Here is a 1,088,354-nt window from a genome sequence, read left to right as displayed (position 1 = left end):
TTCTCCCAAAGTGGTGCGAACTGGCTGAATCCCATCACTGAGCCTCTTCCTTTGCCAGCCAGAAGAAAAATGCCTTTATGAGTTTCCTAAACTTTAGGGGGAGGGAGATGAGAGAGATGGAAGAGCCACTGGGAGAGAGGCCCACAAAATATGGCTGGTAATGGAAACAGACCACTTCTGACACATTATGGTCTTGCGGGTATGGGATCTGGAGATCGTTGACCCTATGAGATCTACCTGGGCCACCACATTCCGTATCAGCTTCCAGATGTTCTTCAAGGGCACCTACATCTTGAAAGTGTTAGCAGGAATCCAAGCAGGAGGTGACCAGAGGTGTGACTGACCATGACCCAATAGTCTCCCAGTCTGAAGGCCCTCCTAGCTACATCTGTTGCCTGAATTTAAAGCAGGGCCTGTGAGTCTTGAAGAATTCCAAATTGCAGACCATTTCTGAACAGGGTAGAATATCTCCATTCTAAAATAAATACGGTATTATTATTTTTTGGAATCGTTCATACCTCAAAGCTGGAGCCACTCCATCTTGGAGGAATTCAGAAGGAGTCTGTTCTTCCTCATCTAAACCCTGACAGTTGCCAGACACTGAGACAAACACCTACCATGTTGCTTGCTCAGTCTTGGGGTATGTATCATCAGCATATTGCCAGAATATACCGAGAACAGTGCTGATAAATACCTTCTCCCAGGGGTTTCACATATGTGTTGAAAACTAGGGAGAGGAAGGACCTCTGAGGCTTAATCATAAAATAGAATAGCTCTACCATTACCACTGGCTGGAACTGCCCCTACAAGAACTGCTGATAGTATGTGGAAATTACCTTTGGAGACAGGAGAGCTACAGATGGGAAATGTTGTGGTCCACCAGCAGCCTACGGAGCTGGCAATGGAGTCGGACAACTATGAGGCTGAGGTGGGGCCAGGGCCATCGGGGCGTGAGGTGCGGACTCCAGAGATTGATAGTAGTGAGGCAGAGGAAGAGGAGGAGCCTGTTCCTAATGCATGCATGAGAAGAGCTGCCAGAAGGCAAGACTAGCTCAAGCAAAAAGGACAACTCGGGAGGGCCAAGAGATGATTGGCCCCTCCCATAAGACTTAAAACAGACCAGCAATGGCGTTTGAGCTTTGCCAGAAAACAACATTGGTAGCTTCGTCTTGCATTTATTTTTTGTACCTGTGACTTCTGAACGTTTGCCAAGAAAGTCCTTTGGCAGTTTGCCTAATTGGACCAAGGTTTGCGATAGGACTGAGGAATTTGTGTTGGGATGCATTTGTTTTAATTTGAGTTGAATGACACTGGGAATGAAGTAATTCTCAGCTGTTCAAATAAAGTTTGTTTGTTTTTTCATGGACTGAGTTTCCTACTACCTACTTGGGCCTGGGTCACAACAGGACCGCTGACATATAAAATATGGCGCAGTCCACAGAAGGGAGGCTGGTGGAATGGGAAATATTTCAGAAGGTACCCTCCAGAGGTGGGGTTCATATAATTTACCTACCAGTTCGCCCAGCACTGAAAATGTGCACCTGGCCTTCTGCGCACACACTTTGCTTGCACCTGCGCCTTCTGCACTTGCCCCGACCTCAAAAACATGCCTGAATAGGACAGCATAGAACCTGCCATCCACCCGTGATTTCTGCTACTGGTTTGCCCGAACCAGTCCGAACTGACTGAATATCACCTCTAGTACCCTCCCTAGTAAAAGAACGGAGGTGAGAAAACCTTCTTGCAAAATCCTGTTAACGTAACCCTACGGTATACTCCGATTGTGCTTCTTTTCTAGACTACCTTGCAGGGCTAACAAGAACCCCACTGTATGACTGCAGCTCTTCCCCAATCCCTTGGAAGCATTCCAGATGGATACAATGGTTGGTGGTATTGCAAACCACCAGGAGACCAAAGTGGACCAGAAGAGAAGCATGCAGGATCCTGGCTTCTCCAATGAAGAAGAATGACCGATGCAGCTTCTGTGCTATCTCCAAAGTCAACCTTTATTTCTAACTGTACAAACAATGACATCTCAGATTACTCATTCATAGCCACATTCTTCAGGCCACTTTTGCTTTCAGAAGGGATCGGTTCTAGCCTTCAGGTGGTTTCTTTTAAGCTAGCAAGCTTCCTGGATGTCACTGCCATCCCAACTCCTTTGAGTTTTCAGCTATTGTTTCCTTTCTAGCCAAAAGAGCAGTAACTTTAAGTAACTGTTCTTTCCAAAGCGAACCAAGCTAATCTGCATCATTAAAAAAAAGAGAGAGAGATTTGCACTACTGTGAACATGTAAGAAGTTGCTAGGAATTGTTACAAACATCACCTGTGAAGTAGGAAGACAGTTTCTGGCCCCGGCAAGGCCACACTTCTTTCTATCTGCTGGAGAAGCCTACAGAATAAAGCCTTCATTATTGAACTGAACAATACTAAGATTTTCAGCTGGGGCTGGTGTTAGAGATCAGTATATTTTTTTAGCTTTTTCCCACCTAAACCAGGAAGAAAGTGAGATTTTGAGGCATTGGGTTTTTAAAGAGTACCCATCAGAGATGGGTTTCAGCCCATTCTGGAGAATCGTTAGCGGAAATTTTGAGTAGTTCGGAGAACCTGTAGTAAAAATTCTGACTGGCCCCGCCCCCATCTATTCTCTGCCTCCCAAGTCCCAGCTGATCGGGAGGAAATGGGGACTTTGCAGTGGGGTGGGAATGGAGATTTTACAATATCCTTCCCCTGCCACGCCCCACCAAGCCATGCCATGCCCACTAAGCCACACCCACAGAACTGGTAGTAAAAAAACTTGAAACTCACCACTGGTACCCATGATATTCTTTGAAAGCTCCCCAGAGACGTGAACAAGTCCAAAATATTTTCTCCCATCCACTCTGGGATGCAATGCAGCATGGGCTGCTCTTCCCTGCATTGTAATGTTCATTGCAGATTCAGCTACAGGATAGCGGCCAAGAAACTGCTAAGGTTTAAGGGAAGCAATGGATTAGTTAGAAATATACTGAAAAAAAATAAATGGAGAATCGGTGTACTTTATATAGAAAACAAGAGACTGAAGATGTAGACATGATGAAGAGCAGGGATAGGGAAATTTACCTCTACTGCCCATAAAACATTTAAAGCCCTCTGAATAAAACAATGTTTATATAATAAAAGAAATAAATCTGTTCCCTTTGCAAAGTGAATAGAACAAATCAGCACCCAACATTAGCAGGAACATGCTGGTGAGGTAATAAGCTGATGAACTACAGTAGCAATAGCGATAGCACTTAGACTTATATACCGCTTCATAGTCCTTTTACAGCCCTCTCTAAGCCGTTTATAGACTCAGCATATTACCCCCAACAATTTTACCCACCTCGGAAGGATGGAAGGCTGAGCCAACCTTGAGCCGGTGAGATTCAATCTGCTGAACTGCAGCTAGCAGTCAGCTGAAGTAGCCTGCACTACTGCACTCTAACCACTGTGCAACCTCAGTACCAAGCCATTTCTAGAAATGGGTGGTGGCAGGGGTGAAATTTAAAATTTTTTCCCTACTGGTTCTGTGGAGCTTGGTGGGAATGGCAAGGGAAAGATACTGCAAAATGTCCATTCCCTCCCCATTCCTGGGGCCAGCCAGAGGTGGTATTTGCCGGTTCTCCGAACTACTCAAAATTTCTGCTACTGGTTCTCCAGAACCTGTTAGAACCTGTTGAATTTCACCCCTTGGCAGTGGGTAACATTTTTAACAATAGCAATTGTACAACAAAAAAGATTCCAAAGACGATGCAACCAGTTTGTATAAACACACGGGTATAAAGGAAGCATAGGAAGAGCCATAGTGGCAAAGTGGTTAAAATGCAGTATTGCAGACTAACTCTGCCAATGATCCTCACTGGCTCAAGCTTGACTTAGCCTTCCATCCTTCTGAGGTCGGTAAAATGAGAAGCCAGATTGTTGGGGGGCAATATGCTGACTCTGTAAAATGCTTAGAGAGGATTGTAAAGCACTGTGAAGCTGTCAAGCGCTGGGGAAATCAGGAGATTCAGGCATTTCAAATGAGTATAAAGATTTAGTGCAAGCTTAAGCTTTCTACAAATATCTGACCAACTGGCAGTCAAGGGAAATGCAGAGGAGATAAAACAGGCATTAAAGGTGGGCTGCACTTAGATCTCTTCCGGTCACACAGGGACTTATGATGCGTTTGACTCCTCCCTTGGGCTCAGCCTGGTCGTCTCCCACAGAAGCGGTATATAAGTCTAAGTGCTATTGCTATTGCTAGTGCGATTGTGGGTCACAAAATTTCTTCTTACATTGCTATCTCAATTGTTGTAGAGGACTCCAACGAGCAAACAACCTTCCCCACCCCCACCCCCAGCGACCTAATGGCCCAGCTTGAATTCTGCTTGGAAATGTAAATAGACCAGCAACAACAATTCTAATTATAGCAAAGGCAGCAAAACCACATCTCAACAGCAAATCATTGTTCGACTTGGCAATTGTGCCTTTAAAAATCGCAAGAAATGATGTACATACAGTATATTGCCATTATTCTTGACAAATTTGATCCCATTAATGAGGATCAAATTTGGATTCAGGATTCCGGTGCTAATTGTCATCAAACCTTTGCCAAGTTTCTGAGAAAAGCATTTTTTGCTCGAGACAAAAGTGCACTAAAAGGGGTGGGGGGGGTAACCAACAGTGCTTTGATTGATGCCTGACACAAGCAGGGCAGAATGCTGATTGGCCAATATGTTGAGCCTCCTCCTCTAGCAAAAACTGAATTAAAGTCCAAATGCAGTTTGGAAAAAGGACCTTTTCTAGGTAGGAAGCTCTGATTCCAGCAGAGGCAGGGATTGCTCCTCAAATTTTCCAGATGGTTTCCTTTGGTGTTGCTGATTTGCCAACTGCACGCAGTACTGATTCAGCAAGTGACAAATTTTATTTAACCAGGCCCCAGTTGTAACCCAGGGGAAATCAAGGAGAGAAAGAGAATTCCTTGAAGCCTGATTTTCCACCAGTCATCAATAAACAGACACATTGATATTGACCCAGTCTACCAATCGCTGAAAACGAAAGAACTGCATCAACCACGATCCCAAAAGTAGCATTTAAAATGGACAAACAGGCACCCCACTACGCAGCAACAAAATTATAACCCATTGGCTCACAAGAAATAATAATCTGCATCACACAGATGGTATTTAATTACAGCCCAGCAACAACAGCCAGCCAAACAGTCCGAAATCAGACCATGACTCAGAAATAACAATAGCACTTAGATTTATATACCACTTCACAGTGCTTTACATCCCTTTCTAAGCAGTTTACAGAATCAGAATAATGCCCCCAACAATCTGGGTCCTCCTTTTACCAACCTCAAAAGGACAAAAGGCTGAATCAACCTTGAGCCTGGTGAGATTCGATCTGCCAAATTGCAGGCAGCTGGCAGTCAGCAGAAGCAGCCTACAGTACTACATTCTAAAATATCCGAACAAACATTCAGACTAATTTGCAGGTATTTAAAGGTATTTAAAGACCTGTGTTCTGACAGATGAGCACAATTCAAAGCGTACTGACGATGTCTCCTCGAATGGTGACGAAACATTTGCAACTAAATTGCCAAGCTCAGAGCTCAAACCACTTGGAGGTTTATCTGTGTCCTCAGGGTCACCTGAGTAGTGGACTCAGACTACAGGAACCAGGAATGCTACTCAGGTGACCCTGAGGACACAGATAAACCTCCAAGTGCTTCAATGACTCTCTAAAAGGACACAGATTACCAGCTGTCTGCAAGGAATATAGATCCTTCCATTCCCCTATCCTGTCAAAGCTGAAGGAGCTTCTTGGATGAGAAGTGAAACGTCTTCAAAAGAAAAAACAAGAAAGTCCAGTTGCCTCCTGAAAAAGCAGCTTTGGGACAACCATGACCTGGATCAGGGGTCTCCAACCTTGGCAACTTTAAGCCTGGAGGACTTCAACTCCCAGAATTGAAGTCAGCTTGCTGGAAGTTGAAGTCTAGGAGTTGAAGTCCTCCAGGCTTAAAGTTGCCAAGGTTGGAGACCCCTGACCTAAATGAATGAGAATCTCTACAGACTATTCAAAGGCAGCTTTAATATAATATGTGTGGAAGCATGTCAAGGAAACAATTGGCCCATTGCTGGGAGAAAGTGGCAAGAAGATGACAAGCAACAGGGAGAAAGCAGATCTACTTAACTCATATTTTGCATCTGTCTTTACACAAAAGGAAAAAACAATCCAACCTATCAAAAACAGCACTACAAAAAACAGATTAGAAACACAAGTTAAAATAGGGAAGAAAATGGTAAGTGAACACCTGTCTACCCTAGACGTGTTCAAATCACCAGGACCGGATGGATTACACCCCAAGGTTCTGAAGGAACTGGCAGACGTGATCTCAGAACCACTGAACTATATCTTTCAAAAATCCTGGAGCACAGGGGAGCTGCCAGAGGACTGGAAAAGAGCTGATGTAGTTCCCATCTTCAAAAAAGGAAAAAAAACAGATCCAGGAAACTACAGACCTATCAGTCTGACCTCAATACCGGGGAAGATTCTGGAAAAGATAATCAAGCAACGAATCACGAACACCTAGAAGCAAACAAAGTAATAACCAAAAGCCAACATGGGTTTGTCAAAACAGATCCAGGAAACTACAGACCTATCAGTCTGACCTCAATACCGGGAAGATTCTGGAAAAGATAATCAAACGAATCACGAACACCTAGAAGCAAACAAAGTAATAACCAAAAGCCAACATGGGTTTGTCAAAACAGATTAGAAACACAAGTTAAAATAGGGAAGAAAATGGTAAGTGAACACCTGTCTACCCTAGGCGTGTTCAAATCACCAGGACGGATGGATTACACCCCAAGGTTCTGAAGGAACTGGCAGACGTGATCTCAGAACCACTGAACTATATCCACATGGAGGAAGTATGCAGTGGAGTACCCCAAGGCTCTGTTTTAGGCCCAGTACTCTTCAACATCTTCATCAATGACTTGGACGAGGGATAGATGGGAACTCATCAAATTTGCAGATGACACCAAGCTGGCAGGAATAGCCAACACTCCAGAAGATAGGCTCAAGTTACAGAAAGATCTTGACAGACTTGAACATTGGGCGCTATCTAACAAAATGAAATTCAACAGTGAAAAAGTAAGGTTCTACATTTAGGCCAAAAACAAAATGCACCAGTACCGTATATGTGGTACCTTGCTCAATAGTAGTACCTGTGAGAGGGATCTTGGAGTCCTAGTGGATAACCATCTAGATATGAGCCAGCAGTGTGCAGCAGCTGTTAAAAAGCCAACACAATTCTGGGCTGCATAAACAGAGGATAGAATCAAGATCACGTGAAGTGCTAGTACCACTTTATAATGCCTTGGTAAGGCCACACTTGGAATATTGCATCCAGTTTTGGTCGCCACGATGTAAAAGATGTTGAGACTCTAGAAAGAGTGCAGAGAAGAGCAACAAAGATGATTAGGGACTGGAGGATAAAACATATGAAGAACGGGCAGTTCCCTCAAGGCACTCTGCCCAATAGCATGTGCCAAGGGCATTCTAAGATGGCCACCTCCAGTTCATATTGCAAGCAATCTGGCCATGTTCACCAAAGCCATCCAGCCAAGAAACTCTTCAGTCAGCACAGTAGGAGAAGGCTAAGAGGGGTTCTGCAGCCAAGCAAGGCACAGCAATATGGTTGCTTTGCTTCGTTCTTAGAAGCAAAGGGATAATGTTGCTTCACAAAGCACTCTTGAGGGGGTGCTTAGTTTAGAACCTTCACTGAAGCAAGACACCCATTCAAAGCTTGGCAGGGTTCCCTCCAGTATATTACTTTCTGCTTCTTTGTGTCAGCAGTTTACTGCCCAACTGGGTACTGCAATGTGCAGTCAGACATGCACACAGGGAGAAAAGCAAAATATCTTTTTGGTCATGTCATGAAGGAGTGGCTTGCTGATCAGATCAGTTTGCCCTCTTGCAGGTTTGATAACAGCCAAGTATACCAGCGAAGATATGGAAGGCTGCTGTATCATTCTGCCTTGTTTTTCCTTAAATTCTATCAATCCACTGCTGTGCCTTGATTCCTCAACAATGTTCAGAGGGATCAATTTAGGTGTTCTATTCCTCCCAAATCTTGGAATAACAGGATAGTAGAATTGAAAGGGGCCTTGGAGGTCCAGCTCACTGCTCAAGCAGGAGACCTTATACTATTTCAGACAAATGGTTGTCCAATCTCTTCTTAAAAACGTCCAGTGATGGAGGACTCACAACTTCTGAAGGCAAGTCGTCTCTACATTACTTGGCTATGTTGTGCTAAAAAAAGATTTCTGTCGAGAATTGCTGGGAGTCTGGTGGCCTATAAATTCAATAATAAATAAATAAGGAAAATGTATTACAATGTTTGCATATTTAATAGACTAAGACCTCATTTGCACAATCAAATTATTCCATCGTGAATTATGGACCACTGACTGTAATTACAATGTACCTATCTCCAGAGGGTACCAGTGGAAAGACAACCTGTGCCTAATTTTTCGATACAGATCATCTCCTACTCCCAACACATCCTATTCAAATGAACATCTTTTCTTTATGGAGTATAGCATTGATCTATATCTCTTTCCTAAAGATAGACAAGATATGGATGGAACTTGCTCTGATTGTGTAGGAAAAGGTTTCAGAACTTTTAGATAGTGGGAAAATTGAATTTTGTTAATAAAACACACTATGCACTTACTTTCACTCTTAGTTATACAGCCCTAGAGAAGCAATGTCTCAGTATAATCTCAGTTAGTTACCAAAATGAGTTTGGTAATCCATACAGGAATGGTTTAAAGAAATTTCTCTGCCAGTCAGATTTTGAGAAGTTTTCAGCTACATGTCTTATACAAGTTCTGGTTACTTCTAAAATTGACGTGTTCAGAAATGTAAACAGTAAACAGTAACAGAGTTGGAAGGGACCTTGGAGGTCATCTAGTCCTACCCCCTGCTCACGCAGGAGACCTGTACTAAGGATTCGAGCTGCCGACCTTTCTGATCGACAAGTTCAGTGTCTTAGCCACGGAGCCACCTAGGGCCTTCAAAGGGAAAGGCTCTATTGCTGAATGTGGCATAACTCATTCAGGAAATTCTTAGATGACGATACTATTTGACAAAGCAATAATTTTACTTTATTTATAATTATTGTAAGAGAGAAAAGCCACACAGGCTCTTCTGGTTCCTGAGGCTCAGCTGTGTCTTGTGGCAAAACAAGGAGCAAACGCGATTAATTGACTTTTAAAATGGCGTCTAAAAGTGAAAGTAAAAATTTTTTAGTACGATGAAGCAGCGTTACTTGTGGATTGTTACAAACGGAGTTTTTTTATACTGAAAGGAGGGAAGGAGAGTTATTAACTTTGAATTCCTGATTCTTTGAAGACAGAATGGCAGCTAAACCTTTAAAGCCTTCTGGAAGAAGGGATCTGAACCAAGTCTTGAGGAAATATTGAAAGAACAATTAATAAGTGGAACAACTTGCCTTCAGAAGTTGTGAATGCTCCAACACTGGAAATTTTTAAGAAAATGTTGGATAACCATCTGACTGAGATGGTGTAGGGTTTCCTGCCTGGGCAGGGGGTTGGACTAGAAGGCCTCCAAGGTCCCTTCCAACTCTGATGTTATGTTATGTTATGTTATGTTTTAAGCCCAGGAAAAATAGGAAAAGATTAGGAAGAGATTCAGCTTGATTCTGAAAGAAAAGGAAGACAGAAGGAAAATGTATTACAATGTTTGCATATTTAATAGACTAAGACCTCATTTGCACAATCAAATTATTCCATCGTGAATTATGGACCACTGACTGTAATTACAATGTACCTATCTCCAGAGGGTACCAGTGGAAAGACAACCTGTGCCTAATTTTTCGATACAGATCATCTCCTACTCCCAACACATACTATTCAAATGAACATCTTTTCTTTATGGAGTATAGCATTGATCTATATCTCTTTCCTGAAGATAGACAAGATATGGATGGAACTTGCTCTGATTGTGTAGGAAAAGGTTTCAGAACTTTTAGATAGTGGGAAAATTGAATTTTGTTAATAAAACACACTATGCACTTACTTTCACTCTTAGTTATACAGCCCTAGAGAAGCAATGTCTCAGTATAATCTCAGTTAGTTACCAAAATGAGTTTGGTAATCCATACAGGAATGGTTTAAAGAAATTTCTCTGCCAGTCAGATTTTGAGAAGTTTTCAGCTACATGTCTTATACAAGTTCTGGTTACTTCTAAAATTGACGTGTTCAGAAATGTAAACAGTAAACAGTAAACAGTAAACAGTAAACAGTAAACAGTAAACAGTAAACAGTAAACAGTAAACAGTAAACAGTAAACAGTAAACAGTAAACAGTAAACAGTAACAGAGTTGAAGGGGCCTTGGAGGTCTTCTAGTCCAGCTCACTGCTCAAGCAGGAGACCTTATACTATTTCAGACAAATGGTTGTCCAATCTCTTCTTAAAAACGTCCAGTGATGGAGGACTCACAACTTCTGAAGGCAAGTCGTCTCTACATTACTTGGCTATGTTGTGCTAAAAAAAAATTCTTTCGAGAATTGCTGGGAGTCTGGTGGCCTATAAATTCAATAATAAATAAATAAGGAAAATGTATTACAATGTTTGCATATTTAATAGACTTAAGACCTCATTTGCACAATCAAATTATTCCATTGTGAATTATGGACCACTGACTGTAATTACAATCTCCAGAGGGTACCAGTGGAAAGACAACCTGTGCCTAATTTTTCGATACAGATCATCTCCTACTCCCAACACATACTATTCAAATGAACATCTTTTCTTTATGGAGTATAGCATTGATCTATATCTCTTTCCTGAAGATAGTCAAGATATGGATGGAACTTGCTCTGATTGTGTAGGAAAAGGTTTCAGAACTTTTAGATAGTGGGAAAATTGAATTTTGTTAATAAAAACACACTATGCACTTACTTTCACTCTTAGTTATACAGCCCTAGAGAAGCAATGTCTCAGTATAATCTCAGTTAGTTACCAAAATGAGTTTGGTAATCCATACAGGAATGGTTTAAAGAAATTTCCCCCTCTGCCAGTCAGATTTTGAGAAGTTTTCAGCTTCATGTCTTATACAAGTTCTGGTTACTTCTAAAATTGACGTGTACAGAAAAGTAAACAGTAACAGAGTTGGAAGGGACCTTGGAGGTCTTCTAGTCCAGCTCACTGCTCAAGCAGGAGACCTTATACTATTTCAGACAAATGGTTGTCCAATCTCTTCTTAAAAACGTCCAGTGATGGAGGACTCACAACTTCTGAAGGCAAGTCGTCTCTACATTACTTGGCTATGTTGTGCTAAAAAAAAATTCTTTCGAGAATTGCTGGGAGTCTGGTGGCCTATAAATTCAATAATAAATAAATAAGGAAAATGTATTACAATGTTTGCATATTTAATAGACTTAAGACCTCATTTGCACAATCAAATTATTCCATTGTGAATTATGGACCACTGACTGTAATTACAATCTCCAGAGGGTACCAGTGGAAAGACAACCTGTGCCTAATTTTTCGATACAGATCATCTCCTACTCCCAACACATACTATTCAAATGAACATCTTTTCTTTATGGAGTATAGCATTGATCTATATCTCTTTCCTGAAGATAGACAAGATATGGATGGAACTGGCTCTGATTGTGTAGGAAAAGGTTTCAGAACTTTTAGATAGTGGGAAAATTGAATTTTGTTAATAAAAACACACTATGCACTTACTTTCACTCTTAGTTATACAGCCCTAGAGAAGCAATGTCTCAGTATAATCTCAGTTAGTTACCAAAATGAGTTTGGTAATCCATACAGGAATGGTTTAAAGAAATTTCCCCCTCTGCCAGTCAGATTTTGAGAAGTTTTCAGCTACATGTCTTATACAAGTTCTGGTTACTTCTAAAATTGACGTGTTCAGAAAAGTAAACAGTAAACAGTAACAGAGTTGGAAGGACCTTGGAGGTCTTCTAGTCCAGCTCACTGCTCAAGCAGGAGACCTTATACTATTTCAGACAAATGGTTGTCCAATCTCTTCTTAAAAACGTCCAGTGATGGAGGACTCACAACTTCTGAAGGCAAGTCGTCTCTACATTACTTGGCTATGTTGTGCTAAAAAAAAATTCTTTCGAGAATTGCTGGGAGTCTGGTGGCCTATAAATTCAATAATAAATAAATAAGGAAAATGTATTACAATGTTTGCATATTTAATAGACTTAAGACCTCATTTGCACAATCAAATTATTCCATTGTGAATTATGGACCACTGACTGTAATTACAATCTCCAGAGGGTACCAGTGGAAAGACAACCTGTGCCTAATTTTTCGATACAGATCATCTCCTACTCCCAACACATACTATTCAAATGAACATCTTTTCTTTATGGAGTATAGCATTGATCTATATCTCTTTCCTGAAGATAGACAAGATATGGATGGAACTGGCTCTGATTGTGTAGGAAAAGGTTTCAGAACTTTTAGATAGTGGGAAAATTGAATTTTGTTAATAAAAACACACTATGCACTTACTTTCACTCTTAGTTATACAGCCCTAGAGAAGCAATGTCTCAGTATAATCTCAGTTAGTTACCAAAATGAGTTTGGTAATCCATACAGGAATGGTTTAAAGAAATTTCCCCCTCTGCCAGTCAGATTTTGAGAAGTTTTCAGCTACATGTCTTATACAAGTTCTGGTTACTTCTAAAATTGACGTGTTCAGAAAAGTAAACAGTAACAGAGTTGGAAGGGACCTTGGAGGTCATCTAGTCCTACCCCCTGCTCACGCAGGAGACCTGTACTAAGGATTCGAGCTGCTGACCTTTCTGATCGACAAGTTCAGCGTCTTAGCCACGGAGCCACCTAGGGCCTTCAAAGGGATAGCTCAGGCAATAGAGAAGCCTGTTATTAGAACACAAAGCCTGCAATTACTGCAGGTTCGAGCCCGGCCCAAGGTTGACTCAGCCTTCCACCCTTTATAAGGTAGGTAAAATGAGGACCCAGATTGTTGGGGGGCAATAAGTTGACTTTGTAAAAAATATACAAATAGAATGAGACTATTGCCTTATACATTGTAAGCCGCCCTGAGTCTTCGGAGAAGGGCGGGGTATAAATGTAAACAAACAAAAAAAAAGGGAAAGGCTCTATTGCTGAATGTGGCATAACTCGTTCAGAGAATTCTTAGATGACAATACTATTTGACAAAGCAATAATTTTATTTGATTTATAATTATTGTAAGAGAGAAAAGCCACACAGGCTCTTCTGGTTCCTGAGGCTCAGCTGTGTCTTGTGGCAAAACAAGGAGCAAACGCGATTAATTGACTTTTAAAATGGCGTCTAAAAGTGAAAGTAAAAATTTTTTAGTACGATGAAGCAGCGTTACTTGTGGATTGTTACAAACGGAGTTTTTTTATACTGAAAGGAGGGAAGGAGAGTTATTAACTTTGAATTCCTGATTCTTTTGAAGACAGAATGGCAGCTAAACCTTTAAAGCCTTCTGGAAGAAGGGGATCTGAACCAAGTCTTGAGGAAATATTGAAAGAACAATTAAAACTTTCTGAAGATAGGCAAAAAGAGATGATGGAGAATTTTAATGCAAAAATAAGAGAAGATATTCTTATGGCAGTTCAAGGACTGAGTAAAAAAATTGAAGGATTGGAAGTGGAAATGCAACAGATCTCTCAGTCAAATAAGTATTTAGAAGACGAAATGAAAGGTGTTCAGAAAAAGTGGATCAAAATGAAGATCAGGTTGTGATATTACAATATAAACTTATGGAAGGAGCTCTTAGAATTCGTGGTATGCGAGAAGAGCGTGGAGAAGACTTAAGAAAAATTATATCAGAAGCATTGGCTGAATTTATTGAAGCGGACCCCAAGAGGTAGCTTACCAAATTGATAAAATATATAGAGTTAATTCTTGGATTGCAAGACAGAGAAAGCTTCCTCGGGACATTGTGGTTTATTTTGTGAAAAGGACTATGAGAAATCAAATTCTGCAAGTTTCATATCAGACAACTTTAAAATTGGAGAACAGGAGTTGAAGGTGTTGAAAGAGATTCCTTCAAAGATGTTAAGAGACAGGAAGAATTTGCTTTTTACACAAGAACTTAAAAACATCAGATTCAATTCAGATGGGAGGTGCCAGTTGGACTGACACTATTCTATCAAGGAAGGAGATATAGAATTGACACTGTTTTAAAGGCAAAGGATTTTCTTTCTACAGTTTTGAAAGTCGAAATAGAAGTGATAGAAAACTTCAAGAGACTCAAGAAGGCGTGGTGACCCAAGAGCCTTTATTGCTGCCAGTATTAGAGGAACTACAAGAGCAAAGGGTGACAAGAGGAGCCCTTAAGCGTAAAGAAGAGCAACAGTCTCAAAGTAAAAGTCAGGATCCCATTATGGAAGCTGTGGGAGGAGCTAGACGGAAGATACCGGAGGAGGAGCTGAACGGCCGATAGCTACTGGAGAAATAGTGGAGGCAATTAAACAATTAAAACTTTCTGAAGATAGGCAAAAGAGATGATGGAGAATTTTAATGCAAAAATAAGAAGATATTCTTATGGCAGTTCAAGGACTGAGTAAAAAATTGAAGGATTGGAAGTGGAAATGCAACAGATCTCTCAGTCAAATAAGTATTTAGAAGACGAAATGAAAGGTGTTCAGAAAAAAGTGGATCAAAATGAAGATCAGGTTGTGATATTACAATATAAACTTATGGAAGGAGCTCTTAGAATTGTGGTATGCAAGAAGAGCGTGGAGAAGACTTAAGAAAAATTATATCAGAAGCATTGGCTGAATTTATTGAAGCGGACCCCAAGAGGTAGCTTACCAAATTGATAAAATATATAGAGTTAATTCTTGGATTGCAAGACAGAGAAAGCTTCCTCGGGACATTGTGGTTTATTTTGTGAAAAGGACTATGAGAAATCAAATTCTGCAAGTTTCATATCAGACAACTTTAAAATTGGAGAACAGGAGTTGAAGGTGTTGAAAGAGATTCCTTCAAAGATGTTAAGAGACAGGAAGAATTTGCTTTTTACACAAGAACTTAAAAACATCAGATTCAATTCAGATGGGAGGTGCCAGTTGGACTGACACTATTCTATCAAGGAAGGAGATATAGAATTGACACTGTTTTAAAGGCAAAGGATTTTCTTTCTACAGTTTTGAAAGTCGAAATAGAAGTGATAGAAAACTTCAAGAGACTCAAGAAGGCGTGGTGACCCAAGAGCCTTTTTGAAATGATGGAAGACTTTGAGAAATTCAGTACAGATAGTCCTTAACTTACAATAGTTCATTTAGTGACCATTTGAAGTTACAACGGCACTAAAAAAAGTGACCGTGTTCCATACTTGCTACCATTGCAGCATCCCCCACGGTCCTGTGGCACTTCGCAACTGACTCATATTAATGACGGTTGCAATGTCCTGGTGTCACGTGAACACTTTTATGACTTTCTGACAAAGTCAATAGGAAGCTAAATTCAATTAACAATCATGTTACTAACATAACCACCTCAATGATTCATTTAACAACTGTCTCGTTTAGCAACAGAAATGTTGGGCTCAATTGTGGTCATAATTCAAGGACCCCCCCTGTATAGCATGTCCTCTGCAGAGGTGAGATTCACTTACTTTCCCTACTGGTTCGCAAATGTGAGTGCAGATGGGCATGCCTTCTCTCGCGCACGGCCTTTCACATGGGGCTCTTTGCTCACGCATTACATCCGGCGGGTGGGTGGAGCCTCCCGCTGTTGCCACTACCGGTTCGCCCGAACCAGACAGAACCGGCTGAATCCCACTTCTGGTCCTCTGGCTTAATGGCTGTGCAAAAAGAGTTTCTGGCAAAATGGGGGTGTTTGAATTGAAGGTGCCCATTGCTTACTCATGCACAGGACTTGTCTAAAGATGTTCAAACATCCTTGCAATTGTCTTGTTCTTTTAACTATTGTGTATGTTTGTATTTTATCTGCCTGTTCACCGCCCTGAATCCTTCGGGAGAAGGCGGTATACAAATAAAACATTATTATTATTACTATTTCTTCAGTTTTGCTTTTTGTTGGTTTTCATCCTGTGTTTCCTGCCAAGAGTCACAATTGTAACATTGTACTAAATAAATAATTAGTTAGGAAGGTAGCCAGTTCAATTCTTAAGTTTATATCCCCTATTTCAGGGTCTCAATTTGGAACTCAGAGTTCCTCAGCCAGCAAAGCTGGCTGAGGATCTCTGGGAGTTGAAGTCCACAAGCCTTAAAGTTGCCAAGGTTGAGAAACACTGCATTCTTAAACAGATGTTTGGTTTTCAAGGTTTTTCTTTTTAGAGGGCATAAATGGTCACATACGCTTACAGGTTGGCTAAGAAAAACATGTGGGGTAGGTACAACAGCAAGGCACAGAGCTCACAATCAACAAACCTGTTGCTAAAATTCACCTCTTGGAACAGCTGATTGGGGGTATTCTGGGAGGCCGATCCACCTGCCAATCAGCTTTTTTCTTATTTTCCTCCCCAAAAACTAAGGTGCGTATTATACTTCGGTGTGTCTTATACTCTGAAAAATACGGTACTTGTAGGCCTAGGCACACACCCAAGCACTGTACCTTTTTTCTCTTTAGTGCTGCTTTTGAGATTGGGCGTACATTTTCCACTGATTACAAAGAAATAAAAATAAAGTATATGCTAATAAACTATCAAAAAACATTAATTTTATTGTGCTAGTATTGTATTATTAACTTGGTTACACAGTCAGATTAGATTTCTTGGCTAGTATGGTAGGATTAAAACCAACGAAGATATTTCGAGGTGTTTAACTGACCATAGCCCAGTATGGATGGAATTATTACAAGGGAAAAAAGGTGGTAGAACATGGAGGTTGAATGAAAATCTGTTTAGATATGAGGATAATGTAACTTATTGTAAGAAACAGTTAAAAGAATTTTTTGATTTTAATATGTACAAAGGGACACCTATAGGAACTGTGTGGGAAGCGAGCAAAGCGTTTATTAGAGGATATTGATTTACTTGGACAACAGGCAAAGGAATAATAAACAAAGGCAGCGTAGATATTTGGAAGAAGAAATTCAAGGAAGCAACAGTTATTAATTCAAAATTGGGTAACCATTTTGTTGCATCAGCTTTGGAAAAGAAGCATGGAATTGTTGTATATATCAGGAAGGATATACCAGCTAAGCTAATTGAGGCAGATATTCAAGGAAGATTTATTGCTATTGAACTGGTGATAGATGCAAAAAGACTTTGTTGATAGGTATTTATGCACCTAATCAGCAACAAGAAAAGTTTTACAAAATGTTACATGAGAGGTTGACCCTCTGGGATTATAGTTCGTTTATTTTATTAGGAGACTGGAATGGAGTAATTGATACAAGAAGGATAAGAGAACCTCCTCCAAGAAGATACCTATACATGCAAAATTACCAAAATCCTTTTTGAAATGATGGAAGACTTTGAGAAATTCAGTACAGATAGTCCTTAACTTACAATAGTTCATTTAGTGACCATTTGAAGTTACAACGGCACTAAAAAAAGTGACCGTGTTCCATACTTGCTACCATTGCAGCATCCCCCACGGTCCTGTGACACTTGGCAACTGACTCATATTTATGACGGTTGCAATGTCCTGGTGTCACGTGAACACTTTTTGCGACTTTCTGACAAAGTCAATAGGGAAGCTAAATTCAATTAACAATCATGTTACTAACATAACCACCTCAATGATTCATTTAACAACTGTCTCGTTTAGCAACAGAAATGTTGGGCTCAATTGTGGTCATAATTCAAGGACACACACACACACACCCCGTATAGCATGTCCTCTGCAGAGGTGAGATTCACTTACTTTCCCTACTGGTTCGCAAATGTGAGTGCAGATGGGCATGCCTTCTCTACGCATGCGCACGGCCTTTCACATGGGGCCCTTTGCTCACGCATTACATCCGGGCGGGTGGGTGGAGCCTCCCGCTGTTGCCACTACCGGTTCGCCCGAACCAGACAGAACCGGCAGAATCCCACTTCTGGTCCTCTGGCTTAATGGCTGTGCAAAAAGAGTTTCTGGCAAAATGGGGGTGTTTGAATTGAAGATGCCCATTGCTTACTCATGCACAGGACTTGTCTAAAGATGTTCAAACATCCTTGCAATTGTCTTGTTCTTTTAACTATTGTTCAATGTAGAAAACCTCTGTCTTGTTAGCTGAAATCCATAATGGTAATTGCAGCAAGATCTGAAAGTATGTTTTGGACTTACTTCCTTAATTATGATATGACTCAATGTAAATTCTAAAATGAAGATGGGATTTCATTCAATTTACTTTCAGGAATTATCATGATGCGTATTTATATCAAAGCCCCCGCTATATCAAAATGAATTTCTGGATTTCTTTTTTTTAAAAAAGCCACTAGATAAGAAGTCCTACTTTTTTCTTGGACATCCAAGAAACATCTAAAACTGGACATCCAGACTGAAGACTTTGAGAAATTCAGTACAGATAGTCCTTAACTTACAATAGTTCATTTAGTGACCATTTGAAGTTACAACGGCACTAAAAAAAGTGACCGTGTTCCATACTTGCTACCATTGCAGCATCCCCCACGGTCCTGTGACACTTGGCAACTGACTCATATTTATGACGGTTGCAATGTCCTGGTGTCACGTGAACACTTTTTGCGACTTTCTGACAAAGTCAATAGGGAAGCTAAATTCAATTAACAATCATGTTACTAACATAACCACCTCAATGATTCATTTAACAACTGTCTCGTTTAGCAACAGAAATGTTGGGCTCAATTGTGGTCATAATTCAAGGACCCCCCCTGTATAGCATGTCCTCTGCAGAGGTGAGATTCACTTACTTTCCTACTGGTTCTGTGGGCGTGGCTTGGTAGACGTGGTGTGGTTTAGTGGTGTGGCTTGGTGGGCGTGGCAGGGAAGGATATACCAGCTAAGCTAATTGAGGCAGATATTCAAGGAAGATTTATTGCTATTGAACTGGTGATAGATGCAAAAAGACTTTGTTGATAGGTATTTATGCACCTAATCAGCAACAAGAAAAGTTTTACAAAATGTTACATGAGAGGTTGACCCTCTGGGATTATAGTTCGTTTATTTTATTAGGAGACTGGAATGGAGTAATTGATACAAGAAGGATAAGAGAACCTCCTCCAAGAAGATACCTATACATGCAAAATTACCAAAATCCTTTTTGAAATGATGGAAGACTTTGAGTTTAGAGATATATGGAGGTTACGGAATCCAGATGAGAGAGATTTTACTTTTTTCTGATAGGCATCAATCTTTTCACGCATTGATTTTATTTTAATTTCTAATGACTTGCTTTCTAGGGTGAAAAAACGAAGATATTTCGAGGTGTTTAACTGACCATAGCCCAGTATGGATGGAATTATTACAAGGGAAAAAGGTGGTAGAACATGGAGGTTGAATGAAAATCTGTTTAGATATGAGGATAATGTAACTTATTGTAAGAAACAGTTAAAAGAATTTTTGATTTTAATATGTACAAAGGGACACCTATAGGAACTGTGTGGGAAGCGAGCAAAGCGTTTATTAGAGGATATTGATTTTATTTGGACAACAGGCAAAGGAATAATAAACAAAGGCAGCGTAGATATTTGGAAGAAGAAATTCAAAGGAAGCAACAGTTATTAATTCAAAATTGGGTAACCATTTTGTTGCATCAGCTTTGGAAAAGAAGCATGGAATTGTTGTATATATCAGGAAGGATATACCAGCTAAGCTAATTGAGGCAGATATTCAAGGAAGATTTATTGCTATTGAACTGGTGATAGATGCAAAAAGACTTTGTTGATAGGTATTTATGCACCTAATCAGCAACAAGAAAAGTTTTACAAAATGTTACATGAGAGGTTGACCCTCTGGGATTATAGTTCGTTTATTTTATTAGGAGACTGGAATGGAGTAATTGATACAAGAAGGATAAGAGAACCTCCTCCAAGAAGATACCTTATACTATTTCAGACAAATGGTTGTCCAATCTCTTCTTAAAAACGTCCAGTGATGGAGGACTCACAACTTCTGAAGGCAAGTCGTCTCTACATTACTTGGCTATGTTGTGCTAAAAAAAGATTTCTGTCGAGAATTGCTGGGAGTCTGGTGGCCTATAAATTCAATAATAAATAAATAAGGAAAATGTATTACAATGTTTGCATATTTAATAGACTAAGACCTCATTTGCACAATCAAATTATTCCATCGTGAATTATGGACCACTGACTGTAATTACAATGTACCTATCTCCAGAGGGTACCAGTGGAAAGACAACCTGTGCCTAATTTTTCGATACAGATCATCTCCTACTCCCAACACATCCTATTCAAATGAACATCTTTTCTTTATGGAGTATAGCATTGATCTATATCTCTTTCCTAAAGATAGACAAGATATGGATGGAACTTGCTCTGATTGTGTAGGAAAAGGTTTCAGAACTTTTAGATAGTGGGAAAATTGAATTTTGTTAATAAAAACACACTATGCACTTACTTTCACTCTTAGTTATACAGCCCTAGAGAAGCAATGTCTCAGTATAATCTCAGTTAGTTACCAAAATGAGTTTGGTAATCCATACAGGAATGGTTTAAAGAAATTTCCCCCTCTGCCAGTCAGATTTTGAGAAGTTTTCAGCTACATGTCTTATACAAGTTCTGGTTACTTCTAAAATTGACGTGTTCAGAAATGTAAACAGTAAACAGTAACAGAGTTGGAAGGGACCTTGGAGGTCATCTAGTCCTACCCCCTGCTCACGCAGGAGACCTGTACTAAGGATTCGAGCTGCCGACCTTTCTGATCGACAAGTTCAGTGTCTTAGCCACGGAGCCACCTAGGGCCTTCAAAGGGAAAGGCTCTATTGCTGAATGTGGCATAACTCATTCAGGAAATTCTTAGATGACGATACTATTTGACAAAGCAATAATTTTACTTTATTTATAATTATTGTAAGAGAGAAAAGCCACACAGGCTCTTCTGGTTCCTGAGGCTCAGCTGTGTCTTGTGGCAAAACAAGGAGCAAACGCGTTGGTTCTCGCATCCTCTGCAATGAAGTCATTGCCAGCCTCCTTCCAGAGAAGAAGATGACGTCATTACGGATGGGCTCGGCCATGTAAACAGAAGTTACAGTCAATGCCAAGGAAGTTGATGGAGAACTTGCTTGTGCATACACGCAAACCTCTTCTAGGCTAACAATCCAAATGGCATGTTCTACCTCCCTGCCCTTCTTCTCGTGTCTTGTAATTTCTGATTGCAAATCATATGCCAGTGCACGGCTTCTTTGACTTGGTGTAGTTGTTGTAACCGTTTCCTGGTCAGCATGCTGTCAAGGAGTACTGGAAGTTGAAGTCCACACATCTTAAAGTTGCCAAGGTTGAGAAACACTGCACTCTTAAACAGATGTTCGGTTTTCAAGGTTTTTCTTTTTAGAGGGCATAAACGGTCACATACGCTTACAGGTTGGCTAAGAAAAACATGTGGGGTAGGTACGTGAGTTTAATCCTGCTGATTCCAAAAGCTACAGTTGTTAGTCTGTTGATGATGCAAGTAACGTATTTGCTATTCCAACCAGCACTGGAAAAAGAACTGTGGAGATGAAAAAGGGTTTGGGGTATGATTTTACGCACTGTCTGTCCTTTACCTAGGTGCTTCCATAGCTCATGTGAAAACTTAAATGGGTTCACACATCAAACTAAGCCATCATGTGTTTTGTTTACAGTGGCACATTAACCACCATAGTTTACATGCTGTCATATAAGGGGTGAAATCCAGCAGGTTCTGGAGAGCTGGTAGTGGAAATTTTGAGTAGTTCGGAGAACCGGTAAATGCCACCTTTGGCTGGCCCCAGAGTGGGGTGGGAATGGAGATTTTGCAATATCCGTCCCCTGCCATGCCCACCAAGCCACAGCCACCAAGCCATGCCCACAGAACCGGTAGTAAAAAAAAAATGGATTTCACCACTGTGTCATATACAATTTAGCAAGTTGTGTGAGGGAAAACAGCCAACTGTGGTTTATCCAATAAAGCATGGGTTATGAAACCATGGCTTCAAACAATTTCTGATGCCCGTTATTCTGCGTGTGTGGTATCATGACAATATTTTGAACTGGGGCCAGCAAAAGCTAGCAAAACCAGAAGGCTGCAACAGGTTTCAGCAAAACCAACAGAAGGAACTATGTCTCTCCAGGAACCTGAAACAGCGATCCGGTGCCAAGCTTTATCTGTACAGAGTGGAATCAGTGACTCAGATATGCATTACCTCATTGGGTCATGCCACTTTGGAAGACTGCTTCTTAAAGAAAATGCACACAAGCATACTTCTCTGGGACTGTTCATTCAAGGGAGTGCCTTCCACAAAGCAACTGCTTGCCAGCTAAGAGCATGCCCTTTCATCAGTTCTCCTTCAGGGCATCCATCACTGAAGGTCATTTTCCTAGTCTACAAGTTGATTTTGTTGCCGCTTTCTCAAGCATCTCTCATGGATGAGAGATCTCATCTCATCATCATCTCATCCATACAAATAACCATAGGTCAACAATATACAGGGTGGAAATGCCCCTGTAAAATCCATCCCCAAGATTCTCAGCTGATAAGTGGCTCTTATCTTGGGGAGGGAGAAGAATTTGCCCTGATTGAGAAGCTGCTTGAACTTTGGCCTTGTTTTAAACACTGTCCCTGCGCTATGATTATTTATTTGTTTCTCCAAGATATTCCCAACATGGCTGGCCATGCTTTAGTTTTGAAGAGGAAAAGGTGACCTGGAACTCGCTTGGACAGCTGCTGGCAACTCCTTAAAGTAGCGCTATCTATTGCCAAGATCAGCTGGGAGGAGAGGTACTACTGTATTTTTTGGAGTATAAGATGCACCTTTCCCCCCCAAAAATAGAATAGAATAGAATAGAATAGAATTTTTATTGGCCAAGTGTGATTGGACACACAAGGAATTTGTCTTGGTGCATACACTCTCAGTGTACATAAAAGAAAAGATACGTTCATCAAGGTACAAGAAGATGAAAACCTGGGTGCGTCTTATTTCTCCGAATGTAGCCCCACTCAGCTTCTCAAACGGAGGTTTCAGAGGCTGAAAAAAAGCATCAGAAACAAAGCTTCAGAAAAGAAGCCCCCAAACTGAGCTTCAGTGGCTTTTTTTACTGAAGCTCTGTTTTGGAAGCTTTCAGAGGCAAAAAAATTTTTTTTCTGAAACAGAGTTTCAGATGTTTCAGAGGCAGAAAAAAAAGCAAAAAAACCAGCAAGGCACAGAGCTCACAATCAACAAACCTGTTGCTAAAATTCACCTCTTGGAACAGCTGATTGGGGGTATTCCGGGAGGCCGATCCCCCTGCCAATCAGTTTTTTTCTTATTTTCCTCCCCAAAAACTAAGGTGTGTATTATACTTCGGTGTGTCTTATACTCTGAAAAATACGGTACTTGTAGGCCTAGGCACACACCCAAGCACTGTACCTTTTTTCTCTTTAGTGCTGCTTTTGAGATTGGGCGTACATTTTCCACTGATTACAAAGAAATAAAAATAAAGTATATGCTAATAAACTATCAAAACACATTAATTTTATTGTGCTAGTATTGTATTATTAACTTGGTTACACAGTCAGATTAGATTTCTTGGCTAGTATGGTAGGATTAAAACCAACGAAGGCAAACCCAAGAAATAGTAATAATAATGCAATACTGGGATAATATTAATATGCTAGTATTGCATCATCATCGTCATTACTATTATTATTACTATTTCTTCAGTTTTGCTTTTTGTTGGTTTTCATCCTGTGTTTCCTGCCAAGAGTCACAATTGTAACATGGGTGGTTGTACTAAATAAATAATTTGTTAGGAAGGTAGCCAGTTCAATTCTTAAGTTTATATCCCCTATTTCAGGGGTCTCCAACCTTGGCAACTTTAAGGCTTGTGGACTTCAACTCCCAGAGTTCCTCAGCCAGCAAAGCTGGCTGAGGATCTCTGGGAGTTGAAGTCCACAAGCCTTAAAGTTGCCAAGTTTGGAGACCCCTGCTCTACTTCCTTCCATGAGGAAGGCGACATACATGGGGCTCTCTTCTCATTTTACCCTCACAAAGATGACTGAAGAAAGAGTGACAGATGAACTTGAAGTTGAGTCTCCACAGTTCCCGCCTGACATCTTAAACACTACACTGCATTAGAAACCGCCACCATTAAAAGTCTAAGGCTAAAATATCTTGCTACAGTACTGAAGTCAGAATTTAGTTATAATGGCACATTCAAGGCATAGCATTAAAATCCCATTCTCTTTGAGGTCTCTTTTCTTTAAAAAAAAATAATCATGACATTTACTTCCACTCTGTCTTGTTAGCTGAAATCCATAATGGTAATTGCAGCAACATCTGAAAGTATGTTTTGGACCTACTTCCTTAATTATGATATGACTCAATGTAAATTCTAAAATGAAGATGGGATTTCATTCAATTTACTTTCAGGAATTATCATGATGCGTATTTATATCAAAGCCCCCGCTATATCAAAATGAATTTCTGGATTTCTTTTTTTAAAAAAAGCCACTAGATAAGAAGTCCTACCTTTTTTTTTGGACATCCAAGAAACATCTAAAACTGGACATCCAAACTGAAGACTTTGAGAAATTCAGTACAGATAGTCCTTAACTTACAATAGTTCATTTAGTGACCATTTGAAGTTACAACGGCACTAAAAAAAGTGACCGTGTTCCATACTTGCTACCATTGCAGCATCCCCCACGGTCCTGTGACACTTGGCAACTGACTCATATTTATGACGGTTGCAATGTCCTGGTGTCACGTGAACACTTTTTGCGACTTTCTGACAAAGTCAATAGGGAAGCTAAATTCAATTAACAATCATGTTACTAACATAACCACCTCAATGATTCATTTAACAACTGTCTCGTTTAGCAACAGAAATGTTGGGCTCAATTGTGGTCATAATTCAAGGACCCCCCCTGTATAGCATGTCCTCTGCAGAGGTGAGATTCACTTACTTTCCCTACTGGTTCGCAAATGTGAGTGCAGATGGGCATGCCTTCTCTACGCATGCGCACGGCCTTTCGCGCGGGCTCTTTGCTCACGCATTACATCCGGGCGGGTGGGTGGAGCCTCCCGCTGTTGCCACTACCGGTTCGCCCGAACCAGACAGAACCGGCTGAATCCCACTTCTGGTCCTCTGGCTTAATGGCTGTGCAAAAAGAGTTTCTGGCAAAATGGGGGTGTTTGAATTGAAGATGCCCATTGCTTACTCATGCACAGGACTTGTCTAAAGATGTTCAAACATCCTTGCAATTGTCTGGTTCTTTTAACTATTGTTCAATGTAGAAAATCTGTCTTGTTTCATGCCTCCAAAGACCAGAATAAAGGTGGTTTTTTTTAGGTATCTCACAAAGATTTATCTATTCTTCAGACATTAGAAAAGCCTCTTCTCCCTTGGGAAAAGAGGACGGGGAAAATTGAAGCCATCAGTGGCATCTAGTGGTCATTCAGCTAAGTGCAGCTTTAATTAAAACATCCTTTGTTAACGCCAAATTGGCTCCAATGTGAAAACTAGTGTAATAATAACGGTAGTTATACAATCTAGTGTTTTTCATTATTTGTTAATGAGCTTTGCCTCTAATTTTTCTTTCAAGGTGGCATTTTGGTCCATCCATCCCTACCAGTGGTGAAATCCAATTTTTTTTACTACTGGTTCTGTGGGCGTGGCTTGGTAGACGTGGTGTGGTTTAGTGGGTGTGGCTTGGTGGGCGTGACAGGAGAAGGATATAGCAAAATCTCCATTCCCATCCCACTCCAGGAAAGGATATTGCAAAATCTCCATTCCCACCCCACTCTGGGGCCAGCCAGAGATGGTGCTTGCTGGTTCTCTGAACTGCTCAAAATTTCCGCTACCGGTTCTCCAGAACCTGTCAGAACCTGCTGGATTTCACCTCTGATGACTACAATTTCCATCTTCACAAAATGACTACGGTAAATTAGGATGAGACTCAGACCAGCTCATCTGGTGACCAAGCAGTTAAAGGACCATGTCAACCAGAGCTTGCCTGGTTCCTTTTGACTTTCGGTACACTATTCTGCACTATATATATCACTTTTCAGCTTCAGTTTCTCATATCAGTGTTGCTGTCTTTTTTTTTTTTTTTTAAAAAACAAGCTTAGCCATCTTTAAGATCCAGGGGGGAAAAAACGTGTCAGAATCATACAGTGGTATACTGTAATCAAATTTATTGCAATTAAATATACGCTATGGTTTTAGATCCCTGACATGAGGTTTGCTGTTTTGAACTCAGAATGTTTCTTTACTACTTTGGGTCTTCTCAAGACTGATTACATTTGCTTTGCTGGATTCCACATTTGGGTGTCATCCTGTCTATTCGTTCCCAAGGGAAATATGACAAAGTAATTAGGATATCTATCCACATGATGGCCAACAAATTTATCATATTCCGATACCTATTAAGTAATAGTTCATCCTGTTGAACATTGACTTCACTGCTGTTCGTTGCAGAATGGGAAGTGGGACCATTGGCTGGACATCTTAGCCCAAAGCTATTTGGAAAAATAACAAATATTGTTTCCTGCAAAGGTGAGGTTATTCATACTATCTATCTTCTGAGGGCAGCATTAAGGCTGACATTTCATGAAAATCTATCTCTCCTTAGTTGGCATATGCTTGGCAGTAGACTCCCCATGAGGACAACTATATCATACCTTAAAATTTGTCAGTTGCACAGAATATATGGTTTTGCTTAACAGTGTATGTGCCTTATAATTTGTGGGTTATGACCCAAAAAGAATGAGTCATTTCACTGGAGACCAGAAGGCTAACTTTGGTTTCAAGAATGGTATGAGAAATATCACTCCTAGGGCTTTTTGGCAGGTTGTGTGTCTGAATCTCCTACACAGTATTCCCAGTACGTGAGCCACCTACTTTGTAAAATACCACTATGAGATCCTTCCATGTTACCTTGCTTTTGGTCATGCAGGATAGGAACTAAGGAAGATGACATCAACAGGCCTGGAAGTCACCTGGTCAAGGAAAGCTGTGTAAATTGAATTAAATATCCCTTCTCTACCTTGCATTAAAAGAGGGCACATTGGCTCATCAGTTAAGAAGTCAGCTGGAAAGCTGACAGCCCAGATTTGATACCCGAGCACTGTGCGATGGGGTGAGTGCCCGTTACTCACACCAACCCCTGCCAACCTAGCAATTCGAAAGCATGCAAATGTGAGTAGATAAATAGGTACCACTTTGGCAGGAGGGTTACTGCATTCTGTATTTTCATTCTGGCCACATGATGATGGAAATATTTCTCAGACAATACAGGTTCCCTTGGCTAAGAATCAGGAGATGAATATTGACCCTTGAAACAGTTGTGATTGGACAGGGGAAATCTTTAACGCTACCTTGGATTATCCTACATGGTTTTAAGTGTTTACATGCCCTGAATCACTGGCCAAGGTAAAATGTGGTTTCATCTCACAGCAGTGACTGTACAGGTAGTCCTTGAGTTACGACCACAACTGAGCCCAAAATTTATGATGCTAAGTGAAACTTTTGTTTAAGTGAGTTTATCCCATTTTATGACTTTTCTTGCCACAGTTGTTAAGTGCATCTGGATTTCCCGTTCATTTTGCTTCTCAGAAGGTAGCAAAAGCTGATCACATGACTCTGGGACACTGCAACCATCATAAATATGAGCCAATTGCCAAGCACCTGGATTTTGTTCATGTGACCGTGGGGATGCTACAACAATCATAAGTGTGACCTAAAGAGGAGGAACAAAGAGCAGGAGACCGTTTGGTAGCTATACTGGACCCGGACCTCTGGGAAGTTCAAATTTTGCTGAATAAGCAAGAATGGAACAAGCAAAGTAATAGAGTGGCCTGAAATCTGAGGAAGATTACAGCTAAAGAGGGTTGTGGTGGTGTTAGTATGTTCTACGGTTGATAATCAAAATACAATATGTTGCTATTTTGTCTGGAGAAAGTCTGGAAGATATCACTTGAATCATTCATAAAATGTATTAAATTAAAAACGATATGTTCAATAAAAAGGCCAGGAGGAGCTCAGATTTCTTGATGAAAGGAACAAGACCCGGATGAGATATTCAAGGAGACTTTGTTCATGGGAAAATGTGATGCGGGGGTGGGGGTGAGAAATGATTTTTATGCCCATGAGGTCGGATATGACATTCTGCCACAAAGAGTTTTCTTCAATTAAATGACTGCACTTGACAGCCCTACAGGAAAGAACACGAGAAAGAAGAATTCCAGCTTTTGAATTAGTACTCCAAAAGCCCTACTGCAGGCCTGGCAGACTGAATAAAAATCAGACATGTCAATAATCTTGACAGCTGGTGCAAGGTGACTGTCAGCGTGTCCTTGCCTTCATTCAAGACAGATTGCATTGCCTCCAAGCACAGCATTTTGGCTGTCTCTGGACGTGAGTCGCCATAGTTGCTGACTAACAGGATGCGGAGAAATGCTATCCCCCTTCTTCCTCAGTTTGAGCCCTTAGGTGCCCTTGGGCCTGGCTTCTACCAGGGCTATTAGCAGTGAGCTCATTCTTCCATTTTAGCTGATGTGGGCTATCTCTGAGGCTCTGAGAAGCTTGACTATCGATCAGTCTCCATTTAAACTTCCCCCGGAGAGCTTTTGTTTCAGGAAATCTCTGCCTTCGTCTAAACAACACTATACAACACTTTATTCTGCAAAGGAAGCCATGCAACCGGACCTTTAAAAAAAATAGCAGAAAGAGCTGCTGCATCCATTAACGTTCTTGAAGGTAAATATTTGGGAGTCAATTTTAATAGAATATAAAGTCCAGGAGGCACACCGGCAGCCCTTCTCTCTCAGTCTTGACCTTGCCAGGCTGGGTGGGTGGGGTAAGGGTGAAAGTTTATACTGTATATCCTGAATTGATTGTCCTCAAAATGGTTCTCCTGCTGCAGCAGCTTTGACTGGGAGGCTAGGAGCATGATGTGTCTCTGGAGATAAATTGGGTACTGTGGCCTTAAACGTACCTCTGTAAATTAAAGCCTGGACCCCCCCCCCCAAAAAAGCAAACTCAGTCCTCCGAGGGTTGTTCCTTGTGCATCCAAAAAGAAACTCACCCCGTGCAAAGGAGGCTAACAGGAATTTGGCAGGCTCAGGTATCATTTATTGATTTGGTGATAGTAGGGATTCGGTTGGTGGGGATAGGAATGGATTAATACGACAGAAACAGAAGTGGGTTTCAGCAGGTTCTGACCAGTTCTGGAGAACTGGGTAGCGGAAATTTTGAGTAGTTCAGAGAACCGGTAGTAAAAATTCTGACTGGCCCCGCCCTCATCTATTCTCTGCCTCCAAAATCCCAGCTGATTGGGAAGAAATGGGGATTTTGCAGTAGCCTTCCCCTGGAGGGGGTGGGAATGGAGATTTTACAGTATCCTTCCCCTGCCACGCCCACCAAGCCATACCCACAGAACCGGTAGTAAAAAAAATTTGAAACACACCACTGGACAGAAGGTGTGATAAGTTGAAAAAAAACCTGGTTAGAGTAACCTTCTCTGTCAGATTCATCTCCTTCCATCATAGCAAAAGGCAACGTGTTTGCCAGCACCAGTCTCTTATTTATTATTTATTTATTAATCAAATTTCTAGACCGCCCTTCTCCCGAAGGACTCAGGGCGGTGTACAGCCATATTAAAATACATAGATAGACAATGAATTTAAAATAAATTTTAAAATGAAATATTTAGCCGGCCAATTGAACTAAAAATAATAAAACCAATTAAAATCAGTATAAAATTTAAAATTTAAAATTTAAAAGCTAAAAAATCTAATCCAGTCCTGCGCACCTGAATAAGTGTGTTTTAAGTTCACGGCGGAAGGTTCTAAGGTCCGAGAGTTGGCGAAGTCCTGGGGGGAGCTCGTTCCAGAGGGCGGGAGCCCCCGCAGAGAAGGCCCTTCCCCTGGGTGTCGCCAGACGACACTGCCTAGCTGACGGCACCCTGAGGAGTCCCTCTCTGTGAGAGCGCACGGGTCGGTGAGAGGTATTCGGTAGCAGAAGGCGGTCTGAAGGTAAATATACACACAAAAGCTTGTAAATATTATGATTCATTACGGAAATCTAATAAGGTAGCTGGAGGGATGTGGTGGCCCTCAGCCAACTATTCCCACACTGTAAAACATTTAACCAAACGTTAAAGTATTTTTTTTTTTGAATAGAATCCCTTGTTCGAACTTACATTCGCATTTGCAAAATCTCCTCTCAGCAAGGAACCTTGGACATTGGCCAAGTCCTATCTTCCACGAAGGAGGTCCACTTCAGTACAGAGCTACAGTACTCACAGAATCCAGAGATGATGGCCAGGATTTTCTAAAAACTTATAATACTTGCAAAATGTGCTCATATTATCTAGCCAGTTTTTTCTGGCAACAAAAATAGAAGTGGCTTGCCTTTGCTGTCTTTTTTTTTTTTTTGGGGGGGGGGGGGGGAGATTTTATAGCATTACTTCCCAGTCTTGTTTAAGATGGTCTTTCCCATCAAAGTATTAACCACGTCTAACCTTGCATAGCTTTTTCAATATCAATCAGAGATAGAATTTCTTATCTCATACCTGCATTTTCTTTTCTTCAAATTCCCTGGGTATCATCTGAAGTCATAAGGTACATAAACATTGTTTATTTTTCACATGACCATTAGATGGTGCAATTGTATTTTAATCTTCTGATCGTACTAAATGGAATAGCTATTTACTTGGGCAATGGAATAAGAAGAAAACCAACCAGCTATAAAACGATATATCCATTTCCACAGTCTCCCAGCCCAATTATGACATTTTAGAGAATGGATTTCAGCCATTGCATGTTCTCATCTTCCATCTAGGCTTACTACTTTCCATCCAAAGACATACAACTTTCAGTAGTAAAGACATACTACTTTCCATCCAAAGTAGTATATATCCTTCTGTCATTAAGAGCATTACAGCAAATGATGTAACATAACGGAATGGACTGAATTCTGATATCAGAATTCAGTGAAGTTTTTAAATAAAAAGATCTCCCAACCCTAATAGATGGCGCCAAAATCTGCCAGGATTGGTATACCAAATGGTATTGAGGGAGCTAATAATAGAATAGAATAGAATAGAATAGAATAGAATAGAATAGAATAGAATAGAATAGAATAGAATAGAATAGAATAGAATTTTATTGGCCAAGTGTGATTGGACACACAAGGAATTTGTCTTGGTGCATATGCTCTCAGTGTACATAAAAGAAAAGATACGTTCATCAAGGTACAACATTTACAACACAATTGATGATCAATATATCAATATAAATCATAAGGATTGCCAGCAACAAGTTGTAGTCATACAGTCATAAGTGGAAAGAGATTGGTGATGGGAACTATGAAACGATTAATAGTAGTGCAGATTCAGTAAATAGTCTGACAGTGTTGAGGGAATTATTTGTTTAGCAGAGTGATGGCCTTCGGGAAAAAACTGTTCTTGTGTCTAGTTGTTCTGGTGTGCAGTGCTCTATAGCGTCGTTTTGAGGGTAGGAGTTGAAACAGTTTATGTCCAGGATGCGAGGGATCTGCAAATATTTTCACGGCCCTCTTCTTGATTCGTGCAGTATACAGGTCCTCAATGGAAGGCAAGTTGGTAGCAATTATTTTTCTGCAGTTCTAATTATCCTCTGAAGTCTGTGTTTTTCTTGTTGGGTTGCAGAACCGAACCAGACAGTTATAGAGGTGCAAATGACAGACTCAATAATTCCTCTGTAGAATTGGATCAGCAGCTCCTTGGGCAGTTTGAGCTTACTGAGTTGGCGCAGAAAGAACATTCTTTGTTGTCCTTTTTTAATGATGTTTTTGATGTTAGCTGTCCATTTGAGATCTTGCGATATGATAGAACCCAGAAATTTGAAGGTTTCTACTGTTGATACTGTGTTGTCAAGTATTGTGAGAGGTGGAAGTATGGAAGGGTTTTCCTAAAGTCTACCACTATTTCTACGGTTTTGAGTGTGTTCAGTTCCAGATTGTTTTGGTTGCACCACAAGGCTAATCGTTCAACCTCTCGTCTATATGCGGATTCGTCATTGTCTCGAATGAGACCAATCACTGTTGTGTCATCTGCGAACTTCAGTAGCTTAACAAATGGATCATTGGAGATGCAGTCATTGGTATACAGAGAGAAGAGAAGTGGGAGAGCACACAGCCTTGGGGGCCCTGTGCTAATTGTACAGGTATTTGATGTGATCTTGCTTAGCTTCACCTGCTGCTTCCTGTTTGTTAGGAAGCTTGTGATCCACTTACAAGTCTGTTCCGGTACCTGTAGCTGGTTTAGCTTAGTTAGAAGAATGTCTGGAATGATGGTATTGAATGCTGAACTAAAGTCTACAAAAGGACCCTTGCATAGGTCTTTGGAGACTCAAGATGTTGTAGGATGTAGTGCAGAGCCATATTAACAGCATCATCTGTTGATCTATTTGCTCGGTATGCAAATTGCAAGGGTCTAAGAGCGGATTCGTGATGGTTTTCAGGTAGGAAAGCACTAGCCTTTCAAAGGTTTTCATGACTACAGATGTTAGAGCAACTGGTCTGTAGTCATTCAGTTCCTTGATGGTGGGCTTCTTGGCACTGGGATGATGGTAGGCGTTTGAAGCAAGAAGGAACATAGCACATCTCTAGTGATTTATTGAAAATATGGGTGAAGATGGGGCCAATTGGTCAGCACAGACTTTTAAGCAAGAAGGAGTTATCTTGTCTGGGCCTGGAGCTTTTCCTGGCTTTTGTCTGTGAAATAGGTCCTGCACTTCCTTTTCTGTGATCACTAGGGGTTGTGAACCCAATGAAATGGGGTCAGTTGTAGGAGGGTTGGCTGTTGTTGGTGTGTCTGAGATGGGGGTTGTGGAGATAGGTGGCTGTAGTTTCCTTTCAAACCTGCAGTAAAACTCATTCAGGTCATCTGCCAGTTGTTGATTACCTTCAGCCTGGGAAGGAGGTTTGCCATAGCCGGTGATATTTTTAAGAGTTTTCCACATGTTTGCTGGTTCATTTGCTGAAAATTGATTCTTTAGCTTTTCAGAGTAGCTTCTTTTTGCTGCTCTTATCTCCCTTGTTAGTGCATTTCTGGCCTGATTGTACAGCATTTTATCACCTTTTCTGTAGGCTTCCTCTTTGGAATGTCGTAGCTGCTTAAGTTTAGGTGTAAACCAAGGTTTGTTATTACTGTGTATTCGCAAGTTCCTTGTAGGTACACATAGGTCTTCACAGAAGCTGACATATGATGTTACAGTATCTGTGAGTTCATCCAGGTCTGCAGAGGTATCTTTAAAAATATTCCAATCAGTGCAGTCAAAACATGCCTGTAGCTTTAATTCTGATTCCTCCGTCCAGGTTTTCACTGATTTAATTATTGGTTTTATGGCTTTAAGTCTTTGCCTGTAAGCAGGTACAAGGTGAATCATGCAAGAAGGGATTGCTTCTATCATCCAAGCCATGTAATAGTCATCCAATGCAATTTCTATTCCAAGGCCATATATGATACCTAATTGAAAAAAAGATCAGATAGTCTACTTCCTACTCTCTCTATAATCCTTTCCAAACACAGGACGCTGGAGAATGGACAATAGTTGTCTCACACGGATGAAGCCAGGTAGAATGAGTGCCAGCTCACATACGACAGAATTTATACTACTCAACATCTTATCCAGTTCCTTGAAATCCAGAGGCTGGAATGAACTCTAGATCAGGGATCTCCAACCTTGGTCCCTTTAAGACTTGTGGACTTCAACTCCCAGAGTTCCTCAGCCAGCTTTGCCTCTTGGGTGAGCTTTGCTGGTTGAGGGATTCTGGGAGCTGAAGTCCACAAGTCTTAAAGGGACCAAGGTTGGAGACCCCTGATCTAGATCTTCTTACAAGATTCTTCTTGTCTTTCGCATAGATTTGGTCTGGCTATATGTTCGCCCATCAATCTATTCACAATATTTTCACCCTGGTGGCTTATAAACTATAGATGCTGGCCATGTTAATATTGGAATAGATTTCTAATGTTAAAAACTAACAATTTCAGGAAAGGATTTAGCTCAAAGTGAAGCACACACTGTACTTTTTAAAAAAGAAATGCAAATATTGAATATGAAGCAAAGGGGCTGGCAAGAGGATAAAAGGCTGAAATGCTAAAAGCAAGTCATACTTGGGAAACGATGAGAAAAGTTGTTCTAAAAAAGTCATAATAGAGCACGACCTTCCTAAGCATTTCTATGAGCTTATTGTTAAATAGAAAGGCTATCCAGCAGAGCTTATCTACAGATTAAAGAATTAGTGCTTAAGGCTTTAGGCAGTTTCCTCTAACCTGTGACCTTCCAGATGCACCGGGCCTGCAATTCCCCAGCCAGCATGGCTTTTCTGGCTGGCTCGGGAGCTTGGGAACTCAGTACAGGCCCAGTACATCTGGAGATGGAGGATTGGATAATTATGGCTTAAGGTTCTTGCACAACTACACCAAACGAGGTAATTTTTTTCCCTTGAAAACAATCGCCAGCACTTTGCAGTTGACGTGAAATTAGTAGCTAGGGAATGGAACTATGTCAGGATGATGCTTCATCAATAGTATTTGCCAGATGATGGACATATATTCCAAATCAATATCAAGATGAATTATGTATACATGATATATTAACCCATGATTAATTTAACCACTCTTCCTCAGCTTCACCCCATTGAAAAAAACTCAGCTGTCTAGTTTCATATGATACACCAAACTATCAATTAAACACATGAGCTATTTTTTTAAAAAAAAAGATTAAATTGTGGAGGACTAATTTCTAGTCCATCTGTATTACAGGAGTCCATTCTGGAAAGTTTCTTATGCCACTTTCACCAAGCTGGTGCCTTCCAGAATCCAGAGTATTGGAATCCAGATTCTATAATTCCCCAGCCAGCATGGTGCAAACTTGGCTGCACTGTATCCTCTCAAAGGAATCTGGATTTAATTAAAAACAACAGAGAGAACTCCAGACTTTAAAATCCTCCAAAGCAAGGGTCTCCAACCATGGCAGCAGAATTCTGGGAGTTGAAGTCCACAAGTCTTAAAGTTGCCAGATTTGGGAGACCCCTGCCCTAAAACACCTATACTTCAGTAAAACTTAATGGGTTCTTTTTTTACAAGACGAGAGGCCATGCCCCAGTGGTGAAATGTAAAATTTGTTACGACTGGTTCTGTGGGCGTGGCTTGGTGGTGGGGGTAATGTGACTGTGTGGGCGCGGCCAACTTTTTTTTTAACTTTTAAAAGCATTTTTTCTACAACCTCTTCGGCCGAAGAGGTTGTAAAAAATGCTTTTAAAAGGTTCTGACGATCCCAGCTGAGTTGCCTGATCATCAGAGGCTTTTCTTTTCTTTTAAAAGCTTTTTTTTTTTTGCCTTTAAAAGAAAAAAAAGCCTCCAACGATCAGGCAACTCAGTTGGGATCATCAGAGGAGCCTTTTAAGATCATTTTTTTACAACCTCTTCGGCCGAAAAGGTTGTAGAAAAATGCTTTTAAAGGGTTCTGATGGTCCCAGCTGAGCCGCACGAACATCAGAGGCTTTTTCTTCTTTACTTTTAAAAGCATGTTTTCAGCAGAAGAAAAAAATGCTTTTAAAAGTAAAAAAAAAAAACCTATGATGATCGTGTGGCTCAACTGGGCATGCGGGGGGCAGGGATTTTTGCTACCGATTCTCTGAACCACCAGCCGCCATCGCTACTGGATTGGTCCAAACCAGGAGTATTTCACCCCTGCCATGCCCACACCTTAAAAACAATTAGCATATGGATGAGTTAAGGCCAAATACCCATTTTTTAAGATGCAGTCAGTTTACCAGAGGAAGCTATTATACAGGTGGTCCTTGACTTACAGAGCCCAGAATTTCCATCATATGTCATGATGGTCAGAAGTCTTAATTGACCTTATTTTACGACATTTTTTCCAGTAGTCATTAAGCAAATACGGCAGTTGTAAGGTGAATACTGCAATTGTTAAGGAAACCCATTGTCCACAATGAGAGTTTTTTGTGCCAGGAACCAAAAATAAATGTTGGTTTCTGCCAAAAAAAGTTGTAAATCATGGTCATGTGGGACACTGAAAACAGCCGTTAATGTGGGCTAGTTGCTGAACAGCCCATAATGCGACCATTTGACTGCTGGAGGGTACCATCAGAATTCAGATCGTTTATGGGGGGGGGTGTCTATTATAACTTCCTGTTTCATGGATTACTGCCTTGTTGTGGCGAAGAGGCTGGCATAGCTCAATGAAGCTATGAGCTGTGCAGGGCCACCCAAAATGGACAGGTCATAGTAGAGAGTTCTGACAAAACATGATCCACTGGAGAAGGAAATGGCAACTCACTCCAGTATCTTTGCCATGAAAACCCCGTGGACTAAAGGGGAAAAAGATATGACACCGGAAGATGAGAGGCAGAAGAGATCAAGAAGAGGTGGCAAAATTACACAGAAGAACTATACAAGAATGAGCTTAACGTCCATGATAACCACAATGGGGTGGTCACTGACCTTGAGCCAGACATTCTAAAATATGAAGTCAAATGGCCTTTGGAAATCTGAGCAACAACAAAGCTAGTGGAGGAGACAGTATTCCAGCTGAGCTATGCAAAATCCTAAAAGAAAATGCAGTAAAAGTGCTACACTCAATTTGCCAACAAATTTGGAAAATTCAACAGTGGCCATAGGATTGGATTAGTCAGTTTACATTCCAATTCCAAAGAAATGCAATGCCAAAGAATGTTCAAAATATTGCACCATTGCACTCATTTCACATGCTAGTAAGGTTATACTTAAAATCCTACAAGCTAGGCTCCAGCAGTATGTGGATCGAGAATTACCAGAAGTACCGGCAGGATTTCGAAGAGACAGAGGAACTAGAGATCAAATTGCCAACATCCGCTGGATCATGGAGAAAGCTAGGGAGTTCCAGAAAAACATCTACTTCTGCTTCATTGAGTATGCTAAAGCCTTTGATTGTGTGGATCACAACAAATTGTGGCAAGTTCTTAAAGAGATGGGTGTACCAGACCATCTCATTTGTCTCTTGAGAAACCTGTATGCGGGTCAAGAAGCAACAGTGAGAACTGGACACGGAACCACTGATTGGTTCAAAATTGGGAAAGGAGTCCAGCAAGGCTGTATACTGTCACCGATTTAACTTATATGCAGAGCACATAATGTGAAAAGCGGGGCTAGATGAATCAAAAGTTGGAATTAAGATTTCCGGGAGAAATATCAACAATCTCAGATATGCAGATGATATCACTCTAATGGCAAAAAGCGAAGAGGAACTAAAGAGCCTCTTGATATGGGTGAAGAAGGAGGGTGAAAAAGTTGGCTTAAAGCTCAACATTAAGAAAACTAAGACCATGGCATCCGGCCCTCTCAATTCCTAGCAAATAGATGGGGAAGAAATGGAAGTAGTGACAGATTTTATTCTCCTGGGCTCCAAGATCACCGCAGATGGGGACTGCAGCCAAGAAATTAAAAGATGCTTTCCTCTTGAGGAGGAAAGCTATGGCAAATCTAGACAGCGTACTAAAAAGCAGAGACATCACCTGCCAACAAAAGTGCGAATAGTTCAGGCTATGGTTTTCCCAGTTGCAATGTATGGCTGTGAAAGTTGGACCATAAGAAAGGCTGAGCTCCAAAGAATTGAGGCCTTTGAACTATGGTGCAGGAGAAGACTCCTGCGAGTCCCTTTGACTGCAAGGCGATCAAACCGGTCAGTCCTAGAGGAGATCAATCCTGATTGCTCTTTAGAAGGTCAGATCCTGAAGATGAAACTCAAATATTTTGGCCACCTAATGAGAAGGAAGGACTCCCTGGAGAAGAGCCTAATGCTGGGAAAGATTGAGGGCAAAAAAAGAAGGGGACGACAGAGAATGAGGTGGGTGGATGGAGTCATTGAAGCAGTAGGCGTAGCTTAAATGGACTCCAGAGGATGGTAGAGGACAGGAAGTCATGGAAGAACGTTGTCCATGGGGTTGCAATGGGTCGGACACGACTTCGAAACTAACAACAATTATAACTTCAAACAATGACTAAGTGAATGATTATAAGTCAAGAACTATCTGTAAAGCATTATCTGGATCTCATGAGATAACGGGATCATTGAAAATGGAACTTTCAAAGAGAAATGAGTACATTCTAGAACCTCAAAACTTCCAACAGAAGACACTATCTGCAACTCAGGGTTGAACCATGGCATCCTTTGTGTTCTCTGATTGTGGACATCTCATTACCCAACTAAGTAACTTCATCAGTGGTCACGTTGTAGCCTAATTGGGAAGTGAAATTTCTGCAAGCAAACAACCAGGTTCAGAGAGCATCAAGGACTCCATTCTTCAAATTGCCCTCTTTCAATTATCTAGACCAGGGGTGTCCAAACTACGGCCCGTGGGCCAACTGCGGCCCGCGGGTCAGTTTTTATTGGCCCGCAGCAAATTCTGAAAATATAATTGAATATGGCCCGCACATGGCGCTTGAGCTCAACTCTGTTGCACTTCTCAACCAGCCCCACTACTAGAAACTCAGCGGCCGCCTGGGGCTGCCGCCTTCACCATTCTGCCCGGCTTCCCAGGTGGGGTGGCCTGGTGCAATAGAAGGTTGCGCAACGTCTCGGGTAAAATATGTAATAAAAATCGTAGATGGCTCCTGTTTCTGTACGTGACTCTTCCGTCCCGGCGCGGGGCTGTTGCAAAGAGGGTTGGGGCAGTTCAGCTGCCGAGCAGCAGGGGGAGCTCGCGCAGCGACGGAAAGGTGGCGCCTGCGTAGCTGCGCCGCCAAAATGGGTGACTCTGAGGATGAATTTCGGTGGCGGGATCCGCTGGGGCGGCGGCGGGGGGAAGCAGCACGCGGGATAGGCACAGGTGCTGCTCCCGCCGCCGCCCCATCCCCCGTCCCCCCGGAGCGCGGACTGAAGCGAGGCGGTGCCCCTCGGCTGCCCGGGAGGAAGAGGCGGCGGGAGGCGGACAGAGAGCCACTGGTGGTTCCAGCCAAGTCCCGCTCGGAGGCCGGGCCAGGCGGGAGGCGGCCCAGGGCTGGTGAGTCAGGCGGGAGGTGGGGAGTGGGGGGAAGAGGCTGAGGGGATCGCCGCCTGGGAGCCACTGACTGCCACCTGCTCTCCGCCTAGAGACGAAGGGCCATGGGAGGCCGCCGCCCCCGCTGCTGCTTCAAGGGCCGGAGGATGCCAGCCGCAGACTCGAGGCCCGGGCGGCCCTACTGCTTTTGGAGGCCCCGGCCGCGCCCCGCACGCCCCCGCTGCCCACCAGCTGCTGGAAAGGGGCCCCGGCTAATGCGAGGCCGGGCTGGCTGTGGGAGCTGAGCTCGTTGACGGGCACCCCGGCCATAGCTCCTTGGGAGGCCGATCAGGTGCGTGGCTGCGGCGAAGCGTCGGGCTCTTCTCCGGGGTCCTCCCTTCCCCTTGGGGGCAACTGAGCCGTCGCTCTTTTGCGGCATTTCTGTCCCCGGAGCATCCCGAGGCCGAGTTCGCCTTCAATCCAAAGGACAGCATCACTGCTCCCACTGAGAGCAATATTCTTCACATTATAGGTGAGTTAGAAATACACACAGTAATCATGTGTCAATATGTCACCTCTTGTGTGTGGCCCGGGCCACACATGAATTTACTAGGCTTATATACTGTTTGTTGTCCAGCCGCATGCCTTTCTGAATAATTATATTTAAAAATATTACATTAAAAATCAACATAACACAAACACACACGTACACAAACATAGAGATACACACGCACATATATATAACTCACACACATATAGTATACTTAAGCCTAAACTGTGCATAGGGACTACCCAGACGGCTGAAAAAAGTGATTTCTGACAGGTTCTCACACTTTTGACCAGTCCTCACACTTATGACCGGTCATCATTTATGCCTGTTGCAGCATTTTGTGCATAAGGACTACTCAGAGGGCTGAAAAAGTTATTTTTGACCTGTCCTCACACTTTTGACTGGTCCTCACACCTACAACTATCTTTACATTTTGCACCCTATCTTGTAACCGTGGTGAAGAGAAGCAGTTGTGAAATGAGTGATATGGTTGTTAAAAATGCTGCAATGGGCATAAATGTGAGGATGGTCATAAGTGTGAGGACTGGTCAAAAATTACTTTTTTTAGCCCTCTGAGTAGTTTCTATGCCCATAGCCACATCCACTCAGTCACATGAGCAGTTAGCCACGCCCACCAGTCACATGACCACCAAGCCACACCCCAAAATAAGCCACGCCCACAGAACTGGTACGAAAAAAATTACCACCCCACCCCACCCGTTCAATGGTGTGGCCCGGGCCTTTGCTTATTTTTCTGTATTTGGCCCTCACCAAAAAAAACTTTGGACACCCCTGATCTAGACAATCGCAACTGGACTGCAAAAATGCAGAAGGCCATTAGATGGCAGCAAAGGAGTGGTTGCCTGGAGTTCTGAGTCCAGATAGGATGACTCAATAGTGCAAATGCATCTTCATTCAACTTGTATAGGGATCGTTGATGACTGTATGCTTCCAGCAGTACAAAAGGTTTTACACTATTGAAATACTCTATTTCTTTCATTCTTTCTTTCATTTAGTTGATTGTAGGTGGAAGGGAGCTGAACTGAAGTGGTATAAAGAACTAATGACAATGCACAAAGCAATTTATGGCCATGATGGATGCAAAGGTTGTTTGCAAGGCCAGAGCAATATAGAGAAATGTGGTTAAATTGTTTGGCATAAATTAGATTAAGCTGCACTTCCTTCTCTTTTTCTTATCTCATAATCTGCATGATTCCTTGTGTTTATTATTTCTTTTCATAAAACTGCTTACCCTGAAAGGAAATTATCTGATGGGTAAGTAGATATGAAGGAGTTTTTTTTTCTTTTCTGTTCAATTGTTCAGCAATTTTGAGGGTTAACTGTTCTCTTCACTTGCTGTTTCAGGTTTCTCAAGGCAGGTAAAGTAAGATATCAATGATAAAATAAAATTGTAATTGCTCAGGCAGTAGCTCTGGGCATTTATCATTGCTGCTAGAATTGATTAAAAAGCAAGTACAAATAGCATATTTAAAGCAGAATGTTCCAACACTGCCAATTCTTTCTGTTAGTGGGAAGTAGATTTATATTGCAAAGGGCTTGTGATGGAATTTGTATTTGTATCTGACTCTGAATCAAGCTTCAAAAAGCCTTAGCTACCTTCTCCAATCTGATGTCACAGATGTGTGCTGCGTTTCATAATTCCCAGCTCACATGAACAAAATCTGGGAATTATGGGAATTTAAATCTTGAAACAATTGGACAATTATTTATTTATTTATTTAATCAAATTTTTATACCGCCCTATCTCCCGAAGGACTCAGGGCAGTTTACAGCCAGATAAAAATACAGAAATCATACACAATAAAAACTAATTAAAAAACTTATTTAAATAGGCCAAAATTTAAAATTACAATTAAAATGATAAAACCCCATTACCTAAAAATTAACAACTAACCCCAGTTAAAATTAAATAAAACTTTTAATCCAGTCCCGCTTGGATAAATAAATGCGTTTTCAGCTCACGGCGAAAAGTCCGAAGATCAGGCACTTGGCGTAAACCAGGGCAATAGCAGAAAAGGCCAGTTCAAGATATTGTGTGAAATGCAAATCACATCTAAACAGTACTGTAGAATAGAATGGAATAGAATAGAATAGAATTTTTTATTGGCCAAGTGTGACTGGACACACAAGGAATTTGTCTTGGTGCATATGCTCTCAGTGTACATAAAAGAAAAGATACATTCATCAAGAATCATAAGGTACAGCACTTAATGTTAGTCATAGGGTACAAATAAGCAATCAGGAAACAATATCAATATAAATCGTAAGGATACAAGCAACAAAGTTTCAGTCATACAGTCATAAGTGGAAGGAAATGGATAATGGGAACGATGAGAAGATTAATAGTAGTGCAGATTTAGTATATAGTTTAACAGTGTTGAGGGAATTATTTGTTTAGCAGAGTGATGGCATTCGGGGAAAAAACTGTTCTTGTGTCTAGTTGTTCTGGTGTGTAGTGAGCGTCATTTTGAGGGTAGAAGTTGAAACAGTTTATGTCCAGGATGGGAGAGATCTGTAAATATTTTCACAGTCTTCTTTTTGACTCATGCAGTATACATGTCCTCAATGGAAGGCAGGTTGGTAGTAATTGTTTTTCTGCAGTTCTAATTATCCTCTGAAGTCTGTGTCTGTCTTGTTGGGTTGCAAAACCCAACCAAACAGTAATAGAGATGCGGATGACAGACTTAATAATTCCTCTGTAGAACTGGATCAGCAGCTCCTTGGGCAGTTTGAGCTTTCTGAGTTGGCGCAGAAAGAACATTTTTTGTTGTGCTTTTTTGATGATGTTTTGATGTTAGCTGTCCATTTTAGATCTTGCGATATGGTAGAACCTAGAAATTTGTAGGTTTCTACTGCTGATACTGTGTTGTCTAGTATTGTGAGAGGTGGAAGTATGGAAGGGTTTCTCCTAAAATCTACCACCTCAAGCATGGATTAAAACATCACAGTTTTGTTTCTGTTTTGGCTAGGACTGTTGTGCATTCCCAAATTTTGTATTTTTTAAGTCATTGTTTATAGTATAACATATTACACAAACAATATTGTATGTGTGTGTGTGTTTTAAATAATTCAAGGTTAAACGATCATGGCATAGGAACCCAGCCATAAAATCTATTCTGTAGTTGGAAACCTGGGGTGGGGTTTTTTTTTGGTTTTTTTTTTTTTGTTGATAATTTTTCCTGTATGAATCTAAAGATAATCCTATTTATTTTGCATCCAGGGTTGTCTTGAATGAAATGGGAGTTTCATAGCTGATGAAACTACATAAAGGCATCAATGCAGTTGCACTGTCTGTCATTTTGCAAGTAAGTAATGAACACTTCTCACCTTATGGTCAACATGCAGGTTAATAAGTTCCAGAGTTAGACCGGGATTAAATATGCATTAAATAATTATATAACAATGTGGGTAGGACAGGAAGGGTATAACAACAACAACAACAGCAAGTACAAAATAGATTGAGTTTGGGATAACAATAGCTTTGAACTAGATTGGGTGAATTTCAGGAATTGTTGAAAGTAGATGTTATATGTTTTCCCTGTCAGACTGTTATATTAAAAGAACTATCCTAATTGTACCCACTCCTTTCCCCCCCAAAAGGCAAGCAGAGGAATATGATGGTAGAAAAGGGAGAGTTCAGGCAATGAAAACCTCTAGATCCAAATCCCATTTTTGCAGCTGCAGAGCATTTTCTCTGACCAAAACTCAGCAATTTGGTATTCTGCCATCTGAGGTAAGGAAACTCATAACAATGGCAGCATATGCCTTCAGATAAGACAAAAACGTGTTTTTTTTAAATGCCAGAAAAGAACAGAACAAAATCCTGGAATAAATCAACCATGCCTAACCCTTCCACATGCTAGATACATTTTCAAAAACCAGAAGTAGTCTGGTAGCCCCTTTGCTGAGTACCAGATTTTATGAAAAGGCATAAATTTTTGATTTGTTCTCCCCTCAAAACTGGTACATGAGGCTTCTGGCTGCCACAAAAATGACTCACTCTTATTGTAGTAAAGCCAGTCAAGGCTTCCTTCCTCCTTACTGCTGAAATATCTCCCTAAGATAACGTTGAGGGATGGGATTGGCTTCACTATAGGAGCAAATTGCTGACAGGAAATATACCGTATTTTCAGAATATAAGATGCATTCCCCCCCCCAAAAAAAAGTGGGTGGAAATGTCTGTGCGTTTTATAGAGCGAATATTGCCAAAGCCCTGCCTACCCGCTGGCCCCCACCCTTCGGCCTCTGCCTCCCAGCAATTTGCCTCCTTGCAGCAAACAGACTGGTCAGCTTCAGCACAAGCAGCTGATTGGCGGTTGGATCGGCCTCCCGGAATATCAGCTGTTCTAGGCTGTGGGATTGCACAGCTGTTCTAGGCTGTGGGATTGCACAATAATGTATAGTTCTAGGCTGTGGGATTGCACAATAATGTATAGTTGCCAACTTTTCTCAAGACTGATCTACAGAAATGCTGTTTAGCAGCTGATTTAATCCATTGGTTATTTAGCTCAGCATTGCCTACACAGTGGCTAGTATGGTACTGAGCTTCTAGATTTTCCAACTGGAATCTTTTTCAACACAACTTGGAAATGTGAAAGATGAAATATTTAGCTTTGAAAATATTTGTTCCATTGTTAAACTGTAGCCTTCCATGAAAGCGTTAAACTAAAAGCTCTTTGCTCTGCCTCTTTCAACAGAGATAAAAGAATAAGACTACCATATCTGTCAACATTTTGCAGATTAAAAAATAGCTTTGTCTCATTGTACTACTATCTTGGTGTGCAAGGCATCTAATTACAACTTGCTTCTGCTTGCTTGATTCACTTGGATGCTATAATCTCTTCACTGGCATTTAACTGTTGTTTCTTATAACAATGGTTGCTGAACAAACCAGAGGATGCATCCACACATGTCAAACTAAGCTTGGCATTAAATTTGGATGACATTTATTATTTACACATTTTCTTAAGCAATAGTAACATACCGTATTTTTCGGAGTATACAACACACCTTAGTTTTTGGGGAGGAAAATAAGAAAAAAGCTGATTGGCAGGTGAATTGGCCTCCCTGAATACCTCCAGTCAGCTGTTCCCAGAGGTGAATTTTAGCAACAGGTTCCTTGGTTGTGAACTCGGTGCCTTGCTTTTTTTTTTTGCTTTTTTTCCCTGCCTCTCAAAGCCTCCAAAACAGAGCTTCAGAAAAAAAGCCTCTGAAGTTCTGTTTGGGGGCTTCTTTTCTGAAGCTACATTTGGGGCTTTTTTTCTGAAGCTCCGTTTGGGGCTTTTTTCAGCCTCTGAAACCTCCGTTTGAGAAGCTGGGCGGGGCTACATTCAGAGTATAAGACGCACCCAGATTAAGGTGCATCTTATACTCTGAAAAATACATTAGTCAGATATAAATATATCTCATGTTACAATAAATCACATTTGGTGCTGACAATTTCACATTAATCAAGTCCTAAAGGACTTCCAGACTGCTATGACAGTGGGCACAACCCTCCCTCTGGGGGCAACCAGTCCCATAAAAAATAAATGCCGATTCTTGAGTCCTTTTCCATCAAATCTTGTGTAAGGGGGCAACTTTACCTGGCATTAAAATTGGGCAGGCAGAATGTATTTGAGATAGCTAGTCTCATAAACGCCTTGAGTTTTATAGAGCTTTATAGATAATTATGGATAGGGACACTGCACAAATAATGACAGAAACTACTGGTTTACCACATCAGATAGCAAACTGTAACCACCTCGTGTATGTCCATTGTATGCAAATATTCTTGCTGCCTCTGTGGTCAGTGAATGGAGGAAAAAAACAGCAAACTCTAAGATTTCTAAAGCCAAACTAATAGCAACAAAAATGAAATTATTTGTATTTGTCCCTTGGATTGATTTTGACTAGAATCATCATGCAGGGGATATAGAAAATAAAATGGCTTTCATACATTATAGTTTATTTAGTTTCTTTTTAAGTACCAATACAAATGGCAAACATCTTATATCTCCACCTTAAACAAAAAGGATTTTAAATTATTAAACATGTACATACAGCTGATTAGAAAGAAGGGGAGACACAGTAAACACTGAGTTTAGAAAATATATCAAGCATAAACAGTATAACAAAGACAAGCTATTTAATAACAGTGAAAAATGTGTGAAATAATTGTTTGGCTAAACATCCTTGCACTAGTATGCTAAATAGCTTTTGAAGTGATAAATCTTTGTCCTCCTCTTATTACAGATGCTGACATCACTATTCTAAAACAGCTAGATTCAAAACACAATCTCTAGCAGCCCTGATAAAAAACGGCTGTTCTTTTTTTGGTGCCAGTTTCAAATCTGATAAAAAATCATGTACTCCTTCCTTCCTTCCTTCCTTCCTTCCTTCCTTCCTTCCTTCCTTCCTTCCTTCCTTCCTTCCTTCTCTTAAATTCAGAAATTACCCATCTCACTCACACAGTAACTCTTTCTTGCTAGTATTATACAAAGGCATATTTGTCAGTCAAATAATTTTTTATGTTCCATGTAGCATATAAAAGATTATAGTTATTTATAGAGATGTGAAATACAGATAGACCTCGACTTATAATCACAACTAAGCCCAAAATTTCTGTTAAGGGAGACAGTTGCTAAGTAAATTTTGCCCCATTTTACAACTTTTCTTGCCACAGTTGTTAAGTGAATCTTGACTTTGCTTATCAGAAGATGGCAAAAGGTGATTGTGTGACCCTGGGACACTATAACCGTATAAATATGAGTCAGTTGCCAAGCATCTCAATTTTGATGATGTGACCTTGGTCATAAGTATGAAAAATGGTCCGTCATTGTTTTTAGTACCACTGTAACTTTGAAATGAACTGTTGTTAAGTCGAAGACTACCTGTATATAATAATGAATGGAAGGATGCCACATGTGAGAGGATCGCAATGAAATTGCAAAACTGCCAGTTACCTAAGGTCCATTTTGTCTTAAGCAATCAAAGGGGAAGAAAACAACAGAATGTTGTTTTCTTGCTAATTTACTCAAATTTTAAGATTTCTATAATAATATTCTACAATAAAAGAATAATCTACTGTGCTGACAAAGTGCTGGCTGCCCAATGCCAAACAATTCCAATCTCTCTCTTTGGGCTTGGAAAACAATGCAAGGAAAGGGAGGAGAATAAAAGCGTATCCTGAATGTTGGCAGCATTTCACTATCAAAGGCTTAATGAAACTCTTGATAGGTGGGCTTTCTTCTATGTCAAACTTCTCTAAAACCAACAGCTGACATCAAAAAGTAAGCAGAGGCACACTCACTCAGAATATATGCAGGCTGGGTGCGAATTACATCAGTCAACACCACTTTAAATCATAAAGTTATGGCCTAGCATCATATAAAAATACAGCTAACTATAATTAGCAAAAGATTGCTAGTAATCAATGGTTTAGTATGGTGTGACTCAGACTAAGTCTAATTAGCCAAAAATCTTCTAGTGAGTTTATGATTGAGGTAAGATGTAACTGACTATTTTAAGAAGATCCCCCATGCTTCACAACCGGCAGGGTGACCTATAAAGTGCTGCATTTGCATGACCTATTGAGCCACCAAAAAGGCACCACACTTTAGCATAGCATGTTTTGTGAAGCCAGATACTACAGGTAGTTCTCAACCAACTGGGACCAGCATCTCTGTTAAAGTGATCACTAAAGTGGCAAATCGTGTAACTGTGCTTTCCACAGGGACAAGGTCAAGATTAGTCAATTTCACACCTTCATATACTTTTGTTTTCCTCCTAACCATTCCCCACCCTTTGGAATGATTGACTGCCCACTTACTGTTTTGTACACATAGAAAGTAATGTGATCGTGCTGGTAACCCAGGTTTGGGAGCCGTTTATGCAAACAACTTACAGTACTCTCTTGAAATCTCTTCCTCTTCAATCTCTCTGGGCAGAAGGGTCAGGCAAAGGAGAATTTGCCTACAAAAATTGCTTGCTTTCATTTTGCAGAGCAGAGAGATTGGAGAAAAGGAGATTTCAAGAGAGACTATACAGGTAGTCCTCAACTTACAACCATTCCTTTAGCAAATGTTTGAAGTTATGATAATACTGTAAAGCATAACTTACAACTGGCACTGACACTTACAACTATTGCAGCATCCATGCAGTCATGTGAATGCGATTCGGGCACTTGGCAACCAGCTTGCATTTATGAGCACTGTAATTTGTGACCTTTCCAGACAACTTCCAACAAGCAAAATCTGTAGGGAAGCTGGCAGGGAAGGTCACAATTCACAGTCATGTGGATGATTTGCTTAACAACCATAGGGATTTGCTATGCAACTGTGGCAAAAAAAAGTTCATAAAATTGGTATGGTTATATGATGTCTCACTTAATAACTACACTGCTTAACAATGATTTTTCTCATCCCAATTGTGGGGTAAATTAAGGTCTACCTGTAAGATGATTGCCTAGTATGCCCACAGCTTCCAATCTTAGGCTGTCAATGTAATCACATTGCTTTTAATATGCAGAAAAACAAGCAGTTTACCCTCTTGCAATCCCTTTCTCCCCAATCTCTCTGCTCTTGAAAGGGAGTCAGGCACAGAATGATGTGCATGACTATGATCATATGAAGTCAGTCATGTGAAGAATACTGTGACGGTTATAAATTGGTATAAAGTTACTTTTCAGCACTGCCATAACTTTGAACAGTGGTTGAACAAATGGTCAGTAAATGAAGACTGTCTATTTTGTTGATGACTCTTCTTTTTAAAATGGCTAATTCTCAGGCTGATGAAGGTTGTGGGAGGTGGCTTTATGAATAATCATCTGAAAGATCCTGTGCTATCAATAAAAAGAATTTGGCTCACAGGGAGAAAAAACATGGAGAACATGGACTGAACATGGGGGGGAAAAGAAGAGTTTGGCAGGGTGGAGTATGTAAATTGCAGGATGGCTATTTTGTAGGAGGGAAGGGTGACAATACAGAGGGGACCCAAGAAAAGCAGAAAAGTCAAAGGGGAAGAAATGCTGCTCGCTGACTATAAACTGCCGCTGCTACGCAAACAGCTTAGTGTATCTCCAATTGTGTGGCTGCTTACTCTCTTTTAATCCTTTCCTGTCCAATCTCTCTGGTCTACAAGGGGGTGGGGGATGGGAAAAAAACAATTCAGGCACAGGAGAGAATGCTTGTGAGATATAAGGTGGGGGAGGGGAGAGGAAAGCACAATCAGACAATCAGGGGCCAGAAAAGCTAAGGCTGTTACGAAGCCTGTTATTAGAACACAGCTGCCTGCAATTACTGCAGGTTCAAGCCCGGCCCAAGGTTGACTCAGCCTTCCATCCTTTATAAAGTAGGTAAAATGAGGACCCAGATTGTTGGGGGGGCAATAAGTTGACTTTGTAAAAAATATACAAATAGAATGAGACTATTGCCTTATACACTGTAAGCCGCCCTGAGTCTTCGGAGAAGGGCGGGATATAAATGTAAACAAAAAAAAAAAAAAGACTTGCAAGATTCTGCTTTTGTAGCTTATCTCAATAAAGTACAGTTCTAGCCTTCCTGTGAAATTAGTTTCCTGATTTGGCTATCTCATAAGTCTGACATATAGACATCCAGGCTGTCCCTCTAGACTTCTACAGCAGCCATCTAGAATTCTAAAGCAGATCATTTAAGCAAGCCATGCCGCAGAACATTATAGAATATACTTGGGCTCCTATGGATTGAAGAAACCTAACATCTACCTTGAGAACAAAGAAGTGTGTTGTGGAGATGGTGATTTGCTGTTGAGAGGCCCAAGATACAGTATTTATCTATAAAACAGATGTGATGTTGCGGAAGGGATGTGGTCTTCCATAGGTCTATATCCAGAACACGATGAAGAGACTATCAATACTATTCAAACCCGCTAACAAATATCCTTTCTTCAATGGCATCAACGGAAAAAACCTTGAAAGAATCTCTGGAGATTATGAGTCCTTTGGCAGGCAGGGGAAAGTACTGGCAGCACAAGTAGTTTTCTAATCCATCAATCCAGTTGAGTGTTATAGCCTAAAAAGAAAAAAGAAAAACAGGATTTCGGAAGTCAAGCAACTGGCTATGCAGATGGTGTCATGAAGAAGAGCTCTACAACGTTCTACAACAACGGCCCCTGTTACCTTTGCTGATTCCTGGGGCGCATCTTACAAAAACTAGGAAGGAAATATTTGGCAGGCGCTTCACCAGTCTCATCAGGAGGGCATTAAACAAGAACAAAAAGGGAGGGTGGCGAAAGCCCAAAGCCAATTATGTGGCCAAGGACTGGGGCCAAGAAAGCAGAAAACAAAGAGAGAAGCAGGAGGCCAGGGCAGGGCCGCAAAGTTTTGCAAAACGCTACAACAAAGATGCTAGTAATCAATGCCACTTAAAAACTCAGATGTTTCTACACCAATGCACTGAATATGCAAAATAAACAGAGAGGACTAGAGATCCTAACTCAGGAAAACAAATAGGATGTGACAGGCATCCTGAAACCTGGTGAGCTAATACTCATGATTAGAACGCTGGAAGATTACAATGCATTCAAAAGGGACAAAGCCAACAGAAAGGGAGGGAGAGTGTAATCAGTAATCAGTGCCTGGAAATCCTGTTGAAAGATGAAAGAATTAAAGGAGAAATAAAAACAGAAGTTGATGTTTGTTATAGCCCATCTGGGCACGCAGAAAATATAGATGAGGACTTTATGCATCAGAAGACTACAGTCTCCAAAGAGGCAGGCAATAGTGATAAGGGGGTGTGTGTGTGTTCAATTATCCTAACATCTGCTGAGAATCTTACTGTGCCAAGAGTCAGAGGTCCAACACATTCTTGTCCTACTTTGCTAACAAGACATGCTGGAGTACAAATCCCCTAATTCTCAGCCAGTACTCGCATTATAGAAGATGTCTTCTCCAAACATTGAGAGAAGGGTTTTCAAATTCCCGGCTTGTGGCCGGATGCGTCACGCACTGGCCACGCCCACGCCCGGTTTAGCGAAGGGAGAAAAAGTCACGTGACGACACTGTGACGACGCGAGTTTTGACACCCCTGATCTAGAGGATGTAAGGATATTTATCTGACAGAAAGAAGAGTGCATGTGTTACACAACTTGTACCCTTTTCTGTGTGACATGCTTCAAAAACAAATATCTGCATGTGCCATGCAATAGGAATTGCTCACTGGAAAATGTAGCTTCAAATAAACAGATGTTCATATTTCTCAACTTTAAAAAAAACACAGCCATGTAGCTGCTGCCTACATATTTTACTTAGGAATATGCACCACCAAATTAGTTATGTGCAAAACCCTGCATTCCAGGCACAAAACATTCCAAGAATACTGTTTTTTCCCCCCCCCAGAGAATACATGGATCGGGCCATTCTCTGAATGGCCAGATTGATGTCTCCCTCCACGGAGTACAGGGAACATGAGTAAGATTCTTTCTGTAGTTACATATTTTCTTTCCAAGAAGATATTTCAAGGCAGCTAATAAATTTATAAATACTCCAAAGCTACACTAAAAATAAATAAATATATATATTTTCATTGTTATGCCACCGTTAAAATCAGAAAATATTTGACATAAATACACTGAAAGTCAGTTATGGATTAAAATGTGTGCCCTGTAACATATAAATACACATAGAACTGGATGGCAGACAATTTCAGGCCCCTGCCAAAAATATTTTTTATAAAGAGTAAGAAAAAAAATATCCATAATTCAAATAAGGGACATCTGTTCTCCAGTATTTATAGATAATGATGGATCAAGTATCTGCATACAGGATAATTATTTTCAGCAGATGGCTTATCAGTATTTTTTTTAAAAAAAATATCTGAAAATGAGAGGAAATTGTCCTTGCATGATTTCTGCAGAATGTAATTTTTTTCCTCTAAAGCAGAAAGTAATTTGCAAATGAAAGATTTTTTTTAGTCTTTACAAGGAAGCGAAAGATCCTTATTTATGATCTCATGGCTGATCGGTTTCAGTAAAACTGGCTCCATATTTTGCTCATTAAGTTTTTATGCTGATGGTGCATTTAGTTTTGCAATGGGAAGCCTACTTCTCTTTGCAGACCGCCACCTTTTCTTTGATCTTCTGCTTCTAAGCTGTGCTGTCTACTGTCGAAACAACTCTTAAAAGCTGAAGTGAATGCGGAAAGAAAGAAAGAAAGATTACCCAAGAGTGAAAAAAATGAAAGGCTCCCTTTCCACAGATACCTGCTCAGTGCTGCTTTAGCATAATGTTAAATGGATATTACTAACCATGAGACAGCAACTCCAGAGTTCACCCTTAAAAAGAGGAGACCATGTGACATCATTCTAGGAGCTGTGTTTTTAAGGGATCCATAATTTTTCCCATATAACTAAGATGAGAAGTAGAATTTCAAAACAACAGAAATTATTATCAACTTTTCACTGGAAGTTGAGTCACCCTACCATTTCCACAATTTCAGTTCACACTGAAGACACACAGCCCAACTGCAGATGATCATTAAGGATAAAGCTATCTGATCGGAACAAATGAACAAAATGGAGTAAGATATTTTCCAAAAATGCCATCAAATAAAAGGAGGGAATAATCATTCTTCCCTAACCGGGTAATTTACAAATGAATGAGATTACAACATTTCTACTTCCCAGAATATGGGAATAATACAAGTCACACCTCAAGGGAGGTGTTAGATTGGAAAAGGCTGATATATGTTACTCTGTCTTTTGCTCTAGTAGCATTTATGAGCACTGCCTTGTTCTATTTATTTTTGGTAGATCTAGAACAGGGGTGTCAAACCTATTTGATCCCATTGCGGGCCGTATCAGGATTTTGTTTGTCCTTGGGGGGTGGGGACAGAGGTGGGTTTCAGCAGGTTCTGACCAGTTCTGGAGAACCGGTAGCGGAAATTTTGAGTAGTTCGGAGAACTGGTAGTAAAAATTCTGACTGGCCCTGCCCCCATCTATTCTCTGCCTCCCAAGTCCCACCTGATCAGGAGGAAATGGGGATTTTGCAGTAACCTTCCCCTGGAGTGGGGAGGGAATGGGGATTTTACAATATCCTTCCCCTGCCATGCCCACCAAGCCATGCCACACCCACCACGCCACACCCACAGAACAGGTAGTAAAATTTTTTGAAACCCACCACTGGGCAGGGAGGCATAACCTGGTTATCGCAGCCGACTGGGTGGGTGTGGCCGGGTTGGGCCAGGGCCGGGACAGCACAGGCTGGTTCCTCATCATCTCTGGGATGGCTCCATGGGACAACTCTGGGCCTATCGTGGGCCAGATCCGGCTTGCAGGCTGTGTGTTTGACATGTCTGATTTAGAACATTGTATTACTGTATTTTTTTATTCCTCTCTTCTCTTAAGGTGTTTGGAATAACATACACAGGTGAGGATATCAGGAAGGAATGGATGGCAGAAGCCATAATAAAAGCATCTAAAAAAAATTATTTAATAATTCTGGTTATTTTCTCAGAAGAGAGAGAGAAAGATCATTTCCTAGATCACTATGGCGAGTGCAAGATGCAGTAGGAAAAGTCAGCCATGAGATAACTGCCCACAAAAAAGGAACTGTCTTTTTTGGACAAGTTTTATAGTCCTTCAACCTTTCCTCCCAACCCCCATTGGAGTTGCTTAGATTGCTTTGCGGGAAATATGTCAGGAAATAGTTGCATAGCTTGGCATCAGCAGGAGAAAGTTACACATTAGCAAGGATTAGCTAAATTGTTAAGCATTTAGCAAGTATTAGGTGCCTAGTTAAGGCAAAAATGGAAAATAATTATCTAATTGAAGTGGAGAGCTTGTTATCTTGCGGGCTCAGACAAAGCAAAGTGGCACACAGGTTTGGGAAGCAAATGGGAAGAGGCTAACTTGTTAAAGCAAGTCTCTGGATGCTAATTAAAAGTGCAGTTCAGTCAGAGGACAGATGGGAAAAGTTTTCAATGACAGCTTAAAAGCGATGAAAGGAAAAAAAAATTAAGAATCCCTTTCTGTATGAGAATAGCATCCTCATGAAACATGCTAAGAAAGCTGGGAACTGATGCAAGAGAAATTTCTGTCCTGCCAACAATTGTTATGTAGTCATTAGTATTCTTTCACTCCTATTTGAACTATACTACTAGAGCAATATCTTCCTAAGTTAGTGTTATTTCAAGGTTTTGCATTCTGTTGTAATTATCCTGCTTCACTGAACATTCTATCAGTCTGTAAATAGTTCATTCTACACAGGGCATAGCGATTAGATCGTAGGCTGATTCTTAATCATCAAACTAGTTAGTAATTTCCCACATTATCAAAATACAATCTCTTACGAGCATGGAACCTTCAGTTCAATTTGGAAAGACACCATTCCCAAAGTGAACAATTCCTATGTATGTGTAGCCACTTGTCTTAGCCTGCAGATATGACTAGAACCTGGCTTTCAAGACATTCAACGATTCATTTTAACAAAAGAGGAGAGAAGAATAGACAATACCTGGGTCAAAACCGCAGTTTATCCCAGTGATTTATAACAATTGATCCGTTCTATCTATTTATGGGCTGCTGATGATAACTGAATAATTCAGGCTTCTAAATCTTCATCCTGAACCTCATACTGAAGAAATATGATTTTTTTTAACCAACTGAAGATAGGATTTCAATTTTGTGGTGTTATGCAGAAGATTAATGGGAGAAGAAAGATTAAACAATCTATGCTGTTCCCCGTTCTGGTCATTCCCTAATAAAGAAATGGTCCAGTTGCCATTATCTGTTTTATTATTTTTTTATCTATTGATGCTGAAATAAATCTCTGTAATAAATATCTATAAATCTCTAATTTAGAGATTTATTTAGAAACAAATCTTTAATCTACTAAAATTTACAGAAGAGAAATATGATGAATTAGTACTTTCTTGAACTGTCCTCTTGAGTATTGTTTCAGGGTTCACCAATCTTTCGGACCTCAGGGACCTCTAAATTCATAATTTTAAATCCTGCGGACCACTAATATAATCTTCCTAATGACTGGCTAGGTCGTCATGTGACTGGGTGGACATGGCCAATTCCTCGCCTCCCCGCCCGGGTTCCTTAGGGCCCCAAGAGGAAGCAGTTGTTGGAGCTAAGCAGCCGCTATGAGAAAGAGTTGGGAAAACAGCTCAATTCAAATTGGATCTGACCGAGAAGGAGGCTTAGCAGAAGCAACTCACTGAGAACTATGAACATAGCTTTCCAAATAGAAGGAAGACCTGCAGTAGTGCAAGGCCAGGTACCGGCGCCTGTAGGTTTAGAGGGCTGTGATTGTCAGCCAGTTCCAAGCCATGATGCAGTCCAGGGGTGGGTTCTGCTTACCTTTACTACCGGTTTGCAACGGGATCGCGCGCACGTCGAGCTTCTGCGCATGCGCAGATCATCTATGATGACATCCGGGTGGGTAGGCAGAGCCTCCCCCCAGTTTTACTACCAATTCGCAAACCCGGGGCAACCCACCACTGATGCAGTCCCACTGGAACAAGATCCTCTGGCTCTTCGCCACCAGCGGCACTTTCCTCCAGCCTTCACCCAAAGCCCTGCACCAGGAGACCGAAGCAGACCCCAAGTCGGAATTTCTGCCCCCCCTCTGACCCACACAAAAAAACTTCAAAGTGGGAGACTCTCTGCAGCAACACAAACATTCATTGCACGTATCCGTCCCAGGGGCCATAGTTTGAGGATCCCTGATTTAGTGAAATATTAAAAATGCAAATATTTTTTCTGCGGACCACCAAAATTTTCTTGTGGACCACTAGTGGTCCACAGACCACCTGTTGGTGACCGCTGTTTTAGATTAATATTCAGTCAGTTTGTCCAATAGGAAAGTCTTGGGGACTTTCAGATATCTGAATGTATCTGAGAACACTACAGTGCCGAGTTCAAGTGTTTTGCAACATTCCCAAGTCCAGAGCCACATCAAATTATGAGTATTTTACCACTATAATTGTTCCCAGCCAGTCTTTCTCAACATTAGATTCTTCAACAGTAAAAATAATGAGAGCATTTTTGGAGAAAAGATTAACCTATTATTTGTATTGGTACATATATGATCATGAACATAGAGGTCTTTTCTAAAAGCATATAGGACTATGACTTAACAAAATGAGTAGCTTTCTGAAAAAGAATAGTTGTATTTTAAGATACAGTCATTGCAAAAGAGAGAATTGACTGGATTAATAATTCTACCGCAGAGGTCAGCATTTTAGTTTTGGCATAGCAAAATATAAATGCAGCACTGCAAAACACAGAGGTAAAATAAAAAAATTCAAAATGAAATTCTCATTCACCCTGAAATAATTCCTGGATTATAAGCTAAAAATGTCTCTAAACTAAAAATTGTGCTAACATTTTTTGTCATTGACTCAAGCCTTTCACAGCAGATTCCTCAATGCACTAAATTCTTGGCTTCACCACAACAATGGGCCCTCAAAGCCAGCAAGGCTTTGTCTGGATTATATATGGATCTCCCTGTAGGATATCATAAGGGAAATACTGAACAAATATCAGAACAAATATTTAGTGGGTGCTTTTCTGAAGAGTAAAATATTCTGTTTGGTCGCATGTGAGGCAGCATGGATTGCTACAGCTAGATAAACAAGGTAATACAAGAAGAATACTTACAGCCTCCTTAACAAAGAACTAAATTATCTATGAGGTCAAAATAATAGGTCAGAACAAAAGGATCAATAGCATTAACTCTGGAAAATGAATATAATTCTCAGGGGGATTTCAGACTATATCATAGAATCAGAGAATGGAAGGATAAGAAGATATATTGGTGATCATCTATTCCAAAAATTTTCTAGGCAGAAATCCACCACTATAACATTCCCAATAAATGGTCAGCAAGTCTATTTAATAATTTCCGGTAGAAAAAGTCCTTTACCTCTTGAAACAATTTGTTCCATTGCTGAACAGCTTTTGTTGGGAATTAGTTTCCTGATTCTCACCCCAAATTTTCTTCATTATATTTTAAACCTTTGTTTCTCACCCTATCTTATGGAAACTACACTCAATAATTCTGCCCTGCGAATGGTTCATATACTGTAGAACTCTTCCAGCACCTGAAGACAGCAATAATGTATCCCTGCAGTCTTCTCTTCTTCAGCCTGAACATACTCAATTCCTCCAGCTCTTCCTCTTAAGCTTTTTGATCCTGAGACAATACTTCTGTTGATGCAGTTTATGATTGCATTACATTTTTTGCAGCTGCATCACTCTGTTGGCTCATGTTTAATTTGTAATCCGTCAAGACACCCAGTTCTTTATTATATGTATTGCTGCCCAATATGGCTCCCCAAAACCTATATTTGTACCTTTGATTTTTCCTATTGAAATGGAAAATTTTGTATTTGTCCCTCCATTTTGCTGATTTCTGCCAATAAGTCTATCAAAGGCCTCCTGATTCATGTTATGCCCTGTCTTTCTATTATCTGTGATATCTGTTAAGATGGCTATGTGCTGAGCAGATTTCTTTCTCTCCCTACATGAGCTGTTGAAAATAGTATTTTGAACTGTCTGTCCAAACCAGTTGGAAAGTAGAAATATTAATTGAACTATCTTTTATTGCATTTGGAATTTTTGGGAGATAAATTGCCTCACAAGCAAAAGAAACAAGTTTATTCTCTCCACAGTGGGCAAACAGACTCCACAGTGGGCAGTAATCCAGAGCCAAAAAGTGTGTCTTTAATTTAGAAATTATGTATTCCTTAAGATCTAGGACTCTGGTTGATAGCCAATTAAAATGTTAATTGTACAGAGTGTTGGTTCTCATTCTAAATATACCTTCTGACATTGAAATATGAGTGATCTCCAATATTGAACTTTTAATTCTAACAGTTTATCAATCGATTGCACAGTATCGTATGCTCCAAAGTAGGTGGTTTAGAAAATACATGTGAAGCTTTACAAAAGTTTGTTTAGGAGCCAGTGATGGGATTGGCTCTTCAGAATTCCTCTCTGGATTAAGAAGGCAAGGATCACCCATATTCAGTTCCAAAACAGATTCTCCCTGTAAAGGGGTTGCAAATCAACATTCTCCAGCAGGTTTGAGAGGTCTGGGAGTTGGCGGCTTATCCATTTTGCCAAAGCCATACTTGGCACCTTTCAAAAAGACAACTGTTTGTCTATTTCCTCTCTTAATTACCTTAGGAAGTTGTTTATTAGATATTTCTTAGAAGTTTCTTAGAACTTTCTGAAGACAAGCTGTATTGATGGGACTAAAGATCAAGCTTTTTCAATATGAAGGAAGATTTTTAAAGTGAATCTTTGCTTAAGCGTTAAAATATATGTATGGTTTCTGATAGCTCTTAGTGGGATTTCTTTTTGACCAGGATTGTATGACGAGCCTTTAATGATTTGTTTATAAGTGGGGAGAGATTTCTTCTGCTTTATTTCTTAAGATAAGCTTGGATTATAAAATTGATTTTTTGATTAAGATTAAAATATGTATGGTAATATTTCTGGTAGCTCTTAATAGTTTTTTGCTGATTAGAGTTGAATGTTTTTTGCAATCTGACTATTGATAAAGGTTGATTTATGGAAAGAAAATACTTCTTTAAAAACTTTAATTATTAAAGCAGGTGTTAAGTTAGCCAAATTGTTCATAATTGTCTAAAGAGAGGGAGGGAGTCATCATCTGTCTGTCTTCCTGCCTATTGTCTGTCTGTCTATCTTTTTTTTCTATTTTCTGTCTCTTTCCACTTTTTCTTTTTTTGTATTTTCCTTAGTTTGCATTAATTTTTTTTCTTGATATTTGTAAAGATTAAGAATAATTAAAGTTCTTGCTTGTGGGCAAATCAATGGTATTTCTTGCAGATATTCCAATGCATCACGAAGACAAGCATCTGTGACATAACTCTTCAGACAATTCTTGGTAAGAAAAGCAAAACTGTTTGGATAGTGGATGTTGCAGCATATGGAGACAGCACAATAGAAGATAAAGGCCTGGAGAAAATCCCAAAATACAAAAACCTAGAAACAGAACAACTTTGGGAATAGAAAGCAAAGTTAGGTGCCTTGGGGACAATCCCAAAACAACTGGAGCCCTGATTGAGCTCAGTTGACAATTAGCATTGTCAAAATCACCATCAGTCAATTGCAAAAGGCAGGTTTTTTTGGAAGAGCTTGAATCTTATGATGATAACTTTTAATTCCATCAAACAACTTCTGCCTGTAGGAATTTGGCGCCCACCCCCCTCCTAGAAGAATGAAATATTTTAGAAAATGTTTAAAAAGGCAGAATATATTTCCCTGGATGAGAAATGGAGAAACATGTTTTAAAGACAAAGCAACTCCCCCCCCACCTTTGTCAATGGGTCAGAGACAGAAACTCACTCCCCCCCACCTTTGTCAATGGGCCATTAAGGCCTGAGCCAGTCCATTGTCTACATGACAAAGATAGGGTTAGCCCCTACTCATCTAGCAACAGAATCTTACCACATGGCAAGGCTCAAGCAAGCTTGAGAGACAACCTACAACATTAGCTAAGACCCCCACCCCCTGGGAGTCTGACAACCAATCAGGATACTCTTCCTGTGCCCCAGAAAGTTCAAAGCTCAGAAAAAGCATAAAACCAGGGAGCACACAGGATTTCAGCCCTTTTCTGTTCAGGATCTCAAGCCATGTGATCCTGGTCACCATTAAACCATCTTTCCAAGCAGTCTCCATGTTTCCAGTGTCTTTGTCCCCACTTGGAACTGAACCCAGATGGATATTTCTTCTAACATGCCTATCTCAGGTCCTTGGGACTCCATGGCTGGATAATAATGCCAAATCCATTTAAAACATCTGACTGACCCTGTAACTAATCATAATAATATAGAGCACTGCATATCAGAACAACTAGACACAAGAACAGTTTCTTCCCGAACGCCATCACTCTGCTAAACAAATAATTCCCTCAACAGTCAAACTATTTACTAAATCTGCACTACTATTAATCTTCTCATCGTTCCCAACACCCATCTCCTTCCACTTATGACTGAATGACTGTAACTTTGTTGCTTCTATCCTTACGATTTATATCGATATTGTTTCCTGACTGCTTATTTGTATCCTATGACTATCATTAAGTGTTGTACTTTACGATTCTTGATGAACGTATCTTTCCTTTTATGTACACCGAGAGCATATGCACCAAGGCAAATTCCTTGTGTGTCCAATCCCACTTGGCCAATAAAAAATTCTATTTGATTCTAATTCTAGTCATAGTTTCTCAGAAGCAAGCCCGAGTTGAGTAAACTTGACAATTTTTGTCAAGTTAGAACTTAAAAAGATAAAACCCCTTATTACATATACTTTCTCTGTCGTTTCCCCCTTCTGCAACTTGCTCTAAATCGTGCCTGCCGAGGGGGGAAAAAAAACCCCGCACGCCCGCGCACAACTCAGCGGCCGCCCACCCCGCTTTCTCTTCTTCCAGCCGTCGGTCTCGCTCTTCGCTCCTTTAAAAAAGCGCCTTGGACCCGGACTCCATTTCCCATCTTTCCTCAGGCGCGCTGTCCCTTCCGAGTTGCCGTAGCCGGGCGTGGGAGAAGAAGGGAGGGGAGGGGAAAATGTTGGAGGAAAGGCTGTGTGTTTACTTCCGGCCACCCTGAGAGCCGAGGGTGTGTGTCGCTCGCTTACTTCGGCTGGTTGGCTGAGGGGAACCCGGCGGGCGCTGCCTTGGGGGCGGGAACCCAGCGGAGCCGCCCGGAGGCAGAGGGGGGGGGGGAGGAATTAAAAAAAAAAAATAACGGCGGTTTCGGACGGCAGAAGCAGCGGCGGCGGTGACGCGAAGGAGGAGAGCGGAGGAGTCAGGCGGGACAAGGTCCGCGTTGGGACCGGCACCCATGAGTCACCTCCGAGGCCATTGCGGACGGTGAAGCGAGCTTCTTCAGGCAAGCAGGCAGGCAGGCAAGGACGTAGCCGGACCCGCCGCCTGCTCGCTCGTTCGCTCGGCCCAGAGCACCGCAGCGGCGCCTTGCAGGAGGCGGCGTCATGGACTGGCTCATGGGGTGAGTAGCGCTGAGTGGGGTGGTTGTTTTTGGGGGCAGAGGCTGCTGCCGCTGCTGCTGCTGCTTCCAGTTCGGTGGTTCTGCCCCCACCCCCATTTCTCCTCCTCGAGGGATGCCCCTGCTCGCCCAAGGCTTCTCCCCTTTTTCCACTCCGGGATTTGGGGGTGTTTTGTGGGAAGACGCCGGGTCAGTTAGGCGCGCCGAAAAGTTGGAAGTTTGTTCTTGAGTCGTGTGTGGCCGATGACTGCTTTCTCCCCCCCCAGCTTCGGCTTCTTTTACTCTCCCCGTGGTGGCTTTTGAAAAGAAAAAAGAAAAATATGGAAGAAGATGAAAGGTGGTTGCATCCTGTAGGGTAGATGCAAATATTTGCACGGAATCGAAAGTCCATTAAAAACGAAGAGTGAAAGTTGAATGTGGTTAATTAATAACATGGCACGATGGTTCGATGGTTGTGCGAGAACTTCTCTTGAGTTTGGGGACTCTTTTTCTTTGGTGTGGGCGTCCTTTTGGAGAGCAGTTATAAAGCTTTTTGAGTTTGTAAAAGAAAGGCAAGCAGGGGACGGTGCTCCAATCTTGGGGAACTTTGTGTGTGTGTGTGGGGGGGGGGAGGTTGTTTGTATTTTTTTAAAGCAAATTTTACTTAAGGTGTGTTTATCATAGACACCTTAACCATGACCTGGGAGCAGATTTCTAGGGAGTAATTGCCAAGCGGTGAGAAGTAGGCAAAAGACATGAAAGGGTGTGGTGTGAGTGAAATGCACAGTGCTTACTTTAACCTGAGTAATAAATGGCTTCCTGTGGTGGCTAGTGTATTTAAAGTTTTCTGAGTAGTGAAAATGATATTTGATCAGATATCATTAACCTACCGTTTTCTAAATTGAAAATACAAAGCATTACAACACTTGCTTCGGGATCCTGTGTTGCTGGAGAACAAGGGGTCCAGAAGAAGTAGAATAGAATAGAATAGCATAGAATTTTTTATTGGCCAAGTGTGATTAGACACACAAGGAATTTGAGTACTGTTGAAAACCAGTTGAGACTGAAATGTGCTGTAGTAACTGACTCCTGACTGCTGATACTTTAAAAAATAGTTTTTAAGAAATAGATGCGATACATGAAAAGGGTAGAAAGGGAATATTTTAAAAAATTAATGGAGTGATGTATTTCAACCTGCCAGTTGTCCAGAATATTATTCTTCAATTGGGTTTATTAGAAGGAATTTAATACACAAATGTCCCAAAGGTGCTTTTTCCAAGAAGCAACTGGACCTTCTGGTTTTCTTCTTTGAAGATGTTTTGCTTCTCATCCAAGAAGCTTTTTGGATGAGAAGTGAAATGACTTTAAAGAAAAAACCAGAAATTCCAGTTGCCTCTTGGAAAAAGCACCTTTGGGACAACCATGACCTGGATGACTGAGAATCTCCATAGACATTTAGTTAATACACAAATATTGCCTCAATCTATTGATATTGTAATAATTTGGATTTAGAGAATATCAATCTCAGGCCATTTCTGTCAGTTTAGGTTTCTGTCTTTGCTGTTGTACTCTAACCCACAGTTTAAATGTGTGTTTGTATGTTGAAAGGTTGAAGAAAAGACCTTGACAGAGGTTAAAACCAAACATTGCTCACTGAAAAGGCGAGCTCAGTGTATTGGGATTGTAATAGTCTATTACACAGAAGACAAAAAGTAGACTAACTTCTTATTACTTTAGAGTTGATTTTCTCTGGTGCTGATATGCTGGCTTGATTGAAACCCTTTATTTACAGTAATTATGTGTACATTCTTGGTTTCTATGATTTATAAATATTAGTGTTTCCAAATTCATTTACTAGGTAAGATGTTCTTCAAAAACTCTTTAGGTTTATTCAGTAATTTGATCCTGTGCTACTCATCATGTCTTAATGACATATTTTAGAGAGATGAACATTTCATGATCTTGAAGCCTGTTTAAATGTATTTCTTTCATAAATACATACTCAAGTTTATCTGATTTTTGCTATAGTACATGATACATTTTAATATTTACCTGTATTGTCTGCTTTTTAAAATCTTATTTCTACTTACGATGATTTCTGCTTGGGTTGTTTTGGTTTTGAAGGAGAAGAATAGAAGTTACATTTACTTTTTAAACAACATGTGATTTCTTAAAAGAAACAAGTTACCAGAGCAAATCTTGTCTGCAATGTTAAATTTAGTTATCTTTTTCAAGAGAAAGGAAACTCGTGAAATTTCTAATTTTTCTTTATTGTATGTTAATATCTTTAAGATGTATTTTCACTGGAACATATTTGGTGTTAACTTTCAAAAGCATTTATTTTTATATATGACTTAGTACTTCTTTCTGTCAATCCTAAATATAATATTGGAATGTTTTTTAATTTTATTTCATAAATGCCTATGGTAGTAGTAGGCCTTCAATAACAAGAATAGATTAATTTTATAACCAGGAGTACTTGTTTTTTATTTTTGGTTTTCAGTATGCCAAGTTGATCTTAGAAACTTTATGCCTTTTGAACATGTTGAAACTCTGGATCCCAGATACCTAATTTTTAGATTTAATGCTTCTAGACTTTATAAACATAAATAAAAGTATCTACTTCCTTCTCTTGTCCTGAACTTTTTGTGCCTTTCCTCTTTAGCAATAAGCATAACATGTAAAATAGTATCAGGAATGGAATGTGTATAGGAGAGAATGAAATGAAGTTTTCAAATACTTGTGATAGTGCTTCTAATCTCTCAATAATTAGGGTGTACTCTACATAAAATTTAAGAATGAGAAGATCAAAGCTTAATGACGTTGTATACTAAGTGTTTTTTGCATTGTACAGAAATACTTTGCTTCAATTATATATACTTAATAATAAGAAATAATTTATTAATAAATATTATGACTGATAAGCCACAGCTCCCGTAAGGTTCTTTGAGGATATCAGCTATTGAAAGTATCATAATGTAACAATCAAAATTTCTTCTGATTATACAAGATAAATATTCTATAATTTGCTGCTGAACAAGTGCCATGTTAAGATTATGTGGGCAAACCCAGTTGCACCACACATAGTATATTGTGCAATAAATTTCGACTTTTAAACCACAGGAACTTTTAATGGGACTACTGTGCATAGAAAATATAATGTGCAGCTTTAATTAATATCCAGAAGTGCATCTGTTTTGCATTTCATTTTGATATAATTTGTTTGAAAGTTTTTTTGCATTTTTTGCACACACACAAAAAGATTTCTCTGAAAGATGGCTAGTTCGTTGCTTTTTTAATTGTATAGTCATAAATATGCCTATCAGGAAACAATTATAAAATAACACAACTGCTAAATAAATATGTGCTTCTGAATATGACAAAAGTATGATTATACCATCATAGGATCTGCTGCAATGTAACAGAAGCAAGTATCATTTTTTGAGATATTTTAAATACAATTAGCCTAAGAGTATAGGTTGTCAGTCCTCTGGGACAGATTTGGGGGTTCCTGAGGTAGTGACCTAATGGAAAGGAAGAATTGATCTGCTAGTAGTATCCATTCCACTCACAAACAGTACAACCGTAACATTTGGATTACAGTATTAGTTCCTTTAGACAGTCCCAAATGCAGTATAATTAAATAATTATATTTCGGAAATAGGCCCATTTCTAGATTAACATTGCCATTCTGTGAGTGTTTATCTAGCATACTTTTTTAAAAACAATTATTAGCAATATAGTTTAAGAAACGTTCAAAGCACAAAAATGGCAGCTAGGTTTAAGAGGCATATCATTAAGCACTGTTTAGTTACCAAGGCTACTAGTCATTGATAAACTGTTCATTAATGTCTTTGACTTGGAACCTTTAACATACCTTAATCACAGCAAATTCCCATATTGCATATTATGCAGAGTACTTTTTTCTGATCTTAGTATATAATTAATCTGTAGCATGAAGAAAAATAAGTATATCACAAATAATAGAAATTGTTTTAACAAAGTTGATATATCTTTGACAGTAGCAAATTAAGCAACAGTTAATATTAAAGGATTTTCTGGATTCTTTTTTTGCTTTTGCTTTTATCAGTCATTCATTTCAAAAAAGGAAAGTAAACCTTGGGACCATTACGCAAATTGAAGAAATAGTATGTAACAATTTGTAATACAAATATTAAAATCCATAGCTGTATTGTCTAACAATATTGCTATTATCTTTGCTGTACTTCAGTTATGCTATGTTATGCTCTGCTATAGTTGGGGTGAAATTGCTTGCAGGAGGTGCAGACTTGCTCTTTCATTCTGCAGCTTATGAATTCTCAAGTACATTTTGGAAGTGTTTTAGGATCTAAAGAGAGAATAATCAATCCTTCCCCAGCTTTGTCAGTGAAAACTGCTTTAATGGAATTGAACACTTAGCTTGTATTTTTTGTATGATTGCCATCATTTAAATAGTGCATAGCTGACTGATAAAATTTGATTAGTTTCATTCATATTTAATTAAGTTCTTCATTTTTTCCTTTTTTTTAAAAAAAACTTTTTTAACTTAAATAAAGTCATGACTTAGAGTCCTAAAACAGGTTTTCCATTCACACCTATATTTAATTTTATAGCACTGTTCTGTCTGTTCTTGAACAATCTGATATTTCTTGCATTGTTCATCAGACTGGGAATAATTTACAACTGCTGCTTCTTTACACCACTTTGTTCTAAGATAGTCATTTATCTTTAGCATTTTTTCTAGTTCTAAATATGCCTCAGGGCATCAATTTCCAGCAGGAGCAGGGAAGCAACATGTAATCCTATGTCTTGAACTGAATGTCTTTGGTTACATTTCAATAATTTTCAAATAATAAAAACAAGTTCAGGCAATAAAAGTAGAACTCATGTCATAAATTTCCATTTTGTAAATTGCAATGTGCAATAAGCAAAGAGCCAGTCATTACCTCTACTGAGGAAGCTTTTAGCATGTGGAATATAGCAATCCCTTTCTTGTTTTACCCCTCAGGAATTGTGGATATTTTTTTTCTGTGTCATTAGTTCATCCCCAAATTAATATGCTTAATGACATTGATCAGATCAAATCAATCTACTGCAGGATGAAGACCACCTCATTGAAGATTGTGGATCATAATCTACTACTTTGGTCCAGCATGCTTTAGGTATTTTTGACTTCTTACTTTAGGGCTGAGAGAGGTTGACTGACCCAGAGTCCCCAATCTGACTTCCACCCCTGCAGTACCATCACCACTATACCTTATTGTCTCTCATTCTGCTATATATGGGACCTGAAAACCCGGAGGTAGAAATAAACTATAAACACACAAAGAAGAAGATCTTTACCATCTTCCACTGAACCCATAAATTGTTTATTGGTTATAGGGAGAAATTGTGGAATTGTAAATTATACTGTAATTGCTAAATGCACCTTCAAATATTCTTACTGTGAGAACCTTCACAGTATTAGTTTTCCTCCTTGATGACACCAGATCTTGTACACTTACTTATTTCTGCTGAAAATCTTAAAACCAGCTAGTTTAATATAAGCATCTTGTTGAACTATCTAGAGTACTTACAGATTTTCTTTGAGAGGGATAGAAATAAGTCAAGTCTTAGTCCTTCAGCTCTAAGCAGAGGGAAAAGCATTACAATGCTGTTCCTAATTCTTGATTTTTCTCCTGGAGAGAGAGAGCTACATAGTTCCTTTCTTTGCTCTTCATACACAGCTTTTGATTGATACCATTTCCTGCTCCCTAGCCTTGTTCATGAATAAGCCCTTATAAAGAAGCAGGCTATAGCTCATATGGAAGATTCATTGGCTCAGAAGAACTGGTTGTCTGTAAGAGATATTGCCTGCTTCTCTCATGGTAAGGCAGCTGTTTCCAGTATGGTTTGCCTCTTCAGTCCATGATCAATCTTCCTTCACATTCTCTCTTTTTTTCATATCTTGGATTTTTCACAATTTGAATGACTGTAAAACTCTTCTTTAAAAAAACATTTATAGTTGGGAATTGGTTGAAAACTTCCTTGTCAATGTATCAATATTTTTTATTTGATTGGTACAAATTTGGGTCCATTATTTCAGATAGATACATTCCGAAACTGCATGGGGTTATTGATTGATTGCTGGATTATACTTCTACCTTGCTTTAATCAGATGACTCTCAATGGCTTACAGGGTGTATAAACAAAAGTTAAAAAAACATCCTTGGTAAAGTTACTCAGGAACAATCATAACAAGGGTAACATTAACCTCAGTCTCCTCTCCCCCCCACACACCTAAGGGCACAAAAAGATAAAGAATAACACAGGAAACAAAAAGTGAGTTGGCATTGGATATAAACTCAAGAAAAGGCCCTCTAAAAGAATTTTTTTTTAACAGTTTCCAGAGACTGACAAAGGAATATTGTGAATTTATTTTAGAAGAGGTAACCTTTCTATAGCTGTGGGCTATGTTTTGTGATATTCTTTGGGTAACTATGATTGCAGTAGATGGGGCAATGACATGAAAACGTATAGATTGGTGTGGCAGGAAAGTGAGAGAATTTGTTTGTTTTTTACCTATACTGTTTTGTTCTTTTAGAGGTGCTCCATCTGGTTTTATGACTGCATTGGATGTGAGAGTATTGAGATGTTCCAGTTAACTAAAGAATTTTACTGTGGTCCAGAATACGTGCTAGTCCACATACGTGCTAGTCATTGCCAACTCTAGGGGGCGGTGCTCATCTCCGTTTCAAAGCTGAAGAGCCAATGCTGTCCAAAGACGTCTCCGTGGTCATGTGGCCGGCATGACTCAACGCCAAAGGTGCACGGAACACTGTTACCTTCCCACCAAAGGTGGTCCCTATTTTTTCTACTTGCATTTTTACGTGCTTTCAAAACTGCTAAGTTGGCAGAAGCTGGGACAAGTAACGGGAGCTCACCCTGTTACATGGCAGCACTAGGGATTCGAACCGCTGAGCTGCCGACCTTTCGATCGACAAGCTCAACGTCCTAGCCCCTGAGCCACCGCATCCCTCTTTGGATGTCATAGTCAATATATATTTCATATTAATGCCCTTTAGATTTGATTGTAAACAAGGAGGTTTTCAGATTCAGTGCACTTAAAATACTCAACAATACTATAGATATAATTAATATTCTGTGTATAATAATTACATTGCAAAACATTGCTTCCTGAACACTTTTGGGTGTATATTACAGATTTTTGGCTGCTAATCATGAAAATAACCTATAATTTAATACACAGTATACCATTTTATGGAAATCTTCTGTTTTTACATAATGCTAGTATATAAAATCTTTAGTATCTGTTGGCTGTGCTGCACACATGAAGGAAACATATGAAAATGTGGAACTGTTATTGAAGTACATCCAGTAACCAAGTACAACTGGAATAACTGGAGATCTAAAAGTAGTGGCTCTGCTGCTTGGAATGCAGCTTAGATATGCCAAGTACTGTTGTTACATATGGGAATAGGGCAGCTGTGCAAGAGTGTCACATTACATTAAAAAGAAATGGCCACTCTGAAAGAATTTGGTTCCAGGACAGAAAAGCATGGCACATGAACCTCTCGTTGACCCAGCAAAGATATTTTTGCCTCTGCCTCACATAAAACTCAGACTGATGAAAAATTCTGTGGAAGCGATGAACAAGGAAGGTGAAGAAATATCTTTCCAAAAATAACTGATTCCAAGTTTAAGGAAGGCATTTTTGTTGGTCTACAGATCAGATACATCATCAATGATGAACAATTCAAAGATCTGTCAGTGGGGCCATAGAAAATCACCTGGAAAGCATTCAAAGATGTCATTGAGAATTTTCTTAGCAATTACAGAGCATCGAACTACATTGAGCTGGTTGACAAATATCTTACATTATACAAAACCATGTAGTGCAACATGCCACTGAAGATTTTATTTTATTTATTTATTATTTATTTTATTAATTTGATTTCTATACCGCCCTTCTCCCAAAGGACTCAGGGCGGTTTCCAGCCAGATAAAGATAAACACAAAGATTCATTTTCTGCATTCATAGTTGGGCTTAATTCCTGCCAATCTAGGTGCATTCAGTGATAAATATGGTGAAAGGTTTCACCAGGACATTGCCACAATGGAAAAAGGCATCAGGCAACTGGACTCCATCAATGCTGCCTGGCTGTTGAACACTGCAGCGAGATGCATTGGACTCTGAGTATAAATGAAAATCAGCAACAAAACATTTTTAGCCCTGTTAAACTCATGCAGCATGTCAGAAACATTATGCAATTAAATACATTATAGTCATTAAAATTAATTTCATATTTCTTAAGATTCCTATGTGATATAGTCATTCTGAAATTATATTTGTGTTCAATTTGAAGAGGTCCATCATAATCCCAAAAATTGTTCAGGGAGTCAAACGATGTGAGTTTGACATCTCTGATCTGCATGAAATATGCTTCCAGAATATGGTCTTGGTTCTGAGGGAGAACTTCATCTCCTTTTGTAAATACTTCATTGTGTATTCCTCAGAGGCAGAAAAATGCAGTGTTTGAAACAGGACGCAAACAGGAAGTGCTCTTCACAACTAGAAATTACTAAGAAAACTGATGTAACAATGTCACAGCTACAAGTTTTAAATTATGAGAACTCTGAAGAAAAAGATATTTTCTAAATGAGACACCATGATAATATTGGAAATTAGAGATAAGGATTTCCCTTTTAAAAGTGCAATCATAACAAAAGGCTTACGATGGACACCCCCACTCCCCTTGCATGTTCTAAGGCAAAAGAAAAGCAAGGCAGTCTTCTTTTATGTAGATGGCAACAGCTCTTCTTTCAAGATACCAGCCAAATTCAGACATAGTAACTATGTTAATCATTCATGAATAAACTTCCATAAACAAAGAGAACACTTAAACTTTACCATGTTACCAAGTAGAAATGGACATCAGAAATCTTTTATGGCTTGTACGACATTGCATAAATAACAGATTGGCTGTTTTGTTTTATCTAAACTCTTCTTCGTTCTGAGAAATATAGCTATTTGAATGAAAAAGTCTACTGAATGCTAGAATAAAAAATGATAGCAGTATTAAGGGCTTACTCCGTGACATACAGGACAAATTAACAATGTTAGATGAGATGATATTTACTGCAAACTAAAGGTCAGCTCATGCATATCAACATTATTAAGTACTTTGTCACAGTGTAAAAATAAATCGACACAAAGAATGTCTAAATTGCTTCCACTATCCATCTTATACAAATAGTCAACTTTGAACTATTTTGTTGCATTTTAGTTCTAAAAGATTTGAATTAAGACAATAGATATTGTGGCAAAATGGCTCTTCTTTTAATGCAGAAGAATCAGTAACTTTTTGATTGATACAGTTTTATTTTTGTTTCTCAACAGTTTCATTGTAGAAAACCACAGAACTGGGTGGTGCTTTTAACAGTTCAGTGGATTCTGTTCTTTACCTTAATCTATTCCAATTCTGATGTGATGTGCAAAAGATGTGGGCTAGAAAGATCCAGTATGATGATACAGTGATTCAGGACTTGGAATACAAATCTGGAGATCAAATTCAAGTCTACCCTTGGCTGAAAAAGCTCTATGGATAACTTTGGGCTAGTCTTTTTCTCTCTTAACCCTTGTACATCGCAGGATACAGTTATGGCAAGAAAATGAAGAAGTCCACTTGAGCTGTTGAAGGAAATAAATGTTACTAATATTTATATCTAAATAAATACAATTTTTCAAGAGTCTTCTCCTATCTTTACAATATAAATTACATTCATGCAGACTTTCCTGATTTGAAGTACTTTCATGCCATTGCAATTCCTTGAATAATATGATCTAAATGAAATTCAATGGTGAAAAAAAGTAAGATTCTAAATTTAGGCAAGAAAAATAAAATGCACAGGTACAGTATATGTGGTACCTTGCTCAATAGTAGTGACTGTGAGAAGGATCTTGGAGTCCTACTGGACAACTATTTAAATATGATCCAATAGTGTGCTGCAGCTGCCAAAAAAGCCAACACAGTTCTAGGCTACATAAACAGAGGGATAGAATCAAGATCATGTGAAGTGTTAATACCGCTTTATAATGCCTTGGTAAGGCCACACTTAGAATACTGCATCCAATTTTGGTCATGATGATGTAAAAAAGATTTAGAAATAGTGCAGAAAACAGCAATAAAGATGATTAGGGGACTGGAGGCTAAAGCATATGAAGAACGGCTGCAGGAACTGGGTATGTCTAGTTTAATGAAAAGAAGGACTAGGGGAGACATGATAGCAGTGTTCCAGTATCTCAGGGGTTGCCACAAAGAAGAGGGAGTCAAACTATTCTCCAAAGCACTTGAGAATAGAACAAGAAGCAGTGGGTGGAAACTAATCAAGGAGAGAAGCAACTTAGAACTTAGAAATTTCCTGACAGAAAAGTTAATCAGCGGAACAAGTTATAAATGCTCCAACACAAAATTTTTAGGAAGAGATTAGATAATGCAAAATTAACATTGTTGATTGCATCTGTGTAACCCTAACGTTGTAAAATACTTTTTTACTAGCTACCTGTGTGGAAATATTTTATTTAAAGATATAACTACATTTAAAGTGATACTTGACAGTAGGCAGGCAAAATCTTTTAAGTATGCTTGGAAGTTAAGGAAAAAAAAGTTCTGCCTAGAAGACGAATATTTCAAAACCCAGAAAACTATGGAGCAATTCATGCTGGAAAACATTTGCATTTTTTCTTTTCATTGCTAGCACATAAAACTTGAAATTATAATTAAGTTTGTAACTGCAGTAATTATAGCAAAGAGTGGGTGTAAAAATCATTTTCAAATTACAGTACTATACCTTTGGCCCATGTCAGTTCTGCCTGTACTTTCATAAACAGTTATTTCATGGCACAGGTTGATAACGTATTTAGTATATTGTTATCCAGAAGAGCCAAAGCTGACTATTAATATATTTTAGAGGTTTTAAATAAAAAATATAATACGTCTAAAACAAAGTCATCAACAGATGGCAGCATCTAGCCATCCTTGGCTGACTTCAAGGAAGGTCAGCAGGACAAAAAGGACAAAACTGGTGAGAAGCTTGGATGGGAGACCACCTTGAAAATAAATCTGGAGAGCTGGAAAGAACATATCCAGACAACGGGAAGGCCAACCATTTCCATGTTATTGCCAAGAAAAGAGCATGGAACTGTCTCTGCAATTATCTGGATTTGGATCCATCTTGAGACTTTTCTGCTCCCACTGGATGTCTGATCTGAGAATGCTAAAGAGTATCAAGTATGAGCAGTATTACCAGGAAATACCAGTATTGTACACTAAATTGCAAATTGAAAAAAGTGTATCTGAACAAAGCAGTGGCTAACCTCTTACAAATTTGATGAGAAAGTTATCATGACATATCTATGATTTCATGATTTGTAGAACAGGTGACCAGAGTCATGAACCTGAAGTTGATTTCAACTTGAAAACAACTTTTCTACTCATATAGTAAGTGGGGAAAATGTAGTAGCTCTATGTAGCTTAACTCAGAATTTATCATGTATTGAAACAGGCTTTGGCTTTGTTTTTTTTTTAATGGAGACTAGTTGAAGTCTTAAAATGGTTATTTTCCTATAATAGGCACTGTGTATGACCCAGTTACATCTCACTGCAAAAAGAGAAAAAATGGCTTTTATGATGTTATTTTAAAATGATATTAATATCATAATGGCTACCACAGATACATAATTTGTATCCCATCAGCTGTGTATGATAATTCACATTGGCTTAATCAACCTACCATGCCATCAGCTTGGGATAAAATCCTTCCTTGTACGCAGGATTTAACAAACAGCTGTCATGCAGGTTATAATGGCTGGTAGGTCATTAAGCTTAATGGATTCAGAAAGCCATGTATCCAAGCTAGACAGCCACTGTTTTATTTCAATGATGGGTCTGTATGTTGCATTGCAAACTATCTTTGAAAGTCCGGGATTTGCAAAATTATGGCAGCCATCTTAGAATATAACTGACTTTCAAAAAATCATACTTACATACAGCTGTCATTGCTGCATAATATTATTTTAGATATTCAAGAAGCTAGCTCTAGCTAGCTCCGAAGAGGGAAAATGCTATTTCACTTTTTAAAAATATACCAATATTACATGATGTAAAAATACAAAATACATTTCTGTTTTAATGAATAGAATTCTAGCTGATGATACAACATCATTAGAGATGATTATTAGATCATTAGAGAGATATTATAGAATAACAGAGTTGAAAGGAACCTTGAAGGTTTTCTAATCCAACCCCTGCTCAACATAATAAAAAAAGTCATAAAATCAAGTCAGGTCACATGGTGACCACCTGTTTCGGGTGACCCGCTCTCTCCTACATCAGGAGGTGCGGGATGACCCTTTGCAGGGACGAGCCGAGGAGTTTAGTGGTTATCTATACGATAAAATCGCTCAGCTGAGGGACGGTCTGGACCGAATTTGGGATGATCCAAGCGAGGGAGAGGAGGCACGTCTTGTTGAGCACATTTGGGATGAGTTTGACCCTGTGGCTCCCGAGGACGTGGACAGGTTGTTGGGGAGGCTTCACGGCACGACATGTTTACTGGACCCGTGCCCTTCCTGGCTGGTACTGGCCACTCAGGCGGTGACACGAGGCTGGCTCCAGAGGATTATCAACGCTTCTTTGTTGGATGGGGTTTTCCCTGCCGCCTTGAAAGAGGCGGTGGTGAGACCCTCCTTGGCTGACTTCAAGGAAGGTCAGCAGGACAAAAGGACAAAACTGGTGAGAAGCTTGGATGGGGAGACCACCTTGAAAATAAATCTGGAGAGCTGGAAAGAACATATCCAGACAACGGGAAGGCCAACCATTTCCATGTTATTGCCAAGAAAAGAGCATGGAACTGTCTCTGCAATTATCTGGATTTGGATCCATCTTGAGACTTTTCTGCTCCCACTGGATGTCTGATCTGAGAATGCTAAAGAGTATCAAGTATGAGCAGTATTACCAGGAAATACCAGTATTGTACACTAAATTGCAAATTGAAAAAAGTGTATCTGAACAAAGCAGTGGCTAACCTCTTACAAATTTGATGAGAAAGTTATCATGGCATATCTATGATTTCATGATTTGTAGAACAGGTGACCAGAGTCATCAACCTGAAGTTGATTTCAACTTGAAAACAACTTTTCTACTCATATAGTAAGTGGGGAAAATGTAGTAGCTCTATGTAGCTTAACTCAGAATTTATCATGTATTGAAACAGGCTTTGGCTTTGTTTTTTTTTAATGGAGACTAGTTGAAGTCTTAAAATGGTTATTTTCCTATAATAGGCACTGTGTATGACCCAGTTACATCTCACTGCAAAAAAAGAGAAAAAATGGCTTTTATGATGTTATTTTAAAATGATATTAATATCATAATGGCTACCACAGATACATAATTTGTATCCCATCAGCTGTGTATGATAATTCACATTGGCTTAATCAACCTACCATGCCATCAGCTTGGGATAAAATCCTTCCTTGTAGCAGGATTTAACAAACAGCTGTCATGCAGGTTATAATGGCTGGTAGGTCATTAAGCTTAATGGATTCAGAAAGCCAAGTATCCAAGCTAGACAGCCACTGTTTTATTTCAATGATGGGTCTGTATGTTGCATTGCAAACTATCTTTGAAAGTCCGGGATTTGCAAAATTATGGCAGCCATCTTAGAATATAACTGACTTTCAAAAAATCATACTTACATACAGCTGTCATTGCTGTATAATATTATTTTAGATATTCAAGAAGCTAGCTCTAGCTAGCTCCGAAGAGGGAAAATGCTATTTCACTTTTTAAAAATATACCAATATTACATGATGTAAAAATACAAAATACATTTCTGTTTTAATGAATAGAATTCTAGCTGATGATACAACATCATTAGAGATGATTATTAGATCATTAGAGAGATATTATAGAATAACAGAGTTGAAAGGAACCTTGAAGGTTTTCTAATCCAACCCCTGCTCAACATAATAAAAAAAGTCATAAAATCAAGTCAGGTCACATGGTGACCACCTGTTTCGGGTGACCCGCTCTCTCCTACATCAGGAGGTGCGGGATGACCCTTTGCAGGGACGAGCCGAGGAGTTTAGTGGTTATCTATACGATAAAATCGCTCAGCTGAGGGACGGTCTGGACCGAATTTGGGATGATCAAGCGAGGAGAGGAGGCACGTCTTGTTGAGCACATTTGGGATGAGTTTGACCCTGTGGCTCCGAGGGCGTGGACAGGTTGTTGGGGAGGCTTCACGGCACGACATGTTTACTGGACCCGTGCCCTTCCTGGCTGGTACTGGCCACTCAGGCGGTGACACGAGGCTGGCTCAGAGGATTATCAACGCTTCTTTGTTGGATGGGGTTTTCCTGCCGCCTTGAAAGAGGCGGTGGTGAGACCCTCCTTAAAGCCCTCTTTGGACCCAGCTATTTTGGGTAATTATCGTCCAGTCTCAACCTTCGCTTTGTTGCGAAGGTTGTAGAGAGTGCCGTGGCGACAGCTGCCCCAACACCTGGATGAAGATGTCTATCTAGACCCGTTCCAGTCCGGCTTCCGACCCGGATACAGCACGGAGACAGCTTTGGTCGCGTTGGTGGATGATCTCTGGAGGGCCAGGGACAGGGATATTCCTCTGCCCTGGTCCTATTAGACCTCTCAGCGGCGTTCGATACCATCGATCATGGTATCCTGCTGCGCGGTTGGGGATTGGGAGTGGGAGGCACCGTATATCGGTGGTTCTCCTCCTATCTCTCCGACGATGCATGAGCGGTGTTGACAGGGGGCAGAGGTCGACCGCGAGGGGCCTCACTTGTGGGGTCCCCCGGGGGTCGATTCTCCCGCCCTGCTGTTCAACATCTGCATGAAGCCGTTGGGTGAGATCATCAGTGGTTTCGGGTGAGATACCAGCAATGCGCTGATGACACTCAGCTGTACTTTTCCACCCGGACCACCCCAATGAAGTTGTTGAAGTGCTGTCCCGGTGTTTGGAGGCTGTACGGGTCTGGATGGGGAGAAACAGGCTCAAGCTTAATCCCTCCAAGGCGGAGTGGCTGTGGATGCGGCACCCGATTCAGTCAGCTGCAGCGCGGCTGGCTGTTGGAGGCAGTTACTGGCCCCAAAGGATAGGGTGCGCAACTTGGGTGTCCTTCTGGATGATCGGCTGTCGTTTGAAGACCATTTGACGGCCGTCTCCAGGAGGGCCTTCCACCAGGTTCGCCTGGTTCGGCAGTTCGCCCCTTCCTTGATCGGGATGCCTTATGCACAGTCACTCATGCGCTCGTTACCTCTCGCTTGGATTACTGTAATGCTCTCTACATGGGGCTCCCCTGAAGTGCGCTCGGACATTTCCGCGAACTCAAGACTCACCTTTTTATCCGCGCGGGGCTGGCTTAAATTGGGATTTTAATTCTTAAATTTATTAATTTTAAACGGGGTTTTAGTATGGTAAATTTTAATCATTGGGCTAATTTAAATAAGTTTTTTAAATCGTATTTTAAATCTGTATATTGTATTGTCGGTTTTTTATTATGCCTGTACACCGCCCTGAGTCCTTCGGGAGAAGGGCGGTATAAAAATTAAATAAAATAAATAAATAACTGCAATGACTTATGACAATGACAGAAATTATATGCTCAATTGTGGTTGTTAAGTGGGGACTACCTTCACTTTGTGTAAATCAAGCTGTCTTCTGCTTGGTTTTTATGCATGTAAGAAATTGTCTGCATGTGTGTTGATATTTTCAACTTTCAAGTTTTCTCTCTTTTTAGATGAAAAATCTTCCTTTTGTATAATGCTTGATTATTAATTATACTCTCATTGTTTAACAATTCATTTTCTCTTGGAAGTATTACAAATTGTGTTTAAACATAGCACTACAGATAATTTTACCAGTTTGTTCTAGTTTAAAACTTTTTGGGAGAATAATTTTAGTTGCTGTATGTCATTGGGTATATTAGCATAGTTTCTGGTTAGCCATTGTTTATCTATTTATGGTTTATTTCTGAACCAAGGAAACTAGTTTGTTTTTCCATATACCCCATTTGATGACATTTTGAATCCAGGGCGCTTTTACAGTACTGATGTTTTAATGTACTGTTTCTGAATAGATTGTTCTCCCTTTGAATATACTGAATGGTTTTTAAATTGTTTTAATATTTTAATGATTGTAAGGACATTTTACCTTTTGGGGTTTTATTTTAATTATCTAAGTCTCTCGGAGTCACCTATATGAGATTGGCAATTATATAAATCAAATAAATAAAGTCACTTCAATATCTCGCCTGAGTGTCTTCTGATGGCTTGATGCAGAGTAAGCGCACAGACGTTTGTCAGTTTTTCTTAGGTTTATCAGAACAGGTTGAGCCTAAGCAAGAACATATTTTTGCCCCCACATTGAATTCCTCTTGCTGTTTTACCTGCAACACAAAATAACTTTACACCACAAGTTAATAATTGATCAAAGGAGTCTTTCTCCTTAAACTTTTGCTTTCTCTGGAGCATGAATCTCAAAACTCAAATCATGATGAGGGTCACACATGAGGGGTAGTTCACTCAGGGCTGCAACACCCTAAATATTTCATACACTGAAGAAAATTGAGTCAAAAATAAAGATGATCATTAAACAAAAATCTATTTAGTACAATTAAAAAAAAAAAACCTTTAGCCTCCTCGACTATTTTTCCTAGCCATTCCTAGGTGCAGTATTCCCTGCATAATATAAAAGTAATAGGGGTCTGGAAATCTTGTAATGCTCAGAAAGATGGTCTTGAGGCACAACCTTCATAGTTTGGCTAACAAAGCACTTCTATTGCCAGGAGACCTTCAGTGCTGGGTCAAAAGTGAGCTGTTATTTTTTCACTTTCTGCCCATGTGCCAGCCTTACATCCGTGTAATGGCATGTCTGAAGATACTGTATTTCCAATAGAAGAGAAGTTCTTCATGGATATCCTCATCACCAAAAACCAAAAACCATACCAACCAGGGCTCCATTATCAAAGGAGCAATCCAACTTTCCACAAGAGTAATAGCGTAAGAACTACAGTAGTACAAGTGCACTGCAGCAATCCACAACACCAGGAAAAGGAAACAAACTACCTATAAATCAACTTCCAGCAAAGTGGATACCCTGTAACTTTATTAAAAAGTGCTGACCATTTAACCCACTATAGCACAAAACAAGTATGAATGGGTTAATACTACAGTCTTTTCCCGAAAATAAGACACTGTCTTATATTCTTTTGAACCCTGAAATAAGTGTTTGGCCTTATTGCCATGTGCTCAAAAGCCCGATTAGGCTTATTATCAGAGGATGTCTTATTTTGGGGGAAACGGTAGGTATCAGAAACATCTCAGAAACAACTAACACACATTACAGCCACACGACATCACCATAGCATAACAACTAAAGTCCTCTAAAACATCTTACGCAAATCAAAAGACCTAGTAGCCCAAGAAGAAAAAGCAAAGAGTCATCACAACATAAAATGTAAGGACTATAGCAGCCACTACGTAGGACAAACAGACAGAAGACTAGTAGAGCACATCCATGAACACTAACTAGCAGTCAGAAAACAAAATGAAAATCCTTTAATCTCACATGGTCAGGCTCAACCATAGTTTCAGATGGGAAACTCTGAGCATCTTAGACCAAAATGCTAAATCCAAAATGCCAGGGAATTCCTGGTAACTTATCTTTCAGACAAATCAGCCATCAATAAGCACATAGAGATTAACCACATTTACCGTCCATTTTAAAGAGATAATAAGAAAGCTAAGAAGGACAAGAACATATTCATCATCAACCGACAACCAGATTTATTTATTATTTATTTATTTAATCAAATTTTTATACCGCCCTATCTCCCGAAGGACTCAGGGCGGTTTACAGCATGATAAAAACACAAGAATAAATACAAGATAAAAACAGTATTTAAAAACCTTATTGAATTAGGCCAAATTTAAAATTATAATTAAAATAATAAAAAACCCCATTTAAAAGCTAAATTAAAATTAAAATTAAAATTCTAGGCCAGTCCTGCACAGATAAATAGATGTGTCTTAAGCTTGCGGCGAAAGGTTCGAAGGTCAGGAAGTTGGCGGAGTCCTGGGGGAAGTTCGTTCCAGAGGGTGGGAGCCCCCACAGAGAAGGCCCTTCCCCTGGGTGTCGCCAGCCGGCACTGCCTGGCGGACGGCACCCTAAGGAGTCCCTCTCTGTGAGAGCGTACGGGTCGGTGGGAGGCAATCGGTGGCAGTAGACGGTCCCGTAAGTAACCCGGCCCTATGCCATGGAGCGCTTTAAAGATAGTAACCAAGACCTTGAAGCGCACCCGAAAGGCCACAGGTAGCCAGTGCAGCCTGCGCAGGAGTGGTGTCACATGGGAGCCACGAGGGGCTCCCTCTATCACCCGCGCAGCTGCATTCTGAACTAACTGGAGCCTCCGGATGCTCTTCAAGGGGAGCCCCATGTAGAGAGCATTGCAGTAATCCAAGCGAGATGTCACGAGCACATGAGTGACCGTGCATAGGGCATCCCGGTCTAAGAAGGGGTGCAACTGGCGGACCAGGCGAACCTGGTAAAAAGCTCTCCTGGAGACGGCCGTCAAATGGTCTTCAAAAGACAGCCGTCCATCCAGGAGAACGCCCAAGTTGCGCACCCTTTCCATTGGGGCCAATGACTCGTCCCCAACAGTCAGCCGCAGCTGCAACTGACTGTACTGGGGTGCCGGCATCCACAGCCACTCCGTCTTGGAGGGATTGAGCTTGAGCCTGTTTCTCCCCATTGAGACCCGTACGGCTTCCAAATACCGGGACGCACTTAGATAGCTTCGTTGGGGTGGCCTGGGGTGGAAAAGTACAGCTGAGTATCATCAGCATACAGTTGGTACCTCACCCCAAAACCACTGATGATCTCACCCAGTGGCTTCATATAGATGTTGAACAGGAGAGGCGAGAGAATCGACCCCTGCGGCACCCCACAATCTCTGCCCCCCTGTCAACACCGTCTGCAATCAATCAGAGAGATAGGAGGAGAACCACCAATAAACGGTGCCTCCCACTCCCAATCCCTCCAACCGGTACAGCAGGATACCATGGTCGATGGTATCAAAAGCCGCTGAGAGGTCTAATAGGACCAAGGCAGAGGAATAACCCCTATCCCTGGCCCTCCAGAGATCATCAACCAACGCGACCGTCTCCGTGCTGTATCTGGGGCGAAAGCCGGACTGGAACGGGTCTAGATAGACAGTTTCATCCAGGTACCGGGGTAATTGACATGCCATCACACTCTCTACAACCTTCACCACAAAGCGAAGGTTGGAGACCGGACGATAATTTCGTAAAACAGCCGGGTCCAGGGAAGGCTTCTTGAGGAGGGGTCTCACTACCGCCTCTTTCAAGGCGGCTGGGACGACCCCTTCCAACAAAGAAGCATTTATAATCCCCCGGAGCCAGCCTCGTGTCACCTCCTGTGTGGCCAGCACCAACCAGGAGGGGCATGGGTCCAGTAAACATGTGGTGGCATTCAACCTCCCCATCAACCTGTCCATGTCCTTGGGAGCCACAGGATCAAAGCCATCCCAAACAGTCTCAACAAGACGAGTCTCCAACATCTCACCTGGATCCACCCAATTTTGATCCAAACCATCCCGAAGCTGAGCGATTTTATCGTATAGATAACCACTAAACTCCTCGCCACGCCCTTGTAGCGGGTCATCCCGCACCCCCTGTTGAAGAAGAGAGCGGGTCACCCGAAACAGGGCGGCCGGGCGGTTATCTGCCGACACAATGAGGGAGGAGACGTAAAAACTCCTTGCTTCCCTCAGTGCCACTAGGTAGGTCCTACTATAAGACCTAACTAGTGTCCGATCAGCCTCCGAACTGCTGGATCTCCAGGCACTCTCTAGGCATCTTCTCCGGCGTTTCATCTCCCTCAGCTCCTCAGAGAACCAAGGAGCTGGTTGAGACCTACGCTGGGTCAGAGGCCGCAAAGGCATGACACGGTCTAGAGCCCCAGCCGTGGCCAGTTCCCAAGCCGCGACTAGTTCTTCAGCCGTGCCGTGGGCAAGATCCTCAGGGAACGGCCCAAGCTCCATCAGGAACCTCTCTGGGTCCATCAGGCGCCTAGGACAGAACCAACGTATTGGTCCCATCTCCCTGCGGTGTTGAGTGGCGGTCCGAAAGTCCAGACGAAGGAGAGAGTGATCTGACCATGACAACGGCTCAGTAACTACATCTTCCAAAACCAGATCACTCATCCACTGTCCAGAGATAAAAATCAAATCCAGTGTGCCTCCCCCAATGTGGGTAGGGCCATCAACTACTTGCGTCAGGTCCAAGGCTGTCATGGAGGCCATGAACTCCCAAGCCGACGTCAATAACATGCCGGTGGATGGCAGGTTAAAGTCCCCCATGGCCATAAGTCTAGGGGTCTCAACCGCCACCCCAGCAATCACCTCCAACAACTCGGGCAGGGCTGCTGTCACGCAGCAAGGAGCCAGGTACGTGACCAACAAACCCAACTGACCTCTATGGCCCCACTTCACAAAGAGGGATTCACAACCGGCAATCTGAGGAGCAGTGGTCTCCCTCGGTTCTAGACTCTCTTTTATAACAACCGCCACACCCCCACCCCTACCTTGGGCCCTCGGTTGATGGAATGCTCGGAAACCCGGTGGGCACATTTCCACAAGGGGTACCCCCCCTTCCGTGCCCAACCAGGTTTCCGAAATGCCCATAAGGTCCGCGGAGCCCCCCTGTATAAGATCACAAATGAGGGGGGTTTGTTAACCACGGACCGTGCATTGCACAGCATCATCCGAAGGCCCAAGCTCTGAGGATCCTGACCATCCGGGGAACAGGAGAAGTCTGAGTGGTCGGAGCGCATGATCACTTTCAGACATCAAGCACGCGCCCCCGAAAATCGATATGACCCCTCACTTCCGCCGTATCTGCCCCTCCCATTTACCGCATCAATAAGACCACCCTCACAAATAGGAACATAATCCTCCCCCGTTACCTTCGAACCTAATAGTAAACCGTCGCGAGCACACGTAGGAACTGGCGCCCCACCCGACGGGTTACCCCCACTACCCGACCTTACCCTACCCTATCTAAAAAAAACCACAGATAAGCAGGGATTAACACCAGACAAACACTCTAGCAGAAAATAATACCCTAATCAAGGAATTACGAAGGAGAAAACCACACCCTCATCAATACTGGCAGGTCAAGCTACTGTAATAAATAGGGAGTGAACCCCACACTCACTAGCACTGATGCTGTTACCTAGTTAGGTAGTGTAACATATTTACAAGCAAGCAAGGACAGGGAATACGACTGATTTCCCAAATTGTATTCTCTTTGATGGAGTGAAAGCACAAGTCTCTCTTATCCCTCTTAAAATGTAAACTATATTGAAGTCAGAAAATAAGTTTGAAAACAAGTGGACTTCCAAATATGGCAACATGTTTTTTGTGCTGATGTATGATGCACAGAATTGTAAATATGATGTTACTGCATCTCACAAGACCCTAGGCAGCTTCTATAATTGTGCATTGCTGAGGAAAGGACTTTTTTTAGCTTACAATGTTGATTAGCATTTTTGAACAGAAGAAACAATTGCACTATCTTCTGAGCTAAAAATAAGTTATTCTGTTTTTAAGAAATGAGTAGCAGGTTCTGCTGTGACACTGCTACTTATGTAAGATGATCTGTAGAAGATGACCTTATTTGGTTCTCTTTAACTTGCTTATTTTGAATATGCTATGTTTTATCCTGCAGTCACCCTTTTAATAGGCAAGTGTTTACCATTTATTTTTTGTTGGTGACTTTAATTCTTGTGAGGTGCATTCTCTGTTTTGCCAGACAAAATACACTTGATTTTTAAAAAATGTTTTTTGTAGTACCAGCCACTAAAATTTGCCGTAATTGTGCTAAGGTGTTTTCTCTTTTTTATAGTAATTTTATTAAAGTTTATAGATAGAAAGATAAAAAACCAATAGAAAAATATGAAAAGTTTTTTTAAAATAAAAACTGCATAGAAAAACCATTTAAAAAAGAATACGTACGTATGTGCATAAAAAAAAGAGATATACAAAGAAATGGCAAATCATTAAGTTACTAAAAATAACATATGTGCTTTAACCTTAATCAAGTAAACCCCCTCTAAATTGCTTTATTTTTTAACAAAATTACTTCTAGCATTCTTCAAAACTATAGCAAAATATCTCTTCTTCCAAGGTTTAAACTATTCAAGGTTTTAACCTTGATCAAATAAATCAATTTTCTATTCCTTCCCTTTGCTTTTAATAATCTTGATCTTTAATCTCTTTAAAAAGTTTCCTAGAACCTGATTTCTTTTTGTTTACTCTTGTCTCTTCTCAGAAGCTCTTTAAAAAAATTTTCTTTTGTAAATTCAAAATAAGAAAATTATTCAAGTCAGTTGAAAAAAGTTACTTTTTTCTTTTCACATGGGATGGTTTCTTATACTTAATGACAAAATCTTAATATTTTTATAGAATTCTAAACAATCTACTGGATTCTTATAATTAATTTCATAGACTTTTTTCAAATCCATCTGATTTCTTGATTCATTTATAATCTTCCAAAATGAATATTCTAATCACCATTTTGCTATTCATTCCAAAAGAAGACTTTTTAAAAAGTGCTTAAACTTGCAGAAGACTTATTTCATTAAAGATTGACGGAATCTTACTCAGTGTGATGAAATTGGTCTTTCTGAAAATACTTAACGTCCATAATTTCCAAAAGAGATTAAGAAAGGAAGTATGTGAACCCAATGTCCTTTTGAAAGGCATTGAATCACATCTTGGGTGAAGATGGCAATCCCTCAATTCCCAGAGCTCTGAACTCATCCAAGACTGCATTATTATAGTCTCCTTGTGAGGAGCTGCTGTATGTGGTCTATCCCAAATCTTGTCTTTGTCAAGAATTGCAAAAAGCTGGTCCCTTCACTGGCTCCTCATTTCACCACAGTTATTGGCTTTACTCCCAGCAGAGTTGTCTTCAGTTTTCCATTGCTTCCCAAAATCTCACGTGATAAGGTGTTTTCATTCAGTGTATTAAACCTCTGGAAGTGCTCAAACATCCCAGACCCTTTGAGAAGTCATTCAACCATTTATTGTACAATACTCTATAATGATACAAATTGTGTGTGTGTGTGTGTGAGAGAGAGAGAGGGTGGGGGAGGGAGGGAGGGAGGGAGAAGTTTTCTGGCAAAAGTATGAGTTCATATATTTATTTCAACTGCAAAATAATATTTTTTGTATCTTCTATATAACTTTGTGTTGTCCTAAGCAGTGCCACAAAACCTGCATGTTGTTTGACTGAAGTGCTTGTTAAATCCAAAAGTTTATTATGACCTCTTTATTTGCTATGTCATTCTGGCCAATTAGTTTTAAGGATATATCACATTTGATGATCTAATATTTCAACATTATCTCTGGAACTATTTCAAGGAGGGAGAATTGAGTGACATGGTAAAATGTACACTTCAAAACTCGATACTTGTTGGTTCCTATCACCAAATACAGATAATCAAGAATAGCATACTGAGTTTTTAACCCAGGTGGATAGACCCTAACAGATGATGGCTGTTTCACTATCTTTTCCATAATGGATATGACTGGGCATTAGTATTCTTCTGCCAAATCAGGTCTCAGTTATAGGGCGATGTTGATATGTTCTTTTATCTTGTGGTGTCTTTGGTGGGAGCAAACTCCACAGTCACTAGCGCTGATGATGTTACCTACTTAGGAAATGAAATCTCTGCAAGCAAACAAGCTGGGAGAACACCAAGGACTATATAGTTCAACTTTGAGCTGCAGATATTTTCTTCTATTGGATTAGCACCTTTTCATTTGACCTAGTTTTCATTAGCAGCTTTCTTTATGGCTTGGGCATGTAGGTATCTGTATTATTGCCTGCTCCAGGAAGAACTGATCTGTTTGGCCCATAGACACTCCTCCCTTCCCCAAATGAAATGGGGGAACCATGTTGTTATTTGTTGGGGGCCTCCTACTATGGCATGGGTGTCAAACTTGGTTCACGTCATGTGAGGTCATGAGAAGTATAGCAACATTTTTTGCATTTGCTGAGCTGGGGTGGGTGTGGCCTGTACGTGACGCATCCAACCTGCAGGCCACCAGTTTGACACCCCTGTTTATGGAATAGCTCCAGAGGTTCAGATAGCACCTCTTTCTGTGTTTCAGAGGGAAATTAAGAAAGAGCTGCATGACAATTGATTCATGAGCTACGGAGTAACTTCTCTGATGCTAGCATTTGTGTGCATTTTGCGGGTAGGGAAAAGTGTTAAGTGTTTGTTTTACAGATTCTATTTGTTGTTACTGTGACTCTGTTAGATTTGACTAGATTAGATACTGTATATAAGTATTTTTTTATCAGTTGATTAGCTTAAATATGATTCCATACACTTTCCATCGTACCAGCCCTCAATTTCCTAAATGCCTAGTTAGATTATATACTAATATATTGTGAATGCTTATTATACATAAATAAAACAAAGAATTTAGTTAAAATCCACAGGAAGAATTATATTCTGTCCCTTTTCTAGAAACTGAAAGATAGTGATTGTAAGACAGATCTGTACTGCCTACACCAGAAGTGGTTCCTATGATTACCTAATTTGTTCAACTACTATTTATTCCAGTTATTTGACTTGCCACTTTGAAATATTTTCTGCTTCTGTTTTCCTGTGTGTACTCGGACTGACATGTATCAGTGTAGTTATAACAGTGCTTAAGTGTACAGTGACATTTTCACAGCTCTCTAGTGTAATATGAAAGACAACTTTATAGCTTTATCTGGAGCAGCTGTTTCTGTTCTGTAGATTGTGGTAGGGTGGAGTGACAGGGAAGAAAGTCCGTAGGTTTTACAGCAGATTAGGCTGTAATTGACCTGTGTCCTTAAGCAGGCCTGCAATCTTAAAATCTATCTATGTGGCCTTGGCAGAATAAGTGAGCTTTGGTTTTCTGTAGTCCAGGGAATGGTCAGCATGTTACCCCCATCCTGATTTGCAGATAATTTAAATAATTAGCAATGGGAAGAATGTAACTGTTTTATAAGCAGAAATAGAAGCAATTGAAGCATTTTGAAAGAAGAATTGGGATCTTGTTTATTTAATAGTTTTTTTTATATTTCATAGCATACATATTTAGCAATCATAGTTACTAAACTTTTGGCATGTGTCAGTTATTTCTATAAAATAAGAGGATGGGATTGAGACTGATACTAATGTTTCTTAGGTAGCTCAGTGAGTTTCTGAGTGAGATTTGAAGTAAGGGCTTCCAATTAAATGTTTTTATTACTATGGGATAATCACAACTATGTTAACATTAAAATAATAATAATAATAATAATAATAATAATAATAATAATAATAATAATAATAATAATAATAATAATAATAATAATAATAATAATAATAATAATTTTTAATAATACATTGCTATACCTGGTGACAGCAGAATCAATGAAAAACAACTTGAAAAAGTCACCAGATATCAAGATTTGAGAATCGAATTGCAGAGACTCTGGCATAAACCAGTGCAGGTGGTTCCAGTGGTACTTGGGAGCTGTGCCAAAAGACCTAGGCAAGCACTTAAAAGCAATTGGCACTGACAAGATCACCATTGGTCAGCTGCAGAAGGCCACCTTACTGGGATCTGCTCACATAATTCAACGATACATCATGCAGTCCTAAACACTTGGGAAGTGTTTGACTAGTGATCTGTGATACGAAATTCAGCATAGTTATCTCGTTTGCTGTGTATACTGTCATTTTGTGTAAATAATAATAATAGTGAAAAAGTCATAGAAAATGAAGAAGTTAAATTGCTCTGGGACTTCAGAATCCAGACAGGCAGGCACCTGCCACATAACACTCTCTTGATAAGAAAGACAAAAATGTCTGGATAGTGGATGGTGGCTTTACTTGGAACTGCTTTCATCCTGCGACAATATTTGTAACACCGTCAAACATCCAGATTTGCCTATCCCAGATCCTTGGTAAGGATTTGATAGGTAGACAAAAATGCCAAACCCAGTCTGAACATCTGGCTGACTGTATAATAATAATAATAATAACAACAACAACAACAACAACAATAATAATGGGTTAGAGTTTGATGGGCCCAAGAAATCATGGCATCCTCTTTATGGAACATTCTCCACCTAAAGTGAAATCAGCTCTATCTCTATTTAGTTTCCAGAAGTCCCTGAAGACATGACTTTGTCATAGGCCTCTGGGTCTTAGGGGACCAGTGACATCTTGAAGTGACTCTCTTGTTAATCTAATCTCTTATGTGCCATATGTTTTTTAAACTTCATAATAATGATTTCTTGAATGCATTTTATTGTTTTATATCTTTATTATACACTGCCCGGTCACTTCTAGTGATAAGGGCAGCTATATAAATAGCATATGTAAATATATGAATAAATTATAAACCTCCATAGTTTAAAACCAATCCTTTGAAGTTTTGCTTCAGAATTATAGGAAGCTGATGCATGTAACTTGATATTTTTTGCAGTAAACTTCTCTCAGACAGTCATGCATTGTTTCAGCACCAATTTTGAGACTAACCCACATACAATCTCCATTTTAAGTGGACATACTTTCATCTAAGAAAATCAAGTTGAAAATAAAATGCTACCTTGCATTCAATTTATTTATTACATCTAATATTACATATTAGATGTAATATTTTAAAGAAGCTTTGCATATCAATACACTAGGTGAATACCCATGCTCCGCTATGAAACTATGTGATCGGGCTTGATAAATCGACACAGAGTTTGAAAATTAATGAGTAGTTACGATCAGCCTCTCCTCTCCCCTTCTCTCCCTCAGACTGGCCCCATAGATCCTCTCCTTTCCCATTCTCTGCCTCAGGCTGGCCCAATAAATCCTCTCCTCTCCTATCCCCTTCTCTCCCTCAGGCTTTCTAGCCCCTTCTCTCCATGAGGCTTGCCCCACAGAAGCCTGCCCTATGCTATCCCATTCTCTCCAGAATTATTTTCAAGTTGGGAGTGGGAGTAGAACATCTAACTAATTAGCATCACAGCGTGTTCTAATAATATAGAAAATACTAATGCTCTGATGGTCAACTTGAAAAATCCTTTATTAGTGAGCACCTAGAAGCCAAGAGGAACATACGTGAAAAATTTCAAGTTTGTAGGCTTTACTGTTCTGGAAATTTTGTGATTAATGCGTGAGTGGTTTTCGCTTTTATGTGTGTGTTTGTGTATATATATGTATGTATGTTTTCTGAGGTTTTCGCGGGTGTTTGTATGTAGGTCTTTGGTTATTCGGGTTTTCTCCCACGTAAAATTGGAAGTGTTTTGGCGACGTTTTGACGAAGTCTCATCCGTCATCTTCAGGCTTCAGCTTCGTGCTTCTGGGAGCAATGTGTGATTGCAGCTGTTAAAAAGGAAGAAACAGCTGCAATCACACATTGCTCCCAAGCTGCAACTGAAGCCTGAAGATGACGAATGAGACTTCGTCGGCCGCCAAGACACTTCCAATTTCAGCCCTGCCTGAGCTGTTGGAGTTGCTGGCGGGTTGGCAGTTGAAACCCCAGACTGTTGGTCATGGGGATTTCAATTTGCCATCAGCCGCGTAGCATCCTCGGCAGCTCAGGAGTTCATAACTGACCATGGACCTGATTCAGTTAATTGTGGCCCTACCACGTTGGGAGGTACCCTAGACCTGATTTTTATCTCTGGCCAGTGGTCTAATGATCTGGTTTTAAATGATTTAGCTGTTGAACCTTTGTCATGGTCAGATCATTTCTCCTTCGTCTAGACTTTCTGACCGCTACCCACCACGCGGGAGGCGGAACCAATGCGTTGGTTCCGTCCCAGGCGCCTGATGGACCGGAGAGGTTCCTGGCGGAGCTTGGGCGTTTCCGAACACCTGGCCCGACTTGACTGAAGAGCTAGTTGCGGCCTGGGAGCGGGCGCGGCTGGAGCTTTGGACCGTGTCGTGCCTTTGCGACCTCTGACCCGGCGTCGGTCTCAACCAGCTCCTTGGTTCTCCGAGGAGCTGAGGGAGATGAAGCGCGGAGAAGGCGCCTAGAGTGCCTGGAGATCCAGCCGCTCTGAGGCTGACGGACACTAGTTAGGTCCTATAGTAGGACCTACCTAGTGGCAATGAGGGTTCTTGGCGTTCCTAAGTTTCCTCCCTCATTGCGTCGGCAGATAACCGCCCGGCCGCCTTGTTTCTGGTGACCCGCTCGCTCCTTCTACAGGAGGCGGGAGGACCCCTACAAGGCCGTGCCGAGGAGTTTAACGATTATCTATACGACAAAATCGTTCAGCTTCGGGACGGATTGGATCAAAATTGGGTAGATCCAGGCGAGGGTTCTGAGGCCCGTCTTGTTGAGGTGAATGGGATGACTTTGATCCTGTGACTCCCGAGGACATGGACAGGTTGCTGGGTAGGCTGAACGCCACCACATGTTTACTGGATCCGTGCCCCTCCTGGTTAGTACTGGCTACTCAGGAGGTGACACGAGGCTGGCTCCAGGGGATTACAAATGCTTCTTTGCGGGAGGGGGTCTTTCCCGCGGCCTTGAAAGAGGCGGTGGTGAGACCCCTCCTCAAAAAGCCTTCCCTGGACCCAGCTGTTTTAGGGAACTACCGGCCAGTCTCCAATCTTCGCTTTACGGCGAAGGTTGTAGAGAGTGTGGTGGCATGTCAGCTACCCCAGTACCTGGATGAAGCTGTCTATCTAGACCCGTTCCAGTCCGGCTTCCGGCCCGGATACAGTACGGAGACAGCTTTGGTCGCACTGGTGGATGATCTCTGGAGGGACAGGGGTTACTCCTCTGCTCTGGTCCTATTAGACCTCTCAGCGGCTTTTGATACCATCGACCATGGTATCCTGCTGCGCCGGTTGGAGGGGTTGGGAGTGGGAGGCACTGTTTATCGGTGGTTCTCCTCCTACCTCTCTGATCGGACGCAGGCGGTGTTGACAGGGGCAGAGATCGACTCAAGGTGCCTCATGTGGGGTGCCGCGGGGTCAATTCTCTCACCCTCCTGTTCAACATCTATGAAACCGCTGGGTGAGATCATCAGTGGCTTTGGGGTGAGATACCAACTGTCGCTGATGACACCCAGCTGTACTTTTCCACCCGGGCCACCCCAGTGAAGCTGTCAAATGCTGTCCCGGTGTCTGGAAGCCGACGGGTCTGGATGGGGAGGAACAGGCTCAAACTTAATCCCTCCAAGGCGGAGTGGCTGTGGATGCGGCACCTCGGTACAGTCAGCTGCAGATGCGGCTGTCTGTCGGGGTGAATCATTGGCCCGATGGAGAAGGTACACAACTTGGGCGTGCTCCTGGATGGTCGGTTGTCCTTTGAAGACCATTTGGCAACCGTCTTCAGGACAGCATTTTATCAGGTTCGCCTGATCCGCCCTTCCTGGACCGGGATGCCTTATGCACAGTCACTCATGCTCTCGTTACCTCTCGCCTGGACTACTGCAATGCTCTCTACATGGGGCTCCCCTTGAAGAGCACCCGGAGACTTCAGCTAGTTCAGAACGCGGCTGCGTGGGTTATCGAGGGAGCGTCTCGGGGCTCCCACATAACACCTATCCTGCGCAGACTGCACTGGCTACCTGTTGTTTTCCGGGTGCGCTTCAAGGTATTGGTTACCACCTTTAAAGCGCTCCATGGCTTAGGACCGGGCTATCTACGGGACCGCCTACTGCCGACTTCTATCTCCCATCGTCCGGTACGCTCCCACAGAGAGGGACTCCTCAGGGTGCCGTCAGCCAAACAGTGTCGACTGGCGGCCCCCAGGGGGAGGGCCTTTTCTGTGGGAGCTCCGACCCTGTGGAATGAACTTCCCCTCGGACTTCGACAATTACCTGACCTTAGGACCTTTCGCCGCGAACTTAAAACTTATTTATTTCGTATGGCTGGACTAGCCTGATTTTTATTTTTATTGGATGGGTTTTAAAATTTTGTTATTTTACGGGAGTACGTTTTTAACATTTTGGGCATTTAAATTAGTTTTTAAGGGATGTTTTAATTACTGTGTGTATTTATATTTTATCTGCCTGTTCACCGCCCTGAGTCCTTTGGGAGAAGGCGGTATACAAATAAATTATTATTATTATTGTTATTATTATTATTATTATTATTATTATTATTATTATTATTATTATTATTATTATTATTATTATTATATATGTATGTATGTATATATATATGTAGGTCTTTGGTTATTCGGGTTTTCTCCCGCGTGAAATTGGAAGTGTCTTGGCGACATTTCGACCAAGTCTCATTCGTCATCTTCAGGCTGGTGTTTTCTGCTCGTGCTTCTAGGAGCAATGTGACCTGAAGCACGAGCAGAAAACACCAGCCTGAAGATGACGAATGAGACTTCGTCGAAACATCGCCAAGACACTTCCAATTTTACGTGGGAGAAAACCCGAATAACCAAAGACCTACATACAAACACCCGTGAAAATCTCAGAATATATATATTTATATATATTTAAGTAGAGATCAAGATAATGTACATAAAGTGAATGGTTAGGGTGGATTTGATTTAAATCATGATTTAAATCACTAGTAAAAAGGCTTGATTTAAATCAGCTCGATTTAAATCATAATTTTTAAAGAGCAACTGTCATCTCTGTCCCGCAGCAGCTCCTCCTCTGACCTGCTGTTAATTAATTAATTAGTTAGTTAGTTAATTAAGCTCCATTTCATGCTGAATAAAGTAAATTATTAATGTATCTTAAATAGAAAACTATCTTTAGATAGATTTTTACTCCAAAAGCATTTTATTAAAATAAATTTAATAAAAATAAAAAAATCCAATTTAAATTAAAAAACCCATTTTTTAAAAAAAATCATTGATTTTTATCTACCCTGTGAATATTTTGTTTTAAGTAAATCGGAGGAGTGGGTTTTTGTGCAACAGTCCTTGTGAGTTTGGTTTGCCTTTCGCCTGTGACAAAGACATTTGAACCTAGTTCTAAGTACTGTTCAGAAATATTCAGAATACGAAAGTTGTCAAAGATACTCTTGCTTCATAACAATATGAAGCAACATACAATTCTTGCTGTGATTCCTGTAAGAACATATCTTTGTCACTTATGGGAAGAAAAAGTTAGCTTGCATCTGTGTTTTAAAGTGCTTATTAATCAGTGAAGTCAGATTATGAGCCAGTGTGCTGTATTGTGTGTAATGCTGCACAAGTTTTAATTTGAAACGAGAGTAGTACAAAATTACTCTTAAGCAGAATAGTTTGTACTTTATGCAGAAGTCCTCAGACTGAGGAATGATAGTCTATCTTTCAGTAAAGAAATGACTGTTACTGGAAAAGTACCTACAGCTGTCCAGAAGGTATGGTTATTTAGGTTTCTCATCTCACGTTGCCTTTAAAGTGCAGTTGATCTGTGCAGTACTGTTTGAATACTTGCCCTTTCTTGTCCTGTTTCTCCCCCCCTAGCCCATTTTCCATCTCATAATTGGAATGTTTTACAATGATAATGAGGTTGGCAAGCTTAGGGCTTTTTACTTGCTGCCAAAGTAAAATACGCAAACAAGAAAAGCAACAGCTTCTTCCTTTCTTCTTTCCCCACCACTTGCGATGAGGTGGCTGGTACCACTTTGTTCATGCTGCAAGAAAGATAGAATGTCCTGCCTACAATTTCTGACAGATGGCCTGGAATCAATCCACATTGAGCAAGATAGGGCACTGTCACACATTGGCCATTCTACTGTTTATGATTAAACAGGGAAAAGACAGTTTGTCTGCTTTTATTCAAAAGCAAAGCACTATGTACACTCTGTGCAAATACTATGGAGAAATACAAATTACAGATTCGGAAGATTCTGTGTTATAGATAGAAATATAGATTTAAAAACGTAGAAGATCAAAGCTAAAAGGAAAAGAATAGGGTCATTTTGCCACCATAAATCTTCAAAATATAGTTGAGAAGTCTAACTCCTGATTTGTAGCTGAGTACATTTGTGAACCTCAGCTATCTTTCTTTCAGAACTGTGTGAACATATGTACAGTAGCTTCTCTTCCCCTGGAAGAAGAGTGGAATAGAAGTGTGTATGTGAATGATGGGGAAGTTGTCAATTTTAGGATTTAACAGATTTTTGTACTATTGCAAACCAAAGGACTGCTTTTTCCAGTATGGTGCCATTTTGGCTGCAAATTTACCAAGTTGTTTAACACTGAAAGATTAAATCATAAACCAACAAGCCTCTTCTAGGCTCCATTGAATAAATTAACAGTTAAAATAGTTCTCCCCAGTGACTACCTACTTCACCTCAGATGGATCCATCCAGAAAAAAAAAAGATCCCCCTCATCCTCCCAAGAAGTAAATTGATTTTTCAGATAAACCTGGACAAGTAATTTGATTGTGAAAAGGCAACCATTAAGAAATGAAAAGAGAAATTAAGTGGCATATATTCTCAGTGAAGAAACCAAGTCTATTCAGAGAGCATGGAATGCTACAGCCTTGGGACTAGAGTGTGTAGTGTGTATTGCTGAATGTAGTGCAGTGGAATTCACCCACACTCCCCATTGTGAAATTTTTTATAATTTCCCTTATATTAATATAGGAGCGGGTATCTTTTCCAGATGCTGACTGCCATGCATGATGGAAACCCCAAATACAGTAATGAAACATTAACATGATCAACATTTCAAAATAAGCTTTGTTAGTATTTTGATGTGGGTATGGATACAGTGTTAAACTCTTAATGCTTTTAGCCCTTTTGAAAACAGTGATCTGAAATGGGCAGATTAAAAGAACTTTTGATAATTTGAAATACAGTACATACAGTACATTAAAGGGTACAGTGACTCGGTAAATACATTTATATAAGAAAGAAATCTGCCGTTCTCCAGTGTACTGGAAGGCTAATCCAATCGTATGAGTGTAGACCTCTTCTGCTTTGGAGACTGAGTCAACCAGATCCTTGATCATGTCTCCTTCAGCTGAGCATGCCCAGAATTTGACTTAGTCATCAAGCGAAGGAGACATGTACGTTCAAGGGGACGAATAGCTACCCTTCCATCGCTCCAAATGACAGCCAGACAAATCCTCCCATTGGAGGTCGACTAAACCTATTTACCGAGCAATGGGAAACAACAACAGATACCTGGGTCCTGAATATGGTGAGATTAGGGTCTCCCTCAAATTTCTCTCATAACCCCGAACCGTTTTATAAGCAAAGGACAGGGCAAAGAAGAGCTTCTTGGAGGCAGCAATACAACACTTACTCAACATCCAAGCCATTCAACCGGTCCCTCAGAACAAGCAAGGACAGGGGTTCTACTCTATCCTGTTCATAGTTCCAAAGCCTTTGGTGGGTTACAGAGTGATTTTGGACCTAAAAAACCTGAACAGATACTTAATATACAAAAGATTCAAAATGCAGTCCTTTCAGTCCATAATGGGAAGCATTCGACTTCCTTATCTTCGTAGACCTTATGGAGGCCTGTCTACACATTCCCATCCTGCCAGCTCATCAGAAATTTCTGCGATTTCAGTATGCAGGCCATCATTTCCAATACAAGGTCCTTCCTTTCGGCCTATCGTCAGCACCCAGAACCTTCACCAAGATACTGGCAGCGCTGGCAGCACATCTCAGGGTGATTCCTATGCACGTCCAGTGCTATCTGGACGACCTATTGATACAGTCCTCTTCCCTGGATGGGGCAGCAGAGAATCTACGGATCACCATCAGGACTCTGCAAGAACATGGGTTCTCGATGGAGTTTGACAAGAGCCATCTATTTCCAACAAATCAACTACTACACTTGGGAGCAGTCATAGACACCAGGTCATGCAAGGTTTACATATCACAAGAACGGCAATCCAGTATCAAGGTACTGGTGGCCCAAATTCAGGCAGCCCGGACAGTATTGCTGGATGTACTGTCATAACTTCTGGGGAAAATGGTGTCTTGCATAGCAATCGTACCTGGGCACGGCTTCACACAAGGACACTGCAGTGGTTCCTCCTGCCATACCAGAGATCAGGCAGGAGAAACTCAAAACTCAAGGTCCAGATTCCACCAAAGGTACTACACTCCCTCAGGTGGTGGAGGTCGCAGGCCATAAGCAGGGATTGTGTTTTCAAGGAACCCTAATGCCTATCCATCACCACAGATGGCACATTTTTTAATATTGGGCTTTGTTTTCTTACTGTGTTCTTTTTTAGATCATCCATGTATTAATTTTTTCTTCTAGTGAAAATAATTTCATTGAAAATAAAAATTGAAAAGAGGAAATATTTTGAAACACTGAGGTTAATACTATCTAATACGATGGACAGTTACCATGCACAAAAGGTTGCTGGCTATGTGCCCTGTGATTATTCCTGGATAGTTTAGTTCTAATTTTACAAAATGTTACCTAACAGTTTAAGCCATCAGCCTTTGTATTTTATTGATTTCATACAATGAGATACTGCTCATCCTTGTTCACCTAGACCAGTAATGGCTAACCATTTTGCCATCGCGTGTGAGGAAGGGAGGGGTCGCACGCATGTGTGCCCACACCCATAATCCTATGTGCCCCCCTCTTGCGCACGTGACCCCCCCTCTGCCCCCCCCGCTCCTAGCACGTAATGGCCCGGTAGGCCCGTTTTTCTCTCTCACCTGGCTCCAGAGCCTCTCTATGAGTCTGGGGAGGCAAAAACAGCCTTTCCCACCCACCCCCCGAAGGCCCTCCAGAGGCCAAAAATGGCCCGTTGCCCAACTTCTGATTGGACTGGAAGTGACATTTTTGCTGTCCCCAGCCTCCAGAGACTCCTAGAGGGGTTCTGGAGCCAGGTGAGAGAGAAAAAGGGCCTTCCCCACCACCACCCAGGCCCTCTGGAGGCAGGAAACAGCCCCTACTTCTGGTGGGCCCAGAAGACCCGGAAATCAGCTAGCGGAGCTGAGCTTGCATGCCCACTGATATGGCTACGCATGCCACCTGTGGCACACATGCCATAGGTTCACTATCACGGACTTAGACAATAGTTTAGTTTGAAATTTATCTTTGTTTTGTTTTTCACAATCATCTTAATATTCATAATATTTATTTTCTTGCATGGAAAAGTGCTAAATTGAAAGGACTAAAAGATAATATTTCTTATATTAACAGGAGAAGAGAAGCTATTCTTGTTCACAATTTCATCCAGGAAGCAGAATTGCTGGTCACTGTTAGTCTCTTTATTTTTAAACTTAAATGACAGCGATTACTTGTTGACAAAAGAGTGACATGTGTTAGTATTTTGGTCCTCTTGGTAGTGGGTGGTGTCATAATGTATTTCTAGAGTACAGTTCAGAGGTTTATATTCAATGTGCCTGTTGCTCAGAAATGAATCTACGTAGGTGATTATGGTAGGTCCTATTCCGTTTCCTTTTAGAAGATGTCAAACCTAATTCCAAAAGTGTTACTTTATATTCAAAGGGGTTTTAATGTGTGTGTATGTTTTTGTGTGTATAATATAGTTGACAATAAGCAATAAGCAAGTTCTCAAAATAATGCTGCTTTGTTATATTGTAACTGAGCACTACATCAGATGGAAAACCACTCATGAAAAGTCTCCACAATAGTTTATCGCTAGTCAGCTATATTATAAGAATTTCATCAGACTAACTGTACTCCCTTGGGAATGGCAAGATAAGGCCAGTCTGGGGGATTGCACTGCACTGCAGTCACTCTAAAGCTGGAGCCCTCTTGACCCCTCCCTCCAGTCTAGCTGGAGATTTGCCCACACAAAAATCCTCAACCGGTTATTTTTAATATTGAACATGTAGAATGAAAAATATAAATAAATATATTTGTAGCCCTCAGAACCCCTCCTCTTGCCTAACTTTGTCCTTGATACTTACCCTTTTCCACTGGTCTAACCATAAAAGAACCCATAAAAAGTAAAATTCTTTCTGTCCTGAAATGCTTAGCTTTTATTTGATGTTAAAAGGAAAGTGGACCCTGAAATATTGTCCGATAGATATTTTTATACTCATTACGATCTCTTATCACTGCAAAAGTGGGTGGCTTTGGATCCATTGTTCTCAGTTTGACTTATTTTTCATAAAAGAGGGATAATAATTTGACAAATACATTATCAAAGTGAACAAGAGAAGCCTTTTAAAGCTCAAAGTGGTATGCATGTTTGAGTGCTTCTACACTTAAGAACTGCTAGGTATTAGGAACATATGTAACTGGTACATATCATTTCAAAGATCTTTTGTTACTCTGGAGTTTTGCTGCAAAGCTCTGCTACAAAAAAGCTTTATAGAATCCAGATGTGGTTATAATTGGTCAGTGTTCATTGTTTTAATAAGCTGATGCAATTAAGTCAGTTGCTGGGATGATTTTAGCCTTTTGTTTTCCTGATCTCCATTTCAGAATGCAGCCTGTTACCTTGAATCAAATTTCTGAATGCTTTTCCTCTCTTAAAAATGCCCCTATAAGGATATCCTTATGTGATTTTGATTTGTAATATTTGCTATAACTGAAGTGGCAAAATATACTTAGTACTTTACCTCCAGATGATACTTTGCAAAACCAGTGTAAATTATGTTGGGGGAAGGAAAATGCTAATGATTATACTTCTTTCTAATAGTAATCTGTGCCACCCATAGAAAGGCTTTTTTTTTCTTGGAGGAACATGCTGTAATTACAGAAAGAAATTATTTTGTGGAGAAAAAAAATAAAACATGTACTAGTTTAATTCCAAGAAACCAATTTGCAGTGCTCAACCACTTTTCACAGGTCTTTTCATTTTACTGCCTGTGCTTATTCAAAAAAGGGTGCCTTGAGAAGTTTCTTGTAAGCTTATACTTCTTCATAATGCTTGAATCTGCATACAATACAGGGAGGAATCAGACTTTCCCTTCCGTCTATTTAAAAAACAACAACCAGACAACAACAACAACAAAACAACAACAAATATTGCTCCACCTTCTTTCTGAAAATGTAGTATGATCATTATGGCTGTCAAGTTTTTATTTTCTTTTGTGTTCAGTTGTCATGTTCAGTAAACAATAAGTGGGAAAGTACTTCTGAGAAAGTTACAGTATTGCCCTTGAATTAGTTATGAACAGACATTGTGCAGATTTATATTGAACCTTACTGTCTTTTTAAATTCTGCCTTGACAAATTGAGAATGTAAATATTCAATAACCTTTTAAATATGTCTTACCAGAAGATTCATGAGATAGGAATATTTCAATATGTTCAAAGCATTAACCAATTCTTCTAGACCATGTACTGTACATCATAACGGTAACAGGTCAATTCCAGTCCCTTCCCTTGTGTATTTCTAGCCTCCTAGAGTATTTCTCTGTATCTGTTGCAGCTCATTCTAACCCGCTTTGGGGGTCATCTGTAGGCTACAGAAACCCATCAGTACAATGTAAGATGATGGTGACAAAGAGGGCTGATAGTAAGCTTCCCAGGTACATCTAGTTGGTCACTTCTTAAAATAGAACACTGGATTAAATTGTCTTGTTTAGAAGTACAGAGAAGTGAAGTAATAAATGAGGGTTAACAGAAAAGTTGCAAATGGATGAAAGTATATTTGTGTTCTTTATTTCAATCGTTATTCTACAAATAACTTCATATAAATAATGTTAGGTTCATGATTATTAAGGAGGAGTAATCCTGAAAAAGTAAAAGAAAGAAAAAAGGCTGAAAGAGGCCCATAGGATGCCAAAATGCTCCTTTGCAAAGAGCTCCTGGGCAGATCTGGGACTGATTTCCCACTATGAAAAATGAGGGGGGGGGAGCCAAAATGGCTCTTTTCAGAGAGCTCCTGGGCAAGGCTGGCTTTGCACTGCAAAAAAAGAAAAAAGCTGAAGGCACCTTTTCACAGCATGAAACAAGCTTCAGCCTAAGGGATCCTAGAATGCAGGGTGATTGGGACATGTGGTGGTGGTGCTTGCTGCCCCATAAGGTAGGGCACAGGGCAGCCAAAAGGGAAGCAATACCGCGGAGAGAGATGAGGCGGGGGAAATTTGAGACCATCTCTTATTTTTACTGAGGCTTGGAGCTGGGAGGGACCAAGCCCACAATGGCTTCAATTGAAGTTGGTCCTTCCCTTAACAATGGCAACAGGGATTGCTGAGATTGTAGTCGCTAACTTATGCTGCCATGTGACATCTCTCTATGATTGTATTGCTTTGTGACCAAAATTCTGGTCCTAATTGTGGTTGTAAGTCAAGGGCTATCTGTATTTGATAGTCTTTCTTTTATAGTACTTTTTCCACACAGTGATCTGCAGGGAGTGGGAAGATTAGAACAAGTTGTTTCTGCACAACTAGCAGAAAAATTCAGCTGGAGCCCTTCTGTCTGTAGAATGTTTTTGTTGAATTGATGTTTCCATGAAGTTAAGCTCAACTTGAAGAAGGCCTTACAAGTATCCATTATTTTAAATTCTTATATGTCAATACCATTAGAAGAATATGTGGCATGTAATACTGCATTTTAAATAGCTCCTAGCTATTTAAAGGAGCCTTTACCATTATCCACTGTTTTAAATTCTTTAAATAGCAACACCTTATTAGAAGAATATGTAATATGTAATACTGCATTCTTAGCTGCTACTGCTTTCATTCAGAGCAAAGTACATCGCCACTCCTCTTTTTCCCTAAAGCAAGCTCTGTGAGGTAGGTTCGGCTAAGAGAGAATGAGCAAAAGTAACCAAATCAGCTTCTGCTACTGACAGTGGACTAGAACCTGATCTCTCTTCTCCTTGTCCAACATGTTAGCTACTACACCACTTTACTTTTTTTGCTTAGAGACCTTTTTGGCACCAAATGCCCAAACCGGAATGCACGTGCACGCAGGTGTACACGCCAGAACACTGAAAACCTGAAGACCAGCTGGCTGGTGCAAATGTTTTTGGCCATTTTCCGGCCCATTTTCCGGCTGTTTTTCAGGCCGTTTTCAAGACAAAAATGGCCCCCAAAACGGCCTGAAAAATGGCCTGTTTTTGGGCAGTTTTTAGGCCATTTTCAGGCACTCCAGTGCCGGTGAAGACCAGTCAGCTGGCATGCATATGCAGTTAAAAATTAATAAATAAACTATTATAAATTAACTACTTTACTTTTAATCATCATGTTATAAAAATATTGTTAAGTCTACTTTAAATTGCAGATTTCAGATCTCCTTGCAATTCAATTCTTCACGTTCCAGACTTCCTTGCATTTGTAACCAGAGTTCTTCATTTATGCGTGTCTGGAACATATAGTTCCAAACTTGCATCTTAAAAGCCACTTTTTTACTTCAGTGACTTACCTCTGTATTAGAATGAGTTCCTATAAATATCAACTAATATGCAGCGGAATAATTGAGCCAGAATGGTGGTGTAATTAAGGTGTTAGACACTACTGGTGAGACACAAATTAAAGGGTTGTGTGTGGGTATAGGTATGTGTTTGATGCTATGGAAAAAAAGGATTATGTATGCTATTTTAAATTTGTGATCAAAAGGTAGGATATAAATCTAATAAATAGTTGCTTTATCTATTATCTTAAAAAGCATGCTGATTAATTTATTGAGAAATACTAGAATTATTTTTCATAATTTTATATTTATATTTAGGCAGGTTTCAAAGTAAGGAAAGTACCGTATATACTCGAGTATAAGCCGAGTTTTTCAGCACGTTTTTTGTGCTGAAAAGCGCCCCCTCGGCTTATACTCGAGTCTCTCTTGATGTGCCGGGAACCCCGCACAGGAGACGCCAAAGAGGCGGCGAGATCGTCCGCGGATTTGCCCAAGGCTGAGCAGTTCGCGCGCGGACCTGAGCCAAGCGGTCCCAGTCCAGCCGAGCGGTGAAAGCGACATGCGGCGCGCTCCGCTTTCACCGTTCGGCTGGACTGGGACCGGCTTTCTCGCAATAACTCCGCCAGGCTGTGCGCGAAGAAACCATTTAAAAGCCCGCCAGGGCTTTCTTCTCCTCCGTGCTTCAGAAGTTGGGCTTTTAAATGGTTTCTTGGCGGCACAGCCTGGCGGAGTTACTGCGGACCCGAGCCAAGCGGTCGCAGTCCAGCGAGCGGTGAAAGCGACATGCGGCGCCGCTCCGCTTTCACCGTTCGGCTGGACTGCGACCGGCTTGGCTCGGTCGCAGTAACTCCGCCAGGCTGTGCCGCGAAGAAACCATTTAAAAGCCCAACTTCTGAAGCACGCCCTGGCGGGCTTTTAAATGGTTTCTTCGCGGCACAGCCTGGCGGGAGTTACTGCGGACCCGAGCCAAGCGGTCGCAGTCCAGCCGAACGGTGAAAGCGGAGTGGCGCTCGGCATGTCGCTTTCACCGTTCGGCTGGACTGCGACCGGCTTGGCTCGGGTCCCCGCGGCGGGGCGGGGGAGCCGACTTTGGCCCTTTAGCAAGGAGGAAGGTGGGAGGGAAGCGGAGCTGCCGGCTGTGGCGCTCCGCTCGGGGCCGCCGCCGCCTGGAAGAGGGAGGTGACCTTCACGCGGAGAGGGTGGGGATGGGGGTTGAGGCGTGCAAGAGGAGCGAGCGTGGAGGAAGAGGAGGAGGCGACGGCCCCGCCGGGACAGCGCGGCTTCTAAGATCAGCCCACGCTCCGAAGAGGGAAAGGGAGCGAGTGGGTGGGTGGCTGGGACGAGACCCCCACCACAAACACACACACAGCCGGTCGGACGGCGCGGTTCCTTTCTCTGCTCTCTCTCGCTCTGCGTCAAGGCGCTGGAAGGGGGCGGAGAGCGCGAAACAGCAGCAGGAGCAGCCGGCGCTCGCCTTCGCTTCCTCCTCCTCCTCCTCCTTTCGTGGCGGGCTGCTTCCAAGTCTGGAAATCTGTTTTGGGAAGTGGTGGTGCAGCGCGGCAGTTCAGCCCTGTCGGCCGGGGGAAGGAGGCGGTGGATCGGATTCTCGCGCCACACCGAAGGCGGGTGGAAAGCTTGCTGCTTCTTCTTTTTTGCTTCTCTCCCCCCCCCCACCCCTCTTTTCGGCTCTCTTGCAACGTTGCTGCAGCTCCTCGGCTCCTTTTCCCGGCGCCCCAGAAGGCTCGAGCCTCTGCTGCCGATTGAATACTAAAATAAAATAAAAGCGGAGAAGAGCAGGCGCCGCTTTTGGTGTCCAGCGTCCTGTCGCCGCCCGGCAGGGCGTTTAAAAAGGCGGGGAGTTGAAAAGAGGCTGCCTCTTGGGTTACCTCAACATCCATTCCAGAGCCGCTAAAGAGCGGCTGCTTGGCCCGCCCTGGTTGGGGAACGGGCACAAAAAGGTCCCTGGTGACCCAGAATTCATCCTAGCCCCATTGACTGGCCTTTGACTCGATAGGATTTAGCTGGCGGGATTGTTAAACAGCGCTCGCACCTTTCTTCTGGGAGAGAAGTCACTCTAATAAATATTGGGAGGTGTTTTCAAGGAAACATAGGGGTCCACCTTCTGCCCACAAGAAATGTAGGAAATGCCACCATTCCCAGCCTTCTGAGCACATCAGCTTATCCTGGCAGAGGATGAGGAAAGTCGCATTTCAAAGCCTTTGGAAATCACCAGCTTGGAAAAAGCTAAATTATGTAGGGCTATTCAGCTACAACTTCGTGTTTAGGTTTTGTCTTTTGAAGCGAGATAATGATAGCTAGCTAGCTAGCTAATTAGATAGATAGATAGATAGATAGATAGATAGATAGATAGATAGATAGATAGATAGATAGATAGATAGATAGATAGATTAGAAAGAAAACAGAACAAAAAAACAGAATAATAGAGTTGGAAGGGACCTTGGAGGTCTTCTAGTCTAACCTGCTTACATGAAACCTTATACCACTTCAAATGCTTATCCAATATCTTCTTAAAAACTTCCAGTGTTAGAGCATTCACAACTTCTGGAGGCAAGTTGTTCCACTGGTTAATTGTTCTAACTGTCAGGAAATTTCTCCTTAGTTCTAGGTTGCTTCTCTCCTTGATTAGTTTCCACCCATGCTTCTTGTCCTGCCCTCAGGTGCTTTGGAGAATAGTTTGATTCCCCCTTCTTTGTGGCAGCCCCTGAGATATTGGAATGTTCCTATCATGTCACCCTAAACTAGACATACCCAGTTCACATGCCCGTGAGGCGTCTTGCTTGCATGTCACACACACGCACCGCTCGCTGGGAAAAAAAAAGGATGGAAGGAAGGAAGGAAGGATGGATTGATGGATGGGCGACCGCTTTGAGCGCACCCCTTCTCCCGCAACTAAGGGGGGGGTCAATGTTTTCCCCAATCCTAGGGTGTGGGGAAACAGTCATTCTTTCTTCCCCCCTAGTCTCTCCCGAGATCGCACTGCAGCGCCCATCATCCCCAGCCGGCAATCTGAGCTCATGCCATCGATGTGGTCCTTGAACTTCCCCCTCCTTGTTTCTAACCCAGCCTAGGATGGCGGCGTGGAGGGTATGGTGGTGGTAAAGCGACCAGGAGAAAGCTTTCGCTCTTTTCGAGAGGTCCTCTTGGAAGGCTGCCTTGGAAAGGGAAAGTGGGAGGGGCAGAGATTTCTCCTCAAGGTCCCCTTGGAAGGCTGGGTTGGAAAGGGAAAGTGGGAGGGGCAGAGATTTCTTCCTCTCGGGTCCCCTTGGAAGGCTGGGTTGGAAAGGGAAAGTGGGAGGGGCAGAGATTTCTTCCTCGGGTCCTTCTAGAAAAGCACTACCTACCATAAAGTTAATTGCGTTAAGAAGGCAACTTCTCACATTTCTGACATTGCAGTCTGTGATTGGCTTCAACAGTTGGAATCAGAAATCACCACTATTGTTCAAAATAGTGTGCATCTAAGTATTGTGTAATTTTTGTATTTATAGTCCATCTTATCTCTGTAAGTTCAAGGTAACTCATATGAGGGTCTTGCCAGTTTTTCTTCACAACAAAAATATGCCAGATGAATTGAATCAAGAAAGTAGAACTCCAAAAAATCTACCAGTGAGCTTGATTCATTCATAGTTGTCAATGTAAGGAACTAAATAGCTTATTGGCTGTTTGTATACTAGATAAGGGCTTGCCCTGCCAGTCTTGGTGGGACGTGGTGGGATGTTTTCTTGATGACTCATTGATTAGGGAATTATTTTCCCCATGATTGTTTCCTGATGCTGTTTCCTGCTTTTCTAGGTGTTGGAGTTGTGCAGGCAGCTGGAGAGGATGTGTTTTCTTTACCCTGTTTGTTTTCTTCCTAGGCTTTTGATTGTATCCTTTAAATAATATGCAAATGAATTCATCTCTATCTATTGATGGGTAATTTTTTAAAATGCCAAGCTTCCAGGAATTCCCTAGCATTTTAAAATTTGGCTTGATCTAAATGTTAACAGTTTTGCAGTTAAAACTGGAGTTGAGTCTGTCCATGGTTTGCAAGCACTTGAGTAGTGAAAGTTGTTTTCCAATAAACTTTGGTCCCTAATTTGCCGTTGTTTCCTCCGGTTGATGAAAATATCCAGGAAAGGTAATATGGCATTGTTTTCTTCTTTCTCAAATTTTATTCCTTTAAAGTTATTATCACATGTTTTCTTGTCTGTTCTGGTTTGGGGAGAAACCTTAGTAACAATGATCATTAACAATTATATTGTATTGTGAGGTTTAAGTACAAGTGAAGTTTTTGGAAAGCCAGATCTATACTTTCATTTGATCAAAATAGTTCCTAAATGCTAGTGGCTGTTGGAGACGGTAGAGTCTATCATGATTGAAACACTAGGCTTTAGGAAACCTTTTCTTTCCATAGCCTTGGGGCATATTTTTTTCTATAATGTTTTTCCCATAAAGTGGTGGACTACCACCACTTTTTCTACCATCTTGGCAAACTAGGCACACTATAATGACTCCAGGGTTTATTGAGTATTATGCTGTAATACTAAGTATATAAAACTACCTGATCTCTTTTTTAAATGCAAAACAGCTGAGGTTTGTAATTTCATTAAAAATCTGCTTTTATTGAAAATATAAAAATAGTGCTTAGCAGTGATGATTTATCTTTAAGGCAGCATAACAGATCAATAAAGGAACTATAGCTTAAACCAAGGAGGAAACTAATTATAATTTCATCTACTTTCTTTAATGATTTAAAATACTAATATAAAGCAACATAAATTATGTTTCAGATAATTTATGTTGTTGTGCATAATTCATAGGGTGATGGGCAGTTAAGAAATAGGATAAATAATTAAATAAATTAATACATATATACATGTATACATATGTACATACTTCACCAGTATTTTTCTTTCTTTGAAATAAGTTTTCAGTAATTTGTTACGACTTGGTTTTTAATTCTTGAACTATAGTATTCATACTGTTGTGTAGAAGTTCTAAACTTTGTAGTACTATGCCCACTTAAGCAATAGATAATGTTCTTTGATCACCCCTGAACAGAACAAATAATTTCATTAGTTAAACAAGAAATAAATATACCACTTAGATGTAATAATTATTTTTTAATCTCGGTTGGGAGCTTTGAAAAGTTCCAGGCTAATCAGGCTTTCTAAAATTGTTCAGTTTTCCCAGTAAGTTGTATGTGGAAGGGTCCTGATCCCCAGCTTGAGAAATTTTATTGTAGAGTTTTATATCTCATTAAAAGTTAACTTGTTTGCTTTTCTCTCTTTTCTTTCTATCTGCATATAGTGCAATCAGACGCATCTTAAATTTTTAAAGTATTTTTCTTTAACAGAACAAAAGTGCCAAGGTAATAGTTACAATGCATTAAAGAAATTAACTCTGTGAAATGTTGGAGTTAAAGTATGTTAATGTATTTCATTTGTTGTTTGAGTTAGTCTTAGGTATGTGTGGAAGTTGTAATTGCCTTTATCTTTACTGCTTCTTCACTGAAAATTATGCTGACATGATATGTAAAATTATCTATACTGCTACTTAAGAATTGTCTCTTTTGTGGATATAAATAGGCGCTGACCAGAAACTGCTTAGTATTCATTTATTTTCTTGGCAATCATACAAATATGTTTTTGATTTTCCCGTCTAGCCAACGGGTCTGGAATTCCCAAGTAGATCCTCATCCTACTCAACTACTCAACACAGAGTTTAGGGAGGGTGGGGTAGGGCTGCTACCTACAGAGGCAGAATCTCATAAAAATTGATTAAAAGAAAAGAAAATTGATTAAAAGAAAAGATTGCATTGTTTACAGTTTGCATTGGATGGTACTGATAGTTTAACTGAACATTTTTGAATGACAACTAAATTACAAACTTTACAACATTCGATTACATTGTGTATTCTTGCAAGTTACTCAGAAGTAGTATTTCTTCATAGCTGGGATAATGTAACAGTTGATGAAATGTCAGTGGCTCTCTCTAACAGTTAAAACTAGGGAATACAGTTATTTCCCAGGCAAGTTGCGAAATAAATTTAAGTGAACATTTTTTCTTGGGTCTTCGGTTCTTCCAGTCAATGCAGCATGAATAAAACTGCCTTTTACAATATTACCAACTGTATCTGCTCCACATAATACAATGAGAGGCAGCATGAAAACTTTTGCGTTTTGCTCAGTGTTGATATAAAAGCTCATACATTTTTCTTGAGATGGATTTGTACATAGTGCTAGTGAGAGCTGAAGATTTGGATTTTACCCCTAAATTTGTAGATGCTTATTTCAGTAGCCTAATTGGCAGCACATCATTTTTATCTTCCATAGTTGGAGGGAGTAGATCCTGCTTAGAATTCAAGGCAAGGTAGTATTTTAATCTTCTGTAGTTCTATATACCAGTCGTAGATTCAATCCAAAATCATTAATAAAAGTATTTGTTGGCAATTTTTCAGCGTAGTTTGTTCACACCTGAAAACTTTGAATAGCAGCTGTGCTTTACATATTCCTGGCAGCCTACTGATTATATTATCATTTTCAGTAAGTCTTGTGTAATCTTTAAGTAATAGTGTACAAATTTTGTAAACTTGAAACACTTTGAAATTGCAAAAAAAGAAAGAAAGACAGACAGACAGACAGACAGGCAGACACCAGATGTCCAAAGTTAGCAGCAGTCTCAGGCAAAGTAAAAGGCAATGGCATTTTTCAAATCCTGGAATTAGGAGAAAAATAGCCTCTTTCTCTCACTAAACCCTCACATTTTGATACAGGTTTAAACATAATTCTTGCAGACAGGTAAACCTTAAAGTCAATAGGACAATACAACCAAAGGAGGGGAAATCATTAAAACAGTCACAGAGGGAACATCTAATAAGCTTTAGTTGTCAGGAGGTTGACCTATTAATAGCAATTAAGAACAGTACTAGATACAGTGGTTCACACTGTTGAGTTATAGCCATTTAACAAAGGCCTTAAGTGTGAACAGGAAGAATTTCAGATTGTATGCTTTAGCTTCATCTGAAAGACATAATCTATTCAGTGGTAGTGGGAAAATCTAATAAGACTGAGGATGCATTAAGAAATTGGAAAACTGATACTATTTTAGACGTCAAAGATATGTGTGATCTATCTGTTTTGAGAAAGGCATCAAAGGATGCAGCAATGTGTGTTATTACTGTATAGCAGAAATATATGAGATATCTTCTACTGTTCATATTTCAGTAGTGAATTTATTGGTAAACCAGTGACTACAGGTAGTCTTTGACCTTCAACCATAATGGAGCCTACCTGTTATGGCCTTACAGTGTGACCATTGTTAAGCAAGATTGCCTCTTTTAATGAGTCTCATCCCCTGTTGTCCCTGCTGCGGTCAATAAATGGAGCACAGGATGCCTCAGGGATGGAAGAAACTCTGAGAGGCCTAGCACAGGCCCAGCCTGCCTGCTTTAGGTCTCCCAAAGCCTCCCCCACCTCTTGAGACAACCTATGCTCCGCTGCCCACCCCAAGGATCCTCAGAGTTCTTGGCCCTGTTTCCTTCCCACTTAAGTTCCCAGAGGCCTCCCCCTTCCCAAGGTTTTTGTAGGCCTTCCCCTCCTTTCGTTGCCTGTAGGTATTGGGCCTACTCCCCATCACCCATCACAAAGTTTTTGAAAATCTCCACAGCTCTGGACCTTATATTGAGAGAAAAAAGGCAGGCCACTCCATTCCTCATCCAGTGCTATTTCATCATAAAAGTGCTCATCTTTTCAATGTATTCAATCCAAGCCTTGCAGGGACCTGGCAGGGTAGGGTGGTTGGGATAGGTAGGGAGACACTGCAATGTCCCTGTGGTCAGTCATAAAGGCAAATGACTGGGGTACTACAGCTGCTATAACTTAAACAGGCCTAGAAGTAGTTTTTGGAGGGGTCTGTCGTAACTTCAAATGGTCCTTAAGTGATCAGTCATCATTCCAAGGACTAACTGTACTGAATATTTTTTTTAATTTTTTTTCTTAGTTTGCATTCTTTGTACTTTAATTTTTAAAAGTTATTTTAAAAAATTAAGTGTTTTTTTCCCAATTTTTTTTAAAAGGTCGAGGATGGATTAAAACAGCAAAAGCAGGCAGGGCAATTCAAGGCTAGTATTAGCCTGTTGAGCTCCATATGTCAGAAAACAGACACCACAAGGATTACAGGAATACTGCTACATGTTTCAAGACATAATAATGGAATATTAAAAGCTTGCCAGAGTGTTTTTCTCTTCTTCTAATACAAATAGAATCAGGGTGGAGTTATCTGGAGTCTCTTTGTCCTATTCTCTCCTTTCCCGGGACTAAGTCGTCTGGTTTGCTTTCTTTAACAACTCTGGCATTCCTTTTTCAAACCTATATCTGCATATCTGTGTAGGTAAACAAACAAGAAAAATATGGGAGGCAGGCATGTCCTTTTCTAAAACCCAAGATAACTCTGTGTCAAAAAACGGATAAGGAAAAGAGACTTTCATTCTTAAAGTTACAGTACAAAAATTAAGTCTAACAAAATGTAATACAATAAAAGATTCAGATGTATAAACTTTCTTTAAAGTCACTCAGTTACATAAAACAAGTGTATGTATATGTGCAAGGATTCTACACACTGTATCCCTGAGTTCCAGAAAGCTTTTATTTAAAGGAATTAAAATCACTGGTTCATTCTGGAATTTCTATCTTGATTTTGTATAGCTTGCATGCATTTTTTCTACTTGTATACATATCTATAATGTCAGAATTAGAATATTGCTTATTGTTGGTCATTACAAAATTAATACAGACCACAGTTGTTTTAGTAATCGTTTGAAGTTACAGCAGCTCTGAAAAAAAGTGACATATTTTTACACAACTGTTGCAGCATCCCCAAGGTCAATGGGATCAACATTCAGATGCTTGGCAACTGACTCATCTTTATGACTATTGTCACCAGATCAGCCATCATTTGTGGGTTTGTTCAAGCCTCAGCTCTTTCACTCCCTCCTTCACAAGGCTAAGACCACCATGCAGTCCATAGCAGGCATCGGATCCTGCGGGAGAGGTGGCAGAACCCTCTATCCCCTTGTTTGAGGAACCCACCTTGAGGCCGAGGAGGTTCCAGCCCCTAGATTGTTCAGGGATGTGGTATAGAGACAGTGCTCCCGTTTTGGGGCCTAACCCTAATACTTTAGACAGGTGCCTCTATAATTTGGCATTGGACCTGTCTTCCACCCTACAGGTCCCCACAGTGGACATCCCAGTGGTCGCGCTTATCATCCCTTAGGTCCTGACAGGGCTTCCTTTGGCTCTGTCAGTGGCAGTCAGACACTTAAGAATAAATGAAGGCTGGCTTCATCCCTGTACATGGGCAACAAGCTGTTCTGGGGGCCCTTGGAACCCCTCCTAATCAAATCTAAGGATAAACGCAGGTTTCTCCTGAGTGTGTCCCATAGAATCAAACCTCACCCGGTTGCTTCCTTTCAGCCCTTTCGGGGTTCGGAGGGCAACTATTCCGGGCTGAAGTCTCAAAGATATTTCCCTTAACAACAGGGTAGACCCCAAGATAGACAGGGAGGTCCCATTCAGAGAGGCAAACCCAGGCGTTTCTTCTGAGGCAGGAAGGGCCGTCCCTTCTGTCGTAACAGTTGACTGCTCTTCCGCTCTTTGCCAGCCAATGGGAGGGCCCCCAGAAAAGAGCCTCTGCCCAGAGGCTAAATGATTAGGACACTCTCTGAACAAGGCTCACCAAACGGCTATGTGGGTCATTAAGGCCTCTTTAGCTATGTCTTTCTGTAAATAGGGTGTCTCTTCTTTGGCTAAAGCAACTGCAAGAGCATCTACCTATTTCTGATATCAGGTCTCAACAGGACGTAAACAAGATTGTGGCCGCCCTAGAATATTCGGCCACTCTAAATGCCTCCAGATTCGCTGCAAAGTCTATTGGCTTCACTATTGCGTCCCGTTGCAAAGGCTCCAGTGGACCATGGGGAGTGGCACCTGTCCTTCGATTAGACCCTACCTTCATATCTAAGATTATGCCCTTCCATAGGGCCCAAGAACTGGTGTTGCCTAATTTTTTCCCTAATCCTCACCGATTGGAATAGGCATAGCATACCTTAGATGTCCGGAGGGCTCTCCGTATCTATCTTAAATGGACCTCCACCCTTAGGAGGTCGGAGAGTCTCCTCATATCCTTCCAGCCGGCTACAAGGTGACTTCTTCCACAATAGGGCGCTGGCTTCAGGCAACTATTGCTAAGGCCTATGAGTCTCAGGCCTTGCCCACCCCCGGCCAGCTTACGACCCACTCGACCAGGAGCACCGCTACTTTGGCTGCCTGGTCCACTCAGGCTTCCTTAGAGGAGGTCTGCATAGCTGCCACCTGGTCTTCTCCTTCCCCGTTTATCCGCCATTATAAATTAGACATCTATGCCTCCATGGATGTGGCATTTGGCTGCTGGGTCTTGCAAAGGGTCCTACGTGCTTGGGGGCTTCGAACTAGCCGGATCCCTCCCATTAGAACCGCTGCTTTGGCATATCCCATTCCTGACTGCTGGCCCCACACTCAAGGAGAAAGGGCGTTGCCTTACCTGAACACCCATTCTATTGAGTGGGGGGGCAGCAGTCAGCCCCACCTTGTTTCTCCTGGCCCTGGGGGGGGCACTAATCATGTCATTTCAACTCAGCATGTCAGTCTGCCATATCTCCCTCGTCAGAAAGTTGGGAAGCAAGAGGAAGAGGAGAAGCTTAACAGCTTCAGACTCAATCCTAGGACATCAGACAGAATTAAACCATTCCTGACTGCTGCCCCCCCCACTCAACAGAACAGGCATTCAGGTAAGGCAATGCTCTTTCTAAATAATAGGAACTAGAGTATATTTACTTTATTTTACTTAATGGTAAATAGAAAGGTTATGATAGAGCTCTATCAAATTGTTTATGGTGTAGATAAATAATATTAGAACCTGGTGACAGAACAGAACAGAAAATAGCAAGTACTTCACTTTGCATAAACTTTAGGGATTTTCTAACACAAATTGCACTAATATGGATTGATTTAAAAGAGGGAGTATAGGAATGTCATTGTTAGCTATACTTTGCCTTCAATATTAGAAGTTGAATAACATAAATGGAATTGCTGAATAACATAAATGGAAGGTCTTTTCCACTTATATCCTACTCAGGTCTCCTTAGACATTTGGCTGCTAGCATATATGTTGCTAAAAATATTCAAAATCAACAGAAGGACGCTTATATTCCAAAATGCACCCTAAGTTTTTTTTACAGAATATGCAATTTATGCAATAGAAACATGAGCATTTTCCATTACTTGATATGATATTTTGGTTCTAAACTATATTTGTATAACTGTCTTTTTTTCTTGTGAATTAGAAATGAAACAAGATAGTATATTAGTAAATACCATTAATACTTCAATATATTGGTAGATACAATCAAAATGCAAGAATACAAAGTAAGAAAATAACCTATGTTAAGCATTGACTTCAATGAAGGGTGGGAACAATTGTTACAAGTAGGACTTTTATTTTGGCTATTATCCCCACTTTTTTAGTTGTTCATTACTTCCAGTTAAGAAAATCTTAATGAATTAAATTCCTTTGTTGGACCTCCAAATGTCAATTAGCAAAGTTAACTACAATGTTTTTCTTAAGTCAGTGAGCCATGAATTTCATTTAGTTAAGTACGTTCATTTAATAATCTTATGTCTTGATAACTTATGACTAACATATATGTTATTTTTCTTAGTTCCCATGTGACTTTAAGTATTTCAAAATATTTCAAGTTTTTACTGTTCTTAATTAATACCACCAATTGTCAACTGTACTGCTCAAAATTTAGAGGTTCTATTAAAAACAGATACAATGGCTGGAATTCAAAACATATTTTAAACTAGATTCACTAAAATTAGAAATGATGTAAAGCTGATTTTGAGGTAAAAATAGAGGTCTGAAACATTATAGCTTATGATAAGTTCTTTCTGTGAAATTTGCTTCCATAGATAAACTTTTCAATGTGGGTTTCTCCCCCCTTTTTGGTGATTTAACTTCTGTAATTTAATTTCTAGTGTACATATCACAATGGGATAGTAAAATATTTTCCCACTTGGGTATATAGGATGCGCAAATGAACATTAAGTATTTGCTCAAATGAATATTAAGTATTTACTCATAAATAAGGTATTTAGAATAAATTCAGTTATAGTCCAAACCTGAACAATATTTTATGTAAAGAATCTTTTAGAGTATTTAAATTCCTTGCTTTTCTAGCATTTTGTGTGCACTAGAGGGCAGCATTCACTAAATTCATTATTCAGATATAGTATAGAAAAATCTTAGAAGTTGGTCTAATATTAAAATCACTTGACACCTTTGCATAACCTTTTAAAATATCTTAAAAGCATAACATAGTTCTTTTCATAAGTAATTCTGTTATTTTTAACAACAAGTTTCTTCAGCATGCAACAATATTGTATAAAAGATATTGAAGACAGGAATCAGGATTTTTAAAGCAAAATATATTTGCAGGGTTTTTTTCTTGCAATTTTATATATCCTCCACAAGATGGAGTATATTTTCTATTTTGAAACAAAGTTGTTTAGGTGTTTGATTGTAGAAAAAGTCTACAAAAATTTAAAAAATCCTTTCCCTGATACTTTTAGAACTTCAGCAACAAAAAATGCAGAGGTGTAATAGAGAAATGAGCTCTTTATAGATCCCAAATGGTCTCCCATCACCTTTACACGTTACCAGGAATCAGACTTGGTTATGTGAAACTTTATCAAAGACATCTATGCATACAAAGCTGAAACTAACAAAAATAATACAGTACTGTGCAGGTATAATATAGGAGAATATTTCAATATTTGGATCAATATCTTGAATTACGCCACAATCAGGTGAAATTGGTAACGATGCTGAAATTCAGTAGTATGACCTTAACTCATTTTGCTGGGGCTGTGTGTCTTTTGTGGATCTCCTGTTGATGTGAGAGCTTCATCAGATATTTTCTTGTGGTCCTACAGAAAGTCATAGTTGCAACTATCAGACACTCATGTGTTTCAATCTCTGATGTAATACTTTATCACCAGAATGACTGGTTTCCCATAGTTTTTAACTTTGGGTTGTTCTAATCATGATTTGATTAATATTGCCTGGCCATAAAATAGAGCTTATTCAACATGACTGAATTTACACAGTAACTGAACCAAAATGAAAGACACCTTATTATGGCATAATTCAAGATAATGATCCAACTATGGAAATATTAACCTATCCTATCCTATACAATACTATATTATTTTTGTTAGTATCAGCTTTGTATGCATAGATGTCTTTGATAAAGTCTCACACAATCAAGTCTGATTCCTGGTAACTATATCATTTACTGTTACTGTTATGACATGTATTATTTTCATAATCACAGTATGGAAAGGCTGTCTATTGTCTTTGTCAGGATGTCTGTTTCTATTCTACTCCAGTCCTGGAATTTCCTGGTGAATTCCTCTCCAAGTATTAACCAGATCTGATCCAGCTCAGTTCTTTCGAGTTTAGCCAAAGTCAGGTGTTTTCACTCGGTATGACATGTGTCTAGTAAATTAGAATATTCCTATTTGTAAAAGTGGTAAGTTATATGAGTTTGAGAAAATCTGATAAACTTGCCATCCTAAATTACAAAAGTGGTTTGTAGGAAGGAAAGAAAAGAAGGTTCTTTTCTGTCACTGAGAATTTAGGTGCAAATGATACCATATTACTCCCCCCCATTATATTAGTTTAGAAGTATCAAAAATAATGTAAGCTTTTATAAAGTTGAAATTTTCGTATTAATAGTTTTAGTGGAAGAGGTTCTTAAAAATATGCTTACGCCTATTGAACAAGCAAATAAATAAATTGTTTTTGTTCAGTGGAAAGGAAACCTGAACAGCATGGGAACTTGAGTTTATTCAAAACTGAGAAGAGGTGGAGTTGCCAAAGCCATTTTTCAAAATTAAAGGACATTCTGCAGAATGCAGAAAATGGCATTGTAAGTTCTGCAGTACTAGTAACTCATCTGTGTTGAAGATGGAACTTCAATTATCAAAGAATTATATAAAACTGCAGTTGTCCGGAACTTTACTAGAACTAGTGAATTAAAATTTATGGAATTTTTAGTCAGGTAAAAATATATTTCTTGCTTTTTTTTCTTTTATGGAAGAGCTTGCTTTTTCCCATAATATGTGGTCCTAATTAATATATAATATTTTATTTGCATGATATTTACATTATTGTAAATAATGTACTGTTAATATATTATTTATAATAGACATTAGACATTTAAGAAAACTGCATCATACACACACACTTATATACACATACATACATACATACATATACATACACACACACACATATATATACACACACATATATATACACACTACCTCCATTTCTTCCCCATCTATTTGCCAGGAATTGAGGGGGCTGGATGCCATGATCTTAGTTTTCTTAATGTTAAGCTTTAAGCCAGCTTTTGCCCTCTCCTTCTTCACCCACATCAAGAGGCTCTTTAATTCATCTTTGCTTTCTGCCATTAAAGTGGTATCATCTGCATATTTGAGATTGTTGATATTTCTCCCAGCAATCTTTATTCTAACTTTGATTCATCTAGCCCTGCCTTTCTCATGATGTGCTCTGCATTTAAGTTAAATAGGCAGGGTGACAGTATACAGCCTTGTCGAACTCCTTTCCCAATTTTGAACCAATCATTGGTTCAGTGTACAGTTCTCACTGTTGCTTCTTAACCCGCATATAGGTTTCTCAAGAGACAAATAAGATGGTCTGGTACTACCATCTCATTGAGAACTTGCCACAATTTGTTGTGATCCACACAATCAAAGGCTTTAGCATAGTCAATGAAGCAGAAGTAGATGTTTTTCTGGAACTCCTAGCTTTCTCCATGATCCAGCATATGTTGGCAATTTGATCTCTAGTTCCTCTGCCTCTTCGAAATCTTGCCTGTACTACTGGTAGTTCTCGATCCACACACTACTGGAGCCTAGCTTCACTCTTTCTGGCGCTACTAGTACTAGCCATCTGCTTTTCCCCAGTAGCATATTGGGCACCTTTTGACCTGAGAGGCTCATCTTCTGGCGTCATATCTTTTTTCCTTTTGGTATTGTCCATGGGGTTTTCATGGCAAAGATACTGGAGTGGGTTGCCATTTCCTTCTCCAGTGGATCACTTTTGTTAGAATTCTCTGCTATGACCTGTCCATCTTGGGTGGCCCTGCACGGCATAGCTCATAGTTTCATTGAGCTACGCAAGCCCCTTCGCCACGACAAGGCAGTAATCCATGAAGGCGACAGATAAATATAAGAAGATACTAACAGGTTCTTAGAAACTTCTGACTAAATTCTGTCATAATACATTTCTGTTATCTGTGCCATTTTGGAATTTAGAGCATCCAGACAAGGGTTACAGAATTAACTCCCCTTTTTTTGTATTTCATGCTAGGCTTTAAGAAATTCCTCAAGGCTTTGTTTTTTTGTTTTTTTTTAAAGGCTTTTCCACTTTTACATTTGCTTTGTTATAAACATTTTCTAGATAACTTTTTATAAAATCTGTTTTATCCTATTAAGAGAAACTTTGTATGTTTGACTTAGAGAGTGAAGGAATTTCAGTGGAGGAGGCACTGAGTGGGAGGCATATTTTAGAAAAGTTTCTGGAGAGCTCTGTTAGTTATGTTGTTGCTGAGACCCATATATCAGTGTCTGGCAGATACAATAAGAATGTCAGGGCAGTCTAAATGATAGAGGGTATTTTGGAGAGTTAAAGAGCATAGTTGTCTGGCAAGAGACTGTTTTCTTTGTTGGCAGAAAGTAGTTGCTTTATTTTAACAAGTTTTGGTATGAACATAACATAACATCAGAGTTGGAAGGGACCTTGGAGGCCTTCTAGTCCAACCCCCTGCCCAGGAAGGAAACCCTATACCCTCTCAGTCAGATGGTTATCCAACATTTTCTTAAAAATTTCCAGTGTTGGAGCATTCACAACTTCTGAAGGCAAGTCGTTCCACTTATTAATTGTTCTAACTGTCAGGAAATTTCTCCTTAATTCTATGAAGAATTAAAATGGCAATCCTGAAACTGAAGTCTTCTGACTTCCTGGGGATAATCATTTGTAAATAACTAAATACAGCCTAACTTTCGAATGAGAGAAACAGGGCAACATAATAAGCAGTTAGCTTCAGGTGCCTTTTTGGTCTTAAGTCCCATTTCTGTCAGAAGTCAACAACAGTGGGAAAGATAACATGTTCGGTATACAACTGTCACACTATTGAGCTTTATATGTCTCTTATTAATCTCTTCTTCCAGATCATAATTTTAAAAATACTTTTAGTCTGTTAATTGTTGAAATCTGTGAGAATGAATTAGGTGTGTGCACACTGTATGTATAAAATCTAGATTGTGAAGAGTCTTGCATTTGGCCACCAGGAATATTAATTGCTTTTTCTGTTACTGCAGCTACCTGATCTTCCTAGGACAGTAACTTGATGTTTTTAATTTTTTAAGAGTTGGTAATATAATATCTCAATAAGGAAAGATTTAGTTGAGTTAGTCCAAGTTGTAGACAAATGGGATTTAGATTGCACTTCATACATTACTCATATAATGGAGGAGTAATTACCTTACTCATATAATTTAGATTGCTTCTTTTTTAGAATTAAGTAACCATAATATAGTAAACTCAGCAACATTATGTTGGAATAAGTTTTATGTATGGGAGTTGGAATAAGTTTTATTTTTGTTTTGTGTAGTAGGCTTTGGTAAATAGCAGTGTCTTTCATTCTTTCAAGCAAAATTCTCAAGATTTGACCCTAATTTTGATTATTGGAAACACAGATGATGTCTTTTTATCTTATTTTATTTACCGTATATACTCGAGTATAAGCCGAGTTTTTCAGCACGTTTTTTGTGCTGAAAAGCGCCCCCTCGGCTTATACTCGAGTCTACGTCTCGATGTACTTCGGGAACCCCGCACAGGAGACGCCAGAGGCGGCGAGATCGTCCGGCGGGATTTGTCCAAGGCTGAGCAGTTCGCCGCGCGGACCTGAGCCAAGCCGGTCCCAGTCCAGCCGAACGGTGAAAGCGACATGCCGAGCGCGCTCCGCTTTCACCGCTCGCTGGACTGGGACCGCTTGGCTCGGGTCCGCAGTAACTCCGCCAGGCTGTGCCGCGAAGAAACCATTTAAAAGCCCGCCAGGGCTTTTCTTCTCCTCCGTGCTTCAGAAGTTGGGCTTTTAAATGGTTTCTTCGCGGCACAGCCTGGCGGGAGTTACTGGACGGGCGGTCCAGTCCAGCCGAACGGTGAAAGCGGAGCGGCGCTGGCATGTCGCTTTCACCGCTCGCTGACTGGGACCGCTTGGCTCGGGTCCGCAGTAACTCCGCCAGGCTGTGCCGCGAAGAAACCATTTAAAAGCCCGCCAGGGCTTTTCTTCTCCTCCGTGCTTCAGAAGTTGGGCTTTTAAATGGTTTCTTCGCGGCACAGCCTGGCGGGAGTTACTGCCGGTCGCAGTCCAGCCGAACGGTGAAAGCGGAGCGGGGCTCGGCATGTCGCTTTCACCGCTCGCTGACTGGGACCGCTTGGCTCGGGTCCGCAGTAACTCCGCCAGGCTGTGCCGCGAAGAAACCATTTAAAAGCCCAACTTCTGAAGCACGGAGGAGAAGAAAGCCCTGGCGGGGCTTTTAAATGGTTTCTTCGCGGCACAGCCTGGCGGGAGTTACTGCGGACAGCCAAGCGGTCCCAGTCCAGCCGAACGGTGAAAGCGGAGCGGCGCTGGCATGTCGCTTTCACCGCTCGCTGGACTGGGACCGCTTGGCTCGGGTCCCGCGCGGGCGGGGGAGCCGACTTTGGCCCTTTAGCAAGGAGGAAGGTGGGAGGGAAGCGGAGCTGCCGGCTGTGGCGCTCCGCTCGGAGCCGCCGCCGCCGCCGCCTGGAAGAGGGAGGAGGTGACCTTCACGCGTGGAGAGGGTGAGGGATGGGGGGGTTGAGGGGCGTGCAAGAGGAACGAGCGTGGAGGAAGAGGAGGAGGCGACGGCCCCGCTGAGACAGCGCGGCTTCTAAGACCAGCCCACGCTCCGAAGAGGGAAAGGGAGTGAGTTGGTGGGTGGCTGGGACGAGACCCCCACCACAAACACACACACAGCCGGTCGGACGGCGCGGTTCCATTCTCTACTCTCTCTCGCTCTGCGTCAAGGCGCTGGAAGGGGGCGGAGAGCGCGAAACAGCAGCAGGAGCAGCCGGCGCTCGCCTTCGCTTCCTCCTCCTCCTCCTCCTCCTTTCGTGGCGGGCTGCTTCCAAGTCTGGAAATCTGTTTTGGGAAGTGGTGGTGCAGCGCGGCAGTTCAGCCCTGTCGGCCGGGGGAAGGAGGCGGTGGATCGGATTCTCGCGCCACACCGAAGTCGGCTGGAAAGCTTGCTGCTGCTTCTTCTTTTTTGCTTCTCTCCCCCCACCCACTCTTTTCTGCTCTCTTGCAACGTTGCTGCAGCTCCTCGGCTCCTTTTCCCGGCGCCCCAGAAGGCTCGAGTTTCTGCTGCCGATTGAATACTAAAATAAAATAAAAGAGCGGAGAAGAACGGGGCGCCGCTTTTGGTGTCCGCGTCCCTGTCGCCGCCCGGCAGGACGCGTTTAAAAAAAAGGGGCGGGGGAGTTGAAAAGAGGCTGCCTCTTCGGGTTACCTCAACATCCATTCCAGAGCCGCTAAAAGAGCGGCTGCTTGGCCCGCCCTGGTTGGGGAACGGGCACAAAAAAAGGGTCCCTGGTGACCCAGATTTCATCCTAGCCCCATTGACTGGCCCCTTTGACTCGATAGGATTTAGCTGACGGGATTGTTAAACAGCGCACCTTTCTTCTGGGGAGAGAAGTCACTCTAATAAATATTGGGAGGTGTTTTCAAGGAAACATAGGGGTCCACCTTCTGCCCACAAGAAATGTAGGGAAATGCCACCATTCCCAGCCTTCTGAGCACATCAGCTTATCCTGGCAGAGGATGAGGAAAGTCGCATTTCAAAGCCTTTGGAAATCACCAGCTTGGAAAAAGCTAAATTATGTAGGGCTATTCAGCTACAACTTCGTGTTTAAGTTTTGTCTTTTGAAGCGAGATAATGATAGCTAGCTAGCTAGCTAATTAGATAGATAGATAGATAGATAGATAGATAGATAGATAGATAGATAGATAGATAGATAGATAGATAGATAGATAGATTAGAAAGAAAACAGAACAAAAAAACAGAATAATAGAGTTGGAAGGGACCTTGGAGGTCTTCTAGTCTAACCCCTGCTTACGCAGGAAACCTTATACCACTTCAAATGCTTATCCAATATCTTCTTAAAAACTTCCAGTGTTAGAGCATTCACAACTTCTGGAGGCAAGTTGTTCCACTGGTTAATTGTTCTAACTGTCAGGAAATTTCTCCTTAGTTCTAGGTTGCTTCTCTCCTTGATTAGTTTCCACCCATGCTTCTTGTCCTGCCCTCAGGTGCTTTGGAGAATAGTTTGATTCCCCCTTCTTTGTGGCAGCCCTGAGATATTGGAATGTTCCTATCATGTCACCCCTAAACTAGACATACCCAGTTCACATGCCCCGTGAGACGTCTTGCTTGCATGTCACACACACGCACCGCTCGCTGGGGAAAAAAAAAAGGATGGATGGATGGATGGAAGGAAGGAAGGAAGGATGGATTGATGGATGGGCGACCGCTTTGAGCGCAACCCTTCTCCCGCAACTAAGGGGTGTCAATGTTTTCCCCAATCCTAGGGTGTGGGGAAACAGTCATTCTTTCTTCCCCCCTAGTCTCTCCCGAGATCGCACTGCAGCGCCCATCATCCCCAGCCGGCAATCTGAGCTCGTGCCATCGATGTGGTCCTTGAACTTCCCCTCCTTGTTTCTAACCCAGCCTAGGATGGCCGGGCGTGGAGGGTATGGTGGTGGTAAACGGCCAGGAGAAAGCTTTCGCTCTTTTCGAGAGGTCCTCTTGGAAGGCTGCCTTGGAAAGGGAAAGTGGGAGGGGCAGAGATTTCTCCTCAAAGGTCCCCTTGGAAGGCTGGGTTGGAAAGGGAAAGTGGGAGGGGCAGAGATTTCTTCCTCTCGGGTCCCCTTGGAAGGCTGGGTTGGAAAGGGAAAGTGGGAGGGGCAGAGATTTCTTCCTCGGGTCCTTCTAGAGTCCTTGAGAAACTGATATCATACAAGGTTAATAAATTATACTCCTCCTCCTCATTGATGAGTTTTCATCCTGAAATTGATTGAAACATTGTACCATCATATGCTGCCATAGTATAGTGTTAACAACATCTGTAAAGATGATATATGAGCATGACACTAAGTTTTTCTATATTTCCCCCTTTATTGAAAAACTTCCATCATGCTTCTTTCTGAAAACAAAGGTCATTATAATATACCTCATTATATATTTGATTTGATGATATTTCAGTTAATAAATACCATTTAAGGTGTTAAGCTTCCTTTCTTTTTCAGCAGCAAAGTGAATTACAACTTTAAAGAACTTTATTACTTTATATTCATTTATTTTAAGTATAGATTTTAGATTTTTAAACAAATATGTTTAGAGCTTTTATATCTTTCAAGTTATTCAAATTATCCCCTCAGCAGGTATATAATGGCATCCAATTCCAATATCATGTTGGGGCTTTTGAGCAAGGGAGGAGGAACGCGAGCACCGCCTTTCGCGCTGGCATTCCGGGATTTCCCTTTGTTTAGAGCTGGGAATCTTCCTTCCCCCTTTTGCACTTTTATTGTTTTTCGTTCAAATAAATATTCATGTTATTTTACTTGGCTCTATCTTTATTTTTTACATTGACCAGTAGCTGCCTCATTTCCCACCCTCGGCTTATACTCGAGTCAATAGTTTTTCCCAGTTTTTTGTGGTAAAATTAGGTGCCTCGGCTTATATTCGGGTCGGCTTATACTCGAGTATATACGGTAATCCTTTAATGTAATATGGTTCATGGCATTCGCATAGTTAATGGTAGCCAGAAGACATTTTAGAATATTGTGTAAACTGGATGGCACCTCAGAAGACAGTGTATGCATATTCATTGTGTGTGCATTCCTGTCACAGCTTCAGTCCTATGCAGATGCCTTTTTATTTTTTATTTTTTTGAATCAGGTTGGTTAATACAATAATTAATCATAGTAGCCCTGATGCCAGATCTAAATTGAAACAATTGGTTGTTATCATTAGGACAATATTGTATGACAACTTTATTTGTTACCTTTTCAATAATTTTTGTTACCATCTAGAAGCCTTTTTAAGATTATACTTTGGATGAAGAAGTTTCCAGAATTCGATAAGGTAAACAGTTCCTACTATAATATGTCTGTGATTTATTGTAAGCTTGGATGGGATCAATTGTTAATATATAACATATTGTGAAGTTGTGTGTCTGTTGTGGACTTTCATCAACATTTGTTGCAAATTGTGTCATTAGTGATAGATAAAAGAATGGATATTTGGCAATAAATGTGTTATTTCTCAATAGCCCCTCTGAGGTTTTGCTGACAAGTTGAGATAAGCTATTTGGCAACTGTGTAAAGAGAGGAAGTGCTTTTCCAAACTGCTTCCTTCAATATTGGATCACCTTCCATCTGTGTGCCTGGCTTTGTGACTTAAAACGTGGGAAATCCTGAAAAACAAGTTTTTAAAAAAATCAGACACATAGATCACATAAAATGGAGGACTGAGATGTGACTTACAGATGAAAACTAACTGTACATGAAAAAAAGCTTGTGTTTTGTAATACACTGATGTTCAGATCTTGGTTTCTATTCATCCATTTAGAATATTTATTTAATTACATAAGTGTAGTTGTTGATATTTTAAACTGAAAAATTGAAAAAAAAATTTGCATTACTGTTTGATTGCCACACAGATCAAGAAACACAAAATATTGAGTAAATAAAAATAAAAGCATGCTCTTGTTAACTTCTCTTGATGCAAGAGGGTGATGTTATGAAAAAGCTGAACATCTCCATACTGTTTCTATTATTTCTCTCCTTAGTATGGGAGATTCTTTAGTTGATGATGTTTAATTATGTATGTTTGTCAATGGATTGGATGCATCCTACAGATTCCCTCTCTAAATATGCATCAAAGGATTGGGGAAATCTCTTGAGCTGGGATCCCCAGTGTTGCTCCTAGCATTCTGTCCAACATGCACATTGTCACCTAGGAGGCTTCCTGATCTTCATTTTATTTTTCAGATTCTTTAAAGAAAAGAAAAGGGTAAGCAAAATATCATTTTCAAGGATAACATGTATTTCTGGTTATGCCTATGGGTCCCAGATAAGGCTGGCCAGGCATAAGTCAAATGTACACTGAAATGGAGAACATCTTGGGAAACCGAAGTATATAATTACAGATAGAATTTTAGTAGTTTGGATTCTACTAAATGACTGTTTTGTGACTGCTCACTGACATTTTGAAAAAGTGCTCATGGCACACTGAATATTCTACGTTTGTTACCAATACTACTCACAATGGGAACCTATGCTGTAGAAGAAGTATGACAGATGCATGAAAGGGATGCCAGTGAAAGAGAGTGAGACCAATTATACATTTCATCAGTAGAAATTGACTCCCCCCCTCCAGTTCATATTTACTTTTTGAAATTTTCAATTTGTAATATTTCATGGTTTTATAAAAGAAATACTGACCATGTTAAGGAAGCTAATTCTTTTTCCAATAAAAGTACATAATTTACCTTAACAATTTTCATATTTTTTAAATATAAACAATATAACTGTTTAGCTGATTTATTCTGCACACAGTTACTTTGGTTAAACATAACAAAATCTGTACAGTAATAAGTAAAAACCTGAATTTTGCCTTATTCTTCTTTAACATTACGCAGGGCTTTAATTAAAACTTAGCACTTTATGTCATTGATATCCTGTAGCAAATAAAGGATGGAATAGTATGTCCATCCTTGATCTGTCAGCAGCTTTCAGTACCATCAGTATCCATAGGGGTTGACTTTGTAATGGTTCTCCTTTCTCTGTGGCTTCTTTCAATCAGCATTGATGGAGTGACAGCTCACACCCACAGTCTCTTACTTATGGGATGCCATGGGACTTAACTCTCCCGTGCTGCTTGACTGTGATGACACCAATTATACGTCACAACCTCAGACCATGCAAGTGATGCTGATAAAATCCTGATTCACTGCCTGAAGGATATGTATGGTTGTATGGGGCTGCATGAAGTTCAGTTCTGGCATGATGTGTTTATTTGGTGTCTGGTTCTGGGAAAGCTTCTTTTTTGTGGTAGGGGATGTTGTGCTTCCCTGTGCAAATCTAATGCACAGTTCGGGGGTTCTCTTGGCTTCAACACCTCCTGCTTGAAGAGGAGGTATCAGCTACTACCCAAGAGTGTCTTTACACAGTTTATCTGTGCCCGTTGCAACCATTCCTGGCCTGGAAGGCCCCCTAAAACAGCACTTATGTCTTGATCACTTCTAAATTAAATTACTGGTGCAGTGTACTCTACAAGGGGTTGCTCTTGAAAACTACCAGAGTTGCTTAGAAAGGGAGATGGCCAGCATGTAAATTTAATTAATAAATCCTTGGAAGCTACTTGTAGTCCAAAATGCAGCGCCACAGGTAGTGATGAATGTACCATGGTATGTGCATTGGTCCATATCTCTTTGTGAGCTGCACTGGCTGCCATTGGCTTCTGGGTGAAATTTAAGGTGTTGGTTATCACCTATAAAGTCCTTTATAAAATAAGATCTGGCTACTTTAGGGACTACATGTCTCCTTTATGTTCCTTCCTCCAGTTAGGATGGTTTCAGTGGGCACACTCCAGATTTTGTAAATTAAGCATTTTCATCTTTACCAGGAACTATTGATTCTCACTGATGACTTCTATCCTGTAGAATAATATTTCCTTGGGAATCCATTCTGCACCCACTCTACTGAATTTCTGCAAATTATTAAAAATCTGGTTGTTCTTCCAGGTATTGGGCTGGGTGGTGTCTAAGTCCTTTGTTTGTTAGTTCTGTCTTCTGGTCAGCTATATTCTTTTTCTTTTGATTTTTAATATCTACTTTTAAAAAATAAATAAATAAATTATTATATGCCCAGAATTTCTGTGGAGTCCAGAAACCTTGGGATTGAAATAAACTCTCTTTTGCTTCTTTCTGTACATAGTATTAATTTATTGTTTAGAGTTAATGAAAATAAGGTCATTATGTATTGGTGGGTGGCTAATGTTACAGTTATAGTTCAAATATTTTTTTTATATAAAAAAATTTTTATTTCCATTTTCCAACATCATATTTATGTACAGTCTGTTATCCATCATTAATCATTAATTTTTATTTATTGCTGATTCGGGCCTGCACGACTGCCACTTCCTTTCTTCACCACTTCCCTCTACCCTCTACTACTTTCCCCTCCTTCATCTCCTTCACTTTATTACTTCCTCTCCTCCTTCTCCACTCCTCCCTTCTTCCACCCTTTCTAACCTTCTTATTCCCCTCCTCCTTCTCAACTCTTTCCTACCTACTTTCTTCCCCCCTTCTTCCCTCCTTCTACTCCTTCTACTCTCCCTTTCTTTCTGAAATGGCAGTTGGGCAGCCCCAATATCATTTCAAATTTTAATTTCATATCTTCAATCATTACTGTACATTAATAACCAATCCATGTATCATTTTCCCCCCTTTCCCCCCTCCCCCCCCCCCCGGACTTCCCAGAGCAAATACCGGATAGTATGACCAACAATCACAAGCTAAAGTATACAAAATATACATAAACTCCCACCCCTCTCTAAAACTTTAAATCCCCTCACAATAAAAATAAAGAGATAAGAAAGAATAATAAAAAAGAAAAAGAACAATACCAATACAATCATCCCTTCACATATTACTTCTTCTTACAGTCCATTTTTAAAATTAGTCCATCTTCTCAAATTCAAATTTTCTTCACTTGTATATTCCTTCAAATTTCATAAGTCCATTTCTTAAATTACAGTCCATCTTCTCGAGCTCAAATTTTCATCACTTATATATTTCTTCCATTGTCATAACATTTATTGTCCGATCTTCCAATATTACTCCATCAGTCAAATATCATTACGAGTAAAGTCTCTTAGATACAATATTTCCAACTTAACTTCATAACTTTTACTGTCTATAAATGTATCAATTAAAACGAATAAATATTTAAGTTACATCCACAATATAACAGTAAACAATTAACATCATTACATCCACAACATTATCTAAATTCATAAATTTTACTTTCCATCCTTCACAATTAAATAATATCATCCCATAGGGTTATACCTTACAAATAACAAATAACAGAATATAATATATAGGATATAAATCCTATAATTTATATCCTAAACAAATCAATTCTAGAAATTAACCATAATCATCATATTCACATCTTAAACATTCCCCCCCTCTCCTATTCTATTTTCCATCATCTCCAAACCAGTTAACTTAGCATCTAACAACAAAGGATTCCCACTCTTTAAAACGTTAATATAGAAATGTCTTGCTTTCATAACTGTACTAAGAAAATACTTTCTACCTCTAAAATTCACTGACAAACCCATTGGAACTTCCCATCTAAAATATATCTGATGTTTCTTAAACTCATCCACTAAAAAAGCAAATTCTCTTCTCTTTTTTAACATTTTAGGAGGAATTTCCTTCATCATTTTTATATCTTGTCCCAATATTTGAAATTTATTTTTATAAAAGGCTTGCAAGATTTCATACCTAACCTTTTTAGTTGTAAAATAAATAACCACATCCCTCGGTAATCTATTTTGTCTTGCCCACCAAGAATTAACACGATAAATTCTTTCAATAGTAATCTCAAAGTCTTCTGGCTCCACACCCTTTATCTGAGCAAAAGCTTGCATAAAAATGTCTTTTAAATTTTCCTTCCTACTTTCCCTCAACCCCCTCACCCTTATAGCATATTCCATTAATCTATTTTGTAATATTACTCTTCCTTCATCTGCCCTATCTACCTTTGCCTGTATATCTTCCATCCTATTATCTAAGTTCCAATTGTTTTGATTCTTTTGAATTTCCTCTATTTTCCTTTGAAACTCTAAATTAGCTTTATTAATTTCTTCCAAACTATCCTCCATCTGAATACAAGAGCTTAATATTTGCGCAATTGCATCCTTTACCATTTTCATTTCCCTCTTCTGCTCTTCCACCATTTTCTTAAAATCCAACATCTCTTTCTCTATTTCATCAAATTTTTGATCTATTTCTGAAAAACGAGTCTCCAGAAACGCCTGTAAAAAATTTCTTAATTCTTCTTTAATTTCTTCTTTTAATTTTCATATCTGAACTGAAGAAATTTCAAAGTTTTTAGTGGCTTTTGGTACTATTTGCTTAAAAGCCATTTTTTAAAATATATAACCTACCCAGTAACAGAGGACAAAAAGGGGTTAAAAAGGAAAGATTCAAAAAACTTTTCTTCTAAATCACTATAATCCCAAAGAAGAAGAAGAAATATAAATCATAAAATTCTCATTTCTTCCATTTAGTCAGTATCTTCTTATATATCTCCTAGTTCCACACTAGCTGTTAATAAGCATTTCCTTAACTTTCGTTTCCAATGCACAAATCGCCATTTGCTTGCATTCCACCAAATGCCATTTGCATTCTTCTCTCCTATCTTCACAACAAATGTATCCTCTATTAGGGGCTTGCAGTCTTCTTACAAACAAATGCTAGAACTCCAGTTTCTGCTCTGTCCCCGTTACAATCCATCACAAATCAATTTCTGCTGCGGAGATTGGACGCTACATTTTTTCCTGCCAAAAGGCAGATGCCCTCCGAGTCTGGAGCTTTTTTCAGGCTTTGGAAGGAGCACTCCCCTCAAGCCTCCAGAAACTTTTCTGGGGCTTCTCTGGGTGGCTCAGCTTCTCTGGCCTGAATGCTCATCTCTCCCTCTTTGCCCGAGGGGGAGATTTACAAGCTGCCGGACAGCTGACTGACGCTGTCCTGGCAACTCTACAGACTACGGGGTTAGCAGTTTAAAAAAGACTGCCATCAACGAAGCGGAGCCAAACCAGAAGCCCAGTTCAAATATTTTTGACTGTTATAAAACCTAAAAGCAAAATGACATAATGTATGTTACTAGTTTTGATAATTAGATACAGTTAGTCATATTGCTATTTATAAGGTAGTGGGGTAAAATCTGGAAACCCACATGCTTGTTTACATGGCTATGTTGAATAGAAAGAATTCAAGTTAGAAAGCAAGCTGACCATTTCTTATGCAAATTTGCTACACTTTTTATCAGGGCTCTATGTTTAGAAAAGCAGAATTTAGATATTTACAAATAAATATTAGTAACAAGGGCAATCATTCTGATTCTTGTGACTACCTATCTCACACAATGATGCTACGTGGCTCACAGTTGCCAGAAAAAAAATATCAATATCATAAAACACTTCATACTGGAGGGGTTCAGATGGGAGGTGACTAAGGTGTGAGTATATAAAGTATCAAATTGGCATATAAGATGGGAGGTGACTAATAGCCACAGCTTTTACCTGCTCATTGAACAGAGCCAAGAAGGATCACCAAATTATACATGAGTTCTGCCTGCCAGCCTGTTAAGAAATAGAGCTGTTTAGTTCCTGGAAATGGAAGATTCTAGAATTGGAAGCCATTTGGTTTTGCTCAGGATCAGCTTAAGCCTGATCCTTCTCATCTAGATCCTCACAACCTCCAGGCACTGAGCCTGGATTTCCGTGGCAGACAGAGAATGAGATATAAAGGTGGGGTATCACATTTATGACACCTGACCCTGTACTACCCTCACCCAAGAGTCTGTGGAAAAGAAGTGGAGAGAATGTGAAGCCCTGTGGAATTCTACAATAGGTGGTTCTTAGGCCTTTCCACTTCTATCAACACCAGCTGAGATCAGCCCTGGAGGATGAACATAATGCCTCTCACTTTTGACCTAGACTTAGTTAGAAAGATATTATGAACCATCTATTTGGGACTTGATTTTAAAAACTTGATTCATTTTTCAGACAATCAGTAGAATAGGGAGCTATTTTTGTTAATCTATACCATGTACAGGAAGGGCTATAAGAATCTGCTCTAAAGAGCTATAGGATCTTCTGAAATATCACTAGAGGTAATGCTGGGAACTACAGGGGGAAATGGAAATAGTTTCCTCCTTAATACATAGGAGCATCTGGTTGGTGGAGCAGATGCTCACATCTGAAAGAAGGAGCTTGTTGAGGGGATCCAACACAGGAGGTGCATCTGTAATCTGGAAATCATTTTCATCATATAGATTTATTTAATCTCTTGAGTTTTTTCAAAAATAAGTTTTAAACAAGGTAGACACGTAAGAAAATCAAAATCCATAAAAGATAGAATCCGAACCTTTCAAAGTTCGTCCTTCCCACAGCAGTTTTTTGACTGCTTAAAGTCATTGGTAAATCTTAGGCATTTTGTTGCATTTGTTAGCAGTTAGCCTGTATTAGATAGAACAGGATTTGCCACCAGAGTTACCTGCTTTTCTTGTTGCTGTTGTTGTCATCTGGATTGCCTGGTTAGGGCTAAAGTACTAAGACACACCTGATGACTTCTATGAATAATTTAAATAATGGAAGTCCAGTTCTAATGCAGGCTGACTTCTAGTGAGTGGCTCATTAGTTGAAGATGTATACAGAATGTTAGTAACAGAATAGCAGAATGACATGTAAAAGAACTGCAATTAACGAAGCTATATGAATGTGCAGTTGACATCTGCTGTTATATTTTGCCTTGGCAAGTAGCTGGTCTTGTTAGATTTAGAAGCGAAGCAAAGTTAGGCCGATTTAGGAACTGAGACAACTAGGAAATTCCCATACCAGAAGTAAGCAATGATGAACCACTTCCATAGCATTGGCAAGAAAACTGCCCAGATATATCTATGTAGTCATCAGGAGCTGAACTTGACTGAAAAGAGATTCCACTTTTAGTTAACCTTATACTTGGAAATAAAATCAAACTGAGCCTTCAGGATTCTACATAGCAGCGAGTATTCATTTTAATATGTAATCAAAAACTCTTTTTTGACTGAGTTCTTGTGTTCTTCAATGCGTGCACTTATTCTTCTGTTGGTTTGTCCGATGTATGTGGTGGGGCAGGCGGTGCATGGGATTTCATATACTCCTTGATTTTCTAACTCAATTTTGTCTTTGGGGTTTCTTAGGATGGTGGATATTTTTTGGTTTGTGCAGAATGCTGTCTTGATGTTATGTTTGTAGAGGATCTTGCTGATTTTGTCTGTGGTGCCTTTTATATATGGAAGGAGGGCTGTGCCGTTTTCTTGTTCTCTGTCTTGGGTTTTATAACTCAGTTTAATAACTCAGTCAAAAAAGAGGAACCAACTTCTTCCCTGGTCCAACACCTTAAAGCCACAGGACATGATATTGATTTTAAAAAGACCAGAACTATCGCCAAAACTGAACACTTTAACAACAGAATAATCAGAGAAGCCATTGAGATAGAAAAACGCCCACACAGCATGAACAAACGAGATGATACCTCCCGCCTACCAGCCATTTGGAAACCCGCCCTTATTGACAAACGAGTCCTTAACACGAGGAATGACACCAGACCCACACTCACGAGGTTCACACAGGATGTCACCACCACACATCCACCCAGAAAGCAGACCCAAACCCACACTGATCAGGAAGCACGACCAAGGACCAGAAGCCAGACCGCAGCTGCAACATTAGCCATTTCAAACCCCTCCAATCCATACATGCAGCAGACTGACTACTACCACTACGAAGATGTAGCACGACCACGACCACGAAGCCAAACAGCAGCAGTGCAGCTCACCAGCTCAAAGCCCCCTGCAACTCAGACTAGTCTGAGCACAACCAAGCCCCCACCCAAACAGGACGCACCCCCAGCCAATCAGAACATAAAAAACCCCCATCAATCAGAGCACAATAGCTCCCACCCAATCAGTTCAAACCCCACTAGCAGTTAAAGGAAGAAACAGCTGCAATCACATTGCTCCCAGAAGCCTGAAGCTGAAGCCTGAAGATGACGAATGAGACTTGCCGAACGTCGCCAAGACACTTCAATTTCTGGGAGAAAACCGAATAACCAAAGACCTACATACAAACACCGCGAAAACCTCAGAAAACAAACATACATACATACATATATATATATGTATGTATATATATATATATATATATATATATATATATTTGTTTTCTGAGGTTTTCACGGTGTTTGTATATAGGTCTTTGGTTGTTCGGTTTTCTCCGTAAAATTGGAAATGTCTTGGCGACGCTTCATCTGTCATCTTCAGGCTTCAGCTTCGTGCTTCTGGGAGCAATGTGTGATCGCAGCTGTTTCTTCCTTTAACTGCTAGTGGGTTTTGAACTGATTGGGTGGGAGCTTGGCTGTGCTCTGATTGGATGGGGGTTTTCTGTGCTCTGATTGGCTGTGGGGTTGTCGTGTGTTGGTGGGGGCTTGGTTGTGCTCAGTCTAATGAGACTTCGTCGAAACGTCGCCAAGACATTTCCAATTTTACACGGGAGAAAACCCGAACAACCAAAGACCTATATATATATATATATATATATATATATATATATATATATATATATATATATATATATATATATATATATATATATATATACATACACACACACACACACACACCCTGCTTTTTTCTTGCCTATGTCACATCATGCATCTATTTTGTGAATGGCTATTGTTAATAAGTTAATTATTATTATGTCTGCTTACCTTTGGTTTTGCTCCGTATGTGAACACATACATATTTGTGCCTCAAAGCTATATGTCATGCAACAGATGCAACTGATGAAAGTATGGTGAAATTAAAAGATACAATCAATGTCTTTAAGATATTACAGAGTTGATTGTTATATGTTTGCCTAATGATGTTGGAATGACCTCAGATTTATTACAGCATTTCATTATATTTCTAAAAACCTTGAAAGGTAAAACATATTGTAAGTACTTTTCATTCCAATAAGCTGAAGTGATTTACTCTCCCTTTTAAAATGTGGCCTTACTGCTCTTTTCCCATAGTACCGCCAAACTTTCCTCCTTCTGGATTATGTCAGGGACTATATTTTGCAGCAGTGCTTTTTATACCAACTGGAGCACTTGGGTGGAGCAAATTGGCAAGCTGTGCAGTCGCTTCCTGTATTTGGGCAAATGTGCTTATGCACAATCACCTGATTATAACTTTGCTATAGAAGGAGGGGAAAATAAACAGCAGATTCTTCTGCTCCTCCTTTCTAAAATAAAAAATAAAAAAATGCACGTAATGTTATAAACATGGATTTTTGGGAGCAGCAGCCTTATATTTTGGGACATTTAAGAATGTTGCCCACAATCCAACATGTAGTTAAGCATGCTTAACTCTCTGCCTTTTGTTGATAGTTCAACTTACAAATAAATAGCGTAAATATTTATTATAAAACTATTTTTTTTAAAAAAAAAGTTAAATCAGGACTTTTGAAATATTTTTTTTACTCTTTGATTAACATTAAACTCACTTATTCTAAATCTACTTAAGCAGCTTTTATCCTGCAGCAGCCCTGCTCCCCCTCCCCTCATGCTGTGTATGCTCATAGTTATTACAAGTTCTTAATAGCTGAATATAGAAATAAATAATTTCTTTATGTGATTCCTACTTTTGGAGTGATATTGGGAATATAAGGAATTCAAGTACAAGATAATTTAAGAACCTGACTTTTGATATGCAGAATTAGATGTAGAAGCTTGATTTTAAAATGTGACATTATCATGAAAAGTGAACAAAAGCGAAGGACAGTATAGAAGTATATAAAGAAAAAATTCTCTCCCACCCCCCTCCTTGCTTATACTCAGTGTGAAATTGCATTGCCAGCTCCTAAGACATGTTAATTTTCAATTTGGATAGCTAAGCGTTATTAAACATTACTATTCTAAAGACAGCTATCTTTACCAGTGACTTTCTTTTTGCTTCTGCTTTGTTGATAACTGGATTGTAAAATATCCCAGCAGGATAAATCACATTCTTGCTTAGCAGATTGTGGCTAGCTATTGATTTTCTTTATTAATTTTCAGATCACAACTGAAAAGTAAATAATAATAATAATAATAATAATAATAATAATAATAATAATAATAATAATAATAATAATAATAATAATAATAATAATATTTTAATTTGTATACCGCCCTTCTCCCGAAGGACTCAGGGCGGTGCACAGCCAGAATAAAATATATATCCTTGTTTGCTATAGTTCTCAAAAGGAATATAGGAAATGTAATGGCGAAAGAACATTGATTTTGTTTTTCTACTAGGAGTTCCAAGGAAGTTCATATAGTTGACTCCTGAAAAGAAATGTTCATATTTATTAATATCTTGAACAATCTAATAAAAATAAAGGAGTGATAAAATTGGAATAAGTTGCAATTTGATAACACACACCTAGCTATTTCAGTTCAAAAGTAGACAAAAATAATCCCTAAAGGTGTTTGATTTCAGATGTTTTTGTAACAGAATAAAGCTTGAATATATCTCCAGCCTTTTTCTAACAAATAATCGACCTAGTAAGATTTAGGGAGGGGGAGCTATAAAAATAGTTTTCAATAAGTACTCTATACTTGTGGAATAACTTTTCCTTGAAAATGCACTCTTCTTAATGGCATTAAGGAAGGTAGTCAAAATAGAACTGTTTCAAAGGATGCTTCAATCTGTGATGATATTAAGGTGGTTTATATTTAACATTTAAATTTATTGAACTGTAAATTACAAGTAATATATATTTTTTATCAAATTTTGAAACTGCCCATTTTCCTCACAGAGGGTTTCTGGGTGATGTATAAATAATGTTAACTGCCTCATTAAATAATATTTTAGTTATGACTGTATAAGTGGCTTTGGGGTGGATAACACTATTACTCCCCAAAACTTAAAACAACAAAGGTGAAATGGGCTGTTAAACCCCTTAAATTGGGGCTTCCGGTTTGGCTCCGCTGTGTTAATGGCGGCGATTTCAGTCCGCCCGTTCTTTGTGATTCTGTGAGAGCTGTTTAGACAGTGCTAATCTTCTGTCAACAGCTCGTAAATCTCTGCCCTCGGGCAAAGAGGGGGAGATGAGCATTTGAACTGAAGTTTGAGCCCCCAAGAAAAGCCCCAGAATGATTTCTGGTGGTTTGATGGGAAACGCTCCTTCGATAGTTCAAAAAAAGCTCCAGAGTCCAGAACGCCTCTGCAAAAGCAGAGCAAAACGCAGCGTCCATCTCCGTGACTGAAGAGGATTACTGATAAATTGTCAACACGGAAAGAATCGAAAGCAGGAGGGCTGGCATTTGTTTGTAAGATGATTTTAACTCCCTGACAGAGAAGTTATTTGAAGAGTGGAGATGAAGAAAGATGGTGTTTTGTTTTTTGAAAGTGAAAGCTAAGGAAATGCTGATTACAATTGCTGGTGTGGAACCTCTAAGAAGAAAATAACAAGATTTTTTTTTTCTAAATGGAATTCTTTTTTTTTTTTTTTTAAATCTATTTCTTTTTTTATTATCTTTTTTTTACAGTGTTTAAGAAGAAAAATTTATTGGGTTTTTTTTTCTTTTTATTCCCTCCCCCCTTTTTTTCTTCTTCTTCTTCTTGATATTACTTAGTTTAAAAATGGCTTTTAAGCAAAGAGATTTAACCACTTCTAAATTATTGGAAATATCTTCACTTCAGGTACGGAAATTGAAAGAAGATATTAAAGACAGTCTAAGGAATTTTTTACAGGAGCTTATGGAGGCTCATCTTTCAGAAATAGATCAAAAATTTAATGAAATGGAGAAAGAAATACTGGATTTTAAAGATTTGGTGGAAGAGCAGAGTAAGGAGATGAAAAAATTAAAGGAATCAATTACTCCATTATTGTTATCTAGTACACAGACAGAAGAAAGACTGAATGAATTTAACCAAATTAATTTAGATTTGCAAAGGAAAATAGATGAAGTTCAAATTAATTTGAATTTAGAAAATAAAATAGATGATATTCAGGTTAAGGCTGATAAGGCAGAGGAAGAAAGGGTTATATTACAATATAAATTAATGGAATATGCTATAAGGGTAAGGGGTTTAAGAGAATTTAAAGAGGAAAATTTGAAAGAGATTTTTATTCAGGCCTTTGCCCAGATAGAGGAATGGAACCAGAAGATTTTGAAGTTAATATTGAAAATTTTATCGTGTTAATTCCTGGTGGGCAAGGCAGAAGTGTTTACCGAGAGATGTGGTTATTTATTTTACAAATAAGAGGATTAGGTATGGAATTTTGCAAGCATTTTATAAAAATAAATTTCAAATATTAGGACAAGATATAATAATGATGAAGGAAATTCCTCCTAAAATGTTAAGAAAGAGAAAAGAATTTGCCTTTCTGGTGGATGAGCTTAAGAAACATCAGATATATTTTAGATGGGAGGTTCCAGCAGGTTTAACACTGAATTATAAAGGAAGAAAGTATTTTCTCAATACAATTTGTAAAGCACGAGATTTTTATACTAATGTATTAAAGATTGGGAATTCTTTGTTAACAGATGTTAAGTTGAATGGTGAATAGATGGTTGAAAATGTGTAAGATAGAAGAAGGGGAGGGAGAATGTTTAATTTTATTAAATATGATTATGGTTAATTTTTGTAAATTAACAATAAGTGGATATAAATGTGTAATTTTAGGGATACTATATGATATATTAAAGGTATAAAGGAATAGGAAGATGGAATATTGTTTAATTTTGGAGGATAGATAGTAAAATTTAGGAACTTGGATTAAATATTATATTTAAGAGATGGATGTAATGTTAATTAGAATGTAATTGTTATAATAGATATATTGTGGATGATATAGGTGTAATTTTAACAATGTTATTTGACATAAGTAAGGTAAAGTGAAGATTTTAATTATTACAATTGACACTTTGGATATTTGTAATATTATTTGTTGTATATATAAATGTTAAAGATGTGAAAAGATGGACTATTGCTTACCCCTGAAGGTTGGACAGAAAAATTAAAGAAACTAAGTTGGAAATATGAACTATTTTTGAGAGATTGCTAAGGGAAGAAAGACATTTTAGAAGAAACCTTGGTGAATATTGGAAGATGGAACGTTGTTTTGATATTGATTGATGAAGGTTGGATACGTACTTTATTCAAGAATAAACACTAACTCAATTGGAAACTTTGAGAATTCTAGGAGTGGAATGGTCTGATATATAATGGAGTGGAAGAAAAGTATCTTCTTTGTCTTTGGAAGGAGTGGAGGTTTTAAGGAACGACTATGGATTATGATTTGTGCTAGATTTTAATTTTGTTGTTAGTTTTATACCCTGTACTCGGTTCTCGGAAGTCCTGGGGGTGGGGGAGGAAGGGAAGGGAGGGGAGGGGTAGAAAATGGATTGATAGTTAATGTACAAAGATGATTGAAGATGTATAATTAATGTAAGATCGGACCTGCCTGGTTACTACTTTAGAATGAAGGGAAAGAAGGAGTAGAAGAGAGAAGGAGGAAAGAGAAGAGGAGGAGGAGGAAAGGAAGGAAGGAAGAGGGAAGAGGAGAAGAAAGGAATAGGGAGGAAAGAGGAGAGGATGTAGATAAGAGAGGGGGAGGATGGTTATGGAAAGTAGAAGAAGGTAAAGAAGGAGAGTAAAAGGAAAAGGAAGGGGGTGGTGACCAGGCAGATCCGATTAATTGTATATGAGGGTACATTAAATATGTTATTGGATATGTTATTGGATAAGAATGTCAAAATAAAACTTTTTAAGACAAAAAAAAAAAAACCCCTTAAATTGGAAAGTTTGTCATATTCAAATGAGAGTTTTCAAACACCAAGAGATCAGTCTTCCATATATTGAAGATGTACGGTAAAATATATTTACTAGAGACTCGATGTGATTAATATACCATATTTTTCGGAGTATAAGATGCACCCGAGTATAAGACGCATCTTAATTTTTGGGGAGGAAAACAAGGAAAAAAGAATTCTGCTTCTGCCTACCAGCGTCAAGATCAGCCATGTGCAGACTTCCACTTGATTTTGATAATGAGCAGCACAGATCTTTTTATCTGTTTAAAACAAACCCTATAACTCTACATACGTTTAACTGGAATGAATGGGGTGGGGGATGATTTTCATTGGGGCAGAAGAGGAACTTGGCACCGAAGGCTCTGCTCCCGAGATGTCCCTATCTTCCTACCTATAGCTCTGGGGGGAGGGTCGGAGCATAGCCTGAGGAACAAACCTCTTCAGGATGGTGGTGGGGGGGAATCTGCCCAGCAGCTTCAGCAAATAAGGCGGGCCCCATGGTTTGCGGCTGGTCGCCCCTCTGGCCGCCCAGCGGGCAGCTCAGGCCAGACAATGATCGTGATGACTTCACTCCCCAGAAACGTGAGGAGCCACTGCTGCTGCCACCGCCTAAGCTTTCTCTACGCCCAGGAGCTGAGCTGAGCCGAGCGGGAGCCGTGAAATGTCACTCCTTTCCAGCCACCGCTGCCCATTGGCCCGATTCCCCAGTGCAATTTTCAGAGCTGCGTTTCAGGCAGCCAGTTGCAGCGGCAATGTGCAGCGGGGAATGGGGAACCATTTTGGATTCGGGGAGGGGATCGCACCGCTGCAGCCTGAAAATGCTCCTTCCCATTGCACATTGCAGAGCCGTGCACCCTTATCTTCCTCCTCAGCAGACTCACCTTTTTCCTCCTGGCCAGATCTGCCACCTAAAATGCGAAGCACTTCTTTTGCCTCTGCACACCTCACTTTTGAAATCAGGAAAGGGATCATGGGTCTGCTGCCTGAAAACACTTTCCTTTGGAATCGGGAAATCCTGAATATAATAATGAATAATAAAAGTTACAGATAAACATGTTTTTCAGGGTAAGCTTTAAAATAGGTTATAGTTTCTTCCAACTGAATTATCACCTATTACTAAGATACTGGTTATTTCCTTAATCTTTATCTACCCTTTACAGCAAACAAATTTAGAGTGAACAGTTTTCCTGTTCGGAAGTGAGAAGAATATCATATGTGTGGAACCCCATCCTGTCTGTAATTCTGTTTGTAAACTAAAACAGCCTTTCACTCATTTTCTATTTCATTTTCTCCTATTCAAAAGACCTTTCAAGTGTATGTAGTACAGTTCTGATTGTCCAGTCTTAGCAATTTGTGCCCCTTCTATTTGATTAGTTGTTTCTGAAAAATGTTAAATGTAATCCCTGAAAATGACACCAATCTATGAAAAAAATTGTCCCATTTTACATTTTTTATTTTCTGTGTAGCCTCAGGTATGTTCAGTTAAATAGTAATTTAATGCGCTGAACTCCAAATTTTGATCTGTCAAATCTAAATTGCTTCATTGTTTGAGCATAAAAGATTTTTCCATTTAAATTTTGTTTTCATTCATCTGCCTAAATTGTAGGTATATAATTTAATATTTTATTTTTAAAATGGTTGGGTTCCAGTCATATTAGAAGCTGAACCATTTCTGTTCTTGCTTGCCAATTCAGTTAGTAAATTATATTTGGAAGAGGTTTTTCTGATGCGATGTTTGTGACATCTAAATGTTGATTATATGTGCATGTCTGTTTTTAGACTGTGCCAGTCTCCAGTTTGGGTTGTATCTTGCTGCTTATGTTCAAGTTCCACATGAAGCATAATTACTGGCTACGTATTACAGAAACTTCATGGATCAACAATATAATGTTCCGCAATCAGGGAGCAGAAGAGTGTACAGGAAGGGAAGGGAAGCAACTTAATCAGAGACAATGTGATTTATTGAAGGCAGCTTGCTGAGGACTGAGCTGTGGAAACTTCTGCCCCTCCTTCCGCCACTATGCTTCTGTTCAAGAATAACATACTGTACATTTTGTGTTAAATTAGCTAAGCAGCAGTCAAATCTGCTGACATTATAATGAAACTGTCTGTTTCACCTACTTTCCTGTTCGATTGTCTGCTGCGTGATCTTTATGACATTAAAGAATATGGAAACCAGTTCTCTTGCTTTTGTTTGTCCTTTTTCTTGTTCTCCTGAGGCAGTCATGAATATTTGAGTAATAAGTCAAGCAGGAGCGAGAGGAACAGGGAATCACTGGAGCTGCTTGCAAATTTAATTAAAAGAGGAAGGCAAAGCCCATCCAATGTGACTCTTCACTTCTGCAGACTTATCTTTGAAAACTTGTCTGGGGATGCCACTTTCTTTTCTCCATTGTCCCCTTTGCTTCAACTGCCAAAAACAAATAGTTTTTGTTAAATTTTGAGTAGTGTTGCTCATAAAGGGTGGACTATTTTACATCCTCGGGCTCTTGTTTTGACTGTAATTATTTCCTTCCTAGTAATTGGCGGTTTCTGATTTTCCCACTGATGACTGTGAAACAGGAAAGAGATTTTCTGACCAACAAATGCTTTTCTAACAAGCAGGTGCTTTTGTTCTTATTAAACTCGGACAAACATTATTCTATTCTGATTTTTTTCCTAAAATTTCTATTTGCAAACATGAGACTTAAGAAGAATGGGTCTTATACACTGAACAGGTAAGAAAAAATAAGAATATCCGTCAATTATTTCTTATTTTCCATCTACTGAAATAATAGGAAAGAGTAAAATGGTTTTGAATGTATGGGAAAACTTTCCCCAACATGATGTCTGCTTATGTGTGCTTTATTTATAATCAATACTGCCTTAGATTTAAAAACAAGTTATGTTTTTGGATACTTTATGACCTCACTATTGTACATGAATAAGACCATTCTTGCTTCTGATTTACAGAAAGACACTGAGTTTGGTAGAAAATAATTTTGCATCATTCCATAATTTGTTATGAGTACAGAGTTGTGCAAGAGCACACTATAGCTGAAGCACATTAAATCTTGCATGTGGAAGAACACCAGGAAATCTGTATAGTTGAAGGAGGTTTGACTTTTATGCAAGGCTTACATTTTTTGGTTTAGTGTAATGTACTTAAATCACGATGCTGGAGATTTCAGAAACAAATCTTTTTCTTTGTCTCAGAGAAACAATTATCTCAAATACAGTAAAATAGTATAAATGGACCAGAAATGTTGAATTATGAGAGGTTAATATGTAAACTGTTATGTACTGCATTGTAACTTACATTATATAGGTAAATATTTTTATGCATGTGTTGGAAAATAAGTATCCAAAATAATATTTTAAGTTTAAAATGAAGTATTTCTATTCATTAACGGGTTGCCATATAATATTCCATTCATATTTTGCAAGTTGTTTAATGTTGACTACTGGGCTATATTTTGATATTAATTCATTTCTAATGTAACCCCCATCTAGCTCTTCTCAATAGCTTTCATGCAATGTTATTAATCATCAAAACTCTGTATACATTGACTGTAGTCAAGAACCACTGACTATATTGACTTTCAAGCATCATTTTGAGACTTTAAATATTGCATACAACTTCTAGTTGATGGGATGCAGGCAGCATTTAATTTGTAAGCTGGAAATCTTAATTTGGATAGGATACGATGCTTGGAATAAAACTGAGATTTGGCTGCATTTTTGGCATACTGGCCAAAAGATACCAAAACTGTTCTTACCATTAGCAGGAAGGTTGCATAATGTGTATGGCAAGAGCATGTTTAAGACTACAACTTCTCTTACTGAAAATCATTATGTGAAAGCTTTAAGTGAAGAGTACTAGATGAGTGGCAGATTTTTAAATATATGGTCCATACCATGTCCATGGTATGTAGAAGATTGCATCTTAGAATAAAAGAGGAGAAAATAGTAAAGAATGTGATTACCAAATGAAGCAAAGAAATGTGTGGACTGTTTTAAATATGGAAAACAACAAAAATGTAATAGATCTGAATGAAATGGTGTGATCTCATGGAATTGATGAATACTTTCAGGAATGTGAAGATGAAATATGATTGAAAGGGTTTAAATATATGTCAGGCAGAAGAGCTGGTGTCCTCTGTATTTTTCTGGGTGTGTACTGAAATAGGAATCCATACATCGGTGATAGTTGCATATTATGCTTCTGTGAATTATGATAATGGCTTATCTTATCACTTTATCTGTTGTGAGAAACTTGATAGGAATTTTAATACTTTGATCTAGTGTGTAGTACTTTTAAGAACACTGTTTAGATGAGTTCAAACACACTGGAGCAACCTAGAACATCAGAAAAAGGAAACAGATCATCCATATAACATCGTCCAACAAAGCGCACAACTTTATCAAAAGGTGCCTAACCACTCAACCCAATATAGCACAACTAATGCAAGCTGTGAAAAGGATAACACTGCTATACATCAAAAACATCTCAGAAACCACCAGTGGATTACTGAAATCATATGGCAACTCCATACCACATTAAAACCAATTTAAAGATCTCCAAAACATCTTAAGTAAACCAAAAGCCCCAGCAGCCCCAGCAACAGCAATCATCTACAACATACTGCGTAGGACAAACGGGCAGAAGACTAACAGAGCATATCCATGAACACCAAATAACAATAGAAGACACGATGAAAATTCCTTAATTTCACAACAGGTGAACAGACTACCATAATTTCTGCTGGGAATCTCTGAGCATCCTAGACCGGATCTGAGCGTTTTATGGCCTGTGGGCCACATCTGGCCTGCTGGAGGTCTCAGCCCAGCCTGTAGTGGCAGTGAGAGGGCAGGGCAGTAGGAGCATTGGGCATAAGGCATCAGTATTCGGGTGTCAGTGTAGCCATCCCAGGAGGGGAGTGGGGTAGTGGCAGCATCGGAGTGTGTGTGCGGTAATGACACAACAATCCCAATTTCTCATGCGGTCTCTTGGAAAAATTTGTAGGCCAAGCCAAGTCCAAAAATGCTAGAGAATTCTTGGAAGCCTGACAGTCAGACAAATCAGCCAGCAATGGGCTCATTGAGATAAGCAACATCTACATACCATTAAAAAAAACACCAAAAAAACAAAAAGAAAACAAAAAGACCTAAACACCTCCTCACTACCAATCAACACCCAGGTAAGCAGGGATGAACAAAAAGATTAATACTACAGTAGACCAACAATCAAGAAGTTAACAATACTCCAACCAAGGAACTATCAACTAAGACAAACAAGCTAACAATAAATAACAGCCTAATCAAACAATCACTAAGAACACACCCCACAATACTGACAGGGCAAGCCCAAGAGAACAAACGCCCACTCTCTTCTAGTACTGATGATGTTACCCAGTTAGGTAATGAAATGTCTGCAAGGAAACAACCAAGCTCAGGGAGCATCACAATCCCACAGTCATGAGATTCTTGGTCTTGGGCTAGATGCAACATGAAATCTAGGTATGAAACACTCATCTTCTCTCCGAGTGCGGGGGCCAGCAGTCAGGAATGGGTTAACTCTGTCATCTGATCCAAGACTGAGTCTGCAAGATGTTAAGCTCCTCCTCTTCCTCTTGCTTCCCAGCTTTCAGACTCAGTTGATCTGGATGGACATTTTTTACTGAGCTGCCCATTCCTGACTGTTCTATTCTGCCTTTTTGCTCCCACTTTGTAGGTAGAGCTGTTCCAGCGATCAGATTCTTGCCATCAGCATCACTGTTCCATATTCTCCACAAAACTTTATTGTGCTATAAGAACTGGAGTCTCAGGTGCAAAAGATCAGATCCACACATGAAGGTCCAGTTAAACTGATTTATTGCTATTCATGCCTATGCAGAGGAATCTTCTCAACTAATGGTTAGCACCTGCTTGGATTTAAATAAGAGTCAATGGAACTCACGGGAGGCTGGATTTAGTTCACTTATGGTTACATAGGGATTTTAGGCTAATTCCTCTTTTAACTCCTCCCCCTGGTTCTGCTACTCCTTCTCCTACATGAAACACTGTTTTGATTATTTTGAAATGCTGGGGTTTTTTAACCCATGTATGCTGTGAGGTCCTTAACTAAATTGTAACTTAAGGAATATTGGTAAGAAGGTTAATTTATTTTTATTTAAGACTAGCAGGTGGCCTCATAGCATTATTTAATGGAAACAGTACCAAGGAAATTATCTCTTTGTTCAGCTTAACTTTTTGTTAGGAAAGTTGTAGTTTGTCCATATAAAGCAGGTCCTCATAACAACCGTTATTTATAGTTAATTAATTTTGCACTTAATGTCTCATTTTAAGTGAGTTAAGGTGTGAAATAAAAATCTGTTCATGAAAGTCTGAGAATACAATGGAAACAGATAAGTGGTATACAAACATGGAAAAACATGATTGTGGAATGTGTGTCATTTTTCATTTTGTACCACTTTTCTTTTAAAATAAGCTACAAGTTACCTTATCTGGAAAAGAAAATTGTTCTGTCATCTTACCTTCCTTTTAAAATCATTTGAATTTTTTTTCTCCTTTCTGTCATGGAAGATGCACAATAATAATTGATTTATCTCTTTGGTCTAAGAAATTTTAAGAAAAAATAAGCAGCTTTTGCTGTATCATTTTATCTATACAGCTTGCCATGTAGCTGAAAAACATGAGCAATTACGCAAAGTGTAAGTAATGCTTCAGGGTGTGCATTATTTTCTTGTCTGATAGAACATAGGATTGTGATGTAGAAGTAGTTGTAGCATGAATTGTTTACTTGTGCCATTTCAATCCATAATCTTTAATTAGTGGCATTTGGGAACAGATATGCTCCGGGAGGAGAGAAAATATTAATGATGTGTATTTCCTGTTTTAATAGTAGGACGGAACCTTCTGTGTGATCTTGATCTTAACTGTATACTTTAGCTTTCAAAAGTAAGAAGAAATTGAAAGCAAAATTCAGCCGTTAAAAATATAAGCTAAAAAATAACCACTTTGCTTACAGGTTACAATAAAGCCTTGGGTTATGAAATCCTAGATGAACGATTGAGGAAATCCTAATGAAAATACCTGCATAAAAAACATTGCTTCCAGCAAGCTCTTGGCTAGCCATCAGCATTTAAAGTGATTGCCTCCCAGATTCAGCTGGCAGGTTTTTTTTTATTCTGAAGGAGCCAGATTCATGGTTTTGCATGTGTGTAGTGACACTCCATCAGGGTCAGCGAAGCTTGTCTAAAAGTGGAAGGGCACAATTTTGTTCAGCTTCCACGCCAGAGCCTTGGCCCCTGGAGAATTCTGTGGCCTTCTGTTGTTCATTTAATTTGAAAGAATGTTAAACACTAAACAGAGGAAGATGAAGAAACCAAAAGCTTTTTTTTAAAGAATTTAAATCAGCTTTAAAAGGTTTCTAAATCTATATCAGAATGTGTAACTTTGAGAATTTGGGCCTATACTTGTCTCCTTTCCCTCAAATTTCATTTTTGTACTGTAAACCTAAATATAATGCTTGTCTAATTGTTGATCTTAATAAGCCAGTTTTACGGCATTTTCTGCTGGGAAGCAGAGTAAAATTACCACAAATAGTTTAAGTAGTTTTAGTGCAGATGTCAGAAATAAAAGATTTATTGGCCAAGGAGAGAGAGACTTCTTATTGGTAATACCAAGACATCACTTGTATCCCAGGCAACTAAAAAAAAAGTTGAAAACATTAAATATAATTATTAAATTCCAGCCAAAAGATTTCTTAAATTAAAAAACTTTCAGGTGGTTATTCTCCTTTACTGGGGAGAGAATTAATGCTCCACCGTGCAGTTTTAAGAAAGTAAATTCTGCTAGGAGCAATAAATGGAAGTTTGTAACTGTAAATTCAGTCTTGCCAGCCTTTTACATTTTCAAAAGGTAAAATATGAGTTACAGGTCTCACTTTTCTCCTTGTCCTTGATGCTATGCAGAATGCAGCTCTACTGTTAATCCTCAGGTGTTGTGTGTTCTTTACACTGCAGATGTTTTTCAATAAGTAAAGATTGTGATAATTAATTTGGGCAGTGGTATACTTAAAACAATGACAAACGGTATCTCTGTATATTTTGAGGATTCATTTTTAGGTCCTTCTCCATCCAGAGTTGTTGGTCAGTATCATGCTCCTTAAACTAAAGCCCTATCATACAATGTTGCTGATATTCCTCATAAATCCATGGATACCCAACAATTTACCTCCCTATGGTTAATTTGCTGAGACTCTCCCATTTGCTTAATCACTCACTGCCAGTCCCACAACTGACATGTTACATGATATTTAAAAAATGCATTTTGAACTGATCAGTTGCAAACAGCGATGACACAAGACAAGAAAGGAGTAAGTCTATCATTATTCCAGTGCCCACATTGGCTTCATCTTCATAAACACAGCATCCTTTATTTGCTTACCTAGAAATTTTTATTTCTAGGATTTTATTTTTTAATGATAAAGTTTTATAGCAGTCTTAACTATGTGGTTCAGCTGTTGGTTTGCCACTGCTTTTGATCTTGGAGGGGACATTAGAAGATTCTAATAGACTGTGATGCCACAAACTAATGTTACAGGTTTTGAGATAAACATGTTGGTAAATTTATCTGTTTTGTTGTGTGTCTTATACTTAATTATTAGAAAGTGCAGTAATTTGTTTTAGCAGACTCAGCGCCATGGTTTGATCTACTCTATTGTGACAGTATGATTAAATTATTGTGCACTTACCTATGATTATATGCATGATACATAGTTCTTCCAAAGAGTCTCAATATAATATCATTCTCCAGTGTGCTGACTAGAGAATCCAGGATTGGGTTGACATTGTCTGCTAGCTGATTGGACTGAGTCTGTCAGAACTGTGAGGACACACCTCCTTTACCAACAGTCCCCAGCTTTTGACTCAGTCTCAGTTAGGATAGACATGTTTCCATTTGATCCTGCCTTACCAAAGGTCAGGCAGGAGCAATTCACCAGCCAAGGTCAGGGTTCTGCCGGGAGCAATCCTCTCCTTCCGATGGTGGACTTCCCAGGCAATCTAAGTAGGGAGTCTATTCAAGGAACCAAACCGCCTGACTGTTACTACAAATGCCAGCCTCTTTGGTTGGGGGACCCATCTCTAGTCCAGGATGACTCAAGGGTAGTGAATGCAGGCAGACCTGGGCCACAATATAAACTGACTGGAACTCAGGACAGTTCGCCTAGCCATCAGGAGATTCCAGGACATGGTGTCAGACAGACGTGTCTTAATCCTGACAGACAATGTGGCCACCAAGGCCCATATAAACCTCCAAGGGGGCACCTATTCCAGGTCCCTCATGCAAGAGGCCGAACAACTAGGCCTCTGGGCAGAGAGATATCTTCTGTCCCTCAGGGCAGAACATATTTCCAGTATGACAAATGTGCAGTCGGACTGGCTCAGCAGGGCCACAGTCGACAACTCGGAGTGGCGCCTGCATCTGACATTATTTGAGGAGCTGACAGGTTACTTGGGACTTCCAACTGTGGAAATTTGTTTTTCTCCTTCACATAACAGATGTTCTGCCCCTGGGTCATTATATTATCTATAACAGTGATGGCTAACCTTTTCCGGACCGAGTGCCCAAAGCGTGTGCACCCGAACCCTCAAAATGCAATCAGTGCGTCCCCCCCATGTGTGCCCCCTACATGTGTGCCACCCCCACATGCACCCCACCCCCATGCATGTGCCCAACCCCCATGCATGCACACGTGGCCCCCGCATATGTCCCATCCCCCATGCATGCACACGTGGCCCCCTGCATGCACCCCGCCCCCATGCATACATGCATTCCCTCCACATATGCCCTGCCCCCCACATGCGCATGGTCTCCCTGCATGCCTCCCGTGCATGTGTGGCAGAAACCCAAAGACTAGCTGGCCAGTGGGAGGCACATGCGCATGCGCGGAAGAGCTGAGCTGGGATGACGGCTGGGGTGCCCACAGAGAGGGCATTGTGTGCCAGTTCTGGCACATGTGCCATAGGTTCGCCATCATGGATCTATAACGATTTTCATAGTAGATAGCTTTTTTTGTCACATCAGTATTGAATTCACAAGTTTATCAGATTTTTTTTATTTGATACATTAGTTATGTTATTCATAATAAATCATAATTGAGTAGGTATTTGGATGTAATGCTAAAGTTTGACGTATTAAATACGTCCCTTGATCGGGACTCCTTACGCACGGTCACTCATGCCCTCGTTACTTCCTGCCTGGACTATTGCAATGCTCTCTACATGGGGCTCCCCTTGAAGAGTACCGGGAGGCTCCAGCTAGTCCAGAATGTGGCCGCACGGGTGATAGAGGGGCATTACGTTGCTCCCATATAACACCCATCCTGCGCGGCCTGCACTGGCTGCCGGTAGCTTTCCGGGTGCAATTCAAGGTGCTGGTTACCACTTTTAAAGCGCTCCATGGCTTAGGACCGGGGTATTTGCGAGACCGCCTTCTGCCACCGATTGCCTCCCAATGACCTGTGCGCTCCCACAGAGCGGGCCTCCTCAGGGTGCCGTCGACCAAACAATGTAGGTTGGCGGCCCCCAGGGGGAGGGCCTTCTCTGTGGCGGCACCAGCCCTATGGAACGAGTTACCTCCGGGGTTACGCCAACTCCCCGACCTCCGGGCCTTCAAGCGTGAACTAAAGACTTTATTATTTCACCGAGCGGGACTAGCCTAAGAATGTATTTTAGCGAAATTTTAATGGGTTTTTAATCGGTCTTCGACCGTTTTAGTGATTCGGCCACTAAATATTTGTTTTTAAATTGTTTTTAAATAGTGTTTATTTATTATATTTATATCATAGTGTTATGTGTATTTTAATATTGGCTGTACACCGCCCTGAGTCCTTCGGGAGATGGTGCGGTATAAAAATGTAATAAGAAAGAAAGAAAGAAAGAAAGAAAGAAAGAAAGAAAGAAAGCCTTGAGGCTCATAAGCTTCCATTTTTCCTCTCTGTCCTTCCAATTTGGTTAATTACAACTCTGGTAATTGAAATAAGACACATTTATAGAATATACTTTGAAAGTGAGTCATTTTTCCCATAGTTAAAACTAATCATACATAGTTAAGTTTCCATGACCTAGAATGCTACAATTAAAACACAGTGAAAATGAATATTTTCAGACACCTCCTAGCCATACTGTTGGTGGTCAGAACAGAGTTCAAGCTCTAATCCTGCTGCAGCTTATTCTTATAACATTAAACTGTAGTTAACAACACAGCCAAACTAGTCTTTCTTAAAATTAGAGTATCTTAGGGGTGTGTGTGTGTGTGTGTGTGTGTGTGTTCTAAATCACACTTTGCCCTTACCAGATCTCTGCACATCCCTAGAAAATATTATCAGTCTGTACCTTTTAAAATATATTTATAAAATAACTTCAATAACAAAAATACACATGCTAATCTTATTAACTGACTGTAGGTATGCAATGTATACTTTATCCATTCTCTAACAAATGGGAGTTTTTTAAAAATAAATTTCCATTGTGAAAGTCTCTCATAAGAAAAATGGTCAAAACAATGATTGCATTCTACTGTTCTTCACGTATACTTTGTGTAGTGGCAATAAAGTTGATTCTAAAATAAGAGTGTTCTGTTTATACAGGTTTCAGGTGTGGGTGTGTCAAGAGAGGGTCTTGTGATGGGTCAGGTGTGAGTCATCAGTGAGAGTCTTGTAATGGGGAAGTTGCATCAGGTGAGGGTCATTGGGGGGGCTTGCATGGGTTGGTTGAGGGTTGATGCTGTCTCTGATTGGCTGTGTGGTTGATTTGGATTCTGAGAGGTTCATAGGCTGGTTGTAGATCAATTTGTCTATGGATGGAATTGCTTGTGGAGTGCCAGGCTTTGATAAGCGTACAATTATGGCGAGTGGTAGCGTGGCCAGTGATTTTTGTGTTGCTCCAATCAAACTGGGGCTGTTTGGTGTCAGTGTGGGTAGAGATTAAAGAGTTGGGATCATGGCGTTTGACTGCCAGCCAGTGTTCATGGATCCTGTTTTTTAATTGACGTGATGTTTGTCAATTAAATGTGTCAGGTCTTGGAAGTACGTATAGTTTCCTTGCAAATTGCCTGTATCCATGTGATATGGTGGAGTTTTGTGAGGCTGGAGTGGTCGGCCATGCAGCAGGTCATTCATGTTTGTTGGGAGGGGGGCACTCATTCTGGTTGAACATGGTTCCAACAATGCCAAGCCTAAACTCAGGAAAACACAAGAGTATTGTAGTGTCTTCCATGCTATGATGGACTGACCAAAAAGCTGCTGATACAGTTCTACAGAGGAATTACTGAGTCTTTCATCTGCACCTCTATAACTGTCTGATTCGGTTCTGGAACCCAACAAGACAGACACAGACTTCAGAGGATAATTAGAACTGCAGAAAAAAACAATTGCTACCAACCTGTCTTCCATTGAGGACCTGTATACTGCACGAGTCAAAAAGAGAGCTGTGAAAATATTTACAGACCCTTCGTATCCTGGACATAAACTGTTTCAACTCCTATCCTCAAAATGACGCTATAGAGCAGTGCACACCAAGACAATTAGACACAAGAACAGTTTTTTTCCAAACGCCATCACTCTGCTAAACAAATAATTCCCTCAACTAAGGCTGCATTACTAGTACAATTAGTCTTCTCATCGTTCCTGTCACCTATCTCCTCCCACTTATGACTGCATGACTGTAACTTTGTTGCTTGTATCCTTACGATTTATATCGATATTGATTGTTTCCTGATTGCTTATTTGCACCCTATAACTACCATTAAGTGATGATATGATTTTGGACGAATGTATTTTGTCTTTTTATGTACACTGACAGCATATGCACCAAAGACAAATTCCTTTTGTGTCCAATCACACTTGGCCAATAAAGAATTATATCCTATCCTATCCTATCCTATCCTATCCTATCCTATCCTATCCTATCCTATCCTATCCTATCCTATCCTATCCTATCCTATCCTATCCTATCCTATCCTATCCTATCCTATTCTATTCTATGATCTGCTGCTGCCTTCACCTCCTGTGAGGCTAATTCTTCCACTTATATTTTTTTTTCTTTGATTTAATAGTGATGCAATAGATGAAATAGAAATCACAATTTATGATGGATATATCAGGTTTTCCAAACAATTTTATTAAATATTCAGGCTATTCAAACTACAAAAATCTAAAAAGTGTGGGGGAGAAGAGGGGAGGAGGAAAAAAATAAAAAAATAAATAATTTCCTCCTTTCATCCCAACAAGTGCATACAATTTACTTCCACCTATTAAGTTGCAACCTACACTCTCTTTACTGCATATCTCATCTCTTAACTAAACACAAAATCCTCAGTATTTATTCCTTGTCAGCAAAAGTCCAGTAAGGGTTCTCAGATACAAGTAAATATCTACTTTAATTTTGATCAAATAAGCCAATTATATATTCCTTCCTATCCTTTTAACTATTTTAATTCTTAACCCTTCAAATAAAATCCCATGTTAATTTCTTGCCACTGTTTTTTTATCCTTCCCCAGAAGATCTTTCAAACCTTAGCAAATCTGTTTTGTAAATCTGATGACGAAATTTGTCCTTTTTTGGGAGATTAATTTTCAGAAAGTCCTTCAAAACTTTCATAGATGTCTTTTGTACATTCAGTAAGGGGAAAAAATCATATCTCTCTCTCTCCCTCTCCCTTTTTTTGTGTGTGTAATATTTGTATATCTCTTTTATTTACAACTTCTATACATGGCACTGAAGCATCATCCATTTCATTTGAAACTCTTAATACATATTTTTTTGGCATACTTCCCTTCTACATTTATTGCCACATTCAAGTTAATTTGAAACTTATCCAGTGCATTCTATTCTTCCATTGCATCCTTAACTGTCCATTTATCAGTCATTTCCAAGAGTTTCAAAGACTATTTGTCAAAAATCTTCTTAATTTTTTCATGCTTTCCATCAAATAGCTCACTATTAGATTATTTCCTTCCATTCTTTTGTTATCCTATAGCTCCGCCTGGTGTCCAACTCCAGTCCAACTCCACCTAGTGTCCAACTCTAGTATTCAACATTTAAAGTCCCATTATCTTATTTTGGCTAGCAAAAAAGTAAACAATGCCACTTTCTCACAAGAAGCAATCTTCTGAAAAGTTAGTTGCAATTCCAAGTCCATTTGAGCTCTTAATCCATTGTTAAATTGTTTAAAATCCATATTCTAAGAACCCTTTTGATGATTAATCCAGAAAGCAATATTTTTCAAAAGTTTTTAAAATTACATTTAAACATTCTTTCTCTAAGGTGAAAGCAACTCTTGTACAAAAGTTTATTTTCTCTATTAAGCATAAAAAATAAAGCTTATGTAAATATAAATTAATTTTTCATTTTAGGCAAAATTGTGGGATTTTGTATGTGTGTCAGCATCACTTGCTCTAGATATTAATATATTAATTCAGCAGGAATTAATAAAAATCCCCAGAGTTATTTTTAAAAACAAACTTAGTATTCTCAGTATCCCTAGATATTTTAGGACAATTTTTTTGAGGGGGGAGTGGCTGATAAATACAATGGAAAAATAATTAGGAAGAGGTTCTAATGTATACCAGAATGGAGGATTGAGCCCTGCAATTCTAAACATTTCCCAATCTCCTTTTCCATAAAGCATTTTTAACTTCAGAATTTATTTGGAAAATCAAATCAATCAGAATAGAGCTGGAAGGGACCTTGGAGGTCTTCTAGTCCAGCCCCCTGCTCAAGCAGGAGACCCTCCAGTGATGAACCACCCACAACTTCTGAAGGCACACTGTTCCACTGGTTAATTGTTCTCAGTGTGATGAAGTTTCTCCTTAATTCCAGGTTGTGTCTCTCCTTGATTAGTTTCCATCCATTATTTCTTGTCTTGCCTTCTGGTGCTTTGGAAAATAAGTTGACTTTAATCATCCTAAATGCAATCTATAATTAAACTTGTGCTAAAAATTAGGTGTCATATACTCTAGGTAAGGGTGGCTCAAGGGCTAGGATGTTGAGCTTGTTGATCGAAAGGTCGGCAGCTCGGCAGTTCGAATCCCTAGTGCTGCCGTGTAATGGGGTGAGCTCCCGTTACTTGTCCTAGCTTCTGCCAACCTAGCAGTTTCGAAAGCATATAAAAATGCAAGTAGAAAAAATAGGGGCCACCTTTGGTGGGAAGGTAACAGCGTTCCGTGCGCTTTTGGCGTTGAGTCATGCCGGCCACATGACCTCGGAGACGTCTTCGGACAGCACTGGCTCTTCGGCTTTGAAACGGAGATGAGCACCGCCCCCTAGAGTTGGCAACAACTAGCATATATGTGCGAGGGGAACCTTTACCTTTACCTTTTATACTCTAGGTAGATCAAGATCCTAGCAAAACTTAAGATCCTGTGGGAAAAAAGTAAATATTCCATACCCCATAGTGCTAAACACTATAGAATTGCAATATAATGCTATTTTATGCATACATAGAACGAGGATTATAAACCAGCAATGAAAATTCAAAAGAATTTGTAGCTACGTTATACCTCAGAATGTTAGAGACAGAAAAATTAAGAAATGATAAGTGTCTAGAATTTTGTGAGAAAATCCACATAACATGAGTAAAGTATCAAGCAAGTTAGCACTAAAGAATTAAGCAAATTTAGAAATCAAGAAATTAAAAGCATCTACAAAACTTGTTAGGAAATAGAGTTTTAACACAGCAAATCATTAGGAGTTAATGCATATAAGAAAAAGTTGTAAAAAATGTTCTTGCTTCATCCTTCAAATAGCTTGGTATAGCACAGATACAACTCTCCCAGTAATTTTTTGTAAAAGCCTGCAATTAATCTTTCCTTCCTTGAAAGCCCCTGCTAGACATTTAAATGAAAATGTTTTTTCTGGTGGCTTTAAAATACATTCTAGTATATTTAGGTTATATTCTCAGATAGTATCAGAAGCACAATTAGTATTGAAATAGAGTCATTCAAGTAAGTTGAGCAAGGACATGGTATATAAGTAGGTTACAATTTGGTGTTTTAATATAGGTTGCAATTTAGGTTACATGGCCTTTCAGCTAGAGCTGAGCAAACTGCATTTCTTAATGTTATCTTTTACTTTTAACAGTAATATATTACACTTATTTCATTTGTTGCAGTTATGATAGAGAAAAGTCTTTCTTCTGAGGCCTCATGATATTAATATTCTTTGTTTGTATTTTTTAATGACTACTCCAGAAAGAGGGAAACAAACAGCTACTTAAGCAATAGTTGATCATAGTTATGTCTCAAAAGTATTATGCTTTTATTAATGCTTTCTAGTAAATAAAGCAATGCATGTTTTAAGAGTTTTACAGAGCTTTTTGTTGCTTAGAATAACAATCAGTTGTCTTTTGATAATAACTCATAAGCTTATTGTAAAGCTTTCCTTTTTACATGCATTACAAGATGTATCTACATAATTGTTAGGCAGAGGATTTCCTTATACTGAAGTAAAATGGCTGTGCTGTGTTTACAGTTTATCAGACTGAACATTAACAGTGTATTTGAATGTTCATGTACGCTTAGTAATTGTTTCGTTAGAGTGAATAAAGAAGTATGTAAGTCAAAAGGAATTCATAACAACAAATATGGGGTTTACTGCTGTGAGGCAAATTCAGGACGTATGGTTCAAACAGTATGGGGGGGAAAGTATATAATGTACATTTCAGATAAACTCTGTTAACAGATAGGGATTGAACTTGGTTACTTCATTCATTCATTCATTCATTCAATCAATTAAAACAAATCTTCAATGATGGAAAGTTTATCTACAGAATAGTTAAATTCTCAGTATTGTTTGTTTTAATGTCCATTTATATTATATGTGAAGAGAGTTTCGCTGTTACTGGCTTAAATATAGCCAGCTTTAGCTATCCTTGAAGAGCATTTGGAAATTACAACTGGTGCAGAGTGTGGAGGCATAGACAGTTATTGGAATCCGTAGGATGATCCATGTTACATCACTGCTTGGTGAGCTGCACTAGCTGCCAGTCTGTTTCTGGCTGCAATTCATTCTGGGTATTGGTTATTATCTTTAAACCCCTGCATGGAATGGGTTCAGATTACTTAAGGAACTGTCTCACCCACTGGGACTGGCCCATCTCACCTTCACTGGCAGAGGAGGCATGCTGTAGGCCCTGACAGTCAAGGAGTTCCGACTGGCAGGGTCCAGGAGAAGCACCTTCTTTGCCATGGTTCCTGCCCTTAGGACCATCTTACCTTGTGAGGTGAGATTGGCTCTCACCCTTCTTACTTTCTGCAGGAACCTGAAGACCTGACTTTGCCAGATAGCTATGGGGACCCAATGGGGAAGTTTCACACTGGAAGTCCTTGCTGAATTAAGAGGCAATACCATCACCCTATGCATTTTGTTCCCTCGGCCCCCCCCCCCATTTTTAAAACTATAATTTTATCTTGATTGGGATTTCTATTGTTTTAGAGATATTTATTTATTAGGATTTTAATGCTCCAGGCTGCAGTTGTTTTGTTATGAGATGGACAGCAAATACATTCAATAAAATAAAATAATAAATTTAAATACTGTAAAAGTATTTAAATAAAATGTTCTAGGATTAAAGCTACAGTAAATGAAATCTATATTGGTAGTATGTTCTTTGATTCTTGTGAGATCATTTGACCATAAGATAGAAAATGGAAAATGAGAGAGTAGACATTTGCTTTACTGCAAGGGTTCCCAGCCCCTGGTCTGCAGCCTGCTGCCGGGCCGCTGCCCCTTGGGAACTGGATTGCACAAGCAGCGGGTGAGCAAGCAAGTGTGCAAAGCTGTATTTGTGCAAGCGGTACATGTGCATATAAAACCATCTTCCCCACAACTGCCGCTGTCCGTGTGCAGAGCCAGAAAGATTGGGAACCACTGGTATACTGGTATGTAATTTTATTAGACAAATTGCAGTTTTATCTCCTACGGTTTATTTTAATGTACATTAAAGAAACATATCTGCATTCCATTGGAAGGTGAGGTATACCTGGAAAAAAATCTATTTAACCTCTTTCATAAACTGATTCTATAAACCAGGAGTGTCAAACTTAAGGCTCGCGGGCCAAATTTGGTCTGCGGAGTGTTTAGACCTGGCCCACCGGGCCACCCTGGAAACCGGGACCAGCTGCGATGGCCTCCTACAACCCTCTGCCAGGGAAAACAGCCGTTTTCCCTGGCAGAGGGTTGCAGGAGGCCGTCGCAGCCAGAAACGGAGCTTGGGAGCCCATTTTTGCTGGGAGAGCACTCAGGCCGCCACAGGCATCCCCGACATGAGTGACATCAAACAGGCCATGCCCACTCTGGCCACACCCCAGCCCCCTGAGGTCAAACTCAACCCTGATGCGGCCCTCAATGAAATCGAGTTTGACACCCCTGCTATAAACTATTTCAACCTCCCCTCCAAAGAATTGGACATAGTTTTATTTATTTTTATTTTATTAATCCATTTTATATAGCAGCCCATTTTGCAAATATGACTCTGGGCAGCTAAACACCTCTTAAAATAATCATAAAAAATAAGAAACATGCATATATCAAGATCAGATCATTACTATTGACTACCTTTATACTGTAACGAGCTAATTTTCCTATTCATAGTTTTATTGAAACGTCATTATTATTTACAACTTTTCTCCTCCTTTTGCCTGTTTCATAACTATAAGGATATGAATGAGGCTAGCTAGTGTTGGTTTGCTAATCTTATGTTCGAATTGAGAGATCTGTTGAATAGATAAATTCTCAGTAAGTGTGAGATTGTTGGTAATGAATTATAACCGTAATGGAGCATACTTATTTATAAAATACCTTCCAGTGTTAAATTATCAGTTCACTGCTATTGTAAAAGCAGCTCTTTGCATTTGAGACAGAGATGTGATGCTTGATCTGTATCTTCCTTGCTGCAGTACCTCAAGTATGTATAGTCTATCACTGTTGATAGCATTAGTGATTTAAGAAACAGTGAATAGCATGCTTGTTGACTATCAGTCAAATCTTAACTGAACTAGTCTAGTGCATGGCATGTAACTTTTAGACTAGTATAGTTTCATGCTAAGCACTGTGTGTGTAAGGCAACTCTGGGGGGAAAGGATTGGTGAATACATTAGATATTAAGTTAAAAATCAGATTGGGGTTCTTAGTTATGAAAGACAAATTGGTAAATGTTTTGGAGGAGTAAAGATTTAGACAGAAAACTGCTTATCATGAAATGTTTTCACTTGTTTGTTCAGCTCTGTTTTTACTATGCTACAAATTAAAGCAGTCCCTTCCTGTCCTCTATCCATGCACCGTCGCTAATAAAACTGCAGTACAAACTGGACGCTTGAAAGAAGCTTGCTTATTCCCCACACTACTTCTCTTGTCTTGTTTTACAGCCGGCGCCAGCCTGAAAAAAACGATTCAGATGCCTCCTTATTGGCATTAACTTCCCAGGCTTGGCTTTTACTGAAGAATTTGTAAAAAGGAGCAGCTGTTTGCCTTTTCTAGCTGAGGTTGTGTGTGTGTGTGTGTGTGTGTGTGTGTGTGTGTGTGTGTGTGTGTTTTCCTGTTTCCATTGCTGCTTTCTTATTGGCTGAAGCAAGGAAGGAGGAAGGGTTAGAGTGAAGTAAGCTATGAACTCTGTGAATGTAGTTGGACTAGTTTTCTGAGGAAGCTAGGAAAGAGAGGGTGAGCTATCGAGAGATCGGGTGCTAGCAGTTTCCAGCTCTCTTTCTCTCTCTTTCTTGCTGTCTCTCACCATCACATCACCCCACTCCCCACTTCTCTTTCTGCCTCTCTTGAACATGGTTGGGGATCATTGTAACCACAGCAGCGAAAGACCTGTACTTTCTCAAACTCCCAAAACTGGAATAAGTTGCAAAATGGTTCTACAAGCAGTAGGAAAAGTATTAAGGTAAACATTGTTTGTACTTCTTTGCTTGTCTTATTCTGCAGTATGTATGGTACTAATTAATTCGTGGGATAATCTGCCCCTTTTTGATACTTAATGATAAAACCACTATTGATTGAATCAGACTAAGGGGGGAAGCAGATTAAAAGGGCAAGATACCTCGAAGAAATAAGTTGCAAGAAAGTTTTTTTTTTAAAGATTAAGTTAATTAATGCCTCACATTTAGGAGAAATAGCTATACATTTTGTAAATATGACATTAGTTTAAACGGCTTGAATTTGTCCCAAATGTTTTCTGTTATTTAGCATTCAGAATCAAAAGTGGAGCTTACCTTTCAAGAATGCTGATGTTTAAATACTCCATTTACAGATGCCACTAACATGAAATGAGAGAAATAAATTTGACATGTTCGTATCACAGTTAATCCTTTCTAAATTGTAAATGTAAGTTCTGTTGCATGCAGTGTCTTATTTTTGAAAATTGACTTTAAGACTTTCCTAAAGACTTTTATTTATAATGTTTTTATTTATAAATGCATAGTAAAGCCAAAAACAGATTTTTGGAACAGAACTTTTATACCTAAAAAAGTAAAAGAGATGAAATGATAAAACATGCTGAAAGTATGTATTGATTCATAGAAAAGTGTAATGTAACATTGAGCTGTGAGATGAGGACAGTTTTCTGATGGGAGAAGTACTTGCCCATTGTGACTATACAGAAATTCTTTTGTAGACATTAAAATGGAAAGGACTTTTATGCAGGAATAAACCTTACCTAAATCAAATGCTAAAGTATTTTTAAACATTGAGTGGTAGTTTTTTATTTTATTTTATTGTAAGACATCTTGTTTTGGTCAGGTTTGAGTAGGCTGTTTTTATGTCAATCGGTGTGAATTATTAGTTAGGATATCATCTCTGTGTGTGTCTATTTATGCGTTTCTCTGTGTTAGGGAGAGAGTATGGCTATTGTAATTGCCACGTGATGCTATGAGGATGACTCTTATATTTAGGCTTTTTGGGGTAACTGGATAATTTCTTTAGACCTGAATTTCGGAAGCAGCAGGCAGCTTCTAATTTGCTTTATTGCTATTCTGAGATTCAGTGCACAACAGTAATGTCTGTAAAGATACAGCACCCCTCTTCCTCTTCCTCCACTTTCTATTTCAACCTATAGTCTTCTTTAATTGATACCTGAGGAGCTTACATGGCAAAACTATAACTCCAACTTTGTAAATTTGGCTAAAATGTATACAAGTTGCTCTGGAACAGTGCTAATAAATGTGGCTTAGAAAATCAAGTATACATTCATAATTATTTTCTGTGTTTTAGTAGTTAACGGTTTTTTTAAAATGCTGATTCTTTCCAGCCCTGTTTATGGTATTTATCCATGGAAAGGACATGAATTGATTTTTAATCCATGTCAGTAAGTTGAACATATTTTCCTATAAATCATAATTTTTAAATTGTCATCAGCTGCATTACTTTCAGTATGAAAGTGACAACTCTGACTTGTACGCATAGCAGCTATGACGTGGCAAATGGAAAAAATAGCAAAGTTTGCCAGTTATAAAAAGCACCATAAATTGTGAATATAACACTAATGACTTGGTACAGAATATGACCATCTTACAGGGAGTTAAACGCAATGATTCTGTTCTGAGGTGGAGTTGTGGTTTGCCTGATTGTGTGGGCTGCCAATTTTTTTTGTTGAATCAAACTAATTAAGAAAGTAGGAAAAGGTGATAGCATCATACAGTCATTGTATCCTTCTTAACTACCAGATACCTAAAGTTTGCATGTGTGTTACAGGTTCACTAAGAGAACCTTGGCCTAGAAAATACATATTCCAGTACATTATAAAAAGAGATATGTTTGATTCTTCCTTTTCTCTTTCCCCTTCAATATTTAGGAATTTGGTATTCTGAGAGGCGTAAAAAAATAATTCAAAATGAGGCAAAATCATAGCAAAACAAGGAGAACAAATGAATCAATAACAAAAAGCTTCCAGTTCTTGTGTTTGCTAAGATATATTTAAAAACATGAGGGCGTCTTATGAAATCTTGGAAGTGAGAGGGAAAACAACCCCTTGTGGACAGTCTTCTCTCCTCTGTGATCAAGAGCAACAGAATAAAATCCAGGAATGAAAGACTCTTGAAAATGTGTTTATGGGATTTAATCTATATAAGTAACTGAATTCAACTTTTTTAATCACTGAATTTGAGTGCTCTTGATATAGAATTTGTGTATTTGTGTGTGTTTTTGTAGCCTTAAGCAATGCGTATGATTAAATCAAAGAAAAAATGTGGAGAATTTCTTTCGTTCATTTGGCTTTTCAAACAGGCAATGGAACAAATTACAAACTGCAATTTCAAATGTGGTCAGATACTCAAGTAAGATACCAGGAAAGATCAGAAAGAGACAATTCTTTGCAGATTTCTTTGCAGTACCAAATTCTGCTTGGAATAACAAATTAGGATTGATGGTAAAAATGTTTAAAAGTTCTGTTAGAGCAAATAGAGAATAATCAAAGTATTAGAAAAGGGGCACAAGGAAACAATTAATATATACAGGCCCCAAAGAATAAATGCATAAATCGAATTGGTTAATATTTTATAATCTGATTCCATCCGGATGTGTCATATACGATTCACAAAATTCTCAGACAGCATGTCTATCACCTGGAGGGAAATAGTTTTGAATATGAGTGTCAATGATGGTGGATAGTCTCTGCCAGTAACATTCAAAATAATTTTTTCAGTAACATTTTTAAAATGTATGCAGGTCTGTTGATTTGATAATTTTTATATTGCTTCTTTTTGAGGCTCCATTAAATTATCATCACAGAATAGACCTCTTGAGTCTGAAAATAGGCCAGCTTAAAATCGGTCGAACAGCCACACATTAATTATATAAAAGTTGGAATGAGTTGTCTTTGTTAAAGTGTTTGCTAAGAGAATTAGGGAGGAGAGATCAAGGGTGTTCAGAGTTATCTTTTTTATACAGTTAAAAACATGTGTCCATTCCAGTATTGTTTATATTTATCCACTGTTACTAAGGCATTTTTTTCCACCTAGATTGATTCAGAATAAAAAGTAGGAAACAGAATTGAGATGGATGCCAACAGCTCAGGGGAGGAAGCCAACCCATTTATATCTGCAATAGTTAATTAAAATAAGTCATTTTTTGAACCTGTAGTTTTGTACCACCTTTTATTGAATGTTAAGTAGCTGTAAATAAAAGACAGTATAGTACTGAAACAGGTTATTTCTCTGTTATTGTGGCTGTCCATTACATTATTCAGTTGCAGAGTCTGATGGGATTTTATGAAATATTAAATTGCCTAAGTCTGCTGCATTGATTAAATAATTACTACATTAGGGTAGAGCAGATGAAATATCCTTGAAATAAATTACAAGCAAGTTGTTATTCCATATTTATTTAGTTACATGTCTAGCTTTGTTCTTGATATGATAACATTTTTAATGAATACAACTTTTGCCTTCTAGAACTTTTCCCTGCAATAAATGATTAGAAATAATATAATAGCCTTAGCAATCCTACTGGGTAGGTATGTACAGGCCACAATCAATTTTATAGTAATTTGACATAACAATTTAATTGAAAAGTAAAAGTAAAAATATTTGAAATGGAACATTCTACTTATTATGAAGTAATTTACTTCTTATATACTTATCCAGTTTAAAACAAGTTTATAACAAATCTTTGTTTAAGGAATACATTAAATATTATCTCTAATGGAACATCTAATTCCTCATTTAGATAGTAAGAAGCTTAAATAAAAAGTTCTCTTTCCCAGTTTGATCTCCTGATTAACCCTGCTGGAAAACAAATAATATAGAAACTTGTTTAAACAGTATTTTTAAAAAAGAGCTAGAGACTAGTGGACAAAATGTAATTTGGGAGTTGTCTGAACTATTTTTATCGTGTTCTGTTCTTTTCTCAAACTTTCCATTTGCCTAAAATAGTTCAGCAACCCCAAACATTTAACAGAGCAAATTATTGTCTGCAGCTGGAGTTCTGCATCTTTTAATCTTTCCAAGTTGAAATTTGATTGCCTCTTATTAGAAATACATCAAGTAGTACATACCTCATTGGTAGAAAATTGGCAGGAAGGAAAAATTTATTTAAACTGATGAAAAAAAGTTTAAGCAAAGTTTATGTAATAGTTGTGCATGATGGATGGATGTATATTTTATGATTAAATTAAAGATTTTGCTTCAGGAAGCTCAATTGTAAACTTATTAAATAATGCTGCAAAAGTGTATTTGTTTTTGTTTACATAATGGCTTGCTTGTGATTCCTCTTATTTCTTTTTAGAAAGAAACAACATTTGTAGACTACTGGATGGAAGGCTTGATAAACTACTGATTACCCAATCCCTTTTTAAACATCCTAGAACTGTTTGGGGAAAAAATATCCAAAATTTGATAGTTCACTAAAGATAAATTGATTTTTCATAGTGAATAAAAGGATATGATATAATAAGCTTCTTAAAAAACAAATGAAGGAATAAACAAATGAACAACATTCCTTGCATGCAAAAACACTTCTGGAAATTTGTATTCTGTCCACTTGAGTGATGCCATTGACTCCATCAAAGCTTAATTAATAAAATAATGCCAAAAAAAGATTGCGTGGTCATGATTGTTGAAAGATTGCCCACGCCTTCCCTAACCTTACAATTTCAGTGCCTTTGAAAGCCATGTAAAGCTTTTGCTAATATGTTCAGGTATTAGTGTTTTGTTTTATAAAAGATATATAAGTAATAAACACAGATATATATTCATGTATTCTTACACTGCATATATATAATACTAATGCAAATGAAATAATACACTTTTTAAACCAAAATGTTTGTAGTTCTGACCTTTGGCTGCCCTAAGGTGTGTCAAAAAAATACTGGCCCAGTGTGGTTATTTTACAGAGCAACCTAGAGATTTCATTCTAAAATGCTATATTTGTTGTAGCTAAATGATTTAGGTATAAATTTGTAGAGGTATTGTTTTATGCTGTGGAAATTCTTTGCAGAATATGCATATAAAAATATTGGAATCAATGTCCAATCATATTGATTTGAAGTAATACATGGACTTTGTTCTGATCCAGAAATTAGTCTCTATTTAATTTTTGAAAAGTGAGGCGCAAAATATAGAACTGCCATCGAAAATAGTAATTTTCATAGAAGTTTCTAATTTAACAAAAATATTTTGTGAAATTTTTTTACAAGAAATGACTCTTTTAAAACTAATTGCATTTTAAAAGATTATCAGGAGTTATTAATTGAGGAAGTACTTTGATACTGGCAGAACAATTTTTCTTATACCATTTTCCAGTGAGTCTCTCTACCTCAACTTTGTGGGGAAACCTAAGACTAACATTCTAGTAAAATAATAGGTTGTGGTTTAAAATGTACATTTTCTTTGTAATTATAGGAATGACTTGCCTCTAATGCAGTTCTGAAATGATGGGATGGTCTTTCAGTTTTGAGGCACCACTCTTCCCAATTGCATCTACCAGTCTCATTGGTCCAGTAGGAAGTGTGGGGTCCGAAGAGAGGGTTTTTCCCAATCACCTGCAGATCAGCATGGTCTTGATTCTGTCAACCTTTCACAAAGCTTGAAAGACATTGTTCTATCTCTGGGCATGACGATCTGGGAGGTATCTGAAGCCGGCTCTTACTGATTTCTGTTGTGGCTTATGTGCATACTGTTGTCTTTTTATTGTTCTATGTTTTATGCTGTTTTTAATTATTGTTAGGTACCCAGTTTCATGAATTTGAGATGGGTGGTCATACACACACACACACACACAAATTGATTGCTGTGAATGCAGTATGTATGCAACACTCTAGGCTCAGACTCACAACCCACATCCCTGGAGCGAGAGTGAGAGAGGGAGTGGAAAAAAGTCAGGGTCAGCATATTCCCGGTAGCCTTTGATGAATTTTGGAAACTTGAAGAAGTTGAAGAAGACCAGGAAACTGAAACAGAATAAGCCAGGGATTTGCTTTAGATTTTTTTTTAATTTCTGATTTTGATATAGTAACTTTACTTTAGCTTTAATTCTCTTTATATCATTAATTTCATCATCCATTGTTTCATTGTTTGAATAATGTTTTCTTTAAAATCTTTTTTAAAGTTCAGTAATTTGAACTTTTCCCGATCTCTTGTTTCTGGATTCTTAGAACTTAACTGAAACAAAAATGAGGGCTCTTTACATTGCCATGGCATAACAAAACTGAATTTTGTAAATTTTGAAAACAGATGCTGAAAGAGAATGAAAGTGAACACTAAATTTAAGGTTTTGCAATTTTATCAGCAGGTGGCATTTCCCTGGCTCCCCTTACTTGGGCAGAAAAAGATAAGCAGAGTCAGGCACTTGGATAGGAGCTCTTCAAGGAATATTTTAGCTACAGGATAGAACAGTATGTTGATAAAATGTCACAGAAGAAAATGATATCAATCTTCATCTGTATTGCTGCCAAAAAAATTACAACATGGAGCTTGACTTGAAGGAAATTTTATCTTTACTTGGAATGAAACTCCCTATATTTCTAAGAATTGTGTATGCTTGCAAGTCCTTAGGGCAAACCAGTTTTTTTAAATATTTTATGGTGTGTCCAGAAAGATAATGTATAATGATAAAGTGAAACATCATACTGTTTAATAGAATTGATTGAATCTTAAGGAAACAGTATTGCCTTGTCAGTCATCCTGTCAGAAAATTCAAGATTCCTTCTCCTTTGAATGGCAGTCCTATCAAGCCTATGGCCACTTTCATGTTCAGGAATTGTTTGATAATAAGCTGCTTGCCTTATCCAGTAATGGATTAAATATTGACAGATGGTTAACTAGAATATACATATGCTTCCAGCAGTTTTTTCATATATTGGCTTCAGTATACAAATGCCAAAAGGCAAACTTGGAAGAATCCTGTTGCTATAGTCACAAGGTGAATGAGACCAGATGTGGTGGGGAGATATGGAAAATGTCTGAATTTCCTCGACTCTCATAAAACAAACCAATTTGCTTCAGTTTGGAGCGCTTTCCATCTTTATTTGGCTTTTCTGGCAAGACCAGGCAAGTTTGAACTAAAGACAGGCCTTTTACCTGTTCTTTCCCTCCAGGGAATTTAAAATAACAATAAGATGGCTGATCTCAGCTGACATGTTGTACCGTGTTGAAAATATTTACCCTGCAGGAGACTGTGGAACAGAGAACATACATTCTGAGAAGCTGAGTTGTCTTGGATGGAACAGTGGATAGTAATAGGTTAAGATGGTCATTTTTGGCCATCAGTACTGTAGCATTCTCAGGGAATTGGGTCTGTAGATTTTTGTTGCAATTATGAACAAAAAGATAACCTTTCATACATCCTGTTTTAATATGATTATTCTCACTCTTTCCAGTAGCTAGGTTTTATTGTTTGCAGCTGACCGGTGTGTGTACTTTTGTTACACTACAGCTAAAGTAAATGGTATCACCATCTTAGACTGCAAATGGCATTTTAAAAATATATACCTATTCAGATATTTAAAATATTATTATTATTATTATTATTATTATTATTATTATTATTATTATTATTATTATTATTATTATTATTATTATTATTATTATTATTATATAATTTATGACAGCCAATATGTTTTTATTTGTTTAAGGCTGACAAATCTTTGGATTTAAAACATCTTGTGTCATTTCTCTCAACTCATTTTTAAAGACAATAAAATTTGCTGCCTGATTGAATCATGGTGCATTTAATAACTGTGCCTTTTTTCAGCTGAATTATGCATAAAAATAAATGCAAAATGGGCAGCAATTTATTGCCATTTGATAAAGTTGTAACTACTACTTTAAGTGAAAAGGAATATAGGCAAGTTAAAAGATGAGTAAGTTTATCAATGCCTAGAGGGTGCAGCCATCTTTTCCCACTTCCCAAGCAGAATAGTTTTCTTTTTAAATTGTCTATTTCTGAAATATGCTATCTAGTATGTCCCTTTAAACATTTGCTTGATACCATAAGTTCTTGTAAACAGTTTATTGCCTCTTGTCCACAGCTGATACAACCCTCTGACTGGTAACCTATGTGAGTTAAAAAAATAGAATGTGTTTCAGTGCAGAATAAAGGGGGATCCTAACAGTGCTATTATCTTTCAATGGGGACCAACTGTTAGCCCTTCATAATGGGAAATCTGTAACATAAATATTGGCATCTGCTTCTATCTTCATTAATATGTACCTGTTGATCAGTATATGGGCAACATGCTTAATGAGAAATGACAATGGGATGTCCTTCGGGAGTCCTTCGGGAGAAGGGCGGTATAGAAATTGAATAAAATAAATAAATAAAATAAATGTAAATCTCTTGAGGTGGTATAAATTAGTTATTTTGCATTGAAATAAAAGTGAATTGTTTCCCTGCTAATACTTCCACAGTTAGTATATTTTGTGTTCATGTCTTTCCCATTTTGTTTCCAAAATATCTGAAAGATAACATGCCCCGTGACTATTGGCAGTATTTCCCAAGGATGATAGAAATTGTAGTCCAAAAGATGATATGCTGGTAAAAACTAACCTGTTAGTTTGAATATTAAGCAGGCTTTGCCTTCATTTTGCATCTTCTAACATCAGAGCCCGTGTGTAACAAGAAATATTATTATGGTTGGCAGCACAATCAGCCAGATATTTAGACTGGATTAGGCATTTTTATTCACTTATCAGTCCTCGTCAAGCACCTGAAATAAACCAATATTATTATTTAATAATATTAAGCTATTGTCACAGGATGTAAACTGTTCCAAGTAAAGCTGCCTTTTGCAATTGATTGATGGTGTTTTTGTCAGTGGTGATATGATGTCCAAGAGGTGCTTCAGATGTTTCAGGATTGTACCCAAGGTGCCTATCACTGTTGATACGGTCTTTGCTTTCTTTTGCCACAGTTGTTCTGCTTGTATTTGCCATTTTTTGTATTTTGTGATTTTGTCCAGTTCTTTCTCTTCTCCAGGTTCTGACAGTCCAGATTGTTTTGGCTTTCAGGGGTATTAAGGGGTATTAAGTGGCAGATGCTTGTCTGTTTGAATTCTATACTCCAGGCTGCTTTAGCTTCTTCATATTCTGTTGCTTTCTCTATTGTGTAGTTCCACCAGTTCACATTTACAGGCAGATGCAGTGGTAAAATGCAAATTTTTTTGCTACCAGTTCTGTGGACATGGCTTGGGGGGGGGGGAGTCATGTGACTGGGCGGGTGTGGCCAAACTTTTTTTTTTACTTTATAAAGCATTTTTTACTACCTATTCACCTGAACCGGTAGTAAAAGTAAAAAAAAGATTCCAACGATCACACGGCACAGTTGTGATCGTCGGAACCTTATTTTTTATTTTTTAAAGCATTTTTATATTATCACTATTGGTTTGCCCAAATCAGAGCGAACCGGTAGCATTTCACCCCTGGGCAGATGGTACTGCTGCTAAGCAAGACGTTTGTTAAGTGACTTTTGCTCCATTTTATGACCTTTCTTTCCACAGTTGTTAAGTGAATCACTGCAAGTGAATCACTTGTTAAATTAGTGACATGGCAGTTAATCGAATCTGTCCATGTCCTCGGAGCCACAGGGTCAAATTCATCCCAGACAATATCACCAAGACCGCCCTCAGCCGTCCCGTCCGAATCGCCACAATTTTGGTCCAGACCGTCCTTAAGCTGAACGATTTTATCGTATAGATAACCGTTAAACTCCTCAGCACGTCCCTGCAACGGGTCATCCCGCTCCCCCTGGTGAAGGAGGGAGCGGGGCACCCCAAACAGGGCAGCTGGGCGGGTATCTGCCGGCGCAATGAGGGGGGGGGCGGAGCAACGCCTCGCTTCCCTCAGTGCCACTAGGTAGGTCCTAGTATAGGATCTAACTAGTGTCCGATCAGCCTCTGAACGGCTGGACCTCCAAGAACTCTCTAGGCGTCTTCTCCGGCGTTTCATCCCCCTCAGCTCCTCGGAGAACCAAGGAGCCGGTTGGGATCTGCGCCGGGTCAGAGGCCGCAGAGGCACGACACGGTCTAAAGCCCCAGCCGCAGCCCGTTCCCAGGCTGCGGCTAGTTCCTCTGCCGTGCCGTGAGCCAGATCCTCAGGGAATGGCCCAAGCTCCGTCCGAAACCTCTCTGGGTCCATCAGGCGCCTGGGACGGTACCAACGTAGTGGTTCCGCCTCCCGCGGTGTTGGGTAGCGGTCAGAAAGTCCAGGCGAAGGAGGGTGATCTGACCATGACAAAGGTTCTGTGACTATATCTCTCAAGTCCAGATCCTTCAACCACTGACCAGAGATGAAAATCAGGTCCAGTGTGCCTCCCCCGATGTGAGTAGGGCCATCAACTACTTGAGTCAGGTCCAGGGCTGTCATGGAGGCCATGAACTCCCGAGCTACTGTCGATGACGAGCCAGCAGATGGCAAGTTAAAGTCCCCCATGACTAAAAGTCTGGGGGTCTCCACTGCCACCCGGCAAGCACCTCCAGAAGCTCGGGCAGGCGGCTGTCACGCAGCAAGGAGCCAGGTACGCCACCAGCAAGCCCATCTGACATCTATGACCCCACCTCACAAAGAGGATTCACACCCGGCAATCTGAGGTACAGTGGCCTCCTTCGGCTCTAGACTCTCTTTAATAACAACCGCCACCCCCCCACCCCTACCCTGGGCCCTCGGCTGATGGAATGCACGGAAACCCGGTGGGCACATCTCAACCAGGGGGACACCCCCTTCAGTGCCCAACCAGGTCTCCGTAACGCCTATAATATCCGTGGCACCCCCCTGAATCAGGTCATGTATTAGGGGGGCCTTATTGGCCACGGACCGTGCGTTGCATAACATCAGACGAAGGCCCAGGCTCTGAGGATCTTGACCATCCGGGGAACGGGAGAAGTCAGGGGGATCGGGGCACGCGATCGCCTGTATACATCGAACGCGTGACCCCCTAAACCGATGCGATCCCCCCCTTCCGCCATATCTGCCCCTCCCACTTACCGTGCAAATGGACTCACCCTCATACAAAGGAACACACTCCCCCCCCTTAACCTCCGAACCCATTTGATAGTCGCCACGAGCATGCGCTGGAACTGGTTTCCCCCCCGACGGGCTGCCCCCATCACCCGCCCTATCCCTCCCCCCCTTAAAATTCCCCTTAAAATCCCTCCCCTTAAAATTCCCCGATAAAAAAAGACTAAAAAAGTTCATTAAAAATCCCCTAAGCCTCCCTGATTTCGCATGCCCTCTCTCGGGGTTCCAAAACCCGTCCTCAAGATGTGCCTCGATAATGTGGAGGCCAGACCTCGAGAGAGGGAGTCTCGCAGGGCAAGAAGGTCCGCGTTGAAAATCTTCGCATGAATAAATAAAGTACAAAACGGTCAGTAGTCCATCCAGGCCGGTCAAAATGTCAAGGTGTTATTGTAGCGCAGTTATTATAGCAAGGTTAGGCTCTCTGGCTGGCGAGATGAACCGTGGACTTCCAGGGCTCCATGGGGCCGTTATTCTGCCCTCTAACCTGAACGGTCCCACTTGCCCCAGGTACAGATGACTAGCCATTCTCCATCAAGTCAGTCAGTTGGTGTTAAAGTCAGTCAATATGGGCCTTGATGTCAGGGACTCCATACCCAGTTGCTCCGGGCCTGCTCCAGGCCTGATCTTGAACAGTCCTAGGCCGAGCTGCCGAGGATCTAAAAGAGGGTCAGCCACACCTCCGAGTCCTCCTCCGAGGGGCGAAACCCTCCAGATGGCAACATCTGACCCTCCGCCACTATCACTCAGCGGTCGGTCTTCTCGTCTCTCCTCCTCTCTGGTATTGATGGAAAAAGCCATTCTCAGGCATTGATCGAAAACCCTCGGTCCCTGGGAATGGGGGGGCCATCCGCCGCCGCCGCCATCGCCGCCGGTACCCGGAAGCCAAGCGCGGCCGCCTTGGCCATCACCCCCGCCAGAGGCCCAGCAAGGCCCCAACAGAAGTCCGAAGGATGAGCCGAGGAAAACGCCAGGCTCCAAGGGAGAGAAGTCCGGCCAAGTCCCATCCAGCGCCGTTGGAAAAAAGGCCCCTAACCCCTGGGGGAGGGGGCCGCCGCCACCGCCGCCACCGCCGCCAGACCCAAAGGCCCGCAGCGCCGGCCACGGCCACGGCCACCGCCCCAAGGAAGGTGGGGAGACGCTGAGGGAACTGCCGGGCCGCCGAGGAGGCCACCGAAGCTACCGAAAGGCCGCCACAGGACCGCAAAGCCGCCATTGGGCCGTCACTGGGCCGCCGATCTTCCCGCAGGCCCAGGCAGGCCGCAGCGAAAAACGCCGGGGCTGAACCGACACACAAGACGCCAGGGCAGGGTCGCCGGAGCAGAGCTGCTGAGTCCGGGCAGAGCCGCCACCGAATAGCGTCAAAGGAGCCACCAGGGGAGCCGCCAGGCCGCCGGGCCCACCGCCAAACAACCACCGCCCCAGGAGACGCTGAGGGAAAAACCGCCGAGCCTACCGCCGAGCCTGTCAGCTGTTCCGAGGCTCGCGGCTCGGCGGGCCTCAGTCCAAACGCCTCCTCTGATGTTCCGCCGGAAGGGTCTGGGACCGGAGGGCTAAAAAAGACCCCCCTCTCGGTCCCAGACCCCCTGGAAAGGCCGCGGACCGCACCGCGAAGATCGTCACCGCGCCATCTTGACGCATGCGCAGAAGGTGAACAATTCAGAAGTGAATTGTTTCCCTGCTAATACTTCCACAGTTAGTATATTTTGTGTTCATGTCTTTCCCATTTTGTTTCCAAAATATCTGAAAGATAACATGCCCCGTTAATCCAGACTATTGGCAGTATTTCCCAAGGATGATAGAAATTGTAGTCCAAAAGATGATATGCTGGTAAAAACTAACCTGTTAGTTTGAATATTAAGCAGGCTTTGCCTTCATTTTGCATCTTCTAACATCAGAGCCCGTGTGTAACAAGAAATATTATTATGGTTGGCAGCACAATCAGCCAGATATTTAGACTGGATTAGGCATTTTTATTCACTTATCAGTCCTCGCTACACCTGAAATAAACCAATATTATTATTTAATAATATTAAGCTATTGTCACAGGATGTAAACTGTTCCAAGTAAAGCTGCCTTTTGCAATTGATTGATGGTGTTTTTGTCAGTGGTGATATGATGTCCAAGAGGTGCTTCAGATGTTTCAGGATTGTACCCAAGGTGCCTATCACTGTTGATACTGTCTTTGCTTTCTTTTGCCACAGTTGTTCTGCTTGTATTTGCCATTTTTTGTATTTTGTGATTTTGTCCAGTTCTTTCTCTTCTCCAGGTTCTGACAGTCCAGATTGTTTTGGCTTTCAGGGGTATTAAGGGGTATTAAATGGCAGATGCTTGTCTGTTTGAATTCTATACTCCAGGCCGCTTTAGCTTCTTCATATTCTGTTGCTTTCTCTATTGTGTAGTTCCACCAGTTCACATTTACAGGCAGATGCAGTGGTAAAATGCAAATTTTTTTGCTACCAGTTCTGTGGACATGGCTGGGGGGGGGGAAAGTCATGTGACTGGGCGGGTGTGGCCAAACTTTTTTTTTTACTTTATAAAGCATTTTTTACTACCTATTCACCTGAACCGGTAGTAAAAGTAAAAAAAAGATTCCAACGATCACATGGCACAGTTGTGATCGTCGGAACCTTATTTTTTATTTTTTAAAGCATTTTTATACTATCACTATTGGTTTGTCCAAATCAGAGCGAACCGGTAGCATTTCACCCCTGGGCAGATGGTACTGCTGCTAAGCAAGACGTTTGTTAAGTGACTTTTGCTCCATTTTATGACCTTTCTTTCCACAGTTGTTAAGTGAATCACTGCAAGTGAATCACTTGTTAAATTAGTGACATGGCAGTTAATCGAATCTGGCTTCTCCATTGACTTTGCTTATCAGGTCACAAAAGATAATCACATGACCCTGGGACACTGCAACTGTCAAGAAAGAATATGAATTTTCATCACATGACCATAGGGATTCGTAAGTGTGGAAAACAGTCTTAAGGCACTTTTTTTAATGCCATTGTAACTTTGAATGGTCACTAAATGAGCTGTTTTACGTTGAGGATTATCTATATTTACACACTGTATGTGCTACTCTTGTCTTAGATAACTGTGTTAACTAAGTGAAATTCAGTATGAGAAAGGATGGAAGAAGGCAGGTTAAAATATGCAAGCCTTTTGCAATGCTAAATATATTTTCCTGAATTGCAATCACTGTTTGAAAGTTTGGCATTCGTGTAGTTTTATTTTTTATGTTAGTGGGAATGCTTAAAATATTACAAGAGGACTAATGTAATGCCACTGTTGTTGGTCAGTATAATTAGCAAGATGAGAAAGTAATAAGGACTAGCCATTTTAGCTAAAAATCACATTAGGATGCATGTAAAAAACAGCTTGCCTGAAAACAGAAAGAACTCATTAGATCCTTTACCAATGATATACTAGTTTTCTACTTACAGAGACTGCTTTTGCGGAAGAACATTCCAAAATTGTATCTGTTACTTGCATTTTGAAGTATGTGACACTAGAGCTACATAAGTTTAATTAAAATGATTAGATTTAAGCATAGTGGCTGCGGGAAAAAATCTTTATTTGACTAATTTAATTTAAAACATCTGTATCCTGTATTTTTACTGTGCTATTCCCCCTTTGTTTTCACAGGAAGGTTGTGTTGATCATTGTGTGTTCCCTTATACTCCCACTTATTGTTAGCATTTGCTTGCAATGTTCCCTGGCAGTGGCAGTGGCCTCTACATCCTGAAATTGTTCCCACCCCCACACCCCACCCCCACAAAAAAAATCTTGACTCTTTGTGACTTTTATTGAAAAGTGATCCAGGAGTCTTTAATTCAATATACTTTGTTCCAGAAATACATTTGGAATCATTCTTAGACTTACCATTAGTTCAATGTCATGCCTGGTGCAGAAAACCCTTTTTCATACTGAGAAGGCTAGATTATGAAGTAACATTGTGGCACTTGGCCTCTTTTCACAAGCTTGCCAGGCTTCCCATCCGATCAGGCACCAATGTAGCTATTGCCTTTTAAGGGAAAGCATTGCTGTGAGAATATGAAATAAAACCTTTTCCTTGGCATGGAAAGAACACTCTTCCTTCCTTCTTTTCCTAAATAAACTACCAGTGAGTTTAAAAAAAAAAAGTGTTTTGCTTTTCTTTGTATTACCTTCTTTTGTGAGGGCGATTTCACTGGGCCCACAATTAGCTCATGTCTAGAAAAGATAAGTTGAAAAATGATTTCTGACTTTATACAGCTCAACAAAGGAATTTGCCTCCTTCAGGAGCATTTACTGGCTGTACAATATTAAAAATATTTTAGATATTTTCCCTGAAGAGAAAATCCTAATGGCACACTCATCTCTATCACTGGGAAACTTTGGTATAAAACTGGCCTACCAAAAAAAACCATGCACTTTTGCTTCTGGTAGCAATAGCATTTTCTTCTGCCAAAATACCCAATAGGAAAACTTAGTGAATACATGCTTGTACATGCAGTGGAATGTTTCTGGAATTTTTAGAAAACCAGTTTTGTTTTTTAACAGCAAGACTTAGATAACCAGTTTCTGTCTGGGAGACTGAAGGAAATGAAAAGCAAGTGCAAGAATGACTAATATGTAAATATGGGTGGAAACCATTATTTTTTTCATTGTTGCTTGCCTAATTAGAATAATAAAGTGCCGGCAAAAATTAAAGAGCTGATGCATTTAAATGTATCTTTAAATTTATCTTTGACTTGAAAGGCAAACAGCATTTTCAAAGGAAACAGAGGTGCTGACAATTATACTGAAGGAACTTTTTTCCCAACCAATGTGTTTACCAAACATTTATTCTGCTGTAGCTTTTTATTCAATACAGGTAGTCCTCAATTTACAACAGTTCATTTAGTGACCATTCAAAGTTACAATGGCACTGAAAAAAGTGACTTATGACTATTTCTCACACTTAACTATAAAGCTAATTATAAAGAGGCTGATTTCTAATCAAACAAATATTACTATAAGGCAGCATCCCCGTGGTCACGTGATCAAAATTCAGAGACTTGGCAACTGGTTCAGTGCCCAGGATGAACCAATTACCTCTTGTGACCTTCTGATACAAAAAGTCAATTGGTGAAGCCAGATTCACTTAACAATCATGTTACTAATTTAACAACTGCAGTGATTCACTTAACAACTGTGGCAAGAAAAGTCGTAAAATGGGGCAAAATTTACTTAACAAATTTAGCAATATAAATTTTGGGCTCAATTGTGGTCGTAAGTCGAGGACTACCTGTACATTACCCAGTTCAAATTCTTTTGAGCAAGGTTTTTTTTTTAAAAAAAGGATCTGTATGCCTTCAAGTGTTTTGATATTGAAATATTTCAACAAAAAGATCTTTAAAATGCTTACCTACAATCTTCAGTAATTTTACTGCTTTCAGAAGCATACAACTTTCCAAGCCAAAGAGTTTTGGCTTTTAAGTGGTATGCTGAAGACTGCACTCCAAAAATGGGGGAGATCAGGTAAGTGAAGAGGTGGTGCCAAGATAATACTAAACCTGATTGAATATTTAAATTAAATGTAATAAATGCAGATAATATGACTATTTCCTCTTCTTTTGTTTTTTACTTTTTGTCACAATAAAAACTACAACTTGGCCAGAACTTGGAGAAGGATTTAAAGTGGTGGTAGATGACTATGGGTTATTATATGGAATGTTTACAACTATTAACTTAATATTTTGTCTCATACCATTATTGTAAGAAAAAATGGTTTCATTTTGTGTAAGAAAAAATGGTTTCATTTATTCAGTCATTTCTGACTCTTCATGACCTGATGAAGATCAGTTCACCAGGATTGTTTGCCAGTGACTGCTTCTTGTAAACTCATGGACGTGATATCATTGATAGTACCAGGAGATCATATCTTTTCTGCAGTCTTTTCTTAATTGCCTTTGACATTTTCAAATATCAGGGTCTTCTTCAATGACTCTTGTTTCCTTTATGTCCAAAACATTTTTATGTTTTACCAGATGTTTTACTTTCATTTCACTGAGTCCTTCTGTTTTGGGTAGAAAGGGAAGCTTTTACTTTTGCTTTTTTTTTTACTTTAAGGATGTGGGGAATAAAGGAAAATCTAGCCAGGTGGTGTGAAAAACAGAATGAACAGTTGATGAAGGCTTTAGGAAATTGTGTATGTACCTTAGGAATGGAATGTATTGTGTACATTATTAGAAGGGGGAAGAGATCAAGTTTGCTATGGAAGCAGAGAAGCTGCTGGCCTTGGAACTAGAGATACAGGTTGAGGGTGTATGCTCTACATTTTCAACATGTATATTAATAAACTACCCAAATATGTTGCTATAGCTCTCTAACTGCGAGCTTGCTTAAGAGCTTCAAAGAAAATATTGCTAGTAGTGGTATGGAGCTTGGTTGTTTGCTTGAAGAAGTTTCACTACCTCATTAGGCAATATCATGGGGCACTGGTATAGTAATGAAGCATCTGCCAACAAACAGTCAAGCTTAGAAAGCATCAAGGACTCCACAGTTCAGTCCTGAGCTATGTATATTCCCTTATATTGGAATATATTGATAGGTTGAAAAATTGCTACTGATGCTTCTCACAGAAATTAGTTTCAATATTTAATAATCTTTCATATTATCAAACATCTGCCTATCCCAGGTCCTTGAGAAGGACTCATTGGATGGACAAAAAAGAGCCAAATCCAGTCTAACAAATGTGTTAGATTCTCTCTTGCTTGCCCTCTAGCCAAGCAAATTCTCTCTTGCTTGCCCTCTAGCCAAGCCACTCTGTTGTATCTCTTTTAGTCTCTGTCCCATATTCCTTCTCCATTTGTCCCTCCTGGAGCGTTCCCACTTTGAGATAGTGCAAGCATTTTCTCCAATGACTTCCACACTACCATAGATCAAATATACTGATAGATGTGTTTTCCCCATTTTTTTCACAGAACAACAATTGCTCAATAGGAAAGACAAAGCTAGTATGAATTTGCACAATTATTTGGTTGAAAAGAGCTCTGTTTCTATATGCATTGTAACCCCTCATTTAATTTAATTAACTCCAAGATCATTCCATAATCATGGAAAGTGTTTTGGGTTTTTTTGGAGATTGTTTGAAGTGATAGTACTGATAAGTGGAGATAATTAACACTTTAGATCAGTTTATTGCCAGTCAAATATTTAAACCATTTCCATTATTGCAAAAGAAATTTAGATTGCTTAACATTGTGAAATGGCAGTGGAATTACATTAAAATATTTCTTGATTTCACAAGTTGGTCTAGAGGCAGTAGCAGCTAAACTCTAAATTATTGTCTATATTGGAATTTCTGTTTCTGTATAAACACTTAGAGAGTATTGCTATAGGTCAATCTTAGTTAAAATCTCATTTTAACAAATTGATTTCTAATCTTAAAAGATTATGAAGTATATTTCTTTTGATGTTACGTCTAGTTCAACAAGAATTTTTTTAATTTTTTTCATTATTTATTGTACTTTCAGAGTATATATGAGAAAGATTGGCACTATGCCAAAAATGTGAAATGGGTGAAGGGACACCTACTCATATGATATTACTTTGTCCCACTATTGCCACATTTTGCTTCAATATCCATAATCGGATACTGGAAAAATCAGTAATACTCTTGAATTATATAGTATATTAACAATTTGGATTGTATCAGGTGTTATGGCTTTAGCAAGCATTGAGAATATAATAATCTGCAGTGTTAACAAAGAGAGTGTAACAAATTTGGATTTTCAGTAAGTGTTTGATTTATGTATTAATTGGCTTTTAATTAATATAATGGACCAAGGGATAGTTTTATTCTATATGGTCAAGGTTTAATATTACGTCTAAACTAGGAACAAAAAGATTTTTCATATGTAATGTATCTTTCTTCCTTTGTTTCATCCATCCATCCATCCATCCATCCATCCATCCATCATAAAACAGTAAAAAGACTTGATGAAAACAAAGCAAAAGGAAGTGATAGAACTATTAAGTGTCAGTCAGGATACTTCAACAGCCATGTTTTTTAAAAAAACTATTAGAAGGTCAAATATATCACTGAAGAAGGCAGAATTGTCAGAGGTGCAGTTGGGACTGGGATTTCAAGGTATTATCTCATTTTCTGCCGAAATGGCAAGAAATAATCCTTTTGTTTCTTAGCGGTTTACCACTGAAAATCAACAGTAAGATTTTTGAAACCATATAAAAAGAGTTTAAATGTAGCCTGAGGACTGCAAGTTTCCTCTCCTCTTTGATGAATATACCTTAACAAACAAACAAACATGAAACCTAAGCTGTAATAGTGAAGTGATTAGGTATATATCTAGGTAATTATAAAGCATTATGAATATGATAAGATGTATGTTAATTATCTTACTGCTAACATTTCTCCAGATATATCTAAGCTGACATTTTCACAATACTTCATGTGTGTTTGTAATAAATTAAACAGGGTGATTTGTAAAGCTTTGGTATAAATCATTAAAGGTAAAACTGTTGAAGGTGGCATGTCACAATGTTCTCCATGTCGGGGGAAACGGCCATCAGGCGTGGGTTTCCCAGCATTCATCCACATCTGTTAATAGCTATTCTGAAAAGCATCCCCCCCCCACAATTCTCATGTGATTTTTGGAGACTGTAGTGGCCTTGTTCAAATAGGGTATGCTCTTGCACAGCCTCTGGAACCTCTCGAAATTGTTTTGAGAACATGGCATGCTTTTGCATGGTGTTTGGAAGCTACAGAAGCCATGGAAGAACATTCACTGGAGCTGCTTTAAGAATTATGGTCTTGTGAGATCGGGAGCTGGCTTGGGTTGGCAGCACAGCCTGTCAACAGACAGAGAACACTGCCTGAAGACAAGTGGCACATGGCAGATCCTGGGGAACATACGCATCAGCAAACTGTATTTAAAAAAATAAAATGTTTATAGAAATAATTGTTTCTCTTTTGTTGGGTGGAGTAGAGCCTATAACACACAAGCAGAGTCAAGTTAGGCATTTTCCAAATCTCCCTGAATGTAACAAAGCCATCATTGTCAGCTTGTCATCCAAGACTTCAGTAAGTCTAATCTTAATAATAAAAAAACCTACATTCTCAGCCAGTTTTTTTCCATAAATACTACCATGCCATTCCACATCACAAGGTTTTTACTTTTATTTTGTGTAACAGTTAATTAAACAAGAAAATCATCTGAAAATCCCCAGATCATGTTTTGAAATTTGCTAGAATCAATCAGAAAGACATGATATGTTCTTGTGACAGCAGTAATATTCATTATTAAACTTTCATTTCTGTCTATGGTTGACAAATTGACAAGCAACGTTTTGTATCAACCATTTTTTCTTCAGAAGTGAAAGTTTATGTAGGAAACAAAGCTCAGTTCTGTATATGATTCTCTCTTGAAGATAACCATTTGGAGTTCTGAGGAAAATTACCTTTGTCCATGTTTTCTTACTTTATTTTAATTTTGAATTTAATTCCTAAATATTTTGACCCCTCCAAAGCACAAAATCCACAAATGGAGTGTCATCAGAATGTTATGCCTCTATGCATCATATTTAATACTTTGTGATGTGGAGCTAGTTGTCTTATAGAAACCAGCCAAAAGTGACTACAGTAGTATTTGAACATTATGCTAAGTTATTGTTATAATAGTTTATTGAATACTTCACAGTAAGATAAACTATGTAAGAAAAAAATCATAGTGGTTGGGTTCTTATGACGTGTTAAGCAAAACCAGCCAAATCACATTATGATTTAATTATTATGTGTGTATAAATATATTGAATTATGTAACTGGGGAACATTGTTACATGCCATCTAGAATTTCTAGCATCTTATGTTCTGTGTTGTAGCTTATTAAATTTGTTAAATTTTCATCAATAGTTTGATGGTAGAACTTCCGGGTGGCTCCGCTTCGTTAATGGCGGGCGATCTCAGTCCGCCAGTTCTGTGTGATTCTGTAGAGCTGTTTAGACAGCGTTAATCTGCTGTCAACAGCTCGTAAATCTCTGCCCTCGGGCAAAGAGGGGGAGATGAGCATTTGGGCTGAAGTAGAGCCCCCAAGGAAAGCCCCAGAATGATTTCTGGTGGTTTGTTGGGAACGCTCCTTCTATAGCCCAAAAAAAAGCTCCAGAATCCAGAACGCTTCTGCAAATGCAGAACAAAACGCAGCGTCCATCTCCGTGACTGAAAAGTATTATTGATAGATTGCCAACACGGAAAGAGCCAAAAACAGGAGGGCTGGCATTTGATTGTAAGATGATTTTAACTCCCTGACAGAGAAGGTATTTGTATTCAAGAGTGGAGATGATGAAAGATGGCGTTTTGTGTCTTGAAAGTGAAAGCTAAGATAAGTGAAAGCTAAGGAAATGCTGATTACAATTGCTGGCGTGGAACCTTTAAGAAGAATATAACAAGATATTTTTTTTTAAATGGAATTCTTTTTTTTTTAAATCTCTTCTTTTTTTATTATCTTTTTCTTCTTGGTATTATTTAGTTTAAAAATGGCTTTTAAGCAAAGAGATTTAACCTCTTTATCTAAAATATTGGAAATTTCTTCACTTCAGGTACGGAAATTGAGAGAGGATATTAAAGAAAGTCTAAGGAATTTTTTACAGGAGCTTATGGAGGCTCATCTTTCAGAAATAGATCAAAAATTTAATGAAATGGAGAAAGAAATACTGGATTTTAAAGATTTGGTGGAAGAGCAGAGGAGGGAGATGAAAAAATTAAAGGAATCAATTACCCCATTATTGTTATCTAGCACACAGACAGAAGAAAGACTGGATGAATTTAATCAAATTAATTTAGATTTGCAAAGGAAAATAGATGAAGTTCAAATTAATCTGAATTTAGAAAATAAAATAGATGATATTCAGGTTAAGGTTGATAAGGCAGATGAAGAAAGGGTTATATTACAATATAAATTAATGGAATATGCTATAAGGGTGAGAGGATTAAAAGAGTGTAAGGAAGAAAATTTGAAAGAGATTTTTATTCAGGCCTTTGCTCAGATAGAGGGAGTGGAACCAGAAGATTTTGAAGTTAATATTGAAAAAATTTATCGTGTTAATTCTTGGTGGGCAAGGCAGAAGTGTTTACCGAGAGATGTGGTTATTTATTTTACAAATAAGAAGATTAGGTATGGAATTTTGCAAGCATTTTATAAAAATAAATTTCAAATATTAGGACAAGATATAATAATGATGAAGGAAATTCCTCCTAAAATGTTAAGAAAGAGAAAAGAATTTGCCTTTTTAGTGGATGAGTTTAAGAAACATCAGATATATTTTAGATGGGAGGTTCCAGCTGGTTTAACAGTGAATTATAAAGGAAGAAAGTATTTTCTCAATACAATTTGTAAAGCATGAGATTTTTACACTAATGTATTAAAGATTGGGAATTCTTTTGGAAAATGTGTAAGACAGAAGAAGGGGAGGGAGAATGTTTAACTCTATTATATATGATTATGGTTAATTTTTGTAAATGATTTATTTTGGATATAAATGTGTAATTTTAGGGGTACTATTTGATATATTTGAGGTATAAAGGAATAGGAAGATGGAATATTGTTTAACTTTGGAGGATAGATAGTAAAATTTAGGAATTTGGATTAAATATTATATTTAAGAGATGGATGTAATGTTGTTATATGGCTAATTAGAATGTAATTGTTATAATAGATATATTTTGGATAAGTTATAGGTGTAATTTTAATAATGTTATTTGATATAAGTAAGGTAAAGTGAAGATTTTAATTATTACAATTGATATATTGGATATTTGTAATATTATTTGTTGTATATAAATGTTAAAGATGTGAAAAGATGGACTATTGTTTACCCTTGAAGGTTGGACAGAAAAATTAAAGAAATTAAGTTGGAAATATGAACTATTCTTGAGAGACTGCTTAAGGAAGAAAGACATTTTAGAAGAACCCTTGGTGAATATTGGAAGATGGAACGTTGTTTTGATATTGGAAGGTTGGATATTAAAAACTATGTACTTTATTCAAGAACAAACACTAACTCAATCGGAAATTTCTGAGAACTCTAGGAGTGGAATGGTCTGATATATAATGGATTGGAAGAAAAGTATCTTCTTTGTCTCTGGAAGGGGAGTGGAGGTTTTAAGGAGTGATTATGGATTATGATTTGTGCTATATTTTAATTTTTGTTGTTAGTTTTATACACTGTATTCGGTTCTCGGAAGTCCCGGGGGGTGGGGGGAGGAAGGGGAAGGGAGGGGGAGGGGGGATGAGGGTAGAAAATGGATTGATAGTTAATGTACAAAGATGATTGAAGATGTATAATTAATGTAAGATCGGAGCTGCCTGGCTACCACTTCAGAATGATGGGAAAGAAGGAAGTAGAAGAGAGAAGGAGGTAGGAAAAAGAAGAGGAGGAAGAGGAAAGGAAGGAAGAGGGATAGAAGAGGGAGAAGAAAGGAGTAGGGAGGAAGGAGGAGAGGATGTAGATAAGAGAGGGGGAGGATGGTTGTGGAAAGTAGAAGAAGGTAGAGAAGGAGAGTAAAAGGAAAGGGGTGGTGACCGGGCAGATCCGATTAATTGTATATGATGGTACATTAAATATGTTATTGGATAAAAAAAAAAGTATGCAAATGGGTGCACCCCTATTCTATTCTATATTAATTAAAGAATTAAAGGAAAAAAAATAGTTTGATGGTAGAATATATTAGGAGAGCCATCTTCAACTTGGTACTCATAAGATGTTTTAAAACCTGCTATATTTTTTCCATTAGTCACACAGACTAGAATTTATGGTGGAAAACTTGGAGAACATCAGATTGGGGAACGTTTTATTACAATTTTACAGAATTACTAGTAACTTTCCTGATCATTATCTGAAGTGTGTGCTTATATTTGTATACACACACCCTTCAAAGCAGGCTTGATTTCCGGTAATTACATGGACAACTCTGCAGTTACCTTGGTAGTGATTTTTGGGGAATGGTTTTGCCATTACTTTCTTCTTAGGGCTGAGAGAGAATGACTGGCCCAAAGTCACCTAGCTGAATTTGTCTCAAATTTAGAGGGCACTGGGGAATAAAGGGGGGGAAAAGAATCTTTATATGTGTCGTGTCCCACTCCTCCGCTGACGGCCGGGTTAGGGAAATCCGAATCAGGCTTGCCTCTGCAGCTCTGCCCAAAGTCCTACCAAAGTCCTCAGAGCAGGCAGGAGACCAGAAAGTGACTTCAGCAAGATAAGTTCGACTTTGCCTGACTCAGAGACTGCCAGAAAGCAGATCCTTTATATAGGCCATGGGGTGTGGCTCCATGACTCAGCACTCATTAAGGCCTGCCCCTCCCTTCCTTCTGTTGCCTCCGCCTATCCAGTCTTCTGATGCGAGGGTCACTCCAATCAGCAGCTGTTGGAAATAAATTTTCCTCAGGCTCACATGCTGTGGAGGAGGGGGAGGGGTCTAGCTGCTCTGTTTGCCTGGGCATGGAGCCAGGGCTGGGGCCGGGGGGTGCTCCCTCCTCTTCAGCCTGTCTGGGCATGGAGCCAGGGCTGGGGCCGGGAGATGCCCCCTCCTCAGCCTGTCTGGGCATGGAGCCAGGGCTGGGGCCGGGAGGACATTCTTCAGCGTTCGGAAGCAGATAAGCAGACCCCGGCTGCGGTGAGAGCGGGCAAGACACAACAATATGTTTATTTGCTTTCATGTTCTCCCACATTGTAAAGCTCTGTCTATTTATCCTAGGATTGAACTCAGAATTTCTTTTGCTAATTGAGACATTTATTAAGTGAGTTTTGCCCCATTTATATGATCTTTCTTGCCCCAGTTGCTAAGTTAGTAACATGGTTGTTAAGTGAATCTGGCTTCCCCATTGATTTTGCTCGTCAGAAGATCACAAAAGTTGATCACATGACCCTGGGACAGTGTAACTGTCATAAATACGAATCATTTGCCAAGTGCCTGAATTTTGATTACATGACCATGGGGATGCTGCAATTTCATAAGAGTGAAAAACGGTCAAAAGTTACTTTTTTCAATGTTGTTATAACTTCAAATAGTCACTAAATGAACTGTTGTAAGTCAACGACTAACTGTAGTTTATTCTGGAACTGCCAGTATTTCTCATATAGCTAAATTTAAAAAAAACTGTAATTTGCAAAATGATTGGATGAGAAGACATGGAATTATAATTTGTTATTCTCAGTTGTATTTCCAGGAAAATACTTGGTACTTGGATTGCAGTTTGATATTTATACGCATTCCAAAGGGTGACTAGATTGCCAAATTCAAAGATAAGATAGTTTGAAACTATGACTTGTAAAATGGATTATTCATCTTGTTTTATATAAATTTGAAATAAAGAACATCACTCCTGAAAGTAAAGGCCATCTGGCAAAACTTAAATAATAAATAAGACTAGATAGTCAATTGGAACAAAGACTAAATTTAGAGTTAGGTTTCAGCAGGTTCTGACAGGTTCTGGAGAACCGGTAGCGGAAATTTTGAGTAGTTCGGAGATCCGGTAAATACCACCTCTAACTGACCCCGCCCCATCTATTCTCTGCCTCCTGAATCCCAGCGGATCAGGAGGAAATGGGGATTTTTCAGTATCTTTCCCCTGCCACGCCCACCAAGCCACACCCACCACTGACTATAATCATCTACCTTTAATAGAATTGTGATTTATATAACTAGGTATATGTTAACCTCCTCTGATTAGTCGTCATCTTTACAGTGCCTGCTCTGAGCTCTTAACGAATAATAGCTTAAAACTATATGTAGTTTTATTTAAACACAGTTTATAATTTTGACTACAGTGGTACAGTTGACCCTGAAAGCAGTTCATTTCTGATTTACTTGATTTGGCTGAAAGATTCACAGAAGATATGAGTTACATTTCTAATGTTTATAATTTTCTTCTGTAGAATCTTCTGGCTGTTTACCTATTTTTTTGTAGTTGTACATATAGTTAAATACATTTATATAGTTGTCCTTGTATCTAGATTATTCATTTAAAAAAGGACAATTTTCCTCTCACATAAAGGACTTAAGTACTCAATCCTGCATTTACAATTTCTGTATACCGTAAAAGAAAATGCATCCTTACTTGGAACTTTTACAATTGGTGTGAGCTTTATTCCTTGATATTAGTTTTCAGGTACAAAATAATGTGCTTCCATCTGTGCAACTCAATGAAGTGTGTTTAGAAGTTGGTTTGCAAGTTTTCAACATCACCAAATTTTAAAAACCATCAATGCTAATCTTGGAAGTGAAGTATTAATGATTCTTGGGGAAAAAAATTGTAACCTAATTATTAACTACTACACTTGAGATTTATTATAACTATTTAAATCTGCTGTTTTATAAGAAGTTGTTCTTGCTAATTACTGAGATTGTAGCTGTGTACAATTAACTTTATAAAGATGTGTGAACTGGAATTAAGTTATTCATTAGCATTTTGACTTTGCAAAGAGTTCAACCCATAGACACTTTAGACTCAACAATACTACTATAACGGATTGTATTTTGAGATACTTTTTTGAAAAATAAATTTTCATATAGATTTTAAAAAATAAGATTATAAAAATAATAGAATGAACCTCGTCGATAAAGCATAAAAACTAGGTGCAAGGTAGGAAGCAATTTTCTTTCCTTTAATACAGAAATGGGCAGTCTTTTTGTTTCAGAATCTACAAGTCATCCCATCCTCTGATTAGATATAAGAAATTATTCAGTAATGCAGTAAAATCAAAAGACAGTGGGAAGTAGTTGGGATTAATGCATGAATGTCTGAGTTCTATCTCCCAGAAGCTTTATATGTCCTCTTTCCACCTCAACTTTAAAGCTGAGATTTGCTTGGGAGTCATTTGTCAGGGGCCATCTTCTCTGAGACAAGCACAATAAAATTAAGAACGAAAGTTGGCCATGTGCTTGGAGAGTTTGGTCCAAGTGAGGATCTGGTAGGAGCTTTTGTGAACACCAAAAATAACAACCCTGAGGCTGACAGAGAGCCTCCATGAAGAGGATGCTTTATGTAATCTCTGCTACAATGACGTTTTTCCAACACTGCTTCTTCTCAACTATATTTGAAGTAGGTTGTTGTGTTTGCGTGTAGAAAAAGTTGAAAGCAACACATCCTTATCTATTGTACAATTTGCCACCCATTTTTCCTGGCATTCATTTCTGTTTTGCTCTCCCTTTTCTCTGATTTGTCTATCAAGTTTGGTTTGGGTAACTTTTGGATCAGCTGTTCCTTGAGAAAAAAATTGTAACCTAATTATTAACTACTACACTTGAGATTTATTATAACTATTTAAATCTGCTGTTTTATAAGAAGTTGTTCTTGCTAATTACTGAGATTGTAGCTGTGTACAATTAACTTTATAAAGATGTGTGAACTGGAATTAAGTTATTCATTAGCATTTTGACTTTGCAAAGAGTTCAACCCATAGACACTTTAGACTCAACAATACTACTATAACGGATTGTATTTTGAGATACTTTTTTGAAAAATAAATTTTCATATAGATTTTAAAAAATAAGATTATAAAAATAATAGAATGAACCTCGTCGATAAAGCATAAAAACTAGGTGCAAGGTAGGAAGCAATTTTCTTTCCTTTAATACAGAAATGGGCAGTCTTTTTGTTTCAGAATTTACAAGTCATCCCATCCTCTGATTAGATATAAGAAATTATTCAGTAATGCAGTAAAATCAAAAGACAGTGGGAAGTAGTTGGGATTAATGCATGAATGTCTGAGTTCTATCTCCCAGAAGCTTTATATGTCCTCTTTCCACCCTCAACTTTAAAGCTGAGATTTGCTTGGGAGTCATTTGTCAGGGGCCATCTTCTCTGAGACAAGCACAATAAAATTAAGAACGAAAGTTGGCCATGTGCTTGGAGAGTTTGGTCCAAGTGAGGATCTGGTAGGAGCTTTTGTGAACACCAAAAATAACAACCCTGAGGCTGACAGAGAGCCTCCATGAAGAGGATGCTTTATGTAATCTCTGCTACAATGACGTTTTTCCAACACTGCTTCTTCTCAACTATATTTGAAGTAGGTTGTTGTGTTTGCGTGTAGAAAAAGTTGAAAGCAACACATCCTTATCTATTGTACAATTTGCCACCCATTTTTCCTGGCATTCATTTCTGTTTTGCTCTCCCTTTTCTCTGATTTGTCTATCAAGTTTGGTTTGGGTAACTTTTGGATCAGCTGTTCCTTGAGAAAAAAAAATTGTTTTCACATTTGTTTCTCCTGGCTACAGTAGTTAGTTTTATTTCCCTAGAGATCTAAACTAACTTTTGAGCCACCAAGAAAGAAAAGCCTACCCGTAAACTGAATGCTGACATTTTACGCATCATGAAATAGACTTTGCATGAAATAGGTTTTTCATTGGCCTCTTTAACTATGTATTTTTAGTGGAAGGATTACAGATTAATCAGGTACTAGTGGAAAGAATATCTTGTGATGCAGAAGCAGGCATTGACGTTGTTAGATGAGTTGTGAAAAAAATCTTAGTGTGAATAGTTTGCTTGTTTTGCCCAGCACATTTATGTTTACAAATAGAAATGAGAATTCTGCAAGAACTGAAAGCTTCCAGTATTTCAAACAGCTGCCCATCCCTGAACTGAAAATCTTGAACTCTCTGCTCATTTGTAACACACACTTTCAGTTCTTTCACACATGTTATTCCCCCAAATATCTTCGACGTGATTTTCTAAGGAAAGTGGAGTGAACATATTTTATTAACTTCCAGGCTGCTCATATGATATCATGATATCACATGATGTCGTGTTAAAAAAAAAGAACCTAGATCTCCAAATACGTTGCTTATGTGCACCGTTGTGCCCATGGATACTTTCTTCGGAGTGCAAGTTGGCATGCTGCAGACTATTAACCTTCAGCATCATCGTAAACATTCTCTGGAAATAGAAATGATAGTTGTCTGAAGCTCAGTGCTTTGTTTAAAACGGTGCCCACTTTCTCTCTAAAAGATGAAAGAAAATTGGAATGGTAGGCAGTTTTTAGAGAGTTGAGAGGGAGCAGAGAACAATATCAGTGGTTTGCCTGCTGGTTGATGGTGTTTCATGAATGTTCCTAAAATTTCAAATGTGCCTTCCAGCCCTAAATAGTTAAGACCCTTGGATGCTTTACATTGCTCTGCAAAGCTGAAAACAGATAGCTCAGCAAATTACATGCATTCTGAGTAAGCAGGCTTTAATATGAATTATATAACTAGTCATGTTTTGGTTTTTTTAATTTCAAGCTCTTCGCTCCTTGAAATACCTCCCTGATTGATTGATTGATTGATTGATTGATTGATTGCTTGATTGTATGCTTATCTTATGATGGCTGTTTGGTTTCTAATGTCTTCTTTTGTCCTCTTCCCTTCCTCCTTGTGGATATTTGCTCTTGCCTAAAAGCATACAATGTATTTTTTTAATCTCACCTTTGAAGTAGCAGCAGTCTTCCATCTTAAATGAGGAAATGTAGCAATATCAATTGTTATCTTTAGTATGATGTTTTCCTCCACAGGAAAACAATGGTACCACTTTTTCTTGCTACTGTCAATAGTTTGGCTGTAATAATTTGAAGCAGACTCTATAATTTTTTCACCACGCAGGAGCATCAAATTCCAGCTTATCCTGCTTAGTAAATAGTACCAATCTACTTGAAATGAGGCATTTCACCTGAAGCTAGCAAAGAAAGTCAACCAACCCAAGTTTACCTGTAGTTTACTTCCATCCAAAGAGAAACCCTATTAAAACAATCTTTGAATGTGGCAAAATGGTCCATGTTTCTACAGTCTGCCTTTAAACTTTACTCAGAGTTAGATATATAGAATCATGAAATTGAAAGGATGCTCAAAGGTCACTGAGCTTAACCTGTTACTGGAGCAAGAAATCCATTACAATTACACCTCAGGCTGAGGACTCTGTAATATTAAACTCCATCTCACTCCATTTTTCAAGTAATTTTGGCAAATATTATTTTTAGGACTACTGCATTCTTTGTTCTTTGTCTATGCCGTAGCTTTTCAAATCCTTTTCTATGATGAGATTTTTCTTAAAAAACACACCACACAACTCCAGCCAGTTTGTCTGTAGTTATCAAGAGGTTGAACAGGACTTTCTTTGGAATGAGGCAAACACAGGGTGGTGTGCTTTCTTCACTAGCTTGAGGCAAAGGGTTGTGTTTCAACTGGATTTGTACTATTTACTAGTTGTACAAATGGATCCAATGATTGTAGCTTGGCACTGCAGAAGAAGAGGTCAATCCGATGGCCTCCAACGATTATCGTTAGTTAGATTAAGAAATAAAGATTCAGGTTTTTTCACAAGTGCATGAATCTCCACATTCCTTTTTGCTGAATAGTATTTGAATCATGACTCTGCTTGAATGGAGGTCAGAGGAAAAGCATAAGCCTGACTCGATGGAAGACAACCTAGGAACCTGAGCTTTACAGCCTTGAAGTATACGGAGAAAAATTGAGGGGTAAATGAAAAGAAAGAAATTTAAGAATCAGAATCTCACTTCATTAAATGTAAAATACCGCCCCCCCAAAAAAAGGCTGTATTATCATAACAGTGATTCTTACAAGAGAATTATTTTAATATAATTCAGAATCAAGAAACAAATACAACAAAATTGAAATAAAGCTTTTGAAGTTCCATATATCTTTTTTTAATTTTTCACAGCACTTCTTATCAATACTGACAAACTGTTAGTGACCAAGTTATTCTGTGTATTTAACAATCCACAATGCCATTTGTCAATAATGCAGGGGTGAAATGCTCCCGGTTTTCACCGGCTCCCCCGATTAGGTAGCGATGGCAGCTGCTGGTTCGGAGGACCGGTAGCAAAAATCCCTGGCCCCGCCCCCTCTGCCTCTGCTGAGCTGCACCATCAGCAGACAGAGGGTTGTTGTTTTTTTACTTTTAAAAGTTTTTCTTCAGCCGAAACATGCCTTTAAAATTTAAAAAAAAAATCCTCTGATGATCGCGGGGCTGAGCAGAGATCATCAAAACCCTTTAAAAGATTTTTTTTTAAAAAAGCCTCTTCACTGAAGGGGGAAAAAAAAACAAGAAAAAAAATGAGGTTTTAAAAGCCTCCTCTGGCGATCCCAGAGGAATTTCCTGATCCTCACAGACTTTTAAGCTCACTTTTTAACAGCCCCCACTTACAAGAGCCCCCACCCATGCCCAGCCAATTTCCCCTCCTCACTTATCCATCATTACTGCTCGTTTCGGCAACGGCATGCTTTTTCTTCAGCTACTGAAGGGGGAAAAAAAAGCTTGCTTTGACTTCCTGCTTTGCTGAATGGGGAACTCTGGGAGTTGAAGTCCACAAACTAAGTTACTAAGATTGGAGACCCCTGTTCAAAAAAAATAAATAAAAATAATAAAATAAAATATTTGTGCAGCTTTCTGAGATTTGGTGTGTTTCTGTAGTGTTTCACTCTAACTACACAAACACACAAAATCTCACAAAGCTGTATGTGTGTGTGTGTGTGTGTGTGTGTGTGTGTGTGTGAGAGAGAGAGAGAGAGAGAGAGAGAGAGAGTTGTGTGTGTGTAAAGTGTGAAAGTGTGAGGTTCCTGCTTGTTGCAGGGGCCATTTTGGGTAAAGTGCAGCTGCTTTTACATTGTGTGTGAGTCAGTTGTGTTGTATTGTGTGTGTGTAAAGTGTGAAAGTTGGTATTTGGTACCTCTTATTGTTTTGTATACCTTATTTATTATTTTTATTATTTATTGTTGGCCACGCCCACCCAGTCATCTGACCACCAAGCCATGCCCACCAATTAAGCCACGCCCACAGAACCGGTAGGGAAAATTTTTAGATTTCACCCCTGCAATAATGTACATATATGTACCCCTATATTATTAGGATATATATTAGGAACTATACAAGAACTATAAACAGAGAATAACAGAGTTGGAAGGGACCTTGGATGTCTTCTACTCCAATCCTCTGCTGAGGCAGGAAACCCTGTATCATTCTAGATAAGTGGCTGTCCAGTCCCTTCTTAAAAGCCTCTAGTGATGGAGCATCCACAATTTCTGAAGGCAAACTGTTCCACTGGTTAATTGTCTTCACTGTTAAGAAATTTCTCCTTCGTTCTAGGTCGCTTAACTCCTTGTTTAGTAAAACAGAACTTCATTCTCTTATTATTTGAAATGGCAAACTTCACCTTGGACTCCTTTCCTATTGTATAAAATTCAACTTCCAGAATTCTCAGAACACCAGCAAAAAAAACCCTGAAGTTGAAGATATCTTTTTACAATCTGGATTATGGAAGTACACACATATAAAGGGATTTTTTTTCTTTTAAGAAGATTAGAATGAAAATTGGGGATTGGAACTGTGGAAAAGAGGGAGTAGTTGCTTTCTTAATCTCACACAAAAAGAACCATATGCATTATGGCGTGATTGTAGTGTTAGCAAATGTTTCAGAGAAATGTTGGAGGTTAGGCTAAGTTGGGAGAAAACATAAATTTAGATAACCTACATTTTTGATTTTAATCCGTGATCTATTTTTTTCTCCTTTTCTTTTGCAGGAAATCCAAGGGAAAACCAAATGGTAAAAAGCCTGCAACAGAGGAAAAGAAACTATATCTTGAACCGGAATATACGAAGTCCAGGATTACTGACTTTGAATTCAAAGAATTAGTTATATTACCACGTGAAATAGATCTTAATGAGTGGCTAGCTAGCAACAGTAAGTATTATGAAATTTGCAACAACTGAACATCGTGTGGGTTGTTTTTTCATAATCAAAGACGTTCTTAAGTGAAAGAGTAGATAAAAGGAGAATCTTACTTCCTGACAACTAGCTGGAAAAGGACTTTCCTGAAATCCAAGCTTCGATTTCTGCTTAGATTCTGGGAATGATCCTTTTCAGCCTCTTTGAGAGTGAAAGAGCTGCTTTGCAGAGTGTCTGTGGAGATTCTCAAGCAACCAGGTCATGGTGGTCCTAAAGGTACTTTAAAAAGGCAACTGGACTTTCTTAGTTTTTTCCTTGAAAATGTTTAGCTTCTTTTTGAACTGAAGAATGTGAGGAGCCCTCCATTAGTTGGTGAGAACAGCACGGGAGGGAGCCTGTTTGCATGAATCTTGTGATATGTGGGGGTGTGAGGGGAGAGGGCAGCTGGGGGTTTTACTGGTGCTGAGAACTTTCCCTTCCAAGGATGCTAGATGAGGATAATGGGAAGTGCCTGGTCTCTGGTCTTTGGGCACTTGATTTTGGGGATGAGGCTGCCAAAGGGGTGCAGGAGCAGCATGGAGAAGTACAGTGAGAGACAGGGAGTGGGCCACTCATTGGGAACACAGAATCATTGTCTTATACTAGTTTCACATTCCAGTTCTTGGTCTCTATCAGTTATGTGTGCTTCCAGAACAGCACTTCTAGTATTAGCCCTCTGGCCTGCAAACTGCATTGGCTTTTGAGTTCAATTCAAGGGGCCGTTTTTAACCTTTAAAGCCCCTCATGACATGGGACCAGATTATCTGAATAATTACCTCTTTCCAATTACATTGGCCCATCCCCTTAGATTTACCAGAGTAAGAAGTTGCAATCCATCAGGGTCTTTATTTGGTGGATGCTAGGAAGCAGGCCTTCTCTGCTGTAACACCTGCCCTATGGACCACTCTCTTCCTCCCCCCCACCCCCAAAGTCAGATTAGCTCTATCCCTGTTACGATTCCAGAAGTCCCTCAAGTCTTGGTTATGTCATCAGATTTGGGGTGTCAGATCACTGGGAACACTCTTAAATGGTTCAATTACAGGTGATTCTTTATTTTCTTTGTGTGGCTTTATATATTTTATTTTTATAATGTCTTTTTATTTTTATATTGCTTTTGTTTTATAGCAACTATTTTATGTACTTGTTTTCATTGATTGTTGTATGCTGCCCATTTCTGTGAGATGGTTCATCATATAAATGAGATAGACTAGATGATGATATATAATAGATAGATAGATAGATAGATAGATAGATAGATAGATAGATAGATAGATAGATAATAAAAACATGTGTTTACCTCCTTCTTGAAAGCTGTATGGGCGGGGGCCATCCTTGTCTCATGGACAAACTCTTTTAAAGGAAGGAAATTTTCTTTATAGGGAATGTCCACCATCATGGCCGCTCTTTTGTACTTACTGGTAGCAAGAGAAACCTTAGAGAGTGCTTCTTACTGCCTAGTGATTTAGATAGGCTGAGGAAAAAACGTTGGTGAAAGGCATTCCCTAAGACACGCAGGGCCAGCTATGGCTAATACGATTGTTGGGTAGTTGGGATAATGCTGAATCAACTTTTTCACTTATGTCTAATTTCCCAGCTCTTAAGCCCTCTTTTTTAGCCTCAAACCATGCAGAGTAATAATGGAAACTTTCTTTTGTCTTTCAGCAACAACGTTCTTCCACCATATCAATTTACAGTATAGTACCATCTCTGAATTCTGTACAGGAGAGTCGTGTCAGACCATGGCAGTATGCAATACGTAAGTTGTAGCTTTTTTGTTGTATTTTGATGGCATGTATATTTCTTCTTTTCCAATTGAGGGATGCAAAACAATTGTCCCTTTGAGGCTGAATGTTTTTGAAAGTAATAACATTCTTCAGAGTGTAAAAATTGCATTACTTTATCATTACTCTTGAAAGAAGAAAATGCTGTTAACTCAGAATCCATAGGGAAAAGGTAATACAAATAGCATTGTCGCTGGACTTCAGGTAATGTTAATAGAAGGCAAAATCTACCTAGCAGGCATTTAAATTTGCAGGTGGATATTTCACTATTTCCATTCACCATTCTAGTTTGATATTCCTAAGGACAAATATACTGGTAATAACTGGGGTGGTGTTCCAAAAATGTTCCAAAATACGTTAACATTTTAAAAAGAGATCAGTCAATTCAGAAGGCTCAAATGAAACTTCCTGTTGTGTGACATTTCATTTGGATTCAAGAGATTAGAATATTCACTTAGGAATGGCATCCACATTTCCAGCATGGAGGGGCAGAGCACAACAGCATAGGAAAAATCTTACCTAAATCAGCCTACATTATTTTTTCCTCTTATTATGATCTTAGTAGTCACTTTCTCTTACAGAAAAATATTTCCAAATCCTACCCATTTATCCTATCCTTCACTCTGCAGAGGGTTGGGTTGTTGTTTGCATTTGGCTGCAGTTCTATGATATATGAAGAAAATATATCATTCATATCTTCATATATCAGACTTCAGTCAGCCCCTTAACTTAACCGTTTGTTGATTTCAACACTCATATTAATGATCTCTCTGACTCAGTTGTTTATTAGAATAGAATAGGATAGGATAGGACAGGACAGGACAGGACAGAACTGAACTGAACTGAACTGAACTGAATTGAATTGAATTTTATTGGCCAAGTGTGATTCGTCTATTCTATTCTTCTATTTCCTCTTCCTGCCTGCTTCAGTTTTCAGCTTCATTCTTCTGTATATTGGTTGAGACACTATTTTCATTAATAACTGCTTATATCCTAACTATGGAACTGCTTCTTTTTAAGTCACAATTTTTCATCTGCTGCTTGATTCTGCTATATATTGGTTTAGGAATATCCAGAGATAATCCCATACTCCAGCTCACATAACTGAAATTATTTTATTTACTGAAATTATTTATTTACTGAATATTTTATAATTTCAGTTATGTTTTTATGTGGCTAAAGTCTTTAGAGTAGAATAAAAGAACTAGTTGACTCAGTCACACCAGGAATACTATTATAGCTCACTAGTGATCACCAGGTTTAGGAATCCTTAATACTTCAGTCCATCATGCCTAATTTAAAATTGTACTTCTTTTCATCTATTTTAAACACAAGTCACAGATAAAGTGTATCTGGGATAAAGTATTTTCTACTTCAATTGAAGATTCATATGTTTCAGTTTTTATTCTATATGAAATAACTTTCTTTGCAAAGAAAGCAATAATCTCAATGATTCAGCTAGGCTAAAATTTTTCACAAATTTACTGTGAGCTGGGGCTTAGCAGTCTCTCCTTTGGAACATAACCCAATCCCACAAACTTACTTTTTTCTTACTGTGTTCATTAAGGGTCACTAAAAATCTGTAAACATTCATAATTGTACTTCTTCCTCTAAGTACTAATTCCCCAACATTTCTATTCTTGTACCATAGATAAAAATGAATCACTTTCTCATTGCAAAGCATAGAATTATTGAAGTCATATATGGCAATTTCACCAGAGTTCTATACTATGTATAGATTATTTTTAAAAAAATTTAGTCAGAGGACAACAATATTTACAAATCCTATTTTGAGACACACACCCCTGGGGTCCCCCTTGGACTATTCTTGTCCAAAAATTCATACCTAACTTAAAAATAGATTGTAAGTAGAAGTGATCATTTAGTACAATTAATACAAATGATAAAAAAATAGTTGTTCTTTTAAATTTGTCATAAAACTATAACTTAGGTTCAATATTGAATTTCAATCGCATCATATTTCTCAGTTGTGCAGCTTCATAATACTTCTTGAGATTGAAGAGATCTAATCAAAATAATCTGCTTTAAAACAAAATCTTGATTTTAAAAAATCTAAATGTTGAAGGACAAAGGCAATTTTTCTTGTATTACATTTTGGGTGGAGATAAAAAAACCTGAAATAATTACCACTTAGATAATAAAGATATTGAAAGCAACGCTACTCCAAAGCACAAAAGCTTAATTCTATTCCAACTTCTGATTTTCTTTTTGAGCTATTTGATGACTAACACATAATTCAGTTTATTTACCTTCATAAGTAATTAATTTTGATTTCCAAATGGGTACATTTCTTTTAAAGTTTTGGGTTCATACAGTTTATTATCACTCTAGCTTTTAAGCCCATATTAAAACATCAAAACATAAAAAATTTGAATAATTAAGCTTTCTTGAATTTATAGGAAAAGGTTATGGTTAAACTATAAATTTGCAAAAAGATTAATAAAACGCTCCTTTCCATTCATCTTCAAACATTTAATTTTATTACTTGCACTAAAGTTTCCATTGTTGATATAAACAATAATGGTGAAAATGGGCAACTGTCGTTGATACTTCTGTTTATGCTAAAATATTCTGAAATTCAGTACTTTATAATTATTATTTTATTTATTGGTTTTATAAATTGCTGAAATCACTCTAATTCTTGAGTGGCATACATCTGTAAACCAGATTAAAAGCAAACATTTATAATAAAAACAAAAACCCCTTCAAAACCCCTTCAAACCCTTCATATTTGAATCATGTACTGTATGTGAGGTAGACAGATATACAAATTAAACAAATACAAATAAACACGGGGTGCAACACCATACATCACTGTTGAAAATTATTAACAAGATTTTCTCCCATTCTGTTTTAATTAATTTAAACAAATAAGGCTATTGGAGTTAATCAAACAAGAAAAAGTGTGGTGCTATTTTCATAGAAATCTGCAGACATAAGCAAAATACATGTAAGACTTAGAGAACATGCTTCAATTTTGTCTGCATGAATTTCCTTTTTGTTTAGATTCAGCAGCCTTTCTATATGCTTTTGCTCATTGCTTAATAAATAACATTCTCTGCAACTAGAGATATCTTTGTAGCATAAATTAAGTACTGTTAGAACAATAGCTGTGCATCTATTGGGTCTACTTCTGGCTGACCTTTGCATATTTGTTCTATGGTAGAATAATTAAAAAAATCATTTGTGGCAGGAGTGTGTGTTTCTGTGTATCTGTTTCGTTGAGCTTGTCGATCAAATGGTCGGTAGCTCAGCAGTTTGAATCCCTAATGCTGCCGGGTAACGGGGTGAGCTCCCGTTACTTGTCCCAGCTTCTGCCAACCTAGCAGTTCAAAAACACATAAAAATGCAAGTAGAAAAAATAGGGACCACCTTGGTGGGAAGGTAACAGCGTTCCGTGCGCCTTTGACGTTGAGTCATGCCGGCCACATGACCAAGGAGATGTCTTTGCACTGGCTCTTCGGCTTTGAAACGGAGATGAGTACCGTCCCCTAGAGTCGGCAACGACTAGCACGTATGTGCGAGGGGAACCTTTACCTTTACACTATATTAGGAAGCTTCTCTATAGATTCCCCTCGGACTTCGACAATTACCTGACCTTAGGACCTTTCGCCGCGAACTTAAAACTTATTTATTTCATATGGCTGGACTAGCCTGATTTTTATTTTTATTGGATGGGTTTTTAAAATTGTGTTATTTTACAGGGGAGTATGTTTTTTAACGTTTTGGGCATTTAAATTAGTTTTTTAAGGGTTGTTTTTAAATTATTGTGTGTATTTATATTTTATTCTGCCTGTTCACCGCCCTGAGTCCTTCGGGAGAAGGGCGGTATACAAATTAAAATATTATTATTATTATTATCAGGGGTCTCCAATCTTGGCAACTTCAAGCCTGGAGGACTTCAACTCCCAGAATTCCCCAGCCAGCAAAGCTGGCTGGGGAATTCTAGGAGATGAAGTCCTCCAGGCTTGAAGTTGCCAAGCTGGAGACCCCTGCTAAGATGGTTGTTTCTTAAGGATTTGCCTTTTATTCCAGTTTCTGTGGCCAGATCGCACCATTTTTTTTATTGTGTTTAGAGACTAAGACTTGCCAATCTGAGTAGCAGCTTGGAGCTTGCCTAGAGACAGATGTCAAAGTTTAATGTTTAACCTCTTCTTTTGTTTCTTTGCTAAAATGGGCACTTCCCCTACTGATTGTGTGAAGCGAGATTTTCCTGTTGCTACTGTTTTCTCTTTGCCCTTTGATCTTTTTAAAAAATTTTATATGGAATTTATTTTCTTCAGCTCATGACTGTTTAAAAGTACATAAGACACAACTTAAATCCTCTTTTGAGTACTATGAAAACATCTCATAGTTTAACTCTGTTTCTGAAAATGGTTACGTGCAAAGTACCGTTTTTGTGCTCTGAGCCAATATTTGTTAACATATCCTCACACAAAACAGTTTTGTTTGTACACAAAAGAATCCTTAACAAATGAGGGTGGTAAGCTTAAGCCTAAATTTTTATAAAGATATAAAGTTTGTCAGTTTTATCTTTTTCTACACAGAAAATTTTTTGTTTCTCTATCAAAGATGGAGATATGTACAATAAATTGTACTGGTTCAGAGGCAGTACCAGAACACCTAGAAAAGTGGACCAACCAAGTACAGAGCCTCTCACACATACCCTAAAACATTCAGAAAAAGCCTTTCAGAAGGTTAGGAAGTGTCTGGATCGTGGACACTTCAGAGATTGCCCACTTTTGCACTAGAAATTTTTTTTGTCTACTGAAATTTTAGATTTAGATTTTATTCTTAACATGCAAGCTCAGGGAACATAGACTGTTGTTTCTTAATCTTTGTTTTGGAGTGACTCCTGGAATTCTTCATCCATGTCGATAAACAAAGGCATGTGATAATTTCCCCCCACATTCTGTCCTTATTAGTCTGCATAGAGGAATAAAGGTCATTTATGCTCATCCTATTTGGGATCATGACAATACTAGATATGTGTTTTTGGAATATTCCCCTTTAATCTTCAGGTAAAAATGAGACACAGGAAAGGCCCTGGGCAAGGATATTATCTAACTGCTGACCTCCAACCATTAGGCAAAAGGAACAAAGTCTTACATTTGGAAAACAAAATCTTGTCCTTTTGGAAATGCGGTCTTGTTTTAGAGTTTTTTCAGTGATTCCACTAATGATCAGAGCAGCTTGAATTTGGAGGAAATCCATCCCTATTCTCTTTGCTTGCAACTGGGTTTTTTCAAAAAAATAAATAAATCTCATCAAAAGTAAAATTCTTCTTCTCTATCAAGAATGAGAGTTGTCGTCGTTGTTTAGATAGCATTTTGAAGGTAGGTTGGGCTCCATGGACAGAATATTTGAAACTGACAAAATTCCATTAGTGATAGTACAGACTGATAATTGATGTTACTTCACACAATAAGGTTCTCACTAAACAATGGTAAAAATAGTAACAGTTCAAAATTTTCAGCTTGTTGCCCTCCAATTAGAATTATGACTTTATATTTTTCTAGCCAGCAGTGCCAATGGTCTTCCTGGCTGGGAGAGACAAGACGATGTAGCTAATGGGGTCAAGGTTAGGCTGGCTGAAGTTAATTGAACACCAAAATTGATGATAAACCTCACAATGAATGGAGTTGTGTGATTTATTTCTTGAAGGTGAGGAACATTAAATTTAAAATCCCATCTGTACAATTTATACAGTTTAATTTTTTTCCAGAAGCTCAGGTCATTGTTCACACTACTCCATCTTCTATGTTTTTTCTCCACAAGAACCACCTCTGGGACAGGTGGGACTGAGCGCAAAGACACTCAGTTGAGTTCCATGGCTGGCTTGAAACAGGGGCGTCAAGTTCAACCTCTTAGCCACCGCCCTGCTCTGGCTCTGCAAATAATAACACACCTATGACAATTAAGTATGTGTCATATATTTTCCCTCAACAATGTAAGACTTCATTGAATATTAAGTTAATTATAAATGCTGGTATCAGACTTAGACATGTGCTGGCTCCATTAAAAATTCACTAATACAGTCTGAAGCCCCATGAATGAAATGCATCTTTAGATGTAATATGCATTCCTTTTAAAAATGTCATGGAAAGAGCACAGAATCTTTATTCATATAGTTGTGATGAAAATACCTCCTTAGAAGGAGCTTTTTGAATTGATGTAATACTTCTCAGAAATGTTTGAATTCCCCTCTTCATAATAGATCAACGTTTATCACCACTACAAACTACAATTTATACTTAAAAATGCACATAAAATGTAGTTTTCTGTTTAAGACTAGTTGAAGAAGTGTGCTAGCTACTGTATGGGATTTATTATGTTAAAGTTATCTGTTATTATGCTGCCATCTCCTGACAGCTCATGTTACTATACAAAAACCGCTGTATTTGCATGTATCAGCCTATTGTTGAAAACTAGAATCCGAGATCTTACAATTCTGCATTGAGTCGTTTACTCTTAAATTTCATTTTTATGTTTATTCTATTAATAAGATGGAAAACTGCATTTGAATATGGAAGAATAAACTCAGAGAAGGATGAATTCAACAGAATATATGCTCAATTTAAATATATTTTTAAATAAAGTTCATTTTTTAAATTGGAACTTTGTAAATTGTTGCCTGTAACTACAATCATCCATTTCATGGGATGAAGCCCTTAGCATAATAGGTTTCATCAACTGGACAAAATTTCTATTTATTTTATGAAAAAATAACTGACTTTCCACTTGACTCAGTACAATGTACACATCTGTTTAAATCCCTAACGCATATGATGAAAGTTGTGTCAATTTTCTCAGTTGAAAATGAATCTGGGACTAAAGTTAGTAAATACTCTTATTTGCTAACTTTGAAAACAAAATAAGGCTGTTCCATTTTCAAGTACTGTTTCCTTAGGACCCGAGACTAAAGTATGTCCATATGTATATAGTAAATCTTTAAAATAATCATTCTGTGATGAATAGATTTATGAAAACTACATTGCTGAAGGTTTGTGCTACCTCACCTAAAACAGCATCCTAAAGTGTGACTAGGGCCTCTTAGTGTGTTTCTGTAGTTAAAACATAGGATAAAGCTTATAAGCAGTTCTCCCATCTGTAGGATCTGCTTTTTAAAGTAGAACAAGGGTTCATAGAATTGCTTTATAAACAAATGGCAGTTGCTGAAACTTATTCCTGACCCAAGCACTACAGCCCTATCACTCATAACAATTTCTAGTTTTACAAACTTTATTTTAAAATTACAATGAAGAGCTTAAGCGCTAATAACAGTATTCTAAAAATTTAATTGGAATTTTTAGCTGCTCAGCTAAGGCAGAATTGTTTGCTTTCTGGTGAGCTTGAGGTAAACTAGTTTTTCAGGTTGAGAGCTGAACTTGGGCTTTGTGTGGTATGGTTTGGTTGTGTAGAGAATTTAAACACACATTGTATTTCAGTTATTTTTTAAATCCCCCAATTCTTTGCTGACTTCTTTCCATGATAACTGAGGAGGTGAAGAGAACCACAAAAATAATCATGGGAGCCTCATGTGTGGGTTATAGCTTATCTGGTAACTTACATATCCAGAACAGATATTACCATACTAATTATTCTCTTCACAGACAATACTACTGGTATGATGAACGAGGAAAGAAGATCAAATGTACAGCCCCTCAATATGTTGACTTTGTCATGAGTTCAGTGCAGAAGTTAGTGACAGACGAGGATGTCTTTCCTACTAAATATGGTATGTTTATTCTCAGGAAAAAACCCTAACTCAGCCAGATTTTTATGGCTTTCATTCATTGCTGTTTGATCCAATTTAAATTAAATGAACTTAAATCATATCTCATTTCATTTGTACACATTACTGCTACTCATTTTACATTACTACTTCTAGTTCAGCAACAGACTTGGCCAAAAATGTTTTCCATCTAAAATCTTTAATGTATTATAGTTGTGGGTTGAAATAATCACCTTCTCCAAGATGAGCAAGTCACACTTTTTGAGCACAAAGAAAGACTTGTCAGCCTTCTCAACCTAATACATATCTAATAGAGTTGATTGAAGAAAAGTATAGTGCAATAGCCTGAACAGGTGTTGTTCATGATTGCGGTTGTAGACCATCACTACCAAAGCCACCGAAGCCGAAGGGGCTTCAGCTGGTCTCTTCTTCTCCCGGCTTTATAGCCATTGCCACCATCTGCACTGTAAAAGATACCCTGAAGGAATAGCAAGTAAGGTTGACGGGACAATCTTTGCAGAATCCCAATTAGCTGGACTTCTTTTCACCAGAGGAACACCAGTTGCCCTGTAGGAAGGCGTCTAAGAAATGTGCTTATTGTTTGTTTGAAACAATATTTCATGAATTATTATTTTACTGTTTTTAATTGCTTGCAAATTGCCTCAGGAGAATTTTTCAAGTAAACAAAATATTTTCAGAAGTTCAACTGAAGTTGATGGGCTTCTCTTCCTTTCACTCTCCTTCTTTTTCACTTTCACAACAGGCAAAGAATTCCCAAACTCATTTGAGTCCCTAGTGAAGAAGATCTGCAAGTATCTGTTCCATGTGCTAGCCCACATCTATTCATCACACTTCAAGGAAACACTGGCACTGGAATTGCATGGACATTTGAACACACTCTACGTACACTTCATCCTTTTCATCCGGGAGTTTAATCTGGTGGACCCTAAAGAAACAACCATCATGGATGACCTCACAGAGATCCTCTGCAGCAGCAGTGGGAGCAGTAGCAGTAACGGAAGTGGCAATGGCGGTGGTGGTAGCAGCAGCGGCAGCAGCAGTAGTAGTGCAGTAGCACAGAACCACGTGAAGGAGAGATGAGTCTTCCCAACCAGAGCAAAACCAACGCTAACACTTTTTAAAAAAAAGGAAATTACTCTCTATTCTCGGATGTATGCGTATGTATATGTGCTTATGTGTGTGTGTATATATATATATATATATATATAGTGTGTGTATATATATATATACAGACATACACAACCAAGACAGCTTAAGCAATTATGCTGCCACCACAGGACATGTAGACACAAGGGACTGTATGGAGTTTTGGTTAAATGCATCATCCTTGGCAAGACGTTGCACCAGTTCTGTGGGGATGTCTTTTTCCTTCCCTCCATTTCTCTCCTGTTTCTTCCTTAGCCAATGGATTATGAGTGCTATTTTTAAGAGATGAACCACATTTTTTGAGTTGGGCTACTGCTTTTGTGTCCCCCCCCCCCCATTCTGCCCACTTTCTTTTGGGAAGTGGTCCTTGTCTTTCAATGCAGCCTCCCTTTTATCTGTCTCATTTCCTCTCTTAAAATGGTGGTACTACCATTTTTTTTTAAAAAAAAGTTGTAAACCGTGACTTAACATGTAAAGTGGCTTACATGGGGGGCACATTGAGACTTGTCTTTGTTTTTACTTCAGTTGACCCTTTTCCTTCCCTTCCCTCAGACTTTTTGCATCAACCCTTCATTGGGTTTTAATGGGGAGGAAAATTGTTTTGGCCCAACTAAAGTAGCAATAAGGCTTCCAGTGCACTTAAGGAAGGTGGTTCCCAGATCTCCCTGGCCTCAGCGTGTGGATCTTGAAAGCACCCATAAAAGTTCTGGTATTTTTAGAGAGAAATGCCAGAAGATATACTAGCCAGGGAGGAATCCCACCCTGTGGTAAAAGCCATGACTGCTTCTTCTTCGCCAAAGGGGGCCTGAGACAGGATGAGAAGGGGGCACACAGTCTGCCACCACTATGCTAAGAGAGATGGCTGTTGGCATATAATTATGTTGTTGGCTTATTTTAGTTCATCTGTCCAATAATAATAATAATAATAAAAAATTCTATCAGACACAAGTTGCATTTTCTTTGCTGCATTAGCAGGCATTATTTGTATTTCTTTGCATGGTAGAAATGTAAGGTTAAAGGTTCATTGGACATACCATGGAAAGTTGTTTATGGGTTTATTTGGGGGTTCCCCCTCCATTTGCATTTTATTTTCTTAAGATATGATGCTAAGCATGAGGATATTAAGACTGATGATTTCCATTCAAGTTACACGTCCTTCTGATAAATATTTGGCATTTCTTCTTTTCCCATTTCATTCTAAACAAACTCAGCCCTTTTCTGATCACATCAAGGGAAAGATTTCCTGTGAAGTTCAAGTTCAGTTTTCAGGGATAATGTGTTCCAACTGCTGTGAGAATCAGTATTCTGTTCAGATTAGGTTGCACTCAAGAACTAATTTGCATTCTCTCATGTTACTATTTCTTTATTTCAAAAACATGGTGTTAATATGGGAAAGGGAGAAGACTCCTTAAAATATCTTGAGTGAAACTATTTTTCCTCTTAGATGTGTTCTCTTTATAAAAAGTCAAATGTAAAGATTTCCCCTAGCCCAGTGATGGCAAACAGTTTAGACACCGAGTGCCCAAACTGCATCAATGCACATGCCCAAACTGAAAGGTGTGTGCACACAGAAATGCATGCATACACAGACATGCCCATGGACAGGCATGCAGACATGCATGGACAGGCATGCATGTGCAGCAGAGACCTGAAAACCAATTGGCTGGCGGGAGGCAAGGCATCCCAACACTGGCAGTGAGGCAAGAGGTAAGATCTTTTTCTTTTGTGAGCTTCTGTTTCATCGTTTGCAGGGAAACAGAAGCTCACGAAAGAAACACCACGGAGATCTGATCTGGGGCAACAGTGCGCATGCCAGCAGAGAGGGCTCTGGGTGCCACCTCTGGCATGTGTGCCATAGGTTCGCCATCACAGCCCTATCCAGTCATGTCTGACTCTAGGGGGCGGTCCTCATCTCCATTTCCCAGCTGAAGGAACCAATATTATCTGAAGACACTTTGCGGTTATGTGACCAGCATGATTATATGCTGAGGTGCATCTGGACTCTAGACCCTTAAGAGATTTGTTTTGTTCTTGCCTTAAGATCTTTTATTACAAATGGTTTTCTTTTTATTAGAAGTTACTATTTTAACAGCTGCCTGGCATCGTTTGAAAGTTTTACCTTTGTTTGTCTTAACTGCTCATTAGTACCCTGAATTTTTTTTAAAAAAAAATAAAGGCACAATAATTATTATTGCCACCAGTACTTCTTACAGGTAAGACTTCTTCTAGGGTTTAGTCCAGTATAATATTTGAAGAGGCATGGTGGCCTAGCAATTAAGATGATGGGCTTGTTGACTGAAAGGATAGCAGCTCAAGACCCAAGTACTGCACAATGAAGTGAGCTCCCTTTCCTGCCCAAGCTCCTGCCCAGCTAGCAGTTCGAAAGCATGCAAATGTGAGTAGATAAACAGATACCACATCAGTGGGAAGGTAACAGTGGTCCCTGCACCTCAGTGTATAGTCATGCTGGCCATATAACTGCGAAGATGCAGCCAGGGAAAAGTAATGTTCACCTTTTTGATCCTTATCGCAGAACTCTGCTTCAGTTGTGGATGAAACCCCTTCTGTACAAACATAGTTTGCCCAAATTGCATTTCCATGCCTGATGAGCCAGAACACTACTACCAAAGGCATGCCTTAGGACTGCTCAACTTTGACACTGGGCGAGTGAAAAATTTGAAAGAAAGCTATCTTAGTGGTACAGACATTAAATATCTTATTGGGCAAACTGCATTTTAATTTATTTAATTGACTAAGAGAATAACAAGAGTTTGAAGGGATCTTGAAGGTCTTCTAGTCCAATCCTATATGGATTAAATTTAGGCACCATCTGACTCCAAACTTACTCTGGCTGATGTAAAATAAAACCAAACAAAATATAAGAATACAATATAATAATAAAGCATTAAAAATAAAGGAATGAAGAGCAGAGCAGACAAAGCTAACCCCTACCACCCTAATGCAAAGCCTTTGGAAATGCTGTCAGGGTAGCCACCGCACAGATGCAAGGCACCCGATCCTAGAGAGCAGGTGCTGCGACAGAGAACGACCATTATTTCTTCATATGGTCAATGTGGGACAATGGGTGCCTATTGAGGCAAATACATGTTCCGTACTGCCATTCCACCCAAAGCAAATACCTTCTCTATATCTCCAATAATTAATAGGAGCCTCCTCCCCACACCCTCAAAGAACCATCAGTACAGTTAGATATCTACTCCCTTCCAAGGAACTCTTCCTGAATTCCAACCAATTTTGTTGTATACATGATGTACAATAACAATAAAGGCTGAGAATGAGCCTTCATTTTCTGAGTTTTCGGACTATGACTGTGGAGCAGTTGTCCTCAGACTGGGAAGCATTACTTCGTCTGAATCACCATAAACTTTACTGATTCTGTGCTCACAAGTCAGCTTCTATAGCCTCAAGTGAGTAAAGATGTCCTCTGGGAGCCAGGAATTCCTTGCATCAATCACCCTTCCCAACTTCTGCCTGGGACTTAACAAAGTTGTACATCACGCTCAGCACAAAGCACTCACTGTATAAGTGCCTTCTATTAGTTGGATTACTTCATTGAAAGGATTAGTGTTTAATGTTATTGTGTTGGACAGTTGCATTGTTTAATATCTCAGATAGGGAATGGCCGACTGCTGAACTTGCACCGCTGTTTAAATAAAAAAATGATCACGTTTTGTCAGTAGGACTCCTTTATGCTCAGAGACTTTAAAGAAGAAGCAACTACACATCATACAGCTGGGAACATTTCTTATTTTAAACACGTGCATGTATCGTACATGGCATTTCTACCAGGATTGTCCTAAAATAAAGAGATTCCAAAGCCTCATGATTTATGATTCTGCATAAAACAGGAGGAGTACTTTAATGGAAAGGAAAGAAGGAAGTGGTCTTATGCCAGAATATTTTTTTTGCCACCTTATTGTCTATACAAGGCTGGCAGTAGCCCCAGAAATCTTTCTCAAGCCTATCTGGAAATTCCAAGAATTAAACCTGGAATTCTCCATAAGCAAAAAAAAAAATATATGCTTATCACAGATTACACCATTTTTATCACTGATTTCTTGATAGTTCAAATGTTGGTTTTTAACAGTGCCCCAACTTTCCTCATCTTCCACTTCCCAGTAAGATTGTTCTAAAATTAAGATAAGCTGTATGATCAGTTTATATGTGTAATTCAGGCTACATTTTAGCTATGTTTGGCTATAGTGCTTGCAGTACTTCAGGGTTTCTTTACCCTAGAAAGTAAAATTACTGGCAAACATTTTAATGCTTCCACTTCTCTTCATTTGAGAGGAATCAATTAGGCAAAAATGTGAACATTTGCACTTCCTGGATAGCTGCTTATAATCCTTTTCATTTGTTTTGTGCGAAACGTACAATTGCTAGGCCAAAAAAGATTTGCATGTATTGTGAGAATCCCATCTTAATTCAAGAAATGTATCTTTGGTTCCAAAATGACCCTTGTGAGATGAAGACAAAGTTAAGAACCAGGTAGTAGGGAAATGAGGAAGAACACAGAGTAATATAATTGGAAGGGACCTTGGAGGTCTTCTAGTCCAACCCCTGCTCAAGCAGGAGACCCTATACATTCCAGACAAATGGGTTGTCCAATCTCTTCTTAAAAATCTCCCGTGATGGAGCACCCACAATTTCTGGAGGCAAGCTGTTCCATTGATTAATTAGGAAACTAATGATTAGTTAGGGCCGCGGTGTGGCTCAGGCTGTAAGAAGCCTGTTATTAAACACAGCTGCCTGCAATTACTGCAGGTTCTAGTCCCACCAGATCCAAGGTTGACTCAGCCTTCCATCCTTTATAAGGTAGGTAAAATGAGGACCCAGATTGTTGGGGAGGCAATAAGTTGACTTTGTAAATATACAAATAGACTGAGACTATTGCCTTACACACTGTAAGCCGCCCTGAGTCTTCGGAGAAGGGCGGGATATAAATGTAAATTAAAAAAAAAATAGTTGGTCAAAGGAAGGTATGGCACTCATGAAAAGAGAATGAAATTGGCAAAGGGACAGACTCACACTAACTTAAACTCCATTGTAGCTAATGTGTCCTAAAATAGGTAGTCCTCAATTTACAGCTACAATTGAACCTAAAATTTATGTTCCTAAGTGAGAAATTTGTGAAGTGAGTTTTGCCCCATTTTACAACATCACATTTGTTAACTGAATCGCTACAGCCATGTTAAGTTAGTAACACAGTTGTGAGGTGAATCTGGCTTCCCCATTGATTTTGCTTGTCAGAAGGTAGCAAAAGGGGACCGTATGACTCCGGGACACTGCAAACGTCATAAATACGAGTCAGTTGTCAAGCATCCGAATCTAAATCATGTGACCATGGGGATGATGCAACGGTTGCATGAAAAATGGTCGCAAGTCACTTTTTTCAATGCCGTTGTAATTTTGAACGGTCACTAAATGAACTGTTATAAATCGAGGACTAGCTGTAGTTCATTTATAGTATTTTCAGTCGATGATCTTCAGAGTTTATACATACAAAAAACCCCAAACAAATTCTGCCCCTACAACTGCCGATGGAGTAGCCCCTCTTCTGTTAAAAGGCATAATTATGAACAATGGGTGATAAGGCAGTTTCTGATGTGACCAAAAAGACACAGAAATTGGAAAGTACAAGTGGCACTTTATCTTCTTTACTTTACCCAGATGATTGGCGGGAACTCTGGCATATCCTATCATAGGGAGAAATAGGCAGTAACTGTAATGGTCAGAAGGAATAGCCTCAAAGAACAGGAAGAAGAGCCACAACCAAGACAATGGTCAGCTAAAAGAAACCTGGGTCTGTGGCAGGAATGAAACCTGAGAAAACACCTCACACCTAAATGTCTATGGAGATTCTAGGTTGCGGTTGTCCCAAAGGTGTTTTTTCAAGAGGCAATTGGACTTTCTGGTTTGTCTTTGAAGACATTTTGTTTTTCATCCAAGAACCTTCTTCAGCTCTGGCTGGATTCCTTCCCTTCACCATCCAGTCAAAGCTGAAGACGTTTCTTGGATGAGAAGCAAAATGTCTTCAAAGACAAAACAGAAAGTCCTCTTGAAAAAGCACCTTTGGGACGCCTCATGCCTACTTCATAGGCAGGTAAAGGGAGGAAGGCAGAAGCACAATAAGACTGGTGGGAGTGTCACTATACTCTAATAATAATATTTGCATGCATAACTTGAGTTTCCTAGTCTTGTCTACTGTACATTAAACTGCTGAACTTCCCTCATCCAATAGCAGCATCTCCATTTCTCTGTGGTGTAAAATGTGTTTACTTGTGCACTTATTATTACTTATAATAAGAAATATGAAATATAAATGAATAGTGTATGATGATTTAATAATACATAAATAACATGGGCACGATAGAGACCAGGAAACAGGAAGTTTTAACTGCTGTTTCTTAATATGTAATGATGCTGACTGAATATTAGTCAAGGCCATTTAATTCCAACTGCAGCGATCACCTCACTGGAATTTCGGCTTCCACAGATACAGCTACTGATACTAGAAACTATTTTTATTTATAAATTGGATTGTCACACTGATCCAGTGTAAAATTATGGCTATTTCTATGTTTGAGGGAAGGAAACAATGTATTTTTTTAACAATATATAATTTTTACAGTGATCTCAAAGAGTAAATAGTTGATTAATTTTTCTTGCAAGAACTTCAATTTCTATTAAGCACATCATTCCTGCAGTTCTAAATTGACACAGTTTGCACACAACTAGCTTTTTTTATGTACAAAGTCTTCTACATTAAAATGCATATTCATGCCTGGAAAATTTATTAAGCAAAAATTAATGACTTCATTGATCCATGTACAGAAAACTGCACTGCTTAAAAGTGATCCAAAGCAACATTTGTTATTATATAATGTAAAAGGTAAAGACTAATTGTGCCCTTCAAACATAAATTCCTTACATATTAGGCAGTCAATTAATCACCAGATTCAAAATCCAGGTATAACACAACACAGCCAATGCATCAGCATAAACGAATGACTTTATCTTTGACATTGTAATTTCCTTTTTCTCCATCAGCAAAGATACAACTCTTGGGTTTGAGTCTGCTTGCTTCTAAATTGTACGCAGAATGGTTGCAGGAATTGGGTATGTATAGTCGAATGAAAAGAAGGACTAGGGGTAACATGATAACAGTCTTCCAATATCTCAGGGGTTGCCACAAAGAAGAGGGGTCCATCTATTCTCCAAAGCGCCTGAAGGCAGGTCAAGAAGCAATGGATGGAAACTAGTCAAGAAGAGAAACAACCTAAGGAGAAATTTACTGGTGGTGAGAACAATTGATCAGTGAAACAACTTGCCTCCAAAAGTTGTGGGTGCTCTATCACTAGAGGTTTTCAAGAATGGATTGGACAACCATTTGTCTGAATAGGGTTTCCTGCTTGAGCAGAGGTTCGGACTAGAAGATCTCCAAGGTCCCTTCCAACTCTTATTCTGTTCTGTTAAAAAACACCAAAAGCTTAACTCTTCTAACTAGAAGACAAAACATATCCCTATCCTGTGGAGGAAAACCACAATGTTATATTCTGTCTCTATAAAAAAAAGCCGCATCAGTGTGGAAAATTAAGGTGACTTCTGATAACTTCACCAATTGATCAGTGAGGGCTGAGAACAGGCTCAGATTCAATCAGCAGCTGCAAAACTTAAGCCTGACAAGGAAATGACAACCTCCAGAAGCAATCAGACTTAAGGTAGTAAATAGTTAAGACTGAAGTTGACTTAGATAAGCCTCTCCTACAACAAATAAAGTACAGGCTGTCCTTGTTTAGTGACTACCTCAAACAGTGACTGCAATTATGATAGTGATGAAAACATAATTTTGCGGCCAATGCCCACATTTATAATCTACGTAGCATCTCTCTCTCTCAGTACATATTGTCCTGTACCTCATTCAGGTTTTGCTCTACCCTTCCAGAGTGCAGAGATTTCCTAAAAGGCTATCTGTTCCTGAGTTGCTTTCCTCCACAATACATCTCTGAAAAGAGCTAACCATATGTTAATAAGCTCAGCTCTGTGACCTTAATTAGTTGATTAGGACCTTGGGGCTTGCAGTTGCTGCCGGAAATCACAAACGACAAGTCCCTGATCGATTTCACACTAAAGGTTTTTGTTTGCCTCCTAAGGATTCATGGCTTGCAGCTTCAAGTGTACTGGGCAAACTGCTTGTGCTAGTACATTCCTTTCAATGAGTATTCCCCATTGTGTGCTTGTGCACTATCTTGTTCACTCTCATTGTGTGCTTGTTCATTCTCTCTCTACGCTGATGACACTCAGCTGTACATTTCCACCCCTGACCACCCCAATGAAGCTGTCGAAGTGTTGTCTCGGTGTCTGGAGGCCGTGCAGGTCTGGATGGGGAGAAACAGGCTCAAGCTCAACCCCTCCAAGACTGAGTGGCTGTGGATGCCGGCATCCCGGTACAGTCAGCTGCAACCGCTGCTGACTGTTGGGGGCGAATCATTGGCCCTAATGGAGAGGGTGCGCAACCTAGGCGTTCTCCTGGATGGACGGTTGTCTTTTGAAGACCATTTGACAACCGTCTCCAGGAGAGCTTTTTACCAGGTACGCCTGGTTCACCAGTTGCGCCCCTTTCTAGACCGGGATTCCCTATGCACAGTCACTCATGACCTCGTCACTTCTCGCCTGGACTACTGCAATGCTCTCTACATGGGGCTTCCCTTGAAGAGCACCCGGAGGCTCCAGTTGGTCCAGATTGCAGCTGCGTGGGTGATAGAGGGAGCCACTCGTGGCTCTCATATAACACCTCTCCTGCGCAAGCTGCACTGGCTCCCTGTGGTCTTCCGGGTGCTCTTCAAGGTGCTGGTTACCACCTTTAAAGCGCTCCATGGCTTAGGACCGGGATATTTATGGGACCGCCTTCTGTTACCATTTGCCTCCCACCGATCAGTGCGCTCCCATAGAGAGGGTCTCCTCAGGGTGCCGTCAGCCAAACAATGTCGGCTGGCGACCCCCAGGGGGAGAGCCTTCTCTGTGGGGGCACCTACCTTCTGGAACGAGCTTCCTCTTGGACTCCGTCAACTTCCTGACCTCCGGACCTTTTGCTGCAAGCTGAAGATGTATTTATTCTTCCGAACAGGACTGGCATAAAACGGGTTTTAAATTGGATTTTAAATGGGGTTTTATATTATGTATTTTATAATTAAATTATTGGCCATATTGAATAAGTTTTTTAATTGGTTTTATTGTATTGTATTTTATCTGGCTGTTAACCGCCCCGAGTCCTTCGGGAGAAGGGTGGTATAAAAATTAAAATATTATTATTATTATTATTATTATTATTATTATTATTATTATTATTATTATTATTATTATTATTATTATTATTATTATTATTATTATTATTATTATTATTATTATTACTGTAGTCCCTTCCTCTCCAAGGAATGTAAATATAAACATCAATTCTCTTCTTGCTAATTATCCCAGCACTGAGGTGAGCATTCCAAAGGATGGGAGGATGGAGGAAAGAGGCTCTAAGGTTTGCCTTTTGTCTGGCATAAACACAATTGCAGTCACATGATTTTCACCTGGTGACCACTTTGTTTATTGACCGAGATGCTGGAACCAACTGTAGTCACTAAACGAGGACTATCTTTATTGTAACAATGTCTGGTGTCGGATGGAACCTAACACAAAAAGCATCCAACCTAAGTCAACAAGAACAAGGATGTCAGATCTCCTTCTGTGCATTGACAGAATAATGAGGGGAAACCAGAAGATATTGGATACATTCCATGATAGGGTTGAGCACCAACAGCAGAACAAAGGAAGTGCCAGCCTACCTAGTAAGAGGATAGGGCCCTGTTAGGGAGTCCCAACCTACATTCCGTGCCCTCCCCAGTGAATAAATCTACACAGCAGTGTTACAATATAGTTAATGCTTGATCAACTTAGGGAGAATACAGACTGCTCCAGATTGAATAGGAAGAAAACGGCAACTATCATCTTCACTTCCAGAAGACCATCTAGTCTATCCTATTCCCCTTCTTTTGTCTAGTTGCAATCCTTACAGAAGAAAATTGTTGGACAGAAATTTATTGGACAATGGCATGATAGAAAAGCAAATTTATATAGAAGAAGCCTTCTTGAGCATAAAAGGAAAAGTTGGAGAACCACCCGAACATCAGAAAGCAGAACAAATACATAAGGGTCTGAACCTACAGGTTAGAAACAGTCAGCATGACCAGATGGACCAGGCTAGGAGATCAACTCCACAGGAAGGCTAAAATTCCTTGTGTTGAAACTGGCTATAAGAAGAGAACCTTAAAAGTAGTCTCACATTGTCCCTCTTCTCCTTATAGTTCAGTGAATTACGGAGATGGTCTTCCTAAGAAGCTTTGAAATAATCTTATTCTGGACTTTAAAAAATGTTTCAGTCTCTTTTATATAGGCAACACTCTGCATATTTCCATCAAAATTGTCTTCCTTATTCTCTACAGAGCCATCATACCAGATAATTATTTTTACTTATTTATTTCTTACATTTATTTGCTGCCTATCTCGCGTGTGGCTTCTCTAGGCAGCTAGAGCTAACCTTTAATCATTCTCTTATCATAGTTTTGCACATCCCATTCAGACTTTTTGCTTGGAAGCTCTTCAGGTTCTTGTAGGAGAATAGTTTCAATTCAAACCAGTCCATTACAAATTAGCTACAGCAGTATCCATAATACAGCATTAACAAGATGCTGGTCAACGGAATCACTTGAGAACAAAGGATACCCACATTTTTGAAAATCTGAACAACCAGCATCGAGCAGCCTCAGATTAGCAATCTATTGCCTTTAAAATACAGGTTTGTGATAAATTTAAAAGTTTTGCTGCTGATGTAAATCCCTTATTTGGAATGGTCACCATCAGCGTGGGATAAACCAAACTATTCTGTTTCAGGAGCATCTCCTCAAAGAAGAGAGAAAGAAATCCTAGCATCCAGAAGACTATAAAACTGGCAAGATTATAGGATGTGATATACTGGTAAATCAGATGGATAAATAAATAAACCATATTAGTTTCAGCCCAATGGACCTGTTTCCACTTCAGCCCACTATAGTGGCCCTTTCCATTCCAGAATTAGATTGCAAGCAGAACTCTCTTGACCCTACTGGTGTCAAGCAAGGTAATCTAAGCAATCTGCCTTCTTTCAGGTCTATTTTTCCCCCCACTGCATAATTACCAAGAATATGTTTATTTTCCTCTCTTTTAGGAGGAGATGAGCAGCCGTTTTAACATTTGCTTCCTGCAGTGTATAAACACTATCTGCCTGTTTAAATAGATATCTGTTTTTATTGGAATCAAAGGGGCACATTTCAATTAAACCGATTAAAGTGTGGCAGAACCACAATTAGAGCCTGGTACAATAACTTGTTCTTGCAATAAAACTGGTATCCGAACTGTATCGGTTAAACTAACAGATTGCAAGAGTGGAAATAATCTGCCTGTAAATGCAATAGAGTTTATAACTGCCCGATTTTGATTTTGTAAAAGATGAGAGCAACAGAGGCGGCTTGAGGCAGAGGGCTCTAGCTAAGATGGAATTAGCGATAACACTGACAAACTGCATCTTCTGTAGATGGAAGGTAAATACCCCAACATATAGTTCCAGCTTTTGTTATGAATTGTCCATGAAACTGAGGTAATACAGAAAGAATTACACAGCCATCTAAGTTATTTTTATTGATTTTTTAAAAAATTTATTTGTTTATCCTGCCTTTATTATTTTTATAGATAACTCAAGGCAGAGAACAAACCTTATATGCCTTCCTCCTCCTATTTTCACCACAACGATCTTTTGAAGTGAGTTAGGCTGAGAGAGATTGGTCCAAAATCAGACATCCAGCTGTCATATCTAAGGTGGGATTAGAACTCACAGTCTGTTGGGTTCTAGCTTGGTGCCTTAACCACTAGCCTAAGGGGGAGGAGTTAAGTTAAATTGGGAAAGGTATTTGCATTATAATTACAGGCACGTTAAGAGTAGTTTTTCTCTATGTTGTGTCTTTAGACACTGACTGAAATACCCACTATCTCACTGTTAAATAGAACAGAGGTCACCAACTGGTGGTCCGTGGACCACTGGTGGTCCACCAGAAAATTTTGGTGGTCCGCAGAAAAATTATTTGCATTTTTTATATTGCACTAAATACTATTTATCTTTTTTTAAAAATCATATTAGTGGTCAGTGGGATTTAAAATTATGAATTTGGTGGTCCCTGAGGTCCGAAAAGTTGGTGAATCCTGAAATAGAAGATGTGTATAGGTTACATCAGGAGTGTCAAACTCAAGGCCTGGTGGCTGGATCCGGCTGTAATAATTGAACATGACTATTAGCCTTCCTGGTTAAAGGCAACAGGACTTTTCTTCAGCCAGTTCCTTAGATTTGCCTACTAGGTTGAGTGAATGAGTTGACATGAGTGGTCAATATGCCAGTCCATTTCCAAAGACACTGGGGGGCCATATTTTTACAGCTGGTTAAAGATGTTAGCGGAGAGGACATATATTTTAAGCTGTTACTGTTATGCCAATAATTCTGTTCTGTCCCCCTCACCTCAGTCCGAGCGATGGCTTAATTAGCCGGCACTATCAGCTCTGGCAGCAAACTAGCAAGCATCTGTTGTGTCCCACTCCTCCGCTGACGGCCAGGTCAGGGAAATCTGAATCAGGCGTGCCTCTGCAGCTCTGCCAAAGTCCTAGCAAAGTCCTCAGGGCAGGCAGGAGACCAGAAAGTGACTTCAGCAAGATATGTTTAGACTTTGCCTGACTCAGAGAATGCCAGAAAGCAGGTCCTTTATATAGGCCATGGGGTATGGCTCCATGACTCAGCACTTATCCAGGCCTGCCCCTCCCTTCCTTCTGTTGCCTCCGTCTATCAAGTCTTCTGACGCGAGGGTCACTCCAGTCTGCAGCTGTTGGCAATTGACCTCCCTCAGGCTCACATGCTGTGGAGGAGGGGGAGGGGTCTAGTTGCTCCGTTTGCCTGGGCATTGAGCCAGAGCTGGGGGCTGGAGATACTTCCTCCTCTTCAGCCTGTCTGGGCATGGAGCCAGGGCTGGGGCCGGGAGGCATACTAGGACATTCCTCCGTGTTCGGAAGCAGATAAGAAGGCCCCGGCTGTGGTGAGATCGGACGAGACACAACAGCATCTGCCAAGTATCTCTGTTATCTCCCTTGATGCCAATGAGTCAATAAACAGTACTTCGCTCTAGTCAAGCAGTTGATTTGCCTGCTACGAAGAGGCATAGCAGCCCTTGCTGGTTTTATATCCTGTGGGGTGTGGCTCCACTTCCTAGGCCTGCCCCACCCCTGCTTCTGTTGTTCCCGCCTCTCCTGCCTATGAAACCTAGGGTCCAGCCAGTCCTGATTGCCATCAGCTGGGTCTGGAGCCGTGGCCTGGGGGAGAAAGAGTCAGGGGACGGAGGCCTCGTTATCTCTTCCACCTGGCCTGCCTCTGGCTCCTGGAGCTGAGCCAGGGAAGCCGGTGCTCCCGAGGTAAGTCCTGATGGCCCTTCCCCCTCACTGTCCAAGTCACTTTCTGGCAGCAGGCCCGGCTCGTGGGGGGGACAGACACAACAAATTCCATATTTCTCACTGACATGAAATTCCTGCTTTTGTGACTGAACTACATTCAGATTAGAAAACTCCATCTGGCACTCAGTGTAATGGGAAATGGCATATTGTACATGGCAACTAAACTGAAACTAAAAGTGACATCTCCAAAAGTGACCAAGGAGTAGTATATTTCCCATTTCCTTGTTCAACTTCCTTGACACTTCTCTCAGAGATCAAAGTCATATGTAAAGTGCCAGGAATGGTGGAAGGCTTTTTTTTCCCAATTTCTGTAGCAGGAAAAACAAAAAACTGCTTTTTGAATCAAGTCGCAAATCAACTAATGTCATTGTTAACCCTTTGAAATGTGTCTTTATTTTGTCCAGATTGGTGGATGGATTCCAGTAGAGGTGAGAATCTGACTATCTTGAATATGAACATTATGTAGGAATGTCTATGGAGATTCTCAGTCATCCAGGTCATGGTTGTCCCAAAGATGCTTTTTTGGGTGCTTTCAACTGGACTTTCTGGTTTTTCTTTGAAGACGTTTCACTTCTTATCCAAGAAGCTTCATCAGCTTGAGCTCTTCTTGCAAAAGCACTTTTGAGACATTTTGTAGGAATGCTGTGGATCCCATCTCGATTATTCTGGCTGGTGGGCTCCAGGAGGAGGGCCTTTTCTGCTTTGCTCCCGCCCTCTGGAACATCTTGTCCCCCAATGTGAGGTTGGCCTCAACCCTCCTATCTTTTCATAAGGGCCTAAACATGTGGCTGTGATAGTTAGCTTGGGGTCCCAGCGGGGGGGAACCATTGCAACGGAGCTGGATGATTAATAACAGATCCCACCTTCCCACCCCCACTCTGCCCCTGCCCTCCCCATGTGTCCTGGATTTTAATGTTTGATGTTAATTTTTTATGTTTTTAACTGTATATGTAATTGCAATCAGCCCAGAGTTACCCTATGATAAGATGGGTGGCCAATACAGTTTATAAATAAATGATAAATAAATATCCTGCCATTTCCTTCATGAGCCATTTCCCTTGCTCTCTGAATGTACAACTAGCCATTTGCAGGAAAAGCAATACAGCTAACCCACTTGTATAGACGAGTTTAAGCGTATAAAAAGTGAAATGCAAAGTTATATAAAGTAAACTTTGCAACCTGACAGTGATAAAATGAAGAATATTTTGCAGGCTGTTCCCAATTTGTGGACTAGGTTTATCAAAGCGGCAAGATGATGCTTCATCCAAACTCCATCCTTTTTGTAATATGTGTTGGCAAGGATATAAAATGTGTACAAAACTTGTACAATCAAAGTAATTGCAATATCAACTGCCATCTTGCCTGTTTTGACATTGCCCTACAGATGCAACCTCTTTCAGAAATTACTTTCACTTTCTCACTTTATTTAATCATCTCCTGTATTCCATGTATAACTGCCTGGAACACTCATGTGTGTCTGGGAGGGGTTTCATCAGAAATTGCTCACATGATCAAAGGAAATAATACTCTTCCATCTTCTATGTCAAGATCAACTAATTTTTTTTTCCTGAGGGTTAAACCAACAGGTTTTTTTCCCCTCTTTTAGTAATGAACAGGCAACATTTATGTTTATGATAACTTGGTATCTTTTAATGACTACAGAATATATTGCTTTATTCTAAATAATGTAGGTCCACTGTGATAGATCTGCAATTAATATTTACAGCATTCTTTAGCTTACCTTACCACGGAATAGTCCTAATTAACAAGAAAGGACCACTCACAATTTTTTCAACAATGAGCTGCATGCCTTGTATGAGGCATCAGGAAATGTAACCAATTTAAGAAATCCCTTTCTGGATTTTAAGCCCTTCTTCTGCTTTGGCCGCTGTGGTAATCTGATGTTCTGCCCAGATATTTACCCCAATGCCCATGATTGCTGAATTCCCTTGCTTCTTTACCAGTGGTGGGTTTCAAATTTTTTTACTATGTGGGTGTGGCGTGGCTTGGTGGACATGGCTTGGTGGATGTGGGAGGGGAAGGTTACTGCAAAATCCCCATTTCCTCCCAATCAGCTGGGACTTGAGAGGCAGAGAATAGATGGGGAGGAGGCCAGTCAGAATTTTTACTATCGGTTCTCCGAAAATTTCCGCTACTGGTTCTCCAGAACTGGTCAGAAACTGCTGAAACCCTCCACTGTTCTTTACTCATCCAAGCACACACATATAATGTCTCCTATTACTTGGAAGAAATATGGCAGAACTCTCATCCATTTCCAAAATGGAATAAAAAGGGGAAACTATATTCCATGAATGACTTCATTAAAAAGATCCAACTTCTCTGAGAAATGTATTCATTTAAGGGCAGCGACCAACGACTGGGATGGGAGTGGGGAGGCATACTGTTCCACATTGCACAGTAGTGAAGTGGAATAAAGAGGTTGGTCTACTCTACAGTAAGATGAAGCACAACAAGTCAATCAGATAAGTCAGCAAGCACTATGGATGGTAGCATAAAAGACAAGCAGGGAGTGATTTCCCAGCTGGTAGGAGCTGAATACCAGAGCTTATTGTATGTTCCTCCAACAACAAATGATTCCTGATCCATGGTCATTTTGGCACAAAGTGGTCGTGCAGATCAGCTCTTGATTACGCCAAAAGGGTTTTCTGGACAGAGATTGTGACATCTTGATTGTTGCATTCAACAAATTAAGAATTATTTTTGAAAAAAAGGGTTATTTAAAATGGTTTGAGCCAAACCGGGCTACGTCATACTTCAAAATGCATGGCCATGTATTTACATGACAGGTTCAGAATTTCAAAAACTCTTCATTATCATTCAGCTAGAATTCACGTTTCCTGCACAGCTGAACAGTTGGATAAATCAACAGTTTCCTGCTAATGATTGTTTGAGCTAAATGTTAAGAGATTTAGCCAGCCCTAAAAGAAGTGGTTTCAAAGACTGTAGACCGCCCCCCCGCCATTCCAGCATATCCCTTGGGAAACCACATTCTAATGTGATTTCTTTGTTTTAAAGATTTATGTGATAATGTGAATCCAACCATTCTGATTTAGTCTTATGTGCAAGACACTTTTGTTTAACAAATCATGATTTCAAAATCTAGGCTTTATACACAGTAAATCCAAAGGGCTGGGAGTGGCATAAAGGTAAAGGTTCCCCTCGCACATATGTGCTAGTTATTCCCGACTCTAGGGGGCGGTGCTTATCTCCGTTTCAAAGCCGAAGACCCAGTGCTGTCCAAAGATGTCTCCGTGGTCATGTGGCTGGCATGATTAAATGCCAAAGGCGCACAGAACGCTGTTACCTTCCCACTAAAGGTGGTCCTTATTTTTCTACTTCCATTTTTTACGTGCTTTCAAACTGCCAGGTTGGCAGAAGCTGGGACAAGTAATGGGAGCTCACCCTGTTACGCTGCACTAGGGATTCGAACTGCTGAACTGCTGACCTTTCGATCGACAAGCTCAGCATCTCAGCCACTGAACCACCACGTCCCTGGGAGTGGCATAAAGGAAAATAAATGCATTAATGAAAAACAAGAGAAAATTATTTATTGCAGTTATTGGGTGACTAAAAGTGCCTTCAAAAAAGATTCAAAACAACATATTCTTACCCACCCACTTTTCTCTTTTTGTAAGAAAGAGGTTTAAGATCAGAAGCAAACCCAGGGAATAATAGAAAATAAACTGGAGATAAATTTGCTGTTAGCATATTAAAAAACAAAACTTGTAGAATAATATATATCCAGGAATCTATCAAATGGCAAATGAAAATTAAAATAAAAACAAATGGGAGTTTTAAATCTATATTTTAAAACTAGAATTAAACATCATGAAGAAAGGCCCTTTTATTGTATTAGCTCTTACCCGAAGTTTAGGACGTCCATGTCGTCTGCTGGAAACATGGCAATAACAAATCATTAGAAATATTCCCCTAGAGACTGACTTCTTATAGGAGGCAAAGTGAAAAGTTCTTAACAGAATAATAGAGTTGGAAGGAACCTTGGAGGTCTTCTAGTCTGACCCTCTGCTCATGAGGGAAACCCTGTACCATTTCAGACAAATGGTTGTTCCCTCTCTTCTTCAAAACTTCCAGTGTTGGAGAATTCCATCTTCTATGTCAAGATCAACTAATTTTTTTTTCCTGAGGGTTAAACCAACAGGTTTTTTTTCCTCTTTTAGTAATGAACAGGCATTACTGGAGGCAAGTTGTTTCACTGATTAATTGTCAGGAAATTTCTTCTAAGTTCTAGGTTGCTTCTCTCCTTGATTAGTTTCCATCCATTGCTTCTTGTTCTGCTTTCAGGTGCTTTAGAGAAGGGGTCACCAACCTTTCAGACCTCAGGGACCACTAAATTCATACTTTTAAATCCTGCGGACCACTAATATGATCTGCCTAAGGGGCATGGCTAGGTGCTCATGTGACTGGGTGAGCATGGCCAACTCGATGTCACTCATGTCAAGGGGTGCCTCACTGGCCTCTACTCATCCCTCCCAGCCTCTCCTTGCCTCCCTGCCAGGGCTCCTTCAGGCCCCAACAGGAAGCAGTTGTTGGAGCTAAGCAGCAACCATGAGAGAGTTGGCAAAACATCTGGCTCAGTTCAAATTGGATCTGACCAAGAAGGAGCCTCAGCAGAAGCACTTCACTGAGGACTAGGCGCATAGGCTTTCCAAGCAGAGGGAAGACCTGCTGGAGTGCCAGGCCAGGTACCGATAGCATGGAGGCTCAGCAGGCTGAGGGGGTCAGCCAGTTCCAGGCCATGATGCTGTCTCACTGGAACAAGGCCCTCCAGCTCTTCACCACCACCAGCACTTCCCTCCAGCCTTCACCCAAAGCCCCACACCAGAAGGTTGAAGCAGATCCCAAGCAGGAATTTCTGCCCCCCCTCTGCCCCACACAAAACGACACCAAAGTGGGAGGCTCTCTGCAGCAATCCTGGCATGGGCAACTGCAAGGAGCTGGCTTGGGCTCCTGTGTGCCCAGACCAGGTGCTTTCTCTCGCCTTCTACCTCTCTTCTTCAAAACTTCCAGTGTTGGAGAATTCCATCTTCTATGTCAAGATCAACTAATTTTTTTTTCCTGAGGGTTAAACCAACAGGTTTTTTTTCCTCTTTTAGTAATGAACAGGCATTACTGGAGGCAAGTTGTTTCACTGATTAATTGTCAGGAAATTTCTTCTAAGTTCTAGGTTGCTTCTCTCCTTGATTAGTTTCCATCCATTGCTTCTTGTTCTGCTTTCAGGTGCTTTAGAGAAGGGGTCACCAACCTTTCAGACCTCAGGGACCACTAAATTCATACTTTTAAATCCTGCGGACCACTAATATGATCTGCCTAAGGGGCATGGCTAGGTGCTCATGTGACTGGGTGAGCATGGCCAACTCGATGTCACTCATGTCAAGGGGTGCCTCACTGGCCTCTACTCATCCCTCCCAGCCTCTCCTTGCCTCCTGCCAGGGCTCCTTCAGGCCCCAACAGGAAGCAGTTGTTGGAGCTAAGCAGCAACCATGAGAGAGTTGGCAAAACATCTGGCTCAGTTCAAATTGGATCTGACCAAGAAGGAGCCTCAGCAGAAGCACTTCACTGAGGACTAGGCGCATAGGCTTTCCAAGCAGAGGGAAGACCTGCTGGAGTGCCAGGCCAGGTACCGATAGCATGGAGGCTCAGCAGGCTGAGGGGGTCAGCCAGTTCCAGGCCATGATGCTGTCTCACTGGAACAAGGCCCTCCAGCTCTTCACCACCACCAGCACTTCCCTCCAGCCTTCACCCAAAGCCCCACACCAGAAGGTTGAAGCAGATCCCAAGCAGGAATTTCTGCCCCCCCTCTGCCCCACACAAAACGACACCAAAGTGGGAGGCTCTCTGCAGCAATCCTGGCATGGGCAACTGCAAGGAGCTGGCTTGGGCTCCTGTGTGCCCAGACCAGGTGCTTTCTCTCGCCTTCTACCCGTCTCTTCTTCTGCGAGGCTACCAGGCAGGAGGCCTGAGAGAAACCGCCTGGTTCAGGCACACAGCCTCCCAGGAACCTCTTTCATGTCCTTCTCTCAAAGGGAAGCATTGTGATCAATCTGAGTGAAGGAAAAAGAAGACAGGCAGACTGACAGTAGCTTGCTGACTTCAGTGGGAAAGTTGATCCCATATTCCAGAGCTCTAGTCACAGGACTGGCCGATTGGTCGTCCTGGAGCAGCTCCTCCACATGGTGCACCAGCCTGCCTGGGAGTGGTTGGCAGCTCCCTGGCAGGCTGGTTCACCCGGGTGAAGGAGCTGCCCCGAGATGACCAATGGGCCAGTCCTGTGACTAGAGCTCTGGAATATGGGATTGGCTGGCAGCTCATGGTGGGGCTGGAAATCTCTGCCATAGAGGGTGGTACATGCAATGTGCAAGGAGTAGGCCAGCCTTCACCATCCAGAATGTGGTAATGGTGTTGTTGTGGAAAGGGGGGAGCAGCAGCACAGGTTGGCCAAAGTGGCGATGGTGATGGCCCAAGCCTTAGTGTGCGAGAGTGAAGAGCCACTTGCCTTTGCATGGCAACAGCATTCTGCCTTCATCATGGTACATTTGTGCCAGCTGGTAGCCTTCGCCTCCTGCCATGGTAAGCCGCATCCAGGAAGCACTACAGCGGAGAGAAGCAGCTGAACTGGGCTCTGTCTGTGTGGCCATGAAGCAGGATCGGCATGGCCAGTTCTTGCCCACAGTGTTGGCAGGCAGGATCGGGTCACTGCTGCCACCTGCTTCTGCTTTGCCTTTGCTAGAGTGGCAGGTGCTAGAAGGGTGCTGTCCTCGGCCGGCCAGTCCCTTCTCACTGCTTGGTTTGGGACGGGTGGTACCTGGCAGGCCCAGGTGCAGTGTGCAGGCAGGGTGGATGGAGCAAACAACCTGGGGATTTGGGTGGCCTTTAGATGGCCAGGATGCCTGCAGGATCCCTGGCTTCCAAGGCTTCCGAGACCAGCTCCGGTGCACTCTTCTCCTCCCAGGCAGTGGGAGTTTCACACACTGCTCGCTAGATGGCTGATCTCCTGTGATGGAGGGAGGGGCTGGAGTTACTAAACAGGAGGCCAAGCTAAGTGCCTGAAGGTTCCCATCCCGTCACTGGGAGTCCAGGTGCTTGTGAGCGGCATGCAAAACATCGGCCGGGCTCCTCGAGAGACGGAGTTTGCAGGGGCCGATCTAGCACCTGGGCTGGCTACAATATAAATATTCATTTCACGTATCTAGCCCAGGGGCTGTAGTTTGAGGACCCCTGATTTAGTGCAATATAAAAAATGCAAATAATTTTTCAGTGGACCACCAAAATTTTCTCACGGACCACTGGTTGGTGCACGCTACTTTAGAGAATAGCCTGACTCCTTATTTTGTTCATTAAATTAGACATACACAATTCCAGCAAACATTCTTTGTATAATTAGCCTTCAATCCCCATATTATCACTGTTGCTCTTCTGTGCACTCTTTCTAGAATCTCAACACCTTTTTTACAACGTGGCAACCAAAACTGGATGCAGCATTCCAAGTGTGGTCATACCATGGCATTATTCAATGCTTTGATTTGTTCTTTTTTCGCTGAGTTCCTATATACATTGGGGAAGGTCCTGCGGTCCCTTGAAACAGAGTCTTGACTACAGCTTTAGGGTCTCCTACATTAAAGATCAAGTGTGATTGTGTCACCAAATTTCAATTTAACTGATACAGGGAACATTCAAAAGCATGTATTTTTAACATTTTTGAAGGAGAAAGTACAGATAGTCCTTAACTTACAATCATTCATTTAGAAATCATTTGAAGTAACAAGAGTGCTGGAGAAAGTAACTTATGACCGTTGCAGCATCCCCATAATCATAATCATGTGTTCAAAATTTAGGCCCTCATGTCCTGAGGTCATGAGATTGCCAGTTGGCTTCCATCAAGCAGTCAATGGGGGAAACTGGATTTGCTTACCAACTGTGTGATTCGCTTACCAACTGCAGTAATTTGCTTATAACAAAAAGATTGTAAAATCATCTAGGACAAGTTTAGCAATGGAAATTCTGTAATCGTAAGTTGAGGACTATCTCTGTGAATATGATATGGACACAAACCATTTGCTTTTATTTCTGACCTTTTATTAAGTAAAGTACCCAGAATCAGAGTCAAGTATTTTTGCAAAATCAAGAAATAAACACATAATACTTAGTCCAAGTTCCTTTCCTATTTTAACACATTGCCAAACTGTCCCAAAGATGCTCATTTTGTGGACTCGGTCATGAAACTGTAGGTGCCAGGCTAATCAAAGCCTAACTAGAAGACTAGGAACAATTAACTTTCCATCCCCCTTACCGGTGATGAATCGGACCACCCCCCGGCCAAAAAAAGTCCTTATATTTAAAAAAAATCTCCACATTCCACTTTAGATGTCAATTTATCTTCACCACGGAAGATACGGAAAACCAGCTGCTGTATTTATCAATTTATCTTCACCACGGAAGAACGGAAAACCAGCTGCTGTATTCTCTGCCAGTTCTGAATAAATCTCAAGGTTAGACCAGAGGAAACTGATGTAGGCACTGGACCATATTCTGAAGCTACACGAAATACATGATGGAGATTAGGCACAATACTTACCTGACACCCCACCCCCTCTGGCCAGCTGTCATAAACAAGACACCCGAAGAGCCAGTATCTTTACTGAATGAATTTATTGTTTTTGAACTAAAGTTGTTCACAGTTATTTAACAAGGGATACATCAGAAGGTTCCTCTTTGTCCTTTGGAACTGTTAAATAATATCAGATTGTGTCCACGAGTGAGTGTTGTGTGCATGTGTATGCATGTGTCATCCAAGTACAAAATAGGAAGGATAACAAGAGGTATTGCTTTCATTTATTCTTATGTCTTGTGTAAATGATCTCCTTCCTGTGTGTACTATATGGGCTATTATTGTTATTATTATTATTATTATTATTATTTGAAATCCCAGCCTTTTGTAGAGGTACAAGTTAACAGAAGCCTTAAAAGCTATACATAAAGGAAGAAAAACCAGAGAAACGGATTGAGGGTGGTGGAAGAGAAGCTTTGGTGAGAATGAAGGAGAAAATGGAGGCAGAAAAGACAACAGAAGCAAGAGAGAATAATTTACAGCAATATCATGCAATTAAAACTGCCTCCAGACCTCTACATTCTCACCTCTCTCTGTCCCCAGCCACCACCCTACCAAGGTCTAACATGCACACAGCAATAGAAGAGAAAAGGTTAAGATTAGGAGAACCAAACCAAACCACAACGAAAAACACCCTCCACTTTTGTGGATCTTTTTCAAAATATTGGTTGTTTTTTTCTTCTTCTTCAAACCTATATACAGGAAAAAACAGGTTCAATAAGGGCAGAATGAACCAGGACAAACATAGAAATAAAAATAATCGGAAAGAAACACAAACAATGAAAGAGAAATCTAATATTAACATTAAAAAATATTGCAGTTTAACACACACTTATAGGAACCCAAACAATAACAATTGAAGATAATAAGGGGACTGAATACTAACTCTACATTTAAAACATACTGGATTTTAGAATTTTGTCATCTTCTTTTTTTGCTTGTCATTTATGGTATTTTAAAAATCTTCCTCTCCAGCTAGACTTGGAGAGAGAGTGAAAGAGAACGGGAGAGAGAAAGAGACATCAAATGAAAAAGAAGAAAAGGAGCATTGGTGAGAGGAACAAGTTGTGTTTCTTGTTGAAATTCCACCCCCCCAAATAAATACAAATCAATGTCACCTCTATTCAGTAATGAAAGCAGAAGATATATCTAACATCTTAAAATTTTAAATATATATATATTTATATTTATATATATGCATTATAAATAATAACCAAGACCTAATAATAACTTAACTACACAGAAAATCCAGCCCACTCATCCTTCTTCAAAAACAAAGGGGAAAAAAAGACACCCCAAAACAAATATAAAAATATCTTGCAATGCTTTTAAAAGTTTACAGTAGCTTTGTGTTGAACTCGTCCATAGTGCTATCGCCTCCATATTTTGTTCAAATGAACTATATACCAGTGGTTATACACACAGGCACGCACAAAGGAAAAAGGGGAAAATCTATTTCTCAACTTATAGTCTTCTTTCGCATTAAAAAAACACAAAAAGAAACCCAAACGTACATACACAACCCAAATAAATAAACAAAACCAGCAAATAAATAATACTGATATATCAATGCAGCACTAATGACACCATAATTGCATCCGGATGTGTGATGTAGCAGATAATTCAGCCGGCCGAAGGGAAATTCCAATGTGGAAGGAAAGGTCTGAGAGAGCAGGTTGAGAAGAGAAGAAGTCCTAACAGCAGTGGCGATGACGGTGAAGGTGGTAGCCAGAGCAGAGCTTGGCAGCAGGTGAGGCTATGCCCCAGAATTGGATTCTTGTCCTTTGTCCTTTCTGCTGATAGCGGCTTTTCCCTAAGCTTCTGTGTCCATGTTTGCTTGACTGTTTCCTTGTATTTTTGTTTCCCTCAAGTTTATGGCTGCCTCTCCAGCCATTTGGGGGGGAAAAAAACCCGATTTGAAATTACAAAAACACAAATACAATTTGAAAAACAATTCGGATGGGAAGAAAGAGATGGGGGGGGGACAGTTCTTATAAAAATCTTAATATGGAATGAGAATAATATGCCATCCTATTCCCTATCCTCCCCCCCCCACCCTCCTCACAGAGTCTAGTTTCACCAGGAGGAAAGGGTGCAGTCACAACCAACGTTGCTTTCCTGGAATTCCAACTGTGACAGGTTGCAATTTCTCAGCTGTTCTCCGCACAGAGCACCAAAAGAAAATTGTGTGTTGAGGGCAAATGGAATGGAGGAGACCCATTTCCTGCAGTGGGAGACAGGAGGCTGGAAGTTCCCCTCCCCCCACCAAACCAGTCCGTGGACAGTCTTACATCACTGGCCTTCCGTGAACAAGCATTCGCGGAGCACAGAAGGTGAAGATGTTGGCTGACATGTTAACTTTTCGGGATAATTCCTGGTAGTAGATTGGAAACAAGTGGTGGTATCAGAAACACAGAGAGAACACAGGAATATAATGGGGATGGTTGAGTCAGAAGCGGGGGAATGTGTTACGGTGAGGGGGAGGAGTTATTGCAAGGAAAGTACTGGGAGGAGGAAACAAAACCCAAACAAACAGGATTTGCCAAAATGGGTTTGTCAATTGTTACTTTTTTTCCCCTTTTATATGTCTGTGTGAGTGTCTATGTGTGTGTGTGTGCATTATTTGTATAGGTATCATATAAATCTATATATGTATATGTGTGGATTATATATATTTACATGTGCATGTATATATATAATTTTTAAATATATATATATATATATATATATATGTATGTATATATATACACACATTGTTTTTCCATACAAAAATTTACTATAGACAGTTTTGTCCTATGGTAGCACTATTATATACACCCATCTAGTTTAGAGGCTAGAGAATACTCATTCATTTGGGGAGTTTTTCTTCACTTTTCTAGGTGATTTTATTGGGTTGACTTAATTTTTTTTCCTCAGTGCATTTATTTAAGGTTGGTCTTGTAAGCCGAGTGATGAGGCCATCTTTGCCTTCTCTTTGCCAGCGGGGAACTTAGTGTCTCCTCTAGACCCATAGTCATTTTTATCGGAATCGCTCCGCTTGCTGTTTGTGCTATGCTTGGTTGGCGTGCCGGGGGGGTGGCTCACCTGCCCGTTCTTCTCGTCTGAAAAAAGTTGTTTAATTACGTCAAAGAAGTTACTCAATGGGCTGCCTGGGTATACAAAACAGAGGAGACAAAAACAAAAAGAAAACAAAGAAAGCAAAAGAGAGAGAGAGGGAGAGAGAAAGAGAGAAGAGAGATAAAGGGAAGAGGAAGAGAAGAGAACAAACAAACAAATGAACAATGGGGTTTTAAACAAGAAGAACATGATGAGCGGTCCAGAGCCACGTGCATGGGGGTGTGTGGAGGATGAAGACAATGAGTAAAAAAGGAAGAGCATCAGGAAGGGAGCACCGCCTAAGCGTATGGAAACCCTGGAGCAAGGAAGGCCCCATTGGGTAGCTGGAATTCTGGCCCTGTTCAGCACATATAGAATATTTATCCAGCAAAGCTATTGCAAGGCATTATGCAGCCCGCTATGCGACAGAATATCACGATATATCACAATGGGCTTATATACAATTCTTCTGAAATTAGCCTAACTGAAGTGAGTCATGAATAATGGAACCTACACATGCTGACTAGGAATTCCATTCGACTGAATTCAAGGAACCTTCCATGCAGGCAAGTGTGCTCAGAGTAACTTAATTATCTATATTAATTAGATTATTAATTTCAAAGAGAGGAGATCCGTGTGCATAAAGGAGGAGCAGGCAAATCTGGTTCTCCTTTGAAGTGAATTTTGCACCACTTGTAAAAGAAAAAAAAAAAGCATTCCTAACCATTTTTCTGTATGAGTACTTTATTTTGTACTTTAATAATGTTACCGAACCTGATTTGCCAGTCTCTGTCATCTGCTGCAAACCAGACTCGCTCTTTAGATTTCATAGAATCCATATGCATCTGGCAAAATGCACAGGAATGAGGAAATGGAAACGCGCACCTACAGCCACAGTGCGTTCTGTGAGCTACAGAAATGCTCTCTGTCTCTTCATTTCATGACTAAGTCCCCAAATCTTAATGGTGTGGTAGACCAGGGGTCTCTAACCTTGGCAACTTGAAGACTTGTGAACTCCAACTCCCAGAATTCCTCAGCCAACTTTGCTGGCTGAGGAATTCTGGGAGTTGGAAGTCCACAAGTCTTCAAGTTGCCAAGGTTGGAGACCCCTGTGGTAGACTGTCTTCAGCAACCCAGGCATGCCATTGTGGTGGTAAAAGGCATTTCTCTCCCCCACATAGGAAGCTATATTTGCTACTAACCCTACCTTGAAAACCAATATGAAAAAAGCAAAGCCAAACTGGTTGACATCAGGACAGGACACGATTTGGAATTACCAGGGCTGCCGGCTAGACAGGGAAGGGTTAAAAAAAATATCCCAGAAGACGGAGCAGTGCAGTGGTGGGTTTCAAATTTTTTTACTACCGGTTCTGTGAGTGTGGCTTGGTGGGCATGGCAGGGGAAGGATACTGTAAAATCTCCATTCCCTCCCCACTCCAGGGGAAAATTACTGCAAAATCCTCATTTCCTCCCAATCAGCTGGGACTCGGGAGGCAAAGAATATATGGGGTCAGTGAGAGGCAATATTTACCAGTTCTCTGAATTACTCAAAATTTTCGCTACCGGTTCTCCAGAACTGGTCAGAACCTGCTGAAACCCACCTCTGGGGCAGTGGTAATATTTGTCTATGGTTGTCAAGAAAAAAACATAGGCATGAAATCACTATGAGCTAAGCTTGACTTGAAGAGGAATTGTTTGTTTGACCTCAAAGGCAATTCCCCTGAATGGTTGAAATTTGAGCAAAATACAAGTTAGGAAAAATTGGATTTTGTTTGTAAGCTGTTAGGGCAATTCCAATTACTTGGGACAGAACAGTCAGATATAAGTAATTTTTTTAAATGAAGTTAGTAAAGTTTTGGATCCATGTGATCTCAAAAACCTGCACTTAAAGCTGCTATGGTGCTGCTATGGTGCTCAGCCACTTGCCTTGTCTTTGTTGAGACAAGAAAGTGAAAAATACATATCTGATCACTTCTTCAACTTGGAGATGACGTAGCAACAGGGCGTTGAATGAAATTTCTCACTGAGATTTGTTTGGGATCATTGATTTTTAGAAAAAATGCAACATTTGAATAAAGATCGGACAATATTATACTAGTGTAAAGCTGCTGCAAATACAAGAAGATTCTCATTGTAAGCTATAGAATTTCCGGAAAATTAATTCGACCAGAGAAACATCTATATTAATTTGTTATTACAAAAGTAACTCAAAAGAAATCAGGAAAATTTATTATTGACATTAATGCCACAGTTTCTTCTGAATACTTTTCCAAATGACTAAGTCTCTTGAGGCTTTATTTTTTGGAGATGCATTTTAATAGATGCATGTGCATGGTTTCGTGCTGATTTACAGCAGGAATGAGTTTAAAATCATGTCACTATCTCATCTGTGAAATGCAAGTAGGTAGTACGTAGGTAAGTAAGTAAATAAATAATAATCTAGTCTATAACAAAGCAGCAGTTAATGACACAATGGAGACAATCCAGTAAGATATTAACAGATTTCTCTGGAGCTAACTGCACATTTTATCTGGGTTACTTGCCCTTTTCAGATTTAGGTGGCTATTTCACAATACTGAAACTCAACAGCATATTTTTTTACTGAAGAAGTCAGACAGCTACTGAAATAAATAAGAGACCAAAGGCAACAACATTAAAATATATTTTGATTATACGTCGAATAGGCATATAGTAATTTTGCTATAGGATTGTACAGGATTTTAGGGGATATTTTCCTGGATGCATTTCATAAGCCAGAATACCTTCCTTTAGTTAATAAAACTGAATAAGCTGAAAAAAGAGTAACACAACTACAAAAAAAGGAAAGCAACACAACGAAATGATATAAGGGCTATAAGATAAGTCGGATCCCATAGACCAATAGACAATCTATAGGAGACTATCAGTTTAGAATTTCTGAATATCAAACAAAATGTCACTGAACTTAACAATTTTCAAACATCATGCATCAAACAAGTAAGGAAATGTCTTTAAAAAATGGCAATTGATTTGAATGCTGTTTTGGTACACCCCATATTTTTTTCTTTACATAATAAATTAAATAAAAGAAGGATTGATTTTATTGTAACCATCCATCCATAACCTACTTCTATAAGCAACTTCTTCATAAATCTGAAATAATACCAGGTTTTTTAATCTGCTGAATAGCTGGGGTCATAAATTTGTTTTTCCAGTGTTCAAAACTAGTCTCTTAGGAGACTAGGAGTTTATTTAGGAGAACACGGAGAATCCACAGTGGAAATGGAATATATTTATTTATTTAAAAGATTTATATGGCCGTCGATCTTGCACAACCTTGGGTAGCTTAGAACGACCATAAAATTCTTAGCTGTAGTTTTTACTGCAACTTGAATCATGTTAAACATTGATAAATGTTTGTATGTATTAAGATTAAACACTTGACCAACTGATTTCAGATGATGGGACCTTTCTCCAATACACTGCAAAAATAAGCCAGAAGGCTAATTCCTACGATAAATGCCTATCTTCCACATTCACCGTTTTCTCCAAAACAATAATCAGACATATAAAGAATTGAAGAGGATGAGTTTCATGAAAGCCTTATGTATAAAAATGATTATATAGCAGGAGGCATAGCAACTTCCTATATCTCAGAATAGCTTATTTGGGTACCTGCGTGGCTTTGGACCCTGTATCTTCATATGCAAAATGAAACCAATGAACAGAGAGTGTGAAATAAAACTGGTAAAAAACACTGTGAGTGCTTCTGGGAAAGGCAAGAGACTATTACACATTTCTAAATTTTCTAAGAAATGCATTCAGCAAGATCAAAGAGAAAAGGAAGTGCAGAAGAAGCATGGGAGAAAGCATGGACACTGAGCTCCACCCACCCAGATCGAAGCAAAAGAGAAGGGCAAACCAAAAAAATGCAGGATAGTTGTTTAGAGGCTTCAGTGTAATGTTAATATTTTAATCTGGACAGAGGATCTACGTTTTCCTCTTTTTTTGCTCGGTAATTTTTCAATCGTATGTGATGCTTGTTTGCTTTCAACAGGAAAGGTTCACCTTTATTATGCCTACTGTGGCGATTTTAATTAGATTAATTAACTGATTTTGATAGAGCTTCTGAAATTTTGATGAAACAATGATCCACGGGAGAAAGGAATGATTAGGGAGTCAGAGACGGCAGCCCTTCCATTTGACTTCGCAGTACCTGAATTGAGAATAAAATAAGTGTCTTTTTGGAAATGGCCAGTTCAGGTTGTTACAGTCACAATTACTGATATTAAATTAAATTAAAAAATTAATCAGGATCTGATTTGCTTAATACTTGGAAAAGAGACCACTGAGAAATCTCAGAATGCGACAGTAAAATTAGAATTAAAGAAATATCTCAGGAGAAGGCTGCAACATGTCACATTCATTGTTCTATTTTTAAATAAAGTTACGAGAATATGCATGTAAAGGACTGAATATTTTCATACCTTAGAATATTATGACTTTACTCTGAGTAGGATGCCTATGTAATTAAAATATTGGTTAATCCTATAAAAAGGCTGGGGATAGTAAGATTTTTTTTTTAAACTCAAAGAAATGAGGAAATGCCACACAATTACGGGTCAGGAAGAAAATACCTGAATATAAAAGAAGTAAATGAGAAAGTGGATGCACTCACAAATGTGGCATAAATAATGTTGCCTTCTGGCAAGATGGGCAAACAAATAAATTTAAATAAATTTAATTTTAAAAATTGGTTCAATGAAAAGAAAGACCCTGCCATCCCATTAAAGCGCTGTGTGAGGAAAAATATATATCAGAATTTCCAAAGAATTAATGTAAAAATAGCCTCCAAATGAATTATATAAACACCCTCAGCTTTGTGATCACAGGGAGCCAGTAGAGTAGCATCAAAGTTTTAAAAATTAGTCTTAAAAAACCAATATAACTATGATCTTGATCAAGACATAGAAGCCCTTTATATTTTTATATTTTGATGCTCTATGCATGGACATATTAGATATAAGGACAACGAGTTTTCAATTGCAAATTACTGACGGTAGATTTGAGATCCTTATTATTATTATTCCCACAAAAAGAAACTGCCAAACTAATCAAGCAAGCAAGCTCTGGGTTAAGCTAAACTCTTCATTCCAATCTTTTCCTTAGCAGTCAATTTTTCCCCCTACTTCTCCAAGACTTGGGAGTGAATAAACTCACGTTGGATAATTTAGAATCTAAACAACATTATACAAAGCAATTGCCCATTAATAAAGCTAGTTTCTGGGCATTTCTCACATGAAAAACTTTGTCTTTATTTGATGTCTTTGGAAAAGCCTGGTGTGGAAAGAGGCATAAAGTGGAATTATTTAATATACTTCCCTAGAACCATTATGAGCTTCTGCTGACAAATTTTCCGTCCCTCTTCAGTCCTTTCTTTCAATTTCCTTCTCCCAGAATTCAGGTATTCACTGAGATCATTGAGAAAAATTATTCCATGTTGATATACAATTGGAAAACTCCACTCTGATAAGAAGCACGGCAACTTTATTCATGTGAAGTTTGAGGCTGAACTAGGAAATCATCACAAAGAGCAGATAAAAATGTCTCAAGAAATTAAGTAAGAATATCTTCTCTGGAAAAAATAGCTTTGGGGGAACTTTATGACTGTATGACTGTAACTTTGTTGCTGGTAATCCTTATGATATATATTGATATATTGACCATCATTTGTGTTGTAAATGTTGTATCTTGATGAAGGTATCTTTTCTTCTATGTACACTGAGAGCATATGCACCAAGACAAATTCCTTGTGTGTCCAATCACACCTGGCCAATAAAAGGGCCTCTGGTGGCTCAGACTGCTAAGACAGTCTGTTATTAACACAGCTGCTTGCAATTACTGCAAGTTCAAGTCCCACCAGGCCCAAGGTTGACTCAGCCTTCCATCCTTTATAAGGTAGGTAAAATGAGGACCCAGATTGTTGGGGGCAATAAGCTGACTTTGTATATAATATACAAATGGATGAAGACTATTGCTTGACATAGTGTAAGCCGCCCTGAGTCTTCAGAGAAGGGCGGGATATAAATGCAAATAAAAATATTTCTATTCTATTCTATTAATAATTCAGGAGTAATAATTCAACAAAAAGTTGTCCTTTCTATAAAACAAAATTGGGCAAGACAAATTTTTGCCTTTGCAATGGTTTAGAATACTGTAGTTCATTAAGGAAATAGTTTTCATATGCCTATGCAAGAAGCTAAGTAGAATTTCTATTTCTATATATAAAGCCACTCTAGTATTATAAATATCTCAGGAACAAAAAGACAAGATCTACATTATGTGGTTTTTCGAAACAAATAAGTTTACTTCCTGCTGGGAACAGAATGCTGAACCAGGTTTCTAGTATCTGATACAGCAAAGAGGTTCTGTATTTGCATATCCAGAACCAGCTGCCAACTGGTAGAACCGGGTTCTTACCTAGAAATTATCATTCCTAGAATGGCTGTTTTCAAATCAAACTGCATCTGGGCAGTGCCCCATCTGGACCTTCCTAAAGCTTAGACTGGTAGAAGTCCCTCCCTACTTTTCACACAATTCCTTTGAATCCCCTTCAGTTCCTGAGACCACCACAGTTCATCCAAAGAAAAAATAAAGCAAAATGGGTGAGAGGATGGGCTGTGTGAATGTTCACACACATGGATGATAAGTAAGTTTCTGACTGGGAGAAAGGTCTACTTGTTACAAGGTGACCAAAGGATAGCTTTTCCAAAGATTCATAGTTCTTAAATGAATGAATGAATGAATGAATGAATGAATGAATGAATGAATGAATGAATATTACACACACACACACACACACACACACACACACGCATGTGCATGCACACGCACACACACTCTGCTGGATTAAGGTAAATGTAATTGCCTGGCATTGTTCCAGACAGGGAATGACCTGAAAAAAAGGCTTCTGAAGCAATTGTTATTCCTGTAGAATGAATTTGGCACAGATGAGGACATGGCCATTTAGTCAGCTCATAACAAAGCTTAATAGTTGGGATTAGCCATCTGAAGGAACATGATAGCAGTGTTCCAATATCTGAGGGGCTGCCACAAAGAAGAGGGGGTCAGCCTGTTTTCCAAAGCATCAAAATGCAAGAGAAGAATTAATGGATGGAAACTAATCAAGGAGAGAACCAACCTAGAACTAAGGAGAAATTTCCTGACAGTGAGAACAATTAACCAGTGGAATCATTCGCCTTCAGAAGTTGTAGGTGCTTCATCACTGGAGGCTTTTAAGAAAAGACTGGACAGCCATTTGTCTGAAATGGTATAGGGTCCCCTGCTTGAGAAGGGGGTTGGACTAGAAGACTTCCAACTCTATTTTTCTGGAGGAGAAAGTCCACAGGTTTAAAACAGACTCTGGAAAGCCAAGAATAAGCCGGTGTCCTGGCTGAATGAAGCCATATGATTTGGGTGAAAGAGAAGGGTGCCATAGACACTAAGGAATGGGGTAATGTTTCCAAAGGACCTTAAGGGTTGGCGGGTGGTGCAGATAATACTACATCTCAGTCTAAATAAAAAGCAAACACTAATGTGAAGAAAAAGATACACAGATAGCAAGGACTGTTTTATCCTTACAAAAAACAAGAGGGAGACTCTCTTTGGAAAGTTTTTGTCACATGTCACAACTACAAAAAGTCAGAAGTAGCTGCTTTTTTGTTTTTAAAAAAGGTTTAACATAAAGAGAATGAGGTAGAGGGTTCCATAGTAGAAGAAGATGGGAGGTTACTGACTAGAAATAAATTTATACTAAAGTGCTTAATGATTGGAAAAGAGAAAATTAGCTTTTGATGATGGAAACAAGAAATGGCAGGAAGATAAACTTTTATTGATGCCAGAATTCAGCCCCGATACTTCAAACTAAGCAAAAGATCAGCTACATGATGGATGAGATGTCGCAGAAGGTCAAATCAATGGTTCTGAAAAAGGTCAAGAAAAGATATTCATTTAGCTGTGCAGAAACTCTAGTGGATAGCTTATAAGAAGCCAGCATTCATTGTTCTGCTTCATCCTAGACAAGTTGTGGAACTGAATCCTGTAAGAAGTAAGATGGAGAGAATTGATCAAACTGTTTTGGTAGATGGAAAATAGATGGTGAGAGTGGAAAGTAAATCAATAGATGTTCAGTAATTTAGTTTGGCAACAGAAGTACTTTCATTGGGCTAAATGAAATAACAGGGTGAACCATGTTTTTCAGGCCACCAAAACATGACAAGTACTTTTATGAGGATTCTAGTCAACACAGGGCTCAGTGCAGGGTTGAAATTTACTTACCTTCCCTACTGGTTCGGAAGTGCGCGCTCACACATGTGTGTGTGTCACGTGCAATTTTGGACCCTCTGTGCATGCACAAAGCCTTCTGCGCATGTGCAGAGGGTAAAAAACAGGTTACTTCCTAGTTAAAACCAGGAAATACCGATGTCTGGGCAGGTGGGCGGAGCCTCATGCTGCTGCCGCTACCAGTTCTCCAAACTACCCACTGCTGCTGCTACTGGTTTGGCTGAACCGGTCCGAACTGGTAGCATTTCACCCCGGGCTCAATGGCTGTTGAAGTTCACCATCAAACAATATAATTTCTACTTTTGAATGGCTGTCTTAGTACGTTTGAGGTAGTTGGTCAGAATATTACTGGATATATTCACAGCAATGAATCTGTATCTTAAGTTCCAGAAGCTAGGGTGATTTTGTCCTCTTTGTTTATGTATGAAATAATCACAGAACTGTATGGCTGTGAGAATAGCAAAGGAAGGCTCAGAGTACCTTCTAGAACCTCAGCCTCCTTAATGTGACATAATGGCTAATATAACATAACCTGAGTTGCCTCAGATGCAGAAAGTCTGAAAGTGAGACATAAGCACACTGATAGTAAAGATGTAATTGGCAAAGAAATGAATATGGGACCCTTAGGAATATCCTGGACTCAGCCACCAGAAGACGGTTTCTTTGATACATGATGGAACAGAAACAACTCCTCCGAGTTTTACATCTGCATTTAAGATATGGAATTGAGATTTCCTGCTTGAGGTTGGTGATGAGTAAACCACTAAAGCAGATTAAAATCACCATGTGATCCAAGGGTTGTAAGATTATATGGACCTTCTAGTGAAAGAAACTTGGAATATACAGTAAGAATCTGAAATGTATGGAATGGTTACATCAACAGAAAGGCACAATGAAGGACATTCAACTGAAGCTGTTCAGAATGCATGGAAGAGATTTTGGCCAAAGATTCTTAAATGGTAGAAGGTTCTCTATTGACTCTATAGAGAGATATAATTATCAGGTGTACCAAGCGAACAATGTATTCATTGTTCTTTCCCAAATAATTTATTTTCAAGCACTTCTTAATGCTAAACAGTGAGCACACGCTGTATAAGAGCTTCTGGGAAATAATTGGGTTACTTGTTTTATTACCAAAAGGTTTATGGCCAACAAGTTCTAAAGGGATAGAATCCCAAGAAAGCTTTTTGGAAAGATATTTACAAGAAAGATGTTTGGGGGGGAAGGGGGGGGAGTCACAAATTACTCCAGTGGAAGCATATCTACCAAGATCTGATCTTTGCAAAAATTAGTTTTAAAAATATGGTATTTATTCAGTTTAATATAAAGGCCAATCTGTATCTCGACAGATATTGCAGGATTGCATTTCCCATCATTCATCACCATGAGCCGTGCTGATTTCAGATGTTAGGAATTGAAGCTAAATCCTGCTTACGCTTTTGTCCCTTCCTTTCCAATAATGTTAATGCAAATGTTAATTCTCTTCTTGGTAATTATTCCAGCACTGGGGTAAGCAGTCCAAAAAGCAGCAGAGGGGGGAAAAAAGGAAAGCAGCCATGTGATTTCCCACTTAGTGACTGCTTCACTTAACAAGAGAGCTGCCAGTCCCAACTGTGGTTGCTAAATGAGGACTATCTGTTTCTGTGCTGGTGTTTGCTATAAACAGCATAAATGGAATGACAGGCACTACCAAAGAAAGAACTCTGAGTTTATAGCAATAGCACTTAGACTTATATACTGCTTCATAGTTCTTTTACAGCCCTCTCTGAGGGCTGTAAAAGTTTACAATGTTAGTGTATTGCCCCCAACAATCAGAGTCCTCATTTTACCGACCTTGGAAGGAGGGAAGGCTGAGTCAATCTTGAGCCGATTAGGATCATACTCCTGGCAGTGGAATGCAGAGTCAGCCTGTAATACTGCATTCTAACCACTGCGCCACCACACTTGAAAAACTTTTATTAAATTTTCATTTAAGATTCAAATGCCATAGAGTATGTCTGATGAAAAACGTACAATTTGGGTGCACTTTTGGACTTTGAGGCCTAAGATTTGGCATGGGACTGACACAGAAGATCAGATCTGGATATTCTGAGCTACGCCTTTTTTTGCATTCCATTTGCATTACCACAATGTACTTGGGAATGATAGTTCAGGAAACTACAGCTTCTGTAGGGCACTGCATTCAGACTATTGGCTGGGGCCTATTATAGGAAGCCTGACTTCACTGGCTGCCATTCTGGGCATGATCTAATAGCTGTATTCATTTATCATGTTAAGCCACAAATTACTGCTCAAACTACATTTTGCCCCGTAAGGTTTATAACACACATAAACTATAGTTTGAAAAATGAAATGGCCGCCTTCACAAATGACCCCAAGCCAAAGTATATTGTGGCTTGGTAAAATGGAGGAGCATTCATATAAGCTGAGACAAGCCATGTGAAAAAAAGGGCTGCCTACCTAATTGGTTGCAGTGCTTTCCTTCTGGAAGATGACCCTTTTGGAAGTCTGAGCAGCTCTGACTTTGTGTAATGGGCTGTGAGAATGACATGGGGAGAGAGGAGGAAGGAGGAAGAGCCTCAGCCTAGACTAGAGGTCTTCAAACTTGGCAGCTTTAAGACTTGTGGACTTCAACTCCCAGAATTCTGGGAGTTGGAGTCCACAAGTCTTAAGGCTGCCAAGTTTGGGGATCCCTGGCCTAGACAATCATCATGCAAAAGATGTCTGAGGAAAAGGGCTGTGGCAAGCAACTCAGATGGGACTCTTGCTAGCTGTTCTGGAAATAAAATATAAAATATATAAAATATATTTCAGTCTTGCAAGGTTCTTTGACTGTAACCTTGCAATGAAAGTAGTGCTAGTACTCATGGTTGCTCCTTCTTGCCTGGATTGCCTCGGAGGGCTGACATTCTGTCATTCTTTAGCTTTCTCCCCAAGCTCAGCATTAAATTTGTGTACATCAACCTGAATGAGTTTTGGATGGTATATCTGTTCTTCCTGGCCCATCTTTTTTTTTTTTAACATTACTTTAATATATTAGGTTTTAATTTTAATCTGTACCAAAGTTGCTGGGTGATGGGCAGCCTTACAAAGTTATCTTAAAATTAAACAGATTTTAAATAAAGAAACACAGGGCTATTTCAGCCATGCTCTAGCACTTCTGGTCAAGAGAAGTTCAACTACTAAACAGATAATTCCCTCAACACTGTCAAACTATTTACTAAATCTGCACTACTATTAATCTTCTCATCGTTCCCATCACCCATCTCCTCCCACTTATGACTGTAACTTTGTTGTTTATATTCTTACGATTTATACTGATATTGTTTCCTGATTGTTTATTTGTAGCCTATGGCTATCATTAAGTGTTGTATCATTAAGTGTTAAATTTGTACCCTATGACTATCATTAAGTGTTGTAAGTGTTGTACCTTGATGAAGGTATCTTTTCTTTTATGTACACTGCGAGCATATGTACCAAGACAAATTCCTTGTGTGTCCAATCACACTTGGCCAATAAAAAATTCTATTCTATTCTATTCTATTCTATTCTATTCTATTCTATTCTATTCTATTCTATTCTATTCTAATCTTTCCACTGGTACTTAACAAATATTTATTCTATTCAAGCAAGTATTTTGCCTTCCAAATGCTGGATTATAATTGATGATAGTTCTACTTTTCATAATTATTTGGATTCTATTTATTTTTTTATGTTTAAAGTTTTATTTATTTTTTATTACTTTTATTAATTTTTTTTTGTTGGAGAACTTTATTGTCACACTAGATTGGAAGAAATAAGATTGAGATGTTCTTTAAACCCTCAATGTGTGTGGCTGTTTTAGTCTAAGTTGCAAAACAATGGGGACTATCCTTTCCTGATCAATGATAAAATGGTAAAGTTTCCCCTCGCACTTACATGCTAGTCATTCCTGACTCTAGGGGGCAGTGCTCATCTCCATTTCAAAGCTGAAGAACCAGCACTGTCTGAATACATCTCTGTGGTCATGTGGCCGGCATGACTAAACGGAACGCACAGAATGCTGTTACCTTCCCACCAAAGATGGTCCCTATTTTTCTACTTGCATTTTTTACATGCTCTCGAACTGCTAGGTTGGCAGAAGCTGGGACAAGTAACGGGAGGTCACCCCATTACGCAGCACTAGGGATTTGTACCGCTGAACTGCCGATCTTTCGATCGAGAAGCTCAGCATCTTAGCCACTGAGCCACCTTAATACTTAATATATTAATATTAATATATTTTAATACTTAAAATATAGTTAGCACCCTGTTGTTCACTGCCTTAGAGGCAGACAACTCAAAGAGATTTGTAGGTTTCTGGCTTTTGTCAATGCAAGCAGTCACAACCTCTGGGTCAAGATATACTAAGAATGGAAATTCTTTATCTTAGACCTCTTAATTTACACAGTCTTGAAAGCTGTTACTTTTTTTACATAGTTTGTTTATATGACTAACTGAAAGTAACACATCTGGGGCAGACTCTATCATCAAACCTCCTTGTCGAAAGCATAATTTAAATGCTGAGTACAATTCAAAAGAGAAGGACAAAACCCTCTATGCAACATTCAATGGTTACATTCCTGTTTCTAAATTTCCTTGGCAAAAATCAGAAGGGGCTGGTAGTACTTTTTCCACCTGACAAGTTGTATTAAAAGCTTATGCCATTAATTAAATTTGTTAGAAAAAGTGCTATTAGGTTCATTCTGATTTCGTGACCAGAGACGAACATGCCTCTCCCTCTTACAATGTCTGAAATTCCTTGGCAAGCTAAATTGATTTTTATCAAGTAGATTTGAGATAACAACTGTAACTTAACAGCTGATGCAAAAAATAGCATAATAATTCATGATCTTGTCTGCATTGATTATATTTCCAATACATTTAATGGAGCTACCTTTGCAGAAAATTGCCAATAAAAGATGAAGACAGAAATCACAGTACAATTTTTTGCTCGAAATAAAATCTGGCTGGCGTCATTCCCAGCTGACATGTCAGGTGCTTGTGGTAGCATAGTTTTGTTGAACTCCTCCAAGACTTTTCTTTTTTGCTTTTTAAAATCGTAAAAAATTCCCATCATTATTTTCAGGAGGGCTTTTTATTTTGCAGGGTTTTATATTCTTTATATATTTAACATTGTTTTGATTATCTAAAAATCTTACACTGAGCAAGGAACATCTAATGCATCAGCAAGCAGAGAAGACAGATATTTATGGCTTTATGGCATTATAAACATTTTGCTGCCTGTCTGATGGTGATCAAAGCATGGAAAATAAAGGCAGCCACGAAGTTTAACAAAAAGTCTAAAGAGACTCCAGAAATGCATATTTCCACAAATATTCCCAAATAGGTAAACAAAGAACAAGTGAGCTTTGAAGGTATGGAACACCAAACACATTTGTGGCATTTGTGGGAAAGTAAAAAGCTGAAGTCAGAGGAAAAAGTATTTGGAGGAAAATCTAGAAGATAGAGGCTGCAGGCAGTCCTAGATTTACGACCACAGTTGAGCCCAAAATTTTTGTTGCTAAGTGCGGCATTCCTTAAATGAATTTAGCCCCATTTTATGACCTTCCTATTGTGATCTAGGCTTCCTGAGTCATTGAAACACTCAAGTAGTCCCAAAAACCTCTTTTATTGCAACAGCTGTGAATTACGTAAGTCACAGCTGAGTCCCAATTAGTTGCAAAAAGTCCTTAGGAGAAGTCGTTCGGGATAATCACCAACCTTTATCTCCCTTGACACGCTGCCAAAGACCTACTTGCCAAAGCCACACGGAGTCCAGAATCAAACAGAGATGCCGACTGGGAAGAGAATTAACAATTTTGCTTTTCTGCAAAGGGCCCATGTACCTTTGCTCCTCTTTTAAGCCTTATGGGAGGGGCCAATCATCTCCAGGCCTTACTCCCGAGTCATCTCATTTGTTTTAAGTGTTCTTGCTTCTGGCAGCTCTGCACATGCATGGACTAGGAACAGGCTCCTCTTGATCTTCTGTCCAACTCTGGAGGCTCCGTAGTCCGTGCATAACTCCCAGATGGCCCTGACTCCATCTCTGCCTTCGACGCAGAGCCCTCGTCCGAGCCTTCCCCAGACTCCAGGACTGGCCCACGTTCCACCCCAGCCTCTTCACTGTCCAACTACACTGCCAGCTCCGCAAGCTGCTGGTGGACACAACACTTCCTTGCCATGGTTGTTAAGTGAATGACTACAGTTGTTAAGTGAATCTGGCTTCACCATTGACTTTGCTTGTCAGAAGGTTGCAAAAAGGGATCACATAATTTCAGGACACTACAACCATCATAAATACAAGTTGCCAATTGTCTGAATTTTGATCGTGTGACAATGAGGGCTGCTGCAATGGTTATCAGTGTGAAAAACAGTCATAAATCGTTTTTTTTTCCCAGTGCCGTTCTCACTTCAAACGGTCACTAAATGAACTGTTGTAAGTTGAGGACAATCTTTATGTTCCTTTTGAGTGTAATTCTAATAAGCTTGGTAAGTCTTTGGCAGTTAATATATCTCATAAATAAGATCTGCTTAAGCTCTAATGTGATCTCTATGCTTGAAACATTTATTGATAGCACAATCACCTTATAATTGGTTCTTAGCTGCTATCAATAAAACAGAAGAAAGAGAACTGGATTGAGCGGTATATAATGATGTCCTGAGAAAGCTGGAAAAAGGCAGAACTGAGAGAGGATATGAATTATGGTGAGAAAGACTTGAAGGGAATGTGGAGAAATCCTAGAAGGAATGGCAAAGAGCAAAGTGGAGGACTAGGGAAAGAAGCCAGAGAAATTCATATGCAAAACTCCTCCAGAAGACCTGGCAATTAAAAGTTAGAGAAGGAAATGATTCTTGGAGATTTTACTCCTTACCTGGAAATGTATGATTAATATAGGCAGGCCATGTAGTGTTACACACAGTATCAGATGAAATTAATGATAGGAGGTGCTGCAATAGATGAGTAATAAGTCATTCTTTGAGCCAACTGATACGCTGTCAAATTAGTCCAAGTGAGCTTTAAGAAATAAAATGGCTCCCTAAACAAAGTAATTGCAGGGGATTTCATTTACTTTTAAGAAGGCAGCCTTAACCTCATGATGATATGATATGGGTGATGTTGAGGAAATTTCTTTTCCACTTTAAGTATTTAAAGAGCACCCTCTTTAATTGGCTGTTGCAAATTTAAAATAGGGTTTGGGGAAAGACAGCAGAAGAACTATTAGTCATAGAAGTTGCAATCAGCAAAAGACAATATGCCTCAGGCAGGCAAATGGAATCTACTTAGATTTTAACCATATGTATTCTCTCCGGAAGAGAGTCTGTATCTCTTACTACATTTTCAGAAGATGAGAAATGCAATTATTCAAATTTAGTTTGGCCCAAATATTTTATAGTTTGGTTTTATTATTGTCATGCTTGTCTTTACTTTCTGTATTAATTCAGTGACTGAGCACTTCACCAAAACAGAATTTCATTTCACTAAAACTGTAAATAGATGGATTGTTTAGTGCTGTCGTTTGCAGATGATATGGCGATTTGATTGCAAACACCAATAAGGTTGAAACAGGCTCATTGGGTACATAGCATCTTTCTGCAGGGAGTAGCAACAACAACTGAAGGATGGTAAGCCTAATATTACATATTTTGTATAGTTTTGTATCATTAGGCCATCTGTGTTTAAATTGTTCCCAGCTCTGATAGAATCTTTACAGTACAAAAATTAGATTTGGAGAGTAAAACAGTGGCAAGAGAGATTTTACAATTCAAGCTTTTAGGAAAAGTCCTTGAGGTAGCAAACTATGCTTCAGATGCAATACCCTCAGTGGGAAGTAAGATTCAATAATGATAGACTTTAAGGGCAATTAAAAATAATTAATTGTTGCCACAAGTTGAATTTTTGTTCATGATGCTTAGATGAACATTTTCGGGCTTCATGAATGTAGGAGGTGGAGAAAAAAATGATTCATATCAGACTCACGCCATAGGTGATTCTGAGGATAGGATAAAACTCTGAAAAGAGAGAAGATAATTTATACTGATGTAGAATTTGGCCATAAAGGAGTTTCCTCAAATGTAATAAATGTAAATAGGATGTTCAAACAAAAATAGGTGACAAGTTATCTGCAGCATCTGTTTGTAGTGAAATATCATAGTGAATTTACTGTGGAATGTTTTGATATCCTTTCCTCATTGATTCTGTTATGAAAGAGAGTTCTCTTATAAACAGGATGTAAACAAAATGTTTGCTCATGTCCTTCAGAAAGGATTTCTGCAACATATTGTGTTTTAAGGAGGTTAGGAAAGATTTCAAAAGAATTTAGAACTCTTTATTGCATAACAGTTTAAGACAGACACTTTCTCAGTTCTCTGATCCTTTCCTGTATCCTTTCTCTTTTAGGTCTTCTGGTGCTACATTATATGCCTCCCTATAAGATATATTTCAACAGACAGAAACAGTGATAAACTATTTCTTCTGATATTAGAAAGTGTTATAGTTCCAAAGATGAAACAGACCTACAAACACACATAAAGAAGATCCCAATGAAAACCACATAAGCTTATTATGAGATATGGAGAATCATCTAGAAAGTCTCTTCTTCTAGTTGTTGTCTCTAAGGTGAATTTAATCACAAGGTTTCCAGTTTTTCCCCCACTGAGCTGCTGTTTCAACATTCTGCAACATAGGAGTCTCAGCAGGTCACCACATCAAAATTACCACTCTTCTGCATTTCAGCTGAGATGGATCTTTTTCTCAATGGTGCTTAAAATTTCTAATTAAAACATCACCATCTTTGCTGTTAATTAGTTCAAAGAAAAACACAGAAATGCTCTGAAGGAACATCCTTATGTGTTGACTGGAGTTTTTCACCAGCAAGATCGTCAGCAACTTTTAAGTCCCCTACTTTAAAACTGCATCATTTAACTGTATGTGTGAATTCAGCACAATGTTTGGTCCTTGTATATTTAATTATGTTCTCTTACAGATAAATAATCAACTTTTTATTGTCTGACAGAGATGTATGAATAAGTTTGGGATTTCTAGTAAGAAGAAGAACCCTAACTTTCAACTGATACATCTGATTATTGCAGGCATCCAACTACATCAGTGTCCAATTTGATTCATGGATGAGATGGTAGCAGAGGGAGGTGGCGGTGGCAGTAACGGTTGATCAAATTAGGGTTAAATTGGCATACAAGCAACAGAAGTTGCTTGATAAAGTTTTCTTAAGTTCAGTATTGGATCACTAAAACACAGTACATAGAATTAGTTTGGTTCACACAATATCTTGGTGCCTCTCATGAATGAACTTTTTAACAATATGCACTCTTTAAATTCAAGTGTAATGATCTTCTCACCCCATAATAAGAAATAATCATGGGTAGAAAGTTCGTAACTGACATTCTTAAATAATGTCACAGTGACATTCTTAAATAATGTCCACTGTGACATTATTTAAGAATGTCAGTTACGAACTTTCTACCCATGATTATTTCTTATTATGGGGTGAGAAGATCATTACACTTGAATTTAAAGAGTTTGTGATCCTTGATCAATAATGGACAATACAACAAGAAAATCAGCTACTTTCATTATTTCAGAAATGTGTTGAAGAAGAAAATAATCAGATAGTAATCTTCAACTGAGATGTTGGATGGCAAAATGATGATTTTATGTGGTTGAAGTATGTATATATATAAGTTGTCTATGTTAACAGCACAAACGGACATCCTCACTGATAAACCTTAAAATGTTTTATAACTTACATACATCCTAAAGTTTTATGCTTAGTCTATGAATGTTTCTGCTCCAAAGAAGGTGACTGGCTGTCATAGGCAACAGGCTTGTATAATCCATTTTGTTGAGTCTGTAGCAAGAGGGCACCAAATCCCACAGGAATGGCGTTAGTCAGCACAGAAGTTGGAGCATTCAGATTATAATAAGCTGAGCAAGTATCCTTAGCTGTTATATCTTTCAGCTACCGAAATGCAAAGTCTCAAATGCTGCAGGCTAGTGCCAAGCGACTCTTTCTAATCAGCAGCCACAGTGGTTCTGAAATATCTGCATAATTGGGAATACATTTCATCAGAACCACAGCTAGTTAGAAAATAACATTTAACTCCAGATACACAGGAATTGGGTCATGCAGAATAGTTTTTACTTTCCCTGGATCAGGTTTAATTCCTACAACTTTTTTTCTAATATAATAACAAACTCCTCAAGATAAAACTGGCATTTGTTTAATTGGTTTTTATGGAATCCTTCAAAAATTGCTCTCAGTCTGTCACGGAGCTCCTTAACAATTGCTGGATAGACAATAACATCATCCATATACCTGCCTTACCTGACCTAAAGACTGATTTCATTCTTACCTGAATTTGTACTTTTCATACAATATCATTCGCCAACATTTTATTTAATTCAGCTTCCAGCATAGCATATAGTATTCCCCTCCAGTCTCAGGCAGCAGGCACAACCGACTCATCCACTATAACTATGTGAGAACATTCATTAATTCAATAGCTAAGCCTTTCGGACAAGATATTGTTTCAGTCTCACCAACTGATCCAGTTGACTCTGAGAATGAGTCTCCCTCTGAAGACTATGAAAGGAAAAGGTAGATATCTGGACAAGCAGTGGTTTGAAACCTTTTTTGATAACATACATAACATCATCAACCGTATCCAAGCCAACATCATAATAAAGCAATTGAAACACATGAAAGTGTTGGGCTGCCCATGGGTTATCTATCTATCTATCTATCTATCTATCTATCTATCTATCTATCTATCTATCTATCTATCTATCTATCTATCTATCTATCTAAACACTACATGACAGCATTTACAACAAACAAATGCCCATGAACTCCTAGTATCAGTCACCCTCTCTAACTGCTCCCCATTAATATTCACAACTTATTTTTATTCAACGTTCCCAAAATAAAGTCTTCCTCATCCTCAACGTCTATTGTTCTAAAGGCCTTTAGAAACTTTATCCTGTACACACACATTTCACATTTTGTTAACAAGATTAACATGTTTTCTTGGAGCAAATGCAATCTGTATGTCCTCATCCTCTCCCGTAATATAGATTTATATTGTTCCCTTAAATAGTGCAAAAGTCCACAAAGATTACAAAGAATTTCTGCCTGATTTGACACTATATTCTCAGTCCCATTTTAGCTACATCTTGCTGGATTTTTATCACCTTAGGCGATTAATCAAAGTATTTATAGAGATGCTATTCATGTAAGGGACTTTTTTCTTAAGTGCTTTCATATAATTTGATCGTGGTAATGCTCTATCCAGGGACGTGGTGGCTCAGTGGCTAAGATGCTGAGCTTGTTGATCGAAAGGTCGGCAGTTCAGTGGTTCAAATCCCTAGTGCTGCATAATGGGGTGAGCTCCCATTACTTGTCCCAGCTTCTGCCAACCTAGCAGTTTGAAAGCACATAAAAAATGCAAGTAAAAAAATAGGGACCACCTTTGGTAGGAAAGTAACAGCATTCCATGCGCCTTTGGCGTTGAGTCATGCCGGCCACATGACCACAGAGACGTCTTCGGACAGCGCTGTCTCTTCGCTTTGAAACGGAGATGAATACCACCCCCTAGAGTCGGGAACGACTAGCACATATGTGCAAGGGGAACCTTTACCTTACTGCTTTATCCAGTCATACTTTTATTTTTTACTATTAAGACATTCACAATGATTGGTGAATGCATTTTTTCACAACTTGATCTGCAGTGTTATCTGTTTTTAAAAGTCCTCACTCATGCTAGCTAATCCTTAGCTAATTCCCTAAGTGCTTTAATCTAGGCATCAAAAGAGTCAATAGGTACTTTTATTCTACATCCAAATTTCAACTGTTCCATCAAAACATTCCTGTGCTGAGTTAAACATTTATCCTTAGCCTCTTCAGCTTGAAATAAGCTGCCTTTTTTTCTGATAAATTTGAAAAATGAAAGTTGAACTGGAGATTCCAACAGTTTAACCCTTCAAATAGCCATCTTCTTTGCCCAGTTTGATAGGAAATCTGTAACATGTAAATACTTCCATCCACAGCTTGTACTCTGTACAACTGTCATTTGCATTGGAATTCAGAAGTTGGAGAGCAACAAGACTAGAGTGAGCTATGCTTGCCCCCAGATTCCAATGTTCATCACTGATCACTGTATTATTTCTTGGGGGATTCCAAAGAAAGATTCCAGAGTAAGATATGGTTTAGGATTCCTTTCTATATATCAAACTTAGATATAATCCTCTCAATAGTGTCTCAATTTTGTCTCCTTCTACATTCCATTCCCCTTCCCCTTCTGTCTCTTGCAATTTCTCCTGGGACTTACAGTACTGCACTACATATTCTTTAATTGGCAAAAATCCCCATAACTCTGCTAATAACTTGCAAAGTTTTAGGATTTTTAGAGTTACATAGCAAATTTGAAAAGTCTGTCTGGCTTCATCCCAGATCCAGAGTCACTCTTAGGGAAGAATGAGATACAGTTAAATAGCTGATTCATATGCTTATTAAAGATTGTGTTAGCTATATGCATTTTCTATAATTGTAGAAAATTATATATAGTAGAAAATATACATGCTTGTTCCACTTTGCTTAGAACCGTGATGGTGAACCTATGGCATGCATGGCAGAGGTGGCACGTAGAGCCCTCTCTGCTGGCATGTGTGCCATTGCCCCAGGTCAGATCTCCATGGCGTTTCTTTCGTGAGCTTCTGTTTCCCTGCAAACGGCGAAACAGCAGCTCATGAAATAAAAAGATCTTATCTCTTGCTGCCCTGCTCGTGATGGGATGCCCTTCCTCCTGCCAGCAAGCTGACCTTTGGGTCTGTGCTGCGCGTGCTTGCATGCCCACGCATGCACGTGAATACCTTTCCGTTTAGGCATGCGCGTGCATGCAATTTGGGCCCTCGATGGCTAAAAGGTTAGCCATCACTGGCTTAGAACATACGACTGTTTTGTATATCAGTGTCCTGACAGCTAGAGTTGCCATTCCTGCTTCCTAACTGTAGCAACAGACTGATAATTATTAACTTTTCTTTAGAATTGCGGGCAAATCACTTTGCAGGTTTCTTATCAAATAACATAGCAGATAAAGAGGACATTCTATATTGATCAAAAAAGCAAGTAATTTCAAATGGTACAAAGGCAAACCTGTAATTATACTAGAATGCCTCAATAACATCTGGATATTTTTACCCATAGGTATTATACATATGCTCAAGAGTTTCTTCTTATCTACTGTCTTTCAAATTCTGTTTTTCATGTGCCATTATATTATCCCGTGCTACTGACAAAAATGGCATTAGACAAGCTTCAGATAACATAAGACTCCAGATGGAGCAGAATATGCTTATATTGATGTGCACTGTAATTAACCTGCATGAACATGGTAAGTTTGGGGATTGTTCCAGCATCTTGCTTCTGGTAACTGGAGCTTAGGGTGAGAGAAGATCTGATGTTTTTATGAAGAGGTTAAAGACCTTCTTAGCATTTAAATGACTCTCCAGAAAGACATTGGAGATGATGCATTCTGATGACTGTGATAATAAATCAAAGCAATTCCCCTTAGACAATTGAAAGACCCCCTTTGGTTGAGCTATTAGAATATAAGAGAAGGAGTGGTTTGCATAGGCCAGTTTTGATCTGTGACACTTATAGACATTTGGTATAAGTTCCAAAGCAGCTTCAGCCACTCTGATGTATAATTCCCTAAGTGCATTAATCGAGGCATCTAAAGAGTCAATAGGTGCTTTTATTCTATATCCAAATTTCAACTGTTCCATCAAAACATTCCTGAACTGAGTTAAATATTTATCCTAAGCATCTTCAATTTGAGGTAAGGTGCCTTTTTCTCCTGCTCACTTATCAGCATGGCAAGTTTTGCAACTTAAGCAACACAAACTGGCAAATGCTATTCAGGTACTGTGAAGTGGTAATTCTTAGCTGCTGAAAATGCAGCTGGGCACATCATTTTAACTTTGATCTATGGCATTAGTCTTCCTTCGGAGGTTTTTATTTTCTGTCCTTTTTTTTAAGAATAAGAGAAAGAGAGAAATGTTTGGCAGTGACAGAGTTGAGAGCAACGGAATAACAGTGTAATCTCAACCCAGACCAGATAAAATGTTCAATGGAAACTTGAGCATTTCCTGTTACTTGAAACGGTTACACTGAATTCCCATCAAAGCAAAACAGAGAGTTGGGTTGGAATTAAGTTTATTGCATTTGCCAAACTAATCATCTCACTGAATAAAACAAGGATTCGTTTCATTTATAATGGGAGAAAGACAGTGGTTGTCACACTGGTTGAAACTGGGAAATTAAGCAAGAACCTTATCGTCTCCTTCTCAGAAAGAATTGTGAGGAACCAGGTTTTGGAACAGCAGCAAGAAATGTGGCACAGAGTGCAAAGCAGAGAAAAGATTATTTGAATTTAAAGTCAGAGCAAAGGCTTGAAAGCAAATATATACACACCACTAGGCACCGAGGTGAGAGGAACTAGTGATGGTGCAAGAGTATGAATTTGCAAAACAGTGAAATCATAAATGCATAAATATTGTGCTGTTTGAAACACGGCAAGTCTGTGCACAAGTGCGCAACGTGGGAGAAAACTGAGAGTGCCACGTATTCCAAAGGCAAGCAAGCAGCAAGCTGGCTGGTTATAAAAGAGTGTTTAGAAGATGAAAGATTTCATAGGAAAAGAGGTGTTGAGTCAGCATATTGTTCAGTGAGGGCTAGGAAGAAAAAGTGGAAGGGAAGTTCTTACCACATTTAGAAAGTCTCCCAGTCATCAACTCCATACAGTTAGTGGTGTCTAGATCATAAGGGTGGAAAGAGGAGGAAGGGAAAAATATAAAAAAAAAATGATTTCCAGAGCTCCATGTATATGGTAGCAAGATAACAAAATTATTTCCTTGAGCAGAAAGCATATTATACGGGCACGGCATAGCTGCCTCAGATTCTGAGTTTTCTTCTCTGATTAGCGCTATAAAAGTATTTCAAAATCAGCACTCCAGCATGAAGTAAACCTTTTCTCTGTTACATTTCTCCTGTCTAATATTGATGTTATAATAAACATGCAAACATTGGCAATTAGAATGTTAATCTTGATTCATTTCAGACAAATGTTGTAAATATCCTTGCCATCAGAAATATAAACGAAGGATTTTAAATACATGTTTTGATGTTTACAACACAGAATTGTGTTTCCAATCCTACGTGAATTGTTGCATTTATTATAGAACATAAACACACAAAAAAGGAATAAAAGATTTTGCTAGGCTGTTAACACAGGGAAGTTCCTTCAGATCTGGAGAACTTAAACTTAGCCAGATCAAATCAATGCACCTAACATGATGATCAAAGCATTCTACAACAAAAAGGGGGGGAAAAATACTGCATGCCAAATTCTGTGGTCCCATTTCTCACCCAATGCCTGGACTATTAATAATAAGACATTTTGATGTTTTCCAAGTGTGTGTGTGTGTGTGTGTGTATAACTGTTCTTTGGATTAAGTTAGTGCTGCCAGCAACTTACTGCTAGAACTGCTGTAAACACATCTATAATTAAAAGAGATGGAACTAATCTCAGTCCAAAGGATGAAACAGCTGTTCTTCCAGGCATATGCTTTTCACACACATGGCAGAAAAATAAAGGACTGTTAGATTTGCAGTAGCGTGGAGGGAGAGAACTAGATATTTTGAATTGGGTCAGGGTTTCCTTAATAGTAGCCTAGCCATGGCAAAATGGTCTGAACGTTGTATAGCTATAACTATATTTTGACACAAATTGAACTTTGCAGTTTGCAGGTTATGAACGATAAGATGGCCACAGAAACAATGGGCCATCTTAAGGGTATCTTTATTTGGTAGCACAAATAAAGATATTGCTGTCTACGCCTGCTTACAACTTGGTGTTAGCTTAAGCTGGAAAGTACAATTAAATATATTGCATTTCCTTCCCATCTAGTGCTCTTTTGCCCCATTTTCCTCTTTTTCAAGCTTGATGCAAAATTAAAATAGTCTTTTTATTAGGTATTTTAGAAAACATGCTCCATCATAATCATGGCAAAAAACATTCTTTTGAACATGATTCTAAATTATTTAATTAACACAAAGTTCCATTTGGTAATTATTTTGCCCTTTTTGGCTTCTTAGCCTGTAGTACAAGTTTTGCACCATTTCTGCTGTAGCTACTACTGCCTCAGCAAGTCATTATCTGGTATTTCTTGGCCATAATAAGTAGTTTAGAATTATTTATATACTTAAATAATTTATATGGCTGCCCATTTCAGAGCTTAAAACTCTAGCTACAAACAGCAATCTGGGATGCTCGAAGTTAAACAATACCTCATAAAAGCTTCATCAGTCATTTGTTATTATAGAAATGGCCAGTACTTATTAAATATATAAAGCAAAAAGTTGAGGTTTTAACTCTATTTTGTATCCCACTGCACCAAAAAAAGTTAGAAGTCAACTGCTTTTTTTCTCTCCTCTTCTTCCCTTGCACCCATTTTCCCTTCTTTTCCTTCCCCTATTTTCTTATTATCTTTGTTTCCATTTTTATTTTATATTATAATAAACTTCATTTTTAAAAAAAAAAATAAAAGCTATATCAGCAGTAGAGTTCATCAGAATTTCAGGGAGGGCTGGTTTCACAGTGCAGGTGTTGCTGCTGAGAAAGCAGGATTCCTGGGTCCAACAAGGTGACTGTGCAAAGTTACATAGAAGTAAATTGATTTGGAAGTGATTGGGTACTTTTTGAGGGGAGGGTGGGAAGGAATGGAGAATTCTCCAAAACCTGAAAAGATTCCATTCAGGTAAGTGCCCCACCATCAAGTTCACTTATTTTTCCAAAGATTCAGATTTTACCTGAAGGGGAAATCTGTGTTAAAAATTATTTAAACTTATTCCTAACATTCTTGACTATATTTCAACTTTTCTCATAAAATAATCCCCAAGAGGGATTAGCACTGCCCAAGCTATGTGAGGGATATTTATTTATGTATTAAATTTATATGCCACCCATCTCACAGTTGGAGGGACTCTGGGAAAATATATTCTAGCATCCTCATTCTTGTGTAGGTTATAAGCATGCTGGCAGAAATGGTTGAGTTAGCATGGTCTACTGCTGTGATGGTGAACCTATGGCATGCGTGCCACAAGTGGCATGCATAACCATATCAGTAGGCACATGAGCTCAGCTCCAGCGTGCATGTTTGCGTCAGCCAGCTGATTTTTGGGTCTTCTGGGTCCACCAGAAGTAGGGAAACAGGCTGTTTCCTGCCTCCAAAGGGCCTGGGTGGAGGGGGGGAAGGCCCATTTTTCTCTCTCACCTGGCTCCAGAGCCTCTCTAGGAGTCTCTGGAGGCTGAGGACAGCAAAAAATGTCACTTCCTGTCCAACTGGAGGGCCTCCAAGGAGCCGTTTCTGGCCTCCGGAGGGCCTCCGGGGGTGGGGAGGCAGTTTTCGCCCTCCCAAGACTCATAGAGAGGCTCTGGAGCCAGGTGAGAGAGAAAAACAGGCCATCGCGTGCCAGGAGCGGGGGGGGGGGGAGTCACACGTACATGCACGGGGTGGGGCACATAGAATTATGGGTGTGGGCATGCACGCACGTGACCCCACCTCCTGGCACACGATGGCAAAAGGTTAGCCATCACTGGTCTAGGGTTAAGGTGGCTCTAGAATCTCTACTTATTTATTGCATGTTGGGGAGTGTAATTTTGGTCCAAGCAATTATGTGGCTTTTAGTATGTCTTTAATGTACTTTTAATATATGTATTGAACTATCACATGACACAAAAGTCTTCTTGGAGCTGAATAGCCTCAACTCAATCCAGTACCTCTGGGGGGAAAAAAGCTTATATTTTTTAAGGGAAGAACAGGAAAGCAGAAAGAAAAGTATGCATTAAATGAACTTGGAGCAAGAAGTGCAATTGGACTGACTATAAAGCAAATAGCATCTCAAAAAACTATACATGAAGAAAAACTGTGTGGTTTTTAAGAATCAGCTGAGAAAGAATACACTTTTTACAATATATACAGTATATATTTGTGCAAGCCAAGAATTTAACAAAAATAAAGAATTTTATTTAAAAAGTTATGGGAAAGTTTGCCAGCAATGTTGCTGTAACAATGTATTTTTATGGAATCCAGTCATTAGAGGAGAAACAAAGGCAACCCTCTGAAAGGCAGATGATGGAGACCAGCAGCAGAAGCCTATTGCCTTCACATCTGGCATACAGTCCTACAGAAAGCAAGCCTTTACTATGAAATTTTGGATCAAAATAATGTTCAACTATGGATGCTAAAACTGGAAACTCATTCAATATAGCAATAGCACTTAGACTTATATACCGCTTCACAGTGCTTTACAGCTCTATCTAAGCTGTTTACAGAGTCAGCCTATTGCCCCCAACAATTTGGGTCCTCATTTTACCCACCTTGGAAGGGTGGAAGGCTGAGTCAGCCTTGAGCCTGGTGGGATTTGAACTGCCAAATTGCAGGCAGCCGGCAGGCAGCAGAAGTAGCCTGCAATACTGCACTCTAACCATTGTGCCTCCACGGCTCAATATCCTGATAGATTTTCAGTTTTTCAGTAATCAAATGAAAGGTGAACTCTGTCTACACTCTGTGTACACATGCAGTGAGATAGTGTTAGGCTTAAAGTGGTAAAATATATTGTGGATGTAGCCTTTCCCTTCATGTCTAAACTCCATGAAAGCAGAAAACTCCCCTGAAAACTATTCAGAAGAATCCCAATCTGCTGCAGACACTTAATTTCTTTGAAATATCTATGAACGTGTTATGTCAAATATGCAGTTTCATACAATGTTTTTATACAAGCAATCAAGGGCATTTATAAGCCATTCCAGGGTCTTTCTAGGACTGTACCACCCATTGTTTGTTTTAATGTTAGAATCTATATCTGTTTCAATATGTTACTCTAATGTAAAATAACATTCCAATTTAAAACTAATCGTTCTGGTGTCCTCAGTGTGCCCATTGACTCTTGATCGGTGTGTTAGGAAAAAAATCCAGGTTTAGTTACACCCTGGATATACTACAGGAGTAGCACCTGGGGAGATTGAGGCTACTTCTCCACTGATGCAGTGATACATCAGGGAAAATCTTTCATTTCTAGAGACTGCTTAGAACCAAGTCCCATGAAATAATATTTCACTTTCTGATCTGGTTGCCTCCAAGTCTGAATTCTTACATTCCTGTTATGGGAACATTTATATTTACCTTCTATAAACAACATTATTTTTATTGGCTTTGATGGCACTTTTACTTCATAAATTCTGAATAATTGCATCTATTCTATTAATAAATAACCCTCGGATTAAATTCCCAATGTAAAAAAGTTAGAAACAATAGATTCCTGAATTTATATAGAGAATTGCCAATTAAACAAGATTATTTTTCAAATCACAGAACATTAAAAACCCACTAATCAGAATGTTCACCATTTAAATTGCAGAAATATTACATGAATGAATCATCATATAAACTTGTTTAAATATATCATTGTCTAATTAGGGCACTTCCCAACAAGCCATTTGTACCAGTTCAGGCTCTCTTCTGAACCGCATTCCTATAAGGTATAACAATATTTGTGTTATACTGATAACAGTATTTGTGAAGTGGTCTTTTTTTTCCTGGTTGCATGTTGGTTTATTTGAAACCAGAGAAAAAGTCACTCCCCCCCACACCTTGCTATACCTCTTCAGAGTTTGGGGGCAATTCCTTTCCCCCCCTGAAAGAAATCCTGGTCTCACCCTGCTTCCTGGTAATGAACTTTTAACATCGTATTTCTGACATCTGCCCATAGGTAGGAGTGACCATGTATTTCCTGTCCTTGGAAATCTACATCCCTTGGAAAGAAGGTTTATGATATTTTCTCCTCCCAGCATTTCAAGGTTACCAGAAGTCTCATATTTTGAAAAGAGTGGGGAATCAAAACAGTGGTGAGATAAAAGAGCTCTTCAGATTACCTAACTATTCCTAAAAACACCATTAGTTATGAGCAACCTGAAGAAACCAATTTTCCCTTATCATCAATCTGCTTCTCAATTCTTTTGCTTGCACTACTGTAGGAGCAAAAGAGGTTTTAATGCTACAATTTGAAGAGAAAATAATTCAATTAACAGGTCTAGAAGAAGGTATACCTTGTCTGTCACCACACACTCATTGTCAACTTTCCTATATTTCTGGTACTTGGGAATAATACTCAAAAAGTTTAGAAGCTACCATAGATTACCATGGTAGAGGAGAGGGAATTAGATTGAGTAATATTTACTTTATGAAAGAACCATATAGAAAGTTAATATATTCATAAAGCCTGCTGGTAGAGAGACAAGGTCACAATTCATATTAATTGAAACATTATTTGTTTTGCAAACATAACCTTTTACTAATTGGCATAAAGTTAGGCAGATACCTTTTCAGTCCAAAGCTTTAAGGATTTCTGAGAGCAAAAACTGCATTCCATGGGTCAAGATTCCGATGATGATAAAATCATTTCTGCAATTAATTTCTATAGGCTTATTTTATTGTTATCTCTATATTCTGCCTTTTGTTCAGTCGTCCAAGGCAACTTACATAGGGGTCTCTCTTCCCTTTTACCTTCACCATAGTAATCCTCTGAGGTAGTTTCACCAAAGACACCCAGTGAGTTTCCATGGCTGACACTGGACTTGACCTTAGGTTTCCCCAATTCCAGAGAAACTACTGAACCCTGATACCACACCGATTCTCCTAAAGCATTGATCCAGATGAATTTAGATAAAAAGTAATAAGCAAAGTAAGTTCCAAGAAGCAGGAATGAGAATGAAGACAGTACTTAAATGGAATACGAAGGTGTGACACACCAACACACCACTGAAATGAGATGCATGTAGAGAAAAACCTGATGACCACCAACACAGATGTGGACTTGCAAAGAATGAGAAACCACAGAGACCAGTCCTGTTCTGAAACCCAGGTGAGCCAGTTTAATAAGCTGGGTCAGGAGAATTAGCCAAGGATCACCTCCCTGAAGTCACAAGTCCCTGCTGGCAGTGTTACAACTAGAGACAACATTCACAGGTATATCACCTAGGCAGGAGGGTGCATTTATTGATATACATTATATTAGCTTATTCCCTTTCACAGTATAGTTTATTCATATAGAATATCCAATCATTCATCTAATTGGAAAAATGAGGAACACTATTTTGTTAAAAAATAAGTTCTCCAAGCCTCTTTAAGAGGGTAGAACCAGATGAAGTAATAACAACTAATGCGTCTTTTTAATGTAAATAATGGTTCCTCATAGACTATGAATTGGTTATCAATTACTTAGGCTGAAAAAACATCCTGCTAAACTGAATATGGTCATTATTTCCTGAATAAGAAGATGGTGTTGGAATAATCATTCTTTCATATGATTAGTCAACACTCATCTGGCACTGATTAAGGGATTAATTCTTTATCAGTCCTCTCCCATTTCAATATAACTATCCTGTTTCCCCCAAAATAAGACATCCCCTGATAATAAGCCCAATCGGGCTTTTGAGCACATGGCAATAAGGCCAAGCACTTATTTCAGGGCTCAAAAAAATATAAGACAGGGTCTTATTATCAGGGAAACATGGTAGCAAGCTATATTCCTTGGAAAGTGTCTTTTTGTGACACCTTTCTTGATTATCGCTCTTATTCAATTATACCTGCACTTTTGTTATAACTTAAAATTGTGGCTGCATGCAAAATGCTTGTTTCTTGTCAAGAATTCTAACCAGCCAGACGTTTGTTTTAATGTGAATTCACATGGTGTGGCAGCTGTTCATTAACTTTATTAGGTATCAACTGCACATGGGAAGTTCATTCTCTGCAGTCACTGGCCAAAACTTTTAAGATTATAATGCTGTCTAGCAGTAAGGCCAAAATTTGGTGCAAGGAAACAGTCTGGTCAGGCTAAAGTGTCATTGGACAGGAAATCAATAAGCAATCATTCTGCAATGTTAATTTAGTGGATTCTATCCTAAATCACTTTCCTGTGATTCATTAGACATTCCTTTCTCTTTTACTAACATGAACAATTATATATATAAAAAATCTATATATGTATGTACATATACATACACTATTTGCCCATAGTTAAACAGCACACATTTTGCACATAAAAGATACTAGATTGGCTTATATGTGAATGGCTGGAAAAAACTATGCTTAAAACCTAATATATCAATTGAGGAAGCTGAAGAAAAGGATACAATATAAACAACTTCCAATTATCTAAAAGTTGCAATATTTTGAATATCTTAACATAACATAACAACAGAGTTGGAAGTTGGAAGTCTTGTAAGTTTTTTTTCCTATTCCAGCTCTCAGTTTCAGATACTGTTTATCCCCTTTCATTTTCATATTACATTTGCCTCCAAATGCTTACATAAATTATCTGAAAAGGTTAGGCTTGTCACTAATGTATGGAGAAATCTCTTATTTCCCTAAGCATAGGAAAATGAAAAAAAAAAGAGAGAGAGAGAGAGAGAGGTTCCATTTAGATCGATGCCTTACTGTATTTTGGAACTATTTAATCACATTTCCCCCATATTCTCCCTGTTAACAAATATCACCTAGAGTCATTTTGTTTGGGAATAGCAAAATTTACTTTTTTGGGGGGAGGGAATTTGTGGGGGGGGGACTTTTAGAATGTGAAGAACAGGATTTGAAGAAGGCTAGAGAGGTTAGAAGAAATTGCAGGGACAAAATTTTGTTAGTAAGGCTTTCAGGGAATGTGTCATCCCATTAAGAGAAAAAAACAAAGAGAGCAAAGACAAACTCCTTCTGTCTTTCCTCAATGATTTTAAGTTTAGAGAGCAGAGAAAATGGCACATCTGATTCTTCAATACGAGTTCCTTCCAAAAATTAATCTTGCTTTAAGCTTCCAGGTATTCCCACCTGCTTTCAAAATTCTATTTCTTTAGGAACTAAATTAAATCATTGCTTAATTTTGTTTAAAAAATAATTGAATAAGGCCATTTTGTATGATGTTTCAAAGCATGTCTGTATATTGGACAGATCATTAGAAGGATACAAATAGCTGATGACACTTCCTGTGAAACAGGGACAGATGGCTCTTAGGGCAGGGCAGGGCAGGGCAGGGCCATGGGGAGGAATGAATTTAGGAAATGAGAATTGTTGCAAGGCAGGCAGGGGTAGTGCAAATGGGAGGGAGGTGCTGTGGTGTCTTATTGGTTGGTCTGAATGAAATTAGTTTTCAAGTGCAATGTGACGTTGAAAGGTGCTTCCGGTTCATGCCCTTGCGTGAAGCAAAGATAAGCTTTGGAAGCAACTTACCTGATAATTGTTGCACTGATGGCTGGTCATGTGTGCTTAACAATTGTGCCTGAATGGTTTCTACTACTCTCTTAAAGCGACGGCTTGGACCTATCAAAAGAGATGTTATACTGTAAGATAAGGCAGAATATCTCAGAATGTTGAGTGTCAGGGAAGAGGTAAGAAAAAGCCTATTTCTTTAATTTTTCCATTCAGATTCCTTCCTTCCTTCCTTCCTTCCTTCCTTCCTTCCTTCCTTCCTTCCTTCCTTCCTTCCTTCCCTTCCCTTCCCTTCCCTTCCCTTCCCTTCCTTCCTTGTTCTGATCACTGCATTATCCATCTCCCTGCCAAGATATTATTGGTAACAAACCAGTATATAGACATGATTTACTATTAGTATATTTGGTAGTACAGTATTTCTTCCACCTTTAGCTTTCTTACCACGCTAGCCCCTGCCTCTCTATTTAATAAATTTATCCTCTTTCCCTTTTTAATTCTCGCTTCCAGAATTCTTGTATCTCACTTCTCCCAAAGGTGCTTTTTCAAAAGGCAGCTGGACTTTGCTTGCTTTTCCTTGAAGATGTTTCCCTTTTCATCCAAGAAGCTTCTTCACTTCTGACAGTCAGAACTAAAGAAGCTTCTTGGAGGAGAAGCAAAACGTCTTCACAGAAAACAAAAGGGAAGTCCACAGGGGTGAGTTCTACTTACCTTTACTACCAGTTTGCAAAGGGAGCATGTGTGCGCATGCGCAGATTGCCAAATATGATGTCAGGATGGGGGGGGGCAGAGCCTCCTGCTGATTTTACTACCGGTTCTCAAGAACTGGACAGAACCGGGAGCAACCCACCACTGGAAGTCCAGTTCCCTTTTGAAAAAGCACCTTTGGGACAAACATGACGTGGATGACTGAGAATCTCCATAGAAATGTATCTCACTTCTTTTGTTCATATGACATCACATTGTTCTTTGAGATCTTTCTTTTTCTCTCTTTTTGATCTAGTTAGTAAAAATGACCAGTTCTCTAGATGTTATACCTTGCTTGGGTGGTATCAATATAAAAGTTAATAGCAATAGTTGATGAGAGATCTAATAAAATTATACATTGTTTAATCTTACTAAAGCTTCTACTTTCCTTTATTAATCTTGTTGGTTTGTCTGTAGGTTCCTACACATTTTTAGCTGTTTTCCATAAAGAGGATGTTGGTTCATTTTAGGGATTTTGAATAGATTTTGTCACCAACATAAGCCAATCTGTATATTAAAGAACAAACTATGTTTTAATTACAACTAGCATAATTTATTAGCCAAGAAACTAAACACACAATATGACTCATTATTGTGTGAACTGGGAGAGAAAAAAGCAATATGATATTTTTTAAGTGAATAGGTTCAAAATGTGAGTAACAAACAGAGATTATGTCTACCAAGAATATTCCATGCCACTTGAACTATATATTAAGCCTGTGAAGTGCTTGATAATCCACCCAATCCCTGAAACTTTAAGAAGGCCATAAAATTAGTTTTATTGAGTGTCAGTACTGGTCAAGCTCATCGCTGTGTATACTAGTACACAAAGTTTTATGGAGTTCTAAGACATTTCAATTAATCTCTCTTATTTCAAGTATTAAAAAACATCAGCTTTCCTCTTTTTAATTTATTTTTTACATAAGCCTAACAATTTGATTCTTTGGGGAAACACTAAATTCTACATGATTGATATATTAAACTACCCAACCTATACAAATTATTTATTTCCATGTGTCCATAAGATAATGATTATACACTAGAAAATGGAAGCAATTACATATTTTGAACACTCAGAGTACTCTATTTGAATATTTTCGCATTAACGTGTTGAAGCAACTAGCCATATTTGAAGTAGACCTTTCTTCCTATCTACATTCTCCACAGAAACCCAGATAGCAGGTTTGAGACAATTATTTATTTCTTCTAGCTTTATTTAAAATAAATAAATAAAAAATATTTATCAGTTACCTGATAAAAGTGTAAAAGTGACGGAGTAGATCCCATTCTCTTTCTGGGCCTCCCCACCTTCTGTGTATGTAATGTCTACCTGGAACTTCACTGGCTTCTGGAAGACAGCAGGGCCTCCTGTGGACTTGTACTCTGCCCGGAAGCTTGTTTGGGAGATGACACTATGACTGAGACTGGGAATCTAGACCGAATGAAATGACAGTTCAGAAACAAATCCTGCTAGCACAATAGGATCAACTTTGAAAAGCTTCCCCGCCCCCACACCTTACAGTTTGAAAGGGGATGGAAGAACATTTTTCTGTTAATTCTGAAATAATTGGTAATGAACTTCTCATTAACTCATTTTATGGTTGTTTAAGAATTGGATAGGCCTGCCACATATATTGATATGTTTAAAAAAACTATTCAAGCTATATATATCAGGGGTGAAATCCAGCAGGTTCTGGAGATTTTGAACAGTTTGGAGAACCGGCAGCGGAAATTTTGAGTAGTTCGGAGAACCGGCAAATATTACCTCTGGTTGGTCCCAGAGTGGGGTGGGAATGGAGATTTTGCAATTTCCTTCCCTCAGGAGTAGGGAAGGTATGGGGATTTTGCAGTATCTTTCCCCTGGAATAGGCTGGAAATGGAGATTTTGCAGTATCCTTCCCCTGCCATGCCCACCAAGCCACACCCACAGAACTGGTAGTAAAAAACATTGGATTTCACCACTGATATAGATCGTTTATATTTTTTTAAAAAATTGCTTTCCTTCACTGGGACCTCTCACCATCCAATTATAATGCAACATTTAAGATGCCTACAGTACCTATCTTTTCTAATTTATATACAATTTCAGCTCCACCGCCGAATATGATTGGCAAAAAAGTACTATTGACGCTTCACAGTTGCTTTTTTTTCCATTTCCATCTTTTGTTTTGAAATGGCTTGTTTCCTCCATTTCTGGCCCTTTAATACGTTGCTTTCTTTTCTCTAGTTATGAACAGAGCATTCTTGAGCCAAGTCTTAATTAGCCAATTTTTGTTCCTTATGGGATGGTAATAATTACTGGCTTCTTCTTTGCAGAGAAATTATCATCTGAATTATTATAATTGAATGAGTTTGATTGCAAAATTTCTTTTGAATATATGTGGGCCAAAAAAAAGAGAGAGAGAGAGAGAGAGAGAGAGAAGAAAAGAAAGAACTGTAGCTGTAAGAAAGAAATATGTTTCTCTTCAGGAAAAAAATAGAAACTACGCAATTATGAAATATGTGGATAAACAAGCAAATAAGGAGGAACTAATTAAAAGTAAAGAACACAAACAAGCAGCATTTTTTAAAAAAGGGGGCTGGAAAGCAACTACACAATCCATATAAAGATGGGATCTTGGTTCACTGAAATGAGATCTTGTTTGCAGAGTTCTCATACTAGACTCTCCAAGGAGTGTTTAATTATGTGCCACACTAAACCACTTTTTAAATTCCATGTGGCACCACCCAGTGTCCTTCTCTGGGTTTAGAAATGAAGCATTTGGGTTGCATACATCCAAGACTATACCCTAGATTGGAAATAATACAGAACCAATCCCGGAATAAGGCAATTACAAACCACTTCCAGATTGTTGCCAAGAAAGGTACACAGATGTTCCACAACAGACAAATTAGACTTTGATAAAGACTTAACCTTTATTGTGGAAAAGTAGGTCATTTATGGGTGAGAGACCATGTCTTGTTTTGGATGTTTATTCATCCAACTGAATGGGATGTTTGCCTTTAACTTTATATACTCACCGACAGAAATGCATGTACTATATCAGCCTTGATAGAACTCAGTGGTTTGTCCTTAATAACCACAAAGATCTGTTCTTCTTTCTCTAGGTTGATAAAATTACCAAACCAGGATTTTTTGGCAAGCCTGAATATACATGTGATGAGAAAGAGAAAGAAAAAAAAAACAGGAAAAGACCAATAAAAATTAGGAACACCACAGAATTGTACTATAGGTCTTTCTACATCACAAAACAGGTGTATTTTTTTCAGCCATGTCCCGTTGACATAGGTTTCATCTCATCTTCAGCCCACAAATGAATCTGACTTAATTTTTTTTTAAATGTAACACTTCTAAAGTAGCATTTGTTGTGACACAATCCAAGGGCAGCCTCACAATACCATACAAGCTATTTCACTTTGTCACCCTCTATCTTGGAGGGACATCAGGTGATTGCAGTAATGGAAATATAGGCATCATAGGGAAGACTGCGACTGAAAATGGAAATAGCAAATTGCATGTGAGTGTAGTTTTCATACAACTTAAATTGGCTAAGATTTCATTCCAGAGACCTTGGGACTATCCTTATCACCTAGTACAGGGGTCTGCAAACTTGGCTCTTTTAAGACTTGTGGACTTGAGGAACTCTGGGAGTTGAAGTCCACAAGTCTTAAAAGAGCCAAGTTTGCAGACCCCTGATCTAGTATGATGTCATTCACTATGTCAAAAAAACTTGTAGTTACACCTCAAATTTTCACGGGTCAAAAATCAGAAAAGGAAGGCTTAGTATTATTTGTGTAAATGTAGTAGTGCACATTAATAATGGATATTATGGCTGTGAGAAAGCTTTATGAGAAAGAAAAGGCAGCTGGTTAAAGAAAAACACTGGTAGTACCCTTTGGGGCTATTCCTTAAAAGCCTGTCCATAGTTCATGCATCTTTTGCTGGTCCAGGGTCCTCTAACAGCTATGGTTTTTCTACCCCCTGCTCTCCCAAAACTCTGGGAACACATAAAACTAGTAATGGCACCGTGGATTAGTAACTACCCTGTTTTCCCCAAAATAAGACATCCCCCGATAATAAGGCTTTTGAGCGCAATAAGGCCAAGTGCTTATTTCAGGGTTCAGAAAAATATAAGACAGGGTCTTATTTTTGAGGGTATTTAGTACTCATACATCCCTCTATAGACAAAATGAAAACTAGTTTATTTGGTATGTGTGTGTGTAAAAGGAAAGACACATTAAAAAAGAGCATGCACACATTCATCTCTCCCTCTCTCTCCCCTATCCTGCCTGACAAAATAAAACAATTATAGTTTGGTAAATCTCTCCCTCTTTTGCCATAATAGAGGGCTGAGAAAATTAAGCAGAATTGCTCAAAATATCCACAAGCCAAAGGGCCATTTATTTAAGCAGGTTTTTAAGAAATCTGGAGTAGAGCAAAGAGGGGACTCTACATATTTGATTTGATCATGGCTTTTTGAAATATACTACTCGATTCAGGAAGCCTCAGAGCACTCAAAGCATATTAAGAAACTTTGCTGAATCTGTTTTCAGATTCCTCACCCTCTACCCACACACATTAAATCAGTGGTGACTCTTAAAAACCACATAGATACTATTTTCTCCAGGCCAATCCATATATATGTGCATAAAAACCACTTATTCCTATGGGGCTTCTGCCAATCTTAAGACCACTTATATATTACTATCTCCCAACAGAAATGTACTCTCCAACCTATTGTGTGCTTTTAAACTGCAGGTCATTGGGGTATAGATCAGATGAATATTACTAATGGTTATCTGCACATAATAAACTGCTATATTGCATATAGTTATGCTACACATTTTAACAACTACATATTTCTTTCTCCTGTAGCATATATACACTTTCCCATCCACTGAGATATTTCCACCTCTTCATAATGCTTTAACATTTCCTTCTATTAGGGAGAATACCGTGCTCCAAAAAGATACCACTGAAAGCATACGATTTACTATCTACTCAGACATAAAATTGCAAGGGACACATTTATATTTATCTGTGACAAAATAAATCAGTTGCACTGGAGTATAAAATAAGGAATAAAAAGACTGTTGACAGGATTGTATGATCTAGAATAAAGATTATAAAGATTTTACATTTCCAGTAATGCTGCATAACCAGGAACTGTCTGCGATAGAGAGATGGTTTTTAAAAAAAAAAAAATAGAACAGCTCCTTGAAGAATATATTTTTAACTCGGAAGATAATTTAACACAGAATGTGATGGAATAATAGCTTTAAGAAATTGTTCACTTCAATAAAAGCTCTTTTTTATGGTTCACAGGACTTTTTTTTTTTTTTTTGAAAGGCCTAATTCATGCAGATAAAAACCACAGAGTGGCGGATGAATGGTTCATCTTCTTTTTTGGAGATGAAGCGATGTGATAATTTAGATCAGAAAAGGCTGAAGTTGAAAGCATTAATGTGAGGTCGCATAAAAAAAGCAACAACCAGCTTCAGAATTCTAATAAACAGGATGCCCCATATGCTGAAAAGGTGTTGAAATTAACTCTAGATCAGGGGTAGTCAATCTTTTTATACCTACTGCCCACTTTTGTATCTCTGTTAGTAGTAAAATTTTCTAACCACCCACCGGTTCCATAGTAATGCGCCGTGTATTGTCGTCTGCACATGCCTCTCGCACAACCTGGACTGGGTTGGGGGGGGGCGCCTGCTACCAGCTCTGCTTGTCTGTTACAGCTGGGTGGTGTGGGGGGAGATGTGTGAGCTATTCTGGGATGAGGCTCTTTTGTTTGCGGTCGCACTATAGCGCCATTTAGTTTCATTTACATAATGTGAACTAAACTTATGCGCGGGCGATACAAATAGTATATTTTCAGAAATTTAAATTGTCACGGGGAATTTTATGAAACCTAATGAAAATGTTTTTAAATAATGCTATGAAAATTTTTTAAAAAGTGAATTAAATTAAAAAAAAGGAAAGTGCTTCAGTAGTGGACAAAACCCCTTCTGCCCACCATGAAAGCTGGAACGCCCACTAGTGGGCCATAGGGACCAGGTTGACTACCACTGCTCTAGATAATCAAGGTGACATGACCCATTTATATACAGGGTCTGCTACAGAGAAATAATTCATGGTATTGAAACATTATTTATGCCAGTCAAGATCACTGAAGTCTGGTGTAAAATAGTTATTGACCCAAAGGCTGTAGTTTATCAATACTTTTTCAAGAGATGGGCAGTGGTATGTGTAGTAGGAGAGGTCGAATCAGGCAACAGATATTATGATCATAGTCCTGTCCATTTTATACATGCAACACAACAACTTTGTATCCATGTATAAAGGGGGAAAGGTTTGAACACCGTGATTTCACGATCATTTTTTGTTTTGATCCTGTATGCAAATGGCATACAGATAGGCTAATACTGCTGGATACTGAAGGGGAAAATTCTTGTCTTGCATTTTTAGTAGTTGTTGGTTTTTTTAAAGCTTATATTTCTCTTTTGTTTCTGAGCTCTTTTTTTATTTTAAATTTTCTTATTCAATATTTTATTTTCTACTACTTGCAGTTTTCATGTTTTTTTCTTCTTTTAGTACTTTAAACAATTTGTGATGATTTTTTTTTTCATTTTTTAAATACTTAATCATACAGAATATTGTTTGTTTAATTTTTTACATTAATTATCTTGTTTCCCTGAATGTGAAAGGCCTTAGATATGCAGCCAATAACTAGGCATTTAAAAATCTGATTATTACTTTTATATGAAATTCACATCCATTCAGATATGAAAGATCTTTTATCTAGAGAATGTATTAGACAAATAGGAAGTAATAAAAATTTAAAATCTGCTAAGATTATAGTTTAATTAACAAATCTTTGACATTTCTAATGGAACAACAAATATGTGATAAATAAAAAAGTAAGAATCTAACAAAAAAGCAAGATAAGTATGGGGGGTGGAAAGGAATATGTAAAGAAAAAGAATGGGGTTTGATACAAATATAGATAAAAGTACATCCAGCTCTTACTCTAAAATTAACAATAGTCTTCATGGTTTCTATAATGCTATATAATCCTAATCATCAAATCCGAAAATCAAAATTACATTTCTCCTAGTTTCTTGCAAAAAGTTCAAAACTATCTTCATTAGCAAGTCAACCATCTCTTAAAATATTTCTTCATTTCATACATCACCCTATTTTCTATAAACTGATTTCTAAATATTTAGCTCTGAATAGAATAGAATAGAATAGAATAGAATAGAATAGAATAGAATAGAATAGAATAGAATAGAACAGAACAGAACAGAACAGAACAGAATTCTTTATTGGCCAAGTGTGATTGGTCACACAAGGAATTTTTCTCATTATCAGCAAAAATCCAGTAAAAATAAGCAAAATACCTAATAATATAAACATATGCCCCTCTTTTCCATTTAATCTACACTTTCCTCATCCCTCTCTTATTAGTTAAACATAAAATAGAAATAAAAAACTATTAAATATTACCAAAAATAATCATCCCTTATTCAGATATAAAAAACAAACCCATTAACCATTAGATATTTCCAAAATAAACACTATCTAATCCAGATAACAATTCAACATTATCAGAAATAAGAACTCATTATTTAACTATAATCAGATAAAGTAACTTCGTATTTTTTTCCTTCTTCCTCCTAACCATCCTTATATACCATAAATGAAATTCTGAGTTCTGGTTTCTTCTAATATCTGTTTCTCTTCTCTTGAAATTCTTATCATCTTTCAAGTCCACTTATAGTTTCCATGAAGAACTCCAATAAATGTCTTTTTCAAGTTTTGAATGATTATCCAATTGCATTTGTGATCCAGTGAATCCACCTCAATTGTCTCCAGTTAGAACTGAAGAAGATTCTTGAATGAGAAGGGAAACATTTTCAAAGTTCATTACAGTGGTAACTTTTGTTTCCAGTAATGAGTTAAAAAGTCCAAACACTTCACAGGCCCATAATCAAATATTGCCTTTAAAGTAGCCATCTTGTGCTCTGCTAATCGACCTTCAAGGTTTTGTCTTATGGCTGATATGTAAACAAGACAGTTTCCCACACAAGAGGTTCTTTCTGTACATTCTTTCAAAGACAAACTTGTTTCCACTGAAATATTTGGTTTGGTTCTCAGATTTCTGGGAGGCGTGCAAAGTTTGATGATCTTCTGATATTTCTAAACATAGCAATCCCAGAAATAATGAAAATCACCAAAGAGAAACATTTATCTGTATGTGAAGAAAGTCTCTCTCTTTAACTGAAGAAGAAATTATAATCCCCAAAGTGCATTAGAAATGAGGAAAGTCAGTTGTGATGCCTTTAAATTTAGACTTCAGTACAGCTATGAACTTGATGGAAGACTCTGCCTCCCTGTCGTTCAAGTCACTTGCTGATCAGGGAATTGTCCATTTCCGGGACTTGTTCATGAGGAAAGACAGTCTGGAGGATAGATGGGTTGATTTCAAATTCCCTCAAGTTTGGTGGAAGAAAAATTGCCCCTTTGAGTAACTGGGGGCAAAACAAACTGCATCACCATCTTGCTTCAGAGATGGTTAAATCATCATTTTCCTAACTGGAAGCTGGACAGCTAAATTTAACTCCTGTCCAGTTAAAGTGCTATAACCTTATTTATTGGAGGGCAATTGGTGGCTACATGGTGGCTTTTAAATTTTTCACAGCAAGTATATGTGTGTGTGTGTGTGTGTGTGTGTGTGTACATGTTCCCAACTTCTCTTTTGTACCTTGTTCCTTAGTTGACTCAATAAATAAATGGATTGTTAGTTCTATTTTGATATTCAATCATGCATCGATTATTATAAAAAAAAGTCATTTCATTCAGGTATGAACGATCTTTTATCTAGAGAATGGGTTAGTCAAATAGGAAGTAATAGAAGAAAAAGAATGGGTTTGGTACAGATATACTGATAGTTAAAAGTACATCCAGCTCTTACTCTAAAATTAACAACAGTCTTCATTGTTTTTATAATCCTATATAACCCTAATCATCAAATGTTTCAAGAGGATACCTAAAGATATCATTAGTAAAGGATCTCATTTTTATAAAACAGAAAAAAATAAGATTTTGAAGATTTTTTTAAAAAAATAATACAGTCTGCAAATATAATGGTAATTGGATACAGTATTTGTGATTACATTATTGCATATTCTTTGCAGAGAAAAAATATTTGAAAAACAATGAATTTTTCAGTACATATGCAAGAGAATCTGGTAAACTGGAATTTTTCTTGGATTTATGTACTTAATATAAAATATTCATGCAAAAAGAAAGGTATTGGAAACAGGAGAAAGGTTTGATAAATTACTAGTCTATCATCTGAAACAACCACAAAGAAACAGCTATTAAAGTGCTCAGGTGGAACATATGATTCAATAAATTGTTATTTTTATATTTAGCTTTAAAAATACTGAATTAAGAATGAAAAAATAACATGTTTCTCCTGAGGATTCACCATGTTCAAATTATTTAGCTCTATCTTTATCTACTGAAAAAGCTATTCATACAATTAAATGTATGAAAACAGAAAAATCCCTAAGGTCCTGATAGTGGAATCAGATTGATACTATTTTTCACTTCTATAGTTGGATGCTTATTATGATGATTTTCTGAGCTGATAATTTTCAGTCATCTTTAGTATAATTACATAATTGTGATTTTGAAGGTTGGTAAAGATTTTGTGGTGATGTCCAGAACTGAAATGGCAGATAGCTTACTTTTAAGCATCTGACTGAATTTTATTTTGCATAAATATGTGTTTGTGCCACTAGTCTAGAGGTGAAGACTCTCACCTCCCACTCGGATGGTTGAGAGTTCAATTCTAGGCAGTGACAGATGTTTCTCTATCAGGGTTCAAAGTAAAAATATCTGCTGTGCATATAGGTGTCAAGAGTGGCATCCGGCTAGTAAATGCTTAGTTCCACTTAATCACCTGGACCCCACTCTGAAGCAAGGAATTCCCCATAAAAAGGGGGAAAATGTAAATGTAAATATAAATTCACACACAAAATACCATTTTAAGTCAAAATGCTCCTCTCTCCATGTAGCTCTGTTACTTTTCATTTTATAGAGGATAATTGAATCCAATGAGGAAAGAGAAAGAGAAAGGAAAAAAAGCAGAAGGCAATAGTAAGATTCAGAAGAAATTGAATTTCTAAACAAGAGATATCTGAAAATTAACACAAAGAATTAACTCGGTATACTCTGTCCTCAGGCAACAAAAATTTGGTTAAGGTAGAAGCAAGGAGACACATATGTGTGTATAGCATATTAAATTTGATGTTAAAGTTTTCTATGAAAAATTCCCTTTTTGTCAATTATTGATTAAACACATTTTGAAGGACTTAATCGACTAAATTTCTACTAGGTTTTAGGAGTATTTCTGTAAACTGTAATCCCAGTGGCTACCTGCACACCATATGTCAACAAGCCAATGATTAGACATTTGCTGAACTGAAACTTTGCTGTAAACCAGCATAGTTCCCATTTCTGGCACCATTGGTGAAAATTGCTCTCTTTTATTTTAGTTATTTATTAGGATATTGTAGTTAATAAAACACCTAGATAAAGTATATGTATCCCAACAATGTTCTCAATTAATTATTTCTTATGCTGGTTCAAACTGTACTTACGTTTATAGGAATTAAGTAAAGATAGTACTCAACTTACAACCATATTTGGGACCAGAGTTCCCATTGCTAAACAAGGTGGTTGTTAAGTTAGTTGTGCCTGCTTTTATGACTTTAATAACCACAGTTATTAAGCAAATCACTGCAGTTGTTAAATGAATCTCCCAGTTATTAAGTGAATCTGGCTTCCCCCATTGATTTTACTTGCCTGCAGAATTGAAGAAGCTTCTTGGATGAGAAGCAGAATGTTTTCAAGGAAAATACCAAGAAAGTCCAGTTGCCTTTTGAAAAGCACCTTTGGGACAACCATGACCTGGATGATTGAGAATCTACATAGACATGTAGATATGGCTATCTGCAGAAGCAACACCCAATCCAGAAACATGTTTGTCTGGAAGCCTATTTTATTTATGCAAATCAGATACATCAATTCTTTGAAGATCTTTCTACACAGATGGACAATCCTTTTGTAACCAGAGGCTGAAAACAATTTTGGGTGGATGAGACTACATTGGACACAATGATAATACAAAGTGAACACAACCAAAACATTCTGTTTTTTGGAGAATAGACTGAGGGAATCATTATTTAGGGCTTAACTTATGATAGCCATTTATTTTGGAGGTTCAAACTATTTAGAAAGATAACATCTGGGGTTTGAAAGTTAGATGTGAACCTATACCCTCAATTGCCTACCTCATCTTTGAACATATTAATAAGATTGTAAACAAACTACTAGTCCTATTTAGATGTGCAATCGTACAATTAAAATTATTCATAACAGAAATGGCTCTTTCAGCAGTTGTAATATGTGTCTTTAGAAATCAGCACATTAGATGAATATAAAGCTGTGATTTAATTGTACATTGCCCTGAGTTGCTTTGTGAAAGAGATGGGTGGTCTCTAAATTTGATACATAAAGTAGATAAATAAAAATTTAGGGAAGGGAAATCAAGAGTTGAGCCACCAGGGCCTCTGGTGGCTCAACAGACTAAGCAGTCTGTTATTAACAGCAGTCTGTTATTAACAGACTGTTATTAACACAGCTGCTTGCAATTACTGCAAGTTCAAGTCCCACCAGGCCCAAGGTTGACTCAGCCTTCCATCCTTTATAAGGTAGGTAAAATGAGGACCCAGATTGTTGGGGGCAATAAAAGTTGACTTTGTATATAAAATACAAATGGATGAAGACTATTGCTAACATAGTGTAAGCCGCCCTGAGTCTTCGGAGAAGGGCAGGATATAAATGCAAATAAAAAAAAAGAGAGTGAAATTTCCTCTACACAAACATAGGGAGGGCTTGAGTATTATGAAAAAGTGAAGTGAAGTGAACAGGGCTGCTGTGTCCCTCCATGCAAATTCTAATTGCATAGCTTGATTAAACCGAATATTGATATTGGAAAGAGATTCAAAAATATTTAGGATGGCGATATCGGTGTATTACTTATTATGGATCATATCATCTCAGGTTGGATGATTTTTGTAAGTTATTTGTAAGTTATTTTTAAAATGGATACATTAATGCAAAAAGGGATGGAGCCTTCACACTAAAACATATATAAAATACATTCACTTAATTTCTATTAATTTGTCTAGGCTTGTCCACAAATAATTGGCACATTATGTAGACATATTAAGATACAATATCCAATCATCTGAACCATTAAACAAAATAGATACATTAAAAGATGCGGCCATAGAGAAAGGGAGTACATTCATGTTAAAATTTCAATCATGGGTCCAATAACTCATTGAAATATCCTGTTGGTAAAGCAAAAATAATACTAAACTCCAAAGTGGCCATGGACATAAAGGCCTCAATGGCTGAAATAAAAATACAGTTCATTATTTTTTACAACTGCTATTATGTTTACTGCAGGGTGCTATCCAATTGAACTCATTAATTCAGCAATTATATTGGAGAGGGGAAAAGAGCCTTAGGGTTTGAGTTGCATTCAAACTGCCTACTAAGACTCCTTGACTTCTATCCAGCATCCTTAAAATGAGAAGTGCAAGAAAAGGAATTATAGACATACATGTCTCACATATTGATAAAAAAAATCCCTGAGACAAAGGAAGTGAAAGAAGAGAGAAGACCATGTTTTTTTAAAAAAAAACATCAAGAGACCACTTACACTGGGAAAATAATGGTTTCTTTTCTACCTTTTTTCATTATTTTACTACTTTTCTATTCTATTACTATTCATTGACAGGTTAAAGATGACATTTTATATGTCAATACAAGAATTGCCAACAATCCATCTGCTATGGATTCTGTAGGACTCTCCATCCCTCCCGGATAATTATTTGAAGGTAAAAATTTCAAAAGGGCATTTAGATACAAGCTACTTTTGAACAACGTCTTAATTAAATGTACATTGGGAATAACCTCATATTTTTGATGTGCTAGCATTAATATTTGTAATCAGCTACTTTTATTTAAATAGTAACTTACGTACTCCATCATATCAAGGTACATATTCTGCTTGATCCCAACTCAACTGGCATTTTCTTAGCAAAAATCAAGAAACTAAAAGAATATGAGGGATCTGCATCAGTTCCAAATCCAATCTGGATCTTTGTGTTCCTGTATTATCGCTAGCTAAACTAGTTGATTTGTGAACTGATCTGGTATATTTGAAATAACATTGAAGCGTTTATTTAAGGTGCTTTGGTTCTGAAGAGCTTGTTGATAACCATTTGAAATAATTCCTTTTTGCAGCATCTCCCAGTTTCTGATCGTCAGGTTTTTCGAGGGAAAGATAGTTCAAAGCCTTTTCATATCTACTGTATTTTTCGGAGTATAAGACGCACCGGAGTATAAAATGCACCTTAGTTTTTGGGGAGGAAAATAAGAAAAAAACTAATTGGCAGATGGATTGGCCTCCTGGAATACCTCCAATCAGCTGTTCCCAGAGGTGAATTTTAGCAACAGGTTCCTTGGTAGTGAGCTCTGTGCCTTGGTTTTTTTTTTCTGCCTCTGAAACTTCTGCAACTCTGTTTCAGAAAGAACTTTTTTCTGCCTCTGAAAGCCTCCGAAACAGCTTCAGAAAAAAAGCCTCTGAAGCTCTGTTTGGGGGCTTTTTTTCTGAAGCTCTGTTTGGGGGCTTCTTTTTTGAAGCTTTGTTTCTGATGCTTTTCTCAGCCTCTGAAACCTCCTTTTGAGAAGCTGGGCGGGGCTTCATTCGGAGTATAAGACACACCCAGATTCTCACCCTCTTTTGGGGGGAAAAGGTCCATCTTATGCTCCGAAAAATACAGTACCTCATACAAACCCCTGAAACTTGTTGGTTTGGAGGGTTTTTTTAAAGCATATGATTGTACAGATGCATGCAACATGAGGAAAAGGCATGGATGTAGAGAGGATTGAAAACAACTGATTTTATTTCCCTTTTACATGGAATGAGAATGAGGGGATTAGTGTTACTACAGGCCCTGCAACACCTAAGGGAAGATTTGTGATGCCAGCAGGAGTGAAATTGGTGGCGATATCAATTAATTATGCAAATGAATACTGGGTGCAGTTAAAGCTTTGCTTAAAATGTTTGAGGGTATGAGAAGCGCCAGATATAATGATCAACCACTGTCATTTTTATGAAATGGTTTTTAACCACAATATAATAGACTTAGATATGATTCAGAAGATTGCAAATTGAATAGCATAATGAATATGTTTTCATTGTTATAAAACAAACCTCACTAATAGTTCACTTTGGAGTCACAAATAATTTTCTAACTTAATCAGATAGACAAGCGATCTTACCTCTTTCTTTGAACTACTGCAGTTTATGAAAAATATTCTTTGAAACATCAGAATTCTAAAGTTTATGTTACCTATTTGCATATTTTATTGTAGCTTGCATTAAGCTAGATAATTTAATCTGTTCGAAATGTGGGATGTACAATATCCTATATTGCTGCAATTTTTCTGTCAAATGCATTGAAATCAAACTAGCAGCGATATCTATAATACTAAAATAAATTACTTACTCTGGGGAAGATTCTGGAGTTAAATTGGACATCTCTTCTGGCGTAGGTACTATATATATCCAGACACAGAGAAATAGAAAAATAGAAAAGAAAAGAAGGAAATAAAGTCTCCTTTACTCCATGAATATTACTCAAGCATTTGTGACTGTCTTAATTTCTAATAATCTATGCTTTAAATTCATCCCAATGAATTTAAATGAAATTAACCTGAATAATTAACTTAGTCCTTATAAATTATATATTGGTACTGATTCCCTCAAGTAACTCAACATACTTATGTTGATTGTGTTATGTACAATAGGCTCTAAAATGCAGACAACTAAATTTAGTGCATGGTACAGATGGCAAGAGCAGCCTGATTACAGTTAGTCCTCAATTTACGACCACAATCGATGCCAACATTTATGTTTGCTAAGTGAGAAATTTATTAAGTGAGTTTTGCCCCATTTTACAACTTTTCTTTTCACATTTGTTAACTGAATCACTGCAGTTGTTGAATTAGTAATACAATTGTTAAGTGAATCTGGTTTCCCCATTGACTTTGACTTGTCAGAAGGTTGCCAAAGGTCATCACATGACCCTGGGACACTGCAATTGTCATAATTTTGAACCAGTTGTCAAGCATCCCAATATAAATCACATGACCCTGGAGATGCTGCGATGGTCGTGTGAAAAATAGTCATAATTCACTTTTTTCAGTGCCGTTGTAACCTTGAATGGTCACTAAATGAACTGTTATAAGTCAAGGACTACCCGTACTTGTTAGAAATTGTATATCATTCCTGCTTTCCCTTGAAATCTCCAAACAGACAATATTTCAGTGCAGAACAAGCAAAGATAGAAGTGATTATTATTATTAGATTTGAAAATCTAGAAAAGCAACAGTTGTGTCCTTTCATAAATTAAAGCAACCCTGAGGCTCTGGCATATTTGTCTAGCACCTTACCTAAAGATTAGTGCATCCCAGCTCATGTGACGTGAAAGAAAACTGAAAAATGGACTTTCCATTACCTTGTATGGTCCACAGGAAATTATTCGCCTCATTAAATAACAATGATTTTACTGAGAATACTGTAGGTATGAGTCATTTAGCAAAATTATTTGAAATTGCCAGTGATTTTTCAGATCAAAATGGTATCATGATTAACATGCACCAAGTAAATCATGAATCACACAAACCATTATGGATCATTTACCTTTTTTTCCAAAAAGGACATGCCGTACTGTGTCAATGTGTAATGAATGCTATGTGAATTCCACTATGTGTAAAAAGATATTAGTCAGGTTGGAGGTTTATTCTGCTTCGTTTAGGATTTTTATGTAGGGTAATAATTCTTCACTTAATTATGTTCCTTCTGGGCCATATAAGGACTATACTTGTTCAATTATACGTCTCTCCTGAATTTCATTGCCTTAATAATAATTAAGGAAACCTCCAAGCATTAGTAAACTTATTTTAAAAAGCAGTGTTTCACCATATTCAAGAGTGTTCACTGTTCACAAACACAACCATTTAAATCTGTTTTTTTGGGGAGGATTTTACAGTGCAATTGGTTATTTTTTGCTGTTGTTACATAACACCAGTCTCTAGAAGATTCTTAAATGAAAGAAAACTAAATGTAAAAGAAATACAAGCTTCTGAGTTTGCTCAGAATGTCTTGTCCATAATTTCAATTCTCTTTCTCTAATGGGCATTTTGAATCCTTCATGAACTGCAGTATTATCATATAATGTAAATTAATTTTTTCATTGTTTTCAGTAACATTCATTAATTGCTTATGTCTGGAAATACAACCCGGCTGTTGATTTTTGAAGTCTTGAGTCTGTGATTGGGAAAAACCAGTCTACGACATAACTAAATAAATCCCATTTTGCTAAAGAGTTTTCCTATTTTGCAAAAAGCCATTTATCAAGTAAGCACTGTTTTTAAAAAAAAATAGAAATGTGTTCAAGACAAATATTCTTACGCTAATTCACATACTATTTCTCAATTAAAACCTGGGTCTGAAAACAATAACATGCTCTTGTGTTAGTTCAAGAGAAAAAAACTATGGTGAAATTTACAAATTAGTCCTGAAGCAAGTACCAATATCAAAGATGCAAGCAGAATCTACAGGATAGTGATACCATATAGTATTGCCATCCCTACCACATTTCTAATATTAAAATAATTTGGCACATAAGCTTTTATATAGATATATAGGAACAAAAAGCTTAAAGTACAATTTCTATATAATTCATTTAGATATCCTTGCTCTCTTAAGATGATAATGCAAGTGAATTGCAACTTGCATATTTTGGAAAAAGAAGCCCAACAGCCCAATTGTCATCATTCTATTGTTAGTTCCAGCTTCTCAATTGAATCTATTTTCTTTCAAGCATCACAACAGAACTATAATTTACAAGTATCAAACCCACTTTTGTCTCTCTCTCTCTCTTTTTTAAAAAAGGTTGATTTTTCATTCTCAGGGTCAGAAAAAAAATCAGAAATTGAGTACTTATGGTTATTAGGACATAGTTGTAAAACCACAGGAAGTTTATTATTTGAATAACAACAGATGTGGCATAGCCAAGTAGTAATAAGGGAACTTTCATTTTTCTTGTCAACGCTTCATATTATTGTCATCTATCAATCAACCCTTCTCTACATTCTTTTATACTTTTACTTGTCAGTCTGAAATTGCCATGGTTTTGGAAGATTTGTACCTTGCAATTTCCTGCGATGAAAGCGAGGTGATCCCAGAAAGCTGTTCTTGATTGAGTTGAGCCGTGTTCTCCAGGGCATTCCTCCAATGCTGGGGCTGGATGGCGGCGTAGGGTTGGGTGTGCCCGCTGGGCTCTCCTTTGGCGTATGGACAGGTGTCCCCTTGGGGGTAGGGAGGGGACTGCCCCTTGGAGAGGGGTGAGGGGTAACCTGTATGATGGGGATAGATTTGGTGCTTGGGTCAGTACTAGAAGGGAGCAACCTAACCGGAGACATAGGGTTGGTCGGCACCGTAGAAACAGCCAGTTGTGGGTTACACCCAGAAACAGGTGGATGACCCTGAGTATTTTGTGCAGGAAGGACAGTATTTTGGGATGCAGGAACAATAATATTATTAGAAGGGAGTGGGTTAGATTTGGTAGACTGAAGTGGTTTTTCAGCCAGTTTGCTCTTGGAAGGCAAAGTTTGTGTCCTTGGATTGGGTTGAAGTGCTGGCTTTGGTTGCAGAACATGTCCAGGTCTGGAAGTGTTCCTACAAGCATCAGAGTCCAGGGAGGGTTGGGGGCAGGGAGTGACAGGGAGATCAGGGATCTGAGGGGGGATGAAAAATTTTCTGAGAGGCTACAAGACACATACAGAGTGAGTATCCATGCACATCAAGAAAAGCAACACATACGTACGCACACACACATCCCATGGGTGAATGGAGAAAAAAAGCCCATTTCAGTTGCAATTGTGCGCATTACAAAGAGATATGAGTTATGGCGATGAGGGTAAAGGAGGTGGGGTTAAGGGTTTGCAAAGAAACAAAACACAAACACAAACAAAAAACATGCAGTTAGCTGGGAACACAGCATAATCAAAAACAGCAGTAGCGGTAGTGAAAACAATTTTGTCACAAGCTTTATCATATTAACCAACCATGTGTCAGCAAAGAAAAATCACACAGCAAAAACAAATATGGAGGAAAACAAACTAAAAATAACAGGGTAGGGAGAACCAGGGAAGCTGTGCAGAGAAAAACTACCATAGTGGTGAATATCTGTAGCTCAGGTGTAGGATGAGGGTGAAGGTTCACTCTCCGAGCTTGTAGTTTCCAAATGTTTCATTACCAGGCTAGGTAACATCTTCAGCAGAATTTAGGGGATGCCAATGTCAGTGTTTTTCTGTTTATAAGGGAACACTGACACTGACATCCCCTAAACTCCGCTGAAGATGTTACCTAGCTTGGTAACAAAACATTTGGAAACCAACCCACAAGCTCTGAGAATGAAACTTCACCCTCAAAAACACCCTCAAACCCCTGAGCTGGTCTGTATCTCACAGGGAGAGAAGGACAAGGTTGAACAGAGGTGAGGACGGGGAAGGAGGACCATTCAAGCCACAGCAACAACCAGCTTGTAGGTATATAGGCTGAGTTTGCCCCCTCCGAGATCAAAATGTCTACTACAACCAAACACAGCAGGGAAATGCAGATAAAAAAATTTGTGTGCAACAGGTAGTAATAAAGGCCCACAAATTACTACATTTATGATTTCTCCCCATTTCTTTCAAAGGGACACCACGTGTGTGTGTGTGTGTGTGTGTGTGTGTGTACACACAAAAGAAAGACAATTATTCTTGCAGATCCTTTCCCTTCCTCCTTGACGTTCTACCCAGAGAAAAGAATTTAGTTTTCTATGTCAGGCTTTTGAATAGGAATTCTTCAGAGAAACATGGTGTTTAATTATGAAACCCCGCAATGATCAACAAATCAGATTTGCTCAAATATTCCTACTTTCATTGGATAATCAAGCATTCTAATATTTGGATCTGGTTATAAGCAAAAATAAAGTGACAGTCGCTATAAATGAAACAAAAAAGGAAACTGCTATTAAAAAACAAAAGGAAACCGAGAGAGCATTAGAGGTTATGAATTAATTATAAAATATGCTAAGATACTTCAAAATACAAATTGACGTATTTGTAAAAAGATATTGTTATAATCAGTAGGATCATTAAACGGAGTTTGAAACATCAAAGCAAAAACCCTGTTTTTGATCTTCATTTTATAAGTGAAAATTTTAACTGAAAATTCTACAAAAATTAAAATGAAAATTGTAACAATACCTGACTATTACACACACATACAAACATATTTTCTGTAATTTTGGTGGTCAAATAGTTAAAACTATTTAAGAAGTTGCAACTGCATAAAATTATAATTAACTTTATTTTTGTGCATAATAGGGCAAATGGAGACAAATGGATTCAGTTGATTTGTCTGGAATTTGGCAGAAGGAATGTAATTCTATTGGTTTTTCTTCATCACTCAGCTGTTTTTTAATTATGATATACTGTTAGATAATCTAAAGGATCTGGGAATAGAAAGTGCCACTTTGCAATTATTCCATTCATATTCTTCATATTCCAGAACAGAATAACAGAGTTGGAAGGGACCTTGGAGGTCTTCTAGTCCAACCCCGTGCTTAGGTGGGAAACCCTACACCACTTCTGACAAATTGCTATCCAATATCTTCTTAAAAACTTCTGGTGTTGGAGCATTCACAGCTTCTGGAGGCAAGTTGTTCCACTGATTAATTGTTCTAACTGTCAGGAAATTTCTCCTTAGTTCTAGGTTGCTTCTCTCCTTGATTAGTTTCCTACCCTCTTCTTGCTTCTTGTCCTACCCTCAGGTGCTTTGGAGAATAGTTTGACTCCCTCAGATGGCACTCCCTTTCAGATGACACTACTTGGGCAGAATTGCTCCTACAAATAGAAGCCATTACACCAGTGGTGGGATTCAAATAATTTAATAACCGGTTGTCTGTCTTAATGATTTCTTCCAACAACCAGTTCACCAAACAGCTCAGAAAGTTAATAACCGGTTCTCCCGAAGTGGTGCGAACTGGCTGAATCCCACCACTGCATTACACTGAATTCCTCAGGATCCTATTCTATCTCCTCTACTGTACACTTAGATCTTTGGAACAATTACATTTAATTTATTATGCTTCAGTCATTATTATAAATTGGCATAAAGCAAAAGGGGCACTATAAGATCAGGTCTTACCCAGAATCTGAAAATCTGGTCCAAGACTAGACCGTGCATTCCTATATTAAATTAAATGGGTTTGTTCTTTCAAATTGAATGTGCCATGAGAGGTTTCAGAACCAAAATTTCGGGAATTAACTGTAAATCAGATAGACGGCAAAACCAATAAAGCAGCGTAATACAAGAGAAGCTCTCAAATATTGTTTAACATCAAGTACATTAGAGCTTCATGCTCTAGGAACTTCTCTCTTTTTCTATCCTACTCATTAAGTTTTTCAAATTGATGAATCTATTTCATTGATTTGGGACCGTACGTATCGTTTAAAAAAAAAACCTGTATCACTATAATCAAAAAAAAAGCCCAGAATGTGCAGAAACGGATCGGCTAACCCTAAAAATCAAGGGAAAAGAAGACTCGGAATATTTTATAACATGGGAAGTATTCTACAAATGGTTAATTGACAGATACTGAGGTTAGATGAGTGGGTTTATGTGAAATATGGACTACATGAGAAAGAAAAACTGATGAGTAAATATTTTGATGGTTATATAATCAATACTATAATGGAAGATAGCATACTTTTAAATAACGATTGATATTATTGCATATATGTTTATGTATATACGACTATAATGATTATGATGATGTTTATATGTTAACACTTTGGACATCTAGAAAACACACTGTTCAACAGAGAAATGGAATATGTGATATAAAACAATAAAAAATATTTAACAAAAAAAAACCTATATAAAAAAGTGGCTAGCTTATAACTTCTCATCAAACAAGAATGATCTACATATGACCCTCCAATCTGCCATTAACCTCGAGTCCATAATTGCTTTTCTCTAATGGTTTTGTAATACTTGAAAAGACAACTGCTGCTGATTAAGAAGGAAGTCCTTGGCTTGCTAAATGACGAAAAAGGGGTAAGGTAGCTTTGCAAGAGAGAATCCCCATTTCTCCCCAGAGACATTCTACACCCTCCAATTCTACAATCTCTTCTTCTTCCTATATCATTCTTCTTGAATGTTTCAGTTACTTTCATTGTCACACTAACAATTTTCTAATCCAACTTCGTATGATTCCTGTGCTGACTAGATTTCATTGTTTTTCAAAGGCTGTTCAGCTGTGCTTTTCAGTCCCAAAGTAGCTCTAATTTTTATGGTTCAGTGCCTCATGCTGAATTTGCAATGAGTAGCAGATGTTCTTCTCATCATGCCATAATCTCTCCAACAGTATTTTATAACTGCCACCATGCTAGGAAATAAAGCTACTTTAGGTAGCAACAATATAAGTAGTGAGTGAGGCAGGCACAAATTAAACAATGTAATGCTAAACAATGCATGAACAAAAGTGCTTTCACACACGAGTGTATCTGTAAAAAATAATTACATTTTGGCTCTCTTTAACTTTCTGTTCATAATATATACAACATACTATATATACAAATACTGTGACTTTTTTTCTCCCTTTAAGTTTCCTGGCTGACAAACCCACCCCTGAAATTATGGGCAAACGTTATTACACTTTCCCTAGCTCAAATGAAGATTATTAAAATTATGACCTCCAAACAATTTCACTTACCCTTGGACTACTGAGAGGGCTGGTAGATAGGCCAGATGAAGCTCCACTGATTGAACGAGACCTAAGTAGACACAAAGTCAAAATAAAATCCTGAGAAATCACCATCAAAAACACATTTCACAGGGCAGCTGTTGGTACATTTAATCTCTGTAAGTCCATGCCTCTATAAAGAAACCTCACATAGATCTGACATATGCTTTTCAAAGAGTACTTATCCCACAAAGGAAGACAACTTTATTTTGATTGAAGATCTGCATAAAATGATATAAAAGTTCAGAGAGATGAATAAAATTCTTGCGCTACTACTAAGCTATCTAAATGATAAAATATGCTCCATAAAATATAAGAATGTAAAATCATTAATAATAAAGTGGGTTTGACTATAGGTATAATATTAATCAGAAATTCAGTATCAATTTAAGTTTAATAAAAAAAGAATAAAGAAATTACAACAGAAGGGCAGACAAAATGTTTAACAGTGGTAAGTTTTTATAAGTAAAAATAGTGAATTATTTACTAAATGATACACCCACAAACTCCAGCTGAACAAAGCCCCAAATGTAGACATCTGTGATCTAAAGCCACTCAACATCAGATAAGAATTAAATGATAATTAGATAATATTCAAAAGGCCAATCCACAAAGATGGCCTAGCTCATATTTAATGTCCTACTTTACATGCTACTGCATAGTTTACAAGAAGCAAAACAGGAAGAATAATTCTTCTTCTGAATTTAGGTGTTGGAGAAAATACCATAAATAGCCAAGAAAATAAATCAATGGATCATCTAACAAATCAATCCAGGGCAAGGGTGAAATGCTACTGGTTCAGGCGAACTGTTAATAAAAACAAGGTACCAGTTCGGGTGAACCGGTAGTTAAAAAGCTACTGGTTCAGGCGAACCAGTAGTTAAAAAAAACTACCGGTTTGTCGAACTGGTATTTCCAACAATCAGCTGTGCCATGCAGTTTATATTCCCTAGAAAGCTGGAAATCCTGCTTTCTAGTGAATCTAAATCACGCAGCACAGCTGTTCCCCCCTTGCTGTTTTACTTACCTTGTCAAGTCTCCTTTTTCAGTGCGCAGCATGTGTTTGATGCACACTGCGCATGCGTGCACAATGTGCATTTGGTGCACACTGTGCATGTGTGCGCACAGCATGTGTTTGGTGTGCACTTCACATGCATGTGCGTAGTGTGCATTTAGCATGCACTGCGCATGCACATAGTGCGTTTGGCGTGCACCTCACATGTAGCAAACTGGTGGCAAACCACAGAGGATTTCACCACTGACCCAGAATCATCATTCGAGGCTCAAATGACCAGGCTCAAATTATCCTACTTCAGACACGTAACCCAAAGACCTTCTCTGGAGAAGGCTCTAGTGATGAAAAAGATAGAAAGGAAAAGAGGCAGAGGATGAATGGATTCTGAAAAGAGGCAAGATGAATGGATTCAGTTCAATGGCAATAAGGATGACCAGGTTATGGACAGAGCATCATGGAGAGAATATTTATCTATGGGGGTACCACTTCATGGCCCATGGTCATCATCTCATCATTAAGTCATTTTTGACTGAAAACAGTAGACAAATTTAGAATTTGTCTGGATGATACACCAGGAAAGGTGTGATGTTCTTGGTGCTATAGTCTCTACAGAAGATACAGTGCAATAAAATACAGGTATTATTTCTTTGAAGTTTCTCATTCCGAATGACAAATGTATACTTTATAGATCAGGGGTCTGCAAACTAGGCTCTTTTAAGACTTGTGGACTTTAACTCCCAGAGCTTTGCTGGCTGAGGAACTCTGGGAGTTGAAGTCCACAAGTCTTAAAAGAGCCAAGTTTGGGATAGATTAATGATCATTCCAATCTACCAGTAATATTGTAACTTCTTCCTTAATTGGGGAATAGGAGGTTGGAGATACTGCATACTTGGAAAGTTCTTTGACATGATTGTGTAAATGTCTGTAAACTGAGTTCCTATTGAAAAGCTGTATCTTCAATTTGTTGTGTTTGTGCCATTTTGGCTTGCTTTTGGATTCAGGAATGTAAAAATTATGGGGAGAATGTAGTTCTGAATAACCTATCCTTATCAGAATTTCAGTGTTAATTACAAATCATTTTATGAGATATACTTGATATGAGATTTATGATTTGCTTGATAACAAGCTCACTCATAACTTCCTTCTCTTTGTTAAAGATCATTCAAAAGTAAGAAACTGTAATATTGTGAAAAATATTGCAGTTGTTTGTGCAAATGTATGCGTGTGAAATTATCTCTATCCTATCAAGTTGTTGGCAACTCTAAGTGATCACGTAAATTTTTCTCCATGATGATCTCTTCCTAACCTGGTTTTTTAGGTTTTCCAATTGTGCATTTATTGCTATTCCAAGTTTTGCCTTTGTCTTTGTATGTGTGTGTTTGGGCCTCTCTCTGTGTGTAAAGTGATAGGAGAAGGGAAGATTAGCACTTATCAATGTAGTGCTTTTATTTGAAATCCTTCTCTTCCCCAAGGCATCATTTATTTTATAAACAGCCTGCAATGGTATGAAAGGAGAGTAGTTTTGACACCTCATGAAACTTAAGGAAAAGCTTATATTAGTTGCTCATTGAGGTGAATGCTTTCAGGGGAACTTTAGGTTTATCATGTGGACTGGATGAGGAAGAGCTTACAGAGGTATCAGGCCTAATTTCAAGATGAATTATGTAATCATGAGAAATCTCTTGTAAGGGAGAAATTTTGACCAGGATATCAGTGTATCCAAGTATACCACATTCTCTCCCATGTATATAAGCCTGGGAAATTGTGTGGGGAGGCAATATGAAATAGTGCTATGTACACACGTCAAAAAATAATGGTTAAAATGATAAAAGAGATAGGGATAGAGAAACTTTGGACAGGGGTGAAATGTAAAAATGTTTGCTACCAGTTCTGTGGGCGTGGCTTGATGGGTATGGCTTGGTGGTCATGTGACTGGGTGGGCATGGCCAACTTAACGTCATTCACTGTTAGAGCTAGGAGCTGCACATTTTGAAACAATTCTGCCCTTCTGAAGCCCCCAACGCTTTGAGTTTCCCTCCACCACCCAAGCGAACATCGGAGCCTGCTCTTGCAGAAGCAGAATCCAGGCACAGAAATGGAAAAATGGGAGTGGGAATGGGGAGGAGAAGGTGTAAGAAGCAGAATCCAGGCACAGAAGTGAAAAAATGAGGGGGGAATGGGGAGAAGGTGTAAGAAGCAGAATCCAGGCACAGAAATAGAAAAACTGGCTGTCACTTGGAAGAGGAGGACCGAGGAGGGACCACACCCCTGTTGCCCCCGCTGCCGCTACTTTTGCTGTCAGCTCAGAGCTCTTAAAGTCGATCTTGAAGAGTTGGAAGACATTTCCTTAGATGCTCCGAACAATGAGTTTGGCAGAGTGGAAGGCAGGGAAGCACGGCAGGTCTGCGGGCTGTTTGGGGGCATGGCCAGCCAGCAATTGCTACTGGTACGGCAAACCATCCCCAATCTCCACTACCGGTTCTCCCGATCCGGTCTGAACCGGTAGCATTTCACCCCTGGTTTGGAACAGACAGTCGATAAAATTATCAGGGGTGTGGAAGGAAAGATGAAAAAGGAGAAAGGCAAAATGTTTCTAAGTCTTCTAACATCTTCCAACCCTGAGAATCCAAATGCATCATGATAAGCCTCTCTCCCTCCCTCCCTGGTCTGTGTTTGTCTGTGTGTGTGTGTGTGTGTGTGTGTGTGTGTGTGTGTGTATGAGAGAGAGAGAGAGAGAGAGAGAGAGATATTTGCAAGATGGTCTTTTTTCTTTTTGGGTTGGGGGGGCTTGCAAAATGAAAGATCTTAAAGAACCCACAAAACTGTTCAGCCAAAATTTACAGTTTTGAAGGTATGGAGAGGAACGTAGTTGTTGGTTATCAGGCCCAATATTGGCTATACATCTTTGCTGAATAAACAAAGGGTTGTGTCAATTAATCTGTATTTGGCTACATATGAATGGTACATCAAATCTTAATTGACTCAAAGCTTATTTATAAAATAACCTCTGAACTGATCCAGGAATAAAATTTCAGTTCAGTACCTGAAAACAAATAGCTATAATGAAGAAAATATGGATTTTGCTCTTCACTCGATGAAGAGTAAAATCTATATTTTCTTCATGTATATTTTCTTCTATGTACCACATAGCTGTAATGGAGAAAATATAGATTTTACTTTTCATCTAGTGCTATTTAACAATGACATTTGTAATTTCAAATGGAATATGACTCTCTGCTTGTTCTTTTCCCATGAGACAGAATTAAGACCAGTTTAAATAAAACTGGAGTGAGACCTTTCTCATGAAAGGTGCCTAAAGCAACATTAGGATGAAAGAACACCAGATGCTGTGGATTGATAGAAATCCTGCTTTTTCAACAACTCCATATGGTAATCTATTACCATACGCAGTAATCACACTTGGTGAATAAAAGGAAGAATAAGGCAGCAATCTAGTCTGAGAAAAGGGCCTTTCATCTACGCCAGACTGATAAATTATGGAAAAAGAAATAGCCATTTCCATGTAACCTTTCTAGTCTCCATGGCCTTCAGGTTCATCACAAGATCAGTCTTTCTCAAATGATTCTGATCATGCACATTTCATATAATTAATAGACACATTTAATGTCTCTGGACGAAAACAAAAATATTTGTCATTTTACTCCTTTTACACTTTTTGCAAATCCTTTGGGGACGTTCTTTAAGAAATGAGTGAAACAGCCCTACAAACAGGATGCACCAAATGAACTTCATCTTTTCCAAGGCTCAAAGCAGGCCCTGTCTATTTTGTTTGCACAGGTGTGTTCATGCCTAAAAGATGTTTCTTCAGTTGGGGTTATACACTGCACCTTGATGCTTCGAGCATCATCTGACTGAGATGGTGTAGGGTTTCCTGCCTGGGCAGGGGGTTGGACTAGAAAGCCTCCAAGGTCCCTTCCAACTCTGATGTTATGTTATGTTATGTTATGTTATATTCCGAATGTTAATTATTACTGTCCAAAAGAGCCCTCCAAATGATTCACAGGTACAACTTGTATTATTTCTTCTAATGCACTCTGGCGAACCATGCCGTGTGATATAAATATTTTATTAGTACAAGTTTATGACAGAACTCCACTGTTGATGAATGTTATAATTAAAGCAACTCCTCTAAGGAGAGGTTTGTTAGAAATTAGAATAACGCATATACTGTATAAACTGTTGAATTCATTCGCCTGCCTCATCCATTTTGCAAAGCTCACCTGTTCACAATAAAATTATCTGAGAAATCTCCTGAAGCTGAAGCTTTCCTCACACCCTTCTGACTTGTAAAATCTAAAGCTTAGTATGAGGTAGGAAAGTACCAGAATCTTAGTCTTTCCAACAAGATTTGTCCAGATTAATTGCATGCAGTTTGCTTGTGATTGTTACTTTTTTCCTTTGAGAAATTTTAAACAAGAACTAATAATAAAAACAGATAAATATTTATACAATAAATAAGGCATTTCAGTGCTTTTTTAAAATTCAGAAACAATGTGGGAAGATATATCTTTCTGTCTTATTTATAAAAAAATGAGGCTAGCATATTTTTGTCTCTACAGTTAGTCCTTGACTTAGACCACAATTGACCCCAAAATGTCCATTGCTAAGCAAGACAGGTGTTAAATAAGTTGTGCCCCATTTTATGACCTTTTTTTTTTGCAACAGTTGTGAAGCGAATGACTGCAGTTGTTAAGTGAATCATGTGTTGTAAAGCAAACCTGGCTTTCCCCTTTAACTTTCTTTGTAGGAAGCCATTTGGGAAAGTTACAAATGGTGATCACATGACTCTGGAACAGTGCAACTGTCATAAATCCATGACAGTTGCCAAGCAACAGAATTCTGATCACGTGACCATGGGGATACGGCAACGGTCGTAATGTGAAAACTCTTCATGTCACTTTTTTCAGTGCCATTGTAACTTTGAATGGTCGCTAAATGTATGGTTGTAAGTCAAGGACTACCTGTATTGCCCTTTACCTCACCAATAGAAAATGTTATAATTTATGTAAAGAGAAATATATACTTTAAAAAAAAATTCCATTGCTTGTTTTGTGTTTCTATGCCAGAAAAAAAAATGAACACTTTTTTATTTTACTTCTATCATATAGTATTAAAAGCAAAGATGCCAGAGCAAATGATAGTCATTGCATTCTAACAGCTTAAAGAAACAGATAAAATCTGTGCTGACTTGTAAGCATTGCCATTGCAAATAATTTCCAATGCACATTAAAACCATCCCATTTCTTGCACTTTGCCCTCCCCGTCTCCAGAGCCAAAGCAACTTGCACACTTGCAGAAGGCGCTTTCAGCACAATTGTTGCTCAGCTTCAGCCAGTTAACAGTTGAACAAAGATGATATGCCAAGCAAGCTACCCTCACTCTCTGCCTATAGCTTGCCAAAAGCTGAGTTTACTGTTTCCCGGAAAAGTTCTAGAACCCCATCAATAAACAATGGTTCCCCTTCTTTCACAGAGAAGGAGAAAAATTTCTAGCTGAATCCCCTGCTGCCACCACCACTACCACAACCACAGTTCATGAATTTGTTCACATTTTGAGGTATTGTATGAATAGTGCCCATAGAGGAGGAACTGGTATGATGGACTACAATAAAGTGGCAATTTCCCAGGAAAGAGAAGGGGGAAGCGAGAGATGAGGCAGCCCAACCTAGAGATCGATAGGAGACAGAGGAGAAGAGTAAGAATAGCCATCTCCCAGGATATATCCATTAGGGGAAGAATAGTAAGGGTTTCCGAAAGATCTCCTGTATGGAGAATCAGTGCCTCAGAGGGAGACCACAGTTGCGATATAAGGATATCTGCAAGAGGGACCTAAAGGCCCTGGGAATGGACATTAACAACTGGGAAAACTTGACCTCCAATGGTTCAGCTCGGAGGCTAAAGACGCAGCATGGCCTTCTCCAATTCGAAGAGACATTTGTTCAGCAGGCTGAGGCAAAGAGGCAGTCCCGGAACCAGCGAAATCTGGGGGCTGGGCAGGGGACAGAATGTATCTGCCCTCAGTGTGGAAGGGATTGCCACTCTCGAATTGGCCTTTTTAGTCACACTAGATGCTGTTTTAGGATCTCTTTCCTAAAGAGATTCAGGAGCACGATACCATAGTCTTTTGAGACTGAAGGATGCCAATGAGGAAAGGTTTAGTCAGGCAAGATTCTCTCTTGTGTGTAAGCAAATAAAACTCTGCATGAATCATTCTGCATCATTCTTGGGCTTAGCCTGACAGGTGTGGACTTTGGGTGCTTTTCGTGCTCATTTCAGTAAAGGCTGAGAAGATGAAATCAGATGAGGATAGGATTCTCTCCATCTTATCACAGAATCTCTGTTTCTTCCATATTTGCCACAGGTATCAGAAGTTTCAGGATAAACAAATATAAAGCATTTGCCTGATAGGAGGCAGCTCAGTCCGCAAGTGGGAGGAAAATATAGGAAGTATTTCAGAAGGGACTGTTCCTAATTTTCCAGAAACTAAAGGGAGGCTAAGAGAAATGTTTTCATCTTGCAAGATTCTGTTTAATATAACCTTACAATAAAAATAGTGTTGATGCTCCTATCTGGACAACCTCAAAGGACTAACAATCACTCACTGGAAAATAAATTCACTTGGACATTAAACACAAAAAACAGTGTAAGACTACACAGGAGTGGAACTCAGTGGTGAGTTTCAAAATTTTTTATTACTGGTTATGTGGGTGTGGCTTGGTGGGCGTGGCATGGTGGGCATGGCAGGAGAAGGATACTGCAAAATCCCAATTTCCTCCCAATCAGCTGGGACTCAAGAGGCAGAGAATAGATGGGGGCGGGGCCAGTCAGAATTTTCTCCAAATTACTCATAATTTCTGCTACCGGTTCTCCAGAACTGGTCAGAACCTGCTGAAACCCACCTCTGGTGGAACTAATTTTGTAGAGGAACAAAGCTGTATCTGAAGGTATCCAGTAATAACCTCTGCTTAGGCAGGACTTAAACTTTAAAGACGGGAAGGAGTTGCATCTATGTTGGCACTAAATCTCCCGGTTGGTGTTGACTATTCTAATACTACTGCTTCTCACTCTCAAATTATACTTGCCTCATAACCTTAGTCCAGATAATGCAGATGAAAAAGTGATGGAGGGTCAGCAAAAATAAAGTTTAGGGAAAGAGAAAAAGCGTGAAGGAGGAAAAGATCAAAAGCAAAGGAGATACTGCTGACTAGTGATGGCAATTTATGTCTGACTGCTGCTGCTAAAATTCCCCCACTCCAATATTCAACTCGAGCATTGCCTTCTATTGAGTTTAACTGAGGCAGGTTCAGGACATATAAAAGAAAGCCACTTCCAAAGTTGAATTCACTGAATAAGTGAACAGAGAAAGGAAACTGGAGTTTGGTTGGGGAAATCATCACAGAGAAGCTTATAAACTCCTTTCCAGTGGTGGGTTGCTATCGGTTCTCCCTGATTTGGGAGAGCCTGTAGCAGAAATGTTGATGTGAGAGCAAACCGGTTCGCTCCGACTGTCAGCTGGGCCCTCCCGCCCGCCCCTGCGCTATACCTACCTTTATTCCTTTGTTTTTAGACCAGCTGAAAGGCGCAGCAGAGCGGATTGCCATGCCTCAGCTGTTCTGGAATTCAAAGCACTTGTGCGAAGCGATCGTGTGCAAAGCGTATGCGCGAAGCGAACCGGTGGTATCATCGGTTGGAACCCACCACTGCTCCCCTCCCACTATCACTTTCATAATTTTTGAGAAGCCAATAGCAGAGCAAAAAATTCAGGGGCTTTGTAAGGGTGCTTTGCATGGATGTGTATGAAATTCCATGGGAAATGAGGAGTTTTCATTTCTTTCTTCTTTGTTCATCTAAGAACCATGGGAATACCTGCTGTTAGGACCCATAGAAGACATGTCATAGTTGTTTCCTTTGACAAAATAAACTCTTATATATGCTGACTCTCCTGAAAGAGGATATGAGAGTGCTGGAGCTAGAAGTAAATCTGTTCATCTCCCACTCCCTATTTATCAGGGAAAATGGACTGAATACAAGAAACATTTGGAGAGGGACTATATGGTATATCAAGAAGTCTTCCAGAAGATGAGAAGAGGGGAACAGTGGAGGAGACAGAGAAATGAAGGAACATGATTAAAAAGGACCAAATCTGTCAAGGACAGCTTTTACTTTGGAGCTTCAAGAATAGATTCCAGAATTATTCTTTTGCAAAACAAAGCAAAAACAAAAAAAGCAAATGCAAACCTAAATTGCATCATCAGAAATGTAATCTCAAGGTCAAGAAAACTCATAGTTGCTCTCTATTCTGCATTAGTCATATTATAATTGGAACATTGCATCTAGTTCCGGACAGTACATTTTAGATGTACACTGACCAATGAGGCCGTGCTCTGATCAATTAAAGCAAAGCAAAGCAATCAAAAATAAGGGATAGGAAAGAAAAAAAACCCCTATGATTAACTGTTATATTTAACCTAGAGAAGATGTGATAATTCTCCAACCATCTAAAGGGCTATCATGTAGAAAGCAGTGCTGTTTCAGAAGATAAGAATCAGTGGATGTAATTACATGGAAACAGGTTTTAATTGGACCTCAGAAAGAATTTTTAAAGGTGGGATCTGTTCAACAATGAAACACACTGCACTATGAGGTGATGAGATTGCAATCACTGGCAATATATGAAGACAGGCTGATAATCATTTGTTGGGGATGATACCGTAGTATATTCCTTTAGTGGGCAAAGAGTTGGACAAGATGACTTTCAAGATTATTTCTAACTCTTACTTATATGATTCAATGAGAAGGAACTATATTGTTCTGCTAAATAAAATGACTTATAAATAATACTTTTCTGCTCTTTCCAGACTTCAGGTGCCTTTCTCCAATTGGTGCTAGCTTTCAAAAATTTGTACAAGCTCTGGTACTGCAGTAGTAGTAGTGCAGTAATGCAGACAAACTCTGCCCACAGCCTGGAGTTCAATCCTGACTGCTTCAAGATTGACTCAGCCTTCAATCCTTTCGAGGTCAGTGAAATGAGAACCCAGACTGTTGGGGGCAATATGCAAACAATGTGTACATTCTAAACTACCCAAAGAGTGCTATAAAGCACTATGGGGCAGTATATAAACCTAAATGCTTTTGCTATTACAAGATTTCACATTGAATTTTCTCTTATTCCACAATCAGTAAGATAAATACAACGTCAAGGTAAGGAAGTACATACTCCTGTGGACACGCCCTCCCCCTTCCATCAAAGCATTGTACTAAAATATTTCTTCCTGAAATATTTTTGATTGCACAACAATGAATGTTTACACTGGGATCACTGCAAGAAATCTTTCCCCCCAAATGAGAAAAGATTCTACAACAGGTATAATTGAAAACTGGAGCTTACCCCAAGGTGTCAGCACTCGTCATCCTTGGCAGAAGGAAATAAAAGGAGAAGAAGAAAAAAGAAAGGGAAATGGAAACAGGTGGAGAAAAGAGTATGAAAAGCAGAGTGAAATACTGTTTGGAGAACTGTTCATGGTCATAATTTCTTTGCCATAAGCATCTCTTGCTGATGAATGTGTGATTGGGGAATTCTTATGGGAAGGGAGAGTTTTATAATACACAAAATTCCCATGCTGCTTGTAATTTTGGAATCGGGGCAAGTAGAGTAAGTGTAAAATAAATAAATATAGCTTTCATGCGTTAAGCTGAAGAGCTGAAAGTTCATTTTGGATTGATTGCTTTTTTTGAAAGCACATCATTTGTTTACATATAGCAAGTTCTACTGTATTTATCAAACACAGCTGAGGATCTCCCCACAATTTGCTCAATATTTTTTTCGACCCTAGAAAGATCGGTTTTGGAAATCTCTTTTTCCAATCTGTATGCCTGTAACTGATGTAATATTAAATGTGTTGATCATTATGACAAACACACCTGAATGACAATTCGTGCCCAGTAAACAAAGTTATAACTGAGGATGCAGCATGGGAAGTTTCTTTATGAATACAAAATGTGCAGTGTAGCATGACTCTCCATATCTCATTTGATACTCATCTAATAATTCCAAACATATCTCAAATTCCTAATACAACTCTTACTTTTTCATGACTTGTGAGCTAGAATCCAATATTTTTATTAAAATAAAGTCATGGATTATAAAAATTATTTTCTCTGTTGGAATGCTACATGAAGATAATAAACTATGTGCTGAAATAAATGTGGTAAGAGGTGCATTGGCACTGATTATAATTTGGACAATTTATATTTCTGCCCATTTGTTTATTTTACTACTGTTCAAGTCAGAAATAATAGCAGAAGGAGAAATGGTTGCCTGTAGTATGAACTAATCCTGCTTGGATATTATGTGTTTATCCCTATATTCTAATTTCACTGCTCTTTTCTCATTTAAATGTTTTAATATTAGATTATCAGTTTACTTTCAGCTAGGATAACTAACCATTTTCTCCTTGTGTATCCCACCCACCATCTAACAAAATTTTTATAGAGGATGATCCAAATACCAGGCACAAAAGACACACAGTTTTTGCACATTTATTGGAACATATAATACATTGATTCTACCTGTGCAAAATGGGAAAGTGTAAAGAAATCCTGAAATTTAATTCAGAAATGCGAAACAGAACATGAAATGGGGTGATTGCTCTAGGACAGAGTGTTAAACTCAAGGCCTAGGGGCCGGATCTGGCCTGCAGGGTGCTTAGATCTGGCCCGTGGGGCTGCCCTGGAAACAGTGAAGGACCAACCTGTGGTGCCTCTGCCAGTGAAAATGGAGCTTGGGAAGGCTGCATGGGGCCCTCCCGAGCTCTGTTTTCACTGGCAGAGGGTTGCAGGAGGCCATTGCAGTTGAAAATGGAGCTCGGAAGTCTGTTTTCATTGGCAGAGCACTTGGGCCACCACAGGTGCCCCCAACACAAGTGATGCTGAGCTGGCCACGCCCACCCTGGCCATGCCTCCCACGGCCCCCTGAGGTCAAACACAACCCTGATATGGCCCTCAATTAAATTGAGTTTGACACCCTTGCTCTAGGGCATGTGTGTCAAACTCTCTGCATCTCGTTGCCGTCAAATGACGTATCACGATGTTTGTTCCCTTTGCGGAGCTGGGGTGGGCATGGCCTGTGCATGATGCATCTGGCCCACAGGCTGCCAGTTTGACACCCCTGCTCTGGGGCATCCAGCTCTTCCTTTCTGGTCCTTTAGGAAGCTGTGACCTGATACGGGCTTTCCTTCTTTTTTATCCTTACAAGAGCTTTTTTATCCTTATAAGAACACCAGCGTGCCTACCGTCCCTGTCCTAATGTTCCCTTTAATTGTATTCATTTTATTTATTTAATTCATGCTTAGACTTATATATATTATTTAATATGTATTTGACAAAATAAATAAATAAATAAATAAATAAATAAGAGCTATCTGTATACAAGAGATGGTAAGATAGGATATTGAGCACTTTGAGCTAAAAGTAACTTCTTGTAGGTTTAAGAAATTATATTAAGTATTTCTGAAAGAGATCTCTTCCCCCATTTATTTTCTTGTTTTGAAATAAATTTAGTTTTATTTATTTACTTATATAAATGAGTTAATTATTTATATTGAGGAAAATATCCGTGTGTAATACTGATATGATCCTAGGAGCATTAGATACTAAGTTAAAACTGACAATGCACAGGGAAGAATACAAAAATGAAGAGTACAAAGAAACACACACATTTTTGTATTTTCCCCTAGGCAGGGTATGAGAGCATCAGTTTGATATTGCAGGAAGCCAGATGGGTAACTTATGGGCCAGTCTTTTTCTTTCAAGGAAGCAGGTAACAGTGAACCATTTCTAAAAATCTCGCCAAGAAAACTTATTCAGGTAGATGAGTCAACCATGAGTCAACACTGACTTAAATACACACACACACACATACACACTAAACACACATACATACATATACATACATATATATATATATATCTCACACACACCCAAACATGATATCCTGTTGCATGCATACACAGCAAGACGTTTATCAGAAAATGATGTTAAATGTAGATACTACTAGTGAAAATCTGAGATGTTATTACATCATATATTAAAACATAAAATGGACAATGACTTTTTAGCTTAGATTATAGGTCTCTAGCTATTTCTCGAAGAATTATCAAGATTTTTGCAGGTACTATCGCTATCAAATGTTTGTAATATGAGAACCTCAATGGGTTTATATAAATTCTGTAAGTTGTGTATATTTTATATAACTGGCATGTTTGTTTTGTTATTTTGTTTGTTTAATTAAATAAGTAAACAAATTACATGAAACCTGTGAACTTCTTACGTGTGCGGTTGACATTATATAAGGACAAACAGGAGATTACGATATATAAGAGAGAAATATAATTATATCTCTATTTCATGGATAAACCTCAACTGGAAATGTAGATTTTTGGTTGATGTCAGGGGTGCAGAGACTGAAAATCCACACTGACATGAAGCTTCAAAAGCCTTGAATGCAGATCCTTAGAACAGCTCAGTTTGGCCATCTGATTTTTGTAATTTTATTGTGACAGAACCTATAGAACCTATATTAACTGAATCAGTGATCTGCAAAGGCAAACAACACACTTTTTTTTGGTCATGGGCTATTGAAATCTAGAGCTGCAATTTAATAGCAAGTGCAGCCCTTCAGCCAATGTAAGTCACCCATATTGGTCCGATATACCGGTAAGTGGAAACCAAGCCAGCCAATTATCAATTCAGGTTATCTATCTAACACACTTTGAACTCTCTCTTTTGCCTGCTTTAATATATTGCCTGCCATAATAATATCCCTTTGGCAGAACAAATGTGCTCTTGTGATTTGAGGGAACATGTTCTTTAAGGTCTTTTCTATAGAAACCTATGCTCTACTCTGATGACTCCATATAAGAGAAATTTCATCTGTTCTGGGGATGATTTTATTAACTTAAGTCCATCCATCCATCCGTCCATCCTTTAATACCACTCAACTCTAAATGACTCAGGAGCTTTAATCACTTCAGAGCAGTTCCGAAATTTCTTACAGACACCAGTATTTTATGTGGGAAAATATTGTCATAATATTAGGGTTTTAATTTTTTTATGCTGTTTTATATCTTTTTATCAAATGTCATAGACCACAATAAAGGTTACACCTTCATAACTGGATTTAATTTAAATTTCAAATAAATTATGTCCCCCCCCCCTTTTTTTTTTGCCTTGTATTATTGTTTCTCAGTCTTGCCTGCTATTAGTGACCATTTCCCTGGCATACAATCCCTGGCATATTCCTAGCATATGGTCAAGTGTGATCCATGAAGGGCACAAATTCTTTTTGTGAAAAATATTCAGAATACATTATTCATGAGTTTTTTCATGATAGTAAGTTTGATAAATAGCATCAAATTGCAGAACTATCAGTTCATTGCACTTTCCTAAGCTTAGTTAAGAACTGTCCATTTTTACTGGCATTGTGATCTCCTCATTCCCCTCTAAGCTTGAATATATAGGATTTAATAATTTTGAAGCAGCTTTCCCCTCAGGTTGCCTCTGGTTTAAGAGCCACATACGCTAATGGAATATTTTCCTAGAACTGGAGTTTCTGAAAATAGTTACCTTGACTTTATGCAATTTGATATTCTCATAAAGCATAATCCTTGAATTTAATACATACTGGAGCATCTATCAATGTTAGAAATACGATCCATAGGCCCCAGGTATGATTATTACTGTTGATGTTATGTTTTCCAGCACAAGATAAGATCATATTATACTCAAAAATCGTGGCCTGCATAACTGGTGGCTTTGCTAGCATGTGCAAATAAACAATAAGATTAGACATAGTGATACACCATTAAGAGAAAACACTGCCCTGGAAATATGGGGCATGATTTAGAGACGTAAAAACACATTCTGCAGTGTGCACTTCTAGTTCCATAATCATTTGAATATACAGTGAGTATTATTTTGCATGGGTACCATATTTAAAATAATGTCTTACTCACCAATCAAATAGATGAAAGGCTCCTATGTTATATATTCTACTATTCTGAAAACCTGCAGATATTTGTTTGAGGTGGGACTAATCTATTTTAAATGCCATTCTTCAGCTTCTTATTAACTCATACTTATTTTACTATTACTGCCAATGGTCATATAACATATCATTCCACATTTTTAACCCAAAGTGCATTTTTAACCCAAAGTTAAAAGTTTCAAGTTTTAAGTATTTTGCTACAAAACTACTTACTTTTGGAGTATAAAAAGAGCTACATTGGCTATCATAGCGCTGAAACATTAACAACTAATGTTCCAAGTAAATTATTATATTCTCTAGAAATTCATTTACACCGATGACCATATGTCTCCACATATGCAGACATAAGCAATGCAGGGAAAGTAAATAGAAATATACAGATAGTTAATATGGACATACAAATGCTTAAAAGAATCTTAATGAGTTTTCCAGAAAGAGAAAGTCAGGAAGTGCTTTAACAATGCGAATGGACATCAAACTGACAATGAGGGATAGAAAGAAGCAAAATGAGTTTTATTTAAATAAAAATAATTTCCCCAAACAATAAACCTAGCAGCACAGATAGGTGCATTTCCTAAAAATTAAAGCATGTGTGAACTACTGAGCCACAGCAACCCAGATATAGAAGAAGCACTAAAAGATCCAGAAGGAAGGAAGGAAACTTAAAATTGAGAGAGAGAAAAAAATGCAAAATGAAGAGAAAAATAACGCAAGGTTAAGAGAGAGAAATGAAAATAAAGAGAATGACACTGAAAAGAATGCAATGATGAGAGTAAAAGAAAAAAAAATACAAAAATGAGAGAAGAAATAGGAAAAAAGAGGGCAGAAAGAAAAGTGGCCTCAGCTACCAAAACAATCGTGTGCATCTAGGAAGTCAGGATTCTTAAAGATGCAGTATTCCTCTTAAAAAATGAACCAAAAGGGAGAGAAAAATTAAGACACTAAGCAGGTACCATTTCAAGGTTCTGATTCAGTAACCCAAGGAGATAATATTTCAGTTGGGGTTTCTTTCTTACATTAATTTTATTAGCCCTGTAATTCCTTAGCTAACTTTTTGTGGTTGTTCCCTTAACAACTCTTTCATCAAGGTACAAAAAACCAAACACATTTTTTTAAAAAAATGCTTGCTTTGTTCGTATGGTTTTCATCAGGTTCCAGCACCTTATTGATCTGATCAGAGCTCAGAAGCTAACTGGTTCATTAGTACTTGGGTAGACGACTAATGGAATTCCCAAAATTTCAATCCAGCCAGGGAAATTGAAAAATGAGATTATGGCAAACCACTTCTGTTTCTGTACTGAAGAAAACTGTGTCTATGTGTCTACAAAGTCTCCAGAATTCAACATAAACTTGAAGATTATCAATCCTTTTCCATATTTCTGTATTTAAAAAGGGTGCTTACTTTTTAGCCTTTTCTTTTCACGTGTTATTGAGAAAACTATATAGTTTATTTTAAATTACATTATCAATCTTTATAACGTAGGTCCTCTCTCCATTATTTGAGACCCAGTGCTTTCAAGAAATGGTCCTGGAAGCTTATCAGTGCTTTGAACAACAAAGAGACGTTGATAAGGACCCATTTTAGGGTAGTGGTGAATGTGCTAATGTTGGAGCCTTTCTGAGGAAAAGGTCTATTCGTGAAAAGGGTTTTTGATGGTTACTACAACAAAGGATTTTACAGCAAGAGGAAGTGGGGGAGGGGGAATAACCACAAGGGTGGTGGGTTAGCACTGTGATCTGTTTGGCAAGAACTCTGAGCATATAGTTAGGCTTTCAAAATCCTACAGTCACTCTGGGCTGAAATTTGCATCAAGTATCTGGCTCTTGCAACAATGCTTAGGAATTCTCTGATGAATATCACATCAAACAGCAGCTCATTATTTCTCCCCAGCTTATGAACGGTTTATGAGATCTTGGCAACAACCCTCCTTTCCTCATAAAACAGAATGCCTTGCTTGTTGCCAGACCATCCCATCTGCTGAGAGGCAAAATTCCTCTCTCCACTTCTTCAAAAATGGAAAGCTGTTATAACTTTCAGAAAGTTACTGGAATGGTCTTACAAAGCATTTCAGCGTGAACTTGGAAAGTGAACTAGGATTTGCACAAGTTTACTTCAGGGGACTATTTTCAATATTAGATTTAGTGCAGCGTTGCGACAAAAAGTCTCCAAATCTTGCCCCTACAATATACTCAAATCATCATTTCCAATCTCAATATAAAATAAAAATGCTAATTCTCAGGTCAGCTGTAAACATTACAAAAAAAACAACAACCCACCATGAGGTCATTAAAACTAAAATGTTTTAGCCTACAATACTTGTTGGTGATGGTATTCCTGCTGCTCTTTTTCCTCTACATTGCATATTGGCTGCATTAGTCTATGATTATGATAGAAATATTTTCTCTTTCTCCCTGTGCAGGTAAATTGATGCTGCACAGAGCAAACTTAAGAGCTTCTAGGTCAAAAGCTTTAATTGCAATACAGGACTGAACACAGTATCACTCCTGAAGCAGCTTATGACCATGTAGTTTTAAAACATTTCTTGGGTTAAAAAAAGTAGAAATGCAATATAAACACTTCACTTGTTTGATTTCGACTGTATGTTCTATATTCAAAGGGCAGACTTGAAAGAACATAGGCTGACTTAGAACTTCCTCAGACTATAGAAAAAAGCTGTTGAGATGATTGGTTAAACTCAGAACATGATTTTATGGGCATGTTAATTGGATCCCCTATCTGGCGAAATGTATGCATAGTTTTTAAAATATTAATGCTGGAAGAGTTCCTTAATATAATTGAAAGACCCTAAAAATATCAACAATTTTAAAAATTACAATGAAATCTTCATCAGTCGAGAGAGGAAAAAATGGGTTGCTACAAGATGTCATATATTTGCTGAAATCCTGCCTGTTAATATATTATTAAGTCTGTTTTCCAATTAAGAATCGCTGCCTCTTTGAATCAGCAAAATGTGGAGGGACCCCAGACTAAAGCTGTCTGTGAAAGAAAAGAACCAATTAACCATCATTATCTGACAGAAAGCTTGATCTTCAAAGTTCAAAGCTTATTCTTAAACATCAAGGAGATAAGCTAACATATTCTCTGTATCACAGACATAAGAGTCAAATGAAACTTATTTGAGGTTGGTTAAATGGTTCGCTAGGGTCAAATTTGACTTTAATTGCCAATATGCATGGAAGAAGGGCAGTAGCAGACCTATCAAGGGAGCTAAGTGGAATGGAGGAAGCTGGGCTCACAGGCTCATCTTGTTCCAACTGGGATCAGCAACTCGGTCATTAAGCGAAGTGGTTGCTAATGGAAACGATGACTGTACTTAGCTTTCCTTTGATTTACAGATCTGCAGAGGCCATAAATGTGAGGATTGGTCCCAAAGTTACTTTTTCATGTAACTGTAAATGGTCACTGTATAAGGCAGTTGCTAAACAAGGACTACCTCTTCTGATTCCCTATCCTCTTTTGCTTGTCATTTGTTGATGGAAGCGTTCCCCCCCCACTTTCAGTTCATAATGTACCTCAGCTCTAGCATGTTTTGCTTGATCCTGGAATCTTACAGCATAGACATAAACCATTCAAAAATATCTGGAGACCGTTAGGCCAAAATATATGCTATAGTGTGAAGGTGAATTAATCGCTGGTTTGAGTTATTTCTTTCCAAAGAATGAAATCAAATATATCCCTAGCAGAAAAGGGAAGTACTGCATCTTTAAGAATAGAAGTGAGATAAAGGAGAGGAACACATTGCTGGTGTTTTATACCTTTCTTCTTTGCTGAATGTGGGATTGGCTTCACAGATATCCAGGCTTTTACTGAACATTGTTTTACTATGGCAGGAACAAAGTGAGAAAAAAGAGTTACTGACGTGGACATTCATATGAGGTTCACCTGACGCAGTTCCACCCACCCAAAGTTACCCCCCTCCCTTCCAAAAATATCTGGAATGGAGAGCTACATTGCTTTTCCATTGCTGTGCTGATACCGGAAGGTTTTAAGAGCTCCTTGCATAGAAGGGTGCAGCATCTGGATTACTGGGGAGGCTGAATTTTTCCAGTGAAGGAGTAAACTAAAATTCTAGTAATCTTGTTGATATGAGATGTGAGATAAGGGTCACTGCATACAAACCATTTTTGCACATGGCGGTTCCAAACATCTTAAGTGCTGGCTCAAACCTGAACCATCTTTGTCAGAGACAGGGTGGTGAGATATGCCAATTTTCAAGGAAGCTACTATGTTGAACAAGATCTGAAGAAGGCAGATCCAGCTTGGCCTTTCAAAATAGCCTCCTCAGTACATAACTTGTTCCCACTAATCCTTTCACTTGCTGCCATTAATCTGCAAAGAAAAGCCATAAATATTTCAAAGGCCTGAAACCTACAGGTGGGTCAGATGGAGAAGAACAGATCCTAGTATCAGGTAGCTGTCTTTTCAGTAATCAGTGTAAAGAAGGCGGGAAGAAAAGGATGTCAGTTTGTTGATGGAAGCACTTTTTTCCCCTTTCAGTTCATAATGTACCTCAGCTCTAGCGTGTTTTGTTTGAACTAACATAAAGCCTTGAGCCTTTGACAGCAACCTTTGGGCTGAAAAAAAAAATCCGTGACAAGAAAATGTACCATAAAAATAGCAGCTGTGACGGCATTAATGTACCATGGGGAAAATGAAAAGCGGAGTTTAGATTATGGAACAAGAACAACCGAAAGTACCAAGGTCCTCACAAGAGAAGGAATAAAAGGAAATAAAATTTACAATAAGTAAAATAGCAAACGGAGGAAGCAAGATTATTGGTAGAAAAAAATTGAAAACCAAGTTGATTTCAAGGCATTCATCTTTTTCACAGGCAAATCTTCCTGGGTATCATGAACAGATAGGGAAGAGGCATGGAATGTATGAACTGTCAGATAATACAAGGTTTTAAAAGAAGATATATGTATATTTTCTCTTCACAGGACATTTGGAATGGCAACTGCTGAAACCAACATATACTCGATTTAATACATCTCAGGAAGACAATGCATGGTAACGTATTTTAAGCAGAGATGGACATGAGCAAATTGGAGACAAAATTATGCTGGTAAGCAGCTTTAGGTTTATTTTTTGGCATGCTTTTCACAAAAATAAATAGCTACTTATCTAAATAGCTTCTAAGTAAGGCTTAATCACTTTGCAGAGGCCATTAATAATTGTCTAGTTTCACTGTGACCTATGAATGCACACTCCGAAGAAACTACTGAAAAGATACGAAAATGGTGCTGAAACTGAATTTGTTAACAAAATGTCCTCATTGATTTTGTAAGAATATTCATTTGGTAGGAGAGGGTTATGTTCCCCTCATGTTCTTCAATTTACTTATGCAACAATTGACTGAGATATACCACGAAGAGATCACATTGCATTTCAGTCACTTTAATTGGTGTGGCTTCCAACAATAAATCCTACATTTAGTGGTTTTATAAGGACCATGGAAATTCTCAGTTTGAGATCACCCCCTCTCTGGTCCCTTGATCACAGTATTACAGCGTCCAAATTGTTTGGGGAAATGGTAGCATAGCTACTCATTGAAAGTAATGCTCTTCAAGGTAGCACTATCCTCTTCAAAATGATTTCCAGAGGTTACATGGAAATTCATAGTAGATACTACGTCCATATGCTTCTTTTCTGATTTGGTGGACTTCGTGTTAAGGAACAAGCTTATACTCAGTATGAATGAACACACCGTTGTGTTTGTTACTTGAGGATGAAGTGACATATGAAATACACAGGATACTGTGCAACAGCACCATGAAATTATGAATTCCTTTTTTATATTTTCTGCTTTGCCTACCTATTTTTGCCTACCTACAACACATACATTGTAGCTCTTGCCAGTTGTTATATCTTAAACCGGACTGTATTTTACTGTGATGTCATTTTGTGATGTGATGTGTTTTAGAAAACATTACTTTATAAAAGATCTCACTAACCCAGAGTAAATCCACAGATTTCCGCTACAATGCTTTTCACCATTAAAATAACTATATATAAAGAAAAATGATGTTGTTAAAAATGGTTGAGGTTAGTAAAATATGCAACTTTGTAATGTGACACTTAAATCAAAATGTTAAAGTCACTGGTACCATACAAACAACCCAATATATCATGATAAATGTAAAATAATCTTAGAATTTGGCAAAAATACTCTTCCCAGCTTACACTTCCTTTCTTGGTTGGTTACTCCTATCTTGATCTATCTTACATACCTCATTCACATACAGAGAATGGTAATGTAGAAATAACAGATTGGTGGTATTTAAATTCTGAAACCTTGCATACTTAACCTGGATTATTTGGGGATATGTCAAATCTTTCATGTCCAGGATGGTCTAGGACAGGGGTGTCCAAACTTTTTTGAGTGAGGGCCAAATACAGAAAAATAAGCAAAGGCCCGGGCCACGGGGGGGTGGGGGGGGTGGGCGTGGCTTATTTTGGGGTGTGGCTTGGTGGTCATGTGACTGGTGGGCGTGGCTAACTGCTCATGTGACTGAGTGGATGTGGCTATGGGCATAGAAACTACTCAGAGGGCTAAAAAAAGTAATTTTTGACCAGTCCTCACACTTATGACCATCCTCACATTTATGCCCATTGCAGCATTTTTAACAACCATATCACTCATTTCACAACTGCTTCTCTTCACCACGGTTACAAGATAGGGTGCAAAATATAAAGATAGTTGTACGTGTGAGGACCAGTCAAAAGTGTGAGAACCTGTCAGAAATCACTTTTTTCAGCCGTCTGGGTAGTCCCTATGCACAGTTTAGGCTTAAGTATACTATATGTGTGTGAGTTATATATATGTGCATGTGTATCTCTATGTTTGTGTACGTGTGTGTTTGTGTTATGTTGATTTTTAATGTAATATTTGGATTGAAGGCGAACTCGGCCTCAGGATGCTCCGGGGACAGAAACGCCGCAAAAGAGCGACGGCTCAGCTGCCCCCAAGGGGAAGGGAGGACCCCGGAGAAGAGCCTGACACTTCGCCACAGCCACGCACCTGATCGGCCTCCCAAGGAGCTACGGCCGGGGTGCCCGTCAACGAGCTCAGCTCCCACAGCCAGCCCGGCCTCGCATTAGCCGGGGCCCCTTTCCAGCAGCTGGTGGGCAGCGGGGGCGTGCGGGGCGCAGCCGGGGCCTCCAAAAGCAGTAGGGCCGCCCAGGCCTTGAGTCCGCGGCTGGCGTCCTCCAGCCCTTGAAGCAGCAGCGGGGGCGGCGGCCTCCCGTGGCCCTTCGTCTCTAGGCGGAGAGCAGGTGGCAGTCAGTGGCTCCCAGGCGGCGATCAACTCAGCCTCTTCCCCCCCACTCCCCGCCTCCCGCCTGACTCACCAGCCCTGGGCCGCCTCCCACCTGGCCCGGCCTCCGAGCGGGACTTGGCCGGAACCACCAGCAACTCTCCGTCCGCCTCCCGCCGCCTCTTCCTCCCGGGCAGCCGAGGGGCACCGCCTCGCTTCAGTCCGCACTCCGGGGGGACGGGGGATGGGGCGGTGGCGGGAGCAGCGCCTGTGCCTATCCCGCGCGCCGCTTCCCCCCGCCGCCACCCCAGCGGATCCCGCCACTGAAATTCATCCTCAGAGTCGCCCATTTTGGCGGCGCAGCTACGCAGGCGCCACCTTTCCGTTGCTGCGCGAGCTCCCCCTGCTGCTCGGCGGCTGAACTGCCCCAACCCTCTTTGCAACAGCGCAGAATGGTGAAGGCGGCGGGCCATATTCAATTATATGTTCAGAATTTGCTGCGGGCCAATAAAAACTGACCCGCGGGCCGCAGTTGGCCCGCGGGCCGTAGTTTGGACACCCCTGGTCTAGGACTAAGACAAGATGTCAATGGTTGCAATTGAATAATAGCTCAGTATTGCAACTTAACATATTGTGGCAAAAGTGGTCTACATGCATCATGACATTTTCTGCAAGAAAAGGGTATGTTTTCCTTTTTTGATATCAATTTGTTGTACATTAGAACTAAAATCACAATATTTAGCAAAGAACCCAACTAGATAAACCCTACGGTACTGCATAATACAGAGTTTCTGGGAATTGTTAAAGCAGTTGTGCTTTCTGTTTAGCGGCTGAAATAAGTTTCTAGATAATAACATTCTTCCTGCATAAAGCTAATATTTGAGACCATGAATTTATGCTGCAAAGAACCAAAAGATGGGTTCTTTTGGGTGGGTTCAAAAAAGAGATGGGTTCAAAAAAGATGGGTTCAAAAAAGAGTCTCTTAAAACATTTCTATGTAGCATATCCATATGAGATTTTGTTTAATTTCTGCAATGTGATCCTAGTCAAAACACAACAAAAATGATGATAAATATCTGAATGTATAACTTTTAGGAACTTTTTCTTTGCCATTTGATTTTCAGTTCAACAATGTGGCTAGTATATTTCATTAGAGGGTAAAAAGTCCTAATCTTAATTCTTTTATAGTCCATTGAACTATAAAAGGGATCAAAATTATGAATAAACAGCATTTACATTTTGTTTGTGTTTACATAGTCTATGAAATCTTTACATGGTTTCTGTTATAAATTTCTCCCTAGCATTGGTTTGAATGCTTGTTAGAAACAAAAGATTAAGAAAGAAGACAATGACATGCAAAGAGGCTTCTTGTGATTATTTTCTCTTTCTTGCAAAAAAAACAACAACCTAGCTTGATGCTGATAAAAATGACTGAGCCATTACACCAGCTCCTGTGGTTTCTCAATGGCACGTACAATCTTCTTCTTGTTTGCTATTGGGACCACCTACCTCTGTCCATGCTGTGCCATTTCAATTGCTCTGCGGGCAGGAACCGGGGACCCTCCATCTGTCACACTTAGAACCTCCATGGATTTCCTCTCCGGTCTCCGCTTGCCATGTCTGTTCAGCATTGGAGAGTCCACACGTTTTCTGGGAGGGTCTTTATGCAGAGATAATGCAGTAAACTTAGCAAGGTTATGAAATGGCTCAAACGTCTTGGAATGGTAAAGCTCAAGTGTCCCCTCCAGTTATTTTCTAAATTTAATAGAAGGGATGCGGTCCCTGATAGAAACCAAAACCATTTAAACTCTTTCCACATCTCTGAATCTCATACATGGCCCTTTTAACTCTTGACATTCCGTCATATATCTAAAGCACTTTTTAAAAGTAACTTACATCATAGCACACATATACACCTAAAAACAGAGCTTAGATAATGCAAAGAGGATAGGCATTTTACTCAGGGAAATCATACAAGAACTTTTGAGCTGTTTCTCTACAAATTTTATCTTTACATTCTAGTTTTCTTTTCCCCCCCTAATGCTACATTTTATATCTTACACTTATGTTTTCTTTACAAAGTATTATTGTTGCTGATCTTGCATTAAATTTTTTTTAAAAAGAATAAACATTTGATGCTTTATCCTAGAAAACTGCAAATAGTAATAATAAGTAGATATCTGCAGGCTTTGCGGATCTGTGACATTATGATCCCATTACAGGATCTTGGTCAATACTTCATCACAAGATGCAGATATACAAAAAATTGCAGACAATGGAAAACAAGAAGAGAGCCTAAAAAAATGAGAATAATGTGATATAGATTTCTAGTGTTCTGAATCTTGCACCTACTGCAGACAGCTTTTGTTGAATGACCATTTGTTCAGCGACTGTTCAAATCTATGATGGCACTGAATGAGACGGACTTATGATGGGTCCTTCTAATTTTACCTATTACAATGACCCATGGTCATGTGATCACCATTTGCAATCTTCACTGCTGACTTTCAATAAGCAAAGTCAGTGAGGAAGGTGGCAAGAGTTTGCAAATGATGACAATGTGGCTGTGGGATGCTACAAATGCATGAGATCTGCCTAAGGCCATCAACTGGGACTGCCACAACTGCCATCGTTTGAGTGGTCACACAACTTCATGTTTAAGACCGTATTACTTAGCAGCAATGTTGCCAGTCCCAATTACCCTTGTTAAGTAAGTACTACTTATATTCTGATATTTTTTTCTTTATATTTCTGATGGCAACCTGGAAAAGAGAGTACATATATGTGTCTTTGAAGAAAACAGTATCTCCAAACAATTGTTTGTCTGAAGTAATATTTAAATCCAAATAATCTCTCTCACACACCCACTCACTCACACCCACCCACACCCACAGACAGTCTTGCTCTGCATTTCTAAAGACAAATGAGCAAAGAGCTTCATTCATTCAGTTTGCTTCCCTTGAATAATAATGTATATGAATTCTAAAATCAGATGATACATCATCCAGATATATTCAGCTTGAATACAAAACCAATACATTTAAGGAGTATATTTTTGTTTCTTATATAAGGAAATGTAGAATATAGTTTGCATTATGCATGAATAAGGAGCATGATATATCATCGGGATTGAAGAAGCTGGAGAAACTGCTACCTTAAAAAACAGATGTATACCTGTATTGAAGAGAAAATTCAACCAATTGAAATATTAGTTACAAGCTGATCTGCTCCCTTACGGCAAAACACAAAGTTGCATAAAATTATAACTGTATAAAACAATTCAGTTTAAGAAGCCAGGTGGATCGAGACGACTTCCGGTATCCAGCGGCAACGGACGTCTGGAAGGCTTCTCCTGCCTCCAGCGCCCGAATCCGGCCGCCGCCGAGGCCCCCAGGGGCCAGGTGTTCCGAAAAGGACACCTGCCGCACGGACGGCTCGCCAGGGGTCTCCCAGCCGACATACAGGACTGTGGGGACCGATGCTGGCGCGTCCTAGGCTCGGCGGGGTTCGGAGGCCACAGGCCGCGGCCATTATTTTGGTCGTCGCCTGGGCCGCTGTGCCCGGTGACACCGGGGCATTGGATTTATAACTGCAGCAGCCTGGTGGTGAACAGGGAACGGAGAAGAATTGAGGAGGAGAAGGGAAGGGAATATCGGTAAACGTGAGTGGACTGCTCCGGAGTGCGGGGTTTTCTCCCTGCGGTTGGAAGGAGCACGAGTTATTCTGGAGAGAGGAGAACTTAAAATAAGAAGATTACCGGTTTTGTGGAGCTCTGGAGAGAAGAGGTGATGGAGAAATTTAGGAGGGAAGGTTTGAGGCCCCTCCTTCTGGGGAACATTGGTGGCGCCCAGCTTCCGCCTTCACTATGAGAATTTTGATGACATCACTTCCCTTCGGCTTCCTGGTTGACTAACTGTACTCTGGACTCGTTGCTCCTGTGAGTGCCCCCTGGTGGATCCGGAGGAAATTACAAGGATACTGTGCTTGCCTGAGGATTTTGAATTTTTTTTTTTTCCAAATGGTAAAAGGTCAGAGACCAACTGCTGGAGAGATGGAGAGAATTTTGGAAAAGTTATCCAATATGGACAAGAAACTGGATGATTTGCAAAGAGGCCAAACGGAAATAAGAGCAGAAATTGTGACTATCCAAAAGGATTTAAAGGATACTCAACAAGTCTCAGCAGAAAACAAGCAGAAAGTGGAAGGTCTGGAGGGTGAGATGCGGGCAGTGCAGAAAAGAGAGGAGACGACAGGCAATGCTGTGCTTGACCACAGATGGATAAAATGTCTTATTTCCTTAGGTTTCAAAATTTGGAAGAAGTGGACCAAGAAGACTTGAGAGATGTTGTGACTAAATTGTTGGGAGAATTTCTTGGGAGAGGTGTTGATTTCATGAATTGGGATGTGGATCGAGTTTATAGAGTTAATTCGCAATATGCACGCACGCATGCAGTTCCCAGAGAGGTTCATGTCAAATTTGTGAGAAGAGAGACGAGAGATGAAATTCTTAGAAAACATAGGAGTGGGGCACTGATTTACAGGGGCAGGGAGATAGCCATTCTGAGGCAGATTCCCAGACAGGTACGTGAAAAAAGAAAGAAATATTATTTTTTGTCAAGCAAATTGTACCAGAAGGAGTGGGCTTCAGATGGCTGATGCCAGAGGGATTGATGATTTTCCGGGAGGGCATTACGAAAAAATCAGTACAATTATGGAGGCTACGGCCTATGTGGAGGAACACAAAGCCTTCCTGGAATCAGATGACCCAGGAATTGAAGAAGGGGAGGTTATAGATCATGGGGCTGAAGCGGCTGCCGCTGTTGCGGCCCTGGAGTTGGGTCAGGCTGAACCCAGAGTTCTGAGATCCAAAACTAGGAAGTGATAAAGATATTTGGGATTGTGTTGGTTTTCCTTATTCTCTTTTGTACGATATTCTGTTTATTCTTGACTCTTCTTTATTACGTATTTAAAATTTGCAAACTTTGCTACTTCGTGTCACCTGCTTGCCTTATGGCTGTTGTATGTGTTAAAAAATTTGAGTAAAATTCTTATTTTAGATAAGAAAAATGAAAATTTACCATACCTGATATGTATTTGTATAAACCTTTTTTGACTAATAAAAACTTTTTGAACAGAAAAAAAAAAAAAAAAGAAGCCAGGTGGATCAATCAGAAAATATACTTGCATAATTTCCATCAAGTGTTTGTCTGTATGTGTGTACAATCCAAAGCTCTAAGTGCATTTCCATATGAACATGAATTCCCATCTAAATAGGTTTTTAGGGAAATAGGTGGTTAGGGAAATCCCAGGTAAGTAAAAAATGCTTAAGGAGAGTAAGTAATCTACTAAAGTACATTTAGAAGCTCTTCTAAATTATAGCAGCTATAGTTCATACATTGGACTTTCTGAATGAGCAACAAACATTTTCGTTAGCTAGAATTTTACAAATTTGTCATAACAATGAATGACGATATGACTTTGCCCTCAATAAGGGCAGCCAAAAGAGAGGAGCTTAAGAGAAGATACGGTTTTAATATATACCTATTTCATTTCTTGGAGGAAGATCCTCATCTTCGTGACTGGGATATCTCTCTTTCCGATCAAGGAGTAGAAAATAAATCATTTTCTCCTGATTTTCCCTAGAAAAATTATAACATTATATCAACATCATTCTTTAGTAAAACATGGGATTTTCTGCTTAAAATTTACTCCATTCTGGACATCTTAAATATTAAGATAGTATAAAGTACTGTTTTTAGCTCTGTTATATTCAGCCCAAGTTCACTGTTTGTGAGATGGGCGGCTATATAAATTGGTTTATTAAACAAACAAACAAACAAATGAAAGGAAGATCTAATGCAGATGTTATTTACATGCCTTGGCCTTCTTTAATAACATTATTTTTTTTAAAAAAGGGGCTGCTAAAGTAGAATGTTAAGAGCTAATTGAAATAAGTGAAAGGAGCATATTATGTAGTCCTCCCTGGATTCTGTTTCAAAATGTCTATTATGTCTATTATGCATCAAGTGATTTCAGACATCAGTCAATGCATAAAAGATATAAAATATGCTCTACTTCCACATGACTTTCTAAGGTCATCATGAAAAATGACGTTCAGTGTCTGGCAGCTTAGTGAAGTACAGAGGACAGAGAGTAGAAAGGGGCTTTCCATGCACCTTTATTCAAACTGTGGAATTCACTGAACTTGGGGTTCCAACAATATTTATTGCTCTCAGTATTTGATCTGTAATACTGTAATAGTATCTTGGTTTAATCAGGGACTGCTGTGGCTGAATTCCTATTATAGTATATAACTGTAAGATAATATACTGTATAACTCTACTATTACTCTACATATCTGTAATTCAAACATGCGTTCATGAGATGTTGTTTTTTTACACCGAAGACCATTTGTATACACAATTTCATCATCTACTTCTTTAGCTTGAAGCTTGGTGTAAAAATTGTTTCATGATACTGATGTTATATGGTGCCGAGTGTCTAAGCCAGGGTTTCCCAACCTTGGCAACTTTAAGATGTGTGGATTTCATTTCCAAAATTTCCCAGACAGATTGCTGGGGATTCTGGGAATTGAAGTCCACATATCTTAAAGTTGCCAAGGTTGAAAAACACCAGCCTAAACTACAAATGAATGACCTTCCAATCTGAGTTATCTGTCTGCTATTAATTCTTTCTTTTTTTTTCCATAAAAAAGTTTTATTTTTACAATCATATCAAACAGCTCATCCAATGTACAGTTATATACAATTAGTCGGGCTTGCCCAGTCACCACCCCCCTTTTTAACACTCTTCCCTCTTCTACCTTCTTTTACTTTCCAGACCTGCTATTAATTCTTTCTGAATTTCAATCCTCTGAGAAAAACAGGGAATAATAATCCTAACTAGATATCCTGGATTGTTAAATGTTTATAACTAGGTAATGCTAGGGAAATGTTTTATTCATCTGAAAGTGCTCACAAATATAGTTAGAAGGAAAGAATAGTAATCTTTTTCAAATAATTTATTTTTAAAATTGGAAGTCATATTACATTACATTAACTGAAGCAGAAAAGGTTTGAGAGTTGTGTCTATGCATCTGTTTATAATCATTTTGAGGAATTGACTTAAATTCAAAGTAATTTCAGCATTCTTCAAAAACACTCTCAATAAAGATAGAATAAAGTTCCCCAAGCTAGTGCCCAACAGCCATTTCAGATTACAGAACCCAAGGTCCTTAGCCAACATGGACACGTTAGGTAAGGATGATCAGTTATAGTTCAGTATATTAGAAAAAAGTAGAACGGGCAAAACTAGGGAAGTTTGACCTGTAATCTGACAAAAAATACCATTTTCTATCACAAATCAATTAATCCTTATAAAGAAAGGAGAGAGAGAGAGAGAGAAAGAGAGAGATCTACACACTTGAATTTCAAAACATTGTTACACTATGCTATACAGTGTACAGCATATACTATAAAAATCACTACCTTCAAATGTATTGGTTACCAATTCAGGAAGTTTTAAGAGCAGTTTGTTTATACTTTTGGAGGAATGGGTTATTAATAGCAAATGATGTAGGCCATAGGTGTCAAACTCGCCCCATCACATTGACATCTCGTGACACATCACAACATTTTTTCCCTTAGTGGAGCTGGGGTGGCCTGCGTGTGATGCATTCGGCACGTGGGCCACCAGTTTGACACCCCTGATGTAGGCTGTTTATTCCTTGGTCACAGATAACCCATACCACTTTACCACTTTCTGCAGAGTGATAGCTTCTGCTCATTTATCCAAGTTTGTCAGCTTTGAAAGTAGAGCAGCCAGTATAGGAAACAGAATATTTGGTAAATAGATTATTCACTTCATTTTCTTATGTTTTTATATATCCTTTCCCCCTTTAATGATTCTATATGTGAGAGGGTTCTGATGCCACCTGGCTAAAAAATATTGTTTCCTCTCTTTAATATGGAACTATAATTGTTGCCTAATACTCGTGTGACTCTTCTTATACATTCAACCAATGATACATAGACAGAGTACTTACTCTTCTGACAGCAGGTCCTGTAAAAGTTTGTTTCTGTCCCGGAAACAACCTAATGAGTGCATGCTATCTAGAACATCAGGATCGATGTCTTCCAAGGAAGGGAGGGAGCGAATCTGGACCTTTCGAGGAATTGGTTGTTCTGGTTCTGGCTCATTCTTACCCCCTCTTTAGATGAGAGGGGGGGGGAGAGGGGGGAGAGAGAGAAAGAGGGAGAAGGGTGAGAGAGAGAGATATGAGGAAAGAAAAAATAATTATACTATTGTACAAAAGGAAAATATTCTCCCAAAGAGGGAACTCAAGCAGTTTGCCTCTAACTTCAAGAGAGATTTAGATTCAGATTTTAGGATTTTAAATAGTGACTTCTATGTATAATATATCAGAGGAGTTCACAATTAGGAAATTAAATATCCTGGCTATTGCAATTATCAGAAGTGCAGGGTCAAGTGGAGGAGAAGAGGCTATTTGTTCCTTTGGAAGAGACAAGATATCTCCCCCCCCCGCCACCCTTTCAGAGAGATTTTACAAATCCCAGCTGATATTCAGAAGAGATTCTTTGCATTAATTTCCATTACCATCATCTTTTGGTAACGCTGCATGGTCATCTAGCCATTGCAGTGTCAGGGGATGACTATAAAAAGGACAAAAGAAAAAATAGTTTTCATGCTGCTAGCAAGTGAGCAAGAACTATTTCAAAGTTGGAAAGTTTAAATTTTCAAACAGCTCCTGTGATTATTAATTAGAAGCACAGCAACACCCACCATTTTTTTCTCCTCTTTGTGATGATTACCAGGTGATCATGAACAAGGGAGAAAATGTCAAAGGCAAGTACTGACTGCAAATACACATGGAGGCTGATCTGAAATTAAAATTCTCCAGAGAGCCTTCTCTGTGGGGGCACCTACCCTCTGGAATGAGCTTCCCCCAGGACTTCGACAACTTCCTGACTTCCGGACCTTTCGCCGCGAGCTGAAGACATATTTGTTCTTCAGAGCAGGACTGGCTTAATAGGGTTTTTAATTGGATTTTACTGGGGTTTATTTTATATTATGTATTTTATTTTAAATTTAGCACATATCAAATAAGTTTTTTAATAGTGTTTTTATTGTAATATATTGTATTATTTTATCTGGCTGTTCACCACCCTGAGTCCTTCAGGAGAAGGGCGGTATAAAAATTAAAATATTATTATTATTATTATTATTATTATTATTATTATTATTATTATTATTATTATTATTATTATTATTATTATTATTATTATTATTATTATTATTATTATTAAGATATGGTGACCTCCTTTGAATACCTAAGGAAATTTTGATCTATAGATCTCTAATGCATAGTTCTGGTTACTGATTAGATATTACTTTCAAGCCACCATTCAAAATACTGCACATTCTCTTAATAATAAATTTGCTATCATTGATTCTATTTCTTAGAAGCTTAACTCAGATATATTGAATCAGTATTTTAATGTGAACATTACATCAAATAGTTTATTTCATTCTTTAAAATTAAGAACCTTTCCAAGACAACGAACCTGTTTTAGTTAGTTTCTATTGGTTGCCATATCTAATGTCAATAGAACCCTACAAAAAGATTGATCTAAATTGTTTGCAGAAATATATTTCTATTATATGATGGAATAATGGTATATTATTCTTTGAGCAATACTAGTTATAACACAGGCTTTTCAGGAAAATTAAGAGAGAGTTAACATATCTAGAGATATGAACGTATCTAGAGATATCAGATAGGTGATGCTTTTGAACAGCTTTATTCCCTGAATGATGTCAGTACTATTAAAAATAATATAGATAATGAAGCAAAAATACAATTATTAAATGTTAAGGTATAATCATAATCTTCATTTTTACAAAAAAAGAGGAAACTCTAGCTCTTCTGTACTCAAGGCATAATTTCAAGAAATTACTGTATTTAACATCATATTTAAAATATTAATGAAAAGTTACTTACATATACCATATATGCTTCTGAATGTGTTCTAGCTAGAAGTCAACAGAAAAAATGGAATGACTATAACTAAATAACAACAAATGCTAATTAATACTCTATTTAATATTTCTCTTAAGATACAAAACTATCTTTGCACAAAATTACCGGTATATTTACATTCATGTAATAAGAATGTATCAGTGTCATTCAGAGCTGGCTATAATATTTTGCTATTTCCTGAGATTCACTACTGGCGTAGCCAAATTGGGGCAGGCTAAAAGTTAAGGAACCTGATATCTCTGAATATACGCTCAGCAAATAAATCCAAATCTTCCATAAAAACTTTTCTCTTCTTAGAAATCCATAGAAAGAACAGGGGAATTTGTGGGAGACATTGCTATTATGAGGCAGTTGGGAGTTGTAAATATAAAAATCTATTGCAAATTATTCAGGCTGCCAGGGGATATTATCTTCTCCCCACCCCCCCCCACCCCACCCCGATAAAAAAATCCTACAAGATCTGAGAAGTAAAAAAATTGTAGAAATGACCTTCCAAAATACATGGTTTTGTTAAACGACCTTTTCTTCAAATACTTTGGATATTTTTTCTGGCTTTTCAGCACTTGGGGAAGCAAGCTTAATAGGTTTACTTCTCATTTGATATGCATAGAATTATACAGGTAGTCCTTGACTTACAATAGTTCATTTAATGACTGTTCAAAGTTACAGTGACAAAGAAAATAATAACTTATGACCATTTTCCTCACTTAAACTGTTGCAGCATACCTGGGATCATGTGATCACCTTTTGTACCCTTTTGACAAGCAAAGTCAATGGGGAAGTCAGATTTACTTACCAACCTAACAACTGCAGTGATGCATTTAACAACTGTGGCAAGAAAGGTTGTAAAATGAGGCAAAATTCACTTCACAAATGTTTCAGTAAGCAACAGAAATTTTGGACTCAATGGTGGTCATAAATCAAGGACAACCCGCATTGATAATCTCTAATTCCAAGAAAGACTATAGCTACCACAGAACGTAGGCCATACAGTAGACCAGGGTTATAAAACACAAGGCCTGCGGGCTGGATCCAGCCCATGGAGCCATCCTGGAAAATGTAAGCAGCTGTCTGGTGTTACTTTGGCCCGGGCTACCCAATGCGAAAAGGAAACATAGGGCCAGCGTAGCTTTGGCCCAGTCTACCCAATGTGAAGAGGAAACATGGGGCCAGCATGGCTTCGGCCCGGTCTACCCAGTGTGAAGAGGAAGCAGGCCAGAATTTTGTGGAATGGTGTCAAGCTGGCCATGCCCACTCAGTCAGCCACACCCAGCCAGCCATGCCCGCCCAGCCCCCCAAGGTCAACCAGAGCCCTGATGTGGCCCTTAATAAAATTGAGTTTGACAGCCCTGCCATTGACCGCAGAACAAGCCTTAAAATCCAATCTCAGCCAAATAATCTGAGACACTCTGGTTAGTACTGAAAACCACAGACAGGCTTGAAAGAAATCAAAGCAATGAAATCCATCTGTTTATTCAGTGTTGATCACTCACCAAACTGACCAAAATAATATCCCTCCCATAACAGTACCTGAAATTAGGTTGGAATAGATCATCTAAATCAGGGGTGTCAAACTGGTGGTCTGCAGGCTGGATGCGTCAAGCACAAGCCATACCCACCCCAGTTCCATGAATGGGAAAAACGTCACAAAATGTCACGTGACGGCAACGTGATGCCACAACTTTTTTTAAAAATTTGCATTTATATCCCGCCCTTCTCCGAAGACTCAGGGTGGCTTACACTAGTTAGCAATAGTCTTCATTCTATTTGTATATTTATATACAAAGTCAACTTATTGCCCCCAACAATCTGAGTCCTCATTTTACCTACCTTATAAAGGATGGAAGGCTGAGTCAACCTTGGGCCTGGTGGGATAGAACCTGCAGAAATTGCAGGCAGCTGCTGTTAATAAAAGACTGTATTAGCAGTCTGAGCCACAGAGGCCCCTCTTTGACACCCATGATCTACATCATCTGGAGAACATGGGGCTGAGATGCTCCTAAACTTTCCAGGACCTCTCTCAAGAGTAAAGTATTGGAGTTCCCATAAGTACCACTACATTACAAGATGGAAAAAAAAATCTGGCTGCCTTTTGGAAGGCAGTTTAACCCCTATCTTTACTCAACCAATCTTATTTTTTACTGCTTTCACTAGTTAGATAGGGCAGCAAAGTCCAAGCATGCATGAGATGTCCTCCAAAGATGTCCATACCCTACAGTTACAATGGCAAACTTTCCACTATTCTTAAGTATGTTCGTACATAGCACTTGTTCTGATTTATCAAGACAAAATCAACATGGTTGTAATTTTAATAAAGGAAACAGACTCTCTACTGAATAGTCAATGGATCCCATATGACAGTGTGTGTTTATACAATAGTATGAGTCAGTATGAGTTGTGCAGATGGCTCAGTAGTACGTATGACTTAGGGGTAGACAGACAATTGGAACAATGTTTAAATCCTATTAGCGGAGTGTATGAGATCAGAGACCTACTAAATTGGCCTGCAAGAACTATGGCAGCTGTTTTGCTCTCATTATTTTCCACCTCATTTCCAGCTAATGAGAACTGGCAAGTCAAAATAATCTGCATGAAAATGTGAGGGAATAGAACAAAAAAACTGAAGACTGCTTTGAAACTGTGACCCGGAGGCTCAGAAAGGTACAACAAAATCAGTGGTTTAATCTGTACTCTATAATAATCGCTGTGAAAAATCTTGAACTATTCTTTTTTTTTTAATGTTCAATGTATGAAAGAAAAAAAAATCTAAAGGAAAAGCAATTGAGTTCAATGAAGGTGAGAAAGTCTAGAGGCCTCCTTTAAAAATACTTTTAGGATTTTTTGTGATTTTGTGATAAACCTGACTCTGCTTGGCTCAAATGTAAGACATACCTGGTTCACATCCTTAAACTGCACCTATGCCGTGCTGATGCCAGCTTAAATATTTAATGAAAAATTAAAGCTAAATATTTAAGCTGTTTTAAGAAAATTCTGGCCAGGTTAGGCTGCTATAGCACACCTTGCCAGATGTTCAGTCCAGGCTGCTGGTTATTGCAGGCCTCACTGTGCAATTCCCTGCTGTTATACCTTTCCAACTTTCCATGCCAAGAAAACAACTGCTAATTGCTTTTCTTTCTGTGTCCAAGTCTTACTGGACATAAATACTTTTGAAAGTACGTGCATATATATAGATACACCTTATACACGTAACATTAATTAAGTTTAGATATACGTTAAGTTAAAATATTAAAATACAGATATATTCAGACACAACAATCAGCTTCACTTTTTTTTTTTGTATTTTCCCAGTTTTAGATCAATATGGTTTTTTTGCCATTTATGTTACAGTTCTTTCCTACTGGCACAGTAGTTATAACATTTCCCTGCAGTGCAGAACTTTACTGGTTTTAAATCTGCCAAGTTGTACTTTTTAAATGACTATTTTTCTTTCTCTGAGCTACTCATTTTACGGGTTTTTTTCAAATGTCAACCAATGTACTGTTTCACCATTTTTCCAGGTATTTGAGATGGAAGGGTTTCTTACCTGCTCCCAAATAGCCCAAATGACCTTTTATGGTTGGAGAAATGATACAATGGTACACTTTTGAAATAATAATTATTATTATAACAGCAATCATGTTTTGAAAGCCAAATGACAAAGTAAGGTAATTCAGAGAAAGAAAAATTATATATTCAAAACATATGTATGCATACATACATACATACATACATACATACATACATACATACATAGATACATACATACACAAGCAAGCATATACATGTATCTATACTTCTGAAGTTCTGAATTGGGGATGTTTTGCACAGAAAGCTTCATGATCACTATGATAGTACAAAAGACTTGTAACAGAAGCTACAGTAGATCTTACTGAGGAAAGGACGGGAAATTCTGGTGAAGGAGATTGATAATAGTCAAAATCTATGGGTTTGCTTAGAAGACAAGAAGCACAACAAAGTAGGCAGCAAAGTTTGAACCAGCACAAACTGGAAACTGGAAAATAATTAATAAATGTTTTGTAGGCTCTGCAAAAAAATCCTCTGTTAATGTTCTAAGGATACATTATGTTTTTTTCCTTTTTTGAAAACTTGTAAGGACATCCATAAAAGGTACTTATTTCAATTCTTTTACTATTTAAATTAAATATTTATATCACAAGAATTTTTTTAAAAAAATATCCTTAAAATATATTCCTGGCATCTTTATTTCATTGTGAAACCATTTTCTGATTTTATGATCAGGAATTTGAAATATATTATGTAAAACCAGCCTTTATTTGGATTCCTGTTATGTCTGAAATACAACTTTATTATGACATCACACATTCCAGTTTGTTGCTGCCAAGATATTTACAGCTTCTTCCTCTTCTTGTTTTAAAAGATTCAGGGATCAACATTTTGTTGCTTTTTACTTACTTTAAAGTGACAAGTAAGGGTCAAAGTAGGGCAACTGATTTTGACAAGAAAGTCTTCGATTTTAAGGTTTTGCTGCGAAATTCAAGGGAGGATGGAATTACAATGAATGGTTGCCATTTTATTGGAAGTGCTAAAAGTTCCCTTTCTGTGTATCACGTAGTCCAATTTAGAGTGTTTGCCATATATGTGAAAAACATGGTCAGACATTTTCACACAATCACTGTGAAAATATCAGTATTAATTTGAAAAGGAGTAAGACTGCACTTTGAAGAAACACATTATTTGTATGGTATTGGGTGGCCTTGTAAATAAGTAAATAACATTGCAATGTTGAATATTCTTAGTCGTTATGTTCAGCTTTTAGAATTCTCTTTTTCACTGATGCTGAATAGATTTTATTCTGGAAGGACTTTTAGTATGTGATAATGTGTTTATGCTTTTATTTGAACAGCTGTCCTATCTTCTTGAGCAACTACTTCATATTGTGGATTTGTAAACTGTGTCTTTTAAATGTTTCCATCATGTACCAGAAAGAAAAGACCTAAATGAGTACAAATTACAAATTGCAAAACTGACATCAGCAAGCCACAGAACTAAAAATAATACATGTACTTTTCTAAATAAAAATGTTGGATGCCAACCTCGGCCATTGAAATGATCACTTCCTTATGATGGGGATTTAAGTATTAATGGCTTCTGACCAGCTGGATCCTATTTTAAGAAGAAATAACTACTTATGAGATACAATTGCTCAAAATCCATTATAATGTAATTGACATCACAAAAAGTAGGTTTTAACCCTGAGCATGAACACTGTTTCAGTTGTTATATATCGGATCAATCTACATCTGACATGAAAATAAAAATGAAAACAAAGTTTCATTTTGTACATAGAGATATTTTTTGGCTCCTAGAATTTAAACTAGGATTACATGCACATTCCAAGTTTTGTTTCCATGTCTATAAGAAGTAAAAACTTGTATTCTTTTAAAAATCTCATTTAAACAACCTAAAATGAAAACACATTTTTCTGAGGATGCTGAAATTCTGAGTCAGCTTTAACATTTATGTTACTGCAGAACAATGGCATTAAATAATATATATATATATGAGTTTGTGTCTTTCTAGATATTCTGATGTACAATTCCCATCTTCCCTGATCACTGGAGGCCTTCAGAATTATAATCCAAAATAACTGCAAGGACCCCGTTTCAGAAGGCTTGCTGAGTTGCTGGATGGCTTTGAAAGCAAAAAGCATGAGATAGCAATGACTTGTTTCCTTACTGTCAACCGTTTCGAGGCATCCACTTCAATCATCCCTCGTAAGAGATTCTGACAATCTGGGGGGATGAAATGTGGCATATGGAACACGCCACGTTTCACTTTCTCCAACAGCTGCCTCAAGTTATCATCATCGAATGGCAGAGCACCCTGGAGCAGTGTGAGAAAAGAAGGGAAATAATATGGCTGAGCAAAATCAATTACAGAATGAAGAAGGTAAAAGCAGAATGGTGGGAGACTGTCTCACAAACCAAGATTGGAATAGGGAACAATTTGACAGTGAGAAATAACATAGCAGAATGGTTTTCATGCAAATTATCCATTGTAGCTGTAGTCCCAATACCTTGATTCTCCTAGGTAAACTTTTTTAGCAATGGATATTTATTGTAGCAAGTTATTGTGCAAATTTACATTAAACAAAGGAGGAAAGCTACTCTGATTATAGAGCAAATGACATGGGCAAAGTAATTTAAAAAATTGTTTATATTACAAAAGACTGCCTATAAGTCATGAAGGATAGGGATGTCCACAGTTTATTTTTATTTATTTATTTTATTTTATTTTATTTTTCACATTTATATACCGCCCTATCTCCCTAGGGACTCAGGGCGGTTCACAGGCACATAAAAATACATATAAATATGAACTAAAATAACAAGTAAAAAACTTATTCCATAGCCGAATTGTTAAAAACAATATAAATAATAAAACCCATTTAAAACCAGTAAATTTAAAATCTAATCCAGTCCCGCGCAGATGAAAAAGTGTGTTTTAAGCTCGCGACGGAAGGTTCGGAGGTCCGGAAGTTGACAAAGTCCTGGAGGGAGTTCGTTCCAGAGGGTGGGAGCCCCCACAGAGAAGGCCCTTCCCCTGGGTGTCGCCAGACGGCACTGCCTAGCTGACGGCACCCTGAGGAGTTGATAATTAGAGTTGATAATTAGAGTTTCATAGAAGTGAAAATATTGATTTGAGTGGACTGTATTAAAATGAATGCAAGTTATGCATGAGTAAAATGAAGGAATTCATAAAATGAATGAATTCCAGAGATTAGCCAAAGAAATAAAAATAAACAAGACAGTTCACATTACCTTTCTTGCTATATTAGTTTAAATATTATTTATTCACATTATGTTACTTTCAATTGGGAGTGGGGGAATCATTGAGACACACTCATAAGGTTTGAATGCTAAATCATGAGACTTGGATCATAGGCTTTTAGAATCAGAGCTAGGTAAAACCATTCTAGTACCACAATATATGCATGCTCCTTATATGGCAAAAAATTCATTTCTAAATGTAAGTGGTTGCAAAACTTTCTATGGGTTTAGGGGAAAAAATACAGGAGAATTTGACTGGAACATTGCCCTATTAATTCATCTATGCATGACCATAATATCTAATTAAGCCAAAATTAAAAACAAAAGCCACTGATTAAAATATGAATTTCCTCAGAAATCTATTTTAATATCAAATATGATGCCTAATCATTTTTATTTCTATGTTAATATTCTGGGAGGAAAAACAAAACAATTCAAATACTAAAATGATAATTCCTTGGATTAGATTATGAGTGCTTGCAATTTTTTTTAATGTTTATTTGTTCTTGCTTTTGGAGAATTGTTAACAGGTCTTATTTTACTGATTTGTCTGACTGAAATTATATGATAGCTAGAAAAAAACATAAATCGATACAATTTTGCAGTCATATTCATTGCTTCAAAATCTAATTCAAAATTCAGTATTGATATAATGTACAAAAAATGACTAGGGCAACAGCAAGAGCTATCTCTGCATCTGTAGCCTGCAAATGAGACAGGCAGAATTTTATTAAAGTTTAACCAACCATCTCCTTAGTGCTTTTCATCTTTACCAAAAGATTTTTTTTTAATGTTACTGAGCTTAGGTCACTGATAGCTAAACTGAATTACAGGCCCAAAGCCAAACCCTTTTCCTGTAATGAGGTAACCAATTCTTCTTTCAGCGCTGTATATGATCTCAAAATATTGAGTAGTGATAATAAAGATTGTACTTGTGAGCCCTTAATAGAATCTCTGATTGACACTGCTTACAAAGAAAACTAGCTAAAAGGCTTATTTAAATGATTGCCAAATGATGAATAAATCAAAGTTTTCAGAGGATTGGAAGAGCTAAAACTACCCCTATTATCCCTTAATTCAAACACAGCTTCATTAAAACACTTGATTCAGTTCGGCTCTCAATCTGGCATGCAGAGACCCAGAAGCAAGATGTGTCTCATTTGGATGATTTGAGTAAGATAAAACTGGGTACTGTAGATTGCAACCTCAACTTCACCTTTCTTTACCTAAGTCAACAGAAGATTTTACAGCTGGGTTGGGGATCAGAGGTGTGCACATTTATTGATGCTGTTCATCTATCAAGATGTGTGTCAGCCGTATGAGGTAAACCCAAATTAGGAAACCAGCCCTACAGGAAAACTAGAATGATACTTTATTAAGACAAGCTGCAGTAACCAAATCTTGAAAGTCTGACTGTGCTTTTCCTCTGCGCATTCTTATATCCCAGTGAATCAGGGAGAGGCCAGATTGAGTCTTTTGTAATACTATTCCCTGCTGTTCATATTGCTCATTCAGATTCTGAATATTCGCTTCCTGGCTCTCTACAATGAGGCAGACAGAGATTTCACCCTTCCCATTTGCAGCCGAACAGCACACCTGAAGTAGCTTCAAAAGCCTTACCACCTCGTGCTTACTGATCATGTCTTGTGGCCTAGTCTCAAAGAGAACCTGCCAACATGAGAGTCTTCTGGCCAAGCTACAACTGATGTAGTGGATTCTTATTCTGTGACAGCCCATCTCACTGGAGAAACACAAGGCCTTCTGAAACAATTCACTTTTCATCAGTTTACTGAAAACTATCAAGAAAGGGGTGTTCTCTGGAGGATCTCTGTCTGGCGATTATTCTAAAATACCAGCACTGCTACAGAAAAGCAGTAGTTTTTAACTTCAGTGCCCTGAGCCTCTCAGAATATGTATGATTGCAAGTAGTTTCTCCCTAGCTGTTCTGGATTGGGCTCAGTGGTAGTACTCAGCTGGTTCGGGCCGGTTCAGGTGAACTGGTAGTGGTGACCTGCAGGTGTGCCCACTCACCCACCCCAGCACTATGCCGTTCTATTTAACCACATTTTCTAAGCCGCGCGCATGTGTGCAAGCCGCGCACGTGAGCAGAGTGCATGCGTGGAAGGCCGTGAGCATGCGCAGAAGGCACACGCTCATATTTTTGGTGCGCGGCGAACCAGTGGTAAAATTATGTGAAACCCGCTTCTGATTGGGCTGATAGTGGCTGGAATGGATAGCCTTAGAGATATCCAGGTGCCAAGGCATAAAGGACTTCATAGGTCAAAGCGGCACCTTCAAATCTACCCAGAACCTAATCAGTAACCAATGTTACTGTAGGACCAGTAACACTGGTCACTACACTAACCAGTAGGACTTATACAATTGGCATTATATTCTCCCAGTGACGAGAGCCAGCACACACATGAGCTCTTCTGTTCTAGATCAGTTGTTGTTTCTGAATAGCCTTTTAAGAGCAGCTGCATGTAAAACATATTGCTGTACTTAAGCCAGGTGATGAAATGAGAAATGAGCCAGATCCTCTTACCCCAGGTAGAGCCACAATTGGTTCAGCAGCTGGAGTTGGACATAGGTCCCTCTGACTATGGTTCCTACCTGCTGATCATGCAAGAGCTGTGAGTACAGAAGGACCCCAAATCATGAACTTGCTCCTTCACAGGTATTGCTGGCTGTCAAGAAGCAACCCTGGCAGTAACAGAGATAGCAGATGGACAAAGAGCAACACCTATTGGGGTTATTTCAGTCTGTCTCTCCCATCCAAACTCTGACAACTTCCAGGCACTGGGAAATGACAACAACACCCTCTTCCATACAGCCCAGGTTAGTAATGTACCGTTGATGTACTGTACCCCACACTGATGATCCCTCTCAGTGGTTTCTTATACCTGTTCAATAGGAGAGGGTGAGAACTGACCCCTATGGCAGTCCCTATATCAGGGGTCACCAAGTTAATATGCATTTCCTCATAACAGATGGAAGCTGCTCACCATGGTTGATGGTATCAAAAGACCTCACGACCAAAGCACTATGTTTTGATGTCAGCCCTCCCCCCAAAAAATTGCATCTTCTTTTTAATTGGTCAAAGGCCCTAATCTCATTGGATTATTGCCTTGATGTCATCACAAACTGTTCTTGCCATCCCAGTGTGTTTATTGCAGAATTCAGCAATGACTAAGCAGTTAGAAATTATATGGCCGTAAAAGAAATGCTAAATGCAAACCTAGGCTGGTGGGACCCAGTCCTGGTATCCTTGTACATGCATTAGAATGGCCCTAATGTAAAAAAAAAGGTTTAAAAATGTAAAAAAAAAAAATGAAAGAAAATAGGAAAGGTTTGGTTAACTTTTCCTCCATTGGCCTATTGAATGTTGTAAGCCAAACCATGCACTAGACACTTTTCTTCAAAAAGTCACAGATCTGATGGTACAAAATAACTCCTTGCTGAAGAAAAAAGCCAGTTTCAAGGAAGGCCAGTCAGCATTCCAGCAGTACCTTATTCTTCACCATCAAATTGCCATCAAAACTGCCTTGACCTCATCTTCTGCAACAATCCAAACTCAATTTACGGTATACAAATTAAAGAACCTTTTTCAAACAGTGACCACTGCATGATTGATTTTCGTCTCAATATACGTCCATACTTAATTCGTCATAACACCAGAACTCCCAACTACAACTTCAAGAAAGCCAATTACGACCTTATAAACAACGATCTTTCACTTCTGAACTGGCAAAATCTGTTTGCAACCTGCATAACCGCTGATGACCTCTATAGAATCTTCCTACTTGAAATCAATAGAGTCATTAAATTATATGTACCACGAATGACTACCATGTCCAAGAAAAACAAAATACCCATATCAATAAAAAAGCTTCAATCAAAAAAATCCTCTGGAAAAGAAACAAAAAAGGCTATGTTACAAACTTCAGAAACCGTTACAGAAACATATGCAACCAAATTAAAACTGAATGCACAAATTACCACACCAAGCAAGAAGAAAACCTTCTACGCACAAATTCCAATCGTGCCTTTTATAATTTTGTCAACAGTAAACTTAAAGATTCAAGATCCATCCCACCACTAAAAGATTCTAACAACAAAGAATGCAATGACGAAACAGTCAAAGCAAACCTCTTCAACATTTTCTTTGGCTCAGTTTTTGTTAACTCCGATAACACATATCCAACATTCCACAAACGAACCAGCAATGACTATGATGATCTAACTCATATAGATTTCACAGAAGACAACGTTGGTAAAGCTCTTCACAACTTAAAACCATCGCTTTCTATTGGACCTGATGGTCTATGTGCATATTTCTTAAAAAACTTTCCATTAATATAGCTGAACCCCTAAGTTTTATCTTTGATAAAGCTTTCACTACCAGTTCTCTTCCCAAACTTTGGTCACTAGCCACAGTCATCCCCATCTTCAAAAAAGGAGACCCCAGCTTAGTCGAAAACTACAGACCGATCTCCCTTTGCTCGTCACCTGCAAAGTCATGGAATCTATCATCAATCAATCCATTACCTCACACTTAGAAACTAACAACCTACTCTCCAACAAACAATTTGGTTTCAGGAAAAGTTATCATGTAACTTACAACTTCTCCACTGCAAAAACATATGGACTTCAAATCTAGATCAAGGCAAATCAATAGATGCAATCTACATAGACTTCTGCAAAGCTTTTGACTCAGTAGTACACGATAAACTTCTCCTTAAACTAACATCCTATGGCATCTCAGGACCCCTCCACAAATGGATATCTGCTTTTCTGTCTAACAGACAACAAGTGGTCAAAATTGGCAATGCTTTATCAAATCCTGTTCCTGTCAAGAGTGGCGTTCCTCAAGGCAGCGTCCTTGGACCAACACTCTTTATTCTATACATTAATGATCTTTGTGACCATATCTCAAGTAATTGTGTTCTCTTTGCTGACGATGTCAAACTATTTAACACCACAGACAACACTTCTATCATTCAAAACGACCTTGACCATCTAACCGCTTGGTCTAAAAATTGGCAGCTCCAAATTCCAACCAGCAAATGCTCAGTCTTACATATAGGAAAAAAGAACTCTAAAACTAAGTACATACTAGATGGACATTACCTTACAGACGACCCCCATCCCGTTAAAGACCTTGGAGTTTTCATGTCAAATGATCTAAGTGCCAAAGCCCACTGCAACTACATAGCAAAAAGCTCTAAGAGTTGTAAACCTAATTTTGCGTAGCTTCTTTTCCAAAACACCACACTACTAACCAGAGCATATAAAACATTTGCTAGACCAATTCTAGAATACAGCTCACCTGTTTGGAACCCTCACCACATCTCTGACATCAATACAATTGAACGTGTCCAGAAATATTTTACAAGAAGAGTTCTCCATTCCTCTGAAAACAACAAAATACCTTATCCCACCAGACTTGAAATCCTAGGCTTAGAAAACTTGGAACTCCGTCAGCTTGACAAGACCTAAGTTTAACTCACAGAATCATCTATTGTAATGTCCTTCCTGTCAAAGACTACTTCAGCTTTAATTGCAATAATACAAGGGCAACCAATAGATTTAAACTTAATGTAAACCGCTTTAATCTAGATTGCAGAAAATACGACTTCTGCAACAGAATCATCAGTGCTTGGAATACTTTACCTGACTCTGTGGTCTCTTCCCATAATCCTAACAGCTTTAACCAAAAACTTTCTACTATTGACCTCACCCCATTCCTAAGAGGACCATAAGGGGCGTGCATAAGCGCACAAACGTGCCTACCGTTCCTGTCCTATTGTTTTTCTTTTCTTCTTCCTATATATGTTTATATGTGTATATACTATATAATCTTTTTGTATGATGTTGTGACAAAATAAATAAATAAATAAAATAAATAGAAAAATGTATCAGCCACCTCTGAAGGATTCTTTACATTGCTTTTAAAAAATTTATAAATACCAATGTCTTTGATCCGATCCCTAGAGCCAGACTTTTGGGAGAAGAACTGAATCTTCTATTGATGGATACCTTTGGTGCTGATCATAACAAAATACAAACACAATGGGATGCATGCTCTCTGTAGTGTTCCACTTTCATCCATAATCCACATCCACACAAGAGTGGAGCAAGGTTGCGTTTTGGCATCCCTTTCACTTTCTGTTCTAACTCAATTTACTTTGCAAAAGATTGTCCTTTTATATTAAGAATGGGACAGGTATCCTCCTCTCCTAATACTAGCAGACCTGAGCTGGAGTCTCCTGCTCTTTGTCCTTTTACCATAGCTAGGAAAAAGCTGCTTCTTCTTCTTTTTTTAATACCTGCCATTTTTCAGAAGTGGTTTGCCATTGCCGGCTTCCTCAGTCTGAGAGAAAATAATTGACCCAAGATCATCCAGGTAGCTTTGTAGCTTTTAATAGGGACTAGAACTCATGGTCTCTGCTTTCTAGCCTGGTGCCTTAACCATTACATCAAACTAGCTACAGTGCTCAACTATTACAGAGCTAATCACTTTTTCTAAAAGGCCTGTTATTCATTGCCATTCTTGGAAAATTAATGGCTTTAGCATTGATCAAAACAATTTTTTTAAATATTTGGGCATATCTTTCCAACTTCAGCATCCTGGAATCAAAAGCAAAGGAAGGTCACCATTAGGACTCATAAATGCAATTTTGCATTTCATTAATTGCAATGGCAATAACCACATTCCAGCCACAGTAAAAAATAACTGAGAGCCAATGTCATTAGCCACCTGCTACACAAGGTACATATTTATTGTCATAACTTAAAAGTCCATAGAAGTAGCTTAACCTAATTTTTTTGAGAATTTGATGCAAGTATCCCAGTGCATATCAGAAACCCTGCTGGGACTACAATCTGGCCTTATTTCTGTAAAGATTGAAATGAAGCGTTGCCATTTCAAATATTGGATTAATTTATTTTTTGGTTTGGGCTGTACTTTGACTTTTCTGATTTATATGCTCATGGTAGAAGGTATCATCATCATCATCATCATCATCATCATAGATTTAAAAAGTAACATGCTGAAGACTTCCGGGTGGCTCCACCTCTTCGCTGAGCCCTAATTAAAGGGGCTCCGGACTGAACATCGTAAAAGCCAGGAAAAGCCGGCTTTAATCTTTTTCCCTGGATGAAAGGGGAAGATAAGAGCAACAGGAAATGTTGGTAGACCTCCCCAGAGGCTTTGTTTTAATTAAGCAGAGCTTCGAAGGGTCGACGGGTCCCATAAATAATCCTGCCATAAGCTCCGACTTCAGTGCGCTCCTGCAAAAGCAGGAAAAGAAGAAAGTGTCCATCTCTGCTAATTGTCTTATCTTTATGGATCTCTTTAAGCAGACGGAATGAATGCAAGCGGACAATTATTGGATTGCAAGTATTTTTGATTTCCTGACTTCTACCTTCTAAAAAAGAGAAATTTTTTTTTCCTTTGTTTTAATTGACTCTTAAAGATGGCGCCTGAACGGGAGTGAAACTGACGAATGGAATTTTAAACAGTCTGTGCAACTAAGAAGATAAGAATGTTATGTGTGGATTTTAATGAAGTGAACTGAGCTCTCCTATACTTAAAGGGGAAAAGAGAAGTTTCTAGACTTATATTTTGTGAATTTTAAAACTGAAATGGCTACTAAACCACCTAAGACTGGGGGCAGAAGGGTTCTGAACCAGCTTTAGAAGATCTGATTAAAGAGCAAGGAAAGTGTCTGAAGAAAGGTTTAAGGAGATTATGGATAATAATGAGAAAATAAGAGAAGAAATAAAGAGAATAATAAAAAATAAGAGAAGATATCTTGATGGCTTTTCAAGGTTTGGCAAAAGACTGGAGGTGGTGGAGGAGGAGGTGCAAGAAATTGTTCAGTCAAATCAACAAATAGAAAATAGAATGGGGAATGCAAATCAAATTGGATAAAAATGAAGATCAAGTGGTGGTGATGCAGTATAGAATGATGGAAGGAGCTCTGAGAATTAGGGGTTTGAATGAGGAGAAAGGGAAGATTTAAAAATTTTATCAGAAGCTCTGGCTGAATTTATTGAACTTGATCCACAAGAGGTTGCTTATCAAATTGACAAAATTTATAGAGTTAATTCTTGGATTGCTAGGCAAAAGAAACTTCCTAGAGACATTGTGGTTTATTTTTGAAAAGAACAGTGAGGAATCAAATTTTGCAAGTTGCTTTTCAGAAAAACTTGAAAATAGGGAACAGGAGTTGAAGGTTTTGAAAGAGATCCTCCCAAGATGTTAAGGGATAGAAAGGACTTTACATTTTTTACACAAGAACTTAAGAAATACCAGATTCAATTTAGATGGGAGGTTCCAGTTGGCTTGACAGTGTATTATCAAGGAAGGAGATATCGTATTGACACAGTGCTTAAGGCCAAAGATTTTCTTTCTACAGTGCTGAAATGTGAAATAGAAATAAAAGAAAAAAAAATTCAGGAGACTCAAATGGGTGTGGAAGCTGAGGTGATTCCAGTGATGTTACCATCAGAGGAACAACCACAAGAACAAAGACTGACGAGGGGAGCCCTTAAGCGTAAAGAAAAGGAGCAACAAACTCAAAGTAAAGTTCAGGACTCTGCTACAGAAGCGGTGGAGGAGCACGGCCGAAGATACGGGAGGACGATCTTCAGTTGATTGCCCAAAGGCTTCAGCAGCCCAGTAATGGCAAATAAAATCTTGACTTGGAATGTCAATGGTTTGAACTCAGCTCAGAAGAGAAGAAAATATTTCATTATTTGAAACAATTTAAAATGATGTTATTTGCTTACAAGAAAGCATATTAAATTATCAGATCAAAAGTACCTAATAAACTCAAAGTTAGGTAAACATTTTGTTGCTTCAGCTTTGGAGAAAAACATGGCATAGTGGTTTATTTGAGAAAAGATATACCAGCCAAGTTAATAGAGGCAGATATTCATGGAAGATATATTGCTATTGAACTTACAATAGAAACAAAAGGACTCTCTTGCTTGGTATATATGCACCCAACCAGCAACAAGAAAAATTTTATAGAATGTTATATGATAAGTTGATTCTATGGGATTATAAATCGTGTATTATATTGGGAGATTGGAATGGAGTAATAGATACGAAAGGACAAGAGAATTTCTTCCAAGAAGATACCTGCACATGCAAAGCTGCCTAAATCCTTTTTGATATGATAGAAGATTTTGAGTTAAGAGATGTATGGAGACTGCGAATTTGGAGGAAAGAGACTATACTTTTTCTCTGATAGGCATCAATCCTTCTCACGTATTGATTTTATTTTAATTTCTAATGATTTGCTTTTTAGGGTGAAGAAAACTAAGATATTTCCAAGATGTTTGTCTGATCATAGTCCTGTTTGGATGGAATTGCAATATGGAAAAGAGGGTAGAAGAACTTGGAGATTAAATGAAAATTTGTTTAGATATCAGGATAATGTAAATCAATGTAAAAAGCAGATGAAAGAATTTTTTGATTATAATTTGAATAATGAAACATCGATAGAAATGGTTTGGGACTGCAGTAAAGCTTTTATGAGAGGTGTATTAATATATCTTAATAATAGACAGAGAAATAAGCAACAAAGACAGCGTAGGTATTTAGAAGAGGAAATTTATAAGAAACAACAATTATTAATACATAATCCACATGATCAAAAACTTAAAGATGCAATAAAGTTACTACAGAATCAATTTAATATGATAATGGCTGATCAGGTGGCAACAAATATACAATATGCCAAACATAATACTTTTGTAATGCAAATAGACCTGGTAGGTGGTTAGCATACACTTTAAGGAAAAGACAAAACAACGTACTATAGAAAAATAGAATACAAAGGTAAAGAGAGATATCAACAGGATAAAATTAAAAAGCTTTTTAGAATATTATACAAATTTATATCTTAAAGATAATATATTGAATAGGGATATTGATAATTATTTGAAGGAATATAAGGTTAAAAATTTAACTTTAGAACAAACGGATGAATTGAATCGGCCTATAACCTCGGAAGAAATTATTTTGGTAATTAAAGAATTAAAAATCGGGAAAACTCCTGGTACGGATGGGCTTACAGTTAGTTATTATTGGAATTTACAGGACGAGATGTTAGGTCCACTTAAGGAATTATTTAATCAGATACAACTAGGAGAATTCCCCTCATGGAGAACCTCTTTTATTTCATTGATTCCAAAAGAGGAACAGGATTGCTCTAAACCTGGTAACTACAGGCCAATTTCACTTTTAAATAATGATTATAAGATTTTTGTTAAAATAATAGCTAATAGATTAATGTTGATTCTGCAGCGAAGAATTCATAATGATCAATCTGGATTTATAAAAGGGAGACAGATGAGGAATAATGTTAGGCAGATTGTTAATTTACTGGAGTATTTAGAAAAGAAAAATTTTATTCCAGCAGCATTTATTTTCTCGATGCAGAGAAAGCTTTTGATCGATTGCATTGGGATTTTTTATTTAAATTAATAGAAAAGATGCAATTTGGAGATGGTTTTTTAAGAATAATTAGGGCAATTTATGGAGAGCAAACAGCACAGATTATAATCAATGGTAGCTTAACAGAACCTTTTAAGATTGCGAAAGGAACAAGACAGGGATGTCCTTTATCACCATTATTGTTTATTTTAACTCTAGAACCATTATTGGATAAAATACGAGAAGTAAAGGAGATAGAGGAATTAGAGTTAGACAGTATGAATATAAGTTAAGAGCTTTTGCAGATGATTTGGTGATTACTTTAACAAACCCTATAAATTCTAGTAAATCTTTGTTGGAAATAATTGATCAATATGGGAATGTCTCAGGGTTTAAGGTAAATCAGAAAAGACAAAAGTGATAATAAAAATATGGCCAGACAACAGAAAGAAAAACTAGAGGAAGTAACAGGATTTGAAATTGTAAAGAAGGTTAAGTACTTAGGGGTTTATATTACGTCATCAAATGTGAAATTGTATAAGAATAACTATGAGGTTTTATGGCAAAAGTTCAGAAGGAGTTGATTGTTTGGAAAAATTGCAATTATCTTTGCTGGGAGAATTGCTGCTATTAAAATGAATGTTTTACCTAGATTTTTATTCCTCTTTCAGATGATACCAATAATTAAGAAAGATAAGAATCTTGAGGAATGGCAGAAGGAATTAACAAATTTATATGGGAAGGTAAAAAGCTAGGGTTAAAATGAAAATAATTCAAGATTCTCGGAAAGGGAGGTTTAAAATGCCTAATTTTAAATTATATTATGAAGCAGCTGCTCTCTCTGCAATAAGTGATTGGTTTAATTTAACAGAGGACAGAATTTTGAATATAGAAGGTTATGATTTGTTATATGGATGGCATGCATATTTAATTTATGACAAAAAGTGGATAAGGCCTTTAAAAATCATGTGCTAAGAAATGCCCTTCATGTGTTTGGAAAAATACTCTTATAAACTAAATTATAAGGTTCCTATATGGGCATGTCCTAGACATACAGTAGAAAATATAAACATAGAACAGAATCAGGAAATGATTACATATAAAGATCTTTTGTATACTGAAAGAGGTAATTTGCAGTTAAAATCTCTGCAAGTATTAAGAGAGGAAGGAAAAATTATACTTGGTTTCAATATGAGCAATTACGTGCTAGATGGAAGGAGATCAGAAAATTGGTATAGAGCAGAACGAGGAAATTTGGTAAAGCAAATTAGAAATCAGTCTCAGGAGCATATAAAGAGATTGTATAATGTGTTACTTGAAATAGATTCTGAAAGGGACTTGGTAAAGGACTGTATGATAAAGTGGGCACAAAATTTTCAGGAGCCAATATTATTGGAAACGTGGGAAAAATTTGGGTTAGAAATGTTAAATTCACGAGCACAGAATCTGAGGAAAATTTTTATAAAATGTTTTATAGATGGCATCTAGATCCTAAAAAATTATCGTGTATGTATCCAGAAATGCAAGCAAAATGTTGGAGATGTAATTGTGATGACGCTACATATTTTCACATTTGGTGGACTTGTAAGGACATAAAGGCCTTTTGGATAAAAATTTGGTGGATTTTACAAAATGTTCTGAAAAAGAAGATAAAGTTCCTGCCGCAATTTTTCTTGTTGGGAATTATTACGGATTGTACAGTAATTGAGACTAAATTGATTTTAAATCTAATAACTGCAGCAAGATTACTAATAGGACAATATTGGAAGAAAAAAGAAGTACCAACAATACAAGAATGGATATTGAAAGTTGCCAATTTGGCTGAGATGGCGAAGATATCAGCCTTTTTGAAAGACAATACGCAAGAAAGATACTTAAAGGAATGGAAAAAATGGATTGACTATATTCAACGAGATATCAGACTAAGAGTTATCAGACTGTTTTGAATGATTATGATGTATTATTTTGATTGCTTTGGGGAAGTTAGGAATTGATGATTGTAGGGTATAATTAAGTTGGGACGAAATTTTTTAGTATATGTTTGTTTTATTTTTACTATACCTTGTGTTCGTTCCGGGAAGTCGGGGGGGGGAGGGGGGTTGTGAAGGGAGGGGGAGGAGGGGGGGAAAGGGGGGGGGAAATTTTTTGTAAAACTTTTTGAATAAAAAAAAAAAAAAAAAAAAGTAACATGCTATCCCCCCCCACCATCTGATTTCATTTGCCCATCAGGGGCCATCTTTTGAGATGAAAAAAACAGTGTCCTTGACACTGGTATCTGTCAAAAGTTAAGCAAAACACTGTTTCTATATGGAGCAGGCTTCTTTGCGAGACTCTCCTCCCTTGCCCAGTATTTAGCCAACATTCATAGTCCAATCCACAGGAGAGGTTTCACTTTTGTCTGTCAATGTTTTGCCATCTTATTGTTAGAAAGGAGATTCAGTAACATCCCTATCCCTGAACACTGGGGGGAAAAAATATAGAAACCATCTGTCATGCACTTTTGAACCGCCCTTTCTTATGGTGTGGCAAGTGAACCTAATCATGCCTTTCTTAATTCCATTCTTGCATCAGTTCAGAGGATGAGAATATTCTTTTGCTGTTAGCTGGCAATTCACCAAACATCTCCAGAAGCGTGGCTCAGGGCTGTCTTAACGCATGGGCCTGATGGGCACTTACCCGTGGGCCCCATGAGCATAGGGGTCCCATACTAATCTGTGTATGTTAACCCTTCAATGCACCTTGTATCATATAAATTCAGGAATTGTATGGCTTACTGAGTATTATTGTGTTTTTCAACCTTGATTTTGTTGGATGTGCCAATAAAAGAAATATATGCTTAATTTTATCGACCATTTACATTTCTATTCCTGTGAGTAGTTGTCGTAGGGCCCCCAGTATACTACTTTGCCCGGGGCCCATAATATTGATAAGATGACCCTGGCATAGCTAAGGTCATTTGCAGCTGGCATTGCTATCAGATATTTATTTTTTAGCAATGTTAATAACTTCAATATCCTTCTGTATAAGCATTTGTCTAGAAAGGTTTTTTTCCCCCCTTCAATATGCCTGTTTTGGTTTTTGACATATAAATCAATTAATATTTTAAATGTTGAGTGGGACTTGTTATTTACTTTAGATGCCTGGAAGTAATTGTTACTTTAAATCAGATCTATCTCACTGATACTGATGTACAACTTAAAGAAGAAAATGAAACCATAAGATATAAATATTAATCACTGAATTATATTAATAAATGGTGGATGAGTTACAGAATTAATGACATCTATTGATCATCTTTTAATTATAATCTCTTTGGTATCCTCCCTATTTTAGCACAATAAAAAAGTCTGAATTCTAATAAAAACCTCCTCTGCTAATTATAGGAGTATCAGCAATTTAGGGAAACAGGAGAATAATTTGTCATGCATTTCGATGATGGGAATCTTGTAGGTAAATTTCATTCTTGATTAAACAGGAAAGAACATGGCAGTAATATAGGTACAGCCAAAGTTGAAATGTGAAAATAGAAAGAAAAGAAAAAAAAGATAATGAGGATCATAACTCACCACTAACAATGCAAACAAAATGACTCCACAGCTCCAAACATCTGCTTTTCTCCCATCATATTTTTCTCCCTGTGCAATATGGTAACCAAAGAATATTAGGGAAATATTACAATCAGATAAACCTACATTGTATGGAAAACTATTTTCTCCCCAAAGTATGGGCCTTATGCTTTACAGTTTTCACATACAAAATATTTAGCTTTATATAAAATAAATATAGGGTATATTACACCGAGATATAACACTAGCCAAAATTAATTCTACCAACAGTGCTTACCCACCAAACCTTTCTAACCCTCTCTTTTAATGAACAAGCATACGGAGCCCAGGTGAAAATGGACTGCTTACCTGTATTGGTGGTTCTTCAAACTCTTATTTGTACATTCACACATTTGGGTGATATGCCTACACAGAGTGGAGGACTTGTCAGCAGGAAGATCATTCTCTAGTATGTGTACTCTTGGGTAAAATTCCTACCTGTTCCCTCACTTTCCCTAGAGGAGATGCAGCAGTCCAGGGGACATTCAGGCTACCTAAAACTGAGGCACCTGTAGTGGAGAAGGTGGGATTGTAGTATGAATGCACAGATGACAATTAAAAGAACTACAATTCGAAGCATGCAGCTTAATCTTCTTTTTGTTGCCTCTGTGCATCCTATAAGTGAATAACTGATTATTTTCTCAGTGGTGAAAGGGCAGGAACCCAGTCCCTGCAGAATGGAAGACTCCTCTGCTTTGTCTAAGAAGACTTCTGCTCTTTTTTTGGATATCTAAGTTATAACATTTTTAAAATGCTGAGAATATGTGTTAGCCCTGAAAAGGCCAAGCAAAAAAGATATTCACTAGGAAGGCTGTAAACGAAGTTATGGGTTCAATCAAATCGGCACTTATCTGCTTGGAAAGCATTATTTTGGCTAGTTGGTAAGACAGTGGAGAAGTTGCCGATATCCATTGAGTGAACATCTGAAGTGATATTGGCAGGTTGTTTTTGATACCAGATTTTTAAAAAAACTGTAAAGAATAAAGAAAAAAAGAATCCCAGTTTTGCTGGAAGATACAAAATGGTTTCTCTCTACAAAAGGGTGGCATTGCTTATGCTTATTGACACTAAGAGATGAATTGAACAGGATCTTATGATTGCTGTTGCCATTCAATAATGGAGAGCTTATTCATACAATGTGACTATTGGTGAACTATTGCATTGTTATTATTTTTCATATGGATTGCCCTGGATGTCATATACCCACATTTTCCACTCCCAAAGATAGACAGCTTTTAAAAGAGATGGTTTTAATTGGGTAAGCTTTAAAAGACTACCAAAGAACAGGTCTACCAGGATCTGTTACTTACTAGCCCAAAGCACAATATTAGCTTTGATTTAGGGACAGTGGTCCTTTGAATTCCAATTGTTGGAGAATGATCTCCACCTTCTGCTTATGAGGATCTGCCAGACTATCAGTGGGAAATTGATATTGAACTTAATAAGGCTATTCTTAACTTGTATAGCAGACTCTAAGCCTGGCTTCACACTGTTTGATGATATGCTTGGCTGTATTGCCTGAATAATCTGGATGGCCTGATTCTGAAGCCGATTCAAATTCTTGTACCACCATGGTTTTTAGATCAGGGGTCCCCAACCTTGGCAACTTTAAGCATGGTGGACTTCAACTCCCAGAATTAGGACTTCAACTGGGAGTTGAAGTCCTCCAGGCTTAAAGTTGCCAAGGCTGGAGAGCCCTGTTCTAGATGTGGTACTTCATATAAAAGATCTTTGAATCAGCCCCCCCTTCCCCATTCTATCAGTGGTAACTGATATCATAAATAGTTGGGGTGCAGAGCTAGAAGCCTTGGATCGGGTTTAGGAAGTTCACCAACCAAAAAAAGATAATCCTGAGATACCCTTCAAATTTAGAAGTGCATTCTTGGATGAAGATTCTTGGATGAAGGCTTATTTGAGGAAAAAAACCCAGTTTTGACAGATTCGCATATGAAGCCAAGCAAATGTTATCATTCTGTCTAAGTGTTCAATACAAAGAGAGGTTCTGCAAGTGAAGAGCTGTAGGATTTCTTTCTACTTTGATTGATTAAATAAATAAAAATACTTAGAAGAAACATCCTTCAATTTTTCTGCCAATAGCTTTGAAGTAAAGAGAAAGGAATTCAAGTTGCAAGCTGTTTGGGTGGAAGACAATCATAGATGACATGTAAGTTGTGGAATGTGACTTCGAAGTTATTGTCCTAGGACCCAGAACAATATACTTCAATGCCAGCACAGTTGTGACAAATATCTTCTTTCATAAGACTTTCATAATTATTCTTTCATAGGAATAATTTCTTCTGGCTTGCTTGGACAATATCCATAATCTTTATCAACATATCCCTCTATTAAACAAAAAGAATAAGGGAAGGTCTGTTCATTTGTGGCAATTTATGGCCACACTAAGTATGCTTCCTGAAGGGGACATTTCTTGCCATGTGCCCTACAGCAAGGGTGTCAAACTCGCGGCCTGCGGGCCAGATGGGTCACGCGCTGGCCACCCCACCCCCGTTTTAGTGAAGGGAGAAAAGTCGCAATAAGTCATGTGACGACAATGTGATGCCGCGAGTTTGACACCCCTGCCCTACAGCATAATCAAATGGGAAGGGAGCAAGAACGTCTCACACCCAGTAAAATCTCCTTCTGAGAAAGCTCTGTGTAGCAGATTAAATCTTATACAGATGAAACAAACAAGTAAGAAGTGCTTTTCACTAAAGCATTTGATGAAGAGAAGAACCCAGGCCCTGCTGCAGCAGTCAAGAAAAAAATGGAGGAAACAGGTGGGAACACACCCAAGTGCATACATGCTGGAGAGTGAGTTTCCTGCAAAAAACAAAACAAAACAAAAAACCACACACACACTCAGGGCAGGCGCATCCCTCATATGTGTGATACACATAAATCATAGAGAAGAATGTAAATCTAGGTGAGAAGAGAAGTATGGCATATATCTCCCATGTGAAAGAATGAACTGGGCATTGTAGCATGCAGCCGGGGGATGAGGAAAGCAGAGGAGGATTAGAAGGGTTTTGATAGAGTGTCTTTTTTCAATCTTTTGGAAGCGAAATGTAACTGGTATGGCAAGCATCAAGAGAATGTTTTAAAAATGGAAATGGAAAGTAGCCAGTGGATAGAATACCTATCAAGCAGACAGGACCCCATATAAATCCTTCAAGAATGGAGTGAGCAAGACTCATATAGCAATCTTCTTGTAGCTCTAAATCACAACTCTGATGCATCAAGTTAAGATTTAGCCTTGTGAAATCTTGAGGACAGCAAGCACTGTGTAGGAAATCAACCTTGAAGCAAATCATTCTCAGTTATAAGTTTCTAGATTGAGTGGAATTTATCTGAAATGGTTAAAAGCACCAGAGATCCTTAGGAAAAGATTAACCCGAGTCCATAATTGATTTCATAACCCCACACTAACTTACCCGGATTACTTCTGGGCAGGCGTAATGCGGCGATCTGAAAAATAAAACATGATCCAGTAAATAATTTTTAAAAATAGTCCTATTGTTGTTTGTACTGGTATGTGCTTTATCTGTAAAAAACCACAACCGCTAAAATTTCAGAGATGGCATCAGTCATTAGTGGAGAATTAAACTCATGGGTTGGGCCCCTATTTTTGGTTCAGATATCCTGATGTTCTCTATTGGCCGCAAGGTCATGAGCTGCATGGCATATTCGCCACCTATTTCCATCACCTCCCAACACTCTTCTGCAAGACAGCTTCTTTGCAGGGGGGTCAAGAATGCTCTTTAATATAGGTATAATGGTAAATATGATAAAAGCATATTTACCAGTGGTGAAATCCAATTTTTTTTACTACGAGTTCTGTGGGCGTGGCTTGGTGGGCATGGCAGGGGAAGGATATTGCAAAATCTCCATTCCCACCCCACTCTGGGGCCAGCCAGAGGTGGTATTTGCCGGTTCTCTGAACTGCTCAAAATTTCCGCTATTGGTTCTCCAGCACCTGTCAGAACCTGCTGGATTTCACCTCTGATATTTACCTGACATGCCATCTTACATGTCATAAATTGACGAGCGCTCAATTTGTAAATTATACCTGGATATGAATATTAAGGAACAGTTGTCAGAATAGTGAAGTGTACTAACATGTCGTGTATTTATTTAGGAAACTGCCAAAATGTATTTTTTTCCCTAGTGGTTTTAATTTATATATCTATCTTGTTATATATTATTATTTGTTGTTTTAATTTGTAGTAATATAATTGCCAAGGGTTGACTGATAAACATGATTGCCAAAATCCATTAACATTTAACTAGCAGCAGTTGAACGGATTGCCATCAATCATTCAAATAACTACCTCCCTTCAAAATATAGCAAACTGGTTTAGGAATTAGGGATATCACCGTTCTATTCCATGACGAAGGTACTTCCCCACCATGTAATATTCCATTGAATAATTTTTGCAGTCTTGGTATTATTAATTCTTTAAATTCTTTATAAAACTCAACAGGTAATCCATCCTCACCTGGAGCTTTCCCTAATTTTAATTTTTGTATTATTCCATTAATCTCATCTTGTGTTATATCTTCTTCCATCAATTCCTTATATGTTTGATCAATTTTCACCACATACTTTTCTAAATAGCTTTGCAATTTTCCCCGATTAATTGGTTTCTTTGAATATAGATTCTGAAAAAAGTTTCTAACCACTTCACATTTCTCTAATTTTTTATAACATCTTATACCTCTATCATCTATCAAAACTCCAATTTCTCTCTTCTCTCTTTTATCTTTCGCCATCTTTGCCAATAATTTAGAATTTCTATTACTAAATTCAAAAATTCCTATTTAAAATCTCAAATTTCTTTTACTAACTCTGTATCTTCTTCTATCATTTTATTTCTTAACATATTAAGCTCCTGAAGAATTTTTTTCTTTAGTAAGCAAAATTGATTTTCCAATTCTTTAATCTGATTTTATCTCTTTCCATTTTAATTTTATAATTTTTATATTTCCTACTTGATAATTTGATACTCTCCCCTCTAAACACCGCTTTCATCGCATCCCAAACAATTTCAAATTTAACCTCCCCGTTATCATTTAATCTCCAACTTTCCTCCAATTTTTTAAGTATCCATTTTTTATCCTTTTCATTTTTATACAATTTCTCGTCATATCTCCAATAGCTTTTTTTTCTCAAAATTAAAATCTAAGTCCACCATAACTTCTGCATGATCAGAATCTTTAAAAATTCCCACATCTACCTTATCCACATTATTCAACAAATCTTTAGAAAGAAAAATATAATCAATTCTAGAATATGTATTATATATCTTAGAAAAAAAAGTGTATACTCTCTCAATTCCTTTAACCTCTCTCCACATCAACCACGCCTGCTTCAAGCATCCACATATTTAAAATCCCCATTTTATTTGCTCCTCCACAGCGGGTGGGATTAGTACTGTCTATTTTATCTCTGATTAAATTAAAATCCCCAGCCACAATTACTTTCCTACACTTTCATTCTCCAAAATTTTGTTATTTTTCAAGAAATTCTCTTTGTTTTTCATTCGGTAAATATAAATTAACAAGTGTCACTTTTTCCTCATTAAGATTTCCAACAATTATTACATATCTTCCATCTTCATCCAAAATTACCTTATGTTTTCAAAATACACCCTATCTGATATCAGTGTTGCAACTCCTCTAGCTTTTGAAGTTCCAAATGCTTTTCATATATTTGCATACCTTTTATATACATTCTATTTGAATCTTCAGATTTCTGATGGGTTTCTTGTAAAAATAAAATGTCTGGTAAATCCTTTTAATCTTAAGCTCCAATCTTCTTCTTTAATCTGATTCCTGTACCTTCACATTCCATGACATTATTTTATAACTCCCATTTAAAATATAAATTTTTAATCCTATCCCCGCATCTTCCTTTCTGTGCCCCCCACCACCCGACATTAAACTACCATATAAACAACAATAAGAAAAAAAAAACAAAACAAAACAAAACAAACAATAAAGTACAAACAATCTTCTTCCCCCACATCCTCATCGGTTTCGCCTCTATAAAGAGAATGGGGGAGAGGGGACGTGCCAATGCCCGGGCACTTCTTCGGGCTGTCTATTTAAATTCATCACTCAAAAAAAAGATAGCGATGACCGCATTCAGCTTCATATTTTCCAAGACTCTTATCTGCTTCTTCTCCTACTGTATCCTCACGACTCTTCTTCTGTTCAACCAACACAGGTGATATTTCTTTCCTCTTTAACCCTTTGGAGTCTTGCCCTCCAATAGCCCCTTTTTCTTCTTCTGAGATTGATGTTTCCACGTATGTTCCACCCATCTGGAGCATTTGATCTTTTATCTCCATTAGATCCTCCATCTCAATCAGTCCAAGCTCCGTAAATATAATAATGCATCTATATCTGGGGTGATTGTACGCATCCTTCCTTTATAAAAAATTTCAATTGTTGTGGTGGCCTCAATTGTATTTAATTCCATTATCTCTCAAAACTTTTGTAATTGGTTTTAAAAAAAATCTCCATGCCCTTTCTTCTCTTGATATATCCGGGAAGACTTGAATAGTCTTCCCTTCAAACTTCAAAGCATCTCCCAACTCTCTTAACTTGGCCATAACTTCCAACTTATCACCAAGATTTGCGAAACTGATAAGCACAATCCTGTTAGAACCATTTTGCCTTCTATATCCATTTCTAAAACTGCTTGCCAGGTCTGCTATTGTGAACGTAAGTTGCGTATCCAAATCATTAATCCATTTCAAAACCCGCTGTTTCAATTTATCTTCCCTTTCTTCCGAGATTCCTCTAATAACAAAATTATATTTCCTCATCTCTTCTTCCAAAAGACAAATTCTCTTATCTTGCTGCTCATTTTATAAAATATTTTGCCAATTTACCGATCTACTTTTGCCTCATGCACATGCAGCTGCTCCATTTCATCTTTAATCATTGTCATTTCCTCTTTTGTTTAGCAAAGTTATCATTCATATCTTGCTTTAAATTTTGCACTCGGATGTCAGTTTAAATGTCAAATTATCTATACGCTCTGATAGTGCTGCTATTTTTCCCAATTTTATTTAAAGCTGCAGCAATTTGCTGCGTTTCTGAAAGTTGTTGAGTCATTTTGAAAAAAAAAACCAAAAATTTCTCAAACTGGGATTCCAATTTTCAAAGAGTCTTAGTGAAGATCAAAGGACAGCAGTCAAACCAATTTTACAGAGGGTCTTGATGAAGATCAAGGGACGACAATCTTTTAATTGAAGCGAACGCTTATTTGCACTCGTTAGTAGCTTATCAGTAACTTATGAGTCATATTCACTCCACAAAGAAACACAATTACCTCACAGCTTAATCAGCGCCATTTTTCTCCACGTCGGCAGAGAAAAAAAAAACAAACCAGCTTGAACTTCAAAACAAAGTCCTTTTTGTTTTCTGTAATATAAACAAGCTATTAATTTCCTCTCAAAAGAAAAATAATTAAAAAAATTATCCACCTAATAAAAGCTTCTTCAGCCAGTCAGCCAGTCAGTCCAGCACAAAAGATCGATCTCTTCAATTAAAATTCTTCTCATTAGCAAATTCAGTCTTTGATATTCCTTAGCCTCAGCATTTAACACAGAACACGATAATTATAATAAGGAAAGCAAAAGACAGCAGTTTATTCCAAACTCATTGTATCTGCCAGTTCGGTCATCCCACGCAGTAAAAACTCCTTAATTCAAGCAGTTTCAGATGACCTACCAGTTTTAAATTCAGTCTGCTGGGCTATTAACACTTCCACTTCATGATTTATTAACTTTCATCCATAACGGTGCATTCCAAACAGCATTAATCCTCATAAATCTTCATTATTAAGCCCTGTGAAGTGAAGGAAAGGTCCTTACCCCACCACGGTCATGGAATAGAACGGTGATATCCCTAATTCCTAAACCAGATAAAGATTTAGAAAGGATTGAGTCCTATCGGCCCATTTCTTTAATTAATCAGGATGCAAAGATATTTACTGCTATTATAAGTAATAGATTAAATAGATTTATAGATAGATATATAAGTTATAATCAAGTAGGCTTTGTGAAGGGTAGATACATGAGTGATATTGTTAGAAGAGTATTAAATATTATAGATGTAGCTGAATATAATGGTGATAAAATTGGTATAGTATCATTGGATATTTTTAAAGCTTTTGATTCTGTACAATGGGAAACAATTAAAGTAATTGTGGAGGCTTTAGGCTTTGGTAATAAGTTTATACATGTTATTTCAAAATTGTACCAAAAGAGCAGTGCAAGAGTGAAGGTGAATGGAATATTAACTGAAGAGATAAAATTAGAAGCTGGTACGAGACAAGGATGTCCCTGTCCCCAACATTATTTTTATTGGCTATGGAAATATTGACAAAATGATAGAAAAGATGAAGAATTAGAAGGATATAAGGGTATAAGATAAATTTGTATGGATGATACTTTAATTATTTTGAAAATGTAGAGAAAGATTTGAAAAGATATATAAGCATTTGATAGAATTTGAAGAAATGACAGGATTGAAAGTAAATTGGTCAAAGTCAGAATTATTGATGGATAGTAATGGTAATGAGTCTGAGAATATGCAAGAGCAATTTGGGATAAGGATTAAAACACATTGAAATATTTGGGTATAGTGCTTTCACTTAAGGTTAAAGAATTGAAAAAACTTAATTATGATGTGGTGATTAACGAAATTGAGAAGAAGATAGATAAATATAAAATTTTAAAGTTGTCTTGGTTTGGTAGAATTGCAATGTGTAAGATGATGTTGCTGCCCAAGTTCAACTTTTTATTCGAGATGCTACCACTAAATCTGACAGAGAAAGATATTGAAGGATATCAGAAAAAACTGGATAAATTTTGCAATGGTGGCAAAAGACCCAGATTAGTGAAGAAAATGTGGTATCAAAATCAAAAGGAAGGCGGATTAGGAATCCCCAAATTATTTAATTATTACTGTGCGTATGGTATCCGGATAGTGGTAAAAATACTTAAAGGTGAAGATAATTATTGGAGAGATTTAGAGTTAAGGGATATAGAGAAATTTGGATCAAGGTGGTTTTTAGATAAAGCAAATTTAAAATGTGTAAGTAGAAGTTATTGGTTAAAGGATTAAGTAAAATGTGGAACAAATTTGTTAAAATTTTAATTCGGATATAATCTTTTGGGGAGACAACTGGAATTTGGCGATTAAAAATAATATAAAACGTAATGAAGTGATTAAAGAGGAAAATATAGAAATTATTAAAGATTGGATAAAAGTTATGGAAATGAAAGGAGGAATAAAGAAATTATTGAAAAATTAGGGTTAAGTTGGTTTGAAAAATACAGATAGAAAATGGACAAAAAACTAAAGGAAAATTATTCGATAAATAGATGTGAAACTGAATTTGAATATTTAGTATCTCGGATTATGAAAGATGAAATTGGGCTAAAGGGACTCGTTAGTAGGGTTTATAAGATTATAAATTCTGATGAAAAATTACAAAGAGTGATGAGGACAAATTGGGAAAAAGATCTTAATATTGAAATACCAGAATCAGATTGGAATGTGAATTGGAAGAGTAGAATTATGAGAACTTTATCTATAAGGATTAAAGAGCACAATTATAAAGTTGTTTGGAAATGGTATTTGACTCAGTAAGATTGTCACAAATGGATAAAAACTAGTAAAAATGTTGGAGATGTGAGATGGAATTGGGGACTTATGAACATATGTGGTATAATTGTGATAAGGTTAAAAGTTTTGGCAACAATTGGAGAAAATGATATTTGAAATGATGGGGAAAGTAATAACATTGAGAGTGGAAACTATATTATTGTTGGTAATTAAGGAAATAGAATTAACAAAATATGAAAAAGAATTGATTAGAATTATGATTATAATAGGTAGAATTATAATAGCTAGATATTGGAAACTAGATGTGATTTTTAGAATAGAAGAGTGGAATTCTGAAATGTGGAAATTAGCTTTAAATGATAAAATGACATGTGATATTAAAATTAGAAGTGGTGTGTATAAAGAAGATATTTTCTGGAAGACTTGGAAACCATTTGTGGACTTTGCGCTTGGAACATTGGACGCTTCAGTACCTGTACCTCGAGAACGTGGATTTTGGCAATCATGAGGATATATCCGAAGACCCAAATCTTCCTTTTATGTATAGCACAAGGGTGTAATAATGTATTTTCTTTTTGTTTGTTTGTTGCAAATAATAATAATAATAATAAAAAAAAAATATAGCAAACTGGGAGGGAATCTTTTCTGTAACCAGAGGTAAATTTTTAGGGAGGATTGTTTTGTTCACTCAGAGAACTGTTGGGAATTTTAAGAGCCATCGTACAGGTAGTCCTCAAATTATGACCAAAATTGGAAGCATAATTGTCATTGCTAAGCAAGGCAGTGGTTAAGTAATGGAATCATGCCCAATGGAATCATGCCCAATTTTATGACTTTATATGCTACGGTTGTTAAGCGAATCACTGCAGTTGTTAAGTGAATCATGCAACCATTAAGCAAATCTGGCTTCTTCCATTGACTTTGGTTGTTGGAAGCTAACTGGGAAAATCACAAATGGCAATCACATGACCCTGGGACGCTACAATGGTCATAAATGCAGGCCAGTTGCCAGTTGCCTAAATTTTGATCGCGTGACTGTGAGGATGCTGCAATGGTTGTAAATGCAACCTGTTATAAGTCATTTTTTTCAGGACTGTTGTACCTTTGAATGGTCACTAAATAGTTGTAAGCTGAAGACTGTGTATAACGTGACTCTGAATTGTGCTGCCAAACGTCAGTCCTTTTAAAAAGTTTTTGTGACCTTGGATTTCATTCAATATATATATAAAAATCACACCTACAAGAAATGTATTTAAAAAAAAAAAACAACTTATCTGAGCTTTTACTTTTGAAGGAAAAGCAACTGAAAATTCCTTAGGTCAAGACCCTGTAGAACAAACATTATCTTTTTTGTTTCACAAGATTTCCTGGAATTGAAAGGAATTACAAATAGTTCTGTGTGGAAAACTTGAAAATCTGTCAAAATGTTTCTGATAAAAGTCAAGTGGCTCCAGAGGATGAAGCCAGCCCTAAGCTATAGTTTATAGTTCCAAAATCTGCTCCCTTTCCTCAGTCTGCATATATTGATATTGAGAAAACGCCGAAGCATTCTATCGAACAATGACTAACAAACAGAGTTACTAAAGAACATGTTGTCCAAAAATGTAACAATAGTTTCATTAAAAGGTAAGTACAGGTGTAACATAGCAACTCTCTCAAGCTCTCTTTATAACGAGACCCAATCATCCTTTGACATCATCACATCCTACTGCAAAACAGGTCCTAACTTGCCCAGTTTTAGATTGAGGCATTGGACATGGAAAAACATGGGCCAATGATTTTCGGCCAATATTCTACTTCCCCTCCCTTCCCCACCCGTCCGCACCCTTCCCTTCCCTTCCCTTTTCACATAGTTTTATTTTGCATCCTTAAATATGTTATCATTGGTGACCAAGAAGGGAAAGTCTCAAAGTCTTTTCCAAAGAGTATGTAATGTGTTTCTGTAATTCCTTACTTACTATTATTTATATAATACTTTAAATATACATATTGTGATCAGAGAATAAATCCATCATTTTTTTCTGGATTCAATAAAGAGAAGATCAATTGAAAAAGTTACATTTTTCACTGTCTTGCTTATTCAATAGTTATATACTATATATTTCCTGTAGTTAACAGTTATATAAAATTAACAACTTGTACAGCTGTTCATCTATCAGAAGAAACCATGGGTAGTAATGTTAAGGGGCAAAATTACTGGAATACCTTCTTTCTCTTTTCTCTAATGAGTTATTAGAGTTTCTTAATCAGGTTATGAGGGACAGTGTTTAGCTGCTATAGTAAATTTGCTGACTTTGCAAAATTGATTCAGCTTATTCATATACTTAACTTTACCAATAGCGTTTCTTGTTTTGTTTCAAAGCATTTCCCTATTCTTATCAGCAACAGTTTTTCTCTCAGGTCCTTCCTAGATACCAGCTACCCCTTCACTTTTGTTGCTTTGGTAATCTGTTCCCATCCTTTTTATCACATTATATCTGCCTAGACATCCCAAATCCAGCTAGAGGTCTTGGGTTTATTTCATTTCACCTCATCAGTTATTATCTGTTCATTCAGAAACTCTACCATCCCTTATGCTAAACAATTTATTCACAGAGAAGCAAATGCACCCTGTATATACAGTATTATTAAAAGCACAAACATGAGGCTACAGCATATTTACCTATCTAGAACTAAAACCCACCAAACTTAGGGGATTTACATTTTATATTTGCCATGCTCTTTATTTTCAGGAAAGGTCCTCTACATGGCCCATCAAAATAATAATGAAAAATTATACAAAGCAGTTTGTCAACAAGATCCAATCTACTGCCTGCTGCTGAACTCTCTGCCTAGCAACTAACTGAAACAGTTCTACAAACTACAATATTATGCAACCAAGGAACAACAACAAGAGCATCCTAGAAACTATTGGAATTTTTCCAATGACAATGATACTTTATGCCAGGGGTGTCAAACTGGCGGCCTGTGGGGCAGATTCATAAAACAAATCAACCCATTAAAAAAAATCAAAGCGCACATTGCACACACGCCCACGCCCACACCCACACCCATCCACACCTATCTAAATATACACACATACAGCCATGCTCATCCCAGCTCCACAAAGACAAAAAATGTCATGAGACATCACGTGATGTCATGTGATGTGCTAGAGTTTGACACCAGTGCTCTAGGCCAGGGGTCTCCAACCTTGTTAACTTTAAGCCTGGCGGACTTCAACTCCCAGAATCCCCCAGCCAGCTTTGTTGGCTGGGGAATTCTGAGAGTTGAAGTCTGCCAGGCTTAAAGTTAACAAGGTTGGAGACCCCTGCTCTAGGCCAAAACTAGACGTGACACAGGAGATTCATAAAACAAATCAACCCATTAAAAAAAAATCAAAGCGCACATTGCACACACGGCCACACCCACACCCACACCCACCTATCAAAATATATTCTAACTCTGGAGAAAAATATGGATTTGCTTTTTGAGAAATTTAGCTATTGAGGAAAATGTTATTGGGGAGAATACTATTGGGGAAAAGATTTTAAATAAAGCTATACCAAAAGCTCAAGTTCAAATTATAATTCCTCAAAATGATTGGAGTGTATCTTGGGGTGCACAAAGTATTTCATGATTAAAATGTTTTGACTTATTCTAAAAGGGAGTATTGTAGAGTTCCAGTGGGTTATTCAGACTTATGAAAGTAGGGTAATCCTAGAACTGACTGTTCTAATCTGTCTTTTGCATTGGGGTTATAGATGTTGTGATGTTGAATATTTTTGATCATGCATGCATGCATCTATTTGTATGTATGAAGAACTAAAACTGGGTCTTACACATGGTTTCAATGTTTCTCATGTTCAAAAGAGACATAACCAGTCTCTTCAAAACATAACCAGTACCCTGCTAGAATCTCTAGCCCTGTGATGGTGAACCTATGGCATGTGTGCTGGAAATGGCACACAAAACCATCTCTCCAAGCACGCCAGCCGCTGCCCGTTGCCCTTCCAGGTTCTGCCGTGCACATGCGCGCCAGCCAGCCTCCCCGTGCTGGAACATCAGAAACCAAAAGAATAGCTCCCCAGTGTGCATGTGCGCACTGGGAAGCTGAGCTTCTGGTTTCTGGTGCGTGCATGCCAGTTGGTCTTCATGTGCGTATGTGTGCCAAAAACCAGAAGACCAAGTGTACATGCACATGCCAGAAGCTCAGCTTCCCAGAGTGTGAATGCGCATCGGGGAACTGCTCTTCCGGTTTCCAGCGCTCCGCACGTGTGCATCGGGGAGCTGCTCTTCTGGTTTCTGGTGCTCCCATGTGCGCGCATGCTCCCATTTTGGCACTCAGTGCCAAAAAGGTTCACCAACACTGCCCTAGCCCATCTACTCCAGCAGTCTGTTCTCATACTGGCCAACCAACTGCACAAGGAACTCTACTATTCTTCCAACAGATGACCTAGAGCAGGGGTCTGCAAACTTGGCTCTTTTAAGACTTGTGGACCTACAGAAATAGTCACATGCCATCAAAGCTAATAGCCATTGATCCCTGTAATTTCCATGAAGTCCAACTCTTTTTTAAAGCTAGTCATACTGGTAGCCAGCACTACATCTCATGGTAATGAATTCCAAGATTTAAGTTGTGTAAAAAAAAATTGTTTTGTGATCTTACATTGTTTGTAAAAGGTAAGATTTTTACAAGTTTGTACAAACAAAAAGGATATTGCTAGGTAACTATAGTATGCTACTACTCATCATATCCACCCAAAATCAATCATACTTGGCCTCAGCTCCACTAAACTAGAATTGTATTGTGAGTAGATTTTTGCTCTAGAAACTTTCCCTGCTGGGCTCTGAAACCAGTAATGTTGAACTAAGGATGTGAAATCAATCATTTGATTTTCTGACATTTAAAATATCAACCCAATAGGCAAAATAAAGAAAATAATTTCTATTTTAACATACTAGTTCAAAGCACTAAAACAATGCATGCTGTAGATAATATTTTACAAAAGACTGAGAAGAAAAAAAGTAAGCTAACTTAACTACTCAACAGCTACACCTCAACTGTTGTGACAGCAGCATAAGCTCTGGCAATTCAGAGCAGCTATCAAACTCCAGCTTTAATTTGGCTAATTAGTTTTAAATGACATTTTTAGTCCATTCAGAATAATAGAGTTGGAAGGGACCTTGGAGTTCTTCTAGTCCAATCCCCTGCTCAAGCAGGAAATGCTATTCCATTTCAGACAAATGATTGTCCAATCCCTTCTTAAAAACATCCAGTTTTGGAGCACTCACAACTTCTGGAGGCAAGTTGTTCCACCAATTAATTATTTTGTCAGGAAATTTCTCCTTAGTTCTAGGTTGATTCTCTCCTTGATTAGTTTCTATCTATTGTTTTTTAACTTGTCTTCAGGTACTGAAAACTCATTTCCATACTGACAGTCACTAAGCAGAGGAAAATCGAACAACAAACACTAATAATGGTTGTTATCACTAATTATTTAACAAGTATGCATCCAAGGAATGTTCCTTCCTCATTCCTCAAGCCATTTCATCTTTTCTGCTATATCTCTAGGCATATTATGTGCGATGTCTTCAAAAAAGGGATCAGTCAGCAAAACTAAGAAGCAATTTTTACAGTGGGCTCAGCTCAGGTATGGCAAGAGATTTAAGAATTAAGTAAACTTCTTTGAAGGGGAAGTGGCCTAATTTAATTCCCAAACTCTAGGGACTCCAAAATGCTATTATGAATAGAATAGATAGCATAGAATTTTTATTCTACTTAGCATTTTATTCTATGCTAAGTGTGATTGGACACACAAGGAATTTGTCTTGGTGCATATGTTCTCAGTGTACATAAAAGAAAAGATATGTTCATCAAGAATTCTAAGGTACAACACTTAATGATAGTCATAGAGTACAAATAAGCAATCAGGAAACAATCAATATCAATATAAACCATAAGGATGCAAGCAACAAAGTTACAGTCATATAGTCATAAGTGGAAGGAGATGGGTGATGGGAATGATGAGAAGATTAATAGTAGTGCAGATTTAGTAAATAGTTTGACAGTGTTGAGGGAATTATTTGTTTAGCAGAGTTATGGCCTTCGGGAAAAAACTGTTCTTGTGTCTAGTTGTTCTGGTGTGTAGTGCTGTATAGCGTCATTTTGAGGGTAGGAGTTGAAACAGTTTATGTCCAGGATGGGAGAGATCTGTAAATATTTTCACAGTCCTCTTTTTGACTCGTGCAGTATACAGGTCCTCAATGGAAGGCAGGTTGGTAGCAATTGTTTTTTCTGAAGATCTAATTATCTTCTGAAGTCTGTGTCTGTCTTGTTGGGTTGCAGAACCAAACCAGACAGTTATAGAGGTGCGGATGACAGACTCAATAATTCCTCTGTAGAACTGTATCAGCAGCTCTTTGGGCAGTTTGAGCTTTCTGAGTTGGCGCAGAAAGAACATTCTTCGTTGTCCTTTTTTGATGACATTTTTGATGTTAGCTGTTAGATCTTGTGATATGGTAGAACCTAGACATTTGAAGGTTTCTACTGTTGATATTGTGTTGTCTAGTATTGTGAGAGGTGGAGTATGGAAGGGTTTCTCCTAAAGTCTACCACTATTTCTATGGTTTTGAGTGTGTTCAGTTCCAGATTATTCCAATTGCACCACAAGGCTAGTTGTTCAACCTCCTGTCTGTATGTAGATTCATCATTGTCTCGAATGAGACCTATCACTGAAGTATAATGATTTGAAAACATTCTATCAGTCTAAGGATAGAATTACATGCCAGACACTGGCTAAGGAAGCAACTGGTACAGCACATTATTGCGGAAAATTGGTAGGCAGGGGACGGATTAAGCATCCTTCTGTTTAGACTATTTTCTATGCAAAGTCTGCCTTCCCAGTCCCCATGTACACAGAAAGAATTTAAGAAACCACAGTGATACTAGCTGGTCTTAGAGATAAAAGACTCAGTCACAACTAATAAACTATTATAAGGGAAAACATATTTTAGATTTGGTTCACACATTATAATATGCTCCCTGTGTGATTACATCAGGACGGCAAGGAGCTTAGGTGATGAACCAGCATTCCTAAGCATGAAGCTTAATTGACCTGGAAAAATTTGCTTTCCTACAAGAATTGAGGCATTTACAGGCCAACTGTGCAGAGGAATTAAATCAAGCAGAGTGAATCTGTTTAGCACTTCTGCAACATTAATTGCTGACTGCAAGCTATGCCTGTCAGATATGTGAGACTGAATTCACTACTTCTGGAACCAGATAAAGGTAAAAGTTGCCTCAAGTCAGATTCAATTTCTGGTGAACATATGGACATCTCCATATAGTTGTCTTCACAACAGCAGAGGAGTTGATTGCCCATTGTCCTTTTCCAGGATGTCTTTCTGACTTTCCAGTTTAGCCTCCAGCCTTAGGATTTCCTACTGATCTCATATCCAAGTCCTAATCAATCTGACCCTGCTTAGCTTTTACAAGATCAAGGTTGGCTAAGACCATCTGCTATTGGAGTTCTTTGTTAATTTTCCTACTCATGCAAACACTACTCTATAAATTCAAACCTTCATTACTCAGTTCTCTTTTCCAACACTTAATGGTGTAATTTATGTAAACTACTGCTATACTTCTGCAGTGTGACTTTTTAGGCAACCAAAATATTTCTTTTTCTTTTACATTTTAACAACTACTTTGTAAGAAAGCACTTTAATTTTATTTTTGCATTTATTTGCATCAATAATTAGCATTTTATTTTTGTTTTGTTTATAACAACCTCTGAAACCACAGTGTCCCATGTAGGTTTATGCAAAACAATTAGCACGTGAACTGTTTTGGGCATTCCATTTGAAAAACAAAATCCATTTTCAAGAGTTTATTTTGAGAATGAAACAAAAATTGCTCTGCGGACATCCACAACATAGTGCCTCTGTTTAGAGCTCTGCATATTTGGGGACTGCTTGTTGTGGTTTAATTAGAATATTATTTTGGATCTTGCCAGTGGCCTTTTTTTTTTTTTTTGGTAAATTGTCCTGTTGTTATTAGCTTCGGCTGAATGGGAGGATATATGGGGCAGAAGTTTGGAGCAATGAGTTGATGTTAGAATGCAGAATTGCAGGCTAATTCTGCTGACTGCCAGCAGTTCCATCCTGACCAGCTCAAGGTTGACTCAGCCTTCCACCCTTCTGAGGATCCAGATTGTTGGGAGCAATATGCTGAGTCTGTAAACTGCTTAGAGAGGGTTGTAAAGCACTGTGAAGCTGTATATAAGTCTAAGTGCTGTTGTTGGCATTTAAGAAGCATAGGGCTGAATGAATAAAATGACCATACTGAAAGACTACTGCATCAAGACAGCTTGTAAAGAATCAGAGAATGGATTGGCCTTTATACTGGTCTTGTAATTTGCTAGAGCTGATGACTATGTAGGCATCAGACTTCCAATGAGGCCACCCTTCCATTTAAGTTCAAGTATAGTTATTTTAGATGTTGCCTTTTAGTCTTAGATGTAATACAAGGTAATGGAATGTATGGTTGGAGGAAGAGAGGGAGAAAAAGGGATTCTCCTTTCTATCCTCTCTGGTATAGTTCAGATAACAACTTGATAATAGTTGCCAGCATTCAGCACATTTGGACATAGCTCTTAGGCATATCAGCTTGAAGGCTCTGAAACAGAATTGTCAGCATGGCTAGATAAGGTTGGAACCCTTTCAAACTGTTCGTTGCCTCCTGGCAACCCATTGCTGTTAATTCCTATGCTTTTCTCTCCTTGCTTCCCTCTAATTTTTTGCCTTGAACCTGACTGATAGTTGGTTTATTGACATAACTGACATCTCAACTCCTAGCCTAGTGGTTTTTTTTAAAGCAAAGAATAAATGATATGCAAAGGAACACCTCCAGTGACCGTTACTAAATCTGCCAAAATAAATATGATAGGCTTAACAAGTTTTTTTAAAAAAAAAAATTCTCACAAGAATAAGGACATAAGAAGCACATCAAGCAGAGTGCCTTGGGAGAGTTGCATCTGTAGAACATCAGATGAGAGAAATCTGATGGACTGAAATGACTGTGATCTAGAGAACTGAAACTGTAGTAATTAAGAAGTAATAGCTTTTTCTTCTTTCTTGTTAAGTAATTTAGGTAAGTTTTCATCACTTATTTTACTTTGTTTTTCCACAACACACTTCCTACTATTTAGTAACAGTTTCTGATCCACACAAATACACACACAGAGACAGAACAAAACCAGAAAGATGTAACTTATCTAACTATAAGTTACCAAATCCCCAAAACTTTAACCTTAGACTGTCTACTGTAGACCTCACCCCATTCCTAAGAGGTCTGTAAGGGGTGCTTGCACCATCGTGCCTACCGTCCCTGTCCTAATGTTTTCTTTTATTTGTATCCTTTACATGTATTTATAATTATGTTTACACCTGTATCTGTCATAAAATACATGCTTGATGAAATAAATAAATAAAATTAAATAAATAAATAAAAGTTGTTTGGAAGCTGGCTTCCTATTTTGAGTGATGATGTGGTGGCAGACTTACAAAAATACTCCCCCTCTCTCCTGTTTTTCCCCCACCCCGTCCCAAAAAAATAGGATAAAGGTACACACAAAAGTAGGAAACCCAGGGCAACAACAACAACAACAACAACATGTTTTGCTGGGTTTCAAACCAAAACTCTTCAGTTTATGAAGCAAGAGGATTAAGCAGGTAGGAAAGCTATTGTTGTTGTTATTAGATTATGGACTAGAGTAAGGCATTCTCTCAGTTGAAGGGATGTCCCTGCCTCTGTGAAGTAGCCAATGAATCCTGGGGCTAGCCTGCAACAAATTAAAGCATGTTATGTGGAATAGTTTCTCTCAAGACAATATAACCTGGAAAAGTGTACTTTCAAAGTGGAGTAAATCCATGAAATTGTTTTAATGGTGAGTGGGAGATTAACAGAGGATGGCATTGTCTGTTCCTGTTTGCCAGAAACAATTGCTGGTTTGTTTTGTCAATTGAGTAGGATACATCCAGAATTACTGCAGAGACTTATTAGGACTGTTCTAACTAATTATGTTTGCTCCTGATAAAGGACTGGAGCAGATATACTCTTATAAATCAGCTCCTATCCATAATCATCATCAAACAAAACTAAACAACAACAACAACAACAAACACCCAATCCCCCCCCCCCCCACCAATTCAGTCCTTCTCAATCTTGGCAGCTTTAAGGTATGTGGACTTCAACTCCAAGAATGCCACAAACAACATGCAGGATGGAGAATTCTGGGAGTTGAAGGCCATTAATCTTGAAGCTACCAAGATTGAAAAACACTGTTCTAATAACACTGGTCTACAAGGAGAAAGCCTTGGAAATGAAAGTAGCTAAATTTTACCAGAACTGGGTCACTAATAAAGGAAAATTAAGTCCTGAGTATTAATTGGCTCCAGTTTCCAAGATACAGCTTCAGGTCAAAATTGCATCAAAATAATTCAAAATTACAAGGGGCATGTGCGATTATGCTCTATAACTTTTCTGCAAATTAGAATGGTGCCACAACAATCATTATAAATGTATCTTTTTATTGAAACCAATAACATAACTTTCCATTCATTTATTGGTTTTTCATGTAACATTTTCATGCTTTTTGTGTGAAAAATTGACAAGCTCTAACATCAGATTAAACGACAAGGTTCCATCTTTATTTGGTATCTAAACTGCACTTTTTGGCTTTTCTCTTATGAACTGCAGTAAGATCATTCCTGGGGAGATTCCAGCAGTAATCGGCAAGCATGGATGGAGTCCATTTCCCTTGGTATTTTTTCTCCATGCCTGCCATATTCAGGTGGAATCACTCCCCATACTCATTTTTTTTTTTTTGTTTACATTTATACCCCGCCCTTCTCCGAAGACTCAGGGCGGCTTACAGTGTATAACTGTAAGTAACTGTAAGTAACTCATCACTCACTGCCCCACAGTTCAAAGGGAAATAGTCTAAATGCGAGTATAAGAAGTGAATTTTCAGTGACATGTTTGCACCAAGAGCTTTATAGGACCTAAAAAATTTTTACACGTGTTTTTCATAGTCATCTGGCTTGCTATTCTCAAAGTAAAGATACATTTATACACTTCCAGGTGGTACATTTTCATTGTTCTACTGTACTTTGTCAAGAAGTCATGAAGCATTATGAACATTAGACACCTCCATCCCTTGTAGACAAATATACCTGTGTATAAATCTTTATTGTGAAATATCTTGAAAACTTTATCCAACCTGCACCTTTATCACCTTTTTCATTATCACCTGTTTTTTAATCCATCTAATCAAAATATGTAAAATTAACACATTGTATCATGGAGGTTGATAATTTCCCAAAATTTGTAAACCAGTGTAATTGATATTCTTTCCACATAAAGTAAAGATCCCCATACAGGGAAAGTATTCCAAAAGGCTTATTTAAAGTCTTAACTTTATGTAAATTTAAAGCTCTCTTATCAACCCACATCAGGTTTAGTGTGTAAAGATTTAGTTCAGCAATTTCTATAAGTCTATTTTTCTATATTATGGTAAAAGAATGCAAGTAACTATAAGTATGTGAAATAAACAACTAAATATATAAAGATAAGGAAAGCTAATTTCCAAGAGAGTAACTGAAACGAGGGAGCAAAGAAAGCTCTCTCTTTTTATAATTTGTAGTGATTTCATTATTGAAAAGAAAAAGTATCCCTTCAATCAATTGACAGGGGGCACAACTTTTTAGGAAAGTCTGCTACATAAAAGAGTTTGTGCATCTAATGTATCTAATATTCATGAATTTGCTTTTTCTTCTCTAACTGAATTGATAGGAGCCCTCACAGTAAATCTGCATAAATGCTAATTGTTCTTGGTTTTTGACTCATAAATTGAAGCTTTGTAAAAAGCAGAGACATCACCCTGCCAACAAAAGTGCGTATAGTCAAAGCTATGGTTTTCCCAGTTGCAATGTATGGCTGTGAAGGTTGGACCATAAGAAAGGCTGAGCACCAAACAATTGAGGCCTTTGAACTCTGGTGCTGGAGAAGACTCCTGTGAGTCCCTTGGACTGCAAGGCGAACAAACAAGTCAGTTCTAGAGGAGATCAACCCTGACTGCTCTTTAGAAGGCCAGATCCTGAAGATGAAACTGAAATACTTTGGCCACCTAATGAGAAAGAAGGACTCACAGGAGAAGAGCCTAATGCTGGGAAAGATTGAGGGCAAAAGAAGAAGGGGACGACAGAGAACGAGGTGGCTCGATGGAGTCACTGAAGCAGTAGGCATGAGTTTAAATGGACTCCAGAGGATGGTAGAGGACAGGAAGGCCTGGAGGAACGTTGTCCATGGGGTCGCGATGGGTCGGACACGACTTCGCAATTAACAACAACAAATTGAGTCAAGGTTGACTCAGCCTTCCATCCTTTATAAGGCAGGTAAAATGAAGACCCAGATTGTTGGGGGCAATACGTTGACTTTGTATATAAATATACAAATAGGATGAAGACTATTGCTAACATAGTGTAAGCCGCCCTGAGTCTTCAGAGAAGGGCGGGATATAAATGCAAATAAAAAAAATAATTAAAAAAATTTCCAAGAAATCCAAATCAGCCACAAAGTAAACTAATTTTCTCTGAAAACACTTAAACATATCAGCTATAATTTATTTTCTCTTTTTTCTCTTCTTATCCTTTGTCTCCCCTTACATGCCATAGAATCTCTGACATAGAAATCAATATTTCCCTTTATGCTAAAAGGTGACAAATTTATACGAGCTAAAGAAAAATCAGTTTCTGCAGCAGATTCTTCTTTCAAATGTTATAGTGTACTGAATTTTGTATGAAAAGGTCAGTTAATTTTATGCTTGTAATATCAATATCCTAAATTGTAACTAATATTGATAGAATATATCTTTTCTCTGTTGCCAATACCCCAAATTATCAAAACAATAGCATGTTAATAGCTCTAATTAGCGCTGTACAAATATAATTGTCTTGAAACAATATAATGTATTGTATTACAATTTATAACAACACAATAAAAAGGGGCAAAAATACCCTCATATGCTTCAGAAGATCAATTCAACATAATTAAATAATAAAAGACAACTAGATTTTCTTCCTTTTCCTTTGAAAACATTTTGCTTCTTATCTAAGAAACTTCTTCAGTTCTAACTCCCCTATGTCTAGTTCAGCATACAATTAAATGAGCACACCATTTAAACGAACCTAGTATTTTATTATCATTCAAATTCATACATATGGATGTTGCGTGTGCATACATGTGAACTCCTGTTTTATAAATAAGTAGAGCTAAGGATAGATAACAGCCTTCATATGAGAAACGGAGAGAAAAATATATGCCACGTTCACAGATTCAGAATAAACTAAATAAGCAAAGTTTCTGGAGATGAACATCCAGAAGAGACAAGTCAAACTGATTGTAAAAGCATGTCCACACTATACTTTTTATGAGAAGTTAATAAAGGTAATAATGGTCTGTCGGCTATTAAAGGGGACCCCTTTAAGGGGACCCCTTTCCCCAGTTGGGGGAATTGAGGACGGTCCTGGACAATCCTGGCAGTGTCATTGTCACTCCATCTTTTCCCTCCCCCTTCTTCCACAGACCACCCCTGGATTGTATATGAAGGGTTGGTGAACTGACTGAACATAGCGGTTTTGTCCATCTACCGCCTAAGAACTATTCCTAGACTGTTTCTCACCCGGAATTGCTGGCGTTGTCATTTACCATCTTGACTGGTCCAGGATGGGTCTGCTTGCCGAACTTCTGTTATGCGGACATTTACAGCGGCTGACCTTCTTGCCCTGCGAGATTCCCCTCTCTCGCGGGTTTGGCCCCCCACATTATTGAGGGCCCACCTTGAGGACGGGTTTTGGAACCCCGAGAGGTGGCATGCCAAAAATAGGAGACTTAGGGGATTTTTAATTAACTGTTTTAATCGATTTTTTAAGGGGAGTTTTAATGGGAATTTTAAGGGGAGGGTGGGAATTGACGGGTTTGGGGTGGGGGGGAGGGGAAGAATGGGTGGGGGGGAAACCCGTTGGGGAGGGAGCCAAGTCCAATGTGCGTTCACGGCATTAAGTCAGGTCCGAAGATGGTGGGGGAAGGTTTCGTTCCAGTTTATCAGGGTTGTGCTATTGACATGGTAAGTGGGAGAGGCAGATATGGCGGAAGGGGGGGGGCACATCAGGTTTTGGGAGTGCACCCTCGCTATTTAAGAGCGATTGCATGCTCCGGCCCCCCTGATTTTTCCCGTTCCCCAGGTGGCCAGAGTACTCGGGACTTGGGCCTCCGGCTGATGTTATGCAATGCAAGGTCCATGGTTAACAAAGCCCCCCTGATCTCAGATCTAATTCAGGAGGGGACCACGGACGTTATGGGCATTACGGAGACCTGGTTGGGCAAGGAAGGGGGGGTCCCCCTAGTGGAGATGTGCCCACCAGGTTTCCGAGCATTCCATCAACCGAGGGCCCAAGGTAGGGGTGGCGGGGTGGCAGTTATTATTAAGGAAAGCCTGGAACCGAGGGAGACCACTGTGCCTCAGATAGCTGGTTGTGAATCCCTCTATGTGAAGTGGGGTCGTAGGACTCAGGTGGGCTTGTTGATCACGTACCTGGCTCCTTGCTGCGTGACAACAGCCCTGCCCGAGCTGTTGGAGTTGCTGGCCGGGTTGGCAGTTGAAACCCCTAGACTGTTGGTCATGGGGGATTTCAACTTGCCATCAACTGGCGTGGCATCCTCGACGGCTTGGGAGTTCATGGCTTCCATGATGGCCATGGACCTGACTCAATTAGTGGACGGCCCTACCCACATCGGGGGAGGCACCCTAGATCTGATTTTTATCTCTGGCCAGTGGTCGAATGATCTGATTTTAAATGATTTAGTTATCGAGCCTTTGTCATGGTCAGATCATTCTCTTCTTTGTCTGGACTTTCGGACCGCTACTCACCACCGCAGGGAGACGGAACCAATACATTGGTTCTGTCCCAGGTGCCTGATGGACCCAGAGAGGTTCCTGACGGAGTTTGGGCCGGTTCCCGAGAATCTGGCTCGCGGCACGGCTGAAGAACTAGTCGCGGCCTGGGAACAGGCCGCGGCTGGAGCTTTGGACCGTGTCGTGCCTTTGCGGCCTCTGACCCGGCGTAGGTCTCAACCAGCTCCTTGGTTCTCCGAGGAGCTGAGGGAGATGAAACGCTGGAGAAGACGCCTAGAGAGCGCTTGGAGATCCAGCTGTTCGGAGGCTGACCGGACATTAGTTAGGTCCTATAGTAGGACCTACCTAGTGCATTGAGGGATGCGAAGTGTTCTTACATTTCCTCCCTCATTGCGTCGTCAGATAACCGCCTGGCCGCCCTGTTTTGGGTGACCCGCTCTCTCCTTTAACAGGAGGGGTGGGAGGACCCATTACAAGGACGTGCTGAGGAGTTTAACGGTTATCTATACGATAAAATCATTCAGCTTCGGGATGGTTTGGATCAAAATTGGGTAGATCCAGACGAGAGGTTCGAGACTTGTCTTGTTGAGACTGTTTGGGATAGTTTTGACCCTGTGACTCCCAAGGACATGGACAGGTTGCTGGGGAGGTTGAATGCCACCACATGTGCCCCTCCTGGTTGGTGCTGGCCACGCAGGAGGTGACACGAGGCTGGCTCCAGGGGATTACAAATGCTTCCTTGCGGGAGGGTGTCTTTCCTGCTGCCTTGAAAGAGGCGGTGGTGAGACCCCTCCTCAAGAAGCCCTCCCTGGACCCAGCTGTTTTAGGAAATTATCGTCCGGTCTCCAACCTTCGCTTTACGGCGAAGGTTGTAGAGAGTGCGGTGGCATGTCAACTACCCCAGTACCTGGATGAAACTGTCTATCTAGACCCATTCCAGTCCGGCTTCCGACCCGGTTACAGTATGGAGTTACAGTATGGAGACGGCTTTGGTTGCGTTGGTAGATGATCTCTGGAGGGCCAGGGACAAGGGTTATTCATCTGCCCTGGTCCTATTAGACCTCTCAGCGGCTTTTGATATCATCGACCATGGTATCCTGCTGCGCCGGCTGGGGAGTTTGGGAGTGGGAGGCACCATTTATCGATGGTTCTCCTCCTATCTCTCTGACCGGACGCAGACGGTGTTGGCAGGGAGGCAGAGATCGACCCCGACGCACCTCATGTGTGGGATGCCGCAGGGGTCGATTCTCTCACCTTTCCTGTTCAACATCTATATGAAGCCACTCGGTGAGATCATCAGTGGCTTTGGGGTGAGGTACCAACTGTACGCTGATGATACGCAGCTGTATTTTTCCACCCCAGGCCACCCCAACGAAGCCATCGAAGTACTGTCCTGGTGTCTTGAAGCTGTACGGGTCTGGATGGGGAGGAACTGGCTCAAGCTTAATCCCTCCAAGACGGAGTGGCTGTGGATGCCGGCACCCCGGTACAGTCAGCTGCAGCCGCAGCTGACTGTTGGGGGCGAGTCATTGGCCCTGATGGAAAGGGTGCGCAACTTGGGCGTGCTCCTGGATGGGCAGTTGTCTTTCGAAGATCATTTGACGGCCGTCTCCAGGAGAGCTTTTTATCAGGTTCTCCTGATTCGCCAGTTGTGCCCCTTTCTGGACCGGGATGCCTTATGCACGGTCACTCATGCTCTTGTTACCTCTCGCTTGGACTACTGCAATGCTCTCTACATGGGGCTCCCCTTGAAGAGCACCCGGAGGCTCCAGTTGGTCCAGAATGCAGCTGCGCAGGTGATAGAGGGAGCGGTTCGGAGCTCCCATGTAACACCCATCCTGCGCAGACTGCACTGGCTGCCTGTTGTCTTCCGGGTGCGCTTCAAGGTATTGGTGACCACCTTTAAAGCGCTCCATGGCTTAGGACCGGATTACTTATGGGACCGTCTGCTGCCATCTTCTATCTCCCAGCGACCTGTGCGTTCTCACAGAGAGGGACTCCTTAGGGTACCGTCAGCCAAGCAATGTCCGCTGGCGGCTCCCAGGGGAAGGGCCTTCTCTGTGGGGGCTCCTACCCTGTGGAACGAACTTCCCCCTAGACTTCGACAACTACCTGACCTTCGGACCTTTTGCCGTGAACTTAAGACTTATTTATTCCGTCTTGCTGGACTGGCTTGATTTTTTAAAATCTTTAGATGATTTTATGGGTTTGTAATCTTTATTAATTTTAAAGGGTTGATCGTATTTTAATATTCGGCCAAATTGAATACGTTTTTTAATGTTTGTTTTTAATATTGTATGTGTTGTTGTTGTATTTTATTCTGGCTTTAAACCGCCCTGAGTCCTTCGGGAGAAGGGTGGTATACAAATTAAAATATTATTATTATTATTATTATTATTATTATTATTATTATTATTATTATTATTATTATTATTATTATTATTATTATTATTATTATTATTATTATACCCAGTGAGGCAGCTACCTCAAGAGCTATGATAGTTAAGCCAAGCAACATTATTAAAGGACACATTTGTCAATACAACGTTTGTCTGGCATTACTCCACAGATGTTATGAGACATGATGTCCAATCATCAGTGATAAACTATGATTCTAGTCCCTTTAATACATAAAATGGAGGAAGACATGTTATGCTTTAATCTTTGCTTCAAGCAGTAAAATGTCATGGACCGACCTCACTAGTAGTGGAATTCACTTACCTTTGCTACCAGTTCGCAAATGTGAGCGCGCGCATGTGAGCAACGTCCGTGATAACATCTGGGCAGGTGGGCAAAGCCACCTGTCAGCACCACTACCAGTTCACCTGAAGCAGGTAGAACTGGTAGAAACCCACCACTGAACCTCACATAGACGTCAACTTGTTAAATTTATGAGTTTTTTTTTAAAAAACTATTTACAACAATTCCTAGTATGGAAGGGAGGAAGAATTAATAATTGAAGACCCTTCAAAGTTATCTAAAGTAGTACTGAATATAATATTCTTGATGATATTCTGGAATGGGCAGCCTACAGCAGGTAGCCTCTTACTGAGATCTCCATTCCCCATAAATTGCATCAATAAATATTGGCAGTAATCTGGTGCTGGTAATCGCAAACTGGTAATTTCCTTTGGTTTGCCAGTGTAAACAAACAGGCAACAGGAATGCAAATCCTTTCTTAGGCTTTACCAAAAGCCGTTTTAAAATCCATAACCACTGCAGCCAGTGGTGGGATTCAGCCAGTTCGCACCACTTCAGGAGAACCGGTTGTTAACTTTCTGAGCAGTTTGGCGAACTGGTTGTTGGAAGAAATCATTAGGGCAGAGAACCGGTTGTTAAATTATTTGAATCCCACCACTGACTGCAGCCCAGACCAGTAGAACTTTGCTGATCCCTGTTTTAAAACCTGATAATCTGTACATATTAAGAGAAGGAACAGCCCATTATTAGAATAGGGGTTCTAGTAAACTGAACTTGCACTAAAACAGTGCAAGTTAACAGAAGAGGAAGTTCTTTTAGGACCCTGGATTTCCCATTGTAATAAACCAGGAGGCTTCAGCTACCAACAGAAAGCATCATAAACATGTCTTGCAGTGGAGAAGCAGCTCCTGGACAAATGGAAGTGCCTTCTCAGAATTAAATTGCCTTGATTTTTCTTTGCCTGGCAGGCAAGTGAGATAATGAAGAAATCTGAACCAATAAAAGCTGCATTATTTCAATTCCCCAGTTCCATTTACTCTCTGCTATTTGCTCATGGTTGTCCTTGGAGTTTGAAGAAAGGCCAAGACCTGCCAAATTATCCCTATACTTCAGAAGATAATTTTCCAGTTTGCTAATGCAGTCTCTATCTCCCAACCAACCTTAAATATAGAAGATTAAAGGTTTTGTCATATTTATTTGTAGACAGGATCTTTTATAACTTTTATAACTATTCCCCCTTCTCAGAAAAATGAGAGCAATCAAGAATTCTTCTAATGGAAAATTTATTGCAAAGCCCCATGTGCTGTCCGTTAGTGCAAATTAAATCAATGAAACAGCTCATAGACAGTCTATTGCTTACTTTAACTATTCCTTGTTTCCAGGATAGGTGGTCCATGACTTACAGCTATTCATTATTTTAGTGACTGTTCAAAGTTACAACAGCACTGAAAAGAGTGACTTGTGACCGGTCCTTGCACTTACTATCAATGCAGCCTCCCACATGGCCATGTCATAAAAATTCAGGTGCTTGGAAACTGGCATTTATTTACAATGGTTGCAGCATCCTGGAGTCACATCAGCACCATTTGTGGCCATATGTGGCCAGTCGTGTAAAGAAAATAAATAAATAAAGCCATTAAATGGAGAAATGGAATGATCTTTGTGTTTTTAAGTGAGAAACTGCATAAAGGGAATATTAAAGATCTTACAGAAGCTATCAAAGCTGGGTGATCTAAGAAACCAATATTAGTGAGTGATACGATGGACATCTTTAACTTCTATGGAGAAAGCTTCAAATTACCACTTTGATGCCGCATCAATGCAGGGTATCTATTTCACTGGAGCATCAAACCTTTTGATTTCTTGGCACAATTAACTAGACGCTCCGTTCGTGGTTATCAACGGTACACATCCAATTTTATTACCTTAGAGATTTCAGTTCAGAAATGCTAGAAATAAACTACTGAGCATATTCTGAGAAGAACACAGTTATAATGCGGAGAAGCACAACCCGTGATCCCAGCCTTGAGTAGCAATGTTTTGGTACAATCAGCAGATATAGACTGAGTCACCATTTTACAACTAAGGTTTGACCGATACAAAGAGATATACTGTATACTGTCAATATGTGAAAAGCTTAAACCATAACAGCTTACTATCAGGTATTATCAAATAATTTAACCACTGGTTCTCTGCCCTAATGACCGGCCTGGTAAGCGTGGCTGGGTGGTCATGTGACTGGGTGGGCGTGGCCAACTTGATGTCACTCATATTGAGGGGCACTTTGCCTTACACGGCCTCTCATGACCGTGGGGATGCTGCAATGGTCGTAGGTGTTAAAAACGGTTATAAGTCACTTTTTCCAGTGCCATTGTAACTTTGAATGGTCACTAAATGAACTGTTGTAAGTCAAGGATTACTGTACAAAAATACAAAAAGCTTCTTTGCTTGCAAAAAGCTGCCCTAAATACCAATCATTAGATTAGAAATGAGGAAAACACACTGAAGATCAATGACAGTCACAGCTATCATGGAAACCTAAACCATTCTGTCTAAATATCTTCCTTTTCATCAGCATTACCTGCAACCCAGAGTTACAAATCAGGCAGGGTGCCCCAGCACCCTGAGGAATTAAAATAGTTAAAATGTAATGATAACTATCAGCAGCCAACTCTTGCTCAAAAAGTGAAACCCTTTAGCTGAGAGTTCATTTAAGCTCTCCAGAAAGTGGGTGGGCACACTTGGGCTACAAAATGCCCAGAAAAGAGACAAATTAACAAAGTATATAGGGGACCCAGGTTCAAGTCTCTGACCACTAAAGCTTGTCAGGATCACAATAAAATTAATACATGCCAAAGATATCTAAATGGACTTCAAGCCTGGTGCCATGTTACTAAGCTTTATTATCATGACTAAACTAAAATGAATTGGAGGGAAGATCCACACCCCTACCTCCTTTTTTAAAAATCTTACTATCAGTGGGCAATCATGTGCCTTGGCCACTCCAAAGCAATGTAAGAGACTCCTTTCCCAAAGGTGCTTTTTCAAGAGGCAAGTGGACTTTCTGGAAACTAAGAAAGTTCAGTTGCCTCTTGAAAAAAGCACCTTTGGGACCACCATGATCTGGATGACTGAAGAATCCCCATAGACAAGAGACTCCCATGCTCAGTGAACTGACAAAGCACCCTTTCCCACCCAGGAGAAGCAATCCTTGGATCCATTTGTACCACTTAAAGATACCAGCTGGTCTCACTCACTTCACAAGATATCCTAAGGAAAAGATCACATGCCTCTAGAAAGATCATATGCCTCCAGAAAGGCAGTAAAAGAATCAGAGTGCCAAGCTTGCATCCTGCCTCTTGGAAGTACACCCCAAAAGGACAGTGCAAGAAATCAGTAAAGCAGTGTAAAAAGCTTAAAACAACCCTTCCCCTTTAAGAAAGTCAAGCCCCTGATTAATAAAAAAACCCTCTGGAGAAGTCAGGAAATGTAAAATTTGTTACTACTGGTTCTCTAGGCGTGGCTTGGTAGGACGGTAATGTGACTGGGTGGGCGTGGCCACCATTTTTTTACTTTTAAAAGCATTTTTCCTACAACCTCTTCGGCTGAAGAGGTAAAAAATGTAAAAAATGCTTTTAAAAGGTTCTGACGATCCCAGCTGAGTTGCCTGGTCATCAGAACCAGCTGAGTTGCCTGATTGTCAGAACCTTTTAAAAGCACTTTTTACAACCTCTTCGGCCAAAGAGGTTGTAGAAAAAATGCTTTTTAAAGCCTCTGATGATCCCAGTGAGCTGCGCAATCATCAGAGGCTTTTTTCTACTTTTAAAAGCATTTTTTCACCCAAAGAAATTTTTTTTCTTTGGGTGAAAAAAAATTGAAAAAAAAATTTTCACCCAAAGAATTTTTTTTTTTACTTTTAAAAGTAAAAAAAACCCACCTCTGATGATTGTGTGGCTCAGCTGGGCATGGGGGGGGCAAGGATTTTTGCTACCGGTTCTCCGAACCACCCGCCACCATCTCTACCAAATCGGGCGATCTGATCCGAACCAGGAGCATTTCACCCCTGAGCTCAGGCTATAGAAAGTCTGGGAGTACTGTCAAGAACCATTAGCTGTTACAATGTAACAAGGCTTAACTGCATAGGCAGTTTCTGAAAACACTTAAACAGGGCAATAAATATAAGGATTAGGCTAGAAACACAGGCACACCAGAATGTTTCCTTCCTGCCTTCCTGACAGGATTAATTCTGTAAGGTGAGAAAAACAAAAGTATGTTTCTTCCAACAGCCGGTTCGCTGAATTGCTCAGAAAGTTAGCTAACGGTTCGCCTGAACCACTGTGAACTGGCTGAATCCCACCACTGCTTACTATCAGACAAGCGGGAACAGAACAACAGACCAATAACTGCTCTATCTGAACTTTCAGATGGTAGGTGGGAAGAAGAGTAGAAGATAATTACTCAGTTACAAAGATTCCTAGAAGATTGTTGTTGTAGGGGTTTTTTTTTGCAGCAAAACAAACATACACAAAAGAAGCTCAGAGTGAAAGTTATTTTTGACACTTTTAGACTAGCCCCTTTAATTAAATCCAGAGTGAAGAATGATGACCTTTTTGTGACTTATAGACTTCACCTCCCAGAATTCCTGAGCCAGCATGGTGGCTCAGGAATTTTGGGAGTGGAAATTCACAAATCATAAAGGGGCCATTGTTCCCTACTTCTGAATTACATCATAAGCTTTTCTGAATAAAGCCTATTTCAAGTGAATTCATGCAAAAATGATTCTCTACACTTATGCATAATACATATCACAATACAGCAGATCACTTAAAGTACCATAAATCTTTAAGTGCTTTGTTTTGATAGCTACTAAGAGAACTTTTCCACACCTATTCTCTTGCATCCAATCCAGCTCCTTCACAATTAACTTATAAATATGTATAACATGAGAAAACCCCCCCCCAATATGTTAAAAGATTAACTACATATAACACCTGAAGACTTTCAAAGACATTCATAAACGCTAATTATTCATATGGCAGAAGGCAATAGTTGTTAACTGTATGACAGCTGAATAACCATATTAACTATATTTAATTAATGTAGATGAAGTAACAGAGTCATGCAGTGGGGTGAACCTATTAGGCCGCCAATTCCAATTCCTACCTCAGTTCAGGAATCCTAATGAAAGTGCTTTGACAGATATCTTACTAGCCTTTGCTTGATCATTTCCAAGGCAAGCTCTCCACATGATGAGATTCCATGGTCATACTACATTGACTGTTATGATTTATTACATTACAGATAGTCCTCGACTTACAACAGTTCATTTAGTGACTGTTCAAAGTTATAACGGCTCTGAAAAATGTGACTTACGACCATTTTTCAAAGTTACGACCATTGCAGCATCCCCTTGATCATGTGATCAAAATTCAAATGCTTGGCAACTGGTTCATATTTATGACTGTTGCTGTGTCCCAAAGTCATCTGATCACCTTTTATGACCTTCTGACAAGAACAGTCAATGGGAAAGACAGATTCACTTAACCACTGGGTTACTAACCTATCAACTGCAGTGATTCACTCAACAACTGTGGCAAGAAAGGTCATAAAATGAGGCAAAACTCACTTAACAAATATCTCACTTAATAATAGGAATTTTGGGTGCAATTGTGATCATCGGTCTAGGACTACCTGTACACGGGAATCCAACATTCAGTTTTTAATACAAAATACTTATCAAAAAAATTGGGCATACATGAAGAGAAAAATTCCTTTAGAATAGTGTTTATATTTGGAACCAGAAAGCAACTGTTTAGGGGACCTCACATGAGTAAATTTTGGAAGTAAATTCGGTGGCTCTAATACAGGGGTGTCAAAATGGCGGCCAGCCGTCTGGATACATCACACGTAGACCATCCCTAACCCTGGCTCCGCAAAGGCAAAAAACGTTGTGATATGTCACGAGACGCGATCGAGTTTGACACCCGTGCTCTAATACAATAGAGTATTAACAGACAGCATATTTGAAAGATTCCTGATTGCCATAAAAATATATTTTCGGTAATTTAGGTTCAGTTTGCAAATCTGTGTATGAATTTTACACAACTCTGCATATATTAGCTTTGTAGAGGGCTCTTAAGATCTGGCTCTTCATCCAGGCATTCAGCTAAGATAAAAGTGAGCCCAGCAGAGAGAAATCTATCAGATGTTGCAGTGATTTGCTCGGGATATGTGTCATTGTTGTAGGGTTGGTTTATTTTATTAATTCTGCTTTTATTTAATATTATTGTGAGCCATCTAGGAACACTGTATATAAGGCAGACAGCCATGTAAGTTCTAAATAATGTAGTTATTTTTTTAAAAAGGTGTGGAAAATTTCCATTCTGAGCTATTCTATTATTGAAGCTAGCAGCACTAATGCTATTTGAAAAGGTGAAATATTAATTATTATCACTGTCTCCAATGATTCTGGTACAGTTACACTACTGCGAAAAAGTGACAAAGAAATTATTGCAGTTTAGATCATTGACATTTTCTGAACTTGCCTGCTTTTAGCCTTCTGCAAATTCAAAAGGGGAGTGGGGGAATGGATTTACCTCGAAGAGTAAAATTAATATAGAGGTTAGACTGAATTTCAGTGAAAGTAGCATTAATACCTGTGGACATATCTTTAGCGCAGATCAAGAGCAGGGCATTACCTTGACAAAAAGTAAATTGAGTTTCTAATAACATTAAGTCATAAGAAGGTAGCAGAGAACATTGAGGAAAAAGATTATACATATAGGATGTTAAAAATCTCTCCATATAAACAATGGAAAATCTAGGTCAGTTAATGTTGATAACCAGGAAATGCATCCTTCAATAAGCTTGTTACTAATGTCGGGTAGCTGGTAAATAACTGTGATAAATCAATTTAATGGAAATTTCAGAGCTGTACCCAGGAATGGAAATGAATTAATAGTGTCTGTTAAAGAGGCAGACATAAAGAATAACAATTTGCAGATAGTCTCAAAATGATATGACAAACTCTAACAATAATTTACCAGAGACCTTAGATGAAAAGGATTCCACTCCAAATATATCTTTGCAGTTTTATAGCATGGCATTGCAAATTCCTCCTCTCTTACCAGGCCTAGCAGAAGGTCTCAATGTCAATCAAGCTGGGCCCCATGCCAAGAGAATTAATGAAGCAGTGTAATAGCTCACACAGAGGCCCAATGATTGCACTTAACGTGTATCTGCAAACGAGGGTTTGCAAAGTTGCTGTTTTGTTTATGACACACATTTCTCTTCTGTTCCACTGATTTCTTTATTAGTGCACTTGAAGAGAGCAACATGAGCCTTTGTTTCTGCTCCAGGCACTAACAGCTGAATTCCAGCACTGCCTATTCGCTGTCTGAGATTTAGGAGGGCTGACATGCCAGCTACTGTATTAATTGCTAAGTATTTTTCTGCAAATGTACAAGATGTTCTAAAATTGAAAAAAGGGATTCCCCCATAAATAAGACGGACAGAGAATATAATTTTTGAAGTGGGGATATTGAAAAAGGACATTAACTTACAGCTGATCTAGTATGAAATATGTCTTAGGAGAATTATTCTGTGCCAGAATAGGGACTACTCCAAATGATGTTCAAGAAAGTTTTCCCCTCACTTAATAACCCATGGATACACTTAGATTACAACTCTCAAAATAATAATTTATTAAATTTGTATGCCTTCTCCTGAATCTCAAATACTCTGGGGACAGGGGTGAAATCCAGCAAGTTCTGACAAGTTCTGGAGAACCGTAGCGGAAATTTTGAGCAGTTCAGAGAACCAGCAAACACCATCTCTGACTGGCCCCTAAGTGGGGTGGGAATGGAGATTTTGCAGTATCCTTCCCCTGCAATGCCACCAAACCATGCCCATCAAGCCACACCACGCCTACTAAGCTACGTCCACGGAATCGGTAGCAAAAAAAATTGGATTTCACCACTGACTGGGGGACTCTCACCAAAGTAATTGCAACATAAATCAATAAACATGAAAAAAAAAGAATAAAAGAGGGCATGATTCTCATCCTTTGGTCAGCAGGTTGGAGAGGAGACAGTGAAGGTTTTCTAGGTGATAGCAAAAGCCTGATTTCTAAACACCAATCAAACAAATTCAAAGCACCAAAAAACAGTGGGATGTTAGAAGCAGGATAAATAAAAATAAATTTTCCTTCCCCTCACCAGCAATTTGATTAATTGTACTGGACTGGTGACCCAAAGGGGCCTTTGAGCAGAAGAAAAAGAGTGGCAGAAAAGTAGTCCACTTGTAGTCTTGTAAATCAACCATTTCCTCCAAATAGCCTTCATTTCCATTCAGATTGACAAACCAATTGCTTCTACATTATATACACGGTAAAGGAAATTCTTAATGCAAGGAAGCTCTACAGCAGTGTTTCAGTGGTGGGATTCAAAATGTTACTACCGGTTCTGTGGGTGTGGCTTGGTGGGCGTGGCTTGGCGGGAGTGGCAAGGGAAAGATACTGTAAAATCTCCATTCCCACCCCACTCCAGGGGAAGGATACTGTAAAATCCCCATTTCCTTCCAATCAGCTGGGACTCAGGAGGCAGAGAATAGATGGGGGAGGGGCCAGTCAGAGGTGGTATTTACTGGTTCTCCGAACTACTCAAAATTTCTGCTACTGGTTCTCCAGAACTGTCAGAACCTGCTGAAACCCACTTCTGCAGTGTTTCTCAACCTTGGCAACTTTAACATATGTGGACTTCAATTCCCAGAATTCTATGTAGATGGCTGGGGACTTGAAATCCACGTATATTAAAGCTGCCAAGGTTGAGAAACACTGCTCTATAGTTTACGAATCCCATGTATTTACACACAGCCTGGCTAGCAACTCCATTGCAGCCACAAGTGTTTTTTTTTTAATCTTTCTTTTTCAGTAACTGAGGATTGCAGGAGATGTGATGATGCAATCATATCAGCAGATGAAGTGGAAGGGCAATTTTCAGCCCTGTTAAATCCTGCTGAAGAGAGGGTTTAAAGCTGATAGAGGCTTAACCCACTTATTTTACTTGGGGTTTTTTACTGTCATCCTACCTAAAGCAGAATATCATGCTGCTGCTTTTTATCAGTTTGTAACTAAATTTCAAGGATATGCTTTGAAAGGACTCTGAGGACTGCATGTTGCCCATGCTCTAATGTGAAGGACATACATGATCTGAAAGACCCTTTTTCTATATTAATTCTCTTCATGACCTCAAGGATACTTGAAGGCTTTGTAATACAACATAAATGAAAGTCAGTTTTCTTTGTGTTCTTTTAATTTTTTAAAGTTCCATATCAATATGCAGAGGTTGTTAACTGAAGCATATTTCTACTTGTTTCTGAATTGAGACCTTGTAATAGAACACATCCAAAGTCAGTGGCCACTCCTTCTCCCTTACTGGTCCCATCATAACTGTGCCCTATTCTCTAAGTCAGTGTATTTCAACCTCGGAACTTTAAGATGTGTGAACTTCAACTCCCAGAATTCCATGGGGATAGCTGGGGAATTCTGGGAGTTGAAGTCCAGACCTTTTAAAGTTGCCAAGGTTGAGAAACACTGCTCTAAACTACCATCAATTATTGATCAACTAAGATCCCTTCCACCTCATCTAACAAAAATAATAAAGCCAACTGCTAATATCTTCTCTTCTTAGCAATCACACATACCCATTGGTAATTTTGAATTATTTGCACAGTAAATACATTAAATCCTTTTAGAAGGCACATAACAGGGGGCAGGATCACAGAAGTTGCTTCCTGACAAAATTCAGAAATGTGATTCAGACAATGTCAGCTTTTCCCTGTCATGTTACATATAATAAAGGAAAAAGCTGAAGTTTAAAATGCTTCCCTAATGAAGGGGCAATTTAAATGTGCATTAGTTAGCAGTATCCTACAAATCCAAGTCCCAGATTCCACACTCCATTTCTGTTTCACAAACTTTCTTCCAATTTAAGAATGTGCAGCTAAGAAAAATAAACTGAACATCAGTAATGAAAATATGCTTTATTTATTGATACTTATAACCCATCTCAAGTCAAGATAATTTTTAATGAGCTGATATATCTTTCTGACGTCTCTCAGATTCCCCAAATTTGTGACACATAAAAACACTTTTCTTTGCCAAATGCTTCTTAAACCTAAAGGATTATAACAATCACTAATGTTGTTATTTATTTTCTCCAGTAGGTGGTGGCAGCATATAGAAGGTTCCATAAATAGAAAAACCATACACCATTGAACAGAAACCTGTCATTGAATCTCTAAAACAGTCTAAACACTTAGAGAAACATTACTTTTTTTAAAATCTGGGAACATTTTAATAGCATATTTAACAGTTCCACTTTCCAAGTGTAGGTATTTTTAGGGGGATGTTTTCAAGAGTTAAACTGCATGTTTTCAAAAGTTAGTGTTAGGGTGATCGCATCACAGCATATATTCTATCTTTAAATATAAAAAGGAAGGTTTATTTAAAAATAAAACTTTTATGGTATTTGTCCCATCCCATCCTGTCCCATCCCATCCTGTCCCATTCCATTCCATACTATACTATACTATCCTCGCTGGGAAAAACAAAAGATGAGCAGCTATATAAATGTGTTGTGTATTGTCCGCTCTCACCGCAGCCGGGGTCTGCTTATCTGCTCCCGAACACGGAGGAATGTATGCCTCCCGGCCCCAGTTCTGGCTCCATGCCCAGACAAGCTGCAGAGGAGGGGGCACCTCCCGGTCCCAGCCCTGGCTCCATGCCCAAGCAGGCTGCAGAGGAGGGAGCATCCCCCGGCCCCAGCCCTGGCTCCATGCCCAGACAAACGGAGTAGCTAGACCCCTCCCCCTCCTCCACAGCATGTGAGCCTGAGGAAAGTTTACTTCCAACAACAGCTGATTGGAGTGACCCTCGCATCAGAAGATTGGATAGGCGGAGGCAACAGAAGGAAGGGAGGGGCAGGCCTTAATGAGTGCTGAGTCATGGAGCCATACCCCATGGCCTATATAAAGGATCTGCTTTCTGGCAGTCTCTGAGTCAGGCAAAGTCGAACTTATCTTGCTGAAGTCACTTACTGGTCTCCTGCCTGCTCTGAGGACTTTGCTAGGACTTTGGGCAGAGCTGCAGAGGCAAGCCTGATTCGGATTTCCCTGACCCGGCCGTCAGCGGAGGAGTGGGACACGACAAAATGCTTTAAATAAATGAATCATCTGTTTAGTTTTATATGTTGTTTTAGCTTTCCTTTTGGAAACATCCAGATTTGGTTAAAAGATGGCGACTATATAAATATGTTAAATAAATAATTAAAATCACATGACGGCGGAAAAGCTACAATGGAAGAACGCCATGTACACATCGTAAGTCCCCCTCATTTAGCGCTGTTGTAACTTTGAATAGTTATTGAATGAAAGGTTGCGAGTCAAGGACTGACTCTATTTCTCTTAGGAGGAATAAAAAGTCCTGAAGAACTAATGCGCTCATTACAATTTCTTGTTGGATCACCCTACAGATCTATTGTCTGGTTCAGAATCTGGTTTCCTCTGTTGGTCAATCAGAGATTTCTTGGGGAAAGAAATGTAGATTGTGGCTCTTTTTTTGTTACTTCCCAGTGTATAGTTATTCTACAACTGATTGGCTAAATGCTTTATGGCCTCATGATTTTGGGATATCATTCTAGCTTATTGATTTAAGCTCTTAATACAACTTACCCACAGCTTGTTTCAAGTAAACTGTCCCCAACTTGCAATGATGCCATTCCAAAGTCTGCTATTCGGATATTGTTCTTTTCATCCAGTAGTAGATTTTCTGGTTTTAAATCCCTGTGGCTGTGAAGAGGGGAACAAAAAAGGTGTTAATTCAAAGCAGTTGCTTCTCTTTGCATACAGTAAAGTAGAAGAATAGAATAGAATAGAATAGAATAGAATAGAATAGAATAGAATAGAATAGAATAGAATAGAATAGAATAGAATAGAATAATAGCTTTATTGTCACTTTGAATGTACACTAATTGGCATACATTAAAATGAAATTTCATTGCATACAGCCGTCAAAGGGTTACCACCTCCAATATATACTACATAAACCTGACAAAATAAATACAAAATTATGCATATATATACATATATAAATAATATAATACATATAAAATGTATTATATATTACACATGTATTATATGACAAAGAGAAACAACACAGTCTAGTTTGGATGTATACATGTACCTGGTAAGAAAAACGAATCTTGTGAGTTCACCAGACAGATGGCATAGGGAACAAAGCTGTTACAGAATCTGGTAGTCCTGCTAAAAATATTTCAAAACCTCCTCCCAGAAGGGAGCAACAGAAACAGATCATGAAGTGTGTGTGGGGGGTCTCTAACAATGCTTTCAGCTCTAAGCACATAGCGCTTATAAGCAGTATCCTGAATACCAGGAATTAAGCTTCCTATAATCTTCTTGGCTGTCCTTACCACTCTCTGTATGGGCTTTCTATCTGAGGCACTGTTACCACCAAATCAAACAGTGATGCTGTTTGTTAAAACATGCTCAATCGTGCTTCTGAAAAAAGTGGCCAAGACAGAAGGAGAGTGATGTGCTTTCCTCATCCACCGCAGCAAAAGAAAATGCCGGTTTGCATGCTTAACTAAGGATGATGTGTGGCGAGACCAGTTCAGATTGTTAGTTATCCGCACCCCCATAGATCACACAGATCATTTTGTTTCAAAATAAGCCATTATCTATTGCATATACATTTGTCCATTTTAAAAAATTAGAGAAGTCAACCACTTTTAAATTTTAAAGAGTACGCAATATATTAATAGTGCTAACTTGTGATTTTGAAGAAGTAATTGCAGTTATTGATGGAAAAAGTGTCTAATGGAAGTAAGAGTGACCAACAACTTTTTTTAAAGAAGTATCTTTTTCCTTTTGCCCCTTTGTTTGTTTGGAATAATAATTAGTTTTTAATGGAATCAGTCTCAAATTGGTTATGGCTTAAATGTTGGAAAGAATATGTAATTTGGATATTTCATAAAAGTTGACTGAACATATTAAGCTTTTTGATTTGGCAGTCTGAATCTGAATGAAATAAATAAATAAATGAGAAGTTGAAAAACTCCAGACTAAATATTTTGTCTCTATTTATCTTATTCTACACAAACTATCTGTCCTGGATCAACAACCCAGGTCAGCTAGGTCCTCTTTCTATTAATTAAAAAGGAGAAGCTAAAAAAGATGGTGCCCCCCTTTGCAATAGCAATAGTGCTTAGACTTATATACCACTTCATCACCCTCTCCAAGCAGTTTACAGAGTCAGCACTGCCAGCAACAATCTGGGTCCTCATTTTATTGACCTCAGAGGGAGAGAAGGCTGAGTCAACCTTGAGCTGGTGAGAATCGAACTGCTGACACGCAGCAGAATTAGCCTGTAATACTGTGTTCTATGTTCTAACCACTAACCACAGCTCATTACTGCTCCCTACTAAGCAATGATTACTGCTCCCCCTCCCACAGCATTTGTGTATTCTGTAATCATTCAAACAAGATAATAAACACTAAATTGTGATTTAAAATTAATCATGAATGGTACTTTTGTTCCAAAGTTTATTTTGTAGAAGGACTCTTCAGTGTGCCATCCCTTCGCAACTTTGGAACAATCTAGATATTATTGGTTTGCTCTATTTCTCCTAGTTTGATTTCTCTATTTATTAAATGAATAATAAATAATAAATGACTTTAAAGAGTTTAAAGAGACTTTAAAAGACTCTGGATAATTGACAGTCTTCACAACGGACTACTCAAATAGCACAGTAAGCAAATGAAATATCAGATAAAATTTGAATACTTAAAATTAAATAGATTTAAGCATTAAATTAGAATTAAAAATTAAAATTACAGATGAAGTATATCTGAGAAAACATGGTCCAGAAGTCAGCAATGCAAGCCTCAAATACTTTCCACCACTTTCATGAATACTAATTTTTGGGGGAAGGTTTTTTCCATAAGGATGGGTTGATTACTGAGAAAACCTACCTCCCAGCTGCCAACTGTTTAACCTATGGGAGGGGATATCCACAACATACTCACCTTGATTAAACACAAAGACAGGTAGATTCTGCCTGGAGAAAATAGTTTCCAAGATAGTAGGGAGTTGAGCCATTTGGAGTCTGCTGTGCTCATAATGTAGCTATCAGTGTTTAAGAGACTCTTACAGTATCTGCCTGCATTCATGCAACCATTCTATACCAGTTGAAGTTTCCAGGTAGAGCCCTGAGAGACTCTTCATCCCCCATCATTATTGTTTAGAACTATGCTTAGGAAGGAGTAGAACCATTGCAAAACAGGGGCATCAACCAGTACCTCTTGCAGTTAGTTCAGGAGGTTGATGATATGGAACACTGTTGAGTGTTCTATAAGATCGAGGAGATGTACACTCCAGCCAGATCTTGACAAAACTCATGTGCAAAAGAAAATATATATATATGATCTCCATAGCCAGCCACTAAGCCTGGATGAAACAGATAATTTACTTGCAATTGATACCTGCTATTGATGCTCTATCATGATCTCCAAAATCTTCTTTTAAAAGTAAGGATGCAGATTATGTGGAAGTTACCCAACACAGTTGGAATGAGGGATGGTTTATTCAGAAGTGGCATATTTTATTCAGAATATAGCTCAATTCTATCCTAACAATGAAACACTATTAGTCGCTCTGTGAGACATCTCCTATGAGTCTTTGTTGGAGTCTTCCTGCTGATATGAGAGAATTATGTTGGCTTAGAAAGCGGTTCTGTCTCTTTATATATAAGCATCTTCTGTATTTATTCCTAATTAGTTCTTTGTGGACTACAAATTATATTTGGAAAAAGGAGGAGGAGGAAGATGAATTAACACTTTACTGGAGAAGCAGGAGAATAGGTAATGGAGACTATAAGAACAAATGGGTGACTGTCACTTTAGAGGCATGCCAATTTTGTGCATTTAAAGTTTTGCACAGATATAAAACTAAAACAGAGGACATGGGAACAATTTTCTGAAGGCTAAGCTTGCAATATACTAATTTCCAGATGTTGTCACAGCAGAAAGCACAATTTGGGTGTGTAATGCAGGTATCTGGAGTATTTGTTTATCTGTAATGCTATAAGATAAGTTCAGCTTGATAGAAGGTGTAATGCTCTCCATCCCCAGTTACTGAACACCTGAGCTGTCAGCAGAGACACATGCCGAACAGTGGCTATAAGGTACAATTTCTAAGAGTCCAGCAGCTTGGATAATCTAATTAAAATGCAGTCCTCCCAAACCTCACCTTGTACCAAAGAAAGCAGAAACATAATGGAGCAATACAGGGTAAATGAACTTTATTTGGTTCATTTCCAGCTGATCCCTCTGATTCCATGTTTTACATGATCAGTGTCACCTTACTCTGCAGGTGAATGGAGGACATAATGCCCTTTTAATGTTCTACAGGCTGAAATACTCCAGAGCCCTTCTCCATATTGGCTGGAAACATGATTAAATAAGGCAGCGACTTTAGTGAACGAGAAGCCAAAATGCTTCATGCAGTGTGTACATGCCAAGAAAGAAGACTGAAAAGGAAAAGTGAAGCATAACACTTATCAGAAAGCTTATTTCAGCTTTATCTAGAGTGCAGTTAATAATGTGCACTTCCATAAATATCAAATTAAAGAATATTTTATAAATTCAAAATGAATCATGGATTTCAAAGGCTATTTACATATATGTCTATATGTCTATATATAGATACATATTTAGTCTGTGTGGAAAGGAAAAGCATGAGAAAGAAGGTGGAGGGGAAAGAGAACAGCAATAAAAAGGTAGTGTTCTTGGACCAACACTCTTCATACTATATATAAATGATCTCTGTGACCTCATCTCAAGTTATTGTGTTCTCTTTGCTGATGATGTCAAACTATTTAATACCACTAATAATACCTCTACCCTTCAAGAAGATCTCGACTTAATTTCCGATTGGTCTAAAACTTGGCAACTCCAAATCTCAACCAGCAAATGCTCAGTCTTACATATTGGAAAAAAGAACCCTAACATCAAGTACAAACTTAATGGACATTACCTAACTGACCACCCCCACCCTGTCAAAGATCTTGGAGTTCTCATATCAAATGACCTTAATGCCAAAGCCCACTGCAACTACATAGCAAAAAAGGCCCTAAGAGTTGTAAACTTAATTTTACGCAGCTTCTTTTCTAAAAACTCCACACTACTAACTAGAGCATACAAAACATTTGCCAGACCTATTCTTGAATACAGCTCATCCGTCTGGAACCCATACTACATCTCTGACATAAATACAATAGAACGAGTCCAGAAATATTTCACTAGAAGAGTTCTTCACTCCTCCAAAAACAACAAAATACCTTATACCAACAGACTTGAAATCCTGGGATTAGAAAACTTACAACTCTGTTGACTTCGACATGACCTGTGTTTAACACACAAAATCATCTATTGCAATATCCTTCCTATAAAAGACTACTTCAGCTTCAATCGCAATATTACAAGAGCAAAAAATAGATTCAAGCTTCAAACTTGATTGCAGAAAATATGACTTCTGTAACAGAGTTGTTAATGCTTGGAACTCATTACCTGACTCCGTAGTCTCTACTCAAAATCCCAAAATCTTCAACCAAAAACTGTCTACTATTGACCTCACCCCATTCCTAAGAGGGCTATAAGGGGCGTGCATAAAAGCACAATAGTGCCTACCGTTCCTGTCCTATTGTTCCCTTCATTATATCAAATTAATATAGTTGATGCATATTTTTTACTCATATATATATATATTTTCTTCAAGACATGTTGTTTTATCTATGACAATTGTTTGTGTATACTGTTGTGACAAAAAATAAATAAATAATAATAATAAAAAATAGCAATAGCACTTAAACTTATATACCGCTTTACAGCCCTCTCTAAGTGGTTTATTGAGTCAGCATATTGCCCCCAACAATCTGGGTCCTCATTTTACCCACCTTGGAAGGATGGAAGACTGAGTTAACCTTGAGCCAGTGAGACTCGAACTGCTAAATTGCAGTCAACCAGCAGTCAGCAGTAGTAGCCTGCAATGCTGCATTCTAACTACTGCGCTCACAAATCTACCCTGGGTAGTCTTTAGCAGCTAGAAGTCAGGTCCAAATGGAACACAAATCGATTTTGACCTCACCCAATAGTTGCTTTATTGACAAATAAATGTTAAACAACTCCCAGGCAGCTCTTATTTCTAATACACCATGCCCTTCAGGTTATATATATAAAACACTCTTTCGGAAGGCCCTGAAGACATGGTTCTGGGGCCTGGAGAACCCAGAGTGGGATGGAGCCCATAAAATGGCTAGTATGAATGTGTGTTGTCGCAGGGATGGGGGGAGGTGCTATGTTATTATTTTATTCTTTTTCTTTTTATTCTTTTTATTTCTTTTATATGGTGTTTTATATCCTTGTAAGCTGTCTTGAGTCGCCATGGGCGGGTAGACAGCAGTATACATTTTCGAAATAAATATAGCAATAATTTAAGCTTTCTGTAGGCTTTGTTACAAAACTCCAGCATTCTTCTCTTCCTCATGTTTCCTTCCCATTCTGCTTTCAACGAAGTGTGGCCATCTCCCATCTCTTCCACTTAACTGCCATCTTACTTCCATCTACAGAAACATATTTCTATTATCTGGGGGCCCATCGCAATTCAAAATCTCTGCTTGCCCAACATAGAAAAAAATGGATTCTTGGCATAGTCCAAAAAGGATAAACCACCTTGAAGTCAATGTACACATTTCTGCAGAATATTGAGATTTGAGAAAAAGGAAAAAAAAATCATGTGGTTTGAATTGCATGTGCATTAACAGTTTGGTACAACAGTAATCATGGTGTTTCTAAGTATTGCTTGACTGTCTGAGATTTATTGCTCAAAATCAAAATGATCTTTTTCCAAAATTCATATGTGTGTAAACAGAGAGTACCCTAGAACTTGCAATTTACAGAATTGTAAATTGATTTGTGATTACTTATTTTTGTTCCACTGCTATAGCAGCCTGGCATACAGCTTTTCAGTGATGTCTTTCCTTTTAATGGGAAAGATGCAAATAAAGCTCTCATTCGTTGCCCCCACATAAAAACCCTTATAGAAAATTACTATGTATGCAACTTGCATAGCTCAGCAGACATAGCCTCAGGCAGTGGAAGAGGATGAGACTCTAGTAATTGTCATTTATCAATATTCATGCAAAATCCAGAATGGCCTACTCAAAATACTTCTCCAATAACCTCTCATAGCGAAAACAAAAATAAGATGAAAACATTACTAGAGGGAAATCCTTCTCAATCTTCTCCTTCCTTTGTAAAAGCATTAGCTCATTTATTATTACTGAAGCCTAATAAGATTTGGCATTCCCCCCCCCACTAATCTTACTTTCAGTTGTTAATGTTAGCAAGGTAAACCTAAAAAGGAAAAAAAAACCTAGACAGAATCAGATATTAGCCCAATCTCATTCTTGTCTGGTGATTTCACAAATGATTCTCTTAGTTCCTGCTCTTCTTACCAGGTTTCTCGTGCTGGATGGATTTTACTTTTTTCATTTGGAAACTGCTTTAAAAATAAAGTATAAAATTGGGGCTCTGCATTTATGATTCTCCACAGACTTTAATACTTTTTCAGTGTATTGCTAGTTCATCTTATCTACCCATGGCTGCAAAAATCCAGATGACCACTAGATGGCAAGAAGGCCTGCTTATCCAAATTATTAAGTCCAGACATGGAACTTTTTTCTATATTATTTTCAGAACAACCATAAAGGAACAAAGTTAGCTCTGTGATTCCTCAGGTATTCTATACAGTACTATAGCTAGAACTTGCTTAAGACTTTATCTCTAAAAAATGAGCACTGATTTCTTTTAATTAAGTCCAGATCAAATATACCATAATGATTTCCTAACAGGTAAGTAGCCTACATATGGTCCATACACTAACTATTTCACTGTTCTCATGCAATCCCATTTTAAGTAAATTCAAATATTTTCCAAAATGGGCCTTCGCTTTTACTAAGTCCCTATGTTGATAGATATTTCAAAGTAAGTCACAACACATGCATCATTCAGAATAGCTCTGTGCTGATAATGTATTCTGCTTTGATTCTCTGTGGCTATTTCAAAGACTTAAGATGCTGTCAAATGACTTACAATATTCAATAATCCTGCCTCACTCATGGACTTTTACAGGGATTCAGGCTATGTTATCTTTCATTTCTAATGCCCCCAGCTTTTTCTATTACTCTTCCATTTTTTCCCCATAAAAAATCCCTTAAGGAGAAAAGCACAGCACATATTTCGAGTGAAACTACTAGAAGCCCTCTATTGAGAAATATCCTTATTCTGTGAAGTGCTTACATAAATTTATTATTTAATGCTAAATTTGATGTAATTGTTACTTATCCTGCTTTATTTTTTGAATGAGATCCAGTGATGCCTAAGATATATTTGTTATTAAGATTTCCAATTTTTCCTGTTTGTTTCCCATGTTCAATGTACTGGTGTAGAATCATCCAAGATTACGACTGGTTATACCTACCCGCTTCATTGATATAGTTTCCCCTCCACTCTTGTGGTTTTGCCTTTGTCCCAATATGATTGTCTCCAGTCCTTGCCAGCATATTTAGTCCTGGGCACATCCCTTTTGCACCCGTGTTAAGACTTTCCTTATGAGAAAGATAAGGTGCCTCACTCTTTGTGAAATGCAGTGTGTGAATGGCTTTACGCGGAGCCGGGTTTACAGTTTGTTGAATTCACTTTCCTTTGCACCAGCACCCTTGCACACATCTCCTTCGCTTGATGGCTGAGTCAAATTCTGGGCATGCTCAATAGGAGAAGGCAGGATCAAGGATCTGATTGACTCAGTCTTAAAAGCGGAAGAGACATCTACAACCCACAAGATTGGATTAGCCTTCCAGTAGACTGGAGAAGAAATTCATTTCTAGTGAAGAAATTCATTTCTAGTGAAGTAGAACTGATTGGCTAGCATGCTTCTATTTTGACTGTTGGCCAAAAAAAGAGAGGAAATGTTGATTCTCTGATCTACAAAGCATCGAGATCTCTAAAATGATCTGTAGGCTTTCCAAAATAGTGGAAAATGATCATAACATTATGGAATGTGTGGAGTTTAAATTAGAATTGAGAGTGTTTCAAGATGGGAAGATAGATGATCTGGGATATGCTTTACTATACTTGTACCAGAATTCTGATTTATCTGACGACTTAATAATGAATTACAAATTTAACTTGAAGGCTAATTTGTTTTCTTTCAAATCTTTTACTACCAAGCTGTGCTTGAATATATGCTAAAATCAAAGGTACTTGACACAAAGAATTTCTAAAGCAATGCTTTTAGAAACTCTAGCAGGATTACATTCTAGGACACCAGTAAATAAAAAGGGAAAGAGAAATAAAAACGAACTGAAAGGAATTACTCATTTGTTTGTTTTTGGGCCTACTGTTGGAAATGATGGAAGAAGAGGAATCTGGCATGTGATTAAACAAGCACATAACTATCAATCTGTTTTATATGTGGGCAACAAGCATCCATGTTCCATCATTAGCCATTGAAGAAACCTTCATTTTCAGTACGGTCATGACTGGATAACCTGGCTGATTAGACAATTCGTCATTTTTGCTATCCCCTGACAGGATAAGGTCAGGCTTCATCATTTAAAAACATGCATTACATTCATTTTTTTTTCACCCTAGGAAACAGTGTTCCTTGACTCCACATTTCTTTAAAATATTTGATTAAAAAAAAACCTCGTAAGCATCACCCTCTCAAGAACCACAAATAGTAAAGGAGACAGAATAAGGCTAGTAGTTAAACAGTAGTTTCCCTCACCAATCCAACGATCGTAAAACAGAGCAGGCTTCCCAAGCCATTAATTCTGGGTTGATGAGAAACCACAGCAAATCATAGAGGTAGAATTCCAACTTAGCTCTGGATACCACTCTGGAATCATCCGAGTGCTTATTGTGTCAATGACTCCGGCAAAATAATGTCTCTCGGTCTCAGGTTCCCAATTCATTTCGCATGACTACACCGAAGGAGTATGAATTAAGGAATGGATGCTTCATTGTATATCACTCTAACAATTCAATTACTGTATTTTTTGGAGTATAAGATGCACCTTAGTTTTTGGGGAGGATAATAAGAAAAAGGCTAATTGGTGAGTGGATTGGCCTCCCAGAATACCCCCAATCAGCTGTTCCCAGAGGTGAATTTTAGCAACAGGTTCCTTGGTTGTGAGTTCTGTGCCTTGTTTTTTTTTGCTTTTTTTTCTGAAATGTCTGAAACTCCGTTTTAGAAAAAACCTTTTTTTTATGCCTCTGAAAGCCTCTGAAAACAGCTTCAGAAAAAAAGCCTCTGAAGCTCTGTTTGGGGGCTTCTTTTCTGAAGCTTCGTTTCTGATGCTTTTTTCAGCCTCTGAAACCTCCATTTGAGAAGCTGGGTGGGGCTACATTCAGAGTATAAGACAGACCTAGATTTGCACCCTCTTTTTTGGGGGGAAAGGGTGCGTCTTATACTCCAAAAAATACGGTATTTTTGAAAAGTACAACAGTACGATGATGTGATTAGAAGTTTAATATTTTCCAAAAGTGAGGATAGTGAGATTTCAACTAAATAGTACCATCGCAGAACGCCCCCCCCCACTTGAATCTCTTCCATTCTCATAACATCCATTGTATAGTATCCGCCTAGTCAGTGGTCCAGCCTAAATCACCCAAGCAATCAATCACCACCTATTAAGATAAAACAATATCAATCATATATGGAATAGCTTGCAATTTGGCCATATAGATTGGTAATAAAAAATATTTAATCTCGAACCAACAATGACCAAAAAATTCACTGTATTAAAAGTAATGATTCAGATTGGACCCTCCAGCTGTTATTGATTTCTATCAGTTGTCCCTTGTGCTCTGGTGAGTGTATCTATGCTACCTGCTTATTTTCTCTGAATATGATTTTTAGTCTACCCAATATCTAATCATCATTTTTCCCCCCTCTGGGCTTTGGTATACTTGCAATTTATTGCAACTCAAAACATGGCTGATGATGGTTCACAAATCATGCGCAGCCTTAGACTGTAATTTGCCTCTAATGACTCTCTTATTAAAACCAACTCTCAGTTTACATTTGAAAAGGATTCACAGAATATTAATAATAATAACAATTATGCGGGGAGCCATACCAAAAAACCTTGGATGGTACTTTAAACATCTGCACATTAACAAAATTTCCATCTGTCAGTTACAGAAGATCACACTGCTTGGATCTACATGCTTATTATATTGATACAATATGACATCCTAGATTTTTGGGAAGAACTTGATGCAAATGAAGGCCAACACCAGCTAAAGATCTGGCAGCTATGATTTCATGTTGTTGTGTATATAATAACTGGCACATATACTATGTCAGAACATTACAGCAGGGCTGTCAAACTCCCAGCCCATGGGCTGGATGCATCACGCACTGGCCATGCCCACTTTAGCGAAGGGAAAAAAGTCCCAATATGTCATGTGATGACACCATGAGTTTGACACCCCTGCATTACAGCATCCTATGTTCTAGGGAAGAACCTGATGCATATGAGGACCAACACAGTCTAAGAAACTGGCAGCTGCAACTTCACATTTTTGTGTATATATAATAATAATCAATAAATAAGTAGAGACAAGGAAGATCAAGGAAGCATAAAGGAGCAAATAACACGTATAGTCAAGAAAATCAGCAGATACCTTGGGTATCTTGGGCCTCTGGTGGCTCAGACTGGTAAGACAGTCTGTTATTAACAGCAGCTGCTTGCAATTACTGCAGGTTCAAGTCCCACCAGGCCCAAGGTTGACTCAGCCTTCCATCCTTTATAAGGTAGGTAAAATGAGGACCCAGATTGTTGGGGGCAATAAGTTGACTTTGTATATAATATACAAATGGATGAAGACTATTGCTTGACATAGTGTAAGCCGCCCTGTGTCTTCGGAGAAGGGCGGGCTATAAATGCAAATAAAAAAAAAAGATACGAAGTTTAAATTGCACACTACAAGAAGAATCTGTAATTTCAGTCAAATCAGAAACATGTCTACCAATCCACCAATGATGGCCTCATGAACCACCAATGAACTAGTCAACACCTGACAAAGAAGAAACAGTACCTTTTGGGTGCAAATACGGGACAACCCAAATAAATACAACAAGAATGCAGCTTGACTAAAAGAGGTAGATAAGAATTAAAAAAAGAAGTTGAAATGAGAGAACTTGTAATAACGGCAGAAATAGTGGAGAAATGGCAAGCAAGTTCAATAATTAGTCAGCATGGTTTTTGGCTGAAGCATCTGACTGGTCTACACTCACTCATTGCTAAGTAGTTTAACAACATATTGCAAGGAGGTGAAATTGAAGAGTGGCTAACATCTGGCAAAATTTAGCCGATAATGAAAGGTCCAACAAAAAGAGCAGCACCAGGCAACCACAGGCCAATTACTTGCTTGCCAACAACTTTCAATTGCTAACTAGTGTGGTAGATGAAACAGTCCAACAGTCCACTTAAAAACAAGCCCTTTCTACATGAACAGAAAGGAAACCACCCAAACAGCAGAGGAACAAAAGATCAGCTCCTAATTGATAAGATGATTATGGAAAACTGCAAGAGAAGGAAGATCAACCTGAATGGAGATAGGATTAATTACCAGAAGGCATTTCCCTCCCTGCTACATGACTGGATGATCGAGTGCCTAAAAATAACAGGAGTCCATAGAAATAGCAGAAGCCTTGTGCAGAGATAAATGGCACAATGGAAGATACTGTTACTAGTCAATGGTGATAGCCTAGAAGAGGTTAATACAAAAAAAAAAGGAATCTTTCAAGAAGACTCACTATCACCACTACTATTTGCCATTGCACTGATTCCTTTGTCAACAATACTGAACAAGTCAGGCCATGGCTATCAAACATCAAAAACATCTTCCAGGCTATCCTACCTTCTTTACACAATCTGAAACTGTATGGAAAACCACCCTCTGAAATAAAATAATTGTTCAACATTGTCTGTATTAATAGCCAGGGTATTGCAATGGAGTTTGGACAGGACAAATGTGCCACCTTGATCATCAAGAGGGGAAAACTAGTGAACACTGGAGGAATTAAGATGCCCTAGGGAAATAACAACAAGAGTCCAGATGAAGATGATCACTACAAATACCTGGGCATCCTTCAAGCTGACAACATCAAACACACTGAAGTCGAGAAGGTTAGAAGTGAATACATCATAAGAGGGAAGAAGACATTAAAATCCAAATATAGTTGAAGAAATATCATCAAGGCAATTAACACCTGGGCAATAACAGTCATTAAATACACAGCTGGAATAGTGGACTGGACTGAAACAGAACTAAAAGCCTTGGATAGAAGACCAGAAAAATAATGACAATGAATCATATCCTTCATCCATGCAGCGTGTTGACAGACTCTATTTATCAAGGAACAAAGGTGGGTGTGGAATATTGTAAGTGCATCAGGCAGTTGAAGAAGACAAAAGGGCATTGGAAGAATATCTGAAGGATGGTGAAAAAGATGCACTGAAACTAGTACACCAAAGAGTGTAGTGAATACCAAAGAGAACAAAAGGTTATTGTCCAGAGGTGTATTACCTAAGATAAAAGTTACTGTCCTGAGCCAATTCAACTGTGCAAGCAATGTCAAGAAAAGTGTAAAGAGATGTTCAATGTTTCATCCAATGTTAGAACTGAATCCAGTTGCAGATTAAGGGGTTTTTAAGATCCTTGATAGTAACCACCATTTCTAACAACAAGCAAGACAAAACTCATCCTAGTAGCTATCTGTTGGTAAGGGAAGGATAAGTTTTTCTTATGCATATAAAGGGTTGAAATCCACCAAATAGGTTTCCAATAATCATTGCCAATGTATTAAAAGACATAGTAGTTCTACAGAACACATTTTTGATCTCTCCATAGTTATTAGCCTAAGAGACCTAACTCCATTTGTATTCAAAAATTCTTTTATCCATTATGCAAATCAAAACTGTACAAATAACTACTGAGGAATAAATGAGTAGTCATGGGTCAGTAGTTACCTAGAAATCTTGCATTCCGTCTACTGGGACAATCCTCCCTCCATTTCAGCCTAATTGAAAACTTACTGAAACTTGTTTAAACATAGGGACAAACTTCAGTATTTCAGTTCAAAAAAATGGCATGCAAGTTAAAGATTGAATCACACTCAACAGCATCCAAGTGAGTATTAATAACATGCTGATAAATTAAGCAACACTATATTTGAAGAGAAATAAAGGCAAATATCCAGAAGGAATCTAGCCAAGAATGCTGAACACTAGAAGTCACTAATTCTTTCACATGCGTTTCTTTCCTTTCTTTTGAGAGAAAGTTTTGTATGACTCATGTTCTTTACATGCTTGATGTGGATGTCTACTTCAAAACAATGATTTTGGGCAGCTAATGCATAAAACATAGTAACAACATAATACAAAGGTAAAAACTGTAATGTAAATATAGCAGAACGGACCCCATGTATATAGCATAGGTAGTTCTAGATATACAATCTTTCATGTAAAAACCATCCAAAATTACATTGGGTGCCATCTCCCCCATTGTGAAGCACGCTAAATTTAAGTGTGCTGTGCAAGGCACTGTGAGAGCAGTGAGCAGGCCATGCAGGCGGCAAGAGCAGCGGCGTCAGCTGCAGCCAGGCCGGGCTAGTGCTCTTGACTTGCAACTTGCTCTCACCACCTCCATGGTTTGCTCACTGCTCTCGCAGTGCTTGTGCAGCACACTTAAATTCAGCGCACTTCACAATGGAGGAGACAGTATCCCCTCCTCCTGCTGGAGCCCATTATGATGTGGAGCATTGGCCACAGCCTGGCAGAGAGAAAGTTGCGCATTTCCCCAAGCGACCGAGATGCGTGCAGCACCAAGAAGTGCCGGAAGAAGCACCTACAAGATGAGAGGCAAGTACAGGGGTGCTTCCCTCCCGCTCTGGAATATGGAGCGAGTCTCCATCCCCGCCGTCACCCTTACCTTCTCAGACCACACAAGGAGTGACTGGGAGGGTAAGGTGAGGGGTAGGGCCAACCAGACTACAGGGAGCCATAGCAGGGAGACGAAAGAGCCACATGCGACTTGGGAGCCGCATGTTGCCGACACCCAGCCTGATGGAAAGACCAGGTCCTCAAGCTCACAGGATGAGCGTCATCCAAATTTCATGAATGATGTTCTATGGGATGGACACCCTGACAGAGGAGATATTTTAAAACTTTGAGGGAGATAGGCAATCTGTAAATATAAAATATAAATAATAAAATAAAATATAGGGGAACCTCATGTCATTTGAGCACCTCATGGCAGTGTGACAGAACACAATTAATGTTGCTAGTTTCTGGGAAAGATCTGTTTAATTTGTAGATGTTTTAATCTTATATATTTTAAATTTTATGTCATATAGTATGCCTTATTTTAATTGTGATTAAAATCTGACACAAATAAATATGAATAAACAAACAATAAAACGTTTAGTGATAAACTGAACGTAACAAAAGGGAAAGGGAGGAGCGAATTGAGTTATTTGAAGTTACAGCTTATGATATCCTAGTGAAAGACATACCTACAAGGTTGGTTCCCTACTCAGATGAACTCTGTTGAAACAACTCCCTTGCTGAAAGTCCTGTGCCCTAAATTATTGTACTCACCAGATTGAATGACTATGACAAAAGTCTAACGCGGAAATAATCTGTCGGAAGAACTTTCTGGCTTCTTTTGGTGTTAATCTTCCTTTCTTTACCAGATAATCGAAGAGCTCTCCACCTGATACATGTTCTAGCACCAAATATCTGAAACAAAGGGGGAAAATATTTTTTTAAAAAATATGAATCACACATATGTTTGAAAACACACAGAGAAAAAGTAATCTTAAAAATAATACTTTTGTTTAAACTGCAGCACAATAACTTTTGAAAAATGGTGCACTTGAACATTTTTATCTGGGTAGTTAGCGGCAAAGCTTTTGGAGATCTTACGGTTTCTCAAGTAGAGATTTATCAAACAAAATTAAATTACTCCTGTTTGCAACGTCTTTTACTGATTGATTTCCAATGCTATGAGACAAAGTCAGTGTAAAAATATAGTCGATAATCATCTAAATGCAGTGTGTTTTCTAAAAAAACAAACATAACTGGTATGAATAAATTACATTACTTCATGATATTTGCTGCTTGATGTAAAGGACAAGAAGGCACCTCCATGACTCCAAAGTATACAAAGCCAGCCTTGCAGTTGACTAACTAGCAGGCATTAAATTCTCCAGGCTCGCAGCAGGTAATATCCAAAGATACTCAGCCAGCTGTCCTCTGCCCAACATTTGCTACCTGAAGCAGTCCTGACATTCTACATAGCAAGAAACTCAACCCTTATGAAGCCAATTCCTAAGCAATCTTGAGTGGGAATTCCTGTCCAGAGGGGCATGTCATAAAACATGATTACAAGGTTTTAGATATAATCCCTTTTCTTTATATTCTCCGCCATATAAAGCAGAACAGGATATTTATTTTATTTATTAGATTTTTATCCTACCTTTACTTTTTTAAATCAATAAATCAATATATATATTTACATACACACACACACACACACACACACACACACACACATATATAATGCTCTTTCTTCCTCCTATTGTTAGTTGTTTCTTCCTGATAACAGCAAACCAGTGGGTTGGCCTCAGAAGTGGGTTCTACTTACCTTTACTACCGATTCACAACAGGAGCACGTGCTCCCTTTGCTCACACGCGCTTCTGCGCATGCGCAGAAGTCCCTTGATGATGTCGAGGTGGGTGGACGGAGCCTCCTGCCGGTTTTACTACTGGTTCTATAGAACCGGACAGAACTGGGAGTAACCCACCACTGGTTGGCCTGAACAAGCCAAAGATTATCTGGGAGATAGTGATAACTCAATAGACTGCGTATTATTGTTTATCACCTCTCAAAGTCAGAAACAGAAACAAATGAAATAAGAAAATTTGAAAACAGGTGCTTCTGCCTTCTCAAGTGATAGAAGAAGAAGAAATAAACCATGCATTCTAGTTTAGCAATATGAGAAGAGTGGCAGACCTGTTACAGTTAAACAATGCTCAAGATAGAGGAGAGGTTGCACACAAAGGAGGTTATGTAAATAAGGCAGCATCGCAAGTACTCTGATCCTAAATTACTAATGCACCAGAGACGCTAACAGAAACAGCGTCTTTGCATGGAGACAATTATGTTTAAAATTGCCACTACCAGATGGCTTTGATTAAACAGTGTTACTTTAATGCCCAACTCCTGCTCAGTGCTCTTGTTGTAGGAACACAAATGTCAAACTCATTGGAATGGGAATACAACATACTTACCAAACACTCCAAGCTAGAACTATTAATTACAGGTTTATTACTTTGAACCTTTGCAGTCTTTGCTGAAGACATATTTGTACACATATTTGATTAACCAAGTTGCGGAGCTGTTCCCAGTGTGGGAGGTTCCTCCTGGATTCCCGAAATAATTACTAGCATAGCTAATTTTGATTTACTATCCCTTTAAAGACTATTCAAAAGGCATGCAAATCTCATAGATATTTCTCTCTGACCTATTTCTTCTTCCTCTACAGAAATTATTATACCCCCTCAAAAAGACACAAATCAAAACAAAACACCGAGACTGCATTGTGTGAGGTGAATCTTAAATTACAGTCCCGAGAAAAGACGTAACATTCCTGTGCTGTGAACAATGCTCTACTGAATGAACAAAAACACAAGGTCAGTGTCGTCCCCCCACAAACAAATAACCCACTTTTTTTGATGGAAGATCAAAATGTCTGTCTGAACATTAATTGAAGCTCTCTTCTAGTATGAGACACAACTTTCAATCAATGTGTGACCAGGGGTTGTCTGCAGCTGTCTCCTGCAGAAGAGCTTCTAGCTGGGGGCTCTTTACGCATATAGATTTAACGTGATATAGTTCTTATTTTTGGATTGGTCTGCTTTATATGCACGGACAATAGGGAGAAAAGTGGGAAGTATGCTTTATCAGTCTCTTTGAAACATTGCTATAGGTAGGGACTATCTGAGTACATTAATAGTGGGACATGTTCCCCAAAAAGGAAAGAAAAGAAAAGAAACCAAAGAAAAAATAGTATTAAAGCAAAGCATCAATGTTCTCATTCCAGAATGTTCATTCTATGAACATTCTATCTGTCCTCATAGCATAACAATAAAAACAAGAGTTAGAGCTACACAACAGAAATGAATTGTCCGTAATCTGTTTTATGGTAAAGTGATCATCAGAAGCTAAAAAAGAAAAGAAAAAAATGTAATAACTTCCAAAATAAAGTCAAAGGGTAACCAAGTACAATCCAGACACCAGACTCCCAAAGACCTGATTACCTGACTCCCAAGATGAGGCCAGAGGGCTGGAAGTGGAGATTATCTGTAGATATTTGATCCCCCTTCCCTGAGTGCAGTCTACCTGCTGCTTCCACTCTGCCCATAGCTATCTTGATCTGCGTCCCTTCCTTTCTATCCCCTTCAGAGTTCTCTATTTTAAAATAGTTTTCATTAAAAAATTTAGATACATAATAAGAAATGCATTCAAAGAGGAAAAAGAAAATAGATGTGAAAAAGAAAAAAAAGAGACAAAGAGCTAGAAAAAAGAAAACACACACACACATTCATTCATAAATGTAAAGGTTCCCTTGCACATATGTGCTAGTTGTTCCCGACTCTAAGGGGCAGTGCTCATCTCCATTTCAAAGTCAAAGAGCCAGCACTATCCAAAGACATCTTCATGGTCATTTGGCCAGCATGACTCAACACCAAATGCGCACGGAATGCTGTTACCTTTCCAACAAAGGTGGTCTCTATTTTTCTACTTGCATTTTTTTATGTGCTTTCGAACTGCAGAAGCTTGGACAAGTAATGAGAGATCACCCTATTATGTAGCACTAGGGATTCGAACCGCTGAACTGCCTACCTTTCGATTGACGAGCTCAGCGTCTTAGCCACTGAGCTACCACATCCCTTTTTATACCTGAATATATATGGAAGGGGTATCCAATCTTCTCGGCATTTATACAAGTCTAACCAAAGTTCTCTCTCTAAGATTACATCATGATTCTTCTTTTAAAATAGTTTTTATTTTGTGCCCTTCAGAGCTCATGGTCTTGGACATCTGCCTACATTTAATGGTATTGTTACTAAACCTCCTTCTATATTCCATCTCCATTAAGACTCCTAATCTGTTTCTAGTTCAGAAGAAACCATGACAGAGGAAAGAGATGTATAAGAAAATATAGGATTTTTTATAAGTTTTATGAAAAAAAATACTACACTTAGTTATTTTCTACAGAATCCTTAATCAAAAAGAGTCCAGACCGTACTGACATATTACAGTTATTTGATTATGTTTTTCCAATGCCATTTTATATTTATTAAATCATCTCTATTAGATATTAAGCTCATTATTGGTACAGCATGTAAATAATTCAACACTTATATAAATTCTTATGGCAGGCATGAATTTTTAAATCCCAATTTGGTACTGAGCCAAGACCTCTTCATTTTTAAAAAAACTGGGGAGGGTAAGAGACTGCTGGCTTCCAACAGAAAAATAAATGCACGTTTGCCTGCATTTAACCAACTGCTGTTTATCTGAAGCAACTATTTAAGAGATATTCATACTTGGGAATTCTTCCTTTTTCTTGCTTGCTTGCATTTCTTTTGTTGAAATCTTTAAACCTTCAAGCTCCTGTGAATGAAAGATGTTTTGAATGCTACTTTGTCAATTATTTCTAATACATAGTCAATGTATGATTAAAAGCTGGCCAGAGTGATGTCTGGATGTTCCAAGCCATTGTTTTATCAGTCATTCCTTTCCGAGAAGCCCATTTGCTTTGTGCTACTTGCCAATTATCTGGAGCTTCTAGCAGTCCAAATGCATTTGTAAATGTTAGTTTACGGAACAGTTTTTGTTGCTGTTGTTTTATTATTGAGAGGGCTTGAGCCACATTTTACATTTAGCAGGAGTGTTGTTGTTTTTTTAGCTTTTGAGGCAGATTCTTGGTTTTATTTCCTAATACGGTGATTCCCAGATCAATCCCACAGCTGATAAATGAATTGCTGTTGTGTCTTCAGGTGATTTTCTGTGTGTTCACACTGAATACAGGCCCGGCAGCATACCTCTACTGAAATCTTTTAAAGCTGGCTGACTTTTGATGGAAATAACCCCCTTCCATTCAATTCCCTTCAGTTCTTTCATCCATTCTCCTCAATTCTGAGATCTGACATGGTAGTAAATAGAAACCAAACATCTCCGCTCTAAAGAAATGAGGAAGGGAGGGAGGCTCCTATAAGTATACCAATGAGCACTCAATCTTAATTACAGATGGACTTTTTTTTCCTTTGTGGTTTTGGTGCTTCACGCTGATTGGAGAGTAACAAACTGTATGAGAAGTGGAGAACTGGTTTTAAGAGATGATTGAAGATTGCTCTATCACATAAAGCATGTTTCTGCACTCTAACACCAAACAATAATAATTGCTAAAAGGTTGCAGCTTTGCAACCTTTGCATGGATTTGGGAGCAAATACTCTCTGATGAATGCAGCAGACACCACCAATGGCCTGGTAGAATAGCTCCGTAGACATAAAAAGTGCTTCACCAACTTGAAAACCAAGATATATTATCCCTTTAGCAAGATATTGGGAATACGCTTTTTCTGCCTAAACTAAGAGACTGCTTTTCTTAGACTTTGTACAAATAAGGTATGAAGAAAAGATTCTTATTCTCACAGTTAGTCATTAGCAAATTTTGTGTGCTGAGATGGTAATACTCAAAATTGTTATTTTTAGGTAAGTAAATGAAGAGCAGCAGAATCAAAAATATTACTTAATAACGGAGATAAGATCAAAGATAATTTTTTGGCAGCAACTGGGATCATTAATGCAAGTTAATTACACTAGAAATATTTTAATTGTCAGATTAGAGAAGGTGAAATACCCTGAATGGAATATAAATGTACAGCTGCTTTATGGCCTTACAGGAACTCAATGTAAGTTGACTGGAGAATTCTGGGAGTTGAAGTCCACACATCTTAAAGCTGCTAAGGCTGAAAAACACTGGTTTTGATTTTGCACTCCAGGTGGGGAAGAAAGCTGAACTAGAGACAGAATAATCATTTATATCAGGGTGTCAAACTCGCATCGTCACAGTGTCGTCACATGACATATCGGGACTTTTCCCCCCTCCGCTAAACTGGCCGGGGCTGGAGCCAGCACGGAACGCATTTGGCCCACGGTCGTGAGTTTGATACCCCTGATTTATATCAACAGTTCAGGACTGGGTTAGATACTGGGATGGACTGCTGCTGATGAAATATAGGCTAGGAGATATCCTGAATTGCTTCCATGAGAAGTGGAATTGCAAGTTTTAATGTTCCAAAATTGAATGAGAGTGACTCTGATCTGTGTTTTCTCTCCATCTCTCCCTCCTCCTCTCCCTTTGAGTCTACCAAAACCCAGAATAATGTTTCATTGTTTTTTCAGTTTACCCTGCCCATTTAGCAGTCAATCAAGGGCCGGTTTAGCTCACGCTGGTAAAGCCTGTTATTAAGAACACAGTAGCCTGCAATTACTGCAGGTTCGAGCCCGGCCCAAGGTTGACTCAGCCTTCCATCCTTTATAAGGTAGGTAAAATGAGGACCCAGATTGTTGGGGGGGGCAATAAGTTGACTTTGTAAAAAATATACAAATAGAATGAGACTATTGCCTTATACACTGTAAGCCGCCCTGAGTCTTCGGAGAAGGGCGGGGTATAAATGTAAACAAAAAAAAAAAAAAATCAGGAGTGATATGCAGAAATCAAGCCCAAATTAAAATCTTGACAAAATAGCTGCTGAAATCTTCTCTGAAAGAATCTGTCCATCTCTTTCAAAAGTGTACGGCCATTGCAGCAGAATGACAGGCTTGATGGTATCTGTAGTTTTGAGCATTTACTGTATTCCCAAACAGCATATTTAAAAGTATAACTAGCTTTGGTTGTTGTGAAAACTTTACCTTGAAATCAGAATTATACAACATGTTCACCTTCCAGCACAATGTGATGACCCGAGATGTGACACAAAGGCAACTCAGCCAGACAACCGATATGAGTCCCTTTATTATCACCAACTGTGCCCCCAATGTCCCTTTCACCTCTCCGGCCTGGAGAGAGCTCTTCCACCAACCTGTAATAGTCTTTGACTGACAATACTTCAGTCCCAAACATTGTGAAAGAAAACTTTCAACAAAAAACCTAACAAGGCAAGACCAGGTAATTAATTTGGCAGGGCAAGCAAAATAGGGAATTCCAGAATTGAAGTAGCACAGCAGTAAATCAAACCAGTTGGGAGGATGCCAGGAATTCAGATAAACACCAGATGAACTCAGCGTTTGATTCTGACAACTGCCCTTCCCATTTGCCTTTCCTTTTAAACTCCATCAGCAGCTGTGCCTTGTAAAGAGGATCGGGTCCCTTTCCTCCCTCATAAGTCATGCAACCCATGTTGCTCTCTTCTCCATTCCTCCCTGCGCTGCCTAGGATAAGGAGGGGTTAGGCCTTGGTCTTCATCTAAACACCCTCTCCCTTGTTCTACCTCTCCCCTGCTCTGCCCAGCCTGACTTTGCACTGCTCCAGTTTCTTCCACAGCCAATGGATCCACTCTCTCACTCTCTGTTAGCTGTTCCTCTTCCCCTTCGGATTCAGACTCCGACAGGGGCATGACACACACCATATAAGCTAGTGGTTCATTTTTAGGAGGAAACTTATTGCTACATTTCACACAAGGCTACGGTTGAGTCTGAAGTCAGAAAATACTTACCAGCAAAAGCAAAAGGAGAAATTAAAAAATAGACAAATAGTTGAGAGGGAGAAATAAAAGTTGAAGAAAAAGAAGATATAATAACAAGACAGCATAAAAATCCTGCTAAAGAGAAAAATGTTCCTGAGATACCACCACTATGGTGATTGAACAACTGAGGAAAATGGACTGATCCCTCATTAAGTGGCATACATGGGACAGTATCCTATTTTTCCATCAATGTAACACAAAGTGAGACCACAGTGATACAAAGTTTAAGTCTCATGTATCACCGCAAACCTTTCCACTGACTGAAATAATTAAAACATGTGGGAAGCATCTATGTATGAAATTAGCCTAGGTACCAAGAGAAAAGTTCCCTTCGCAGAAGAAGAGTACTCTGTGTCAAATCATAATTTTGTTCATGCAGAAATGTGTATGCTTGACTGATCACCTTTATAAGCTTACTTTAGAACAACCATGCACATTTCTTTACTGATTCAAAAGATGATATCACAGAATAAAAGAGTTGGAAAGGACCTTGGAAGTCTTCTAATCCAACCCCCAGATCAGGCAGGAAATAAAATTCCAGAGAAATGATTGTCTAATCTCTTCTTGAGTAAAAGCAGTACTACTAAAAGGGATATCCTTACCAAATAAAACTGTTTTTCAGAAGCAGTTACTATGTGCTTCTGTGTGAGAATCCTCTGTTTGTTTTCTTGTACTCAGGTTATTTGTGGGGTTCTCTGAGCTTGGTTGTTTTCTTGTACAACATTATACAACTAGGTAACATCATTGTGATGGATAATGAAACATATTTAAGAAAACAACTAAGCTCAGAGAGCACCAAGGAATTCTCATTTCAACCCTGAGCCACAGATATTCTCCTTTCTTGGCTGTTTTTTTTTTTTTTTTTGCAGGGCTTGGGGTTGAAATAAGAGGCCCTTGGTGCTCTCTGAGCTTGGTTGTTTTCTTGAAGATGTTTCATTATCCAAACTATGTAAACTCATCAGTGCTAGTGACAACCAAGCTTAGAGAGAACCAATGACTCTACAGTTCAACCATGAGCTGCAAATATTCTCGCCTATTAGTACTTAGTTATATATGTATGTATGTATGTATGTATGTATGTATATGTATATGTATGTATGTATGTATATATGTATATGAGCTTTTTGATGTGGTTCTGCCAATGAATTTAGTATACCTTCAGGCTTTATGTATTGCTCTAACCTTTAATATAGCTCAACCTAACTCATCATAGGGACAGAGGTTGTTCCTCTGTCTTGGTCCTATTAGATCTCTCAGCGGCTTTTGATACCATCGATCATGGTATCCTGCTGCGCCGACTCGAGGGATTTGGAGTGAGGGGCACTGTTCATCGGTGGTTCTCCTCCTACCTCTCCGACCGGTCGCAGACGGTGTTGACGGGGGGGGACAGAGATCGACCCCAAGGCGCCTCTTATGTGGGGTGCCGCAAGGGTCGGTTCTCTCGCCTCTTCTGTTCAACATTTATATGAAGCCGCTGGGTGAGATCATCCGTGGTCTTGGGGTGAGTTGTCATCTATACGCTGATGATACTCAGCTCTATATTTCCACCCCTAACCACCCCAACGAGGCTGTTGAAGTGATGTCCCAGTGCCTGAAGGCCGAGCGGGCCTGGATGGGGAGGAACAGACTCAGACTCAATCCCACCAAGACCGAGTGGCTGTGGATGCCGGCGGCCCGGTACAGTCAGCTAATTCCATCACTGACTATTGGGGGCAAACTATTGGCCCCCATGGAAAGGGCTCATAATCTGGGCGTCCTCCTGGATGCACGGCTATCTTTAGAAGATCATATGATGGCCGTCACCAGGGGAGCCTTTCATCAGGTTCGCCTGATACGCCAGTTACGCCCCTTTCTGGATCGGGCTTCCTTATGCACGGTCGCTCATGCCCTTGTTACATCCCACCTGGACTACTGTAATGCTCTCTACATGGGGCTCCCCTTGAAGTGTACCCGGAGACTCCAACTGGTCCAGAATGTGGCTGCGTGGGTGATAGAGGGAGCACCTTTTGGCTCCCATATAACACCCTTCCTGAGTAATCTGCACTGGCTCCCAGTGGTCTTCCGGGTTCACTTCAAGGTACTTGTCATCACCTTTAAAACGCTCCATGGCCTAGGGCCGGGATATTTACGGGACTGCCTACTGCCACCATTAGCCTCTCACCAACCAGTGCGCTCTCACAGAGAGGGCCTCCTCCGGATACCGTCAGCTAAACAATGTCGGCTGGCGACCTCTAGGGGGAGGGCCTTCTCTGTGGGGGCCCCTACCCTCTGGAACGAGCTCCCTCTGGGGCTTCGTCAACTCCCCGATCTCAAGTCCTTCCGCCGTGAGCTGAAGACGTTGCTGTTTCGAAGAGCAGGACTAGCTTGAATGTAGTTTTAAATTTGTATTTAAAAGTTAGAGCATCAATTGAATTTAACTATCTATTCTTTTAGCTGTTTTTTATGTATTATATGTTTTCTGTTGTTGTTTTTTTGACTGTGAACCGCCCTGAGTCCTTCGGGAGATGGGCGGTATACAAATATAATAAATAATAATAATAATAATAATAATAGGTTATACAAATGAAACCATTATGGTTTGTTAATAAGCCAGGGTTATTAGTGTTATGAATGCAGCCATTATTTGGCAGCTATTCAGTTTAATGCATTCAGCCTGCATGATGGAACACTGTTCTTAGAAATGATATATGCATGCATCAGAATTATATACTGTTGTTGTTTTTTCCTGAACATCATGGATTAAAAAAGTAAATAAAAAGCAGGTAGAACTGACATATTACAGAAGGAAGTGACAGAGTTCTTTTCCCCAGTCCATTTGTTTTCTATGCAAAGGGAGTTAATTGGAAAAAGCATTTAATTTGAGATTTCTGCCTTTGCAGTCTGAGTCAGCAAACCTAACTGGATTCCACTGAATGCTTACATCTCCTAATAATAAATTTCTCCTCCATAAATGCTGGAAAGAAATGGAAAGAAAAGTAGAATGATATTACTTTGGCTAAGCTAGGCAGCAACATTTTTAATTCCCCCCCCCCTCCAGATGCATTTTCGCTCTTAAATTAACTGTGGCAAAAAGTGATTTGATTCATGACTACATTAGGAATCTACTCAACCAAAGCTCCTTTGTCACAAATTAAATAATAATCCCAAAGTCAAACATGATTTGCGAAATTAACATTTATCGAAGAAACACTCCCTGTGCTGCAACGCCGTCTTTGGCATCCGAAATATCAATCTTAATTCATAATATGCCTAAGAAACCAGACGACCAGCACCGCAATTAAGACATGATGTTTGATGGAACGCTGATTGACTAACCTGAGACTAATTTGTGAAGGGGAGAAGACTGTGCTGTGTTGTATTTGCTGGCGACCTCAGCGTCCCCCTCTTAAACCTGAACTTTACAAGGTAGGAAATTACTGACACAGAGCTTTTCCACCCCTCCACAGTCATATTCCATTACCAAACCATGAGTTTATCCAAAACTCATTAATTGATTTACTATGTTTCTACATTACCAATCATATCAGCTTGTTTTAATAGCAAGCAATGGCCTTTAGTATAACATCGGTATAATTTTCTTTAAATTATCGCCATCAATCAAATTGCAATATTTTTATACTTTGACAATAAATATCCTTCATCTTAAGGTTCTGGGATATAGCTGTCTGAGAAGCATTTTATTACCCTATCTTACAAAGAGATAAACTGAAATTTCAGCACCCCCAAATCCTTAGATTTACAGAACTAGTATGCAGTGCTATCAGGTCTAATATTTTCAAAAGTGATTGATAGGTTGACCACAATGCATTTTTCAAACATAATTTGATTATTTATGGACTTTGAGTTTTTTTTCACTTCTTGCTATGATTTCTGTGGGGGGATGAAAAGATAGTCTGAGTAGCACGCCTATCCCTTAAATCTAATCAGTGGGGAACAAATGTCATATATGGTCATAAATCCCCAAATGGTACTGTACACAGTGTCAGTCTAGTCTGTTTTGTGATTCTGGGGGGGGGGAACACCAGAAAGTATAGAAGTACCTTGATAATAAGCACATTTATTGTGCCATCAATCTTTTGTAAAGTAAAGCCCAATTAGTTAGAAGCACTATCTAACATTGCCAGGATGGCTCTGTAGCTGTTGTGTTGTACATGGATATGAGAAGTCTTGATTCCAATCTGTGCTCAGTTGCTATGATACAGCATAATCTGCTTTATAGGGTCAATCTGATTGTATGGCTAATTATTACGCATTTGAAAAAGACATGTTGCAAAGCATATTGGTATGAGTGAAGCAGGTCTGCTCAAAGCAGTAAAGCAGTTTTGTCTAATGGAAGGTTTTAAGGCAGCTTCTGGGTGGTTATACCTCCACTTTGGCAGATCCCCATAGAACTGCATGCTATTTGTTCATACTGTATATAAGTTTGTGCAGACAGCCAGAGAAAGTCTTCAAAGCAGCAGTGCCAAATTTCCATAGAAGACAGATACTTTCTTTTAAGAAAGGTCCCTTCCAGTGGTGGGATTCAGCCAGTTCGCACCACTTCGGGAGAACCGGTTGTTAACGTTCTGAGCAGTTTGGTGAACTGGTTGTTGGAAGAAATCATTAGGACAGAGAACCAGTTTTTAAATTATTTGAATCCCACCACTGGTCCCTTCTATTACAAAAGGCCTCTTTCCAATGCTTTGCGCAATCCTACTCATTAGATTCCAGATCAGACTTTTATGATGCAATTAACTTGCTTTATTCACAGAACTTTACAAAGTCGGTAAAGTTGTCTTCTGTTTTAAAATTGCTTTTTCTTAGTGCTTCTTCTCTAATTTTTCTTTCCATTAAAAAAAAAAAACCATTGAGAAATGAAGATAGGAGAAAATCCCTTTCCCTAATATTTGATAACATTCAGTGAAAAAGTTTCCTGGAAACCATGCAAGTTCACAAGGTATCGAACATAGAACATTGAACATGTATTTTAGTGCTTTTTTTGTATGTGGGAGGGGCTACAAGCACATCTTAATCCTTAATTCTGACATTATTATAATGTAAATTATAATTATTGTAATTATACATTATTATAATGTAAATTATAATTTATATAAAATTTAAATAATTCTTAATTCTGACATTAAAATGTTTTTATTAGGTGACTATCTACTGTCTCTCTAGAGTCCAGTTACTCATCTCCAGATTATACAATATTTTTACTTTTTACAGTACAGCAGTACAGCAAATATGAAAGTATCGTAACTATACACACTATTGTATATTGCTAATAGCTACACTTAAAAACAATCCAGGAACAGCTAGATAAGTCACATGTGTCTATATAAACAAAAAGGCGGAGAATATTTTTTTTCTGTTATTTCTCTGGAGTTACCTTGAGGTAAGATGGGCAGCCTATAAATTTCATAATCAACAAATAATATTATTTTTTTCTAGTATTGCAGTTCATAGTTGAAAAGACTTTCAAGGGAGGGAGGGAGGGAGGGAGAGGGGGAGAGAGAGAGAGAGAGAGAGAGAGAGAGAGAGAGAGAGAGAGAGAGAGAGAGAGAGAGAGAATGAACTGCTTCATCTTCTACAATTAATTTTGGAATTTATGGATCAATTTTGTTTGATAACAATTTATTGTTCTAGTTGTATGGTTTATATATAATCATTGCTTCCATTTCACATTGTCGCCTTGGTTTAGCAATCTCATTTTCAAGGAGACGTGATATTTTAAAAGGCTATTTACAGCCCAGGTGGGTGAATTTGAATCTTGCTCCCTTCTTTGTTTATCATAATGTCGGAAATGTTTGCATTTTTTTTTTATTTTGCACACAAGAAAATTGAGCATGTTCCAAATCAGTAGGTGATGCCTGGTGATGAGATTTCTAAGAATCGGTGAACACCTTAAATTGAAAGGCAGATGAGAATGGGAACATTGCATCCCATTCCTCTTGAATAATCAAGCTCATAGTTTGGATATTCTACATTTATCTACTTCCAGGTTTTATTCTTCTTATAACAAAAAGCCTGCCAGTGCAGTTAAATAAATAAGCAATAACAATTAAAATATAATAATGCATAACAAAACCTCTCTAAAACCTATAAAGCAGCTGCAATATTAATAAATCTTAAAACATCAACAACTAACAATTAAGACATCATGGTTTAGTAAGAAGATCAGTCTTGAACTTTATTCCTAGTTTGGGAGTAGGTAGAAATCTCAACTAAAGCCAGTGCACTAGCTATATCTCTTTCTGGAAATAATACTGTACAGTAGTTCCAATAATGGCCTTCCCTTAACTACATCCCTCTGGATTACTATGACCTCCTTTGTAGGGAGGTACTGATTTTGAATAGGATTCAGAAATTTCAATGAGTTCAGAATACTGCTGTTAAACTACTGACTGGGAATGACTGCAGGGAATATGTAAAATCTATTGTTAAAATAACTCCACTGCCAATTATCTATGGCGGGGGACATAAGACATTATAACCTATGTCATGCACCTAGGCAATTTGAAAAGCTATATTCCTCTTTAGAAGTTTCTTGAGGCTTTTGATATTCTGCCTGGTGAGCTTCAAGACATATATATATTGATGGGAACGCAAGACAGATATTCTTCAAGCTACTTCATCTGCTGAGATGAATTGCACTATTCAATTGTTTTTATATTTAAAGTTTCAATTCTGTCTTATTTATCTTTAATTAGAATTTTATTTCCCATTTCACCTTTATCAGTTGTAAAACATGGCAACAAAACATAAAATATCTTAATATATTTTATATATCTGTCCATATTTACAGTTTTTTCGTTTGTTGCTAGTAAACCTGCGAAAACTCTGTAGTTCAAAGTCCCCTAAGAAAGTGACAATGGATATATTCATTAGTCTCATGAAGTCAGTAAAATAAATAAACAAAACATCAATATTGCGGGGGAAGGAATCCAAAAGGTTCTTAAATCTTAAATGACATTTGATTATAATACTTCTTTTAGCTTTGAGAAATATACTCCTTTTCAAATTCCAGAGATGATCTTCCCAGCTTGATGTCCTCATAGATATATTTTAACTTTCATCTGAAAGCTACCAAATTAGGGAATTTTGCTTTATAGAAATGTAAGGAACAATAAGAGTTATATTAATTTATCAATTGTGAAATTGACAGATTTGACAAGTTTCAACTGTCAATACATCCATGGGTTCACTGAGAGACATTGAAAGAGTCATTCACTAGTTTGTTTCTGTTGATTTACAATAGCAACAACAACAGAGTTGGAAGGAACCTTGGAGGTCTTCTAGTCCAACCCTTGCCCAGGCAGGAAACCCTGCACAACTTCAGACAAATGATTATCCAACATCTTCTTAAAAATTTCCAGTGTTGGAGCATTCACAACTTCTGGAGGCAAGTTGTTCCACTGATTAATTGTTCTAACTGTCAGGAAATTTCTCCTTAGTTCTAAGTTGCTTCTCTCCAGTTTTGACTGGTCTACTCCACACATTAAGATGTTCAATGGCCTCCCACTCCCAATGCACTATATTATTCTTTAATATGTTATAAGCCACCCTAAGTCACTGTGCGTGAGTTGGTCTACCATATAAATTTGTTTAATAATAAATAAATGTCAGTGAATAATACCTACAAATATTTTTTATTTTCATAAACGTCGTGCAGCTTTAAAACATGGGGATGTTCTATCAACTTCAAGATGGCTATTTCCCGTTCCACCTAGAAGAGAAAAGAAGGATACAAGAGATTAAAATCTGTGTCTTAGATTATATGGCAATGTTCTGTTTTACCATCTTTCACTAGTTCAGTAATAAAATAATGTAGAAAATAGATATTCAGAAAACGTGACCAGTTGACAAAAGAACCTAATGGTATTTGCTTATTTTCTATTAAAATTATGCTAAAATTCATTCAAGGTGGATAAAATGCATATAAGGTAGCAGCTTCCTAGGTGGCTCAGTGGCTAAGATGCTGAGATTGTCGATCAGAAAGGTCAGCAGTTTGGCGGTTTGAATCCCTAGTACAGGTTTCCTGCGTGAGCAGGGGGTTGGACTAAATGACCTCCAAGGTGTCTTTCAACTCTGTTACTGTTACTTTATAAATGAAGGTTTAGTCATATAATGAAAACAACAGAGTCCTATGGCATAAGCTTTCAGGGACTAAACCTCATAAATTGCAGGAAATGGTATTAATTAGCAATAAAGTGTATATATATAGAGATATAAAGAATAACAACAATATACAAGTACAATAATTGTATCATATTTACAGAAATAATTATGATTCCCATGGTAAATGTTCTTCCAGTAACCACAATGTTTCCAGAAATTCAAAGATTTAGAGCACCGAGTCTGTTTTACATAATGATCCAAAGTATAAGTGGTTCATGAACTGCTGGACTCACAGTTCCCCTGGTTATTCTATGATACCTTAACAGAATTTAAAGCACTATTCAGTGGAGAATAGTCTGAGGCCATAACTGAGTTTTTCTGCATTTTTAACTAATTCTGAATTCTATAACACTCATTTCTCATTGTCAGAGAATATTTTAAAAATGCAAATTATAAACCATAACTGGAAGCTTCTCTTGTCTTTTCTCCCATTCAAGGAAAGCACATGCATGTCTAAGGTTTTCTGAGCTTATATACAAATCAACAAAAAGACTACAGTTTCAGTACCAGAATCCTCAAAAAAACTTAGCAATCTTTAATGCTGGATGCACAAATCATTCATTGGAGTACGGTATTAAATCTCAAACACTACACAATGTGCGGAATTGTCATAAAATAGGATAGCTTGTTAAGCAATCTGTAATTTTATGAATGAATTCTTTCTGTGCTCATTTAATTTGAACAAACACTATTTTCTTCCTTATTGAGTCCATCTTGAAGCCAAGTCATGAATGGTAGATATTACAGAATAAATTAATAGACAACAATGAAGGGTTAATAAGTTGTCCTAGAGATGGAATTTGAAAGAAATTCATGTGCCAGGCCATGTCAAGAAATAAGAAATTCCAGTGAAAGATATGAAGAGATGGGGAATTTTTGAGAAGATTTATCTAATATTATTGTAATACTATATTCATGGAAGGGACCAAATAAATATCTGTCAGACCTTGATAAATGATTATGGCATTGGAATAACCATCAATACTAGCCCTTTGGGGTAAGACCCAGTCAGGAAGTAAACACTGCAAGAAATACTAAAACTAGAATTTTATTTATACAAATGACAGCTTCTTGAAAGCCTGAGAGTGTTTGCTTTACCTCCCTCTTATATCAAAAAGAATCAAAACAAGATAATCTTAACTTTCTTTGTCTCACCTTCCTGAGCTAAGTTCATGTTTACCTGGGCTAAATTTACTTGGGCTAAGTTCATGCTTTCTCAATAGCTGCCATATGTTTTCTTCAAGCCAATCTCCTTACTCCTCTACATCAATGAAGATGAGGTAGGTTAACACTGCAAATAAGAGAGATCTGGGGTGGAGGAGGAAGAGGTTCAAAGCCCCATCTTCCATTCCTTCAAGGTTCGTCTCAAAAACTGCTTCCCATGATTCTTCTGTCATTTGGCCAATAACAAGGAGGACAGCTTGGAATGTACATCCTGAATTATGGTGAAATGCTTACATTGCTGAAATAAAACTTTTAAAATATGTTGATAGTCCCCTGGGATTGTTGGATGGTGTTTGCTGATCTCGTTCCGTTTATATATAAAATATTTTAAATTGTACATCAGAGGGCATGCCTCTCATGACATAGATACCAGAATTCTAAACAAAATCAGTAATATAATACTATACCTTTGGCAATTTTTTTTTTGCTGAATAAGGTGCTCTAAATTAATTCTGCATTGGCACTTTTATTGTTACATAACTGGAGCAATTGAGGATGGTTGGTACACTTATATAAGAATGAACCACTAATGCTTTAATCACAGTCTGATGAACTGAGAAGTAAGGCTATACAAATGAACAACAGACTATTAAAGTCAACAGACTAATATAGAATTAGAAAATAAATATGAACTTTGAATCCAATAATGCTCTTGCTAATCTGGCATTTTTTTCATACAATTTTCTGTATCAGGGCAACCTGCATGAAACTAGAGATATTAAAACAGATTGAACAGCGTTTGGACAATATAGTTGTATTCTGTCTCAGCAGCCAAACAGAAGAATCTGGTTGAACTCTGTAAATTATATTTTAAAAATTAAAAGGCAAGTACAGCCTGTTATATCTTGCCAGAGACAGAAGTATTAATTTATTCTGGTGATACAAACCTATTTATTCATTTATTGTATGTATGAAATATTTTTAAATATATCACAATGTAGAACTTTAAAAACTTAGATGCTATAACCTTCTAATCTAACAATTACACCACGAGAGATTCTAAGGTGTGGCTACTTTTATTTTATTAAATTTATTTTATTAAATTTCTATACCGCCCTTCTCCCGAAGGACTCAGGGCGGTTTGAACTTCTTCCTTTGAACTTCTTCCTCCCTCCCACATCCAATTCAGGACTTCACAGTCTCTTAATTTGGGCTTCTTCCTGGGCAGCTGTGGTGCTCCTGAGAATTCCCTCCTTACTCCTTCTCCAAATGCACATTTCTTTGCACTGTGTTAATAAAAATATTCACAACAATAAGATTTGCTTATTTTATCTGTAATAATTCTGGGAATAAAGTTAGGATAAGGTATGATTTGTCCCAATAGCATATAGAGATGGAAAATCAGAAAAGAATTATTGAGCTTTGAATTTGGATTCATCATATTCTAAATCAAAATTCTTTTTTTTTTGCTTTTTGCCAATTGTATATTATATTGTATTGTATTCTTAATTCTCTATTTCAAATGTCTTAAATCCAAAGAAGAAGGTGAAACTCACCAAGTTTCAAATTAACCTCACTGTTTTGAAAATCTCTAATATTCAGAAAGTGGTTAAACTCAATATGATTAGAAAGTAAATATCAGTCCCTTTTAGAAGCCCTGCCACTTCTGAGAACAAAGATGTCCATCAGCTCTTGGCACTCAAACCCATGGGAAACCTGTTTTATGGTGCCATTCAGAGCCCTGTTGGGTGATCTCCTGTTTTCTCCTCCAGAGAGCTTTGAAGGAATAGTCTATTTGCTGATATTCTTTTTCAAAGCAGTCACTGTCTCCATGCCTTTAATCACCCATGACTCACACCAGAAGGCCAGATTGGGCTCAGCCAACGGGAAGACCAGAGATATTTGGAATATTGGTTATTTTTATTGTCAGGTTTTAAAAACAAGTATATAATAATATACTCACTGGAAATTACTGAAATGGAACCCTAGCCCACTCACAACAGAGGATTGATGAAAGCTGCAAATGGACCCTAGACGGAACTAAAGAACAAGGCAGAAAAGTGTTATAATGGCTAAGGCTTTAACTTTTTCTTATCTTATTTTTTTTTTAAAAAACCAGACTGAGGTATTAATATCTCAGAAAAGACAGAAAGTTCAGTGGGAAAATTGTTACATGATGAGAAAAACCTTAAAAAAACCTGTTACTTCACATAAAGAGTGTGAACAATGGAAGTTAACTAGATTGAGATTACCAGAATGGAAATACAAGATCTGGAGATGAAAAAGCTGCAACAGGAAATCCTGACTGATGCTTCTTTATGGGATGTTGAAGGCAAACTGGCAAAAACTTTGAAGACTCCTTTTGAATGCCAAAGATTGATGAAAGATCAAATCCTGCAACCATTGGAAGATCAAGATTGTGAAGAGCAAAAAGAAGAAATGCTAAATTTGATTAATTTGATCAGGAATAAGCTACAGTATTTGTTTAATATTTCTGGCAACTTCTAATGAACATTTTCTTGAAACAGGACTGAAATGATTTCTGAACTGCATAGAGACAAAAAAATTAGTATGGGGAGTATATTTTTTTTTAACTTGCAATTTTAAAAGAGGAATTTTGATGGAATAAAAAATTGTAAAAAGGTGACAACGGGGCACTCATTCAGCCATCGTCCAACATTCTTTGTTGAACTTGGACAAAATAAAGTGTTTCCTTAACTCTTCATCAGTCTTCTTTGGTATCTTCCTGGTTGGAAATGAACCACCTGGGGTTAGAAACGTATTTTCCTCCAAGAGAACATAATATTTAAAAAGAAAAAGAAAAAAAATCTTCATGTGCATATTGAGAAAAACAATAACTTAAAGCATCACTGACAAAGGAATTTGGCTAATATTATATCTGATCAAAACAACATTAGGAATTTTATTTTAACTTTGCCTCTCAGCATATTGAAAAGTCATTACTTTTAAAAAGCCTCTCCTGCTGATGGCTGTAGCATCATGTCAACCTTAAATGAGTGATGCGATGCTATAGTTCTTTCAGGGTACTTCTTAGTTACTGTCTAAAAGCTTGAGATGAATAGGCACACGAAAGTAAGATTTATGGCTTCAGTCACTTAAGAAGCCCCAGTTATAATATTTTAAAATTTATTTGCACAAGCAAAAAGAAGAGCAGAAGATAAAGTAAATCAATCAAATAATATATCATGTTTTTAATTAAAATACTCCACTTTTTTTCATTTTAGCTTGAGTATTTACAAATCAATAGCAATATTCCTTCTTTTACTTCTGGTTTAATTTTTCCCTAATCCAAATATTTTACTGTAAAATGTTTTCATTAAAAAAATACTTGTATTTCTCTTCAGAGATGCAATTTGAAATAGCCCGTTTCTGAATTTTTCAGTTCATCAGTAGTCTACAAATATACATATTAAAAATAAAGTGTCTCCAGACCAATAAAGTACCAAGTCTTGATCTGTACTTTAATCTGATAATTGAGTACAAAATAATAATAAAAAAGATGAAATACTACTACCCAAGCAAAGCCTCTGAATGAAGAAATTCCATATAGAGTTTGCAAATTACTAAATAAGTGGATCTACATAGTTTGAATTTTAGGGAATTTTAAATAGTTCACTAATGTACAGTCAGACAGTACAAAGTTTGAAAGCCACATTTTTCTTTTATCAGCTGAGGGCCACAGGGGAAAGGACAGTGTAATACTGATATCATCAGACAAAACCAGGTCGAAATGTTTATATTTTTCCACTTGGTGGAAATTGGCTGGATATGTTATGCCTATCGGTAAATGAAGATACTTTCTCCCTTGTATTTCCCACCTAAACCCAGCTGAACATTGCATCACTTTCTGATGCTTTGCAACCAATTTCCATTGACATAATCTTTGAGGGCTCCAGAGATCACAAAAAAGAGCTTTAAAGTGTTAATATCTAATGTTTTCTTTTTACAAACTGGGAAGGAGCTGAAAATTTCTATGTCTGGAAGAAAAAAAAACACCTGAATATGGGAAAGAGGTGGGGGGGAGGAAGGGGAAGGGAGCGATTATCTGGCTGATGCTGGTTTGCTTGCTAGTTCTGGAGAACAACTTCTCAAAGGGATAAGATTGGGATTGTATGTTTCTGGCAGAGGTCATTCGCCTGTGACTGTGGCTTGAAAAGAAAGCTGCCCTTGGTGGCAAGTTACTGATGAAGTTATTATTGAAAGGGAAACTCCAAAGGGGACTGCCTGTTTGGAAGTCCCTTAGAGATCCTTTTGGGCCAATAGCAAAATTATAAGCAAGTCATGAAGTCCTTCCTCAACTGGTTGAATTGATTGATGGCTTTCCACACATTGTTTATATCAGTCTTGACCAGGGCAAAGAATTCTATGTGGGACTTTGCTTGAAAGGGCTCTGGAAGCTATAGTTGGTGCAAGATACAGAGGTACTCACTAGTGAAAGCTACAGGGAGTGTTTTGAGTCTTGTACTGAAAGATCTGTTTTGCCAGTTGTTTACTGAGTACAGTTAAGATATGTTGGTTATCTTTTAAAATCCTAGTGGTTTAGAATCTGACTATGTAAAGCAGGGGTCTCCAACCTTGACAACTTTAAGACTTGTGGACTTCAACTCCCAGAGCTGAATTCTGGGAGTTGAAGTCCTCAAGTCTTAAAGTTGCCAAGGTTGGAGACCCCTGATGTAAAGGACCATCTAATTGGCTGCTTCAATGGCCCTGCTGAAAATACCCCTTCTGCCAAATGCGAAAAAGACAACTTCCTGAATTGCTCCTGGGCTGTGAAATAAATTCGCCCAGGAGCTGCATTCAGTCCAATTCTTTCAGTTCTAGAAAATGTCTATGCTATTATCTCTTTTGCCAAAGTGGTTACAGCAAATTATTTTTATCATTAATTTTGCATTCATTTTAGCTTGGGGGCTAACCTCATTAGATTTTATTTATTTACTTAATAAAATGTGTATGCATCTCCCATAAGGTGACTCTGGGCGGCGTACATGTATATTTGCCTTCATTTGTAAAATAAGTCTTTCTCACCAATTTTCTTCCCAACTGCTACCCAAGCTTGCTTCACGAAACAAAAAGTAATGAACTTTACGTTTCCAATGATGACATAACACTCAATTACTTCGACTGAGTACTTTAACCCCAGAGTTGAAGTGGGGCACAACTTTTCTGGCCTTCTGGAAGAATGTCAAGAATGGTTCTGCCAATTGGCATGGTGTTCTAAGACTAATATGCAATCCTGGGAGTGGTTGGTGGCCTGAGGGAGATCCCTCCATTTCTTTACCTTTTAATTTTTAACGTCCTTTTAATTCCGTTTTTAACAGTTTAATTCTATTTTTACACCACTGTATGCTTTTTACTATAACTGCCCAGGGTCACTTAGGTACGATGGGCAATTTAAAAATGTGATAAATAAAATATTAATTGAAAATATGCTTTTCAAACCTTTCTTTTTTTCCACAACCTCCAAACTATGGCTGAAGTGGAATTTGGGAAAATTAACACATCCCTCTTCATTTGGACTTCTGGTTTTAAAGGCAGCAGTAATCCTCACGTTGCCTTCAGGAAGGGATGCAGAATCATTGGTATGCTGTTAAACTGTGGCTGTCAGTGGTGAGTTTTTCAATTAGTGCAGTCATTTACTTAATGGAATAAAATAAATCAAACACCACCTGGGTGTTTAACAAACCCCAGGCAACTTAAGTGTCTGAAATGTGAAATATTTTCACTTGTCTCAGCCGCAACTCACAATGTCTATGGAAAAAGAGAGCTTTTAAGAATCAGATTAATCCTAGGGTCCTTCTGTATTGCTAGGTTGGAGGGTTCTGTCCAGCCATCTTTGAACTGCAGTAAACAATACCAGCATAACATTTGCTGTGGTCCCATATAACCTTTATTGTAGCTGTTTCCTGTCATCTAATCTCCCCACTTCCACCCACATTGAATAGGTAGCACTGCCTAATACCGTGAGGCTGTCCTTAGGCCAGGGGTGTCAAACTTGCATCATCACATTCTCGTCACATGACATATCGTGACTTTCCCCCCACCTTCACTAAACCAGAGGTAGATATGATCAGTGTGTGACACATCCGGCCCGTGGCCATGAGTTTGACACTCCTATTTTTGGCATTTGAACTGCAGTGGCACAGTGGTTAGAATGCAGTACTGCAGGCTATTTCTGCTGAGTTCCAGCTGCTTACAATTCGCCAGTTTGAATCTTACCAGGCTCAAGGTTGACTCAGCTTTCCATCCTTCCGAGGTTGGTAAAATGAGGACCCAGATTGTTAGGGGCAACATGCTGACTCTGTAAACCTCTTAGAGAGGGCTGTGAAGCACCATGAAGCCTCTGGTGGCTCAACGGACTAAGTCTGTCTGTTATTAACACAGCTGCTTGCAATTACTGCAAGTTCAAGTCCCACCAGGCCCAAGGTTGACTCAGCCTTCCATCCTTTATAAGGTAGGTAAAATGAGGACCCAGATTGTTGGGGGGGCAATAAGTTGACTTTGTATATAATATACAAATGGATGAAGACTACTGCTTAACACATTGTAAGCCGCCCTGAGTTTTCGGAGAAGGGCGGGATATAAATTCAAATTTTTAAAAAAGCAGTATATAAGTCTATTGCTATTGCTATTTTTTGAATAAGGAAAAATACCACCACCACCAACAACAACAATTTAGCAACAGTACAGTCCCAGAGTGAGTCAACAGGAAGAACATATCTTGGGAACATGGCAAAAGACGTTGCCAGAATATTTTGTGCCTTAGATGTTAAGTATTATAAAAAGCCAGAAACTACCCTTCTTGGTCATGCATAACTGAATGGAATAGTCAGTATTGACTGGAATAAAAAAGATGTTTAGAAACTATTAATATCTGGAAAGTTACTTCAAGACACAAAGCAAATCTGAGTTTTAGCTTGTCTTTATTTTTATAAATAATTCAAGATGCTTAACATACCCCAATACTCTTTCCTCCTCCTGTTTTTCTCACAACAACCTTGTAAGGTAAAATGGGCTGACAGAGAATATCTGGCCCAACGTTACCCAGCTGGCTTTCATGTTAAGGTGGAACTAGAACTCACAGTCTCCTGGTTTCTAGCCTGGCACCTTAACCTCTAGACCAAACTGGCTCTCAATATTTTCTACTAGTAGTAGTTTCCAAATACTCTCTATGGTCAGATTCAATCATTATAATTATATTGAATTAAATAAAATAGCACTTAAATCTCATGTGAGTACACAATTTTCATCTAGCATAATATAGAGCTTAAAAATCAATTTCTAAGTATGTCTAGCAATCAAAGAAGACTTTCAGAAACAATTTTTCTATTGCAGAATTGGCCCCTGCTTTCCTAGTGACTTGACAAGTGAATGTTTTCTCTCTGAATTACATTCCATATCTGCGTGATAAAGTAGTTGGAAAAATTATAATAGTTATCCCCCTGGATTCTATTACCCGGGGACAAGAAAAATGAGACTCAGCTCAAATTGCAAAAGCAACAGGAGTATAATAAATTTAAACAGTCTTTTGTCTTTGCTTCTTTCAAACGAAATGCCTACCTGGATTGCAGTTATCCTGTATCAGTAAGTGAATTTAATACAGAAAGCCAGGAATAATGACAAGATCTCTATCCAGATTGCTGTGAAAATTGGTATAAAGTTGTTGCAACTCTTTTCCCATTCTATGGAAATTTTTACAGAGAATTCATGTAATACAGTAGTTCTACTCAAAAGCTTAAAGAACAGCTGTGATTCTTCAATTATTTTTATTGCGGCAAATGTTTGCTTAAGAACACGATTTCACATTTCCAAGGAAATACCAGTGGCTGGTAAGTCAGGCTGTAGTAAACCACCGATGATTTGTCTAAAAGAACAGAATGGCAATGCATATTATCAGCAAACGAGGACTGCTACACCTCTAAATAAAGCTAAATAACTTAACTTTTAAAATATGGGATATCACAGTGAATCCTTCCTGTCCTTTGACAGCATTTGGAATCACTTTTATGTTTTCTTGCAGTGAGAAACTTACATATCGCTGTTTGTTCGAAGCTGTGAAGGGCGAAAGAAAGCAAGGCCCTGTGGAGCTGACTGCTTTCACCAGATAAAATTACAACAGAACAAACCAAATCTCAAACAGTTAAGCCAAAGGGAAGTTCTAGAAGCCTGCAGTTAACAGAAATCATGAAGTCACAGCTGCATAATGTATCTGCAACTGTACCTAAATACTAAACTCTACTTCCCCTGCCCCCCAAACAGGCTTTTATACATGACACAGGTTGAATCAAAATAGATTTAAAGGAGACACAAAGGCATAGCGCTTGGTTTGTGACCTTGCAGGTAACAATTAAAGGTTTTTAAGATCTAAGCAGGGAGCTGATTAGTTAAATAAGATGCTTCACTAGCTCCACTAATGACAGAGACTAACCCAAGGGCAATACTGCCCTTAGCAAGAGAAATGCAAGATCTTCACTTCTGTCTCCCTTCCCAGACCTTTTCCTTGGTAATGTTGGCTTCCTATTACTATAAATTCATTTCACACAGACACACCTCAACGGGAAGGATGGTACTTAAGCATTTCTCCATTCAATCTTGTGACCCCTTTGCACGACTGTAAAGGGCTAATGGGTCTCTCTTTTATTACGGGCAATTTTTATGCTAACTTTCTTTGCAATTTGTGACTATCTTAGCATAACAAAATGGAATTACTACACTGCTATGTAGTGAAAAAGGAACCCACCATTACTTTATTCCACCCTTTGCATGTTTGCAACTTCCTCTTCACTGAATGGTATTCAACTGAAATGCTATTTTTGCGATTCAGGGAAAAGACAGGGAAAAAACATCTTCCAATTCATAGGAATTGTTAATTTAAAATTATGAAACATTGTCCAAAGAGATAGAGGCAATCATAAGGTAATCCATTTCCACTCACTCTACTTCAAGGATAATCTGTTTCTTTTCTGGTGGTTAATACTATCATGCATTCTCAGTCCACCCAGCAGAAGTTTATTTATTTATTTTATTTATTTATTTCATCAAGCATATATTTTATGACAGATACAAGTGTAAACATAATTATAAATACATAAAAAGGCTACGAATAAAAGAAAACATTAGGACAAGGACGGCAGGCACGCTGGTGCGCTTATGCACGCCCCTTACAGACCTCTTAGGAATGGGGTGAGATCTACAGATCTACAGACAGTCTAAGGTTAAAGTTTTGGGGAAGGAACCACAGAGTCAGGCAGTGCATTCCAGGCATTGACAACTCTGTTACTGAAATCATATTTTCTGCAGTCTAGTTTGGATCGGTTTACCACGAGTTTGTATCTATTGTGTGCTCTTGTATTGTTTTGGCTGAAGCTGAAGTATTCATTGGCTGGTAGGACATTGTAGCAGATGATTTTATGTACTATGCTTAAGTCAGATCGAAGACGGCGAAGTTCTCAGTTGTCTAAGCCTTACACAATGTAAGCCGCCCTGAGTCTTCGGAGAAGGGCGGGATATAAATTCAAATAAAAAAACCCACGGTATTTTGTTGCGAGCAGTGGAGTAATTAAGCTTCCTTTTTAAGTTTTTTAAGTTCATCCCTAGATTGTAAAGTAAGTGTTATATTTCAAAGTCTCAAAGCTACTATAGGAAAAAGTACAGAGTGCTGCAAGACTATTCAAGTGTCTGTTAACCTTTTGCCTTACGTTGTACTTGTAGTGGATCTGCAAAACTTTTCTGTTCCTAGATACATAAAGTACTAAAAAACAGCTTACAATGGTAATTTATGAAAGACAAATTGATGCTTGGGCTGATTCAATGGTCCCTCCCATTCATGTTGTTTCTCAAGACTTGAAAGCATTGAAAAAGAACACTATGAAATTAGAGATGTAATGTCTTGGAATAAATAAAATCAAACAGCTTAATCAAGTTTCAGCGCTAATACAGGATGTAATTTTATCGTAACAAATGTGTTAAGAAAATGGTTTGGCATTTCTAACTCCACCTTATGTGGTTGTTATGACTGCTACATAATACAAAATTACATTTGACAGTTTACATTACAATCATAGAAACAGTATGCCTCTATAGAGCAGTCACCTGTAGTGCATGTCTCTTTAAATTGCAAGCAGGAAGCACTGATAAAAACTGACAACAAATGGGATTTTTCATTTGGCATGCAGAATAATCTGCTACCCAACGGTACATAGCAAATTAAACACCCAATATATAGTTCCCTGACTATTTAGGTGAATTGGGTTCTCTGGAGCTGGAAACCGTTCCTGCTTCGAATAAAATGCCTTCAGCATCAGTGGTGTTGCAAAAGGTAGTGATGCTCTATATCAGAGTCTCCAACCTTGGCAGCTTTGAGCCTGGAGGACTTCAACTCCCAGGAGTTCAAGTCCACCAGGCTTAAAGTTGCCAAGGTTGGGGACTCCTGCTATATATTAATTTATTTAGTTAGTATTTACCCACTTATCTTAACCAGGGTTTTTTTTTTTTTTAAATGGGGCTGGAACTAGCTATTTTATCTAACCTATGGGTGGAATTACTGAAGGAACAGGTACAGTGAACTTATATTTCATCATACCTTTAGCCTCTTACTCATAATAATTGACTTGCAAGTAGTCCTCAACTTATAACCGTAATTGAGCCCAGAATGATGGTCGTAAATTGTGATGGTTGAAAAGTGGCTCACCATATGAGCTGGCTTGACTTTAGGACCACATCTGGCTTTCCCAGGTGCTGTTATTAAGTGGACAGGGAGAAAGAATTGCCTGTTGAATGTGGAGGCAAGTAGCTCCCCTCTGTGCACAAAGGAACGTCAATGGTGGACTACGGGGGGAAGCTTCAATGTTTGTTTGTTTTTTTCCTCCAGCCCAGTACTGCAGTTTCCTTCATGCCTGCCAGAGAAACTCCACCCCAAGTGGGGAGGAATCTCTCTGGCAAGCAGCATTTTCACTGTCAAAAGAAATTAACTGAAAAAGGTCCATCCCAAAATCCAAGGAGAAATTCAAGCTTGGATTTCAGAACAGAGCTTTTTCAGTCAGTCCCCAGGAATCAGCCAGGTGGCAATGGCTTTGTGAAAGCAATTCAGAAGATTATTTCTGTCAAAATGTGAACAAGTCTCCTCTGTCCTTGTGATGCAGCTTAATTTGGAGGGCAGGTTAAATTGTTAGATAATACTAATGCAAAGGTACAAAAATAAAAAGGATACACAACACGTGGAGGGAAATAAATTAATCTACAAAGGTAAAGGTAAAGGTTCCCCTTGCACATACGTGCTAGTCGTTCCTGACTCTAGGGGGCGGTGCTCATCTCCGTTTCAAAGCCGAAGAGCCAGCGCTTTCCGAAGGTCATGTGGCTGGCATGATTAAACACCAAAGGCGCACAGAATGCTGTTACTTTCCCACCAAAGGTGATCCTTATTTTTCTACTTGCATTTTTTACATGCTTTCGAACTGCTAGGTTGGCAGAAGCTGGGACAAGTAACGGGAGCTTACCCTGTTACGCGGCACTAGGGATTCGAACTGCTGAACTGCCGACCTTCTGATCGACAAGCTCAGCGTCTTACTCACTAAGCCACCATCCCTTTAAGTTAATCTAGAATTTGCAATTTACTTTCCCCCCTAACTCTGAGTAATAAGATTTAGAGAAGGCACAGTTTTAAGAATGTGGTTTCATGGTTATTTCCATCAAAGAATGCGGGGAGAGGTGGGGAAGTCTCTTACCTTTTGAAATCCCATGAAAAGGTAAAATCTGGACAAGTACAAGAGTTGATGTTCTCAACTTTATGGTACTTTACAGTATGTAAAATATTTTGATATCCTAATAAGGGAACCAAGCAATACCAAGAGTTTTTATTCACCTTTCATGAAAGAAAAAAAGCACATGGAATAAAGCTGTAATACTCAAGTGGCTCACTGACATTGGCCAAGGAAAAGACCATCACCATATCCAGGGCCTCTGAGAAAAGCTAAAGGACAGCTTATACACAATCAAAAACTCAAGTCTGCACTTTTCTTTTGCTTTCTGCTATTAATGCAGGGGGTAATGAGGGGAAAAGGCAGAAATCTTCAGCTGAAACTGTGCCAAGTGGGCTCCTATGATTGATGAAGCCAGGTTGACCTAGCTTTATTCTTCTTTCCTAATGGGGCTTTAATAGACTTTGTAACCTGGCAGCTTCCCATACATAAAACATTTCCATTTTTTTTCCTGTTGGTATCCTAGACCAATATTTCATTTTTATTTTTTACATTCATTGCATCAAACTAGTGGATAGGAGGACAATGCTTATATAAAAAGTACTAACAAAATAAGATACAAAAAACACGAGAGAGAGAAGAAAGAAAAGAAAGAGATAAGCCAGGAAGGAAGGGAGGAAAGGAAGGAAAAGGGAGGAAAGAAGGGAGGGAGGGAAAGAAAAAGAAAGAAAGAAAGAAAGAAAGGAAGGAAGGAAGGAAGGAAGGAAGGAAGGAAGGAAGGAAGAGGAAGGAAAGAAGGAAGGAAGGAAAGGAAAGGAAGGAAAGGAAGGGAAAGAAAGAAAGAAAGAAAGAAAAAGAGAAAAAAAGACGAAGGAAAGAAGGAAGGAAGGAAGGAAGGAAGGGAGGAGGGAAGGATTCTAGAAAATAACCTCGTGTACAAAATAATTTCTGGAAATTTAATCAGATTGTTTGAAATCCTCTCCACCTCTTTGTTAAAAACAAAACTTAAATTCAATTGCTGATACACCATATGTATCAGCAATTCATTTTATGAATAAGGCATAGATGTATCTTTCCAATGTTGCACAATTATTGCCGACTGCCTGGGTATGAGAAATTCACAGTTTTTGATGTCTTGGTTTTGATTTACAATTCAGAGTTTATAATAAAACAAACAATGTAAATCCCCAGCCTGCGATGATTGGTTCTAAGGCTATGATACAGCAATTATTGGACAAACAGTGGGAGTTCTAGCTGAAAATTCAGAAGCATAATCTCCAACAGGAAGATTATTGCAATAAACCCTGTAATTAATTAAGTAAAGTGTTTTAAAATGCCCAATAACTGACACTGTCTGATTGATTTACAATAAAACACGCTAAAAGCAATTTGAATAAAAATATACACACACACCAATAATAAAATCAAGTAAAATGCAAAAGGAAAACAGCCCACAAACAAGGCAGCAGGAGGTGGTCATTCAAAAATCTAAATCAGGATAAATACAATTAAAAGCCAATTACAAGGAAAATAGAAAGGAATTCATATGACACTGAAATTATACTAATGTGGGCATTAATTGAGTTTTGCTGGGAAAGGAAATAGCTCTCTCCCTTGTAGAAACCAATCTCACCTCCTTGATTGGGAAAAAGCCTCATTGGAAAGTCTTAAACTCCCGATAGATACATTTTATTAAACTATCAGGAGCAAAGAATCCAGAACACTGGTTAGGTTCCAGTATTGAAGATTTATTCAAGCTTATGCACAAGAATCTGATTAACTAAAGTTCTGCACTAAATTGGCACCAGATTAAGGCAAACAGAACTCAGAAGAGATTGAACTTGGATAGGGGTGAAATCTACTTACCTTCCTTACTGGTTTGGAAGTGCACGTGCCATGCGTCAACGCTCTGCAAACCCTTCTGCGCATGCGCAGAGGGTAAAAAACAGGTTACTTCCTGGTTAAAATCAGAAAGTAATGATGATCGGGCGGGGGGCGGAGCCTTGAACCGCCATCGCTACCGGTTCTCTTTACCACTGGCCATCAACGCTACCGGCTCGGCCAAACTGGTCTGAACCGGGAACATTTCACTCGGCCAAACTAGTCCGAACCGGGAACATTTCACCCCTGAACTTGGATCTCTTGTAGCAACACAAGGACTCTAAACAGATGATGTATTTAACATCACCCCAAGCTCTTCCTCTCTATAAGATATTTAGCATATATGAAATAGACTTTTCTGTCTTTTTGGAAAAGGTAAATGTTTCCCCTTATTCAGTCTTGTCAAACTCTTTCTCTCTCTCTCTCTCTCTCTCTGTGTGTGTGTGTGTGTGTGTGTGTGCGCGCGCGTGTGCTCATCCCCGTTTCATAGCTGAGGGAGGCAGCATTGTCTGAAGACATTTCCATGACCATATGCCAAGATGCACAGGACTATATGCCAAGATGCACAGGATGCTGTTACCTTCCCACCGAAATGGTACCTATTAATCTACTCACATTTGCATGCTTTTGAACTACTAGAAGGGTAGAAGCTGGGGCAAGTAACAGGAGCTCACCCTGTCACACAGTTCTCACATCTTGAACCCAGGCTGCCAGCATCTTTAACCACTGAGCCATCACACTCATATCATATTAACTTTAAATTATATTAAATGTCATATAATTTAATTTCCTATTAAGTCATACTAAATTAAATATTAAATTTAAGTGTCATATTAATTTTACTTTAAGGTCCTTTGACATACATTTTATTTTCTTTGCTTTTTTCTTGGTTAGAGCTCAAGAAGTTATTTATATGGGTGAGGAAGCTAGCCAAGCAATATATTAAACATTCTAAGAAGAGATCATGGGGAGAATTCTCCCAGATCTAATGGGCATCTAGCTACAAAGATTGTAGCTGTTCCTTCACACAAATACTTTTGTTATTCCACACTGAAAAAGAATCACAGTATTAAGACAGATTGACAGCTGGAACTACACTGCTTTTATGGAGAGAAACTGCAGAGGGCAGCCCAAGGTAAGAGGAGCTAGGCACAGAATATAGTAAATATGGTATTATGTTGTCAGTAGAAAGTACAATGTACAAAATATTCCCAGGCAAGAAAAGAATGAGGGGGTGGAGCAGGCACTTCAGTTGCTTAAAATAAGTGTACTGATTTCTTTTTCTTATAATAATTTCAGAATGAATCAGAATGAAATTATATAAAGAAAGATACTCTCTGCTTTCAAACAAGTGCTTTTGCATAGGACTGAAAATATATATATATAGGCAAAACGTAGGTTTCTTCAGAAAACTCTGTTGGATATATATAACCATACTGAGTTCATGATTTACCATATTTATGTAAGTCAGAATTGGCTTGAATTATTATCTTCATAAGATTCATCTCTGACCCTTTTGCTACTTTTGATTATTATAATTGAGGAAAAAAATGGAAATCCAACGTTCTGCATGAATCCAGAGCATTCTTTCAAAATAAAAATATTAGTTAGCTATAACACAATGCTTTTTTTTGCAAGAGCAAGGGATAAAAATTAGTGGGGATCTTAAGGACATTTGTGGGACTAGAAGATACGACTAAGACAACTTTATCAGCTTGTCTAACTAGTAAATGACTTCTGACCATCCTTGGGACTGATAGTGCTTCCTTGGTAGCCTTTTTGTCAAAGTTTCTAATTCTACCAAATACTGAGTATAAAAGTTCTGTTTGTGAATACTGCCCTTTAAAATATCAAGTATTTTTTTTATTATGTGCCATCAAGTTGTCATCAGCCACATATTTAGATTTTTGTTCATGATGATCTGTCCTGAGCTGGTCCTTCAGCTTTTCTAATGCTATTGGAACTGAGTTCAGTCATTTTTTTTTATTTTTTTTTTGTTTACATTTATACCCCGCCCTTCTCCGAAGACTCAGGGCAGCTTACAGTGTATAAGGCAATAGTCTCATTCTATTTGTATATTTTTACAAAGTCAACTTATTGCCCCCCCAACAATCTGGGTCCTCATTTTACCTACCTTATAAAGGATGGAAGGCTGAGTCAACCTTGGGCCGGGCTTGAACCTGCAGTAATTGCAAGCTTTGTGTTCTTAATAACAGGCCTTACCAGCCTGAGCTATCCGGCCCTCCTCTTTCTGGCCATCCTCTTCTTCTTCTTTCCTTCCATCTTTTTCGGCTTTAGAGCCTCTTCTAGAGAGCTTGGTTTTCACATGATATGTGTGAGGTAGGATAATTTGAGCCTGGTCATTTGTGCCTTGAGTTAGAACTCTTGGTTGATCCCATATGAATTCAATATTATCTGACTGTCTATGGAGAGTCTCAGTCATCCAGGTCATGGTTGTCCGAAAGGTGCTTTTTCAAGAGGCAACTGGACTTTCTGGTTTTTCTTTGAAGACATTTCACTTCTCATCCAAGAAGTTTCATCAACTCATAAGGTGAAGAAGCTTCTTGGATGAGAAACCAAAAAACTAGAAAGTCCAGTTGCCTCTTGAAAAAACATCTTTGCAACAATATTATCTGAAGTTTATTTTTAATGTTTATTTAACATTAAATCATCAGGAAGAAAGAGAAGAACCAGTGCCTGAAGAGGGAACTGAAGAGGATATGGAATATAAAGACCAAAGTGGTCCCAGTGATGGTAGGTGGAGCACTTGTAACTGTGACTCCTAAACTGGAAAAATAGCTCCAGAAGATCCAGACATGACATCAGAATTCTTTGTCCAGAAGAATGCAATGCTAGGAACAGCTAAGATATTGCACAGAACCCTCAAACTCCCAGGTTTCTAGTAGAGGACTGAGGTTGGGAAGACATAGATCACCCATAAGAGTGAGAAGGTGTTTTTTTTTCTTTTTATGATATACATATGTATTATTTGCTTCCATCTGAAACAGTGGAAAAAACTTATTGTCTTGAGTGAATGAGCTTAAAAGTCTTGAAAGACCTTCCATCACATCCCAAATGTGCATTCCAGAAACACTCTCACTTCTCTCAAGAGATTGTCAGGCTGACCAGTTACTGCTTTGGCTTCCCATTATACCACCTGTCACTATCAACTCTTTAGGACAGAGAAAAGTCTTTTTCTTCGCAGGTCCTAGAGTCCTGTTCTTCAGCTCTTGAGGCTAATGGAAATTGCAGGTAGGTCAATCAATCAATCAATCAATCAAAATAAAGCTGGAAGGGATCTTGGAGGTCTTCTAGTCCAGCCCCCTGCTCAAGCATGAGATCCTACAGCATTTCAATGAAGTGGCTGTCCAGTCTATTTTTAAAAATCTCCAGTGATTTTTACGACTTACAACGTGTGAAGGCAAGCTGTTCCACTGGTTAATTGTCCTCACTGTTAGGAAGTTTCTCATAATTCCAGGTTGCTTCTCTCCTTGATTAGTTTCCATCCATTGTTTATTATCTTATTAATAACCATGACTATCCTGTTCCAAATGGTGTCCCATGATTTAGTCCTGCCCGTGAAACCCTCTATCCTTCGACTGAAAGCATACAGTCCCACTTCTCACGTCCATATATTGTAACTCCTCCCTTGATGTTCTTTCCAAGGCCGCTGGTTACACCTTCAAGATCATCTCAATGGTCTGGAACCACCCCTCCCTATTGCTCTTATTAAGGCCTTTGGTCGCACCCATTATATTGGTACATTCACCCTCATGTTCTTATCACGTATGCTCGATCCACCTTTGATAGTCTTTTTTCTCTCTACCTTTCACCTGATACCCATATATGCTTATTAGTGTTCCCCTCACCGGGGTAGACCATCTAGTCCAGGTGGAGCCCTATTCTTGCTTTACATATTCCCTATACAGATACATTCTTTCATGCCCACCAAGCCACGCCCACCAAGCCACACCCACAGAACCAGTAGTAAAAAAATTTGAAACCTACCACTGCCCTCGCACATATGTGCTACTCATTCCTGACTCTAGGGGGTGGTGCTCATCTCCGTTTCAAAGCTAAAGAGCCAGCACTGGCCGAAGATGTCTCCATGGTCATGTGGCTGGCGTGACTAAATGCCAAAGGTGCACGGAACTCTGTTACCTTCCCACCAAAGGTGGTCCCTATTTTTCTACTTGAATTTTTTATGTGCTTTCAAACTGCAGAAGCTGGGACAAGCAACGGGAGCTCACCCTGTTACGCGGCACTAGGGATTCAAACTGCTGAACTGCTTTATTTTTAACATTAGTCTGTCCATTTCCGCACAGACCAGTATCTTCCTTATTGTCTCGTCTTCTGAAGGGGTGTTTTCTCTCTTCCACTGCTGCGCATATACAATTCTTGCTGCGGTCAAGATGTGTAATATTAGGTATATTGTCCCTTCTGGTTCCCTTCTAATCCCTTCACCTTCTCTTCCAGAAGGGCAATCAGTTCGTGTCGTTCTTGTTGCTTTCAGGGAGGCAAACAAACATGATCCATCTCCATCAGGTTACAAGATCGGTCTCTATCTCTTTGTTCCTACGATGAACAGAAAGGAAGGAGGAGGGAATTCTTTCTTGATCTACCTCAGATGAACTCCAGTTTGCTTTCTCTCTTTGCTCAGTCTCTGGAAACTCTCTCCTGGGAATCTTTCAGATTGCTTCAAATTGCTCAGCAGGAAATAATGCTCCAGTCACACAATGGGCAGTCTGCAGTGTTCAAGAAACTGTCAGCACTTTTTCCCCCACCCACATCTTGGCTCTTATGCTCCATCTCTTCCTTTTCCTCAGTTGAACTCCTCCACTGAACACCTGTTTGCTCTCCCTGCTCACTCATTCAATGCTCCCTGCTCACTCATTCAATGATAGAGCATAAGCAATGCTTCTTAAAGCAATTCTTTGCCCTGCTTGTGTCCTACTAATTCTCCATCGCCCTCTTTTTCTTAGTGTATCAGGAATCACGGCCCTTTTGACCCTTTTAAAAAAACTCAATATGGATCGTAAACATTTGAGCAGGGATGCCAAATGTACATTTAAGTGTATGTGCAAGTGTATTTGATGTACACGCATGTGTGGACACCATTCTGCACTGGAATTACAGGCAGTCCTCGACTTGCAACAGTTCATTTAGTGACCGTTCAAAGTTCAAATGGCACTGGAAAAAAGTAACTTATGGCCATTTTTTCAAACCTGCAACCATTGCAGCCCCCCCCCCATGGTCACGTGATCACAATTCAGATGGTTCACAACTGACTCATATTTACGATGGTTGCAATGTCCTAGGGTCATGTGATCACCTTTTGCAAGCAAAGTCAATGGGGAAGCCTGATTCACTTAACAACTGTGGCAAGAAAGGTTGTAAACTGGGGAAAACCTCAGTTAGCAACAGATATTTTGAAAACTCGTGTTAGCAACAGAAATTTTGGGCTCAATTGTGATTGTAATTGAGGACTACCTGTACTTCTTTTCCTTTCAATTACCCACAAGGTCTTTATATTTAGATTTGTTTAAAAGTGATTTTTTTTCTTCTGTTCAAGCATGTCCGGTTCTTGGAGACTGCTTGGACATGTCCCTGTAGGTTTTTTTGGCAAGTTTTTCAGAAGTGATTTGCTTCCTTCTCAAGACTAAGAGAAAGCGGCTAGCCTGAGGTCATCTAGCTGGCTACTGCATATGGGGAGACTAAGAACTCATGGTTTCTCAGTTTTTAACTTGATGCTTTAACTACTAAACTAAACTGGCTTTCTTAAAAATGAGTTACCCTAAAGATGATAAAGATTTGCAAAAGGTTATGGAACAAAATCCATTGGTGTTGTGAAAAAACTGTATAAGCTGAACCTAGCATCACTTCAACCACCTATGTCTTAAGACAGGAGCCCATGGCTGTTGTGGCTCACCGGTGGCCAGCAGAGCTGGCAGCAGAGTCAGACAGTGTAGAGGTTGGGGAGGAACATGGGCCAGTCCTGGGGGCTGGGGAAAGCTCAGACGAGGACTCTGTGTCAGATGCAGAGAGGGAGCTAGACAGCAGCAAGACAGAGGAACAGCTGAAGCCTTTTCCCAGTGTGCGTATGCATAGAGCTGCCAGAAGACAAGAACAACTCAGAAAGCAGGGTCGACTTGGGAGTAAAGCCACACCTTGGAGATGATTGGCCCCTCCTATAGGAAACAAAAGAGCAGCAAACGGGGAGGGGGCTTTTGCAGGAAACAATTCATTTGTTCAATTGTTTCAAGAGTGGAAAGTTCTGTTCGTGATCCTAAGAAACTCTGTGCCAAGTTTTGCCTTACTCTGCATTTGGAAACAAGTTACGTGGCAGCTTGCCAAACGAGATAAGATATGTTGATAAATATTCCTTTGAAAAACTGTTTGGACAAACCTTGGTGACTGTGAATGAAAGTAATTCACAGTCGTGTAAATAAAATAGGTTTTGCCGGGACCAATTCCTGCTTCCCGCTTTTTAAGGGAGCCTAGGTCAGAACACCGGCCTCCGGTCCATGGACCAGCACTGGATCATACAAACAAGCAAAGCCCCATCCACAGGATGCAAGCAGCATATGAAACCATGCCCCCTCCGGTCCATGGAAAAACCTCTCTCCAAAAAATCAGTCCCTGATGCTCAAAGGGTTGGGGCCCCGTCTTAAGATATTGACAGTAAATTTCCAAGATGCCCTCAGTGAAAATATGCTCATCCTCTGCCTTCTAGAGTCAGTAAAACAGCAACATTATCAAAGCAGCCCATTCCAGCTTCCATTGGACAGGAAACTCAATGATCAAAGTAGCCAAAAGATCTCCCTTTGTTTTCAGGTTGTTTCGACACCTCACTTTCCCCCACATGCTGCTACTGACATGTCCTTCTCATTAGTGAAGACATTGGTGACATACTGCCAAGCAATCAATATGAAGCAGATCTAAGTTATAGGAGAAACACGCACACATAAAGAGGAAGGGAGAGAGAGAGAGAGAGAGAGGGAGAAAGAGAGAGAGAGAGGATACCACACAGAGCAGAATCCTTTAGTCATTAGCAAATTCTAGCTTTTAAAATTGTCCTCCAGGCACTCATAAATAGGACAACCTACCCAAATTCTTTTCTCTCTTGAAACAAATTGGTTATCTTATGGTATTAAATTTAGCTTAGGGCACCTGTTCTTTGTTATGTTATACATATTTCTTGGTAATCTGCTATTCTAATTTTCCAATCTCTCTGAAAAGATACACGTTACAAACCTTTCTTCTAAAAACAAGTGATACCTGCTTATAAACCGGTGAGATGGTTAAATAACTTACACCCACTTACTGCCTGTAGATAATTATATCTCATAGTTTATGTTCTCCATTCAATGTTAATTCACTGGAGCAACTATAACCATGTATGATATTACAATATTTCCACTGCTTGTGCTACACACCATCCTTCCCATCGCTCCACCTTTATAATAAGGAACACTGGCAATTTCATTATCCTCTAGTTGTCTTACCACACAATCCACAAGAACTAATTGCAATTTTTAGTAATCACGTTTAGGACTTGTGTGCAAAGTGTAACCATAAAACAACTTTGGAAGCTTTTCTCCTCGTGCATAATCAAATTTCAGTGGTGAAAGGCCTCAAAATATATTTTGATAGTACTTTGAGCGACTCACTTTTTCATTTCACAGTGCAACACTGCACTTCCAAAGAGGGAAATGAAACTGCTATATTGCTCTACTTTGTGTCACTTTCTCCTCCAGCCCACCCAGAAGTTTCTATGCATATCACTGAATGCACGAGAGAAGCGGGTTGAAACTATGCAAGGCACTTTGATGAGTCATAAAATATTTCCTCTAAATCTACCAGGTAAACAGTGTTGCCTCCACGCTTTGATCAGATAAAATACCTCTGTCACTGTGATATGAAGTGTCTTGTCAAGGAGAATTGAGCCAGCTCAGGGAGACTTAGTTGACAAACGTGGAGTCTCCTTTAGTGATTTTACTGAGGATAACTTGACTTCTTCCAACCGTTTCAGAGGTCATATTGGACACAAATTGGCCATTATTCACAAAAAAGTAAGTTGGACATGGGTATAAGTTGGGTGCTGCAAATCTTATAAGTGTCACTTTCCCAAATATGACAAGATCAAGAATTTTCAACTGGCTGAAAAATTTGAAAATTGTAGCTTCCTTTAGTGATAGTCAGATTGGGGAAGACTGCACTAAAATGTTCTCAGTTTCTTATCCAAAAAGTGTAAAATATCTTCTTATGACATAACAAAGTAGACATGTATTCAACAGTCTCAAAACTGGCTGCCTTACCTTGATTTTAAATTGTTGTATAAGTTGTCTTTCCAATGCTATGTTTTTCCCCTAACAACTCTTTTCTCTTAGCATAAGTTTTGGGCCCTTGAATTTTCTGTTCTTTTGATTTGCCTGGGCAAACAACTATTAAGAGGTCAAGCTGAGCGTATTAGATTCTTTGCTCAACAGAACAATATAGGGATGCAAAAAAATTCTACACAGGACTCACCACTGCACTGATTAAGAAACTAGCCCCATTCATAGCTGCTACCACCAGCTTTGTTAGCTTTCACTCCTCCTTGACTTTTTGGAATAGCCCACTTCTCCTTGGAGAGTCCTCTTATACTTAGCTGTGTATTAGGCTTATTAATCTTGAAATCAGACCATTCACTCATTAATCACTGGGAATCTCTCTGTTTCTGTAAGCAAACAGAAATGATGGATATTTTTCTTCTCAGCATACGAGAAGATTCTTTCTTTTCTTCCCTAACTCTGCTTCCCTAGCCACAGGACAGAGGAAGGTGTATAAATATAAATAAATAAATATTTTGATCGCTATACAAAGAGGTAGGAAAAAATTACAGGGATGTAGAAAATTAAAATGATTAACAACTCCTAAAGACTCTTCTGCTTTAAGGCATATTAGTTTGTTTCTTCCTATTTCCCCCCTCCCCCTTTTAAGCATAGTTTTCGCATATGAGAATTAATCATTACTGCCTGATTTCTGAAAAGTTTTAGAAATGGCTAAATATCTTGGTCTTTGAAATCCAGGCCATAGGATTTGGAGGTTGAAGGGCTATGAGGGAAAAGTTCAGATCTGCCATCTTCTAAGCTAATCAAAATAACAATTTCAAACATTTTTAATTAACTTTATTGCCAAAGTTAATTAAAAACATTGTATTTTTAATTAAATGTTAAAAGTGTTAAAATCCACATTATAAAAACTCGGTCATGTCTTAACATTGATATAAACATCCACCTTACTATTTTCTGATTATATTGATATTCATTTTGAAACCCATGGCAACGAACAATAAAAACTGGAAACTGACCCTAATGCCTATGGGCAAGTCAAAAACTGAAATGAGAAAGAAAGCAACATGTAATTGCATTCATAATTGATGATAAGGTCAGTATTATCCTATGTTTTCTTATATTTATGTTATAGATTCTGGAGGGGAATCACAAGAAACAGAGAAAGCAGGATTGTCATAGAAAGCATTATATACTTACATATTTTTTTTATATTTACTTACATATTTATATATTTTTTTTAGAATATATTTATATATTTCTTTAGATTTTATGGACAGAGAGCATTCTCAGTCTGTATTTTGATACCACAAACCTAGTCATAAACAATTCAAGCAGGGGAAAAACATATCAGCTTAGAGGCCACTAATATTTGCATATTTACATTAGAAGTTATAAAGTTCTGATCGTTTGAGACTGCAGATATGATTAAGTTAGAAGCCCAGCAAGACTAGAAACAAGTGTTTCTTAAACAGAATGAAGTTCCAAGAACAATTTGAAACAGGGAGTGATGGTTTGGTGTTCAAAGGGCAAATAAATCTATTCCATGGGAAACATAGTCCAGCCTATATGATCAAATCTGGGGAGGAGGGTCAGTTTATTATCTAGATTAGCTGATTCCACCATTGAAACTGTTTTCATTTCTCATATCTTCTTATATATTTCTTCTTATATATTTCTCATATCTTCTCTCCCCACTTCTCTTCTCTCTGTATACCAATGACTGCATCTCCAATGATCCATTTGTTAAGCTACTGAAGTTCGCAGATGACACAACAGTGATTGGTCTCATTCGAGACAATGACGAATCCGCATATAGACGAGAGGTCGAACGACTAGCCTTGTGGTGCAACCAAAACAATCTGGAACTGAACACACTCAAAACCGTAGAAATGGTGGTAGACTTTAGGAAAAACCCTTCCATACTTCCACCTCTCACAATACTTGACAACACAGTATCAACAGTAGAAACCTTCAAATTTCTGGGTTCTATCATATCGCAAGATCTCAAATGGACAGCTAACATCAAAAACATCATTAAAAAAGGACAACAAAGAATGTTCTTTCTGCGCCAACTCAGTAAGCTCAAACTGCCCAAGGAGCTGCTGATCCAATTCTACAGAGGAATTATTGAGTCTGTCATTTGCACCTCTATAACTGTCTGGTTCGGTTCTGCAACCCAACAAGAAAAACACAGACTTCAGAGGATAATTAGAACTGCAGAAAAAATAATTGCTACCAACTTGCCTTCCATTGAGGACCTGTATACTGCACGAATCAAGAAGAGGTGAAAATATTTGCAGATCCCTCGCATCCTGGACATAAACTGTTTCAACTCCTACCCTCAAAACGACGCTATAGAGCACTGCACACCAGAACAACTAGACACAAGAACAGTTTTTTCCCGAAGGCCATCACTCTGCTAAACAAATAATTCCCTCAACACTGTCAGACTATTTACTGAATCTGCACTACTATTAATCGTTTCATAGTTCCCATCACCAATCTCTTTCCACTTATGACTGTATGACTATAACTTGTTGCTGGCAATCCTTATGATTTATATTGATATATTGATCATCAATTGTGTTGTAAATGTTGTACCTTGATGAACGTATCTTTTCTTTTATGTACACTGAGAGCATATGCACCAAGACAAATTCCTTGTGTGTCCAATCACACTTGGCCAATAAAATTCTATTCTATTCTAACATGTATCTAAAACCAGCTTTTATGTATTATGTATTAGACTCATATGACTGCTAAACAGAAAAACCTCGATATACAAATCAAATAATGCTATGGGGAAATATATAAAAATAATTCCAGCCACTCATCACCAGGCATCATTCACTGGATCACCAAACACCTTTAGCCTGTTTGAAAAACTAGGTTTTTCTAAATGCCTTTTGAAAGCCAAGCAGGGTTGGGGTTGAATAGGCCCCCTGGGGAATGGTATTCCAGTAACTTAAAGCCATTGTTTTATATTCTATGGCCTGTGACATCCTTTCAAGTATTTCAACTGCTGGGTGATCATTCCCTGCTCGGTCAGCCTTCTTAAGGCTAAGCATATCCAGCTTTCTCAATCTTTCTTTTCTTAGATGACTCGGTTTGTAATTCCCTTATGATTCCCACTGCTATTCTATCAGTCTATTGTTAAACTATGGAGCTCAGAACTGGACATATAATTTAAAACAGGGATCAAATGCAGAATAAAGTAGAATAATTATATGGAAATTTATTTGGGTTTTTTTTTAAAAAAAATTGTCAGTGGCTGGAAATCCCTTATGGGCTTTTTGCTGAAAACAACAACAGTAACAACAACAAAACAGAATTTGTGATTTAGGGATTTGATGATTAGAAAGGGAAGAATATGGAAAGAAAGGAGCCACAATGAAATCTTAGAGAGGATAAAATATGAATGCATTTATAACAGCTATAGAGATCAGAAGCTGCTTCTTTATATCATTTTTCTTTTTATTTTCTTCGTCTATTTATTTCATTTCTTTTCTATTTACTTATCGCATTTACCTATTTAATTTCCATTTTTCTTTCGATTTGTATTTTGTACCTTGTAAAAAATTTGTTTAATGAAAGTTAATTTTTAAAAAAGAAATTTATGTTCATTTTCCAAAAAAGTATTTTCATTAATGGCTCATATTCAGGGAACAGACCACCAGAATTCCAATATTTTATGTACAAGTATAGCATTGTCAAGTCAGGCATACTGAGCATATCCTCCTTCCTCTATACTGTATGCTACATTCCTTTGTCTTCCTTCATGATTTTTTCTTTTTTCCCCAGGAAATTTCATTGGTAATTTTCAGGCATTTCTCTACCATCAAGATTGCTTTGAATTTTATTTCTGTGTTCTATGGCAGAGGTCTCCAACCTTGGTCCCTTTCAGACTTGTGGACTTCAACTCCCAGAGTTCCTCAGCCAGCTTAGCTGGCTGAGGGACTCTGGGAGTTGAAGTCCACAAGTCTGAAAGGGACCAAGGTTGGAGACCATTGTTCTATGGGACCAGCTGTCAAGATTTGCAGGCCTGAGACCCTAAAATTATAAATGAATTTGCATGACCCCAATGAATAAATCTAATAATTGCACTGTGATTAGGCCTGGGCAAGAAATACTTTTCTAATTCACTTTTAATCATTAGATTTCAAACTCTATTATAGCACTAGCACTTAGTACTTAGACTTATATACTGCTTCATAGTGCTTTACAGCCGTCTCTAAGCAGTTTGCAGTGTCAGTATATTATCCACAACAATCTGACTCCTCATTTTACTGACCTCAAAAGGATGGAAGTCAACCCTGAACCAGTGAGAATCGAACTGTTGGCAGTTGGCAGAATTAGCCTGTGATCCTGAATTCTAACCACTGAGCCACTACGGTTCTAACATACCAGGGATTCTTAACTTTTGCAATATCTACAGCTGTTTCAGCATGCAAAGCAAGGAATTTCTCAAACAAGTTTAAACAGTGTTCTTACTCTTTCTGTGCACGACAAATCATGTTTAAAATAAATGTGTTACCATTTCTAAATAGTTGGTGACATCCCAAAACCCCAACCTGGGATCTAGACTCACAGTTTGGTCCTGGGTATCAACAGTCCTATACAACGATAGCCATCAGAGGATCCAGTAAATATTCTTTCTTTCTCATAAACCAAGTCATTAATAGAATAGAATAGAATAGAATAGAATTTTTATTGGCCAAGTGTGATTGGACACACAAGGAATTTGTCTTGGTGCATATGCTCTCAGTGTACATAAAAGAAAAGATACGTTCATCAAGGTACAACATTTACAACACAATTGATGGTCAATATATCAATATAAATCATAAGGATTGCCAGCAACAAGTTATAGTCATACAGTCATAAGTGGAAGAGATTGGTGATGGGAACTATGAAACGATTAATAGTAGTGCAGATTCAGTAAATAGTCTGACAGTGTTGAGGGAATTATTTGTTTAGCTGAGTGATGGCCTTCGGGAAAAAACTGTTCTTGTGTCTAGTTGTTCTGGTGTGCAGTGCTCTATAGTGTCGCTTTGAGGGTAGGAGTTGAAACAGTTTATGTCCAGGATGTGAGGGATCTGCAAATATTTTCACGGCCCTCTTCTTGATTCGTGCAGTATACAGGTCCTCAATGGAAGGCAGGTTAACAAATGCAGTTAGTCCTCAATTTATGATCACAACTGAGCCAAGATTTCTATTGTTAAAGAAAACATTTGTGAAGTGAGTTTCATCTCATTTTGTGACCTATCTTGCCACAGTTGATAAATGAATCACTGCAGTTGTTAAGTTAGTAACATGGTTGTTAAGTGAATCTGGCTCCCCCACTGACTTTGCTTGTCAGAAGGTCGCAAGAGGTCATCACATGGGACACTGCAACGGTCATAAATATGGGTCAGTTACCAAACGTCTGACGTTTGATCACATGACCATGGGGAATGCCGCATCAGTCATAAGTGTGAAAAAATGGTCATAAGTCACTTTTTTCAGTGCTGTTGTAACTTTGAACAGTCACTAAATGAACTGTTGTAAGTCATGGACTACATGAACTGAAAATGATGGCACCATTTTCTCCTCATAATTGTGTTGTTAAAATCTCAGTGATTTCATCGGAAATAAGCTATAAAGAGGATGTCAGCTTCAGCTAAAATGAAAAAGAATGTATTTATATTGACTTGCTTTATAGTAGTTCTGAATTATGCTGGTTTTCTTTTGCTGATATCTGCATTACTTCTTTGTTAAATCAAGAACTCGGAGCATCTGGATAAGTGGATATAAATGGGTTGTCTTGCATCAGATCCAATTTCCTTAAATGCCACAGCTTCCTCCACTGAACTGTTTTGTACTATTTTGAAGAAGAAGCTTGCTTCTTGGAGAACCACAAAATGTTTTCTTTCCCCATTGCAGCAGAAGGAGAGAGGGTTCCTTCTCCCTTCCATAAGGAGCAATTCAAAATAATGTATACCAAAGCCACTATTAATCCTATTTCAAATCTTTCTATGATTATTCTCTGCCTCTCTGTCTCCCTCTCTCTCTCTCTCTCACCATCATCAGTGCTGTACATCTTCCCCAAAAGAGCAAAATGTATCTGTTACGGAAGTTTAAAACTATGAGTATAATTCATAATCTGTATGCGTTATAGCCTTACTTTCTATGCTGCTGTTTATACTTCTTGTAAGAACCCATTTTATACATAGGCAAAGGATGTATTCTCAAGAATACTTAGTGGGAAAATTAGAACTGCAGAAAAAACCCTTGCTACCAACCTGCCTTCCATTGAGGACCTGTATACTGCACGAGTCAAAAAGAGAGCTGTGAAAATATTTACAGACCCCTCACATCCTGGACATAAACTGTTTCAACTCCTATCCTCAAAATGACGCTATAGAACACTGCACACCAGAACAACTAGACACAAGAACAGTCTTTCTCCCAGCCTTTTATTCTTCATAATGAAAAAACAGTGATAATGTGCTAGAGTTAATGCAGAAATTAAACAGGAATAATCTGGAAAGAGGTAACTAAGCATGTAGACAGGAATTCATAAATGTAATTATCCATGTCATTTGCACTAAAACAACACATCATAAAGCATTTCCGCCAAAACATACTGGCAAATATCATGTGCTTAAAGTAAGCATCTCTATAAAATAATGTATCAAAGAAAAATATTAATATTGGCCTACATGTTTGCATGTAAGATGACCTAAATGTACTTTATCAGCAGGCAAAACACTGTCCCTCTTTTTATTATGTCTGTCCTCCTCTCAAACTGAAAGAGAAACAGTGACAATAGCCCTTTGCTGGTGACTGTCAGGCAGCAACCAATTTAATTATCTGCAATGGCATAGCTTATTTCTGGGCTCTGGGAACAACTGAGGTCGTGATTTCAAAGCACCAAAAAGTCAAGATGGGGGTGGCAATTACACTTTAGCAATTATCCTTAGAATCTACTTTGGCTCCTTGGCTTCAGTGCTGCCACTGAAGTCCAGCAGAAAAGTCCCACTGCTATTCTCTCCAACACATTTCCTTTTATGTACTCCCAGCCTACAAATAAACCCTGGTTAAAGGAGAACATCTGTGATGGAATGTAAGCTGGATTCCTAGCATGGAGGGAGTGCATTCCAGAGACAGTGAAGCAGGGGTGAAATCTAATTTTTTTTGCTACTGGTTCTGTGGGCATAGCTTGGTGGGGTGTGGCTTGGTGGGGGTTCATGTGACTGGGTGGGCGTAGCTATGTGATTGGGGGATTAAACAACAGAAACTCACTAGCAATGTCCTGCTGGAGCAGGGTTGGACTAGATGACCTCCAGGTCCCTTCCAGCCCTGGATTATCCTCTGAAGCTGCGTCTAGTGCCAGGTTTGTACTCCTTCCTTCCTCTCTCTCTTCCTTCCTTCCTTGCCTCCTTTCTTTCTCTCTCTCTCTCTCCAAAATGAACCCCCCCACACCCCGTTTTCCCTTCCAGCAGGCTTGCTAGGCAAGCCAAAAAACGGGGTGGGTGTGGGAAGTCTGTTTCCTGCTCCAGGAGGCTTGCTGGACAAGGCAAAAAACGGGGTGGGGGGTGGAAAGTCCGTTTCCTGTTCCAGCAGGCTTGCTGGACAAGGCAAAAAACGGGGTGGGGGGTGGGAAGTCCGTTTCCTCCTCCAGCAGGCTTGCTGGACAAGGCAAAAAATGGGGTGGGGGAGAATCCGTTTTTTCTCCCAGCAGGCTTTAGGGAAACTTCAGGGAAGCCTACTGGGAGGAAAAACGGACTCCCCACCCCCCGTTTTTTGGCTAGCACACAGCTGAGCTGCGTGATCATCAAAGGCTTTTTTTTTTACTTTTAAAGCATTTTTTCTTCAGCCGAAAAAATGCTTTTAAAAAAACAACAACCTCTGATGATCGCACGGCTGAGCTGGGCATGGGCGGGTGGGGGGGCAGGGATTATTGTTACGGTTCTCTGAACCACCCGCCGCCATCGCTACCGGATCATGCAATCCGGTCCGATCCGGGAGCATTTCACCCTTGCAGTGAAGGGACAGTAAAATTTAGATAGTTTGGTTGGGAGGAAGAGAGTTAAGACAGCTCCTCCTTAGGAGTTCTTAGACTATATCTTTAATGATGAAAATAGGTTGCTTTAGTTTGGCAAGATTTCTGTCTACAGATGAGGAGCCATGAAGGAAACTGCATCGGAGAATCTCAGTGTGTCTTTCTTGGTTTTTAGACAAGACATGACAACATGTTAAGAGAGGGTTTAGCTCCACTTCGTTTATTTCTAACAACTTTTCCGTCTGTGTCATTCATGGTTCTGGTTGTCAATTTTAGAGGCTTATATAGAACTGGTCATCTGTGGGACTATTTTCTCTCAGAGACTTCTGTTCACTCAGTAACACCAGGAAGAGTAGACTATTTCATCATGACTTCTCTTGGGGTTGTCATGTTCAGTCTCTCAGTTGTAGCCTCCCTACTTTGCAACAGCATTGCAACAGCTTGCAATAATAGTCCACCAATCTGGTGGAAACTAGTCAGATCCCATTTGGTATCTGACTAGTTTCCATCAGACTGAGTTTTAGAAAATCCATTTAAATTTAACTTTTTATGATAGCTTCGAGAGTGGAACTGATACAATCCATGAGATATGAGCCACTGCCTCTTCTTTATAGGTTGTGTTTTGATATTTGAGTATTCCTTGGAGACCAATGCTTTTTGTAATTTACTTAGAATTGTTAATAGTTATCTTCTGACATATATATTTTTTCTTAATATTTTACTATAAGAAAAAAGTGTAAGTCCTTCAGAGCTTTAAGATTTATTTATCAAATTTATTGGCAAAGATATTGATAGACCCCCCAATGGAGTGGTGCAGTGGCCTAGAGGTGGAGCTCTTGCCTCACCATCAGGAGGCTGTGAGTTCAGTCCTAGGTAGAGGCAGATATTTCTCTCTCTGGGCACACTGAGAATATATCTGTTGAACAAAACTCTGCATTGATGGCAGGAAGGGCATCCAGCCATTAAAACACTCTGCTAGCTCCATTCAGTTGCCCAGACACCACCCCGCAAGGGATTATGGGGTCATTAAAAGAAGATGATGATATTGATAGACCCCAATAATTTCTCTCTTTACTCTTCCCTTTTGCAAATTTATATTCCCTATTTCCTTTCACCCTAGGATTTGATTTCCATACTGTGTTTTTTTTAAAATACAGGTAGCTCTTCTTTGAACTCATTTCAGTTTTTCATGGCCTATTTACAGTGTAGGACATAGTCCTAGACACAATGCTCCAAATCCAATCTAACCAGTGCAGAATACAATGAAATACCATTCAGATAACATTATTTTGTTAATGCAAGATTATAAATCCATTTTAAGGCAGCTTTTTCCAGCCGGGTATCCTCCAAAAGTATTAGAATTCAAATCCCATAATCCTCATCAGCATTACATTCTTTTATATCACAGCTAAGAAACATAGACCATGGAGCCAACCTGGAGATTACATATGGACTCTTAAATGTATCCATGGCAATACCATGGATGTGACATACTGCCTATGGCCTTTTCACCATTCTTATGATCTTGCTATGCAATTTTAGGAAAATTGTCCGATGCGATAACAGATTTGAAATATTTCATTTAAGGACTGAAGATTAAGACAATCATCTATAATATTTTTATCACACCTCTAAATTTAAAATTATAGTATTAGTTTTTGATGCACAGCTTTGTAGTATAAAACAGAGTTAGAATAATTATTATAATGACTTAAGATCTTCCCATTCAAGCTGCTTGTAATTCATATTTTTCCAATCATAAGTTTTTCAAGAGCCAGACTGTAAAGGAGTATATGTACCATGTTGCGGGATGTGTTGGATATATGGGAACCATTCTTGCTTAAATTTAATTAAATTTCTATTGTCTGTACAAGCCCTCAACTTCATTTAATGACCATTCTATGTTACAATTGCACAGAAAAAAGTAACTTATGACCAGTTCTTACACTCAGGACCACTGTAGCATCCCCACAGTCACATGAACAAACTTCAGGTGCTTGGCAACCGGCCTGTATTTACAATGGTTGCAGCATCCCAGAATCTCAGAATTGTTATTTGCACCCTTCCTAGGGAGCTTCTGACAAGCAAAGTCAATGGGGGAGGGCAGATTTGATTATTGATCACATGATTTATTTTAACAATTGTAGTGATTTGTTTAACAACCATGGCAAAAGGGTTGTAAAAAGGGTCATAACTCAGTTAACAACTTCCTTGTTTAATAATAGAAATTTTGGGCTCAATTGTGGTTGTAAGTGGAAGGGCCACTTTGTACGTACTGATAGCTTGCCAATGTGGCATATGTCTACAAATATTGCAAATAAGCAGAAGAATAAAAAGGGGAGAATAAAAAACCCAGTAGCTCCTTTTTATTATCCTTAATATTTTTTGTATTTTAATTTTGTGTTTTACATACACATGCACAAGTTGTGTTTTAATTGTTTTGTCTTTGTATTATTTTGTTATAAATCTTATTATACCACTTATTATTCACTTTAATCATCACCGTATTGTTTCAATATGGTGATGTTTATATAATATGCTTAAAGTACATGTATGATATAGTAGGCAACTGTGTCACAATTTAATGTTTATATATGATTATATTATTGTAGCATAGAAAAGACTATTAAAAATCCTTGAATATTAAGAACTTTTTTTGACACAGATTTTTTTTTTTCATATCCTCGTTTTAAGATAAGGGACAAGAGCTGAAATGCTGAGCATTATGATGGGATAAATGCTCAATCCTTTTCTAAAAGGTGATGCAAAATAAACCATTTTCAAATGAATAATAATGAAGTTAATGTTTTTTGTATTTGCATGTGCATGGCAGTCCAACAAAGGGAACTCATTTTAAGACTTCAGCCTCATTGTGGTATCAGGTATTGTATCAAATATTTTGAAAACCAAGAGCAGAAGAAAGTAACATTTCCTCCTCTAAAGTCAGTGCAGGAAAAAAAGATTGGTAGACAGGAACATGAAGGGGGAAAAAAAGACAATACATGTCAAAGCTAAGTAATCCTTCCTTTCTTAATCTGGGTACCTGCAGATATGTTTCTAGGACTTTCAGGTCCTAGGATTTAAAGTCCATACAGATGGACAGAGTCTAGTTTGGAGAAAGCTGACATAACTGCTATCATGTTAGATACTGGAATCTGGGGAAATTGGAGATAGAGAGGGAACCCCTCCCCCCCACTCTAGTCCAAGTGAGATTCTTTGAAGAAATTATTCAGAGAATCTAAAGAACAGGAAGTGGTTTATGATGAAAATCCAGGAAAAAATGGAATCTGAATGATAGAAGAATGTGTTAGACATCAGACAGAATTCAGAAGAAGGCATCTGCATGGGGAATCTGATGTGATAGGGAAACTAAACAGGCAGTTATTTATCCATCCTTCCATCCCTCCATCCCTTCTCTCACTTGATCTTAGGCAAAAAGCTGAGAAGTGATACAATGTATATGTATGTGTGTATGTACAAGTGTGTATATACATACTGTACATACATACAGTATATATGTATGTATCTACAGTATGTATATACGCACTTGTACATGTATAAACACATATATATACACACATATATACACATATGAATACACAGATGGAAGTATCTATGTGCACTTGTATGCATACACCATGCACAGATTTTTACAATGAAATTATAGGCATAATTGTATGATGTAGAGTGAAATTAGTTCTGGCATAACTACCACACCATTGCACTCATTTCACATGCTAGCAAAGTTATGCTCAAAATCCTACAAGCTAGGTTCCAGCAGTATGTGGACCAAGAACTACCAGAATTACAGGCAGGATTTTGAAGAGGCAGAGCAACTAGAGATCAAATTGCCAACATACACTGGATCATGGAGAAAGTTAGGGAGTTTCAGAAAAACATCTACTTCTGCTTCATTGACTATGCTAAAGCCTTTGATTGTGTGGATCACAACAAATTGTGGCAAATTCTTAAAAAGATGGGAGTACCAGACCATCTTATTTGTCTCTTGAGAAACCTATATGTGGGTCAAGAAGCAACAGTGAGAACCGGTCAGTCCTAGAGGAGATCAACCCTGACTGCTCTTTAGAAGGCCAGATCCTGAAGATGTAACTCAAATACTTTGGCCACCTAATGAGAAGGACAGACTCACTGGAGAACAGCCTAATGCTGGGAGTAATTAAAGGCAAAAGAAGAAGGAGACGACAGAGAATGAGGTAGCTGGATGGAGTCAGCAGTCGGCTTGAGTTTAAATGGACTCCAGGGGATGGTAGAGGGCAGGAAGGCCTGGAGGAACATTGTCCATGGGGTCGCAATGGGTCGGACACCACTTTGCGACTAACAGCAATAACAACATTGTGTTCTTTTCTTTTTCCCTCATTTTTGATTCTTTTATACACTGACTTTTAGATAAAAGTTAAAGCTATTACGTGGCAAACTGTTTTTACAAAATTCTATGTTTGCTTTGTAAAGCTAATGATAGGGGGTTTTTTTGCAGATGCCTGCTAGATAATTGATTTTTCAAATTAAGCTTTAATAATATTTTACAATGTTTTTTCCATCTTTTCTGGAGGAACTGAGCATTTCAAGGAAAAGCTCTGTGGTTGCAAGAAGGATCCCTACTAACACATTTTTTTTTCCCAAACAAATACCCATCCATAATGGCAAACACATACACACACTTATGATACTTTTGTTTCCTATATACCTCTTCATTAAAAATTCAATGCTTGTTCAATGCTTGAACAAGCATTGAAGTCCTATCCATTTCAATAGACTACAGTGGCATTTTATAAATTTAAGCCCTCTTTGTTCCTATTCAATATACATAAAAAAAACCCAGCAACTTCCTATAATTTAAACTGCTACAATGCAAAAGAAAATCAAGGAGTTCAGCTGAAAAATGCATAAGTTTCTTTCTTTCAAACATGTTATGAAACTCTCAAGAATTCTGCAAAGTAAGTAGGAAAAGATTCCTAATTCCTTCTTTCTCTGCTCTCTTTTTACCATTAGCCTCTGAGAAAAATAATCCTTCTATGTTTAATTGGCAGCAGTTGTCTCATTGAATTAATAATGCCTGCTGCAGTCTTGCCTAGCTTCTCTGGGTCACCAGTACTCACAAATTTTTTCCTTTGCAGGAGTTGTTAACAACTCCATTTAACATTAACACTTCCAATGCTTATGTTCACCATCAGGGATTTTGGCAGTTGGCTTGAGATAATATTGGCCTGTGTCTTTTAACTGTGCTTTGCTACTTTATTCCTGGCAGCACATACCTTTCTCTATGCTCAGGTTTTTCCAGGAGGAAACTAAAAATGGTTATTAACAAGCAAAATGACTTGAATACCAGACTGAATCAAATAAGAAATTTATATTACGATTTCCAAGTGTTCTCTCCAAAGTAAAACAAAACACAAAAAAGCAAGAAGAAGAACAAAACCAAAAACAAACAAGTCAACACAACTTCACCAAACTTTCTTATGCTAAACACAGGAACTTGGGCTAGCATGTTCTACCGCCAAATCTTATTATGTTGCCTTATCATGGCATGGTAGGGAGGTGCTCCTGAAAGGGATAAGAGAAGAATGCTGAGAGTGTAAATCAAGAGTACTGTATATAATCCCAGCAGGGTTACCCAAGTTCATCCCAGATGCCCAGCCAAAGCATCTATATTGGGCAGCAGCAACGTAAGAAGATGCTGCAGATCAATGATTACTTTAGTGAGAATGGCAAATGCATTATTTCACATTGTGGGGGAGAAGGCATTAGCAAACCACACCTGTACTTTACCAAGAAAACCACATGGAAAGACAATCTACAGTGATTGATGATATAGTGCCGGATGATCAATACATCAGGTCAGAGGGCACTCAACACGCTACTGAGGAAGAACCACTGGTGCAGAAGAGGAGGTTGATGAGTTTTATGATCAATTTGAAATGGACAGACCATACAAACACAGTCTGCTGCTCGTTGGAATGCTGAAGTTGGAAACTTTAAGGAGAAAAATGTAATTGGACTATACGGGCTAAGAAACTGAAATGAAGAAGAAGAATGACATATCAATTTCTGACAGTCCACATTTTTTCCAACGCTAACAAGTTCTTTGAACAACTAAAACTATGTGTGTGTGTGTGTGTGTGTGTGTGTGTGTGTTTTCGTAGGTTTTCACGGGTATATGTATGCAGGTTTTGGTATGTTCGGATCTTTTCCCGTGTAAGATTGGAAGTATTTAGGCTTCCAATCTTACACAGGAAAAGACCTGAACATACCAAAACCTGCATATATATATGAGATGCAGCCATAACCAAATAGAATACATAAAAATCAAATTGTGTACATTGTTGGTATTAAAAGGTGCTGGAATAGCTCAGTTCTAATAGCAAAAATGTGGTCAGGGACTAACTGTGGAACAGATCAGAAATTATTTACGTGCATGTTTCAAGTTAAAGCAAAAAGAGAAACTGATAAATATTTTAATAGCAAGACCTATGCTGGTTCTCTTTAAATATCTTTAAAAATATTGGCAAGAAAGATAAAAAGAAATAGAAAGAATTCTGCATTAGTTTGTTTAGTTTTTATGTTCTCTTTAATATCTATCTATCTATCTATCTATCTATCTATCTATCTATCTATCTATCTATCTATCTATCTATCTATCCATCCATCCATCCATCCATCCATCCATCTATACACACACACACACACACACATACACACACACGTATACATATGGGGGGAGGGGCCAAGTTAGTATTTAATTTTAGTTTAATTTTAATGGGAAGAACAGCTACCTCAGATCTCCTTAATAAAGTCATATCTTTCTTACGATGATGATAAGTTTAATTTTCTTGATTTTAAATAATGTCGTGTTTATTAATTGTCCCCAATTATATGATATTATGATATTACTTACATATGATTGTGGGAACTTAAGAGTTATCATTTAGAGTCCTTGCAATCCTGGGAAGTTCTTGATATAAATCATAGTATAAAATTGATAGAGGTTTTCAATTGCTTTTTCAGCTTTTAAGGTGGAATATATTTAGGCTTATTTGGCAAAACATTTAAATTTATTTCTTTATCTCATGAAAAATTGACATTGAGGAGCAATTCTTATCTAAAAATTTCTGGTAATGCCTTTTGTAAAAAAAATAGATTTATAATGGACTCCTCAAAGAATATTTTTAAAAAATAGCTGTTATGTTTTCTATATTGGAGAAGTAAAAAGGAATTTGGGTACATATATTCTGGACATATTTACTTACAATCCCTTGGCTGGATGTTTCACTATGGTGAATAGGTATTTGGAAGGCAGTTAAGAATGAAAAATGTTAATAGTATTCTATTAAACTATATTCCCAAAAACCTGGAATCTTTTTAAGTTATGTAGAACTTTGGATGTATCATGACTGAACTTTTGAGAAAAAGATTGTTCTATACTAATAAAAGAATGATGGTCCCAGACACTAAAAGGTGAGTTAATGAAGTCTCATCAACTTTAGATTTGTACTGAAGAAGAGGCAAGACAGGATAAAAGGATTTCATATAATCTAAGTTTAATTGTTTAAAATTTTAATCATTGTTCTGAATTTAAAGAAAGCTATATAATTTTAAAATACTTAAAAAATACTTTTTTAAATGATTTTTTTTAAAAAATACATATTTAGAATTTATTTCTTTATCTCATGAAAATTGACATTGAGGAGCAATTCTTATCTAAAAATTTCTGGTAATGCCTTTTGTAAAAAAAATAGATTTATAATGGACTCCTCAAAGAATATTTTTAAAAAATAGCTGTTATGTTTTCTATATTGGAGAAGTAAAAAGGAATTTGGGTACATATATTCTGGACATATTTACTTACAATCCCTTGGTTGGATGTTTCACTATGGTGAATAGGTACTTGGAAGGCAGTTAAGAATGAAAAATGTTAATAGTATTCTATTAAACTATATTCCCAAAAACCTGGAATCTTTTTAAGTTATGTAGAACTTTGGATGTATCATGACTGAACTTTTGAGAAAAAGATTGTTCTATACTAATAAAAGAATGATGGTCCCAGACACTAAAAGGTGAGTTAATGAAGTCTCATCAACTTTAGATTTGTACTGAAGAAGAGGCAAGACAGGATAAAAGGATTTCATATAATCTAAGTTTAATTGTTTAAAATTTTAATCATTGTTCTGAATTTAAAGAAAGCTATATAATTTTAAAATACTTAAAAAATACTTTTTTAAATGATTTTTTAAAAAAAATACATATTTAGAATTTAATGTAGGTATGTGTTTAGCATTTTTCCTTTCTTAATTGTTGATACATAACCATGTCAAATAAATGTTGATTGTTCTGATTATTTTCAATGAAAGAATGAATTAATGAATACATGATAATGAAAATTCTAAATTTGGGACTTAGCATTTTTTGAGAGTGTGAATAGCAGGTCTCGATGTTACAGAAAAAATCTTATGTCTCAAATTCAGAACAACTTTCATGGAAATCAACAAAAGAGGTAACAGGGACAAGAATGAAAGTAGGATGTAAGATAATGATTACTGCAAAACAAAAAACAAAACAAAAAAAGAAACCCCAAAATATAATGGAGAATATATCTACAGAGAAAAACTTAATTGCAAAGAATGTAAACAGACAGCAGTTAAATTAAAAAAGAGGCAGAGAAAATAGAAAGGTATTTTTGAAGGTAATTATTTTGGGTATGGATGAAGAGAGCCGAAGAAGGAACTTCCAGCAGAGTCAATGAAAGTGACTTAAAAATAAAAGTGATGAAGTGATTTGAGATCAAACTAAAGTGAAAGATTGCTGGAAAGAGTATTTTGACAATGATCATTCTACAGTTTAGTTCTGGTAAACTGTAGAATTGAAACTAATGCTTATAATGCTAGCGTCCAAGAGAAAAAAATGATAGAAAGTGATTAAAAATTGACAATGTTGATAAAGAAATGGTAATGAGTGAAAATAGAGAGCTGGGAAAATACTAACATGTGGGTGTGGTTTGCTTATAGGCAATGGTGGGATTCAGCCAGTTCGCACCACTTCGGGAGAACCAGTTGTTAACTTTCTAAGCAGTTCGGAGAACCAGTTGTTGAAAGATATCTTATTTTGGTTTTTCCACTTTACAGGGTTATCCTGTAAGGAAGGCAGGAAGGAAACATTCTGGTGTTGTTTCTAGCCTAATCTTTATTGCCCTGCTTACAGAAACTGCCTCTCCGGTTAACTCTTCTTACATTGTAACAGCTAAGGCAAAGTGCCCTTCGACCTGAGTGACATTGAGTTGGCCACGCCCACATGGTCACATGACCACCGAGCCACGCCTACCCAGCTGGTCATTAAGGCAGAGAACTGGTTGTTAAATTATTTGAATCCCACCACTGTTTATAGGGTGTGTAACTTTCCGTGAAGACTGCATGTATGCCTGACAATCGGACTTGGGCCAACCATAAATGTGATCGTTATACTGCTACTCAAAAGGAAACAAAGCAACAGCAAAGGTGGTTAAATGTCCCTAAGAAGTCAACTGGCAGAATTCTGATTGAAAAGTTACAGGAGGGCTCTATTGGTAGGACAATACTGGAAGAAAAAAGAGTTACCTACAATACAAGAATGGATATTGAAAGTTGCTAATTTGGCTGAGATGGCTAAACACTACACTACACAAGACACTACACAAGAAAAATATTTAACTAAATAGAAAAAATGGATTGAATATACGCAAAATAGATATCAGATTAAGAGATATCAGATTGCCTTTGAATGATTAGGATGTATTTATTTCTGACTTGTATGGGGGAAGTTAGGATTTGAGAAGAAAGGGAGAATTATAATTTGTGTTAGGGAAAATTTAGCGTATGATTGTTTTTTCTTTTGAACTATACCTTGTGTTTGTTCTGGGAAGTCGGGGGGGGAGGAGGGAGGATGGTGGTTTTGAAGGGAGGGGAGGGATGGAGTGGGGGAGGGGAAAGGGGGGGTGAAAATTTTTGTAAAAACTTTTTCAATAAAAAGAAAAGTTACAGGAGGGCCGATGAGCAAATTTGCGAAGTGGTAAGCAGGATGTACGCAGAATAGATTCTTCCTTTTCCTCACTGAGAATTTTATGAGCATGAGAAAGTTTATTATTTATTTTTGATTTACAGAAAGTATGTATTAGGCTTGATTAACAAAACGCTCTGCATGAATACGCTGCTGAATGTGATAAAGGATGTCTGTTTGTGAATAGATGGAATACTTAACGAATAGTTCAGGATTGGGCAAACACTAAGAGAAGGATGCACAATGTCCCTGAGAAGTCCTGAGAAGTGACTGAGATGTCCCAGGAATATCTGGCTGGCCATTGCTGTGTAGGCCTAGCAAGCAATTTTCACATTCATAGCCAGCAGTGAAATCCAGCCGGATCTATCCAGCTCACGCGAACCAGGAGCGCCACTGGCAGGAGGCTCCACCCACCCGTCGGGATGTCAGTACGTCCTATTTTTGACACTCTGCACATGTGCAGAAGAGGTGTGCATGAGCGTATCAAGCACACATGTGCTCACACTCCTGAACCGATAGTGAAGGTAAATGCATTTCACCGCTGTTCATAGCTATAAAAATTCTTGTAACTGGTTGGGTGAACTGAAAATCCTTGCCCAGCCATCACTTCTGCTTTGGAGGAATTATTATATGTGTCACGAAGCCCAAGCCAAAAACCTCAACACATCATTATGAAGAGACAAATTATAATAATAGCAAAAACACAGTATTAAGGGACTTAGCCAATCAAGGAAAAGTTCCTAGTATGGAGAGTGCTCTAAAGGCAGATAACAAATGGCTGAGATGGGAAGCAACCAAATTAAAAAGGAAAATCTCATGGATAGGGAAAGAGAGGCGCATTTATTATTCTGTGTGATTGCAAGCTGGGTGATGACAGGGAAAGCCCGGGGTGGCACATTGAGAATTCACACAGTAACTTAGAACAAGTCACCGTCTACAATGATTTATGTTCTAATCCAGCCGTGGGTGCAAATTGCAGCTGCCGTAATACAGGGAAAAATAAGTCGTGGAAATGAGATACCAGCTAGTGCAAAGAAAAGAGCAGATAAAAGCTCTTAGTACACCTTAGAATGGGTTTTGTACTTTATACTGCCATGGAAACAATTGCCTCACCCCTCCCTCACTTGTACTAGTTGTTTGAAATATGAAAAGTATTTGATGAATATCAACATTCTCCCCCTAAAACATTTTAGCAAACATTTGTTTTAAGTATAAATATTTACCCCTTGTTTGCTAGAAAGATAAATTATGGCTGCAAAAGTAGAAGAATGGAAGGCACACAACTGTTTTAGAAACCTTCTGATTCAGTCAGTTAACAGCATTTGCATTCTGCCTCAATAAGAATTATAAATTTCCACATTCTTACTTTGAACTTATTTTGTGAAAGACAAATCCTATTCTATTACCATATTTTTTGGAGTATAAGATGCACCCTTTCCCCCCCAAAAAGAGGGTGAAAATCTGGGTGCATCTTATACTACGAATGTAGCCTGCCCAGCTTCTCAAACTGAGGTTTCAGAGGCTGAAAAAAGCATCAGAAACGAAGCTTCAGAAAAAAATCCTCCAGAGCTTTAGAAAAAAAAGCCTCCAAACAGAGGTTCAGAAAAATGCCTCCAAACAGAGGTTCAGAAAAAAAGCCTCAGAAACAGAGCTTCAGAGGCTCTTTTTCCGAAGCCCTGTTTCAGAGGCAGATTTTTTTTTTCTGAAACAGAGTTTCAGAAGTTTCAGAGGCAGAAAAAAAAGCAAAAAAAAAAAGCAAGGCACAGAGCTCACAATCAACGAACCTGTTGCTAAAATTCACCTCTGAGAACAGCTGATTGAGGGTATTCCGGGAGGCCAATCCACCCGCCAATCAGCTTTTTTCTTATTTTCTTCCCCAAAATCTAAGGTGCGTTTTATACTCCAGTGCGTCTTATACTCAAAAAATACAGTAATTGATAAATTTTCTTATAAATTTTTTGACTGCCTTTTATCTTTATAAAGGTACATTTACGTTAAGTACATATAGAACACTTTGGGGGTATTTACATAACTCCCCCCAAAACAAAAGAAAAGCACCTCCCTCAACCCCACCCCCTTCAAAACAGGAGAAAATAAACTATAAATATGTACTTGCTAATTTAAATATATAGGTGTGAATGTAGAAATAATTACTGCAATTTAATACAACTGTTAAGTACTTCATCAAAAGAGGATGACTGAAGGTTGCCTTACTTTCTTGATCTATAGGTAGCTCCCGACTTACAAATGGTCATTTACTGACTGTTCTAAGTTAGACACCCCACTCCCCCAAAGCTATATATGATGTGACACAATTTCAAAGCTGTGATGGCCACACACCCCTATTCACAAGATTACATTTTGGGCACTTGGCAACCAGTTCACCTTGACAGCTGTTTGAAGTGTTCTGTGCTCACGTGACCACAATTTTTGATGGTTTATTTGCCAATTTTTGGCACTTACTTCTACTTTCTGGCAAAAACTGGCATTGGATGAAATGGATTTGCTTAACGACCATGGTGTTTAAAAAAAAAGTCGTAAAATTGGGACCTACTCAATGACTTCAAAAACTTACAACTGTAATTCTGGGCTCAATTAATGTCATAGGTCAAGGATTACCTACTGGTATATCTACCATCTAGGTCTTGACTGGTGAGGGGGCATGCCTACTGCTGTTTCTTCTTAGAATTATTTAAAGTGAATTAAATTGAACAACACTTTTCAAAACAAGAATGCTTTTAGACAGAAGCCTGTTTTCGGAATCATAGAGCAGGTGACAACCATATTAGCTATTTGGAAGTGATTCATATTTGAAATACAGCCCTGCTCACAAAAAAAACAGCTTGATGAGAAACACTGTTCCAACATAGATATGTGTATGCATCTAGAAATTGGCTTTTAAGTCAAGGAACACAACAGAGGTGTATCTGTAAGTATTTATTTATTTGATTTATATGGCCACTGAGTTTGTTAAGTGGCTGTCAGCAACTTTCAATTTGTAGAAACATGAAAACAAGAAATTAAAAGTAGAATACTATTCAATAAACATTCACAGTTGAAAAAATAGAATAGAATAGAATAGAATAGAATAGAATAGAATAGAATTTTTTATTGGCCAAGTGTGATTGGACACACAAGGAATTTGTCTTGGTGCATATGCTCTCAGTGTACATAAAAGAAACGATACGTTCATCAAGGTACAACATTTACAACACAATTGATGGTCAACATATCAATATAAATCATAAGGATTGCCAGCAACAAATTATAGTCATACAGTCATAAGTGGAAAGAGATTGGTGATGGGAACTATGAGACGATTAATAGTAGTGCAGATTCAGTACATAGTTTGACAGTGTTGATGGAATTATTTGTTTAGCAGAGTGATGGCCTTCGGGAAAAAACTTTTCTTGTGTCTAGTTGTTCTGGTGTGCAGTGCTCTATAGTGTCGTTTTGAGGGTAGGAGTTGAAACAGTTTATGTCCAGGATGCGAGGGGTCTGTAAATATTTTCACAGTGTAATAAGAGATTTAGCAATAAGAACAGAAGCCACCAAACCACCTCAAAATCCATGCCCAGAGAAAGCAGATTAAATTCCCTTAGTTCAATTAATGCAGAGGTCTTAAAACTAACCAAGATTACACATACACTTGGGTAGGAAGGCTGTTATGCAGCATAAGTCACCCAACTGCTGAATATCTACACATTTCCGTAAATCTATTAACCTCCTTTTGGCTATAGGGATTCCTCTGAAAGGCAATGGAAAACTGATTAACTGAGAACTCTTATGAATTGCCAGGATGCTAGTTTAATTTCTAGTGGATTGCTATGTTGGCATAGATTGCGGTAATTGTGCCAACCTCATTTGATGTACAATTACCAAATAAATTACTCTAAGTCTCATAAAGTCTTAGACTTTTTCTTAAGGAAAATATATGACCTGACAACTATATTTCCATCTCAAATGCCATCTCTATTTCTGCAAGCCTTACTACTGTTTTACGTACTAGGGCTGAATAACCATATGCCTAGAGACACTGAGACACATACATAAGAAACTGAGTTTTCCTATATTTACCACAAGGAAAGCACATTGTGAATCTGGTAACTTCAGAGTTGCCAAGCAGATGATAAATAGCTGGGACTTTCAAAACTGAGTGGCCTAATGTGAGCAGGGAAACAAATGTTTCCAAGATTGAACTCTTACACAAACAAACTTTACTGAGCCAACTACAAAAAAGCAGCACCATACAAGAAAAAGTCTTATCATGCTTGAAAACACTTCTACAAAGCATGATGGATTCTGCATTTAAACAAAGTGCATTTCAACGTTTTTAGTAGTATTTTTTTCTTTATGATTCTTTCGCAGATTTGAGGGCGGAATTATGACACCAGAGTGAGTTTACAGCAGTTCCTAAATCCTGTTAAATTGTGCTTGAGAGCGCCATAAAAGCACTTTTCATACCATTTTGCTCATTGCACAGAAAGAGAACAAAGAAGAATGCAAGTCTTTTCCAGGATATTGTTTCTTCCTTAACAAGACTCTTCAATATTGTGAGCAGTTGCTTTTGCATTATTAGCAGAAATCAAAATATAAATTGTGACTCAACATATCTCGCAACACAATATTTTATGCCTACTGCAACTGGGCAGAGACTGATAGGATGATGCTAGGGACTGACAATAATGAAGTTTTCTTACATCAGATAGAGCTCTCCATCTGTTATACAACATCAAGCTCTATCCCTACAATGATTTTCTAGCAGACTGAATTCTGTGCATGTTTACATATGTATATGTATGTATTGTGCATGTAGCATGCATGTACCTTCAATCATTGTTGATGGTTGGTGGGTTTCAATTTTTTTTACTACCAGTTCTGTGGGTGTGGCTTAGTGGGCGTGGCATGGCTTGGTGGGTGTGGCAGGGGAAGGATACTGTAAAATCTCCATTTCCTCCGATCAGCTGGGACTTGGGAGGCAGAGAATAGATGGGGCCGGGCCAGTCAGAATTTTTACTACCAGTTCTCTGAACTACTCAAAATTTCCACTACCGGTTCTCCAGAACTGGTCAGAACCTGCTGAAACCCACCACTGGTTGACTCCTGTTAACTGCCTGAAAAAGCCCCTGCAGTTTTCTTAGCAAGATTTCAGAAGTGGTTTGCCCCTGCCTCTTTCCTAGGATATAGAAAATAATTGGCCAAGGTCACCTAGCTGGCTTCATGCCAAAGCCAGGAATAGAACTTATGGCCTCCTGTTTCTAGTTCAGCACCTTAAGTGCCATACCAAAGTGGCTTACTCACCAAAAATTCACCAACAGCATCTCCCAGATCAGGGGTCTCCAACCTTGGCAACTTTACGACTTGTGGACTTCAACTCCCAGAATTCATCAGCTGGCTGAGGAGTTCTGGGAGTTGAAGTCCACAAGTCACAAGTCATAAAGTTGCTAAGGTTGGAGACCCCTGTCCCAGATGACAATGGTTGCTCCCACTCCTATCCCTGAGACTGTGGCTGGTGCCAGACCCAAACCTGTTGTGTGCAGATCTCAGAAAGAACACATCCTCCTCCCTCACCCTGCCAGGTTTGGTAATACAATCCAGGTCTGCCCTATTATCCATAATTAAATCATGGATGAGCACAATTTTATTAAAGATCTATCTGGCTTTTACAGCAGCTGGATTTCCAGGGCTCGAAGGATTGGATCTGCCTCATCCTAACATCAGTCCAATTTTGTTTTTCCTCAAGCTTACTGATCACAGCACCATGATTCTTTTTTTTTTATATATCAGAAAACTGATTCGGTGTCATTAATTTTAAAGAATGAAATTAATATACATGTAAGTCTAATTCAAGGGACTGTTAGTGAGGAATATTACTGTAAATTCCTCATTTTTTCCTTAATATTTGTTTCACACAGACAAATATGCACATCCATCTCTCTCACAAAAAGGGGAAGGGGAGAGAAATAAAGCTATGTTCAGAAATCAGACTGATCATGCTACTTCCGGTACTATCTGAAAACCTTATTTAACAGTAACACATCAATGCATATCTTACAATCTAGATTAATGTACTATTCTACGAATCTGATTCCACAAAATTTCCCTTTTTTATTACACTATTTCTCTTGTGATGTTCTTACCTCTTTCTTGAAAATTAAAAATACTGAAGACAATGACTATGCTGCCACACTGCATTGCATTGAAAGAATTTCAGCAACTAATTTTTGTGCCCTTATCCAGACTACAATAAAGTCAGCGGAGAAACTCTTTTCCTAAATTGGCTTTTGAAATAGTGCTCACAAAATAATGAAATACAAGGATAATATCACATTTAAATAATTTTCTTATTACTATTTGCTCAAGTTTCTTTATGGCTTTGTCTTTTCTTTAAATAATGCTTGAAAGTGTATCGAAGAAACAGCATAAATATTCTGCTTTAGGATCTAGATGACCCAAATACATAGTTCTCTAAATGATGTAGGGGAAAAAAACTGTTGTCTCTTTGGATTTTTCCCCCCTTTCTTCTCTCCTGATTCCTACATTGCTGCATTGCAGGACTATTATTTCAGATCATTATGCTGCATTATCCTACATAATATAGTTTGCAAAAATCAAATTTAATACTCTCAGGACCCCCTTAACTCTTGCTGTTGGGGTTTATTTGTGTTTTCTTCAGATGCAAGGCTGCATTAAAAACAAGCCTTTGTTCAGAAAATAAATCAGGGAATAACTGGAACAAGATAAATCAACTCCATCCATCATCTGTCTGTCTGTCTGTCTGTCTGTCTGTCTGTCTGTCTGTCTGTCTGTCTGTCTGTCTGTCTATCTATCTATCTATCTATCTATCTATCTATCTATCTATCTATCTATCTATCTATCTATCTATCTATCTATCTATCTATCTATCACCACTAGATGGGGGATAGATGAATCCCCCAAATGAAAAAGTAATTTACAGCTATTATTGCAGTTAGCTTGATGCAGAATAAGCCACACATTAATGTAATAAGCAATGCACCACTAGTAGAAGTACAATTCCAAAGCTATATTGGCCCAGCATGATAGATCTTGGTCTGCAACCTTTCATGACTAGCAACTGCACAACATATCTCTCATAGCCTGGAGATCAGATAACCACTTCCTAGAGCCATGGAAAAATGTGTTTGAAGGCAGGGGTAGAAGAATCATCAGGGTTGGTCAGACTGCCTTTAAATATAGAAACATGAAAGTTAAATCTCTTTGAGATGTATCAAAATTGGAAGAACTAGAGCATGAGCTGGAACAAGTCAAAAGGGATGTAATTGGATTAGGTGAAATAAGATGTAAAGATGAGGGACCGTTTGACATCAAATATTGCCACCTGTTGTAGTAACAGAAAATAAGTGATGATAAAAGTAATGGAAAAATTGTAAAGGAAAGCATAATTGAATTCAACAAACTTTCAGATGAGTAGTATACTTGTAAAATTGATTCAACACTACCTCTTTCAACTGATATAGGTATATGCACCAACAAACAATCATAAAATGAAGAAATCAAAGAATTATATCAACTGAATATGCATCAATTCCGCCAGAAGAATCATTAGTTCCAAATCATTATTGGTGATATGAATACAAGGACAGGGAAAAAACCAATCATGATATTATCTTCAGAAATTTTATTTTTGGCAACAGAAAAATATGGATGATGACTAATAGGTAAAAGTTTAAAAAATATATTTCTATCCTGAATTCTCATTTCAAGAAAAATATAACTCAAAGTGAGTTTGGAAAAGGCCAGATGTCAATCTTATCTTTGTATTCAATCATTTACAATTTGTCCAATAATAGATTCATTGTTATGGACTGACCAAGTCAGTGTTGACAATGCTCAACACATTAAAAAATCAGCTTCAAAGAGGAGATGGGGGTGTGTGTGTGGAAATTGCTGCAAAATACAGCAGCTTGCTTTGTTTCTCAAATAAACTATCAGAAATATATGTTTTGGCTGAAATTATCAAATAGTTCTTCAATCTCAACAAATTCAACAATGAGAACTTAATTGAAGCTACCTGTTCCATAACTAAAACTTTGTAATCAACGGTCAATGAAACTGGTGGTATCATGAAACACAGTCAAAAAAGCAAAATACCAGAGGACATTAAACAAAGGATACAAAAATAATGACAATGGAAACATCCAATACTGGAAACATCCATAGGCAACCAACAATACTGTAAAGGATAACAAACTAAGAAAGACTATTTGAAAGTGAGAGAAAGTACAATTGTCAGGGCTTCTGCAACAACATGGTGGACAGAGCATGACTATTTTTTGTGGAGCTGATGAATATGGCTGGTATAGGAACCAGTGAAGGGATCAGCTCCTCAGAATTCATCTTGGCATTCAGGAGAAGACAAGGATCCCCCATGTTTGGCTCCTTACAAATTCTCCCTGTGAAGAGATCAGAAAATAGCATTCCCCAGCAGCTTTTAGAGGTCTGGGGCCAGGGAATATTCATCTTGTCTAAGCCACATTCAGCACCTTTCAAAAAGACACGGGGCCTGTCTATTTCCTCTCTTAATTACTTCAGAAAGATGCTAATTATCGATTGCTTTGGAGTTAAGAAACTCCTGAAAGACAAACTGTATCATACCAGGAGATTTTCCTTCTACTTTGGATGAAAGAAACTCTAAGTAAGTTTAAGGGTTAACAAGAGAAGCTTTAATTTGCGGAAAATAGTAAAAGGAGGTCTAGAATGTTGATTTTGGAAAGTTAAGGCACTAGATGGACTTGAAAGAATATTTCCTGTGGGGTGTTTAAAAATTTATAAAATAGTATATGAAGTCTTTGAAATTAATTGTAAGAAATCCTCCTGTGGGAAAATTTTGTTGATTGGAAAATAAACAGATGATAAGAGGAGACTGGAAGACTGACTACAGGGAACCAGAAAGAACAAAGGATTATTCCTAAAGAAGAACAGACCCTATTATTACAATCAAATAGTACTATTTGATTACTGAAGGAATTAAGGCTGTTTGGGACCAATTTACTCAGAAGCTACTTACAAGATTGTTTGATACTATAGCAGAGGATATAGAAGAAAATATTTTATTGGATAAAAAAAGGATATAGGAGGCTGATTTGAATGTGGATTGGGAGTTTTTAAAAAAACTGGAAACAACGAAGGACCAACCCATGGTGCCTCTGCCAGCAAAAATGGAGCTCAGGAGGGCCGCAATTGAGTAGAAATGACTATTCAAGATGAATAAATCAGACCGAGCAATCACAACAAATCAACAAAATGCTTAAAATGTTTAGAAAATCAGTTGGAACCGAAGAAACTTCTCGGATGAGAAGCTAAACATTTTCAAAGAAAAAACCAAGGAAATTCAATTACCTTTTGGAAAAAAGCACCTTTGGAACAAGCATGATCTGGATGATTGTGAATCTCAATTGATATGGGAGTTACTTATGTGGAATAATAATAATAATAATAATAATAATAATAACCACCACCACCCCTAGTATTCCTGCAGTCACTATCTTACTACAGGATTTCCTATTCTAGTCAGCATCAGCTACCAGGAGAAATTGCTACAAATCCCACATTATTTAGAAGTTCAAGAGACTGAAGCAACTAGGCACTGCTTTTCTGAGGTAGCGTCAATGCTATCGAACAATCTCCTCATACAGATCAAGTTATACTCCTCTTTGATTATTTTTTGTGATTCTGCCAAAAATGGAATTCCTCTGGAATGCTTTTCCTGACATTATGCAGGACAACATCCTTAATTCTTGATTGTTAGTAGGTGATGGGTGGGTGGGTTGTTCACTGTTATGTGTTGGGTTCCTATATAGCTTCAAATGGGACACTAGATGTTTTAAATGATTTTTATAGGTAATCCTCAGATTATATCCATTTGCTTAACAACTATTTAGCATTATTATGATGCTGAAAAAAATGACTTATGCCCAGTTCCTGCACTTATAATCATTGCAGTATTCCCACAGTCATATGATCAACATTTGGATGCAGGCATGTATTTACAATGGTTGCAGCGAATGTGATCGCTATTTGTGACCTTCATTTCTGGCAAGCAAAGCCAATGGGGGAGGGGGAGTTGCTTAATAACCACATGAGTCTCTTAACAACTGTGGTAAAAGATCATAAAATCAGGTGTGACCAACTTAATGTGCAGATTGCTTAGCAATGGAAGTTCCAGGCCCAGTTGTGATCATGTGTCAATATTCTATGTAAGCTTCTAAGAGTAATTTTGACTGCAGTAGGGGTAGACTTTATTATTGATTAAATGTATATATCATCTGATTCCCAGTGACTCTGGGAGGTTTATAAATGATTTAAAATGTGAAAAACACGACAACAACAGCAACAACAAGAAAGTAGACATAGTAAGATAACACACCGGATGGAAACAAAAGAAAGCTACCCAAGTTAAAACAAGCCTCCATTTTTCCCCACCAAAGGCCTGAATGAAGAGCCAGGTTTTCAGGCCACTTAAAAACACCAGAAATGTTGGGGTTGTTCAGATCTTGGGGAGAATCTCTTTCAAGAGGATTGGTGCTTTCCCAAGTCCTGATAGTTGGCACTGCTTATTTGAAGGAATCTGGGACATGCCAACCCTGCTAGACTGAATCAGCCAGGCAGATGCTGTGGGAGACAGAGAGACCCTCACGTAACCAGGCCCTGGATCTTATATGGTTTTATAGGTTAAAAAACCAGCACTCGGAATCCTACTAAAAAGCAAACTGGCAACCAATGCAGCTTAGGAAGCAGAGATTTTACATGGGCATACTGAAGTTTGCCCATCATTGCCTGCATGGTTACATTCTGAACCACTTGGCAGTTTCCAGGTGGTTCAAGGGCGACCCAGTTTTATGTTTAAAAACAATTAATTGAGATTTTAAAAACTATCAGAATTACATAAGGATTTTAATATAAACAAATTAAGTAGACAAAGCTGTTTTCTGCTCTGTTGTTTTTTTTAAAATGCACTCCACATTTTTATAGACTATGCTATCTTAGTTTAATAGTGGGAGACAGGATAATTTTCTTCCTACTCCTTTTTAAAATGCATGTTAGAATGTATATGTCCACATTTTTGCTAAATATGGGCATCAAGGTGGCCAACAATGCTAGCATTAAAAGATATTATAATTGCCCTAAAATTAAAACACTTAGCACGCACAAACTATTATTTCTAATTAATCCTTATTTTTCATTTTTTATTAAAATCATGGAAGTATAGTTAGCTATTTCTCTCAATGTCAATCTATACCATAAGATACACAGATTTTGAGAAGGAAAACAAAAAAAAAAATCTGCCTCTGCCTCCCAGCATCCATCCGGTATTCATCTGGCTAGCGTCCTTGCAGAAAACAGCAAACAGCCCAGTCAGCTTCAGCACGTTATCGCAGCCCCAGCACATGACTTGTTTGGACTCCGCTCCATTGTGCTCACCACTGGTCAACTGAGCTGAGCTGTTGCCACTGCAGGGGAACGCTGGAGCCTTTGCTGCTGAGCAGCTGATTGGCGGTTGGATCGGCCTCCCGGAATACCACCAATCAGCTACTCTAGGCAGTGGTGATTGTCCCCCCCACCTATCCCCTCCACTGCTGCTGTTCATCACCGAATCAGTGGCCAACAGTGGCGCCATCAATCAGCGGTGATTAGCGGTGATCCCCGCTGCCTAGAACATTCCGGGAGGCCGATCCAACCTCCAATCAGCTGCTCAACAGTGAAGCCTCCAGCGAACAGCAGGCAGTAGTGACAGGCGGTGGTGGTGAGGGTTTGCCGCACCAACCCCCCTCCCTGCCACAATATTTGCCCTATAAGACGCACAGACATTTCCATCCACTTTTTGGGGGGAGAAAAGTGTGTTTTATAGTGCAAAAAATACGGTATTTAAAAATCTTGTCTAGCATGACTGTGTAGAGGAGTGAAAATGTTTTGACTTCTATTTTTGACAGAAGGTCATGATATCCAACTCCTCCACAAAGTAATTTTTAACTATAATTTGATTGAAACAAGCTAAGGTAATTTCAAATAAGAGGTTCTGAAGTTGCTTTACTTAGTACAGGTACCAATTTAGGGGTTTAAGTATAATATTAAAACTATTCTTCATCCAAATGGCAGTGATAGATTTTATTTCATGTACAGAACTCCGGTGGCCCCCTAGTTCCCTGGTTTAGACAAAACAAGACACTATGATTAATCAGAGACTTCTGTTTGATTGATTGCTTAGTGTTATGGAAAAGTGTTCAAATGCTCTGTATATAGACAAAAGGTCTGGTTATATTTTAGCTTAGTAAGTCAAGATAAAATCATCTAAAGGTGTAATTGAAGTTTGAGAAATCTCCATTTCTCTGCTGTCCCTGCATTTTCTTATTAGATGACTCACTTCCCCCTATTAAACAAAAAAATCAATTTTTATGTAAGCAAGCTCTCTACAAAAGAACTTCAGCGCAACTCATTAGAGAAGGAATCTTGTTTAGGGTATATGTACAAAGTATTCTCCTTATGCATTTTCTCCAATAACACTATAAAAGTCAACCTATCTGTTTATAGATGCTATTATGTTTTTCACGCCCACTTACTGAAAAGATTCCACTTAGTCATGAGAAAAACACCGACATCTTTAAGAATTAAGATGCTCCTGTTTTCTGTACCCTCCAGTGCTTTGGCAGATACGCCAGGAAGAATTCTTCTTGTATCACAGGGGGTGGCGCGCAGAAGCAAAGTATCATTTAATCAAACTGACTTTGAGCAGTTGAAATCAGCCACTTGATGTTAGTGTAATGAAGTTTTATTTTCTAACGTTAACAGACTCCAGATGCAAAGATATTCCCGCTGGAAACTGCATTAAAATGAATGGAATAAATAAAAACCCACCCACCCCTGACTCCTTTTTTTTTTTCGTTTAGAGGCAGGATTTTGTGTTTTAGAAAGTGCATACAGTCTGCGATCAAAATCATCAATATGTATATAAATATGTTCTTCTGGCTTCCATAGCAATCCATCTGACGTATCTTATGGGTAAGAACAATGAGAGCTTAAAAGTATAGATCTGACATACTGTAGATACTCTATGTGTGTACTAATTTTAAAAAAATACTCTCAATTCAAATTACCGCGTTTTTCAGAATATAAGACACACCGGAGTATAAGATGCACCTTAGTTTTTGGGGAGGAAAATAAGAAAAAAGCTGATTGGCAGGTGAATTGGCCTCCCAGAATACCATCAATCAGCTGTTCCCAGAGGTGAATTTTAGCAACAGGTTCCTTGGTTGTGACCTCTGTGCCTTGTTTTTTTTTGCTTTTTTTTCTGCCTCTGAAACTTTGTTTCAGAAAAAACATTTTCTGTGTCTGAAAGCCTCCGAAACAGAACATCAGAAAAAAAACCTCTGAAGCTCCGTTTAAGGCTTTTTTTCTAAGCTCCATTTGGTTTTTTTTCCTCTAAACTCTGTTTGAGGCTTTTTTTCTGAAGCTCCGTTTGGGGCTTTTTTTCTGAAGCTCCGTTTGGGGCTTTTTTTCTGAAGCTCAGTTTCTGATGCTTTTTTCAGCCTCTGAAAATTCCATCTGATAAACTGGGTGGGGCTATGTTCGGAGTATAAGACGCACCCAGATTTTCACCTTCTTTTTTGGTGGAAAAAGGTGTGTCTTATACTCTGAAAAATACGGTAATATAGTGTGTGAATTTAAACTGTGACCTAGGTTTTTAAAAAAATAAAAACCACTCTTCATCCCTAGAATTAAAAAAAAACACAAGAAGGCAAAGTTGCTGTTAAATGGAGTTCAACTCCTGGTGAGTGCAACTATGCTTTAGAAAATAGCTTGACCCCTTCCTCTCTGTAGCAACCCCTCAAATATTGGAAGACGGTTATCATGTCTTCCCTGGTCCTTTTCTTCACTAAACTAGCCATGCCCAATTCCTGTAACCATTCTTCATATGTTTTAGTCTCCAATCCCGTAATCATCCTGGTACCTCTTTTCTGCACTTTTTCTAGAGTCTCAACATCTTTTTATAGTGTGGTGACCAAAATTGGATGCAGTATTCTAGGTGTGGTCTTATTAAGGCTTTAAAGAGTGGTATTAGTACCTCACTTGATCTTGATTGTATCCCTTTGTTAATGCAATTTAGGATTGCATTGGTTCTTTTGGCTGCTGTTGCATACTGCTGGCTTATATTTAGTTGGTTGTCTACTAAGACTCTAAGATCTCTTTCACAGTTACTGCTATTAAGCTTGGTTTCACTCAGTCTATATGTGTACTTTTGGTTTTTCTTGCCTAAGTGAAGGACTTTACTTTTCTCTACATCGAATTTCATTTTGTTAGATAGGGCATAGTGTTTAAGTCTGTCAAGATCCATCTGGATCTTGAGCCTATCTTCTAGGGTGTTAGCTATTACTGCCAGCTTAGTATCATTTGCAAATTTGGTAAGTTCCCCTTCTATTCCCTCATCTAAGTCATTTATGAAGATATTGAAGAGTATTGGGCCTAAGACGGAACCTTGTGGCACCCCACTGCTTAATTCTCTCCTTGTAGACTTAGACCCATTAAGGGCTACTTATTAAGTATGGTTTGTCAGCCAGTTGTGAATCCATCTGGTGGTGAAGCTATCTATCCCACTTTTTCTAGCTTACGAAGAAATAGGTTGTGGTCAACTTTGTTGAATGCCTTGCTGAAGTTTAAGTATATTATGTCCACAGTATTTCGCTAGTCTACGAATTTAGTTACTATGTTGAAGAATGAAATAAGATTGGTTTGGCATGATCTGTTTTTAACAAACCCATGCTGACTGCTAGTTGTTACTTTACTTGTTTCTAGATGTTGGCAGATCTGTGTTTTTTTATTATTATTATCTTTTCCTGTATCTTCCAGGGCGGGGATCTCCAACCTTGGTCCCTTTAAGATTTGTGGACTTCACTCCCAGAGTCCCTCAGCCAGCAAAGCTCAACTCTGGGAGTTGAAGTCCACAAGTCTAAAAGGGACCAAGGTTGGAGACCCCTGTTCCAGGGTATTGATGTTAGGCTGATTGGTCTGTACTTTCCTGGGTCAGTTCCCCCCTCCTTTTTTTTTTTGAAGATTGGAACCACATCAGCTCTTTTCCAGTCCTCTGGTAGTTCCCTGGTGCTCCAGGATTTTTGAAAGATGTGGTGCAGTGTTTCTAAGATGACCTCTGCCAGCTCCTTTAGAACTCTGGGATGTAATCCATCAGGTCCCGGTGATTTGTGTTCAGACAGGTGTTCTCTTACTTTTTAAACTTTTATTTCTAGTCTGTCTTTTACAGTTATGTTTTTGGTAGATTGGGCTATAGTTTTTTCGTTTTGTTTTGTTTTTTTGCATGAAGACAGATGCAAAGAATGAGTTAAGCAGCTCTGCTTTCTCTCTGTTGCCTGTTACCATTTTTCACAAGTTCACAAGTTTGAGAAACATTGCATGAAATTCTCTCACACACAATTTTAGTTTCTCAGTGGTAACTTATGACTTTCCAAACCCATAAACTTGCAATATGTGATATACTAATGTCACTGCCTGAATTTCACCGTGTGCATCTAAACAAATATTAGAAGTCTGGTGTTCAGATCACACTTAATCTTAAAGTTCACTCAACTGAATCAGTTCAGCCATCAGGTTGATTTAGAGTGAAATGTTCTAAGCTTGTTGATGGATTTATTCTTTTAAAAGGTACAGAATATTCATATTTTTTATTTAATTAACCCTCCACAAAATATTTTTCAATGCCAGAAGTGAAGAGTGGATGGAACTGCTATTTTCACAAGACACACAGTTATCCAAGTATTCCAACAAAAATAAGCTTGACTTCCAATAGATCTGCAGTACCCAGTTAAAACAATTAGGAAAATTAAAATCCAGATACATGCATGGAAAGAGTGTACAGCATGATTTTTAAAAATTTCTTTGGACTCAAGAATACAGGTTTTCCTAATGTCCTTCTGAACATAATATGTTGTTGGAAAATAAACTACATAATTGTTTATGCACTTCATTTGTTTGATAAATGCAGGGGTGGGCTTCAAAAATTTTAGCAAGGGGTTCTCTGCCCAGTTGCTGGGTGGGTGTGGCTATGATGGGTGTGGCCTAGTCGGCCTCCTACACCATGGCGGGGGGCATTTCCTCGAGCTTCTGGGAGGATGAAAACGGTCTCCCCAGGCTCTGGGTCCATTTCTAGCCTTTCCAAACTTCTGGTAGGCCCATTTTTCACCCTCATGTACACCCTGCACTTACCTGCATCCAAAACAGGCCACATGGGGACTCCTGGGAGGGGAGGGGTGGGCAAGGCGGGGCCAGACAGGATTCTCCGAACTGTACAGAATCTTAGCTAGAGGTTCTCTCGAACCCCTGTGAACCCCCAGCGGCCCACCCCTGGATAAATGCCAATACTTTCTATAGTTTTGTAAAATCATCTGCTCCCAAACACAATCTTCCTATTTCCAACAGGAAATAAAACGCAAGACCTAAAATTGGTATGAAGACAGAGATAACCAAAAATAGTTGTTTTTAAGTATAAATATGCTCATGTCTCAGAGGAAATTCAGAAATGAACAGTAAAATAATGGAGGTTAAATATATAGTTAGAACATCATTGGATTAGTTATTGGGATTTTTTTTTTACTTGCAATGCTATTTGAGTCTCCTTAGCAATTTGACATATTTAGAATCATGGTCACACAAATAACCCAAAATGCTGCATAAAGTGTAATCACTGCTCAGAGTAACTCTATTTCTTCCCCTGGACAGATCTCTTAAATTAAAAAAAAATGGATACCAATGGACTTAACATATATATTAATGTAGGTATGATTCATTACCACAAGAAGCAGCAATGAAACTAATCATAGGGTTGTTGTTGTTTTTAAAAAAATGATCAGATAGATGAGGATGATTCTATTAAAATACCCTTGACTACAAAATGGAATCTCTCCAATTCAGAGGCATTTTATCTCGGAAAATGAAATAATGCAGGCAAAAACTGAAGGCTGTTGCTTTTAAGTCCTGAAACTAGGCTTCCAAACATAATCTAGCTGATCATTACTGACAACAGAGCATTAATGTCAATCAAAACTCTTCTTCTGAGAATATGAAATAGGTAGTTGTCATGGAACAAATAACCGTAAAAATCTTCCGTTCAGAAACTAGTTAACCCTCCTCACAAGCAGAGAAAGAAGTACCAAGTTTCTTTAATTAAACAGGAAGTGTGGATTTAATATTTTTACATGTAAAAGTACAGAAGTAGAAAGAGCAGACACTTTTGCCGTCTAGTGCAGGGATCTGCAAACTTGGCTCTTTTAAGACTTGTGGACTTCAACTCCCAGAGTTCCTCAGCCAGCTACTCTGGGAGTTGAAGTCCACAAGTCTTAAAAGAGCCAAGTTTGCAGACCCCTGGTCTAGTACAATCACTTCCAATAACTCTCAGCTGTCTAATATAACATGGTATAATATATACACACATCAATTTCCTCAAGAAAGGCTCAAAAATGATTTTCTTATCAAAAATATTTAAGACCACATGATGAAACAGTTGAATCACCACATTTCAAGTCAAATAAGTACTAGTCCTTGACTTACCGCCACAATTGAGCCCAAAATTTCTGTTGCTAAGTGAAACATTTGAGTGAATTTCACCCCATTTTACGACCTTTCTTGTCACAGTTGTTAAGTGAATCACTGCAATTGTTAACTGGATCTGGTTTCCCACACTGACTTAGCTTGTCAGAAGGTCTCAAAAGGTGATCACATGACCCCGGACGCTGCAATCATCATAAATATGAGTCAGTTGCCAAGCGCCTGAATTTTGATCACATGACCACGGGGATGCTGCAATGGTTGTTAAGTGTGAAACAGTCAGAAGTCACTTTTTTCAGTGTCGTTGTAATTTTGAACAGTCACTAAATGAACTTTTGTAAGTCGAGGTCTACCTGTAGCAAGCAAATCCCGAATGGGCAAAAATAGGTATTTTGGACAACAAATCTCAGGGAATTAATATAAATTGAGAAAAATGCCATTCTCTTTTGCATGGTATTTCTGCACATAATTGAGTGGACCTTAAGTGGACTGTTTTCACAAACCTTAATATCAGAGAAACTATTCCAATAATCATGAGATCACTAAGTAACATTTATTTCTGGCTCCTGTTTGACCAGAAATTGGTCACCAGGTTCGTTCTGGTAATTCAGGTTGTGAGCTCTTTGGATACAAGTTTAAGAATCATCTCAAGAAAATCTAAAACGTGCCTGAATGTAGAAAGTTCAAGTGGACATTCAGAAATGATTCCATATATCTACCCTAGTAATCTGCCCATAATCCAGTTCCTTGGATAAGTTTCTATAGACTCAAATGACACATTTATTGCAGTTCCATTTTCCAACATGTCTTCCTGTATATTATTTATATAGCAGCAGCTTTGTTAATTTAGTCCAGCTGCTTCAATTCTGAATTATTCTCTCCAGAAACATTGATAGTACTGTGTTATGATTAAAAAACACTTTACCAAATGACTCCCTATTCTGCATAGCTCAAATGAAAAGCAATTCTAGAGAAAAAGGCCAGCTTTCAGAATATTTAAAAAACAATTGCAAAAAGAGAGAAAGAGAATGGTGGAACAGAAGACTAAAATAGAATGGATCACACTTCACTTGGAGGAGTTCCCTTACACCAACAACATGCAATCATTTGTGATAAAACTAGAAATAGCAGCCAAAATACCAAAGTAAGGTATTTTTAAGACTTAGAAAGAGAACTCACTATGTCTTTCCTGGCTATTTTTTTGTCATTGCTGTCAACTTTCTTTTGGGCATGTCCAATCTGATGAGATCTTACTGAGTTTTAAATGTATTTAAGTCTACCTGTTGTAGCCTTGAAATGACAATAATTTGAAGCTACTATTTGGTGGCCCCAGTGGACAGATTTCCTGTTCATGCAAATTACAGCTTCATAAGAAGAAACTATATACTTTTGGATCAATAAAGGGCAAAAAATTGCCCTTTAAATCACAAAAATTGAATAATTATTATGTTCCCCAATACTAGATGGGGTGGTATATTGAAGCCATCTTTTATTGAAAGTATGCTTAGACCTTGTCTGTTCCATTAAGTAAAGTAAGCTTGGAATGCCTTGGACCATATTAACCTGCATGTATGGAAAAGTCAATTTTGAATACTTCTCTTCATTAAAATCAAAACCAAAATATCTTTCTACCTCAAGTTGAACAATAGAGAGGAGCCCCAACGAGAAATAAAACTGCAATGTTTAATGTGTTGATCTAGTGAATGAACATCAACTTTTGTTCCAATCTGTGACAGATTTTTAAACAGAGAGTGTAGTATTTATAGAAACGACAAATGGCAAACACGCTTTAAAAAAGACACATTCCTTCACATAAAAAAGATACAAATGTTCTTCAGTTAGTTGTTTTCTCAGGCACATAGTTGCCTCTGCATGTAGAGCATGATTTTACTGATGAACAAATGCTCTTATATCTACCCTCCCTGCTTGTATGGGAGTTATAAAGCAGTCAACATGTCAACAACAAAATGCTTCTTTTAATCATCTCTCACACTTTTGCAATTGCATTTAGCACTGTGACGTTAGAATGCATACTGTAGCAAACTATTACTGAAGGAAGAAGTTATCTGTATTAATCACATATTTTTAAAGACATCTAGCTGCTTATGTATATTTATTACCTATAAATAGGATATAATATTTTATTGACATGAGCTAAAAACATCACTTTTTAAAATAAAGCTACGGAAAATAAAATGTACACTGGCAAATGAGACCATATTAATGGAATCAGAATTCTTAAAAGTTAAATCTACCATCCACATCCTTTTAACTTGGATTTACTACAAACGAACGTACGTAGTGAGATTTTAAGTTCTATCCGAAAGTACATGAGGATGAGAGAAATGTCTTGTGATGCTAATAGAATGAATCTATTCAGGCCTGTCAAACTGGTTGCTGGCCTGTGGGCCACATATGGCCTGCGCAGGCTACGCCCACCCTGGCTCTGCAAAGGCCAAAAAATCACAATACGTCACGTTATGGCCTGCAATGAAAGGGGTTTGACGCCCCTGCACTAGGGTGACACTGAAGCCCACTCAGATACCCTACATTTTAAGCTGGGTAATGCTTTGGATCCAGTTGTGAAAAACAAAACGATCAAACACGCATAAACAATACAGTGCAACTGAGGCTTCTAGTAGTCTGTTTCAAAAGAAATAACACCAACCTTACACACAGGACTCAATAGATATCTGACCTAATGCCTGACATTTTTGAAGGTCAAGCTAACAGATTAGGTTCATGCCAGGGGGTGCTGTTCCATAGTACAGGCATTGTGACAAAGAAGGCATGTCTCCTGGTTCCTGATAGAGGTCATTGTTTCAGAGAAAGGATTCAGAGCATGCCTAACTTGATCTGACGGGACAAGCAGAATTAAATAGAGAGAGACCTACAAATAACCTGTGCCTGTGCCATGTAGGCTTTACAGGTGATAGCTAGCATCTTGAATTGCACCTGGAAGTCTACTGAAGCTGCATTCTGAACTGGCTGAAACTTTCTAATCCTCTTCAAGGATCATCTTATGTAATCACACTGCAATAGTCCAACGGAGTTGTGTCTAAGGTGTGAACGATCATGACCAGAGTCTTTCGATCCAATAGCAGGCATATAACGAATGTTTACAAATGACACTCCGGCCATGACAAACATTTGCTCCTTAAACTCATACTGTGAGTCCACAAGGACATTAATGGCTTATCAGTTGTGGGTGTGTGCCACCCTATCCAGAGTCAACGATGGAAAATCTCCAGATCCAAGAGGCTCTCAAGCCACAGCTACTTGTTCTTGACAGGGTCAAAGCAAAGTCTGTTTTTCCCCATCCAGATTCCACAGACTCCAGACAGTGGGGGGAGGGGGGATCTTGAGCTGCGTGGAGCAGAGGTATTCAACTAGTATCATCAACAAAGTAATGATACTTAATCCCATATCAATGGAGAACCTTATGCAGAAGTTTTATGTAAATAGAAGACCCACCAAAAAACTGTGCCTCCTACTCCCAATCTCCCTAAACCAGTATACCATGTTCCAGAGGGGCCAGGATGGACATACCACCCACATACCAAGCCTGCTGAAGGTCATTAATAGGTGTGATTCACACCTTTGAGTAATCAAGTGTGAAATATGAAAATACGACTGAAATGACCCAAATAACCCACTCCCTCCAGGATCCTCTGACACTGTAAAGTGGCACCACCTTTTCAACAACCTTCTCTGGGTAGGGAAGGTTGAAAACTGGATGAAAGTTGTCCAGTTTCATTGGCTTCCTAAGAAGAGCAGATCACTGCTTTATTTGAAGTTGGAAGAACTGTCCTCTTTCTCCAGAAGCATTCACCATTGCAAGGATCCAATCACCTGCCATCTCCTGGGAAGCCTTGAGCAACCAGGAGGGACTTGGATCTAAAACACAAGATCAGACCCAAGGATCCTGTCCATTTCATTAGGACTATCAGGATTAATCTTTCCTTGTTAACCAAGCATAACTTAATTCTATGGGAACTGCACAGGAGAGATCCAGTTCAAAGCAAATGCAAGTGACTTAATCCAACAAATGTTTAGGATAATTCTCCCAAGGGACCTATAAAACCTGACCTGATTCCTCTTTACTTAGAAGAGACTGGGTCACCCTAAACAGTCCTGCCTTTTGAAGATTTATAATAAAACAAGAACTGCAAAATAATACTTTCGTGCTGCTCTTATCACCACAATGTAATCCTTAAGGATGTTTACCTGTATACTTGGTTGGATTCACTCTTTGTTTTCCTCTAATAGTGCTCTTGGATCTCATATACCATTTCATTTCCCAGAATTCCTCTGAAAACCAAGAGGCCTCTACACAGATGCAATTTGATCCAAAGCCATAGCCACCCTCTCATTCCAAGAAGAGTCTAAGGTCTTAGTTGAACATGGGACAACTATCTGATGGTAATTCAACAGGGTCAATGAGGCATCTATGGCAGGTTAAACAACAAAGTCTCCCCCGCATCCTTGTGAGGTGTGAGGGCTGAAATCTAAAGTTAACAGGAAGTGATCTAACCAGGTCTTCCCAAAGTGAAAGTCTCCAGCTAATCCAGGGGTCAGCAACCCGTGGCTCTGGAGCCGCATGTGGCTCTTTCATCCCACTGCTGTGGCTCCCTGTCATCGGTCGGCACCACAATTTTGAGATGAACTTCTGGTCGGCGGGGTGGGGGGTAATCATGGTACACCAGGAAGAGACTCTATGGTAAGGAGCAGTTTTCCGGTCAGCTCCACAATTGATAGGGCTTTCAATTAGGACAGGTGGAGGAAAAAAGATGCCACGCTAAAAGGCGTCTCTATGGTGGAGGAACCAACGGGGAGCTTCCGGTTAGGACCTTTGTGGCTCTTTGAGCATTTAAGGTTGCTGACCCCTGGGCTAATCAAACATCTAATTTCAGATCTCTAAAGCAAGGGAAAGGAATCTGCTCCTGCAATAAAAGATAACTTTATAACTAATATTTTCACAGTCTATTATTGTGGGATGATTGGATGTTATTTTTTGGTCTTAATCAAACCAGAGAAATACACTTATCTTTTTACATTTCAGTTTGCTATCTCCTCTCTGTAGAGGCATTATTATGCAATGCACAGTGTTAGCACTGACAAGAATGTTTGTTAAATTTAATTAAAGATATTAATTTTGCAAAGAACAAAAATCACTGAGCCGACTGCTTCTCTTTTTTTTCAGAGCTCCCTTTGGAAAATTACCTTCATTAGCACCGATTCACTGAGCTTCTCCCTGTTGACAATTTTTATAGCGACCTTTTGACATGTTACACAATGAACTCCCAACTTCACAAGTCCTGCGGAAGAGAAAGAGAAAGAACATTAGTTAGAGGCATATTCACTTCTATGGCTGTTGACAACTGCATCTTACTGGAATCTCTTGAGTACACACACACACACACACACACACACACACACACACACACTTTTATTGGCCTTCCTTCCTCACACAATAATGGATACATTTAAAAGTTGTCCTGTGGAAACGAAAGAACCACATTTAACTTTTCCTACAGTTTATGCAATTCAGTTTTCCCTAATCTACTAACTAAATCAATCAGAATATTGGAATGTCTAAATTACAGTATTTGTGTCTACATACATTTTCTTAATCTATGGTAAAAGCTTGCAATAGGTAATAATATTGAAATATCTAACAAAATGTCTAGTGCAGTGATGGAGAACCTTTTCGGCACTAAGTGCAGAAAAGATCGCGTGGAAAAGTGTGTGTGTGTGCGCTTGTCGGGGCCAGGCTCCGGAAAAGCTGAACTTCCGGGTTCTAGTGCGCATGCGTGGCCAAGGATCAGCCGGCTGGCGCACATGCGCAGGCTGGTTTTTGGCACTGCCACGCACACGAAGGGATCACATTCCGGAAAAGCCAAACTTCTGGGTTCTGCCATGCATATGCACCTGACAATCAGCTGGCCGACGTGCATGTGCACACCGGTTTTTGCCACTGCCACATGCATGAACGACAGCCGATTGTCGCACACACATGAGCACCAGAAACCCGGAAGACAAACAGGAAAGGCTGCACATGCCAGGCGACATTGCTTCACATGCCACACGTGCCATAGGTTCGCCATCACGAGTCTAGTGCATATTAAAGGTAAACTTGTGCATCATTATTTGAAAGCAAGTCATACTGAATTCAATCTGGCAGAACATTTTATTAAATAACAAAAGCTTAATTATGTAGGGAGGATCAACTCATTCTTTATCTTGGTTTTCAAGAGCTTCAATTATCAACAAAATTGCATAATTATTTCCGTCATCCATAATTTGCAAGAAAGCCACTGTCTTAGCATATTGTATTTATCTTTTTAAGCCTACAGATGTCTTTCAAAAGAACAACCTAGCTAATTCAGGGCACCTAGATGCAGAGGAGTTATTTAGAGATACAAAACACCAGTCTGCATTGCCATTTTTTTCCTGAAATATTCCTTTGAATTAGTGTTCTACTAAAACATAGGATAAACATTCAAATGGATTACTCATCTGGATTACTGTAATATACAAACTACATCATCTATGTTCCAATGTATGCTTCGTTCATAAGATTATTTATCAAAACGTTCTACCTGTAAAAGAGTACTTTTAATTTCAACCATAATAACACAAGGGCTATCAATAGATTCAAACTCAATGTAATTCACTCTAATCTTAATTGTAGGAAATATGACTTCTGCAATAGAGTAATAAATGTCTGGAACACTCTACCTGATCCTATTGTTAGTCTCTCTAAACCCCATACCTTTTACCTTAAACTGTCAACCGTGGACCTTTCATGTTTCTTAAGAGGTCCCTAAGCACACCAGCTTGCCTACTGTCCCTGTCCTACTGTTCCCAATTATATGTAATCATTGGCTACCCTTGAAATGCATTCAGAAGCTTCAACTAGTACAAAATACAGCAGCAAGAGAAATCTTTGGTACCCATTAAATGATCCATGTTCATGAGCTGCACTGACTAACAGTTTGCTTTTAGGTGCAGTTCAAGGTGTTGGTTATGATCTTTAAAGCCCTCCATGGCATAGGTCTAGATTACTTGATGAACTATCTCACCCTGTTGGGACAAGCCCACCCTATACATGATGGTAGAGAAAGCCTGCTGAAGATCCCATCGGTCAAGGAACTGTGACTGATGTGATCCAGGAGAAGTGCCTTCTTATTGTAACACCAGCCCTCTGGAACATCCTGCCCCATGGGGTGATGTTTGTCCCCACCCTCCTATTCTTCCACAAGGACCTGAAGACCTGGCTCTGCCGGTTGACCTGGGGATCCAATAGGGAAGTACCTCCCTGGAGGTGGCTACTGGACTAATTAGCTGAACAAATCTTTCTCCTGTGCTTCCTGCTCAACTTCCGCCCATCTTTTTAAATTTCATATTATTGTATTTCCATTGTTTATTGTTATTGTTTTATTCCTTTACTATTGTTGTTTTCATTTTTTTTATTTTATTGTTGTAAATCGCCCAGAGTAGCCCCAAAGTGAGATGGGTGGCAAATAAAATTATCAAATAAATAATTTCCCCCCTCACAAATAGAAATGGGTATTCTAGTCTAGGGAAACTTAAAAAAAACACAACTCCTTAAAATATATCTATTCTCTCTTTTTTAAAAACACATAATAAATCCTTGGATTATTAAGATTATTATTTTGGATAGGTAGGTGTCGAAGGCAATTTGAGAATTATAGCCATAATTTGAAGATAATGCCAATGAAGGAAGAGGAATAAATGCCAGGGATTTTCTCTCTCTCTCCATAGTCCAGTGTAGTTTCAGCTGTTCGAATAACAACTGCACTAATTCAGTGAGCAGAAAAAAACTAAGGCTCATCTGCAGGGGGCACTCATGAACGCTTTGAAATGCTGGAAGTGAGTTAGGTTATTATTATTTTTTTAATGGTATTGCTTGAAAGCCCATAAAGACAACACTCTGTAACTCTGTTCATAACTGCACCCTCCCTACAAAGCTGTCACTACAGGTAGGCAATTTTCGCTAGAGCTGAATTAGCAAAGACAGCAAATGTCAATTGTGGGAAATTCTGGAACTCAAATTCTGGTAGCTGTGCACATGATCCAGAACTTGACCCTTAGAACCATCCCAAAGCAGGAACAAATCAAGTGGGAGAATGGAAAAAAAACACCACCACCACCATCTCTCCTGAAGGATGTCTGCCTTTTCACTCATTCTGTCAAGGTGGACACTCCTTGTTTCAAAGAAGGTCCCTGCTTTGAGACAATGCCATCTGATGGGATCCAGGAGACACCCACTCTCCGGAAGGATCAGCCCTCTCCTCCAGCACACAGAAAGACATTAAAACCTGGCTATTTCTTTGGCTGTTGGGGCCAGGATGATGGGATTCCCTGTGTGAAAGAAGGTACTAGATCAGTGGTCACCAACCAGTGGTCCGTGAGAAAATTTTAGTAGTCCGCAGAAAAATTATTTGCATTTTTTATATTGCACTAAATACTATTTCTCTTTTTAAAAAAATTCATATTAGTGGTCCTTGGGATTTAAAATTATGAATTTAGTGGTCCCTGAGATACGAAAGGTTGGTGACCCCTCTACTAGATGATCTACTAAGGATTTGTCTTTAACTTTAGCTGAATTTATTTCTTATTGTTTATTTCTTCTTCCTCTTCTTCCTTTCCTCCATAGGTAAACCACCCAGAATTGCAGTTGTTCAAGCTGGAGGGGAGGGACAGAGAGAGGATATACATTTCTTACAAAAATAAACAATCCCATAGCCCAAACTGGATAATTTATTCTAGGGTTCATGTCAACTCAGCCCTTTTATCTTCTTCTCCCTGAAATGAATGACCTTTGTCTTCATTTCTATGTTGTGGAATGTATAACCTTAAGAGTGCAGCTTAATATTTCAGCTGTTTAGGGTCCTGTTAGGGTGCATCAGTTTGAAAAAAAGAACATGATAATCTCTTAACAGAATCGCTTAGGAGTGGAAGACTGTGACTATTTAGACTCAGAGGGGTTTTGGTTCAGTGATGCAACTCTAGTCTGTCAAAACCATTATTCATTATTGTTCAAATCAATAATCATTACTTAATTCTCAATGTATAACAATTGTGTTGCTACTTTTCACAAACTTTCATTATATTTATTTCTGTAAGAGCAGCTACTCTGCGAAGTCTTAAAATAGTCTGATATCATCACTTTGGAATACACAGTATATGAACTCTGAGATACCACACAGCTCCCCAATTCTATCAATAGGTATCCTGGTTTTAAAATTTATTTCTTAGCTCTTCAATACAGCAGCACATTAGAGTTTCTTTTTAGAAACAATTCAAAGATCAAATTTACTCGGTGCTGAAACTGTTATCATTTTGCAATTCAGGACTTCGTTTTTATTTCATTATAATGTTCACAAAATTATCAAGTCAATTCTCTTAAATGTTTATTTTGACAGAATCTTACTTACTTAATTTAATAAGAATAAAATTTCTAAATTGTTACTGCTTTCTCAGTTAGTATGTCTTGTATAGAATAAATTGATCACCTGTCAGTTGTTTGACTTCATTAACTCTATAAATTGAATTACAAATCACCAACACTAAGAGCAGCATCATTCTATTTTGAACACTCCTGATGTTCATAAATTTTTGTTTATAAAGTTACAATCTCAGTAACTTTAAGATGTGTGGACTTCAACTCCCAGAATTCCCCAGGCAGCATTGTCCACATATCTTAAAGCTGTCAAACCTGAAAAAGAGTGACTTAGATTGATTAACTCTTAATTTCTTTACATATCAACTACACCACTACATTTTTTCTGATTAAAACCTAAATAACTTTTCTTTGTTACACCCCCCAAAACCTCCCTGACTCAATGGTCTAGATGGCATTTCCTCCTGTCAGCTCCCACATATCCAAGAGCAAGGTTGCAGAAACATCTGTTGTCTGGGACAGAAAATATCTATGCCTCCCCTGTGCCAACATTAGCCTAGTCAACAAGTTCCCTTTGATCTCAAACACTGAGCTTCACTAGAAGCAGAGTTTATAATTTTAGGTCAGAGAAGAAAAGATGGTGTGGGGGAGGACAGAACGACAAAAGTGAAGCTAACATCACCTTTTCATTTTTAATTAAAACGTGATGAAAGTTCCTGGGTCTTTTCTATCAAAAGAAATAAACCCCAAGATAGCAGAAAAGGAAAGATTGGCTCAAGAACAAAATATCAGGAGGAAATATTCAGGAGATGCACCTGTTAATGGCACCCTGACAAATTCTATAGATGGTAAATACACCTACACATAGATACTTAAAAAGATATAGGGCATTATTGGGAGGGAGTACACGCTGGAAGTTAATAAACAGATCCTACATATTCATTTATGGAAATTATTCCTGCAAAATAAGCATGCTTAAAGTTGTAACTTTTATTCTGTTTGCTGTGTAAATGCATTGAAGAAGAGGCATAATCTTTCAACATGAAGGCTAGTGAGCTGGATCACATTTTGGTGGTAAATCTGAAAGAGAGACTAATACATCACAATTTCTTTCTTTTATTCCCAACAGTCATATAAATTAATTCCTATATTGTACATCACATACAAACTCATGTCCTCCTTCTTTCGTTTTTTGGATCACAAATATAAATTAGGAGATGGAGAGATAAGTCTTCTATAGCTCATAAGTGTTGGAACAATTCCCAAGATTTGTATGGAAGATAGAATTCATCTCTAAATCAGTGATTCTCAACCTTTTCTTCACCATGGACCCCCTTTAAATACCTTTTGTGGCCATGGACCACCAAGACTTAATATTTAAATCATTACATTTCTTCAAGATCTCCTTCATAGATCCCTTGTGATAACATTGCGCCCCCCACCCAGGGTTCTACAGACCACAGAACCACTGATCTAAGTTATCACACTGGGAAATGCTGCCTACAGGGTCTATTACACCATTCTCAATCCACAAATATAAAGCTACCAGATAATACCACACAGTCATAGATGGTGAAGTAAGCTTCCTGTCACTATAGGGATTGCTTTCAGAAAATACTCACCAAATTTATGCTAACAAGGAACTGAATTTCAGCATTTAATGACTTAAACTCTCTCATTGTATATGGATAATAATGTTTACTTACTTGCCTCCAAGGGACTCTACAAGGATTGATTAATTCTCATAAAGAATTTTGAGAAGGAATATTAAATCTGATGTTAAAGCAAGCATTATTACCAACATTACAATGAAATTTAATATAGGGAAGAAAATTAAGGAATGATAATACGCTTTAACACCACTGTTTTGCCTGAACATTCAGCAATATACCATATTTATCCTCTGAGTTAACTGTTATCCTTTTTTATAAATTTAAAGTCATTATAGCCATAGAAATCAAGAATTCCATTGTACATTAAAACCAATAGGATGAACTACTTTTGTCTTCTAATTAAGCCAATGTTTGTTTGCTTAAAGGAACTGATAGCTATAATTATTGTGCATGAGATTATAGCCTGTTATCAAGTGATATCCAAAATATATGTTGTTGTTTCTAACTGTACACAAGGATAGATCAAATTTCTTTAATGGACTAATGAAAGTGTTCCACATTTTAATGAGGCAATTTTAACCACTGGCTCATCAATGCTAACATAACAGGCTGTTCTTGGAAATGTTTGTAATAATTGTTCTTAAGCTGAATATCAACTTTAATTACAGACTTATCTAACCAAGCATTTTGGTACCTTACTGGAATTCTTACATACTCTGCCGAAGCTGAAAACAATAGCTAGATAAAGCAGAGGAATCGGTGCCTTTCAGTTCATTCCTTTTCCATTGCAGGTACACATGTGCAAGCTCTCTTCACTTACCACCCACCACTCTGGAAAACACAGGCACAAATCAAGCTGATTTTAGGCTTAACAGCTTGGTTGAAAGCAACCTGAAAGACTTCTTTCAGTGTCATGGAAGGACAAAAGAGGTAATTCTAAGATTACTTACAGCTAGTTCCTGAAACCAAACCAATCTTTCACACTTGCTTACCCAGAAGCAATCTGGACAGGACAAAACAAAACCCAACAACAACAGGACATTGGGAGGAAATGAACTATTGTGACAATAGCATATACTGTACAGTACATCTGGCTTTTAGCAAAACCAAGCTCCTGTTGGGGGAGAGAAAATTATGTCCCCTCTGTCAGACGGGAAAAATCAGGACCATATATTAAGGACCAGGACCAGTTAATCTGATTTATTGCTCATGTCTATACACAAGAATCGAATCAGTTAACAGTCAGCACTAAATTGGTGCTAGATAAAGAATTAATGGACTTGGATCACATGTGGAAACATAACAACTCCAGGCTAATTGACTCCACCCCCCCAGACTCTCCTTCTCTTATCCTGTCTCCCTCAGACCTCTTGTTCTGATCACGTCTTCTGATGATGGTATGTAGTCTATATTTCAAGTTTCAATATTTTTTGGAAAGGCTTTGGGCCAGCTATATAAAGAGGCAGTAGAAAAAATATGTGTGTTTCTGGGTGTATAATATTGGATTGATTCAGGGCTGAAATGTTCCCGGTTCGGACCAGATCGTGTGATCCGGTAGCGATGGGGGCAGGTAGTTCAGAGAACCGGTAGCAAAAATCCCTGCCCCCCCCACTGCCCATGCCTCACTGTTCCTCTTCTCTGTCCCTGAAGCTCTCGGTGGTGATATAGCTGCAAACGGCCTTAAATGATTGCCACGGCGCTTCAAAGGCTTGCACTACAGCTGATCAGCGCTGTAGGCAGCTAGTAAACCGGTGCCTCTATTTTTAAAGAAGGTAGACCAGTGCCTCCAAAAAAAAGGCAATTGGTAGACCGGTGCCTCTATTTTTAAAGAAGGTAGACCAGTGCGCTCCCAAGTTTTGTATACTTTATTATTTTTATTATTTATTATTATTGGCCATGCTCATTCAGTCACCTGACCACCAAACCATGCCCACCAATTAAGCCATGCCCACAGAACCGGTAGGGAAAATTTTTAGATTTCACCCCTGGATTGATTGTATATATTTTCAGTGCTTCTTTAAGGAAAATAAAGACTCTGACAATGTGATAAATAAACACGCAGAATTGGAAAAACAATAACATACCAACTGAAGATAATTTGATTAGAAAAGTCTTAGAATGTGCAGAAATGGATAAATTTACAAAGGAGATACAAGGAAAAGAGGAAGCAGAATATTATATAGTGTGGGAGAAATTGTATGAATGGCTAGAGGAGAAGATAAAAGGCAAGGAAAGATCAAATAAGGAAGATATAGGAGTAGAAAGGTAACAACAAACAAGAGGAAACAGAAAAAATGTAGTTTGTAGAAATGAAATTGGATACACTGTTATTTATATGTATATATGTAAATAAATTAATATTAGACTTGTATGTATAAAGGATACATTGCAATAAGGGAGAAAAAATGGACAAGTAAAAAATGTTTAACCGTTGCAAAACTGTTGGAAAGAAACTATTGTTTAAAGATTCTTTTTTGTTTTTTGAAAAATGTTTAGTAAAAATTATTGTTAAAAAAGAAAAAGGAAATGTGATAAATATCAGTGTAGCAGCTATATCAGTAGCCAGTCTTGGTATATGCTATGGGTAGGAATTATTTCTTTCCAAAGGGCCAAGTCTTCACTAACCTTTGGAAGGCTAGAAGAAGCAGGGCCACCTTTGCCTTGAAAAAGCAAGGCAAATCTTCCGAAATAGGGAATATTCCTACAGAGAATGGCTGATTTTGAGACCCATCCCTACATATTTTGTGATAGGGAGGACATTCAATAGATCCTTCTGAGTTCTCTAGGTGGATAGATAGAATTTACCTGGGAAGTGTAATATCTTTAGATACTCAGACCCCAAGTCATATAGGACTTTGTGGATAGTGAACAGCATCTTTTACTGAAAGTAAAAACTGTAGTAAACCATGCACCTGCTCTTACAGCAGTGTAACATGGCAATATTGAGACTGCACAATAAACATAAAAGCTGCTACATTTTCTGTGAACTGCAGGTTCTGGGTGAACTTCAAAGACAGCCTTTTGAGAGGAAAATAGGAGCTACACTTCTGCACATACATAAAGGAAGAGGATTCCAGAAAAGTCCCTGGCATTGAAGGCTCTGAAAAGCTATGAAAGGGTTGAAAAATTCTGAGTTAGCACAAAACAATACATTTGATTCGGCTGAACTCGGCAAGACTGTGAGGCTTCGGATGGATGGAGTGTCAAGAACAGGGACTTTAACATCTTTAGGTCTAGATGGGGTGGCACTACCCCAGACAGACCCAGTCCACAACTTGGGAATTGTAGACTTGTGACTCCTGCTTGAACAGCAGTCACAGCTAAGAGAGCTTTTGCACACAAAAACTAGTTGCAGCCTTTCCTAGATCAGGAATCCCTGAGCTCAATCACTCAAGCCCTAGTCATCTCATGTCTGGACTACTGCAAAGCGCTCTACGTGAGGCTACCCTTGAAGAGCATTCGGAAGCTACAGCTAAATACTTCTGATATACAAAAGAAAAAAAACAAGGGTAAGCTATAAGAAAAGCAGATCATGCATGTTAGCTAACACATCATACAGGTTAACTAAGCACTGCAGGATTTTGTTATTTTTACTGAAGTTATTGTTACTGTCATTGTGCAAATTGTTTTTTTTAAAATATATACTTCTGGAGAAACCTATAATTTTTATTCACACTGGACCAGCTTTAGCCTCTGAGACAAAAACTGCACAACTCTTATCAGAAGTGAGTTCCATGATGAAGTCCTGCCTACCCACCCTAATCACTAAAGAATGGAGGAATCAAAGTCTATCTGTAGGGTATTTTTGCCAAGCCTCATTAATCCATCCTCTCAGGTAGAAGAGAGGTGATAGGAGACAAGAGAGAACCCCCTGACTGTCTTTCTTTGGTAAGCTATCTTTGAGAAACATGCAAGTGTAATTAGGTCGCATCTGTATAACAAGCCCTGCTGTGCTTGCCTTGGTCTAGTGATCAACTGAAAAGGATTGATGCCGTGCAAAAGAAAAGAAAAGAAAAAAATCATGGGAGAAAGGACACACCAGGGAGATTACACCTCTCATTTCCTTTTAATTGATGTTTCAGTCCTGTTCACTTGCTCTGTATTAATTTACACCCTCCCCTCCTTTACCTACTCCCACGTCTGCCTTTGAGGTTTTTTTCAAACAGGCAGAGCCAAGGTAACTTTCTTCTTTGAGTAGGGATTTCCTGTAGCACATTTCTGTTTTGTACTTTACACTTGGTGATGTCGATGTGATCATTAGTATTCATTCTTCATTAGCCTTATTTTGATTAGAAGGACCTCAATGGCTGAAACGGTGCTTGACCTCAAACTGCACAATCAGCATATGACCCTCCTCTATATAAGTGTTCTAACAGAAAGGTGGAGAAAAGTATTATGACAGCCAAACCCAGAATCATTGTCAGTGGAGACGAATTATATATATATTATAGACACACACACATGAATCAGACCGTACTCTTACATTATCACATTCAGCTTACTGAAATGCAAGGTCCTTGAAAAGGACTTTGACAAACAACTGGACTTTTTTGTTTTTCTCTGAAGACATTTCGCTTCTCATCCAAGAAGCTTCTTCACCTCTGACTGGATGGTGGGGAACGGAATATTTTTGTGCAGCCAAGAAGCCTCCATAGGCATTTGAGAAGCAACAAAAGATTAAAACAGAGTACCTAGGTATTAACAGAATAACACAGTTGGAAGGAATCCTGGAGGTCTTCTAATCCAACCCGCTGCTCAAGCAGGAGACTCTAAAGCAGTGGTTCCCAATGTGGGGCCAATTTGATTTTTAACTGGGGCAATTTGAACCTTGTTTAAACCAAGTTAATAGCCTTTTAGGCTTCCTCTGCATGAGTAGAGTTCACTTTTTGAGTAAAGTAAGAATTAAATGTCACAGGGGGAGCATCAGGATTTTAGAGATGGTTAGGTGGGGTATGGCCACAAAAAGGTTAGGAACCACTGCTCTAACGCATTTCAGACCAATGGCTATCTAATCTTTTCTTAAAATGGCTGTCCAATCTCTTCTGTAGTGATGGAGTACCCACAGAACCTGTAGCCTGATGAACTGGTCTCCATGTCAGGAAATTTCTCCTTAGTTCTAAATTGGTTCTCTTCTTGATAAGTTAACTTCTGTTACTCATCGACTGAGACTACACATAAAGAATGTGGCCTCACTTTTTGTTTCATTGTATAGGTTCTTGCCTATATCCAGGCATATTGAAAAGCTAGTTTTAGCATTTATATTCAGAGCTAACTACATCTCCACCCTCTTCAACATAAAGCTTCTTCAGTGGTAAAGTCTTCTTGAAGGTCTTCCTTAAGATTTCTAGAGCTTTGAACATAAATAGCATCTCAAATAGGCCTTTGCAGTTGTTTGCAGTTGACTGATGGCACATGAGCTGTTGCCCCTGTTTAGCTACAGTGTGGATGCGCACGCGCCTTCTGCTAGCCTGCTGGTCTCCGCTGCACATGCATATGGGGCTTGGGACATGCAGGGGGCACTTGCATAATGGGTGGGCGCATGCACTGGGGCCTTGCGTGCATTACACTTTGGGGGTTTGCCTAGTTTCCAGACTGAATGATTTTCAGTACTGTGTAAAAAAAATTAAAAGCAAACCCCCCCCTACATATTATTTAGGCTTTCTATTTCAAGTAGCTTTTTGCCTCAGGGTATCAGTAGTTTGCCGTTTTATAGTTTCTTATTATTAGGTAATCTTTTCATGTATTGTCAAGTATTCAAATAGCTCAATTGTGAATTTGAAAAACAAATTATAAATACTCCAAAAATAATGAAGTAACTAAATGGTAGCCAGCAGTCTTTGGACATGTGTAAATAAATAACCACTACAATATTTGAGAACACAAGGGAAACAGAATAGGAAAAAAAATGAAACAAGTAAGTCTACTTAGAGGGAAGAATTTAATTATTTCCTACATATTGCTTTAATTTACATAACTAGTGTAATTCAATTATTTATTTATTATATGTTTCATCTGCTAAATACTTAAAATGTTCTGGGTAGATTGGAAAATGGTTTCAAACAGCCAAACAACAAAACCAACAAAGCAACAAAATACATCATAAACAGCACTGGAGAAAAGGCAAAAAGAGAAATAGAGAAACGGTAAAACCTACTATGGGTGGCATGATGGTTCAGTGGTTAAGGTCTTGGCTTGTCGGCTGGAAAGCCAGCAGCCCAGATTCGAGACCCAAGTGTCATACGATGGGGAGAGCTCATGGGCTCGCCCTATCTCAGTTCGGAAGTATGCAAATGTGAGTAGATAAATAGGTACCACTTCAATGGGAAGGTAACAACACCCCATGACGACATGCTGGCCACATGACCACGGAAATGTCTTTGAACAGCACTGGCTCAATGGACTTGAAATGGAGATGAGCACTGCCTCCTATAGTCAGCAATGACTAGCGGAGTAAATTCTGCGGGGACTCCTTTACCTTTTACTGTCTACTTTACTGTGGACATTAAAAATAAAAGATAAATACAGCAATGCTGAAGAAGTGATTACTACAACCAGAGAAAGGATATATAACAAATATATATCACTAAGGACATTCTATAAACAGATCCCACAACTGAAAAGATATGGTATAGAGCAGTAATGGCTAACCTTTTCTGGACAGAGTGCCCAAAGTGTGTGCAAATGCACGCGCATAAATGCATGTGCATGCACCCGAACCCCCAAAATGTAATGCACATACAGCCCCCGTGCATGCCCCCACCCACTGTGCATGTGCCCCCTGCACGCCCCACGCCCCCGACGCATGCACAGCAGAGACCAGCTGGCTAGTGAAAGGCACGCACGTGCATGCGCACTGTAGCTCAACTGGGGCAACAGCTCGCATGCCATCAGAAAGGGCGCTGCATGCAGCCTCTGGCATGCACGCCATAGGTTCGCCATCACGGACCTAAGGCAACCTTGGCTATTTTAAGATGATTGGACTTCAGCTCCCAGCATACCGCAGCCGGCAAGAAAATTGAAATGGGTGCAGAAGGCAAAGCTTTGTATATACAGTTCCTATTCTCCATTTTCTCCAACTTTATTATGATGAATAGAAGTTCTGAAGAAGTTCTGTTGGAATACTAGTGGAACTCTTAGGCAGAAGTTGCCCTGGTGAATGAAAACTGAAGAGTCTCTTCCTTCTGTTCAAGTAAATGCAAGCAGAACTACAGTCATGACATTCAATATGCAAGCCTAGAATTGCAAAGCCATAGGCAGGGGAAAGCTGAAATTTTAAGCTCAGTCGTAACACTTGAAGAGCACTTAAAATTCCCCAGTATTCTGAATATGTCAAATTTCATGCCTCTAATTCATTTTATTTAGTATATAATTGGATTCTCTGGCTGAAAGCCAGCATGCTGTGGTGATTAAGGTGATGGTTTAGGAGTGGAAAGGCTCAGATGCTAGTCTACCTTTAGGCATAGAGACTAGCTAGATGACCCTGGCTCACTCACCCCCTCTCAGCTGAAATCAGCATCAAGCTACAAGACAAGCCAGCTGAAAATCAAAACTCCTTGTAGCAACATATATGGCTCTAAGAATTGGGCAAGCAAGTTTCAAAACAACCCAATTCTGCAACGAAGAAGGACAAATGCTCAGAAACACAACACCGTAAATTCGCTTGCCACTCTATTAAATCTGATTGTTTAATCACCGTACAGAAACTGAGTACTATACAGTCTAGCCACAAAAGAGCATCTGACCAACTCTGGCTGATTTAAAAAAATGGTTGGTGGTTGGACAGGGATAAGCAAAAGACCACAGGGCTGAGGACTATACTTGGAAGGCAAAACAAAAAAGAGAAAGAAGAAAGCAGCAGTAAATCACTTCTCAACTATCACCACCAAAACTACCTGGGGTGTAGCTGGAAGCATCAGGAACTTTTGACTCCAAAGAATCTTTACCTACCTTTACAGAATAAATGAGAATGTAATAATAACAACATATGGGTATTTTTTTAAAAAAAGTTTTATAACTCTTCTGCGTCAGTTATTTCTAAAGTGTACCAAGATTAATGTCATTAGAGGAAAAGTTTCATCTAGATATAGGATATATATTCACACGCAAGTGAAATACACTTTGCGGTTTTAGTTGTGATAACTTTAATAAAGACGCCAATAGGATTCTTTTCGAGAACAAGCCTCCAGTTAATATCAGTTCACTTGGTGCCCTCCTGACCCTCTTAATCTGTTAGAGCACTAACAGAGTTTCCACCAGCTGCTGGGTTTTCAAAATTCACCCAAGAGAGACATCGGGGTCATCATGCCTACACCTGAATAAAATACAAAATGATATAGTAAGGATATCGCTTTGGATTCCAACATTTTGGATGCTCAAAGATACAGCATTCAACTGATACATCTCCAATGCAGCTCACAAAATTTAGCACAGCAATGGTCTGTGCTAAAGGGAGATAGATTAACCACTGACAGCATAAGAGACTTGTTTGAGCCTTTAAGCAGTGCGGGGAAGAAGGATTAAATTATAATAATAGCCTTAGGTTGGAAGGCTTTCTGAAATTTCATGGATATTTAGAGCAACCTCTGAAATTTAGACCTTCGGCCTAATAGAAATTGAGATTGCTGCAGGAAGGGAGGAAATGCTCATTACAATGGGTGAACGTTTTTTCTGGTTTTCTGGCATGAATCCCTTTCTTTTTAAGTATTTGTGCTACCTTTTATCTGCCTATGATTCTGTCATCTCTCTATGCGATGTCAGCACTGCGTTATTATGTTTTGTATGATATAGCACTGTTCTTTAATTTGCATATTTAATAGTGCATCTCTACCTCTTTCAGCGAAATAGAAGTTTGGGGGCAGGAATTGTGCCTGAGGTAAAAACAAAACAAAACAAATTCCCCATTCCAAGGAGTTTGCAGGTCAATCGACCCAAAATTACTGAAGAAGCAAATTGTCTTCCTAGGAAAAGAATAAAAGAAGGTGAAGAAGACACCCTGTTGCTGGATTTTTCTTCTGTTTGGCCTGCCCCATTGGACAGCTTACAGTGGATGGCCCTGATCATGCCATTTTTTTTTTGTACAGCACTTAAAAGATTTATACTGTATTGTCACTCTTCTTAAAACCACAATTCCAGGTAGCTTACAATAGTTTTCCCTTAGGCAACGGGTCAAGAGTTTAGGTAAACCCAATCTCAGATGGTTTACTTATGTAGACATCTGAGCTATCTTAGGCATGGTGTGCTTTTAATTTTTGTTCTGATGAATCTGTTCTTTTTAACATGATGTTAGCCCCTCAAGAGTTATATGATGAGTGAGTAGACATACACATTGAATGAATGAATGAATGAATGAATGAATGAATGAATGAATGAATGAATGAATATGGAAGCTAGGTTTGAAGCAATTCTTTTCCTTCAGACAAATTCCATGGGAAGCTGGAATTCAGATGTGGGTGTCAAACTCCACACTAGAGTCATGGGCTAACTGAAGGTCTTGGATGATCATAAACCATTTTAATTTTCTTTATTAATTCATTTCAAAGCAGGGTAAGGACGGGGTCAAAAAGAACAATGTTTAATGGAAAGGAACCTTGAATCTTATGAGCCATGGAGGCGCAGTGGTTAGAATGCAGTATTGAAGGCTAACCCAGGAATTCGAACTTCACCGGCTCAAGGTTGATTCAGCCTTCCATCCTTCCAAGATCGGTAAAATGAAGGCAATATGCTGACTCTGTAAACCACTTAGAGAGGACTGTAAAGCAGTAACAGCCACAGCCTAGTTCCAGCATATAATTCTGACTGACAGCCAAGAAATGCCAATCTTGGCTCTAGAGGAGGGGCAGTCTATTTGGTATATTGCCAAGGAAATAGAAGTGTATTCAATTAGCTTGGTCAGTACCTAAAATGCACCAGAGGAAGATAAAGATAGATAGATAGATAGATAGATAGATAGATAGATAGATAGATAGATAGATAGATATATAATTATAAATATAAATATAAATATAAATATAAATATATATGTTTTCTGAGGTTTTCGCGGGTCTTTGTATGTAGATCTTTGGTTATTGAGTCTCGTAAAATTGGAAGTGTCTTGGCGGCGTTTCGTAAGTCTCATTCATCAGCTGAAGCCTGAAGATGACAAATGAGACTTCGTCGAAACGTCGCCAAGACACTTCCAATTTTACGCGGGAGAAAACCCGAATAACCAAAGATCTACATAAATATATATATATATATATATATCAGGAAACATTATGCAAAGTCCAAGTTCTCTGGAAAAGGCTCTAAAGTTGGAAAAGATAGAAGGAAAGAGAAGAAGAGACTGACCAGCAGCAAAGTGGATGACTCAGTTACAGGGGTTGGAAGATCAGGTTAAGTATAGATAGTCATGGGGGGGGAAATCTGTCTATGTTGTTGTCAGGAGTGGAAAATGACTTGATGGGACATAATCCAATCACCAGCTTTAAGCAATCCAAGCCAAGATTTGGCATACCGTATATACTCGAGTATAAGCCGAGTTTTTCAGCACGTTTTTTGTGCTGAAAAACGTCCCCTCGGCTTATACTCGAGTCTACGTCTTCGGGAACCCCGCACAGGAGGGGTACCGAGCGGACTCCCATGGGAGGGACGGGAGCGGGCCCGCCGAGGTCTCGGGATTTGTCGCCCCCAGGCCGGCCCCATTCCCGTGTCTGGTGGGCGGACGGCGCAAACTTGGCGGGCTGTGCATTGGCGCGGGGAAGCCCTGGTGGTGCAGTGAGAGGGCTGGGCAGGGGAGCCGCCAGCCTTCTCGGCTGAGGGAGGGAGGGTTTCCCCGACCGCGCGAGCTCGCCGCCGCGGGGGCCACCCCAAAGGCCAGAAGAAAAGGTCATTCCATCGGAGTAATGGAGCGAAGGCTCCTTCCTCTCCCGCCTTACCCATGCTGTGCGAGCCCGGCTGGGCTGCAACACCGCCGCTCCTTCCTCAGCCTCCCGGGGCTCGCGCTCTAGCAGCCGCCAAGCTCAGGCCGGACTCGGCAGCTCCCCATCAGCACTCGCACGGCGCGATTCGGGCAGGAGGAGTCGGGCTCGCTCTGTGGCGGTGGCGCCTCCGCCGCCACCGCCACGGAGCGAGCCCAACTCCTCCTGCCCGAATCGCGCCGTGCGAGTGCTGGTGGGGGGCTGCCGAGTCCGGCCTGAGCTTGGCGGCTGCTAGGCGCGAGCCCGGAGGCTGAGGAAGGAGCGGCGGCGGCGGCGGCGGGGTTGCAGCCCAGCCGGCTCGCACAGCATGGGTAAGGCAGCTCCCCATCAGCACTCGCGCGGCGCGATTCGGCAGGAGGAGTCGGGCTCGCTCTGTGGCGGTGGCGCCTCCGCCGCCGCCACCGCCACGGAGCGAGCCCGACTCCTCCTGCCCGAATCGCGCCGTGCAGTGCTGATGGGGAGCTGCCGAGTCGGCCTGAGCTTGGCGGCTGCTAGAGCGCGAGCCCCGGGAGGCTGAGGAAGGAGCGGCGGCGGCGGGGTTGCAGCCAGCCGGGCTCGCACAGCATGGGTAAGGCAGCTCCCCATCAGCACTGCACGGCGCGATTCGGGCAGGAGGAGTCGGGCTCGCTCTGTGGCGGTGGCGCCTCCGCCTCCGCCGCCACCGCCACGGAGCGAGCCCGACTCCTCCTGCCCGAATCGCGCCGTGCGAGGGCTGGTGGGGAGCTGCCGAGTCCGGCCTGAGCTTGGCGGCTGCTAGAGCGCGAGCCCGGAGGCTGAGGAAGGAGCGCGGCGGCGGGGTTGCAGCCCAGCCGGCTCGCACAGCATGGGTAAGGCAGCTCCCCATCAGCACTCGCGCGGCGCGATTCGGGCAGGAGGAGTCGGGCTCGCTCTGTGGCGGTGGCGCCTCCGCCTCCGCCGCCACCGCCACGGAGCGAGCCCGACTCCTCCTGCCCGAATCGCGCCGTGCAGTGCTGATGGGGAGCTGCCGAGTCGGCCTCAGCTTGGCGGCTGCTAGAGCGCGGGCCCCGGGAGGCTGAGGAAGGAGCGGCGGCGGCGGGGTTGCAGGCCAGCCGGGCTCGCACAGCATGGGTAAGGCAGCTCCCCATCAGCACTGCACGGCGCGATTCGGGCAGGAGGAGTCGGGCTCGCTCTGTGGCGGTGGCGCCTCCGCCGCCGCCGCCGCCACCGCCACGGAGCGAGCCCGACCTCCTGCCCGAATCGCGCCGTGCGAGTGCTGATGGGGAGCTGCCGAGTCCGCCTGAGCTTGGCGGCTGCTAGAGCGCGAGCCCCGGGAGGCTGAGGAAGGAGCGGCGGCGGCGGGGTTGCAGCCCAGCCGGGCTCGCACAGCATGGGTAGGCAGCTCCCCATCAGCACTCGCACGGCGCGATTCGGGCAGGAGGAGTCGGGCTCGCTTGTGGCGGTGGCGCCCGCCTCCGCCGCCGCCGCCGCCACCGCCACGGAGCGAGCCCGACCTCCTGCCCGAATCGCGCCGTGCGAGTGCTGATGGGGAGCTGCCGAGTCCGCCTGAGCTTGGCGGCTGCTAGAGCGAGCCCCGGGAGGCTGAGGAAGGAGCGGCGGCGGGGTTGCAGCCCAGCCGGGCTCGCACAGCATGGGTAAGGCGGAGAGGAAGGAGCCTTCGCTCCATTACTCGATGGAATGACCTTTTCTTCTGGCCTTTGGGGTGGCTCTCGCGGGCGGCGAAGTTCGCGCGTCGGGAAACCTCCTCCTCAGCCGAGAAGGACTGCACCGCCAGGGCTTCCCCGCCAATGCATGGCCTGGCGGGAGTTACTGCGGCTCAGCCGGCTCCCGCCCAACTGGTGGTGTTGGGGCAGCCGCTGCCGCTTAGCAAAAAGGTCGCCGCCCAAAACTCCTCGCCTTCTCCTGGGAAGGGCTGGATGGCTAGCCGGGAAGGGTTGAATAAGCAAGCCAACCTCCTCCCTCCTCCCTCCTCCTCTCCCCAAGCGAAAGAGCGTTTTCCGTTGGAAGAGAGAGAGAGAGAGAAAGGAGGGGCCGTTCCTCCCCTTCTTTCATTCTTTCTTCTCCCTCCGTGCTTCAGAAGCTGGGCGTGTGTGCGCGCCCTAGTCCCCTTCTGTTCGGCAGCGCTGGAAGAGAGAGAGAGAGAGAAAGGAGGGGCCGTTCCTCCCCTTCTTTCATTCTTTCTTCTCCCTCCGTGCTTCACCGTGCTGGGCGACCTGGGGCAGCTGCTCTTCAGCCAGATGCTCGGTGAGTCAGCCCGCCCCTTCCTTCCGTGGGGTCTGCCTTGCTGGTGAAGGTTATTGGGGCTTTTGAGCAAGGGAGGAGGAACGCGAGCACCGCCTTTCGCGCTGGCATTCCGGGATTTCCCTTTGTTTAGAGCTGGGAATCCTCCTTCCCCCTTTTGCACTCCCTCCCTCCCTCCCTCTCTCTCTCTCTCTCTCTCACACACACACACACACACACACACAGACTTCTAAAGTCGATTGGCACAATGCTAAGCAAACACAGCAGTGGGTCAAGGGTGAAGGCTAGGAACCTGGCAGGTGAAAGGTTGAGCGACATGAAGGCAAAGACCACAATTGTTGTAAGAAAGAAGCTTTAGCAGGGAGGGGGGGATGGGAGGGTGTTTTAAGTTTTGGCAAACAGCCAGGCCAACTGTATTGGAGAAGGTCACACAACTGGCCTTAACATTTTAGCTGCTGTCTTTTTCCTCACACTTGGGTTTAATGATATTAGAGATCCTTATTGCCCTGCCAAAAAAAAAAAAAAAAGAGCCACCCCAACGTCTATGAAAATTAACCTTCTCTGCCAAGAGACACTGTGCAGGGTATTTTCACTATTGGTGTGCATACAGGCTTAGATTTGTGCTGGGTTCTTAGTGCTTAGAGCACTGACCTTCAGAGGCACCCTGGTCCCTTGGAAGCTAAAGGAGGACTCATTTTCATGCTTGCAGTTGTATTGTCAATTTCTGTGAGACAATGTTGTTGAAGTAACTCACTCACTCATTCATTCATTCATTCATTCCTTGTGTGTCCAATCACACTTAGCCAATAAAAATTCTATTCTATTCTATTCTATTCATTCATTCATTCATTTTATTTTGTCAAATACATATTAAATAATTATATAAATATAAGCATGAATTGAATACATAAAAGGAATACAACTAAAGGGAACATTAGGACAGGGACGGTAGGCACGCTGGTGCTCTTATGCACGCCTTACAGACCTCTTAGGAATGGGGTGAGGTCAATACTAGATAGTCTTTGGTTAAGGCTTTGGGGATTTTGGGAAGAGACCAGAGTCAGGTAGCACATTCAGGCATTAACAACTCTGTTACTGAAGTCACATTTTCTGCAATCTAGATTGGAGGTTCACTTTAAGTTTGAATCTATTGTGTTCTCGTGTATTGTTGTGGTTGAAGCTGAAGTAGTCATTGATAGGAAGTACATTGTAGCAGATAATTTTATGAGCTATGCTCAGGTCATACCAAAGGCGGCGTAGTTCTAAATTTTCTAAAGCTGGGAATCCTCCTTCCCCCTTTTGCACTTTTATTGTTTTTCGTTCAAATAAATATTCATGTTATTTTACTTGGCTCTATCTTTATTTTTTACATTGACCAGTAGCTGCCTCATTTCCCACCCTCGGCTTATACTCGAGTCAATAGTTTTTCCCAGTTTTTGTGGTAAAATTAGGTGCCTCGGCTTATATTCGGATCGGCTTATACTCGAGTATATACGGTAATTGCTTAACAGAAAGCTTTTTGTCCACCACTGACTAGAATGAGAGAGCAGAGCAACCAAACTTCCTTAAGACTTTGCATTGTTAGATTTCTTATCACACCCACCATACAGTAACTGAGTCCTGCTAGGTATCACCCAGAAATATGCAGAAAAAATTCAACCAGAAACCTGAGGAAAAAAATACTGTTCCTTAGAGACTGAATCACATTGATTATAGTCATAGCCAGCCATTGACTCACTAGAGCAGGGATGTCCAAACTTGGCCCCTTGAAGAGTGGTGGACTTCAACTCTCAGAATTCCCCAGCAAGCAACTTGCTCGTGTTTATAGCTCATGCTGGCTGGGGAATTCTGGGAGTTGAAGTCCACCATTCTTCAAAGGGCCAAGTTTGGACACCCCTGCATTAGAGTAAATCACAAAGGAAAGGGTCCCCAAATTACTCACCTGGATATTCACCAAATGGAAGAAGCCCCCATGTGGCTTATCCACTTATTTTTCTAATCTAATTCCAATCAATTAGCTACCAACTTGCCTTCCATTGAGGACCTGTATACTGCATGAATCAAGAAGAGGGCAATGAAAATATTTACAGACCCCTCATATCCTGGACATAAACTGTTTCAACTCCTACCCTCAAAACGACGCTATAGAGCACTGCACACCAGAACAACTAGACACAAGAACAGTTTTCCCCCGAACACCATCACTCTGCTAAACAAATAATTTCCTCAACACTGTCAAACTAGTTACTAAGTCTGCACTACTATTAATCTCATCATTCCCACCACCCATCTCCTTCCACTTATGACTGTATGACTATAACTTTGTTGCTTGTATCTTTACGATTTATATTGATATTGTTTCCTGATTGCTTATTTGTTCCCTATGACTATCATTAAGTGTTGTACCTTATGATTCTTGATGAAGGTATCTTTTCTTTTATATACACTGAGAGCCTATGCACCAAGACAACTTCCTTGTGTGTCCAATCACACTTGGCCAATAAAGAATTTTATTCTATTCTATCTCTCAAGCAGAACCTGAGGGATAGTCATAATAGATGAGACCTCCTGTCTTTATTTACAAGTCTCTCCACATCCTTATTTCACTTTCATTGTACAGAGACACTGTAATTTCCATCCTCAGCAATGTTCTTAGAATCTTCTAACTTTCATAAAAGCCAGTGATGGAAGGTCCCAGTCACTGATCTAGCTAAATCAGTCAGAGAAAGCAAGGATTTGATGCCTGAATTCCCATTATTTCCTATAGGCGGAATAGCCAAAACGTGAAAGATTTGTCCTGACAGAACACCAAATGTTTGTCCGATTTCAAGTTTTATTCTGTTGGAACACATTTAATCTTGTAGCATTCTGACAAAACATGGGCCAGACTATTCTCAGCTTATAATACATTTTGTGTTTTGTGCATATCTCTTGATATAACACAAGAGGCAGTTTAGTGTAGAGATGAAGGTGCTGTCCTAGAAAGCAGAAGACCATGGGTTCTAGTCCTATTTTAGGCATGAAAGCCAACTGGGTGACTTTGGACCGGTCACTTTCTCTCAGCACAACCCACCTCAAGGGGTTGTTATTGTGGAAAAAATAGGAGGAGGAAGGGGCATTATGTATGTTTGCCCCCTTGAGTTACTTATAAAGTAGGAAAGGAGGGATTAAAAATTTAATAAATAAATAAAAATAAACTCTCTAAGTAAGGGGTCTCCAACCTTGGCAACTTTAAGCCTGGTGGACTTCAACTCCCAGAATCCCCAAGCCAGGCTTAAAGTTTAAGTCCACCAGGCTTAAAGTTGCCAAGGTTGGAGACCCCTGCTCTAAGTCACAACTCCTCTGATAAAAAATAAGCAAGGAGTTTAATCAAATCCTTCCCTTTCCCCATCATTTTTCACTTACTTGTTCTTTTGTCTTCCTGTTCATTTTCTATTAGTGAAGTATGGGCCAAGTGAGAAAAACACACAAATAGCATCCTATTTGTGAGATGAGCCACAGTGACTCAGTGGTTAGAGTGCAGTACTGCAGGGTACTTCTGCTGACTGCTGGCTGGCTGCAATTTGGCAGTTCGAATCTCACCAGGCTCAAGGATGACTCAGCCTTCAATCCTTCTGAGGTGGGTAAAATGAGGACCCAGATTGTTGGGGGGGCAATATGGTGATTCTGTAAACTGCTTAGAGAGGGCTGTAAAGCACTGTGAATCGGTATATAAGTTTAAATGCTATTGCTATTTCTGCATTCTATCACGGGGGGTTGTGGGGATCCCCATCACAGCAAGAGCAATGATTATAGAAACTGAGCATTTGAATCTGGACCATGGTGTGAAAGCAAGAAGGCTCATATTTCCCTGTGCAATGGTCGCAGTGGACAGGCACACAATCAGGGGTGAAATGCTCCTGGTTCGGACTGGATCAGCCAATCCGGTAGCAATGGTGGCAGGTGGTTTGGAGAACCGGTAGCAAAAATCTCTGCCCACCCCCATGCCCAGCCAAGCCACACTATCATCAGAGCCTTTTTTTTTTTTACTTTTAAAAGCATTTTTTAGTAACCTCTTCGGCCAAAGAGGTTGTTAAAAAAATGCTTTTAAAGGTGACAATCCCTGTGATGATCCCAGCTGAGATGCCTGATCGTCAGAGGCTTTTTTTTTTTACTTTTAAAAGCATTTTTTAAAAGGTAAAAAAGCTGAAGCCTGCTAGGCAAAAAATGGTGAGGTGGGGGGTTCATTTGAGAGAGAGAGAGAGAGAGAGAGAGAAAGAGAGAGAGAGAGAGAGAGAGAGAAACAAGAAAGAAAGAAAGGAAGGAAGGAAGGAAGGAAGGAAGGAAGGAAGGAAGGAAGGAAGGAAGGAAGATTGATTGGGGGAGGGAGGGTGGGAGGAAAAAGGAGAAGAAGGAAGGACTACAACCCTGACACTAGACACAGCTTTAGACAATAATCCAGGGCTGAAAGGGACCCGGAGGTCATCTAGTCCAACCCTGCTCCAGCAGGACATTGTTAGTGAGTTTCTGTCTTTTGATCCCCCAGTCATATAGCCACGCCCACCCAGTCACATGACCCCACCACCAAGCCACGCCCACAGAACCAGTAGGAAAGAAATTTAGATTTCACCATTGCACACAATGATTACTCTAAGAACAGAGCCGCCTATGTCACTACTGTAACTGGATACTTCGCTCCATAACACAGTGAAACATATTTATTGTGATCACAACAATAAAAATTAAAGTCCCTAATCACACTGTATGTATGTTGTATGTCGTGCATTATTTATTCCCTTTCCTTAAAAAAAAAAACCCAAAATGGGAGAATAGCAGGATACATATAAGATGCCATAATATTTCTCATGTATTCCATTTCATTTGCCTCTAAGAAAATACAAACCTCTTGAGTGCATCTGACAATCTCACATTTTTACTTTGCCCCAATCTGTTTTTGCTTCATTTCCTGGTTTTCAGCCCTTCCAGTTACTTATCTCTCTGGGCACTTGTTTTATCTTTTATTTGCAATTGACCTCTGTTTACCCCTTCAATTACAACATTATCTCAGCTTGATTAACTTGCTAGAAAGGCTCCTACAAGACATTCAAGTCCTGCTTTCCTCCCTGAGGAATGTGTCTGTAGGGGAGGCACTCTGCAGAGACAGAGGTTGTAAGCTTGACTTGCTTTACAAACCCAGCAGCTGCGAAGTTTCAGCTTGTATTTTTCTGCAGAGATGATCCCATATCTTCCCCATCATAGGATTCCCTGCAGTACCAAAAAAGTTTCCCCCTCATATTGTATTATTACACTTAGGCTCAAATCCAAATAACTTCATAGCTGAACAGAAGTGGGAATCTTGAACCGAACTTTATTAAAGAAAGATGGAAAAGAAAAAAGGAGGAGAGGGAGAAACCTAAGAATCAGACTAATTAGACTATTATTATTTTAATGGACAGCATTGTATATAAAATGCTTCCAATACGTGCTTTTAAGGGGAAAATGTAGCATATATTAGATTTATTTAAATCACAAAATTTCTAATAGCATCAACTGTATATTTGCTAGTTAATAAAGAGCCCTTATTTGGACTCGTCCAAAAATTTTTGCACACATTTAAGATGAGCAAAGGCCCTCTTCTTTCCTAATTTTTAAAATGCTACATTTTATAAACAGGGAATGAATCACTTCCACAAAGGAAACACTGCAAATAAAATTTAAAGGAATGGCCAATGCAAGGATTGGCCGTTGAATTTAATCTCTTCTCTGTCTTCCCTTTTGAACAACAAAAATGCGAAGATGAACATTTGCACATACAGGTGCTTAAAACAATGCTTCTGATATTCAATTACACCAGGAGTGGGTTCTACTTATCTTTACTACCGGTTCGCATCGTGCCCACGCGAATCGTGCCCATATGCACAGATTACTTTTGATGATGTTCGGGTCAGTGGGCGGAGCCTCCCGCCGTTTTACTACTGGTTCTATAGAACCGGTCTGAACCGGGGGCAACCCACCACTGAATTACACAACCCTGAAGTCATCAAGGAACCTGCAACTGGAACTTTCGGCTACGCGACAACCAGAAAAAAAATCCTCCCTGAGCATTCCCAACCTGAAGGCTGTACTTTGAAGTGAAGGAACAATCTTCCTTGTGTGTTTCACTCCTACTGTATGTTCTACTATAAACAGGATGGTACAGGCTCCCCTAAATCGAAGGTGTATGAATATGGCCTAGTATTCCCATAATTACAAAGAGTTTTTCTTTTTTTGGAACAAACCATAATTGAGAGGGCCATATACCATGCTAAGTCAAAATATAGCTTGTTTGTATGATGTATGAACCCAGAGTATTTGCAAACCAAGATTTATGGCTTAGTACAATATATGAACCCAACTGAGACTTACTCAAGAAATCATGAATTTAAAAATGCAATTTAGAGTCAAATGTGTATATTTTTTAAGCCTGCCTTGCCGATTCAGTACTTATATTTGGTATTTATTTGGGATGTAAGGAAGAACAGAATATGCCAGGCTAAAATCTGCTTATTAGAACGGTACCATATTCTGTCTCTGATTAAATAGCAGAAAAGCTAACATTTGGAACAATCCGGAAAAAAAGGATGCATTACAATGTGATTTAAAACCTCTAGCAATGCAGCCATAAACAAATGAACCTAGAAATATTTATAATGTTCAATTATGAAACTAATAACTATATGACACCCCCCCCCTCCCAGGGGACTATTATTTTGATCACATGCTAGAACAAATTCTGCAATTAACATGTGCTGAAGTAAATTGACAATTACAGTTTAAGTTAATATTTCTTCTGGGTTTATACTACCAATTACTCAGATCCCATATATTAATTTTTCTCCCTGAATGAAAGAAAAACACAACAATTTTTGACAGTGTCAAATTGGGGAGCAAATATTTTTCTAAATTGGGTATTTAGAAAAGGTTGTTTAACCTTTAAACAAAGAGGAAAAATATCAATCTATGGAAGCAACATTTCTGAGTCAAGGAAGGGAATATTAAAGTTGAAAAGGAGGTGTCTCCACTTCCCCCACCATCACCACAAACCCAAAGTATCCACAAGATTTCTGAATCTGTGGGTGCTCCATCTCTGGAGTTTGCAAAGGAAAGACTGGACAACCATTTGTCTGAGGGGACTCCTGCAGGTAGGTTGGATTAAAGGACCTCCAATGTCTCCCTATGGGTGGCGATTTTGCCAGAATGACTAACAGTGAAAAAAACTGACCGTTGAGAATGTCAGTACTGATTGATCTAATCTGTATCTCTTGAACTTTTATATTGATTAGAAATTAGTTGTCAGTAGTTTTCATACCTTAGAAATGTTCTAATATCATTTTCAGCTGAGAAGGAATCTTAAGCTATTTCAAAATATTTTTTTAGAGAAGATATATTTAAAATCCTTTTGAAGTGTATTTTAATTTGTTTTATATACAGTTTTTTTAAAAAAAACATAATTGTATACATTCTTAAGATCTGTGTCTTATCTTTCATTCAGCAGACAAAAAAAAAAGTCACACTCCTAAAAGGACATGTATGTAATTGCCACAAACAATTCATAGGTTCTGAGAATCTTCCAGGAAAATATTCTCAACATATAATGATTTCTACATTGGTGGCAAATGTAAATCATTTCAACACAATTAAATCCCCACAGCTGATACCTATTTGTCAGTAAAAAAAAGCGGATGAAATCAACTTATTATCCTTCCTGTAAATGAGCAACGTATAAGGAACTACTAAGATCTGTTCGAGCAGGGGTGTCAAACTGGATTTCTTTGAGGGTCGGATTAGCATTGCAGTTCTCCTCCATGGGCCAGCTGCGGGGGGGGGAGATGGGACAGACGTCTCCTGCAGCAACCTGCTGGCCAAAACGGGGTATGGGGGGACATGTGCCCCCCTGAGTCCCATCTGTGGGGGGACATGTGCCCCCCTGAGTCCCATTTCTGAGCCTCTGTGGCTCAGACTGGTAAGACAGTCTGTTATTAACAGCAGCTGCTTGCAATTACTGCAGGTTCAAGCCCCACCAGGCCCAAGGTTGACTCAGCCTTCCATCCTTTATAAGGTAGGTAAAATGAGGACCCAGATTGTTGGGGGCAATAAAAGTTGACTTTGTATATAATATACAAATGGATGAAGACTATTGCTTGACATAGTGTAAGCCGCCCTGAGTCTTCGGAGAAGGGCGGGATATAAATGCAAAAAAAAATTTTTTTTGGGCCTGGGCAGCGTCCTATAGCCCTTTGCTGGCCAAAACGTAGCATGGGGGCCACACAGCCCCCCCCGTACCCTATTTTGGCTGCCAGAGACATAGCGGGCCGATCCTTTGCTATTTCTAGGCTGGCCCTGCGGGCCATATTTAAGCATCCCACAGGCTAGATCTTGTTGTGGGCCATATTTAAGCACCCCACGGGCTAGATCAAAATATATCTTGTTGCTGTTACAACATAAATTACAATATTCAAAGCCCTGTTTTTTATTCCTTAGAACAATCCTGTAAAATAGGTAAGGTCAATACCATTAACAACATGTTAAATGCACTTAGGTTTGCATAAAGGTCCTCGAGCTCACACCAATTCCAACATAGTCTCTTCCCCTTGGTCAAGCAATAGCTTCCTAAAATCTTAACCAAAGGTTTCTCTTTCATTGCCAACCAAGATACTGGTAGGGAGGTTCAACAGAGGAACTGTAAATCAATTCACTTAACCCGATAAGGTTCCAGTAAAAAGAAAGTAAGAGTTGTTAAACCCAGTCAAAACAATCAAGAGATCACAAGAAACAAACAAGTAATCTTTAGTAGCAAGGGAAACATATTAACAAAAATTATTCCTGCAGCCTTAAACAATATCAATAGCAGTAGCACTTGTATCCCGCTCCATACTGCTTTACACTGAGCAATATTAGCATATTGCCCCCATCAAAATGGGGCCTCATTTTGCTGACCTTGGAAGGTCGAAAGGCTGAATCAACCTTGAGCCCATCAGGACTGAACTCCTGGCTGTGGGCAGAGTTAGCCTGCAATACTCCACTTTAACCACTGCAACACCAGGTCTCTTGATAAACTAATCTGCTGTATTCCCAAGTGCAGCTAAAGCTTTGCTTATTTTTATTGGGCTCTGGTCCTGCACAACTTCAGCTCCCATCATTAGTCTAAACAAAATTCTTTCAGGGCAAACAGCCTATTCTACAAATCCTTCTTTTATCTGAACTGATAAAAGTATTGTGTATTATCAATGTATTGCCAACTCTACCCGCATGGATGTGCAAATCAAGAGGACCCCACTACATGGTCATTCCTTGGTTGGATGTGTATGTTTTTGGTTCTAATATTCAGTTAAAATTTGTTTTTAATAAGCTTTCTGTAATGGAACTTAACATAATTTATTCTGAATTTCATAGATATGCTATGAGTAATTTATTTCCATATAAAATAATTAGTCAAGTATATTCAAAACTGAATTCAGAACCTTTTCAGAGAACTGATCTTAGATATTAGCACTTATATATAAAACAGATTAGAACAGGTTTTGACCAGTTCTGGAGAACCGGTAGCAGAAAATTTGAGTGGTTCAGAGAACCGGTAGTAAAAATTCTGACTGGCCCCGCCCCCATCTATTCTCTGCCTCCCAAATCTCAGCTGATTGGGAGGAAATGGGGATTTTGCAGTAATCTTCCCCTGGATTGAGGAGGGAATGGAGATTTTACGGTATCCTTCCCCGGAGTAGGGTGGAAATGGAGATTTTATAGTATCTTTCCCCTGCCATGCCCACCAAGCTATACCCACCAAGTCATGCCATGCCCACCAAGCCACGCCCACAGAACCGGTAGTAAAAAAAATTGAAACCCACCAGTGATTTCCGCCCACTTTCTCTCTTACATAGATAGAATATTTAAAAACACATTCATGCTTAAGAATTTAAATTTCCTTTATGCCTTACCAAAAATGATACTACAAGTTACTGGATCTAAAGCTACTAACTGTAGCATGAACAGTGTGTTGAATGGATTAACAGAAATAAAAAGAAAAGGGAAAATTCTGAAATATAATATACAAATGGATAAAAGTTTCCAGTGTTCAAAACAAAGCCTTTTGGGATTTGTAATATTTAGAATCATATACAGTCATGTCACATTGAATTACAGCTTCAGGGAAGATGATGACAATTCCATTTTGAGCTTAGTTCTGAGTTCTTAGGCCATGATGGTGTGGTGGATAACTATTCTTTGTAATATCTGATTGTCCCCAAATGGATAAGAATGAAGGAAACAGTTTTATCACACTGATTATTCTTATTGCTGGTAGATAACACATTTCTTAAATTGCTGACTCTCGTCAACAAACATTAACTTCAGTTCCTCCTAGTACCAAAGGACAGGACAAGAAACAATCAATGGAAAATAATCAAGGAGAGAAGCAACCTGGAATTAAGAGAAACTTCCTAACAGAAAAAAATAACCAGTGGAATGGCTTGCCTTCAAAGGTTGTGGTTACTTCATTACTGGAGGTCTTTAAGAAGAGATTGGACAGCCGCTTGCCTGAAATGGTATAGGTTCTCCTGCTTGAACAGGGGGTTGGACTAGAAGACCTCCAAGGTCCCTACTAGCTCTATTTAGAATTGAATTGAGTCACAAACTCAATCAGTAATTTTGTGATAGAAAGACATGCATGCCAAAAAATATTACAAATCATACAACATCATGTATGTATGTATGTATGTATGTATGCATGCATGTATTTATGATATCACTAGTCATTTGGTTTCGAGTAGACTTACTACCAGTCAGTTTCAGGTATATCACAGTTTGGGTTTCTGATTTTTGCTTCCTTGTTTTAATATAATATTAAATACTTCTCCCTAGGGAACAGACCTTTTGTAGAAAACAAAAGGGGCAGAAAAAACCCACATCATAATTCCCTTATATCTCAATTTCTCAAAAGGATAGAGACTGGTTCTTCTTTTAACTTAGAAGCCTAGATACTGGAGAAAATTGCTTCTTTCTTATGGATGCCAATGTATCCAGTGCAGATGGCAGTATAAGCATCCTAGAAATTGTTAAATGTCCTAGGAAAAACTTGACAGAGCTAGAGGGAAACAGAATGTCGGCTAAATAAATCTTTAACCTCAGCTAGAGGCTAGAGTGGACATTGAGAATGGCCTTGAGAGACAGGAGGAAGAGCTCCTACCAAGACAAGAGTGAGATAAAAGAAATCTGAGTCTGGGGACAGAACTGTAATGTGAGAAAATGTCTCAGGTATTCTCCCCACCCACCCGCTCCAGTTCTCATAGAGTTAGAAGGAGGAATGGGGGAAGTGCATTCAGACTTGGAAAGTTCTGTTACTATGCTTTTATTCTTTATTTATTTTTTAAGGTAATATTGCCCTGTGTGGCTTTAGTTTCTTAGTTTGGTCTATCAATTGACAAAGCTTCTTACGAGAACCTGAGTCACGGACAAGAAGCAACAAGGAGCTTGGGCCGTTCCCTGAGGGTCTTGCCCACGGCACGACTGAAGAACTGGTTGCGGCTTGGGAACAGGCCGCGGCTGGGGCTTTGGACCGTGTCATGCCTTTGCGGCCTCTGACCCGGCATAGATCTCAATTGGTTCCCTGGTTTTCCGAGGAGCTAAGAGAGATGAAACGCCGGAGAAGACGCCTAGAGAGTACCTGGAGGTCCAGCCGTTCCGAGGCTGATCGGACACTAGTGAGGTCTTTTACTAAGACCTACCTAGTGGCAATGAGGGAGGCAAAATGTTCCTACGTTTCCACCCTCATTGCATCGGCAGATAACCGCCCGGCCGCCCTGTTTCGGGTGACCCGTTCCCTCCTTCATCAGGAGGGACGGGATGACCCCCTACAGGGACGGGCTGAGGAGTTTAACGGTTATCTATACGATAAAATCGTTCAGCTTCGGGATAGCTTGGACCAAGATTGCGATGATCCAACCAAGATGGCGGAGACACGTCTTGTTGAGGTTATTTGGGATGAGTTTGATTCTGTGGCTCTCGAGGACGTGGACAGGTTGCTGGGGAGGTTGCATGCAACTACATGTTTACTGGACCCATGTCCTTCCTGGCTAGTGCTGGCTGCTCAGGAAGTGACACGAGGCTGGCTCCAGGGGATTATAAACACTTCTTTGGTTGAAGGGGTTTTCCCCGCCGCCTTGAAAGAGGCGGTGGTGAGACCTCTCCTGAAGAAGCCTTCCCTGGACCCAGCTATTTTGGGAAACTACCGTCCAGTCTCCAACCTTCGCTTTGTGGCGAAGGTTGTAGAGAGTGTGGTTGCGTGGCAGCTCCCCCGGCACCTGGAGGAAGCTGTCTATCTAGACCCGTTCCAGTCCGGCTTCCGACCCGGTTACAGCACGGAGACGGCTTTGGTCGCATTGGTGGATGACCTCTGGAGGGCCAGGGACAGGGGTTGTTCCTCTGCCTTGGTCCTATTAGATCTCTCAGCGGCTTTTGATACCATCGACCATGGTATCTTGCTGCGCCGGTTGGAGGGATTGGGAGTGGGAGGCACCGTTTATCGGTGGTTCTCCTCCTATCTCTCCGACCGGTCGCAGACGGTGTTGACAGGGGGGCAGAGGTCGTCCGCGAGGCGCCTCACTTGTGGGGTGCCTCAGGGGTCGATTCTCTCGCCTACCCTGTTCAACATCTATATGAAGCCGCTGGGTGAGGTCATCAGTGGTTTCGGGGTGAGTTATCATCTGTACGCTGATGATACTCAGCTGTACTTTTCCACCCCGGACCACCCCAGCAGGCGGTCGAAGTGCTGTCCCGGTGCCTGGAAGCTGTACGGGTCTGGATGGGGAGAAACAGACTCAAGCTCAATCCCTCCAAGACGGAGTGGCTGTGGATGCCGGCACCCCGGTACAGTCAGCTGCATCCACAGCTGACTGTTGGGGGCGAGTTAGTGGCCCCAGAGGAGATGGTTCGCAACTTGGGCGTCCTCCTGGATGGACGGCTGTCCTTTGATGAACATCTGGCGACTGTCTCCAGGAGGGCCTTTTACCAAGTCCGCTTGGTCCGCCAGTTGCGTCCCTTCCTTGACCGGGATGCCTTATGCACAGTCACTCACGCTCTGGTTACGTCTCGGTTGGATTACTGCAATGCTCTCTACATGGGGCTGCCTTTGAGGTGCACCCGGAGGCTGCAGTTAGTCCAGAATGCGGCTGCGCGAGTAGTAATGGGAGCCGCTCGTGGCTCCCACGTAACACCACTGCTCCGTAGTCTGCACTGGCTTCCTGTGGTCTTTCGGGTGCGCTTCAAGATTTTGGTTACCACCTTTAAAGCGCTCCATGGCTTAGGACCCGGGTACTTACGAGACCGCCTGCTGTTACCCTATGCCTCCCACCGACCTGTACGCTCTCATAGAGAGGGTCTCCTCAGGGTGCCGTCCGCCAAACAGTGTCGGCTGGCGGCCCCCAGGGGTAGGGCTTTCTCTGTGGGAGCATCGACGCTCTGGAATGAACTCCCCCCTGGCCTACGTCAAATGCCTGATCTTCGGACCTTCCGTCGTGAGCTAAAAACATACTTATTTATTCAAGCGGGACTGGCATAATAGTTTGATTTTAAATTGGGGTTTTATTAATATTCTTAAATATTTTAAATTTAATTTTAATTATTAGCCGTTTTTGTAATTCTGATATGTTTTAATTTGTTTTAATTGTACATATTTTGTATTTTATCTCCGGCTGTACACCGCCCTGAGTCCTTCGGGAGAAGGGCGGTATAAAAATTCAATAAATAATAATAATAATAATAACAAGCTGACATGCAGATTCCAGATACCCACAGCTTACAAGTGCACAAATTCTTCTAATATTTCTCAGCTTTTTCTGTCTACAAAAATGCAGTTCATTATGAGAACAGTCATAACAGAAATTTTAATAGGCAGGAGTTATTTAACTTTTGTCAAATAGACACGATAGCTCCTAATGAGAGGGAGAAACCGAGCCATCAAAGGCTGAACGGGTTTGAATTCACAGCATATTATTACAGGAAGACCCTTGAGGCCTTGAGTGACAAGGGCTGAAAAGATACCATATATCGCATACTTGGTCACTACGTGAAGAAAGGTGATTCTGTACCATCAAACATCCCTCGGAATTGACAAGGCCCAAAGGCATCACGCTGAAACTTCTTTGTAAAACTCTCCTTGCCTTAAAGCACCAAATGTTATTTTTTAAAGTAGTGATAACTGATGGTGTTACAGAGATAATCACAGATAATCAGCTGTCCAGTTATTACTAACTGCCCTGCATCAATGAATTCAGTCTTCTCTGTCTTATCAGTTCTTCTATATCTCAACAGTGCCTGAAAGGATAGAGATTCAGGAGATGATGGAATTGGTGCCAAGTGGCATTAGGCACATTTACAGGGAGGTTGGAGAGAGGGAGTTGGCAAATATAAATGCTACTTCAGGATTAATTAATTTCACAACAGCCTCAGTGCTCTGTGATGCCTCTCTTAAGCAGCCATTAACTTCCATACTAACTACTCAGTAACTAATTATCTATGTCACCATCAAGGCAAGGTATTGACCTCTTGCTCTCTCTCCTTCTCTTTGCATCTTTTTCTTATCACATTTTCTTAGCAAGCTCCAAGGAATAAGTTGTCTTCAAGAAAACAGTATCTAATAGGAAGCATAATTCCATTTTGAAGAGTGTGTACTTTAGTTTTAGCACTAAAGAACTTCAGATGCTTTTTTAAAATAGCACCATTCCTCACCACACAGTAATCACTCTCTTAACTTTTAAGAAACTACTTTCTAATTCATTGATGCATCATTCCAAGAGTTAGTGTGGCACTGGAGAATGTATCAAGGGATAAAAGATATTTGACTAAAGACCGTTACAGTATGGCTATAAAGGTAAAGGTAAAGGTACCCCTCGCACATGCGTGCTAGTCATTCCCGACTCTAGGGGGAGGTGCTCATCTCCATTTCAAAGCTGAAGAGCCAGCGCTGTCCAAAGACGTCTCTGTGGTCATGTGGCCGGCATGACTAAACGCCAAAGGCGCACAGAATGCTGTTATTTTCCCACCAAAGGTGGTCCCTATTTTTCTACTTGCATTTTTTACGTGCTTTCAAACTGCTAGGTTGGCAGAAGAATATGCCTATATAACAATATTAATTAGTAAAACACATTTGTAAATTATCACAATCAATTAGACAAGAATATAAGAAAAAGAACAATGTAAAATAATAATAAAAAGAATGGAACAGATATTACTTTTAAGACTTAATGTAATTTAAAATATGAATTCTTTCCTTTTCCCTTTGCAAGACACTTGGTAAATTGTAAACATCAATCATATTATATTTTTCTTAATACAGTTCTTCAAAATACGATGCAAGAACTTACATAAACCATAAAGCTTCACTCTCTGAAGGGTGATTTATTTTATTAACTTGAGATTTTTAGAATTGTTCACACATTTCTGGAATCATAACTGAACCTATAAACTGCTAGAGATATTTGCATTTCTTAATTGTAATCTGGAATTGTAAGTACACTCTTGTCCCCAGAGCATATTTTGCTAATTCAAAGTTTTAATGCAAAATACAACAATCGGAGCCTTTGGGAATCCTGGATCCACTTTGTGCAGAATTCCTTGTGCCCTTTATTCATGTGAACTTCATCAAACATCCAGGCTTGCTGAGGAATTGGCACAAGATATATAAAGGTGTCCTAAACTACTTTTATTTCAAGCTGTGGTGGTTAGAGTGGTTAGAGTGCAGTACTGCAGGCTACTTCTGCTGACTGCCAGCTGCCTGCAATTGGCAGTTTAATTCTCACCAGGCTTCCATCCTTCTGAGATGGGTAAAATGAGGACCCAGATTGTTGTGGGCAATATGCTGATTCTGTAAACCACTTAGAGAGGGCTATAAAGCACTGTGAAGTAGTATATAAGTCTAAGTGCTATTGCTACTTGGATATGTTCACCAACAGAACAATATATATGTATCAGTATAAGGAAGTATGAACTGAATATAGGAGGATATAATTAGAAGGTGACTGAAAAAGAGATAAGGATAATGCAGCTATGACATGCAGATTTAGTGAACCAACAGGGCTTTCATTAGTTGTTCACGGTCTAACCTATTTTACAGGATTATTAAAGGGAATAACAATTGAACAAGGTCGGCCATCCAGAATCTCTTAAAGTGACAAGGCTGCAATGAAGTAATATATAAATCAATACAAAGAAACGGTGCGCCATAGTGAAACCATATAAACACATTACTGATGCTGCACAACAAGTTTGAACCAATTGGTGGAAATATTGGGAGATTAGATTATTTTATTTCCAGACAGAAGAGAGAACTGGATTGTCAAGCTGAAGAGTCAGGAGAGCAAGAAAGAAGGGAGCTGCTTTCACACTTGATAATTGAAGTTGGGAGGCTTATCCAGAATATTGGAAGGAAGGTAGAAGAAGATATCTTATGACCGCAATTGAGCCTGGATGTTTGATCATACGTCATAGCGGTTGTTAAGCAAGATGCCCACACGACTGCAATTTTGGGCGGGAGAAAAGAAGCTGTTCTTTGTCAGCTAAGCCTTTTTCCCTCAGCCCACAGCCATAATCCCCTGCCCCCACGCCATCCCCACCCCTATTTGTGTACTCTGTGAACTCTAGTGCTGGGCTGGAGAAAAGAAGAGAAAAGTTAATTCTTTTCCATCGGAACTTTAATACACTTTACAGCCCTGCAAAACCTCACTGAAACTTTCCTCTTAGAAAAATATGTTCCATACAGATTGTCTGACACCATAACAACTGAAATTATTGATAATTGGCTCTTAACTTTCTGACCCAGAATATAGCTGGCTTTTATTTTATTTATTTATTTATTTATTTATTTATTTATTTATTTATTTATTTATTTATTTATTTATTTATTTATTTATTTAGGACATTTAGATGGCTGCCCAACTCACTCACGGTGACACTGGGTGGCTTATAGAATAAAAGCTCAAACATTCCCCCCCCCTTATTTTCAAGACCCATAATAAAGCGTGTCTAAAGCTTATGATAAGCAATCATCAGGAATCCATGCAACCACAGGTATTCCTCGACTTACAACCACAAATGTGCCCAAAATTTCTGTTGCTAAGCAAGACATTTGTTAAGTTCATTTTGCTCCATTTTACAACCTTTCTTGCCACAGTTGCTAAGTGAATAACTGCAGTTGTTAAATTAATGAAGTTGTTAAGTGAATCTGGCTTCCCCATTAATTCTGCTTATCAGAAGGTTGCAAAAGGTGATCACGTGACCTCCGGACATTGCAATCATGATAAATATGAGTCAGTTGCTAAGAGTCTGAATTTTGATTACCGGGAGGTTGCAAAGGTCATAAGTGTGAAAAATGGTCATAAGCCACTATTTTCAGTGCCATTGTAACTTTGACTTGTCACTAAATGACCTGTTGTAAGTTGAGGACTTATATATTTACTCCATCTTCATTTTCATCTTGGTATAAAGTGGCTACGTATCCAATATTTATTGGGATCACAATAGCATCGCCTTTTATCTTCAGGCCTCAAGCTGCCCTTCAGAAGAAGCTCCTTTGTACTTTGTCTGCAAAATATATGAACTATACCCATGACGGCAAACCTATGGCACGTGTGCCAGAGGTGGCACGCACCACCCTCTCTGAGGGAACACGAGCCGTCGCCCCAGTTCAGCTCCACTGCACATGTTTGCGCACCTCCTGCCAGTCAGCTGGTCTTCGGGTCTCTGCCTGCATGCACTGGGGGGCGGGGTGTGTGTGTGGGGGCATGTATGCATGCATGGGGGTGGGGCACATGCACGCGCATACACAGGGGAGTAGGCTGCATAGGGAGGGCCGCGCAAATTGCATTTTGGGGGCTCGGGTGTGCACACGTGGATTTGCGCCCTCACGTGTGCACTTTGGGCACTCGGTCCAGAAAAGGTTAGCCATCAATGGACTATACTGATCTGTTTGGAAAGGGAGAATTGTAAACCTGGTTGGTAATACAGTCATAGAGCCAAATACATCCTAGAACTCAGATTTTTGCAAACTGCCACTCTTCCATACAAAATACAGAGTTTGCCTGCTTGAATGAATTTATTGCTATAAACTAGAGAAAGGCTTTAGCTACTCCTCCTCTTCCATCACCGTGTTCTTATATATTTTTTATTATGAAGGATGTGTTTCTGCATGTAATCCATGATTGGAGGCTCCTGATCTTTGCAAAAATTATTCCCTTCATTCCCGAACTCTGAATACAGAAGACATGGATTTTTTTAACAAATTGGATCTTGGGAAACTCATACACAAATTTATATGAAAGAGGCCTATGAATATTTTATTACCTTTGATTCTTTTACAAGACGTGTGTATACATAGCAATAGCTTACAGATAGATCAATGCTCTAAGAGATAGGTAATGGGTAATCTATAATTGATAAAACATATAGTTATGACGTTTTGGACAAATGTTTAGTTGTTAATATGTATGATTTGCTGATGTATTGAGAGGATCCTGCTCTCCACACTGATCAAATCTGACCGGTTCTTCAAAGCCTTTGAGCCCACATCCTCTACCCTAAGTTAGAGAAATTTGGATCTGCCTGATTATTCAGGATATGATGTTTCCTCAAAAGCAATTAAGATGGATCCCTGCTAAATTAGAATTCTACATTGGGAATGCCTCAACACTGTCAGGTATATACAGTATTTTGTGAGCTTTGACAACATAGACTGCTATTTTACTTCCTTGACAACAAGCAAACAACACTGCCCTACTCCAGAAGTGGGTTCTCTTTAAGTGGGATTCCAAAATGGAGCAATCCTTTCCTTGATTCAAGCGGGTGTCCACTTCTCAGCCCATTTTCAATTATTCAGATCCTGCCTACACCTCCTTTATAGGCAGATGTTTCTAATTTTTATCTTGGGAGTTATATTTTCTCAATCTCCTTCAGAGTTGCCTTCAGTGGCAGGTTTCAGATTATGTTACTACTGGTTTGCCCTGCCCACGCATGCTCGCTTCGTGCGCGTGAGCACCTGCCTTCCACACATGCATCCAGCCTTCTGTGCATGCGCCCAGCCTCAAAAATATGCCTAAATAGAATGGCATAGAGCCAGGAGAGGGAGGCAGGCCCACCCGCGATTTCTGCTACCGGTTCTGGCAAACCGGTCCCGATTTCCTCATTTTAATTGTCAACTCTCTTACCATTCTAATCTGTACAACTAGATGGCCAATGTATTGTGATTATGCCAGAATATTTTTTCAGATGACACTCCTCCAACCTCCATTCTGTCTCTAGAAAATTTTACCTCCCTGATACCTACCTGTCCTGTGGCATTCTTAGGCCCAGGACAGAAACACCTTTCCTATCCATTCAAAAACTGTACTAAACAAAAGCAGAACCCAAACATGATGGCTCACATAAATGCCCTTCAAGGCTGCCTTTGTCTTCTCTCCCTCCTTTTCTTGGGAAGGGGAAAAGCTGCACCATCAAAACCAGATATACATTTTTCTTTCCTTGAGAGATGAAGTGTTGTGGCTGTGCCACCACAACTGGCTAGCTGAACTTTCCTGGGTACTTATCACATCCTTCTCCTTGGCTTTGAGTGACCTTATTTTGCAATATGTGTCAAGGTTTGCTTCTTTTTATCACAAGTATTGCTCATCTCCAATGAACAAATTTCCTTGATCGTTGAACAGGCTTCAGATGTTTATTTTGTGTCATACCATCAAGAGGATTTCTGGAATCCCTGCCACGCCTGTTTCTTAACCTTGCCTACCTTGAAGGGCTGACATCAATCTTGAAATCCCATCCAAGTTTATCTCTATCCCATCAAATACCAGACAGAACGAAGGAAGGCAGAGTTGTTTTAAGTTTCTTCTCTTCCTGAGAACTAAATAATCCTTTTACAAAGTCCCCTCTTAGCAGCGCACTTTCTCCTTCCTTCCCAAGGTTAGTTCGAAATTCCTTCGCATAGCATTCAAGAATACAGCTCTTTAACATTTGTTTTATTACACATCCTAGAAAAGGCCATAATTAAAGCAAAAAAAAGCAACTGCCAACTACAAGACTCAAGCTATATTCATATATGTAGATCCCCAGGTTAAGATCATGCATCTCTTTTTCCTGCCTATGTATCCCATGTGGGAAAACTGATCTTTTCTTTCTGACTTTGGGAGAGGATGGTGGACATCACTGCTTTGTTGTTGTAATGAAACTCTCTGGTCTTAAGTTCTTTGCATCTGGTCTTGGCCAGTAGCATGTATCAGAGATATGTTCAATCCCTCCTTACTCAATAGCTAATAATCATATTTCATACTGATTCCATAAAAGGCTTTGGTTCACAAGAATGGTTTCTAAGAAGTTAAGGATGCTACAACAGGAACTAATTGTTCCTTCACCAAACTACCTTTTGATGTCTGAAATAGAAAAACAATGTATATCCTGTTTTGTAATCTAGGCTCCTGCTGCCGGCTAGTGGGAAGAGAAAACTAGTTTTGACAAGTTAGGCAATCAAACATGACATGGAAGTCACTGAGTAAGTATCCCTGTATAATTCATTGGTGTCACTTTCTACAGACACTGATTCTCCATGACACATTTCATGCCCACACTTCACGGAAACAAAAACAAGTACAGTGTTATGCCTGCTTAACTTCAAAAACTAAAACAAAATGACAAACAAAATCTTTATTACAGTATGGCTAAGCACTGGATTCACCAAAGTGATGGCTCAAAAACAGAAACACAGAGACAAGTGCAAAGTTCACTTAGGAAGCAATGATCAGGTTTAAATGTGTATGGAGATTCTCAGTCATCCAGGCCATGGTTGTCCCAAAGGTGCTTTTTCAAGAGGCAATTGGATTTTCTGGTTTTCTTTGAAGATGTTTCACTCAGTGGTGAAATCTGAACCAGTTTACTACCAGTTCGCTGGCTGTTCGCAAATGCGAGGTGCACACAGTGCATGGCAAAAGTAGAACAGCACACGGGGGGGGGGGGGGGTCAGCTGTGGTGCATGATCCTTTTTTTTACTTTTAAAAGCATTTTTTACAAACTATTTGGTTGAAGAGGTTGTAGAAAATTTGCTTTTAAAAGTAAAAAAAAAGCCTCTGACGATCGCGCAGCTCAACTGGGATCATCAGAGCTTTTTAAAAGTTGAAGAGGTTGTAGAAAAAATGCTTTTAAAAGTAAAAAAAAAAGAGGCTCCGATGATCACGCAGCTCAGCTGTGATCATCAGAGCCTCTCTTTTTTTTACATTTTAAAAGCATTTTTTACAACCTATTCGGCCAAATAGGTTGTAAAAACATGCTTTTAAAAGTAAAAAAAAAAGGCTTTGATGATCACATGCTCAGGTGGGCATGGGCCGGGGGGGGAGGAATTTTTGCTACCAATTCTCCAAACCACCCGCCGCCATCGCTACCGGATCAACTGATCAGGTCCGAACCGGGCATTTCAGCCCTGGTTTCACTTCTCATCCAATAAGCTTCTTCAGCTCAGACTGGATGGCGGGGAATGGAATTCTTAAAGGAGCAGCTGTTTGCAAGGAGTATGAATAGAATAGAATAGAATAGAATAGAATAGAATAGAATAGAATAGAATAGAATAGAATAGAATAGAATAGAATAGAATTTTTTATTGGCCAAGTGTGATTGGACACACAAGGAATTTGTCTTGGTGCATATGCTCTCAGTGTACATAAAAGAAAAGATACGTTCATCAAGATACAACATTTACAACACAAATGATGGTCAATATATCAATATAAATCATAAGGATTGCCAGCAACAAAGTTACAGTCATACAGTCATAAGTGGAAAGAGATTGGTGATGGGAACTACGAGAAGATTAATAGTAGTGCAGATTTAGTAAATAGTTTGACAGTGTTGAGGGAATTATTTGTTTAGCAGAATGATGGCCTTCGGGAAAAAACTGTTCTTGTGTCTAGTTGTTCTCGTGTGCAGTGTTCTATAGCGTAGTTTTGAGGGTAGGAGTTGAAACAGTTTATGTCCTGGATGTGAGGGATCTGTAAATATTTTCACGGCCCTCTTCTTGATTCGTGCAGTATACAGGTCCTCAATGGAAGGCAGGTTGGTAGCAATTATTTTTTCTTCAGTACTAATTATCCTCTGAAGTCTGTTTCTTTCTTGTTGGGTTGCAGAACCGAACCAGACAGTTATAGAGGTGCAAATGACAGACTCAATAATCCTCCACATCCAGTCGGAGCTGAAGATGCTTCTTGGATGAGAAGCAAAACATCTTCAAAGAAAAACCAGAAAGTCTAGCTGTCTCTTGAAAAAGCACCTTTAGGACAATCAAGTTAGATTCAGATGGGGAATACCTGGCTTTGCAACAGTATTTATTAAAATGATTTTGGACTAAAATTCAAAAGCTGACTATGAGTTAGCAGTGTGATGTGGCTACAAAACAAACAAAGGAACATGCAACATTAGGATATAAAAGAAAAATGATTTCTAAATCACAGGAAATAACCAGCCTATTTTATTCTGCATCGGTTATACTCCATAATATGGAGTGTATTGTGTCAAAGGCTTGCCCAAGGGCAATGGGGATGATCAACGACTAAAACATGAAAAAGACTGAAGGAACCAGTAATTTTTAGCCTTGGGAAAGATTGAGGGGATTATGATGGTGATGAAGTTATCCATTCAGTCGTGTTAGACTCTTGGCGATTCTATGGGCCAGGTCTTTCCACATCTTCCTATCGTGCAGTACTTCTTTGAGTTATTCTATGCTCTGGTTAGTATCAGCTTTGATGGTGTTCTTTGGCAGCCTGGTTTCCTTTTACTGCTAGTACTACTCAAATACTCACAGGAAAGTTACCAAGTTCTCTTCCATGCTATAATGAAATAATTTATAGGAGACCAAATGGACTGAGTTATGGAAAAACAGATTCCAACTAAACGTTACAAAAAACTTGTAATGATAAGAGCAGTTCAATAGCATATGTATATTGTTCAAAACAGCTACTCCGCTTCTTCTCCTCCTCTTTCCTCCAGTAATGTTTGGAAAATACAATGGATGTTTCCCTGCCTCTGAAAAAAATGGCAGCTAGTGAGGAAGTTGTGAGAAGATAAAAAAGAAATCCTTTCATGTGAAATTTAGATATAGTTTTACTTTATATGAGTCATGGATAAAGACTGATTTGTTTCTGTAGATCTTTAAAGATGAAAAGTGATACAGCTTCCTGTAAGTTTTTCACATAAGCCTAAACTGAGTTATAATATTAAGGCAAATAATTACTAGGCTTTTATATCAGAAATTGACAGCAGATCAGCTTGTCTGGATATCTTCTGCCATCATTTCCCTCTCCTCACATTGTGCTGAATGCTGCTGTGGTTAACTGATTATTCAACAGAGGCACATAATTGATTACAGCAAGTTGTGTTCCTAGTTGTCACTTGCAATTTCTATTTGAACTTCCGTGGAAACTAGGAAAGAACTTGAAATATTATAACTTGTTTTAGATGGCATCAGGCACTCTACAGCAATAAATTAATGTCTCCATATGAAAAGTACTCTCTAAAAGTCACCCAAGGGGAAAATGTAATTTCCAAGGGATATATTGTATGATGTCCTTATTATTAGGCTTAATTTCTTTGCATTCTCAGTAATTCACATTATTATTAGGCTTAATTTCTTTGCATTCACAGCTAGGGATTATGGTAGAAAGAGACAAGGTCTTCAGCAAAGTGAAAATCAGCACAAGATTGTAAAATAAATTTTAAAAAAAACCAAAGCAATTAACAAAGATAGGCTTTCAAAAGATTTTTTGTCTCTAATAAAATATCCAGATTCAGTTAAGCTAGGGTAGCAAGCATCCTCCAAGAAATGTCCTGACATTTTGATAAATTAATGATCATAATGATCTTGAAAAACTACTCTTTCATAAAGCATAGGAGCCAATTTGTTAAGGATGACTAGAAGTCCATTCCTATTCTGAGTACCTCAAGCCCTACCCTGAGTATGGATAGATGAAAGTAGTTCTTAAATGACCTCCTGAAGAGGACCCATTAGCCTGCAGTAAATTAATTACTGGCTGAAGCTCCCAATCAATATATTGTGTAATTATTAAGTTATTTCCAGTTGTAACTGAGTTATCCACCCTCAAAACATGTACAAAATTTGCTCAAAGTCAACAGCAGATTCTTTCTTGCTTCTTTCCATGGCTTTAGCAAACAGAGCCAGCCGATTTCTGTTTTTAGAATAGAATATAATTTTTTATTGGCCATGTGTGATTGGACACACAAGGAATTTGTCTTAGGTATATATGCTCTCAGTGTACATAAGGAGAATAAAAAACATTCATTAAGAATAAAAAGATACAACACTTAGTGATAGTCAAGGTTACTAATAAGCTATCAAATCTACTAGGAAACGAATAAAACAATATAAATTTAAAGATACGAGCAACATGGTTATAGTAATAAATGGGAAGAGATAGATACTAGTATATAGTCTTAGTAAATTATTTGACAGTGTTGTGGGAATTAGTTGTTGAACAGAGTGATGGCATTCAGGGAAAAAACTGTCCTTGTGGCAACTATAACTATTTACAACTATAAGCATAAAGGCAAGAAACTTGTTTAAATTCTGCAAAAGAGCCTAGGACATATTTAGGAAATATTTTTCATTTTTTCTGTCTATCTTCAAATCAAGACACAATGCAAACAAAATATGTTTATAACATCCAAGAAGTGAAGGGCCTATTATTTCTTTTCCAATTCTTCATTTGGAATGAAGATTGAGGGGAGGAGATGCCATTTGAGACTTTTAGAGTATTTTTAAATATCTGCAAGGTCTGGAACAAAGGAACTTGTTTTTTCTAAATCCTAATGAATACATGCACTCTTTCATGGAAAGTCACAAAAAGACAACCTTGGTGTATACTTTCTGTCCATCTTCCCAGAAGCTACATTCTATCCAGCCTGATGGTTTCTTCCTTAGAGATAGCCAGTGCAATTTACTGTTGTCCATATTGTTCTCCCAAGTTCTCAGCTTTCAAACCAAGACTCTCACAACTGAGGCAGGTCCAAGACTATTAGTTCCAGTAGCCCCTCTAAAAATATGCCTGGTTTGTGAGACACTGTGCAGGTTGCCTTGAGGATGAAGCATGTGAGTTAGAGATAACTTGGCTCCCATAGGAGTTGTGCACGATGAAAAGTCATTTCACAAAACAAATGTGTTCATCTTGCACTCATCCAGTGATACGATCATGGCAATCTTGATGCTATCAATTATTCTGTTTTATGCTTCATAGTTTTTATTTTGGCAGTAGAAGCCAGGAACCTCAATAGCCATTCTTGGAAAGAATTGTTTTATTTTTCCTGTAATGTTGTCAACTCAACACTGATGGTAGGGAATGGGGTGGGGGAGAGGACAAAGAGTTACCAAATGCCCATAGGAAAATCATAATGGCTTCTGTGAGCAGTTCCTACTTTTCAATCTGCCTACTCAGTTCTTGCTATTACATTCAGCTTTTCTCAGAAATTAATCCATGAATGGAACAAATAGAAATGAATGACTCTCAATGGGACTCCCACTTATGTGCCTAATTGCACTATTTTACATTCACTGAGTGATGTGTGTTGAACCAAATGGCCCCATTCAGTTCAATGTTTCATTTGCCCCCAGATGAATGCATACTTCTTGTATCCAGCTGTAGCATCCAACAGGGATGGAGAACATAGCAGAAGATGAAGTAATTTTTGATGAATACGGAAAATATCAGCTATGTAAAACAGGAATAAAACATGCAACCCTCATAGCATAAAATTATTCAGCAATATTAACACAACTCAATAGTGACATCTCAAATATTATTTCTGCCTTCAATATAAATCTTGGTTTGAGCTGCAGATTAGTGACATTATTTCCAAATTAAGAAGTATATATATTTTTTAAAGAAAACTCTCTTGAATATAAACATATGCAATCAAACATGTTTTCTCTTTTCAATCTTGCACATAAAATACTCTCACTTTCAAACACTATAGAAAGTAAAGGAGAATTTCAGGAAGGCAAGCAAGTTCCAGAGAAAATCAATTTGGAATTGGAAGTGCCAAAGCTGCTACTTAGAGAATGATAGAATGAGTAAGCAAAAGATAGATGGAGAAGCAAGCGGAGACAAAATGACATAAATGAGCAGTCACTTCTCTGTTATTCAAGGATAAAATATAATTTCTTTCATATGACAGAATTCTGTCTTCATGTCATACATTTCAGAAGGGAAATGTGTGACATGAGGCATAATAATGCAAGCACTGGATGACATTTTTCAAAGATGGAATTAGAAGCATTCACTAGAAACTTGAAGGATTTGGTTCTGATGAGATAAAAGGCTTGGGTTTAACCAGAAGAGAGTTAGGAACAGAAAAGGTCCTAGTATCATGCTGAGTGACTTAGGCAGTTTACATCCATGGACAATGTTCTTTCACCTACAGTCAATCAATTCAGTTTATTACAGACATGGACTAGAGACCAGAACAAATAAAAACAGTCAGTAAATATACAATTAAAAATTATAACATAAAATAATAAATAACAGCTAAAATCTATGATAAAATCCAGTCTGTCACTTATACATGATCTAACTATACTAAAATTACAATCCATAAACTGTGTGGCCCATAGTCAGTTTAATACTAAAAGAGAAAGGAATAAGCAGTGCAAAGTATTTGCCACATTTGTTGTATAAAATAGCTATGGTGGGTTTGACACGTGTTTCCGACGAATCTCCAGTGCTGCTGCGCAGAATCTAGCCACCTGCGCTGTAGTTATGGACTGTTCACCCTTAAGTAGCCACTGGAGATATTCACCTACAGAATGAATGAAGTGAGGTAATCATATGAACATGTTGGGACAATGTCTTTTTTGACATGTGCCAAAAACTATTTATTTTATTTTTTATTTTATTTTATTAAATTTATTAAATTAAATTTTTATACCGCCCTTCTCCCGAAGGACTCAGGGCGGTGTACAGCCAGAAATAAAATACAAGATATATACAATTAAAAGGAATTAAAATATAGCAATTACTAAACGGCTGAACTAAACTATAACCATATTAATGTTAATTCATTGTCGTGAAAGTTTCTCACACAATTAAAAATGTATATATTTTCTTCGCATCTTACATTCTATTTTAGCACAAGATAGCAAAGAGTGTGTTTGTTTTTAAAATGTTTTAAGTTAAGAACGTTTAATAATTAGGTTGATTAGGTCAGCTGTTTTTAAGAATAGACACTGGATTAACTAACCTGAATCCCACATGAATGGGTGTTATCTAATTTTGAAAAACACAATATATTAAGAATGTAGAAATCCTTCCTAAATATAGTAAGATTTTAAATAAATGTTTGTTGCGAAGAAGCATTTCACAAGTGTTTCATTACACTCTTGAAGTATATATATTATATATATATAATAGAAAATAGAAAAAACATGTAACTAGTGCTGCTACTAACCACAATAAAGGCTAGAATGTTCCAGAAGGCTTGAAAACAGAAATAAAGCTCTCACAGCCAACAGGTTTTTCAGTAAACTACATATGGGAGAAAAGTATCAGGATTATATCTGGAACTAAAAAGTAAATTTGCAACTGAGAAAAACCCGGGCAACAAGATGTCCTGTTAAACCATGATGTACTAAATACTTTGATGGTATTCAAATACTGTACTTTGTCAATATTCAACCCTACAATAATGTTGGAAGAAATATCCATCTGGGTTCAGTTCCAAGTGGGGACAAAGACACTGGAAACATGGAGACTGCTTGGAAAGATGGTTTAATGGTGGTCAGGATCACATGGCTTGAGATCCTGAACAGAAAAGGGCTGAGATCCTGTGTGCTCCCTGGTTTTATGCTTTTTCTGAGCTTTGAACTTTCTGGGGCACAAGAAGCGTACCCTGATTGGCTGTCAGGCTCCCAGGGGGTGGGGGTCTTAGCTAGCCTTGCTGGCTGATGTAATCTTCCCAGGTACCATGTGGTGAGTTTCAGTTGCTAAATGGGTTCTATTATGATGCAGATGATGGCCCATTAACAAAGGTGGGGGGTGGCAGGAAGTTGCAGGGAGCTGCTTTGTCTTTAAAACATGTTTCTCCATTTCTCATCCAGGGAAATATATTCTGCCTTTTTAAATATTTTCTAAAATATTTCATTTTTCTAGGAGGGGGGTGGGTGCTAAATTCCTACAATAAGAAATAGTCAAAGCTGGGGCTGGCACATATACTTTCCATGGTCTAGTACAGTGAGAATGAACCTTTTACACACCGAGTACAAGCCCAAACTGAAAGGTGCATGTGTGTGCACACATGCAAGGACATGCATGCATGTGTAGACATGTGTGCATGTGTGGACATGCATGCATGCGTGGACATGCGGGAGTGTGTGCATCCACAGACATGCATGAATGTGCACATGTGCGGACATGCACAAACATGTGCATGTGCAGACATGTGCGAATTTGCTCATGTGAAGACCCGAAGACCAGTTGGCCTTCGGGAGGTAGGGCATCCCAACACTGGCAGCGCAGCAAGAGGTAAAAAAATTTCTTTCATGAGCTTCTGTTTCATTGTTTTCAGGGAAACAGAAGCTCATGAAAGAAACGCCATAGACATCTGACCCGGTGCAACGGTGCGTGTGCCAGCAGAGAGGGCTCTGCATGCCACCTCTGGCACTCGTGCCATAGGTTCGCCATCATAGGTCTAGCATTTCCTGCTGCTATTTCAATGACAAATTCTAGATATTTTTTTTCCATTACATTACAGAACAGCTGTTGGCTAATTGCCTTTCATAAATTAACACAGGGAATTATTACCTGACACAGTTATTTGGTACTTAGCCAGACACAGTGGAATACTCATGGAACTAAGTAACAATAGACAAAAAGAAAAAGAAAAAACTGGAAAACCATACTAACATAACAAAGAACATCACGGTCTACTGTTTGCAAAAAGCCTGAATTACCAGTCAAATTGCCTGATGACAGCCATGCCTAGGAAACTTTTGTTTCAAAAGGAATCAGGAGGACTGAATGTTAAAGAATTAATCACTGCTTTTGCTTATATTGCTGGGCATACACTGTAAAGAAAAGCAAAATTAAAGCAACCTCTCCAAATTTAAAAAAAAAATTACCAGACTTGGGGGGAAAAAATTTAAACAACTACAAATAACTTTTTAAACATTTAAGTGGAGAAAAAGAGGCAGGAAAGTTAAGGTTAAATGCTTTGTTTTTTCTAAATCTGGATTTCATCTTCCTTTTTCCCAACTATTTTTCACCTGAACAACTATCACAATAGTTGTGGTACTGTGGAATCCAATCATGAATTTTCTTGTGTTTTGTCTAATGCAGTGGCATAATGAAATTTTTGATGGTCACTTGTGATATATGCTATAAGCAGAACTGTGTGGTTGTATTTATTGTGAGATGCAGCTGTTGAGATTTTACATCTAGAAATGACACTCTCTGTGTTTCAGCACCATGGACAAGGAACATGCATAAGAATTCCATAAAAATAAGTACTGTGTATATGAATGGAAAATAGTAAGCCAAAAACTCAGTACTACACTTGATAGATTTTTATTTTTTGTAGTCATTAGTATACAAGGCAGCTGATGGCTGACGAAAAGACAGAGATCCTTCAATTTTACCCTATTTTGCTAATTAGGAATAGTTTCCACATGGAGCAGAAACTGAGAAAAGTGCTAATTACTGATCTATAATCTGAACAATGTACTTAGTCAGAAATAACTAACACTGATCCTCCATCACAATAGCAAGCAACAACTGAAAAAACCTAGACATCACTTTTTGGGCAGTTGTATTCCCAGTTGAAATAGAGTGATATATTTTTAGCATGTTGTTTTTTTCATCAAATAGTACCTCTTAATTAGAGTTTGGGGTCAATATTATAGATAAAAAGGTTCAGGAATAACTTTAGCCTGATGGATTGTTTTTGTATTCTTCTAAGAGATAACTGATTTTTAATCTTTTAATATTTGTTCTCATTTATATTAGGTGTATTTCTCTTTCCTTCCTTCCATTTTTTTATTGTGAAGCCATTTGAGGGATTTTTATTGAACATAGCATATACTGTAATGTTAAGAAGAATAGGAGCCGTGATGGTGCAGTGGTTAGAATGCAGTATTGCAGGCTAACTCTGCCTACAGCCAAGAGTTCGATCTTGACCAGCTCAAGGTTCACTCAGCCTTCCATCCTTTGGAAGTCAGTAAAATAAGGACTCAGTTTTTTGGGGGAATATGTTGGTGTTGTATACCACCCAGAGAAAACTATAAAGCACTATGGGGTGGTATATGTCTAAGTCCTATTGCTATAAAATATTTAAAATAATTTAGTTATGAAATAATATAGAAAAAATGAAATGTGGATAAATAACCTAATAAGAAACTGAGCACTTACAGAATAAATATTAAGAGACTAGTACTTGATATTGGAGGAGGAGAAGTAATACAGTGGATAAAATAGGAGATTTGCTAATACTTTTGCCTTACCTAACACAAGGAGTAATATTAGTGGACTAGGCGATACCTTGGTTGATTAAAAGAAAGAAAGTAGGTGCTAGTTTTACTACACAGCCATTAGTGTCTTTACCTCTGCCATCCTATGGGAATGTCCAAAAGTAGTCTATTAATACAACCTGTATATATACCAACACATTCATGGTTATTGCAATGATGGGATTCTGGAAAGAGTACTTTTAGATTAGAGATCCTAGATTGAGTTATCCTTGTTGCTCTCTGAACGTGCTTGTTTTCTTGCAGATGTTTCATTATCCTAACTAGGTAACATCATCAGTGCTAGTAATATTACCTAGTTGGGGTAATGAAACATCTGCAAGAAAATAAGCAAGTTCAGAGAGCAACAAGGATCCCTCATTTCAACCTAAGCTACAAATATTTTCCTTTATTGAGATCTTAGATTGCACAGAATAACACTTGACACAAAACTGGTCTTCATTTGCCCTTGTGGTACAGTAACCAAAGTGTACCAGAACTGATTGATAATGTCCTTACCATTACCAAGTACTCTACATGCCATGAGTATGACTAAGGTTCATAACCGAATATATACTTTCTCGGTATTATGAAAACGTTTTATGGGAAAAACTTGATTGATGAAAACCATAATAGGCAATAGAGACCAATATCCATGCGTCCAATTTGTGATGACTTTGGTGCATGGAAAATTGCAACTTGTAATATAAGAGAAGTAAATAGTAAAAAGAATTGTGAGAGGATGCCTGAGACAGCGAAACTCCCTGTGTCTGTCTTTGATTTTATTTGTTTGGTCTGTTTGTACACTGCAATAAGTGTAGGCACAAAAGCAACCATTTACTCACCAAAGGTTCACTAGAACATCTCTTCCTATAACATTATGGAAGACCAATAAGGAGTATACCAATCTAATCTCAATGGAAGCATAGTTTCTACCGAAAGAACAGTCTACAAATACAGAGAATAGTGTTGAGATAAGTTATTTACTTTCCTTATTTCATGCCTTTGATTTGTTGGGTTTGGTATTTCTTACTTACTTTCTGCATTTTTCATAACATTGCTTACTTGGAAACTAATGGGATGTTGGATGATGGATATGTATGTATCCTATGAGCATAGAATACTGTGAACAAGCCAAAAATGATGTAGCTGATTCATCAGGAAAAAAGAAAAAAAACCAGAAAGTGAAGTTTTGTTTTACATATGGCATTTTAATCCAGCTGTGGTGATGCAATGGTTAGAATGCATTATTGCAGGCTAATTCACTGTTCACTGAGTTTGATCCTGACTGGCTCAAGGTTGACTCAGCTGTCTGTCCTTCCGAAGTCAGTAAAATGAGGACCCAGATTGTTGGGGGCAATATGCTGACCCTGTAAACCATTTAGAGAAAGCTGCAAAGAACTATGAAGTGGTATATAAGTCTAAATGCTATTACTAGTGCTAATCATGGCAGAAATGGGAAGGCATCCCGAGAGTGCAAGAAGAACGCAATCTCTATATGAGAGTCTGGATTTTAGAAACAGATCTTCATTCAAGTCCTATTTTTTTCAGTGGGATTGTAACTAAACTTCCATGCTATGCTTATCAATATGATCCCCTCAGATTCAAGAAGTTGATTTGGGAGAAATTGGATCCATAATCCACTTTTAATATTTTCAAGTATGAATAAATTACATATGTTTTATTTAGAATAAATGTTATAAAGTAAAAACAAACAAATAAACCATTCAGGTATTGACATTCTCTGAGTTCAATTCTCCTTTTGCCAATCAGCTATCATGCTGAAATATGCTAAAAAGTTTCAGGTGATAACATATTTCAAAACAAAATCAGATAAAGTAAAAACTTTTCCTGACAAATCTCTAAGGTTTGGCATATATATTTCTAGAGCTTTTTTTCTTTATTTGATTTTTATCTCATTTTTGTAGTTGGGAGTATTCAAGTCACTTAACAAAAACTAAAGAAAAAATCAATTAAAATGAACAATAGCAGATATTAGCATTATTTAACAATTAGAAGTCTGAATAATAGAGGAATGTGTGGAAAAGTGTTCCTTTTGAAGTTGTTTGTATATGTACATCAGATTGGTGTCTGACACATAAATGCAAGTTGCAAACATATAGTTTGTTTTTGTAACATTTATGATTTCTGTGAATAAATCAATAGAACATAAGACTGTGGAAACAATAAAAGTGTAAAATTTACATTTGTGATTGTACTGTTTTACAGTTCCCCCAATAACTATTTAGGATAAGGAATTATTAGATAACAAATACTATTTAATTAAAAACACTTGTCTGTGTATAAACAAAGTATAAATTCGTGAAAGAAACTACTCCATGAATTATAGGTTTCTTGGAAATTTATTCTATATTATCCCAGAGTACTACAAAAGAGAGAATATTTTACTATTATAAATGGAAACTTAGCATTATGTTGATTATGATGTTGTTATGGAAAGAGAATTCATGAGTGTCTGTATTCAATGAATATAAATGGTATATTATTACTTTTATTTATGAATCTATCTTACTCCCAATTATAATAAATTGCATTCTTCATTTAATTAAGGATACATATATGCTTCTGTCTGGTAAAAAAAAATAATTTACAACAATAAACAAACCATTATTTTTTATTTGCAAAGAAAAGAATCAAGCCAAAGCGTTGATCAATACCAAGTGCTATAATCTATTGTGAACTGATGCACAATGTTCAAGTCAATATAGATGGAGACAGCACTTTGTTAGTAGCTATCAGTTTAATAATTGCACACAGGAGATATTTCAGCTTAATGAGATTCTACTATAACTATTATTCATTTATTTGCTTTTGCTTGCCAAATTTATCACATTGCTATCCCCTGAAGGCTTTGGGTAGTTTAGAATAAATCCTTAAAATACTCAAAGCATTGTGTTCTGTGTAGAGCATTTGACAAAGGCATAAGAGTATTCCTCTATCTAGACAACAAAGGAGTTTTGCTCTGACAGACTTACAACCTAGTAAGAAACCATTTGAAGGCTGGAAGGACACCAGGAAGAACCTGATTTGTCATTCTGTGCGAGAGTTTTCACCTTCCCTCCTCCTCCTTCACTTCCTTCCTCTAATCCCCTAAGGAGGTGGGCTCTATGTTCAAAGCAGCCAGCCGAGAGTCTTCAGTCAGGGAAATACATATAGTTTATACTTGGTATTATATAGCCAAAGTAGAGCTACAACACCAGAACAGCTGGTCTCCCCCCACCCTCCCAGATAGGCTAGACATGATAAAGGAAGCAGAAAGCCTCATAATTCATTTCACCTACAGGAGCATCAACAAGGGAAGTTAAATGTGTCACTCCTTCACAGAAAGGCAGTAGGAAGGGGGGGGGGGTGTAGCTGTAATTCATCCTGTCAGCTTTCTTCCTCCTTCACATAGCCATCAGTGTGTGTGTGGGGGGGGGAGGTAGCAGGTTTTGCATAAGCATATGAACAACTCAGTGGGGTATTTGCAGGCCTTATGAATTTTGTAATTCAGCTATTAATCGTGGACACCTGCCCTTCCTCCTTTGTTTAGTTCCGTTCCTTTGGCTTAATTTTTTTTTTCCAAATAGAAAGAGCAGGGCAGTGGACCTTTCCTTACTCTTGCAAGATATTCTAACATAGGTTTGTGCAAGATCTTCTCATGTTCCAAAACATATTCTTTACAATCTGCTCTTTGTCTAAAGCTTTAGGCTATTTCCAAAAGAGTTTCAAGAGATGGAACGTAAAAGGAATTGCAAAAATATCACAAAGCAACAGTGAAGGTGAATTTTCTCCTCAAATGGGGAAGTATATAGCAATAGCATTGCAACTAATTTGTCAAAACATTATAGTTTATTTATTTATTATTTATTTATTTATTTATTTATTTACATTTATACCCCGCCCTTCTCTGAAGACTCAAGGCGGCTTACACTATGTTAAGCAATAGTCTTCATCCTATTTGTATATTATATACAAAGTCAACTTATTGCCCCCAACAATCTGGGTCCTCATTTTACCTACCTTATAAAGGATGGAAGGCTGAGTCAACCTTGGGCCTGGTGGGATTTGAACCTGCAATAATTGCAGGCAGCTGTTGTTAATAACAGACTGTTTAGCAGTCTGCACCACTCAAGGACCCTTTTGTTTGTTATGAAAAATGGAAAGTCCACATTTGCTTCGTTTTTATCAGGACAGCAGGAAAAAAAAAAAGAAGAGATCAAGTCCAGGCATGTTTTCTCTTCTCTCTGTAAAAAACACCATAAAGGCATGTCCTCATCTGTTCAATTTTTGGTAGAGATCATGGAACTTCAGGGATAACATAGAGTGAAATAAGACAATCTGCAGGTCATAACCATATAGATAGAGAATGAATTCGATCTATCCTTATAATGGATAAGTGCAGGGGTGCCAAATTCAAGGCCCGTAGGTTGTATCCGGACCACAGGATGCTTAAATCCACACGGGGCTGGCCTGGACCACACAGGGCTGGCTTGGAAATAGCAAAGGATCAGCCTGCTGTGCCTCTGGCAGCCAAAATGAGGTGCAAGGGGCTGCGTGCAGCTCCCCCCATGCCCCGTTTTTGGCCTGGATGGCCTCCTGCAGCACCACACCAGTCAAAATGGGGGGGCTCCCATGCCCCATTTTGACTGGCGGGGTGCTGCAGGAGGTGCCCATCCCATTTCTCCCCCTCCCCAGCTGGCCTGTGGAGGCGAACAACAATGCTGATCCGGCCCTCGAAGAAATCCAATTTGACACCCCTGGATTAGTGGAATAACTTGCACTACTTAAAACATAAATATGTGGATTTGAGACCATTAAGCTTTCTGAATTAGAGTGGCTCAAAGAGGTAGCAACTCAACAGAAGACTGGTTTGGACATGGTTTGCTTAATACTCCAACTTTTTACACACCTAGCAAACAAAAAAGACCAGTTTTGTTTTTATAGTTTGCAGGCTGACAATTTAATGGAAAAGGTGTTGAAAGTTATAAAACTTGGGGTCAGGCTTTTCTTCATCAGCATGGGCAATAAGTTAAATGCCAGGAACTATCAAGAATGTATCACATCAGACCATGACACTCTAGCAAGATGAAAAGCCTCAGAGGAACTAAAATAAAGATACTGAAAGTTCAGGAAGGGCTCTGAAAAAAAATCACTGACTAAGCTGCTCCAGTTTAGCTGCTCTAAGTTACACCGGTCATAAATGGCTTTCAGAGGCTCCTCTCTGGAATCGCATTAGACAGAATAAGATCCCACTTTCTTTGAAAGAGCTCTCTCAAAAGTCACTGTGAGACCCAAAAGGGGGGGGGGAGTATTTTTTATTATCATGCTATTATAGAAAGGGTATTTTGTATATAACCGGTCACACACATTTTGAGGGTTTTGCCTATTTTATTTTAGTTATCTTGATACTCATCAAGTTCTGTGCTAAACCATGGAAAATAATAACGCTGTTTGGATGGAAGGGCCATTTAGAGTCAATCATAAATAAGAATGTTTTGGGGAGTCTGATTTTTTTTTTAGTGCTTAAATTATGCTCTTGTAGAAAATTATACAAAACTAAGAAAATTGTTGGGGTTAAGGGTGCCCTTTTTTTTTAACTAATTCAGTTTAAAGAGAGTCTGAGCAATAAGGCAGAAGGCAGATAATGTGTAGACTTCCTGTCAGGTCTGGAAGCCATCTTTTTTGTTGGATCATCAGGCCTGCTACATTTACTACTGTGGGAAACTGGAAGGGGGGATTGTATGGAGCCAGGATGATATATAATCATAATAACATTCCTTTCTTAGAAAGTCAAGGACATCTTGCCCTGTACCTGGACGACTGAAACTGAGAGGCATCTCCAGTTGGGATGGTGCTTTGATTGGATCATGTGATGGACATGTGGGTGATGGGCAGGGACTTGAACTTTCCTTTGGGTGGGGAAAACCTGGAATTGTTCATATTCGGGTTTTCCCAGATGTGCCAATATGACATCTCTAATAAAATGGAACTTTGAGGAAACTCAAGCCTTGGAGATTTCTTTCGCTGGGAGTGTTACTTGGAACCCTGACACTTGTATTTTAAAGAAAAATGTGCAAAAGGCTCACCTTGTCATAAAATAGAAGGAATGAAGATCAAGCTGTGATCATCATCTTTTAGGACTGGATGAAATACTTTTTGTGCCAAGATCTGCAGTGAGTCTTTAGCATACCACTCAAAAAGGTAAGAGGTGAAGTTGGCTCAAGAATGGGACTTGTTTTCATTTTATTTTCATGTAAAAACAGGGAACGTAATGGATGCCCAAGAATATTATTATTATTTTTCCCGGGACACATTAAAAATTACAACTTGATATTAGACCTAGGGCTCCCTTAGTGCAAAAGATAGTTTGTTTTGTATCATTGATACAAAAGTTTTGGTAAAGAAATTTTGTGTTTAGCAATATCACAAAATATAAATCATCTTCATTAAAATTAGTTTCATTAAAATCTTGTTGATTGTTCAAGTACTTTCTTTAAGCCATCCAATATAGTATACTGTATTTTCATTTTGTTAATTTTTAAAAGCAATATTTTTTTTTTCAATATTTTTGCTATTATTTTTGCAGTAGATTGAGATTCTCTGGAATCTCAATCTACTGATTCTCAAGTCTCAAGATTGAGACTGAGTCTCAAGATTGAGACTCTCTGGAATGAGCTTCCCCCAGGACTTCGACAACTTCCCGACCTCCGGACCTTCCGCTGCGAGCTGAAGACTTATTTATTCTTCCGCACAGGACTGGCATAAAATTAGTTTTATTAGTAATTTTAATGGGGTTTTTAATGGGGTTTTATGATGTAATGTATTTTTAAATGATGAGCCAAATTGAATAAGCTTTTTAACATTGGTTTTATTTATATTGTATTTATTGATTGTTGTTTTTACCTGGCTGTAAACTGCCCTGAGTCCTTAGGGAGAAGGGCGGTATAGAAATTAAATAATAATACACACACACACACACACACACACACACACACATAATAATAATAATAATAATAATAATAATAATAATAATAATTGTTATTGTTGTTGTTATTATTATTATTATTATTATTATTATTATTATTATTATTATTATTATTATTATTATTATTATTATTATTCTGGGGGAAGCTGAATGGCAAATTGAAGATATCTCTGTAAAAGTAGAGTTGATGACCATAGAAAAGTCCAAGGAACCAGTGAGTAAATGGGTTCCTTGGAATTTGTCTGGATAAGGAGAGGATGGGAGATCCCCCACATGTGCTACTTCCCACAAGGAGATTGCATGACAGTGATTTTCAATGGGTTTGAGCACTTGGAGATGATGGGATTAGCCATTTTACTTGCAACCATGGCAGAAACTTTTAAAGGGAACTAAATTTGCAAGCCTTACTTCCTAATTACTTTCAGAAATTGTTCATGAACTAGTTCAAAGCTATTAAGATCTTCAAAATGACAAGTTTGAAAATGTGGGTGAGTCTGCCTTTAATCCTTAATGAAAGAAAACTAATTATAAGCTTAAGAATTTAAAAAATATGAAATAAAAAGCAAAAAACCTAAATAAGAGCTTTATCTTAAAAAACTATAAACAGAATGAGGGTCCAGATAAAAATGGAAGATTGAAACTTGTACAATAACATTGGAATTAATTATAAAGTTCAAACAGCTACTCATAGGAAATAGAGCCTGTTTTGGTTTTTACAAGATACAACATAAATAATTACATGATTTCAAAAATTGGTCACTAGAAAAGAGTAAATATTTTAGATACAGGAAAGCTATACATGCCTACTATATGGTTATGACAATAAAAAATACCAAAGGAGACTTTTGAAGAATGAATCAGAAAATAGCCACGATATCAACAATGTCAGTAATAACATCTGCTTCTATGGATAGACTTGGTCCAAAAGATGTTATTGAAAAAATGTCAGATGTAGAACAAATTTTATCTGACAAGATAGAGATGGTGTTCGAAAGCAAATTAATAACTGACACACCAAGGGAATGTTTTACAAAAGGATCTTTCACAAGGTTTGCAAAAGTAACTGACTGAGGGTTTAAAATTTAGAAAGAAAATACAAATGACAAACCAAGAGAGTGACCTGGATAATTTTTCCTACTGGATTTACAAAAGTGTTTTGTTAAAATTTTAAAGAACTTTGTGCAATGGGTCAAAGAAGAAATCAAGAAGAATCAAATCCTACAATATTATTTGAATGAACTATATTAGGACTATTAGAAGAAAGGAATATAAAGTTGGTTTATTTGATCAAGGTTTTTAAGGTAAGAAATATTACTTTTGGCTACCCTTTATGGACTTTCAGCTGACACCAGGACTGAAAAGATGGTGTTTTATGGATTCATTTATAGATAAAAGATGAGATAAGGGATAAAAAGATAAATGTTTGGAATTATAGAGAAGGTGAAGAGTTACTAAGTTTGTTTATATAGTGATGAAGGTTGGAAGTAAATTCTTTTTCTTTATTATATTTCCTTTTCTTTATAATATTCTTACTTTTCTCTATCTTCTCTTTTTTCTCTTTTTCTTTCTTTTAACTTGTACTTTTTACTTCTCTCCATTTTCTTTAAGTTCAGTTTGCATTAGATTTTACTGCTATAATCAAAAGTCTTAATATATTCTTAATACAAATTAAACACATACAGTTATGCTTAGCTATACTTGTAGTTAATTATAGTTATATTATTCTTTCACTTTTTGCATTTAAAACTCAACTTGCATTTTATCTCTGTTTTATAACAGGGGTACAGGCCAATATTAAAAAAAAAATTAGGAGAACAGATTGTAGTCTTCTTTGAGCATTCAAAAGCAAATAATTACTGAGCCAATTTTGAATCCTCAGTTTGCCCGTTCTTGTTTTAAAAAGCTGTTTTAACCAGCACACATTCTAGGTAAGAAAGTAAAGGGGTTTTTTCCCCTGCATATATGGAGAACTATGCAAAGCTCTGTATGTATTAAATATAAAGTGTAACAAACTCAATATATATCATAATATATCATACTTATTATAGCACTGCTTTGAATTCAGATATTGTATCATCAAAGCTGATTGAACTATGACCCAGTTCATGGCAGGGAAATACCCTATGTCTTACTGTTCACATTGGATTGTACAACCATGAAGCTTATATATGCAACTATAAGGTAAATTTCATCAAAAAAAATATGTATCTGCACATATGATTATTTTGATAGCTTGTGTTATTTTGAAAACTATAATTACTTTAAGGTACTTGTATTATTATAGTGATAATATATTGAGAGATTTAGCAAACTGGATTAGAAAGACAGGACTTCTCTTTGTAGCAAATATCAGTATGTACAAAGCCCAAATAAAATGCCTGTAAGTTAAATAAATTATTATTATCTGTTCACAACTATATGAATTCACAGCTTGAATACCAGTCCTTTAGCTGCTATTAGCTTCATATGCATTGAGTTCTTCCCAAGAGTCTAGGATGTCATAATGTATCAGCACAGTATATGTGTGAATCCAAACAGTAATTGACAGATGGAAATTTTGTGAATGTGCAAATTTTCTAAGTGCCATCCAAAATGTTTTGGTATGCATTCCATTCCATTCTATTCCATTCCATTCTTCTTTAATGTTTTCCTTTTGAATTCAATTTAAAAATAAATGAAAAATGAAAAATAAATTTTAAATAGTTCAAAACTGAGTACTTATCTGGAGTCAAATTTTTCTTTTTGCCATCCATTACAACTATTGAACCATGGTTTCTTTTAGAGTCAAATGCAACCCAAATGAAATAAAGTGGCACTACTGCTGGTATACTGAAGCTTTAAAGTTTGTTATTTATATAAATCTCGTGCTCTATACCCCCAGCTCTCTTTTTATTACTGATACAGCAAATTCACATGACAAATCAAACTTATATGGCTCTGAAAAGAAAAGCTTCATGGTTAAAATGATTCATTATAATATTATATTTATTAGTCACAATGCAATGGGAACCAGTCAAGCAATTAATTTTGGAGAAATTCTTTGTGCAAATTGATATACGTGAGTCATTATTGTACACACAAAGCAAGCATGGGATAATGGTGAAGAGAAAGACAAGGCAGAGAACGAGAAAAGTGAGATGAAGTTATTTCTACTGGAAGTTCCTAAACTCCAATTGTTCTGAGTCAACAAAAATAATCATAGAATATATTTTGGCCCCCATTTGTTGGCTCCACTGTTTGATGATAAAGAACATGGAGAGACTGCCAATAAACAGGAGTTGCCACTAACATTCCTATTTTGCATAGGATAACTGCAAAGTAAAGAATTTTGGATTAAGGACTCACAGCAGGAGAAAGGAGGCTTACTTAATACCACTGGAAATGTTAGGGAAGGAAGTTATTGACTTTCTTCCATCTATGGTTCAAAACTACCAATGTAGCTACTGGGAAGTGGTACATGTAGCTATTAAAATAAACATGCTAAAAAAAAGTTAAAGGGTATTTAAAGCCATATGGGAAATAAAAATGTCAAAGAAAGATAGAGAAGCTGATGTTTGCTATAATGAAAATATTAGAAGACTACACAAATTTGTATGAGATAAAATCAATTATTTGTCCCTTTAGACAAAGAAAAGTCATGAAGAGAATAATGTTGGAAGCCTAAGCAGCCCAAAATCAAAACTGAAATAAATCTGCACTAGAACAGTAAAAAGGAAAGATACTTAACAATTTTTTACAAAGTTTCAAAATGTGTAACACACATACAGACCCACATCTATGATTTAGGCTTTATAACTCCAACTGACCAAAAAGATAACAAAAAACTCAATTGGTGTGGATTTCTGCAACTGAGATATGATGAACCTTTTTAAATTGGGTCAATTATGTTCTTATTTGAAGACTTTTGCCCTAAAATAAAAAGATTGTTGACACCTATTACAAATAGTCACCATCATACCAATTAAAAATGGAAACCAGTGCAACAAGCAATATATTATTATTATTATTAATTGAAAGAACACATTTAACATACGATGTGAGCCATGAATCATTGTTAGAACTCACATGGTCATAATTTACTCTAGTCTAACATACAAATCAATTACAGACATTGATTTGACTTACAATTGCTTGGTTCATGCAGCAGAAAACACTAAATATGGCTTTGCAAGCTTACACAGAAACATACATTAAGAGAAGAGGATCAACCACTCAAAAGGAAGGGATACACAGACATATATACATACGTATACATACATCCACTGAGAGAAAGACACTCTAAAAACATGGGCAAATTTCCTCATGTAGTAATGTGGAAGATATTAGAAACGTTTGAAGTATTTTGAAATGGTTGAAGTATTTTGCTTGTCTCGGGAATATCTGGACTCAAATTCCCTGTCAGCTTTGAACCTCATTAATTGTGCAAACTGCTATCTTTCAGCCTCACTGGATTAATGTGGGCTATCCCACTTTATCTTCACATGTAAATTATCTTGAAGTTACTATAGGAAAATGATATGTGAATGTGATACTAATAGACTTTTTAACAATAGTTTCAGGGAGATGGAGTTACTTAGCACTACAAACTCATTACTCAGAGATTTAACAGAGATTGCCTTTCAGAAAAAGAGGCAAGATGTCAGTTAAGGATTTATTTTATTTTATTTTATTTTTACTGGAGCCCTGAGGTGGTACCCAGTCATCTTGATGTGTTTTTATTTCTGTACTTCTCTTCACTGAAATCTATCTATGAATGACATGCTTCACAATCTTTTTGGTTTCCAGCCATGAACGTTGTTCAGCCTTCCTTAGGATGGCTGGTGGACTGATTCATTTTAGTAAAAAAAACAAAACAAAAACAAACCAGCATGAAACAAAAGAAAATCCAGATATCAATTTCTGAAACCCACTGATGCAAATAGGTTTGCAATATGAAACAGCTCTTAGCTGTCTAAAATCTCATTCCTTTAAAACAAATGTTGATCACAAAACCTCTTTGATGCTAAATTCCCTTCGTTCATTAAAAAAGAGGGAAAACTAATAAGGCAGGCATGAATAATCACGGTTTCAAGCTACTGTCCTAGAAATCTCAATAAAAGGTTCTGCATGATGGTTGCATAACTATTTATCCACTAATATTAATGCACATTCTTTCAGAATCTTAGAGTTTGGATTTAAAAGACTATGAATTCTAGTTCCAAACTTCTATTTTGGCTTACCATGTTGTATAAAGCCAGCCATAGCAATTTGTACACCAAAACTGAGTGCTTAGAAGCTTAGTCAGTAAGCTTAAAGATCACAGCAGGTTTTGTGTAGAATATGGAAGGCCATGCTCCAAATGAACCAAAGCTCAGTTTGGAAAGACCTATTAAATTTAAACTTTAAAGCATTTGGATGGGACACTGAAATCTGTGAAACCCCTAAAATACAAATGGGATGACACACTACATACTCTGGGAATTACAAAGTGGATGGGTACGCCATATGCAGTCCCCTGAGGTCACACTGGCTTTATAAGTGGGTGAAGCCAGCTATTATAGCCCACTGATAGAAGAGAATATTTGTAGTTCAGTGTTGAACTGTAGGGTCCTTGGTGCTCTCTGAGTTTGGTTGTTTTCTTGCAGACATTTCATTAATTCCAGGTTGCTTCTTACTAACCAAAGAGAGAAGTAACCTGGAATTAAGGAAAACCAGTGAGGACAATTAACCAGTGAAATAGCTTGTCTTCAGAAATCGTGGGCGCTCCATCACTGCAGTTTTTTAAGAAGAGACTAGATAGCCACTTGTGTGAAATAGTATAGGTTATCCTGCTTGAGCAGGGGGCTGGACTAGAAGACCTCCAAGATCCCTTCCAGCTCTGTTCTATTCTATTCTATTCTATTCTATTCTATTCTATTCTATTCTATTCTATTCTATTCTATTCTATTCTATTCTATTCTATTCTATTCCTCTAAACTCTAATTACCTAACTACCAATAGCTAATATCACCAGCACCAAGGATCCCACATATTATAGGTTATTCAACAAACTTAACTCTCTGTGTTATGTGTACCTGGCCAAGATGATAATAGTCCCACTGAATGCTCAAAGGACACAGATGAAAGTACGCAACATCCCAATGACCCAATGATATAGAAGTAAAGGGGTGCACAAACTGCTTCGCATCTATACTCATAACTGTTATGTTCACATAGCTTCTGTATAACTTGTAAAACTAGTCCAAGAAGCATCCCAATTATGTCTTGAATCTCAAAGATCAAGTAAGGAGCAAATTCAACTACCTAAATATAAACTCTGGATCTTTGGATGGTTCTGAAAATGTTATTTTCTGTTTCTCAGAGCCAACCAAACCTTCTTTTCTTTCATGCTTTTTTTCCTCTCTCTTAAACATACTGCACTTAAATTTCAATCATCCTGAGAATTTGAGAGATGTCATCAAATACAATGCTAAAAAGTGCGATGTTAGGAGAGAGGCCACCTTTTTACCTAGACAAAGAAGACAGCTTCTGCAAGGCAGAAAGTATAGCTGTGACATATTTATATGGGTTAGAGATTGACTACTAAGTATGCTTTCTAGCACTAATTTCTGATAGTCTGTCAGAAAGAGACAGCTTTATCTTATAGGGTACAATGATGAGTATTTTATTACTCTTCTGTCCTGGCCGTTTAAAATCCCGAGTTAAAGTTAAAGCACACTAGCATGTTTGTTATCTTTTATTTGTAGAAAAATTCCATTTTCTCATTATGTAGAACAGTATAAAACATTCAGGATCTATGTAGGGAAAGCTCAGAGTCAGACGCCCTGGAAAGCTGTCTAAAAATTCTCCTGTAGTTGTATTGGTAGTTAGTACAAAATGTACCCTGGCTGCCTTCACTCCCATTATGCAGAATCCTGGGAAATTATGTTTATAAAACAGACTTCTGCCTACTGTTGGTGAGATGCATGTGCTAGACAACATAGTTTGGGCGACCGCAAATAAATCATACAGGTTTGGAACAGACTGCTTTGCAAAGAAAATGGGACAAAATAAACAGTATCCCCTAATTATGTAGCACTCTTTGAAATTCTCAGCAGATCTTCCTATTTGCTAATTAATTTGTAGATCAACTACTTTTAGCTACAGAGATGTGAACTCCCAAATTATAAATTTACAGGTAGTCCTTGATCACAACTGAGTCCAAAATTTCCACTGCTACGCAAAACAGTTGTTAAGTGAGTTTTGTCCCATTTTATCACCTTTCTTAACACAGTTGTTAAATGAAACACTGCAGTTGTTCAGTTAGTAACAAGGTTATTAAGCGAATCTGGCTTCCCCATTGACTCTACTCGTCGGAAGATCGCAAAAAGTGATCATATGACTTTGGGACACTGCTACTGTCATCAATATATGCAAGTTGCCAAGTATCCAAATTTTGATCATGGACGCTTCCACAGTCTTAAGGGTGAAAATGGTCATAAGCAGTGGTAAAATTCAATTTTTTCCCCCTACCAGTTCTGTGGGCGTGGCTTGGTGGGGGGGTGTTCTGTGATTGAATGGGCGTGGCCAACTCGACATCACTCAGTCACATGACCCTCCACCAAGCCACGCCCACAGAACCCAGTAGGAAATTTTTTTTAAATTTCTATTCTACCTATTTTCCCTTATCATGAGATGCCTGCAGGGGCAGCCTCTTTTGTTTTGGTGTGCATGGAGGCACTTCTTGGGCCGAAAGATGCAGCAGCTGAAGGATTCTTGCAGTGAAAGTTACTGGAGCCACTCCTCTTCTTGAATGCGCTGCCGCCATCACTGCCCTGTTCCATGCACCAGCTGCACATGCGCACACCGTTGCCTGCTGCCGCTGATGAATGATGAATGAAGAAATAAATGATGTGCACATGCGCAGCTGGCAAATGGAGCAGGGTGGGGAAGGCAGCAGTGGATCCAAGAAGGGGAGTGGCTACGGTAGCAAGAAGAGCCTCCAGGTGAACCGAAAATAAGAGGCTGCAGCTGCAGGCATCTCACAACAAGGAGGAGCGAGATGTGGGCTGGTGGGGAGTCCAGCAGCGATGGATCAGCTCTGGCTTGCCTTCCCTGGCAGCCAGCCGCAGGAGGACAGTAAGGACACATCATGTGGTAAAGGGAGAGCAGGCAGCGGGCAGCCAGGGGGTGGCAGCTCAGGCAAGGCTGGAGCTGGGGAATGGTGTATTCCCCAACCCAGTCAAGGCAGGCGGCAAGCGGGAGACAGCTCTGGGGCCTCAGAGAATGGTGCATCCCTGGGTCCTGGACCCCGACCCAAGGCAAAGGGCAAGCAGGCGCCATGCATTGCTTACCTTTGATGAGCTGAGTGGGCGAGGTGATGGCGAGGCGATTAGCTGGGCTGCATGGCAAAGGCAACATAAATAGGGTGGGGTGGGTGGGTGGGCGGGGTGAGCGGCCGGCAGGGGCGAGCGAGCGGCTGGAAAGGTGAGCAGTGACCTGGCTGGAAAGGTGAGCGGGTGACCGGGGGGGGGCATGGGCGGGGCCAACCGGGGTGATTTTTACCAGTTCGGCAAACCAATTCAAATCATCCCTACCAGTTCGCCCGATCTGGTCCTATCCAGTCGAATTTCACTCCTGGTCATAAGTCACTTTCTTCCGTGTGGTTGTGACTTTGAAAGGTGAATAAAACAAATGGCTTGTAAGTTGAGGACTCCCTGCAATATCAATAAAATGACTTTGCTCTGAAGTTTTGAAAAAAGCAGCAAGATAATATATTTCATAATTTGGATGAATTATTTAAAACGATAGTTATCCCATCCCAGCTTCTATCCTAAAGAGGCCTAAGGGCCTCTTGTGGCTCAACAGGCTAATGCAGTCTATTATTAACATAGCTGCCTGCAATTACAATTACTGCAGGTTCAAGTCCCACCAGGCCCAAGGTTGACTCAGCCTTCCATCCTTTATAAGGTAGGTAAAATGAGGACCCAGATTGTTGGGGGCAATAAGCTGACTTTGTATATAATATACAAATGGATGAGACTATTGCCTTACACAATGTAAGGGGCCCTGAGTCTTCGGAGAAGGGCGGGATATAAATTCAAATAAAAAAAAATTCAAATAAATGGGGAAGACATAAAGTGGTCTTCCTAACTGGGGAAAAAAAAACCTAACAAGAAGGTAGGTCTTCATTACTTTTCTAAAAAGACAGATATTCTCCAGTGACCTTTTTCACTGCAGAAGCACGAAAGAGAAGTTAAACATAATTGCGGTTTCTAATGAAATGGACAGAATGCAATTTGGAGCTTTTCAACATCTTTTCCCTCTTTACACTACAAAGACCCACTCATAAGGATATTGAAACTCCTAGTAGCCTTTGTTCCATTCTTTCAAACCCCAGTTGCCCTCCCGAAAACATATAGCTCAATTTAATGAAGTATTGATACCTAGTAAAATCAAGCCAAAGCTTTTTTTAAGTCCGACTCTTCCCAAACCAGCTTTACAACGCTTTCGAAAACTTCAAAAGAATATATTCATTATCAATATCATTATCGAGGCTAAATATGTTTTTAATATTCCAGCGTGCACCAAAAATGCATCACAGAACTTCCCAGTGGGTTTCGCCTTATTCTTATTCCTTTAAAAAAAAAAGAGATTGGTGACTCATAGAATTAAAGACTAACTTGAAAATAGCCCTATGAATAAGCACCAGTGGATGATTTGCCCATAAAGACCTCAATCTCCCAGAAGAGGCCTACAAGTTCTGAGCCATCAAAATGAAGAGAACTGACCAACAATGTCTGCTGCCTTTTGGAACATCCTGAGACTTTGGTTAGCAACATTAGTAGTTTATATGGCCATAAAACTGTGGTAAAGGTAAAGATTCCCCTCGCACATATGTGCTAGTCTTTCCCGACTCTAGGGGGCAGTGCTCATCTCCGTTTCAAAGCCTAAGAGCCAGCGCTGTCCGAAGACGTCTCTGTGGTCATGTGGCCAGCATGACTCAATGCCAAAGGTGCACGGAACGCTGTTACCTTCCCACCAAAGGTGGTCCCTATTTTTCTACTTGCATTTTTTACGTGCTTTCAAACTGCTAGGTTGGCTGAAGCTGGGACAAGTAACAGGAGCTCACCCCGTTACGCGACACTAAGGATTCGAATCACTGAACTGCCGACCTGTTGATTGACAAGCTCAGCATTTTACCCACTAAGCCACCGCATCCCTTTAAAACTTCACACAGTTTTTTAAAAAAATAACATCAAAACCAAAACAGCCCCGCCAAGACTTCTAAATCTCGATGATCTATTGATATGTGATATTGCCCTACCCTAACTTTGTATAATTGCTGGTTTAAAAGCTAAACTTCGCTAAATGGGAATCAGTGATCTTCAAGCTAGACAAAATCCTTGCACAAACATAGAACAGATGTCTTCTACTCCTAAGAGTGGAAGAAGAACAGCCAAATGTTCATTGACTTGAAACAGCAGGAAGAAAAAGACAGTGGATTTAAGCCCCGGGATTAACATACAAACAACTTGATTGCTGCGTTCTGCGATAGGCTTATTCTCTGCATATATATGAGCTATTTCTACTATAAAGCGACTTAATTAGCCATGTTGAATCTGGGTAGTTTCTGCTGTTTAGCTAATACAGAGTTGAGGGTTTTTTTTTCCCCAGAATAAAATTACCGCAATAGCTAGTGTGAAGTCTTTCATATGCACCGTTCGGCCTCTTGTTGAGGCCAAAAGTGAACTAGCCCTATATTTTTGGCCTCTAGATGATCACATTCTCTTTTTAATGGCTATGTCAAAGATAGGCAACATGGTCTCCACAGGCTTCAGTGTGCCTGTGGATATTTCTTTTGGCTCATCTTTATTTGCAGTAATATTTTTGAGCAACAAAACACCAGGTAGCTGTATTTGGATATACAGGTAGTCCTTGATTTACAACATTTCATCTAATGGCTGTTCAAAGTTGCAACAGTACTGAAAAATGTGACTTGTGACCGTTTTTCACTCTTACGATCTTTGCACATCCCCAAAAGTCACATGATCAAAATTTGGATGCTTGGCAACTGACTCATCTTTATGATGGTTGCAGGGTCCCAGGATCAAGTGATTAGCTTTTGCGAACTTCTGACAAGCAAAGTCAATAGGGAAGTCAGGATCACTTAACAACCGTGTTACTAACTTAACAACGGCAGTGATTCACCTAATAACTGTTGCAAGAAAGGTCCTCAAATGGAACAAAATTCACTTAACAACTGTTTGGCTTAGCAACAGAAAATGTTGGCTCAATCGTGAACATAAGTTGAGGACTAGCTGTATACTTATCTTTTCAGGGGGGAAAACTATCCAAGTATCCAAAGTGTGAAAGAGAACATATTGAGGAGAGGTTCTAGAGAGGTTATTTTTGACAGACCAAACCCATAGAAATAGTCAATTTCTGAACAGACAGAAACTGCTCCATGATTTTCATCTGATGAGAGACTTCATAATATGCTCTTAAACTTTCAAATGTATCCAAAGGCCATTTTCTGTCCTTGGGCTATGTTATTCTAGAGAGAATACAGAACGAATTTTTACTTGCAAATGTAAACACACATATATACACAAGCACAGCCTAAATAGGTCAATCTCTAAGTCATTCTGGGTTTTTGGAAAAATCAGAATTGAATGATGATAACTAATTAGTGCTCTTCAAAAATATACTTCTATCTTTTTCTCCCAATTTTCACTGAATTTGATAAAAGTGTCTGTGTGAGTATGTATGTGTATGTCTAATCAAATTCAGAAATGACACAAGGAGAGAAATTCCAGGAAGTTCTCTTAGGTGGAATGTGCTGTATGAGATGGTATGTCCTGGTTTTCACTATATAATTATTTTTCCAGTGGAACACAACCTGGCTTCTCAATATTCAGTTACATCTCAAGGGAAAAAAATTATGAGGAAACACAACTGGCCTTTTTCAAACAGGAGACTCTGAGCAATCAGGGATATTTCAGTCTCAAGATAAGATGGGTAACAATAAGCAACAACAGGCACAACAGAGCATTCTACCCTCTTCAAAAATAAACTCAAACACACTGCCAAGTGAAATTAAAAAAAACAAACTCTCGACCACCCTGAAAACAGGCTAAAAAGCAGAAGCTGGTTTCAACAACTAAGTTTAAATAAGATGAAAATGTTTGAAAAACTGTAAGATAGGGGTTGACCCGACATTGCTTGCCTTATAGTGACTGAAATGTAAGTCATTCAATTTATCTCTATGTTGTATACGGAGATGGATGCTGAGGAAAAATGGTTTTAGGCTTCTTTGTCATAACTATAAGAACAGAGCAATGATATATTCAAATAAACATTGAATTGTAAAAATCCCAAGGTTCAGCATATCCTCGGACGTAGCCATTAATGATACAAATAACAACAAATGGCAACTCATCTAATCAACCCACGGTTATATAATTGATTCCCAGATATTTGAGTAGCAGCACAAAGGAGAGTAGTTCTCAAGATATTCATATGACACAAATTATACACAGAGAGGACACTTTATGAAGGCATTAGCATATTATTTTGTTTATTTACCAAAGTTACAGACAACTTCCCAAGGTTTGCAATTTCCAAATATATAATTTGGGGATAAAAAACAAACAACTGCCAATTACAGTTAAAAAACAAACAAACCATGCATTCTTATAACAATTCATAAAGTAACAAAGATTATGTGTAATTTTTTACTAGTATTTCCATACAAATTTTTGTTCTGTACATTATTTTGCACTTCAAGCCTAAGGGGAAAAAAAAAGAATGACAGAATAACAGAGTTGGAAGGGACCTTGGAGGTTTTCTAGTCCAACCTCCTGCTCAAGCAGGAGACCCTACACCATTTCAGACAAATGGTTGTCTAATCTCTTCTTCAAAATCTCAAGTGTTGGAGCATCCACAATGTCTAGAGGCAAGTTGTGAGTCATAAGTCATAAGAGGAAGATAGTTACAAAGAGCTTACCAAGAGATCTGCATTCTTTGACCTCATGTTTGCAGAGACATGTAAATCATACTGTTCTTGAAGGTAACCCGAGATGGTTCTTGACCTTCCAGCATCCAGATGTAAGCATCTTTGTGTTCAAGGGAGTCTGAATCTAAAAAACCATGGTTGTGAACTAAACTAGTGTTTAGTCATAAGAAGCAACTAAACACTAGTTTAGTTCACAACCATGATTTTTTAGATTCAGACTCCCTTGAACACAAAGATGCTTACATCTGGATTCTGGAAGGCCAAGAACCATCTCAGGTTACCTTCAAGAACAGTATGATTTACACGTCTCTGCAAACATGAGGTCAAAGCATGCAGATCTCTTGGTAAGCTCTTTGTAACTATCTTCCTCTTCAAACCAGGCAAGAGGGGTTTTTTTGTACATTTGATATCATGCACTGCCCCATTTCCTAATACTGTATGAAGAAGTAGTATGAACTTTCAAGATGTACATTACTTCAAGATGCACACATAGTACCGCAATTTTTTCTTTTGGGAATAACAACGGACTGTACAGTGATTGAGACTAAGTTGATTTTGAACTTAATAACAGCAGCAAGACTGTTGATTGGACAATATTGGAAGAAAAAAGAATTACCCACAATAGAAGAATGGATATTGAAAGTTTCCAATTTGGCTGAGATGGCTAAAATTTCAGCCTTCTTGAAAGACAGTACTCAAGAAAAATATTTAAATGAATGGAAGAACTGGATTGATTATATTCAAAATAGATATCAGATTAAGAAATTTCGGATTGCCTTTGAATGAAGGATTTTGTTTTCGATTTTAATGGAAGAAGTCAGGTTATGTGGGAGAGAAGGATTATAATTGTGTTAGATTTTAAAAATTTAATGTATGACTGTTTGTTTAATGAACTATACCTTGTGTTTGCTCCGGGAAGTCAGGGGGGGAGGGGGTTTTGGAGGGAGGGGGGAAGGTGGGGGAGGGGAAAAATTTAATTGTTGTTTTAAAACTTTTTCAATAAAAAAAAAAAAGATGCACACATAGAAGTCCATGTACGGTGCAAGAAGGATGGTAATTAACCCCACTGAATGAGGCACTGATGAAACTGGCACAGAAATGTTAGGGAAGTCCTTTCTTCTTGGCCCTTCCATTTTCCCCCTCTACTGGTCCACTTAGACTTCCAGTCTACTCATAGATGGATGGAAAACTAGAAAGACAGATAAACAAATGTGGCACATGACAGAATGGTGATGCAGGAAAAGATCTCACTGCTACCTGACTTTCCTCCTTTTTAAAAGATAACGTAAGGTGAGAAGCAACATTTCATGTACTAGGCTTAGGTGATTCATCTTAGATTCATCTCTATGAAAAGTTCCTTGTTAGGAAGGCGGTGCAATTCTCATCAACCAGGCAGAGGCAGTGCAGTTTGCCTTGCTAAACAAACCTCCTTCACATCATCACACAAAATTTGCCTGTTGCCTGGTTCCTTTATCACATTGGTGTCAAACTCGCCTCATCATGTTGCCATCACATGACATATTGTGACTTTTTTTCCCTTCGCGGAGCTGGGGTGGGTGTGGTTTGCACATGATGCACCTGGCCTGTGGGCCTCCAGTTTGATACCCCGGCTCTCACTTGCACTTCCTCCTAGCATTTTTCAACGGTTCAACAGTTGCAAAAGCCTAAGCAGAAGTCTCTGCTCAAAAGTGCTGAGGAGTGGCAGCAAAGCCAAGCAAAGTGATGGTGTTTTTTGCTCTTCAAAATGGGGGTGGGGATTTGCTATGTGAAGCAGCTTCAAGCAGGTGCTTCACTCAGTCTTTCATTAAAGCAAAGAGTCCCTTTGGAAGATTTGCATAGCCCAGCTATGGAGTACAACCATCAAAATCTCAGGACAGATTTTTATTCCTCTCCTTAAAAGCAGCCAGCAGTTTTTCTGTCAGCAAATATTCTAGTCAGGCTGAGATGTTCTAGTCAAACTGGCGGACCATGGGCTGGATGCATCACGGTCCACGCCCACCCCAGCTCCACAAAGGGGAAAAAACATCATGATACGTCATGTGATGGCAACGTGACATGGCAAGTTTGACACCCGTGTTCTAATGTATATTACTCTGAGCAGTGGGTTAGACCAGGGGTCTCCAATCTTGGCAACTTTAAGCCTGGCGGACTTCAACTCCCAGAACCCCCCAGCCAGCAAAGCTGGCTGGGGAATTCTGGGAGTTGAAGTCCGCCAGGCTTAAAGTTGCCAAGGCTGGAGACCCCTGGGTTAGACTATATCATGTCTAAAGTCTCTTGCAACCCTTGAGTTCTATGGCCCTTTGTTGATGAGGTACAACTTCCAATAGAAGAAGATGGAAATAATTCCTTTTCACCAATGCCCTCCTTTGCATCAACCCTTCAGAACAATCTGGGAAGTAGCACAGATGGCAGAGCTGGAAGCTGCAACAGATGCCCATCATCCTCTTCCATAATTCAAAAGATACTGAATTCCCGAAGTAGGAAAACAGGAAGGCGAAACAATATTGGATCTATTTCACTGAGTACAAAAAAAACACACACACACACACAAAAAAAACAGGCAAGAGGCAAGACAGGATTGCACAATAAATCTATTCAAGAGGTTGATAATCATTTAAATACATCTACATTAATATTTAAATTAAACTAATTCAGAGATCTTAGTAATAAATGAACTCATCAATTCTAAGCACATAAGCTCTGAATGAAATATTTCTTGTTTGTGGTAATTAGTTTACCGTCACGACTATTGGCATAGAATATTTTAAGAAGAGATGTTTTAAAGTTATTTCAAAGTGTCCTTTAAAAAAACAACAACCAAGTTCTACAAGCGGTGTGTCAGTGCAGTTCCTGGAATATCTTTGGAGAGACATAGGATAAGGTTCAACTTCTGCCTCAGAGACCAGGTGACTTCGGGCAGGTCTTCCAAGGCTAAGGTTGAACCTGTATCTGTTTTTTTCCAGTCCTAGTGCAAGACTTTCACTGGCATGCCAGTCATAAGCCATGTGTTTGGTTTTTTAAAAAAGCACTTTAAAAGCACTTTGAAAATGCAGAAAGAAGTGTTATACACTCCCCTCAAGCTCCAGTAGGAAAGGCAAGATCAAACTCTAAGAAAGAAGTAACTTATCAATAAATAAATAGGGTAGCTTTGACTTAGAGCTAAGAGGTTTTCACTTTCTCACACAATCTGAAAATGTGCTTCTCTAATTGCTTTCCTTATTCCTTTCACAGGGTCTATTTCAGATTTCCTACCATGCTGAGTCAGAAAAAGCAGCTATCCATGAAAGAAGTTTGTCAGAGGTAGCCCACTTCTTTGAAATGCCCTCCCAGGAAGGAACGCTTGCTGTCTTTTGGGCATCAGGCAAAGGCTCTGTTATTCTCCCAGACATTTTTTTTAAAACAATGTCTCAAAACTATCACAACATTGTATATTCCAACTTCTGTTCTCTCTCTCTCTCTCTCTCTCTCTCTCTCTCTCTCTCTCTCTCTCTCTCTCTCCCTCCCTCTCTCCCTCTCTCTCTCTCTCCACTCTCCACTCATTGTTCATTTAGTCTTGCATATTTTATATCCATTTGTTTTATATCCTTTTTTTCCCCATCTACAATTTATGATTTTGAATTTTATTGTAATCTGTCTGGAGAGGTTTTTTTTTAAGGTAAACTTTTAAATCTTTAAAACAAATCTATTAAAACATTTTATTGGTTGTGATGGAAAAACAACAACATCCTATACGCATTTTGAGCTGCAGCAAATCAATAAAAGAAGCCAAGCTGCACTGATTCTACAGGATGACATGGTTACTTGAATTCTTGAAAGAGGGGTGAGCTTCTCAGAGCTCACCTTTCCTTGCACAGGTCTCAGTCAGAAGTGTTTGCAGCTTTTCTTAACCTGGATAAGGATTAAAACCAGTGGGGCAAATAAAAGTATGGAAGATTTACTAGATACCTTCTAGTCTCATAAAAAAATACCTCTCTTGTAGTGCCATAGGAAAGCCATTATATAGGATATCTTTATTGGACTGACAATAGCTGGATTCCGATGTGCCTGCACAAATTGCTCTTTGGATTTGTAGATATTTATACAGGACATGTGGAAAGAAGCCATTTAGTCCTGAGAGCGAGAAACTTTTGTAGAATTTCTTTCCTGTCAAAGCATTTGATGTTTGTTGCGTTTCCGAAACATTGAGCAGATCGCAAGTATAGGTTTATTATATAAATAGCTCATTCAGTCTATAGCATTTCTGCATTCTTCTCCTAAGGGGATATGTTCTTTCGATGACTGGATGCACTCAGTTTAATAGCACATTGTCCGGAAGCAGTGGAATAGCTGGGAGCCTGCCATCCTTCACACATTCTCTGGATATTCTCTTAGCTGGCAGAAGGTAATAGCACTGCTTATGGCCAGACACTTTCAGTGAACGTTAAGGCTTAATAATGATCACAGCTGAATTGCACCTACATTCAGCGCACACCATCTCAAAACATTGGCCTAATGCCCGCAGCATTTTAGAAAGGTTGTCTCAGTAAATTCAACTGCTGGTATGAAACTGGATGCATTTGGAAAGCCGTATTGCTCCCCAACAACAACAAAGGGTACTTGGAAACTGAAAGGAGAGCAATAATTATGGAAGATGCAAAATGAAGGTAGTCCCTAAGTCCAGAACCTTTAGAATTTTGGCCTCTGCTGTGGATAGCATGACCTCAGGAGTGTTTGAATAACACACCTTTCCTAGCTCCAATTTTCTAGTGCAACTTTCTTTGCAAATATATCTGAAGACGTCACACTGCACAGCTGACAAATAAAAGCTATGAAGATGCATAGATTCTTTTATCATTTGGATTGCGCCTTTACTTTATTTCCTCCATCCAGATAAACAACATGCATGGGGGGAGGGCATAGATGAGGGTTTCAGCAGATTCTGACCAGTTCTGGAGAACCAGTAGCAGAAATTTTGAGTAGTTTGGAGAACCGATAGTAAAAATTCTTACTAGCCCATTTATTCTCTGCCTCCCAAGTCCCAGATGACTGGGAGAAAATGGGGATTTTGCAGTATCCTTCCCCTGGAGTGGGGTGGGAATGGAGATTTTACAGTATCCTTCCCCTGCCACGCCCACCAAGCCATGCCATGCCACGCCCACCAAGCCATACCCACAGAACCGGTAGTAAAAATATTTGAAACCCACCACTGGGGGAGGGGCAGAGCTAACACTAGTGATGAAAAACATGTTTTAGATATGGTAAGTGAGGAAACTGCCATGCCTGCTTTCAAATTCACAATATCCCTGAAGTAGCTTTGTTCATTATACATCAGGGACCACTGCTTTTGCAGTCCTTTGCTTTGGTGGTTATCCTAATTTTAATAGTTCAGATATGATCAGCTTAAGGACTTAAATCGCAAGGGGTGGGTATGTGAGAGAGAGGGGGGAGAGAGAGGGGGGAGAGGGAGGGAGGGAGAGATTTGAATCCAGGAGCTCCTCTTTTAATGTAGAGATTAGCAGCTAAGCATCAGTACTCTCCAGATGACAACACTATCAATTGCTCTATTCTCTATTACCTTCCAATGATTTTTCTCCAAAAATGCAAACTTCCGGAATGCGGTTTTGTACAAAAACAATATGACTCCCAAATAGCTTTTAGTTAATTAGACTCCCAATTAACTTTTAATGAACCTTTCCATTCTGGATATGCATTTCTGTGTCTCTCAGCTTTTTGATCCCATTGTACCCAGATTTGATGGTATTTTGGCAAAATGGCCATCTTAAGACCAGGAATTCTTGGAATTCATTCTGAGTTCAATTTCTTCCCTAGAATTAATCCCTGGCAGATCTTATGCATATATTGTTCTTGCTGCCTTCCACATGTGTGATTTTGCTACATTTGAGCATGATGTGTATTCTTCTAATTCTACCTCCCCCCTGTTCCCTGAAGGATTATTCCCCTTCATCAGGAATGAGAAAAGCATTAAAAAGTTTGTTGTGAATTATATGCAAAATATGGTCCTTGAGTAATAAGTTAAAATGAGATTAAAAGGACCCTCTCATCTAGTTTAATTCTTCAGCAGACATTAACCAGACCAGGTTCTTGCATTCTTAATCTAGAAGTCGGCAGGGGAATTTGTTATTACATTACAATAAGTTTGCCTCATCATTTCTTTTGCATCCTCTGAGGTCAACCACATGTCATTTTCTTAGATGCATACCTAATATTTCTTAGATGCATCAAGATTCTTGAAGAAAAAGACTATATACTTGTATCAGATTTATATTGAAAGAGGTATTATACACTATGTCCATCAGAGTTAAGAGTAGTGATTTGCTGTCATGAAAAGCACATAAACACTCTAGAATACACACTAAATTGTAGTTACACTGAATTTTGTGGCATTTATTTACAAACAACATGGTTAAGATCACTGTTAGCATATATTAGTGGGATGTTAAAGTAGAAAAAAGCCAGAAGGGGGTTGGGAGAGACAAAAGGGAACATAGATTTATAGAGAGAACAGTTGTGGTACAGAAAATGTAGAAGGTACTCAAGAGGGAAAGGCAGGGAAGAAAAGGAGAATCCTTGAGAGTTAAAGGTTCCACAGATATTGTTGCAGTCAAAAGACAGTTGGTAACTAAAGGGGATAAAAAAAAAAACAGGACTGAGAATGAATTAAAAATGCTGTCTTAATGATGTGCTAATGCAGGTTTTTATTCACTGGTTGCACTTGTCTGAAAGAAAAAAACCAAGCCCTTGTGCTTTCAGCAAAATCTGATGGCAACATTAGAAAGAAACTGATAACAGCACAGGGCAGGGATGGGTGACTTGTAGCCCACAAGGTCTTCAGTGAAGTCCGATTGATGCCCCATATATTGTTCCTACCAGGGACCTTCCCCAGAGCGAAGCTGGACAAAGATGCTGAGGCAGACGTTCCACCGGTGACACAAATGTGACTCAGCTTGTCTGCACTGTCCCCAAAGGGGAAAATTGGGAAGAGGGAAAAATAAAGATTTTTTTGTGTGTGACTCATGTTCTCTATGTATGATTATCAGTAATAGCTGCATTTCAGCACAAAATTTTCGTAATATTAATACTTTTCACTGTTGGTGAATTTTCAAAATCCAGGGGACCGGTTTGGACAAAATTCAGCAGCACTTTTTCCTGCAGCTGCTGATAAAAATAGGATTGTCAACATGATCGCTGACGTCCGATGACGGATATGGCACAAGAAGAAGAAGAAGTTGGTGAATTTCATTGCAAAATCTTAAGATAACGGCAAAGTATAAAGGATGACTAATTTTGCATTCCTGTACTGTTTAAAAATTTGGAATTAATTATCTGCTTTTTCTGCATGGGTTATTTTGCTATTACTTCTTGTGGTTAGAATTTCTGTCAAAAAGTATTCCAAAAGATAATTTACAGCATACTATTGTAAGTCCTCGATTTACAACAGTTCGTTTAGTGACCGTTCAAAGTTACAATGGCACTGAAAAGAGGGACTTATGCCTGTTTTTCAGTTTCGACCTCTGCAGCATCCCCATAGTCATGTGATCAGAATTTGGATGCTTGGCAACTGACATGTTTTTATGACAGTTGCAGGGTCCCAGAGTCATATGATCACTTTTTGCAATCTTCTCACAAGCAAAGTCAACAGGGAAGCCAGATTCACTTTAACAACTGGGTTACTAACTTATGAACTGCAGAGATTCAGTTAACCGTGGCAAAAAAGCTTGTAAAATGAGGCAAAACTCACTTAAAAAATGTCTCACTTAACAACATAAATCTTGGGACCACTCCGTAATCGTAAATTGAGGACTACCTGTACTACTCTCAAGCCAGATTTTATTGTTTTCATTTTTCCTACACAGATGCAGAATTTTACATTATTATGTTGAGGCTTGAATTTCTTTTCTCTTCTCTACGTATTAGCCATCTGTAAACCTGACTAAATGTCCCCTCAGCTCTCTCATCCAACTGATAGTAAAAATGTTGAAAAGCACAGAGACCTGCACAAAGACCAATGGCCTTCCACTTCTAAGCTGAGATAGAATCCACTGAGAGATCACATCTGTTTTATGGTTAAAATCACTCAGTGAAATGCTAAATCTGTCTAACAGTAGCTTTATCCAGCCTATATTTTATCATTTTATTAAGCAGAATATCATGGGAGAGTCCGCTGAAAACTCTGGCACGCTATTTCTACAATATTTCCCTAATTGTTTAATCACTAAATCAATCAGATAGGGTTAATCTTGGCATAATTTGTTTGTGACAAACCCATGCTAGCTCCTATTAACTGTAACAGCTGTATCCAAGTGTTAACAAACATGCTGGTTAATATTCTTTTCAAGGTCCCTGCTCAGTAGAGGCATCAATCTGATACATATGTAATTTGCTGGGATTTCTTTCTTCCCACTATTGAAGATGGAAGCATTTCCTCTTCCTTAACTCTTCTGGGACCTTATCACCCTCCAGATGATCTAAAACAGGGGTCTCCAACCTTGGCAGCTTTAAGCCTGGAGGACTTCAGCTCCCAGAATTCTTCAGCCAGCTTTGCTGGCTGGGGAATTCTGAGAGTTGAAGTCCTCCAGGCTTAAAGTTGCCAAGGTTGGAGACCCCTGATCTAAAACATATCAAGAGTGTTTCTGCAATCACCCCAGCTGGTTCTTTCAGTACCACAGAATGCGATTCACCTGGTCTTGCAGACTTAAATTCACTTTTAGTGCTTTTATATTCTCTTTCCTATCTTCAGGTGAAGTATCCTCCATCCCAGGGGCATAATGAAAGCCAGCTAAGGGTCTCATTTCCTTTTTTATTATTATTTCTTAACAACCTCAGGAGTACTCTTTTTTGTTGTTTTATAGTCAGTGATAGTCTTTCCAATAGACTACTATCCTTTCTGAAGGAGTCTGCCTGTGCCCTTTGGTTATGTGTCTCTTCTTCCAGTCTCTCAACATGATTCATTTTCTTTTGAACATCTTAGAAAGCACTGTGTATACCCGGATTGGACTCTTTAGATTATTATTTTTTCCACTGTTCCTTTTTATAGGAATTGAGATTCTGCCTCCAATATCTTCACTTTGCAGGCTTTCCCATTCTTTCTAGGCCAGTGCTGGCGAACCTATGCCACGCGTGCCGGAAGCGGCACGCAAAATCGGCCCAAGGCAAATGTGCGCCCTCGCCAGCTCCAAGTCACGTTCCTGTGCTCAAATGCCCGCCGGTCAGCTGGCCGTTGTGAGACACGCAGTGCCGGTGGACCGTGCCTGTGCGAGGCAGCACACGTGCCATAGGTTTGCCAACACATATGCGCGATGGACCGCCACACTTCCGGGGTCACCAGCACCGCGTGCGCGACAGCCAGCTGGCTGGTGTGTATTTGAGCACAGGAATGCAATGGGAGCCGGAGAGGCTGCGCATTTGCCTTGGGACGGTTTTGCGTGCAACTTCCGGCACGCAGGCGGCACGCGAGAACGTGAAAGGTTCGCCAACACTGTTCTAGGCAACTTCTCCTTTAGGGTTTCAAGCCATTAGATCTACCTGATCTTCCTTGAGAGTTCATCAAATTCTCTTCTGAATTTTATAGGCATGTCTGCCTCTTAATTCTTTCCCCAGTGGATATTAAAGGATAGATTAGTGCTTCCTTAAAAATATCAATTTCCTATACTTCTTCAGACACTAATTTTTATGCAGAAGAGGATTAGATTCAAGAGAGTTGATCCCCATGTTCTTCCTTCCATGTTCTGAAAAATGAAAGTGCTGACAAAAGAGTACAGGAATTTGTTGACCTCCGTTTCTTGGCAGAGTCAGATTTCCATCCACCATCCCAAAATGGCTTCAAATCAGTGGAACAAGGAAAGGTCTAATTTCCAGTATGCTGTTTACTTCTTAAAACTCTGTTCAGGGTGGCTTGAAGCTATAAAATCTTTCCAAGGAGAGGAAGAAAAATATCTGTAAACTTAATAGAAAATGACTTTAGGCAATGTTGGATTTCATCGGTTATGTGTACTAGTGAGTTTCACTAAAATCAATAATTTCTTTACTGTTGGGTTACTAGATTTGGGCTGCAAACTTCTGGGCAACAGATTCCTGTTTTTTTATTTTTGTTTCTTAACTGTCATCCAGCAGAAACATGGATTTTTATAGTCCAGAACTGATAGCTCTCCTGTAAAGGTTTCCCATTAGAATTTTTGATCAGATGCAGATCAAATTATTACAAATCATACTAACATCAATTCATGATAAAAATGTTTTGCAGTGAAAATAGTATTCCATTAATTGGGAGAGTAAGCTTTTCATCCAAAGGGAGTGTATATAAAAAAAATCAGGAATCCTATCAATAGCATCTTTTACCTCTTATTGAATTCTTTCTCTGACTCCCCATCACTCAAATATGTTTGCATAGGGATACTTCCAGAAGCCAGGATAAGCTGTTGCTATGTCAACACTAGCTACCTAGGAGAAGAGAGGAGGTAACAAAGGCAGCCAAAATTAGCAACATCCCTTCCTAAGCTGCAACGGAGTCATTGCTTCTGAGATGGCTGAAATAAAACAACCATCCTTTAATTAGCTTGGTGGGAATCTGCAGGCCTCTATGCAGCAATTCACAGCATTTGGGCTCTGAACCAAAGAAAGACACACTCCTCTAAAAAGAGATAAAAGATTCAGAAGAAGCTTTGCCTTTGAGAGCATGAAGGAAGGATGAGAAACCAAGGGCACTAGCAAGGGAGTTTGCATGAACTGGATTGAGAGGCTAATTAAAAGGCATTCTATCTGAAACTAGACATCCCTGTCATAATTTGAAGTGACTCCAGGATGACTTTTCACAGCCGTTATGTTCACTGAAGGTGGAGCTGTCACACTCCACTATCTAAGGGCACATTTGTTGTTTACATTTCCCAAGTTTGCTATGGGAAACACCAGTGTACTTGCAGCAAACAGGATTCTTATGTAAAAACGTGAGGCCACCCTCAGAGGGGATTATGGCATCAAAAGCAAGATGGAGCCTCAAGCTGAGTAAACATTGCTAATGGGCAAGCAGCACTGACGGTAGTGCCAAAATAAACAACTGAAATTAATTTGAGGACATTTTTAAAGAGGGAATTGGCCCACACAACATATAGGGGCAACTATATTGTTCAGTACACAGGTAGCCAGAATCAGTTTTCAGCAAACCACAACGTGTAACCACAATAGTTAACCAAGAAGAAACACGTTGATTTTTATGTATGTCAAACAGCAGGGGAAACTAAGAACACTTGGTGTCAAAATCTTTCCATCTCATCCTACCAAATAAAGTATCTTCTTTCTAAAACTCAACTTTTTCCCTGTCTAAGTTTCTATTTTTATACTTTAAGTAGTATGTCTAATTAATATATTTACTAGACTTATATTGCACCCACTTAGAAACTCCTCAATATGGCACGCATCAGAACCGAACAAATGAGGAGATACAACAGAAGGGATAAGTATTGGAGACATGAGTCATTAATCCCAAAAAGCTTCAACCAAAAACTATCTACCATTGACCTCACCCCATTCCTAAGAGGTCTATAAGGGGCATGCATAAGAGCACAAACATGCCTACTGTTCCCGTCCTATTGTTTTCCTTCATTATATCCAATTAATATAGTTGTTACATACTTATGCTTATATATATGCTTAAATATTATATAGTTACTTTCATGCTTATGCTTATATATACTGTGCGACAAAGATAAATAAATAAATAAATAAATAAATAAGTCATTAAGGCTGAAGGATTCTTGGAACCACTAGACCCGTTCCAGTCCGGCTTCCGACGCGGATACAGCACGGAGACAGCTTTGGTCGCATTGGTGGATGATCTCTGGAGGGCCAGGGACAGGGGTTATTCCTCTGCCCTGGTCCTATTAGACCTCTCGGCGGCGTTCGATACCATCGACCATGGTATCTTGCTGCGCCGGCTGGGGGGATTGGGAGTGGGAGGCACCGTATATCGGTGGTTCTCCTCCTATCTCTCCGACCGGACGCAGACGGTGTTGACGGGGGGCAGAGGTCGACCGCGAGGGGCCTCACTTGTGGGGTCCCGCAGGGGTCGATTCTCTCGCCCCTGCTGTTCAACATCTACATGAAGCCGTTGGGTGAGATCATCAGTGGTTTCGGGGTGAGATACCAGCAGTATGCTGATGATACTCAGCTGTACTTCTCCACCCCGGGCCACCCCAATGAAGTTGTTGAAGTGCTGTCCCGGTGTTTGGAAGCCGTACGGGTCTGGATGGGGAGAAACAGGCTCAAGCTTAATCCCTCCAAGATGGAGTGGCTGTGGATGCCGGCATCCCGATTCAGTCAGCTGCAGCCGCAGCTGGCTGTCGGAGGCGAGTTATTGGCCCCAAAGGATAGGGTGCGCAACTTAGGCGTCCTCCTGGACGATCGGCTGTCGTTTGAAGATCATTTGACGGCCGTCTCCAGGAGGGCCTTCTACCAGGTTCGCCTGGTCCGGCAGTTGCGCCCCTTCCTTGATCGGGATGCCTTATGCACAGTCACTCATGCCCTCGTTACCTCTCGCTTGGATTACTGTAATGCTCTCTACATGGGGCTCCCTTGAAGTGCACTCGGAGGCTTCAGTTAGTCAGAATGCAGCTGCTGGTGATAGAGGGAGCTACGCGTAGCTCCCATGTAACACCGCTCCTGCGCAGACTGCACTGGCTGCCTGTGGCCTTCGAGTGCACTTTAATGTTGGTTACGACCTTTAAAGCGCTCCATGGCTTAGGACCTGGGTACTTACGGGACCGCCTGCTGTTACCACATGCCTCCCACCGACCCGTGCGCTCCCATAGAGGGACTTCTCAGGGTGCCGTCCGCCAAACAATGTCGGCTGGCGGCCCCAGGAAGGGCCTTCTCTGTGGGGGCTCCCACTCTCTGGAACGAGCTTCCCCCTGGTTTACGTCAAATACCTGACCTTCGGACATTCCGTCGCGAACTGAAGACCCATCTTTTTATTCGCGCGGGGCTGGCTTAATTGGATTTTAAAAGGGAATTTTACCAATTTTAAATGGGGTTTTAATTGACGATGATTTTTAACATCAGGCTAATTTTGAATAAGTTTTTTAAGGGTATTTAAATTGTGTATATTTGTATTGTTGGTTTTATTTTGCCTGTACACCGCCCTGAGTCCTTCGGGAGAAGGGCGGTATAAAAATCAAATTAAATAAATAAATAAATAAATAAATAAAATAAATAAACTAATGTTGTAGAAAGCACTTGAAAGAGGTGCTTCTTGAGGTATGGAACAATGTATGAAACACCACATTTCAGAAAGTTAAAGCAGGTGTCAACAACCCCCAGGCTGTAGCCCAGTACCTGGCATCTGCTTGTTTGGAACTGGACCACGAAAGTGGCCGGTGAGCAGATACATGCAGCTCCATTTGTGCGAGCGGCAGGTGCACATGCCCATCGTTCACGCAAATGGAACTGCATTCATGTGTGCACGCTCATTCATCACTCGCACAGAACCATCCCCTCCCCCAACAGGTCTGTAAAGCTGGAATGGTTGGGGACCACTGAGTTAAAGCATATGTATATATATATATATATATATGGGTCTCTTTGTTTTTTAGAAGTTTACACAGCTGCTTTGTAAACTGCTTTCAGATATTCTCCTCCCCCTCCATATACCCGGTTTCCCCAAAAATAAAACATCCCCTGATAATAAGCCCAATCGGACTTCTGAACGCATGCACTAAAATAAGCCCTCCCTGAACATATTTAAACACATGCGCAGCCAATCTCCACCATTTCCTCTGGTTAGGGTTAGGGAGGCAGAGCTGGAAATCAGGTAAGACAGCAAGAGGAGCCCCATCTTGCTCCATACGCCCCAAAATAATAAGACCTCCCTGAAAATAAGGCCAAGCCCTTATTTCGGGATTCAAAAAAATATAAGACAGGGTCTTATTTTCAGGGAAAAAAGGGGTGTGTGTGTGTGTGTGTGTGTGTGTGTGTGTGTGTATGAATTATGAAGCAAGAGCCTTAAAAATGACTGCTTTGATTATTTGAAAAGAGATGTTTCCCACATCTTGGAAATATACATTACAAAATAATGTTTTTAAATTATTAGTACAGTATTAGGACATAGTATCCCACACAGATATAGATCATGTTCATTTTTCCTAGGAAGCGGTCTGCAAACTTGGCTCTTTTAAGATTTGTGGACTTCAACTCCCAGAGTTCCTCAGCCAACTTTGCTGGCTGAGGAACTCTGGGATTTGAAGTCCATATCTTAAAAGAGCCAAGTTTGCAGACCCCTGTCCTAGGATACTGGAAAGTTTCTATGAGTCTGTCCCCAGTCCTGGAGTTAACAAGTTGTTTGGGTGTGTGTATGTGTGTGCTGTTTTTAGTACTGTGCTTGTTTTTAATCTGGCCTGACTAATTTTGTGTAGCTTTTTAATTATTTTGATGATTTATTAGATTTTGTAAGTCCTGCAGAGTCTACAGGAACGGGCACTTGTAATACATTTAATGAAACAATAAATAGACCTACCATATTTTTCGGAGTATAAGACGCACCTTCTTCTCCCCCAAAAAGAGGGTGAAAATCTGGTTGCATCTTATACTTCGAATTTAGCCCTGCCCAGCTTCTCAAATGGAGGTTTCAGAGACTGAAAACAGCATCAGAAACGGAGCTTCAGAAAAAAAGCCCCAAACGGAGCTTCAAAAAAGAAGCTCCCAAACAGAGCTTCAGAAGCTTTTTTTCTGAAGCTCTGTTCTGGAGGCTTTCATAGCCAGAAAAAAGTTTTTTCTGAAACAGAGTTTCAGAGGCAGAAAAAAAAGCAAAAAAAAAAAAAAAGCAAGGCACAGCGCTCACAACCAAGGAATCTGTTGGTAAAATCACCTCTGGAAACAGCTGATTGGGGTGTTCCAAGAGGCCGATCCACCTGCCAATCAGCTTTTTTCTTATTTTCCTCCCCAAAATCTAAGGTGTGTCTTATACTCTGAAAAATATGGTACTTGATTGTGTCTGAATGGATAGGGATAGAATTAGGGATATCTATAGCAATAGCACTTAGATTTATATACTGCTTTATAGTGCTTTACAGCCCTTTCTAAGCGGTTTATAGAGCCAGCATATTGCCCCCAATAATCTGAGTCCTCATTTACTGATCTCAGAAGGAAGGAAGGCTGAGTCAGTCTTCAGCTGGTAAGATCAAACTCCTGGCATGGGCAATGTTAAATTCATCTAGTAATGACAGAGATTATAAGACTCAGGAAAGGTTGAAGAAATGAAGAAGGAGCAATAAATCTTACTGGGAATGCTGGATTAGACCAAACATCTTTCTATATCCAAAGTAGTTAAGGAGAGTCAACTGGCAAACCAATCAATAGGACATGAGTACTGTGATAACCTCATTCAATCAGACAGTAATATTAAAAAGCAGGGATTTGATGACAATGTTATCAAGGAAAATCACCTCCTAATTGCTTAGATGATGAATTCTGCTTTTTAAGAAGGAAATAGGATGCTTGTATATCAAAAACATTCTTACCATATATTGAACGATGACAAACAAAAGAAAATGAGAACAGAAAACACTGAGACAACGATGTTATACTGAGAGTGTGAATGAATTTCAAGAACCTCAATAGGCTTCTCTTATTGTATTATCATTTCCCATATATAAGTACCAAAAAAAATCTGTTTCTTCCTCAGCTTTATATTTGAGTTAGACCTTTCCCTAAATCCTGGTCTTCTAATGCAGCATAAAGCTGCGCTCACAGTTGAAGTAGATTGAGAGTTTTCTTGTTGAATAAATGAAACCACTGAACTATGGCATTGCTCCTAAAAGCACTCACTGGCAATGTAAAATGCATACCATATTTTGATGGACTTTTTGGAGTGAGAGAAGAGATTTAAAAAAAAAACTTGCAAGAGCTTAACTCAATAAGAAAGACAGAAAAAGATTATGTATAATTTGCGCTTCACCATTAAGGTGCTAATTACCAGAAACTGAAAGACAACAGCAAAATCATACCTATTTTATTTTTTAAATATTAAAAAATATTAAATATTACTTTGCTATTTTATTAATATACATTGAAATACACAAAATAGGGAACAATTTTTATGAAAGAATCTGTGATGTTCTTTCAAATGAACTTTCTGAGGATGTTTCTATTATAAAATTCTTGCACCCAGTTTTATTTGTCTTCATTAAAAAATATATCTATAAATATACTGCATATATTTCAGTAGTGAGATTTTTTTTTGGAATACGGGCATTGTAGCTATTTCGAGATTCTCTAGTTCTGAGTACCAGAAAATAATTTTGCAATTGAACAAGTCAATAAAACTACTTCATAAGAACATAATTTCAGAATGATTAAGCTGTACTTATTTCCCAACCATCCTAGCACTGCATGCATTGCATGTATTAAAATGCTCACACACATTGCAAATAATACAACTTCAAAAAGCACAACCTATAACCCTCAGTAGAGGAACATTCTTCTTGATTGTGGAAGGAAAAAAAGTGTTTGTGGGTGATTATTTAACAGGGAGTTTGAAACACTATAGTTGTGATGATTTTCTGTGTTGAAGCTTAAATAAGGAGAAAAAAAATGAAGGAAAAAAGTGACAAACTGCAAGAGGCATATTTCCAAACACACAATAAAGGAACAGAGACAATAATGTTCTATATTCCCTAACATTTAATGCCTGGTCAGCTAGGGCTACGGTCACTTCTCAGGGGTATGTGTCCCTTCTGTCTTCCACAGTAGAATAAACATAGACATAGCAGTGAGAATTTTTTTAATTCCTTAAATTATTTCTTCTGCAGCAGGATAAAGAATGATATTTACTGAGTCTCTATGACCTCAGCTTATTGATCCAGAGAGCTGAACAAACATTCCAGCATGAAAGATCTACTAATCAATGGTTTGTTTTCACAACTGCTGCAACAAAGTATTCCCTAAATTGAGGTACAAAGGTGCAATGTAGAACCCTTATGTTGACTACATATAAAAATGGCAAATTTTATATCTGACATCATTTGGAGCAAATGAGTTCAAATACCAGGAACAAGTAATTACCTTCTCATCTAATGAAGTCCCACAATGTATAGAATTAGGTGACAGATGGTGCTAATTCTTTCATTTTAGAATATAGCGCTATAGTTTTTCCCATAAACTAGAATACTAAGAGCTCAAAAGTCTAAATTCTAGCAAGCATCTTATATCTATAGTAGCTGTTCTCCAGCCTGTTGTACTATTCCTGTGTCTATGGTAAGAAAAGAAAAATTGGGGCCTCCAAATGTTGTTGAATGCCAATTTCCAAACAGTAGCAGACACAAATGCTAAGAATTGTAGTCCAAGCATATCTGGAAAGCGAAGGTCATCAATCCTAGTACAATGCTAAAATTCTTCCTGATGTAGAACTATTATCTGAAGGTACTTTATAGTATTTGGGATCTTATGAATGTCATCATACACTGTACAGCTAAAGACATGCCATTTTCCATGGTATGGACAGTCATGTATAAATGTAAAAGTAAATAAATATGGGATCTAAAGTGTCAAAGATTATACTTTCAGTATAACCTTAGTTACATACAGAGTTATAAACTATGTTATATCATTTTTTACAATGTAGCAATCTACATAGCTATTGAGTTTTAAAATAAGAACTACTCATTTCAACCCCAAGTTACAAATATTTTCCTTTATTGGTATCAAATCAGATTCTAAAACCGATAAAAAATTACAAACAAACAAAAATATGACCGTTAAAAAGGAGGATTAGCATGTAATGTTTTTTTTTTAAACAGAGGTATTTTCACAAAACAAAATAATATTAGATTTGAGTTACTCGGTTTAATAGAGATAGCAATTCAATATAGAAGTTAAATATTCATATCATTCTACTGGAACGATAAAGATCATAGAATGACGTAGTCTCCCAACTTCATTTTCTGCAATTGGTTCTTTAGAATGGACAGAATCCCTAAGGCAATGATATTTTAACATAGTCTCATGTAGCATTCCTAAACAATCTGATTGATAGTATTAAGTGCTGCTGAGAGATCCAGGCCAAAAAAAACAGAGCTGCATGCAAACAGTCACAATGAGACTTTAAGATAGTTTCAAACTGGATTAAAATATATATCTTAGCTATCATTTTTTTTAGTGAAAGAGTATATGATAAGATGGGCTAAAAATGTTGGTTGTAACATACAGATAGAACAATGGGAAAATATGTGGCTGAAAGGGCTGACATTTACATTATGTTATAATCCTTAAAATATTTTTTATAAAATGAGATACCATGTTCATATGTCACCAGGCAATCTGTCTGGAATGTACAAAGACACTTCAAATTTTTTTTTGGAAATGTGAACGACAAGAAGGGATTTCTTATCAACTTTGTGGAACATTTTTTAAAAAGCTAGAAAATTCTGGATTCAAATACACACACTGATTCAGAGGATTTCAAAGACTAATATACAATTGAGACCAAAAGTTCTTCTTTTGGGACTAATGGACAAACAGATATGAAACTCTGTTTTTGTACATGATAGCTGCAGTGAGATTATTGTATGCACAAAGATTGATAGATTTGGCATGACCCCCAATGAAGGAGTGGTTGGTGAAAACAATGGAAAACTGCTGGCTAAATTGCCTTATTTGATCAAAGAAAAGATAATGTATCTACAATTATTGTTGACCTTGACACCCTTACAAATATTTTGTATGAAACAGAAAAAATAAATTTATGATTTCTGGTCAGATAGGCTAGATCAGTGATGGGGAACCTATGGCACACATGGTGGAAGTGGCATGCAGAGCCATCTCTCCAAGCACCCAAGCCATCACTCGTTGCTCTTCCAGGTTCCAGTGTGCTCGCCAGCTGGTCTTGATACACGCGGGCGCACCAAAAACCAAAAGAGCAGAGCCTGATGCATATGTGCATGCTGGGAAGATGATCTTTCAGTTTCTGGTGTGCACATGTGCACTGGTCAGTTGGTCTTTGTGTGTGCATGCACGCCAGAAACTAGAAGACAAGGTGTCCGGTGCTCTGGTGGGTGCCAGAAACCGGAAGATCATTTTCTGGCACGCGCATACACACCAGGCGGCTGCTCTTCTGGTTTTCGGCATGCATGTGCGTGCACGTGCTCCCACTTCGGCACCTGGTGCCAAAAAGGTTTGCCAACACTGGGCTAGATTATAGAGAGAAGAGAGTTATGTTGTAACTATAAAGTAAGAAATAAATTTATAATCATGCTTGTAACTGCTGTAAAGAAGATCAAAAATTACTTCTTTATTTTTTTTCTTTGTCTTTCTTTTTTTCTTTTTCTTACTTTATATTAGTTTGAATTAGTTTATATCTTTCTTTTAAAAAATATATTTAATAAAAATTATATTTAAAAAAGATATCTTAGTTGTCATTTTATAACAGTTTATAAAGATTAAGTTTGACACATGGTTATAATTAATTAAATAGAGTCCTCCTGAAAAAGTTTCCTATTTTCTCTTAGGTAAGCAGCCGTGACCACCTTCAGTTCTTCTGGTCTTAAAATATTCTTTCTCTTCTTTCTCTTACAAAAGAAATTGAGGTATTCTTTGACCAGCTGGGACACCTAAGAGCAGAAAGCTCCTACAGTAGTATGATCTGATTGAATTTCAAATCCCAAGTCTTCAAGACATTTACATTCCTATCCCTTATCCACCCTGATGCCTGTATTATGGTGGGATAATCTAGTGTCAAAAACTGAAAAACTTTTCACTGAAGTGAAAAGACTGAATAAAAATAGGAACTGTTCTATACTCACAGTTAATTAGCCAAAATCACCTTAGATTTTTTTAAAAAACAAACAATAACTATGTAATATACATAGTAGAGAACTGTTTTCTTTTCTCCAAAATTTTCTGGGGATTTTCCACTAGTGGTTGCTCTAAATCTTCACTCAAACAATATTTATTTTACAAATCTTCTAGAGGAGAAGATTCAAGTGAAGACTGAAAAATCTTCACATCAGGTGATAAAAAGGAAATGAGGGGCTTTCTCAAGGCACCTGCCTGGACATAATTATACAGTTCCAGCTGGATTTATTGACTGATCATTCAACGCAATATAACGTCTATGAAAGAAAAAGAGAAAAATGGACTACAGGACAGAGCCTCAAATTCATTAAGATGCATTCTCCAAATTCCGCCACGATCAATTCTGAGGACACATCCTGTTTGTCCTAATCACCTTTTAGTTTTTTGTCTGACTACAAGGGCTATGTTTGTTTATACAATTGTTCATTCTGAGAAGATGTTCAGAGAAGTTGGAACAGAAGAAACTGATGGCTTTGTAAATAATACACTTTATTTTCTAAAGCAGTATTTCTCAACCTTGGCAACTTGAAAATGTGTGGACTTAAAACTCACAGAATTCCCCTGCCAGCCAACTGAAAAACACTGTTTTTAAAGAAACACCCAACTGCAATAAGTTCAGTACAGAACTGGTATTTTCCAAAAAAAAATAAAAATGCTGCACTAACTATGGTAAGCAAAAAATAATAATACAGTGCTTTCCATCTGCCTTATTCTATCACATCCTAAATTCCTGTAGGAAAAGGGCTATTCTGAAATAGAGAAGAAAGTGACAGGAAATGCTGAACACTGAGACTATAGCACAAAATGTGTTGGTTTTTGTCATCATAGTTATGTCCGTCCATAACCTGTGATTGTTATCCAGTTTAGTGGAAGAGTGACTGCAATTTATTCCATAAACCAGAGTTACACAATTGCTTAGTGCAGCCATTGTATCAATTGTTGGGGGTGGGGAGATGCTTAATAAAGAGAAAGTTAATTTTGAACTGAGGATGAACAAGTTATTTGCACTGAATAAATAGGGGAGAGCTATAGGATGGAAGTATTTTCCAAAGAACTGATGAATGATGTTATAATGGCACATGAAAGCCATGGAAAGTGAGATAGGCAGAAATGACAGAAACTGCATAAGAAGGCAGGTTTCCCACCTCTGCTTGCTGAAGAGTAAAATTAATTGATAATGTAATTATGGAAGATAGGGACTCGGTGGCTCAGGGGCTAGGACGTTGAGCTTGTCAATCGAAAGGTCGGCAGCTCAGCGGTTCGAATCCCTAGTGCTGCAGTGTAACGGGGTGAGCGCCTGTGACTTGTCCCAGTTTCTGCCAACCTAGCAGTTTCGAAAGCACGTAAAAATGCAAGTAGAAAAAATAGGGACCACCTTTGGTGGGAAGGTAACAGCGTTCCGTGTGCCTTTGGCGTTGAGTCATGCCGGCCACATGACCACGGAGATGTCTTCGGACAGCACTGGCTCTTCGGCTTTGAAACGGAGATGAGCACCGCCCCCTAGAGTCGGCAACGACTAGCATGTAGTGCGAGGGGAACCTTTACCTTTACTAATTGTAGATGAAGTACACTTATGAGCAGCAAGAGGGTATGTACTGGTGTGGATTGAGGGGCCACTGGAGGTATTCTCCCTTTCCACCAGCCCATTCTGAATTATGCCCTTAAGGTCTCAAGATTTACTTCTTGAAAATCTTCAAATCCTCATTTCCTAGACCTCTTAAGAAGCTTAGATAGAAGCTCTGAGAAGAACTACTTTTCCCCCAGAGTCAACAATTACTTCAACAGTCTGGCTGATCAAACAACCAATGATTATTTTTTTACAAAGTTTTGGCTTTAAAGGTTGCATTAATTTTAAATGCAGTTATCTGAAATCATTATATAATCCTTCTTTAAAGAACTCTCTCTCTCTCTCCTTCTCTTCCTCTCCCTTTACATCTATCTTCATTTTAAAGTCCAAATCTAAATCTCAGAATCCCTAGTTCGGAGTCTTATTTACAAATGCAATATTTCTTTCTTTCTTTCTTTTTATTCCTTTGCCACAATCCCCTTATCCCTTTTATGGGATAATTCAATAAAGCATGAATATCCAGAATTATGACTAGGTTACAAAGAAACACAATTTGAATGACTGGATCCTCTTTACAATTGCTTCAAAATGTTGAAAGCTGTATTATTATTTTTCTAAGAAAAGTCTTAACATTAATGTGGTTGCTATTAAAATTTAAGGCAGGATTCCATGCAAAACATCAAAAATTATATATACAATTAATTGCAAATTGCTCACAGTAAAGTTGGCTTAATATAGTTGTAGATACTGATTAGAATCTGCTGGGTTGGAACTTCGAAAACTCATACCACCAAATTCCCATTCCTTATCTCAATTTAGTTTACTTCCCTCTTTGTTCAAGTAAGCATTAAACTGCATCAGAATTGTGATTTAAATCCTTTTCTTTTAAATGTTAAATCCTTTACTTTTTTCTTCCAGCAACCTAGGTTGCTGGACAAATGGGTACACTTCCTAATCATGGATTAATCCATGGTCTCTTCTGTCACTGATACTAATTAAAAACTTTCAGTACTGCTTTGGAGAGAATCCTCTTTAACCGTTCCCAGAGAAATCTGGCATTGTTGTAGTTTGCCAGCAGCCTGCGGAGCTGGCAGCAGAGTCGGACAGTGATGAGGCTGCGGAAGAACATGGGCCAGTCCTGGAGGCTGGAGAAGGCCTGGATGAGGGCTCTGAGTCAGAGGCAGAGATGGGACCAGGGCCATCTGGGAGTGATGTACGGACTCCGAAGCCTCCAGAGGTTGACAGTAGAGAGACAGAGGAACAGGAGGAGCCTGTTCCTAGTGCATGCATGAGAAGAGCTGCCAGAAGGTAAGTGCAGCTAAAGCAAAGAGGACGACTCAGGAGTAGGGCCAAGAGATGATTGGCCCCTCCCATAAGGCTTGAAAGACCAACAATGGCTCTTGGGCTCTTTGTCAGAAAATAACATTGATAGACTTGCTTCTTGTCTTGCTGCATTTATTTCTTGTCGGCATCTTCTGCTTTTGAACTTTTGCCAAGAAAAGCCTTTGGCAGTTTGCCTAATTAGACCAAGGTTGGTGATAAGACTGAGGAATTATGTTATGAAGAATTTGTTTTGATTTAGTTTGGACTACGCTGAGAATGAGTTAATTCTCAGCTGTTCTAATAAAACCTGTTTGTTTCTGAACTGATTGCATCTATTACTACCTACTTGGGCCTTGGTCACAACAGGCATTAGAATTGGTGTAACTTGAGAAACTAGCTTAATTTTGAATTTTTCTCCCTCCTTCTTCCTCTCAAAACAATTCTGAAGTACTCTCCTGCTGTTGTAATAGTACATGTCATAAAAACATCACAAATTGCATCAGCTTGATAGTTGTCCAGAATTAAACTAAAAGTTTTCATCCTCAGCACATGGGAAAGTAGTACTCTCATAATTGCCATATATCTCCTTCCATCACTGATTTCTAATCTAGCATTTGTTTTAAGTGACCTGGTAAAAATTTCCATTTTATTGCAAATTCTTCCTCTGTTGTTTTAAGAACATAACAGGCATCTCAATATTCTTAATATATACAGGTAGGCCTTGACTTACAACAGTTTCATTTAGTGACTGTTTGAAGTTACAACAAGAGTGAAAAAAGTGACTTATACTATTTTTCAGACTTACAACCAGTGCAGCAGTGTGATCAAAATTAGGACGCTTGGCAACTGACTCATTTATGACCATTGCAGTGTCCTAGGGTCACATAATCACCTTTTGTGACCTTCTGACAAGCAAAGTCAATGGGGAATCTGGATTCACTCAACAGCTGTATCACTAACTTAACAACTACAGTGACTGACTTAACAACTGTGGCAAGAAAGGTCATAAAGGTCATAAAATGAGGCAAAACTCACCTAACAATTAGCAATATAAATTTTGGGCTCAATTGTGGTCGTAAGTCAAGGACTACCTGTATAGAATAACACACCTATGGTGAGTCTCTAGGACTCCACCAACTTTTTCCTCACAGTAAATGAATTGCAAACCTTGAACCTTAAAAAACAAAGAAAACTTTTCCTGGTTTCAAACAATGCATGATTATCGGAGACTGATATAAATCCTAATGCTTTTTCTAGTAATAAAGATAGAAGGGGTAGGAAAACACAAAATGGTTATGAGTGGAGGATAATACCATGTCCATAAAATTCTGTTAATAAGTCAGAGCAATTGGACAATAAAATGTTCATCGAGAAACATCCAGAAAAATATCCGTAACTCAAGGGCATTTGTAAACAGTCTCTTCATATTTGCATTAATGAGGTGAGCGAAATAAACATTTTTATTAAATTGTCCAGCATATTTTTAATATTCTTTCTGTGTTGCCTTATCCCAGCACAGACATATTCTTAACTGCCACAGAAGGAATTGCTTTTTTTAAAAAAAAAAAAGTCATTGGGGCTCTAGAGAACTTTGCCACTTTCAAATATGCTTCAGCACGGTTCACCATACAGCTTCTTGAGAGAAATGATTTTTGACTAGAAAGTTCAGACGTGCACAAAAGTAGATGTAAGTCTCAGCATGCTATTGATCCAAATCTACAGCAGTCATGCTTTTTCACGCTCCAGTCAGATCCTGACAGGGTTGGCCTCTCCATTACAATGACAATCACAATCACGGCCAGCATCTGCCTTCCTTTCTCCCCTTGTAATCCAGCAACATCTAAGACAGCAAGGGAAGAAAATGGCGTTTTTTCCCCAAATTAAGTTCAAGCGGCTGAGGTGAAGAAGGAACCACGAAATCCTTATCTGAAAGAACTGAGCTCTGGCACTTTTTTATCTCATCAAATAATTGGTCAACTTTCAAGAGAAGTCTAGCTAATGCAGTTTAAATGAGAGGACCTAATTTGACAACATTGTTCAAATGCAGGCCTTGTATGAGAAATCTTCAGTTACTGTTCAAGCTTAGCTGTTAAAAAGTTTCTCAAACACACTCAAGTTTATCTCTCAACAAAGGGAGATTTCCACACTTGACATAACAGTCACCATAGCAATTCTTGCATTTCTTCAAAATCTTTCTATGATATTCAGGTAATCCTTGACTTACAACCACAATTGAGCCCAGAATTTATGTTGCTAAGTGAGAAATTTGTTAAATGACTTTTGCTCCATTTTTCAACCTTTTTTGCTACATTTGTTAAGTGAATCACTGAAGTTGTTAAATTAGTAACACAATTGTTAAGTAAATCTGGCTTCCCCGTTGACTTTGCTTGTCAGAAGGTCGCAAAAGATGATCATGTGACTCCAGGACACTGCAACCTATCATAAATATGAACCAGTTGTCAAGCAACCAAATGTAAATCACATAACCACGGGGATGTTGCAACTATCCTTAGTGTGAAGAATGGTCATGTCACCTTTTTCAGTTTTGTTGTAACTTTGAATGGTCACTAAATGAACTGTTGTAAATCAAGGTCTACTTGTATATGTTCTCTTTGGATTTGGGCAGAGTTTATACCAAACCTAGGGTGTGGGAAACAGTCATTCTTTCTTCCCCTAGTCTCTCCCGAGATCGCACTGCAGCGCCCATCATCCCCAGCCGGCAATCTGAGCTCGTGCCATCGATGTGGTCCTTGAACTTCCCCTCCTTGTTTCTAACCCAGCCTAGGATGGCGGCGTGGAGGTGTGGTGGTGGTAAAGCGGCCAGGAGAAAGCTTTCGCTCTTTTCGAGAGGTCCTCTTGGAAGGCTGCCTTGGAAAGGGAAAGTGGGGAGGGGCAGAGATTTCTCCTCAAGGTCCCCTTGGAAGGCTGGGTTGGAAAGGGAAAGTGGGGAGGGGGCAGAGATTTCTTCCTCGGGTCCTTCTAGAGTCCTTGAGAAACTGATATCATACAAGGTTAATAAATTATACTCCTCCTCCTCATTGATGAGTTTTCATCCTGAAATTGATTGAAACATTGTACCATCATATGCTGCCATAGTATAGTGTTAACAACATCTGTAAAGATGATATATGAGCATGACACTAAGTTTTTCTATATTTCCCCTTTATTGAAAAACTTCCATCATGCTTCTTTCTGAAAACAAAGGTCATTATAATATACCTCATTATATATTTGATTTGATGATATTTCAGTTAATAAATACCATTTAAGGTGTTAAGCTTCTTTTCTTTTCAGCAGCAAAGTGAATTACAACTTTAAAGAACTTTATTACTTTATATTCATTTTATTTTAAGTATAGATTTTAGATTTTTAAACAAATATGTTTAGAGCTTTTATATCTTTCAAGTTATTCAAATTATCCCCTCAGCAGGTATATAATGGCATCCAATTCCAATATCATGTTGGGGCTTTTGAGCAAGGGAGGAGGAACGTGAGCACCGCCTTTCGCTGGCATTCCGGGATTTCCCTTTGTTTAGAGCTGGGAATCCTCCTTCCCCTTTTGCACTCCCTCCTCCTCCTCCCTCTCTCTCTCTCTCTCTCTCTCACACACACACACACACACACACACAGACTTCTAAAGTCGATTGGCACAATGAAGGCAAAGACCACAATTGTTTTAAGAAAGAAGCTTTAGCAGGGAGGGGGGATGGGAGGGTGTTTTAAGTTTTGGCAAACAGCCAGGCCAACTGTATTGGAGAAGGTCACACAACTGGCCTTAACATTTTAGCTGCTGTCTTTTTCCTCACACTTGGGTTTAATGATATTAGAGACCCTTATTGCCCTGCCAAAAAAAAAAAAAAGAGCCACCCCAACGTCTATGAAAATTAACCTTCTCTGCCAAGAGACACTGTGCAGGGTATTTTCACTATTGGTGTGCATACAGGCTTAGATTTGTGCTGGGTTCTTAGTGCTTAGAGCACTGACCTTCAGAGGCACCCTGGTCCCTTGGAAGCTAAAGGAGGACTCATTTTCATGCTTGCAGTTGTATTGTCAATTTCTGTGAGACAATGTTGTTGAAGTAACTCACTCACTCATTCATTCATTCATTCATTCCTTGTGTGTCCAATCACACTTAGCCAATAAAAATTCTATTCTATTCTATTCTATTCATTCATTCATTCATTCATTTTATTTTGTCAAATACATATTAAATAATTATATAAATATAAGCATGAATTGAATACATAAAGGAATACAACTAAAGGGAACATTAGGACAGGGACGGTAGGCACGCTGGTGCTCTTATGCACGCCTTACAGACCTCTTAGGAATGGGGTGAGGTCAATACTAGATAGTCTTTGGTTAAGGCTTTGGGGATTTTGGGAAGAGACCACAGAGTCAGGTAGCACATTCAGGCATAAACAACTCTGTTACTGAAGTCACATTTTCTGCAATCTAGATTGGAGAGGTTCACTTTTAAGTTTGAATCTATTGTGTTCTCGTGTATTGTTGTGGTTGAAGCTGAAGTAGTCATTGATAGGAAGTACATTGTAGCAGATAATTTTATGAGCTATGCTCAGGTCATACCAAAGGCGGCGTAGTTCTAAATTTTCTAAAGCTGGGAATCCTCCTTCCCCCTTTTGCACTTTTATTGTTTTTCGTTCAAATAAATATTCATGTTATTTTACTTGGCTCTATCTTTATTTTTTACATTGACCAGTAGCTGCCTCATTTCCCACCCTCGGCTTATACTCGAGTCAATAGTTTTTCCCAGTTTTTGTGGTAAAATTAGGTGCCTCGGCTTATATTCGGATCGGCTTATACTCGAGTATATACAGTAATTCTCAGCTGTTCTAATAAAACCTGTTTGTTTCTGAACTGATTGCATCTATTACTACCTACTTGGGCCTTGGTCACAACAGGCATTAGAATTGGTGTAACTTGAGAAACTAGCTTAATTTTGAATTTTTCTCCCTCCTTCTTCCTCTCAAAACAATTCTGAAGTACTCTCCTGCTGTTGTAATAGTACATGTCATAAAAACATCACAAATTGCATCAGCTTGATAGTTGTCTAGAATTAAACTAAAAGTTTTCATCCTCAGCACATGGCAAAGTAGTACTCTCATAATTGCCATATATCTCCTTCCATCACTGATTTCTAATCTAGCATTTGTTTTAAGTGACCTGGTAAAAATTTCCATTTTATTGCAAATTCTTCCTCTGTTGTTTTAAGAACATAACAGGCATCTCAATATTCTTAATATATACAGGTAGGCCTTGACTTACAACAGTTTCATTTAGTGACTGTTTGAAGTTACAACAAGAGTGAAAAAAGTGACTTATGATTATTTTTCAGACTTACAACTAGTGCAGCAATGTGATCAAAATTAGGACGCTTGGCAACTGACTCATTTATGACCATTGCAGTATCCTAGGGTCACATAATCACCTTTTGTGACCTTCTGACAAGCAAAGTCAATGGGGAATCTGGATTCACTCAACAGCTGTATTACTAACTTAACAACTACAGTGACTGACTTAACAACTGTGGCAAGAAAGGTCATAAAGGTCATAAAATGAGGCAAAACTCACCTAACAATTAGCAATATAAATTTTGGGCTCAATTGTGGTCGTAAGTCAAGGACTACCTGTATAGAATAACACACCTATGGTGAGTCTCTAGGACTCCACCAACTTTTTCCTCACAGTAAATGAATTGCAAACCTTGAACTTTAAAAAACAAAGAAAACTTTTCCTGGTTTCAAACAATGCATGATTATCGGAGACTGATATAAATCCTAATGCTTTTTCTAGTAATAAAGATAGAAGGGGTAGGAAAACACAAAACGGTTATGAGTGGAGGATAATACCATGTCCATAAAATTCTGTTAATAAGTCAGAGCAATTGGACAATAAAATGTTCATCGAGAAACATCCAGAAAAATATCCGTAACTCAAGGGCATTTGTAAACAGTCTCTTCATATTTGCATTAATGAGGTGAGCGAAATAAACATTTTTATTAAATTGTCCAGCATATTTTTAATATTCTTTCTGTGTTGCCTTATCCCAGCGCAGACATATTCTTAACTGCCACAGAAGGAATTGCTTCTTTTAAAAAAAAAAAAAAAAAAGTCATTGGGGCTCTAGAGAACTTTGCCACTTTCAAATATGCTTCAGCACGGTTCACCATACAGCTTCTTGAGAGAAATGATTTTTGACTGGAAAGTTCAGACGTGCACAAAAGTAGATGTAAGTCTCAGCATGCTATTGATCCAAATCTACAGCAGTCATGCTTTTTCACGCTCCAGTCAGATCCTGACAGGGTTGGCCTCTCCATTACAATGACAATCACAATCACGGCCAGCATCTGCCTTCCTTTCTCCCCTTGTAATCCAGCAACATCTAAGACAGCAAGGGAAGAAAATGGCGTTTTTTTCCCAAATTAAGTTCAAGCGGCTGAGGTGAAGAAGGAACCACCAAATCCTTATCTGAAAGAACTGAGCTCTGGCACTTTTTTATCTCATCAAATAATTGGTCAACTTTCAAGAGAAGTCTAGCTAATGCAGTTTAAATGAGAGGACCTAATTTGACAACATTGTTCAAATGCAGGCCTTGTATGAGAAATCTTCAGTTACTGTTCAAGCTTAGTTGTTAAAAAGTTTCTCAAACACACTCAAGTTTATCTCTCAACAAAGGGAGATTTCCACACTTGACATAACAGTCACCATAGCAATTCTTGCATTTCTTCAAAATCTTTCTATGATATTCAGGTAATCCTTGACTTACAACCACAATCGAGCCCAGAATTTATGTTGCTAAGTGAGAAATTTGTTAAATGACTTTTGCTTCATTTTTTAACCTTTTTTGCTACATTTGTTAACTGAATCACTGAAGTTGTTAAATTAGTAACACAATTGTTAAGTAAATCTGGCTTCCCCGTTGACTTTGCTTGTCAGAAGGTCGCAAAAGATGATCATGTGACTCCAGGACACTGCAACCTATCATAAATATGAACCAGTTGTCAAGCAACCAAATGCAAATCACATAACCACGGGGATGTTGCAACTATCCTTAGTGTGAAAAATGGTCATGTCACCTTTTTCAGTTTTGTTGTAACTTTGAATGGTCACTAAATGAACTGTTGTAAATCAAGGTCTACTTGTATATGTTCTCTTTGGATTTGGGCAGAGTTTATACCAAACCTTCAGAAAAAAGATATATTTTTCTCCCACAGGATATTATGAACCACCTTCTAACCTTGAATTATATTCCATTGCACAGTCATGGATATCATGATAGTCAACCAAGGTAATAACATTTTGGAAAAGACAGTGTTGTCCATGAGAAAAAAGAGCTCTTTTTCCCAGAAAGTATCTTAAAAAACTTTCTCAGAAAGGAATTTTCCAGGGAATTTCCATTAGTGACACATACTTCCCCAAAGAGTGATTTTAAAAAAAAAATCAGCATGCAAGAAGAAACATGTTGGCCATCATTTCATACCATGAACAAGTTGAGAAAGTCATTATTCTGATGAACCTGCTGGAATTGAATCCTTAGGAGTGGAAATTCATACTAAACTGGCCCTGAAAAAAATTATGGTGTATTTATGGGGGGAAATCCTGCAATTTCCTTCCTATATCACAAAATTTAGTTACTGCAAATCAGTTACTGTCCACAAGACAAAAGAAAAAGGCCAGAACACAATGGGATGATCACAACATACTTTTGCTTTATGTTTTAAGCACAGAAATCAACCTATGGAGCAGGATAATTGTGTATTTTCCTAGGACTTTCCATGCCATGTCTGTCTTCTGTGACATATAATTGAATGGGCAATATAATTCAAGCATCCATGTATTCTTAGAGTAAGCTTCTTTGATATAAAGAAAAAAGTTCACCTTTTGTTTAAGCTGTAGAAAATGATAAATGGCTCTATTAATTTTTACTTAAGAGGAGCAGTGAAACTGATATGTAAGAAGATCAGCATGAGAATAAATTCAAAATACAATTTAGCATTCTGTCCTTGGGAAAGTTCAAAGAGATGTCTCTGGGTAGCTTGTATCTTGAAGACAAAGATCCACAAATATTTTAGGAGGTTGTAACCACTGTGGACTTTTGCAGAAGATCACAGGCAGTCAGAAACAAAAAATCAGAATTCAAAAAAAAAACCTTTAAAATAAATATATAATGAGCAGAATCTCTTAGGTAAGAATGCAGAAATCTTATAAACTTTGGCTATCTTGTGAGAAGTTTGAATATTTATTTTATAAATTGTGGGGTTCAACATTCAAATTCTATCTAATTTAAAGTCTCTAGATAAATTATGGCTTCAATCTTGCTTTATCTAAAGCAGTAGCAGGAGCCATATAAAATCGTGGGCAAAAACATTTTGAAATACAACTGGGTTTATACCTGTACAACAAGCTCACCGATAACGTGGTTTGGTTTGGGCTTAACAGGTTGAATGAATCTGATTATGGTAAAGTCATACGCAAACCACTAGAATTTCCTGTTAATTTCCAATCTAAATGTTAACCAGATTCATCCATGCCTATTGATCATGATTAGCCAAAGTTAGCTAGGCTCTGTCACCTCATGTCAGGCAGGTAAGTGCTAGGCAGTCTCAAACGGTACAATTTATAGACACCACTTTGGTTGATCAAATTGAATATATGTAATCCTCAATTTATAACAGGTCATTTGGTGACCATTCAAAGTTGCAACAGCACTGGAAAAAAGTGGCTTAGCACTGTTTTTCTCACAACCTTTGCAGCAGCCCCGTGGTCACATGATCAACATTCAGACGCTTGGCAACTAAGTCATATTTATGACAGCTGCAATGTCCCGGGGTCATGTGATTCCTTTTTGCGACCTTCTGACGAGCAAAGTCAATGGGGAAGCCAGGATCACCTAACTGTAGTGATTCACTTAACAACTTTGGCAAGAGAGGTTGTAAATGGGGCAAAATTCATTTAAACAAATGGCTCACTTAGAAATATTGGGCTCAGTTGTGGTTGTAAGTTGAGGACTACCTGTACAACAGAGTGCATGTCCTATTGCCATAGAAATAGAAGAGAACCAAGAAGGACCAAATGCTTGTGTAATCAGGGCACCAACATGACAGGAGCAAAGAACAGATGCCATCTGGCAAGGGACCTGCTAAGCAGCAGCTGAATTAATTTGCAAATCACACTTTGATGAGGAATTTGAATGCCCTAGAGGCAGAGCATCATTTTAACATTCCCAATTCAGAAATGCCATACTCTATTTAAAAATACCGAGTGTGCAACGGGTCTGTTGAATGGATATGTTGGCTATGTTGAATGGATGCATTAGGATGAAAGTTCAAGCAAAGCAGAATCTCCTCCTCCTGCTTTGTGTTTAGCCCTTATAGTCAGCCAGCCAAAGCCTTGTTTCCCTCTGTTCATCAACCATTACCATCCACCCACCCACACAATGGTTTTTGTGGAGCAATTTTCCTAAATAAGAAACTGCCCAATTAAATCCACCCATACAAAGAGGCACATTTTGCCAACCTAGTCATCAAATTCATTTTACTCTTCAACCCATTGTGTCAGAATCTCCCCATCACATTTAAAAAAATTCTCCAAGAGAGTTTGCTGATAAACAAACTGACATTTCCAACAGTAAGAAGGTAGAAAACACAAAATAATTACATTTAAAAAAAAATTGATGGAAAAGAACACACACAATGAGAGAGAGAGAGAGAGAGAGAGAGAGAGAGAGAGAGAGAGAACAGAAGTTGGAATATACAATGTTGTGATAGTTTTGAGACATGGGAGAGAGGGAGAGAGAGACTGATTGAGAACTCTTAGATTAATGAAAATCTTAAATTCTGAACATGTACTCTTAAAAGAAAAGATCAAGAGTATCAAATTGTTCCCTCCCTAAATATTTCTACCATTACTGCAACAGTTGAACAGAAGAGAAAGGTATTCGAGCAGAAAGTTCTTCCACAAGACCATCAATTACACAGGTAGTCTTTGACTTACAGTAGTTCATTTAGTGACCATTCGGAAGTTACAATAGCCTTATTACCATTTGTGTTAAAGTCACTTATTTTAGTCACTTTAGTCACACTTACGATTATTGCATCATCCCCATGGTCACATGATTTATATTTTATTTTTATTTATTTTTATTTGTCAAGAATGTATTAGGTAGTAATTATAAAAATGGATTGGATACATAAAATAGATACAAATAGAAGAAACATTAGGACAGGGACGGTAGCAGAAGTGGGTTTCAGCAGGTTCTGGCCAATTCTGGAGAACCGGTAGCGGAAATTTTGAGTAGTTTGGAGAACCGGTAGTAAAAATTCTGACTGCCCCCCCCCCATCTATTTTCTGTCTCCCGAGTCCCAGCTGATCCAGAGGAAATGGGGATTTTACAGTATCCTTCTCCTGGATTGGGGTGGGAATCGAGATTCTCCAGTATCCTTCCCATATCACACCCACCAGGCCATGCCCACCAGGCCACGCCCACAGAACCAGTAGTAAAAAAATTTGAAACCCACCACTGGACGGTAGGCATGCTGGTGCTCTTATGCATGCCCCTTACAGACCTCATAGAAGGTGAGGTCAACAGTAGAGAGTCTTAGGTTAAAATTTTGGGGGTTTGGGGATGAAACCACAGAGCCAGGTAGTGTATTCCAGGCATTGACCACTCTGTTGCTGAGGTCATATTTTCTGCAATCGAGTTTGGAGCAGTTCACTTTAAATTTGTATCTATTGTGTGCTCGTGTCTTGTTGTGGTTGAAGCTGAAGTAGTCATTGACAGGTAGGACATTGTAGCAGATAATTTTATGAGCTACGCTTAGGTCACACTGAAGGCGGCGTAGTTCTAAGTTTTCTAAGCCCAGAATTTTAAGTCTGGTGGCATAAGGTATTTGGATACTTGACAACTAGTTCATATTTATGATGACTGCAGTGTTCCGGAATCATGTGATCACCTTTTGTAAACTTCTGACAAGCAAAGTCAATGAGGAAGCCAGATTCACTTAACAAAAATGTTACCAATTTATCAACTACAGGGAGGGCTAGAACTCATGGTCTTCTAGATTAGTCCAGCACCTTCACTACTGTGCCAAGTTCTAGATCTACCTGCTTTGCTACCTTCACTTATATTATCTGTTGCAGCTTTTTCCTTCCTTTTCTCCCAACCAGCTAGCCACTGAAAAAGCAGACCGTCTGCTCTCCTTCAAGCAGCTATGGCAAGAAAATTAAGTTTCTTTCCCTCATTCTAATATGGGATGAAACATTATACAGGTAGTCCTCAACTTACAACAGTTCATTTAGTGCCTGATGAAAGTTACAACGGCACTGAAAAAAGTGACGTGACCATTTTTCACACTTACGACTGTATTGATCATGGTCACGTGATCAAAATTCAGGTGATTGGCAACCGATGATGATTGCTGTGTCCTGGGATCATGTGATCACCTTTTCCAACCTTCTGACAAGCAAAAGCAGCGGGGAAGCCAAATTCACTTAACAAATGTGGCAAAAAAAGTCCTTAAATTGGGGGCAAAACTCACTTAACTGTCTCATTTAGAAACAGAAATTTTGGGCTCAATTGGATTCATAAATTGATGACTACCTGTAGTCACTATTCAGTTTTTAACTCCTTGGCAAAATTAGCCATTATATTCTCAACAACTCAATCTTCAATACCCAATGAAGTATTACATTTTTAAGGAAAATCACAAATGGGGAATATTATAGACTATTTACAAGATAAATACTATTTAACTTTTGCCTGGATAATCAGTGTCCACATTTATTACATGGACAATATGCACAATTCTTTTCTTAGGCTGTTCATTCCCAAACTTTTTGCACAGAAATTGTTTCAGACATCCAGGTCATGGTTGTATCAAAGCTGCTTTTTCATCTCCAGTCTACAACAAAGTTCTTTCAGAAGTTCCAAGGAAGCTTCCACACCCATTTGCACTACTCAGGTGACCTTGAGGACACAGATAAACCTCCAGGTGGCCTCAACAACTCTCTAAAAGAATGCAAATGACCAGCTGCTCTTCAAGGAATAAAAATCCTTCCATTCCACCATCCAATCAGAGCTGAAGATGTTTCTTGGATAAGAAGCGAAACGTCTTCAAAGAAAAACAAGAAAGTCCAGTTGCCTGTTGGAAAAAGCACCTTTGTGGCACAGGAAACATTACAGTTTCCATTCATTTCATATTAGCATATATTTGTTGAAACCACTTGGCACCTCAAAACCTGTTCAAGTAAAACCTGAACACAGCCAATGGTGCTCATGTTTTCCTCCGTATCCTAATAGATATGTATCACAGGCATTTGTAATTGGAACAAGAAGTTTGGCAGTGCAACAGATTTTGTGCCAGCAGGCAGACACAGGGAGTAAATGATGGAAGCCATTCCTTTTAATGTCCTGTGCTGTTTTGTATTAGATAGCATATACCTGCCTGAGGTTATTTAAATATTTGTTCACTTTTTAAAATATAGAACTGGGCAAAAAAATGAAGATTCTGCCAAGCAATCACCATCTTTGCTCAAAAATTATTAATTTAACCCACTCATGGTTGAATTATTCCAATCATAAATGTTTTCACTTAGCAACTTTGCAGAACTTCTAGAGACCTCTAATACAGTATGACCCAGCTGTAAGGTTCTTGCCATTGCTTTCTTGTTGAAGTTCTGAGCTTCTCCAGTTTCTATTGCATTGTTTTTTCTTTTTCCAAGTGAAAAGTACTTATAGGATGAAATCTGGGGTCTTTATACAACTGACCAGCAGCATGCATAACTTTGATTCCAAGAAAAAATATATATGTATAAATGATGGGATTTCTATTTCCTGAGTTGGAAGAGAGATGTTAATCAGAAAGCTCTCATTTCTGAAGATTTCAATCATGGTTAGGGTTGTTGTTTCTGAAAACTCCTAAATTCTTCTCAGGCAGCTTTAGCAAAAGATTTAAAAATATTTTAAAGCCTTTATGTTTTTACACTTATTCTACGGTAGCAATGTGTTGCTCACAAACAGATTGACAGTCAACTACTTAAATCTGTTCTTATAGGAAATGCTAGCAGTAACTTATTTTTATCCATGGTAGCTCTAGCAAGTCTAAAAATGACTTTTGGAGAAAACAAATTTGTACAAAAATAAAGAGAGGAGAGGAGAGGAGAGGAGAGGAGAGGAGAGACATGAGGGGAAAGGACTGTTTGAACCCAGTCTGTTCCTATCAACATGTTTTGGGTACAGATTTAAATAGGCATTTGAGGCAGATTTTTAAGGGTTTATTGTAAATCTGATACTTGTCAACATTTCTTTATTCAAAACAAAAAACAAAACCTGGGCTTTCCCCCCTTCATTCTCTTAGAATTAGTGGCTGATAATTAGACCACTCTGAACACAGCAGGAGATATATAGAAAGTTACTCTTATAGCTTATAGGACGTGATGGCTCAAGGGCTAGGATGTTGACCTTGTCGATCAAAAAGTCGGCAGCTCAGCGGTTCGAACCCCTAGTGCTGCCATGTAACGGGGTGAGCTCCCGTTACTTGTCCCAGCTTCTGCCAACCTAGCAGTTTCGAAAGCACGTAAAAATGCAAGTAAAAAAAACAGGGACCACCTTTGGTGGGAAGGTAGCAGTGTTCCGTGCACCTTTGGCATTGAGTCATGCCGGCCACATGACCACGGAGATGTCTTCAGACAGCACTGGCTCTTCGGCTTTTAAATGGAGATGAGCCCTGCCCCCTAGAGTTGGCAACAACTAGCATGTATGTGCGAGGGGAACCTTTACCTTTATCTTTTCTCTTATAGACCAGAAATAAAAACGAGAGGACGGCTTCAGTTTCTGAATTACCAGTAGAAATAACAAGTTGACAATGGTGAAAGGAGAATATAAGTATTTCTTATTGTCAAAAGTGAATTATGTGGGCTGGAATCCATAGCTAGGAGCAAATTTGCAAATATTTCTACTTGAGTACACACTAGTGTCAATTTATTTTCCCGGTATGACCCATTTATTTTAATAACCTTATGTCTCATAAGAATTTATTTTTCAGCTCAGGTGTCACTTCAAACTTCAGCAAATTGTTTGACCACAGGAAACTGTGAAAGAACATTTGGACCCTCAGAATGTATAAACCTTTAGAGGGAGAAAGTATCTTTTGACAAATGCTCCACATAACATTCACACAGGACATCCACCAGCACTTTGTTCCTTTCATAGCAAGTTAGAGAAAATTAATCCCTCACAATTTAAGACTATGTAATTAATCCAAAATCATCGACCAGGACACCAAGGCTATCCGAAAAAAAACTAAATATGATTCACTATGAAGCTTTGTGGCCCATCAAATAGAGGGGAAAAATGTAACCGATTCAAGCTATTAACTTTTTATCTGAATGTATCTATACTTGATTGGTTTAAATAACGAATACATAACAAGAAAGCCAATTTTTAATTTGACTACCGAAACTGTATGTGCTAATACGATGAAAAAATCTGAAATGTTTTGCAAAAGCAAGCCAGATCGCCTCTTGGCATTCTCGTTCAATCTGTACAATTTGAAGGATGACATTTCAAATGAACTCTAAAACATAGTAGGAAAGGAAGAAGGAATATTTGGAGGTCTGGGAGACACCCATCCAACAGGTCAGTGACATAGCAGAAGGATGGGAGTTGCAATTTTTCTGCCTTTTCCTTTTGTGGCATTTTGGGGGTTTTAAGCGTAGAAATAGGAGTGGAAGACCAATAAAATCATCCCTCCTCCTAGTGCCTGGTTAGGTCAATTTGAGTGTTTCATTCAGATATGGAGAGATTAAGAAGGGCCTCTGGTGGCTCAGCAGACTAAGTCTGTCTGTTATTAACACAGCTGCTTGCAATTACTGCAAGTTCAAGTCCCACCAGGCCCAAGGTTGACTCAGCCTTCCATCCTTTATAAGGTAGGTAAAATGAGGACCCAGATTGTTGGGGGCAATAAAAGTTGACTTTGTATATAATACACAAATGGATGAAGACTATTGCTTAACACAATGTAAGGCGCCCTGAGTCTTCGGAGAAAGGCGGAATATAAATTAAAAAAAAAAAAGAGTAGGAATAGGAACAAGTTGTCTTGGAGAATGGATCCCTCTTTCTATTCCAAGCACGTCCAACATGATCCCACGACTAAAAACAAATGAAGAACGAGGCTATTTCTTGAGTATATTACAGGGAATGGGAATTCTAAACCATCATTCATTGTGTACCAAAATTTGGTTATTTTATTGCTGAATTCTAGTGGAACAATCTTTGACTATTAATAGCCAAAAATCACATGCTGGTGTTCTCCAGATTAACTTCTGGGATTATCAAGGGCTATGTACAAAAAAGAACAATAAGCCAATGTGATATTACCAATCACCAAGAAATTCTGCAATCACAAGATGATATGCAAAAAGAAACAGTACACAACATATGGAGAGGGTTTGTATGGCAAAGGCAGAACTTGTTTCTCAGAATTACAACAGCTGACTACTGGTGGAGGGTAAGAGCTGAAGCACTCTCCGCCCAGAAAATGCTAAGGGAAGAGGAAGGGACTTGTTCCTTTAGAAATAATTATACTTACAGTGAACCTAGTGCTAAAAACCCTCAGTTTTGCCACTAACAGAAGATAATAGTGAAGGAAGGTTATTGTCCTATTCTCGTATAAAAGTAGTGGGATTAACAGGGAAAAGCAACTATGCATCTCTTCACTGGATTTTGTTTCAGTTTTACTAAATAAGAAAATAGGTAAACAGTATCTTTTTTTCCCCCAACATGATGGAGAAGGAAGTTAAATATATAAAAAAATTCTGGATCATATCGAGATTCTTAGACTAAAGTATATGATGAAACAAAAAAAAAAAAGTAAAATAACCAGGTAAAGATTAAGCTACAACCTATTTCAATTACCCAAGGCTTATTTTTTTTAAAAAAGAATAGTTTAAAAACATCATAATTCCAACTTTGTGATGAAATTATTACTGTAAATATGTACTTTTCTCCCGAAATGTTTACTGTGTTCTTGCCAATAGGTAGAAGAGGCCTTATTATAACTTTCTGAGCACACGAATTGGAAAGGATGAAGTCCGATGGCCAATTATTTTCAGGAGCTGTGTATCTACAATGCTCAAGCACTTTATTTTAACAATTTGTATTTACTAATAATACTAATTCAGATGGTTGTTAATAAACAAGTGTGATGAAAGACACAGCAAGCAGTTTCAGTAACACTAACATGTTGAAGACTGATAAGTATTGCTTGTTGCTTAAAGCTCCAGAACACATGACTTAGCTTCATCAGGTTGATACCTGAAGTAGATCAATAAGGTGAATCGTTCCACTTCTTTCCTCAGAATATCTTTGTTGTGTCATTTTTTCAGGCATATGTATTCTATGTACACAAGTCTACAACACCTAAGTAAACTCCAGGCTAACTTGTAACTCTCATCCTAAAACTGATCTACTTGCGCAGCTCTTTAGTCTAAACTGTGGATTTGACTGTATCACTGATCCATCTCATTTCTCCCTCTGCTTTAGTCTGGCTTCCTGTCAGTCTGCCTCTTTCCAGATGATCTTGAGCAGGTAAGTCTCTATAACTAAATAAGCAAGCACTTCATCACTATTGGTCTGGCCAAACAGAAATTCACCTAAGGAATCTCATTTATTTCAAAAATACTATTCTGCTACCAGCTTTCTCCTCATATCAACGACCCCACCGAGAGTTAATTTCCTTTTTTTCCCCCGCTATTCAAAATTAGACAAATATTATTTAATTCCTGAAAATGTCTAAATGCAGAAGATGGTAGTACCAATGATGATATCTGAGAGTAGACGACAAACATTTTACAAGTAGAGTAATAAATGTTACACAGATTCTTATCTTACTGCCTTCTTTGCCAGGTGTTTGACGGTCAATGGAAATTAGATGATTAAATTGCCAGCAGGTTTTTTTCATATCACAGTTCAAAAACAACGAGTATAAAACCAAGACCTGGAGAGACAACAAAAGAACCAGCTGCCCACCATCCCCCAACCACCCAATCATCCAGACACACATTCAGAGTCATCTTTCACCTGATTAATCCTCTCCCAGGGCAGATTAATGCTTATCTGCTCAATATCCATCTGCTTTGCAATTTCTTTGGTCTGCAACCTGTCCCAGAGCCCTATCTCAACACTTTCCTCATATACAGATGGAAAAAGATAGGAAGCATCATGTTATATTAGTAAAGTCAATGACAACATGTCATCACAGCTATTTCCTTGTCACTCTCTTGGAACAGAAGTTGTTTAATCTCAGAAGCCCAGAAAGTAGAGAAACAGTGTATTTGTAACACTGCGGACAAAGCAATGAAAAATCTTATTCTCACTACTGTAAGTTTGGTTGGGTTGTGTCCAAGAAGAGTGTAAATGTTTATACATGCTATATACAATTTTCATTATATTCCCTGCATTTCAAGCACCATAAGTCTAAGAATTATTTGATTAATTATTTGATACATGTTTCAGTCATTCTGATCTCTGTTGGCTTCAAATTAAGCCACACAATATAAACAAATTCAAACTGACAGGATGCAAAATTAGTTGGGCATCCCTTATCTCTGAACACATCGTGATTTCAAAAGCCAAAAAAAATCCTGCTTGAGGGTTTGTGGAGAAATTTAACCCATTTATAATTCGAGGAAAGGTGTAGTACAACTAAAAGACTGATATGGCAGAAGAATTGTCTTCCACTGATGAGCTATTAGTCTGGTATTCTCATGTGGCAAACAGATTCCCCCTTTTGAAAAAGGAAGCAAGCAAGCAAAATAGCACATGTGATAAATGGCATTGCCAAGGAACAACAGTAATAGTACTGTGGACATTATTGACTGAGAATTTTTTTTTTTTACTCCGAAGACTATGAGCATGGAGATGCCTTTCCTATTTTTGGAACTGTATACTCCGATGTTCAAGATTGGGTCTGGGCTAGCAGTCATGACAAGACTTCCCATCAGTGGTGGGTTGCTACTGGTTTGCCCCAGACCGGGCAAAACGGTAGAGGCAGCAGAGGCTCCACCCACCCACCCGGACAACTGCACATGCGCAGAAGTTTCCTGCGTGCACAGAAGTGCGCCCGCGCCCACAAGCAAATCAGTAGCGGCGGGATTTGAATCCCATTACTGCTTCTCATCCCTGTCACTGGGCATTTCTCTGAAAGGTTGGTTGGACAGTGAGCAGAATTTGGTAGAAGCAACCTATTCTGTCTCATTGCTGATAGAAGTAATGGAAGGTCAATAGCAGTGGAGTCAAACAGTTCCACTAGGAATTAGGAGAGAAATAGCTCTGAATGCTGGAATGAATAGCATGCAAGAGAGTGCAATATCTAAAAAGGGAAACTTTCCTGTCTGCATCCTGAGCATACATATATGTTCAATATAGACTCGGGGGAGGAGGCTGTCAGTGGAGGGGGAGAAGAAAATCAGAAAATGAGGAAGAAAAATGCAGACATATATAATCTCAATCCTCAAATAGTATTCACCCTTTATCATGGATACCTATAGTGTGGTAAACGTCAAAACTTTAGCTCCAGTGTCTGTCTTTTCCGCCCCCCCCCCCAGCCATATCACACATCTGGCTTACATGCAGTTTAGAATGAAACTCCTATTCTGTTCCCCAAGTACAATTACCAAGCTAGGGATCTTCTGTCATATATTTGTGCGTGTAAATTTAGTTTCTCAAGCAAAGACTTTCATGTTTATTTGTTAAATTTCATTCAATTACTCCAAGCCCATGCCTCTATAGCAATAGCAACTTAGACTTGTATACCGCTTCACAGTGCTGTACAGCCCTCTCTAAGAGGTTTACAGAATTGCCCCCAAACAATCTGGGTCTGCATTTTACCGACCTCGGAAGGACGGAAGGCTGAATCAAGCTTGAGCCAATCAGGATTGAACTGCTGGCAGTGGGCAGAATTAGCCTGCAATACTGCATTCTAACCACTGTGCCAGGAGGAAGAACAATGAGGGAGGGAGGGCAATATATTTATAACATGCTGAAATTTGCAAAATCATATTTTGTGCAAATGTTAGAAATGCGTAGACCCACACATTTTTACTGATAATAAATTTCTCTGGGGCAAAGGAGCTCTGATCAAAACAAAAATAATTCCTTATTCAGAGATATGCTTCCTATGACGAAGGGAAAACATGGTATTGGTAAAAACTGGCATCAAATTCCTGCATGACAAAAAGAAGCTTCTTTCCTACTACAGGCTACAAATGTTTTTTAGTAAGAGCAGAAAGCATTCTAAATTGCAACCAAGTCCACAAAGGTCTCTGTTAAAGCACTGTGAAATCTGCCAGAAGAATTAGGAGTTTGGTACTTATTAGAGCAGTCAGATTTCATAGGTCACAAGGACCAACTTGTATCTTTAGTTTGCCCCAAATTCCATGCCCAATAGGTGGCATCTCTTGGTCAAAGATCTATAGTCATAAGATCATAAGGCCTTAAACCTGGACACTTTGCCAATTATTTCATATTAAAATCTTATAATCGTATCAAGCAAGGGTTCTTATTCTAATGGTTTCCTTTTTCAAAGTATATATAGTTATATATATAGTATATGCACTAGAGTTGGAGGTCCTCAAATACTGGAAATGTTCTTTGTGTTTCTGGAGGTCTTGAACAGCTCAATAAAAAAAGGTTTACACCGTGCATGTGAACTATCGCTGATCTATAATGTTATATATGTCTATTTTTGGTAGCCAGAGGAAATTGTTGCATTTTAGTGTCTAACAGTAAAGTATTAGTATTAGTATTTATTAAATTTCTATACCGCCCTTCTCCCGAAGGACTCAGGGCGGTTTACAGCCAACATAAAAACAATATTTATAACCAGAATTAAAAGACAATATAAAAATCTAATTCAATTTGGCTAGTACCTATTAAAAAAATATTCAAAGAACAACGATAAAACCCCACTTAAAACAATAGTATCTTAGGCCAATTCTGCTCGGTGGAATAAAAAAATCTTGAGCTCGCGTTGGAAGGTCCGGAGGTCGGGGAGTAATCGTAACCCCAGAAGATGCTCATTCCAGAGGGTGGGTGCCCCCACAGAGAAGGCTCTCCCCCTGGGGGTCGCCAGCCGGCATTGTTTGGTTGATGGCACCCTGAGGAGACCCTCGCTGTGGGAGCGCACAGGTCGATGGGAGGCTATCGGTGGCAGCAGGCGGTCCCGTAAATAGCCCGGTCCTGTGCCATAGAGCGCTTTAAAGGTGGTTACCAACACCTTGAATTGCACCTGGAAGACCACCGGCAACCAGTGCAGCCTGCGCAGGAGGGGTGTTATATGGGAACCACGAGTAGCTCCCTCTATCACCCACGTTTAGAGATAACACTACGGGATTTTATTTGTTTTGTATAAAAACACAATGAGCACATTCTTATAATACTTACGTTTATAGAATATAAGCAGAGCACACAAAATGGGCAGCAAAACACCAATCACAAATTATATTTCAATAGAGCTGTACTGATCAGTACAATGGGGATTAATCCTACTTTGCTTCTAGTTGAGAGGATAAAAGCACCACTTTTCTGCTTCTGCCATCAGGTAGTTTTAATCAAAGCAACAATTCTACTAACAGGTTTGTTTCTCTGTACCAAACCACATCCAGCAAATTGACACAGCAGAGATAATTTAACCCTAACCTTTAGTTAGTATCCACTGAGAGGGTATCCATGATAACTTACAAATATTAGCTAGCAACCATTCAGCTATTTTCTCTGATTATTGGCCCATTAGAATAGAATAGAATTTTTATTGGCCAAGTGTGATTGGACACACAAGGAATTTGTCTTGGTGCATATGCTCTCAGTGTACATAAAAGAAAAGATACCTTCATCAAGGTACAACATTTACAACACAACTGATGGTCAATATATCAATATAAATCATTATATAAGTCTAAGTGCTATTGCTATTATGCTCCATGACTAAATGCAGATGTTCTTGATTATACAGTATTTTCATGTATGGGAGGGGGGAAGTGTCTTCAACATGGCCACAACTGAGCCCAAAATTCCTATTGCTAAGCAGGACAGTTGTTAAGTGAGTTTTGCCCCATTTTACGACTTTTCTTACAGCAGCTGTTAAGTGAATCACTGCAGTTGTTAAGTTAGTAATATGGTTGTTAACTGAATCTGGCTTCCCCATTGATTTTGCTTGTCAATAAGGTTTCAAAAGGTGATCATATGATCCTGGAACACTGCAACAGTCATAAATATGAGTCAGTTTGCAAGCATCTAAATTTTGTTCATGAGACCATCAGAATGCTGTTGTAAGTGTGAACAATGGTCATAAGTCTTTTTTTTTCCAGTGTTGTTGCAACTTTGGACAATCGCTAAACAAACTGTTGAAAAGTTGAGAACTATCTGTATAAATCTGACTGAATATTATAGTGTCTGGTAAGTGGAAAGTTACTTACTTTTAAAATGGGAAGTGATATGTAATTTTCCCACAGTCCTCAAATTTTTTGAAGTGAATATGACATTTCGTATCTAAGGATATTATGATACAGTCTTTTCATATGAACCAGTCAATATTCTATTGGATCAACATGGATCAATGCTTTCATTTTGTCATTTTAAAAAGCTGAAAACTGCTTCTTTGTCACAATTGTCCCTTGAGGATCCTCACTTTCATTCTCTATTCTCTCGATGTCAGAAGACATAATATACATATTGAAGGAAGCGTGGATACATTTATGAGCGAGACAGAGAGAATGTGTTTCCGTAGAGCAGAACTTCAAAAATTAACTGTATGATGAATATTTGGTTTACCACTGTTAGTATTTCCTTGACTGCAAGGCAATTTTTCAAAGATTGCTCTGTATGTTTCTGATTACAACAGAATGGCATTCTTCATCTGCTTATCTGTTCAACTTCGGTTTGCTTTACTGATATATAAATTATATACTGAGACCTTCTCTACTGGAGATGAATTCCTTGTATGTCTAATCACACTTGATCAAATAAAGTATTCCATTCCAGCAATCTTAGTGAAATACTGTATTGTAAGCACAATTTTAATATTAACTTTGAGTGCACAATGGATTTTTAATTGACACAATGGTTTTTTTAAACTGTTTTTTTTTCTTTGAATAGTATGTTAACATGTGGCGCCCTTAGTGCTTTTTGAGCTTGGTTGTTTATTGCAGACATTTCATTACCAACTAAGAAACATCATCAGTATTAGTGAATGTGGCATTTGCTCCCTGTTTATACACAATAGCTGCCCTACGAGGGTAGAGGTGAGTGTGGTTTTCTTCTTGGCATGGTTTTCTTCTTGGCAGTTCCTTAATTAGGGTATTACTTAGTACTTTATTATTTGTTGTGTTAACCTCTGCTTATCCGGATGTTAGCTGACGAAGAGGATGCATTCTGGTCTTTTTTGTTTCTTTCTTAGCTTTTTCATTGTCTTGTTTGATGGTGTGTAAATATACTTTATGAGTCTTTTTAATGGCTGATTTGTCTGAATGCCAAGCTTCCTTACCATTTTTAGATTTAAATTCATGTAGGACACTCACAGTTTCCCATCTGAAACAATGACTGAGTCTATCCATGTGTGTAGTGCAGGGGTGTCCAATTTGATTTCATTGAGGGCAGCATCAGGGTTGTGTTTGACCTCGGGAGGCCGGGTGGACGTGGCCAGGGTGGGCAAGGCCAGGTCGACGTCACTCGTGTTGGGGGCGTCTGTGGTGGCCTGAGCACTCTACCAGAGAAAATGGATTCCCGAGCTCTGTTTTTGGCTGTGACAGCCTCCAGCAACCCTCTCCCAGCGAAAATGGAGCACAGAAGGGCTGCAGGCGGCCTCCTGAGCTCCATTTTTGCTGGCAGAGGCACCGCTTTAGCTGCTTCCAGGGCAGCCATACAGGCCAGCTCTAAGCACCCTGCAGGCCAGATCTGGCCCTTGGGCCTTGAGTTTGACACCCCTGGTGTAATGAGATTAAGGAGATTTCATCATGTCTTCTGATTGGTATGATGTTCATGAATGTGTTCTGCTAGTCTTCTGCCCCTCCATCCTATATAGTAGCTGTTACAGTCCTTACTTTGTGTGTTGTAGATAACTTCTGCTTTTTTTCTCCATAAGCCACTGGATCTTTTGGTATACTAAAGGTAAAGGTTCCCCTCGCACATACGTGCTAGTTGTTGCCGACTCTAGGGGGCGGTGCTCATCTCTGTTTCTAAGCCAAAGAGCCAGCGCTGTCCAAAGACGTCTCCGTGGTCATGTGGCCGGCATGACTCAATGCCAAAGGCACACGGAACGCTATTACCTTCCCACCAAAGGTGGTTCCTATTTTTTCTACTTGCATTTTTACATGCTTTCAAAAACTGCTAGGTTGGCAGAAGCTGGGACAAATAATGGGAGCTCACCCCATTACACGGCTGCACTAGGGATTCAAACTGCTGAACTGCTGACCTTTCAATCGACAAGCTCAACGTCCTAGCCCCTGAGCCACTGCGTCCCTTATCTTTTGGTATACTTAATATGTTTTTAAGGGCTTTAGTTGGTTGGGTAGGAAAAGCATAGCAGTACCATATATCAAATATATATCTAAATAACAGACTATTACAACCTTGTGGCATCACCTTGGCACACAAGGTGCAGCGCATCATTCTTTTGTACATTTTGCTTTTTTTTTTAAACTTGGAAGTCACCAGGGATTAAACTCTGAGTTACACATGCATTCATGTTGCTGAGCTATGCTTTTTCCTTTTCTTATTGTAAATCATAGTGCTTAAATGTCCTGATTGTAATCTGCTGAGTATCCAAATACAATTAAACTACAATTCAAATGGAATGTTTATTTCCTATTCATATTTTCCTATTCAGAGCTATTTGTGAATCCAAACATGATGCATTCTCTTCTCTCCCTGTAAATTTGACAGCCTTAAAAAGAAACTAATCAGTTGTCCTTGTAGTTTAAGTATAGCTCCTAATGATAGCACAGAACTTGAGCTTGCAATACCATAGAAAACATCTCATTCCTTCACTAAATCATTAACACTTGATGGTATCTTCACAAAAGCTTGGCATTAACCTCCCCCCACCCCACCCCCCCAAAAAAACCCTGTGATCCCAAAGTACAATCCTGATTTGCTCAGTGTCTGAGTTGTTCAGCAGGCAGTCCAGTGAATTTAACACCAGTTCTGAAATGCATTTAAGATGGATAGAGATTGTTAGTGCCTTACAGTTGGAAAAGAAGCACCCAGATACACAGTGAAGACAAATCGGTTGCAGCTAAAGTCATGTCAACCTTGACTGTCTCCTTATATACAAAGCACAGAAGATTCATTTCTCGTCAGATTCTTGAGATCATTCTGCGGTTAACACTTTGGGACTTCAGCTTAATGAAGATATTTCAGCATGAACCCACTAACTCTGATCCTTATGAGAGCATTATTGCAGGGGGGTGGGGGCAGGGAGAGAAGCATTGCTCTCCCTCCAGCACCAGGGTGACCTCAGAACATCTCGACAGTAATGAACATTGCAGATGAGTGATGAATGATACCAGCTAAAGCCTCGAGCAGGGAAATCCCAGGACACTCCTGTGATCATGGTTGCGCTGCTCCTGGCAATACCGAAGTGCAGCTGGGGCTGATTCTGAACACCACCGTCTCACCATGAGACGCTGAATGCCACTGTGCAAAATTGCTTTGTAATGCATATGTTCTGTTCAAAGTTGCCTCTGCTGCTTACATCTTTGGCATCAGAAAGGATTTAATTTCCCCCCACAAAGGCCCAGGAGAAATGAACAATACAATGTGCACAGTGGGCATAATCCTTGGCTCTTGTGGACGCCACAGAGAAATCCATTCTGTCTTCTTCTAATCCTAGAGCACAGCCGAGGCTTCCACGACAAAGCTGAAGGGACCAGCTCTATTTATAGCCTTTAATTTCATCCTGCATCAGTAGATTTTTCAGGCAGAGAAAAACAGAGCTTTTAGCTTGTTTCCGTTTTTAACCTATTCGGCGCTCACAGATTGTGGAATTCCAGATGAGCCTGCATGATTGGAAGCCCAGGAAATAAAATCTAAATAGAGGTTCTGATTTATCCATCAGAAATAGTGACGCTGGCTTATCGGAAACCACACTGGTGCTCCACAGATAAAAGGAACTCACCAAAATTGTTCAATGGCAATCGTTATTTGGGAAAATTGTGCAGGAGACAAATTTCCACTTCTTCATAATATGTTTACTGACTTTCCTCCTTCCTCCTTTCCCCCCCTTTCTTTCTCGCTGTGTCAAAAGGGTTCGTGCATTCTCTCTTCTCCTGTTTCAGAACTTTTTTTCTTTTAAAAAAAACGTGGGTTGCAATGCTGCAAAGGACAAATTTCATGCAGCCACACAAAGCAGGCAAGCTGCTTTTGCGAGATAACAAACCTCTAGAGAGAACCTGTTTGTTAAAGCCACTAATCCTAAACTCACAGAAGTTTAGCCTCATACATGCAGAGCACAACTGAGAGATACAGTAAATACATTATAGAAAGAACTGTTTTGTCATTTGGAAATTTCCTATTCAAGAAAATCCTTTGATGAATTAACATTTTTAGACGGATCTACTCCCTCCTAGCGACTTCAGTTTATTTCTCTACAATCTTGAATACTTTAGGAAGGATCAGAAACTTAGGATGCATTATCATGGGTTGTTTTTTTTGGGAGGGAGGGAGAAGGTTATGAATCTGATCCATAAGGAAGTTTGCTTTATAGCAGGGGTCTCCAACCTTGGTCCCTTTAAGACTTGTGGACTTCAACTCCCAGACTCTGGGAGTTGAAGTCCACAAGTCTTAAAGGGATCAAGGTTGCAGACCCCTGCTTTATAGAATGCATAAATTATCTACAGCAGTGGTTCTCAACCTTTATAGTGTTGTGACCCCTTTAATACAATTCCCCACGATGTGGTGACCCCTTTAATACAATTCCCCACGATGTGGCGACCCCAACCATAAAATTATTTTCATTTTGAATTTATCGCCTGAAGTCAGACATAGCAATCTGAACTGCTTGCGATTGCCTTGAGGACGGAGGCATTAAAGCGGAGACTCCTCCCCTATTAAGTTTATTGCGCCTGAAGCCAGATTAGGCTAGCGATTGGGAGTGATTGCAGCTGGCTTGAGAGGAAGACATCAGAGCAAAGATTTCTCTCTTTTTTAATTCATCGCGCCTGAAGCCGAATTCGGCTAGCGATTTGAAGAGCCTGCAGCTGGTTTGTGGAGTCAACCATTGGAGCGCGATTCTTCGACTCGCAAGTATACTTCCCATATTTCCGATGGTCTTACGCGACCCTTGGCAAATCGTCATTTGACCCCCAATGGGGTCCTGACCCACAGGTTGAGAACCGCTGATCTACAGGCTGCAATTCTTTGGACTTTGGTAATATAACCTTTTTTTTAAAAAAAAAAAAAGCACCACATAAAATCTTCCATTTGCATCTGCCCTTTGACTCAATGCACAGATGGCTTTCTCTTTCTATCCATTCCTGTAGCCTGTGTGTTTTGGACACATCTAGCATGTTACAACTTCACTAATTATTGATGTAAGCAAAGTGACCTTTCATGTCAACATGTTTGGAATTTAAAGCTATAAAAACATCTCATGACAGGTCTCTGTGACTGAATGGGAAGATAACATGCTGGTTTCATAAAGCATCTCTGGCTGGACCTGCCACCTTCTACAAAATCTGTACTCGTGACTCTGGAGAGAAGCAATCACACAGCTCAGTGAACTGTTTCAGTGCTACACAGAACAAGAAAAGTAGAAGGACTTGGCCTGATAATTAATCGGGTGTAATTAAACCCAGTTAGTTAAAACTACTCAAACTCTCCCGGTGGATGGCTTTATTTCTCTTTACTAGTGGCTTAATATAAGTTAGCCCAATATAAACGTTAGCTCAGGGATTTGGTTTGCATCACTTTTATATAGAGTCAACCTACATTTCAGTGAGAAATAAGAATATCTACGCTAGAATTTTGTTGGATCAGTTTTTTTAAAAAATAAATAAATATATTATCAAAAAATTTCCCAAGTGACCTGTGCATAGATCCTCTAGGTCTTTTTGTGCATGAATATACTGTTGCAATTGTAATCCAAACAAACACTAATGTTGAGAATTATAAAGGGAATTATACCCCAATAAAGTCAACACTCGTATTGTGTTCACTTAAAAAAAAAAAAACAGCTTGAATGGTGAATGCAAAATTGCAAATATTACATCATTACAAAGGTTTGTATGAACAAATAAAATCTCCTTTTAGAAGAATGTCTTGACAATATTTCTTGAAATCTTAAAATATGTGAACATATAAGTAGAAAATTATTTTCTGCCCAGGAATAGGACACTTTAGGATCTGCATGCATGTGGAGGAGAAACTCTAATGTTTCCTTCCCTTTCTGCAAGTCTGAAGAGAAGAGAGAATGGATATGAAATTTAACAGCAGATTGAAATTGTACCAGTCTCGATTTAGGAGGGAGTCCCTGCAGATTTTTACTCTGCTAAATTGTTGCTGACTCTAGGGGATGGTATTCATCTCCATTTCAAGGCATTTTGTTGCTGACTCTAGGGCAGGGGTCACCAAACTTTCGGACCTCAAGGACCACTAAATTTATCATTTTAAATTCTGCAGACCACTAATATCATCTGCCTAATGACCTGCTGGGTGGGGGTGGCTAGGTGGTCATGTGACTGGATGGGCGTGGCCAACTCGATGTCACTCATTTCGAGGGATGCCTTGCTAGCCTCTATCCACCCCTCCCCTGCCAGCCACTCTTCGCCTCCCCGCCTGGGCTGCTTAGGGCCCCAATAGGAAGCAGTTGTTGGAGCTAAGCAGCCACCACGAGAAAGAGTTGGCAAAACAGCTCAGTTCAAATTGGACCTGACTGAGAAGGAGGCTCAGCAGAAGCACCTCACTGAGGACTACGAGCATAGACTTTCCAAGCAGAATGAAGACCTGCAGGAGAGCAAGGCCGGGTACCAGCGCCTGGAGGCTCAGCGGGCTGAAATGGTCAGCCAGTTCCAGGCCATGATGCAGTCCCACTGGAACAAGGCCCTCCGGCAGCACTTCCCCCCAGCCTTCACCCAAAGCCCCACACCAGAAGGCTGAAGCAGATCCCAAGCAGGAATTTCTGCCCCCCTCTGACCCACACAAAAAGACCCCAAAGGGGGAGACTCTCTGCAGCAACACAAACATTCATTGCACGTATCCAGCCCAGGGGGCATAGCTTGAGGACCCCTGATTTAGTGCAATATAAAAAATGCAAATAATTTTTCTGCGGACCACCAAAATTTTCTCATGGACCACCAGTTGGTAACTGCAGCTCTAGGGGATGGTATTCGTCTCCATTTCTTTGCTATCCAAAGATGTTTCTGTGGTCATGTGGCCAGCATGACATCACAGAACGCTGTTAACTTCCCACCAAAGTGGTACCTATTATCTACTCGCATTTTCATGCTTTTGAACTGCAGGGTTGGCAGGAGCTGGGGCAAGGATGGGAGCTCACCCCATCGGGAATCTCGAACCTGGTCTTTTGGCTTTCCAGCCAACAAGCCAAGTGACTTAACCACCGAGCCATTGTGTCACCTTAGATCTTGATTTAGAGATAGATATATAGATATGAAAAGAACAATTCTCTAAACTTCAACAAAAGTTATGGTATGTGTTTCAAATAAGAGAAAATAGATAAAAATCACAGTAGAATGAAAATGAGAAAAAATAATACTAGGAGAACAGAGAAACCTGGAAGAAAACTTCCAAGATTATCTTGATGCAACACTATTACAGAAGCATAATAAAAGTTTAGATCCTTAGGTTCTAAAGATTTGTTTAACATCAACATATAATATGTATAAATAATATTTTGATTTATTCCAAGTAGCAGAGAAGCTTATCTGCAGAGTTTAGTGTTCAACTGATTTTTTACTAGGGCCTATTTAAATATTTATATCTGAGAATATTTCTCTGAATTTCACTATGACTCACAGCAATATTTTAAAAAATATTTTGACCTCTACCAAATTTATATTTGTCCATAAAAAAATTCAAGGGGATGGAAATTTGACAAACTATTTCATTTCCCCTTATTGGTCATGTTGACATGATGGAAGTTATTTTGGCTACAAGCCAGAGTCATACTATATAATGTGATTACTGTCACATCACCCAAAAGGAAGAGAGATAAGTGACAGATCCATTATCACCATTTTCTACAAAGCCTGACACAAACAAACAACACTTTAGAACGGCGCATCAGTCACCTACATGTTTTGGATAATCAAACCTAAAAATAACGTAATTGCTATAGGCAACAAGGAATTTGAGCCAAAGTTTTTGAATGCCTCCCTTCCTCCACATTTGGCCTCATCAAAACTAGCACAAAAGTGTAATCAGTTCTGGGAAGGAAAATCCACCCTTATGTTCCGCAGTGCCCTCAGATGAGTCATCTTAAATCAGGATGAATGCTCCACAGCTAATCAAGTCATAGTGATGAATATATGGAAAGGGGCAGTCTAACTATAAACATGTTTTTCATTCAAGACTCATATATCCAGCCTTAATGGTTCATTTGTTTTGCAAGTGTTGACAGTCTAGGATCTGTGACCTTTAGTAAAGGCTGTTAGTGTTCAGTGTCCTCTGCAAATAAAAAAAGCACCCTCACTTTTGATGAGAGTCTCAACTCTTCCAGAGACCCTCCCTTGATCTCTTTCGATCTTTGGGATCTGCTAATCCTCCCAAAGCAGAATATCCTCATGTACCAAGTTTCTGATCAAGCGATCATCTGGATGCCTCTTCTAATGTTTGCATTGCTTCGCATGTCATACTCATTTACAAAACCACCTTTGCGCATTCAATGAAGCTTCTATGCACTCACATGAATATTATCTGCTTTGTTCAATAAAGCTGCTGTAATTTTGCATAATTTGTAAAACGCAACAGTGGTGCTTAAAGCCTGCCCCTAAACCATGAAAGGATTTGTTCAATTAGGCTGGTTTAATCGGTTCCATAGATTTTGCAATCACAAAAATGCTACTCATGACATCTGCATGAAGATCATAGCCCCTCTCTTCGTTGTTTAATAAATTGTTGTTTATATGCTGCTGTTGTTATACTTTCCAAATGTGCTAATTTACATAATTGACAACCAGTGTTTCTAACACATCTGAAGGACACCATTTTGGGGATGGCTGCATTACATGATCAAAAAAAAAAAAGATGTTTCAGTTCAGTGGTCTGGATTTAAGAAGTTAATTAAGGGGAATTCTCCTGGACATTTCATTTCTCTGAAATCCCCTGTTCTTTTTCCAAACAGTAAAGACAGGAGGGGAGATCAGATAAAAAACACTTGAAGCTCCTTTAGTTATTTTAGGATTCAAGTCAGTGTAAACCTTTGCATTTACAAAGTTAGTTCAGAAGACTGCTGAAGTTTATTTATATTGTCAAAAATCATATAAATAACCGCACTGCGCTAAATAACAGGAAAATCCATACTATCTCCATTTTGGAAGACCTTTCTTGATTTGGTATCTGTTCTGTTCCATTCTTCCTTTGATTTTTAAGGTCACTGCCTTGCCAAGTGACTCTGGGCATATTCCAGAGGGTTGAAAGCATCAAGATAGAAATTAATAGATCAGTAAAAACATACATTGCCGGGGTCAAATAATTAAAAAAAACACATTTACTGTAGATCAGGGGTCTCCAATCTTGGTCCCTTTAAGACTTGTGGACTTCAACTCCCAGAGTTCCTCAGCCAGCTTTGCTGGCTGAGGGAATCTGGGAGTTAAAGTCCAAAGTCTTAAAGGGACCAAGATTGGAGAGCCCTGCTGTAGATGGACTCATGCAACATCATAAACATCATGGCCCAGTACCTGTGGGAAGAATTAGGTCTTCCAGGGTCCCCTAAAGGCCAGTGGGGGTCAAGGCATCTAGAGCTCAGGATAATGAAGTTCCATGAATCAGGTGAAACTAGTGGATCAGTATTTGAAAAATAGGCTGCATTAGAAGCAACTACACAGATAGACGTACATGGAGCTTTAGCTGCTAATTCAACAAAAGGTCAACTATATACAAATGGCTAAGATTGTTCATTTGACTGTGGACTGACTGAGATTGTATTGTGGATTTGTAAACTTGCAAACAGACAATTCCTCTGCTCATTTATTCATATGACACGTTTGGTTGCAACAGGAAGAATACTTAGGGCTGCTTAAAATTGATAAATAGAAATGGCAAAAAACATTTACAGAACAGATAAAAATATATTTGGGACTTGAAGTCCAAACGCAAAAGGCAGCAGACTTTTCCCACGCATTCAGTTGCTTAAGAAGAAAAAAATCAATACAACATTTGCAGGCAATAGTTGCATTCTGCACCTTCATTTTGGAAAATGAATAAATCTGTGCGCACCCTTCAGGGTTTTCAGTCAATAAATACAGTCCCAGTTTGACAACAGGGAGAGAAGGCTAAAAAAACAAACCAAAAACAGAGGTCTCCAAACTTGGTGACTTTAAGGCTTGTGGACTTCAATTCCCAGAATTCCCCAGCCAGCATGATCTAGATGAGACACTTCCTGATTCTTTTTCTTCCTTGCTCTGGTCTGCCAGAGACATTTTTTTAATTAAAAAAATAACACAGAATTTTATAACAGCTGGGAACATGCCTAGCCATGACTGAGCAGTGCTAACCACTTTAAAAACAAAACTCCCCAAAACAAGCAGCAAGTTAGGTATTCTTGATTCCCTTAATCCAGCTTCATTAACAATGAGAATAACAAACAGGAGTTTTGTTACTTTTAAACATTATAAACCCAGTTCTGGATTTTCCCAGCCTACAATACTACTTTTTAGTACATACATATACCTCGAGATGACCCCATGTTACGGTCCATTGTTGTGGTCCAGTAAACTAGCATTTGAAAGCTCAATTTATCCAGGGCTATGAAATTTATTATAGCTGCAATGTTAGGCAAGAAAGGGAAAAATTGTTTTCCTATCAATGGCAATAAATAAAGAGACTCTTGTGGATTGGAGAACTTTTTTTCCAAAGCATCTTGTGTGTAATTTATTAATCACTGATCTCGCAGTGCCTCTGCTGCTATTAACTTTAGAGTTACTGCTACCATAATCAGTATTCCCCATCCTCATGCATACCTCACCAAAATAGAGGAAGGCAGGAAGGAACTGAAATTTGAGATTCAGACTGAATTAAAAAGAAAATGAATCTCTGAATTGAGCTCCCTTCCTAGGGATTTCATGGACATGCCACTGAAATTTTCTTGGCATTTATACTTTGGATTATCCAAGTATTAACCATGGCTACCCATGATAAGCTTTTAATCTAAACAAGGTCAATCAGATGCTGCCACTTGCCAAGACTAGCAATAAAAGCATAGCAATAGCAGTTATATAGCACTTCACAGTGCTTTACAACCCTTTCTAAGTGGTTTACAGAGTCAGCAGATTCCCCCAACAGTCTGGGTCCTCATTTTATTGACCTCGGAAGGATGGAAGGCAGAGTCAACCTTGAGCCAATCAGGATCAAACTCCTGGCTATGGGCAGAATTAACTGGCAATACTGCATTCTAACCGCTGCGTCGCCACAGCTCTTTAAAGCGTACTTTAAAAAATGCTGCAAAAAATGTTAATAATTAGCACTTTGCATATTTTGTTAAGATTGATGGCAAGCTCTGGTTGGATAATTGATCCTGCTGATGAATGGTCAATCTAAATCATATGCTTCATCTTTCAGGGAGCAATTCCACAGCCTATTTCCTCAAAAGCAATTTGAAGATGATCCATGGTCATGTTCATTTTTGTGGACGTAGAAATGAAGAGAACAAGTGAAAAATCACTGCCTTGCCTCAAAGTTACTGCAAATCCCAAGCCAGCAATAAAAAAGCATTTCATGCCAAAAAATAATAAAAAGAATTAGCTACTTGCACTTTCCCCAAACGAGTGACATTGTACTAATTTGCTGAGGTGTCTGAAAAATATCCCAGCTGCTCCTAGGAGAAACTACTGAGATGCCATCAAACTACTTATCCTTTTGGGCCCTGGCTGTAGAACTGTAGTTACAGATCCTGGATGTTGGATGAAACAAGACTTTTTTGCAAATAGGAAAACAGCCTACCCATAAGCACCACAGAACTGCAACCTCCCAAATCAATTTATTTCTCAGATGCAGTGTGTGTGTTTGTGTGTGTGTTGCATCCAAGAGATAAATGTGTTTGTTTCCTGGGTTTTACAAGCTTCTCCAAACCAACCAACCAGACAGCATATGATCCCTCCTCTGTAAATCAGAATTAAACTGCAACAAAGATTATATATCACTACACAACATAATCAATAAAATCACCTATGTACAACCTATGAATAAAGCACAATTGGCAAAATACAATTAACAACTTCTAACCTCTTGAGGGGGGAAAAAGACCCCAGGGCCTATTTAAACAGCCAGGTCTTAATAGATTTCCTAAATGTCAAACAGAAGAGGTTGTTCAAATGTCCAGGGAACTGCTATACTACAGAGGATAGCAGGAACAGAAAAAAAACATGATTTTTGAAGCATGGAGAGAGTCTACCCTACTTGATTTTATTGGGTTGGAAGATATTTGTACCATAGGAGAACACAGTCCAGCATTATTCAGGCCCTCAACTCTGCCTCCTTTGAAGGTGACAACCAGAAACTTGAATTTTACCCAGAAATCAATGGATATGCAGTACAGCCCTGCAGCAGTTGTATTATATAGGCATATTATGAGGCACCCATTACAACTTGAAACAATACATTCTATAGATTCTGAATGGTCTTCAAGGGCAGCACCAGCTAGAATATACTGTAACAGTCCAATCAAAAGGTGAATAAGGTGTGAGTGGTAGTGGTAGTGAACAAGGCTCCCATTCCAGGAGTCACAATGATGCACCTGATGAAACTGTAAGAAAACCTTCCTCACAACTGCCACCTGCATTTTAAGCAGAACCCAAGAGTCAAAGAACCTATGAAATAGATCAGTATAGGGGAGCCCCGTCCAAAATTAAAGTTGGAAAATCTTACAAACCCAGACATATCTATTATGCTGGAATTACATTTCAACTCCTTTCTCTCCATCCAAAACTGAAAAGTCTCTGGGCATTTGGGCTGTTTAGGATCAAAATGCATAGTTAGAATATTTTCAGAATATTGATGATGCCTAACTTAATGTCAGCGTTCTCTCACCTAGTGGCATCATGTAACTATTAAATAAGAGTAGAAAGCACTGAAGCCTGTTGAGACTCCATTTCTGAGCAGGCTAGAACTTGATCTCTCCCCCAATCCCTGCTGATTGGAATAGCCCCACTGGGAAGAAGGGGAACCATTCCAGAATCACAGGTGGGCTTCAGCAGGTTCTGACCAGTTCTGGAGAACCAATAGCGGAAATTTGGAGTAGTTCGGAGAAGCAGTAGTAAAAATTCTATCTGGCCCTGCCCCCATCTATTCTCTACCTCCCAAGTCCCAGCTGATCAGGAGGAAATGGGGATTTTGCAGTAACCATCCCCTGGATTGGGGAGGGAATGGAGATTTTATAGTATCCTTCCCCTGGAGTGGGGTGGGAATGGAGATTTTACAGTATCCTTCCCTTGCCATACCCACCAAGCCATGCCCACAGAACCGGTAGTAAAAAAATCTGAAACCCACCACTGTCCAGAATGATATTCTTCACTATAAAGCCTCAGTGGCATGCTAGGAGGATACCATGATCAATGATTCATGATCAATGAAGGTTCATCCTGGAAGTAAAACACACTATATTCAAAGCAAGGTTTCTTTCCAAAGAATTGCAATCCAAGTATCCATTGTAATTTAAAAGTGCTTTATTCAAATGTAGCTTTAATTAAATGTCACACCTCAATCAGGTCCATCCTCTCTGGAATATCAAATTACAACTGTGTTAATTTAAACATCACTACATGATAGTAAGGAGAAGTAGCACAAAACACAACACATTGAACAGTTCAATACCATCTGGTTGGGTGAAGATGGAACATCTATGACAGCCTCGTGGGAGCAAATGCAGATGTCCAACTAATACTCCCTAGATTCAGAGTTGCTAAGTGTTAATAGGTTTGTAAATCACTGCCAAAAATCAGTGCAGAAACTGTGAATGTGAAGCTCTGTTTGAATGCTGAACTGAAAGTGATGTATGAAAGATACTTAACTGCCTGTTGAATAAATTGGTTCATGTTTTTCTAAAGGGTTTCATTCCACAAAAGAGGAGCACCCAGATTGGCTTATGGCATACAGTGCTCTTTCCTTTTCTTTGTTCCTGGGTTCACACATCATACCAAGCTGGAGTTTACTTAAACACAGTTCTTGGACAAATAACAATTGATTGGAGCTTTTCTATATTACTATTGTTTCAACTCCCCTATCCCTCAAAAGTAATTTGAAGATGATCTGTGATTGTGATCTGTCAACACTAAAAATAGAGTGGCACTTCTCTGCTTCTTCGATTGCCAAAAGTCCCCAAGAAACAAGATTTCCCCTAGGCCCATGGAAAAGGAAAAGGAAATAAATTAATTGCGTGCTCTTCCACCCACCTCTTTAACTAATGTTGTCTGACAGCATTCAGAAAAATCTGAACAATTTCCTAAAAGGCATTGTGGTATCTTTTCCAAAGCACCAGAAGGCAGGATTGAAACTAATCAAGGAGAGAAGTAACCTGGACTTGAGGAGAAACTTCCTAACAGGCAATTCACCAGTGGAACAGCTTGCAGTCAAGAGTTGTGGGTGCTTCATTACTGGAGGTTTTTAGGAACAGACTGGACAGTCATTTGTCTGAAATGGTGTAGGGTCTCCTGCTTGAACTAGAAGACCTCCAAAGTTCCTTCCAGCTCCATTCTGAATCTGAATCTGATTCAGTCTTTTTTTAAAAAATATCTTTTCACCAAGATACCTGAAGGTAGGAATGAGGCAATCGTTCTTGCAACAGCTCGACCACAAATGGGAAAGAACATACTAATATAATTATATATTTGCTGGCTTTACTGTGTTTACAGGACTCACAGGATTTAGTCATACGCAGGAAGCACAGCTCCTTGCTGACAAACCTACAGTACATTACAGAACAAACAGAAGACATGGGCTGCTGATCATTAGTCAATGTACTGGTTTGATGGTTTTATTATTGCTGTATTATAAACTGCCTTGAGTTGTTTGAAGTTAGGCACTAGATCAATGTATGTGTGTATGTATAAACAGGCTACCAAAAAACTCCATTTGGCAGTATTTCAGAAAAAAGGGTTAGATTTACTATTACTTCAAATACGCCAGAGCCGAGCCAGAAATAAATAAGTTCATCTTTTGAAAAAAGCTGACCCTGGGGGATCCAGAGGTCTGAACATGATTTTTAATTGACACAAAGGCCCTGCATGAAAGGGGATAAAACTAAGTCATTCACCTTATGCATTAGCCTTAGCATGGTTGTGAGCCCAGACAGTGCATACATTAAGTAGAAATAGAGTTGGGCAGAGGGCAGTGCTTCCAACTTGGAAGGATATGATGGCAGCACATATGATAATTTTAATGGTTCAATAGAAATATACAAAACTGCCTGAATCAGATTACTGATTCATCTCATTCAGTAAAATTAAGTCAGGTTTCCCTTGAAAGCTACACCCATGTAGATTCAATAGCAGCAATATTAAAGTGTTTTTCTAATGTATTTATTGTATAGCCTATAACACTTGGATTTCCTGGCAAACTTCCATTAAAAAAAAATCACAATATTTTTTGCAGGTCTACCGGAAGATATATGATATAGAATTTGCAGCCATCCTCAGGCATAACATTGACTTTATGTCAATGATCTGGCCATTGATCTGGTTTTTTCCCCCCAAGAATTTGAGATCAGGAAATTTGATTTAGTTTAAAGAAAAATCAAGCTATGGAAATATATAAAATTCAGAAACCAATTTCTGATATATAGGTAATATATAAAGGAATATATTCTATTCTATTCTATTTATATATAATATAAAGGAAGAAACCAATTTCACTTTGGAGCAAGATGGGCACCAAACCAATTTAATAAACAAACAAATAAACAAATAAATAACTGAAAAGCAAAGGAAGACAAAGCAGAGCATAGCTGGAGTCAAAAAAATTAATGCTAAACAACGTCTTCTTTAATTCATAGTTTCAAAACTCAGCTCTAAGTATGTCTCTTCTATTGTCTTGTCAGTTCAGTACAAAGTGAGGGAGATTCCCTCCTTAACAACAAATATTTCAGTTCAGAGCAAGTTTGGCACAGAGGCTGTTGATTACTATTATGACATTTGGAATCAATAAAGGGAGGAAACATGTGATTCTGTAAATGAAAAAGTTCAGTTCTGGCCTTCAGCTAAACTTTGATCCTTTTAGATCAAAATTGGACTACAGATTGAAAGCATCCTGCATAGGATGAATCGGGGATGTGATTGAAGTAAGCAAAACTGGGACAGTGAATGACTTAAAGAATTTGCACTCCTATTTCCACTTCTATCCCATGATGACACAGTGGTTAGAGTGCAGTACTGCAGGCTACTTCGGCTGACTGCCGGCTGACTGCAATTTGGCAGTTCAAATCTCACCAGGCTCAAGGTTGACTCAGCCTTCCATCCTTCTGAGGTGGGTAAAAGGAGGACCCAGATTGTTGGGGACAATATGCTGACTCTGTAAACCACTTAGAGAGGGCTGTGAAGCGGTATATAAGTCTAAGTGCTATTGCTATTTATACTTACTCCTATTTAAAAGACATGATGTTTAAATAAGTTTGTTTCAAAAACCTGTATTTTAACCTGGAAAGCAAAAAAAGGTTTTCTGTATTACTTTGCTACCACGTTTTATAGGTCAGATTTGGTAGCCATAGGGTTTATTCCTCAGGACAGTTTTTGTTCCTGGAAATCTTTTTAAAAACTTTTCTACCCATATAAAGCAAACCTTTTCTAAAATTATTCCTTTTTCAGCTGTAATGCCTGCCTTTTTTGCTTACAACCAGGCAAATGTTCTTTAAATTAGAAGAACTTGGCAGTAGACATCATGCTCAATTATTTATTCTAAGGCGGAGTGATGTCTATTGCAGCATTTCAAATCCTTCCTAAGATTAGAAGCATACAAAAATGCAACTCATCATTACAATTTCTGAATTCTAAGCTGTGCACTTTCCTTTCAAAAGAACAGGAAATCTATACAGCTCCAGCAATATTTCAGAGCCTAATTTGGATAGGAGATCCTGAATGCCATTTAACACAAGCTGCTTCTGTATGTTGTCAAATGACGTCCCTATATCAAGCAGCTCCAAAACTTTATAAATATGAAAAGAAAAGCAATTTTATATCCATGTCTCTTATTCTTCCTACATATCAAATTGTAGTTACTTATTCCTGTGCATGGCGGAAACTGAATTTTTATCTGGGACTTCAGATACTAAATCTCTCTTTGATATAAACTAGAGATGCGCCACATTAGAACAATTTGAGGAATCAATCAGTGAGATTTTGTAGTGTTATCTACTTCTGCAGAGTAGAAGTAGATGAAACTACTTCTCCCAACTTAAAAACCAAAGAGTAACTAACAGTGTATGGCAGTGGTGAGAGTGTATGGCAATAACGGTGGTAATGAAGTAGCATTATTTAACTTCCATTACCACAAAAAAAGTCTTAAAATGCTTACTACCAGTTTCAAACCGAACTTTTCACAATATGGTTTGTTGCTGTTACCCAGTTGGCAACTCATTCTTAAACATTTCTCACCTTTTCAACTACCAAAGTAGTTCTATAGTAGAATCAAAGCGTGTTTTTTATATTTCAGTCTCCAATCCAATTGGAAGCCAGCAGGAATGCAACTGCAATTGTCACTCTCTCGATGAATACAATAGGAATTTGACCACTGTTCTTATGTAAAAAACAGTTTTTATGGTTCCCTGAATAGAAAATCATGTTTTATACTCTCTCCCTCTCTCTCTGTGTGTGTGTGTGTGTGAGAGAGAGAGAGAGGGGAGAGAGAGGTGGGTTTCAGCAGGTTCTGACCAGTTCTGCAGAACCGGTAGCGGAAATTTTGAGTAGTTCGGAGAACCGGTAGTAAAAATTCTGACTGGCCCCACCCCCATCTATTCTCTGCCTCCCAAGTTCCAGCTGAGCAGGAGGAAATGGGGATTTTGCAGTAACCTTCCCCTGGATTGGGGACGGAATGGAGATTTTACAGTATCTTTCCCCTGCCACGCCCACCAAGGCACACCCACAGAACTGGTAGTAAAAAAATTTGAAACTCACCACTGGTGTGTGTGTGTGTGTGTGTGTGTGTGTGTGTGTGTGTGTGTGTGTACAAAGGGAATAAACCACATAGCATTTCTTTTGTGAGCCTCAAATCCACCAAGTGTACTTAGAACAAACTGTTGACTGCTTTTACCTTTTTTTGATGGAGACTTGCAGAGATTTAAGCTGTTATTTTCACCTCTTAAAACCCCTATTTCTCTTCCCAAAGACTCCCAGCTTCATTCGGGACAACAAGATTAGATAAGGTTACTTATGGGCTCAGGGAATGTTGATATTAATATAGATAAGGGAGAAGCATCAGGCTGAAAGTGTCAAAAAGAATAAAGTAGAGATTTGCCAAATCTTTTGTGAAATGTTTCACTAAGGAGTTTTAGAAAAGTGTGATGGGAAACAGGAATAATCATGAAGAACAGAAGGAAGAGCTGCAACCAAAGCAATGGTTAGATAAAAGAAATCTGAGTCCAGGGCCGAAATGTAATTTGAGTAAGCATCTTAGATATGGCCCTCCTTAGTTCTCATGCAGATAAAGGAAGGAAGGAAGGAAGTGCATTCAGATTTGCAAAATTCCATTACCATAACTTTACAATAAACTAGTATTAGTATTCATAACTCTGGTGTCCTACTCTAGTCTAACTCAAAGTCTAATCTTTTCTCAAATGAGAAAAATCACCTCAAGAAAGAAAATGAAGAAGATGGCTGCAAGTTTGTTTTTACTGAAGAGAGTGCCATATGCAAGAAAATAACGTCAGTCCTACTAGTGTCTATTCAGACTAGACAGGAAATAAACTAACTCTACTTGATTGTAAAGCTACATTAACAGAATCTCGCAAGTCTGAAATGCAATTCTCCTTCCATCTCCTTTACATTCGAAGAGATGACAAAGGGCCTGTTATAAGCTTCTTGCCCCACCCACCACCCAACTGCAGGGTGTGTCCTCTCTTATCTGACCATTCCTAGACTCGTGATGGTGAACCTATGGCATGCATGCCATCGCCAGCTGCTCTTCTGGATTCTGGTGTGTGCATGCACACCGGCCAGCTGATCTTTGCACATGCCAAAGACCAGAAAACCCGAAGACCAGCTGTTCTTTGGTTTTCTGTGGCTCCGGCGCATGTGCGCACATGGGCACATGCGCACGTACCAGTTTGGGCACTGGGTGCCGAAAAGGTTCGCCATCACACCCCTAGACATTCTCTTTATTTCCAGTCTCACAAGGTCTTTCCCACTTCCCACCATTACAGATTCAGATTCAGAATAGAGCTGGAAGGGACCTTGAAGATCTTCTAGTCTAACCCCCTGATCAAGCAGGAGACCTTATACCGGTGATGGCTAACCTTTTCAGCACTGAGTGCCCAAAGAGCACAAGTGTGCATGAATACGTGTGTGTGCATGCCCGCACCCATAATGCAATGCACACGCCCTACCTCCAGTGCGTACGTGTGTGACCCCCCAACATGTGGCCCCCCCATGCATGTGCCCTACCCCTGTGCATGTGTGCATGACCCCCACACACGCATGCATGACCCCTGTGCAATCATGCATGAACCTGCATGTATGCCCCTGCATGTGAGCACATCTCCTGCATGCGCTCTGCCCCCTGCTCATGCATGGCAGAGACCCAAAAACCAGCTGGATGGCAGGAGGCACGCATGCATACGTGGCAGAGTGGAGCTGGGGTGACAGCTCACGTGCCCACAGAAAGGGCTCTGCGTGCCACCATTGGTACGCGTGCTATAGGTTCGCCATCACGGCCCGACACCATTTCAGACAAGTGGCTGTCCACTTATTTATTCAAGTGGGACTGGCTTAAAAGTCTTAAAAGTTTTACTAAATTTTTAATTTGGGGTTATTTATGAATTTTATGATCTTAAATTGTTTTAAATTTCGGCCATTTGTAATATGCTTGTTTTAGTTCTGTTTTAATGTGTATATTGTGGGTTTTTAATATTTGGCTGTACACCGCCCTGAGTCCTTCGGGAGAAGGGTGGTATAAAAATCTAATAAAATAAAATAAATAAATAAATAGTCTCTTCTTAAAAATCTCTTCTTAAAAATCTCTTCTTAAAAACCTCCAGTGATGACAGATCCGGTGATGAACCTCCAGTGATGAAGTGTTTTTTCTAGTGAGACCGGTCTTCCAGGGCAATCTGGTCTAACCAATTACGGGACAGAGCATATGTCTGTTTCTGCTTTCGCCTTTCAGCCCCAGTCACAGGCAGTCGCTTTCACGGCAAACTATTTTTGTGTTGAATTTATATTGACAAAGAAATAAGGGAGACTAGTATAGGTCTATTTCAAGCTATTTAGCTCTCGTCAGCTAGCCAAACCTTTCTGGGATTCGAACCCGGGCGACTTGAAAATTAGTTAGATGTATATCTACTTATCCAGTGATAAAATACCCACAAACCACATGGCAAGTTGTTCCACTGATTCATTGTTCTGTCATGAAATTTTTCCTCAGTTCCAGATTGCTTCTCTCCTTGATTAGTTTCCATCCATTGTTTCACTGGAGGTTTTTAAGAAGAGATTGGATAGTCACTTGTCTGAAATGGTATAGCAGGGGTGTCCAAACTTGGTCCCTTTAAGACTTTTGGACTTCAACTCCCAGAGTTCCTCAGCCAGCTTTGCTGGCTGAGGGACTCTGGGAGTTGAAGTCCAAAAGTCTTAAAGGGACCAAGTTTGGACACCCCTGTGGTATAGGGAGGGTCTCCTGCTTGAGCAGGGGGTTGGACTAGAACAGGGGTCTCCAACCTTGATCCCTTTAAGACTTGTGGACTTCAACTCCCAGAGTCCTCAGCCAGCAAAGCTGGCTGAGGAACTCTGGGAGTTGAAGTCCACAAGTCTTAAAGGGACCAAGGTTGGAGACCCCTGGACTAGAAAACTTCCAAGATCCCTTCTAGCTCTATTCTGCTTCTGATAAAAAATAAATGCTATTCCTTCTAAAATCAAAGAGATTCATTTTTTTTCTCCATTAAAATGGTATTTGGGGGTTTTTCTTTCCCACAGTTTTGTTTAGGGTTTGAGGAGAGAGAAAAAAATAATTCTCCTTCAGCAAAATTTAAATGGCCTTCTGTTACTATGGTTACTCTGAAGACATTCAAATCCTGCCTACATGATGCAACCAGCCAAAATGACTAGGCACAAAAATTGTAGTCCCTCTGCAAAAAAAAAAAACACCTCCCTATCCGGCACTTCAAAGCAAATGACCAGACGGCAGTGTCACTGTAGCTGCAGTATATATACTGTGAAAGTTTGTTTTCACAGGGTCAAAAGTAAACGCGCAAAAACAAGGACCAGACAGAAACTAGCTCTCCCACTCCAAAGAGAATTCTGTCTAGCTCTCTCTTTCTCTCTCTTTTTTTTTACAGTGAGCAGAAGAAAAAGGCACAATAAATGTGACACAGAGTATACCATAAATAGAGCTCATATCTGATACACAGCAATCACTGGATTTCTTTCATAAGGGCTTCACAGTTTTGCTACAATCAATCTGCTTGATTTGAATTGTCGCGTCCGAGGAAATATATACCCTTTTAGTATTTCGGCTTGGGGTTTCAACGTCCAGCTCACCAATGCGTAATGCTATAAAAATTAACATTTCCTATGACTATCTAGCTGTTGGTGTTTCAGAGCAGCTTTGTTTCAAGAAAGCAAGACATCTAAGACAATGCTGAAATACCATTCAGAGAAGCTGCAAACAATGGGCTATTATGCACCCCCCTTTCATCTGGCATGTGGAGGGGAGCTTTATTGGTGTAGCAAATTACAACATAAATTGCATGAGTGGTTGGTGGTGGAAAGATTGTCTGCTCCCACACCATGCTCAGCAGGTCTTAAAGAGAAAGGGCACGGAGTTCCTTCTCTGCCTACTGCCTGTTCCTCTTCCATTTGCTTCCCCCTTTTAGACAAAAAGCACATTTAGGATACGAGAAACCCAGTACATTCATATAAAGAAAATGCAATTTTCCCCCTACAGCATAACTATTCATGCACACACTGGGATGAATACTGTTAGCTTGACAAAACCCTATTATTTCACTAATGATCTAAGGAAAGCACTGAAGCCCTCTTTTTCCTTCCTAATGCATTTTAATTCACCACATTCACCATACTGAATGACTTATTACTCTTCTCAGTATCATACACGCTGTTGGAACAAGGAAAAGCTTGGTAAATAAGATCCACTGGCAGGATTCGGATATCTGATTTTCATTACACCGAGTGAGTGACAAAAACGCTTAAGACTTAAAAGTACCAAGTAAATGTTATGGCACGGAAGACAGCGCAAAAGAAGCTTTCTTCTTTATCAGAAGCAGAGGGTTCAGAATATTGTGTTTTGCTTAGCAGGAAAAACATCTACAATATACTGAACATATCCAGAAGGTTTTGCACTTGCAGGTCACGAAATGTCATGAACACCTGTCAACCAGTCAGTGCATCCCAAAATAAAAGAATATTACAGGCAGAGAAGAGTTGTAGGAATGTGTTAGCAGGGCAAATAATTTGAGAATTCTGCTCTCGGGAGCTGGAGGTCAGAAGTAACCAAACTCGGGATCACTGGTCAATCTGACTTAAAGGAAAATTGCTTCCCAAATTCATAGTTGCAGCTGTTACTCCCTAAGCCCGAATGAATTTACTACTGAATCATCCAATTACAGGATTTTTTTGTAAGTGTTTGTGTTGACTCCTAGAGACTGTCTAAACACATCCCTGAAGTTTTCATGGCAAGATTTCAGACATGCTTCTTTTCTACAGCTGAGCAAGAGTGATTGGGCCAAAGCCACCCAGCCATTTTTCATGCCTAAGGGCGGACTATAACTCATAATCTCCCGGTTTCTAGTCTGGTGCTTTCACAACTATACCAAACTGGTTCCCTCTTAACAGGAATGTTTCAGTCATTCTTAAGGATTCTTTATATATATATATATTCATAAGTAGGATGAAATGCAGATGAAAATATTAAATTGAAGGTAAGTACATTAATGCTATTATTGGACACATACTTTATACCCTTTGAAAGGCAAAAATCAATCAGATGCCCTGATCACAACAAGGTCGCCTACACCTCTCTTATAGCAAGTGTTATTGAACAGAATTCCAGAATATCTAGTTCATCACCCTAGATGCTGCAAAGGATATGAGAGAAAGCAGGTGGAACAAAGCAAAGAACTACTTTAAGTTCCAATGTTTCCTGATTACATCTAATTTGCAACATACTCTCATTATTCCCAGTCACAGCTAATGCTTATTTAGTCTGGGAATGATGAAAGATGTCCTTCTTCGCACTTGAAGAAGTTGATATGAAGCTATTGTAAACTGCGGGAGGTTGTTCCAGAGCCCCTTCTGCTGGCCCTCAATATTAGAAATTGGTGAGAAGTTCTTTAGTTTTTGCAAATGTTAGCCCTAGACCCCCTTCTTTGAAACCCAAAATATACTTAAAGGTCCAGTGAACCCAATTTCTTTATTTTCACTTTGATTTCAATATTCCAATCCCATGGACACAAACAAACAATATATTATGTGATTTCTCCCTATCCTATTTAATAACTATATTATTGGAGGTGGGATTTTTTCATTTCAAGCAGGCTTATGTGGAGAAGCCCATCTTTGACACACATGAACACATAAATAAAAATATAGATATGAATGAAATTTGCATGAGAACCTTTAGGGAATTCTATAGTTCTCAGCAATTTCTGGGATTGCTTCCAGAGACATACGTTCCTAATGGCATCCGTCTCTAAGTTTGTACATATTAATTATGGTATATTTACATCCTATCTTTCTTTGATTAGCAGATGTGAGATTCTCTCACCAAGATATTAATTCAGTGGATTATGCTGGAGGGTCATCTTTCCTGCTAATTTATGGCGTTTCTATTGTTATTGAGAGAAAAACCTGTCATTTATTTAGTCGGTGAGCTGTATTAAGCAAATAAAATACATATTTGAAAGATACAGATAGGTAGGAATTACTACTGATGAAGAGAAAGTTTGCTTCCTGTGGGCCACTGGAGAGGAGTAGATCAGGAAAGAAATAGTCTTCCTCTATTAAGCTATAATTCTAAGAGAGCGGGCAAAAGAGCAAATTGATGTACTTCCAGATGTACAATATAAGATAATGGTTGTGCAGTCTTTTACAACAGAAAGCATTGTAAATGGCAAAGGTGATCTATCTTCTGATCCCATTTCCCAGAATGTAATTGCTAAATGGAAAAGACTATTGTTCACTTTGCTAAGCCTGTTACCTGCTCCTCTGCTCCCTCATATTCCAAAAAAAAAAAAATCACAGCTTTATAATCAGGGACATAATCTGGTCTCCAAAAGCTACGTTTGCAGAAAATTTCGAAGATTAGCAAAGTCCAAATCCATCTAGCACATTTAACATTACAGAACCGGTCTCTTGCCTCTTTGCTCCCAAAAAATTTCACACTGTGGTGGAGCTCCCTTCCAGGGAAGTCTGCTAAGAGCAGTACCCAATTCCTGTTAAGAAAGGAGGTGTCTATTTTTGGACACCTTTACAAATTATCTACATCATGCTTTATTATTGTGCAACAGCTGGAATGGGAATGCCTCTGCTGTCCAGCAGCTGTTCTTTTTAGCAGATAAAAGATGACTGGTTACACTACAGTAAAAAAAAAAAACAACCAAAAAAAAGCAGAGAAAATGCTTTATTGCCAATCCATTTGTAGTAGCTCACAACGAAGCAAAGGATGATGAACCACATCTGTCTTCTCAGTCTTCCAACTTGCTGTGATGCAAACACAGCAGTCTTCACTACCTACCATCGGTGACTGATGGGAGAAACAGCAAGCCAAACAATGCAGTCCAAAATATGAAGCAGAACTTGGATAAAGGTTTGAGGAGGGAAAAGTCTCTTTGTAAGGAGAATGTGTCTGCCATGCGATAATGCATAGTTTAAACTTATATTGTTCAGCTATGGTCCTTGCTCTAATAGCTGGAGAAGGACCTTTTGATTTGTTCAGGAAACATCACTATGCATCCGGCAGGCATTGAGAATAAATACATCAAACATATGCTGAGGACTTGGCTGCTTATATTTCACTAGGTGGAAAGGAAGAAGATTCTCTCTATGTCCATTTGCCGTTTTTCTGATAAGAAAGTCAATAAGTGTTCTTAAGATTACAAAGGTAAAGGTAAAGGTAAATATTCCCCTTGCACATATGTGCTAGTCGTTCCTGACTCTAGGGGACGGTGCTGATCTCCGTTTCAAAGCCGAAGAGCCAGCACTGTTCGAAGATGTCTCCGTGGTCATGTGGCCGGCATGACTCAATGCCAAAGACGCACGGAGCACTGTTACCTTCCCACCAAAGGTGGTCCCTATTTTTTCTACTTGCATTTTTTACATGCTTTCGAACTGCTAGGTTGGCAGAAGCTGGGACAAGTAACAGGAGCTCACCCCATTACATGGCAGCACTAAGAATTTGAACCACTGAACCGCCGACCTTTTGATTGACAAGCTCAGCGTCCTAGCCCCTGAGCTACCATGTCCCTATTAAGATTACAACCCCCCCCAAAAAATACAAAGGTACATGCTTAAAGATCAATTATACCAACCTATTCTCTTACCTGTATCATAGGGGAAGCTAGAAAACTTTCCAAAATTGGTTTACTGGTTTTAGGCAAGTGAAGTATAGATTTTTAACCACGGGGAAGAAGGGAACACAATTTTCATCATAAATACAGTATATAGCACAGTGGTGCCTTGATACTTGTCATTAATTGATTTCAGAAGGTGCAATGAGTACCAAACAATTTTTTCCCATAAGGGTGACCTCTTTTTTACCGCTGGAAAGTGTAATGAGTCAAAAGGCACCGAACACCGACAAGTTCTTGCTTGTACACCGAGTTCCAAAGAAACGATGAGTACGAGGACAAAATTTTCACGTCAAGTACCAAATTCTGTGAATTTCAAAGCAGTTGAGTACCAAGGTATGACTATATTTAAACTTATTGCTTTGAAACTTGACATATTTTATTAAACGTTCAGATTATCATCATGGTGATCATCATTAGAATTTGCAAATCCGGGAAGTCCTTGACTTATGACCATGTTTGGGACTGGACATTTCACCACTAGGCAAGGTGGTTCTTAAAGTAAATTGTGCCTGATTTTACAATCTTTTTGCCGTGGTTAAGCAAATTACCATGGTTGTTAAGCAAATCTGGCTTTTTTTGTTAAAATCCAGCTGGGAAGGTTGCAAATGGGGATCGCATGACTCTGAGTTGCTGTTACCATCATAAAAACATGCCGGTTAACTAATGCCCAAATTCTGATCATGTGACTGTGGGACACTGCACTGTTTTAAGTCAGGTCATAAAGTCACTTTTTTCTGGGCTGTCATAACTTTGAATGGTCACTAAATGAGCAGTCATAAGTGGAGGACTATCTGTATCATTGACGTGAGCTATTTCCTGAAATACATACAAGCTGATGAAGAAGAAAGGTTAGAATTACTATAACTTTGCCCAAGGTTTTCCTGGAAGCTGGAAAAAGTTACATTTACCCAGAACTGCAGTGTTATAAAAACAAATCTGGAATGCTTAAAATGCTTCATTTGTAGGTGTTTTTCCCTGATTAATTTAGAAAACTACTTTCACTAGCTTTTTAAAATCCCCATTGATTATCATAACCAACAGCAAGCCCTCACATTTCCAATCATGAATCAATGCAGCTTGAAACAGAAAGGTGAGGTAGAGTGTTCTTGAGAAGAAAACTGTATTCATCAGTATTCAAGTGAAGATGCCACTGTGGATTGACCAAGAGGGCATAACTAGAACATTAAAGTTTTAGTAATAAAGGTTGGTCATCCATTGATGGGCTAAAGAGGATCTTTTTATATTTTTGGAGGTCAGCTGAATATTTCAGACTCCACAATTCCTTTATAAGAGGTTTATGGTTATGGCTGTGGGAATAACATATCACTGACAACAAAAAGTAAATCCATACAAACTATTGGAGATTGAAGGACCAAACTGGTCTTCCAGCACAATCTTTCAGATGAATGTATTTAAATGAGTTTAAACAGTGATGCTGAAGTGAGACAAATACCAACAATTGCTACTAGTCTTGTTTGCAGTAACAAACAGTAATCAATCACACTGGATCTCCCTTTAAGGCAGACTTAAATATTCTATGGCCTGCAGGCCATATCTGGCCCATTACAGCCCTTGGGCCACATCCAGCCATTTTGATGTCCCTGTCCAACTCACCGAAGCCTATTGGTTTGGCCTTCCACAACAATCCCAGTTTTCCACGTGGCCACTTGGGAAAATTAATTGCCCACCCTTTCTCTATGGAAAGGTTGATACCCACATTCACATGTACCACTTAAGTTAGTCAAGGTTCAAAATGCAACACCTCTATGTTTTATTTCTTTTATGTATTTTTTGTTGATTCTTCTCATCTTTGTATTATGTAAAGCTGAGTTCTAATCAGTCAAAAGATGATGTAATCTAATATTTTGTTTCCCACTAGTCACTTCATCATAGCAAATGTCTTGGGCTTCATTCCAGGCAATAATTATTGCTCTCCTGATAATCAACCCCATATGCAGATCTTCATTTATGTCTCTGAAGAACACTGCTTACAGAATATTCTTCAGACAGACATCACCAGATGTGTAGCTTTTTTTCAGAAGATCAGTCTACTGCCAAACACAGAATTTAAGGCCAACATATACGTGTGATCCAGGCTTTAGGTTCTTGGCTTTTTCCTCCTGCCCTCAAGTGTATGGAAATTTGGTCATTCTCTAATTCTCCTAGAAAGTACGAGATATTTCCTCAACACCTGTCTAGCTTGAGAACTGCTGGTTATTGCCCTGCCAGTTTCAGGCTGTACACTTCAGATATTTTCTAGAATGGATGCAGTTACTTCAGCCTAAGCATACAAAGATGTTTTTGGCCATTGCTGCCACCTGTATGTTAGACAAATCCATTTTTGTTCCAAATGTTCATAGGTTCTCATGCTTTAGCCACTGCCCATTTAGACTACTGCAAAAATTTTAAGGACCTCCCCTTGAAGAACATTTGGAAGCTGCAGCTGGTCCAGAATGGCCAGAATTTCGGGTGCAGTACAGTAAACATCTTCCCATGTAATACCATTGTTCCTTAGGCTGCACTGGCTCCCAGTCAGCTTCTGTATGTAATCCAAGTTGCTGATTATCATCTACAAAGCCCCACATGGCAAAGAACCAGATTGCTTGTGGGACCACTTGTCTTGAATTGTCTCCCACTAGATACAGCAGAGTTCGGATGTCTGGGTCCTTCCTGTGAAGCAGTGTCATCTAATAGGACTTTTCTATTATAACACCGGTGTCTAGAACAGTACTCCCACCAACAACTTTTGGAGAACCATATGCATATTGTCTTTTGAAAAGCTCTAAAAATTTGTCTCTTTCTCAGGGTACTGGGGACAGGATTTTAGATAAGCCCAACCTGTATGGGACAGTGGTTTTTATGGGACTTTGCATGCTGAGTGTTGTTTAGACACTTTTGTTGTTGTTATAGTTGCTATAGAGACTTTAAAAATTGGTTGTGATTTCTTCATTAGTTTTTAAAGGCACTGTTAGCTGCTTAATGTCATGAGAATGAAATGGGTGGCTAATTAAAGTTGTTAATATAAATAAAAAATAAAGAAAAGTGTCCTGAAAATAAAATCTTGTTTTAGAGGGTAGTATCTCATCCAAATCATCGAAACTATTAATATATTTTATTTATTAAATTTATATGCCACCCATCTCATTATCCAAGTATAATATAGAAATTGTTTTGTTAAGTTATTGATTACATGAACTATTTCTCTAATAATCAATGAAAAATATAAATGAATTAATGTACCATATTGACACTGGGGAATGTACCCCATACATATCATCTATGTTTCATCATTTTTGCTGTCATTGTATTCCAGTAAACTGAAATACCAGTTCTACTTCCACTTCCCAAGAGATTTGAATTGCACAAACCTTAACATATTTTATGTGGGTCTCAGAGATAAAGCTCTTCCATAGGATATCTAGAGCCTAATGGTTTTATGAATGAATAGGTCCCCATAGTTTTATCTTATACTATTATTTTGTTCTTGAGCGGATGTTACATTTCTTTTGTAAACTGCTGAAAATCAGTTGCAGTGTAATGATAACTAAATGGGTTCCAACCAGCACCTGTACATAGGAGGCTTTGCCCTAAAGCTCTTTACATTTTTTTCACAAACTTGAAATAAGAGAGGACAAGATTAAACTTGTCTTCTGTCCTGTAAGGAAAAGGTTAACCTTAGAGTTCTTCAGCATCCATATAATGCCACCTTTGGTGTGATGCTAGAAATTCATTCAATCGTCCAACTCTGAATACATTCTTTCATTAAAAATAGCTCAACGGCAACAACAACAAAAAACCTTGAAATCCCTGAGAGATAAAATGTACAAAAATAGACACATTCCCGTATACTTAAATGTTTTGTCTGAAAAGGTCTGATGCACTTTAGAGTCTGGCACAGCCAACAATTAAGATGATCTCACAAATCCATCCATTTGAAGCGGGGGGAGGAGGTGGTAGCAGGACCACTTCTCAATTTTTCTGTTTCCTTCTTTTTGTCCAAAATGATTGGGGTCATTCCCTCACATTCACACACCCCTCCTTCATCTTGGCTGTCAAGAATAGCAGAAAGGGTACTTTAGTGCCCTGACAAGTCTGACAGTCTTCACAGTTACAGCTCATTAAAAAGAGTGCCAAAGGAGACACTTACACCTTAGAAACTCCTCCTAGTTTCTGTGTTTCCACACACTATGGTTTCCTACCCGTCCCCGCCAGCTCATTGAGTTTTCCTGGGGCTTAAGTGCCTGTCAGTACACTATGTCTCTATGACACCACGAATCACATTGTGGTATAAAAATACAGAATTAAAAAGTTACTGCTTTTTCCATATATGAAATCATGGTATAAAAATCCTATTCTTTTCCTGGTGAAAAATCTGGATCAAAATCACTAAAAACCATGTCTAACTGTGGTTCAAAAACTCTATCCAAAGTGCCCAAATTGCCCCATCACCATTTTTACTGTCTGCACCCTGTTTGGATATGATGTAAAAATAATTTAAAAATATACTACACAGACACACAAACACACACACACACAAATGCACACACACTGCAACCTGTCTAGGGAGATTCCCAACCATCCAGGTTATGGTTGTCTCAAAGGTACTTTTTCAAAAGGCAACTGGACTTTCTTTTCCCCTTTGAAAACGTTTCGCTTCTCATCCAAGAAGCTTCTTCAGTTCTTTAGTCCAGAACTGAAGAAACTTCCTGGATGAGAAGCGAAACATTTTGAAAGGAAAAAAAAACAATGAAGGTCCTGTTCCCTTTTGAAAAAGCACCTTTGGGACACTCCAACATGATAATTCTGATGTTTGCTTGTTTATGCATGCATGTCCTGGTTGCTCTTTCACTGGCCATGTACTCAACAAATACAATGTTTATATTTGCTATTATATGGTTGATTTGGATGACAACTGATCTCACTGTTTTATAGAAGCTATGACATTGATGGCTGCAGTGTGATCCTAAGCATATTTATTTGACAATCTGTCACAGATTTCTATAGTTAGTTAGATGACACTGTCAAGATTTATATCATGGGCATATACTCTTCTTGACCTGTATTTAATAATAATAAAAATCACAGCTCATCCTAGAACATTCTAGAAATCTCTTGGATTCCACCCACCCAATGTTGCAGTTTTCCCCTTCTTTTACATTCAAAGCATAACCACAGTTTCTAGTTTATCACATACCCAAAGTATCAAAGCTTATCCCAGCACATGCTGAAACTCTAAAAAAGATCCTGAGACTCTAGAAAGAGTGCAGAGAAGAGCAACAAAGATGATTAGGGGACTGGAGGCTAAAACATATGAAGAACGGTTGCAGGAACTCGGTATGTCTAGTTTAATAAAAAGAAGGACTAGGGGAGACATGATAGCTGTGTTCCAATATCTCAGGGGTTGCCACAAAGAAGAGGGAGTCGGGCTGTTCTCCAAAGCACCTGAGGGTAGAACAAGAAGCAATGGGTTGAAACTGATCAAGGAAAGAAGCAACTTAGAACTAAGGAGAAATTTCCTGACAGAACAATTAATAAGTGGAACGACTTGCCTGCAGAAGTTGTGAATGCTTCAACACTGGAAACTTTTAAGAAAATGTTGGATAACCATTTGACTGAGATGGTGTAGGGTTTCCTGCCTGGGCAGGGGGTTGGACTAGAAGGCCTCCAAGGTCCCTTCCAAGTCTGTTGTTATATTATATATGGCAGCAAAGCTTTCCTCTGGAATCTCAACCAGCATTCAAGAGCTAACAATGGAAGAGGTAAAGACAAAGCTTGGATAAACATGCTGCTTTCATTCCAGATACATGGATAATTAAAATGCTCAGTTCTCAGGTTACACCCATAGTCCTAAATATTCACAGTTAGCCAAAGGGACACCAAAATGACAGATTATGCATCCTGATGCAACGATGCAAGCTCAGCTCTTTCATTCTTCATCCTGATATTGCATCCAAATACAGAAGGCTATCATCACTTGCTCTGACTCATTTCACCTCATGGGCATTTATACCCAGGATTTACATTTCTGTCTTCCTCATGATAATGGATTTCTTGCCACAAATTTCTTGACCTTGGAAACAGAAATCACCTGCACTGTGTTTTGATAACTGTCCTGTCTAATCCCAGCTTTGGCTCTTAAATAGAGCAAGGGAGTTTCTATTTCCCTATTATGGTCTCAAGGGAGCCATCAGTCTTTACTTAGTTCTGGATTGATGAACTAGACCTAGATTGGTACTCAGTAACCCTCTCCAATCCATATTCAAAGGCGTCTATCTTTCTCTCTAAAACAATATTAAGGGGAACAATATCCCCTTAATATGCAAGGGGAGCAGACAACAGACTGAGCTACATTTGGGTTTTCCTTAATTTTGGCTATAATGAATATATCTTAATGATCTGGATTCAGACAATATCATAAACCATATCCCATGGTTTACGATATATATTATATTATAGGTTAGAAGTAGAACATGCTATGCCACAAACAGATTTTATTTTGGATTACCACTCACTACTGAAATACTACACCAATTAGTTAGGTTGCAGTTAAAGTTTAACCAATAACCTCCCTGATACTGAATTTTATTTTAGAACATTTAAAAATAGTTCCATGGCCATCACCCAATTGATTTCCATTGTAAAATAACCAATAGAGAGTTCAATACCTAGTTGTTGGTTTTGTTTATAGCATGCTTTTTTTGATATGCATTGAAAGGAATTAGGATCAAAGGCAGAGAATACATAAAATAAATACTGTATTTTTATAATATTTTTTTTACAATCTGAATGTTGCATTAATCCAGCATGTATTTTTCTGCCTTCATTTGTATCAACCAGATAAAATGTTATTGATCATGACAGCTTTCCCCAGCTTTCCAGATGTTTGGATAACAACTTTTATCTGGCCTATCCAATATATCCATTTTTTAGAGAGTATAAGATATATATTTATAAATAAGTGGAAAATATTTATTTGGATAAGGCTAGTATGTAAAAATGGAACAACTGTATCAATTGCATCACTATGAGCCTTGTTCTACACAGGACGCAGATAGTGATTCAGTTTTACTGATTCATTTTTAGCCACCAGAAATTCATATTATTCCCTAATGTAGCCTAAATTAATCCATGGTCTTGTTACAACTAATGCAAAATTCAGCTTAATCCACTGCATGCAGCAAAGCAAACAATACTCAAAAACAGACCATTTCCTGCAAGCTACATTGACTACATTATTTAAGAACACTCTACTGAAATCAGACATATGGCTCAAAGTCCCGATAGTAAGTAACATTTTCTTTCTATCATGTTGCCGAACCAATCTTGTATCATGTAATTATCTTTAGCAATAATGAAACTGAATAAAAAGTCACAATCTATTTAAAGCTGAATGGTGGCCATCTGTGCAGAAGGCAAAATTCACAGGCTGAATCATAGCAAAGGATGTTCTTATAAAGTGGTCCACAACTGTAATTTAGAATTTCCCAAGACTATTCTTAAAGAAATAAGAGCCCAGGTTGCTTTGCTACTTCAGCAAGTCAAGGACAATGCCATGAGTGCAGAGGACAGATTGTCCTGAACTTTCAGGAAAGGGGGAAGAGGGGAAAGCATCTATTTTCTTTTAGGAAAACTTGCTTCCCATTTGAGAAACGCTAATTTAGCTTCTTATAAAATTTTATTAATTGTTCCCCTCTGAAAAGAATAAGGCAAAATTCTTGATCTCCAAGTATAAAGTATTCTTTTGTATATTGTCCTCTAATTAACATTACGTCAAGTGCCTGATCTTCGGACCTTCCATCGTGAGCTAAAAACATACTTATTTATTCAAGCGGGACTGGCATAATAGTTTGATTTTAAATTGGGGTTTTATTAATATTCTTAAATATTTTAAATTTAATTTTAATTATTAGCCATTTTTGTAATTTTGATATGTTTTAATTTGCTTTAATTGTACATATTTTGTATTTTATCTCCGGCTGAGTCCTTCGGGAGACAGGCGGTATAAAAATTCAATAAATAATAATAAATAAAATAATAATAATAACATTCATACAATACAATCATTGTGTATTAATTTTTGGATGAGGCAATATATACAATGGGTAAATATATACAAACATTCACTTAGATTTCCCTTGTGCTTTTAAAAATATCTGTGGCACTCATCAAGGGATCTCTAAAGCAAGGCTTTAGCTAAACTGAACAAAGCTGAATTTAATGAATGATTCTACAAAGTTTTACCAAGTGGAAATATACAACAAACTGATTCTAAGTAATTTGTCCTTGTCTCTGCACAGTTCTATGGTGTCAAGAGTTTTATACTAGAATTGTTAGCAACATTGTCTCACCACCACTTAAAAAACAAACAAACTATATTTCATAATATCAGCACTGTGGCTTAAGCATCTGCCAATAGGCCACTGTGAGGCAGCTTGGATTCACTGTCAGGGAATTTTCCCACTTGGAAGTGATAAAGATTTTCTTCACCAGGTGGAAGAGCCAATATAATTTTCACTCCGTGCTGCTTTTACCAGCAATTCGAAATGCTGGTTGAGGCAACAATGTGAAGCAATTCAGCTGCTTGTTCTTAGGAGTAAAGAACTTTGCTACTTTGCAAACTAGCTTCAAAGAGAAGCGTTGTTTTTCACAAATGTATATTGCACTAGATGTCATCTAGTCCAGGGGTTTCCAACCTTGGCAACTTTAAGCCTGGAGGACTTCAACTCCCAGAATCCCCCAGCCAGCAAAGCTGGGAGTTAAAGTCCTCCAGGCTTAAAATTGCCACAGTTGGAGACCCCTGATCTAGTCTATGACCCTGCTCAATGGAAGATCCACTTAACCTTGGCAAGTCTAAAGATATGTGGACTGCCATTCCCTGAATTCCCTAAACAGCATGCTGAATAGAAAATTCTGGGAGTTGAAGCCCACATATCTTAAAGTTGCTAAGGTTGAGAACACTGCACTAGACCACTTCAGACAGATGACCATCCTGCTGTTGGAAGTGAAGGAGAACCCATCACATTCCATAGCAATCCATTTCACAGATTATCAACTTGTGCAGTCTAGGAAGTCCCTCCAGACATTTAACCTGAACCTCCCTGCTTGTAATCCTATTTGCCAATTCTACCCTGGCTGAAAAATCGATCATAAGTCACAAGCAAAGGGTGAAAACTTGAGAAAAATACTTTGGAATAGAATAGTCTTTACAGTTTTGTCCACTTCTGCTTTAAATATACCTTACTTGTTAAGAAGAAAAAGGTGCAAATTGTTTCTAAACTTCCTGGCTTGTAAAACTATCATTTGCCTTGATGCACAAAACTATATCTCCCAATAGAGAACCTGAGTTAAACTGGGCTCTCAATTTTAATTTGAACTACCCTGGTTGATTTTGACTTTTTTATTAGCTTTCTTTTATGCCTCAGCTCAATATTCTTAAATTAGCACAATTCAATACTGTGATTCAATTCAATAACAATTTGGCATTTCAACAAGGCAAATGATTTTTTACTCCATGTTCTAATTTATATGCCAGGCTTTCTACATTTTACAATTAATATCATGCTTATTGCGAGCTTAATCAATGAAGAATAAATTGACGTTTTCTAATAGGAACTCAGTTATACATTGAGTTACAACTTGACCTACAACACAGCTACATGCTAACTGAAGTGGAAGGGTTAAACAACAGGATTTTGACTGAATCAGAACTTCCTTAAACAGAAAAACAAGGTCACTTCTACATATCTCAAAGATGTAGTTATATAATAATGCCATGACAAAACTCAGGACTTTGTTTGAAAGGAAACACGGTAGTGAGACTTCAGTATTTTCTTTCGTGCTCAACTGTGTAAGATCTGAGCAGAGATCATAATAGGTTGCCTTCCCTGTTGTGGAACTGCCTCTATTCTAAGCTATTACAAAAACCAATTACAAAAAGTATTCCCAAGTTAACTCCAAGTTAAATGTCATATAGAATATTCTATGATACATATATGTTCTCTCTTAAAAGAAATTAAATCATAAAGTGAGGTTTGATAATCCAAGTTAAATTAGAGCTACCAAATCCTGTCTGCAAAGCGGGTGACAACCAGTAGATGGCAGAAAAGTTCTCTGCTGCCATCTAACGGTGGCCTGCAGATCTGATTGTTCTAGTTAAGTTATTAAGTAGCCATCTGATGTTAAATCGGACCGATTTATTGTTGTCTCAGAAACACAAATTTTGGACAATATGTAAGCACTGGTCATTTTGTCTATGCATAGTCTTGTGGTGCACATGGACACTGAAGTCACTGACACCAACTGGAGGGAACAATTTTAGTGGAATTGCAATCAAGATTGATTTTAGCCAATTTTGCTGTTCGCTTCATTTCAGGTTGAGTAAGAATATTCTCCATAAGCAGATACTAAATCAATATTAAATATTAAAGTGCATGGCACCACTTCCAACTAATTTTGCTTCTTATACTTTCCAGAATAAAGTTTTGAAGACGGGGGTTATTATTTTTCCTTCTCCTTCAGGCACATCCTACAAATCTGTTTTGGAAAGTCCTCTAAATCTTCTGCACAGATCTGGAGGACAGAAGCACCATCTGTTTATGATAACATGCTATTCCATCAGTGGAAAGGCCCCACTGGAAATAACACATAACTACTAAAAAATTATAAATGAAAGGAATAGATGAGACAACATTTTCCTCATAAATGACAATTAGGTCTTAATTTGGGGAGGGGCACAGAAGGAGAAATCTAGAAAAAAGGATCTCAAAATACAGGCAATCCTTGTTTAGTGACTGCAATTGCCTTTGGCAGAATCGTTGCTAAGTGATCCATGCGACTGAGAGTATACACCCAAGAGAGAAAGCTGTGAAGATTGCTGACTGATACCATCTCATTTAGATAAAGTTGTTTCAGTGTCCAGTTGCTAACCCACTTTTAATCCCCTTTTTGCCCTGTTACAGGGCAGAGATGGCTTAAACAAGCTATCTCCTCCTGAGCTGCTTTTCTCCACAGCACAGTGAATGTCCCTAGAAAGTGTTAACAGCAGGTTAACAGGTTAATTAATTGATTGATTAGAACCCCTTCCCATTAGTTTGCAGCTGCTGACTGAAACTGACCAGACTTTAATCAGTTTCACACTGAAAGCTTTTGTTGTCATAAATGTATGCATTGGTCATAAAGTGTTTTTTATTACCATTGTATTTTCAAACAGTTGATATCCAATGCAGTTGCTAAATAAGAATTCCCTGTATTCAAAGGTTCCAGGATAACTAATTCAACACACGGCAGGCTGGGAAATTCCTAGTATGGTTTCCAAAAACCTGTCATCACTGAGACATGAAGAGTATTTTTTTTAATCTGTAGTTCTTGTTCCTTTGGATTTCCTAGCTGCATGGATTTTGACAGACACCCTCTTAAACAAGCCTCCAAAACTTTGCACTGATCTATACAGATTTCTCAGGAGTATCAGAGAGAGAAGGAATAAAGTCACCTATAGTCACATTCAACTGGTCTCCCTGAATGTAAGGTCTGATCTTTACCATTCTGAATGCTAAGGGAAAGAAGTATATATGTTGACAGTCACCTAAACGTGACTGTCATTACGCATTTTCACATTTCAGAGATATATTTTTGTTTCTATAAAAGCAGCCAGAGTTGAAAATGTCAGCATCCACTAAATTTTGGACACTGATTGTAACGCAGAATGACATTTACGTCAGACCATTATAACATATAGCAACGCTTATTATATTGCAATTCAAAGCAACATGAGGGGGCCCAAAAACATTTGCTGAGTATAATGCCATTCTCAAACTATCAATTTAATCTAAAAGGTTAGTTCTACAATTATAAGATCAAAACTGAAACAAAACAAATGGAGCTCATTATAATGGCTTGGTAAAGAATACACTTCAATACTGACAAGAGATTTCCACTGAGAGGACTTCCGTTTGGAAGCAGCTAAAAAGAGCTCAGCCTACACTAACGAAGCACTGTAGGAGTATGTCAGCTAGCCAAATGCAGCTAAAGCAATATTTGTGAGCAACTTTTCGGTATGGAAATCTTTACCTTTCTTAATCATAGGTCCAAAAATACATACAGTCAAGCCTACCCCGCACCGTTCATGCTTCGTTACACGCAGGAAAAATGCAAAGCACTGGGGGTGGGGGAGTTATGAAAAAAAGCAAAGCGGAAATGGAAGAAACTCATTTAGTTCAGCAATTGACTTTGTTCTTCCTTCCCGCCCTCCTTCCACCACCCTGCCCCCAATCATCCACCATGAAATAAGCTTGTTAATTGCTCTGTAACCAAAGCAGCCTTTCTCTCCAATTGATTGAGAAGGCAATGCTCCTGTTTTGGGATTACAGGCCCGATGGTGACAGTTTTAATTCTGGCCAGAGAGGAGAAGTCAATAAATCGTTCTTGCAGAAGTTGTTACTGACCCTAAGCAAATCCTGGGAAAGGAGAAGCAATCGCTGTATACTGGAAAACTATCTCCCTTTACAAGCCTAAAGCAAACAGATAGAAAAGCTGGAGAAAAGCATGCCACTATTTCAAAGAGAGGAAGGGTCTCATCTCATACACTCTGTCGTGTCCCACTCCTCCGCTGACGGCCGGGTCAGGGAAATCCAAATCAGGCGTGCCTCTGCAGCTCTGCCAAAGTCCTAGCAAAGTTCTCAAGGCAGGCAGGAGACCAGAAAGTGATTTCAGCAAGATAAGGTAGACTTTGCCTGACTCAGAGAATGCCAGGAAGCAGATCCTTTATATAGGCCATGGGGTGTGGCTCCATGACTCAGCACTTATCCTGGCCTGCCCCTCCCTTCCTTCTGTTGACGCCGCTTATCAATTCTCCTGAAGCGAGGGTCACTCCAGTCTGCAGCTGTTGGTAATTGACCTTCCTCAGGCTCACATGCTGTGGGGGAGGGGGAGGGGTCTAGTTGCTCCGTTTGCCTGGGCATGGAGCCAGGGCTGGGGGCTGGAGGCGCTTCTTCTTCCTCAGCCTGTTTGGGCATGGAGCCAGGGCTGGGGCCGGGAGGCATGCTAGGACATTCCTCAGCGTTCGGAAGCAGATAAGAAGGCCCCGGCTGCGGGGAAAGCGGACGAGGCACAACACACTCCTGATTGCCAGTGGTGGCATTCAGTAGGTTTGGACCAGTTCGGATGAACTGGTAGTGGTGACCTGCAGGTGGCGCCCGGCTGCCCAGGCACTATGCTGTCCTATTTAGCCACGCTAAATAGCTGCACTCACATTTTTGGTGCGCGGCAAACCGGTGGTAAAATTATGTGAAACCCACCTCTGCTGTTTGCAGAGATGTGGGCATCAGATATCACCTTAGCCTTACCTCTGTTGTAATCAGATAGCAAACAATGCTGTGGCAAAGCACAGTGGTACAATTAAGTCCTGTCTCACCATAGTCTTGTTCTTATAATACTGTTTCATTTTCAATTCCAACTTTGTCTAAAGATGATTAAAGAAGGATTTTCATGCCCATAAGATTTGTCTAAATGTGGCTACCCTTCAGAAGCTCAGAGTTTTTGTGTATTACCTCTGATTTTTTTTTTCTCATAGAGATTTAGATTTTATCTGGGTATACAGTATATACCAGGGGAGAAATCCAGCAGGTTCTGGAGAACAGGTAGTGGAAATTTTGAGCAGTTTGGAGAATCGGCAAATACCAATTTATTAGCTGGCCCCAGAGTGGGATGGGAATGGAGATTTTTGCAATATCCTTCCCCCAGAAGTGGGGTGGGAATGGAGATTTTCCAGTATCCTTCGCCTGCCATGCCCACCAAGCCACGCCCACAGAACCGGTAGTAAAAAAAATTTGGATTTCACCACTGATATATACTTTTCAAGTTTCAAACTTGAAAGACAGCATTTTTTAAAAATCTACCAAATTACCAGCAGAACCTGCTTTCCAAATCCAAGGAATTGGCTTATATACAACCTAAACAGGTGGGTTATTTTTTTTTTCTACAATAGCTAGGTTTTCCATTGCAAAGTGTATATTTTAAATAGAATGTATAAACCTGGTAAGACAAAAAAGATAAGTGTCATCCAAAATTTTTTTTAAAGCAATTAAAAAGCAAGCCACCATGAATAAAAACATATCATTTACTTTCCCTATGCATGAAAAAGGTAATTTATAGAACTGCTCAGAAAAGCAAGACTTTTTAAGTCACAAGTCTGGCAGTTCATACTGCAGGACTGTGAAAACATCTTACAATACCAGCATCTACCCACACTTCACTAACTGGTAGATCACAACCAGTTTATAGAAGCCTGCATATTTCAGTCTGAGAAAGGGCAAAGAAGGTCAAATAAAATGTTCTTACATATTCTTACAGAAGCAACACTTTGTTCAACCAAGAAGGATATGTTCCAGTGCCAATGCAGTTAAAAGTAAAAAGTCAATGCTTCCCTTAAGTCACTTGCGTAGTTTATTTGCAACAGTATGGAAGTACCCTGTTTTCCCCCAAAATAAGACATCCCCTGATAATAAGCCCAATCGGGCTTTTGAGCGCATGGCAATAAGGCCAAACGCTTATTTCAGGGTTCAAAAAAATATAAGACAGGGTCTTATTTTCAGGGAAACATGGTAGTTTGCTATTATCTTCTTTTAGGCTACACCCTCTGCTGAGCAGGGCAATTAAGGTTTATGGAGAACCTCCAAACATGAAGATAACTATCCAAGTTTGGAGAGCCGGGGTGATGTAATTGTTATGCTGTTGGATATTACTAAGTTCAAATCTCCCTTCAGCCATGGAAATTAAAAGGGTAACTTTAGACCACTCATTCTCTCTCAGCTCAATCAATCTCAGAGGGATTTTGTTGTTTGGAAAAAAGAGAGGAGGAACACTATGTATTTCTGGGAGACAGGTTGGATATAAATGCAGGAAACAAAACTGAAGAAACAATAAACTTCTAAATCAGGATTTTTAAAAATAATTATTAAGAAAATAGAATTGCCCTGTTTTACATCTTTTAAAGTTATGTGCATACCACAATCCAATGATTTAATCTGTGGAGGAAAAAAAATCTAAGAAACAGGATTGAGAGTCTGCTCGGGTTCTATATACACTGTTAGAATTTTGACTCAGATGGATTCACAATCTCATTTTAATAAACATCGATATACTACTAAAACTCTCGTTGAGTTTACCTATTTATACCCTCCAGTTAGCCCAGGTGGTGCATTAGACTGCAACGATTTTGAAATCAAGATACCTAAAATCAAGGGTGAAATCCAGCAAGTTCTGACAGGTTTTGGAGAATTGGTAGCGGAAATTTTGGGGAGTTCGGAGAACCAGCAAATACCACCTCTGGCTAGCCCCAGAGTGAGGTGAGAATGAAGATTTTGCAGTATCCTTTCCCCAGGAGTGGGGAGGGAATGGAGATTTTGCAATATCCTTCCCCCAGGAGTGGGGAATGAATGGGGATTTTGCAGTATCCTTCCCCTGCCATGCCCACCAAGCCATACCACGCCCACCAAGCTATGCCCACAGAACCAGTAGTAAAAAAATTTGAATTTCACCACTGCCTAAAATCCCTTAAAGAATTTAAAGAATGCGTAAAAAATTCCAGACTCATTACTTCTGTAGAATTGGAATTTCCATGATGTTCAGACCAGTTTTATTCTCAGAGTTGTGGCCATTGCAGCATTGTGGTCACGTGATCATGTTTTCCAATAATTCCTGGTATCTTCCTACAACCAAACAAAGTCAATGGGGAAGCCAGCAGGACGTCAGAAGCCACTCCCATTCCTACTGCATTTTTGCCTATAGCTGGTCATTCTATTTATCTGATAAGATAACTATATATTGCAGGGGTGTCCAAAGTTTTTTTTGGTGAGGGCCAAATACAGAAAAATAAGCAAAGGCCCGGGCCACACCATTGAACGGGAGGGGGGGGGGCTAATTTTTTTTCGTACCAGTTCTGTGGGCGTGGCTTATTTTGGGGTGTGGCTTGGTGGTCATGTGACTGGTGGGCGTGGCTAACTGCTCATGTGACTGAGTGGATGTGACTATGGGCATAGAAACTACTCAGAGGGCTAAAAAAAGTAATTTTTGACCAGTCCTCACACTTATGACCATCCTCACATTTATGCCCATTGCAGCATTTTTAACAACCATATCACTCATTTCACAACTGCTTCTCTTCACCACGGTTACAAGATAGGGTGCAAAATGTAAAGATAGTTGTAGGTGTGAGGACCAGTCAAAAGTGTGAGGACAGGTCAAAAATAACTTTTTCAGCCCTCTGAGTAGTCCTTATGCACAAAATGCTGCAACAGGCATAAATGATGACCGGTCATAAGTGTGAGGACTGGTCAAAAGTGTGAGAACCTGTCAGAAATCACTTTTTTCAGCCGTCTGGGTAGTCCCTATGCACAGTTTAGGCTTAAGTATACTATATGTGTGAGTTATATATATGTGTGTATCTCTATGTTTGTGTACGTGTGTGTTTGTGTTATGTTGATTTTAATGTAATATTTTTAAATATAATTATTCAGAAAGCCATGCGGCTGGACAACAAACAGTATATAACCCTAGTAAATTCATGTGTGGCCCCGGCCACACACAAGAGGTGACATATTGACACATGATTACTGTGTGTATTTCTAACTCACCTATAATGTGAAGAACATTGCTCTCAGTGGGAGCAGTGATGCTGTCCCTTGGATTGAAGGCGAACTCGGCCTCGGGATGCTCCGGGACAGAAATGCCGCAAAGAGCGACGGCTCAGCTGCCCCAAGGGAAGGAGGACCCGGAGAAGAGCCCGACGCCGCCGCAGCCACGCACCTGATCGGCCTCCCAAGGAGCTATGGCCGGGTGCCCGCCAACGAGCTCAGCTCCCACAGCCAGCCCGGCCTCGATTAGCCGGGCCCCTTTCCAGCGGCTGGTGGGCAGCGGGCGCAGGGCGCGGCCGGGCCTCAAAAGCAGTAGGGCCGCCGGGCCTCGAGTCCGCGGCTGGCATCCTCCGCCCTTGAAGCAGCAGCGGGGCGGCGGCCTCCCATGGCCCTTCGCCTCTAGGCGGAGAGCAGGTGGCAGTCAGTGGCTCCCAGGCGGCGATCCCCTCAGCCTCTTCCCCCCACTCCCCGCCTCCCGCCTGACTCACCAGCCCTGGGCCGCCTCCCGCCTGGCCCGGCCTCCGAGCGGGACTTGGCTGGAACCACCAGCGGCTCTCCGTCCGCCTCCCGCCGCCTCTTCCTCCCGGCAGCCGAGGGCACCGCCGCTTCAGTCCGCTCCGGGGACGGGATGGGCGGCGGCGGAGCAGCGCCTGTGCCTATCCCGCGTGCCACTTCTCCCCGCCGCCGCCCCAGCGGATCCCGCCACCGAAATTCATCCTCAGAGTCGCCCATTTTGGCGGCGCAGCTACGCAGGCGCCACCTTTCCGTCGCTGCGCGGGCTCCCCCTGCTGCTCGGCGGCTGGACTGCCCCCACCCTCTTTGCAACAGGCCCGCGCCGGGACGGAAGAGTCACGTACAGAAACAGGAGCCATCTACGATTTTTATTACATATTTTACCCGAGACGTTGCGCAACCTTCTATTGCACCAGGCCACCCCACCTGGGAAGCCGGGCAGAATGGTGAAGGCGGCAGCCCCAGGCGGCTGCTGAGTTTCTAGTAGTGGGGCTGGTTGAGAAGTGCAACAGAGTTGAGCTCAAGCGCCATGTGCGGGCCATATTCAATTATATTTTCAGAATTTGCTGCGGGACACCCCTGATATATTGACTTACTATTGAAGTTCATTTGCCACTACAATTATGTTCTATGTAGTCTTTTTAAACTATCATGATACAGTCCAGCACTGGGTTTTTAAAAATATGGTCAAGCTAAAATTTAATGTTCATTCTGATCACATGAGACTACACTGCCTTCTTCTCAAAGAATGATCCAATGGCTCATAGATTTATCCAATAATAAAATAAATGTGTATGGATAAGATATTACAACTATCTTCAAGGCATACTGAGCCTTGTATGAATATTGAGGTATACAATTGGACTTCCGGCAGCTCATTTCTAAATATATTTATTCAGTTAAAGTTCACTATAATTTCCTTCCTAATCTATGCATTCAGGATTACAGTTTTACAAGTATGCATATTCATACTGAGCTGCCCTAGGAAAAAATTATTTTGATGACCAGCATAGTATTTTTAATGATAAACAAGTAAATAAAAAAGCTTGGAAATTACATTTTTCCTGTGCCAATATCATGAATCATTAGTTTCAGGGGAAAACCCTACATTTTAGAGCATTTTGAAAAGCATTTGGACTAAATTCACACGGTACATAAAACTACAAAATAACCAACCACATCTTAACTCAGTCCATTTTTTTAAACGATATAAAGCAACTGCAGAACAAAGTCATCCAATTTTACTGAGAATAACTGTGTTTTGTAAACCCAGATTTTATCTTGAATATGCAGCAGTTTGGATTCTCAAAAGCCACTAACAATATAAATCTAGATAAATTCACTGAACAGCATCTAAGCTGATTCCATCAGTCTTCTTTGGACAAAAACGCTGTGGAAAAGCTCATGAGACTATTACTAAAGAATTCCAGCAATTACTGTGTATCACATGCAAGTCTTATTTATTGTAAAATCAAGGTGCAAATTTTTGTTTTATGCCTGCATGATACAAGTGAAGACACACTCTTTGGTTTGGGAGGGATAATCTTTGGAAACCATCTTCTTGAAACCACAATCAAGACTGTTAAGGTCTTTGGAATAATGAGAGCTCTTTTGAATATAACAGTGCACAACAGTTACATTTTGTATTTCATCCTTAATTCACAATTACAAGAAGAAACATAACCCTGTCTAATGCACTAATTTTTCTGTGAGTGCTATTCATGGATTTGGTTCAGCAGAACGATTTTGAAGAACTATTTCCATGGGTTAAACAATCATGAATTGCTTCAAGGCCACTATTGAAAGGTGCCCACAATAATCCACTTGAGTCTCATGTCATGAATGAATAAAGGAAGGAAGGAAGGAAGGAAGGAAGGAAGGGAGGGAGGGAGGGAGGGAGGGAGGGAGGAAGGAAGGAAGGAAGGAAGGAAGGAAGGAAGGAAGGAAGGAAGGAAGGAAGGAAGGAAGGAAGGAAGGAAGGAAGGAAGGAATATTATCAAGAAAATATTTGCTTCTATTGGGCAACAGGCTTAGTACAAAAGTTCCACCTCTACACCTCTCTAGTGTCATGTGGACCAAGTATTATGTAATCAGGTCTGCATTCAACCAAGTACTAATTATTGTAGCATGTAGAATGGGAAGGAACTATACATGATAGCTTAATTGTATGATAACACAAATCAGCTATCCTGTAAATTGCTGCAATTAGCACATAATAAATATTGTCACCAAGATGCAAAAAGGCATGTATAGTTATTAAATAAGGGAAAATCCTACAATAGTAGTACCAAGCTAAGTCTTCGTTAAGAATTTCCCACGGCAAAACAGTTTGAATTTATTATAATCCACCCAAACTGCAAAGTTGGCGAATCATATACATAAATAACTTCTGGAGGATTTATTTATAAAATCACTCACTTTCTCAAGAGTCCACTCAGTCTCGGGGCTTCTCCATACACAGTCCCAATAATGCTGTAAAGTCAGTGAGAACAAAGCTGATTAACTTAGCTTTCCATCAGAGAAAACACTATAAGAATAATCCTGCAGTGCTTCCTCCAGAGTTATATGTCAGGCAGCTTTCCTGCCGATGGGAACTCACACCTTATCCTACCTCCTCCTGGGATTTCTCTCTCAGAAGCCAAAGCACCATGCCACTCTAGCTTTTCCCTAGTCACTCCTTGCTAAACAAAGGAGCTCTTTTGGTCCCACAACAATGATCAGCTTGCATATTTTCCTTCCCTCCACGGGGGATAAGCTAACCCCGGGCAAAAGAGGCCACAGCTTTTACAGACGTTTGTGTGGCAGCACTGGGTGATGAAGTCAGTGATACAGAACGTATGTGCGGAAGTGCCCTTATAAGAGAATATTTTCATGGTTACCAAGCCGATTGAAAAAAACGAAAAGATAAAATGGAAAGAGACATAAGTATATCCTTCAGAGGCATCAGGAGTTTCCACTTACTAGCAGATGTGGTTCTACATTATTATATTTGAATTGAATACCTTATTTGGCCAAGTGTGATAAGTGACTCAAGGAATTTGTCTCTTATGTAACTCTGTCTTTTTATATCAGGGTCCAAGTCACAGCAGACATAATGCTTCATCATTGACTGGAATGTGAAAACAAAGAAAATCAAAACCAATAAACCCCTCCCTACAAAAACCATATCTATTAAAATATGTGGTTTATTTATTCTGTGTATATCAACACTAACATGCGCTGGCTTCCATATTTAGAAAAGAAAATAACCACAAACAATAGACCTCCTAAGATTGATCTGAAAGAGGTTCCCAGTGAGGACCAAGACAAATTCATAATGCCCTCAACAAAGTATCCCAAAATAACTATGATCATTATAACAGACTAAAAGCCCAGTTATGTCAAGACTTGATTATTCACCGTGTACACCTGGAAGATGGGAGAAAATGCTATAGCCATGGCCTGGGGAGAAGTGTGTTGGATGCTTGGTTACCAAAATACAATTCTCACAAAAGTGTTTGTTTCAAAACAGTATTCATTTTATTAGCAAGAAGCAAATTGGACAGTCGTTGTACTGAGAAAGAAATATTTATTTTTATCCCACCTTTACTATTGTTATAATAACTCAAGGCATCAAATATATCCAGTATTCGTTCCTCCTCCTATTTTCTCCCCAACAACAAACCTGTGAGGTGGGAAGAACTGAGGGGAAGTAACTAGCTTAAAAGTCAATCAGCTGGCTTTCCTGCATAAGGCAGAACTAGAACTCACAGTGTCCTGGTTTCTAGCTTGGTGCCTTAACCAGTAGAGCAACTTGACTCTGGCACACAAGTACACACGATGTAAACAAACTTATTTAAAAGGGAGACTAAGCCTTACAGAAAAAATAGTTGTGAAAGTAATTGCACCAAGCCTGAGCCCATCCAGAATTAAAACAAAACTTTTAACACATTCTGATTACTTCCTGATTCTAGAAGATGCATCAGGTTGGGGTTTTTTTTTCCTTCCTAGTCCTGGAAAATTCTCACGGTATAATCTGGAATGAACCTTTTTTTTCGTCCTCCAGAACCGTGGTGTTTTGTTTTTTTTCAGAGGTAGATAGACTCAGAAAAATAACCTTTCTGATATTTAACATCAAGAAGAAGAGGGCAGTTGTGTTTGAAAGGAGTTTAATCAATACGTTTCTCTTGGATTTCCTATTACAGTAAAGGTTTTGGGGTTCAGTTATTTGTAACTGAATTTTTATGCAACAGGAATATTTAGAAGAACCTGTTAAACATTCTGAGCATGCACAATTCTAGGAAAGTCCATGCTAAGAATGTTTTTAAATCATAGTTTAAATTTTCTATAGCTATAGACTTATTCACAAAGAGTAGTGATGAAGATTTCCTTTAATGCTTCTTCTAACTCTGTTTCAATAAAGTCAGTAGTAGCAAGTAGTATCGCACAAATTTATCTTTAATATTATGGTGTGAGAATTAGTAGCCAGGAGCTCTCTCCAGTCCCTATGGACTTTGCACCAGATTTCTAGCATAATTCTAATCCAAAAGCTTTCTTATGAATGGGTCATGTCTTCTTTTGTGTGACCAAAGACACAAGTAAACAATTCTAGACTTGCTTCAAGGCCTGATTTTAACATTTCCAAAGAAGGCAGATATTTTAGTTGATCACTGTAGCAGAAAAGAAATTTATGATGCCTTATAGCTAATACATTTTCAGCTCAAATGGGTGGTGCAATATTCTGTCAGGAAAAAAAATTGTGTGTACATACAGTTTTAGGATGAATGGAAAAGGGAAACAGAATAGGCAGAACTGTTATATGGACCAGGAGACATATACAATGGTTATGTGATCGTAAGAAATCAGCTATAGATGAGAACTGTTGGGGCACAGATAAAACTGGACTTGGAGGCAAGGCCTCTCCAGCCCTCAGAAATGCTGAAAATAATATGTCTGGATACTCCCATTGTGATTATGCCAACTCTAAAACTAAGTGTGGTTCAAAATGTGTACATTTTGGATAGAAGAGCAATCATGATTAGTCATAGTTCCTGAGGAGTATCTAAATATGGGTGATTTTATTCATATGATATATTTAACGTACAATCTTTGCAAATCATATCCTCAGTTGGGTTACTGCGCAAACTTTCAGGACAAATTGTTTCTGTATTTCTAAATGTGCATGTGTAAGTAATTCTTCTTTTTTTGCATAAGACATTGAACATATAGAACATTGAATGGATAACTTTTTAACATACCTGTCACATTTAAACTGGACTAAAGTTAAAAGTAATTAATTTACCTGAGGCGATGGATCTCTAATTGGATTCAGAAGAATGAACTATGAGCTTAAGACATTTCTTTGTGGTAGTACAGTAGGTATCCCTTCTTAAACTCTTTCTTACTCGGATTCAGAAGAAAAGCCTGCATATACCTGCTTTGGAGAGATATTTATATGCTTTAACAAATCTTTAGGGTTAGGATTGGAATTGGGATTAGGGATGAGTTACTGGTCATCCCTAATACCAGTCTTTGAAAAGTGATACAAAATACACTAATCCTAAATCCAATTTTAAAATATATTTTCTAAAAGAATGCTCATAAGGCCACTGCTTTCATTCATAGACGTGTTTACACAGGTTTTTATTGTGTAATTGCTTTGGTTCATTCACATAGGTTTATAGAGGTCATTGACTTTCCAAATGTTGTCTTTCCATTTGAAAATCTCCAGTGTTTCCCTACTGTTTCTTCTTTTCTTCTCTTATCACTCTAAAAAAGAAAAGATGAAATAGCTGTACATTGTCTTGACCCTAGCATTAGAAGCTTTTTGTATGAATATCCTGTTCGGCAATTTCCAGTGGTAAAGGCAAAGCAGACTATGTATGAATAAATAATTTATCAAACTCTTAGCCAATACATTTAGGATTAGCTTTTGCAAATGGAAAAAGAAATACATTATAGCTTTGAATAGATGTCTCTAAAGATTAACAATACAGAGAAAGCACAAAAAGACTTTTTCATTCAAATATTTCTAGATTACACCAATAAGATAGGATAGCTGTTTCATTGCTGTGTAACAGCATTCCATTTCTCTGAACAATCATATTCAGTACAGGCCTGAGGAAGTTCTTGACTGGATTGTAGACATCAGTCATTTTAATAAGTGTAGCTATCTCAGTCCTCAATTATCCTAATATCAATTTTTATCAATAAGATATTTTCATGCCACTTTGAGATACAGATTATTTGATTTGAATATTAGAGCTCAATTATGAAAAAATAATTCGTCTTCTGACAAGTAAAAAAGAACCATTCTTTCATTATGATTTGTATCAGGAATATGAGCTGACTATAAGATTCAGTCTGAAGGCCAAATCAAAGTTTAGGAAATGGCCCAATTCAGTCAAAAAATTTTTTCCAAACTGTATGTGGCTGGAAAACTTCATGGCATATAGAAGAATCAATCTCAAAGAGTTCTCGGCTAATGGGCAGGCTATCTAAAATCTAGGAAGGCACAGATGAAAATGTTGAGGGATTCCCTTTAATTCAGATGATCTGGAAATTCACGAACTCTAAATCTTGGGTTCCTTGCTGAACTTCTAATCTTGGAAACACTGTATTGAAAAACCAGTGAAGAAGGGTTATATTTATAATCTAATATGTCAGGGTACTGATTTAAGGATTGAACAGCTGCTACGATGATGCACTGATGTAATGATGGAAATGAGTCAGCAAGGTTTTTGACTGTTATCCCTTTAAGAGCCTGTATAATTATAAAGAGGCCCTGTTAGGGCATATCTCTGTGTGTGTGTGTTCTTCCCTGCTGTAATTTACTGTTTGACTCCTGCCTATGGTACAAGTATGTATAATATATATTCTTTTGTAGATAAAACCCCTATTTCTTACAAACCTCTGTTTGCTGTTATTGCTCCTGAGTTGTCTCACATAGTAAAGCTGTGTGCACTCTGACACACTAGATCACTAAAACTGACTATCCTCCATTTCTCCTTCTCTGATCTCAATTCTACCATATGACTCAATGATCCAAAGATAGAGATAAAGACTGAAACTGCATGGAAGTTTAGAATCAAGCCAAACATGATGGATCTTCTTTCTTCTATGATGCTGGACAATATGTCTGAATGAGTCTACTTCACTTTTTTGGTTTGAGCTTTAAATGAATGGAATGTTTGCCAAATTGCCATTAGTATTGTTTTCAACCACCATTCTATTCTCAGTGATTCATTTGGGAAATATCACCATATTCAAACAGTCAAAATACATCCTCAGGCTGCAAGGGCTTCCAATTTTTTTTCCATGAACAATGTTACATAAGGTAATTAATATCAAAATTATTAGCCTCATTTTTCTTTAACTGCAGAGTGTAGGAACACCTGTAGATACTTATTCATTTAGAGCAGATGTCTCCATTCAGAAAAGTATGCAGCCATGATTATCTCCACTCAGGGGACCTACTTTATTTGCATCAGATTTCCCCTAAGTACAGCGTCTATGCAACAGAATACAGATCAATCACTACATGTTGCTTTGTAAATATACTGTATTCTTTTATCATTAACGGTTTCCGATTATTCTCTTGTTCCAAAAGTCAATCATTTCGTCAGTAATTTTTATGGATCAAAAGGCATGATCCTTCCACAATATGAGAAAATTCTAGGAATGCTTTTGTCACACATTTTCAGAAGCAAACAAGAGTGTGTAAATGAGAATAATATTGTCTGTAAAACATTTCTGCAAGAAAAAAAGTTGTTCATAATACTAGTAATCCTCCTGAAGAATGAAGTAATTGTCATGGAGGAAATACCATGCTAATCTAATGAAAGCCTTTAAAAGACTCTATATATGCATTTACCGCCACCAAATAATGGGGGGAAAAAAGGTCCATGAAATACATAACCTTCCCAAAAGCGATTATTTTATTTATGTACTTATGTAAGAATCTCTGCTTTGTATGACATCACGATGCACAGTGCAGTTAACCTTCAGCATCCGCTGGAAAGATTGGCCAAAATAGCAGCATTAGTGATTATTACAATACTGTCTGAAAGAGTAATGAGTTTTGCAGTGTGCACATATGTAGATGCTAAACTCATTTATGATATGGCACAGAATAAAACAAAAAATGCTGCCCAGAATATTATCATGGTTGGCCTGTTTTTCAACATTTGAAATGAGGACAGTAGCCAACACTGATCAGCCAATGTGGAGAACGTCAGTTTAAGACAACCAAGTTGTTTGAGCGATTCGTTTTTTTCACTCAGCTTCAGTTTATGGACAATTTATCAATTCTTCATTAAGCAACTCCAGGATGTTCTTCCTTTCTACTCTAATTCTTTCTTTAATATGGTTTTATCTTGTTATATGTGAGGAATATAATGATCATCCAAAGTTGGCTGCATTCAACTGACACTGAATTAGTTACTGTGGAATGCCATCAGTGTATCCTTTTGAAATAATGAACTGGATGACTAATTAGTTGCAGTGTTAAAATAAATTAAATTGTAAATTAAAATAAATTAATAACAGACCTGAATCAAGGATACAAATATCTCTGGATCAAGTCCATTGAAAACACATCTTCCACTCATTCAGAAAATTCTCATTTAATGGCTTGGCGTTGCTTTGCTTTAAATGGGAACACTGTTTCTGTTGGCTTTCCAGCTGCTAAACTCACATTAGAAAGTATCATGAACTCTGAAGAGGCAGACAGTCCTCTGATGACTGGGTAATGGAACTGCCAGTCAAATCATGGCAAGCTAGACATCTCCTCCCATTTTATATTCCAGGAGGAGGGAACTCAAAGAAAAGTAATTTGAGAAATGTACAATAGATGGATGAACAGATCTGAGGATGTTCAAAATCCTAGCCTAGGAATAAATCTGCCTATCAAGGAAATAAATCAGGAATACATTTGTGCAAGTGTAAGAAGGTTTGGACTTACTATGGACATATCATAGATTTAAGTGAACCTGTTTACAAACTATGTTATTTAATAAAAGTCATTTTGTTGAATAACTTTCTCAAAAGCAATTATTTGAATATTAACCAAGTGATAGTGCTGCCTTGTATCTTTCCCTAGTCATGTCTTTTTGGAGAACTTTTACTTCATGTAGAAGTAAACAAGAGAAAGAAGAAAGCAATTTCCAAACCACAAAAGAGTACAGTGGTAGCAGCACAATAAGCAGCTCCTGTAGACATCTTCCAGAGTTAATGAGGATTTGCTTAATTTTATAGAACTAAATTATAAGGACACCTATAAACACAGTAATCACTCTAAGCAAAAGAGAAACATCACTATCATATCATAATACCCTGAATTCAGTGGCATCAGAAGTTGCTATCCAAAATCGCAAAAATGGTAGACACATCTGCACAAACAAAGACCTGCCCCTTCAAACATGCATAGACATAGGTAAAAGGTAAAGGTTCCCCTCGCCCATATGTGCTAGTCATTCCCAACTCTAGGAGGCAGTACTCATCTCCATTTCAAAGCCAGAGAGCCAGCACTGTCTGAAGATGTCTCCGTGGTCAGCATGACTAAATGCCAAAGGTGCACGGAATGCTGTTACCTTCCCACCAAAGGTGGACCCTATTTTTCTACTTGCATTTTTTATATGCTTTCGAACTGCTAGGTTGGCAGAAGCTGGGACAAGTAATGGGAGCTCACCCCATGACGCAGCACTAGGGATTCAAATTGCTGACCTTTTGATCAACAAGCTCAGAGTCTTAGCCACTGAGCCACCATGTCCATAAACATAATCTATGTCTGATAATAATCTAATCTAATAATCTAATCTATGTCCATAGACATAGACATAACACACATACAAATAAGTGGGATTTGATCAAACAACCATAACCACCCTGTTACCTTTTTTTGACTCTGCTCTCTGGAAACACCTGTGCCTCAACTAATGAATACCTTGAAGTTACAGTGGTATTCAAACGTTACTTATAAATCAGCAACTAAAACATTACTGTAAAAATAATTGGTATCTTAAAAATGAATGTTATTATCACATAACACTATCTTCAGGGTATTTGTTTATGAAATAGAAAATACACTAAAGAAGTTCATACTAAAAAATAAGTATTCATTTATTTCCTGTGCAGGAATGGGAGAAGAGCAATAGATAAAATATACAGTAAATTTCAATTGTCATGAACCAGAGAGATGTACATTAATTTGTCCCACTATTGCAATGTTAGGATTCAAGGTATGGTAGGTAAGACAATATATCTATGCTTATGTTAAGTTAATAAAATAGTCTGTTACAGCCAGAAAATATGAGTTTATTAAATAATAGTAATTATTAGCAGTAGGGCAGAATAAACTGCAGCCAAATGCACAGAGCAGGACCAATAACTTTTAAAATGTATTATACCCTTTTCACCTACTTTCTGACTTCATCTCTACTGTTTACTCTCTGATAAATACTGTCTTAATTGTTCAGGGAAAAGAATTTTGAATTTCAGAATGGAGGAAAAAGTTTCAAGAAAAATAAGCTTATTATGGAAGAAAACAGCAATATGTAGTCTGCTCCTTGCAAAATTCACTGTAGTGAATGCCTTATGTTATGCAGATGCTTTAATGTTGTATTATTAAATGAGAACTCTGCTAAACAAAGAAACAATGCATATCATTTTCCAGTTTTTTAAAAAGTTGGCATGGAAAACAAAATGTTGCCATTCTTTTGCTTTTTTCTACTGTTGATTGAATAACAGCATAACAGAGTTGGAAGGGACCTTGGAGGTCTTCTTGTCCAACCCCCTGCTCATGCAGGAAATCCTTATCATTTCAGACAAATGGTTGTCCAGTCCCTTCTTAAAAGCCTCCAGTGTTGGAACACCCCCAGTTTCTGAAAGCAAGTTGTTCCACTGGTTGATTGTTCTTACTGTCAGGAAATTTCTCCTTAGTTCTAAGTTGCTTCTCTCTTTGTTCAGTTTCCATCCATTGCTTCTTGTCCTGCCCTCAGGTGCTTTGGAAAATAGGCTGACTCCCTCTTCTTTGTGGCAGCCCTTCAAATATTAGAACACTGCTATCATGCCATCCCTAGTTCTTCTTTTCACTAGACTAGACATACCCAATTCCTGCAAACATTCTTCCTATGTTTTAGCCTTCAGACTCCTCCAATCAATTGAATACAGAAACGCGTGTGTGTACTGTACATATCCCTTCTTAATATATGTTTGAATTACAATAGTATGAATGTTACTCAGTTTGAAAACTAAGCTCCTGATGCTATTTCATAAATTAAAGAGCCACGGGAGCTTTACATGAAATTTATTTATTTTATTTATTTATTTATTTACATTTATATCCCGCCCTTCTCCAAAGACTCAGGGCGGCTTACAGTGTATAAGGCAATAGTCTCATTCTATTTGTATATTTACAAAGTCAACTTATTGCCCCCCCAACAATCTGGGTCCTCATTTTACCTACCTTATAAAGGATGGAAGGCTGAGTCAACCTCGGGCCGGGCTTGAACCTGCAGTAATTGCAGGCTACTGTGTTCTAATAACAGGCTTCTTACCAGCCTGAGCTATTACGGCACCTCAAAGATATTTTCTCAAAGATAAACGTATCTTTGAGAAAACAGTGACCTTTGATAGCAACAAGAAATCTTGGAACTTATTTATGCCGGAGGCAACCAGTCAGCCTTAGAATTTGCCAGAACAGGAGAGGAAACATTACTGAATCTGGGGACTATCCCAATTCTAACAATTTTGGAAGCTCAGATATATTGGAAATAATTTGTAGTACTGAAACAATGCAAAGATTTTGAAAAAAAGCCAGTTCATCTCTTTCTGGAGATGGGGAATGAAACTTCCCCAAAATATTGAGATCAGGGTAACATCAGAAAGTATGTCCCCCATATTAAAACAAACCTAGAAACAAAACTCTTCTTCAAGAACGTGAAGAAGAGCCTCCTAAAATTGTGCAGCTAAATTTCTCTAGCATAATTACAAAGAACATAAGAAATGAATGTTGATCTTACCTGAACGTTCATTCTATGTGCACCGCTTGCTAGTCCAAGCAATGGGTGTTAACTTCATCTGATTGGCCAGAGACTGAGTTGGAATTTGTTTAACCACACCTCCTCATTCCTGCTGAGGAAAATTTTGCCGAATTGAGAGTTGCATCAGCGGAATACTCAGCTGCAGCGATCAGCTTATTTATGATGCAAACGAGTATTTTCTAGGGATGCACGGGATTGCATTTGGTGAAATCAGTTTAGAGACATCCTGGTGAAGGATGCCACCATGGTGGATTGAATAGCCCAGGCAGCTGCCTGGTAGGTCTTATGAGCAGATAGCACCACCCTTCTGTCCTCGGTTTTCAAGCCCTCAGCCGAATCTGAAGGAAGAATGTTGGGGGGATGCCAGATTGGTCATCAGGACATCTATGGTTGGGAGTTTTAGGAGCTCTTCGAGCTCTTGTTCCACTGTATACATCTTCCTGTCCATGCCACTGGGAGCAGAGATGGACCCGGGTTGGTTCCACTGTCTTTGTATAATTTCAACAAAGAGCTTGGGTGATGGAATGGCCCCCTGCTCTGTGACAGGTTCAGTGAAAAGAAGAATAGCGGGAAACTGAGGGTCCAAGGATCCCTCAGAGTGCCCAATAAGCGCCCCCATATTGGCCCTGGCCTTTGCCTTGTATAATATAGTCTTAAATAAATCATGATGAAAGAGCTCCATTTGTCAGGGATGACTCCCTCATCCTCAGAAAGATTATAGTCTGCCATGTCTTCTTTGATATATCGCTATGGTACAAAGTCAAAGGAGGGTGAGGCTTCTGTATTTGGTCCCTGTCTGGATAACCAATGGTGTGAAGGACCTGTTGATTAGGCTCGGCCACCAGTAAAGGTGCCAAAATGTCCCTTTGAATGAGAGCCGCATCAATGCCCTTTGAGATGCTGTGCACAATCATGTCACACATTTCCTGTGACAATGCAGATTGCTGCCACTCCTCCAGGCGGAGCCCCACCACGGTAGGAGTGAAAGTGACAGAGGCCCAGGAGGACCTGTGGCAATGGGAAGGCCCAGGCTCCAGGTTGATAGCCACCGGAGAAGGATCCACCTCCTGCCTGAAATTCCTGTGTCCCAGAGCATTAGGAGACCAGCCTAATTGATCTGGCTGATGGGTTGAAATGACTATCTCTTTCTCTGGATTAGCAAGTTCTTTGGTAGACTCTGACCTTTTTTGGGCCTTTGCAAATTGTTTTTCTAATGCCCATTGTCTTCTCTTGGCATCCTTCTCTGATGCAGAGGAAGATGATGCTGGGGAAGAGGACTTGGGCCTGGTGGAGAGTCCCTTGGTCCTTGATCTCCCTCTCTTAATGGCCAGAGCTTCTGAGGCCTGATGTCTGGGGGAGGAGGAGTTAGAGGAATGGGAATGAGACCAAACGGCTTGTAAGCACCAATAAGTACTGCGGGGTGGGGGGGGAATGGCTCGAAGCCAACACCACAGCTTCAATGGCACTGAGCTAGCCTGCAGTATACTCAGGGGAGAAATACGAATCCGACACCACTGACATGATTGTCTAGCCCCTATAAGCATGAAGCCGACACCATGGCTTCCTAAGCACTAATCCGGCCACAAAACTCACTCCTCAGTGACTCCTCGGTCTGTGGAAACTTCCAGTAGCACCACACACCATGGAGGCTGGCTATGGAAGAAAAGTGCCACCGCTGTGACAAGCGGCTCAGCTAAGTGGCGCCCGCCTGGACATGAGGCAACGAATAATAATCGTCGTGCCCAAGATGTCTTTCATTTGAAAATTGCAGTGGAGCTAACAAATTGAAGTCTCTCTAGGCTGACTGAGTTAACAAACTGGAGCTCAGCAGGAAGGAGGAGGCGTGGTTAAACAAATTCCAACTCAGTCTCTGGCCAATCAGACGAAGTTAACACCCATTGCTTGGATTCTCTAAGCAGCGCACAGGAGAACCTGCAATTTTCGCTATGTAATTTCTGACTCAGAGAGAGTGAAGAAAATGGCATCAAAACAGATCACGAAAGGTTGCATTCCTCTAACAGCCATTATTTTCAGTTTGAAAATGCATGTCTAAAAAGGCTTTCGAGCAGCCCTTAGTCAAGGTGACAGGACATTGAATGTGCAATCTCAAATCCTTGGTTCATAGGTAGGTTGGGTTCTCAGTGAAACAATTTGATATTGTTATTGATGTTGAGAACCCAATCTACTTTATTTGCAACGAATAGATAAGAAATTAAATAAAGCAAAATGACAGAGAATTTAATTGTTCCTTCCTTCAGCCCTTGAAGCTGACTTTATGGGAAAGTTCCAGCACATTATTGTTAAAGCTGAAAAGGGGCCAGAGGGCCTTTTTGATGGAGAAATTTGGTTTTGGGTTGGCCTTTTCCTATTTTCTTAAGCAGGGTGAACAGTACATGAAACTTTGAAAATAGGAAAAGTGTTTCTACAAACTATTTATAACAAATATATGGAAGAGAGTGGCTGGCTGGAATGTACATTCCATAATGTAACAGCATTTCATGTATGGGTTGTTTTTTTTTAATATAATGGGATTATAACATTACACACTTGATACTTCTGACTTACAAGGCACTTACTACTTTTACTGGAGATTTTCTTTTATTCAGGCACACTATCCATTATGCATAACAGATAATGTATATCAGAAATGTTAATGGCAGAAAATTCCAATAAGTGTTTCATAGAAGATAATGGAAATGGCGCATGATATTGATGGAGTTCAGCACAGGTAGAAAAATCCTGTTATCAGACATTCTATAGTATTTAGCTGTTTACATTATATGAAGTCCAGGATTTATTTTCAGGGGGTAAAGGAAAAATTCTAAGTAAAAGGAGACTAGACGTTGCAGTCTTTAAAAGGAATTAGGAAGGCTTATACATTTATCTTGCAATGATATGAGAGAGAACAGGAAATGGCCAGAGTAGATTTTTCTTCCATTGTGCCATTTGTCAAATAGCAGTGAACTTAGAGTAGAAATGTTTCAGCATTCCAGAATTTCTCCAGAGGTTCAACAGTGATTATATACAACTGAATAACACCTCTTAGCCAGGGGTGAAATCTAAAAATTTTCCCTACTGGTTCTGTGGGCATGGCTTAATTGGTGGGCGTGGCTTGGTGGTCGGATGGCTGGGTGGGCGTGGGCAATAACAATAAATAATAAAAATAATAAACAAAGTATAAAAAACAATAAGAGGTACCAAAAACCAACTTTCACACTTTACACACACACAACACAACACAACTGACTCACACACAATGTAAAAGCAGCTGAACTTCACACTTCAAACAGCCACAAAAAGGTCAAAAACCAACTTTCACACTTTACACACACACAACACAACTCACACACACACACACACACACACACACACACAATACCACATACAGCTTTTTGAGATTTTGTGTGTTTGTATGGTTAGAGTGAAACACTACAGAAACACACCAAATCTCAGAAAGCTGCACAAATATTTTATTTTATTATTAAGATTTGTGGACTTCAATTCCCAGAGTTCTTCAGCCAGCAAAGCCAGCCAGCATTAATCATTCGGTAATGAAATAGATTAGCTAAGTTTAGCTTAGTTCTGTCTGGTGCTGAAAGTGAAACTGGGGCTTTCGGGCTGGGAAAAAAGCCATGAGGTCGATCAGTAATCAGGTAAGTGCCTTAGAATCTCTTAAAAGGAGGTTTTCTTAAGGTTCTGCTGATGAGGAACTCAGGTGAGATCCCCAGAGTAGCCTTTGAAAAAAATTTTTTTTTAAAGTTTAAAGATTCTGCCAATCTCAGCTGAGGGGCAGGATCCTCAAAGGCTTTTTTTTTTACTTTTAAAGGCATGTTTCAGCTAAAGCAAAACCTTCTTTTAAAAGTAAAATAAAACCCCTCTGCTGATGGTGCGATTCAGCAGAGGCGGGGGGCGGGGCCAGGGATTTTTGCTACCGGTCCTCCGAATCAGCAGCTGCCATCATTACCGGATCATGCGAGTCAGTCCAAACCGGGAGCATTTCACCCCTGCTCTTAGCCAAAGGCCCAGATTATAAACTATACTTACTGCACAGTGTGTAACCACATTTTATTTATTAAACTACAGGCAATTGGATGTCCACAGAGGGGGGAAGCAAAGGGACAAATGATAGAAATATGAATTCTCTGCTCATTATATAAGGTAGTCCTCAACTTACAACAATTCACTTAGTGATCGTTCAAAGTTACAACAGCACTGAAAAAAGTGATGTATGACTATTTTTCACACTTCTGATCATTGCAGCATCTCCATAGTCACATGATCAAAATTCAGATGCCTGGCAACTGACTCATATTTATGATGGTTGCAATGTCCCAGGGTCATGTGGTCACCTTTTGTGACCATCTGACAAACAAAGTCAATAGAGAAATCAGATTCACTCAACAACCATGTAACTAATTTAATATCTGCAGTCATTCACTTAACATCTGTGGCAAGAAAGGTCATAAAATGGGGCAAAACTCAATTAACAAATGTCTCATTTAGCAATAGGAATGTTGGGCTCAATTGTCATAATAAATCGAGGACTACCTGTACTTTTATTGTATATTTTGACCCAAATACAAAAGAATTGAGTTTGTCTCATGACTTCACTCTGCCTATTTTGTCAGTGCTTAAGAATCATTGTTTATGGGTAAAGTTCTTGAATACAATTAATATCCCAAAACCTATGTATACAGAAAAAAAACAAATTTCTTCTGCCATCTCTAGCCCATATCAGAATGACTGCAAACAGTTAAGCTAAGAATTGCAATTAAACACAATTCCGGGTCAAGAGGCTGACTGTGGAACAGATTATGAACAGTTCATGTACAAATTTCAAGTCAAGCTAAAGGAAAAGCCAAACAATTTCCATTATATAATTTTGAGCATATAACCACCATTTTCAAAGTGGTCCCAATGTTCCAGGAATTGCTCTGATGTCTTGAACCTGATTAATAGGGAACCAAAGGAACTGTGGAATAAAATCAAAGCAATTGTTAAACGTGAATGTGAAAAAAAGACTACTAAAAATCAACATAAAAGAGGAAGTAAAGTGGGTATCTGAGCAAACAGCAGAATTTGGAAAGAAAAGGCAAGAAAGATAAAGGTCTTGGGGTGGGGAGAATTTCAGAGAGTTGTTAAGAAACAGTATCTGCAAAGACACTTAAAGATGGAAATAGACAAGGAAAAATGGGGAAAGTGTTTCAAAAAATCTCCAATCTCAGAAGGATATTCCAAGTATGAATTGACATGCTGAAGGATGCTAATGGACAGATAGTAACTTTTTGAAAGAATATAGCACAAAGATTTAAAGAGTACACTGAAATTCTATACAGTAGAGATGTCAGCATCCAAATAACTTAAAAGATATTTTCAATTTACAGAAGATCAGCACCCTGGTCAAGTGGACAGCGATATATAAAAAAAGACGGTATAGCTACAGAAATATACAGAAATATGACAGGCAACCAAAGAAAAGCAATAAAGGTTCTAAACAAACTATGTCAGCAAGTTTGAAGAATGCCACAGTGACCAACAGACTGGATGAGATCAATCTACATTCCAATACCAAAGAAAGAAAATTTAACAGAATGTGCAAACTTATTGCATAATATTCTTAATATCACATGTTATTTAATATGTTTAACATGTTTAACTCTGACTCTATACCCAACCCATGCATGGCAATATTGTTTTGCTTTGGTCCTAGGAATACTAAAGAGGATGCAGTTTGCCAGTTGGCTAATTCTCAACAGACAACAAACAGCCATTCAAGGTTCAAGTTAGGAAAATGACAGGACACTTTTCATCCATCTGACCAGCTTCATATTCGGAAGAATGGTTGCTTATTCCATTGCAACACAGAGGACCTTAAATCTTAGAGGTAACCATATGAACTGGTTATTTTTAAGCAGAAGTCCTCTGGCAGCTGCATCAATGTTTACCTAGCAAGGAACCTGAACTGTAAACCAAAATGATAAGGTGAGAAACAGCAGAAGCCCGAAGAAAGCTAGAGTATTCATTTGCAGGATAAATATTTTATTTGCCTTATATATTTAAAATATTTGCTGGAGAATCAGGATAAACATGCTCTGTAATATAACTAACACAGCACCCTGCTGATTTTCCTCTTCCAACTCTGCTTCTGGATTTAGTTTGTCCTTTCAAGAGCTTTGCCACCCACTGGGAAAACCGCTTCCTCTTCCTGTAGCATCCATTTCCTTCAGAATAACAGTATTTTTTATTTACAATGCTTTTACTTGGAAACATACATGTTTACATACATATCAATGAAATCATCTCTAAGCTGCTAGAAGCACCCACCAATCCAGTTACCCTGTTACATTCTGGCCATCCCTGAATGGGTTACTGCTTTCCCTATGATACAAGGAACTGAGCTGACAAAAAACCTAAAAGCTATTGTCTTTCATTTAAAAGTACAGAAAAAGAAGCACACTTTAAAAGCCCCCAGTGCTTGGTTTTTGACTCTGTGCTTAGGAACCTGCCCAAATCACTGCTGATTCACTGCTTCATTACAAGGGGTGGGAGGAAACAGTTTTCAAGTCTGTCTGAAAAATCTCAGCCCTTAAAGAATTCGCTTTTCTGAGTGGGCTCTTTACCTTCCAGCTCTTGAAAGAACAATTGAATACAGGAACTCTTTTCAATTGTCTATTTTTTAAAAAAATTAAATACTTAAACTCTATATATTTCAATCATATTTCCAAGAGGCCAAAAGTGACTTGCCTCACACACATTCACATTCAAGCTACATAATCCAGAGCAAACAAACATAGCAAAGCAGTATATAAAATAGGAGACCTATAGTACAGACAACTATCTGTTATACAACAGTGCTGAATGGCCTTGAAATTGGAGGCCAAATTGGCCCCAAATAAGCCTTGAGGGAACAACAACCTAACAACAACTTAGACCCTTCTCTGTGGGGGCTCCTGCCCTCTGGAATGAGCTGCCTCTGAGGATACGTCAACTTCCTGACCTCCGGACCTTCCGCTGCGAGCTAAAGACCTTTTTATTTCATCGTGCAGGGCTGGCTTAATGAAGTTTTTATTGGGGTTTTATTATAGTCTTATATTCCTTCAGCCTTTAACTTAAGTAGTCTTTAAATGTTTTTAACTTTTCTGTGTTGTGCTTTTATCCTGGCTGTTAACTGCCCTGAGTCCTTCAGGAGAAGGGCAGTATATAAATTAAATAAATAAATAACTAAACTACACAACTCCCCAAATCTCTATTCTAGATTCTATAATATTCTAGATATTCTATATCTACAGAATAGGACCAAAGGACCAAATTATAATCCAACCAATTTGAAAGGCAGAAAGGAGTAGAAGACTATGCCACTATGTGTGTTTAGCTGGGGGATGTTGTTACTTAAATCTGATTGAGCTAAATGAAAGCCAAGAATGATTCCTCAATATTCCCAGATATTTGGAACAGGAGATAAATTTTCAGGCTGCTCTTCCTCTAGTATTATTATTTTTTATCTGAGTGTTCTGACTAAGGATATGGAGGACCCCGATATTCTCAGAAACATTGTTCAAACTTTTGAGAGCCATTTCAAGGCCAAAAATCTTATTCCCTGTCAAAGAAAAATAATGGCTATTTCTTAAAGCACTGATCTTGAAAACTTCAAGGCTCAACCTGTCTCGTTTGAGTGCTATCCATTCTGAAATTGTAATTTAAGCATGCATTATTGTAAGCTTCACAGTTCTCACTTAATCCAAGGGCTGTTAGAGCACCTGTAATGAAAATAAAAAGGCTTGGTGGGAGAATTCAATGCTTTTCCTTTCAGCACAGCTACAATGATGATGTTATATATAGAACAGCTCTCACTGGGATGTAATGAAGCTGCTGTATGTGAAACCATTTCACTTTTCCTTCACCCACCACTCAACTTAAAAATAGCTTCACCTCAGCTGAAAACTGCACACAATAAAGATAGCAACCACTGTTTTTCTTCTCTACCAACTCTGTTCCTTTTGCTTTCTTGCAGTGCGTGGTTTCCTGCGGCGTACATGGAGAAGTGAGTCAGCCTTATCCTTGTAGCTCAGAGTACATTCTGGCTCTCTCTTAGGACATTTTCTGAAGGAATCATTGAGTAGGCTTTCGCCATTTCCTACGCGTCTGAAATGTGAAACTTAACATTGGCTAGAAACAGTAAATCTGATTTTTAAATGTTCCTGTCCTGCTTTTAAAACCTACATTAACTGTAATAAGAGACCATAAGAAGCGATGTTTCCCAGATACTATGCAAGGCCACGTGGAAAAAAAATCTACTTGCCTTGGATTCAGGGCTCAAGCTAAACATGATATATGAGAAAAGTGAATAACATCCCACCATTTTCAAAAGCAAAACCAGCGCAGAGGAATCTTTTATATGCCAGTGTTTCTCAAGTTTGGGAATTTGAAGATGTGTGGACGTCAACTCCCAGAATTCCCTAGCCAGCCAATCCTCAGTTCCCAAGGTTGAGAAACACTTTTTTATGTGATTGAGGGGAATGGTTTCTTGATCATTTTATAAAAATATTTTACATCTTGCTTTTTGGTTACCAAACTGGAAACAAACATGAAGATTCAATTATGATATGTTCAAGTTACATGTAGAATAAAATTAGCCAAAGCATAATGAGCCAAGGAGTTGGTTTTAATCACAGTTAAAAAGTAACCATGATTGGAACAAGAAAGAAAATAAAAGAATAAGAGATATGGGGGGAAATGTATAAAAACAAAAGAAGACCACTAAGAAATGTTTAAAAATAGGAGATATTTATATTTTGTATGTTATATGTTTGTCATGGTGTGTGTTATAATAAAACAATTAAATTTAAAAAAAAAACATAACTATGGCTCTGCCATTCAGTGGTTATCCATAATGTTGAGCATCTTTGTAGTAAAGATACTGCCTCATGATCTAGTCCAGGGGTCTCCAACCTTGCTCCCTTTAAAACTTGTGGACTTCAACTCCCAGAGTCCCTCAGCCAGCAAAGCTGGCTGAGGAACTCTGGGAATTGAAGTCCACAAGTCTTAAAGGGACCAAGGTTGGAGACCCCTGATCTAGTCCACCCCCCCAAAAAAATAAATTGGATGTTGCAGACAGAATTTAATACTATTCACAGGTTTCTGTTCTCTCTAGTCCTTCTCTCATCTTTCATGTGAAAGCTTGATCAGGATAAGGAAAAATTTATTAATAATAATAATAATAACAACAGAGTTGGAAGGGACCTTGGAGGCCTTCTAGTCCAACCCCCTGCCCAGGCAGGAAACCCTACACCATCTCAAACAGATGGTTATCCAACATTTTCTTAAAAATTTCCAGTGTTGGAGCATTCACAACTTCTGCAGGCAAGTCGTTCCGCTTATTAATTGTTCTAACTGTCAGGAAATTTCTCCTTAGTTCTAAATTGCTTCTTTCCTTGATCAGTTTCCACTCATTGCTTCTTGTTCTACCCTCAGGTGCTTTGGAGAATAGTTTGACTCCCTCTTCTTTGTGGCAACCCCTGAGATATTGGAACACTGCTATCATGTCTCCCCTAGTCCTTCTTTTCATTAAACTAGACATACCCAGTTCCTATTAGATTTACATGCTGCCCATGTTGTCTAGATTTATAATAAATAAATACTGAAATCTATTCCAAAATTTACCTTTGCCCTGTAGGTGGTTAAAAGAAATTGTGAGAAATACCTGTAACTAAATTTATAACACACATAGTACAAAGGGATGGCTATTATTTACAACTGCAGCATTGTCCATTGGGTTATTAATTAATTAATTCATTCATTCCTTAAGCCCATTAAAAATCAATTTAATAATTTATATTAAGAAGACCAAATTTTAACCTAAAAACAACTGTTTTAGCTCAGTTCAGGAAAAAGGAAAAAAATGATTTCTTTTCTACAATTTTTCCGAAATACATAAAAAAATTTCATGTTCAATTATATGTCCCTGGCGCTATGTAGTATTTTGGGTATTTGTTTCTTACATGCTGCCAGATTTCTTCCTGTCATTATCTCATTTTTGTACATACTTGCTGCAAATACAAATATGGGCAACATATTACTATGCTAACCATGGTGATCTGAAGTAAATATGTTAAACCATTTATTAATTAAAGTTATTTTCATTTTTAGATATGGGGGGAAAAATCCTTATTTTTGGATAAAATCGAGGGAGGAAAACACCCAGCTTTGAAAATGAACAGAGCAAAGTCTGCATTGCAAGCTGTAGTACTGGAAGTGAATGCAGCCAATCCGGATAAAAATGCTGCCAACCAGATGTCTAGCTTGAGGGTGAGGGACAAGAGGGGAAGAAAACTTTGGATTCAGCAGAGCCTCAGAGAACAAATATGTTAGTACTGGGGGGCGGGAGGGAGCAGCAACAGAATGCACCAGGAAGCAGCAAGGCCCAACAAGTTGCCTTTGTGATACAGTGAGCAACTGAATGGCAACATGCCTCATCTTGTTCCCTTCCACTGGTTTTATACAACCCCATAATTCAATTAAGATCATTTGCTGCCCCAAATAAGTGCCAAAACTAAGGATGTGTTTACTTCATGTTGAGGCTTGTTTTTCCAGCACTTCATATTTTTTTGACTCGCCTATTACCCTTTGGTGATAACACTGTCCCTGTGGGGGGAAAAAAATCCAAGGATCAGCCCCTGATTCAATAATTCAGTATTCTTCTTCTCTAGTAACCATTGCGGATGCACAAACTGCCCCTCCGTTGACGCTGTCAGGAGGAGTTCCAAAAGGTAAAACAATGTATTTCTGACACAACAAAAAATGGAACTCCCAGATTAACCACGCATCTCAAGAGACTCCACCTTGGCCTAGAGTTACAATTTTCACTGCAATACCCAAATGATTTGTCTGTGCTGTGTCACTAACACTACTAATAATTTCAAGCTGTAGAGAACTGGCAAAGTTTCAAACGCTGCTCCAACCCGGCTTCTTTTTGGCAGTCCACTTGGAGAGGTGAGCTTTTAAGGTCTTGAAGAAATTCTAAGAAGGGCAAAGTCTCTCTGGGTCAGCTTTCCCAGGGAGATTAGACAGGAAACACAACCAGTTGAGATAATACTACATTATCGTAAGGCTACCTTAACAGAATCTTGCATTTCTCCCACTGTCTCTGTTAAAGCCTGTGAAATTAGGGCCCCTTCTGACTCGATTTCTCTTCCCATTATACAGCTGAAAGCTACGGCCTCTGTTATCTGACCGTTCCCCAGGCAGCATCTCTTTCCCTTGTATCCCAAGGTCTTCCCAACATACCATTATGCTGGGTTTGCTAGTTAAGAACTGATTGGAAGAACGGTGACAGCTCCATACCATTCTTCTCATCCTTGATGGATTTTGATGCAAGAAAGACTATTTAGACAGACATTTGTCTATCTAGACAGACATGTAACTACAGTATTTCTACCATGCATCATTTGCATCAGAGTGCTATTCAGCAGGTTCTGACAGGTTCTGGAGAACCAGTAGCGGAAATTTTGAGTAGTTCAGAGAACCAGCAAATACCACCTCTGGCTGGCCCCAGAGTGGGGTGGGAATGGAGATTTTGCAATATCCTTCCTCCAGGAGTGGGGAGGGAATGGAGATTTTGCAGTATCCTTCCCCTGCCACACCCACCAAGCCATGCCCACCAAGCCATGCTCACAGAACCGGTAGTAAAAAAAATTGAATTCCACCATTGATTTGCATGATTCTGGTAGCTGCCACTGCTTTGTCTTCACTTTATTCCAAAGAAAAAGTGCTGCTATAATTCTAATTAAAATAATCTTATTGCGGCACAAAATAAGAATGGGGATGGAAAGGATATTGGTTTGTCTTCATCTGTTAGTAGACTGGGTTGCCTTCCCAAGATGGAACATACCATACTCACATTGCGTAGAAAGGTATAAACCGAATAAGCTCATTGTCTAACAAACAACTTCAGAAGACTCATCATCCCTAATAACATAATATGGAATAATAATCATCATTGAACCTTTCGTACTTCTGTAATAATTGAACATTATCGCTGGACTTTCTGTGGAAGAAAAAAACAGCAAAAATTCAGAGGTAAGAGAGAAAAGCTAGTTAGGTCAAAACCTGAATAAAGGATGTGATTGAAAATTCAGTTTTCCTTTCTTATGTTTGTTGAATAGCCTAAACAACGAACCTCCTTGCATTATTGGAACACCATAACAAATATGTATGAAATATGGGGATCCAAAATTGCCTACCCAGCTTTTCAGAGGTGGAATAAGGGAGAGCCCCATGGAGGAATACTTGTGAACATGAGGATGAGGACAAAGCCCTAATCTCGCAACAACCAGCTAGCCTTGCGCCTACTGTGAACTAAAGTTATCTTTATATTGGAATGCCAACACTGTCCCTTTGTTAATTGCATTACAAATGCAGAAACCGCATGCGCAAAATCTGTTTCTATTTCTGTGAAATGTCTAAAGCTCCTCTAGGCTGTGGATATGAAGTTAGCAGTAACACTGATGATATAGCCAACCTCCTTTCCTATTATGAAAGAAAGCAGGTGCCTCACGCTGAAACCGTGTGCTGGTCTTGTGTTCAGGGATTATACCAGCGCACGAGAGCCTCAAGAGAATCAGCAGGGAGCCACAAGCTTAGATTACTCGTTTATAGAGAAAATGGCAGAAGCCAGTGGGTTTTCTACTTCAGTCGAAGCCTTAATATTAACTATAAAGGTAAGTTTAGCACCCTGCAAGGCATGCATACAGATCCAAGCAAATCATCCCCAAACTAAATTTTCATGCCAGCCAGACTTCGCAGTTCCTAAGCCTAAACTTATAATTGAGGCCTTCAGTAAAATAAAGAAAATGATCAGCAATTTCATGCACTGGTCATGGCAAAACAGGAGAAATTTCACACTTGCTGTTTGGAAATGAACAGCAACTGTGAGCATTTTCTCCTTTCAAATCAACACATGTACTGTATATCCTGTTCTTTTTCTCCCATAGGTATTTCGGACCAAAGATAGCTGAGAGCTTATGCATATTTAAAATCTTTCTACTGATTGCCCACCTGTGTGTCCCCTTGACTGTCCTAGTAAGTTTGTGAGCATTGTGTGTTTTGCATGTTCCTGGCATATACCACTATTTAAATCAACTGCACATTAATTAAATCAAAATATATTAGCCAATACATTGGAAGGAAACATAAGGAAACCACTATAAACATGAAAGTTTAAATGCCTGAAATCCCAGGACTCAGTGCTCCCCCTGCTGTACAAAGACTTGTTCCAGAAATCCCCAAATGCTATACAGATAGTCCTTGATGTATGACCACAATTGAGACCAAAATTTTTGTTGTTAAGTGAAACATTTGTTAAGTGGATTTTTGCCCCATTTTATGAACTTTCTTGCCTCAGTTGTTAAGTGAATCACTGAACCTGATAAGTTAGTAACCCAGTTGCTAAGTGAATCTAGCTTCCCCCATCGACTTTGCGTGTCAGAAGTTCGCAAAAGGTGATCACGTGACCTTGGGACACAGCAACGGTCATAAATAGGAATCAGTTGCCAAGTGTCTGAATTTTGATCACATGATCATGGGGATGCTGCCAAGGTTATACCTGTTTCCCCCAAAATAAGACATCCCCTGATAGTAAGCCCCATCGTGCTTTTGAGCACATGACAATAAGCCCAAACGCTTATTTCAGGGTTCAAAAAAATATAAGACAGGGTCTTATTTTCCGGAAAACAGGGTAACTGTGAAAAACGGTCATAAGTCACATTTGTCAGGGTTCCAAGGAACACCCCCAACGAAATAAAGCTCTGAGGCTTGAGGTTCTACAAAGTTCCAATTTATTAGAGATGTCATGTTGGCACAGCTGGGAAAACCTGAAACTGAAAGCTTCCAGGTTTCCACACCCAGTTGACAGTTCATAGCCCTGCCCCACACTCACAAGTTCATCACATTGTCCAATCAACTCTTCACACTCAATTGGATACAATCTTCAGGCAGTCTCCATCAGACGCTGGATGTCCTTGAATACAGAATGTTGTTATGACTAACTTTCTACCGCTCCAACAACAACCCACTCCCAACTTCCCCAGCTAAAATATGTGGCAGTTAAGAAGCAAAAAGAAAATTGCTTTCCAAAACTGACAACATTTTTCAATGCTGTTGTAACTTTAAATAATCACTAAATGAACTGTTGCAAGTCGAGGACTACCTGTAATCAAATGGTGATTTTTAATGGGACTGAAAGCTATTAAATGGATAACTGGAGAGTAAACATACTGTTTGCATTTCACCTGAATTAAGCATAAACATCCAGATATTTATTCAGTGCCAGTTTAAGGATGTATGGCAGTCTTAGGTCATATTGATTGTTGTCTCCAGCTCCCACTGAATTCAAGATCTGCATTTTTATTCAAATGATTCAAAAGGAGGGCCAGCATTAGCTCTCCCTAAGCTTTTGCACCCTAAGCTAATGTCTATTCAGCCTAAGCCCAAAGAAGCCTCTGTATTTATCTGTAGCATTGGAGGAAGTTTTATTGCCATGTTGTTCTTACTTTGGGCAAAACAATATTGTCTCATTTCTTTACTCCTGAAAATCAGCCAGAACCAGTGGTGAAATTCAATTTTTTTACTACCAGTTCTGTGGGCATGGCTTGGTGGGCGTGGTGTGGCTTGGTGGGCATGGTGTGGCTTGGTGGGCGTGGCAGGGGAAGGATACTGCAAAATCCCCATTCCCTCCCCACTTCTGGGGGAAGAATACTGCAAAATCCCCATTCCCACCCCACCCACCCCCTCTGGGGCCAGCCAGAGGTGGTATTTGCTGGTTCTCTGAAATACTCAAAATTTCCGCTACTGGTTCTCCAGAACCTGTCAGAACCTGCTGAATTTCACCCCAGACAGAACAGGCCATCAGAAGAACATTTAAAAAGGAATGTGGAAAGAACAACCCAGAAGTGAGATATTTGTTACTGCTTGGATGTTTCTTTGGCTTTCTAACGTGGAAGGAATTTGCTGATCTCAGGATTCACTTAATTTGGTGGGGAGAATGGAGAGAAATGCAACTTGTTTGATATACTTTTCTTCTGAAGTCACAGACTTTTTCTCTCAGAGGTTGAGTGTGATTGGCCCCTATGATTGGAGGATGAATAGAGAAATAAATTATAAAATGAAATAGCCAGCCAGGGCAGAATAAGGTCAAGCAAATTAGGAAAAAGGTATGCTGAAAAGCAAAACTCTGAAAACAAGAGAGTGGAGGAGAGGAAACATCTTAACAGATGAGTTAAGTTTCTCCATCAAATGAGTTCTATCCAGGGGTGGGCTGCTGGGGGTTCGCAGGGGTTTGGGAGAACCCCAGCTAAGATTCTGTGCAGTTTGGCGAACCCCCAAATCCCACTCCCCTCCCACCCCACCCCTTCCCACCCGAGTCCCCACGTGGCCCATTTTGGATGCAGGTAAGTGCAGGGTGCGCACAGAGGCTCAGGAAGAGTGAAAAACGGGCCTACCAGAAGTTCAGGAAGGCCAGAAACGGGCCTGTTTCCAGCCTCTGGAGGGCCTCCGGAGCATGGGGAAGCTGTTTTCGCCCTTCTGGAGGCTCAAGAAAAGCCTCTAGAGTCCAGGGAAGGCAAAAATCCCCCCCCCTTGCTGTGGTACAGGAGGCTGGCTAGGCCACACCCAACATGGCCAAGCCCACACAGCAACCGGGCAATTTTGCTAAAATTTTTGAAGCCCATCCCTAGTTCTATCAGACCAAGAATTGTCCATTGGGTACATCAGTTATAGGGCTAAAGGTCCTGGCTGGGGCATTCTGGGAGTTGAAGCCCAGAGTTGTCAAAGTTGGACAACCCTGGTCTAGGCCAAATAAACTAGGTAACAGACAACAACGTATGTATATATCTTTATAAATATCCACCTAAATAATCCGTAACTGTGAATCAATACTAGATACAATTGTAGATTATATCCATGACTTTATTCTCTGATCTATATATTATATATAATGCAAACATTTATATTTATACTCTGTCTTGGAGGCCTACTGTTCTGAAAATGCCCAGGGCCTTTAAAGATTTTAATTGCACCACTCTAATATTGTTGAAATAGCAATCCAGACTGTTTGTTTTACAGCGTGTATGTATATGTCATGCCAATCAATGTAATCCACAAGAAGAAAACTCACACTTTTTTTAACCCATAACAAATGAAAGGAAATAACACTACATAACAAAAGCAATGACATTAGCAACCAAACATTCTTGGGTGCCATCTAATCATTGTTGGGGTTTTGCTGCCCAGATACATTTAAGGCCATTTTTTTTTCTGAGAAAACAAAAGACTTACAACATCTATTTAGTGACCATTCAATGTTACAACAGCACTGAAAAAAAGTGACATGGCCATTTTTCACACTTACAATGGTTGCAGCATCTGCATGGTCGTGTAATCAAAATTTGGATGCTTGGCAACTGCCCTGTATTGACCCTGTATGATGGTTGCAGTGTCCCAGGGTCATGTGATCCCCTTTTGTGATCTTCTGTCATGCAGAGTCAATGGGGAAGCCAGATTCCCTTAATCACCATGTTACTAACTTAACAACTGCGATGTTTCGCTTAACAACTGTGGCAAGAAAGGTGGTAAAATGGGGCAAAACTCACTTAACAACTGTCTCACTTAGGAATGGAAATTTTGGCCTCAATTGTGTTCATAAGTCAAAAATAACCTGTAATATATATATATTTGTTTTCTGAGGTTTTCACGGGTGTTTGTATGTAGGTCTTTGGTTGTTCGGGTTTTCTCCCGTGTAAAATTGGAAGTGTCTTGGCAACGTTTCGACGAAGTCTCATTCGTCATCTTCAGGCTTCAGCTTCGTGCTCCCAGAAGCACGGCTGAAGCCTGAAGATGACGAATGAGACTTTGTCAAACGCCGCCAAGACACTTCCAATTTTACACGGGAGAAAACCCGAACAACCAAAGAGATATATATATATATATATATATATATATATATATATATATATATATATATATATATATATATATATATATAAAGATATATATATATATATATATATATATATATATATATATATATATATATATCCAAGGACCTAAGAAACAAATTAAACATTCTTCTTTATGAAGATGAAAGAAGAAAATTCTGATGATTTCCATGAGCATTCAAATGATGGTGAGCATTATCTTACTAGCATATTTTGAATGCTAGTAGCTCTTCCTCTGAGGGAGATGGGCGGTTTAGAAATATGAAAGAAAGAAAGAAAGAAAGAAAGAAAGAAAGAAAGAAAGAAAGAAAGAAAGAAAGAAAGAAAGAAAGAAAGAAAGATGCTGTATACTAATTTTTCAATGGCGCTCTGCTGTTACATCATTAACACAGAGCAAACAAAGCTTCCAACTACCTAAGGAATGCAGCTCTTTAAAAAGCATGTTACACTTAAATGCATAATCTCTTTGGCAGGTTTCAATTCACCATTTTATCAGTTTATTACTATAGGTCAATTATTATGCACTCATTTGACCAGGAGAAACAGAGGTGAATGAGTGTTCATTAACTTCATAACTTAATTACTTACCATCCTGCCCTAGATGACATCTCTTTCCACGTGATGTTCTTTCAGGGCAGCGAGGCCAGAACTCAATTTGTTTTAAGAGTCAGGTATATGTGTCTATTTCTGTCTCCCCTTGGCAGCACAAAGCAAATTAATGGGTAGTTTTGGGGAGGCGGCACAGAAAGTAAATGAAGATCCTTCCAGAGGAATAGCACAAAGTATTTGTGACGTGGTATCACTGTTTGGAAATCATAATACAGGGAGTCCTTGACTTATGACAGCATTGGGACCAGAATTTCTATTGCTAAACAAGGCAGCAACAGTGAGTCATGCCTCATTTTAGGACCTTTTTTGCCACAGTTAAGTGAATCACTGCAGTTATTAAGTGAGTCATGCGGTTGTTAAGTGAGTCCAGCTTCCCCCATTAACTTTGCATGTCAGAAGCCAACTGAGAAGGTCGCAAATGGAGATCACATGATCCTCAGATGCTGCAGCCATTGTAAATACATCCTGGTGGCCAAGTGCCTAAATTTTAATCATGTGACCGTGGAGGTGCAGTGATGGTTGTAAGTATGAGGACCGATCACAAGTCACTGTTTTCAGTGCCATTGTAACTTCAAATGGTCACTAAATGAATGGTTGTAATCAAGAATTTCCTGTATGCTTCTGCTATATCTTTCAAATTTCCCTTCTCATGTACAAGAGCAAACCAGAGCAGGAGCAATGGACGGATATAGAATAATATACCGTGTGTGTTATAATGTTATAAAAAGAACATAACTAACATATTTATGTTAGTATGATTTTTGTGGCCTGTCGGCCGCTGGCCCCTCCAACAGCTAAATCAGATGAGTAGGTGGCGTGGGAGTTAGGGCAGCATCAAGGCAACCTGAGTGCTCCGAGGGGGAAGAGGGAATGGAGCTGATGGGCCATCCATCAGTCCTCAAATGGAGAGTCAACAGCCCCCAGGTCAGGAGGTGGCTGGTGTGGAAATGGAGGAACTGGGTCCAGTGCCTAACGTGCACAGAAGACAGAGAGGAGAGGAGAGCAGTGGAAATCTATGAGCCGATCCTTGGGACAGAAAAGCCACCTCCCCTAGCGAAGCCCCACCCTAGCTTTGGGGATAAAAGGCAGGGGGTAGAGATGAATAGGTGTGGCAGAAACTATTCATCTCCCTGCCAGACAGACCTGTTAGCCTGCTGCGTGAGAGAGAGACTTTTGCTTGGGCTGCTGGGGCTCCTAATAAAGGAATCATTGATTTAACTACAGAGGGTTTGTCGTGTTTGGGAGAAAGATCAGAGCAATGATGTCATATAACTGAGCATGTGCACGAAGAAATCATGATGTATATATCATCACTTTGACAACATTACAAGCATAAGAAGCATCCCTTCTTATGGATGCTGCTAACTATTAAGCTATTCATGCACACATCCATTTTAGACCAAAGAGGGTTTCACAAAGTTATTTCTGCTTTATAATATTGTTTTCTGATTCATAGCATATATTTTTTTAATTACGATGGAGAAAATGGATGATATAAACTGAACAGTGGGGACAGAGAATTAACTGATACAGAAAATTTCTATCCCCAGCAATCGAAAACTAAAAGGGTTATCAGTGCATGTAACATAGATGTCTGTATGGGTAAGACTATCAGCCCTGCTATCAAGCAAAACCAAGCATTTAACAGTGAGTGCCATACCATGTGCACTAAACCAATAGGTGGCAAGAAAGTAGGGACAGTCAACACAGGTTATGTAGACAGTAAACACAAGGTCAATCCAAATGGATTCAAATGTCTATACACCAATGCACAGAGTATGAGGAATAAACAGAGTGAATTAGAAATTCAAGTAAATGAGGGCAGATATGATATTGTTGCCATTACGGAAACTTGGTGGGATGAAACTGACAAATGGAACATACGGCTAGAGGGATATAAATTATTTAAAAGAAATAGACCAAATAAAAGAGGAGGTGGAGTTGCACTATATATAAGAAATAACTACATCTCTACAGAAATAGAGCACAACAATGATGAAAATCATCTTGAATGTATTTGGGTCAATATAAAAGGGGTGAAAAACGATATTGCCATAGGTCTATACTATAGGCCATCCAACCAAACAGAGGAAGTAGATGAACTTTTTGCTAGTCAGCTAACTAAGGTATGTAGGAAGCACATCACAGTAGTAATGGGGGATTTTAACTACCCTGACATCAACTGGGAAACAAACTCTGCACCAAGTGGAAGGTCCAACAGGTTCCTAACAAACCTAGCAGACAACTTTGTTTCCCAAAAATAGAGAAGGCAACAAGGGATCAGCCATATTGGACTTAATTCTCACTAACAGAGATGAAATGATAGAAGGTGTTGAAGCTACAGGAACCTTGGGGCAAGTGACCACAATATTGGAATTCGACATTAAGCAAATACAAGTAGTAGAACAAAGTCAAACTAGAGTCTTGGACTTTAAGAGAGCTAATTTCAATAAACTTAGAGAGAGCTTGAGAAGGATTCAATGGATGAGAATCCTCAGGGGGAAAACAACTCAAGAAGCTTGGGAAATTTTGAAAAGTGAGATTATAAAAGCGCAGTCTAGCACAATAGCAATGAAGAAGAAAATAATAGATCTCAAAAGAAACCAGCATGGGTGCATAAAGAACTATCTGACAAATTGAAAGACAAAAGGACAAATATAAAAAGTGGAAAGAGGGGCAAATAACTAAGGCAGAATATCAGCAAATAGCCCGAGCCTGTAAAGATGAAGTGAGGAAAGCTAAGGCTCACAATGAACAAAGGCTAGCGACAAAAGTAAAAAATGACAAAAAAAGCTTCTTCCAACATGTTAAAAACAAGAAAAAAGTCAAGGAAACAATTGGCCCATTGCTGGGAGAAAGTGGCAAGAAGATGACAAGCAACAGGGAGAAAGCAGATCTACTTAACTCATTTTTTGCATCTGTCTTTACACAAAAGGAAAAAACAATCCAACCTATCAAAAACAGCACTACAAAAAACAGATTAGAAACACAAGTTAAAATAGGGAAGAAAATGGTAAGTGAACACCTGTCTATCCTAGACGAGTTCAAATCACCAGGACCGGATGGATTACACCCCAAGGTTCTGACGGAACTGGCAGACATGATTTCAGAACCACTGAACTATATCTTTCAAAGATCCTGGAGCACAGGGGAGCTGCCAGAAGACTGGAAAAGAGCTGATGTAGTTCCCATCTTCAAAAAAGGAAAAAAAACAGATCCAGGAAACTACAGACCTATCAGCGTGACCTCAATACCAGGGAAGATTCTGGAAAAGATAATCAAGCAACGAATCACCGAACACCTAGAAGCAAACAAAGTAATAACCAAAAGCCAACATGGGTTTGTCAAAAACAGATCATGCCAGACTAATCTTATCGCATTCTTTGACAAAATGACAAAATTAGTAGCAGTGCAGCAGCTGCTAAAAAATTAGTAGTGTGCAGCAGCTGCTAAAAAAGCCAACACAGTTCTGGGCTGCATAAACAGAGGGATAGAATCAAGATCACGTGAAGTGTTAGTACCACTTTATAATGCCTTGGTAAGGCCACACTTGGAATATTGCATTCAGTTTTGGTCGCCACGATGTAAAAAAGATGTTGAGACTCTAGAAAGAGTGCAGAGAAGAGCAACAAAGATGATTAGGGGACTGGAGGCTAAAACATATGAAGAACGGTTGCAGGAACTGGGTATGTCTAGTTTAATAAAAAGAAGGACTAGGGGAGACATGATAGCTGTGTTCCAATATCTCAGGGGTTGCCACAAAGAAGTGGGAGTTGGGTTGTTCTCCAAAGCACCTGAGGGTAGAACAAGAAGCAATGGGTGGAAACTGATCAAAGAAAGAAGCAACTTAGAACTAAGGAGAAATTTCCTGACAGTTAGAATAATTAATAAGTGGAACAACTTGCCTGCAGAAGTTGTGAATGCTCCAACACTGGAAATTTTTAAGAAAATGTTGGATAACCATCTGACTGAGATGGTGTAGGGTTTCCTGCCTGGGCAGGGGGTTGGACTAGAAGGCCTCCAAGGTCCCTTCCAACTCTGTTGTTATGTTATGTTATATATTGCATGCAATTGTACATCAACAGGGTCCTGTGACATACTGTATAATTTTACTATCTTAAAAAGTATATAAAAAGTATATATGTCTAGACAGCTAAAATCCATTACATTCAAGTTACAAATCAAATCCATGTCTTTTGTGGTTGGGCAAATTGTCATTGATTAAGGAACTAAGTGAGTATTTTTTGAACTCATTGAGCAGAACAAAAAGCATCATGCAATCAAACTCAGTGTGTAGGTCATGCACTCAAGTGTGTTCGGTTTCTGGTTTATCTGGCCCTGATTTCTTATCAATTTTTTCATGCCTTAAGCAGAAGAAAATTACAAGCTCCCCAGTTTAGCTCAACTTGCTATTGTCTCAATAAAGAATTCTTTTTTTCTTAAAAGTAAAAACACTGTTATCTTCTTAACAGGATTATTGGTTTCTTTGAAAGAAATTAGCTACTTAGCAGGTCCAAATATATAGCATTTTAATAGACTATAACTTTATAATTTGGAGACTGTGCACATATTTATGATGTATGAAAAATTCTTTACGCACAGTCTGTGAAAGTTATGAAAGCCGCCACACTGAAACATATTGTGATTCCATTCAGTTTTGGCTTTGTGTATTGTGTGAACTTGGTTACTATGTTTTTAAACTATGGTTATTCCTTAGGTAACTAGCCAACAATGGCCTATTTCCGTGATGGCGAACCTATGGCACAAATGCTAGAGGTGGCACAGAGTGCCCTCTGTGGGCACAGGAGCCATCGTCCCAGCTCAGTTCTGCTGCACATGGCAGAACTGGTAGCAACCCAACATGACGCGCACGCCTCCCACCGCCCAGCTAGTCTTTGAGTCTCTGCCAGGGCAGGCGCACATGCACAGGGGGCAGGGTGGATGTGCAGGGCACGTGCACTCGCATTTCAGGTCTTCTGCATGTTCGGGCACATGTGTGCATTCGCGTACATGAACGCATGCTTTGGACACTTGGTCCGGAAAAGGTTAGCCATCACTGGCCTATTTATTAAACTAAACCAAGCAAAACAATGACTTTTCAGGATACACAAATTCTCTCATAAAGGATTTTCTGTCATTGGAGGTAGAAGGTACTTCCTCTATTCAGTCTTACATTTTACCTTCTTGAAAAAGTGGTAGCATTTGTGAGAAAGACAGATCCAGGAAACTACAGACCTATCAGTCTGACCTCAATACCAGGGAAGATTCTGGAAAAGATAATCAAGCAACGAATCACCGAACACCTAGAAGCAAACAAAGTAATAACCAAAAGCCAACATGGGTTTGTCAAAAACAGATCATGCCAGACTAATCTTATCGCATTCTTTGACAAAATGACAAAATTAGTAGCAGTGCAGCAGCTGCTAAAAAATTAGTAGTGTGCAGCAGCTGCTAAAAAAGCCAACACAGTTCTGGGCTGCATAAACAGAGGGATAGAATCAAGATCACGTGAAGTGTTAGTACCACTTTATAATGCCTTGGTAAGGCCACACTTGGAATATTGCATTCAGTTTTGGTCGCCACGATGTAAAAAAGATGTTGAGACTCTAGAAAGAGTGCAGAGAAGAGCAACAAAGATGATTAGGGGACTGGAGGCTAAAACATATGAAGAACGGTTGCAGGAACTGGGTATGTCTAGTTTAATAAAAAGAAGGACTAGGGGAGACATGATAGCTGTGTTCCAATATCTCAGGGGTTGCCACAAAGAAGTGGGAGTTGGGTTGTTCTCCAAAGCACCTGAGGGTAGAACAAGAAGCAATGGGTGGAAACTGATCAAAGAAAGAAGCAACTTAGAACTAAGGAGAAATTTCCTGACAGTTAGAATAATTAATAAGTGGAACGACTTGCCTGCAGAAGTTGTGAATGCTCCAACACTGGAAATTTTTAAGAAAATGTTGGATAACCATCTGACTGAGATGGTGTAGGGTTTCCTGCCTGGGCAGGGGGTTGGACTAGAAGGCCTCCAAGGTCCCTTCCAACTCTGTTGTTATGTTATGTTATATATTGCATGCAATTGTACATCAACAGGGTCCTGTGACATACTGTATAATTTTACTATCTTAAAAAGTATATAAAAAGTATATATGTCTAGACAGCTAAAATCCATTACATTCAAGTTACAAATCAAATCCATGTCTTTTGTGGTTGGGCAAATTGTCATTGATTAAGGAACTAAGTGAGTATTTTTTGAACTCATTGAGCAGAACAAAAAGCATCATGCAATCAAACTCAGTGTGTAGGTCATGCACTCAAGTGTGTTCGGTTTCTGGTTTATCTGGCCCTGATTTCTTATCAATTTTTTCATGCCTTAAGCAGAAGAAAATTACAAGCTCCCCAGTTTAGCTCAACTTGCTATTGTCTCAATAAAGAATTCTTTTTTTCTTAAAAGTAAAAACACTGTTATCTTCTTAACAGGATTATTGGTTTCTTTGAAAGAAATTAGCTACTTAGCAGGTCCAAATATATAGCATTTTAATAGACTATAACTTTATAATTTGGAGACTGTGCACATATTTATGATGTATGAAAAATTCTTTACGCACAGTCTGTGAAAGTTATGAAAGCCGCCACACTGAAACATATTGTGATTCCATTCAGTTTTGGCTTTGTGTATTGTGTGAACTTGGTTACTATGTTTTTAAACTATGGTTATTCCTTAGGTAACTAGCCAACAATGGCCTATTTCCGTGATGGCGAACCTATGGCACAAATGCTAGAGGTGGCACAGAGTGCCCTCTGTGGGCACAGGAGCCATCGTCCCAGCTCAGTTCTGCTGCACATGGCAGAACTGGTAGCAACCCAACATGACGCGCACGCCTCCCACCGCCCAGCTAGTCTTTGAGTCTCTGCCAGGGCAGGCGCACATGCACAGGGGGCAGGGTGGATGTGCAGGGCACGTGCGCTCGCATTTCAGGTCTTCTGCATGTTCGGGCACATGTGTGCATTCGCGTACATGAACGCATGCTTTGGACACTTGGTCCGGAAAAGGTTAGCCATCACTGGCCTATTTATTAAACTAAACCAAGCAAAACAATGACTTTTCAGGATACACAAATTCTCTCATAAAGGATTTTCTGTCATTGGAGGTAGAAGGTACTTCCTCTATTCAGTCTTACATTTTACCTTCTTGAAAAAGTGGTAGCATTTGTGAGAAAGACAGTGATTCAAAGAACTTCTTGTGCACAGTTTAGCTGGCACACCAATAGAAGGCTAGAAGGAAGATAGCCACAAGGGAGATGGCGAAGGGCAAGGCTGATTATGGAGCGCCACCACCAATATGGGAAAGCAAGAAGATAGGAGGTTGTAGGGAAAAAGCCTCCTAAATGTGCCCCCTCCACAGTGGATGAGGTACTGGGTGACATTAAGAAAAGTGATCTCCCAGCAATCAATCCCAGGATGCCGGGTGAAAAGAATGATACAGTAGTACCCAACCTCTCAAAGCCACAATGGGAGCAAACTCACCAAATCTCTCTACTCACAAACAGTATGGTGATGGGAGAACTAAGAAATGCTGGATATGGAGATATGTTAGGATTAAGACTGTCCAGGGTGAAAGGCAAGGAAACTGGGGTAATGATGATCAAGCATGGTAGCTCAAATACTAACGAAAAGAGAAATTGGATTCTGGCTGACAACTATAGTGACAGAAACCCTCAGTCCCATTCTACCCGCAATGACAGTTTTCCAAAATAGAAACCTATATACAATTAAGACTATTTTTGTAATTTTCAATTGGGTGAAATGTTGCATCATAGCACAAAACTTCGTCAACAAAGATACCTCCAATGGGATAACTTACAAAATGCCAGGACCATTACTCCTGATGGAATGACATTTGGGGATTTTTGTTGTTGTTGTTGTTGCTTCAGTGCCTTTGGGCTGCTGCTGTTCAGCATTGCTGCCATGCTGCCCCAACAAGCTGCAGTCACATGATCCTCACTTTCAAAAATCCTCGAAAACTTCCAAGGGAGGGAGGAAGGAGGAAGATTTTCAATCATTTGAGATACCTTTGTTGCCAACTTCCCACAAGGAAACTAATGGGAAAGCCAACAGGAAATAGGAAGTTTCTCCCACTCCCATGATCTAAAATGATGATCCAATGGATCACAGTGTCAGGGTTCCAAGTAACACCCCCAATGAAATCAAACTCCGAGGCTTGCAATTCCTCAAATCTAACTTTTATTAGAGATGTCATATTGGCACATCTGGGAAAACCCAAATCTGAGAGCTTCCGGGTTTTCTTCACCCAAAAGAAAGTTCAAGACCTTACCCACTTCTCCCACATGTCCACCCCTGCTCCAATCAGTTTCTTCATGTACAGAAGACAACTTCCACTTTCTTCTCAGCGCAGCTGTTGGACACCATGGCCTTGAACTCCTCTGCAAAGTTTTGTTATGGCTAATTCTACTTCAGTCATGCAATCCCGCCTCCCAACTTCCCACAGTAGGATTGTGGCAGGCACCACAATCTTGAAGGCACCAAGGTAATGTGCCTTCCAGGCCTGACACACAGGTTGTCTAATCCCAAAATGTCTCAGGAGACCTCCTTTTTTGTATGGAGACCAGTACTTCTAATTGCAGAAGGCAGTTGAGTACTGTCTTGAGTACTCTGTTTTGAGTACTTCATTACTACATATTTTGACAGAGATAAGGATTAAATGCTGATTTCACAATGTAGACAAACTACACAATAATACTATTGAAATGTCTAAACAATGACAGATTAAAATTCCATTGATTTTAATGAAAGCTTAAATTTACTACCATTCACAGCAAAAGCAACGGCAGATTTTGAAATGTCCACTTTCTGTTTTGATTTCCCTACATACAGTATTATTAATCCCTTCAAGTGGGTTGATTTCTGTATATATTATTGATATCTTCCAAAACAATAAGCACTTCTCTGCTTTAGCAAATTGCCATTGAAATGTCCCAGGCATATTTGAATGGAAAGTTGCTGCAGGAAATATAGCAGAATTTCACTCTGAGATAATCATTTCAGTACTATTGTAAAATAACAGGTATCCTTTATTGCTATTAATAGCTACCAGCCTCTTCAGTGTATTAAGTCTCAAATTGTCAAAGAAGAAAGAATATGGTGACATTAGAAGATGCTTGGATGACAACATGGTAGCAGCTGGGAGAAGAGAGGACAAATTTAAAAAATCATATCTAGGCATGCAGAGAAAAAGGGAAGTGTTTAAAAGCTTTTTTAAAAAAGCAAAAGTGTTTCTTTCCATTATCTAAACGAAAACCTTGCATGTTAGAATATTACTATGGCTTTTCTCATCTTTGCGAACATCAACTCATTTATACCTAACCGGCAGGAAATGGCAAAAACATTATCAAGAAATGAGTAAAATGTAGACCCAGACAATTTATAACACACTGTGCCAGAGATACATTTAAACATTTATGGTGACCATTTTTAATTTATTTCCACATGTTCTCTCTAAAACAAGGAAGGTCCCCCAGACTGTCTCCATCAAAAGCAACATAAAGGTAAAGGCTTCCCTGTCCAGTCGTGTCCAACTCTAGGGTGCAGTGCTTATCTCCATTTCTTGACCAAGCGAGCCAGCATTGTCCAAAGACATTTTCCATGATCATGTAGCCAGCATAGTTGTATGCCGAAGGTACACGGAATGCTGTTATCTTCCCACCAAAGTAGTACCTATTAATCTACTCGCATTTTAATGCTTTCAAACTCCTAGCTGAGCGGGTGCTGGGGCAAGTAACGGGAATTTACCCTTTTGCATGGCACTCAGGTCACGAACCCAGGCTGTCAGTTTTCCAGCTGACAAGCTCAGCATTTTTAACTGCTGAACCATCTTGCCCCCTTCAAAAGCAACATACCCAGGACTATTTCACATGGTCTGTTAGAGATTGGTGAATCAGCATGCCGAAAACACACAATGCTTCCCTCTGTCTTCTGATCAAAGTTACCGACAGATGTCCAGGCACCATAAGGGAAGCCAAGCTAGTGACAGCAATCAAAGTGCTCTGGACTGAGACTTAGAATAACTTTATTGTGACTTTAAATGTTCACTAATCAGCATACATTAAAATGAAATTTTGTTACATACAGCTCCCAACTGTCTTTAGTGAGTATTTGCTATTTTTTATTTGATATTGTAGGTGATACATTTTTCCAAGACAATATCCTCAGCGCTTCAGGGTAAATCATAGTGAAAACAATAGTTTAGAGATGTCTTCACCTCACCATGTTTATTCTTGTAAAGAGCACCTATCAAGGAAGGTCATCATGATAGGTTTATTTGAATGTAGGTTATGGATATGTTTAAAGCTACCAGATTTAATGTCACTAGTCTTGCAGCCTTTTTCTCTAATTCCTCAGGCAGTGAAATGTTAATCTACATCATTAACTTAATTGTTATTTCCATCCCACAAATCTCCATAATTAACCCCTATCCTTTTTTTCCACAATTAACAATTATTCACTATAATCCAAGTTAGTTACTATTACGTATTGGTTACTTATTAAACAAACTCCATTGTGCAATTACACCAATCAATGAAAGAAAATGAAAAGAAAATGAGACAATTTAACTATCCTTCCAAACACTGCAGACTGAATCACAAGGAGACAAAGCAGCTAACTAGATGTTACGCACAAATGTGTGCAAATGGGCTCTTGTGTCATTTGTAACATAAATGGCTACTTGAAGATAGGATCATTTAGAGAAGACAGTGAATTCAAAAAAAGGGACTCTTAACATAACATTCATACTAATGTTTGCACCTTGCTTTTTTTAAAGAGGAAACCCAAAGTGGTGTGTGTGTGTGTGTGTGTGTGTGTGTGTGTGTGTGTGTGTGAGAGAGAGAGAGAGAGAGAGAGTAATCAAGTAATATGAAAATTCAAGCATCAAAATCCTACAATAAAATTGAAATGGTTAATGGAGAACTACTTTTTCCAAAATCCATTCCAGTTTTTCTTTTTACTTCAAATCTCCTTCATATGTTTTGTTTCTTGACATTACATCAGCACATATGTAACAGTAAATGTTATTTTGTAAATCTCTGGGAAAGAATGAGATTTGGAGCAAAGAAATAGTGAGCAAGAGCAGGATTACTACTCTTTTCCCTCACCATGCACTCTAAATCCCCTCTCCTGCTGTAGTTTTTTAATTTAATGATGGAAAGAAACAGCTCAACATCATGATTTGGTTGATGATGCCAGATGTAGTTGAACCCCAAAGTGCTGGGTGAGTGGATTGTTGCTCAAGCATATCTCTTTTTTTCACTGCCACATGTACCCCAACTCTGTTCTAACAGATCCCAAATAATTTAAAACATTGGAGTAGGGAAACATGGACACTGAATTAGGATGGAAGCGTATGTTGCATTTGTAAGTAACATTTTGTCAAGAAACATGAACATCATTGGACACAACCCAATAAATAGAAATTTACAGAAAGGAGAAATAGCTATACTCAGTGGTGAAATAATTCAAAAGAAATAAAACGCTGGAGACAACACTGCTCCAGTGATCTAAGCAGAACTGAGTAATTTTACTTTACGCACATACTAAACATTACTTTTATTCATTTTATTATATGCCATCTTATAATGGATGGCTCATGGTTCATAGTTATGAACTCATATGCTTTGCATGCTTTACTATATTTTATTTCATTATGTTTTAAATTGTACAAAATATTGAAATGTTATACGTTGTCTGGAGATGTTGATAAATGGTATAGAAATATGAAGATCCTCCTCCTCCTCGTATTGCAGAGTGTTCCATTATATTTATTTAATAAGTATCATTGAAAGAACAAAATTCTCATGTCTTATTCAATGACTACTCCAAGTCCATTTTAACTCCCAGCTACATCAGCCCATGATGATGCTAAACAAGAACTTCCTCTAAATAATGAATTCACAATGGATCCGCTTTTAAGCTGTGGGCTTTTATTAAGGCATAACCAAGGTAGGTTTTGAGCATGGTGGCTGAAAGCATTGCAAGCCTTCACTATTTCTGAGAATGGAAGCTAAAAGAAATGTATATACTTCTTCTTTATACTGAAAGAATAAGTTTATGAATCAATTCTGACTCATTAAATGTGGTTTATATGTCACCATAATAATAACGGTAACAATAGAAGGAAGGACACCCTGACGAGTTTATGGATATCCCATAAACAAGTGAAGGCAAGTTAAGAAAAGGTTGGCTTTAATGAAAATGATAACAAGATATCAGTGGGAGAAAAAAAGAAATATGACGATGCAAACTTGCATACACAGGGGAAGGAGGTGATGCTATTTTATCTGCACAATTTTTCAATGATTTTCTGTCTGAAAATATTCCTGTGGTTTTTGGTTGAATCACTTATTATTTCCACAAGTTTAAAGCTCACAGCCTGCCTGTTAGCAAGTTGCTAGCTATTTTCTTTTATGTACACCGAGAGCGTATGCACCAAGACAAATTCCTTGTGTGTCCAATCACTAAAGAATTCTATTCTATTCTATTCTATTCTATTCTATTCTATTCTATTCTATTCTATTCTATTCTATGCTATGCTATTCTATTCTATTCTATTCTATTCTATTCTATTCTATTCTTAAAAACTCTCATCTTCCATAAATCATAGGTGTTGATGTTACAGGCGGTTTATTTTGCATATATTTCTCACAGCCAGTCTGTCCATTTCTCTCCACAACCGACATGCATTTTTCAAAGCAAACATCTCTGTTTTCCTTTTACCCATCTTATACTAGCAACATACGAATCCCATTATTTTGACAGGTTGGAACAGAAGGAACAAGCATAGTAACTTCTAGGGAATTAGGAGGCCTCTTCCACTTTTCCTTAAACCGAGAAAGCAGGATTAGCACTAATGCTGCCTTAGTAGAATAAGATTTAAAGGGGGAAGATTGGACATAAAAGTGTTGCTTTGGGCATAAATTTTATCACATTGCACAATGCAGGAGAGTCACTAATTGCATCCAGTATTTTTTGTCCCTGGCAGAGTGCAGCTGCTCCACTGTAATTTTGAGGAGAAATATCAAGTGGGGAAAAAGGAGTCATGTAATACAAAGTAAAGAGCTAGTTTTCCTACACAGAGTCCTTACGCATAGCTGCCAAAGTTCAACAGATTTTGGAATTAGAAATAGAAAGTCAAACAGTAACTGCTGCTAATCGCTGTCCATGGTGCTGGGATGACAGAAACGTCCTTGTGATACACTCATACTTCTGGATGCCTGGACTGTTAAGCTGATGGTCATAGGAAGGGTTGTGATAGTTTGCATGTCATAAGATAGTTTGCATGTCACAGTCAAAAACAAACAGTATTGAAGCAAGAGACCGAGAAGCAAGATTTTTTCAATAGTATAATTAAAAAGAAATACAAATAAAATGCCTCTCATCAGGTTCAGACCAAACTGAGCTAAGCTAGATTTTAAAACATCCTGAAATTGAGAGATATTGTGGGGTGGGCTTACAAAATGTACTACAGTGATATGCTTGAAAAATGCTAAAGGAATAAACACAGCTGTATTTTAAAACTTTTTGTGAGCCAGCCTTTGACAGGTTAGCAACTAGATCCCATAAAGCCCATTTGACACGTCCTTCACTGGTTGAGTAAAAGGACATTTAAGTCAAGACATGTACATGAAGAATTATTTTATGCCATTTTATTGACAGCCTATATCTCTCTATAAAATTTTGTCAGAAGATATTTTATCTATGCCACTTTATGATTATCCATAAATCCCCTAGAATTTCTGTTTGTTTAAAACTCAATGCTCTATAAATCCAGCAAAGAGCTTTCTATCTTTTGAGAGATAAACCAGCATCTAACCCCTTCCTTATCTGCACTGCACAGCAGCTTTACCTACCCCCTGCAATCTCCCCCCACCAAATTTTTTATCTACACAAAGTCAAATCTTTGACAACTCTCTTCCTTTTTTAAATGTCACAATTTTTCCAGTAGGATTGTTAAAAGAAAAACAAGAAAAAGGTCATTTTACTGGAAAATACTTTCTCTGAATATTACCTACCATCTCAATCTCTGCCCTAACACAGATTCAGAGTTTTCCTTTAGGATACTATAGATTTCCTACCAAAGTGCCTTAGCAAAGAGAGAGAGAGAGAGAAATAAGTCTAATGCAAAACTAACCTGTATACCACATAAAGAACTTTTAATAATGCAAGAATAAACACAGAGTCTTTTAAGACTGAGAGGGCTCAAATGGCTCATTCCTCATCCTACCCCACGTCCATATAATTTTTACATTCATTGTTGTTTGCCTGCTGGGCAAACTGGATCACTTGCAAGACCCCATACCTGAAATAATCCTTGGGATTGTATTATATATCATTAACTTTTTTTAAAATAAAAAGTATTGATCCATCTGATAATTTCAAACATTTAGTCACAATTTGAGTTCAATCCCTTTCTTGACCCAGAGTAATCAGCCATGCATCCCCCCCCCAAAAAAAATGATCTGGCAAGGAATGAGGATAAATGAACAAAACTGTGGCAATGAAGGGATGAGATAGCGTTAGGGGCTCAAGTGTCTGCATTTAGCAGGAAGCCTTGAAGGGAGTCATGATTCACATTTATTTAAATGTAACTAGAATTTCTGGATGATTAGGAATCATAATAAAGTGGGAGTAGAATAATGTGGAAACTCTTCTCACAATGATGCAAAGATAATCAGTCAGAACCACACTTTAGATTTCACTGAACAAAAAGAAAAAGGTCAAGGCTAAGGAGGTCAGAGACAAAATCACCACCGATGTTTCTATATTAGAGACAGTTTTACCAATTGGTAAACTTTTATTATTATTTTTTCCAACTTTCTCAACTTTCGTTATTTTTCCCAACTTTCCCAACTTTCATTATTTTTCCCATGGAACGTTTTGTACTAAATACCTTTCCATGTTTTTTTTCAGCATTTGTTACTGAATGTATGGTTATCTTTAGCTCAGTATCTAGCTCTTTATCCAAAAAGACTCCTAAAAGCACCTTACAGAATCAGTAGCAGCAGAAACTTTGCCCCCATCTCATAAGGCACATTATCTGAGTCTTTGGATTTTCAAGAGAGGAAAGAAATATATCATTTTGATGAATTCTGCTGATTTTGATTCCTTGGCTCCATCCTTTGATAGCTGTTCTTTGTCCCACCATGACCCACAATGGCATCAGCCAGCACCATAGATATATATATTCCAAAATTCCAGGCGGACCCTATTATAATATCCCATTGATTCATTACTGGTCAAGATACAGATTGCAATTCTATACTCATTTGCCTGGAATTAAGTTCTTATTTATGTGGAATTGTCTATAACCTTTAGTCCTATTTTTAATGCCACCTCATTCAGAATTGCACTTCAAATTCACAAATATTCATGGGCAAGCCACTGTATTTTGCAGGATGGGTATCACTATATGAATGAAACCCTTCAGGAGCGCTGATGCAAGGGGAGCATTTATTTTTCTTTTGGCTAACTATCCTTTGATACTACTGCTTTCTATGTCACCTTTCCTGATGTTCTAGATCAGTGTCGGCAAACCTATGGCACGCGTGCCGGAAGTGTCATGCGAAACCATCCCGTGAAAAATGTGTGGCCTTGCTGGCTCCTCTTCCGCGTTCCTGTGATCACACGTGTGCCGGTCAGATGGCCATCGTGCACGTGGGAGCAGGGGAACCAGAAGAGTGGCATTCCGGCACACATGCGCAGGCCAGCACCTGACCTTGCAGGTTGATATTGTACGCATGCGTGATGGCCAGCTCTTCATCGGGCGCGCTTCCATGCTGGTATCCAGCTGTTTGGGTGCCAGCTCATGCATGCGCAATGAACCGCTGCTCTTCCAGGTATTCCCGCGCCTGTGCGTGTGAAGGCCAGCGGGGCCGCGTATACCTCGCAAGATGGTTTCATGTGCCACTTCCGGCATGCAGGCAAGCACACGGGAACGTCAAAAGTTTGCCATCACGGTTCTAGATGTCCCAGAATGCTAGTACTGCCTGTCATTTTTTTTAAGGCCATGTATTAAACATGGAGCTGTCAATAAGATAAAAGAAAAAGAAAATTCAGTTAAAAAAAAAAACCGACTTGGGGAAGCAGGAGAGCTGGTTCTTGTTAAGCCTTACATAGAGGACAAATGGATCTGTAAGAATTGTTAACAAAAAATGCATCAGGATTCCCCACACACACACTTCTAGGCCCAAATTCCAAGCTAACAATTATAGAGCAGAGATCAAACCCTAACAAGTACCATTTTGTCTCAGCCCATGAGTTCTAGTTATGCCTTAGGCACAAACCCAACTGGGTGACCTTGGGCTAGTTATTTCCCTCAGCCCTAAGAAGGAGGGAAGGGCAAAGCACTCCTGAAAAACCTTGCTAAGAAAACTGAAGGCAGCCTCTGAGAATCGGACATGAGTGAACGGAAGAAAAACAAATGTAACCTGACCTTACCTGTAATAGTTTGTGGAGGTGGCTATAAGTGGAGGGAGAAAGATTGTGAATGAATTCTCATCACCCTTTACAACATTACTAACACAGTGTGAATGGAAATTAAATGTAATATTGTACTATAGCTCCAGACATACAAATAATCATATAGGAAAATGCAAGGAAAGGAGCTATTACTTATGTTTGGTTGCAGCCTCTTCTCTTCTTCCTTATAATGTACATAGATACTTTAGATATTGCTGTAAAATTTTCTATTCAATTTTTTTTTATATACTCCTGTGTACGCTACAGATTTTTCATGTTATTCTCAGATACACAACAGCAGGAAAAGAATGAGTGCTAACAGCTGCACATCGATGGTTAACTGCTCCTCGTCAGTTTAATTTGATTGGGGCATATTTGAAAGAGAAATCTGTCATTGTATCTAGTCTGGTGCTTAGATAACTCAAATTACCACCTTTCAATGGAAACTATGACTGAATGTTACCACAAAACACTCCTTTTCTATAAAATTAGCTGCATGGTATCTCCAGGGAACAGTTCAAGATGTAAGCCACGCAATTAGGAGAATAGCAAAGTGCCTTTCTTAGAACCAGTCCAGCATTCCCAATATTTAGAGTGTGAAGATCAGCTGCCAACATGCTTTATCTACTGTGGCCTTTGCTGCAAATTCTAGGAGACAAAGTTCATCACTCTGCAGAACACCAAAAGAATGCTGTGGAACAGGGGACTCCAATCTTGGTCCCTTTAAGACTTGTGGACTTCAACTCCCAGAATCCCTCAGCCAGCAAAAGCTGGCTGAGGAACTCTGGGAGTTGAAGTCCACAAGTCTTAAAGGGACCAAGGTTGGAGACCCCTGCTGTGGAAGACTGAACTAGCAGGATTCAAAACTGAGGTCCTCTGTGGGATGGGAATTGCAACATTTAAAATAGGACAAGGCAAGCATCAGGTCAAAGGCTGTAGCGTAGTTATAAGCGCTAATTTTCTTTTTCTAAGTCTACTGTCACCAAACCACTGTGCTCCAGATACTTATCATGCTGGCTGACGTTGACAGGCCTGTAGTCATATACATATAGGGGACACCAAATGTGAGAATTGTTGGCAGGGAACTTTTACACATAAAGGAGCCCCCAGCTGTATTCTGAAGCAGTCATGCTAGGAGCCTTCACAGCATGGTTCTGATTATTCATCCATCTACTATTTCTATCGCTCACAAGGAACGGCAGACCAATACAATTTATCACTTCTGTTTTATGGTTCACAGAAAGTTTTACAACTCTTCACTGCATCTGTTATTTTGAAAATGTTTTGCCCTTCATTGTTACACATTAAGGTTCTCTCTCACCTTCTCCTGTCAAAAAAGCCAGATATAAATCAAGGAATTAGTGAAGAAGGTGTCAAGACATGTTTATTTCTATTGTGCAGGAGCTGTTGCCATACCTGTTTTATGCCAGTGTGATACCAGCTAGTCAAAACAATGAGAAAGAAGTCTACGTTATGTCTGAGCCAGGAGACAAAACAAACGTATAAATTCAACCATTTGTCAAATTTAAGAGAAATAGGAAGAACATGTCTTCTCACAAGAGCAAGAGGCGCTTGGCGAACTACCGGCAGAAATTGTTCATCGCCCATCTGGGCTGCCTGGCAGGAAGAATGTCATGGTCTTTTTCAGCGCTACCTTTAACCATTCAGACAGACAGCTTGTCATGCTTTTCGGAGCACAGTCCTCTTTCAACAAACCAGTAGAACTAAATAAAAAAATAGAAGAAATTGTACAATGGCTAATCTCCCACTTTTTTCACATTATAAGCATGGGTTTTGGGTTTTTTTTAGAGCAGTAGATAAGAACCACAGTACCAGTCCCTTACCTACCATGATGAGAACTAATCAAATATATGGAAAGAAAATCGGTGGAACTTTCACAGAAACTGTCAACTTTCCTCTGCCTTACGGACAGGCTATAGTCTTGGTGGCATTATCTGCAATTGCTCTCTCCTAATTTACAAATAATGTCATTTTTCCTATTTGGTATTTTCCACTTTCACATATTAACCTTGCTTTTTCTTTTTTGCCTTCTTTGCCAGTCTTTGAATGTTACCGTGCATGTGCTATTCATAAAAAGTTCTGCTTCAAAGAATTTTAAAAAATTGTTAACCTCATATTTAATAATTCAGTAATATATGTATGCACACACACACACACACACCTGTACAGATGTATATATTCACTTTACAGGCTTCTTTTATACTGGTAGTCCTTGACTTACAACAGTTCATTTAGTGACCATTTGAAGTGACAGCGCCACTGAAAAAAGGGACCTATGACCATTTTTCACACTTATGACCTCTGCAGCATCCCCATGGTCACATGATTTACATTTGGATGCTTGACAACTCGTTCATATTTATGAAAGTTGCAGTGTCTCATGATCATGTGATCATCTTTTGTGACTTTCTGACAAGCAAAGTCCATGGGAGAACCAGATTCACTTAACAACCATGTTATGAATCACTAACAACTGCAGTGATTCACTTAACAAATGTGGCAAGAAAAGTCACAAAACGGAGCAAAACTCAACAAGTTTCTGACTTGGCAACATAAATTGTGGGACCTATATTATGTAGGCTAGTAAATTTTTAGCATTTCCCTCCATTTTTCCCTCCCTCCCTCATAATGTATTAGCTTAATGTTGAAAAAACACTAGCATAATAGCAACAATACCAATCTGTATAACTATTGTCACCAGTGGAGAAACAAACAATATCTTTACAAGAAGGAACCATGCCTTTTCCTAATGTAGTATCTCCATATAGGCTTATTAAGGCATCATGGGGAAAAATAAGGAATTTCTAGGATACATAAATATGAAACCCACTGAGGTATTTCCTTGGTAACAGTGAGAGAAGAGACCCCAACGTGTCATAGCACAGTAATTGCAACTGCTGTACTAAAAATAAACCTGGTTCTTAATAATGTATATATTTAAGAAGGATTCCACTGGTGAAAGCATAGCTGAGTTTAAAAACATCGTTTAAAATGTATCTTTCTTGCTAAAAAGGCCAGAGGGACTGGCCAAATGCCAAGAAGCAGTTGAAAGCAACTAATAAAGCAAGCAAAAGAATAACTCTGTCTGCAAATAACCGTATTTAGCATGAGACGAGATGACAGTTTGATGTAGTCCAGCTTCTATCACAACATCAGAGACATACATGAGATTCTCTAAGAGATACCAGCAGAGCTTTTAAGCGCTGCTGTCTGGCCTTCTGAATCCACCCTTTCTGTCTTTTCAACAACGGCTCTTTTTTACAGTCAGCGCCTGAATGGCTCTGTAGTCACAGAAGTCAGGGGGTTTGTGTATACTATTATATTTATATCCCACTTTTATTTTATACAACTCAGGTGACATGCATAATGCTTCTGCCTCCTGTTTTCCCCACAACAGCCTTATATGGTAGGTCAGGCTGAGAGAGAGGGCCTGGCCCAGTGTTATTCATCTGGCTTCTATGCCTAAGGCAGGACTAGAATTCAACCTCCCAGTTTCTACTCCAGCGCCCAGATCACTATACCACATTGGCTCTCAGTACGATAAATTCATCATGATTAGTCTCCATGATTTGTATTTGTTTTATTGTTTTGCAGCCTTCAGAACTCATTATGCTCCAAAATGGAGATCAAATGAGCTGGAAATGTACATGCCAAAAGCAGTGCGTTGCTTGCTCTCTGAAAAAGCAGCGACGAGCTCTTCCTTTTTCTTTTTAATCTGCCCTCATTCTGGCTTTCCCAATAACCACATTGATTTGACACAAGTTTCTGTTTTGGTGCTCTGCTATGTGAGGATGCCTCAAAGCATGTCACATCATGGCATGACATATCCCCCTTGAGGTTGATGGACTCTCCACACATCTCGCCCATTCATAAAATCAATAGCTAGCAGTGTACTCAAGAGGAAGTCCACAAGTTAACTTGTGTCATGCTGAGTTTCAAGGATCAAACGGCAAAGATCATTGTGATTTATATAAAGGCCATGACCACTTCAAATGTAGGTGGGCAAGCCATGTGGAAATTCTTTTGGAAGCAGCAAGAAGTATTTTTATAGTTGGAAGGCAATATTATCCTCAAAAAAAAAAAAGAGTGAAAACCTATAGGTTAGTTCTGTTTAAAAAAATAACAGTCTTTAGTATTTTGGGAACTGAAGATGCTAGAGAGTTATTTTCACTAGCAAGCTAAAGGTCTTCTATATTAGCATATGGCTTCTTGTAGAAGAACAGAAGGTTTCTAACCTTTTGTGAGGTTAGAAATAAGATGCAAGACAATACAATATGACAAATCATAACAATTTAAGCACGCATAAAATCATGTTCGCCATGTTAAGATCCTGTTTTTAGGTCAACACTGCAAATACAGGATCAGATAACAAATGAGACTAATCCATCTACCTGTTCAATTATACAAGTAGAATAGAATAGATTTTTTTTTATTAGCCAAGTGTGATTGGACACACAAGGAATTTGTCTTGGTGCATACGCTCTCAGTGTACATAAAAAAAAAGATACCTTCATCAAGATACAACATTTACAACACTTAGTGATAGTCATAGGGTACAAATTTAACACTTATTGAGACAGAACTTAATGATAGTCATAGGCTACAAATAAGCAATCAAGAAACAATCAATATCAATATAAATCATATGGATACAAGCAACAAAGTTACAGTCATACAGTCATAAGTGGAAGGAGATGGGTGATGGGAACGATGAGAAGATTAATAGTAGTGCAGATTTAGTAAATAATTTGACAGTGTTGAGGGAGTTATTTGTTTAGCAGAGTGATGGTGTTCGGGAAGAAACTGTTCTTGTGTCTAGTTGTTCTGGTGTGCAGTGCTCTATAGCTTCGTTTTGAGGATAGTAGTTGAAACATTTTATGTCCAGGATGCGAGGGGTCTGTAAATATTTTCACAGCTTTCTTTTTGACTCATGAAGTATACAGGTCCTCAATGGAAGGCAGGTTGGTAGCAATTTTTTTTTCTGCAGTTCTAATTATCCCCTGAAGTCTGTGTCTGTCTTGTTGGGTTGCAAAAGGTATCAGCAAGGTATCAGCTCTACAAAAATGATAATAAAGTATTACCCTTTAAGGGTGCATCTGATAAAAAGAGGGAATGTTGCTTTATTCCGAGAACCCGCTTAATTGTTTTTGATCAAGTGCCACAGAGAAGACAGATCAAGCCGTCCTGCCAAGTTCTCTGTGCCTCGTGAGCCAGGTCTGGAATAAAACCCGACCAAAATCAATCCCCACTCGCTGGAACTCTCTGTCCAAAACTCCAACTCAGATTTACAGGTTCAGTATCTCAGCATATGAAAACACGTCCACTGCCAACTTAAATATCCCAAAACAGGGAAAAGCTAAACTGCTCAGCAGAGAAGAATGTCCAGGAACAAAGGTACATTCAAAAGGAGCCTAGCTCCCCTTCATGGCCTTGTAGGTCTTGCGGACTTCAACACCAACTAAGCAAACTATATTTACATGGCCTTGCAGGCAGACTGCGCTTAATGAGAAACATTTGAATAATGGGTGAATTATACTCAGAAGGAGGCTTTTTTCAAAGAAAAAAAAAACCATGAAAGCCCAATTGCCTTTTGAAAAAGCACCTTTGGGACAACCATGACCTGGATGATTGAGACTCTCCATAAAGTTTTATGCCCAGAGCTTACAGCTTCCCAGAGCAAGAAGGCTGGGTAGGTCAACAATTAATCAAGCTAAGAAACACAAAGATAAGTGTGTATAAGTGAAATCCTAGGCTTAGAAAACTTGGAACTCCATCGCCTTCGACAAGACCTAAGTTTAACTCATAGAATCATCTATTGTAATGTCCTTCCTGTTATTATTATTATTATTATTATTTATTTGATTTTTATACCGCCCTTCTCCCGAAGGACTCAGGGCGGTGTACAGGCAAGATAAAACCAACAATACAATATACAGGTTAAAATACAATTTAAAAAACTTATTTAAATTAGCCTGAAGATTAAAATTTACCATACACTAAAAACCCCGTTTAAAAATTAATAAATTTAACATTAAAATTCCAATTTAAGCCAGCCCCGCGCGGATAAAAAGATGTGTCTTCAGTTCGCGACGGAATGTCCGAAGGTCAGGTATTTGGCGTAAACCCGGGGGAAGCTCGTTCCAGAGTGTGGGAGCCCCCACGGAGAAGGCCCTTCCCCTGGGGGCCGCCAGCCGGCATTGTTTGGCGGACGGCACCCTGAGAAGTCCCTCTCTATGGGAGCGTACGGGTCGGTGGGAGGCGTGTGGTAACAGCAGGCGGTCCCGTAAGTACCCAGGTCCTAAGCCATGGAGCGCTTTAAAGGTCGTAACCAACACCTTAAAGTGCACTCGGAAGGCCACAGGCAGCCAGTGCAGTCTGCGCAGGAGCGGTGTTACATGGGAGCTACGCGTAGCTCCCTCTATCACCCGCGCAGCTGCATTCTGGACTAACTGAAGCCTCCGAGCGCACTTCAAGGGGAGCCCCAGGTAGAGAGCATTACAGTAATCCAAGCGAGAGGTAACGAGCGCATGGGTGACTGTGCATAAGGCATCCCGATCAAGGAAGGGGCGCAACTGCCGAACCAGGCGAACCTGGTGGAAGGCCCTCCTGGAGACGGCCGTCAAATGGTCTTCCAATGACAGCCGATCATCCAGGAGGACACCTAAGTTGCGCACCCTATCCTTTGGGGCCAATAACTCGCCTCCGACAGCCAGCTGCGGCTGCAGCTGACTGAATCGGGGTGCAGGCATCCACAGCCACTCCGTCTTGGAGGGATTAAGCTTGAGCCTGTTTCTCCCCATCCAGACCCGTACGGCTTCCAAACACCGGGACAGCACTTCAACAACTTCATTGGGGTGGCCCGGGGTGGAAAAGTACAGCTGGGTATCGTCAGCGTACTGTTGGTATCTCACCCCGAAACCACTGATGATCTCACCCAACGGCTTCATGTAGATGTTGAACAGCAGAGGCGAGAGAATCGACCCCTGTGGGACCCCACAAGTGAGGCCCCTCGCGGTCGACCTCTGCCCCCCTGTCAACACCGTCTGCGACCGGTCGGAGAGATAGGAGGAGAACCACCGATATACGGTGCCTCCCACTCCCAATCCCCCCAACCGGCGCAGCAGGATACCATGGTCGATGGTATCGAACGCCGCTGAGAGATCTAATAGGACCAGGGCAGAGGAATAACCCCTGTCCCTGGCCCTCCAGAGATCATCCACCAATGCGACCAAAGCTGTCTCCGTGCTGTATCCAGGTCGGAAGCCGGACTGGAACGGGTCTAGATAGACGTCTTCATCCAGGTATTGGGGTAGCTGTCGCGCCACAGCACTCTCTACAACCTTCGCAACAAAGCGAAGGTTGGAGACTGGACGATAATTACCCAAAATAGCTGGGTCCAGGGAGGGCTTCTTAAGGAGGGGTCTCACCACCGCCTCTTTCAAGGTGGCAGGGAAAACCCCTTCCAACAAAGAAGCATTGATAATCCTCTGGAGCCAGCCTCGTGTCACCGCCTGAGTGGCCAGTACCAGCCAGGAAGGGCACGGGTCCAGTAAACATGTCGTGCCGTGAAGCCTCCCCAACAACCTGTCCACGTCCTCGGGAGCCACAGGGTCAAACTCATCCCAAATGGGCTCAACAAGACGTGCCTCCTCTCCCTCGCTTGGATCATCCCAAATTCGGTCCAGACCATCCCTCAGCTGAGTGATTTTGTCGTATAGAACTAAACTCCTCGGCACGTCCCTGCAAAGGGTCATCCCGCACCTCCTGATGTAGGAGAGAGCGGGTCACCCGAAACAGGGCGGCCGGGCGGTTATCTGCCGATGCAATGAGGGTGGAGGCGTAAGAACGCCTCGCTTCCCTCATTGCCACTAGGTAGGTCCTAGAATAGGACCTAACTAGTGTCCGATCAACCGGGCGACTGGACCTCCAGGTGCTCTCTAGGCGTCTTCTCCGGCGTTTCATCTCCCTCAGCCCCTCGGAGAACCAAGGGGCCGGACGAGATCTACGCCGGGTCAGAGGCCGCAAAGGCACGACACGGTCCAAGGCCCCGGCCGCGGCCTGTTCCCAGGCCACGACCAGTTCCTCAGTCGTGCCGTGGGCCAGATCCTCAGGGAATGGCCCAAGCTCCGTCAGGAACCTCTCAGGGTCCATCAGGCGCCTGGGACGGAACCACCGTATAGGTTCCGTCTCCCTGCGATGGTGAATGGCGGTTCGGAAGTCTAGGCGAAGGAGAAAATGATCCGACCATGACATTGGTTCTGTTACTAAATCATCTAACACCAGATCATTTAACCACTGTCCAGAGATATAAATCAGATCCAGCGTGCCTCCCCCCGTGTGCGTAGGGCCATCATTTACTCGAATCAGGTCCAAGGCCGTCATGGAAGCCTGGAACTCCCGAGCTGCCGTTGATGACAAGCCAACTGATGGCAGGTTGAAATCCCCCATGACTATAAGTCTGGGGGTCTCAACAGCCACAGCAGCAAGTACCTCCAACAGTTCAGGCAGGGCTGTGGTCACCCAGCAAGGAGCCAGGTACGCGATCACCAAGCCCAACTGATTCCTATAGCCCCACCGCACATAGAGGGATTCACAGCCGGCAATCTGAGGAACAGTGGTCTCCCTTGGCTCTAGATCTTCCTTAATAACAACCGCCACCCCCCCACCCCTACCTTGGACCCTCGGCTGATGAAATGCTCGGAAACCTGGAGGGCACATCTCGACAAGGGGGACCCCCCCCTCTGGGCCCAACCAGGTCTCCGTAATGCCCATGCGGTCCGCGGACTCCCCCTGAATAAGATCGCAGATCAGGGGAGCCTTATTAACCACGGACCGGGCATTACATAACATCAGCCGAAGATCCAAGCTCTGAGGATCATGGCCACCCGAGGAACGGGTAGGGACTGAGGGGCCGGAGCACGTGATCGCTCTCAAACATCGAACACGTGCTCCCACAACTCGGTACGGCCCCTCCCCCCCGCCATATCTGTTAAAGACTACTTCAGCTTTAATTGCAATAATACAAGAGCAACCAACAGATTTAAACTTAATGTTAATCGCTTTAATCTAGATTGCAGAAAATATGACTTCTGTAACAGAATCATCAGTGCTTGGAATACTTTACCCGACTCTGTGGTCTCTTCCCATAATCCTAAAAGCTTTAACCAAAAACTTTCTACTATTGACCTCACCCCATTCCTAAGAGGACCATAAGGGGCGTGCATAAGCGCACAAACATGCCTACCGTTCCTGTCCTATTGTTTTTCTTTTCTTCTTCCTATATATATATATATATAGATGCTTAATATTTACTCATATATATGTTTATATACTATATAATCTTTTTATATGATGTTGTGACAAAATAAATAAATAAATAAATAAATAAATAAATAAATAAATAAATAAATAAATAAAGTGTCTGTTAAACTTTGGGGGAATCAGGAAATGGATTACCAAATTTAAATTGCAGTGTATGTATCAGGGACTTGCATTCTTCTATTGAGAAAGAGCAATCAACTGCTTAAAGTACAGGTACATTCATTCTGTTGTATCATTAAGTGTTAAATTTGTACCCTATGACCATCATTAAGTGTTGTAAGTGTTGTTCCTTGATGAAAGTATCTTTTCTTTTATGTATACTGAGAGCATATGCACCAAGACAAATTCCTTGTGTGTCCAATAACACTTGGCCAATAAAAAATTCTATTCTATTCTATTCTATTCTATTCTATTCTATTCTATTCTATTCTACATTCATTCTAGTAGAAGGCAAAGGTGCTTGCTTAGCCATGCCATGCCATGTCCAGGTAGATTCTGCCAAGTTCAACCTGGGGAACCTGACAGAGCTACAGACTTCAGTAGAAAAGTTGCTGCTGGAGAGCAGCTTATAAATGGAAGTAATGTCTCTTGCTTGCAAGCAGGTGTGACTGATTAAGCCTGAGACTTTCAAGTCTTTCGACTTCCCTAGTAGAGATGCACCAAACATTCAGGTGAGGTTCTTCCTAATGTGTACTAAGCTTATGAAAAGGTTAAAGCAGCAAGATAACACACATGCTGCTTCAGAAACTGCTCCCAGTTATCTCCCATGGTTTTGTATAGCCAGTCATTTCATCCAGTTGCATGAACTTTGCAAATGATGCAGCCCCTTTAGTTTTTTTTAAACAATAAGCTTTGTACATGGTTTTATGTTCCTAGGGTAAAATTCTGATACTGCCTAAAACTTAACTTTCATTCATTTGCTCTTGCCTTCTGAAATTAAACTGAGAGTAATTTGACCTTGACCTTTAGATTGACTATTTATCTGCCCCTCTAGCTAGTAAGAGCAAGAGCAATAGCACATAGACTTCATAGTGCTTTACAGCCCTCTCTAAGCAGTTTACAGAGTCAGCATATTGCCGCCAACAATCTGCATCCTCATTTTACCAACTTCGGAAGAACGGAAGGCTGAGTCATCGTTGAGCTTGTCAACATCGAACACTTGGCAGTGGGCAGAGTCAGCCTGCAATACTGCATTCTAACCACTGAGCCACCATGACTTCCCTTTATACTCTAGATTGTAAGCAGGTTTTTAGCCTTTCCAAATCTGTAGCCATAAACAGGTTAGTCTAGGACCTGAAAATTAACTGAGCTCACTTTTAAAATCTAGTCATAAAAAGCATTCTAAAGGCTGATAGCAAGTTGTGGAAAATAAAAGATATTAACAGGGAAAAAATATTCTCCATGCTGCCCAGAGATTATGGGAACTGATGTTCTAAAGGAGAAGGTTGAAGAAGGTTATACTATATGGGGCTAACGTTAAAGGAAGGGCTGGATGCTATATCTTTTCAACATTAAATATTACGATAGTAATAAAAGCCAACAACTGCTGAGAAAGAAATTTGTCTTTGACTTTGAATACAGAAGATGGCTAAAGAAACTAGTGACTGTACCATTCCATGCATTTGAACCCATACAGACAGATTCCTTCTTCCTCCTGATCATTTCATGACCAGACAGTTAACCATTCGTTAAGCACTTGGACTGGATCATTTCATACTAATCAGGGATGAATGACCCCATCACCATCACATGGAAGCTGCCATGAATATCTACAGTATTCTGCTTGAATCAAATCAAATCAAAATCTTCCATCTGCTCATATATATTTTTTTTTTAAAAAATAATGTGCTTTGGATAAGCTAATATATTTTAACAGAGCAGGAAGAATTGCTACATTCAATCAACTACAGGTGATCCTCAACTTGCAACCACAATTGAGCCTGGAACTTCCATCACTAAGTGATGCAGCCATTAAGTGAGCTGCATCCAATTTTTATGACCTTTTTCGCCACAGTCGTTAAGCAAATCTGACTTTCCCTACTGACTTTGCTTGTCAAAAGCCAGCTGAGAAGATCACAAATACATGTCATACATGTTGTTACTGTCACAAATACATGTAAGTTGCTAAGCGCCTGAACAGCAAACACACGACTAACAGGATTATGCAATAGTCATAAGTATGAGGACTGGTTGTAAATCACCTTTTTCAGTACTGTTGTAACTTCAAATGGTTGTTAAACAAATGGCCTTACGTCGACTCTACCTTGCATTGTTTTAGTTCTACTGCTATCTTGGAGATAACTATATCTACAGCATGGTCTACCTCAGGGGTCTCCAACCTTGGCAACTTTAAGCCTGGTGGACTTCAACTCCCAGAATTCCCCAGCCAGCTTTGCTTTGCTGGCTGGGGGATTCTGGGAGTTGAAGTCCACCAGGCTTAAAGTTGCCAAGGTTGGAGACCCCTGGTCTATCTAACACAGGTTTATATATTTTGGCAGCTAATCTTCCAAATCTCAGGCTTACTTATTTTATTTGCCACCTGTGGTTCTTGGAATTAATTTTGCCAAGGCCAGTACTGTACCACACAACCTGCCACTGAATGTTTTTCCTGGTGGAATTAGACCAGAAGGTTTACTTTAGGATTTCATTGCTAGCAATAGTAATGAAAACAAGTTAATAATATGCTATTTCCAGAGGATACCTCTTGAAGACTCCTGCACAAGCAAATACTTCAGAGAAAAGGAAACATGGATATATTCATCATAACTTGCTCTTTCTCTGGTTATGTCTATAGTCATACATAATATATGTCATACATACACTCTCAAGTCTAGAACTATTTTGCAACACACTTGCATTCAAATAAGATCAGTATCAATTGGCTTCAACAATTCTGCAGACTTACGGTTATTGAAATTACATTACACAGTAACGAAAAGCACTGTAACTTCGAAGTAATTGAAAAATTAATATAGCCAAATGAACAGAATATTGACAGGGGAAATGGATCTATTTTGGCTACCCTTTTTAATATTATGTATCATCTTCTACTCAGAGGAGGATCTGTTACATCTCTGAAAGTTAATCAGAATCTGCAGTTATCCACATGAATTGTTGCTTATCCTAAATTCAGACATTTAGCTTGTTACCTTGTTACCTTCTTTTATAAAACAGCCTTTATAGCTGACACGAGACTTGGGAATTATAATTTTGTACATGCCTTGAAGAATGAAAGAATAAAATGGATCCTTTCTTGCAGCCCAAGAAAATTCAGAGGATATTCATGATTAATTTGAGAGGCCACCTCACCTCATAAAGAGTGAAATTTCTCCAAGTGCTACAGGCCAACAAGGTAATCTATTACTTAAATGCTGCTTAAGGCCTCAAGATAGAGGCATAACTGAGTTATGTGGCTGGGTAGGCCCAGGTTAGGTAGCAGAAAATTAAGTTAACTATTGAACAATAAAAAGTAATGTACTATAAAAAAATAGGCAGGTGAATTACTCAGAAATACGTTTGGCAGTAAACTAAGCCAAGAATATTCCTCCATAAACAAAGAAAGAGCAAAAGGCAAATTAAAATGGGGGGAATATACTTAAGGGAATGATAAAACTAAGAATCTGCATCCGTAACTTTACCCACAACAAAAGCTGCAGCTGATTATAACACATGAATTTTTTAAAATGGGTGTCTTTTTAAAAATATTTCTTACAATGACCTTGCTATTCACCAGGTCAGGGAATGCTAAAGGACAACCAATTGGAAAGGGAAAAACTGAGCAGTATCGTTATCTGTCTTTTCTTTACCTTTCAGATCTATTGAGTAGGATCCTTCTTCGGATCCCTAACCCACAAATTACCGATGCCTTTCGAGTTGCAAGTATACTTTTCATGGGAATTTTTCACACTACCCTAAAATAACATGACTGTGTGCCAAAGTATTGCCCAGTACAATCACCAAAGTGCCACAGCTGCATCCTGAACCATGAGTAATAGCTGGGAGTCTAATGTTAAGACAAAATTACATACATCTAAACTGCCATTGCATATTCCCGATATTTATTACACACCCTGGTCAGCACTTCTTTACTCTCCTACCACCGGGCAGGAGATATAGAAGCACAGCCAGTCGAACGAACAGGCTGACAAATAGCTTCTATCCATGGGCTGTCAGACTTCTGAATGCAACATAACACCATAACTATTTAGTATGATAGACTTGCAGGGCCAGCACAACGTGCAACATGTCTACACTGGTGCAATATAATATAATGTAATGTAATGTTATACACATATATGTATATAGGATTGTGTGTCTGTTGGTATGATCTATTGGGTTAGGATTTTTTCTTTCTTTCACTTATGAGTTATTGAGATGTATTTTATGTTTGGGGGGGGCTGCAATAAGGGAGGCTCATCCAATCTCATTGTACACATGTTGTGCATTGACAATAAAGGTTTGAATTGAATTGAATCGAACAATTCTATAATGCTTGCTCAGACATTAAGCCTCAGTATGTCCAGATAAATTGGAAAGTGGGTAGGTAGATAGATAGATTATAGATAGATAGATAGATAGATAGATAGATAGATAGATAGATAGATAGATAGATAGATAGATGATCAAGGAAAAACAATAGATGCAATCTACATAGACTTCTGCAAAGTTTTTGATTCAGTAGTACATGATAAACTACTCCTCAAACTAAAATCCTACGGCATTTCAGGACCTCTTCACAATTGGATAAATGCCTTCCTGTCAAATAGACAACAAGTGGTCAAAATTGGCAACGCTATATCAAATCCTGTTCCTGTCAATGATGTCAAACTATTTAATACCACTAATAATACTTCTACCCTTCAAGAAGATCTCGACTTAATTTCCGATTGGTCTAAAACTTGGAAACTCCAAATCTCACCCAGCAAATGCTCAGTCTTACATATTGGAAAAAAGAACCCTAACATCAAGTACAAACTTAATGGACATTACCTAACTGATGACCCCCACCCTGTCAAAGATCTTGGAGTTCTCATATCAAATGACCTTAATGCCAAAGCCCACTGCAACTACCTAGCAAAAAATGCCCTAAGAGTTGTAAACCTAATTCTACGCAGCTTCTTTTCTAAAAACTCTACACTACTAACCAGAGCATACAAAACATTTGCCAGACCTATTCTTGAATACAGCTCATCCGTCTGGAACCCATACCTCATCTCTGACATAAATACAATAGAATGAGTCCAGAAATATTTCACTAGAAGAGTTCTTCACTCCTCCGAAAACAACAAAATACCTTATACCAACAGACTTGAAATCCTGGGATTAGAAAACTTACAACTCCGTCGACTCCGACATGACCTGTGTTTAACACACAAAATCATCTATAGCAATATCCTTCCTATTAAAGACTACTTCAGCTTCAATCGCAATATTACAAGAGCAAAAAATAGATTCAAGCTAAATGTCAACCGCTTCAAACTTGATTGCAGAAAACATGACTTCTGTAACAGAGTTGTTAACGCTTGGAACTCATTACCGGACTCCATATTCTCTACTCAAAATCCCAAAGTCTTCAACCAAAAACTGTCTACTATTGACCTCACCCCATTCCTAAGAGGACTATAAGGGGCGTGCATAAGAGCACAATTGTGCCTACCGTTCCTGTCCTATTGTTCCCTTCATTATATCAAATTAATATTATTGATGCATATTTTTAATTATATATTTTCTTCAATACATGTTGTTTTATCTATGACAATTATTTGTGTATACTGTTGTGACAAAATAAAATAAAATAAAATAAATGATAGATAGATCCTAAAATAATACACAACACAGACCATTAAATTCCTATCAGAGACCAGTTTCAGGATTTCAGCTATAGATCTCTTCTACTCCCATTCCTGAAAAATGTGAATTCAGTTCAAAGATACATCAACATTCTTCAGTTTCAGGTAACACCAATATGAAAATTATGGTTATACATGAAAGCTAGACAAAGAAAAAAGAAAAGAGAGGAAAAAGAATCCATCACAGCCCTGGAAAATAGATTTTAAAAAAAAACTGAAGAGCATAATGCAAAGAGTTACAGTAGGGTAACCAAGTGAATCTACTTCAAATGAAAGGTTTAGCCTTATTTTTAAAGACTTAATTCCCGAAAGAAGTTGAACCGTGACCTCCATTTCCTCCATCCCTTCTGGTTTCCCCAGTAAGATAATCAACTACTTGACTGGTTTTGGATTATCAGTATCGCAAAGAAGTAAAAAAAACCATTTCAAAATCAAACCCACGTAGCCCAAATTGTAACATGAATTGTAACCTAAAGCCTCCTTAATGCGCTAGGAGTGAAGCTGATTTGTCTCTTGAAGCTCAGTGGTTTGCTGATGCATCAGAGATGGAGGATGGGATAATACGGATAGTCCTGAAAACACAATTCTCTTGGACACAGTCAAGGAAGAGGCCTTGCTTTCATAATATGACAGCTGCATTTGAACTCAGAAATATATTTTATCTAAAACTGAATGGATTTCCTTATCCTGAAATGTGCGGTTATGTAATACTTTAATATTTAAAGCAGCTTAGAACATTTCAAATTCATAGATATTATCTGTATGCATTTATTTATTTAGTGCATGGCAAAAATGTTAAAAATCACATCACAATTACACTCTCAATGAGCAAATGCGAAACTATTCTATTTACAGATGCAAAGGTAGACTGTTTATATATTCAATACATGATGGAGTTGCACATGGAAAGTCTCCATGTCATGCTGTCTGCTTTGGAGCACTAGAGCTACATTCCCCAGAGGAGAGTTTTCTCCATTTATGGAGGAGACTAGCATACTTGTGATGTTGAGTTCGAATCCTATTAAGGATTGACCAGGTCTTATGGGATAGATTGAATCCTTTTCTTTTTCCAGTCAAGTTTTTTTTTATTTATATATAAGTATTTTGAATACAGTGTATTGTCCAGGCATATCATTTTACGAAAGACAAGAAAGAAAAAATAACACATATACTGATAGTAATAATAATAATACAACAGAATAATTCTAACAATTTTTATAATTATATCCACTTTTTTATGTTCCTATTAATTATATTAGCATACTTATAATTATAGACAACAGCCATATTTTACTTAATCATAACAATATTCTTTCTTCATTTAATTTCTACCTCTTATCTCCAACCATTGATAAAACCTATTCCACATTAAATAGTATTCTGTGTCTCCTTTATCTTTTATTTTCAATGTCAATCTATCCATTTCTGCACAATCCAATATTTTCTGGATTATATTTTCATCTGGTGGGGTGTTCTCATTTTTCCAATATTGTGCAATTACAACTTTTGCTGCTGTTAATACATGTAACATTAAATATATAATCCCCTTGTCGTAACTTTCTGGTTGTTGTTGTTAGTTGCGAAGTTGTGTCTGACCCATCGTGACCCCATGGACAACATTCCTCCAGGCCTTCCTGTCCTCTACCATCCTCTGTAGTACATTTAAACTCATGCCTACTGCTTCAGTGACTCCATCGAGCCACCTCGTTCTCTGTCGTCCCATTCTTCTTTTGCCCTCAATCTTTCCCAGCATTAGGCTCTTCTCCAGTGAGTCCTTCTTTCTCATTAGGTGGCCAAAGTATTTCAGTTTCATCTTCAGGATCTGACCTTCTAAAGAGCAGTCAGGGTTGATCTCCTCTAGGACTGACTTGTTTGTTCGCCTTGCAGTCCAAGGGACTCGCAGGAGTCTTCTCCAGCACCAGAGTTCAAAGACCTCAATTCTTTGGCGCTCAGCCTTTCTTATGGTCCAACCTTCACAGCCATACATTGCAACTGGGAAAACCATAGCTTTGACTATACGCACTTTTGTTGGCAGAGTGATGTCTCTGCTTTTTAGTACGCTGTCTAGATTTGCCATAGCTTTCCTCCCCAGGAGCAAGCGTCTTTTAATTTCTTGACTGCAGTCCCCATCTGCGGTGATCTTGGAGCCCAGGAAAATAAAATCTGTCACTACCTCCATTTCTTCACCATCTATCTGCCAGGAATTGAAAGGGACGGATGCCATGATTTTAGTTTTCTTAATGTTGAGTTTCAAGCCAACTTTTGCACTCTCCTCTTTCACCCGCATCAAGAGACTCTTTAGTTCCTCTTCGCTTTCTGCCATTAGAGTGGTATCATCTGCATATCTGAGGTTGTTGATATTTCTTCTGGCAATCTTAATTCCAATTTTTGATTCATCTAGCCTCGCCTTTCTCATGATGTGATCTGCATATAAGTTAAATAGGCAGGGTGACAGTATACAGCCTTGCCGGACTTCTTTCCCAATTTTGAACCAATCAATGGTTCCGTGTCCAGTTCTCACTGTTGCTTCTTGACCCACATACAGGTTTCTCAAGAGACAAATAAGATGGTCTGGTACTCCCATCTCTTTAAGAACTTGCCACAATTTGTTGTGATCCACACAATCAAAGGCTTTAGCATAGTCAATGAAGCAGAAGTAGATGTTTTTCTGGAATTCCCTAGCTTTCTCCATGATCCAGCATATGTTGGCAATTTGATCTCTAGTTCCTCTGCCTCTACAAAATCCTGCCTGTACTTCTGGTAGTTCTCGATCCACATACTGCTGGAGCCTAGCTTGTAGGATTTTAAGCATAACCTTACTGGCATGTGAAATGAGTGCAATGGTGTGATAGTTTGAACATTCTTTGACATTGCCTTTCTTTGGAATTGGAATGTAAACTGACCTTTTCCAATCCTGTGGCCATTGTTGAGTTTTCCAAATTTGCTGGCAAATTGGGTGTAGCACTTTTACTGCATCGTCTTTTAAGATTTTGAATAGCTCAGCTGGAATACTGTCTCCAAAAATATTTCTGGATTTAAGTCTATTTTTAAGTCTATACTCTGATTTTAAGTTGCTTAGTCCTCTTCTCCAACCATGTGTGTATTTTTGTTCAATATTTTCTTGAATCCTTTTCAGCTGTCTATCCACAATTATTAGATGCATTAAATGAGTGGAATTTTCATGAACAATTGAAAGTATATTTCTGATTATAGGATGCTGGGATGAATGATTGCCCCTGGTTTTCCTTCATGAAATATCAAGGTGATGATCAAGGTGATTCATGAAATATCAAGGTGATGTTGGAACTAGAGAACTGTGCAAGGCAGATTTAAGGATGGATTAAGCAAGACAATTTTTGTCTGGGTATGGCCCAAAATTTATACTGCTTGTATATGTGGACAATTCTTAAACATTATTTAAATGTGTATTCGTCTTTGGGGCATCTTTGCCCTAACAGAATTAGATCCCTGTTATTCTACTGACATTGACATAATTTGGGTAAATAGGGTTAAGTGACAGAGATGCCCACTACACAACAGCCTGTGTAAAAATGTCCTCCGGTTCCCCATGCTTAGAAATCCCTTCCTCTTTTTCCACATCTCACCAATTACACAGATGGCCACAAACAGAAATACAGGTTATGTTGTTGTGAAATGTAATGTCATCAGAAACTGCTGCATCGCCTTGACAGGAGTGCTGAACGTAATTTTTTTTTTCACATGCGGTTCAAAATGAAAATGCAGCTCTCGAGTCCTGGTTTCGTAACTGTTGCTGTTTTGCTGCATTCATCATAATGAAAGCTCTTTGATTTCCCAGAGTTTCCAAAATAAGTGGGACTCATGCTATATAACTAACTAGAAAAGGAACAAAGGTGAAACAGGGAGAATCCAAAGAATAAGTGCAACTTTCACTGAGTCATCAATGCTGGTTGGCACAGCAGAAGCTTTAGAGCCATTAAGAATGTGGAAAAATAAGATGCAGTACACTTATCAGTTGGAAAGATTGAGGGCAAAAGAAGAAGGGTTTGACAGAGAATGAGGTGGCTGGATGGAGTCACTGAAGCAGTAGGCGTGAGCTTGAATGGACTCCAGAGGATGGTAGAGGATGGGAAGGCCTGGAGGAACGTTGTCCATGGTATCGCGATGGGTCGGACACGACTTCGCAACTAACAACAACAACACTTATCAGTCAGAAAAACAACTCTGTAGGTGCTGTCATGGATACCAACAGCACACGCTTTCTGCTTTAAGAGAACAAACTAGAAACCAAGTTGAAAATAAGCTCTTAATCACCTCCCCCCTCCTTAAACTGCCTATACATTTTTTTCCTGTTTTAATTAAAAATAAAGCTGAGGATATACTTCCAACTACAAATCTCTCCCTATTGCACGCACATATAATATGAGTTAGTCTTTAAAGCGAATGGCCTAAATCTGTGGAAGAACATTGTAGGATAGCGAAGAATATCTGTACATTTTACAGGAAGGGTGTGCAAAGTAGCATTAACCATGTATTGTAGCCATATAACTGTTGTAATAACCAATCAGAACCACTTAGAAAATAAACTAAATTAGTTGATGACAAAAGATCTGAGAGGTTACTCATGCATTGCATGAGTATTGGGGCTGAATTTATTTAAGAAATTATATGACCAAAACATGACTGACTATAACTGGAGGCAAAACTGCAAGATGGAGCTATGGAAAGGCCCTCTTAGCCATATGTATCAACTGCTTCTCAAACAGAACTGAGAGACCAGGGGGAATCCCTAAATTGCACACCATTCTGTCTAAGGAAGAATTTTATTTATTCAAAATAAAATATGGTGAATCCCCAGATCTGGAGAGTCCCAAGTTCTACAGACATTAGGTCTTGTTAAGTGTGAGTCAGAGCCTGTTTCTCCCTGTTGAGGCCTGCCACCGCCTTCAGTCACTGAGAAAGAACCTTAACAGCATCACTTGGTAGAACAGAGATGTAAGATGATATTATTAGCTCTATACTGTCAAATATATGCATATATAATGTTAAACAGGAGTGTGGGTAGAGTATCCCTGTGGAACCCTGCAAAGCAGGAGTTCAGGATTAGACCTCTCACCCCCACAAACACTGACAGAAATGAACCTCTGAGGAGAGAGTGGAACTATTGCAGCATCATCATATTGCAGCTTCAAATTTCTAGGTTCTATCATATCGCAAGATCTAAAATGGACAGCTAACATCAAAAACATCATTAAAAAAGGACAGCAAAAAATGTTAAACTACCTTTAAAGCGCTCCATGGCTTAGGGCCTGGGTACTTACGGGACCGCCTACTGTTACCTCATGCCTCCCACCGACCCGTACGCTCACACAGAGAGGGACTTCTCAGGGTGCCATCCGCCAAACAATGTCGGCTGGCGGCCCCCAGGGGAAGATCCTTCTCTGTGAGAGCTCCTACCTTCTGGAACGAACTTCCCCCTGGTTTGCGCCAAATATCTGACCTTCAGACCTTCCGCCGCGAACTGAAAACACATTTATTTATTCGTGCGGGGCTGGCTTAAATTTTGTTGGTTTTTAAATTTTTTAAATTTATATTATGAATTTTAATGGGTTTTTAGAATTTTAAACGTTTTTTAAAGTTTTAGGCCAATTGTTTAATAAGTTTTTTAACTCTTGTTTTAATTGTATATTGTACTGTTTGTTTTATTTTGGCTGTACACCGCCCTGAGTCCTTCGGGAGAAGGGCGGTATAGAAATCTAATAAATAATAATAATAATAATAATAATAATATGAGCCATTTCCCTGCTCAAGTGAGAACAACTAGCCTTGTGGTGCAACCAAAACAATCTGGAACTGAACACACTCAAAACCATAGAAATGGTGGTAGACTTTAGGAGAAACCCTTCCATACTTCCACCTCTCACAATACTAGACAACACAGTATCAACAGTAGAAACCTTTAAATTTCTAGGTTCTATCATATCGCAAGATCTAAAATGGACAGCTAACATCAAACACATCATCAAAAAAGGACAACAAAGAATGTTCTTTCTGCGCCAACTCAGTAAGCTCAAACTGCCCAAGGAGCTGCTGATTCAGTTCTACAGAGGAATTATTGAGTCTGTCATTTGCACCTCTATAACTGTCTGGTTCGGTTCTGCAACCCAACAAGAAAAACACAGACTTCAGAGGATAATTAGAACTGCAGAAAAAATAATTGCTACCAACCTGCCTTCCATTGAGGACCTGTATACTGCACGAATCAAGAAGAGGGCCGTGAAAATATTTGCAGATCCCTCGCATCCTGGACATAAACTGTTTCAACTCCTACCCTCAAAACGACGCTATAGAGCACTGCACACCAGAACAACTAGACACAAGAACAGTTTTTTCCCGAAGGCCATCACTCTGCTAAACAAATAATTCAATCAACACTGTCAAACTGTTTACTGAATCTGCACTACTATTAATCGTCTCATAGTTCCCATCACCAATCTCTTTCCACTTATGACTGTATGACTATAACTTGTTGCTGGCAATCCTTATGATTTATATTGATATATTGACCATCAATTGTGTTGTAAATGTTGTACCTTGATGAACGTATCTTTTCTTTTATGTACACTGAGAGCATATGCATCAAGACAAATTCCTTGTGTGTCCAATCACGCTTGGCCAATAAAAATTCTATTCTATTCTATTCTATTCTATTCTATTCTATTCTATTCTATTCTATCATGTTCCAGTTTCCAAGTCCAAGTCGTTCTAACAGGATACCATGATTAATGATACCAAAATCAACCGAAAGATCAAGGAGGGTGAGAATAGATGCACACCTGCTACCTCAGTCATGCCAGACATCAAGAAGTATGATCAATGCTTCCTCAGTACTGTATCCAGATCTGATCCTTGACTGAAAGGTCCAATCCAACTGTCTTCTCAAGAACCTTTCCCCTAAGAGGGAACATTAAATCTTCTGAGGTGAGTTGGACTGAGGGAGAGTGACTGGTCCAAATTCTTCCAGAATCTTAGCGGTTGAGCATCTTAACCACTACAGGTAGTCCTCAACTTACAACCGTTCAAAGTTACACTGAAAATGTGACTTATGACCAGTTTTCACACTTACGACCATTGCAGCATCCCTATGATCACATGAACAAAATTCAGATGCTTGGCAACTGCTTCATATTTATGATGGCTGCAATGTCCTAAGTTCATATGATCAGCTTTTGTGACCTTCTGACAAGCAAAATCAATGGGGAAGCCAGATTCATTTAACAACTTAACAAGTACAATGATTCACTTAACAACTGTGGCAAGAAGTGATGTAAAATGGGGCAAACTTACTTAACAAACAAACATTTCACTTAGCAACATGGATTTTGGGCTCAATTGTGGTCATAACTCGAGGACTACCTGTACAGTGAACTAGTTGGAGACAATGTCATTGGATTCAGTGCTGGTTTCTTGAGGTAACCCTTCCACAGGTTTCTAACTTTTAAAACTGTGGGGCATTTCTCAATTGTACTTCTCTTTTAGTACAAAGGAATTAGCTATGAAACACAGAGAAAGTTTTAGAATTTTTCAGAATACAACAGATATCATTAAAGTTTAATGTAATAATTGCACACTTATTATATATTTATAATTAACTGAAAAAATATTAGTAGCCACTCAATAATAAACATCATATCTCAGTGAATATCTCACAGGAGATGTTACACTGCTATGGCAGAAATTCTTTTTAAGAGAAACAGAATGGAATCCTAAGGAAGGATGAACAAGTTTTACAATGTTAAAATTGGTGCAGTTATTAGTGAAAATGTCATATGTGACAATCCTCTCCATCAAAGGGATGGAAAGGTCCAGACCCTCATGTCACTGCATAAAACCAATGATCAAAGACTTCTAATTTGTAAATGAAGCCTTTCATAAAACTTCAAAAGAGAAGTGATGTGTGGGTCTTCCTCTTCTTTACCTGGGAAACTTGTCATGGCCATGTTATTACAATTACTCAGATATAAAAAGATCAGAACATAGAGGGGGGGAAAAACCCCTAAACCGTGTGCATAAATAGACTGCCAAGACATTTTCACTCTTTTTAAAAAAAAAATTAAGAATATTATTTCAGGATTACAAGACTATGCAAAATAAAGGGGAATCTGCATTTCAAAGGGATACCTCTTGTATATAATGAAGGAGAATCAGTGAAAACCGTGTTAGGATATTTAATGTTCCAGAAAAGCTGAGGTTTTCAAGCTTTAATTCCTCATAGCAATAGCAATAGCACTTATATACCGCTTCATGGTGCTTTTACAGCCCTCTCTAAGTGGTTTACAGAGTCAGCATATTGCCCCCAATAATCTGGGTCCTCCAGGAGTGGGTTCTATTTACCTTTACTACCGGTTCGCAATGGGATCGCACATGCGCAGATTGCCTATGACAACATCCAGGTCGATGGGCAAAGCCTCCCACTGCTTTTACTACTGGTTCTATAGAACCGATCTGAACCGGCAACCCACTACTGGGGTCCTTATTTTACCCATCTCGGAAGGATGGAAGGCTGAGTCAACCTTGAGCCTGGTGAGATTTGAATTGCTGAACTGCAGCTAGCAGTCAGCTGAAGTAGCCTGCAGTACTGCACTCTAACCACTGCGCCACCTAGATTCTTCATGTATGTTTCTAGATCAAATTCGAGTTGCTCTATTGGGGAGGTGGGTGGCATAAAAATTTAATAAATTAACTAAATAATAAATTCTGCTTTGGAAAAAAATATAGAACATTTGTATCTGTCTTTTTAAACTCAGGATATGTATATTTACATGGTGTGGGTCTAAACTGGAGTTTGCTCTTCGTATCTCTTCTTTCCTTACTCCTGCTTGGCTGAAATCAACAGTTGTTTCAGATTTATGTATCCTTAAGCAGATGATTCCAATTCTGAGAACGCTAGGTGACACACAAGATTTCTATCATACTCATCCCGTTTCCTTTAGCAGCCATTTAATGTTTCTTTAGAATAAATTATTTTGCTTTTTACTGCTAATTTGAGAATGCCAACCTGTTAAAACAAATGCACTGAAGAGTCTATTTTATACAATTATGGCTTCATATCCCCATCTGACTTGGCAATAATACAAACTTGCAATACCTGTTAACAGCCAGTAAATCTTTTGCAGTGCTTCTTTAGATGCTTTTGTCATATCTGTTGCATGGGTGTGCCATTTGCTGCCTAAGCCATTCAAACATGGGTCCCTCTAAATTAGTGTTTCCCATATCTGGGTAAGTTACCCAAAATTACCCATTATCTATCACAACAGGGGCATTTAAATTGACTTATAGATTGCCATGGGTACTGAAAAATATTCAAAAATCTCACAAAGTATTCCTGTTAAGATGAAAGTTATGAAAGTTAATAAAATTACCACACAGGTAATTTGTTGAAATGACTTAAAGATCATTCAGTTGTATTGCTTTTATAATACAGGTAGTCCTCAAGTTATGACCATTCGTTCAGCGGCTGTGTGAAGTTACAATAGTGCTGAAGAAAGGAACTTACAACTGGTTTGCAAAGTTCAATAAAACTTTTTGATAAGTGGTTTTGGGCAATGAAGGAAAAAGTTTGGGAAAGTGCTGCTTTAAACCTACAGTTTGTAGATCAAAGGCATCCACCTCTCTTGAAGTTACACCATGGTCACTTTAAGGTCTTTCTCTTGTCCTCTGGGCACAAATGTGCAGACCCAGAACACTTCTGAAGTGACTGCTGGTAAAGTACCCTCTAAATTGGAGAAATTTCCTGATAGTCAGAACAATTAATCAGTGGAACAACTTGCCTCCAGAAGTTGTAAATGCTCCAACACTGGAAGTTTTTAAGAAGATATTGGATAACCATTTGTCTGAAGTGGTGTAGGGTTTCCTGCCTAGGCAGAGGGTTGGATTAGAAGACCTCCAAGGTCCCTTCCAACTCTGTTATTCTGTTAAATTGTTTGTATCCTAAGGTAACGATGCTGAATCTAATATCCAGTAGTAGTATTTTATTCTTTTCCTTAAAGGAGCATCTTACCTGCCAACATTAGACCTCCTATGCCCTCAAAATAAGTCAGTAAATGATGTAAAAACAGGAATGGCAAAAAGGGAAAGAGGAGGGCAAACACAAGAAAGAAAACCACCAAGAATCAAGTCTAGAGCCATTAGTAGTTAACAACATTGGAAGTCAAGTTTCCCTGATAAAACGTATTGGTTGAACATTCCGTTTCCCAGTTCTTCAGTACAGTATCTTCAGGATTAAAGGATTAAAGACATTTGCTAGACCAATTCTTGAATACAGCTCGACTGTCTGGAACCTATACCACATTTCTGACATCAACACAATTGAACGTGTCCAGAAATATTTTACAAGAAGAGTTCCCCACTCCTCTGAATACAAAATACTTTATGCCACCAGACTTGAAATCCTGGGTTTAGAAAATTTAGAACTCCGCCGCCTTCGACATGACCTAAGTTTAACTCATAGAATCATCTATTACAATGTCCTTCCTGTCGAAGACTACTTCAGCTTCAATCACAACAATACACGAGCACACAATAGATTTAAGCTTAATGTTAACCGCTCCAATCTTGATTGCAGAAAATATGACTTCAGTAATAGAGTTGTTAATACTTTGAATACACTACCTGACTCTGTGGTCTCTTCCCAAAATCCTCAAAGCTTTAACCAAAAACTGTCTACTAATTGACCTCACCCCATTCCTAAGAGGTCTGTAAGGGGCATGTATAAGAGCACAAGCGTGCCTTCCGTTCCTGTCCTATCGTTTCCTTCCATTATATCCAATTAATATAGTTATTACATACTTATGCTTATATATATGCTTATATATTATATAGTTATTTCATGCTTATGCTTATGTATACTGCGTGGCAAAATAAATAAATAAAAAGGTTAATTATGCAGTTAGCACTTTAACAAAAGCCCAGAAATCCTTCTTTGCTTCTCCAGCCCCTTTCAAGCAAAAACTCTGAAAACCTACACATGAATCAATCAAGCTTTGCTTCGCTACCATTTGCCTGATGGAATTGCTTTAGTTTAAATACAACATTTATCAATCAAAACAGAAGAGGATCAGATGCAGGCAGCATAAAAATGGTTGTCAATAATAGAATAAAATGTCTATGTACCTACAGCCGCTGGGATTCTGATGGGGATATCATACTAGCAGATTTAAAAGGTAAAACACTGCAAAGCCCCATACTTCATGGCATGATCAAGAAAGCGGGAAACACACTGTTTTCAAGAAGTTTCAGTATAAGGATTAAAGGTAAGGAAAGCACAGAAAGCACAGAACTATCACTGGATTGTGATAGGAACCTCCAACTCTTTTTTATTAGGATCTTCATTAAAATGGAGTTGCCTTGATCATTTTGATTTAGTTCTTTCCCAGGTTTTTAGAAATTTAGATTAACTATGCCACTAACAAATTCCTCTCCAAAATGTACATTATTTATGTCTAAAGTAGTTCCTTTTCTTTCTCAGCATTCTCACCATCTCTCATAGGCGTCTTAATCTTTTTCCTGCTAGACCCTGGAAAGAATTTTTTTAACCTGAGGGTCTTCTCTTCATCATCATCTTGTAAAAATGATGTTTGGGCCTGTTTTGAATTTAAACCGTCTTTTTAAATGTGATACAATTCTCTGTACTTCATAACACCATAAATCGTGATATAACGACTACCCAGACTAAACATACCATATCATATTGCCAAAGTTTAGCCAAAGACTTTTCCCCTTGAGACTGCAATATTGGAGAAAAGTGAAGGCTGTGTATCTAACAGCAACTAGAATTACACCTTTTGTCTCCAAAGAACATAATAAAGGAATCTTGTCCCTTCTTTTAACCAGAGAAGGAACAGCTGCAGAAAACCTTGTTTTCCACTATAATATTTGAAAAATTAAAGGAGATCCTCAAAGAATGGGGATAGAAATTGGTAGCCACGATATCAATAATATCAATAATGATATCTGTTCCTATGTATAGACTATGTCTAAAAAAATATCAATCAAGGAATGGCAGATATAAAACAAATTTTGTTTGATACAGAAACAGTGGAATCAGAAATATTGGACTATTTTTTTTTAAGTGTAGATGACAAAACAGACAAGGCATTCAAACTGGTAATACAAATGACAGGAAAAAGTATAGATTACAAAATAGAGCAGAGGAAAGACAACAATCCTGATAAAAATCTTTTACTAGATACAGAAAAGAAATTGGTTAAGGCTTTGAAAATCAAAGGGAAATATAAAAGACAAAGCAAGGCAATGCCCTGGATTTACAGAAGGGCATTTAAAGTCTTCAAGATGTCTCTGCAATGGAGGAAAAATATAACATCTAAATGAATTAAATATTAAGATTGACAGAAATAAAAGAAAGGAATATGAAGTTGGTTCATTTGATCAAGGCTAAAATAAGACATGTTTCTATCAAGCTCTAGTAACACTTTGCAGACTTTTTGCAGCTACCAGAACAGAAAAATGTATGATTTTCAATATAGAATGCATAGGTTATGGGGGAAAAAAGATATTTTTTGGTAACCTTATAGGAAGTGATCAATTCTCAAATTTGTTTTTACTTGTTCTGATGAAAACTGGAAGTCACTTCTTTACATATTTCCTCTCTTTTTCTTTATTCTACTTATTTCCTTTTTGTGTTTTTATTCCTTCTATCTCTTTTTGTGAGTTTAATTTGGTTTAATTTTTAACATTATACATAAAAAAACTTTAATAAAGTCAAGACTGAAAGAAAGGGAACAACACTGAAACAACATTGTTTGGGCACTATTTAGTGATCCCCATTATCTAGCTTTTCTTTCCATTGCCCTTTTCTTGACAGTCTTTACTTTTATAGCCTCTGGACAATGCTGTTTTGTTTTTGTTTTCTTTAACTGGTATGAGATGCTTAGGGAGACATTGACCTCTTTCAGGACATAGGTTCAGGCCTATGGAGTCTCACTGTTCTGAAAAAATACTAAGTCCGTCTCCAAGGAATACTGGACTACAGCGGATAAGTTTAGGTCTCTTTGAAAGCATCCACCTAAAATACTTGCACAAAAACAGAGCAAGATTTGAAACAGGCTAAACCTCCCACTCCACCACTTGTCAAGATATGCTTCCTTCAGGACCCCAAATCTATTGCATATTGGGAACAGCAGTTAGTAAATGCTTTTCCTGCTATTTGATAAGATTTGATGGGAGGGTAAATACATTCAGGAGAATATAGCACTTTCTTTAACTTATCTTGTATTAAAACGGTAAAGACAGCACCAATTATTGGCCAATGAATAAGAATAATCAATTAACGCTATGCAAAATGTGCCAGTCCTTTTTTCTTCTGCCTCAAAAGCTGGGTGGAAACACTTCAATGTGGCTGCAAGGAAGAATCCAGTATCTATTTGAAAAATGACACAGAAATCGATCAGTCAATCAACCTTGAATGCTTATATGACTCTTGAACCTTGTAACAGTAATAATTGAGTCGGTGAGACTAAACCGCTTGTTCTAAGATAGGTGCTACAAATAGACATACATCCCTTTGCATGACTAGAAATGCTAGACAACATGTCTGCAGTTTTCCAAATACAATAGGATATTAAAGACCAATATCCTTTCAAAACAGCAGTCATTCACTTGAATTTGATAACTAATGTCCCAACAGTATTTATACTATAGTAGTCAGATTACAGATTAACAGAGTTGGAAGGGACCTTGTAGGTAATCTAGTCCAACCCCCCCCACCCAAGCAGGAGATCCTACAGCATTTCTGACAAATGGCAGTCCAATCTCTTCTTGAAAGCCTCCAGTGATAAAGCTCCCACAACTTCCGAAGGCAAGCTGTGTTCCATTGGTTGATTGTTCTTATTGTCAGAAAATTTCTTTCTATTTCTAGGTTGAATCTCTTCTTGATCAGTTTCCTTGTCTGGCCTTCAAGTGCCTTGGAAATAGCCTGATTCCTTCCTCTCTGTGGCAGCCCTCAAATATTGCAACAATGCTATCATGTCTCCCCTGGTCCTTCTCTTCACTAGATTAGCCACGCCCAGTTCTTGTAACCGTTCTTCACATGTTTTAGTGTCCAGTCCCCTAATCATCCTGGTTGCTCTTCTCTGCACTTCTTATAGAGTCTCAACTTCTTTTGTTTGCGGTGACCAAAACTGGATGCAGTATTCTATGTGTGGTCTTACTACTTTATAGAGTGGTATTAGTACCTCACTTGATTTTGATTGTATCCAGGGGATACAATCAATATAATCAATATAATATAATACAATATAATACAATATAATATATTATATTATTATAATATATATATAATATATAATATATAATATAACATAACATAACATAACATAACATAACATAACATAACATAACATAACATAACATAACATAATATAATATAATATAATATAATACAATCAGTACAATTCGGACCGGCTCGCCAAAAACATGCCTTTAAAAGTAAAAAAAAAAGCCTTTGAGGATCCCGCCCCTCAGCTGCGATTGGCAGAGCCTTTAAACTTAAAAAAAAATTTTTTTAAAGGCTCCTCTGGCGATCTCACCTGAGTTTCTCATCAGCAGAACCTTAAAAAACATGTTTTCTACGAGTAGAAAACTTCCTTTTAAGAGATTCTAAGGCACTTACCTGATTACTGACCTAACGCATGGCTTTCCCAGCCCGAAAGGAGCAGTTTCACTTTCAGCACCAGACAGAATCAGTTGCTAGCTAATCTATTTCCTCAGTGAGCAACTAATGCTGGCTGGCTTTGCTGGCTGAGGAACTCTGGGAATTGAAGTCCACAAACCTTAAAGTTACTAAGGATGGAGACCCCTGATCTAAAAAATATAAATAAAATAAAATAATAAAATAAAATATTTGTGCAGCTTTCTGAGATTTGGTGTGTTTCTGTAGTGTTTCACTCTAACTACACAAACACACAAAATCTCACAAAGCTGTATGTGGCATTTTGTGTGTGTGTGTGTCTGTTGTGTTGTGTTGTGTTGTGTGTGTGTAAAGTGTGAAAGTTGGTTTTTGAGCTTTTTGTGGCTGTGTGAGGTTCCTGCTTGTTGCAAGGGCCATTTTGTGTGAAGTGCAGCTGCTTTTAGATTGTGTGTGTGTGTCAGTTGTGTTGTGTTGTGTTGTGTTGTGTGTGTGTAAAGTGTGAAAGATGGTTTTTGGTACCACTTATTGTTTTGTATATTTTGTTTATTATTTTTATTATTTATTGTTATTGGCCACGCCCACCCAGTCATCTGACCACCAAGCCACGCCCACCAATTAAGCCACACCCACAGAACCAGTAGGGAAAATTTTTAGATTTCACCCCTGATTGTATCCCTCTGTTAATGCAGTTTAGGATTGCATTGTCTTTTTTGGCTGGTCTGGTTAGACTATTTGGTTTTACTTATAAATCATGAATCCTAATATCATTCTATTCATGCAACATCTAGGTAGCATATAAAAACCAACAATTTATAATCCATGTTCCTCCATGAAACACCATTCGTTTTTCACATTACTTTAGCATATCTATCATCCTTTTCCAGTTTCTAGCAAAATAGCCCAACGTAGCTGGAAGACACCAGATAAGGAAAGGGTATCATAAGCAAAAATAATTGAGAGAAAATCATCCCCTTCATCTTTGCATCGCATTGTCTGCAATGCAAAATAAAATAAAAGTAAAATAAAATAAAATAACTAGGTTTGGCAGCGCTAGAAGATAATCTTTGTTAATGTGTAAAGCAAAGTAAATCCACTGTTATTGATTTTAATAGAGCCTGAGAGCATCTAGTATTCCCCTTGCAAATCTGCAGTAAATTCCTGAGCATCAGCTGATTATATGCCTTTAATTCTGTTTAGCTTCCACTGCAGAAGAAATCTGATCCAGCCCTGGAGGGCTCATTGCATATAATTCTGGCACAGGTAGCATTCAAACACAGCAAGAATTTGTACTAAAAGGCCAAATTATTCTGTCATATTAAAAACAGAGCAGCATCTTTGGAATTATCAGTCCCTTAATAAAAAGGGGATCCAAATTTAGGCAACGAGGCTGATGCTAAAAAGGGGAAGCAATAAAGCTGACATGTCTCCCTTTTAAGTGAATGTCCTCACGTGAGCAACTCACCTTGCTAGAAGATAATAAACAAAAATGAAAAAGAAATTACAGGTAGCCCTCGACTTATGATCATAATAGAGCCCAGAATTTCTGTTGTTAAGTGAAACGTGTGTTAATTTCCCCCCCATTTTATGACCTTTCTTGCCACAGCTGTTAAGTGAATCACTGTGGTTGATAAGTTAGTACCTCGGTTGTTAAGTGAATCTGGATTTCCCATGGACTTTGCTTGTCAGAAGGTCACATGAACTTGGGACACAGCAACGGTCCCAAGTGTGAACCAGCTGCCAAGCATCTGAATTTTGATCATACGATCATGGGGATGCCACAAAGGTTGTTCGTGTGAAAAATGGTCATAAGTCACTTTTTTTCATTGCCATTGTAACTTTGAATGGTCACGAAATGAACTGGTGTAAGTTGTGGACTACCGGTTCCTGTATTCTCTCCCTAACTCCCTACAATACATTAAAAGATAAACCATTTTTAGTGACTGTAGAGAAATTTCAGCAGTCTTCATTTCAAAGCAACCTATGCAGCAATCAAATTATGTAATTTGGGTGGAATTTCTAAATGTGCATGTTTCATGGGGCTAGAATAGCAGAAGCTCCCAGCTTAATACAGGTAGTCCTGTTCATTTAGTGACCGTTCAAAGTTACAATGACACTGGAAAAATTGACTTGTGACCATTTTTCACACGTAAGACTTCCAGCATCCTTGTGATCATGTGATCCCAATTCAGATGCTTGGCAACTGGTTCATATTTATGACTGTTGCTGTGTCCCAAGATCATGCGATCAACTTTTGTGACTGCTGACAAGCAAATTCAATGGGGAAGCCAGATTCACTCAACATCCGGGTTACTAACTTATCAACTGCAGTGATTCACTTAACAACTGAGGCAAGAAAGTGTGTAAAATAGGGTAAAAGTCACTTAACAAATGTCTCACTTAACAACAGAAATGTTGGGCTCAGTTGTGGTCATAAGTTAAGGACTACCTGTATACATCCTACATTTCCTCAATGCCTCTTATAGCCACTACACATTGCCCATATAACTGTTAATATTCATAGTTACCTATGACTGTTTTAGGGTACAGATCAGTTTTTCCAATTCTGGGCTACAATCTCTTGACCAGCCTTCCCTTCGGATGTGTTAAACTAGAGTTTCATAATCAAAAACATCTGAAAGATAACCCTCTGCAGAAAAGGAGAACACAGTACTATGTTTAATTCAACTTCAACATTCAGTCATCACTGTTTGGCATTGTCCCTTGTGAATCTTAAGTGTTTGAGCAGATAAGCTGAAAAGCTGTAGAATCTATCAACAGAATATGAGAGTGAAAGAAAGCATGAAATAGCTTCACAGTTACTATGAATTGTTATGGCTGAAATAAAACTGGGCTACTTATTTCAGATATTCCTTCCTTCCTTCCTTCCTTCCTTCCTTCCTTCCTTCCTTCCTTCCTTCCTTCCTTCCTTCCTTTTTATCAGCGGGGACCTACAAACATAAAAGTTTTCAAATGCTACTCAGTCCCTGGTCCTTCTGTCTATATTTAACTGGGTTATAAAGTCTGCCTTTGCCAAGTCTGAGTATAATAGAGCTTTATATGACAACAATTGCACAAGCACGCCTAGAGTGACATGCATACTCATTCACACCCAAAAACAGAGAAATCTAGTTGTTCCTTAATGGCCTTCTATAGGAAAAGACCTTTTATACAATTGCCAGGGTAGCAAATTCCATCTTGCTCTCTCAGGATCTCACTTTGCACACAGATTTTAGTTTCCACAGCTTCCAGCATGTGATGAGTGATAGAAATCCTGCTTGTGAAACTAGTGAGTGAGTCCCATCAGGTCACGGGGACTCCCACTGCATTTCCTATCACACGTTCTTTCTGGACCATGCATAAAAGTTTGTAAATAAAGGGGGAGCTTTGTTATTGTTTTTGCTTTACCCTTGACAATAGCAATGCATTTGCACCTGACTGCACTGGGTTCTAAAATTACTACAGTATTCATTCCTCCCCATCCAGCCATAGCCAGAAGGAGATCACCTGCATTCTCATTCATGGTGGTGGGGGGGACAACAGATGTGGCTCAACAAACAGTAAAAATCAAATATTTATATCAAGCTTTCAACTCCCCCTCTTCTCCCAGCCCTAGACACATTGCCAGCAAGAACAACAATTATTTGGTAATTTTCCAAGTCCATTAGCAATATGTTATAGCAAAAGTGGAAGACAAGAAGGGAACGTGATCCTTGAGTCTGCATTCGTTAAAGAACTATACAATCCACAAGAGTTAAAAAAAGGATGCTCATAGCACAGTACATTAATGAGAAAGCCTTTTACTTTCTATCTTGTCTCATCCTAAGGTCTTAATGAAGCTGAGGGTGATTGGGAAGCTGTTCCATAAAAACATTTTAAAATACTCATTAAAAGGTTCATTTATTTATTGTGGTCAAAGACCAAAACACAACATTGGCAAAATTGGTAAAAAATTATGCACTACGCTAAACATATTAATTACAAATAGTCATTTTAATATGGATTATACAGACAATGCAACAATATTTAGAGACATCTAATGAGATCGCTTCAGCCTTAGCTGACAATAGATACTAAAGATAGAGTAAAATCTGAATGCCCTGAAAAAGCATTTAATAATAGGAATATATGTATATATCATGAACGGACATCCTTATGACAAGTACATAAGCCCATTCCTCATAAGCAAAACCAATCGTTAAGAGACATAATATTGAATATTAGCAATAAATAAATAAATAAATAAATAAATGCCAGGACAGCTTAAACTAATTCCAATTAGTCCAAATTAGATCTGACAGCATTGATGGAACAGTCTAAATCAGGCTCTAAAGAGTTTCCAGTGTGTGATGGTTATTACAGACCATGGATATATTCTCTCTCTCTCTCTCTCTTTTATGGGCCCTTGACAGAAGCTGGAGAATGATTTGCAAATCCTCCATGACTTAAGTCTTAGTGTGAAACAAGAAATACAATAAATCAGGTGGCATTTGTCACTGTCATGTTACCATCTGAAGGGCCATAGTAGCAACAAAAATTAGTACGAAGTTGCCTTATGTTGATTTATCATTCTGACTGGCAGCAGATCTTTAAAATCTCCACAACAAAAATGTAAAGAGTCAATATTCTTTCAAAACTCCTGAAAGATTTATGAAACTAGGAAGTTGAGTCTTTGCAACTGTTTTTCTAACGTCTAAATTTATTGAAATCCATATATATATATGGATTTCAATATATATGAATATATATATATTCACACACACACACACACACAAACAGCATTTTCATTTGCTAAAGAAGTAGAAATCCTTGTGCTCTTCAGTTGTTTTAGCTTATAAATTATCTTTTAGCTTCTTGGGTGCAGTCTTATGATCCTAAAAAAAGATACAGCTGCTTTAATATGTTGCAATATGTTACATTTGTGCTTCCATGTATTATTAAAGTACTGGTATATCTTCAAAACTGAATCCCCAAAAGTGCATAGCCTTAATAACCTATCATCGCAGCAGGCCAGCTTGTGAACTGAAGAGCCAACTGAACAACATTGCCTTTTTCACATTTAAAATATTCAGTATTTTTACCTCAATGACACAACCATTTTTCTCTTCAGTTGTGGACTATTAATAAACACTCACAAAATGCAAGGACAACCCAATGAAGTCCACCCACAATTTTCATTATTAAAAGTGTGGGAGCTCCCATTTTTGGTAAATTGGATTATGATTATGATTGTGTCTGCCTGTGCCTTCCTATCTGTTCACTTTTAAAGGTCTTTTAAAACTAAATGTTGCACCTATCTATCTACAGGCAGCCATAAACACATATTTATAAATAAACTGAATATCATTTATTTTATGTATCTTACTCTTGTAATAAGCATTGACTTCCAATTCTTTAGCGCAGTAGAATAAGGTAAAACGCACAATCTCAATTTTTTACTTTTACACATATAATAATATATATATAGTGGTTGCTCAGTGGCTAAGATGCTGAGCTTGTCAATCGAAAGGACAGCAGTTCAGCGGTTCAAATCCCTAGTGCCACGTAACGGGGTGAGCTCTCGTTACTTGTCCCAGCTTCTGTCAACCTAGCAGTTTGAAAGCATGTAAAAAATGCAAGTAGAAAAATAGGGACCACCTTTGGTGGGAAGGTAACAGCGTTCCGTGCACCTTTGGCATTTAGTCATGCCGGCCACATGACTACGGAGACATCTTCGGACAGTGCTGGCTCTTCGGCTTTGAAACAGAGATGAGCACTGCCCCCTAGAGTTGGGAACGACTAGCACGTATATGCAAGAGGAACCTTTACCTTTACCTTTATATACTAACCATTTCTATAACAACAACCCTATGTAATCAGCAAAACCCAAATTCATTCATTCACCTCAAACACAAAGTCCAAAAGCATTTTTCCAAGTAGAAACAAAAATGTATTCTTTTCTTTAATCAAAACAGTCGGTTTAGTCATCTCTGCTAACTCCATCAACTTTTGTAGCCATTCATCCATTGTGGGACTCAAAATATCCTTTCATTTTTGTACACAGAGTATTCTTGCTGATGTAAGCATATATAACATCAGAGTTCCAATTTTTCCCCAGTAGAAATCAGCAAACTGTGGGCTAGGAATGGGTGGATCTCAAATGACAAGCCATTTTTAGATATTCATCCTCCTGTTTTCTATTTACACCTTTCTTTTTCACTTGCTGATGTGAGATCATTGACACAGAATGTGCAGACATACTGTTAGTAACAGCATTGTTCACTATTGTTGGTTTTTTGAAATTTAGTACTTGTGTTGCTACATGCATTGTCACTTGTTATACTTCAGGGAACCAATTTCCAGCCACCGTTCTATTCTTGGGACACAGGAAGGCAGGACCAATTGTTGATCAAGAAGCAAAAGCGGCGAAAGACTCTCACTAGCTATCATCATGAGGGAGGTGGAGGTGGCACATAGACTCCTGCCAGCTGACTTTTGGCATGCAGAAGATGGCAGGGTGAAGGCAGGTGAATATGCTCTGAACCAGCTGATTGTCAGCATGCACAAAGAGGCAGGAACTAAGGAGGCAAGCAAGCTATTACCAGCTGATTGTCGGAGGCAGAGCAGTGAGCAGCCTATCACAAGTTGTCAGCATACATAGAGAAGCAGGAGTTGAAATGGCATGCAGACTTTTTCCAGCTGATTGTTGGCATGCATGGAGAACTGAGGTGGAGGCAGCAAACTAGCTGGTTTTCCACATGCACAGGAAAGCATGGGCTAAGGCAATGAGATAGCCTCAATAGCTGACTATGGCCACTCATACAGAGGCAACCAAAATAGCAGGCAGGTTCTAGCCTATGAATGGTGGCATACTATCTGAGGATGCACACACCACACGTTAAGAACCACGGGACTAGACTGTATCACTGCACAAGAGGAATAATGACAAACAACACAATGTGCTCACATTTGCTCTTCTCCACAGCTATAAATGATCAAGTACTGGAACAATCAGGCTCTAGAATGATCTTATTAATAGGGTGTTTGGTTTTCTTTATAAAATTAATATAGCCAATGCTATAAAGAATGGCATTGCTATCAAGCACCTTCTTTCTACTTCCAGGAGGAAATCACTAGCATGAAATGAATCAGTGGGGTAATAGTTTATTCTTGAGAACTAAGTGTAACCAGGAGAAGAAACAAAGAAAAAGATTTTAAAAGTACTATAGTGGCAGTGAGCACTAAGTGATTGCTAGCAATTGGCAGGGCCCTCAGCACTGAAGGTACAGTAAAACACTATCCAGCAGAGATCAGAACTTAACTTCCATTATCACAATGCCGACTTCCAATACAATACACAGAAGTCTTACAGAGCACAGAGTAAATACAGACCATGCAGCAGCCCTCCTCTACAAAAGAAAATGTGAATAAACCAAAAACACAGGGTAACGGAAGGATAGTTTTAACCAAGCAACATTTAATGAAGGAAACTGGCATTCTAAATCAAGTGTTGCTTAAATAGCTTCATTCTAGCAGAGAAGAGGAAATAAAATATTATATACCTAACATGAGAATGAGAAATGTGAGTCTCTTCTCCTTCTTATCCCTTTCATAGATCAAATACTAAAATAAAGAACTGAACATACCTGGCAGGCCCAGACCAAGAATGGCAAACTGCAAGAACTGTATCATATATACAGAATCTTGCCAGACTAAACCTATACTTCTTTAATTCTAACTGATATACTCTGGGAAGTTCTAGGGAGACTTTAGGCTAACCTAAATTTCTTTCTCTATATTTGATCCAGCTTCAGGCTGTGTTACCTCCTGTCTTGCCCCACTACTTGAAATGTGCTTTGGGAAAGTATCATTATACCATAGTCCATCACACCATTTGTTATTGAGCACAATAATTATCAATAGGTTTACTTCAAAACTTCATTCTTCATTTTTATTACTGTAGGACATTAACATCTCTTTTAATAATATAGAACTTTAAAAACTACTTTGCACAATCAAATGTCATATTTAAAACAATATCTCATATGAGAAATGGTAGTAAGTGATAGAAATAATAGAAATTGTACAGGACAAAATGCATTCCTTTTTTATTGGCTGCTCAGACTTTAGTTGCTTCTGGGGTGTTACATCACATCCCTTATATCAAACCACAGTGAGAGCTATAAATTATATGGGTGGCATAACCCTACTGACATGTAATAAAATCATTTCATTTTGTACATTTAATAATTTAGTTTTCCTCATAATAATGAGAATGAAGATTTAAGAAGGGTCTTAGGGTCAATACATTTCAATAATCTGAATTTTGCCAATCTCTGATGTGTACAGAGTGAGCTATTGGAAAAAAAATCTTTCAATTTTTACAAAGTAGACAGATATTAAGAAAGGAACATTCCTGGCAAGTTTCGCCTATGTAGTTGTTTCTGACTCTAGTGGGGTAATGCTCAACTCCATTTCTTAGCTGCGGGAGCCAGCATTCTGAGAAGACATTTTCTGTGGTCATGTAGCCAGTATGATTATACACTGAGGTCACGAGGCTGTGACCTTCCCACCGAAGTGGTACCTATTTATCAACTTGCATTTGCATGCTTTCAAACTGCTAGATGGGCCGTAGCTGGGGACAAGTAACAGGAGCCCATCCCATCAGTCAGCGCTTGGGTCTTGATTCCAGCTTGAATCTGCATTTGTATTTAACAATTGAACCACCGCATCCCCTATGGTTTATGGAGGGAGATCCAGTTAGAAAGATATTACCATGATTAAGAAGCACAATCTGATAAATTCAAATATATCTCTCAAATTCTAATTTCATAGGAGTCAAATTCTCCTATAAGAAAGCATTGAATGATCATATTCACATCTCGGTTATGTTCTCATATTGAACAGCTACACAACATGCCCTAATATATTATTCCTGTATATGAGCTTGAGAAAATGCAACAATTGCTTTGGTGTGTCAACACATCCTAGAGGACAATCAACTTTGAATTTATTTAGAGAACAGATACTGAAAAATTATTATAAACCTGGAGCAAGTTGATCTTTTTTAATCAGCATTCAGCTGGGTAGAATTACCATTGACTTGTCTTTCATACTGCTGGACTAGCCAATGCATATAAAAATGTGATGATGTATTTAGAATCAGGTATGTATTATATTCACTTTAAATTAAAAAATCTTGCCTCAGGGAGGAAGCTTCTACTAAGGTCAAGCCATTAATGTCTCATTAGCAATCAGTCATATTTGAAAACCCAGATCTATCACTTTTTCACGGTAAACATATAGGCTATCTACAAGCCTTCATCATCATGTACCAGTCAAAAACGATTTTAATTAACAGGTTAGAGAATTGGGGTTTTGTGACTTTTCATGTTATGTTGAAATGAACTGAAAAATCAGTATGTGTTATGTAAGTGAGTATGGATCACAGAATTGAAATGAACTCAAGATCATATCCTCCTCTTTACTTCCAAGAATATTTTTTTCTGAAAAACTGTAGCCTTACAAGTAGCCAAGCCTCAGGAAATAGAGAGACAGTTATTGATAAATTGTGCAGGCAGCTAGAAGCACATTTACTAAATGGCTGCCTGAAAACAGTTTCCAACTAACCTCTGGAATCTTAAATAAATAAAAAGTAAAACCCTTAAAAATACAGTTATACCCACCATTCCATCTCTGTCTTTGAACATACAAAGATATAAAAACAGACAACCCTTTAAAGGTGTTTTTCTCACTTACCAACTCAGTTTTGTTGGAAAGAACCAACACCGCAAAATATATTCTTACAATCTAGAATTGTACGTCTCAGACTCTTTTCTTAGAATTCTAGTGGTTAATCATCCCTACAACTGCCACCAGTTGCAATTTATTTTATTTTGTATAAATAATCTGACAGTCTATGCACTAATTTTTAATTGTAACTGATAAAGGAAGATGCCCAGTAAGAGATGCTCTAGGACAGGGCTTCTATTGTTGTCTTTTCCATAGGCCTATATTGTATTACAACACTTTACACACACTGTATCCATTTTTTAAAATATCTATCACTGATTTATGCAAGTGAGAACCAATGTGGCATAGTAGTTAAACTGCTGCATTAAGAGTCAGGTCCAAATCCAGCCTTAGCCATAGAAGCTTATTTAGGTGACTTTGGGCCAATCATTATCTCTCTGCTCAACTTAACTGAGCACTATGAAGATGGGGGTGCGGGGAATGGAGGAAGGAGAACTATACTGTATATTTTGCCTTCAACTCCTAGAACAATGATGACAAACCTTTTAGACACTGAGTGCGCAAACTGCCCATGCGCTCATGCCCAAAACTGAAAGGAGTGCACGTGCGCACAAACGTGTGCACACGTCAACATGTACATGTGCAGACATGCGCACGCATAGGCAGCAGAGATCCAAAGACCAGCTGGCTGCCGGGAGGCAGGGCATCCCAACACCAGCAGCGCAGCAAGACGTAAGATCTTTTTTTTCGTGAGCTTCTGTTTCGTCATTTGCAGGGGAACAGAAGCTCACCAAAGAAATGCCACAGAGATCTGACCTGGGATGACAGTACGCATGCGAGCAGAGAGGGCTCTGCGTGCTACCTCTGGCACACATGCCATAGGTTCACCCTCATGGTCCTAGAAGAAAGGGTAGACATTTAATGTCTATGTAATTTTTAGAAAAAAAGATTATTGAAGAAACTGCTCAACTTTAATATATTTAAGACTTCTGCTCGTATGCGTTTATTTTTAGTTTTGATCAATTCTTTACTTGCAGTCTTAATAATTATACTTTGTTACATGAACACATAGGAAGTAAAAAGAGAACAGCAAATGAACTTGCTCAGGGGCAATACTTGATCCTGAACCTGACTATGGCATCAAAAATGAAATTATTACAGAAAAACAGCATATTTTCAATGTTATAGATTTTGTTAAGAAGCTAAGTCCATACCTATGAAAAGTTTGGAATGAACCTTTCTCTAGGATATGGAGTTTAAGAATATCTGCGATACTTTTAATTAAATTGCTTCTTCAAGAGAAGAGAAAAACATTATAATACATTTGCCCAGCATAGCTTCTGTTAAGTAGGGAAATATCACACTTGAGACTAATTCTAAGATACAACATGCAATCAATGAGCCTTAAGCTTAGAATAAATATGAATTTCTGCCATATTACTTTGGATATTTAATAGGTGAAAAAAAGTAGATAATTTACAACTTTACAAAGTCATAATTTACAACTATAGTTATATTATACAGCAATTATTCGCAATGTTAAAAGGCATTAGCCTACTGATTCATAACCAAATAGCAGGAGATCCATACTGAAATAAATGAAACAATCACCGTATTCTTCATATGTGTACTAATAAGAATAATTTTTACATTAAATAATTGTTTTGCAGTAAAAACACAAAATTAAAGGTTTTCTTGTACAAATAAACCAACTGAGCTATCCAGCATAAGAAAAACTATATGTATGTAATAAGCATTTATGAATGACTCCTTTATTGGAATGAAACCAACTGATACACTAAACCAGTGATGGTTAACCTTTTTGGCACCAAGTGCCAAAATGAGAGCGCGCACCGGAACCTGGAAGAGAGCAGCTGGACAATGTGCATGCGCACGACAGAACCCAGAAGAGAAGCTGGCAACGACGCAGAGAAGGCTCTACGTGCCTCCTCTGGCATGCATGCCATAGGTTCGCCATCATGGCACTAAACATTCATCTATATGCACTGATTAGATTTACAAATAAATTTCTTTCCTAGCTTTTTTACTGGAAATGCCAGTCTGAAGGGTTAAACTAAGAACAACCATTCCATCAATTATACCAAAATCACCATAAAGAGGAATGGCACTTGAATGTCCATACTGCAATTGAAGCAGCTTGATACTTAGGTGATGCAGTCAACTTTGCCAAAAAAATAAAATAAAAAATAAATCCCTCCAATCACTTTGTTTGGAAGAATGAGTAAATTCAAGCTCCTTCTTTTCCCCTCAAACAGGCATTTGACATCAAAGTTGGCCATCTGTCTGATGGGCATAAAAGCACATAGCTCTTTGCCCCACTGATGGCTTTTTGGATTGGTGCCATCACATATGAAATCAAAACCCAGAAATGCTCAACCAACCAGGTGAACCAGTGATGTCACCTCCGATAAGAAATCAATAATGAGGAAGCACATATTCAACAGCCAGCAGATAGATACAAGAATCAGGCTGCAGAAATGGAGAAGAAATCATTATATAGATTTAAATTAGAAATGAGCCTGAGAAAGTTAGCATCTGCTCCTCAGTGTTCTGAGTTCATGAGTTGGAATCATGGACTACTTTATTAAAATAGGGAATTATGCAGGTTTCTTTACCCAAGCAATGATATGTGTAAATTATCAATTAATGTTGGACACACTTTGTTTATGGAATGTCTGCAAGATTTGTCCCCAGTAATATAAATGTTGTACATGAAAAAAAAGAGCACTGGTTTATATTCTTTTTATATATTTTAAGTTCCTCTGATAGGGCTAGTGGATTGTTTCTAATCCAGCAAACCACAAAGGAGTACAATCCAAACCATAATACAATTGGTTTGAATTTTAAAAAGCTCATTTTTTCCCAAAGAAACCAATTTGAAGGAAACTCGTGTCACTTCATGACACAAGTTTCTCTAATCTATAAAGAATGTACTCTATAAAATACTGGCATTAACAGATTTACTTAGCATTTGGATGTTTTGCTCAGATGGAAACCTAATGGCTATTAGCCATGTAGAAAAGAAATACTAGAACTTTAGACTTCTCTCTTGCTACACAGTAGAAAAACAGTACCTTCTGCTTGCTACCATTCAGGGTTAATTCTGCTGTCTGGCTCTCAGATCAATCAATCGACATCAGAGACTGAGCTAGAGAGCCAATTTTCAGGAATAAAACATAGTCTTTTTTGACAATGACTTGCTGAAGTTATCATTTTCTTTCTGCTGATCTACCAATGTAAGCAATATTAATGTATGGCTTCAAGCTAATGACATCATAGTTTGCAATCAACAATTCCGGAAGCGTTTAAAAAAGGCTGATTTTCAAAATTCTCCTGTAACTTACATGGGCTGATTTCATAAACTTTGTTTTTCCACTTCAATTTCCTTCCTCCTCAGCTCTGTTATGTAATCCCAGCACCACTGATAACGTCATGACACTTAGTATGATTTAAATTGCCTTAATGCAGTGAGAAGTGCTTTGGTTCAAGATTAAACCATTCCATTACCTCCCCATATCTACATTTCCTTTCTGGATTTTTTTGGTAGATGTAAAACTGTAGAGAAGCTGACTCAATTATACTTTTAAAAATCATGCATCCTTTTTATGCTTATATGCAGTCTACATTTCTGTTTGTGCCTGTATACCTATTCCCTCTCCTTTTCCAATCAGTCTATTTTACCTCTCTCATTTTTTGCCTACTAGTTAGTCAGCAATGTGCCAGTGGATCCTCCACATTCCCAATATTTATCTTCAAAATGTTGGATGTCTGCAATTCTAGGGTTGTCCTGAGTCTCCTAATATGGCTATTGTATATGTGGCTTGTATATGTGGATATGTGGATTGTATATGTGGATGGGCTCCAAGATCACTGCAGATGGGGACTGCAGCCAAGAAATTAAAAGATGCTTGCTCCTGGGGAGGAAAGCTATGGTAAATCTAGATAGCTTACTAAAAAGCAGAGACATCACCCTGCCAACAAAAGTGCATATAGTCAAGGCTATGGTTTTCCCCGTTGCAATGTATGGCTGTGAAGGTTGGACCATAAGAAAGGCTGAGGGCCAAAGAATTAAGGCCTTTGAATTGTGGTGCTGGAGAAGACTCCTGTGACTCCCTTGGACTGCAAGGCAATCAAACCGGTCAGTCCTAGAGGAGATCAACCCTGACTGCTCTTTAGAAGGCCAGATCCTGAAGATGAAACTCAAATACTTTGGCCACCTAATGAGAAGGAAGGACTCACTGGAGAAGAGCCTAATGCTGGGAAAGATTGAGGGCAAAAGAAGAAGGGGATGACAGAGATTGAGGTGGCTGGATGGAGTCACTGAATCAGTAGGCGTGAGCTTAAATGGACTCCAGAGGATGGTAGAGGATAGGAAGGCCTTGAGGAACGTTGTCCATGGGGTCGTGATAGTTAAGTTGCAGTTTAAAGATTTAATGCTCAGGCCTGCTCACAGCAATCTAGTCAACTAAAGTTCAGTACTAAATTGGCACCAGATAAGTGTTGTGACCCAGGCCCAAGTAGGTAGTAGCTAACGCAATCAGTTCAAAAACAAACAGACTTTATTAGAACACTGAGAATTAACTCATTCTCAGCGTTGTCCAAACTAAATCAAAACAAATTCTTCATAACACAATTCTTCAGTCTTATCACCAACCTTGGTCTAATTAGGCAAACTGCCAAAGGCTTTTCTTGGCAAAAGTTCAAAAGCAGAAGACGCCGACAAGAAATAAATGCAGCAAGACAAGGAGCAAGGCTATCAATGTTGTTTTCCGACAAAGAGCCCAAACGCCATTGCTAGTCTTTTAAGCCTTAAGGGAGGGCCAATCATCTCTTGGCCCTACTCCCGAGTCATCCTCTTTGCTTTATCTGCTCTTGCCTTCCAGCAGCTCTTCTCATGCATGCATTAGGAATAGGCTCCTCCTGTTCCTCTGCCTCACTACTATCAGCCTCTGGAGGCTCCGGAGTTTGCACATCACTCACCGATGGCCCTGACCACACCTCTGCCTCTGACACAGAGCCCTCATCCAGGCCTTCCCTAGCCTCCAGGACTGGCCCATGTTCCTCCTCAGCCTCATCGCTGTCTGTTGCCAGCTCCGCAGGCTACTGGCGGACCACAACAATAAGGGTCAACGGAATTCAAGGGGAGGTTGGATTTGGACAGTTTCTGGCAATGTAACGATTCTAAGCTGATGACACACTTAACAATTCTACCTGCTGTTCTCCTACATCTGGCAAGCTTCGATAGATCCAGCTGGATTTCATCACGGCTTCTAAAAGTCAATAGTCCATAAAAATCAAATATGGAGATGTATCATGTAGGTATGTATCCTATTGCCTCTACAGCTTAAATATAGCTTCTCTGAAGAGCCAATTGAGCATCATGGTACTCAGATAATTGTCCTTCTTGCAAGAGATGAAAGCTTCAGTTCTAAGACTGTTCTGAAAACACACAGTGCTTCAATATACAAACATCTTAATCATGACTAAATGAATATACGGCTCTATAGCTGGCAACAACTAGCAGAGTAAAATCCACAGGGAACCCATTCCTTCCTTTCCTATAGATCAAAGCTCACAACCTGAATGCACACGCACATTTCTAATTAATAAATAATCCATTCAAAATCCAAATAAGAGCAGTGGCTAACTCACTGCTCACTCCAGAGTTCGATTCTCACCAGCTCAAGGTTGACTCAGCCTTCCATCCTTCCAAGGTCAGTAAAATGAGGACCTAGATCACAGGTGTCAAACTCACCGCATCACATTACCATCATGTAATGTTTCGCGATGTTTTTCCCATTTGCAGAGCTGGGGTGGGCGTGGCCTGCATGGGACACATCCAGCCCACGGGACGCCAGTTTGACACCCCTGACCTAGATTGTTGGGGAAAATATGCTGACTCTTTAAACCACTTAGGGAGGGCTATCAAGCACCCTGAAGCGGTATATAAGTCTAAATGCTATTGCTGTTTTCTCACCAAGTTCATATCTCAATCAGAATCCTAAGATATTGTTTTAATACAAAACCAAAAGTAAAGCAAACAGTAAGAGAGTTCTCTAAAATCTGAGCAAATGAGAAGAGGCAGTCTGCACGACAGCATTGCATTTATGCCAATGCAAGCTTCTTCATTTTCTACAGGATTAACAGTAGTTTATCACAGAGGCCAAAATCCTAAACTGGAACTCCAAACATAACTAGATAAAGTTCTTCTGGCCGTGACTGATGCAAGAGTTAGAAGGAATCCTGTTACATTTCAAAACTGTGAAACTGTGCACTCTCAAAAACATTTACCAGAAGATGCTGCAAATCTAACCCCACTTCACCTCGTGCCAGTATGCCCTCCCTTATCTTTATTAAGTTTTGATTATTAGGGTTTTTTGCATACATCATCACTTTTAGGTTTTAATGCAGGCACCAGGCTACATTATTTTAGTTCAAGAAGAAAAGAATTGGGTTGGGTAGCAGTAATTTACTGAGAGCATCCCTCTTGCAACCTCTCTGAACCATCATCTTGATATTACATAGTTTGGAACAGTCCACTCAGAACGAGGCACCCTTCCAAATGACCATTGCTGAGTGTTCTGGGAATTGGAATTAGCCATCCTAGAAATTTTAAAAATTACATGCTAGCCCAAACAGGAGGTACCCGTTGAAATGGGTTGTTCTGAATATAGGAAAGCAATTTAATTTGGGACTACAAATCTTGTTCAGTGAGATTGGTTAGCCCTGGTGGTGCAGTGGTTAGAATGCAGTATTGCAAGCTAAATCTGCCCACAGCCAGGAGTTTGATCCTGATGGGGGTCAGGTTGACTCCCCTCCCCTCCTTCCAAGGTCAGTAAAATGAGAACCTAGAATCTTGGGGATAATTATTACTAACTTTATAAACCACTCAGAGAGTGCCGTAAAGCACTTTGAGTGGTATATAAGTGCTATTGCTGTTGGAGGGACCACAAAATGATGACTTCCATTTCTAATCCTACCAAACTTTGCTTTAGGGTACCATGATTTTAAAGCTGAAAAGTATAGCTCCATCTATCAGCAAAGGCGAGCCACCTATAGGACTAAAGCCATGACATCACACAGAAAGGTCTCAACCCAAGTTGACAAAGTTAGACTAGTCTTCCTCAATCTATCTTCCATGCATGCTTGATTATAGTTTTGAGGCTTTCTAGCAAATGTAATAATTGAAATTCATTTCAAATTGGGAAGTTCGGTCTAGATTATATAGCCAAAGCAATTTCATTTTTGTACTATACTGTAAATCTGCCTCTGTGAAAAGAAATGAAATCCATTAACTCAATAGTATATGTTTCTGAATAGGTTAAGAATCTGAATTATAGTCACTAAAATGCTTTCAGAAAAAAAAGTGCCATCAAAATTTGAGAACTGTTTTTGAAAAAGAAAAGACATCCAACTAGGAAAGAAAAATATCAAGTTCATCATGAGCTCATTAATAACAACTAAAGGATCACGGAATGTAATTTAGTTCTATTAACTTGCTATAATGCTGCCATACAAGTATTGAGGTTAGAATATTCCAATAGTAAAGTGAGTGCAATATCCCCAAATATGGCTTTAAAATGTTTGAGACCTGGATTATTAAAACAGATATATAAAGATCAGCCAACTGAAAACAAAATATAAAGATATTGCTAGCTCTAAATAAAACTACATTATGAGAAATATTTGAAATATCACTTTCATATAAATCACCAGCCATGCCAAATTAAAGACAATTTAGCTTCATTTGAATAATACTTCTGAATTGGAATTGTTATCCAAGCACAAATATTTCCTGGTGTGTTACTGCAAACACAAAACACTACATTTTTGCTCATTACAGTTAATTACAGTGCAAACCTCCTATAATTAACTATGCCACAGAATTTCAGTCCAAAGTGAACCATCGCTTGCTTGTCCCTTTAAAAGCAATTGGTTTGTGTCGACATGTTCAAGATGTTTCCTCATAATCTAATAATCACATTTATAAAATTATATTATCACTCTATTTATTGCATCTCCTTCTCTCCTCCCATTGAATGGATTCCCTGCAAGTCAAGTTTTAGAAAACAACAGCACAACCCTTTAAAACTCTGCTTTATACAATAACAAAGGGGCAATTGTCTGACTACAACAATCTAATTTAATTATACATGCATGGAATTCTTACACTGCATTATTAAGAATTTCTTCCCCCGGGTTTTGCCACACTGTCCATATTACAGCAAGACTGCAGGCAAATGTTGTACACCCCTTTGCTCGGTGCCCTCCTCTTGCTTTTAAAACCAGGAGACCATAATCCTCCCTTTGTGACATCAATCATTTGCTGCAGGCCTGATGTGCCAGACTCTACGGGACAAGCTTTGCTTTCCCTGCTCTGAAGGAGAATTAGCATTGTCATCATCCAGAGCCCTAAAATGTATCCTGAATATGGTTTGCCAGGCAAGAATAGATGTCATCACGGCTGCATAGATGTAGCATCTGGACTTCTTGCCTGTTAAAATCTCCTTGTTTCATGCTCATTTATCAAGCCTGCCATTCAAAACTATGGAGAAGCTAAAGAAGTTCAAAGTTCAATTGGGACCGAGGCCAGCTTTTGCCTTTCCAAATCTTTAGCTTTGATCGTCTGTATTTTATAGAAAAGGAAATGAACTTAGAATAACAAAGAACTTTATAGAAAAAATATTTTGCAAATTAAATAGGTGGGGGGGACTAAAACATAACAAACAAATCTGAAGTTACAGGAGAACAGAGACAATAAAATATTTGTTTATTTATTTATAAAATATATTGAACATCCATCTTACCTCAGGATAACTTTGGGTGGTTGTTGGATTCATGATACATTTCATGAAATTACCTTAAAAATAACAGCAAACACTTTCTATGTCTCATTTTTCCTTCTTTCTATGGTATGGTTCTGCCTGAGTTGCAAACTGTATACACAACTTTATTGAACTGCCAGCCTCTTGAGCACAAGATCATTGAATCTCCGAGTGAACAACTACATATTCAGATACTCCCTACCAAAAGCTTACTGAATGCCCTCTTTTCCTTCTCAGGAATCTAGGAATGATAGACAAAAAACGGCATTGCTTAGCTGTGTACGATTGATTTTTTCCCCAAAAAAATTCTAAGTACAATAGCAAAGAAAATTGTCCATAATTCATTTAATATATCGATTTTGAATATGGGAGAAAGAAAACAAATATTTCCAATTCCATGCATGGTTGTTTTTTTAACCCAGAAGAAAGTCCCATTGATTTCAGCAGTTTTACCTCCCAAGCAAGAGAGCACAGAATTAAAACTCTATATATCAATAATTCTTAGGGGGCCTTTAAAACACCTTTAGATTTTATCTGTGTATCCCAGCATTGTATGAACATTTGTGTGCATCAGAACTGGAAGAGTGGAAGCCCATTTACAATTTCCTATAAAATTACAAAGAACATTTTTGCTCTAATTCAGCTCCTCAAAGACCAGCAAAAGTAGACCGAAGCCTCTCTCTGAACACAGGCTCTGCCTCCTCCCCCCACCCCACTCTCTAATCACTCAGAAGGAAGATTGGAAGATTAGTGAAGGAAGGGGGAGGACAAATTGCAGTTAACCCATTAGCTGAATAATACCCCATGATGATCTGAATGTATGCTCTAAATCTATAGGTTGTGATCTTTTGCTCCTTTACTTAGTTGCAAGTCCTTCCGAACTCAGAAGGACTTACTTCTGGCAAAGCTTTTGAAGGATCATCAATCTGAAATACTGCTATTGTAGTTGCTTTTGAGATAACCCAAACTCTGTGGGAGGGGGCAATGTGGGAGACCTCAACTGGAAGCAGACAAAAAAATCACAGTAATGAGGATAAGGTTTGAGTTCATAGATTTAAGGCCTCTTACATGGTCATAGCAAAGGGCAAGATATCACCTCCGGAAACAGGAGCATCCACGGTTTTTATCAGTGCGCCATAATACTGCAATCATTTTGGCAGGAATTTTATATCCCTCAGCTCTGTTATTCATGTCAAGATATATTTCACAGTGGCAGGAGCTATATAGATATATATATTTAAAATATCTAGCCCTCAGTGTTATGGAGGATAAAGGTGAACTGATTTTCCAGCTACTGCAATATGAGAAAGGAGCAAGATACAAACAAATAAAAGTCACTTTCCGTTTTAAAGCAGCACTTTTCCCAGCAATCTTCCCATTGACAAGACCGGCAAGCAGTTGCTATGGGGCTTGAGGTAGGTGGAAGAAAAAGAGTGAGGAGAAAGGTTGCCCACTTAATCATTGCAGAAAAGGTTGGCCTATTTCACAGAAAGATCTGGATTTCAACTCTGTCCCCAAGAAAATTGCAGGGACTGCAGAGCTGCTGCCATGCAGGGCAACAAGAAAACAGGCAGCAGCTGGAGATGGAAACGCCTATTAAATCCTTTAGACAACAGATGGGCAAAGCTCATCTCTCTCTTTTTAAAAAAAAAAAAAAAAAGGGAGAGCAAAACACAATGCACCATGTTTTATCATCCCATCATAAGGAACAACTCTTAACACCAAGCAGCTTCCAAAAAGACCTATTCTAGGCTATGAATGTCGGAACCTATCTATCTTACTTTTTTTAATCTCTCAATATGATACTTCAGAAAACCTGAAATTTACTCTGGGGTCCCTCAATCAAAGGCTGCCAAAAAAGGGGGCCGACTGGACTTGTTACCAAAAATGGAAAAAAAAAATATGGGAAATCTGGCAGACAAGAGATTTTGTCATGTTTGCCAGAGCCCTTTCTTTGCCATTACTCTTTGCCTGCCCTTGAAGTGCATCTAGTGCTGCAGAGAACCAGCCAGCCCAAACGTTGAATACATTGAGGGGATCTAATTATATCATTGAGGGCAAACACACCTGCTCCCGGCTAATGCCCCACACTCTCTTTCCTTCTGTTAATATTCCTTGCCATTGTTCTTTTCAGAGGACCACAAAACAACAAATCTCTGGCATCTGACTGCAGAACAGGGAATCTTCCTCTAAGCAGCAGAAAATTGTGGTTAGTGGGAAAACAAAATAAGACATCCAGGGCAGGATTTGCAATTCTTTCTTTTTCTTCTTCTTTTTCTTCTTCTTCTTTTCCTGGTGACCACCCCTTCCCATTTTGGTTGCCTTCTAAATCATCAACAAAGACAGTGCCATAAATTGCACTCTATGTGTTCTCCCCTCTTCCCCACACCTCTACTAACTGCACCTTCAAGACTACACCCTTTTCAATCATGATGTCATAAAACACTGCTGGTGACTCCCTGTTTCCTCCTCCTCCTCCTCCTCTTGATCCACGATTCTTTTTTTTTTTTTAAGAAAAGAAATGAAAGCCATGCACTGAATCCAAGCCAAATTGACCAGCAGCTGAGCATCTCTCTCTTTCTCTCTCCCCCACCCCCCAATTCTACCAGCCCCTCCCCACCAGCACTTTGACTGTCATCAGAACACCACCCCTTTCCAGGAGTGATCCACACAAAGCAAGCTGGGCTTTAAAACAAGATGCAAATCGAACCCCAAACCTTCCCCCCCCCCAAAAAAAGAGAGAGCCACACAAGGCAAAGGAACCACTCGATCGCAAGATGCCACAGCGACAAACAAGGAGGGACCCGCGAGGCCGGACTCTCCCATCTCCCGTCATGTCCGCGACTGCCACCTTCTTCTCCCCTGGGTTTGCTTTGCTGCTGCTGCTGCTGCGGCTGCCGAGGAAACCCACCTGTCTGCCCTTTGCCCAGCGTTTTCTCCAAGCGGTAGGGTCCAACATATTGCGCGTGTTGAGCTCCGCTGCCTTCTTTACCAGTTGATGTCATTTCTACCCGGCTGGGTAACGCTTTGCGATGCTGCGCCTGGTATCCCGCTCGGGGAAGCTCCGGGCTCGTTGTTTTTTCGTGGCTGATTCCTTAAAATTCCGACTTGGCCGCTGTGCAAGGAAAGCGCCCGGTGTCTCTCTCGCTCTTGCTCTCGCTCTCTCTGTGACTCTTCTGCTGATCCTCGTCCACTTGGCGGAAAATTAACTCTTGCTCGCTCTCTCTCTCTCTTCCTCTCTCTCTTTTTTTCTTCTTCTCCCCCTTCGCTTTTTCTCCTCCTTTCTCCTCCTCCTCCTCCCTGTCTGCCCTGCTAGGGAAGGGATGCCCAGGAACACTTATTAGCCGGGGCTTAGGGGTGGGGGAAATCTCCGAGCATCCGAAGCATGATGCCGGTTCTCAGCACTCGCACGCTTTAGTTCGCTCTAGGAGCTGCTCAGCGGGAGCTGGAGCAGCGGAAGCGCTGGGGCCCGTCGCTCCGACTGACATTTAGGCGCAACCAATCCCTGACAGCATCTCGGCCCGTCTCCCCTCCCCTCTCCTCCTCTTCATCCACTACCTTTTCTTTTCCATTAGCATCGGTCGCGGCGGCTGCTTCTGCCTCGGATGCCGAGCATCGTATAACCAATGGCAACAGCCATCAAACGGCGAGGGGATTCGTCTCATCAGGACAGTGGTTAATCCCGTTTCAAACTCTGCCCTGTTTCAAACTTTGTCTGCAGAGCAGGAGGGCGGGAGAGGTACCCGGCTCTCGTTAGCTGCTGGATCCAAGCCAATTCTTGCCCTCTATCCATCCCCAATCGCACTGAAACGGTGCTCGGACTGGGACGCCAAAATCACAGGGAGGGAGAAAAAAATTAAACTGGGAACATGAATACTAACGGGTTTTTTTTTTCCTTTTCCTTTTTTTTTTAGTTGAAGTAAGTCCTCTAAGAAGAGAGTCATGAAGTGGAGTTGGCTTGTAATGAATTTCAGGGGAGTTAGCTGATCTAAATATATATATATGAAAAGGTAAAAACTGAACCTAAGCTGGGTAAAAACTTTTGGGAGTTAGTAAATTAAGTTGAACTCAACTGGGGGAAAGACATAATTTCATCTGAATTACAAACTCCTGGCACTATTTTTTCTTATGCAAGAAGCCAATGTGATCTTCAGTACATGCTGTAAATTAATGCTCCCCAAACGGCAGGATGGTTTTAAAATGGAATATTGTTATAAAGCACTATCTTGTTTATACTTAAGCAATTCAGGCAACAGCCTCTTACATTTCATAAAACTAAAAAGTAATACAAGCGCTAGACTGAAACAAGCAACAGGTGCTGTTAAATTATCTTCATGTAGCAGAAGAAAAATAAGCTGCTTTTCATTTTTGCATACAGTCTAGGATAGTCTTGTCCCATATAATACACATGAACTTCTAAATCTTTTGTGACCTGGCTCCAGGTTTTCCATCATTAACCCCATTGTTCATCTATGGAGATTGTCAGTCATCTAAGTCATGATTGTCCCAAAGGTGCTTTTTCAAGAGGCAACTTGACTTTCCTGTTTTTATATAAATCCTTCCATTCCCCACCATTGAGTCAGAGTTGAAGAAGCTTCTTGGATGAGAAGCGAAATGTCTTCAAAGAAAAACAAGAAAATCCAGTTGCCTCTTGAAAAAGCACCTTTGGGACAACCCCATTGTTCATTTAGAACAGGGGTGTCCAAACTTGGCAACTTTAAGATTTGTGGACTTCAACTCCCAGAGTTCCTCAGCCAGCTTTCTGGGAATTGAAGTCCACAAGTCTTAAAGTTGCCAAGTTTGGACACCCCTGATTTAGAATGAAAAGTTATCTGGGGCAATAATGTCTCAGCTTTGCTCTAAGATTATGGATCTCCACTCTAAGGGATGTTTAGTCCAGATCCTACCCACCAAATCAAAACAGTATTTAGGATTCTATAAAAGCATTTTCACATGGAATTTCTGTTATAGCTTGGAAGTAGCCCAGATCTGCCCTTTCACAATATGACAGTAGACTCCAGGAGCTGAACTGATTTATTATTATCAATTCTGCTGCAACACTGTATATGCAAAATCACAATAAATCTCCTGATGCAGTACAACTTGGCCGAGGTTTTAGGCAACCTGGGAACTCTCTCATCTCACCCCACCTCTCAATTCTTTTCTCCCACAACTCTGTTCTCAGCATTTCCGAGTGATCAATGATGAAGATAACTGTGAGTCAATTTCACATGATGGTGGAGTGGTAGGTCTCTTACTCAGATGTCTCCTGGATTCTATTTTTCTATTTTTTCCCCCAGATACTGAATTATTAATTATCTATTTATTTTATTGTTATGCTACACAGGCTTCCCATGAAGTACTTCATTCAGTCACTTGCAAGGCCCTCAAAAGACTGTTTTGGAAGCATGCTGATCAATAGTTAGTGTGGTCTTAGCAGTGCAGTATAAAGCAGTACTAACGCTTCATTTCTATGCTAAACCAGTCTGGGAATTGTGGTCTAAATATAATAGGAAAGAATAGATTCCTCACTCCCATTCTAAGGAATAAAGGTAAAGGTTCCCCTCGCATATATATGCTAGTCGTTCCTGACTCTAGGGGGTGGTGTTCATCTCCGTTTCTAAGCTGAACAGCCAGTGCTGTTCGAAGACGTCTCTGTGGTCATGTGGCCAGCATGACTCAATGCCAAAGGCACACGGAACGCTGTTACCTTCCCATCAAGGTGGTCCCTATTTTTATACTTGTATTTTTTACGTGCTTTCAAACTGCTAGGTTAGCAGAAGCTGGGACAAGTAACGGGAGCTTACCCTGTTACGTGGCACTAGGGATTTGAACTGCTGAACTGCCGACCTTTCGATAGACAAGCTCAGCATCTTAGCCAATGAGCCACCGTGTCCCTAAATTCTAAGTTCTAAATTAAATAAATAAATAAAATTAATTAAATAAAATTAATTAAAGTAAATAAAGTAAATAAAATTAAATAAATTCTAAGGAATACTAGATTCAAAAAGGACCATTTTGACCAGGCATCCCAATCTCTTGCTCTGTGCATGTTCTTATTTTAATTAATGGTTTATCTAGGGCTTCATAAAGACAGCATGTTGCTCTCAGATCTTAATTGCATGATTGTAACATACATAATATTTTGTGGTACTGCAATGCTGTTCAATATTAGAATGACAATTACAGTGCAGAGGGGAGAGGATTTAACTCCGTAGTACAGGCTTTCTCCCAAAGGCGTTATTTGTTGTAGGAGACATCAACCAATGAACATTTTCCTCCTGGAACAAACAATAGAGTGGGAAGAGAAATGGTTAAATCCTCTCCTTGCATGCTGTGGTCCCAAACCTGACTAGGGAGCCCTCCACCCCACCCCATAGCTTATTAAATTTAAACAATTAGCATTCTGGTTCAGCTTAATTCAGCATATATTGCCTGCTTTCCTGCCTTCCTATGGAACATAATATTCTTTTGAATTTAAATATTACTAACATTATATCAAAATACTTTTATATAAGTTTGAAATTAATTTGTCATTATGTATTGTTAAAATATTTTCTAAATATTTAATGTAGAATTTAATTTTTAATATTTTTTCAGCTTCATTGTTTCTTCACTGAACTTAAGAAAATCCCTCTTCTCCACTATCTGCCTTGATTTAATCCAGCTTTCCCCAATTTAGGGACCATTTAGGGACCATTTGACAGAGAATGATAGAAACTGAAACATATGGAGGGCCCAAACTTTGGAAAGCTGATCAAATGTTTACAAAAGTTATTCTCTCTGCATATGTTTTTATCGTTTATATTTCTGTTCTGCACTCTTCATTTCGGTTGTCTTTTTCTATACCTTCTACTCCCAGACATAAAGGTGCAACATTTTCAAACAACATGGTATGTTTCTCTTCATTGAAATAGTCTGTAAAATATTGATGGCATCTTAAATGTATGAGCTTTAGCCCTTAGAATTGCTTTGAAGAGAAATGTTTTTTTCTCTGGCTTTTCCTGCAGTTGTGCAAGGCCATCATTTGTCTTAGAATCTTCCCACTCTGCACGTGCAAGTAAAACAACACCAAAAATCCCAACAACTATTTATTTATTTATTTATTTATTTATTTATTTGCAAAAGCTATATGCACGGTACCCATCATGCTAAAAGAACAGCTACTTATTTGTATAACTCACTGACTTGTTCATCACACAAGATTCTTATCAGCCAGGAGTTAATTTACTTATGAAAGCAACTTTGTGCACTGTCTCTCACTTCCAATTCTTTGTACTTTTGCAACAAGCCTTTCCACTGACTGTATTTAACTGCAGTTTTGTTGATGCCAGCTTTACTTGCAAGACTTATTTTTTTATAGTTTCACAAATTTAAATTGTTATAGGTTGTTTTGATCATATGTTCATCTGTCATATCTATTTGATTACTGCTTCAAGTGGCTGCAAGTCAAAGAGCTGTTACGTTTTATTGCTGAGATGTTTTAATGTGTGTGTGTGTGTTTCTAAGTTTGGTTATTTACAGTTTTGCATACTTAGATTTTAATTGGCTGTTAATTAAATTGTATATATGAGTCTTTATAAAATCAGTCCCTTTACCACATCACATGATTTGCAGTTTTATATCAATTATGAACTGAATTTGAAATGAGTTTTTTAAAATTCTGCTTTAAATGTTTCCATGCCATGATTAACATAGCAATTTAGGGACAAGCCACAATAAGCAGGATAAGATACTATAAATTTCAGGAGAAGGACCATCACACCAGTAGAAGGGAAGTCATGGCTATAGTCTGTAAGATATATGTCATTATGGTGGTGGCCTGTTTTGAATGCAGACACACTGGCAGGTCTTTCTAAGTAGGTCGGTAGAACTCAGCTGATGGTAGCATTCTGCCACTGAAGATCCATCAGAAACAACAGTGAAATATGGACAGCACCAAGGACTATCATTTTTACACTCTACGGTGTACCACTTCATCCATAGCTTAAGTGTAATGTCCAGGACTTAACCAGTCCTGGACATTACAGTGAGAATTTCCCTCTTATTAACTTCAGTGAAACACTTAAAAAAAGAATCTGCCTCACTGATCTTGTCCATGTTTCCAAGTGAAGCATATGAGATGTTATACATCTCATAACAGCACACCACTAGCACTAAATAAATCCCACACAGAAGAATTAAACTTATCAGTCTCAGCTCAATAACAAATGATCAACAATAGTGAGAATTGTAGATTGTAATACTTGGATAATGGTAGGTGTCCTAGACCTGACTTGGTGGGAAATATGGCATAGAGCTGAATATGTACTATAGCTTCATGTACTCAAGGTCATTACAAGTTTTAGGAGTATTCTTCAGAGTGAAATAAGGAATGTCTGAATAGTGATGACAGAGCAGAGAAAGTTGCAATTACACTCTGTGTTCCCCTTCGTAAATACGAAGCAGTTAGGGGTACCTACTATTATTCCCTCTCCTTTTTTCCTCACACTCCCCCCTCTGGATATATCTGGGTTTGCACCTCACATTCCCAGTTCCTTGCATCCTGTTTTAACTCAGTTAACATTGCCTTGTTTTACACAGAGTACCAATTGTAGAACATGCTATGCTAAAACATGTTTGACTACTATATGAATCAGTGCGGCACCTGAATACTGTTGCTTGGGTACTAAAACTGAGCATTGGTAGTTATTTCCTTTCCTCTCATGAACTGTCAAAAATGTATTCCACATCCAGATTCAAGGTGTTTACTGATTCCAGCTGAAAACAATGTGTGGAAGCCTGCAGTGAGGCCACACCATGATTAGGTATTCCTTTCAGTTCTCTGGTGGAATTCACTTACTTCTCCATGAATTCTTGGAACCCTCATGCTGCTTATGATATAGGTGGTGTTTCTTAATCCATATGTAAATAAGGGTAGGAGGTAGATTAATGTCTATTGAAGAACTCTGAGTGGTGGAAGTAGTTTTTTTTATTTCCAGTCTTTAATTGTTTGACCGTGGCAACATCTCTTTTTCCACTCTCCCAATTTTGCTGAGCTGCAAAAATCTGTTAGATGACAGGAATGAGTTAAGAGTTTGGTTTGTCACTTTGCTGCCATCTATTAGTCATCCAGATGTTTGTTAGGTAAACTATTTTTATGGTAAAATGTAAAGATTCCCCTCACACATATGTGCTAGTTGTTCCTGACTCTATGGGGTGGTGCTCATCTCTGTTTCAAAGCCGAAGAGCCAGTGCTGTCCGAAGATGACTCCATGGTTGTGTGGCTGGCATGACTAAATGCCAAAGGCGCATGGAACGCTGTTACCTCCCCGCCAAAAGTGGTTCCCTATTTTTCTACTTGCATTTTTTATGTGCTTTTGAACTGCTAGGTTGGCAGAAGCTGGGATAAATAATGGGAGCCCACCCCATTACGCAGCATTAGGGATTCGAACCGCTGAACTGCTGACCTTTCTATCAACAAGCTCAGCATCTTAGCCACTGAGCCACCGCGTTCCACCAATTTTTGAGGCCAGCTGAAAAACAGCTGGTTGGCTTTGAAGTTCTTTGGTGTTAAAGAGTTTGCCTTTTGCATTAGACTGCTTAGTAAAACTGGATTCACACACACACACACACACACACACAACAAAATCCCAAGTTTTCCATATGTCCTATAAAAACACTGCACCTAGAATTTCGTTGCACACTGAGCTGGGATAGGCAATGTTGCCCTTCTTCTTTCAACTTTGGCAAGCATGGATCATGATGAAGGACAGTAGGAGTTCAGTAACATGTGGAGTGGGTTTCATATCCTATTTCTTCCCACTGAGAGCCAAACAGACGTTTCCTGCTATAATGGCTACTTACCCATTCACTACATTTCTCTTTCCTCTGAAGGACCTACTCCATCCGCACTGAATGCTGATCAATAAAATATTTGAATGTGCAGTATGTGTCTCTTGGTTTTCATGAGAACATGGAGAAGATTCTTTCTTACTTTCTAGTATTATGGGGCTTCAGCTACTAAGATAATAGAACCCCAAAGGGGGAATGTAAAGAGCGTGATGAATTTGTAAGCAGTGATACTTCGTTTCTCATCCAGATGACTTTTCCTATGAAAGAGATTCAGTGGTGGTATGGAGTCTGCTGCTGAGGTGGATACAGGACATTTGGAGAAAGAAATGGAATAAAAAACCATGGAGAAAGAGAAGGAGAAGCAAGGAGATTTGCAGCTGCCAAAAAAGCCAACAAAGTTCTGGGCTGCATAAACAGAGGGATAGAATCAAAATCACGTGAAGTGTTAGTGCCACTTTATAATGCCTTGGTAAGGCCACACTTGGAATATTGCATTCAGTTTTGGTCGCCACGATGTAAAAAAGATGTTGAGACTGAAAGAGTGCAGAGAAGAGCAACAAAGATGATTAGGGGACTGGAGGCTAAAACACATGAAGAACGGCTGCAGGAACTGGGTATGTCTAGTTTAATGAAAAGAAGAACTAGGGGAGACATGATAGCAGTGTTCCAATATCTCAGGGGTTGCCACAAAGAAGAGGGAGTCAAACTATTCTCCAAAGCACCTGAGGTAGAACAAGAAGCAATGGGTGGAAACTAATCAAGGAGAGAAGCAACTTAGAACTAAGGAGAAATTTCCTGACAGTTAGAACAATCAATAAATGGAACAACTTGCCTGCAGAAGTTGTGAATGCTCCAACACTGGAAATTTTTAAGAAAATGTTGGATAGCCATTTGTCTGAAGTGGTGTAGGGTTTCCTGCCTGGGCAGGGGGTTGGTCTAGAAGACCTCCAAGGTCCCTTCCAACTCTGGTATTATGTTACGTTATGTTATGCTTAGCTATTACTTGGCAATTATGCCATATCAAAAAGCATGTGTGCTTCTGGATTGCTCATACGGGTTGCCAATAAGAAAGGTGGTACAAAGAAAAGTTAGCCCATGCCAGGTCTGCACCGTTTCTGTAGATCTTACTTGCTCAGGCATATTGAGATGTGTAGGACCCTTTCTATCTTTCCCAGTTAGAGTATATCCTGAATTAAAACCTGGTCGGTTTTAATTAGAGTATATCCTGAATTAAAATCTGGAACGTATATAGTATATGATTTATAGTAAAATATCATAAATCATTTACAACTAGAGGTGAAAATGTAGATTGAGTTTACAAGTACTTCATGGAAAACTTGGGAAGAGAATGTGTCCGATTTGAACCCAAGAGGATGTACATCAGCTTTAACTTCCAGAAGTTATCAACTGCTAGAAATAGTTTCAGCGTTACAATAAAGACTGATTCCTCATATGCCATATTGAATTTCTAGGAAGCTGCAAGCAAGTGAAAACCTATCATAACCTTTACATTAAAAATGTGAGATAGTTCACCAAGCTATAGTTTTCCTCATGGCTTTGTGTTCCTAGCATTGAAGATCTAGTGTTGGGATTGGTGGCAGAAGAAGAGATGAGACTTAATTGTATCTGACTTGTTGATATAGTTGATTATCTAACACATTACATTATAATGTATATAATAAGAGAATCCAGAGTTGTGGGAGTTCTATCCTTTCTGACTCTAACAACCCTTTTTCTTCTTTTTAAAAAAACCCACTCAGTGCGCAATGGTGAATTTGGTCTGTTAACCTATTCTTCTGATGATCATAAGTTCCCATCCCATATGTTCCCATTATTGGCAGAATCATGCCAATAATGCAAAAAAATGCCTTGCTTACTGCAGTGGATCTCAAAGTGTCTCACAAAGAATGGCATATACTTTCACAGTGTCCTTCCTAGAAAGTTATATAATTTTGTGTGTTTTTTCTTTTTATGTGTTAAGTTGATAAAGAAGTATCTGGGATGAGAATCTATCTGATTGATTGATTGATTCAATTTATTTGCCATCCATCTCATAATGAAACAACTCTGGGCAGTTTACAGCATTAAAAAAATCCCATATTTACTTAATTATTAGATTTGTATCCCATTTTTATTACTTTAATAAACTTGAACACACTCAAAACCGTAGAAATGGTGGTAGATTTTAGGAAAAACCCTTCCATACTTCCACCTCTCACAATACTTGACAACACAGTATCAACAGTAGAAACCTTCAAATTTCTGGGTTCTATCATATCGCAAGATCTCAAATGGACAGCTAACATCAAAAACATCATTAAAAAAGGACAACAAAGAATGTTCTTTCTGCGCCAACTCAGTAAGCTCAAACTGCCCAAGGAGCTGCTGATCCAGTTCTACAGAGGAATTATTGAGTCTGTCATTTGCACCTCTATAACTGTCTGGTTCGGTTCTGCAACCCAACAAGAAAAACACAGACTTCAGAGGATAATTAGAACTGCAGAAAAAATAATTGCTACCAACTTGCCTTCCATTGAGGACCTGTATACTGCACGAATCAAGAAGAGAGCCGTGAAAATATTTGCAGATCCCTCGCATCCTGGACATAAACTGTTTCAACTCCTACCCTCAAAACGACGCTATAGAGCACTGCACACCAGAACAACTAGACACAAGAACAGTTTTTTCCCGAAGGCCATCACTCTGCTAAACAAATAATTCCCTCAACACTGTCAGACTATTTACTGAATCTGCACTACTATTAATCGTTTCATAGTTCCCATCACCAATCTCTTTCCACTTATGACTGTATGACTATAACTTGTTGCTGGCAATCCTTATGATTTATATTGATATATTGATCATCAATTGTGTTGTAAATGTTGTACCTTGATGAACGTATCTTTTCTTTTATGTACACTGAGAGCATATGCACCAAGACAAATTCCTTGTGTGTCCAATCACACTTGGCCAATAAAATTCTATTCTATTCTATTATAAGTAACTCAAGGCAATGAACGTACATAAAGACTCCTTCCTCCTCCTGTTTCCCCCACAACATCAACCCTGTGAGGTTAGTTCAGCTGAGAGAGAGTGATTGGCCCAAAGTCACCAACAGGTTTTCATGCTTAATAGACTATCACATAATAAAATAAAGACATTTTATTGGTCCTTTGCATATTTGAACAGAATATCATATAATAAAATAAAGAAGCTTTATTCTTTGCATATCTGCAAACATATACAAGTCTATTTGTAGTAATATTCATAATAAGAAATAAAACTGAAATAGATTCCTGCAAAATATGGTGTCTGTTCATACTTACGTTTATCATTGGCAAAAGACTGCATAGCAAGTTTGCTAATGGTAATAAATAATAATAATAACAGCAGAGTTGGAATGGACCTTGAGGCCTTCTAGTCCAACCCCCTGCCCAGGCAGGAAACCCTACATCATCTCAGACAGATGGTTATCCAACATTTTCTTAAAAATTTCCAGTGTTGGAGCATTCACAACTTCTGCAGGCAAGTCGTTCCACTTATTAATTGTTCTAACTGTCAGGAAATTTCTCCTTAGTTCTAAGTTGCTTCTTTCCTTGATCAGTTTCCACCCATTGCTTCTTGTTCTACCCTCAGGTGCTTTGGAGAACAGCCCAACTCCCACTTCTCTGTGGCAGCCCCTGAGATATTGGAACACTGCTATCATGTCTCCCCTAGTCCTTCTTTTCATTAAACTAGACATACCCAGTTCCTGCAACCGTTCTTCATATGTTTTAGCCTCCAGTCCCCTAATCATCTTTGTTGCTCTTCTCTGCACTCTTTCTAGAGTCACAACATCTTTTTTACATCGTGGCGACCAAAACTGGATGCAATATTCCAAGTGTGGCCTTACCAAGGCATTATAAAGTGGTCTTAACACTTCATGTGATCTTGATTCTATTCCTCTGTTTATGCAGCCCAGAACTGTGTTGGCTTTTTTAGCAGCAGCTGCACACTGCTGGCTCATATCTAAATTGTTGTCCACTAGGACTCCAAGATCCTTCTCACAGGTACTACTATTGAGCAAGGTACCACATATACGGTACCTGTGCATTTTGTTTTTTTGCCTAAATGTAGAATCTTACTTTTTTCACTGTTGAATTTCATTTTCTTAGTTACCGCCCAATGTTCAAGTCTGTCAAGATCTTTCTGTAACTTGAGCCTATCTTCTGGAGTGTTGGCTATTCCTGCCAGCTTGGTGTCATCTGCAAATTTGATGAGTTCCCCATCTATCCCCTCGTCCAAGTCATTGATGAAGATGTTGAAGAGTACTGGGCCTAAAACAGAGCCTTGGGGTACTCCACTGCATACTTCCCTCCATGTGGATGTAGTTCCATTGAGGACTACATGTTGAGTGCGGTTGGTCAGCCAGTTACGAATCCATCTGGTGGTGGTGGTGCTGTCTAACCCACATTTTTCTACTTTATCTAGTAGTAGGTTATGGTCTACTTTATCAAATGCTTTACTGAAGTCCAAGTAAATTATATCGACAGCATTCCTCTGGTCTAATTTTGTCACTTTGTCAAAGAATGCAATAAGATTAGTCTGGCATGATCAGTTTTGACAAACCCATGTTGGCTTTTGGTTATTATTTTGTTTGCTTCTAGGTGTTCGGTGATTCGTTGCTTGATTATCTTTTCCAGAATCTTCCCCGGTATTGAGGTCATGCTGATAGGTCTGTAGTTTCCTGGATCTGTTTTTTTTCCTTTTTTGAAGATGGGAACTACATCAGCTCTTTTCCAGTCCTCTGGCAGCTCCCCTGTGCTCCAGGATCTTTGAAAGATATAGTTCAGTGGTTCTGAGATTTCGTCTGCCAGTTCCTTCAGAACCCTGAGGTGTAATCCATCTGGTCCTAGTGATTTGAACTCGTCTAGTGTAGACAAGTGTTCACTTACCATTTTCTTCCCTATTTTAACTTGTGTTTCTAATCTGTTTTTTGTGGTGCTGTTTTTGATAGGTTGGATTGTTTTTTCCTTTTGTGTAAAGACAGATGCAAAAAATGAGTTAAGTAGATCTGCTTCTCCCTGTTGCTTGTCATCTTCTTGCCACTTTCTCCCAGCAATGGGCCAATTGTTTCCTTGACTTTTTTCTTGTTTTTAACATGTTGGAAGAAGCTTTTTTTGTTATTTTTTACTTTTGTCGCTAGCCTTTGTTCATTGTGAGCCTTAGCTTTCCTCACTTCATCTTTACAGGCTCGGGCTATTTGCTGATATTCTGCCTTAGTTATTTGCCCCTCTTTCCACTTTTTATATTTGTCCTTTTTGTCTTTCAATTTGTCAGATAGTTCTTTATGCATCCATGCTGGTTTCTTTTGAGATCTATTATTTCTTCTTCATTGGTATTGTGTTAGACTGTGCTTTTATAATCTCACTTTTCAAAATTTCCCAAGCTTCTTGAGTTGTTTTCCCCCTGAGGATTCTCATCCATTGAATCCTTCTCAAGCTCTCTCTAAGTTTATTGAAATTAGCTCTCTTAAAGTCCAAGACTCTAGTTTGACTTTGTTCTACTACTTGTATTTGCTTAATGTTGAATTCCAATATTGCGTGGTCACTTGCCCCCAAGGTTCCTGTAGCTTCAACACCTTCTATCATTTCATCTCTGTTAGTGAGAATTAAGTCCAGTAAGGCTGATCCCCTTGTTGCCTTCTCTACTTTTTGGGAAACAAAGTTGTCTGCTAGGTTTGTTAGGAACCTGTTGGATCTTCCACTTGGTGCAGAGTTTGTTTCCCAGTTGATGTCAGGGTAGTTAAAATCCCCCATTACTACTGTGATGTGCTTCCTACATACCTTAGTTAGCTGACTAGCAAAAAGTTCATCTACTTCCTCTGTTTGGTTGGGTGGCCTATAGTATAGACCTATGGCAATATCGTTTTTCACCCCTTTTATATTGACCCAAATACATTCAAGATGATTTTCATCATTGTTGTGCTCTATTTCTGTAGAGATGTAGTTATTTCTTATATATAGTGCAACTCCACCTCCTCTTTTATTTGGTCTATTTCTTTTAAATAATTTATATCCCTCTAGCTGTATGTTCCATTTGTCAGTTTCATCCCACCAAGTTTCCGTAATGGCAACAATATCATATCTGCCCTCATTTACTTGAATTTCTAATTCACCCTGTTTATTCCTCATACTCTGTGTATTGGTGTATAGACATTTGAGTCCATATAGACTGACCTTGTGTTTACTGTCTACATAACCTGTGTTGTGCATGACTGCCCCTAGTTTCTTGCCACCTTTTAGTTTAGTGCACATGGTATGGCACTCACTATTAAATGCTTGGTTTTGCTTGATAGGAGGGCTGATAGTCTTACCCACACAGACATCTATGTTACATGCGCTGATAACCCTTTTAATTTTGGATTGCTGGGCACAGAAATTTTCTGTATCAATTAATTCTCTGTCCCCACTGTTCAGTTTAAATGTTTATCCAGAAAATCTGTGAATTTATTGCTAAGTAACTCAGCCCCTTTCTTTGATGGATGCAATCCATCTCTTTTGTACAGTTTTTCATTGGACCAGTTGCAGACATCGTGACTAATAAGACCAAAGCCTTCCCTTTTACACCACTCCTTTAGCTACACATTAAACTCCACTACATGCTGGCCTTTACCTTTTTGTTCCTTATGTACTGGTAAAACCTCTGAAAAGATAAGCCTTCAACCTATACTCTTAAGTTCATACCCCAAGCTCTGGAAATCATTCTGCACAGAAAGTACATCCTTTTGGGACAGATCATTTGTGCCAAGATGTATAATAGCATCAACATCAGAATCCTTACTGGCATTCTTGACTATTTTAAGAATACGCCTCTTGTCTCTGCTGGCAGTAGCACCAGGTAGACACCTGACCTCTTTCAAGACCTCCATATCCTTTCCTAAATTTACATCCCTTACAATTGAATCACCAATCAGAAGGTGGCTTCTCTTTTTGGATACCGTGCTCTTCTTGTGTGACCGATCTGTAATACTTGATACACACTTTTCCAAAGCAAGTTCTTCATCTTGGACCATAATCCCTTGATTTTTTGAATTATCAGTATCACAACTACCTTGATCTGTCACTTTAGTGTTTTTTTTTGATCAACATTTCATTTTAATTTTGATCAACATTTCATTTTATGGATATTTGATACAAAATTTTTGACAATTGAGTGTAATGAGCAAATACATTGGTCCTTCTTGATACCTTAGTAATCACACAAGTATTTATTCAATTTTCTCTCCTCACAAGAGTAAAACTCAATTTTTTGCTTTGTTTGATTTGAAACTCTCTGCTCTTAAATGAGTCTGTGTCCCAATATAAAGTGCTTATAGAATAATATCCTCAATTATTTGATACCTTGTTTCTCCAAATATTTTGATGCTCTAGAAATTAATTGGTCCTACAGGAATTTACCATGCTGTCTATTTTTCACCTTTCTATTGGAGACATCATGCTACAATAGTCCCATTTTTTTCAGATACTATCTCACTCTAGATATTTTTATGGACAAAACATTGAAGTTCCTTTTGGCATTTCATTGAAATTGTTTCATTAAGTTTCTGAAAGAGATAGGTTGTCTTCTAAGGACACAGCCATGGTGAAAGCTTAAAAGCTATATGGAATTGTCTAGATGCATCTCTCATGTCATTCAGTCAAAGCAGATTGCTACCACATGTCTATCAAGAGTCACTGTATATGAGAATATGCGAATCATTGCCTTTTATCATTTTAGATAGTTAACAATGAGACAATCCAAGATGTTATATCTGCCTGTCATACACTATAACTGTTGAATTTGTAATCAAGAGGGAATACTTAGCTGAGGAACTGAGGCTCACAAGAACATTGGGGGTGGGGAAGTAGTTATTTCATTCTGCAAACTTGATTTTATGGTTAACAAGCTTAGTTTAATCAATGCATTTTAGACTTCAAAGTCCAGAGAAGCAGTGCATAAGTTAATAAATAAAAATAATGAAAATTTAATAGAAAACAAGTTTCTATCAGTTTTCTTCTACAAAATGCAGTGTTCGAGCAGAAATATTAAGTAAAGGGGCAAGATTGAAGTTTGCTGTTGAAATAAAAATAGACAAGAAATACTTCTTAATGGCAAATTAGTTTAAATACAACAAGATGAATTCTATCCTAAAATATTGAAGGAACTAATTGATGTTCAGACTGCATGAAAATTTGATGTACTAGACTTAAGCAATCCTGGAAAACTGATAGTATGCCATATGACTGAATTTTGTCTCTATCCTCAAAAAGAAAAAAAAGAAAAGAAAAAACCCTATCAATGAGTTAGCCAAATACCAACTGATCTGTAGAAAACTTGAAAACAAAATCAAATGGACTAGTCAAGAGTAAAATTTGCCAGATTAAATTCTTCATTTTAAAAAAAAAATGGGTAACATGTTTCATGGTTTGTTATATATCATTACATCGACAAATAATTCTGATTAGCAAGTTAGTTATGTGTGTGGTAGTGGCTGGTTAATTAAGGGGCTACATATCTGGCTTGAAAATTATACCTTGAGTGCTGATCAATGGAGAGAGGTGCCGTAAGGTTCAGTTCTGCATCCACCATTATTTTTATTGAAAACTCAAATGGAAGCGTCAGCAGAATATACATCAGTTTTTCAGACAGCACAAAAAACAATGTGTGGATACCTAGGACCCTAGAAGGAAGAAACAGCATTCAAAATGATCTGGGTAGATTAGAGAATTGCCTTGAAATAAAAGTGACATTTAATTAAGGACAAAAGCAATATGTTTACTTAGAAAACAAACAAACAAATGCAGAAATATGAAATGGGGAAATCGTCGTCTTGATAATATTGTGGGGGAAAAAATCTTGCATATATCAGCTCTATTGTGTCTCATTCTGGACATTCTTAGTTTCAGGAGAAATGAAGCAGGTTTATAGAAGGATGAGACACTGAAGAAACTGAACGTATTTAGCCTTGAAGAGAGGGGTTTGGGGTATCTCAGGTCTTTAGGAAGAGTAAATAAACAACCTTGGATTATATGGAGTGGTTTTTCCTCCCCACTCCAGGCTGGTTTCTGTCACCTGTGCTATCTTTCATTCTTTCTTTTTATTTCTTATTGCATTTTTTAAAAAAATATTCCTTTTCTTATGAAATACCCAATGTAATTGGGAATCAGGCAGCATACAAATTTAACAAACAAATATTGCCAGTCTTAGATTATTTTAAAGGATATCAAACATAAGATAAAGACTTGTTCTCTGTTTCTTTATGCATGCAGAACACAAAGCAATAGAGTTAAGCAGCAGGGAGGCACTGAGAGTTTAAAAAAACTTCATCATAGTAGCAGTTTAATAGTGGAGCTGTTTATTCTTTTCCTGCCATTTTTCCCTGCAGGAACGTTGTCCCTGTCCAGCAGTAACACTGAGTCTTCAATACAAACCGTCTTCAGTAGGTTTGCCCTCTATGAATTTACCTAATCCCTTTTTAATACCATGCAAATTAATAGCTCTCATCATATTGTATGGCGATGACTCTCCCAAATTAATAAGGTGAAGTTGGCTGAAAAAGTACTTTCTTTTGGGTGCTCAGGATTTCCTGCCAATTGCCTTAATTTAGAACAGTTCACACAGAACCTGGTTTGCTTAGCTTTTGCTTAGCATATTGTGTGACCCCAGCCAAGCCATAGTGTATACATAAACTTAATTATATGGCTTGTTTATTAAACCATGGTTAACACAAACCATCAGTTAGTGAAAATTGTGATTCTACAGAAACTATAATATTAATATTGGGATCATATAAATTATGATCCCAATATTAACATATCAAATATGTCTAAAAATAACAGTGTATTCTAAAAATAAAGCTACTTAAGCTTTTTATCTCTTAAAGCCTTTCTCCATGGCTTAATTAAAACACTATGTCCTTGAATTAGCAGGAAAAAAATGCTAATGTAAGTTATCTCTACTGCCAATATCTCTCCTGCCTTTTCAGCCTCTCTTCTGGCCTGTATCACTGTGATCAGCAAATGGTTTTGATACATGACCTCCAGTTTTAGCCCTCCCCTCAAGACTGTTGGAGATTGTTGCCCTAGAAATTATAGGGAAGGCCTTCGGGACTCCCATTTGTAGGAGACACAGAGGCCAATCCACCATATCAAGCATACACTCCATTACAAAAGGCAACATCATGGGACATAGCAGGCTAAAGAAATTGATGGGTCATATCTACAATATATGGTGGCCAGATGCAAGTGGAAAAAGAACAATGCCAGATGCAATAAGTGAACAGTGTTATCCCTTTAACACTACATCTAAAGCTGCGTATCCACAGGTCTTATACCCATATAACTTCAGGAAGAACATTTGCAAAAGAAGATTTATGTCTGAGTAGTTTCTCACATGTAAATGCACCATGCAACTGGCAACCCTGGTTACAGTTAACCATCTGTGAGAACAGTTGCCCATATCAGTATTCTGTTGCAGATGCTCCTGCTAAATATGTGGGCATCAAGATGGAGTAGTGTTGAATATGGCCTTGTGGACAAAGCCAGCTCAGTACTATAAATTCATTTCCAATTATATCTATGATTATCCTGCTTACACATTCCATATCATTTGCTTGTTGGATGTAACTGTCAAAGCTTTTTGAGAAGAACTTTTCTTCTGAAAATTGATTTGTAAAATGTAGCTTTGTATATAGTGTCTGCTATTATAAAAGGCATGGCTTCAAAAACTGGCAAGCCAATCATTTACATCAGAAAATTAGAAAGAAAATGATATCATTCTGATAAGTTCAGTACTATTTGAAAGATCCATATTATTAGTGGTTAAAATTACTTACCCCAAGGACTAGGTCTTTGCAGCATTTTCATGTGACTTTAAAACCAAGACAGTGGAAAAATCAGTTTAATATACAGCTCCATCAGTGCATAAAGTTCCTATTAATATTAACAAATATTAGATGCTAATACAGATGTAAATCTAGATATCTAACAAAACTTTCTAAAGATATTTGTGTTGTTGAATATCTTGCTTCTTTGCCTTCTCCTCCAGAAAGTAAATACTCTGAGCCTGACTTTTATTTAGCATGCTACATACTTTTTCACCAAGTGGAATTCCCAAAGCCTGAATTATATAATTAAATAAAGCAACAGTACTTTCTCTGATAGGAAATCTGCATATCAGGGCTGTATAAGAAATTTTTTACAACATCAATTAATTGCAACCATTTATGGAATTGACCAAGCAGCAATGCAAAAAGTTTATTCATAGGTCTAGATGGGAAAGTGATGCATCATTTTTATACCATGGAAATCAATAGTACTATACATTGTTATTACAAGTCAAAGCAACAATGTCACCAGATAAATCTTATATGCTAACATTAGGTAACTGCAATTGAGTCGTAACTTGTTTGTCCTAACTCAACAGGGATCAACTAAAAAGTGCTGCACTGAACTTTTACGATCGGTGTCATATCACGGGGAAAGGAAATATTTACTCCTCACCATCTGCTACAAAACAAATTGTGCTGATAAATGGGTTAAATGAGAAAGTGAAACAGTGTGGCAAGATGACACTGAATGTAAAAGTTTAATGCAGCACTTTTTAGATGACCCCTGTCATCCAAGAATGGGCAACACTCTTGCCAAATCTCATAGTGAGTTTACTTTGGCCACATCCTTGCTATTTGATATATCTGTTCAATGGGAGAACAAAAGCATCATATTAAATCATGGCTTCCTTAACTAGGGCTTTTGAAAGATACGACTGACTGTGATTGCACACTCTGCTAGCCTACATTCCACTTTTTTCCCTTTGGAGGAGGTTGGTTTTTTTTTAAGGGAGTTGAGTAGGAAATATGGTTCTGTGATTAAAGTGGACAGCAATGAGTTTTTATCTTTTTGATATGGTGAGATTTGGGATTGCTATACAAAATTAGTAGTAAAGTATTGTTTCTTTTTTACAATTCTCCACTATTGCTTCTTTCAGTACCAACATTTTGTTTAGTCTCCATCTAAAATAATTAAATTTTCTTTTATAAACCAAACTCAGAATATTATGTTCTGAAAAATCTTTGGTAATATCTCAGTTTTAGAAACCTTAGCAGCCAAGCTCTTTAAATTCAAATTCTTGAAAAGTATTTATGCCTTTGAGAAAAGTATTCTTTCTTGTATTACCATTTTTTGTCTCCATATATCAACCAGCCTTAATAATAACAATAATAACACACACACACACACACACACACACACACACACACACACACATAATAATAATAATAATTATTATTATTATTATTATTATTATTATTATTATTATTATTATTATTATTATTATTTAATTTTTATACCACCCTTCTCCCGAAGGACTCAGGGCGGTTAACAACCAGATAAAAAATACAATACAATATACAATAAAACCCATTTAAAAAACTTATTCAACCTTGGCCGAATTAAAACTATAAAAGACGTAATATAAAACCCCAATTTAAAATCCAATTTAAAACCCATATTATGCCAGTCCTGCTCGGAAGAATAAATACGTCTTCAGCTTGCGGCGAAAGGCCTGGAGGTCAGGAAGTTGACGGAGTCCAGGAGGAAGCTCATTCCAGAGGGTAGGTGCCCCCACAGAGAAGGCTCTCCCCCTGGGGGTCGCCAGCCGACATTGTTTGGCTGACAGCACCCTGAGGAGACCAGTCGGTGGGAGGCATATGGTAACAGAAGGCGGTCCCGTAGATATCCGGGTCCTATGCCATGGAGTGCTTTAAAGGTGGTAACCAACACCTTGAAGTGCACCCAGAAGACCACAGGTAGCCAGTGCAGCCTGTGCAGGAGAGGTGTTATATGGGAGCCACGAGTGGCTCCCTCTATCACCCGCGCAACTGCATTCTGGACCAACTGGAGCCTCCGGGTGCTCTTCAAGAGGAGCCCCATGTAGAGGGGGCTTAAATTGTCCATCAAATCAAATAAAAATTTGGTAATTTCCTTTGAGTGATTTTAATACTTTTCTCCGAAGTTCTGTCCAGTTGTGGACAGAAGTTCTGTCCAGAAAGCAAATAATATGTGTAGGCAGGATAATCATAGATATAATTGGAAAGGAATTGATAGTACTGAGCTGGCTTTGTCCACAAAGCTATATCCAACACTACTCCATCTTGATGCCCACATATTTAGCAGGAGCATCTGCAACAGAATAGAGATATGGGCAACTGTTCTCACAGATGGTTAACTGTAACCAGGGTTGCCAGTTGCATAGTGCATTTACATGTGAGAAACGACTCAGACATAAATCTTCTTTTGCAAATGTTCTTCCTGAAGTTATATGGGTATAAGACCTGTGGGATACGCAGCTTTAGATGTAGTGTTAAAGGGATAACACTGTTCACTTATTGCATCTGGCATTGTTCTTTTTCCACTTGAACTTTCCACTTGATCGACCCATTCCAATCCCCCATCAAACACCAGTTTTCATAAGAGAAACCTATTAATCTCTCCATAAGTTGTTGATAAAACAATACTTTGTCCCCATTTGAGGCATACATTTCCAGTTTCAAAAGTCCTATAGTATTCCCAGGCAAATTAACTTCTATCCCAACAAAACTATCATGCTCGTCAATCTAAAAAGTCTGATTTTAGTTCAGGAGCATTTGCTCCATTTATATTCCACATTAAGTAATAAAGTCAAAAATTTAAAAAAATCAGTATCTGTAACAGATAGTTCAGTATTATCCTTTTTAGTTTCTTGTTGTACATCAAGGAATTTTTATATAGTTTCCTTTGACACCATCATTTGAATCTCCTTCAATTCCTGTGATTTTTCTCTAGAAATTCCATTGCCCTCTGAACAAAATTCATTTGAAATATCTGTCATTTAAAAATAAATTTCACAGTTCCCAATTTGTCCCATTGAAATGGGATCTTCTTCTGACTGAATCTCTCTGTCACAAAACTACACTCTTTTCTCATACTCAAAGTTCTAATAAAAATTTCTTTAACGACAATTCTATCTGTTCAGTCTTCAGGCTTGTGTTAAAATGCTGCTGCACAACTTAAGAAGACACAACTTGTCTTCTTCCTGACAAAGGTGGAAAGTGCACCAGAGTGCACAAAAAGATTCTTTACAACATTTCTTATTCTTTCAAATCTTATATGTATTCTACATACTTTATCACTTTCTGCTTTTGTATCCCCCATCCCAATAAAAAAATACTAATCTTTTCTCTAATATCTTCACAAGAATCCTCTGGGATTGTTTTACATTGCAGACAAAATTCATTTTCTTTGAATTCCAATAAAGCCAGATTATCTAACTCTATTTGTAACTCTTCATTTGTAATTTCTCATTTTCCAAAATTTCCACTTTGTCATTAATTTGTTTTACATCTTCAGACACTTGTTTTACAGAGTCATCGTCATCGTCTTCTTCTTCTCCTCCTCCTCCTCCTCCTTCCATTTCCTCTTTCATCTTTACAAGTCTCTCATTCATTTTTTCCCAAAAGCTGTCAATTTAGTATTAAATGGATTATTGCAATGCTCTCTACATGGGGCTCCCCTTGAGATGCACTCGGAGGCTTCAGTTGGTCCAGAATGCAGCTGCGCGGGTGATAGAGGGAGTCTCACGTAGCTCCCATGTGACACCTCTCCTGCGCAGACTGCACTGGCTTCCTGTTGCCTTTCGGGTGCATTTCAAGGTTTTGGTTACCACCTTTAAAGCGCTCCATGGCTTGGGACCTGGGTACTTACGGAACCGCCTGCTGTTACCTCATGCCTCCCACCGACCCGTACGCTCGCACAGAGAGGGCCTTCTCAGGGTGCTGTCCGCCAGACAATGTCGGCTGGCGGCCCCCAGGGGAAGATCCTTCTCTGTGGGGGCCCCCACTCTTTGGAATGAACTTCCCCCTGGTTTACGTCAAATACCTGACCTTCGGACTTTTCGCCGCGAACTGAAAACATATCTGTTTGTTCGTGCGGGGCTTTCTTAAGTTGTTTAGTTTTAAATTTTAAATTTCTTTTTAGTTTAAATTTGGGGTCTTTTAGATTTTTAACTATTTTAATTTCGGCCATACTGTATAATAAGTTTTTTAATTTATTTTAACTGTACATTGTTTCTTTTTTTTTACTTTGGCTGTACACCGCCCTGAGTCCTTCGGGAGAAGGGCGGTTTATAAATCTAATAAAATAAATAATAAATAAATAAATAAATAAATGATTCAGCTACCGAACCGGCCAGTTGCTCAAACATTTTCTGAAGTAAATCCGATATAATTCCTCTTGCTGCAGGTTGCTGTAGCAATTCTCTCTGTCTCCCCTTCATAGTTGCCACTTTCTAGTGGTTACCATTATAGTATTATAATCCAAAAACAACAACGGCGACAAAAAATGTCTCAAATAAGGACAAACTTCTCCATTTTTCTTTCTCTCTTTTGTCTTTCTGTGCCCTTAACAATTTCATCTGAGTGGAGCTCCATAGTTACAGTCAACATCAAAGTTAGACTCTTACTATCTTTACCTTTTGTTTTGTAAAATCCAACAATTGTCTGTACTCTTTAATAGTAAGCAAAGAAAAGTGCCACAAAATGGGCAGGAAAATTCACTAGACAAATAATCTTTCAAAATAGCCATTCCTTTATCCATTTTAAACTGTCTTACATTAACTCATTGTTAAGCTTTTTGCCAAAGGTTTTAAAATATCTTTTTCTTTGTTCTTCTGTAAACCAGAAAGATAACTGATCAAGTAGAATTTTCTTATCCTGCCACTCAGAAAATTTATCTTGAGCTGTAAATTTATTTATTTATTTATTTATTTATTTATTTAAATTTTTATACCGCCCTTCTCCCGAAGGACTCAGGGCGGTGTACAGCCAAAGATAAAAACAATAAAGTATACAAAGTTAAAATATCAATTTAAAATACATATTCAATAATGGCCGAATTAAAACCGTCAATTGACCTAACCTAAAATACCCCATATAAAATTACAAAAAATTAAAATTTAAAATTTAAAAAAATTAAAAGTCAGGCCAGTCCCGCTTGGATAAATAAGTAAGTTTTTAATTCCCGGCAAAAGGTCTGAAGGTCAGATATTTGGTGCAAACCGGGGGGAAGTTCGTTCCAGAGGGTAGGTGCTCCAACAGAGAAGGCCCTTCCCCTGGGGGCCGCCAGCCGGCATTGCTTGGCGGACGGCACCCTGAGAAGACCCTCTCTGTGAGAGCGTACGGGTCGATGGGAGGCATAAGGTAACAGCAGGCGGTCCCGTAAGTACCCGGGCCCTAAGCCATGGAGTGCTTTGAAGGTGGTAACCAGAACCTTGAAATGCACCCGAAAGACCACAGGTAGCCAGTGCAGACTGCGCAGGAGCGGTGTTACCCGGGAGCAACGTGAAGCTCCCTCGATCACCCGTGCAGCTGCATTCTGGACTAACTGGAGTCTCCGAGTGCACTTCAGGGGTAGCCCCATGTAGAGAGCATTGAAATAATCCAGACGAGAAGTGACGAGAGCATGAGTGACCGTGCATAAGGCATCCCGGTCCAGAAAGGGACGCAACTGGCGGACCAGGCGAACCTGGTAAAAGGCTCTCCTGGAGACGGCCGCCAAATGATCTTCAAATGACAGCCGTCCATCCAGGAGAACGCCCAAGTTGCATACCCTCTCTGTTGGGGCCAGTGACTCACCCCCAACAGACAGCCGCGGTTGCAGCTGACTGTACCGAGGTGCCGGCATCCACAGCCACTCTGTCTTGGATGGATTGAGTCTGAGTCTGTTTCTCCCCATCCAGACCCATACGGCCTCCAGGCAACGGGACAGCAGTTCGACAGCTTCGTTGGGGTGGCCCGGGGTGGAAAAGTACAGCTGAGTGTCATCAGCGTACAGCTGATAACTCACCCCGAAGCCACTGATGACCTCGCACAACGGCTTCATGTAGATGTTGAACAGGAAAGGCAAGAGAATCGACCCCTGAGGCACCCCACAAGTAAGGCGCCTCGCGGTCGATCTCTGCCCTCCTGTCAACACCGTCTGCAACCGGTCAGAAAGATAGGAGGAGAACCACTGATAAACAGTGCCTCTCACTCCCAAACTCTCCAACCGGCGCAGCAGGATACCATGGTCGATGGTATCAAAAGCCGATGAAAGATCTAACAGGACCAGGGCAGAGGAACAACCCCTATCCCTGGCCCTCCAGAGGTCATCCACCAACACGACCAAAGCTGTCTCCGTGCTATACCTGGCCCGGAAGCCGGACTGGAACGGGTCTAGATAGACGGCTTCATCCAGGTACTGGGGAAGCTGCCATGCCACCACACTCTCTACAACCTTCGCCGCAAAGCGAAGGTTGGAGACTGGACGGTAATTACCCAAAATAGCTGGGTCCAGGGAAGGCTTCTTAAGGAGGGGTCTCACCACCGCCTCTTTCAAGGCGGCGGGAAAGACCCCCTCCAACAAAGAAGCATTTATAATTCCCTGGAGCCAGCCTCGTGTCACCTCCTGAGTGGCCAGCACCAGCCAGGAGGGACACGGGTCCAGTAAACATGTAGTGGTATGTAACCTCCCCAGCAGCCTGTCCATGTCCTCGGGAGCCACAGAATCAAACTCATCCCAAACAACATCAACAAGACGTGTCTCAGTCATCTCATCCGGATCATCACAATCTTGGTCCAAACTATCCCGAAGCTGAGCGATTTTATCGTATAGATAACCACTAAACTCCTCAGCACATCCCTGCAAGGGGTCATCCCGTCCCCCCCTTCATTATTTTTATAAATAATAAAAATTATTTATACCCAAAAGTTGCATAAAAAGTGATTAAGAAATGAGGCTTGTGGAAATCATATGTTTATACAGGCTGCATTATGGTTATGAGTGTCATTGAAATCCCTCAACTCCCAGCCATGAAATGGCATGAAATGAAATGGCAAAATCTCAATTTCTGTAGTCTAGTCTGAGGAGCAGCTGCCTGGAGCACAAGTGGTTGATCTCACAAGCCTTCCTTTTTCAGGAGAGATTTCACTGACCAGAAATGCCATCTGGCCAGTGATCCCTGCTCCTTTAGGGACATCTAGTTCACCATGAATCCTTCACTGTGAGAAAACAAAGCTCTCTTTGTCTTGTACAGAAGTGAACCAAAATTTGTTAGTCCTAAATTTTGTTATAGGGTGAATTTGTTGAGGAATACCAAAAAATAAGGATTATTTGAAAATGTCATTCTTTCAGTTTTGATCCATAATAAGCTATTTACCCTGCTTCTCTAATTGACTTTTATGATATTGTACCTATTAACACTTGCTGAGTGCCTGTCACATTTTGATTAATAGTACTAAATAAAAATGCAGGCTTTTGTTCTACTTGTCAAAATTTCAGACAGAGTTTTCCTTGCCACAAGTTTTCTGCTATTTTACAAATGACTGGCTTGTGCTGCATTTAGCGTGGGTAACTTAAGATGTGAGCCAAGATCATAGTACCACTTAGTGATGGCTCAAAGCCTAATTCCTACGCCAGTCCCATTTTCCCATCATGTTGGTAAAGAACAAAACTAAATAATTGACAAGTGGCTGCCGCTTAATGGGATCATAAAATTTTGCCTTGCTTGATGATAGGACTGGGCCTGACCCTACAACTGAATAACTACTAAATATATATTGCTTTTCCCAGCCCTTCTATATCATGGTGGGCAGGAGTCAAGCTGTCTCACAGTACAAGACTGTAGGTGCCATAAATACAGGTAGTCTTCAACTTAAGACCATAATGGAGCCCAACATTTATGTTGCTAAGTGAGACATTTGTTAAATGAATTTTGCCCCATTTTACAACCTTTCTTGCCACAGTTGTTAAGTGAATCACTGCAGTTGTCAAGTTAGTAACCCAGCTGTTAAGTGACTCTAGTTTCCCCATGGCTTTGCTTATCAGACTTTGCTTATTAAAAGGTGATCATGGGACACTGCAGCCATCATAAATATGAATTAGTTGCCAAGCACCCAAATTTTGATCACATGACCATGGGGATGCTGCAATGGTCATAAATGTGAAAAATGGTCGTAAGTCACTTTTTCCAGTACTGTTGTAACTTTGAACGGTCACTAAATGAACTGTTGTAAGTCGAGGACTACCTGTAGCCAACTCTTATATCAAGCCCTTCTCTACAAATGCTAGAATGTGGTAGAAAAGGAATAGTTCCCATATCTAAAAAAGGAAGTAGAACAAAACTAGCCACCAAAACTAAGAAAAACGAATATAGAAGAAACAAGCTATTCTCAGATATAACTTGCACTAATAGGCCCATGTTTTACATGCCTTGTGTTTAGAAAAGTCTCCCCACAAGTGTAAAAAGTTCAGGCATTTCTACTTTCTCTAAAGTTTGACTAATTACGCCTGGTGAAACCCAGAGCATTGTGGATTCTGCTGTCACATTTTAATACACTGGTCAACTCACTGAAAGGATTGCAAGAATGCCATTTCCCTTCTCAATGTGCTTAGATTTTATATTTTAATAAAACTTCCAATTTTACGCGGGAGAAAACCCGAATAACCAAAGACCTACATACAAACACCCGCGAAAACCTCAGAAAACAAATATTGCACCTCTACGGGGAGGAAATCCACCATCTGACCAGGACCTATGAAAAACTAGAAGTCCAAAGAGCTTCCATTTTATGTGACCTCGCATTCCTACGAAACTGCCGAGATCAAAATTTAATCCCCACATGCTTCCAATTGAAATTCCACTCCAAGTCTGCAGCCGCCAAACGCATCCTAAAAAGAACAGAATTGGCCCTAATCAGAAATGAACTTCACACAAAAAGATTCCTCCTAGATCAAATCAACAAAGATCTCCTCACACTTCACCTCAAACTCAGCAACAAGATCCACCCTGCACTTTGGGACAAATCCAAACAACTCGCCGTCTGGAGAGCCGAAACACAGACCACCCTCAAGACGGACACACACCAACAAACTCAAGACTACAAGAACGCCAGAAACAAACCCTCCACCCTCACAGCAACACATGAAACAAACAGTGCATAACATCTCAGATAGGATCCTCACCAAAGCTGAAACCGATGTCCTTTCCAAAGTTCAACTTTGCAGTCACTCCCAAATACATCCCCACTGAGACCATTATATGCGGAGTTGAAACCAGCCTGACCAAAATCAACCCCGATGACGCTAACAAAATCAGACTCGAAATCACCAACATCCTCTGCAGCAGCAAGCCACCCAAAAGCAACTTACCCAAGAGGAACAGACAGCACTACTTAACCTGAAAAAAGACACCAACATAATAATCCTACCAGCAGGCAAGGGAACGCCACGGTGGTTATGAACACATCTGACTACCAAACCAAATTAACCAACCTACTCCAAGACCCTGCATACAAGCCCCTAAAACAGACCCCACCACCTACCTAGAAAAACCACTAGATCCAAAATAAAAGCCTCCCCATCAGCGAAGAAATCCAACAAAGAATCATTCCCAGAGAAATCATCCAGATGCCCTAAGCTCTGGCCTCCCAAGAAACACAAAGAAGGACCCCCCCTCAGCCCCATAGTCAGCTCCATAGGCCCACCCCTACAAAACCTAGCCAAATTTCTCGCCAAACAACTACAGCCCTATGCAGAACCCATCGCCTCACACGTAAAAACTCATTCCAGTTCATAGAGATCATAAAGAAACAAAACTTACAGCCCAGCGACCTACTCGTGAGCTTTGATGTCATATCCTCTTCACCCAAGTGCCAATCAAAGAAGCCTTGACAGCTATCCAAAACAAATATAACCCCCAAGCACATCCTAGATCTGACCAACCACTGCCTATCCAACACATACTTCATCTATAACGGACAAAATACAAACAAATAGAAGGCGCACCCATGGGATCACCCTCTCACCTGTCATTGCCAACCTCTACATGGAACACTTTGAAACCCAAGCACTAGAAAAATCTGATCACAAACCCAAACTCTGGCTCAGATACGTGACGACACCTTCATAATCTGGCCACACGGGAAAGAAAAACTTGAAAACTTCCTCACACACCTCAATAGCCTACACCCCAAAATACAGTTCACCATGGAAACAGAAGTTAACAACCAACTTCCTTCCTAGATGTCTTAGTCTACAAGAAACCCAATGGCTCCCTAGGACACACCATCTACCAGAAGAAAACACACACAAACCGCTATCTGCATGCACTCTCACACCACCACCCAGCACAGATCAACTCCGTAGCCAAGACACTCATCTCTAGAACAAAATGCTTAGCTGATGAACAACACCTAAAACCGAACTACACACTCTCACAAACGTACTAACATCCAATGGATTCCAGAGAAATAAGATTACCAAACTAATCCAAAAGAACCCCCACTAAAACCCAAGACAGAGAGCAAGAAAATGGCACAGCCCTCCTCCCATATATAAAAGGCACCACAGACAGAATCAGCAAGATCCTCCACAAACATAACATCAAGACAGCATTCTGCACAAACCAAAAATATCCACCATCCTAAGAAACCCCAAAGACAAAATTGAGTTAGAAAATCAAGGAGTATATGAAATCCCATGCACCGCCTGCCCCACCACATACATTGGACAAACCAACAGAAGAATAAGTGCACGATTGAAGAACACAAGAACTCATTCAAAAAGAGGAACCAACTTCTTCCTGGTCCAACACTTTAAAGTCACAGGACACGATATTGACTTTAAAAAGACCAGAACTATCGCCAAAACTGAACACTTTAACAACAGAATAATCAGAGAAGCCATCGAGATAGAAAACGCCCACACAGCATGAACAAACGAGATGATACCTCCCGCCTACCAGCCATTTGGAAACCTGCCCTTATTGACAAACGTGTCCCTAACACGAGGAATGACACCAGACCCACACTCACGAGGTCCACACAGGATGTCACCACCACACATCCACCCAGAAAGCACACCCAAACCCACACTGATCAGGAAGCACGACCAAGGACCAGAAGCCAGACCGCAGCTGCAACATTAGCCATTTCAAACCCTCCAATCCATACATGCAGCAGACTGACACCCACTACGAAGATGTAGCACGACCACGAACACGAAGCCAAACAGCAGCAGTGCAGCTCACCAGCTCAGATCCCCCTGCAACTCAGACTAATTTGAGCACAACTAAGCCCCCACCCAAACAGGACACACCCCCAGCCAATCAGAGCACAAAAAACCCCACATCCAATCAGAGCACAGCCAAGCTCCCACCCAATCAGTTCAAACCCCCACTAGCAGTTAAAAAGGAAGAAACAGCTGCAATCACACATTGCTCCCAGAAGCACGGTTGAAGCCTGAAGATGACGAATGAGACTTCGTCGAAACGTCGCCAAGACACTTCCAATTTTACGCGGGAGAAAACCCGAATAACCAAAGACCTACATACAAACACCCGCGAAAACCTCGACGTTTCGACGAAGTCTCATTCGTCATCTTCAGGCTTCAGCTTCGTGCTTCTGGGAGCAATGTGTGATCGCAGCTGTTTCTTCCTTTTAACTGCTAGTGGGGGTTTGAACTGATTGGGTGAGCTTGGCTGTGCTCTGATTGATGGGGTTTTCTGTGCTCTGATTGGATGGGGTGTGTCCTGTGTTGGTGGGGCTTGGTTGTGCTCAGTCTAGGCTCTGTTCCAGGGGGATTTGAGCTGGTGAGCTGCATAGCTGTTGTTTGGCTTTGTGGTCGTGCTACATCTTCATAGTGGGTGTCAGTCTGCTGCATGAATGGATTGAGGGGTTTGAAATGGCTAATGTTGCAGCTGCGTCTGGCTTCTGGTCCTTGGTCGTGCTTCATGATCAGTGTGGGTTTGGGTCTGCTTTCTGGGTGGATGCAGTGGTGACATCCTGTGTGAACCTTTGTGAGTGTGGGTCTGGTGTCATTCCTCGTGTTAGAACTCGCTTGTCAATAAGGGCAGGTTTCAAATGGCTGGTAGGCGGAGGTGTCATCTCGCTTGTTCATGCTGTGTGGGCGTTTATCTCAATGGCTTCTGATTATTCTGTTGTTAAAGTGTTCAGTTTTGGTGATAGTTCTGGTCTTTAAAGTCAATATCGTGTCCTGTGACTTTAAAGTGTTGGACCAGGAAGAAGTTGGTTCCTCTTTTGAATGAGTTCTTGTGTTATTCAATGCGCACTTATTCTTCTGTTGGTTTGTCCAATGTATGTGGTGGGGCAGGCGGTGCATGGGATTTCATATACTCCTTGATTTTCTAACTCAATTTTGTCTTTGGGGTTTCTTAGGATGGTGGATATTTTTCTGTTTGTGCAGAATGCTGTCTTGATGTTGTGTTTGTGGAGGATCTTGCTGATTCTGTCTGTGGTGCCTTTATATATGGGAGGAGGGCTGTGCTGCTTTTGTTCTCTGTCTTGGATTTTAGTGGGGGTTCTTTTGGATTAGCTTGGTAATCTTATTTGTTTTGGAATCCATTGGATGTTAGTACGTTAGTGAGAGTGTCTAGTTCGGGTTTTAGGTGTTGTTCATCAGCTAAGCATTTTGTTCTGAGATGAGTGTCTTGGCTACGGAGTTGATCTGTGCTGGGTGGTGGTGTGAGAGTGCGTGCAGATAGCGGTTTGTGTGTGTTTTCTTCTGGTAGATGGTGTGTCCTAGGAGCCATTGGGTTTTCTGTAGACTAAGACATCCAGGAAGGAAGTTGGTTATTAACTTCTGTTTCCATGGTGAACTGTATTTTGGGGTGTAGGCTATTGAGGTGTGTGAGGAAGTTGTCAAGTTTTTCTTTCCCGTGTGGCCAGATTAAGAAGGTGTCGTCTACATATCTGAGCCAGAGTTTGGGTTTGTGATCAGATTTTTCTAGAGCTTGGGTTTCAAAGTGTTCCATGTAGAGATTGGCAATGACAGGTGAGAGGGGTGATCCCATGGGTGCTCCTTCTACTTGTTTGTATTTTTGTCCATTATAGATGAAGTATGTGTTGATAGGCAGTGGTTGGTCAGATCTAGGATGTGCTTGGGGGTTATATTTGTTTTGGATAGCTGTCAAGGCTTCTTTGATTGGCACTTGGGTGAAGAGGATATGACATCAAAGCTCACGAGTAGGTCGCTGGGCTGTAAGTTTTGTTTCTTTATGATCTCTATGAACTGGAATGAGTTTTTTACGTGTGAGGTGATGGATTCTGCATAGGGCTGTAGTTGTTTGGCGAGAAATTTGGCTAGGTTTTGTAGAGGTGAGCCTATGGAGCTGACTATGGGACTGAGTGGGGTTCCTTCTTTGTGTATCTTGGGAGGCCATAGAGCTTAGGGCATCTGGATGATTTCTCTGGGAATGATTCTTTGTTGGATTTCTTCGCTGATGGGGGAGGCTTTTATTTTGGATCTAGTGGTTTTTTCTAGGTAGGTGGTGGGGTCTGTGTTTAGGGCTTGTATGCAGGGTCTTGGAGTAGGTTGGTTAATTTGGTTTGGTAGTCAGATGTTCATAACCACCGTATGCTGCCCTTGTCTGCTGGGAGGAAATATATATATATATATATATATATATATATATATATATATATATATATATATATATATATATATATATATATATATATATATATGCAAAAAACAGTCACACAGCATCACGAACTCTCCAGAACTGTAAAGCCTACAAACTTGAAATTTGGCACGTATGTTCCTCTTGGCTTCCAGGTGCTCGCTTAGAAAGGATTTTTTGAAATGACCAACAGATCATTAGTACTACTCTCCCTCCCCACCTGAAAATAACTGTGCTCCAACTGTCAGTTGGGCATGGCCAGCACGTGACTCATCTGGCCTGTGGGCTGGGAGTTTGGAGCGGATCAATGGGGCCAGCCTGAGGGAGAGAAAGGGACAAAATAGGAGAGGCGTATGTGGGGCAAGCCTGGGGGAGAGAAGGGGATAGGAGAGGATCAATGGGGCCAGCCCAGGGGAGAGAAGGGGATAAGATAGGAGAGTCCTCTGTAGGCCAAGCCTGAGGGAGAGAAGGGGATAGGAGAGGATCAATGGGGCAAGCCTGAGGGAAAGAATGGGAGAGGAGAGAGGAGAGGAAAGGCTTCTGTGGGGCAAGCCTGAGGAGAGAAGGGGAGAGGAGAGGCCAATCATAACTACTCATTAATTTTCAAGCTGTAAATGTCGATTTATCAAGCCCAATCACATAGTTTCATAGTGGAGCACAAGTATGCAGCTAGGATGTTATATAATATATATTATTAGGTTTTTAGCCTACCTTTATTACTTTATAGGAAACTCAAGAGAATGAATTCCTTCTTCTCCTATTTCGCCCACAACAACAACCCAGTTAGATAGGTTGGGCTGAGAGTGAGACACTGGTCCCAAATTATCCAGCAGACTTTCATGTCTAAGACTGGACTTAGAATTCACAGATTCCTGGTTTCAAGGTCAGCACTTTAACCACTACAGCAAATTGACCATTTATCATATATGTGATATACTATGATATATATAATAAATATATTATATATTATGTGCTCAGGTATAATATGTTTGGTTTGATTTTGGCTGGATATGACATACTTCACAAATCATAATTTAAAATGCTAGTTTATAGTTGTATAAGAATGCAGCAATTATACTGCTGGCATGAGTGAGGTTGAGGAATTTTATGATCTTGGTGATAGACCTGGTTCTGAGATGTATAATAACAGGCAGTAATAGGAAAGAATGAAAGTACTACAGTAACAGCTTGTTTAGAAAGGGTTTAATTCCATTAATTAATTCCATTTAATTCCTCCCACTTATGACTGTATGACTGTAACCTTGTTGCTTGTATCCTTATGATTTATATTGACTGTTTCCTAATATGATCTGATTGCTTATTTGTACCATATGGCTATCATTAAGTGTGGTACCTTATCATTCTTGACGAATGTATCTTTTCTTCTATGTACGCTGAGAGTAAATGCACCAAGACAAATTCCTTGTATGTCCAATCACACTTAGACAATAAAGAATTCTATTCTATTCTATTCTATTCTATTCTATTCTATTCTATTCTATTCTATTCTATTCTATTCTATTCTATTCTATTCTGGTCTGGTCTGGTCTGGTCTGGTCTAGTCTAGTCTAGTCTAGTCTAGTCTAGTCTAGTCTTTTCAGGCAAAAATGGGACTGTAACATAACACAGATACTTGGGGCAGAAGTTTGTTTTAGGTGAAGAGTTGTAGCTTAAACACATCTATCTTCAGAAATAATTACTAATTTTTGGCTAGGATAAACAAGCATATTCAATTGGCCTGCTGCCCTTCAATAGTCTTCTATGTATTTCAGGGGTGGGTTCCAAATTTTTTTACTATCGGTTCTGTGGGTGTGGCTTATTTGATGGGTGTGACTTGGTGGTCATGTGACTGAGTGGGTGTGGGCGTGGCCAATTTGAAGTCACTCAGGGCAAGGTGGCGTTTTAAAAAACTTTTAAAGGGTTCTGATGAACCCTGCTCGGTCGCACCGATCATCAGAGGGTTTTTTTTTACTTTTAAAAGCCTTTTTTTGGCTGAAGAAAAGATGCTTTTAAAAGTATAAAAAAAAAAAACCTCCGATGATTGGGGAATGGTTCGGGGGTGTGGCCAGCCAGCCATTACTACCGGTTCTCCAAAAGCCAGCAGATTTTTACTACCGGCTCTCCAGAACCAGAGCGAACCAGAAGCAACCCACCACTCATGTATGTACATTTTGAAGTTTCAAATTTTAAAGTTTAATATTTATTGCTTTACAAAAAGAAAACATATATTAAAAAAACTAAATAAAATACAAAATAATAATAAAGACTAACATTTGACCCGTGAAATATGCTTTGCAATTTTTCCAGGACTTCCTCTGGTGGCTCAACAGGCTAATGCAGCCTGTTATTAACAGCAGCTGCTTGCAATTATTGCAGGTTCAAGTCCCACCAGGCCCAAGGTTGACTCAGCCTTCCATCCTTTATAAGGTAGGTAAAATGAGGACCCAGATTGTTGGGGGCAATAAGTTGACTTTGTATATAATATACAAATGGATGAAAACTATTGCTTAACACAGTGTAAGCCGCCCTGAGTCTTCGGAGAAGGGCGGGATATAAATGCAAATAAATAAAAAAAATGGTGGATTAAAGAGCTTCTCTGAAGTGGCAGCTCACACCCAGCTATGGTTTTGGAGTCTAGTCAGGCCTGATGCCTGAAGAATTCTCCAGATGTAAGGAGAATTCAAGAAATTGACCAACATGTTCACTAGACAGCTGGCACTTGTGTGAGGGCTGTAAAATGGGTTTTTTTGCTTTTGTGTGGTGATTAACGAGCTAAGGAGGTGGGGTTTTCCTCAAGATAATGAATCTTTTAAAAACAATTATTGAAGGGTCCAGTAGAATATTATTAAATATTATTTTGGGTCCGTTAATTAAATCTTAGTCATAAGAACCATACTTAATTGTTTTTAAAACCTAAGACTCTTGATCGTTACCATTGGAAATGCCAATTCTCTATTCTAAATTCCTTGCTTATGATCAGTTTACAGTTTTTATCATTTACAAAATTATTTTAATTGTCTTAAATGTTATCTCATCATCTAAAAATATTTCAGTATGCTCAAAGGGCCTTTCCATGCTTCCAGTGCTTTCATCAGATCCAAAATGAAAACAAAACAAATATTTTAATTAACATTGTATTCAACTGTTTTAGGCAGGTTATATTTTTTGTAACCTCTCAAAAGTTTTAAAGGTATAATTAACAGTGAACTGCCTTAGTGTAATAATCCCATTTTAAGCCCAAATTGCCTAGAAAAAAAAACATTTACTGGTCATTTTTAAATAAAGATTATTCCTAAGAGTTAATTACTTACATGATCAAGATGAAATTTTAATTTCCTTCACAGTTACAGCCAACATCTTTGACTTTAAGAATGGAAATACAATAAAATTCCAACTATAATTAGAATCAAATGCTTGCCAGGATTTCAAAGGATCTAAATAATAACTCTCTAATTATGCCCAGAGTGGGATGTACTGTATTTAATCTCATTTTCATTCCAAACAAAACAGAAGTTGATAGATATGCTCAAGTTCACCTGAAAACTTGGAAAATCAAACCCACAAATTCATTTGGGAATTGCACCTTTGTGAAAGAAAATTTTAGGGTCTGATCTTCCTTTAGAGATCTTTAAGTTGTCAGTTTGTCTAAAATATCTAAGTAGAATGAACATCAACAATGTGTTTACATAATATTTATTTTTAGAATCTTTTTTCTTTCCCAAAGACTCATGGGTATCCATTAACCATCATTATTAATTGAAATATTCACATCTATTACCAAATGTATATTTTCATGGAATAAGTATTTTCAAATATATAAGGAACTCAAGAGATAAACAAACCCCGCTTGTATGTATTTTCATAGAAACCTCATGACTACTTGGCAAAGTTTTTAGGTTTATAGTAATCCAATTAATAATATTTGCCATATTGCTGTACAGCTTCCAGAGATTTAAGCAAAGAGCTTTGATAATAATTAGTAAGGCCTCAAATACTGTCGACATACAATAACATCTTGTGTTTAGTTTCTACCACTTGTATAATATGAATACTACTAAATTATCTAATAAACAAGTTAGTTTCAAAATTAAATTAACTACATCTTTAATTGGCAGAGAATTAACTGCATTTGTAATAACTTGAGCACAAAGACTAAGTAATTTTTTTTTCTAAATTTAGGAAGTAAAAAGACAAAGAAAATAGTTTACCACTAATATATTGAAATAAGAGCCTTGTGTCACACTACTAGCAATTTTTGCAACTCGGGAGACAACATTTTCACATTTAATTGACAGAATATCCACCAATAATTTAATATTACTAAAAGTGTGGCATCTTTTCATAAAACCAGATTTTGCAAAGTATATTATCGATGGCAGAACCATTTGTGACCTATGATCTAAAGCTGCAGCCATTTTTCACATATTAGGAAAAAATCTAATGAAAATCTAATAACTGAGCGTGGATTCTTTTCTTATAAGGGTCCAACATAATTTTCCTAAATACTTTAATGTCCTTCTATATGGAATGACAGGGGTGCGGTGGCTCAGGGGCTAAGACAGCTGAGCTTATTGATCGAAAGGTTGGCAGTTCGGCGGTTCGAATCCCTAGTGCTCCCGTGTAACAGGGTGAGCTCCCGTTACTAGTCCCAGCTTCTGCCAACCTAGCAATTTCAAAAGCACATAAAAATGCAAGTAGAAAAAATAGGGACCACCTTTGGTGGGAAGGTAACAGCGTTCTGTGCACCTTTGGCATTGAGTCATGCCGGCCACATGACCAAGGACAAGTCTTCGGACAGCGCTGGCTCTTTGGCTTTGAAACAGAGATGAGCACCGCCCCATAGAGTCGGCAATGACTAGCACGTAAGTGCGAGGGGAACCTTTACCTTTATCTTTACCTTTTTATATGGAATGACATTTACTCTCAGTCATATCAACTTCATGAGTTTGTCATGAGTATGACAGGGAACTCAATATCAGTTACATCCCATGGCTTAGTTCTGGATGGCAGCTCAGGAGTTAATATTACTCTCTGTAGTTTTCCAGCTTATCCAGACCAGTTTTTCTCAACCTGGTCAACTATAAGGTAACAGAATAACAGAGTTGGAAGGGACCATGGAGGTTTTCTAGTCCAATTCCCTGCTCAAGCAGGAAACTATATTCTATTTCAGACAAATGGTTGTACAATCTCTTCTTGAAAACCTCCACTGTTGGAGCACTCACAACTTCTGGAAGCAAGTTGTTCCACTGATTAATTGTTCTAACTGTCAGGAAATTTCTCCTTAGTTCTAGGTTGCTTCTCTCCTTGATTAGTTTCCATCCCTTGTTTCTTGTCCTGCTTTCAGGTTTGGAGAATAGATTGATTTCCATCTCTTTGTGGCAGCCCCTTAGATATTGGAACACTGCTATCATGTCACTCCCAATCATTCTTTTCATTAAATTGAGCATGCTCAATTCCTGCAAACATTCTTCATATGTTTTAGCCTCCAGTCTCCTAGTCATCTCTATTGCTCTTTTCTGTACTCTTTCTAGAGTGTCAACATCTTTTGTATATTGTAGTGATCAAACTGGATGTAGTATTCCAGAATTGGTCTTACTAAGGCTTTATAAAATAGTACTAACACCTCATATGATCTTGATTCTATGCCTCTGTTAATGCAGCCTAGGACTGCATTGGCTTTTGGCAGCTGCAGCACACTGCTGGCTCATAATTAAGTGATTTTTACTTTAAAAGCATTGTTTAAAAATGCGTTTAAAAGCCTGTGATGATCAGGCAACTCAGCTGGGATCACCAGAGGGAAAAAAGCTTTTAAAGGGTTCTGACAATCCCAGCTGAGTTGCCTGATATCCAAAACCTTTTAAAAATATTTTTTCTACAACCTCTTTGGCTGAAGAGGTTGTAAAGAAATGCTTTTAAATGGTTCTGGTGATCAGGCAACTCACCTGGGATCTCCAGAGGAGCCTTTTAAAAGCTTTTTTTTACAACCTCTTTGGCTGAACCCTTTAAAAGCATAGAAAAAATGCTTTTAAAGAGTTCTGATGATCCCAGCTGAGCCGTGCGATTATCAGAGGCTTTTTTTTTTACTTTTAAAAGCGTTTTTTCGGCCAAAGAAAAAATGCTTTTAAAAGTTTTTTTAAAAAAACCTCTGATGATCATGCGGCTCAGCTGGGGTGAAGGGGGGCAGGGATTTTTGCTACCAGTTCTCTGAACCACCTGCCGCCATCACTACCAGATCAGGTAGATCAGTTCCATTAAGGACTGAGTGCAGTTGGTCAGCCGGTGATGATACTGTCTAACTCATGTTTTTCTATTTTATCAAGTGGTAGGTTATGGTCTACTTTATCAAATGCCTTACTGAAATCCAAGTAAATTATATCCGTAGCATTACACTAGTCCACTAATTTTATTATATTGTCAAAGAATGCAATGAGATTTGTCTGGTATGATCTGTTTTGACAAACCTATGTTGGCTTCTGTTATGACTTTGTTTGCCTCTAGGTGTTTGCAGATTCGTTGCTGATTAACTTTTCCAAAATCTTCCCAGGTATTGATTGATAGCTCTCTAGTTTCCAGGATCCATTTTTTCCTTTTTTTAAAGATACATCAGCCCTTTTCCAGTCATCTGGTAGTTCCCCGGTGCTTCAGGGTCTTTGAAAGAGATAGATCAGAGGTTAAGATATATAGTTTAGTGGTTGAAGATGTGTGGATTTCAATTCCCATAATTCCTTGGCCTTCTATGCGGACACTCATGGAAGCTGGGGGATGATTTTGCTCATGGGCATAGGTAAGGGGAGGGAGTGGACCATTTAAAACAAGTTCTTGACTACCTTAAAATAGGGGATCTGTCAGCACTTGAGATTCAGAGTACATCAAATAGCTGGTCAGAAAAAGCAGGAAGGAGATCTGTGGAGAAACAAAAAGTAAAACAGTAACAGGTTGTGCCCCAAGAGGAATGGAAGCTGAGGATGAAGTCAGGTGGCAAGGAAAACAGGATAAGCTTTCCTTTCTCCCCATTCTCTGTCCCATGAAGGCCAAGCAGCCACCAACTGACCAGCAAATGGGCACAGTTGAAGTTACAGGAGTGAATATGAGAGCTGGCTAAAACCTTCAACAGTAGCCAGTTTCAGGAGAGAGAGGGAGGGAGGGAGAGGGTGTGGGAGTGGGAGAGAGAGGGAGAGAGAGGGAGAGAGAGAAGGAGTGAGTCAAATCAACAGATACTGGTAGAATGTGTCTGAGTTATCTACATAAATAATAATGCAATGAAAATTGAATAAGAGTTCAAAGGTGAAGAATAGAATGAATTGGTAAGCTAAGAAGATGAGGTAACATTAGGTTAGAGAGCCAGTTTTGTCTAGTGGTTAAGTCATCAGACTAGAAACTGGGACACTGAGTTCTAGTCCTGCCTTAGGCATGAGGCCAGCTGCCTGACCTTGGACCAGTTCACTGTCTGTCAGCCCTAGGAAGCAGGCAAGAGCAGACCACTTTTGAAAAACCTGCCAAGAAAACTGCAGGCACTAATCCAGGCAGTTGCCAGGAGCCCAACTGACTTGAAGGCACACACACACACACTCACACACACAAGTTGCAATAGAATTGATGAAGTTGCTGCCAGATAAAAAGGAAAGAAGAACCCTGGAGGAAAGATAAAAGCCAGCTGGGGGAATTTGTTAGGGCCAGCTGGAGCTATGAGGCATATAAGTTACAGAACTCAGAATTAAGTTTTGATATAGGGGTAAATTCTGGGATAGAAGTTAAATCGGATAAATGAGAAAATGTGCATAAAAATAGAAAGTGCACAGTAAACATCCAGTCTCTCCAGTAGTCAGCATGTAAGCTTTATATTTTGTAATAACATTTCTAAAAATCACAACTGTTCCCAATAAGAACTGTCGGTGTCCTACCTGGGGCTGTTTTCATATCTGAGGCTAACAAACAAATAAAAGTAAAAGCTCAAGACTTAAAAACACTATTAACTAATCCAAATGGAAACATCCTGCTTAAATAGGACAGTTCTGACTCCTTTCTTTAAAAGCAGTTGCTATAATTATTATGACATATAAAAATAGCTTTAAAAAGTACTCTTAACAATTGAAATGAAGGGTGTGTTGTTGTTTTTTAAGAATGTGGCCTTTTGTTACGCATTTTTGTCATTGCGCAATAAAATCTGTACTTTGAACACAAAGTCAGCCAGAAATTTGTTCCTATTTAAATCATTCAAGAAGAAACGTGACTAATCTCAGGTCAGAGAGAAGTATCCAGACTCCATAACTATCTGGACTGCTGTTGCTATTAGGTAGGGAAATTCTGATCTAATGTACGTATGTCGCTACTGGATTGAAGGAGTTTTAAGTTGTCTCCTCTGAGGGCTTTGGAAGAAACTGATAGCTTATAAATTAGCCAATTAAGTCTAATGGTTTGGAGATTATACCAGTGTCCTCAGTTGATTTGTTTAGGCAAAAGATCAATGATCATATGTAATTGTTCACCATGTGAAGATTCAGAGATAATTGTCCAGAATTGTTGTCTTGAAATATCAACAGCAATGAGGAATCCCAGAATGTTACCGATGCATAACTATGAGGGCTATTACAACTCTTTCCATAGTTGCCATGTTTCTGTATGGAACTGTAAAGCCACGGTACCAAAATTAATAGCCCCACTATTAATTACATGTTAAGTAGAGAAGCAAGCATACTTTTGGTTATGCTAGAGATTTGTCTGGTTTGAGAACTTAAGTCATAGTCATTATATGAATGATTATACTTAATATGCCCATTGTGGTAATTCACTTATTTTCATACAGTAAATTCATAATTAGTACAAAAGCCTCACTTTATTAAATACTGACCTTCATAATTATGTAGAATTGATTTTAAATAATTTTTTAACATATTTACAGTTAGTGCAATGGCCTGGATTCTCTTTAGAACTGTCCATGCTTTGGTTGTCTGTGCTACTAGCTAGATGGGCTATATTTTCAGCTCTTGAAATGTAATCAGGAGATATTTCTCAATTTGTAGTCTGGAATTGAGAGCCTCTTGTTATCAGAAACATTGATTTTCAAGGCTGGAGATCACTATGATATACATAGATTTTTTTGACACTAGCTAAAACTTCTCAGTAAAATTGATGCCTGCTGTATAACAATGATAGCTTGTGAAGCCGTACTCATTTGATGACATTCAGTTACCACTGATGGTCACAGTATTTGGTTTTGTTGAGTGCAAAGATATATAGGAAACCATAATATTTTGATACATTTTCACTTCATGCTCCACTAGGCAGCCCCATCTGTCAATCATACCATCTACATGAAACACAGGTTTGCCTTTTCATATTCTATCAGTTGCTTGCAGAATTTGGTCAAGGGTCTGATAGAGGTCAAAAAGAGCAGCATGCAGCGCTTACCAAATACAGTTCCATCCGCTCGAAAACATGGGTGGCAGTAGAATCTGTGACAGTGGAATAGTGCAGGCTACAATTGGACTGCAATTCCGTGGCCTTCAAGATTGAATTATTTTTCCCCAATCAGTAAAAGTATGAGAATTGTGACTTTCATTTTCTAAAAAGAAAACCAAAAACAAACAAACAAACAAAAAAACAAAAAACAAAAGAGAGGAAATAGCATACTTCAATTCAATTTTATATATCAGGCCCAATATATTGTCACCACAGCAGCAAAGCTGCCAGTTTGTTAGGGCTGGGTCCTGTGTTGCATAAATGAGTCATTTAGGACAGTGGATTGTAATGACATTTGCTACTCCTTTTTGTAGATTACCCTAAAATATATTAACAGAGTTGCAGATTGTTGTTTTTTTAAAAAAAATAACTTAATTGAATCTACCTCAATGCTATCAAAAAGATTCACTATCCATACTGACAGTTTCTTAAGAGATAAGTAGATAGGTAGGCAAAAGATAGAAGGACAGCTGCTAAGAATTGGTTCTCAGACTGATAAGGATTCAAGCAATCAGTGTGTATATTACCCACAGCTGCAGACTCCTTTTTTTTTTTAATTAAAGAAGAGACCTGCCTTGTCTCTGGTGCACCAAAAGTCTATGAGAAAAAGACTCAGAGAGTCCTTGCCTTAATGCATACATATATTCATTCAAAAACAATTTCCTTACAAAAATTTTTTATATCACTACTATTTTATTACTGCTTTCAGTTTAGAAAGCGAGAAGGCCTGATTTCAGCTCAATTGGGCAAAGAGTTGGTAGTGTTAAACTACCTGCAGGACCTTGGATAGCTCCAGTCAATTACTCATCAAATTAAAGCTCAGATTCTTTCTTCTGGAGGAGTATTGTCAGGAATATTGATAAAATGTACATTTTTTTGTTAAAAGAATCTCAACTTTTAATTCTCTTTGCATGATGATGTGAAGAGCATCCATTTTGAATAATTCTGGTTAAGAGAAAAGGGTCTGAATGTGTCTGCATTCAGTTTATTGGATGCAAGGATTATTTATTCTGGACCTGATCAAATTAACTACCATGAAGGGAAGAACACTTTTGGACTCAGCAAATTTACAACACATTCAACTATCAGCTTCAACTGCATCAGAGAGAAATAGTTCATGGCAAATTGTGTATCCGAATAAAATCATCTGTGTATTGATAACCATCATTCTTCCACATCTTCTTTTGTATCTTTTCTATATACTATCCAAAATCAGTGTCATTGATCTTTAAGTAAAATGCTGCCCAAGTTGAATTAAGCTCCTGGTGATTTTTGCTAAATTGTGTGTCATTCTGTCCTCCACCTATTTTGATTATAAGTCTTTTTGCTACTGATCCACTACTAACATTTGAAAAGTTGCAAACCAGTATTAAACTGACAATATTCAGTAATGATGATTGAAAACAAGGATATTCCTCATGGTTGACAAAAGGAAGCAAACAAAAATGGTTTCCAAATGGATTAGTAGCTTTGACTATTCCAGCTTGAATAGCTATCTTGTAGATTGCTTCAAACAAGATGTTTTGATTGACCAACTCATGTTTGTCCAAATACTGGCATGTCTTAAAAATGACATGCATTTTTATTTTTTATTTTTGTCAGCAAAATTCAGTAGGCATCACAGATTGAATAACATCAACCATCTGTGATTGTATTCCTTTGTTCATAAGTACATGGTTAAAACTGGCTTAAAGAAAGTGTAAAGCTAGCTTTTCATCACAAAATGGGGAAAACGCTGGTAAGTAAAATATTGCATATGAAGGCTATCAAAAGTTCACTATGCTATTTTGATATTGTTTATTTGGCTGTTTAAAACACTGCTTAACTTTGACAACACTGTACATCTTAGTTCATGTTCTGTCTATTTTACTCAGTAGCTATGCAACATGGTTTTAACAGTCTGCTTGCAATCTTGCCAACCACCTGCCAAGGGCCATTTCAGCAATTTTATATCCAATGAAATGGAAATGGCCACAGAATGATAAACCTTTTATTCATTATCATATGATACACAGAGCAATTCATATTCTGGTTTTTGGCTGAATCAATACATTTGAATGAGCTTTGGTTATTTCAAGGCTTATTAACCTAACTATGAAAAATATGAATAGTTTCCAAATACTGTAATTAGTCAAATATAATGGAGCGCATTTATCTTGTCAAAATGTGACCCTACTGTTTTATGTAAATCTGAAAAACTATTAATTGTGAAAGAGTATTGCTCCAGATATTAATATACAAAAAATATAATACATTTTGAGACATCTTGGGGGAAACTTATTCTGGTGGTACCCATTGTTTAATGTATTACTCATCCCTTTCTGAAACAGCTTTTCATTTTAAGAATGGCCATTGGAATATTATTACATATATTTTTTGTATGGAAAGTAAAGCTCAACTTACTTCTGCACTTTCTTAAGTATTTATATTTAGTTATAAATATACTCTGTATAATCCAAAATTTACATCATCTGATGCAAACATTTAACCATAATATGTAAATATGTCATTCTTTTCAGACCTGGTTTTTTATTTTGTAAAACTTTTCTTTGGATATTTTTTATAGAAATGTACTAAATAGAATTGAACTAATAGCTAGGAAAGTATAATTAGAGAGTGGAGAAACACTAAGAAGAAAAATGTCATTTCCCCATCTGCCCTTATTTTTCTCCTCTTCTAAAAGAAATATTCCCAATAAAATAAACTTGTGCCTATAAAACCATTTTCTGCTTCAAGTGTTCAGTTTTAATGTGCAACCCCCAGGTTCACAGGGGTCCAGGAGAACCCCTATCTAAGATTCTGTGCAGTTTGGAGAACCCCCAAATCCCATTCCTGGCTGGGCCCTCCCACCCTGCCCTACCCCTCCCAAGAGTCCCCATACAGGCCATTTTGGATGCAGTTAAGTGCAGGGTGCGCATGGAGGCTCGGGGAGGGTGAAAAAAAGGCCTACCGGAAGTTTGGGAAGGCCGGAAATCCCCCTCCCCTCATGGTGCAGGAGGCCATCTAGGCCATGCCCACCATAGCCACGTCCAATCAGCAAATGGGCAAAGAACTGCTTGCTAAATTTTTGAAACTCACCCCTGAAGAGGACTCACTTCTGGTTTTACTGCGACAAATTAATATCAATAGTTTTCTACTGCTCTCAATTTACTGTAATATATTTCATATTCCTAAATAGTACCGGTACTTGGAATCTCTGTTTAAAGAGCTGTAAAAGGATTAGTGAAATCTCCTTTCACTATCCTTTTCTTTAACTGTTTGGCTCCTATTCGTGTAGAAAAGAGTTTCACACAGGATTAGATACAAGGAGGGGAAAAAACCCCTATATCTAATGTTGTCCCAAAGGGGCTTTTTCAAGAGGCAACTAGACTTTCTGGTTTTTCTTTGAAGAAGTTTCGCTTCTGAAGAGCTGAAGAAGCTTCTTGGAGGAAAAGCAAAAAGTCTTCAAAGAAAAAACAGAAAGTCCAGTTGCCTCTTGAAAAAGCAGCTTTGGGACAACCATGACCTGGATGACTGAGAATCTCCATAGACATACATATATCTAATGTTGATCAGAATTATAAAAAGGATGAGTTCAGAGGTATAGGAACCATTTTCCTCTGAAGGCAAGGCCATACTAAAAGATGCCCTCAATCAAGAGGTCAGGTGACTACATGGAAATATCTATGCAGTTTACTTGGCAACAATGTAGAAATGGTTTGCCATTACTTTCTTCTGGAATTCTTTTTTTTTTTAACAACTTGCCAGTTTAGCCCACAGTCCTAGCATTCTCTGCTAATCTCTCACTGAAGCACTAACCAGATGTGCCTCTGAGCCCAGACAAGACTGTCCAGGTGCTGAAACAAATCATTGCTAATTGTGGTCCAATTAGAAACTGATAAAATAAACCCACCACTCAGGAGAGCGATGCATCCCTCTGGGATATACTGATGAAGAAGCCACTCATCTGATCAATTTATTGAAATAGAAAAGCCACTAAGGGTTTGTCTCTGCTGTCAAAGGAAAATTGGACAAGCATAGCTATTTATCTCAGCATCCCAGATAGAATGCAAGACAGAGTACAAGCTGGTAATATTTCATTTAGAGACACTTAAAAATTAAGTGGATTTGGATTACTTACTGGAACAAACTGATTGGGGACTTGCACATCAAGAAAAAGGCTTTCCAAGTTTACAATCTTGCATCTTCCCTTCCTACGCAGAATTAGGAGCAAACTATTCAAGCTGCAGCCAAATAACTTTGGTATTAGAAGCAGTAGGTAAACTAAGCCATAACTAAACTATAATTGTCTACGTCTGTTTACAGCAGGAGAAAAAGTAATTCAAAATTGCTTACATGTTATCTATTCCCCTTTGTAACACTCAATCCATTTATACTATGTGGTTCTTTTGTTTTGTATGTATGGGAATACATTCCCTCCTTCTCATCTTCCATTGACTTAGATTAAAAGAATATCCAGTATATTAAGGATGGAAATGCAAAATTGGGTGACCTTATACCATATGACCAACAGCGTTTCCCATCCTTGTTTAATTGTTCATGTTGTACCTTAATGGAAAGATAATTTTACTTACTGAAAAGAATGAATATGCTATAAGAAGGTCCCTAGCAGATTAAACCAGGGGTGTCAAACTCAAGACCAGGGGGCCGAGTCCGGCCAATGGGGTGCTTAGGTCTGGCCCGCAGGACTGCCCTGGAAACAGCAAAAGATCAGCCCATGATGATTCTGCCAGAGAAAATGAAGCTCAGGAGGGCTGAATGCACCTCCCCTACCAGCTCCCTTTCTGCTAGCAGAGGGTTGCAGGAAGCTGTCACAGCCGGAAATGGAGCTCGGGAGCCAGAGCACTCAGGCTGCCACAGGCACCCCTGACACATGTGATGTCGAGCTGGCCACACACCCCTTGGCCATGCCCCCTAAACATTCTGAGGTCAAATACAACTCTGACTGGGCCTTCAATGAAATCGAGTTTGACACCCCTGGATTAAACTATGCAATTAAAATGCACTAATAAGGTCAGGTAATAGCAACAAAGGGATGTGGTGGCTCAATGGCTAAGATGCTGAGCTTGTCGATTGAAAGGTTGGCAGTTCAGCGGTTCGAATCCCTAGTACCGCATAATGGGGTGAGCTCCTGTTATTTGTCCCAGCTTCTGCCAACCTAGCAATTTGAAAATTCGTTAAAAAATGCAAGTAGAAACAGGGACCACCTTTGGTGGGAAGGTAACAATGTTCCGTGTGCCTTTAGCATTTAGTCATGCTGGCCACATGACTACAGAGATGTCTTCAGACTTTGAAATGGAGATGAGCACCACCCTCTAGAGTAGGGAACAACTAGCACATATGTGCGAGGGAAACCTTCACCTTTACCTTTAACAGCAACAATAAAACAAAATCCTCAACTTGAAAAATAACTATGATAAAATCAGTTCAAAACTTTATTACAGTAGTTCACCAATTACAATCTAATTAAGAGTTATAGCTGGGATCTCTTTAGATGTTTTTGACTTCAGCTTTTGTCAGCTTTGGCCACTGACCACGGTGTCTGGAGCTAATGAGAAATGTATTCCAAAATCTCTGCTGCCCCCAGTTTGGCACCATTTAGATATGCTGGATATAGATGCTGTTTGTTACCACCGTCGTTAGTCATTGTGACTAATAATGGTTCGGAAATGTTCGAATTGTAATATATGTCATTTGCTTTGAGAAAGCTGAGTTGGACAAATTGCAACTAATGGGCATTCTTACACATTGCTACAGAAAAGATGTTGACCTTATTTTTCAATTAAGTGTACCTTTTAGTGGGTACAGGGATCCAAACAAGGTCACATTTCTGGAGGCAGTTAGTCTTCATTGTCTTCAAATGGTCTTTCTAATTCAGAAATGAGAAATGGGATTCCTGTGGCTCTCCAGATGTGAACCGAAATACCATCTAGCAGACCTCACAATTTAACATGCTGATTGGGCTGCTGTCATACCAGAGAATAATGTCCAGAATGCAAAACAATTGAAATTGCCAAGATAACATTTTGGAATTACAAAGTGCTTGAAATATAGTGGTATGAAGTACACCATTGTATCTGTAGGTAATAAAATGAATCCCACTAGTGAGACTTCAAATGTCAACATTGTTAGTTGTTCAATGTTTAAAGTACATTTAAACAGAAAGGAAATGAAGTAAAATAGTAAAATAGTCTGACATTTTTCTAGAAATAGAGCAGTCTAGGGACTGTAACTTTTAGAATCCCCAGTTGGCATAGCCAACTTACCAGCTAGGGAATTCTCAAAGTTATAGAAGTTATAGCCACCACATGTCTGAATGGCACCAGACTGGGAAAGGTGCTCTGAGTCATAAAAATAGTGATAAGCAGTTTTCAGAAATAGGTGCAGAACATCTATTCAGTATTTGAAAAGAGGATGGGGAAATAGTTTTAATGGCCTGCGCAGGATCATAGAATCACTGGGCTGGAAGGGATCTTGGAGGTCTTCTAGCCCCAACTCCTGCCCAGGGCAGGGTTCCTTATTTCATCCCAGACAAATGGTTGTCCAATCTTTTCTTGAGAAACTTCAGTGATGAAGCATCCATAAGTTCAGGAATCAAGGTGTTCCAATACTAATTCTTCTCATTGTTAGGCAATTTCTCCTTAGTTCCAGGTTGGATCTTCCTCTATTCTCCATGAGTGGGTCTACTGTTAAAATTCTGTTACAACAGAGGTTGATTTTTTCTCTCTGGCAATCACTTTTCATCTTAAACCTCTACAAAACATTAATGCGTGCATGCATACATATACAAACACACACAAAGAGTTCTTGGTCTATATAACTAAGGGCAAAGCAAATATTTATTTTCTTTATTCATAACACCAGACATTTCACTGGAAGGCAAAATCATGAAACTACACCTCACTTACTTTGGCCATTTCATGTAGGGGAATTCACTGGAGAAAGCAATTATGCTTGGAAAAGGTAATAGTAAAAAGAAAACAGGCCACCAAAGAACACAGTAGCTGGACACCATCAAAGCTGATACCAGCCATAACATAGCAAAACTCAAAGAAATACTGCAAGATTGGAAGATGTGGAGATACCTGGCCCATAGATAAAAAGTCTATGGAGATTCTCAGTTATCCAGGTCATGGTTGTCCCAAAGATCCTTTTTCAGGAGTCAACTGGACTTTCTTGTCTTCAAAGAAAAAACAAGAAAGTCCAGTTGCCTCCTGAAAAAGGACCTTTGGGACCTGGTCCATAGAGCTGCCAAGACACAACACAACTGAATGGATATCATCATCATCATCATCATCATCATCATCATCTACTTTTTTCTTCTTTATTGGCTTACCAAAAATGACATTCTCCAGATGTGCTAGGACTTCTAATTCCAGAATTTCTAGCTATGCCTCATGATTTTTTCACACCTAACTGCATTTTATAGGAAAGATTTGTGGCATAGGCTTATCTTGGAGGAAGGGCAAAATGACAAAATGCACAACACAACATTGTAATGCAAGCTATATATGTGCTTGGGTCCAATGTTGGGATACAAATGGCTGAGATTTGCTTTATTATTTCACAGCATATTCACTGTTTTTCCCCCCCCATAAATACTTAGCAGAGCACAGGAGGTCTTCTAGTTGCACATGACAACTATTGGAGATTCAGATCTTCCAGAAAAATTCCTTGGCATGTGAGTATTACTTTTTGTTTTTTGGTAATCTATAATGTGGATAGAAATGTTTTCAAAATGTTTTAATGAGGAGCTAAAGATTCTTGAGAAAATATATCCTTTAAAAAAAAGTTTCTAGAATTTTTAATAGATTAATAAATCCTTGGAAAACAGTTTGACATTTGAGCTGTAGGTGGTGGTGTTGCTTTACTGGAATCTGTGTTCAATGCAGCTACACTGAAGATGGAATAAATGAAGGAAATTGGGGAAAACATACTAAGCAAATTTCCATTTGGTAAAAACCTATGCCTTCTCAGGAAGACTGGCATATTTCTTCAGATTTTGTTCCAAACTCATAGACTGTACTTGAAAATGAGCTATATAATAGGATAAAAGTGGGGCTTTCTGTTACTGCTTCTCTGTTAAGCAACTTTCTAACTGCCTGTTTCAATTTAGATTCCCCAGATGTTGTAGACCACACTATCTATTGTTCCCAATCCCCATTGCCAATAGCTGTAGACAGAATTATGTAATGCAATAACATCAGGGGAAAAAGATCGGGTTCGGCATTTCTTCTAGATTGAAAGGGAATATTTATCAGGAATGGATAAGATTAATTCAAATTACAAATATTAACAGATTATTTATCCAAAAGATCATGATGAAGTGTTGTTGATTTTCTTTATATAAACACTGAAAAGAACTGATATATGAAGGCACTATTCCAGAATTAAATTAATACAAGGAAAATTATGCATGCTCAACTGATAAATAATGGGTTATATGAAAATCTAATGATACTTACGCTCATGTAAAATGAAGTTTAACATTCCATAAATTTTTCTCATGATGATCTCAGTACTTGGTTGTTGAATGAAATATGAGTCTTAAGATTCTTTGCAGTACTCTCTTTTTCAGAGAAAAATCCATGAAGGGAAAGAAAAATATACTTCTAATTATATAATGGATTACTTGCTTACAATTTTAATGATTCTATTATATCTTTCAAATTAGAAATATCCACCATCAAATTAAAGAAAGGAAAATTTGTCCAGAAGTCATTTTACAAAATGATTTTCTATTTACCAGTAGGTATACATTTTAGAGTTGAAGCATTTCTGTTTTCATGATTGCCTCTAATATCTCTTTTTCATGATTGGCTTTCCTAGCAGCCTTACCTCTTCTATATTCACAATATTAGGGTTTAAAAGCAACATTTGAACATTTCTCAATTTCTGGATTTTGGCTTGCTATAATTGTAAAGTCTCTGATCTGCTCTACAAAGCATTGTGATCCCTAATGTTTTCCAACCAAGCCTGAAGAAACTTCCCCAAAAATGAATAACAGATTAAACAAAATGGCATTGGCCGAGACTGAGAAGCTAATCTCATTCACATTTTAGCCTAATCCAGGGGTGTCAAACTCACGTGCTGCCGCACCCACTCCTGTTTTAGCGAAGGGAAAAAAAGTTGCGCTAGGTCATGTGACAACAACATGAATTTGACACCTGGCCTAATCTGTTGGACAAACCTAATTTACCTAGTGGTTCTCAGCTAAGTAGCTAATGAAAACGAAGAAAATTTGGCTTATTAAAAAATGCAATTATTTTCTTCCAGTAATTTTGACTAACAACTCAACCCCCTTTTCAAAAGTCTAAATTAAATTAATATTAGGTCAATAAATTCATTTTGGCAGTTGGGCTCTCTCTTGAGAAAGATTGCAGCTATTACATGGTATTTTAGCAACTTTCCAGAAGAGACTCAGGTAGAGAAAACATATTTTATACACAAAAGTTGAACCAAAACATGTAAATATATACAGGCAGACATGTAAATGCCTTTAACACAATATTTGCTCAGTGCCTTATGAATAATATTATGTGGATTCTTGCTCACCTTCTCTGCCAGCAGATATCATAAAGATTATCCCTGAGAACATGTCAGCGCCTCATTATTAGGGACTATACAGCATTTCAAATTTAGAAAAGGAAAAATTGCTCTTGTTTGCAAAAGGAAAGTGTGAGCAGCTGCTAAAAAGTGAAACCAACCGGTTGCAGAGTTATCTTTCTGTTTAAAAAACACAGTGAGCAATGAAGCTCAAGAGATAGATATGGATATATCAGCACTTGTACAAACAGATGCTTTGTACAATAGGTTTAACATGGTTGTGATCTGCAGTGGTGGTGGAAGAACTGGTAGAATGTAGTCAGGATTTATTCAAGTTGCTTTGGTGGCTGATTCTTGCAACGTTTTCCTGCTGCAAAGAAAGGAGAGAAGAAATTGGCACATTATGCCCGTTTCCTTCATCCCTTTGGCTGGAAGCCAACTGAAAAGTAGAATTTCCTTGGTTGTACATTTTAAATGGAAACTAGAGATTATCTGGCCTTTGGAAATGGAATAAGGGTAAGGCAAAACTTCCTGGCCATGAAAAAAAAGTGGACCATCCTCAACAAGAAGAATCGGTTTCAAATACACGGCAGCTGAGCTGGAAATCAACTAGGTCAGCTTTTCAACGTTGCCATTATCATAAGAGCAAGGAGGTCTGGAGCTGCTTTTGAAGTGGCACCAAGACCTGGGTAAAGGTGCCCTTGAATTTGCCCACTCTGTGCACTGAAGCTGTAATTAAATGTCTCCATATGTGCATTCACATGAGCTTAGTATTCATTTTTTTAGAGACTTGACATTGCCCAAAGCAACACATTTAAATTCTTGAAATGACCTTCAGTTGAAAGGGCAATAAGGCTACTAGCAATATTAATATTCCTGGTCTTGCTCACAACAACTACTAAATAATTCACTAAAAAAATAAATGAAGGTGTAGCACTACCCAAGTAACCTGTGAAGTGTTTCGGTCAGTCAGAGATGAGATCTTTCTTTGAACTGAGAAAGCGCAAGTGTGCAAAAGGCTTTCTGCTGAAGCTATTTGTCATCAGCAGAGCCAGCAGTTTGTAAAGATGACAAGAGAGCTGTCTCTCTAACCTGCAATTAAGATTGGGAGGTGGGGGGGGGGAAGAGATTGATTATAAGAGCTGACCTTAATTTTTTTTCCTTTAAAACACAATCAACCCAATGGCAAAAGGCAAATGATCTGCATTTTCAGTTTAATTAAAAAGATGGCACTACAATGTAAATAATTGTGTTTTATTAATCATTTGCCTTCAGGCTTGTGACAGCAGCAATACAAAAGACAATTAAGTTGCCGGTGCTGAGTGCAGTGGCTTAATATCGGCACGACAGATAATACAGACTGCTAAGAAAATAGGAAATCCTGCATGGATATTAATCCACTGAAATGAATTTCTTGATCTGAAAACTCAAGGTGCAACTGTGGGTTCAAATGATGGTTGGGATGAACAAAGCAAAGAACGCTATTATGTATTAAACAACAGGTTATAGGTAATGCTTTTAAAAAGACTTAAGCAGCCGTAGAATGTTTCCTTATGTGAGACTGTATTGTTTGTTTGTTGGTTTAGTTGTTAGATTTTTATCCCACCTTTATTAGATCAAAACAATAATGCAATTGGAAGAGTAACTCATTATTTTACCCACAACATACAATTTCTTTGACTGCACTACACTACATCCTTATAAAGTGCCCAAGACCTGCTATATAATACTTTGGAACTGCCCCCCCCCATTGTACAAAGATCTAAGATGTTGTGCTAACTGCTTGCTTGGCTGACTTCAAAAAGAGGCTTGACCAAGCCATGGGAATCAAAGAGATCAGATAACCTTGATTGCAGTGAACTGTCTCTGAAACTCATTTGCTTCGAGGCTCATGAGTTTCCTTCTGTAGTTGGTTGGCCATTGTGATAACAGACAGCTGCACTAGATAGTTAGGGTCCAATTCGGCAGGACACTGCATAATATGTCCCTATGCTCTTATATTATTGTAGGTTAAAGTCTAATCATTAATGTGTTAAACTAAGACTAGAGAGCTTCGATTTCAGATATACAGTATAAACCATAATATAGTTTGCTCATTTGTGACTTGGCATGTTCTATGAACCAATTACACTGTTGTTTACTTAACAAATGATGGGGAAGCAAACTGGCTTAGCATCTGGGAGATGGATCTCCTACTGAAAACACACTTTCATCTTTTTTCTACTTCTACATAAGAAAGTAGAATTCTAACTCTGAATTCTATAGACAGATATATAGAGAGAGATAAAGCAAGCTTCCAACTTTATAGATTTCTCTAGTTCCAGTTGGTGTTGGTTGGTTGGGAGAGATCATCCCCTACGCCCTTCCTTTGCAAGGTGCTGCAGATTCAATTTATTCTTTATTTCAACATCTACATGAAACCATTGGATGAGATCATGTACTAATTTGGGGTTCCCTAATGATATATCTTTTGACTTCAGACTAGCCAAGTAAGGCTGTCAAGCTTCTGTCCCAACACCTAGAGGCATGTGGGTTTGGATGGAGAGGAACCATCTCCACTCAGTCTTAACAAGAAGACCTTCTTCTTCAGTATTTTTCTTGTTCTAGCTAAATTGAGTGGGTCCTCAAAGGGGGAAGAGAGATGAGAGTGGGTGCCCTGAATAACAGCAAAACAGAGCAAGCTTCTCCTTTCAGGAGAAGGACAAAGTTGGTAATCCGTGCTCTCGTTTGGCCATACAGCAGAGCAATACATGCATGTTGGAGAGCCAAAAAAGCAACAGGAGCTTGCAAAGCAATGTATGTTAAGATAACAGGCCCAAAGAAATAATGCTTTGGGAATCAGCTGCATCTATTGAATACACTAATCCTCGTGTTCCCATTTAGTAATGATCGATATGAGGATTTCCAGCTGTCCAGGTGACTTATGAATGTGCAGTGTACTGAATCAATGTCCTGCTATTGTCAAACTAAACTAAAAGATTTAAATGGTTTTCAGTTTAATGTGATAAACTGTTATTAGTCTCAGGTTGCACCCCATGGAATGAGATAGTAGGATCTCAGTATTACGATGTAGTCTATAGATTTTCATTTACTATGCTTCAGTTTTGTTGCAAGAGGCGATCCTCATGCTGTATTGATAAATACTATATTGGTAGCATCATTAACTCTTTATGATATAACTGAAATGCAGTATGGGACAAAATTATGGTAAGGCTTTCCTTAAAAAACATGAAATTGGAAAAAATATTATAAATTTTCTAAAATATTTAAGAAAGTCAGTCTTTAAGATTACTTGAACCCAGTAAGTACTAAAAGACAAAATTCAAGCTAGAAAAAGTATTTTCAAAAATCTTCCTAAAGTTGAGGTTACTTTGCCATAGGCAAAGAGACTTGTTGAAACCTGAAAAATTAATATTGAAGGGGTCACTTATTTCCTCACTGTCATCAAAAATCTCACTTCTTAACTGATCAATTGGTCAATCTTAATTGGTCAAAGCAAGAATAGCAAGAAGTTCCTGGCCACTGGATTCATCTGGACAGCTTCACTAAATTGAGAAAATAGGACTGTTCAGCTGTGGCGCAGGATTAGGAACATGAAATTGGGAGGGTCCTAATTTGCTGCTGATTTTTTGGCCGAGTGGATTTAGACGAGACCAATGAGCAAACCAGCAGGGCCACCTCTGATTTCTACTTGCTTTTCTCTTCTATTTCTGTGGTGATTGCCAGATGCGCCTTAGTCCAATGAGTGCAAATCTATTTGTTTTCCACACTCCCTTTCCATCTGACAACTTCTTCAGTAGGTTTCTTACCTGGAGATGAACAGGAAATAACAACAGCGAGCTTTGCTTTGCATGACTGAAGAGGAAATTAACTATGTATGAAAAAGCATGAGAATTTCCAAAAAGCTGCATGTATTTGTCTTTACGGGAGCTGGTATTTATGTGCTCAACCTGACAAGTACAAATTGTGTGGGTTCCTTTTTCTATAGCCAAGGGCTTTCTTGGCATTGGTACAACTATACTGAAAACTAGTATGCTACTTAGAGGAAGGAGAAATATTTTAGAAATCATCCAGTGGCATGGGTGATATGTGGATGGAGGATCTTTCAGCACTGCATGTCCTACCTTGCACGTTCATGCACCATCATAGGATGATGATGATGATGATGATGATATTCATTCAGCTGAGTCCAACTGTTGGAGATTCTATGGGCCAGGTCTCTCACACATACAGATCTAAGATGTAGGGCTTGCACTGCAACTCTGCCATCATCATTCTGACACACACACTCCACCATAGACACTGCTAATGTGTATGTACAGTTGTACCCTTTGGGACTTAATTATCCCCATGTATATAAAAAGGTGCTTGGGTGCCCAGCAAAAGGAGAGAATGGCTTGTTAAATAGATTTAGTTAAATAAATAACTATTCTTTAAAATGTTCTCAAGCGCAGCACTTTCCACATATCCCATAACATTGTTTTTATTTTATTATTATTATTTTGTATAATTGTTGTGTCACCAACTAGAGAAATGTTATAGCCAATAATGTTTAAAATACAGGAAAACCACTTAAACCATTCAAAAAAATCAAAACATATCAGCAAGAGCATAGCAGGTAAGTAAAATAGCTTTTAAAAAAAGTTTTCCCATCAACAAAACTATCTATGGCAACTGGTGTAAATGAAAGAAAAGAGACCAAGTAAATGTGCCATAGAAAAGAGAGAGCTCCAAAATTTTCAAAGGGCAAAAAGAAAAAAAAAAGTTGGAACGTTATAGAAATTGTTGGTATATCCACAGATACATAGCAAGCAGGAGAAGAAGACATGGTAAAACATTCTAACCAATCTCTACCAATAAACCTGGAGGAAAATGCACCGGCCCACAGATTGGAAGATATTAATTACACATTAAAGAAAGGAGGCATCATGGAGATTAAAACTATTGTCCGATATCCTTAATATTACTTGGTAGTAAACGAATGAAAAGATCTATCAATGTAAGTTAAAGCCCTATACTGAAAGGGAGATGCCAGTAACCGAAGGTGGCTTCAGAAAAGAACATGAGATATTATGGCTGATGAGCACTGGATGATTGAGAAACTGAAAGAATACCAAAAAGAAGTCAGTACATTCTTCCTTAATTATAGGAAGGACCTTTGATTGTGTCATCATGCCAAGCTATAAAACCTTAGGAAATGAGAACCCTACAATTGTGATGGCGAACCTATGGCACGCATGCCACAAGTGGCACACAGCGCCCTCTCTGTGGGCATGTGAGCCGTCACCCCAGTTCAGCTCCATCACACATGAGCGCGCGCCTGCCACTGGCCAGCTGTTCATTGGGTCTCTGCTGCACATGTGCGGGGGATGGGGCACATGAAAGGGGGTTGTGCACACGTGTGGGGGCAGGGGCATGCAGGGGCCCCATGTGCAGGGGGTGGGGAACTGACTTAGTCCACCCCTGACTATTTATAGGGGGTGGGGAACTGACTGAGTGAGCGGTTTTGTCCTCTACCACACAAGGATCACTATTGACTGTTTCCCATCAGGACAGACTGACAGACTGGTTGTGGTCACTGTATCATCTGTTACCATCTTGACCGGCCCAGGATGGGCCTCCTGCCGGACTTTCTTTGTGATGCGAACGTTTACTGCGGCTGACCTTCTTGCCCTGCGAGATGCCCCTCTCTCGCGGGTTTGGCCCTCCATATTATCGAGGGCCCACCTTGAGGATGGGCTTTGGAGCCCCGAGAGGTGGCATGCTAAAAATAGGAGGCTTAGGGGCTTTTTAATTAGCTGTTTTAAGAGATTTTTTAAGGGGAGTTTTAATGGGGATTTTAAGGGTTGGGAGGGGGGGGAGGGATTTGACTGGTAGGGGAGAGAACCCGTCGGGGAGTGATCCAGCCCCTGTGCTTGTTCGCGACATTATTACTGTTAAGTTCGGGAAGTAACGAGGCTGGAGACCAGGGTAGTGACAACAGCTCTTTAATATAGGGTGAACCCAGCAACCTGGCTGGGGAAAAACCTCTCCTTATATACTGTTTAACCGGCGGCTTCAACCAATCAGCAACGTGCTTGTTTCCCGCCAAAACATTTAAAGATACATAACACTCCTCCCCTCCCAGAAAACACTTTACCTATATTTACATATTATTTACATGTTATTTTTCGACGTAGTCACGCAAATAACCTGGGCGTCTCCTGATTCTTTCGGACCTGCGCGGTTCAGTCCTTGGGAGTGGGTTGAGCTGGTCGGAGGGGCTGTTTGCTCCTCCCAGCTCTTTTGCTAGGCCATCCGGCCCTGGATTACTTGCAGACTCTTTTTCTAGGCCATCCGGCCTTGGATTACTTGCAGAGTCGTCCCTGCTGTTTCCAAGGGGAACCTGATGGCGTCGCTGGACCTCCTGGGACTCAGCTAAGTCTTGCGCCTCTCCCGGGTTACGGTCAGCTGTGGGTTCAAATAATGTGTGGTCATGGTCTGTTTCATTTAGCTCGGATTGTTCGGCTATTCGTTTTCTTATTTGATCTATGTGGCGCCTCCATACTCGGTTGTCTTGTAACTCAACTAAGTATGACTTTGGACCGGTTGCTTTTATGATTTGCCCTGCCAGCCAACTTGGGCCGTCCCCATAGTTGCGGGCCCACACCCGGTCGCCTATGCCCATTTCTCTAGTTTTTTCCAGTTCCCCCTTGTAACCCTCTGGTGTGTAGTGGGGATTTAAACGGTCGAGTGGGCACCGGAGCTTCCGTCCCATCAATAATTCGGCTGGGCTTCTGCCTGTTGCAGTGCTGGGGGTTCTATGCTGAACGGCCAGAAAGAAATCTATCTTTGTTTGCCAGTCGCCTGGCTTGAGTCTGGACAATGCCTCTTTAGCGCTCCGGACGGAACGCTCTGCAAGGCCATTCGACGCAGGGTGGAAAGGCGCAGAGAGGGCATGTCGGATGCCCTCATCTGCCAAGTATTCCTCAAACTGGGTTGCCGTGAATTGCGGGCCGTTATCGGATACTAGCGTGTCGGGCAGCCCGTGGGTTGCAAACAGGTGCCGTAGGGCTGCGATTACCGCCTCGGCTGTCATGGATCTCATAAGAATGATTTCCAGCCATTTAGAGAAGGCGTCGACTACCACTAGGAAGGTTTGGCCGTGGAAGGGGCCAGCAAAATCAATGTGGATTCTCGACCAGGGCCCTTGGGGTTTTTCCCATTCCCTGACTGGGGCTGTTGGGGGTAGTGGTCTGGATTCCTGACAGGCCAGGCATTTCCCTACCTTCTCAGCAATTTCTGAGTCCATTAGGGGCCACCACACATAGCTTCTCGCCAGCCCCTTCATCCTTACGATCCCTGGGTGGCCCTCGTGGAGGAGGTCCAATACCTTTGCCCTCAATTTCTCCGGGATCACCACTCGATCCCCCCATAGCAGGCACCCCCCTTGAGCCGATAGCTCCCCACGCTTCTTCACAAACTCCTTAAAACGCTCGCCCGGCGCAGCGGGCCACCCTCTTTGTACCCAACCAAGTACAGTTCTCAAGATAACGTCCCGGTAAGATGCCCGAGCCACTTCCTTAGATGTGACTGGGCCAGAGTCCAGAGAGTCAATTAATAGTACGGGCGTCCCCGGAGTGGGGTCCTCGATTGCCCCTGGTAGGGGGCATCTGCTTAATGCGTCTGCATGCCCCAACTCCTTTCCTGGTCGATGCAGCAGTTTGTAGGAGTAGGCGGCCAAAAAGATAGTCCATCTGGTCAATCGGGGTGAGAGTGCCACCGGCGTTGGGCGGTCGCCAGCCAATAACCCTAACAGGGGTCTGTGGTCTGTGACAATTTCAAAGTTTCTGCCAAAAACGTATTCGTGAAACTTCTTGACCCCTGACACTATAGCTAGGGCTTCTTTGTCCAACTGGCTATAGTTCCTCTCGGTTGAGGACATCGTTCTTGAATAGAATGCTATTGGGGCTTCTGTGCCATTTGGAAGTCTGTGGCTGAGCACTGCCCCCACTCCGTAAGGGGAAGCGTCACAAACTAGAACCAATGGCAAATTGCTGTGATACTGGATTAGCAAGCTATTGCTCGAGAGCAGGTTTTTTACTGCTTCGAAAGCCTTTGCTTCCGCCTTCCCCCAAGACCATGCAGCATTCTTTCCCAACAATTTATGTAGCGGCTCGGCAATCGTTGCCTTATTTTTTTTAAAAACCGCGTAAAAGTTCACTAAACCCAGGAAAGCCTGTAGCTCTGTTTTGTTTTTGGGCGCTGGAGCCTTTCTTATTGCCTTGACCTTGCTCTCGGTGGGGTGAATTCCCTCTTTGTCAATTCTGTAGCCCAAGAATTCTACGGATTCTACCCCGATTTGGCATTTGTTCACTTTAAGCTTTAGACCGGCTGACCGGAAAATGCCCAAAACTTTTCTCAATCGCTCCCCCAATTCCTCTATATTTTCTGCCGATACCAAAACATCATCGAAGTAGGGGACTACTCCGGGGAGCCCTTGCAAAAGTCGCTCCATTAAGTTTTGAAATAGACCTGGTGCCACACTCACCCCAAACTGTAACCGGGTACACTTGAAAGCCCCCCTATGAGTCACGATCGTTTGGGCTTCGGCGGTGGTTGCATCTACGGGTAGTTGTTGATAGGCTTGTGCTAAATCTAATTTAGCAAAAATTTGCCCTTGTCCCAGTGAGTGCAGCAAGTGTTGCACTACGGGAACTGGGTAAGCGCTCTTTTGCAAGGCTTTGTTTAACGTTGCCTTGTAATCAGCGCAGATTCTAACTGACCCATCTGGTTTCACCGGGGTGACGATTGGCGTCTCCCATTTGGCATGGTCGACTGGTACCAGTATCCCTTGCCTTATTAGCTTGTCTATTTCCTTATCAATTTTGGGCTTAAGGGCAAAAGGTACCCTCCTTGCTTTTATCCGGATAGGGGCTACCTGGGGGTCTAGATTAAACGAAATAGGGGTCCCCTTGTACTTGCCCAGGCAGTCCTTGAACACATCTTCGAATTCACTCATGAGTGCATCTTTAAGGTTAACGTCACTTCGGTAGATGCCAGTCACTCCCATGCCCAATGCACGGAACCAGTCTAGTCCCAACAAACTTGGCAGGGTCCCTTCGACGATCGTGATGGGCAGGGTCTTCTTGTGTGGTCCGTACTCGACTCGGACGGAGGTGGTCCCTCGAACAGGGATGCGATTCCCTTGATAGTCGTGGACTCGTAGCCGTTGTGTTTGCAGGTGTCGTTTTGCTACTGTTGGCAAAGCTTTCGCAAGAGTGTCCCAGGACATGATTGTGATCGCTGACCCGGTGTCCACTTCTAGTCGGCAAGGCACTCCTTCTATTTTGGGTTTGGTGAAGATTTTCTTCTCCACCTTGGTTGCGGCGCGGCCTATGATCACGGTCGTTCGATTCAAGTTCGCGCCTTTTTTGTTTGAGCCAATCACGGGTCGCCTGGCCGATCCCGCGCTCTGATTGGTCGGTTTGAATTTTCGGCGGGAAGGTTGGGGTGCTCGACAGACTTGAGCCAGGTGCCCCTTCTTCTCGCACCGCCGACATGTAGCGTCCTTGAATTTGCATTGTTGACGTGGGTGTTGTCCTCCGCAACTTCCGCATTCCTCCCAGTCTTCTTTGCCACGTTTCTCGGTACGACAAACCCCTTCCTCATCCTCGCCGTCTGATTCGGTCTGGATCTCTTCTTGGTGCACCGGGGTTGCTTTTGTGCTCGCCTTCGGCGTGAGTGGCTTTTGCAGGGTCTCTGCCGCTTGGGTGGACATTTCATGCGCTCTGGCTTCGTCCAGAGCGTTTGCCAGCGTTAGATTGCTTTTTGATAGCAGCCGCCTCCGCAAACGCATGTCTCTGACCCCACGGATGAGTTGCTCTAGCAGCGCCTCGTCCAGGTCTCGGTACCCACAGTCTTTGGAGGCTTTCCGCAGGGCGGCCATGTAGTCGCTGATGGATTCGCCTTCTAGCTGTCGGCGCTCTCCAAATTCAAAACGCCGCACGTATTTGGACGGCGTTGGCGCGAAATGGTTTTTTAGCAGGGTTTGCAGAGTTGGCCACGATACCGATTGTACCGGCGTTGGCTCTGCCAGGGCTTCCGCGATGTCAATGACCTCGGGACCGCAGTGGCTCAAGAAATATGCCCTTTTGCGGTTGTCTGGAACTCCTTGCAGTTCGTTTGCTTCTAGGAAGCTTTCGGAGCGGGTCATGTCGTTCCCCATTTCTCTCTGGCTGGGTCAAACGGCGCGGGCGGAGTGTAACTGGCCATCTCCGCGTTTCTGCCCTGGGTTTGCTGGGTTCGGTTCTTCCGTGCTTCAGCTCGGTTCTGGTGCTCCTTAGCCTCGAAATCCCACCTTCGTCGCCAGTGTTAAGTTCGGGAAGTAACGAGGCTGGAGACCAGGGTAGTGACAACAGCTCTTTAATATAGGGTGAACCCAGCAACCTGGCTGGGGAAAAACCTCTCCTTATATACTGTTTAACCGGCGGCTTCAACCAATCAGCAACGTGCTTGTTTCCCGCCAAAACATTTAAAGATACATAACAATTACATCTGGTCCAAAGGCAGGGGGGGAGGGTTCTGTTCCAGGACTAGAGGGTTGTTCAATCTGTACGGTAAGACCCCTCCTCAAGAAGCCCTCCCTGGACCCAGCTATTTTGGGTAATTATCGTCCAGTCTCCAACCTTCGCTTTGTTGCGAAGGTTGTAGAGAGTGCTGTGGCGCAACAGCTACCCCAATACCTGGATGAAGCCGTCTATCTAGACCCGTTCCAGTCCGGCTTCCGACCCGGGTACAGCACGGAGACAGCTTTGGTCGCATTGGTGGATGATCTCTGGAGGGCCAGGGACAGGGGTTATTCCTCTGCCCTGGTCCTATTAGACCTCTCAGCGGCTTTTGATACCATCGACCATGGTATCCTGCTGCGCCGGTTGGGGGGATTGGGAGTGGGAGGCACCGTATATCGGTGGTTCTCCTCCTATCTCTCTGACCGGTCGCAGACGGTGTTGACAGGGGGGCAGAGGTCGACCGCGAGGGACCTCACTTGTGGGGTGCCGCAGGGGTCGATTCTCTCGCCCCTTCTGTTCAACATCTATATGAAGTCGTTGGGTGAGATCATCAGTGGCTTTGGGGTGAGATACCAGCTGTACGCTGATGACACTCAGCTGTACTTCTCCACCCCAGGCCACCCCAATGAAGCTGTTGAAGTGCTGTCCCGGTGCGTGGAAGCCGGAGGGGTGGGGAGGGGGAGAAACAGGCTCAAGCTTAATCCCTCCAAGACGGAGTGGCTGTGGATGCCGGCACCCCGATTTAGTCAGCTGCAGCCGCGGCTGACTGTTGGAGGCGAGTTATTGGCCCCAAAGGATAGGGTGCGCAACTTAGGTGTCCTCCTGGATGAACGGCTGTCGTTTGAAGATCATTTGACGGCCGTCTCCAGGGGGGCCTTCCACCAGGTTCGCCTGGTTCGCAGTTCGCCTTCCTTGATCGGGATGCCTTGTGCACGGTCACTCATGCGCTCGTTACCTCTCGCTTGGATTATTGTAATGCTCTCTACATGGGGCTCCCCTTGAAGTGCACTCGGAGGCTTCAGTTAGTCCAGAATGCAGCTGCGTGGGTGATAGAAGGAGCTCCGCGTAGCTCCCATATAACACCGCTCCTGCGCAGACTGCACTGGCTGCCTGTGGCCTTTCGAGTGCGCTTTAAGGTGCTGGTTACGACCTTTAAAGCGCTCCATGGCTTAGGGCCTGGGTACTTACGGGACCGCCTGCTGTTACCACATGCCTCCCACCGACCCGTACGCTCTCACAGAGAGGGACTTCTCAGGGTGCCGTCCGCCAAGCAATGTCGGCTGGCGGCCCCCAGGGGAAGGTCCTTCTCTGTGGGGGCTCCCACACTCTGGAACGAACTCCCCCCGGGTTTACGCCAAATACCTGACCTTCGGACATTCCGTCGCGAACTGAAGACACATCTTTTTATTTGCGCGGGGCTGTCTTAAATTGAATTTTATCAAATTTTTAAAATTCTTATTAACTAATTTTAAATGGGGTTTTAGCTTACTGTATATTTTAATTTTCAGGCCAATTTTAAAATAAGTTTTTTAATTGCATTTTAAATTATATATTGTACTGTCTGTTTTATTTTTGCCTGTACACCGCCCTGAGTCCTTCGGGAGAAGGGCGGTATAGAAATCAAATAAATAATTAATAATAATAATAATAAGGGGCAGTTAGCATAAAGTGGATTATTATTTTACATCACAACTGATCTATTGCATCTGAATTGGGAAGAATAGTGTAGGGAGATGAAATCAAATCCATTTATTTGCATAGCTTTCTTTGTACTGGCTATCTTCCTGAACAAACTTGTTTCGATTTGCCCACTGACTATTTCCTACAAGGAAGGTGTCATTTGAATTAGACAGCTGTGCTGTATACTCTGCACAAATCCCATATCAGAATATTGCAGCAACAGGCTGCAACTTGCACATAGTGCTTGCTCTCTGATTGGAAAAGGCATTGGAAAGAATACAACTGTTCAAAAGGTCTTATGGGTAGTCCTTGACTTACAAGCACTCATTTAGCGACCATCCAATATTACAACAGCACTGAAAAAATGACTTATTATTGGTCGTTGCAGTCACATCCATGACAGCATCCTCATGGTCATGAAATCAAAATTTGGGCGCTAGGCAGCCAGCATGTCTTTATGATGGTTGCAGCATCTCAGAAACATCTGGCTGCTGTTTGCAGCCTTCCCAGCCGACTTCTGGCAAGCAAAGTTAACAGGGAAGCTGGATTTGCTTAATGCCTGTGTGATTCACTGAATAACCATGGCAAAAAAAGGTCATAAAACTGAGTGCAACTTGCTTAGCAACCACTTTGCTTAGCAACAGAAATTCTGGTCCCAATTGTGGTCGCATGGTACCCGTATATAGAAACTTTTAATCAGGAATAACAGCTTTGAACAATCCAATTGAGCAGCCTGGGAAAGCCATCGATAATTCAAGGTAATTAATGACATTGGGAAATCATTCTGAATTTTTCAAGGATGTATTTGTTTGCAAAAACAACCAAATACCGATAGAATGCAACAAGTTGTTCTTTAACATTCAAAAGATAAGCGAGTTACAGCAAATAAGGAATGATTCAGGCTTATTGCTTTGCCATTTCAATCTGGAAGTCAGAAAAACATACCTATTAAGTATTTGTGTGAGCTTTTGAAAGAGCAGATTCTATTATTGGGAGGAGAAAAAGATTGCTTCTAAAACAGAGCAAAATGGGGAGGAATGTAATGCTAAGACAAACCTTTTGAATTGCTTTCTCATAATCCAGGTTGAAGTAAGAGTTCGGTTTGTAATAGTTCAGGTTTTCTGATTCACTTTCTGTCTCCTGCTTCTCTTTGAACAGATGTAGAAAAGCACTGAACTTTATTTAAAGGAAGAAGACAGATTCATTCTTAAAGCTTTCTGCTTTTCTGATTGAAGAAATGCTGCCGAGTGCTAATCACTGTTGCTGAAAATGCTTTGGAACTGTGAAATATAAGCATTTCTTTGTAACTCACCACATGCCTGCAATCAGCAGCAATCACCCATCTGCCAATCTGCATTTTGAGCTACTAGCTGCATGGGGGAGGGAGGGGAATTAACATAGAATATATTGTTTTGCTTATCAGTCCAAGCCAAATGGATGACCACATTAACTCAAGGAGTAATCCAGAAATGATTCTAATCTGGTTTATCAGTTAAAATTCCTTTTTGCTTGTGAGTGTCTCAGGAGTGTTTAATCGCAACTAAACAAGACAAAAATGTGCATTAAAAAAAACATACACTAAGGTGTTCCCCCTGTATAAAGTTAGCATCTGCCCCTCTCCTAGAAGAATGAAATATTTTGAGAAATATTAAAAAGGCAGAATATTATATTTCCCGTGATGAGAATTTGAGAAACATGGTCTTGGAGAAAGAAAGCAGCCCCCACCTTTCCTGATGGCCCTCAGCAGATGTCAGCACTTAAGAGATAAAGAGCTTATTGAGATCTCGGTAGCTCTATTCATAAGCAAATTCCCTGCAGCAAGGTCTGAACAAAGGTAGGATTAGCCCTCAGCCACAATAGGAATTGCCCAACAAGCCCCTTCATTGCATCAGCAGACCAATCTTCAACCAAGCTTGCCTCACACAACCTACAGAACCAGCTATGACCCCTACAACAGCCAATAGAATACATGTTCTTGCACAGGAACAGGAAGCTCAAGTTCAAAGCCCAAGAGAAGGTATAAATACCCCCTACTTTCAACTCCATATAGTCAGCTGCCCAGAACCACCCATGTGCTTTTGTTTATCAATAAATGGACCCTCTTTCCAATCAGCCTCCAGCCTCCATTTTGTCTCCAGTGCCTTTCTCTTGGCTTGGAACTGAACCAGATGGATATTTCTTGCAACACCCCATAGATGAATATTGATAAATATATTTCAACAATAATAGTTTTCCCACTTGCAAAACAGTTCTATAGTTTATAAACTTCTATAGCTCTATTTGCCCAGCTAATTTAACTGATCATCTATTTACTGTATAAAAAAATTAACAAGCAAAGCCAAAAACAAAACTAAACTTTAAAACCTCCTGTTAGCAATCTATTATTGTATTTCACACACAGAAAGCCCACAACGGCTTCTCATCTAATTGGATTGAATCAAGTCAAATTGAATCTACAATAAACCACAGCAGTCATGATCTCTAATCTGTCCAGGATCAAATATATTCAACAGATTTTTAATAACAAAGCTTTTCTTTAAAATTATAACTGGGATCTTTCCCAACGATTGCATCTCATTCCTCAGTCATAGTTCTCTGTTGTGAATATCTCCACAGCACTTGTACAGAAGTTTTTTGTGGAAGTTGAACTACAGCATTTCTTAACAGTTGTCTTCTGATTGAATGTAATAAGTCTACACCACAATCTCCATTGGTTTTGTTTTTTTTAGGTCCAATTCATTGTTGATCCATACCGTCATCTCTAAGCCTTTTAAATTCATGCCCCTTTTAGCCTTTCTTTGCAATTTGCAATTTGTTGCAACAAATTGACTTCCAAAACGTCCAATTGCAAGTCTAATTTAGTTGCTATTATCCATATCTGTGTATCACCCTTAGATTGATTTACAACTGTTGTTAAATCATCAAACCTTTTATCTAAGTTTTCATTCACAGCTTGTAAGTTGAAAAGCATTTTTCCCCCTGAAGGCTTCCAAGAAGACTTTGACATTAAGTTGATTTGGCTCTCATCTTTCTTTGTGTCTCCTTTTGTAGGTATTGTAAAGAGTATATAATGTATGTTAATCAATGTATTGTTGTTTTCATTTTTAATATAATCCAAATTTCTTTTATAGCCAGACTTTCACAACAAAATGTAGGCAATTCCTCTCAAGGACAAAAGAAATAGATGTTCTATAACAAAATGTCCATAGGAAAAATTAAGATAATATTTCCCATGATAGAGAGTAAATAGAAAAGAAAGATAAAATTCCTCTCTTTAAAGAAAAAGAAAAAAAGAAAAGAGACCAGAAATACCTACAAAGGCGAAATAAAACAGCAAAGTTCTTTTAAAAACTAGTAAAATACAAAATCTTTGCAGTAGTCCAGTGCAGATGTAAATCAAATCACTTTCACTACCAAGGAGAAAGTCTTTATACCATTGGTTTCCAGAGAAGCAAAAAAGAAAGTGTTTCCTAACTCCAAAGCAAAGCAGTAAAAAAAAAGGTAAAAAGTCCACAATCAGCAAGGGGGTACAAAGTAAATCAGCATTCTACCAGATGATTAATTAAAAATATAGGTCAAAAGCAAAAAATAAATAAATTATGTTTTGAACATCATTCAAAACATGATGTTTATAACCGAGGCATAGCTAAAAAAAAAACCACCCAAAAGCTGACAGGAAAAAAATAAAGACTCAACTTCTGACCGCTCTTACCGAGAATTACAATCATCTAGAGTTCTCTTCCCTGGCAAGTACACAATCACCCAAGGGTTGTGTTGGGTCATTCCTATTTGCTCCCATTCAAATCTGGGGAGCGTGCAGCCAAAGAGCCAACTTTAGTAGCAAAGTCAGCTGTTTGTCAGCAGGAGAAAAATTCATCCTCTGCCTGGTGCACTAATTTTTGGAGGACTCACTGTGGTCATTCGATTTCTGAAAATTTTGCCAATAATAAACCTTTTTGGTTTAATTAAAGCTATTTCAAATGCCTTTCCAGATAGAGCAGGGGTTAAACTCCTGGGCTTTGGCGCAGTACTGGGCTGCAGCCTGTTCAGAACTGGGCTGCACAAGCTACTTAACATAACAACAGAGTTGGAAGGGACCTTGGAGGCCTTCTAGTCCAACCCCCTGCCCAGGCAGGAAACCCTACACCATCTCAGTCAGATGGTTATCCAACATTTTCTTAAAAATTTCCAGTGTTGGAGCATTCACAACTTCTGCAGGCAAGTCGTTCCACTTATTAATTGTTCTAACTGTCAGGAAATTTCTCCTTAGTTCTAAGTTGCTTCTTTCTTTGATCAGTTTCCACCCATTGCTTCTTGTTCTACCCTCAGGTGCTTTGGAGAACAGCCCGACTCCCTCTTCTTTGTGGCAACCCCTGAGATATTGGAACACAGCTATCATGTCTCCCCTAGTCCTTCTTTTTATTAAACTAGACATACCCAGTTCCTGCAACCGTTCTTCATATGTTTTAGCCTCCAGTCCCCTAATCATCTTTGTTGCTCTTCTCTGCACTCTTTCTAGAGTCTCAACATCTTTTTTACATCGTGGCGACCAAAACTGGATGCAATATTCCAAGTGTGGCCTTACCAAGGCATTATAAAGTGGTACTAACACTTCACGTGATCTTGATTCTATCCCTCTGTTTATGCAGCCCAGAACTGTGTTGGCTTTTTTAGCAGCTGCTGCACACTGCTGGCTCATATCTAAATGGTTATCCACTAGGACTCCAAGATCCCTCTCACAGGTACTACTATTGAGCAAGGTACCACATATACGGTACTGGTGCATTTTGTTTTTTTGGCCTAAATGTAGAACCTTACTTTTTTCACTGTTGAATTTCATTTTGTTAGATAGTGCCCAATGTTCAAGTCTGTCAAGATCTTTCTGTAACTTGAGCCTATCTTCTGGAGTGTTGGCTATTCCTGCCAGCTTGGTGTCATCTGCAAATTTGATGAGTTCCCATCTATCCCCTCGTCCAAGTCATTGATGAAGATGTTGAAGAGTACTGGGCCTAAAACAGAGCCTTGGGGTACTCCACTGCATACTTCCCTCCATGTGGATGTAGTTCCATTGAGGACTACACGTTGAGTGCGGTTGGTCAGCCAGTTACGAATCCATCTGGTGGTGGTGCTGTCTAACCCACATTTTTCTACTTTATCTAGTAGTAGGTTATGGTCTACTTTATCAAATGCTTTACTGAAGTCCAAGTAAATTATATCGACAGCATTCCTCTGGTCTACTAATTTTGTCACTTTGTCAAAGAATGCAATAAGATTAGTCTGGCATGATCTGTTTTTGACAAACCCATGTTGGCTTTTGGTTATTACTTTGTTTGCTTCTAGGTGTTCAGTGATTCGTTGCTTGATTATCTTTTCCAGAATCTTCCCCGGTATTGAGGTCAGACTGATAGGTCTGTAGTTTCCTGGATCTGTTTTTTTTCCCTTTTTTGAAGATGGGAACTACATCAGCTCTTTTCCAGTCCTCTGGCAGCTCCCCTGTGCTCCAGGATCTTTGAAAGATATAGTTCAGTGGTTCTGAAATCACGTCTGCCAGTTCCTTCAGAACCTTGGGGTGTAATCCATCCGGTCCTGGTGATTTGAACTCGTCTAGGGTAGACAGGTGTTCACTTACCATTTTCTTCCCTATTTTAACTTGTGTTTCTAATCTGTTTTTTGTAGTGCTGTTTTTGATAGGTTGGATTGTTTTTTCCTTTTGTGTAAAGACAGATGCAAAATATGAGTTAAGTAGATCTGCTTTCTCCCTGTTGCTTGTCATCTTCTTGCCACTTTCTCCCAGCAATGGGCCAATTGTTTCCTTGACTTTTTTCTTGTTTTTAACATGTTGGAAGAAGCTTTTTTTGTTATTTTTTACTTTTGTCGCTAGCCTTTGTTCATTGTGAGCCTTAGCTTTCCTCACTTCATCTTTACAGGCTCGGGCTATTTGCTGATATTCTGCCTTAGTTATTTGCCCCTCTTTCCACTTTTTATATTTGTCCTTTTTGTCTTTCAATTTGTCAGATAGTTCTTTATGCATCCATGCTGGTTTCTTTTGAGATCTATTATTTTTCTTCTTCATTGGTATTGTGTTAGACTGCGCTTTTATAATCTCACTTTTCAAAATTTCCCAAGCTTCTTGAGTCGTTTTCCCCCTGAGGATTCTCATCCACTGAATCCTTCTCAAGCTCTCTCTAAGTTTATTGAAATTAGCTCTCTTACTTGTATGGAACCATCCCTCAACCCCCACCTCCCGTCACTGCTGCCACTACTGGCCCACTATGTCAGAAAGGTTGGGGACCGCTGAGATAGAGTAGTCTTATATAGTTTGTTCTTATCTATGTATCTTAATTAGACTTTAGCCCTTTTGTCCATATATTTAATGTTGTTAACGTGACAGAACAATCTTTGCAATTAAAATTTACATTTTCACTGGCATTCGTCCTACCAATTGCCGTACTTGTTCATGGGTGAAGAACGCTTTTACATAATTTCTAGAAGGATTACAGACTTTTCTTAGATGTGAAATCAGAAATCTCAGAAGCCACTAAGTAGCAGCAGTCCAAGCTTCATGATTTTAGAATACTTTCGGCGTCTTTTTCACTCAAAGTGCAGTTTTGCTGCTAGGAACTCTTCAAGAAACAGTTACTCGAGAGAAGTTTCTGAAGCCAATCAGATTTGGCTTTTATTTGATGCGTTCAGTCTCCCAACAGAAAACTAATTTGCAGCATGGAGCTTTGTAATTTCATGCTAGAACAGCATAAAATAGAAGAAGAGCAGCTCATCCAGAGGAAAGTGATTATCTGGAGAAGCATAGAAGATTCCATGGTGACAGGAAAGATAGTTCAGAATCGTCTTCTTGCTAGTTTGGTAACACTCTATACCCCTCTAATTGCTTTTAATCAACAAGATAAGAAGAGCATAACCAATAATTAATTGGCATCAGTGCCTAAATTAATTTAAACAATAAGTCTGTTTGAAATTGAAAGAATTTATAATATTATTGCTAAAAGTTATTCCAAATAGGCATCAGTTTTCGCTCTCTCCCTCACCAACATTTTACTACTGTACTACTTTGTCTTATTCAAGTTCAAGTTCTGCTTTTTCCTTGTAGTCTCTATACCAATGATGGGTAACCTTTTTGCCATTGCGTGCCAAAAGCGTGGGAGCGTGGGCACGTCATGCACACACGTGCCCACACCCATAATTCTATGCGCCCTGTTCCAGGGGTGAAATCTAAAAATTTTCCCAACCGGTTCTGTGGGCGTGGCTTAATTGGTGGGCATGGCTTGGTGGTCAGATGACTGGGTGGGCGTGGCCAATAACAATAAATAATAAAAATAATAAAGTATAAAAACAATAAGAGGTATCAAAAACCAACTTTAACACTTTACACATACACAACACAACTGACTCACACACAATGTAAAAGCAGCTGCACTTCACACTTCACACAGCCACAAAAAGCTCAAAAACCAACTTTCACACTTTACACACACACAACTCTCTCTCTCACACACACACAAAATGCCACATACAGCTTTCTGAGATTTTGTGTGTTTGTGTAGAGTGAAACACTACAGAAACACACCAAATCTCAGAAAGCTGCACAAATATTTTATTATTTTATTTTATTTTATTTATATTTTTTAGATTGGGGTCTCCAACCTTAGTAACTTCAAGGTTTGTGGACTTCAACTCCCAGAGTTCCTCAGCCAGCAAAGCAGGAAGCAAGTTTTTTTTTCCTTCAGTAACTGAAGAAAGCATGGCGTTGCCAGCCCGAAAGAACAGTAATTATAGATAAGTGAGGAGGGGGAATTGGCTGGGCATGGGTGGGGGCTCTTGTAAGTGGGGGCTGTTAAAAAGTGAGTTTAAAAGCCTGTGAGGATCAGGAATCTGGGATCGCCAGAGGAGGCTTTTAAAACCTCGTTTTTTCCCCTCTTCGGCTGAAGAGGGTTTTTTTTAAAAAAAACTTTTAAAGGGTTTTGATGATCTCTGCTCAGCCCTGCGATCATCAGAGGTTTTTTTTTTTTAAATTTAAAGGCATGTTTCGGCTGAAGAAAAACTTTTAAAAGTAAAAAAAAACACCTCTGCTGATGGTGCAGCTCAGCAGAGGCAGGGGTGGCGGGGCCAGGGATTTTTGCTACCGGTCCTCTGAACCAGTAGCTGCCATCGCTACCTAATCGGACGAGCTGGTGCGAACCGGGAGCATTTCACCCCTGCCCTGCTCCCTGCACATGCATGCGTGACCCCCCCATGCTCCCCCCGCCTTTGGCATGTGATGGCATGGTGGGCCTGGTAGGTCCATTTTTGCTCTCCCCAGGCTTCACAGCCTCTATAGGAGCGAAAATGGGCCTTCCCACCCCTCACCAGGCCCTCCGGAGGCAGGAAAGAGCCTCCCTACTTCCAAGTGGCCCAGAAGGCCCAAAAATCAGCTGGCTGGTGCACGCATGTGCACCGGAGCTGAGCTCACATGCCCACCAATATGGCTCCACATACCACCTGTGGCACACGTGCCATAGGTTCACCATCACGCTCTATACAATATAAAAGTCTTTGCTCCTCCAGGAGAAATTTTCTTACTAATCAGAAGCAATTTGGATTTGCTAGCTAAATATACTTTCCACAGGATGTCACAGCCAGTGGCACTTCCTAATAGTACCATATATACATAGTTATATCTGCATACTTGTTTTTCTAGAGGGCTTTGATTAGATCCTTTTTCTTTTCAGGATCTGATTCTACTGCAATCAGAGACAGGCATTTTTAATGATTGTGGAAATTGTCAAATGATCTATCAAAAGTACCAAAGAATATTTTATGCGTGCTTCCTCATCTCAAGCAGACTATGAGCCATCCTGGAAAAGCAACATGCAACGTTAACTCAAAGAGGTTGGTTTGCACCAGGACGTTGGAGCCTTGCCAGCTGTGGCTTTCACTTACGTCTCACTAATAATGTGATAGAGGGTCTGTGAAAACCAGAGAAAACTAGAGAATTTAGTTTTGGTTCTCTGAGTAGACTTAATGGACTTTTCACCTTCTTAGGGATCTAAATAGGCTGTAATAATTGCTACATGTTTCCTAAATGGTTTGAGTTATTTCTTACCCAAAAGCAGATGTTACTGCTGTTAGTAGGCCCTATTTTATCAACCAACACCCCACTTTGCTAGTCCCTAAATCTTATCCTTTTTGTTACCATTATGTGCTCTTAGTAAAGCTTTGAATATTAATCACATTGTATTTATTTCTCCCATTATTGGGCATTGTAGAACACTTTAATGGGGTGCTTAAGAAGAAACTCTCTGCTGTCATTAGGGCTCTCTTATGCTGATGACTAATTTTCCTAATTTTAAACAATACTGTTTGGCTTATTTGTAAAACTCAGTCATAGATCAGGCTATACAAAGGTTCAGATTCTATTCAGAATAAGTATTTTGGAATACTGAGAAATGCAAATATAGCCCCTATTTTTTTTTATTCATTAATGCATGCCAGTTATGCCAACCCCATGCAGGGGGTTGGACTAGAAGACCTCCAAGGACCCTTCCAACTCTGTTGTTATGTTATGTTATGTTATGTTATGTTATGTTATGTTATGTTATGTTATGTTATGTTATGTTAAGTTTAGTTTTTAGGATTTGCAGCTGCTGAGTGGCTTCAAAGAATAGGCCCTGATCCTGAAATCAAATCCAGATGCAACACATCTTAATAAATCACAGACAGATGTATTTGAACACATATCCACTCCAAATCTCTTCTGGCTAAAATGAAAAGCACTGCACAGTCTTATGATGGAACAACCTGTGGAAGTTATGGCTGACTTCCTTCTTCTCACAGCTAGGGGAGAATTCTTACACTGCTGTACTTCTGCAGTTGGAAAAAGAATTATGTAATAAAACGGAGTTCCCAACTTTCTGCCATACCGTAAACTCTTTCACATACTGCACTAAAGAACTGTCAGGAATCGGTCTGGAAGAAGTTCTTCACTTTTTGTTGACCCTTCAGCTTTATAGCAATAGTAATCTATTAAGTCTCTACTTTATCAGTCTTGATATCCCTCTGTTTAATTGTATGGTTATTGGATTATGATGTCTACATGTCAGAGGCATGATTTCCATAATTTAGTTAAGACACATCTATTTATTTGTGCGGGGCTGGCCTAGAGTTTAGTTTTAAAATTAGTTTTAAATGGGGTTTTGTATTATTTTAACGACAGTTTTAAATTTGGCCTAATGTAATAAGTTTTTTAAATGTTGTTTTAACTTGTATTTATTCTTATGTTTTCTATATTTTTATAAGGCTGCAAACCGCCCTGAGTCCTTCGGGAGATAGGGCGGTATAAAAATTTGAATAATAAATAAATAAAATAATAAATAAAAAGTGAACCATAAATCCAGCACATATTCTTAAATTTTATTAACAAATTAATAAGTAAATTCCTTTTATGAGAGGATGGATAATCCTAAATATTTTTTTTTACAATGCCAAAAATTCTTCTGGAAAATTCAATTTTATTTTATTTCAGAAAGAAAGCCTTCATTGGTATCTCCAAAGATCAAAATATCTTCTGGTACAATTTAAAGAATGGATTTTTATTTTATTTTTTGCAAAATGTTGCCTCATCATTTGGAGCATAAACTAAAGCAAATGTTACTTTCCCCAGTTCAATATGAAATTATAGTATTATAAATCTCCCTTCAAAATACATTTCTGACATGTGACTAGTTATTTTTTCATCTGCCCAAGCTATAAAAATTGGCAAAGTCATTTACATACTAGTAAATTATCTGTTTTGATGTCTCCTGAAGGCAGGAGACCTCAAGACAGACCTTTCCCCTTTTAAGTGGATTGTTAAATCCACTGATGTTAGTTCAAAATATTTTTATAGGGACCTATGTATCTGTTACTAGGCTAACGTATGAAGAAAAATTAGCTGCTTGGTCCAGTTGATCTTCTGTCTGAGTCTTCTTTAATCAAATAGAAAACTTCCTTTAACTATTGTGGCTTGGTATCTACCCCCCTCCCCTTCCCCCCCCCAAAAAAGCCCAACTATGATCTGCTCAACCAGTTGAGTATTCAACCACGAGAATCAATGATGTGGAAGACTTTTTAAAGGGAAGAAGAACTTGATGAATATCCCTATTGGGAGACCCTATAATGTTGCAATCTATCCAATACTCAATTTTAATTAAAAAAAAACCTTAATAGCTATAAAATTAGACTACCCAATAGGGGAATCCATGACATTCACAAAGTAGAGTTTTTCACCCTCCCCCTCCCCCTGACATTCCTCTTCACATATGAAAGTGATGGCGCTTAATAAGTGTGATATTCTGTTATTGCAGAGAGAGGAAAGTTTTAGCTAAATTATAGAGGACAAACATAATTTTACTGTGGAAAAGCAAAGACTATTTATAATGAACAGGAGGTGAGAGCAAGGTTTCAAAATCATCCCTTATTTAAATGCCATTAAATCACCCAAAGGGTAGACTGACTTTTGAAGGATTTTTATTTATTTATTAACTGATTGTCTGCCTCTATCTCAATATCTCACAGTTAGAAAGTGATTACAGATTTAAGAGGACAAGGAAAGTCTTTTAATTTCTCTTTGGCAACATTATCTTGTTTAAAAAAAGATATACCTTTTTCCTTATTTTCCCCTCCTTAAAAAAGAATAGAATGACAGGAAGAAGTTATTTGTTTATCAATCAATCATACCTATTTTATATCAGTTAAAAACATTTGACAGTTTACAAAAGTTAAAAATCAAATCAAACATAAAAATAAAACATATATAGAAACCTCTGCTAATCAATAAACAATTGCACAACATCAACCTTTCAAACCTCATTGAAATGTGGTCTTAACAGTCTTATGAAAATCTAATAGGAAGAGTGCTAGACACTTGATGTTTCCAAGTAGAAATGACCATCATCATCATCTGGACTCAAGCAGAACTAAAAGCCATGTTTAGGAGACCATAAAAATAATGAAATGAATAATGTCCTTCATCCACTCAGCAATGTTCACAGACTCTGTTTAACAAGGAGCATAAGTGGGGGATGGGATCTTGCAAGTACACCAGACAGTTGAAAAAGAAAAAAAGGACATTGGAAGAATATCTGAAGGACAGTGAGGAAAATGCACCGAAGCTAGTACATCAATCAGAATAGAGCTGGAAGGGATCCTCCAAATCTTCTAGTCCAACCCCCTGCTCAAGCAGAAGACCTTATACCATTTCAGATAAGGGACTGTCCAGTCTCTTTTTAAAAACCTCCAGTGATGAAGCACCCACAATGTCTGATGACAAGCTGTTCCACTGGTTAATTGTTGTCACTGTTAGGAAGTTTCTCCTTAATTCCAGGTTGCTTCTCTCCTTGATTAGTTTCCATCCATTGTTTCCATAGTGGTTTGGAAAATAAGTTGACCCCCTCCTCCTTAAGATTACCACAACCACATTTAAGGTTACCAAATTTAAGAGGTTGTGGTAACCTCTTAAATACTGGAATACTGTTATCATGTCCCCCCAGTCCTTCTTTACTCTAGACTAGCCAAACCCAAATCCTGCAACTGTTCATGTTTTTGTCTCCAGGTCTTTAATCATCTTAGTTTCTATTCTTTGGACTTTTTCCAAAGTCTCAACATCTTTTTTGTAATGTGGTGACCAAAACTGGATGCAGTATCATAGGTGTGGTCTTACTAAGGCTTTATAAAGCAGTACTAATACTTCATGTGATTTTGATTCTACAGTATGCCTCTGTTTATACAACCAAGGATTGTATTAGCTTTTTTGGTGGCTGCTGCACAATGCTGACTCATGTTAAGTGATCATCCACTAGGACTCTAAGGTCCCTCTCCCAGTTACTGTTTTTGAGCCAGGTTTTACCTACCCATAATCTGTACTTGCACCTTTGGTTTTTCCTGCCTAGCTGTAAAACCTTGCTTTTCTCCACATTAATTTCATTTTGGTGCATAGGGCCCATTGTTCAAGTGTGTCAAGTTCTTTCTGGATCCTGAGCTTGTTTTCTGGGGTGTTGGCTATTCCTGCCAGCTTAGTGTCATGAAGTGACACATCAAGAAGTCTTAAGACAGAAGGGCTAATTTTGGATACAGAAGACCAAGCTTTAAGAACAGTTGCGTACAAAGCCAGAATTGAGACCAACAACAAATATCACATCTGCAAAGAGCAGCATGGTAGTGAAGACTGTCTTATTTTACTTTCCACATTCACATTTCTTTTACTATGCTGTTTAATTCCATTTTAATTTAGTGACCAATCACATTTATCTTTAGGTAGTATCATTTTACAATTACTGTTCATGCAAAATGATCACAAACCTTCTCTCTTAATTTGTCTGTGGTCTAACTGGCATGAACATTTCCCCATCTAACTTACTTAAGCATGTTGAAATAGCTTTACATTATCCGGATATTTTGCACACAGCTGAGCTTTGGTTTGCAAAGCACCTTAATGGTAATCAATATAATTAGAGCAAGTGTGATTTTGTAAGCCTAGAAAATGATATATCTTAACAATTCAAGAAAAAAATATGCTGCCTTCGGCTGTTCCTACATTATATACAGATTAAAATTAAGATAAAGACTGCTAAACTGATCAAACAGAAACAGCTGAAAGAACTCTTTTTCCCCTGCAGCAGTTTTCTAAAATACTTGTATGAATTTGATTCACATTGAAATAACTTTTATTTTCAGGCTGACCATGCAATGAAGATGTAGCTACCAAATAAATAATGATTTTGCTCTAACGTTCAATTTTGTCCCTATTGAGCTGCTCAACCAGGTGTTGAAACCAATAGAATTTTCTCTTCTCCCTTTGAGAGAAGTTATTTGAAGTGCTGCATGACTGAAGAATGGCCACTTATTAGCTGCTCAGCAGTGCTCTTCATTCTTCTACTGCATTCTGCAGAAATTGTCAGAACATCAGTTTTGCCAATATTAATCTAGTTTGATCAGTAAGTATGATGACATGGACAAAAATTATGTGGCAGGAGTGGGAGGGACTTGCACTGGGTAGTCTATTGTGTTTTACATTGCTGTCTAAGGGTAAAGAGAAATAAATGCAGAGTTCTTGAAAGTGAAAAATAATTATAGTACAGCAAAGGCGAACCTTCTGCAGACAAAGAACTATAATGTAGCAAGGAAGGTACTATGCACACAAAGCTTTCTGGTCAATGAATCTTGAAAAGGGAAAGCTGAAAAAGCTACAGAAAAGGTCAGTTAAAATACTTAGTTAGTTCCTCTACAAAGGAACTTCTACACTCCAAGCTTTTAAACTAAAAGATAAGGAAAAACACATGAAAGTTATTGCATGGAAAGTGTGAACAGATTTTTTTTTATCCATTTCTCAGTCACAATCTTAAGAATTTATCCACTGAATATTCAGAAACAATGAAGTACTTTTTTTACATAATGTGTTGTTAAACTATGCAATTCACTGCCATCAGATATTGCAGGTTGCCTCCAATTTAAATTGGAAACAAATACACGGAGGTAGTGGTGAAATCCAATTTTTTTTTACCACCGGTTCTGTGGGCGTGGCTTGGTGGGCATGGCAGGGGAAGGATACTGCAAAATCTCCATTCCCTCCCCACTTCAGGGGAAGGATACTGCACTCCCTCCCCACTCCCTGGAGGAAGAATATTGCAAAATCCCCATTCCCACCCCACTCTGGGACCAGCCAGAGGTGGCGTTTGCCAGTTCACCGAGCTACTCAAAATTTCCATTACCAGTTCTCCAGAACCTGCTGGATTTCACCCCTTCACGGAAGCCTTGACTATCAAGAACACTGCCTCCTGAATTGTATCAACTGCTACAAAGCAACAGGGGAAAAAAGCAGCTCAACTCCCCCCACCCATCCACCTTTCCTGAATGCTGGACAAAATGAGTTCAACCAGGAGAGCTCTTCTCATGTTACTAAGTTTACATATGCTTCCATGTGTGCAACCAGATTCCTTCATTTCTATGAATATCAGATCATTAGACGATATCAGGATTTTTGCAGCCCAGATCTGGTAGTCCTATCCATATGATCATCATCTTCATCATTTTAGCCACTGTCTATCCACTTCAGGATGAAGGCCTCTTCTGTATGTTTCCAAACAATACGGTCCTGAGCTTTCTTTTGCCAATTGGGCCCGCAATATTTGCTGAAGTATTGAAACATATGACACTTGGATGTAAATACAGTATTTACATGTATATGGTATTAGAATGTAAATCATAATGCATTACTACAATGTAAATATAGTTCATGTAGAATATATAATTTCTTATACTAGTTACATAGCCTATACCACTTGCCTAAATTGTCCTACAGTCCCACAATGTTCACCTGATGCACAAAACCAAGCAATTCAGATTGTCTCATTTCTTTCTCCAATAATCAAAATGAACATTCGCACTGTGCAGTGAAACCTTGTCTACAGGGTAAAGGTTTCCATTGGGAAATTTTTGTTTAATCCTATCCTTCCATTATATAAAACTGAAGGAATTAGGAATTTGCCTGTGAGAATTGTTAATCTGGGTATGTATTTCTTTTTCCATCCATTACAAAGCACAGCGAAGGACTTTTGTTTGTCATCTGTATGTTCTCTAGGAGTTTGCTTGGATAATCTACAGCAGGCGTGTCAAACTCGTGGTGTCATGGCAGTGTCATATGACATATCGGGACTTTCTCCCCTTCGCTAAACATGGCATGGGCATCCACCCCGCAGGCCATGAGTTTGACAACCTTGGTCTACAGCAAACGAAAAGCCCAAATGAAAATGTTCCACCATTTTCAAGAAGGGTCACTCTTTTATAGAGGGATCTAAATAGACAGTACTTTTTATCCTTGTAAACATATGATACCAAGCCAGCATAGTATTTTATGACTGGGTAAAAAGGGGAAGAACATGAAAAGTTTTCAAGAACATGGCAAAATAATACACTTCCAGGATTTGCTTTTCTGTGCTCTACATGAGCAGAGTAAAACACAGCATGAGATCCATTTGGATGGCTAGGTAGTTTATACTTCTCTTTCTGTTGCCAATTTATGGTGCTTCATTTACATAGCCTAATTTGCACTGAAATGGTGAGTCAACTTTAAGAAGCTGCAGAAGTCAGAGAGACTCCCCAGGGCTCCTTTGTTGTGGCAAATAAAAGCTGTGCTTTACTTTCAGTGGCCATATTAAGACTGATGGCAACTATTTGCAGCCAATGGAAAATTTTGTATTAGACGGATACTAGACAAATGTTGTACTAGACAGAGAAAATATAGGAGCTGTCAGTTAAAACTTGCCCATTTCTAGACAGCAATATATTTCTTCATACCCCCATATCAAACTAGTGTTCATATTGTATTCTTTACTGCTGTTGCTACTGCCACTGCAGAAAGCAGTACAGATATTTAAATGTGGCCCACAAAATTTATTTTATAAAATATAAATGAAGTACAATTTATATCACTGGATGCAAAGAAATTGGTACAAGAAAGACTTATACTACCTCTACATTTTCATGCAAAAATCATTCTGTAAATAATAGTATTTATTTATAGTCCAGCATACATTTGAATTATTTGTGTAAAATTTTTTTTTATAAAAGGTTTTATCAGCAGGTTCATTTTGACTTGATGCTCCCTCAAAATATAAGCCCTGGAGGACTAAGATCATATTAATATATTTATACAACATTTGTGACCAGAAAATTATGTACTCTCTGTCTTGCATTAAGGCAAGGATGCGTTTTTACGGTATTACTATATCACAGTCTTGAATTGATGTATTTTATTATGTGCATAGCTATTTATTTTGGGGCAATGCAAATTAAAATACAAACATCAGTAAAATTATGCATTAAAAAGGTAAGGTAGAAGATGGGAATGTTACTATGCCTTATATTTTTGTGCAAAAAATATAAATGTATAGCCTTTTCATTTATATGAATTACTTCTCCAAACTATTCTTTAAAATTACACCAATATGTTGCCAATGCCATTAAGACTTCTATTATCTCATCTTTCCCATGGCTTCAATTTTCAATTTAATCACCAAAGTTATTATGAATTCATCAGATGTTTTTCTGCACCACTAGTTTCTGCTTCACTTGGAATTCCAATTGGAAAATATAGTAACACCTGTCACAGCTATTCATAATACCAAGTTTCCTGAACTGCTCAGCGGGTGGCAATGGTGATTTCCACTCTTCTTATTAACTTCAAAAGACTCCATAGATTTCTTAAACTGGGTGAGACAAATGATATACCCCTCATAATGTGTCTGCTTGACTGGTACAGTGCTTATTCCTTTATTTATTTGATTTTTGCCCCATCTTTATTACTTTATAAGTAACTTAAGGCTAGGAACATATGCAATACTCCTATTTTCTATATTTCTCATAGGGTTATATATTTCCTATATAACCCTATGAGGTGTGTTGGGCTGAGAGAGAATGACTGACTCATTCATCCAACTGGCTTTCATGCCTTAGGCTGGATTAGAACACAGTCTCCTGATTTCTAGACTAGCACCTTAACCACCACACCAAACTGGTTCCTTTAGGGCAGGGGTGTCAAACTCACAGCCCACGGGCCAGATATGTCAGGCGTTGACCATGCCCACCCATTTTAGCAAAGGGTGGAAAAGTCACAATATGTCACGTGATGATGTTGACAGCCCTGCTTTAGGGGGAATATTTATTATAACGTAAAAAGTAGGACTCAGACAATTTACAGCAACTCTATTGTTTTATGTTTTGCTCTGGCTTGAGCTATTTTCATTACAGGAATAATGACTGTAGTCATGAAAGAGGCCTGCTCTTTGAGCAGGACTATAAGAGAGGCAAACTAAAACACAGAGATATACTGACAATGAAATATTTTAAGTGTTATAATTTTCCCAATTGTAATATATATATCTATGAAAATACTGGATCTTTGGAAAGGGTAAAAAAAAGGAAAAACTGAGGCTTTGAATTGCAATCCCAGGGAGAAATGCCAGGAATACCTTGGTCTCAAAGAACAAAACATTCACTATTGGATGAACTAAAGTTAGCCTGGTCTGTGGAATAACAAAGCTACAGCTTTAATATTTTGGATACATAATACAAAGACAATCACTAGAGAAGACTTCACTGCATGGAAAAAATCAAAGGCAATTGAATAAGAACCTAACAAAGTGGCTGCATACTATTACTGGTTACACAAGCATGGGCTTCAAGGAGCCAAAGAAACAATCAATGACAACCAATCCTGGTACAACTATTTCCATCAGCTAACAAAGAATTATAAGCAACTAAGAAACAACTCCAGATCTGATAGTACATTTGATGTTCTTAAAATAATTTGATTGCTTGTTTTTTGTGTTTTTCAGCATGTGCATTTTTTAAAATTTTAACCATACTAGAGCAGAGTACTTGTGTAGCATTTTTTCAAGAGTCAGTTCCTAAATGATCAAACTGTAAAATTAACTTTTAAGCCTGCAACCCAAGCAAAATTATTCAGTCTATGCTTCTTAGTTATATTATGCTATACTGACAAACTATAACCATGCTTGCATAATTAATTGTTTCAGCTAATTAAATGATGGAAGTTAAATTTGTAGGCTAATTAATTTGGATCAATGTATCCGAAAAGTTTGTGCCCAGGGACAACTTCAGCTTTGATGTTAAGATATTATGTTTATAGAGAAGTTGTAACTTGCACCTTCTCAACATGTCTGCATTCTGGCAATTGCTCATGCTGTTATCCGATTTAGTCATGGACAACCATGACTAATCATTCCTTAAATTCTGCCTTTCTGAATGAAAATCCTAGGTTGAAATAAACTAGAAAACACCATCTAAAGCAAGTATAAGTCTTGCAGAAGTATTACAAAGATTCCTTGATATTATTAGTTTTTACAGAAACTTTAAATACTTTTTTATTTCTGAAATACCCATTTTTAATGTACGCTACATATGTATCATCACTTTGTTACACCAAGTTTGTTATCCATTTGATTCAAAAGTATATATATACATCTGACTGTAAGCCATTCAGTTGGTATAGTGAGATGGGTGGCAAATAAATTTAATACATAAAATTAGTTTGCTTAAAAACTATTTGTGTATAGTATTGAAGTTTAACATGAGTGAAGTTATAACTTTATCAACTGAAGTTACATTAAGATGTTTGTAATTCTTGTTACAAGTGGAATTAGAATCTACAGAAAAATAAGGATTCCTGGCTGTCTTCTGAAAACTGTTTTTTGTCCTAGATCAGGGGTGTCAAACTCAATTTCATTGAGGGCCACATCAGGATTGGGTTTGACCTTGGCAGGCCAGATGTGGATGTGGGGTAGGCATGACCATGGCCATGGTAGGTGTGGCCATAGTGGGCGTGACACGGAACTGCACCTCTGCAGACATGGTTTTATAAACTTATAAAAATAGGGAGGCATACATTTCTGTGATTTTGGTTTTTTAATACTTACTTGATCTACTTGATCACCTTGTGAGAGAGAGACCAGATCAAGAAACTGACTCCATAGGAAGACTAGAATTATAAATTATGGACATAGGCTAGTAGTAGAATCCTAAAAGCCTGAAAGGTAACATATTTTACTTTTTCCCCCTTTTATAACCTTCTGAGTAAAGGACGGCCTCCTGCAGTACTCCGTTTTGAGCCTGGAAGGCCTCCTGGATTACTCGAGGCCAAAACCTGTTCCGGGGGTGGGAGGGCCTCTCCCTGCCTCATTTTTGCTAGCAGAAGCACCATGGGCTGGTTCTTTGCTATTTTCAGACTGGCCCTGCGGGCCAGATCTAAGCACCCTGTGGACTGGATCCAGCCCACGGGCCTTGAGTTTGATACCCCTGCCCTAGACTAATACAAGCTTTTTTAGCTTTTATATTAATTTGCTCCTTGATTTGGTGTATTCCAAACATAAACCAATTTATTTTTCAACTTCATTAAATTATATACCGTTTTCCCCAAAATAAGACCTCCCAGATAATAAGCCCAATCGAGCTTTTGAATGTATGTGCTAAAATAAGCCCCCCTGAAAATAAGCCCTCCCTGAAAATATTTAAATGCATGTGCAGCCGATCCCTGCCATTTCCTCTGGGTAGGGTTAGAGAGACAGAGCTAGAAATTAGGTAAGATGGCAAGAGGAGCGCGTGCCCCAAAATAATAAGACCTCCTCGAAAATAAGGCCAAGCACTTATTTCGGGGTTCAAAAAAAATAAAATAAGACAGGGTCTTATTTTCGGCGAAACACGGTATTTTAAATAAAATTACATACAATGTTGTTTAAAAAAAGACAAATTTTGGAAAAAATGTTTTTTCCCGTGAAATTTGCATCCCCAGTGCCTGCCTGATACCTTAAGATCTGGTTATTCAAAAACATGCAAATACAAGTAGAGAAATAAGTACCACCGGTGGGAAGGTAACAGCATTCTGTGTTCTGGATTCTTTGTTTCAGCATTCTGTGTTTGGACACAACTGGATAGGGGAAACTTTTACCTTTATATATGGCAGACTAAATGACAAAATCTCCACTAGCTAAAATTTGATGTTATATTTAATTGCACTACATCATAATCAATTTACTCAAGCCAGAACAACAACACAGGTACCTGCAACTTGTGTGTGTTTATGTATATCAGATAAATTATCCATTACAAATGTCAAAATCTCCAATTGCACTATTCTCTTTCTGGTTGATGGGATGTGACATATGGATTTTAATTAAATGATTGCCAATCTTGGCAACATGAAACTTATATTATTTAAATAAATTTCAAATCATCAGACTAGGTTTTCCAATACATCACTCAGATTGTAATACCTTCATTCCATTGAAAACAGGAGTTGCAGAAGAGATGAACGCTTCAGTAGGTAAAGAAAAAAATTATTTTAAAGTAGCAGTCATTTCATTCATACTTTAAGGGAGAAATCAATGTTCTAAGTTAGTTCTACACCAATTTATGTTCTAATATTTAGGCTTAATGCAAAGCAGGGTACAGAAACACAGATGCCTCAGAACCATCCATTCCCACCTGCCTTCCCCACTTTTGGTTCTGTTTACATTTATTTTTTTCTCTTTTGCTGTAAGTATACATCATATAGCTCACAAGATAACAAAGGGAATGAACATGTTTGGTACTTAACTGTCAGTCAACAGACTGACTTAGTAACCACAGCTGATATTCTGATTTGGTAACCACAGTTGATATTCTGATTCAGGGCTGTCTATTGATAAAAAGCCAAAACAGATATGATACTGTAGTTGAAAAGAAAATATGCCACATCCTTATCATTTCAGACTGCAACCCCGTCTGCTGACCCAGACACAAGAATTTACTACTGTATGCCAAACAGCCTCCCTAAACCCAAGATTGGGCATGTAAAAAAACCTGAAGGGATAGAATTATATTTCAAACTGCAGCAAGCTAGAAAAGGATATTTTAATCCATGTGATTGTCCAAAAGTACTTTTTTTCCAAGAGGCAACTGGACTTTTGGGTTTTTCTTTGAAGACGTTTCGCTTCTCATCCAAAAAGCTTCTTCAGTTCCGACTGGATGGTAGCAGCAGCTTCTTGGATGAGAAGTGAAACGTCTTTAAAGAAAAACCAGAAAGTCCAGTTGCCTTTTGAGAAGAGAGGGGGGGAAAAAACACCTTTGGGACAACCATGACCTGGATGACTGAGAATCTCCATATAGATAAATCCATGTGATTCTTTTAAAGCAAACATTGCTCAGCAACTAAAAAGCCTTTCCCTTGGTGCTTACTTTGGAAAAAAGCCGTCCTTAAGCATTCCCAAACAGAATCCCTCTGCAGACTGAGGGATTCTTTCCACCACCTTATTCTTAATTTTGTGCTGCATGGGACAAAGCTACAACGCTCCTCAATTGCTACAGCTCGGGTTTTCTATGGTTTTATTTCGGCCTCTACTTTATTTTTATTTATTTTATTTATTTATTTGTCATAACAATATATACAAGCATTGCATAAAGGATTATATAATATATAAACATATATATGAGGAGAAACGAGGTACTATAAACATATATATACATAGGAGAAGAAACAATAGGACAGGAACGGTAGGCACGTTTGTGCTCTTATGCACGCCCCTTAGAGTCTACATCTCCCTTTCGCCTCTTGGGGAGTGACCGAAAGACGAAGGGAGATTCTAAGGCAGTCGCAAAGACCGCCAAGCCAAAAAAATAAGGCGGGGGGGCGCGAGACCAACGACAAAAAACAAAACGAAACCCCGAATAAAAAGCATCGCCTTCCCATCAATCTTTTAGTCAGCGTTAAATTATCTTGCCCTGCCCACCCGGTTGTGCCAACCAATCGGATGACTCCCGGCGTCAAGGCAACGGGACCCTAGTCTTCTAACTCGCAAGGTCTGAAGCTGAGGAAGCGACAGTATGGTTGCTTAGGCTAGTGACGTCAGTAACAGCGAAGAAAGTCGAACGGTTCAAATAATTTCAAGCAGCTGTAAGGCAGGATTGCGTACCTAACGTTCGGCAGTTCCCGAGTGAGCCTCCTCCCCCCCGCATGCCCCACCCCCTTTGGTATGAATCCTCGCCTAGTCCCGCGCTCCCTCAGCAAACCATCACGGGAACTTGACGTCACCGGCCAAAAGCCGATAGAAAATGACCGAGGAAAGGACGACGTTATAAAACCGGAATTTCCTCTTTTTTTGACGCATGCGCCTGGTCACATAGCGGTTCGCCCGGCGGCGCCGGCTACCAAGGGAGCCTTGGGCGCAAGCGCAGTGCTAAATAGCGGTGGATTTTGGGGGCGTGGCGAGAGAGAAACACGAAGGGTTGGGGGTGAAATCGGCCGAGTTTTCCTGTTTGGAGCATCGGCCGATCGCGGCGAGAGAGGAAGGAAGTCTTGCGGGTGGTGCCATGGCGACCACCGTTACTACACAGCGGGGCCCGGTGAGTCGTGTTTGCTTGAAGACCCGGGGACTTTTCATTTCTCCGCTCATCTTTAATCTTCACAAGGGGATATTGGGGGTGGGGTGGGGTGTTTTGGGGATGTGTCCGGGGGGGTTCCGCAGTGGCATCTTTCGTCCTTTCCTCTTTCCTGGCACATTGGCGTAGCGCTTAGGCGCGGGTTGACAGCCTGGTTTGTCCGTAAAGGCGGACGGGCAGCTCCAGGGCCGTGATGGTCTTGTGAACGGTAGGTGGAGTCACAGGTCATCCGGGCTAGAGTCACTTCCAGAGGCAAAATTCAGCTGGCCCGGAGGGCGAGGAAAAGCTCAAGAAAAACAAACAAACCTTGAGTTGGGGGCCTTCGTGACATGAAAAGCTCTTCAAATTAAAACCAGCCTGTTGGTCGGTCTTAACTTTTCAGGCAGAGATTTTTCTTCGTAGTAAATGATCGTGGCGTGAACCTAGAGTTTTTTTTAAAGAAAAAAAGAAATCCTTGACTTAAAGAAGGATAATATTGTCGCGTTTCTATATTCCCTTCACTTTCTAAAGCGGCCTTATAGCGTTTAGCTGTAATGACTTTTTTTTTGGCTATTGCATTATCTTTTTTTTTTGACTTTGCTAATAAAGTAGCTTGTTTCAGTTATTTCTGCTTAGTCAGAAGCACGTCTGTTTCATCTAAGACAATAGATCTCATGGACAGTTTACCTTTTCAAACATTTGGGGTAGGAAGGTTTGTTTGTTTTTTTGTCCAAGAGTTGGCTGTATAATTTTATATCTTCGCTGTTTACTAATGATTAATTTATGTGTTGGCTTTATTTTGAGATTGAATTGCTCGACCTATTGTATGTCTCTTTAAAAGGATGTATTGGAAGATTGTAGAATAGATAAAGCAATCCATCTAACTGAAATGGCAGTGATTACTAGAAGTCAGCATGGATTTGCTAAGAACAAATGAAAATTTTTATATATACCCTGTTTCCCTGACAATAAGACCCTGTCTTATATTTCTTTAAACCCTGAAATAAGTGCTTGGCCTTATTGCCATGTGCTCAAAAGCCCAATTGGGCTTATTATCAGGGGATGTCTTGCTTTCGGGGAAACCAGGCATATAAAAAAATAATATAAATAATTTAAATTGTGGGAATGTTAATTTTGATTTGAACAATTAATATAAAATTATTTGATAATGATAAAATTGCCCATTAGACGTTGTTTAGTAAATATACATTTGTAGTGATATGTCCAGTAAGTGCATCCATAATAGGTAGTTGCAACATGTTTTCATCAAACTCCAATGGAGTATGAACTTAAGTTTTAGGATTTTATTTGGGTTGAAAAGATGGTGACAATACTTAGCAGGTTTGTAAATGACCCGTACCTAGGTAAGTTATCTAATAGAGCAGGGCAATATTTCTCATCCTAGATAACTAGGTAGACTCAACTCCCAGGATTCCTCAGCCATCATGCTGGAAGTTGAAGTCTACATGTCTTATATTTATTAAGGTTGAGAAACACAGTTCTAGAGGATAGAAGTAAAAGTGAAGAAGATATTGCTGATGGAGAAGTAAGTTAATGACTCAATTAATTTTAATAGAGACAAATGGAAATACCATAATATTTCCTCTGCTCGTGTTTGCTTTTTTTCAATGTACTATCACCAAGTTGTTGATCCCCTTTCCTACACAACCAAGTTGTTGATCCCCTTTCCTACCTGCTTGGCAATAGTGTATTGGAAAAAAGCAAATACAAATTTTGACTGCATCAACAAATGTACAGTTTCCAAATCTCAAGGAATGTCTATGGAGATTCTCAGCCATTCAGGTCCTGGTTGTCCCAAAGATGCTTTTTCAAGAGGCAATTGGATTTTCTGGATTTTCTTTGAAGACGTTTCACTTCTCATCCAAGAAGCTTCTTCAGCTCTGACTGGATGGTGGGGAATGGAAGGCTTTATACTCCTTGCAAATAGTTGGACATTTACATTCTTTTAGCAGTTGTTAAGGTCACCTGGAGATTTATCTGTGTTATCAGGGTCACCTGAGTGGTGCAAGTTGTTATGGAGCCTTCTTGGAACTGTTGAAAGGACTGTGTTGTAGATTGGAGATAGATGATACTGTATCCCTCTCCCTCTGTTGAGACAGGGCTGTTCAATTTTGACATAGGTGGCCTCTTTGACCCCTCTTTCAAATCAATGGTGTTCTCTGTCCAAAATGTGGACTTTGCTGCCTGGCCACTCATTTGAAGAAAGGAATATTACAATCACAAGAATTTATTGTCCAGACCTCCTTATGTCTTGGGTCCAGTTTTATGTACTACATTTTAGAAAGGATTCAGACAAACTGGAACAATTTAAAGAACAACCAGAATGATAATCCGAGGACTGGAAACTAAGTCTTATGAGAACAAAAAGAGAGCAAACTCAGTATATTTAGCCTTGAAAAAAGATCGGAAGAGATATGCCACTTTGAAAAAGATGAAAACCTTATTTCCTTACACAGCTGGAGACAAAATAATGATCTTAAGTTATAGGAAGGTATATTTCAGTTAAATGTAAAAAAAAAAAAATAGTAACAGCAGTCTGACATCAATTAACCAAAACCATAGTAGCTTCATTGAATATGTTTAAGTAGAAACTGATCTGATACCTTTCTAATAATATATTAATGTATAAAGTTTATTTCATAAAAATGGAAAGAGGTTAGGATCTTGGAATACTCACTTTTTTTGATTTTTTTGTTTTATAAAAAGGTGTTGAAGTATTTTAAATTTTGAAAAGGATTTTTTAATCTTCTGCTCTGTTCCCTATTGAAAGTACCATAATAATGAAAGCTGATTTGCTGGTAGTTATTTCAATCTTTGACTTCAATTTGGCTGCAAGAGAACCAAAATGGACTAAATTTAGCAAATCATAGTCCATAAATACCAAACAGCATAGCCATGTACCAGATATCAGGATTCCAGATATCAGTACTATAAACGAATATAAACAAACTGGGAGAAATGAATTGGTTGTCTGCATTTTAATTAAAAAATGTTTTGATATAAAGTTGATCATTCCATCTTCATGCCTTTTGGTCCTTGATAATGCTCATGTCTGATTGCATTTTATTTCTATTTAATATATTCAAGAAGAAAATGTATTGTGTTATTCTGCATTCCTTATGGCAGAGGTTCCCAACCTATGGGCTGTGACCCACTAGTGGGCTGTGAGCTGTTTGCAATGGGGCCACGGAAACAGCGTGTGAGAGTGTGCATGCACACGTGCATCCCCACTTGTTTCAGCATGTGAGTGTATGCACATGTGCTCCATTCACACAAATGGAACTGTGCATGCATGTTTGCCAGCCGCTTGCAGGGGACCATCCGCTCCCCCACTCCCCCATCAGTTTGCAAAGCCGGAAAAGTTGAAGAACTCTGCCTTATAGTACCATCTTAGGCTTCTCAAATAATTAGATGTAGAGGTTTGCAATAAATGAATAGTGCAGAATAGTGTAGCATATTGACTCACATTTTTATTTCCTGTACCTATACTTCTGCTTCTGGGTTTTTGGTTTTGCAGTTTGGCTAGTCACTCTCTCTTAGCCCTAGGAAGAAGACAGTGATAAACCACTTCTGGAATTCTTGGCAAGAAAACTACAGGAACAAGTTCAGACGATTGCCAGGAGTCAGCAGTGACTTGAAGGCACATGCGTGCACGCATACACAGTACATACACACACACACACACACATTCACACACAAATAGTATTTAGGAAAATAAAAGCAACTTCATTTAATTGGGAAACATATATGAATATTTAAAACACATAAAGGTTATGCTTTTGCTTCTTTGAAGTCCTAACAGTGCAGATAGAAACCTTTTGTATCTGTATGGTTCATTCATCAGCTTGTGATTCACATTTGCTAGGAAATAGTGATTCAGATTTGAATAAGATATAGTGGACCAAATAAAGCCCTGAGATAACAAATAGCTATTAAATCTAGTTTATATAAAAACCATCATTAAACTTACCCATATTGTTCTCTCCTGGCTTCAACACATCCACACACTTTATGCATTGCCTTCATCAGTGTCATCCATTCCATTTTTTTAACCTATTCACTTTTTCATTATATATTTATAAATTAATCCAGTTTTCTATGAGTGCCCATCTACCCAAGAAGCTCTGGGCAGCAATTCACCATTCATTGACTTCCTCTCTTCTTATTTTATCACATACACTTCTACATTCACCTTTTAGATTTTGCGGGACATATTCAGCTTCCCCTTCAGTAGAACTAAGCATACTGTTATGCACAAAAGTTTTCTTAGTTTGATATTCATTCTTCAACACAGTCTATATTCTGTTCCTTATCTTTTTCCTAACATTTGCACATCTTTTTTAAAAAAATCCATTTTCTCCATTTGAATGTTCTGCTGAGGAACATAAATATGTCTGTTCCACTTATTTGCCAGCACTGTATTTAACTTGCAGATGCTCATTCCACTTTATAAAACAGAACTACTGTTGGTTTTTATAAATACTTTTCCATAACCATTCCTCTTGTGCAATAAAATTTAACGCTCACTGCACATCATTCTCAGTATCTGAGTTGGTTCCCAGAAGATTCAAACAGATTTATGTGAACAACCAACTACAAACTTGTCTGTTACCAATAAAAACACTGGCCTCCTCACTGGTTTTAGAAAAATTGTGAAAAAGAGAATCAGAAAGTCCTTGCCTAATGTAGATGGGGATATATTGAACCTAAACTTAAAATAGTACAGTTGCTGAAATTCTTATGCCCAACCCTTTTTCATCTTTGTATATTTTGTAAAGGGAACTCTTAAGAATTGTGCTCAGAAAAGAACTGCTTTCTGTTTTGGCAGCTGTCAAAGAACATGACATTTAGCTAACAACATGACATAATTGTCATGCGTACACATACATCTACATCCTTACATGTAACATTCCTTACATGAATATTTATCTATGAATGTGTTAATCAGCTGAGGGGCATCACTTATCCTTATCTTATTCCAGGTTTAATATTGAACCACTTGTAAGGATTCCATTCTTACACAGATGTTACTTCTATCATATAATGCTCTTATCACTTCCCACAACTAACCTTCAATCCTGCCTTGGGATAAGTCATTATATAATTCACTTAATTAGTTGTTTTTGCTAAATTAAAAAATATTTTTTGCTTCCTCATATTCATACTTTTCTCATTGATTATTGAACAACACTAATGCTGGGAAAGATTGAGGGCAAAAGAAGAAGGGGACGACAGAGAACGAGGTGGCTGGATGGAGTCACTGAAGCAGTAGGCATGAGTTTAAATGGACTCCAGAGGATTGTAGAGGACAGGAAGGCCTGGAGGAATGTTGTTCATGGGGTCGCGATGGGTCGGACACGACTTCGCAACTAACAAAACAAATTGAACAACAAAAATGTACAATTAAAGCACCTTGTTTGCTATAGCCCTCACTACTTTTTTCCAATTTTTGCTCATTGTCGTTGTCTAAGCCAGAATTCCCCAACCTTTCTAGCTTTGTGGACTGGGATGGGTGGGGGAAGAAGGGTGGTCATGTGTGCCTGCCGCTCACACAAATGGAGCACATGCGCATCTGCTTGCCTGCCACTTGCACAAGTGGGGATGCGCCCACTGCTTCCAAGGCCCAGTTCCCAATGGCTCACAACCCAGTAGTAGGTCACAGCCCAGGGATTGAAGACCCTTGTTCTAAGCGGCCCAGTCACAAGTAAAGGACTACCTATATAGAGGAACAAGAAAAATAATTGCATTCTTCCACTTGTCAGTCAAAGATGCATTTTTCCCCCAGAGGAATGTTACTTGCTCAGTTGTTCCATAATCACCAGAGCCATTATTTTAATATAAAACACCCAAACCTGCAACTGACTATTTTTAGTAGTGTTTACTTCCTTTTCATATTTTTTTCTCTGCCATTAGCATTTATAACATTGTTTTTGGCAAGTGAATAAATAATCAAGCTTTGGAACTCCATATAATCACTCTAAATAACATACCAATCTGACTTGTTAGGTCTATAACAAGTCAGATTGCATTTTATCTGTTTTTTTAAATGAACAGTGGTTGAGGTTTGTGGCTTCATTGATAATCAAAGATAACTTATGATATACTATAACATTACATTTATTACAGATAATGCAATGTAGTAGAAATATAGTTACCCAATTCTAATTCAAAAGAAAAGGAAAGATCTTTTGTGGAAGAAAGACCTAAATTATTTTTTACATTATATTAACAACTGTGAAAATAATTTCAGTATTTATACTCTCAGATGTAAAACCTCTAAAGTCTAGATATTAACTTTAGATGAGAATAGATTTTTTTTCTTTTAGTAATCCTAGATAAATGCGTACTATAATAGAATATTGGAATATTTTACTTGTTCCAATTATCCTCTTCTACATTGAGGCTTTAGTGGTAGAGTATGAGGAATGTGGGTAATGGTAATAAGGGGTGTGCTGGGAATGATTATTAGCACATGAAAATGATGGGTATAGTAAGAATCATAAAGAACTATTAAACTGAATATAGAAATGGATACAGCAGTTTATTCCCCAAAAAGTATTTTAGCACAGATATATGTAACTTGTAGCCTATGGAATATTCTGAGACCTAGTTCCAAATTTTGTAGTAGCAATTAATGTATTGCCAGGAAGGGTAGCGAAGTTCACATTTTCAGAGGATAATATTCTTTTGAATTATATACCTAGTTCGTGAAATTTGACAATTGGAGGATGTAAACGGATTCTTTATACCATTATATGACTAACAGGCTAATATTAAAGCATTGGAAAGATAAATATATGGCCTCATTAAATCCTGAACTGATTACAGTTGCCACTATGAGCAGAATGCCTATAAATGTAAACTCTGTATGGACAAGTATGAAATATAGGACTCATTTATACACAATACAATAAGTTAAAAAAGCATAATTGCTTTATCTTAGAAAAATACACATACACATATACATTTATTTAGATATTTACATAGAAACTACTGTTGACACAACATACATTTTATACGGTATTTTTTCTATTGTATTTTTTACTTTTTTAAACCACCGGTTATGTATTTTTTTGGCAATGTATGTATCTGTGTTTTGTTCTTCCTTCTTTTCTTTTTCTGTTATTTTAAAAATAAAATAAATTATTTTACAAATAAGACAAATATATGTGTCTCAGGATAATGATGGAACATTGAATTTGGGTTGGTCACTTTTACTTCCTTCACCTGAACTGAAATTCTTTCTCCTTTGTCCTTGAGGACATTTTGATACGGGATAAGCAAGTGAAAATAAGAACAAGTTATATTTGTGTTGCTATTAAAATGTGTGTTAATGCTTAAATTTTAGAATTTGCTGGGTGGATGGATACCAAACAATGAGAACACTAAGAGAGACACCAGGATTTCACTAAATCTGAAAATGATTTATTAAGAAATTGTCCCTGAATATACTTATAGTATCAGAAGGAACCAATCTCAAACAGCTGGATGAGCCCAAGTGGCATGGAAGGTTTCTAGAACTTGACTCATGAAGAAGTTGGGGAGAAAGGCAAATCTTATAGCTCTTTTTACCCAATCTTCCACTGTTTGGAATGTTCACCCTGGTGCTGGGATAAGTAGCAAGGAGGAAATTAATATTTGTATTTACATTGATTGGAGAGGAAGAGATTACAAAAGAGTGAGCAGGCACGTGGTTGGAAATATACAAAAGAAATTCATGAACACTGGCTGATCCCCTACCACTCTTGAGTTGTCAGCCCGAGGACTAATCAATTAATTAAGATCATAGAGCTGAGCTTGTTAACTTGCAGTTAGTACATTTTAGGGATCAGCTGTGCTGCAGAGAAAAGCAGCTCAGCATGAGATGGCTTGTTTAAGCAATCTTTCCACTTTGTGAGGTGAGGAGGGGAAAGCAGGTCAGCAACAGGGCACTGCATTACTGTAATGGCAAACACATGATTAAGAGAGAGACATTACAAATGTTGTAAATGTGTGCATTGGTTGCAAGTTACTTTTTCCTCACAGTCATAATTCTGAGTGGGCCTCTATTGAAGCAGTTGCTAAAAAAAGACGACATATATGGATTAAGATGGCAGTTAGGGTTCTGTTGTGCAGTATAGCTTACTTATATATTATATTGTTCTAAAATAAAACGAGGTGGAATTATTCTCGTAGGGAACATGTTAAAGATCTGACCACCCATATGGTATGTGTGAAATATAAAGAATGGTTAGAAGCAGAAAAGAATGGAATATCGGAAATAGATACATTTAAATAAGGCAGTTGGATGGATGAGAGTGCAGAGGGTATTATCTAACTGGGCTATGTGTTTTCCTCCATAGGTATATATTGGTGAACTTCCTCAAGATTTCCTTCGTATCACCCCAACGCAGCAGCAACAACAAATCCAATTAGATGCTCAGGCAGCTCAGCAATTACAATATGGAGGAGCTATGGGTACTGTTGGGAGACTGAGTATCACCGTAGTGCAGGTATTTTAAAAAGTACACTTTAAAATACATGTTTCCATGTCAGCCTATAAAATTAAAAGAGCATCACTGGCTTCTAGCTAATAATCATTATGCATTGTTCTTACAGGGCAAAACAAATTATATACGGTAGTAAGCATAAATTATTTTTAGAATTGTATAATGTTGTAGTAGTACAAACTATCTCTCAAACCATTAATCAGCCTCTACTATGAGCATATACATTTAGTTAATATGTGGGTTTTTTTATTAGGAGGTTTTTAATCATTTAACATCAGGTACATAAGATGTCTGAATGTGGTCCAGGTTACAGATTCATTCCTCCACAAAGGACTTGTCTCAGTTTCATTAACAGAAACTGCTTTTGGGGGGAGGGGGAATGGACCCAAAAGATCTAAATACAACCCAGATCAACATCAATTTCCTTGGCAAAGTGCCTAAAAATATGGGTAGCTGCTTAGATTCAGACATTCTTGGATGAAGAAGATTTTTGCAGGGCTCTATCAATTTGTATTTAGACACTAAAATGCCTTAATTGCCATTGGATTATTTTGTATTGAAACAGATATTCTTTTGATCTTTTCGTAGCTTTTGATATTGTCAGCCGTGACATCCATCTACAGAAGTCCAAATTAAATGTTGATAGACCAGTTTTGAAGTGGTTCTGCCCATACTTAGATAGGCGTCTCTAAAATATGGTGGTGAGAGATTTCTGCTTGACCCCATCATATTTATGCCATGGGGTTTTGCAAGGTCCCATTTTGTCCCTCATGTTCACTGCCTATATGAACAGCTGGATAAGAATATTGAGAAATTAAGAATAAATGCCCTGTCTAGGCTAATGGCAGTCAGTTCCATTTGTCCTTTTTATCAGATTGAGGAGAGGCAGTAGAATGCTGAATTAATGCCTGGCTGCAGCAGTCAAGACCAAAAAACTGAATTTCAATCTAATGAGAGAATAGCTCATCTATTTATGTAAATAGCATATAGCTTTAAACTTATCCCTTAAAAGATCAAGGCTGTAACTTGAGATGGGTATGTGTGGCGTTCCTGAATCCATCTTTGATAGAAGAGACACAAGGTCTTTGTGTCATAAAGCAACTTTCTCCAGCTTAGGTTGTACCTCTGCTTGGATGGAGGTAGCCTTGTTTGATAATCTGATAAATTTTGTTTAGATTACAGTAGTATATTATAAATGAAGTTTTCCTTGAAGAAGGTTTGCAAAATTCAGTTACCGGTAATACAAAATACTACGGTGGTAAAACTGGAACTGAGTAATACAAAAAAATACAGCAGCTTTCTTTGCTATCTTCACTAGCTCCCACTTCATTTCTAATTCCAATTCAAGTTGCTGATTTTTACCTATAAATTCCTTCAGGGCATGGTTCTACATTAACCAAGTGTCTCTTTTCTGTGTTTTTGAAAGGATTATTTTAAATTCAAGGTTTTTTTTTTAAACAGATGAATAGTAAATGAGCTCTGCTGGTGACTATCATGATATTTCAACCTAATTTTAGGAAAAATAGTGAATATTTTCTAGGAGAAAGTAGTTTTATCATTTGGTTTTAAACTTTTCTGATAAGATATGTCTTTTGGAATTGTTTGGGGTATAATTTTCTGCTGGCCATTTTATTCAGCCAGGTAATTTCTCTGTAATGTTTGTTTATATTTCTCTGAATTTTGTAATTGGCAATCACCATATACCATATGTAAACATATTTCCCTTTGAAGACATTGTATGCAATCAAGAGTGCGATGGAAGGATGGCTTTGATTTTATTTAAGCTTTGTAGAAAACAACTTTGTTTAGTTGATCAGATTAATATTGCAGTATTTATGTAATTGAGCTTTTACATGGTTGGGAGAATCATTATACGTTGACTTGGACTGAATTAGAATAGAATATAATGTTCTAATTCTAATAGAATAGAATTATGCAGATGTTTTAGCCTGGGAATTTGTATAATAGAAATAATACCTTAAAAATTCATTCCTTTTATGTGTGTAGTTTTTTTTTCTTTTAGGCAAAATTGGCAAAAAACTATGGCATGACTCGCATGGATCCATACTGCAGAATACGACTTGGGTATGCTGTCTATGAAACACCCACTGCTCATAATGGAGCCAAAAATCCTCGATGGAACAAAGTTATTCAGTGCACTGTCCCTCCTGGGGTAGATTCTTTCTATCTTGAGATATTTGATGAGGTAAGATTGAAAAGGATGGTGGTGGTGTTTTAACTACTTTCACAATGCCTTCCCATTCCGTATTGGAACAGAGTACATATGTACGTAACTTTTATCAAGTAAAAAGTAATTTCTGGTATTTTTCAAGTCATTTATGAAACAGTCATTTGTTGTAGTAAATCAGTGTTGGTTCAGCTGATTTGAAATGCAGGATTTTGATCGGCAGGTTTCAAGAATTACAATCTATTTGTTCAAGAAGGATAAAAGCTTGTGATTGATAAATGAATGAATTAATGAATTTGTATTGTTATGAAAAGTAGTATATATATATACTGTAGATGTATAGCAGGATACCACGAAGCAGAATGTAGTTGATGGTTTGGAGGAAAGTCAGGGAAATTAATATTATAATTTTCTTAGAATCTACAAATGTTTTAATATATTCTTTCACTGTTGTGTTCAGGTCCTAGTCTTTGGTATAGGATTAGTCAAAGTCTGATAAATACAATTCTTTCAAGTGGTAATATGAAGTGGCTAATTTATTCAATATTTCCCTAAAACCTGTGCTATCAGGTTTTCACGTCTAGTGAGTTGAGACAATTCTTGATTTCTACTGGTTGATCATCATTCGTGGTGCTTTTTTCAAAAAAGGCTTAGGTTCTTCCTCCACCTTAGGCTCAATGCATCCTAAAGTTATTGACTTTTTTAATTAATGAAGCACAAACATGCTTTTCCAAGAGGCAATTGGACTTTCTGGTTTTTGTTTGAAGACGTTTCTCTTTTCATTTTGCTTCTCGGATAAAAGAAGCGAAATATCTTCAAAGAAAAACCAGAAAGTCAAGTTGCCTCTTGAAAAAGCACCTTGGGACAACCATGACCTGGATGACTGAGAATCTCCATAGACATTAATGAAGCAGATTTCTTGCCTATTAAAATCAGTCCTGAATAACTTATCTTAAATTTCATTTACAGTTGCATCCAGTTAAATATCCCTGCCACGGGAATGCCTTTATCAGAGAACAGAGGGAGAACATTTTTTGTCCCCATACATCCTTCTTTGATTCTTAGGGTATATCCTGGTAAAATTTCAAAACAGCCAAAAAATTAAAACTTCTACTTACCCAAATATGTAGTTTGCCCACATTAATGAAGATGATGGCAGAATAGAGCAATAAAACTGGAGAGCAGATTGCTTCTGTAATATTGATCACATGTAATTAATTTGAAGGTATAAATTATATTTCTTGTATCCTGTCATAACTGAAGTAGATATTATTATGGTATGACTTATTATAAGACTTTTATCTCTCTCTTTTTCCTTTCCAAAAATTTTGGTCTTGTGTCTTTGCCAAGCAGAGAGTAGCTGTAATAAATGCAGCTCCTATTATTTATACAATTATATTCCAATTTTTCTCATTTACTTTTCTAAGTTTGTGATTACATCATATGCTCTTCAATTCAGAAGGAAGCTACTATAAAGCCAACTATACTGTTGAATTCTTGTGATGTTACAAAAATGATAGTGTTATGTAACTGCATACAAGTTAGGTTTCCAAAGCCTATAATTCCAAAGTAACAGAAATTAAAATATGAGCGATGATAATTGTATTATTATTTTGTGCAACTAATTTACAAAAACAATTTTCTGCAGCTATATCTAATATCACTGCACAAATTTTTAAAAAACCTATTCTGTGTGGTTTGGATAACTTCCGTTTTACTTTTTCTTGACTCAAACCTATACTGTAAAATATACATTGCTCTGATTTGCTTTATCTGAAGGAAAATAAGATGCCAAAACATGACCTAAAGAATCAGTTTGGTGCAGTTAAAGGTTAAGACATCAAACTAGAAACCAGGAGACCATGATTTCTAGTTTTCCTTTAGACACAAAGCCAGCTACAGGCTATCTTGGGCCACAGAAGTGGAAGCAAACCACTTTTGAAAAACTGCCAAGAAAACGGCAGAAACTTTTCCAGAGAATCTCCAAGAATCGGACACAATTGAAGGGGGAAAAGGGTATAATAGTAGGACAACTTTATGAAACTAGGTGACTTATTGTGATAAAAAAAGTATTCTCTTTTTAAGATTGACTGTTTTTTCCCGTTGTCAATCATTGTCTTCTATGTCAATCCCCTTTGAAAAATCAACATTAATTCCATGAAGAACAGTGTATGTTTATCTGGCTATAGAAAACTAAACAGCAGTTTAGAGATTGGAATGTCTCAAATTTCCTCGTACTTCTCCCAAAGGACTAAATGAAGATTGCTACAGATCTTGTCCATAGAGACTAAAATTCTCAGCAACTTCATTTATAATATGCTTATTTTCCATAGAGATTAAAAATAAATAAAATAACAATAACAATAGCCTTATTTGTATATTTACCTGTACATATATGAGCAAAAGTAGATTTTTTTAATCTATTTTGAAGCTTGCTTCTCAAATACATCTAACTTTTTACATGTGTTCAGCAATGGGATATTTTTCATATAATCATGCTAATGCTTGAGAGTGTCTGGAAAGTACATGTAGCTGGGCGTATTAAATCAGGAATTCAATAAATATGATTGATGTGGTCTGGGTTTAATTCTTCATCTGCAGGTAAGCTGACCCTCAAATTTTTAACCAAAATACCACAAAAAATGAGGCACCTACAGATAATTTCTTGGCATTTTGGTTAAAAATTTAAGACTCTTCTTAGTAGCAGGTAGATTTATATGCAGGTACATACGAGATATACGATTACTTTAAAAAGTATTACCATATGGATAAGTCCCATCAATAGGTAAGTTGAACTCATTTTTTGGGGGTGTATTTTGGCACCTAAAATTCTGGGTTTATCTGTGAGTGTATATGGTAATATTTCCCCCTCTAAATAGACTAAATTTCTTACCTGAGACGAAATTAACGTGCTTCTGAAAAAAAGGATTGCAATTTTATGTTACCTCATCTGATCTAGCATGTAGGAAAATCATCTTTTGGAATCTATTTCTTTATGTATTTAGTTTTCTTCTATTTTTCAGAGAGCTTTTTCAATAGATGATCGCATTGCTTGGACCCATATTACTATTCCTGAGTCTCTGAAACAAGGAAAAGTAGAAGATGAATGGTATAGCCTGAGTGGAAGGCAGGGAGATGACAAAGAAGGAATGATTAACCTGGTCATGTCCTACACGGTAAGCTAGGCAACTTAAGCTATTGGCTTTAGTTAGGAGTAGAATAGCTGCATCATAAAATATTGTTAAATGGAGAATAAGGGAGAAAGAAACTGTTACTAGCTAGTGATGACTTATTCAGATATTATTGTAATATGGTTTCCATTCCAAATTTTCACTGAATCACTAAATTTTCATTTTCTTAAATTTATATAGTACTCATAAATTAAGAAATACCAATGGAATGATGGCAGTTTTTCTTCAAAGCAAATCATAGAAAACTTAGGAAATGAGTAAAATTTTAGAATTTTTTAATAAAGATGGCTCTCAATTGCATATTTGTTTTAAAGGCATATTATTGTATTCTTCTTAGAATAGTTTCTAAAATTTGAATTAATTGAAGAGCCTTCATGAATTATATGGAACAGATATTGATAGGGGATAGTAAAGTTACCTAATTTTCTGTATTTGTTTGTATACTTGGACATGGAAGTTAACCCTATAGTACTTTGTTTAAAGAATCCAATTTATCTCTATACAATTGCTAACTAAATAAAAATACGTATTTTTATTGTGGAAGCTGTTATTAGAACCAGGCTAGAAAGTAGGAGACCTGCGTTAGTCATGAAAGCCAACTGGGTGATCTTGGGTGAGTCACAAACACTCAGCCCAACTTACCTCATAGAATTGTTGTGGAAAATAAGAGGAAAAAGGCGTGTGGGATATGTTTGCTACCTTGAGTTATTTGTAAAAATGATAAAGGCCAGATACAAAGAAATAAATTTTGCCTTTCAGATATTGCATATTGTTTTCTATAAACTCTTACATAGTGATTCACAAAAGAGCAGGACTGCCAGAATTTCAGCCAATCAAGCAGCTCTTCAGAAATCATTTTAGAATAATTTTAGAAACTTTGTAATGTTTCTTTTATATTTTGAAATAAAATAATACCTAAAATAATACTTAAATACCAGTTTTAAGTTTGCCAAAACTGATTAGACTAATTTAAACTCTGTGTAAAAATTATAATTTCATTTAAAATACACTGTAGGCTCAGGAGCATTTCCCTGAATTTTTTTGTTCCACCAAATTCTTGTTACAGAATTGATTCAAATTGTTATTAAACGTAGTACTAATTCAATTGAAGAGTTTATGTAAATACTTTTCTTTCCGCCTGCCTTTTTTTTTTGGTAGTATATATTTTAAAAGACCTTTTTCTTATTATCCTATTATTTCCTATTTGAAATTCAGTCTTTACCAGCTGCTATGATGATGCAGCCCCAGCCAGTGGTCCTGATGCCAACAGTATATCAGCAAGGAGTTGGATATGTACCTATTACAGGTATGATACAATTTCCCATTTTTAATGTACACTTTAAAAAACCAGTTTTATTAAAAAAATAAACAGAGGATGGGAGAAGTTGTGTTCTCTGAAGTAACTGAAATATTGAATGAGGAAACATAATTTGAAGGTAATAAACATATATGTTGTTCAAGTTGTCTACAAGGCTTCAGTGAGGTCAATGTAATATTATATACTATTACTTTAGTATTGATGTAATTCTAAACTCTCATACTGTGATAATGAGCCTTGATGATTTTTGGGCTTCCTTTGAGCCATTGTATCGCACCCCACCCTAAGTGCAGCTAGAAAGAGGAGACGGAAGCTTTTAATTCCAGTTTAAATAAGCTGCAGCTTGCTAAGTAATCCCAACTTGATCAAACTATTATTTGTTTAATTATGAATATTGGAAGCAAAGTAACTTCAAACTATAGTTTATTTCCACTAACTGTAGGGTATATTCACACATAATGCTAAGCAAAGGGTAAGTACTATCAAGTTGACTAGTGGCTAAGTGATTTGCTTAGTTTGTCCCAAATGTTTGATGCAATGTTTTTACAGAAAATATACAGAAATGTTTTAAGACCCATTTCTGGAGTGTCTGACTGATTTTTAGAAAATAGGCTGCTCAGGAAGAAGGCCAATATATATTAGGGAGATGAAACTCTTCACCAGCTTTCCCCCATCCCAATCCGTTGCTCAATATGCTCTTTGGGTGTAAAAAACAAGCCACAGCAGAAAAGATACAGTTGTTTGAAAACTCCTGCCAAATATGGGAGGCCAGAGGAAGGAGTTCAGTACCGGCCCCTCGTCTTAAATTTATTGCAGAGCTTTGGACACGATAAAATAAACCAGTTTAAGTTATGATTATGGCTGGGCAAAAACACAATTGTGATATCACTAGCTACATTATAGAGACAGCTTACCATTCAGAATTCCCCTTTTTTTCCATGGAGGATAGACATTTAAAAGGCCTGAGGTTTGGTTTTTAATAGTAAGTTAATAATAGTGTGTTCCAAATAGCAATGTTATGGCAGACAGAGTGCACTGCATTTTTCTGGCTTGTTCTTCTACATTCACATGGTTCCACAGGCCCTATGGCATTTCAGTATCTTGTAATAATGAAACTACTTTTTAATGCTGCTACATTAAGTTGTTGTAATAGATACCTGTCTGTTGCTGAAACTATCAGAAGTTGCATATTTACTTTGTTCTACAGTGCTGACTTTCTGTGTCAGGAACATTATTATTATAGGTAATCATAGGACTTTCTTCCAAGGAGATATTTTTCCCCCAAGCATTGCTTTTTCTGGTGCTACTATAAACAGGTTCTTCTCAACATGAATACTTTTAAAAAATGAATTTTTTTATGGCATGTTTCGCAAATAAGCAATATGTTCTACTAACTTGGGCATATAAAGAAGAAGAGGTGTTGTGTCAGGTGTGATGGCCACATGTGAAGGTTCAATTCAAATGATTTATTGCTAAAAACCTGTGCACAGAAATCATCTCAACCAATGGCTGGCACCTGTTTAGAGTTAGGTAAGGGTCAACTATATTCGAGGGAGGAGTTGGCCTTAATTCTCAAATGGCTACATAGGGATTCTAGGCTGATCCCCTTTTTCATTCTGCCCCCAAGTTCTGACATCCCTTTTCCTACATATTGCCTCTGTTAATTTGGGATGTTTGATGTTAAAAAATTGAGATGTATGTATTCTTATACTAATACTAAGAGCTGTCTCTTCCATTGCTGTTGCTGTAGCTAATGTCCCAGTTAGCATATCTCACTGGTCTGTCTACCCTCTCGGTCTTCTCAGCAGCTTCCCTTCTCTCTTTTTTCCCTGCTCCCCATTAGAAGTTGGTTCCAATGGGCTTGGCTTTTTCCCATTTCCCCCTCCCCCACACTCCCCCACATCCACTGTTGCCTGGAATAAACAACCCCTTTTCTCCATCCTATGGACCAAAACAAATGTGTTTCACTTTAGGCATGAACTACTTGAAACCCAATTGTTCCATAATATAATTGTTCATGCATGGAAAATAGGTACTCCTTATGTAGCAGGCAGAGTTGGGACTGGCAACATGGTCGTTAAATGAAGCAGTCGCTAAGTGAAATCCTAACTCTGCTAATGATATTACTTCAGCTTTCCTTTTCTTTTATGTTTTTATGACCTGCAAAGGTAATAAACATAAGATTACTTTTCCATCATTGTCCTAACTGCAAATGGTCACTAAATGAGGCAGTCACTGAATGTTGTACTTCTCATGTGACTTTCTTTTTCCTTTGAACTGGATATTTTTTTACAAGCACGGATTATAAGTGTATTATACAGAGTGATGTTATGTTTTAAGATTCCAATGAATAAAACTAAGATCTAGGTATGATGGTCCATTCCAGGCGCTTACTGGATACTACAGATTTTCTGAGTTACTTTCCCAATGATTTAGCAGGCAATTCTGTGACACAACTAGTTGGAAAACAGAAATGACCAAGGCATTGAACAGAATTGCTCTTTTGAGGCCTCTTTTTAAAAAAACTGATTCTAAACTGTTTCACTGATCTACGTAAGGAACTTCAGAAGATAAAGAGTGAAAAGATATAGCGTGGCAATGACACAAGATCAAAACTGAATTTAACTTAAGTGCTGGTACAAGCACAGGTTCTACCCTACTAACTATCAGAAAAAGTGGTGAAGGATATGTACTGTATTTTTTAGAGTATAAGACTCTCTGGACTATAAGATGCACCTACCTTTTTTGGTGAGGAAAACAAGAAAAAGAAATCTGCCTCTGCCTCCCAGCAATTTTGCCTCCTTACAGCAAATAGCCTGCTTTGCTTTCGTTTTCATTTTCAGCATAGCTTGATTAGCACAAGAAAAAAAAATCTGTTCCCAGCAATTTACCTCCTTGCAGCAAGCAGCACAGGCCCACAATGGCAATCCCTGCAGCCTGAAACAGCTGAGAGATGGGAGGCTGATCTAAAGGACAATCAACTTGTGCTAACTAGGCTGTGATGAAGTTGAAATGGGCTGTTTCTTCCTGCTGCTTGCTGCAAGGAGGTAAATTGCTGGGAGGCAGAGGCCAAAGGGTGGAGGCCAGTGGGTGGGAGGGGCTACATTTGGTGTATAAGACGCACCCAAATTTTCACCCCCTTTTAGGGGGGTCAAATGTGCGTCTTATACTCCGAAAAATATGGTACTTCTCTAGTACATAGTTTTAGCTGCAGATTCTTGCTTGGCAGCTCTATTTAAAATAACCTAGATATTTTTAGGTAAGGAAGGGTGAGATATTATATCAGAGGCCAGCAAGATGAGTTTGCACATTTCAAGTAGGTTTGGTAATTGGGTAGAGCTATCTGAGGCAAATGGAGAAAAACAGAAGAATTAACAGATTTCATTGTGTTTTATGAAGATGAAATGATATTACATTTTATTATTTATATACTGTTGTAAATCTTATAAGGGGGCATAAGAGAAATTCAATGAATTAATAAATGGAGTAATGTACCGTATTTTTCGGAGCATAAGACGCACTCCCCCCCAAAAGAGGGTGAAAACCTGGGTGCATTTTATACTCCAAATGTAACCCCATCCAGCCTTGCAAACAGAGATTTCAGAGGCTGAAAGAAGCTTCTGAAAGAAGTTTCAGAAAAATAATAGGGCAAGCAACAAAAGAAGAATCAGTAAAGGTTCTAACCAAACTATGCTAACAAATCTGGAGAATGACACAATAACCAACGGATCAGAAGAGGTTAATTTATATACCAATACCAAGGAAAGGAGATTGAACAGAGTACAGATAGTCATTCAGAATAAAAGCCTCTGAAAGAAGTTTCAGAAAAAAACCCTATTTTTCTGAAGCTCTGTTTTGGAGGCTTTCAGAGGCATAAAAAAATAGCAAGGCACAGAGCTCATAACCAATGGACATGTTGCTAAAATTCATCTCTGGGAACAGCTGATTGGGGGTATTCCTGGAGGCCGATCCACCCACCAATCAGCTTTTTTCTTATTTTCCTCCCCAAAAACTCTGGTGCATCTTATACTCTGAAAAATACGGTATATTAGTCACCTGAATTAAAAATTAGCAAATCTTGTAGTACAAAAAAGCAAATTTCTTGTGGCATGGGCTATTAGAATTTATGTTCACTTTGTAAGATAAATGAAATGTTCTCTTCAGTATACAAATAGCAACCAATTTACATCAACAATGCTGTATCCAACAGCTGAATGTGTTTTAGAATTTCATGCAGAATACATGAAGATATGTAGATGAATATAGATAGGGATCAGATCCCTTCTTCAGTCCACTACTCGGCATTAACTTACCCATGTTGAGATAAATGCTTCAATAACCTTTATATAATCATATTATTAATATATTTGGCTTATTTCTACAAAAAAAAATGGACAAGTCTTCTGTAGTTCTTGAAAATAGAAACTATCATTGATAAGACACTTCTGAGTTAGAACAAGAAAGTTGGAAGGGATGAGTCAACAAAATGAAGAGATGTAGGAGAAAAGACTAAAATGAACCAAAAAATGTTCTTTCAGTCTCTTGCATAAAAAAACTATCCTTGGGTTCAACAGTACTGGATAATAGTCATCCAGTTTCCAATTTTCTCTTTTTAAGGAAGGTTGTCAAAAAGGTGATTCACTAGCAGCTTCAATGGATCTTAGAGGAAGTGAATAATCTAGATAGCTTTTAGTCTGGTTTCCAGCCAAATCATAATACTGAGACAGCATATTTTTTATTTATTTATTTATTTATAATTACATTTCTATACCGCACCATCTCCCGAAGGATTCAGGGCGGTGTACAGCCAATATTAAAATACATATAACACTATGATATAAATATAATAAATAAACACTATTTAAAAACAATTTAAAAACAAATATTTAGTGGCCAAATCACTAAAACGGTCAAAGACCGATTAAAAACCCATTAAAATTTCGCTAAAATACATTCTTAGGCTAGTCCCGCTCGGTGAAATAATAAAGTTTTTAGTTCACGTTTGAAGGCCCGGAGGTCGGAAGTTGGCGTAACCCCGGAGGTAACTCGTTCCATAGGGCTGGTGCTGCCACAGAGAAGGCCCTCCCCCTGGGGGCCGCCAACCAACATTGTTTGGTCGACAGCACCCTGAGGAGGCCCGCTCTGTGGGAGTGCACAGGTCATTTGGAGGCAATCGGTGGCAGAAGGCGGTCTCGCAAATACCCCTGTCCTAAGCCTAAACTTGATGATTGGATGGCAGATATTGGATCCATCATGGCCTTCCTTGATATTTCACCAGCTTTCAGTATCATCAAGCTTGGTATCCTTCTGGACAAACTAAGGGAGTTGGGAGAGGGATATTATTGTGGTTCCCCTCTTTCTCTGGGATCAGTTCCATGTGCTGTTGGTAGCTGGTAAGCAGTCTAATCCTTGGCCCATGCTTTGTTTGGGGTGTGCTTCAAGGCTCCATCTTAGGGTGTGTGTGTTTTTTTACCTCTACATGAAATCTCTAGGAAAGTACATCTCTGCCCCTTGTCATCCAAATTATGCTGTTCTGCCTCAGTTCCTGATGATGTGGATACCTGAATTGGAAAGAACAGGCTTTTGCTCAACTCTGGCAAGATTGAATGGCTGTGGGTTTTGAGCTGCCTTGTCTGAGAATTGGAAATTTTCCATTTTTAGATCAAGTGAGGGAGGGCGGGTTGCACACCCCTGCTCAGATCCAATGTGTGCTTTGGGGGTGGGGGGTCCTTTTGGACTTGCAGGTCCTGTTCAAAGACCAGGCAGCAGCCATGAGTAAGGAGACCTTCTGCAAAACATCTTCTAGTACAGGGGTGTCCAACCTTGGCAACTTTAAAACTTGTGGACTTCAACTTCCAGAATTCCAGCAAAGTTGGCTGAGGAATTCTGGGAGTTGAAGTCCACAAGTCATAAAGTTTCCGAGGTTGGAGACCTCTGTTCTAGTATGCCAGTTGTACCATACTGGTTACTCATGTCCTTGTTTTACCAATGCAACACCTCTACTTACAAACTGCACTGGCTCCCTTAGGCATATGTACAATTGAAAGTGCAATTATCACATAGAAAGTCCTTCATAGATCATAAGCAGCGTCTTTGCAGAACTGTTTATTTTTTTCTGCATTCCCCATATAGGAGTGGACATTCTTCATGTCCCGCCTTTGAAAAAAATGCTGCCTGAGGCATGCCTTCTCTGTTACAGCATCTGCCCTGTTGAAAGGTCTGGCCCTGGCCCAGAAAGATTTGACTAGTTCTGGCCCTGTTAGCCTTTTGAAAGTCTTTGAAGACCTGGATAGTCCCCGAGGCATTGGGGCCAGGATGTTACCGCAGATGAGTTCATCCCTCAAGATACAATATTTCTGGTTATTCTCATGGGGTCTATTGGGTTTTTGTTTTTATTGTTGTATGCTGTTTGGAGTCACAGTTTTTCAAGAAGAGCAGTCATGTACATCTTAAAAATAAATAAATATGTATGAAACTATTAATAGGCCAAAGCTAAATGGATACTGAGAATATTTCATATAATAGATTCAGCTATTTAAGGAGCAAAATCCTAGAATTTAAGGGCAACTGTTGGAATTTTTTCCAGCTTTCTTCCTACTAGGGTATTTCTCATATAACACAGAGTAATATCTGTTTTCCATGTCTTATTCTTTTCCCTCACTTTCATCCGTCCTTAGGGCTTGAATATTTTGCTCTGGGTAAGTTGTCTTAATTCTTTTTGCATTCCATCCCATCTAACAAGAATTCTGCATGATATTGTATAAGTTGATTTTTATTTGTATGGTATGCTTTATGTTGGAATGTAGAACATTGCAGGAGGATGTCACAATACATAATCTCATTAGTTAACCCATTCCATTTTCAGTAGGTAATAGAACCATAGCTATATGGGAATAAACTAGTGGTTACTCAAGAAAGATTATCTAACAACTACAAATCTTAATTTAATTTTATTGTATTCATCTTTAATACACATACTTTATTATTTAAATGAATATATCTAATTCATTTAAATAAATATACTTAATAATCATTAATATCAGTTCAGAAGATATAGTACCAACTTTTGTATCATCACTGGAAGTATATGCCTTATAGCTTCAATAATGTTTTTACATATGTAGTTCAACTTTCATTAGTTTGGCCAAATTGTATTGAGATTAGGAAGAATGAAAGAGTAAAGGGATGAAGAGAGAATTATTTTTTTCTTAGAGGAAAAAATGATGGCTGTCAGAAGACATTAATAGAGAGGATGAAACAAGCAAAAATGTTCTGTTTCAAATTTGAGAAAAATAAGGCGTAGTCAAAACATTCCAATGAAGTTGGCCGTGTTTCAGCAAAACAAAGGATATATTTAGGTGCTTGAAGCATTTCCAGTGTTTAGTCATAGGGAACAATAAGGATTTGAAAAAAAGCCTCTTACTCTTTTACTTATGACTTTAAAACCACCAAGCTAGATTGATAGACAGATCTGCTTGTTATCCTATCACCAAATCTACAGAAAAATAGCTAAGATGTGAATTTTCTAGAACAATTTTTAAAAAAATAGTCATAGATAAGAATGGAAACGAATACTTTTAAAAGGCTTTTTATACAAACAGCTGCAGAAGCTGAACAAACATCCAGCATACAGCATGATTTCATTTCAGCATAGTCTATGAACAGCAGCAGGAAAGATGTGCAGATTACAATGGAACTCAAAAAACAAAACACAGAGCACAGACTATGAATTTTAATGTGACCTCAGCATGTGATTTTTTTTTAAAAAAAACAGTACATTAGCTCTACTAACCAAACAAGTACATATTTCAGAAGAATTTTCATTAGTTCTTAGATTTGATATCGACCATTCAGAACTGCCTCTGAATATAGATTCCCAATACAGTCTCATCAAGGCAATTTGATGATTAGGACCTACCAGTGTCTGTGTTTCAGCAGATGATTAAGTCACTATTCTTTTTGCCTGGGCTTTACTCTTTCTTTTCTGGGCATTGCGGATGGAACTGTTCTTGCTACTTGACTGGCAAAGCTGGACAATATACATTAAAAACCAACCCAATTAAAGGACCCTGGATTCTTGAATCATTGCAAATAAGCAATGTTAAAAATGGATCTCTCTTATTTGGAGCCTGGAAAAAGCTCAGCATTTAGAACAGTTGCTAACATTTAGAAATAAAAATGAGCCTAGAATGTTTTTGTACACTCCTTTTACTGGGCAAACATTCTGGAAGTTAGTTATTGAATTTTAATTTTCATACTTTCAGAGAAAGGAATTTGCTTAGTTTATGTGTTTTGTTATACTTTTAAAAATAGTTGGAAATAATGTGCATTGTCTTTTTTCCAATACCCTTTAATCCACAAAAAGTGACTGTCATTTTAGTGCACGTTTTATGAATAGGGTTGGTTCTATTCTTCCAAAGTTGATACCTATAGCAAAGTGAGAATTGAAGTATAAATATGCTTTGTGTTGTATATAGCAGTTGTCTCCAACCTTTCCAGCTCTGCGGACCGGTGGTGGCAGCGGCGGGGGGAGAGGGGATTTTTCACATGTGTATGCGCCACTTGTGCAAATGCAGTTTTGCGCACTTACCCGCTGCTTATGTGGCGCAGGGTTTGGGGACTCCGGTATATAGGAAGCACTTGTCCGAGATATTTGAATGTGGTGAAGTAACATTGTGTTACCCAGAAATCATTCTAATACTTGGAGGTAGACTTAACTTGAAGTAAATTTTCGTTTTGTTAGGTTCTCTATTATCACCTTAATAAACAGTTCCATTATGTTGTTTTCTGTTGAGCTGTACTACAACTTCAAGGTTTGTTTTAATGTGTGTGTATGTGCAGAGAGAGAGATTTGTTTAGTGTTACTCACTTTTTTATGTCATCTAGAGATATGTGCAAATGTGAAGCCATTGCTAGATACATAAATATGGTCCATGGTGGCAGTGATGGGCATATTACAATATGCCCGTGTGTCATTCCTGTTTTGTGACCTGTACTGCTTGCCAGTTGTCTTATAGGTGTAACTGTCAGTGCTGATTTTCACCTGTAAAATTCTTTGTGGTATAGGGTCTGGTTATCTATCTTTAAAGGTTTCTTTCTGCCCACTGAGTAAGAGTGGGCAGAGTGGACATACTCCAGGTTTTTCAATTTAACATTTTAAATTCTTCAAAATTTGGTTCTGCTCCCAGGCATGGAGACAGAGTAGCTGATGGACCCTTGACGCTTTTATCTGAGGTGGAGTTTGGATGTGTGGGTATTATGTTGGCCCAGGCATTCAGAATTTTATTATTTTTCTATCTTGTCTTTGTCAGTTGTTTGGAGTTAGGCAGCCTTTAAATTTAAATAAATAGAGTCCAATTGGGGAAAAAATGTTTCAAATAGTAATATGATCATTTGTTTCATTTTACCCCAGATATGCTTACATTTAAGCCTGTTTACTCCAGGACATTACTATGGGAATCTGGACCTTGTTAGATTCCTCTGCAAAAAACAAAGAGTTCTGGTAACCATCTAGTTTTTGCAACTAGTATGTTTTACAAGTTTCATTTGCTCTATTACAAAAATAGGAAGGAACAAGAATGAGCTGCATTTCCACTGTCTCTCTTGCAACGAAGTATTAAATTCATCATTAAAAAGTCAGTATTGTGACATCCTTACTACAGCATTAAAATGTTCAGTCAAGTGTCTTGAGGAAATGCCCTTTACTTGATTAAATAAAATGCTCAGTCCTCAGAATTTGAGAACCATCAGGCTAAAGAAGGAAATGCAAAAAAAAGAAAAAAGAAAGAAAGAAAAAAGAAGAAGAAGAAGAAAAGAAAAGAAAAGCAAAATAGTACAATAGTCTCCTTCTCTGGTTATGATATGTGTTTAATATTCATAAATTTTAGTTTAGACAGGGGAATCCTCCCCCAAGAAAACAAGATTATACAGCATTTGAATCAGATACAAAGCTAATAATGAAGCTTGGAAAGTTCTCTTCCTCTTCGATACATTTGAAAATATTTCACAAATAAAATATTGTATTTCTCCTATGGGATCAAAAGTGGTCACAAGATAATCAGTATATAAAGGCACTTGACTGTATTAGAATATTGTCTTTACATTTTGTAATATTTTCTGCATAATACGAATTGATTTATTTTTTATACTGTGTTGCTTTGTAAAAATATCATGTATCATCATACCCATTGTCATTTTTTACATTTTCATTTCATTTAGGTGCCATTACTTATCTCTATATGCTTCTCAGTTTAGCAAAGCTGATGCACTTGAGCCATGCTGATGCCATATTAATTTTATAAACTTTGAAGAGCGCTTTTTAAATGGAAAATAATGGACTATGGACAATTCTGTTTTCAATTCTTTATTGATTATTCTGTACTGCAATTGCTTGCTTAAATTTGAAAAGCAATTTGGCAATTGATTGAACTGTCTATTTTGATGTAAAATCACATTTTAATGTTAGTTTGTATTAATTGGCAATATTGATGTTCAGAATTAAGTTACTTGAATGAAGGTATTATTGAATGAAAAGAGGCACAAGATGGGTTGCATTTTTGTAAAGCATGTAAATTAATGTTAGTGGTAGAGTAAATCTGAAAATTACTAGTTATGATTTTCTAAAAGAAAATGTGTCTCAGTGGAGGTTGCTCTTTTGAGATTGTTTATAATTGTGTATTTATTTGGGATTTTTCTTTAAGACTCATGATATATGCTGCAAAACGGTATGCATAGCAGTATGCTGCATACACTACAGTAAAATGTACGCAGAATAACATTGGATTATGGTTTGTAAAAATCTGGATTGCTACCTATATTGCTAATTTAAATATTATGGAACAGCTTCTGCAAGTTAAATTTCTGTGGACTAAGTTCATTTTTTTCTCCCACTCCATCAATTTGCAGCTTATCAGCAAATCTAATAATTATCAGTATTAGAGGCTTCCCTCAAATATAAAAACAAGATAATAAGTGCACAATACAATGTTGTAATACCATCTCTTGTTCTTTGTTATAACTTCTTTTCTTAACATTGTGAACCACTCACAGTTATCAGGGTGGGTGGGTGTCTAAATCTAATTATAACTTTAACTCAGAAGTTGAAATAATTAATATCCTCTGTTTCTATTGGCATTATTAATTAACTTTTCAATAGTGAGAAACCAGCTGGACTAAGGGGTTTTTTTTAATAGCAAAGTTTGGTTTACTCACTATATTTCCAAGGATAAAATAGCAATTCCTACCGATTGTGTATCGTTCTCTATAAATTGTTATATTTATATATTTTCTGTTCTTTCCTTGTCAGACTCTTTCCTTGTCAGACTCTTGTTTCCTTTGCCAGTTTCTTTGATTCATTCTGAAAATAATTGGAAATATTCAATTTTCTTCTTTTATCTTTTCACTACTGCAAAGCAGGACTGATATGCAGGAAGTATTATTGCAGGGCACAGGGATTCAGGGAAGTCCTGGCTAATTGCCTTGAGAAGTTGGCAACCATCTTAAAGGATCAGCACTTCTTTGTTCTCTCTTAAAGAACCATACTGCTTAAAACAGAAGAGTGTATACCTTGCCTGACAAGGTATAGTATGGTCTCATGTGCTGTCTGAATGCACTCCTTCTCTTCTTACTCTGATATTTCTTGAAAATCAGTAGCATTTTCTAGTGTAATAATTTGCCACATTGCTCATCTTGCTTGCATTGATTACAAATAATCAATACTGAACCAACTCTTCATAGAATTTAGGGAAAATTTTTTTATTTTCAGGGATGGTTTTTCATATTTAAATGTGACCATATTACAGAGCTAAATAGTTGTTTTTGTAGCACAAACCTAATTTTTTTTAATTCGTGGAAATTTCCACCCTTTTAAATGTCCCAGGATTCCATGTAAGATTGGATTCCAATTAGTCAGAAGCAGAGGGAGAATCCAGTCTCCTACATCTGCCTGACTTGTAAAGGTATAGATCATCATTTAAATAATTAGTTAAGGAAACTAAATTTAATTATTAAAACTGTTAGTCAATAAAATTCACAAAATCAGAATTTCTACCAGTTGTAAAAGACATTATAATAACATAATGTTCTATAGTACTAGGTTCATTTTTAGAAGGTGTCTTGTAAATATCATTTATATACTATATAAATCAATGGAGTTTCAGATTACTAAAGATCAACAAACAGAATGACTGTTTGGATACCAGCAAGAAGATATATTGTTATAAAGATGTTAGAGGGTTAAACCAATTTGATTTTGGTTAATTGTTGTGGATGATGGGAAGTTATTTGTTTCATGATGTACTAGGAGAACAGCTTTCATCGATTATTATATTCTGTGACTCTTATCACCTCCAATGTTCACCAACATCTTTCATACAACCTTAATGATCCAGAATTGTATCTGGTATTTTATTGTACCTGCTTAAATGCTTTTTATCTATATGTCTGGAATTAACTGAATTTCTTAAAAGGGGAGATTTTACACACTGCAACACATTTAAGTTCATTAGGATTTGGTATTTTCCAATCAGTCTCCATTCTCTTGTCTTTTTCCAGGGATGCCTGCTGTTTGTAATCCAGGCATGGTACCTGTGGCAGTTCCACCACCTGCAGTCAACCCTCAACATGTTTGTAATGAAGAGGATCTAAAATCTATCCAGGACATGTTCCCCAACATGGACAGAGAAGTAATCCGTTCAGTACTAGAAGCTCAGAGGGGGAACAAGGATGCTGCTATCAATTCCTTGCTTCAAATTGCAGAAGAGGCTTAGATCATTCTCATACTGCCCTTCATCGTTGTTACCTTTAATTTTGATTTGCCAAGCCAGGAATTTAGTTAGGGAAAAAAAAATGCCCGAGCAAGCAACCTATCTGAGAGGCTGTGATCCATTTTTGTCATTGGCAGTCATTGGAATATTGGTTTTTACAGATAACCTTAACAGAAATCTCAGCCATTTTACAGCTGTTACTTCTACCCTGTCCTCATTTCTGATGAAAGGTAGTGTTGAAATACCTCTGCCAATTCCCCTCCCCCTTTTTTTGTTTGCTTTACAAATCCAACAAAGTTCCTCCTCCACTTGTATGCATTATGCATTTGGAAGTCCTGGAGTAGGGTGAGTATCAGTTGAGGGATGTGGGAGACCGCTCTTTTATTAAAAGCAATCTGTGTCTCAAGCAATCCTTTCTGTGAGACAAAAAGCAATCACACAGCGCCTTTTGGCTTGTTTAGTGATATTTGAACATTAAGGCAGTTTGTAATACTTCCTACTATAGGGATACTAGCTTTGTTGCAACTTTTCACAGTTTTGCTAACAAGAGATCACTTTTCAGTACTAATTGGGCACCAATGCAATGTATTTTAAAATTAATTTTTAATTTGCTTCATGAAGTGCTGCTGTGCTTCTGAATTTACAATCAGTAAGTTCATCGTTTTGCAAGACACAGAAGCATACAGGTAGTTCTTGGGTTATGAGCATTTCTTCAGCAACCATTCAAAATTATGACAGAGTTGAATAAGGGGGACTTATGATGGGTCCTTGAAGTTGTGGCTGTCGCAGCATTCTGCAGTCACGTCATCACCAGCTTCCCACAAGCAAAGTCTGGGGAAACTGGTAGGAGATCACAAGTTACTCTTGCAAGTTGTTTCTGCTGCCACCACTTTTTCTCCTGAGGAGCTCCTGGGCTCATGAAGATCTTACACTCTGTATCCCACAGCACCCACCCACCTACCTGCATTCCATAGTACGTGCCCAGATCACCTGCCAACCTGCACTCTGTAGTGCCCACCCATTCAACCAGCCTGCCCATAGCTTTTGCCCTTTGCCTGCCTGCTTGGGATGCCATTTCAGTGCCTCTTTCCACATCATGGTCATGTGAGATCCTTGCTTACCAGCTGGAATTGCTGTTGCTAAGTGATGCGGTCACATGTGTCATATTTTATGACCATATTGCTTAATGGCACAATTGCTATCGTAACCTGAGGACTACATGTATGCCAGAAGGGGACAGAAATCTTCCTGATGTGTTTTTATGCTTGTTTGCTCCTATATTTGTGAGAAACTCATAAAACTGAAGCAGTGGAATGTTATACTGTAGAAATTCAGCATTACCAATGTAATATACTTCCTTGCGATAAACAATAATGGTTGAAAAGAAACATACCTTGTACGGATGAAATCTGACCCTTTTTTTCCCGTTTGACAATTGATTTTAAGGTATAACATTTCAGTGGAATATTCACTGTTGTAAGGTTTCATAAGATTCCATTTAACCTTAATTCTATTAAAGGTGAAACATATGAAAAAAATTCATTGCCACAAATGAAGACATGCCACATTTAGAGTACAATCCCAATATACAGAAGCTGTACATAATAATTTTCTATTAGAGTTGTAGATCTGTTGGAGGTAACAAAGTTTATATTTGTTTAAAGTTGGAAAAAGTGAAACAATGCACTTTAATAGACACATTTTACTTGCTATTTGAGTTTTTTTATTGTTTTAAACGTTTTAAAATGCTGTCTATAATTGCCAGACAATTTTTTATTTCCTAAAGTGTTTGAAGACAATAAGGCATCAAGGTGACCATGATTTTTATTGCTTTGAAAGAAGGAAAAACCTCATTATTTCCTGCTTTTTTCTCTCTAATAGAAAAGATCTATTAGAAATGCTTTATTGTATCATCATAAAACTCCTGGCAGAGCTAGCTATAGTTAAAATATTTATTTTTTTAATTGTTAAAATATATTGAGAAAATAATTTTAAATACCGTATCAGATCCATTTATTGCTTTGTTTAAATTCTAGCTATTTTACTCTCATAAGTTTAATGGATTAGTATTTGTGAATGCTAAATCCATCATTTCCTCTTCTGTTGCTTTTTACATGAAATAAGTGCTTTTCAGAAGCTCCAGAAGAGGTATGTGTCCATCTAAAAATCAACTGTGTTTCTTTCGCCATAGTTTGCAGTACTGTCAGATTAATGTTACAGTTAATGTCAGTCATATATCAGTAATACATTGGTGAATTCTTGTGAATTTGTTTAGCTAAGACCCTTAAGATATTTTATTAATTAGAAGCAAGGAGCCAAAAATCTGGAATACACCATAATACTATCCCAGTGGAATAACGTGAGCTGCATAATATGGCTATGTAGATTTTTCAGTGATGCTTCACTTGTGAATGAAGTGTCTTTTTGGATCAGGAGGTGACAAGCTATGAAGTAGCTTCAGGTGAAGCTTTGACACAGTTACTTCATGTACCTTCTAAAAAGTCTTGTGTTTGCATTTTGAGATGCATTTCTGTACAGATAGTTGGCTTCTGGATATTTATTGAGCCTCGAAGACTGCTGCTTTTTTATGTATGCACGGTGCACGTCCAGAGAGATTTCTGAAGAGTCTTCATAACTCTATTGCAAAATCCAAGGAAAGTTTAGACCTGTTTCTAGATGTTTGCGTTTACTCAGAGATAGACAGTGAGGAAGGTTCTAAAGAGCATGTCTTTAATTGTATTCTTGCTCTTTTTGAAATTAAACCCATTCAGATAGATCCAATGAGTTGTTTGGTTTTCGTGCTAATATGGCTATTCACTGAAATCTGATCAGCATTTTTCCACTGACAAGGATATTTTTAGAAGGATTTTTAGAAGAATCCCTCTCATTTTTCCAGAGTACTTATTTGGAAGGGGTAGGGAAGGAAGCTGGCAAAGACCCTGGCTCTCACTTTGCCATTCAGCCAGTTGGGAAGCTCTGCTGGATGAACAGCTTTCCAATGACAGAGTTGTCCATTCTCAAAAGAGGAGGATGCAAGCTCTGTTACAATTACAGCCATGTTTTTGTGTCCATTCCTGGATGTACTTTGATTCTATAAACAAAATTGGAAATGCTTCCCATGGATTTCAGTGAAATTTGCGAAGTTGGGATACAGATTTCTGAGGTATAGAGCTGAAATGCACCGGTTATCTACCACTTAAAGTAAATGCTAGGCAGCATACAACTCTTCCTTGCATTTTTCATTATGTTCTTTGTGACAGCAGTTTGTTGCACAATCCACAGCATTTCTTCACAGCTGTGTTAAAGCTGTGTTAAAAGTCTGATGTGCATTGACAGTAGCTTTAAACTTACCAAGAATCCAAGACTAGTTAAATTCAGGAACATTTTGCCTAGCTAGATGCTTGCCACCTTTTATTCAATTCTGTCTGACTATGTGCTGATGATTCTAAGCGTTTCCCTTTCTAGATATTATTGCCTGTGTTGGCTGACCTGTAATGCTGTACTGAGGGTGTTTTGCTGTAATTCTGAAAACATTTCTTTATTACTCTTATTCATATTCAGCTGTTTGCATTATACAACTTATTTCCCATTCTATCTAATTTAATAAATGTATATCAAATAATTTATGGCCATGGTCTTTTATGGGAGGCATGTTGCTTCAATCCATGACAGCTGCTGAGGCTATCTGTATTCAGTAAGATATAAACAGTCTTCATAAAGCATTAGCAGTTTGTATTCAAATATGGAATATCTAAAGTCCTAAAGCTTCCTTGACTAATTATTCATTTGTTTGTGTGTAATGGAATATCTCCAAAAATGAACGGATGCATTCTTTCAAGGATGGAACAAATCCATTTAAAATCAGTAACCTTCAAGGACTGGAGTGATGTCCTTGAGTCAAATAAATCTAGATTTGAGTTGATTTTCAGTTAATTCATATTGCAGTTCTTTGCAAGCGGTATGGCAGGAATAATAGCTGTTTCAGTATAGTTATGAAAGTAAGTGCAAACTTTACTGAAAACCTTCTACTTCAGCAAATATTATCAATTTCTTTTACAAAAAAAATGTCCGCTTAGGTTATTCAGTTGTATATCTTTGTTATACACTTTTTATCCCCTTAACAAAAAGTACAAAATGAGTAGAGAAATAATAAAACGGCCTCATTCTCAGCCTTCTCCAGTCAGACACAGAGAAGGGTCTCTGCTGCTGCTGCAGTGACTGAAACAGAGATGAGGAGATTCTGCAACCACCCATTGTAGATCCTCTATAGGGCATTGCATGTCAAATCAACTAGACACAAAGACAGTTTTTCCCCATGCCATCACTCTGTTAAACGCCTAATTCCCACAGCACTGATTTAGGCCTAAGGATATCTAACCACGTAGTAGACCTGTATTACTATTATCCTTCTCATCTTTCCTATTACCTATTGGTATCCTATTACCTATTACTATTGCTTTGTTGTGTCTTACGATCTTAAGATTTATCACTTTGTTGCTTTTATGTACACTGAGAACTTACGCACTGGACATAAATTTCTTATCTACACAATCTGTTCATTTGTTCTACACAATATAGGCCGTTATAAGATAGTATTAATAATAATAATAACAACAGAGTTGGAAGGGACCTTGGAGCCTTCTAGTCCAACCCCCTGCCCAGGCAGGAAACCCTACACCATCTCAGTCAGATGGTTATCCAACATTTTCTTAAAAATTTCCAGTGTTGGAGCATTCACAACTTCTGCAGGCAAGTCGTTCCACTTATTAATTGTTCTAACTCAGTGATTCCCAAACTGTGAGCCGCGGCTCCCCAGGGAGCCGCGCCACCGCCACAAGGGAGCCGCGAAGAAGCAGCGTCCGCTCCATGCAGCGGTGCCGAGATCCCAGACGACAAAGCCGGACACGGCCGCAGCGAATCACACCGCAACTCGGGACAACTCAAAAGCCAAGGACTGACACCAGGGCAGGCCACAGCAGGCAGGAAGACGGCAGACGCCGACGACGGACCAAAGGAGAAGCGCGAGCTCCGGCCCGCCCGCCGCCTGAACCACAGCGCCCGCCCAGACCCGCCGCCTGGCGAAACAGCGGCGCACCTCCTCCAGTCTGCCCGCGACGCCACTGGCCTCCCAGACCACCCGACACGCTGCCCAACACGGCCGCCACCACGCCGACGGCATCGGGAAAGAGGGCTGCGCGAAAATAGCAAAACCACCCGTTAGTTCCTCCCAGGTGAGCCAGGCTGGAGGCGAGAACAGCCACCTCCTCCACAAGGCGGAGACCCGAGGAACAAGGGGATCGCGAGAGGCCAAACTCCGAGACCAAGCAGGGACCCCACGCCTGGGAAAGTTCCACAGAGGCCGCCCCATCAAAGGAGACGGCGTCCATCAGCAAAACATGAGTATGCCAAACACTTTGTAGAAACAGACTTTTGATTAAACTCACATACCTATGTGATATCTTTGAAAAGTTGCAAACCAGTATTAAACTGACAATATTCAGTAATGATGATTGAAAACAAGGATATTTTTAGAAGGATTTTTAGAAGGATTTTTAGAAGGATTTTTAGAAGGATTTTTAGAAGGATTTTTAGAAGGATTTTTAGAAGGATTTTTAGAAGAATCCTCTCATTTTTCCAGAGTACTTATTTGGAAGGGTAGGGAAGGAAGCTGGCAAAGACCCTGGCTCTCACTTTGCCATTCAGCCAGTTGGGAAGCTCTGCTGGATGAACAGCTTTCAATGACAGAGTTGTCCATTCTCAAAATTTCCAGTGTTGGAGCATTCACAACTTCTGCAGGCAAGTCGTTCCACTTATTAATTGTTCTAACTCAGTGATTCCCAAACTGTGAGCGCGGCTCCCAGGAGCAGCGCCACGCCACACCACACCATATGCCTGCCTGTGTTAAATTGTATTGCTTTAGACTCCTGGTATATTTGAGTATTTGACAACACTTTCTCCACCACAGAGATATCCAGGCACAGAGCTTCATTTGGGAGTTGTCTTAATGCTTTGTAAAGTTTTGCAAGAAGCAAGCCATTTCTGCACATCGGACAAGTGGTGGTTGCACAATCTCCTCATTTCCTTTTCAGTCACTTCAGCAGCAGCAGAGGACTGAGAGAGAGGCCTTTTTATTATTAGTTTTTCTATTTATCATGGTAATCTACGTGCCCAATGCAATAACTTGATAAATCTCAGGACAGTAGAAATGCAACATAAATAAAAGATGCATCTGTTACTTCATCCAATGCTGCCTCAACAAATGAAGTCAGTAAATTATCGTTCTGTTTGTGACTCATGGTGATACACAATTTCTTCATACAACCAAGGAAGCTAATCTGGGATCCCAAGGGAATGGACGAGAGTGAAATCCCCGTGTTATGCTCTTATCTCCATTCCACTAATAACCAAATACAAATACTACACATGCTTATTACATGAATAAAGTATTGCTATGATCAAATGTTGTTATTTCAAAGCTGGTTTTGAACTTCCGTTTTAATAAATCCATTGGTCTGCTGGTGACAGTTTTATAGCTCCATGTGGCTGGAGCAATCCTTTTACAGGTAGCCCTTGACAAATTTCTGTATTAAGTGAGACATTTGTTAAGTGAGTTTTCCCATGCCATCACTCTGTTAAACGCCTAATTCCCACAGCACTGATTTAGGCCTAAGGATATCTAACCACGTAGTAGACCTGTATTACTATTATCCTTCTCATCTTTCCTATTACCTATTACTATTGCTTTGTTGTGTCTTACGATCTTAAGATTTATCACTTTGTTGCTTTTATGTACACTGAGAACTTACGCACTGGACATAAATTTCTTATCTACACAATCTGTTCATTTGTTCTACACAATATAGGCCGTTATAAGATAGTATTAATAATAATAATAATAATAATAATAATAATAATAATAACAACAGAGTTGGAAGGGACCTTGGAGCCTTCTAGTCCAACCCCCTGCCCAGGCAGGAAACCCTACACCATCTCAGTCAGATGGTTATCCAATATTTTCTTAAAAATTTCCAGTGTTGGAGCATTCACAACTTCTGCAGGCAAGTCGTTCCGCTTATTAATTGTTCTAACTGTCAGGAAATTTCTCCTTAGTTCTAAGTTGCTTCCTTCCTTGATCAGTTTCCTCCCATTGCTTCTTGTTCTACCCTCAGGTGCTTTGGAGAACAGCCCTCTTCTTTGTGGCAACCCCTGAGATATTGGAACTGCTATCATATCTCCCCTAGTCCTTCTTTTTATTAAACTAGACATACCCAGTTCCTGCAACTGTTCTTCATATGTTCTAGCCTCCAGTCCCCTAATCATCTTTGTTGCTCTTCTCTGCACTCTTTCTAGAGTCTCAGCATCTTTTTTACATCGTGGAGACCAAAACTGAATGCAGTATTCCAAGTGTGGCCTTATCAAGGCATTACAAAGTGGCACTTACACTTCACGTGATCTTGATAACCATCATTCTACCACATCTTCTTTTATATCTTTTCTATATACTTGTTGTGTCTTGTCCGCTCTCACCGCAGCCGGGGTCTGCTTATCTGCTCCCGAACACGGAGGAATGTATGCCTCCCGGCCCCAGTCCTGGCTCCATGCCCAGACAAGCTGCAGAGGAGGGGGCACCTCCCAGTCCCAGCCCTGGCTCCATGCCCAAGCAGGCTGCAGAGGAGGGAGCATCCCCCGGCCCCAGCCCTGGCTCCATGCCCAGGCAAACCGGAGCAGCTAGACCCCTCCCCCTCCTCCACAGCATGTGAGCCTGAGGAAAGTTTACTTCCAACAGCTGATTGGAGTGACCCTCACATCAGAAGATTGGATAGGCGGAGGCAACAGAAGGAAGGGAGGGGCAGGCCTCAATAAGTGCTGAGTCATGGAGCCACACCCCATGGCCTATATAAAGGATCTGCTTTCTGGCAGTCTCTGAGTCAGGCAAAGTCGAGCTTATCTTGCTGAAGTCACTTACTGGTCTCCTGCCTGCTCTGAGGACTTTGCTAGGACTTTGGGCAGAGCTGCAGAGGCAAGCCTGATTCGGATTTCCCTGACCCGGCCGTCAGCGGAGGAGTGGGTCACGACAATACTATCCAAAATCAGTGCCATTGGTCTTTAAGTAAAATGCTGCCCAAGTTGAATTCAGTTCCTGGTGATTTTTGCTAAATTGTGTGTCATTCTGTCCTCCACCTATTTTGATTATAAGTCTTTTTGCTACTGATCCACTACTAACATTTGAAAAGTTGCAAACCAGTATTAAACTGACAATATTCAGTAATGATGATTGAAAACAAGGATATTCCTCATGGTTGACAAAAGGAAGCAAACAAAAATGGTTCCCAAATGGATTAGTAGCTTTGATATTCCAGCTTGAAAAGCTATCTTGTAGATTGCTTCAGACAAGATGTTTTGATTGACCAACTCATGTTTGTCCAAGTACTGGCATGTCTTAAAAATGACATGCATTTTTATTTAGAGTCTCAGCATCTTTTTTACATTGTGGCGACCAAAACTGAATGCAGTATTCCAAGTGTGGCCTTATCAAGGCATTATAAAGTGGTATTAACACTTCATGTGATCTTGATTCTATCCCTCTGTTTATGCAGCCCAGAACTGTGTTGGCTTTTTTAGCAGCTGCTGCACACTGCTGGCTCATATCTAAATGGTTGTCCACTAGGACTCCAAGATCCCTCTCACAGGTACTACTATTGAGCAAGGTACCACATATACGGTACCTATGCATTTTTTTTTTGCCTAAATGTAGAACCTTACTTTTTTCACTGTTGAATTTCATTTTGTTAGATAGCACCCAATGTTCAAGTCTGTCAAGATCCTTTTGTATCTTGAGCCTATCTTCTGGAGCGTTGGAGATTGGATCTGTCCAATCACACTTGGCCATTCTATTCTATGCTATGTTATGCTATGCCACGCCACACCACACCATATGCCTGCCTGTGTTAAATTGTATTGCTTTAGACTCCTGGTATATTTGAGTATTTGACAACACTTTCTCCACCACAGAGATATCCAGGCACAGAGCTTCATTTGGGAGTTGTCTTAATGCTTTGTAAAGTTTTGCAAGAAGCAAGCCATTTCTGCACATCGGACAAGTGGTGGTTGCACAATCTCCTCATTTCCTTTTCAGTCACTTCAGCAGCAGCAGAGGACTGAGAAAGAGGCCTTTTTATTATTAGTTTTTCTATTTATCATGGTAATCCATGTGCCCAATGCAATAACTTGATAAATCTCAGGACAGTAGAAATGCAACATAAATAAAAGATGCATCTGTTACTTCATCCAATGCTGCCTCAACAAATGAAGTCAGTAAATTATCGTTCTGTTTGTGACTCATGGTGATACACAATTTCTTCATACAACAAAGGAAGCTAATCTGGGATCCCAAGGGAATGGACGAGAGTGAAATCCCCGTGTTATGCTCTTATCTCCATTCCACTAATAACCAAATACAAATACTACACATGCTTATTACATGAATAAAGTATTGCTATGATCAAATGTTGTTATTTCAAAGCTGGTTTTGAACTTCCGTTTTAATAAATCCATTGGTCTGCTGGTGACAGTTTTATAGCTCCATGTGGCTGGAGCAATCCTTTTACAGGTAGCCCTTGACAAATTTCTGTATTAAGTGAGACATTTGTTAAGTGAGTTTTGCCCCATTTACCACCTTTCTTGCCAGAGTTGTTAAGTAAATCCCTGAAGCTGGTAAATTAATCTGGTTGTTACATGGATCTGGCTTCCCCATTCACATTGCTTGTCAGGAGTTCGCAAAGGGTGATCACATGACCTTGGGACACAGCAATGGTCCTAAATATGAATCAGTTGCCCAGCATCTGAATTTTGATCACATGATCATGGGGCTAGCAAAGATGGTAACTGAAAAACAGTCATAAGTTACATTTTTCTTTTTAAAAAAATAATTTTTATTAAACAGATTTTTAAAAATAAAAACAACAAAATATTTACACTTTCTTCTTTTCAACAGTTTTGCGTCGGGGATCAATATTATACATTTCTCTCTCTTATCCTAATGTATCTTATACATATATTTCTAATATATCATATATATCACTATAATATATTATTCTAATTATTTTATTTACATATATACTTAGATATACATGTGTACCCAATTTCCTTTCCACAATTTTTGTTTTTTCCTATTTATTCTTCTATTTCTACTCCTAATGCCATTGTAACTTTGGTCACAAAATGAATTGTTGTATATCAAGAACTACCTGTACATTTTAGATGTATGAAGGCATTAGCTCTTTATATCACATTGTTTTCCCAAAAATAAGCCCTATCCCAAACATTAGCCCCAGTTAAGATCTGAGCCAGACGGGTGAATCTAGTACCATTATTTCCCCCAAAATAAGACCTAATCAGAAAATAAGCCCTAATTCGTCTTTTGAAGCAAAAATTAAGACCTGGTCTTATTTTTGAGAAAATATGGTAGTTTCCTTTTGTTATGTCATTCAGGACCTTGATGGGTGTCTGGTTCTGTGGCTTAAAACTTAGGAGAAGCTACTGATTGCATCACAACTAGATAAGAATATTGTATGTAAGGATGAAACCACTTTAAGCAGATGATGCACAGGCTCAGCATAAAGACTCTTCTTATGCCTGTGTTGGTTTGATTAGAGCATTTCTTTTTAAAGCAATTTGGAAGGATAATTTTCATGAGGTTGCTAGAGTTTTGTCAATCATTTTCATTTTAATGCTATTTAATTTAGGCGTTTCGGAGGATATGAAATGATAACAAGAATACTTTTAAAACTAATATATCAATGAGAACAGCCCCTTCCAGCAAAAGTGCTACTAATAACTGCATGTGTATTTTAAAAAAATAATATAAAAAGCAGCACATTTGAGGGGTAAATTGACATCTCAAATCTCCAGTTGTGAATAGTTCACATTCAAAATGCTATTATTAATTTTTGAAAAAATCAACAGAAGCAGCTGTAAAGGAAATCATGGATTGGATTGTACTGCGATAAATAGCTCCTATTGTCAGTATTTCTATAGGACTGTATGTATTTGATGGCACTAATTACACTTGGTAATTCAACAACGTAGCTGAATGGGCGAAATATCTATGAAATCTTCCATGCCACATTATAACGCGAAGAACCCTTGAGAACTTCCATGGTGATTAGAAGCTCAGTGTAGAGATGTAAAAACTCTTTCCGTCGGTGCTCATCTCCCCAAGCAGTATGTTTTGCTCTAATCAAGCCTGAAGTGTATCCAGTAGGAAACATGATAGTATGTCAGCACTGATTAATTGCAATAAAATGGAAATGGCTTTGTTACCTTCCCTGGGCCAAGATAAGGAGCCATCTGTTAGTCATAATTATTAATTTTACAGTAAATGTTTTCTTCAATGGAGAAAAGGCACAAGCACAGTGATGAGTAAGGATTTAGAGGAGAGAATATTTCAAAGGCCATTACAGATTCTAAAATTATCAAGGATAAAAACTGTGCAAGTGCAACTTCGTAAAGGATGAATGGCATTCGCAGTTCTGTGCAAAGTTTCAGCACTCCTAGTCAAATTGTGTGTTTCAGTGGATCCCTGGGTGAACAAAAGCTGACACAACCATGGTATGCTTCAAAGGCAAATACTTCTTTCTGAAAATCTAAATGCTTGCCATTTTCGTGCCGTTGGCTATAGATTCAAAATAAGAAAATTGAATATTGCGGGTGCAAAAGCTTTTGTGTCTTTCCAGTCACTACTGTGAAACGCCTCTTATGGCAGAAATACCTTCCAAACATTTCCTGTAGCCAGTAATAACTATGATGAATAGGTGCCATTAAGATAGTGTCATCTCTTAGCAGCTGCCTAGATAGGCTTTCTCCATGATCTGTCTCTAACGGGTCCTCTTTGGGACCACTACTGAGCTAGAAAGGCAGAAAGCCCAGAGATAGCACTTACAGCCTTCTCTAAGCAGTTTACAGAGTCAGCATATTGTCCCCAACAATCTAGGTCCTCATTTTACCCAACTCGGAAGGGTGAAAGGCTGATTCAACCTTGAGCCTGGTGGGATTTGAACTGCCAAATTGCAGGCAGCCGGCAGTCAGCAGAAGTAGCCTGCAGTACTGCACTCTAACCACTACGCGACACGGCTCATACAATAAGCCAGCCTGGGATTCTTATCAAAGGACTTCAGTGCTAATGAACTAGTCCTCGTGCCTTGCTCAGTAATGATTTGCATTTGAAAATCCTGGCACAAGTAGTCCTCAATTTACAACCATTCATTTACTGATCATTTGAAATTACCATATTTTTCGGAGTATAAGACTCTCCGGACTATAAGACGCACCTACCTTTTTTGGTGAGGAAAACAAGAAAAAGAAATCTGCCTCTGTGTTGTGTCTCGTTCGCTTTCCCCGCAGCCGGGCCCGTCTTATCTCCTTCCGGACGCTAAGGAATGTCCTGGCATGCCTCCAGGCCCCAGCCCTGGCACCATGCCCAGACAGGCCGAGGAAGAAGAAGTGCTTCCAGCCCCCAGCCCTGGCTCCATGCCCAGGCAAACGGAGCAACTAGACCCCTCCCCCTCCCCCACAGCATGTGAGCTTGAGGAAGGTCAATTACCAACAGCTGGAGCCTGGAGCGACCCTACCAGGTGCGTCTTATAGGAGAATTGATAGGCAGCGTCAACAGAAGGAAGGGAGGGGCAGGCCTGGATAAGTGCTGAGTCATGGAGCCACACCCCATGGCCTATATAAAGGATCTGCTTTCTGGCATTCTCTGAGTCAGGCAAAGTCTACCTTATATTGCTGAAGTCACTTCCTGGTCTCCTGCCTGCCTTAAGAACTTTGCTAGGACTTTGGCAGAGCTGCAGAAGAACGCCTGATACGGACTTCCCCGACCCGGCTGTCAGCGGAGGAGTGGGACACGACACTCTGCCTCCCAGCAATTTTGCCTCATTGCAACAAACAGCAAATAGCCTGCTTTAGTTTCATTTTCTTTCAGCATAGTTTGATTAGCACAAGAAAAAAAATCTGCTCCCAGCAGTTTACCTCCTTACAGTAAGCAGCAGAGGCCCGCTTGGCAATCCCTGCAGCCTGAAACAGCTGAGAGTCGGGAGGCAGATGCAAGGACAATCAACTTGTGCTAATTAGGCTGTGCTGAAGCTGAAATGGGCTGTTTCTTCTTGCTGCTTGCTGCAAGGAGGAAAATTGCTGGGAGGCAGAGGCCAAAGGGTGGGGTCCAATGGGTGGGCAGGACTACATTCGGTGTACAAGACACACCCAAATTTTTCACCCCCTTTTACGGGGGAAAAAGGTGCGTCTTATACTCAGAAAAATACGGTATAACCGCACTGAAAAAGTGGCTTACACGCTTATGACTGTTGCTACCTTCCCATGGTCATATGATTGAAATTCAGGCACTTGGCAACTGGCATGTATTTATTTAGATTGCTAAATGTCCATCTCACCATCTATCTTGGGGTCATGTGATCAGAAGTTACAACCTTCCTAGCTGGCTTCTAACAAGCAAAGTCAATGGGGAAGCCAGATTTTAGAACAGAACAGAATAGAATTAGATTAGATTAGAATAGAACAGAACAGAACAGAACAGAACAGAACAGAACAGAACAAAATAGAATAGAATAGAATTCTTTATTGGCCAAGTGTGATTGGACACACAAGGAATTTGTCTTGGTGCATATGCTCTCAGTGTACATAAAAGAAAAGATACCTTTGTCAAGAATCATAAGGTACAACACTTAATGATAGTCAGAGGGAACAAATAAGCAATCAAATCATATTAGGAAACAGTCAATATAAATCGTAAAGATACCAGCAACAAGGTTACAGTCACACAGTCTTAAGTGGGAGGAGATAGGAACGATGAGATTAATAGTACTTAGTACTTTTTTACTAATTACTAATCATAATTAGTACTAATAGTACTTTACTTAAATGATTGCATGTTTCACTTAACAATCTCAGTGATCCACTTAACAACTATGGCAAAAAATAAAAATAAAACTCATTTAACAACTGTCTTGCTTAGGTTCAGAAATTCTGGACCCATCTTTGGTTGTAAATCCAAGATTACCCATATAGATCTTGTTTCAAGGATCTTGGAAAAGTGACGGAACGGCTTTAAAACTCTGCTTTATTTGGCTTGTTTGCTTATTTTTTTCAAACTGGCAACAAAACTGTATTGGACTTTGTCCCTCCTGTTAAGTGTTTTTTCATTTGCCTTTTTTTTTTCTTATTTGATCAGAGGGCAATCACTCTGCTTGATGACACAAACTTGGTGTTTTCATTTTCTTTTATTTGCTCCAGCCGCTTCTCTATTGTGAGCAGGTAGTAGAATTATATTCTGTGCTGGCTAGATTAAACACGCTGACAGGGAAGAAGATGGAACAGCTATGAACAGCGACTGGATGGACCAGCTTTGCAAACAAATTGAAGGGCTTTCTTCTGTACAGATTCTACATTAGGAAAGGTGGATGAGCTATTTACTTTAAGCAACCAATTTCAGCCACTAGACTCAACAGGAATTGGAATGGAGTGAGAAATGACAATTGCCCTTCTTCCCTGCTACTATGCTCCCAAAGATGGACCTTGTTCCAAATAAGCAGTTCTACATTTTAGGGAGAAATGACTTGCAGAAGAACTTTCAAACAGAGAAGCAGCCTTCTCTATCTGCAGATACAGTGCCTCTGGGTTTTAATGAGAAAATGTTCAGTTAGACTGAATATGCTTCTGAATTTTGTTCCAATTAACCTTAATCACAGGAAATAGGCTTTTAATCCTTTCTACAGTTTTGGTAAAACCAGCTGTCTACAACTCTACTGATTATATTCTTGTTTCTTTTTCAGTGTTTAAGACACTGTTCTAAGTAAAATTTAGTTTAAATAAATGACCAATTGCACCAAGCAGTTGTAAATGATAATCATGTGCCATGTTCATATTGTGTAAATGCAGGGGTGAAATCCAGCAGGTTCTGAACAGGTTCTGGAGAACCGGTAGCAGAAATTTTGAGTAGTTCAGAGAACCAGCAAATACCACTGGCTATCACCACAGTGGGGTGGAAATGGAGATTTTGTAATATCCTTCCCCCAGGAGTGGGGCGGGAATGGGGATTTTGCAGTATCCTTCCCCTGTCACGTCCACCAAGCCACACCCACAGAACCAGTAGTAAAAGAAATTTGAATTTCACCACTGGTGTAAATGTGAATAGCTAGCTCAAGAAATGAAACAAGTTAACAAGTTGGAGTTGTACTCATTCCTTTCAAATTTGTGAGTTTTGACATGGCAGAAATTTGCGAAGCCTCATGCCTAAGGCGGGTTTTTTAGAGTGGTATCTTTGGGGGTTATGAAAATTGATGCCATTAGTTCATCATCAGTTTGGGAAGCATGACTTAAGCTGTCTATTTAAGGCTTTGAGCAAAATGTTAGCAATTTAAGGCTGAAGGAAAATAAGGTCTTGGAACCTTGGACAGAAAGTTGGCTTCCAGGTGAGGAAGCCAGCAACCTTGGCTGACCTAGAAGGAAATATAGTAACCTTGGCACTTAGGTTACCCTATTTCTCTTACCTAGGGTAGTTCATTTATATTGTTCATCCAAAGATGATCAGATTTTCTGCTGTCAAGAAATTCAGCATCCTTGGTATCTAAATGATTCTCATAAACATTCTGCCAAAAATCGAAGCCTCCGGGAGGCAGCTTGAGTTAACGCCTGAAATATTTTTGTTAATGGCTTTTAGAACTGTTTGCTGAAAATAAATCTGAAAATGTAGAAAATGTGTTCAAAATCAGTCAAAATGTGCTAGCTACCTGTTCTCTATGGCAGGGGTCTCCAACCTTGGTCTCTTTAAGACTTGTGGACTTCAACTCCCAGAGTTCCTCAACCAGCTTTGCTGGCTGAGGGACTCTGGGAGTTGAAGTCCACAAGTCTTAAAGGGACCAAGGTTGGAGACCCCTGCTCTATGGTATGCTTTACTGAAGTAAAAACAGAGTACCATTTATACTGCACTCAGATTTTAGTCAGGTTGGCTGACTAAACAAATTTCTTTAGTCAGGTTGGCTGACGCAAACAAATTTCTTCTTATAGACTTCAGAACATAGCCGTATATGATAAGGACGGATGGCTTTTTTTATCATTTTTATTTTTTATATAAAATACAAAAAAGAAAAGAAAAAAATAGGAAATTAAGGGAGGGAAAGGGAGCAGGGAAAAGGGGGTGTGAGATACAAGGGGAAATGGAAAAAGAAAGAAAAGGGGGCATTGACTTCCAACTCTTGTTAGGACAGTACAAGATAAACACACTTCAACCTCAACTTTTTGCTTTTACATGATAATATATAACTAGCCATTCCTATAACACCAAATCTTTCTAATCAACAAAACCAAGGTTAAAGTTTTATTTTCCCCCACAAGCACAAATTCCAGAAGTGATTCCAAATTCCAAATAAGAACATATTAAACAGATATTGTAGACTTTAGTTCAGCATTCAATACCATCATTCCAGACACTCTTCTAACTAAGCTAAACCAGCTACAGGTACCGGAACAGACTTGTAAGTGGATCACAAGCTTCCTAACAAACAGGAAGCAGCAGATGAAGCTAAGCAGAATCACATCAGATACCCGTACAATTAGCACAGGGGCCCCCCAAGACTGTGTGCTCTCCCCACTTCTCTCTGTATATCAATGACTGCATCTCCAATGATCCATCTGTTAAACTACTGAAGTTCGCAGATGACACAACAATGAGTGGTCACATTCGAAACAATGACGAATCCGCATATAGACGAGAGGTCGAACGACTAGCCTTGTGGTGCAACCGAAACAATCTGGAACTGAACACACTCAAAACCGTAGAAATGGTGGTAGACTTTAGGAGAAACCCTTCCATACTTCCACCTCTCACAATACTAGACAACACAGTATCAACAGTAGAAACATTCAAATTTCTAGGTTCTATCATATCACAAGATCTAAAATGGACAACTAACATCAAAAACATCATCAAAAAAGGACAACAAAGAATGTTCTTTCGGCGCCAACTCAGTAAGCTCAAATTGCCCAAGGAGCTGCTGATCCAGTTCTACAGAGGAATTATTGAGTCTGTCATTTGCACCTCTATAACTGTCTGGTTCGGTTCTGCAACCCAACAAGAAAGACTACAGACTTCAGAGGATAATTAGAACTGCAGAAAAAATAATTGCTACCAACCTGCCTTCCATTGAAGACCTGTATACTGCACGAATCAAGAAGAGGGCCGTGAAAATATTTACAGATCCTTCACATCCAGGACATAAACTGTTTCAACTCCTACCCTCAAAACGACGCAATAGAGCACTGCATACCAGAACAACTAGACACAAGAACAGTTTCTTCCCGAAGGCCATCACTCTGCTAAACAAATAATTCCCTCAATAGTGTCAAACTATTTATTAAATCTGCACTACTATTAATCTTCTCATCGTTCCCATCACCAATCTCTTTCCACTTATGACTGTATGACTGTAACTTTGTTGCTGGCAATCCTTATGATTTATATTGATATTGATTGTTCCTGATTGCTTATTTGTACCCTATGCTTATCAAGTGTTGTATCATTAAGTGTTAAATTGTACCCTATGACCATCATTTGTGTTGTAAATGTTGTACCTTGATGAAGGTATCTTTTCTTTTATGTACACTGAGAGCATATGCACCAAGACAAATTCCTTGTGTGTCCAATCACACTTGGCCAATAAAAATTCTATTCTATTCTATTCTATTCTATTCTGTTCTGTTCTGTTCTGTTCTGTTCTGTTCTGTTCTGTTCTGTTCTAATGCTGTGACCATCTCTCACCAGACACAATCGTTAGATCAGCTGGAAAATCAGGGGAGCTTAATTAATGCAGTATAACAAATGAATTGTGAGCAAACATCTGGATTGCAATGTTGCATTGTGTCTGTATTTCTATGAAAAAAAGCCTTTCAGCATGGATTCAGAACACAGCATCTTTTGTTGCTATGGCCTTTACAAAATCATGGGCATTTTGTAACCTTGTGAAAGGGATTGCAGACGACAGACAGATGAGAATTTGTTCCCATACACATCGGATAAATGGGTGATTTCAATTTTGTTGGTGGCTATTTCAGAATGTTTTCAGGAAGATGTGTGTGCCAATCACCAGGTTTGATTTGAGCAGCAGTTTGGAAAACAACATTTGTCAGCTTGGCCATTCAGTTTCAAATCTGAAGCTTTGTTCACTGCTTCGTCTATTATGAACCGAACATATGACCTTAACATTTGGTCAAAACTGGATGATAATTACAAGATTTGCTTGAAAATACAACCAAATCTATTAATTATGCCCACACCGGAAAGAGACAGATGACATTGGCATAAGTTCTAATAAAATAGATGTCACTACTTTTAACAAGATGAACACACAGTGGCAACAATAAGTGAAATGTAAGCGTTAGAGAATAAAAGAGTATTAGATAGAAGGAAAAGGTTTTAGGGGACAAAAAAGAATCTTTCTATGGATTTTCAAACAGTTTGTAAGGAACTTTAAGGTTTGGTGTAATCCTTGGGGTAGGGGGAAGGCATAGTTGGGTGATCTCACCGCTGGGTGAGATCATCAGTGGTTTCGGTGTGAAGTACCAGCTGTATGCGGATGACACCCAGCTGTACTTTTCTACACCGGACCACCCCAACGAAGCTATCGAAGTGTTGTCCCGGTGTCTGGAGGCCGTACGGGTCTGGATGGGGAGAAACAGGCTCAAGCTCAATCCCTCCAAGACAGAGTGGCTGTGGATGCCGGCATCCCGGTACAGTCAGCTAAATCCGCGGCTGACCATCGGTGGCGAGTCACTGGCCCCGATGGAAGGTGCGCAACAGCGTCCTCCTGGATGAACGGCTGTCTCTAGAAGATCATTTGACGGCCGTCTCCAGGAGAGCGTTCTACCAGGTTCGCCTGGTGCGCCAGTTGCGCCCCTTTCTGGACCGGGAGGCCCTATGCACGGTCACTCACGCCCTCGTGACGTCTCGCCTGGATTACTGCAACGCTCTCTACATGGGGCTCCCCTTGAAGGGCATCCGGAGGCTACAGTTAGTCCAGAATGCGGCTGCGCGGGTGATAGATGGAGCCCCTCGTGGCTCCCGCCTAACACCCATCCTGCGCAGGCTGCACTGGCTACCTGTGGCCTTCCGGGTGCGCTTCAAGGTTTTGGTGACCACCTTTAAAGCGCTCCATGGCATAGGGCCGGGTTATCTACGGGACCGCCTACTGCGACCAGATACCTCTCACCGACCCGTGCGCTCTCACAGGGAGGGACTCCTCAGGGTGCCGTCAGCTAGGCAGTGTCGTCTGGCGACGCCCAGGGGAAGGGCCTTCTCTGTGGGGGCTCCCGCCCTCTGGAACGAGCTCCCCCCAGGACTCCGTCAACTTCTGGACCTTCGAACCTTCCGTCGCGAGCTCAAGACACATTTATTCATCTGTGCAGGACTGGCTTAGATTTTAAATTTTATAGGGGTTTTAAATTGATTTTAATATTTATATTTCTATTTTTAATGATAGGGCATTGGAATAAGTTTTTTAAAGATTATTTTAATTTTGTATATTGATGTTTTATATGCCTGTGAACTGCCCTGAGTCCTTTGGGAGATAGGGCGGTATATAAATTTAAATAATAAATAAATAAATAAATAAATAAATAGTTACTTTGCTTCTAACCCATCAAGCAATAAAATTGGATTCTTTTTTAGCTCTCCTGTTGTTTAATATCTCTGTAAAGTCAGTGGTATTTTCTTTAACCAGAAAGGGCCCCCATCCATTAAACTCAGTGAAGGGCATCTGCCAACACTGCTGTTTGCTGCTGATGCAGTCACTTTTTCAGTGGGCTTGGAGAGAAGTTGTCTGGCTTTAGCAGAACTCTATAAGAAGTGAGGGCTTACAATCAATCACTCTAAGATCAACACTGGTTTTCTTGGGCATCTTCTCATCACAAACATCAAAGGCAAATTGGGTAACATCAAAATTTGAAGAAGCTCCAGCTTTGGCATGATTTTTCAGGCCTCTGGAGCTTGGCACGGACGATTGTATTTCTGTCAAAGCTAATAATAGTGTCAAGGCAATCCTGCTTGTTTGTTTTTTCATTCTAAAGGAGCAGATGCCTACCTGCCACCATTAAGCTTTTTAAACAGATTTAATTTGCCATATCCATACCCCAAATGCTGTATCATGCAGAGTTATATGCCTACAATCATTCAAAATCTCTGAAATTGCTCAAGATAGATTGTTACATGTGCTCTTCTGCATTCACCTGTGCTTCATATGCTTTAATGAAAACTGACATGATTCCATTGGGAGAAAAGGTTCATATCAGCCAATTATCTTGTTGGCTTAAATTTCTGTTTTCCAAAGTTCCCCTGGTCTCATTAATGGCTTTTCATGGCTTTTCATCAAGGTGGAAAGAAAAAAAATCTTAGCTGATTATTCATTCAATTCAGTGATTAATGCTCTCTACATGGGGCTCCCCTTGAAGAGCACCAGGAGGCTCCAGCTGGTGCAGAATGCGGCCGCGCGGGGGATAGAGGGAGTGTCGCGTAGCTCCCATGTAACACCTCTCCTGCACAGGCTGCATTGGTTACTGGTGGTCTTCCGGGTGCGATTCAAGGTTCTGGTCATCACCTTTAAAGCGCTCCATGGCATGGGACCGGGATACTTACGGGACCGCCTGCTGCCGCCAACAGCCTCCCATCGTCCAGTGCGCTCTCACAGGGAGGGCCTCCTTAGGGTGCCGTCGGCCAAACAATGTCGGCTGGTGGCCCCCAGGGGAAGAGCATTCTCTGTGGGGGCTCCGGCCCTGTCGAATGAACTACCCGTGGGGCTACGTCTTCTCCCTGATCTTCGGACCTTTAAACGTGAGCTCAAAACTTTCTTTTTTCATCAAGCAGGGCTGGCCTAACGATTTTATTGAGGGTTTTTTAGTGGGGCCTTTAGAATTTTTAGAATTTTACATGTCTATTTTAATTTACTTAGCGTATTGAATCAGATTTTTAACTAATATTGTATTTTAACGTTCTTGGTATTTATGTTTTATTTGTGCTGTACACCGCCCTGAGTCCTCAGAGAAAGGCGGTATAAAAATTTGAAAAATAAATAAATAAATAAATTTAAAAAAATTGTGGCCTTTCCATCTACTCTCTGCTACTCCTAGATTTAAAGAGAAATAAAGCTGAAATCCATCAAATAATCTTTGATGCTACACAGTAGATGAAGTTGGATACTATAGCCTACAGTGGTGGTTGCAACCTGGAAAATGTTTATACAGGTAATCCTCAACTTACAGCTATTCATTTAGTTACTGTTCAAAGTTACAATGGCCATGACATGACCGTTTTTCAGCCTTACAATCATTGCATCCTCCCCATGGTCATGTGATCAAAATTCGGGCGCATGGCAGCTGACTCATATTTATAACAGTTGTAGTGTCCTGGGGTCATGTGATTCCCCTTTTGACAAGCAAAGTCAATGGGGAAGCCAGATTTACTAACAACTGTGTTACTAACTTAACAATTGCAGTGATTTACCTAACAACTATGGCAAGCAAGGTCGTGATATGGGGCAAAACTCACTTAACAAATGTCTCACTTAGTAAACCTAAATTTTGGGCTGAATTGTGGTCGTAAATCAAGGACTACCTGTATCTGCAAAGTATTTAATCCTGTTTCTTTGTCTCATTTTAGTGCTTCATTCTTGGCAATACTAGTTTTCCCTCTGTCATGGTGCAGTGGTTAAAATGCAGTATTGCAGGCTAACTCTGCCCAGTGCCAGGAGTTCGATCCTGACAGGCTCAAGGTTGACTCAGCCTTCCATTCTTCTGAGGTTGGTAAAATGAGGACCCAGATTGTTGGGGGCAATGTGCTGACATTTGTAAGCCACTCAGGGGTGCTGTAAAGCAGGGGTCTCCAACCTTGGTCCCTTTAAGACTTGTGGACTTCAATTCCCAGAGTCCCTCAGCCAGCTTTGCTGGCTGAGGAATTCTGGGAATTGAAGTCCACAAGTCTTAAAGGGACCAAGGTTGGAGACCCCTGCTGTAAAACACTGTGGAGTGGTATATAAGTCTAAAGTGCTGTCCTTGGTGTTCCACAGCCCAGAGAACACCAAAGACTCCACAGTCCTGAGTTACAAGTGTTCTATGATACGATATGACCCCCTTTGACTGATGGAACTTGTGTTTGTGGTGAGAATAAACCTGAAATACTACCATCGCCCACAGTCTCTATTTGCAGTGATTTTCATACAAAGGCATAACATTTTCCCTATTTTATCATGTTGACATTAAGAAATCTTTCTTTACTCTGATATTGCATTTTTATGTAATTGTATTTCTATCTTAGGTTTTATCTTGTTGATTGTATTATATTCAATTTTTCTCTTTGACAGTTTTTAAAATCTTAATTTTTACATTTTATATGACCATTACACTGTTCATTTTACATTGGATTGTTTGTGCTCTGTTTTTATTTTGCAGGTTATTGATCATAATTATGTACCATATATACTCGAGTATAAGCTGAGTTTTTCAGCACGTTTTTTGTGCTGAAAAGCGGCCCCCTCGGCTTATACTCGAGTCTACGTCTCGATGTACTTTTAAAAGATACTGTATTTTTGATAGATGTCCAGCAGGGGGCGCTGCATAATAAAAATGAGCGCTGAACATTTTGCACTTTTGCACTTTTATTGTTTTTCGTTCAAATAAATATTCATGTTATTTTACTTGGCTCTATCTTTATTTTTTACATTGACCAGTAGCTGCCTCATTTCCCACCCTAGGCTTATACTCGAGTCAATAGTTTTTCCCAGTTTTTTGTGGTAAAATTAGGTACCTCGGCTTATATTCGGGTCGGCTTATACTCGAGTATATACGGTAATTCCTTCTAAAGGTTACTAGTTGCGAAGGACTGTCCTACTCTTTTTATATAATTAGTTATCACAGTGTGATAGTTTGACTTTAATGGATGCCAGCAGTTGGATGAATGAAAAGAACAGTTATACCAGCTGAACTTGTTCAAGTATTGTTTATTAATCTCAAAAAAGCAGAATTAAATGGGAAAGCAAGTTTAGTATGTGCATTGGTGCAATAAAGAGGTTTTTGCCTGCAGATTATGTTATGTTGTTTAAAGACTTGTAACCTATGCCCCACCCACCAAAAAAACCAGCAAACCAAGAGAAGCATGGACGTATAAGAATTTAATTTTCTACATTACAAATGTTATACATTTCTATCATTATGTTAGGAATACTTGGAAGATTTTCCAAAGAGAAAAACCTTCCAATGAGAATGCTCTCATTTTGAAAACAGTTTGCCAGAATGAATGTAATTTTTTTTACATGAAAAAGGACATTAATTTGATTAAGCAACTGGCCAACAGAAACATGGACACAGGGAGAGATCCAAAGTAGCACTGAATGATGTCTGATTTCTGACAAGTGATTGTTGAATTTGTCTTGGATTAAGAAAAATAAAAAAAATTCTCCTTCTTCTAGCTGGTTGAGGCTTGGAAGTTGCATCCAGTTCTGCACTTACACTCATCCACATATAAATAGTCATAAATGATGGTTGTGCCATTCAGACATGTTAAGGTTACTTCTTTTTTATGGCTCTTGAACTCTTGGCAGCAATTACATTTATGCTGAAATGCCTTTTCCTTTTGGGAATATCTGTCCAGGTGGAGGAAAAAAAGTTAGATACTTTTGGTAAAATGTAACTTATTACATGCATTTTTACGTTGTCCATCTCAAATCAGTCTTGGGGGTTACTGTAGAGTTTAAAAACTCCAACAAATAGTTGGTCGGAATGATTAAAAATGCACATGGCCACCCAATCATCAAAGCAATCCAACATAATCAACTGGCAAATTGAAAGGAGCTCTTGTCTCCAAAAGCAAATGAAGCTGATATTTTGCGAATATCACATTACCCCAGTAGAGGAATGAATAGGTAAGAGTAGGATAGGCCTCCTTGTCACTTACACTGAAGAGCTTGGACAAGTTCCTTCACAGTAAGTCAATTCAACAGCTTCAGAAGATACACATTCATTTTCACGGATTAGAGTTTGATTCTTGTATGGCTTGCAGTTTTGTACTAAAAAATGAAAGGCAAAAAGGAAATATTTTTCTTTTCACTTAGTCTTCATATTCACTGTTGTGGTTGCTGATTAATGAAATAATCTACCATTTGTTTTCTTCTAAGTTATTTTTTGATCTTCTCAATCTCTCCTACAACTTTGGAATTCCCTAGTGGCTGCCCATTCACATGCTAATCATCTATTTTTCCACTTAGTTTTTTAGTCCAGATAAGTTGTGCCAGATGTTGCCATCTGCTCAACAGCATACTAATAATGATGAATGTTACACAAGCACACAAAGCCTTCATTTTTCACTCTCAGGAATTCAATAATTGATAACACTGGAGTATTACTTAAAAGAAGATGTGCATCATAAATAGACTAGGTTTTGCTGATTTGATGGAGAAAAGTCCATGACATGTAAGATATAAGCAAAAAGCAAATTGAAGAAAATTTGTTTTAGGAATTTCAGGAGACAATTTATCTCTAACAATATATCTCTAACTATTGGCCTGCCCTCTTCAACATTTTGATTCATAAATTTAAATGAAGAGCTAGAGGTAATATTTATCAAATGTACTTAATAAAGACCTTAGGAATTAATGGATTTTTAAATTTTTGTTTACTTACTCTCTTTGCACTTCTTGCAGCAGCCGTTGTGAGTCAATTCAATTTGATCCTTTGACAACAAAGAAAGTTTGTGTTATTATTTTAATCAATATCATATATTTCTAGTAGAGGTTTTTAATTGCCTACATAACAACATAACAACTACCTACATAACAAAATGCTTCAATTTATCATTATTCAATGTTTCCACAGAGGAGAATCAAAATCAGCAAGTTACAAATTGATTATGAGTTATATTGCTTATTAATATGTTACTGCTTATGAAGTGGGAAAATGCATTATTTCTTTATCTCTGTAAAAGAACAATGATTTCAGTGAATAGATACACTTTTATTAATAGAAGCATTTTATGATTTTTCATTAAGGAACACCACATTCTGTAAAAAAAAAATACCCTAAAGAACACCATAGTGATAAGAATGAGAAAAACCCAACAGTTTCAATTCAGTTCAATTCATCCAAATGTGTGACCTCTACTCTTCTGCCAGAAAATAATAGGGATTCCAGAAAATAATCCAGATTATAATGTGGATAAGATTAGTATTTAAAGAAATACAAATTGTCACCTCTGAGTTTCTAAATGTGGAAAGTGTGATAACTCTGCTCATCCAATAACTTACAAGTTTAAAAAAACATTTTCATACTGAATATATGAATATTTTCATTCTGAATATATTGTGAGCTGGATGATGAGGGATGGGGCACACTCCTGGCTTTAGTCACCACCATTTTTTCTTGCTAAACAAATAAATCGATCCACAATTTTATTGTATAGGAGGCAACTGTTAGTTATTCAGTGTTTATGAATGAGAATTATTAGAAAAAAATAATCAATAACCTTAATCTCAGTCTTGAATAATGGATGTTGATCATTACTATTTGATATGGATCTTTGGTATGAGATTTTTTTTAAAAAACATATTCATTATATTCATTAAATGTAGACCATAAATGAAAAAAATGAAGTAAAAACTGATAGAAAACTTACAGGACTGCAGTCTGGATCAAAGAAAGGGCATGTTTCTGGAGTCTCAACCAAAACTAGCGTATTGTTCTTTGGTTCACATTTGTACTGTTTACAATTACCCGTTTTTGTCTGCCCAGGCTGTTTTTTTTTTGTAAATTAGGAGAAAGAGAGAGTATGTAAGAGCATTGTTATTTTAACTGTAAACTTTATAATAGAAAATTATAAACCAAAGTTCTTAATATGTCTAGATCAGTGTTTCTCCACCTCAGAAACTTTAAGATGTATAGACTTCAACTTCCAGAATTCCCCACCCAGCATGGCCTCAGGTGCTGTTCAAGAGGAGAGCTTGGCTGTTTAAATATCCTAGCACTGGCATCACATGTGGCAGTGCCTAGGTGTTTTTGTGAGTGGTTGGTTTTCTAGCAGAGTAACATGAGCTGCAGAGAGTGCGCTGCACCTCCCCCCTCTTTCTCCCCCACCTTTCTCCTCCTCTTTCTTCTCCCACCTCGCCAAACGACACCTCCCACATAGTCCTTTCTCTCAGGAAGCCACCACTGGCTCTTTGCCTTGCATCCTGCTGCCTCCTCCCTGACTGGGCCTGGCAAATTCCCTTTGGTAGATGTTGTTCCACTGCTCTCACTGCATCTCAGAACGGCACCCTTGTCCAGCGCTTGGATTCAGGGCCACCAGCAGGAGATAAAAAGACAGCGCTTGGGAGCAACAGGGGTATGTGGCAAAATGCAGGGTACCCAAAAGGGCAGAAATGGGAGAGAAGATAAGGCAGAAGTGAAGGCAAGCATGGCAGACCAGGAGAAATGTGAAGTCCTTGACTATCAATAGCAATGGCCTGGCCTGGTGATCGCAACCTGGTCTGTTAGAACTGTTCTTGCTAAGTGGGACAGTCACATGATGTTTTGCCTTGTGGACACCGCTTAGCAATGGAAGTTCCGATTCCAATTGTGGTCATCTTTGGAAAACTGGACTACCTGTTTTCAGTTTAGTCCAGTTTTCCTAACCTATCAGTTGCTACCGGTCTTGTTGACTGGGGATGATGAAATATAGTCCAATATATTAGGAGGGAAGCATGCTGAGTTCTATTCACATTTTAACAGCTTATAGTATTTGGATACTTCAATTCTCATCTGCCAGTGCTATGAAGAAAGTAGGCATTAAAATGCAGTCTTACAATTTGACAAGGAGTTCAGATTAGTTAGCAAAAGCACAGGAATACCCTCTTATTTCACTTGTGCACAATACGAATGAGAAGATACTACCTCCAGTATCTCAGCAGTGCCATTAATGGTGATGATGCAAGCCACTTGGATGCAGTTTCCACAACATTCACCAGGTTTTCTTTGGTACTCATGACCCTGTTAACAGACAATAGGAATTAATACTGATAGAGAGATAGCCTCCTGTAAAAATCCAGTTAAGCTACATTTAGGCAGGAAAGACTTGTTCTTACCATGGGACAATCTGTGTTGCAGGTAACTGGCTTACATTCCACAACATTTTGCTTGGTAGCAGGGTCCTTAACAGAACTACAGGTGCATGTTTCACAGGGTTTACCAGGAACAATCATTCCAAACTGGGAAAAAAACATAGAATATAATTCTACATAATTCTCATAAGAGTAAAGGCAGCATTTTTGTTTACTCTTGTAAATAAGCCAGGGGTGCTATTCAGCAGGTTCTGACAGGCTCTGGAGAACTGGTAGCAGAAATTTTCAGTAGTTCAGAGAACCTGCAAATACCACCTCTGGCTGGCCCCAGAGTGGGGTGGGAATGGAGATTTTGCAGTATCCTTCCCCAGGAGTGGGGTGGGAATGGAGATTTTGTAGTATCCTTCCCCTGGAGTGGGGAGGGAATGGGGATTTTGCAGTATCCTTCCCCTGCCACGCCCACCAAGCCATGCTCACAGAACCGGTAGTAAAAAAAATTGAATTCCACCACTGACTAAGTGCGCACGCACACACACACACACACACACACACACACACACTGGTACATATTAAGCAGGAATCTATATAAGAATGTCAGAGGGTGAGCAGCTCTGAAGCTATGGTCCTAGTCCCTTTTTCTTTGCTTTTGTTTTTTACTTTTATTTGTTATTGTCACATGTACTTTACAGTATATTAATATCCACATTAAAACAACCAAGCTCAGAGAGTATCAAGGAGCCCTCATTTCAACCCTAAGCTACAAATATCTTCCTTTATAGACTTAAAAGGCTTTGCTTGTGCCATCACAAATACCATTTTGATATTTGGGGTCCCCCTCACAATATCTCCTTGTGTGCATTCCCTAGAGCTCAAGCCAATGAACCCTTTCCCTGACATGGATGGTGGAATCCAGAGGTACAGAATGGATCTCCATGCTAAACTTCTGATTTATAATTGAAAATGTAGAAAACAGTTTTATTCACATACATGAATAATAAATACTAGTTTCTTTACCTCATAAACCAATCCATTAACCAAACAGACATCGTCTCTTTTTTCTGAAAACAGAAAGAAACCAATTAATTACGGTATAATGGGAAAAGATATTGATTTAAAAATATTGATTTAAAAATAATAATAATAAAATAATTTAATAGAATTAGAATAGTAGAATTAGAGTTACAGTACTTTATTTGGCCAAGTGTGATTAGACACACAAGGAATTTGTCTCCAGAAGGTCTCAGTGTTCATGCCAAGTAACAGTAATAATAATAATCATAATAATGATACCAATAAGAGGGGATAGTAAAGAAGATGAAAAAGATAATAATAATAATAATAATAATAATAATAATAATAATAATAATAATAATAATAATAATAATAATAATAGTAGTAGTAGTAGTAGTAGTAGTAGTAGTAGTAATACAGCCACACAACATGTGTGTAGACATCAGAAATAATATGAGGATTAGTGTTCAGCAAAGTGATGACACTAGACATAAGAACAAAACTGTTCTTATGTCTAGTTGTTTTGGCATGCAATGCCCTATAGTGAAACATCCCAAAGGAAGGAGTTTATGCCCAGGATGTGAGGGCTCTGTAGATATTTTTGCAGCCCTCTTTCTGGCTTGTGTAACATACAGGTCCTCAATGAAAGGCAGGCTGGTTGCAGTTGTTTTTTCTATAGTCCTAAGTATCCGTTGTATCTGTCCTGTTTAGTTGCTGTACCAAATCAGACAGTTATAGAAGTACAGATGACAGACTCAATAATTCCTCTGTAGAACTGTATCAACAGCTCCTGGGGCAGTCTGAACTTCCTAAGTTAACTATTTAATACTACCTAATTAGGCAGGTATAGCTAATTGTAAGATAGCTAAATACTTTATCTACAAAGTTACTTTTATTTATGACTTTTATATTGCTTTCCTCCAAAAACAGCAGCCAGCCACTCTCTGGGATACATAAGGCACAGATATAGTGATGAGACTAAACCCCTCATGATGGAATCATGGGTGAATCTTCTCTGATTTAGACACCCCCCCCCAAATTCAATCAATATGGGAATATGAAGTGTCAATCTTTATTGCAGAATGAAGATTTGAATGGGGATTTCACAGTTTTATCAGACTTGTTAATAATTAGATTAGGTAAAATATTAAAGTAGGGGATGCTATTTCAATACAACTTCAGATCTACAGCACAAAACAGCTTCTTTTATGCTTAAAGACTTCTATAGCTACCCTAAATTCCCATTTTTTAAATTAAAGTTTGTTATGAGATAAAATACAAATAAAAATCAAAGTTAGGAATACATCCATCCTTCATGTTGTCACGTTGTTTCATCTCATCTACAATTCCCTTGGTTATGGCTGTTTCCCCCTTAGACTATATAGTCCATTTATCTTATAGTATATCCCAGTAAGTTTGAACTTACCACATTTAATCTCGGCACAGCACTTATCATAAGAGATTGAGGCTACGTAATATCCAGGTTTACAAGTCTTTTTTACCTCGGAGCACATGGTGAAGTTGCATTCTGTGGAATAGATCAACAAGAAGAAAGAACTGAACGAGGCCCCAAACAATTGGACTTGTCTGGCTTTATGTGATGGTGGCCATCTCATCTATAATTCTAATGTGATATCAGAACAAGTAGATCCTAGCATATTGGGTGCACACATAACCTTGATCCTCTAGGAAATGAGGAAAAGAACATTTCCAGATGTCTAGTTTTCTGTCTAAAAATCTCTATCAGAAGCATATGGTGCTAGTGTGTGAAGAACACAGGGTGTTTGAACCTCCAACGATTGCTATCTTTCATATATATCAAATATGTGGATTGGTAATTTAGTTTTCTTTTGAGTGTTCATTTACTATTCCTGTTAGATCCCCCCCCTCTCCCTCCCTCTCTCTCTCTCTCTCTCTCTCTCTCCCTTTTCTCTCTAAAAAGTGACAGGCGGTCCACTTTTTCTCTAATGGAAATATATTTAATATTAACATTTTAAGGCTCAATTATTACTTCTCTTGTTTCTGTTTCCAGGAATTGGAATAGCTTTGGATCATTGTTCATCACAATACTACAAAGATAAGTGGTGACAGAAAGTTGAAATGTCTGTGTTTTCTAGGCATAATAATGCCTCCCCTCTCTTCTTTCAAAGTCAAAAAGTATGTAAAAGATTCAGCAAGCACAACCAGATAAACCTGTTTAGTCTCAAAAAGTGCTGGTAAAGGGGGCAGTGTGTGTCAGCTAGATAGAAAACATGATAAGAAGAGCTAATTTTACTTTATTGAAAAATTACAATCACAGAATCTTGCAAATCTGAAATTACTTCCTTTATAGCCTCCGAAACTAGGGATAGTATTTTCTGAGCTGTTGCCATGTTCACATTCTTGCTGCAGGCCAAGCTGCCTTTTAATTGATCCTTCCCTTGGCTGCCTTGCCTCTCAAGGTCATTACACATATCATTTTTTTCTCTCTCTCCCTATCCCACTCCCTCTCTCCCTCTCCCTCCCTCTCCTCTCTCCCTCTCCCTCTCTCTCCCTCCCTCCCTCTCCCTCTCTTTCTTTTTAGACCTTGGCTGTGCAACACCCTGATATCGTTTCTTTAGATCATTTTCTCAGACTTTTGGGTCTGAAGGTTCAGTGGGCCACAGTTCTTTTTGTTCCAAGAAATCATAGAACCATCAGAGGGCAACAGAAGTTGTGGTGGTAAGTTTGTGGAGATTGTAACATATTAAAGCAGTATATGGATACAGGTGTGTGTGAGAGAGAGCACAACAGAGGTTCACAACCCTTTTGGTATTAGAGATAAGTAAACAAATACTGCATACCGCATTTTATTTTGGGACAGCATGGATCTTCTGGATTTAGCACAGGCATGGGTATGTATCCTTCCCCCTCACAAACTTGGGTTGTTGATGGGCATCTCTGTGACTCACATTGTATGCTTATAGTCAAAGGGTCACATGTACACTCTTGACAGTTGCTCTTCCATTTGCTACCAGGCTGTCATAAAGAAAAGTCAGATTTACAAGGACACAATGATAGCTATAATTTTTTAATTTTCATTTGGACCATCAGTGTACTTAAGAAGGAGCAATTATTTGGCTTTAAAGTTTTCATTATGTCAGATATACCTGCTGAATCATTCCTTAAAATTTGGAAAAGATTTTCCTGATGATTTTATTTAATGACCAAGAAGGGCTCTAAAATTACAAACCACAGAAAACTGTGATAAATTAGGTATGCATCATTTCAAGCGTTCTATTTGATAAATATAAACTTAATACTAGTGGACATGAAGTCGAGAATTGTAGTTAGTACTGTTTTTTTTAATCTTGCTTTTTTCCCATATACAAATGAAGATGGTGAACATACCAATACTCCTTCCTCCTCATATTTTCCTCCTCATATTTTTCCCACAACAAGGTTAGTTGAGCTGAGAGAAAGTGGCTAGTCTAAAATCACCCTGCCAGTTTTGTATGACTAAGGTGGGACTAGAATTGACAGTCTCCTAATTTCTAGGCCAGAACCTTAACCACTACACCAAATTGGCTCCCTAAATTTGATATTTTAGTCAGGTTTTTTTTTACAAGGTGCTATTTTCATTTAATTTAATCTTGCTCTTCTAAGAACAACATTTGGGCATGTGTTTTGACTCTGCCTCTACCTCCACTGACAGTTCGTCCCATTTTGTGTTTCTAAGTGAAATGGTCTTCCATCTTCAATCAAAAGTGACATGATGTCCTTTTCTAGTGATGTACCCTGGGTTCATGATGACACAGCATTCTCTATGAACTACTTACCAGTTTTGGGGATCCATCTGGTCCCACGCAACCTATTAAAAAGAAGGTTAAAAATTCACACAGATGTCCTTTGCTCAGATAATATAGTACAGTCTCCTTCACCATGGAAGCATCCAGATGCATTAAGACCACAACGAGCTTGGAATTCTGAACATTATACTGACAATGTTACCTAGTTCGGGTAATGAAACATCTGCAAGAAAGCAAGCAAACTCAGAGAGCATCAGGGACCCTTCATTTCAACCCTGAATTACAAATATTCTCTTTTACTGGATTAAAATCAGTTACAAAAAAACTATGGCCACAAGAGCTGGTATAGTTAATTTCCTTGGAAAAACAAAGTTGAAAAGGCCATCTTTCCATCCCTTCCAAACCATATGATTGTTCTTCCCAACTGCCAAATATAAAGATGTTTCTACCTATTATCAGTATGTTGTATGCTTCAGTAACTAGTGGGTCATCACTATTCATAATGAAAAGAGAAACTTACCACATTCTGGAACACAGAGGCCAGTGTGAGAACTGAACAAGATTGAGCCCTCTGGGCAAACACATCGTTCAGCAACATGGTCAGTCTGTTCATGATTTAATCTGCAAGAAATGGAGAAAATTGTATATTACTCAGATATTTTTTAGTATTATATATAAACATTCCTGCTCACTTTTCAGTAATAAAATAGTTGCCAGACAGATTAATACGGTGTATTCCATTTTGTAATGAAATGTTTGAAAAGCACATAATGAAAAGATGCAAAAAAATAAAAAATAAAATCCCACAAAAATCATGTTTTTAGTTCTTTAAGCATAAAAGAAAATTGGCACTTTTAGGGCTAAATTCTATGTCATTCCTTTCCCAGATTCTAGCAGTCAAAACGGCCATTTGTCCAGCCAGAGCAGCAGGGAAATGCTTGATTGGTTCAGGAAGCCATTTCTGGGTGGAGTCTTTCTTGTCAGAGTTGCTTAAGTGAATCACTGTAGTTGTTAAAGTTAATAATATAGTTGTTAAGTGAATCTGACCCATTGATTTTGCTTGTCAGAAGGCCACAAAAGGTGATCACATGACTCTGGGACACTGCAACCATGATAAACACAAGGCAGGTGCCAAATGGCCAAAATTTACATCATGTGACCATGGGATGCTGCAATGGTTGTAAGTATGAAAAAACAGTCATAAGTCACTTTTTTTCAGTGCCATTAACTTTGAACAGACACTAAATGAACTCTGGTAAGTTGAGGAATACCTCTATATGTCTTCTGAAAAATCATCTCCACTAGGATCTAATCTTCTGATGCAGGGATGTTTGAGCATCTTCAAACTTCAAGGCCATGCATATTCCCTATTTATTTATTTATTTATTTATTTATTTATTTATTTATTTATTTATTTATTTATTTTTATTTTATTTGTCACAACAATATATATAAGCATCACACAAAAAGATTATATAGTATATAAACATATATATGAGTAAATATTAGGAGGTATAAGCATATATATATATATAGGAAGAAGAAAAGAAAAACAATAGGACAGGAACGGTAGGCACGTTTGTGCGCTTATGCACGCCCCTTATGGTCCTCTTAGGAATGGGGTGAGGTCAATAGTAGAAAGTTTTTGGTTAAAGATTTTAGGATTATGGGAAGAGACCACAGTCAGGTAAAGTATTCCAAGCACTGATGATTCTGTTACAGAAGTCATATTTTCTGCAATCTAGATTAAAGCGGTTGACATTAAGTTTAAATCTATTAGTTGCTCTAGTATTATTGCAATTAAAGCTGAAGTAGTCTTTAACAGCTTCTATGAGTTAAACTTTGTACTTGGGATTGGCTTATTTTTTCTGCTTTAATGATAGGAAGTCTGAATGTAGAAAGGACACTCAAGAAAGGGTCATTCTTGTTGTTTACTCTTCATTTAATAATTATTCAAAATTAGATATTTCAAAAATCCATTTTTAGCATTTTAAATCTTCTCTCTCAAATATGAAAGTTAAGACAGACTGAGTTGGAACCATATTCTCAAGTAAAGCACATGGAGATGACTTATCAAAGATGTTCCTTTCTAGAATACTAGCGTGCCTCTCACAAATAAAGTTTGCAGCTTACACAACCTTAGAACTTTTCTGGAATTTCTTAAAAGAATCCAATATTTTTCTGGTGAGCCCAAACAAAAGATGCAACTGCTTTAAGGTATCCAAATATTAGACGTCATGCAACTCTTTAAAAAGCAGGTTTCTTTTTTTTCAGATTCAAGCAGAAATATGAAAAAGCTATGTTAGAATTGGCTGATATCCAAATTGAATAAATTAATAAATAATAAAAATAACTAAAAATAAAATTCCAGAACGTAATTGCATAGTATGGTGACAGATATGCAGTAGTGTAGAAGGACAGCAAGATGTAATCTCATTGTATGAACTAAATGCAATGTTAGTTCACATAAACTTTAATTTTGCTCATACATCATTACATAGATAAAAGTGTTTAAAATAACTTTTTTCTAATTAACACATAAACTGTCATTATGTCACACTTGGATCTAAATTCATAATATTCCATCAAGTCACATTTCCTATTGAAAGAAATAAAAAATGTGTTTGTTAAAGGAATTAGTATACCATTATTAATTTTTTTCTATTTTTTTCTTACCCATTTTCACAGCTTTGTGGATGAATAGGGGCACACGGAGCATACACTTTGTCTTTTGGGCAATGATAGGCTATAAATGAGAGAATAAAACACATTATAAGCAGGCAAAGGTAATGATTCCAATAGTGGAAAAAACTATATAGCACCTATAGATACACACCCTCTTTCTCCAAAGACTTTGTAGAACAACAAAATCAGTAAAACATCTGTAAGTGATTTCAAACTGTTTGGAGAATCAAGGGGAGGAGAGAGACATTTTAACTTTTATTTCTTGTTATTTATCTTTCTTCCTCTATTTTTCCCTTGAAGAAAACAGTCAAATCCCCGTTTTATTCCACTAAGAGTGTTTTCTATTAAGTTTTGAGGACTGAATCTTAAGTATTTATAAGTTCATGGGGTGGAGGGGCAACTTTTTCCTTTTGGAAAACATTTATGTCCTGATGAACTTGCAATTGTTAATTAATTATTTTTAATTGCAAAAGGAAAAAAACATTGTAATAGAAATAACATTTTTGGATTAGTTTCTGAGCTGTTTAAAACAGATCTTGAAAGAGTTATATTTAGGATATTTTCAGAAACTTTGTAGTTTTGAGGTCTCCCCCCTCCCAAAAAATCTGCTTTTCATTTCATTATTGTAAAAGCATTTCTGTTGTGAAACAAAGTTCAAAAATAAGAGTGATAACAATTTAGTGAATTAATAAGCAATTTCGTCCAGTATTTTTAAGCTTTCCACTAATTAAAACTTAAGACTTGTGAATAGGCACTTTCTCTTTTGATGGTTAACCAACATAGAATATGTATCTATTCAAACAACAAGGCTCTAGAAAATATCACATCTTGTGGAATGGGTACTGGCAGAGTTGATTTATACTATACAGTATAATATGCAGAACTGAGGATTTTTGCTATTGTTTGAAGCTTACCACTGTTAATGGTTAAGTCACCAGGCTACAAAGCAGGAAACCATGAGTTGTAGTCCCGCCTTAGCCATAAAAGTTGGCTGGCTGACCTTGGGACAGTCACTCTCTCTCAGCTCAACGCGCCACACAAAATTTTGTTGTAGGGAAAATAGGAGGAGGAAGGTGTGTTGGTTCATGACCATGTATATTTGTAAAAACAATAAAAGCAATATTTTTTTTAAAAAAAATCATATTCTAAAACAGAGGTGGGCAGCTATGGCTGCTTTATGACTTGTGAACTTCAACTCCCAGAATTCCTGAGCTAGCATGTTGGCTGGGATGCATTGGGATACAAGATGCAAATAATGTTTGCCCGTGTCACCTTGTTGTTCAGTTTCCATGGTTGACTCTTGGTCTTTTAACAGAAGCAGAACCACTTCATTCTCTACTTACGGCATTTCCCTTCAGTTTTGCTCCTCCAGTCGGCACAAGCCCCGTTAGCCGTACAAAGAGAGGCATACATGTCAATGTAGAAGCAACTCAAGGAATCATTGGAAGCCTGACATGTTTCAATGAGGCAGCTGTCATAGAATTCGCTTGGAGACAGAAGTTTATGGCACTCTGCAAAAATACTTTAAAACCAGGAGATAAAATTAACATATTAGCAATTAAATAAGCTTGTTTTTTTCATGGTGAAGGTACAACTGAAAGAATAAGCCTTGTGGCAAGACATGATATTGAAGCATATAAAAACTCTGATTCTGCACTGCTAGGGTCATATTCCTAGATTACTATTCTGTCTGATATATAAGAAATCTGAAGATAGTTTGAATATCTGGTAAATAATACAAATCAATACCTAATTCTGTGAGATATCATAATATTACTACAGAAGGTATATTTATAGCAGTAGTGGGTTTCAAAACCTGTCGCTACCAGTTCACTCGTGTGTGCGCGCATTCATGCAGATGTGCAATGCTTCCACGCATGCGCAGAAGCGTCCAGGTGGGTGGAGCCTCCCGCTGCCGCTGCTACTGGTTCGCCTGATTCAGGGCGAGCTGATAGCAACCCACCACTGATGTATAGTTGGGGAGACCATTCATCTGGGCTGCTCTTAGAACTGCTGCTTCCTAGCTCTATAATCAGATAATGGCCAGGTTACCAAGAACTGTTATTCTGCTGATAAAGCTCCCTTTCCTATCATTGTGCCAGATAAGTGACAGGCTGCTGAGAAGCAAGGGAAAGAGGAGAGAAAGGCTTGGTGAGTGAATAGAACTGGGGAATAGGAGTAGCTTGTAGACATCTATTTGATGGGCTGATATAGGACAAGTTGGAATATTCTTTGGACATAAGAGGAATTTGTCTCCGGTATATAAATTATCAGTGTACATACAAACAAGAAAGTGGTATGTCATAGATACAATGTCTATGGAGATTCTCAGTCATTCAGGTCATGGTTGTCCCAAAGGTGCTTTTTCAAGAGGCAACTGGACTTTTTTGTTTTTCTTTGAAGGTGTTTCACTTCTCATCCAAGAAGCTTCTTGGAAAAGAAGTGAAACATCTTCAAAGAAAAACAAGAAAGTTCAGTTGCCTCTTGAAAAAGCATCTTTGGATCACAGATACAATCATAAATCATAAAATACAAGCAACAAGTAATAAATCATAAGATACCCATAGGAGAAGATAGTAGGAAAGATGAGAAGAAGAGAAGGATAATAGCAATTCAGTCCCACTACATAGGTAAATATATTTATGGTTAGGGTTAGTCTTCATTATGGCAGAATTACAGTGAAGCAGGGAACCTGACCCTCAAGCAATTCTGCTGCACATGCTAGTAAATGTTTCTGCATATAAATAAATATAAGTGAGTGCTTGTGTATGCACCTCACAATCTTTCATATGATGCATGTTCAGGTTCTGTCACTGCTATTCAAAGTTCAGTAACGTTATATTTGATGAGCCTCCAATGTTTTCTGGGAAGCTCTCATATTATTTGTTGTGCTAGAGACAAGAGGACATGTTTGAAGAAGCAGAGTTTCACTTACTCGCTTATAATGAGCTGGCACAAAGGTGATGGAGAGCTGCAGGGTGTTGGTGGTGGTGTAGTCTCCATTGGTATAGTTGGCACAGTTGTGCTCATTATAGGAGGTGTTGTTGGCTCCACCTGACAGTAGGGCTTATTGATATCAGGCACTTGCCAGTAGATAGCCATTTCTGAGCAGGAGGAAGCTTTCTGTCCATTGGGCTTGCGACAATCATCTGATTTGTCGTTTGAACAACTTCCTAGGATTAAAAAGAGCCGAATCATAAGTAGGCTAAAAATGCAAGTTGGATGAATATTCAGCATGCCCACTTGGAATGTGCTTAGAATTGGCCCGCGGGGCTGCCCTGGAAACAGCAAAAGACTGACCCACAGTGTCTCTGCCAGTGAAAATGGGCTCCCAATCTCTGTTTTTCGCTGGGACGGCCTCCTGCAACCCTCTGCTAGCAAAAGCAGAGCTCATGGTCCTCCTGAGCTCTGTTTTTGCTGGCAGAGAGTTGCAGGAGGCCATCCCAGCTGAAAATGGAGATTGGAAGCCTCTTTTTTTGCTGGCAGAGCGCTTGGGCCGCCACAGGCAACCCTGACATGAATGACATCAAGATGGTCTTGCCCACCTTGGCCACACCCATTGTGGACCCCCGAGGTCAAACACAACCCTGATGCGGTCCTCAATGAAATCAAGTTTGACACCCCTGCTTTGTATCAAGTCACTTAGAAAGTGTCATCACCTAGCCTACATGGCTTGTCTCACAATCTAAACTGGGGCAAATGTGATTAGAAACTAGATGGGAAACCACCTGGGAACTCCAATGCTATTTGTTAAGACTGGAAAAGCGAGAAATATCCCAGGAAAAACTTTATTTATTTATTTTATTTATTTAATTATTTTGCCAACAAGTACAAGGAAACAGTATCAGTATAGACATAGACATGGACACATGAAAAAAATGGCATAAATAAATGGATATAAATAAGCAAAACATAGCCATAAACACATAAAATGAGTACATATAAAAGGGGACAGTAGGACAGGGATGGTAGGCACGCTGGTGCGCTTATGCACGTCCCCTTAGGGACCTCTTAAGAAACGTGTAAGGTCTATGGTAGACAGTTTAAGGTAAAAGGTATTGGGATTAGAGAAACTAACAAGAGGATCAGGTAGAGTGTTCTAGACATTTGCTACTCTATTGCTGAAGTCATATTTTCTGCAATCAAGATTAGAGCAGATTATATTTAGTTTGTATCTATTGATAGCCCTTGTGTTATTGCGGTTGAAGTTAAAGTAGTCCTTAACAGTAGGACATTATGGTAGATAATCTTGTGTACTAAGCTTAGGTCGTAATGTAGATGGGGTAGTTCAAGGTTATCCAGGCCTAAAATTTCAAGCCTGGTGGTATAAGGAATTTTACTGCGAGCAGAGGAGTTGAGTACTCTTCTTGTAAAATACCTCTGGACCCTCTCTAATATATTAATGTCAGAAATACAATGTGGGTTCCAGGCAGGTTCCAGGTAGTATTTAAGGATAGGTCTGGCAAAGGTTTTGTATGCCCTAGAAACTTGTGAGAAACCATTTCCATAATACTGTTTAGCCAGTCTACATGAATGACATTATTGAAAGCTAAGTCCATCTTGAAGAGATTTTTATTTCTGAATTGAATCAAGCCACTGATTCAGCTAGCTAGATGTAGGTAGCAGCAACTTTGAACTCTTTTATAAATGGAAATGTAAGCAGTTTGAAAGACAAATATTCTGACTGCTAAACATCATCTTACTGCTAAACTTTATTTTGTTATTGATTTTTATAATAGTGGACATATTCACATATTAATTCATTTCTTTTGAAGGTACCTCCTTGAAGAGAAAGTGCTGAAATATTTTATTTATTCTTGTTACTTACCACACTGTCCCTCTGTGTTGTCTTCAAAGAATTCATATGGAAGCATAATAAAGAAGGTGAAACCATTGAAGGAAACAAAACTATTGATGTCAGGCATTTCAATCGTCATGGTAAAACCAGTACTAGTAGCCACAATGCCGTCTTTGACAAAACCCTGTGGCACTGACTCATTGCCGAAAAAGATCTAGAAACATGAGAATAAAGGAGATTGAAGAGCATACTGCAATGTAAATCTGAATAATTTACCTTACGTCATTTTAATGCATTTTAATTCAGTTGCTTCTATAATACTTATGTTCTGCTGCCTTTTATAATTTTTTAAAAATATAATTTGTTTGTTGCAACCTGCCTTTTCCCCAAAGTACTGTTCAAGCTAACATTCAAATAATAATAACAATAATATTCTGACTTTGCAACAAATCACCTTACTCGGAACTGCCTGCATACCGAGACATTACTGTAACAGCTCTTAGGTCGCTGGTTAGGACTTAAACTGTTAAGTTTTTACCAGTCCCAGACTGCGAATCAAATTGAAGATTAACCATAATAATAAGAAAAAAAAACCCTATTTGTATATGTGTATAAGTATGTGTGTGTACATACACACAGAATGTATGTATGTATGAATGAATGTATCTCTCTCTCTCTCTCTCTGTTTCCCATGTGCGTGTTTCTCCATCTGTATGATACAATGATGTCCAGCTGTTTGAAATTGCACACCAGACATAATTGGCAATAAAAAAAATTTCCCTGAGTATAAATGCAGCTGGCTGAACTGTTCAGGCTTGCTGCTTCTGAAGGCACATAATCAATGGGCAACTAGACTGTGAAGGGCTGGATGTATGAATGCTGTTCTGTCCCTATCAAACATCTTTTCCAAAGGGCAGTGCTGTGATTTGGTAGGCTTTTGTTTACATGGGAAATGGCTTCAGTTTAAAATGGTGTTTAGTTGTAGCCTGGACTTAGCTATTACAACACTTCCTGTTCCACCCTTCCAGCACTATGTGGCTCTGTGAGTCATCTGGAAGCTTCTAATTCCCCCCGAGGTGTGGCCTAATGGCATTGTTTCTAGGAAGATATTTATCTGAACTTTATTAAATGCATTTGTATGCAGAAACATCACACCATCAATAAACTTTAATTCAAGATTAAAGTTAGAGTAGTTAACTTCAGTCAACCTAAAGTAGTTAGAGTAGTTAACCTAAAGATAGTTCAACATAAAAAAACAAAACAAATTCTTTTCTCATGATAACTATGAGAGTCAATAATTATTTTGCAATATTGTCTTACCATAACCATAGCTTTCTCTATTTGGTTGAAACACTATTATTTTTAAAACCTATGACACTTTACCTTGTTAACTCTCACGCCTTTGTGTATTACACTAGTTAGTCGGACTTCCATAGAGTTATAATATACAATCAGGGATCTGGAACAGGATTGATTAGTAGCTACATCACAGAACTCATTGTCAAGCAAAATACGGAGGTTTCCATATTTATTCACAATCTCTTTCACCAAGATATAAGTGCAATTGCCATGAAAAGTGTAAGAAGTGCCGTCAAAAGTCATAAAATGGTAATGGTCCCAACCCTTACAGATACCTATAAGAAAAATTTTTAAAGGTACACATTTAGGCATGCAGTCTTTAGAAATTTTAACAAAGGATATTTAAGTCACATTTAATTCAAAGTATTCGTAACCATGACATTTGAAGGAATGAAGGACATTGAAGAGCTGTCTTGTAACCATGAAAAAGAGTGAATAAGTCATAATTTGGCTGATGCTATAGGTGATATATACATGCACATATATATATGAGATAATCACATATTACATAAAATTAAAATATAATATTTTTTCTTTCAGAAACCAAAAATGGAATGCTACAAGTAGTTGCATAAAGGAGATGGAGTTAAACCTGACAGAGCTTACTCCTTTGTAAATATGAACATTATACTGTAATCTATTTTGCTTACATTCACACTCGTAGCGTTCTATGCAACCATCTTTATCCACTATTTTTTTTGGTTCAAGTCCAGTGGCACAGGTTATCTTCTCAGCTTGTGGGAGCGGCACCACAACAATTCGGTTGTTCCCCTCACACGTTGCTTTAGTACAATTATTAAACATCCATGTTTCATTATACTGGGAGGCAAAAAAGAAAACATTATTCTAAAATTATTGACCTCATTAAAAACAAAGCAAGAAAGAGGCAAGGTCATTTAGGGAGCAATGAGGACCAATCCTATTTGGGAAGCAAATGGGGATCTTTCTAATATGGAGCAATAATACCATCTGGGAAACAAAGAGTGCCATTAGGGAGCAGCCAGTTGATTTTGTCTGGCCTCATAAGATAATCAGGTATAGATTTGCTTAGCATCTGTATGAGTAACTACTAAGAAATCCTAGGTTTCCAACTAGACTGGAAAAAGAATAGGAAAAAAAAAGTCTTGACAAAAATGGAGTGGCAAATTATTTCCATAGTGTTGTCAGGACAATTGGACGAATAAGTCCAGGAAGATACTAGTTGGCAGAGTTCAGTAAAAGAAGACATGCTGTGCATATACAGATCACTATTCAATCTTCTGCCTCAAGGATTGTGAAAGACTCTTGCTTGGAACAATGAGAGCTGTACTAATGAAGATGGGGCTAAAATAAAGACCTGAGTGTAAAGGAAGAGCCACTGTTGCTAGTTGTGCCCACCCAAGGACCATAACGCAATAAAGAAGAGCATGGAGTTCTATGCCCATAACCTCATCCTTCTTTCTCTTTCTGGATGATATAGTGGTTGGCAATGTGCTCTTTGGAATGTTGACATCTCTGTCAATGTCTGTCACTGGATGGAATGCTGCTTACTGCAAAATGCTAAAACAGATCAATGGGAATAAGTAAGGGTAAGGGTTCCTCTCACACATACGTGCTAGTCGTTCCTGACTCTAGGGGGTGGTGCTCATCTCTGTTTCAAAGCTGAAGAGCCAGTGCTGTTTGAAGATGTCTCCATGGTCATGTGGCCAGCATGACTAAATGCCAAAGGCGCACAGAACACTGTTACCTTCCCACCAAAGGTGGTCTCTATTTTTCTACTTGCATTTTTTACGTGCTTTCAAACTGCCAGGTTGGCAGAAGCTGGGACAGGTAACGGGAGCTCATCCCATTAAGAGGCACTAGGGATTCGAACCACTGAATTGCCGACCTTTTGATTAACAAGCTCAGCATCTTAGCCACTGAGCCACCATATCCCTTATCAACGGAAATACTGGTTCTAAAGCGGATCACCCTTTCAGAAAGTGAGACCAACAGGAATCTTGAAAGCACAAGACTTCGTTTTATGGATCTACGCTCACAGTAAGAAAAAAAATACTCTCTTTCCCCCAAAATAAGACATCCCCTGATAATAAGCCCAATCGGGCTTTTGAGTGCATGGCAATAAGGCCAAGCGCTTATTTCAGGGTTCAAAAATATATAGACAGAATCTTATTTTTGGGGAAACATGATAATACAACTGGGAATTTGAACATGCACCTCCACATTCCATGGCCAAGATCTGTTGTTTTTCTTTTCAAAGAGATTTGCAGGATGTCCTTTCTTTTGTTCAATTTGTTTTTAGAGATTATGTGACACTTTGCATTTTGTCCTTCAGGTCAAACACTGGGTAAACAATAGATGTAGTCAGAGATGGCTTTGGGAATTACAAGGAGGTGTTTGGGGACTTCATGCTATCACCCCAGATTTAAACCTCCAATGTTTGTTTTACTACTGAAGGAAAACTTTTAGAGAGTCGTGCCCATTAGTTTAAATTTCCCATGCAAGTCTTATAAATGTCATATTTCATCCTAATTAATGGAAAATTGTATCAGGAGTGCATTAAAAAAACCACATTACCTTTCTAGGTGGATCCGCATCAGGACAATCTGGTATAGGTGTTGTGGAAATGATTTTCTTAGTTCTTGGGGTTGGGGAAGTGTGTGGTTTAGTTGCTGGAGTGAAAGTTGTAGAACTGAGAATAGGTAATGTTCCTGAGGTTGTAACTGGATGGGGAGTTGTTGTAGGGCAGAATACTGGATACCTCTTAATTTCACAATTTGCATCACAGATTGCAATAAAACGGCATCCAGAACCATCAGTTCTATTGTATATTACCTCCCCTGTTTAAAAAAATCAATAAATTAAAAAGCAGCATGCACAAATGCTATAAACCCAAACACATAATTAAATGTTAAATGCATGTGTAATTCAAACATTATGTTTTTGATTGCAACATGTCATTTTAATCAAGTTTATGCAGAAGTAAATCCAGTATACTGTATAAGCATCAAAGAAGTAATCATTAAATGTGATTCAGGTTGTGTTCTTTGAACGGTCGGAGACCCATTGTTTTTAGCGGGTGTTACTCCCCAAAAACCGTAGATGATATTACAGCTTTCAAAATTTATAATGAGCAAGTGTTGATTCCCGGAGGGGGAGAGAGGGAGAGGGGGAGGAGAGAGAGGGGGGGGGACGGAGGGAGACAGAGAGAGAGACTAGCATAAGGATCAATAACCATTCCTTTTCCTAACCATTCCACCATTCCAAATAGTGCCAGACAGAGATGGATAAATTTTTATTCCATCCGATTGCAAAATTTCCTGAATCTAAAGGAGAATAAGAGACCATATGCAAGCCAAAACCTATAGTTTTAAAATATTAAGCAAAATTATTAATAATTGAAAATTAACACAACACATTTATTAAGAAAAATGTTTCCTCATCAGGATATAAAACAATGCAGTCTCTAGGAAAAATATGCATCAAAAGGCACATATTAACAAAAATGTTCACAAAATTATCCAAATTATATAAAGTGGTAGAATAAGAAAATAGAATTTATAACCTTGTCTATCTCAAGCCTGAGGATCCTGAAAAGACACAGAACTCATGACCCAAATGCTGGGGAGCAGAGTGGCAAACTATATGTTGCTCTCCCCATAAAAGGAATGACTGGCATATGGTAATTTTTTTTAATTTGCATTTATATCCCACCCTTCTCTGAAGACTCAGGGCGGCTTACACTGTGTTAAGCAATAGTCTTCATCCATTTGTATATTATATACAAAGTCAACTTATTGCCCCCAACAATCTGGGTCCTCATTTTACCTACCTTATAAAGGATGGAAGGCTGAGTCAACCTTGGGCCTGGTGGGACTTGAACTTGCAGTAATTGCAAGCAGCTGTGTTAATAACAGACAGACTTAGTCTGCTGAGCCACCAGACGCCCTGGTGGTAATGAGTCTCTAAGGACCAATATCCTTAAATTAAGCATTCAAAATAGGAACTGATGATTTCAGATGCATTATAAAATAACAAAATGTTAAACACCTGAATAAATGATAGCATTTTCATTAGCTTCTCAGCAAAACAGCCTTCCCCAGATAAAGCAGTCAAAAACTATAGCATACTTATGTGGAAGGGTCAGCTATAAGTACATGTATAGTAAGAGCAATTTTTGAATGAAACTCACCAGGAGAAATTAAAGAATCAGTTCCAGATACATGGCAGAAACATGGAGTTGCTCTGCTTAAAGTAGTTGCTAATGTGGAACCTGATATTGACAAAGACACAAAATATAACATAGAAGTAACCAAATGATATGAGATTGATACCAACTGGAATTGTACTACCAAAATTTAATACTGCCCTTCTTAAACTATAGCAAGAAAAAAACCTCCCTATTCCTACAAAAATCACAGTTAACTCAAAAATTTTGCAACCACATTTAGGACAACAGCCTCATGCTTAGGAGAGTCATTCACCACTGATTACCTCAAATCCATATAGAATAGAATAGAATAGAATTTTTATTGGCCAAGTTTGATTGGACACACAAGGAATTTGTCTTGGTGCATATGCTCTCAGTGTACATAAAAGAAAAGATACCTTCATGATATATATATATATATCGAAGATGACGAATGAGACTTTATCGAAACGTCGCCAAGACACTTCCAATTTTACACAGGAGAAAACCCGAATAACCAAAGACATATATATATATACACACACACATATACACACACACATACATATATATATATATATATATATATATATATATATATATATATATATATATATATATATATATATATATATATATATGTTTTCTGAGATTTCACACATTGCTCCCAGAAGCACGAAGCTGAAGCCTGAAGATGACGAATGAGACTTTATCGAAACGTCGCCAAGACACTTCCAATTTTACACAGGAGAAAACCGAATAACCAAAGACCTATATATATATATATATATATATATATATATATATGTTTTCTGAGGTTTTCGCGGGTGTTTGTATGTAGGTCTTTGGTTATTCGGGTTTTCTCCGTAAAATTGGAAGTGTCTTGGCGACGTTTCGATGAGGTCCCACTCATCATCTTCCAGCTGGTGTCTTCGGCTTCGTGCTTCTCGAGCTTGAGAACCTTACACAAAAGACCCAAAAATGCCAAGACCTACATATATGAGTATATATATATATGTAAGTATGTATATATATATATATATGTATGTATATGTATATAGGTCTTTGGTTATTCGGGTTTTCTCCCGCGTAAAATTGGAAGTGTCTTGGCGACGTTTCGACGAAGTCTCATTCGTCATCTTCAGGCTTCAGCTTCGTGCTTCTGGGAGCAATGTGTGATTGCAGCTGTTTCTTCCTTTTTAACTGCTAGTGGGGGTTTGAACTGATTGGGTGGGAGCTTGGCTGTGCTCTGATTGGATGTGGGTTTTTGTGCCCGCTATCTGCATGCACTCTCACACCACCACCCAGCACAGATCAACTCCGTAGCCAAGACACTCATCTCTAGAACAAAATGCTTAGCTGACGAACAACACCTAAAACCGAACTACACACTCTCACAAACGTACTAACATCCAATGGATTCCAGAAATAAGATTACCAAACTAATCCAAAAGAACCCCCACTAAAACCCAAGACAGAGAGCAAGAAAATGGCACAGCCCTCCTCCCATATATAAAAGGCACCACAGACAGAATCAGCAAGATCCTCCACAAACATAACATCAAGACAGCATTCTGCACAAACCAAAAATATCCACCATCCTAAGAAACCCCAAAGACAAAATTGAGTTAGAAAATCAAGGGTATATGAAGTCCCATGCACCGCCTGCCCCACCACATACATTGGACAAACCAACAGAAGAATAAGTGCACGCATTGAAGAACACAAGAACTCATTCAAAAAGAGGAACCAACTTCTTCCCTGGTCCAACACTTTAAAGTCACAGGACACGATATTGACTTTAAAAGACCAGAACTATCGCCAAAACTGAACACTTTAACAACAGAATAATCAGAGAAGCCATCGAGATAAACGCCCACACAGCATGAACAAACGAGATGATACCTCCGCCTACCAGCCATTTGGAAACCTGCCCTTATTGACAAACGTGTCCCTAACACGAGGAATGACACCAGACCCACACTCACGAGGTCCACACAGGATGTCACCACCACACATCCACCCAGAAAGCACACCCAAACCCACACTGATCAGGAAGCACGACCAAGGACCAGAAGCCAGACCGCAGCTGCAACATTAGCCATTTCAAACCCCTCCAATCCATACATGCAGCAGACAGACACCCACTATGACGATGTAGCACGACCACGAACACGAAGCCAAACAGCAGCAGTGCAGCTCACTAGCTCAGATCCCCCTGCAACTCAGACTAATTTGAGCACAACCAAGCCCCCACCCAAACAGGACACACCCCCAGCCAATCAGAGCACAAAAACCCCATCCAATCAGAGCACAGCCAAGCTCCCACCCAATCAGTTCAAACCCCACTAGCAGTTAAAAGGAAGAAACAGCTGCAATCACATTGCTCCCAGAAGCACGAAGCTGAAGCCTGAAGATGACGAATGAGACTTTATCGAAACGTCGCCAAGACACTTCAATTTTACACAGGAGAAAACCGAATAACCAAAGACCTACATACAAACACCATGAAAACCTCAGAAAATATATATATATATATATATATATATATATATATATATATATATATATATATATATATATATATATATATATATATATTTGTTTTCTTTCACATTGCTCCCAGAAGCACGAAGCTGAAGCCTGAAGATGACGAATGAGATTTCGTCGAAACGTCGCCAAGACACTTCCAATTTTACACAGGAGAAAACCGAACAACCAAAGACCTATATATATATATATATATACATATATATATATATTCTGAGCTTTTCATGGGTGTTTGTATGTAGGTCTTGTAATTTTTGGTTCTTTTCCCGTGTAAGGTTGAGAGTATCTTGGCGACGTTTCGATGAGGTCTCACTCATCATCTTCCAGCTGGTGTCTTCGGCTTCGTGCTTCTCGAGCTTGAGAACCTTACACAAAAGACCCGAAAATGCCAAGACCTACATATATGTGTATATATATATATATATATATATATATATATATATATATATATATATATATATATATATATATATATATATATATTTATATTTATATATTTGTTTTCTGAGGTTTTCGCGGGTGTTTGTATGTAGATCTTTGGTTATTTGGGTTTTATCCCGCGTAAAATTGTACGCGGGAGAAAACCCGAATAACCAAAGATCTACATATATATATATATATATATATACACACACATACATACATACATACATACATATATATATATAAAATATTTATTGAAAGTACTGTCAGAAAAAATCCAGCCCAGGGCCACAAATTGTAGTATGAATTAAGTGAACCTGAATGAAAAAGTTGTTTCCTTAAAACATGGGAGCAATTGCAATTTTCTATTAAAATAGATAAATTGCTACCACAGCTAAATTGATATATATGTATTGAAAATGGGCCTTAAATGTCTTCCTGAGAACACAATATGTAAGATAATAATGGAAATGACATGATATATTGCTCTTTAATCTCTCTTTTTGCTGTCAGCAAATAAATATTTGACAGAGTGTGTTGACAGTGTAATAGAAAGAGTTGTAGTTGTTTGCTTACCTGTTGAAACTCCTACACTTGTAGAGGCAAATGTTGACAGTGGAGGAGAAAGAGTTGTGGTGATATGCTTTCTTGTTGTTACTTCTGCACTCGTAGACACCAGGGGTGTGCTTGGACTAGTGGTCGATGCAGTGGAGGTAATTCCAGTGGTGACTGGTTTTGTTGATGGTGGAATAGGGAGAGTAGTGGTTGTTTGCTTTCCTGTTGTTACTTCTGCACTTGTAGACACCAGAGGTGTGCTTGGACTAGTAGTCGATGCAGGGGAGGTAATTCCAGTGGTGACTGGTTTTGTTGATGGTGGAACAGGGAGAGTAGTGGTTGTTTGCTTTCCAAGTTTTATTTCTGCACTTGTAGACACCAGGGTTGTGCTTGGACTAGTGGTCGATGCAGTGGAGGTAATTCCAGTGGTGACTGGTTTTGTTGATGGTGGAATAGAGAGAGTAGTAGTTGTTTGCTTTCTGGTTGTTACTTCTCCACTTGTAGACACCAGGGGTGTGCTTGGACTTGTGGTCGATATTTTGTGGGGTAGGGTAGATGAACTGGATGTTGTGGAAGTGTACATTGTTTTGGCTGATGTAGGTTTGGAAGTTACTGATGTTGTGAGTGGTTGGCAATGGCTGTAATCACAACACAAAAACTTCACCTGATAGTTGACACATTTATATGGTTTCTTTGTCTGCTCTGTATGGTTGCACACTAGTCCAACTTTCACATTGCACTGGATATTCTGCTCAGGGGCAGGATTCTTAGTGTGTGCATAGTCCTTTGCCTGGCATTCGATTTCCTGGGGATGTTCACAAACCAACCCACGTGCTCGTATGTCTTCAAAGCGCTCAAAATCACCATTGGGGCTAGTATTTGGATTGTGGTCATCAAACCATTGCGTCCACTGGCATTTAGGAGTGCAAGATGTGGATGTGGGTTGCACTGAGCTTAGTGTAGAAGGCTGGGAGGTAGAGGTAGTAGTCCCAATAAAATGCGGAGTTGTAGATTGAGGTATATAAGGTGGTGATGTTTTTGTTTCAGTGGATGGAATTGTCCCTGCAGTGGTACTACTAATATGGATTGATGTTGTGGACACAGTTGTTGACAATGGAATAGAAAGAGTTGTAGTTATCTGCTTTCCTGTTGTTACTTCTGCACTTGTAGACACCAGGGGTGTGCTTGGACTAGTGGTCGATGCAGGGGAGGGAATTCCAGTGGTGACTGGTTTTGTTGATGGTGCCATAGGGAGAGTAGTGGTTGTTTGCTTTGCTGTTGTTACTTCTGCACTTGTAGACACCAGAGGTGTGCTTGGACTGGTGGTCGATGCAGTGGACGTAATTCCAGTGGTGACTTGTTTTGTTGATGGTGGAACAGGGAGAATAGTGGTTGTTTGCTTTCCAAGTTTTATTTCTGCACTTGTAGACACCAAGGGTGTGCTTGGACTAGTGGTCGATGCAGTGGAGATAATTCCAGTGGTGACTGGTTTTGTTGATGGTGGAGTAGGGAGAGTAGTGGTTGTTTTCTTTGCTGTTGTTACTACTGTACTTGTAGACACCACAGGTGTGCTTGGACTAGTGGTCGATGCAGGGGAGGTAATTCCAGTAGTGACTGGTTTTGTTGATGGTGGAATAGAGAGAGTAGTGGTTGTTTGCTTTCCAAGTTTTATTTCTGCACTTGTAGACACCAGGGTTGTGCTTGGACTAGTGGTCGATGCAGTGGAGGTAATTCCAGTGGTGACTGGTTTTGTTGATGGTGGAATAGAGAGAGTAGTAGTTGTTTGCTTTCCGGTTGTTACTTCTCCACTTGTAGACACCAGGGGTGTGCTTGGACTTGTGGTCGATATTTTGTGGGGTAGGGTAGATGAACTGGATGTTTTGGAAGTGTACATTGTTTTGGCTGATGTAGGTTTGGAAGTTACTGATGTTGTGAGTGATTGGCAATGGCTGTAATCACAACACAAAAACTTCACCTGATAGTTGACACATTTATATGGTTTCTTTGTCTGCTCTGTATGGTTGCACACTAGTCCAACTTTCACATTGCACTGGATATTCTGCTCAGGGGCAGGATTCTTAGTGTGTGCATAGTCCTTTGCCTGGCATTCGATTTCCTGGGGATGCTCACAAACCAACCCACGTGCTCGTATGTCTTCAAAGCGCTCAAAATCACCATTGGGGCTAGTATTTGGATTGTGGTCATCAAACCATTGCGTCCACTGGCATTTAGGAGTGCAAGATGTGGATGTGGGTTGCACTGAGCTTAGTGTAGAAGGCTGGGAGGTAGAGGTAGTAGTCCCAATAAAATGCGGAGTTGTAGATTGAGGTATATAAGGTGGTGATGTTTTTGTTTCAGTGGATGGAATTGTCCCTGCAGTGGTACTACTAATATGGATTGATGTTGTGGACACAGTTGTTGACAATGGAATAGAAAGAGTTGTAGTTATCTGCTTTCCTGTTGTTACTTCTGCACTTGTAGACACCAGGGGTGTGCTTGAACTAGTGGTCGATGCAGTGGAGGTAATTCCAGTGGTGACTGGTTTTGTTGATGGTGGCATAGGGAGAGTAGTGGTTGTTTGCTTTGCTGTTGTTACTTCTGCACTTGTAGACACCAGAGGTGTGCTTGGACTAGTGGTCAATGCAGTGGACGTAATTCCAGTGGTGACTTGTTTTGTTGATGGTGGAACAGGGAGAATAGTGGTTGTTTGCTTTCCAAGTTTTATTTCTGCACTTGTAGACACCAGGGGTGTGCTTGGACTAGTGGTCGATGCAGTGGAGGTAATTCCAGTGGTGACTGGTTTTGTTGATGGTGGAGTAGGGAGAGTAGTGGTTGTTTTCTTTGCTGTTGTTACTACTGTACTTGTAGACACCACAGGTGTGCTTGGACTAGTGGTCGATGCAGGGGAGGTAATTCCAGTGGTGACTGGTTTTGTTGATGGTGGAATAGAGAGAGTAGTGGTTGTTTGCTTTCCTGTTGTTACTTCTGCACTTGTAGACACCAGGGTTGTGCTTGGACTAGTGGTCGATGCAGTGGAGGTAATTCCAGTGGTGACTGGTTTTGTTGATGGTGGAATAGAGAGAGTAGTAGTTGTTTGCTTTCCGGTTGTTACTTCTCCACTTGTAGACACCAGGGGTGTGCTTGGACTTGTGGTCGATATTTTGTGGGGTAGGGTAGATGAACTGGATGTTTTGGAAGTGTACATTGTTTTGGCTGATGTAGGTTTGGAAGTTACTGATGTTGTGAGTGATTGGCAATGGCTGTAATCACAACACAAAAACTTCACCTGATAGTTGACACATTTATATGGTTTCTTTGTCTGCTCTGTATGGTTGCACACTAGTCCAACTTTCACATTGCACTGGATATTCTGCTCAGGGGCAGGATTCTTAGTGTGTGCATAGTCCTTTGCCTGGCATTTGATTTCCTGGGGATGCTCACAAACCAACCCACGTGCTCGTATGTCTTCAAAGCGCTCAAAATCACCATTGGGGCTAGTATTTGGATTGTGGTCATCAAACCATTGTGTCCACTGGCATTTAGGAGTGCAAGATGTGGATGTGGGTTGCACTGAGCTTAGTGTAGAAGGCTGGGAGGTAGAGGTAGTAGTCCCAATAAAATGCGGAGTTGTAGATTGAGGTATATAAGGTGGTGATGTTTTTGTTTCAGTGGATGTTGGTTACTTCTGCACTTGTAGACACCAGAGGTGTGCTTGGACTAGTGGTCAATGCAGTGGACGTAATTCCAGTGGTGACTTGTTTTGTTGATGGTGGAACAGGGAGAATAGTGGTTGTTTGCTTTCCAAGTTTTATTTCTGCACTTGTAGACACCAGGGGTGTGCTTGGACTAGTGGTCGATGCAGTGGAGGTAATTCCAGTGGTGACTGGTTTTGTTGATGGTGGAGTAGGGAGAGTAGTGGTTGTTTGCTTTGGTGTTGTTACTTCTGCACTTGTAGACACCAGGGTTGTGCTTGGACTAGTGGTCGATGCAGTGGACGTAATTCCAGTGGTGACTTGTTTTGTTGATGGTGGAACAGGGAGAGTAGTGGTTGTTTGCTTTGGTGTTGTTACTTCTGCACTTGTAGACACCAGGGTTGTGCTTGGACTAGTGGTCGATGCAGTGGAGATAATTCCAGTTGTGACTGGTTTTGTTGATGGTGGAATAGGGAGAGTAGTGGTTGTTTGCTTTGGTGTTGTTACTTCTGCACTTGTAGACACCAGGGTTGTGCTTGGACTAGTGGTCGATGCAGTGGACATAATTCCAGTGGTGACTTGTTTTGTTGATGGTGGAACAGGGAGAGTAGTGGTTGTTTGCTTTCCAAGTTTTATTTCTGCACTTGTAGACACCAGGGGTGTGCTTGGACTAGTGGTCGATGCAGTGGACGTAATTCCAGTGGTGACTGGTTTTGTTGATGTTGGAACAGGGAGAGTAGTGGTTGTTTGGTTTCCTGGTTTTATTTCTGCACTTGTAGACACCAGGGGTGTGCTTGGACTAGTGGTCGATGCAGTGGAGATAATTCCAGTGGTGACTGGTTTTGTTGATGGTGGAGTAGGGAGAGTAGTGGTTGTTTGCTTTGCTGTTGTTACTTCTGCACTTGTAGACACCAGGGGTGTGCTTGGACTAGTGGTCGATGCAGTGGAGATAATTCCAGTGGTGACTGGTTTTGTTGATGGTGGAATAGGGAGAGTAGTGGTTGTTTGCTTTGGTGTTGTTACTTCTGCACTTGTAGACACCAGGGTTGTGCTTGGACTAGTGGTCAATGCAGTGGACGTAATTCCAGTGGTGACTTGTTTTGTTGATGGTGGAACAGGGAGAGTAGTGGTTGTTTGCTTTCCAAGTTTTATTTCTGCACTTGTAGACACCAGGAGTGTGCTTGGACTAGTGGTTGATGCAGTGGAGGTAATTCCAGTGGTGACTGGTTTTGTTGATGGTGGAGTAGGGAGAGTAGTGGTTGTTTGCTTTGCTGTTGTTACTTCTGCACTTGTAGACACCAGGGGTGTGCTTGGACTAGTGGTCGATGCAGTGGAGGTAATTCCAGTGGTGACTGGTTTTGTTGATGGTGCAACAGGGAGAGTAGTGGTTGTTTGTTTTTCAGTTGTTTCTCCTGTGCTTGTGGATACCAGGGGTGTGCTTGGACTGGTGGTCGATATTATGCGCGGTAGGGTGGATGAACTGGATGTTGTGGAAGTGTACATTGTTTTGGCTGATGTAGGTTTGGAAGTTACTGATGTTGTGAGTGGTTGGCAATGGCTGTAATCACAACACAGGAATTTCACCTGGTAGTTGACACATTTATATGGTTTCTTTGTCTGCTCTGTATGGTTGCACACTAGTCCAACTTTCACATTGCACTGGATATTCTGCTCAGGGGCAGGATTCGTAGTGTGTGCATAGTCCTTTGCCTGGCATTCGATGTCTTGGGGGTGCTCACAAACCAATCCACGTGCTCGTATGTCTTCAAAGCGCTCAAAATCACCATCGGGGCTCGTTTTTGGATTGTGGTCATCAAACCATTGGGTCCACTGGCATTTAGGAGGGCAAGATGTGGATGTGGGTTGCACTGAGCTTAGTGTAGAAGGCTGGGAAGTAGGGCGAGTGGTCTCAATAAAATGTGGAGTTGTAGATTGAGGTATATAAGGTGGTGATGTTTTAGTTTCAACAATTGTTGTTGTTCCTCTGGTAGTTTTAGTAGCAGTTGTTGATGTGAAAGGACCACATGGTTCAAAATTGCAACAGAAGAATCTGACCTCATAATTGTAGCACACTCGTTGAGTCTGATCCTTGTTATTGCAAATCAAGCCATCAGTTGGTGTGCATATTATAATTTGATTGAGAGAAGACAATGGTTCATCGGGAAGTTCTTTTGCTCTGCATTCTACTTTATCTGGATTTTTGCAAAGGTTATGTCCTTTGGCTCTTATGTTTTCTGGAATTTCATAATCTCCACTGGTTGATTCATATGATGGGTAGTTAAAATCATACCAACCCATCCACCTACAAACTTTATGCACACACATTGTTGTTCTTGTTGGAATTGATTCTGTAACATAAAACATAATTGTTTCAATAATGTGTATCGAAAACCTATGCTTTTGAGGAGGAGACTCCTTTTGCCTATTGTATAATTTATTATCTAAATGTAAATATTTTTGTTTTAAAAAAAGCAGTACTCTTTGTGATGCTTGTAACTTTAAGGATACAAAATAGGAAAGAGGTTTATGTACAGGTACTCCTCGACGTACAATAGTTCATTTAGTGAGCCTTTGAAGTAATGATGTCACTGAAAGAAGTGACTTATGACCGTTTTTCACACTTATGACCGTTGCGGCATCCTTATGGTCATGTGATTTACATTTGGATGCCTGACAAATGACTCACATTTATAATGGTTGCATGTGATCCTCTTTTGCAAACTTTTCACAAGCAAAGTCAATGGGGAAACCAGATTCACATAACAGCCAGGTTACTAATTTATGAACTGCAGTGATTCACTTAACAAATGTGGCAAGAAAGGTTGTAAAATGGGACAAAACTCACTTAACCAATTTCTCACTGAGCAGCATACATTTTGGGTTCAATTGTGGTCGTAAGTTGAGGACTACCTGTATATCATTTTAATTTTATATAGAGTCATGTAACAAAACCAAGCAACTCTTGTACTTCTCATAATCATATTTTCCTTTGCTTTGGAAAATATTTATTGTACTTTAAACTTTGAATATCAATAATACAAATAATAATAATAATAAAATTGTAAGTGGATGCAAGTTCCTCTTGACACTTTTTTGTCCTGTCCTGATTTAGATAGCAGACCGTAGGAACGCTATATATTGTACAATTGTTGAATCGCTCTGTCATTATCTTTTGTCCTTTTTTAAAAAAATAGCTAGTGCTTTACATCTTTTATTTTTTAAAAATGTATTGCCTTATAAATAAATTGAAATAAATTAATATATCAATTTTGTTAAGATTTGAAATTTTTTTTCAGTCAGTGCATTCAAAATATCAGACTTAATATGCCTCTGGTGAGAAGTGAGAATGGGCCCAGGCTGTGTACAATGTCTATGTCACATTGTGACATTAACCAATAGTTGTTTGTTTGCAGGTACGTAATAAATTATCTAGAGCAGACAAGAGATCAGTACCATGATTTCTTGCTCTTCATGGATGGGACCTGTGTGATTCAAGATATAAGCACTATTCATCACTCCCTCCATCTGCATGGTAGGGCATCATCTCAACAGGCTTTGGTCTTCTCTGAAAATTTCTGCTCTTTTTTACATTCACTCTGATACTTTCTGTTTCCAGAGGTGGGAACATAGTATACAGAAAGTTGTTGATTAATTTCTGCAAAATTCAGTATTCCATCACTGGAGGAAGAAGATTCCTCCAAATTACAAGATACTTGCAGTGTAGTTTATTTGGGGCCTTTGGAATTTTTTAAATAGTTAATAGTTGTATTCTCTTCGCAGTTATTCATGTAGATCTGGTGGGGCTGATTCCCATTTTGGTTCATTTATAGCCTTTAGCAATATCTAATATCCTCTAGATGTATTGGGCAAGTATATTGGAAAAGGATCGATGCCAGAAAAGCTGGTGTCAAATCCAAACCATGGAGTGAAATACCTGTTCTACTTGATGTTGTGAATTCAAATGGTGGTTTTGTGGTAATTCCAGCACATTTGTAGACTTCTCTATTGATTGTTCCATTGACGTCACAAATTGCAGTTATACATGAACCCAAGCCATCCGTGGTATTGTAAATGACTTCCTTGTAGTTATACCTCTTTCCTTCGTAGTAGCAGTAGCAAGCTGCATTTAGAAAATAAGAATGTGTGGCTAGACAAAGTTGTATTGAACAATTTTATGGTGCTTTTAAAAAATCTTTTTAAGTTACCTTTAGTATCATGTTCACAGCTAATAATGCCTTCGTTGGTACATTTACTGTAAGAAAAAACAGTGACATATGATTCATTAAAAACACGTTCCAGTATATTTCCTATTAAATTCCACTGAATAGCTTTGCTTGCATATGTCTCAAATAGCAACATTTAACATCTCTGATGAATATCATAGGTGTTACACTAAATACGGTTCTCTAGCAACTGAAAGAAAGGGTATAATAATAACTTCAACATTTTGGTTCTCTAAAAAGCACCCAGGTTTGAGATCTCAGTGCCGTGCAAAGGAGTGAGCTCCCATTACTTGTTCCAGCTCCTGCCCACCTAGCAGTTTTCATCATTGAAAAAAAATCTATCTATGTGGTCACTAAGAGTCACCAATGCCTTGATATCACATAATCAATCAATCATACAATGAATTAACACATTATTGTAAGTATATGAAAATGAACAGGGTCGTTTGGAGTCACTGCAACATGTGTTCTGAATATACCCACTGTAACAAGGCTTGTAGTATTTATTATTACTCACCATGATTGACACACCTCTCCAGTAGTAAAGGTTTCTCCTAACTGATGATAAGTACCCTTAGCATCATAACAGCCGCAAACGCTAACACATTTCATCTCTTCCTCGCTGAAATAAGGTTTATCTCCTGGGCAATGTGGATAGCAGCCTAAGTGGAGGGAAAGGATAAAGGGCAAAGAAAAAAAAATAACCTGGATGATATTGAATTCAGACAAAGTGATGATTCACAATTAGCATTTAGGCTACTTTGGATCAATTCCAAGACCAAGATTCCACAAACTAGTCTTTTAATATGTTCTATATTACTTTAAAATTGCTAGATTGTCCCATTATAAAAGATAAACTGAATAATATCTCTTAATATTACATCCTACAACATCTTGAGTCTCCAAAGACCTATGCAAGGGTCCTTTTTGTAGACTTTAGTTCAGCATTCAATACCATCATTCCAGACATTCTTCTAACTAAGCTAAACCAGCTACAGGTACCGGAACAGACTTGTAAGTGGATCACAAGCTTCCTAACAAACAGGAAGCAGCAGGTGAAGCTAAGCAAGATCACATCAAATACCTGTACAATTAGCACAGGGCCCCCCCAAGGCTGTGTGCTCTCCCCACTTCTCTTCTCTCTGTATACCAATGACTGCATCTCCAATGATCCATTTGTTAAGCTACTGAAGTTCGCAGATGACACAACAGTGATTGGTCTCATTCGAGACAATGACGAATCCGCATATAGACGAGAGGTCGAACGACTAGCCTTGTGGTGCAACCAAAACAATCTGGAACTGAACACACTCAAAACCGTAGAAATGGTGGTAGACTTTAGGAAAAACCCTTCCATACTTCCACCTCTCACAATACTTGACAACACAGTATCAACAGTAGAAACCTTCAAATTTCTGGGTTCTATCATATCGCAAGATCTCAAATGGACAGCTAATATCAAAACATCATTAAAAAGGACAACAAAGAATGTTCTTTCTGCGCCAACTCAGTAAGCTCAAACTGCCCAAGGAGCTGCTGATCCAATTCTACAGAGGAATTATTGAGTCTGTCATTTGCACCTCTATAACTGTCTGGTTCGGTTCTGCAACCCAACAAGAAAAACACAGACTTCAGAGGATAATTAGAACTGCAGAAAAATAATTGCTACCAACTTGCCTTCCATTGAGGACCTGTATACTGCACGAATCAAGAAGAGGGCCGTGAAAATATTTGCAGATCCCTCGCATCCTGGACATAAACTGTTTCAACTCCTACCCTCAAAACGACGCTATAGAGCACTGCACACCAGAACAACTAGACACAAGAACAGTTTTTTCCCGAAGGCCATCACTCTGCTAAACAAATAATTCCCTCAACACTGTCAGACTATTTACTGAATCTGCACTACTATTAATCGTTTCATAGTTCCCATCACCAATCTCTTTCCACTTATGACTGTATGACTATAACTTGTTGCTGGCAATCTTTATGATTTATATTGATATATTGATCATCAATTGTGTTGTAAATGTTGTACCTTGATGAACGTATCTTTTCTTTTATGTACACTGAGAGCATATGCACCAAGACAAATTCCTTGTGTGTCCAATCACACTTGGCCAATAAATTCTATTCTATTCTATTCTAATATAGTCCTGGGCATTTTATGGTCCATATCTGGCCCTTTAGCCGTCCCTGTCTGGCCCTCATGAGGTCAGTTGAAAATTAGAAATCAATTATAAATAAGTGTATGCCATGCATGCAATATAATTGCATTGCTTTTACTTTGAAGGTAACTGCTATTTTTTTTTCCAATTTACTTGTGTGTGCGCATTTGTGCACCTTCATAGCCCTATTGGTCTAACTCTCCACAATAGTTCTAATTTAGAATTTGTTGTCTCCCCCCCATTGGTACCATTCTCTGGTATATGTATTTTATAGCTTTGATCAGTTTAATGATCAAATTCTTCCAAATGATATATGGAGGCCCCCTTTTTCTTTTTGCCAATTACCCTTTCTGAAATTCTCCTCTTCTGCTAAACAAATAATTCCCTCAACATTGTCAAACTATTTACTAAATCTGCACTACTATTAATCTTCTCATCGTTCCCATCACCAATCTCTTTCCACTTATGACTGTATGACTGTAACTTTGTTGCTGGTAATTCTTATGATTTATATTGATATTGATATTGATTGTTCCTGATTGCTTATTTGTACCCTATGCTTATCATTAAGTGTTGTATCATTAAGTGTTAAATTGTACCCTATGACTATCATTAAGTGTTGTAAGTGTTGTACCTTGATGAACTTATCTTTTCTTTTATGTACACTGAGAGCATATGCACCAAGACAAATTCCTTGTGTGTCCAATCACACTTGGCCAATAAAAATTCTATTCTATTCTATTCTATTCTATTCTATTCTATTCTATTCTATTCTATTCTATTCACAGTCCTAATATTCCTGATCATTACCAAGAATTAAAAAGATGGATGAAATACTGGTGTCTTGCCTTTTTATCAACCACCTCAATCTGCAACTTGAGGTAGAAAAGATTAATATTGAAATAAAAGATGCAGAAAGAAAAGGTGAACACTCTATTCAGCTTTGCACACCCATCCAGTTCAAACTCACAACTATTAAAGTAGGTGAATTATTAAATCTGATAGTAGACTTCTAGCCCCATGCCTTGGGAGGGTCTAAGAAAGATGAACTACAATTTATTTGAAGCCAAAGACAGAAACATAATAGACACCAATCTCTTTCCACTTACGACTGTATGACTGTAACTTTGTTGCTGGCAATCCTTATATATTGATATATTGACCATCAATTGTGTTGTAAATGTTGTACCTTGATGAACGTATCTTTTCTTTTATGTACACTGAGAGCATATGCACCAAGACAAATTCCTTGTGTGTCCAATCACACTTGGCCAATAAAATTCTATTCTATTCTATTTATAGAGTGATAACTTTGACCTACTATGCTATAAATAATTATTATGCTCGTATAAGATATTACCCAACTAAAATACCTTATGCCACCAGACTCGAAATTTTGGGCTTAGACAACTTAGAACTTCATCGTCTTCGGTCTGATCTAAGCATAGTACATAAAATCATCTGCTACAATGTCTTACCAGCCAATGAATACTTCAGCTTCAACCAAAACAATACAAGAGCACACAATAGATACAAACTCATGGTAAACTGATCCAAACTAGACTGCAGAAAATACGACTTCAGTAACAGAGTTGTCAACGCCTGGAATGCACTATCTTACTCTGTGGTTTCTTCCCCAAATCCCCAAAACTTTAACTTTAGACTGTCTACTGTAGACCTCACCCCATTCCTAAGAGGTCTGTAAGGGGCATGCATAAGCACACCAGTGTGCCTACCATCCTTGTCTTAAGGTTTTCTTTTATTTATACCCTTTACATGTGTTTATAATTATGATTGCACTTGTATCTATCATAAAATACATGCTTGTTGAAATAAATAAATAAATAAATAAATAAATAATAAAATAGCACGTTATAACACTAGCTGGTATACATATGATAAGAAACATCTTCTCACCTTCCAAGCCAGGTAAATGATAAGCACACCTCCCACTTGGATTCCTACAGGTCTTCATGCATGGGGCTCCACAAGGTTTGTAGTGCCATTCACATTCATCTTCGTTATTGTAATAGTCACAAAACATGGCTAAGGGAACCAAGAGAAAACCATGAAGAACCAAACACCTCAGTTCTTGAGAAATACTCCAGCTTATGTCACTATGAAAATAATCACATTTTTAATGCCTGCATTTTAATGATTGGAAGATAACCACATAGGAATGAGATGAAATAATACCCTAAGTTGATTCAAATGATTGAAGTAATGTCTATCTAGCATAGACATGGGGAATGATGACCCCTTTATGACTTGTGGACTTCGACTCCCAGAATTCTGAGCCAACATGGCTGGCTCAGGAATTCTGGGAGTTGAAGTCTACAAGTCATAAAAGGGCCATTGTTCCCCACCCCTCATCTAGCATGAAGAGTCAGACTTCTGTTTCGTATCACAGGTTGGCCTGTTGTTGATTTAATAAATATTAATAGTTGCAGAAATATCTAGATGTTTCCTTCATTGCACTTTGTAATAAGGCATGGTATGAGTCATACCATGGGGCTGATACAATCTCCAAGTTGATACTTCACTTCCCAGCTTTGGATTGCCATTGTCCATGCTATCATATATGATACTCACGGCAAATCGATGGTGTTCTCCATGATACACATACTCCATGATCACTACATACTTTAGCATATGCAGCTACAGCTGTACAGAAACATTCACAGTCTCCCCCAGTGTCACAAGCACAGGCATCAGTCACACAGGCTTCATAGTATTTAGTTGGTTCCACCTACGAAGAAATGAAACAGACACTACGTCTTTTGATCTTCTAGTGACAATTCTTTCAAACATTTGGCAAAACATTGAATAAAGGTGACTAAAATCCATTTGCTAAGGGACGTGGTCATTAAGCGAGTCATCACGTGATCTGTCCCAATTTTATGAACATTTTAACCAGTTTTTTAAGCAAATGATGCGGCTGTTAAATGAATCATATGGTCATTATGTGAATCTGGCTCCCCCAACTGATTTTGCTTTGTGGGAAGCTGGTTGGGAAGATGACCACAAAATGCTGCAACCATCATACACGCGAGCTAGTTGCCAAGTGCCCAAATTGTGATAATTTGACCTCTGGAGTCGTGTGTCAGGCTGTAACTTTCAAGACATGTCATAAGGAACTTTTTCTGAGGACATCGTAACTTCAAACCATCATTAAATGAAAGGTTGTAATTCAGGACAACTGATAGGTAGGGAGGTAGGGAGGTAGGGAAGTACACAGACAGACAGGCAGGTGATTGTCACTTGAAAGAATGATCTCCTTTGAAAAATCTGCTCTGAGAGTTTGGTGTACCTGAGAGTGGCAGGCAGCAAAGACTTCACTGTTGATGATGCTGCACTTCTTCTGAGACCAAGCTTTCCTATAAGGATTCTTGGAGCAAGGATCCTTGACACATTTGGCATCGGGGCATGTGGGTGATACCTTCCAACTGTTTCCAAACTCCAGTACGTCACCTACTACAGATCGACTCCGAGTTGTAAAGTCATTAACTCCATTTCCATCATAGTTCCCACACAGTCCACAGACCTCACCCTGAAGAGAGGAGCATACAAATTAATGGAATTCTAGAGAATGCGCAACACACTTAATGCTTGATTTTTCAGTTTAATTAATTAACATACCACCAACTCTAAAGTTAATTGATAATAGGAAAGGTTCCTTTAATATTCCTATTATTCCTACATTATTTTAACCCTTTCAATAAAAGAATAGAACTTGCGCGTGGCTTTATGTTACATTTTGAGACATTTACTACTGATTTTGTATCATGTTCATAATTTAAACTGAATTATGTTGCTAAAAATTATTACTTATAACTGAACTACCAAAGAAATCAACAGAGGAAGGGAGGGAGGGAGAGAAAGGAAGGAAAGAAAAAGAAAAAGAAAGAAGAAGAAAAAAGGAAGGAAGGAAGGAAGGAAGGAAGGAAGGAAGGAAGGAAGGAAGGAAGGAAAAAGTTTTGTTTCATTTCATTTATGAGAAGTATTAATTTAGGATCAAAAAGACTACTGCAGATTTATTCTGCCAGTTAGCTTTGGGGCCTAATGGGGATATATCACGCTGAAGGTGGCTAAGAGAAGGCCCCTCCTCCTCATCTTTTAAACTGTATATTTATACAATAAATATTCTTAATAATATTTATTGTTCATTGTTTTATTGGCTTTTAATATTTGTTTTGTTTCCAGTTATCTCTGCTTTCTCCCACAAGATGTGCTCCAAGTCTTTTCTATTAAGAATGCCATCTAATGGGACCCATGAAACATGTATTCTCCGTTGTAGGACCCGCCCTGTGGAACACACTCCTTGCCTCAAGATTTGATATTTTATTTGTGCACCGTTTGCCAGAATGATTCCAAGGGACCCTAGCATCATTTAGGCAAGGGGTGAGCCTGGTTTGTTGCTGTTGGATTTTGTTTGGTGAGTATATCTTTGCTGTTGTTGCAATGTTTTTAATTATATTATTTTGTTGATAGAGAGACACTCAAAATCATGTGCCAGTGAGGCAGCCTTATCAAACTGTTTGATAGATTCTGCAATAAATGAACAGACAATGTGTCTGACTTTTAAATTATATCTCACCTTGAATTCTGCACCAAGTTTGATAAATACAGTTGTTCCTTTGTCCCATAAGACAATTAGTTCTTTCTGAATCTCAATCATCAAGTAGATGCCCATTTGATGAATTCTATATGGTATCTGACCTCCATTCTCTCTTTTTACCACTTTATACTGCTCTTCGGTAAGTATCAGTTCATAGTTCTGGAAGAGTTGAACAAATAATAGAGAACCATGACAATTTTCCGAAGCCACCTTTTGAGTTATTTATCAAAAAATATGTACGACAGCAATTTTATTAGCCAATAGGGTAGACAAAAGCTGAACATTTCCTTAAATAAATATCATCTGCATCATCCAGTTAATAAAAACAATATATAGAATAGGGAAGAACAACATCGGACTCTACAGAAGTGGTTTCTGGGGGGATAGGTACAGCAATGGTAGAGTCTTTGAGCTAGACCAGACTAGGAAATCAACTCATGCAGGCTAAACTATTTGTATTATTAAGGTTGCAGAAACAAAAACTTCTAAGTCTGAATCTGTTTTCGTGTCCATGAAAACAAGGAAGGTCTTGTATGAGTCACTTTCTCAAGTTATAGTCCTATCCAGAACACAGGTTATCTGAGCATTGTGTCCTAGCAGCTCTTTCTCTTGTTCCTCAAGGCAGTTCATTCAATCTATTATTCTAGTGCCTTAAATGAATTCCTATTTGCATTAACTAGTTTCCTAACTACATCTTCAGTGTCTTTAAAATGTTGAAATGCGAACAGCATTTCTAGGGAAGTCTAGTATTGTACATCTTCAATAGGCTATTTGATGTATTGTTTTTAATTTCGCAAAAGAATTTAACCAGTTTACCATTCTCTCTTTGTTTGCCTACATTTTCAATTTGACATGAACAGAGGGTATGACTATATCAGTATCCCAAATGCAATACTCCATATGCTCAATGAAAGTAGTTGCATGAAGGAGCTGACTATACTATCCTCTTTCATTAAAGAAGTTATTTCTCATCGTTCCCATCACCCATCTCCTTCCATACAGACTGTATGACTGTAATTTTGTTGCTTGTATTCTTATGATTTATATTGATATTGATTGTTTCCTGATCGCTTATTTGTACCCTATGACTATCATTAAGTGTTGTACCTTATGATTCTTGATAACATATCTTTTCTTTTAGGTACACTGAGAGCATATGCACCATGACAGATTCCTTGTGTGTCCAATCACACTTAACCAATAAAAATTCTATTCTATTCTATTCTATTCTATTCTATTCTATTCTATTCTATTCTATTCTATTCTATTCTATTCTATTCTGGAAGATTTTTTTTTGGTGTGTGGAGGACATCAGGGAGTTAATGGTACATCATCAACGCTGCAGCAATGTTACTCACTTTGAAGAACACTTTAATAGATTTAGAACAAGTGGTGCCAGTGGTGCCACAAGGAATATTTTCACTGATGATTCGGAATGACCCCTGGGTGGAACTGTTCTGGCCACAATAATCCTAAGAAAGAAGGGGAAAAAATTAGACAAAAAAATGCCTTCTGTATTAGATCCAGACAGTTTCTCCAGTGAAAACAAGAAAGCAATGCTTGATACCTGCAAGAGTGTATATTCACATTGCCCATTGAAAATATAACGCTTGTCATCAAAGGTGATATAATGTCCATCACCATAAACAGCACAGGTTGATAGGCATGTCTCCATGGTACATTTCCATATCCTGTTCTTACATATACTAAAATAAGAAGAGGGAAAATGCATTTCAAGAATAATTCTCCTATTTGCACCCATAAAAGCAATTTTGTGTATAGTGTTCATGCATTACAATATATTTTAGTTGTGTAGAGTTCAGCTAAATAATTATCTCATGAACGTAGTTATAGATTAAGTGTGAAGAGGCAAGGATATGGGATAGGAAAGAAAAAAAATTGAAACAGTATTGTAAATGCCATAATTTCATCTAAGAAATTAAGAAACTATAAAAGTAAAAAAGCAAAGGAATTGAATTTTAATGTAAAGTACTTTTTAAAGAAAATTGAATTATATTTGAAAGTTGCTATTCTGTACTTTAGAAAAAGAAGGACAACATTTTCAGATTTGTTCTGAATCAATAGGTTTTCTTTTCCTTGTTATTTATGAAGAGAGTCTAGGAAAATTTGCTACAGCCAATTTGCTACAGCCAGGTTTCCCTCCCAAGGACAATATGGCCATTTTACTTTAGGAATGTATATCTCACAAAAAGTATTCTGTTTCCTAGCAAATACTTACCAAGTGTTACAGTCAACTTTGATCTTTTCCCCAGGCCGATATGTGGCCTCATTGTGAATACATGGGCACTCTTCCACAGGAATACAACCACCTTTCTCATCTGACACTAGCCCGTCTGGACATATGCAACCGGAGACACACTTTGAATTGTACTGTAAGCATCAAGAAGAAAATATGACTCAGGAGAGAGCAAACAAGTAGTCAAATAATTTGCTTTTTCAGTCCAGGTTAAATAAGGTTGGCTCAATTTAAACACAATGGTGGTGTCAATTCAGCTAGAATTGCCAGTAGGGAATGACCACCTGAATTAATAACTCCGGTCCATACCCAGAAATTCTTCTATCTGTATATGTGTATTTGAGATGGTAATAGTATGTTTCTGAATAATGAAAGACACTGAAGAAGATGGAACAATACGATTTTGAAGGAATTGGGCAAGGTAAGACTGGGGAAGAATGACTTGTCTAAGATTAATTCATGCCTTCATTGTATAGGGAACTGTTTTCCGATTTGTAATCAGATAGGGCCTCAATACTTACACAATGGCTATCAAGAGTCTGACAGCTTTTCTGACATCCGGCCCCTTTGCTGTCAGTGGTGGCATTTGTGCAGTCAAAGTAAGTCATTGGAGGGGTACATTCTATCCAGAAGAGAGAAAAAGTTGATATATCACATGAAGAGATAGATATAGATATCATGAGTTAAAAGAACTGGGCAAAAGATGTGTAAGGTCTTTGGAACTAACTTTATTCATTTGCATTGAAGTCTGTTCAACTTTCAGTTGTTATTGAGTCTCTAATTTTGTTATTGAGTTATTGAGGAAGGAAGGAAGGAAAATCTGAGTCCGATTCATTAGCAAAATATATCCCAAAGTGAATATATTCTGCCTGTAATTTTTCCAAATATTTGCAAGAAAACCAGCATTTAGTTTTGTATGCAATTTACAGCCAATAAATATTTCTAACAAGGACATGACCAACCTCTGAATTATACATCTTCACTTCTCTCAAACATTATATTTTTCCATACCCAACTTTCTAATGAAAAAAGGAAAATTCCTTCAATTTGCTTACTGTTTATATCATTTTTAAATATGTTGAAATCTCTAATATAATTTAAGCATTAAACACAATTTGGGTCCAAGCAATAATTACCTTCTTTGTCAACCCATCTACAAGATAAATGGTTCTCACTAAAATATACATTTGTAGTTTAAGCTGTGTGTATTTATCTAGGCATAAGATCCATTTTGTGCAATGGAACTTACTTCCAGTCATCATGCTCAGGATCATAGAAAATATTAAAATGCTTGTTTGTTTCTGGATTATCTTTGTTACATACTGCTATTTTATTCGCCTGGTTCGCCAGTTGTGCCCCTTTCTTGACCGGGATGCCTTATGCACGGTCACTCACGCTCTGGTCACTTCTCGTCTGGATTATTGCAATGCTCTCTACATGGGGCTACCCCTGAAGTGCACTCGGAGGCTTCAGTTAGTCCAGAATGCAGCTGCGCGGGTGATTGAGGGAGCCACACGTTGCTCCCGGGTAACACCGCTCCTGCGCAGTTTGCACTGGCTACCTGTGGTCTTTCGGGTGCGCTTCAAGGTGTTGGTTACCACCTTTAAAGCGCTCCATGGCTTAGGGCCCGGGTACTTACGGGACCGCCTGCTGTTACCCTATGCCTCCCACCGACCCGTACGCTCACACAGAGAGGGTCTTCTCAGGGTGCCGTCCACCAAGCAATGCCGGCTGGCGGCCCCCAGAGGAAGGGCCTTCTCTGTTGGAGCACCTACCCTCTGGAACGAACTTCCCCCTGGTTTGCATCAATTACCTGACCTTCGGACCTTTCGCCGTGAATTGAAAACGTACTTGTTCATCCAAGCGGGACTGGCTTAATTCTTAATTCTTAGTTTTTAAATTTTGAATTTTTTGAATTTTAATAATTTTAAATTGGTTATTCTGTTTTACTGGGTCAAATTTGACGGTTTTTAAATTTTTCGGCCATTATAGAATATGTTCTTTTAATTTGTTGTTTTAAAATTGTATATTGTATTGTTTTAAAATTGGCTGTACACCGCCCTGAGTCCTTCGGGAGAAGGGCGGTATATAAATCTAAATAATAAATAAATAAATAAATAAATAAATAAATAAATAAATAAATAAATAAATAAATAAATAAATAAAATAAATAAATAAATTTTAACTAGGCTGGTTCAATTTAAATGGAAAGATGGACCAAGAAATGTGCATGCGGGTAATGTCTCTGTATTCCTTACTTTGCTTGGATTCTCCATCACCGTAGCAGTTTAATTTTCCTTGGTTACAAGTGCTGAGTAAAAGAAATGGGAATGATTATTGTGTCCGGATTATCTGAGAATTCCTAAAGCTATTTTTTTTTTTAGTTGAGAAGCTGCAAATTATCAATTCTACCCTAAAAATATCTTTTCGAAGGCAAAGTACCTAACATAATCTAGATATAAGATTAAGTATTTAACATTTGCGGATAACCTTGTAAATGTAATAAATCTTAGTTCTTCCAAACTCTGCCCTTTATGATTTTAAGCAGTGCCATTATATCCTTATAGCAAAAATACTCTGGACCAAATGAAAACGTTCTAGACTGACGCTATTCAATCTATTCTTGATAACCAAGCTTAGTTTGTAACTTAAATCCTCTTACCATGCAACACCAAACTCATGGTAAACTTCACCAGGGAGCATGGCTGCTCCTTTGTAATAGCAGGGACATTTGTTAGCAGGCACACATATTTCAGAATCATCCATGTAAGTTCCAGGTTCACATGTACAGCCATCAACTGGGACAAATTTGATATTGCAGGTAATATCAGGTTCACTCAGTGATCGGCAAGTAGGTTGACAAGAGCTAATTTCATAGCTATAATTCAGGGATTTGGGACAGATAGCATAGTTGGCTTCAAGGAAGAAAAAGAAATAATAGTTATTTATATTGTACATTGATTACCTGTTGATTTCAAGTCTCTGATAAAGCTAAAAGAGAAATACAACACAGAGTAAGTGATTAACAACATACACAGAGCTACATCTGTGCGGAAAGCAGAAGAAAGGAACTAAGATCCATTTAGAACAACATTTAGTGTTTAGAGTTTATTTATTTACAGTTCAACACCAGTCATAAGAAAATATATCACATACTGCAGACTTAAATAGATAATAATGAAAAGTTATGAGAAAAGCCTGAAATAATTTATACTGTATGAAATGCAGTCTTTAAGCCATATCTATTTGCAAACTCTATTCCCTTCTAGTACTGGTTACCTAGCTGGGTAATAAAATGTCTAAATGAAAACAACCAAGTCAGAGAGCACTAAGGACCCCCACAGTGCTAAGAATATTGCAGCCTTCTTGGAAATACCTGGAAATTAGTAATCTAAAAAGAAAGCAGTAACCTTACCTTTTTAGGGGGGTAGAAAAAAATTGGGACCAAATGAAAGCATTCAAGGGACTGACACTATTCTGTATATTCTGAGTTTGTAGCTGGAATCCTCTTACCATACAATGCCAAACTCTTCCCTAAGAAGAAAATTATTGTTGATTTGGCATAGTATGGTCATCCTCTTCTAGCAATATGCAATTTCAGCTTTGAATATACCTTGGCTGAATTTAAGCAGAGGATCTGGCTGAGAACCAAAACACCAAAACTGATAGTCAGGATTTCCCACTTCTATTACAACACAATTTCCACTGCTCTTGGCTATCCCTATAATTTATTTATTTTTTTGCAATGTGCCCCATCGAGAAGGTTTTTATTCTTGTCCTTATTCAATGTATTCAGGAGGAAACAGGTATATAGACCTCCCTTATGAAAACTATACTTATATATGTCCCAAATGGAGGTGTTATGTGTATCACATATGTTATGAAAGAGTCCATTGCATATTCAGTGGTGAATAGATCTTAGAGCACGAATTATCAGAAGATGTTTCATAGTTTAGGATCACAATACAAAAAAAATATCCCTCTTTAAAAAAGTATATCAAACAGTTTCGTCTACTACTCCAAATACATGCATAATTCTTCATATATCCAGGTTAAATTAATTCAGAAGGAGAGGACTTTAAAGCTCAGCAACAAATAGACAACCAGTGAAAATAGAAAATCATCTTATGGATGTTTTCCAAGCATGCAGCCTTGTAGTTTGGCTGCTGCAAATTAATAGTAATTTGCTTTTAAAAATCACCTTTGTATGGAGCACATCCCAGACTCTCTGGGATGGATATAAAAAAAGTATAAATGTCCATCAGAAATTCATCATTTCATAGAAATGCCAGCAAGGGATCTGGAGATTAGCATTAAAATTATATTCAAAAGTCCATTCCTTGGCAGCACGACTAGAAAAATTTATCACAGTCTAGAATTCCTTGCTGAATGGTTTTATCAGATTACTCACAACAAGCATTGGCTCTCCATCCTGCAAGTTCAATTCCTTTGGCTCTGCATGCTCTGACATAGGACGAGAGGGCAGCACACATGCACTTCTCACCTATCTTACAAGCGCAGGCATCAAACATACAGTTCTAGAAAAAGGAAGCATATTCTTAATCAAATAATACTTTCCATGTCATTTCTTGTTATGAGGTTGACTCAGCCTTCCATCCTTCCAAGGTCAGTAAAATGAGAACCCAGATTGTTGGGGGCAGCATGGTGACTCTGTAAGCCTCTCATATATAGAGTGCTGTAAAGCACTATGGAGTGGTAGATAAGTCTAAGTGATATTGCTACTGCTATCCTATCACTAAATTGAAATTTTACATCCAATCAGATTTCAGCAGCAATCCTTTTAGTCTGTCAAACTCCTGAAGTGCATTCCACCCAGGTAGTACATTGAGCTGGGTCTGCCAGGGTTTGTTAGTAAAGTGATTTAATGTGCTTTCACATCATTTTGGCACTATAACACATGAGATTGAAAACCCAGCTCTGTGGGTGAAATTCAGTCTGTTTTTCTTCAGGAAGATCCACGGGGGTGGGTGGGTGGGTAAGGGGGGTTGGGGAATGTTTATAGAACTTTCTGCAATAACAGCCTACTGAAATTGACCAGATTCTGGCCACAAATAACATTTGCTCACTCCTCCCCTAAAGGTTGATCCTTACTTCCCACCACTGTTTATGTCTTTACAGGTAATGTTCTTAATTAAAATGGATGGATCATAGTACCGTATGATAAGCCCTTGGATTCACTATGGAGTGGCATTTAGCAAAAGGTCCTTCAGCATCAGTCAGGAGTCCACACCAATGACGGGCATATTTTTCTAAAAAGAGAAGTAAACATCCATAGTCTTTGGACCATTTCTATAGAGATACATGGCAAATTTCATCTAGAAATTATGTGCCTAGCTTCAACGTTCACAATTTTAGCATGCTAACACAGGCAACTATACCTACATCTGAAAACGTGTGAAACAAACTTGAGTCCATTTATCTCATAAACCTAAATCTTTCTCAAACTTTGCTTACAAGATCTAAATTTGCACATTTTCTGATTTCTCGCTCTTGTTATTAATGCATTGCTTTTACTCCCCTCCCCACCCCCGATTTGTAAGATTTCTATTGAGTTTTCCCTTAACAACTATGTAGAAGGAATTGAGAGGAATTGTTTTAAAGAGTGGCTATTTTGGAGTAATTCTGCCTACCATTTTCAGTGCTCACGGTGCAAGGATCATTAAAATGCTGTTTAATGTTGTCACAGGCAGCTTGAGTTTTCCAGGTATTAGCAAATGCAATTGCTGTTCCTTCTATTAATCCATTTAGGGTTTTGAAGTCATCTCTCTGGTTATGGTTAAAGTTGCCACAGAGGCCTTTAAAAGAAATTTTATAATTTGAATGATGACAAGATAACAAAATGGACTCTTTGAACCTAGGGAAGGCATAGAATTTTGAAATATTCCTTACCACACATTCTCCCTTGGAAAGATGGATCCAGATAAATGTACAACTGTAGCAAAGGTTTAATCTGGACCACGAGCTGAATCCCAGTGTTTGTTTCCAGAATAATGAAGGAATGTGAAGGCTGGAAGATTGTTACATTAGCTATGAGGAAAGAATAAATGTCATTTTGAATAAATCAGCATTTGCAGTTCTTCAGGAGAGGAGGAGCTAAATTTTGGGTAGTCCTTTGCTACCACCACATTGGTGAATTGGGAATATGCTACAGGGCTTGATTACAAAAGCTCCCTTCCAACTCTGTTGTTATTATTATTAAAAACAAAACAAAACACCCCGTATAATTACTTTTACCATGTGTTCAACTGTCATCCCAATGATATGGTGCACACAGCGTATTTCACTGTATTAGTTAAGCATCTAGCATGATGTTTTACATGGTTGCCTTCAACTCTTTGTCTCCCACCTATAAACTGGCTAGAAACAAAGCCAGTAGCCTTTTCTGGTTATTCTTTTTTTTCAGTTTTGGGTATGGTAATGACCAACTATTCTATTTCGACCCACAATTAATAAAGCATCCTACTGTCTAATTAATCTGGTTTTTTTTTTAATCTTCATCCCACTTCTCCATGGTAAGAAAGCAATTCCAAAACATTTTTCTTTTTGTGGGCAGAACTTACAGGGAATATAGACTCTTTGAAAACGTTGATACAACTTACAAAGTTAAAGCATCAAAATTCACATCTATGCAGGCACAGCAGCCAGCCTAAAGCAAAACTTCTTTCCCACGACTTTCTAAAGTTTGGTTCTCTGTTGCAGCTGCTGCTATAATAAAGCCATAGTAGCATAGTGGCTGTTACTCTTGACTCACATTCTACAAGTCAGGTAAAAGTTAGTCAGCAATAACTTTTAAAAAAAATATATTAACTTTTTCTTTAGTTACCCACTTTATGATTTTAATTGGTTTTATTTATTATCTATTTTATTTACCTAATAAGCAAATTTATATAGCCACTCACAGTGACCCTGTTCACCAGTGTAACATAAGGCCTGGATTTTCACCCCAGTTCCCAAATCACTCAAATAGATAAAGGTTGCACAGGAGTTGCTACTGTATTTCTCTGGTAGGATGGTTAAAAAAAATCCCAATTTTTCACTAGTTTACTGGTGGACTGAAACTGTTAAAGATGTAGGTTAGATTACCTATACCATTGCTTAACCAATCTTTGAGGAATTTGTAGTGACACTAACAGAAAAATAATGTGAATTCTTCAGCAGATATGCATCGACCTGACAAATAACACTCCATTAAAACTTAGCAAAATATTATCAAGAATTTGAACTGTGATTGGAAACAAATTGGGAATTGGGTTTAAAAAAATGCTTATTCAGGCAGGTCCCGTAATCAGTTGATTGCACTAACTGTTCAGCTGAGGTTTCTAAAGTCTTTTAAAAGCTGCATATGTTCAGAGACTAAGATTGAAGCATGCATAGTAGCTTTCCTTTCCAAAAGGAATTCTTTTTCCAGAACAAGCAAAGTCAATTGTCAGTCTGATACCAAATTTGATATGCTGATTACATTTAAGATTTAAAACTCTTCCTTCTGCACAGTCAGATATTTCTAATGAGCTACATACCTACTGAGATAGGCAGCTGAGTAACCATCCCATTAACAATTACTGTGCCTTCATGGTTGATTGCAGCATACTGGTGAGTAAAAATGAAGAAATAATCAATAGGTTCATTATCTTAAAAACTGATAAATAGAAATATGAAATTATCTATCTATCTCTCTATCTATCTATCTATCTATCTATCTATCTATCTATCTATCTATCCATCCATCCATCCATCCATCCATCCATCCATCCATCCATCCATCCAGCTATCATCCATCCATCCATCCATTCATACATCATCTTCCCCCCTCCATCAATCTATCTAGCTAAATATCTTTTATGACAAAAAATCTACCCTTTTTATGGATAGGCTGATCTTTCAGTAAAGGCCATCATAAACATAAAGGGTAGAAGATGTCAAAACTCTGTAACAACAAACTAATCTGGAGATGAACATCTAAAGAAATAAGTCTGAGCTATGCTCACTCTGAGTGTGTGATTCAAAGCAGTTAATATCTAACTTTCTCCAATCCTGTCACTACAATAGAGAGAAGACACAGCTTACAGCTTCTGGAAAGGCGTACAGGGCAGGACTAATAAAACAGCTACCATTCATCCTATCAGATGCAAATTCATACTCAAATGAACAATTCTTTTGGTCATCTGTGATATTTTCTATGCCCTTCCAAAGTATCTTTCAACTCTTCAGGTAGGTTTTTAGAGGGTGACAGAAACTATTGAAAGCCATTTTTCCCTTTCTTGAAGGAGAATGGCCTGTGAGCAGGATTGAGCAATGTCCAATTTTCTCAAGAGTACATTAACAGCTACATATTAATGGTATCCATATACACATATACTCTGTCAAGGACCTAGGAGTACTCATTTCTAAAGATCTAAGTCCCAGAGCTCACTGTAACATCATTGCAAAAAAGGCTTTAAGAGTTGTAAATCTTATTTTATGAAGTTTTCTCTCTGGTACCGCTGTACTCCAAACTAGGGCATATAAAACCTTTGCCAGACCTCTGCTTGATTACTGTTCACCTGCCTGGAACCCTCACTATATATCAGACATCATTACATTGGAGAGGGTCCAGAGATATTTTACTAGGAGAGTTCTCAAATCTTCTGCTCGAAATAAAGTTCCCTATACCACTAGGCTTGAAATCTTAGGTCTAGAAACCTCGAATTACGTCGTCTATGCTTTGACCTATGATTATTTACCAAAACGTTCTACCTGTAAATGAATTCTTTAATTTCAACCTTAATAATACAAGGGCCATCAATAGATTTAAACTCAATGTAATTCACTCTAATCTTAATTGGAGGAAATATGACATTTGCAATAGAATAGTAAATGTCTGGAACAATCTACCTGATCCTGTTGTTAGTCTTTCTAATCCCCATACCATTTACTGTAAACTGTCTATCGTGGACCTTTCATGTTTCTTAAAAGGTCCCTAAGGGGGCATGCATAAGTGTACCAGCGTGCCTACCGTTCCTGTCCTACTGTTCCCAACTATGTTTATGGCTATGTTTTGCCTATCTATATCCTTTTTTTTTGCGCTAAAATTTTTTTATATGTCCATGTCTGTGTCTACTTTGTTACTTGTTTTCTTATTTGTTGACAAAATAATAATAATAATAATAATAATAATAATAATAATAATAATAATAATAATAATAATAATAATAATAATAATAATAATAAAATAATATAAATGTGGATATGTTTGTAAATATAAATGAATTATATGGTAAGGGAGGGAAAGAAGGCAGATGAAAAGGTAAGAAGGGACAGACATTAAAAGTACTGAGTAAAATTCTCACCTCTCATCAATTCATATTTAAATAAAGTATTTAATTTAATTTGGTTTAGTTATTGACAGGAATTTAACTGAATTGTTACTTAAGAGGAAGAGGACATTAAACTGGTGTAATCCGAAGTTTCAAAGCTCCTTCATTTTACTTCTAGCAATGAAATTCTTGTTTAAATATAGAAAAAGAAGTGAATTCTGCTTATTAGATATGTCATTATTTTGTCAGCAAAAGGTATTTTTAGATTGGTAGGCAAGCCTAATGATTATTTGCAGATTCTGAACTCAGTGGCACCTGAACCATTTTGATTAATTAAGGTTCTTACAGTTTCTCCTCGATTGATGGTAAAAAGCACTGTTTTTAAGCAAGTCTCAGACTCTGTGAAGCCACATGGCCCAAGATCTCCAAGAACAGTAAAGGTTTCTTCTTCACAGATCTGGTGGAGAGAGACCAGGAAAAAGATAATAACACAAAAGACAGATTTCAAGGATGCTACTTTAAAAATATTTTGGGATAACTTCTATAGTACTTTGGTTGACTTTGCAAAGAAAAGTCCATCTTGGTTGGAAAAACAGGAAATTCTCATTTATATTCTTTTTCATAATATTAAACATTGAACCAATCTTATTAGAATAGAGAAGTGAAGAGCCAGATTAAGTTACAGCATTTTCCAAATTGTTCAGTGTCTTCCTAGCTAGTTTAATTTTGTTTTCATTATCAAGCCACTTTATTGAGCAGCATACAGAGTTTTATCTGCTTTTTAGATCATACTAGCATAGTAATTGATTTAATCAGATTAAAATGGCTATTTTTTACATCTCCTGGAAAGAAAACAATACCTTGGTGAAATTCTTCTCCATCACCCAACAATTCCTCTTTTTAATATATAAATATAAAAGAAAAATACCATTTTATAGGGAAAGATGCAAGATATAAATAAAATCTAGAAATAGTAACTGGGTAAACCATGTGATGCGATATTTATAGCAAAGGATTAACATCGGGAACAATAAACGTAATTTTATAATTCCAGAAAAAGAAGCTCAGGTTTAGCTTGTGTACCTAAAGACATTTTTGCTAATGTGAAATCTTAGATGACTTGCCTTAGTTAGAATATAGTTACATTTTCCATGGAAATTATACCACACTTCATCATAGGTGGAGATATGTGATCCTCCTTCTATTGAGCAAATACCACCACAAGGAAGCTCTGTGCAATTCCACTCACCACCACTGCAGACACTGGAGGAAAGAGAATCTAAAATTAGGGATTTAACTTTGAAGAAAAAGTACTTTATTTATCTTGTATCATTTTGTTATGATATCAATTAAATCCGCATTTTGAATACGTAAATATAGATACTTAGTTTGATTGAGTCAATCAATATTATCTTGTAATTCAAAAACTATGGTAGGCATGATCTGTGCATGATTCATTTCCTGGAAACTAACAGAATGCAGCAAGTGTTTACATGTAGGTTTATTTATTTATGCTGCCAGACCAAATATAATATCAAACATCAATGTGAAACTATACACTAAAATATTAAAGAGAAAATGTATAGCTTATCTTCCAACATGGAACGATATGACAGCACTTAATGTTTTGTTATTGCGACCATGATTGAGCAATATTTTGCCATTCTTTTTGAGATGTCTGAATGTTTATCAACTAACTAAAAAAATATGTGTTGTCTTCCACTGTACATTTGGAACAGAAGAGGTAATAGTTGCAACTGTGTGAATGCCTTTGTCTCTGATCTTGCAAAGCTTTTGTCAGTCAGAGTGAACAATACCTGCAAAAGGTAGCATTCCATTTTCTTCTTTCTCCTAGAGTCTTAGTTTAACAATATGCTCATTAGTTAACTGCTATTCTTTAGTTACTCAGCTAGTTTCAAAAATCCAGCAGAATCTCCCTTTTCAATGAGTCTGAAGGATAGATTAATAGCCAGAAGTAATATATGCAAAAGGGACGTGGTGGCTCAGTGGCTAAAATGCTGAGCTTGTCAATCGAAAGGTCGGCAGTTCAGCGGTTTGAATCCCTAATTCCGTGTAACGGGTGAGCTCCTGTTACTTGTCCCAGCTTCTGCCGACCTAGCAGTTCGAAAGCATGTAAAAAATGCAAGTAGAAAAAATAGGGACCACCTTTGGTGGGAAGGTAACAGTGTTCCATGCGCCTTTGGCATTTAGTCATGCCGGCCACATGACCATGGAGATGTTTTCGGACAGCGAAGACTTTGAAATGGAGATGAGCACAGTCTCCTAGAGTTGGGAACAACTTGCACATATTTGTGAGGGGAACCTTTACCTTTACTTTTACTATATGCAAACTGAGAGGTTAAATTGAAGTATGGACTTTAGATCAGAGCCCAAAATCAAGAATTACAAATAAAAAATATTGACATCACCAATGAAAACTAGATTCCTGCACAAAACATTGGTTGAATGTACCAAAAGATATGAATATGAGGGGCCTCTGGTGGCTCAGCAGACTACATCTGTCTGTTATTAACACAGCTGCTTGCAATTACTGCAAGTTCAAGTCCCACCAGCCCAAGGTTGACTCAGCCTTCCATCCTTTATAAGGTAGGTAAAATGAGGACCCAGATTGTTGGGGGCAATAAAGTTGACTTCGTATATAATATACAAATGGATGAAGACTATTGCTTAACACAGTGTAAGCCACCCTGAGTCTTCGGAGAAGGGCGGGATATAAATTCAAATTAAAAAAAATAAATTACCAGGAACGGCATGGAACTGAATATGTCATCCCTGGAGCATAAGATACTCCATTATAAATGCAGGAACATTGCTCAAAGGGGATGCAGGCTTTGCCGTTGATGTCATCAAAAACAGTTCCTATGAGGAAAAATAAATTATAATGGATTTTCAACATGTGCCAGAACAGTTTCCTTTCACTGAAATTCTTCTATACCATTTTTTTTAGAAAGCACTAAAGGGAGTATATATAATAGACAATACTATTTTATTATTGTGTTTACGGCACAGTAGTACAGTATACATACTTAGCTCCATATCTTCACATTTCCTCCCCCCACCTCGGTAACAGAATAATTTACGCTGAAGAGGGCATCTCACCTGGTGGACAAAAGCAGCCGTCTACGCAGTGATCTTCACAGACATGAGATCTTTCAGAATTAGTACAAGTATTTGCACAAGGTGATCCACATTCTTGATATTGCATACCCAAAGTGCATGATATTGCTAAAATAAGAACAGTAAAGACTAGGTCAGTTCTCTGCACAGCATGCTGTTCATAAAATAAGCCTGAGAGAGAATCATTATCAGTAATATGTATCATGGTCTTCATTAGACTTGCAACATGCCGGAGGTGGGTTTTAGCAGGTTCTGACTGGTTCTGGAGAACTGGTAGCGGAAATTTTTGAGTAGTTTGGAGAACTGGTAGTAAAAATTCTGACTGGCCCCGCTGCCATCTATTCTCTGCCTCCCATGTCCCAGCTGATCGGGATGAAATGGGGATTTTTACAGTATCCTTCCCATGCCACACCCACCAAGCCATACCCACTAAGCCATGACACGCCCACCAAGCCACACCAGAGAACTGGTAGTAAAATTTTTCAAACCCACCACTGCAACATGCCATAATTTGAAAGAACTCTCAGCAGTTAACAAAGATACATGAGATAAGACATCCATGATAACAGGACAATTGCATCTTAATCATCAACATCATCATAATATCCCAACCAAAATCAACAAACAGGAAAAATCCACATAGCAGTCGCTCATACTACAAAAACTCTGTGGAAGAGCTTGGTTTTCAGCATCATTTGAAAACAGAGGATTGATCTCTGCCAGATGATTGCTTGATGCAGCGATGGAAAAATAGCACCTCAATGTTTCAGTCCCCCTTACTTTATGGGGAGAACCAGTATAATTTCTCTTGATACAATCAATCCAGGTTGAAGAATGAAATTCTGAGAATATGTAGGTGCCAAAAATACAGCAATACAGTGTCTTAATACAGCAAAACCAGCTCTTCAATTTTCACTTGGAAGTCTACTTGAAGCCAAGGCAGGGTCACAGCACAGGTATAATGCTTACTGGGGACATGTGTCAGGTAACAGATGAGCCACTATATTTTATAAACTATCAGCATTTGGATAGTCTCCAAAAGTGTCCCCAAGTACAACACATTGCAGTAATATAGGATGCAACCCCAAGTAGCAACTGCCATTCATAATTAATTATTTTGAATGAAATTCATTATGTTTTCAGAAATCATTTTTAAATTAAAGTGGCTACACAGCACATCCTACCTACCTTTCTTGTTTTTTGCTTATATTTCATGTTCTTTATTTATGGTCTATTGGGTGCTTGTCAATCTAGCCAAATAGTTTATTATATACGTTTTTGTATTTGTTTTCGTAGGTTTATATATATATATATATATATATATATATATATATATATATATATATATATATATATATATATATATATATATATATATATATATATATATATATATATATATATATATTTGTTTTCTGAGGTTTTCACGGGTGTTTGTATGTAGGTCTTTGGTTATTGGGTTTTCTCCGCGTAAAATTGGAAGTGTCTTGGCGACGTTTGACGAAGTCTCATTCGTCATCTTCAGGCTTCAACCGTGCTTCTGGGAGCAATGTGTGATTGCAGCTGTTTCTTCCTTTTAACTGCTAGTGGGGTTTGAACTGATTGGGTGGGAGCTTGGCTGTGCTCTGATTGGATGTGGGTTTTTTTGTGCTCTGATTGGCTGGGGGTGTGTCCTGTTTGGGTGGGGGCTTGGTTGTGCTCAAATTAGTCTGAGTTGCAGGGGGATCTGAGCTGGTGAGCTGCACTGCTGCTGTTTGGCTTCGTGTTCGTGGTCGTGCTACATCTTCGTAGTGGGTGTCAGTCTGCTGCATGTATGGATTGGAGGGGTTTGAAATGGCTAATGTTGCAGCTGCGGTCTGGCTTCTGGTCCTTGGTCGTGCTTCCTGATCAGTGTGGGTTTGGGTGTGCTTTCTTGGGTGTGCTTTCTGGGTGGCCAGAACTATCACCAAAACTGAACACTTTAACAACAGAATAATCAGAGAAGCCATCGAGATAGAAAAACGCCCACACAGCATGAACAAACGAGATGATACCTCCCGCCTACCAGCCATTTGGAAACCTGCCCTTATTGACAAACGTGTCCCTAACACGAGGGATGACACCAGACCCACACTCACGAGGTCCACACAGGATGTCACCACCACATCCACCCAGAAAGCAGACCCAAACCCACACTGATCAGGAAGCACGACCAAGGACCAGAAGCCAGACCGCAGCTGCAACATTAGCCATTTCAAACCCCTCCAATCCATACATGCAGCAGACTGACACCCACTACGAAGATGTAGCACGACCACGAACACGAAGCCAAACAGCAGCAGTGCAGCTCACCAGCTCAGATCCCCCTGCAACTCAGACTAATTTGAGCACAACCAAGCCCCCACCCAAACAGGACACACCCCCAGCCAATCAGAGCACAAAAAACCCCATCCAATCAGAGCACAGCCAAGCTCCCACCCAATCAGTTCAAACCCCCACTAGCAGTTAAAAAGGAAGAAACAGCTGCAATCACACATTGCTCCCAGAAGCACGAAGCTGTAGCCTGAAGATGACGAATGAGACATTGTCGAAACGTCAACAAGACACTTCAATTTCTGTGGGAGAAAACCCGAATAACCAAAGACCTACATACATACATATATATATATATATATATATATATATATATATATATATATATATATATATATATATAAAATTATTTTTTGATGGACACACGCACACAGAAGAGATCTACCAGAGTTTTATCTCCTTTTCCTTTGATGCTTCATTGTTCAAGACTTCTTGAAAGCAGAAGCAATATAAGCAAGAACAATGATTGATAACCCAGTTCAACTGTTTCTCGTTTTAGCTGAATAACTGAGAAGAAAAAACAGAGCTTGCCACACACAAGCACATATCCAATTGTTCATCCAGTTGCTTTCTTCATCTTCATTGCTTAAAGAATAGTGCTAATATGTTTTAGTATTTCTGAAGGATTAAGTTTGCAATCTTTGTGACTTTCCCAATTCCTTTGAACTGTGTATTGTCTGGGAAGGTAAGACTTGCATCTTCTCTGATCCTTCAAGCTGTTCATAACTCTATAACTAGTACAGGGATCTGTGAAATGTAATATTTTATTTGTAATGTAATATTTATTTATTGTTTTCTGTTGAAAGTAGAAATCAATTCACTCATATATTTCTTGTTTTGGCAGGATCTTTTCATTTCCATACTTTCAACTAGAAAACAAAACTGAATCAAGAATCCAGATAAATCTAGAGCAGGGGTATCAAACTGGCGGCCCGCAGGCCAGATGTGCCATGAGCAAGCCACACCCACCCCGGCTCCGCCAAGGGAAAACATGTCATGAAATGTCATGTGACAGCAACGTTATGCCGTGAGTTTGACTCAAATTACTTTAGTTACTTGTTTGGCAGATGTTTACACTTACGGCATAGTTCTGGACTTCTCCAGTTTTGAGGTCGGCCACCAGCATGAGCACATTGTCGAGAGTATTCAGTGAAAGTGTCACAGAGACAGGAGGACTTTTCAACTTCACCACAGAGACACAAGTCATGTACACAAGCATCGATGTAGCTGTTCACACTGACAATATCATTACATTCAGAAAATGCAGAACCAGTTAGTATTTTCCGACAAATATCCTTGATGGAAAAACAAAAGGCAAAGATTTTATGAAACAGTTTCCTTCTAAAATGGGGGGTTTTCCCTTTTTTAAAAAAGCCCTCATTTTTCATGCTTATATCATAGATTAGATCACTATATTTTACACAGAAACATAAGCCCTTCCTCCAAAGTTAGATTCCAACCTAAGATGTCAATACATGGTAATTCTTCCAAGCTGAGTTGTTTATTGTTTCACACATAGGCACACTCTTGTCAGACTGAGCACTCTACTATCTGCATCTACAATATACTCTGTGAACTATTAAGGCAGAGCTGTCTTCACTCTCTTCTTCTCATTCATAACATCTGGATTGATTTTGCCTCTTATTCCTCTGGAATGCATCCCTTCCCTCCTAGAAATTCAGCTCCTCTCTACCTTCCATCACACAATATAATAATAATATAGCTGTAGAGCAGATTGAGAGAGAATCAATTGTTTTCAATGAAATGGCAACTAATAATTTTTAAATGTAAGATTCTAGACAAATGCAAAGCAGAATAACAAGAAAGAAACATCTCACATGTTCATCAATGCATTTCTTCTGAGGAGGAGGTATAGGATCCTCACAATTTTCTGTCGGATCATTCACCTTCCATTGATTCCCAAACTGGAAGTCTGTTATGGGGGTATCTTCAAAAAAATAAAGTCATAACAGAGATTTGTAAGCTAGTAGTACCTCTGTCTAAGATTTCCTTTCAAGAAAGCCATGTCAAATTAGCTATGAAAGTTGATCAAGATCTAAAGATCTGTGTGGCCTCCAGAAAAGCAAAATTAATCTAAATCCAATCCCCAATAAGTTAAAGAGATCTTTCCTGTTTGTAGCACCTCAACGTTCATAATGAGAGAGAATATAAATTTTTCATATGAAATTATATTGAGGTAGACCTCTCAGAATCTGCCTATACATAAAGTATGATGTGGTTTAATAAGGAGCGATGGGAAAAAATGAAAAGACACTCTTGAGTTAAGGTTAACTCCTGGTAATTATATAGACATTGTACAGTTTTTCTTGACACCACTATAGGAGTACTTTGCCACTGGATAAAAAGGATTTTTTTTTGTTTGTTTAACTTTTCAGTATAATTTATCACCCTGATATTGTGGTTAAAGAGGGGAAAAACATCTTGTTTTAGACCCAAATGTCATACAGTTGCATCTTTCAAACTTAAAATAATAAAATATCTATATATTATTTTGAAATCACAAATGATTTGATATTCTTAAATCAGAGAACAAGGTGATTAAAGTACTAATTCTAAATTTGAGAACATTTAAAGTTTCAGAACTTTTTTGTTTTGGTGAATATGGAACCTAATATTCATCCAATGTCCAAAGACGTAAAAAGTGAAGAATGACAGGTATGAGGGAAAATTACTGGATTGTTAATACTAATGATCAAAATATTGAGGGGAAAAAAGAGTTTTTTTGCTATTCCACCTTATTGATAAATTGGAATTATGAAAAATTACAATATGGTTCTTTATTCATGGAATAAAGAGGGGTGAACTGTGATAAATAAATTCAATAAGCCCTTTTTTATATACTTACTCTCAAAATAAAATTCTTTGTACTTTGGAATGCCATTAAAATCTCCACAAAGTCCACAGGTCTGATTGGCATATTTTTTATCAAGTTCCAGCTGAAATCACATACGAGAAGGTTGATAACATGTAATAAATTAATTCTCCCTAATAAATATTAGAAATTCAAGACAACGCCTGCACTAGATAAACCAAAATAGTGTCTCTCAAAGTTGTTTTTCAACAATCCAAAGTGAATTTATTGGATAGAAAATTGGGATTTCCTTTGTGAGTCACAGGCTCAATATTATTCATAATAACCTAATTTTCATTATACTAGTCCTAACAAAATTAACTCCTTTGTTTCACTTATCATTTCTGTACTTTTGAGGAGGGAAACACCCCCAAGCCCCAAATTTGCAAATAAGGTTACAACCTATGAAACTAATAAATGACCAGACAATGAAAATTTGAGATTATAGACCTATGTATATGTTAAATATATAATCTAAATGTGCTTTCATCTTTAAAAATAGAAATAAAATGTCAGGTGTAGAAGCATGCTTGGTAGCTTACTTTAATGTGAAAGGGTTTTTAAATAAAGGACCATTATCTAGGACCATTATTGGTAACATAATAGTTACATACAGCTGTATATAAGAGCATTTGAAAGAACATTCCTTGTCTTTATAGCTAATTTGTGAAGTTTAAAGGAGGAACAAGTATTACTTTGTGTTTCTGCTCAATGTCTTTGTGTTTCTGCTCAATGTCTTATTTTATTACATTTATATCCTACTTTTTCTCTGAGAACTCAAGCTGTTATAAAGAGGATCATTTCTTAAGTTTATCCCATAACAATTTATAAGATAGATCAGCCAGAGAGGAAGAATGATTGCCTCAGCCATGTTTCAATGGAGATTAAACCTGGGACTCCCAAATTGAAGTCTTAATTTAATTATTATATTATCTTGGTTTGCCAATTGATTAATTCTTAATTTGAGCCATCTCTTTGCTTGATACATTAAACTTGAACTTAAATGTAGAATTCCAGCTGAGCCATCTTTTTTCATTATTACCCAATTTGGATGATGAAACAAAGCTCCCTCAAGCACCGAGGGAGAACATTTCAGTATGTAACTGCCACTTCTGAAAGGATTTCCTTGCAAATAAACTTGACTTTTGAATTTTAGTGATCATATCTGTAGTGAGAGGGATGATCTGTGACCTAGGTGGTTGCAAGTCATGTGTGGCCTTAGTTATGTGTCATAAGCAAAGCCTTGCCCCAGTAAGCAGCTAGTGTTGTTTTTAACGGTTGTGTAATGTGATTATTGTCCACTTGGCTGTGTCTTTGAGAACCCTGAATCAAGCATATAAAGCACAATGTAAGCCGCCCTGAGTCTTCGGAGAAGGGCGGGATATAAATGTAAATAAAAATAAAATAAATAAAATAAAAAAATAAAGATAGCTTAAATTCAGTTGTCTCTCTCTGTCTCTCTATGTGAGAAGTGAGCTCTAAAAGTGACAAGTGATCAGAAATCACAGAATGCAGGACATGTGCTAGAGAGAAAAGCAGAAAGCTGAGGATGGCATAGAGTATTTTGGAAAAAGCTGGCATCTGAAACTAGCTTCCCTTCATCCATCCCTATTTTGTTACAGCTCCCATTTATCAGTTCTACATCATTATATACTTACCATCAGACTGTCTTGTTTATTCCACATTAGGGTTAAGCCAATTTTACTAACCACTTTGATATAGTTGAGAAAATTCTCTATTTCAAATCCAGGTCCATTGTAAGGTAATTGAATCCTGAATGCATTAGAAATACAGAGTGTCATTTATGTCACACTATTTCTGCATGCCTCATTTTTTTTTTGCCTGAAATTTTAGGGATGCAGATATTTACTTAAGCCTGGCTTCATTTTTCTTTTTTTTTTGAAGAGAGGTATTGGTGTCTTGTTGATGTTTTATATTATTGTTAATAAAAAAGATATGGGCAGAACAGGCAAGTAATAGTCCGAATAGTCACCATTGTCTTTAGATCTATCCACTAGTGCCAGATGGGCTCAATTTCTGTTCTACTTCCTACTTTCTAAGCATACTTTTTCATATTACATTGAGTTCTCCTGACTATTTCTGATAGGTCATTGGCTATTTTGAAGAGGCAGGAATGCCCCTTCATCGGAGTCACTACTTTATTATTTATTTATTTATTTATTTGTCAAACACAACAGTATATATAAGTATAAGCATGAAATAACCATATGAATTGGATACATTCAAAGGGAACATTAGGACAGGAACGGTAGGCATGCTGATGCTCTTATGCACGCCCCTTACAGACCTCTTAGGAATGGGGTGAGGTCAATAGTAGATAGTCTTTGGTTAAAGCTTTGGGGATTTTGGGAAGAGACCACAGAGTCAGGTAGTGCATTCCAGGCATTAACAACTCTGTTACTGAAGTGATATTTTCTACAGTCAAGATTGGAGCAGTTCACATTAAGTTTAAATCTATTGTGTGCTCGTGTATTGTTGCGATTGAAGCTGACAGGAAGGACATTGTAGCAGATGATTTTATGAGTTAAACTCAGGTCATGCCGAAGGCGGCGGAGTTCTAAATTTTCTAAACCCAGTATTTCAAGTCTGGTGGCATAAGGTATTTTGTTGTGATCAGAGGAGTGGAGAACTCTTCTTGTAAAATATTTCTCAATTGCTCAATTGTATTAATGTCTGAAATGAGGTGTAGGTTCCAGACAGGCGAGCTGTATTTGAGAATTGGTCTAGCAAATGTTTTGTATGCTCTGGTTAGTAGTGTAATCTTTCTGGAGAAGAAGCTACGCAAGATTAAGTTTACAACTCTTAAAGCCTTTTTGGCGATGTAGTTGCAGTGGGCTTTGGCATTTAGATTGTTATTGTGACTTGTAATATTTTTAGAACTATAGTTTAATGTGAGTGCTGTGATAATACTCAGTTATGAATGACTAGAACAAAACAGTAAAATAATGCAGTGACAGATTTGATAATAAACTCATGGAAAAACCTAACAAGTTGAGGGAAGAAAAAAATAGTAATTAAGAAAGTTTCTGCCTTCATTCAAATCAGCAGCATTCAAATAAAGCGAGTACAGGTAGTCCTTGACTTACAGCCATTTGTTTAGTGACCATTCAAAGTTACAACAGCACTGAAAAAAGTGGCCCCTTTTTTCTCAGTTATGACCATTGCAGCATCCCCATGGCCATGTGATCAAAATTTGGATGCTTGGCAACTGGCATGTATTAATGACAGTTGCAGTTTCCCAAGGCCATGTGATCACCTTTTGTGATCTTCTGAGAAGCCAAGTCAATGGGGAAGCCATTCGCTTTAATGACCGCATGGTTCACTTAACAACTACAGTGATTCAGGTAACAGCTGTGGCAAGGAAGATCGAAAAATGGGGCAAAACTCACTTAACAACTATCTTGCTTAGCAATGGAAATTTTGGGATCATCTGTGGTTGTAAGTCGAGGTCTACCTGTACACCAACAATTGCACCATTACAACATTCATTATACAGATAGCTCTAAAATCTGTAAGGCAGTAAGAAAGGATTATTCTGTCAAAGGATTGCTTCTTATGCCTGCATATTTTCATACTTTATCTTTGTATATTAAAATTCAACTTTGTCTGCACACGCACATATACACAGATGTATATACACCTTGTAAGGAATTAAGGAGAAACTTCCTAACAGTGAGGACAATTAACCAGTGGAACATCTTGCCTCCAGAAATTGTGGGCACTCCATCACTGGAGGTTTTTAAGAAGAGACTGGACAGTCACTTGTCTGAGATGGTATAGGTTCTCTTGCTTGAGCAGGGGGCTGGACAAAAAGACCTTTAAGGTCTCTTCCAGAGTCTGTTCCGTTCCATTCCATTCCATTCTGTTCCGTTCTGTTCCCTTCCCTTCCCTTCCCTTCCCTTCCCTTCCCTTCTGTAGGCTATCCATATGAAAGAAGGTAATTGATAATTGTTTTTACAGAAAAGAAGGGGAGTGGTGGGGAACTGACCAATGGAAGATTGCAGGTTAGTATGAATACCTTGCAAACTGTTGCTCAGGAGTCTCAGTCTGGATAAGATTTTCTTAAATTGGCTTAAAACCAAACTTGTATGACCATTAGATATTGGACACAAGCATCTTAAATACTAAATACAGATGTGCCTATAGGTAAGCTATTCCCAGTTAAGATTCTCTGAATGTTCCAACCATCAGTTTCAATCAGCATGGTCAATAGGCAGGGACCTTCATTGATGAAGGTGAATTGAAAGAGATAGCAAATATATGAAATCTAAACAAAACTCCCTATTCCTTTTCAAATCTATATAATACCACAGTAATTTGTTCTTGTCATCTCCTATTGGTTAGAAGAGCTGATGAATAATTTCTTCTAGTCATTATCTAGCCTCTTCAGATTCTTTGGTCACATAGCTATCAACTCACCTAAGGATTGCTGCCCTTCCTATATTTAAAAGCCACAACAGAAAAAAATGGTAACCAAGGAGATAATGTAAGTATTTGGAGTTCTTTTCTTCCACATGTATGCTGTAGATAACTTTTTATCATTGTATTCTGCTTGTTTCTTTACTCACGTTCCAAAAGTTAGAAGCAACAGAAACTGATCCGAAAAATCATGTCTTCATCATGAATGTTTGAAATAATGCCACTTAGGTTCTTGTACTCATCAGCAAGTGTTTTGACATTGCAAACATTTGAATCTTCAGGCATGTTTGGTGATAGTTGTCAATACTAACCATGATGATGACAGAATGTGCATATGCATTATCACAATACTTTTTCTGTCCTTTTGCATTTATGGTCTAGTATTGTATATAAATATTTAAAGGCTGAATTTGTGTCACAATGCATGATTTCCCCTCTCTTATCCCTCTCTTGTCGATGCCTATGTCTATACTCCATACTTCTACATGAAAATTTTGAGAAATACAAAATTCAGAGTTTGCTGTGAATTCTACATGAGAATCTCCAGAAAACATAACTATTTAGCATGCAGAATTATGGACTTACCGTTCATCATTTACCAAAATGTGATCCTTTTCCATTTTAAAAGCTGTTCCATCCAGCATTACAGCGACAGAGCTAATTGTGGAGGTGTTCCCCACTGCTTGGCGTCTAATTTGTATGTTGAAGTCCTCAAATGGTTCAGTGCAATGGGAGGCAAATATGTAATTGCAGACTCCAGGAAAATTATAGATGTCACCATCAAATGTCTTGAAGTGAAAGACACCCCATGTGCTGCAGACCTGTCCGTTATGAGCGGAGTGAACGGCTGTGAAAACCCAAGAGGATGTAAAAAATTAATACATACACCATTATTACATTTTGTTTGGGGTGGATAAATAGATAAATAGAGGGGCATAGAACTTAACATTTAGACAGGAGTAGCATTTGGCTCCTTCTCCATTTTTGTTCTGATGATCCTTCTTTCATGTTCTTGACTTAGAAATGGAAGAAGAGTAGTTCTGGATTTTTTCTAGGCCTGGGTCCCCTACTCTAATGTCTTCCCAAGTGTGATGAAGACCAACTTATCTGCTATCATGGTAGAGAAAGCTCTTCCAGAGGAAAACTAGCCTGTAGGAAACTGAATAATTGTGGAGCAATCACAAGATCAAAATTACTGCCTCATTCCTGTGTATCAACACCATAATTAGATACTTAATAACATGAGTCTGCTAAACTGCAAACAAGCAAACTCAGCAGTGGTAAAAGAAGCCTTGTGCCTTTAGCAGACTACAACTTAGATTCCTTTGTATCATGATAGATTTAAAATGGGTTGCAAAGGTCTGTAAATACAGATTGCTGTCTGTAAAGCAGATTGCTGTTGTTGTGGAAATAAGATCAGAATAAAGCTGGAAGGGACCTTGGAATTCTTCTGGTCCAACCCTCTGCTCAAGCAGGAAACTACCATTTCAGACAGGTGTTTCCATCCATTGTTTCTTGTCTTGCCTTTTGGTGCTTTGGAAAATAAGTTGACACCCTCTTCTTTGTGGCAGCCCCTTAAATTCTGGAATATTGCTATCATGTCACCCTAGTCCTTCACTTCTTCAGACTAGCTACACCCAAATCCTGCAACCGTTCTTCATATGTTTTTGCCTCCAGGCCTTTAATTATCTTAGTTGCTCCTCTTTGCACTTTTTCCAAAGTCTCAACATCTTTTTTTGTAATGTAGTTAACAAAACTGGATGCAGTATTCCAGATGTGGTCTTACTAAGGCTTTATAAAGCGGTACTAATACTTCATTTGATTTTGATTCTATGGGAAATAAGGGAAATAGGATCCTTGAAAATAGTATAGAGCAAACGTGTGTGTGTGTGTGTGTGTGTGTGTGTGTGTGTGTGTGTGTGTTAGATGGTTTGTTTCAGATCCAGCAGTGATTGATAAGAGATTAAGGATATTAAAGCTAGTTACCCAGTACCCAACGAAATAAACTTACAGTAGAGAAATAAAACATATTGGGCATGCTGGGTATTATCTACCTAGTGGTGATATCTTTCTTGAAAATTCACTGTACTTAGCATTGCTTCATAGTTTTTATCACTATTTATCACAAGGTGTCGTGCCTTTGCGGCCTCTGACCCGGCGTAGGTCTCAACCAGCTCCCTGGTTTTCCGAGGAGCTGAGGGAGATGAAACGCCGGAGAAGACACCTAGAGAGTGCTTGGAGATCCAGCCGTTTGGAGGCTGACCGGACACTAGTTAGGTCATATAGTAGGACCTACCTAGTGGCATTGAGGGAAGCGAAGTGTTTTTATGTTTCCTCCCTCATTGCGTCGGCAGATAACCGCCCGGCCGCCCTGTTTCGGGTGACCCGCTCTCTCCTACAACAGGAGGTGTGGGATGACCCGTTACAAGGGCGTGCCGAGGAGTTTAACGGTTATCTATACGATAAAATCGTTCAGCTTCAGGATGGATTGGATCAAAATTGGGTAGATCCAGACGAGGGGTTCTAGACTCGTCTTGTTGAGATGGTTTGGGATAATTTTGACCCTGTGACTCCCGAGGACATAAACAGGTTGCTGAGGAGATTGAATGCCACCACATGTTTACTGGACCCGTGCCCCTCCTGGTTGGTGCTGGCCACGCAGGAGGTGACACGAGGCTGGCTCCAGGGGGTTACCGCTTCTCTGTTGGAGGGAACTTTTCCTACTGCCTTGAAAGAGGCGGTGGTAAGACCCCTCCTCAAGAAGCCTTCCCTGGACCCAGCTGTGTTAGGAAATTATCGTCTGGTCTCCAACTTTCGCGTTGTGGCGAAGGTTGTAGAGAGTGCAGTGGCATGTCATTTACCCCAGTACCTGGATGAAGCTGTCTATCTAGACCTGTTCCAGTCCGGCTTTCGACCCGGATACAGTCCGGAGATGGCTTTGGTTGCGTTGGTTGATGATCTCTGGAGGGCCAGGGACAAGGGTTACTCCTCTGCCCTGGTCCTATTAGACCTCTCAGCGGCTTTCGATACCATCGACCATGGTATCTTGCTGCGCTGGCTGGGGAGTTTGGGAGTGGGAGGCACCATTTATCGGTGGTTCTCCTCCTATCTCTCTGATCGGTCGCAGACGGTGTTGGCAGGGGGGCAGAGATCGACCCCGAGACACCTCATGTGTGGGGTGCCGCAGGGGTCGATTCTCTCGCCTCTCCTGTTCAACATCTATATGAAGCCTCTGGGTGAGATCATCAGTGGTTTTGGGGTGAGGTACCAACTGTACGCTGATGATACGCAGCTGTACTTTTCCACCCCAGGCCACCCCAACAAAGCTATCGAAGTACTGTCCCGGTGTTTGGAAGCTGTACGGGTCTGGATGGGGAGGAACAGGCTCAAGCTTAATCCCTCCAAGATGGAGTGGCTGTGGATGCCGGCACCCCGGTACAGTCAGCTGCAGCCGCGGCTGACTGTTGGGGGCGAGTCATTGGCCCCGATGGAAAGGGTGCGCAACTTGGGCGTTCTCCTGGATGGGCGGTTGTCGTTTGAAGATCACTTGACGACCGTCTCCAGGAGAGCTTTTTATCAGGTTCGCCTGATTCACCAGTTGCGCACCTTCCTGGACCGGGATGCCCTATGCACGGTCACTCATGCTCTTGTTACCTCTCGCTTGGATTACTGCAATGCTCCGTACATGGGGCTCCCCTTGAAGAGCACTCGGAGGCTCCAGTTAGTCCAAAATGCAGCTGCGCGGGTGATAGAGGGAGCGGTTTGGAGCTCCCATGTAACACCCATCCTGCGCAGACTGAACTGGCTGCCTGTTGTCTTCCGGATGCACTTCAAGGTATTGGTTACCACTTTTAAAGCGCTCCATGGCTTAGGACCAGGATATTTACGGGACCGCCTACTGCCATCTTGTATCTCCCAGCGACCTGTGCATTCTCACAGAGAGGGACTCCTTAGGGTGCCGTCAGCCAAGCAATGCCGACTGACGGACCCCAGGGGAAGAGCCATCTCTGTGGGGGCTCCTACCCTGTGGAACGAGCTTCCCCCTGGACTCCGACAAATACCTGACCTCCAGACCTTTCGCCGCGAACTTAAGACTCATTTATTTCGTCTCGCTGGACTTGCTTGATTTTTAATTTGACTTTTAATTTTAATTTTTTAGTCGATTTTATGGGGTTTTAACTTTTACTAATTTTAGGGTTACTTGTATTTTAATACTGGGCCAAATTTAATAAGTTTTTTAATGTTTGTTTTTAGTATTGTTGTGTTGTTGTATTTTATTTTGGCTGTAAACCACCCTGAGTCCTTTGGGAGAAGGGTGGTATACAAATTAAAATATGATGATGATGATGATGATGATGATGATGATGATGATGATGATGATGATGATTACTACTACTAGTTTATGCATTCAGTATTAACTAATGGTCTACTTCCTCTTTTGTTATAGCATTGTTTACCATATTTATGTCATTTGCTTCAAAAAATTGTTTGAAGTGAGAAAAACATTGGTTGTACCCTCCTTTTTGACTGTCTGAACAAATCCTTGCAGATTTCTTGGCAAGATTTGAAAAGTGGCTTGCCCTTGCCTTCTTCTTAGGGCTGAGAAGGAGTGACTGATTCATGGTCATCCAACTGGCTCCATGTCTAAGGCAGGACTAGAATTCACAGTCTTCTGGTTTTTAGCCTATTGACTTAAGCTACACTAAACTATACTAAAATAATCCCTAAACCCAAATCTGGATAAATGAAAAGCGGACTAAAGAAGCACAGCAGCAAATCGAATAATACAGATATAGTAAAATTCAGAATGTAAAATCAGCAGCAATACAACAAAAATAAAATCCTTGAACAAATAAAATCATTTAAACTGTTACTAAAATTTCTAAGAATAGCTGTCAGACATAATGATTTATGGAATTCTTTCCGAATCTGCTGAGATATTTGATGTTACATATCTGCTGAATTATCCATCAGTCTGTGTATAGGTAGCCCTTGACTCACAACAATTCATTCAGTGACCATTTGAAGTTACAACAGCACTGGAAAAAAGAGACGTATGATCATTTTTTCACACTTATGATGGTTGCAACATCCCCATGTCACATGATCAATATTCGGATGCTCGGCAACTGACTCATATTTATGATGGTTGCAGTGTCCCAAAGTCATGTGATCATCTTTTGCAACCTTCTGGCAAGCAAAGTTAATGGGGAAACCAGATTCATTTAATAAGTGTTTTATTAATTTAACAACTACAGTTATTCACTTAACAAATGTGGCCAAAATAGTTGTAAAATGGGGCAAAACTCACTTAACAAATTTCCCACTTAGCAGCATAAATTTTGGGTTCAATTGTGGTCATAAATCAAGGACTACCTACTATCAGATGCTTTATTAATATTGTTGGCTCCATGTCTAAATCTCATAGATCAGGGCTGTTAAATTTGCAGTCCGCATGCTGGAGGCGTCACGCACTGATGATGCCCACGCCCAATTTAGCAAAGGGGAAAAAAGTCACAATACATCATGTGACGCTGCTGTGATGACGCATGTTTGACACCCCTATCATAGATACAAGAACATTTAATTTTAATCACTTACTTGATATAACAGACATTTTTTTCATTGGTGGGATGATGGTAACTCTTTCAGGTACATCTTCTGCACTTGAAGCTACAGAGAAAAGAAGAATATTTGCTTATTCGTGTGCACACATACAGCAGAAGTAGTCAAACAAAGGCTCGATAAAAAATTATGTCATACAAATGAGCAGAGCTTGAATTTTTCATTGTTTTTTCCCCCCCCTTTTTTAGTCACGTGAATAAATTAAGTTTATGCCTCTTTTATTTTGTTTTCCTGCTAAAATTGAACACATGCATCTCCTTTTATTGAGGATTGAATGATAAATTTCAGTGGTGTCAATACAGGTGGTCAGATATTCACAAAAAGGGATGCCAAGACCCGCCTCCCATTTGCTTGCCTCTGCCCCATTCCTCAAGACATACTGGCTTTCTAAACCCAATTTTAGTGACTCCCCATACATTTATGTGAAAGCTATCTGTGAGAGAATGTTCCACATAAAATATAGAAAAATAGGAAATTTGAAAAGATTGTAGAGATTCTTGAGATCCTCCAACTTGGATTAATTGATACAGTATAATATCTAACGAAAATGAAGAAGTATTTTACATGGACATAATCTAACAAAGTTATACCCTTAATAATCTTGTTTGTCTGTATGGAAAAAAACCGATACTTTTGAGCACTGCAACTGGTAGAATCAAGGATTAAAGTTGGAAATTAATGACAATCAATGTAGCTGATTGAAACGAATAATTTCTTGATTCATTTCCATTTTATATAACCAAAGGCTTCAGGGGAGAGGGGCAGTAACTATCAGATGCTTTATGGGGTGCAGCAGAACAGGTCTTCTTAATGGCTCTTGGAAGAGGTGAACCATATTACTCTTTGAAAAACAACCAAATGGAAAACATCTTAGTCTAAATTCAAATCAAAAATTTGAATCACATTCATTTGCTATTAAAAGGGTTGTGTGTCATCTCTTTATATCAGCTGCAAAAAATACAGAAAACTGACTCTGTTCCTATCTGGTGGTTGGCTATCCAGGTTTTGTAATCCAGATAAAAGATGAGATCAGATGCAAAGACATGGGTGTCTGAACAACTGAGTCTCATTCCATCACTCCATTTATATAATTAAGAAGAATGAATAACTTTTTCTTTTTCAACAATATCCAAGTTTTGATAGGAGAATTAATCTCCTTAAAAACAGCAACCAACATATACAGAATATACTGTACACTCATGTCTACCAAACTTTATTTACCAAAGACAAAGAATTTACCAAAGACAAATTCCTTGTGTGTCCAATCACATTTGGCCAATAAAAAATTCCATTCCATTCTATTCTATTCTATTCTATTCTATTCTATTCTATTCTATTCTATTCTATTCTATTCTATTCTATTCTATTCTATTCTATTCTGCACAAGGTTATTGTTTAGATAAAGGGAAGCTGTTAGTGTTATTGTTCTTCGAAGGTTAGTTATAGACTGCAAGGTTTAATGTTTTATTTAAAAATGAAATAGTTCAAGACCTTCTTCTTAGGCCAAAAATGCTTCACTCATTCCAATCTCTTCAAATAAGTAGCATCGTTCGAAAGGGGTATTATCAGTGGTGGGATCAGCCAGTTCGCACCACTTCAGGAGAACCGGTTGTTAACTTTTTGAGCAGTTTGGTGAACTGCTTGTTGGAAGAAATCATTAGGGCAGAGAACCGGTTGTTAAATTACTTGAATCCTACCACTGGATATTATCTTTCTTTGAATGTTAAGTTTCCAAATTCTATATAGGCTTTACAAATTAACGAAGGCAGTGGAATAACTTAAAAAGTCTTTCTTCTGAAGTCTTCTTCTGAAACAAGAGACATACAGTAAACTTCATCAATACAAGCTAATTATTCTGATTAGAAACTTGTATTGAGGATGAAATAACTTTTGGAGAGAGGTTTATACTTTTATAAGATTAGATTTGATCTTCAAAGCCTTCTTCATAGATATGACATTAAGCATGTTTTACTTCAGGCTGCATCAAATTAAAAGGTTTTCTTCAATGAAGAAAGATACATTAAATATTTAGTTTAAATAGTATTAGCTGTTGGGGAAAGGAACTCGCTGAAATTGAAAAACCCATATAATTTACAAATCGAATGAACTGTCTTTTTCAAAATCAATTTATTATACATTTAATTGCTTTTTTTTTTTCAAGTATACCACAAAAATGAGAGGGTTTTTTTTTTTACCTTTCTGTTGGATACAGCAGATCACTAGAATTAGAACCCATAATGGTATCCTGGGTCCTGTGCCAAACCCCATCTTGAATGGAGTTTTGTAGCAGTGTGTGTGTAGCCAGCCTCTGACCAGCAGGACCAAGTCACCTGAACTCTTAAACTCTTATATAGTGGGAGATTTGGGCTATTTTTTCATGCAACTAACAAGGTGGAGTGTCAGAGGTAAATAGAGGATGCTCTTCCATTTCCTTGATGGTTAGCTAAGAATGTTTGCTTTTGGTGAGATGTATTGTTTTTTGTCAAAGTTCCATCTAGTAAGGGAAATAGAAATGAATAACCAACAAGTAAGAAACCTTCTTTGGCAAACAACAACAACAAAAAACAACAACCCATTGAAGATCCTGGAAAAAAATAAGCTCAAGGATCTTTTGAGCCAGAACATGGTTTTGTGGATAACAGAGAGACTATTATTTAAGGTTCTGTATATTGCTAAGTATTGTTGTTAAGCATTGATTAAATGGGGAATATAGAAAAGGAGTAAGATTTCTTAATATTTTGAACTAACGTCTCAGTACTGGGGGTGCTTGCTTGTACAGCATTCAGGACTGATGAGGCTTGAGACTTCAACTACCCAACTCTTTTGATTTCTCCTACTATATCGCGGATAGAGGCACTGAGTAAGAATCACAATAGCCTTTCTGCTCATCAGATTCAGACCAGTATCACTATCTGAAATAATGATTGGATTGGATAGTGAAAAAAACATGTTTTACCAATAAAGGAGAATATTTGTAGCTCAGGGTTGAAATGAGGGATCCTTATTGCTCTCTGAGTTTGCTTGTTTTCTTGCAAACATTTCATTACCCTAACTAGGTAACATCATCAGGGCTAATCTGTGAAAAAAATATAGTGAAAAAACATGTTTGCTTGAATAGTGAGAACCTAATCCAGGGATGTCCAAACTTGGCCCCTTGAAGAGTTGTGGACTTCAACTCCCAGAATTCTCCAACTAGCAACTTGCTTAAATTTATAGCTCATGCTGGCTGGGGAATTCTGGGAGTTGAAGTCCACCACTCTTCAAAGGGCCAAGTTTGGACACCCCTGACCTAATCTAACAAGTAGAATTGTTGGGAAATAGGCCTGTTCCATAACATAGCTCTGCGCACACTATAGTAGACTGCTCTAAATTAATGATGACATATGTTTCTACTGCAAATCATGAAACATGAGAGGAAACAGACATAGCTCTGCCACCATGCTTGAGAGTCTGGTAATGGTGGGGAGTTTTTACAGTGGCTTTGTGTAAAAGTGGGCTTTTACAGAGTGGACTTTAGCTACTGACCATGGTTATTTGAGGTTATCAATGTTTTTATATGTACTTATTTTTTTTTTATTTTTTTTACATTTATATCCCGCCCTTCTCCGAAGACTCAGGGCGGCTTACAGTGTATAAGGCAATATTGGTTTTTATATTGGTTTTTAATTTGTTTTTTAATTGAATTATTGTTTCAGCTGTTGTAAGTCACTCAGAGTCACTAAATGAGATGAGCAGCCATACAAATTGAGTAAACCAACTAATAGGAAATAAAGGTGACAAAAGGTTATGCTCAGTCTTGAAATGAAAAGTATAATTTGAGGCTAGATGTGAAGCTTTGGACTGGAAGTCTCTAAAATAAATCCATCCAATAATAATGTAGAGCACACAGTTTTTCAGCATGACTGATAGAAAAGCTAAACTCCCTGTTGTTTTGATACCTGCCTTTTCAAGAGGCTGATTTGCTTCTATTTGTTGGCATCCATATTACTAGCTAAGCTGCTGTGTTGTCATGACTGTTCATTTATATTCTAAGTACTTTAAAATAAATTAATCCAAATGATGGTGGAGATAAACTGTGCAATGCCTGGCAGGAAAAAAATGCCATAGATACCAAGAAGAGGGGGATTATACTTACGGCTTTGCATACAGGTAGAATTTTCTGATTAACAAATGTTTATTGTTGCACTATATAAGCATATAATAACTAGCTTTGCATATTGCCCTGACTTTTAGTTTTAGCTATTTGTTTTCTTTACTGAAAGGAAAAGACCATGAGATTCACTATAATGAGTACAGGTAAATGTGAGCATTTCTGCTACATATTCTATGTGCTAATACTAAAGCAAAGTTAACAAGCAGGAAGAATACCCATAATTTGAGAACAAAGTTGTTTGAGAATAAACCTATTTAATCAAATAGACAAGCACACAGTTACTCTAAAACTTCTGCAGAGTTGTTTCCCTGGTATTATTTACTGGTGTGTTTTGAAAGAGTTTATTTTCAACTGTCTATAAAATTATATTCTTATCTGGAAATTCATTTCTAGAATGGTTTTCCCCTCCCTCTACTTCCCTTCCCTTCCTTTCCTATCTTTTCAATACTTTTTTTTTCTTAACATGTTGTTTTCAGTGGTGGATTTCAAATTTTTTTACTACCGGTTCTGTGGGCATGGCGTTGTGGGCGTGGCATGGTGTTGTGGGTGTGGCTTTGTGGGTGTGGCAGGGGAAGGATACTGCAAAATCTCCATTCCCTCCCCAATTCAGGGGAAGGTTACTGCAAAATCCCCATTTCCTCCAAATCAGCTGGGACTTGGGAATGCCTGCCTCTGTAAAAGAAATAAAAGGTCTACATCAAACTCAAGGCCTGTGGGAAAATAGATGGGAGTGGGGCCAGTCAGAATTTTTACTACCAGTTCTCCAAACTACTCAACATTTCCACTACTGATTCTCCAGAACTGGTCAGAACCTGCTGAAACCCACCTCTGGTTGTTTTCAGAAACAATATGTAACACTGGGCAGGGTTGAGTTTCAGGGTTTAGTGACTATGATCTATATATCAGATTTCCTGACCTTTCACCAGTGATTGTGGCTTACACCTTCAAGAAATGTCAGGAAATCTGTTGCATAGACCACCGCTACTAAACCAGATGTCAACATAACCGAAAGCAGGGGTGAAATGCTCCTGGTTTGGACTGGATCCCATGATCCAGTAGCGATGAGAGCAGGTAGTTCAGAGAATCGGTAACAAAAATCCCTGCCCCCCCACTGCTCACGCTTCGCTGTTCCTCTTCTCTGTCCCTGAAGCGCTCGGTGATGGTATAGCTGCAAACAGCCTTAAATGACTGCCACGGCACTTCAAAGGGCCGCACCACAGCTGATCAGCGCTGTAGGCAGCTAGAGACCGGTGCCTCTATTTTTAAAGAAGGTAGACCCGGGCCTCTCAGTAAAAGGCAATTGGTAGACTGGGGCCTCTATTTTTAAAGAAGGTAGACCGAGGCCTCCCAAGTTTTGTATACTTTATTATTTTTATTATTTATTATTATTGACCATGCCCATTCAGTCACCTGACCACCAAGCCACACCCACCAATTAAGCCACGCCCACAGAACCGGTAGGGAAATTTTTTAGATTTCACCCCTGACCCAAAGATACTGGCTATGAAAACCTACAGCAATATAACATATAACATTTCGTATATTCTATCTTTCTCAATCTAGACTCCTCTACATAGGAAGGAAGAAGTACAGATTCCACTACCCGCAATTAGGATCTAGCAAAATGGCTACACAATTGGAGACTTGGTTCAACTTATATATGAAAGGCTCAGGACTGGAAAAACCTGAAGTATGATGATCAAACAGATTGAGATATCTTAAAATGTATTTTGGACACTTTCTTCAGGGTACTTGTCAGCTCATATAACTTTGGTTGTATGTGTATTTTTGCTGTTGATATTCAGTAAATTGTGATAATGGTGAAAACTTCTACTAAACACATGTGCAACAAAAATTATATGCCTTTTATTTAAAAATGAATTAATGATTTTTTTATATTTGCTATATTTGTTACATTTGCTACATTTCTACATACATTTCCTAGATAAATTATTCTTATCGTCATTTAGAATAGAATAGAATAGAGTTGCACCCTTTAATCTGAGGTTTTTATTTTTTGAAATAGTATCTTCTACAAAACTTTTTCAGGGGAGTAAAAATTCCCAACAATCATTTAACTGCAATTGTATTGTGTCATTGATCATCTTGTCCATAACCTCAGTATTGTTAGTTATTGTTTAAAGTTAATTTATGATGTTTACAAGTCCAATTTTGGGTTGGGTAACATTTCTGGTTGAAAAAAGGAAGATAGGAAAATAAAAATAAAATAAAACTGAACAGTGCAAGGAAGGAAACATTGTAAAACGAACAAGAGATTTTGGCAGATCCTAGTATGAAGCCTATTAATCATGAATTGGAAAAGGTCAATTATATCCACACTGCTCCACATATTTGTCAAAAGGATTAAATGAACACAATAATCAGCTGCCACAGTATTTTCATCCTCTGGTGTTGGATATTTTTTGCTCTGTCAACATGGATATTTAAACAATAAATATCCAGGAGAATATTGCTGATAGAAAGGAGGAAATGCTTATAATTTGTAAGGAACTGATGAATGGCAAAATTCCCCTTCATACTTTTCTAATCCTATGATTAAAAATGATCTTGTAGGAGAATCTCTTGGGGAAATAAAAGTTGCTTGAAGAGCTGGTTTTCTCTCACTGAGAACAATTGAACATGATGGCTTTTATCAACAGTGTGCACTTTTTTTAGAATAAATCACTGTAATTGTAGATCGTTAAGAAGGACTGTATGAGGACATGGGAGGGACAATGAAAACTCTTTTAGCAAAGCTGAAATCTATCCCAGTAGTTCCTTAAATAATTTGAAATCCCTTGGTTACAGAACGATTAGGATAATTGTGTAAAACTATTTTTTAAATAAACCCTTTTATTGAATTTTGGATATACAACCTTCTGAACACATAAAACACATGATGGTCATGATGGTCTATCCAAATCCTCACTGTCCACTGGATAATAAATTAAGACCATCTAAAATGCCACAAAAGAGAGTAGGAAATAAAAAGAATTCTCCAGAACTTTTCATCAGACAATAAGCTATAGAAGGGAAAGAATAATTCAAATTTCTGGGTTCTATCATATCGCAAGATCTCAAATGGACAGCTAACATCAAAAACATCATTAAAAAAGGACAACAAAGAATGTTCTTTCTGCGCCAACTCAGTAAGCTCAAACTGCCCAAGGAGCTGCTGATCCAGTTCTACAGAGGAATTATTGAGTCTGTCATTTGCACCTCTATAACTGTCTGGTTCAGTTCTGCAACCCAACAAGAAAAACACAGACTTCAGAGGATAATTAGAACTGCAGAAAAAATAATTGCTACCAACTTGCCTTCCATTGAGGACCTGTATACTGCACGAATCAAGAAGAGAGCCGTGAAAATATTTGCAGATCCCTCGCATCCTGGACATAAACTGTTTCAACTCCTACCCTCAAAACGACGCTATAGAGCACTGCACACCAGAACAACTAGACACAAGAACAGTTTTTTCCCGAAGGCCATCACTCTGCTAAACAAATAATTCCCTCAACACTGTCAGACTATTTACTGAATCTGCACTACTATTAATCGTTTCATAGTTTCCATCACCAATCTCTTTCCACTTATGACTGTATGACTATAACTTGTTGCTGGCAATCCTTATGATTTATATTGATATATTGATCATCAATTGTGTTGTAAATGTTGTACCTTGATGAACGTATCTTTTCTTTTATGTACACTGAGAGCATATGCACCAAGACAAATTCCTTGTGTGTCCAATCACACTTGGCCAATAAAATTCTATTCTATTCTATAAGGAAGACATTCAAAGAAACTCTCCCAAGAGGTATAGAAAATTTAAACTATAGAGTACTAAAAGTATTTGGAGGTTATATTGTTTGTTTCAGCTGATACAGGAAGCCACAGAACTTTCATTAAAGAGCATATTATCAAATCAGGCACATTAGGAGAAGAGTGCCGTACCATGTGCACTAAACCAACAGGTGGCAAGAAAGTAGGGGCAGTCAACACAGGTTATGTAGACAGTAAACACAAGATCAATCCAAATGGATTCAAATGTCTATACACCAATGCACAGAGTATGAGGAATAAACAGGGTGAATTAGAAATCCAAGTAAATGAGGGTAGATATGATATTGTTGCCATTACAGAAACTTGGTGAGATGAAACTGACAAATGGAACATACAGCTAGAGGGATATAAATTATTTAAAAGAAATAGACCAAATAAAAGAGGAGGTGGAGTTGCACTATATATAAGAAATAACTACATCTCTACAGAAATAGAGCACAACAATGATGAAAATCATCTTGAATGTATTTGGGTCAATATAAAAGGGGTGAAAAACGATATTGCCATAGGTCTATACTATAGGCCACCCAACCAAACAGAGGAAGTAGATGAACTTTTTGCTAGTCAGCTAACTAAGGTATGTAGGAAGCACATCACAGTAGTAATGGGGGATTTTAACTACCCTGACATCAACTGGGAAACAAACTCTGCACCAAGTGGAAGATCCAACAGGTTCCTAACAAACCTAGCAGACAACTTTGTTTCCCAAAAATAGAGAAGGTGACAAGGGACCAGCCATATTGGACTTAATTCTCACTAACAGAGATGAAATGATAGAAGGTGTTGAAGCTACAGGAACCTTGGGGGCAAGTGACCACGCAATATTGGAATTCAACATTAAGCAAATACAAGTAGTAGAACAAAGTCAAACTAGAGTCTTGGACTTTAAGAGCTAATTTCAATAAACTTAGAGAGAGCTTGAGAAGGATTCAATGGATGAGAATCCTCAGGGGAAAACAACTCAAGAAGCTTGGGAAATTTTGAAAAGTGAGATTATAAAAGCACAGTCTAACACAATACCAATGAAGAAGGCAATTGGTAGACTGGGGCCTCTATTTTTAAAGAAGGTAGACCGAGGCCTCCCAAGTTTTGTATACTTTATTATTTTTATTATTTATTATTATTGACCATGCCCATTCAGTCACCTGACCACCAAGCCACACCCACCAATTAAGCCACGCCCACAGAACCGGTAGGGAAATTTTTTAGATTTCACCCCTGACCCAAAGATACTGGCTATGAAAACCTACAGCAATATAACATATAACATTTCGTATATTCTATCTTTCTCAATCTAGACTCCTCTACATAGGAAGGAAGAAGTACAGATTCCACTACCCCCAATTAGGATCTAGCAAAATGGCTACACAATAGGAGACTTGGTTCAACTTATATATGAAAGGCTCAGGACTGGAAAAACCTGAAGTATGATGATCAAACAGATTGAGATATCTTAAAATGTATTTTGGACACTTTCTTCAGGGTACTTGTCAGCTCATATAACTTTGGTTGTATGTGTATTTTTGCTGTTGATATTCAGTAAATTGTGATAATGGTGAAAACTTCTACTAAACACATGTGCAACAAAAATTATATGCCTTTTATTTAAAAATGAATTAATGATTTTTTTATATTTGCTATATTTGTTACATTTGCTACATTTGCTACATTTCTACATACATTTCCTAGATAAATTATTCTTATCGTCATTTAGAATAGAATACAATAGAGTTGCACCCTTTAATCTGAGGTTTTTATTTTTTGAAATAGTATCTTCTACAAAACTTTTTCAGGGGAGTAAAAATTCCCAACAATCATTCAACTGCAATTGTATTGTGTCATTGATCATCTTGTCCATAACCTCAGTATTGTTAGTTAGGATATTGTTTAAAGTTAATTTATGATGTTTACAAGTCCAATTTTGGGTTGGGTAACATTTCTGGCTGAAAAAAGGAAGATAGAAAAATAAAAATAAAATAAAACTGAACAGTGCAAGGAAGGAAACATTGTAAAACGAACAAGAGATTTCGGCAGATCCTAGTATGAAGCCTATTAATCATGAATTGGAAAAGGTCAATTATATCCACACTGCTCCACATATTTGTCAAAAGGATTAAATGAACACAATAATCAGCTGCCACAGTATTTTCATCCTCTGGTGTTGGATATTTTTTGCTCTGTCAACATGGATATTTAAACAATAAATATCCAGGAGAATATTGCTGATAGAAAGGAGGAAATGCTTATAATTTGTAAGGAACTGATGAATGGCAAAATTCCCCTTCATACTTTTCTAATCCTATGATTAAAAATGATCTTGTAGGAGAATCTCTTGGGGAAATAAAAGTTGCTTGAAGAGCTGTTTTTCTCTCACTGAGAACAATTGAACATGATGGCTTTTATCAACAGTGTGCACTTTTTTTAGAATAAATCACTGTAATTGTAGATCGTTAAGAAGGACTGTATGGGGACATGGGAGGGACAATGAAAACTCTTTTAGCAAAGCTGAAATCTATCCCAGTAGTTCCTTAAATAATTTGAAATCCCTTGGTTACAGAATGATTAGGATAATTGTATAAAACTATTTTTTAAATAAACCCTTTTATTGAATTTTGGATATACAACCTTCTGAACACATAAAACACATGATGGTCATGATGGTCTATCCAAATCCTGTCCACTGTCCACTGGATAATAAATTAAGACCATCTAAAATGCCGCAAAAGAGAGTAGGAAATAAAAAGAATTCTCCAGAACTTTTCATCAGACAATAAGCTATAGAAGGGAAAGAATAAGGAAGACATTCAAAGAAGCTCTCCCAAGAGGTATAGAAAATTTAAACTATAGAGTACTAAAAGTATTTGGAGGTTATATTGTTTGTTTCAGCTGATACAGGAAGCCACAGAACTTTCATTAAAGAGCATATTATCATATCAGGCACATTAGGAGAAGATACATCCTTGAGATACCCTAATCCTAGATTATTCATGATTTAAAACCTAAATCTTCATTTAAGACCAGAAACAGAAATTGTCTGAGGAAAACTATCTCAAATTATAACAGAATAACAGAGTTGGAAGGGACTTTGGAGGTCTTCTAGTCCAACCCTGCACACACAGGAGACCTAGCAAGTGTGCAGAGTCTTCTTAGATTCTTGGCTCCTGATAGAAAAGCAGGTGACGGCAGTAGCCAGGAGGCTCTGGGTAAAGCAATGTTTTTCCACTTTGGCAACATTTAAGCTATGAGGACTTCAACTCCCAGCACAGGGGATTCTGGGAGTTGAAGTCTGCACATTTTAAAGTTGGCAAGGTTAAGGTAGACAGATCTAGGTTGTTATAAAGATGTTGACTATTGTATTGCTGCAGGATCTCACTCAATACTTTCTTCCAGGTTGATCCACAATCATATAGTTAGATTGTAAAAACTATATGCGAATACCTTGAAAGGTGAATCGATTACATGACATTATGTTGAAACAAATGTTTCTAGAATGAAATCTCAATGACACCTCAATGAAATAGAGTTTGACCTGTACTTAAGTAACCCCTGCTGTACCCCTGCTGTACAGAGTTCATTATCAGTTACATGTTTAAAAGAAAGGTAGTTACTTTTCAAAAAATACTTTAAAGTTGGGAAGATTAGACTTGAAAAACTTACATCACAGAAATATATGCAATAGAAGATGAAAATCTTATAATGAGCTTTTTCCTATGCAAAAAGGAACCCTAGCTAAAATAGGTGCCACATTCTCTCACCATTCAAAACACTACCAAAGACATACAGCTGTGTATACATTTACAGTGTATATGTAAATTGCAAGCTAGTAGTAATAAATAAATTTTTGTATTGCATTTCTGCTTCTTTCCATGACTGGTCAGATACAGACTATGAGGTGATGGGTGAGGGAGGATCTGGATGATAAGTTTAATTACCTCTAATTGTATCAATAAGATAATAATTATAAATTATTATTTAAATTATTAAATAATTTGGAAATCCATTGATCATGCAATGGAGAACTCTGTAAATAAAGTTCCTGCACTTAAGTCCCATCATTAATTTTATCTTCCTTCTAACTATGCTGGGATTAGAGCTCCCAGATTTCTTCTCCAGAAACACTTGTGAGGGTATCAGGATTTCTTTCTTTCTTTCTTTTTTAAAAAAGCTAATTTAATGTTTCATCACTTTTTTCCTCTCTGACATTTCCTACCACAATTGCTTGTTTTCTTTTAAAGAAGTATTTAATCACACTCTGCCACCACCCCATTATCTCCAAAGGGACAATCTGAAAGGAAAAAAAGAACATCTTCCATTTGAATTTGCTGAATATATAAATTGCCTTAATGACCCCCTCAATGAACGGGACTTGCAACAGCAGTCAGGTTTCATCACTAGATTTCAATTAAATTCCTTTGTCCCTCATTTCTCCTCCAGCCTGAGACGGTAAATTGAGATCCTTTTTCTCAGATCATAATGTTTTCTGTTGCATAAACCCTTAAGCTATTACATTGCATCTTGTATCCATTTTACACACCATTAAATACCATTATTTCTTTCTTCCTCTCTCTCTCTCTCTCCCCCCTCCATGCACAACAGCACTGGTAACCCTGTAATTGATGGCCCACAATGAAAAGCTCAATACCAAATTTTCTTATTGCTTTACAATCAGCCACATCAAAATACCCTTTTCCATTTGCCTAAGGTGCATCTATTTGGCTAAGGTGCATCGCTTTGAACGAAATCTCAGCTGATCATTTAATCCTGAGACTGTAAATCTCAGTCTTTCAAGTTCAGCTGAGAAGCACGGCCCGTTGTTTGACTCTTCTGTGTATAGAGATCAGGGGTGCCAAACTCCATTTCATTGAGGGCCGCATCAGGATTGACCTCAGTGGGTCGGAGTGGAAGTGGCTAGGGTGGGCATGGCCAGCTCATTACTTGTCTTGTGGGCACCTGTGGTGGCCCGAGTGCTGAGCCAGAGAAAACGGGCTCCCGACCTCCGTTTTCGGTTGTAATGGCTTCCTGCAATCCTCTGCCAGAGAAAACTGAGCTCTGGAGGGCCACACGTGGCCCTCCCAAGCTCCATTTTTGCTGGCAGAGGCACTATGGGCCAGTCCTTCACTGTTTCCAGGGCGGCCCTGTGGGCCAGATCCAGCCCACAGGCCTTGAGTTTGATGTAGACCTTTTACAGAGGCAGGCATTGATACTCTTGGCCATTAATTTTTCTATCCATTTAACCTATTGTTTTTGCTAAATTGTTGTCTGCATTTTTAGGGAAATGTGACTTCCCTCCCCTTCAGACAGTAAACTGCTTAAGAAATTCAAAGTAAGATTACATACCTTGTAGTCTAAATTATACTTAAGTTGATCTATAGCTAATATTAGTTCTAATGATGCTCTTTTCCTAAATTCTGTTGAAGGCCCTTCTTTCTGTCTCAACCATGAAATAGGCAGGATGTAAGGAGTGAGAGCTAGAACAAAATTAAAACATAGAGCTCCCTGATTAAATATGGCAGGCTGGTGCCTTTTCTTTATGACATTTGTGGATTTAAAGCACTTCCAGAAAATGTACTTGCATAAGTTATTTTCTTGTTTTTATACAGTAGTTACCTTCTGTTAGAAATTTTTTGTCCTGCTTTTGTTTTTCTTTTAAATTAGCATTTTTATTAATAATAATATTACTGGTATAATGTTATTAATAATAATAATATACTGGTGTAGGCTGTCATGGCTGGCATCAAAAGAGCAGTGATGAGTCTCTTTGCAACTAAGAGGTACCCTTCAAAGAAGCTCACTCTCAAAAAGACAGTTGCAGCCGTCAGAACAAAACAAAATATAGACTACAGCCTGAAAACTCATCATTGTTAATTAAATAATGTTATTGATAAGCCATGTTCCTTAAAATGTACCCCATATGCACACTTTATAGATTTACCTGGTGAAGGCCAAGCTGGGGACTAGAAATATGATGTGATTTGTGTCTTCTCTAACCTAAGGTAACCTAGTTTCTGCCTTCTCCTATTGACATTGTTGAGCTGTGTTCATTTTGGAAGCTTGCTGGACTTAGGATGGTTAAAGACTTAATCAGTAGGTCAACTCGTTTCCATTCTTATTGTACAGCGTTATATGATCCTTGCCAAGCAGTACAGGATGTTTACCGTAGCTACCTTTGAATGACTGGTTAACTATTTACACATCCTAAGACAATATCTTCATGGTTCATAAAACATGAAAAATAGAATGAGGAAAAGTAAAAGACCTGGATTTCGTGACTATAGATTTTTTAAAAAAATGTAACGATACCAAAATTAAACAATATATATATATATACAAATATCAGTGTACATGAAAAGGCATCCTTTGTGTGTGTGTGTGTGTACAGTATATATCTATATCTATATCTATATCTATATCTATATCATCTATATCTATATCTATATCTATATCTATATATGTGGTGAAATCCAAATTTTTTTACTACCAGTTCTGTGGGCGCGGCTTGGTGGGCATGGTGTGGCTTGGTGGGCATGGCTTTGTGGGTGTGGCAGTGGAAGGATACGGCAAAATCTCCATTCCCACCTCACTCCAGGGGAAGGATACTGCAAAATACCCGGTATTGCAAAATCTCCATTCCCACCCCACTCTGGGGCCAGCCAGAGGTGGTTTTTGCTGGTTCTCCGAACTACTCAAAATTTCCACTACCGGTTCTCCAGAACCTGTCAGAACCTGCTGGATTTCACCTCTGATATATATGTATATGTATATGTACACACACACACTATATACACACACACATACATACACTATATATATGTATTTGTTTAAATGTTCAGTGTTTTTTAATGTTGGATACCCAGCTATTACTGAAGATTTGTCAGAGTCATGGTATGGCTGTGTAAAATGTCTGATATGCTGAAATATTGGTGAACTTTAAGTAACACTTTACACTAAAGGGATAATTCCACTAAAAGGGAGATAATACAGATTAACTCCATCTGTAGGTAGTGGACTCACTGTGTTATGAACAGATAAGCATGACTCCCCCCCTCACCTGTTGTAGATTCCAATTAGAGTTTTGGTTTACCAGGGTGCTGAGAAATAATAAAACAAATATGGTTGACTAGGATTAATCACATAAATATATAATATCCATACTCTACATACAGGTGAAACTTGAAAAATTAGAATATCGTGCAAAAGTTCATTTATTTCAGTAATGTAACTTAAAAGGTGAAACTAATATATGAGATAGACTCATTACATGCAAAGCGAGATAGTTCAAGCCTTGATAATCATAATTTCGATGATTATGGTTTACAACTCATGAAAACCCCAAATTCACAATCTCAGAAAATTAGAATATTACATGAAATCAATAAAACAAGGATTGTACATAGAACAATATCAGATCTCTGAAAAGTATAAGCATGCATATGTACTCAGTACTTGGTTTGGGCCCCTTTTGAATCAATTATTGCCTCAATTCGGTGTGGCATAGATGCTATCAGCCTGTGGCACTGCTGAGGTGTTATGGAAGACCAGGATGCTTCAATAACGGCCTTCAGCTCTTCTGCATTGTTTGGTCTCATGTCTCTCATCTTTCTCTTGACAATGCCCCATAGATTCTCTATGGGGTTCAGGTCAGGCGAGTTTGCTGGCCAATCAAGCACAGTAATCCCATGGGCATTGAACCAGGTTTTTGGTACTTTTGGCAGTATGGGCAGGTGCCAAGTCCTGCTGGAAAATGAAATCAGCATCTCCATAAAGGTGGTCTGCGGAAGGAAGCATGAAATGCTTCAAAATCTCCTGGTAGACGGTTGACCCTGGACTTAATGAAGCACAGTGGACCAACACCAGCAGATGTCATGGCTCCCCAAATCAACACAAACTGTGGAAACTTCATACTGGACTTCAAGCATCTTGCAGTGTGTCTGCAAAGCATCTCCATTCTTCCTCCAGACTCTGGGTCCTTGGTTTCCAAATGAGATGCAAACGTTGCTCTTATCAGAAAAGAGGACTTTGGACCACTTTTTTTCTTTAGCCCAGGTAAGATGCTTCTGACGTTGTTTGTTGTTCAGGAGTGGCTTGACAAGAGGAATACGACATTTGAAGCCCATGTCCAGGATCTGTCTGTGTGTGGTAGCTCTTGATGCACTGACTCCAACCTCAGTCCACTCCTTGTGAAAGTCCCCAACATTTTTGAATGGCCTTTGCCTGACAATCCTCTCCAGGCTGCGATCATCCCTGCTGCTTGTGCACCTTTTTCTTCCACACTTTTCCCTTCCACATAACTTTCCATTAATGTGCTTTGATACACCACTTTGGGAACATCCAACTTCTTTTGCAATTACTTTTTGAGGCTTTCCCTCCTTATGGAGGATGTCAATGCTGGTTTTCTGCACAACTGTCAGGTCCGCAGTCTTTCCCATGATTGTGATTCCTACTGAACCAGACTGAGAGACCATTTAAAGGCTCAGGAACCCTTTGCATGTATTATGGCTGAATTAGCTGATAAGGGTGGGATACTTTGAGCCTAGAATATTGAACCTTTTCACAATATTCTGATTTTCTAAGATTGTGAATTTGGGGTTTTCATGAACTGTAAACCATAATCATAAAAATTATGACAAATCAAGACTTGAACTATCTCGCTTTGCATGTAATGAGTCTATCTCATATATTAGTTTCACCTTTTAAGTTGCATTACTGAAATAAATGAACTTTTGCACGATATTCTAATTTTTTGAGTTTCTCCTGTACATATCATAGGTGATTATGACTTCAGATGATGATAAGGAACACATTAATCTGTCTACTTTGTGGTAGTGGCAAGGAAGGCAAACTGCTTCTTATTCTCCAAGGTTTTCTCCAGTAGTTTTCAGCAGATCTTTTGAGTAAGAGAAAAAATGATTACTTCTGGAACCTGAGAGCAATGCTGTAGTCTGGTCAGATTTGTGAGGCACTTTGAAACAAATACTGCTGATAGGCTGACAGGACTTGGCAGTCAATCTCAGAGCTCCCAATTTTATTCCGTTACACTCACAGATACAATGAACTCTCATAGATACAATTTGGCTAGATAAAGAATAGTCATCAAACAATACTTTTGATTTCTTACTGTCAGGATGACGGTCAAAGTGCTTCTTTCAACTATGATCCCCCCCCACCCCATCCTGTACTGTTTTGGCTTACTTTTCAAATACCCTGCATTCTATCTGTTATATATCCCTTAAATTAAATTTAATTGATTTGATTTAGGTGCCATCCAATTCCAGAATGACTCTAGGGCAGGAGTGTCAAACTGGCGGCCCACAGGCCAAATGCACAGGCCATGCCCACCCCATCTCCACAAATGGGAAAAACATTGTGAAATGTGATGGCAATGTGATGCGGTAAGTTTGACACCCGTTCTCTAGGCAATACCTATATTGATTAAATTAAATTAAATTAAATAATTAAATTAAATTAAATAATTAAATTAAATTTCTGAGGATATCGGGTATTTTCCCTTCTCTCTTCTCATGATTTTGAGCTTGTATAACTACCAGCTGGCCTCAAAATTTCTCACAAAGAATTCAATTCTTGTTGATTCATACGATCATTTATATAGTTTCAGACACATGTTCAGAGTAAAATCTCATATGATTTTGCAGGGAGCAAAGTCTTTCAGGGATCTGAAGCCCCTTGCCATTAGTACACTGATGAAAACTATTCAACACCACAGATAATACTTCTATCATTCAAAACGACCTTGATCATCTATCCGCTTGGTCTAAAAATTGGCAGCTCCAAATTTCAACCAGCAAATGCTCAGTCTTACATATAGGAAAAAAGAACCCAAAAACTAAATACATACTAGATGGACATTACCTTACAGACGACCCCCATCCCGTCAAAGACCTTGGAGTTTTCATGTCAAATGATCTAAGTGCCAAAGCCCACTGCAACTACATAGCAAAAAAAGCTCTAAGAGTTGTAAACCTAATTTTGCGTAGCTTCTTTTCCAAAAACACCACACTACTAACCAGAGCATATAAAACATTTGCTAGACCAATTCTAGAATACAGCTCGCCAGTTTGGAACCCTCACCACATCTCTGACATCAATACAATTGAACGTGTCCAGAAATATTTTACAAGAAGAGTTCTCCATTCCTCTGAAAACAACAAAATACCTTATCCCACCAGACTTGAAATCCTAGGCTTAGAAAACTTGGAACTCCGTCGCCTTCGACAAGACCTAAGCTTAACTCACAGAATCATCTATTGTAATGTCCTTCCTGTTAAAGACTACTTCAGCTTTAATTGCAATAATACTAGAGCAACTAATAGATTTAAACTTAATGTCAATCGCTTTAATCTAGATTGCAGAAAATATGACTTCTGTAACAGAATCATCAGTGCTTGGAATACTTTACCTGACTCTGTGGTCTCTTCCCATAATCCCAAAAGTTTTATCCAAAAACTTTCTACTATTGACCTCACCCCATTCCTAAGAGGACCATAAGGGGCGTGCATAAGCGCACAAACGTGCCTACCGTTCCTGTCCTATTGTTTTTTTATATATATATATGTTTATTTACTATATAATCTTTTTGTATGATACCTACATATATTGTTGTGACAAAATAAATAAATAAATAAATAAATAAAACTAATAATATGTTTTTGTAGTCTGAATCATCTGTGGAAAGAATGGTTTTTTATTTTTATGAAGATCAATAAACTGAAGAGAAAGGGGCCTTCCATGCATTTATTTCATAAATTAGTTATGCTTCTTGAGGTTATTGCAAATGTTGTTACATTCACTACATTAACAGTTGAGGCAATGAATGTAATGAAAGTAATGAAATTTGTAGAATAAATAAAGCAATATATATTAGGAGAGGAAAGTTTATTCAATTACATATCCCACCATAGATTTCTGAACTAGGAACATGCAGTTGCATAGCCATCTAATTTAGATCACACACTGCTATGATCAGTTGACACAATCCAGACGAGCGCATGTCAGAACCTGAAAAATAATTCCTTAATATTGCATCACATGGCTCAAGTAAGGCAGCACGAATTGAACAGGCCCCTTAATCAATCTGATCAGAGAAAATGGATAATATGTACCTCTTTAATAACAGCAGTAGTTTCCTACATGCAAAAATAAAAGACAAAGTTTCTATTTTTTTCCATTTGTGATCCACTGTCCAAGGAAGGGGACACTACATGAACATTAAGAAGTCATCTCACCCTGATGGGACTAGCTTCCTGTCTGCCAAAAAATTTCAGCTGGCGGAATCCAGGAGAAGAGCCTTTTCTGCTGTGGCCCCAACCTCTGGAATATTCTCCTTTTGAAGGTGAAATCTGTCACCATCCTCCTGGCCTCCTGAAAACTTGGCTCTGTTGCTTGGCCACCTCAGGCAGAGGCTGACTAACAGAGGCCTGCTACATTGGAGGTGACTGACCAGGGAGAGAAAATCTCCACCCCAGGCTGCCCATCATCTTGGTTTTTACCATTTCTATTTATTTCTTCTAATTTTAATTGTCTTGTAGTACTTTTTTTTTTTACTGTTTATCATATTGTAAGACTCCCGGAGTCACTGTATTAATGAGATGGGTAGCATAAAAATTTAATGAATAAGGAAATAAAAGAAATACTCAAATACAGAAATAACTGCATCCCTTTCACCTGTGTTTTTACGATTTGTAACATTTCTGTCCAGCTATTTTTCAGTAAGATGTTATTTGAAGTCTTTTCCCAAGGTGTTTCTCTTGTTTGCATGTTTTTAAATTGGAAATTCCTACAGTGGCATAAAATTACGTTAATTTTAGTTTCATAGATTTTACTCGAAGCGAGACTCTTATCAGACTTATAGACATTTTATTTAATAAATGATGTTATAGCTGATTCGCAACAGATTACAGCACTGGGGAAAAAGCTAAGAGAGACGCATAATTCTGTAATGGAAAAAGTTTTTTTCTATAGACTGTGCTCAAGAGTTTCTGAAAGCAACCAAGAAAAGCAAATGTGAGCTGTCTCCTTAACTTTGACCTACATAGCTATTGATAACTAGGGAATGAATATATCTAAAGCAAAATATCCCTTTTAAATTTTAATCAGATCCCATCTGCTTACACCAATCTTGTTCTCTTTCACACTAATACAAACATTTCCTCCTCTTTTTCCAGTAGGAATATCAAAGAGATGGAAAGAAAAAGGGAAAAAAAGGGGGCGGGCTGGGGGCTGGAAAGGTAAAATTAGAGGAAGGAGGAGCTGAATTGGACTTTCAGGCCAACTATGAAAGAACATACTTTTCATCAACTCTTATCATTTCTGAAAAATGACATACGTCCTCTTGGTTGATACTAAAAATTCAAGCTTTGTAAAATATATACTTGTGCTTATATACCGTATATACTCGAGTATAAGCCGATCCGAATATAAGCCGAGGCACCTAATTTTACCACAAAAACTGGGAAAAACTATTGACTCGAGTATAAGCCGAGGGTGGGAAATGAGGCAGCTACTGGTCAATGTAAAAAATAAAGATAGAGCCAAGTAAAATAACATGAATATTTATTTGAACGAAAAACAATAAAAGTGCAAAAGGGGGAAGGAGGATTCCCAGCTTTAGAAAATTTAGAACTACGCCGCCTTTGGTATGACCTGAGCATAGCTCATAAAATTATCTGCTACAATGTACTTCCTATCAATGACTACTTCAGCTTCAACCACAACAATACACGAGAACACAATAGATTCAAACTTAAAGTGAACGCCTCCAATCTAGATTGCAGAAAATGTGACTTCAGTAACAGAGTTGTTAATGCCTGGAATGTGCTACCTGACTCTGGTCTCTTCCCAAAATCCCCAAAGCCTTAACCAAAGACTATCTAGTATTGACCTCACCCCATTCCTAAGAGGTCTGTAAGGCGTGCATAAGAGCACCAGCGTGCCTACCGTCCCTGTCCTAATGTTCCCTTTAGTTGTATTCCTTTTATGTATTCAATTCATGCTTATATTTATATAATTATTTAATATGTATTTGACAAAATAAAATGAATGAATGAATGAATAGAATAGAATAGAATAGAATTTTTATTGGCTAAGTGTGATTGGACACACAAGGAATGAATGAATGAATGAATGAGTGAGTGAGTTACTTCAACAACATTGTCTCACAGAAATTGACAATACAACTGCAAGCATGAAAATGAGTCCTCCTTTAGCTTCCAAGGGACCAGGGTGCCTCTGAAGGTCAGTGCTCTAAGCACTAAGAACCCAGCACAAATCTAAGCCTGTATGCACACCAATAGTGAAAATACCCTGCACAGTGTCTCTTGGCAGAGAAGGTTAATTTTCATAGACGTTGGGGTGGCTCTTTTTTTTTTTTTTTTGGCAGGGCAATAAGGATCTCTAATATCATTAAACCCAAGTGTGAGGAAAAAGACAGCAGCTAAAATGTTAAGGCCAGTTGTGTGACCTTCTCCAATACAGTTGGCCTGGCTGTTTGCCAAAACTTAAAACACCCTCCATCCCCCTCCTGCTAAAGCTTCTTTCTTAAAACAATTGTGGTCTTTGCCTTTCATGTCGCTCAACCTTTCACCTGCCAGGTTCCTAGCCCTTCACCCTTGACCCACTGCTGTGTTTGCTTAGCATTGTGCCAATCGACTTTAGAAGTCTGTGTGTGTGTGTGTGTGTGTGTGAGAGAGAGAGAGAGAGAGGGAGGGAGGGAGGAGTGCAAAGGGAAGGAGGATTCCCAGCTCTAAACAAAGGAAATCCCGGAATGCCAGCCGAAGGCGGTGCTCGCGTTCCTCCTCCCTTGCTCAAAAGCCCCAATAACCTTCACCAGCAAGGCAGACCCCCACGGGAAGGAAGGGGACGGGCTGACTCACCGAGCATCTGGCTGAAGAGCAGCTGCTCCAGGTCGCCCAGCACGGTGAAGCACGGAGGGAGAAGAAAGAATGAAAGAAGGGGAGGAACGGCCCCTCCTTTCTCTCTCTCTCTCTTCCAGCGCCGCGGAAGAGACTAGAGCACACAGGACTAGAGCACACAGGCGCGCACACACACGCCCAGCTTCTGAAGCACGGAGGGAGAAGAAAGAATGAAAGAAGGGGAGGAACGGCCCCTCCTTTCTCTCTCTCTCTCTCTTCCAGCGCCGCGGAAGAGACTAGAGCACACAGGACTAGAGCACACAGGCGCGCACACACACGCCCAGCTTCTGAAGCACGGAGGGAGAAGAAAGAATGAAAGAAGGGGAGGAACGGCCCCTCCTTTCTCTCTCTCTCTCTCTCTTCCAACGGGAAAACGCTCTTTCGCTTGCGGGGGAGAGGAGGGAGGGAGGGAGGGAGGTTGGCTTGCTTATTCAACCCTTCCCGGCTAGCCATCCAGCCCTTCCCAGGAGAAGGCGAGGAGTTTTGGGCGAGCGACCTTTTTGCTAAGCGGAGCGGCTGCCCCAACACCACCAGTTGGGCTAGCCGGTGAGCTGCAGTAACTCCCGCCAGGCTATGCATTGGCGCGGGAAGCCCTGGCGGTGCAGTCCTTCTCGGCTGAGGAGGAGGTTTCCCGACGCGAACTTCGCCGTCGCGAGCCACCCAAAGGCCAGAAGAAAGGTCATTCCATCGAGTAATGGGCGAAGGCTCCTTCCTCTCCGCCTTACCCATGCTGTGCGAGCCCGGCTGGGCTGCAACCCGCCGCCGCTCCTTCCTCAGCCTCCCGGGGCTCACGCTCTAGCAGCCGCCAAGCTCAGGCGGACTCGGCAGCTCCCCATCAGCACTTTTCGGCAGCGCGATTCGGGCAGGAGGAGTCGGGCTCGCTCCGTGGCCGTGGCGGCGGCGGCGGCGGCGGCGGCGGGCGCCACCGCCACAAGCGAGCCCGACTCCTCCTGCCCGAATCGCGCCGTGCGAGTGCTGATGGGGAGCTGCCTTACCCATGCTGTGCGAGCCCGGCTGGGCTGCAACCCTGCCGCCGCCGCTCCTTCCTCAGCCTCCCGGGGCTCGCGCTCTAGCAGCCGCCAAGCTCAGGCCGGACTCGGCAGCTCCCCATCAGCACTCGCACGGCGCGATTCGGGCAGGAGGTCGGGCTCGCTCCGTGGCCGTGGCGGCGGAGGCGGCGGCGGAGGCGGTGGCGGAGGCGCCACCGCCACAGAGCGAGCCCGACTCCTCCTGCCCGAATCGCGCCGTGCGAGTGCTGATGGGGAGCTGCCGAGTCCGGCCTGAGCTTGGCGGCTGCTAGAGCGCGAGCCCCGGGAGGCTGAGGAAGGAGCGGCGGCGGCGGGGTTGCAGCCCAGCCGGGCTCGCACAGCATGGGTAAGGCGGGAGAGGAAGGAGCCTTCGCTCCATTACTCCGATGGAATGACCTTTTCTTCTGGCCTTTGGGGTGGCTCTCGCGGCGGCGAGCTCGCGCGGTCGGGGAAACCCTCCCTCCCTCAGCCGAGAAGGCTGGCGGCTCCCCTGCCCAGCCCTCTCACTGCACCACCAGGGCTTCCCCGCGCCAATGCACAGTCCGCCAAGTTTGCGCCGTCCGCCCACCAGACACGGGAATGGGGGCCGGCCTGGGGGCGACAAATCCCGCGAGACCTCGGCGGGCCCGCTCCCCGTCCCTCCCATGGGAGTCCGTTCGGTACCCCCTCCTGTGCGGGGTTCCCGAAGACGTAGACTCGAGTATAAGCCGAGGGGACGTTTTTCAGCACAAAAAACGTGCTGAAAAACTCGGCTTATACTCGAGTATATACGGTAAATAGATTTAGAATACAGTAAAGGAAAATATTTGTAGCTTGGGATTGAAATGAGGAGTCCTTGATGCTCTCTAAACTAGGTTGTTTTCTTGAAGATGTTTCATTATCCAAACTAGACAACATCATCAGATCAGATTATAATACAATTTTATAAAGCTATTATAAAGTTTGGCATTTTGAAAATTGCTAGCCATTGAAAGCTGACAGTTAGTATTCAAAAGATACGATCATCCTCTGTGCTTTGCTCCCATCATCTGATATGTAGAAAATTCCATTTTAATATCTGAAGGGTGAAATTTTAGATTGCCAAACTGGATTATTCTAAAATTAACTGGATTCCCATTCTACAGTTCAGGGGTATCCAACTGGTGGCCCATGGGCCGGATGTGTCACAAAGGGGAAAAACATTGTGATACATCATGTGAAGGCGAGTTTGACACCTGTGCTATAGTTCATTCATTCACTAATGAAGGCAAACCTCTGTTCCCCATGACTGACCCAGATTGGATCCTACAATTCATTCGTGTCCTGAACATTTGTTTAAGAATGGGGCCACGGCTGACATCGACCTCCCCCATAGTATGGCTAGACTAACCTTGTATCCAAAGGCTGCATGTTGAGCATGAACAATTGAGAGAGTTCCTAATAATATGGAATTTCAATCCTAATCCTTTTCAGGATAGCTTCCCCTATTACGCTCCTTTTGACATCTGATCTCAACATGTGAAACATTGAGAGAAGAGAGAAGAGAAATGTCTGGGATGGAGTCATTAATGTAATCCTCTCTTTTCTACATGTAATGCGTTAAATACATGTCACGTGTATTGCATTTTAGAAATCGCCATTTATGCTATTGTAGCAGTTCAGCCCGTTAAGACTTTTGTTATGATTGTGTATTTACTATCCTTATATATTAAGCATTATATGACTAATGAATTTAATTTTGACCGAATATACTTTTATTACAGGAGCAAGGAATGGGGCAAATTCTAGTTTCAGTAAATTGATCTAGGCTTCATTTCAAAGCCGATCAAACTTTACTAGAATGTCAACAGGATCTCACACGAACAAGTTGTGCTTCTGGGTGGAACTCAGGTTACCCTTTATTTTATCTAATGTTTGCTTATCCTAACCTTTCTTTCTATGAAAGCATACAACTGCTATACTATTAGCGTAACTGGAAGTGATTGTATTACAGACTTACAGGAACAAACAGTCCTGGTACACAGGGATAGTTGTATTACTGAATTCCAAAACTCTTGCATTTTGTTTCCCCATTAAAGCTTGCATCTGGATCATGACTTAAAATTTCCTGGATTCAGAATCACAGCAACATTTATGGCTATTCAATTGTTGCTTGAAGACTATATTCAAGAGGCAGCTCACCTTTTTGAGTCAGCTTCAGCAGTGGCATGGGGCCAATATTATGGGTTACACTAGTGGAGAGATTTACACAGTTAATGTCTTACTGTCTCTATCACCTTTGTCTCCATTTCCATTTCCATCTCTGTCTCTATCTCCATCTCCCTATTTATCTTATCATCTCTATTCTCTATCTTTCTATCTATCTATCTATCTATCTATCTATCTATCTATCTATCTATCTATCTATCTATCTATCTATCATCTATCTATCTAAAAGTTAAACATTTAGAAACAGGCAAAGATAATTAAATATTATTTAAATTGTTTAAAAGGCAAAGCAGGGACTTTCAGGCAGTAGTGAAATTCATTTTTTTTACTACCGGTTCTGTGGGCGTGGTGTGGCTTGATGGGTGGGTGGGGCTTGGTGGGTGTGGCAGGGGAAGGATACTGCAAAATCTCCATTCCCACCCCACTCCAGGGAAAGGATACTGCAAAATCTCCATTCATACCCCACTCTGGGTCCAGACAGAGGTTCTCCAAACTATTCAAAATTTCTGCTACCAGTTCTCCAGAACCTGTCAGAACCTGCTGAATTTCACCCCTGTTTTCAGGGCACAAGTCAGCCCAACAGCTGAGTGCTCCTCTGGGCTCTTCATGTGAAGCCACAGAGCCATGCTTTGACTCCTTTTCAGAAGGCTGGGAGGGGGGTGGTCTCATCTCCAGGGTGGAGAATATATCTCTGTAAATAATGTTTGCTGAGGATTACCATGCCATGTGTTATGTGGTGAGAATTCAGAAACAGGCATTCTGTGGAATCTCCTCTTGTAGGACAGCATACTAGTATTTAGGAAAATATTAAAAAATGGATCTTCCAAAGAATTTGGGACTATGGAGTGAGGAGTGGTTGCATCTGAAGTGCAGTCTTGGATGAATAATAAAGAAATGGAATTTACACTGTTGAGTTTTGTTTTACATGTTAATTTATGTTTGTATTTAATTTACATTTATATTTTGAACTGTTGTTAAAAGTCTGTAGAGATTCTCAGTCATCCAGGTCATGGTTGTCCCAAAGGTGCTTTTTTCAGGAAGCAACTGGACTTCCTTGTTTTTTCTTTTGAAGACATTTCACTTCTCATCCAAAAAGCCACTTCAGCTCTGACTCCATTCCCCACTATTCTGTCAGAGCTGAAGAAGCTTCTTGGATGAGAAGCAAAACATCTCATGTTTTGCTATAAAGCATTCATAATGGCTGAAGTGGCATAAAAGCACTTTAACCAATTAACTAAAATATGCTATAATAATATTTACATAGTCTAGTTTGGAATTGGAGTTAGAAGAAAAATCCACATTTTATATAAATAGTATAAATAAATAATAACCTTAGAAAATGTCAGTAGTAGCATTATAGAAGGTTCTGAATAGTCATCAGGTGAATATTTCTTTGGGTTAAACATTAAATTAGTGATATTTTAGCTAATATTTAAACATAAAGATATTATATCCTATTATATTCTTGTTTGATTATAAAAACATTCAAGTAAAACAAATAAATGTTCTGGAGTACCATTAACACTGACACCATGATTCCCTTGATATATGAATACTCCTCAGATAAAGAATAACATATTAAGTATTAGAGCAGGGGGTGGGGAACTATGGCCCCTTTAAGACCTGTGGACTTCAACTCCCAGAATTCCTGAGACAACATGTCTCTCAACTTCCAACATGGGAGTTGAATTCCACAGGTCATAAAGGTCCCCACCTCTGCATAATTACCTAATTTTTAATGCCAAGGGAGCAAGAGTTCATTGTCTGTAATGCAGAGAATGGAAGCATGTAGCTGCCTTCAACAGAGAAGTCTAAGACCTATCATTCATACTTTCATAAATTCATTCATTCATTCATTGCTAGAAGGCAGTGGAAAAAAAGAAGTATGCAAAATTTGAAGTAGGATTGTTTATAAATGTTGTACCACTTCCCCTGCCTTCTCAGAGACCATCAATGTCTATTGTAGCTGACATTATAATATTATAATCCCAAGATAGTTTTTAAGTCATGTTTGTCCAAATTTCTGGGAAATTACAGCCTAGTTTATCCAAGACCCAAGCCAACCATTATTTCTCCATAAAGATTCTGTTCGCTATTCTCATAACTTTTTGGGATTCCTCTATCCAAAGTTTCAGTCTTTATAGCAACTTGCAAACACTGTTACAGTTAACAGGAAAAGCAAAAAGTTGACATGCTATCATTTTACTTTAAGCCAGTCAAGCTGGCTTAGGAATTCTGGGAGTTGAAGTCCACAAGTCACAAAGGGGCCATAGTTCCCCATCTCTGCGTTAAGAGCAGAGTGTCCCAAAGGTGCTTTTTCAAGAGGCAACTGGATTTTCTTGTTTTTCTTTGAAGATATTTTGCTTCTCATCCAAGAAACTTCTTCAGCTATATATTAGAGCTGAAGAAGCTTGATGAGAAGCAAAACATCTCATGTTTTGCTATAAAGCATTCATAATGGCTGAAGTGGCATAAAAGCACTTTAACCAATTAACTAAAATATGCTATAATAATATTTACATAGTCTAGTTTGGAATTGGAGTTAGAAGAAAAATCCACATTTTATATAAATAGTATAAATAAATAATAACCTTAGAAAATGTCAATAGTAGCATTATAGAAGGTTCTGAATAGTCATCAGGTGAATATTTCTTTGGGTTAAACATTAAATTAGTGATATTTTAGCTAATATTTAAACATAAAGATATTATATCCTATTATATTCTTGTTTGATTATAAAAACATTCAAGTAAAACAAATAAATGTTCTGGAGTACCATTAACACTGACACCATGATTCCCTTGATATATGAATACTCCTCAGATAAAGAATAACATATTAAGTATTAGAGCAGGGGGTGGGGAACTATGGCCCCTTTAAGACCTGTGGACTTCAACTCCCAGAATTCCTGAGCCAACATGTCTCTCAACTTCCAACATGGGAGTTGAATTCCACAGGTCATAAAGGTCCCCACCTCTGCATAATTACCTAATTTTTAATGCCAAGGGAGCAAGAGTTCATTGTCTGTAATGCAGAGAATGGAAGCATGTAGCTGCCTTCAACAGAGAAGTCTAAGACCTATCATTCATACTTTCATAAATTCATTCATTCATTCATTGCTAGAAGGCAGTGGAAAAAAAGAAGTATGCAAAATTTGAAGTAGGATTGTTTATAAATGTTGTACCACTTCCCCTGCCTTCTCAGAGACCATCAATGTCTATTGTAGCTGACATTATAATATTATAATCCCAAGATAGTTTTTAAGTCATGTTTGTCCAAATTTCTGGGAAATTACAGCCTAGTTTATCCAAGACCCAAGCCAACCATTATTTCTCCATAAAGATTCTGTTCGCTATTCTCATAACTTTTTGGGATTCCTCTATCCAAAGTTTCAGTCTTTATAGCAACTTGCAAACACTGTTACAGTTAACAGGAAAAGCAAAAAGTTGACATGCTATCATTTCACTTTAAGCCAGTCAAGCTGGCTTAGGAATTCTGGGAGTTGAAGTCCACAAGTCACAAAGGGGCCATAGTTCCCCATCTCTGCGTTAAGAGCAGAGTGTCCCAAAGGTGCTTTTTCAAGAGGCAACTGGATTTTCTTGTTTTTCTTTGAAGATATTTTGCTTCTCATCCAAGAAACTTCTTCAGCTATATATTAGAGCTGAAGAAGCTTCTTGGATGAGAAGCGAAACATCTTCAAAGAAAAACAAGAAAGTCCAGTCGCTTATGGAAAAAGCACCTTTGGGACAATTATGACCTGGATTGAAAATCTCCATAGACATAAGATCAGGGTGGTTTTTAAAATAATAATTTGTATTGAAGTTTAGATAAAGATTTAAAATAAAACTATTACAAACTAAGGGAAATATGAAAAAGAAAAAAAGTGTGAAGGAAAAAATGGAAACCAGAAAAATAGTAAATAAGAGAGAGATAAAGAAGTGACTTCCTGTCAAAATTCTTATCCACTGATTCTCCAGGTACACATTTCATCACATTTCCATTTTCAAGTACAAACAATTCCAGTAATTCATCACCTTCTCTGATTTTACAACAAAAGATCTCTTTTCCCCCATATCTTATCTCTTTATAAACAAATTATAAAACCTTATCACTCAGTCTGCAAAAGTCTATTAAGAGTTACCAGAAATAATAACATACTGTCTATTTTAATCTTTAACCAGTATACAATAACAACCTACTGTATACTGTATATTTTAACCTTAAACAGATATAACACTTTAAAACCTCATCATAAAATCCTGGTAAAGAAAAAGCCATTAAGAGTTACCAGAACCTACCTTCATATACATATACATATATGGTACATATACATACACACACATGATTTTTTTAATATATATATATATATATGTAGGTCTTTGGTTATTCGGGTTTTCTCCCATGTAAAATTGGAAGTGTCTTGGCAACGTTTCGACGAAGTCTCATTCGTCATCTTCAGGCTGGTGTTTTCAGCTTTGTGCTTCTAGGAGCAATGTGTGATCGCTTCCAATTTTACACGGGAGAAAACCCGAATAACCAAAGACCTACATACAAACACCCACGAAAACCTCAGAAAACATATATATTATATATATATATTATATTATTATATATATTCGTAGGTTTTCATGGGTATAGGTATGTAGGTCTTGGCATTTTCGGGTCTTTTCCTGTATAAGGTTGAGAGTATCTTGGCGACGTTTCGATGAGGTCTCACTCATCATCTTTAGGCTGGTGTCTTCGGCTTTGTGCTTCTCGAGCAAAGAGTGGTCGGAGCTGCCATCTCTCTATAAATACTGGTGGGGAGGTGGGGAGTGTTGCTCTGAGTGGGTTGGTTGGCTGTGTGGTTGCATCTTGATTGGTAGATGGAGTGGGTGTTTGCAGATTGGTCAAGGTGGGGAGTGTTGCTGCGAGTGGGCTGGTTGGCTCTGTGGCTGCATCCTGATTGGTAGATGGAGTGGGTGTTTGCAGATTGGTTGGCTGTTTCATAGCATCCTGTGTGGGTATGGTCGTGGTCTTTTGCTTCCTGAGCTTTGGTGTTGTGGCCTCTGAAATTCTGTGATGTGATGTCTTGAGCAGATGACTGTGATGCAGCATCCTGGGCCCTGGTTTGGCTCCGAGTCTGAGGTCCTGTCATGTGTTCCTGGTGTGTGTCAGCCTGCTTTGTGTGGGGATTGTAGGGGGGTGCAGCAGCCAGTGGTGTCAGCATGGTCTGGTTTCTGGATGATGGTTGTGTTTCGTCTGTAGGATGGGTTTGGGTTTGAATCTGGTGAGGATGATTGGTGGTGGCATTGTATGTTGTCCTGGGTCGGGGTCAATTTTCGTGGCTGGGACTCATTTGTTGACCAAGGCTGGTTTCCAGATGTCTGGTAGGAGGGAGGTGTAGTCCCGTTTGTTCATATTGTGGGGGTGTTTCTCTATTTCAATGGCTTCCATAATTATTCTCTTGTTATAGTGTTCAGTTTTGGAGATTAATTTGGTTCCTTCAAAATCAATTTCATGTCCTGTGGTTTTAAGGTGCTGGAAAAGGGAGGAGGTTTTTTCTTCTTTTCTGACTGCGTTTTTGTTTTCTGCGATGCATGCATTTATTCTCCTATTAATTTGTCCAATGTATGTGGCTGGGCAGATTTTGCATGGTATTTCATAGACTCCTTGGTTTTCTAGATGGATCTTGTCTTTGGGGTTTCTTAAGATGTTGGCTATTTTTTGGTCTGTGCAGAAGGCTGTCTTGATGTTGTGTTTGTGGAGAATTTAGCTGATTTTATCTGTGGTGCCTTTGATGTATGGGAGGAGGGCAGTGCTGTTGTCTTGTTCTGTGTCTTGATTCTTGGGAGGTGTCTCCCTTTAGATTAGTCTGGTAATTATGTTTCTTTGGTATCCGTTAGAGATTAATACATTTGTGAGAGTGTGTAATTCAGTTTTCAGATGGTCTTTGTCTACTAGGTGTTTGATCCTGGAGATGAGAGTCTTGGCTACAGAGCTGATTGTGCAGGGTGGTGATGTGATTGTGCATTTAAGTAGTGGTTGGTGTGTGTTTTTTTCTGGTAGATGGTGTGTCCTAGGGAGCCATTGGGTTTTTTGTAGATTAGGATGTCTAGAAAGGGGAGTTGGTTGTTAGCTTCTATTTCCATAGTGAATTGTATTTTGGGGTGTAGGCTGTTGAGATGTGTGAGGAAGTTGTCCAGTTTCTCCTTTCCATGTGGCCAAATTACGAAAGTGTCATCTACGTATCTAAGCCAGAGTTTGGGTTTGAGTTCAGATTTATCTAAAGCGTTGGTTTCAAAGTATTCCATATATAGGTTTGTGATGACGAGTGAGAGGGGTGATCCCATGGGTGCTCCTTCTATCTGTTTGTATCTTTGTCCGTTATGGATGAAGTATGTGTTGGTTAGGCAGTGGTTGGTTAGATCTAGGATGTGTTTGGGGGGTTGTATTTGTTTTGGATAGCTGTCAAGGCTTCTTTAATAGGCACTTTGGTGAAGAGGGATATGACATCAAAGCTCACGAGTAGGTCACTGGGTTGTAGGTTTTGTTTCTTTATTGTTTCTATGAAGTGGAATGAGTTTTGTACATGTGAGGTGATAGACCAAATTAATCTCCAAAACTGAACACTATAACAAGAGAATAATTATGAAAGCCATTGAAATAGAGAAAGACCCCCACAATATGAACAAACGAAACGACACCTCCCGCCTACCAAACATCTGGAAACCAGCCTTGGTCAACAAACAAGTCCCAGCCACGAAAATTGACCCTGGACCCAGGACAACACACAACGCCACCACCAATTATCCTCACCAGATTCAAACCCAAACCCATCCACAGACGAAACACAACCACCATCCAGAAGCCAGACCATGCTGACACCACTGGCTGCTAATTTTATGTGGGAGAAAACCCGAATAACCAAAGACCTACATACAAACATCCACAAAAACCTCAGAAAACAAATACACACACACACACACACACACACACACACACATATATGCCAACTTTATATGCTTTTCATTTGCTTTTTAAAATTTTGATCTTTAATCCCTTAAAATAATGTCCAAAAATTGATTTCTTTTTATTTTCTTTTTGTCTTTTCTCAAGAGCTCCTTCCTAAGTTTAACCAGAGGTGGGTTTCAGCAGGTTCTAACCAGTTCTGGAGAACCGGTAGCAGAAATTTTGAGTAGTTTGAAGAACCGGTAGTAAACATTCTGACTGGCCCCTCCCCCATCTATTTTCTGCCTCCTGAATCCCAGCTGATCAGGAGGGAATGGGGATTTTGCAGTAACTTTCCCCTAGAGTCAGGAGGGAATGGAGATTTTACACTATCCTTTCCCTGGAGTGGGGTGGGAATGGAGATTTTACAGTATCCTTCCCCTGCCATGCCCACCAAGCCACATCCACAGAACCGGTAGTAGAAAATTTTGAAACCCATCACTGAGTTTAACATGTCTCTTTTCTAAGACAGGGATATGAAAAACATCCAAGCTATTCTTCTTCAAATTTGTGTATTTCTTTTAATAATTAAACTGATTTTTCTTTACCATGAGTCTATGATGAGTTTTTAAAGGTTTGTTTATTCGTTTATTTATTTATTAAATTTATGTGCTACTCTGTGCAGCTTAAAATCATTAAAAGTTTATAAAGATGTAAGATATGGGAAGAAGAAATATTTTCAGAGAAAGTAATATGTTACAATGTTATAATTAAGGAAATGAACAGCCAGTCTCATTTGTAAATCAGTGTAATATCTTCTTCCATATCATTCTTATAACTTGCCATTTTTAAATTCATATTCAAAAGATTTCATCTCAATATTATCCTCTTCCATTATCTCTTTTAAATCCATTTTTGTGATAGCAGACAATCTTAAAAGAAACTTCTGTGTGCATTGTTCCCCAATTATCTTGAGTTCTTCCCGAGTTAAAATATGTTGTTCCGTGCTGCATGGATAATATAGCACCTTTTTCAAGTCCAAAGTTCATTTGGATGTCGCTGCTGAACAGTTGAACTGTGTTGAGTATTGATTCAAGTTCAGAGGGGCTTTTCACATACAGTTTTAAGTTATCCATGTATAGTAGATGGTTTATCTTGACATGTTGGCTTGAGATGAGGATGATTTTGCAAATAACTGTATAGGGTTGTACAGTGAACAGGTTCATGCTTTTTATCCCTTCTTTTGGATTCTGATCCATACTGCTTCCCTTCCTTTCCTGGTTGATTGTGTGTGAAAGAAACTCTTGCACTAAAAGGTAAACTATGCCTTGAAGGTAACATATCATTGGACCCTGATCTGAATTGCAACTGATATGCTGATATTATCAAAGAACAAATAATTCAGTCCTGGGCAATGTGCTCCCTGACATCTAGCAAGCTTTTATGAAACATCTCTCCTAGTTTTCTGTGAAATGTAGCATGAAGGAAATAAAAAAACAATTGCCATAGAACATTTAGCCTAATAATTCTCTTAGCATGTAGTTCTCTTTGAATTGTAAGCATTTCTCTGAGGCATTTATGTTGTATCACCATTCTAGGAAGACGGTAGAAAATATAATATGTGTGCGGATTTTATTTATCTTGGAGGTGTGTACTGACATCGCTTTGAACTGACATCTCTTTATTGTTGCTGGTAGCTAAAAAGGATTCTATTTATTATAGTAATTCTTTAGTGAACTTGGCAATTCAGAACAAAGTTATATTTTCTAGAAAGGGATCAAAGTTTGAGATGTTTGAGAATCAATCTGTCAGCAATGAATAAACAACTGCAAATAGGGAGGTGGAAATAAACATGTACAAATAGGGCTCTTCCACACAACTAACCTTTTTATCTTTGAATCTTTCTGAACCTGATTAAACTAATACTAAAGATTTAGCCAGGTTCTTTTTAAAATTATTTTTTATTATTTGACATCAGGATGCCCAGGGACATCCATATATTTGTAGGTCTAAAACTTGCAAAACACCACCAATGACTCTGCCTTTTCTACCCAATAGCTGAGCACAGAAGACTATTGATTAGTCAGTGCTTATATGCCTAATATAATATAATATAATATAATATAATATAATATAATATAATATAATATAATATAATATAATATAATATAATATAATATAATATAATATAATATAATAATATAATACAATACAAACACACACATATATACATATAAAAATATAATATATAGACAGTGGTGGCTCAGTAGCTGAGACGCTGAGCTTGTCAATCGAAAGGTCGGCAGTTCAGCGGTTCGAATCCCTAGTGCCACATAACAGGGTGAGCTCCCGTTACTTGTCCCAGCTTCTCCCATCCTAGCAGTTCGAAAGCACATAAAAATGCAAGTAGAAAAATAGGGACCGCCTTTGGTGGGAAGGTAACAGCATTCCATGCGCCTTTGGTGTTTAGTCATGCCGGCCACATGACAGAGAATACAAAGATGTATTCGGACAGCTCTGGCTCTTCGGCTTTGAAATGGAAATGAGCACCACCCCCTAGAGTTGGGAACGACTAGTACATATGTGCGAGGGGGAACCTTTACCTTTTGTATACCTCAGATCATCCTGCCTTCTCAACTCCATGCTTAAACAAATATCCCGCCACCCTCCTCACAAAAGAGAGAGGGAAAAAAGAGAAAAAGAAATAAATTGTTAATTTCCTTCCCTATTTTTGTGCTTACCATTGTGCAATATCTCAGTTGCATTCCAAATTCATATGCTGGCATGCCAACAATTTTGCATGGGAACTCTTGACCTAATCATGCCAGGGAACTCTATGACAATTCAGGAGCTGTGAGTAGGGTGAGAAACAAACAGTCCCTTCCCGCAGAAGGGAGTGATAGGTTGCTGCTTTATAACGATGGATACAATGGTGGTCATACTGGGTTATACTAAAATTGGTTATAATTGCAAGCTCCCAAGCATGTGTAGGAACTTATGTCACTACAGAAACGATGCCTTCATCTGCAAGACTTCAGACAGATAATTGACACCTGCCATTATTGAACTTGACTTGCATGGTATGTTTCTGCATCTAGAAATTGCCTATTTTCATTTTTAACAGTGTTGTTCACCCTTCAAAGTCTGCTCTATTGGATCAGGGCAGACAGATAGATTAAAAAGATTAATGAGGTAAGAAGCAAAAAGCATTTAAAGTAGAAGAGAAACTTACTTTAAAAAAAAAAAGGCATGCCTGCATTTTGGAATTTCCCAAGAGGTCCAAACATTGTGGTTTTGTAACTGTTTTGTGCTTTGTACTGAATCTTTCTTCTTTCTTTTCAGAAAGCATAATTAAGGAAGGAAAGATGAACAACTTTTAGCATCCTATATTGTGTACAATCTTTTGAGGATTGCCAGAAATTGTTCATTTTTGGAAGCACCCCAAGGCTGTACTGGATTAAACTTTGAACACTTTTAATACTATTTTACAGAAAAGAACTAACAAGGCACTCCTGAAAAATCAAGATTTGGTCATGGTGACAAGTGCTTAGTAATATCTGTGTTATTACAATTGCTATCTATGAGAGGCTGCTTTCAAAGACTATATGGAAACAGAAGTTTGTCTGAAGTACCACACTAACAGTGTTGGATCAGGCTGGTTGTAAGGAATAAGTAGGTTTCAGTTTACAACAGTTTCTTCAACTATGTTATTATTGTATTCCTGTTTTTCTCAACAGATTCCTATGTTTACAATCTTTCATTTTCTTAATCATGTTTGTATGGCAGGTGGAGTCCAAATCCAAACACATATTTTTGTATGCAAATACAACTAAGGCAGGAGTGTGCACCCTTTGTTAGCCTTGAGGGCTACTCCCACCTTTTGTCTAGCAGGCTTAAAACCACACTTCTAAAATGGGCATGACAAGGACTTCTTTGGGTTGGATGGGTCCAGATTTCAAGGGAGAAAATAAGCCACTGCAAAATTTAAGACACCCCTTATGTCCCACCAGCTGACTTTAAATTTCTCAACATGCAAATAGGAGGATATAAGTCTCAGGAAGTTGCATAAGACGTTCTAGCTAATACTATCCTAATAATATTTCATCTTCAGTGACAACTGAATGAGTGCTAATGCCTAGAATAAACTACCTGACTCTGTGGTCTCTTCCCAAAATCCCAAAAGCTTCAACCAAAAATTGTCTACTATTGACCTCACCCCATTCCTAAGAGGTATGTAAGGGGTGTGCATAAGAGCACAAGCGTGCCTACCATTCCTGTCCTATTGTTTCCTTTTGTTAACTAACTAAAATGTCCACTTCCTAAGAAAAGCAATAAAGTAAAAACCTTTCCTTCTTGGGTTTACATACATGTGTCGGTACATATATGGGTCCTTGTACCCTGTGATTTCTCTGAGTTATTCTAATATATGTTTACTGATGTATTTTGCATTGTCTTTAGGTTGTTTAATGACCATAAATCTAGAGAGTATGCTCTGTTTTACTTCTAGTTTTTATGTGCAGATGATCTGTTATATGCTTAAATGTTCAATTTTCTCTCACAGTAGCTCTAGAGAACTGATACAAAAAAGTTCCGTATGAACTGAGATTGTGCCCTGGTTGTCATGGGGCCACTGAAACCATGATGTCCTGTTATATTGTATTCTCTATAAGGATTTCAGACTTATTTTATACTTCCTTACCTGCAGATCTATTTGGGAAATTCTGATCTCTTTTATGCAGTGGTGGGATTCAAATATTTTTACTACCGGTTGTATGGGCATGGCTTGGTGGGTGTGGCAAGGGAAGGATACTGCAAAATTCCCATTCCGTCCCCACCTCACTAACCTTCTATCCAGCTCCGTTCTCCTGTGCAGGACAACAAAAGAAGACCCATCCAATCACCTGAGAGGCTGTGAGGCAGCAATAGACCAACCATGCTGATCAGCTGGGAGGCAGAGAATAGATCAATGGGGTGCTCGAGCCTTACAGGCTAAGCCTCCCTGCAGCCCCCTGGGAGCAAAAACGAGCTGTGTGTGTGTGGGGGGTGCTGCACCCCTGTGCCCTGTTTTGGGCCTAGGAGGCCTCCCTGCACTTACCTGTGAGCCAAAATGGGGCATGTGGGGACTCCTGAAAGGGGTGAGGTGGGAAGGGGCTGGGCCAGTCAGCAATTTAACTACCAGTTCGTCCAAGCCAGCCTGAACCGGCTGAATCCCACCACTGCTTTTATGTACAGCTGTTGCAATCAGATCAATCTGGTAGAGTTTCTTTCAATTCCGATATACTGTCTGTAAAATTAGGCATTAACTATAATATACTATTATGTCTTGTTCTGTTTCATTTTATTTAAATGTTTTAATTTTTAACTCTGGCCTGTGACTGTAATCGAAGATTGATATGTCCTTTTGGGTATATACTTTCTAAAACTGAGGCCAATAAGGAAACCAGTTTCTACTACGGTACCACACTGGAAAATAGGCACTACCAGCCACAGCATGTGGTCCTTTTTTCAGAAATGCGAGGAAAGTCAAACGTATTTGCCAGGAAATTCAAAAGTATAGAGATTGGATGACTCTGCTGGGGAGCAGCCTAGATTGAACTTTTGAATCACTGCTCAGTGAAATAGGGAAGCCATTTCAAACGAAGGATGAAAAAGAATCACTTGCATAATTGCTTCACTATACCCTGTCTTCAATAGATGGTGAACCCCGTACTGGAATACTTTTGCTCAAATACATAAAAGTGAGTAAAATCTAGAGCAATAAAAATCAAAGCATTCTGCCATGAATGAGGCAACTTGGATCTCATGCAAAATTCTATTCCTGTTTCATTATTCCCACTCCTCTCCAGGAAATCTAGTGTTAGTAGTTTATTGCTTAATTAGTCTTCAGACCATATCAAAATATAAAATAAAAGTAAAATGCAGGATATAATTCCAGGGTAAAATAGATAAAATGTAATAATGAAACATAAATACGGTAAATATAAAGAATCAGCATTCAGATAAATGCATCACCTTTACAGGAAACCCTGATTATTTTGCTATTACGGGTACTTAGCTCAACTGTGTTAACTATAAATTAAATAGTTCTATTAATAATGTATACATTAAGACCCAAGAAGAAATAAGATAAAAAAATAGAACCTATTATGGGATCTTCCAAGTAGAGAAGTTAAATATCTAATCCTAAAAGTGACATACGGTTGACAGTCAAACAAAACATGATCAATATTTTTGATAGCTGTGGCACCTTATGTGCATATCCTCTCATGATACAGCATGTGATGGAAGCACCCATATTTGACCATGTAATCCAACAACTCAAAAGTTACTGTACTCTCCGGGAAGTCAAAACTCTAGGACATTCCCATAACTCATGTCATCATCTTTTCATTTGACATTTGTGTTTTAAGAAGGATGTGCTGTGGCTGTTTGCTGACACCCTGTGCCTTGTCAATGTCAAGTTACAGAATGGTACAATCACTACTCAAATATATGAGAAGACAGAAGGAAACAGATCCTGTTCAGACCAGAATTTACAAGGCTTGCCTGTGTGCGTGCGTGTGTGCGTGTGTGTGTGCGTGTGCGTGTGTGTGTGTGTGCAAAATCTGATAAGTCAAGAATGAAGAGAAACTGGGAGTTTCTGTTGTCTTCCAGACCATGCAAGGGAGGATTAAGCTTCCTTCCTAGTTTTAAAGAACATATGAGGCTTTTCATATAAGAAATTGAATGAGGTTGAATCTTACTCTATCCTAATTGCTTTTGATTACAGCTTCTCATAATTTAATAGAATAGAATTTTTTATTGGCCAAGTGTGATTGGACACACAAGGAATTTGTCTTAGGTGTATATGCTCTCAGTGCACATAAGAAGAATAACATACATTCATCGAGAATAAAAAGATATAACAAGTGATAATCAAGGTTACTAATAAGCTATCAAATTGTACTAGGAAACAAAACAATATAAATTGAAAGATACAAGCAACATGGTTATAGTAATATCACAGTAGTACATCACAGTAGTAATGGGGGATTTTAACTACCCTGACATCAACTGGGAAACAAACTCTGCACCAAGTGGAAAATCCAACAGGTTCCTAACAAACCTAGCAGACAACTTTGTTTCCCAAAAAATAGAGAAGGCGACAAGGGGGTCAGCCATATTGGACTTAATTCTCACTAACAGAGATGAAATGATAGAAGGTGTTGAAGCTACAGGAACCTTGGGGGCAAGTGACCACGCAATATTGGAATTCAACATTAAGCAAATACAAGTAGTAGAACAAAGTCAAACTAGAGTCTTGGACTTTAAGAGAGCTAATTTCAATAAACTTAGAGAGATCTTGAGAAGGATTCAATGGATGAGAATCCTCAGGGGGAAAACAACTCAAGAAGCTTGGGAAATTTTGAAAAGTGAGATTATAAAAGCACAGTCTAACACAATACCAATGAAGAAGAAAAATAGTAGATCACAAAAGAAACCAGCATGGATGCATAAAGAACTATCTGACAAATTGAAAGACAAAAGGACAAATATAAAAAGTGGAAAGAGGGCAAATAACTAAGGCAGAATATCAGCAAATAGCCCGAGCCTGTAAAGATGAAGTGAGGAAAGCTAAGGCTCACAATGAACAAAGGCTAGCGACAAAAGTAAAAAATAATAAAAAAAGCTTCTTCCAACATGTTAAAAACAAGAAAAAAGTCAAGGAAACAATTGGCCCATTGCTGGGAGAAAGTGGCAAGAAGATGACAAGCAACAGGAGAAAGCAGATCTACTTAACTCATATTTTGCATCTGTCTTTACACAAAAGGAAAAACAATCCAACCTATCAAAACAGCACTACAAAAACAGATTAGAAACACAAGTTAAAATAGGGAAGAAAATGGTAAGTGAACACCTGTCTACCTAGGCGAGTTCAAATCACCAGGACGGATGGATTACACCCCAAGGTTCTGAAGGAACTGGCAGGCGTGATCTCAGAACCACTGAACTATATCTTTCAAAGATCCTGGAGCACAGGGGAGCTGCCAGAGGACTGGAAAAGAGCTGATGTAGTTCCCATCTTCAAAAAAGAAAAAAACAGATCCAGGAAACTACAGACCTATCAGTCTGACCTCAATACCGGGGAAGATTCTGGAAAAGATAATCAAGCAACGAATCACCGAACACCTAGAAGCAAACAAAGTAATAACCAAAAGCCAACATGGGTTTGTCAAAAACAGATCATGCCAGACTAATCTTATCGCATTCTTTGACAAAATGACAAAATTAGTAGACCAGAGGAATGCTGTTGATATAATTTACTTGGACTTCAGTAAAGCATTTGATAAAGTAGACCATAACCTACTACTAGATAAAGTAGAAAAATGTGGGTTAGACAGCACCACCACCAGATGGATTCGTAACTGGCTGACCAACGTGTAGTCCTCAACGGAACTACATCCACATGGAGGGAAGTATGCAGTGGAGTACCCCAAGGCTCTGTTTTAGGCCCAGTACTCTTCAACATCTTCATCAATGACTTGGACGAGGGATAGATGGGAACTCATCAAATTTGCAGATGACACCAAGCTGGCAGGAATAGCCAACACTCCAGAAGATAGGCTCAAGTTACAGAAAGATCTTGACAGACTTGAACATTGGGCGCTATCTAACAAAATGAAATTCAACAGTGAAAAAAGTAAGGTTCTACATTTAGGCAAAAAAAACAAAATGCACCAGTACCGTATATGTGGTACCTTGCTCAATAGTAGTACCTGTGAGAGGGATCTTGGAGTCCTAGTGGATAACCATCTAGATATGAGCCAGCAGTGTGCAGCAGCTGTTAAAAAAGCCAACACAGTTCTGGGCTGCATAAACAGAGGGATAGAATCAAGATCACGTGAAGTGCTAGTACCACTTTATAATGCCTTGGTAAGGCCACACTTGGAATATTGCATCCAGTTTTGGTCGCCACGATGTAAAAAAGATGTTGAGACTCTAGAAAGAGTGCAGAGAAGAGCAACAAAGATGATTAGGGGACTGGAGGATAAAACATATGAAGAACGGTTGCAGGAACTGGGTATGTCTAGTTTAACAAAAAGAAGGACCAGGGGAGACATGATAGCAGTGTTCCAATATCTCAGGGGCTGCCACAGAGAAGTGGGAGTCGGGCTGTTCTCCAGAGCACCTGAGGGTAGAACAAGAAGCAATGGGTGGAAACTGATCAAGGAAAGAAGCAACTTAGAACTAAGGAGAAATTTCCTGACAGTTAGAACAATTAATAAGTGGAACAACTTGCCTTCAGAAGTTGTGAATGCTCCAACACTGGAAATTTTTAAGAAAATGTTGGATAACCATCTGACTGAGATGGTGTAGGGTTTCCTGCCTGGGCAGGGGGTTGGACTAGAAGGCCTCCAAGGTCCCTTCCAACTCTGATGTTATGTTATGTTAATAAATGGGAAGAGATAGATACTAGTAAGGAAGAGAAGAATAATAGTAATACAGTCTTAGTAAATTATTTGACAATATTGTGGGAATTAATTGTTAAGCAGAGTGATGGCATTCAGAAAAAAAAAACTGTCTTTGTGTTTAGTTGTTTTGGTATGCAGTGCTTTATAGCATCTTTTTGAGGGTGGAAGTTGAAACAATTTATGTCCAGGATGTGAGGGGTCTGTAGATATTTTCATAGCCCTTTTACTTGTGCACTATACAGATCTTCAGTGAAAGGCAGGTTGGTAGCAATTGCTTTTTCTGCAGTTCTAATTATCCTCTGAAGTCTGCGTCTGTCTTGTTGGGTTGCAGAACCCAACCAGACAGTTATGGAGGTGCAGATGACAGACTAACAATTCCTCTGTGGGACTGTATCAGCAGCTCCTTGGGCAGTTTGAGCTTTCTGAGTTGGCGCAAAAAGAACATCTTTGCTGTGTTTTTTTGATGACGTTTTTGATGTTAGGTGTCCATTTTAAGACTTGAGATATGATAGAACCTAGAAAATTGAAGGATTCTACTGTTGATACTGTGTTGTCTGGTATTGTAAAGGTGGTAGTATAGTTGCTTCAGTACTGAGGAACATATTAATGTTCTCCTCCAGGGGTGAACTCTAAAAAATTTCCCTACTGGTTCTGTGGGCGTGGCTTAATTGGTGGGCGTGGCTTGGTGGTCAAATGACTGGGTGGGCATGGCTAATAACAATAAATAATAAAAATAATAAATAAGGTATACAAAACAATAAGAAGTACCAAAAACCAACTTTCACACTTTACACACACACATAATACAACACAACTGACTCACACACAATGTAAAAGCAGTTGCACTTCACCCAAAATGGCCCCTACAACAAGCAGGAACCTTACACTTTTATACTTTACACACACACAACACAACTGATACACACACACACACACACAATGCCACATACAGCTTTGTGAGATTTTGTGTGTTTGTGTAGTTAGAGTGAAACACTACAGAAACACACCAAATCTCAGAAAGCTGCACAAATATTTTATTTTATTATTTTTATTTATTTTTTTAGATCAGGGGTCTCCAACCTTAGTAACTTAGTTTGTGGACTTCAACTCCCAGAGTTCCTCATTCAGCAAAGCAGGAAGTCAAAGCAAGCTGTGATCAGTAGCTGAAGAAAAGCATGCCGTTGCCAGCCTGAAAGGAGCAGTAATTATAGGTAGGTGAGGAGGGGGAATTGGCTGGGCATGGGTGGGGCTCTTGTAAGTGAGGGCTGTTAAAAAGTGAGTTTAAAAGCCTGTGAGGATCAGGAAACTCCTCTGGGATCGCCAGAGGAGGTTTTTAAAACCTCTTTCTTTTCTTTTCTTTTTTCCCCTTCGGCTGAAGAGGGTTTTTTAAAAAAAACTTTTAAAGGGTTTTGATGATCTCTGCTCAGCCCTGCAACCATCAGAGGGTTTTTTTTACTTTTAAAGGCATGCTTCAGCTGAAGAAAAACTGCTTTTAAAAGTAAAAAAAAACCCTCTGCTGATGGTGCAGCTCAGCAGGGGCAGGGGGTGGGGCCAGGGATTTTTGCTACCAGTCCTCCGAACCAGCAGCCGCCATTGCTACTGGATCGCGTGAGCCAGTCCGAACCGGGAGCATTTCACCCCTGTTCTCCTCTCTTAAGACCATGATTTCTTTTCTTATTTCACAGTGACCAAGTATGATTAGTTATGTAATTTTAATCTATATACCTTTCTACCTGAATAGCAAGCCAATCCAAGCCTGGATTACTTTCTTTAGTTTAAACTAGTGATTTGCAGCAAAAGGAAATAATGTCACTGACTATAGGACTTCAATACCATCTTGAATAAAAACTCTATTAAATAGGTTTGTGCTCTTGATAGACAGAAAAATTCTGGTATTTGTTTATAACTAAGGGTGATAATTTTGACAGCACTATAAGAAAAAATAAAAAACAAAAAATAGAAGCAGCAGAAATGAAATTATGTATCTAGAATTATATATGTTTTTGTTTGGTTTGGTTTGGTTTGGTTTGGTTTGGTTTGGTTTGCTTTTGCTAGCTGTTAGCAGAGATTGAAAGAATGAAATCTAACACGTCCAGAGAATGGACGTGTTTGATCTTAACTTGAGAAAAGCTTGGGAAAGATTTCTCAGATTTAAACTTACATTAATCAGTTTAGGCTCAAATAACTTAATCAATTGTTAATGATTCATTGATAAAAAGTACCTGTAATTTGTGGAGCAGAATATTAATAGTTTAACATTTTGTTATTATTATTGTATTGTGATTCACTAAATGATTCATGGAGTATTCAATACATTTAAAATACATTTTTACATTTGCCTAATTAAACTTCACATATGCACTGTATTTAGTAAAACATAGGTAAGTAATCATAATGATTTAAATAGATTTCAGACTAGTTTGCATATAAAGGTGGAATATCAGATAAACTAATACACTTTTAGAAAGCAGGGAGCTTTCATCCTCTCCACTAAAACAATTTTTTTGCTTGTTTTTCAAGGAAAGAATTTCCCTAATTTCCACTTATTCTTTTGTTGTTGTTGTTGTTGTTGTTGTTGTTGTTGTTGTTGTTGTTGTTGTTGTAAGACAGCCTAGGAACATTGAGATGACCTCTAAGTTCCAAATGTCTTTCATTTCTTCTGGACCTCAATCATTAAATGAAATTTAATTTTAAATGAATATAATTGGGATTGAATGCAGCTCCTTTTTTTTTGTCAAGATGTTTCTTCAGCTGACTTTTGCTTAGAAGGCTCTCATTACTAGAAAAGCTGATCCTAATTCCCTTTCCCTTTATAATTTCCATTTCTTATTTGCATTTGTTGTTAAGGGTCTTTCCATCTTGTAGATCAGATTTTCATGAGAAATTCAGGTTTGAATTCCTCAAGAAGAATGGAATTAGTTAGGATTGACTTTTTCCTCTCTAAAGCAATCCAAATGCTTTTTTACACCCCAAGGTTTTTCTGAAGAAAGGTGCCCATCATTGAGAGTGGGATCTTCTGTGAGATAGGACTTCTATGATTTACAAACTCTTAGTCGTAATATACATTATATTGTATAATGTATACCAAACCCTTAATTTGATATACTTTGTTACTGGCTGTTAAAAAGCAGCTGATAAATGAAAATTGACCTCTTCATCCTTCTATCCAGTAAATCTAGTTCCAGTTCTATAACTGATTTCTGTAATATCTGATGTTAGGACAAGAACCAATAGGTGAAAGCAATACAAAGAGAAATCCCAACTTAAAATAAGGAGGACTTTCCTAATTATGAGAGTTCTTAAACAGTGGAACAGCCTGTCTCCTGGAGTTGTTGGTGCCCCATCACGGGAGAGTTTCAGACAAAGGAAGGATAGCCATTTAACTGGAATGTGCAGAAGATGACCAGATTAAGCCCAAGGGAGGAGCCAAACGCCTCATAAATCATGAGTTATTATCTCACATGGCCACAAGAGATCTACGTCCAGCCCATCTTGAATTCCTCTCTTATCTTCTGCTTATCTCCTTTAACTGCCAGTTGGTCAGATTTTTGTAGACAGTTTAAGCTTATAATAAATCTTTATACTCATTTGAACAGCCTGAATCTCCTGACTTCCTGGCACTTGACAGGATGCACTGAGGATTTGTGTTCCGGGCAGGAAGTGTATTTATTACTTATTTAATTTATATGGTCACCCAACTCAAACGAAATGTGTTCCTGGATGGCATACAATCAACAAACAGGTAAACAATAACAACCAGTTCAGTTTTTTAAAAAATAGTTGTTTGGAAATCCAAATAAATAATTATTCCTCCTCCAGGCAGGAACCTCAATTAACTTGACTGCAATGCCCAAAGATAGAAAGGCCAGTGGGGTTGGGGCCAAACATATGAGGGAATGAGGGAAGAAAGATCATTCCAGGTCACAGACACTCCAGTGGAACAAAGACTGCCTTCTGATTCCCACCAGAGTATATTGTTTCAAGGAAGGGATCTGAAGCATGTCTAGTACCCTACTAAAGCATGTGGGACTAGCAGAAACTACTGGCAGACCTACAAAGTTGAGTTAGAAGATCTCCAAGGTCCTCTCCAGTCTCATGATTCAATAAATTCAGCCTGCACACTCCTACACCAAGATTTTTTTCCAAATTTCATGCTATAGTTTGTAGTTTTAAGATTTCTTGGTTCTTTCCCATCTAAGTATTAACCAGATCTAACTCTGCTCAGCATTCCAAGATCAGCCAAAATCAGTTAGTCTTGCTATCTGCTGTGACTTCACCAAAGATAGAATTAATCTATTAAATAAGACCAAGTTTGCTGCAGTTGTAAACATAAAGATTACAAAGTGAGTATCTAGAATGTGTTTCCTCACCACTGAATAATAATAAAGGCTGTTTAGGATTTTTGTTTGAATTGTAGTATATATGAGCAGAATTTTAACTGTTTTATCCAGTGGTGAAATCCAAATTTTTTTACTACCGGTTCTATGGGCGTGGCTTGGGGGAAGTTGTGTGGCTTGGTGGGTGTGGCAGGGGAAGGATACTGCAAAATCTCCATTTCCATCCCACTCTAGGGGAAGGATACTGCAAAATCCCCATTCCCGCCTCATTCCTGGGAGAAGGATAGTGCAAAATCTCCATTCCTACCCCACTCTGGGACCAGCCAGAGGTGGTATTTGCCGATTCTCCGAACTACTCAAAATTTCTGCTACCGGTTCTCCAGAACCTGTCAGAACCTGCTGGATTTCACCCCTGTTTTTATCCCTTGGCATTTGTCTTAAGAAAATCCTTCCTCATACCCAGTATTAGCCTTGAGGTTTTGGAGGGAGAGATAGCCCCAATAATGCTCCCAGATTAAAAAAATCCCACCATAATTATTTCTAATGTACTTCGTGTTATGTCATCATTTGCCTTTACCACATATATTGGCTATAACACAAAGGACTGATTCAGTCAAGAAACACCAAGAAGCACAGGCTGAAGCTTCAAAGAAAGAAAGAAAGATTCAGTTTTTGCCTTAAGGAACTTGAATATCTAGCCATCTAGTAGCAGAGATTTGTTTGAGGATTGCTCTAGGACAAATGGCTGTACTCACTTCCTGGGTGCTATTCCCAAGGTTAAACGAACTGGATTATTTTGCAGACTGTCAATCTTATAGCTCTGTTCCATTGATGGTTCATAGACAATAGCATGTTTTCTACTATGGTTTATTCCTGAAAGATCTAGTATTTTCAAACTAACCTGTAGAAAGTTAGCACCCATCACTCCTAGAAAAATGAACTATTTTAGGAAATATTAAAAAGGCAGAATATTATATTTCTTCTAAAAGAGAAATAGAAATCTTAAGGGAGAGAGAAACTCAGAGCTTCAGCTCCCTGCCCCCAGCAGATATTTGGTGCCCATTGAGGAGGACTGGGCCAGCCTATTTACAAAACAAAAGACCTTCAGCTCCAGGGTGATGGGATTAAGACATGACCCTCCAGGACATAATAGGGTTATCTAGCAGCAGGGCTCACGGCATTGCAAAATCACCTGGAGACGTTGCATCACCCACCCACCCAGGCTTCAACCAAACTTGATTCAGACAAACATGACCCTGAATAGCCCCATCGGACTCTGACAGCAACCAATACAATACATGCTCCAGTTCAAAGCCCAGAGAGGGTATAAATAACTCTCACTCTCCACTCCATGTGGTCAGCTGCCCAGGACCTCAAACCCATGTGGTCCTGTCCATCAATAAACCATCTTTCCAATCAGCCTCCATCTTTCCAGTCTCTTTCTTCCCCCTTGGAACTGAACCAGATGGATATTTCTTCCAACAAACCTTAATCCTAATTAAGGATTGGCCAAGGATCAGTGAAGCAGATTGTATTTTTTATTTATTTTTTATTTTATTTATTTGTCACAACAGTATATATAAGTATAAGCATGAAATAACTATATGATGTATAAGCATATATATAAGCATAAGTATGTAATAACTAAACGAAATTGGATACAATCAAAGGGAACGTTAGGACAGGAACAGTAGGCACATTGGTGCTCTTATCACACCCCTTACAGACCTCTTAGGAATGGGGTGAGGTCAATAGTAGACAGTTTTAGGTTAAAGCTTTGGGGATTTTGGGAAGAGACCACAGAGTCAGGTAGTGCATTCCAGGCATTAACAACTCTGTTGCTGAAGTCTTATTTTCTGCAATCAAGATTGGAGCGGTTCACATTAAGCTTAAATCTATTGTGTGCTCGTGTATTGTTGTGATTGAAGCTGAAGTAGTCTTCAACAGGAAGGACGTTGTAACAGATGATTCTATGAGTTAAACTCAGGTCATGTCGAAGACGGCGGAGTTCTAAATTTTCTAGACCCAGGATTTCAAGTCTGGTGGCATAAGGTATTTTGTTGTAATCAGAGGAGTGGAGAACTCTTCTTGTAAAATATTTCTGGACACGCTCAATTGTGTTAATGTCCGAAATGAGGTATGGGTTCCAGACAGGCGAGCTGTATTCAAGAATTGTTCTAGCAAATGTTGTATATGCTCTGGTTAGTAGTGTAGTGTTTCTGGAGAAGAAGCTACGCAATATTAAGTTTACGACTTTTAAAGCCTTTTTTGCGATATGGTTGCAGTGAGCTTGTATGTATGACACAGAATGCTTCTATTTATGTGAAGTTGATCAGGTGACATGATGGAACCATCATCTTTTCTGTGATTACCTACCTAATGGGTGTATTCTGCGAGAAAACTGGAGTATATGTGTGGTAGTACAGTATAGCTGAGCTCAGCTGGCTTCACAGAGGTCACAGATATCATAGATGTTATTTTAAGAGATACAGTACCTCTGAGGCATGATGGAATATAGAGGAAAAAAAGGAAATTTAAAGCACAGCTGATCTAACCAGAGTGGAAAAGCAAAATAGAACCCAAGACTGAAGATAATAAGCTGCCCGTATTCCTGTGGGGTCCTTGGCGCTTTCTGAATTTAATTGTTTTCTTGCAAACATTTCATTATCCAACTCTGTAAAATCACCAATACTAGAAGAGAGCCGGGTTCCTGTATTTTAACTATGAGATCTTATGTAATTTGTTAGGTTTACTTCATGAGTCATTTTACTCCTAAACAAACATCTTAGTTTTTCTTATGCATCCTCATAAGTATTTTTATTATGGGTATGGGTTTGATAAGTATTATTACTATGCTATCCTAAGAGACAGAGGGGAAATGAAGTTCCTGAATATCCTATTTGTGTTTCCCTGAATTCATTTATCTAAAACTGAACATCGTTGGCACAGTTTCTTTCACGCTGACATAGGAAACATGCAAAATTGTAATGTAAAACTTAACACAGGTTTAGCAATTTGGATATTTCTTCCAACAAACCTTAATCCTAATTAAGGATTGGCCAAGGATCAGTGAAGCAATTTCTCCCCATCCATTCTGTAAAGCAGGGGTGTCAAACTCACGTTGTTATGGTGGCATCATATGACGTATCAGGACTTTTCCCCCCTTCGCTAAACTGGGCATGGGCCAGAGGTGGGTTACAGCAGGTTCTGACCAGTTCTGGAGAACCGATAGTGAAAATTTTGAGTTGTTTGGAGAACCAGTAAATACCACCTCTGACTTCCTCTGCCCCCATCTATTCTCTGCCTCCCGAGTCCCAGCTGATCAGGAGGAAATGGGGGTTTTGCAGTAACCTTCCCCTGGAATGGGGTGGGAATGGAGATTTAACAGTATCCTTCCCCTGCCACACCCACCAAGCCATGCCCGCCAGGCCACATCATGCCCACCAAGCCACACCATGCCCACCAAGCCATGCCCACAGAAACAGTAGTAAAAATTTTTGAGTCTCCTACCACTAGCATGGGCATGGCCAGTATGTGACACATCTGGCCCGTGGGCCAGGAGTTTGACAGCCCTGCTTTAAAGCAAGAAAAAGCCAAAAAATCAGATTCTTCTCATATATTTAATATGACTGTATATATCATATATCTCATTGTTCCCTCCAGGTGATGCTCTCCTTCCCAAAAGAATATAAATTCCCATCCCAAGGTGATATGTCGTACCGAGTCTTTCTTAGAATCTCAATAACTTCATATGGAGAAAATGTGGTCTATGTAATTGATACCTTAAACTGGGAAATCCATAATAATGTAAAACAGAATTGCTGCTTTTATTAATATGTTGGAATACAAATGCTGATTTTTACCTTTGTGATCTTTCTGTTATCAAATGGCTTTTCGGTACCAAATCTGGATGGATTGCATTTAAAATATAATTGCATCATAAAAATGTCTCACTTTTAAGCAATATCTTATAATATGCCTCTGTTGGAGGTCATGTTATTAACCATGGCTGCATTGCCCTCTAGTGTCAGTTTAGCATGTGATGAAAACATTTAGAAAAGGGCTGTTTAGCATTTTATCTGCATGCTTTATGATGCAGGAATAGCATTGTTCAAGCAGTTTATCAAGTTCTATTATTTTAAGAATGAACTGTCCATGTTCAGGTTTGTCTTAAATTATGACTTAAAACTATTTCAATTTATATCTTCCTTTAATTTGTTTGCAAGTTTAAAAAGTCAGCATCAGAGATTTTACACTTCTTTCAAGAAATGAAATATATTTTCCTTTTTTAAAAATTAGACACATAACTTGTTTGTGGGTTTCACAGGGTTTGTTTGTTTATTTTTTGGATTGGACTGCTTTTTCAATTCCTGTGATAAGGATTTGTGATAGAATACTATATGTTTAATTCATACATTGTACAACTTCTTCTATATTGTAATCTTTTTAACCGTAAAAAAGATGTGCAAGTTCTATATAGAAATAAAGGTAGTCCTCAACCTACGGCCACAATTGAGCCTGAAATTTATGTTGCTAAAGTGAGAAATTTGTTAAGTGAGTTTTGCCTCATTTTACAACTTTTCTCATCACATTTGTTAAGTGAATCACTGGAGTTCTTAAATTAGAAACATGATTGTTAAGTGAATCTGGTTTTCCCATTGATTTTGCTTGTCAGAAGGTCGCAAAAGGAAATCACGTGACTCCGGGACACTGCAACTGTCAGAAATGTCAGTCAGTTGTCAAATATCCAAATGTAGACTTCCTGTTTGGCACCGTAGGTGATGGCAGTGATCTTTATGATCACCAACCTCTGGATTATGTGGAATCGCTAGGACAGCTTAAATCTGCTGCCCAGCGGTTCGAAAAACCCTCTCTTCGGGAGAAGAAGAGATGGTGAGCTGAGGGCAGAGGTTGAATTTCCTAAAGCCCCTGAGAAAAAAGGGGTTTGAAGGGTTAAGTTCCCTCCAGTAACCCGAAGTGCTCCAGATCCGAGGATTTTTCAGCTTTGGCGGAACCAATCACCACGACCAAACACCGAGATTTATTTTGGACAATAAAGGATTATACCGGACAGAACGAAAGTGGGAGAACTTTATGCAAGTAGCCAAGCCAATTCCCCGTTATTTTGTAACAAGCTTGAAAACAGCAAGAAAATGGAGGCGAATTGTTAACAAGTTAACGAGTGGAAAGTGAAAGTGATACTTTTAGCGTTTGCCGTCTGGTGCTGGTAAATTGCATGTTATTTGCTACTTCAACTCTTTAACTCTTTGCTGCCTAGAATCTAGGGGAGATTTTCTTTTTAAATATTGCTTTAAAAGACTGTGTTTCTCAGAGGTTAAGAAGATTTAAAGTGAATATTAAGTTGGAAATAAATAAATAATTTTATAGAAGATGGCAGCCAAACAATTAAAGTCTACTGTAACAAAGGGCTCTGGAATTTCATCAGCTGGTGCCTCTCCAGCTCATACAGCAGAGACTAGAACTTTGAACTTAGAGGCGGTACAAGAGAATTTAAAAGACTTTATGCAAGAAAAATTTAAAGTAATAACTGATGAGATGTCTGAAATGAAAGAGCAGATATTAGAAATTCAAGTGGGAAATAAAGAAGTTAAGAAAGGATTTGTAACTGCAGTACAAAGTTTGGCAACAAATGTGATTTTATTAGAAGAGGAAGTTGAAGAAATTAAGCAACATAATTCAAAATTAGAAAATAAAATGGCTGAATTTCAAAGTAAAATGGAAAAGACAGATGATGAAATAGTTTTGATACAATATAGAAATATGGAATTTGCTCTAAGAATCCGTGGTTTGAAAGAGAATAAAGAAGAGAATTTAAGGGAAATTTTTTCTGAAGTATTTGCTGAGATATTAGCAGCTCGTCCAGCAGATGTGGCTTATCAAATTGATAAAATATATCGTGTGAATTCTTGGATAGCAAGGCAAAAAAAGTTGCCAAGGGATGTTGTTATTTATTTTACAAATAGAACAGTGAGAAATCAGATTTTGCAAGCCTCATATAAGGGGGAGAAGATTCAGATTGCTGGTCAAGATATTTTAATATTAAAGGAAATTCCACCAAAAATGTTAAGGGCTAGGAAGGAATTTGCCTTCCTGGTGAATGAACTTAAAAAACGTCAGATTGAATATAGATGGGATATTCCAACTGGTATAATAGTATATTATGCAGGGAAAGTACATCGTCTCAATACAGTTGGAAAAGCAAGAGAATTTTATGCTGAGGTATTAAAAGTTGGAAGTCTTCCTCCATTGGAAGCTAGAAGAAGGGAGACGGAAGTGAAGGAAAGAGAAGTGAAGCAGGTACAAGAACAGATTGTGATGGAAGAAGATTTATTACAAGTGTTGGAAATACCTACGATGGGTTCAGACTCAAAAGAACAAAGGCTGACAAGAGCTGCTGCTAAACGCAAGGAACAAGAGATGAAGGCACAACAACAACTGGCAACTACTACAACGGAAATAGTGAGGGGAATTGAGAGTGTGATTAAGTGTGGAGAGACTAGAGATTATAATTTAGGAATTATTTTAGATTATGATTGTTAGTTTTGATACCCTGCATTTTGTTCTGGGAAGTCGGGGTGGGGGGCGGGGGGTATGGGGGAGGGGAATTGGGGGGTTGAGGCTAGAGATGGAGTGATGGTGAATGTACAGGGATTATTGAAGATGTATAAATATAATTAATGTAGGGTCGGGTCTGCCCAGTTACCATTTTAGAACAGTGGGGAGGGAGAAAAGAGAGAGTAGGAGGTAGGAAAGAGGAGAAGAGGAAGGAAGAGGGGTAGAAGAGGGAGAAGGAAGGTGTAGGGTGGAGGGAGGAGAGGATGTAGATAAGAGAAGGAGAGGAAGGTTTGGATAGTAAAAGAAGGTAGAAGAGGGGAGTGTTAAAAAGGGGGGTGGTGACTGGGCAGGCCCGACTCAATGTGTATAACTGTACATTGAATTGTTTGACATGATTGTAAAAATAAAACTTTTTTACTAAAAAATATATATATATATATCCGAATGTAAATCACATGACCATGGAGATGCTGCAATGGTCATAAATATGAAAAACAGTCATAAGTTACTTTTTTCAGTGCCGTTGTAACTTCAAACTTGAACGAGGACTACCTGTACTCAACTAGTAAAAATAATCCTTCATATTTTTTTTTCCTGCTTAACTTTTTACCAATATAACACAGAAAGTTGTGTTGAGTTTTTGTGACTCCAGCCCCCCCTGCCGGCCCTGGCCCCTGCCAGAAAGTGACTCAGAGAGTGAGGGGGAAGGGCCGTCAGGGCTCCCTTCTGCAGGGTGGCTTCCCTGGCTCAGCTCCAGGAACCAGAGGCAGGCCAGGTGGAAGAGGTGACGAGGCCTCCGTCTCCTGTATCTCCCCCCGCCCAGGAAACACTTCCAGACCCAGCTGAGGACAATCAGTCCTGGTTAGATCCCAGGTTTCGTAGACAAGAGAGGCGGGAACAACAGAAGCAGAGGTGGGGCAGGCCTAGAAAGTGCTGAGTCATGGAGCCACACCCCACAAGGTATAAAAGCAGGAGGGGCTGCTATACTGCTTCGTGACGAACAAATCAAACTGCCCAGAGAGAACTTGAGCTGAAGTGCTGTTTATTCCTGATTTCCTGGTTTACATGCTGGCATCAAGAAAGATAACAGAAAAAACCTTGGCAGACGCTTGCTGGGTTGCTGCCAGAGCTGATAGCTGCCGTGGACTCAATTGCCGACTAATTGAGTAATTTCTCGTGCCTCCCGTACTGAGGTGATGGTGGGGGACAGAACATGAGTCAAACTATTAGTCCATCTGGTTTACTGTTAGGAAAGACATAGTTGGGATATTTTCCAACCCTATCTATTGAACAACATTACATATAAAGAAGATCAAATTAATGACAAGAGGTAGAACAACCAGACTTAGAAACGACAATGAAGTTATTGAAGGGGTTAACAACTTCTGCCTTCTGGGATCAAACATCAACAAAAAAAGAACAAGCAGTCAAGAAATACACCATAGACTAGCACTTGGTAGAGCAGCCAGGAAGACCTTGGCAACGTTTATACCTATAGAGATCAGTATTGTGCAAGCCATGCATGGTATTTCTTGGGATATTCTATGGAAGTGAAAGTTGGACTTTTAAAAAGCAGGATAGGAAGAGTATTGATGCCTTTGAACTTTGGAGTCAAAATAAGACTCCTGAGAATACTGTGGACTGCCAAGAAAACAAACCATGGATCATCAAACAAATCAAACTGAAGTTTTTTCTTGAGCATAAACAACTAAGTTCAATTTATCATATTTCAGACACATTATGTCAGAGATCTTCAAACTTGGCAGTTTTAAGACTTGTGGACTTCAACTCCCAGAATTCTCCAGCCAGCATAGCTGGCTGAAGAATTCTGGGAGTTGAAGTCCACAAGTCTTAAAGCTGCCAAATTTGAAGACCTCTGCATTGTGTGAAGATCTGGCCCTCTGGAAAGGGCTGTACCTGCTGGAAAAAACAGAAGAGAAGACAAGGGCAACCAATAGCAGCGCACATGATCTCAGTTTTAGCGACAATGAATGCACCATTAGGAGACTTGAAAGAATGGGTTAGGGCTAAATCGTCATGAATTCCATCCATTGTCCCCTAATATATATTCAGCATATAGATTGAATAAGAAGAATGTATGCAATCTTATTGTACTTCTTTGCTGAGCTGGAGCCATTTTATAGTTTACACACTTTGTTAACTCCCCTTTTTTATATTGGAATGTAGCTTAACCTATTCCAGCAATTGGCCACTGTGCCATTATTCAGAATTGCTAGAATAGCTTGGTTAGAATCTTGACCAGTTCTTCTTCTGTTGCTTGCCATATTTCAGTGAGTATTCCATCAGTTCCCATAACCTTCTAACTTGGCAAATGACCAAAGGGTAGATTTAATTTCATCTTTTAGTACTAGACATTCCTGTAAGTGAGAAATATCTTCTAAGGTATCTTAGATGTTGATCTCTCTACTGTGTAATGTTCATTATATTCCTTCCATCTTCCTCTGGTCTGCTTAGAATTTGCTACTATTTGTCCATTGGCATCTTTTAGCATACCAATTCAAGACTGGAACTTTTTCTGAATTCAGAGATCTTTTGAAAGACTTCTGTTTTCCATGTCTGTTTCCATCTTCAATGTCTTTATAGAAGTTGCTGTAATGCAGTTTCTTGTTTCTTTTAACAGCTCTCTGAAACCCCTTAAGTTCCTTTCTGAAGTTTTTATCTTTCTTGACATTGACTTCTCTTCTCTTCTTGGCAATTTCCACGCTTTGTTCTGACAGGTTTGCTTTTTTTCTTTTCTTTTTCGACAGTCTCTCTTCACATTCATTCTTAAAAACTTCTTTGAGTTCATTTCAGAATTCCTCTGGTTCTCTATCAATGAAGTGCAAGACTTCAGAGCTATTCTTAATGTTCTCTTTGAAAATGGTGGATATATATGTTCTTTAACTTAAACTGGAATTTGCATGTGAGCAATTTGTGATCAGTTCCTGGCCATGCCTTGTTGCTGTAATTGAGCTCTTCCTCCTCCTCTTAGCAACAATATAATCGATTTGATTTCTATATATTAAATTTAGCAATGTCCATACGTAGAGGCATCATTTTGATTGTTCAAAGACCTTGCTAGCTATGAAGAAATCTTTGCAATGGCAGAAATGGATAAGTCAGCCTTATGCTTCATTTTGATTTCCTAAGCCACACAATCCAACTATATTTTCCTCTTTCATATTTCCAACTTTGGCACTCCAGTTTCCAATCACAAACAGCACATCTTGTTTGCATGTTCTATTGATTTCACTGATGTAGAAGAAAAAGAGGTTGATTACTTCTATATTGATTGATCATTATATGAAAGGATTGTCCACAAAGTTGAATCGATATTATTTCATCACTGATTGTGTTGTAGCCAAATACTGTTCTTGCTATATCCTTTCTCACCATAAAAGCAAGACAGTTTCTTCTTTGTTTTTCATGTGCTGGGTAATAAAGAGTGTAATCTTCTGACTGAAAGTGTCCCATCTCAGTCCCTCTCAATTTGCTCATGCCTAATATGTCAATTTGTAATTGTTTCATTTCATCATTCACTGTGCTGAGCTTTCCTGTAATGCTTACATTTCATGTTCCTAAATGTAATTCTGTCTTTACTGCTTTAGATTTTCTTTTCCTGAAGTGGCAACTTCAGTCCCTAGATTCAGTCCCAAAGGTTTTAATCTAGCCATGTCATAACCACTGAGCTGTGGTGGTGGAGTGGTTAGAATGCGGTACTGCAGGCTAATTCACTGCTTATTCCAGGAGTTTGATTCTGAGAGGTCCAAGGTTGACTCAACCTTCCATCCTTCTGAGGTCAGTAAAATTAGGACCCAGATTATTGTAGTGCTGTAAAGCACTATGAAGTGGTATATAAGTCTAAGTGCTGTTGCTATTAGTGAAAGATCCATTGCTCTTCCTCAGTAGCATATGAGTGCCATCTAATCTGAGGAGCCCATCATTTGGCACTATATCATCAATCATCTTCAGTATGACAGGTGGTCATATAAATTTGATTAATGAAATAAAATTTCTATCCATGTGGTTTTCTTGGTAAAAATGCCAAGGAAATTTCTGATTTCCCACACAATATGAATCAAAGCCTTTGCCATTATCCCTAAAGTGATGATCTGCCTCTGGCATCTTCCTATAGCAACGCTGCTCAGCGTTGCTGCCTGCTTACTTTAGCTGGGCATCTGGGATGATCTTCATCGATACAGGTAGTCCCTGTGTAATGACTGGTCGCTTAGTGATTGTTTGAGATTATAATAGATCCCCCAAAAGGTACTTATGACACAATTTTGGAGTTCCATCAGCCACATCCTCCAACCTGATCATTTGATCAGATTTTGGATGCTTGGCAATTGGGACACTTTTACAGCCATTTGCAGTAGCTTCCAGTCACATGACCACAATTTTTGATGTTTTTTGTTGGGTTTTTTTTGGCATTTATTTCCAGTTTTCAGCAAAAAATGCCAATTGAGTAAAATAGATTTGCTTAATTTATATAGGGTATTCACTGAATGAATCCTGCAGTCACATGGTTACCCGTTTAATAACTGTAATGACTTATAGCTGTAATTCTGGGTCAATTATGGCTGTAAGTTGAGAATTAATTGTACTCTTGAAATACACTCCTTGAGTTCTTTGCTTGTCTCTCTCAGGAACATCCTCAACCCCTTCCCACCACTCCAATGAGGTAGCACAGAAGTTGGGGAATGATGGTAATTTCCGTATTAAGCAATGCAAAAAAGAATTATTAATGGGACAATAAGAATAACCTTGTTCTGTGAACAAATGCGCTTTTTGGATATTTAAAGTATATTACTAATGAAGTTAAATGAGATACTGATTTGGTATTGTGCAGTTGACACACATACAAGAAGCATATCCCTTGCAAAATGTTGTAAATTTTATTAATCATTTAGCTGTTGTTGAGCAACAAATAACAAGTATAAAAGATGAAAATTTCCCTCAGCCAGGCATTAGTTGACAGACAGTAGAGCACTTATTCAGAAGAAAATATCCCTGAAAATTTATTTTTCTGGAAACAAATAAATAGTAATTAGATGTTCGAAAACAATTCACTAACTTAGAACAGAAATTCTAAGTTATATTATTGTTATTTATTACTTTGGTTTACAAAAATTCTCCAAGGACCTTTTGGTGTGCATATACATATGTTAGTCCATTCTGTAAACAATTACAAAAATAATCCAGATCCTCATACAACTACTATGCTGATGGTATCATGTAAACAGTCTTCTTCAGCAGCAGCCACACTTCATCATGTTTTTTTTCCTTCTTGCAATAGTAATAAATCTACAAAGAATCTCACATCATTCTATAGCCTGTCTCATATTTGGAAAGAGTAGGGGGAAAAAAATGAAGTTTGTAGAAAAACGAATTTGGAAGCACAGTAAGAAAAATTATGTCAGAGAACTGAGAGCTATGCTTGCCATTTTAGCAAATACCAACCAATGTTCTTGTCACATGCAACAGAGATGAATTTGGATCAAAATCCTACTCGGTTTCCAGATCTTGTCTGGCTTCTGTCAGCTAGTGCTAAAAGCTTCATCCGTCTTAATTAAAATAGTACTACCTGTCACTTAATGCAGGAATTGTCGCTTCTCAAGAGAAGATCCCAAACCAAACCAATACATCCTTTTTATTTCTTCACCCCCAACTCCAATTATTGACACCAAGCCTCTTCCCCTCTATCTCCAAGTTTTTGTTTTTTTTAAACTCATATAGTCTCAGTTGAACCTACACCCAAGAAAAGGTCAGGACATTTCAAAATGTTTGGCATGCAGAAGAGAAAATATTTGGTTGAATGTTTCTTGAGCATAACTTTTACATTTTATTACATTTTAACTTTTATTCAATTCTGGGTCACTTTTTGGAAATGTTTAGACTGGTCCTGAGCGTCCCTTTCATTCCTGCTGCAGCTTTTATTCTTACTGCTTTTTCTGCTGCTGTTCTTGCTGCTGCTGCTGTTGCTGTTGCTGTTCTTGCTCTTGCTGTTGCTGCTGCTGCGGTGGGAAGGTGGACAATTCTTGCTGATGTGGTGTAGGCAAAATGTTGCATTCAGTCTTGACGCACTCACACTCGTCAACATGGAGGTAAGAATAATCCTCGGTGAAACCATCGGGGCAAATCAAGGTCACTTGCTTCTTCGTAGTCTTTCGCTCTTGACAACAGTTGCATATATGATCCATCGTGTTTGCTTTATATGAATACCTGAATGGTGGAAGCAAATTGAGGTTGAGATGAACTGCTATTGAGGTTGAGATGAAGTCCGCCACCCTTCACCAACCATTATTTGGTTTCATCAGATTTTTGTCTTTTCAATGCCATTTTGCATAGCGTTGGGCAGTCAAAACATTATAACCTACAGCAGGGGTCCCCAACTTTGACAACTCTATGACTTGTGGATTCAACTCCCAGAATTCCTCACACAGCATGGAGGACTGAGGAATTGTGGGTGTTGAAGTCCACAAGTCTTAAAGTTGCCAACATTGGAGACTGCTGACCTATGGTATCTCTATCAATGGAATCAGTTTTGGGGTCCTTCAGATGATTACTGTTGATGGGCCATCATAGTGTTTTTCTTCCCTCCTCTTTGTTCTTTGTTGGCACTCTCTCCTCTCACTCACCTGCTTGCTTCTACCTTGCCTTTGACATCAGCAAGACACCACATCTCCCATTTGTTGATAATCTGCCAACTTTTTCCTCAAGGAATGGGAGCTAGACCTGCACCCCGATCCATCTAAAACTACCTTAAATAGAATTTCATCTTCATTTGGAATAATTTAAGATGCTGGGCAATACACCAGCAATGGAATTGAGTCTGAGCTGAATTTCAAATGTTGAAAATTGAAATTAAAATGGCATTTGGACTACTTTGCAGATATCCTAAGAACCAGATCTTGGATAGATTCTTTGCATTCATATCTCGTGGCAAACGAAGATTTTTTAAACAGTTGTTTCACAATGAGTTACCAAAGATGCAATAAAATTCAAGGTTACTTACTTTGAAAAACTGTCACATTGGCCTTCACAGTATGTTACTTCAATAGGTGAAGAAGATTCACAGCCATTGTGTTTTATTGTTTTGGTGATATTTATTGGTGCACAGAATTCCACCTCTTCAGAATGGAAGAAAAGAGAAACAATAAAAAAAATCCTGAGTCTCTGATCACAAACAAAACAAACAAACAAAAAATAAAAGAAAGCTTACATGTACAGGTAGTCCTCAACTTATGACCACAATTGAGCCCAAAATTTCTGTTGCTAAGCAAAACAGTTGTTAAGTGAATTTTGCTCCACTTTACAATCTTTCTTGCCATAATTATCACTGTTAGTGAATCACTGCAGTTCTTAAGTTAGTAACAGAGCAGTTAAGTGAATCTGGCTTCCCTATTGACATTGTTTGTCAGAAGGTCGCAAAAAGTGATCACAGGACCTCAACCGTCATAAATATGAACCAATTGCTAAGTGTCCTAATTTTGATCATGTGATGCTGTAACAGTCGTAAATGTGAAAAATGGTCATAAGTCATCTTTTCAGTGCTGTTTTAACTTTGAACAGTCACTAAATTAACTGTTGTAAGTTGAGGATTACCTGCATAATGTGTGCATGTATGTGACAGGTGATGATAACCGTGTCAGTTTGCTTATGTAGAGAATTGTGTGACTATAAATCCTAGCAACTTTGGCCACCAACTATAATAAGTGGGCTTGAATAGAATTGAAGTCCAGTGCCGTCTGAAAGGCTATAGTAGAATCTATAGCAACACAAAAAAATGGCTTTATCATTGATACAAATCTGAATTTTTTGACTTTTGCTAATATAACTTGCATAACTTACTTGGAGGTCTGCACAACTTGCAACACCCATCATCAGAGACTGTCACATAGTCCTATAAAAATAAAATATTTCAGACTTTAATTTATGATGTTAAAACCATCATTTCCCCCCATAGGTGTATCATGAAGGATTAGAATTAGAATTCTTTATTGGCCAAGTGTGATTAGACACACAAGGAATTTGTCTGTGGTGCATAAGCTCTCAGTGTACATGCAACAATAGTGGTAGATCATTATCATAGTCATTGTAAAAATACATTCATCATAAAACATTAAATACAACACATAGTGATAGTCATGGATACTGAATAAGCAATCAACAGAAATCATACTAGGATAACTAAGTAAACAATATAAATCATAAGATACAAGCAACAAAGTTATAGTTATAAGAACATAAGGGGATAGGTAAGATGAGAATAATGATGGTAATGCTGCCTTTCTGGATAGTTTGGTAATGTTGTGGGAGTTAGTTGTTTAGCAGGGAGATAGCATGGGGGAAAAATTGTCCTTGTGTCTAGTTGTTCTGACTTGCAATGCCCTGTAGCATTGTTTTGAGGGTAGAAGTTGAAACAATTTATGTCTAGGATGTGAGGGGTCTGTAGATATTTTCACAGCCCTCTTTTTGACTCGTGCAGTATACAGGTCCTCAATGGAAGGAAGGTTGGTAGTAATTGTGTTTTCTACAGTTCTAATTATCCATTGAAGTCTGTGTTTGTCTTGATTGGTTGCAGAGCCAAACCAGACAGTTATAGAGGTGCAGATGACAGACCCAATAATTCCTCTGTAGAACTGGATCAGCAGTTCCTTGGACAGTTTGAGCTTTCTGAGTTGGCGCAGAAAGAACATTCTTTGTTGTGCTTGTTTGATGACGTATTTGATGTTAGGTGTCCATTTTAAGTCTTGAGATATTGTAGAACCTAGAAACTTGAAGGTCTCTACTGTTGCTACCGTGTTGTCTAGTATTGTGACTGGTGGTAGTGTAGGAGGACTTCTCCTAAAATCTACTATCATTTCTACAGTTTTAAGTGTGTTCAGATCAAGACTATTCCAGCACCAGAAGGCTAGTTGTTCAACCTCCCGTCTGTATGCAGATTTGTCATTGTCTTGAATAAGACCAATCACTGTTGGTCTGCAAACTTCAGTACTTTAACAGAGAACTCCTTTGAGATGCAGTTATTGATATACAGAGAGAGAAGTGAAGCGGAGAGAGCACACAGCCCTTGGGACCCCTTGTGCTAATTGCACAGGTATCTGATGTGATTCTGCCTAGCTTCACCTGCTGCTTCCTGTCTTTTAGAAAGCTTATGATCTTATGATCAAGTGTGGTCAAGCATAGCTAACTGATTTAATTTAGCTAGAAGAATAGAACTTCAATACAAACAAAAGCAAAACAACAATATTTGGGCAACAGTCCTAAAAGGATATTATATATCTTGATACATCCACTTCTTCTATAAATATTATATATGAAACAACAACAGAAGCATTCTCACCAATTCTCCATCTCAGTATTCACTTTGCTTTGAATATATTGTCTCCTTTAGTGCACTAAAGCTGAGTACTACTAACAATGGCAGCCAATTATTTTACAGTTTTATAGAGCTGTTTAGATCACAATGTATTTTAGCAACAGAATGTCAGATTATGGCTGAAGCTTTTGCTTAAATTCGACTGATTCAGTTCAGTTGTAAACCTTCCCAATTAATTCCAACTTAATCTGTTCATAAAATCCACTTTCACCACATAGAACCAAATATAATTAAACAAAGACTGTTGAATCAGTGAAACTTACATGCCGGCAATTTTGATCAAATGGAGGGCAGGCTTTCTTGATAGTGACAAGAACATATTGGTCCTCAACAAGATCACATTCATGTGAAGTACAATTGTTTCCTGGTGGGTGCCAAGTTTCTCCTGGCTGAAAATAGCCACAATTGGAGTTATTTATTTATTTTAGAAGATAACATAAAAATAATTCTTGATCATAAATTCCTTAATTTCTCAGAGAGCAGAACTGGGAATGGGACTGAGGCTGGCATGCAGTTCAGTTAGATGTGAAACAATAGAAGTGAAAATTTTGGATGGCTGGGGGATACAGCAACTGGATGGATCCTAGCATTCCTCGACTTATGCTGAATGTGATTTGTTAAAATTGGCACATATGTAGTTTGATGATAACAGTTCACTTGGCATGCCTATCAACAATGGACACTTGGCCTGGGGTTGAGCTATGGTATCCAGGGAATCCTGAAAAGGGAGGCACCCTTTCACAAACTCAGTACAGGTAGTTTTCAACTTACGACTGGGCACTTAGTGACCATTCAAAGTTACAATGCACTTTCAAAAGCTACTAACGATTGGCATTCAAAGTTACAATGACTGGGCCCAGGGGTGAAATGCTACCGGTTCACTCCGGTTTGGGTGAACCAGCAGTGATAAAAAGCTACCGGTTCGCGTGAACCGGTAGTAAAAAAAAAAGGTGAACTGGTAGTTAAAAAAAGGTACCAGTTTGGGTGAACCGGTAGTTAGCTACCAGTTTGGGCAAACCAGTAGTTTTAAAAAAGCTACTGATTCCTCCAAATAGGTATTTCCAACAATCAGCTGTGCTGCGTGGTTTAGCTTTGCTAGAAAGCAGAAAATCCTGCTAAATCATGTGGCACAGCTGATCTCCCCCTTGCTGTTCTACTTACCCAAGCCTCCTTTTGGTGTGTAGTGCGCATGCATGCGCAGTGTACATTTAGCATGCATTGCGCATGCACACAAATGCAATGTGCATGTGTGCACACAGTGTGCACTTGGCATGCAGCACGCATGCTGGTAGCAAACCGGTTCATATTTCACCACTGGCTGGGCCTCCCCGGCAATTACATGACTGGACTTCAGGTATTTGGAACTGGCCTACATATATGGCCATTTGCAGCATCCTGCACTCATGTGACTGTATTTTATGATGGTTTTGCCAAAAGCTGGCATTTATTTCTATTTTTTTGGCAGAAAATGGTGCATAGCAAACAACTGGTTCGCTTAATGACCTGGTGTTTGTTTAACAATTGCCACAAAAAAGATTATAAAATTGGATCAATATTAGATATACGAGTGGATTAAATGTGAATTTGTTGAACAGTGGAGTTAGCAAAATTGTAAGTTACCTTGATCACTTGGGGAGGAGAGGAGTCCAATATCAGAACACAAGCAATCTGCACACATTTGCCACAGCATTGTCCAGATACTTCCTGGTATTTATGACCCTGTAGTTCAGAAAAATGGGAAAAATTCATAAAATCGTAGAACTTGTTTTAATAAAGTAATGAGTAGATGGATAGATTCAGAGAGTTTGAAAGCCATGACATTTCCTTGTTTTTTAAAAAGAACAATGTGGCTTACCAGCGGGCATCTTTGGTCACAGGTTTGAGAAACACACTCCACGTTGTTTTCTAGATCTCCTTTTTCAGAGCATCTGCATGATTCGCATAATTCTCCTGGTACAACTGCCCCAGGCTGAAGAAAGAGAAAAGTGAAAAGTAATAAATAATTCTAAGCTAATTTCATACCTGGAACTACTACAATCAATTTACTTGGTTAATTGACAATTTACTTTACAAAGGGCCTCTGGTGGCTCAGCAGACTAAGTCTGTCTGTTATTAACAAAGCTGCTTGCAATTACTGCAAGTTCAAGTCCCACCAGGCCCAAGGTTGACTCAGCTTTCCATCCTTTATAAGGTAGGTAAAATGAGGACCCAGATTGTTGGGGGCAATAAAAATTGACTTTGTATATAATATACAAATGGATGAAGACTATTGCTTAACACAGTGTAAGCCGCCCTGAGTCTTCGGAGAACGGCGGAATATAAATTCAAAAAAAAAAAAAGAAAAAGAAAAAAAAACTTGTGATCTGCTCTTCAGAAAGAGCCATCATGCTTGATACTTCTGTTTTGATCTTTGTCAGGTGAAGATCTTTCTATTATTATGTTTTTTAAAAAAAGTTCTCACACTATTTGGCTTTTATTTTTATTGTGATCTTCCAGTGATTTTGAGTGCTGTGTTATAACTGCTTTTGTTCTCATTCTTAATACCCATTAATGATTTCATCCTGGTGTATGTTGTGGTTTTTGGTTAACCGTGGATTGCATAATGTTTTTAATTTTGTGGTATTCCTACAAGGGAACTACATTTGTTGAACAGGATAGAAACATGAAATAAATAATGGTAAGGTTGAGAACAAATGCAAATAAGAGCAAATTTTTATATTTTCAAAAAGGAAGAATTTTACAATTGTCAATCCTGAAAATCTTTAGCAAACTAGAGAAGCAAAAATGGTCTCCTATAGGAAAAGCACTGTTAACATTGGACTTGAATTAAGTGGTGCTATTCTTCATTTTAATGAAAATTACTTACACTGTAGAACTTTCCATCGACAACACAGCCTGGTACTTTCACTGTGGGACACAAAGATAAATATTATAATTAATCTTAGCATTTGTTCTCAACAGATCAAATTAATCGAGAAGAAAAAAATGACATAAAATGATACAATTTGTTCTTTAAAGGTTTCCTTTTGTGCAGTAAGAAAAAAATTGTTTATTTGGCACATAGTATGGAGTAGGAAACTTGAGTAATTTAATCTTTGGGAATTCTAAAGCATTAGATTTTACCCAATGCATCTCTCAAATAGAGTTTTTCGTACTGAGCTCCATATATGCTGGGCTGTGATACTGAATATTTCGAGCAAGTATGGCTTAAGCAATTTTGCAACATATGTTTCAGACCAGTGGTGAAATTCAATTTTTTTTACTACCGGTTCTGTGGGAGTGGCTTGGTGGGTGTGGTTTGGCTTGGTGGGCATGGCTTGGTAGGCATGGCAGGGAAAGGATACTGCAAAAACTCCGTTCCCACCCCATTCCAGGGGAAGGATACTGCAAAATCCCCATTCCCTCCCACTCCTGGGGGAAGGATATTGCAAAATCTCCATTCCCACCCCACTCTGGGGCCAGTCAGAGGTGGTATTTGCCAATTCTCTGAACTACTCAAACTTTCCACTACTGGTTCTCCGAACTGCTCAAAATTTCCGTTACCGGTTCTCTAAAACCTGTCAGAACCTGCTGGATTTTACCACTGTTTCAGACCCACTGTTGGAATTTACCTATTTGCGTTTACTGTTACACAACAATATGCAGTGGGATCCAATGACAATGAAAATAATGAATGCTTCATTTAGAAGAACAGTTATTTCTATGACATGAATGATAATGCATTGAATTCCAAACGTTAATGTTGATAAAGTGTTTTTAAAAATAGAGATTAAGCAGAGATGGGGTAGAATTTATTTTTACAGATTGGGAATAGACTACTTTCGTCCATACATATTTTGTACAAATAAAATCTTTGACAGAAATATTCAGTAATGATGCTAGAATCATTTTCAGCAAGGTCAGTCAATTTATTTGAGACAGTCCTCACATGATTTAAAGGTGGAAGAAACAACCAGTCCCTTTAAAACTGTAGGTTAGTAACAAAAATTACATATATAAGGAATTAAGATGCCCAACCTCAGAGCCAGTGTAGATCAAATATCAGCTTACAAAATACAAAAAGCCCACAAAAAGAGATCTCCTCTGAAATAGCTGTCCATGAGAGAGGAGGAATATACTTTTGTGTTTTTGCAGGCAGTGGAATATGGGGGTAGGGGAGAATATTAAAGCAATTCAGCAATTGTTTTTAAAAATGGCTCAATTCTTACCACAAGTGGTGTTAATGCAGCAGTCTCCTGGGAAGTTTTCCTTCTTTAATTCATATCCCAGTGGGCAGGTTTCAATAGAACTGGGACAGTGAGAAGTGTTGCACACTACAGAATGAAAAATAAAAAGGTGGAAGAGCAATGGTGGATTAATACATTTTAATATTTATTAGCATTACTTTGTCTACACTTTACCGTGAGCAAATCAAAGAGTGGATTAAATTATAGTGAATCCAATACATTGTGTATTTAAGCATAAATTTGACCTATGGTCTTTATAATTTCTGATGCAATGATTTAGCTTCATTTTTATCAAAACAGAATCGTCAGTGAGTTGCTCAACAACATAGCTCTATCCTATAAACATTAGCTTTTGATCTTGTAAGGACTAGAAAGTGCATCTTTGGGGTCCTTGGGGGTTTCTTGCAGACATTTCAGTACCAAATAGGATGTTACTTAGTTTGGTAACAAAACATCTGCAAAAAAACACCGCTCAAAGAGCACTAAGTAACCTAGAGTCCGATCTGCTAAATATATTCTCTTCTAACGTACTCCTATATTATTTTATTTTTTATTCGTTGCTAAATTTATTTTCCATCCCATCTCATTTCAAAGAAAGCAGACAGATTAACTTCTCTAACAAATTATTTATAATACAGAGCCTTGGTTAAACTGAAGCAGCCACTGTAATCTAACAAATGGGAGTTTCCAAAATGAAAACTGGTATGCTAGCTTGGGTCATTTACAGTACAATATTGGTGAAAATTATACTTACCACAATGTTTTTGAGGGCAGCACTTTTCTTCAGGAGTTAATATTGTGATGGGTACAAACCCTTCAAAATAACATTCCACAGGAGTAGCTTTGGTAGGACATGGTTCTTCAATACATTGTACTATAAGAGAATATTCCTCACAAGTACATTTCTGGCAGTTGCTAATCCAAGTTTCTCCAGGCTGTGAAAAGAGATATTTTTAAATATATTATATCTATCTATCTATCTATCTATCTATCTATCTATCTATCTATCTATCTATCTATCTATCTATCTATCTATCTATCTAAATATATAATATATGTACACATACATATTTATTTATTTATTTATTATTATCTATCTATCTATCTATCTATCTATCTAAATATATAATAAAACAACAGAAAACATATAATAGATTAAAAACAGCTAAAGAATAGATAGTTGAATTCAATTGATGCTCTAACTTTTGAATACAAATTTAAAACCTCATTTAAACCCCTTTTTTAAAAATCCCAATTTAAAAAACTACATTCAGGCTAGTCCTGCTCTTGAAACAGCAACGCCTTCAGCTCAGGCTGTGAAAAGAGATATTTTTAAATATATTATATCTATCTATCTATCTATCTATCTATCTATCTATCTATCTATCTATCTATCTATCTATCTATCTATCTATCTATCTAAATATATAATAATCTATCTATATCTATCTATCTATCTATCTATCTATCTATCTATCTATCTATCTATATCTATCTATATCTATCTATCTATCTATCTAAATATATAATAATATATAATAAAACAACAGAAAACATATAATAGATTAAAAACAGCTAAAGAATAGATAGTTGAATTCAATTGATGCTCTAACTTTTGAATACAAATTTAAAACCTCATTTAAACCCCTTTTTTAAAAATCCCAATTTAAAAAACTACATTCAGGCTAGTCCTGCTCTTCGAAACAGCAACGTCTTCAGCTCGCGGCGGAAGGACTTGAGATCGGGGAGTTGACGAAGCCCATATAATAATATAATATAATAATAATATAATAATATATAATAATATAATATAATAATATAATATAATAATAATAAATATACTCTGTGCATATATATGCATATATAGACATGCATACATACTATAAATTTCTGTGTTGTGCTTACGTACCTCCATTACAGCTGCTATACATCACTGATTTGGAGAAGTGTATTTGGTCACATATGGGGGGGAAGAGAGATTTACAAGCAAAAGTGTGCACACTTATTATGGTGGGTTTTCCTGTTGCTACTTGACACTGAGACAATGGATGCAATTTTTCTTATTTCCTTGTTAAAACTCACCAAACATTGAAAAAGTCTTGAAAAAATTATTTTCCATGAAGCTCCTATTACCCATAGAATTTCACCCATCTACATTTTATGAAATAATAAAAGCTTTAATACTAACCACTTTGGGTAACCCATCTGGTCCAGTACAACCTGGGGGAAAAAAGTATATGGATGATATTTTGCACTGAAGATCATCTAAATTTCATCATTTGATGTACAATATTTTATTATGTTTTATACTAGTTACTGTAGGTAGCTTATAACATTTAAAAACAACACAGAACTTTATATAAAACACAGCAATACATGCAGCAGTTGAGAAACCAAACCAGTCTAGAGAAAACAGTGCGCATATTAAGGTTTCCCTCTAACCAGTGGTGGGATTCAACCAGTTCGCACCACTTTGGGAGAACCAGTTGCTAACTTTCTGAACAGTTTGGCAAACTGGTTGTTGGAAGAAATCATTAGAGCAGAGAACCGGTTGTTAAATTACTTGAATCCCACCACTGCCTCTAACACACTAACCTCCAGTGAAGATCATTTGGCGACCGTCTCCAGGAGAGCTTTTTACCAGGTCCGCCTGGTCCGCCAGTTGCGCCCCTTTCTAGACCGGGATACCTTATGCACGGTCACTCACGCCCTCGTCACTTCTCGCCTGGACTACTGTAACGCTCTCTACATGGGGCTCCCCTTGAGGTGCACCCGGAGACTTCAGTTAGTTCAGAATGCAGCCGCGCGGGTGATAGAGAGAGCCACTCGTGGCTCCCAAATAACACCGATTCTGCGCAGGCTGCACTGGCTGCCTGTGGTTTTCCGAGTGCACTTCAAGGTGTTAGTTACCACCTTTAAAGCGTTCCATGGCATAGGACCGGGATATCTTTGGGACCGCCTTCTGTTACCACATGCCTCCCACTGGCCGGTACGCTCCCATAGAGAGGGCCTCCTCAGGGTGCCGTCAGCCAAACAGTGTAGGCTGGCGACCCCCAGGGGGAGAGCCTTCTCTGTGGGGGCACCTACCCTCTGGAATGAGCTTCCCCAGGACTTGACAACTTCCTGACCTCCGGACCTTTAGCATGAGCTTAAAACATATCTATTCTTCCGAGCAGGACTGGCTTAATAGGGTTTTTAAACATGGATTTTATTGGGGATTATTTTATATTTTGTATTGTATTTTAAATTTAGGCTTTTGGAATAAGTTTTTTAAATAGTGTTTTTATTGAAATGTATTGTATTATTTTATCTGCCTGTTCACCACCCTGAGTCCTTCGGGAGAAGGGCGGTATAAAAATTAAATAATAATAATAATAATAATTTTTATTAATAATAAAATTAAATAAAAATTTATTATTATTATTATTATTATTATTATTATTATTATTATTATTATTATTATTATTATTATTATTATTATTATTATTATTATTATTATTATTATTATTCCATGTCTGAAAACATCCATGAGCCTTCAGAAAGGCTAGCAGGGTCAGATCCACTCCAGTCTCAAGGGGAATTGTGTTCCAAATGGAAGGAGCAGCATATGAGAATGCCCACTTTTTGGGTCCCACAAGCTGACATTTTTTAAATTGATAGGATTTACAGCTTACCTCTCCTGCCATATTTAATGGGAGGGATAGACACGTAATTTGTTTAGAAAGCAAAGGGCCACTGACTGTTGAGGCGTATGGAATCCAGTGCAATTTCTTTTGTCTCCTGGGTAACAATCAATAGGAAGATGCTAGGAATGTCAGGTAACCTGAGCCTCAGATAGCACAAGGAAAGTTGTGGGTTATTTTGTAGATTTCATGGGTAAATAATAACAGAGGTTCTTCATTCTGTAAGGATGATGATCCATTGCTAAATGATACTTATGGAGGGATAATCATACACTTTTTAGAGTGTATTTGTGGAGGGGAAAAAATCCTCTGTGGAACAAAACCATCTCTGTGTGAAAGACCATATTTTTATACATCTTGCATATTAATACAAATGATCTTCAGGATCTTTTACTCAGTTTTGTGCACTGCAGTTGATAGATATAGATCAGGCCTCTTTATAGTAAATGTTTCACATGTCCATGTTACTGGGGGTATGGGTTTTGATCCATCCAACTTTTATTATTTAAGCGATTATCTCCTTTCAATGAATAATTTCTGATCTTCTTTCCTGGAAATGACTGAAATCATATCTGGCTGGCTGGTTTGTCCAGCAGTCCCTTTGCATTATGGTATCCTCCCTTTTCTTACATAAGAACACTTACCACAATCAGGCACACAGATATCTCTGTGGGTACTGAAGAGTTTGGTTCCATTTTTACAGAAGCAACCTTCCGTTATTCCTCCAGTCTGTGGAGGACTACTGCAATGAAAAAGAAGCATGAGTTAGAATAGTAGCTGCACCCAACATTATGAACAACCACACAGTGTATGCAATTAATAAGAATGAAGGAAGGAACGAGGTTATATAAGGTCAACACAACTTTCTTTGAAATGGCTCAAGGTGATGTAACTGCCACTAATCATCAACATTTTATCTTCCCTGTAAGAGAACTAGTCATGATAAAAGAGTTTCAAGTCTATGAGGTCCAAATCCATGGCACTAGACTAATTTTTAACACAGGTTAGAATTTATGATTTATGAAACCATGACTGAAATAAATCCATAGAAGTTTTCTTCCATCTATAGAAGAATACATTTTTCCTGATAAAGTGGAAAGGAGAATTCTTATTCTCTGCCTATGTTCTCATAACGTAGTCTACAGGACTCACCATCTCTTTGGAACAAACTTTGGGGATACGTATGATTTTGCAGAGGGAGGAAAGGTATACAACATATTATAACAATAGCATCATAGATCATAAAGTGAGAAGAGACTACTTAGGCTCTTGAATCAAATTCCCTGCTCTGTGCAGAATTCTAATTAAAGCATTCCCAACAAAAGGCTCTTTGATCTGTACTTGAACCTACTATTTCCTTTGATAATTAGTTCCACTTTCAAAGTGCTCATACTGTCAAGACACTTTTCCTAGCATGGAGTCTTTCTGTATCTTAAAACCATTGTTTTGTATCTTGTTCTTTAAAAATGATAGATAATAAGCCTGACTGCCTTCTGTATAAAGGCTTGAATCAGGTGTTTGAACAGAGATATTATGTCTCCTAGTCAATCCTTTTTCCTCAAGGTTAAATATGTTGTATTCCTTAAGTTCCTTCCGCATTAAGTTTTTGTTTCTAATCCTCTGTTCAATTCCATTGCTTATGTCTATCTACATCTCTGTCCCGTTCCAATTTAACTGATCTAATGTGATGCCAGAGCTGAACACAGTAGTCAAAGGGGGGGGGTCTACATAATGGAGAAAATTATTTCACATGTGGAAATGTTGTCTGCATCAATGCAGCCTAAAATTATATTGCTTTTCAAAAGTCACATCATATTGCTAAGTCATAGTCAATTTATGATCAATTCAACTACTTTTTCACCCATTGTTTTCTAAGCTGGGCAACCCTTTTATATTTCTGGGCATATTCTTTCTTCTTTCTAAGCGATTTATTTTGCATTTTTTCCTGTGAATTTCCATTCTGTTGGTTTCCTCCCACTTCTTGGTATCATTTTGCTAGTTTTGTATCATCTGCAAATCTGATAACAATGTCTTCTTCAGCTAAATCATTAACAGAAACTTTGAAAAGTACTGGCATCCTGCTTGATACTTTCTATTTTGATGAAGAACTACTGATGAGCTCAAAGTGCAGTGATAGAAAGCAATTGTGGTTCCAGCTAATGGCATGACATCTTGCCCATATTTAACTGATTGGCTAGTCAGAATATCAGGTATTGCTTTGTCAAATGATATGCTGAAATAAAGAGTCCCACACTGAACAACAGGAGTTACCCAATGGTATACATTTTGAGCATACTCAAAATGGTTTAATTTGGCAAGATTTGCTGTTGACCAAATCCATGCTAACTTCTAGTAATGATGGCTTTGCTTTCAAGGTGTTTGGCCATTTTGTGATCTGCCTCCAGAGCATTCCAGTAACATTTTCAGACTGAGTAATCTGTAGTTTTCCTGCTCCCTTTCTAAAGATAATCTTTGTCTCCTCCCACCCCCACTGCCCATGGTAATCTGATATTTCATTTGGTCTTCAGGATTTCTCATAAATAATTAGACAGTCAAATCAATAGTAATTTCTACCATTTAATCATCCTGCTCTGAAATTTGTAAGTGTACAATATCAGGAGGTAGTTCCTTTCTATCATGCTTGATCTGAAATATAGTTAATTCAGGCAGCTCTTTGCAATTGCCTAAATCTGAGTACAAATAGTTCCTTATTTATTTTTCTTTCTATTGCCCTTTTCTTAGCCTTTTGTTACTCTTTTCATTTTCACTGAAGAGCTTCTTCTTTACTCTTCCTTTTGAATGTAATAAAAAATTATCCCACTTACATAGCTTAAATACATACTCAATATGTTGTTCAACTCATCACGACAATTATAAACTTTCACAGCTCTTTTGAATTCTACTCACCTGTTATCACAGGTGGGAGGATTGACGGGGCCACATGGATCGTATACTTTATCTGTAGGGCAGCTAAAGGCTATAAATGATAAGAGAAAAATGTTCATCATAATATAGAAAAGTATTTTCCATACATTTTGTATTTGGAACAAAGTTTCAGTACAACTTTTTTTCTCATTATCTTTCTATCCATTATTCTATTTACACATCAGGGAACAAAAAAAGAAAAATAAAACACCCCAGGAATTACAACACTAACAACATTTATTAACAGCATGAACATTTGTACTGCTATAAGCTGCCTAGACTAGAGTCATTTAGATGAGATGGACAGTGTAATCAATTAATTGATTATATAATTATAATTCATAATTAATAAAAATAGAATTATATGATTATAAACTTTTAAATATTATTACTTGAATTAAATAAACAGAAATAACAAGGATTCCAGCCATACGCATCTGTTATTTTTCACATAATTTTGGCTTTGTTCACATAGACACAAACATACATACCAACTTTTTGCATAAATGTGCCTTAAGCTGGACGTATTTCTTTCATGTCACAGTTTTTAATGCAATACATTGTCTATCTGGAAGAATGGTGGCTCAATATTCTTGTGTTTATTAAGAAAATGTTTAATTGCTAAATAAATCAGAACTTCTTTCTAGTACCCCTCTTTCTCTTGGTATCACTTTTTTGACTGCCACACCAAATTCTCACTGAAGATATATTTAAAAACCTCAAAATAAGGAGGGAAGGAAGGAAGGAATTATCAGATAATAAGAAAACATAATAAGATGCCTTGATATCCTAGAACTTACGGCATTCATCATTGGTCTTCCCTCGCCAATCGATACAAACACCTTTAGAGGCACAGAGAGAAGCATATATTTCTAATCCTGAACATTGCATGGAGATATTTTTCATATGGCAAGCATCAAAGATGCAGCCTCGGAAGTAGGGATCCGGAGGTATGATCTCATGGCACTCAGAGAAGATGCTGCAAACATACAAGAAGTACTTATAAAATGACTATCTCTGAATAAGTACAAAGTGGTTTACTCATTTAATTGAAGCTTCTTTTAAATCACAGAACTATTCTAAATGAAAAATGAAAGGGAACGTGGAATTTCTGGTACCAAAGAACCTTTCACAAGGGTTAGACTATGACGTTTTCCAGGTAATCTTTCCAAAATCTATTTATTATAAAAGGACAGTTTCCTGGCATTCTGTGAACTTTCAGTGATTCTACGAATGTACGTTAAACCAACAGAATGGAAAGGATTTAAAGAACATTTTACTATACTTTGGTTATAACTCATATCACATTTTTGAACACGCTTTTTAATCAGCAACCATGGAGGTGTTATAATTGTGGAACCTTTTGAGAAGGATTGTCTTTTTGTACATTATTTATCATTGGAGGCATTAAATGTAAAGAGAGGCAGCAAAGAACTTGCCCCTTGTTCTCTTTGTTGCTGGTTTGAGTTTCCCAGTGGAAGATATATACTCTTAGAAGTGCCATTCAGCCCACTTCCTGCTTATCCCTATTATAACTTCCTTCTCTTCCTCCTTCTTTGCTCCCATCTTTATCCCAAACTGACAGGAAACAAAACACATTGTCTTTTCTTATTTACATATTGTCATAAACAGTTTACATGTTCTTTTGGATTTTGAACATCTTCTAGATTCTTGTAATGAACTTCGTTCCACTAACGGTTGCATCCAAATTGGATCCTAGTGAATGACTTGAGGAATTCTAGCTAAAGTATCTAAAAAACTCTCTACAATATCCTTAGAAAATAGATTTTTCTGGTTAGATATCAGGCTGTGTTATCCTAGTTTTCTGCTTGTGGGTTTGATATATGGATATAAAGTGGCATAGCTGGATAGGTTATGCCTGCATTTCCATGCCAAGCTTGCTAAGTGAAATGTGAGAATGTTTAGCATGTGAGCCAACTGCCCATTATAGAACTCTGCTCTTGTGAAATCTAATCTTATCTATGCTTGTTCACCAAACAGCTTGTATAGACTAGCAACTTTATACTCTATTGTAGCCTTTCTCAAATCTTCTACTCTGGATGAACTCTTGAAATAATTTTCAGGCGTCAGGGGCACTCTGCATAAAATTATATCTAAAGCTAGCTTTGTACGTATTCACACACACACAAAATGTTTTGTAGAATTTCTCTCATGCAACTCTAGTTGAGAAAGGCTGCTCCACTGTATGGCCCATCAAACAAGACTTATTACTGCAGAGATCTAAATTTTGGTAGAATTTTCTATTGTATCATACTCAGAGTTGATAAACTAAGATAATGCATTTACTTGGGAGACAGAGAATTTTCTTTTCATCAGAGTATATTGGTCAGAATCCATAAACAGCATTCTTTGAGTGAAAACTTTCTGCTTAGAATCAGGATTTGTTTCTGCAATTGAAGCTTCCAACAAGCCTTCAAAATCTACTGGAAGATTCCTAAATCTTTGTAGCAGATTTGAAGATGTGCAAAGTACTGGATAGGTAAGGAGGATAATGGAATTTATGTTACTTGGCAAAAAAACAACAACCCAAAAAAACCAAAACCCAAACCCCAACCTTGTTTAATCCACCAATATGATTATACTAGACAACCCATATCCTGTTTGGTCATAGTCTCAGAAATATTTCCTCATCTAAACAGAGTTAAAAAATGACCAACATGCCTATGGAGATTCTCAGTCATCCAGGTCATGGCTGTCCCAAAGGAAGTTTTTTTTCAAGAGGCAACTGTACTTTCTGGTTTTTCTTTGAAGACATTTCGCTTCTCGTCCAAGAAGCTTCCTCTCATCCAAGAAGCTTCTTCAGCTCTGACTGAATGGTGTGGAATGGAATGATTCATACTCCTTGCAGACAGCTGGACATTTGCATTCTTTTAGTGGGTCGTTAAGTCACCTGGAGGTTTATCTGTGTCATCAGGGTCACCTGAGTGGTACAAATTGGTGTGGAGCCTTCTTGGAACTGTTGTACTGTTTCTACAACACAGTCCTTTCAACAGTTCCAAGAAGGCTCCACATCAATCTGTGATGACACAGATAAACCTCTAGGTAATCTTAACGACCAGCTAAAAGAATGCAAATGTCCAGCTATTTGCAAGGAGCATAAATCCTTCCATTCCCCACCATCCAGTCAGAGCTGGAGAAGCTTCTTGGATGAGAGGCAAAACGTCTTCAAAGAAAAACCAGAAAATCCAGCTTGGGACAAAATGACCAACAGTGGGCAAAAAATAGGTGCGAACCAAGGCAACTTTCGACTTTCCACCAGTTTTATCATTGAGTTTCCTTGTGGGAATGTGGCAGGGAACATTGGAAATGTCCTTTCCCCTCCTCTCCCAATAGGGAGATAAAAGATTACTGCTGAGTGGGAGAGGGAAGGAGAGAGGATTGCAGGACTGGCTGGGAAACTGTCATAGAATGTTGAAAATGAAGATCATGTGACTGCAGCAGCAACCCAGCAGCACTGAATCAGCCACAATTTTCACAATTTCATTCTCTCGGGAGTCATGAGTCCAGGAATTTGTATGCCTTCTGTAAGTTACCACATTTGAGGTACCTTGTTCAAAAACTGTTGTTCTGCTAGGATAAAGATAATGAAACAAGAATTTTAGTAGTATCTATATTCACTGGATGGCAAAAATAAATATAAAATAATTCCTATCTTACTCATTCAAAATAAGGGAACAGAGAGGAGCTGCGTGACATATTTCAGATGAAGGTGTAATTTCAGTTGGCACAGATGGTGTTGGTCCAAAGCAGTAATCCTTTTTAGGATCAGGCACTTTCCAATGGCTGGCCATGTGGGGGCAATCTGTTACTTCACCATTTGGTAAGCGACATTCATCTTTTATATTGTTAGTGCAAGTACCTGGGGAAAATAAAATGAAAACATATGTAGAGGACAAAATATTTGTGATCTCAGGCCGATTAAGCAGACAACAGCTTAAGCTGACAAAAGTATCAGAATGGCCACATAGTTTAGTGACTCAGGCAGCAGAAGATATGAAAGAAAGATCAAGCAGAGGAAGTGCCATGGCAAGCAACACCCTGCATGGGATGTACCATCAAAAGATAGCTGAAGTGGCAGACATTGAGAAATCCAACCAGTGATGGAAAGAGCTGGCCTAAAAGACAGCACTGTGGTAGTTAACATAGCAGCACAAGAACAGGCACTAAGGCATTAAGCATATCTATGGAGATTCTCAGTCATCCAGGTTATGGTTGTCCCAAAGGTGCATTTTCAAGAGGCAGATGAACTTTCTGGTTTTTTTCTTTAAGACATTTCACTTCTCATCCAAGAAGCTTCTTGAGCTGAAGACCAATTGCCTCTTAAAAAGCACCTTTGGGACAGACACCAGGTATATAGAAGCAGGGATCTACCTCACTAGGCAGGACCTGAAGTACGGACTATGCAGAGAGACCTCAGCCCTACTCATAGGGGCAGGGTGTACAATGCAAGCAGCATATACTGAATGGCACAAACAAGTAGCTGGCACTGTGTACAGGAACATCTGCGTAGTGTATAAGTTGTCAAGTTCAGATGGAAGATTCCACAGAAGGCTGAAGAGAATAACAGCCTTCTGTTATTAGATCTTATACACATAAGATCCTGTGGGACTTTCAGATCCAGACAAGAGGACTGGCCAATTAATTAGACATCATGATAGTAGACCAAAAGACAACATTGGTAATAGATGTAGTGGTGCCAAGTCACAACAATTTCAGGAAGGAGTATGAGAACCTAGAGAAGTATCAGCACCTGAAGGAGGAACTAAAGAGGATGAGGAAAGGAAAGGCCAAATTGGTCCCAATGATGGTAGGTGGAGCACTTGGGGCTGTGACGCCTAAGCTTGGAGAGTGGCTCCAACAGATCCCAGGAATGACATCAGAATTCTTTGTTCAGAAGAGGGCAGTGCTAAGAACAGCTAAGATACTGTGCAGTACCGTCAAACTCCAAGGCCTCTAGTAGCAGACCTAATATTGAGGAAGGCACATAACACCCATTGGGGTGAGAGCAGAGGTGCTATTCAGCAGGTTCTGACAGGTTCTGGAGAACCAGTAGCAGAAATTTTGAGTAGTTCAGAACTGGCAAATACCACCTCTGGCTGGCCCCAGAGTGGGGTGGGAATGGAGATTTTGCAGTATCCTTCCCCTCCCATGTCCAAACCATGCCCACCAAGCCATGCCATGCCACGCCCACTAAGCCACGCCCACAGAACTGATAGTAAAAAAAATTGAATTCCACCACTGAGTGAGAGGGATTACTTTTTCAAAACTCCATCTATCCCTTGGGTAAAGCAGATAACGTGAATCCAATCTTTTTTTAGCTCTCTATTCAGTTTCACAATGCTGTTGGAACACTCTCTGGCTTGAGTTTCCCTTTTTCAATAAACAGCATCCACGTTCTTCTGCCAACAGACCACTACTTAAAAAATGATGGTACCAAAACTTTGAAATACTACAGCAGCGGTTTCCAACCTTGGCAATTTTAAGACTTGTGGACTTCAATTCCCAGATTATACACAGTATACTTAGTAGCAAGGGGAAGGTGTTCTGCAGTTGTTTGCAAGAGCTGACAGAAAAGCGGGGAAAACAGGTTCTGGAGAGAAAATAGGAAGATAACTGCACTCTTCATCACATGTTAAAGAAGAAGGCAGGTTTTGTCTCCTTAACTGTGACACCCTTTAGAACTGTTTCTAAAGCTTCTAGACTGTTTTACTGAATACTCCTGGGAAAAAAATATTTCTTTTCAGATATATTTTCCCATTTTTATTTACATCAGTATAATTAGAAGTTCTAATATCCAGGCTGAAATGAAAAATAAGTGACATTTTGACAAGAGAGTCAATAGTTTAACTAGAGAAACAAGCATATTTCTAAGAGCAAATATATAAAGTGTTGTTTCAAGTACTTCAAATGCATTAAGAGTTTTTAAATATTTCATGGAATAACAAAAGCTTCGATGGGATTAAACCGTTTTACTTACCACATTGTCCTTCAGTGTTGTTGTAAAACTTGCTGAATGGAAGCTTTACTAAGAAGATTATACCACTATAGGTGACAGTAGTTTCGATTTCAAAAATTTCAACCACCATATTAATACCAAGTGTGTGGATATAAATGCCATCTTTCTGGAAACTTGTCTTGATGAGTTTCCCATTGAAATAGATCTGCATAGAAGAATCATTTTGCATCAGAGAGCAATTTTGTATCAGAAAAAAAATTGATTACCCATACTGCAAAAAAACAATGCACCTGCATGTTAAAATAATTATCTATACATTTTGGATAGATTTGCTTACTCCAATTATTAATTAAGAAATATGTATTTTATTTTCTAGCAAAATAAAATTGCTTGACCTTAGTATGCATGTAACCTTGGAAAATCTTAGGGAGGCTGGTTCCCTCTTCTGAGGTGGCTTTCCAAGGATATAAGAATACACCTGCTAGGAAAGGCCTCATGGATCTAGTCACACTTTTGATTTATACAAGAGGTGCTTCAGATAGTAACCAAAAGAGAGTCTATTGTTTTCCCCTAGGGATCACTGTGAACCTGAACCTGTTTTAAGACTTTGATTGGCCTTAATTATTTGTATCTTTGCATCTCTAAGCAAACCAAACCAAGTAAATAGTACATAATCCTCATATTTTTATAATATACCATCATTATTATGTATAAGAATGCTTTGCGCTCTTTTATGAAAAAAATAACTTTACATGGCTATATTTCTTAATAAAACCAATAATTAGACATCCCATTTAAGAAATATCAATTCTTTCTTTTACCTCCATGCTGTGTTTTTGAGATTGTTATTTAGACTTAAGATGAATCCATCTGTGGATGTTTAAAATTTAGTGTGTCTCAGCCAGCAGTGAAATCCCCCTGGTTCTATCCGGCTCGCTGAACTAGTAGCGCCAGCGGTGGGAGGTCATTACGTCATTACGTCCCAGTTTTTTACCATCTGCGCATGCACAGAAGAGGCGCACACTTCCATTCCAGAACCGATAGCGAAGGTAAGTGGTAATTTCACCGCTGGTCTCAGCCATTACATAAAGCCTGAAATGCTGGGGTGCCGCCTCCTCCTCCTCCTCCTCTTCCTATCACCACCACTACTACTATCATCACTACTACTACAGCTACTACTAGTATATCTTCTTTCATGATTCACAAAAGTAAACGTATTAGATTTTTCAATGTTCTCCACTGTTCTCTAAATTGGTTTCAATTTATAGTGATCTCCACTACAGATGAAAAGTAGCTTTTCTACCCCTTCCCTTTCTGCTCAGATCGTTAGCTAAACATACTATACCTTTAACTTCATTAATTGATGGCTAAAAGCTTAAACAAATCTCACTATCTTCTAGGCTCCAGTACATGAGAATATAGGTAGTCCTCGACTTACGACCACAATTAAGCTCAAAATTTCTCTTGTAAAGTGAGCCATTTGTTAAGTGAGTTTTGCTCCATTTTATAATCTTTCTTACTTCAATTGTTAAGTGAATCATTGCAGTTGATAAATTTGTAACCCGGTTGTTAAGTGAATTTGGCTTCCTCATTGACTTTGCTTGTCAGAAGATTGCAAATGGTGATCACATGACCTTGGGACACAGCAACAGTCATAAATATGAACCAGTTGCCAAGCATCTGAATTTTGATCACATGATTGTGAGCATACTGCAAAGGTCGTAACTGAAAAACTGTCATAAGTCACTTTTTTTCAGTGCTATTGTAATTTTGAAGAGTCACTAAAAGAACTGTTGTAAGTTGAGCACTACCTGTACCACACTTCCTTATTTAGAAATATTATTTCTGAATAAGCAAGACTAGGGTTGCATAGTCCTGAAACATTTTACATGGGGCTAATTGTGGCCTTATGTGGGAAGATTTTCATTTTCATAGAAGTTTTCACCCCACTGCGATATCTGACACATGTCCCAGATTTGTTCCAGAGAATTAAAAAAGTTTGAGGGGTGAGTGGAGGTTATTGTTCTGGATTGAATGGCACCGGATCTCACTTTCAAATTTTACCTTGTTAACTACTATCCCATTAACGTGTTGGTGAGTTAACGCAATGACTGAAGATTTGTAGTGTATAATAATAGACTGGGAACAGGAAAGTTGGTCTTCTATGTCACAGTTGTAATTATCAAGAAGGATTTTAAAGTTATTATATTTTGGTATAATTTGCTGCACCAATACATAAGTGCAATTGTCCAAGAAAGTGTAGTAGACTCCATCAAATGTGACAAAGTGAGGATCACCCCAGCCACTACAAATACCTGATAAATAAAAAGGAAAAAAAAACAGGTGACAGTTAGGACCTTAAAAAATACTGTACCTCGAGATTAATATCAACAAAATAACTCATATATTATCAAAAGCTGATCACACTTCATTATTACCACAAAACCATTCAGAAATAATATTTGAACTTACATTCACATTCATAGTGATAACAACATCCATCCTTTGAGAGAACCTTTACTGGTGGGTAGCCATTTTCACAAACAATCTTCTGTACCGGTGGGCACTCCACTTTACCTATCACAATGTTGTTGTTTCCTAAACAAGTTGCTTTGGTGCAATTTTCTATCCATGTCTCACCCTCCTGGGAATAGAAAAAAAAATTGTTCACAGTTTGACCCAACAAAGCTCTCTGTGTGTATTCATATATTTCATATGTTAAATTATGATTCATGAGTTGTAAGGAGGGAAGAGAACATTTTTGCTTTGTCTAACTGAGATTTGACTTTTGGTCCCTATATATTATAACTTAGTTCAGACAAATCTTGATGTCATGAACCTCCCTTTCCTTTCTTTAAACAAGCTTGTTAGAGAGGAGACACTTCTTGGAAAAATATTTGCCCACCTGATGACATTCTGTTTAAGTAACTACCAGATATACATAACTTGACATGATGTAGGAGGTTTATTTATAACACCCTACTTCCCATTGAACTTCAATTCTGCATCAGTTCAAAGCATTATTTGTAGTTCTCTGAGTTGCATAACCGGTCTGTTCTTAAGTGGAATGTCTGGAATTTGACATTTCTGAAGTTTTACCTCAACATCCAAAGTCCAGATCTTTTAAAACATTCCTATTTTCTGATCAGGTTGGTAAACATGAAGTAGGAACCAAGCTCACCCAGAAAAATAAACCCCAAAGGAGGACAAACCTGGTTTTAAGATGATCCCATACCAAAAGGAAGGGTAGACAGGAGGGGAAAAAAATAGATTAAAAATCCCATATGATGCCCATCTACCCTACATTGTCAACGTTCTATCTAAGGTCAGTCTTGGAGATCTCTTTTTCCCTAAGTAAGCATAAATTCCCTGCACCCCACCACCATCACCCCAGATAAGGGGAAACTAGTGCCAGGATTTGTTTTAATTAAGTAATAAATACTAATTAAAAGTTATTGCCTGTAAAATACAATTCTGTGTATTGTGCCAAGTCAGTCTTGAAGTGTTTTGCCCTGTCTCCTTTCTAGTGGGGAGAGGGGGAGGGAGGGAGGGGGAGAAGAGAGTGAGCTGGGCCAGTCACCAGGTGGCTTTATTAGTTTAAGGCAGGATTACAATCTCCCAGTTTCACAATTCATAATCTCCCAGTTTCTAGCTTGATGCCTGTAAACACCACATCGAAATGGTTTTTAAAATAAGATATATAATATACAAGCTTAATTGAACCCCATCTCTGTGCCAGTTTCCAAGTATCCACATTCCAATCATATGACTGTAATCATTGGCCCTTTGAGGATCAGTCATGACTCATAAGTCTCCTTTTCACTGCTCCTCTGAATGGCCTTTGAATAAGTGGTCAGTAAGAAAGTACTTAATTGCAAAACTATCTGTATATCAAGCATAAATTTCCTTTGTTTCTTGACTTATACTAGTTTTTATAGCACCAAATAAAATGGTTGGTTAGCAATATTGCCCAGATGATGTCACTCCTTAATACCCTCATCCTCTCAGACTGGCTCTTTCCTCAGAATAAGGCATTGCATATCAAATCAAGGTGACCTTCAAGGCTGCTTAGTCCTTTGTTTTGAGAATAAAGGCTTCAGAGCAAGTCTTTGCCCCTGGATAGTTTTTTTAGAGAACCATGCCATTTGCTTTTCTGTTGTAATATAGCAGAAAACAACTAGCAGTCCTAGTTCAAGGAAAGTTATTGTGCTGTTCACTTTCACTGTGCCCTCACTGTTCACTCAGACCTCACTTACTTACTTACTTACTTACTTACTTACTTACTTACTTACTTACTTACTTACTTATTTATTTATTTATTTATTCGATTTGTATACCTCCCTTCTCCCGAAGGACTCAGGGCAGTTCACAGCCAATAAAATGCATATAATACAGATTAAGAACAGTATAAAAAACTTATTCAATATATGGCATAAAAACTAAAATAAGAATAAAAACCCCATTTAAAACTACATTTAAGCTAGCCCTGCGCAATGAAACAACAGGACTTGGTACTGTGTCCAGTTTTGGCACTTCAGTTCAAACTTGATATGACAAATTTGAATGAATTCAGATAGTGAAGGCTCTGGAAACTAAACCCAATAAGATGTCTAAAAGTTAGGACAGGTTTAATAGAGATTAAAAGCGATATACAGCAGGAGACTATGTATTGGAATGTATACTTTATCTGAATAATAACTTTTCTGCATGTAATTTTCGTGAAACATATATTTTGCAAGCAACTATATTTGAATAAAATACATTTTGCTGTACAAGATTCCTTAGTATCAGCAAAGTGCTGTACTGCAAGGGAGATAGGTGGTTCTAAAATGGGATAAACAAACAGACGCTCTTCTAGATAATAGCAAGTTTTTAAAAATTGAGGTGTCACTTGCTTTCTGTTCAGAAATTGTAATTTGAATCAGTTCATGCTTGTCTCATATAATTCCTCATAATTCCTTGCCTTTATAGCACATTGGGACTGAGGGCTGGAGATGTATGAAGAAAAAGAGGGATTTTGGGATTCCAGATCGGGTTAGTGCCATGTGCGATATAAAACTCCAATAATCACATTTTGAATAGAGAAAGGTTAACTTCTCCTTCCTTGGCTAAAAACACCCAACATATCTCTGGAAAATACGTTATACTGAGAACATGATTATCAAAGATTACAAAAAAATAAAATAAAAAAACCTTACCACCCGAGGTGGAACAGCATCAGGACAGCCTGGTGGTGGAGTAGTACCAGCAGTACTGGTAGTAGGAGTGGTGGAGACGATTGGAGGAGTTGAGGTGGGTTTGGTTGTAGTTGATACACATGGCCCTTTGTATCTTTCAATGGAACATGTGCTACCACAAATGGCAAAATAAAGGCAGCCATCGCTGTCGGTTTGCTTGTATATCACTTCACCTGGGAGGAGGGGAAACAACAACATTTCAATAGGATTTGAGAAAGCTATCAAGTAAGTGCATACATAACAAACACAATGATAAAGAAAAGTCTGCCACATGAATCAAAAAGGAGAAATGCAGAATGGGTATGCTGCAGATCCTGTCAGCCAAAGAGTATTGGTCAAGAGTCCCAGTTTCCTTGCTGTATTATTAACAGGACATTAAATTACTACTATCTGTGGTGCGGTGGCCTAGAGGTTGAGCTCTCACCTCACAGTCATGAGGCTGTGAGTTCGATCAACATAGAGGCAGATATTTCTCTCTCTGGGGACAATGAACAAAGCTCCACATTGGTGACAGGAAGGGCATCTGTCCATTAAACCACTCTACTAGTCTAGTTGCCCAGACTCCACCCCACATGGGATTATGGGGTCATTAAATGATGATGATGATTTAATTGTTACTATGTACATTGAATTTGGATGCCGTGATTATTTTATTAAATTGTTTTTAGTATTTTTAGCGTAATAACATTTTTGAATTGTAAGCCACCTAGACCAATTGCCCAAGAAGGGTGGCTAGAAAGTCGAATAAGCAAATAAATAAAAAAAAATTAAAAAATGGGCTGACAGTTATTAAAATAAACACTTACCAGGCATATAAATATTTTCCCCAATTTGGCAAAAGCAATGACTTGTGCTGCTAGCTATGGTGATGGTTGAAGATGTAATACTTGAGGTGGGTTGAGGTACGGTTGTGGTTATCACTTCCTGTGTTTTGGTTGAACCTGGGAGGGTTGAACTAGAAGTGGTGGTGGGTGGTAAGGTTGTTGTTTTGCATTCGGGGTTTTCTTCACAACAAAGCACACTAATCCTGAAATTCATGCATTGCTTAGTTTTTCCAGGTTGGTCTTTATTGTAGCATATCAGTCCAACTGTGACATCACACTGAACGACTTGACCGAGTTGTTCAATGCTTAGGTCTTGGTGGTTTACAGCTTGACATTTTATATTTATAGGCTTTTCACAGATTCTCCCTCCCGCGGCTCGGATGTTGCTATAAGTTTCAAGGTCTCTTCCTTCGGGTCCAGAAGTGGGAAAGTCAACATCGAACCATTCTGACCATTCGCAGGTGACAGGTGCACATGTGGTCGTTGGTGGAGTGGTCGTAGTGAGAGTTGTTCTTGGTGTGGGTAACTGGGTAGTGGTGGGCAAAGCAGTTGTGCTTGCTGTGGGACTTTTGGGAAGGATAACTGTTGTCGTGATGATGGGACTTGTTTCTTTGGTGGTACTGCTGGTGGTGGTTATCACGGTTGAGGTGGGTGGCAAAGTTGTTGTCTTGCATTCGGGGTTTTCTTCGCAACAAAGCACACTAATCCTGAAATTCATGCATTGCTTAGTTTCCCCAGGTTGGTCTTTATTGTAGCATATCAGTCCAACTGTGACATCACACTGAACGACTTGACCGAGTTGTTCAATGCTTAGGTCTGTGTGGTTTACAGCTTGACATTTTATATTTAAAGGCTTTTCACAGATTCTCCCTCCCGCGGCTCGGATGTTGCTGTAAGTTTCAAGGTCTCCTCCTTCGGGTCCAGAAGTGGGAAAGTCAACATCGAACCATTCTGACCATTGGCAGGTGACAGGCGCACATGTGGTCGTTGGTGGAGTGGTCGTAGTGAGAGTTGTTTTTGGTGTGGGTAACTGGGTAGTGGTGGGCAAAGCAGTTGTGCTTACTGCGGGAGTTTTGGGAAGGATAACTGTCGTCGTGATGGTGGGACTTGTTTCTTTGGTGGTACTGCTGGTGGTGGTTATCACGGTTGAGGTGGGTGGCAAAGTTGTTGTCTTGCATTCGGGGTTTTCTTCGCAACAAAGCACACTAATCCTGAAATTCATGCATTGCTTAGTTTCCCCAGGTTGGTCTTTATTGTAGCATATCAGTCCAACTGTGACATCACACTGAACGACTTGACCGAGTTGTTCAATGCTTAGGTCTTGGTGGTTTACAGCTTGACATTTTATATTTATAGGCTTTTCACAGATTCTCCCTCCTGCAGCTCGGATATTGCTGTAAGTTTCAAGGTCTCCTCCTTCGGGTCCAGAAGTGGGAAAGTCAACATCAAACCATTCTGACCATTGGCAGGTGACAGGCACACATGTGGTCGTTGGTGGAGTGGTCGTAGTGAGAGTTGTTCTTGGTGTGGGTAACTGGGTAGTGGTGGGCAAAGCAGTTGTGGTTACTGTGGGAGTTTTGGGAGGGATGACTGTCGTCGTGATGGTGGGACTTGTTTCTTTGGTGGTACTGCTGGTGGTGGTTATCACGGTTGAAGTGGGTGGCAAAGTTGTTGTCTTGCATTCGGGGTTTTCTTCGCAACAAAGCACACTAATCCTGAAATTCATGCATTGCTTAGTTTTTCCAGGTTGGTCTTTATTGTAGCATATCAGTCCAACTGTGACATCACACTGAACGACTTGACCGAGTTGTTCAATGCTTAGGTCTTGGTGGTTTACAGCTTGACATTTTATATTTATAGGCTTTTCACAGATTCTCCCTCCTGCGGCTCGGATGTTGCTGTAAGTTTCAAGGTCTCCTCCTTCGGGTCCAGAAGTGGGAAAGTCAACATCGAACCATTCTGACCATTCGCAGGTGACAGGCGCACATGTGGTCGTTGGTGGAGTGGTCGTAGTGAGAGTTGTTCTTGGTGTGGGTAACTGGGTAGTGGTGGGCAAAGCAGTTGTGGTTACTGTGGGAGTTTTGGGAGGGATGACTGTCGTCGTGATGGTGGGACTTGTTTCTTTAGTGGTACTGCTGGTGGTGGTTATTACGGTTGAGGTGGGTGGCAAAGTTGTTGTCTTGCATTCGGGGTTTTCTTCGCAACAAAGCACACTAATCCTGAAATTCATGCATTGCTTAGTTTCTCCAGGTTGGTCTTTATTGTAGCATATCAGTCCAACTGTGACATCACACTGAACGACTTGACCGAGTTGTTCAATGCTTAGGTCTTGGTGGTTTACAGCTTGACATTTTATATTTATAGGCTTTTCACAGATTCTCCCTCCCGCGGCTCGGATGTTGCTGTAAGTTTCAAGGTCTCCTCCTTCGGGTCCAGAAGTGGGAAAGTCAACATCAAACCATTCTGACCATTGGCAGGTGACAGGCGCACATGTGGTCGTTGGTGGAGTGGTCGTAGTGAGAGTTGTTGGTGTGGGTAACTGGGTAGTGGTGGGCAAAGCAGTTGTGGTTACTGTGGGAGTTTTGGGAGGGATGACTGTCGTCGTGATGGTGGGACTTGTTTCTTTGGTGGTACTGCTGGTGGTGGTTATCACGGTTGAAGTGGGTGGCAAAGTTGTTGTCTTGCATTCGGGGTTTTCTTCGCAACAAAGCACACTAATCCTGAAATTCATGCATTGCTTAGTTTTTCCAGGTTGGTCTTTATTGTAGCATATCAGTCCAACTGTGACATTACACTGAACGACTTGACCGAGTTGTTCAATGCTTAGGTCTTGGTGGTTTACAGCTTGACATTTTATATTTATAGGCTTTTCACAGATTCTCCCTCCCGCGGCTCGGATGTTGCTGTAAGTTTCAAGGTCTCCTCCTTCGGGTCCAGAAGTGGGAAAGTCAACATCAAACCATTCTGACCATTGGCAGGTGACAGGCGCACATGTGGTCGTTGGTGGAGTGGTCGTAGTGAGAGTTGTTGGTGTGGGTAACTGGGTAGTGGTGGGCAAAGCAGTTGTGCTTACTGTGGGAGTTTTGGGAAGGATAACTGTCGTCTTAATGGTGGGACTTGTTTCTTTGGTGGTACTGCTGGTGGTGGTTATCACGGTTGAGGTGGGTGGCAAAGTTGTTGTCTTGCATTCGGGGTTTTCTTCGCAACAAAGCACACTAATCCTGAAATTCATGCATTGCTTAGTTTTTCCAGGTTGGTCTTTATTGTAGCATATCAGTCCAACTGTGACATTACACTGAACGACTTGACCGAGTTGTTCAATGCTTAGGTCTTGGTGGTTTACAGCTTGACATTTTATATTTATAGGCTTTTCACAGATTCTCCCTCCCATGGCTCGGATGTTGCTGTAAGTTTCAAGGTCTCCTCCTTCGGGTCCAGAAGTGGGAAAGTCAACATCGAACCATTCTGACCATTCACAGGTGACAGGCGCACATGTGGTCGTTGGTGGAGTGGTCGTAGTGAGAGTTGTTCTTGGTGTGGGTAACTGGGTAGTGGTGGGCAAAGCAGTTGTGGTTACTGTGGGAGTTTTGGGAGGGATGACTGTCGTCGTGATGGTGGGACTTGTTTCTTTAGTGGTACTGCTGGTGGTGGTTATTACGGTTGAGGTGGGTGGCAAAGTTGTTGTCTTGCATTCGGGGTTTTCTTCACAACAAAGCACACTAATCCTGAAATTCATGCATTGCTTAGTTTTTCCAGGTTGGTCTTTATTGTAGCATATCAGTCCAACTGTGACATCACACTGAACGACTTGACCGAGTTGTTCAATGCTTAGGTCTTGGTGGTTTACAGCTTGACATTTTATATTTATAGGCTTTTCACAGATTCTCCCTCCCGCGGCTCGGATGTTGCTGTAAGTTTCAAGGTCTCCTCCTTCGGGTCCAGAAGTGGGAAAGTCAACATCGAACCATTCTGACCATTCGCAGGTGACAGGCGCACATGTGGTCGTTGGTGGAGTGGTCGTAGTGAGAGTTGTTCTTGGTGTGGGTAACTGGGTAGTGGTGGGCAAAGCAGTTGTGGTTACTGTGGGAGTTTTGGGAGGGATGACTGTCGTCGTGATGGTGGGACTTGTTTCTTTAGTGGTACTGCTGGTGGTGGTTATTACGGTTGAGGTGGGTGGCAAAGTTGTTGTCTTGCATTCGGGGTTTTCTTCACAACAAAGCACACTAATCCTGAAATTCATGCATTGCTTAGTTTTTCCAGGTTGGTCTTTATTGTAGCATATCAGTCCAACTGTGACATCACACTGAACGACTTGACCGAGTTGTTCAATGCTTAGGTCTTGGTGGTTTACAGCTTGACATTTTATATTTATAGGCTTTTCACAGATTCTCCCTCCTGCGGCTCGGATGTTGCTGTAAGTTTCAAGGTCTCCTCCTTCGGGTCCAGAAGTGGGAAAGTCAACATCAAACCATTCTGACCATTGGCAGGTGACAGGCGCACATGTGGTCGTTGGTGGAGTGGTCGTAGTGAGAGTTGTTGGTGTGGGTAACTGGGTAGTGGTGGGCAAAGCAGTTGTGGTTACTGTGGGAGTTTTGGGAAGGATAACTGTCGTCTTAATGGTGGGACTTGTTTCTTTGGTGGTACTGCTGGTGGTGGTTATCACGGTTGAGGTGGGTGGCAAAGTTGTTGTCTTGCATTCGGGGTTTTCTTCGCAACAAAGCACACTAATCCTGAAATTCATGCATTGCTTAGTTTCTCCAGGTTGGTCTTTATTGTAGCATATCAGTCCAACTGTGACATCACACTGAACGACTTGACCGAGTTGTTCAATGCTTAGGTCTGGGTGGTTTACAGCTTGACATTTTATATTTAAAGGCTTTTCACAGATTCTCCCTCCCGCGGCTCGGATGTTGCTGTAAGTTTCAAGGTCTCCTCCTTCGGGTCCAGAAGTGGGAAAGTCAACATCGAACCATTCTGACCATTCGCAGGTGACAGGCGCACATGTGGTCGTTGGTGGAGTGGTCGTAGTGAGAGTTGTTCTTGGTGTGGGTAACTGGGTAGTGGTGGGCAAAGCAGTTGTGGTTACTGTGGGAGTTTTGGGAGGGATGACTGTCGTCGTGATGGTGGGACTTGTTTCTTTAGTGGTACTGCTGGTGGTGGTTATTACGGTTGAGGTGGGTGGCAAAGTTGTTGTCTTGCATTCGGGGTTTTCTTCACAACAAAGCACACTAATCCTGAAATTCATGCATTGCTTAGTTTTTCCAGGTTGGTCTTTATTGTAGCATATCAGTCCAACTGTGACATCACACTGAACGACTTGACCGAGTTGTTCAATGCTTAGGTCTTGGTGGTTTACAGCTTGACATTTTATATTTATAGGCTTTTCACAGATTCTCCCTCCCGCGGCTCGGATGTTGCTGTAAGTTTCAAGGTCTCCTCCTTCGGGTCCAGAAGTGGGAAAGTCAACATCAAACCATTCTGACCATTGGCAGGTGACAGGCGCACATGTGGTCATTGGTGGAGTGGTCGTAGTGAGAGTTGTTGGTGTGGGTAACTGGGTAGTGGTGGGCAAAGCAGTTGTGCTTACTGTGGGAGTTTTGGGAAGGATAACTGTCGTCTTAATGGTGGGACTTGTTTCTTTGGTGGTACTGCTGGTGGTGGTTATCACGGTTGAGGTGGGTGGCAAAGTTGTTGTCTTGCATTCGGGGTTTTCTTCGCAACAAAGCACACTAATCCTGAAATTCATGCATTGCTTAGTTTCTCCAGGTTGGTCTTTATTGTAGCATATCAGTCCAACTGTGACATCACACTGAACGACTTGACCGAGTTGTTCAATGCTTAGATCTGTGTGATTTACAGCTTGACATTTTATATTTATAGGCTTTTCACAGATTCTCCCTCCCGCGGCTCGGATGTTGCTGTAAGTTTCAAGGTCTCCTCCTTCAGGTCCAGAAGTGGGAAAGTCAACATCAAACCATTCTGACCATTGGCAGGTGACAGGCGCACATGTGGTCGTTGGTGGAGTGGTCGTAGTGAGAGTTGTTGGTGTGGGTAACTGGGTAGTGGTGGGCAAAGCAGTTGTGGTTACTGTGGGAGTTTTGGGAAGGATAACTGTCGTCTTAATGGTGGGACTTGTTTCTTTGGTGGTACTGCTGGTGGTGGTTATCACGGTTGAGGTGGGTGGCAAAGTTGTTGTCTTGCATTCGGGGTTTTCTTCGCAACAAAGCACACTAATCCTGAAATTCATGCATTGCTTAGTTTCTCCAGGTTGGTCTTTATTGTAGCATATCAGTCCAACTGTGACATCACACTGAACGACTTGACCGAGTTGTTCAATGCTTAGATCTGTGTGATTTACAGCTTGACATTTTATATTTATAGGCTTTTCACAGATTCTCCCTCCCGCGGCTCGGATGTTGCTGTAAGTTTCAAGGTCTCCTCCTTCAGGTCCAGAAGTGGGAAAGTCAACATCAAACCATTCTGACCATTGGCAGGTGACAGGCGCACATGTGGTCCTTGGTGGAATGGTCGTAGTAAGAGTTGTTCTTGGTGTGGGTAACTGGGTAGTGGTGGGCAAAGCAGTTGTGCTTACTGTGGGAGTTTTGGGAAGGATAACTGTCGTCTTAATGGTGGGACTTGTTTCTTTGGTGGTACTGCTGGTGGTGGTTATCACGGTTGAGGTGGGTGGCAAAGTTGTTGTCTTGCATTCGGGGTTTTCTTCGCAACAAAGCACACTAATCCTGAAATTCATGCATTGCTTAGTTTCTCCAGGTTGGTCTTTATTGTAGCATATCAGTCCAACTGTGACATCACACTGAACGACTTGACCGAGTTGTTCAATGCTTAGGTCTTGGTGGTTTACAGCTTGACATTTTATATTTATAGGCTTTTCACAGATTCTCCCTCCCGCGGCTCGGATGTTGCTGTAAGTTTCAAGGTCTCCTCCTTCAGGTCCAGAAGTGGGAAAGTCAACATCAAACCATTCTGACCATTGGCAGGTGACAGGCGCACATGTGGTCGTTGGTGGAATGGTCGTAGTAAGAGTTGTTCTTGGTGTGGGTAACTGGGTAGTGGTGGGCAAAGCAGTTGTGGTTACTGTGGGAGTTTTGGGAAGGATAACTGTCGTCTTAATGGTGGGACTTGTTTCTTTGGTGGTACTGCTGGTGGTGGTTATCACGGTTGAGGTGGGTGGCAAAGTTGTTGTCTTGCATTCGGGGTTTTCTTCGCAACAAAGCACACTAATCCTGAAATTCATGCATTGCTTAGTTTCTCCAGGTTGGTCTTTATTGTAGCATATCAGTCCAACTGTGACATCACACTGAACGACTTGACCGAGTTGTTCAATGCTTAGGTCTGTGTGATTTACAGCTTGACATTTGATATTTAAAGGCTTTTCACAGATTCTACCTCCCGCGGCGCGGATGTTGCTGTAAGTTTCAAGGTCTCCTCCTTCGGGTCCAGAAGTGGGAAAGTCAACATCAAACCATTCTGACCATTGGCAGGTGACAGGCGCACATGTGGTCGTTGGTGGAGTGGTCGTAGTGAGAGTTGTTCTTGGTGTGGGTAACTGGATAGTGGTAGGCATAGCAGTTGTGCTTACTGTGGGAGTTTTGGGAGGGATGACTGTCGTCGTGATGGTGGGACTTGTTTCTTTGGTGGTACTGCTGGTGGTGGTTATCACGGTTGAGGTGGGTGGCAAAGTTGTTGTTTTGCATTCGGGGTTTTCTTCGCAACAAAGCACACTAATCCTGAAATTCATGCATTGCTTAGTTTCTCCAGGTTGGTCTTTATTGTAGCATATCAGTCCAACTGTGACATCACACTGAACGACTTGACCGAGTTGTTCAATGCTTAGGTCTGTGTGATTTACAGCTTGACATTTTATATTTATAGGCTTTTCACAGATTCTCCCTCCCGCGGCTCGGATGTTGCTGTAAGTTTCAAGGTCTCCTCCTTCGGGTCCAGAAGTGGGAAAGTCAACATCAAACCATTCTGACCATTGGCAGGTGACAGGCGCACATGTGGTCGTTGGTGGAGTGGTCGTAGTGAGAGTTGTTCTTGGTGTGGGTAACTGGGTAGTGGTGGGCAAAGCAGTTGGGGTTACTATGGTTTTAGTCGGAGGGATAACTGTCGTCGTGATGGTGGGACTTGTTTCTTTGGTGGTACTGCTGGTGGTAATTATCACAGTTGAGGTGGGTGGTGTGGTTGTGGTTATCACTTCCCGTGTTGGTGTTCTAAAGGGCGTTGTGATTGAAACTGGATGGCTGGTGCTCGAAGTGGCAGTTGTTGGAAAGGATGTTGTTTCAACAATCTGAGGTGCTGTAGATGGCAGCTTTGTTGTGTGGTATTGTGTAAAAATTTGTTTTTCTGTTGTCTTAGTTACTTGTTTTGTTGTTGTTAATATTGATGTAGGTATTTTTGTTGTTTTCAGTGATGTAGTAGTTATTTTGGAGATTGGTGTTGTTATGCTTGTTGTAAAAATTGTTGTAGGTATTTGTGTCTTTGTTGTAGTTGGAAGAGGTATTGTGGTGGTTACTCTGGTTTGTTCAGATGTTGTTGATCGTGTACCTTTTGTTGGAAGAAATGTTGTAGTTAGAGGAGCTGTAGTGGAACTTGGTTGCATAGCAGTAGTTGTCAATGAAAATTTTGTAGTAGAAATTGTAGGAAGCGTGGTTTTATATTTAGTAGTGGCAGGCGGTAATGTAACTGTAGTTGTCTCTTGAACTGAGGTAGATGTATGTTGTGGTGTTGTTATATTTGGATTTGTTGTTCCTGAAGTTGTAGTAATGATTGTAGAAGTTGTTTGAGGTGTTGTGACCCTTGTTGAAGTTTTTGTAGGAGTTGTCAAGCATTCGTTGTTGCAGCAATAGACTTTAATTTGATAGTTATAGCATATTTGCAGCATTCCCATCTGATCTTTATTTCTGCAAACAAATCCAAAGGATACATTGCACTGGACCTTTTGGCCAATTTCAACAATAGTTTTATTAGGGAATTTCTCAGCTCTGCATTCTATATGTTCTGGGTTTTCACAGATATCTTTTCCCGTGGCTTTAATAATGTCATATGTTTCAAAATCGCCTTCATTATCCAATGTAGGAAAATGCACATCATACCATTCTGTCCATTTGCAGATAGGCGCGCAAGTTGTTTTCTTCATCATTTCTGTTGTTGGAGATCCAGTTTCCATGGTAGACGGGATTGTAGTGCTAGTAGGTAAAACAGTGATTTCTGGGGTTGTTGTTAAGATCTTAGTGGTTCCTTTAATTGTACTTGTGAAAGCAGTGGTACTTGTCAAAATAGTAGCTGGTACTGTAGTTGTTTGAATTACTGTGGTAGTTTCAGGTATGGAAGCTGTAGTATAATTGCCACATGGTACAAAGCTACAGCATAGAATTTTGATTTGATAATTTTGGCAGATTTCTGGATGCTGGTCCATATTATTACAAATTAATCCAACTGTCCTGCTGCATTCTACTTTCTGGCCCAATGTAGTTAATGGAGTATTGGGGAATTTCTCTGCTCTACATTCAACAGCTTTTGGAGTTTTGCAGACTTGGTAGCCTTTAGCTCTTAGATTGTCAAAAGTTTCAAAATCTCCATCATTATTTCCCGAGCCAGGCTGCATCCCATCATACCACGCTGACCAATGACATACTTCCTGAACACAGACGGATGTAGTCATGGGCACTGGAAAAATATTAGAAAGATAAATTAATATGTTGCATCTGATTCCAATGAATATTTTCTAATAATTGTGAGCATGCAAATGATACCCTGAAACAACTGTGTCTCAGAACAGTTTTTTAAGGTCCGAGACCATATATGGTAATAGGGTCAGTGGTTACACATATAGTTTCCTCCTTTTTCCTCTTGATGGCTTTGGGAGAAAAATCCCTCTTTTAGACTCTCACATGAGGAAACAGTGATTTTCAGCAAAGATTTTCTGATGGAAAACAATTACAGGAAGTCTAATTGGCTTCCTTCCCAGGACATTCTACTCAAGATCACTGATTTCCTGCTGCTAATGGCAATGAGGAGCAATACTTTTTAGCATGGTGGCTGAGAAGAAATAAGTGAGAGTGCATGCCTTGGTTTTGTGATAACTTAATTGATATTTTTAATCACACATTACCCACAGCACCTGCTAAGCAGAAGCACTTTTACATATTTAATATATTGAAGAGACAAATATGCATGGAGTGCAATTAAAACATTTATTTTAACATCTAAAGTAAGTATTAAAACATTTATTTTAAAACATGAGTGGCATTGTATTGCTTCATCAGCAGCAGAATAAGTCATCTCAACTTAGTCTCAGACAAAATGGACATTCTTTTTCATTATTATTATTATATTTAGTGATTCAGAAATCCCAATAGTTAAAATGTTTCCTATGATACCATGGCAATATACCAAATGGTTTATTTTCCCATGATATCCTTCTCTGTTGCTGTAATGTGGAAATGTGGGGTAGCAAATTAAACCCACAACTTAAACTCCCTTCTCCATACAACAACCTTTTTTCATTAGCAAAACTGGTAAGCACTTTACAGAGTCTTTTCCACCTCATATCTACCCTGTCTTATATTTTTTGAACCCCGAAATAAGTGCTTGGCCTTATTTTCGGAGATGTCTTATTATTTTGGGGCACGTGGAGCAAGATGGGGCTCCTCTTGCCGTCTTACCTTATTTCTAGCTCTGTCTCCCTAACTCTAGCCAAAGGAAATGGTGGGGACCAGCTGCATATGCATTTAAATATTTTTGGGGAGGGCTTATTTTTTTTGGGGGGAGGGCTTATTTTAGCACATGCTAAACTCGATTGGGCTTATTATCAGGGAATGACTTACTTTAGGGGAAACAGGGTATAGTGTGCTGAAAAGGCCATTTTACAAGTTTAAGCATATGTTAAGTATTTTTATTCCTAACTTCAGGGGCTCATATTTTATTAAACCAATCAAATAGGCAACAAATAGTCAAAATAAGGAACATCTTATCAAACTCGCACCTGTTAACAGTGGTGTTCCCCAAGGTAGCGTTTTAGGACCCACACTCTTTATACTTTACATAAATGACCTTTGTGATCATATTATAAGCAACTGTGTTATCTTCACTGATGATATAAAACTATTCAATAGCACTAACAATGCTGCTACCCTACAAAAAGACCTTGACTATGTGCCAGAATGGTCAAATAATTGGCAACTCCAAATCTCAACCAACAAATGCTCTGTCTTACACATTGGCAAAAAAAATCAGAACACAAAATACAAGCTGGGTGGTTATGACCTAGTAGATGACCCTCACTCTGTCAAAGACCTTGGAATACTCATCTCAAATGATCTAAGTGCCAGAGCTCGCTGAAACAGCATTGCCAAAAACACATTAAGAGTTGTTAACCTAATCTTGCATAACTTCTTCTCCAGTAATATTGGACTATTAACTAAGGCATACAAAACTTTTGCTAGACCAATTCTTGAATACAGCTCATCTGTCTGGAACCCACACTGCATATTGGACATTAATACAATTGAACAAGTCCAGAGATATTTTACAAAAGAGTCCTCCACTCCTCTGCTCACAACAAAATACTTTATGCCACCAGAATTGAAATTTTTGGCTTAGACAACTTAGAACCTGACTCTGTGGTTTCTTCCCCAAACCCCCAAAACTTTAAACTTAGATTGTCTACTTTCGACCTCACCCCATTTCTAAGAGGTCTTTAAGGGGTGTGCGTAAGTGCACAAATATGCCTACCGTCTCTGTCCTAATGTTCCCTTTATTTGTATTCATTTCATGTATTCAAATCATGTTTATACTTGTATCTCTTATCTAATACATGCATGACAAAATAAATAAATAAATAAATAAATAAATAAATAAATAAATAAAGTCCCCCCCTCTCCTTGTCTCCCCTTAAACCTCTGTCAGGAATTTCCTAAGAAATTCTCATCATGCAAAAAAAAAAATTGCTACCAATTGCTGCCTTCCATTGAGGACCTGTATACTGCATGAATCAAGAAGAGGGCAATGAAAATATTTACAGATCCCTCACATCCTGAACATAAACTGTTTCAACTCCTACCCTCAAAACAATGCTTTAGAGCATTGCACACCAGAACAACTAGACACAAGAACAGTTTTTCCCCGAACGCCATCACTCTGCTAAACAAATAATTCCCTCAACACTGTCAAACTATTTACTAAATCTGCACTATTAATCTTCTCACTGTTCCCATCACCCATCTCCTTCCACTTATAACTGTATGACTGTAACTTTGTTGCTGGTATTCTTATGATTTATATTGATATTGATTGCTTCCTGGTTGCTTATTTGTACCCTATGACTATCATTAAGTGCTGTATCATTAAATATTAAATTTGTACCTTATGACTGTCATTAAGTGTTGTAAATGTTGTACCTTGATGAAAGTATCTTTTCTGTTATGTACACTGAGAGCGTATGCACCAAGACAAATTCCTTGTGTGTCCAATCACACTTGGCCAATAAAATTCTATTCTATTCTATTCTATTCTATTCTATTCTATTCTATTCTATTCTATTCTATTCTATTCTCATCAAACTGCTTTTGCAACTAAAATCAAACTAAAGATTAAATGAATCAGTTTGTTTTAAAACTGAAAATATCTGAATTTTCTGAATCCTTTTATCCCAGACATCATAAGCTTGCACATTACGGACATTAACCTATCATATACACACTAACATGTATTAAACTTTTTATAATAATATGGCCAACAATCATTTTATTTCATTTCATTTACTAAAGAAAAAGATAAGTCCACAGAGTTGTTTGAATTTGTACCTGAAGTAGTACTTGCTGGTGAAGTGGTGTTAGTAAATACAAAGACAGTAGTAGTGGGAATACTGGTAGGAGTTGTGGAACATGGAAAGATATTCCTCTCAATTGTGCCATTTTGACTGCAAATTGCAGTGATGCACCCTCCAATGCCATCAGTTGTATTATAGATGATCTCGCCAGGTTTGCTTATCTTTCCTTCATAGATACAGTAGCATTCTGTCATTTAGGAAAAAAAATCAATTGGTTATTAAAGTTGTTTCAATTCTCACAATAGCTGATCCAAATAATCACAACCCACATCAAATCAACACAGTCTGCTTACCATTTTCATCATATCTGCAGTCCTCTTCACTGTCCATTGAACAATAACTGTACGGAAACAAATGAGCGCAGGTTAGAAGGCTGCTCACCATTTTAAAAAGCAAAACAGGTTAAAACAAATGTACTTATGTACAATTGGAATGGAATCATGCAGGAACCAACACATTATTACAAGTAGATCCAAGTCATTGTGTGGAAACGTCCTGATAAAATTTCTGGAAAAATAAAAAAGCTTCCTGGCAAATTCAGAATTTATAAACAGATTGACCATTTTCTTTGTAGAATTCTTATTTTTCCCTTAAATAAAATTAAGGGAATAATAAAATTATTTATTTATAAATATTTGTCCCTTAAATATTTGTCCCTTTAATAAAATTAAGCTTTATTAATTATTTTTTAGAAAATGTCTCTCCTCACAAGAATTGGGGGTAGAGAATGGGTACTGACGATCCTGTGGTCTAAATCAGGGGTATCCAACCTTGGCAACTAAGACTTGTGGACCTCAACTCCCAGAATCCCTCAGCCAGCAAAGCTGGGAGTTGAAGTCCACAAGTCTTAAAGTTGCCAAGATTGGAGACCCCTGGTCTAAATGGAGCAAAATAGCCGAGTGTCAAATTTATTAACTGTATGGCATTTTTTCAAGAAATCGATCCTCAGAAGACTATTTCAAAATGTTGCCTGCTAATTCTTGCTCCTGTTTTATGAAACATAATGCTATTTCATGTAAGGCCTCTGCCAGACCTTTAACTTATCTGGAAGCTTCAATTGGTTGAGAATACAATGGTATGAGCAGTTATGCGTACTTTCAAAAGACCTCACACTGCAACTCTATTCTGTGAGCTGCTCTGGTTGCCAGTTTGTTCCCAGGTCCAACTCAAGATGCCTGTTTTAACCTTTAAAGCCCTTCATGGCACGGGATGAGGCTATCTGAAAGACTGTCTCTCGCCATTTACATTAGCTCAACCCATCAGATTTTGCAGAGATGGGATACTGCAGATACTATCAGCTAGGGATCTACACTTGGTGAGTCCCAGGAGATGTGCCTTCTCTACTGTGGCACTTCATTAATGAGTATTGTTCCCCTCCCAAATTAGACTAGCCCCACCCCTTTTGATGTTCTGAGAGGGCCTCAGAACTTGATCATGTGACTAGGCCTGGGGTTGCCACAAAACAGATTTGTCTAGGTGACTCTACTGTTAAGGAAGCCATTTTTAAAAAATCCTCCCTTTACTTCTGCTTGTATTTTGGGAATTTAGAATTATTTATTGCCATGTTTTTTATATATATTTGTACTTGCTATTTTTACACTTCTTGCTTTATCCATTGTTGTGCATCACCCAGAGTCACCTTTGATGAGATGGGTAGTTGTGTAAACTTAAATAAATAAACTTCACAAGTCTGGCACTTTAAGCACAAGTCTTACCATGATTGACAGCTCTTTTCTGAAGGCAATTTTTCTCCTGGTTTATAATAGTTTTCTTTATCATCAAAGCAGCCACACTTATCAAGGGAGACACAGTCCATCTCATCTTCATTAAAGTAGGGTTTATCGTCTGGACATTTTGGATAGCATCCTACAGTAAGAAAGAGAACTTAATGTAAGCTTTTCATCAGACAAAATGAGCAAAGTAGGAAATAAAATAGAGATGCGTGAGGGATAGAAAGACAAGCAAACAGTTCCAAACATTTTTCAAAATTAGGCTTAAAAAATAAATGTTAGGCAGGCAGATCAGGTAAGAGTGGGCTTTTTAAAAAAAGCAGCTTCTTTTTCATTTCAAACCAACTATTTGGTGCAAACCAACTATTCGGAATTATTTTTCATTTGTTGCATGTGCAAAACAGCATGCATCCATAACATTAAACTTATATAATTGAGAATTGAACAAATCAATTTTCATAAATTTAACACTCTGTATATAAAAGAGTTATTGGAAAAATATATCTTCACCTCTTAAATAAGTCTTGAATAGTTCCTACTATAGTAATTAGAAGAATTGGTGCAGTTTTCAGTTTTTAATGATTGTTGCAGATCAAAGATGAGATGCATAAATACTGTACCTTCCAAGTCATATAATTCAAGTGAACAATTGTGTGGATTCCTACAGGTCTTCATGCAAGAAGAACCACAAGGTTGATAATGCCATTCACACTCTCCCTTTTTATTGTAGTAATCACAGAATAAAGCTGGAAAGAAACAAACAGTTCAAGTGAAATGTGTTTGTTTTACATGAGATATCCCTTTTAATATTCTTGGTATGAAGTTATTACATTTTCTTACTTGGTAACACCATAAAGACAAGTTGGAATTAAGTACCTTTGAAACTAATACTATGAGAGGACATCTCCTATTTGTTTCATATGGGATTGTTTTGGAGAAACTCAACTAAAATCAGTGGCAGTTACTTCTGAGAGATGGATATTCAGCAATATAGTAATATATACAGAATCTGATACACACACACACACACACACACACACACACACACACACACACACACACACCCGGGCAATTTGTAAGCTAAAAATGGCTTAAATTTTTGGGAAGCCCTTAAATCTCATGAGATATCAGAGTTCTCACTGAACTTATTGTCCCATGAACAGGACATTACACTGAAAATTCTTTGAATCTAATACTAGGGGCAGGGGAAATTCAACTCCATTATACACCAGAACAATTACAACTTGTTCAAAATTATTATTCTGTTTCCACATATTCTTCTGCATTTTCTGTTCTCATATCACCTTATTCATCTGACATCTATCTTCCCTATCTAGCAAGATTTTCTTAATTTAAGGTTACATCTGATTATAGCCATTCTCAGTGGTGGGTTTCAAACTTTTTTACTATCGGTTCTGTGGGTATGGCTTGGTGGGCATGGCATGGCTTGGTGGGCATGGCAGGGGAAGGATACTGTAAAATCTCCATTTCCACCCCACTCCAGGGGAAGGTTATTGCAAAATCCCCATGTCCCCCTGATCAGCTGGGACTCGGGAGGCAGAGAATAGATTGGGGCGGGGCCAGTCAGAATTTTTACTACCAGTTCTCCGAACTATTCAACTATTCAACTATTCTCCAAAACTGGTCAGAACCTGCTGAAACCCACCTCTGGCCATTCTAGCCATGTAGTAGCACCATGGTTCAGTAAATCTCAACCTCAACTTAAAGTAATTCAAAAAATTTAGGGACTCAGGTACTCCTTCCACAAAATCGCATGTGCAAGTATGAACGCATTTCCAGATATCTTCATCGAGATATCTCATTTCCATTTTCTCGGTTGGGATGAGATGGAGACACAAGCTTGCAGTAATGATGTGACATACTAAACGTACCCATCAGCACTAAGAGGTAATACATTCAGTTCTTACAACATTTGCGTGCAACTTAAGTCCAATGGTGATGCTTTTGTATGATTAAAAATCCTGCTTGATGTGGTCCTGAGAAATGAACAAATTGTAACTTTCTCAAAGCTTGGTCTTGGGCAGCCAGAATTAGCCACTCTGTCTCCTTCTTCAACTTTCCTGCACTTAGCCATTGGCAGGGCTTGTTATTATCTGTTTTGCCTCCTATTTTTTTAATGTGCTGGCCATGCAATGCTCCCCTTCATGGATTACTGCCCTGTCATGGTGAAGGGGCTCACGTAGCTCAATGAAGCTATGAGCTATGCCGTGTAGGGCCACCCAAGACGGACAGGTCATAGCAGAGAGCTCTGACAAAACGTGATCCACTGGAGAAGGAAATGGCAATCCACTCCAGTATCTTTGCCATGAAAACCCCATGGACAGTACAAAAAGGAAAAAAGATAGGATGCCGGAAGATGAGCCCCTCAGGTTGGAAGGTGTCCAGTATGCTACTGGGGAAGAGCGGAGGGCTAACATAACATAACATAACAACAGAGTTGGAAGGGACCTTGGAGGCCTTCTAGTCCAACCCCCTGCCTAGGCAGGAACCCTACACCATCTCAGTCAGATGGTTATCCAACATTTTCTTAAAAATTTCCAGTGTTGGAGCATTCACAACTTCTGCAGGCAAGTCGTTCCACTTATTAATTTTTCTAACTGTCAGGAAATTTCTCCTTAGTTCTAAGTTGCTTCTTTCTTTGATCAGTTTCCACCCATTGCTTCTTGTTCTACTGTTGTCTACTCCTTATTCCTGGGAAGGGTACTCACGACAGATGGATGGAGTTCTCCAAGAGATGCATGCACCAGCCTCCTGACATGCCTGGGCATATGCAGCTACAGCTGTACAGAAACATTCACAGTCTCCTCCAGTGTCGCAAGCACAGGCATCAGATACACACGCTTCGTAATATTTAGTTGGTTCAACCTAGTAGGAAAATAATGAAGCTAATTTGGCATGTGTCTTAGTTTTGGTAGGTGAGTTTGATATTATGGGAAGATATTTTCTCCCAGTTGCCATTCTTATATTTCTGACCAAATCCTTCTGGAGAACTGACAGTATTGATCTATATTCTTTCTTTCCTTTATACAGTACCATTTGTTGTAGTAACAACTGCATGCACAAAGCAATTTGTTGTAGTCATGAAAGCAATAGTTTTGGGGTGCAACTGGTAGACGTGAAACAGTTATGAATCATCTTTCATTAGCAAGGGATCAGGATGCAATTTGCAATGAAAGAAAAAGGTATTCTCTAAATCTATTACGGAACTGTTCAGATCCAACAATTATTGGACATGTTACTATCAAGGATACAAAACTGAACCATAGTGGGATCTGCTTTTGATTTTCTCTTGTAGAGATAATTGACTTTATTAAGGATTTAAATGGTTGCAGTGACCAAGGCAATGTACACATTGTAAAAATGGAGATAGTATTCTTGGTAGCCCACCAGTAATGTAATGTATTGCTACTTAGTCATAAAAGGATTAAAGGTTAGGTTATGACAAAATATATATTCAGGGTATTTAGCCTAAGTTTAGAGCAAGATTATGTATTGATTAGATCCACCATTAATGCTTCATATTACAGAGCATCCAGTAATGTGTTTCAGTTATTAATATTCCCAAATGCTTTGGGCAGATGTCACTTAGGACTAATTAAAAAGGAATGTAGACATACTTGTGGATAGCTTAAACAGTGCTAGAAAATTCTGAAAGCAAGAGGTATGATACCCACTTCACATTATACCACTAAGATCTATTAGCAACCATATTTAATGCCCCCTCCAGTTACCATGTCAGGTTTTTCAAAGAATAAACAGAGCCTGAGAGGACAGAATTGGTAGTAAGAAGGGCTCCCAGTTACAAAGGAATCCTTCTCTGAGAATTACGAAACAAGTTTTATTTATTTTTGTAATCCTTGGAATGCCAGAATGATAGCATCTTCTTACAGTTGCTTGATTTGTGGCTATTATATCTTCACCTAAGCAATTACATGCATGCAATATACAGCTAGACCTTGACTTATGAGCACAATTGAGCCCAACATTTCTGTTGCTAAGCAAGGTAGTTCTTAAGTGAGTTTTGCCTCATTTTTTGATCTTTCTTGCCGTAGTTGTTAACAGGATCACTGCAGTTGTTAAGTAAATCATGCAGTCATTACAGTGAACCTGGCTTCCCTCATTGATTTTGCTTGTCAGAAGCAAGCTGGGAAGATTACAAATGATCATCTGGTCCTGGGACAATGCAACTTTCAAAAATATATGCTAGTTGCCAAATGCCTGAATATTGATGATGTGACCATGGGGATGCTGCAGTGGTCATAAGTGTGAAAAATGGTCATAAGGTTTTGTTTTTGTTTTTGTTTTTTGCAGTGATATTGTAACTTTGGTCAAAAGTTACCAAACCATTGTAAGACAGGCATTACCTGTATTGGATAAAATTTGTTCAAATGATCTATGTAATCTTCTGACATGGATCTGTTCATACCTGAGGATGGCAGAGAGCAAATGTCTTGCTGTTAATGATGCTACACTGCCTCTGCGCCCAGGAACTCCTATAGGGATTTGCAGAACATGGATCCCTGGTGCTTGGGGCATCTGGACAAGTGGGAGAAACTTTCCAGCTGTTACCAAACTCCAGGACATCTCCTATTACAGACTGGCTCCTGGTGGTGAAATCATTGATGTCATTGCCATCATAGTTTCCACAAAGGCCACAGACCTCACCCTGCACAGAGAAAAGTACAAACAAATTGAAAGCTGGACAGAGATGGTTCTAGCTTTAGCAATCTAACCATTTTAATGCTAAAGAATGTGCATTACTCAGAGACCTTTAAGTATATTTCTCACACATAGTTTGAACTCATGTACTCAAAGCTGTATATGTTAAAGACAAACCCAAGTCTAGGAATGTTTAATGTGGATTCACAAAACGATTAAGGATTTATGAAACCAATACATCTTTAATGACACTGAAACAGCATTGTGTTTCATAGCAATGAAATAAACATGCCTATCTCTCCCTAATCCTAATTTATTCCAAAATTAGTTTTAAGAATTGATTTTTTTTCTTCAAAAGCATAACATGGTTGTTGTTCTGAGAAAGTATTTCCTCAAAGCTGTTTGAGTTCCTCAAACTATTAAATAATCTGTTGCTGGGTATTTTACTCTGTGATCATTGTCGCATGAAATACACAGTTCTTTTCAGTGGAATAAGGCATTGCTCAAAATGAAAAAAAATCCAAAAATATGAAATGACATTTTCTACAATGTTGTGTGTGCAAATACTTGTGTATCATACATTGAATAGCCCAGTTTTGAAAAGTTATCCTTGAATGGAGCACAAGTATCCCTAACAGAACTAAAAAGCTTACATTTCATAGAATGAGCAAATGGGGTCTTTCCTCATGCAAAAGATTTGATTATATTGAGCTTGTCCTGAGATTGGACACATTAATAATTAAGTTTAATTGATACAAGGCAACTTCAGCAACCAGGATTTAGAATATTTGTTTTCAAACATGTCTTTAAACAGATGTCTCCAGCTATTGGTCATGATAATTGGGAAATTTTGAGAGTTCTCATCCCAACTTATTTGGAAGGAAAGTTGTGCAAAGCTGGTTTAAAATTAAACAAATCATAATGTCAATCAAAATTTATCTACTAATGTGATGTCATTGTAATTATTGATCCAGAACTAGAGAAGCTGAAGTTCATTCCTATATTCAGGAATAGATGCTCACTGAGTGGTAATTTTATTTTCTGCCCATCCAATCTCAGGATAGTCACTGGGGAAAAATGGTAGGAGAGAGTACTCTGTATTCTGTCTTGGTCTTCTGGAAACAGAAATGTAAGTTTTTGAATTTCTTTCAACGATATGGAACTTGGTTCCCCAACCTTGGCAATTTTCAAGTCTATAGACTTCAGATCCCAGAATCCATAGTAGTATGGCTATCAATGAGAATTTTGAGAGTTGAAGTTCACTCATCTGGAAGCTGCCAAAGATGTGAAACATTGGCAAGAAAATTAGAGAAGGGAGTATGTGAGGTCTGTGCTTGTTCATATTTCATTGAACCATAGTTCAGTGTGGTTTCCAAATATTGCTTTTGTTATATGTTGACAATCAATTCAAGGGACACACACACACCTCTTCAGTTATTCACAGAATTCATCAGGAATGATTCAAATTTCTGTATAAATACCAATGTTAAATAGGGTCAGTCCACCCAAATAAAATATTTGCAGTATTTCTGAAATGCAAATATTTATGCTATAGCCAATCTGTGTTCTTACAATGCAAAAAAAGTCAGTTAAGAATGTTAGTTATAACAATGTCAAAGAGAATTGTCATTCCTAATGACCATGTTTATTGCTCTGCATAATATCTCAGAACATTGTCTTGCCCTTTGCGTTTTATACGACAATATTTTCACTGTTATCAATGGTTCTAGCAACCAAAATAATGCTAAATTGATTGTAAAGTGGAACCATAATAGGATCCATTTAATAAACCAACTAAATATTTAAATGTGCACATTTAACTCTTAAACATTGTTCTTCATTGACTGTATCATTATATTATGAATTCATTCTCTAACAATTTTTCAGTGCAATTCTCCAGAAACGAATTTATTTATTTATTTATTTATTTTATTAGATTTTTATACCGCCCTTCTCCCGAAGGACTCAGGACGGTGTACAGCCAACTATTCAGTTTCTATTTTGCATTCACACCTCACCTTAAAGTCTGCTCCGAGTTTAATGAACAGACTGGTTCTCTTATCCCATATCGTGATCACGTCTCCATTAAAAATTTCAATCACCATGTAGATGCCCATGTATCGGATCTTGAACGGCACTTTGCCTCCACCAGGAAGTCTCTGTATCACCTCAAATTTTCCATCTGTAAGTAGTAACTCATAGTTCTAAAAGATAAAATACAAGCAACATAAATATTTGTACATATATCTAGCAATGGAGAGAGCCAGTTTGGTGTCATGGTTAAGGCATCAGACTAGAAACCAGGAGACCATGAGATCTAGTCCTATCCCTAGGTATGAAGACAGTTGGGTGACCTTGGGCCAATCACTTTCTCTTATCCCTAGAATATACGAAAGGGCAAACTACTTCCTAAAAACTTTGTCATGAAAACTGCAGGAATTTTTCTGGGCAGTCGCCCGGAGTCAACATTGATCAAAGACATACCACACACAGAAACCACTCACACCACCTATCAGTACTATTACTTCTAATAATTTCAGTTGGAGATTCCCATTATTGGCAAGTTCTGCACTGGCATTTGGATATTTTTACAAATATAATGCCCTATGCTTACCATATACTATTTCAAGATTTCCACTTATTATATAAAGATTTCATATTACATGCTTTGTTGCTTTGTCCATGCTACATGTTTTGTGCATACTACAGGTTATAATGTTTTTACCTTCTCCTAAATTACTTACCCCAGCGAACACCTTAATGGCTTTTGAACAGGTAGTCCCTGTAGAGCCGCAGGGGATATTCTCTGTGATAACCCGGAAAGTGTCTTTATTTGTCTTATTTTTACCACATTGATTCTGCAAAAAAGAATGTGGCATTAAGTTTTTATGAACAGACTGGTTCTCTTATCCCATATCGTGATCACGTCTCCATTAAAAATTTCAATCACCATGTAGATGCCCATGTATCGGATCTTGAACGGCACTTTGCCTCCACCAGGAAGTCTCTGTATCACCTCAAATTTTCCATCTGTAAGTAGTAACTCATAGTTCTAAAAGATAAAATACAAGCAACATAAATATTTGTACATATATCTAGCAATGGAGAGAGCCAGTTTGGTGTCATGGTTAAGGCATCAGACTAGAAACCAGGAGACCATGAGATCTAGTCCTATCCCTAGGTATGAAGACAGTTGGGTGACCTTGGGCCAATCACTTTCTCTTATCCCTAGAATATACGAAAGGGCAAACTACTTCCTAAAACTTTGTCATGAAAACTGCAGGAATTTTTCCGGGCAGTCGCCCGGAGTCAACATTGATCAAAGACATACCACACACAGAAACCACTCACACCACCTATCAGTACCATTACTTCTAATAATTTCAGTTGGAGATTCCCATTATTGGCAAGTTCTGCACTGGCATTTGGATATTTTTACAAATATAATGCCCTATGCTTACCATATACTATTTCAAGATTTCCACTTATTATATAAAGATTTCATATTACATGCTTTGTTGCTTTGTCCATGCTACATGTTTTGTGCATACTACAGGTTATAATGTTTTTACCTTCTCCTAAATTACTTACCCCAGCGAACACCTTAATGGCTTTTGAACAGGTAGTCCCTGTAGAGCCGCAGGGGATATTCTCTGTGATAACCCGGAAAGTGTCTTTATTTGTCTTATTTTTACCACATTGATTCTGCAAAAAAGAATGTGGCATTAAGTTTTTATGAACACAAATATGGAGACTCAAGGCTAAAAAATTAGAAATTTATGATAGCAGAAATTGATTGAGGAAAACATTTAATACCTGGACTAGTGTGTATTCACAGACTCCATTGAAAGCATATCGTTTGTCATCAAAGGTGATATAATGACCATCTCCGTAAACTGAGCAAGTTTCCAGACAAGGTTTATTAGAGCATATCCACTTTCGGTTCTTGCATGTGCTAGGTAGCCAAACACATACTAGATATTAATAGGCATGCATTGATGCAATATAGATGCAATCTGCTTTATATCAGCCATCAATTTATACATACCAAGTATTACATTTATCTTTTATAGTTTCTCCTGGTTTGTATGTGGCTTCATTGTGAACACATGGACATTCTTCTGCAGGTATACATTTGCCTGTGCCATCAGATACTAGCTGATCAGGACATACACAACCAGAGACACACTGTGCACTGTACTGCAATAACAGATTAACAAAAAGTGTTACATGACAAAACTGTATGACAAGAAGTAACATTTCTAAGATATCGTACAAAGGAAAAGTGATTTCAAATTAGCACCAGTTCTTCTTACTATTTTTAATGTGTACATTGGTGTTTCAATTTCCCTTTCCTCCAGGAATTTTGATAAATAGCAATAGCACTTAGACTTATATACCGCTTCACAGTTCTTTACAGCTCTCTCTAAGCAGTTTACAGAATCAGCATATTGCCCCAAACAATCTGGGTCCTCATTTTACCCACCTCGGAAGGATGGAAGGCTGAGTCAACCTTGAGCCTGGTGAGATTTGAATTGCCAAATTGCAGGCAGCCAGGCAGTCAGCAGAAATAGGTTGCAATACTGCATTCTAACCACTGTGCTACCATGGGTCTTCACAGATATGAAGAGGGCTTCCTGAATTTTTATTTTTATGCATCTCTGGACAGTGACTTGGCATAAGCTTAATAAGCTTAATAGAATCAAACATCAAAGTATGCAGAACCTTGACTAAGCCATGCTTGTTAAACAGGTTTACGGTATTATAAGAATTTGTTCTCCTTTCTCCCAGAAAGATCTGATAAGACTTTTAGGTACTTCATTAACCATCATCTCTTGTAACCTATCAGACTGATTTTTATTTGGCAATATCTTCCTCAAGTGATAGGAAGATAGTGTGCCAAATTGTGCTGGCAGTTTCAGAGACAGAAAGACAATTTTCATTACCGTCAATTACCTGCTGGCAGACAGCTTCACTTAACTGATGATAATTTCAGTTATTAATATGCTGTTTTATTTATTAAATTTCTAGTCAGCATTTTCACTCAGAAAACAATCGCACACAAGCTGAAAAAGCTAGTAAAATCAGACCCACTTATAACCAGCCATACTTACACATCCCATATCAAGTGTCTGGCAACTCTTCTGACATTCAACTCCATGAGCGTTAGCTGTGGCATTGTTACAATCAAAGTAGACCATAGGAGCATCACAATCTGGAAGGAAAAAAAAAATTCTGTCCGAGATTTTATCTAGGTAATCGCACAATTTGTATTATGCCAAAATTTAGATTTTATGGCTGCAACTAACATGGGATTCCATGTTAGAAGAATCACAATCTTGTTTTATTCAGGTTTCTTAGTTTCGAATCGTGTTTCCTGAAGTTGGAAAAGGCCTCTTAATAATCACAAAATTAATATAATTGATCAAGTTTTCAATTTGCTTGTGAAGTACACAAATTAAATCCACATGAATATTCATATTTCAGTTTTAGAAACAGTGGTTGGATTGTGGGCCTTCAATGGCTGTCCTCCTCCTCTTGCAACCTCCCCAGTCCTTCCAATTTTGGTTTGGAGGGTTGAGGACATCTTAGAACAGAATTCTGCATGTTGCAGAGGAATGAGAAATCAGCAAAAAAATCAGTTGCACATCTCTTGGCTGCCAGAATATCTTGAGCCAACAACTTTGTTCAAGGAATTCTCCTCTTGTAGGAGTTGTATTAGATCTAATTCGGTGTTTATGTCTAGATAAGCCAATCAGGTATTCAGTTTCCACAAATCTTGCCATTTAATGGCACCATTGCCAGATTTGTGTGTGTGTGTTTGTGTTGCTATTATGACAAATTAAATAGCAAACTTGTTCATAAAGTACTGCACTTAAATACTATGCTTGCTTTAGATAGATTTCCCTTGCTGGATCTGAATAAGGCTGGAAAACCATCATAATAAAACAGGGAATAAAATGGTGGTTGTACCTGTTGGTGGTTTCACTTCCCCAATGCACTGAAGCTTGCCTTGTACACAGGTACTGTAAAAGAGTAAGACAGCTATTATATTGCATTAAATGTAATGAATTTATAGTCCTGATTTAAAGAAACTACTTTGCTGGCTGAGATACTCTAGGAGTTGAAGTCCACGAGTCTTAAAGTTGCCAAGATTGGAGACCTCTGGTTTAAACTATAAGTAGTTTCTTTGTTAACGAGGAGGCGGAGGAAAAGGAGGAGAAGGAGAAGGAGAAGGAGAAGGATAAGGATAAGAAGGAAAGAATCTTTCAGAATATATTGAAATACTAAAAGGCATTTGTTTTTAATCACAAGTTGTTAGAAGTTAGCATATCTTTTATTTAGGGTCTTTTCCTATGGATATTTGAAGCATTTCTGTTAGAAATGGATGGGCCACAAATTCATATAGGTCAACTGTATTATTATTTTTTTATTATTTTTTTGTTTACATTTATACCCCGCCCTTCTCCGAAGACTCAGGGCGGCTTACAGTGTATAAGGCAAAACACTGTATAAATTATTGCCAACTTCCCTTACTTTTACCACTTTACCTTTGACTTATCTTAAAGCAAACAATACAAAAGTGAATCCCTTTCTGATTAAGTTCAGTTCTATTTCGGTTTTGCTAGCCTGTTTTCAAAAATAATAAGTTCTTCTGTCTCCCAAAAGGCTTGGGTTTTCAAATCCAAATCCAATTTCAAATTCGTAAATGACAGATTTGATCATTTAGAAGTATCTTAATGCTCCAAATATTTACAGATGGAAATCTGGAAAAAAAATGGAAATACTACAAGCTATTACAAAATTGATCAATAGGTACTTCCATTCCACCTTTAAAAACTCAGCTCAGTGTAAGTGAAGTAAAATAACAGCCCTACACCAGGTTTGAAGTTTTATTTGTTCTAGTAGATGAAGTGACTTTGCAAAAGCAGTCGTGGTCCCGAACTGTCAGCTCACAAGTAAGGCTGAATACTCTTGCTTTCCCCTATAATTTTGTTCCACTGCTTTCTGCTATTTCTCTTTCCACCACTATGTTTATTTTAAGTCTCTTACCACATGATGCCGTTGTCATGAACCACCTCTCCAGATGGAATGGCAGATCCTTTGTGGTAACAAGGGCACTTAGAGGCAGGCACACATTTGCCACTGTCGTCCAGGTATGTCCCTTCTTCACAGGTACATCCATCCACTGGAGAGAACTTGATTTTGCAGGTGACATCAACCTCACTGAGAGCTCTGCAGGTGGCTTGACAGGTCTCAATGTTGTAATGATAAGTCCAGGTTTCAGGACAAATTTGGAATTTGGCTTGAGAAGAGAAAAAGGAAAAAGAATTGATTTATTGGCAAGATTCATGTAGCAATTATGACTAGAAATTCCTACATACAACAAGTTGCAGTGGTTCTTTCAGTCTCTCCCTCTCCCCCGCCTCTCCCCCTCTCCTCTTCTCTCTCTCCCCCTCCCTCTCTCTCTCCCTCTCTCCCCCTTTCACTCTCTCCTCCCCCTCTCTCTCAGGGGGAGCTCCGCAAATATCTGCATCTCCCTCCAAACATCAAACATGTTCTGCAACCCCCAAAAACAAAACTCATAAAATAAAAGCTCCTGACCAGGAATTTGGTCCAATTGAATTATAGTAATTCAATTGTTGAAAGAGCTGCATTGGCTTCTGCTACTAGCGCAGTTAAAGTACTGGATATCAACCTACAAAACCTACAGAAACTGAGAACAGGATCCTGAAGGCAAAAGGCTGGAGGGCATGTGAACCACTAGATGCCTTGAAAGGAGAAAGAAAATTTCAGCTGTTGAAAAGCAATAGGAGTCCATTAAAAGTTCAGTCATCAGAAGAAGAGGTGGCTAGGTTTAAATCGACCCTACCCACAAGATACGAGGCATGAGAAGTTTGCACATGCAAACTTGAGGCATGAGAGGCTTACGCATGCAAATATATTTTAAAATAAATGTAATAAAAGTTTTATTGACTGATGTGCCTGATTCCAAGCTAATTTTGGAGTTATTTTTTTAAAGTAGTTTATTCTTCCTCTTCTCTGAAAAATAAGACAGCTTCCAATGGTCTGAGATCCTTCAGGAACATTTTAATTCAGTTAAAAGCAAGTAGGGATAGTTAGAATAACAGTTGGAGGGGATGTTGGAAGTCTTCTAGAGATCCTGTACAAAACCAGACAAATGTCCAATCTTTCCTTAAAAACCTCCAGTGATGAAGCACCTACAACTTCTGAAGGGAAGCCATTCCACTGATTAATTGTCTGTCAGGAAATTTCTCCTTAGTTCTAGGTTGGTTCTCTTTTTTATTTGTTATTCTAAACTTACCACAGACAGTAGTCCTCCATCCACTTAGCAATACTCCTTTAGCAGCACAGGCCCTGACATAAGCTGAGAGAGCAGCACACATGCAGTCCTCACTCTTTTCACAGTTACAGGTGTCAAACATGCAGTTCTAGGGAAAAAAAGGACCTTCGGGTTAAGAAACATCACCTTCCTTCAGAGATATTTCCCTTTATAACACTTTACCTAACTCTGTGATCTCTTCCCATAATCCCAAAAGCTTTAACCAAAAACTTTCTAATATTGACCTCACCCCATTCCTAAGAGGACCATAAGGGGTGTGCATAAGAGCACAAATGTGCCTACCGTTCCTGTCCTATTGTTTTTCTTTTTCTTCTTCATATATATATCTATATATATATATATATATATATATATATATATATATATATATATATATATATATATATATATATATATATATAGGTCTTTGGTTGTTCGGGTTTTCTCCCGTGTAAAATTGAAGTGTCTTGGCGACGTTTGACGAAGTCTCATTCGTCATCTTCAGGCTTCAGCTTCGTGCTTCTGGGAGCAATGTGATCGCAGCTGTTTCTTCCTTTTAACTGCTAGTGGGGGTTTGAACTGATTGGGTGGGAGCTTCAAACCTCCCACTAGCAGTTAAAAGGAAGAAACAGCTGCGATCACACATTGCTCCCACTAGCAGTTCAAACTCCCACTAGCAGTTCAAACCCCCACTAGCAGTTAAAAGGAAGAAACAGCTGCGATCACACATTGCTCCCAGAAGCACGAAGCTGAAGCCTGAAGATGACGAATGAGACTTCGTCGAAACGTCGCCAAGACACTTCCAATTTTACATCCTTGGATCCTTCAGATCAGGGGTCTACAACCTTGGTCCCTTTAAGACTTGTAGACTTCAACTCCCAGAGTTCCTCAGCCAGCTTTGCTGAATGTGTGTGTGTGTGTGTGTGTGTGTACAAACACACACACACACACACACACACACACACACGTATATATATATACAGATCGCAGCTGTTTCTTCCTTTTAACTGCTAGTGGGGTTTGAACTGATTGGTTCAACAATACAAGCCCCCAACCAATCAGAACACACCTCCACCCAATCAGAACACAGCCAAGCTCCCAACCAATCAGTTCAAACCCCACTAGCAGTTAAAAGGAAGAAACAGCTGCGATCACACATTGCTCCTAGAAGCACGAAGCTGAAAACACCAGCCAGAAGATGACGAATAAGACTTCGACGAAACATCGCCAAGACACTTCCAATTTTACGTGGGACATATATATATATATATAACATATATATATATGTTTTCTGAGGTTTTCACGGGTGTCTGTATGTAGTTCCTTGGTTATTCGGGTTTTCTCCCGCGTAAAATTGGTTTAAAGTCAATATCGTGTCCTGTGGCTTTAAGGTGTTGGACTAGGGAAGAAGTTGGTTCCTCTTTTTTGACTGAGTTCTTGTGTTCTTCAATGCGTGCACTTATTCATCTGTTGGTTTGTCCAATGTATGTGGTGGGGCAGGTGGGGCATGGGATTTCATATACTCCTTGATTTTCTAACTCAATTTTGTCTTTGGGGTTTCTTAGGATGGTGGATATTTTTCGGTTTGTGCAGAATACTGTCTTGATGTTGTGTTTAAATTTTACGCGGGAGAAAACCCAAACCAAGGACAGACATATATATATATATATATATATATATATATATATATATATATATATATATATATATATATATATATATATTGTTGTGACAAAATAAATAAATAAATAAATAAATATCCAGGGTGCAATCCTTGGATCCTTCAGATCAGGGGTCTACAACCTTGGTCCCTTTAAGACTTGTAGACTTCAACTCCCAGAGTTCCTCAGCCAGCTTTGCTGAACACACACACACACACGTATATATATATACAGATCGCAGCTGTTTCTTCCTTTTAACTGCTAGTGGGGTTTGAACTGATTGGTTCAACAATACAAGCCCCCAACCAATCAGAACACACCTCCACCCAATCAGAACACAGCCAAGCTCCCAACCAATCAGAACACACCTCCACCCAATCAGAACACACCTCCACCCAATCAGAACACACCTCCACCCAATCAGAACACAGCCAAGCTCCCAACCAATCAGTTCAAACCCCACTAGCAGTTAAAAGGAAGAAACAGCTGCATTCTCTCAGCTGTGTAATAATGGTTCTATCACCTTTGGGTACATTATAGATTTTTCATTTTCTGCTGATGTGTTTTCATGTGACTATACATGTCACTGTTTTATTTATTCGTTTTTATTTATATATATAGCTCGTATACAACTTTCCCCACTCTCTGTGTGCACTGATGCAAATTTAAACCATAAACTATATTGCAAGATCTGAAATACAGGAAGGATAATAATATTTTGATTCACATAATAGTCCAGGAAATGCAAAATATTTAGAATATCTTAAACATTATTTGACATCTCCAATTAAGACCTAACACCAGAAAGGAAATATATATTCCATTTATATACACCAATTAATATTTCATACTAACATTTGACTCTTAACTATTGACTAGGTAGAGGTTCTGGTGTGCTATATAAACTGAGAAATATATTGATTGGATTACAAAATGTAAGGAGTGAAAAAAACCCCAATGCATAGAAAGATCAACAAAAGGCCAATTAAAATCTTAAGGGCTTCTCTCATTTTGCCAATGCATTTCTTCCCATGTATTATCTTCCTGGAATTTCAGTCAAAGAGAAATAACTACTCACAGTGTGGTAAACGGCTGGGTTTACTATTGAGTGGCATTTCTGAAAGGGCCCCTTGGTGTCAGTCAGCAATCCGCACCAGTGTGAAGCATATTTTTCTGTAAAACAGAGATAAATGGGGTGTCATTCTGGTACCCTTTTTTGCTATACATCCTCTGTCTACATCTGCAACAATGATCAACTATATCAAACTAACGAACACAATAGAGTAATCAAAGCGCCATTCCTTTTTACTAAGTTTTCTACTCAATGCATTAGCACCAACAGGGGTGGGGTTTTGATTACACAAGCACACTTGCAATTTTATCATCTACATGCTCTGGAACATGGTTTTAGCTCTAAACCCTTAGCGAGATAGTCTTGTGCTGCACAAAAGTCTAATTTAAACCAGGCAAAACAGCTGCATTCTCTCAGCTGTGTAATAATGGTTCTGTCACCTTTGGGTACATTATAGATTTTTCATTTTCTGCTGATGTGTTTTCATGTGACTATACATGTCACTGTTTTTATTTATTCGTTTTTATTTATTTGGGGGGAAGGCATTGTAGAAGAAAAGTCTACAGTAGCCCCATATCAGTCTAATCTTCTTTACAAGACTCTTTTCTGAAGAAAATAAGAGGAAATATATCATGAAAGTTGTTCTGATTTCCTTGGAGGAAAAGCAGGACATAAATTTAGAATAATAATGATAATCCTTATTATTGTCCATTGTGAAGATGAACATTATGTCCTGATAATTCTAGACACAAGCAACTTTAACCCCAGAACAGTTGAATATTTCAATCCATCTGGGTTTTTATATTTTTTAAACAAAATGCTAAATGTGTTTCTATTTTTTTTCTTTATAGGGCCTCTTTTTAAAGACAACCATGCTTACTGTGAATTCTAGAAAAGTGCAGTATCAACAGTACAGAGAGAAATAAGTCAGAGAAGAATGCCCAGGAGAAGCACAGCAAAAAAATATACATACCATTTTCTATACTGAGAGTACAGGGGTTTTCAAATATGTTTTTGACGTTGGGGCAGTCTGCCTGTGTTTTCCAGGTATTAGCAAAGGCAGCAGGGGTTCCTTCTGTCACCCCACTGATAGCTTTAAAGTCATCTGTTTGGATACCATTGAAATTTCCACAGAGACCTGAAACAAAAATTAAAGACATCAATCCTTTATGATTGTAACATCCTTCTTCTGCGTAGTGAGAATGACTCATTGATTCACTTACCACATGTCTGCCCTTTGTGGCTTGGGTCCATGTATATAAACACCTGAAATATTGGAAGAAATTGTGCCACCATCTGGAATCCAAGTTTTGTGTGTACCATAGTGAAGAATGAGGAAGGGCTGAATATGGTGACATTGGCTGTAGAAACAAAGTAGTTGTCAGATGAAAGCATACATTTTATTTGCCACGAAGAGGACGAGTCTTGCAACTGTGGTTGTTGCTGCAGCACAAGCAGAGAAATGTATACGCTGGCTTTGCATAATACTGATACAGGCTTAGACTTTGCATCTCAATCATTAACTGATACAAATATAAACTAATAACTCTTAGGATTAACATTTCTTATTAACATAATTAGCAATTATAATAAATTAGTATCTACTTCAAAGGAAAGGTCTAATATTATATCTAAATCTCCAATCACACTTGGTCAATAAAGAACTCTACTCCATTCTACTCCACTCCATTTTGGTAATGCATTACTATCAATCTTTTCCTGATCTAAATTGGACTTTTAACAACATTCAGTTCTTTCTTCCATCCTTGTCAAATGATGAGGTATTATTTTATTCATACACCTAAGACATTTTGCAGAATTTCAAATAAATTCCAGGAATAAGAGTTCAATCCTTAAATTGTATAAAATACTAGCATATAAATAGCAAAGAACTCACATGCTGAGATAGGCAGCTGAGTGAGAATCATATTCACATACACATCTCCATTAGACTTGATCACAATCACCTGGGTAACGAAAAATGAGAGATTAGAGCAAGCACACTGAGAAAGTATGCCTTTACTGCAGTGTTTATTTATTAAGCAAATGCACGTCCAACTCACCCACAATGGCTCAAAGCAGAGCATACAGCAATAAATTAAAACAAGAAACCAAACTCCTTTCCTTCAGTCATGCTGGGTTTCATTAACTCTTAGGAAATAGAACCTTGTTGTTTTGTTTAATTGCATTTTTTAAAAACACAAGATATCTGTATAAAGAACCCATATCATATTTTATTTGTTGGAATGAAGTTTCTGATAGTAACTGGTTGAATTAAGCTTGAAATATTTGGAACAGATTTTAAGTGGGATAGGATAAATATTTTTCTTGAGATTTTTCAGAGACTCGTGTCCAAAGCATTCCTATGCCATGGAGAATTTTTTTAAGGCAAATTTGAAGATAGGTACATAGTTAGGGCCAAGAGCCAGATCCCAGCAGGAAGGTAGTTTAAACTAGGGAGTAAGAACTAAAGTGTGAGAAAAGGAAAAATAACAGGGAAAGACAGTAGAAGCAAGGAAAAGAGAAATAGGAAAATGAAATGGAGTCAATATTCAAGGCAAGAAGTTTGAAGGAAATAAACTTTGGAGCCAGGATAGTTGGCAAAAAGTGATACTGAAATATTAACAGCAGAAAGAAACATTCCAGAATCTGGATCTCCTTAAAAAGAAACAGTGGACAGAACATTGTGCAAAGAAAATGAACTTCATGTACTGTTTGTAATTGGAAAGCCAACATTTTTACTGCATATTTCTGGTATACATTTAACATTAGTATCAGGAGCTCAACTGAGAACTACCCTATTTTCCCCAAAATAAGACACCCCCTGATAATAAGCCCAATTGGGCTTTTGAGCGCATGGCAATAAAGCCAAGTGGTTATTTCAGGGTTCAAAAAAAATATAAGACAGGGTCTTATTTTCGGGGAAACATGGTAATTTTTGCATGCAATCTGTTTCTCACTGGGTCTGGTGAAAAAAATTACTCCTAAAATTATTGAGTGAACATGCTTCTCATCCATTTTTGTGCTTCACACTTACTGTCTGTCCTCCGTCAATGCTTATAGCTAATCCTTTCAGGCATGTCTCAGTTTCTGTCAGGCCACACTTTTGAATTTCTCCCAGAACAGTGAAGTCATTGCTATCACAGAGCTGGGGGGAAAAAAAGAGTATTAACAGTTTGCATTGTCTGAACCTAGCACATCCCTTCTAAACTAGTGAGACTTTTAAAATAATTTTTTTTAAAAAGGTAAAGGGGTCCCTGCAAGATTTTACTCTGCTAGTTGTTGCCAGCTATAGAGGGCAGTGCTTATCTCTGTGTCAAGGCCATTGAGCCAGTGCTGTCCGAAGATATTTCTGCAGTCATGTGACGTTATTAAACACTGTTACCCTCCCACCTAAGCGGTACCTATTTATTGACTCACATTTGCTTACTTTCAAACTGCTAGGTTGTCAGGAGCTGAAGTGAGGACAGGAGCTCACCCTGTCACTTGATGCTCAGGGTCTTGAACATGGGCTGTCAGCTTTCCAACCAACCAGCCAGTGTCTTAGCCACTGAGCCACCATGCTGTCTGTCTTTTAAAATAATAAGAATAAAACCACCTTGCTCTTTTTTTGTAGGTCAGGATTTCTTCCCACAATTTAAAAAATAAAGTACTTTAAAAGTTGCAATTTTTGTTTTTTCCCCCTCTTATTTGAACAAAACATCACAATTTAACAAATAAAAAAAAAAGTGCAGCCATTAGACAGGTATCTGCCCATCCCCCAAATACTAGAAAACAGAACCGTGGTTGATGATTCATAATGTCTGATGGTAACATTGGAATAATAATCATCTTTTTTATAAACCTTTGATGAGGAAAAGATTCAGTTATCCTGAGCACTGGTTTCAAGTGTAATCAAGAAGAAGGGAGCCTTATTTAAAATTGATATGAATAAAAATATGTGATAATTCATAGATTGGTAGAAAGTATGAACTACTCCCAGTAACAACAATGCATGGGAGGGTCCTTGTTTTCAGTGTGACAATCCCATGTAGTTGGAGACTGTGTTATCACAATCATTTGGACAGGACCTATGGTTTGGGTCCCTTCTTTAGAATTGGTATAAAGGCCTTTAGCAGGAACTTGAAACTACAGTGTTGATGTTAAAGAAGAGGAAGTCTCTTCAAGATCCATCAATGTAATCAGGTAGCCTTGTGCATGCAGATTACCTTAGTGAGTACATAGCTACAGTCCCCAAAAAAGGAATAGTGTTTCTCATCAAAAGTGGAGATATGGGAGCCACCTTCAACGGAACATATTCCAGGACATGAAAGGCTGATGCAAGTCCATTGTCCCCCTGTGCATGAACTGAAGTAAAAAGAGGAAGAGGAAGAAATTGCCAACAAATTATTAAACAAAAAAGTAGAGTAATCCTTATAACAATAAAGATTGGTTGTTGTACTATGCATATTCTCATGTTTTCAGTAAAGCAGTATCCTATGACCTTAGTCAGACTAATCGTTATCTAAATTCTACAGCATGGATCTGGATGACAAATATAGTCCAGTTTTAAATTCTAGAACATTCTCTGGATGTTTGCTATAATTTACAGAAGCATTTTTTTCAGTATTTGATTGCTGATAATAATAGTCTTCCAGCATTTGATAAATAGGAGGTAGTGGCATTTAGCATCTGAAGACAAGATTGGTGAAATGCAATGGTGGATGGCAGGGATTTTTAAACTTTAAAATATGTGGGTATAGATAGTCTTCTCTGAAAACAGAGGCTATCTATGCCAACATATTTTGTACCTCTGTCATGGCATGGCAACATTTTGCAGAATGTTGTAGGCTATATTCTAGGTTAAATGCTGAGAACTATAGTCAATGTCATATAAACAGAGTTTCATGCAATGGAATTTCCTCCTATGTTCCTCCTCATGGTTTTCCTCTTCAAAACCTCTCTAGAAGACTTCCAATTTGGCAAAGCAGATTTAGGGAAAACTAATGTAGGAATGCAGAAAAAATGAAATATGCATTCAACTGGGATTTGCTGTTCTTTTGGCAGATGAACATCTTCAGAAATGTGCTTTAGGTCATATAAAGTACTAGGTCTTATTACTAGTGAATGTCACTAGTGAATGTGTTAATAGTAATGAATGTCACTAACAATGAATGCAGTCAATTATATGCATGTCAAATGAAGAGCTGCCAAAGCGATCAAGAGAGTTGATTTTCAGTTATTTGCCTATTTACACAATACATGACAAGCTTTTAAAGACACTTGGGGTTCAATAAACTATTACTGTATATTTGGTAGTATTTGCTTGCCACCATGTAAGTCAAAAAGACTTTGAATCCAGCGATCCGAGTTCAAATCTCGGTAGAACCTCCTTTGGGAATTATAACGGATTGTACAGGGATTGAGACTAAATTGATTCTGAATTTAATAACAGCAGCAAGACTGTTGATTGGACAATACTGGAAGAAAGAAGAGGTACCTACAATAGAAGAATGGATATTGAAAGTCATTAATTTGGCTGAGATGGCTAAAATCTCAGCTTTTTAAAAAGACAATACGCAGGAAAGATATTTAATTGAATGGAAAAAATGGATTGATTATTTACAAAATAGATACCAGATTAAGAAATATCAGACTGCCTTTGAATAATTAGGAAGTATTATTTTATATAATGGGGAGGGGGTTGGGAGATGAAAAGATTTGGATGAGGTTAATTGGATTAGAAGGGGAAAATTTTACTCTATGTTTGGTTTATGAATAACAATACCTTGTGATTGACCCAGGAAGCCGGGGGAGGGGGGGGAGGGAGGGGGGAAGGGGGTTTTCTGGGAGGGAGGGGGAAAAAAAGGGGGTGGAAATGTTTTTGTTTTTTTAAAACTTTTTCAATAAAAAAATAAAAATAAACTATTACTGTATATTTGGTAGTATTTGCTTGCCACCATGTAAGTCAAACAGAATTATGACATTTCTAATGATATGTTTCATTGTTTTCCCAGGCCTTTAGTTAAGATACAGAGATCCCTTGTTGGGTGCATTCTTATTAATTTTGTTTCTGCCTATATATAGTGATTGGATCACATCCAGTTTGGTATATATTGAATTGCTATGGCAATATATGAGCCAACTGGAGTCAGATAGAGATGGGTAATACCTAAATTAATTAAATAACTAAATTTCATAATGAACTTTTTTACAATCAAAATATACCTATAGATTTATAGATATCCATAATTTGTAAAGCTTTTAATTTTTGAAGAAAAATGAATCAATTTATTTAAGAAATATTTCTGTATTTCTCAACTTCATGAAAGACTCTTTTGTAGATAAGAGCTATTTTTGTGCATCCACAAAGCAAGAATTTGTAGATGGGTTCAGAAGCATGCAAAGTGACAAGGAATTCATGTTAAAAAAAAAGAAATCCCTTTATATGTGTAATTAAGCATTATTTCACAGTCTTATGACTTTCTTAGCATTCCGAATTGTGCCCAGTATATTCCTAACAAGTCAACCTATCAAATAATATGCCTATTTCTTTATCTACCATCACTAATAATAAAATATTATTAAATCATAGAGAATCATAATTCTCACCATGAAATGCATTGGGAGGAAAAAGAAGTACCAGGAGCATAAGAATCCCCGTTGTAAGTACAGTAACAATCCGAAATGGGGATGCAGCCAGAATTGTTAATGTCATCAAACACAGTGCCTAAACAAGAGATAACCAATGTGTGTTATTTGTGCTCAATTCACTATTTTTAAGAAGTATGGAGTATCTTATATAATTCCCAGTAATAAATCTTTGTGACTCTTGTCATCAATATAACGTATTATATTTTCCTTAAATATAGGAAAGCACATGAATTATTTCAACATCTGGAGCAGGGTTTCAGATCACACTGGAGCATGTTGTGATGTTATGGCAACCATGAATCAATCAGTTTTCACTGGAAACCATGATGTGTGGGAAAAGAAGCCATGATCCCAATAAAAACCCACTCTTTGAGAAAGCTTTTACACTCCTTCCCTCTCTCTTTCTCTCCCTATCCCTGGTATCACATGGGATTTTGCTCTTAATGTCTATAAATGTGGTTTTATGGAAAGCTGTTAAAGAAACAGATCTCTACCATGTTCCTAAAAGCCAGCATCAAGACAAAAGTGCAAGGTAAAAATATTTTTATGAGGATGAACCAGATTTTTATGCTGCCATGTACTAAAATCCCAGCAAGAAAATACATAAATAGTTGTTCTTGAGCAGATTTAATTCCATTCTAGCACTCAGCCAATTTCCTTGATTTGTTAAATCAAATAAATCTATTATTTGTAAATTCAACACAACTGTAGATCAAGAAACAGAAATTACACTACAAAACATCCAGGATAAAATCTTGTGTTATCTCCAGATCAGGGGTGAGTTCTAATTTTTTTTACTACCGGTTCTGTGGCCATGGCTTATTTTGTGAGCGTGGCTTGGCGGTCACGTGACTGGGTGAGAGTGGCTTGGCAGTCATGTGACTGGGTGGGCGTGGCCAATAACAATAAATAATAAACATAATAAACAAAGTATACAAAATAATAAGAGGTACCAAAACACAACTTTTACACTTTACACCCACACAACACAACTGACTCACACACAATGTAAAAGCAGCCGCACTTCACCCAAAATGGCCCCTGCAACAAGCAGGAACCTCACACAGCCGCAAAAAGCTCAAAAACCAACTTTCACACTTCACACATACACACACACACACAACACAACACAATACAACTGACTCATACACATAAAATGCCACATACAGCTTTGTGAGATTTTGTGTGTTTGTGTAGTTAGAGTGAAACACTACAGAAACACACCAAATCTCAGAAAACTGCAAAAATATTTTATTTTATTATTTTATTTTATTTATATTTTTTAGAATTTCAGGGGTCTCTAACCTTAGTAACTTTAAGGTTTGTGAACTTCAACTCCCAGAGTTCCTCAGCCAGGAAAGCTGGCTGAGGAACTCTGGGAGTTTAAGTCCACAAGCCTTAAAGTTACTAAGGTTGGAGACACGTTTTAGATAAAAGCAGCTAAATTTAAAATTTCCTTAACTTTTATTTGCTGTCTAAAAACCCAACTCCTTAAAAAAAAACCCAAAAAAATAGTTAAAAAATTAACTATTTTTTAATAGTTTACTTACCCAACTGAGGCAGGCAGTTGCTTACCGATGAGATGGATCAGTTGATGATCAGACAGATCAGTTGCTAGCTGATGCAACTGATTGTAGAAGCCGAAGGAAAGCATGGCTTTGCAGCCCGAAAGGAGCAGCAATTATAGGTAAGTGGGGGAGGGGGCGATTAGGTGGGAATGGGTGTTTGGAAGAGGTTGTAAAAAAGTGATTTTAAAAGCCTGTGATGATCAGGAAATTCATCTGGGACTGCCAGAGGAAAAAAAGATTTTAAAAGGCTCCTCTGATTATCCCATGAGGCTTGCCTTCATGGCAGTCCAGAACCTCTTAAAATGATTTTTTTCTACAATCTCTTCAGCTGAAGAGCTTGTAGAAAACATGTTTTTAAAGGTTCTAGTGCTCAGACAATTCAACTGGGATTGCCAGAGGAGCTTTTTAAAACCTTTTGTTTTTGCAACCTCTTCGGCCAAGGGAACCGGTTCCGGGGCGTGGCCAGCTGGGGATTGTTACCGGTTCTGCGAACTTGGGCAGATTTTTGCCTGCGGTTCTTGAGAACTGGTCAGAACCGGTAGCAACCCACCACTGCTCCAGATATATAAATCAATCAATAACTGTTTAAAATTCACAAAACACCTTTTATGTACATTATCTTTATAATGCCTCAAATCCAATCAAATTAAAGTCAACTATTCATATGGAAGACAAAATAGATGTTTATTTTTATCCTTTAAATAGTCCTTCCCACAAGAGCACTGAAATATTAAGTTTTTTACACCTGTCAGAGAAGAGCAAACACTGCATTGCAAACTTGTTTTTCTTTCCATGCTATCTGTAATGCAATTCCATGTAGTGACTTCTATAACGAAGAAGACACTTGTTTTTCTTAATACCAAGAGACGCTTCAGCCAGGCAACTGCAAGTCTATTAACAGTCGAGCATGGATACTGACTTACCGGGGGGACAGAAGCAACCGTCTATACAGTGATCTTCACATAACTGGGACTGTTCAGAATTGGTACAAGTGTCGAAACAGGGGGATCCACATTCTCGATGCTGCATGTTGAAAGGACAAGACTTGGCTGCAAATAGAAATGAACAATGAGACATTAGAAACCCCATCTATACTTTTTTTCTCTCTCTGGAGGTAAAAATACCTTAAACAGAATGTTGGCAATATATTTTAGTCCTCAGAAGGAACAATTTCTGGGAAGAAAATATTAAGAAGCTGAGTTTATCATCAGTCTGGAAAAAAGAAGACATGGTGTAGAGAAAGGCAAGGGGAAACATATGGTAATGCTCTTCATATGGTAATGCTCTTTAAAACTGGGCAAAGACTTCTTTTTTAAAATAAACTTTAAAGGCTGAATCTAATCGGTTATTATTATTATTTTAAAAAAAGGTAAATTAAACATTAGTACCAGCTTCTTACTGATAAGAACAGTTCAAAACTGAGCTAAATTCTGGCTGGAGATATGCAGAGTTCCTTCATATAACCCTCACTAAACTGCGAGTATCCCATTGGTTAGCTTAATTAGCTGAAGTTGCTTTTTTAGAATAGAATAGAATTCTTTATTGGCCAAGTGTGATTGGACACACAAGGAATTTGTCTTGGTGCATATGCTCTCGGTGTACGTAAAAGAAAAGTTACCTTCATCAAGGTATAACATTTACAACACAAATCATGGTCAATATATCAATATAAATCATAAGGATTACCAGCAACAAAGTTACAGTCATACAATCCTAAATGGAAAGAGATTGGTGATGGGAACGATGAGAAGATTAATAGTAGTGCAGATTTAGTAAATAGTTTGACAGTATTGAGGGAATTATTTGTTTAGCAGAGTGATGGCCTTCGGGAAAAAACTGTCCTTGTGTCTAGTTGTTCAGCAATATTATTTAAATATTTAAATTTAAATGTTGTAGGTTGCATCTCTTTGAATTAGATTTGGATTTTCCTGTTTAGGCATAGGATTGATCTTGATGGTCTATTGTGTGGTCTCTAGCTGCCTCATTTAGGATTCTATACACTGATTGCAAAGAGTTCTCCGTAAGAATGCAAATTTTCTTTTGGAACTAATACTTACGACAAAAATCTTCTGTTCGCCATTCAAGTGGTTGTCCACCAGCATGGGAGCATTGCCTGGAGTACTCAGCAAAGGTGTTACAGATGCAGACTTCAGTCACAGACTGATCACATTGGCATAAGTCTTGTATGCAAGCTTCAATGTAGTCATGCACATCAACCAATGCATTGCAAGCTTCAAATGCATTACCAGTCAGTATATTTTGGCACGGAGCGGTCTAGAAAAAATGAATCTAGCGTTACTAAGATATGAACCTGTCACTATATATAAATGCAGGAAGCTACTACACTATTATTGATCTGCATTGGTCATGTTTACAAGTTTGGGGTTTTTTTATTTTCAAGGTTTTACTGTTTTAATTGTCTTCTACTTGCTCTTAAGAAAGAGAAAAGAAGAAGGGGGGAGGGGAACAGCCACATTCCCTTATAGAGAATGGAATGAAATACAAATTCTTACAGACTCCTGGTTGCATTGGCCTCCAGGTAAAGGGACAGGATCTTCGCATTGTTCTGTGGGTCCGTCCATCTTCTGCATGTTTCCAAACTGCAAAGGAGTCAGCTGGACATCTGTAATAAGCAGAAAGCCATTCTAGTGATGTTCACAAAGCAGGATTACAAAAACAACAACAAAAAACCCCTGTCTGGACATAGGCTGCAACTTTACTATATTTCCTCAGTGTGAAATAAATCTGGCAAAGGGATCCAAGAGAGAGCATCAGTTTGCATGATAACCAAACTGATTCTTGGCAAGATGAGGAGGTTAATTAGGCCAATCTCTCCTTCCCATTATGAAGGATATTACTGAGTCCCCTCAGTTTTGGATATCACTGACCAGTGGTGTTTCAGAAACTAAAAAATCAAGATGGTAGCAGTAACCACATGTGAAGCCTTACCCTTTTGATTGCCATCTTGACTTGTTTTTATAAGCCTTCCTCTTCACAGACCACCCTGCCAATGAGGCCTCTTGAATTCACTTCTATGAAGCATCAATCTTTATCTTACGCCTATGCTTTAATTCCCTTCCAAGTTGTCAGTACAAGTTGTCCTCGTTTAGTAGCTACAGTTAGGATTCAATCATTAAGCTAAGTAAAATCTGGATAGTGACTATGAGCTTACTTCAGCTTTCTTTTGCTTTACAAACCTGCCAAATTCATACATTTAGTGACCCTTCATAATTATTACTGTGATGAATAAGTAACTTTGCAGGCAGTCCTTGCATTTAGCTCAATATTTCTCATCCTCAGTGACTTTAAAACACATGGACTCTAATGCTCAGAATTCTCCACTAGCATGAGGTAGAGAAACACATATTAATCTGAGCCATAGCTTCTTGCAAGAGAGAGCCATTATTATCCCTTTCTAGCACATTTCTGACCACATTAAATTTGGCAGCCCTCTTTCCAGGCCAAAGTGAAAAGCAGAAATCCAGGTTTAAAAGATGCATGGAATTTCTACATTAGTTCTGAAAAAGCAAAAGATAAAGAAATAAACCTAGAGCCAGGAGTGAAATTCAAAATTTTCCCTACTGGTTCTGTGGGCATGGCTTGGTGGGTGTGGCTTTGTGGGCATGGCAGGGGAAGGATACTGCAAAATTCCCATTCCCTCCCCACTCCAGGGGAAGAATACTGTAAAATCTCCATTCCCTCCTCACTCCTGGGGAAATGATATTGCAAAACCTCCATTCCCACCCCACTCTGGGGCCAGCCAGAAGTGGTATTTACCGGTTCTCCAAACTACTCAAAATTTCCACTACCAGTTCTCCAGAACCTGTCAGAACCTGCTGAATAGCACCTCTGCTAGGATCCTTTCATATTTTGAAGTGGTTATTTCAACAATCTTAATCCTTGCATAACATTATACAGTTGCATATTCTAAGGTTGTCAAACCAATTATGTTTCAGTGACATTTGCCAAAATAAATCCTGTTCTACAAATGAATTGAGAAATGATCCCAAAAGCAATAAAAACAGAAATTTGCTATTTTTGCCACTTACTGTTGGAAAAGAATTCATTGTAGGTTGCGATTTGATTGAAATCTCCACAAAGGCCACAAGTTTGATTAGCATATTTTTCATTTATTTCCAGCTAAAACAAGAGAAAATAATGTAACTATAGTGAAGATCTAGAGTTTTAAGAATGAAAGTTAAGAACTGACAACAGGTTATATATAACATTGGTAAACCGGTATAGAGATGAGCATGTGTAGAGATTAAAATGAAGTTCATTTGGATTAGTGTTTAAGGTCTGATAGTGGAATTCTGCTTGCTTTCTTATTTTTGAATTCCATTACATCCGATGGAATGTTTTTGTCTCTCATGTTAAATCATGGTGTTATACAAAATAAATATGCCATTGCTCCCTTTTCCTATGATACAATTAAAACCCAAGATTGAAAGGTTTTGTTCTGATGTCTCTTTGAGCAATAAGTTGTATTTAATATTATTTATGACTTATTTTAGCAAGCCTACTTCATAAGCCATTAATATTTTGGTTAACATAAAGCATCTTCAATTTTTTAATCAAATTAATTAAAATTAATTAAACATACTACCCATCTCACCTGAGTGACTCTAGGTGGTTTACAAATAAAATCCATACAGCCATATAAAAAGAGACATGGTTAAAAGTAAAGTTAAAAACCAGTATTAAAACAAAGGTAAAATGGTAATAAAAGATGGAAAGAAATGCAACCACATGATGGTTGCATGCCAATCTTGAACCCCATGCCAGGAATCACAACATATCTCCCCTACCTAACCAGGTGGGCTGGTTCAACGTAATTGAGACAAGATGGTCCCATTCTCTGAAGGGCCTTAAAAATGATAACCAATATCTTGAATTGAACTCAGAAGCAAACAAGCAGCTCACATAACAGAGGTGTTACATTCACAACTCTTAGGGACAGCCAGAACTGCAGATGCCAGTCCATACAGGAGAATACCAGGGTATGAGTGACAGAAATAAGAGTTCCTTGGTCGGGGGAACTGGTAGATAACTCAAAGTTGAGCGAAGGCCTCTTTGCCATAATTGCCACCTACTCCTCAAAGCAGGAATCTTAAGTCTAGGAGGACCCTCAGATTACGTACTGGATCCGTTTATAATGAAATGAACCTTCCCAAACATTTCCTTGAAACCATCCCAGAATAGAAGACAAAGGACAGCCCTCAATTTTGCTGTGCCTCATTCATTGGGGGCATAAACTAGATTTAGCAACATTTCTGAATATTGTCAGATACCAAATTAAGTGAGAAAAGTGCTGAAGAATCAACAAGAAAAGGGATAAGAAATAAATGAAAGGAGACTAAAAGTAGTCCTCTATTTATAATGGCAGCTAAGTCCAAACTTTTGGTCATAATTCATTGCAGTCATTACTAAGCCATCCACATGACCATCTTACTCAACTGGCTGCAATCTAAGATCTATCTGTTGCAATTGTTAAGCATGCAATTAAGAACATCAATTAAATAAGGAAGCAATCCATATGTATAGATCACTTATATTTACTAGATTATGATTCAATCAAATCAAGGAATATCAAAGCCAATTGCAAAAATCAGTACTTTTTGGGAAACATTTGGGAAGATACAACTGTTTGTGGGGGCAACTCCTAAACAGCATATAAATTTAATACTATTCTTATCCATCATGCGAAGAATGTTTAATTGCAAAATAACATCCATGGGTGCTGTTTTTTGTCTATAATTTTCTAATACATAACATAGAAATACATTCTCTCACACACCCTGTATATGTGTATACAGTATATGTAGATAGATAGATAGATAGATAGATAGATAGATAGATAGATAGATAGATAGATAGATAGATAGATAGATAGATAGATAGATAGATGGACAAACAGAAAGCAGAAGGACAGACATAATGTATGTATGTAAGCAAAGATCTACAAGTCATTTCCAAAACCGTAATAGGAATTCCTTGCCATATCTAGTCATATTCCTTGTCATATTCCTTGCCATATCTTTGGTTCTTACCAAAAGGCAATCCTCTTCATTCCACGACAGGGTGACTCCTATTTTCCCATGGACCTTAATATAACCTGAGATTCTCTCCATCAGAATTCCTAAGTGGCTGTAAGGCAGTTGAACCCTGGAAATAAAGCACATTGCAATTGAAAGTGACAGAAATTCACTTACATCTCATTTACAAATGTCAAACTGAAATACGAACAAAATATGAAATGACATTCTTCCTCCTTGCCCTGGTGTGACTGGAATTTGTGGTTTTGAAATAACAAAAATATAATTTGTTTAAATAATGAAACTTACGGCTCTCCGTTGACAGTAATGGAACTTGAAGTCAGTTCAATAGGTAATCCGTCAAGTTTTAAAGCCACATGGCTTATAGTGGGAACATTCTTAACCACCGAATGTCTTATTTGCACATTAAAGTCTTCATAAGAGGATTTGCAGTGGGATGCAAAGACATAATTGCAGAGTCCAGTAAACTGAAAGATATCTCCATCAAAGGTCTTGAAGTGGAAATTGCCCCAAGTGCTACACACTCTATGATTATGAGCTGAGTTTCCAGCTGTGGATTCAAAGTAATACATAAAATATTTTGTTCAAGACTACCCTCTTTAGCCACCTGCTCAGTCAACCCATCCCCTCATCCACCCATTTATTTTCTCATCCACTCCTCTAAGATGTTTTTTCCACCCCTTCAATCATGACCAATTACTTGAGACTGCCTAGACAAATCATAGTTTTCTTGGAAAGGTTTTTTTTGGGGGGGGGAAGTGGTTTGCCATTGCCTTCTTCCTAGGGCTGACAGAAAGTGACTGGCTTGTTCCTAAGATGGGACTAGAACTCATAGTCGTCTGGTTTCTAGCCTGATGGCTTAACCATTACACCAAATGGCTGTCTTCTCTAGAATACATAGCCTCAATCATTCATGTGAAGTATGGCAACATTCCGTTGCTATTTGCCATTGCTATGCTATTTCCTTTCCTTTCACCTTTCTTTTTGATTGTTCTGTTCCTAGTTAATGTTAAAGTCTTCTATTTTCACTCTGATGTGAACTCAACAATTCATATGGAGCAAGTAATCTAAAACTATTTTTACAATATAAAAATATTATCTTTGACCAACTTACTTTTGATAACCATTGTTGTTCTCAATGCAGGGATCATGCTCACAGGACCTGAGGGAGCTAATGTAGTAAAATCTGAAAGAAAAGAATTCTATTATAGAACAAACATTTTTGCGATGCCGCAAAGTATTTCTAAACCCCACTAATGATTACATTTTCTGGTGACATTTCTCTCTCTAAATTCAGCATACAATTATTTTATTTCTTTCTATTATATGAGCACAATTATTTGTCGCCTATCTTGCAGTTTAAGGCAACTCTATTATTTATAAATGTTTAATTTTGGCAGATCTTTCATTCTCTGATTAGCTAAGTAATTGGAATATTCTGAACTGGAATTCCAAAAGAATAGAGTGTAATTCTTAGAGTTCAGGTTGAAGGAATAACAATAGTTTCTTCATCAAATTGAAGTCTAGATGTCCAGGAGAGGAGCCTTTTCTGCCATGGCTCCTACCTTATGGAACATCATACCTCTCAAGGTGAGATCTGCACCCACCCTCCTGACCTTCCACAAGGGCTGAAGATCTGGCTATGCAACTTGGCCTGGGGCCCCAATAGGAATGTACCACTCTGGAGGTGGCTATAGATTAAGAAAAGAACTCTCTCTGAGGTACTTCATGCTTCCCTCCTCCCCATTTTTTATTGCTGTTACTATTGTTGTTTATTGTTTATCGTTTTAATGTTTACCAATTTTTAATGCTTGTAAGCCACCACATGTATATCTCTAAATGAGATGGGCAGTGTTTGTTTATTTATTTTAAACAAACAAACAAACAAACAAACAAATTTGACAATTCAAAGCTTTCTGAATTTCCTGGTCATAATTTAAGTTACTCTGAATTTAGTGGGATCTTTTGCTGAATAAATATGCACATAACCAGTGGTGGGATTCAAATAATTTAACAACCGGTTCTCTGCCCTAATGATTTCTTCCAACAACCAGTTCACCAAACTGCTCAGAATGTTAACAACCGGTTCTCCCAAAGTGGTGCGAACTGGCTGAATCCCACCACTGCACATAACTAGTATGAAAAGTCTTGTAACAAAGTTTTCAAATTAAAAAAAAACTAATATATATATCTAATATATATATAAAAACTAATATATATCAGTCAAATGCATTTCTGATCAAACCCTGTAATGTTTCATATGGTAACTGCACTGTTACCATATGAAATCATCCTCAGTGCTAAAATTATGGGAACTTGTCTTCATATAAGTAAGCTTAATGCTGAAAATGATGTCTTATATAAAAGTAGCCATGTTGGCAAACATTTTCTTTCCATTGTGCAATCCATATCAAAATGTGAAAGAATGAATCCCTTTCTGCACTTAAATTTCTTTATAAATGGGTAGTGGAACAGCATTTCAATTGTTGGCAAAATGTGATTATCTTTAAAGAATATTTCTTTGTGCAGATGGCAATTACACAACAGAAAGAAGGGCAGAAGTCCAAATTCTGTTTTTGTTTCTTTTTTCACTTTTCTTCTTTTTTTTTTTCTATTTCCTGTTTTTCTTCTATTGTATTCCAAAATTCTAATAAAATGTTTTTTTTAAAAAAAATATCTTTGTTTGACAAGCTTGAACCAAGAACACAAATCACTACTGAAATAGTGACTCACTGAATTTTGTATGAGGAAAGGGGTCCTGATCCCTCAAATACAGGGCTGCTCAACCAAAGAATCTTTGGTTTTTTGTAGTCCCTAGACCTTTATGGCATAGGAAGGTTTCCAGCCATTTTGAGAGAAGAAATTGAGTAAAAAAGAAAAGTTAAGACTACCATCATCAGCAACATTTTCACAAAAAATATTTTCTCTCTCTCAGAAATAACAGGAAGAAATCGACAACTGACAGTCCTGGTCAGGCCCACAGGCATAAACACTCTCCAAGCATTTTCTATTATTTTTTCATTCACTGTGGCCTTAATCCACCCAGAAGCTGTTAAGTGTGGCTGCTTGCCAATAAGCAGTTATCATCCCAAGTTTGCTTTTCATCACAGCCTAATCTGTTTAACATAAGAATCATGCAAGATTTCTCCACCCTTCCATTTGCAGAGCAACTCATGTTTGCCACTTATCTATATAACTGAAGAACCAGTCCTTACTATTTGGCACCACATGACTGTGGCAGTATAGCTTTTCTATGGTTGAAGGGTTTAATGATTTAATAGAGGCTTCAGGTTGAGTTGATTTCAATCTTGTATAGAAAGTGAATTGAATGAAATGCATGCCTTAAAATACTTTAAGGCCCATCTTGATGTTTCTTTTCATAATACATGTGACTGACTGAAAAACTGATTGGAAAATTAGATTTAGATTTCTGGATAATATTGATCAAAATCTAGAGCTGAACCAAGAAAAAATCCATCTATTTCCCAGATAAAAACATATCTTAAATGGTGTATTTTAGCAGGTACAATATATGCCTCATTCTTATTTTAATTTCTTCAACTTTAATGATTCTGTAACAGTTCTGTCCAAACCTTTCTTACTACAGCCAAAGAGGTGTAGACTTGGAAATTGCCTTTTTCTAAATTGGAAAGGATGTAATGACAAAGAACAAAAGGCAAATTAATTTTAAATTACTATCATGGGTGTAAATTATTTACTATCATGGGTGTATTTCTTACATATCCACACATACACAAAATATATTTGTTCAACCAGATTATTCAAATACAGTTTTAGATTAAATACATCTGTGGTTTGTAAGTATACTCCTTAATTGATGAAAATGAACAATACTTCATTGTAAACATACTTTTATTTGCAATGCCCCATCTTAAAAAAACATAGTTTTTGCTGTTTTTCCTAGCTAACCAAACTCTCATTTTGAAGATTCCACTTTCATTTTAAATGGAAAGAACAGCTGTGGGATGTGTAATTGTTTGCATGAAGTAAACTTTGAAGATAGGTGAACAGTTACTTTTGCTTTTAGTGTGCTGGACAGCTGTCAATCACAAAAACAATTAAAAGGACATATAAATAAGAATACAGGATTGTTTGACTGGACTTTGCAAGCATATCCCCAAATATTCTCTCCCCAACAAAGAGAAAGCTGGCTGTAAGCTTTTTCTCAGTGATACTTTGAACCTGGTAATGTCTTAGTTGTATAACATGTTCTATATGTATGTGGAAGGACGATGGAAGAAGCTGTTGCCTGCTTCTTTCTAGTGGCCTTCCTGCTAAACTTCTTGCCACTTAGTCCTTCTTTCTATCATCTCACTTTAAAGAGATCGAAGCCTTGCTATGAGAGATCAGCTGGTAGTCAAATCCCTGTGTTTATGATTCTTCTGCCCAGCTGAGCTCAAACAATGCCCGGCTCTAACAGAATCTGCAGGTTCTTGCCTTCTTATACTTTGGGATGATGCCCACATTCCTGTTCCACTCCACTTCCCATTGGCCTGAGGGAAAGATGATTAACAGGTGATATGATTGCCATATTCATATCTGAAGGGCTATTATGCCTAGGTGATGAAGCAAATGTAGTTGTTGTTGTTGGGCTCAAAACAATGAGTTCACATTACGGAATGAGAAAAGGAGAGATGGAGGATGGTGAATGTTATATGTTAGGAAATTTTAATTTAAAAATAACTTCCTGGTGGCACAAGTGTCGATGATGGAGTTTGGATGACCAGCTGTGTAATTATGAATGGCCTGTTTTGGCAAGGGGTTGGATCTTACTGGCTCTACGAGTTCCTTATCTCTGAAACGCTTTGTGAAAATAGATCCACTGTGTAAAGAGAAGAGTGATTTGAAATGGTATGCCTTGCTGTTGGTCTGACAGCTCTTTTCCTCTCTCTCCTCTATGCTTAATCAGAATAGGGGTGGAAGGGACCTTGGAGGTCTTCTAGTCCAGCCCCCTGTTCAAGCAGGGGACCCTATACCATTTTAGACAGGTGGCTGTCAATCTTTTCTTTAAAAAAGTGACAAAGCACCCACAACTTCTGAAGGCAAGCTGTTCCACTAGTTAATTGTTCTCACTGTTAGGAAATTTCTCCTTAGTTCCAGGTTGCTTCTCTCCTTGATTAGTTTCCACCCATTCTTTCTGGTCTTGCCTTCTGGTGCTTTGGAAAATAAGATGACCCCCTCTTCTTCGTGCCAGCCCCTCAACTATTGGAATATTGCTATCATGTCACCCATAGTTCTTTTTTTCTCCAGACTAGCCGTACTCCAGTTCCTGCAACGGTTCTTCATATGTTTTTGTCTCCAGGTCTTAATCATTTAATTATGCTTTAATCAGGCTTCTCCTTTAATCAGGTTGCTGTTCTAAGAGAAAGCCCAATGCTTTCTGTGTCTACATTGTGTTGCTCAATCAAAGATATTAATCTGCAAAATCTGCTTCTCTTCCTGAAAGATCAATAGGAATGTGGGGCCATGCAGTCCGATTTTTCACCGTTTTGCTCTGCCCTGTTCAGATACCTACAGTCATGTGTCTGCTGCACTTGCTGATCCTCAGGACCGAAGGGCTGTTGGTCCACATATTGGGACTGCTGATCTTCATACTGGGATTGCTGATCCACATATTGGGATTGCTGGTCCTCGTACTGGGATTGCTGATATTCAGACTGGGCATGTACTGCAGCAATAATTAGAAAAGCAAAGCATTAATGGTCATGGATTTCACAAGAAAAATTCCCCTGCAACAATTCTGCAAAATATTATTGTCTTTCTAGTGTTTTATTTATTCTCTGGGATATTTTATTTTCTCTGTTCATCAATCAGCACTTAAAGCAGTTAAACATATTCAGTGAAACATAGAATTTAGGATAGAAAAACAAGTGCCTGAATTAGTTCACTTCTGAGGGGTCCTTGGTGCTCTCTGAGCTTGGTTTTTTTTTTTAATTTGAATTTATATCCTGCCCTTCTCCGAAGACTCAGGGCGGCTTACACTATGTTAGCAATAGTCTTCATCCATTTGTATGTTATATACAAAGTCAACTTATTGCCCCCAACAATCTGGTCCTCATTTTACCTACCTTTTAAAGGATGGAAGGCTGAGTCAACCTTGGGCCTGGTGGGATTAGAACCTGCAGTAATTGCAACAGCTGTGTTAATAACAGACTGTCTTAGCAGCCTGAGCCACCAGAGGGCCCATGGTTGGTTGGTTGTTTTCTTGCAGGCATTTCTTGATCCAAACTAGTTAACATCATTAGTACCAAGGACCCCTCATTTCACCCCTGACCTACAAATATGTTCCTTTATTGGCAGTTCATTTCTCCTTCAAAAACACAGCTATAGAATGGCTCTTTGGCTTGCTGTCTAAAAGCAAGGAAGGAAGGCATTCTAGGGAAATGTTCTATGAAGTATTTCAATGTTCTGGCCTCATTATTTTGAAAACCCTATCCTTTCACCAGGCATATATAACACACTGAGCATCCTAGCAGTAGCGGATCAATTTGATCTGATATTATACAAGTATGACAATTTGTAATTCCTCCAATTTAAAGTCTCTCCCTCCCTCCCTCTGCCCTCTCTTTCCTTCATGTATGATAAATCTGTCTGCGCAACTCTGCTGTGGATGTGCATGCATTTTAATATATACATGGCAGCTTCCTTAAAATCAGTGAAATTTCCATCGGTCAAAACTCACTAAAATCCTATTGATTTCAGTTTTTCTACTCTCTATATAAATAAGTCTGGAAACAATCTACTAAGTGTCTTGTTATACATTTTTGCAATCCCTTGGCATTATTGGCCTTAAATACAACATATTTCAAAGTAAGTTGTTTCTTTCTCCTTTTTGCTTCATGAATCTGGTCATAGTAAATAGCCATTAAAATAACTTGCTAATATGTAGAGCATCTAAAAATGTTATAAAAGCAACAACTGCGGCAAGATTGGCCTTTGCACAATGTTGGAAGAAGGCAAAGACGTCTTCCAATGATTTAATAATTTAAAAAAAACTTTGATTGTGCTGAAATGGACAAACTGACATTGGAATTGAAAGGAATGACAGACTTGGAGTATGATGTATCATGGGAGAAATGGGAGAAATGGATTGAAATCAGAAAAATAAAACAGACTCAGACATAGTAGAATTAGATGAAGTAAAATGTATAGAGTATAAGAATTTTGTAGTAATATGTTGTGTAAATGATCACAGTCTTGCACAATTTTTTTTGGTATTCTTGTATTTTTATGATTTTGGGTTTTTTTGTTTAAAAATCAATAAATTTTAAAAAATTAAAAATGTTATAAAAGTAAGTTTTGAGGGCTGAAGCCTGCTTGTCTCCATCTGGAACTCAATAGTATCAAAACTTGAGCCACACTAGTAATACGTTTTAGTCTACCATTCACCTTTCTAGTTATGCTCAGCAAGGTGCTTCTAGAAAGTCTCTAAGTAGCACAGGGTTAATGGACCCCTTTCCTCTGTTTTTACCCTACAAATAGAAATTTAATTTGTGCTGCTTCTAAACATGGAAGTCTACAACTATTTTAAGACAATGGCAATGCTTTTGGCTTGTAACATCATGTTCCATAATTGTGTGCCAGATGGCGAAATACTTTCCTTAGTCTTTCTTCAGTTGCCATGTGTTCATTCACTGAGTATTCCTAATCTAGTACAAGAGAAGGTACAAGAGAACACTTTCTTGAACTTCTTTCTTAAGATCATTTCGAAGTTTACTAGTATAAGTTACCTTTTAGTCAACCATTCCCCTAAACTTAAACATTTTCAACTGATTTTATTCCTATAAAGAACACTATGTTGCTAAATATTTTTGCTCTATTCCTTTCTTACAAAGAAGTAGCCAGAATTGTAGAATATTCTAAATATTGTATGTGTGTGTGTGTGTGTGTGTGTGTGTGTATGCACACATATGAACAGATTCCTACCACATATACATTAGTTTATTTTAAGTCTATTGTTAATACAAAATAACTTACAATTTAAGTTATTTTATATATTTTATTAATAGACTATGAGGGATATGCATGTATGTCTTCAGTGTGTTATTAGTTTATAAAGAATGGCTAGATATTTCTGTCTTTTCTGGTTGAAATGCTACATTAGACCAATGATGATGATGATGATGATGAGAGTGGTGGTAGTGATAATGATGATGATAATAGTGAAGAAAGAAGGAGGAGAAGAACCTAAAATAGATTTTATCTTTTTACTGCTTTTAAGCCTTCTGTTTATCCTCTCACCAACATATCAATTACCATCCGAAACGAAGGTTAGATTTTGACAGATTCTAAACGACTTAACTCCATCTAAGTCCAGCAAATCAAAATTCTTTGATATTAATCAACTTCAGTGTTATCACAATGAAACAATGCAATTTTATGCTGAAACCAGAAACATATTTAAATATGAACTTCTGGCATTTTATTCCTTTATATCTCTTAGAAAACTTCCTATCATCTTCTTATTACAAGTACCTTGAGTAGAAACTGTATAAAAGTGTTTTGCAATAATTGCACTGATCTTAATGCTACTTGTCCAGTACACATGGGGAAAAAAAGGAAATGGAATCTTAATTCAGGCAGATCTGCTAAGTTATCAGCATAGCACTTTCCATGTAGCCTACATAAACAGTCCTGTCTGTTGTGAGGCACTATTAATCATAATTATTGATATAATCAAAGCCCCTGAAGTTTCAAAGGAGAGCTGCACTCATTTCGAGTATGAAAGGGATGGAAAAAAATGGATAGTATTTTCCCAAGAAGACAATGCATAGAGATACTGCTAAAGATAAATATTTCTGGACATGGTTTCAATCAGTTTTCTACATGTTGTAAAGTTTTGAACAGTTTTGACCCTCATAATTTCCATCCCGACTTTCTCTAGGAAATAAACTTAGATGCTTAGGAAAACACCCAGAACATAACCTTTTCAGAGTACCTTGTCTCTGTAGATCATATGAAATAAAGGTCTGTTCCTTATTTAAAAAATGACTGATAAATTACAGGACTGTACACAATCCCAGGAGGCTATAAAGTTCACATTCCTTGAACGGCTGATGATTTTAAATGCAATTAATTCAGTGCTGGATTTCTAATTCATCAAAAATAGCATGAACTTTGCAATAGACTTTAAGAGCTTAACAATCTTATTGCAAGCCACCTGAACAATGCAGCATTTTTATTTGCCTTATTAGCCTTGTCAAGTTTGTAACTTTCTACATTCACAACTGTATTTATTTTTGCAGAAAAAAATGAACATAAAAGAGAGAATTAATTTTCATATTGCACCGGCTCCATTAACCACTGGTTTTTCTTTACTCATTTTTATCCATCAAAATACTGCTCAGTGTGTCAATAAAAGCTGGAATATTGGTGATTGATAGACGAACTCAAGCAAGTGTTTTTCCAAGTCCTGATAACATTTAATGAGGCAAAGCAAAGAAAACAGTGTAAAATCATCAGACCTTCAAGAAGTCAGGCATTTGCTGAATGTCTGCCAAATGATAGGAAATGAACTTCTCTTAAAGTTTCCTACCTTTCTGATGGCTTAAGATGATCATTAGTATGGGTATCCATAGTGGTATTCGGGTCCCCCTGTCTATCCCCATCCTGCCTGGGGAGCTTGGCAGCATGTACCATATGACGGGCTTCTGAGAAGCCACTTGTCTTTTGATGCCTCTTATATAGCAGGCGTGTGGACTCTGGCTGAGTTCCCAGATAGTTTCACAAGCTCCCAGAGAGGTGGAGTTTCAGGATCTTTAGCAGGTGCACAGGTTGTGTGATGATGCTGTTTTACTTTATTTGGAGTTGCTATGACCATTGAAGAAACTCAGATGAAATGAAAAGCAAAGTTCATCACATCTTTTGCCATTTAATAGAGTTAAAGAGAAGATGCAATTCAAGGATCTTGCCCTTCCTTTACCATTACATGGTGGAGTAATGGTAAAGAGGTTGGGCTAGGCCCATGTTCAAATCCTTCCTCAGCTGCAGGAGCTCACTAGATGACCTTGGGTCATGCACCATTGCTTAACCCAACTTCCTTCTCAGGAATTTTGTTAATAAGGGAAAATGGGAGGAGGGAGAACTACAGGTATTACCTTGGATTCCTAAATAATACATAAAGATTGGGTGGGGTTGTTCTATCCTGAATACACAGGTTCTAAATAACCTTTTAAATAAATACTCATACTGAAAGCTGTAGTCACTAGAACAATATTACAGAACAAAAATAGATGATGGCACAGATGTTGAAAATGTCCACTTTCCAATATCTTGCAAAGTTGCATGTGAAGCCATGTGAATCCTGTAAGATTTGAGATCTCATGAGATTTTGCCCATTTAAAAAATCATGATGAAACAAATTTAATTTTAAACTTTGGGTGCTACTTAAGTGTTGATAGTACTTTGGTGTTGATTGTCTCTATGGGTGCTCATTGGGAAGGAAAGACAGAAAAAAAAAGTTATAGATATAAAATTATATTCATTTAGCCCATTCAGGTGTCACAAACACTTGCAGAGGGTAGGGTTTGTCTAGATGGCTAAGCTCTCCAGTTTCATGGTGCCTAAACAGGGTTCCAGTATATGCAGAAATATAAAGGTTTTTACTCTAGGCTTCGTGTAAAGAGATATTACTCTTTTCCTCACATCACTTGATTAAATTAGTTCTGCACTTTTGCAATAACTTATCTTAAAAAGATGGATTTCATTAACAATACTAGTAGTCCATACTGGGCATTTTGGTTTGTACATCAGAATATTAATTTCCATGTGGTCATTCTTTGTCACATTGTATCTCTTCCTGCAGAAAAGGATTCAAATTTCCCAGATCCAGCCCTGTTCATGATTCTAGGAGGTGTTTAAATTTGTTGGCCAAATGTGGCTGATACCAGAAAAGCTGGTTCAGGTTTAGTAAGTATTGGGATAGGAAATCAACAGGGAATCCCAGAGCTTTAACATAGATTAGGAAGTTAAAAAAAATGAGAAGGAAATGGCAAACCAATTTTGTATTAGTGCAAAGAAAATTCTGCACACATTTCCATGAAGTCCCCCCAAAAAGAGCTCAACTCAAAGAGAATTTTCCTTCCATATCATGGATTTGTTTAAACTAGAAAGGTGTAATGAGAATTATACCACACCCAACTTTCTCTTTCCAAAGTGGCAGAGAAAATAATGTTTCTCGCATACAACAATCAACAGAATAAAAAAGTATGTACTGTAGATATAATTACTCGCAAAATTGAGGAAACCTATTAGTTGGCTTAGAACTAAGCAAGGACAAAGAATGCAGTTCAAACAAATGGAAACTCAGTAACAAATGACTTTGTAAATTATATTGTTAAGAATGCTTCCAGTTATTGGAAAGGAGGGAATTATGGTTGAGAAACTTGTTATTCTAAACAAAACAAAAGAATCCAGTTCAATATTTCCATCTGAATCAGATTACTTATTTTCAATCAGTCACTCATCCTAAAATAAGCAAAACTAGAATAGAATAGAATTTGTTTTTTATTGGCCAAGTGTGATTGGACACACAAGGAATTTGTCTTGGTGCATATGCTCTCAGTATACATAAAAGAAAAGATACGTTCGTCAAGAACCATAAGGTACAACACTTAATGATAGTCATAGGGTACAGATAAGCAATCAGGAAACAATATCAATATAAATGTTAAAGATACAAGCAACAAGGTTACAGTCATACAGTCATAAGTGGAAGGAAATGGGTGGTTGGAACAATGAGAAGATTAATAAATAGGGCAGACTTAATAAATAAGCAAAACTATGTAGTTATCTGCCAGTTATAGGCACACTACAGGGCTGAGTTACACTTATACCCCATATGTTCATTGAAGATTACTCAGTTTGCTCAGAATCAAGTAATAAAACTTTTCTGGACTGAAACACCTTTTATTGGTAGTGGAGACTGGCTACTAATTAGCATAAAATGATTTGAAAATTGCCTTCACTCTACATAAAACAAAGAGCGCAACCTCCAGCTTTAAATCCAACTATATTTCGCAGTTTCATTTCATGTAGTCCTTGGCCTCATTTGAAAATGAAGATTGAGAGAGAGAAGATGGGTAGTTCCACCTACTTGTGGCCTCATCCAACTATTGCACATTGTGGCCACAGAAGTTTCCTCAAGGAATGCAGCCCTTGCGGGAGAAAAGTTTGCTTATTTTTTATTTAGACAAAGTAAAGTTAAGGTAAAAAACAAATAATTTTTCCCTTTGACATGTCAGCCATCCTACTATTGATTATTGCTATGAACCTGGGAGTTGAACAAGTTGGAGGTAATGGACAAACCTGCTGATCCGGTAGAACAAGGTGCATCATTTGATAGATAAACTTCAGGTAATACATTGTTAAGAGAACTATGTAGTTAAGACCATATGTGGAATGTACTAAAAAAATAATAATGAAGAGGCATACCTTTTTACTTCCATTCTCAGCTGTGAAAATTAGGACCAATAGACTTTGGTTATCTTTTGGAATATTCGTGCCTCTAGTTTGTTGATCCTGTCTATTTGTAAATAAAATGAAAATATTATAAATGCTGATCAAGTTCATTAACACCCTTCCATAGGAAGTCGTATCTACTTCAGGTCCCATGTTAAGGAAGCTATCAATTCTTTGGAAAATGGTGTATCACTAATACAGTGGAAAAAGAAGATCTTACCTTCTTTGCTTGTAATAAACAAGATGAAATAATTAATATTGTTTTTTTAAGAATAATATGTCTTTTATTGTGAGAAAAAAATAAATTTGCCTACAATTTTCTTCAGCCGAAGAAATGTTAACAGTGTTTTTCAATAATCATTTGCCATGATCAGCAGTATCATGATTTAGAACATTCAGACTTTGGAGATTAAACCAAATCTCCCTAATGGCCTTATAGTATAGGTTTATTTTCTTGTTGCAGATCATAGCAGAAAAAAAAAAAGACTATACTGGGGTGAAATGTCAGTATTAAGCTAGCAGATATTGGCATGAAAGATGACTCTGCCTCTTTTTCTCATGAGATTTCATCACTACAGAAGCTAACCAGGAATGAAAGGTTGACCTTGACCATATATTAATGTGAAGGCTATTTATCTAATTTAGAAAGAAAAAAGTCCCACACAGCTTTCCATGTTTTTGTCTTCACTTTTTTATTTGCTTAAAAGACAGCAAAAAGCATTTTCAGTCAAGTTTTATTTAGACAGTCAAGCAGCTTCATTTTTTGAGCCTCAAGCATCTAATAGGTTTGCATTCTTTTCCTAACAGTTCCCCCCGCCCACCAGCTAATACCTTGACATGGGTGGATATCCAAGTACAAAATGCATTTATTTATCAAATTTATACACCACCAATCTCAGTATCTGAATAATCCTAGATGGTTTCAGATAAAAGCCATAAAGCCATACAAAATGATACAGTTTTAAAAAAACCAGCTAAAACAGTATTAAACACAGTATTAAAAGGTGGAGGGAACCCCCAAAGTTTCCTACCATTCTTTGATCCCCATGCCAGTTGGCAGAGCCAATCTTCACTCTTCATATAATTGGGACAAGACAGTTCATCAAACAGCTTGGTCCCATGTGATAAAGGGCTTTAAAAGTGATAACCAACACCTAGAATTGGACCTGGAAGCAAACTGGCACCCAATGCAGCTTAATCAATGGAGGTGTTACATGCACAGCCTCAGGGTTCTCAAAACTGTTCATACAGCTGCATGAACATCTGAATACTCTACAAGGGTAGCCCCATGTAGAGCACATAATATGCAATAATCCATATGGGAGATGACCATGGCATGAATGATTGAAAGAAGTGTTCCCGAACCAGGAAGGAGAACAACATAAAATTGAGCAAAGGTCCTGCTAGCTATGACCATCACCTGAGCAATTATGAGTCCAGATGAGGATCCACAGATTAGTCATCACATTCATCTGGGGCAGTGCAACCCCATCAAAGACCAAGGATGGTAGGTAACCCCCCCTCCCCTTTCGCAACCACTCTGTCTTACAAGGGTTCAGTTGAAGCCTACTACTCCTCATATAGTCCCTCACCGCCTCAAGCACCACAAAATACATCCATAGCATCACATAGTTCACTCAGGAGAGAGATGTACAATTGGTATCATCCACATACTGATGGTACTTTGCCCCATGGTGATGGATTGCTCATCCAGCAGCTTGATGTAGATGTTAAAAAGCAGTCTGGAGAGCACTGAGCTCAGCAGCATCCCACAAAGCAGGAGCTCCAGGCCAGACCTCTTGCTTCCTATCAACTATTGAGACCTGCTTCTGAGGAAGGGGGGTGAAGAGCACAAAAATGTGCCCCCCAACTCAAAAGATGTTTTTTCTCTGTTTCTTAATTTTTTAGGCCTAGGGCAGGGATTGGCAGCCTTAAACACTCAAATAGCCACTTGGACCCGTTTCCCACAGAAAAAAACACACCAGGAGCCACAAAACCTGGGTGGGCGTGGCCAACTCGATGTCACTCCACTCCCACCAAGTCACATTACCACCTAGCCATGCCTACCCAGCCACAAAACTATTCTTTATGTCTTTCTCCCCCTCTCCCTATCTCCCCCTCTCGCCCCCTCTGTGTCTCTCTCCCTCTGTATCTCTTCCTCTCTTCTTCTCTTACCCCCTCTCTACATATCACTCTGTATGTGTCTCTCTATGTCTCTCTCTCTCTGTATGTGTATTTATGTGTGTGTGTGTCTCCCCCCTCCCTTCGGGTGACCATCCTCTTCCTCCTCTCCTCTCGTAACTCCCTGGCCCACTACGGCTGAGCCGGGAGAGTTTGCACGTGCAGGGAGACTCCAGCCTGAAGTGGCAGGAAGTGAAGGCTGCCTTATGTGCAAATGTGGCACAAAGGCAGGTACAGGGCAGCTTCACTCCTGCATTCTCCGGTGACCCTCTTCCCACTCCTCCTCTCAGGATGCCCGGGACAACTGTGACTGAGCCAGGAGCTGTACACGGGTGAGGAAACCCTCCTCAAATGAGCGCCAAAGCTCAGGAAAGGCGCACGTGGGGCGGGCAGTGGCTCACTTAAGGAAGGTCTCTCTGTGCATGTGCACATCCTGGCTCAGCCACAGAGAAGGAGAGAGGAGGAGAGTGCAGGAGCAAAGCTGCCCTGTACCTGCTTTCATGCCACATTTGCGCATAAGGCAGCCTTCACTTCCTGCCACTTTGGGCTGGAGTCCCAAAAAGAACTAAGAGGGGTGGGGTGAACCAATGATGGGACTGGGAGCCGTGGCAGAGGGCCGAAAGAGCCACTTGTGGCTCCGGAGCCATGGGTTGCCAACTCCTGGCCTAGGACAACTCTAAGCAATAGATATCTAACCAATATATCTTAGCTGGTTATGATATGAGATTAACAGGCATTTGCACCTAGCATCTACACACCTTTCTATGCTCCTAAATATTAGAGCTATTGTGAAATAATATAACTTTCAATTTTTCTCAGTCAGATGAATTAGCAGCTGATCTGGATAAGCTGACAGGTAATGTTTCTTTGTCACTGTTAATAATGAGTTGTATGCTATAAGCAATAAGTAATTCATAATATTTTAATATTTTGACACTTAGCAATCACAATCAAGGCTATAATGTTTATTAGTTATAGTATTAATAGGAATATTGAAGATATATTATTTCAAATAAAAGAAGTAAAACAAATTAAACTTAAAAATCTGTTTTGTAAACCCAATTTTAATTCATCAAGTGAACCATTTTGAAAGTCAAATTTTTCATTTATAAACTGAACACGATGTTCCATTGAAAATTGCAAGAAGTAGTGGTTTAAAAAATTATTGAAGGGAAAGTTTTTCAGTAAGACCTATGTTGATTTGTGAATTGCTAGATTAAAATTTCTGTTTAAAAATGATGAATGCATCAATGAATCCAGATTGATTTATCCATCTGATATATACATCCATGTATATATTCTTTGTTAATTAAGTGGGTTGCAAACACCCATTCCAAAATAATGATGTTCTTATAGATTGGCTCCTATGATTTATTTATTTTTATTTATTTATTTTGTCACAACAGTATATATAAACATAAGCATGAAAGTAACTATATAATATATAAGCATATATATATAAGCATAAGCATGCAATAACTATATTAATTGGATATAATGAAAGAAAACAATAGGACAGGAATGGTAGGCACGTTTGTGCTCTTATGCATGCCCCTTACAGACCTCTTAGGATCTCTTAGATCCATGGATGGATATCCCAGAGGCCCTAGGAGTGTTGAGATGAAAGAGAGAGCTCTTTCCTTGAGAAAAAGAAATCTGGTCTTAAATTCTATTACCACCCTCTTGGGGAACATGGCAGAAATGTGTGCAACTCTTTGCTCCCTAATTTATTTATTTAAGAAAATTTATATGGCTCTCCAACTCACTCTCAGTGACTCCAGGTGACTTTTAAGGATAAATGTTCAATACAAAAACAATAAAAGATAGTAACCCCCACCCATCCCTCTGGTGACAGCAATCAAATGAGACATTTGATGGGCTCCATCACATTCTGGGTCCTGAGGCTCACTGGAGAAACCAGGTCTCCTTGCAAAAGAATGTCAAAATGAGGGCAGTCTTATCTCCTTAATGCTAGATTTCTCTTGCTGGGAGAGATAAAAGAAAAAAATAAGGTGTGTAGCAGTGGCAGACCAGAGAGACTTTAGATCCATAGTAAGCCTTTGGCCTATTCTGGAAAGAAGATCCATGTTAAAAACACTCAAAGCAGGTAGGTTGGATTGGGCTTCTAGCTCTCTATCAGTACTTTATGAAAGAATGATTAGGAATTGCAAATAAACGTTAGCGTATAACTTTAACAGAGTTGAATCTCAAACATCCTACCACATATGATAATAGGAACTAGTCCTTGCAACAAATGCCACTCAATATGCTTTGCAATTAAAATTTCAGATCTGATCCCACAGAGGAGGTTCAGGTTAAACATAGAAATTATGTTTTCATAATGTGTGATTTCATTTCAGCATGGAGTGCACTTAGGCACACTTGAGTTAAAAAAATAAGAGTCGAAACCTGCAGGAATCTTACGTTATAAAAAGATTTTCCATTCCCTTCTCATTAAGAATGAATAACTTCAAATCCTAGAGTCTAGAAAAGAAAAAGCAAATGGAACCAAAGTGTCTGAATTTTTTAAAAAAGAAACCACATGCAATATTGGTCTAATAGTCAGTAAATAGCACTTTTCTATTAGTTATTTCAGAGCTTTACAGTCAATCATATCTGGCCTGGCAATTTTGACCTAATCTTGAGTAGGATATGTCTAGATTATGTTAAGATGTCCTTGTTTATTGAAAGAGCATCTTTTATTCATTGACATATAGTTGTGTCACATCTCATACACATCTCAAGATTTATATCCTTTCCTACAACCTGACATTCTTATCTAAATAATGGTTGGCTCCTGCATTTTATAACTAGATTAACAGAGTTGGGAGGGACCTTATAGGTCATCTAGTCCAACCCACAGTTCAGGCAGGAGACCCTACACCATTTCTGACAAATGGCAGTCCAAACTCTTCTTGAAAGTCTTAAGTGATGAAGCTCCCACAACTTCTGAAAGAAAGCTGTTCCTGTTCTGTCTCCCCCCCACCTCAGTCGTGAACTGACTCAATTAGCCAGCAATTTTGTCCACGGCAGCTATCAGCTCTGGCAGCAAACCAGCAATTGTCTGCCAAGGTTTTCTTTATCTTCCCTGATGCCAGTGTCACAGAAGCTCGTTAGCGGAGCAACCAGGAAGTCAGGAACAAACAGCAATCCAGGCCAAATGCCCAGTCAAATAGTTCAGCTCAAGTTTCCTCCAGTCAGTTTGTTTTGTCCGTCACGAAGTAGTAGAGCAGCCCCTCCTGCTTTTATACCCTGTGGGGTGTGGCTCCGTGACTCAGCACTCTCTAGGCCTGCCTCACCCCTTCTTTTGTTGTTTCCGCCTCTCTTGTCTATGAAACCTGAGATCTAACCAGGACTGATTGTCCACAGCTGGGTCTGGAAGCGTTGCCTGGGCAGGGGGAGATACAGGTGACAGAGGCCTCATCACCTTCTCCACCTGGCCTGCCTCTGGCTCCTGGAGCTGAGCCAGAGAGGCCGGCCCTGCAGAGGGGAGTCCTGACGGCCCTTCCCCCTCACTCTCTGAGTCACTTTCTGGCAGGGGGACAGGCCCGAGGGGGGGGGCTGGAACCACAACAGTTCCATTGGTTGATTGTTCTCACTTATTTCTAGGTTGAATCTCTCCTTGGTCAGTTTCCATCCATCATTCCTCATCTGGCCTTCAGGTGCTTTGGAAAATAGCTTGACCCCCTCCTCTCTGTGTCAGCCCCTCAAATATTGGAACACTACTATCATGTCTTCTCTGGTCCTTCTCTTCTCTAGAATAGCCACACCCAATTCCTGTAACCGTTCTTCATATGTTTTAGTCTCCAGTCCCCTAATCATCCTGGTTGTTCTCCTCTGCACTTTTTCTAGAGTCTCAACATCTTTTTTATAGTGTGGTGACCAAAACTTCATGCAGTTTTCTAGGTGTGGTCTTACTAAGGTTTTATAGAGTGGTATTAGTACCTCACTTGATCCTGATTGTATCCCTCTGTTAATGCAGTTTAGGACTGCATTGGTTGTTTTGGCTGCCGCTGCACACTGCTTTTCAAATTCGCAAATGCTTTTCAAATTCTTTTAAAAAATGCTTTTCAAATTTTCAAATTGGCAAGCAGATTGCCATTTGCAAATCTTTAGTAAAGGGTGGAGGATTGGTCTGACTCAATATCATATTTGTTGTAAGAACTGTGTCAGCATTCCGAGTAACACATCCGCCAAAAGCAGAACTCCGAGGCAGGTAGATTCCTCAAAGAACATGTTTATCCGATACATCATATCAGCACAGCTAGTGCAAATCAACTCTAAAAGTCCCTGCAGTTTCCCCTTAATTAAAAGAACAAATATTTCCCTCCCCAGATGTCACCAATCACAACGTCCAATGAATGTAGCTGGGAGGCTGCTTGGTCACTCCTCTCCTCCTTCACTTGCCACCAGTTGGGATGACCTTGGTTCCCACAAGAAAACTTTTTGTTTGACTGATAGCTCATCTATCTACTCCCCCCTCCCTTCCCCCTTTCAAAGTTTGTGGCAACAATGAGGCAGAAAATGATTCAGCCAGGTTCGCTTCAGAATTGACAGATTGACTAAACTCATTGATAGCTGTAAAAAGGCTTAATCAGATGAATGGGTGGATGAGATGGAGAACAAAAATGTATGAAGAGGAAAATACAGTAAAATTTTACATTACCATGAGGCTAAAAAAAAACCCAAAAAACAGAAGGAAGGCAAATTATCTTAGCAACTGTATGCTGTAAAGCAGAGGAACATAGGTTTCTTGTGTGAACATTGAGTAAACACAGACTTGTTTTTGGTGGTGGTGGGATGTGGGGGGGAAAACCTCTACTACTTCCTTTATTATGGGCAATAAGGTGCTTTCCGTGGTCCTGCTTTCTTTTCCTTTGATTGCCATATGAGTAGAATGGCTTCGGTATCTGGAATTGTCTTTCCCATCATATGTGTTCCAGATATTTGGGGACACCGACTTTCCAAATTTTCAGCTTCTTCCCATTTAGGTGGCAAAAAAGCCAGACCATTTTTTATGTCATAAATTTTTTAGCAAGTTCAGGAACAGACTCTTCGCTTAGATTGGAGTGACAATGGATTGCCACTATTATCATCAGGGCTTCAGAAATGATGGCTAACCTACCGTGTCATACTTTACCCATCTCAGTTAAAGTTACTCTGCCCTTAAGCAGGGGAGAGAGAGAGAATATAAATATGTAATATTTATACAGTATATATCTTATTTTTTTATATATTTTACTTGTACACCACTCAAAATCCCTCTGGGAAGAGATGGGCAAGTTTCTAAATTTGATAAATAAATAAAGTTATTCGCTTTTAAGGCATACTTCAGAAAGATTGCAACAGACGTCTTTAAAGAATGATTCTGCTAAAATCATTTGGGCATTTGCATAAACTGCAAAATGCAGACAGAAATTCAAACAAGGATTTCCTGCTCAAGTTCAGTATGATACCATGACATACTGTATGCTGTCACTATAATATTTTATATTTTATATCTATAGAACAGGGAATTTGATTTAGGCTTGAACAAGCTGTTTGCAGTTTACCTTGAAGTGGGTTTCAGCAGGTTCTGACCAGTTCTGAAGAACTGATAGCAGAAATTTTGAGTAGTTTGGAGAACCGGCAAATACCACCTCTGGTTGGCCCCAGAGTGGGGTGGGAATGGAGATTTTGCAATATCCTTCCCCTGGAGTGGGGAAGAAATGGAGATTTTACAGTATTCTTCCCCTGGAGTGGGGTGGGAATAGAGATTTTACAGTATCCTTCCCCTGCCATGCCCACCAAGCCACTCCCACCAAGTGATGCCATGCCCACCAAGCCACTCCCACCAAGTAATGCCATGCCCAAGCCACACCCACAGAACCGGTAGTAAAATTCTTTGAAACCCACCACTGCCTTGAAGCAATTTGCTTTGCCAAGGAGTAGAAGTTACAGAATATCCCTGTTCAAAGTGTCTATTATCCCTTTTCCAACAGTCCTAATATATCCCTGGAATGCTTGAGAAGCCTTTTCCAGCTTCCCAGCTGGTGGAAGAACCACATAAAGCTATGCAGCAGCTTCAATTTGTCTGTAAGTTTACATCGGTCCATGAAGTAGCCTTGAAGTATGGTATGCTTGAAGCATTTCTTTTTCTTCCATTCAATCATGTCATAGTCTTGGAGACTGCCTGGACAAGTCCCTGCAGTTTTCTTGGCAAGATTTTTCAGAAATGGTTTGCCACTGCCTCCTTCTTAGGGCTGAGAGAAAGTGACTGGCCCAGAGACACCCAGTTGGCTTTGTGCCTAAGGCAGGACTGGAACTCACAGTCTTCCTGTTTCAAACATGAGCTTTTTGTAGATTTGCTGTGCTCGGCCTATTATCAGTAATCTCTAGACTGAGTGGCTGCTTATATGAATAGATTGGCATCTTCATGCTAGAGAGAATCTTAGAAATGAAAAAGAAGAGGAAAAACCCAGATTATGCAGTGACCTGAAAATTATTTTATGATGCAATGAAAAAAAATATAGCTAATAGCAATGGAATAACTTGCGACAGAATGATTGGCCTGTTTCTCTCTCCTGGGGCAAACAAGGTAAGCGATCATCCACATTTTTGTTTTCCACTCCCTGCTTCAGTCTATGAAAATGCCTCTATTACCGTATATACTCGAGTATAAGCCGAGTTTTTCAGCACGTTTTTTGTGCTGAAAAACGTCCCCTCGGCTTATACTCGGGTCTATACGGCTTATACTCGAGTTGTTTTTTTAAGCCTCGGCTTATACTCGAGTATATACGGCTTATACTCGAGTTTTTTCTTTTTCACATTTTACCGACGGAAGCCCTGCCGGTGCAGTGAGAGGCGGGCGGGGAGCCGCCAGCCTTCTCAGCTGAGGGAGGAGGGTTTCAACCGGTAGGTGCCTCATTTCCCACCCTCGGCTTATACTCGAGTCCCCAGTTTACCCCAGTTTTTGGGGTAAAATTGGGGACCTCGGCTTATACTCGGATCGGCTTATATTCGAGTATATACGGTACTTTGTCATACCTTTATTATAAATAAGTATGTCTCTCCATGAGAAAACACAGCATAGAAGTACAGATTATATGTAGTTCGTTTTTCAAAATCAATGTCGCAGACTCCAAAATACAGTCAAAATTTAACTGGATTTCACTGGAGGTTTGAATATGTGCTCTTAATGATGTATTTAACTGGCAGGATCACTTTCATTATTTGGAAAAGATTTGTGATTGTTTCCTTCCCCACACGCAGGACTTTGGAAATACCTTTCATTTGCTTAACCCTGTTCCCTGTTTTATCCCCCAAGAGCTCTCAAACTGCTCATTTAAGTCAGCAGGAAATGTAACCTAAAATAAAGCAATTGATAAAACAGAAGTGATGCAATATTGTAAAAATATCTTTATTTGATAAGTGTTTGTACTTCTGTACAGGTGAATTTGCAACATTAAAGGAGATCCCTACAGATCTTCTTATCAGTTTCTTCTGATAGTTAGCCTATATGATTAAGATAAAATTACTGGAAAACTCTGGCGTATTTCTTGAGTAAGGATTAATACTCCAGATATATGCAATGATTCATTCAGCTTCCATTGTCTAAGAGTGATTGAAAGAAGGATTTTAGCACACAAGGTGGTCTGAATTTACAGAAAGGAACATATATGCATTCATCTTGCTTGCCAGCCAAAAATTAGCTCCCAGATGGTTCACAACTCTTTGTAGAATTGTTCACAACTGAATCTAGGACCATCCTAACCTTAAAATGCTAGATAGATCCAGACATGATGGTTGGATGGAGGGAGGGAGGGAGGGGGGAAGGGATGGATGTGCCGCCTTCGAAATGACCTGAGTTTAATTCATAGAATCATCTATTACAATGTCCTTCCTGTTGAAGACTACTTCAGCTTCAATTGCAACAATACACGAGCACACAATAGATTTAAACTTAATGTTAACCGCTCCAATCTTGATTGCAGAAAATATGACTTCAGTAACAGAGTTCTAAATACTTGGAACACACTACCTGACTCTGTGGTCTCTTCCCAAAATCCCCAAAGCTTTAAACAAAAACTGTCTACTATTGACCTCACTCCATTCCTAAGAGGTCTGTAAGGGGCGTGCATAAGAGCACAAGCGTGCCTACCATTCCTGTCCTATTGTTTCCTTTCATTATATCCAATTAATATAGTTATTGCATACTTATGCTTATATATATAGTTATTTCGTGCTTATGCTTATATATACTGTTGTGACAAAATAAATGAATAAATAAAAAATTAGATCTCATCTCTCCCACACTTGGCATTAGCCTGTTCAGACAGGATGTGATGGAATTTGTATAAAAAAAGGCATAGAATCAAAATTACATGAAGTATTAGTACCATTTTATAAATCCTTAGTAAGACCACACCTGAAATACTGTATCCAGTTTTAGTCACAACATTACAAAAAAGATGTTGAGACTTTGGGGGGTGGGGAATGCAAAGAAAACCAACTAAGATAATTAAAGGCCTGGAGACAAAAACATACGAAGAATTATTACAGGAATTGGGTATGGCTAGTCTAGAGAAAAGGTGGACTAATGGTGACATGATAGCAGTATTCCACTATTTGAGAAGTTGCCCTAAAGAGGAGGGGGATCAACTTATTTACCAAAGCACCTGTAGGCAGGACAAGAAATTAATTCAGTAGAGAAGCAATCTAGAATTAAGAAGAAACTTCCTAACAGTGAGCACAATTAACCAGTGGAATAGCTTGCCTTCAGAAGTTTAGGTGCTTCATCACTGGAGGTTTTTAAGAAAAGAATAGACAGACACCTGTCTGAAATGGTATGGTTTTTGCTTGAGCAGGAGGTTGAAGACCTCCAAGGAGTAGAAGACCTCCAAGGTCCCTTCCAGCTCTATTCTGATTGAGAATGTGAGAATGACCTCAGAAGACGGGGAGAAGAGTTTCTGCCTCAAGAATGATCAAATTGTCCTCAACTGTGTCATGGGTAGAGAAAGAAATTTAGAAAGCATTGCCCTTCCTAATCAGAAGGTAAAAACAGACAGCAGGAGGTTTTGTACTATCAGGCATACAATATTCTGTTAATGTGACCCTATAACAAAGTAAAATTAGTTCATCTTGTAATCCTTAGAATCCCCTACATTTGTGCATGCTAAATCCCCTTTCCTGTTCCTATCATAAGTATAAAGGAAGTTTTGAACTATAATGACACTCACTTACCATACTTTGATTTGCCCATTTGACTGGAATTCAGTTACTTTGAAATTCAGATTTGCTCAAGTAAAATTTAAAGTTGCCTGAAAAATAAGAAAAAGACACATCCTTTTGAAAAGAAGAAAATTTCAAATTTCCATAGGAAATGAGGTTAATCATCAACAACCTGCTTTCCTCTACTTATGACAACTGCAACAAGAAGCCCTAACAAGAAATATGCTGTAAAATTATATTAATCAAGGTGATTTCATTGATCTTCTAAAGCATCAATGTTAGGTGCCTTTAATCCCTAAGAAAAATAAAGAAGTAGCATCCCATCTAACATCATAGGTGGGCTAAGAAAGAAATATATAGAACATAGTGTGTCCACAATCAATTCACTCCAGGGTTTCAAATTTTTTTACTGCTGGTTCCGTGGGCATGGCTTGGTGGATGTGGCATGGCTTGGTGGGCGTGGCAGGGGAAGGATACTATAAAATCTCCATTCCCACCCCAACCCAGGGGAAGGTTACTGCAAAATCATCATTTCCTCCCAATCAGCTGGGACTTGGGAGGCAGAGAATAGATGGGGGCAAGGCCAGTCAGAATTTTTACTACCGGTTCTCTGAACTACTCAAAATTTCCACTACTGGTTCTCCAGAACCCGCTGAAACCCACCTCTAATTCACTCTTACAAGTTGGCTACTCCACACAGCTATAAACACATCTCTGGTCATGTCTTTATCTAGGATATCCCCCCCTTTTTTGCCAGCCTCTGCCATGCAAATGTAGCTGTTGAGAAGCCCTCCAAACATTCCTGAGCTACCAGCTATCAGGAATACATTTATACCCATAAGCAAACCAGTGCAACTGGTATAGCAAGTCTGAAAATACATAAAGTAGTGTATCCTCCCATATATAGGGGAGTCTAGGAGATTATTAACCCAAATTTTAAAATTACCTACTTGAACCGCTATGTGCTAGTTTGGCACTTTTATAATGTGATGGAATGAGTCTACAAAGGGGAAGATGATGTGATAGACTCTAATAATGCAGCAGGTTCCCAGGAAGGAGAGAGCACATTCCAAGTTGGAAGGGAGTGGGGGAGAGACAAGAGATAGCACAGTCTAGGGATGGATCATGGGAAGAGGAAGGGATTTAGGGTATCTCCTAGGGTATAGCCGTTAGGTTTGAGTAGTATAGGTTTAGGCTGGCAAGATTCTGTCTATATGGCATAAGCCAGTGGTTCTCAACCTGTGATCCGTGGACCCCTGGAGGGGCATAATGTCATCACAGGGGGCTCATGAAGGCTTGAAGAAATGTTATGGTTTAAATATTAAGTCTTGGGGGTCCATGGCCATGGTCTGTGACCACAAAAGGGAGTCCGTGGTGAAAAAACAGTTTCAGTAAAAGGTGACCATATTTTTTGTTATCATTCATATATAATGTACATCTGTAAAGGTAAAGGTTCCCCTCATGCATATGTGCTAGTTGTTCCCAACACTAGGGGGCGGTGCTCATCTCCATTTTAAAGCCAAAGAGCCAGTGCTGTCTGAAGACGTCTCAGTGGTCATATGGCCTGCATGACTAAATGCCAAAGGCACACGGAATGCTCTTACCTTCCCACCAATGGTGGTCCCTATTTTTCTATTTGCATTTTCTTACATGTTTTCGAACTGCTAGGTTGGCAGAAGCTGGGACAAGTAATGGAAGCTCACTCCATTACGTGGCACTAGGAATTCAAACCGCTGATCTGCCAACTTTTGAATTGACAAGCTCAGCATCTTAGTACTGAGCCACCACATCCCTGTACTTCTGTAAGCAAAGCATTTATAAATTGCAAATAATATAAAATTTTCCATTCACTGAATAATTGAGCCCAAAAATTCATCTTTCCATTGTTGAAAGACTAGTCTGTTGGCAACAAGAGTGAGGAGAATCTATTTACATTGTCCAACAATCAGTTTTTATGTACCGTATTTTTCGGAGTATAAGATGCACCTTTTTCCCCCAAAAAAAGAGGGTGAAAATCTGGGTGCACCTTATACTCCAAGTGTAGCCCTGCCCAGCTTCTCAAATGGAGGTTTCAGAGGCTGAAAAAAGCATCAGAAACGAAGTTTCAGAAAAGAAGCCCCCAAACAGAGCTTCAGAAGCTTTTTTTTCTGAAGCTGTTTCGGAGGCTTTCAGAGGCAGAAAACAACGTTTTTTCTGAAACAGAGTTTCAGACATTTCAGAGGCATGGAAAACAAACAAACAAAAAAAAAAGAGCAATGCACAGAGCTCACAACCAAGCTACAATTCACCTCTGGGAACAGCTGATTGGGGGGTATTCCGGGAGGCAGATCCACCTGCCAATCAGCTTTTTTCTTATTTTCCTCCCCCAAAACTAAGGTGCATCTTATACTCTGGTGCGTCTTATACTCCAAAAAATATGGTAATAATTATGTCCAAAAGAATACGAACATTCAAAAATATTAAACCTTGTCTCAAAGCCAAATTAATATGTGAGCAAAGGTAGTTTTTTTGACTACCGACACTGTATACAATGTGCCAAAAGCCTTTCAGTTGATCTCATATTAATATTGACCCAAAGGGTTGGTTTAAGATGTTAACTTTTATCTACCTGACAACTTTATTGATAAAGCCCTAAAATGACTGTAAGCATTTCATTTTCTGCTGCAGAAATGGCCTAAGCACGATACTTTATAGAGGCTGCGGAATGAAAGGGGGAAAAAATAAAGCAGGCATTTTGTGCAAAAGTTGGAATTTAGATTAATGGTGGGGTTTAAGATCAATGTAGGTGACCCACTTTAGCTCTTTTTTCCCTCATCTGGAGCACCAGGGAGGGAATACAAAAAAGTAAATTTGCTTTTATGGTGTGGGTCTAGGTGGCTTGGAACACCTTTGTATGCTCATGCATTTGTTCTGAATCATTAAACTAAATGGGTGGGAAAGTCTTTCAGCACTGGCAAAGGTCTGGTTTCATTTCACTTAATCTGACAAATTGGCTGTTGTAGAATGATATAAATCTAAAGATTTCCATTGATTTCTACTGACATCAAGGACACTGTATGCAACATTTGTTCCCCCTTAACATTTCGGGTTTTTGTTTGTTTGTTTGTTTCTGGGTCTCAAATCTTCCTTTCTTAATATATTTTGGAGTAGATTTGAGATAATCTGCTTTGAAGTACATACCGAGATTGTGACATAGTATTCAATATTATATACAGTATACTGAATGCTTCTTCTTCATTTTTGGGTAAAATCCGGAACTAGCCAATCCATTGCAAAAAATCCAGTAATCAGAAATTCTGATAAATCAAACTATTCAGACTGTGTTCTGGTTTTGTATATATTTTCACAGGTGTAACACTGTAGTTCTTAAGCAAAACACATTTTTTGTTATTGAATTATACACACACACACACACACAAGTGTGTGTGTATGCATCTGTGTGTGTATGTATGCCATATATCTATCTATATCTATCTATCTATCTATCTATCTATCTATCTATCTATCTATCTATCTATCTATCTATCTATCTATCTATCTATGTTTTCTGAGGTTTTCACGGGTGTTTGTATGTAGGTCTTTGGTTATTCGGGTTTTCTCCCACGTAAAATTGGAAGTGTCTTGGCGACGTTTCGACGAAGTCTCATTCGTCATCTTCAGGCTTCAGCTTCGTGCTTCTGGGAGCAATGTGTGATCGCAGCTGTTTCTTCCTTTTAACTGCTAGTGGGGGTTTGAACTGATTGGGTGGGAGCTTGGCTGTGCTCTGATTGGCTGGGTTTTTTTTGTGCTCTGATTGGCTGGGGGTGTGTCCTGTTTGGGTGGGGGCTTGGTTGTGCTCAGTTTAGTCTGTGTTGCAGGGGGATTTGAGCTGGTGAGCTGCATAGCTGTTGTTTGTCTTTGTGGTTGTGCTACATCTTCATAGTGGGTGTCAGTCTGCTGCATGTATGGATTGGAGGGGTTTGAAATGGCTAATGTTGCAGCTGCGGTCTGGCTTCTGGTCCTTGGTCGTGGTTCATGATCAGTGTGGGTTTGGGTCTGCTTTCTGGGTGGATGTGCAGAGGTGACATCCTGTGTGGACCTCGTGAGTGTGGGTCTGGTGTCATTCCTCGTGTTAGGGACTCGTTTGTCAATAAGGGCGGGTTTCCAAATGGCTGGTAGGCGGGAGGTATCGTCTCATTTGTTCATGCTGTGTGGGCGTTTTTCTATCTCAATGGCTTCTCTGATTATTCTGTTGTTAAAGTGTTCAGTTTGGGCGATAGTTCTGGTCTTTTTAAAGTCAATATCGTGTCCTGTGGCTTTATGGTGTTGGACCAGGGAAGAAGTTGGTTCCCCTTTTTTGACTGAGTTCTTGTGTTCTTCAATGTGTGCACTTATTCTTCTGTTGGTTTGTCCGATGTATGTGGTGGGGCAGGCGGTGCATGGGATTTCATATACTCCTTGATTTTCTAACTCAATTTTGTCTTTGGGGTTTCTTAGGATGGTGGATATTTTTTGGTTTGTGCAGAATGCTGTCTTGATGTTGTGTTTGTGGAGGATCTTGCTGATTCTGTCTGTGGAGCCTTTTATATATGGGAGGAGGGCTGTGCCGTTTTCTTGTTCTCTGTCTTGGATTTTAGTGGGGGGTTCTTTTTGGATTATTATTTTTTTTGTTTATTTATTAGATTTTTATACCGCCCTTCTCCCGAAGGACTCAGGGCGGTGTACAGCCAAAGTAAAAACAGACAATACAATATACAATTTAAAATACAAATTAAAAAACTTATTTTATAATTGGCCTAAAAAACTTTAAAATATATAAAACTAAAACCCCATTAAAATTAATATTAAAAAATTTAAAATCGATAAAATTTAAAATCGATAAAATTTAAGCCAGCCCCGCGCGAATGAAAAGATGTGTCTTCAGTTCGCGGCGGAAGGTCCGAAGGTCAGGTATTTGGCGTAAACCTGGGGGAAGCTCGTTCCAGAGTGTGGGAGCCCCCACAGAGAAGGACCTTCCCCTGGGGGCTGCCAGCCGACATTGCTTGGCGGACGGCACCCTGAGAAGTCCCTCTCTGTGAGAGCGTACGGGTCAGTGGGAGGCATGCGGTAACAGCAGGCGGTCCTGTAAGTACCCAGGACCTAAGCCATGGAGCGCTTTGAAGGTAGTAACCAAGACCTTAAAGTGCACTCGAAAGGCCACAGGTAGCCAGTGCAGTCTGCACAGGAGCGGTGTTACATGGGAGCTACGCGTAGCTCCCTCTATCACCCGCGCAGTTGCATTCTGGACTAACTGAAGCCTCTGAGTGCACCTCAAGGGGAGCCCCATGTAGAGAGCATTACATTAATCCAAGCGAGAGATAACGAGTGCATGAGTGACTGTGCACAAGGCATCCCGATCAAGGAAGGGGCGCAACTGCCGAACCAGGCGAACCTGGTGGAAGTCCCTCCTGGAGACGGCCGTCAAATGATCTTCAAACGACAGCCGTTCATCCAGGAGGACACCTAAGTTGCGCACCCTATCCTTTGGGGCCAATAACTCGCCTCCAACAGTCAGCCGCAGCTGCAGCTGACTGAATCGGGGTGCCGGCATCCACAGCCACTCCGTCTTGGAGGGATTAGCTTGGTAATCTTATTTCTTTGGAATCCATTGGATGTTAGTACGTTAGTGAGAGTGTCTAGTTCGGTTTTTAGGTGTTGTTCGTCAGCTAAGCATTTTGTTCTGGAGATGAGTGTCTTGGCTATGGAGTTGATCTGTGCTGGGTGGTGGTGTGAGAGTGCGTGCAGATAGCGGTTTGTGTGTGTTTTCTTCTGGTAGATTGTGTGTCCTAGGGAGCCATTGGGTTTCCTGTAGACTAAGACATATATATGTATATATGAGCTGCTGATACAATTCTACAGAGGAATTATTGAGTCAGTCATCTGCACCTCTATAACTATCTGGTTTGGTTCTGCAACCCAACAAGACAGACACAGACTTCAGAGGATAATTAGAACTGCAGAAAAAACAATTGCTACCAACCTGCCTTCCATTGAGGACCTGTATACTGCACGAGTCAAAAAGAGAGCTGTGAAAATATTTACAGACACCTCACATCCTGTACATAAACTGTTTCAACTCCTATCCTCAAAATGACACTACAGAGCACTGCGCACCAGAACAACTAGACACAAGAACAGTTTTTTTCCTGAACACCATCACTCTGCTAAACAAATAATTCCCTCAACACTGTCAAACTATTTACTAAGTCTGCACTACTATTAATCTTCTCACCATTCCCATCACCCATCTCCTCCCACTTATGACTGTACAACTGTAACCTTGTTGCTGGTATCCTTACGATTTATATTGAATGTTTCCTAATATGACTTGATTGCTTATTTGTTCCCTATGACTATCATTAAGTGTTGTACTTTATGTTCTTGACGAATGTATCTTTTCTTTTATGTACACCGAGAGCGTATGTACCAAGACAAATTCCTTGCATGTCCAATAACACTTGGCCAATAAAGAATTCTATTCTATTCTATTCTATTCTATTCTATTCTATTCTATTCTATTCTATTCTATTCTATTCTATTCTATTCTATTCTATTCGACAGTAGGATTAGAACTAGGATAGCAGGATTAGAATAGGTTTTCTTTTCTGAGTAAGAAAAAAGAGGGAAATAAGAGAGTGACTATAATTAAATGGACCTCCTTTCCAATTAATTTTAAACTTTTAATTCATTAATTTGACCAATAGGTTGGTTAAACAATGCAGCCTTGACAAAAGAACTATTGGGTAATTGTGCAGTAGGATGATGGGTGGGAGATTTTACTTTTTGTTTCTGTAGAGCCCTCATCTGAGTCCCCTTCTTTCTCCTTCTTCCTTCAACCTTTGCTACTTGCATTGGGAGAAAGGCTTTTATCAGTATCACTTGAGAGGGAAACAATGTTGAATGAAAGCATTCCATGCCACAGCCTCATTCTTGATTGAAGCACATACAGAATGTTATCGACTGCATACATAACATGTCTGCATAGATAATATCAGACTGGTTTAGGATCTGTTTTTGTCCTAGAGTTTATTTCAGTGTACTAAGCAACAATCAGGTATCAGTACTTTATATGCCAGAGCCTGAATGATTCTTGTAGTCTGAAAGGCTTGTTGGCTGAAAAATAAGGGCTATATTTTTATGCTTATTTAAAAAGACCTTTATTGCAAGTCTAGGCAACTAAAAAAACCCTACACTGTGGTAACTAAGGTCTTTTTAGTTAGCTAGTAATATAGGAATATTCTATATTCCCCTGGTTCTATTCCTTCCCTTTTCATGGAAACCAGTTGGAAGATTTTAGACCAGTCACTCCCTCTCAGTCCAAATCATCATCAGGCTATATCATCTACAACAGGGCTGTTAAACTGCCAGCTTATGGGCCGGATGCATCACGCACTGGCCACGCCCATGCCCTGTTTAGCAAAGGGGGGGAAAGTCCTGATACGTCATGCGATGCCGCCATGATGATGTGAGTTCGACACCCTGATCTTCAACAAGCTAGCTGAAAAACAGAATAAAAAATATTTTTGCATCATGGATTGATAAGCTTCTTTGTATGAAGTAGTTGAGCACGATCTAAATAAGTAGACCTTACAATTAAGCAAGACAAATTCTCACACACACAACAACTTCCTACTCTAGTAAGACTACAGGAATTGACTTACTACACCCCTTGATAAAGCTCAGTCAGTCACAGGCCAAGAGTAGGGTTAATCTGAAATGGATTGTATATTTTAATTCAACAGAGGAATAACTTCAGGGATGAACTCCAGCAGGTTCTGGAGAACCGGCAGCAGAAATTTTGAGTAGTTCAGAGAATCAGCAAATACCACCTCTGGTTGGTCCCAGAGTGGGGTGGGAATGGAGATTTTGCAGTATCCTTCCCCTGCTGCGCCCACCAAGCCACATCCACCAAGCCATACCATGCCCACTAAGCCATGCCCACAGAACCAGTAGTAAAAAAAATTGGATTTCACCCCTGAATAACATGGTGTTTCAAAACCCAATGTAAAGATTTATAGCTTGCATTGCCTCTTGTAACTATCACACACTATCCCATGCTTTAAGACTCTATATTCTATTTTGGTATTTCTCTTTATGTCATGGTTCTATTTCCTCTGCCTCCTCTAGCAGCATGCCTTGGCAAAATGTATTGGGAGAAAAGTTGTGCTAGACAATGTAGCCAATAAAGGCTACAAAAATAATCGTCTATACATGACTGGCTTTGAACAGAGGCAGAGAGGCAGTATTGACAAAACATTGGCAGAAATTCACTATAATAATGGTAAATTGTACTCAAAGATTTTTCTTTCACAAACTCCTTGCATTACTCTTTTGTAATACCGTTCAATGTGATTATACGCTGCTATTGAAAAAAAAATTACATCTGGAATTTTACAGATTTAGCATTACTTACATTAAGAATGAACTATTCTTACATCCTAATCAGAGGTGGGTTTCAGCAGGTTCTGACCAGTTCTGGAGAACCGGTAGTGAAAATTTTGAGTAGTTCGAAGAACCAGTAGTAAAAATTCTGACTGACCCCACCCTCACCTATTCTCTGCCTCTCGAGTCCCAGCTGATTGGGAGGAAATGGGGATTTTGCAGTAACCTTCCCCTGCCACGTCCACCAAGCCATGCCCACAGAACCAGTAGTAAAAGTTTTGAAACCCACCACTGATCTTAATCTTTTTGCTTTATGAATTGTTTAG

At 38.8% G+C, this 1,088,354-nt stretch overlaps 5 protein-coding genes and 1 long non-coding RNA gene across 12 annotated transcripts; 2 read left to right on the top strand and 4 right to left on the bottom strand.

The window, feature by feature from the left end:
- The first annotated feature begins 60,438 nt into the window (after positions 1–60,438).
- On the top strand, positions 60,439–200,324 carry MOB2 (MOB kinase activator 2). 6 transcript variants are annotated; one of them, XM_058157697.1, is made up of 6 exons: positions 155,742–155,881; positions 156,184–156,285; positions 188,488–188,648; positions 190,335–190,428; positions 198,088–198,212; positions 198,973–200,324. In XM_058157697.1, coding segments are annotated over exons 2-6 (720 nt in total). In that variant the 5' UTR covers positions 155,742–155,881; positions 156,184–156,283; the 3' UTR covers positions 199,311–200,324. The 6 variants fall into 6 exon arrangements, with proteins under 6 accessions (XP_058013661.1, XP_058013637.1, XP_058013646.1 ...); XM_058157689.1 differs by having other exon boundaries at positions 156,184–156,321; XM_058157678.1 differs by lacking the exons at positions 155,742–155,881; positions 156,184–156,285 and adding an exon at positions 60,439–60,722.
- Positions 132,288–137,013, bottom strand: LOC131185290 (uncharacterized). Its single transcript, XR_009152117.1, has 2 exons — positions 136,834–137,013; positions 132,288–132,475 (listed from the first exon to the last, which is right to left on the bottom strand). It is a non-coding gene; the product is annotated as an uncharacterized LOC131185290 (long non-coding RNA).
- Positions 200,325–224,538: 24,214 nt separating the features above from the next.
- On the bottom strand, positions 224,539–719,929 carry BRSK2 (BR serine/threonine kinase 2). The gene is made up of 19 exons (XM_058157640.1): positions 719,744–719,929; positions 465,915–466,009; positions 401,382–401,467; positions 386,539–386,679; positions 371,462–371,578; positions 335,867–335,900; positions 332,397–332,465; positions 317,287–317,433; positions 311,530–311,561; positions 309,553–309,717; positions 307,050–307,147; positions 303,018–303,168; positions 279,122–279,182; positions 274,502–274,709; positions 271,796–271,844; positions 260,153–260,276; positions 258,383–258,563; positions 256,409–256,498; positions 224,539–224,714 (listed from the first exon to the last, which is right to left on the bottom strand). Exons 1-19 carry the CDS (start codon positions 719,835–719,837, stop codon positions 224,539–224,541), a joined length of 2,118 nt encoding a protein of 705 aa, XP_058013623.1. The 5' UTR covers positions 719,838–719,929.
- Positions 719,930–805,132: 85,203 nt separating this feature from the next.
- Positions 805,133–836,942, top strand: TOLLIP (toll interacting protein). 2 transcript variants are annotated; one of them, XM_058157626.1, is made up of 7 exons: positions 805,133–805,334; positions 813,713–813,862; positions 815,883–816,065; positions 819,071–819,223; positions 820,454–820,544; positions 827,234–827,254; positions 830,775–830,872. In XM_058157626.1, the coding sequence occupies exons 1-7, from the start codon at positions 805,302–805,304 to the stop codon at positions 830,855–830,857; spliced, it is 714 nt and encodes a 237-aa protein (XP_058013609.1). In that variant the 5' UTR covers positions 805,133–805,301; the 3' UTR covers positions 830,858–830,872. The 2 variants fall into 2 exon arrangements, with proteins under 2 accessions (XP_058013609.1, XP_058013600.1); XM_058157617.1 differs by lacking the exons at positions 827,234–827,254; positions 830,775–830,872 and adding an exon at positions 833,109–836,942 and having other exon boundaries at positions 805,147–805,334.
- Positions 836,943–856,354: 19,412 nt separating this feature from the next.
- Positions 856,355–928,782, bottom strand: LOC131185244 (mucin-5B-like). The gene is made up of 51 exons (XM_058157604.1): positions 928,671–928,782; positions 926,452–926,523; positions 921,436–921,697; positions 918,069–918,183; positions 916,405–916,495; positions 915,377–915,486; positions 914,620–914,833; positions 911,169–911,294; positions 910,811–910,928; positions 909,173–909,311; positions 908,395–908,505; positions 906,273–906,342; positions 904,645–904,782; positions 904,386–904,550; positions 903,910–904,004; positions 903,146–903,272; positions 901,397–901,649; positions 900,993–901,045; positions 899,256–899,356; positions 898,717–898,868; positions 898,045–898,183; positions 897,836–897,949; positions 896,457–896,636; positions 895,170–895,409; positions 894,452–894,608; positions 893,777–893,905; positions 890,209–890,353; positions 889,674–889,720; positions 889,403–889,588; positions 886,250–887,816; positions 882,889–882,966; positions 881,798–882,165; positions 878,252–878,332; positions 876,637–876,899; positions 874,731–874,899; positions 874,105–874,355; positions 872,752–872,935; positions 870,859–871,096; positions 869,267–869,445; positions 867,915–867,984; positions 865,759–865,859; positions 865,269–865,300; positions 864,294–864,468; positions 862,898–862,999; positions 861,475–861,518; positions 860,485–860,607; positions 860,294–860,389; positions 859,041–859,157; positions 858,053–858,101; positions 857,328–857,439; positions 856,355–857,016 (listed from the first exon to the last, which is right to left on the bottom strand). Exons 1-51 carry the CDS (start codon positions 928,741–928,743, stop codon positions 856,839–856,841), a joined length of 8,499 nt encoding a protein of 2,832 aa, XP_058013587.1. The 5' UTR covers positions 928,744–928,782; the 3' UTR covers positions 856,355–856,838.
- Positions 928,783–983,800: 55,018 nt separating this feature from the next.
- Positions 983,801–1,065,409, bottom strand: MUC5AC (mucin 5AC, oligomeric mucus/gel-forming). Its single transcript, XM_058160442.1, has 50 exons — positions 1,065,314–1,065,409; positions 1,061,294–1,061,446; positions 1,056,872–1,056,943; positions 1,056,046–1,056,307; positions 1,055,752–1,055,866; positions 1,053,751–1,053,841; positions 1,052,215–1,052,324; positions 1,051,759–1,051,975; positions 1,050,625–1,050,750; positions 1,048,092–1,048,209; positions 1,045,709–1,045,847; positions 1,044,538–1,044,648; positions 1,043,398–1,043,467; positions 1,042,724–1,042,861; positions 1,042,474–1,042,638; positions 1,041,507–1,041,601; positions 1,038,750–1,038,876; positions 1,037,477–1,037,729; positions 1,036,397–1,036,449; positions 1,035,538–1,035,638; positions 1,034,472–1,034,623; positions 1,034,240–1,034,378; positions 1,034,015–1,034,128; positions 1,032,442–1,032,627; positions 1,030,191–1,030,430; positions 1,028,473–1,028,629; positions 1,026,364–1,026,489; positions 1,025,729–1,025,879; positions 1,024,307–1,024,353; positions 1,024,000–1,024,200; positions 1,019,327–1,020,850; positions 1,011,143–1,019,263; positions 1,010,298–1,010,509; positions 1,007,572–1,007,743; positions 1,007,164–1,007,414; positions 1,005,121–1,005,304; positions 1,002,801–1,003,002; positions 999,923–1,000,101; positions 999,105–999,174; positions 996,842–996,939; positions 994,703–994,734; positions 993,269–993,449; positions 992,497–992,601; positions 991,155–991,195; positions 990,144–990,257; positions 989,909–990,007; positions 988,552–988,677; positions 986,758–986,809; positions 985,922–986,036; positions 983,801–985,128 (listed from the first exon to the last, which is right to left on the bottom strand). Exons 1-50 carry the CDS (start codon positions 1,065,384–1,065,386, stop codon positions 984,846–984,848), a joined length of 16,263 nt encoding a protein of 5,420 aa, XP_058016425.1. The 5' UTR covers positions 1,065,387–1,065,409; the 3' UTR covers positions 983,801–984,845.
- Between the last annotated feature and the right edge of the window lie 22,945 nt (positions 1,065,410–1,088,354).

The sequence above is a fragment of the Ahaetulla prasina genome, chromosome 1 (assembly GCF_028640845.1).
Source record: "Ahaetulla prasina isolate Xishuangbanna chromosome 1, ASM2864084v1, whole genome shotgun sequence".
Classification (NCBI taxonomy): domain Eukaryota; kingdom Metazoa; phylum Chordata; class Lepidosauria; order Squamata; family Colubridae; genus Ahaetulla; species Ahaetulla prasina.
The sequence above is the reverse complement of the archived record's forward strand: the minus strand, read 5'-3'. Positions and strand labels throughout refer to the sequence as shown.

Bases quoted from the DNA above. Each gene is read 5' to 3' on its own strand.
- MUC5AC (XM_058160442.1), bottom strand. From the start codon at position 1,065,386: ATGGGGATAGACAGGGGGACCCGAATACCACTATGGATACCCATACTA. The intron at 1,044,649-1,045,708 runs GTAATCTGCATG...TTTTCCCCCCAG, and splicing joins GTAGCTATGTACTCACTAAG to CTCTGTGATAGCAATGACTT. The intron at 1,020,851-1,023,999 runs GTACTACTTCAG...ATATTTTTCCAG, and splicing joins TAACACCACTTCACCAGCAA to TGCCCATGACTACATCCGTC.
- BRSK2 (XM_058157640.1), bottom strand. From the start codon at position 719,837: ATGACATCAACTGGTAAAGAAGGCAGCGGAGCTCAACACGCGCAATAT. The intron at 332,466-335,866 runs GTAAGTTAGTGT...CATATTGCACAG, and splicing joins CCTGCCCAGAAGTAATCCGG to GGAGAAAAATATGATGGGAG. The intron at 256,499-258,382 runs GTAACTGATAAA...CTCTTTTGATAG, and splicing joins CACTTTTACACTTTTATCAG to GTCCAAGCCGTCGCTTTAAG.
- MOB2 (XM_058157654.1), top strand. From the start codon at position 138,500: ATGACTGTGAAACAGGAAAGAGATTTTCTGACCAACAAATGCTTTTCT. The intron at 188,649-190,334 runs GTAAGTATTATG...TTTGTCTTTCAG, and splicing joins TGAGTGGCTAGCTAGCAACA to CAACAACGTTCTTCCACCAT. The intron at 198,213-198,972 runs GTATGTTTATTC...CTTTCACAACAG, and splicing joins TGTCTTTCCTACTAAATATG to GCAAAGAATTCCCAAACTCA.
- TOLLIP (XM_058157617.1), top strand. From the start codon at position 805,302: ATGGCGACCACCGTTACTACACAGCGGGGCCCG. The intron at 813,863-815,882 runs GTATTTTAAAAA...TTTTTCTTTTAG, and splicing joins TGAGTATCACCGTAGTGCAG to GCAAAATTGGCAAAAAACTA. The intron at 820,545-833,108 runs GTATGATACAAT...GTCTTTTTCCAG, and splicing joins TGGATATGTACCTATTACAG to GGATGCCTGCTGTTTGTAAT.
- LOC131185244 (XM_058157604.1), bottom strand. From the start codon at position 928,743: ATGGGGTTTGGCACAGGACCCAGGATACCATTATGGGTTCTAATTCTA. The intron at 910,929-911,168 runs GTGAGATGCCCT...TTTTCCTCATAG, and splicing joins CGGCTGCTTTTGTCCACCAG to GAACTGTTTTTGATGACATC. The intron at 908,506-909,172 runs GCAAGTCATCTA...TCTCTCCACCAG, and splicing joins GTAACTATATTCTAACTAAG to ATCTGTGAAGAAGAAACCTT.